General features: G+C 45.1%; 5 protein-coding genes across 15 annotated transcripts; 3 read left to right on the top strand and 2 right to left on the bottom strand.

Moving 5' to 3' along the window:
• The first annotated feature begins 22,195 nt into the window (after positions 1-22,195).
• Positions 22,196-60,027, top strand: VRTN (vertebrae development associated). 5 transcript variants are annotated; one of them, XM_033950949.1, is made up of 2 exons: positions 22,196-22,437; positions 57,123-60,027. In XM_033950949.1, the coding sequence occupies exons 1-2, from the start codon at positions 22,421-22,423 to the stop codon at positions 59,143-59,145; spliced, it is 2,040 nt and encodes a 679-aa protein (XP_033806840.1). In that variant the 5' UTR covers positions 22,196-22,420; the 3' UTR covers positions 59,146-60,027. The 5 variants fall into 5 exon arrangements, with proteins under 5 accessions (XP_033806840.1, XP_033806842.1, XP_033806844.1 ...); XM_033950951.1 differs by lacking the exon at positions 22,196-22,437 and adding an exon at positions 22,540-22,677; XM_033950953.1 differs by lacking the exon at positions 22,196-22,437 and adding an exon at positions 22,929-23,295.
• Positions 60,028-74,837: 14,810 nt separating this feature from the next.
• Positions 74,838-136,471, bottom strand: ISCA2 (iron-sulfur cluster assembly 2). Of its 2 annotated transcripts, none has more exons than XM_033952016.1 (4): positions 136,222-136,471; positions 98,470-98,617; positions 96,407-96,522; positions 74,838-75,405 (listed from the first exon to the last, which is right to left on the bottom strand). In XM_033952016.1, the coding sequence occupies exons 1-4, from the start codon at positions 136,386-136,388 to the stop codon at positions 75,231-75,233; spliced, it is 606 nt and encodes a 201-aa protein (XP_033807907.1). In that variant the 5' UTR covers positions 136,389-136,471; the 3' UTR covers positions 74,838-75,230. The 2 variants fall into 2 exon arrangements, with proteins under 2 accessions (XP_033807907.1, XP_033807909.1); XM_033952018.1 differs by lacking the exon at positions 136,222-136,471 and adding an exon at positions 135,729-135,805.
• A 58,689-nt stretch (positions 136,472-195,160) lies between these two features.
• AREL1 (apoptosis resistant E3 ubiquitin protein ligase 1) lies at positions 195,161-488,555 on the bottom strand. 5 transcript variants are annotated; one of them, XM_033951578.1, is made up of 21 exons: positions 488,401-488,555; positions 472,628-472,881; positions 460,668-460,863; positions 449,779-449,908; positions 434,474-434,700; positions 424,080-424,317; positions 389,490-389,659; positions 361,375-361,555; positions 348,360-348,574; positions 335,877-335,954; positions 331,138-331,279; positions 313,766-313,887; positions 292,973-293,048; positions 263,130-263,239; positions 258,976-259,155; positions 257,406-257,531; positions 239,016-239,145; positions 238,865-238,923; positions 229,044-229,133; positions 197,494-197,669; positions 195,161-197,403 (listed from the first exon to the last, which is right to left on the bottom strand). In XM_033951578.1, the coding sequence occupies exons 4-21, from the start codon at positions 449,792-449,794 to the stop codon at positions 197,301-197,303; spliced, it is 2,439 nt and encodes an 812-aa protein (XP_033807469.1). In that variant the 5' UTR covers positions 449,795-449,908; positions 460,668-460,863; positions 472,628-472,881; positions 488,401-488,555; the 3' UTR covers positions 195,161-197,300. The 5 variants fall into 5 exon arrangements, with proteins under 5 accessions (XP_033807469.1, XP_033807468.1, XP_033807470.1 ...); XM_033951577.1 differs by lacking the exon at positions 460,668-460,863; XM_033951579.1 differs by lacking the exon at positions 460,668-460,863 and having other exon boundaries at positions 313,793-313,887.
• FCF1 (FCF1 rRNA-processing protein) lies at positions 488,365-535,166 on the top strand. Of its 2 annotated transcripts, none has more exons than XM_033951583.1 (8): positions 488,365-488,558; positions 499,700-499,767; positions 499,966-500,037; positions 502,252-502,400; positions 515,986-516,058; positions 520,234-520,321; positions 520,527-520,621; positions 534,910-535,166. In XM_033951583.1, exons 1-8 carry the CDS (start codon positions 488,388-488,390, stop codon positions 534,956-534,958), a joined length of 765 nt encoding a protein of 254 aa, XP_033807474.1. In that variant the 5' UTR covers positions 488,365-488,387; the 3' UTR covers positions 534,959-535,166. The 2 variants fall into 2 exon arrangements, with proteins under 2 accessions (XP_033807474.1, XP_033807475.1); XM_033951584.1 differs by lacking the exon at positions 488,365-488,558 and adding an exon at positions 488,988-489,489 and having other exon boundaries at positions 534,910-534,958.
• A 6,705-nt stretch (positions 535,167-541,871) lies between these two features.
• YLPM1 (YLP motif containing 1) lies at positions 541,872-1,042,024 on the top strand. Its single transcript, XM_033952197.1, is given in 22 exon segments — positions 541,872-549,127; positions 586,999-587,208; positions 599,767-599,961; positions 679,099-679,886; positions 723,308-724,181; positions 724,183-726,482; positions 727,753-727,840; positions 743,887-743,962; positions 744,044-744,196; positions 794,684-794,861; positions 806,933-807,072; positions 826,540-826,685; positions 854,759-854,821; positions 901,724-901,843; positions 923,205-923,381; positions 923,482-923,565; positions 936,343-936,426; positions 957,068-957,154; positions 995,538-995,589; positions 997,764-997,879; positions 1,041,238-1,041,419; positions 1,041,643-1,042,024. Coding segments are annotated over 21 exon segments (13,161 nt in total). The 5' UTR covers positions 541,872-542,044; the 3' UTR covers positions 1,041,385-1,041,419; positions 1,041,643-1,042,024.
• The last annotated feature ends 100,866 nt before the right edge of the window (positions 1,042,025-1,142,890 follow it).

Genomic DNA, 1,142,890 nt, shown 5'->3' with positions numbered 1-1,142,890 from the left:
GAAAGGGACTATAGCCAAACTGCTTCAACTAATAGCCAATCTGTCGATCAAATCAGGAAAGACTCCGGAAGACTGGAAAGTGGCGAATGTTACGCTGATCTTCAAAAAAGCTTCGAGGGGAGATCCAGGAAACTACAGACCGGTAAGTCTGACCTCGGTACTGGGAAAGATGGTAGAGGCGCTGATAAAGGACCGCATCATTGATCACCTTGACGAACACTGTTTAATGAGGACCAGCCAGTACAGTTTCAGCAAAGGCAGATCGTGTTTGACAAACTTGCTGCACTTCTTTGAGGGAGTAAACAGTCGGATAGACAAGGGTGACCCGGTCGACATTGTATATCTGGATTTTCAGAAGGTGTTCGACAAGGTTCCGCATGAATGACTACTTCGGAAAATTGTGATTCATGAAATTGAGGATGAAATACTCACATGGATTAAAAACTGGCTAGAGCATAGGAAACAGAGAGTGGGGGTAAATGGACAATACTCAGACTGGAAGAGTGTCACCAGCGGGGTGCTGCAGGGCTCGGTGCTTGGACCTGTGCTCTTCAACATCTTTATAAACAATCTGGACATTGGTACGACGAGTGAGGTAATTAAGTTTGCGGATAATAAGAACATAAGAACATAAGCAATGCCTCCGCTGGGTCAGACCTGAGATCCATCATGCCCAGCAGTCCGCTCACGCGGCAGCCCAACAGGTCCAGGACCTGTGCAGTAAACCTCTATCTATACCCTTCTATCCCTCTGGAAGCGCATTCCAGGTGTCCACCACACGTTGGGTAAAGAAGAACTTCCTAGCATTAGTTTTGAATCTGTCCCCTTTCAACTTTTCCGAATGTCCTCTTGTTTTTTTATTTTCTGAAAGTTTGAAGAATCTGTCCCTCTCTACTCTCTCTATGCCCTTCATGATCTTATAAGTCTCTATCATATCCCCTCTAAGTCTCCTCTTCTCCAGGGAAAAGAGACCCAGTTTCTCCAATCTCTCAGCGTATGAGAGGTTTTCCATCCCTTTTATCAAACGTGTCGCTCTCCTCTGAACCCTCTCGAGTAACGCCATATCCTTCTTGAGGTACGGCGACCAATATTGGACGCAGTATTCCAGATGCGGGTGCACCATCGCCCGATACAATGGCAGGATAACTTATTTCGTCCTTGTTGTAATACCCTTCTTGATTATGCCTAGCATTCTATTTGCTTTCTTAGCGGCCACTGCGCACTGTGCCGTCGGCTTCATTGTCATTTCCACCATTACCCCCAAGTCCCTTTCTTGGCTACTCTCATTCAATAATATCCCTCCCATCATATAGTTGTACCTCGGGTTTCTGCTTCCCACATGCAATACTTTACATTTCTCAACATTGAACATCTGCCATCTCGCCGCCCATTCCCCCAGTTTGTTCAAGTCCCTTTGCAATTCTTCGCATTCCTCTTTAGTCCCAGCTCCACTAAATAGTTTTGTATCGTCCGCAAATTTTATTATCTCACACTTCGTTATTCAGAGTAGTGAAGACACAAGGGAATTGCGAAGATCTACAAAGTGACATAATCAAGCTCGAGAAATGGGCAGCGACATGGCAAATGAGGTTCAACATAAATAAGTGCAAAGTGATGCATATCAGTAACAAAAAATCTCATGCATGAATACAGGAAGTCCGGGGCAGTATTTGTAGAGACCTCCCAGGAAAGAGACTTGGGAATTCTGATCAACAAGTTGATGAAGCCGTCTGCACAATGTGCTGCAGCGGCAAAAAGGGCAAACAGAATGCTAGGAATGATAAAGAAGGGGATCACAAATAGATCGGAGAAGGTTATCATGCCGTTGTACCGAGCCATGGTGCGTCCTCACCTGGAGTACTGTGTCCAGCACTGGTCGTCATACATGAAGAAAGACACGGTACTACTCGAAAGGGTCCAGAGAAGAGCGACTAAAATGGTTAAGGGGCTGGAGGAATTGACGTACAGCAAGAGATTAGAGAAACTGGGTCTCTTCTCCCTTGAAAAGAGGAGACAGAGAGGAGACATGATCAAAACTTTCAAAATACTGAAGGGAATAGACTTAGTAGATAAAGACAGACTGTTCACACTCTCCAAGGTAGGGAGAACGAGAGTGCACTCTCTAAATTGAAAGGGGATAGATTCCGTACAAACATAAGGAAGTTCTTCTTCACACAGAGAGTGGTGGAAAGCTGGAACGCTCTTCTAGAGTCTGTTGTAGGGGAAAACACCCTCCAGGGTTTCAAGACAAAGCTGGATAAATTCCTACTAAACTGGGACGTACACAGGTGAGGCTGGACTCGTTTTAGAGCACTGGTCTTTGACCCGGGGGCCGCCGCGTGAGCGGACTGCTGGGCACGATGGACCACTGGTCTGACCAAGCAACGGCAATTCTTATGTTCTGATGTTCTTATAAATTCAGCGATCCTATTCAATCTACCATTAAGGTTTTGGGAATAATACTGGACTAGGGTTTGACTATGAAGAACCAGGTGGATTCTTGGTCAGAAAGGGTTTCTTTACTCTTTGGACACTTCGATCCGTTAGGTATATTTATCAAAGAAATAATGCATCCCCACTTAACTAAACATCAGATCAGAAACAAGTGCATTTTTTGTTATACTAATAATATAACCCCAGTCAATTATTATAAAAGAGAACATATATAGATAAAAACCATATGTCATATTAATCCACATTCACTTTCTCATTTGTCCATTAACCAAATCCACGCAGATCCCCTTAAATCTCAGTACACATTACATTACATTACATTAGGGATTTCTATTCCGCCATTATCTTGCAGTTCAAGGCGGATTACAAAAGAATTATCCAAGATGTATTACAACAAGAACTTACAAAAAAAAAAAAAAAAATTGATCATTTTCAAAAAGAGTAAGAAATAGGTAAGGTTATTTGTTTGGGGTAGTTGGCTTTAGTGAGAGGTGGAGTTTGAGACTTGCGGTATTATTTCTTTTTTCAGAGTTTTCTTGAAGAGTATGATCTTTATTTATTTTCTAAAAGTTTTGTAGTCGAGGGATGTCGTCAGTAGATTGGCTATTTGGTTGTCTAGTTTGGCTGCTTGAGTGGCCAGGAGGCCATCATATAGTTTTTTTCCATTTGACCTCCTTAATTGGGGGGTATGAGAATGGGGTGTGAGTTTTCCTATGTCTGGTTGCGGTATTGTGGATGAAGCGGTTATTCAGGTAGTTTGGACTGAATCCGTATAAAGTCTTAAATAGTAGGCAGTAGAATTTAAATTGTATTCTTGCTGGGATTGGAAGCCAGTGCGATTGGAGATATGCTTCTGTAATGTGATTCCTTCCTGCCATAACTTTGCATCACTTATCATTAGCATAGTAATTACCCAGAAGATCTTGCAGCTGCTTATATTTCCACATTCAAGGTTTCAAGGTTTATTAAATATTTGATAAATCGCTATATCTTTATACAAAGCGATGTACATTAAAATACAATTAATTAAGATAAAAACATAAAATAAATATTTAAACATTAGATATTAGACAAGACAGACAACAATTGGGAGGAAAGGGAGGTTAAAGTTACATATCTTATAATAAGAAACACATTTAAGGGTAAAACATTGAGGAGGTAGTAAAATTCTTGAAACAAAAAAAATTTTTATTAAAAAAAACAAAATTTTTATGTATTAAAAATCTTTTTAAAAAGAAATGTTTTTAAAGATTTCTTAAAAGAGGGAATATCTTTTTCATTTTTTATATATTGGGGCAATGAATTCCACCATTGGGGGCCCACGACCGAAAACATGTCTAATCTACGGGTGCCTATAATTTTTAAAGATGGAATAACTAATAAGTTTTGGGAAGATGACCTGAGTGCGCGTGCGGAACTATAGGGAATTAGCATTTTAGAAATGCACTGAGGTTCTTTGAAAATCAAGTTTTTAAAGATAAGTAGTAAAACTTTAAACTGTATACGCTGGCAAATAGGAAGCCAATGTGCATCTTTGAAAAGTGGAGTCACGTGATCAAATTTCCTAGCGTCATAGATTAGTTTTATTGCCGTGTTTTGAACAATTTGCAGTTGTCGTTTTTCCTTTCCTAATAGATTACAATTCATTTATTGATATCAATCCCAAATAAAAACCATTTAGGGATTTACAAAGTATTAAATCTCTGCCCAATTTTCAAATTTGTAGAGGTATGGTATTCCAAAAGTCACCTCTGTTCTTCCTGTAACCCTCAAAGTCATCCGGCAGTAATCCTTCCTCAAAATCATGGTCTTTAAGCTTCATGTTACTCTTTGTCAAATTTATCTACAAAAAGTTGAGAAAAACTAATTAAATTAACTCCATAAGAACATAAAAACATAAGCAATGCCTCTGCTGGGTCAGTCCTGAGGTCCATCATGCCCAGCAGCCCGCTCAAGCGGCGGCCCCAACAGGTCCAGGACCTGTGCAGTGATCCTTTATTTATACCCTTCTATCCCCCTTTCCAGCAGGAAATTGTCCAATCCTTTCTTAAACCCCAATACCATACTCTGCCCTATTACGTCCTCTGGAAGTGCATTCCAGGTGTCCATCACACTCTGGGTAAAGAAGAACTTCCTAGCATTTGTTTTGAATCTGTCCCCTTTCAGTTTTTCCGAATGCCCTCTTGTTCTTATATTTTTTGAAAGTTTGAAGAATCTGTCCCTCTCTAATCTCTCTATGCCCGTCATGATCTCTCAAGTCTCTATCATATCCCCTCTAAGTCTCCTCTTCTACAGGGAAAAGAGACCCAGTTTCTCCAATCTCTCAGCGTATGAAAGGTTTTCCATCCCTTTTATCAGACATGTCGCTCTCCTCCTAACCCTCTCGAGTAACGCCATATCCTTCTTAAGGTACGGCGACCAATATTGGACGCAGTATTCCAGATGCGGGCGCACCATCGCCCGATACAGCGGCAGGATAACTTCTTTCGTCCTGGTTGTAATACTCTTGTTGATTATACCTAGCATTCTATTCGCTCTCTTAGCGGCCGCTGCGCACTGTGCCATCGGCTTCATTGTCATGTCCACCATTATCCACAAGTCCCTTTCTTGGGTACTCTCGTTCACTAACATCCCTCCTATTGTATAGTTGTACCTCGGGTTTCTCAACGTTGAACTTCATCTGCCATTTCGTTGCCCATTCTCCTAGTTTGCTCAAGTCCCTTTGCAATTCTTTGCAGTCCTCTTTAGTCCGAGCTCCACTAAATAGTTTGGTGTCGTCCGCAAATTTTATTATCTCACACTTTGTCCCTGTTTCTAGATCATTTATGAATATATTAAATAGCAGCGGCCCGAGCACCGAGCCCTGCGGAACACCACTTGTGACCCTCCTCCTGTCCGAGTAGTGGCCCTTCACCCCTACCCTCTCTTTCCTACCCGCCAACCAGTTTCTGATCCATCTATGTGCGTCTCCGTCCACTCCATGGTTCTTCAGTTTCCGGAGTAGACGCTCATGTGGCACCTTGTCAAAGGCTTTTTGGAAATCCAGGAATATGATGTCTATGGGATCTCCTCTTCAAAGAAGTACAATAAGTTAGTTAGGCATGATCTCCCCTTGCAGAAACCATGTTGGCTTGTTTTCAGAAGTTTGTTTCTTTCCAAATGTTCTTCGATGTTTTCTTTTATCAGTGCTTCCGCCATTTTCCCCAGAACTGAGGTGAGACTCACTGGTCTGTAGTTTCCCGGGTCACCTCTTGATCCCTTTTTAAAGATGGGCGTGACGTCGGCTATCTTCCAATCCTCCTGAATCACTCCTGTTTTCAGGAATAGGTTGCAAATTTGCTGCAATAGTTCCGCTATCTCCAGAATGTAAAATAGCTAGAAGGAAGCCTTTGCAGCTCTTGTAAACCTGTGATTCTATTATGATCTTGAGATTAGCATATAATTTACCCAGAGGAATTTGCACCTCAAAGATAATAAAACTGGCTGTAATAATCATATTGAATTCAAATGATATACCAATAGAAATGCTAATATTAGCTTTAATCAAGCCTGTTGAATATTTAAAACCCTTCCAATTATTTATTAGGTCATTTTTTATTTTGGGGTTTTTTTTTAGCTTTTCCCCTCCAGCTAAATGGAGCACATTCTTGAATTCAATTAAACATTTGAAGTATATGTATAATATTTAAAAAACCCAACCTTTGTCTCGGTCCTACTAACATGTAATCAATATAATTGAACAAGTTAAGTTAATGAGATTAAGAAAAGCACTGAGTTAAATACAGAGACCCAACTGTCATTTCAATTGTCAACTGTCAAATCCTTCGGCAGCGAAAAGAGCGAACAGAATGCTAGGAATGATAAGGGGATTGCGAACAGATCAGAGAAGGTTATCATGCCGCTGTACCGGGCCATGGTGCGCCCTCACTTGAAGTACTGCGTCCAGCACTGGTCGCCATACATGAAGAAAGACACGGTACTACTCGAAAGGGTCAAGAGAAGAGCGACTAAAATGGTTAAGGGGCTGGAGGAATTGATGTACAGCGAGAGATTAGAGAAACTGGGCCTCTTCTCCCTTGAAAAGAGGAGACAGAGAGGAGACATGATCGAAACGTTCAAGATACTGAAGGGAATAGACTTAGTAGATAAAAACAGATTGTTCACCCTCTCCAAGGTAAGGAGATCGAGAGGGCACTCCCTAAAGCTGAAAGGGGATAGAATCCGTTCTTCTTCACCAAGAGAATGGTAGACAACTGGAATGCTCTTCCGGAGTCTGTTATAAAGGAAAACACCCTCCAGGAATTCAAGACAAAGTTAGACAAGTTCCTGCTAAACTGGAAAGTACGCAGGTGAAGCTGGACTCATTTAGAGCACTGTTTTTTGACCTAAGGGCCGCCACGTGAGTGGACTGCTGGGCAAGATGGACCACTGGTCTGACCCAGCAGCGGTAATTCTTATGTTAAGACATTTGCCTCTGCTGACTATCAATAAAATCTTGTAAACACTTAGGATCCCGGTACTGCTTAGTGCTATTTTCAAAGTAACTTTCATAATTGCTGGGTAAATTAGCCCATATTTAGCCTTCATCTCGCTGAGCTGTGGTCTTAAATCCAGGAATTGTTTTCTGAGAGAGTCAGGGAGAAGCAGCAGTTTTTTAAAATCTTGCCAGGTTACTATTTTCACCTGTTTTGCTGCCCCCAAAATATCCATGGCTTGCTGGAACCGTAGAACTTTAAAAATTAGAGGTCTCTAGATAAAAAATGGCCGCAGATGCCTGACTGCTACTGAAAGTCCCTGATTACCTCGCAGTCTTTTCTTCATTAAACGACTGGAAAACTTAGGCTGATGCTGAAGAGATGGGGCAAAAGCGTCAGTGGAGCCTCCCGACGCTCAGAAGCTCCTCTTCTAATGATTGACGAGTTTCTCAGAAGAATGCAGACGAAACCCTCACTGTCGGGAAGTAGCCCGCTGGACATGTTGCCGTAGAGTAACGCGGCAGCATTCCTGGGCTCAATGTTACTCTCAGCCCTGACGCAAGAGTGCCTCCCACGCAACCTACACCACAGAGAGCCAGCTCACCGTGAGAATAGAACACACCCAGAGAGGAAGTGCTCTCGACTCCTGAGGCTGAATTGTTGGTGAGCATGGCGTTGGAGACCTCCCGGTTTGAGCTTTCTCCCAGAGATCAAGCTGTGGCTGAAACATCACAAGCAGGGGAGATGAGAGTCGTTTCTGAGGTAAAAACACCAGCTATTCCTTCATTAACTATGCTAAGCTCTTCTTCTGAGCCTATTAAACCTCAGGAAATAACACTTGAAACTATTTGGGATTTAGTTGTGAATTTGGGGAAATCTTTTACTCCCCAAATAAAAGCTTTGGAAAAAGAAATGAATACTCATAAAGAGATTAATACCTTAAAAAATGAATTTATTGTGCATAAAACGGACATTCAAAAAAATAGAAAAAGAAGTTAAAACAAAATCAAGATTTATTGGTCAAAGATAATATTTTATTGAGAAAGAAATTTGAAAATCTTGAAAATCATAATAGAATCAATAATCTACCTTTAATAAATTTTCCTAAGATTTCCTCAATATCTCCCAGAGAAATGATAAAACAATATTTTCTTGAGATTCTGCAAATTCCCGAGGAATCCCTGCTCCTGCTTACACGGGTGTATTACTTGCCAACATTGCAGCAAAATCAAGAGACAGAAGCAAATGTACAAAGACAAGCTTCATTAGATATATCTACGTTGCTGGAAACTTCTGATTGAGAATTAGTTATTATCCCAGGACAAGCAGGCAGCATATTCTCACATGTGGGTGACGTCATCCACGGAGCCCTGACGCGGACAGCTTTTCAAGCAAACTTGATTGAAGATTTCAAGTTTGCTGGTGCTGTACCACGCATGTGTGTGCCTTCCTGATCCACTAGAGGGCGCATCCCCTCCTCATGGTCTTCAGTTCTTAGTTTTCCGCGGAGCCAGAAAGCCCTGTCTCTCTTCTCTGTGTTCTAAGTGCCTTTCTAGCACCGCGGCTTCTTTATTTTGTTAGGGAGTCGCTGTGCGTTTGTTGATTGATCGTGTATTTCTTTGTTTCAAAAAAAAAAAAAAATGATTTTTTATTGTGTTTCTGCTGGTTCCACCGGCAGGCCCTTCTTGGGCCTCAGCCATGCTGCTAGGCCTCATTTGGCTGCAGCTGTATTTTTTTTTTTTCTCTTCCCTGGCCTCTCTCTGGGCTCACCTCGTGTGAGCAGAATGGCCGGGACCCTTTTTCCTTCGTTAGAATCGGACTGAGTAGCTTCGATCCCTGGTAAGTTTTCTTTCTTTCTTTCTGTTCTTCTAGGTGCGTTACCTCGGTAACGCAGCCGGCTGAGTCTCAGGCATCGAGTGCAGTCGTGCCCGCCTCTACGAGACCTTCAAAGCGTGCCTCCTTTCATGGGAATACTCACCTCGAGGTTGCCCTTTATGGAGCGCACTGCTGCACCTTTATTACCAGTTTCATTGGTACGGTGCCGACTTCTGACGGACTTCGGTGTGCCTCGACGTCAACTGGAGCTCCGTGCCTCGACATCGACTGAGGCTTCGTGCCTCGACGTCAGCTGAGGCTTCGTGCCTCGACGTCGACTGAGGCTTCGTGCCTCGACGTCGACTGAGGCTTCGTGCCTCGACGTCGACTGAGGCTTCGTGCCTCGACGTCGACTGGGGCTTCGTGCCTCGACGTCGCCTGGGGCTTCGTGCCTCGACGTCGCCTGGGGCTTCGTGCCTCGACGTCGCCTGGGGCTTCGTGCCTCGACGTCGCCTGGGGCTTCGTGCCTCGACGTCGCCTGGGGCTTCGTGCCTCGACGTCGCCTGGGGCTTCGTGCCTCGACGTCGCCTGGGGCTTCGTGCCTCGACGTCGCCTGGGGCTTCGTGCCTCGACGTCGCCTGGGGCTTCGTGCCTCGACGTCGCCTGGGGCTTCGTGCCTCGACGTCGACTGGGGCTTCGTGCCTCGACGTCGCCTGAGGCTTCGTGCCTCGACGTCGACTGAGGCTTGGTGCCTCGACTGAGGCTTGGTGCCTCGACTGAGGCTTCGTGCCTCGACTGAGGCTGAGGCTTGGTGCCTGGACGTCGGCTGGGGCTTGGTGCCTCACCGCCGCCTGAGGCCTTGTGCCTCGACGTAGAATGCGGCTTTGTGCCTCGACTTTCTGCCTCGACGTCGACTGGGTCTTGGTGTCTTGACGTCGACGGATGCTTTGTGCCTTCGCCTTCGGCTGCGGCCGTGTGCTTCGCGTCACTTGACGCTTGTGCTTCGACATCGTCTGAGGCTTGGGCCTCGACTTCGACTGAGGCTGGGGGCCTCATTGTCGGCTCGAGCTCTGTGCCTCGTCGTTGACCGAGGCTTCGTGCCTCGCCGTCGACTGGAGCTTTGTGACTTAACGTCGCTTGGGGCTTTGTGCCCTTTGGTTGGCTGTGGCCTTGTGTCTCGAAGTCGACTGTGGCTTGGTGCTGCAACGTCGCTGGGGGCTTTATACCTCGGCATCGACGGGGGCTTAGTGCCTCGACGTCATCTGGGGCTCTATGCCTCGGCGTCTCCGGCTCCTGTTCGAGAGGGTTCCCCGCTTTCTCTTCGGTTCATTCCGGGCAGCCGTGACGGAATCTTGTAGTACGGAGTTTGGTTTCCTGGAGGAGACTCTCTCCCTGCTCCGGCTCTATTGCTCCCACCATGCGTCATCTCGCTTGGTGCAGAGTGTGGCTGGGGATCCGAACCTCCAGGATCGTCTCGCCACTTTTACTTGCGTGAGTACTGCGCTTCTTGAGGCCTCTCTTGCGGAGGCCTCTAACCGCCTCTCAGCACGCGACCGGTCCTTCGCCTTTCGCCTTCAGCTGAATACCTTCTGCCTTGGTGGTTTGGACTCCTTCTCTGGAGGGGCCCTCCGGATACCTTTCTTGTGTTATCTCGGCCTCCTTCGCAGCAGCCGCAATAGCTGCAGCTGCGCCGGGTTATGGTCCAGCCGCCGGCTTCGGCAAATCCTGGCCGTCTTTTTGACTATTCTCGCATAGCCTCCGGGCTGCTCTCCTTCTGGGGATTCCCCTCCTCCCTTTGGGAGGGGTGTCTCCGTGTCTACGCATCGGGAGTATAGCCTCGCTTCTGTCGGTTGGGCATTCCCATCCTCCCATCTGCATCTGGTCCTGGCCCTTTGTGCCCTGCACTAGTTTCTAGTCCGGGAGTGGTTCAGACTCTGTCCGCCCCAGTCTCGGGAGTCCGTCGGGGCGGACCTGGACCCAGTTTGTCTGCGCTCCTTCTTGTCTTGGCCTCAGGGGGAGGCCCTTGTTTGTTTATGCCGGAAGGTGACCCCTCTGTCCTCGGTCCGTCTCCGGTCTTTTCTGCCTCTGCCTCGGCAGGCCGCCTGTCTGCGCCTGAGTCAGCTGGTGTCTCAGCGGTCTTCGGCCTCGGCCAAGCTGATGCTGATCCTTTTGGGATCATGGGTCTCCACGGTTCATGTCCCGATGTTCGCCTGGTTTCATCTTCGTGTTCCCCGCTGGACCCGAGCATCTCAGTGATGGCAGGATCGGGATCCCGCTTCCCAGCACATTGTGGTGCCTCCCTCCTTGACACGTTTGTTTTGTTGGTGGCCCACCTCTTCGTATCCCTGCATCAGAAGGTTCTGCCGATGGACTCCTCGGCATAGGCTTAGGGGTGCACCTCGATGGCCTTCAGACTCAGGGTCTTTGGTCGGGTGCGGGCCGTCGCAGCCGCATCAATCTGCTGGAGCTCCGGGCCATTTACAATGCCGTGGTGGATTTTCGTTATTGCAAGATTGCAGGGTCCTGGTGCGTCCCGACATCCCGGTGGCGATGTATTCTGTGACCAAGCCAGGATGTACAGGTTCCCTGTTACTTTGCAGGGAAGCCCTTTGTCATTGGCAGGGGGCGTTACACCACTGCTTCTTTCTTCGGGCGGTGTATTTCCGGGGCGTGCAGCATTGTCTGGTGGACTCGTTGAGTCGCCCTTTTCGGCCGCATGAATGGTGGCTCCATTCTCAGACTCTGCGGCATGTGGTTGTTCGGTGGGGAACCCAACAGGTAGTTCTGTTTGCTTCGCCCCTCACTCACTGGTTGCCTCGATATTGCTCGAGGATATTCTCCCGGGTTCGCATCGAGGTGGATGCTTTCCTTCTCGATGGAATGGGCAGGTTCCTCTATGCGTTCCCTCCCTTTACTCTGATTCTCAGGTCTTTGATACACCTCCTGTCGGTCTGCGCCACCATGATCTTGATGGCTCCTCTGTGGCCCTGGCGGCCATGGTTCTCCCTGTTCCTCCAGCGTGTCAGGGAGACTCAGCTTCTACCTATGGTCCCGTCTCTGCTGTCTCAGTGTTGCGGTTTTTGTTGCATTCCAATCTGCAGTCTCTACACTTATCAGCTTGGTTCCTCGCAACGTGCCTCCCTCCTTCTGTTTCTCTCAGTCGGTGGGGGTGTTCTCGAGGCCTCTCGAAAGATCTCCACTCGGCAATGCTTTTCCCAGATATGGTCCTGATTTGCTGCGTGGTGTGCTGAGCACTGCATGAATTCGCTCTCTGCCTCCTTGCCTTCAGTTCTGGATGATCTGTTTCACTTGTCTCGGTCTGGTCTCAAATCTACATCTATTCGAGTCCACCTCTGTGCATTTGCTGCCTTTCATCGGCCGCTGAATGGGACGCTGCTCTCCGTCCATCCGACGGTTTCCCGCTTTATGAGGGATCTCTTCATTGTACATCCTCCGCTCAAAGCCCCTCCAGTGGTTTGGGATCTTTGTGTGTTCCTGGCTCAATTGGTGATACCTCCATTTGATTCCATTGATGAAGCTCTTTTGAATTACTTCACCTGGCAGGTGGTATTCCTAGTTGCTCTCACGTCTGCTCGCAGAGTCAGTGAGTTGCAAGCTCTGGTTGCAGACCTGTCTTTTCCTGTATTTCATCATGACACGGTGGTCCTGCGTACTCAACCCCAGTTCTTGTCCAGGGTGGTTTCGATCTTTCCATTGTTCTTCCGGTCTTTTTTCCGAAGCCCCACTCGCCTCCTGGCGAGGTGGCGCTTCACACACTTGACTGTAAGAGGGCGTTGGCTTTTTGTCTTCAACGCACTCAGTCTCCTTGGACGGTTCCTCAATTCTTTTTGTCCTTCGACCCTAATTGGTTGGGACGCCCAGTTTCCAAGCGCACCTTGTCCAACTGGTTGGCTGCTTGTATTTCCTTTTGCTACGCTCAGGCTGGTCTCGCGCTGCATGGTCGAGTCACGGGACAAAGTCCGAGCGATGGCGGCTTCTGTAGCTTTCCTCAGGTCGACGCCTATCGAGGAGATTTGCAAGGCTGCCACTTGGTCTTCGGTTCATACTTTCACCTCCCACTACTGCCTGGATACTCTGTCCAGGAGCGACGGCCGGTTTGGCCAGTCGGTTTTGCGTAATCTGTTTTCTTGAATTGCCAACTTCCCTCCGTCCCTTTTTGGTTAGCTTGGAGGTCACCCACATGTGAGAATATGCTGCCTGCTTGTCCTGGGATAAAGCACAGTTACTTACCGTAACAGGTGTTATCCAGGGACAGCAGGCAGATATTCTCACAACCCGCCCGCCTCCCCAAGGTTGGCTTCTTTGCTAGCTATCTGAACTGAAGACCATGAGGAGGGGATGCGCCCTCTAGTGGATCAGAAAGGCACACACATGCGTGGTACAGCACCAGCAAACTTGAAATCTTCAATCAAGTTTGCTTGAAAAGCTGTCCGCGTCGGGGCTCCGTGGATGACGTCACCCACATGTGAGAATATCTGCCTGCTGTCCCTGGATAACACCTGTTACGGTAAGTAACTGTGCTTTCCTGCTACTCTGTTAATCACAAAGGCACTAACTCCGGATAGAGATTGGCTATTGAATATGTTCTTCAAGAATAGGAGGAAAGAATTCCTGGGATTGAATATTAAAATATTTCCTGATGTCTCAAAGGAAACTCAAAAAAGATGTCGTCAGTTTCTTTTGTTTAAACCTGGGGTGATTCAGATTGGAGGAATTTTTTTCCTGTTATCCTTGTAAATTTATAGTTAGATATAACTAATTCAAATATGTTTTTCTTGATCCGAGCCATTTGACATCATTTATATCTCAAAAACGAGCAGAAAAGGAAGGAACTATAACAACAATCACTCATGAATAAATTTTGGGTTCCAGGTTTAGCAGCAGACATTTAAGTTTCATTATAATTTTTATTCCTGAAATGTTGGATCTGATAGTGGATTTGAGTGTGATTAATTATTTGCAACTATACTATTTTTTTCATTTAATTCAGTATGGTATCCTTACTGTTTGTTTAAGAATTATGCCTTAATTTTTTTTTAATTGGTTAACCACACTGTACAAGACTAATATGCTTGGATGTTTATGGAAAATTGAATAAATATATAATTAAAAAAAAATTAGAGGTCTGGGACCCCTCTGATTATTAGGCAACCTAGATGGCACACGATGTGCTCTCTCAATTGAATGGTTGAGTGAATTTAAGAGAGAGGATTTGTGGTTTAAGTTCAGTAAGGAACTGTATTGCATTAATTCCTTCTGCCCCTTCATTCAATCCTAAAAGACAGATATTCTTATGTCTGGATCTATTGTTCGCTTCTTCCAGATCCTGAACAAGCTGGGACACTAACATGATCTGTGACAGACTGAGTTACATGTACTGTACTTCAGTAGCCTGAATTCTCTGCTCCAATTGATCAACTCAAGCATTACTCACTGTCAGCTGTTTAGCCAAGGTTGAGACTTCTAGCTGAAGAGAGGTTAGCTTTGAAGTTGTTTGGCTGAGCATCTCCTTAATGGTAGAAAGATCTGTTATCACTTGTTCTAAAAGTTCTGTGGTGTCTTTAGGCAAAGGCACCTTTGATGGTGTCGGCGGGTCAGGTTTTAATCGTTTTGCCTTTCCTCCAGACTCTGTATTCACTTCCATCTTTGTTTGTTGTTTGCCCGAAGCCATCTAATATCGAGCTAATAAACTTTAAAGGGAAAATTGCAGCAAAAAAACCAGCTTTAATCAACCAAATACTGCAAGGCAGAGAGGAGCAACTGATTCACACGTCCATTTCCTTATATGGCCAAGCTTCGCCCCCCTATACTAAGCCAGCTTGATTACTGCAATAGTGCCTATTTGGCAATTTCCCAGAAGAATATGCAATGATTGCGAATAGTACAAAATGCGGCAGTCAGGCTGATTTTTAGATTGAAGAAATATGATCACGTAACACCCTCCTATCAAGTACTGCATTGGCTGCCAATGGAGGCATGGGTGAAGTTTAAGTTTGGTTGCTTCTGTTTTAAGGTTTTGGTTTAGCTCTCAAATATATAATTGAGCTTTTCTATTTTGCAATCAACAGACATAACAGAAACTAACATCTGAATTTTGTTTTTCTGCCTGTTAGAGGATGTAAACTAACATCATCAAAATCTTTTTCATATCAAGCAGCGTTATGGGGTAAGGATTTAGAACAATTGCTTTTGCTTACTGACACTTATGGGGAGTTTAGGAGACATCTAAAAACATATCTGTTTTCGAAGTATTTAGGCAGCTAATTTGTAAAAATTTCATTATGCGCTATTTTTATCATTTTAGTGTTTCTAATTATTGACATTTAACTTTTTTAGTTCTATTCAACTTCTTTTATTGTTTTATTTAACTATTGTAAACTTTATGGCCTTGCGGTATATAAACTAATTATTATTATTATTAGTAGTAGTAGTATCATATACACTAGGTACGCCAGTGATCAGTGCAAAATCTAAAGAAAATCCAAGTGGAACGAACTTCCAGTGGAGGTAATGGAGTTAAGGATTATGTCTGAATTCAAGAAAGGCATTCAAGGACAGGTATATGGGATGATATGGATAGGCAGACTGGATAGGCTATATGGCCTTTATCTCGTATCATTTTCATTGTTTCTATATCATACATGTAGTTTAGGGATGCTTTTGACCTTTAAAACTTTTAAAATCTTTTAATCTGTTTTAATTAATATTTATAAAGTATGCCTTGCAAATTTTTACCCTACCTTTTGTTCTTCCCTTTTTTCCTGTACCCTCATTGTAACTTTACCCCCTTACCTTTCTCTCATGTTAGTTATTATTAGATTTCATTGTTATTTTGTTAAAGTTTCTTTACTATATTATGTACATCGCCTAGTAATTTGAAATAGGCGATTCATCAAAAGTGAAAATAAACTTGAAATTTGAGCTCTAATGCTATGATTCAAACAACAAGAACCCTACCTAATACAGAACAAGGGACCCACACTAGAGATAAGAAAATAGGAATCCTAAAAAGTTAAACTCAATGTATACTGCAACATTGGAGAAACAAAACAAATGCATTTCCTTTTGTACTGAAGACAATACATAGACATTTGCAACATGCATTTCCCAAAGTACTATTTATTTTAGTTAATACATTCAAAATGAAACAATTTTTTCTACCTGTGCCTGTCTGGGTATTTTATTTTTCCATCACATTGATCGGTTTCTCTTTTCTGCTTTCCTCTCTTCTGCTAATTTTGTTTCCAGTGACTATCTATTTGTTATTTCTCCTCCTGTTTTATTCCATTCCTTCACTATACCTGTTTCTGACATTGATCTTTCTTTTAGAGCTCTCTCTTGTATTTTTTTTTTTAAATTTTTTGCTTCTATCTACTCAAATTTCACCCTCTTTCTCTACTCCTTTTTATTTTTCATCTACTTCTCAACTTTCTCCTCTCGCATTTTCACATCTAATTTCTCAGCCTCTTGTTGCCTTTTTTTTTCATCTGTTTACTATTACCACATTTCTACCCTCTGCATGCACTACCCTCCTCTTACTCATCTCTTTGACATCCCTCCCATGGCCTCTCCCATATGGATCCACCATTCCTTGCATCTTCCCTCCTTTACCCCTTGTTCCACCCTTGTAATCCAGGATCTCCCCCCTGCTGCCTCTTCCCCTGAGTCTGACATTTCTCCGTTATCCTTCTGCCCCCCAATTCCTTCTCTCTCCCCCATTTTGCTTCCTCTGCCCTCTCTTCTCTTTCCCTCTTCTGCTCCTCCTCCGCCATCCTGTGTCCATATTTCCCTCTTCCTCTTTTTTTCTGCCTTCCCTATCTCTCCCTCTTTCCATTTGCCTCCTCTGCCCACCCCGTTTCTCCCTCAATGCCTTCAGCCCCCTTTGCCCTCCTGAGAACATCTCTTTCAGTCCCTCTTCTGCCCCTGCACTCTTGAGTCCATCTCTCCTTCACCCTACTCCCAAGATCAACTCTCCCTCTCCCACCCCTCCCTCTCTTCTATTATTTTTCAGTATGGCGGTATATAAGAATAAAATTATTATTATTATCTCATCCTTGAGTCTAACATTTCTCCCTCCCTTCTGCCATTCCTTCTCATGAGTCATTTTCTCCCTTTAGACCCTCTCTCATCTGCCATTTATCCTTTTCTCCCACTTGTCTCCAAAGTCTGCCATTTCTTCTTCCCTGCTTCCTAACACCCCTTAGACAACATCTCTCCCTTCTGCCTACAGTCCAGAATAATTCACTCACACTCTCTCCCCCCACTGCCTCTAGCCTACCACACCAGGCTACAGTCTGGCATCTTCCCCCTTCCCCTAACCTCCTTCAACTTTCATAATAATAATAATAATAATAACTTTATTTTTCTATACCGCCATAGTCAGACGACTTCTAGGCGGTTTACATTATAAGAAGGCTGGACATTCAGCGAATAGCAAAAATCTTAATACAATACGATATCATAGATCCACTTACAATACAATACAGTGAGTCTAAATACAATAACATATAATACAGTCTAAATACAATAGTATATAATACAGTGAGTCTAAATACAGTAACATATAATAAGTCTAAATATGATACCGTACAAGGAGTCTTAATGCAGTACGATAGTCTAAATGGGAAACTTACGTGTTAAATTGGAGATCTATGGGCAAAGAGTATCTGAGAGATTTAGGACATCCATAAGTTGGAGTTCTAAGGGTAGAGGAGATCTGAAAAAGAGGGGCTTCTTGAGAGAGAGAAAGGCGTTTGTTGGGGAGGGGAGTCCTAGTGGGGGGGGGACTGTTTTAGTCAATGAATTTTGCAAATAGGGCGGTTTTGATCGATTTGCGGAATGCATTATAAGTCGTATTGGGTTCGTTTATGTGGTTTTTCAGCCAGATTTGCTGTCTGTTCGCTTGGAACTTAAAGGTTCTGTCCAAGAAGGATTTGTATCTGCAGCCTGTAGTCACTTCCCTCTGAGTCTCTCCCTCTTTAATTGGGAGCTTCAGCCACTGCCTCTGCACCTCCCCTGACCCGGCATCTGTCCTATCCTCCCAGCCAACATTTCTCCTTCCTCTCCCCAGCCACTGCCGTGAAATCTACCTTCTTTGCATTTCAAAAGTTACCAGCAGCAGCGTCTCCTACTACTGCACCTACCCCTGAGGAAACAGGAAGTTACATCAGAGAGGGTGGATCACAGTAGTAGAAAGAAGATGATGAGGCTGGCCACCTATGTGAATCATCTGAAATGCAAATAAAGTAGATTCTGTAGTTGGGGAAGGAAGGAGAAATGCTGGCCAGGAGGGAAGGACAAATGTTGAGGTAGGGGTGTGGCAGAGGAGGTGACTGAAGCTCCTGATTAAAGAGGGAGAGACTTGGAGGAGGGAAGTACAAATTTGTCGCTCCTTAAAATGCTGCCTGAGGCCCCCACCTTGGATTCGTTATAGGACCGCCCTTGCCTATTGGGTCCAAAGGACTGAGGGAAGGGGGGTTGTCTCTTCTTGTCATCAATGCCGGCTTTGCTTAGCAGCCTATCTGTATACACAAGTGGTTGTGTTGGTCAGGAACATGATAAATCTGTGTATAAACCCTGACAATGCTCCTCTCAATACCCTGTAACACTTAACAGTAAACTTGATGTTATATGCATACTTAAATTGAAAACACTTGCACAGTTGTGTCCTTATGTAATGGATAGTTGCAGCTGGGAAGGAGGAGTCGAGACCTATGTCCTAATTGCCCCACGAACCCACATATTTCAGGAGATCTGGGATGGAATCAGCTAGGGCTGGGAAGCCACTGGCCTTTGGCCCCAGGGATCACACATTCTGCTACTTGCTCCACTTCTAAAAACTGAGTCTATTAGTGGGCAGTTTATTGGTGTGTGTTTGGAATGTTGTTTGCTAAATGTAGGAGTGCCAGGTTTACAAAGTATGAACGGAAATTTGCAGCTTGTGTGTTTACGACTGCTAGCTTGGCTTTAGCTTCTCATTGGAGATCCCCAGGTATTCCTGAGGTTGGTGAGTTGTGTCACCGGCTGGATTATCTTCAGCTGATGTCTAAATTGTGACAGCTCTTCGACCTAATACTTTGGGTATTTATTCTAAGATATGGGATACTTATTTGACTTGGAGAGCAATATAATCTATAATGGTTTGTTGTCTTGGCGCTACCCCTTGTTGTAACTGATTGGTGGGAGGTTTGGGGTGGGGAGGGGGGGTTGGGTTGTGGGTTGTTTGTGAGTAAGTTGGGAGGGGGAGAAAATTTAAGAATGGTCTCTTGTTTTTGGCAGGTATGATGTATTGTTGGTTGGGGTTTTTTTTTTTTTTTTTTTTTTTTTTTTTTTTGTCTTTTGCTGTATTCTGTTCTTTTGCAATAAAGTTTATAAAAAAAAAAACAGCTGAGTCTAGTCCAGGTTTTGTTCTGAACTAAGTTTACTGAAAGTCCTTAAGTAGTCAAAACAGTCTTAAATTAAGATGAAAATAATAAAAGTACAGTTCACTTTGTTCTTTCCCCTGAGATGGAAAAGCTCCTCTTCTCTTTAGCGGGGGACTATAGATGCAGGCTGTAGCCAGATGTCTCACAGGTTCTGGAGACTGGACTCGGATGTAACTGCAGATGCTCCTTCCGTGAACCTGGATTATATTCTGCTTGTATGTCTCGCAGTTTGTAGATTCAGGTTTCAGTTGTGCTGGAGGCACTCTTTCCTCTTGGTCTCAGTTCCTGAGCTTGTCTTCTCTTCACTTCTAGGATCAGTGGAAATCTTTGATTTTCCTTGCTTTCAACCTGAGCAGTGTAGTGGCCTATGCCAGTGTTTCCTGTCAGTCCTTGCCAGTGAGGTTTTCAGGACATCCACAGTATACATGAGATTGACTTGCCTACATATAGAGTTACCAGAGGTCTGGGAAAACCTGGACATGTCCTCATTTTAGATGACTGTCCAGGTGCCCAGAAGGACTTTCCAAAACCCGGCAGTTTATTCAGGTTTTGGAAAGCTCCGACAAGCTCTGGCTGCATCTGGAGGGTCTCTGCAGATGATGTCACACACATCCATGCAATCTCCAGGCCCTCCAGATGCATCTGGAGCTCAGGGAAGAAGAGAGGAGACATGGCGAGGGTTACCAGATGTCTGGATTTCCCCGGACATGTCCTCCTTGTCTAGGGCCCCAGACAGCTTTTCAAAACCTGACATTTTGTCCGGGTTTTGAAAAGCTGCCATCTAGCAGCGATGTCGGTGGATGCAATGCAGTGATGTAATGCTTATATGTGCGACATCATCACTTCACACCAGTGCATGCGCAGATGCCCTCCCAACAGCGATCATGTTGAGGGGGCGGGGCCATGGGTCTGGATTTTCGTTCCCAAAAATCTGGTAACCCTACCTACATGGCTTTCAGTATATGCAAACCCCTTTCATGTGTATAGGAAACACTGGCCTCTTCAACCTCGCTCACCCCATTTATTCTGGTTCGATGGCTGGAATTCTCTCTGGCAGTGATCCACAGGGCCCAGCCAGCCAGTCAGGTTTTCAGGATATCCTTAGACAGATTCCATGCACTCTCACATGATAATCATTGTCGCGACTCACAAATGGAAGATTAGATTAGAAGATTGTGGCTATCCTGGCTGGGTGTGCCCCTAGGACTCATTTGAGCACTGCTGTATGCTTAGGGTTACCATATGGCTCCAGAAAAAGGAGGATGGATTTCAATAGAAGTAAAAGCTGGATGTCTCAATCCATCCTCCTTTCTCTGGAGATAGAGGTCTGGGAAAACCTGGACATGTCCTCTTTTTAGAGAAATCCAACAGTTTGTCCATGTTTTGAAAAGCCCCAAGCTTGTGGCCGTTTCTGGAGGGCCTCCAAATATGCATGATTATGTCATTGCGTCTCATCCGCGCATGCTCGGAGGCCCTCCAGGAAAGATGAGAGGAGGTTTGTGTGGGGGCAGGGCCATGTGTCCTCTTTTTTAATGAAGAAATCTGGCAACCCTGTGTATGCTGTAATGGTGGAGAGATTCAAAGGCTGCTTACTCCCTGCACAGTGGTTTAATAATAATAATAATAACAACAGTTTATATACCGCAGGACCGTGAAGTTCTATGCGGTTTACAATAAATTAGAAAGATTTTACAAATTGAATGGAACATTCATAGTTAGAGATTAGTGGTTAACAGTTTACAAGATCAGATTTGGGGGTGGGATTGTGATGGGGTCTATTGTTCAGATTTGTTACCTAGGTATTTCAAGAACAGGTATGTTTTTAGGTGTTTCCTAAATTCACCATAGTTGTTTGTGTGTGAAATTAGTTTTTCCAGGTCTTTGCCCCATAAGGCTGCTTGATGCGATAGAAGTTGTTGATGATGTCTCTTAAATTTGCATCCTCTAGCCGGTGGGGAAACAAACTTCAGGTGTGTTCTTCTCTTATGTCTATTGGTTGAGAAGGAGAAGAGGTCAGTTATATATTTAGGGGCTAGACCGGATAGTACCTTGAAGCAGAGACATCCCAGCTTGAACTTCGCACGTGCCTCCATTGGCAGCCAGTGCAGGAGTCGGTAGGATCGCACAGATCAACCTGACTGCTGCATTTTGTATCAGTTGTAGTCTCTGCATTTGCTTCCGGGAGATTGCCAGATGGGCAATGTTACAATAATCAAGGTGGCTTAGTATTAGGGATTGTACCAGAATTCTGAATGCTGAAGTGTCGAAGTATGCTCTAATGGACCTAAGTTTCCAGAGAGTAAAAAACCCCTTTCTGCCTTTAGGCAGCCAAAGGCAAGAAAGAGCCTTTCTGCTGGACATCTATACAATGAAGGCTTCCCAAGTGCAGGAAACTCACATACAATAATCTAGTACAGCCACTAGAGGGCTCTATTTACACCACTGGGGTGCTACATGGTTTTGTTTGTCAATATCCTTTCGAAATCCACAGAATATCTGGCAACCTTCCTTCCCTCTCTCTTCCAGGCCAGAAATACAGAGAGAGCCAAGAAAGACGCAGAAGCCATGCTCTGCATCTTTTGCCACTTGTGCAATCAATGTAGCTGCCGTAGTTTCCTCTGAGGCTCAGATCTGGGGTCTCTTCCTGCCCCCACTGTACAGGCAGCCCTTTGGGCCAAAGAACTCATGAAGTCACGTTTTCATCTTCTTTCTGTGTAGCTTGTCTCCTACCACAACGGACAGAAGCAGCCCAAATGTGTTAAGAAGGATTTGAATGGAAGTGGAGTAGTTGGTAACTCAAACTCTGGAATTGTGCTGGGAGTGGGACCAGTTTGAAATCCCTCTGCAATGGCCTTTGCTTTTCTTGTGTGTGTGTGGGGGGGGGGGGGGGCGGAGGATTTGGGGCTAGCACACTGCAGCCTCTGCCCCTTTGTCCTCTGCTGCAGAGGAGTATGCATGGAGGGGGAGGGGCTCCTAGCAGGGGCACTGGCCCTTTAAGACCCCCTACCGGGCAGAATGGCCTCACACAATAGGGCTTGTTATCACTTTAGCTTTGGAAGTGACCCCTGAATGTGGAGCTCTTTCATCTCGGAGACAAGAGCACTTGAGATGGTCCATTTCCTGGCAGCAGCAGTGGGGGAGGGGTGACTTTCAACCCCCAGGAAGCAGCTGAGTGCAGTGAACCCTGCTCTATCTCCTGGCCGGAGGAGCTGCAAGGAGAGGCTGACAAGGATGGAGTCCCAGGCACAGTGAGTAAGAGAGGGGGGAGGCGAGGCTGTCTCTGTCAAGGGGCCTCCAAGGGCCAGCACCTGGGGCTTGTAGGGTTGAGGGAGGAAAGTAGGAGAGAGTCTGCTCTGTTGCAATCCCAAGTTAGCTGGGTAGCCTGGATTTCTGAACCGACCCCCCACCCCAAAAACCCTGTTGCATCATGGGATAAGGAATGCAAGTTCAAAACCAGGACTGGCTCCAAATGGTCCTCCTGGAACTTGGTAAGTCTGCAGCTTCTAACCCCTTTAGCAATGCTAGTCCTGAGAATGGAGGGCTGGAATTTAGCTGCACCCCACTTATCTAACAGTTGTTCTTCTAGGGTTGCTTCTTTTTCACAGTTGTAGTAATGTGAATGTCACATCGCCTTGTGAAGTGACATTTATAACGCAGAGCCCCTGTGCACATGGGAGTATATTATGGGACCCATAGAAATTAATTCCAGGAGAGAAACCTGGGGTTAAAGGACCCTGTTAGCTGTTCCTCATTGCATTGGACTTTCTTAGAACTCTCTGAAATATGGGGTTGCATGTTTCATATCTTAAAAGTAAACGTGTGACAGAGAGGAAAGAGCACGCATAGCACATGGTCCCAGAAGTGGACAGAACCGGCTCTAGCAATATTCAAATCCAAGCTAAAGGCTGCTTCAACTCCTAACTCTCACTCCTATGTCCATCCTACCCTTCTCTCTCAAAGAAACTCCCCAACCTGTATATGTCCATATTAGATTGTATTCTCTTCTGAGTAGGGACCATCTATTACATGTTAAACGTACAGTGCTGAGAAATAGTAGCAGCAGTAGCCTCTCTGCTCAACCACACATTATTCTTCCTGGGCCTCAGGTAAGCTCTTTGTAGAAGGCACTTTACTACAGCCTAGTTTAAGGTGCTAGATCAGACGTTTGCAGTGTGATTAAATATTATTTCTGAAGATTTTGTGGCTCATGGAGTAGCATTCAGGTGTACTAGGGTTTTCCCTGTCCCGAGAGGGCTCACCAACTCTAGTACAAGTACCTAGTTTAAAAAAAATGATTGGGGGTTCCCCCCCCCCCCCGACTTTCCTTATGTGGCAGACTGTAGTCATCTTTGTTTGCTAGAGTAATCTGCTTAATTGTTTGGGGTGGGGGGAGAGTGTAGGATTTGGATCTGGTAACTGTTATGGGTGGCTAGAATCGGGCTAGTGTTGCATTCAGGAACAGGCACCATGGTGTCCCACTGATTGGGGTGCAAAAAGCAATTAAGGCTATTCCACCCTGGCAAAGCAAAAGATTGCTCAACGTCCGATCCGACGCAGGCCGACTGATTCACAACGGACCTGTATCGGAAGAATGCCCCCCACCGACTACACGGATCGCTTGTAGATGGTCTGTGCATGTATTTGATGTCCATGTTTTTTAAATTTTATTTTTTACTCGCGAGTTAAAACCACGGGCTCCCGCTGCAGGGAAGGGCGAAAAACCGGGGCAGAGCAAATGATTCACTTTCCCTCAAAGCAATGGTGGGGCAGGAGAGTCGGCAGGGACGGTGCTTGTTTTGGGATCGGCCAGCCTAGTCGGTGTTCCTCTTTTTTTAGGGAATCGCTGCCTGCCATTCCCCCTCATTTGCATGCATGGATTGGAATTGGATCAGGAGGCAGGTTAATGAATCGGGTCCAGGTCGGGACTTGATCGATGGCCGTAATCCAGTCGGGTTTTCAGAATTTCATCAATGAATATGCATGAGATCTATTTGCATGCGCTGCTTTCAATGCATATTCATTGGGGAAATCCTGAAAACCCGACTGGATTCCGGCCCTCAAGGACTGGAGTTGCCCACCCCTGATCTAGCCCATAAGATGAGAAAAATGATACAGGAGATGGGAGGACTTCACTAGGAGGAAAAGCTGAGTGGGGCACTGTCTCTCAAACTGTTTTAGCTCTGGCATACTAAAGGAGCAAATGTTTTTTGCGGCACATTTAAATTGAAATTATAAAATTGCAAAACCAACAAAAAATTAAATTTGAGAACTATTTATTTATTTAAAGTCCTCAGGGACCACCTGGCCAGTCGGGTTTTCAGGATATCCACAATGAATATGGATAACAGAGACTTTGAAAACCCGACTGGCCAGATGGTCCCTGAGGACTGGGTTGAATACCACTGCTTTAAGCTGTCTAGGGCTCTTCTGTTTGGCATAACTTGGACAGACAGACATGACAGAGAGGGATGCGGAACCCAAGGTGAGAGGAGTTAGGAGTTGAAAGCACTCTCAGAGAGGTGGGATTTTAAACGGGCCTTGCCGTAGGGATTTGGGCAGTTTGTTCCAAGCATATGGGTTTTGCCTCCAGGGAAAGCAATGGAAGTAAAATCTAGGTGTCTCAAACTGTCCCCTTATTTTCTGAAGCTATATGGCAACTGTAACCCATAGCAGCCACAGAGCTGGCTTCTATGGATGGAGGCAGTCAATTTACAGAAAAATACCTCTTACACTCTGCTCTCGATGCAGGAGGTTGCCTGTACCAGAAAACAGTAGCTCTGCATCTTGCTGGTCTTGGGACTCTCTCATGTGTATATTTTGACTGATTTACTGGCTGCCTGAGACCACAGCTGTTCCCTGTTGACTGGGTCTTCTGGCAGGCATGTTGCTCCCCCTTCAACTTCTAAAGTTCAACATTAACATTGTGCAACATATCATTTGTATATTGTTAGTGTTGAGTGTTGTGTGCAGAGTCAGGGGCTTGCAATGAAGCTGCTAAGTAGTACATTACAAAGAAATAGGAGATAATATTTCCTCACCCAATGTAATTAAGCTCTGGAGTGGTTGCCAGAATGTGTGGTAGAAGCAGTTCTCAGCAGGGTTTAAAAAAGATTTGGGAAAATCCATTTCTAGGATGAGCTTTACTCTTTTGGATATTGCCAGGTAAATGCTTACTTGCTGTTTTTATTTATTTTTTTTAGGATTCACTCCATTACAAACAAAGTATGGCATAGTCTGCTACATTACAATGTTGACACAATGCATGGTAAAACATTTGAACAGCACAGGGTGTAAGAAAACGGAGCATATAGATTGAAAAGACAGAGGCAGGAGTAAGAAAATATGCTTATAGTGGCTGTACGTGATACAGTTACGCCGTATGGCAGAGATCTTCACTTTTTTTCAAGCAGGAAGCAGTGTCAGGACCTGGGACCATCCCTTCTTTAAGGAGCAGACCCCCCACCCCCATTGAGTTTCAGGACCCTGGACAATTAACTCCCCATCGGAGAATTTGATAATTAAATCATACAGTCATAATCATCCTTCAAAAAACATATACCTGGCTGTCTCGCCTGTAAATATTAGACTTTGTCAGGTTAAAGCATTTGCTGTGGTTCTCTCAGTTCTGGTTGGTTTCCTTTGACTGCAGCTGCCCCAGGTGACCGTCTAGTCTTGCTTGAGAGTCAGTCCAGGCCTGGCTTTCCTCTCCCCTCCCGTTTTTAATCTCCCCCTAGACCAGGGATGTCAAAGTCCCTCTTCGAGGGCCGCAATCCAGTCGGGTTTTCAGGATTTCTCCAGTGAATATGCATGAGATATATTAGCATACAATGAAAGCAGTGCATGCAAATAGATCTCATGCATATTCATGGGGGAAATCTTGAAAACCTGACTGGATTGTGGCCCTCGAGGAGGCATTTTGACATCCCTGCCCTAGACTTTCTTTTAAGGTTTGGACAGCTAGTCCATTTTCTTCAGCAGCACGGGGGCCTGCACTAATGTTGAACTGCAAGGTGCTCTCTCGTTCTCTGATGGGCCAATGCTCAAAACCTAACACCCGTGCTAAAGGTGATTAGTGCCGGCATTCATGTGCCACCCAGGGCTCTAGCGCTTGAACTATTGGCACAGACTGTATTTAAATGTAGTCATTTAGTATCCCACAGCATACTAAAAAAAAAAAAATGTTCTCAAGTGCATGTAGTGGGGGGGGGGGGGGGGAAACAAAGCCAGGCTCAGGGCAACATTAGAACAGTTGCTTCAGAGGAGCGTCTAATGATACCCCTTCTTAAGAACATAAGAATGGCCTTACTGGATCAGACCAATGGTCCATCAAGCCCAGTAGCCCGTTCTCACAGTGGCCAATCCAGGTCACCAGTACCTGGCCAAAACCCAAGGAGTAGCAATATTCCATGCTACCGATCCAGGGTAAGCAGTGTTTCCCCCCATGTCTTCCTCAATAACAGACTATGGACTTTTCCTCCAGGAACTTGTCCAAACCCTTCTTAAAACCAGCTATGTTATCTGCTTTTACCACAACCTCTGGCAATGCATTCAACAGCTTAACTATTCTCTGAATGAAAAAAAATTTCCTCCTATTGGTTTTAAAAGTATTTCCCTGTAACTTCATCAAGTGTCCCATAGTCTCTGTAATTTTTAACGGAGTGAAAAATCGATCCACTTGCACCCGTTCTACTCAACTCAGGATTTTGTAGACTTCAATCATATCTCCCCTCAGCCGTCTCTTTTCCAAGCTGAAGAGCCCTAACCATTTTAGTCTTTCCTAAAATAAGAGGAGTTCCATCCCCTTTATCAACTTGGTCGCTCTTCTTTGAACCCTTTCTAGCACCACTATATCCTTCTTGAGATAAGGAGAGCAGAATTGAACGCAACACTCCAGATGAGTTTGCACCATGTAGCAATATAGGGGCATTATAACATTCTTATTGTGGTTAACCATCCCTTTTTAAATAATTCCTAGTATTCTGATTGCTTTGTAGGCCATCACCACATATTGGGCGGAAGGTTTCATCTGATTCAAGAAACTCTCAGAAATTTAAACTGTCCTTTCCATCTTTAAAAGGAATAAAATCTATTGGTAATATTACTCAATCTTTCTCTTATACTTTTACAATGATTTGGAATGGGATTCCCTCTTGTGTTAGAACTCTTCTCTCTTTCCAGATTTTCCGTAAATCTATGAAAACACTGTTATTTCAGCTGTTCTTAGAAAATTGTTCTAAGGAAAATTTAGTTATCTTCTTTCTAGGATGTCTGATGAGGGTCTTCATTAATAAATTATTTCTTCTCTAATCTAACTACTTTCACTTTGATTATCGACTTTTATGTGAGCCGAGTCAAACTCCTTTTGGGGAGATGACATGGTATATAAATCCAAGATTTAGATTAGATTATTTTCTTGGGCGCTAATCCCCAAGGTGGACCCTAGCATCTGGTAACTGTGATTTGAGTTATTCTTCCCAATGTGCATCACTTTGCATTTGTCCACATTAAATTTCCTCTGCCACTTGGGCACCCAGTCTTCCAATTTCCTAAGGTCTGCCTGCAAGTAGATCCATCTTGTCATTTGCAGGACACGGACCATACAAGTCTGCCTGGCACTAACCTTAGTTCTTCACGGATGGAGTTTCCATTTAAGCGTCACTTGACACATGCAACTGTTGACATTTTGCTGTTTTATACTTTTTAATTTTCTAATTTGTGTTCATCCCATCACTGATTTTGTCTCCACCCAGGAGGGCCATCAACCACCCTCCATGACATTACTCCTAAGTCTACCTCCCTGCAACCTCTAGTTTAATTGTTTTCCCTTTTCTGGAAAGATGGTATGGAAGCAGCAGAGCCATCTGTAGTGTGACCTTAACAATAGCTCCATTGAAGCACCTTGGCTGGCAGGGGGTGGAGGAAAAGGCACATATGTTTGCCCATGGTCCCATGGCACCAGACCTCATCAGTCTCTTCCTCTCCTCACCTGCTGCTCTGTGGCCGTTTCCTCCTTCCAGCTTCCACTGCTGTTTCTTCTGATCCTGCCTCTGTAGCAACCTCTCTATTCTGCTCAAGTAGGGCAGATGGACTGTTTTCTCTTTTCTGTGTCCTGCAGATTCTCTGAATTCCACGGGCCACAGGTTGAGAACCGCTACCATGTGGCATTGGACAGAATCTCAACTGACAGCTTGCATTTCCAGCTCTGTAACACGCACTTGCCATTTCTGAACAATGGAGATAAGACCTTTTCCTTAACAAGCCACCACAAAGAAATAATTAAGAACAGTGGCACACTCTGACAGCAACTTTCTCTAGAACAGCACAAATCCTGCAAAAAGACGCAAGAACCAATATGACAACATTATGATACCATCACCTATGAAAAGGCAGTGCTGTAAATATTAGACCAGGCCCTAGAAACCCAGGACACCTCTTGCAGATCCCTAAGCAAGGACGACACACAATCGGAGCTAGTGAAGAATAATAGACAGGCAGATGGAAATCCCTCCCCAAAGAAAAAAAACCAAAAAAAAGTGAGACCCTAGGAGCAGTGCAATGCCAGAAAAAGGAGAAGCAACAATGCGTTTGTCCTGAGCTGCACATTCAGACTCCCAAAGCCAGCATACTGCATATTAATCCTAAAAGCGAACATTGAATATTACGTCTTTTGAGCCTGCTTATCATATCTGTAGTGCTGCTAGACGTACAAAGCACTGTACATTAAACCATTTGAGAGAGAGTCCCTGCTCAGTAGAGCTTACAATCTAATCAAACAGGCATGGGTGCTTTACAAGCCATCTCAGCTGTTTGTTTTTAGATGCTAAGAAACAGTTTGCATGGGACACACCTGCCCTGTTCAGAGCATGCAGAGAGATAGCACAGTTACTTACTGCAACAGGTATTTTCCAGGAACAGCAGGTAGGTATTCTCACGTATGAGTAACATCACCGAAGCCCCAGTACGGACCACTTTAAAAGTGCATACCCGGAGAGGTGGGTGGGTTGTGAGAATATCTGCCTGCTGTCCTGGATAACACCTGTACAGTAAGTAACTGTTCTTTATCCCAGGACAAGCAAGCAGCATATTCTCAAGTATGGGTGACTTCCAAGCTAACAGACATAGGATGCTGGGAGTGTTGGCCTTTAGGAAAATAAAGTTTATAATACAGATTGGCCGAAGTGCCCATCCCATCTGGAGAAAGACTCATAAGAACATAAGAATTGCCACTGCTGGGTCAGACCAGTGGTCCATCGTTCCCAGCAGTCCGCTCCCGCGGTCAAAGATCAGTGCCGTGACTAAGTCTAGCCTTACCTGTGTCCTTTCTGGTTCAGCAGGAACTTGTCTAACTTTGTCTTGAATCCCTGAAGAGCGTTCCAGTTTTCCACCACTCTCTGGTTGAAGAACTTCCTTACTTACGGAATCTATCCCCTTTCAACTTTAGAGAGTGCCCTCTCGTTCTCCCTACCTTGGAGAGGGTGAACAACCTGTCTTTATCTACTAAGTCTATTCCCTTTGTTATCTTGAATGTTTCCATCATGTCTCCTCTCAGTCTCCTCTTTTCAAGGGAGAAGAGGCCCAGTTTCTCTAATCTCTCACTGTATGGCAACTCCTCCAGCCCCTTAACCATTTTAGTCGCTCTTCTCTGGACCTTTTAGAATAGTACCGTGTCCTTCTTTAAGTATGGCGACCAGTGCTCAACACAGTATTCCAGGTGGGGGCGTACCATGGCCCGGTACAGCGGCATGATAACCTTCTCCGATATGTTTGTGATCCCTTTCTTAATCATTCCTAGCATTCTGTTCGCCCTTTTTGCCGCCGCCACACATTGCGCGGACGGCTTTATCGACGTGTCAACCAGTACTCCCAAGTCTGTTTCCTGGGGGGGTCTGTCCAAGTACTGCACCAGACATCCTGAACTCGTGTATAAGATTCTTGTTACCGACATGCATCGCCTTACACTTATCCATGTTAAACCTCATTTGCCATGTCGCAGCCCATTTCTCAAACGTGTTTATATCATGTTGCAGGTCTTCGCAATCCTGTGTCTTCACTACTCTGAATAACTTTGTATCGTTTGCAAATTTAATCACCTCACTCATGGTTCCAATTTCCAGGTCGTTTATAAATAAAAATTCTCTTCCTATTTATATAAGATCCGAACAAAATATACAGAAGTTCAAAAGCAATCTAAAATGTTTTCTTTTTAAAGATGCCTATAATTGACTATTTGATTTAGTCCAGCAAATTTGTTAACTTTTCCCTTCCCTAATGTACTTTCCTTTTATGTATCTTTCTTTGATAAATATTGTAGTTCTCCCCTCCCTCCTCTCCCACTGTACCACTAAGGTCTTAATAGTTAAGTAAGAAAACTGTCTGACTTATTTGTTTGTCTATAAAAGTTTTTATTATCATTGTACAACGCTTAGTATCCTAGGATAAGCGTTTAATCAAATATATGAATAAACTTGAAACTTGATGTTGAAGAGCACGGATCCAAGCATCGAACCCTGCGGCACTCCACTCATGATGCTTTTCCAGTCTGAGTATTGTCCATTTACCCCCACTCTCTGTTTCCTATCCATCAACCAATTTTTAATCCACATGAGTATTTCACCTTCGATTCCATGACTCGCAATTTTTCGAAGCAGTTGTTCATGCGAGACCTTGTCGAACGCCTTCTGAAAATCCAGATGTACAGTGTCGACCAGGTCACCCTTGTCTATCTGCCTGTTTACTCCCTTGAAGAAGTGCAGCAAGTTCATCAAGCAAGATCTTCCTTTGCTGAAGCCGTGCTGGCTGGTCCTCATCAGATCATGTCCATCAAGGTGATCAATGATGCGATCCATTATTAGCGCCTCTATCATCTTTCCCGGTACCAAGGTCAGACTCACCGGTCTGTAGTTTCCCGGATTTCCCCTCGAACCTTTCTTGAAGATTGGCGTAACATTCGCTACCTTCCAGTCTTCTGGAATCCTTCCCGATTTGATTGACAGATTGACTAATAGTTGAAACAGTTCAGCTTTAGCCCCTTTCAGTTCCTTGATGACCCTCGGATGGATGCCATCCAGTCCCGGGAATTTATTGTTTTTAAGCCTATCAATCTGCCTGCATACCACTTCTAGACTGAACGTCAACCCAATCAATTTCCCATCTTCGTTTCCTGCGTATAGCCGGTCGGCTTCCGGTATGTTGTGGATTACCTCTTCAGCAAATTCAGACGCAAAAAACGCGTTCAGTTTGTCGGCGATGGCTTTGTCCTCCTTTAGCACTCCCTTTCTTCCATGGTCATCCAACAGCCCCACCGCTTCCTTCGCAGGTCGTTTTTCCTTAATATATCGAAAGAATGGCTTGAAGTTTTTCACCTCCTTGGCTATTTTTTTTCTCGTAGTCTCTTTTGGCCCCTCTCACCGCCTGATGGCACCTGTTTTGATGCTGCTTGTACTTTTTCCAGTTTTCATCTGTTTTTGACCAGACAGTAGTAAGAAGTGAGGGTATGAACTGAGGACCAGGTGGCAGCTTTACAGATTTCCTCAATGGGAGTAGATCTGAGGAAAGCCACAGAAGCTGCCATAGCTCTAATTTGATGGGCTGTGACACGACTCTCCAGTGCTAGTCCAGTTTGAGCATAACAGAATGAGATACAGGCAGCCAGCTAGTTGGAAATCGTTCTCTTGGGAAACAGGATGCCCAAATTGTTTGTATCAAATGGGATGAATAGTTGGGGAGGTGTTCGATGTGGCTTTGTCCGGTCAATGTAATAGGCTAAAGCCTGTTTACAGTCCAAAGTATGTAAAGCGGTTTCTCCAGCTTGAGAATGAGGCTTAGAAAAAAAACGCCGGTAGAACAATTGACTGATTAAGATGAAATTCAGTAACAACTTTTGGTAGAAACTTTGGATGCATGTGCAGAACCACCTTGTCATGATGAAAAACTGTGAAGGTGGATCTGCCACTAATGCTTGTAACTCACTGACCCTCCTGGCAGAGGTGAGAGCAATAAGAAAGACCACTAACCAGGTGAGAAACTTGAGATGAGCTGTGGCCATTGGTTCAAATGGTGGTTTCATCAAACTGGAAAAACCCACATTAAGGTCCCAGATGACAGGTGGAGGCTTGAGAGGTGGTTTGACATTGAAAAGTCCCTTCATAAACCTGGAGACCAAAGGATGAGCATTAATTGGCTTTCTCTCTATTGGTATGTGATAAGCAGTAATAGCACTGAGATGGACTCTAATGGATGCACGAATACAGGATGTCCGGGGCGGTACTTGGAGAGACCTCCCAGGAAAGAGACTTGGGAGTTCTGATCGACAAGTTGATGAAGCCATCTGCACAATGTGCTGCGGCGGCAAAAAGGGCAAACAGAATGCTAGGAATGATAAAGAAGGGGATCATAAACCGATCGGAGAAGGTTATCATGCCATTGTACCGGGCCATGGTGCATCCTCACCTGGAGTACTGCATCCAGCACTGGTTGCCGTACATGAAGAAAGACACAGTACTACTCGAAAGGGTCCAGAGAAGAGCGACTAAAATTGTTAAGGGGCTGGAGGAGTTGCCGTAGTGAGAGATTAGAGAAACTGGGCCTCTTCTCCCTTGAAAAGAGGAGACAGAGAGGAGACATGATCAAAACATTCAAAATACTGAAGAGAATAGACTTAGTAGATAAAGACAGACTGTTCACACTCTCCAAGGTATGGAGAATGAGAGAGCACTCTCTAAAGTTGAAAGGGGATAGATTCCGTACAAACGTAAGGAAGTTCTTCTTCACCTGGAGAGTAGTGGAGAGCTGGAATGCTCTTTCGAAGTCTGTTGTAGGGGAAAACACCCTCCAGAGTTTCAAGTTTAGGATTTTATATACCACCTATCAAGGTTATCTAAGTGGTTTTACAATCGCGTACTCAAGCATTTTCCCTATCTGTCCCGGTGGGTTCACAATTTATCTAAGCTGGACAAGTTCCTGCTAAACTGGGATGTACACAGGTGAGGCTGGACTCATTTTAGAGCACTGGTCTTTGACCTGGGGGCCGCCACGTGAGCAGACTGCTGGGCACGATGGACCAGTGGTCTGACCCAGCAGCGGCAATTCTTATGTTCTTATGGATGTAGATTTAAGTCCAGAGTCCAACAGAGAAAGTAGACAATCTAACACCAATTCCACTGCCAAGGAAGTTGGGTCGTGATGATGAAGAAGACACCAGGAAGAAAACCTTGTCCACTTTTGTTGGTAACATTGTTGAGAAGCTAGTTTCCTGGAGGCATCAATAATGTGATGTACAGGCTGGAAAGATGTAATTCAGAAGAACTCAGCCTGAGAGATGCAGGTTGGGATGTAGAAGTGACTCCTGATTCTGAGTAAGCAGAGTAGGAAATACTGGAAGAGGTATGAGCTCCCTGGAGCTGAGCTGAAGTTGAAGGGAGAACCAATGTTACCTGGGCCACCGTGGAGCAATGAGAATCATAGTGGCTGCTTCTAGCTTGAGCTTGAACAGAGTTCTCAACATGAGAGGGATTGGAGGGAATGCATCTGCTTCCAAACGGAGAGGAGTGGCTTAAGGAAGATGGCCGCGGGTAGCTGGAGTTAGATGCCACATATGTTCCCGGGCTGCTCTTACCTTTGAAATGGTGAAAAGAAAATCTAAACTTCGGGTTTTTCCCGATGAATCTTTGCCAGCAGCTTCGGGCCCGATGGACGCTTTTCTTCAGCGAGGGACGCCAACACAGCCGGAGGATTTCTCGGCTGGGAGAGACACGCTGGCTGAAGCGTTACAGCTGTCCCTCGAGGCAACATCACTAACCCCGGAAGAGCGGAGTCCTCCGAGTCGCCCGGGGGCGTTTGATCAGTCGATGGAAGAGCAAAGTCCTCCGAGGTGTTGAACTGATACCAATACTGATAGTTGTACTGATAGATAGGACCCTGAAGCCGTCGGCACAATGCGCGGCAGCGGCAAAGAAGGCAAATAGAATGTTGGGCATGATAAAGAAAGGAATCTCGAGTAGATCGGAGAAAGTTATAATGCCGCTTTATAGGGCAATGGTCAGACCACACTTGGAATACTGCGTCCAACATTGGTCTCTCTACCTAAAGAAGGATATAAAACTGCTGGAGAGGGTGCAGAGACGAGCAACAAAACTGGTGAAGGGTATGGAGAAACTGGAATACGAGGACAGACTTATAATACTAGGATTGTTCTCCCTTGAGAAAAGGAGACTGCATGGGGATATGATCGAGACCTTCAAAATACTGAAAGGAATTGACAAAATAGAGCAGAGAAGATTATTTACATTGTCCAATTTGACACGGACTAGAGGACATGTAATGAAGCTAAGGGGGGACAGGTTCAGGACTAATGTCAGGAAGTTCTGCTTCACTCAGAGAGTGGTTGACACCTGGAATGCCCTCCCAGATGAGATTATTGCGGAATCGACCGTCCTAGGCTTCAAGAGCAAACTAGATGCATATCTCCTTAAGAGAGGCATATAAGGATATGGTGGACTATAAATTACGACAGGTGTACACCTGGCAGGGCCTCCGCGTGTGCGGATCGCCGGACTTGATGGACCGAAGGTCTGATCCGGAGATGGCAGTTCTTATGTTCTTATGTTCAATGCAGAGACCCAAGGTTTTCAACATGGAGACAATTTGGGAAGCAATATCTAGTTTGCAAATCTCTTTGGGAACCCAAATGCAGCAACTTACCACACGCTATACCTCTGTTGTGTCTGAAAATTTGGAAATGAAAAATAGGATATCCAGCGTTGAAAATAAAGTGGATGGACATGAAACTAGAATAAAAACAGTGGAGTCCCAGGCTTTGGTCTGGGTAAGAGATAGTGGAAACCTTAATTTTAAGGTGGAAATGTTGGAAAATATGACTAGAAGAAGTAATCTTTGGATTATTAACTTTCCAAAATTACCACTTATCTCAGCGCAGGATACATTTAAAAAGTATTTGAAAGAAGTTTTGAAAGTTCCCGAAACCTCCTATCCGCCTCTCACTAAAATATATTATTTACCTACCAGAGTATCTGTTCAAAAACCAAACCAGCAGAATTTGTCTGCTGATAGTTTGGATTTGACAAATTTCCTTGAGAGGTCAGGGGAAGAGATACCTGCAACTGCTACGCTACATGTACAATTTGCTATTGATGCTGACAGGGAATGGATGCTTAAAATGTTTTTTAAGTTTAAAGATGTACCATTTATGACTAAAATAGTGAGCATGTATCCAGACGTGTCACGAATGACCCAAAAGAGAAGAAAACAATTTCTCATTTTGAGACCAAGGGTTCTGCAGTTAGGTGCGACGTTTGTACTCAGATTCCCCTGTAAATGTGTAATGACCTATGAAGGGAACAGATTTATTTTCTTTGAACCTCAGCAACTGACAAAATTTATTTCTGCTAAAGAACAAATTTAAATTCTTGAGAGAATTTCAGTCGCTACCATCTTTTATTTTCTTTGTATTATTTGATAAAGATTTCAGCCATTGTAAAGCTTACTCCCCTCTTAATTGAGGTCTAATGATACAAACCAGTAAAATTTATATTTGGGTCTAATGTTTTTGCCGTATGAGAAAGGAAAACTTTTTGCTTTGTCTTTGTATTTCTAATGTATATTTTCTTTATTGATTATGGTCTCATTTTAAAGTTTGAACTGGAGTTGTATTACTTTCTTTGTTTTGACTAATATTATGTCAATACTATAAAATGAAAATAAAGAATTAAAAAAAAAAACAAAAAACGGAGAGAAGAGTAACTGGGGCAACTGGTGATTTGAGGGAGGCCGCAAGCAAGTCTACTTGCGGAGTGCCCCATTGAGCAAAAATGGACTGGAGAGTTGCAGAGTTGAGAATCCATTTGTGAGGCTGAAGAATTCTGCTGAGATTGTCTGCTAGGGAATTATTCTTCCCTTGAATATAGATAGCCTTCAAGAACAGGTTGTGAGCCGTTGCCCAAGTCCAGATTTTTTGGGCTTCCTGGCATAACAGGAGAGAGCCCATGCCTCCTTGCTTGTTTATGTAGTACATTGCTCTTTGATTGTGTGAAGAAGGAGGACTTGAGGGCAGAGTAGATGATGAAAAGCCTTGAGGGCATAAAACATCGCTCTGAGCACCAGGAAATTGATGTGAAATTTCCATTCCCTGGCGGTCAAAAGACCCTGAGTCTGAAGATTGTCCATATAAGCCCCCCAGGCATAAGGGGATGCGTCTGTCATGATGACCTTGTGATAAGGGGGTAAATGGAAAAGGAGAGCTCTGGATAGATTGGAGGAGGTCATCCACCATTAAAGCGACTGCAGAAGAGATGATGTCACAGATATATGTTGTGAGAGATGATCAGACCACTGAGAAGCAAGGGTCCATTGAGGAGTGTGGCCTAGAAGAACCATCATGTGTCTGGCAGAGATATATTGGAGAGGAAGCAGTTGCTCACACAGACATATGAGAGAACATAAGAACATAAGCAGTGCCTCTGCTGGGTCAGACCAGAGGTCCATCATGCCCAGCAGTCCACTCACGCGGCGGCCCATACAGGTCCAGGACCTGTATAGTAATCCTCTATCTATACTCTTCTATCCCCTTTTCCTTCAGGAAATCATATAATCCCTTCTTGAACCCCAATACCGTACTCTGTTCTATCACATAGTAACATAGTAACATAGTAGATGACGGCAGATAAAGACCCGAATGGTCCATCCAGTCTGCCCAACCTGATTCAATTTAAAAAATTTTTTTTTTTTTTTTTTCTTCTTAGCTATTTCTGGGCGAGAATCCAAAGCTTTACCCGGTACTGTGCTTGGGTTCCAACTGCCGAAATCTCTGTTAAGACTTACTCCAGCCCATCTACACCCTCCCAGCCATTGAAGCCCTCCCCTGCCCATCCTCCTCCAAACAGCCATACACAGACACAGACCGTACAAGTCTGCCCAGTAACTGGCCTAGTTCAATCTTTAATATTATTTTCTGATTCTAAAACTTCTGTGTTCATCCCACGCTTCTTTGAACTCAGTCACAGTTTTACTCTCCACCACCTCTCTCGGGAGCGCATTCCAGGCATCCACCACCCTCTCCGTAAAGTAGAATTTCCTAACATTGCCCCTGAATCTACCACCCCTCAACCTCAAATTATGTCCTCTGGTTTTACCATTTTCCTTTCTCTGGAAAAGATTTTGTTCTACGTTAATACCCTTTAAGTATTTGAACGTCTGAATCATATCTCCCCTGTCTCTCCTTTCCTCTAGGGTATACATATTCAGGGCTTCCAGTCTCTCCTCATATGTCTTCTGGTGCAAGCCTCCTATCATTTTCGTCGCCCTCCTCTGGACCGCCTCAAGTCTTCTTACGTCTTTCGCCAGATACGGTCTCCAAAACTGAACACAATACTCCAAGTGGGGCCTCACCAATGACCTGTACAGGGGCATCAACACCTTCTTTCTTCTACTGACTACATCCTCTGGAAGTGCATTCCAGGTGTCCACCACCCTTTGGGTGAAGAAGAACTTCCTAGTATTGCTTCTGAATCTGTCCCCTCTTAATTTTTCCAAATGCCCTCTCGTTCTTGTAGTTTTCAAAAGTTTGAAGAATCTGTCTCTCTCCACTTTCTCTATGCTTGATGGCTATCTGGAGGAAGAAAGGCTCTCATGAGGGTGATATCTAGGATGGCACCAATAAATTGCAGACGAGTCGGAATGAGATGTGATTTGGGGAAGTTGACTTCGAATCCTAGAACCTGAAGAAAAGAAATGGTCTGAGATGTTGCTTGGACCACTTCCTGAGACGACACAGCTTTGATCATCCAGTCATCCAGATAAGGAGAGACTTGAAGGTCGTGCAAATTGAGAGATGCGGCACTACAATCGGGCACTTTGTGAAGACTCTGGGAGACGAAGAGAAGAACCTTGTACTGGTAATGACATCGATTGATTTGAAACCAGAGGTACTTCCTGGATGCTGGAAGAATTGGAATATGTGTATAGGCTTTCTTGAGATCCAGAGAACATAGCCCAGTTGTTCTGATTGAGAAGATAAAGCAGGGCGAGAGATAACATCCTGAATTTCTCTTTGACTATAAATTTGTTGAGAGCTCTGAGATTCAGGATGAGTCTCAGTCCTCCAGTCTTCTTGGGTACTAAGAAGTAACAGGAGTAAGTTTAAGTTTATTGTAGTTTTGATTTAAACGCAATATCAAGTATTTTCAATGCGTATAACAATATTAAAAATTTGGGGGAACAAATAAAATCATTTGAGACAATAAAACATGCAAACCTATCCATAGTTAATTAAAGATACATAAGGAATATAAGGATAAACTACATTTGTTTTAAAAGAAAAAAAAAAACCAAAAATAAAAAACATTTGGGAAAGGAACAACATCAGGAAGGGTATTAAAAAAATAAATTTAATGAAACTTGGTTTGGAAAAAATGTTTAAAAAAAGGCTTAATCTAGAAGAAATAGGAAAATCAAAAAAGATTATCTGATCTAAGATTCATATGTGTCTTTATAAAGATAGCTTTTTAGTTTGCTTTTAAATTTTTCTAAGGAAGTTTCAGCGCGCAGAAAAATTGGAAGTTTATTCCAAAGCTGGGGTCCCAAGATAGAGAAAGTTGTAGTTTTTCTAGTGCCAATTATTTTCAATGATGGAATGGTCAACAAGTACTGATCTGCTGATCTAAGGGATCTAGCTGGGGAATATGGTATTAAATATCGATATAAGAATATTGGACTATTAGTTTTCTGAATTTTAAGTGTTAGTAACGTGATTTTATATGTTATTCTGTGTGAGATCGGCAGCCAATGTGCTTCTTTTAAAAGTGGAGTGACATGATCATATTTTTTGGAGTTAAAATAATTTTTATTGCTGTGTTTTATATGATTTGTAACCTTCGTATTTCTTTCTGAGTTATGCCTTGATATAATGTATTGCAGTAATCCAGCCTGGAGATTATCAAAGAGTGTATTAAGACATTAAGAGCTTTAGGTTCTAAAACTTTAGCTAAAGATCTGATGAGACGTAGTTTTATAAAAACAATTTTTAACTACGGAACTGATCTGATCATGGTATGATAGCTCGTGGTCCAATAATATTCCCAATATTTTAGTTGTTGTTACTTGTTGTAATGGAAAATTGTCCCAAAAAATTTGTGATGTAAATGTAATATCTTTTTTCCATGGCAAGAACATTATTGAAGATTTAGATGGATTCAGGGCTAGCATATTGTCTTTTAACCATTGACTAATTTGTTTTAACTTATTATTTATGTTCGTTATCTCATTAGGGTCAGCAGTATTTAATGGATGTAAAAGTTGGATACGGAAAAACCTATGGATTGGCTTAATGTGAGAAGTGGAGCTAGGAAAATATTGAATAGAAGGGGAGACAGGATTGAACCTTGGGGAATTCCATATGAGTTTGTATAGTTACTTGATGATGTATCATTGAAAATTACTTTAGATGACCTATCCTGAAAATATGAATAAAACCAATTTAAAACGTGTTCTGAAATGCCAATGGCAGATAGTCTCTTAAGGAGTAAATGGTGATCAATGGTATCAAATGCTGCCGATAGATCAAGTGAAATCAAAAGAACCGATTTATGATGATCAAGGTAGTATTGAATGTTGGTTGTAAGACCTATCATTGAGTGTTCTGTTGAGTAATTGGTTCTAAAGCCAGTCTGATTGGGATGTAATGTACAGTGGTACCTTGGATTACAAGCATAATCCGTTCCAGGAGCATGCTTGTAATCCAAAATGCTCGTTTATCAAAGCGAGTTTCCCCATAGGATAGGTTCCCACCCTCCACCCCCCCCACGAGAACCGGCATTGCTCCCCCCAAAGGCCCCCCCCCCCGCGAACCGGAACCCTCCCCCCCGCGATCCGGCACCCCCCCAGCCATCGGGCATCCCCCCGCCACGACCTGAGGTCCCCCAACCCACCCGAACCCTCTTCTTACTTCAGTGTAGCCTCCGCACCGGCGACAGCATGTATTGCTGGTGCCCGAAGATCTGCCTCCTGTGCTGGGACTTGAGCATGTGCGCATGCTCAAGGCCTGAGAGTTCACGTAGAGAAATTGAGAGTGTAACCCTGATGAAGGGTGTTGAGGACCCAGAGGTCTGATGTGATGAGCTCCCTGCAAGCTATGTAAAATTGAAGACGGTCGCCGATGGGCTGAGGCAAAGTCTGTAGAATGGTGACGTTGGCTATGTTCTGAAGGAACATGTCAGAAACATAGAAACATAGAAGATGACGGCAGAAAAGGGCTACAGCCCATCAAGTCTGCCCACTCTGCTTACCCACCCCCTGTCTATGCCCTAATGACCCAATTTCCTTATCTTGACCCTCGTAGGGATCCCACATGGGTATCCCATTTATTCTTAAAGTCTGGCACACTGTCTGCCTCTATCACCTGCACTGGAAGCTTGTTCCAATGATCAACCACTCTCTCTGTGAAGAAATACTTTCTGGTGTCGCCATGAAATTTTCCGCCCCTGAGTTTGAGCGGGTGCCCTCTTGTGGCCGAGGGTCCCTTGAGAAAGAAAATATCATCTTCCACTTTGACACGTCCCTTGAGGTACTTAAATGTTTCGATCATGTCTCCCCTCTCCCTACGTTCCTCGAGAGTGTAGAGCTGCAATTTGTTCAGTCTCTCTTCGCAAGATCATCCTGGTGGCCGTCCGCTGAACCGATTCAATTCTGCGCACATCTTTACTGTAATGTGGCCTCCAGAATTGCACACAGTACTCCAGATGAGGTCTCACCATGGCCCTGTACAACGGCATCATGACTTCAGGCTTTCGGCTGACGAAACTTCTATTGATACAACCCAATATCTGCCTTGCCTTAGATGAAGCCTTCTCCACTTGATTGGCAGTTTTCATGTCTGCACTGATGATTACTCCTAAATCTCGTTCTGCTGAAGTCCTAGTTAAAGTTTCTCCGTTCAAGAAGTACGTCCTGCATGGATTTCCGCTTCCGAGGTGCATGACCTTACATTTCTTAGCATTGAAGCCTAGGTGCCCGGTTGAGGACCAACTTTCCAATGTAAGCAGGTCCTGCGCCATATAATTCTGTAAACTGCATTCACTTACTATATTACATAGTTTGGCGTCATTGGCGAATAGTGTTATTTTACCTTGAAGCCCTTGAGTCAGATCCCCTATGAATATGTTGAAAAGGAGTGGACCCAGGACCGAGCCCTGCGGCACTCCACTGGTCACCTCCGATGTTTTAGAGAGGGTACCATTAACCACCACCCTCTGAAGTCTGCCATTCAGCCAATCATTGACCCATGCAGTTAGTGTCTCTCCTAACCCCATCGATTCCATCTTGCTTAGCAGCCTGCGGTGTGGGACACTGTCAAAAGCTTTACTGAAGTCCAGGTACACGACGTCCAAAGACTCTCCCAAGTCCAACTTTCTTGTTACCCAGTCAAAGAAGCTGATGAGATTGGATTGGCAGGATCTACCCTTGGTGAATCCATGCTGACTGGGATCCCGAATATTCCCTTCATTCAAGATCGTGTCCAATTTGCTTTTAATTAGTGTTTCCATGAGTTTGCACACTATTGATGTGAGACTTACCGGTCTATAATTCGCAGCTTCTGCCCTGCAACCCTTTTTATGCAGAGGAACGACATTAGCTAATTTCCAGTCCCCTTACTTAGGGAGAGATTGAAAGGCTGAGGAGCCTTCTGAGGAGCAGCCTGTTGTTTTTGCTGCTGCTAACGTGGTTGTTGCTATCTCTGTCTCCTTGGCTGAGGCGGAACAGAAGCTGTGGATTTTGCAGTAAACCGTCTCTGATAGGAAGATTGTGGTCTGAAAGGATGAGAAAGAGGAGGTTTCTTTTTGAGCTTCACCAGAATGTCACACTGGGTTCATGCGTAGACATTTTCTGGATAGTGGTATCAGTGGAAGCACCAAAAAGTTCGTCCCCCAGACAAGGAGCATTGGCAAACCTGTCCTGATGATTGACGTCCAGCTCAGAGACTCGAAGCCAGGTGAGATGTCTCATGGCAACTGACATTGCTGCCACATGGGAAGTGAGTTCAAAAGTGTCATAAATGGAACAAACCATATACTTACGAAGCTGCAGCAGGTCAGCCATGAAAAATTGAAAAGCAGGAAGCTTACATTCTGGGAGGTATTTTTGGAACATAGCAACTTGCTTGACCAGATGTTTCATGTAGAGAGAGAAATGAAAAGTGTAGTTACCAGACCGGTTGGCTAACATAGCATTTTGGAATAGCCTCTTGCCAAACCAGTCCATGGTATTGCCCTCTCTGCCAGGAGGGACAGAGGCGAACACACTAGCTCCCGAGGATTTCTTTAAGGTAGATTCAACCAGGAGAGACTTGTGAGGAAGCTGGGCTTTATTAAAACCTGGAATAGGGACTACCCTACAGTCCAACTTACAAGGAGCCACTGGAATGGTAAGTGGTGTTTCCAAATTTTTGTAAAAGGTCTCCCCTAGATTATCATGAAAAGGGAGCCTGAGGAGTTCCTTAGGTGGCTGATCATAATCTAAAGCATTCAGAAATTCCTTAGACCATTTAGAGTCAGCTTGAAGAGGAATAGACATGGTCTCAGACATTTCTCTCAAAAATTTAGAAAACGAAGATTTCTCAGTTAAAACAGGGAGCTCTTGAGAAAGTTGGTGAAGAAAATCCTCCTCTTAAGAACCATCATGGTCAGGTAGAACAGGATCTGAAGTCGGTGTTGAGTAACCAGTACTTAGGGTTCAAGGTATTTCAACTTCTGCAATACTTTTCCAGACCTCACCGGTGTTGAGTCAGGTAATGTCTGAGTTGAAAAAGACTGGTGCTGGCGACTGGGAGGTGTCGGTTCCTGGACATGAAGTTGTGGCACCGATAAAGACTTCACGGCCGGCGCAACCGGTGTTGAAGGCTCCGGTGGAGTTGATGTTGGTAGCAGCATTTGTAGCTGGTCCCGTAATTCTTCCCTAAACAACTCCTGAATCTGTTGCTTCAAAGTATGCACTGGTACCACTAGCTTCTTTGCCGGTACCGTTGGTGCAGCTCTATGCTCCGGTGATGAGGAGGCCGATGTCGAGGCACTCACCGAAATCGGAGCAGATTGTTTTTTTGGGTTTCCTTGAGGTCGGCAGGACTTGGCTCACTGCTGCTTTGACCTGAGGCCCAGAGGGGGTAGGGGAAGGCTTCTTAGCCGGCTTACCCACTGTAAGTTGTGACACCGGAGTCAACGTTGGGGGATCCACCCTCAGTGTCGTCTTGGGCGGCGTGGACAGTGTCAGAGATGAACTGGGCTCCGTGTCCATTGGGGCGCCGAACAGTAGCCTGTGCGGAAGTAACCAGTTTTTAAGGGTGCGCTTCTGAAGGGACGAGCAGTGGGAGCAAGAGTCGGCACGGTGCTCGGGTCCCAGATACTGCAAGCACCAGTGGTGAGGGTCAGTTAAAGAAATGGCCCGAGCCCAGCGACCGCAGCATTTGAAACCTGTCGACGGGCGGAACATGGACGGGAAGACAGCCATTGACAAATTGAACTCTATGGCGAAAAGAGTCCATAAGGCCCTGGTGGGCCAAAGCCCGTGACGAAGAAATAAAATAAAATAGACTGTCTTTAAAAAGAAAAGAAAGTACTATATAAAAAGAAAAAATTATGACAAAAAAATTAACAATCCATGAGAGCGGGAAGAAAAGAAACTTCAACAGAAGCTGAAGCGCGTCTTACTAGCTCCACAAAAACTAGAAAACTGAGGGACCGCATGCCCTACGTCGGGCAGGAAGACACTCGCGCATGTGCAGTTCAGGCTATCGCAAACTTTCTGAAGTCTTAAAAGTAGTGATGCACTTTTAAAGTGGTCCGTAACGGGGCTTTGTTGGTCACCCATACATGAGAAAATGCTGCCTGCTTGTCCTGGGATAAAGATTTTTACGGTCTGTATTCCTCAAATGATGTGATGGTTTGGATAGGGTAGAGTGAACAAGCCAGGAGAGGAAACAGCAGGGGAGAGAAGGCAGGAGAGAACACCCTCCAGGGATTCAAGACAAAGTTAGACAAGTTCCTGCTGAACCGGAGATCCAATGTAATTATCCCAAGCCTTTTTTTTAAATTCAGATACTTTTTTTTGCTCCATCATCTCCACCGGGAGACCATTCACTACCCTTTCCATGAAAAAGTATTTTCAGAGGTTCTTAGTCTTTTTCCTCTTTTACCTTCATCCTATGCCCCTTCGTTCTAGAGGCTGGGAGCTTCAGCAACACACCGAGAAGTAATGCTATTTATACTTTTTCACTGTTAAAATCTTGATGGTATCGCAATGAACATGAAGGGCTCATGCAACCCTAATCCAGCATGGTAGTTTCAACTCACAAAAGAAACATGCTGCATACTGACAATGTCCTAGCCTGCTCCATGTGACCCTGGTCAAGTCACTTAATCCTCTACTGTCCTGAGTACAAAATAAGTACCTGTATATATGAAAACCACTTTGAATGTGTAACTAGTATACAAGTCCCATTCCTTCCGCCCTTCACACCCTCATGGAGAGAGAAGGGCCTGGCATAGTTTTAGTCCCCATATCACTCTGAGCTTCTCATAAGGAGATTCCCCTTACCCATGTCACTTTATGCCTCTCATAAGGAGATGTACATCTAACTTATCCTTAAATCCTAGAACGATGGATTCCCCTTACCCATGTCACTTTATGCCTCTCATAAGGAGATGTACATCTAACTTATCCTTAAATCCTAGAATGGTGGATTCCGCAATTACCTCTTCAGGGAGAGCATTCCAGGTGTCCACCACTCGTTGCGTGACGCAGAACTTCCTAATATTTGTTCTGAACTTGTCCCCCCTTAGTTTCAGTCCATGACCTCTTGTCTGTGTCACATTGGACATTGTAAATAATGTTTTTCCTGCTCTATTTTGTCGATTCCTTTCAGTATTTTGAAAGTCTCGATCATATCCCCTCGCAGTCTCCTCTTCTCAAGGGAGAACAATCCCAGTCTCTTAAGTCGTTCCTCGTATTCCAAGTTCTCCATGCACTTTATTAGCTTTGTTGCTCGTCTCTGTACCCTCTCAAGCATTTTTATATCCATCTTTAGGTATGGAGACCAATGTTGGATGCAGTATTCCAAGTGTGGTCTGACCATCGCCCTATTAATGACTTAATGTTGATACTAATGAGGTCATTTGCATGGCAGAGTCAGAGAGTTTAGGAACGCACAGAAAAGCATGCGGTGAGCCATTCTGTACATCAGGTTGCAAAATTAGGTCATCACTAAACCAGTTCAACTGGTTTAGCGATGATTTGTTAGATGATCAGAGAGTTTAGTGCATTCTGGCCAAAGTCCTTTTACCCCTTTACTCTGTCTGGGGGTCTCTCTCACTGGACAGAAGCACTCTGTAAGTCTCCTTTCATTTTCTTCAGGACCCTTTGAGACTGAACAGAAAAATCGTATTAGGTAGGAACTTCTCCAGATGAAACTCTAGTTAGGGGTAGTTTTTCAGGGATTCTCCTATGATCTCTTCCTGTTCCTCAAAGCTTGTTCTTCCAGTATATTTCCTTTTCTCCTTGGAATAGGGTTACCAGATGTCCAGGAAAACCCAGACGTCCTCTTTTTAGAGTACTATCTGGGTACTCGGAGGGATTTCCAAAACATGGCAGTTTGACCAGGTTTTGGAAGTCCCTGAGTTTGGGGGGTCACGTCTGGAGAGCCTCTGAGCATGCATGGATGTTGATGTGATGAAGTCACATATGCGTGATATCATGTTACTGTCCGTGCATACGCAGAGGCCCTCCAAATGAGGCCCCATGCTCAGGGAGGTTTGCCTGGAGGCAGGGCTGGGGGCAAAACAAGGTGGGTGGCAGAACCAGGCCAGGTGGCCTCTCTTTTTTCTTTTTTTTTTAAAGAGGTAATCTGGCAACCCTACCGTGGAAGAATATAGTGGTAGGATGGTTCCCTGCTCCAGTTATCTTCTGTATCATGTGCAGCAGTTTTATAGGCGCTGTTACTACTCTCCACTTGTTCTGGCTAGACAAAGACCCTCTTCTCCTAGTGTAATTGTGCAATGGCCATGAAAGTAAACTAAACCAGACTAAACTAAACCTTAAGTTTTATATACTGCATCCTCTCCATAGAAATGGAGCTCGGCACGGTTTACAGGTTTAAAGTAAGAGCCAAAGATAAAGGAAACACCCTTTAGCTATTATGCCGTTCCAGTTTCTCTCCAAGAGGTGTCTCATTTCACTGTAAAACATTAGCAACAGAGCTACAACAAATACAGTAAAACTCTACAACAAATACAGTAAAACATCATGTGACCTGAACAACTGCCCATCGTACCTGCTAACAACCGCATCCATCAAGTTCAAAGCCAACCTCATGAACTGGTTACAATCCACGTTCACAGACGGTCAGTTCCCATCAGAACTAGGTGAGATTATCACCCCCATACCAAAAGACCTCAAAGCCCCAAACAATAATCCAGCCAACTACAGACCCATCGCTTCAATCCCATTATATGTCAAACTACTAGAAGGTCTTGTAGCACAATACCTCTCCAACTACCTAGAAGACCACAACATACTACATTCATCACAATCAGGATTCAGAAAAAACCACAGCACAGAGACACTGCTTGTATCTCTAATGGATATAGCCCGACAACACCTCAGTAAAGGAAACAGGATACTAATCATCCAACTAGATCTCTCAGCAGCATTCGACCTAGTTGATCACTCCATACTACTCCAGATACTAGACGCCATAGGGATCTCAGGTATGGTACTCAACTGGTTTCAAGGCTTCCTTAAAACTAGAACATATAAAGTAAAAACAAAAGAACTTATATTGGACCCTTGGTCAAACCCCTGCGGAGTACCGCAAGGATCTCCATTATCTCCCATACTTTTCAACCTCTTCGTATCCTCACTCGGCACCACCCTAGACATCCTAAATATAGTATCATTCAGCTACGCAGACGACATAACAATCCTTTTCCCCTTCAATATTCAAGACCCCAATTCATCAGGATGACTGAAAACAACATTGGAAACGGTAGAAACATGGATGACGAACCACAAACTGAAATTGAACACGGATAAAACCAAATTCCTTCTGCTAGAAAAAGACAAAGAACCAACCCTAACTGAATTGGTGGCAAATACAATCAAATACCCAATACAGCCTGCGCTCAAAATTCTGGGAGTAACGATAGACAGGAGCTGCACAATGCAGATTCATATCAACAAAACTATCCAAAAAGCTTTCTACACCATGCGCAACCTGCGGAAAATAAGAAAATTCTTTGACAAAGTACATTACAGGTCATAGTCCAATCACTTGTGCTAGGACTTGTAGACTACTGCAATAGCCTTTATCTACCATGCCCCACTTACATGATCAAACAATTACAGACAGTACAGAACACAGCTCTTAGACTCATCTATTCGCTAGGAAAATATGATCACATCACTAATGCCTATCTCGACTCGCACTGGCTACCGATACGAGCAAGGACCCAATTCAAACTAAACATAGAAACAGACGGCAGATAAGGGCCCACGGCCCATCTAGTCTGCCCACCTTAATGTCCCTCCCCTACCTTTGCCCTGTGAATAGATCCCATGTGCCGATCCCATTTGGCCTTAAAATCAGGCACGCTGCTGGCCTCAATCACCTGTAGTGGAAGACTATTCCAGCGATCAACCACTCTTTCAGTGAAAAAGAATTTCCTGGTGTCACCTCGTAGTTTCCCGCCCCTGATTTTCAACAGATGCCCTCTTGTTGTCGTGGGACCCTTGAAAAAGAAGATATCTTCCTCCGCCTCGATGCGGCCCGTAAGATACTTGAACGTCTCGATCATGTCCCCCCTCTCTCTGCGCTCCTCGAGCGAGTATAGCTGTAATTTGTCAAGCCGTTTTTCGTATGGTAGATCCTTGAGTCCCGAGACCATCCGGGTGGCCATTCTTTGCACCGACTCCAGTCTCAGCACATCCTTGCGATAATGCGGCCTCCAGAATTGCACACAGTATTCCAGGTGGGGCCTCACCATGGATCTATACAATGGCATAATGACTTCCGCCTTACGACTGACGAAACCCCTTCGTATGCAGCCCATGATTTGTCTTGCCTTGGACGAAGCCTGCTCCACTTGATTGGCAGACTTCATGTCCTCTCTGACGATTACCCCCAAGTCTCGTTCTGCTACCGTTTTTGCTAGGATCTCGCCATTAAGGGTATAAGACTTGCATGGATTCTGGCTGCCTAGGTGCATAACTTTGCATTTTTTGGCATTGAAGTTGAGTTGCCATGTCCTAGACCATCGCTCCAGTAGGAGTAGGTCGTGCATCATGTTGTCGGGCACTGAATCTTCGTCTGTTGTGCATTTGCCCACTACATTACTCAGTTTGGCGTCATCGGCGAATAATGTTATTTTACCTCGAAGCCCTTCTGCCAAGTCTCTTATAAAGATGTTGAATAGGATTGGGCCCAAGACTGAGCCCTGTGGTACTCCACTAATCACCTCCGTCATTTCGGAGGGGGTGCCGTTCACCACCACCCTTTGGAGCCTACCTCCAAGCCAGCTCCCAACCCATTTCATCAATGTGTTACCTAATCCTATAGAACTCATCTTGCTCAGTAACCTGCGGTGTGGTACGCTATCGAATGCTTTGCTAAAGTCCAGGTACATGATGTCCAGGGACTCCCCAATATCCAGCTTACCCGTTACCCAGTGAAAGAAGCTGATCAGGTTGGATTGGCAGGATCTCCCTTGCCAATAGACTATACTGTCTATTATTCAAAGCATTAAACGGAACAGCACCTCTCTACTTAAACAGTCGCCTAAACCGAAACCTCTCATCCAGAGTAAGGAGAACCCAGATCCCATTCACTTACCCCCCACTCAAAGGCACAAGACGCAAAAAACTATATGACAACCTACTTGCTACCCAGGCCGCAAAAATCGACCCCACCATATCCAAGTTGCTGATCACAACCTCTGACTATAAAGCGTTTCGAAAAGATATCAAAACCATTCTATTCAAAAAACACATCCCAACAATATAATCTACCATCATCCTCTCACCCCTCGCAACCTCCTGCAATTCCTCTCCACAGGCAACATCTAATCTAGTCGCAATGGACGATAAGTCAATTCATATCTGGAAACACTGTTTCCTCCAAATATCTCAAAACGTTCAAATATAACAACTTAAAACAGATTCTTGCTTGTCTGTAATATAAGTTATGCTATGTAAAATAATATAATGTAAGTTATGCAAGTACTGGAAAGATAATGTAAAGTAATGCAAAGAAATTCCACGTAAATTTTTGTAAAGTTATGTATGATAAGTTATGTAAAGTTAATGCAAGTTATGCAAGTACTATAAAGATAATGCAAAGTAATTTCCACGTAAAGTTTGGTAAAGTTATGTACGATAAGTTATGTAAAGTTAGGTATGCAAAGTTTGTAAAGTAATGTAAAGAATTCTATTGTCATCGCCTGGAAATGACCAGCCATCTTCTAATGTAATCCGCTTAGAACCGCAAGGCACAAATGGAATAGAAATCACTAATGTAATGTAATGTAATGTAAGCTATCCTCTAGTTTCAGAACTGTTAGCATATGAAAAAGGTCAAGTAGTATTATCCTGAGAGCCACTAGAGGTCTCTGCAGTTCCTTGAGGGAGTAGATACCTTTGAGTCTCTACATTGGTAAATGACAACAGATTAAAGACCTGCTTGGCCCATCCAGTCTGCCCAGTAGTCACATTTATTATCACATAGCTATACTTTGTGTTCCTCTTTTCACATGAATTACTTTGTACTGGCTTACATTAAACTTCATCTGACATTTGGCTGCCTAGTCTCCCAAGGTCCTCTTGCAATTACAAAGAGTCATGTAACTGTTTGGTTTGTACTGGTTTATATTTGTATGTTCAAAATTTTCAATAAATAAATTGGTTAAAAAAAAACCCCAAAACACACCAATTAATAACTGTCATCAGCAAATTTAATTACCTCACTAGTTATTCCCATCTCTAGATCATTGATAAATATGTTACAAAGCAGCAGTCCCAGCACAGACTCCTGGGGAACCCCACTATCTATCCTCCTCCATTGCAAATACTAACCATTTAATCCTACACTTTGTTTCTATCTTTTAGCCAGTTCTTAATCCATAATAGGACATTACTTCTTACCCCAGGACTTTCTAATTTCCTCAATTGTTATTCATGAGGTACTTTTTCAAATGCCTTCGCTGACCAGAACGGGGAGCACATCTAAAAGATTCATAGATGAATAACTTGTTTATCCCAGGACAAGCAGGCATGATATTCTCACATGTGGGTGACGTCATCTACGGAGCCCCGATGCGGACAGCATTTCAAGCAAACTTGATTGAAGATTCAAGCTTGCTGTGCTGCACCACGCATGTGTGCCTCCTGCTCCACTAGAGGGCGCATCCCCTCCTCGTGGTCTCCAGTTTGTTTTTTTCCGCTGTGCTAAGAAGACACGTTTTTCTTAGCGCTGCCCCAGTGCCTTCTTTGCACCGCGATTTGTTGTTTTTTCCTCGTTAAAAGTCACTGTGCGTATAAAAAAATTTTTCTTCTTCCTGCTCTTCGCGGTTTTTTCTCGCGATCCGGGGGCTCCCGGGTCATCGCGGCCGCGGTCACCTGGACTTCCTATGTCCCGGCCCGTTTCGGGCTTTAAAAAGTGCACCGGGTGCGAGCGTCTTCTATCACTCACAGACCCGCATCGCTGGTGCATCCTCTGCCTGGGGGCCGATCATCCAACAGAAACTTGCTCCCGGTGCGCAACCTTCCAACACCGGGCGCTCCGCCGCCGACGGGCCCGCATGGCGGACCTATTTGCTGCCGAATCAACCCTCGACCTCAGCCTCGAGATTGGCCCCGGCTTCGGCCTCAATCTCGGCCTCGGGTACCTCGGCCCCGCCTCGGGACTCGACCTCGAAGACCCCGAGCTCTCAGAAGTCTTCGGCTCCGGGTAAGTCCCCTCTTCCTTCCTCAGGTTCCATACCTCCAAAGAAGCCAACCTCTGGGACAATGGCCGGACAAGGGGGGAGTTCCTTGCCCACGGCCCCGGCGAAACCCCTGAAGACCTCGGGACGTGCCTCCACCACTCGGGAATGCTCTGAATCGAGATCGCCCTCGGTGGAGTGCACCGCGGCCTCGGACATGCTGTCGATGCTGTCCGTGCCGGTATTCCAGGAGCTGCTCCGAGTAATGATCACAACGGAGCTCTCCGCTGCCATGGCTCACCTTCAACCGACCTCGACCTCGCATGCACCGGACCAGCCTGAGCAACGCGTTGAGACCCCTCGAGGCAAAGCACGCCGTTTTCGCCGCCTCTCTTCTTCCTCGGATTCCTCTCCGAGGCACTCGAGGCGCGCGTCCCCGGCGGAGCACCGCGGGGCGAAACGAAAATCGAAGCCCCTCTCTAAAAAGGCCCGGAGTTCGCCTCTGGTTCGAGGCCACTCCCCCTCGACCCGATCGGGGGGACCGCTACGGGTTACCGAGCTGTCTCTCACTAACCCACAGCTCCTACTGACTCCCCCTCGGACCGGGGCTCCGGTCCGAGGCTCCAGGCTTTCGCCGAGGGAGTCCGGGGAGGGGTCCCCAACCCGACATCGGTCGGTACCCCGTACCCCGGCGGCGTCCCCGAGGGGCTCCTCGAGGCGACACAGGTCCTCGACCTGGTAGCGTTTCCATAGCGCGTCCCCGGCGTCGGATCGAGGGTCCGAGTGAGAACCTCGCTATTCGAGGGAGGCTTCCCCTTCCTTCTCGGCAAAACGGAGGTCTCGGTCACCGTCCCCGCAAGGGGCCACGGGATCCCACCGACCTTCCTTCACGAGGTTCGTCCAGGACATGGGACGTGCCCTTGACTTGGACTTATAAACTGAAGAAGACGGGAGACCTGCGCCCGATCCTGGACTTGAGGCATCCGAACAAATTTCTGACGAGGGAAAAGTTTCGGATGCTTTCCCTTCCGATTCTTTACCCCCTGATCGACGAGGGCGATTGGCTCTGCTCCCTCGATCTGAAGGAGGCCTACACCCATGTTCCGGTGCACCCTGCTTGTCGCAGATTCCTCCGCTTTCAGGTGGGGGACCTCCACCTACAATACCGGGTCCTCCCCTTCGGCCTGTCCTCGTCCCCCCGAGTCTTCATGAAGTGCCTCGTAGTGGTCGCGGCTGCCTTGCGCTCCCAGGGTCTGCAAGTATTCCCATACCTGGACGATTGGCTGATCAAAGCCCCGACCAGGGAGGGGGTTATCTCAGCGACCCGACAGACTATTACTTTGCTTCAGTGTCTGGGGTTCGAGATAAACTTTCCAAAATCCCAGCTGTGCCCCTCTCAGTCCTTACAATTCATCGGGGCCGTGCTGGACACGGTCCGTCTTCGTTCCTTCCTCCCCCCTCAGCGGTGGGAGGCGTTGGTAAATCTGAGCCGACAAGTATCGAGATCGACCTCGGTCTCGGCACGACAGATGATGACGCTCCTCGGCCATATGGCCTCCACAGTCCACGTTACCCCGCTTGCTCGCCTTCACCTGCGGTTACCACAGTGGACTTTGGCATCACAATGGCGTCAGGATCAGGACCCGATCAACCGCCATGTGACAGTGACTCCTTCCTTATAAAGATCGCTCCGTTGAACCGACTCTTCGAATCTTTCCAAGGGTTTGCTCTTTCTCGCCCCTCCACACCACAAGGTCCTAACCACGGACTTGTCAGAGTACGCTTGGGGGGCTCATGTAGACGGTCTACACACTCAAGGTCTGTGGACCACAGAGGACCGTCGCTGCCACATCAACGTGCTGGAGCTTCGGGCCATTTACCTCGCCGCGGTGGCCTTTCAGCATCTGCTTCACGACCGGGTGGTTCTCGTCCGCACAGACAACCAGGTGGCGATGTACTACGTAAACAAGCAAGGAGGGACGGGGTCTTGGCCCCTCTGCCAGGAGGCCTTACGACTCTGGGAGTGGGCGGTCTTCCAAAACATCTCCCTTTGAGCGGTTTACATCCAAGGGGAACAAAACTGCCTGGCGGACAGGCTCAGTCGCCTCCTCCAGCCACACGAGTGGTCCCTGCATTCTCAGGTGCTGCGACAGGTGTTCGACACGTTGGGGACTCCCCAGATAGATCTGTTCGCCTCCCCCGACAATCAAAAACTGCCTCTCTTCTGTTCAAGGATATACTCCCTGGACCGTCTCGAGGCCGATGCCTTCCTCCTAGATTGGGAGGGAAAGTTCCTCTATGCGTTCCCGCCGTTTCCTCTGATTCTGAGGACGCTGGTCCATCTAAAATCTCTGAGGGCCACTCTGATCTTGATTGCTCCTCGATGGCCCCGCCAGCCTTGGTTTTCCCTACTACTTCAACTCAGTGTCAGGGAACCTCTGCTTCTGCCTGTCTTTCCCTCTCTGCTATCTCAGAGTCGGGGTTCACTGTTACATCCCAATCTTCAGTCTCTTCATCTGACTGCTTGGTTTCTTTCCCCTTGACTTCCTTCCCTGTATCTCAGTCGGTCAGGGAAGTGTTGGAGGCTTCTCGGAAAGTCTCGACTAGACTCTGCTATTCTCAGAAGTGGACTAGATTCTCGTCCTGGTGCTCCTCTCACCGCCAGGACCCGGTGTCGGTCCCTGTGTCTTTGGTTCTGGAGTATTTGCTCCATTTATCTCACTCTGGCCTGAAGACTCCATTCGAGTCCATCTCAGCGCCATTGCTGCCTTTCATCAACCCCTGGAAGGGAAGGCTCTTTCACTCCATCCCTTGGTTTCCCGTTTCATGAAGGGGCTTTTGAATGTTCATCCTCCCCTCAAACCGCCTCCGGTGGTTTGGGATCTTAATGTGGTTCTAGCTCAACTGATGAAACCTCCATTTGAGCCTATGGATAAATGTCATCTTAAGTTCCTCACTTGGAAAGTGATCTTCCTACTCGCTCTCACTTCTGCTCGGAGGGTTAGCGAGTTGCAGGCCTTGTGGCGGACCCGCCTTTCATGGTATTCCACCATGACAAGGTGGTCCTCCGCACTCACCCTAAGTTTTTGCCTAAGGTGATATCTGATTTTCATCTCAACCAGTCCATTGTTCTGCCTATGTTCTTTCCCAAGCCCCACTCTCATCCTGGAAAGGTGGCGCTCCACACTCTTGACTGCAAGAGGGCGTTGGCTTTTTACCTTCAACGCACTCAGTTTCATCGGACAGTTCCACAATTGTTTTTGTCCTTTGACCCTAATAGGTTGGGACGCCCAGTTTCCAAGCGCACCTTGTCCAACTGGTTGGCTGCTTGGACTGAGGGGGGACAACAGGTACGAGGGGGCATTCGGAGAAACTGAAGGGAGATAGGTTCAAAACAAATGCAAGGAATTTTTTCTTCACCCAAAGGGTCGTGGACACTTGGAATGCGCTACCGGCGGAGTACGGTACAGGGATTCAAACAGGGATTGGACGGATTCCTGAGGGATAAAGGGATTGTGGGATACTGAGAGAGGTTCTGGGATGTAACACAAGTTTAGAAAGCTAACCAGGTAATAAGTATAGAAAGCCAACCAGGTCATGCATGTGCAAGACCGGAGGGTTAGGACTTCGATGGGAAGATAGGACTTCAATGAGAAACCAAGGTGGCAAGGGGGCCCCTTCTGGTGATTCAGACAGGTCGTGACCTGTTTGGGCTGCCGCGGGAGCGGACTGCTGGGCAGGATGGACCTATGGTCTGACCTGGCGGAGGCACTGCTTATGTTCTTATGCTACGCTCAGGCTGGTCTCGCGCTGCATGGTCGAGTTACGGGGCATAAAGTCCAAGCAATGGCAGCTTCGGTAGCTTTCCTCAGGTCCACTCCTATTGAGGATATCTGCAAGGCTGCCACGTGGTCTTCAGTTCATATTTTCACCTCTCACTACTGCCTGGATACACTGTCCAGAAGCGATGGCTGGTTCGGCCAATCGGTATTACATAATCTGTTTTCTTAAATTGCCAACTTCCCTCCACCCCTTCGTTATTAGCTTGGAGGTCACCCACATGTGAGAATATCATGCCTGCTTGTACTGGGATAAAGCACAGTTACTTACCGTAACAGGTGTTATCCAGGGACAGCAGGCATATATTCTCACAACCCGCCCACCTCCCCGGGGTTGGCTTCTTTGCTGGATATGTGAACTGGAGACCACGTGGAGGGGATGCGCCCTCTAGTGGAGCAGGAGGCACACATGCGTGGTGCAGCACAGCAAGCTTGAATCTTCAATCAAGTTTGCTTGAAATGCTGTCCGCATCGGGGCTCCGTAGATAACGTCACCCACATGTGAGAATATATGCCTGCTGTCCCTGGATAACACCTGTTACGGTAAGTAACTGTGCTTTATCCTCCTTCCACCAGGTCTATGAGATGTCTATTGTATCTATCTCTTTATTCAGTGCTAAATACTCTAACTCTGCCTTCAGACTTCTGACATTTGACTTCTGATAATTTAAAGAATGCTTTTTATTCATATTTAGTTTGCAGAGCAGTTGGGAGTAATGTGGAATTGTTTATTTAAATACTCCTAGGCTATGTTCTCTAACTTCTACAGTTGGGCAGTGGGTAGGGGAATATGTGGAGGGTATCTGGAGAGGGATAGCTTTTGAGGAATATTTGTAGGGAGGGGGGAGTGTGCTTAGGAGAGAGGAAAGATTATAGGTGTTGGCTTGGAGAAGAGGCTTGGGGGAAGTATGTCACTTTATGGAAAGGGTGGTGGATGCATGAAACGATCTCCTGGTGGAGGTAATATAGATGAGGAACTGTATCTGAATTAAAGAAAGCCTAGGACAGGCATGTGGTATCTCTTAGGGAAGGAAGAGAAAATGATCTGGATGGACAGACTAGATAGGCCTTATGGCCTTTATCTGCCAACATTTTCTGGGTTTCTTTTCACAAAATCCTGAGTGGAGTGGAAAAGGTATATGCAAATCAATTGTTTAAATTACAATTTGTAGGGGATGTAGATTTAAATTCTGAAACTCACTGCTAGAAAAGCAGTTCCTTTAGCTGGATGTAAATAAGGTTTGGAGAAATTCCTGGAGGCAAATTCAGTGAACCTTTATTAAGGTAGATCTGTGAAAAGCCACTGCTTACCCCTGGGGTAAACAGCATGAATCTTTGTTACTTTTTGGGACTCTGGGCAGGATGCACAGAGCTCTGTCAATCCGGTGGAAAATACTAGGTTGGGTCGGGAGTGGCAGAGGGGACATGATCAAAACATTCAAGATACTGAAAGGAATAGACTCACCCTCTCTGAAGTGGAGAGAACAAGAGGGCACTCTCTAAAGTTAAAAGGGGATAGATTCCGTACAAACGTAAGGAAGTTCTTCTTCACCCAGAGAGTGGTAGAAATCTGGAATGCTCTTCCAGCGGCTGTTATAGGGGAAAGCAGCCTCCAGGGATTCAAGAAAAGGTTAAATAAGATCCTGATGAACCAGAACATATGAAGGTAAGACTAGACTCAAATAGGGTACTGGTCTTTGACCTGAGGGCCAACGTGTGAGCAGACTGCTGGGTATGATGGACCACTGGTCTGACCCAGCAGCGACAATTCTTATTCTTATGCTCACCACAAAGCGTATGCAAATTATATAAATGCTAAGTCCCTTGGTGAAAGGGGGAGGAATTGAGGCTACAACAGCAGACTAAATATCTTGGTAAGGTGTTTCGATGGGATATGGCGGGCAAGAGTATCTGGGGATTTGGGTGAGGTTGAATCGATGTAGCCTTTGATGCTTTTAGCCTTGAATTAGGCTGATTTTATGAAGGCTTTTCTCCCATTTTCAGGTAAGGGAATGCAACCTGGGTCTCCGGGCACTAATGAATGGACATGGGGTGTCTAGACAATAAATAGGACAGAGCTTAAGGGAATTTTCAACTGTTTCTAGTTTCCTCTTTCTTTTTCAGGATGATCCTGCGGCAGCAACTGGTTGAGTGTGTACTACAGGAGCTGCAGGAGGCCACTGAATGCTTTGGCTTGGAAAGACTCACTAGTGCAGCTGTGGAAGCTGAGAAAATGTTGTCTTCTTTTTCCCTTCCTCATGTTTGCACCCGATACTTTCAGGGAGAGATGGAAGTTGACCTTACAGCAAAAAATCTCTATCCAGAAGATGCCCCAAGGAATATGCTGCCCCTGACTTGCAAGGGTGAGGGCAATCATTTATTTGAAGCTGCTAGTATACTTCTATGGGGAAACCCAAGTTTGAGCATGGAGTTGCAAGTACGTACATCTGTGGAGATGCTCTTGCACAGACAATATTACCTAAAGGGCATGATTGACTCCAAGGTCATGCTGCAAGCTGCTCGCTTTTCTCTCTGCACAGAGGAGTCAGCTGAGATGCTGAATTTGCCTTTTTCCATTCTGGAAGCAATATATGATGCTGATATTAAGGCCACTTGCTTTCCTGGAACCTTTGCTAACATGTGGCATGTGTATGCACTGGCATCAGTCTTGCATTCCAATATCTACTCCATTTACCCCATGAGTAATCTCAAGATCAGGCCATATTTCAATCGTCTCATACGACCACGAAAGTGTGAGGTGGAGGTTACCACCCTCCACATTATGTGGTCTGGCCAGCGTCTTTCTAGGCTGGTCTTCAAACCACAATATTTTGTCCCAGTGGTAGGGCTAGAGGAACTGGAGCCTACTAGCCCACCTGTGGAGCTCCGTGTCCAGCCAGTGAAGACTTTGGAACTGCTGAACAGTGACCCACTGCTGACCTATTCAAACCTGCGGGAGAAGTACAGCATCACCAAAAGCACCTTTTATCGCTGGAAACGCCAATCTCAGGAGCACCGCAAGAAGGCAGCCACTAGGTATGAAGCCAAGCATTTTCTGCAGGCCTGCTTCCAAAATGGTGACGTTGTCCCACTACAGCATTTTCGACAACTATTCCCTGAAATTTCCCGCTCTACATATTATGCTTGGAAGCATGAAATGCTACAGAGTGCCTTCAACGGACATCCTAACCCTGCTCCAAGGATCTTGGCTTTGCAACAATTTACTACTTGTTGCCAAGAATCAGTTCCAACAGACTTAAGGCCGAAAGAGATCTTCTCATTAGACATTGACCGAAATGGAATTTGTATGCAAGGTGCCAAGAAATACCTGGAAAGATGCATTGCCATGAATACTTTACTACCATACCGCACCTTCAAACGCAGCTTTCCTGGTATCTCTAGATCTACCTACTATAACTGGCGAAGGAAGGCCATCAAGAAGAATCTCAGCTTCCAGATCCCTCAGGAAGCCTCAATCTACCAGGAGGTTTCAACTGAGCTGAAGCCTTACTTGTCTACTGTGACTGGGCACCTAAAGATAGAAGGGGATTTGCCAAGCAGGAAAGGAAAATACTTGTCCAGTATCTTCCACCTTCCATCTCCTCTCTACATTCAAACAAAAATGTTGCGCCATGCTGCCAAAAGGCATGTTCAGAAATGGCATCTTCCCTTCTGTAAATTCCGCCTCCAGTATCCAAGAATTTCTGCAACAACCTACTGGTTCTGGAACAGAACCAAAAATCTTATGAGAAAACAATCACATGCACAAATTGATAAGTCTCTTAAACAACAAGGTCCTCTCTGGCCAGACTCTTCCAAGAAACTGGAAGATGGAGTGTTGAATCCTGTTTCCCAAATGGATGAAACTAGACGCCAATTTGAAAAGAGGTCTCTCAGTCCTTATAATGCCACCATCTCAAGGTGTACTAGACCAGAGCACAGCCCGGATACTCGCATGTTTGTGATGGATGTGATTGCCACGGCACAATTTAAAGCTCAGGCAAAACTATTCCTGCAGCAACGCTTCGCCTCCAAGACTTTCCCATCCTACAAAGAGTTTAACATGCTTTTCCCACACACTGCTCGCTCCACATACTACATGTGGAAACGGGCACTCCATGAAGGGCTGACACTTGTGGATGCCTGATCGCTGTATTTGTAGAATCATCTAGGGATAGGGGGAGATGGTGTTTGGGTGCCTTCCAGAAAAGAACATTTTAACTGGCCTTCAGGATATTGATTTTTATTACTTCCTTCTTCTGATCTATATTGGACTTTTCTCAGTTTTGGGGGGGTAACTTTAATTCTTAGAAACCTGGAAAACAAGTTATACTGTGAAGCTTAATGGATTTTTGTTGGGGAAGACAAAGGATGCTGTCTTTAATTTTGACATACTCAGGGGCTATGTTAGCTATGAATATTCTGATCCTCAAAAGAAAGTGATTAAAGTTTTTTAAAAAAAATTTTCTTGACTGTGTAAAGGGCAGGGGTGGGGGCTAAGAGTGAGATGTAGGGGTTTTTGATACTTTTGTCACTTTGCATAAGAGACGCAAATAGGTTACTTTTTCTTTAATTTTTAATTGAAGAAGGAAAGTATTTGAAAGTTAGACTTGATAGAAATGTTGTGGGAATGGGACAAAATGTGAAAGGACATACAGTATCAAGTGAAGCAAGAATACTGGGTCTGTAAGTGCTGTTTTAGCTTTTAGTGGGGACAAGCTACTAGAGACATACTTGGATGCACCTTTTTGAAAGCAGTTCCTGAGGGAATGTCTGTGAATACATTGCTTTCTAATATGAATAGTGAGAATGGAGGTATTTGGGATTTTCCCTTGAAAGTGTGTCTCATTTGCAGTTTGCACATCAGTTTTTCAACTTGAGTCTTGAGGAATAATAGAAAAACTCAAGAGAGACTGTTTTCATGTTGTAGGACCTAAAACTAGGATTTATATTGGTGAATAATTGGGACAATCTTTTTTTTTTCTTGATCTAATCAGAGATGCTGACAAATAAAATTTTCTTCCATGGCTTCCTGTGTGGTTCTCTGTTTTCCATGGACAGACTGTTCCTTTGTTGGATAGAGGAATGAGGGTTACCATACGGCTCCAGAAAAAGGAGGACGGATTGAGACATCCAGGTTTTACTTCCATTGTTTTTAGTCAATCCATCCTCCTTTTTCTGGAGCTATATAGTAACCCTAGGGATGACTTCAGTTTGGCACAAAACGATCCTCTTAAAAAAGCATGTAAGCCCATTGGCTCTGTCATTATGAAATGATTGCAGGGACAGTAGGTACATAATTTGTACCTGCTCCAAGACAAGTTTGTGTATGTGTGGAAAGAGCCAGGTGCCAGTGTGTAGTTTAGAAAATGTGCTTGTCCGTGCCAGTTAAGCCCTTTTTCTGTACTCGGGAACACCTGGGCATATATTGCACCAAAGTGGCAGGATGATTTCTAGGCCTTTGTTCTTATAACCAGAAAGTGATCTATAGGCTCAAGTCCCCCAAAGACACTATAGCTTATTGAATCTACCCATCAACGTCCTACATTCTCTTCGAGATCTTCAATATTTGTGCCATGATTTCCTGAAGTCAGGTACTGCTCATGTCCACCTCGTTTCATCCACTTATATGAAAGAATGCCTGCCTCCTGAACATTTATTCCTTTTGGTGGTATTTTAAATTCTCCACATCTTTCTTGCAGAGTGTATATGTTTAGATTTTATTTGTTAATTTTAGAGGTTTAGAGCTTAATTCTGTAACCAGCGCTGATATTGGCAGATCAACCATTCATTGGTGCCGGTTTCAGAATTACGCCTACGGGAAAGATAAGTGCCAGAAATGTAGGCCATGGTTTTCCAGTCCTCCATTTCCAGCACCTTTCTTTGACGTTTATCATGCTTCTGGAGACACCTAATGCCACTTCCAGTGTTAGCCACACCTAGAGTGGTGTAGGCTCATTGGTAGAGGGGAAGGTGTGGCTCATTAGTAGAGCTGCTGCCTCTGCAGCCAGAGGTTGTGAGATCAAATTCCAGTGCTGTGCCTTGTACCCTGGGCAAGTCACAATCCTCTATTGCCCACCGCTTTGAATGTCAACTTTGAAATGCCAACACCACAAAAAGGCAGTAGACAACCTTTTGTTAGGTGCCGGTAGGTGCTTTGAAAGTGTAGTGAAATGGCATTTTTCATATAACTTAGGTGCCGATAGGGTGACTACCATTGCCTAAGTTAAGGCGCTGGTTGTAGAATTTCCCCCTATGGGCCCCATACTGAAAGCCATTTAGCTGGTCGCTGACTTTAATCACTTGGTCAGAGTTAGCCTTTAATATTCATAAAAACAGAACCGCATAAAGAGTCTGTCCTATTTTCATGCAGTGATCCCTGGCTACTTATTTTTATTTTATTTAAAATATTTATTATCCACCGCAGTAGCTTACAATAGTCAGTTGAACATAACATTAAACAAATATATCATTTACATCACCCAAAAGCTGTAGTAATGATACAGAAAGCTCATCAAGTTCATAAATCTTCTTTTCAATTAAATACCTGGCCAAAAAAAAGTTTTTTAACAATTTCCTAAACCTCAAAACATTATCACATAAAGGGACGTCAATTCTGATGTAGGAGAGGAAGTTCTGGGCCAGCCAATCGCTGCCTGGCTGGCCTGGAACTTCCTCTCCGACGTTAGAATTTTTTTTTAAAAAAAATATTTATTTATAGAATTTTATAATATTGCCAAGCATATACATCTTGTACAGCAAAGTGCGGTCAAAACATAATAAACTGAGTCCAAAATTGAAATGTGAAATGTACAGTAATACACAATTAAATTTAAAAATAAAAATACATAAAGTAAAGATAATCTAATTTGATCGCACACTATTCCTCAATAATTGGATCCAAGATTTAAAGAGTAGAACAAAATAAGTCAAATAAAGTTATCAGGAAAGCCATGTCTACTGCAGTACAGAGAGCTAATCTTCCTTAGGTGCAGTTATTCCCTTCTCAAGACATTTCATTGAGAGAAAACTTATCAGATGAGATGGCTCTGTGAAAATGTACTTCAAGGATAAGAATCTAACTACACATTTACATGGATATCTCAAAAAGAAAATACCCCCTATTTGAGTCACTCCAGGTTTCAGAAGTAGAAATTCTTTTCTTCTCTTTTGAGTCTCTAGAGACATCAGGAAAGATCTGAATATGATGTCCCAGGAAGTCATTGGATCTATTTTTAAAGAAAAGTTTTAATATCCAATCCTTGTCTGGAGCCAAGGCCACAGACAACAAGAGAGTGGCTGAAACAGCCAATTCTCTATCCGATTGTTCCAGAATTGTGGAAATGTCCAATGGTCTATCCCAGGGATCCTCAACTTTTTCTTCTTCTTTGAATGGGGACTTGGTGGGAAGATAGTACACTCTTATACGAGGAGGTAAAGAGCTTTCAGGAATTTCCAATATTTCCATAAAGTAACGTTTCACCATTTCTTTAGGGGAAGTTGACAAGATCTTAGGAAAATTTATGCTCGTAAACCAAGATTCCACTGTATATAGAGAGTTACAGTAATCTAGATGGGAAATAACCAGTGAGTGCACAAGGGTTGTGATTGCTTTAGTTTCGAGGATTGAGGTTAAAGAGCGAATGAGCCTTAGTTTGTAAAAACAAGTTTTTACTACAGAGCTTATCTGGTTGTGGAAGGTTAGATCTTTGTCTAAGGTTACTCCGAGAAGTTTTATTTTTGGTTCAATTTTTACGGGGCAGGATTTAATGAAGATTTTTCTATTATTGTTTTGTTGTTCCTTATTGGGAAGAGTATACCACAGGATTTATTGATGTTGAGGGAGTTTATTTATTTGGAGCCAGTCACTGATTTTGTCAAGTTTATAATTTATTTCTTGTATTTCGTTTGTTTTTGTAGAATTGACGGGGTGAAGTAGTTAAATGTTGTCTGCGTATGCGAAAATTGTAAAGCCAATAGATTGAGCTAGAGTGAGAAGAGGGGAAATGAAGATATTAAATAGTAGTGGGGAGAGAATAGAACCTTGGGGAACACCATAAGTTTGAAAAATAGGTGGTGAGGTTTTCTCTTTTGAGTGAACTTTAAAGTTTTGCTCATTAAAGTAAAAGATAAACCATGAAAGCGCTGAACCTGTGATACCGCAGTTCCTGAGACGATCAATAAGAAGATAGAAACATAGAAAATGATGGCAGAAAAGGGTCACGGCCCATCTAGTCTGCCCACACTAATGGCCCACCCCCTAACTACCTCTATGAATACCGTATTTTCACTCATATACCGCGCACCCTTGTAAAACGCGCACACGGGTATAGCGCGCGGGGAACTAATTTATGTAAATAAATTTTTATATACCGCGCATGCCACCCCGACTCTCCCGTCGCTGCCTGACTCTCCTTTCACCCGCCCCGACTCTCCTTTAGCCCGCCCCGACTCTCCTCTGGCCAGCCCGACTCTCCTTTAGCCCGCCCCGACTCTCCTCTGGCCAGCCCACTCTCCTTTAGCCCGCTCCGACTCTCCTCTCCCCCTTGAAGTCCTGTCCCCACCCTGAAAGCCTGATGCCCCCCCGACGTCCGATTCACCCCCCCCCCCGCAGGACCGCTCGCACCCCCACAGCCTCCCCCCCATCATGTAGAAGTTTCCTACCGTCGTCCTGCTGCTTCCTCTGCCGGCGGTCTTGCCCCTTCTCTTAGCCCTGCGTCTACCCTGCTTCCTCTTCCGGCGGTCCTGCCCTTTCTCTGACGTCAAAGAAGACGGGAGATCTGCGCCCGATTCTGGACTTGAGACACCTGAACAAGTTTCTAGTGCGGGAAAAGTTTCGGATGCTTTCCCTTCCGATTCTTTACCCCTTGATCAACGAGGGCGATTGGCTCTGCTCCCTCGATCTGAAGGAGGCCTACACCCATGTTCCGGTGCACCCTGCTTATCGCAGGTTCCTGCGCTTTCAGGTGGGGGACCTCCATCTGCAATATCGGGTCCTCCCCTTCGGCCTGTCCTGGTCCCCTCGGGTCTTCACCAAGCGCCTTGTAGTGGTCACGGCTGCCTTGCGCTCCCAGGGCCTGCAAGTATTCCCCTACCTGGACGATTGGCTGATCAAAGCCCCGATCAGGGAGGGGGTTATCTCAGCGACCCGACAGACTATTACTTCTCTTCAGAGTCTGGGGTTCGAGATAAACTTCCCGAAATCCCAGCTGTGCCCCTCTCAATCCTTACAACTCATCGGGGCCGTGCTGGACACAGTCCATCTCCGTTCCTTCTTACATCCTCAGCGTCTGGAGGCACTGGTAAACCTGAGCCGACAGATCTTGAGGACGACCTCTGTCTCGGCGTGACAAATGATGACGCTCCTCGGCCATATGGCCTCTACCGTCCATGTCACTCCGCTTGCCCGTCTTCATCTGCGGTTACCACAGTGGACTTTGGCCTCTCAATGGCGTCAGGATCGTGACCCGTTCAACCGCCCCGTGACTGTGACTCCTTCTTTGCAAAAATCGCTCCGTTGGTGGGCCGACTCTTTGAATCTTTCCAAGGGTTTGTTCTTTCTCGCCCCCCCACACCACAAGGTCCTAACCACGGACTCGTCGGAGTATGCTTGGGGGGCTCATGTAGACGGTCTCCGCACTCAAGGTCTGTGGTCAACAGAGGATCGCCGCTGCCACATCAACGTGCTGGAGCTTCGGGCCATTTACCTCGCCTCGGTGGCTTTTCAACACCTGCTCCGCGACCGGGTGGTTCTCATCCGCACAGACAACCAGGTGGCGATGTACTACGTAAACAAGCAGGGAGGGACAGGGTCGTGGTCCCTCTGCCAAGAGGCTCTGCGTCTCTGGGAATGGGCGGTCTCCCAAAACGTCCTCCTTCGAGCGGTTTACATACAGGGAGAGCAAAACTGTCTGGCGGACAGGCTCAGCCGCCTCCTCCAGCCACACGAGTGGTCCCTGCATTCCCAAGTCCTGCAACAGGTGTTCGACAGGTGGGGGACTCCTCAGATAGACCTGTTCGCCTCCCCCGTCAACCAAAAACTGCCTCTCTTCTGTTCAAGGATATACTCCCTGGAACGTCTCGAGGCCGATGCCTTCCTCCTCGACTGGGAGGGGAAGTTCCTCTACGCGTTCCCGCCTTTTCCTCTGATTCTGAGGACGCTGGTCCACTTGAAATCAATGAGGGCCACTCTGATCTTGATTGCTCCTCGGTGGCCCCACCAGCCTTGGTTTTCCCTACTACTTCAACTCAGTGCCCGGGAACCTCTGCTTCTGCCTGTGTTTCCCTCTCTGCTATCTCAGAGTCGGGGTTCACTGTTACATCCCAATCTTCGATCTCTACATCTGACTGCTTGGTTCCTGTACCCCTGACTTCTCTTCCCATGTCTCAGTCGGTCAGGGAGGTGTTGGAGGCTTCTCGGAAAGTCTCGACTAGACTCTACTATTCCCAGAAGTGGACTAGATTCTCGTCCTGGTGCTCCTCTCAACCCCAGGACCCAGTGTCGGTCCCTGTGCCTTTGGTCCTGGAGTATTTGCTTCATTTATCTCACTCTGGCCTGAAGACCAATTTCATTCGAGTACATCTTAGTGCGATTGCTGCCTTTCATCAGCCCCTGGAAGGGAAGGCCCTTTCACTCCACCCCTTGGTTTCTCGTTTCATGAAAGGTCTTTTGAATGTTCATCCTCCCCTCAAACCGCCTCCTGTGGTTTGGGATCTTAATGTGGTTCTGGCTCAATTGATGAAACCTCCATTTGAGCCTATAGATAAGTGTCATCTTTAGTTTCTCACTTGGAAAGTGATCTTCTTACTCGCCCTCATCTCTGCTCGGAGGGTTAGCGAGCTGCAGGCTTTGGTGGCAGACCCACCTTTCATGGTATTCCATCATGACAAGGTGGTCCTCCACACTCACCCTAAGTTTTTGCCTAAGGTGGTATCTGAATTTCATCTCAACCAGTCCATTGTTCTGCCTGTATTTTTCCCCAAGCCCCACTCTCATCCTGGAGAGGTGGCGCTCCACATTCTTGACTGTAAGAGGGCGTTAGCCTTTTATCTCAAACGCACTCAGTCTCATCGGACAGTTCCACAATTGTTTTTGTCCTTCGACCCTAATAGGTTGGGACGCCCAACCTGGTTGGCTGCTTGTATTTCTTTCTGCTACGCTCAGGCTGGTCTCGCGCTGCATGGTCGAGTTACGGGACATAAAGTCTGAGCGATGGCAGCTTCGGTAGCTTTCCTCAGGTCCACGCCTATTGAGGATATCTGCAAGGCTGCCACGTGGTCTTCGGTTCATACTTTCACCTCCCACTACTGCCTGGATACACTGTCCAGGAGCGATGGCCGGTTCGGCCAATCGGTGTTACGTAATCTGTTTTCTTAAATTGCCAAATTCCCTCCACCCCTTTTTATTAGCTTGGAGGTCACCCACATGTGAGAATATCATGCCTGCTTGTCCTGGGATAAAGCACAGTTACTTACCGTAACAGGTGTTATTCAGGGACAGCAGGCATATATTCTCACAACCCGCCCACCTCCCCGGGGTTGGCTTCTTTGCTGGATATGTGAACTGGAGACCACGAGGAGGGGATATGCCTCCTAGTGGAGCAGGAGGCACGCATGCGTGGTGCAGCACAGCAAGCTTGAATCTTCAATCAAGTTTGCTTGAAATGCTGTCCGCATCGGGGCTCCGTAGATGACGTCACCCACAAGTGAGAATATATGCCTGCTGTCCCTGGATAACACCTGTTACGGTAAGTAACTGTGCTTTCCCAACTCATGGAAAGCTTCTAACGTCAGGCCAATTATCAAAAATCACAAAAACAGCTCACACGACAAATCCAAACTACAGGCCCATAGCCAACATCCCATTTTTGGCAAAATTAACAGAAAAATTGTTTTTTCCCAAATTTCAGAATTCACTGAAAAGACAAACATTTTACACCCTAACCAGACAGGCTTCAGACAACATCATTCGATGGAGCACTCATTAACAGGTATGTCAACAGTCATTCACTACCATCTGGATCATCATAATTCTGTTCTTTTAATATCACTTGACCTTTCATCAGCATTTGAAACTGTAGATCATGATCTTCTCCTAGGACGACTTGAAGCTATCAGGATTACAGATCAAGTCTTGGCCTGGTTTCGCTTGTAATTTACCGTCTGTTCTTCTATAGTCTCATTTAACAATACTATCTCAGAAATTTTCACTACTAATTTCAGTATTCCCCAAGGATCAATTCTTTCACCCCTCTTATTTAATATCTTCCTTGCCCCTCTGATGACCCTCTGCTAGTCTATAGGATTCAGTGCGTTTGCCTTTGCAGATGACATACAACTTCTTCACCCTCTTGATCCCAATAACCCTGCAGAAATCCATTCCATCAATGAAAAACTCAGTCAAATTCACCACGGGCTTGACATAAATAGGTTGGCGCTCAACTTCAATAAAACTAACATAATGCTTTTTCCTTGGAAAGAAGGAATTAATCTCATTGATCCTATTACATTAGTTGATACCACCCTCCAAACAGTTACTTCCATCAAAATACTGAGGGTAATTTTCAACCAGAAACTATCTTTCATGAACACATTAACAGTGTAGTCAAATCCACATTCTTCAGATTAAGACAAATCCATTCGGTATCTAAATGGTTGGACCCCAAATCTCTTAATATATTAATCCACTTGCTGGTCATATCTAGAATTGACTACTGTAATGCCTTGTTCTTAGGAATCCCTCTGAAAGAAATCAGATGGTTACAGCTCATTCAAAACACCTCAATCAAACTTATTTGGAAAGTAAAGAAATTTGATCATGTTACCCCACTTCTTGAGAAGTCTCATTGGCTCCCGGTAGTACACTGAATAACTTATAAGATCTGCCTATGAACTTTTAAATCAATATTCATAAAACCCCAGCCTTTATTGAGCACATCTTAATACCCTATATTCCCACCCGATCACTTAGATCTAACAACCAACACTTGCTGGTCATCCCTTCTCTGAAATCTATTAATACCCGGAGGCGATACATTTTCTCTGTCGTTGCTCCGCAATTGTGGAATTCCCTCCCAATGTATATAAGGGAAGATCGACTTATTGACAGATTTAAAAGCAAGTTGAAATGCTTTCTTTTTAAAGATGCTTTTAACTGCTAACTTTTTTTAGAACCTCATTGCCATTTTAATTTTTGCCAGACTTTCAGTTGTCATTTCCTCCCCTATCGTTTTTTTCCTTATTCGTCTCCTTTACTGTCACATATTGCATTTCTTCCCCCATTCCCCTTTAGGGTTTGTTTAAGTCCATCGTTTGGTCTATATTAATGAAGTTGTCTCCCCGTATTGAGAAATGTATTACATGTTTTTAGACTTGTTCATTGCTTTGTATTAAGATTAAGCGATTCATCAAATTTTAATAAAACTTGAAACTTTGTATCTTGCTGTTCATCTGAATGTTGTAGAATTTTCAATTTGTGGCAGACAGTGATTGACCGATGGGGAGTAGGTGATTTCTGTGTAGAGTTTTATCGGGACTTTTTCCACTTTCTGGTGTCGGCTTGTACACTGGCAGGTTTGGCAACTGAGTCACTACCACATAGGGCTCTTTGCACCAGCAGTTTGATAGCTTATGTGTGCCTGGGATGCCTAGGGCTCTGATTAGTATTGTCCCCAGCTTGTAGCTCTTGGCTTTTGAACCCTACCCACAGAAACTGAAAAATGAAGTTTAAATCGATTCAAAAACCACCGTCAAAGATTACATAGTAAATAATGAAGGTACTCTCACAGTCTCTGTACTGCGTTTGCGTTTCAAGTTTATTAAAATTTTGATAAAACGCTAATCATGAATTCTAAGCGTTTTAAAATTTATATTTAAAAAAGGAGGAAACAAACAGATAAGTACCAACTAAAAAATACTTAACAAACATAAAAACAATAGGAAATGTGGATAACAACAATTTTAAAAGCAAAGGAAACAGAGGGTAAAAAAACAATAGAGAAGCTAGGGAATTATTAAACAACCCTGACAGTCACCAAATCTATTCAGCAATCATATGCATCTTGGAAGAGGTTGCATTTTAGATTTCCCTTAAATTTATCTAAGTTTTGTTCAGCCCTGATATGAAATGGCAAGTAATTCCATACTGTAGGGGCCGTAATTGCAAATGAAGAGGCCCAACATGTGCTAATGATTTTCAAAGACGGTGTATGAAGAAGATGTTGAGAGGAGAAGCTTAGGACTCTTAAAGGGTCATGTGGAATAAGAAGCTTGTGAATGAAGGCTAGTTCTTTAGTATTTTGGGACTTTTTAAAGCAGCTGAGTGGAGAAAAATGACTTTCTGCCTCAGAAACAGCTCCAACTGTCCTGGAATGGAAGATCTTTGGATTACTAGCTGGCCAGAGACCAACTACACCCTCCGCATATCCTCTGCCACACGATCAGGGGCGGGAAAGGCAGCCTGGGTGGGTTTCTGTCCAGACACACACAGCCTGCACTAGAAACCAGTGACAGGGTCACTGGCCAGCAAACTCCATGGGAAGGGACCCCAGGTACTTCCAGAAGGTGGCACATAGAAGATTGGCTTCACAGATCCACCAGAGTTTCTCTGTGAAGCTGCAGTACTGCACCGCAGGATTGCATCCTTTTCTCTGACAGTGAACAGCTGGGGAGGGTGTCTCAAGACACTGAAGCCACCGAGAAACGAAGTTTAAGTGAACTTTACGTGAAAAAATAAGAAACAGAAGTAGAGCACCAGCAAAAGTTTCTCCTCAAGACTGCTTGCAGAAATTGAAACTAAGGTTATTTACTGTCTCTCTCACACTAGAGGGGTGGAGCATGTGTTCAGAAAAGATGTAGATTTCTGCAACAACCAGACTGTGGGTTGGGATTGAACACCTAGTATATGGAATCCAGAAGGGACGTAACAAAGTAGGATTGTACAAGAATATTTAAGCACCTATGTGTTAGCTGGCTTCAAAATAAACAGATATAATATAAGCTGAGGTCCACACAGGTCTTGGCTATAACATCGGAGGCAGTCAGCAAAACACTCACTTCTCTTTTCCTGTGCCTACTCTTATTTGTTTATATGCCAAAGCAATTTTGTGGATGGCTGTTCTACATTCTCAGCTCACAGAGACCACCATTCATAACACTGGTTAACAAGCATTTGGCTATGGGAGTTCTGTCACCTGTACCTTAACAAAGGCCACATGCTGACTCTAAATCTGAAAACAATTTTCATCTTATCACTTCCTGTTTTTAAGTTATGTGTCAGTTTTGTGTTTACAGTACTCCCCCCAAATTCACAGGGGTTCCGTTCCAAAAGCACCCACAAATTTTGAAAAACTGCAAATGCGGTTTAGGAGCGGATCGGAGGTGGGCGAGGGCTGTGGCAGGTGGAATCGGTGGTGCAGAAGGCTTCTGGGGGGAGAGGAGGAGGAATCGGCTGTGCAGAAGGCTGATTGGGGGGGGGAAGAATTTTTATATTTTGGTTTTGTCTAAGCTATAACTTGCACGGTCTGTGTCTGTATATGGCCATTTGGGGGAGGATGGGCTGGGGAGGGCTTCAATGGGTGGGAGGGTGTAGATGGGTTGGAGTGAGTTTTGATGGAGATTTCGGCAGTTGGAACCTAAGCACAGTACCGGGTAGAACTTTGGATTCTTGCCCAGAAATAGCTAAGAAGAAAAAATTTAAATTGAATCAGGAAGGGCAGACTGGATGGACCATTTGGGTCTTTATCTGCCGTCATCTACTATGTTACTATAGAAACATAGAAAGATGACGGCAGAAAAGGGCTATAGCCCATCAAGTCTGCCCACTATACTGACCCACCCCATTAAGTCTGAGTACTAATGACCTAGTTCCTTAACTCGACCCTCGTAAGGATCCCACTAGGGCATCCCATTTATTCTTAAAGTCAAGCACGCTGGTGGCCTTGATCACCTGTTCTGGAAGCTTGTTCCAGTGATCTACAACCCTTTCTGTGAAGAAATACTTCCTTACGTCACTATCGAATTTCCCTCCTCTGAGTTTGAGCGGATGCCCCCTTGTGACCGAGGGTCCTTTGAGAAAGAAGATGTCTTCTTCCACCTCGACACGTCCCGTGATGTATAATCATGTCCCCCCTCTACCTGCGTTCCTCTAGAGTGTAGAGCTGCAATTTGTTTAGTCTTTCTTCGTACGAGAGACCCTTGAGCCCCGAGATCATCCTAGTGGCCATCCGCTGAACCGACTCAACTCTAAGCACGTCTTTACGGTAATGTGGCCTCCAGAAGTGCACACAGTACTCCAGATGAGGTCTCACCATGGATCTGTACAGTGGCATTATGACTTCAGATTTGCGGCTAACGAAGCTTCTATTGATACATCCCATAAGTTGCCTTGCTTTGGATGAGGCCTTCTCCACTTGTTTGGCAGCCTTCATGTCTGCACTGATGATTACTCCCAAGTCTCTTTCTTCTGAAGTCCTAGCTAGTGTTTCTCCATTTAAGGTGTAAGGTTTGCATGGATTTCTGCTACCGAGATGCATAACCTTACATTTCTTAGCGTTGAAGCCCAGCTGCCATGTCGAGGACGTTTTCCAACGTAAGCAGATCCTGCGTCATACTATCCTGCAGATTGCTTTCACTTACTATATTACATAGTTTGGCGTCATCAGCGAATAGAGTTACTTTACCCTGAAGCCCTCGTGTCAAGTCCCTTATGAATATGTTAAAAAGGAGTGGACCCAGGACCAAGCCCTGTGGCACTCCGCTGGTCACCTCCGATGTCTCAGAGAGGGTGCCGTTGACCACCACCCTCTAACGTCTTCCACTCAACCAATCATTGACCCATGCAATTAGTGTCTCACCTAACCCCATCGATTTCATCTTGTTTAATAGTCTACGGTGTGGGACGCTGTCGAAAGCCTTACTGAAATCCAAGTACACTATGTCCAGAGACTCTCCCGAGTCTAGCTTTCCTGTTACCCAATCAAAGAAGCTGATAAGATTGGATTAGCATGACCTACCCCTAGTGAATCTATGTTGACTAGGATCCCTTAGATTCCCCTCATCCAAAATCGTGTCTAATTTACATTTAAGTAGTGTTTCCATGAGTTTACACACTATTGATGTGAGACTCACTGGTCTGTAATTCGCAGCCTCCGCTCTGCAGCCCTTTTTGTGCAGAGGAACGACGTTAGCTGTTTTCCAGTCCAGGGGGACTCTCCCCGTACTTAGGGAGAGATTGAAGAGCATGGCTAACGGTTCCGCCAGGACATCACACAGCTCTCTGAGCACTCTTGGGTGCAATTTGTCTGGTCCCATGGCTTTGCTCACCTTGAGTCTTGACAGTTCGCTGTAAACATCAGCTGGTGAGAACCCAAAATTCTGAAATGGGTCTTCCTTGCTTGGCTTTGCTTCCAGCTGTGGCCCGTGTCCAGGTGCCTCGCAGGTAAAAACTGAGCAGAAGTAATCGTTCAGTAGTTTGGCTTTTTCGGAATCTGTTTCCACATAATTCCCATCTACTGCTCTAAGGCATACTATCCCGTTTGTGTTCTTCTGCCTGTCACTAATATACCTGAAGAAGGATTTGTCCCCTTTCTTAATGTTCTTTGCTAGAGTTTCTTCCACTTGAAGTTTGGCCTCCCTGAATTATGAACAGACAAGGTTGTGTTAACCATCCTGATAATTTTTGTTATGTCTGTGGACAATTTACTGCACAATCAGCACCTAAGAAGAATATTTGGTTTCGAGAAAAGTGAAGCCAAAATTAAAGAAGGTATTTTTATTGGACCCGAAATCTGTGAACTGATCCTTGATGCGTTCAAACAGAAGCTGAACCCAACTGAATCAGCAGCATGGGAAGCATTCATGATGGTTGTTCTGAATTTTCTTGATAATCACAGATCAGAGAATTATGCTGAGCTTGTGGAGAACATGTTGACAGTATATCAGCTAACAGGTGCCAGAATGTCACTTAAAATGCACTTCTTACATTATCACCTCGACTTCTTCCCACCCAATCTTGGTGATGTCAGCGATAAGAATGGGGAAAGATTTAATCAAGATATCAAGGTGATGGAAAGCAGATATCAGAGAAAGTTCAATCCCAGTACAATGGGAGACTATTGTTGGTTCTCGCAAAGAGACAAATGTACAGTACAAGCGTAAAAGCAAGTGTCTCAAACATTTCTGAACATGCTGCCATCACTTTTGTATGAGTTAAGAGAGGCGTAAATATATGCTGTAACAATCTCCTTATTGTCTTTGTGTTGTTTTCAGAGTAAACTCCTTAACACAAGTTTGGTGGGACATGGTTCATAGTCACAATATTGCGCCGATATGGCAAACTGTCTAAAAAAAATCAGTAACATGTATCTCAGAAACCTGACGTGCTAGCTGAATTTTAATTACAGATCTGAAATTAGCATCATTAAATTAATTAAGAACACTTCTTAAGTTCTAAGTAGCAAAGAAAAACTTTTTTTTTGTTGACCAGTGAATTAGGGCCTCTGCTTTTTTGTTTTAACTAGTCTTTAAGCCCGTTACATTAATGGGTGCTAGAATAGAGTGTCTGTCTGTCTGTGTTTCTTTATCTCTCTCTCCTTGGCCGCTGTCTGTGTCCTTCTGTCTCCCCCACCCCCCTGAGTAAAGCTGTCTGCCCCAGCACACACCTCCCACCCAAAGCAGCCCCTTTTCCCTCTCCCTATCTCTCCATGGCCCCTTCTGTCTCCCCCAAGCACACCCCTCCCCCAAAGCAGCCCCCTTTCCTTCTCCCTGTCTCTCCATGGCCCCTTCTGTCTTCCCCCCAGAGTAAAACTGTCTGTCCCCAGCACACCTCCCCCCCCAAAGCAGCCCCCTTTCCCTCTCCCTCTGGCCCCCTGAATTAATCCCCCTGCTTACCCTCCCTCCATCCCGGCGTCTTCTGGCCTGCTCCTCTTCAAAGCAGGCCGCGATCGTGGTGGCCGGCCCCAGCAAACTTCGCAGGCCGCTCCCCAACCTGGAAGCACGCTCCCCCCCACCGACGCGATCCTGTGCGTCAGAGGGAACGTGCCACAGAGGCCGGAAAGCGGCCCGCAAGGCCCGTCAAAGCCGGCCACGATCGCAGGCTGCCCCGAAGAGGAGGAGCAGTGGCAGCAGCGGTGAGCGAGGGCGAGAGGTATGGTCCAGCTTGCTTCGGGTTGGTGAGGGGAGGGCGGGAGGTCTGTTGAGCTTCCTTTGGGTTGGTGAGGAGGGGAGTGGACAGAATGATCATTGGCCGGGTTCTAAAATAGAACACGGCCACGGATCACATATCACGGCCGCAGTAATCACGCTTTTTTAAAAGCGCATGCGCCACTAACCTTTTATTATATAGGATGGATAAATATTGAATGATAACCCTGCTGTAAAAAGGAAAACCGGTGTTTGCTGGATAACATAAGAAAAATACCACTTTGCTTAGCACTCTCATCCTGCCATGGCTTCCTTTCTATTGTCCACTCTGCTTTCTGCCTTTTCAGTGCTGACTTCTAAGTAACTCCACCTACTTCTCTGACTTCACTGGAAAAGCTATTCAGCATAAAAAAAAACCCCTATACAGTATACCTAGGAAAACCAAGCCTACCCATACTATTTTCAGACACCTATGACCAGTGCTCTGCTTTCATAACATGTTCTAGAACCTTTCATAAGCTCTTGTTTCCACTTTCCCCATCTTATTTATTTTATTCATTCAATTTTATAGCCCGTCCTCCCATAAGACCCAGAACAGGTTACAAGTTTACATACATAATATAGGACAGTAATAAAATATCATCTGAAGTCCTTGCTCAAACTAAGACAAGAGAATGACTTAAAGCCAGAAATTAACAATGAAGATTCAAATATGTATTTTAAAACTAAATAATATTTAAAGCATAATAAAAGTAACATACAGTTTGTCCAGACACCTTAGAGCAGAACCAGCAAGTTATGCTCCTGTATATCTCTTCCATATCAGGTGCAAATGTTGCACAAAACCCATGTAGAAAAATTCTTAGAGAGAGCAACCATAAAGCCTGAAACCACACTATTATGCATGTGGTGCCTGTACTGGGTGCTGAGAAGAGCTCCCTGCTCCATAGGAGCAATGATGCCCCCTTATGCCTTCCTCCAATCACATCTCACATCTCACCAGCAAAGAAACTGCTATGAAATGCATGCTGAATCCACCAGTTGTGAATGCTGGGCCACTTCCCCAATGCTGGAAACATGAAGGAGCCTTCCTCAGAATTTCACAGAGAAGGATGTACCACATGAGCAGCCTTGCTCAGCCTGAGGATTGTTTACTACTTGGAAGGAACTTCGAATGAGTTCCTCACAGAAATCTACTGTGGCTCCTTTTACAAACTGCAGAGACTCAGAGTCCACGACCACACGGGCACCCTTCTGATCAAACAATCTGCAAGGAGAAAGAGAGGAGAAACCATTACTTTTGGAAGATTAGGTTCTTACCTTGATAATCTTCTTTCTGGTAGATGTGGCTAGGAGTCCCGACGATAGGTGTTATTCCTATACACGTGAGTTGATTGCAGAAGGATGAAATTTACATTCTTTAGCTTTGCCTCTTTCTCCAGTGATGTAGAGCCCCCTTCAGTTTGTACCAACATCAGAAATAGGAAGGAGGGCTATGGGGAACATCCCCAATAATACATTTCTATTCTGCTCTATAAGATAAAATTGAATTAAGTTAAGCAACCCATAAACTCAGGTGAAACAACCCACTTGTCCAGTGTAAATAACAGCAACACTTATGGAGCTCTGAAAGACTCGCTATATAAATATATTTTTATGTTTAGTATTTTACGCTTCATATCAAACTGGCAAGATCTTGAGCTGTGGACATACACTTTGCCCGAGGCAGTAAGTAGGTGAATTCTAACCAACAGGGCAGGGCGTCAGGACTCCCAGACACATCTACCACAAAGAAGATTATTGAGGTAAGAACCACATTGTGCAATGTATCCAGGAGTGGGAGACCCTAGAAACAGCCCCAGAAACCCTTAAACCCAGTAAAATCAGACCCTACTCCCCTCCAATTTTCCCAAAGACTATAGTAGGCAGTACTCACTGTCTGTGCTGGACTAGCCTGCTTCAGTCATCACCAAAACTGGAACTGGAGAAGACAATGCCTCAATCGGCAAACTGTCCACTTGCTGGGATCTTTGGGCTGTCAGTCAGACTTAAAATTAGACCAAGGCCTCAACCCCCAAGGATCCACACACATAAGCGGTGGGAGGAATTTATGCAGCCGGTACCCCTTAAGCCCTGCTGAACCGACACTGGGGCCAAACAGCCTGCGCTCAAGCACCTGATAAATCAGGATGTGAGCTAGCTTCAAGAGGAACAGATCCTGAGCTTGTCTGAACAATTCTTGCTTTGTTAGATCAGTTCTGGGGTAGATTTTTTGGGATAAGAAGAATATATGTTTATGCTTATTTGTTTTTTAAAACATTACCTTTCCATTAATGCAGGAATAGGTGAAGATAAAGGTATTCCTAAGATGGCTGTCAGAAAAAAAACAGGCCTCATATGATGCATTAGTATGTGAACCTAAGCTGTTGTTTTGGAGCATGGAAAGATTAGGTTCTTACCTTGTTAATCTTCTTTCTTGTAAACCCACACTCTGTTCCTGATCCCTCAGGTAGTCAATCCCTTCTCACGAGATCTCTTTTAGGAGGATTCATTGGCATACTTTTGCTCCTCCCCTCTTACCTCTGGACTGCCTTACAATTCCTCATTGTGTAACAAAGCAGACAGTCATTTCTGTAGAGCAGTGTTTCTCAACCTGCAGTACGCATACTGGACTGCCTGTTGGGAATACATGGGCTGATTCCATCCTGCAACTCCATTTAATTATCCCCCACCACTATCGTAACTCCTGGAAGGGAAGGGCCAGGCGCGAGCAGCGATTACACGCTACTGGCCCACAAGCCTTCACCCTGACGTCAATTCTGATGCCATTCGGACATCGAAGAGAAGGGTCCAGGCCAGCCAATCATGCCCTTAGATCTACAAGCCTCGGCCTACTGACAAATCCATCATTAAGAATTGGCACCAAACAGCATGACATTTCTCTGTTGTCGCCCCCCAGCACTAGAACACCTTACCAATGTTAATTTGAGAAGAAAAACCCCTTGATCGTTTTAAGGGCTACCTCAAAAATCATCTATTTAAGGAAACATTCAAGCTTTAAGCTTAGTTTTTCCTTCAAACTTTTAGAATTCCCCCCTTTTTTTTACTATTGATCTTCTGCATCCCAACTCCTTTCATTTTTTCTCTTAATCGTTCCTCTTTTCTATCTCAAATTGTATTTCTACCCAAATACCTTTTGTTGCACCGTTTGTCTGTTTGTTTATAGTATTGTCTACATTTTTCTTAATTGAAAAATTATTTTTGTATGTTTGTCCTTTCCCCTTATTTTAAATGTATCTCGCTTAGTACTTTTGATAAGCGATAGTATCAAATTTTTTTTTTAAACTTGAAACTAAAGAAAGAAACAAAGACATATTGGATGCCCAGTCAGAAGGAAGTGCAATCAGAGACTCATGAAATCACCAAACAACAAAGGAAGGAAAAATGATTTTATTTTCAATTTAGTGATCAAAATATGTCAGTTTTGAGAATTTATTTCTGCTGTCTACATAAGAATTGCCATACTGGGACAGACTGAAGGTCCATCAAGCCCAGTATCCTGTTTCCAACAGTGGCCAAACCATGCCCCTAGTCCCTAGCTAGATCTCAAGAAGTAAAACAGATTTTATGCTGCTTATCCTAGAAATAAGCAGTGGATTTCCCCATGCCCCAAGTCATCTGCCTTAACATCTTTGAAAAAACCCTGAATATAAATGATAATTAGCAGCGGTGGCGCAGGTCCTGGGGCCGCAGATAGACACCTTGGCGACCCAGATGACCCGCTTAGAACAACTCCTGGCTGATACCGCTGTCAGGACCACTGAGCTGGAACAGCGCGTGTCTACGGCGGATAACTCCAACTCACATGAGCTGGATCTAGCGGCCTTACAGGAAACGGTTCGTCTTCAGGCTGATAAACTGGATGACATCGAGAACAGATCCAGACGAGGGAACCTGCGTTTTTTGGGTATCCCCGAAATTATTCCTGATGCTCACTTGCTTGCCGAATTGAAAGGCTGGCTAGAGCTGGAGTTCCCTGACAAATCTTCCTTGGGCCCTCTTTGTCTGGAATGCGCTCATCGCCTAGGCGCTCGTTCTGCCCGGGATTCTAGACCTCGGGTTGTGATTGCCAAATTTTTGAATTATAGACATAAATTGGAGATTCTACGGCAGTATCGCGCCAAACGGGATACTTTGCAGCTACGGGGCTCAACTGTTCGGATTAGTCAAGACTATTCCGCTGCCCTTACAGAATGCAGGAAAGCTTTCTACCCTCTCTGTTCTAAATTGGTGGATCTTAAGCAACGTTTTCAATTAATCTATCCTGCAGTTTTGAAGATTCATCATGAGGGCTCCTGGCATTCGTTTACAGTGGCCCCTGAGGCTGCTGACTACATCAACAAGACTTTTGGATCGCCTTTGGAGCCTCCATGACACTTTTCAGCTTCTCTGCCTCCTACTGTTATTAGCGGGGCCGTCTGCTGATTAGCCAGTGGCCATGTTGATTTTTTTAGTGTCTTTTCTATGGTTGGGAACTGTTGTTTTTTGCTATGGTTGTTTGGAGGGGTGGGGTTCCGTGGGGTGTCATTATATGGACCTCTTGCATATTCTTTCGGGGATATGTTTCTTGGGTTGATCTGGGGTTTGGGTGAGGAGGGGTTGTTTAGTTGGGAACAGTTGGGTTTGTGAGTATGTTTCTGCTTGCTTGGTTTTCTGCTGGACACCTGGGTGGGGCTGGGCACCCGGGTGTTGGACACCTATTTTGTATTGTATCTTGCAGTTTGTGTCCTGACCCTGGGTGACCATTCCCTTCGTATTCTTTCCTCGTACGGGAGATCCTTGAGTCCCGAGACCATCCAGGTGGCCATTCGCTGGACTGACTCAAGCCTCAGTACATCCTTGCAGTAATGAGGCCTCCAGAATTGTACGCAGTATTCCAGATGGGGCCTCACCATGGATCTATACAACAGCATAATGACTTCAGGCTTGCGGCTGACGAAACTCCTACGTATACATCCTATGATCTGATTAGCCTTAGATGAAGCCCGCTCCACTTGATTGGCAGTCTTCATGTCTTCACTGATGATTACCCCCAAGTCCCGTTCCGCAACAGTCCTTGCTAGGATCTCGCCATTTAGGGTGTAAGTCTCGCATGGATTTTGACTACCAAGGTGCATGACTTTGCATTTCTTGGCATTGAAACTCAGTTGCCAGGTCCTAGACCATTGCTCCAATAGGAGTAGGTCGGTTGTCCGTTGTGCTCTTGCTTGTTATGTTACACAGTTTGGCATCATCGGCGAATAACGTTATTTTACCGCGAAGCCCCTCAGCCAAGTCCCTTAGTTTGGTTCTCTAAATTCCTCCGCTCTCGTTCTTACATTGTTAACATGAATGGCACCTCATCCTCCCCCTGGAAACTGAATTGTGGAGTCCCGCAAGGCTCTCCACTATCCCCTATCCTTTTCAACATCTATATGTCCTCCCTAAAACTCCTCCACCTATCCCCCCTTGAAACAATTTACACTTATGCAGACGACATCCTCATCCTCCTCGAGACCGATTCGAACCTCACCGACCTGTCTAAGAACATATCCTCTTGTATAATGAACCTACAATCCTGGGCCCACACTGTGCAAATGAAATTGAATGAATCCAAAACAAGACTTCTTTGGTTCGGTCCAAAACTAGATCACCTACCCACCTCCATCCCACTACCCTCTGGCTCCTCTCTGCAGCTTGAGTTCTCGAGCAAGGTCTTGGGCATCATCATTGATTCCACATTCTCCTTCAATGATCACCTCCAATCCTTGGTAAAAAAATGCTTTTTCAGCCTTCACATGCTGAGGAAGGTTAGATCCTGCTTCCATCAAAAACATTTTACCCTCCTTGTCCAATCCATCATCCTCTCCAGATTGGACTATTGCAACTCTATCTACTTAAGCCTAACTAAGAAAAACCTCCACAGACTCCAACGGATTCAGAATGCCGCGGCCAAGCTCATCTTCGCTAAAAGTAAATTTGACCATGTCTCCCCGCTCCTGGCCAAGCTCCACTGGCTTCCGATAATCACCAGGGTCCACTATAAATGCACCTGTTTAACTTTCAAAATCCTATATGGTATCCTCTCTCCCTTTATCCCTCTTACTTGGAATTCCTCAAACCCTAATACCACCAGATCCTCCCACAAATTAAAACTATCCTTCCCTTCGCTAAAAGGCATTTCCCACACAGGAAAGCTAGGGACCTCCCTCCACTTCAAAATCACTGAGCTCTGGAACAACCTTACCTCCCCTCATCGGAACTTGAGCTCTCTCCAAGTTTTCCGCAAACATCTGAAAACCTGGCTTTTCTCAAAAAATGTAAGTCTCCCTTCAACTTAGGAATCAAGGAAACTCATATCTTGGCATCCCAAATTTTTTTTACACTTCTACCTCTAACCCTCTGTTGTAGTTCCTTCCTATTTCTCCTACTGTAAACCGCGTCGAGCTCTACGAACGTGGAGATGATGCGGTAAACAAACCTAAGGATTAGATTAGATTATTGTTCTATTGTCCGTTTATTTTGGCATTTTGGAATTCAATATGGGGCCAAATTAATTGTCTGTTGGAAAATTGTCCTATGATATGGTATTATTTGGCATGGTCATGAGGGCTAAAAGCCAAATATCATCTAAAAACAACAGGCTTTTAATAATAATGACAGGAGTCGCCATACAACAAATTATAAGCAATTGGAAAAGGCTTAATTATAGTTTTTGGTGGAATTCACTGTGTCATATGTACAAAATGGAAAGGACATTGGCCATTCAGAAAGGGAATTTTAAGAGGTTTCAGGAGATTTGGGAGACATTAGCAAAATATTGTAACGTTTAATTAGTGTTTTTCCCTTTAAATATGCACATCCGGGTGGGGGGGATGGAATTTTGAATAACTGATATGGGGTGATTATAGATATTTTGTATATGGATATTGTGATTGTTTAGGGGGAGGGGGATATAATTCTGAAATGGATATTATAAGATTATTAAGTGTGAGATATAGATATAAATTGTTTGTATTTACTGTGACACTTACTGTAAGTATTGAAAATAATAAAGAATTTGAAAAAAAAAAAAAGAACAGCGGCTGTGGCTCGGCTAGCTTAGCTGGCAAGCTGTGGAGACCTTTGTTTTCTGGGATCTCTCCTCTGCATTTTCCAACAGCATTTGGGTAAGTTAGTTATTATTCACAGTAATGTTTATTTCTGTTGCAAGTTATTAGTTCTGCTTGGCTATTAGACAGACTGATAGGAATAGGGGAAGGTATCTAATATGTACTATTGCAGTTTTTTTTTTTCAGTCTCTACCTGCTGGTCATGATGAGATATATACCCTCTTGCAAGATTAACCTATACCGGTCTGGAGAAGCTAAAAGAAAGTAAATTAGCAGGTAAGAAACTAATTTCTCCTTACCGGTACTGATTGAAGCAGACAGCAGGCGAATCAGAATCTCCCAAGAAGGGCTTCAGGATTAGAGTGTGGGTTTATAAGAAAGAAGATTTAACAAGATAAGAACCTAATCTTTCCTTCTTGTACAACCCTATTCATTTTCGATATAATTACCAATGCGTCAATTAAATTTCATAGACTTCTGGTGATAAGGGACATAAATCTGCATCTTGAAGATACCAACAATAAGGAAGTTTCTGACTTCCTTTCTTTCCTTCAATCATTGGGTTTTTCTTTACCATCTATTTTCCCCTACCCATGAAAAAGGTCATACATTAGATCTTGTTGCTTTTTTAGATCATACTATTCAACAAACCTCTATTGATACTGTTCGCTGGCAACAAGTCCCCTGGACTGACCATTTTCTTGGTAAATTTTCCCTTCCCATTTATGTCTCATATTCCGATACAATCTTCGCAGAAAAACACTGTCACATTTAGGAAGAAAATCTGTACTGAACATTTGGTCTTATGTTTTAGATTCTCTCCCTAGCTCTTCCAGGGAGCATACCATTGATGATAGCTGGCATAACTGGAGCTCCATTACAGAATGTGCCTATCAATCTTTGGCACCAGTCATCACCAAAACAATCTCCTGTGCCCGGAATGCACCATGGTTTCTACCCATTCATAGAGCCCTAAAACAGAATTGTAGGAGGCTAGAAAAGAAATGGAAAAATCTCTTTCAGATATAGATAAAATAAATTGGAGATCTGCAATTAGAAAATATAATTTTGAACTTAGGAAAGCGAGGCAAAATAGATAAGTCTAATAATCAGAGCACTCTGGCGTACTCTGACTAATTCTGACTCAAAGTCCGAGCAATCTTTATCTCCTTCTTAGCTTGTTTTTTTAAAGACAAAATTTCTCTCATTAGGCAATCTTTTCCTGCAGGGAATTACATTACATTACATTAGGGACTTCTATTCCGCCTATACCTTACAGTTCAAGGCGGATTACAAAAGAGCTAAACTGGACATTTCCAGTGAAGTTACAACAGTTTTGGGGGTTTTTTTGGTTACAAGGGAGGAGAGGTACCTGGATTAATTCTGGAAGAACTTGCAAATTGGATATTAAATTGACTGTATGTTACTGTGTGATATAACAAATAGATTACAGTTAGAGTACAAATAAGATTACGTAACATTTCAGGGATCTGAATACTTGGTTGGTGTTTTGGGGAGGAAGAGATTATTTAAGTGGAGGTTTTGGGGGAGAATTTATCTAGGAGGAGGGGGAAGGGTTGGGTTAAGATATCTGGAAAATTTTTTGAAAAGTAGGGTTTTGATTTCTTTTCGAAAAGTTTTGAAGTCGCCCGTTGCCGTCAACAGGTTGGAGATGGAGTGGTTAAGTTTTGCTGCTTGCGTCACCAGAAGGTTATCAAACATCTTTTTGCGCTGAGTGCCCTTGAGTGGAGGAAAGGCAAAAGGGTTCGGAGTTCTTCTTTGTCTTGAGGTGAGGATCTGGTTTAGGCGGTTGTTTAGATAGGGGGGTGCGGAGCCATTTAATGCTTTGAATAATAGACAGTAGAATTTGAATTGAATTCGTGCTTGCATAGGTAGCCAGTGAGAGTCTATGAAGGCAGTTGTAATATGATCATATTTTCTCAGGGAGTAGATCAGTCTGAGGGCAATGTTTTGTATATTGGAATATTGGACATCTCTCCTCTCATTCAAAAAATTCTATACTAGAGATACCAGTTGATCATTACTGGTGTTCTTTTGATCCAGTTTCTGAATTCCAAGTATCCAAATTATGTGAAAAGTTGAGAAAGTGTAAATGTTCATTGAACCCTTTTCCGTCATATCTTTTTTTCAATATTCCTTCTCAGGTCACAACTTGGTTGACCATTTTATTAAATTATTCATTGGAAAATGGATACTTTACACAATCTATGAGGCAAATAACTCTCCTTCCCCTTCTGAAAAAAAATCAGATCTAGAACTCATTATCCCCTCACATTATCGACCAATTGCTAATATAGAGTGGAACCTTGGTTTGTGAGTAACCCGGTTTGCGAGTGTTTTGCAAGATGAGCAAAACACTCAGCAAACTTTTGACTCACAAACCGAGCACTGCCCCGATAAACGAGCACTTACAGACCAGGAAGCGCCGCTTCAGGGGATTCCTCTTCCATCTTTCGGCCAGCCTTCCACGTCGGGTGCCTTCTGCAGATTGGAGGACCTCTGTCTGGGCCTGGGTGGCCGGGTGCTGTCCCGCCTGCATGCTGCGTGGGTTCAGGTGGGGGCTCTCCAGCATGTGAGGGGCATCCGAAGTGGAGGGCTGGCCAGCGGATGGAGGAGGCATCCCTCTGAAGGCACAGCGGGGTTCTCCGGCGGCTAGCAGACATTATACGCATCCCCCCCGAAGTGGCACTGTGGGGTTCTTCTTCCAATGACGGACGGAGGAGGCAGACGGAGGAGACGGCGCTGCAGCACCCGGCCCCGACAGGTACAGACCCCGGGTTCTGGAACCAATCGTTGCTGTTGCCACTATTGTCTATGGGGAACTTGGCTTTGATAAATGAGCATTTTGGATTACGAGCATGCTCCTGGAACGGATTATGCTCGTAATCCAAGGTACCACTGTACCATTGTTGACAAAGTTGTTAGAATCAATTTTAACAGGTCAACTTACTAATTATCTGGAGAAATTTTCATTACTTCAACCTTTTCAATATGGGTTTTGTTCTAATTTTAGTACCGAAACTTTATTAATCTCTCTTCTTTCTAAAATCCAACAACTACGACTTCAAAATAAATGTTCAATTTTGCTTCAGTTTGATTTGTCCGCAGCGTTTGATGTAGTAAATCATGACATTTTGCTCCAATTACTTTCAGATATCGGTCTTAATCAGGTTGTTCTTGTTTGGTTTTCTAAATTTTTTATTGTCCCAATCTTATTCAGTTAATATTGATGGTAATATTTCCAATTCCTGGCAACCTCCTTGTGGAGTTCCCCAGGGCTCTCCGCTTGCCCCAATTTTGTTCAATCTTTATATGACAACTTTGTATATTTATATGCTGTCAGCGTGGGAAACGCTTTTTACTAATGAGGATGACATTTTTATACTGATTGAGATTGACCCAAATATTACCAATTTAACTTTTTTTAAATAAATCACTGTATCTCTAAACTTCAAACTTGGGCTATGTCTGTCCAGATGAAGCTAAATGCAGCTAAAACTAAACTTATGTGGTTAGGCCCAAAATTGGATCATCTTCCTTCCACTGTACTTTTGGATTCTGGAGCCTCCCTACAAATTGAGTTCTCCTCTAAGATTTAAGGAATACTTTTTGATTCTTCTCTTACTTTTAAGGATCAAATAAACTCTCTGGTTAAGAAATGTTTTTCAGCTTACGAATGTTGAGGAAAGTCAGATCTCTTTTCCATCAACATCATTTTTCTGTTTTGGTCCAATCTATTATATTATCTCGGTTAGCTTATTGTAACGCCATTTATCTTGGCATCACTAAGAACTGCCTTCAAAGACTACAATTGATTCAGAATACCACCGCAAAGCTGATCTACGGAAAGAGCAAATTTGACCATGTGACTCCTTTGCTTTTCTCTCTCCATTGGCTCCCAGTTTATTTTAGAATTCAGTTTAAGTGTTTATGTATTGTTTTAAAGATTTTACATGGTATCTTTGCTCCTCCTCTTGTTCCTCTGCTATGGAATATTTATAGATTTTCATATACAAGAGGCATTCATCGATTTAAACTTTCTCTTCCTTCTAGGAAAGGAATTCAAGGAGTTAAGAATTTTAGCAGCAATCTGGCGTTTAAATTTCCCCCAACTATGGAATGAATTTCCCCTAATTTTGAGGTGTCCCAGTTCCCTTCCAACTCTTCCATAAACTTTAAAAAAAAATTTTATTTGCTAAACATTTTGAAAACTAACTTGTATTTTTTTTTTTCCAAAATATTCATTTTTCATCTTACATCAAGTGCACAATATTACAACATTTAAATTTATACACATCACTTGAATTTCTTTCTATTATTATCTTAAATACATAAATTTATTCCCTCTTCACCCACTAAATTTATTGTTAACCGCGTCAAACTTCCTTTGGTTGAAGACCCGATATATAAGGTTAAGTTTTAGTTTAGTTTACTCTATTCCTGAATCCTTGGGACGTAACAGAGCAGTCCCTCAAATTTAGGGTGGAACCGATGAGCCTGCCACCAGGACTGAAGATCCATATGTGTCTTCTCCAGTTAGAACAATTTAACTGGACCATTAAGAGCCCTCTTGGATTCTCAAAAATTTAAGAAGGTATTAAAAACCACCTTATTCATGGAAGCATTTAAATGATTGTTTATTTCTGGTCCATGAAGAATATTTCTGCTGATATGTGGGTGGCAACGTCAGATAACTGATGTCTCTATTGTGTGTTTGTATAAAATTGTATGTACCTGCATTTTATGATTGTATTTTGTAGACCGCCTAGGAATAGGTGGGTAAGAAATGTTTTAAAATAAATATATAAATAAATATGTGAAATTGTTCTTGGCTGCCACATCTGTTCTGTAAAACTGTGAATGTATGCAGGAGGCATTACATTTTTAGTCGAATGTGCTATGATTGAAATAGGGGGCCATTTACTGCAGGCAATATAGGAAGAAGAAATTGCCATGCAAATCCATCTGGCAATTGAAGCCTTGGAAGCTGGCTTGCCTCGTCTTGATTGGCTGGTTAACACAAAAATGTGGTCAGATAGCTGAGAATCAATCGTCCTTTTCAAGGTTATGAAGTTGGACTCTACACACATCCAGATTCCACATAATTTTGTGCTGTTTCACCAAACCCGCAAAGTGAAAGACAGATAAGCAAATCTACTGATTGACATGGCAAGCAGAAACCACCTTCAGAAGAAAGGTACTGTCCACAGAGAAACACCAGACTCCGTAAATCTGAGGAAAGGTTCTCTACAAGAGAGGGCCTGTAAATCTGAAATCCGCCTTGCTGAGACTATGGCAACCAAAATTGCGGTCTTAACCATAAGATCCAAAAGGGATACGTCTGAAAGGGGCTTGTACAGAGTCCAAGATAGACCCTTCAGCACAACATTAAAATCCCAAGATGGGAACGGCCTACACAGTGGAGGACACAGTCTGCATGGCCCTCTCAAAAAACGAGTAACATCTGAGAGAGATGCCAGCAACTGCATGTCTCTCCGAGCCCTAAAACCTGAGAGGCCGGCTACTTATACCTTGAGAGAGAAAACCACTAAGCCCTTTTCAAGACCACCCTGTAGGAATGCTAGAATTACCTGAATGGGAGCCCTTTCAGGCTCACGTGCTCCTTGGCGCACTATAACTAGAAAACCTTCCAGGTCTTCGCATAAGCTGCAAACATCGCAGGCTTCTTTATTCTGAGGAGAGTCATAATGATGACCTCTGAGTAACCCTTTTTTTTTTTTTTTTTAATAAATCTTTATTCATTTTCAAATATTATAACAAGTGTATAATAATCAATCAGAAAGATTTTTAACTAATCACTTGACAGTCTTATTTATATTCTTCCAAATATATAAATATAAAAGAATCCTACCCCACCCACCCATATATTAACAATTAACAATTATTATCATTCATAATCCCACCCCCCCTATATCTTATCCAATACTAAGGTATTTAAGATGTCTGATCATTAGAATAAATAATCAATGGCCCCCAAATCTTTTTAAACTTATAATAATTTCCTTATTGCATAGCAAGCCCCTTTCCATTTTATAAATATGGCATACTGAATTCCACCAAAAAGTATAATTTAGTTTAGTGTAATCTCTCCAATTTCCTGTAATCTGCTGAATGGCAACCCCTGTCAATATCAATAGAAGTTTATTATTATTTGCAGAAATTGGGCTTTTAAACCTCATTGATGTACCAAATAATATAGTATCATATGAAAGGGCAACATGATTTTCTAACAAAGAATTAATTTGGGACCAAATTAACTTCCAAAAGGCATTTATATAGGGACAGAAAAATATTAAAATGGTCTAATGTCCCAGCTCCTAAACCACAATGCCAGCATCTATTGGACCTCGAACTATCCAACTTCTGTAACCGAACTGGGGTCCAAAAAGCTCTATGCAACAAAAAAACCCAAGTCTGTTTCATAGATGCTGCCCTTGTAGTTTTTATTCTCCAAGACCAAAAACATGGCCCTTACGAATCAGGGCCATGTGGTCAAGAGCTATGCCATAAGACCAAAATGCTCTGGATTCTCCATAAGAATTGGCCCCTGACTGAAGAGACTAGGATGAACCGGCAGCCTGAGAGATCCATCTCTTTGGAGGCATATCAGATCCATATACCAAGGGCCAGTCCAGAGCCACCAGGATCACCAGCCCCTGGTGGCTCGTTATCCTGTGGAAGATTCAGCCCACCATGGCCCAAGGAGGAAACACGCAGAGCAGGAGGCTCGGTGGGCCAGGGTGGAATGAGGGTGTCCAGTCCTGTGCTTCCTGGATCAGATCTTTGACTGTAGAACCAATCTGCCTTCGTGTTTTTGGCAGGGGCCATGAGACCCATTTCCGGACGTCCCCTGTGCTGGACAAAACCACTCCCCCGGATCCAGAGTCTATCTGCTGAGAAAATCAGCCTGGATGTTCTCCACTCTAGCCGTGTGGGCAGCTGAGAGCGCCTGTAAGTGCATCTCTGCCCACTGGAACAACATCCATCCCTCCAGGCATAGGGGAGTACTTCTTATGCCTCCTTGTTTGTTTACATAAGCTACTGCTGTAGCATTGTCTGAAAACACCCTGACTGCCTTCCCTGTCAGGAAGGATTACAACTCCTTCAGTGCCAAGTGAATGGCTCTCAATTCCAGACAATTTGTGGACCACTTGCTCTCCAAAATTAATACAAATGAAAAATCAAATTATAAACCCATTGCAAATATTCCATCGATGAAATTACGGGGAAATACTTTTAAAACTGCATCAATGAGGAAAAAATCCTTATCCCACGAAACACGTGGATGCTTGGATGGGGAGGGTGGGCTGAAAGGGCAGATGCCCCAGAAGAACTGCATGGACGAAGCAGGACCCCCAGCCACCTGCAAGTAAACTTTGTACATGGCTAAGAAAAAATCAGAAGCAAAACCCCCTGGCGGAAAAAAGGCACGCACTACTGGAGAAGAAAAATCACCTGAGACCTGTCTCTGCCTTTCTAAAACAGGAGCGAGGTCACCTGATGCAATAGACAAAATGGTGGAGCTTCCAGCCCAAATCAAAGAAAAACCTGCCAAAAAACCCTCCCCCAATGTCTGTAGCGGCAAAGAGGTCTGAACTGCACCAGCTGCTAAAGCAGAACTGCCCACAAAAGCAGTAAGGAATCCCCCACCACTATCGGCAATAAGGGAAACCTCATTACCCATACCACCGACTGGGGTCCCTGTGTGGGCAGTAGGAGTAGCACGGGCCTTCCCACTGCTAACAAGCAGTGCATACATGAAGGGGAACCCTGCTCGCCATCACCCGAAGCAGACAAAGATTCCCCTTCACAGTGCTGGATTTCCCTTCCTGCAGATGCCAGATGCCTCAACCGCTCAGTGGGAGCACTTTTTCAATTTCTATGAAGTACTCATTGTAAACCGCTATGGAGGAAAACCAAAATGCCGGTTAGCAATAAAGCACAGTTACTTACCGTAACAGGTGTTATCCAGGGACAGCAGGCATATATTCTCACATGTGGGTGACGTCATCTACGGAGCCCCGATGCGGAAGCATTTTCAAGCAAACTTGATTGAAGATTTAAGTTTGCTCTGCTGCTCCACGCATGCGTGCCTTCCTGCTCCACTAGGGGGCGCATCCCCTCGTGGTCTCCAGTTCACTTAACTAGCAAAGAAGCCAACCTCGGGGAGGTGGGCGGGTTGTGAGAATATATGCCTGCTGTCCCTGGATAACACCTGTTACGGTAAGTAACTGTGCTTTATCCCAGGACAAGCAGGCATGATATTCTCACATGTGGGTGACCTCCAAGCTAACTGAAAAGGGATGGAGGGAAGTTGGCAATTTAAGCAAATAGATTTCGCAAAACCGATTGGCTGAACCGGCCATCGCTCCTGGACAGTGAGTCCAGACAGTAATGGGAGGTGAAAGTATGAACCGAAGACCACGTGGCAGCCTTGCAGATTTCCTCAATAGGTGTGGACCTGAGGAACGCTACGGATGCTGCCATCGCTCGGACCTTGTGTCCCGTTACTCGACCATGCAGTGCGAGACCAGCCTGAGCGTAGCAGAAGGAGATGCAATCGGCCAGCCAGTTGGACAAGGTGCGCTTGGAGACTAGGTGATCTAACCGGTTTGGGTCGAAGGACAAAAACAGTTGTGGGACTTTCCGGTGTGGTTGAGTGCATTGGAGGTAGAAGGCCAACGCTCTCTTACAGTCAAGAGTGTGGAGCGCCACTTCTCCGGGATGAGAGTGGGGCTTGGGAAAAAACACAGGTAAGACAATGGACTGATTGAGATGAAAATCCGACACTACTTTAGGTAAGAACTTTGGATGAGTGCGGAGTACCACCTTGTCGTGATGGAATACCGTGAAGGGTGGGTCCGCCACTAGAGCTTGTAGCTCACTAACCCGCCGAGCGGAAGTGAGCGCAAGCAGGAAAAACACCTACCAAGTGAGGAATTTTGGATGGCATTTGTCTAGGGGCTCAAATGGAGGTTTCATTAGTTGAGCCAGAACCACGTTAAGGTCCCAAACCACCGGAGGAGGTTTGAGAGGATGGTGGACATTCAGAAGACCCTTCATGAAGCGAGAGACTAGGGGGTGGAGCGAGAGGGCTTTCCCTTCCAGGGGCTGATGGAAGGCTGCAATCGCACTGAGGTGTACTCGAATGGAGTTGGTCTTTAGGCCGGAGTGAGATAATTGAAGTAAATAGTCAAGGACCAGGGGGACGGGGACCGACACCGGGTCCTGGCTGTGAGAGGAGCACCAGGTTGAGAATCTGGTCCACTTTTGGGAGTAGCAGGTTCTCGTTGAGGTCTTTCTAGAGGCCTCCAATATCTCCTTGACTGATTGAGACACGGGGAGAGAAGTCAGGGGGAAAGAAACCAAGCATTCAGATGAAGAGATTGAAGATTGGGATGTAACAGCGAACCCTGACCCTGTGATAGTAGAGAGGGAAACCGAGGCAGAGGCAGTGGATCTCTAACACTGAGTTGAAGTAGAAGGGAAAACCAAGGCTGGCGTGGCCAGCGAGGAGTGATCAGGATCAGGGTGGCTTGTACTGTTTTCAGGTGGACGAGCGTCCGCAGGATCAGAGGAAACGGCGGGAACGCGTATAGGAACCTTCCCTCCCAGTTGAGGAGGAAGGCGTCGGCCTCGAGCCGGTCCGGGGAGTACGTCCGGGAGCAGAAGAGAGGCAGTTTGTGATTGTGGGGGGATGCGAACAGATCTATTTGAGGTGTCCCCCACTGTTTGAACACCTGTCGTAGGGTTTGAGAGTGCAGTGACCACTCGTGTGGCTGGAGGAGGCGGCTGAGTCTGTCCGCCAGACAGTTTTGTTCTCCTTGTATGTACACCGCTCGAAGGAAGATGTTGTTGGAGATTGCCCATTTCCAGAGGTGCAGGGCTTCCCGACAGAGGGACCAAGACCCTGTTCCTCCTTGTTTGTTTACATAGTACATTGCTACCTGGTTGTCGGCTCGGATGAGGACCACCCGGTCGTGGAGCAGATGCTGAAAAGCTATAGCTGTGAGATAGATAGCCCGGAGCTCTAGCACATTGATGTGGCAGCGGCAGTCTTCCGCTGACCACATCCCCTGCGTGCGTAGGCCGTCCAGATGGGCTCCCCAAGCGTACTCTGACGAGTCCATGGTGAGTACCTTGCTGTGATGAGGGGCGAGGAAGAGTAAACCTTTGGAAAGATTTGAAGAGTCGTTACACCAGCGGAGCGATCTTTGCAAGGAAGGAGTCACTGTCACGGGACGGTCGATCGGGTCCCGGTCTTGACGCCATTGAGAGGCCAGGGTCCATTGAGGTATTCTCAGATGGAGGCGGGCGAAGGGTGTGACATGGACGGTGGAGGCCATGTGGCCTAGGAGAGTCATCATCTGTCGGGCTGATACCGAGGTCAGCAGAGAGATCCTTCGACTCAGACTTACTAACGCCTCTAGGCGCGGAGGGGGGAGGAAGGAACGGAGGCGAACCGTATCCAGCGTGGCCCCGATGAACTGTAGGGACTGCGAGGGGCTTAGTTGGGATTTTGGGAAGTTTGTAGGTAGGTAATAGTCTGTTGGGTTGCTGAGATAACCCCTTCCCTGGACGGGGCTTTGATCAGCCAGTCGTCCAGGTAGGGGAATACCTGGAGGCCCTGGGAGCGTAAGGTTGCTGCGACCACCACGAGGCATTTGGTGAAGACCCGAGGTGATGATGCTAGCCCGAAGGGGAGGACTCGGTATTGTAGGTGCCAGTCCCCTACCTGAAAACGCAAGAACTTGCGGTGGGCGGGGTGTACTGGGACATGTGTGTATGCCTCCTTCAGATCGAGGGAGCAGAGCCAGTCGCCCTCGTCGATCAGGGGGTAGAGGGTCGGTAGGGAAAGCATCCAAAATTTTTCCCGTACTAGAAATCTGTTGAGGCGTCTCAAGTCTAGTATTGGGCGTAGGTCTCCCGTTTTTTTCGGTACCAGGAAGTAACGGGAGTAGAAGCCCTTCCCCCGTTGGTCGGGGGGAACCTCCTCCACTGCCCTGAGGCGAAGCAGGTCTCGAGCCTCGGAGAGGAGTAGGGGTAGCTGCGTCCGGTTGGGAGGGCAATTCCTTGGGGGGTTGTCTGGAGGAATGGCCCGAAAGTTGAGAGAGTATCCTGATGAGATCACGCCAAGGACCCATGTGTCCGACGTGACTTGTTCCCAGCGAGGGTAAAAGGCTTTGAGGCGACCTCCGATGGGAAGGAGGCCTGGGACTATGGCGGAGGGGGCCCGCCCCCTTCCGCGAATCTTGTCAAAAGGACGGGGATGGTTTGGAGGCCGCAGGCGGTTGGGACTTGGGCATGGCCCGGTGGTGGGCTTGCGGCCGCCTGGGTGGAGGCCGCGAGAAGGGAGGGGTGGATTTTTGTGGGTAGCGGCGTGGAGGGGCCCTAAACGGCCTGGGCGCGGGCGATTTAGGTTTTTGCCGGACGAGGGAGGCAAATGAGCGTTCGTGTTCGGAGAGGCGTTTTGTGGCCGCCTCGATCGTGTCATCGAACAGTTCTTTTCCCACGCAGGGTAGGTTAGCCAACCGGTCCTGTAAGTTGGGGTCCATGTCGACCAGGCGCAGCCAGGCTAGTCGGCGCATGGCGATAGCAAAGGCCGCCTCTCTGGAGAAGAGTTCGAAGCCATCGTAGGCCACGTGGAATAGATGGAGGCGCAGGTTGGAGAGGGACTCTAAGAGCAGGCCAAACGCTCCTTGGCGGGAGGCCGGTAGGTCAGTCTCAAAGGCTCTCAATAGTCCAATGAGGTGTTTGAGGTAGGATGTGAAGGTGAAAGTGTAGCCTTGCACCCTAGAGGCCATCATGGCAAGTCTCCTGCCGAACTTGTCTAGGGTTCGGCCTTCTCGGCCTGGGGGGACCGCGGCTGAGACCCGGGATGGGTGGGCCTTTTTCAAGGAGGATTCTACTAGCAGCGACTGGTGGGAGAGCTGTGGCTGTTCGAATCCCGGGTAGGGTACTGTGCGGTACTTGGCCTCCATTTTGGAGGGTACAGCCGTGACCATGTAGGGGGTCTCCAGGTTCCTGAAGAAGGCCTGTTGGAGTACTGGGTTAGGCGGTAAGCGCAGGGACTCTCTGGGCAGTGATGGCATATCCAGCTCCGCTAGGTATTCCTTAGAGTATCTGGAGTCGGACTGGAGGTCTAAGTCCAAAGCGTGGCCCATGTCCTGGACAAAGCGAGTGAAGGATGGGCAAGATGTTCCCGAGGCCCCGTGCGGGGTCGGTGAACGAGACCTCCGTCGGGTGGAGAAGGATGGGGAGGCTTCCCTCGAGTATCGAGGTTCCTGCTCCGATCCACGCTCCGAGACCAGGGAAGTACTGTGAAAGTGTTCCAGGGTCGTAGATCTCTGACGTCTCGAGGAGCCCCCTCAGAGACGATGTCGGGGTTCGAGGTACCGATCGATGTCGAATCGGTGACCTCGACCCGGACTCCCTCGGTGACAACCTGCAACCTCGGGTCGGAGTCCCGGTCCGAGGGGGAGTTCGGAGGATGCGCGGGTTGGAGAGTGATAACTCAGCCACCCTTAGCGGTCCCGTACGAGGTGTAGGTGAACGGCCTCGTAGAGTGGGGGAACCCCAGGCTTTCTTGGAGGCACGGCGGTTCGAGGTTTTAGCACTACGTTTTGCACCACGGCGGTCTGTGGAGGGAGAGCGCCTCGGGTGCCTCGGTGAGGAGTCCGAGGAGGATGGAATGCGGCGAAGCTTGCGCGCTTTTCTTCGAGGTGGCTCGACGCGAGGCTCAGGCTGGTCTGGCACATGCGGGGTCGAGGTCGAGGCCGGTTGCAAATGGGCCATTGCAGCGGACAGCTCCGACGAGATCATCGCTCGGAGTAGGTCCTGGAAAACGGGCACGGACAGCATCGAGGGCATGTCCACTGCCTCGGTGCACTCCACCGGGGGCGACCTCGTATCAGAGTATTCCCGTGTGGTGGAGGCACGGCCCGAAGGCTTGGAGGGCTTCGCCGGGGTTGTAAGCATGGGGCTTCCGCCATGCGTCGCCGGCGTCCCCGAGGCTGGTTTCTTTGCTGGTATAGAACCTGAAGAGGGAAGAGGGGACTTACCCGGAGCCGAGGTCTTCTGTTGTCCCGAGGACTTCGGGTTCAAGTCTCGAGGCGATGCCGAGGTATTCGGGGCCGAGGTCAAGGCCGGGGCCGAGGTCAAGGCCGGGGCCGACCTCGAGGCCGAGGTAGAGGGTTGGTCCGAGGCGAAAAGATCTGCCATGCGGGCTTTCCTTCGACGGAGGGCCCGGTTCTGGAAAGTAGCGCACCGGGGGCAGGAGTCGGTTGGATGAGCGGCCCCCAGGCAGAGGATGCACCGGCGATGCGGGTCTGTGATGGAAAGAAGCCAGTCGCACTGGGAGCACTTTTTAAAGCCGGTCAAAGGCCGGGACATAGAATCGAAACTGGCCGCGGCTCGAATAGCCACGCGGCCACGGGGACCCGGAAGGCTCCGGGTCGGTGGAAAACGAAGCAGGAACAGTTGAAACAAGAAAAAACTCGCGCACAGCGACTAAATCGAGAAAAAACAAGAAAAAATCGCGGTGCTAGAAGGCAGTTGGGGCAGAGCCTGAAAAAACACGACTTCTAGGCTCAGCGGAAAATTTTAAACTGGAGACCACGAGGGGAATGCGCCCCCTAGTGGAGCAGGAAGGCACGCATTGCGTGGAGCAGCAGAGCAAACTTAAATCTTCAATCAAGTTTGCTTGAAAATGCTTCCGCATCGGGGCTCCGTAGATGACGTCACCCACATGTGAGAATATCATGCCTGCTTATCCTGGGATAAAAAGCAATTAAAGGCATCCATTTAGACTGGCACTGCCTCAGGAAAACCAAAAAACAACTTTACCAGACAAAGGAGCAGACCCCATTGGTGCTCAAAGCTGTAGTGTTTGCCTTCGGGCAAGGCATACAGCTGATTGGGGTGGTGGTGGAAATGGGGGGAAGAACTCAGCTGCTGGAGTGTGGCATCCCTGAGGTCAGGACCCCCAAAAGGGTCTCCCAAGCTCTGTCTGGTCAGAAAAAGGGTCAATAAGGCCACTAATCAGATCCAACAAGCCCTAACTGCACAGGCTTATTACCTCCACGTGCTGGAGATCGAGAACAGACTGATTGCAGATGGGACCGCACCCCCACTTGTACTACTGCCAAAAGTCAGTGTGTTCTCAGTCTTCACCTGCTGGCAGGGGAGTATAAACCCATCTGTCTGTGCGGGTCTGGAGGGACAATAAAGAAAAGGATTTTTTGCCTCAGAACAGTTCCAAAATGATCAGAATTGATTTTCGGACTGCCAGTCAGCCGGACATTGACTGGATCTGGGGGTGGGAAATGCAGCCTGTGCCCTGAAACCCAGAGGAGATTTACTCAGGACACATACAGCCTGCGCTTAAACCCCCGACAAAAGTCAGAGGGCAAGCAATTTCCCAGGGGAATGGACCCCAAGTCCGTGAAGGGTGGTTCCACAGAGTCACTGAAGTTTCTCAGTGAAGCAGCAGTCTGGTTCTGCGGGACTGTGTCCTTTCCTCTGACAGAGGACCACTGTAGAGGTCTCAAGGCACTCAAGCCACCAACAAAGATGAACTTGAAGTAAAAAAATAAAAAAGATGCAGAGCAGAGCAGAAGACTTCTGCATGGATTGCTTGCAGAAATTAAAACTGTAGGGGCCTCAACTCTCTCTCTAAAGTAGGAGGAGCATATGCTCAGAAAAGTGTTAATTTTTGCAACTCCCAGATTGCGGGAAGGGATTGAACTCCTAGTACTGAATCCGGAAGGGACATAACAGAATTTTCATTTAGTGACTATGATATTATATTGTGTTTTTTTGCAAACTTTGTCACATGTTAATTGTGTTAGTTATTGCTTTGTTTTGGGTTTTATTGTAGTTATGTTCTTTTCTGTATCATTTGAGCTATGATTATTCTTGAGCTGATAATGTATCTCAGTATTTAGCAAGTGAGAAAAATTAGTAAATAAATAAAATAAGGTGAATGAGGTAAAGTGATAGAAAGTTGCAGAGCATGCAGAAAAAAGCAGAGACTGTCTTACTTCCTGATCTTTGGCTGGAGCTCTGCTTTCTTACCGGTCATCCGAATCGATTACTGTATCCAGGGAAAATTTATACTGAAAACCAGAGCAGCCTCCTCCTTCAACCTGCAGCCTCAGGAACTCTTGCCCTTGCGTGATCTCTATTAATCTCTGAAAATATAAACAAAATAAGGAACAAGGAGAAATTAGGTTCTTACCTGCTAATTTTCTTTCTGTTAGCTTGTAGACTGGTATAGACCTTATGAATGGGTTATATACCACACTGCTACCAGCAGGTGGAGACAGCATAAACTAGTATATCAGTATAGCTGCCTCTCTTACAATCCAGTCTACTGAATAGCCAAGCAGAACCTAGGAAAGACTTCAACTGAAAACAGTATAACACACTCCGAACAGGAGTGGAAAAAACAACAAATACAGTGGTGCCTCGCATAACGAACGCCTCGCACAGCGAACGCTGTGCACAACGAACTTCATGTCTTGCTTCCTACAACGAACTTCGTTTCACACAACGAAGTCGCCCGAGCTGCATCCTTCCGCGCAGGCACTGCGCTTAACTGCCCTCTCTCCGCCTGGCTCCCTGTGCAGTGGCGGACCGTCGGCTCGCAGGGGCCCGGCGCCTACTGCTGATGCGTTGGGGGGGGCGGAGCTACTCTCGCCGCTTCCCCGATGCTAGAAAAAAAAAAAAAAATGAACAGTTAAGTCCCAGTTTTTGCCGCTGAGACTCTGCCCTCTCTCACTGTAAAATTAGACTCTACTTAGTCTGTCTTTAAATTTAAAAAATGTGTGTTGTTTTAAAAAACAATTATGTTTTTAGATGTATCTAAATAAAAATAAATTTATCTTTTTTTATGTCATCTTAGCATATTTTATGCTACAGAACAAATTATTTTTTTTTACATGTATTGTTATGGGAAAACGCGTTTCACATAACGAACTTTTCGCATAACAAACTTGCTCCTGGAACCAATTAAGTTCGTTGTGTGAGGCACCACTGTATATAGATTATAACAGAAAATATCCATCCACAATAATATTGTACAATCCAAGAAGCCAAACTTTCTGTCAGCATTTGGGGCAGATTCCCTACTAGTGGAACATACGTACTGAGAACTCAGCAGGCGTTCCCTATGTATATGAAATTGTTTGTTTGTTCTCTGTGTGCTATCCTATTTTTTATAGCGTACCTTTTTTATTTGGGTTTATAATTTTATTGATGTAAACCTGCTGAGAACTATGTCAAGATTTGGTGGTATATCAAATTTTAATAAACATATTACTGTTTTTTTCGCTCCATAAGACGCACCTGACCGTAAGACTCACCCTAGATTTAGAGGAGGAAAACAAGAAAAAAACCATTCTGTACCAAATTCTCCCTGCCAGGCTCTGCACTCAACCCCGAACTCCTTGCCAGGCTCTACACCATCCCCCCTCCCTGCCAGGCTCTGTACTTTGTACCCCCTCTGGTGGTCTAGTGGTAGGTAGGGACAGGGCACAAGGCGGGCAGGGACAGGGCAGGCAGGCCTAGTGGTAGGGACAGTGCAGGCAGGTCTAGTGACAGGCAGGCAGGCCTGGTGGCCTAGTGACAGGCAGGCAGGGGCCCCCACCCCGAGGCATGCAGGGCCCTTCCCGTACCTTATTTTAGTTCCTACGGCAGTCCTGCCCTTCCCTTTGGCTGACTCCCGAACTAGCAGCAGCAGCGTCAGAGCGGCAAAAGGCAGGCATGAGCTTTTCGCGCACCTGCCTTGTCCCGTGCCGCTCCGTGAATGGCTGCCATCAGTTCTCGTGTCAGCTCGTGTCTGCCTTTTGCTCTTCTGGCGCTGCTGCAGCTAGTTTGGGAGTTAGCTGGACCGCCGGAGGAACTAAAATAAGGTACTGGGGGGGCTGTTGGGGTTGAGTATTCGCTCCATAAGACGCATCCTTATTTCCACCCACTTTTTTGGGGGTGAAAAGTGCGTCTTATGGAGCCAAAAATACAGTAACTATATAGTGCAACCAGATGTAGAAACTCTCTTCCTTTAAAACTTACAATCTAATAAAGACAGATTGACATGGACTAGAAACAAAGATAAAAATGAAGTAATAGCAGAATGTCACCTTTGCACAGCTGTCAGTTAGGAGGATTCCTTCCCCTGGTGCTAATGTTTGTGTTTCTCCTGGGTTTGATGTGGCTTTCCATCGTATTGCAGCCTGGCAAATGTGAACAACACTTTGTGACAGGATTTTAGGATCTCTCGCCACAGATCTGCAAAAGACAAGAACGTTTTTAGACTGCTGTAAATACAAAAGGGTTCAAGGAATTACGGACCACTGCTGCCATAATTCTAAGCACGGATGGTGTAGGTGCCTCAGACCAGTAAGTCATAACCCTGAACAAGGAAAAGGGAACTGCATTAAGCTTGCATCTTTTCAGTAGTAAGGTAAATTACATTTAGGTACAGTAGGAATTTTTCTGTTCCAAGAAGGCTTACAATCTAAATCTGAACCTGAGGCAACTTATCCAAGAACCTTGCCTTCCCTGGGTCTCAGTTCGGTATCTAACCATTAACCTACAAATTTTCTACTCCAAAAAGCATGTGTTTATTTTATCTTCCTCTTATTCCTTCCAGACTAGACCACAACAAGTGGGTTATATCTACTATCCAGCAGATGGAAAAAGAGAAAGCAGTTCTGTGTGATTCACCCCATAAGAGCATTGTGCACACATGCAAATGGTGCTCATTTACACTAACTTGTGAAGACTGTAAAAAAGAGATTATGTACTTACTCTGGTAAGCTCTTTCCCAGCAGATAGGTGAGACATTCTAGACAGATGGGTACCATATATACTCGAATATAAAGTAAGATTTTTTGTTCCAAAAAAATGGGGGTCTCGGTTTATATTCGAGCCTTTCATTTCTCCATGACACCCAATGACCAGCATTTTTCTTCAGCCCCACCCTATTCTCCTGCAGTAGTATTCATCACCATTGCCTCCAACCCCCTCATAATAACCAACATTTTTTGCAAACCCCCCCCCCCCCCCGACTAAGATGCCAATGTCACATCAGCCAACATTTCCTGCCTCTAATCTCCTCAGCAACCAACATTCTTTATTGTAGTTCCACCTGTCCACTTTATGTATGCCTGGTATGGTCCACGTCTAGTATGATTTGGGTGTTGGTACCCTAATTTTTTTAATTTGTACATCGCTGTGAAATAAAATATCGTGATTTAAACAAATTTTTAAATAAAACTTGAGAAACTTTCCAACCCCCCTCCCACCGACGCCACAGCAACCAAACATCCCCCCCTTCTCGATCATCTGATAATCAGCTCTTCGCATTCTGGCATTTGCTGGGGTCCTCCGACACTGACACCAGCATAGCAGCCAACATTTCCTGCCTCCAACCCCCTCGCAACTAACATTTTTTTACAAAACCCCCCTGACTCAGATGCCACCACAACCAATACCCCCCCTCCCCTATCATCCAATAATCAGCTCTTCACTTACTGGCATTTGCTTTCCTGGCACAAGCTGAAAAAGTTATACGCTGACTGGATCAGAGCGAGGCCTTGAGCATCTGCGCATTATTTTAGGTCTTCTGGCTTTTAGCCTCTATGAGACTCTCAGAGAGGGTGAGAGCTTGTAAGCCTTTGAGCATATGTAGATGTACAAGGCTCCACTCCAGTCAGCGCATAGCCTTTTCAGAGTGTGCCGGGGAAGCAAATGCCAGTAAATGAAGAGCTGATCATCGGTTGATCGGTGAGGGGGGAAATGTTGACTGCTGTGGCGGTGACATCAGAATTGGTGTTTTTTAAAGAAAGAAATGTTGGTTGCTGCAAGGGGGTTGGAGGTGGGGAATGTTGGCTGCTGTGCTGGAGTCAGCATTGGAGGACCCCAGCAAATGCTGGAAAGCGAAGAGCTGATTATCGGATGATGGGGGGGGGGGGAGAATGTTGGCTGTTGTAGCAGTGGCATTGGAGTCAGAGGGAGGGGGGGGTGTTCAGAAAGAAATGTTGGTTGCTGCAAGGAGGTTGGAGGTGGGAAATGTTGGCTGTTGTGCTTCTGTCAGTGTTGGGTGGACCCCAGGGGAATGGGGAAGGAGTGTTATTGGTCTGGGGAAAGGGGAGAGATACAGAATAGAGAGTTGCGCAGGGACAGAAATCCCACCCGCCCCGCCAAAGTCCCACCCGTCCCCGCGAGGAATCCCCTCCATCCCCACCCGTCCCCGTGAGGAATCCCCTCCGTCCCTGCCCGTCCCTATAAACTTCAGAAATAGTTATTTCATTTAATTATGCTACTGAATTAAAGGCTCTGGTAGAAACCCATTTACAAATAAGCAAAAAGACTTTATTAATTTGGAAATATTAATTGGGAAGAATACATACTTTATAAACAGGTTTCTACCGGAGCCTCTAATGTTTATAAATTTTTATCAACACAACTAATATACTACTTTATCCTGAAGCAAAAAAAAAAGAAATAGAATTCTTTTCCTACCTTTGTTGCCTGGTTTCTGCTTTCCTCATGTTCTCATTCAATTCCTTCCATCCACTGTCTCTCTTCCTTCTGCATCTTCGATTTGCTCTGTTACTGTGCCTCTCCCTTTCTCCCCCCTTCCAAATTGGTCTGGCACCCATCTTCTTCCCTCCGCTCCCCTCATAGTCTGGCATCTGTCTTCTTCCCTGCCAGCGTCTTCTCCCTACTCTCTCTTCCCCATTTCCTTTCAGCGTCCTTCTCCCCCCCAACTTCCCCATGTCCTGTCAGCGTCCTTCTCCCCCCTCTGTCTTCCACATGTGCTTTCAGTGTCATTCTCCCCCCTCTGCTTCCCCATGTCCTTTCAGCGTCCTTCTCCACCCCTCCCCCCGTCTTCCCCATGTCTTTTCAGCGTCCTTCTCCACCCCTTTGTCTTCCCCATGTGCTTTCAGCGTCTTTCTCCCTCCTCTGTCTTCCACAAGTGTTTTCAGAGTCTTTCCCCACCCCCCCGGCCCATCTTCCCCATGGCCTTTCAGCGTCCTTCTCCACCCCTTTAACTTCTCCAGTGCTTTCAGCGTCCTTCTCCCCCCTCCTTTTCTCCCGCCCCGGGTGCAGCACAGCCGGCCAGGTCCCCTTACTTTTGTGGCGCTTCCCCGACCGACCGACAACAGCCCCGGTCCGACAAACCTCCCTGCCCTTAATCACAAATCTAAATTACCTTCTTACAGCTGCTGTAAGAAGGTAATTTAGATTTGCGGCTACAGGGCAGGGAGATTTGTCGGACCGGGGCTGTTGTCGGTCGGGGAAGCGCCACAAAAGTAAGGGGACCTGGCTGGCTGTGCTGCATCCGGGGTGGACCGCCCCCTCCCTTAGTAGTCACTCGAACCGCGAGGCTCCTCTCCGTCTCCTTACCTGCCCTGCCTGCAGCACAGAGCCGAACGGAAGTCTTCCCGACGTCAGCGCTGACGTCGGAGGGAGGGAGGGCTTTGTTTAAGCTCTCCCTCCCCTCCGACGTCAGCGCTGACATCGGGAAGACTTCCGTTCGGCTCTGTGCTGCAAGCAGAGCAGGTAGGGAGAAGAAGAGCCACGCGACTGAGTACATCCAGCCCCGCAGGAACCCCTTGACCCTCGGAGGCGACCCCACGGGATCCCCGCGACCCTAGGAGGCGTCCCCACGGGATTCCCGCGACCCTAGGGGGCGTCCCCATGGGATCCCCGTGACCCGAAGGGGGAACCCGTGGGATGCCTGCGGGGCCCGCGGATTCCCGTCGTCCCCGTGCAGCTCTCTAATACAGAAGAGTAGTTGCCAGACAGTATACCGCCCTCCCCCAGTTTATACTCTAGTTAACAGTCCCCCCCTTTTGGGGGGGAGGGAAACATCTCAGTTTACAATCAGATAGATTTATATTCCAATATATACGGTAATATCCCTTTAGCCACATGCATCTACAGAAGAAATCCACTCTGGATTTTTTACTTTGCCTCTGCTGTACTTCACTGGGCTCCTTAGCTCCCCCTGCAGTTAGTTCCCAAGCACTAAGAGCCACCCAATACACCTGAAGTAGAGGCACCTGCAGCAATAGGCTTAGCAACAAACTGTTCTGCTCAAGAAGTAAATCTGACAGTAATGTCAACTGCCAAAAAAGGCTTCAAAAGAGCTCAGAACTACTCCATATAAAACGGAAACCTGTATACAGTATGTCTCCCAGCCCCCAAGGGCTGACAGGCATTCAAGAATTTGGAGAAGGGCAGGAATCTAGAATGTCTCACCTATCTACTGGAAAAGAGCTTACCAGGGTAAGTACATAATCTCTTTTTCCAGTGCAATAGGTGAGACATTCTAGACAGATGGGATGTACAAAAGCAGTCCCCAAAAAGCTAGGGCAGGTTTTCTGTGCTGACCCTTAAGATTGAGGACCCAAAGCACAGTCATGTCTTGTTGCCACAACCACTTTGTAAAACTTGGCAAACATGTGAAAAGAAGACCACATTGCTGCCCTGCAAATCACCTCAGGGGAGACAGCTCCAGCTGCGGCCCACAAAGCAACATTCCTAGTAGAATGACGGAAACAGGGATCTTTTCTAGAAAGAATGTAGGCCGACAAAACAGCCTTACAGATCCATCTGGAAATCATGACTTTGGAAGTGGGAGTGCCCCACTTAACCGAAAGAGTCAGCACAAACAAAAGGTCAGAGAGCTGAAACTTGTTAGTGGCCTCCACATAACACAAAAGTACTCTGCACACATCCAGTTTCTTCAACAGGCGATCTTGTGTCCTGGAACCAGCAGGCAAACAACACTTCCTGAGTAACATGGAAAGCCAAAACTACCTTCAGGAAGAATGAACTGTCTGAGGGGGAAACATCAGTCTCCGAAATATGAAGGAACGGTTTCACTACAAGACAAGAGGCTATAGTTCCAATACACGTTGCGCCAAAGTAATAGCAACTAGAAAAATTGTCTTGAGTGTCAAGTCCAAGAGGGAAGCATCTCAAAGGGGCTCAAAAGGAGCCTTGATAAGGCTAGACAGAACCAGGTAAAGATCCCCAGAAGGGAAAGTGTGCCTAACCGGCAGTCAGACACTAAGAGCCCCTTTAAAAATCTAGCGACATCAGGATGAGACACCAACAAGGACCGACGCTCCCAGGATCTAAAATACGAGAGCCTGGCCACATGAACCTGAAGAGATGCCACAGTTAGGCCTTTATCCAGACCATGTTTCCACAATAGCAGGGACTGTGTAACAATAGAGTCAGAAAAAGTGTTAAATGGCAAAATACAGACTGACTCAATCAATATAGCCAACATATGAGGAGGACAAGCACTGCTATCTTCAGAGCTCAGAGACTTGTAACTCTGAAGAGGGGAAATAAATCCTCTCTTAGGATAAGAGTTTTTCATCCAATCATAGCTAGACATGCAGTAAGCAGGTCCAACTCAAGAAGGCAATGGGTTTGTAATGTTTGCAATACTAATATCTGAGATAATTCTTTGTTCAATTATTCTTTTTCAAAAATTGGAAGATTGCATTCAGGTTGTACAGAAAATGAACTTATCTTGTAAGCATAAAGCTATATTCAGGGTCCCGACGCGGCCCCGTTTCGGCGTCTGCTTCAGGAGACCCCGCCACACACACAAAATGCTTGCAAAAAAGACTTCGGTTGCACAGAAGTTTTCTATTGTTTGACTGACCGCAGTTTGAACTCCATTATCAGTGTGTCTTTTTTGCAAGCATTTTGTGTGTGTGGCGGGGTCTCCTGAAGCAGACGCCGAAACGGGGCCGCGTCGGGACCCTGAATATAGCTTTATGCTTACAAGATAAGTTCATTTTCTGTACAACCTGAATGCAATCTTCCAATTTTTGAAAAAGAATAATTGAACAAAGAATTATCTCAGATATTAGTATTGCAAACATTACAAACCCATTGCCTTCTTGAGTTGGACCTGCTTACTGCATGTCTAGCTATGATTGGATGAAAAACTCTTATCCTAAGAGAGGATTTATTTCCCCTCTTCAGAGTTACAAGTCTCTGAGCTCTGAAGATAGCAGTGCTTGTCCTCCTCATATGTTGGCTATATTGATTGAGTCAGTCTGTATTTTGCCCTTTATCCAGACCAGCCTGAAAAAAAGCAAGAATCATAACATAACAAAAATCCACTTGTATACCGCTATACCTTTCAGTTCAAAGTGGTTAACGGAGTATGACAAGCATGACAAATTATAAACATTTATTAAATTTATCAAATAAGTGTTTCTTCATCATCTTTCTAAAGACCTGATATGAACCAGAATCCTGTATTAGTTTACCAAAACTTTTATCCCAAAATGATACCTGATAGGCTAGAATTCTTTGAAAAAAAATGCTTGTAGAAACAACCGTTTGCTGAAGGAAATATAATTATAGTAAGCTTAAGCAGTGATAATTTTCTATCAGTAAATTTGAAACAATCGATAAAGTAATTTCGTACAAGGCCATAAAGCATTTTAAAACAGAAACATACCATTTTAAAGAGTGTCCGCGCCTCGACTGGGAGCCAGTGCAACAGTAGGCATCCGCAGCAGACCGGCAAGCAGAAAGCAATGGAAGCAGCAGACGGAAGCAAGATGTTGAGCTACCCAGTTTTCTGCATCATCTGCCATATGTATGACTACCTCCCTTCTGGGAGGCGGTCTTATGTATGCGCCCGATGCAGAGAACTGGAGAGCCTGAAGAGACAAGTCAGACTCCTGGAGGGCAGAATATTGGAACTGGAGGCACTTCAAGCAGGGGAGGAGGGAGACAGAGATGCAGAGAACGTCCAGACAGAGGAAGTAGAGAATAAGACAGAAGACACCATCGAAGAAGAAGTCCGAGAGCTGGAGAAGTTCATAGAGGAGGCATATAGGGAGGCTGTGGAAAATCACCAGCAACAGTGGAACTGCCAAAAGACACCTAAAGAGAGTGTGGACCACCCGACAGACAACCACCAGGAAGAAATGGGTGATACAGTAGCAAGAACGAAGGATACGGACCTGCGGCAGGAGAGATGGACATACACCAGGGACATGGACCTAAGGCTGGAGAATCAGGAGAAGATAGAGAGGACAGCAATCGTCGTGGGCGACTCCATCATCAGACAAGTTGACAGCCACATAGCGGGAGGAAGACTTGATCGGCTGGTGACCTGCCTACCGGGAGCCAAGGTAGAAGACATAGTGAGCCGCATTGACAGGATCCTCAACAGTGTGGAAGAAGAAGATACGGCGGTGGTGATCCATGTGGGGATGAACAACGTGAGCATTAGGAACTACAACAGGGAAGTACTGAAGGACCAGTTCCGGATGTGTCAGTCCATCGGCTTTAATGTCTTTGCTTATGCCGATGACATTCAATTATTACATCCCGTTGATACTAATAACCCTTTAGACATTTCAACAATAACCATGAAACTAGAAAAAATATCAGATTGGTTAAATATCAATCGTCTGGCGTTGAATATAAATAAATCAAATATAATGCTCTTTCCCTGGAAAGATAATTTAAGTCTTAATTTCCCAATCACTATCAAGGGCATTCCGTTAGAAGAAGTTAAAAAAATAAAAATCTTAGGAATTATATTTGATAATAAACTCACTTTTCATGATCATATCAGCAGTGTTGTCAAATTATCTTTTTTTAGGCTCAGACAAATTCGCTCTAATTCTCAATTTCTTTGTGAAAAGTTTCTTAAAATTCTTATCCATTCTTTCGTTTTATCTAAGATAGACTATTGTAACTCTCTATATAATGGTATTGCTCAAAAGGAACTTAAACGCCTTCAGATTATTCAAAACACATCTATAAAATTGATTACTAAAGCAAGGAAATTCGACCATGTGACACCTCTTCTTAGAGAAGCCCATTGGCTACCAGTCACACATCGTGTAACTTATAAAATATGCCTACTTACATATAAAACTCTCCTTTTCAAAACCCCAGCATTTATTCATAAATATTTGATTCCATATACTACTAATCGAATATTAAGATCTACAGAACAACATCTGCTATCGGTCCCCTCTCTTAAATTCATTAATATTCGACGACAAGTTATCTTTTCTGTCTCAGCCCCCCAAATCTGGAATTCTCTCCCTATCTATTTAAGGGAAGAAACAAACATAGAAAAATTCAAAGGTAAGCTGAAGAGTTTTCTCTTTAAAGATGCCTTTTCTAATTAATCATTTCTACACTAATTAATAATAATTCTTTTACCTCTAATCTTTTACTGAAATATTCAGCCTTTTCCTTTTCCTTATGTTTTTTCCCTACTTGTTTTTCTATCTTTAAAATATATTGTAACTTTTACCCATGCTTTTCCTCATGTTTCATGTTTTTGTTTTTTTTTTTAAATTTTTGTCAATAGTATGTTCAGTCTTATTCAGTGTATTTTTCCCCTTTTATTGTAATTTTAGTAATATGTAAATCGCTTAGAATGTGGATTAAGCGATTAATCAAATTTTTAATAAACTTGAAACTGAAGACCAGAACGCAGAGGATAGCATTCTCGGAGATCCTGCCGGTACCCAGGGCAGATGAGAAGAGGCAGATGGAGCTGCAAGCAGTCAACGCGTGGATGCGGCGCTGGTGTGAGGAAGAAGGATTCCACTTCGTGCATAATTGGACAACGTTCTGGGGGAAGAGCAAGCTCTACAGGAAGGATGGACTCCACCTCAGCAGAGACAGAACGAGGCTACTTGCAAGCAACATCAAGAGAGAAGTGGACAAGTTTTTAAACTAGGAAGAAGGGGAAAGCCGACAGTCGACAGAGAGAGAGTCGATGGTTCGGGAACCGGTGTACCCAGAGGATAGCGTGCAAGAAGATAGAGGGAAAGACTCACCGGATTACAGGCAAGAGAGATCAAAAAGGACATAAGAACATAAGAAACGCCTACACCAGATCAGACCCTAGGTCCATCTATTCCGGCGACCCGCACACGCGGAGGCCAAGCCAGGTGCTCCCAGATGGAGACCCTGGTTACCCATATCCATCAATATGTTTTGCAAGGAGGTATACATCCAACTTACACTTGAAATCCAGAATGGTAGTCTCCGTCACCACCTCCTCCGGGGAGAGCATTCCAAGCATCCACCACCCGCTATGTGAAACAGAACTTCCTGACATTTGTCCTGAGCCTGCTTCCCCTCAGCTTTAGTCCATGACCTCTTGTCCGTTTCACATTTGACAATGTGAACAACGATGATTCTTGCTCTATTTTGTCGAATCCTTTCAGTATTTTAAAAGTCTCAATCATATCCCCTCGCAGACTCCTCTTCTCGAGGGTGAACAGTCCCAGTCTTCCTAGTCGTTCTTTGTAGCTCAAATTTTCCATACCTTTTACTAGTTTCGTGGCTCGCCTCTGCACCCTTTCCAGCAGGGCTATATCCTTTTTTAGGTAAGGAGACCAGTGTTGGACACAGTACTCCAAGTGTGGTCTGACCATTGCTCTGTAAAGCGGCATTATAACGTCCGCCGATCTACTCGTGATCCCCTTCTTTATCATGTCCAACATTCTGTTTGCTTTCTTAGCCGCTGCCGCGCATTGAGTCGACGGCTTCTGGTTTCTGTCTATCAGTACCCCCAGGTCTCTTTCTTGTTCAGTTTTGGCCAATGTTACACCTAACATTTTGTATTCATGTTCCTTATTTTTCTTGCCCAGGTGCATCACCTTGCATTTTTGTCTATGTTAAACTTCATCTGCCACTTGTCCGCCCATTCCTCCAGTTGGTTTAGATCCTTCTGGAGATCTTCAATGTCTTTTTGTGACCCAACTGCCCGACATAGTTTTGTGTCATCTGCAAACTTGATTATATTACTTGTTGTCTCCTCTTCAAGGTCATTTATGAAGATATTAAATAAGATAGGCCCAAGATCCGAGCCTTGGGGCACTCCGCTAGTCACCTTCTCCCAGTCCGAGAATACCCCATTTATGCTTACCCTCTGCAATCTATTTTCTAGCCATTTGCCTATCCATCTAAGTACATCCCCTTCAATTCCTGACTTAGTAGTTTCCTCATAAGCCTTGTGTGTGGGACCTTGTCGAACGCTTTCTGGAAGTCCAAGTAAATTATATCCACCGGGTCTCCGCCGTCGATTAGTTTGTTCACCTTCTCGGAAAATTGAAGTAAATTCGTCAAACATGACTTCCCCTTCCTGAAGCCATGTTGACTAGCTCTCATCAGGTCGTGATTTTCCAGGTGTTGCACTATGCTATCCTTGATCAGTGCTTCAACCATCTTCCCAGGAACCGACGTTAGACTCACAGGTCTGTAATTGCCTGGTTCTCCTCTGGATCCTTTTTTGAAAATTGGGATAACATTTGCTATTTTCCAGTCATCTGGTATTTGCCCGGTTCTAATTGACATGTTAGCTAGGATTTGTAAAATCTCTCCAATTTCCATCTTAAGCTCCTTTAATACTCTCAGGTGAATTCCATCTGGTCCAGGGGATTTGTCACTTTTTAATTTGTCGATCTGATAGTATATCATGTCCAATTCCACATTCACTGAGGTGAGGCTATCCTCTATGTCACCCTTGAATACCTTCCTTGTTTCCGGCATTGTTGTGTCTTCATTAGTAAAGACGGAGGCAAAGAATGAATTTAGCCTATCTGCAATCTGTTTGTCTTCTTTAATGCACCCTTTCATTCCTTGGTCGTCGAGAGGGCCTACTGCCTCTCTTGCTGTTTTTTTCCCTTTTATATATCTAAAAAAGGGCTTGAAGTTTTTGGCTTCTTGTGCTATCTTTTCCTCATAGGCCGTTTTTGCGTCTCTTACCAACTTGTGACATTTCTTCTGGTCGACCTTATGATTATTCCAGGCCTCCGTTGTGTGTTCCCGTTTCCATTTTTTTCCTCTTATCCCTTACCGCATCTTTCACCTCTTTAGTTAGCCAAGCTGGTTCTCCTTTGTTCTTGTTTCGCCTTCCTTTGGATATCTGCGGAATGTAGAGATTCTGCGCTTCGGTGTTGGTATTTTTTAGTAGGGACCATGCTTGATCAACTGTTTTGATTCCGGGTGTCTTTTTCATGAGCTGTTTTTTAACCATGACTCTAATGCCGTCATAGTTCCCTTTTTTGAAATTAAAGGCTGTGGTTTGGGTCTTGGTTATTTTCCTCTTCCCAATGCCAATTTTAAAATTGATCATGCTGTGATCACTCGTCCCAAGGGGGACCTTGACTTCCACTTCTGATGTTCTCCCAGTTAAGCCATTGAGGACTAAGTCCAAGGTTGTGGAACCCCTTGTTGGTTCTTCCACCATTTGTTCTAGGAAGCAGTCCCCTATTGTTTCTAGGAACATCGTTTCCCTGCCGCAGTTCGAAGTTCCTAGGTTCCAGTTTATCCCTGGAAAGTTGAAGTCTCCCATGATCGTTCTACATTCATGGTTGATTTCCTTCATCATTTCTTCATCTGCTTCTTCTGACTGTGCTGGGGGTCGATAATAGAGGCCAATTTTTGTGATTGCATCGCTTTTTCCAGGTATCTTTATCCAAAGAGACTCCAGATTTTCTTTTCCTTCTGCCTGCCCTTCGATAGACTCTAATCCTTCTTGGACATAGAGGGCAATACCCCCACCTTTTTGTCCTATTCTATCTCTTCTGTATAGTTTGTATCCCTGCAGTACTGTGTCCCATTCATTTTCCTCATTCCACCACGTTTCTGTTATGCCAATGATATCAAGTTTTTCTCGTCTCGCTAGTGCCTCCAGCTCGCCCATTTTGTTTCTCAAGCTTCTGGCATTTGTGTACATACATTTAAGCTCCTTTTGTGATGGCTTCTTGGGTTTTTTAGTCTTTGCAGCCCTCATTGTCTCTATTTGCGCACTTTCTCTTTGCTCTTCCCTTTTATCCAAGCAATTGTTTGTAAGTTCTTCTTGGGGATCACCTGATGCCCGGGCCATCGACTGGTTGTCGATAGTCGGCTCTCCCCTGTTCCTTAGTTTAAAGCCTTCTCAATGGTCTTCTTCATGTTTTCAGCCAAGACTCTTGCTCCTTGCTTGGTGAGGTGCAGGCCGTCTTTTCTATAGTGTCTGCTTTTTCCCCAGAATGCCGCCCAGTTGCATATGAATTCAAAACCTTCCTCATCGCACCATCGTCTCATCCAGGCGTTGATTTCTCGCAGCTCCTCCTGTCTCCTTCCATTCGCTCTCGGTACCGGGAGGATTTCGGAGAAGGCCACTTTCACCTCCCTGACCTTCAGTATTCTTCCGAGTGAGCGTAGTCGACCTTTCATTTCTTCTCTGTCATACTTCCGTCCGCTCACATCGTTGGTTCCCACATGGATAATCACAGCAGTATCCTCTCCTCCTTCGCTGTCTATGATCCTAGTGATCCTGCTGGCTACATCCTTTACTCTTGCACTAGGCAGGCATGTGACCAGTCTATCATCCCTTCCTCCTGCGATATGGCTATCCACATTGCGTATAATGGAATCTCCAACAATGATCCCAGTCTTCTTCAATCGGTGGTTCTTAGGGGGGCGCAAGTCTGTATCCATGGTGTAGGAAATGCAAGAAAAGAAAAAGCTGCAAACTCAAGTGTATGTACACAAACGCAAGGAGCCTTACAAATAAGATGGGTGAATTAGAAGCCATAGCACAAAAAGATAACATTGACATCATAGGCATCATGGAAACATGGTGGACTGAGGAAAACGTCTGGGACACTGTGTTACCGGGATACAAACTATACCACAGAGACAGAGTGGCTCAAAAAGGTGGGGGCGTTGCCATATACGTCAAAGAGGAAATTGAATCTGCTGGAGAGAACACGCCACAACTGACGGATAAGTTATGGGTCAAAATTCCAGGATCAAATGGCCTGGAAAGCACAGTTACTTACCGTAACAGGTGTTATCCAGGGACAGCAGGCAGATATTCTTAACGCATGGGTGACGTCACCGACGGAGCCCCGGTACGGACATTTTTCACTAGAAAGTTCTAGTTGGCCGCACCGCGCATGCGCGAGTGCCTTCCCGCCCGACGGAGGAGTGCGTGGTCCCCAGTTAAGATAAGCCAGCTAAGAAGCCAACCCGGGGAGATGGGTGGGTCGTAAGAATATCTGCCTGCTGTCTCTGGATAACACCTGTTACGGTAAGTAACTGTGCTTTATCCCAGGACAAGCAGGCAGCATATTCTTAACGCATGGGTGACCTCCAAGCTAACAGAGAGGGAGGAGGGATGGTTGGCCATTAGGAAAATAAATTGTGTAATACAGATTGGCCGAAGTGCCCATCCCGTCTGGAGAAGGTATCCAGACAGTATTGAGTAGTGAATGTGTGAACTGAGGACCAAGTGGCAGCCTTGCAGATTTCCTCGATGGGCGTGGAACGGAGGAAAGCCACAGAAGCAGCCATAGCTCTGACCCTGTGGGCCGTGACAGCACCTTCCAGTGAGAGACCGGCCCGAGCATAACAGAACGCAATGCAGGCAGCAAGCCAGTTGGAAAGCATCCGTTTGGAGACAGGACGACCTAGACGGTTAGGGTCGAAGGACAAAAGGAGCTGAGGAGATGAGCGGTGAGCCCTGGTACGGTCAAGGTAGTAAGCAAGGGCACGCTTACAGTCCAGCGTGTGCAACGCCTGTTCCCCAGGATGAGAATGGGGCTTAGGGAAAAAGACAGGCAACACAATGGACTGGTTGAGATGAAAGTCCGAAACAACCTTGGGAAGGAATTTAGGATGGGTACGCAGAACCACCTTGTCATGGTGAAAAACAGTGAAAGGTGGGTCGGCAACCAGTGCATGCAGCTCACTAACCCTCCTGGCAAAGGTGATGGCAATGAGGAAAAGCACCTTCCATGTAAGAAATTTGAGTGAAGTTGTGGCAAGAGGCTCAAACGGAGGTTTCATGAGTGCTGATAAAACCACATTCAGGTCCCAGACGACTGGAGGAGGCTTCAGAGGTGGTTTGACATTGAAGAGGCCTCTCATGAACCGGGAAACCAGGGGATGAGCCGTAAGAGGTTTTCCGAGGATAGGCTCATGAAACGCAGTGATGGCACTGAGGTGGACTCTGATTGAGGTCGACTTGAGGCCAGCGTCGGAGAGAGAGAGCAAATAGTCCAGTATGGTTTCCACCGTCAATGAGGTGGGATCGTGATGATGAAGCAGACACCAAGAGGAGAACCGGGTCCACTTCTGATGGTAACATTGGAGGGTGGCCGGTTTCCTTGAGGCATCCAGAATACGGTGGACAGGCTGAGATAGATTCTCTGGAGAGGTCAGCCCGAGAGAAACCAAGCTGTCAGGTGGAGCGAGGACAGATTGGGATGCAGTAGAGACTGATGCTGCTGTGTAAGTAGAGTAGGAAACACAGGAAGAGGAATGGGCTCCCTGGAGCTGAGCTGGAGTAGGAGGAAGAACCAGTGTTGGCGAGGCCACTGAGGGGCGATGAGAATCATGGTGGCTTTGTCCCTGCGGAGTTTGAATAACGTCCACAACATCAGAGGCAGTGGAGGAAAGGCATAGAGGAACCGATCCGTCCAGTCGAGCAGGAATGCATCCGGGGCCAGACGATGAGGAGAGAAGAGTCTGGAACAGAACTGGGGCAGCTGATAGTTGTGAGGAGCTGCAAAGAGGTCCACCTGAGGGGTGCCCCACAGAGCAAAGATGGAGCGGAGTGTGGGGGGATCCAGAGTCCACTCGTGAGGTTGAAGGATGCGGCTGAGATTGTCGGCCAGGGAGTTCTGTTCGCCCTGGATATAGACAGCCTTGAGGAAGAGACTGCGGGCCGTGGCCCAGGTCCAGATGCGGATGGCCTCCTGACAGAGGAGGGGAGATCCGGTGCCGCCTTGCTTGTTTATGTAGTACATGGCGACTTGGTTGTCTGTGCACAGGAGAAGAACCTGAGGGTAGAGAAGGTGCTGGAAGGCCTTGAGGGCATAGAATATGGCCCTGAGTTCCAGGAAATTGATGTGATGTTGACGCTCCTGAGGGGTCCAGAGTCCCTGAGTGCGAAGTTCTCCCAGGTGAGCTCCCCATGCATAGGGGGAGGCATCTGTGGTTATGATCATGGAGTGAGGGGGTAGATGAAAGAGTAGACCCCTGGAAAGATTGGATGAGTTCAACCACCATTGAAGAGATTGCTGAAGAGACGATGTCACGGAGATGGGATGAGAAAGAGGATCGGTGGTCTGTGACCATTGGTTGGCTAGAGTCCATTGAGGTGTCCTGAGGTGGAGTCGCGCCAGAGGAAGCACATGGACCGTCGAGGCCATGTGGCCCAGGAGGACCATCATCTGCCGAGCTGGGATGGAGTGATGAAGGAGCACCTGGCGGCAGAGGTGGAGCAGGGTCCGTTGGCGGTCGGAGGGGAGAAACGCCCTCATGAGAGTGGTGTCGAGAACGGCTCCAATGAACTGAAGTCGCTGTGTGGGAAGCAGATGCGACTTGGGGTAGTTGATCTCGAACCCCAGGAGATGGAGGAAGGAGATGGTGTACTGAGTGGCTTGTAGCACAAGTGGAGACGTAGGTGCTTTTACCAACCAATCGTCCAAGTAGGGGAACACCTGGAGGTTGTGAGACCTGAGAAAGGCCGCCACCACAATAAGGCACTTGGTGAACACCCTGGGCGATGATGCGAGGCCAAAGGGTAGCACCTTGTACTGATAGTGGCGGTGCTGTATCTGAAATCGGAGGTAGCGACGTGAATTCAGATGGATTGGAATGTGAGTGTAGGCCTCTTTGAGGTCCAGGGAACATAGCCAGTCGTGTTGAGAGAGAAGAGGATAAAGCATGGCCAAGGAGAGCATTCTGAACTTTTCCTTGACCAGACACTTGTTGAGGTCCCGGAGATCGAGGATGGGACGAAGGTCTCCTGTCTTCTTGGGAACCAGGAAGTAGCGGGAGTAGAATCCCTGACCCCTTTGGTCTGTGGGAACCTCTTCGATGGCATTGAGGAGAAGGAGGGATTGGACCTCCCTTAGGAGGAGAAGGGACTGGGAGGAGTGGGACGCAGACTCTATAGGAGGGTTGTCTGGTGGAAGAGTCTGGAAGTTGAGAGAGTAGCCGTGGCGGATGATGTTGAGGACCCACAGGTCTGATGTGATGACCTCCCAACGGTTGAGGAAGAGTTGGAGACGTCCTCCGATTGGCTGAGGAAGGTTTCAAGGTTTCAAGGTTTCAAGGTTTATTAAATATTTGATGGATCGCTATATCGTTATACAAAGCGATGTACATTAAAATACAATCAGATAAGATAATAAAAACATACAGTTCAATAAAATAATAATAATAACATACAATCAATTGGGAGGAAAGGGAGGTTAAAGTTACATATCGTAAAAAAAGAAATACATTTAAGGAAAGAACATCAGGGAGGTATTAAAATACTTGAAACGAAAAATTAAAAAAAAATAGGCGAATTTGTATTTTATTATTTATGTATTAAAAATTTTTTTAAAAAGATAAGTTTTAAGAGATTTCTTAAAAGAAGGAACATCTTTTTCATTTTTTATATATTCGGGCAAAGAGTTCCACCATTGGGGGCCAACGACCGAAAACGTTTCCAATCTACGGGTGCCTATAATTTTCAAAGAAGGGATTACTAATAGGTTTTGGGAAGAAGATCTGAGAGAGCGTGCAGAACAATAGGGGATTAGCAACTTAGAAATGCATTGAGGTTCTTTGAAGATCAAGTTTTTATAGATAAGTAGTAAAACTTTAAACTGTATGCGTTGGCAAATAGGAAGCCAGTGTGCATCTTTAAAGAGTGGGGTGACATGATCGAATTTCTTGGCATCATAAATTAGTTTTATGGCCGAGTTTTGAACTATTTGCATTTGTCGTTTTTGCTTTTGGGTAACATTGAGCAACAAAGAGTTGCAATAATCCAGTCTTGATATAACCAAAGAGTGGATTAAAATATTGCGAGATTTGAGTTCGAGAAATTTAGAAAGAGATCGAATTAAACGCAGTTTGTAGAAGCAGATTTTAACTAGATTATTAATATGATCTTTAAATTCCAGACTATCGTCGATTATTACACCTAATATTTTTGTTTTGGGGACGATTTCAATGGGTTTATTGTTAAGTAGGAAAGAAGATTTTAATCCTATATCTTTTTTCCAGTTAAAAATCATTGCTTTTGTTTTATTTATATTTAATGATAATTTATTATTGTTAAGCCAATTATGAACTTGTGTGAGTTTTACATTTAAAGAATTAATGTCTTCGTAATTTTCAGGATTAAATGGGTGAATTAACTGTATATCATCTGCGTATGAAAAAGCAGTGAAACCTATAGACTGACATAAATTCAGTAATGGTGCAAGGTAAATATTGAATAACAAGGGAGAAAGGATTGAGCCTTGAGGGATGCCAAAGGTTGTTGTATATTCTTCAGATTCTTCGTTGTTGAATTTGACATGAGAGGTTCGATTGGTGAGATAAGAAGAAAACCAATTAAGGACTTGATCACGAAAGCCAATTGATTCTAATCTCCTGAGAAGTAAATCATGATCTATAGTATCAAATGCTGCAGAGATGTCCAGAGAAAATAAGACTACAGATCTGTGATGATCCAGAAAATAGTGAATGTTATTTGTTAAGCCGATAAGAAGGAAGAGGTAATGATGGTGGAAGACTGGCTATGCCCTGGAGAAAGGAGTCAAAAGGGCTGAGATGGTTTTGACGGAGGAAGAGGCTTGGCAGGTTGGTGAGATTGAGAGCGAGCCTGAGTGTGTTGTTGTTGACGAGGTCTGCGAGGCTGCTGTTGGGGCGGGTTGAGAGGCCTGGCCGAGAACCTGCGCTGGTAAGAGGACTGTGGTCTATAAGGACGAGCAGGTGGAGCCTTCTTTTTAGGTTTTACCAGAGTGTCCCATCTGGTCTCATGTGCTGAGAGCTTCTGGGTGATCGAATCCAGGGACTCCCCAAAAAGTTCGTCCCCAAGACAGGGTGCGTTAGCTAGGTGGTCTTGGTGGTTGATGTCAAGATCAGATACCCTCAACCAGGCCAGACGTCGCATGGCAACAGCTATGGCAGACGCTCGGGAGGTCAGCTCAAAAGAATCATAAATAGAGCGGACCATGAATTTCCGCAGTTGAAGGAGGCTGGAAATTTGTTGTTGAAAGAGTGGAACTTTGCGTTCAGGGATGTATTTTTGTAGGGCGGATAGTTGTACGAGATACTTCATATAAAATGAGAAGTGAAATGTGTAATTATTCGCCCTGTTGGCTAGCATGGCATTTTGATAAAGGCGTTTGCCAAATTTATCCATCGTTTTGCCTTCTCTGCCAGGAGGGGTGGAGGCATAAACACTGGAGCCTGAGTTTTCTTTAATGTAGACTCAACTAGGAGAGACTCATGGGGCAATTGAGGTTTGTCAAAACCCGGAATTGGGATGACCCTGTATAGGCTGTCAAGCTTACGAGGAGCTCCGGGGACAGTGAGTGGATTTTCCCAATTTTTATAAAAAGTTTCCCGCAGTATGTCATGGACGGGTAACTTGAGGAACTCTTTGGGAGGTTGTTCAAAGTCTAAGGCATCCAGAAAGGCCTGGGACTTTTTGGAGTCGGACTCTAAAGGAATAGAAAGAGCCGCCGACATCTCCCTGAGGAATTTGGTGAAAGAGGATTGCTCAGGCTTGGAAGTGGTATCGGGCACTGAGGGTTCCTCGTCTGTGGATGATGCTTCCTCCTCGGTACCGGGTGGGGATTCTTCCCATAAGTCCGGGTCCCTGATATCAGTGTGCGCACGCTGAGATGTCGGGGTGGAAGGCTCGGTGTGGCGGGTCTTAGAAAGAGACTTGCCAGAGCGCATGGAGACGGTACCGGGAGAGGAAGACCGGTGTTGACCCCGGTCCCGGGAAGAGCGGTGCCATTCTGGGTCCCAGGGAGACCGGTGCCCTTCCTGGTCCCGAGGAGGATCGACCTCAGAGCAGGTCTGTATCACAGGACGAGAACGGAGTGGTTCAGCCGAGAGGATTGGCATGGAAGTGTTGAGTGGCACCGAGGGGGTGGACACCGGTGGGATGGTGCGAGGCTCGGGCCGGTCTGGTACCGAAAGAAGTGGTGCCAATAGGGTCGGTAGCAGGTGCTGGAGTTGTTGCTGCAGCTGTTCCTGCAATTTGTCTTGGAGTATGGCCGCGATGCGGTCATCCAGGGGTGGCACCGGTACCGCTTTTTTCTTTTTCGGTTCCATAGGTGCTGCTCAACGCCCCGGCGATGAGGAGGCCGATGACGAGGCACTCACCGAGATCGGGGCGGAGCGTTTGCGGGGTCGGCGTGAGGCCGGGAGGACCGGCGTCGCCACTGTGGCAGGTGGGCACTCAAGGGAGGTGGAAGGCTTCTTAGCCGGCTTACCTGGTGCCAGCGACCCCGAGGAAGGATCGGGCGTCGAAGTGGTCGGTGCCGTCTTTTGCGGTACCGTCGACGTCGCAGCAGTTTCCATAGCAGATCCGGTACCGAAAAGGATGTTCTGCTGAATCTGCCGATTTTTTAAGGTGCGTTTCTTAAGAGTGGCACAGCGGGTGCAGGTGTCAGCCCGATGCTCTGGACCCAAACACTGTAGGCACCAATTGTGTGGGTCAGTGAGAGAGATCGGGCGTGCACACCGCTGGCACTTCTTAAAGCCCGGTTGAGGGGGCATGAAGGGAAACACGGCCTCCGCAAAATCAAAGCCGTAGGCTTGTATGATGGCAACAGGCCCCGCCGAGGCCGGCCTGAAAAATAAAGAAAAAACAAAGTGTTTTTTGTTTTTTTTACTATTTAGAACGGAAAAAGAAACCCGAAGGGAAAAAGAGAAAAAACAAGAAAATAACGCGAGCGGGAAGGCAAAAAGGAAGTTTTCAACGGCCGTTGAAACCACATGCGTCTTCTTCGTTCCGCGGAAACGAAGAAACTGGGGACCACGCACTCCTCCGTCGGGCGGGAAGGCACTCGCGCATGCGCGGTGCGGCCAACTAGAACTTTCTAGTGAAAAATGTCCGTACTGGGGCTCCGTCGGTGACGTCACCCATGTGTTAAGAATATGCTGCCTGCTTGTCCTGGGATAAACGAAGATCGGCATCTACTACCGACCCCCAAGTCCAAAGAAATTGATGAAGAAATGACAGACGAGATTAAACGCAACTGCAAAGGAGGCAACACAGTTATAAGAACATAAGAAGTTGCCTCCACTGGGTCAGACCAGAGGTCCATCTCGCCCAGCGGTTCGCTCCCGCGGCAGCCCATCAGGTCTGTGACCTGTGAAGTGGTGTCTGAATATTTCCATAACCTACCTCTAGTTCTATTTTTAACCTACCACTAGTTCTATCTGTACCCCTCATGGGTGACTTCAACTATCCGGGAATAGACTGGAACCTAGGCATCTCCGGCTGCATTAGAGAGACCAAGTTCTTGGATGCTGTAGGCGATTGCTTCCTGGAACAACTTGTCAAGGAAAATACTAGAGGAAATGCAATTCTGGACTTAATTCTAAATGGCCTGCGAGGACCAGCACAAGATGTAGAAGTAGAAGGGACGCTGGGAAGCAGTGATCACAATATGATCCGCTTTGATCTGGACGCAGGGGAGAAACATCGGTCCAAAACGACAGCCACGGCACTGAACTTCCGAAAAGGGAATTACGAAGGGATGAGACTCATGGTAGGGAAGAAGATTAAGAAGAGGATAAGCACTGAAAAACGCTAGAGCAAGCTTGGTCCCTTTTTAAGGACACATTCACCGAGGCACAAAATATATATATACCGCGTATCAACAAGGGATCCAAGAGGAAAAAGAACAAAGAACCAGCGTGGCTCACTGTAGAGGTGAAGGAAGCGATCAGAGACAAGAAAACTTAATTTAAGGAATGGAAAAGGTCAAAAACGGATGAAAACTGGAACAAGCACAAACAACATCAACGCAGGTGCCATAAGGCGGTAAAAGGGGCCAAAAGAGACTACGAGGAAAAAATAGCCAAGGAGGCGAAGAACTTCAAGCCGTTCTTTCGATATATTAAGGGGAAACGACCTGCAAAGGAAGTGGTGGGACCGTTGGATGACCATGGAATAAAGGGAGCACTAAAGGAGGACAAAGCAATCGCTGACAAACTGAACACATTTTTTGCATCTGTATTTACCGAAGAAGATGTACACAGCATACCGGAACCCATCAGGCTATATGCTGGAAACGAAGATGGAAAGCTGACAGGATTGATGGTAAGTCTAGAGGAGGTATGTAGGCAGATTGATAGGCTTAAGAGCGGGAACGGATGGCATCCATCCGAGGGTCATCAAGGAACTGAAAAGGACCATAGCTGAACTGCTTCAACTAATAGCCAATCTGTCGATCAAATCGGGAAAGATTCCGGAAGACTGGAAGGTAGCGAATGTTACACCTATCTTCAAGAAAGGTTCGAGGGGAGATCCGGGGAACTACAGACCGGTGAGTCTGACCTCTGTACCAGAAAAGATGGTAGAGTCACTGATAAAGGACAGCATCGTTGATCACCTTGACGGAAACGGGCTGATGAGGACCAGTCAGCACGGATTTAGCAAAGGCAGATCATGTTTAATGAACTTGCTGCACTTCTTTGAGGGAGTAAACCGACAGATAGACAAGTGTGGTCCAGTCGACATTGTATATCTGGATTTTCAGAAGGCGTTCGACAAGGTTCCGCATGAACGACTACTTCGGAAAATTGCAAGCCATGGAATTGAGGGTGAAATACTCATGTGGATTAAAAACTGGCTGGAGCATAGGAAACAGAGAGTGGGGGTAAATGGACAATACTCGGACTGGAAGAGCGTCACCAGTGGGGTGCCGCAGGGCTCGGTGCTTGGACTCGTGCTCTTTAACATCTTTATAAATGATCTGGCCATAGGTACGACCAGCGAGGTGATTAAATTTGCGGATGATACGAAGTTATTCAGAGTAGTAAAGACGCAGGGGGATTGCGAAGATCTGCAATGTGACATAATCAAGCTCGAGGAATGGGCATCGACATGGCAGATGAGGTTCAACATGGATAAGTGTAAAGTGATGCATGTCGGTAACAAAAATCTCATGCACGAATATAGGATGTCCGGGGCGGTACTTGGAGAGACCTCCCAGGAAAGAGACTTGGGAGTTCTGATCGACAAGTCGATGAAGCCGTTCACACAATGTGCGGCGGCAGCAAAAAGGGCAAACAGAATGCTAGGAATGATAAAGAAGGGGATCATGAACAGATCAGAGAAGGTTATCATGCCGCTGTACCGGGCCATGGTACGTCCTCACCTGGAGTACTGCGTCCAGCACTGGTCGCCGTACCTGAAGAAGGACACGGTACTACTCAAAAGGGTCCAGAGAAGAGCGACTGAGATGGTTAAGGGGCTGGAGGAGCTGCCGTACAGCGAAAGATTAGAGAAACTGGGCCTCTTCTCTCTCGAACAGAGGAGATTGAGAGGGGACATGATCGAAACATTCAGGGTACTGAAGGGGATAGACTTAGTAGATAAGGACAGATTGTTCACCCTCTCTAAGGTAGGGAGAACAAGAGGGCACTCTCTAAAGTTGAAAGGGGATGGATTCCGTACAAACGTAAGGAAGTTCTTCTTCACCCAGAGAGTGGTAGAAAGCTGGAACGCCCTTCCAGAGGCTCTTATAGGGGAAAACACCCTCTAAGGATTCAAGACAAAGTTAGACAAGTTTCTGTTGAACAAGAACGTGCACTGGTAGGGCTAGTCTCAGTTAGGGTGCTGGTCTTAGAACAGAGGGCCGCCGCGTGAGCGGACTGCTGGGCATGATGGACCACTGGTCTGACTCAGCAGTGGCAATTCTTAAGTTCTTATCTGATAATATTTTGTCACATGCTCCAATTTTTTTTTTACTTAAAAATTAATTGAACAGATGTATTCTGGATAAGCTGCAGTCTTTTGATATTCCTTTATGGGAGGCTAAATAGATGATATTACAGTAGTCTAAAAGACTCAAGATCAGAGACTATACAAGAAGTCTAAATGCAGAAGAATCAAAATCTCTGATTGTCCTAAGCTTCCAAAGGATGAAATAGCCTTTCTTAGCCAAAGCATTTATTTGTGCATCTAGAGTCAAATTGCAATCTAAGAGAACACCCAAAATTTTAATTTCAGGAATAATAGGATAACTAATTCTGTTCAGTATTAATTTGTCCTCTTGGATTTTATTATGGGGAGAGGCCAGAAAAAATTTTGTTTTCTTTGTATTAACCCCCTCCTTTACTAAAGCATAGCGAAGGTTTTAGCACTGGCAGCGGCGGTAACTGCTCCGACACTCATAGTTTCAATTTAAAATCTCTCATCCAGATTTCCACTGTATCCATAGTAGCTGTTAAAATTTGCAAAGTATCTGATGATAAAGAAGTAATAGGAGCAACTATTGTTATGTCATCTGCATAGCTGTAGAATTTAATTCTGAAAGAAGCAAGTTTGTTTCCCAGTGATGCTAAACAGAGATTGAAGAGAGATAGAGATCCTGAGAGATTTTTCCATTTGCAGGAATAACAGTCATTAAATCAAACCAGACAGTTTGAGAATTTAGAAATCCACTGAACCATTTTAGAACCTGTCCTGAAGATCCAATAGAATCCATGCATTTTAATAAAATTTTGTGGCCGACTAAATCAAAAGCACAGCTAAGATCTAGTTGCAGAATCATGTTGCTCACTCCTTTACTAAATAGCTGGAAGAGATGATCAAGGAGAAATGTAAGAACAGTCTCTGCACTATGACAGGAGCGGAAACCCGATTGGGACATAAGTAAAATACTAAATTATTCAAGATAATTTGTTAATTCAATATTTACCAGAACTTCCATCAATTTTGTAAGAAGGGGAATGGCAGCTAAGGGCCGACAATCGCTAATAAGCGTAACTGTTTATTTGGGGGTTTTGACTACAGGTGTAATTATGATATATGTCCTAACTCTGTGGGAAATATCCCGTTATGTAGTAATAAACTAATCCAGTCAAAAACTTCTTTTTGAAATTTTAAAGGAGCAACTTTCAAGATAATGTGAAGACAGTTGTCCAAAGGACAATATGACTTAGCGTATTTAGTGAAAAATGTATAAAATTTGTCCCAATTAGGATTTTTGAATTCTGTCCAATTTAGATCAGTTAGTACCCTCTTCTATATTGTTTACTAGCTGATGCCCCGGCGTTGCACGGGTATTTAATTATAGCAATAACACTGTAAATGGATTCAAATAAAGACACTTTATAGTGGTGAATGAAATTATTTTTTTACAGCTTAATAAAAAGTACAATATTCAAATTATAATGTGAAATATTTGACAAAATGAATACAATACAACTAACGCAAAACGTGATTATAAACATTTTTAGTTTCACCTCCTGGAGCAAGAACATATAAATTCTTGGGTGAACCCACCCTTGAGCAAGCAACATAGAGTTGTGGGCCGCGAGACCCCCAGAACATATCACCCCAGGTAGTGAGGGATCTGCATACCAAGTTTCGTTCAAATCGGTCAAGCCGTTTTTGAATTACTGTGAGAATGGCAGCTTTTTACTTTTTTTCCATTGACATGAATGGGTGAAATCTGATTTTCTGTTTGTAGCTCCGCCCACATGTGCAGGTGGGCCACGAGACCCCCAGAACATATCATCCCAGGTAGTGAGGGATCTGCATACCAAGTTTCGTTCAAATCGGTCAAGCCGTTTTTGCGTGATCGCGGCACATACACACACACACACATACATACATACATACCTCCGATTTTATATATATAGATTATCATAGGATCTATGTCTGATCCTATAAATGTTTGTTTCAAGTTCCACACAGACGTCCAATAAATATTTATTTTTATTTATTTATTTAGCCCGTCCTACCAAAGGAGCACAGAATGGGTTACAAGAGTACATTCATAGTACGGTTAGGACATACTTAAGTGAGAAATACAGACTCTACAGAATTTACGGTATAGACAAATATAAACATAACATGCAGACATAAAATACTGACTTAGTGGACATGGGGTGGATTTAATTTCAGCACATTCAGTGTAGATGTCACCTGGAGGTAAGATAACTTTTTTAGTAAGTTTCAAGTTTTATTTTAGTTTGATGAATCGCTTATTTAGTTTTACTAAGCGAGATACAACATTAATAAAAAATTTAAGCATATATTTAGACATACCATTTAAAATAATGGGTTAAACCAACAGACTTACAGACTAATCAATACACAATGTAAAAAGGGACAGAACTACAATGCTTTAAAGTACAGAGGAAAGCCATAAATGGAAAGAACATTAGGAAGGGAAAAGTGAAAACCTGGAAGGAAACTAATATAAAGAGTTCCTTTTACAAAGCCGTGTTAGTGGCTTTAGTGCGTGCGACTTTTAATCACGCGCTACTCCCGTGCTAGCCGAAAAACTACCGCCTGCTCAAGAGGAGGCAGTAGCAGCTAGCGTGTCTGGCGGTTTAGCGCGCACTATTACGCGTGTTAAACCGCTACTGCGGCTTCGTAGAAGGAGCCCAAAATTTGAACATAATTTAAAGATTAAAAGCATCTTTAAAAAGGAAACTCTTTAAGTTAGTTTTAAAACGACTCAAATCATTTTCCTCTCTTACATGCTGAGGCAAAGTGTTCCAAAGTTGCGGAGCCATCACTGTAAACATATCATGTCATCGAGTTCCAATAACTTTCAGAGAGGGGACTACTATGAGCTTTTGATTAGTGGACTGGAGAGAATGCGACGTACTATAAGGGATAAGTAATTTATTAATGAATTGTGGTTCATTAGTGGAAAGCGTTTTGAATACTAAGAGTAAAATTTTAAAAGTAATACGATGGTTAATTGGGAGCCAGTGAGATTTAATCAGAAAAGGAGTGACATGATCATATTTTTTACCGTTATGAATGAGTTTAATGGCAGTATTCTGGATTATCTGATAGCGCTTCTTTTCTTTTTGCGTGATATTTATTAATAAAGAATTACAGTAATCAAGTTTAGCAATAATTAAAGAGTGAATTAAGGGAGTCACGTGATGTCGTGAGCCGGCGTGCATGTAGCTCAGCCAGCTCCGGAGCTCGTTCCCTTCATTTACAGCAAAATGGGACGAACGGCGAAAAAAATTTTAGTGAACTTCGGCGCTTCCAGTGGGGAATTATATGGACAGATTCCTTACAAAAAATCAGCTAGCCATGTCCACAAAATCGGCAAAGAAGGACAAGGAGAGAGGTAAAACTACGGAGGACAAAATGGCGGACACATCATGCGGTGTACTCAGACAATTCACGCCGGAGACGCTGGCGGAATTGAAAAGTATAGTCACCCAGGCATTATCTCCCAGTATGGAGCAATTGTCTGCCCAACTCACGAAACTTGAGGGTAGTATGGAAGACCATTCAGCGAGGGTGACGGAGTTGGAGGAACGAGTGTCTGCAGTGGAAGATGAGGCCCGCGGGGTAACGACGGACATGGCCCGCATGAAAACACAGTTAGACCAACAACAGGCTAAGTTGGAGGACCTAGAAAATAGGTCCCGTAGGGGGAACTTAAGATTTATGGGGTTCCCAGAGACAATTACAGACTCCTCTCTGATAACTGTGCTAGAAGCATGGCTAGCTAGCGAATTGCCGATGCCTGCAAACATAGGCCCAGCGCGCTTTGAACGGGTCCACCGCGTGGGACCCCGACCAGGGAATGATCAAAGGCCAAGGGTAGTGATTGGAAAATTGCACAACTACAGGCACAAAATGGAGATACTTAAAGAATTTCGCCTTAAAAGGGAGACACTGAATTATGATTCCATACCCATTCGAATTGGACAGGATTACTCTGTTGCTTTGACAGAAAAAAGGAAAGTATTTTACCCTCTGTGCAGGAAGCTGGCTGATCTCAAATACCGATTCCTCTTTCTTTATCCAGCTATACTGAAAATCCAGCTAGAGGGCAAATGGCATGTGTTTGAATCAGATGTATTGGCAGGGGAATTCATAAATAGACTGGGGAATCCAGGAACCTCAACAACTTGACTAACTGAAAGTTCACTAGAATTATGTGTGATATTTCACTGTATATTCATGCACTTGCTGTCTCTCCCATACTGTTTTTCTATTTTCAGCTTGTTCTGTGGGGGGGACGAGTTTCCATGCATCAGAGACGTGCTCCGCCTTCCTGTATCCTAGTGCTACAGGATGGGTCTCTGTATTGGGGGGGAAGTTAGGGAACTGGGGATCAAGGGGAGGGAGGGGGGGGGTATTAGCAAGGGTGGGAAAGCACACATATGTTGATTACTGTGTATCGTTAGATATATCCTCTTATGTAGTATGTCTAAGAGAATTAAGTACATATTGCGGGTTCTGTGAACAACCTAGCTCTGAAGATCCCCCAGGTGAAGGCTGGGCGCCTGGGGTTCTCCTGGAAATAATGTTGCGATATGCATGTTACCCAGGTTGTGATGAGCGGTAGGACGCTTAGAATATTGTCCTGGAATGTAGGGGGAATAACGTCACCTATGAAACGGACTAAGATCCTTACCAGATTAAAACACCACAAGGCAGATCTTGCTTGCATTCAGGAAACTCGGCTGACTATGACCGAACATGCCAAATTACAAAGAGGATGGGTAGGACAGATTTGTTCTGCTTCTTCCCCTAACAAACATGCTGGAGTGGCACTGTTGGTGCGTAGAGGATTTCAGGGGAGGGTGGAACAAATACATGCTGATCCCATGGGTAGATCCCTACTTTGTAGGGTGACCACATTAGATCAGAAATTTAACCTTCTTATGGTATATGGCCCTAATCAATATGATCATAAATTTTTCCAAGGTCTGGTTAAACTGGGCCAACGCGACCCAACAATATCATTAATGCTTCTGGGGGATTTTAATCGGGTCATGGACCCGATGCAGGACCGTACTGGACCAGGCATGAGTCACTCCTCGGCACCACACAAAGGCCTACCTTATTTGTGTGACGCCCTGGACCTGGTAGACCCCTGGAGATTATTGCACCCTCGAGAGAGAGATTTCACGCATCAATCACGGGCCCACCAATCTTTCTCCAGAATAGATTACATATTAGCATCAACATCTTTATTTTCCCATATTGAGACAGCTGAAATTGGTCCTCTTTCTATATCAGACCACTGTCCGATATGGCTGGATCTGTTTACTGGGACATCTCAGAATTTGGGGGGGTGGCGTTTCCCTTATTTAATTGATAATCCAGAATTCAAAACTTATTTAACGGAAAAGTGGGACGAATATCTTCGCTTTAATGATCAACACAGAGACACACCCCTTCTGTTCTGGGAGGCGGCTAAATCCGTCCTTAGGGGGGATATTATATCCTATGTAGTGGCTTACAGAAAAAGGGTGGCACAGGGCATCATACATCTAGAGCGGCAATGTTTACTTCTTAAAAAACAACACCTAGCACATCCGACGCCTCGCTCCAATGAACAATTGACATCAGCACAGATTGCTCTGAACGCCTTGATTCACGAACGCACAAAAAAATATCTATACTTCACACAACACAAATATTATAGATACGGGAACAAACAGGGCAGATTGCTTGCCTCTCTCACAAAATTGAGAAGGCCTGATAGGTATATTCCTTGTTTGCATATGCCGGATGGCACGAAGTTGACGAAAACAGGGGAAATATCGGAAAGGTTTTTTCGTTATTATAAAAGATTTTACTCCTCGGTGGAGGATGTTGGGGGACCCGAGTCAGTGGATTTTCTGGAGGATGCGGGGATGCCCAAATTGACCTCCCCTATGCGTGACACATTAAATAGACCAATCCAGGGGAAGGAAATACAGTTAGCAATAAAACAACTAAGGAACCGAACAGCCCCGGGCCCTGATGGGTTTACCCCGGAGTTTTACAAGCTTTTACTATCGCAAATATGTGGACCCCTAGAGGCGTATTATCACGCGGCAGATGAGGGGGGAGCATTTCCGGAGGGAGCCAATCATGCATACATTACATTAATACCAAAACCTGGGAAACGAGAAACGGATATAGAATCATACAGACCAATATCACTACTTAATGTAGACATTAAAATATTGGACAAGGTATTGGCCAATAGGTTGGCGACTCTGCTTCCTCAACTGATTGTCCCAGAGCATCTACAGTACACCCAGAGGGTGTAGATGGGCTGGAGTAAGTCTTAACAGAGATTTTGGCAGTTGGAACTCAAGCACAGTACCGGGTAAAGCTTTGGATTCTCGCCCAGAAATAGCTAAGAAGAAAAAAAAAAAAAAAAAAAAAAATTTAAATTGAATCAGGTTGGGCAGACTGGATGGACCATTCGGGTCTTTATCTGCCGTCATCTACTATGTTACTATTTTAGAGCAGGTGGGCTTTGTTAAACAGCGTCATTCGGTCCTAAATGTTCGGAGATTACTGACGGCCGTACACAGAACACAACTAGCGAGACAAGATGGAATATTGGTAAGCCTAGATGCGGCTAAAGCCTTTGATAAGGTCAACTGGAAGTACCTATTTTCAGTGCTATCCTATATGGGAATTACTGGTTGGTTTTCAGACATGATTCGGTTATTATACACATCACCCACTGCTAGTATATTGGTAAACGGGACAAGGACTCCTTCTTTCCAGATAGCACGGGGTACGAGGCAGGGTAGTCCTCTCTCCCCTTTGTTGTTCTTGCTATATTTGGACCCTTTTCTGAGAACACTACAGAAGGATGATGGTTTGGTGGGCCTCCCTGAAGGGGACTCTCAATTACGTGTACTGGCGTATGCTGATGACATGCTATTGACATTGGCTGACCCTCAGGCCTCTCTGACCAGAGCTTTAGCCATATTGGATGAATTTAGCCTATATTCAGGAATGGTTCTAAATTTTCAAAAATCCCTGGTACTCCCTTTATCTCGAGATATCCCAAATAGGTGGAGGGGACCATTTCCATTACAATGGGCAACCACGTCACTGTCATACTTAGGAATACAAATACCTATGGATATTAATAGTTTATATTCATTGAACGTCCTACCGCTCCTCGCTATTACTAGACAGAAATTGTCAATTTGGAGGGACTTTCCAATATCATTAATGGGTAAAATTGCATTATATAATATGGTGATGTTGCCCCAGTGGCTCTATATTTTTCAAATGCTCCCAATCTTGTTGTCCTCTAAACATGAGAAAGAAGTGGGGAAATGTTTAACATCATACTTGTGGAATGGTAAAAAGGCTAGGATTTCCCTGTCTATTTTGATGCTGCCTAAGGAACAGGGAGGACTGGGACTGCATAGCCTCCGAATGTTCTCTCAGGCGTGCCAAATGAGGCACTTGAATGACTGGTTCAGAGGGACAAGCCATTTTTCGGCTACTCCCTCGGAGCTGACACTATGCTACCCATATCACTTCAGCTATTTATTGCACACCTTACGTCTTCCAGGGGGACCATCACCAGTTGGAAAAATTTTATTTCAACCGCTGCGTCAGGTGTGGAGGCGTTTATGTAGACAGTTAAAGATAAACCCAATAGCCACAGCTTACCTGCCTTTCATAGATAACAACGATTTTCAACCTGGGACATCTAGATTTCCTGCATCGGTGTGGAGAACTTCTAATTTACAATATATTTCACAGGTGGTAACAGCACAGGGAACGGTGCCGCCATTCACTGTGATGCAGGCTGAATATAACTGGACTCCTAGGGACTGGTTAGCATATGCACAGATGACATCTTATATTAGATCACTACCATCGGCAGGACTTACAAGTCATAGTCAGGAAGCTATTTCGGAAGCGCTATGCCTGACGGCCCAGACTCAAATTCCGTTGAAATTCCATTTACGTTTTTTGCGAGAGAATTTGGAGCCCATTTCCTATGACAATTATGCGGCCCGTTGGTCAGGGGATATACCATGTGAGGTGACTGGACAGCATATTCAGCAGGGTCTTCAAGCAATCTTTAAAGTAACAGGTCAAGTGACCCTTATTGAATTGAATTATAAATTCTACTTACGTCTCTACAGATCACCGGCATACTTGTATCGTGCTAAAATTAGTGCTACAGACACGTGTGCTAAATGTGCTCAACCAGGAGCTTCTTTGGGTCACCAATTTTGGACATGCCCCTTGGTACAGGGCTTCTGGATACAGCTACAACAACATATCACTTCTATGTGGCAACATGGTTATGTTAATTGTCCGGAATTGTTATTTTCAATGGACTCAATCCCCCGGGTATCCCCGAAAGGTTTTAGAGGTTTTCTGGCCCGGACATTCCTTTTGGGAAAGAAAACAATATTACATTGTTGGATTGCATCGGATCCGCCGACAGTGTCACTCTGGAGAATCCTGATGCTTCGTCAAGCATCAATGGAACGACTATCCTTGGCTTCATTGGACACTCCTACAGGACGTACATTTAGTTCCGTTTGGGAACCATTTTGGCTAACACTGACTCATAAAGCTCGAAGTAACCTATTGAACCCGTAATAATTGGATTGATAGAGGATGGAATCTTGTTACTTAAGGATGTTGGGGGGGTGGGGGGATGGAGGCAGGGAGGGGGAGGAGGGGGGATGATACATGTTTGAAAAAGGTGTATACTGTTAAATTTTGTTTATTATATAACTCAATAAACATATTTAAACATAAAGAGTGAATTAATATATTTAGCGATTTTGGCTCCAGAAACTTAGAAATCGAGTGAATCATTCGCAGCCTATAAAAGCTAGATTTGATGGTATTACTTATGTGTTCTTGATAAGAAACCGATGATGACACCCAGTATTTTTAAAGATGTTACCAAATCCAGGTGAATGTTATCGAGGGTGAAAGGGGCACTCAAGCTTATTCCATTTTCCATGGAAAAAGTAAAGCTTTTGTTTTTTGTATGTTTAGAGCTAACATGTTGGAATTAAGCCATTGTTTAACCCTCTCAAGCTTTTTATTAATCTCAAGTATTTCCTCTTTATTTTCTGGATTTAGAGGATGTGAAAGTTGAATATCATTGGTGTATGTAAAGGTGGTGAAGCCTATAGACTGACATAGACTTAGAAGAGGTGACAGAAAAATATTGAACAGTAATGGAGATGGAAAAATTATGTTCTTACCTGTTAATTTTCTTTCCTTTAGGAGCAGCAGATGAATCCAGAGACTAGTGGGATAGCTCACATCGACCAGCAGGTGGAGATAGAGAAACTGATTAACAGGTGGTCTTATAGACTGGCATTCGTCCTGTACATCCAGTAACGCTCCTTGCCCAAGCATCCAGAGATAGGAAAAATGAGCAACCAAAAAACTTCTTTCCAGTAACGAATCACAAACAGGAAAATACAGAATACAACTACCAACAATAACCTAACTGAAGTGCGCCACGCCGAAAACCGACATACCGTCTGCAGAAAGGGTGGGGCTCTGGATTCATCTGCTGCTCCTAAAGGAAAGAAAATTAACAGGTAAGAACATAATTTTTCCTTCCTTAGCACAGCAGCAGATGAATCCAGAGACTAGTGGGATGTAGCAAAGCAAAACTCAAACTGGGTGGGAAGCCAACGCCGCCTCCGCAATAACCGAAGCGCCAAAACTAGCCTCCGCACGGGCAGCCACATCCAATCGGTAATGCTTCAAAAAGGTATTCCCCGAAGACCAAGTAGCCGCACGACAAATCTCCTTCAAGGAAAGACCTCCGGACTACGCCCAAGACGCAGCCAACCCTCGAGTCGAATGAGCATGAAGCTGCTCCGGCAACCGCTTCCCCGCTATCAAGTACGCAGAAGCAATCGTCTATTTGACCCAACGAGCAATGGAAGCCTTAGACGCAGCCATACCTTTGTTCCGGCCCATGAATAACACAAATAGGTGGTCCGACCAACGAAAGGCGTTAGTCACCTCCAAATAATGAAGAACAATCCTGCGCACATCCAGGAAACACAATGAAGAGAAGCGCTCCCCCCAATCTTCCCGCCAAAAGGCCGGGAGGAATAAACACCGGTTCACATGAAAGGAAGAAACCACCTTAGGCAGAAAGGACGGTACCGTCCGAACAGACACCCCAGCATCCGAAATGCGCAAAAAAGGTTCTCTGCAAGACAAAGCCCCATCTGGCTGAAGTCATAGCCACCAAAAACACCGTTTTCAACGTGACATCCTTCAGAGTAGCATTAGACAAAGGCTCAAAGGGCGCCGCCTGCAACCCCCCAAGGACCAGCTTAAGACTCCACTCCGGACAGGTTCTCTTTACAGGAGGCCGAATATTGCGAACCCCTTTCAGGAATCGCACAACATCAGGTTGAGACGCTAGCGCTGAACGAGAAACCCGGCCCCGTAACAAGCAATAGCCGCCACTTGAACCTTCAGGGAATTATAGGCCAACCCTTTGGCGACGCCTTCCTGCAGAAAGGAAAGAATAGCCGACAGGGACGCCAGGAAAGGCCAAAGACCCTGCGCCCCACACCAAGACTCGAAAATTCTCCAGACTCTAGCATAGGAGGCAGAGGTAGAAATCTTTTTGGCCCGAAGAAGAGTGGAAATAAACTGTTCAGAATAGCCCCTATGTCTCAGCCGCGACCGTTCAAGAGCCAGGCCGTAAGATTAAAGTGGGACGGATTTTCCATGGAGATCGGGCCCTGAGTCAGTAAGTCCGGAGTCACCGGGAATGTCAACCGATCGCCCGTCAACAGTTGAATCAGGTCCGCGTACCATGGCCGACGCGGCCAATCCGGAGCCACTAGGATCACCCTGCCCGGAAAGAGAGAGACGCGGTGCAATACCCGACCTATCATCGACCAAGGAGGAAATACATAAAGAAGACAACCCGGAGGCCACGGAAGAGCCAACGCGTCCACCCCCTCCGACTCCCGTTCCTTGCGTCTGCTGAAGAACCGAGGAAGCTTTGCATTGCGGTACGAGGCCATGAGATCCATATCCGGAAAACCCCACCGTTGGACCAGCAGGTCGAACGCACGAGCGGACAGCTCCCATTCGCCTGGATCTAGAAGATTTCTGCTGAGGAAGTCCGCCTGAATGTTTTCGTGACCTGCAATGTGCGCCGCCGAGAGAAGAGGAACATGAACTTCCGCCCATCGAAACAGAACCATCGCCCCGTCGGCCGAGGACTTCGGGTACCTCCCTGCCGGTTGATATACGCCACCGCCGTGACACTGTCCGAAAAGACCCTTGTCGGGCAATCCTGAACCATGGACTGAAACGCTTGAAACGCAAGCCTGATCGCCCTCAACTCCAGCATATTGATCGACCACTGCGCTTCCTCCGGAGATCAAACTCCCTGCGCCGAGGCCTGAAGGCACTGGGCTCCCCAGCCCAGAAGACTGGCATCCGTCGTAACCACGACCCAATCCGGCGTCGCAAGCGACATGCCCCTGAACAGATTGACCTCGCTGAGCCACCACTGCATGCTGAGGGACGCCTGAGAACTCCACTGGAGACGCCGATCGTAGTCCTGAAACACCTGCGGCAGTACTGAGGAAGAGGGAGCCGTCCCGAAGATAACACCGGGGGCGGCATGACACAGCCAGGTGGGAGCAGGCCAGAAGGCAAGGCACAGCATGGAAGAAGGGAGACAACAACAGTAGGGGGAATGATTTTATTTTTGAATTTAGTGATTGATTTACATCTGCTGTATGTATTTTGCACTGTTAGGAAGAAATGCATTTGTTTCTTTTCCTCTGGGGTTGTACTGCATGCAGAGTCTTGCATCTTAGGGTTTTGTTTGTATATATTGGTACTTTCAGTTTTTGGTCCCATATTAGCATGGGGTTATCTGTTTTCTGGTAGGAATGAAAATTGAGAAGCATACAGTGTGCTTTGTGTAGTTTAATTTTGTGGTTAACCATTATGTGTTGTTAATACGATTATATTGTGTGTGTGTGTATATATGAAAAATGAATGGAAAAAATGGTGTTACAATTAGTACTATTATGGGGGCATGGTCTGGGGCGGAGATTGGGTGGAGAAGGGCGGAGTCTGGCCCACGACTTAGCCCAGTGTTCTTTAACTGCCGGTGTGCAGACCGGTGCCGGTCCACAAAAAAAAGGTTGAAGAACACTGGTATAGAATGTTCAGATACCTGCTTTGAATGGGTTACATCAAATAAAGAATTAACCAACCTGAATATTTCTTTTGGATGTAATACTTTGGTTCATATTTTAGCTGATTGGAGATGAAAAAGGATCCACCAGGTCCTGGGCGCACCAACATTGGAATGCCTTGCATGCCTTGACATAAGCAGAAAAAGTGAACGACTTCTTAGACTTGAGAAGATATCTATAACTGGAGTAGAATAAACCTGGTGTTCTAAGGCTGCATGCTCACGAGCAAAGTGACCCGGATCCTCCACGGAGACTGGACCCTGCATGAGGAGGTGTGGATTGGTGTTTGGTCGAAAGCTGCAACCCCTGCACAGACACATCAGATCTGTGAACCAGGAAGCTTAGGGTTGGACGCATTAGTTCAGCCCTGGCCCATAAAGGGGCTCCTTTATGTCTTTCTTGCCTTGGTTCATGGTCATCTGCAGGATTGCGACTAAAACAGGTCTCGTGATTCTAGTTACCCTGGACTGGCCTCGCCATGGTATGCACACCTAGTACTTCTTCAATAGGGACAGCTGCCTCAAGCTCCCAGTTCACCTGAAGAATCCAGAGCACTTTGGTCTTACGGCATGGCTCTTGAATGCATGGCCCTAGTTCACAAGGGCTATTCGGATGTAGTTATTGCTACTCTACCCCGAACTAAAAAGCATTCCAAAATAGTGGCTTATGCCAAGGCTTGGAAGGCTTTTCAAAACTGGTGTAAAAGAGATTGGGTGGAGACGCTACAGACTCCCAATTCAGTTGTCCTTGTCTTCCTGCAGGCCGGTCTGGAAAAAGGGCGTGCACTGGCATCCCTCAAAGTTCAAGTGGCTGGCATCTCATACTTCCAGGTGCAAGAAAGTAAACTTTCGCTGTCAGCTCATCCAGATGTGACCAGATTCCTAAGAGACGCTTCCAGTTGCGGCCTCCACTACATCACCTTTTTCTGTCTTGGAATCTTGACGTTGTTCTAAAGTGACTCACTAAAGCTCTGTATGAGCCACTGCAGGAAGCATCCATCTTGGCTCTCACAGTGAAAACGGTATTCTTGGTGGCGATGATCTCAGTGAAACGAATATCAGAATTGCAAGCTTTCTCCTGCAGAAAGCCCTATCTCAGGATCATGGAGACTGGAGTAACTCTCCATATTGTCCTTTCTGAAGGTTGCATCCGATTTCCACATCAAGCAGGAGGTTCATCTGTCTGCTTTTCAATCCACAAGCCCAGGTAAGCAGGATACGATTTTACAGAAACTGGAAGTACAAAGAGTTTTACTTCTGTACCCGGAAAAGACCAATGATTTTTGTCTTTCAGACCATCTATATGTGTTAACCAGCCAGTGCATATTAGTGCTGCCCGATTCAGGAAAAAAATTTTTGATTCGATTCGATTCAGTCGATTGAATTGGTTTCTCGATTTGATTCGATTTTCCTTCCCAATTGGGCGTTTTTTTCAAACATCCTGGTGGGTTTATATTGTAGCTTATTCACCCCCTTTGCCTTCTCCTAACCACACTGGCTGTGGAGTAAACAAAATCAACAAACAAAAAAGACTTTTCCTCTCTCTGTTAAATCCTAGCTCAAGTTTGCGGTCTAACACCAGCTCTGGCAGGAAACACATTTCAAATCTGACAAATTGTAATCACAAAACAGAAAATAAAATTATTTCTCCTACCTTTTGTTGTCTGGTCATTATTCAAATCTTGTTGGTCCCAGGCTCTGGTTGTCTTCTGATAACTTGCTTACCAGGGTCTCCTTTCTTCTTTCTCTGTACTAACCATCCACCTGCCATCTCTGTCCTCTGGCATCTTTCATTTTTTTTGTCTCCCTCCACAGATCCACTTTTTCATCCAGCATCTCTCCCTTCTTCCCCACCACCCCGGGGTCCACCATCTCTCCCTTTCTTTTCTCAACTACTCTCCTATACAGTATCTCTATCCCCCCTCCACACCATCCCTTGTGTCCAACTTCTCTCCCTTTCTGTTCCTTCCCTCCCTAAGTCCCACTGTCCATCATCTCTCTTCTTCTCCTCTATTTTTAGACCCATTATTTCTTCCCCCCCCAAAGTCCAGCATATACATGTCTCTTTGAACCCCCCTTCCCTCCCTCCCTGTGTACTTCTACACCAGGGCCCCCTCCCTTGAAGGTCTGTTCCCCCGAAGGCCTGCACCCCACCCCTGAAGGCCTGCCTGTCCCCCCTGAAGGCCTTTCTCCCCCCTTGAAGGCTTGTCCCCCCCTTGAAGGCCTGTCTACCCCCCTTGAAGGACTGTCCCCCCCCTTAAAGGCCTGCATCCCACCCCTGAAGGCCTGTCCCACCCCCCACACCAAAGGCCTGCGAGTTCTCCCTGGCCTCCCACTTGTGTCCGTCTTCCCCCACCGTTTACCTGTGAAGAGCAGCCTGCATAGAAGATCGCATCCTCTGCTGCGGTCCTGCCCCTCCCCCTCCTCTGACATCAGCGGCAGGATCGCAGCGGAGGAAACAGCTCCAAAGCAGGCTGCTCTTCAAAAGTAGATGGTGGGGGAAGCGGACAGCAGCACTTCACAACTGACCAGCGGCCGGCCAACAAGAGGGTGAGGGTCAGCCGAATCGGGAAGCTGACTTTTTTTTTTTATTTTAAATCGATTCGAATTGTGAATTGGGCAGCACTAGTGCAGATGGATTCACATGGCTATTTCATTGGCTTATGTCGGCCGTGGCAAGCAGCTGCCAGTTTCTCTTCATGGGCGGAGTTCCTCCCCCAGAGACCACTTGGTCCACTGTTTTACAGTGTGGGCGTGGTGGCTCCAAACCTTTGGCTTCTCCAGCTCTTCTGTCCCTCCCTAGGGGTCCACAATCTATCTAATGTACCTACTGCGCTCTTTCTGCTCGCTTATTACCTGACGCTCAGACGAGGCCTCGCCAGTAGTCCCGCCAGCAGCGCCGCCGCCGCCATTTTGCAGCAGCAGCAGCAGCAGCGCATCAACGGTCCTTCCGGGCGCGTGACTGGCTGTGGGTCAGCTGACTGGCGCGTGAGGAGTCGGCGGGTGGTGACCGAAGCTGCCATGTACTGCTTGAGCGCGCTCTTGGCTCTGCTGGCTCTGCTCAGCCCTTCGCGGCAGGAGCCGGTGACATATCAGGACTGTGGTAAGTGTCTTCGTGGCTAGGGTGCTAGGACCGATCGCTTTCCGTGACTTCTGTTTATAACATAGTAAATGAGCCGAATGCCTTAATTTCAGTTGATCTGGCCCAGAAACCCTGAGCTCATTCCAGACCGTGTTGATCAACTTTAATTATCCAGTCAAGCACAAAAACGACTATTTTCTGCTTAGCCATCTTCTGTTTTCGTCTCGTGCTTTTTTCTTCCAGGCATCAACCACCCTCAAAAAATACATAAAACCTACCGTATATAACAATACCAGTGTCTTCCCAAACTCCAACACCTCACTCTCTAACCCCTTTCAAATCGAAAAAGTTTTTAACTACCCAACATGTATCACCTCAAGTTCCCGACAAGTAATTCATATGACAATTCTCATGTAAAGCTACTATTCTTGTAACCTATGACAGTTCTTATGTAAAGTTACAATTCTTGCAACCTCCTGGTAAATCTTATGTAATCCGCCTTGAACCACAAGGTAATGGCGGAATAGAAATCACTAATGTAATATAATAATGTACACAGGAATGAGAGAACCAATTTTTCACCACTAATACCCCTCTCATGTAAATTCAAATCTGTAAATTAGCTTTGGAATGTGAAAAATCTTCTTTCCACTGTTAATTGTCTCAAAATTAATTCAATCCTGATTAATGGAAGAAAAGAGCCTCAGATCTCTGTATGCTGCAAGTACTTAAACTGAGCAGACATACGAAAGGGTATCTACCTCATTGGCTCAAAAACCTCCAGTCCCGACCAATTAATTTTCCATATTGCATCGAATATAAGGATCCCAGATCTGGAGAAATTGTTTTTTTCCGCTTGGGAGTAAACTTGGCTGCTCTATGGGTGTGAAGTCTGTTCTGCCACACCCAATATGATGGAGCATGTTCACCAACCCACTTTCATAAGTTCTGCCTTTAACTTTAATAAGATTTCTGCACAACTGTACTTCAGACTTCTCACAGTATTTCCCATTCTTATTTTCCATATTGTCGTCTTGGTCTGTGCATGAAATATTCTGTTTTTCATTAACTTTTTTGTCTATTGGTCATTTTAAGGAACTATCTCAAAGGAACATCTGGACTTTGCTTCCCCTTTAGCTAATAGTTCTAACCATATTTTATGTACCCTTTCCTGTTAGCTTGCTTTAGTTCTGTAAACTTTGTCTTGAAACCAGACTTATTGTGCTTTATTAGTTTTGTTAGTACAGAAGTCACATGCTCTTTTGAGATATGGTGACCAGGTGTGGCCATAACATTAGGCGATACAAGGGCATTATAACATATTCATCTTTGTTTTCCATTCCTGATAATTCTAAAATTCTATTTGCTTTCTTAGCTGCCACACATTGAGCTGAGAGTTTCAATGTATCCTCAACAATGACACCTAGATGCTTCTCCTGTGCAGTGACTCCTAACACAGAACCCAGCATCATGTAGCTATAGGTCAGGTTCCTTTATTGCACTTGCTAACATTAAACGTCATCTGCCATTCCCTTAGCAACAGCATGACTTCAGAGACCAATGGAATAGCACACATCTACCAGCAGGCGGAGATAGAGAAACTGATTAACAGGTAGTCCTATTGGCTGGCGCTCCTCCTGTATCTTCAGTATGCTCTATCTCCCAGCAGGTGATAGTCGCTATTCAACTAGCTCCTGGATTCTGGCTGTGACTGGAAATTTATTTTCTCCTGTTGAGGTTTCTCTTCAGTGAGACTGCCATTCTATTTCTCCTATTAAGGTTTCTCTTCAGTGAGATGGCAATTTTATTTCTCCTGATGAGGTTTCTCTTCAGTGAGACAGGGGTGTCCGGCTTTAGGGGTTACACCTGGGCCCCCCCAGGTCCCTGCCTCACCCTCCCTCCATTGCTAGAGGGTCTGACTGGGTCTTTTTTTTTTTTTTCTTTCTTTTTTTTTTTTTTTTTTTTTTAAAAGGGAGACCACAATTGCTACATTCTGCCCTGTTAGTGCTACACAACTAGCACTTACTGGCTTCAACCGGCCCTAACAACAAGCTTGTGAGTATGTGTGTGTTTTTACTGTTGGTTGAACTTCAGGTTCTGTTTGGGAGTCTTAGTACTGTGGGTTTGGTCAACTTACGTTTAAGGAATGGATATTTTATTGAGGCTAAGTTTTATGACTAGAAATCCGTTGAGGGAGTTGGGACTTTCCCGCCCTTTGCATGCACGCGCTTGGTTTCCTTGTTGATTACAGCGCGGCAGTAGCGGTGCTATTTCATGCTCGCACTTGTTCTCCTCGTTGGGCTTCAGTGCAGCAGTAGTAGTCCTGTTTATTCCGAGGCTCTCTTTCGTCGGTGTTTGTCGCGGCCACGTGCAGCTGATTGTGCAGGTGCCGGTTTATAGCAGCACGCATGAGATGGGACATGTTTCGCTGTGGGAAGTACTGCACTGTTCTTCTGGTTATTCCCCGAGTCTGATTTTCTTTCTATGCAGGCCGCGGCAGGGTAAATTTTGCAGGGCTTGAATCCGACTATGTTTCTAGGAGTGTTGATGCAGCGGCCACATTTCGGGAATCAGGCGCGCACTTGGGTCTCTGACAATGCAGGAGAGCTGCAGCAATGTATTAAAAATATTTTATTTTTATTTAATTATAATGTCATTTGAAAGTTGCTTGATGTTAATACAACTTTAATTTAATTCTTTATAATGTATGTGTGGGGAGGGGGTGGGACAACACCTACATCAACAGTAAAGTTAGAATAGGGTCATTAAATCCAGTGGCGTACCTAGTATATATGACAGCCAGTGCTGATCATTTTTTAACAACTCCCTCCTCTATATAAAAAATATATTTTTAGTAGTAATCCATGAATTACACAACAAGAGTGCACCTAGGAAAAGGCAGCATCTTAAACACTGCAGTGAGCACTAGAACACCAACACACGCATTGTAAAACTAAACAAACCAGTTCTTACATAGTCAATTGATCCTGTTGTCGATGCTAACAGAAAGCCATGTCCTTTTCATACACACAGAACACAGATACACCCTCGCTCAATATAGAATAATCACAAACTAAAAATAGAAATATATAGACAAAAGTTAAACTGAACCAAGAAACCAGACTCTGGATACAATGCAACACCACAGAAACATTGACACGTCCCCTAATACTATGCAAAATATAAAGACAGTAAATGTAAATTTAAAAAAACTGCTACATATCAATCGCCACTTTACAAATTAACAAATAGAAATAAAATAAATAATGAGAAATAAGAAAATACCATTTTATCCCAGGACAAGCAGGCAGCTATTCTCACATATGGGTGATGTCATTAGCGGAGCCCGGATGCGGAAGCTTGTAAGCAGACTTGCTTGAAGAAACTCAAAGTTTCGAGTCTACCGCACCACGCATGCTTGAGTGCCTTCCTGCACAGGTCGCGGACCTGATGGGTCGCCGCGGGAGCGGACCGCTGGGCAGGATGGACCTCTGGTCTGACCCAGTGGAGGCAACTTCTTATGTTCTTATGAGCCTCATCAGACCTTCGTCGTTTGCAGCGGCTCTCTCTTTGACGACACCTGCTGTATCTTCACCTGTTTCCTCAGGTCAGATAGCTCAGCAGAAGGTTCCAGCGGTGGTGCTTAGAGTGCCCAAGACTTCCAAGTCGAAGCACATTTACACTGCCTTGGTGGAGCCTCCAGCCAAAGCAGGTGGTCCGGTTTCAGACGCGGATCCATCTTTGCAGACTTCTTTTCAGACCTTGTTGAAGAAGCAATTCATTCAGTTCCTTACTAATATGGGACCGAAGCTTCTTCCTCTCATCCAGCCTGGGAATTCAGCAGACTCCCGTGAGGTCGAGCCGCTTCCTTTGCCTCAGTCTGAACTTACACACTCTTTGCAGGGAGCAGAGTCTCTGTGAGTGTCTGGTCTGGTATACAAGCACGTGAAGCAAGGAGCAGAATCTTTGCAAGTGCCTCGGCAGGAACCCTCACACTCTATACAAGGAGCAGAGTTTTTGGGAGTGCATCGAGGTTCCTCCATCAAGCCTCTGGAGCTTCGCTCTACAGCCTTCAGTCCTATCCATTCTTTGGTGGCATCGGCTGCTTCTGTCCGAAGCGAAGTATCTTCGATCGTCCAGATCTGCTTCCAAGCATCGTTATCACCGACGATCGAGGCCTTCAACAAGGCATAGTTCTTCTAAAGAACGTCCCTCTTCAACTAAGCCTCGCGCTACTCCTACTTCGATTAGACTGCTGACTCCTCGCTCGAGGTCTCCACTTCTGAACCTTGAGGATGCAGCGGTTTCGATTGCTTCGTCCCAGTCTCCATATTCTTTTGATGCCTTTTTTCCTGCCGAAGCTTCATCTTCGACCCAGGCTGCCTCAACGTCCTCGAGTCCTTCTCGAGGCAAAGCATTGGCAGATCAGCTATCTTTCTCATCTTTTCTTCGTTAGATGGCTGTTGACTTGGATCTTCAATTAGATGCTGGTTCCAAATATTCTAAGGAGTACCTCGAAGTCATGCATCTCCCTCAACCTCCGGCAGAGTCTCTTAAGCTTCCTCTTCACAAACTTTTGTCTCAGACTTTGGTCGATGCCTGGAGACCCCTTATACCATACCGGCTGTTCCAGGCAAATTGGACTCTAGGTATAAAACTGTACATCGCATAAGGTTTGACAACCAGGGCTGTGGAGTCGAGGAGACGGAGGAAATTTTGGGTACCTGGAGTCGGAGTCAGAAGTACAAAAAACTGAGGAGTCGGAGTCGGAACATTTATCTACCGACTCCATTTTTGAACTTGGCATACCAATCATGAGCGATTCTTTCAGCTATAGCACCCACTATATACACAGCACAAATGTTGTGAGCAGCTTCTGCGGCCTTAGAACCTTGATTAAAAGCAAAAATAAGGTGGTAAATGCTCATTTCTCTCAACTTGACATTCCATTTTAACGATCTGAAAATGAACCAGTGCTGTGGAGTCGAAGAGTCGGAGGAAATTTCGGGTACCTGGAGTCAGTCTGAAGTACAAAAAACTGAGAAGTCGGAGTCGGAACATTTATCTACTGACTCCACAGCCCTATTGACAACTCACAGTTATCTCATCAGTCCCTGCTAGTCGAGTCCTCCTTGAAGAGGTCCCATCCTTCCAAGGTTTATGCCACCGTTCCTCCTGGAAGGGAAGGGAAAACTATGGAAAAATTCGGACGTCGCATCTATCAAAATGCCATGATGTCCTCAATTATAATTTTCATTTTATTACTTCTTTTGAGTTCCTCATTTCTCTATTACCAAAATTCTGGATACTCAAAAGCACTTTGAATTTCAAGAAGTCCTTGCTTCTTTATCACAACTCCGCTTACATCTCCAGTCATTTTACGATGCCTTCGAATTATCTGCCCGGGCAGCTGCTTGCTCTGTAGCCATGCGTCGCCTTGCCTGGCTTCGTACCATTGACATGGATCCTAATCTTCCGGATCGCTTAGCTAATATTCCTTGTTCGGGCAATGACCTCTTTGATGAATCTATCGAGGCACCCACCAAGAAATTGCCTGAACAGAAAAAAATCTTTTGCTTCTATTGTCAGACCTAAGCCAAAACCAGCTCCTGCCAAACTTGCACGCCCTGCTCCTATCTATCAACGGTGTTTTGCTCCGAGGACGGCTCCTTACAATCGCCCTCCTCTTAAAAAACAGCAGCCTCAGAAGCAACAAAAACCTCAACCTTCTGCTGCACCTAAGGCTACTCAGCCTTTTTGACTGTTTAAAACAGAGCATAACCTCTACCGTTCTGACTCTGACTTATCTTCCCCCTCCATCATTTTTACCACCGATGGATGACTTTTACATCCGACCTCTGGGTGCTCACCATCATCAGGGAAGGATACTCTCTTCATTTCACTCAGGTTCCACCAGAGCTTCCTCCAAGAGAGTATCCTTCCAGTCCTTCCCAGACCGCCCTTCTTCAGGAAGCTCAAGCTCTGCTTCGTCTCCATGCCATCGAACCAGTTCCTTTGGAACAGCAGAACAGGGGTTTTTACTCCCGTTACTTCCTTGTTTCGAAGGAGGCGGGCGATCTGCGGCCCATTCTGGATCTCAGGGCTCTCAACAAATTTTTGGTCAAAGAAAAATTTTGAATGTTGTTCCTGGCATCCTTTTATCCCCTTCTCGAGCAGAACGACTGGTTATGCTCTCTGGATCTCAAAGAGGCCTACACTCATATCCCCATTCATCTGGCCTCCCGTCAATATCTCAGATTTTGGGTGGGGAATCCGCATTATCAATACAAAGTGCTGCCCTTCGGCCTGGCTTCATCTCCCAGAGTGTTCACCAAGTGCCTGGTAGTGGTAGCAGTAGCTCTACGGAACCATGGTCTTCAGGTATTTCCCTAACTAGACGACTGGCTCATCAAAGATACAACATCTCAAGGGGTTATTGTAGCGTCCCAACGTACTACCTGGTTCCTACAAAGTTTGGGATTCGAAATCAACTTTCCCAAATCTCAACTTCAGCCCTCACAGAATACAATTCATTGGAGCTGTTCTGGACACTCTCTAACTCAGAGCATTCCTCCCACAACAATGTCTGGAAGCTCTTCTTCAACTCTGTCATCCAGGGTCTTCCATCTCAGCGAGATACATGATGGTACTCCTAGGTCACATGGCCTCCACAGTACATGTGATTCCTTTTGCCAGACTTCACCTCAGAATTCCACAGTGGATCCTGGCATCTCAATGGACGCAGGTTTGCGACCCATTTTCTCAACACATAACAGTCACTGCTTCATTGATCTACTAGAGAAAATGTTAATTATCATTTGTATTCGGGTTTTTTTTTTTCAGAAGTCAAGGCAGATGACTTTAAAATATGAAATGTCACCTCAGTAACACCTAGTAACACCACAGTCTCTACACAGACAGAGGAGGTCGACCAACTAGACGGAGACATCATGCAGGAACTTAGGAGTCTCAGGGAGGAGGTGAAACGCCTGAGAAGCATCCGAGAGGATGAGGCCTACATTGACGGAGTCGTCCAGGAGCTTTCCCAAATCACTGAGCTGGCCCAAGACATTTCCTCCCTCGAGACACCCAAATCACCAGCTTTGAAACCAACAATTGGGGTACAGGAGATGGCTGGAGACGCTGACTCCTGGCAGCTGGTGACCTCCTCCACGGGCAAACACCGGAGATCCACTCCCCTCTTTCAATCTCTTCACCCTCTTCTTTATCTCACCAACAGGACAGTTTTACATCCACCCCACATATGGAACAGATTCCAGATCCTACAGGTAGAAGATGCCGACAAGGAGCAGGAGGATGCCGACAAGGAGCAGGAGGAAGCTGACAAGGAGCAGGAGGTAGTCCAGCGCACGGCTCCAACTCCGGGGACAACTGATCGGCTCCCCCCAAAGAAGCGCAGAGTAATAGTCATTGGGGACTCCATGCTGAGGGGCACCGAGGGACCAATCTGCAGACCGGATATGCAGTCAAGGGAGGTTTGCTGTCTGCCTGGAGCCAGGGTCTGAGATGTCACCGCCTGTCTTGATAGGCTTCTCAAGCCCCAAGATCACTTTCCCATGGTCCTCATCCACATTGGCACAAACGACACTGCTAAGACACCCCGGAGAACATAACTAGAGACTTTGGAGCCCTGGGTGAGAGGCTGAAGCAGACGAGCGCAGGTGGTCTTCTCCTCGATCCTCCCAGTTAGAGGCAAAGGAAGCGCCAGGGATGAGAAAAAGATTGCAAAGGGAACGCGATCGACTCACATTGCCTTTGTGATCAACCATATAAAAAAAAAAAAAATTTTTAATTGAATCAGGTTGGGCAGACTGGATGGACCATTCGGGTCGTTATCTGCCGTCATCTACTATGTTACTATGTTACCCCTGCAGTACAGTATATTGCTGTTATGGTATCCTGAGGAAAGAGCTTTAGTCCCAAAAATACTGCCTTATTTCCATTTCCTATTTATAAACTTTAATCAATACAGTTACAATATTACTTGATTCTATGTAAAGCAACATCAAAAAATTTTCTACCTTTTGTCGTTTCTGCTTTAATCACCTTCTCTTCTTTTTATTCAGCGTTTGTCCTCGCTCCCTTCCATGCAACATCTGTCCTCTCTCTTAGCCCCTTTCACCCAGCCTCTGTCCTCTCTCTCTCTATCCCTTCCATCTACTGTCCAACCTCTCTCTGCTTCTTTCAATCACTGTCCACCCTCTCTGCCTTTTTCATCCAGTGTCTGCCCTCATATAGCATCTTCCCGCTTTCTATGTCCCTTCATTAAACTGTATATCCTGTGCCCTTTCTCTCCTTTGCACATGATTCATATCAGCTTCACCCCCTCCCCTATGCTCTGGCATCTCTCTCTTCTCATTTCCTTCCTTCCTTCCAACTTCACCCCATGGTCTGGCATCTCTATCTCCTTCCCTTCTTTCCCCCCCATTCCCTGGCATCTCCCTCCTATCTCTCCCTCCTTCTCTGGCACCTCCTCTCCTTTCTTTCCCTCTGGTCTGGCATTTTGTCTCCTTTAGTTTCCCTTCCTTACCCCCATGTCCTGGCATCTCTCTCCTCTCCTTCCATCTCCCCCCCACTCCATTATCTGGCATCTCTTCTCCTTCCTTTCTCTCCTTCCTTCCTTTCAACTGGTCTGGCATCTGCTCCTCCCCCTCCCCCTATATGCCCTGACATCTCTCCCCCCCTCCATGGTCTGGTAGCTCCTTTCCTTCATTCCCATGGTTTTGGCATCTCTTTCCTCTCCCTTCCCTGGTCTTCCTTCCCCCCTCCCCAATTGGGTGCAGCCGCAGCACTTCTCTTCCCTTCCCCAATTGGGTGCAGCAGCATTTCTCTTCCCATCCCTCCCATCGGCAGAGTCGCAAGCTTCCTGCAATGGAGGGAAGCGTACAACTTGCTGCTTTTACTTGCTTCGGGCCTTCCTCGTTGCCGGGTCCTGCCTTCGCGGAAACAGAAAGTAGGCAGGACCCAGCAGTGAGGAAGGCCTGAAGCAAGTAAAAGCAGCAAGTTGTAAGCTTCCCAACATAGTAACATAGTAGATGACAGCAGATAAAGACCCGAATGGTCCATCCAGTCTGCCCAACCTGATTCAATTTAAAATTTTTTCTTCTTAGCTATTTCTGGGCAAGAATCCAAAGCTTTACCCGGTACTGTGCTTGGGTTCCAACTGCCGAAATCTCTGTTAAGACTTACTCTAGCCCATCTACACCCTCCCAGCCATTGAAGCCCTCCCCTGCCCATCCTCCACCAAACGGCCATACACAGACACAGACCGTGCAAGTCTGCCCAGTAACTGGCCTAGTTCAATATCTAATATTATTTTCTGATTCTAAATCTTCTGTGTTCATCCCACGCTTCTTTGAACTCAGTCACAGTTTTACTTTCCACCACCTCTCTCGGGAGTGCATTCCAGGCATCCACTACCCTCTCCGTAAAGTAGAATTTCCTAACATTGCCCCTGAATCTAACACCCCTCAACCTCAAATTATGTCCTCTGGTTTTACCATTTTCCTTTCTCTGGAAAAGGTTTTGTTCTACGTTAATACCCTTCAAGTATTTGAACGTCTGAATCATATCTCCCCTGTCTCTCCTTTCCTCTAGGGTATACATATTCGTTGTTGACCCGTCTCCTGCCTTAGCCTGTAGCGAACTCATGCTTCGGGGCTCTAAGGTGTGTGTGCTGGCTTCCCTTCTCTTTCCCCCGGGATGTAACTTCTGGTTTCGGAGGAAAAAGAAGGGAAGCTGGCACGCACACCTTAGAGCCCCGAAGCATGAGTTCGCTATGGGCTAAGGCGGGAATCTCCAAGCCGGTGAGAGGTGGGTTTAAAAAAAAAAAAAAAAAATGTTGAGCAGCTGCGGCAGCGGCAGGATTCACAATGGATGGCAGCCGGGCGGTCATCTAAATTAGCCGGGCGGAGCACCCGACTAAAAGGCCCTACGGAGAACACTGCATACAGACATTTCAAACAATGTTTGTCATATCTATTTATTTATTTTTAAAATTTATATGCTGTTTTATTCCCAAAATGGTTTACAAATAGTTATATACATAAAATATAAAATTCATGTACAAGGTTAAAACAAGACAAGCGGATTCAATCCTTACATAAAATCAATTTCTCAGAGAAATACATCTACATATAATTGTGTTTTCAGCATTTTTGGATTTGACCAACCAGGCTATTCCAAAGCTTAACTCCTACACATATAAAAGTCATGGCATCCGTTTCCAGATACAGTGGATCCTTGGTTTACGAGAATATTTCGTTCCAGAAGCATGCTCGTAAACCAAATTACTTGTATATCATAGTGAGTTTCCCTATAGGAAGTAAGGGAAACTCACTTGATACGTTCCCCACCACCCCTGAAGCCAGCGGCGCTGCTCCACCACCCCCCCTCCCCGCTTGTGAATGCACCCCCCCGCGAACTGGCACCACCCGCCCGAACAGCATTCAGCCTTACCCCATCTGGCAGCGGCACGTAGCCCACAGGACATGCCGGTGAAAGAAGTTCCTGGCTCGGCCTTGAGCGTCTGCGCATGCTCAAGGTCTTTTGGTTCTCGCTCTCTCCAATAATTAAGAATGAATCTATTTCACTACCAGCCAACTATAGACCTCTGGCATCGATCCTCTTTTTTTATAAGGAGGGTTTGGTCCAAATTCACTTGACGAAATATCTTGGGCAACATTCCTTGCTCCATGCTTCTCAATCTGGCTTCAGAACTTATTATAATACAGAAACGGTGATAGCTACAATGTTAGATCATCTAAATGGTCTATTGAGCAAGGGTAGTAGTGCATTGGTTCTTTAGTTTGATCTGAGTAGCGCCTTTGACTTGGCTGATCACACCTAGTTACTGGCCTGCCTAGATGTCCTAGGGTTGCAAGGTAATGTTCTCTCGTGGTTCAAAGGGTTCCTTGGATCGAGACTCTTATCAGATTAAGTGTAACAATCAGCTTTCTGTAGCTTGGAAAAATCCTTGCGAGGTCCCTCAGGGTTCCCCACTCTTCCCCCACATTGTTTAATGTGTATCTATCTTTTCTGGGGCTGAAGACTGTTTTCTATAGTTTGTTTTAAATCTACTCTTTAAAAGTTTGATATGCATGCCCCATAATCCTAGTATTTTTGTAAAGAGTAAATGAATAGTTCACATCTACCCATTCCTCTCCATTGAGCATTTTACAGACCTCTATCATATCTTCCCTGCGCCATCACTCTTCCAGACTGAAGAGCCCTAGACACCTTAGCCTTCCTTCATAGGGAAGTTGCCCCATCCCTTCTTTTCATTTTGTCACTCTTCTTTGTACCTTTTCTAATTTTACTATATCATCTTGAGCTAGAGTGGCCAGAATTGCACATTAGTGTTTTGAACTACAACCACACCTTGGAGCAATACAAGGGTATTATAACTTTCTCATTTTTGTTTTCCATTCCAGTGTTCTCCCCAGAATTTTTTTCCAGCCAGGTGGAATGAAAAAATAGCCAGATGGGATGGGACAGGGAAATTTGGTGATTAGAATAGGGTCATTAAATCCAGTGGTGTACCTAGTATATATGACAGAGAGAAGGCTTCCGGTTGAGGTGTAGGATGTGGGTAGGAATCTTTTCCCACGGCTTTGTGCACTGTAGCACTCAGGGAGCCAGCCCGAAGACGCCACGTTGATCGCTGCAGAACACTGTCTTGGGCCCGATGGAGGTGCCGGCCCTGCGGACTGGCAGAAAATTTCTGCGGACCAGCACCGTTCCACACACTGTTGGTTGAAGAACACTGCACTAGAGCACCAACACACGAATTGTAAAACTAAACAAGTCAGATCCTGCACAGTCAATTGATTTTGTACAGTCAGTGCTAACAGAAAAGTGACAAATCCCCTGGACCGGATGGAATTCACCCGAGAGTCTTAAAGGAATTGAAGGTTGAAATCGGAGAGTTATTGCAAAAACTTGCAAACCTGACAATCAGAACTGGACAGATACCGGACGACTGGAGGATAGCGAACGTCACGCCAATTTTCAAAAAAGGATCGAGAGGGGAACCGGGCAACTATAGGCCTGTGAGTCTTACGTCTGTCCCTAGCAAGATGGTTGAAGCACTGATCAAGGATAGCATAGTCCGGCACTTGGACGCACACGACTTGATGAAACCCAGTCAACATGGATTCAGAAAAGGGAAATCATGTTTGACGAATTTACTCCAATTTTTTGAGACCGTGAACGAGCAAATTGATAGTGGGAAGCCGGTGGACATAATATACTTGGACTTCCAGAAAGCGTTCGACAAAGTTCCACACGAAAGACTTCTCAGGAAACTACAAAGCCATGGCATAGAGGGAGATATACAAAGATGGATAGACAAATGGCTGGAAAACCGAAAGCAGAGAGTGGGCATAAATGGGAAGTTCTACGACTGGGAGAAAGTGACTAGTGGTGTACCCCAGGGCTCGGTACTTGGGCCAATCCTTTTTAATATTTATATCAATGACCTGGAGGAAGGAACATCCAGTGAGATCATCAAGTTTGCAGACGATACAAAACTATGCCGGGCAATCAGATCGCAGGAGGATAGAGAGGAACTCCAGAGCGACTTGTGTCGGTTAGAAACATGGGAGGAGAAATGGCAGATGAAGTTCAATGTGGAGAAATGCAAGGTAATGCATTTAGGCAATAAGAATAAGGAATACGAGTATACAATGTCAGGTGCAACTCTGGGAAAGAGTGAACAAGAAAAGGACTTGGGTGTACTGATAGATAGGACCCTGAAGCCATCGGCACAATGCGCGGTAGCGGCAAAGAAGGCAAATAGAATGTTGGGCATGATAAAGAAAGGAATCTCGAGTAGATCGGAGAAAGTTATAATGCCGCTTTATAGGGCAATGGTCAGACCACACTTGGAATACTGCGTCCAACATTGGTCTCCCTACCTAAAGAAGGATATAAAACTGCTGGAGAGGGTGCAGAGACGAGCAACAAAACTGGTGAAGGGTATGGAGAAACTGGAATACGAGGATAGACTTATAACACTAGGATTGTTCTCCCTTGAGAAAAGGAGACTGCGTGGGGATATGATCGAGACCTTCAAAATACTGAAAGGAATCGACAAAATAGAGCAGAGAAGATTATTTACATTGTCCAATTTGACACAGACTAGAGGACATGTAATGAAGCTAAGGGGGGACAGGTTCAGGACTAATGTCAGGAAGTTCTGCTTCACTCAGAGAGTGGTTGACACCTGGAATGCCCTCCCAGAGGAAATTAAACTAAACTAAATCTTAGGTTTGTATACCGCGCCATCTCCGCAAGCGCAGAGCTCGGCACGGTTTACAGAAGTTAAGAGGAAAGGAACTACAATGAAGGGATAAAGGAGAGGGACTAAGAAGATAGAGAGGGACCGGATGCTAGAGAACGGGAGGTAATTAGATTTTTGAAAAGAGCCAAGTTTTCAAGTGTTTGCGGAAGGATTGGAAGGAGCTTGAATTTCTGAGCGGGGGTGTGAGGTTGTTCCAGAGTTCTGTGGTTATAAAGAGGAGGGATATTCCAAGTTTTCCTGCGCGGGATATACCTTTTATAGAGGGGAAAGACAGTTTCAGTTTTTGTGAGGGTCTAGTGGGGTGTGGGTTTGAGGAGTTCCAAAAGAGTGGGATAACGGGAGGGAGGACGCCATGTAGGATCTTGAAGGCTAAGCAGGCACATTTATAGAGGACTCTGGAGTATACTGGGAGCCAGTGAAGCTTGGAGAGGAGTGGGGAGACGTGATCGAACTTGCCTTTTGCGAAAATAAGCTTGGCCGCGGCGTTCTGAATTAGCTGAAGTCTATGGAGGTTTTTCTTAGTTAGGCTTATGTAGATGGAATTACAGTAGTCCAGTCTAGAGAGGATGATAGATTGAACGAGGACGGCGAAGTGAGAATGATGAAAGCAGGATCTCACTCTCCTCAGCATATGAAGGCTAAAGAAGCATTTTTTTACCAAGGAGTTGAGGTGATCATTGAAGGAGAGAGAGGAGTCTATGACGATGCCTAGGACTTTGCTTGAAAACTCAAGCTGAAGAGTGGGGCCGGATGGTAGTGGGATGGAGGTGGGTAAATGATCTAAAATTGGGCCGAGCCAAAGTAGTTTTGTTTTGGATTCATTCAGTTTCATTTGTACAGATTGGGCCCAGGATTGGAGATTCGTTATACATGTGGATATGTTATCAGCAAGGTTAGAGAGGTTCGAGTCGGTCTCGAGGAGGATGAGGATGTCATCAGCGTAGGAGTAGAGAGTTTCTAGGGGGGATAGATGGAGGAGTTTCAAAGAGGACATGTAGATGTTGAAAAGGATAGGGGAGAGGGGTGAGCCTTGCGGGACTCCACATTTCGGCTTCCAGGGGGGGGAAGAGGTACCGTTTGTGTTAACGGTGTAGGAGCGGAAGCGTAAGAATTTCGAGAACCAATCTAGGACTGTGGAGCTTATGCCTATTTCGGAGAGTTGGAAGATTAGGATGTTATGGTGGACGACATCGAAGGCTGCGGAGAGGTCGAATTGTAGGAGAACAGCAAATTTGTTGCGAGAATGGAGATGTTGCACCTTAGAGATTAGTGAGGCCAAGAGGGATTCGGTGCTAAAGTTGGGTCTGAAGCCGAATTGGTGGGGTAGGAGAATAGAGAATCTTTCTAGGTAGGATGAGAGTTGGGTGGATATGATGGATTCTAATAACTTGGTTAGGAGAGGGATATTTGCTATAGGGCGGTAGTTTGATGGCATGGAGGGGTCAAGTTCGGCCTTTTTCAGTAGAGGAGTCAATGAAATGTGTCCCATTATTGTGGAATCGACCGTCCTAGGCTTCAAGAGCAAACTAGATGCATATCTCCTTAAGAGAAGCATATAAAGATATGGTGGACTATAAATTACGCCAGGTGTACACCTGGCAGGGCCTCCGCGTGTGCGGATCGCCGGACTTGATGGACCGAAGGTCTGATCCGGAGATGGCAGTTCTTATGTTCTTATGAAAACCATGTCCTTTTCATACACACAGAACAGAGAAACACCCTCACCCAATATGGAATAATCACAAATTAAAAATAGAAATATATAGACAAAAGTTAAATTAATGCAACACAACAGAAACAGTGACACATGTCCCCTAATACTGTACAAAATATAAAGACAGTAGATGTAAATTTGAAAAAACTGATATATAACAATCAACACTTTAAAAACAAATAACAAGAAATAAGAAAATACAATTTTAGTATAAACTTTTTATTCACCAACATGAAAGATATACACAGAACAGAGAGAACCCAATCATTTTCTCAGTACAATGCCACAATACAGATGAACATGGTAACACCCAACTAGAAATCCCAGATATCAGCGAGAGTCCAGGCCTGTACTCTGATAGCCTGGAGCCCTCCAAATCCATACTGGACACAACCCCCCAACCGCTCCCTCCCAACACCCCCCACCCCCAAAACCCCACCCTCAACCCACTGGCAAGACAGGGGCAACTGGCTTCCGCAAGCGATTGACCACCTGGCTCTTTATCACAGGGGGCAAAGTATCCAAATAAGAAGCCCAAACAGACAGAAAAAACTTGCTCCGAGATCCAGAGAACCGAGCGGACACGGACTCCCAGTCCATTAAAAGATGCAATTTATTGCGCCAATACCAGATGGTGGGCGGGGAGTCCTGAAGCCAATGAGTAAGAATACATTTCATTCCCACAATATAGCCCTTACGAATGAGCTGGCTATCCCCTGCAGATAGGCCGCCTAAATAGCCCTCCGCCAAAAAAATAGTCCCTTCCACCGATGAGGGGAGCCGATAACCTACCAAAGATTCCAAATAACAGCGGACCTCCATCCAAAAGGCAGAAATTGAAGTACACAGCCACACCCCATGTGCCAAAGAATTATCAACCCGGTGACATTTCAGACAAATAGCCGTAGGGGCACATCCGAAATAAAAGGCCCGCTGCTGCGAAACATATCCCCGATGTAAGACCCGAAAGTGACATTCCCGGAGCTCGGCGCTCTGCACCACCCGAGGTATCCGGCGCACCAGAGGAGCCAAGGACGCCACCCGCGGGCGACATCCCAGGTCCCGGGCCCAAGATGCCAAAAGCCGCTGATAATCCCTCCGAGGCTGCAGAGCCACCAATCTGCGATGATATTGAGAGATAGAAAGCCAATCCCACTGAGCATCAAAGAAAAAGTCGCGTACAGTGATAGCAAAAGACTGGGTCAATGAGTCCCTGGGCAAGGAGGCTACATAATGTGAGAGCTGCATATAAGCAAACCGATCCGTCGCACCCAAAGACCAGGACGCCTGGAGAGTCAAAAAAGGAACAGCGCTACCATCCATCTGGAGAAACTGCTCCAAAGTTCGGAGTCCCTTCCTCGCCCACCTTTTGAAAACAACATTGTCCTGTCCCGGACTGAAGGCCGCATTGCCCACTATGGGCAGCAGAACAGAACTAAAAGGCGAGTGACCCCACATCCGCGAAACACATCTCCAAGCCCGTCGAAGCGGCTCCACCAAGCAGCTACGGGCCCCAGGCCCCAATCGCACCTTCCCGTCCCACTGTAAAAGATAAGGCAGAGCCCACGGAAAAAAATAATCAACCTCCAACTCCCGATCAGTATGCTGAGAGCCAAAAAAGAGCCAATCCCGGACATGCCGAAGCAAGCATGCCAAATTATACAAACGAATCGAGGGAAGACCCAAACCTCCCTGTGCCCAGGACCCCTGAAGGAAAGAACGATGCATTTTACCTTTCTTACCCCCCCAGCAAAATGAAATCACCAGTCTCTGAAGACCCAAAATATCTTTTTCCAAAAGAAAGAATGGAAGCGTTTGCAGGACAAATAACCATTTCGGGAAGATAATCATGCGAAAAAGATGAACACGGCCCATCAAGGAAAGCGGGAGATTCAACCAGCGCCGTAAAAGCCCCTTAGTTCCCTGCAACAAATGATCAACATTCAAACGGTAAAGCGCGGAGACATCCATAGACAACAAAATACCAAGGTATCGAAAAGAGGATCCCGCCCAGCGCAAAGGAAAATCCGGCCCCCATTCCACCCGCAAAGATTCCGGAGACGCCATAGCCTCCGACTTCTGCTTATTTAAACGGAAACCAGAAAAATCCCCATACTCACGAAAACACTCCAAAAGAGCAGGGAGGGAGGCCCGAGGATCCGTCAAATAAACCTAGAGGTCATCGGCAAAAGCCGCCAGTTTAAAATGATGAGCCAGAAAATACAATTTTATTGGCCTAATCCATTTTTTCAGTTAGCTTCAGAGGCCAAATCTTTCTTCAAGACAGTACAGTATACAGCTGTTATGATATCCTGTCCTGACCTGAGGAAAGGGGTTTAGTCCAAAAGAAATAGCCTTATTTCCATTTCCTATTTATAAAGTTTTATCAATACAGTTACAATACTACTTGATTCTATGTAAAGCAACAAAAAATATCTCTTTCTACCTTTTGTAGTTTCTGCTTTAATCATCTTAGAAACATAGAAGATGACGGCAGAAAAGGGCTACAGCCCATCAAGTCTGCCCACTCTGCTTACCCACCCCCTGTCTATGCCCTAATGACCCAATTTCCTTATCTTGACCCTCATAGGGATCCCACATGGGTATCCCATTTATTCTTAAAGTCCGGCACGCAGTCTGCCTCGATCACCTGCACTGGAAGCTTGTTCCAATGATCAACCACTCTCTCTGTGAAGAAATACTTTCTGGTGTCGCCATGAAATTTTCCGCCCCTGAGTTTGAGCGGGTGCCCTCTTGTGGCCGAGGGTCCCTTGAGAAAGAAAATTTCATCTTCCACTTCGACACGTCCCGTGAGGTACTTAAATGTTTCGATCATGTCTCCCCTCTCCCTACGTTCCTCGAGAGTGTAGAGCTGCAATTTGTTCAGTCTCTCTTCGTACGAGAGACCCTTGAGCCCCGAGATCATCCTGGTGGCCGTCCGCTGAACCGATTCAATTCTGCGCACATCTTTACTGTAATGTGGCCTCCAGAATTGCACACAGTACTCCAGATGAGGTCTCACCATGGCCCTGTACAACGGCATTATGACTTCAGGCTTTCGGCTGACGAAACTTCTATTGATACAACCCAATATCTGCCTTGCCTTAGATGAAGCCTTCTCCACTTGATTGGCAGTTTTCATGTCTGCACTGATTACTCCTAAATCTCGTTCTGCTGAAGTCCTAGTTAAAGTTTCTCCTTTCAAGAAGTACGTCCTGCATGGATTTCCGCTTCCGAGGTGCATGATCTTACATTTCTTAGCATTGAAGCCTAGCTGCCAGGTTGAGGACCAACTTTCCAATGTAAGCAGGTCCTGCGCCATATAATTCTTTAAACTGCATTCACTTACTATATTACATAGTTTGGCGTCATCAGCGAATAGTGTTATTTTACCTTGAAGCCCTTGAGTCAGATCCCCTATGAATATGTTGAAAAGGAGTGGACCCAGGACCAAGCCCTACGGCACTTCACTGGTCACCTCCGATGTTTTAGAGAGGGTACCATTAACCACCACCCTCTGAAGTCTGCCACTCAGCCAATAATTGACCCATGCAGTTAGTGTCTCTCCTAACCCCATCTATTCCATCTTGCTTAGCAGCCTGCGGTGTGGGACACTGTCAAAAGCTTTACTGAAGTCCAGGTACACGACGTCCAAAGACTCTCCCAAGTCCAACTTTCTTGTTACCCAGTCAAAGAAGCTGATGAGATTGGATTGGCAGGACCTACCCTTGGTGAATCCATGCTGACTGGGATCCCGAAGAATCCCTTCATTCAACATTGTATCCAATTTGCTTTTAATTAGTGTTTCCATGAGTTTGCACACTATTGATGTGAGACTCACCGGTCTATAATTCGCAGCCTCTGCCCTGCAACCCTTTTTATGCAGAGGAACAACATTAGCTAATTTCCAGTCCAGGGGAACTTTCCCCTTACTTAGGGAGAGATTGAATAGCTCAGCCAACGGTTTTGCCAGGACATCGCTCAATTCTCTGAGCACTCTTGGGTGCAAATTGTCTGGTCCCATGGCTTTGTTCACCTTGAGTCTTGCCAGTTCACTGTAAACTTCACCTGGTGTGAACTCAAAATTCTGAAATGGGTCTTATGTGCTTTGTGTTGCCTTCAACTGCGGACCGTGTCCCGGTGCCTCACAGGTGAAGACTGAGCAGAAGTATTCATTCAATAGTTCGGCTTCATCGGAATCTGCTTCCATGTAACTTCTGTCCGGTCTTCTAAGGCGTACTATCCCGCCTGTGTTCCTTTTTCTGTCACTAATATACCTGAAGAAGGATTTGTCCCCCTTTTTAATGTTTTTTGCCAGAATTTCTTCCACTCGAAGTTTTGCCTCCCTAACTGCCATTTTGACCGCTGTAGACCTGGTCCTATATTCTACCTTTGCCTCTCTTTTCTCCGTGCACTTGTAGGAGAGAAACGCTTTTTTCTTCTCCTTAATGAGGTGCGAGATTTCCGCGATGAACCATTGGGGTTTAATGTTTCTTTGTCGTTTATTTACTGATTTTATGAAGCGGCTAGTTGCTTCATGTATGGTTGATTTCAGTGTTAACCACTTAGCTTCCACATTATCGATCTCCGCTTGGTCCTGCAGTGTCCGATGGACGAAATCTCCCATGCGTGCGAAGTCTGTGCCCCGGAAATTGAGTACCTTTGTTTTTGTGTTTGATCTAAGGAAGCCTTTCCTAAGATTGAACTATGGTGTGGTTGCTGGAGGCTAGCGCATCTCCTACTGAGACCTCTGAGACGCTTTCCCCATTGGTGAGTACCAGGTCGAGGATCGTCTGGGCCCTAGTGGGCTCCGTTACCATTTGTTTGAGATGTGCTCCCTTTATGGAGGTTAAGAGCCTCCTGCTACCGCTGGTTGTCGCTGAAAATGAGTTCCAGTCTGCATCAGGCATATTGAAGTCCCCTAGCAGTACAGCTTCTCCTCGTAGAGTGATATTCTCTATGTCTTCAATTAATTCTGCGTCCATGTCTTCCACTTGTCTTGGGGGTCTGTATACCACACCTAGATACAGGCATTTTTCTCTGCCTCTTGCCAGGTTTACCCAGAGGGATTCCCCGGTGTACTTGACATCTGTGATCCTGGTGGTTTTGATGTCCTCTTGAATGTATAGAGCTACCCCCCCTCCTAACCTGCCCTCTCTGTCCTGACGAAGTAGATTGTAGCCTGGTATAGCCATATCCCACCCATGTGAGTCTGTGAACCAAGTTTCAGATATTGCCACCACATCTAGGTCGGCATTCCTTATTTCAGCCTCTTTTCGCTATTTTCTTTCTATACAGTGTTTGTCCTCTCTCCCTTTGATGCAACATCTGCCCTCTATCTTTGCCCCTTCCACCCAGCCTCTGGTCTCTCTACCCCTTCCATCTACTGTCCACCCTCTCTCTGCCCCTTCCATCTAGTGTCCACCCTCTCTCTCTTCCATACAGCATCTTCCCTCTTTTTATGTCCCTTCAATAAACTGTATATCCTGTGCCCTTTCTCTCCTTTATACATGATTCATTTCAGCTTCATCCCCTCTCCATTTTTCTGTCTCCACTCCCTCCCCTATGCTCTGGCATCTCTCTCTTCTACTTTCCTTCCTTCATGCCCACTCTACCCCATGGTCTGGCATCTCTATCTCCTTCCCTTCCCTCCCCCCAATGCTCTGGCATCTCTCTCCTCTCCTATCTCTCCCTCTCTGCTCTGGCACCTCCTCTCCTTCCTTTCCCTCTGATCTGGCATTTGTCTCCTTAGTTCCCCTTCCCTCCCCCTTGCCCTAGCATCTCTCCTCTCCCCCTCCCCCTCCATTATCTGGCATCTCCTCTCCTTCCTTTCTCTCCCTCCCTCCTTCCTTTCCCCTGGTCTGGCATCTCCCTCCTCCCCCCATGCCTTGACATCTCTCCCTCCTTGGTCTAGTATCGCCTTTCCTTTCCCTCCTTCCCATGGTTTTGGCATCTCTCTTTCCTCTCCTCTCCCTTCCTGGTCTTCCTTCTCCTTCCTTCCCTCTCTCTCCCCAGTTGGGTGCAGCAGCAGCATTATTTCTCTTCCCCCTTCCCCATCCCCTCTCACTCTCCTCCTCCACTGCTCTTCCCCCTTCCCCTATCCAGTCTCCTCCTCCACTGCTCTCCCCTCAATCCTGCTGCAGCTTTCCCTCTTCCATTTTAAGTCTAGCAGCACTCTCTTCTGTTCCCAATCCAGCAGCACCTCTCCCTCTCGCCTCCCTCCACCACTCATCTCCAACAGCACCTCTCCCTCCCCTCTACTTCCGTTTCCCCTACTGACTAGCTGCAGCACCTCTCCTTTCCACCCCCAGGGCCAGCAGTGCCTCTCCTCTCTGACTAGCAGGGCTCCTCTCCCTTCCCTTACCCACTCACCTCCCAGGTCTAGCAGCACCACCACTCCCTCCTCTCCTCTTTTCCTCTCCTTCTATCAGCACCCCTCCCTCTTATCTCCCAGGTTCATTGGCACCACTCCCCCCTCCCGATTAACAGGCTCTCTATTGTAACTTGCCTGACTGCTGCCGTAGCTTTAGCGAGTAAATTCCCTCCAGCAGCCTTGGGACCTCTGAGGAAGAAGGAAGTTACATCATTTCCTTTATTCTACCCCAAACAAAAATTGTAACTTTTATCTTTTCCTTCCCAACTGTATGTTTGTTCAAGTTAAATGTTCTTTTGTTAAATTGTTAATCCCTTTTTACTTGATAAATTTTTGTAATGTACATCGCTTAGTGATTATAATAGGCGATTAATCAAATTGTGTTAATAAACTTGATAAAACTTGATTGGAGGTGGAGCAGCCTAGCAAAATCCCCGAGGCTGCAGAAGGGAATCGATTCGATAACACTACTGCAGCTGTCAGGCAAATTACAATAAGGAGAGAGCGGTGCTGCTGCTAGTCCAAGGTATAGAGAATAGAAAATGACAGTGGCGGCAGGAAGCATACCGGCGCTGCGTTTCTCCCAAAGCAATTTTTTACCTCCCCAGGCCCGTCCTCCTGATCGGGAACGGGAGCCGCCCATCGCATACACACATCAAATACAAATTGCAGGCTAGTGCCACCTTAGCCCTTAGCGAACGCATGCTCCGGGGCTCTAACGTGTGCGTGCTGGCTTCCCTTCTCTTCCCCCCCCACCGGACATAACTTCTGGTTTCGGAGGTAAGAGAAGGGAAGCCGGCACGCACACTTTAGAGCCCCGGAGCATAAGTTCGCTACGGACTAAGGCGTGAAATCTCCAAGCCGTTTTTTTTTTTTTAATGTTGAGCAGCGGGCAGCAGCAGAATTCACGAGCGGATGATAGCCGGGTGGTCATCTAAATTAACTGGGCGGACCGCCCGGCTAAAAGGCCCTAGGGAGAACACTGCATTCCTTTTTCTGGTTTCTTGATGATGATGGTTTAGCAGTTAATTAAAATTTAAAAATATGAGTGATAAGCTCCTGCTGACTGATCAGATATTTTATTTGTTTTTCCTTAAATTAGAAACAGAAACATGACGGCAGATAAAGGCCAAATGGCCCATCTAGTCTGCCCATCCGAAGTAATCATTATCTCTTTCTCTCTCTGAGAGATTCCCACATGCCTATCCCAGGCTCTCGTGAATTCAGACACAGTCTGTTTCCACCACCTTTTGCGTGGAACAGTCTCCTGGATCTACCACCCTTTCTGTAAAAAAATATTTCCTCAGATTACTCCAGAGCCTGTCACCTCTTAACTTCATCCTATGCCCTCTCATTGTAGAGTTTCCTTTCAAATGAAAGAGAATCGACTCGTGCACATTTATATTAAGTAGATGTTTAAACATCTCTTATCATATCTCCCCTCTCCTGCCTTTCCTCCAAAGTACTGTATTTTTCACTCCGTAAGACACACCTGACAATAAGACACACTCTAGATTTAGAGCAGGAAAACAAGAAAAAAAAATATTGAACCAAATTCTCCCTGCCAGGCTCTGCACCCAACCCCACACTCCCTGCCAGGCTCTGTACCCTGTTCCCCCTCTGGTGTCTAGTGGTAGGCCGGGACAGGGAATAGGGCAGGCAGGGACAGGCCACAGATGTCAAGGCATATGACATTTTAAAATATGCAATGTCACCTCAGTAACAACTATAGAAAAATAGACAAATGTAATGCAAAATATAGACAGAAGATATAAGTTTTCAAAGCTGACACATTTTGATCACTAAATTGAAAATAAAATCATTTTTCTTACCTTTATTGTCTGGTTCTTTCTTTCCTTCCTCAGGCCCAATAACTGTCCCTTCCTTCCTCCCTCCCTCCCTCTTTCCTATGTCCCCCTACATGCCTTTGTCCTCTTCCTCCCCCCGTTGTCTGGTGATTTCTTTCTTTCTTTCCTTCCTCAGGCCCAACAATTGTCCCTTCCTCCCTCCCTCCTATGTTACCCTCACTACCTTCCAGCCTTTATCCTATTCCCCCATCCTCTGTCCTCTTCTGCGCCCCCCCTCCCCAAGCCTGCCCGTTTGCTCATTGGATTTAATTACTTCCCGCTGCTGCCACTGTGAGGACATATTGAAGCAGCGGCCGGGGGGACATGAGACGACTCCTGGCTCAGCAGCGCGGCACTGGAACGGAAGGAATTGCTGGCAAAGGCCAGGCATGTGCAGCGATTGCATGCCGCCTGCCCAGAAGCCTTACCCCCGATGCCAATACTGACGTCTGAGAGAAGGTCTGGGCCAGCCATTCTCGCAGAAGTCAGAATTGACGTTGGGGGTAAGGCTTTCTGGGCCAGCGGCGTGCAACTGCTGCACCTGCCTGGCTTTTCCCTTCTACTTTCGGCAGCAGTGAACGACCATCAGCAGCAGCAGCGGATGAGGGGCGGGCGGTGGTCTAAATAAGATAACGGGGGGGGGGGGTATTTTGGTATTCACTCCATAGGACACACCCTTTTTTCCACCCACTTTTTGGGGGGGGAAAAAGTGCATCTTATAGAGTGAAAAATACGGTATACAAATTTAGATCTTTAAGTCTGTCCCCATATGCCTTATCACAAAGACCACACACCATTTTAGTAGCCTTCCTCTGGACTGACTCCATCTCTTTGAAGGTGCAGCCTCCAGAATTGTACACAATATTCTAATTGAAGTCTCACCAGAGTCTTATACAGAGGCATCAATACCTCCTTTTTCCTACTGGCCATACTTCGCCCTATGCAACCTAGCATCCTTCTAGCTTTCGCCGGCACCTTTTCAACCTGTTTGACCATCTTAAGATCATCACATACAATCATACCCAAGTCCCGCTCTTCCGTCGTGCACATAAGTTCTTTATCCCCCTAAACCACAGGTATCAAAGTTAGTCCTCGAGGGCCGCAATCCAGTTGAGTTTTCAGGAGATCCCCAATGAATATGTATTGAAAGCAATGCATGCAAATAGATCTCATGCATTTTCATTGGGGAAATCCTGAAACCTCGACTGGATAGTGGCCCTCGAGGACCGACTCTGACACCCCTGCTAAACTGCACCGTTCCCTATGGACTTTTGCAGCCCAAATGCATGACCTTGCATTTCTTAGCATTAAATTTTAGCTGCCAAATTTCAGACCATTCTTCAAGCTTTGCCAGGTCTTCATGTTATTCACACTATCCAGCGTGCCTACTCTATTGCAAATTTTAGTATCATCTGCAAAGAGGCAAATCTTACCCAACAACCCTTCAGAAATATCATTTAAGAAAATGTTAAAAAGATCAGGCCCAAGAACAGAACTTGAAGCACACCACTGGTAACATCCCTTTCCTCAGAGCGATCTCCATTGATCACTACCCTCTGTCGCCTTCCACTTAACCGGTTCTTGACCTAGCCCGCCACTTTGGGACCCAACCCAAGGGCACTCAGTTTATTTATCAGACGTCTGTGTGGAACACTGTCAAAGACTTTGCTAAAATCTAAATACACCACATCTAGCGCACATCCTCTATCCAATTCTCTGGTCACCCAATCAAATAAATTGATCAGATTTGTCTGACAAGACTTACCTCTAGTGAATCCATGTTGCCTCCGGTCCTGTAATCCACAGGAATCCAGAAACTTGACCATTCTCTGTTTTTAAAAGTGTGTCCATTAATTTGCTTACCACAGAAGTCAGACTTAGGGCCTGTAATTCCCTACTTCTGCCTTACTTCCACTTTTGTGGAGAGGGACCACATTCGCCCTTCTCCAGTACCACTCCCGACTCGAGACTCATTGAAAAGGTCAGTCAGCGGAGCTTCCAGAACTTCCCTAAGTTCCTTCAGTATCCTCGGATGTACACTATCTGGCCCCATTGCTTTGTCTACCTTTACTTTAGCTAGCTCCTCACGAGCACAACCCTCTGAAAACTGATCAGGGTCTATTACTCCTCCATCCCTACTTATTTTTGTCTTCTGTGGTCCCATTTCCAGCCCTTCAGCCGTGAACACAGAACAGAAATATATGTTAAGCAATTCAGCCTTTTCTTTATTAGGTTCTACATATTCTTTAAGGTCATACCTCTTTTGTCTGGATTGAAGTGGGTGTTGCAGGAGGGCTATGAGCTATTTTGGGGGAAGTTTAATTTTTCTGCATTATTTCCTCCCTATCCAGGTTCTAAGCATGGAAAGATTGTTACAGTGGATGTGACTCCATGTTCCACTCAACCTTGCCAACTTGTAAGAGGCACAAACTATACCATCAATGTCACATTTTCCAGCAGTAAGTTGCAGAAATGCCATCCTTCTAATGACCTTTGCTGTGGGATTGGGTGGCCTGTGCGGTAGCAGGATCGAATTTACATGGTGTTCTGTTTTCCTTCCAGGTATTGAGTCTAAGTCCAGTATAGCGATTGTACATGGTATTATGAGTGGAATACCCATTCCGTTTACCATTCCAGAAGCTGATGGGTGTAAATCTGGCATTTCCTGCCCCATTCATTCTGGGAACAGCTATTCTTATATGACCACATTGCCATTGAAGAGTATATATCCTTGTGTGAGTGTATTAAACATATGAACTGTCTTTTCCATATTGCTGCTTTCGTTCTACCTTCCTTTCAGAATCCCTTTTCTTTCCAGGTATATGGGGGGGGGGGTAATCAAGCACTGCTTTCTCTTTCTAGGGGTGTCTTTTTTTCATACCTGTTCTCTCCCTGGGAGGGGAGATCTATGGATATTTGATGGAGGGGAGGTAGATGGATATTGTTCATGGATGTAAATCAAGACTGTTGCTTTACTTTTTCCTCTACAGGTTAAACTGGTTGTGAAGTGGGAACTGAAAGATGATCTGAATGTAGATCTCTTCTGCTGGAAAATCCCTATAGAAATCAAACTATAGAAAGACCTTAGCCACACAAGCACAGCTTCTGAATGTATTTCAGTGGATCTGGAAGTGTGGGGAGGGGCATGCAGCTCAAATGGATTTTTAATCATACTAATGCCGCTATTTCTGATGTGTGGGAGCAGGCCTGAGAGAGGAAAAGCAGGCAGGATGTTACATGCCCGAGTTGTAATTTTTCCTTACAGGTAATGCAGCTGCTCTCTTCCTATTGATTTTAATGGCATATTCTGGGCTTCTAGACAGTGGGCACTTTGCTCTCTTCCATTGCCATCATTAGGCAGATGTATAGACTTGGCTAATGTCAAGGCACAAAGCGATTTGTGTAGCCTGTCACTGGAAAGCTTTCTTTTCTTTTAAACAATTCAATAGAACTAACATTTATATGAAAAAAAAATCTTTTTCTAAAAGCACTGTAAAAATTTAAGCTTTCAAACTAATTTTGTATCGTTGTTTACTTTAATAAAGATTTTAAAACATGCTGAAAGTTTTGTGGTTATGCGAGTATTGTGCTGAGCAGTGTTTGTTTCTAGGTAAAACTGGATGTATCATGGCCATTTTATTTATGTATTTTCCGCATATCCTACAATTCTATGCAGATTACAAATTATTTAGGTACTCAAGCATTTTTCCTTATCTGTCCTGGCAGGCTCACACTATCTTTTTTTTTTTTTTTTTTTTTTTTAAGTTAAATTAATTTTTATTGAGTATTTTGAAAAATACAAGGACCAATTCAAATACATAAGAATAAGATAACGTTTTGTATATATATATGATCTATAAATATAAAATTAATTATAAAGGACCATAGTATTAAGAAAAGCTCAGAGTAATGGAGTTGTTTGTGAAGACTGTATGAGAAAAAGATGAAAGAAGACAGAGTAAAAATAAAAAGAGAAAGGAAAGAAAGAGGAAAGGTGGAGAAAAGGAAGGGAAGACAGGAGTGTCTACAAAGCAGAGCGCTAATAATTTATTTTGAGGCAAAAACGTGAGACTAATAGTAAATATATTGAAAATACGTTTTATCCAATTCAGTTATGAGCAGGGATTCATTCAGACCAAAAACCATACAGATAAAGCTGACATACTGAAAATCAAAAAGATGAAAAGGAGAAAAATAAACCTCAATTGAGGGTCGTTGGGACTACACAAGTACCCAACCATCCACTCATCATCACGGGTTTATAAAAAACTCCAAAACATGTATAAATAATCAATTCTCACATCTTTCATTCACACGAGGTCTTCTTTTTGTTATTTTTCACAGTCTTTTTTTGTATGTATAAAATTTCAGTTTAAATGTCAAGTAATGAAAAAGGCCCGAATCCCAAGCTTAACCACATTAAATGGCGAGGACTACAGCTGAATGTAATCAGTATAAGCAGTTTTTAGAGATATGCAGCATATGTCTGAAATCGTGAAAAAATACACTCATCTGAAATCGAGGATTTTCACCAAGAGGCTTCCAATTCAAGATCCCGACAGAAAAGACTTTCTGTTTCGCCCGACGTGGGCTACTTCAGGGGAACAATATCAACTCCAATATCTCTCTGCTTCTAATTATCTGCTGGAAATAGAGCCGACTCCTCTCAAGACGGTACAGGGACTGAAAGACGCGCCCGGCTCGAATAAAACACGAACCGGGCGTCTTGACGTCATCACCTACGTGATGTACGATAGGACAAACACATTCACTTCCAACTAGCTACCAAACAAACCCTAAGGAGGAACATATAAAATGAATTTCAAAGGAATGGCTGCCATTCATAAGCTGTATTCAAGCCAACTGGCTCTAAGGTTTGTAGCCTGCTAATCCATTGTTGTTCCTTCTGCCATAGCATTCTTCTACTGTCCCCTCTTCTCTGAGTAGGGCGTAGTTTCTCAATGACCCAACATTTTAAGTTCTCAAATCTATGGCCAAATTGGGTACAATGAGCCACTATCGGGGCTGTTAATTTACGAGTGTTCAAACAGCTTTTATGTTCTGTAATTCTAGTGGTTAAGGTCCTTGATGTTTGCCCTATATATAGACGGTCACAAGGACATTGAATCGCATATATTATGTTCATAGATTGGCATGAGGACGTCTGGTGTAAAACAATATTCTTGCCATCACTGGGATTAATAAAGCTGGAAATATTCAGCATTATGTCACAATTTGAACAATGTCCACAAGGTTTGTGACCCTGGATGTTATCTGAATTTTCTTCTATAAAATCTTCCTTAGATGTATGACATAATAAGTCACTAAGATTTTTATTTCTTGATTGTGAAAAAATAAATCTTTTGTTTTCAAAACAAGGAAGCGTTTTTAATAGAGGAAGATGTTTTTTATATTTCTTGATCACTTGTGATGACATACGAGTTTGTTTAATCACACATGGAATTATAACATCATCTGAATGAGGTCTTTTGTAATCTAGCAATGTTTCTCTAGGATTGTGCAACGCACGTTTTTTAGCTCGTTTAACTATATTCTTGGGATAATCTCTTAGCAATAATTTGTGTTCCAATATCTTTGCTTCTTGTGTAAATTTATCCTTAGTATTACAGATACGACGGTACCTGAGAAACTGCGCAAAAGGAATGCTGTTTTTAAGATGAATTGGATGCATGCTGTTAAATTTAAGCAACGTATTCCTGTCAGTTTTTTTGCGATGAACTGAAGTTTCAATGTGCTGATCTTTCATATAAATTTCCACATCTAAAAAACTGATGTTCTCAACACTATATGTCATGGTAAATTTAATGGAATGATGACACTGATTCATTTTATCATTAAATTCTATAAGTTGTTGCCTAGTCCCCAACCAGATGATAAAAATATCATCGATAAATCTCCACCACTTAAAAACATGGTGAAATTCTGGCATGGTGTAAATCAGTGTTTCTTCAAACCATGACATATACAAATTCGCAATTGTTGGAGCGAATGAAGCACCCATTGCTATTCCAGACAGCTGCTTAAAGAATTCACCATTGAAGATAAAGTAATTATTTTTCAATGCAATTTCACAAAGGTCCCTCAAAAACTTCGTATGTATATTATCTTGAACATATTGTGAATTCCATAAAGCTTCCAGTACTACCAGAGCTTCTTCTTGTGGGATGCATGTGTATAATGAACACACATCGAATGTCACCATAATGCACTCCGTGGGTAGTGTAGATTCCAACTCAGTAAGTAATTTCAAAAAATGTGTAGTGTCTTGTAAATATGATTTAATAGTTTTTAGAAAAACTTGTAATTGTTTATCTATATATTTACTTGTCCTTTCCAATAGTGAATCACGAGCTGATACTATTGGTCTGCCTGGCGGACACTGAGTGTTTTTATGGATTTTTGGTAGCAGATAAAATATAGGTACTTTGAAATGCTGAGGAGTGAGAAATTGGTATTCTTTTTTAGTGAGGAAACCACTTTTCAGTGCTTCTGCACAGATGTTAAAAATCTTTTCAAAGATTTCCATTGAAGGATCTTGATCTAATTTCAGATATACATCTTGATTACACAATTGAGAATTAGCTTCCGTAATATAGAGATCACAACCCCAAACTACCACTGCTCCCCCCTTATCAGCCCTTCTAATCACAATAGTTGGATCATTTCTCAATTTTTGAAGGGCTCCATATTCTACTGCAGATAAATTATGAACCCCTCTCTGAACTTTAGCTATTTCATTTATACTATACAGTTCTTGAATCATAAGGGTTTTGAAAGCCGTAATAACAGGGTTCGGTGGGCCAGGGGGGTTCCATTTTGATTTAGGTTGTACACAGGACCTATCTGATGCTGTGCTGGGATGTTCATGGAAAAAGGAGCATAAATTTAATCTCCGTAAAAATTTTTCCAAGTCGATTTGGGCTTGAAATGCATTATGAGCCACTGTTGGAACGAAAGTCAGTCCCTTAGATAATACTGAAATTTCATCTATAGACAATACTTTCTGAGAAATATTAATAACTAATGATTCCGTCTCTTCTGTGTCCGGGCTCGTGACCGCCCCCGATATGACCCTCTGCCTCGAGTGTTTCTTCCTCCTCGTGTATATCCTACAGTTTGTCTGGTTTGACCTTGATCCCCATCCGGCTCCTCCGAAGTAGAGGTAGTCTCACTATTTGCAATATCTGAAGATTCACCTGAAGTGGTGAACCTCACTGTTTTTGGTTTATAGTTCACACTCATCCATCTATAAACATATCCTGTCTGATAATCTTTCTGGTCTCTTTGAAACTTTTTAAGTTTGTTAGTTCTCACTTCTCTGCGAAATTTATCCATTTTAGAATTTGAATCTGTTAACTTATCTTCAAAATCATTATTTTTACGAGCTTCTGTTATTAATTCGTCATATTTTCCTTTATTCTCCTGTATCTTAGTTTGTAATGTTTTGATCAATAATAACATTAAATCCAACGAGCAGCGATTCAAAATCTGATTCCAGATTGTTATGAAATCAGTATTGTCAATAAACATTTGCGGAGCTGTCCTCATTCTCAAACCACGTGGGATTATTTCGTTCTTACAATATTCCACTAAACTAGCACTTTGTAATTCCATCTGTATTATTTGTTTCATTATTTTATCTATGTCCAACCATGCCAAATCAGTATCATGTGTTGCTTCATTAGTAGATAATGCTGGTGCTTGCAATATTTCAGTCCTCTGACCATCCGAGAAGCCAAAGCCACTATCCCATAGCTGTGCCATCGCTAATTGCCTAAATTGTTGTTATATCACTAATAATTTATTTTGAGGCAAAAACGTGAGACTAATAGTAAATATATTGAAAATACGTTTTATCCAATTCAGTTATGAGCAGGGATTCATTCAGACCAAAAACCATACAGATAAAGCTGACATACTGAAAATCAAAAAGATGAAAAGGAGAAAAATAAACCTCAATTGAGGGTCGTTGGGACTACACAAGTACCCAACCATCCACTCATCATCACGGGTTTATAAAAAACTCCAAAACATGTATAAATAATCAATTCTCACATCTTTCATTCACACGAGGTCTTCTTTTTGTTATTTTTCACAGTCTTTTTTTGTATGTATAAAATTTCAGTTTAAATGTCAAGTAATGAAAAAGGCCCGAATCCCAAGCTTAACCACATTAAATGGCGAGGACTACAGCTGAATGTAATCAGTATAAGCAGTTTTTAGAGATATGCAGCATATGTCTGAAATCGTGAAAAAATACACTCATCTGAAATCGAGGATTTTCACCAAGAGGCTTCCAATTCAAGATCCCGACAGAAAAGACTTTCTGTTTCGCCCGACGTGGGCTACTTCAGGGGAACAATATCAACTCCAATATCTCTCTGCTTCTAATTATCTGCTGGAAATAGAGCCGACTCCTCTCAAGACGGTACAGGGACTGAAAGACGCGCCCGGCTCGAATAAAACACGAACCGGGCGTCTTGACGTCATCACCTACGTGATGTACGATAGGACAAACACATTCACTTCCAACTAGCTACCAAACAAACCCTAAGGAGGAACATATAAAATGAATTTCAAAGGAATGGCTGCCATTCATAAGCTGTATTCAAGCCAACTGGCTCTAAGGTTTGTAGCCTGCTAATCCATTGTTGTTCCTTCTGCCATAGCATTCTTCTACTGTCCCCTCTTCTCTGAGTAGGGCGTAGTTTCTCAATGACCCAACATTTTAAGTTCTCAAATCTATGGCCAAATTGGGTACAATGAGCCACTATCGGGGCTGTTAATTTACGAGTGTTCAAACAGCTTTTATGTTCTGTAATTCTAGTGGTTAAGGTCCTTGATGTTTGCCCTATATATAGACGGTCACAAGGACATTGAATCGCATATATTATGTTCATAGATTGGCATGAGGACGTCTGGTGTAAAACAATATTCTTGCCATCACTGGGATTAATAAAGCTGGAAATATTCAGCATTATGTCACAATTTGAACAATGTCCACAAGGTTTGTGACCCTGGATGTTATCTGAATTTTCTTCTATAAAATCTTCCTTAGATGTATGACATAATAAGTCACTAAGATTTTTATTTCTTGATTGTGAAAAAATAAATCTTTTGTTTTCAAAACAAGGAAGCGTTTTTAATAGAGGAAGATGTTTTTTATATTTCTTGATCACTTGTGATGACATACGAGTTTGTTTAATCACACATGGAATTATAACATCATCTGAATGAGGTCTTTTGTAATCTAGCAATGTTTCTCTAGGATTGTGCAACGCACGTTTTTTAGCTCGTTTAACTATATTCTTGGGATAATCTCTTAGCAATAATTTGTGTTCCAATATCTTTGCTTCTTGTGTAAATTTATCCTTAGTATTACAGATACGACGGTACCTGAGAAACTGCGCAAAAGGAATGCTGTTTTTAAGATGAATTGGATGCATGCTGTTAAATTTAAGCAACGTATTCCTGTCAGTTTTTTTGCGATGAACTGAAGTTTCAATGTGCTGATCTTTCATATAAATTTCCACATCTAAAAAACTGATGTTCTCAACACTATATGTCATGGTAAATTTAATGGAATGATGACACTGATTCATTTTATCATTAAATTCTATAAGTTGTTGCCTAGTCCCCAACCAGATGATAAAAATATCATCGATAAATCTCCACCACTTAAAAACATGGTGAAATTCTGGCATGTTTTGGAGTTTTTTATAAACCCGTGATGATGAGTGGATGGTTGGGTACTTGTGTAGTCCCAACGACCCTCAATTGAGGTTTATTTTTCTCCTTTTCATCTTTTTGATTTTCAGTATGTCAGCTTTATCTGTATGGTTTTTGGTCTGAATGAATCCCTGCTCATAACTGAATTGGATAAAACGTATTTTCAATATATTTACTATTAGTCTCACGTTTTTGCCTCAAAATAAATTATTAGTGGTATAACAACAATTTAGGCAATTAGCGATGGCACAGCTATGGGATAGTGGCTTTGGCTTCTCGGATGGTCAGAGGACTGAAATATTGCAAGCACCAGCATTATCTACTAATGAAGCAACACATGATACTGATTTGGCATGGTTGGACATAGATAAAATAATGAAACAAATAATACAGATGGAATTACAAAGTGCTAGTTTAGTGGAATATTGTAAGAACGAAATAATCCCACGTGGTTTGAGAATGAGGACAGCTCCGCAAATGTTTATTGACAATACTGATTTCATAACAATCTGGAATCAGATTTTGAATCGCTGCTCGTTGGATTTAATGTTATTATTGATCAAAACATTACAAACTAAGATACAGGAGAATAAAGGAAAATATGACGAATTAATAACAGAAGCTCGTAAAAATAATGATTTTGAAGATAAGTTAACAGATTCAAATTCTAAAATGGATAAATTTCGCAGAGAAGTGAGAACTAACAAACTTAAAAAGTTTCAAAGAGACCAGAAAGATTATCAGACAGGATATGTTTATAGATGGATGAGTGTGAACTATAAACCAAAAACAGTGAGGTTCACCACTTCAGGTGAATCTTCAGATATTGCAAATAGTGAGACTACCTCTACTTCGGAGGAGCCGGATGGGGATCAAGGTCAAACCAGACAAACTGTAGGATATACACGAGGAGGAAGAAACACTCGAGGCAGAGGGTCATATCGGGGGCGGTCACGAGCCCGGACACAGAAGAGACGGAATCATTAGTTATTAATATTTCTCAGAAAGTATTGTCTATAGATGAAATTTCAGTATTATCTAAGGGACTGACTTTCGTTCCAACAGTGGCTCATAATGCATTTCAAGCCCAAATCGACTTGGAAAAATTTTTACGGAGATTAAATTTATGCTCCTTTTTCCATGAACATCCCAGCACAGCATCAGATAGGTCCTGTGTACAACCTAAATCAAAATGGAACCCCCCTGGCCCACCGAACCCTGTTATTACGGCTTTCAAAACCCTTATGATTCAAGAACTGTATAGTATAAATGAAATAGCTAAAGTTCAGAGAGGGGTTCATAATTTATCTGCAGTAGAATATGGAGCCCTTCAAAAATTGAGAAATGATCCAACTATTGTGATTAGAAGGGCTGATAAGGGGGGAGCAGTGGTAGTTTGGGGTTGTGATCTCTATATTACGGAAGCTAATTCTCAATTGTGTAATCAAGATGTATATCTGAAATTAGATCAAGATCCTTCAATGGAAATCTTTGAAAAGATTTTTAACATCTGTGCAGAAGCACTGAAAAGTGGTTTCCTCACTAAAAAAGAATACCAATTTCTCACTCCTCAGCATTTCAAAGTACCTATATTTTATCTGCTACCAAAAATCCATAAAAACACTCAGTGTCCGCCAGGCAGACCAATAGTATCAGCTCGTGATTCACTATTGGAAAGGACAAGTAAATATATAGATAAACAATTACAAGTTTTTCTAAAAACTATTAAATCATATTTACAAGACACTACACATTTTTTGAAATTACTTACTGAGTTGGAATCTACACTACCCACGGAGTGCATTATGGTGACATTCGATGTGTGTTCATTATACACATGCATCCCACAAGAAGAAGCTCTGGTAGTACTGGAAGCTTTATGGAATTCACAATATGTTCAAGATAATATACATACGAAGTTTTTGAGGGACCTTTGTGAAATTGCATTGAAAAATAATTACTTTATCTTCAATGGTGAATTCTTTAAGCAGCTGTCTGGAATAGCAATGGGTGCTTCATTCGCTCCAACAATTGCGAATTTGTATATGTCATGGTTTGAAGAAACACTGATTTACACCATGCCAGAATTTCACCATGTTTTTAAGTGGTGGAGATTTATCGATGATATTTTTATCATCTGGTTGGGGACTAGGCAACAACTTATAGAATTTAATGATAAAATGAATCAGTGTCATCATTCCATTAAATTTACCATGACATATAGTGTTGAGAACATCAGTTTTTTAGATGTGGAAATTTATATGAAAGATCAGCACATTGAAACTTCAGTTCATCGCAAAAAAACTGACAGGAATACGTTGCTTAAATTTAACAGCATGCATCCAATTCATCTTAAAAACAGCATTCCTTTTGCGCAGTTTCTCAGGTACCGTCGTATCTGTAATACTAAGGATAAATTTACACAAGAAGCAAAGATATTGGAACACAAATTATTGCTAAGAGATTATCCCAAGAATATAGTTAAACGAGCTAAAAAACGTGCGTTGCACAATCCTAGAGAAACATTGCTAGATTACAAAAGACCTCATTCAGATGATGTTATAATTCCATGTGTGATTAAACAAACTCGTATGTCATCACAAGTGATCAAGAAATATAAAAAACATCTTCCTCTATTAAAAACGCTTCCTTGTTTTGAAAACAAAAGATTTATTTTTTCACAATCAAGAAATAAAAATCTTAGTGACTTATTATGTCATACATCTAAGGAAGATTTTATAGAAGAAAATTCAGATAACATCCAGGGTCACAAACCTTGTGGACATTGTTCAAATTGTGACATAATGCTGAATATTTCCAGCTTTATTAATCCCAGTGATGGCAAGAATATTGTTTTACACCAGACGTCCTCATGCCAATCTATGAACATAATATATGCGATTCAATGTCCTTGTGACCGTCTATATATAGGGCAAACATCAAGGACCTTAACCACTAGAATTACAGAACATAAAAGCTGTTTGAACACTCGTAAATTAACAGCCCCGATAGTGGCTCATTGTACCCAATTTGGCCATAGATTTGAGAACTTAAAATGTTGGGTCATTGAGAAACTACGCCCTACTCAGAGAAGAGGGGACAGTAGAAGAATGCTATGGCAGAAGGAACAACAATGGATTAGCAGGCTACAAACCTTAGAGCCAGTTGGCTTGAATACAGCTTATGAATGGCAGCCATTCCTTTGAAATTCATTTTATATGTTCCTCCTTAGGGTTTGTTTGGTAGCTAGTTGGAAGTGAATGTGTTTGTCCTATCGTACATCACGTAGGTGATGACGTCAAGACGCCCGGTTCGTGTTTTATTCGAGCCGGGCGCGTCTTTCAGTCCCTGTACCGTCTTGAGAGGAGTCGGCTCTATTTCCAGCAGATAATTAGAAGCAGAGAGATATTGGAGTTGATATTGTTCCCCTGAAGTAGCCCACGTCGGGCGAAACAGAAAGTCTTTTCTGTCGGGATCTTGAATTGGAAGCCTCTTGGTGAAAATCCTCGATTTCAGATGAGTGTATTTTTTCACGATTTCAGACATATGCTGCATATCTCTAAAAACTGCTTATACTGATTACATTCAGCTGTAGTCCTCGCCATTTAATGTGGTTAAGCTTGGGATTCGGGCCTTTTTCATTACTTGACATTTAAACTGAAATTTTATACATACAAAAAAAGACTGTGAAAAATAACAAAAAGAAGACCTCGTGTGAATGAAAGATGTGAGAATTGATTATTTATACATGTTTTGGAGTTTTTTATAAACCCGTGATGATGAGTGGATGGTTGGGTACTTGTGTAGTCCCAACGACCCTCAATTGAGGTTTATTTTTCTCCTTTTCATCTTTTTGATTTTCAGTATGTCAGCTTTATCTGTATGGTTTTTGGTCTGAATGAATCCCTGCTCATAACTGAATTGGATAAAACGTATTTTCAATATATTTACAAAGCAGAGCGTACATATGAATCTAAAAATGACCAGGGTGATTTCTTGCTTTTTAAATTCATGGAGATTCGGAATGTGATTTTACTCTCATATGCATATGATTCAAGCCTATGATACATACATAGTGAGTTCCACCAAAACGTATAATCTAATAACGAAAATGATTTCCAATTTTTCAGAATGTGCATGAGAGCAGTCACAATCATGGTATCAATGAGTTTAGGAGGACATTTTGATTGCGCGAAGCAGGGATGTTGAGATCGAAGGATTATAATGTCCATAGAAATTTCTTCTGAGCAGTTAGTGATAGATTGTATGGTATTCCAAATTTGGGTCCAAAAAGAGCGGACTAAAGTACAATGAAAAAACATATGATCAAGAGTTCCCTCCTCTTTCAAGCAGTTCCAGCAAATAGAGTCAAGTTTTAAGTTGGCTTTCCACATGCGAAATGGGGTCCATATTGCATTCCACATAATAAAGAACATTGATTGTGAAACTCTAGAAGATAGAAGTGGGCGGTTTGTTGAAGACCAAAAGAGTTCCCAATCAATGTCAGATAGCGGAATGGTCAGTATATTATCCCAGTGTTTCATAGATTGATATGAAAAAGTGAATAAATGATCTCTCAGAATATTATAGAAAAAAGATATAGCTTTTCCTTTTGATAGAGACCATAAAGACCAATGGTAGATAGTGTTTTTGGAAGACATGAAGTCATACCGTATATGCACAGAAGACAGCACTTCAATAAGTGAGATCCACTGTGAATAGGCAAAGGAAGGCAACAGGTATTTGGAGCAGAGTATATCAAAAGGAATTGACGTAGTGAGAGTAGACAATTGATGAGCAAACCATATACCTGCTCGCTGCCACCGTTTCCATGAAAGGGATTTGCCATGGTTTTGGATTTTGGGATTATTCCAAAGAGACATGAGTGGGCTTACACTAATTGAGATCTCAGCTATATTATCTAAATGATGGAGAGCATGCTGCGTTGAATTCAACAGAGAATACTTTCTCAAATGTCTAGGTATTGATATCGTTAGTAAGCAGGAGATGTGTAGAGGTTTGCATAGAAAACACTCCATTTCAAACCAAGTAGGAGGGTCTTGAGAAAAGGAGTCATTAACCCAGTAGGCTCCATATTTAGCTAATGAAGCAATATAATGATAGAAATCCGGGAAGTTAAGACCACCGTTAATTTTAGAGGCCTTCAGCTTGGCTAGAGCAATTCGAGGTTTATTCTTATTCCATATTCATATTCATATCCATCAAAATGACCCTAGCACCTCAAATTAATTACATTCTCTCTATGCTTCCTCTTTTATGCCAGAAATCATTTTTCCATTGGCTAAATAGGAAGCTATCTGAATTTATAAGGCTCACACTATCTAATGTACCTGGAGCACTGGGGCATTAAGTGACTTGCCTAGGGTCACAAGGAGCAGTGCAGGATTTGAACCCACAACCCCAGGGTGCTGGGGCTGTAGCTCTAACTACTGCACCACACACTCCCACTTTCACATTTTCCCCCCCCTTCCCCCAATGATGATTCTCTCTCCATTTATACTTAGTAACATAGTAGATGATGGCAGATAAAGACCCAAATGGTCCATTCAGTCTGCCCAACCTGATTAAAGTTAAATTTTTTTTTTCTTCTTAGCTATTTCTGGGCAAAAATGCAAAGCTCTGCCTGATACTGTGCTTAGGTTCCAACTACTGAAGTCTCCGTTAAAGCTCACTCCAGCCCATCTACACCATCCCAGCTATTGAAACCCTCCCCAGCTCATCCTCAACCAAACGGCTATATACAGACACAGACCATGTAAGTTTGCCCAGTACTGGCCTTAGTTCTTCAATATTTACTATTATTTTCTGATTCTAGATCCTCTGTGTTCATCCCATGCTTTTTTGAACTCTGTCACTGTTTTCCTCTCCACCACCTCTCTTGGGAGCGCATTTCAGGCAACCATTTCAATCTGTCCCCTTTCCACCACAATATTTCTCCCTCTCATCTTTACCTTACTCCCTATGACCAAAAATTCTCCATTCTTCCATTCCCCGTGTACACGACCATCTCTCTTTCCCTCTCACTGACACACCCACACCCTATTCTCCCTTTCCATTCCCTCCCCCACCTCAATATTTCTTTCCCTCCCTTCCTCCATCCTCTCCCAAGTTCATGCCTTGTGTCCACAAATACACTCCCTCTTCCCTTTTGTGTCCCGCGTTTGCCTCCAATGTTCAACCTCCTTCTGTCCTGCATTTGCCTCCCATGTTCGACCACCTTCTGTCCTGCGTTTGCCTCCCATGTTCGTGTCCAGCCCTCATCTTCCAGCAAATTACTTTTCAGCAACTTTCTCTGAGGTAGCTCGAGCTGTGAGGCTCGTTTTCTATTTCCTGCCTGCCCTGCAGCACTTAGCCAACTGGAAGTCTTCCCCCGTGCTCAGCGCTGATGTCGGATGGTAGGCTTTGGGTCAGTCACATACAGTGTGCCCTACATGCTGGCAATAACTGACGCAAAGCCCTCCCAACGGCGTCATCGCTGACATCAGGGAAGACTTCTGGTTGGCTATGTGTGCTGCTGCAGGGCAGGTAGGAAAAGACGAGCCTCGCGGCTCGAGTTGCATCCAACCCCGCGGGATCCCTGAGACCAAGGGGCGGGTCCCCACGGGATCCCCGTGACCCAAGGGGGCGTCTCCATGGTACGAGTGAGGTGATTAAATTTGTGGACGATACAAAGTTATTCAGTGTAGTGAAGACACGGGGGGATTGCGAAGATCTGCAATGTGACATAATCAGGCTCGAGGAATGGGCATCACCATGGCAGATGAGGTTCAACGTGGATAAGTGTAAAGTGATGCATGTAGGTAACAAAAATCTCATGCAAATACAGGATGTCTGGGGCGGTACTTGGAGAGACCTCCCAGGAAAGAGACTTGGGAGTTATGATTGACAACTCAATAAAGCCGTCGCGAAAAGGGAGAACAGAATGCTAGGAATGATAAAGGGGATCACGAACAGATCGGAGAAGGTTATCATGCCGCAGTGTTCTCCCCAGAAATTTTTTCCAGCTGAGTGGCATGAAAAAGTAGCCGGGTGGGGCGGGATGGGGAAATTTGGTGGTGGGGAAAATTAATCCCCTCTTTTACTAAGGTGTGCTAACATTTTTAGCATGCGCAAACTCCCGCGCTATGCGGGAAAACTAATGCCAGCTCGATGCTGGCATTAGCGTCTAGTGCGTGTGGTAATTTTGCGCACACTAAGCACATGCTAAAACCATTTTCGCAACTTAGTAAAAGGAGCCCTAAATGTGTACTATTTTTATTAGTTAATTATTATTTTCCAATGCTCAATATGACTTCCTTTTTTAAGGTTTGACACTTGTGCCAGAATATTTACTAAATTTAAGAAGCATCCAATGCTAGAAGGGAATAATATTTGCCCTCTTTCAAATGGTATAGAGGTTTAAAAAAGGGAAAGGTGTTAATGAAGTCATTAGGTTCAGCCTAGCCATTTATTTCTGCATGAATTTAAACAACGAAAAAAAGATAAAATATAGCTCATCCAGCCATACAAGAATGGCTCTACAGCAGGAGTGCCCACACTTTTTGGGCTTGCGAGCTACTTTTAAAATTACCAAGTCAAAATGATTTACCAACAATAAAATTTAAAAAAACACAAAGCACACTGTACGTAGAGAAAATGTTAATTATCATTTATATTCCGCGGGTTTTCAAAGAGGTCAAGGCAGATGACTTTATGCAATGTCACCTCAGGAACAACTATACAAAAATAGACAAATATACCCCCTCCCTTTTTACTAAACCACAATAGCGGTTTTTAGCGCAAGGAGATGCGCTGAATGCCCTGCACTGCTCTCGATGCTCATAGGCTCCCTGCGCTAAAAACCGCTATTGCGGTTTAGTAAAAAGGGGGCCATAGTGCAAAATATAGACAGCAGATATAAATTCTCAAAATGGACACATTTTGATCACTAAATTGAAAATAAAATCTTTTCCTACCTTTTTGTCTGGTGATTTCATTAGTCTCTGGTTGCACTTCCTTCTTCTGACTGTAAATCCAATATTTCTTTCTTTCTGCCACTTCCCTTTCCTTTCTGTCTCTTTCTCTCTCCCCCTGCCCCCTTTATTTCTGCCTTTCTTTCTCTCTCTCCCCCTGCCTGTTTTTCTTTTCTCTCCACCTGCCCCCCCCAAGCCACCACGCCGATTTCTCCCTGCTGCTTCCCTGAGCAAGGCCAGGCATGTATAAGCGCCGGACTCACAAGACTTCACCTCTGACGTCAATTCTAATGTCAGAGAGGAAGTTCCAGGCCAGCCAGACAGCGATTGGCTGGCCCAGAACTACCTCTCCAACTTCAGAATTGACGTCGGAGGTGAAGTCTTGTGAATCTGGCACTTGTATGCGCCTGACCTGGCTCAGGGAGGCAGGAAGAAAAAGATTGCAAAGGCAACGCAATCGACTCACATTGCCATTGCGATCTACTGGTCGATCGTGATCGACCATTTGGGCATCCCTGCTGTTATGGTATCTTGTCCTGACCTGAGGAAAGGGATTTACCGTATTTTCACGCAAATAACGCGCACCCGTATAAAACGCGCACACGGGTATAGCGCGCAGAAATCACGATGATATGTACAAAAACTTTGGTATACCGCGCTCACGGGTATACCGCGCATGCTGCCCGACGCTCCTTTCGCCCGCCCTGACTTTCCGTGCGCTGTCCCGACTCTCCGTTCACCCCCCCTGACTTCCGTGCACTGTCCCCCCTTGAAGGTCTGTCCCCATCCTGAAAGCCTGATGCCCCCCCCGACGTCCGATACATCCCTCCCCCCCGAAGGATCGCCGACTCCCCAACAATATCGGGCCAGGAGGGAGCCCAAATCCTCCTGGCCACGGCGACCCCCTAACCCCACCCCGCACTACATTACGGGCAGGAGGGATCCCAGGCCCTCCTGCCCTCGACGCAAACCCCCCTCCCCCCAACGACTGCCCCCCCCAAGAACCTCCGACCGCCCCCCAGCCGACCCGCGACCCCACCTGGCGACCCCCACGACCCCCCCACCCCCCTTCCCCGTACCTTTGGTAGTTGGGCCAGAAGGGAGCCCAAACCCTCCTGGCCACGGCGACCCCCTAACCCCACCCCGCACTACATTACGGGCAGAAGGGATCCCAGGCCCTCCTGCCCTCGACGCAAACCCCCCTCCCCCCCAACGACCGCCCCCCCCAAGAACCTCCGACCGCCCCCCCAGCTGACCCGCGACCCCCCTGGTGACCCCCACGACCCCCCCACCCCCCTTCCCCGTACCTTTGGTAGTTGGCCGGACAGACGGGAGCCAAACCCGCCTGTCCGGCAGGCAGCCAACGAAGGAATGAGGCCGGATTGGCCCATCCATCCTAAAGCTCCGCCTACTGGTGGGGCCTAAGGCGCGTGGGCCAATCAGAATAGGCCCTGGAGCCTTAGGTCCCACCTGGGGGCGCGGCCTGAGGCACATGGTCGGGTTGGGCCCATGTGCCTCAGGCCGCGCCCCCAGGTGGGACCTAAGGCTCCAGGGCCTATTCTGATTGGCCCACGCGCCTTAGGCCCCACCAGTAGGCGGAGCTTTAGGATGGATGGGCCAATCCGGCCTCATTCCTTCGTTGGCTGCCTGCCGGACAGGCGGGTTTGGCTCCCGTCTGTCCGGCCAACTACCAAAGGTGGGGGGTGGGGGGGTCGTGGGGGTCGCCAGGGGGATCGCGGGTCGGCTGGGGGGCGGTCGGAGGTTCTTGGGGGGGGCGGTCGTTGGGGGGGAGGGGGGTTTGCGTCGAGGGCAGGAGGGCCTGGGATCCCTCCTGCCCGTAATGTAGTGCGGGGTGGGGTTAGGGGGTCGCCGTGGCCAGGAGGGTTTGGGCTCCCTTCTGGCCCGATATTGTCGGGAAGTCGGCGGTCCTTCGGGGTGGGGGTGCGAGTGGTCCTGCCGGGGGGGGGGGGATGTATCGGACGTCGGGGAGTCGGCCGGGCAAGAGGGCTTGGGCTCCCTCTTGCTCCGATCGTGGATGCGGGTCGGGTGGGAGCGCGTGCGAGCGGTCGTTCGGGGTGGGGGTGCGAGTGGTCCTGCCGGGGGGGGTGTGTATCGGACGTCGGGGAGTCGGCCGGGCAAGAGGGCTTGGGCTCCCTCTTGCTCCGATCGTGGATGCGGGTCGGGTGGGAGCGCGTGCGAGCGGTCGTTCGGGGTGGGGGTGCGAGTGCGAGTGGTCCTGCCGGGGGGGGGGGATGTATCGGACGTCGGGGAGTCGGCCGGGCAAGAGGGCTTGGGCTCCCTCTTGCTCCGATCGTGGATGCGGGTGCGGGTGGGAGCGCGTGCGAGCGGTCGTTCGGGGTGGGGGTGCGAGCGGTCCTGCTGGGGGGGTGAATCGGGCGTCGGGCGGGGTGGGAACTATGTTTTAAAACTTTGTATACCGCGCTCACGCATATAACGCGCGAGGGGTATGCGCGGTAGGTAAAAACGCGTATAACGCGCGCGTTATATGCGTGAAAATACGGTAGTCCCCAAAAAACTACCTTTTTCAATTTCCTATTTATAAACTTTAATTAATACAGTTACAATACTACTTGATTCTACGTAAAGCAACAAAAAATTTTTTTCTCTACCTTTTGTTTCTGCTTTAATCATCTTCTCTTCGCTCTCTTTCTATTCAGCGTTTGTCCTCGCTCCCTTCCATGCAACATCTGTCCTCTCCTTGCCCCTTCCACCCAGCCTCTGCCCTCTCTACCCCTTCCATCTACTGTCCATCCTCTCTGCCCCTTGCATCAACTATCCATCCTCTCTGCCATTTTCATCCACTGTCCACCCTCTCTCTGTTCTATATGGCATCTTCCCTTTCTATGTCCCTTCAATAAACTGTGTATCCTGTGCCCTTTCTCTCCTTTGTACATGATTCATTTCAGCTTCACCCTCTCCCCTATGCTCTGGCATCTCTCTCTTCTTTCCTTCCTTCCCACTCCACCCCATGGTCTGGCATCTCTATCTCCTTCCCTTCTCTCCCCCCCATGCCCTGGCATCTCCCTCCTCCCCCTCCCCCCATATGTGCTGACACCTCTCCCCCCTCATGGTCTGGTAGCATCTTTCCTTTCCCTCCCATTGTCTTGATGTCTCTTGCCTCTCCTCTCCCTTCCCTGGTCTTCCTTCTCCCCTCTCTCTCCCCAATTGGGTACTGCTGCAGCAGCACTTTTCTTCCCCTCCCCCCTCTCCAATTGTGTGCAGCAGCAGCTTTTCTCTTCTCCTCCCTAATTGGGTACAGCAGCTTTTCTCTTCCCCCTCCCCCTAAAAAAATTGGGTGCAGCAGCTTTTCTCTTCCCTTCCCCCAAAAATGGGTGCAGCAGCAGAATATTTCTCTTCCCCCTCCCCTCCCCTATTCGGTACAGCAGCAGCATTTCACTTCCCATCCCTCCCAGCTCTCAAATCCGTCGGTAGAGTCGCTAGGGAAGTTGTAAGCTTCCCTCCATCGCTGACCTATCTTTCATAGATCAGCGACAGAGGGAAGCTTACAACTTGCTGCTTTTACTTGCTTCGGGCCTTCCTCGTTGCCGGGTCCTGCCTACTTTCTGTTTCCGCAAAGGCAGGACCCAGCAGTGAGGAAGGCCCGAAGCAATTAAAAGCAGTAAGTTGTAAGCTTCCCTCCGGGGCTCTATCGTGTGCGTGTCTGCTTCCCTTCTCTTCTCTCCCAAAACCGGAAGTTGCATCCCGTGGGAGGGGAGGGAAGAGAAATGAAGCCGGCCCACGCACGTTAGAGCCCCGGAGGGAAGCTTACAACTTACTGCTTTTACTTGCTTCAGGCCTTCCTTGCTGCCGGGTCCTGCCTTCGCGGAAACAGAAAGGCAGGACCTGGCAACGAGGAAGGCCCAAAGCAAGTAAAAGCATGCTGGCAAAAAAAAAAAAGGCAGGCGTCAAACAAAATTTTCGGCGGAGAGTCAGCCCGGGAAGGAGCATCGGCGGCAGCAGAAGGATTCGCCGGGTGGTCATCTAAATTAGCTGGGTGGTGCGCCCGGCTAAAAGGCCCTGGGGAGAACAGTGATGCCGCTGTACTGGGCTATGGTGTGCCCTCACCTGGGGTACTGCGTCCAGCACTGGTCGCCGTACATGAAGGACACGGTACTACTCGAAAGGGTCCAGAGAAGAGCGATTAAGATGGTTAAGGGGCTGGAGTAGCCGTACAGTGAAAGATTAGAGAAACTGAGCCTTTTCTCCCTTGAACAGAGGAGATTGAGAGGGGACATGATCGAAACATTCAAAGTACTGAAGGGAATAGATTCAGTTGATAAGGACAGATTGATCACCCTCTCCAAGGTAGTGAGAACGAGGACACGCTCTAAAATTGAAAGGGGATAGATTCCATACGAACATAAGGAAGTTCTTCACCCAGAGAGTGGTAGAACACTGGAATGCTCTTCTGGAGTCTGTCATAGGGGAAAACACCCCCCAGGGATTCAAGACAAAGTTATACAAGTCCTACTGATCCGGAAGGTGCTCAGGTAGAGCTAGTCTCAGGGCACTGATCTTTGATCAGAGGGCCACCGCGTGAGCGGAGTGCTGGGCATGATGGATCACTGGTCTGATCCAGTGGTGGCAATTCTTATGTTCTTATGTCCCTGTTCCCGTGCAGATCTTTATGTAGAGGTGGAGACAAAGACTGAATTCAAGAAAGCATGGAACAGGCACGTGGGATCTCAGAGGGAAAGGAGATAGTGGATGCTGCAGATGAGTAGACTGGGTGGGCCATTTGGCCTTTAACTGTCATGTTTCTCATGGCCATCCCTTCTACTAGTCGGTGGACTTCAATGCCCTGGTCCATTATCGCCCATCAATTATTTTACTACAACTGTTTTTTATGCCATATAAAGGTCTCTATCATATCTCTACTCTCCTGCCTTGTTGAGCCAAATCATGGTGGAAATCATGATTACATGGAATCCATTTTGAGTTCTTGGAATCCATTTTGAGTTTCCAGGTCTTTGTTCCCAGCAGCGTGGTGTTAATACCACATGTGCTTGCTTTAGATTGGTAAAGAAAGATAACGTGTCTCAAACTGAATTAAATATAGGTTTGAATGCAAATTATGTATGGAAGGCTTGGCCAAGCAAATATGACTGGAGTGAAATGTATGACTTTATAGTGAACAAAAGGAATAAGTTTTGAAAAAACATATATATATTTTTGCAACCTAAAGAAATCCTAAAGCAACATCTGGGAGTAATTAAGTCAGAGATTCCTGCTCTTTGTGTGTGAGACTGTCAGCTTAGGAGGAGAGGGGGACCTGCTCCCCCTCCTCCTCCAGACTAAGGTTTCTGTGTAAGGCTATATAGTGTGAACCTGTCAATTTAGGAAGAGTTGAGAACTTTTCAGCACCATGTTAATAAATTGTAGATTCTCTTGAATAATGTTATAATGTTAATTCAGAAATCAAAAGTAATTTTCTAAAACTTTGTGAAATTTTGAAACGTGGAGGAATTTTCCTGTGTCCAACTTTTAAGACCACCCATATTACTTTATTGGTTGTTATACTGATGATGTCATAATGAGCCAACAGCATATAATAGAAAATCTGGAGCTATTAAGACAAGACCGTTATGAGAAGGCCAGCATTTGGCCACTATAACAATCTCCCATTATCGCAACTGTTAAGCAATTATGCTTGAGTCTTTTGATCTCATAATGGAAAAATAGAAACAATAATTCAATAAATCTTAATTATAATTTTTGAAAACCTTGCGCTGGTGTCATTTTGCATGTGTTATTATTTTCAAACCGAAGCTTTCAAAGAGGTGTCGATGTCCCTTGCTCAGCCTTTCCTCCAAAATATACATATTGAGATCTTTTAAGTCTGTCCCAATATGTCTTACATCAAAGACCACCAGCCATTTTAGTAGCATTCTGGATCGACTCCATCCTGTTTATATCTTTTTGAAGGTGCAGTCTCCAGAATTTGCACAATATTCTAAATGAAGTCTCGTCAGAGTCTTACACAAGGGCATTGATACCTCCTTTTTCCTACTGGCCATACCCTTCTGTATGCACTGTAACATCCTTCTAGCTTTTGCCCTTGCCTTTTCAACCTGGTTGGCCACCCTAAGATCATCACATACTATCATACCCAAGTCTTGCTCTTTTTTTGTACACAAAAGTTCTTCACCCCCTAACCTGTACCATTCCCTTGGGTTTTTGCAGCCCAAATGCAAGTCTGTTTATGTCCTTTCCAGATTCCATACGCTAGGTGTTCAATCCCAACCTGCAATCTGGGAGTTGCAGAAATCCAACATTTCTTTAGCATCTCTCCAAATCGGTACAGCTTCACTGATGGTTGTAGTACTAATAGCTGTAGCTCCCTCTATCTAACCAGTCTTTACTCAAGTCTCCAGCAGGTGAAGGTGAGCTGTGCTAGTCTCCCCTTGGTTAGGGCTGTTAGAATTTGTTTAGCGCTCCTTGTCCCTGTTCTTGTGCCAGACTGAGCTTGGGGAGACCGTTTGGGGGTCCGCTCGACCTCAGGGATGTCACACTCGATGAGTCATGAGTTGAGTACCTCCCCACTTCCTACACCTCCCCATATTTTTGTAGAGGTGCCTCAGCTGTAAGCCTTGCCACCGATACTGGTAAGGCATAGAGCCAGTGGAGTCTGTTCTATGAAAAGAAATGCTGAGGCAGTGCTGGTCTAAAAGTATCCTTCCTTTGTCTGTTATTGCATTTTTAATGTTAACCAGCACTTTTCTTTCAGCTAGGTCATGTATTGCGCACTTTTAAAGGGAAAAAGTGCTCATTGTGCTCCAGACACGAGGCGGCTGGCCTTTTCACACTGTGCAGGTCGCCGCGAAGGGGAATCCTTGTCAGGTGCCGGCATCCAGAGATCTAATCTAATCTTCTATTTCTGTGTTGCACATACCTAGGCAGGCTCAAGGCGACTTACAAAGGGGAGAGTGAGGAAAGGAGAAAAAAGGGGGACTATTTGGGCAGGGGAAGATCTAAGAAGTTCAAGTGTCAAAGAGGTTGGTTTTCAGGTTTTTCCAGAATGTGGTGTAGTTGGTTCTGTTCTGGTCATTTCAGTGAGGTCATTCCAAGTTTTCACTCCTAGGAAAGTAAGCATGGAGTGAAAAATTTGCTTGTATTGGAGATTCTTTGTTGAGGGAAGGTTTAGTAGTATCCTGTTAAGGGTTCTGTGGGAGGTAGACCGTGCCTTTGAGAAGAGTTGGATAAGTGGAGCTGCTGAGTTTCTGTGAATTATTTGGTATAAGATGCATGAAGTTTTAAATTTTATTTGTGATGGGATGGGTAACCAGTGTAGTTGCCATATTGGCTGATATTGAGTCGTATTTTTTCAGGTTGAAAATTAGTCTTGCAGCTGTGTTTTTTATGAGTTGCATTTTATGGATCAGTGCGCTGTTGATTCCCATGTAGGCAGAATTACAGTAGTTCAGTTGTGGTAGGATCATTGACTGTATAATCAGAGCAAAGTGATGTTGATGAAAGTATGGTCTGATGAGTCTTAGTTGCCTCATGATGAAGAGGGACTTTTTCCGAATATTAGAGATTTAAGCTTACATGGTTATTGTGGAATCAAGAATGCAGCCTAGGATTTTGGAGGTTTTATCGACAGCGAGGGTATGGCCCGAATGGAGAGTGATGCTTGTCGGTGCTGTCTGTTGGGCTGTGTGGAAGTATAGGACTTTGGTTTGGTTTAGTTTTAGTTTGTTGCCCAAATTTTGGATTCTTTCAATATTGATTGAGACTTTGTTGGTGACATCTGATTGGTTGTTGGTTGTGGGGATGAGGAGCAGAAAGTCATTTGCGTAGGACATTATGCTTTCATCATCAAATCTGATGTTTGCGAGGGAGCTCATGAAAAGGTTAAACAGGATGGGGGAAAGTGGAGAGCCTTGAGGCACCCCACAGAAGGTTTTCCAGGGGCTGGATATCTCATTTTTTTTGACAATGTATTCTCTGTTTTGTAGGAAGTCAGAGAACCATTTTAGCACTGTTCCAGTTATACAGATTTCTGACAGTTTTGTTAGAAGGATCCCCTTTGGAAGTGCTTCGCTTGCTGGTAGCTGACAATGGGGAAGCCCGAGCTTCCCTGGCCACCCACGCAGGGATTTCCCCAGCTGCCAAAGATCAGGGACATAAGGTTTCCCTTACCGCTGATGGTGCTGGGAACTCCCGTACCGCTGCTGCTGGCTTGCCTGTTTTAGGGGCTGGGGCAGTTCAGGCCTCTCAGCCGTTACAGGCCTCGGAGGTTGTTTTTGGTGGGCTCTGCTCTGTTTTTTGGAGGGAAGCATGTCCATCTTGTCTGTAGCCTCAAGTGACCTTCCTTGTATTGGAGAAACAGGACAGGTTTCTGCTGGGTCCTCTGCTTTGGCAGTGAGTCCCATTGGGCCACAAGGGGGGTTTCACTGATTTTATTGTTGCCTTGTGTAAGGCTTATCTTCAGGCAGACAGGGGTCCTGCTTCCACCCTGGCGGTCTCAGGGGGGTGTTTCCCTTTACTTCCACTCCAGTTCGACCCCCCCCCCTTAGCGCTGGTTTTGTCCCCGTCTCCTCTCTCGTCCAAGCAGCTGAGGGTCTCTTGGGATGATGATTTTGGATATGAGGAGGAACTGGACCTTTTGGGGGGACAGATGCTGTTAGTGGCGGCTTTGCAGTTCCGTCAGCTGGCGAGAATGTGAATGTGTCCATTTTTCAGCAGGAGGAGCTCCAGGAGCTTATTCTTCAGGTCTTGGTGATGCGAAGGAGCCCCTCCGTGTCGTGGACCCTCTGCTTCGGGGATCTGCTCTGCATCCCGCTCCTTTCCTATGCATCAGTATATTCAGGATATTCTTGCGCAGTGGAAAATGCCAGAGGTGCCCTTTCGTTTTGCAAGTTCTATGGCCTGCCTGTGTCCCATCCGGTGGTCTTGGTTATCGTGAGGAGGCATACTGTGCTTAGCCTTATGAGACTCTGAGTATAGGTTAGTCTCCTCTTAAACAGAATTTTGATGTCTCTGCCTTATTAGTTCAGGCGGCACTATGTGGCAGTGTGATGGCTCGGGCCTGTTTTCGGTGGGCCAAGCATGTCCTTGACCGTGAGTCTGATGACTGGTCCTTGGTGGATAAGGAAGTAGTAAAGATTGAGATGGGTGCCAAGACCGGATGCTATACATCCCATGGAATTAAAAAAACTCAAAAATGAAATTGCTGACCTACTGTTGTTAGTGATCTGTAACCTGTTGCTAAAATCGTCTGAAGTTCCTGGAGATTGGAGGGTGGCCAATGTTACGCTGATTCTTAAAAAAGGGCTCCAGGGGCGATCCAGGAAATTACAAACCGGTAAGTGTCAATTCAGTACCAGGCAAAATGGTAGAAACAATTATCTTCTATATATATAAAATCGGAGGTGTGTATGTGCCGCGATCACGCAAAAAACGGCTTGACCGATTTGAACGAAACTTGGTATGCAGATCCCTCACTACCTGGGATGATATGTTCTGGGGGTCTCGCGGCCCACCTGCACACGTGGGCGGAGCTACCAACAGAAAATCAGATTTCACCCATTCATGTCAATGGAAAAAATGTAAAAAGCTGCTTTTCTCCCTGTAATTCAAAAACGGCTTGACCGATTTGAACGAAACTTGGTATGCAGATCCCTCACTACCTGGGTGATATGTTCTGGGGGTCTCGCGGCCCACCTGCACACGTGGGCGGAGCTACCAACAGAAAATCAGATTTCACCCATTCATGTCAATGGAAAAATGTAAAAAGCTGCCTTTCTCACAGTAATTCAAAAACGGCTTGACTGATTTGAACGACACTTGGTATGCAGATCCCTCACTACCTGGGTGATATGTTCTGGGGGTCTCGCGGCCCACCTGCACACGTGGGCGGAGCTACCAACAGAAAATCAGATTTCACCCATTCATGTCAATGGAAAAAATGTAAAAAGCTGCCATTCTCACAGTAATTCAAAAACGGTGTGACCGATTTGAACGACACTTGGTATGCAGATCCCTCACTACCTGGGGTGATATGTTCTGGGGGTCTCGTGGACCACCTGCACACGTGGGCGGAGCTACAAACAGAAAATCAGATTTCACCCATTCATGTCAATGGAAAAAATGTAAAAAGCTGCCTTTCTCCCTGTAATTCAAAAACGGCTTGACCGATTTGAACGAAACTTGGTATGCAGATCCCTCACTACCTGGGGTGATATGTTCTGGGGGTCTCGCGGCCCACAACTCTATGTTGCTTGCTCAAGGGTGGGTTCACCCAAGAATTTATATGTTCTTGCTCCAGGAGGTGAAACTAAAAATGTTGTTTATAATCACGTTTTGCGTTAGTTGTATTGTATTCATTTTGTCAAATATTTCACATTATAATTTGAATATTGTACTTTTTATTAAGCTGTAAAAAAATAATTTCATTCACCACTATAAAGTATCTTTATTTGAATCCATTTACAGTGTTATTGCTATAATTAAATACCCGTGCAACGCCGGGGCATCTGCTAGTAAAAAATAAAATTGTGGAACACCTAGACAAACATGATTTAATGGGACGGAGTCAACCTGGGTTCAGCTGAGGGAGATTTTGCCTCACCAATTTGCTTGACAACTTTGAAGGTGTGAATAAACATGTGAATAAAAGTGATCTAGATTTTCAGAAAGCTTTTGACAAAGTTCCTCAAGGGTTGGTCTCAATCACGACGGATCAGTGGGTCCTGGAGGTGATTTGGGATGGATATGCTCTGGAATTTTTTTGCTCCTTGCTAGATTGCTTTCTCGCTTCTCCTTGTTAGGTGGCATGGAAGAAGTGGGCTTTTCACCAGCAGCTACAATACTTGCTAGTTCTCAAGGCAGTGGTGCTAGTGCCTCCGCAGTAGTGTGGCATAGGCAGGTATTCGTTTTACTTCGTGGTGCCCAAGAAAGAGGGGACCTTTCAACCCATCTCTAGATCTGAAGGGGGTCAACAGGGCTCTGCGGGTTCTGTCTTTCCATATGGAAACCCTGAGGTTGATCATTTTAGCAGTTCAGCTGGGGGGGATTTTTGACCTCTTTTGATTTAATGGAGGCGTACTTGCATGTTCGGTCTGGCCACGGCTCCGGACATCCACGAAGACATAGTAGGTATAACAGTGGCCTTGCACAAGGAGGGCATTTTGGTTCACCCCTATCTGGATGACTGGTTGATCAGAGCAAAGTCTTTTCAGGAGAGCTCCTGAGTTATGGCTTGGGTTGTGGAGTTCCTGGGATGGGTAGTCAACCTGTCTAAGAGCCGGTTGGCTCCGTCTCAGCGCCTGGAGTACCTTGGGGTTCTTTTCGACACCAGCTTGGGGAAAGTCTTCCTGCCAGCGGCCCGAGTGGTCAAATTTTAGTCACAGATTTGCCTTCTGATGGGATCCCTGTATCCTCGGGCTCAGGGTTTTTTCCAGGTCTTGGTGTCTATGACGGCATCTCTGGATGTGGTTCGGTGGACCCGAGCTCACATGCGCCCACTTCAGCATGCTCTGCTTTAGTAGAGATCGCCTCAGGTACACGATTTGGACTCTCCCATTCCTCTTCAGAGGTGGGTTCGTCACAGTCTCCATTGGTGGCTCCATTTTTCCAATCTGGTGCAGGGGGTGAGTCTGGATCAGCTCTCATGGCCAGTTCTTATGGACACCAATCTCCTCGGTTGGGGAGCTCAGTATTTTGGTCACTCAGCTCAGGGCTGCTGGTCTCAGGAAGACGCATCTTGGTTGATCAATGTTTTGGAAACCAGAGCCATCCAGCTGGCGTTGCTAGCGTTCCAAACATTGTTGACGGGTAAGTGTACTTGGGCTCTCTTGGACAATGCCACAGCAGTGGCTTATGTCAATCAGGAAACAAGAGTCTGCTCTGCTCAGTTGGGCAGACTCTCATCTGGACATCTCGGCTTCCCACATAGTGGGGGTAGAAAATGTCCAGCCGGACTTCCTCAGTTGTCACATGCTAGTTCCCGGAGAGTGGTATCTTGATCCTGCAGCCTTCAAATTGATTGTGCAGGCTTGGGGGCATCCTATCATGGATCTAATGGCCCCGAGTGTCAACACCAAAGTACCTCAGTTCTTCAGTCAGTGTAGGAATGTTCAGGCCGAGGGGTTGGATGCTCTGGTGCAGCCCTGGCCAATGGCAGGTCTCCTATTTGTGTTTCCTCCGTGACCGATGGTGGGCAGAGTTCTTTACATTGCTTGGCACCCCAGTTTTGTGATCCTGGTGGGTCCAGACTGGCCTAGGCACCCATGGTACACAGATCTGATTCATCTTCTGGTTGTAGATTTTCTTTTGCTGCCTCTCTTGCCTGATCTTCTGTGTCAGGGGCCCATTCCAATGTTCGATCGGGGTCCCTTTTTTGTCTTTCGGCTTGACTCTTGAACAGGAACGTTTAGGTAAGAAAGGTTATTCAGATAAGATAATCTCCACTCTCGGGGTCTCGGAGGCTTTCCACTTCTCAGGCTTATGTATGTGTTTGGTGTATTTTTTAAGAGTAGTGTGCTGCACGGGGGTGATTTCCTTTCACGCCCTTTGCCTCACATCTTGGTTTTTTTTTTGCAGGATGGCCTGGATAGGGGCCTGGCCTGGTCTTCTCTCTGGGTTCAGCAGGCAGCTTTGTCTGCATTTTGTGGTTTGCTGCATGGTAAGTGCTTGACGTCTTTCCCGGATGTAGTTTGCTTTTGAGGGTGACAAAATTGATTTGGCGTTCGGTTCTGACTTGAGATCTCAATCTGATCCTGTTCGTGCTCCCTCCCTTTGAGCCCCTGAGTTCCTGCTCGTTAAAGGGTCTTTCTCTCAGGGCAGTGTTCCTGGTAGCCATTATTTCTGTGAGACGTGTTTCTGATTTGCATGCTTTCTCGTGTAGGCCTCCCTTCCTGGAGTTTTCTAGGGAGCGGGTTGTGCTGCGGCTTCCTGCCAAAGGTGGTCTTGCCTTTTCATGTCAACCGGCCCGTAGTCCTGCCGGTCTTGGGTAGCCAGGAGGGCTCTTCAGAAGAGGCTGTTACGTAAGTTGGATGTCTGTAGGGCCCTTCACTGTTGTTGAGCAGATCCAGGAGTTCCGTAAATCAGATCATCTTTTTGTCCTCGTAAGGGGGACAGCGCTTCCAAGGCTACCATTATGCATTGGATCAAGACTATTGCTTCTAAAAAAGTCTGTTCCAGACTTTCTTCAGGCTCATGCCACTTGGGGTCAGGAGCTCAGTGGGCTGTGTCTTTTCTGGTGCCTCCAGTGGATATCTGTAAGGCTGCGGTTTGGTCTTCTCTGTATTCCTTCGTGTGTTACTACCGTGTGGACATTCAGGCACGTTGGGATGCAGTGTTTGGGTTAGCGGCCCTCTGAGGATCCCACCCATGATGGTTACTGCTTTGATATGTCCCATCAGTGACACTGTACTGGTCATGAGCGATGCTAAAGGAGAAATTTGGTTCTTACCTGCTAATTTTCTTTCTTTTAGACTCTAGACCGGTACAGCACCCCATCTTGTCTGTTTGTCCGTTCTTTATGTGAAGATTTTGCTTTTCTGCAGGTTCTAGTAGTTTTCTAGGGCCGGGGGGATCAAAGAACAGTGGATATGGCTCAGCTGGTGTAGCTGTGGGGAAATTTTACTGCAGGGACTTGTTCTTTGCACTTTCCAACAGCATTCCTATATGTTTAGTTTGTTATCCCTATTTGGAGTGTTCTGTTAAATCTTAGCACTTAGTTCTGCTTGGCTATTCGTCAGACTGGTTAGATACCGTGGGGCCCAAAAAAGGCACTAGGTCTTAGTTTCGGGGATGTCTTATTCTTTCATGTAATGATCATCTCCCCTCTCCTCCACCCCAATTCTTCCTATTTCCTTTCTCTCCCCATGTGCATCTTTCCTCCCCTCACCCATCCCCTTGGACAGTATCTCCTTCCCTCCCATCCCGTGTAGCATCTTTCTAACCCCCTGCCGCGCACTCCCCACCCCCACTGAACCAATCTCTCCCATCCGAACCGCGTTGGCAGCAAACTACACAGGCTGCTTTGCAGCCTTGCGTTCCTGATGACATCATCAGTGATGCAGTAGAGGAACGCCCAGGAGATAGGCCATGAAGCAGCCTGTGTAGATTGCTGCCGACGCTGTTATAAGGTATTCTTGTCTTGCGGTTCGGATGGGAGAGATGGGGCAGGAGGAAGTGCTACTGCTGCTGGCGACTAGGGCTTATATTAAGACCTACCCCAAAAATCGTACTAGGACTTATTTTCGGGGAAACATGGTAGTAGGGCTGCTGCCCGGGTTTCCTATTCACCAATTTAAATCGGGTGAATTGATTCGAATCGATTCACTTAAAAAAAAATCAGCCTCCTGATTTGGTGACTGACCCTCCCCCATTACCCCCTAAAGCAGGAGCGGTAATGCTGCCTCTTCCCCCGGCCTCCTGCTCTTGCCTAAATTACTGGCAGCCTGCAGAGGATTGCTGGTACTTTAGCGATCCTTGCAGCCTGCCTTTGGACTCCTCAGCTGTCCTTCCATCTGCTGCAATCCTGCTTCTGACGTCAGAGGAGGGATGGGGCCACAGCAGAGGGAAGGACAGCTGTGGAGGCCGATGGCAGCCTGCAAGGATCGCTAAAGCACTGGTGATCCTCTTTGCAGGCTGCTCTGCTAGAGGCCAGGGAGGAAGCTGCGGGAACATGCAGGCTTTCAGTGGAGGCCCTGGTGTAGATGTACACAGGGAGGGAGGGAAGGGGGGGTTCAAAGACATGCATATGCTGGACTGGGGGGGGAAATAATGGGTCTAAAAACAGGAGGGGGAGAGAGATGTTGGACAATAGGATTTAGGGAGGGAAGGAACAGAAAGGGAGAGAAGTTAGACATAAGGGATGGTATGGGGGGAGGATAGAGATGCTGGATAGGAGTGAAGGTGGGAAGAGAATGGGAGAGATGCAGGATGAAAGGGTAGTTAAGAAAAGGAGAGATGGTGGATCTGGGGATGGTGGGGTCCATCGCTGCAGCTGCGGGGATGGAGACAAAAAAAAAAGGAAAGATGCCAGACCTCCGGGACGAGAAGGACAGAGATGGAAGATGGATGGTTAGCATGGAGAAAGGAGACCGTAGCAAGCACGTTATCAGAGGACAACCAGAGCGTGGGACAAACATGATTTGAATAATGACCAGACAACAAAAGGTAGAAAAAATAATTTTATTTTTTGTGATTACATTATGTCAGATTTGAAATGTGTATCCTGCCAGAGCTGGTGTTGGACCCCCAAACATGAGTTAGGATTTAACAAAGAGAGGAAGTCTTTTTTGTTTATACCACAGCGTCAGTGTGGGTAGGAGAGGGCAAAGGAGATGAAGAGGCTATAAAATAAACCATCCAGGATGTTTGCAAAAAACACCCAATTGGGCAGGAAAATTGAATCAAAAAATTGATTCAATAGGCTGAATTGAATCAAATCAAAAATTTTTTTCCTGAATCGGGCAGTACTATTAGAGAGCTACAGCTATTAGTATTATAATCAAAATTTGGTCTGTCTCCACCTGCTGGTCACAGTGAGCTATTACCCAGCAATGAAGCTGTACTGGTCTGGAGAGTCTAAAAGAGAGAAAAGCATGCTCCACCCCCTTAGCCTGAGAGCTAGCAAATGGATCCAGTTACAATTTCTGCAAGTAATCCGTGCAGAAGTCTTTGTAGTTGCTCTGCTTATCTTTTTGCTTAGTTCATTCTGTTTAGTGGCTTCAGTACCTTGAGACCCCTTCAGGTGGTGCCCTGTTGGAGGAAAGGATGCAGTCCCGTGGTGCCGGACTGCTGCTTCAGAGAGAAACTGATGGATCTGTGGAGCCAGCCTGCTGTTTCACCCTTCTTTACCTTGGGGTTCCTTCCCCTGGGAATTCGCTTGCCTGTTGACTTTATCATGGGTTTCAAGTGCAGGTTGTGTGCAGCTGGAGTGAAACCCCTGTGCAAGGTGCTGGCTGCGTTTCCCACCCCCGACAACTTGGTGAGGATCCGTGGGGGTGGAGGTCAGTCTGTCTGGCTGACTGAAGATCTTCGAGTCTGGTCATTTAGAGCAGTTTCGGAGGCTGAAAAATCCTTCCCTCCATTTTGACACAGTGAAAAGTGCTGACATGCTGGTACTGCAGAAACTGAGTAATGCTCCATTATGTCCTTTGGAACTGCAAGGGTGGATTATTAAAGTTGTTTAAAAACTGTTTTTCACGGTCTGAAGGTAGGGTGCAGGTCCCCCAGACCACTTTGCTCTTTTTAGTGTTAATTCATGGTGGTGGCTATCTTGGATTTTAAAAATGATCTTTTTTTCTTTTATTTCTGCCTCAAAAACCTGATTTGCTACAAAATCATTTGGGATGGACTCCCCAGCCTGACAAAAAAAAATCCCACTCTTCAAAGCATAGGGTATAAACAGGGAAAGGAAAAAGATCTCAGAAACCTACTTGGTGACAGGGAATAAACCTTAGCCAAGTCTGACAAGGTTCCACGTTTCATTCATTGATCCTGAAAAACCTTCCTATTTTATTTTTTAGTTATAGTAATTTTGATCTTTTTATTAATGATTTATCTTAAAATCTCCAATAAAACCATATTTCCGTGTATGGTGTTTAATATAGCTTCAAGGTTCTTATCTTAATTGTTGCAGATAGCCACAGCCCGACGGGACCTGTTTTGCTTCAATTACTGGGCTTCTTACTGAGCAGCAACGCTGAGAAAGCTAGTAATTGTGGCCAGCTGGGCCCTGTAGGGCTGTGGCTGCCGGCAACATTTAAGAAACTATGTTGAACACCATTCACATTAATATGGTTTTAATGAAGATTTTAAGATATAGTCATTTTAATTGTATTATTAATGGCTATAAGCTGTATTCTCCAATGTCATGTACCCTCCTGGAAATGTCCAGTTCTCTTCTTATGTAATCCGCTTTAAACCGCAAGGTACAAGCGGAATAAAAATCACTAATGTAATGTAATGTAAAATATAAATAAAATAGGAAGGAGGAGGTTTTTCAGGATCAATGAATGACTTGGCTAGGCTGTTATTCCGTCACCACGCCGGTTTCTCAGATCCTTTTCCTCCCTGTTCATACCCTATGCTTTGGGAGTTTTCAGATCGGTCTCACTTACCATCCTTCAGTGTATTAATGGACTGCCCAGCCCCTAATCTGTTGAATTTGTACATTGTGCCGGATCAGGGACCCTATACTGCATGCCATAGCATGGTGGGGGCTGAGGAGCTGGCCTGGGTCTGTGGCTTTGGGCTAAAATCTTGCCTAGAGGCTATTTTGCAGTCTGGCACAAAATGCCTGTGTTCCAAATCTGGGACCTTTGCTTCAACAAGAGCCCTGCCATGAATGTGGAGTGTACCTTTTCTCTGGCTTTTCGCAAGTACTTATGCCCTGGAGTGGCTGTTCTTCTAAATAAGCTACTGTGTGTGATCCAGTATGCCAATGTTCATATACTTATGACAGATCTTAGGTGGGATCCCTGTAGTGTTTTTAAATCTTTGCTGGGCCCTGGTCACAGGTTCGAAGGAAGCATGTGGCCTGAATTACTGAAGGAGGCAGATGCACCATCCTTTTGGGCTGCAGGAACTTGCTGTAGTGATCTGCATTTTCTTGCATGGGATGAAGCAGCAGGCTCTAGGTCCTGCAATGGCCAGTCTGAACTTAGAAACAAATTAAAAACAAGAAAAAGATTTGCTCTCACTGCAGTATCAGTCCATCTAAACCCACCCCTTTTTTTTTTTTTTTTTTCCCACTAACCAGAACACCATTTCCCAGAGTAATCTGACAAACACCTCCTCCTTTTCTCTCTAATCCACCCCAGCTTTGTTGCTGCTTGGTTTTACATATTCCTTTCCCTACGAGCTGTACAAGCATGTTTGTTCTTATTTGAGTTTTTGGATGTTGTGCTGATGGACCATTGGTCTGAGGGAGTTTAGCTGCTCTTTATAAGCAGAGTTTCCAGTACTGACCCTTTAAATACCCATCTGTTATTTTACTCCAATTAGACACAAGCTCATTTCTATCAGAAGCAGTTTATTAAATAGACTTTTAATTTAAATTATTCACAAAGTCCTGGAGAAAACAAGATGCTGGCTGAGTTCGTAAGGTGTTAGCATAAAAACTGGACCTTTTTGATCACACATCCCATTGAAAAAGGCACCTCTGTGAGCTGGACGTTGTGCTACTATAACTCAATTGTCATATGTGTTAAAGAAGTACTGGATAGATGAAAGTGATGAGCTTATGTTGGCCAACTAGACCTTTAAGATCAGAGGGAGCAGATGAGTTTCTACATGTATGTTATGCAAATACAAGAGCATCCATAACTTCAGTGGCAGGTGTATCATTATGGAATAATCGGACTAGACCATTGCAGTTGCTTCTTCACAAATTCAAGAAGGTATTAAAAGGAGGCCTTTTTTTAAATAAACACATTCTGCTATTGTTGTTGGATCCAGTTGTGATTTTTTTGCAAGCAGCAGTAACATCAGCCTTCTCTAACCGCAGGCCCCATCTTACAGAGCCTGCTGTACAAATAGAAGCCAGTATTGTACTGTATCTAAAAGGTAGCTCAGACCCAGACTAATTTTCCTGTGCTGCTCAACTGGAAAAGGCAGATAGTACAGAAGAACCTTGGCTGCCACTGAACTTGGATGTCTCTCATGTATATTCTACAGCGGTCAGCCTGAAACCCCCAGGCCTGCTCCCCGATAGCCAAATGCCAAGATACTCACATGAAAGGGATCATTTTCACACTGTCCACAGTGTGAGAAATCCCAGGGGACCTTTCCATGAAGTGAGTAGAAATGGTTTGAGAACAAAGAACAGTTGCAGATGCTTTTCTCATTGAAATGCATCCATTTGAAACTGCAGCCTCTGTACACATATCCTTGTAATGCATTAAGAGATGGCTGTTTACAGATAAAGTAATAATCACTTGAAGATCATTTTTTCAGAGAAAGGCAGTTTATCTATTTCCAGCAGAAGGTTCTCCTGGTGCAGTTTTCAAAGTGTATTTGCATCTGAAAGTTGGTGAATAATCTCTACAGTAGTGGCTTTCCAGGATCACCCAAATTTCTAATCCCAGTTTATATTTGAGTCAACCTTTTTTCCTCCTTGGAGGGTCACTTCAGTTTATATTCAAGTATATATGGTAAACAGCTCCTGTCAATGTCTTGACAAATTTAAAGCAAACTTTAAAATCTTATTTAAGGATGCTTACGACCTTTCACATCCTTCCTTCTCCCGATTCCATCAAAGGAAGAGCATAGCTACCCCTTCCTAATGTACAATCCATTTCTGTTGTTCTGTCCTATTTCAATTGTAGTTCAGCCCTCCTCCCACTTCTTCCAGTATGTCGTTTTATGTCCCTTAAAATTCTTAAACTTTATATATTGTAACTTTGTACACCGCTTAGACAGCTATTATAAGCGGTATATAAAATTTTAATCAATTAATAAACTTGGACAAGGAGATGATCTTAAGATAGAGCTCGGCATTTGACCAGACTTTCCATGCAAGCGTGAACTGGGTTGAAGGATAGAACTGCAGAGAAATTTCTATCATGGTAATTTACACAGGGAGGATAGCATGTCCTTCTATTGGCCGTGAGGTATGCCTGTATTTTCCACATGGGTTGGGGAAAGGGGTATATTATGCCTGTGTGAAGCAGCTGAGCTTGATGAAGGCACTCAATTCGTATCATATCTTTACTAACAGAAAACAGCACCTGATACGTTACACTGGTTACTGCACCTCCGCTAAGTATAGGAGCTCTGCCTGTTTCTGTTTCACACAAAAGTGGTGTATCTTACACGCCCTAGTCCAGCCCTACAGCCCCAAGGCAGAGAAAAAGTGTCCCTGGGTAAGGAAGAAAGGATCGAGTCATATCAGAGCATCCCAAATCCTTCACAGCCTTCACTGATGGCTAGCTTCAACATCTTATGGACCTCTTCATATGAGTCATAGGAGGGCAGACACAACTGGTTAAAGCTGCAACATAAGAAAACAGTCATATCAAAACAGCTGAGAGAGATTCACGCCCATTCCATGCCACATACATTCTCTGCACAGGATGCATACCATGTGTGTGCTGTAGGCAAACTATTATGAGTGGGGGATGCAATGATCTGGAAAGATGGGCACAGCACTGCAAACCCCCCAGGAGGCAGCTGTGATGATCCTGTTGTGAACTGCAAAAGTCGTGCCAATTCCTCTTGTGTAAAACTGGAGACCACGGTCCAGAACCACCTCATGACCTACCAGGAAAGGAACAGCAGAAACCAATTACCTTTTTTACCTTTACTTATAGCGAAGGGAATATGATATAGAGAATGACATGGGAACTCAATTTCCCCATCCTGTCCCTGCCCCATTCCTGTAATCTCTGCCTTAAATGCATAAACTTCAAAAAAACTTATGATTTTAAAGTGTTTAAGGTTTGTGCAGGTCAGGATGGAGCTGACAGGGAAAGAACTTGCCGGGACAGAAAAATGAGTTCCCGCAGGGATGGTGAAAAATTTGTCCCCATGTCATTCTCTAATATGATAGAGGGTCATAAAACTAGGGAACTGTTATAAGAACATAAGCAATACCTCTGCTGGGTCAGACCTGAGGTCCATCTTGCCCAACAGGTCCAGGACCTGAGCAGTAATCCTCTATTTATACCCTTCTATTCCCTTTTCCAGCAGGAAAATGTCCAATCCTCTCTTAAATCTGAAGCAGGATTAGGGAACACTTAAATCTGCTGTTAGTTTAATTCAAACCAAAGAAAGTATTTTTTCCAATTAATAATTAAGCTGTGTTTCCAGATGATACTAGAATAGTAATCCATAAAGAACCATTAGCTAGGAAGACCTGAGAAAGCCAATTTAAATGGTCAGAACTGTTCAATACAGAAAAACCAACAGAAACTGCAGGCAATGTACAAGATGCAGGCAGGATTTATTGTAACAAATTAAAATGCAGTAATATAAAAACCTTTTTACCAACCATTTTTTGAGGCGCTTCACTTCTGGCACTGACCCTTAGCGAATTGAACACACAGGCATTTGTTGTTACCCTTATTCTTTGGGTTATATCTTATACCTTATTTACCATGGACCCCTGACGAAGGTGTACTGTCCTAAACACGGACCGTGTCGGGTCCCTTGGTTGGTAAAAAGGTTTTTATATTAGAAACATAGAAGATGACGGCAGAAAAGGGCTACAGCCCATCAAGTCTGCCCACTCTGCTTACCCACCCCCTGTCTATGCCCTAATGACCCAATTTCCTTATCTTGACCCTCATAGGGATCCCACATGGGTATCCCATTTATTCTTAAAGTCCGGCACGCAGTCTGCCTCGATCACCTGCACTGGAAGCTTGTTCCAATGATCAACCACTCTCTCTGTGAAGAAATACTTTCTGGTGTCACCATGAAATTTTCCGCCCCTGAGTTTGAGCGGGTGCCCTCTTGTGGCCGAGGGTCCCTTGAGAAAGAAAATATCATCTTCCACTTTGACACGTCCCGTGAGGTACTTAAATGTTTCGATCATGTCTCCCCTCTCCCTACGTTCCTTGAGAGTGTAGAGCTGCAATTTGTTCAGTCTCTCTTCGCGAGATCATCCTGGTGGCCGTCCGCTGAACCGATTCAATTCTGCGCACATCTTTACTGTAATGTGGCCTCCAGAATTGCACACAGTACTCCAGATGAGGTCTCACCATGGCCCTGTACAACGGCATTATGACTTCAGGCTTTCGGCTGACGAAACTTCTATTGATACAACCCAATATCTGCCTTGCCTTAGATGAAGCCTTGATTGGCAGTTTTCATGTCTGCACTGATGATTACTCCTAAATCTCGTTCTGCTGAAGTCCTAGTTAAAGTTTCTCCGTTCAAGAAGTATGTCCTGCATGGATTTCCGCTTCCGAGGTGCATGACCTTACATTTCTTAGCATTGAAGCCTAGCTGCCAGGTTGAGGACCAACTTTCCAATGTAAGCAGGTCCTGCGCCATATAATTCTGTAAACTGCATTCACTTACTATATTACATAGTTTGGCGTTATCGGCGAATAGTGTTATTTTACCTTGAAGCCCTTGAGTCAGATCCCCTATGAATATGTTGAAAAGGAGTGGAGCCAGGACTGAGCCCTGCGGCACTCCACTGGTCACCTCCGATGTTTTAGAGAGGGTACCTTTAACCACCACCCTCTGAAGTCTGCCACTCAGCCAATCATTGACCCATGCAGTTAGTGTCTCTCCTAACCCCATCGAGTCCATCTTGCTTAGCAGCCTGCGGTGTGGGACACTGTCATAAGCTTTACTGAAGTCCAGGTACATGACGTCCAAAGACTCTCCCAAGTCCAACTTTCTTGTTACCCAGTCAAAGAAGCTGATGAGATTGGATTGGCAGGACCTACCTTTGGTGAATTCATGCTGACTGGGATCCCGAAGATTCCCTTCATTCAAGATGGTGTCCAATTTGCTTTTAATTAGTGTTTCCATGAGTTTGCACACTATTGATGTGAGACTCACCGGTCTATAATTCGCAGCCTCTGCCCTGCAATCCTTTTTATGCAGAGGAACGACATTAGCTAATTTCCAGTCCAGGGGAACTTTCCCCTTACTTAGGGAGAGATCGAATAGCTCAGCCAACGGTTTCGCCAGGACATCGCTCAATTCTCTGAGCACTCTTGGGTGCAAATTGTCTGGTCCCATGGCTTTGTTCACCTTGAGTCTTGCCAGTTCACTGTAAACTTCACCTGGTGTGAACTCAAAATTCAGAAATGGGTCTTATGTGCTTTGTGTTGCCTTCAAATGCGGACCGTGTCCCGGTGCCTCACAGGTGAAGACTGAGCAGAAGTATTCATTCAGTAGTTCGGCTTTATCGGAATCTGCTTCCACGTAACTTCCGTCCGGTCTTCTAAGGCGTACTATCCCGCCTGTGTTCCTTTTTCTGTCACTAATATACCTGAAGAAGGATTTGTCCTCCTTTTTAATGTTTTTTGCCAGAATTTCTTCCACTCGAAGTTTTGCCTCCCTAACTGCCATTTTGACCGCAGTAGACCTGGTCCTATATTCTACCTTTGCCTCTCTTTTCTCCGTGCGCTTTTTTCTTCTCCTTAATGAGGTGCGAGATCTCTGTGGTGAACCATTGGGGTTTATTGTTTCTTTGTCGTTTATTTACTGATTTTATGAAGCGGCTAGTTGCTTCATGTATGGTTGATTTCAGTGTTAACCACTTATCTTCCACATCATCGATCTCCGCTTGGTCCTGCAGTGTCCGATGGACGAAATCTCCCATGCTTGCGAAGTCTGTGCCCCGGAAATTGAGTACCTTTGTTTTCGTGTTTGATCTAAGGAAGCCTTTCCTAAGATTGAACTATGGTGTGGTTGCTGGAGGCTAGCGTATCTCCTACTGAGACCTCTGAGACGCTTTTCCCGTTGGTGAGTACCAGGTCGAGGATCGCCTGGGCCCTAGTGGGCTCCGTTACCATTTGTTTGAGACGTGCTCCCTTTATGGAGGTTAAGAGCCTCCTGCTACCGCTGGTTGTCGCTGAAAATGAGTTCCAGTCTGCATCAGGCATATTGAAGTCCCCTAGCAGTACAGCTTCTCCTCGTAGAGTGATATTCTCTATGTCTTCAATTAATTCTGCGTCCATGTCTTCCACTTGTCTTGGGGGTCTGTATACCACACCTAGATACAGGCATTTTTCTCTGCCTCTTGCCAGGTTTACCCAGAGGGACTCCCCGGTGTACTTGACATCTGTGATCCTGGTGGTTTTGATGTCCTCTTTAATGTATAGAGCTACCCCCCCTCCTAACCTGCCCTCTCTGTCCTGACGAAGTAGATTGTAGCCCGGTATAGCCATATCCCACCCATGTGAGTCCGTGAACCAAGTTTCAGATATTGCCACCAGATATTACTGCATTTTAATTTGGTACAATAAATCCTGCCTGCATCTTGTACATTGCCTGCAGTTTCTGTTGGTTTTTCCGTTTTGGTGATTTTTTACTGCAGCTTCAGTTGGACTTTTCTGTTGTTGCAGAACTGTTCAATAGCCACTATGATCAAGTTTCAAGTTTATTAAAATTTTTGATTAATCGCTTAATCGTACTTCAAAGCGATGAACATACATAAAAAAACAATTAAAATTATAATATTAAAAAGTAATACATTATTTAAACGTAAACATTAAAATAAACTAGACTATATACACACTTAACAAACAAGAACAAAAAGGAGAAGGGGATTTGAACTACAAATTATTATAGAAAAGGAGGTCAGGTAAAAACACAAGGTTGGGAATTTAAGGTGAATGGTCAAATACAACATTATTAATAGATTTAAGATTAAGAATTATTGCTCGAAAGCATCTTTGAAAAGGAATGTTTTTAAATTAGTCTTAAATTTATCAATATTATGTTCTTCTCTTAAATAAATTGGAAGAGAATTCCAGATTTGTGGGGCAGTAACAGAAAAGATAAATTGTCTTCTAGTGTTGATGATCTTGAGAGTAGGAATTGTCAGTAAATGTTGTTCGTTTGACCGCAATATTCTGTTTGAGGAGTAAGAAATCAGTGATTTAAAAATAAATGCGGGTGTTTTAAAAAGCATTGATTTAAAAGTGAGTAGGCATAGTTTATAAGTTATTCTATGAGATACCGGAAGCCAATGAGCGTTCTTGAGAAGTGGTGTTACGTGATCAAATTTTTTTGTCTTTGTTATAAGTTTAATGGAAGTATTTTGTATGATTTGTAGCCGTCTAATTTCACTTTGTGCAATTCCTTTAAAAAGGGCGTTGCAGTAATCGATTTTAGAGATTACTAAGGAGTGGATAAGGATATAAGGATATTAAGTGATTTAGAACAAAGATATTGTGAAAGGGAACGGATCTGACGAAGTCCAGCTTGCCTGCAAGCAGCCACAGAGGGAGAGAGGCAAGAGAGAGACTTGGAAGGCAGGGGTTAGGAGAGGAGGAGAGCCAGGAGGGCACAGGGAGAGTGCAGAGCGAGGGGTAGCGGCGAGAGGTAGCTCCGCCCACCCCTCCGACGTCGGACCTCGGAGCTCCGCCTTAAAAGGGGCGGAGCCAACGCCGAACAGTCCAGCTTGCCTGCAAGCAGCCACAGAGGGAGAGAGGCAAGAGAGAGACTTGGAAGGCAGGGGTTAGGAGAGGAGGAGAGCCAGGAGGGCACAGGGAGAGTGCAGAGCGAGGGGTAGCGGCGAGAGGTAGCTCCGCCCACCCCTCCGACGTCGGACCTCGGAGCTCCGCCTTAAAAGGGGCGGAGCCAACGCCAAACAGTCCAGCTTGCCTGCAAGCAGCCACAGAGGGAGAGAGGCAAGAGAGAGACTTGGAAGGCAGGGGTTAGGAGAGGAGGAGAGCCAGGAGGGCACAGGGAGAGTGCAGAGCGAGGGGTAGCGGCGAGAGGTAGCTCCGCCCACCCCTCCGACGTCAGATCTCAGAGCTCCGCCTTAAAAGGGGCGGAGCCAACGGCGAGCGGCCGTTCGGCGCGCGGCGAAGGCGAGCGGCAAAGGCGCTCGCCTTAGCGAGAGCGCCTTTGCGAAGAGCCTTGAGAAGGGCCAGGGCAGTACACCAAGGTCAGCACACAACCAGAGGCAGAGAGTGAGTGTGGGTGAGAGGTCACAGCAGCAGCAGGGAGAGAGGACACAGAAGCAGCAGGCGGAGAGTGAGAGTGGGAGAGGGGACACAGCAGCATCAGGCAGAGGGAGAGAGGACACAGCAGCAGCAGGTGGAGAGTGAGAGTGGGAGAGGGGACACAGCAGCACCAGGCAGAGGGAGAGAAGACACAGCAGCAGCAGCAGCAGGCGGAGAGTGAGAGTGGGAGAGGGGACACAGCAGCACCAGGCAGAGGGAGAGAGGACACAGCAGCAGCAGGCGGAGGGAGAGCGAGGGAGTGAGGACACCAACAGATCAGAGGAGACCAGAGTGGTGAAAGCCAGAGGAGAGAGCAGAACAGGCAGACGAGAGAGCGGAGAGCAAATAGACTGACCAAAGGAGCAGAGCAGAGAGCTGAGGGAGACCGGAGAGCGGAGCGGATAAGATGGAAATGGAGGCAGCCGGAATACACCAGAGCTTTCCAGTATACTGCATGGGGTGCCATATGTACGACTACCTTCCCTCGGGAAGATGGGAGTACATATGCGGTCGGTGCCGGGAGCTGGAAGGCCTGAAGTATGAGGTCGCGAGATTGCAGGCCAGGGTTCAGGACCTGGAGGGGCTGCACGCTTCAGAGGAGCCATGCCAGGCGTCTGAGGATCCAGACAGAAACAGCTCCATTGAAGATCAGGTGAGGGACCTTGAGAGATTCATCGAGGAGAGCTACAGGAGGGTCGAGGAGCAGAACCAGCAGCAACTCAGACAGGTGTCATTAGACGAGAGCCAGGACCCACCGGAGGATGGACCTAGTGGAGAGGCCAGTGGAGAGGCCAGGAGGGCAGAGGAGGCCAAGGACCCCGAGGGAGGAGCGCCCAGATTCACCATGGACACGGACATGAGGCAGAGGAGGCTCTTAAGGAAGGGAAAGACTGCAATTGTTGTGGGAGACTCGATCCTGAGGGAGGTGGACAGTCACATAGCCGGAGGTCGAGAGGACCGGCTGGTGACATGTCTCCCTGGAGCCAGGACAAAAGACATTGCCGACAGAATCGAGAGGATCTTGGACGGAGCCGAAACGGAGGAGACAGCAGTAATTGTCCACGTCGGAACAAATGATGTGAGCCGGAGGAATTTCAGCATGCCTGCGCTAACAGACCAGTTCAGGGTCCTGGGAAGGAAGCTGAAACGGAGGTCACAGAGGATAGCATTTTCGGAGATCCTGCCGGTCCCGAGGGCAGATGCAAGGAGGCAGGCCGAGCTCCAGGAGGTGAATGCGTGGCTGAGGAGGTGGTGCAAGGAGGAGGGCTTCCACTTTGTGAGGAACTGGTCGTCCTTCTGGGGAAAGAGCAAGCTCTACAGGCGGGATGGCCTGCACCTGAGCACGGTGGGAACAAGAATACTAGCAGCCAACGTAAAGAAAGAGATCGAGAGGGCTTTAAACTACAGAGAGGGGGAAAGCTGACAGCTGACCTGATGACGCTTCGGACAGCAGTATCAAGAAAAGATGCTGAATGGGCTGACTGCAGGGAGGAGGACGGGGGTCCGATGGAACTCGCGATCAGACAGCGAGGGAAACACCAGGTAACAGCAACTTGCTGGGAGAAGTCTAAGGGGAAGGGGAAAACAGGGGATTCAGGAGGACAAGATGGCACCAGGGTGCAAACAGAAGGCAATAAGGTGGAGCCACAGGGCAAGGGGGAACAAATAGCACAGGGGACGATAGCACAGGAGGGGGCTGGTACTCCCCGGGGAAAAGCGGGGAGGTGGGGTGGAGGGGACATGGGGAGGAAGAGAGTTGCGAGGGTAAAGGCGGAGGGCACAGCAGAGGCACCGGGAGCGGGAAAACGGCCCGAGACCCAAGGGAAGGCGGCCCAGGTAAAGGCAGAGGTGGAGGACAAACACCGGGACCTACAGTGCTTATACGCAAATGCAAGAAGCCTCATGGCTAAGATGGGTGAACTGGAAGTCATGGCCAAGGGGGAGGACCTGGATATAATAGGAATTACAGAAACCTGGTGGACAGAGGAAAATCAATGGGATGTGGCGCTGCCAGGGTACAAGCTCTACAGGAGGGACAGGACCCACAAGAAGGGGGGAGGCATAGCGCTGTATATAAAGGACTATATCTACTCGATTGGGATCGATACGGCAACAAAGGCAGAGGAGCTAGAATCGCTATGGGTCAAATTGCCGGGAAAGAAGAGTGCAGACATAAAGTTGGGGCTGTATTATCGCCCGCCTGGTGCGTCAGAAACAATAGGACAAGACTTGGAAGCAGAACTGAGACAGGAATGCAGGACTGGAAGTGTAACAGTGATGGGGGACTTCAACTACCCGGGGATAGACTGGAGTACGGGACACTCCAACTCCACGAGGGAAGCAGGATTCGTAGAAGCTGTGAGGGACTGCTTCATGGAGCAACTAGTCAAGAAACCGACGCGAGGGGATGCCAATCTTGACCTCATCCTTAACGGATTAGGGGGGCCTGCAAGAGGGGTAGAAGTGGGAGGAACACTAGGCAACAGTGATCACAACGTGATCAGATTCACATTAGAAAGGGGGTCACCCATAGTGGGGAGGACCGCAACGACTTCGCTCAACTTCAGGAAAGGGAACTATGTTGCTATGAGGAAAATGGTGGGGAGGAAGCTCAGGAACGGATTTAGGATGGAGACTGTAGGGAGCGCCTGGACCCTTCTCAGGGACACACTGCAGGAAGCGCAAAAACTGTACATCCCCAGTTTCAGGAAAGGCCGCAAGAACAAGCGGTCAAAAGACCCGGTTTGGATGACACCTGAAGTAAAGAGGGTAATCAGTGACAAGAAAGTGTCCTTCCGGAAATGGAAAAGGGATCCAACGGAGGAAAATCACCAGGAGCACAGGAAATGCCAAAAGGAATGCCACTGAGAGATTAGAAAAGCAAAAGGGAAATACGAGGAGGGGCTGGCCAGGGAGGCGAAAAACTTCAAGGCATTCTTCAGTTACGTAAAGGGGAAGCAACCAGTGAGAGAGGAGGTGGGGCCATTGGACGATGGGGATAGGAAGGGAGTGATTAAGGAGAATAAAGAGGTAGCTGAGAGGTTGAACACGTTCTTCTCGTCGGTCTTCACGAGCAAGGACACGTCCAATATACCGGACTCAGAGGAGCTCATGAGTGGGGAGCAGGCCAAAAGATTGGGGCATATAGAGGTAAGTCGGGAGGATGTCCTCAAGCAGATTGACAGACTGAAAAGCGGCAAATCACCGGGACCGGACGGGATCCACCCAAGGATTCTAAAGGAACTAAGTCAGGAAATAGCGGGCGCAATCCAGCATGTTTGCAACCTATCCTTGAAAACTGGAGAGGTACCAGAGGACTGGAAACTGGCGAATGTCACACCTATCTTTAAGAAGGGATCGAGAGGTGACCCCGGGAACTACAGGCCGGTGAGCCTGACTTCAGTTATAGGGAAGATGGTGGAAGCAATGATCAAGGACAGCATTTGCGAGCACATCGAGAAAAATGGCCTACTGCGGACAAGCCAGCACGGATTCTGTAAGGGAAGGTCGTGCCTGACAAACCTTCTGTACTTCTTTGAGGGAATAAGCAGTCAGGTGGACAAAGGGGAACCCATAGACATCATTTACCTCGATTTTCAAAAGGCCTTTGACAAGGTGCCACATGAAAGGCTGCTTAGGAAGCTGTGGAACCACGGGGTGGGCGGGGATGTACACAGATGGATCAAGCACTGGCTGTCAGGTAGACTACAGAGGGTCGGAGTAAAGGGCCAATATTCTGACTGGCGGGGAGTCACGAGCGGTGTGCAGCAGGGATCGGTGCTGGGGCTGCTACTCTTCAACATATTTATCAATGACCTGGAAATGGAGGCAAAGTGTGAGGTTATAAAATTTGCAGACGATACCAAGCTCTGCGCCAGAGTTAGGACCAGGGAGGAGTGTGAGGAACTGCAAAGGGACCTCGATAAGCTGGAGGACTGGGCAAACAAATGGCAAATGCGCTTTAACGTAGATAAATGCAAGGTCATGCACATAGGGAAAAAGAACCCGTTGTTCGAGTATAAAATGGGGGGGAGATTGCTGGAAGACACCGGACTTGAGAGAGACTTGGGTGTGCTAGTGGATTCATCCATGAAACCATCCGCACAGTGTGCAGCAGCCTCGAAGAAAGCCAACAGGATGCTGGGCATCATCAAGAGGGGCATATCAACCAGGACGCGGGAAGTCATCATGCCGCTGTATCGAGCGATGGTGCGCCCACATCTGGAATACTGCGTTCAATATTGGTCGCCGCACCTCAAGAAGGACATGGCAGTTCTTCAGAGAGTCCAAAGGAGGGCAACGAAACTGGTAAGAGGGCTGGAAAACTTCCCATATGCTGAGAGGCTGGATAAACTGGGGCTCTTCTCTCTGGAAAAAAGGAGGCTCAGGGGGGATATGATAGAGACCTTCAAAATACTTAGGGGCATAGAGAGGGTGGACAGGGACAGGTTCTTCAGACTAAAAGGGACGACAGGTACAAGGGGGCACTCAGAGAAACTGAAGGGAGATAGGTTCAAATCAAATGCAAGGAAGTTTTTCTTCACCCAAAGGGTCGTGGACAAATGGAATGCGCTCCCGGAGGAAGTGATCCGGCAGAGTACAGTACAGGGATTCAAACAGGGATTGGACAGATTCCTGAGGGAAAAGGGGATCGTGGGGTACTGAGGGAGGTGCTGGGGTGTTGCATAAGTATAGACAGCTCACCAGGTCGTGCAGGTGCAAGGCCGGAGGGTTAAGACATTGATGGGAAGATAGGACTTCGATGAGAAACCTAGGGGGCAAGGGGGCCCCTTCTGGTGATTAAGGCAGGTCATGACCTGTTGGGCCGCCGCGGGGGCGGACTGCTGGGCGGGATGGACCTCTGGTCTGACCCGGCAGAGGCACTACTTATGTTCTTATGTTCTATAGAAAGATGATTTGACGATACTACCAATATGTTCGTGAAAAGTTAATTTATTGTCGAATATAACTCCTAGGATTTTAATGGTATTAATCAATTGCAAGGGAATATTTTTTATAGTAATAGGGGCAATAAGTTTAGGCGTTTCTTTCCATGGGAAAAGCATCATTTTTGTTTTTTCAATATTAAGGGCCAACCTATTTATATCTAACCATTGATAAATTTGTTCAAGTTTATTGTTAATTGCTATGTTATCCGAAGAGTTGTTGGGATCTAAAGGGTGTAAGAGCTGAATATCATCAGCGTATGCAAATACATGAAAACCTATAGATTGGCAGACGATCATTAAGGGGGCAAGAAAGATATTGAAAAGTAGGGGAGAAAGAATAGATCCTTGGGGAATACCATGAGAAGTTAGTGAACTTTTAGAATTTGAATTATTAAATGCAACAGTAGATGTACGATCAGAAAAGTAAGATACAAACCAAGATAAAACTTGGTCGGTGATACCAATTGAATGTAGTCTGTCTAATAGAAGTTGGTGATCTATGGTGTCAAAGGCTGCAGAAAGGTCGATAGAAATAAGTAAAACCGATTGATGATGGTCTAAAAAGTAATGTATTGAAGAAGACATACCAATCAATGAATGTTCAGTACTATGATGCTGTCTGAACCCTGTTTGGTTCGGATGAAGAACATTAGTTTTTTCAATGAATTCAGAGATTTGATTAAAAACAACCTTTTCTGTCAATTTTGCCATGAAAGGAAGATTTGCTATTGGTCTATAGTTAGAAACTTCTTCCGAACTAATCTTACGATCTTTAATAATGGGTCGAATAACAGATGTTTTCCAGAGTTTTGGCATAGTACTTTGAATTAAACTTTCATTTATTAATTTTAAAACGAAGGGACCAAAGATTTCAAAGTATTTTTTTTAGGATAAATGGAGGAATTAGGTCTGCTTTTGAACCCTTAATATTGATGGACTTTAATATGGATTCTAATTCTTTAAGACTAGGTAAGTTAAAATGGGAGCATGTTGAATATGATAAATTTGTGATAGGATGATCATGTTCAATTACGGGTTGCTGTTTTGTAAAAGATTTTCTAATGTTCTTAATTTTTTCAATAAAATGATCTGCAAGATCCTGAGCTGTCGGTAATGAATTGTGAGCTTGTATTTGCTGCTTTTTTGTAGTTGTTAATGAATTTAGTAATGCGTAAAGTACTGATGGATTTTTGGCTTTTAGTATTTTTCCTGAATAGAATTTTGCTTTTGTTTGATTAATTTTTAATTTATACGATTTTGAGTGTTCTTTAAATAGTTGAGTGTTTTCATGTGTTTTATTTTTCCTCCATTTGCGTTCTATAGATCTAAGCTGTTTTTTCATAAGAGCGAGGTCAGCTGTATACCATGGGTTTTGAATTCTTTGTGCTGAGATTATTAGGCGTTACATTAGATTGTTCATTATCTCTTAACGATCATACTGATCTTCTGATTAAAAAATGCTTTTCTGTATTATGGAAACTTCGTACTATTAAAAATATTTTGATTTAATGTCTTTCCAGTTATTCATTCAGTCATCAATTTTGTCTGTTTTAGACTACTGTAATATTGTTTATCTGGGATTTCATTAAAAAAAATTCTTAATAGACTCAGAATAATACAGAATATAACAGTCCGGTTGATTTTTGATCTAAAAAATATGACCTTATAATTTAAAGCTTCATTGGTTACCATTCGAGGCTAGAGTTTTGTTTAAATTTGGCTGTATCTGTTTTAAAGTTTTATTCGGACTGACCCCAGCCTACCTCTCTTCCCACTTCGAATCTTATAACTGAAACAAGAATACACGAAAAACCTAAGGGTTTATGTTTCCATCTGTAAAAGCATGTTGTTACATGAGATTCTTAGGAAAAACTTTTGTATTTCAGGCTAGTGCAATGAACTCATGTTGGAATACTCTTATTCCCAAGCTCAGTCTTATCATTTATTTAGAAAAATTCTTAAAACTTATCTTTTTGATAAATATGTGACTCAACTGTCATTCTTGTATTTTCTGAGAAATATTTGATATGCTTATGTATGCAATTCACTGTTTGTACAGCTTTCTCTTGTTGTAAACCACCTTGAACTAATGGTTTGGCAGTATAGAAGAATAAATTATTTTTAAAAACAGCAAGGTGAGGGTCACGTGATGAAGCAGTGCTGAGCGGTGGCTTTTTGCTCAAGCTCCGACCCTCACCCGCCTATTTTTGCTAATTTTTCTTTTCATCTCCACCTGCCACGCTTCCTTCTGGCATCAGAGTGCGGAGCTTCTTTCCCTGTACTTTGGGGGCGACTCCGGTTCCCGTGTTTGGGCTTGGGCTCCAGTTATGCCCATAAAATCGGCACGACAGGCCAAGACTCCTAAGCCCTCCAGCGCTGGCAAGATGGCGTCTGAGCCTCCCACATCTCCGATGGTGGTCCTACAGGAGGCCGCTGTTAAAGAAATAACGCGGACCATCTCGACTGTGATTGATGACCGCCTCTCTAAGCTGCAGGCAACAGTGGAAGATATCCGAGATTGCACGGAGCGACACGAGCAGTGTCTGCAAACGGTGGAGTCTCATATTGCCGACCACGAGGACCACGCAACCATCATGGAGGCACAGGTCCGTTCGCTGGAGACACAATGTACCAATGATTGTTTATAAGTGATATATTTATTGTTACTGTGAATGAATATATTTTACACTTAATGTAATTTTGAAAATGAATAAAGAATAAAAAAAAAAAAAAAAGAAACTGAAAACTCAAAAAAAAAAAAAAAAAAAGTGTAGCAGTTAGAGTGGGATATGGGCCTGAGTCCCCATCTCTATGGTTGAGTACATCACCCACTGGGCTATTCTAGGAACCTGCTTGCTGCTTTGCTAGGACTGGCCATAGCATCTGAAGCTATCAGGAAAGTATGTAATGTTTCATATCTTTGAGGAGGGTGAGAGAGGGTCAGTGACCATTGAGAGAGTGCGCGGGGCAACCTTTTGGCACTTAAAACAGTTCTAACCCAAACATCCAAACTGACGACCTCAAAGCCTATTTACAGAGCTTGCCACCTCTGGCTCCTTGACTTCTCGGGGGGGGGGGGGGTCAACCCAGAGGTCGGATGTAATTATCGTCCATCGGTTGTAAAAATGATGGAGAAGACCTCCTATAGGGGGAAAAGGAGACAGAACGGTGGAGGTTATGCTCTGTTGTAAACAGTCAAAAGGGCGGAGAAGCCTTAGGTGCAGCAGAAGGTTGTGGTTTCTGTTGCTTCTGAGGTTGCTGTTTTTTCAGAGGAGGGCGAGTATAAGGAGCCGGCTTTGGAGCAAAACGCCTTTGATAGATAAGAGCAGGGCGTGCAGGCTTGGCAGGAGCTGGCTTTGGCTTAGGTCTAGGTCTGACTATAGAAAAAAATGATTTTTCATGGTCAGATAATTTCTTGGTGGCTGCCTCGATGGATTCATCAAAGAGGTCGTTGCCCTCACAAGGAATGTTAGCCAAGTGGTCTTGAAGGTTAGAGTCCATGGCAAGACATGGTACGAAGCCAGGCAAGACGATACATAGCTACAGAGCAAGCAGCTGCTCGGGCAGATAATTCGAAGGCATCATAAGATGATTGAAGGAGATGCAGACGTAATTGAGTGAAATAAAAATTATAATTGAGGACTTAAGAGGACATCATAGCATTCTGGTAGATGCAACGTCCAAATTTGTCCATAGTTTTCCCTTCTCTTCCAGGAGGGACGGTGGCGTAAACCTTGGAAGGATGGGACCTTTTCAAGGAGGACTCGACCAGCAGGGATTGATGAGATAACTGAGAATTGTCAAACCCTTTGCGATGCACAGTCTTATATCTAGAGTCCAATTTCCCTGGAACAGCCGGTATGGAAAAAGGTGTTTCCATGCAACGACCAAAAGTCTGATTCAAAAGCTTATGAAGTGGAAGCTTAAGAGACTCTGTCGGAGGTTGAGGAATATGCATGACTTCGAGATACTCCTTAGAATATTTGGAGCCAGTATCCAATTGAATATCCAAGTCCATAGCCATCTGTCGTAGGAAAGACGAGAAAGATAGCTGATCTGCCAATGCTTTGCCTCGAGAAGGAGTCGAGGACGTCGAGGCAGCCTGTGTCGAAGAAGCAGCTTCGGCAGGGAAAAAGGCATCAAGGGAACCTGGTGACTTGGACGAGGCAATAGAGACCAGAACATCCTCGAGGTCTGGCATCGGAGACCTTGAACGAGGAATCGGTGGTCTGGTCGAGGTTGGAGTAGATCGAGGCTTCGAGGAAGATGGTCTGTCATGAGAAGAAGAACTATGCCTTGAAGGATGCCCCGATGAAGGCCTCGAATGTCGGTGAGAACTGTGTCTGGAACCAGATCTCAAGGATCGAGGAGATTTCGCCTTGGAGACGTGGGCAGCTGATGCCGATGTATGAATAGGACTAGAGGCTGTAGATCGAAGCTTCAGACGCTTGGTGGAGAAACCTTGATGCACTCCCAAAGACTCTGCTCCTTGTATAGAATGTGAGGATTCTCGTCGAGGCACTCACAAGAATCTGCTCCTTACTTTACGTGCTTGAATGCCAGACCAGACACTCACAGAGACTCTGCTCCCTGCAAAGAGTGTGTAAGTTCAGACTGGGGCAAAGGAAGCGGCTCGACCTCGCAGGAGTCTGCTGAATGCCCAGGCTGGATAAGAGGAAGCAGTTTGGGTCCCATCTTAGTAAGAAACTGAACAAACTGCTTCTCTAACATGGTCTGGAAAGAAGCTGGCAAGGATGGATCCGCGTCTGAAACCGGACCACCTGCTTTGCCTGGAGGTTCCTTCGAGGTAGTGTGAGTGTGCTTCGACTTGGGAGTCTTAGACACTTTAAATCACCACCGGCGGAACCGACTGCTGAGCTATCTGACCTGAGGAAACATGGGAAGATACAGCAGATGACGTCGAAGCAAGAGCCGCTGCAAACAACGAAGGTCTGATGAGGCTCGAGGTGGAAGCAGTAGACGCAGAAGGAGCCTCTGTGGAAGTCGAGGCCGAAGACGCCTTCGAAGTCGAGGTTTCAGTAGGAGACTCCATCTTAAAGAGCTTGTCCACCAAAATGCAACGACGCTTGAAAGCACGAGGCTGAAGTGTTTGGCAAGGCTGGCACGACATAGGATGATGTTTTGGCCCAAGGCACTTGAGGCAGTGTCCGTGAGGGTCCGTAAGAGAGATCGCGCGCTGACACTTGCTACACCTCTTGAAGCCCGTAGCAGGCCGGGACATAGATGGAAAATAGCAGCCGCAAAATCGAAGCCCTCGGGCTGCGGCTGAGCAGCCTGTCCCGGAAAACGAATGAAAGAAGAAAAAAATTAAAAAAAAAAAAAAATTTAAATAAAAGAAATAAAATAAAACAGCGATCCATGAGGAAAAAAACACAAACCGCGGTTGAGAGAAGGCACAAAGTGAATGAAGTTAAACGCAGAGAGTCAAAGACGGACTTCTCGGCTCCACAGAAAACTGAGAACTGAGGAGACGCGCCCTGCGCTGGGCGGGAAGGCACTCACACATGCGTGGTGTGGGCGAATCGAAACTTCGAGTTTCTTCAAGCAAATCTGCTTGCGAAGTGTCCGCATCCGGGCTCCATCGATGATGTCACCCATATGTGAGAATACCTGCCTGCTTGTCCTGGGATAAAGATGTGCTGAAAGTTGAGTCGGTTCAGCGAATTGCCACCAGGATGGTCTTGGGACTCAAGGATCTTCCTTATGAGGAACGACTGGGTAAGTTGCAGCTATACTCACTCGAGGAACGCAGAGAGAGGGGAGACATGATTGAGACGTTCAGATATGTCACGGGCCGTATCGAGGTGGAAGAAGACATCTTTGTTCTTATAGGACCCAAGAGGCAACAAGAGGGCATCCATTGAAAATCAGGGGTGGGAAATTTCATGGCGATACCAGGAAGTACTTCTTCACTGAAAGGGTGGTTGATTGCTGGAATCATCTTCAACTACAGGTAATTGAGGCCAGCAGCGTGCCAGATTTTAAGAAAAAATGGGATAGGTATGTAGGATCTCTTCATGGAGGAGGTTAGGGGGTGTGTCATTAGAGTGGGTAGACTAGATGGGCCGTGGCCCTTTTCTGCCGTCATTTTCTGTTTCTATGTTTCTATATAGAGATTTTGCACCTCGGTGACTGTCCTTAAAAAGGGACCAAGCTTGCTCTAGTGTTTTTACATTGCTTATCCTCTTCTTAATCTTCTTCCCTACCATGAGTCTCATCCCTTCGTAATTTCCTTTTCGGAAGTTCAGTGCCATGGCCATCGTTCTGGACCGATGTTTTTGCCCCTGCGTCCAGGTCGAAGCGGATCATGTTGTGATCGCTGTTTCCCAGCGTCCCTTCTACACCTTGTGCCGGTCCTCGCAGTCCATGTAGAATTAAGTCCAGAAGTGCATTTTCTCTTGTATTTTCCTTGACAAGTTGTTCCAGGAAGCAATCGCCTACAGCATTCAGGAACTTGGTCTCCCTAGCGCAGCCAGAGGTGCCTAGGTTCCAGTCTACCCCTGGACAGTTGAAGTCACCCATGATAACTGCGTTGCCTCACTTGCAATTGCGTTTAATCTCATCCGTCATTTCTCCGTCAATTTCTTCGGACTGCCCTGGGGGTCGGTACTAGATGTCGATCTTAGTTTCCAGTCCATTTGTTCCCGGAAGTTTGACCCATAGAGACTCTAACTTATCCGTCAGTTGAGGCGTGTTCTCTCCAGTAGATTCAATTAACATAAGAACATTAGCAGTGCCTTTGCTGGGTCAGACCAGGGATCCATCATGCCCAGCAGTCCGCTCACACGGCGGCCCATCAGATCCAGGACCTGTATAGCAATCCTCTATCTATATCCTTCTACTCCCTTTTCCTTCAGGAAAATATCTAATCCCTTCTTGAACCCCAATACCATACTCTGTCCTATCACACCCTCTGGAAGCGCATTCCAGGTGTCCACCACCCTTTGTGTGAAGAAGAACTTCCTAGCATTGGTTCTGAATCTGTCCCCTCTCAATTTTTCCAAATGCCCACTCGTTCTTGTAGTTTTTGAAAGTTTGAAGAATCTGTTCCTCTCCACTTTCTCTTTGCTCTTCATGATCTTATAAGTCTCTATCATGTCCCCTCTAAGTCTCCGCTTTTCTAGGGAAAAGAGCCCCAGTTTCTCTAATCTTTCAACGTATGAAAGGTTTTCCATATCTTTTATCAATCGTGTCGCTCTTTTCTGAACCCTCTCGAGTATCGCCATATCTTTCTTAAGGTACGGTGACCAATATTTAATGCAGTACTCCAGATGCGGGCGCACCATCGCCCGATACAACGGCAGGATAACTTCTTTCGTTCTGGTTGTAATACCTTTCTTGATAGTACCCAGCATTCTATTCGCCTTCTTAGAGGCAGCTGCGCACTGTGCAGACGGCTTCATTGTGTTGTCCACTATTTCCCCCATGTCCTTTTCTTGGTACTTTTACCCATTACCAGTCCTCCCATTGTACAGCTGTACTTCGGGTTGTTGCTTCCTATATGCAAGACTTTACATTTCTCTACATTAAACTTCATCTGCCATCTCGTCACCCACTCTTCTAGTTTGTTCAGGTCCCTTTGTAAATCTTTGCAGTCCTCTTTAGTCCTAACTCCACTAAATAGTTTGGTGTCATCTGCAAATTTTATTACTTCGCATTTTGTCCCTGTTTCTAGATCATTTATAAATACATTGAACAGCAGCGGACCGAGTACTGACCCCTGCGGAACACCACTTGTGACCTTCCTCCAATCTGAGTAGTGGCCCTTTACTCCTACCATTTGCTTTCTACCCGCCAACCAATTTTTGATCCATCTATGTACGTCTCCTTCCACCCCATGGTTCTTCAGTTTCCGCAGTAGGCGTTCAAGGAGTACCTTGACAAAGGCTTTTTGGAAATCTAAGTATACGATGGCTAATGGGTCCCCTTTGTCCATCCGTTTGTTAATTCCTTCCAAGAAGTGCAATAAGTTCGTTAGGCACGATCTTCCCTTGCAGAAGCCATGTTGGCTTGTTTGCATCAGTTTATTCCTTTCTAGATGCTCATCTATGTTGTCTTTTATCAGCGCTTCCGCCATCTTCCCCGGGACCAAAGTCAAACTTACTAGTCTGTATGTAGAAAGATTTACGGTCCACTAATCAGTTACATAAACAAATACGTGCCTGTTAGTTTCTAGGGACGACCATAATATCTCATCCAGGTTCAGCTTTCTTGCCTATTTACACGACCAGACCAAGGCTAATGAGAAATACTTTTATTATGAAAATAGAAAAATATAATTCACACGCCAGCAGCAATATCTAAATATTGTTCACAAAATATCCGATTACAGATATGAAACTCAGTACATAATTATCACAACACACTTGCTAGATAACTAAGTAAAACTAATTCTTACACACACTAAACAATTCCTTATAATAATAATTCCTGATTAGCAACAATCTATTACAGTTATCACCCAGAGTAGCTTTACAAGCCTTTTCCTATATCACAATCGGATGCACTTATCTAACCCCAGCTGAAAGATAACAGAATTCCGTATCCTCACCATCCAATTAGGCCTTGGCATAAAATCAGGTGAAATGGAAGACGTTTCTCCTCAGCTTAGCAGATATAGAAATCCTTCTGTTACAGGAACAAGTGTTCGTCTGATACTGGTGCAGCTATAATTTATTGGCAGCAAAGGTTTCCTTGATGTGATGGAATTCAGATCTGTTTAAAGTCCGATTCACCCTCTCAGACAGAGAGTCACACGAGGTAACTGTTCAGGTCTTAATTATTATAAAAGAGGTGCGTGGAGAATACCTGTGATGAGATGCGAGTTCACCCACATCCGAACACAGACTAATTATAATTAGCACCTTTTCACTTGGATCTCGTCAGATGACTTCCTCGGACCAATCCAAAAACCAGAACTTAGATGAATAGCCTTTCTGTGTAAAGTCTCATACAGGCTAGGAGACACAGGCGCCTTTCGATAGATAAGCACAGTTTAGTAGTATAACTCCCCCAAAATTCACACAGTCTGAGCATGTACCGGGCAATGGTGCGTCCGCATCTTGAGTACTGCGTCCAGTATTGGTCGCCGTACCTTAAGAAGGATATGGCGTTACTCGAGAGAGTTCAGAGGAGAGCGACACGACTGATTAAGGGGATGGAAAACCTTTCATACGCTGAGAGATTGGAGAACCTGGGTCTCTTTTCCCTGGAGAAGAGGAGACTTAGAGGGGATATGATAGAGACTTACAAGATCATGAAAGGCATAGAGAGAGTAGAGAGGGACAGATTCTTCAAACTTTCAGAAAATAAAAAAACAAGAGGGCATTCGGAAAAGTTGAAAGGGGACAGATTCAAAACGAATGCTAGGAAGTTCTTCTTTACCCAACGTGTGGTCGACACCTGGAATGCGCTTCCAGAGGACGTTATAGGGCAGAGAACAGTTTTGGGGTTTAAGAAAGGATTGGACAATTTCCTGCTGGAAAAGGGGATAGAAGGGTATAGATAGAGGTTTACTACACAGGTCCTGGACCTGTTGGGCCGCCGCGTGAGCGGACTGCTGGGCGCGATGGACCTCAGGTCTGACCCAGCAGAGGCATTGCTTATGTTCTTATGAAGGCATAGATGGATGTCCTAGACTAGAATACCATTCTGGTACATACCCAGAATGCATCAGGCAGAAACAGCAAAGATGTTTTCTTCTTTCTCTTCTTGCTAGGTTCAGGCTGGAAAGATTTCTTGCAGACAATGGTTGAGGCTTGATGATGTCAGAGAGGCTTAACCTTCAGGTGCAAATAAGGAAACACCCCTACATGTAGTTCTCCTGCTCACCTCTCGATCATTTTTTAAAGATGGGCGTAACATTAGCTATCTTCCAATCCTCCGGGATCATGCCTGTTTTCAGGGATAGATTGCAAACCTGGTGCAGTAGTTCCACTATTTCCTCCTTTAGTTCTTTCAATACCCTAGGGTGGATTCCATCCGGGCCCGGAGATTTGTCTGTTTTTAATCTATCTAACTGCTTGTGTACGTCTTCAAGGCTTACCTCTATGGATGTTAATTTTTCAGCTTGATCTCCTTTGAAGATTTTCTCAGGTTCCGGCACGTTGGATGTGTCCTCTTTTGTAAATACTGACGAAAAGAACTTGTTTAGTCTATCCGCCACTTCTTTTTCCTCCTTCACCCTCCTCTTCTATCTCCGTCTTCCAGCGGTCCCACCTCCTCCCTTGCAGGCTGCTTCCCTTTAACATATCTGAAGAACGGTTTGAAATTTCGTGCTTCCCTGCTAGCCTTTTTTCATATTCTCTTTTTGCTCTTCTTCTCCTGTGTTCTTTCCAGTTCTCCCCGGTTTTGCCTTTTTCCATTTCCGGAATGAATGTTTCTTGTCTCCTATCGCTTTCTTTACTTCTTTTGTTATCCACGCCAGGTCTTTGGTTCGGCTCTTTTTACATCCTTTTCTAAATCTGGGGATATACGGATTTTGCGCCTGGCTCACCATGTCCTTGAATAAAGACCAGGCTTGCTCTACAATCTGTGCGATTTCTTTGAGCTGTTCCTAAATTTCTTCCTTACCATTACTCTCATCGCTTCGTAGTTTCCTTTCTTGAAGTTAAAAGTTGTCGCTGTGGTTCTCTTTCCCTTCGATATTCCTACTTCCACTTTGAACTTGATCATATTGTGATCACTGCTTCCCAACAGCCCCACTACTTCCACTTCCTTTACAGGTCCTCTTAGCCCATTTAGGATTAGATCCAGAGTGGCATTCCCTCTTGTCGGTTCTCTGACAAGCTGCTCCATGAAGCAGTCCTGTATAGCCTCCAGGAATCCGGTCTCCCTAGCGCATTTTGAGTTTCCAAGACTCCAGTCTATCCCGGGATAGTTGAAGTCTCCCATAACAATGGTGTTACCATTTTTGCATTCTCGCTTCATCTCGGCTTCCATTTCTTCATCATTTGCTTCAGTTTGCCCAGGTGGTCGATAGTACAGGCCTATCTTTATCTCGGGCCCATTCCTTCCCGGTATTTTAACCCATAGTGATTCCAATTTGTTGGACGTCACTGCTGTGTCCACTTTGGTCGAGTGTATGTTATCCTTTATGTATAGGGCTATCCCTCCTCCTTTCTGACCTGACCTCGCGATAGAGTTTATACCCCGGCAGTGCTATGTCCCATTTGTTTTCTTCGTTCCACCATGTTTCAGAGGTTCTCTTTTTTGGCCATGACTTCTAATTCTCCCATTTTGTTCCCTAGACTCCTTGCATTAGTATACATGCAATTTAAGTCCTGGTAATTTTTTTTTTGCTTCATTTTCTCTTCCTGTGCTACGATCGTCTTATCATCCTCTTCTTGATCATTCAACTCTTGTTTTTTGCCCATTATGTCTTCCCAGCATTTTTCCCACTCAGTATCCTCTTGAGATACCTTCTTCCAAATCGTCGACACTTGGTTGACTGTCGGATTTCCCCTTCTTCTTAGTTTAAAGCCTGCTCTATTCCTCTCCTGACGTTGTTTGCTAGAAGTCTAGTTCCCGCCGCACTCAGATGCAGTCCATCTCTCCTGAAGAACTTGCTCTTGCCCCAAAACGTTGTCCAGTTCCTCACGAAGTGGAACCTCTCTTCCTCACAGAATAAAACTGGGGAAACAAAACCACAAACACAAAAGCACAAAACCAAAGAGGAATTGTCCCAATCAGAATGGTGCGCACTAAACAAAAGCGTCCTCCAACTCATCTGATAAATCCAAATGCCTTTATTCATCCAAAGTCTCATAAAATTCATCCAATGACTCAATGACCCAACATGCACATGTTTCGGCCTAACCGGCCTGCCTCAGGAGTCTGGGAGGAATCTGGAAGAACTTGAGACTAGCCACCACAAAGTTTTCCCTGTTAGTCAGTATGGAGAAATCTTCATCCAGTGAGCTGATACCTGTTTGCCTAGGAGTAGACCTAGTGTGTAATTGAAGAGCTCCAAGGTTATACTCAATCCCAGCCTTCTTCGGCCAGAAGCACCCCTCACACCATCTCCTCATCCATGCATTTATTGACTGTAGTTCCGTCTGCCTCTTCACATCTGCCCTTGGTACTGGTAGGATCTCTGAAAACGCTATCTTCTAAGTCCTCATCTTCCTTCCCAGAATCTTGAATTGTTCAATCAGTGCATTTCTAGTGTAGTCTCTCCTGCTGACATCATTTGTCCCGATGTGGATCATCACTGTAGTCTCTTCCGTCTCTGCTCCTTCTAGGATCTTTTCAATTTTGTCGACGATGTCTTTTGCGCTCGATCCTGGGAGGCAGGTCACTAGTTGATCCTCTCTCCCTCCTGCTATGTGGCTATCTTCTTGCCTTAGGATTCAGTCTCCCACTAGGACCGCAGACTTTCCCTTCTTCAGTTTTCACTCTGGTCGCAGGTCTATGTCCTTGGTGTGCTTCGCTGCTTCTTCTTTTAGGCATCGGCAAGACCTTGCCTCCCCTTCCTGTGGGATTCCTCTATGGGTTTCTTCCTTGGAATCATCTTCCTCTTATTCTCCATCCCATGTGGGTGTATTTTCATCTTTCCTCTGATGTTCGTGTTCTTCCACCCTCCTGTAGGCCTCCTCAAGGAACTCCTCGAGCTCTCTGACTTCTTCCTCAATGTGTCTCTCTCTCATGAAGACTTCTGCTATCTTGATTGGGTCTTCTGCGATATAAAGTCTTTCCAGTTCCTGTATCCTTTCCTTCAGTTGCCTAACTTCCTTTTTCAAGTTTTTCAGCTCCTGACACCGACCGCATACATGACTGCCTCCCCGAGGGGAGGTAATCATACATATGGCAGATTGTGCAGAACACTGGAAAGCTCATCTTTTGGATTCCCTCTGCTTCCATTGCTGCCCGCCTTTTGGAGTACTCTCTATTATTGCACTGGTACCTTTTTGGTTGTGTGTATGTGTTCTCTTCTGTGCCTGCTGCTTGCTACTTCTCTAGTTATGTTTTTCCCTGTATGCAACCCAAATGTGCCGCTTTTGACTAGTGTTGTGGTGTTCTGTGTTGGTTAGTGCTGGTGTTCCTAACTTTAAGTCAGCAGATTGCGTGCATCCTGCTGTTGTTTCGTATGTATGTGCCCTCTATGTCTTCTGTGTTTTTGCTTTTATATACTTGTTTGGTTATTTAGATGTGGTATTCGTTGGCTTCCTTACCTTGCTGTCCTTAGGTGTAATGATTTGGCCCTTGAGGCCCTTCGCAAAAGCACTCTCGCTAAGACGAGTGCCTTTGCCACTCGCCAAATGGCTGCGCGCTGTTGGCTCCTCCCCTTTTAAGGGGGAGTTCAGGTGGTGACTGCTAACGCGGTAGGGGTGGGCGGAGCTTACTCTCGCCACTGCCCCTAGCTACCTGCTCCTATTCAGCCTCCTCTCTAAGCTTATTGTTGGTTTTTAGTTTGTTACTTCTTTCTCCCCTTTCTGCCTACTCCCTGCAGCTCTCCCTGCCTAGACGTATATGGCAATGCCCCCACCTTTTTGAGCCACTCTGTCTCTGTGGTATAGCTTGTATCCTAGTATTACAGTGTCCCAGATGTTTTCCTCAGTCCTCAGGGCCACACTTGCTCCCTTCAGGGCCATCCAGCTGGGCTGCTCCTTCCTGCCTTCAGCCACACTTGTTCTTTGCAGGGATGCAGGCAGACTTCTTGCATGCTACTACTATTATTATGTCCTTCCCTCATTTATTGAATTTACTTGTAAACCGTGCTGAGCTCTATCTTTATGGAGACGATGCAGTATACAAACTTAAGGTTTAGTTTAATTTAGTTTAAACTCAAGGGAGGAAACTTCAAGGAAGGGAATCTTGCCTGTGCGTTTGCTGTTTTGTCACTATCTTATTTTACACTATCCATGTGAAAATGTTGCACATTATTTGCAACAAGATTGATGACATCAACAAGACTTCGTACAGGCTGCCACAGGTGACTTATTTTGCTGTGCAATAGAATAGCTATTACTCCTGAGGAGTAGTCCCTGCAGACTAAGGCCGCACATTCAAGAGCTAGGCCATTGCGGTCTAGATCCAGGAGCGCAATCGGGCCCTGTGTAAGGAGATGAGGATAGCCTGTGTAAGGAGATGAGGATAGCCTGAGCCCCCAATTCAGCTGTAAACGAGCCAGGCCAACATACCACGGCTGTCTTGGCCAGTTGGGTGCCACAAGAATCACCCGACCTCTGTATGCCTTGATCTGCCTTAGCAGATGGCCTATCATGGGCCATGGAGGGAAGACCTAAAGAAGATCCTCAAGTAGTTAGTGCTCTACCAGCATGTCCAAGCTTTTACTTCCTGACTTGCAACAGCAGCTGAAACACCAATCCACCATTGTTGGCCGCTGATGCTATAAGGTCAAATGTTGGATGACCCCATTGCCTCACCATGCAGCTGAAGACTCTCTGTGACAGAGACCAGAGTCTGATGGCTGAGATAATCTACCTGAATGTTGTCCATTCCGGCTACGAAAGAGAAGCTGGGCTTCCTTGCACAGAGACCCGTTCCACCAAGCCAGACTGTTTCGAGCCTCCACTGTCCAAGGGAGCTGGGCATGCAGTGGATCTCACTGCAAACTCCAACAGGAAATAAGCACATCCTGTAGCAGGCATAGATGGGCCCTCGCCCAGGGAGCCCCATCGATGGTCACAGCCATGGACCCCAGGATCTGCAGGTACTGCCAGGCTGTTGAGGCCAGAGTATCCAGGAAAGCACATATTAGCTGGCAAAGTTTCTCCCAGTGCAAGTTGGACAGAAAATCCTTGTTCTGCCCTGTGGCAAAGCAGACTCCCAGGTATTCCAAGTCCTCAGTCAGAATAAGCTGGCTCTTTCGAAAGCTGATCACCCAGCCTAGATGTTTAAGAAGCTGAATGACGTGGCGAACCACCTGACACCCCTCAGACTCCAAATGGGCTCTGACTAGCCAGTCGTCCAGGTACGGATAGACTTGAATTCCGAGTTTCTATAAGTGGGCAACCACAACGACCATCACCTTGGTGAATATCCTGAGCACCAACATCAACCGAAAGGGCAAGGCCACAAATTAGAAGTGCTGCTGTAGAGCATGGAACCCCAGATATTTTCTGTGTTCTACAAAAATGGGGGTATGAAGATAAGCCTCTGTCAAGTCCAGGGAATCTAAGAATTCCCTGGGAACTACCAAGGCGATCACCGACTGTAATGTTTCCAACCTGAAACAGGGGACCTCAAGGGCTGCACTGACCCCTTTGAGGTCCAGGATTGCTCTCCAGTCTTTGGAGCCTCTCTTTGGCACGATGAAGTATAGCAAGTATGCTGGAGCCCAGGTCGGGCTCTGGGACCGATTCTATGGCTGCAATGTTCATCAACCTCTACTTGGGCTACCTTATCTGGTCTTCCCAACGGGAAGTCCAGAAAGAGCGCTAAAAGTTTGTAGTTATCCTGAAGAACCGTTTCTTAGGGGTAGACGCAGGGCAGCTCCCTATAGACTGTGGATGCCGAGATTCACCAAACCGTTGTTTGGCTGACTGATAAGACTCTCTGAACTGAGGTGCCTCCATAGTACTGATGGGAACATCTGGAGGGATGAAAGTTAGAACATCCCAGAACTCAAGAGGACCAGGGCCTGTTGTCTGGCAAGGACTTGGATTTATGATCCTGCACACTAGCCATAAGTTCATCCAGGCCTTTACTGAACAGTAATTTCCCTCTAAAAAACAATTTACTGAGAGTCACCTTAGAGCAGGGGTGTCAAAGTCCCTCCTCGAGGGCTGCAATCCAGTTGGGTTTTCTGGATTTCCCTAATGAATATGCATGAGATCTATTAGCATACAATGAAAGCAGTGCATGCAAATAGATCTCATGCATATTCATTGGGGAAATCCTGAAAACCTGACTGAATTGCGGCCCTCGAGGAGAGACTGACACCTCTGCCTTAGAGGATGACTCACCGGACTACTGCCAGATCCACAACATCCTATAAGCCAAAATAGACTCTGAAGAGATCATACAAGGCATAATCCATGCCTGAAACCAAAAAGGGGACATCTTGGAGCACTATTGTGTCATGGTGTAACTTTGCGTGGCATGCTTTGGCTATAAAAGAAGCAGCTGTGGCTTCTTTGAGCTCAGAGGCTGCAGAGCCGTTTGAGGACAAAATCAATCCTACTGTCCTGTGCATCCTTTAGCACAACTCCTACAACACTAAAGAGAGAAGTGTGCTTGGTAACCTGTGTCACCAAGGAATTCACTTTCGGGGACATAAAATGTTGAATTAACTTGTCTGCCACAGGGTAGAGCTTGGACAAGGCTTTAGCGACTTTCAGAGGACCCTCCAGCACTTCCCACTGATCCACAAGCATTTTCGCAATGTCTGGATAATCAGGAAAGGATGAAGACTGCGGCTTCTTGCTGCTCAGAAGGGAGCATTCTGCAGCTGCTAACTGCTCAACCTCCAATTTCAACTCCTGGAGGGATTCAGAAATCAGATCGACCAAAGCTGAGGGCAAAAAAATCCCTGCACCATGGGATCCTCACTCATAGCCTCTCCTAGATCTGGATCTTGGAGATCTGCGAATGCCACTATATCCCCCGCAGGTAGTGCTTGCCTGCATAAGCAATGGTATTGTCATGTCATCTTGGTCATTCTTGTCATCAGCCAGAAAATCATCCCTGGACAACTCTGGAAACCTGGACTTACGACCATGTCCTGGGAAGGGGTAACCCCTGAAGCTAGCAAGGATGCTAAAGGAGGCACAGATGGTGCCTTTTTCTTAGCTAGATAAGTCTGGAAGAGCATGTTAATAAATTCAGGGGGGAAACCATCATCTGGGTCAGCAGCCATCTCCTGGGAATTCCTTTTGGAGCCTTTGGAGGATTTTTTCACCTTTTCTGCCGAATCATGGCTGCGTTTTGTCAGGGCTGCAAGTGTATTGTCCCCAGGGGCCAATTTTGACTTTTTGGACTGGCCCTGTCTTGTGTGAGTGGCAGGATACCCTAAAAAGGGTCAAGGGAAAATCTGCCCCCTCTCCTGAGCCGCAGAATATGTAAAACACGACTGCTCACCAGACAGTCATCCACTGCAAACAGGGCATGAATCCGAAGTATCTTGTCCTGAGGAGTCCATCTGAGTGGTTTTCTTTCAAAAATGAAGCTTATAGAGGCAAGAAATAACTTTCAATTCAAATTGGGAAAATCCAAGATGGCTGATGTAGGTGCAGTTTTCAGAGAAAAACAGCCTGGGAAAAGCACTAGAATCCCTCAAAAGTGGCATTTTAGGATTTCAGGGGTTGGGGACTAGGGCTAACTCCCAAACTGCCCAAAAACCATTTTTAAAGACCCCCCCCAAGGCTGTGACAGGCTGTCAGCCTTGTATTCACTGTGCCATGCTGTGCTGAGAGCTGCAGTAAAGAAAGCTGAAACAACTTAGAGGGAGATATAAAAAGGATGGAGTCAGTCCAGAGGAAGGCTACTAAAATGGTGCATGGTCTTCATCATAAGGTGTATAGGGATAGACTTAAAGATCTCAATCCTCCTACTTTGGAGGAAAGGCGGGAGAGGGAAACTATGATAAGAGACGTTTAAATACCTACATAATGTAAATGTGCATGAGTTGAATCTCTTTCATTTGAAAGGAAACTCTGCAATGAGAGGGCATAGGATGAAGTTAAGAGGTGATAGGCTCCGGAGTAATCTAAGGAAATACTATTTTACAGAAAGGGTGGTATATGCGTGGAAGTTTCACAAGTTTATTTATCTGGTATCTGGTCGGTTTACAATAATAATAATAATTAAAATATTTAAAACAATCTCCCAGAAGAGGTGGTGAGACTGTGTCTGAATTCAAGAGGCATGTGGATCTCTCAGCGAGAGAAAGAGAAAATGGTTACTGTGGATGGGCAGACTAGATGGGCCATTTAGCCTTTATCTGCCATCATGTTACTATGAAATCCTCTACCTCAACAAGCCTTGCAAACTGGACTGCTGGGTCTTTTGTCTGCCCCTCTGGCCCAACTCCACCAGCCAGAGACCTCTGCCACCCTCGGGAACACCTCCACACAGCCTGCACTCAAACCCACCAGTGAACGAACCAGGGGTGAGCCAGCTCCCAAGGGATCCGTCCCTGAAGATACAGTATGAGGATGCAGCATGAGGAAAGAATAACAAAGTTAGGGCTCTTCAGCTTGGAAAAAAGACGGCTGATTGAAGTCTACAAAATCCTGAGTGGAGCAGAATGGGTACAAATGGATCAATTCCTCACTCTGTCAAAAATTACAAAGACTAGGGAAATTACAGGGAAATAATTTTAAAATAATAGGAGGAAATTTTTTTCCACTCAGAGAATAGTTAAGCTCTGGAACACATTGCCAGAGGTTATGTTAAGAGCAGATAGCATAGCTGGTTTTAAGAAAGGATTGGATAATTTTCTGGAGGAAAAGTCCATAGTCTGTTATTGAGAAAGACATGGGGGAAGCCACTGCTTGCCCTGGATTGGAACATGGAATGTTGCTACTCCTTGGGTTTTGGCCAGATACTAGGGACCTGGATTGGCCACCGTGAGAATGGGCTACTGGGCTTGATGGACCACTGGTCTGACCCAGTAAGGCCATTCTTTTTTTAATATATTTTAACTTTTCATAAACACTAACAAAATTCACAAAACAGCACAACATACAAATTGTGATGTTCCAGTACCCACCCATTCACTACCCAATACAGCAAAATCCTTGCTAACAAAGGAACACCACCCCACAACTGAACCACCATAACAGAAAACAACCCCCTACCCCTATAGCACATCAAGATCACCACCCCCTTACCACTCCCCCACTAATACTCCATAAAAGGGGGCACGCTGTGTGTTCTTCAGTGTGCCCCCCCCAACATCTCCCCCTCTCATATCAACCACCATATCCCAAAACAAAAGGATCAAAGGAAAGCAAATATTTTCTTCCAAGTCCAATCCTGGTGTTCATAATAACCATAATGTTTAGCAGCAAGGCATTCCGTTTGTGCCAACTGACACAACTGAAGATTCTAAGCCTCTCCTGTCGGCGCTGAGCTGCTTTTCCAATTCCGAGCAATGAGACATTTTAGCAGCTGCCAGATTCATGCGAACCAGCTTGGTCCAACATGGGAGTAGATCTGACATTGTGCAACCCCAGAAGACAGCTCTGAGGTAAATATTGAACCGGATCCTCTATTCAAGATGACAAAGTGGTAGTAACATGTAACCAAAACAATCTGTTATCAGAACATTCCCACCAAATATGTAAATAGGAACCCTTTCCCCTCCAACATACATCACTAGTCTGGGGATACATACAATGCAAGCGTGCCGGGGTAAGATACCAGTGCATTAACACTTTGTAGGCATTTTCTTGCACCAAAACACTTTGGGATGCCTTTTGGACCTCAAGACATATTTGTGTCCACTCTTCCTTTTGAAAAGTAATACCCAAATCCTCCTCCCATTTCTGCATATATGGATATTGAATGACCTCCTGCTAGAGAATGACACGGTGACAAAATTTATCACCGTTCCCGTCCCAGCGGGAAACCATCTTCATGTCATTCTTTAAGGAGAGAGGAAAGAATCAGAGTATAATTGGGCACAACCACTGACCCTCAAGCTTTGCTTTGAAGAATGCTGGTGTAGAAGGACTGAGGTTGAGATAGACACTAGAAAATGACATGGGATTATTTCCCGTGGTTATCCGCGGGGACGGGAACGGTGATGAATTTTGTCACTGTGTCATTCTCTACCTCCTGCCCTCAAAAATAACAATATAAAATTTAAATCGGCCTGGTTACCCTCCCCAAAAGAAGCCAATAAGGCTATTCTTATGTTCTTACGTTAGTGAAGGATGGAGCAGAAGATTTAATAGAGAAGTTTTTGGAAAATTTTAGTTAGGTTAGAAAGGAGGTTTTAATGTCATAGTGGCATGGAGGTGATAAGGAAGTTGATTCGTGAGAGCCAGTTGCAAGGCCCGCACTGAAAACCGATAATTGATGAATGTGGGAGGTTTTGACAACTGTGGGAGAGTGGAGATATAGGTTGCTGTCTGGTGACTTTAGTGGAGTCTTTATTGTACATGAGACTGTGAAAGGGCACGTGAGCTTTATGGCATCCTGGTGAGCGTGCTTGTTGTATAATGTGTGGATTAGTGAATGGGCGGTAGTAAGTACACAAGTGAGTGATAAGCAGTGTAAGTGATGAAGTAGGATGGATGTAGTGTGATTAAATGATTGGGTGGGTTTGGTAGAATGATCATGTGCAAAAGTTTCCCCAGGCTTGATGAGAATTGGATCACGTGTTGTAATGGCTAAAAAATGCCAAGCTCAAAATAGTAACATTTGCAGCTGCCAGCACCGGTGGGGTTCTCTCACCATGTGAGATGCCAAATATTCATTACAAGGTATGGTTAAACAGTTATTTAAATAAATGGCAAATGATTCTAAGTATGATAAAATAAATTGAAGGAAGTGGCTTTGAAGAAGCCGAAAGGTGAAACCCAGATCTGTGTTGGGAGTCCACAAGGACTGCGAGTTGAAGGACAGTTTTTAGTCTTTCAAAGATTGTCGTTATGGAGTGAATGTAGGAACATAAGCAGTATGAACAATGTGTGGACTTCTACTGTGCTATCATCTGATTTTTTTCAGATAAGTGACTGTATATCATTTGATTTGGCATGTTGGTGAAGGGGAATGTAAGAAATGTGTTGATGGTTCCTATCGTTTTCTGCTTCCATATTGGAAAAAATATAAGGCACTGAACACTTCTTTCATTAATCATATATTTACACCTTGCACTTTTGGAGGGTTTAACATTGGTATTTAAGCTGTTTATTTTATTTTAATTTTGAAGTTCTGAAAAATGTTGATAAATAGCAGATCTCAGCCTGTTTCCAATTTAGCTGGACTTGCAAAGAGCAGAGGAATCTGCTAGATCTGACAAAGTCACAAACCTTTGTAAAGCTGCTTATAAGGAATTAAGTGGAAAGAAAGGTGGAATATAATTAGTTTTCCCCTTTGTAGTTTCGTACCTTCTCTCGGAAGTGCCAGGATCCCCCCACAACCACAGCATGAGTCCTGAAGTCAGAGATGCTGATGTTCCCAGTGCCACACATCAACAGCTGTAAGGAGAGACAGGCAATAAAGTGTCCCATGCAGATCAGACTGAGAGACCAAGAAACAATGCAAAGTGTGGCAATCTTGCTAACTATGCAGATGGCATCTCAACACTAGCAATAAGCAGTCTGCACCGGTGCTAGAGCTGAGGCTGTTAAGTATTGCAGAGAAATTATTTGTCTAATCAATTATTCTGAGACTTTCCTTTGCATCAGTTTGAGGAACTTTATAATGATACATTCTAAAAAAAAGTCATAGATAAACACATTATAAGTAAAAATACTATTTAATATAGTGATGGCATCTTTGGGGAACTTGGCAGACTGTGGTATCCATAGTAGATGGTTTCTTGGACTTCAAAAGCATCGAGATGACCACATCTGAATAACTGCTTCTCATCAGGATTGCATGCTCAAGAGCCATGCAGTAAGACCAAAGCGCTATGGATTCTCCATGGGTACTGGACCCTGACTGAGAAGATTGTGATGAAGAGAGTTTTTGAGATTCCTGTCCTGCTGAAGACGAACGAGATCCGTATACCACGGGCAACAAGACCAGTCTGGATCAACTAGAATCATGAGGCTGTGATGCGTCACTATCAGGCGGATGACCCAACTGATTGGAAACCACGGAGGGAACACATAAAGGAGCTCGTAAGCTGGCCAGGATGAACCAAGGTGTCCAGCCCTAATCTTCTGTGCTCTGTTCTTCAACTGAAGAAGCGCCTAACCTTTGAGTTCTCTGCTGAAGCCATCAAGTCCATATGGGCCTGACCACAGATCAGAAGAAATGCTTTCTGTGAAAGGGACCATTCAACCATGTCTAGGACTTGTCAACTGAGGAAGAATGCCTGTACGTTGTTTACTCCGGCTATGTGTGCTGTCGAAAGATGATGTAACTCTGCCCAGCGAAACAGCAGCTGAGCTTCCTGGCCCAAGGGAGCACTTCTTGGGCCCCCTTGACGATTGACATACGCCACCACCATGGCATTGTCTGAGAACACTCGCACTGTTTTTCTTTCCATAGTGGGCTGGAGAGCGAGTAATGCCAGCCAAATCACCTGAGCTTCAGACGATTGAATGAACGCTCCTGAATGGAGTGGTTCCCGCAGTGAGCATCCCAACCTAACAACCGTCAAAAGAGTGATCCCTTCTGAGATCCGAAGAGGCTTGGCCTGGCAGAGAGCCTCCCCATGAAGCCAGCAGTTCAGACTTCTGTGAGCTGGTTCTGGCCAGGGGAGTGGCATTTGAAGGGGATGGTGCTGCCAAGACAACTGAGAGAGGAGGGACTCTTGTAGAGGGTGCATGTACACTCTGGCCCAGGGGACTGCCTCCAAAGAAGCTGCCATGGACCCCAGCACCTGCAGATAATGCCATGGGAGCTGGAAGGTCCAGGGGTTCTTTTATCTGTTGCTGAAGTTTCTATCTGCATGGCTCAGGAAGAAACACACTAGCCGGTGTCAGAGAGAAGGCCCAGATACTCCAAGGTCTGTGAAGGCATCAACTGGCTCTTCTTGAAGTTGACAATCCAATCCAAGCACTGTAGCAGAGATACCACCGTCTCCACGGCAGTTCACACTCCTGTCGAGACGGAGCCTGGATCAACCAGTCATCCAAGTAAGGATGGACCTGGATACCCTACCTGTGGAGAAAAGCCGCTACAACTACCATCACCTTGGTAAAAGTGTGGGGAGCTGTTGCGAGACCAAAGGGAAGAGCTACAAACTAGACCAGCTCTGAAGCTCCCATAGGAAATAATGGAGGTGTACTTACAGTCTGTGAAGTGCCTGCCTGTCAACTTTGTTACAGTGCAGCTGAATGGAGGAATGGATTTTCTGCCTCAGAAAATGCTCCAAATGACCAAACTTGAAGATTTTTGGACTGCCTGTTGGAGACTCTGAATGCAAACTCTGCCCCATGAAACCATTCCATGTGACCCGGGGCGGGAAACGCAGCCTGAGCCCTGAAACCCTAAGTGACATTTACTCAGGATGCATACAGCCTATGCTTAAACCTCTGATAGGGTCAGAGGGCAAGTGAGCTCCCAGGGGAATCGACCCCAAGTCTCAGAAGGGTGGTACACAGCAGGTGGGCTCCACAGGTCCACTAAAATTTCTCTGTGAAGCAGCAGTCCAGCTTCATGGGACTGTATCTTATCCTCTCAGAGGATCACAAAAAAAGGGTCTCATGGCACTAAAGCCACCGAAAAAGACGAACTTTAAGTGAAAAAAATAAGAAAAAAATGCAGAACAGAGGAGACTTCTGCACGGATTGCTTGTAGAAATTGAACCTGCAGGGGGCTCTAACACTCTCTAAGGTAGGAGGAGCACATGCTCAGAAAAGTGTTTGGATTTCTGCAACCCCCAGATTGTGGGAAGGGATTGAACACCTAGCGTACTGAATCTGGAAAGGATGTAACAGAATTCTTAATTAGGAAAAAAAAGTGTTGCTTGTCAAGTCTCAAAAGTAAAATGAGTAACTTTTTTGTGACATGCTGCATATTTGATGCTTTCCATGTGGCTTGCTGACTGAAACAGTTGTTTTCTTCTATATTATGTGGTTTACATTGCCCAAGGACTTTTTGTTTTGGAATTGAAGAATTCCTCTATAGCAGTGGTCACAAACTCAAACCCTTTGCAGGGCGACATTTTGGATCTGTAGGTACTTGGAGGGCCTCAGAAAAGAATAGTTAATGTCTTATAAAAGAAATGGCAATTTTGCATGAGATAAAATTCTATAGTTTATAAATCTTTCCTTTTGGCTAAGTCTTAATAATAATATTGTAATTTATAGCTAAAGAGACATATGATCAAGAAACTTTTATTTTACTTTTGTGATTCTGATAAACTCTAGTTGTTTAGCCTGTTACATTAACAAGTGCTAGAATATATGTGTAGACTTAGGCATTTCTTTCTTTTTTCTCTTTTTTTATTTCTTTCTGTATGTTTGTCTTTATTTCTCTCTTCCTGCCCTGTTTCTGTCTTTCTGTCTCACTCTCTGGCCCCCTGTCTTTCTTTCTTTATGTCTCTCTCTCTGCCCTGTTTGTCTGTCTTTTTTTTTCCGTGTCTCTCCCCCTGTCTGTCTTCCCTTCTCCCTTCCTTTTACCTCCCCCCTGTCCAGCAGCACCCCTTCCCTACTTTCTCCTGTCCAGTAGTACCCCTTCTCCCTGTCCACCATTCGCTAGGCCGTGCAGCCTCGGGGATTTTGCTACGACAGTCCAACTCGCATTATCGAAGTGGGCTGGCCTAGCAAATATCCCGTGGCCGCACAGCTCTGTGAGAGTGACATAGTGGGTGTAGGCGTCAGTGACGGAGGAGGAGGCCGATACTATGCTCTCTATTCCTCGCCCATCTCAGCAGCAGGTTACTGAGATCGGGTCCCTCAGTGAGGCAGTAGATCGGTATGGCGACGTTGGGGTATTGCAATTTGTTGCTGCCTTTGTTTATAGTTGAAGCCGGAGGTGGAGAGCCTGACTGGCTGCCGAGGTTTTGTTCCTGCAGCAATCTTTCCTCCCAGGCAGGAACGCTGCTGGGGAAACATGCGCAGGCTCCTACTGCTCATGCGGGGACACAGCACACAGAGGCACGGGAAAGCACAGTTACTTACCGTAACAGGTGTTATCTAGGGACAGCAGGCAGATATTCTCTACATGTGGGTGACGTCACCGACAGAGCCCCCTAGTAGACGTTTTCGCAAGCAGACTTGCTTGAAGACCTTCAAGCTTGTGATTGGCCCACGCATGCGCGCGCGCCCCTCCCGCCAGTCTAGGGCATGCGCCTCCTCAGCGTGTCCTCAGTTCAGATAGCAAGCAAAGAAGCCAACCACGGGGAGGTGGGTGGGTTGCGAGAATATCTGCCTGCTGTACCTGGGTAACACCTGTTATGGTAAGTAACTGTGCTTTATCCCAGAATAAGCAGGCAGCATATTCTCTACATGTGGGAGACCTTCAAGGTAACCAGAATGGGATGGAGGGAGAGTTGGCAATTTAGGAGAACAGATTTTGCAAAACTGACTGGCCAAAATGGCCATCCTGCCTGGAGAAAGCATCCAGACTGTAGTGCGAGGTAAACGTATGAACCGAGGACCAAGTGGCAGCCTTACAGATTTCCTCAATTGGAGTCGAGCGGAGGAAAGCAACAGACGCCGCCATCGCTCTGACCTTGTGGCCTGTGACTCAACCCGGGAGGGAGAGACCAGCCTGAGCGTAACAGAAAGAGATACAAGCGGCCAACCAGTTAGAAATGGTCCGCTTAGAAACAGCGAACCATGCGATTAGGATCGAAAGAGAAGAACAGTTGAGGAGCAGAACGATGAGGAGTGGTGCGTTTCAGGTAGAAGGCCAGCGCACGCTTACAATCAAGAGAATGCAGAGCCGCTTCTCCAGGGTGATAATGGGGCTTCGGAAAAAACACAGGAAAAACAATGGATTGGATGATGTGAAAATCAGAAACAATCTTAGGCAAGAACTTAGGATGGGTACAGAAAACCACCTTATCATGATGGAAGCCTTATCAAGGCTTGAAGCTCACTGACCCGACGGGCAGAAGTGAAAGCAATAAGAAACACAACCTTCCAAGTAAGATACTTCAAGTGAGCCCGCGCTAGCGGCTCGAACGGGGGTTTCATCAATTGAGCAAGGACCACGTTAAGATCCCAAACCAGAGGAGGAGGTTTAAGCGGCGGATGAACGTGATAAAGGCCTTTAATGAAGCGGGAAACCACAGGATGAACAGAGATAGGCTTCCCGTCAATCGGCTGATGAAAAGCAGCAATGGCACTAAGGTGAACTCGAACCGAAGAGGACTTGAGTCCAGCACCAGACAAGTGTAACAGATAATCCAGGACAACAGATAAGGAGGCAGACAGCGGCTCCTGCTGCCGAGTAGCACACCAGGAAGAAAAGCGGGTCCACTTCTGATGGTAACATTGGCGAGTGGACTCCTTCCGAGACGCTTCCAGGACGTCCAGCACAGGCTGTGAGAACTGGAACAAGGGCATCAAGTCGCGAGGAACCAAGCCGTTAAGTGCAGAGACTGTAGGTTGGGATGAAGCAGAGAACCCCGACTCTGCGTAAACAGAGAAGGAAAACCAGGCAGAAAAAGAGGCTCCCTGGAACTGAATTGCAACAGAAGGGAGAACCACGACTGTCGGGGCCACCGAGGAACTATCAGAATCATGGTGGCCCGCGTGGACTTGAGCCTGTTGAGAGTCTTCAGAATCAGAGGGAATTGAGGGAACGCATACAGAAACAGGTTCGTCCATTCCAGCAGAAAGGCATCCGCCTCGAGCCTGAGAGGGGTGTAAACCCTGGAGCAGAAGCGGGGTAACTTGTGATTGAGGGGGGATGCGAACATATCGACGTCCAGAGTCCCCCAACGAGCAAACACCTGACGCAGGGTCAAGGAATGGATGGACCATTCATGAGGCTGCAGAAGACGACTCAACTTGTCTGCCAGACAATTGTGCTGGCCCTGAATTTAGACTGCTCGAAAGAATATGTTGTGGCGGATGGCCCAATCCCAGAGCCGCATCACCTCTTGGCACAGGGACAGAGACCCTGTGCCCCCTTATTTGTTGATATAATACATGGCGACCTGGTTGTCCATGCAGACCAGACCACTTGGTCGTGAAGCAGATGACAAAAAGTTTTCAGAGCGAGGAAAATCGCTCGAAGTTCCAGCAGATTGATGTGACAAAGGCGGTCGGCACTGGACCAAAGACCCTGAGTGCGAAGACCGTCCAGATGTGCCCCCCAAGCATAGGCCGACGAGTCCATTGTAAGGGCCTTCTGTGGAGGAGGAACATGAAACAGAAAACCTCTGGAAAGATTGGAAGAGAGCATCTACCAACGGAGAGACTTCTTCAACAAAGGAGTCACGACAATGAGTCGAGAGACAGGGTCCCGATCCTGGTTCCATTGGGACGTCACAGTCCATTGAGGGATACAAAGGTGAAGTCTGGCAAAAAGAGTCACGTGAACCGTGGAGGCCATGTGACCTAGGAGGACCATCATGAGCCGAGCTGGGGCCAAGGGCAGACGGGACACCCTCTGGCATAACCGAACAAGGGCCTCCTGCCGAGGCAAGAAGGAGCGGAGACGAACCGTGTCCAGGACTGCTCTGATGAACTCGAGAGACTGGGATGGGCAGAGGTGAGACTTGGGAAAGTTCACCTCGAAACCGAGACTCAGGAGGAGCAAGATGGTTTGATTTGTCGCTCGCAGAACCTCCTGGCGAGAGGACGCTTTGATCAACCAGTCGTTGAAGTAGGGAAACATCTGCAGGCCGCGGAGACGCAGGGCCGCAGCCACAACTAGACATTTTGTGAAAACCCTTGGAGAGGCCACCAGGCCAAAGGGAAGGACAAGATACTGGAGATGGAGTTCCCCCACCCGGAATCTCAGATACCGGCAAGAGGCCGGGTTTATCGGAACGTGCGTGTACGCCTCGAGGTCCAGTGAGCACAGCCAGTCCCCTTCGTCCAAGAGGGGTTACAATGTAGGGAGGGTGAGCATTCTGAACCGTTCCTTGACCAGAAACTTGTTCAGAGCATGGAGGTCCAGGATCGGACGCAGATCCCCCGTTTTCTATGGGCACCAGGAAGTATCGTGAGTAAAACCCCGTTTTCCACTGGTCCGGGGGAAATTCCTCGACCGCCCGAAGGCGAAGAAGGGCCCAAGCTTCCCGCAGAAGGAGAGGCAGCTAAGACTGGGCAGAAGGAAACTCTCTTAGAAGAAGGTCCGGGGGTACCTGACTGAAGTGAAGGGAGTACCCCTCCCGGATGGTGAAAAGCACCCAACTGTCGGTTGTAAGACTTTCCCACTGGACATAGAAATGATGGAGATGACCCCTGATGAGGAGGGGGGAAGGCTCCAGGAGGAAGGGAGCCTGAAGGCTCAGACCGGAATTGTCAAAAAGATGGTCCTGGCTTTGCCGGAGCCGGCGGCTGGGCCTTGGTTGGACGTTGCTACGGCCGCTTCGAAGGAGGCCGAGAGAACGCAGGAGTAGATTTCTGCGGGTACCTCCAGAGAGGAATTTTGTATTGCCGAGCAGGAGGGGTCTTCGGCTTAAGTCTCACCAGAGAGGCGAAGGATTGTTCGTGTTCCGAGAGGCGCTTAGTGGCCGCCTCAATGGAATCATCAAAGAGCTCATGACCCACACATGGGAGATTGGCGAGACGATCCTGTAGATTTGGATCCATATCCACAGTCCTGAGCCAAGCGAGGCGACGCATGGCAATCGCAAAGGCCGTGATCCTCGAGGACAACTCGAAGGCATCGTAGACCGCCTGAAACATATAGAGGCGGAGCTGGGAGAGGGTCTCCTCAAGGAGACGAAACTCCTGACGCTGAGAATCTGACACGTCCTCCCGGAATGAATGGAGGGCATCCACACAGAACTGGAGGTAAGACGTGAAGATAAAGTTATAATTGAGGACACGGTTCGCCATCATTGAGTTTTGATAAAGACAGCAAACAAATATGTCCATTGTACGGCCCTCCCGGCCCAGAGGGACGGCTGTGTAAACCTTCGAAGGGTTGGATTTTTTTCAAGGAAGACTCAACCACCAAGGATTGGTAAGAAAGCTGAGAACTTTGAAACCCCTTAACTGGGATCGTCCAGTAACGGGACTCCAACTTGGAGGGAATGGCCGTGATAGCATAGGGGGTCTCCAGGTTCCGGAGAAAAGTTTTGCCGAAGAACCTGGTGCAGTGGCAAGCGCAGCGCCTCACGGGGCGGATGATCCACACCCATTTCCACCAGGAACTCCTGGGTATAACGGGATTCAGACTGGAAGTCTAGGTTCAAGGCCTTGCTCATGTCAGACATGAAATGAGTAAAGGAGGAGTTTCGAGGAGAAGAATCATCTTCCTGAGGAGACCCCAAGCGAGATCTGGGGGCAGCCGAGAAAGAGAGAGAAATTTCCCTCGAATAGTAAGCCGGGGCCTCGGAGTCCCGCGAATGGGAGATCGAAGAGGCTTAACTTAAAGTGTCTGGGGGGCGTCGAGGAAAGACCCCGTGCAAGGTGGACCAGGGAGGACCCCGGCGTCCGAGGAATCAGCTGGCGGAGCCTTGGAGAGGACGGGGCAAAGGAAAAGTCCTCCACCAGTTTTGAAGAAGACTCTCTAGAGGCTGGCATCTGCCTCGATGGGGAATGTAAAGTAGAGTCCAACTCGAGGACAAGGGTGTGCCTGGAAGGCTTCGCTGTCGGACACCGGCCCCGAAAGGGCAGAGAAGACTGGAGCTTTTTAGGAGGGGCAAGCCTTGACATAGTAGCTGGCGAAAAGTGGGTCCCTGTCCTGGCTCCATGAAAAGTCACAGGCGACTCGGGGGATGAAGTCTTGCGGGTACGGCCCCGAGACCCTAGAGAAGGACGCTCAGGTTGGTCCGACCAAGGCTGGGCTGAGTCCGAGGTCAGAGGCGTCGAGGACGGAACCAGTTGGTTCACCACCAAGGAAAGCTGCGTGGTAAGTATAGCCTTAAGCATGTCCTCGAATATAGGCACCGAGATCAAAGAATGTTGGGTCGTAGGTGCAGCAGTGCGCTCCTTTGGGGGCGACCTCAAGGAAGAGTATTCCCTACGCGAGCAGGCACGCTTAGAATGATGTCTCAAAGATGCCGACGAGGCGGCACTGACATGAGACTCTGAGGTAGGCTTCTTTGTCGGCACATCTGAGGAGGAAAGGGGAGACTTACCCGAGACAGGAGTATCAGGAGGGACCGAAGCCGGAGCCTTGGAGGCCGAGGGTGACTTCGAGGCTGGGGCACCCAACGACGGTGCCGAGGCCGAGCTCGAGGCCTGTCCCGCAGTAACCATGGGGCCAAAGAGTTGGAGAATCTTGGCCACCCGCTGACGAAGAGCCCGCGGTTATAAAGTCGCACCATGAGGGCACGACTCAGCGCGGTGCTCCGTACCCAGGCACTCCATACACCAACGATGCGGGTTGGTGATGGAGATAACCCGGCTGCACTTAGTACAGTTTTTGAACCCAGACTGAGGCTGGGACATAAGAAAAAGGATGGCTGCGGCCCCGTGAGGCCAGGTGGCCAGAGCAAGACCGGTAACCCGGTCAAAATTACCCGTACGGAAAAAAAGAAAAATAAAGACGCGAGCACAGCGACTTAACTGAAATTAACCAAATAAGTGGCGGTGCAAGAGGGATGGTGAAATCACGCGAAGCAAGGGAGCAGTGCTTCTGGCTCTGTGGAAAACTTAGAACGGAGGACACGCTGAGGAGGCACATGCCCTAGACTGGGTGGGAGGGGCGCATGCGCGGGCCAATCGCAAGCTTGAAGGTCTTCAAGCAATTCTGCTTGCAAAAACATCTGCTAGGGGGCTCCGTCGGTGACGTCACCCACATGTAGAGAATATGCTGCCTGCTTGTCCTGGAATAACACAGGGATTGAAGTGCATATGCAAGCTAAGGGTATTATTATAGCGGATACTGAGGGCCTCAAAATAGTACCTGGCAGGCCACGAGTTTGAGACCATTGCTCTATAGTGACTTGCAATGCTTTACCAGATGTGACTAATCTCCACCCAGCTCGTCCACACTACCTGTAAGTCCATCCACCATGTCTACACCATCCTATCATTCTGTTAGATATCCCTATAGCTGCTTTGTATTCCAACAAGACCATGAAGGAAGAGAAACCCAAATGACACACCCACCAGCACAATGTCTATAATTAACAATCCAAGGGAACAAAGAGATCTTATGGGTTTATGTTACTCACCTCTAACTCATTTTCATCAAAAATAGCCAGAAGGTTTTCTGGGATTAACTCATTTAGACCTTAAAGAGAAGAAATTAAGACTGAAGATGGATTCCAAGCAAAGTTGGCAAACATTTTACATCAGTGTTTCAAGTGCAAGACATGCAGATACCTTTTAGGAAGTGTTCCACCTCCTCCCTAACCTGATTGGCAAGGCGGTACTGGGCCAGTAGATTAAGGTAGAAGATCTTATTTTCATTGGTTACTGGGACCTGGGCACCACTGGTTATGAGTTCTACAACCTTAAACAAAGGAAAAGGAACAAAGATAAGAATGTGTCTGAATTTTTTTTTTTAGGGGGGGAGGGGTGGTGGCAAGAGAACTGCTGAAGTTCACAGATACCTGTGTGGCGGGAGACCTAAATTTAGTCTGCCAGATTACTCTTGTCCATACAGCTAAGCACATTTCCCAGCTGCTTGTCATTGTAGCCTCGTCACTTGTAGGAAATGTTATTCATTTATTTAGGGCCAGTGCAAAACTATGAGGTACTCTAGATGAACTTTCACACCTGCATCTATTTCAATTAACATTTAGGCTCCTAAAGTCCCAGCTGAACTCAACAATCATGATCAGTCTAACACTATTCCTTCTAGAATAATCCTACAAAAATCAAGAACTGAACATCATACTTTTAAATATTAAGCTTTTTCTCTCATGTATTAACTGTCTTTATGATAAGAGTCACTCAAAGTAGTGTACAACAGGTATAGTCGACAAAGGCAGCTTTCATTATTATACTACTAAAGGCAGAATGGAATGAGAAGGGCCACAGGCACCATGGTCCAATCACTACCTTATTCACACACCAATAGCAACTAGAAACATCCAAGACAGAAAAAGAGATTGGTTTGCTTGCTTCCACCCTCCCCCCCCAAAACAAAAAGGTTAGTGAGATAGACTTGGAAATAAATTATATTAACAGCAGTAATATATGATACAATGAGGAGCATTTTCAAAACATACGTTTAAGTCCAATTTGGACATATGGTGCTAGACTACAAAGTCGGCAGTAAGAAAAAAGAGATTATGTACTTACCCTGGTAAGCTCTTTTCCAGTAGATAGGTGAGACATTTTAGACAATTGGGTTATTTTCTTATACTCGCATGCTCTGCAGAAGGAATCCACTCCGGATCTTTCACTCTGCCTCTGTAGTACTTCACTGATTTGTTTAACACCTCTACAGTCAGTACCCAAGCACCGAGAGGCACCTGTAATAACAGGCTAAACAAAGTGTTCTGCTGAAAGTAATGAAACAGTACCATTAACCGCCAACACAGGCTCCAAAGGAGTAAAGCACAATTCCCCAAGAAAATGAACATAGAAATAAATTCTTCCCAGCCCTCAAGGGCTGAGAGGCCTCCAAGAAGCAGCTTGGAAAAGCATAAACAGACAAACTGTAAACAGACCCAGAAAAGCCAGGGCAAGGAGTCTAGAATGTCTCACCTATCTACTGGAAAATAGCTTACCAGGGTAAGTACACAATCTATTTTTCAGTGCAATAGGTGAGACATTCTAGACAATAGAGACGTACAAAAGCAGTTCCCTCAATAGCTATGGTGGGCTTGCTGAGCTGGCCCATAAGTCCGAGGGACCTGAAGGCTGAGTCCTGCCATGCAGCAATATCCACTCTGTAAAATGTGACCAACATTACATTACATTAGTGATTTCTATTCCTCCATTACTTTGCGGTTCAAGGCGGATTACATAAGAGGTTATCTGGACATTTCCAGAGGTGTTACAGAGTAAAATGGGTTGCTTCCTGTAGTGTTAGTTTGTCTTCAGGGATTTCTTGAATACCAGGTTTTTTATTTCTTTTCTAAAAGTTTTGTAGCCTTGTGTCGTGATCAGTAAATTGGAGAGTTGGTAGTCTAGTTTTGCTGCCTGTGTGGCTAGTAGGCCATTGTACATTTTTTTTTTGTTTGACGACTGATTGGAGGGTACATGCAGGGCCAGATTTTCTTATAGGCTAACTAGGCTTCAGCCTAGGGCCTCAAGATCAAGAGGGGCCTACATTCAAATTGTTAGCAAAATTAAAATTACACTATTCTAAAAACAGTGAATGCTAAAACACTGAACAGAAAATAAGGAGAAATTCTACGCTTCGGGATTGGAACTGGCTCCAGCCGCAACGGGGCGCTGACTCGGCTTCTCCCTTTCTTTTTCTCGCCCTGGGAGGAGGATCGGGGAGGGAAAGACGTCAGTCTGGAAACAGCTGGGCAAAGCCCAGCCCCACGGAGAGAGAGGCAAAACGTGGATCCGTCAGGACAGGGTGGCCCAGACTGGCATCGGGGGTGGGGTGGGGTGTTTCAGTGGAAGGGGGATGGGATGCAGGCAGGCTGGAATCGGAGGGGGTGGGGGGGTTTAATGGAAAGCAGGCAGGCAGGATGGCACAGGGGGGTGTTCAATGGAAGGGGGATGGGAGGCAGGCGGGCATCGGAGGGGGGGTGAGGTGAGGAAGGACGCACTGGGGGCACTACGGACATAGGAAGGGGCAATGTTGTGTGTTATGTTTGATTAGTTATTGTTACAAGTACTATATATGGTGCTGAGAATAAATGTCCAATTAAGTGTTCTCGACTTTTTTTTATTTATTCTCCGTGTCACATTTTTTATAAAGGTTAGTACCAATAACAACATGTTTCATTTAACATATTGATATATATCACAGTAATGATGTATTTTATTATCTCTCATGTAATTTACAAACTTAAAAATGGGAGGTGAAAGGGCCTCATAAGTGGAATAGCCTAGGGCCTCTTTTCATCTCAATCCGGCCCTGGGTGCATGAATAGTGTGTGGGTTCTCCTATGTCTGGTTGTGGTAGTTTGGATTAGGCGGTTGTTCAAGTAGGCTGGGCTGTCTCCATTTATGGTTTTAAATAGTAGACAGTAGAATTTGAATAGTATTCTTGCTTGTATTGGGAGCCAGTGTGAGTCGAGGTATGCCACAGTGATGTGGTCGTTTTTTCTCAGTGAATAGATAAGTCTCAAAGCTGTATTTTATACTGTATATGTTGCGGGGCAGGGGAGATAGAGGATGTTGCAGTAGTCTAGAAGACCTAGGACTAGGGACTGGACCATGAGCTGGACCATGAGCTGTTTTCTGTAAAAGAATTTCTGAATTTGCCTTAGGTTTCTTATGATCATGAATGATTTCTGTATTGATTTGTTGATTTGTGGCTGCATGGTACAGCATCTGTCTATCATCATTCCCAGAAGTTTTAGAGTGGGTTGAATGGAGTATGTGAGTGAGTTTATTACTAGGTTTGTTATAGTTGGGGTTTTATTTTTTTCAAGGAGTATGAATTTTGTTTTGTCTGGGTTCAGTTTTAGTTTGTGATCTTTCATCCATGTTGCTACTGTTTCTAGTGTTCTGTGTAGTGTGTCTGTCATGGAGGGCATTGGTTGATCAAAAGGAAGGAGAATGGTGATGTCGTCAGCATAGCTATAGGAGGTTAATCTAATTTGTCTAGGCAGGTGCCGAGGGATGCAATGTAGAGATTGAAGAGTGTTGGGGATAAAGGTGATCCTTGGGGTACACCGCAGGGGTTGGACCATGGTTCTGACTTTTCTTTGTTTGTCTTTACTCTATAGGTCCTGGATTGTAGGAATCCTTACCTGCAATTTCTATTGTATCTAGTATTTGTAGTAGGATGTTATGGTCCACCAGATCAAATGCTGCGGTGAGATCTAGTTGTATTATCAGCATTTTTCTGCCTGTGCTGAGGTGTTGTCTAGCTGTGTCTAGGAGGGAACCTAGTAGTGTCTCTGTGCTGTAATTGGTTCTAAAACCAGACTGTGTAGGGTGGAGTAAGTTGTGGTTTTCTAGGTAGTTGATGAGGAGTTTAGCTAAGAGGCCTTCCGTTAGCTTGACATAAAATGGTATTGAGGCTATGGGTCTGTAGTTGGATTGTAGATCTATTGCTCCTTTAGGGACTTTTAGGATCGGGGTGACAATGATTTCGCTAAGGTCTTGCGGTTAAAGGCCGTCTGTAAGCATGGTTTGTATCCATTGTATGAGGAGAGTGTGGAATTTAGGACTGGAGGTTTTTAACAGGTATGGAGGGCAATGGTTGAGGTCGCAGGCTGCATGGCTATATTTTTTATAGAATTTGTTAAGGTCTGACCATTGTATAGTGGAGAAGTGGAACCAGGTTCTGTCTGCTGCAGTTGATTCTTTTTCTGTGGGGGGCATTGAGATCTCTTCTAGATGGATTGGGGTTCCTGCGAAGTTTGTCCTGGCAGTTGTAATTTTGTTTTTAAAGTATTCAGCTAAAAGGGTGGCTGAGGGGGGAGAAGTGTCGTTATTGGCCAGATAGGGTATGGTGTCTGTGAGTTCTTTTAGTAATTGGAATAGTTTTTTTGTGTCTTGGGTTTCTATGCCTATTTGGTTGGTGTAGTGTGTCTTTCTTTTTCTTTTAGTTTTAGCTTGTATTGTTGGTTTAGTTTTCTCCATGCTGTTTTTGTGGGTTCTTGGTTACTTTTTCTCCATTTTCTTTCTAGTAATCTGTATTGCCTTTTGAGTAGGAGTAATTCGTTGTCAAACCATTTGTCTGATCGTCTGCTGATTCTGGTTTTTGTTGTATTGGGGCTAGCTCATCTAGGGTAGCTGTATTTAGATTAATCCATTGTGAGATGAAGTCCTTGGGGTCACATTTTTGGATTGTTGCATCTGTTATATTCCAGAATTTGGAGGGGTCGATGTATTTACGTGATTTGTAAGTTAATCTTTGAGATTCTGGTTTTGCCTTTGGCCCAGTTGATATTGAAGATGTATGTGTAGTGGTCTCACCAGAGGGATCGGGACCAATTTCCATTTGAGGTTTGAATCTCTGGTAGAATGGGCTGTTGGGTCATGAAGACTGCGATGTCAAGTTGGTGACCCTTCTCGTGTGTGGTTTGTGGGTCTATAATTTTGTATGTTAAGGTTTCAAGGTATGATAGTAGGTTTTCTACTTGTTTGGATGATTGGTCTTCGAGATGGAGGTTTAAATCTCCTAGGATTAGGTTGTATGTTGCCGTTAGTGAGTTTTGGTATATAAAATCTTCAAATTCTGGTCTTGCTGTGTTCCAATTCCCTGGTGTTATGTAGCATAGCATGCAGGTTATGGATCCTTTTAGTGTGGTGCATGAAAGTTGGCAGGCTAGTAGATCCATGTATGGGCTGGACATTTTGTCTAGTATATTTAGGTTCAGGAAGTTTCTGACTAAGATGGCCAGACCTCATTCTCTTTTTTTCCCTCTGCAGGGCACGGTTATCTTGTATCCCTTAGGGCAGACTTCCGTTATCCTGGGGTCTGAGTCTGATGTTAGCCAGGTTTCTGTGAGGAAGAGGCAGTCTAGATTCTTGTTTTCTATCCAGTTTTTTATGTGTTCTGTCATGGGAAGAGAAGACCACGTTGCAATCCCACAAATCTCCTCAGGAGGGACAAATTTAGCTTTGGACCACAAAGAAGCCATACTCCTGGTAGAAAGCGTCTTGGCGGAAACAGGGGACTGCTTCCCAGAAAGAATGTAGGTCGATGAAATGGCCTTATGGATCCATCTGGAAATTGTGGCCTTAGAAGCAGGAGAACCCTGCTTAATCGAATGAGTCAGCACAAACAGATGGTCAGAGAGACAAAACTCATTAGGTGACCTCCAAACAACTAAACTAAACTAAACCTTAAGTTTATATATCGCATCCTCTGCATAATTATAGAGTTCGGCACAGTTTACAAGAGCTTAATATAAGGAAGTTACAGCAAAATGGGATTGGAGGTTGGGTACAGGAGGAAGGGAGCAATACATTTTTGTGAATAGGCTAGTTTTCAGATGCTTTCAGAATAGTTGGAAGGAGCCCAGATTTCGTAGTGGGGCAGTAAGGTTATTCCAAAGCTCAGAGATTCTGAAGAAGAGAGATTTCCTTAATTTTCCCGTAAAGAGGATACCTTTTAGTGAGGGGAAGGATAGTTAAGTTTTTGGGTGGATCTGGTGGTATCAGGGCTCAGGGAATTCCAAGATAGTGGAATTAGGGGAGGGAGGATGGCGTTTAGGATCTTAAAAGCTAGGTAGGCGCATTTAAAATGAACACTGGAAATTACTGGAAGCCAGTGAAGTTTGGACAGAAGAGGAGAAACATGATCAAATTTGCTTTTTGCAAAGATCAGCTTGGCCGCAGTGTTCTGAATCCGCTGAAGTCTTTGGAGGCTTTTTTTGGTTAGGCTTAAGTAGATGGAGTCTGGAGAGGATGATAGATTGTACAAGGATGGCAAAATGTTGGTGGAAGCAGGATCTTACTTTCCTCAGCATGTGGAGGCTGAAAAAGCATGACTTTACCAAGGAGTTAAGATGGTCACTGAAGGAAAGAGAAGAGTCAATAATGATGCCTAGAACTTTGCTTGAGAACTCCAGCTACAGTGTGGCATTAGAAGGCAATGAGATGAGGGTGGGTAGCTGTTCTAATTTTGGGCCGAGACAGAGAATTTTGTTTTGGACTCATTCAGTTTCATTTGTACTGTGAGGGACCAGGACTGGAGTTTCGTTATGCATGCTGTTATGTTCTCAGAGAGGTTGGTAAGGTTTGAGTTGTCTCGAGAAGGACAAAGATGTCGTCAGCACTGTATAGAGTGTTTCAAGGGAAGATAGATGGAAGAGTTTCAGGGAAGACATATAAATATTGAAGGGAATAGAGGTGATTCCTGCGGGTCTCTGCAAATCGGTTTCTAAGGAAAGGACATGGTGCCATTAGTGTTAACAGTGTAGGAGCGGGATTGTAAGAATTTCGAGAACCACTCTAAAACTGTGGAGTCAATGCCTATCTCAAAAAGTTGATAAATTAGAATATCATGGTGGACAACATCAAAAGCTGCAGAAAGATCGAAATGTAATAGGACAGCAAACTTATTACGAGAATGTAGTTGTTGCACCTTTGAAATTAATGAGGCCAGAAGGGATTCGGTGCTGAAGATGGGTCTGAAGCCATATTGGTAAGGTAAGAGAATTGAGAATCTCTCTAGGTAAGATGAGAGTTGAGTGGATATGATGGCTTCTAGCATTTTGGTCAGGAGAGGGATATTTGCTATGAGACGATATTAGAAGGTGAGGAAGGGTCAAGATCGGCTTTTTTTCAGTAATGGGGTCAAGGCAATATGTCCCATTTCCGCAGAAAATAGGTCCGATAGTAAAGCAGAGTTTATAAGTTTGGTGAGGGATGAGATGGCCTGCGTGAGAATTTACTCATAGAGGTAGGAAGGGAATGGGTCCAGGGCACATTTGCAGGATTTCAGTTTGAGGCAGAGTTTAGAGATCTGGGATTCGGATACATGCACAAAGACGGTCCAGGATCTGTCTGCTGGGGTAGGGTTAGAGTTGTAAGAGACTGCTGGTGGGAAGGAGCTTCTTATGGTAGTGATCTTTTCGTTGAAGAATTTTGCTAGTTTGTCTGCTGATGGGGAGGAGGGGAGGAAGGGGGAATGGTGAAGTCATTTTTAGAGGTTAAGGAGCGCCAGATGTTAAACAATGAACTACTTTGGTTGTTGGATCTGGAGATTTTATCACCATAGAAGTTCTTCCTTGCCTTTTTCAGTATTGTGTTATAGAATTTGATACTGTCCCTCCAAGATTGTCTGTCCACATGGGATTTAGATTTTTTCCATCTACGCTCCAGTGCTCGACATTTCTGCTTCAGATACCAAGGGGCCTTGCGGGAGTAGGAGATTGATTTAGTGGATAGAAGAGCAAGAGCAAGGTAGAAGATGATATTTTCTTTCTTAGAGGAATCTAGGCCACAAGAGGGCATCCGCTAAAAATCAAGGGAGGGAGTTTCATGGCGACACCAGGAAGTACTTCTTCACCGAAAGGGTGGTTGACAATTGGAATGGGCTTCCAGTGCAGGTGATCGAGGCCAGCAGCATGCCAGATTTTAAGCATAGATGGGATGCATATGTCGGATCTCTAAGAGGGTAGAGTTAAGGGCATGGGTCATCAAAGTGTGATCTCTCAAAGGGTAACTAGGAGGGAGGGTCAATTGAGTGGGCAGACTTGATGGGCTTTGGCCTTTTCTGCCGTCACTTTTCTATGTTTCTATGAGCATGATAGTTAGTCTCGGAGAGGTTTACCCAGTTGTGCCAGTTGGTTTCTGGGTCTACAGGCTTAGGACAGGAGGGAAGCTGGTTGAGAAATTGGGTCCAGAACAGTACACTCGCTATTTTATTGCAGAAGGTAATAGAATTTGAGGCACGGTAATCCAAGGTGAGACATGAAAATGGGGAGACAGAAAAAACCTAAAAAGTGATCGAACCAAGGGACATGTTCCCAACGAGCGTTTTCGGCAAAAGTTTTGTGATCGGTAAGGTCGAAGAAACTGATGATGTCTAGTGTATGCCCCTTTTTGTGGGTTGGAGAGGACGCAGGAGAGGGGAAACCTAAAAAGGTGAGAAAGTTGTTGAATTCAGCTGCATCCTTGCTGGTGTTGTCATTTAGGTGGAGATTAATATCACCAATGATCAGTAATCAATGAAATTTTAGGAAGGCCCTTGTTATGGTCTCAAGGACGACTTCGGAGGATGTCTTCCAGGGGATTGGTGGCCGTTATAGTAACAAGATACCCAATGAGTGAGGATGGAGTTCGTCGTTGACTGAAGCTAACATATATTCTAGTGAAGTGTAGCTACCCTTTTCGAGGAACTGAATGTCGCAGAATGATTTGTAGAGGAGTGCCAGACCTTTTCATTTCTGGTTATTTCTGGGAGAAAAGAGGCCATGGTAATCATGGGTGCAGAGTTCATTTTGTGTGAATAAATCGTTTTTTTCGATTCATGATTCTGTGATGCACAGGAATCCAGGATCGAAGTCCCCAAATAGGTCCTTTAGTATTTGGGTCTTGTTGCAAGCTGATCTGGCGTTGTAATAGAGTGTCGGGACAGGGGTGAGAGAGTCAGAAGCGAGGTTGGGTAGATTGGCAGGAGGAACGGGCTTTAAAGAGGAGTAATTAACTCCTCATTGGCTTTTTTGAAGGGGTAATTTCTGGTGCGCACCAGCGTGGGGATTCTGAGGCCAGGGCAAGTATTACTGAAATTTGTGGAGTCAAATAAATTGGGGGGGGGGGGGGGGGGAGAGAGGTTTCAACCAGTGAGTAGTGTTGGAAAATTAGCAGAGTAAGAGAAGAAGGAGCCAAGGAGGTGGCTGCATGGTGAGATTTAGGGGAAACCTGTAAGAGGGCTGAAGGCGGAACCTGTCTGTTTCTTGTGTGGGAATCTGGAATTAGAGGAAAGACTAGTATCTGATTGGAGGTAGAACTTAACACCAGTTAGTTCCCTGTGTAAGGATTTAAATCAGGTGTGAAAGCTTAGCACCTAATTGTTTCTTGTGGGCATAAACAGAGGTATTTCTTGGCATCTGTTAAAGGGTAGACCTTAGCACCTGTTAGGTTTTTAGTATAAAAACTTAGTCAGGGGTAACACTTAGTACCTGTTTGTTCCATATAGAAGCTTAATCAGAAGTGACACTAGTCGCCTAATTGATTTTAGTTAGATACTTAGTAGTAGATAGCTTTGCACTACATTGTTCCCTGTATAACGACGTAAATCAGATGAGAACTTAGCATCTAATTGTTTCTAATAGGACATAAATGGTGTTAAAGCATAACATCTATTAGATTCGTGTGGCAACTCGATCAGCGGTAAGACTTAGCACCTAATCAAGGGTAAAATTTTTGGCATTGGTTTGATTGCTGTATAAAGACAGTCAAGGTTAAAACTTAGCACTTATTTGATCCTTGCAAAAACTAAACCAGAAGAACCCTGCGTACGACCAGTTTCTTCAACAGGAGGTCCAGAGAATAGGAACCTATCAGCAGAAAGGCAGGCAAACACACTGTCCAATGAACATGAAAAGCCCAAACAATGGCCTTCAGCATCAAAACCAACAGAGAAGCATCTGAAACAAGGCTAAAGTGATCCTAGCTAAAGCTAGACAGTACCAGACTAAGGTCTGAGGCAGGGATAGGATGGACAAACAACCATTTGATACAACTGACCCCCTGCAAGAATGGAGCAACATCAGGATGAGCCACCGAGGACCAACTATTCCGGGTCTCTAAGTATGAGAGCCCAGCTACCAGGATCCCCAGAAAAACCACCGTAAGGCCAGTATTTTTCCAGCGGGAAGAAAGGCAAGGATTGGTGAGAATGGAGCTGAATAAGGATCCATCTGGACTTGGACGCACCAGTATTGGAAGGCCTTCCACACTGCAGCATACGCCGACCCTTTGGACAACTTCTTAGACAGTAGAAGAGCCTCGACACCGAAGGTAGAACATCTCATAAGCCCAAAGGTCGCATGCTTAAGAGCCAAAGGCCCCTGAACTGGAATGGAAACTGAACCCTGTTTGAAAGGGTCCGAAGAAGCACTCAGCCCAAAGGCTGCAACCCACATGCCCGCATGATCAAGCTGAAGCCACCAGCATAACACAGCCAGGATGAACCAGGAGTTTAATTATATGTTGAGTGAAGAAATATTTTCTCTGATATGTTTTAAACCCTTTATTTGGCATTGTTTCTCAGAAGCAACATGTTTTTCTAAGGCTCTTATGGAAAATCTGCATCTCCGTTACTTGGCACCGTTGGTCACATTCAACATCAAGTTACATAAAGCAGCTGGTTTCACCATCCGCCAATTAAAGGGTTAAATTTACTACCTAGTAGCTTCATTGCATATCCCCCAGTCCTTGCATTTTTGGAGAGAGTAAATACAAGGACTAGGGGACATGCAATGATTCAGAACTGCATTCAGGTTTTTCCCGCTTCTATCCAAATAGAGAAGGCCCTAGGGAAGAGAACGTAGATGCAAACTGTGTTACACAGAAGAAAAAGGAAACAAGGTGATCCACACAAGTGCAGTGGAATGGCCAGTCCTGCACTGGTTTATGCAGAATGATTTGCTTATCATTTATTTGTAATATGGATTTACAATTCTTTTCTATATGTTAGCTTGTAACCCATGAAGAAGGAGAAATTAGGTTCTTACCTGCTAATTTTCTTTCTGTTAGCTTGAAGACTGGTATAGTCCTTACGAATGGGTTATATGCCTCAATGCTACCAGCAGGTGGAGACTGAGCAGAAACTTGTATATCAGGCTAGAATCCTCCCAGCAACTCAGTCTGCCGAATAGCCAAGCAGAACCTAGGAAAGACTTCAACTGAAAACAGTATAACACACTCCGAACAGGAGTGGAACAAACAACAAATACTTATAAACTACTGTTGAAACATGTGTAGAACTTAATCCTGGTATAGAAAACATCCCCACAGCTCACCAGCTGAGCCATAGCCGCTGTTCTTATTTCTCCCCGGCCCTAGAAAAATTCCAGAATCCATAGAAAAAACAAAATCTACACGCAAGCAAAACAAAAACCTGCAATCACCACACAAAGACAGACAGGGTGGGGACTATACCAGTCTACAAGCTAACAGAAATAAAATTAGCAGGTAAGAACCTAGTATAGTCCTTACGAATGGGACATACCACAGCAGTGCCCATTAAGGGTGGGATCCCCGAAGGTTCAACACCAGAACACGTTCACGGAATACTGCATCCCGATGCGCTTGAACATCCACAGTGACTTACAAAGGAATGCAGAGAAAACCAAACTGCAGCCTTGCAAATATCCACTGGAGGCACCAGAGAAGATTCAGCCCAAGAAGCTGCTTGACCCCTAGTGGAATGAGCCTTAAGAAACTCTGGAACAGACTTCTTCTTCAAAAGATAAGCGGAAGTAATAGTCTCCTTGATCCAGCGTGCAATAGTAGCGTGCAATAGTAGCCATCCCCCTTACGAGGTCCCGCTAGAAGGACAAAGAGATGATCTGATTTCCTGATCTCCTGGGTCCTCTGCACATAAGAGCGAAGGACCCAACTGACATCCAACTTGCGCAGCTGTCTCTGCTCGGAAGAGCCCTCCTGGCTACCCAACACCGAGAGGACCACTGCCTGATTGACATGAAAAGGAGAAACTACCTTTGGCAGAAATGAAGATACAGGCCTCAAGACAACTCGCTCCCTAGAAAACTCCAAAAAGGAAGCCCTACAAGAGAAAGCCTGCAGCTCAGAAACACATCTAGCTGAAGTAATAGGCACCACGAAGACCGATTTTAGAGTAAGGTCCTTCAAAGAGCAGACGCCCAATGGTTCAAAAGGAGGGTGCTCTAGAACTGACAGAACCAGATTCAGATCCCAAGATGGAACAGAGGGAGGCTTGAGCAACTTGGCCGCCCGCAAGAAGCGAATCACATCAGGAATGGTAGTCAAATGCTGACCTTTCAATAACCCCCCAAAGGCTGACAAGGCCGCAAGCTGAACCCGGAGAGAAGACCAAGCCAGTCCCCTATCCAGGCCATCCTGCAAGAACTCTAAGATGTTAGGCAGGGAAGCACGAAAAGAGACCACTCCACGCGCATCACACCACTCTTCAAATAGACGCCAAACCCTCACATAAGCCCAAGAGGTGGAAAGCCTCCGGGACCCCAAGAGAGTTGAGATCACTTTATCTGAATACATCTTCTTATCTAGGCGACCCCTTTCAAGAGCCAAGCCGTAAAACAAATGGAACCCTGAGTTAGAAGGTCATCGAAGAGAGGCAGAGGAAGAGGATCCGCCACCAGATCTGCATACCATGGTCGTCGAGGCCAATCCGGAGCCACTAGAACCACAAGGCCTGGATGGCGAATTATGTGGAGAAGAACTCTGCCCACTAATGGCCACGGAGGGAACACATACAACAGCCCCTCCGTTGGCCATGGTTGAACCAGAGCATCCAGGCCCTCAGCCTGACCGTCTCTGCGACGACTGAAGAAGCGGGGTGTGTTGGCATTGACACTTGTGGCCATCAGTTCCATGAGGGGCTGATCCCAAGACTGCACTATCAACTGAACATTCTCCACTCTGGCTATGTGGGAAACTGATATGTTTTGAAGGTACGACTCCGCCCAGACCATGAGCAGAGTCGCCTCCTGTGCCCCCAAAGTGCTCCTGGTGCCCTCCTGATGATTGACATAGGCCACCGCTGTGGCACAGTCCGATAGAACCCTGACTGACTTGCCCATCAAAAAGGACTGGAAGGCAGGCAATGCCAGATGGATTGCTCTGGTCTCCAAAACACTGATTGACCATGAAGCCTCCCCCATGGACCAGGTGCCCTGAGCTGAGTGATCTAGACACTGAGCTCCCCAACCGAGAAGACTGACATCCATGAGCAGCACCGTCCACTGCGGCTGATCCAGACTCACCCCTTGTACAAGATGGGGGGTCTGGAGCCACCAACGAAGACTGTCCCAAGCTAAGCCCAGAAGTGGAACAGGATGATCCAGACTGTGCCTCTGAGGTGACCACCTCCGAAGGAGAGCATACTGAAGAGGATGCATGTGGGCCCGCGACCACCTCACTACATCGAGGGAAGCTGCCATCGACCCCAAGACTTGGAGGAAATCCTGCGACCTTCCCCAAGGAGGTGTTGAACAGCATGCCTAGATACTCCAGGCGCTGAGAGGGAGGCAGCCGGCTCTTGGCAAGGTTGACTACCCATCCCAGCGACTGCAAAAATTCCACCACCCGAACCGTGACCCGGGTGCTCTCCCGTAACGACTTCACTTGAATCAACCAGTCATCCAGATAGGGATGAATTAGAATGCCCTCTTTGTGCAACGCCGCCGTGATGACCACCATCACCTTAGTGAACGTCCGTGGAGCAGTGGCCAGACCAAAGGGAAGTGCACAGAATTATTAATGTTGCTCCAAGATCACAAAGCACAGGAAGCGATGATGGGAGGCCCAAATAGGAATGTGCAAGTAGGCCTCGGTCAAATCTAGAGAGGTCAGAAACTCCCCCGGCTGAACCGCCAGAATCACAGACCGCAGAGTTTCAATGTGGGAGAAAGGCACATGAAGAGCCCTGTTGACCCCCCTTCAAATCCAGAATGGGCTAAAAGGTCTCTTTGGCACCACAAAGTAAATAGAGTACCAACCGGTGTCCCACTCCCGCGGAGGAACTGGAACCACTGTGAGGAGATCCAACAATCTTTGAAGAGTTTGGCAAAAGGCCTTCTGTTGCACGCAACCTGCCAGGGAGAAGCGAAAAAACGATCTAGCAAAGAACGGGCATACTCAAGAGCATAACTGTACTAAATCACCTCCAGAACCCACTATCGTCTGCCCACTTTGGATAAAAATCCCACAGCCGGGAACCACCGGAACCAAGACGGGCGCCGGCAAAGAGTCATTGGGCAAGATGGACAGCAGGGGCCCCGGCAGGGGCACTACCTGCAGCTCGGCAGGCCCCACAAAAGGACTGCATGTGCTGGAAGAACCTGCCTCTAGACTGAAAAGAGGTAGCCCCCTTACCCAGGGCGGAAACGGTGGAAATCACACCAACGCCTAAGAGCAGCGCCACCTCGAGCCAGCGGCCTAGGCCTATCCTCAGGCAAACGAAGCACTTTAGAATCAGTGAAAGTCTGAACCAACCTGTCCAGGACCTCACCATAACAAGATCCCTTAAAAGAAAACATTGTCAACTTAGCTTTGGACGCCTAGTTCGCCAAACATGCTCGAAGCCACAAGGTACGATGACCTGCCATTGCAAACGCCAACGACTTGGCAGAAGCTCGCAAGAAGTCATACATGGCATCTGAAAGATAAGAAGCACCCAATTCAATCTTTGCTACCTCCCGCTTGAGCAATTCCCAATCCTTAATTTTACAGTCAAGGACATGCTTGGCCCAGTGGAAACACGCCCGAGCCACCAGCCCGCCACACATCACCGCTTGGACCACCAGAGCTGTCACATCAAAACTCTGTTTAAGGAGAGACTCCAACTTACGCTCCTCCAGATCCTTCAAGGCCACACAGCCCTCAACAGGCACAGTGTGCTGCTTAGAGATGGCCGAAACCACTGCATCAACCACAGGCGACTTCAGAGTGTCCCTATCCCCTTCGGGAATGGGTTACATAAGAATTACTGCAGCTGGGTCAGACCAATGATCCATCATGCCCAGCAGTCCGCTCAGGCAGCGGCCCTTAGTGCCCTAATTGAGTCTAGCCTTACTTACGTACGTTCTGGTTCAGCAGGAACTTGTCTAACTTTGTCATGAATCCCTGGAGGGTGTTTTCCCCTACAACAGACTCCAGAAGAGCATTCCAGTTTTCCACCACTCTCTGGGTGAAGAAGAACTTCCTTATGTTTGTACGGAATCTATCCCCTTTTAACTTTAGAGAGTGCCCTCTCGTTCTCCCTACCTTGGAGAGGGTGAACAACCTGTCCTTATCTACTAAGTCTATTCCCTTCATTATCTTGAATGTTTCGATCATGTCCCCTCTCAATCTCCTCTTTTCAAGGGAGAAGAGGCCTAGTTTCTCTAATCTCTCACTGTACAGCAACTCCTCTTCTCTGGTAGCTTTCGAGTAGTACTATCTCCTGTACGGCGACCAGTGCTGGATGCAGTATTCCAGGTGGGGGTGTACCATGGCCCGGTACAGCGGCATGATAACCTTCTCCAATCTGTTTGTGATCCCCTTAATCATTCCCAGCATTCTGTTTGCCCTTTTTGCCGCTGTCGCACATTGTGTGGACAGCTTCATTGACTTATTTACTAGTACTCCCAAGTCTCTTTCCTGGGGGTCTGTCCGAGTACTGCACGGACATCCTGTATTCTGTATAAAATTTTTGTTACCGACATGCATCACCATACACTTATCCACGTTAAACCTCATTTGCCATGTCACAGTCCATTTCTCGAGTGTGTTTATGTCACATTGTAGGTCTTCGCAATCCTTCTGTGTCTTCACTACTCTGAATAACTTTGTATTGTCTGCAAATTTAATCATCTTGCTCATCGTACCAATTTCCAGGTCGTTTATAAATATGTTGAAGAGCACAAGCCCAAGCACCAAACCCTGTGGCACTCCACATATGATGCTTTTCCAGTCTGAGTATTGTCCATTTACCCCCACTCCCTGTTTCCTATCCGCCAACCAATTTTTAATCCACGTGAGTATTTCACCCTCAATTCCATGGCTAGCAATTTTTTGAAGTAGTCGTTCATGCGGGACCTTGGCGAATGCCTTCTGAAAATCCAGATATAAAATGTCGACCGGGTCACCCCTGTCTATCTGCCTGTTTACTCCCTCGAAGAAGTGCAGTTAGTTCATCAAGAAAGATCTTCCTTTGCTGAAGCCGTGCTTGCTGGTCCTCATCAGATTGTGTCCGTTAAGGTGATCAATGATCCGGTCCTTTATCAGCGCCTCTACCATCTTTCCCGGTACCGAGGTCAGACTCACCGGTCTGTAGTTTCCCTGATCTCTCCACGAACCTTTCTTGAAGATTGGCATAACATTTGCCACTTTCCAATCTTCCGGAATCCTTCCTGATTTGATTGACAGATTGGCTATTAGTTGGAGCAGTTCAGCTATAACCCCTTTCAGTTGCTTGATTACCCTTGGATGGATGCTGTCTGGTCCCAGGGATTTATCTTTTTTAAGCCTATCAATCTGCCTGCATACCTCTTCTAAACTGACCGTCAACCCTGTCAGTTTCACGTCTTCATTTCCTGCGTATAGCCTGTCGGGTTCTGGTATATTGTATATATCCTCTTAAGTAAATACAGATGCAAAAAATGTGTTCAGTTTGTCGATGATGGCTTTGTCCTCCTTTAGTACTCACTTTATTCCATGGTCATCCAACGGCCCCACCGCTTCATTCGCGGTTTGTTTCCTCTTAATATATTGAAAGAACGGCTTGAAGTTTTTTGCCTCCTTGGCTATTTTTTCCTCAAAGCTCTTTTGGCCCCCTCTTACTGCCTTATGGCACCTGCTTTGATGTTGTTTGTGCTTTGTCCAGTTTTCGTCCGTTTTTGACCTTTTCCATTCCTTAAATGAAATCTTCTTGTCTCTGATCGCTTCCTTCACCGCTACAGTGAGCCATGCAAGTTCCTTGTTCTTTTTCCTCTTGGATCCCTTGTTGATACGCAGTATACAGTATATAGATTTTGCGCCTCAGCACCTACCACTGTGCGAGCATAATGTCCCGAATATCCTGATGCATAGGAAAAGAGCGGGAAGCAGAGCACATCCCCTTAAACAAGGGGTCCACTGTACGCGGGGGCTCCGATACGGTGTCCTCAAAGTGCAAAACTGAGGAAACCTGAAGAATTAGCTCATGAAGCTCTTCCCACTGAAAAATGTGCACCACAGATGTACCTTCGCCAGTAGGGGGGTGCTCGAACCCCTCGCTGGCGGAATCCAAACCCCCAAGAGGATTCTGGAAATCTCCCCAAGTGTCCAGGTCCTCATCAATTACATCTTGCTCCTCTGGGCAAAAATCCTCATCTCAAGAGACCCTCGGGTGTTTGGATGAGAGGGGTAGAGGGGGCAAAATCACCGCTGTGTGGGGCCGCTCCGGGGAAGACGTCAAGGGCATCCCCTCTCCCTCCCCTCTCCAAGATCCCCAGAGTGGACACGCAACCTCCAGCTGCCAGCACATAAGATTTACAAAGTGCTAACATAAATTCAGGGGGAAAACCCCCCGGCAGCTCCAAAGGACTCCCTGCCGAACAGGGGATCCTGCCATACCTTGCCCCTGTATTTCCAGAACAGGGGGAAGGTCACCTGAGGTAACAGAAATGAAGGAGGAGGTTCCCACCGAAATTGGACCTGAAACTGCCAAAATCGGAGCTCCTGCAGCCTGTTGTGTCTGAAAAGCCCGGGACTTTACTGATGCCAAGGAACCGACCGACACGAAAAGGGAATCCCCAGCCGCTCCAGCTGTAAAGGAAACCTTCGCGAGGTACATGCAGCGGAGTGCCATGGCTGACGGCAACCACTGCCAACGAGACTTCCCCACTGCCCTGGCTTGCACAACGCTTGCACATTCTGGCCGCGAGTACCTCATGTCTGGAGAACAATGAGCATTTTTTTCCCTTAGCCGTAGCTGTAACAAAAGTGCCGGTTAGATGAGAAAAAACAATACAAATAGTAGTTTTAAAGGGAATTGAGCCCTTTAGACTGGCACACCTCAGGATTTTTTTTTTCTTCACTCAGAACAGACTCCATAGCTCTCAAAGCTGGAGGGCTGACCAACCAGGGGGCCAGGCCGCCGGCTGAGGCACCTCTACAAAAATGTGGGAGGTAGAGGAAGGTGGGGGAGGGACCCAGCACTAGACCCACCGAGTTTAACACAAACAGGACCCATCCAAGCTCTATCCGGCACAAAAGGGGAACCCAGGAGTCCAAAACAAAATTCCAACAGTACTAAGAGGGGAGCTGAATTAGTCTTATCACCTGCTTTAATGGAGACTGAGTTGCTGGGCAAATTCTAGGCTAATATACAAGTTTGCGCTCAGTCTCCACCTGCTGGTAGCAGTGAGACATATAACTCTTTCGTATAACTCAGTCTACCAAGCGATATAGAATGGTTGTTACAAAACAAATAGAATATAAGCAAATAAATTCACTCTGGTAACCCTTTGCCCATCTCACCTTTTCCAGCTGTCCTAAGTTGCTGTACTTCTCCTCTGCAAAGACCAATTCCATCTCACTCACATCATTGTTCAGGATGAAGCAAACTTTATTCTTGAAGAACTCGGGATCATCAGCTTCAAAGTACTTAAGGCAGAGAAAGAGATATTGTTGAGGTTTGTGCAAACCACAGTTCCACGCTGGCTGCTCATGTGCACAATCCTCTCTCTGCAAACATGCATCCAACGTAGCAGTGCAAGCTTCCCACACACACACCAGAACAGATATTTGTGGATCAAATGAAAGTTGAGATTCTGGGCAAGCCAATTAACCCTCAAACAAAACTGGGTTGATATCAGGATGTGAATGATGACCGATAGTCCAGCAAGTTACACAACAAAATATAGAAAACAGTGGAAGCAGCAGTTACCAGCCTTCTCCTTGCTGTTTATTTACCACAAAATGCATACAACTATCCCTGCAACACATAAGAATAGCCCTACTGGGTCAGACCAATGGTTCATCTAGTCCAGTATCCAGTTCTCACAGTGGCCAATTCAGATCACAAGTACCTGGCAGAAACCCCAAAATAGCAACACCATCTTCATCAAGTATTTCATATCATACAACAGTAGCCAACCCAGGTCCCAAGTCCCTAGCTAGATCCCAAGTATTAAAACAGATTTTATGATGCTTATCCTAGGAATAAGCAGTGGATTTCTCCAAGCCTATGGACTTCTCTTTTAGGAAATTGTCCAAACCTTTTTTAAATCCTGCTAAGCTAACTGATTTCGCAACGAATTCCAGAGCCATATCCTCCCAACCTAACTGTTCTGAACTGCCTGTCTAAAACAGTTAAGTCTTCATCTATATGTTGAAATTTGTTATGTGTGTTAACCTGTGATTCGCTTTGTATAAGGCAAACAATAAATAACCTATGTTTTAATACTTGGGATATATATATGTGGGGATAGAGTTCTCTTCATATCACTTCAGTCTTTAGCACCCACATAGGTTTTTCACTTCTCAAAGCTGGTTGTTTGATCAAGTTTCAAGTTTATTAGGTTTTTTTATATACCGCTTATGCAGATTATCTAAGCGGTTTTTACAATCAGGTACTCAAGTATATACCCTATCTGTCCCGGTGGGCTCACAATCTATCTAACGTACCTGAGACCAGCAGATGGGAATGAGCTCGCGGGGACGGAGTGGGAACAGTGATAAATTTTTGCCCCGTGTCATTCTCTACATAGGATGATGGCCTATGATCAGCAGAGTGCAGTCAAGGCTTTCAGTGAATCCCCAGCTATACAGCCCTTCTTTTTTTTTTTTTGCTTGATGCAGTTTGATTTGTTGAGCAGGCAGCCTGTTCAACCAGTTTCATCAAGCAAAAACAAACAAACAAACAAAAAAAGTAGTGCGCTAGGGCTGGGGATTCACCCAATCCCCTGAAGGCAAACCAATCCTTTTGCCTGAAGTAAGCTCTCACCTTGTAGTAAAGGCGCAGGCCCACAATCAGGGAAAGCTCTCTCTTTCAAGTTGGACAAGCATATGATTGAAGCACAGGCCTGTGACAGGGGTACATACCCACCTTGTAATGCATGCGCAGTCCTATGATCTGAGCTAGGAAGGAACGTGTAAACCGAGCATGTACCAGCTGCTTGTATGCTCCACCCAGAGAGGACTCATAAAGACACTTCCCAACCAGACGTCCTGCAAACTCGTAAACCTTCAGTCGGAGCATGGGAGGACGGTTAGGATTTGGATGAACCTGCACATGACGGAGAACAGATAATTTGTAGCATAAAGCTGGACCAGCTCTTTTACAGAAAGAGAATTCAACCAAGGTCAGTCTGATCAGTCTTAAGTCAGTGGTCTCAAACTCACGGCCCGCCAGGAACTATTTTGAGGCTCTCGGTATTTTTTATCATAATCACAAAAGTAAAATAAAACAGTTTCTTTGATCATATGTCTCTTTAGCTATAAATGACAATATTATTATTAAGACTTAGCCAAAAGGAAAGATTTATAAACTATAAAGAGTTTTACCTCATTTTTAAAATAAAAGACATTAACTATTTTTTTTCTGAGGCCCTCCAAGTACCTACAAATCCAAAATGTGGCTCTGCAAAAGGTTTGAGTTTGAGACCACTGGTCTAAGTCTTCAACACTGCCTACCTCCAACCCACTGTTTCCTTCAGCCCTAGGAGATAAGAATGGCCTCCAGAAAGGCATGGACAATCTCTGGTGTCGTGTCACAAGTCCAGCAGAAATTAAGATAGAGTCCATGCATAAGTGTCATCTCTTGGGAGCTGTGGGTGCTCGAGCACCTCCAATAATTTTGGGACCTCACATGCCCGCAGATGAACTACTGCTACTACTATAGTAGCATACCAAGGGGGGGGGGGGCAGCTCATTGGGGTGCTCCAGTCCAGAGTCCAGTCTCTCCATGATGCAACCTGAAAGCTTTGGGCCACTGGTAGCGTTAATGATCTCAACATGCTGCCTTCGGTGGCCTTGGAAACTTTTGCTCTGCAGCAACATCCTGCCTCTGCGGGGACAGGAAGCTGAAGCAGAAGGAAATATTCTGCTCATTGACACTGCTGGCGGCCTGAAGCTTACAAGTGGCAGAGAGAGTGGTATGAGAATGTCGTACCTTGTGAGAGGGAGAGATAAAGAAGAAAGCTGCCTAATTGGAAGGGAGGAAGAAAGAAGGACCACCAAGAAAGGGAAGGGAGCGGAAAGAGAGATGCTAGACTACAGGGAGAGGAAAGGGATGGAGAGATGCCAGTGCATGGAGGGTGGGAGGAGATATGGAAGGGAAGGAGACAGAGATGCAAGACCTTAGGGTGGGGTAAGAAAGAGTGATGGAAGGGAAGATTGAAATACCAGACCTGGAGGGAGGAATGGAGAGGAGAGAGATGTCAAACCATTGGGAGAGGAACAAGAGAGTGAGAGAAGGAAGGAGACAGAGATGCCAGAATATGGGGTAGAGTAGGGTGGGGTGAGGAAGGAAGGAAAGGAGAGACATGCCAGAGTATGGGAGGGGAGAAAGAGAGAAAAATGGACAAAAGTGAAGCTGGACTGAATCATGTAAAAAGGAAAGAGGGGGCACAGGCTGGATGGAAGGGGGGGAGAGGATAAACGGTTTAAGGAAGGGACAAAGAAAGAGGGCGGATGTCATATGGAAGAGGGGAGAGGGCAGGCAGTGGATGGAAGGGGCAGTGAAAGAGGGCAGATGCACATCTCCTTAAGAGTGGCATACAGTGATATGGATAAGGGTAAATTAGATGCATAACTCCCTTAAAAAGCATACAGTGATATGGGGACTAAAACTATGCCAGGGTAGACCTGGCGGGGCCTCCGCATGTGCGGATCACCGGACTTGATGGACCCATGGTCTGATCCGAAGATGACAATTCTTATGTTCTTATGATGTCATGTGGAAGGAAGAGAATGAAGAGAAAATGAGGTAAGCAGAAGCCAGAGACGACAAAGGTAGAAAAAATGAATTTTTTCTTTTTTTTTTGCTTTAGGATAAAGTAGTATTGCAGCTATATTGATAAACATTTACAAAGAGAAAATAGAAATAAGGTGATCTTTATATTATACTATCCCCCCCTTTTACAAAGCCGTGGAAGTGACAGATATGCAAATCTCTCTCATGCATATTCATTAGGGATATCTTGAAAATCCGACTGGCTGGGGGTCCCCCAGGATAGGGTTGGGAACCACTGGTCTAGAATGTCTCACTTATTGCACTGGAAATGTTCTCAGCTTATCCAGTTAATATTAACTGGATGTCAAGCTTCAGACAATATGAGTAGTTCCAAAATGCTATAGATAAAACCAATGACACAAGAAAATGTAGGAGGGAGGTTCAGGAAGCCAAATATAGGCTTTAAGGTAGAAAGCTGAAATCCAGATCCTCCAGGGTAGCATTTTCAGAAATGCTCCCAGTTCCACGTACAAGACCCAAGAGGCAGGCAGAGCTCCGATGTCTCAATGGCTTCCCCCATGTCTTTCTCAATAACAGACTATGGACTTTTCCTCCAGGAAATCGTCCAAACCTTTCTCATATTTCCCCTCAGATGTGTTGTACCCGGTGTACTGCATTTTTCCCTTTCTGTTCCTCTTTCTCCCTTTTGCACGCTGTGCTCGGCCTCTTGCAGCCTTCCCTCTCTGTTCCTTTTTCTCCCTTTTGCACGCTGTGCTCAGCCTCTTGCAGTCTTCCCTCTCTGTTCCTCTTTCTCCCTTTTGTATGCTGTACTCGGTCTCTTGTAGCCTTTACTCCCTTTTCTTGCGCTTTCCACTTTTCTCTCTACCTTCCCTAGCAGGAGGTAGTGGTGGCAGCTTGTCAATGTCAAAAGACAGAAACATGCCAATGGGAAACATCACTCAGCACTAGGGGGACAGCATATTTGCTACTTACAAATGCCCTCTTACCATATTTGGTTAAAGTGCTAGTGCAGGGAACCTATGTACATGATAGGGGGAGAAGAAGCAGCAGTAGCAGACTAATGATATGTTCATTATTTGCAAATCTCTTTTTTCTGATGAACATTCATTTTATTTATTTATTTTTAAAAAATAGCTTTTACCACACTTATATCCTAATGTTATAAATTTCCTGTTTGCCATCCCTTCTGTCATGTTAACAGGCTCCTGCAACAGTAAAGCATGTTATTCTAGTGTTTTTCCGTTTATAACTGAAAATCAGCAACCTGCAATACAACCACGCTACTGAGACCTCGGTGTACATTATGACTGCAATGGATGAAAACCACAGCCTGTAGGTAAAAGAAGGACACCTCATGCGAGTATACTAGATGAGACGTTCCACAATTAAGCAAACTTCTCTTTCTTTGTAAAGCTGATGGAAAACTCTTATTGCATGCTCCTTTATCCTGCTTTGATCTCCCATTTCATTTCATTTCTTTCAGCATTTTACCCTGATCTATCAAAATGGCCAAGTCATTTAGCTACTTCAACCTTCCCAGACTTCCAAAAGGACTTAATCCCTTGCATCATACAAATCAATCTACTTGTGTATGTTTCTGACCATTTCCATACAGCGATACGACTTTCCTACTAAAACACTTCTGAGGGTTATAACCTTTGTCTAGGAACTGAGGCCAGAGCTTAGTCTCACTTCACATCTGTGACAATCTTGCTAGTTGTTATACACTTTTCTTAATAAAGGAAAGTCATGCTGTCACAACGGCAGTGGCATAGTAAGGGTAAGAGGCGCCCCCCTCCATTGCACGCTCTCTCCACACCCCCCAGGGTACCTCTTAATCTTTGCCAGTGCGAGTGGTTTCTGCAAGCATGCTCCTCATGCCAGCTTTGGATTTCCCTCTCATGTCATTTTCTGGCCCCTTGACCTAGAAGTGATTCAGAGGGGAATCAGGCTGGCGTGGACAACATGTAGAAGTTGCTTGCACTAGCAAAGATAATACGGAGGTATGGGGTGGGGGTAGGGATGGCGTGAGGGTGGTGTGGTGTAGCAGGGCAGGGAGGTGCCAGCGCCCCCATCGACTTGGCACTTGGGGCGGTCCACATCCCCTGCACTATGCCACTGCAGAATGGGGTTCATCAAGTCCAGCATCCGGTCTTCAACTGTGCCCAGACCAGGTTATAAGTACCCATTAGACCCTGTAACTCACTTCATTGTGAGTTTTGGTTTCTTGATCTTGGCTAAAGAGGATGAAAGGAGTGATAAGCAACTAGAAGATCTTTACTCACCAGTGCCTGGTTGGTATCACAAAAGTGAGTGAACAGATGATTGGTTGTATCAAATAGGGATTTACAGATCAACTCAAACCACTCCCTGCGAGGTCCTCCCCAGTCCAGAGCTAGAGAAGAAAACAAAAATTTAAGTAGTGAGCCAATTTCACTTTTTTTTACAAAAAGATTTCAATATCCTTTTCACTATAGCTTCCCTTTCAAGTACAGGCAGTCCACAGATTAAGAATGAGTTACGTTTTTAAAGCTGTTCTTAAATTGGGTTTGTATGTAACTCAGAACTTGTCGATTTGAAGCTTCTTTCTGCTTACCTCTGCTCCCAGCTGACAAAAGGGTTCACTCTAAGGTACAGCATTCACAACCACACACTGTTCTTAATGTGGCTATTCATCATTCCTGAATCTGCTACAGAAGTGTAGGAGCTGGCAAATAGTACCCACTTTCTACATTAAGAAAAACTTAATTGCCCCTAAATCATACTCCCCTGTAGCCCCCAAGGCGGCACCATTTGCTACTTGCTGCTTCAGGGCACTGTCCGGATGGTGATTTAAAGACAAAACATGAGATTTTGAATTCGATTCTGCTTTGGATGGGCAGCAATGTAACTCTTTCATCAGTGGTGTAACCTTCTCATATTTCTTAGCACCAGAGATCAATCTTGCAGTGGTGGTTTGCAGTAATAGTTTTTTCAGGAGCTTTGCAGACGTGCCTTCATATAAGGAGTTACAGTAATCCAAGAGATAGCTTGTGCAATGATTTGGAAGCTGGTGGGAATTAATGAGGATCAAATAGTCCAGAGTTGTCTCATTTAAAAAAAAAAAAATTTCTTAACTAATGATGCAACTTGGGCCCAGATGCTCTAAAATTCTGTGGGTCACTATGGGGCCAGTAAATATTCTGATTTGAAAACGGCAATTGATGTTCAAACAATTTTGCATGCAAATGAGTTTCCCAGAGGTCTGCTGTAATCCCTTCCGATCAGTCATTGGAGAAAGCAACAGACACATCGGCAGAGGAAGTCCTGAAGCAGTCTCTTGCCGCTCAGCTGTTCTGGGCAGAAAGAGTAGGGTTTTTTTTTTCCTTTTAATAGGCACAGATATGAGTATGTTACACAGACACAACATCTGTGCCCATTAAAAAAACAAAGTCGTGCCGAGGAACCCTGCTCCCCCCCACGACAATAATAATAATAATTTTATTCTTATATACCGCCAAAGCCATATAAGTTCGAGGTGGTTTACAGCAAGAGGCGCTGGACAATCCGTGAAGAGGTTACAATCAAAGTCAGCAATACAATCTTACATAATAAAGAATATGAAAGCTAAAAGGTTCATAGGGTTTCAAGTTTATTAGGATTTTATATACCGCCTATCAAGGTTATCTAAGCGGTTTTACAATCAGGTACTCAAGCATTTTCCCTCTCTGTCCCAGTGGGCTCACAATCTAGCTAATGTACCTGGGGCTATGGAGGACTGAGTGACTTGCCCAGGGTCACAAGGAGTAGCGCGGGGTTTGAACCCACAACCCCAGGGTGCTGAGGTTGTAGATCCAACCACTGCGCCAAATCGATTGAACAGACTTTTTTTTAATAGTTTTCTAAAATTGAAGTAGGATGAAGAGCGCACGAAAAGTTACTAAGCCAGTCGTTCCATTTGCCTGCCTGGAAGGCAAGAGTTCTGTCCAAGAATCTTTTGTAGTGGCAGGCTTTTATTGTCGGATAGGTGAACAGATGTATTCTTTGTGTGGGTCTAAAAGAACTTGCCAGATTAAAATGGGAAACCAGGTAAGTGGAGGCCAGACCAAATATTGATTTATAACATAGACAAGCGAACTTAAGCAGGATTCGCGCCTCTAGGGGCAGCCAATGGAGTTTTTGATAGTAGGGGCTTATGTGTTCCCATTTTTTCAGCCTAAAGATCAGTCAAACTGCCAAATTTTGAATGAATCTGAGTCTTAGAATGGTTTTTTTTTTGAAGGAACCCAAGTAAATAATGTTGCAATAATCGAGCAAGCTCAGGATGGAAGATTGAACCAGTAAGCGGAAGGATGGTGCATCAAAGTATTTTCTGATGGTTCTGAGTTTCTATAGAACCGAAAAGCATTTTTTAACTAGTAAGTCTGTGTGTGCATTTAGAGTGAGGTGGCGGTCCAAGGTGACTCCCAGGATTTTAATGAAGTGGTCAATAGGGAAGTCCTGACCATTCAAGGAGATCGAAGAGTCTTTGATTTTGTCGTTAGGGCTTGCCAGGAAAAATTTAGTTTTGTCGGTGTTGAGCTTCAATTTGAATTCAGTCATCCATCGTTCGATTTCATTTAGAATGGATGATAGATGAATCTTTGTCTCGGAGGTCAGAGAAGTAAGGGGAATAACAATGGTGATATCGTCAGCTTAGATATAAAATTTAACCTTTAAGCTTTGTAGTAGGTTCCCCAATGAGGCAAGATAGATGTTGAACAATGTGGGGGAAAGAGGAGAGCCCTGCAGGACTCCGCAAGAGTTAACCCAACTAAAGGATATTTTATTGTCACTGTAGACTTGATATGACCGTTTGCTCAGAAACCCCCGAAACCATTTTAATACGTTATCTGAAAGACCAATTGACTCCAGACAGGCAATCAGAATAGCATGGTCAACTAGATCGAAGGCACTACTTAGGTTTAGTTGCAGAATAAGAGCACTTGTACCCTGACTGAATAAGGTATGGAGGAAGTCTAGAAGTGATGCCATGACAGTTTTGGTGCTGAATCCGGAACGAAAACCAGACTAATAGTCATGCAGTATGCTAAATTTGTCCAGATATATTACTAGATCCTGGTTGACCAGTCCTTCCATTAGCTTGACGAATAGGGGAGTGCTCGCAATTGGTCTGTAATTAGATGGTCAGTTTGGTAGATTCTCTAGGGTTTTTTACGATTGGGGTGATCAAAATCTGGCCTAGATCCTCAGGGAAAGTACCGGTTAGTAAGAGAGAGGAGAGCCAGTTGTATAGCTTGGCTTTGAAAGAGATTGGAGCGACTTTTATAATGTTTGGGGGGCAGCAGTCTAATCTGCAGTAGGAAACAGCGTATTTCACGTAATGTTTAGAGAATTGCTGCCAGGATGTTGTAGTGAAGTTATTCCAGGCCATATCTACTCTAGGGTCATCTTTGTGTTGGGCAACCGGGTAGTTCAAAAGGTTGGTTGAGGAGCCCGCTAGTTTGGATCTCAAATTGATGATTTTGTTGTTGAAAAATTCAGCCAGATCATCTGCAGATGGTGGGGAATCAAGGGTAGGACAGGATAAGGCCTGTATATCATAGAGATTGTTGACTAATTCAAAGAGATTTCTACTATTGGTGTACGGCGATCCAATTTTTTGAGCGTAAAAGTTAGAGCGTTTCTTTATTATTAGTTTTTTGTATTCGTTTAATTTTAGTCTCCAATTTGACCTCCCCACACTGTCCCCTGATTTCAACCATTGTCTTTCCAGCTTCCGAACTTAAAATTAAACCTGGCAGGAAGGAAGTCCATTTCCTTCTATCTTGGCCAACCAGACTCCCCCACTCTCCTGACCCCTCATCTTTAAATTGAAGAAAGACAGGAAGGATGCCCATTCCCTCATAGAAACATAATGGCAGATAAAGGCCAAATGGTCCATCCACAGTAAACATTATCTCTTCCTAAAAGATCCCACTTGACTTCCTAAAAGATTCCAGGCTTTCTTGAAATCAGACACAGACTCTGTCTCCACCAACTCTACCACCCTTTCTGTAAAAAAGTATTTCCTTAGATTACTCAGGAGCCTATTACCTCGGAAGGCAAATAGAGGGATACCGGTGACTAAGTTTTCGCCAGGTCGCACCTGGCTGGGCCTCCGTGTGAGCGGATCACCGAACTTGATGGACCCAGGGTCTGATCCGGTGATGGCAGTTCTTATGTTCTTTTTAACTTCATCCTATGCCCTCTCATTCCAGAGCTTCCTTTCATAATGAAAGAGACTTGACTCATGCACCTTTACATCACACACATATTTAAAAGTCTCTATCATATCTCCCCTCTCCCACCTTTCCTCCAAAGTATACAGATTGAGATCTTTAAGCCTGTCCCCATACGCCTTATGACGAAGACCACGCAACATTTTAGTAGCCTTCCTCTGGACTGACTCCATCCTTTTTATATCTTTTTGAAGGTATGCCCTCCAGAATTGTACACAATACTCTAAATCAGGGGTAGGGAACTCCGGTCCTCGAGAGCCGTATTCCAGTTGGGTTTTCAGGATTTCCTCAATGAATATGCATTGAAAGCAGTGTATGCAAATAGATCTCATGCATATTCATTGGGGAAATCCTGAAAACCTGACTGGAATACGGCTCTCGAGGACTGGAGTTCCCTACCCCTGCTCTAAATGAGGTCTCACCAGAGTCTTACACAGGGACATCATCAATACCTCCTTTTTCCTACTGGCCATACCTCTCCCTATGCACCCTAGCATCCTTCTAGCTTTCGTAGTCACCTTTTCAACCTATTTGGCCACCTTAAGATCATCACATACAATTCTAAGAACATAAGAATAGCCTTACTGGGTCAGACCAATGGTCCATCAAGCCCAGCAGCCCATTCTCACGATGGCCAATCCAGGTCACTAGTAACTGCCAAAACCCAAGGAGTAGCAATATTCCATGGCTTCCCCCATGTCTTTCTCAATAACAGACTATGGACTTATCCTCCAGGAACTTGTCCAAACCTTAAACCAGATACGCTATCTGCTCTTACCACAACCTCTGGCAATGCGTTCCAGAGCTTAACTATACTCCGAGTGAAAGTGAAAAAAAAATTCCTCCTATTGGTTTTACAAATATTTCCCTGTAACTTCATTAAGTGTTCCCTAGTCTTTGTAATTTTTCACAGAGTGAAAAATGGATCCACTTGTACCCATTCTACTCCACTCAGGATTCCGTAAAGATTGAAGCAAATAATTCATTCAGTCTTTCTGCTATGGCCTTATCCTCCCTGAGTGCCCCTTTTGCTCCTTGATCATCCAACCATCCCATGGATTCCCTCACAGGTTTTCTGCTTCTGATGTACTTTAAAAAAATTGTTATGAGTTCTTGCCTCTTTTGCAAGTTTCTATTCATATTCTCTATTAGCTTTCTTTATCAATGTTGCAAAGTAGTATGGACCCTTGACTCCTTGTCTGGCCGACCTGCCGGCGATTCCAGAAACAAATCTTGAGGCAGGCAAAAGAAAGCAATCTTGTGCCACTCCCGACTGCTGTCCCGCATCCATTTATCCAAGGACAGGTGAATCCACTCCTGGTAAAACTGAACAAGGTGGCCCTCTGGAGGGCTGGATCTGGATGTCTGAGGACAGCTGGAATGGAAGAGTTGTCACGGGGACTGTATCCCTAGGAATATTTCTGGGAGGAAGAGCCCTAGGATCTCTGACGAAAACAGTGGGAGGAACAAAAATTACTACTGTCCCCTCCCAAAGTCTGGCGAGACTTGTGCACAGGGAGAGATTTAGAGTGGCGATCAGGAACACCAGCCATGAGGTCATCCAGACCTGTCCTAAAAAGAAGCTGACCCTTGAAAGGAAGTCTGTTTAAAGTGACCTTGGTGGCAGCATCCCCAGCCCAAAGACAGAACCAAAGAGGCCGGCATGCAGACACTGTAGAAGAGGTAAAAACTCGAATGAGATCAGAAAGGGCGTCCGCCACATAATCCACACTGTTCAAGTTTCCAAGTTTATTGTAAATTTGATTGAACGTTTATCAAATACTAAACGTTTTACAATAAAATAGGGGTAAGAACAAAATCAAAAACAACAATGATAAACAGACCAATTTTACTCAGACAAACACAAAATAAACGTACTAAGAACGGGCAGGAGAGGGGGGAAGAACTACAATAAATACAGGAAAGAGAACGTATAGGGAAGAAAACCAAAAGGACTAAGGGAATCAGTGAGAAAAGAATAGTGGGATCATTAGTCAAAGGCATCAGTGAATAGGAAGCATTTTAAAGCTCCTTTTAATGTATTTCAAAACTGAGAATATTGTTAATCTATGGGTATTTATTATTTTTAGAGAAGGAAACCAGAGCAGATGTTGTCCAGAGGATCTTAAGGATCTATTAGATTCATAAGGTATAAGATTTTTGTCGAGGAAAGCCAGTATTTTAGTTTTGAGGGTTTTGAATACCCTTCTCCCTCCGTATTCGCTGTGATAGGGGATTAACAGAACCGCAAATACAGAAAAACCGCGAATAACTTTTTCATATGTTAGTCACTGTTTTCTATTAAAAACCATCGTGAATATGGTGAAACCGTGAAAAACACGGTGGATGACCTGGCCTGTTCCTGGAGAGGCAAAACATGGTGAAGAAAGTGCTGGGAATCGGCAATTTTCTCTGTAAATGCTTGGAATCAGCAATTTCTCTATGCAAGTTGATGTAATTTGGGGGGAAGAGCCAGCATCTAAAAACCGTGAATAATCAAAACCGTGAACACGGAGGGAGAAGTGTATTAAGAGGGCAATTTTATAAGTTATCCTATGTTGGAAGCCAGTGGACTTTTTTTTTAAATAGAGGTAACGTGTTCATATTTTCCAGCAGTAACTGGGGACAGACCATTTCCGCAGAGGGCACCCTGTGCAATCTCATGTGACAGGCATGTGCCACAAAGGAGGCTGCTACCACCTGGAAGCTTGAAGAAGCCACTTCAAGAATTGGGGTTAAAAAAAATAAAACTGCCACTATGCAATCCTGGGAGTCCTTAAACACTATTCCTCCAACACTAGAGTGGTCCATGCGCCTGGCATCCTGCACCATGGTGGAATTCACCTTAGGTTACTCAAATCTGCTGAAAAGCAGGAGCCAGCGGAGAAAGCTTAGACGTAGTTTGAGACAGATGGAAAGAGCAGCCTGGGCATCCTATTGTCTTGTAACCAGACCAAGAAGCTGTGGATGGGATGGAAAAAAAAAAAAGAGGATTTTTTTTTTTTTTCTCTTGCAGAACCCCAGCAGTAAAATGGTGGACAAAGCCATGCTGAAAAGGCCTGCTGATGGAGGGGTCTTCATCCAAATCCAAACTCTCAGAGCAACTGTGTTGCCCAGTCCCAGCAAAGGTACCAGAGGCAAAAGTGGCATAAAATCCATATGGCACAATGCAATCAAGCTCAGCCATAGCTGGACGAGTGGACTCCTGAAAAGGGACTTCTGCCATAGGATTAACCAACGCGCCTGCTGGCTGCGTCCAACTAGCTGGGTACAAAGATTACACTTTCCAAAGAAGCCAAAAAAAGGTTTGTGACAATTCACACCATGTGAACTGCAGAGCCCTGCTGAGGCGCTCGCACTGCGCCAAAAGAGTTCTCAGACTCAGAATACAGGCATTTGGTGCCAAATTCCAGAATGGGCTCTGGGTGAAATATTTCCCCAAAAACACAGACCCAAACCGGCTCCCCAGCCCTGTAGGACCTGAAAGAGGCAAAGACCGAAGCTCCCACCCCCTCCTCCAGCACGGTGCAAAACATGGTATGAGGTTGCATAATCAAGGCACATATTCGACAGATTAGGCCACATGTGTCAAACACAAGGCCTGAGGGTTGAATCCGACCCACCTGGCCTTTTTATGTGGCCTGTGGCAATGCTTCCATACTGCCCCTTTTCACAGCCCAGCATGTTCTCCTGCCCATGCTGGTTTGACGTCACCGTCACGCCGGAAAGTCTGCCAGCTTCAGCAGTAATTCAGCAGTGTTGTCTGTGGCTCTCCCTCCTGCCTTCCGTCCGCCGCAGTCCAACCGGGCGGAAACAGGAAGTTGCGCGTCATTGGAGACCAACTTGGGAGGCGAAAAGCAGGAGGGGGAGCCACGTACACCACTGCCGAGTCACTTTTTTAGGGAGGTTTAGCAGCCTTCCCTTCAGAGTTTCATATCTCTGAGCTTTTTTATATAGTCACTTGGGTCACACTTTATAGACTAGCTTTCATTGAAGCCAGTTTGGTGTTGTATTTAAAGCTATTTTGATATTTTTAACCCTGATTTACTCATAAGGAAACGAGTCGCTGAGGCCGGCAGATTCCTCGGCTTGGCGGCGACATCGGACCGGCGCTGGAGGGAAAGACACTGGGCTGTGAGGAGAGAGGGACTGGCATTGGAGGGAGAGGCAAGCTGGGCTGTGAGGAGAGAGGGACTGGCGCTGGAGGGAAAGGTATGCTGGGTTGTGAAGAGAGTGAGATGAAGGGATAGAGCTTGGACCTGGGGTAGTGTGGAGAAAGGGAAAAGATACTTGAAGAGAGAACCGTTGGAAAGAGAAAGGAAGAAATGGTGGACCTGGGGGGAGGGAGGGAGGCAGGCAGACAGGGGGAGAGATGAGATGAGGGGCAGTTGGGAAGAGAAAGGGAGAGAAGTTGGATCTGGAGATGGAAAATTGATAGGTAGCTGAAAATTTAAAAAGGAGAAGGATGAGAAAGAGGGCAAAATTTGAGTGGACAGAGGCAAAAAAGAAAAAAGGAGAAAAGTTGAGGGGGAAAATCAATATGTTGGAGATAGGGACTGGAGCAAGAGAGAAGAGGAGAAAATAAATGGACAGCAGACACTGGAAAGAGAATTAGAAGATAGATAAAATCAGAAAGAGAAATTGGGACTAAAAGCAAAATGACCAGACAACAAAAGTTGGAAAAATAATTTTATTTTCTATTTTGTAATTACAATATGTCAGATTTGAAATGTGTATCCTGCCAGAGCTGGTGTGTCTTTTTCGTTTATTTTGTAGCTGGCATGGGGTTGGAGAGATTGTATCCCTATACTTCTGTTAAGACTATCCCCTTCCTTTGCTGGCGCGCAGCATGGGTTTTGGTGGTGGCGGCGATTGATCCGACGCTCACAGAAGTCTTGTGAGCGTTGGAGCAGCCACCGACGCTGGAGCCCATGCTGTGCATCAGCAAAGGGGGTATATTAATAAAAAATCTGGCGCGTGACTTAGCCTGTGTTTTAGATTTTGGCCCCTTATGTGACTTGAGTTTGACACCCCTGGATTAGGCACTGGGGAGTCCATTCCAAATAATTTTAAATCAAATTGAGGGTGTTTTGAGGCAGAAATAAAGCTTTGAAAAAAACAGAACGGCATAAAAGGCAAAAAAAAAAAAAAAATTAGCGATTTGGGGTTTGGGAAGGTGTGGGACCTGAACCCTACCTTCAGAAACTGTGAAAAAGAGTTTAAACATGTTTTACAAACCACCCCCGAAGCTCCCATAGGAAATAATGGTGGTTTATGCACAGTCACTAAAGTGCCTAGCCTGTCAGCTTTATCACACAGCAGCTGAATGGAGAAAAGGATTTTCTGCTTCAGAATAGTTCCACATTGCCCAGATTTGAAGATCTTCAGACTGCCAGTCGGCTGGACACAGACTGTAATCTCTGCCACAATAGATCCTTTCCACGTGACCGAGAGCGGGAAATGCAGCCTGTGCCCTGAAACCCAGGGGATTTTCGCTCGGGATGTATACAGCCCACGCTTAAACCCCTGACAAGGTCAGCGGACAAGCAAATTCCCAGGGGAATGGACCCTGAGTCAAAGAATGGTGGCACAGGGCAGGCTGGCTCCACATATCCACTAAAGTTTCTCTCTGAAGCAGTAGTCCGGACTGCACCTTTTCCTCCGACAGTGGACCACCAGAAAGAGACCTCAATGCATTAAGCCACCAAAAAAGACGAACTTTAAGTGAAAAATAAGAAAAAGAAGCAGAGTAGGATCCAAGATGGCCGCGATGATCTGACTGTGGGGAGACGCTCTAGGTAACTCTTCCTAAAGTTTTACCTTACTCTGCCAGAATGCCGATGAGGAGAGGCAAGAGTGCTGGTGGAGCCTTGCAGTGCTCGGAAACTTCTCCTCTGGTTATAATAGATGATTTACTGAGGCGCCTGCAGCAGGAGAGAGTAACGCCGGGGAATCGCTCACTGGAGGTCCCAGCAGTGAGTGAAGCCGTTGTGAATCTACCTGGGCTAGACGCGACTCTGAGCCCCGACGCAAGGACCCCGCCTCCACAGCCACAGGGAGCCAGCTCACCTAGAGAGGACAGTCTATCCGAGGACTTAGACTTGTTCTCTCAGGAGGCTTCGATGAGCCAGGCACTAGGAGTCATCGAGTCTGTGGCAGGAACAGCTTTGGAGCAGTTAGAAGGACAAGGTGGAGTAGTGAGGAATCCGGAGACTGAGAAAATTCAGCCAATACATCCAGGTACTTTTACCTTTGAAAAAGTGGTTGATCGCTGGAATAGTCTTCCACTTCAGGTTATTGAGGCCAGCAGCGTGCCTGATTTTAAGGCCAAATGGGATAGACACGTGGGATCTATTTACAGAGAAAGATAGGGGAGGGTCATTGGGGTGGGCAGACTAGATGGGCCGTGGCCCTTATCTGCCATCTATTTCTATGTTTCTAATGTTACCTTGGATTCCTTATGGGACTTAGTCGTTAGTTTGGGGCAGTCATTGTCTCTACAAATAAAGGAATTAGAAAAAAAAGAGTATTGGAACAAAAAGAAGAACTTAAAAACGTTAAACAAGAGATTGCTATAATGGGAAATAAGATGGAAAATATTGAAAAAGATTTGTTAGGAGTGAAGCAAATACAGACTACCCTTATTAGGGATAATCTAACCTAATCTAATCCTTAGGTTTGTATACCGCATCATCTCCACGTTCGTAGAGTAGGAGAAATAGGAAGGAACTACAACAGAGGGTTAGAGGTAGAAGTGTGAAGAAAATTTAGAGGACTTGGGATGCCAAGATATAAGAGTTTCCTTGATTCCTAAGTTGAAGAGAGACTTACATTTTTTGAGAAAAGCCAGGTTTTCAGATGTTTGCGGAAAACTTGGAGAGAGCTCAAGTTCCGAAGAGGGGAGGTAAGGTTGTTCCAGAGCTCAGTGATTTTGAAGTGGAGGGAGGTCCCTAGCTTTCCTGTGTGGGAAATGCCTTTTAGCGAGGGGAAGGATAGTTTTAATTTCTGGGAGGATCTGGTGGTATTAGGGTTTGAGGAATTCCAAGAAAGAGGGATAAAGGGAGGGAGGATACCATATAGGATTTTGAAAGTTAAACAGGCGCATTTATAGTGGACCCTGGCGATTATCGGAAGCCAGTGGAGCTTGGCCAGGAGCGGGGAGACATGGTCAAATTTGAGAAGGAAAATTGAAAACATGGAAAATAATTCCTGTTCTGGTAATCTTAGATTATTAAATTTTCCAAAAACCTCAATGATTTCCGCAAAAGAAATGTTGAAAAAATCTCTTATGGAAAATTTGAATATTTTGAAAGATATACTTCTTCCTTTTACACAAGTATTTTATTTACCAGTGAAAGAACAAGAAGATCTTTCTCCTCTTCTAAAACAGGATTTACAAATGGATGTTACTGCAATCCTGGAAACATCATTGAAGGATATAGTAAAACCTGCTACGCTAATACTAACAGTGGCGTGATTGCCTGATAGAGATTGGCTACTAAAGATGTTCTTCAAAAAGAGACAAAGAATTTTTGGGACTAAAGATACAGATGTTCCCAGAGGTGACTAAAGATACCAAAAAATGTAGACGACAATTCTTGCTCCTTAAACCAGGGGTAACAATGTTGGGAGGTGTTTTTCTATTATGATATCCCTGTAAATGTATTGTTAAATATAGATCCAATACATATTTATTCTTTGACCCTTCTCAATTAACAGGGTTCCTCTCTACGAAACGCCTGGAAGGGGTAAATGAAACAGCAGCAATATTGTAAAGTAGTTAGAAGACTTACTACCGCAGTCAGATGTTTTGCTTTTCTTGTTAATAATATGATTTAATTTCATTAGCACTCACTTGAATTCATGGATCCATTATTATGGAATTAATAGTATTGATTAAGAATTGTATTGCCTAATTGATATTTTGTTTTGCTTAAATTAGCTTATCTGTCTTATTTTCAATATTCTGTACAAGAGGTTTCTTGGAAAAATTTAAAAGCCCCGTCCTTAAGTGTTTTTTACCCTTTTTGTCTCTTCTTTCTTAGACTAAGAAAATTGTAACTTTGCCCTCTCTTTCCTAGTGTATCTAGTTAGTCATGAACCTCTTAAGTTTTAATAATGTTTGTTATATATATTATTGTTTTTAAAATTTGTTAAAATTTGTTTTAGGACTGTTTGTTCACTCATTAGATGTTTTAAACTGTACATCGCTTAGAAAATTCTGTTTATAGGCGATTTATCAAATAAAATTGAACTTGAACTTAATACAAAAAAAGAAGAAGCAGAGCAATTCAAAAGACTTCTGCATGGATTGCTTGCAAAAATTGAGTATATGGGGAGGAGTATATGCCTTCCCTCTGCTGCTGCATCACTAATGATGTCATCAGTGACGCGGTGGCAGAGAGTAGGCTCCGGGGAAGGCAGCAAAGCAGCCTGTTCAATGCTGCCGCTGCTGCGCTTTTCAGAACGGAGGTGGAATGGGAAGGAGGGATGGATACTCTCGCGGCCCGGCTGTCAGACGGCTGCGGACCGCTAGTGGGCCGCAGACCAGGGGTTAGGGACCCCTGCATTAGATAGACTGTGAGTCCATTGGGACAGATAGGGGAAATGCTTGAAGTACCTGTATGTAAACCACTTTGAGTGTGGTTGTGTAACTACAAAAAGGCGGAACACAAGTCCCTATCCCTTACCTTATTTAGGATCCTTCATCTGCAGGCTCTGGAATGCTCAAAATATCCGGCCTATCCGTTTTTTACTCGGAATCGCATCAGCGGGCGAAGAGTGCGGAAGTCGGAAGGGAAAAGCGGGGGCGGAAGAAAGCGACGCTGCGATTTGCGATGGGGCTCTTTGGAAAGACACAGGAGAGACCCCCGAAGGAGCTGATGGGGCAATGAAATATTCAGTGACTTGCCCAGAGTCACAAGGAGCTACAGTACAAATTGATTCCAACCTGCCAGCTAGAACCATCAAAGATTTCAGGATGGATACATAAAGCATCACCTTTAGAGCACTGATTCTTAACCGTTTTTGAGTCACGGACCCCTTTAAGAATCTGATGAAAGCTATGGACCCCCTGCCCCATAAATATTCACATAAACACAACTTTGATAGAGTACATTATAATGTACTCTATCAAAATTTGATTGTCTCATACATGACATACACAAAGTATTATTATAACTTATCCTTCTCCTAAAGTCACTTCATTAGCTTCCCATCTATTTCAGATTACATAAGAACATAAGAAGTTGCCTCTGCTGGGTCAGACCAGAGGTCCATCGCGCCCAGCAGTCCGCATTCGCGGCGGCCCATCAGGCCCATGACCTGTACGGTGATCTTTGTCTGAACCCTTAAATCCCCCTTGGTCTTTATCTATACTCTCTCTATATCCCATCTCTACCTCTATCTGTATCCCTCAATCCCCCTATCTTTCAGGAATTTATCCAATTCAGACTCCTCTTACTGACCTACAAATTAACTCACTCAGCTGCTCCTCACTCTCTCTTCACTTATCTCCCCCTTTGACCCCCCTCCCCGTGAGCTTCGCTTTAACCGTGCCCTTCTCTTTAACTGCCAACTCCAGACTCTGTCCCTTCTGCTTTGCTGCACCACAGGCTTGGAACAAGCTGCCCGAATCCCTACGACGGGCTCCATCTCTGGCAGTGTTCAAGCTCCATTTAAAAGCCCACCTCTTAATGTTAATGGGGTTACCTCACCTGTTAAGCGACAAAACTTTTTTCCAGACCCTGAATCGTCATAAGGCGGACATTGCCTTTTTGCAAGAGACACACTTGACCTCTCTGGAACATGAGAAATTTGCCCAGTGGTGGGTAGAGTGGGCGATAGGTGTGGCAGTGGTTCATTGGAAGGCCAGGGTTCTAATTCTCATTAGAAAATCTTTAGATGTGACTGTGCAGGATGTGCATGCGTTTCCCTTGGGATACTTTGTTTTAGCTCATATTGTTCTGGCCCGTAGGGCTCTGCTTCTTTGTAATATCTATGTGCCAAATATTTACGAGCCGGCTTTTTACTGTACTTTGCTTAAGGCTTTGAGTAAGTACTCAGGGGTGCCATTGGTGTTGGGCGGTGATTTCAACGCTGTGCATGATCCTAGCTTTGATAAGTTTGTTCCCTGCCCACAGGATCGTTTGGACTCCTCCCACGGTATTCCTTACCTTTGCTCTTCATTGGATCTTCTCGACGTTTGGCGCACTCTACATCCTGGAGAATGGAACTATACTCACCTGTTGTGCACTCATGGCACTCAGTTTAGGATAGATTATTGACTTCTGTCTACCTGTCTTTTTTTCTGCACGAGATGTGCGAGGATAGGGCCTTACTGCATCTCAGATCATGCTTTTGTTTGGTGTACTCTGGAGTTCAGTGGGACAGGTGTCCGTAGGTGGAAGTTTCCTCCATTTTTGTACAAGGACCTCATTTGGAATACTGTGTGCAATTCTGGAGGCCATACTACCGAAAAGATGTGCTGAGAGTAGAGTCGGTGCAATGGATAGCCACCAGGATGGTTTCGGGGCTCAAGGATCTATCGTACGAGGAAAGGCTGAAAAATTTGCGGCTGTACTCACTCGAGGAACGTAGGGAGAGAGGAGACATGATCGAGACGTTTAAGTATATTATCGGCCGTATCGAGATGGAAGAAGAGATTCTCTTTCTCAAAGGACCCTCAGCCACAAGAGGGCATCCGCTCAAACTCAGGGGCGGGAAATTTCATGGCGACACCAGGAAATATTTCTTCACCGAGAGAGTGGTTGATCCTTGGAACGAGCTCCCGGTGCAGGTGATCGAGGCAAACAGTGTGCAAGAATTTAAGAGCAAATGGGATGCCCATGTGGGATCTCTTAGAGGGTTAAGCCAAGGGAACCTGTCACCAGGAGTGGGATCCCTAGGATAGTAGACTTGGGGGTGGGTCAGTAGAGTGGGCAGACCTGATGGGCTATGGCCCTTATCTGCCGTCATCTTCTATGTTTCTATGGATGGCTAACATCATCAACCATCCCTCATCTTACCTCAATTTTAGAAAATCAATAAAAACGAATTTGTTTAACCGACTGTAACCTATGAATATAGTGTATCACTCCTCCCAACCTGTACCTTATTTTCGATGACTTTGTATTGTAACTACTTCGATCACTTTGTATTGTAACTACTTCGCTGATTGTCCAGCGCCTCTTGTTGTAAACTGCCTCAAACTATCATGGCTTTGGCGGTATATAAAAATAAAATTATTATTATCATCAAGGGAGTTACTGTGATGTCATGAGCATAGAAGCATAATAAAAGGGTTCGGAGCTAGCCTAAGGCAACACCTCCTCCCGACTTGTATCCTGTGTGTTTGCTGTGTTTCATCCCTACAAGTAGTGCCTCGAACAGGGACCCTTCGCCCTGCTTGCTCCATCTGACGATAAGACTTAGTGCACCTCATCCTACGGGATCCTATCGAATAAGTATGGGAAATTCCCTGTCAGATTTACAGCGTGCTCATGTGAAAGAATTTAAGTATATTCTGAGACATACAGATAAAGAGGTATCTTATTCACAGTTACAATGTTTAGTACAAGAAATAGGAGAGAACTGCCCCTGATATCAAGAAGAGGGATCCTTAAAATTAGAAGATTGGATTAGAGTTGGGAAAATATTGTATGCTGAGCCTAGGCGTCGGCAGCCATATTAATGGTATGGCAGAAGTGTAAATGTGCCTTGGAGAAGGTAGGAACTAAGGCATTGTCCAAGCTGTCAACGGTCTCATTGACCATTCCCCCACCTGACTATTCCAGTCAGAACATATATCCAAAAATCATACCTCCTGCACAGTTACCTCCAGCTCCTTTAAGTTCTAAAAAAGAAGAAACATTAGTGCACCCTTTAAGTGCATTTCAAGCAATGATAAAAAAGGCTAGAGAGGAAGGGCAATTAGAAGCAGAGGATATGAAAGATTTAATTCAAGCCTACCCAGTCACATATGCCCGAGATCCTAATAGTCCAGGACAGATAGCTACTTATCAACTGTTATCCTTTGCAATGTTGCGAGAAATTCATAAATCTATTTCAGAGACAGGTTTACAAAGTAATTTCACAGCCGGGTTATTTGAAACCCTGGCTGGGGCACATAATTTAATACCACAAGATTGGAAAGACATTATGCGCATGGTATTGACTACAGGCCAATATGTTATGTTATGTGGGATAGTGAATATCAAAGGGAAGCTCAACAGAGAGCTTTACAGTCTGGAGGGCTTTATATACTAAATCAATTATATGGAACAGGAAATTTCTCCACTATTCCCCAAACAAAGATGGGATAGTACGCCTGAAGCAATCAGACGGTAACTTTGCGGAATCAGATTCTGAGAAGGCAGAACTACTAAACAAATACTTCTGTTCAGTGTTCACCCGCGAAGTGCTGGGAGCTGGTCCACAGCTGCAGACGGGAGATAACCAGAAAGACCCGTTTCAAGATTTCGAATTTACGCCCAGTAGCGTCTATGACGAACTATCAAGACTCAAAGTAAACTAAGTCATGGGTCCGGATAACCTACACCCCAGAATGCTCAGGGAGTTAAGGGAAGTCCTGGCAGAACCATTATCTGTTCTTTTCAATCTTTCCCTAAGCACAGGAAGGGTCCCCTTGGACTGGAAAACCGCCAACGTAATCCCACTCCACAAAAAGGGCTGCAGGACAGAGACAGCAAACTACAGACCAGTGAGTCTCACGTCTATAGTGTGTAAACTCATGGAAACACTGATCAAACAGAATCTTGACACAATCCTAGACGAAGAAAAACTGCGTGATCCACACCAACACGGGTTCACCCAGGGTAGATCCTGCCAATCTAATCTGATTAGCTTTTTTGACTGGGTTACTAGACAACTGGACGCCGGAGAGTCACTGGACGTGGTATATTTGGACTTCAGTAAAGCATTTGATAGCGTCCCTCATTGAAGATTACTGAACAAGCTGAAATCGATAGGATTAGGAGACACTCTAACTACATGGGTTGGGGATTGGCTGAGCGGTAGACTTCAGAAGGTGGTGGTGAATGGTACCCCATCCGAAGCATCGGACGTGATCAGTGGAGTGCCGCAGGGCTCGGTCCTGGGCCCGATTCTATTTAACTTATTCATAAGAGATATGACGCAAGGACTTAGAGGACTGTTCGCCAACGACACCAAACTTTGCAACATAGTAGGCAAAAGCTTATTACCTGATAATATGACACACGACCTACTGTTGCTGGAACAATGGTCAACTACTTGGCAGCTAGGCTTCAATGCTAAAAAATGCAAGATAATGCACCTGGGTAAGAGAAACCCGCGTAGAACTTATGTACTAAATGGTGAGACCTTGGTTAGGACCACGGCGGAACGCGACCTAGGGGTGATCATTAGTGAGGACATGAAGGTTGCCAATCAAGTGGAGAAGGCTTCCTCCAGGGCAAGACAAATGATGGGGTGTATCCGCAGAGGTTTCGTCAGCAGGAGACCTGAAGTTATGATGCCGTTGTACAGAGCCATGGTGAGACCTCACTTGGAGTACTGTGTTCAGTTTTGGAGACCACACTACCAAAAGGACGTGCTGAGGATTGAGTCGGTTCAGCGAACGGCCACCAGGATGGTCTTGGGGCTCAAGGATCTCACGTATGAAGAAAGATTAAAAAAATTGCGGCTGTACTCACTTGAGGAAAGAAGAGAACGGGGAGATATGATTGAAACATATAAGTACATCAAGGGACGCATCGAGTCAGAAGATGATATCTTCTGGCTCATGGGACCCTCGACCACCAGAGGGTATCCGCTGAAAATCAGGGGAGGGAAGTTTCATGGCGACTCCAGGAAGTACTTCTTCACCGAAAGAGTAGTGGATCATTGGAACAGACTTCCACTCCAGGTGATAAAGGCCAGCAGCGTGACGGATTTTAAGAGAAAATGGGATACTCAAGTGGGATCTTTAAGGGAATAAATTCAGGGGAAGGGATACTTGGAATGGGCAGACTTGGTGGGCTATAGCCCTTTTCTGCTGCTTTTTTCTATGTTTCTATGTTTTTATGATAGGAAATCAGTGTGCATTCAGAGCATATCATAAGGTACCAGCCTTAAGAAAACCAGTTAAAAGTTATGCGAGCATCAAACAGGGAGCCAACAAGCCTTATATAGATTTCATAAACAGGTTACAGGAAGCAATACAAAGACAAGTAGATAATAATGAGGCTCAAAGTGACTTAATGATGGAATTAGCCAAAGACAATGCTAATTTGGATTGTCATAAAGCATTACAAGGTTTAGGCAACAGATAATATAATATCTGCATATTATATTATCTGCATATTATATTATCTGCATATTATATTATCAGATAATATAATATCTGCATATTATATTATCTGATATGCTGCGAGCCTGTGCGGATATTGGCTCTCAAACATATCAAATGGGCTTTTTGGCCGCTGCAGTTCAAAAAAGTTCCACTCCAAAAGGTAATTATTATGGCTATGGGAAACCAGGACATTTCAAATGAAACTTCAAGGCAAATATTAATAAACCGCCCGTATTGAACAATGGCCCATTGATCAAATAAAGCAAGTGTGGGGAATCGGAGGAAAGCAAGAGGCTAAACAAAGCAAGTATTGGCTGACAGTTACGGCAGAAGGAAATATAGAAACATAGAGTATGACAGCAGAAAAGGGCCATCGGCCCAACAAGTCTGCCCACTTGAAGAACCCTTCCCCTAAGCACTTCCTCAAAGTGAACCCACAAGCAACTGTCAGACCATATATATTACCAGTCCATCTAAATCTCTGGGGGAGGGATTTGTTATCACAAGGAGGCGGAATAGAAGCGCGAGGAGTGAAGGAGCAGAAGAAGGGAACATCAGGGCAGCGGCGAGAGTAGCTCCGCCCACCCCCACTGCGTCAGCAGCTAGCGTCCGGCTCCTCCTCCTTAAAAGAAGGAGAGCCAACAGCGCGCAGCTGTTCGGCGAGCGGCAAAGGCGCTCGCCTTAGCAAGAGCACCTTTGCGAAGGGCCTCAAGAAGGGCCTAAAGGAAGGGCTCCGGATAACCGCCAAGGTAAGAACTCAACACATAACAAGGCGGAGTATAATCACCATGCACATACACCTAGCTATTTAACTTTTAGACTATCTTTTAAATTTTCAAACCAGGCAGATCCTTCTAACTAGCCAACAAACAGACAGACCTCTCACACTAACAAACAGGCAGACCTTACCAGTCACTCTATCCTTCAAACTTTCAAGCTATTTAACAGGCACTCTTTCCTTCTAACTTTCAAACTATTTAACATCCAGCCCTTTCTAGCCAACTAACAAACAGGCAGACTTAACTAACAATTAACTAACTACTCTATCCTTCAAACTTTCAACTCTCTGACAGGCAGACTTTCATACTATCTAACAGGCAGACTTTTCTAGCTCACTAACGAACAGACAGACATAACTAACTGACAAATATCTAAACTAAACCAAAAAAAAAAATAAAATTTGAAAATGACAGGAAGAACTAGAAGCAACAGGGCTACAATCAAGACCAGCAGCCCAGTCACCGAAGGGATCCAGGGGATGGCCACGGTCCACGTACAGACGGAAGGAGAGCCAGGACGGAGGACAGAGGTCTCTGTACAGACCGAGGCCATCCTCAAGCAGATGACTACAGTCGCCACACAGACTGAAGAGATGGATCAGCTAGATGGAGACATCTTGCAGGAGCTGAGGAGCCTGAGAGAGGAGGAAAAGCGCTTGAGAATCATCCGAGAGGACGAGGCCTTCATCGACGGAGTCATCCAGGAGCTGTCCCAGATCACCGAGCAGTAGCCAGACAAGACCATCCTCAGGACGCCCAAAAAGTCAGAACCTGCAACCTTGAAACCAACGATTGGGGTACAAGAAGAGGTTGGAGACGCTGACTCCTGGCAGCTGGTAACTTCATCCACAGGCAAACGCAGAAGACCTTCCTCTTCCTCTGTCTCTTTCTCTCATACACAGGGCAGTTTTACATCGACCCCACTAATCACCTTGAGGAACAGATTCCAGCTGTTACAAGAAGGATCTGCCAATGAGGTACAGGAAGTTGTCCAACAGATGGTTCCGGGGACAATAGATCAGCTCCCCCCAAAGAAGCGCAGAGTGGTAGTCATTGGGGATTCCCTGCTGAGGGGCACCGAGGGACCAATTTGCAGACCGGATATGCAATCAAGAGAGGTTTGCTGTCTGCCAGGAACCAGGATCCTAGATGTAACTGCCTGCCTAGACAGACTAATCAAGCCCCATGACCACTTCCCCATGCTTTTCATCCACGTCGGAACGAACGACACTGCCAGGAACACCCCGGAGAGCATATCTGAAGACTTTGGAGCCCTGGGTGATAAGCTGAGGAGGATGGAAGCGCAGGTAGTCTTCTCCTCGATCCTCCCAGTGAGGGGCAAGGGAACAGCCAGGGAGGATCGTATCCAGAGGACAAATGACTGGCTGCACGGATGGTGCAGGGAGATGAACTTCGGATTCCTGAACCATGGAGAGGCGCTGCAAGGACTACAGGGACCAGACGGACTCCACCTGACCAGAAGGGGAAAGAACGTCTTTGAACACCGACTAGCCCGCCTACTTCGTAGGGCTTTAAACTAGGCAAGCTGGGGGAGGGTACCCACTCACGTACTGGCGTAAATAACCAACCTGGCGAGGTAAGTTGCCAATCCATTTCTGAGTCCGAGGTTAGTACACAATGCATTTCCAAGTCAGAGGTAAGTACACACATTGTAAATAGTACTATAGGAGTCCAATTAGCTCAAACAAGAATATCTATACAGAGACATAGCAAACATAAGGTATGGAGGGCTATGTACATTAATGCCCACAGTTTGGGCAATAAGATTCTGGAACTAGAGACGGAAATGAGGGATGCCGACCTAGATGTGGTGGCAATATCCAAGACTTGGTTCACGGACTCCCATGGGTGGGATATGCCTATATCAGGATACAACTTACTTCGTCAAGACAGAGAGGGCAAAATGGGAGGAGGGGTAGCACTATACACTAAAGAGGGCATCAAAGTTACCAAAATCGCAGATGTCAAGTACACTAGGGAATCCCTCTGGGTGAATTTGGCTAGGGGAAAGGACAAATGCCTGTATCTTGGCGTAGTATACATACCTCCAAAACAACAGGAGGACATGGAGATAGAATTAGTCAAAGACCAGAGAATATCACTTTGCGTGGAGACACAGTATTGCTAGGAGACTTCAATATGCCTGATGTGGATTGAAACAAACTTTCTGCTACGACCAGCAGCAGCAGGAAGCTATTAACCTCTATAAAGGGAGCGAGACTCAGACAAATGGTATTAAAGCCCACTAGGGACCGGGCGATTACTGGACCTGATACTCACCAACGGGGAAAGTGTCACAGAGGTCTCGGTAGGCGATACGTTGGCCTACAGTGTCCACAACATGATATGGTTCAACCTCAGGAAAGGGTTCACTAAGTCAAACACATCAACCAAGGTCCTCAACTTTAAGGGCACAAACTTCGAAAGCATGGGAGATTTCGTCCATTGGGCACTGCAAAACCAAGCCGAAACAGATAATGTAGAGGTAATGTGGTCAACTCTAAAATCAACCCTACACGAAGCAACCAACCGCTACATAAAATCAATAAGTAAATGGCGAAGAAATAATAGACCACAGTGGTTCTCTGCAGAGATCTCAGACCTCATAAAAAAGAAGAAAAGAGCGTTTATCTTCTACAAACAATCAGGGAAGAAACAATCTAAGGAAAACTATCTGGCCAAGTCTAAAGCAGTCAAAACAGCAGTCAGAGAGGCCAAACTCCAAATGGAGGAGAATCTAGCGAAGAACATCAAGAAGGGCGATAAATCCTTCTTCAGGTATATCAGTGACAGAAAAAGAAACACAGACGGGATAGTACGCCTTAGGAAACCCAACGGGAACTATGTAGAATCGGACTCCGATAAAGCCAAGATGCAGATAAGGGAAAGCTTGGAAGACCCGTTTCGAAATTTCGAGTTTATGCCTAGCAGTGTCTACTATGAGCTATCAAGACTCAAGGTGAACAAAGCTGTGGGACCAGACAAACTACATCCCAGGGTGCTCAGGGAGTTGAGTGACGTCCTGGCGGAACCGTTATCCACGCTCTTCAATCTTTCCCTAAGTACAGGAAGAGTCCCGTTGGACTGGAAAACGGAATGCAAGACGGAGGCTGCGAATTATAAACCTGTGAGTCTCACGTCAATAGTGAGTAAACTTATGGAAACACTAATCAAACGCCAATTAGATGCAATCCTGAACGAGGAGAATCTATGAGATTCCCATCAACATGGTTTTACGAAGGGAAGGTCCTGCCAATCAAATCTGACTGGGTAACAAGAAAGCTTCTTCGACTGGGTAACAAGAAAGCTGGATATAGGGGAGTCCCTGGACGACGTGTACTTGGACTTCAGCAAAGCGTTTGATAGCGTCCCACACCACAGGTTATTGAGCAAGATGAGTTTGATGGGATTAGGTGAAACATTAACTGCATGGGTTAAGGACTGGCTTAGAGGTAGACTTCAGAGGGTAGTGGTAAACGGTACCCTCTCCGATACGACGGAGGAGATCAGCGGAGTACTGCAAGGCTTGGTCTTGGGCCCGATCCTATTTAACATCATTGTAAGACACTTGGCTAAAGGGCTTCGAGGTAAAATTACATTATTCGCCGATGATGCCAAACTATGCAACATAGTAGGCAAAATCACAATAGACAAAAGCACAATGCCTGACAGTATGATGCAGGACCTACTCCTGCTGGAGCATTGGTCAAAGACTTGGCAACTAAGTTTCAATGCCAAAAAATGCAAGGTCATGCACCTTGGCGGCAAAAATCCATGCAGGACTTACACCCTAAATGGTGAGATCCTAGCAAGGACTGTAACAGAACATTTGTATGGAATCTATCCCCTTTTAACTTTAGAGTGTCACTTTCCAGTCTTCCGGAATCCTACCCGATTTGATCGACAGATTGGCTATTAGTTGAAGCAGTTGCTTGATTACCCTCGGATGGATGCCATTCGGTTCCGAGGATTTATCGCTCTTGAGCCTATCATTCTGCCTGTATACCTCTTCTAGACTGACCGTCAACCCAGTCAATTTTCCGTCTTCGTTTCATAGGTATAACCTGTCAGCCTCCGGTAATTTGCGTATATCCTCTTCTGTAAATACAGATGCAAAAAATATGTTCAGTTTGTCGGCTATGGCTTTGTCCTCCTTTAGCACTCCCTTTATTCCATGGTCATCCAACGGCCCCCACCGCTTCCTTCGCAGGTTGCTTCCCCTTAATATATCGAAAAAACGGCTTGAAGTTTTTCGCTTCCTTGGCAATTTTTTCCTCGTAGTCCCTTTTGGCCCCTCTTACCGCCTTATGGCACCTGCGTTGATGTTGCTTGTGCTTTTTCCAGTTTTCATCCGTTTTTGACCTTTTCTATACTTTAAAAGAAATCTTGTCTCCGATTGCTTCTTTCACTGGTACAGTGAGCCACGCCGGTTCCTTGTTCTTTTTCCTCTTGGATCCCTTGTTGATATGCTGTATATATAGATTTTGCGCCTCGGTGACTGACTGTGTCCTTGAAAAGGGACCATGCTTGCTCTAGCGTTTTTACAGTACCTATCCTTTTCTTAATCTTCTTCCCCAACATGAGTCTCATCCCTTCGTAATTCTCTTTTCGGAAGTTCAGCGCTGTGGCCGTTGTTCTGGATCGTTGTTTCACATCCGTGTTCAGGTTGAAGCAGATCATATTATGATCACTGCTTCCCAGCATCCCTTCTACTTCTACATCTTGCGCTAGTCCTCGTAGTCCATTTCGAAGTAAGTCCAAAATTGCATTTCCTCTCGTGTTTTCCTTGACATGTTGTTCCAGGAAGCAACTGCCCACTGCATCCAGGAACTTGGTTTCCCTACTGCAGCTGGAGATGCATAGGTTCCAGTCTATCCCCGGGTAATTGAAGTCACCCATGATAACTGCATTTCCTCCCTTGCACTTGAGTTTAATCTCAGCCGTCATTTCTTCATCAATTTCTTCGGACTGCCCTGGGGGTCGATAGTAGATGCCGATCTTCATTTCCGTTCCATTTGTTCCCGGAATTTTGACCCATAGAGATTCTAACTTATTCTTTGCTTCCGGCATGTTCTCTCCATCAGACTCTATTCCCTCTTTGACGTACAGGGCAATGCCCCCACTTTTTTGACCCACTCTGTCTCTGCGGTATAGCTTGTATCCCGGTAGCACAGTGTCCCAGACGTTTTCCTCATTCCACCATGTTTCCGTGATGCCGATGATATAAAGGTTCTCTTTTTGTGCCATAGTTTCTATTCACCCATCTTGTTCTTTAGACTCCTTGCATTCGTATATATACATTTGAGTTTTCGGCATGTTACTTTCTTGCACTTTCTTCCCTCTTGCGTCCCATTTGATCCATCCGGGTTTCTTTCCTGTCCATGATTCACTGAGTCTTCCCCACTAACTTCTTTCACAGTATCCTCTGGGTATACTGGTTCCTGAACCATTGACTTTCGATTGACTGTCGGCTTTCCCCTGCTTCTATCTTCCCCCAGAACGTCGTCCAGTTGCGCACGAAGTGAAATCCTTCTTCCTTATACCAGTGTCGCATCCACGCGTTGACTGCTTGCAGCTCCGTCTGCCTCTTCTCATCAGCCTTGGGTACCGGCAGGATCTCTGAGAATGCTACCCTCTGCGTTCTGGTCTTTAGCTTCTTTCTTAGCATTCGGAACTGGTCTTTCAGGACTTTCCTGCTGTAATTCCTGTTGCTCACATTGTCAGTTCCCACATGGATCACCACCACTGTATCTTCCTCTCCCACGCTGTTGATGATCCCATCGATGCGGCTCACTATGTCTTCTACCTTGGCTCCCGGTAGGCAGGTCACCAGCCGATCCTGCCTTCCTCCTATGTGGCTGTTGACTTGTCTGATGATGGAGTCCCCCATGACGATTGCTGTCCTCTCTATCTTTTCTTGCCTCTCTAGGTGCAGTTCTGTGTCCCTGGTGTGTGGCCATCTTTCCAGCCGTAGGTCCATGTCCTCCGTGCACTTCCATCTTCCCTCATCCTGGCGATGGCTTGCACTGGCCTCATCTTCTTGTGGGTTTGCTCTGCTGCTTCCAGAGCTCACTGCTGTGTCACCCATTTCTTCCTTGTGGTTGTTCTCCTGGCAATCCTCACTCCCAGTAAGTGTATCTGGTGCTGGCTGATAGTTCCACTGTTGCTGGTGATTTTCCACGGCCTCCCTGTATGCCTCCTCGATGAACTTCTCCAGCTTCCGGACTTCATCCTCAATGGTTTCCTCTGTTTTGACGTTCTCTGCATCTCTGTCTTCCTCTTCCACTTCTCGAAGTGCTTCTAGTTCCAGTATTCTGCCCTCTAGGAGTCTAAGTTAGATTGTAAGGTCTTCCAAGCAGGGACCATCTATAACTGTCAAAATGTACAACGCTGAGTACATCTTTCAGCGTCATATAAGTGATAAGTAGTAATAGTAAACTATATAATACAAAACCCCCCCCACTTTATTTTGACACTCATCCAAGATGACGACCGATTGGCTAGACGTACTGAGAGGATCGCTCTAGAGCTGCGTGTTATTGAATTCAAACCTTTCTTCTATGGAAAGGATAATTACTTACGATGCCGAAATGGAGAGGCTGGAGTGCAGCTGCCGCATAGCGACGCACCAGGATGCCCATTCTCGGTAATATCAAAGAGCTCTTGAAACGGATGCAGGAGGTGTCGATGGAGTCGGGAAGCAGCCTGCAAAGGACGCAGGGAACAGGCAAGACCATGGCAGTTTCTCCTGGGCTAGAAACAACTCTTAGCCCCAAAGTAAGGGGCAGCCTCAGATTACCAGCTCTCCAAGGGGTGCAGAAACCCCGGAGCTCGGGGTGTTTCACTCTCCAGAGGCGAGTATCTTTACACTAATAAGTCTGGAGGTTGGTGCTCTAATTCAAGAGAGCCCAATTGAAATGTCTGGGGCAATTCCAACGTCGGAGGACAGATTGAGCCAAGCGGGTGGACAACATGAAATTCTATAGACCGGTGAGAACCTTTTCACTAGCAAATCTTTAATACACTTGAAAAGCCCTCAGTGGAAACCCTGGAGTCTTTATGGGATCTTATGGCCGGTTTTTGAACTTAGGGATGGGGTTCTAGCCACTGATTTTTTTGCCTATCTGCAATTGGACCATTATGTTCATTCTTTGCAGGCGGAGGGTCTGCAGATGGGTTTAGATGATCAGCTTCGCACCTTCATTGCCCGTTTTGAAGATGGGGGCTTTCTGTCTCGGCGCTACATAAGGCTTTGTGTTTGGTGGTCCTGCTTAGATCTTAGGACTCTTTATGTGCACGTTGGGCTCTGGAATTGGGTCTATTGCCGACGGACTTAGATATGGGAAGTCTTATTAGGCGAATCCCGACTGTTTCTGTTTTAACTCCTGGAATGCCAATTTCGGGTGCTCCATTGGGCGTATTTCACAAGGGTTCAACTATACCATTCTGGTTTGGCAGACTCAGATCAATGTTAGAAATGTACTGCTGCCACCAAGTTCTTTTTTCATGCTTTTTGGAATTTTGTCCGGTGGTCAAGTCTTTTTGAAGGCAGGTGGTCCGATATTTGGAGAGTTTGTTGGGCTGCTCAATACCTTTTACTCCAGTGGGGTTTCTTTTAAATTTGAAGCTTTTCGATTTCTGCCTGGTGTAGGCAGTTTACTCCTGTGAAAGGTTGGCTTGCTGGCTAAGAAGATTAATCTGACAGAGTGGGTGTCGGCTGATCCCCCCTGCTTACTGGGCATGGCATAATTGGCTGCATGCTTTAATGTTGCTTGAGAGGGATTGGGTGTGTGCTTCCTTTTGTCAGTCTAAGTTTTTTAAGTGAGTTTGGGGCCCTTATATCTATTCTTTGTCTCCTAGAGTTCATGGTCTGATTCTCAATACCCTACGGTATTGAGATGTTCTGAGCAGTGGGAGGTTGGCGGCACTGGATTGCCTCTCCCCAGCTATGGATCTCCTTTGTCTTTTTCATGGGTTTATTTCCTTTATTCTGTGTTTGTTTGTTCTCTGCTTGTGTTGCTGTGTTTGTTTGACTCTGCTGATTTTACCCTATTTTTCGGGAGGGGGTACTGGGGGGAGGGAGGCCTTGCTTTCTATCTCTCAGGGCTCATAAGAGTACAGGGCTCTGTTTGTAGGGTATTTTGGACAATTCTGTTTGGGCCTCCCCGGTTGTGCAAGGTTGAGCTTTTACCTAGAGAATGACATGGTGGCTGTTACCCGCTGAAACGGTGGAGGGGGAAAAGTGCTCACTGCGGGCACGTGGACAAGGCCATCCACTGCCCCGTGGAGCGGCCTTATCCCCGTAGTTAAGGGAGGGAACGCGCACGGCCCCCTCCCTCCTTCCTACATACTGAATCTATTTCCTCCCCCTTATATTACATTACATTAGTGATTTCTATTCCGCCATTACCTTGCAGTTCAAGGCGGATTACATTCAAACTAAAACAAAATTACATTCAAAATTTGAAGGAATAGAATAAGCAATAACATAGAATTTTTAAGGTAATATATTTTGGGTAAAGAGTTACCAAAGGGAAGTGGAGGTCTTTAGGAGATAAGAATAGGGTGAAATTATGGGTTTTAGATAACATTTGGTAGATAAAAGAGTATTAGAGAGATCTAAGGGTAAATAGAGTGTTGGATATTGGTTTGGGATTGGTTGTGCTTGATAGGTTTTATGTGTTTTTTGAAGAGTATGGTTTTAATGTCTGTAGTCGAAGATAACAGAGTGGTGATTTGTCTGTCCAGTTTAACTGCTTTGGAGGCTATTAGGTTATCATAAAGTTTTTTCGTTTGACATCTTTGGATGATGGGTGAGTGAATAGTGAGTGGGATCTTCTGTCTGGTTGAGGAGGATTGATTTAGTCAGTTATTCCAGTAGGTTGGGCTTTCTCCGTTGAGAGCCTTATAAAGTAAGCAGTAGAATTTGAAGTGCACTCTCACTTCTATTGGAAGCCAGTGCGAGTCATGGTATGCCTCTGTGATATGGTCATATTTTTTAGGGCTGTATTCTGTATTGTCTGCAATTGCTTCATCATAGTCGCAGGACAAGGTAGAAACATAGAAATAGACGGCAGATAAGGGCCCAAGGCCCATCTAGTCTGCCCACCTTAATGTCCCTCCCCTACCTTTGCCCTGTGAATAGATCCCATGTGCCGATCCCATTTGGCCTTAAAATCAGGCACGCTGCTGGCCTCAATCACCTGTAGTGGAAGACTATTCCAGCGATCAACCACTCTTTCAGTGAAAAAGAATTTCCTGGTGTCACCTCGTAGTTTCCCGCCCCTGATTTTCAACGGATGCCCTCTTGTTGTCGTGGGACCCTTGAAAAAGAAGATATCTTCCTCCGCCTCGATGCGGTCCGTAAGATACTTGAACGTCTCGATCATGTCCCCCCTCTCTCTGCGCTCCTCGAGCGAGTATAGCTGTAATTTGTCAAGCCGTTTTTCGTATGGTAGATCCTTGAGTCCCGAGACCATCCGGGTGGCCATTCTTTGCACCGACTCCAGTCTCAGCACATCCTTGCGATAATGCGGCCTCCAGAATTGCACACAGTATTCCAGGTGGGGCCTCACCATGGATCTATACAATGGCATAATGACTTCCGCCTTACGACTGACGAAACCCCTTCGTATGCAGCCCATGATTTGTCTTGCCTTGGACGAAGCCTGCTCCACTTGATTGGCAGACTTCATGTCCTCACTGACGATTACCCCCAAGTCTCGTTCTGCTACCGTTTTTGCTAGGATCTCGCCATTAAGGGTATAAGACTTGCATGGATTCTGGCTGCCCAGGTGCATAACTTTGCATTTTTTGGCATTGAAGTTGAGTTGCCATGTCCTAGACCATCGCTCCAGTATAGCTTTTGGGTGGTAGTTGCCCTTTACATCGGTTTATATTGCTTTGGTCTTGTCAGGGACAGTGGAACTGTAAATTCTGGATGTTGAGAGGGATGGGTGGCTTTTGGGGGTAGGAGTTGGGGGCTTTTGTTGTATATTTTTTGAACATATCTTGTACCTTTTATTATTCTGTTTTTCTCCTACTTGTTCAATAAAAATTGATTTTACTAAAAAAGATCTACTACTACTATGTTTTCTACTACCATTAATACTACTACTACTAATAATAATTTTATTTATATGCCGCCATACCGGGGAAGTTCTAAGCGGCTCACAACAAGAGAGGCAATACAAACAGTTCTAGTAAAATACATCAAGATAAAATACAAAGCATGTGAATAAAAATGAATTAAGTTAAAAACCATGTTAAAAAGAAATCAGGGTACATTAAGAAACCAACCTATTGAATAGTTGAGTCTTTAGCAATTTTCTAAAATCTAAATAAGAAGCTTCTAACATCATTTTGCCAAGCCATGTATTCATTTACTTTTGTTATATGCGAAAAAATCAAAAGTACTGGGCTGTATAGTGAATATAAATATTAATTTTTATCTGATCCTCATGGGCCCCGTGAAACCCATTCACAGACCCCAGGTTAAGAACCCCTGCTTTAGAGAAATAAGCAAACCTCTTAGTCTAAAATGTCTGTATTTACTGGAAGTCATCATTCTTCTGTATTCTATGAGTATTAGACATACTGATTGACTTCTCAGAAAAATTCATTCTTGGCATGTACCTTTAACTCCAAAATAATAGACAGCTAATCTCGGTAAAAATATTAGCAATATCCAGGAACTGCTTAAAAAACCATGGAGGGCTTGTATCAGCCACACTTACCTTCTTCATCCTGGAAAATCACTTCAAAGTTCTTGCTCCAGTCAGAGATGGAAAAGTTTCGTGTGGCTTTCATAGACTGCAAAATATACGTAGTTAGTGTCAATATTTGTTTTTCTGGAGAGAGAAGCACAGGATTGCACTTATGGGAGCCCTCAGATTGCAAATTGGAGTTACTGGCAAATTTCCACAGCCACCTCCCATAATGCTGTCTGACCACCACACTGCCACCAATACTGTGCTACACAGGTTTTTGGCAACTGAAGCCCAGGAACCCCGCAATGGTATGATACAGATACAACCCTCACTTAGAAACATGACGGCAGATAAATGGCCCATCCACAGTAACCATTATCTCTTTCTGAGAGATCCCACGTGTAGTAAGGAAAAATGTATGGAGGGTGGGAAAATACAAATTCTGCACCAATTTGGAAAGACTAATAACTTTTTCTAATGTGGTGAATTTGATTTTTAGTCAGATTTCCTTCTCAGTTTTGCCTAATGTACTCATTATATTATGTTTCTTTCTTTTGAAACTGCTGTCTCTGTTTTGCCTCGTTTTGTGAATAAGCCATTTCTCACACAATGGTGTCTACTTTTCCAAAGAAAGCCCAAAAAAATAAGTACATCCCACGCAAAGCAAAGCGTCTGCTTTTCCAACACATCCCTCTACTTAGTGCAAAATTTGTTATGACCAAATCTGTGAGCAACAACATAACCTTAAAAACTCACTTATATACCGCAAATACCGTTAAGTTCTATGTGGTTCACAGAGATTAGCAATACAAATGAATAAACAACCAGTAATCTGCCTTCCAAAAGATCCTGTAAAAAGATGCGTCTTTAAAGCACGTTGAAATTGTTGGTATGAACTTGAAAGTGTGAATATGTGAGTCAGATCCTTAATCCATAAGGCTGCCTGGAAGGACAACAGTCGTTCCTGGAATTTCTTATATTTGCATCCCTTTGCAGAAGGAAACAAGAATAGTGAGTGAGATTTTCTAGAATGTTTAGAATTTGTAATGATGAAAGATTCCATAACATACTCTGGAATTAGACCTGTTAATGCATTAAAACAAATACAGCCTAACATAAATTTAATGACGGAAGCCAGTGCAGTTGACGATAAAAATCAATGACAAGATCATTCTTCTTTAGATCAAAAATCAATCTGCTGCATTCTGTATTATGCACAGTCTTTGAAGATTTTTTTTGAGCTCCAGCAAGATGGACAATGTTACAATAAACAAGCTGACTAAGGACCAATGATTGGACTAACAGTCAAAAGGAATTGATATCAAAGTATGCTCTAATAGTTTTTAGTTTCCATAGAGTATAGAATAGAGAGCTGCATGGGAATCCCGCGGGTTCCCCCTCCGGGTCGCGGGGATTCCACGGGGTTAGAGGGAGCTTGGTTGATACGCACCTTTAACTGCCCTCCATGTTGTAGTCTTCTTTGCAGTGTGCAGCGATCTCAGCACGCCTCCAGTAGCTGACCCGGAAGTCTTCCCCGACGTCATTGCTGACGTCAGAGGGAAGTCTTCGCCTCAGCTATGTGCAGCGTGCAGGGCCCAATGCCCTGCAAAGAAGTGCGGCTGAAAATAGTGCTGCCCTTCAGCTACAGTAATTAGAGCAGCCTGCAAAAAGATCGCTGGTACAAAGGGGTTGGACAAGCTGGATATGGTGATGAAAGAGGCACTACAGGAAAGAGAAGGAAGAGAAAAAGTTCCCTTCAGAGGAGACACCGCCCAGCTAAAGGATCTAGGCTGCCCTAATTAGCTGAAGGTGAGGCCGGGAGGGAAACCGGAGGAAGCCAAAAAGGAGAGGAGGGGGGAGGACGCTACAAAGAAAGGGGAGGGAGGGAGTCCACATGCATATGCTTGGGGGGGGGAGAAATAATGGCTCTGAAAACAGGAGAGAGATGGTGGACAATGGGATTTAGAGAGGGAAGGAACAGAAAGAGAGAGAAGCTGGACATAAGGGATGGGGGTATAGAGACACTGGATAGGAGGGTAGTTGGGAAGAGAAAGTGAGAGCTGGTGGACCCTGGTGGGGGGGACAGAAAGAGGGAGGGAGCAAGAGCATGCACATGTTGCAACAAAGAGGAAGCGCATTGGGATATGGGAGGTGGTGTATACGGGGAAATAGAAGAAAGAGGAGATTAGAAATACGAAAGATCTCAACTCATTTAAAATTAAGTTAAAAACATTCCTCTTTAAAGCTGCATTCAACCTCTAAATTCTCATCCTTCCATGCAAATTTTAATTTCAGTCTCCTATACCCAAACCCTAATGTTTTTACCCTCCCCCCTTCAACCTTCTTTTTCTCCGCACTAGGAAACAAAAATTTTGTAACTTTTTCCCTCTCGTTCTCTCCAATTCATTCCAGTTTTGTATAATTTGTCAGTATTGTCAGTTTGAAATTGCTCTGTTTTATTTATTGTAGAAACTTTATTAATATTTTTAATGTTTTTACCCCAATTGTACATTTTATGTAATTCGCTTAGAAATATTAAGCGAACCATCAAATTTAAATAAAACTTGAAACTTGGTAATAGGGAGGGAGTGAGGTACAGATGATAGGGAAGAGAAAGATGAGAGGGAGAAATGTTGTGGAGGGAACAGTGGGACAGACTGAAAGGGATGCAAGAGGGATAAATGTTGGACATAGTGTTGAAGGGAATGGAGGGAGAGAAATGGCATGGTACTGGAGAAGAGTGATAGAAGGAGAAATGTTGGGCATGGGGCTAGTGGGCAGTGCAAAAGATGCTGGTCCGGGGGATGAGAGAGGGATAAATGCTGGGCCATGGTGGGAGGAACCAATGGACAGCAACAGAAGAATTTGCAGAAGATGGAGAAGCGGAAAAAAGAAACTGGGACGAACTTGATGGAAAAATAAGTCTCCAGACAACAAAGGTAAAAGACGGAATTTGTTGACTAAAATATGTTAGCTTTGGGAAATGTGTATAGCAGATGTCTTTGTATTGTGTTCAAAAGAAAAGAAAAAGCATTTCTGGTTTTATTTCTACAGTGTTGAAGTACTTGCTAACCCTTGATGTAGCTGGTGGTATCCCCAAGCACCGTCAGCAGAGGACCTTCTCTAGACACGGCCAGAACTTCCCTCCACAAAGCGCAGGAATCGCTGGCAGCATATATGAGCCACTGAGGGCCAGCATCTGTGACTCGGATGCTACTGCTGCCTGCTGAGCTTGGCAAAAGGGACCCCTGGCCAACTGCAGAGGAAGTCCTCAGCTGACAGCTTGAGGGTCCTCATCGGCTGAGCATTTATATTTTATATTTACATTAGAGGTTCTGGTAGAAATCCATTTACAAAGTATGTATTCTTCTCAATTAATATTTCCAAATTAATTAAAGTGTCTTTGCTTATTTGTAACCTAAATACTCCTATTGCCCTATCGCTTTACTCCAATTGAATTTTACCACCATCTCTCACTCCTGCCTTGTTCTCTGCCTACATGTATTGATGACTGTACATTGCGCCTATTCTCACTGATTGTTCGCTGTCTGTTCCAGCCCTTCCTATCCCTGCACCAGCTTACATGTACTTTCTAACTTTACTTTGTACCTATCTTCGCTGATTGTCCAGCTCCTCTTAATGTAAACTGCCTCGAACTACTACGGCTTTGGCGGTATAAAAGAATAAAATTATTATTGTTATTTGTAAATAGGTCTCTACCAGAGCCTTTAATTCAGTAGCATAATTAAATGAAATAACTACTTCTGAAGTTTATAGGGACAGGCGGGGACAGATTTGATTCCAGCGGGATCAGGCGGGGACAGATTTGATTCCAGTGGGGACGGGCTTGACTCCTAGCGGGAACGGACGGAGACAGGTTTGATTTCTGTCCCTGCGCAACTCTCTAGTATAGAAACCCTTTTGAACCAACAAATCAACCTGATTTTTCATGGTAAGGGTTCGATCTAGAATTACACCAAGTATCTTTATGGTTGGCTGGATACTGTAGACTTTATCATTTAAAGCAATAGATGTAACATCTTCATTTAAATTTGGAGATGCAAATAAATAAATAAAAAAATTCAATTTGAATTCTACCATCCAAGATTAAATTTTCTGAAGAATCTCCATAACAGTTTGATTTATTTGAGAGAAAGAAGTATGTATAGGAATTAAAACAGTAATTTCGTCTGCATAACTAAATAATTTGATTTTGTAATGAGGCCAAATAGATGGTAAAAAGCAATGGAGACAAAGGAGACCCCTGGGGTACGCCACAAGGATTACTCCAACTTTTTGAAAACTCATTGTTAAGCTTTACTTGGTATGTTCTAAATTTTAGAAAGTCTTCAAACCATTTCAAATCCTGGCCATGTATGCCTATAGCATCCAGACATTCCAATAATTTATCATGATCGACTAGGATGAACATACTACTTAGGTCCAGCTGTAAGATCAAGGCACTAGTACCCTTACTAAAAAGATGACATAAATTATCCATCAGTGATGCCAAAACTGTTTCTGTCCTATATAATGATCTGAATCTTGACTGTGATCCATGCAAAATGGAGAAATGTTTTAAGTAATTCAACAATTGGTTATTTACTAAACCTTCCATCATTTTCATGAAGAATGGAATCGACGAAATGGGTCTATATATAATTAGCCACCAAGGATACAGATCCCTTAGGTTTCCTTGGGAATTGGAGTAATAATAAGGTAACCTCCTGATGGAAGGAAAATGCCATTATTGAGCAAATAAGTTAGCCAAGTAGTTGGAACTTTAAAGGCGCTAGTTTCATCACTACCAGGGAACACAAGTCCAATGAACAATATGATTTCACGTATTTACTTTAAAATTTCCTAAAGTCATCCCACTCTGGATTGGCAAAAGTACCCCATTCTAGATTAACATAACAAATGTCAATTGGCGAAAGCAAGGGACTCTGTTTCTTACTTACAACCAGTGAACAAGATGATTGTAAATTGTCAATTTTTTTTTTTTTTTTTACTAAATGGCTTGCTAACTCTACAGAATTAGGAGGAGCAACATGAGCTGATTGTGAAAGAGAATTTATTTCAAAAATATTAGTAACAATTTTAAATAGTTCTTTAGTGTTAGTACCTGTTAGAATGATTTTCAAAGAGTAAAATGTCTTACGTTTTGCTTTGATTAATTGTTTATAAGAATGAACCTCTTTCCTCCAAATATCTCAGTCTTTTTGATTCCCTGATTTTAACCAGACTCGTTCCAATCTCCTTACTTTTCATTTTAAAGCAAAGAGATCATTATCAAACCATTGTTTAGGAGCTAGTTTATCTAAAATGGTTAAACTGGTACTTTTCTCAATGCGATTCAAACTATTTAGGAGAGTCTGAACCTTGAATTTGTTCATAGGTTGTCCAGAAGGAAGACGGATCTAATAGTCTCCTTGAAATTATTTCCCTTTTTTTGAAGTGTTTTTTATAAGATTAAAATAATAGATGAAGTGATCTGACCATATATTTGGACTCCACAAACCATTGGTTATTGAAATCGATGGATCAGGGAATTCTTTAGAGGAAAAGGTCACTAGATCCAAGTGGTGGCCTTTCTCATGCGATTGTGAGAAAACAGGAGTGGTATAATCTAATGAACACAAAAAGGTAGTGTGAGATCCATTTTATCTAAGGAATCTTCTTCTAAGTGTAGATTAATAGGGAGAAGAAATGGAGTTATGTAACACAAATTCTTGAAATCATTCCTTGTCTTCGACCAATTTCCTGGAGGGACATAGAACAAAATACAAGAGAGGGAATCTAATAGATCTTTTCTGCTTATTCTGCAGGATATTATCTCTAGAAAATTAGTAGATCTAGACTCCAGAATGGTAAATTCAAACTTATCCTGTAGAATAATAGCAAGCCCTCCTCCTCTCTTGTTCTAATCTAATCTTCGATTTATATACCGGGTCATCTCCCAGTGGAGCTCGACTCGGTTCACATATGATTAAAACTGAGTACATAGCAGAAAAACATAGGAGAAAAAAGAATTATAATTAAAAAACTAGAGTACATAGTAAAAGAGCATAAGAAAAATAACTATAATATTATAATTTCGTTGAAGCTATAGTTAAACCATTTAAAAATTGTGATGGCCGCTGTCTTTGCGATTGGGTAACACGCATCCAACCGGAGCTCTCTGCTTACCCGATTTCTAGCTGGCAACAGTTGTTTCCAGCCTGATTGCGTTTTCTGCTTGGACGCGATGCCGAAGAGGAGAGGCTGGAGCGCTGCTGGTGCCTCGCAGCGCTCGGGGGGGAGGGGCAACTCTTGGCAATATTGAAGATTTGCTGCGGAGGATGCAGGGAGCTGCATCTACAACTCCGGACTCTAACCCGCTGAGGATCCAGGGTGTGAGCGAGACCGGCGGGATTTTTCTTGGGCCTGATATCCCTCTTAGCCCGGAGATTAGAGCACCGCCTCTTCCACCACAATGTGCCCGCTCTCCTAGGGGCCATGAAACCCCAAAGAAAGGGGCGGTACTATCCCCAGAGGTGGACAATTTAACAGCAGGGAGTCTGGAAATGGAGATCCCGGTTCAGGTAATCTCTGAAGAGGATTCTGTGGGAATTACAGCAGTAGGAGGAGGATTGATCCAGAAGGAACAAAGCCTAGGATATCTTAAGGAAGGTGAGAGATTATGCACTTCAATACAAGTTTCTTTTTGGGATAGGCCTGCTGAGGTGACCTTAGAAACTCTTTGGGACCTGGTAACAAATTTTGGGAAGACAATTAGCCCCGATTTCCAACAAATTGAAAATAAATTGATTCACCATTCAGAAGAATTAGAAAAATTAAAATTGGACGTGACTTCTTCCAACAATTTACTTCAAAAGACTCAGCCGGATATGGTTTCAGTAAAACAATTTCAGGAAACTATAATTAAAGATAATTTGAATCTTAGAAGAAAAGTAGAGTCATTAGAGAACCAGTCGCGTATCAATAACTTGAGACTGATAAACTTCCCAAGAGTAATGTAATGTAATGTAATGTAATGTAATTTATTTCTTATATACCGCTACATCCGTTAGGTTCTAAGCGGTTTACAGAAAATATACATTAAGATTAGAAATAAGAAAGGTACTTGAAAAATTCCCTTACTGTCCCGAAGGCTCACAATCTAACTAAAGTACCTGGAGGGTAATAGAGAAGTGAAAAGTAGAGTTAGAGGAAAAATAAAAATAAAATAAACATTTTAACAAGACAGCATTGATCTAAATACTTTGGAAGGTAGAAGAGAGGAGAGAAAGGAATAGAAGCAGAAGGGGGAGCCGTTGCACAGTAGAATTCTGGAGAAATTTAAATGATAGAAATAGAACAAAACAAAGACAAAAGGCAAAACAATAGATAAGATTAAAGATAAATCATAAGCTGGAAAGAAAAATAAAATAAAACTTTGTCTTCAACCCACGGTTTCAGCGTCAGTGATGAAGTGGAGCAAGTAAGTTTAGGAGGAGCGATTGACGTTTCCAGAAAGGGCTTCTTCAGGGAAGAGACTTGGCAGACAGTCCCAGGATGCCTATGTCTCCTCCCCTGCGATGTTCTCCCATCCATGCATTCCCTCCCAGACACACTGCCCGTGCCCCAGCCGCTCCAAGGAGGCTGCCCCAGATGAGGCCCACGGTGAATGCAGGATTCTCTCCTCTGCGGGAAAGCCGCCCGGAGCCGACAGTCGATCTTCTTAGCGGATTGCATGGGGGGAAGAGTTCACACTCTTGGTAGGATCGGGTCTGTGTGCTCTCGGTGGTTGTGGCTGGTCTCGTTGCTGCTTAGGTGTAAAAGCAGTTGATCTCCACTGCTGCTGATATTTAAAAGCAGGCAGATTGATCTCTCCAATGGACTGCAGGGGGAGGAGTTCACACTCCTGGCAGGATCGGGTCTGTGGGCTCTTGGTGGTTGCGGTAGGTCTCGCTGCTGCTTGTATGTAAAAGCAGTTGTTTTTCTACTGCTGCTGATATTTAAAGCAGGTAGATTGATCTCTTAAACGGGATATAGGGGGAGGAGCTCACATGCCTGGTTGGATCGGGGCAAGGGCTCCTATTATAGGCAGCTGGTCTTGCTGCTACTTAGGTGTTAAAGCAGTTGATCTTCCTAGCGGACTGCAGGAGGTGTGGAACTCCTGGCATGATCTGGTCTATGGGCTCTTGGTAGTTGCGGTTGGTCCCAATGCTGCTTAGGTGTAAAAGCAGTTGTTCTCCCACTGCTGCTGATATTTAAAAGCAGGTAGATTGATCTAACCAATGGAATGCTGGGGGAAGATCTTATATGTCTGGCTGGATCGTGGCAAAGGGTTCCCGGTAGTGGCGGCTGGTCCTATTGCTGCTTAGGTGTAAAAACAGTTGATCTTCTTATCGAATTGTAGGGGGGGCGGATCTCACATTCCTGGCAGGTTCGGGTCTGTGGGTTCTTGGTGGTTGTGGATGGACCCGCTGCTGCTTAGGTGTAAAAGCAGTTGTTTTCCCAATGCTGCTGATATTTAAAAGCAGGCAGATTGATCTCTCCAACAAATTGTATGGTGAAGAGGTGTAAAAAACAGTTGATCTTCCTAGTGGACTGCAGGGGGAGGTGGAGCTCACACTCTTGGCTGGATCGGGTCTGTGGGCTCTTGGTAGTTGCGGATAGTTCCACTGCTGCTGAGGTGTAAAAGCAGTTGATTTCCCACTGTTGCTGATATTTAAAAGCAGGTAGATTGATCTCTCCAATGGACTGCAGAGGGAGGAGCTCACATGCCTGGCTGGATCGGGGCAAAGGGCTCTTGGTAGTGGTGGCTGGTCCTGCTGCTGCTTAGGTGTAAAAGCAATTGATCTCCCACTGCTGCTGATATTTAAAAGCAGGCAGATTGTCCAGGGAGAGGAGCTAGAGACATGCTTAGGAGATATTTATTAGAAATTTTGGAAGTCCCGGAGGGAAATCTCCCACCATTCTCTCAAGTGTATTATCTCCCTAACAAGACTCCATATCAACAGCAATTTGAACCTACTGAAGGACAAGCACTGAATATCACTGAGATTCTGGAGAAGTCAGACACAGAGGTGGTAACACCTGCAACATTAGTTGTTACATTGGCTCTTTCTATTGATAAGTCATGGTTATTGAGACTATTTCTAAAGAATAAACAGAAGGAATTCCTTGGTTGTAAAATTCAAATGTTCCCTGATGTTTCAAGGGAAACGCAAAAACGTAGGCATGACTTCCTTCTTTTAAAACCAGGGGTCATCTCACTAGGGGCTACATTTTACTTAAAGTGCATTGTTCATTATCACTCAACTAAATATGTATTCTTTGAGCCTCAACATTTGACTAATTTTGTGGCTATGTCCTGCCTGGACAAGGAGAAATCTTAATCTTGAGCTCTAAAAGGAAAATGGTAACTCCGTTCCCGATGTATTGAAACAGCATTACTTTGTTGTATTGATTATCTTTTTCTTAGCTCGCTAGTAAATTTCTCGGATCTAAAGAAGACTTGAGCTAATTTCACCATAATAATTTGTCTTGTAACTTTACTTAACTTTTGTTAAGTATGGATTTTTTGTTTAATGATTGTATTATGCTTTGGTTAAATTTGCTTTCTGTACAAGTTATATTTGATAATATATTGAAGTCAATAAAAAATACTTAATAATAAAAAAAATTGTGAGAACAAAGTTTTCAAGGATTTACGAAATAATTGCAGCTGGCCTAAGAGCCTAATGGAGTCAGGAAGTTAATTCCAGATCTCTACAACATTGAAAACAAAAGAGCGACTGAGCTTCCCAGCAGATTTAATTCCCTTAAAGGAAGGGAAGGCTACAGAGAGGAAGAATTTTATAACCAGAAGGTAATAAGTCCCCTATGATGGGATCCTCATTTGAGAGTAGCCAAGTTTCTGTAAGGAAAAGACAAACAAGCTGCTTGCTAATTATCTAGTCATTAATTAGGACCACTTTGTTCCTAACTGATCTAGAATTAGTATAACACAAAAAGGCAGCCCTAGTCACATCAAGGTTCATTCGGAGGACGCTCAGGGACATAAGCTTTACACACGAACCACGTGCAGTAACGTAGAGGGTGCTCTCAGTGTGAACCATCAGCGATAGGAGTCCAGCTCCAACACTTCACTTCTAGGTCGAGGCGATAAGCCCCCACCCGCACACCATCATCGAGCACCCAGGGTGTGCTAGGAATCAAAGCAAACTTCACCAATTGAACCAATAAATAAACGAGTGAATAACTCAATATAAATAAAAAAAATGTGACCTGAGCGACCCCCAAACAAACCCTGCCAGCCAGACCCCCCGAAAAATACGACCACAAAATCAAAAACTCACCATGCGAAAAAATATATAAATAAATACTTTTCTCCTGGCGTGGTTTTTTGCGTTGCAGTTTGTGATTTCTTCTTTGGATAAGTATTTATTTATATATAAGTCTAGGGCAGCAAAGAGTTGGGCGACAAGATTTGATAGCAAATAACAATGAAGTGGACGGCATGAAGCATTAGACAATGAACCTCAGAAAAGGTTAGTCCACTCTTAAAGACAAAATGTAGAAAAAAACAAAACAAAAAGAATCCAAATGATACATTTTTTATTGGACTAACTACAGCACGGTTAGATTAGCTTTCGAAGGTAATCCTCCTTCTTCAGTTCAGAGATAAGCAAATGAAAACAGCAAAGTATTCCAATGACAGTCTTACAGGAAGAGGGAGATAAGGGAGGGTGATACAAAGGTGTAGACCAGTAAAAATTATATTTTATAACGTAAGAGAAAGCCAATGTCTTTGTTGCATCCTATCTGATGGGGTTAAAAATGTTTTATCATTTTGATCTCAAAGGTCTTGTGTTCTTGGATTGTCTTAAATTGTCCTTTTAATATTAAATCTTGCAGCATTTGTAATTACCAAGAAGTGCTAAGAACCTTTAAATTTAAATTCTACTGCCTACTATTTAAGACTTTATACGGAGACAGTCCAAACTACCTGAATAACCGCCTCGTCCACAATACCGCAACCAGACATAGGAAAACTCACACCTCATTTTCATACCCCCCAATTAAGGAGGTCAAACGGAAAAAACTATATGATGGCCTCCTGGCCACTCAAGCAGCCAAACTAGACAACCAAATCGCCAATCTACTGACGGCATCCCTCGACTACAAGACTTTTAGAAAAGAAATAAAGACCATACTCTTCAAGAAAACTCTGAAAAAATGAAATAATACCGCAAGTCTCAAACTCCACCTCTCACTAAAGCCAGCTACCCCAAACAAATAACCTTACCCATTTCTCATTCTTTTTGAAAATGACCAATTTTCAACAATAAAGGCCAACAGCGTGACGGATTTCAAGAAAAAATGGGATACTCACGTGGGATCTTTAAGGGAGTAAATTCAGGGGAGGGGATACTTGGAATGGGCAGACTTGGTGGGCTATAGCCCTTTTCTGCCGCTTTTTTCTATGTTTCTAATTTTTTTTTTTTTGGTAAGTTCTTGTTGTAATACATCTTGGATAATTCTTTTGTAATCCGCCTTGAACTGCAAGGTAATGGCGGAATAGAAATCCCTAATGTAATGTAACCTTCAGGTAGAGAACCCGCAAGCGGTGACAAGCTCCTAAATGTGGCCCCCTTGACTCACGGCACTACAAACGGTAATAGTTTTTCATTCTTGTGCAAATAGTGCAAACTTATGTAGAATGTAGACCTATTTTACTTGCTTATCTAGTGCTTAAAAGGCCATATCTTGCAAAGCAAAGGACTGTAAACATGTAGTTGGGTTCTGATGCGTATCGCTGGGTCGGCTGCTTCAGAGAACCCGCACTTCTTAGAAGCTCTTCACTTTCCGTTCTTTAAAGCTTTCAATAGGGTGATCGTTAGTATATTTTGGTGGCATCAGCATTTTGGATCTACCCGGTGTTATATTATACACTCCCAGAGTTTGTTTGGGTATCCTGTCACCATAAAATCATCGATGCACTGTTCTGGTTTTCTGAAATGTCCCACAGCTTTGATATCCTGGTTGGCATTGCAATTTTTAATAGATCTGTGCAAATGAATCCTAGTTTTTAGCATCTGGATTGCTTCTCCAATATAGCATCCTTCTCTCCACCTTTTGCACTGAATGATACTGTGTAAACTACATTTGAAGATGAGTTTGTGAAAGATTATTTATTTAATTAATTTTCTATCCCGTTCTCCCCAAAGATCTCAGAACAGGTTACAGGTTAATCACAAAAAATATTGATAGAACTAATGAGATGGATGAGCTTGCTGTTCATTACAAAATCTTCTCATATTTGATAAGGCCAATCTCATTTCTTGTTCCACATTAATTTTCGCTTGGTATTTGCTTTTTCTCACAGCGAGTGCCGAAAACCCAACCTCGCATATAGAAACATGATGGCAGATAAAGGTGAAATGACCCATCCGCAGTAACCATTATTTCTTTCTCTCTCCGAGAGATCCCACTTGCCTATCCCAAGCCCTTATGAATTCAGACCCAGTCTCTGTCTCCACCACCTCTTCTGGGAGACTGTTCCCTTTCTGTAAAAAAGTATTTCCTCGGATTACTCTGGAGCCTATCACCTCTTAACATCATCTTATGCCCTCTCATTGCAGATTTCCTTTCAAATGAAAGAGTATCGGAGTAATAAAATCAATGGAGAATGGGCCATAGGACCGAAATATGAAACAAGCCCTGGTAAACTATGCAGCCCCATCACTTGCTCTTCCATCATACGGTATTCAGTGCTGCAGACTCCAATGCCTAATGAACAGCACTCAAACTTTGGACATTTCGGCCATCCCCCGCCTACTTCTGTGGTTGCCACACCAAGAAAGTAAAGGCCTCCTTCCATATTCGTGGGTTCAGCATTTGTGTTCCATCCTCCCAAACTGCTTTTAGTTCTTTCTCCTCACCTGCTCAATCACAATCATGCTGCACACTTGTTTTTTACCATTAAAACTGCTGCACTATCACTGTCTGCTCTCTTCAAACTGCTGCTGACATCACTGTGGGGGCTGGCTTTGAAATCCTGTGCCCAATCAGACTGCAGGACTGGCTCTGCGAATACGGGAGAAGAAAGTTATTTCCAAAATTATGGTATTCTTGAGAGGGCTGAGCACCTAACCCCCTTGAATATGGAGGGAGACCTGTAGACATCAATAATCGTATATGTTGCATAAGCGTCTACAAACACAGCGTCTTTACCTGAGCCACAGTGCTTCAGATTAGAGAATGACAAAAGGAAATATTTTTCCCTGTGCCTGTAGCAACTCAATTTCCCCGTTCCCGCAAGTTTTGTTGCTGTTCCTGTGAGCTCTGCCTTAATTGCACAAGCCTCGAACATTTATGATTTTAATGTGTTTGAGGCTTGTGCAGATAAGGACAGAGCTTGCAGGCATGGGGCAGGGACAAGAAAAGAATGAGTTCCCATGGGGACAGGGAAAAATTTGTCTCCGTGTCATCCTCTACTTCAGATAAGATGTTTTACTCAAACTTGCTAAATCACCTGTTCTTACGACAGGTCCAAGCAGTTTACAATTATAAATACATAAAAAGAAAGGAACTCCATGTAGAATAGGACAGCCCTAAATAGAAAACATTCTTTTTTTCATTTTATTTATTTTTTACATTTCTATTCCACTCTATCCAATGTTCTAGGCGGATTACAAATGACATATACACCATTAAATGAAACAATGGACAATGAACAGTTAGTGATAACAACAACACTGAACCAATATGGTTAAGAGAGTGGGTAAACACATGAAAGATGCTTTTTGGATTATGAACCTGTTAAGAGAACAGGACTGCTAACATTATTTTCCTCAGCGTGAACTCCATTGGCAACTTGCTGACAACCCACTTTATATACCCACAAAATCTGCACACGACCCATGCAGTCCTGACATCAGAGGTAGTGGTGGTCATAATAATGTGATTCGACCATAAAATGTAAATCACTTTGTCAGGACCCAATATATTCTGACTCCTAGCAGAAAAGTGCAACAGACTTCCGATAACAGCTGCACAGAGGATCAGTCTTTGCAGGTAACCAGCTTCCGTAGTTTTTCACCTAAGGTGGCATGACAAGATGCAGAGCAGGTGAAGGATCTCTCATGCATACACAGGTGGAGCTACCGACATAGCCAAATTCCTCAGTTTCATGACAGCAGTGGCTCATTGAAAACACAACAGGCATGTCCTCATTCATACCAACAACTTACAACAATTAAGTAAAAAAGGATTCTTGTATCAATTCTGTATCTCAGAGGCCCATTTCCACTAATACATGCTATTTGATGTTTATCTCAATAAGATTTCTGCATAATAATGTGGTGGTACACTATGATTTATTGGACTCTTGCTGCATGATATATAGTACACACATAAGAACATAAGCAATGCCTTTGCTGGGTCAGACCAGCAAAGGCCCAGCAGTCCGCTCACGCGGTGGCCCATCAGGTCCAGGACCTGTATAGTAATTCTCTATCTATACCCTTCAATCCCCTTTTCCTTCAGAAAATCATCTAATCCCTTCTTGAAACCCAATAGCGTACTCTGTTCTATGACTCCCTCTGGAAGCGCATTCCAGGTGTCCACCACCCTTTGGGTGAAGAAGAACTTCCTAGCACTGGTTCTGAATCGTTCTTGAAGTTTTTGAAAGTTTGAAGAATCTGTCCCTCTCCACTTTCTCTATGCCCTTCATGATCTTGTAAGTCTCTATCATATCCCCTCTAAGTCTCTGCTTTTTTAGGGAAAAGAGCCCCAGTTTCTCTAATATTTCAGCATATGAAAGCTTTTCCATAACCTTTATCAGTCGTGTCGCTCTTTTCTGAACCCTCTCGAGTATCGCCATATCCTTCTTGAGATACGGTGACCAGTATTGGACGCAGTACCCCAGATGCGGGTGCACCATCGCCCGATACAACGTCAAGATAACATCCTTCGTTCTGGTTGTAATACCTTTCTTGATAATACCTAGCATTCTGTTCGCCTTCTTTGAGGCCACTGCGCACTGTACCGACGGCTTCATCGTTTTATCAACCAGTACCCCTAAGCAGTGGCATACCTAGGGTATGTGGCACCCGGGGCCCATCATTTTTTGACACCCCCCCATGTAAAAAAATATTTTTTTGTAATAACCATGAAACGGAATAAATGGTCAGAATAGAAACAGGCAGTGAAAATTTTCTTTTATTGAACCACATATATATAACCATTATTCCAAACATAACATAACAAACATAACATAAATTATGTCTGAATTGTCATGACATTGGAAGTACATATGGAGTAGTTGCAGGTGATGCTTGGGACAGTTCTGATTGTGTTAGTTCGGTTTTATGTGTTTTTTGAATAGAAGGGTTTTTATTTCTTTTTTGAAGGTTTTGTAGTTTGTGGTCGAGGTCAATAGGTTGTAGAGTTGGGGGTCGAGTGTTAGGAGGTTGTCGAACAGTTTTTTTTCTTTTGACGATTTTGGTTGGAGGGTGTGTGAATGGTGCGTGAGTTCCCCTATGTCTGGTTGAGGTGTATTGAATTATTTAGCTGAAGAAATTAGTTACCGCCCCCCCCCCCCATTCCACACATTAATTCTCTTCCATTTTTGTTCCCATTATAAAAAAACACTGATAAGTTCCCAGAAAAAAAATACATTATAATAAGAAGTGAAAACAAAGGCCCCTACAGATGAGAACATAACATAAGAAAGGCCTAACTGGGTCAGACCAATGGTCCATCATGCCCAGTAGCCCATTCTCATGGTAGCCAATCCAGGTCACTAGTACCTGGTCAAAACCCAAAGAGTAGCAACATTCCATGCTATCGATCCAGGGCAAGCAGACACTTCCCCCATGTCTTAATAATAGACTATGGACTTTTCCTCCAGGAATTTGTCCAAATCTTTCTTAAAACCAGCAATGCTATCTGCTTTTACCATAACTTCTGGCCACTTCATTTTTAAGCTTAAATCTTTCCTTCCAAACACAGACCTTGCTAGATGTCAAATACAGAAAGAACAAGATAACTTTACAAGGACTTAGCTGTGCAGGAAATGTGAATCTCCTCATACACCCACCATATAGTGCAAAAATATGCAAAGGTCTGGTTTTTTCTTTCAATCACTACATAGCCTAATGCCACACAAGCAGCGCTGTTGCAAACATATTCTGTAGGTCAATGCTAAGGTTAACAAAGTTTCCTTCCTTGGACCACAAGGAGATACTGACAAACCACTGGAAGAGATCCCAAAACAACTACCCAGGCACAACACCCAAAGACCCACTCAGTGTGTGAACCAGTTGAGTGGAGTGGACTAACTGGGGGGTGGAAATGGGCCCGGAGTTTGCTCAGCAGAATTTCCCAGACCACCTCTTCCTCTCAACACATTGACACGCTGCTGCCACCACCACCACCATTAGGAACACCTCACCGGGTAGGCCAGCAATGCTTATAAACTTTATAAAACACATTATTATATTTTCTTATAAAGCACATATTTTAACTGAACTCTCTGACATCCTCAGCCAGATATAATGCGTTCATCACTAGAGTAGGCCTCTTCAAATTGATAAAGAAAAGTTCCCGTTTCCTGCTGTCTCATGTCCCCGGCCTATACAATATTTTTCTTCTGCAGACCCTTCAAAAGTCTGACCAAATCCTCGTTTCACTTGCATTATAAAGTACTGAGGATGCCATCTCTCCCCAATCCCAGGTCCTAAAGTCTAAGACAATAGTGCAAACTAGTGCTGCCTAATTCAGGGAAAAAAATTCGATTCGATTCAGCCTATTGAATTGGTTTTTCGATTTGATTTTCCTGCCCAATTGGGTGTTAGTTTTTTTTTTTTTTTTTTTCAAACATCCTAACCACACTGGCGCTGTGGTGTAAATAAAATAAAGAACAAAAATAACTTTTCCTCTCTCTGTTAAATCCTAGCTCACGTTTGCGGTCTAACACCAGCTCTGGCAGGATACACATTTCAAATCTGACATATTGTAATCACAAAACAGAAAATAAAATTAGTTTTTCTACCTTTTGTTGTCTGGTTATTTTTCAAATCTTGTTGGTCCCAGGCTCTGGTTGTCTTCTGATAACTTGCTTGCCAGGGTCTCCCTTCTTCCTTCTTTCTGCATGCTAACCATCCATCTGCCATCTCTGTCCTCCCCTTCCGTTTCCCTTCCCTCTCCCGGATGTCTGACATCTTTCCTTTTTGCGTCTCCCTCCACAGATCCATCTTTTCTTAACTACCCTTTCATACAGCATCTCTCCCTCCTTCCCTACCACCCCAGGGTCCACCATCTCTCCCTTTCTTTTCCCAACTACCCTCCTATCCAGTATCTCTATCCCCCCCTCCACACCATCCCTTGTGTCCAACTTCTCTCCCTTTCTGTTCCTTCCCTCCCTAATAACCATGGTCCATCATCTCTCCCCCTCTCCTCTATTTTCAGACCCATTATTTCTTCCCACCCAAAGTCCGGCATATGCACGTCTCTTTGAACCCCCCCTTCCCTCCGTGTACTTCTACACCAGGGCCCCCCCTCCCTGAAGGCCTGCCCCCCCTTAAAGGTCTGCATCCAACCCCTGAAAGCCTGACCTCCCCCTTGAAGGCCTGCCTGCCTGGTCCCCTTGAAGGCCTGCCTGCCTGATCCCCTTGAATGCCTATCCCCCCCACTTGAAGGCCTGCCTGCCTGTCCCCCCCCTTGAAGGCCAGCCTGCCTGTCCCCTCCTTGAAGGCCAGCCTGCCTGTCCCCTCTTGAAGGCCTGCCTGCCTGATCCCCTTGAAGGCCTATCCCCCCCTTGAAGGCCTGCTTGTCTGTCCCTCTTGAAAGCCTGTCCCTCCCTTGAAGGCCTGCCTGCCTGTCCCCCCCCTTGAAGGCCTGACATCAGAGGAGGGGCGGGACCGCGGCGGAGGAAACAGCGCCGAAGCAGCGCAGGGATCGCTGACATTGCGATCCCGCTGCAGGCTGCTTCTCCACTGCAAACGGTGCGGGGGGGGGGGGGGGCCGGAGGGAAAATCCGGATGTCGGGGGGAGGGAACTAGACGTCAAGGCTAGGAGTACCCCCTCAGGGCTTGCACCCGGGGCGGACCCCCCCTGCCCCCCCCTTGGTACGCCACTGCCCCTAAGTCCTTCTCTAGGCTACTTTCACCCATTACCAGCCCTCCCATCGTATAGCTGTACATCAGGTTTCTGTTTCCTACATGCAAGACTTTACATTTCTCTACATTAAAGTTCATCTGCCATTTATTCGCTCATTCTCCCAGTTTGTTCAGGTCCCTTTGTAAATCTTCACAGTCGTCTTTAGTCCTAATCCCACTAAAAAGTTTTGTGTCATCTGTGAATTTTATAACCTCGCACTTCGTCCCTGTTTCTAGGTCATTGATAAATACATTGAACAGCAGAGGTCCGAGTACCGACCCCTGTGAAACACCACTCGTGACCCATCTCCAGTCCGAGTAGTGTCCCTTCATTCCTACCCTTTGCTTCCTACCCGCTAACCAATTTTTGATCCATCTATGTACATCCCCTTCCACCCCATGGTTCTTCAGTTTCCGTAGTAGGCGTTCATGGGGTACCTTATCAAAGGCTTTTTGGAAATCCAAGTATACGATGTCTATGGGGGCCCCTTCGTCCATTTGTTTGTTAATTCCTTCGAAGAAGTGCAGTAAGTTCGTTAGGCACGATCTTCCCTTGCAGAAGCCGTGTTGGCTCATTTTCATCAGTTTATTTCTTTCTAGATGCTCTTTGATGCTGTCTTTTATCAGCGCTTTAGGCCGGCACAGTTTGCCAGGGTTTGTTTCCTCTTTCAATCCTATGGGCCCATTCTCCATTGACTTTTTGACTCCGATGCTCTTTCATAATATGAACATAATAAAAGACGGTAGTATTTCCATATTGAGTGGCATCTTGATCATCACCAGTCAGTACTGCTTATCTCCTTAGACCTCTCCTCTGCTTTCGATACCATCGATCATAGCCTGTTACTAACACGACTTCATGAAATCGGTATATCTGACCAGGTTATGGACTGGTTCGTTTCTTATTTTTCAGACAGATCATCCAAGGTTATGTTCAATGGTGCATCGTCCAAACCTTTTACCACCAAACACGGAATACCACAAGGTTCCATTTTGTCACCATTGCTATTTAACATCTTTATGTCGCCCCTTCTGACGGTGGGCCAATCTATTGGATTTACTACGTTTGCTTATGCCGACAATGTGCAATTAATCCATCCTATTGATCTTAACAATATAGAGGAGGTTGTATCCATAAACCATAAATTAGAAAAAATTAAAACATGGTTAGACTCAAACAAATTGTCTCTTAACATCAACAAATTGAAACAAAGAAGGAATAACGCTTCAGGCTCCATTTAAGTTTGAATTGCTCCCTATCAAAGTTGTCCCTATTCTAAAACTGTTAGGAGTCACTTTTGACAGTAAATTTTCTTATCACAATCACATTAGCACGGTTGTATAGAAATGTTTTTATCGTCTTAGAATGATTTGTTCTCTTGCAAAGTTACTAGAACCAGCTTCTTTGAATACATTGATCCATTCTCTAGTAATTTCTTGCATAGACTACTGTAATGCCCTTTATAAAGGCATTACAAAAAAGGAAATTAGACAGCTTCAGATTGTGCAAAACACAGCTATCATAATTATTTGTGGTGCTAAGAAATATGATCATGTCTCACCTCTCCTATTCAGTGCACACTGGTTACCTGTTGAACATAGAATTAGTTATAAAATCTTACTTTTAACCTTTACAACAAGACTAAATAATCAACTGGAGTTTATTAACAGACTTTTAGTTCTTTATAATTCTTTAAAATCGCTTCGTTCAATGTCACAAAATCTTCTCGCCATACCTTCTTTAAAATTAATCAACACGTTGCGTTCCAATAACTTTGCTGCCTTTTGGTTTTTCCCTGATTGTCTTACTTTCCTTTAATGATTTTGTATTTCATTCTCCTTTATCCTTTTTTTTATGGTTTGTTAAGTTTGTCTATTAGTCCGCTTGGACGTAATATATTACTAAGTATTGTATTGTTCCCCAAATATTGTAATTTTAAAATGTTCATTGCTTAGAAATATGATTAAGCGATTAATCAAAAATTTTATTAAACTTGAAACTGTCACTGCCCCTACTCTCTGGAATTCACTGCCCAATCATTTGTGCAGTGAATCCGAAATAAAACAATTCAAATCAAAATTAAAAACATTTTTGTTCCAGGATGCCTTTGGACAATAACTGTCCTCTTAATGACAAAAAAAAAACAAATTTTATCGCTTTTTACCCTAATCTATTGTATTTTCTTTTTTTGTTTCGCTTTCTCTTTTACAATTGTAGTTCTTCCCTTTCTTTCCTATTGTTTGAATTAAGTCCATTTGTCTTATTATGTGTTTTATTAAGATGTTTTGGGTTTTATCTAGTACCCCTGATTTTTAGAGAGCACACATCTGTGCTTCAACCAGAATGTTTATGTACAGAACAGTATTGTGGTTCATTCTTGGAAAAGGCACACAGTGAAGGCTTGAAATTTCCACCATCATGCAGCTGGTATCATTGTGGTGCATTTTCTTAGTAATTTTCAGCTGTTAGTGTATACCCTCTACACTGAGCTCCAGGATAGAAACGCCACAAAGCCAAGCTTGTTATGCCATTGGTTTGATATCAAGAACACTGTCAGCATGCAGCCTTGTAAAACGTATGCACAATGCATTTACAAATCCTGCATTTCTGGCACATCTTCATGACTTGTACTACTACTCATTGACCGTGTGCATAGAAACTCACAGATTCCAGCAAGGCATGCCGGCTCACTTTAAGAGTGATCCTAGAGTGTGGTCTCTTCATATGCATCTGACGAAGTTCACGCTGGAAAAAGTTTACTTTGTCTTGAAAAGTTTCAGATCCCCCTGAGAACAGAAAAAAAACCATAAAAATATTGTACAAAACATGAATATCCATCCTAATACTTTAGAAATTCAATTCTACATAGAATGTTGAGCATGGAATTAAGATGTCCACATTGAAACATGCTCAATTTCAGCAATATTTTACTTCTGAATAATACCTCTGTGTACAAGTGCACAAATATGACTTCACTTCAGTACACTTCTCCCTCCGTATTCGTGGTTTCGATTATTCACGGTTTCTAGCTTGCTGGCCCCTCCCCCCAAATTACATCAGTATGCATACAGAAATCACTGATTGCAAGCATTTACAGAAAAAATTGCTGATTCCCAGCACTTTCTTCATCGTGTTTTGCCTCTCCTTCAGGAACAGGCCTGGTCTCCCACCATGTTATTTGTGGTTTCACCATATTCACGATGGTTTTTAATAGAAAACAGCAAATAACATATGAAAAAGTTATTTGCGTTTTTTGTGTACAGTGGTACCTCGGTTTACGAGTGCACCGTTTTGCGAATGTATTGCAAGACGAGCACAACATTCGCAAAATCGGCGCCTCGGAAACTGAGCGTGCCTCAATTTTTGAGCACCCCCCCCCCCCCCCCCCGCGATCTCTCGCCTCTTCCCCTCGACTCTGCTCGGTCCGCTGACTCTGCTCCTCTCCGCTCCTCTTTACTATCACCCTCTGCTTCCTCCACTCTCTCTGTTCCGCTCTCCGCTATCACCCTCTGTCTCCTCCGCTCTCCACTACCACCCTGTCTCCTCCGCTCTCCGCTACCACCCTCTGTCTCCTCCGCTCTTTCTGCTCCATTCTTTTCTTGCTCCCACACAGCTTCCTCTGCTCCATGTGCTTGGGTTTAGCTAAGCTCAGCTCTGCCTAACTTCCTGCCGCTGGCCTGAGTGCTGTCCCCAACAAGTTCCTCGCTGTTGGCTCCTCCCCTTATATGGGGGAGTTTGGCTGGTGACGTCGGGGGAAGGCGGAGTTATCTCTCACCTCTTCCCCTCGACTCTGCTCGGTCCACTGACTCTGTTCCTCTCCTCTTTACTATCACACTCTGTCTCCTCCGCTCTCTCTGCTCCGCTCTCCGCTACCACCCTCTGTCTCTCTGCTTTCTGCTCCACTCCTTTTTTGCTCCCACACAGTTACCTCTGCTCCTCCGCTCCACGTGCTCGGGTTTAGCTAGGCTCAGCTCTGCCTAACTTCCTGCCGCTGGCCTGAGTGCTGTCCCCTAAGTGCTCAAGGCCTGTGAGTTCACGTTCTCTCCGAGATCTCCGAGAATCTCGGAGAGAACGTGAACTCGCAGGCCTTGAGCATGTGCAGATGCTCAAGGCCCAGCACAGATGAGGAGGCCGATCTTCGGGCACCAGCATCAACACACAGGACATGCCGGTGCCGGTGCCGAGATGAAAGTAAGAAGCGGGTTCAGGTGGGTCTGGGGGACTTCAGATTGCAGTGGGGGGTGCTGGATCGTGGCGGGGGGGGGGGGGTCCTTCGGGGGGAGCAATGTCGGTTCTCGGGGGGGGGGGGGGGAACGTATCAAAGCGAGTTTCCATTATTTCCTATGGGGAACCTCGCTTTGATATACGAGTATTTTGGTTTACGAGCATGCTTCTGGAACGAATAATGCTCGTAAACCAAGGTACCAATGTATTTGCGGTTCTCTTAATCCCCTATCACAGCGAATACGGAGGGAGAAGTGTAGTCTTCTCAACTTCATTCCATTCTAGTACTTTCACATGGAAGGAGCAACTCTGCAACTTATTACAGCTGCTGAAACTTATTATATACAGCTGCTGAAACTTATTATATACAGCTGCTGAAACTTATTTCTGTAATGGCCATACTTTACAAGGTTTCACATCTAAAACTAATTAAGTAGTGAGGACAAAGGGAAATTTTGGGGAGGCAGAAACACAATGGGGGATCATAAGAATTGCCATACTGGGAGAGACTGAAGCTCCATCAAGCCCAGTATCCTGTTTCCAACAGTGGCCAACCCAGGTCCCAAGTACCTAGCTAGATCCCAAGTAGTAAACAGATTTTATGCTGCTTATCCTAGGAATAAGCAGTGGATTTCCCTTAGCCATCTCAATAATGGCCTATAGACTTCTCTTTTAGGAAATTATTCAATCCTTTTTTAAATCTCATTAAGCTAACTGATTTCACCAAATTCCCCAACAAAGAATTCCACAGTTTAATTATACGTATGAAAAAATATTTTCTCTGGTTTCTTTTAAATCTATTACTTAGTAGCTTCATCATATGCACCCTAGTCCTGGTATTTTTGAAAAGAGTGAACAAGCGAATCAAATCTACCTCTTCCACTCAATTCATTATTTTATAGACCTCTATCATATCACCCCTGAGCTGTTTCTTCTCCAAGCTGAAGAGACCTAGCTGCTTAGCCTTTCCTCATAGGAAACTCGTCCCATCCTTTTGATCATTTTTGCCGCCCTTCTCTGTACCTTTTCTAATCCTGCTAAATCTTTTTTATACATAGTAACATAGTAGATGACGGCAGATAAAGACCCGAATGGTCCATCCAGTCTGCCCAATCTGATTCAATTTAAATTATTATTATTATTTTTTTTTCTTCTTAGCTATTTCTGGGCGAGAATCCAAAGCTTTACCCGGTACTGTGCTTGGGTTCCAACTGCCGAAATCTCTGTTAAGACTTACTCCAGCCCATCTACACCCTCCCAGCCATTGAAGCCCTCCCCTGCCCATCCTCCTCCAAACGGCCATGCACAGACACAGACCGTGCAAGTCTGCCCAGTAACTGGCCTAGTTCAATATTTAATATTATTTTCTGATTCTAAATCTTCTGTGTTCATCCCACGCTTCTTTGAACTCAGTCACAGTTTTACTCTCCACCACCTCTCTCGGGAGCGCATTCCAGGCATCCACTACCCTCTCCGTAAAGTAGAATTTCCTTACATTGCCCCTGAATCTACCACCCCTCAACCTCAAATTATGTCCTCTGGTTTTACCATTTTCCTTTCTCTGGAAAAGATTTTGTTCTACGTTAATACCCTTCAAGTATTTGAACGTCTGAATCATATCTCCCCTGTCTCTCCTTTCCTCTAGGGCAGTGTTTTTCAACCTTTTTTGGGCAAAGGCACACTTGTTTCATGAAAAAAATCACAAGGCACACCACCATTAGAAAATGTTAAAAAATTTAACTCTGTGCCTATATTGACTATATATAAAGTAATTCTCTTGAATAGGAATCAAATAAACACAAAGAAAGTATTTTATAATGCTGCCACCGCCAACAACACCGTTGGCGGCGGTGGCACTCAAGTGGCTAAAGAGCCGCAGTTTGCCGGCCTAGGGACAACACTGGAGGGTGGCCAGCTGTGCACCCCCTTGGGACGTAAACCCGGGGTGGGGCAGACCGCCCCCCTCCCCACCCTGGTATGTCACTATCTGTACCTCACTCCCTCCCTATGACCAAAAATTCTCCTTTCTTCTATTCCCCGTGTACACAACCATCTCTTTCCCTCCCTTCCTCTCTCCAAAGTCCATGCCTTCTGTGTCCAAACACTCATTCCCTCCCCCACCTCAGCATCTCTTTCCCTCCCTTCCTCTCTCCCAAGTCCATTTCTTCTGTGTCCAAAAACGCATTCCCTCCCCCACCTCAGCATCTCTTTCCCTCCCTTCCTCTCTCCCAAGTCCATGCCTTCTGTGTCCAAAAACCCATTCCCTCCCCCACCTCAGCATCTCTTTCCCTCCCTTCCTCTCTCCCAAGTTCATGCCTTGTGTCCAAAACGCACTCCCTCCCCCCTTTTGTGTTCCGTGTTTGCCTCCCAGCCCATCTTTGCAACTTTCTCAGCAAAACGAAGCTCAAGCCGCGAGGCTTGTCTTCTGCTTCCTGCCTGCCCTGCCGCACACAAATAGCCGAACGGAAGTATTCTCCGACGTCAGCGCTGACGTCGGAGGGCAGGCTTTGCTTAAGCCCTCCCTCCGACGTCAGCGCTAACATCGGGGAACGCTTGCGATCGGCTATATGTTAGCTGCAGGGCAGGCAGGAACAGAAGACGAGCCTCGTGGCTCGAGATGTATTGAACTCCGCGGGTCCCCCGTCCAGCTCTCTCCTGTCCACGTGGGGCGGACCGCCCCTCTCCCTAGACTGGTGGTACTGCCCTGATGGCGGCCCTGACCGTACGGCACACCAGGCAACATCTCACGGCACACTGGTGTGCCGCGGAACAGCAGTTGAAAAACACTGCTCTAGGGTATACATATTCAGGGCTTCCAGTCTCTCCTCATACGTCTTCTGGCGCAAGCCTCCTATCATTTTATGATTTATGATATGGTGACCAGAATTGTACAAAGAATTTGAGATGTGGCTGTACCATAGAGCGATACCAGGGCATTATAATATTTTCATCTTTGTTTTCCATTCCTTTCCTGATAATTCCTAGTATGCAGGACACATTGAGGGATACGAGTGACTAAGGTATTTGCCGGGGTAAGCCTGGCTGAACCTCCGTGTGTTTGGCTCACCGCATTAGATGGACTCCAGGTCTGATCCGGTGCAGGCATTTCTTATGTTCTATTTGCTTTCTTAGCCGCTGTCACACATTGAGCTAAGGGTTTCAATGTATCCTCAACAATGACACCTAGATCCTTTTCCTGGGCAGTGACTCCTAACACAGAACCCAGCATCATGTAGCTATAGTTCGGGTTCCTCTTTCCCACATGCATCGCTTTGCACTTGCTCACATTAAACATCAGCTACCATTTTGACACCCAGTCTTCCAGTCTCACAAGATCCTGTTGCAATTTTTCACAATCCTCTTGCAATTTAACAACTTTGAGTCATCAGCAAACTTAATTATCTCACTAGTTATTTCCATCTCTAAATATGTTAAAAAGCAGTGGTTCTTGCACAGACCTCTGGGGAACCAAAGTATTTATCAATAGAAAATTATACAGGACTAAGAGAGATCAATCTGAAAAAATAAATGCCATTCAATTTTAGCATTGAGACCTTTGGGTTCTTCTGAACACATGTGAAATATCCATTTTTTGGCACTTCAAGTGAAGCCCAAGACCAGCCTGAAGAACTGAGTTTTAGAGTGAAATCTAATCCACCTGTGCCTATGGGCTCGTCTTTACAAATCTTTAAAACTATGGTATTGAAAAATGTAAAAGATTTAGAATTCAATCAGAAGAGGTCAAGTAACATTTCTAAAAATGAATACCGAGCCCTTGAAGCGTTGAAACGCGATCCCAATATAATTATCCATCGTGCTGATAAAGGTGGCACGATAATTGTAATGAATAGAATTCAATATCATGAAGAAATAAGACAGCTGCCTGTCCCCAATGATTATCAAGAGTTGGAGGGGGATCCTACCCCGGAATTACAGTCACAGATTGAAGAATACACCACAGAAGCTGGTGAGCGGAGGATACTGTCTAAAAAGGAGGTGCAATTTTTAAACATACCTCACCCCAAAGTACTAGTAATTTTTCTCCTCCCTAAGATTCATAAAACATTAGTACAGCTGCCAAGGAAACCTATTGTCTCAAGTTGGGGGTCTCTACTGGAACTGTTATCTGTATTTTCAGATAGTTTTCTAAGTCCGCTTGTGAAAATAAATTTTTCTTACATACAAGATTTAACTGATTTTTTGACCAGATTGAAAAGGGTAACAGATACGTCAAGTATCACATATATGGTCACACTGGATGTAAAGTCCCTTTATACGGTCATTCCACAAGACAAGGCTTTACATGTAATTAAGCAAGAACTGGAAAAAGAAGTAGAAGACCGAAGAGTGTCAACTGAAGTTATTCCAAGTTTCCAAGTTTATTAGTTTTTAATATCCCGACCATCAAGTGAATATCTGGCCGGTTAACAATGTTTTGTATAGGCTAAAAATGTTATAAGCTAAAGTGAACATAGATGACATAGACTAGACAAACTGGATAGTGAGGAAAGTGAGGGGAGGAGGGGAGAAGTTACAAAATTTAGTGAAAGAGGGGGGGAGGGGAAGGGGTAGAACGTGAGGGATAGGGTGGCATTGTTGGAGCAAGTACTTATTCGCAGTAAGAGGTAGAAAAAGGGAGAGAGAGAGACAAAAAAAAAAAGAAGATTTGAAAAGAGAAAAAGAGTGATCTAGGTTCAATTGAAAGCATCTTGAAATAAGAATGTCTTTAAGCCAGACTTAAATTTAATTAGATTTTGTTCGTCCCGTAGAAATTGTGGGAGAGAATTCCATAGTGTGGGGGCAGTTACTGCGAAGTTGGTTTTTCGGGTGTAGTATTGTGCGGTTGAGTGAGATAAGAACATAAGAATTTGCCTCCGCTGGGTCAGACCAGAGATCCATCGTGCCCAGCAGTCCGTTCTCGCGGCGGCCCATCAGGTCCATGACTGTAAAGTGATCTTTTGTCTAGTACCTGTTCTTCCCTAATCCTTTATATCCTTCAAACCCCTTTTCTTTTTATCTATACCCTTTCTTTCTCCTTTATCTGTAACCTTCAATCCCCTTATCCTTCAGGAATTTATCCAGTCCCTCTTTGAAACCCCATAATGTAGTCTGACCTATTACACCCTCCGGAAGCGCATTCAAGGTATCCACCACCCTCTGTGTGAAGAATAATTTCCTAGCATTGGTTCTAAACCTGTCCCCTTTCAATTTCTCCGGATGTCCTCTTGTTCTTGTAGTTCCCAGTACGCTAAAGAACCTGTCCCTCTCCACCCTCTCTATGCCTTTCATAATCTTGTATGTCTCTATCATGTCTCCTCTGAGTCTCCGTTTCTCCAGGGAGAAGAGCCCAAGTTTCTCTAACCTCTCAGCGTATGAAAGATTTTCCATACCCTTTATCATTCGTATGGCTCTTCTCTGGACCCTCTCAAGTATCGCCATATCCTTCTTAAGGTACAGTGACCAATATTGGACACAGTACTCCAGATGCGGGCGCACCATCGCCCAATACAGCGGCAGGATAACTTCCTTCGTTCTGGATGTAATACCCTTCTTGATAATACCCAACATTCTGTTTGCTTTCTTAGAGGCCACTGCGCATTGTGCCGTTGGTTTCATTGTTGTATCCACCAACACTCCCAAGTCCTTTTCAAGAACAATTTTTTCATGTACAATAACTTGTTTTTTTAAGCAAATCTCAGGAGTGGCCATGGGGGCCCACAATGGGACCTCCTATGGCTAACTGTACATGAAAGCTTTCGAAGAACAGTGGGTACTCAATAATGATTTTCTAGACCACATTAAATTATGGGTATGTTTATTGATGATATATTTTTGTTATGGGCAGGACCAGAGACACAATTGAATGATTCTGTCATCTGGCTCAATGAAAGACATGAAGCCATTCAATTTAGTATGGACATGAACGGCACAACAATTGCTCTTTTGGACCTAGAAATCATTAAAACAGATGTCTCTTTTGAAACAAAGGTTTATCACAAACCAATAGACAGGAATACCCTCCTGTACTACTCGAGCTGCCATCCTGGGAAGCTTAAGGACAGTCTTCCTGTCTCACAATTCCTTCAATACAGAAGGAACTGTTTCACTATTGAAACATACAAAAGACAAGCCAAAGAATTACAATGTAAATTACAGGACAGGGGCTATCCAGATAAGAGTGATACCAGAGCTAGATATATCAACAGAGACCTGTTGTTAGAGAAGAAATCAAGGACAAGGGAATAATGGTGTCCCACGTGCATACTCACCTTTTGAGGGGGGTGGGGGAGGTTGCCAAGATTATTAGAAAACATTGGGCTATAGTACAACTACTCCCCACTTTCACTGATAAGGATTTAAGGATAGCATATAGTCGTCAGCAAAATTTAAAAGAGATGTTGTGTCCATCAGACACCTCGACTATTGTTGCCAAAATACAGATACAAGGAGGACATGTGAAATGCGGGAGATGCAAGACCTGTGAAACCACCTTAGAATTTATTGGCAGTTTCCTTCACCCTCAAACAGGAATGAGATACAGATTGAAACATAAAACATCATGCGATACATCCTTTGTAGTATATGTTATAATTTGTCTTGTTCAAAAATGTACATAGGGCAAACGACTAGGCTCTTCTGCACCAGGATCGGTGAGCACCGCAGCAGTTTGATCTGCAATAGAGTGGAATAGCCATTAGTTCAGCACTATACAGTAGCTGGTCACACTGCCACTGAATTCAGCTATATTAGTCACAGGAAAAGAAACAAAGATGGGATAGAACGCCTGAAGAAATCGGACGGTAACCTTGTAGAATCAGATTCTGCCAAGGCAGAATTACTAAACGAATACTTCTGCTCGGTCTTCGCCGGGAGCTGGCCCACAGCTTCAGATGGGAGACAGCCAGAAGGACCCGTTCCAAGACTTCGAGTTCACGCCCAGTAGCGTCTACTATGAACTATCAAGACTCAAAGTAAACAAAGCCATGGGACCAGACAACCTACATCCCAGAGTGCTCAGGGAATTGAGAGAAGTCCTGGCAGAACCACTATCTGTTCTTTTCAATCTTTCCCTACGCACAGGAAGAGTCCCCTTGGACTGGAAAACCGCCAACGTTATCCCACTCCACAAAAAGGGCTGCAGGACAGAGACGGCAAACTACAGACCGGTGAGTCTCACGTCTATAGTGTGCAAGCTCATGGAAAAACTGATCAAAAGAAATATTGACACAATCCTAGACGAAGAAAACCTACGTGATCCCCACCAGCATGGATTCACCCAGGGCAGATCCTGCCAATCTAACCTAATCAGCTTTTTTGACTGGGTTACTAAACAACTAGATGCCGGAGAGTCACTGGATGTAGTATATTTAGACTTAAGTAAAGCTTTTGATTGCGTCCCACACCGAAGGTTATTGAACAAGCTGAAGTCGATAGGATTAGGGGACACTCTAACTACATGGGTTGAGGATTGGCTGAATGGTAGACTTCAGAGGGTGGTGGTAAACGGTACCCCATCCAAAATGTCAGGCGTGATCAGTGGAGTACCACAGGGGTCAGTCTTGGGCCCGATTCTATTCAACTTATTCATAAAAGATATGACCCAAGGACTTAGAGGAAGGGTATCACTGTTCGCCGACGCCGCCAAACTTTGCAACATAGTAGGTAAAAACACATTGCCTGATAATATGACGCAGGATCTACTGCTGCTGGAACGGTGGTCAACAACATGGCAACTAGACTTCAATGCTAAAAAGTGTAAGGTAATGCACCTGGGAAAGAGAAACCCGCACAGAACTTACATACTAAATGGTGAGACCTTGGCCAGGACCACGACAGAACGTGATCTAGGGGTGATCATTAGTGATGACATGAAAGTTGCAAATCAAGTGGAGAAGGCTTCCTCCAGGGCAAGGCAAGTGATGGGTTGTATCTGTAGAGGTTTTGTCAGCAGGAGACCTGAAGTCATTATGCCGCTATACAGGTCCATGGTGAGGCCTCATTTGGAATACTGTGTTCAATTCTGGAGACCACACTACCGGAAGGATGTGCTGAGAGTCGAGTCGGTTCAGCGTATGGCCACTAGGATGGTCTTGGGGCTCAAGGATCTCACGTATGAAGAAAGACTGAATAAACTACAGCTGTACTCACTTGAGGAACGAAGAGAGAGGGGAGACATGATTGAGACGTTTAAGTATATCATGGGCCGTATCGAGTCGGAAGAAGATATCTTCTACCTCAAGGGACCCTCGACCACCAGGGGGCATCCGCTGAAAATCAGGGGAGGGAAGTTCCATAGCGACTACAGAAAATACTTCTTCACTGAAAGAGTAGTGGATCATTGGAACAAACTCCCACTGCAGGTGATTGAGGCCAACAGCGACAGATTTTAAGAAAAAATGGGATATTCACATGGGATCCCTAAGGGAGTAAAATCAGGGGGGCAGGTATTTGGAATGGGCAGACTTGGTGGGCTATGGCCCTTTTCTGCTGTCTTTTTCTATGTTTCTAGTTCTAGATCATGTGCCACCAATGAAAAGAAGAGGAGACAGCAAACTTATCCTACTGCGGAAAGAACAAGAATGGATATTTCGCATGTGTTCAGAAGAACCCAAAGGTCTCAAAGCTAAAATTGATTGGCATTTATTTTTTTAAATCTAGCGAGTGATACACAGTTTCTAAGATCAAGCACAATTTTTTCATTTTTTCTTTATCATAATGGGATTTTCAGGGTTTCAGTGGCAGGATTTTTCAACATCTTACTGTTCTTCAACATTTGAGCAGTGTCTGGCAGCGGGAAATCAGCTGTCAGTGAGTCTCCAGCTGTGACGTTAATGATTGACGTCAGAAGCTAATAAAAGAGAGCAGTTCCTGTCAGCGGCCATCTTTGCCTATATGAGCGAGAGAAGTAGCTCTGAGTAAGTTGGATACAGATGAATGTGTGGTTTTTTTCATTATTCTTGCCTGACCCTGCTGCATTTTTTGTTTTTTAGGAGTCCATTGTCCTGACACAGCTATACAGTGAAACGCCTGCTAGCTTACGTTGGCAAAAGCGGACCAGCAAGGATAGCAGGAGATTTACTAGACCTGCACTAGAGAATGACACAGGGAAAAAATGTCACGGCCCCATCCCCACCCCTACTATCCCCGCAGCATCCATACAAGCCTCAGTACTGCAATATTTAGCTTATTCCTTCCTTATAAATCAAAGTTCTGGCTGCTGAAATAAAGAAAGATATGTTCAGCTGGCAGGGCTTTGTTTATAATTTTTTATCAACACAACTAATACACTACTTTATCCTAAAATACACCCAAAAAAAAAGAAATAGAAAAGAAATTTTTTTTCTACCTTTGTTGTCTGGTTTCTGCTTTCCTCATCTTCTTGTTCAATTCCTTCCATCCTCTGTCTTCTCTCTGTATCTTCCATTTGCTCTGTTACTGTGCCTCTCCCTTAACCCCCCTCCTCAATTGGTCTGGCACCCATCTTCTACCCTCTGCTCCCCCCCATAGTCTGGCACCTTTTCTGATTAAATCTCACTGGCTCCCAATTAACCATCGTATTACCTTCAAAATTTTACTTTTAGTATTCAAAACCCTTTCCACTAATGAACCTCAATTCATTGATAAATTACTTATCCCTTATAGCATTTTGCGTTCTCTCCGGTCTACTAATCAAAAGCTTATAGTAGTTCCCTCTTTGAAAGTTATTGGAACATGAAGACATGATATGTTTTCAGTGATTGCACTGCAGCTTTGGAATGCCATGCCTCAGCATTTAAGAGAGGAAAACGACTTGAGTCATTTTAAAAGTAATTTAAAAAGCTTTCTTTTTAAAGATGCTTTTAATCTTTAAATTATGCTTAAATTTTATATTAGTTTTCTTCTTTGATTGCACTTTTCCCTCCCTATTGTTTTCTCCATATATGGTTCTCCTCTGTACTTTAAAACACTGAATTGTAGTTCTGTTCCCTCTTACCTTGTGTATTAGTTGGTCTGTAAGTCTAACACATTATTTTAAACTAGTATTTAAGCCCGTTACATTAACGGGTGGTAGATTAGATGTGTGTGTCTGTCTTTCTTTCTTTCTGTCTCTTCCTTTCCTCGGCTGTTCACCACCTCCCTTGCCTGCTCCCCCTGTTCAGCAGTAGCCCTTCTCCCTTCCTTTTACCTCCCCCGTGTCCAGCAGCACCCCTTCCTTGCTCCCCCTGTCCAGCAGCAGTCCTTCTCCCTATCCTTTTACCTCCCCCCCCCATCTAGCAGCACCTCTTCCCTACTCCCCCTGTCCAGCAGTAGGCCTTCTCCCTTCCTTTTACCTTCCCCCATCTAACAGCACCTCTTCCCTGCTCCCCCTGTCCAGCAGGCCTTCTCTCTTCCTTTTACCTCCCCCCCACTGTCTAACAGCACCTCTTCCCTGCTCCCCCTGTCCAGCAGTAGGACTTCTCCCTTCCTTTTACCTCCCCACCCCACTGTCTAACAGCACCTCTTCCCTGCTCCCCCTGTCCAGCAGTAGGACTTCTCCCTTCCTTTTACCTCCCCCCATGTCCAGTAGCACCTCTTCCATGCTCCCCCTGTCCAGCAGCACCCCTTATCTGTTCCTCCTGTCAAGCATTTGGCTTCCTGGTCGTTCGTGTCTGCCCTCCTCTTCAAAAAAGCCTACTGAGGATCGCAGCCGGCTGTAGCGAACCTTGCAGGCGCTATGCAGCTCGGTAGCACGTTCCCTCTGACGCGATACGGTGCGTCAAAGGGAACGTGCTACTGAGGTGCAGAGCGGCCTGTGAGATTCGCTACTGCCGGCCGCTATCCTCAGTAGGCTTTTTTGAAGAGGAGGACAGACAGAAGAGCTGCTTCGGTGGACTGGATGGAGGACTGCCACTCGATGCCTGGAGGAGCTGGAGAGCAGGAAGGTCCGCGCTTTAGAATTGCTCTGCCAGTAGCGCGCATGCACACTCCTGCCTGCCACGGACATACGGATCATGCAGGTAGGAGTGCGCATGCGCGCTTAGCGTTTTATTATTATAGATTTTATGTCTAAATATATGTTTATACTTTTATCAATTTTGTACCTCGCTTAGTAAAACTACATAAGCAATTCATCAAACTAAAATAAATCTTGATCTCTGTCTTCTTCCCTTCCAGCATCTTCTCCCCACTCTCTGTTCCCCATTTCACTTCAGGGTCTCCTCCCCACTCTGCCTTCCACATTTCCCTTCAGCATCTCCTCCCCACTCTGTCTTCCCCATTTCCCTTCAGCGTCTTCTCCCCCATTTCCCTAAGAACTCTTAAAGCCCTATCTCTTTATACTCTAACCGATTTGTAACCAAGAACTCTCAAGCCTTCTCAGTACTCTGCTTACATGTATTCAATTACTTTACATTGTGCCTATCATTGCTGATTGTCCAGCTCTTCTTATTGTAAACCGCCTCAAACTATTACGGCTTTGGCGGTATATAAGAATAAAATTATTATTATTATCAGCGTCTTCTCCCCACTCTGTCTTTCCCATTTCCCTTCATCGTCTTCTCCCCACTCTGTCTTCCCCATCTCTCTTCAGCATCTTCTCCCCATCTGTTCCCCATTTCCTTTCAGCGTCTGTTCCTCTCCACCCCCCTTCAGCGTCTGTTCCTTTCCTTTCCTCCAGCCCCCTTCCCTCTCGCCACCTCACCGCCCTTCGGCACCTCTTGGCCAGTGTTTCTCAAACTGTGTGCTACAGCAAACTCATTGGGGTGATACGGAGAAAGACACAAACATGCTGCCAGTTTAGCATCCCATCTCTCTTCCCCCAGTAGGAAACCTCTCCTACTTCCTCACACTGCAATTAACAATCTTTGGTTGGCCAGCAGCTTAATGAATTGCCTTTGTTGACCAAGATGCTTTCCATCTGCTGCAGCTTCCAGGGCTGTTGCAGTCTCAAAGTTCATAACTGCAGTGTAGGGGAGTGAAAGATAACATAGAAATATAGAGTATGACGGCAGAAAAGGGCCGACGGCCCACCAAGTCTGCCCACTCAAGAACCCTCCCTCCCTCCCTTGAGAATCCGTCGGCCCTCAGCTACAGACAAGGATTGAATCAGTTGACCCGTTTAATAATTTCAAGTTTACACCCAGCAGCATCTACTGCGAGCTGTCAAAAATCAAGGTTAACAAGGCAATGGGGCCTGACAACCTATACCCCAGGGTGCTCAGGGAATTGTGTGATGTCTTGGCGTAGCCACTGTCCGCGATCTTCAATCTCTCCCTTAGTACAGGTAACGTCCCGTTGGACTGGAAGACGGCTAACGTCATTCCACTCCACAAGAAAGGCTCCAAGATGGAGACAGCAAACTACAGACCGGTGAGTCTCACATCAATAGTGAGCAAACTAATGGAAACTCTAATCAAACGCCAATTGGATACGATCATGAATGAGGAGAATCTACGGGATCCCCGTGTACATGGATTTACTAAGGGGAGACCCTGCCAATCCAACCTGATCAGCTTCTTTGACTGGGTGACGAGGAAGCTAGATGTTGGGGAGTCCCTGGACATCATTTATCTGGACTTCAGCAAAGCATTCGATAGCGTACCACTCCGCAGGTTGCTGAGCAAGATGAGTTCTATGGGATTGGGCGACACATTGACCAAATGGATTGGGAACTGGCTTGGAGATAGGCTTCAGAGGATAGTGGTGAACGGCACCCTCTCCGAAATGTCAGAGGTGATAAGTGGAGTGCCGCAGGGCTCCGTCCTGGGCCCGATCCTTTTCAACATCTACATAAGAGACTTGGCAGAAGGGCTCCGAGGTAAAATAACATTATTCGCCGATGACGCCAAACTAAGCAATGTAGTGGGCAAAAGCACAACAGACAAAAATTCAATGCCAGACAACATGATGCATGACCTACTTCTACTGGAGCGCTGCTCTAGGTCCGGGCAACTCAGTTTCAATGCCAAAAAATGCAAAATCATGGACCTGGGCAGCCAAAATCCATGCAAGACTTACACCCTTAATGGCGAGATCCTAACAAGAACTGAAGCGGAACGAGACTTAGGGGTGATCGTCAGTGAGGACATGAAGACTGCAAATCAAGTGGAGCAAGCTTCCTCCAAAGCAAGGCAAATCATAGGTTGCATTCGCAGGAGTTTCGTCAGCCGTAAACCTGAAGTCTTATGCCATTGTATAGATCCATGGTGAGACCACACCTGGAGTACTGTGTGCAGTTCTGGAGGCCGCATTACGCTGAGACTAGAATCAGTCCAGAGAATGGCCACCTGGATAGTCTCGGGACTCAAGGATCTCCCATACGAGGAGCGGCTAGGGAAGTTACAGCTCTATTGACTCGAGGAACGCAGAGAGAGGGGAGACATGATCGAGACATTCAAGTATCTCACGGGCCGCATCGAGGTGGAAGAAGATATCTTCTTTTTCAAGGGTCCCGCGGCAACAAGGGGGCATCCGTGGAAAATCAGGGGCGGGAAACTGCACGGTGACACTAGGAAGTTCTTCTTCACTGAAAGGGTGGTTGATCGATGGAATAGTCTTCCACTTCAGGTCATTGAGGCCAGCAGTGTGCCTGATTTTAAGGCCAAATGGGATAGACATGTGGGATCTATTCACAGAGATAGGTAGGGAGGGTCATTGGGTGCAGACTAGATGGGCCGTGGCCCTTATCTGCCGTCTATTTCTATGTTTCTATGTTTATTAAGCATTCCACTTGAGCGACCCCACCTGTCTGTCCCATCTTCCCTTGAAGTCAAGCATGTTACTGGCCTCGACTACCTGATATGGAAGACCATTCCATTGATCAATTACCCTTTCGGTGAAGAAGTATTTCCTGGTGTCCCCTGAAATCTTCCCCCTCTGAGCTTCAGTGGATGCCCTCTTGTCATCGTGGGACCAGTAAGAAAAAAGATTTCTTCCTCCACCTCAATGCAGCCTGTGATGTATTTGAATGTTTTTATCATGTCCCCCCTTTCTCTGCGCTCTTCGAGAGAATACAGGCGTAGCCTGCTCAAAAGTTCTTCATATGGGAGATCCTTAAGTCCAGAGACCATCCTAGTGGCCATTCGTTGAATCGACTCCATTCTCTTCACATCCTTCAGATAATGTGACCTCCAGAATTGAACACAGTACTTCAGGTGAGGTCTTACCATGGATCTGTATAACGGCAGTATAACTTCAGGCTTTCGGCTGATAAAGCTTCTTCTGATGCAACCCAGCATTTGTCTCGCCTTTGCTGAAGCTTTCTCCACCTGATTGGCAGCTTTCATATCTCCCCAGATGATTATTTCCAAGTCCCGTTCTGCTACAGTTCTTGTTAGGTTTTCACCATTCAGGGTGTATGTTCTACATGGATTTCCGCTACCAAGGTGCATCACCTTACTTTTCTTGGCATTAAAATTCAATTGCCAAGTACTGGACCATTGTTCCAGTAAAAGCAGGTCCTGTTTCATAGTGTCGGGCATGGTTGCAGTGTCTGGTTCTGCTGCGTTGCCCACAACGTTGCATAGTTTAGCGTCATCGGCAAATAATGTAATTTTGCCACGAAGTCCCTGAGGTAGATCCCTTACAAAGATATTAAATAGTATCGGGCCCAAGACCGAGCCCTGCGGTACTCCACTGGTCACTTCCGATGTTTTTGAGTGAATACCATTTACCATCACCCTTTGAAGTCTGCCGCTAAGCCAGTCTTTTACCCATGCAGTCAGTGTTTCTCCTAGGCCCTGTACCAGATCCTGAGAGGAAGGGGTGGGGGGGGGGGGGTTAGGGGTGGAGGGTGGAAGAGAGAAATACTGAATCCAATTGGGAGGGATAAGCTTAAAAACTGCCAAATCAGGGGATCGGGGGGGTGGGTGGAGGAGGAGGGTTGGAGAAGAAAGGAGACAGATATTGCAGACTAGGATGGGAAGGGAATATAGAGGAGAACAGAGGTGAGAGAGATGGCAGACCATGAGGAAGGGAAGGAGAGGAGAGAGAAACGAGAAACCAGATTTTTTTTTGGGGGGAAGGAAGAAGATTATGAGAGGGACAGGGGAGGGAAGGGAAAGAGAGAAGAGAGATACCAGATTGTGTGTGGTTGTGGAGGGAATAGTTAGGTATTTTTTTTAACTTAAGGGTGCCTGGTTTTAAAAATCATTTGGGAACCACTGGTCTAGGCCCTTCTAATCTTAGTCTTAAGCAGAAGATGACTTCCAGCTTTCAGTTTCAACTATCAGACCCATTGCCAAGAAATGGAAGTGAAATGGAAATGTTGAAGTCAAGGCATGATCTGAAAGAATACAAAAAATCTAATAGAACTGCCTGGAAACTGGTAAGAAGGCCAAAGCAGAACCCAGAGATCAAAGCAAATAATTTAGTGAACTGGAATAGAGTAGATGTAAACAGTTACCATTGCTTACACAATGACTTGCACAGAATAGTTGTTAGAAATAAACTTAAAAGCCATATTTTAAAGCATGCAAATTTTTTCTGTTAATTTTCCTTTCAGATCTTGAATACTCCATTTGATTAAGAAAAGAATGGTATGACTCAGAAGATAAAATTTCACTGCTTACTATTTTTATTTTATACTTATAAGGGGCTCAATATTGAAATAATCTTTCTAAGGAACTCTGGGGGTTGCACAGGCAAATTTTCCATATTTCAATGTTTAACTGGATAGCACTGAAGACGTGTAGCAGTCCTAGTTGTTTCGATGTATCCAGTTAAGCCTAAACTCAACCGGATCAGTTCACTGACTAACTTTAGGCACATACATTTTCACCCTCTCCCCTTCCGTCCCGGCACCAGGCCCTCATCTTCCTTTCCCCAACTTTCTGGATTGCTCCTCTGCCCCTTACCTATGTTTTTATGCAGGAAACTGATGAATGTTGCTGCCAGAATATTCCTCTCCTTGCAGCTCACTTCCACAGGTGGCTGGATTCCATCATCCACTACCAATGTCAGTAATTTATGTATAGGGTCTGGTCCATGGTATGAAAACTAATACAAGGGGGAAAATTGAAATAAAATGTAATAAATAAAAAGAAGTGTGATGGGAAATGGCCTGATGACTCAGAGGTAGTGCTCTTATACTGAAGACAGGGCTCAGTTTCCACCTTCAATCCCTGCTATTCAAGGTAGCCTAGAATACTGTGGCTACCGGCACACTGAAAAGCTGCTTGTCAGGATTGAGGAGGAAGGGAAAAAGGGAGAGAGAGAGAGACTACACCATCAAGAAGCTGTGGCTTGGGATACTGTGGTATTGTAGGTGTGCCAAACAAATGCACATCAAGGGAGTGAGAGGAGACAGGTATGACAGGACTGGGGAAGAGAGGAGAGTGGCAGGGCTTGGGGAAGGAAAGAGAAAACCAGTGGTCCCAGCAAATGAATGCTTTGGTGGTTGTGACAGGAAGATACAGGAGGGATAAACATGGTGGGGGGTGAGCTAGGCATGACAATGAGATACAGGTATGACAAAGATATGAGTTGGAGGAGCAGATAAGGCACACATGGGGAAATTAAGACAGACTTAAGAAAACGTGATGAAGGTGAGCCATATTACAGTCTATCAGGGCCAGCCTTAAGCAAGGGTGAACACACAGGACCCTCATGCTTTATTTATACATATTTAGAAGCATGCATAATCACACGGGCTGTGGCATTCTGTGCCAATTGTAATGCACGAATCACACATTTAGGTAAACCCAAATAAAGGGAGCTGCAGTACTCAAAATGAGGAGTCACTATGGCTGCAAGAGCAGATCGAAAGTTCATCGCTGAGAGGTAGTCCCGCAATCTATGAAGTAGACAAAGTTTAAAGGATACTTTTGATACAGTTGTTTTAATTTGGGATTTAAAGGATATAGGATATAGGCCAGTGTCAAACCTCCCATTTATCTCAAAAATACTAGAAAAGATTGTACTCGCAAACTACGAGACTTCATGGAAACAAACGCCACTCTCTCCAACTTCCAATTAGGATTCAGGAAACACCACAGCACAGAAATGGTGCTTCTAGACATCGTAGATGACTGCTGGAAAATCCTTGATGAGGGGAAAGACGCTCTGCTGGTCCTATTAGACCTGAGCGCCGCCTTCCATACCATCGATCACTCACTCCTCCTATCTAGACTACACTCTATCGGAATCCATGATGTCGTACTGGCATAGTTCTCCTCCTTCCTAAACGAAAGGTCTTGGAAAGTACTACTGAAACCCTCCTTATCGGAGCCAAAACCTCTCGACTAAGGAGTGCCTCAGGGTGTACTACGATCCCCACTCCTCCTTAACATGTATGTCAAACCAGTACTCGACATTGCAGAAAAACACCAAATCAAAATACACTCGTACGCAGACGATATACAGCTCTACCTTCCCCTAGGTCAACATCGAGATGTACCAAAAAAAAAAAAATTTCACTACTGCCTAACAGAAATAAAAAAACTGGATGCCTGCAAATAAACTATAGCTCAACGCATCAAAAACAGAACTTCTCTGGATACATAAAGACTCCTGCCCATACCCTCGCCCATCTCTTTCCTGGGGAAATGACACCATTACAGCCAAAGATAAAGTCCGCAGCCTAAGAGTGATTCTCGACTACATAACATAAGAACATAAGAAACGCCCTCACCGGATCAGACCGAGGTCCATCTAGTCCGATGATCCGAACACGCGGTGGCCCATTTAGGTACTCCTTTTTGGAGACCCGAATTTCCCGTATCCCTCAATATGATTTGCAAGAAGGTGTGCATCCAACTTGCGCTTGAAACCCAGAACAGTAGTCTCCGCCACAACCTCCTCCGGAAGAGCATTCCAAGCGCCCACCACTCGTTGTGCGAAACAGAACTTCCCGACACTTGTCTTGAACCTGCTGCCACTCAGTTTCAGGCTATGACCTCTTGTCCGTTTCACATCCGAAAATGTTAGTAATGCTGCTTCCTGGTCTATTTTATCAAATCCTTTTAATATTTTAAAAGTCTCAATCAAATCCCCTCTCAGTCTTCTCTTCTCGAGGGTGAACAGCCCCAGCTTTCGGAGGCGTTCTTTGTAGCACAAATTTTCCATACCTTTGACTAGTTTCGTGGCTCTCCTCTGCACCCTCTCCAGCAGAGTTATATCCTTCTTAAGGTATGGAGACCAGTGTTGGACACAGTATTCCAAATGCGGTCTGACCATTGCTCTGTAAAGTGGCATTATGACCTCTCCCGATCTACTCGTGATCCCCTTTTTAATCATGCCTAACATCCTGTTTGCTTTCTTCGCCGCCGCTGCGCATTGAGCCGAAGGCTTTAGGGTTCTGTCAATCAGTACCCCCAAATCCCTTTCCTGTTCGCATTTAGCTAATGTCACCCCCAACATCCTATACTCATGTTCTTTGTTTTTCTTTCCTAGATGCATCACCTTGCATTTGGCTATGTTAAAATTCATCTGCCACTTTGACGACCACATTTCCAGCAGGTTCAGATCCTTCTGAAGATCCTCGCAGTCATTTAGAGAGCCAACCGCCCGACATAGTTTTGTATCATCTGCAAACTTTATTATATCGCATATTGTTTCCTCTTCTAGGTCATTTATGAAAATGTTGAACAAGATAGGCCCGAGAACCGAGCCCTGGGGTACACCGCTAGTTACTCTCTCCCACTCTCAGACCATATATAAAATTTAGTATCTTCATCCTTCTATTACCTCCGCCAACTAAAATGCATCCGGGCTTACTTTTCAGAAAACGATTTCGCCCAGCTAGTATACACGTTTGTACTAGCCCGCTTAGATCACTGCAACGCTCTACTAATGGGCTTACCAGCAAAAACACTCTCCCATCTACAAGGTGTGCAAAACGCCGCAATCTGACTCTTAAAAAACTTGGGCTTCTGCAACCATGTCACCCCTGCACTAACATCCATGCACAGGCTTCCTATCCAAAAATGATGCGCCTTTAAAGCCTTAGTGCTAGTTTTCAAGACTTTCCACAAAATGACACCAAACTACATAGCATCAAAACTACAAAATTACGTCCCCAACAGAAAACCAGCTGGTCCTGCCACCAGGCCGCTCATATTTTCATTACATACCCAGAATGTGGCACATCATCCCCCATTCACTAGATCACTAGTCAATCTTTGGAACCTCAGAAAAGCCGTGAAAACCTTCCTCTTTACAGACCCACGTCTAAACCCCGGACGGATGGAATCCCAAAGACACCACCTAATATACCAAACGAAATATTGCTAAAACTCGCATGCCACCGCACTATAACCTGAATTACTACCACATTCTCTGACAACAATGATGCAACCATCTACAAAGACTTCAGCGGATCCAGAACACTGCGGCTAGGTTGATCTTTGCAAAAATAAATTCGATCATGTTTCCCCACTTCTGTCAAAACTTCACTGGCTTTCAGTGATTTCTAGGGTTCACTTTAAATGTTCCTGCCTAACATTCAAGATCCTACATGGCATTCTTCCTCCCCTAATTCCACTATCTTGGAATTCTTCAAGACCTGACATTACCGGATCCACCCAAAAACTTAAACTATCTTTCTCCTCGTTAAAAGGCGTCATCTATGCAGGAAAATTAGGGAAATCTCTTTTCTTCAAAATCACTGAGCTTTGGAATAACCTTCCTGCCCTGCTGTGGAATCTGGGCTCCTTCCAATTATTCTGAAAGCATCTGAAAACCTGGCTTTTCTCTAAAATGTAAAGCCCCCTACCCTCTTTATAACTGCCAATTCTTATTATGTTTTTCCCTCATTTATTAAAGTACCTATAAACCATAACAAGCTCTATCTTTATGGAGAGGATGCGGTATATAAACTTGAGGTTTAGTTTAGTTTACAAAGAAAAGCTATTTCACTTCCAAGTATATCTACACTGAAAATACTGCAATTTAAACCATCCTATGTCCACTAAGTCTGTATTTGTAAGTCTGCATGTTATGTCTATACTGTAATTGCTGTAATCTAAACCCGGTTGTCCATGCTGTAAATGCTGTAAAGTCTGTTTGTCTCACTAAAATTTGTCCTATCTATACTATGAATGTATTCCCGTGATCCGTTCTGGGCTCCTTTGGGAGGAAGGGCTAAATAAATAAGTAATGAGTCAAAGGACGCAGCAAGTAGCATGAAGGATGATTATGTGATGGGAGGATTAGGTAACCATATATGAGAAACTGCACATACAGTTGGAGGTCTGAGAAATAAGAGGAATGGGAGAAATAAACATAGGCATGGAAAACAGGCGTGGAAGTCTAGAAGGGGACATTTGATAGGTTTTCAACTGCTGCTGTTCTAACCAATGAGTAGGAGAGACTAAGACATATGTGAACTAATTGCTCTGTGTGCCTCCTTTGTTATTTTTGCATTTGGACACCCTTTCTTGCAAGAGAAATACATTATATTCTGCTTTACTACAAGACTTTTTGGAGTATCCTTGTGAGCTGCTTCTTGTTTCTGACATACCAAAGACCATGGGAGACAAAATGAACTACTCAGCTCATAAGGGCTGTTGATGAGAGAAGAAAACTTTCAAGCCTCTTCTCCTGGATTCATCCCTCTCCTCGTAATCAAACTGTGCAAGAAGATAGAACAACCTACCTTAGTACCAGGACAAACTCGGAATGTGAAGAGACGCCAGGGGAAGATTTTCAAGTAAAACTCCTTCACAGAAAGTTGCTGAAAGAGGAGAGAAATCGAGTCAGTATAAGCAGATTGAAGCTGCAGTGCCAAATGCAACCTCTGTGGGCCAATGCTCAGAAATTCTGGGCTATTGAGAACAGCACCAAAAGTCAGCTCCCCAATGCTCAATGCTAACGGAATGTGCGCAGGGAGACCAAAGTATGGGGGAGGAACACGCCTGGCACGTGCACAGAAGAGTTTTGCAGTAAGTGCCCAGACAAACCAGGAAGTGAAGCACATAGCAGCAGCGTTTTTCTGCACCTGTTTTCAGTTGAAAAGCTTATATTTAAGTGCAGAAAAGAGGTACTAATGTGTGCATGAACCCGCACATTCAGTTTTCACTCCCAGCACTTGGAGGCTTGGGTGGGCTTCCTTCTGCTTCTGAAATAAATCAAAACCAGCAGATTTTAAACTGAAACAAAAATTAGAAGTTCTCTCTTAAAACACCTCAATGCCAGCTCTGAGATAGTGTTAGGTTTGCAGGGTTTGCTTGTGCGTTGCTCTCTGAGCATTGGGAGGGAATAGCAAATGACCTCTTTTACATCTGCTTGACTACATTTAAATATAATTTGCCCTAATCTTTGGTGTGAATGTTGTTTCTTGCACTTCACCCCCTCTGAATGTTCTAATTGGCTCTAGGGTTGGCATTAGGGCCAGATGCACTAAACAGGATCGGTAAGACACCGTGGGTTCACTCCAATCCGATTTTTGTCCGATTCTAAAAGAGCTAATGATGCACTAAAAATCCAGCATGCAAATGATTCATGCAGAGGTTCACTGTAATCCCCGTTTCACCCGTCCAATTGACAGCTGTAAGAGCTGGCAGGGAAAGCCCAAACAGCTCAGAGGCAAGGGAAGCCCCAAAGCAGCCTCCTGCCATTCAGCTGTTCAGGGCAAGAAACCTTTTTTCTTTTCTATAATGGACAATGTTATGGGTGTGTTACACACACACAATATCTGTCTCATTAAAAAAAGCTCCCCCTCCTGTATCTCCCCAACATCCCCTGACGAACTGGAACCAAACCCCCTTCCCACAGCGAAAACGGCAGGAAGGATGACCACTCCCTCCTGCCACCAGATGCTCCCATGAACCTCCCCACCCGAACCCCCCCCCAGTACATTTGTCTGAAGAGAGCAGGAGGGAGGCTCGGTCCCTCCAGCTCCAAAGATCCAAAATGGCGAGCCTTCCTCTCCTCAGTACATCATATGATTAGCTCAGACACCTAAGGCTCCTCTTGGGATACAGAGTTTACATGGCATTTCAATATTAATGAGCTTATTTGCATGGTCAGATTGGAGAATGAGTGATTGTGCACCATTTTCTGCATCGGGTCGGCAAATGCGATCGTCACTAAACCAGTCAAAACTGGTTTAGCGACAATTGTTAGATGATCACTGACTTTAGTGCAGCTAGCTCTAGGTTTTGAGCATCAGCCCATGTGCATCTAGAGCCTAGGACCAGAGAATGACATAGGGACAAATTTTTCCCTGTCCCCATGGGAACTCATTTTCCCTTCTCAGCAAGTTCTTTTCTTGCCCCTGCCCCATGCCTGCAAGCTCCGTCCTCATCTGCACAAGCCTCAAACACTTTAAAATCATAAGTGTTCAAGGCTTCTGAGGTTAAGGCAGAGCTTACAGGAATGGGACAGCAACAGAACTTGTGGGGACGGGATGGGAAATGGAGTTCCTAAGGGGGACGGGGAAAAATTTGTCCCCATGTCATTCTTTACCTAGGATCTTGAACTTCTTGACAGGAGCTGCCACTGAAGGCCAGTGAAAAGAAATCATGGAACTGGGAAAAGGGAAGAAAGGGACAGAAAGAATGAAGACAAAAAGTAGTAAAAAGGAACAGGAAAATATAAAAACAAGAGCAAAAGCTATCAGGAAAAATGTATATCCTGGCTTCTAAAAAATAAAAATATTAAATTTAGACTATGCAAATTCTTCCATCATAACCTAACATAAAAACGTATTTCTATACCACAATACCGTAAAGTTCTATGTGGTTTAGAAAAGAAGTTTGGATTACAATTTTTTAAATCTTTATTTAGCATCAAAGAAAAACACCAATATCCAATAAGGAAATAATCCATGTAATATTAACATAAATGTACTAGCAATTTTCTACATGAACAACTACTTTGGAAAATTGCAAGCCATGGAATTGAGGGTGAAATACTCATGTGGATTAAAAACTGGCTGAAGCATAAGAAAGAGAGAATGGGGGTAAACAGACAATACTTGGACTGGAAGAGCGTCACCAGAGGGGTGCCGCAGGGCTTGTGCTTGAACCCGTGCTCATCAACATCTTTATAAACGATCTGGACATTGGTATGACGAGTGAGGTGATTAAATTTGCGGACGATACGAAGTTATTCAGAGTAGTGAAGACACAAGGGGATTGCGAAGATCTGCAATGTGACATAATCAAGCTCAAGAAATGGGCATCGACATGGCAAATGAGGTTCAACGTGGATAAGTGTAAAGTGATGCATGTCGGTAATAAAAATCTCATGCACGAATACAGAATGTCCGGGGCGGTACTTGGAGACACCTCCCAGGAAAGAGACTTGGGAGTTATGATCAACAAGTCGATGAAGCCGTCCGCGCAATGTGCAGCAGCGGCGAAAATGGCAAACAGAATGCTAGGAATGATAAAGAAGGGGATCACGAACAGATCGGAGAAGGTTATCATGCCGCTATACCGGGCCATGGTGTGCCCCCACCTGGAGTACTGCGTCCAACACTGGTCGCCGTACCTGAAGGACACGGTACTACTCGAAAGGGTCCAGAGAAGAGCGACTAAAATGGTTAAGGGGCTGGAGGAGTTGCTGTACAGTGTGAGATTGGAGAAACTGGGCCTCTTCTCCCTTGAAAAGAGGAGACTGAGAGGGGACATGATCAAAACGTTCAAGATACTGAAGGGAATAGACTTAGTAAATAAAAACAGATTGTTCACCCTCTCCAAGGTAGGAAGAACAAGAAGGCACTCTCTAAAACTGAAAGGGGATAGATTCTGTACGAACGTAAGGAAGTTCTTCTTCACCCAGAGAGTGGTAGACACCTGGAACGCTCTTCCAGAGTCTGTTTTAGGGGAAAACACCCTCCAGGGATTCAAGACAAAGTTGGACAAGTTCCTGCTAAACTGGAACATACGCAGGTGAGGCTGGACTCATTTAAGAGCACTAATCTTAGACCTGAGGGCCGCCGCATGAGCGGACTGCTAAGCAGGATGGACCACCGGTCTGACCCAGTAGCGGCAATTCTTACTGTTCTTATGTTCTTAGTGAGGACACAGAAGGATTGTGAAGACCTACAACGAGACATCAATACGCTCGAGGAATGGGCTGCAAAATGGCAAATGAGATTCAACATGGATAAGTGCAAGGTGATGCATGTCGGTAACAAAAATCATATGCACGAATACAGGATGTCCGGAGCTATACTCGAAGAGAGCCCCCAGGAAAGAGATTTGGGAGTACTTGTAGACAAGTAAATGAAACTGTACGTGCAATGCATGGCGGCGGCAAAAAGAGCTAACAGAATGCTAGGAATGATTAAGAAGAGGATCATGAACAGATCTGAAAAGATTATCATGTCTTTATACCGGGCCATGGTACACCCCCATTTGGAATACTGCGTCCAACACTGGTCGCCGTACATCAAAAAGGACATAGTACTACTAGAAAGGGTCCAGAGAAAAGCAACAAAAATGGTTGTGACTGGGGGAGTTGCCGTACAACGAGAGGCTAGAGAAACTAGGCCTATTCTCCCTTGAGAGGAGAAGACAGAGGGGACATGATCAAAATATTTAACATATTGAAGGGAATTAACTTAGTAGAGAAAGAGAGACTGTTCACCCTCTCCAAGGTGAAGAGAACAAGAGTGCACTCACTGAAATTAGAAGGGAAAAGATTCCGTACAAACGTAAGGAAGTTTTTCTTCACCCAGAGAGTGGTAGAATCCTGGAATGCTCTTCCGGAGGCTGTTTTAGGGGAAAATACCCTTCAGGGATTCAAGACAAGGTTGGATAAGTTCCTACTGGAACAGAACATGCGCAAGTAATAATAGGGCATTGGTCTTTGAACTAAGTGCTGCCACGTGAGCAGACTGCTGGGCACAATGGACCACTGGTCTGACCCAGCAGCGGCAATTATGTTCCTATGAGATGATGGAAAATTTCCCATTTTCAGCGAGTGGGTCAACCATTCAAATAGGTCTAAACGAAAATCCAAAGGGGCTGCCTTCAAAATTGCTGAAGGGCAGGAAAGAAAGCAAAGTTGCTTATCTATAACAGGTGTTCTCTGTAGACAGCAGGGGAATGCAGTCACACTTGTTGGTGAAGTCCGCTGACTTAGCCTGAATGCCGGAACTCCCCCTAGCTAAGTAAGCTTTTGAGCTTACTGGGCATGTGCAAGAGTCCCTACACCTACAGCCCCTCCCCTCTGCTTGTCAGTTTTGTCTCTAGCAATGAAAGGAAGAAGACGAGGGGATGGAGGGCGGGTAAGTGTGGCTGCATTCCCCTGTTGTCTACAGAGAACACCTGTTATAGGTAAGCAACTTTGCTTTCTCTGGAGACAAGCAGGGGGATATGCAGGCACACTTATTGGTGAGTACCAAGCTTAAAGAAAGATTTGGGTGGTGGTAAAATAGTTATAGTATATAAAAATGACTCAATACTGATCGTCCCAATTGCAGATGGTGTGCCAAGGTCTGCTCCAGACAATAAAACTGTGTAAAAATATGCACTGAGGATCAAGTGCAGCTGTGCAAACATCCTGAATGGAAATTAATACTTACTGTAGTAGTACAGAAGCTGTAGCTTGCACTAGAGAATGACATGGTGGTTGTTACCCGCGGGTAACCTGCCAAAACGGTGACAAAAAAATGGTCACCGCAAGAATGGGGACAAGGCCATTCACTGCCCCGAGGCTCTGCACCGGTCCTTGATAGGCTGCCGCAGGAGGGAGAGAGGATCGGCTAGTGACCTGTCTCCCAGGAGCAAGAATGAAGGACATTGTCAGCAGAATTGAAAGAATCCTGGAGGGAGCAGAGACAGAAGAGACAGCAGTGATAGTCCACGTCAGGACGAATGATGTCACCAGGAGAGGCTACAGCAAGAATGCACTGACTGAACAGTTCAAGATCCTAGGAAGGAAACTGAAGATGAGGACCCAGAGGATAGCCTTCTCAGAGATCCTGCCAGTACCGAGGGCAGAAACGAAGAGGCAGACGGAACTACAATCAATAAATGCGTGGATGAGGAGATGGTGTGAGGAAGAGGGATTTCTCTTCGTGAGGAACTGGACAGCGTTCTGGGGCAAGAACAAGCTCTACAAGAAGGATGGTCTACACCTGAGCACAGCGGGAACTAGACAACTAGCAAATAACATCAGAAGAGTGATAGAGCAAGCTTTAAACTAAGCAGAAAGGGAAAGCCGACAGTCGACCTGGTATCGACGGTTCGGGAGACAGTACCCAGTGAAGGTACTGAGAGGGAAAAATGCTGGGCAGACACATGTGGACAGCAACAGGCTATGAAAAAACAAGGGAGACAGAAGAAGCGAGAGGAGGACATGATAAACATACTACAAGAAGAAGTCAAAATGGAACTGGAAGATGGGAAGGCACAGGAGGAGGAAAATATGAACACACTACATGGGGAAGGCAATAGAAAAATACCACAAAGGGAGGACAAAGGAAAAAATATTCAGGAGTTGGCAGGTCAGGAAGGGGACAGAAAGAAGACTGAAGCGCAAGGGAAAATAGCGAGGAAGAGAAAATGCCAGGACTTGAACTCCATGTACACTAATGCAAGGAGCCTAAGGAACAAGATGGGGGAATTAGAAGTCATGGCCAATAATGAGAGCCTAGACATCATAGGGATCACGGAAACATGGTGGAACGAGGAAAACAAATGGGAAATAGTACTGCCAGGGTACCGAAAAGACAGGACTTATCAGAAAGGAGGAGGAATAGCACTATACATAAGGGACACCATTCACTCAACCAGTGTGGATACAGCAGCGGCAAATAGACAACTGGAGTCATTGTGGGTTAAAATACCAGGAAGAAATGGATCTGAGATAAAGATGGGACTGTTCTACCGTCCACCTGGGCAAACTGAAGCAGACAATACAGAAATGGTAGACGAGCTGAGGAGGGAATGCAAGAACGCTAACACCATAGTTATGGGAGATTTCAACTATCCCAGGATAGACTGGTGTCTTGGAAATTCAAAGTGTACCAAGGAAACGGAGTTCCTGGAAGCCGTCCAAGACTGTTTCATGGAACAACTTGTCAAGACACCAACGAGAGGGGCAGCGATCCTGGATCTGATCCTCAACGGGCTGAAAGGACCTGCATAGGGAGTGGAAGTAATGGGACCGTTAGGAAACAGTGACCACAACATGATTCTATTCCAAGTGGAAGTAGGATTACCAAAGGGGAAGAGAACCAAGGCAACATCGTTTAACTTCAAGAAAAGGAACTATGATGCCATGAGACAAATGGTGAGGAAGAAGCTCAGAAACAGCTCCAAGGAAGCTCGGACTGTGGAGCAAGCCTGGTCCCTACTCAAGGACACGGTAAGCGAGGTGTAAAACCTATATGTACCCAGATTTAGGAAAGGATGCAAAAAGAATCAGGCTAAAGACCCAGCATGGATAACCAATGAAGTAAAGACAGTGATAGGAGACAAGAAAAAATCATTTCGGAAGTGGAAAAAGGACAAAACTGAAGGAAATTGGAAAGAGCACAGGAAGCATCAGAAAGAATGTCACTGAGTGGTCAGAAAAGCCAAGAAAGAATATGAGGAGAGACTAGCCAAGGAAGCAAGATATTTTAAATCGTTTTTCAGATATGTAAAGGGAAACAGCGAGGGAGGAGGTGGGACCTCTGGATGAGGGAGACAGAAAGGGAGTGGTGAAGGAGGAAAAAGAGGTGGCTGATAGACTAAACAAGTTCTTCTCATCGGTCTTTACAAAAGAAGAAACATTCAACATGCCAGAACCGGAAAAAATCTTCAAGGGGGATCAAAAGGGAACATTATCATGCATGGAGGTAAGCCTCAAAGACGTTCTCAGGCAGATAGATAGATTAAAAACTGACAAATCTCCTGGCCCAGATGGGATCCACCCGAGAATACTGAAAGAGATCAAAGAAGAAACAGCGGAGTTACTGCGACATATTTGCAACCTATCCTTGAGAACAGGGGTAATCCCGGAGGACTGGAGGATAGCAAATGTTACACCGATCTTAAAAAAAGGATCGAGAGGCGACCCGGGGAACTATAGACCGGTGAGCTTGACCTCAGTTCCGGGGAAATTGGCCGAATCACTGATCAGGGAAGGTATCAATGAGCATACAGAAAAAAATAATCTGATGAGAACAAGCCAGCATGGTTTCTGTAAAGGATGATCATGCCAAACGAATCTACTGCATTTCTTTGATGGGATAAGCAAACATTTGGACCAAGGTGACCCCATAGACATCGTATATCTGGATTTCCAAAAAGCCTTCGACAAGGTATCCCATAAGCGCCTGCTGAATAAACTGTGGAGCCACGGGATGGAAGGGGACGTCCACAGATGGATCCAAAATTGGCTGGCGGATAGGAAGCAGAGGGTAGGAGTAAAAGGACACTACTCTGACTGGAAAGGGGTCACGAGTGGTGTCCCGCAGGGGTCAGTGCTGGGACCGCTGCTGTTCAATATATTCATTAATGATCTGGAAATGGGGACGAAGTGCGAAGTTATCAAGTTCGCGGATGACACAAAACTCTCCAGCAGGGTCAGAACTGTTGAGGAATGCAAAGAACTGCAGAGCGACCTGAACAAACTGAGTGAGTGGGCAAAAAGATGGCAGATGAGCTTCAATGTGGAGAAATGTAAGGTCTTGCATAGGGAAAGGGAACCCCATGTACAGCTATACAATGGGAGGGAGGGTGCTGGGGAAAGGCAACCTAGAAAAAGACCTGGGGTATTGGTGAATACAACAATGAAGCCAGTGGCGAAATGTGCAGCGGCCTCAAAGAAAGCAAACAGAATGTTGGGCATTATCAAAAAAGGTATCACTACCAGAACGAAGGAAGTTATCCTGCCATTGTATCGAGCGATGGTGCGCCCACATCTGGAATACTGCATCCAATACTGGTCACCGTACCTTAAGGAAGACATGGCGATACTTGAGAGGGTCCAGAGGAGAGCAACAAGGATGATGGAGACAGGAAGGGAGTGGTAAAGGAAGAAAAAGAGATAGCTGACAAGTTAAACAAGTTCTTTTCATCAGTCTTCACGAGAAAAGACACATCCAATATTCCAGAACCCGAGGAGATCATAAATGGAAACCGGGATGGGAAGCTGGTCCAACTAGAGGTGAGCCGGGAGGATGTCCTCCAACAGATAGACAGACTGAAGAGCGACAAATCACCAGGTCCGGACGGCATCCACCCAAGGGTACTAAAAGAACTGAGAAACGAAATAGCGGAAACACTTCGCCAAATATGTAACCTATCCTTAAAAACCGGGGAGATCCCAGAGGACTGGAAAATAGCAAATGTCACGCCTATCTTCAAGAAGGGATCAAGGGGTGACCTGGGAAACTACAGGCCGGTGAGCTTGACCTTGGTTCCGGGAAAGATGATGGAAGCACTGATTAAGGACACCATCTGCGATCACATAGAAAACAATGGGCGGCTGAAGGCAAGCCAGCATGGCTTCTGCAAGGGAAGGTCGTGCCTCATGAACTTGCTGTACTTCTTTGAGGGAATAAACAGCCATATGGATAAAGGGGAATCCATAGACATCATTTACCTTGACTTCCAAAAAGCCTTCATCAAGGTACCCCACGAACTGCTGCTAAAGAAGCTGTGGAACCACGGGGTGCAAGGGGATATCCACCGATGGATCAAACACTGGCTGGCAGGCAGAAAACAGAGGGTTGGAGTAAAGGGCCATTACTCAGAATGGCAATGGGTAACGAGCGGAGTTCCACAGGGGTCGGTGCTGGGACCGCTCCTGTTCAATATATTTATTAATGACTTGGAGACGGGGATGAACTGTGAGGTTATTAAATTTGTGGACGACACCAAACTCTGTAGCAGGGTTAGAACCACGGAAGACTGTGAAGACCTGCAAAGGGACCTAATGAGATTGAAAGAGTGGGCAAGAAAGTGGCAAATGAGTTTTAACATTGAGAAATGCAAGGTCATGCATGTAGGGAAAAAGAACCCGATGTTCAACTATAAAATGGGAGGATCATTGCTAGGGGTGAGCAACCTTGAAAGAGACCTGGGGGTCTTGGTGGACACAACATTGAAAGCATCAGCACAGTGTGCGACAGCCGCCAAGAAAGCGATCAGAATGTTGGGCATCAATAAAAAGGGTATCACGACCAGGACGAAGGAAGTCATCTTGCCGCTGTATCGGGCAATGGTGCACCCACATATAGAGTACTGTGTCCAGTACTGGTCGCCATACCTCAAGAAGGACATGGCAGTACTTGAGGGAGTCCAGAGAAGAGTGACAAAACTGAAAAAGGTATGGAAAACTTCTCATATGCTGACAGGTTGAAAATGCTGGGGCTATTCTCCCTGGAAAAGCGGAGACTTAGAGGAGACATGATAGAAACCTTCAAAATCCTGAAGGGCATAGAGAAGGTAGACAGGGACAGATTCTTCAGACTGTGGGGAACCACAAGTACAAGGGGGCACTCGGAGAAATTGAAAAAGGACAGGTTTAGAACAAATGCCAGGAAGTTCTTTTTTACTCAGAGGGTAGTGGACACATGGAACGCGCTCCCGGAGGTTGTGATAGGCCAGAGCACGTTACAGGGGTTCAAGGAGGGTCTAGATAGGTTCCTAAAGGATAAGGGGATTGAGGGGTACAGATAGAAGTAGAAGTAGGTTATAGAAATAGTCAGAAACCACTTCACAGGTCATGGGCCTGATGGGCCGTCGCGGGAGCGGACCGCTGGACACAATGGACCTCTGGTCTGACCCAGTGGAGGCGACTTCTTATGTTCTTATAAAAGGAATGGAGAACCTTTCATATGCTGAAAGGTTAGACAAACTGGGGCTCTTTACCCTGGAAAAGCGGAGACTGAGAGGAGACATGATACAGACTTATAAAATCATGAAAGGCATAGAGAAGGTGGAGAGGGGCAGATTCTTTAGACTAGCGGGGACAACAAAAACAAGAGGTCATTCAGAAAAACTGAGAGGGGACAGATTCAAAACGAATGCAAGGAAGTTCTTCTTCACTCAGAGGGTGGTGGACACCTGGAACGCGCTTCCAAGTGAGGTGACAGGACAGAGTACAGTACTGGGGTTCAAAAAGGGACTGGATGACTTCCTGGAAGCGAAGGGGATTGCAGGATACAGATAGAAGGTTACTTTACAGGACATTAAGCGAAAAGGGTATGAGAGTTTTAGGTTATGAGCACTATCAGGTCATGGACCTGAGGGGCTGCCGCGTGAGCGGACTGCCGGGCACGATGGACCTCTGGTCTGACCCGACAGGGGCAATACTTATGTTCTTATCCGCGAAACCCCACGAGAACTTGCAGCAGCCTATCAAGGAGCGGTGCACGGCCGTCCAGGAGCACAAAAAGCTCGCTCCTGCGTGTCGGCCCAGGTGCGCCACTGGCTATTTACCTTTATAATCTTCTGGAGGATTTCAGCGGGGGATACACGCTGGACCACCAGGGAACAAACAGGTACGCAAGGGAAGGTAGGTGGTAATTGTTAGTGTCGGCCGGGGCAGGAGACGGAAGGGATCCCTCCTGTCCCGACCTAAGGCAGGCCTGTAGGAAGTTCGGGAGGGTTTTGGGTGGTCACTGGGGGATGACCCGAATATAAACCGGGACCCCCATTTTTGAGCCAATTTTTTGGCCCAAAAATCCCGATTTAAATTCGAGTATATACGGTACTAGTCTTCAGCCATTGTGTCTGATTAGGTGTTAGAAGGGAGGGGCCGGGATTTACTAAGGTGACTGCATTTTTTGGCCAACACTGCACATTGGGCAGAAGGTTTCACCATATTGTCTATGATGACACCCAGATCCTTTTATTAGGTGCTAACCCCCAAGGAGGACCTAGCATCCAGGAACTGTGATTCGGGTTATTCTTCCCAATGTGCATCACTTTGCATTTGTCCACATTAAATTTCATCTTCCAATTTCCTAAGGTCCGCCTGCAATTTTTCACAATCCATATGAGTTTTAACAACTTTGAACAGTTTAGTGTCATCTGCAAATTTAATCACCTCAGTCATTGTTCCAATTTCCCAATCATTTATAAATAAGTTAAATAGCACTGGACCCAGTACAGATCCCTGCAGCACTCCACTATTCACCATCCTCCATTGAGAAAAATGGTCATTTAACTACCCTGTTTCCTATCCGATGTACAATAGAAATCTTATTAAAAATACAATACAATCACTTTACAAATTGTATAAAAAAGAATAAAACAATAATTCAAACTAGCAAAATCAAGTCAATCATTACTAAATCCTATAGTAACAGTTTGCTGAAATAATTCTGGTTTCAACAGCTTACGAAATGACAAATATGACAAACCATCAAAGAATTCCATAACACAGGCCCACATAAGTAAAAGCTCTGCTTCTCATGAAAAGAAAAGTCTGAAATGACAAGGTACGGTATGAAGTTAAAGGTTTCAGGTTCAGGAGTAATCCAAAATGAAAAGGGTGGTGGATATATAGAGTGGGAGAGAGAAGATGAGATCGTGACGTGAGTGCTGGGCAGACAAAGTGGCCTTTATCTGCCATCATGTGTCTGTGTTCCTTAATAGTTTCAAATGCACAAGAAGCACTTAATTATGAAAGTACATAAGAACATAAGAAATGCCCGCACCAGATCAGACTGTGGGTCCATCTAGTCCGGTGATCCGCACCCACAGAGGCTCAGCTAGGTGTTCCCCGACGAGGACCTTGGTCACTCGTATCCCTCAATGTGCACTGAGAATCCAGCACCACCAAACTTGATGTTCAGAATGAATGAGAATCCACCTTACCACATAAAAGGAAGCTAAAGAGATTAAAAAAAAACCTCTTAAAAGAATCAGATCCTAAGGAAAAACTTGTGGCAATTGGACAAATGCAGTGGGAAATCCAAAGTGTTAATCCAGAAAGCACATTTAATGAAAGACTTGGTTCCTCCTTTATAATGCAAACAGGAAGAGAAACTAGTAAGGCTGCTATGCAAGAGATCTGGCAAGCCTGGGCTATTATTACAGCTATTTTGGCCTTTCTGAAAGCCCCTCCTTCTCCTTCATTTCTTCTGCTATCTGCCCACTTGCCCTTACTTCTCTCAGAGTTTGTGCACTTCCTTCTCCCCAGATCTTGCATATATGAATCCTTCCTAATCCACGCAATGTACCTTGGGGGATATGTAGCAGTAAACCTTCTTGGGCTTCTTGACTTTCTCAGGAGTTTGGCTATCAGAAGAAGAATCTTCATCCTCATCCTCAATAGCAGTGGAGAGTCGTTGATGCCATGGAGTGCTGGTGCTGGCAGTGTTGTAAAGGTAAGCGTCAAAGTAGATACTCATACCAGAGGTGGAAATGTTACGCTCCACAGCACTCCTCTCTACGTCTTGTAAAGAGAAAATCAAAGAGATTCCATTAGAGAACTGATGCTAAGCAAACCAAGGAATTCCTACACAAAACCACCACTCTTTCATGTATCAGGACACAAAGTGCATTCACTTGTACATACACAAGCACACTCATTTCCCAAGGGTAAAGGAGCCATCCCCTTTCTCATACATGAAGTGTTGGGTCCGATTGGCTTCTCAACCAGGGCATTACCAGGCTGGTCAGAGCTAGAGGCCTTCAGGTATGTTTCCTATTAATATCTGAAGCTGCACTGGCTCTGTGAGCTTCATTTTTTTTCTTTGCATGTGCAGAACTAACCCACTTGAATAAATTGCCCTCCAGAAAAGATATTCAAGTATTAAGAATTACAGTCTGAAACAAGAAAAGGGTATAGGGTCATGGATTTGGATATATTGCCTTTCTGTTGCACAACAAATCTGTTTTTGTGGGCTTACAATCTAAATTCTTCTACCTGGGGCAATGGTGAGTTAAGTGACTTGTCCAGAGTTACAAAGGGCTTCACTGGGAATCAAACCTAGTTCCTCTGGTTCTCAGTCCACCACGCTAATCATTAGGCTTCTCCTCCACTCATAACACAGAAATATTCTCCATAGCTGCTGGTGCCAAAAGCCTCATTGAAAAGAATTTCCAAGCACACCTAGATAAACTGCCTACACATGTCCAGTAACATCTTATGAACTCAAAATGGAAGCTCAAGTTCAAGTTTCAAGTTTAATATTCATTTGATGAATCGCTTATAACAATATCTAAGCGATGTACAATTTAAAAACCATCAGAATGTGGTAATACATTTAATTTACGAAAGTTAAATAAGAGACAGACAACATTGGACAAACGGGAAGGAGTGGGGAGGAGGGGGAAAGTTACAATTTTGTTATATATTAGAGTTTAACATCAAAAGGAAAGCACATTGGGTAATAATGGGTTAAGATAGGATAAGAAGAATGCAAGAACCTGAAATGTTACGTTTCATGAATCAAATGCATCTTGAAATAAATATGTTTTTAAAATTTTCTTAAAAGAGACGAGGTCTGTTTCGTTTTTAATAAAATTTGGAACAGAGTTCCACAGTGTAGGGGCTTTCACGGAGAACATATCATTACGTCTTGTGCCTATGATTCTCAGCGAAGGGATTGAGAGCAGTTGTGATGAGGAAGATCTTAAAGAACGAGAAGAGTTATATGGGACAATCATTTTTGCTATAAATTGGGGTTCGTTGAAGCTCAATGTTTTGTATACCAAAAATAAAATTTTGAAAGTAATTCGATGAGATATGGGGAGCCAATGTGATTTAATAAGTAAAGGGGTAACATGGTCGAATTTTTTTGCATTGTGAATTAATTTAACTGATGTGTTTTGGATGATTTGGAGTCGTCTCTTTTCTTTCTGGGTTATGTTGATTAGAAGAGAATTACAATAATCCAATTTAGAGATAATAAGAGAATGAACTAAGATATTGAGTGATTTAGAATCTAAAAAGGTAGAAATTGAACGTAGGAGCCGTAATCTGTAAAAGCATGATTTAACTATTTCGCTAATATGATTATGAAATGAAAGATCTACATCGATTATTACACCTCTTGGCTCTCTTGGCACAATGTAAATACAATGAGTATTTACCGTAAATGTAATAATAATAATAATTTTATTCTTATATACCACCAAAGCCATGGAAGTTCAAGGCGGTTTACAGCAAGAAGCGCTGGACAATCAGTGAAGAGGTTACAATCAAAGTCAACAGTACAATCTTACATAATGAAAGAATTGGAAAGCTATATAGTTCTTAGCAGAGCTGTGTAGATTCTTAGTTTACAAATCGACTGAACAAACTCGTTTTTACCAATTTTCTGAAATTGAAGTAGGATGATGAGAGCGTGATAAAGTTGCTAAGCCAATCATTCCATTTGCAAGAGTTCTGTCCAAGAATCTTTTGTATTGGCAGGCTTTTATTGTCGGATAGGTGAACAGATGTATTCTTTGTGTGGGTCTAAAAGAACTTGCCAGATTAAAATGGGAAACCAGGTAAGTGGAGGCCAGACCAAATATTGATTTATAACACAGACAAGAAAACTTAAACAGGATTCGCACCTCTAGGGGCAGCCAATGGAGTTTTTGATAGTAGGGGCTTATGTGTTCCCATTTCTTCAGCCCAAAAATTAGTCGAACTGCCAAATTTTTAATGACTCTGAGTCTTAGAATGTTTTTTTTTGAAGGATCCCAAGTAAATGATGTTGCAATAATTGAGCAAGCTTAGGATGGAATATTGAACCAATAAGCGGAAGGATTTGCATCAAAGTATTTTCTTTTTCTTTTAATTTATTTATAATTATACAGTCTTATTTTACAAGAATTAATTCTTGTTACATTGAATACAGGGAAGAAAATTTTAACACAATAATACTTTTACAACAATCATCATAATGATAAACCCTTTCTTAGACCACAATAAACAGGCGGTGACCAAAACTAAAACTAGAGAGAAATTTAGAGGAATAATACAAAGAAGAAAGGCATAATGTATCTAGCGCCCATTACTATTATTATCCCTTAATCTTTAATCCTTAATGATCTGCTTAACATCTAGAAATTCCTTCAGATGGTTAGGAGAGAAAAAAACATATTTAACACCTAAGTACCTAACCATACATTTGCAGGGATACACCAATAAAAATGTTGCTCCAATATTTATAGTCTGTTGTCGCATTGCAAGAAATTATTTCCTCCGTTCTTGTGTAGTCTTAGCTACGTCAGGATATATCCATATTTTCCGTCCCCCAAATAATTTTTGGGAATTTTTGAAAAACAATTTCATAATCATATTCACATCCTGTTCAAAAACAAATGATACTAGTAATGTTGCTCTGTCCATTTCAGATGTTATCGTTTGTTCCAGTAAAGCCGTCACATTTGCAAAATCTATCACATTTGTCTCTCCTTCTCTTACTTTCCCAATCTCATTTCCATTTACCTTTCCATTTCCGTCAGGCATCTTTTTATTTGGTAGGTAATAAATTTTGTTAATTGGAGGAATACAGTTTGAAGAAATTTCCAAATTCTCAATGAAGTATCTTTTCAACAAATCAATCGGTAACATTCCTGAAGTTTGAGGAAAATTTAGAAAGCGGAGGTTCAAACGCCTATTAAAATTTTCAAATTGTTCTAGTTTCTTATGAATAATGGAGCTATCTTTAATTGAAGCCAATTTGAATTGTTGCAATTGTTGTATATCCACCTGCATTTGCTTGGCTTGGCCTGTATACTCTAACTTCATAGATTCAACTGACCCAGTCAATAATTCCAATTTCTCATTTAATTTTGTTACCTCTTCAGTTGATTTTTCAATTTTCCCTTCCATCCTCTGCAGCAATTGCCAGATGCTATTCATGGAGACCTCCGTCTGGGAGAGAGAAAGATCCCCTCTTTCTGCTGTTGTTTCCATCTGCCGTTCCGCCGACAATGCTGAGCCCTCGCCGGGAGACCCCACGTTTTCACTTCCGGAAGCGTGTGTCTCTCGCCACAGCGTTTCGGCTGTTGCCGGACACGGAGGCGTCATGGGAGCCGAAGGAGACAGCAATGTCTCAGTGCCCGAAAGGGCCAGTGACTCCCTCCCGTCACCGCCCAACGCCGAGCTCTCCACTCCAGCTTGTGTGGGCGCCGGAGAAGGCGCGAAGAAACGATCCATCGTCTGTTGAATCGGGGTGGACGTCAGGGCCGACGAGGCAGAGGCCCTAAGCACCCCTTTCCTCTTAGAAGGCATCAATATCAGGTATAATGAAAATACAGGCTAGGAGCTTGTTATCAGCGTCTCTCGCAGCTTCTCTACATCGCCGCCATCTTGGTCCATCAAAGTATTTTCTGATGGTTCTGAGTTTCCATAGTACCGAAAAGCATTTTTTAACCACTAAATCTGTGTGAGCATTTAGAGTGAGGTGGCGGTCCAGGGTGACTCCCAGGATTTTAATGGAGTGGTCAATAGGGAAGTCCTGACCATTCAAGGAGATCGCTGTGTCTTTGATTTTGTTGTTAGGGCTTGCAAGGAAAAATTTGGTTTTGTCAGTGTTGAGCTTCAATTTGAATTTGGTCATCCATAGTTCAATTTGCTTTAGAATGGATGATAGATGAATCTTAGTCTCGGGGGTCAAAGTAGTAAGGGGAATAACAATGGTGATATCATCAGCATAGATATAAAATTTAACTTTTAAGCTTTGTAGTAATGAGGCAAGGTAGACGTTGAACAATGTAGGGGAAAGAGGAGAGCCTTGTGGGACTCCGCAAGAGTTTACCCAACTAAAGGATTTTTTATTGTCACTATAGACTTGATATAAACGTTTTCTCAAAAACCCCCGAAACTATTTTAACACGTTACCTGAAAGACCAATTGACTCTAGACCAGGGGTAGGGAACTCCGGTCCTCAAGAGCCGTATTCCAGCCGGGTTTTCAGGATTTTCACAATGAATATGCATGAGATCTATTTGCATGCACTGCTTTCAATGCATATTCATTGAGGAAATCCTGAAAACCTGACTGGAATACGGCTCTCAAGGACCGGAGTTCCCTATCCCTGCTCTAGATAGTCAATCAGAATTGCATGGTCAACCAGATCGAAGGCACTGCTTAGGTCTAGTTGCAGAATTAGAGCACTAGTACCCTGACTAAATAAGGTATGGAGGAAGTCCAGTAATGATGCCATGACAGTTTCAGTGCTGAATCCAGAACGAAAACCAGACTGATTGTCTTGCAGTATGCTAAATTTGTCCAGATACATTACTAGTTCCTGGTTGACCAGTCCTTCCATTAGCTTAACGAACAAGGGAGTGCTCGCAATTGGTTTGTAGTTAGATGTCAGTTTGGTAGATTCTCTAGGGTTTTTGACAAGACTGAGATAATATTCCACATGTCCTAATTTAGGAGTAAGGTTCATGACTATCCTGATTTGCTCAAAAATAACTCCAATATAAATCTCACATCTTTCAGACATGGCTCCCTTTCCAGCTGTTTTCCTGCTGGTAGATATTCTCTAGCCTGTACCTTACTCCTGGTTCTCGTCTAAGCTTGCTCTTGATTTTGAGTGTGTCTGCTGGGCCTGTTCTTCTCTTTCTCTCAATTATACTTGTATTGGCGCCATCAGTTTTATCCATTACTAGTTTGTACCAGTGACAATGCTGTGCCAAAAATATCACCTTCTGGTCACTCTGACATGATGGATGTTATTAAAAAAATATTTCTTGCCATTCTCTGCCTATGGGAAAAACCTTTATTAACTTTAGTTTCTCAGCTGCCGGGAGTTTCTATACCATCAATCTATGGAGAGTGCATTGTTGGACACATCTGAGGACAGAGCAAGGTTGCGGGAAACTATCAGCATTATCAGCTTTAGTAGTTACAAGGATTCAGATAATACTCCATGCACTGTACTCCTGGCTGGGGAGTTGGAAAAAGGCACCCAAGAGGGAAGGAAAGCACTACCTATCTTGCCCCTGCTGAGACCAGTGGAGGTAACCCTTGATGTGAAAAGGACAGCACTGGAGACTCTACACAGAATGTACTGAATTTTCTCCTTTAATAGATCAATATTCTAAATAGAATTAATAATCTAATCTAATCTAATCTAAACCTTAAGTTTATATACCGCATCATCTCCATGAGAATGTGAAAATATACTGAAAGCTCAGTCTACAAAGATTCAAATTTAGTGATGAATGGAAAAAGACCAGACTTTAAGAATAAATGGGATACCCATGTGGGATCCCTACGAAGGTCAAGATAAGGAAATTGGGTCATTAGGGCATAGACAGGGGGTGGGTAAGCAGGGTGGGCAGACTTGATGGGCTGTAGCCCTTTTCTGCCGTCATCTTCTATGTTTCTATGTTTAAATTAAAATATTGACGGTCTCAAGGGGCTGTGACAAATATGGATAAAAATGAATCCATCCAAAGAGAAGTGTGTGAAGATTGCCCATCATAGTGCATTTAATTATCAAATGCAAAATGCTGAAATGCCAAAAATAGGAATTGCTAAAGTGACAAACTTGGGAGGAAGAACAATACCATAAACCGGACTGACCTAAATTGAATGACGCAAATTGTATAGTACCTAATACCTCAGATAAACCTATAAATGAAAAAATGAAATTGCCATTTAGAAAACATATATGCCAAGGCAGATGAACTTCAATGTAGGGAAATGCAAGGTCATGCATATAGGGAGAAAGAACCCGATGTTCAGCTACCAAATGGGGGGATTAGTATTAGAGGGAAATAACCTTGAAAGAGATTTGGGTGCACTGGTGGACACAACAATGAAGTCAACGGCACAATGCGCAGTAGCCGCGAAGAAGGCAAACAGAATGTTGGGCATTATTAAGAAGGGTATTACGACCAGAACGAAAGAAGTCATCCTGCCGTTGTATCGGGCAATGGTGCGCCCGCACCTGGAGTACTGTGTTCAGTATTGGTCACCGTACCTTAAGAACGATATGGCAATACTTGAGAGGGTCCAGAGGAGAGCGACACGAATGATTAAGGGCATGGAAAACCTTTCATACACTGAAAGATTGGAGAGACTGGGGCTCTTCTCCCTGGAAAAGCGGAGACTCAGAGGAGACATGATAGAGACCTACAAGATCATGAAGGGCATAGAGAGAGTAGAGAGGGACAGATTCTTCAAACTTTCAAAACATAAAAGAACAAGAGGGCATTCAAAAAAGTTGGAAGGGGACAGATTCAAAACGAATGCTAGGAAGTTCTTCTTTACCCAGCGTGTGGTGGACACCTAGAATGCGCTTCCAGAGGGCGTAATAGGACAGAGTACGGTACTGGAGTTCAAGAAAGGATTGGACAATTTCCTGCTGGAAAAAGGGATAGAGGGGTATAGATAGAGGGCTACTGCACAGGTCCTGGACCTGTTGGGCCGCCACATGAGCGGACTGCTGGGCATGATGGACCTCGGGTCTGACCCAGTGGAGGCATTGCTTATGTTCTTATTAACATACAATTGTATGTCATAAAACTTACAATATCCTTAGTAAATCATCCTTAATAAAAGCTTAAAAAATATATCTGTATTAAAAGCTTAAAAATTATATATATCAAACGGCTTGACTTTCAACTTAGGAAGTAAAAATAACGAGGTTTGAATCAAAAGCAATGGTGTTGAAACCACCTTTATTGACAATCTGTATTTTAAATGAAAGCTCTAAGATAACTGAGGCAACAAACATGTATGGGTCTTGGCATGAAACCACACCTGAAGTGCAGGGAACCGGAATATGAGCGACAAAAAACTACAGCTGGAAATTAAAAGCCCCAAAAGTGGGACTAAAACTACCCTGCATGTACTGCATGTAATTGTTAAATTACTGAAGTCAGCTGCCAAAAATAAACTGAGGGAGCCAGCCAGAAGAATGAGGACGATTATTAGCTTTAACTAGTGCAATATGGAACTATTTAAGTGCAGACAAAAGTTGACCAGAGGGATGGCAGGGTGAAAAATGGGCTATGAGCCGCTAGAAAAAACAACATAGTCGAAATGTCAATTAAAGACCCACATTAATGGGAAGACAAAACATGAATGCTAATAGATCTTGAGAATGACTGTCAAACTAGAATGGATAACACAATTGAAAAACCTGCTTAAAATTAAAATTTAGAAAACGCCAGTGCACTTACTTTCAGAATGAGTAGTGTGGGAGCTAACCTTCCGAGTGAAAGTGAAACTAAGTTCTCGTGTGGCTCCTTATGAAAGCTGTGTTATGTAGCCAACGTGAAGAGTATTTTGCATACGTGAACGTGATGTGACATGGACACTGTGTTCTGTGGCTGTGAGAAGGATGAAAAGATATGTACATATAATGGATTTAAAGAACTATGCTTTAAAGAAACAGGAAAATTTGCCTGAAAATGATGATATTTGGAACAGCATAAGTGTGAATGAAAGGGGCAATTAAACAAAGAATAAGCTTGCTTTTCATTATATCATATAGTGTGGGAGTGTGTGTAGAATGTGTGCATGAATGAGTAAATGGAAATGTGTGAAGTGCAATGAATATGAACTGTGTGAAGCTAGGGTGAATACTTTTGCATATGCTATTAATGTGGACACGTGTATAAAGTGTGTTTGAAAGTGTATGAATGGATAAATGCATTAGAAAAGGCTTAAAATTATTTTTCAAAATGTCAAAGTAAAAAGAATAGTAGTGTGGAATGAATGCGATAACATCTAAGAACATAAGAATAGCCTTACTGAGTCAGACCAATGGTCCATGAAGCCCAGTAGCCCAATCTCACGGTGGCCAATCCAGGTCACTAGTACCTGGCCACCACCCAAGGAGTAGCGATATTCCATGCTATCGATCCAGGGCAAGCAGTGGCTTCCCCCATGTCTTTCTCAATAACAGACTATGGACTTTTCCTCCAGGAAATTGTCCAGACCTTGCTTAAAACCAGCTATGCTATCTGTTCTTACCACAACCTCTGGCAATGCATTCCAGAGCTTAACTATTCTCTGAGTGAAAAAAAATTTCCTCCTATTGGTTTTAAAACTATTTCCCTGTAACTTCATCGAGTGTCCCATAGTCTCTGTAATTTTTGACAAAGTGAAAAATCAATCCTCTTGTACCCATTCTACTCGATTGGTTCCAATCCTATTTCACTGACCGCTCATCAAAAGTTGTTGTTAACAACATATCATCTGATACCTTCCCTTGTGAATACAAAATCCCACTGGGCTCAATATTATCCCCACTTTTATTTAATATCTTTATGGCGCCACTTATGACCTTAGGGCAATCGATCGGGTTTACCATGTATGCCTATGCTGACAACATACAACTCATCCATCCAACTGACCCAGATAACCCCATGGAAACTCAAAACATCAACCAAAAACTAGAACAGATAAGTGAATGGTTAGAGAACAACATGTTAGCCCTAAACATAAACAAAACAAAAACAATGCTTTTCCCATGTAAAGAGGAGCACACTTTGACTATTCCAATCACTCTCAAATCTACACCTCTTCAAATAGTCTCCTCCATAAAACTATTAGGCATAATTTTGGATAACAAGCTTACATACCATCAACAAATCAGCGCTACAGTTTAATAGTGTTTTCATAGTCTATGCATGATCTGTTTCAACAATTTTGGAACCATCATCTATCAACATACAAAGTACACCAATAAAACTCATAATGAAAGCAAGAAAATTCGACCATGTAACACCGCTACTGATCAAAGCACACTGGCTCCCCTTCTCATAAAGAATTAAATATAAAATATTACTCCTCACATTCAAGGCCTTAACAATGAAATCTCCCGATTTCATCAACAGACTACTGATCCCTTATACACCTTCCAGATCACTTCGTTCGCAATCCCAGCATCTACTTACAATACTTTCCTTACGCCACATAAATCACATTACAATCCGATCCTCCATATTTTCAGCAACTGCCCCCTCAATCTAGAATTCTATCCAAGAGAAGAACCCCAACTAGATCACTTCAAATCAAAGTTGAAAACTTTTTTATTCACTGATGCATTAGAAATCTAAAACTATGCTTTCTAGGCTCACTTCGGACAGGATTCCCTTTCCTTTTGTGTTATCCTTGGGTATCTTGCATCCCTATACATTTAATGGAGTTCCCCCTCTTATCTCCTGTTTCTTATACCTATGTTACGTCTCATAAACATTAATTTGTATCAATAGTTTGTTTTATCCTCAATTTATAAATTGTACACCGCTCAGAATATAAGATAGGTGGTATAACAAAACCTAAATAAACTTAAAACTTCAATCATATCTCCCCTCAGTTGTCTCTTTTCCAAGCTGAAGAGCCCTAACCTTTTTAGTCTTTCCTCATATGAGAGGAGTTCCATCTACTTTATCATCTTGGTCACTCTTCTTTGAACCATTTATAGTGCCGCTATATCTTTCTTGAGATAAGACCAGAACTGAATGCAAAACTCCAGATGAGGTCACACCATGGAGCGATACAGGGGCATTATAACATTCTTAGTTTTGTTAATTATCCCTTTTAAAATAATTCCTAGCATCCTGTTTGCTTTATTGGCCGCCACACATTGTGCGGAAGGTTTCATCGTATTGTCTACAATGACACCCAGATCCTTTTCTTGGGCGCTAATTTCCAATGTGATTCAGGTTATTCTTCCCAATGTCCATCACTTTGCATTTGTCCACATTAAATTTCATCTGCCATTTGGACGCCCAGTCTTCCAATTTCCTAAAGTCTGTCTGCAATTTTTCACAATCCGCATGCGTTTTAACAACTTTGAACAGTTTAGTGTCATTTGCAAATTTAATCACCTCACTCGTTGTTCCAATGTCCAGATCATTTATAAATAAGTTAAGTAGCACCGGTCCCAATACAGATCTCTGCGGCACTCCACTGTTTACTCCATTTGAGGCATATTAATGTACCTTCTCCCTCCGTATTCACGGTTTCAGCATTTGAGGTTTCGATTATTCACAGTTTTTAGCTTGCTGGCTCCTCCCCCCAGATTACATCAGCTTGCATAGAGAAATTGCTGATTCCAAGCGTTTACAGAGAAAATCGCTGATTCCCAGCACTTTCTTCACCGTGTTTTGCCTCTCCTTCAGGAACAGGCCAGGTCTCCCACCATGTTATTCGGAATTTCACTATATTCACGATGGTTTTTAATAGAAAAAGTTATTTGCGTTTTTTCTGTATTTGTGGTTCTGTTAATCCCCTATCACAGCGAATATGGAGGGAGAAGTGTAGAAGGATTCAATGTCCAAAGTGACGATAATAATGTTGTCAAATTCACCATCAAATTCTTCTAAAATATTGATCATGTGAGATGAGTCTCTTATATATGATTAAATTTTCAGGAAGAACGGTCTTAAGAAAAAATCTACAAAATCCGATACGGGTTCTAATACGGAGCCATTGCCTGAAATAATAGGTATATCTGGGGGGTTGGTTATAGATTTATGTATTTTTTGCCAATATGTAAACAGTTGGAATTACTAGATGTTCAACTGTGAGAAAAGATTTTTCTTTAGGAGTAATGAAAACCCGACATTTGATGCATGTTCAACAAGGTCTTTAATGTCGGTTCATAGTCTTAAGCATTTAAGACTGATGTGCGCCGACAATTCAGCACAGGACTTCATCGAGCTGAAGAAAAACCTTCTTTTAAAGGGCTCTAACGGGGGGTCTTGGTGGGGAACCCCCCCCCACTCTACTTAATAGTGATCGCGCTGGCGTTGGGGGCGTTGTAACCCCACATTATACTGTAAACTTAACTTTTTCTCTATTTTTTACGGAAAAAGTTACGTTTTCAGTATAAAATGGGGGGTTACACCCCCCCAATGCCAGCACGATCCCTATTAAGTAGAGTGGGGGGGTTCTCCCCACACCCTCCGTCGAAGCCCTTTAAAAGAAGGATTCTATTTGGTGCGATGAAGTCCTGCGCTGAATTGTCGGCGCGCGTCTGTCTCGTGCGCTTAAGACCAGTCACCTTAATGTCATTTTTTAATGATTCTGTAGGGTCAGATTTTAGGATGACATAGGTTTGGTCGTCAGAAAGTTGTCTTTGAATTCTGCTACATATTTGTCTCAATCCAAAATCACAATCCCAGCACCTTCGCCAGCTGGTTTAATTACAATTTCTTGATTAGAAGACAATCCTTTGATAGCATTTGTTTCTTCATAAGTCAGATTGTGTATATTTATATATCTTATGTCTCTCTAACTTCTCAGCAGCTCGTAAGACACATTCATTGAATGTGGAAATGAGGGGTTCTACAAGACCTGGAGGTATCCATCTTGAGGATACTTTTAAAATGGATTGGTCGTCTGTATAAACACAGTCTTGGATCGAAAAGTAATGTTGGATCTGTAGTTTTCAATTGAATTTATATAAAGTGACCCATGTCTGGAAAGCATCATAGGATGCAGAGGAAACAAAAGTCCTTTCTGTAGTAGAGCAATCTGATGAGTTGTCAGACAGAAACTTGACAGATTGTATATTGGAATGTTATCTATTGTGGAGATGGTTGATTTGTCTGTGGGGGATAGTATGTGCTGTTTTTTCCTCTTCCCCTTCCTCTGTTGTAGTTCAATTGAGTAAACTAGACACAGATGAACCCCTATTTATAGGAGCATATTCAGTCATGTACGAGAACTGTGACTGCCAACAGTACTCAGGCTTAGGAAAGGGGTCACCAATGCACAGTCATATATGTGTGACACAGGACAACACAATCATATCCAAGAATGTTCACTTTTGCAGAACAGAAGTTACTGTCATGTAATAAAAGGGGAAAAGTAGTGGTTAGAGCTACAGCCTCATCACTCAGAGGTAGTGGGTTCAAACCCAGCGCTGCTCCCTGTGACCCTGGGCAAGTCACTTAATCCTCCTCTGCCCCATTAGATAAATTATGAGCCCACCAGGATAGATAGGGAAAATGCCTGAAGTACCTGTATGTAAACCACTTTGAGTGTGGCTGTGTAACTACAAAAAGGTGGTATACAAGTCCCAATCCCTTTCCCAACTACAGGAGGAACATGCCATGAAGGGTTATGGAACCTGCAAAAGGCATGAGGGGGAGCAGGGGAGGATTGCCACAATGGGCTACATAACCTACCATAGGCATGAAGAGGGGTCAGAGGAGGACTGGGCTCCAGAACCTGCCACAGGTATGAGGATGGGGCTGTGCCATTATGGGGTTGCAGAGCCTGAGACAAACTGATATGATGTGAGGAAGGGGTAGGACTGTCTCAACCCTCACCATTCAAGACAATGATGTCAAACTCTCCATTGCTGATTAGCTGGCTTTGGTAGGTGATACAAGTACGGAAGCAGCCTCTCTGGTACAGAGTAAGACGCAGGAATACTTGACATGTCTGTCTGTCTGAGACCACGGACTTCTCAAAGCAAGCTTCAGAACTAGTTTCCTCTGAAGGACCCAGCTTAAGAAAAGAAAAAGTTATTTTTAGCTCCTCTTTGGCAGGATGTCTTAATATCAACTAACAATTTATTTGTATAATAATAATAGTTTATATACCGCAGTACCGTTAAGTTCTATGCGGTTTACAAAAGATTAGTGAATTACAAGTTGAGAGAACTTAAGGGAAGGGGGAACAAGAGGGGGAAAGGGCAAGAGAACCGTTATAGAGGGAAAAGAGAGGAACGGGTCAGAATTACAAACAGAATTGTGGCAAATTAAATATTTCTTTAAGTTCATCATTCTTATTTACCATCTAACTCCTGAAATCATATCTGTCTATATTTTCCATATGCAGAAAAGAAGGTACCAAGCCTCAGGTTAGAACAGAACAATGAAAGAAGAGGCATAGATGTCAAAACCAACCTTCAATTACATATACTTTATTGGTCATTTTTCAAAGTCCAAAATCAAGTCCTTAACATACAAAATGAATGTAGAAACATAGAATATGACGGCAGAAAAGGGCCTTCGGCCCAACAAGTCTGCCCACTCAAATAACCCTCCCCTCTAAGTTCTTCTTTGAAGTGAACCCACGTGTTGATCCCATTTATTCTTAAAGTCAGTCATGTTACTGGCCTCAACTACCTGAAGTGGAAGATCATTCCAACGGTCATCCACCCTTTCGGTGAAGAAGTACTTCCTAGTGTCACTATGAAACTTCCCGCCACTGAGTTTTAGCAGATGCTGTCTTGTCGCCGTAGGGCCTGTAAGGAAAAAGATGTCTTCTTCCACCTCAATATAGCCAGTAACGTATTTGAACGTCTCTATCATGTCATCCCTTTCTCTGCATTCCTCGAGAGAGTAAAGCTGCAACTTACCTAGACGTTCTTCATATGGGGTATCCTTGAGCCCTGAGACCATCTTGGTGACCAATCGTTGAACCGATTCCATTCTTAGCACATCCTTCCGATAGTGTGGCCTCCAAAATTGTACACAGTATTCCAGATGTGGTCTCACCATAGACCTATACAGCAGCATTACCACTTCGGGCTTTCGGCTGACAAAGCTTCTCCGGATGCAACCCAGCATTTATCTAGCCTTGGATGAGGCTTCTCTATTTTGATTGGCTGCCTTCCATTGAATTCCATTGAATGGAATTCCTTTTTTCACACACTTTTGAGCTATATATGCTCTCTCTATGAGATTATTTACACCATTATCGTCATTCTTTGGATTATTTTTTGGACTATCTTTATTATATATATTTTTGAGTGGAATTTTTTTGGTTTTTGTTTCCCATGATCATGAAGTTATTTTTAAAGACGCTTTCAGTGATTAATTGATTTTTTTCTACACTTTATATTAAATTTCTTCTACATTTTATATTAAATTTCCTCCCCTTTTCCTAATGTTTTTAACCTTAATTGTTTCTTTTATATTGAATTGTATTTCTCCCCATAACTTTACCTTTTTGTGATCATATATGTTAATTAGTCCTGTTGTCTATGTTTAGTCATGTTATGAATTTTTATGATATTTTAATATGTTTAATATTAAGTTGTTCTAGTTATGTATCTTTACCCTAACTTTGTAATTTTAGCTGTACATCGCTTAGAACCTGGAATAGGCGATTAATCAAATTCTATAATAAACTTGGAAACTTATCTTTGTTGTTTGTCTTGTCCTATATGTTTATATGTTGATGGTCATTGACTATTGGTTGATAGCTATTGATTTTACACAGTTCTAATTTATTATATTATATTATAAGATTGTGATATGAATAAAAATTTTGATAACTGTTATTAAATTTACTCTGCTGCTTCTTGCTTATTACTAATGTTTGCTATATTTATATATTATTGTAATTGAGTGTGAGGGGTCTTCAGCTTGTTTTGACTTTTTGTACCTCTATTCTTTAGCATATTGTTCTCTCTTTTTATTGTCTTGATTAAAATTCAGCTGCCAAATAGTAGACCAGTGCTCCAGAAAAAGTAGGTCCTGTGTCATAGTGTGGGCATGGTACCTCCGCCCACTATGTTGCATAATTTAGCATCATCGGCAAATAATGCAATTTTACCTCGAAGTCCCTTAGGCAGATCTTGTATGAAGATATTAAATAGGATTGGACCCAGGACCGAGCCCTGCGGTACTCCACTGTGCACTTCTGACTTTTTAGAGGGAGTACCGTTTACCACTACCCTCTGATGTCTGCCACTGAGCCAGTCCTTAACCCATGCAGTTAATATTTCTCCTAGCCCCAACGAACTCATCTTGTTCAAAAGTCTACGGTGTGGGACGATATCAAAAGCCTAGCTGAAGTCCAGATACACTACATCTAGGGACTCTCCCATATCTAGTTCTTTTGTTACCCAGTCAAAGAAGCTGATCAGGTTAGATTGGCAGGATATCCCCTTTGTAAATCCATGCTGGTGGGGATCCCTCAGTCTCTCGTCATCCAGAACCATATCTAATTTGTGTTTAATCAATGTTTCCATAAGCTTACACACTATTGATGTGAAACTTACCGGTCTGTAATTTGCATCCTTTTTGTGGAGCGGAATGACAATAGCTGTTTTCCAGTCTAATGAAACTTTTCCCGTGCTCAGAGAAAAATTAAAGAGTGCGGCTAACGACTCTGCCAGGACATCTCTCAATTCCCTAAGCACTCTGGGGTGCAATTTATCCGGTCCCATGGCTTTATTCACTTTGAGTCTTGACAATTCTTGGTAGATGCTGCTGGTGGAAAATTCAAAGTTCCTGAACGGGTCTTCTGAGCTCTCCCTTGTTTGCAGCTGAGGACCGGATGGATCCTGGTGCCTCACAGGTAAATACTGAGCAGTAGTATTTGTTCAGCAGTTCGGCTTTATCGGAGTCCGATTCTGCAAAGTTGCCGTCGGGTTTCCTCAGGCGCACTATCCCGTCTGTATTCCTCTTTCTATCACTAACATACCTGAAGAAGGATTTATCTCCTTTTTTAATAGCTAAATCTTCTTCCATCCTTGGCGTTTCTGACTGCTGTTCTAGATTTTCTAGATAATCTTCTTTGTCTTCTGGTCGTTGTGATCGTTTGTAGGATACAAATGCTCTTTTCTTCTGTTTTATGAGTTCCGAGATCTCCGCAGAGAACCATTGGGGTTTGTTATTTCTCCATCGTTTACTCATAGTTCTTATAAAGAGGTTGGTTGCTTCCTGTAGGGTAGATTTCAGAGCTGATCACATTACCTCCACATCATCTGTTGTGTCTTGGTTTTGCAGCGCCTTATAGACAAAATCTCCCATGTTCTCAAAGTAAGTGCCCTTAAAGTTAAGGACCTTCGTGGTCCCAACTCAGATCCAAGTTTCAGCGACTATGTCACCTTCCTCAGGGGACAACAAAGGACTAAAAATAGAATAAAATGACAACAATTTAAAATCTCCATACACAGTTCATTTTTATAATACCATATTAAACATGTTCTTTTTGTGTTAGTAATACCTATCTTTGAATATCTTAATGACATTTAATTGGCCAATTTCTTTATCTTTCGCATATGTCATGTGACTGTTTATGTATTTGGAGTAATACATCACTCTTTTTAATGGTACAGTACAAATTCAATTATCAGTTTATATGGAATGTTTTCTCATTTTTATTGTTTTTGGATAGCTCTCAACATTATCAAAATACAATTGATTATTAGTTATTTGAGAAATTCATAACGCAATAAACAAAAGAACATAAGAACATAAGCAATACCTCCACTGGGTCAGACCTGAGGTCCATCGTGCCCAGCAGTCCGCTCATGCGGCAGCCCAACAGATCCAGGACCTGTGCAGTAACCCTCTATCTATACCCCTCTATCCCTTTTTCCAGCAGGAAATTGTCCAATCCTTTCTTGAACTCCAGTACCGTACTCTGTCCTATTACGCCCTCGGGAAGCGCATTCCAGGTGTCCACCACACGCTGGGTAAAGAAAAACTTCCTAGCATTCGTTTTGAATCTGTCCCCTTCCAACTTTTCCGAATGCCCTCTTGTTCTTTTATGTTTTGATAGTTTGAAGAATCTGTCCCTCTCTACTCTCTCTATGCCCTTTATGATCTTGTAGGTCTCTATCATGTCTTCTCTGAGTCTCCGCTTTTCCAGGGAGAAGAGCCCCAGTCTCTCCAATCTTTCAGTGTATGAAAGGTTTTCCATGCCCTTAATCATTCGTGTCGCTCTCCTCTGGACCCTCTCAAGTATTGCCATATCCTTCTTAAGGTACGGTGACCAATACTGAACACAGTACTCCAGGTGCGGGCGCACCATTGCCCGATACAACGGCAGGATGACTTCTTTCGTTCTGATCGTAATACCCTTCTTAATAATACCCAACATTCTGTTTGCCTTCTTCGCGGCTACTGTGCATTGTGCCGTTGACTTCATTGTTGTGTCCACCAGTGCACCCAAATCTCTTTCAAGGTTACTTCCCTCTAATACTAATCCCCCCATTTGGTAGCTGAACATCGGGTTCTTTCTCCCTATATGCATGACCTTGCATTTCCCTACATTGAAGTTCATCTGCCATTTATTCACCCACTCCTCCAGTTTGTTCAGGTCCCTTTGTAGGTCCTCACACTCTTCCGCAGTTCTAACCCTTCTACAGAGTTTAGTGTCATCCGCAAATTTTATAACTTCACACTTCGTCCCCGTTTCCAGGCCATTAATAAATACATTGAACAGCAGCGGGTCCGAGTACCGACCCCTGCGGAACTCCACTCGTGACCCTCCTCCAGCCCGAGTAGTGACCCTTCACTCCAACCCTCTGCCTTCTGCCTGCCAACCACTGTTTGACCCATCAGTGTATGTCCCCTTCCACCCCGTGGTTCCACAGCTTCCTAAGTAGCCGCTCATGGGGTACCTTGTCAAAGGCCTTTTGGAAGTCGAGGTAAATGATGTCCACGGGTTCCCCTTTGTCCAACTGGCTGTTTATCCCCTCAAAGAAGTGCAGTAAGTTTGTTTGGCACAATCTTCCCTTGCAGAAGTCATGTTGGCTCGCTTTCATCAGCCCATTTTTTTCGATGTGTTCACAGATGCTGTGCTTTATCGGTGCTTCTACCATCTTGCCCGGAACCGATGTCAAACTTACTGGCCTGTAGTTTCCTGGGTCTCCTCTTGACCCCTTTTTAAAGATAGATGTAACATTTGCTATCTTCCAGTCCTCCAGGATCTCGCCAGTTTTCAAGGATAGGTTGCAAACTCGTTGGAGTATTCCCACTATCTCATTTCTTAGTTATTTTAGTACCACAGGGTGGATTCTGAACGGGCCTGGTGATTTGTCGCTTTTCAATCTATCTATCTGTTTGAGGACATCCTCATGGCTCACCTCTATTGTTGACAGTTTTTCTTCTTGGTCTCCATGGAAGATCATTTTAGGTATTCAGTATTAAAAATTAATATATTTTTAATGTTAATGACATTGAATCAGCCATCATTTTTTTTAATTAATAATGACATTTATCATTTAATTGAAGGGTAACTGGCATTTTTTCAAAAAGTCAGTATTTAGTTTTTATAACCATTTGATAATTCAATTGTATTTCACATCTCCTGTGATATTTTTATGTATTAATGTTTTAGTTTATATATGCAATTTTTACATATTGATTTTATTTGTTCCTTCTCATGTATGTTACATTGTCACACCCGCGCCCCTGAGATGCACAGCAAGCCCATGGGACCGTGACAAAACTTTTGGTCCAGCATGTCCCTTGCAACCAAGGGACCGTTCAGCACTTATCTAAACTAAACTAAACCTTAAGTTTGTATACCACATCATCTCCATAAAGATAGAGCTTGACATAGTTTACAGGTAATTCAATAAATGAGGGAAGGACATAATAAGAAATTAGAGGTTATGAAGAGGATAGCTAGCTTTACATTTTAAATGGATAGCTTTACGTTTTGGAGAAAAGCCAGGTTTTCAGATGCTTTCGGAATAATTGGAATGAGCCCAGGTTCCGCAGCGGGGCAGGGAGGTTATTCCAACTGGCTGGCTAACAGCCTAACAGGGTCATGCAAGTAATGAGTCTTAGTCAGAAATGGCAAAAAAACCCAATAGCTTTATTTCAGCCACTGGCCAAATAAACCATAACATAGGCTTCAGCCTTGCAGTTTCAAGAAAACATTCATTCCATGAAATCATATATTTCTCATACAGAAACAAAACACCAAAAATCAAAGTTTCCAAAGTTTGTCAGTAATGGCTTGAAATACAGTCCCCTGCTTCTGGACTTTAATAGTAGATTATAATACAGTCCTCTTCACCAGAGCAGATAGTTCATATACTTTAGGCTTGCAATATTCACTCAGATATTTATTCCAAAAGGAGCACTGTCAGTCCTTGGCCAGATAATGAAAAGAGAAAAAAAACCTCCCAGCAAACTGGGTAGCAAAGCATGCAGGAATATCACCTGGCTTCCCTTCAGCATAACCTTTCCTTAAATAAGCTGTTTCTTTATAAGCAGAACTTATGCTCAGAAACCCAGGCACTGTCAGGGAAAAACTTATAACAGTCCAGCATATAGAAACATAGAAACACAGAAGATGACGGCAGAAAAGGGCTACAGCCCATCAAGTCTGCCCACTCTGCTTACCCACCCCCTGTCTATGCCCTAATGACCCAATTTCCTTATCTTGACCCTAGTAGGGATCCCACATGGGTATCCCATTTATTCTTAAAGTCTGGCATGCTGTCTGCCTCGATCACCTGCACTGGAAGCTTGTTCCAATGATCAACCACTCTCTCTGTGAAGAAATGCTTTCTGGTGTCGCCATGAAATTTTCTGCCCCTGAGTTTGAGCGGGTGCCCTCTTGTGGCCGAGGGTCCCTTGAGAAAGAAACTATCATCTTCCACTTCGACACGTCCCGTGAGGTACTTAAATGTTTCGATCATGTCTCCCCTCTCCCTACGTTCCTCAAGAGTGTAGAGCTGCAATTTGTTCAGTCTCTCTTCGTACGAGAGACCCTTGAGCCCCGAGATCATCCTGGTGGCCGTCCGTTGAACCGATTCAATTCTGCGCACATCTTTACTGTAATGTGGCCTCCAGAATTGCACACAGTACTCCAGATGAGGTCTCACCATGGCCCTGTACAACGGCATTATGACTTCAGGCTTTCGGCTGACGAAACTTCTATTGATACAACCCAATATCTGCCTTGCCTTAGATGAAGCCTTCTCCACTTAATTGGCAGTTTTCATGTCTGCACTGATGATTACTCCTAAATCTCGTTCTGCTGAAGTCCTAGTTAAAATTTCTCCGTTCAAGAAGTACGTCCTGCATGGATTTCCGCTTCCGAGGTGCATGACCTTACATTTTTTAGCATTGAAGCCTAGCTGCCAAGTTGAGGACCAACTTTCCAATGTAAGCAGGTCCTGCGCCATATAATTCTGTAAACTGCATTCACTTACTATATTACATAGTTTGGCGTCATCGGCGAATAGTGTTATTTTACCTTGAAGCCCTTGAGTCAGATCCCCTATGAATATGTTGAAAAGGAGTGGACCCAGGACCGAGCCCTGCGGCACTCCACTGGTCACCTCCGATGTTTTAGAGAGGGTACCATTAACCACCACCCTCTGAAGTCTGCCACTCAGCCAATCATTGACCCATGCAGTTAGTGTCTCTCCATCGATTCCATCTTGCTTAGCAGCCTGCGGTGTGGGACACTGTCAAAAGCTTTACTGAAGTCCAGGTACACGACATCCAAAGACTCTCCCAAGTCCAACTTTCTTGTTACCCAGTCAAAGAAGCTGATGAGATTGGATTGGCAGGACCTATCCTTGGTGAATCCATGCTGACTGGGATCCCGAAGATTCCCTTCATTCAAGATCGTGTCCAATTTGCTTTTAATTGTGTTTCCATGAGTTTGCACACTATTGATGTGAGACTCACCGGTCTATAATTCGCAGCCTCTGCCCTGCAACCCTTTTTATGCAGAGGAACGACATTAGCTAATTTCCAGTCCAGGGGAACTTTCCCCTTACTTAGGGAGAGATTGAATAGCTCAGCCAACGGTTTCGCCAGGACATCGCTCAATTCTCTGAGCACTCTTGGGTGCAAATTGTCTGGTCCCATGGCTTTGTTCACCTTGAGTCTTGCCAGTTCACTGTAAACTTCACTTGGTGTGAACTCAAAATTCTGAAACGGGTCTTCTGTGCTTTGTGTTGCCTTCAACTGCGGACCGTGTCCCGGTGCCTCACAGGTGAAGACTGAGCAGAAGTATTCATTCAGTAGTTCGGCTTTATCGGAATCTGCTTCCACGTAACTTCCGTCCGGTCTTCTAAGGCGTACTATCCCGCCTGTGTTCCTTTTTCTGTCACTAATATACCTGAAAAAGGATTTGCGCCCCTTTTTAATGTTTTTTGCCAGAATTTCTTCCACTCGAAGTTTTGCCTCCCTAACTGCCATTTTTACCGCTGTAGACCTGGTCCTATATTCTACTTTTGCCTCTCTTTTCTCCGTGCGCATGTAGGAGAGAAACGCTTTTTTCTTCTCCTTAATGAGGTGCGAGATCTCCGCGGTGAACCATTGGGGTTTATTGTTTCTTTGTCGTTTATTTACTGATTTTATGAAGCGGCTAGTTGCTTCATGTATGGTTGATTTCAGTGTTAACCACTTAGCTTCTACATCATCGGTATCTGATGGACGAAATCTCCCATGCGTGCGAAGTCTGTGCCCCGGAAATTGAGTACCTTTGTTTTCGTGTTTGATCTAGGGAAGCCTTTCCTAAGGTTGAACCATACTATGTTGTGGTTGCTGGAGGCTAGCGTATCTCCTACTGAGACCTCTGAGACGCTTTCCCCGTTGGTGAGTACCAGGTCGAGGATCGCCTGGGCCCTAGTGGGCTCCGTTACCATTTGTTTGAGACGTGCTCCCTTTATGGAGGTTAAGAGCCTCCTGCTACCGCTGGTTGTCGCTGAAAATGAGTTCCAGTCTGCATCAGGCATATTGAAGTCCCCTAGCAGTACAGCTTCTCCTCGTAGAGTGATATTCTCTATGTCTCAATTAATTCTGTGTCCATGTCTTCCAGTTTTCTTGGGGGTCTGTATACCACACCTAGATACAGGCATTTTTCTCTGCCTCTTGCCAGGTTTACCCAGAGGGACTCCCCGGTGTACTTGACATCTGTGATCCTGGTGGTTTTGATGTCCTCTTTAATGTATAGAGCTAACCCCCCCTCCTAATCTGCCCTCTCTATCCTGACGAAGTAGATTGTAGCCCGGTATAGCCATATCCCACCCATGTGAGTCCGTGAACCAAGTTTTAGATATTGCCACCACATCTAGGTCGGCATTCCTTATTTCAGCCTCCAATTCTAGAATTTTGTTACCTAAACTGTGTGCATTGACATAGATGGCCCTCCATATCTTGTGTTTGCTAAGTCCCTGTGAGGCGTATCCTACCCGAGTCGGTGTGACTCCCAAAGAACTGTTTGCAATGTGGGTACTTACCTTGGACATGGAAGCGGAGTTTCGACTCACCTCATCAGGATAATTCCTTTCTGCACTAATATGTTAATTCAGAGCCAACGTTCTGGCCAAGTGCAGAGATTCTAAGTACGTTTCCTTCTGAAATACTGCTGGAGCAACTACACACAACTGTGAGATGGGAACGTGATTGTCTAGCCTGGCTGCTAGCAGGGAAAACATACAAACATTTGTTTGAATCAAAATAAATGCTTTAAGGCAAAATTCAAAGTTCTGAATTCTAGGAGAGGAAACTAAACTCTCCTCAAAGAAAAAGAACACAGTTTATCTTGCAGCTCAGTGTTTGCAGGCAGAAAACAAAACCACATACGTTTCACTGCACTTCCATGTCCACAGGAAAAGTTTCAGCTCCTACCAGACTCTCCTGGATGTCCATTGCTTCTTCTTGGTCCTGCTCACATATTCCAGAGGAACAGAACACTTCCTCTGCCTCAATCTGTTTCTCCAGCCTCCTCTGGCTGGTGAGAGAGAATCTCACTCTCTTCCTGGCTCTCGTCAGTCCCTGCTTGCCTCTCTCTTCTTGAAACTCTGGACTGCCTCGCTTCAAACTGTGGAGGATGGGGAAGGGCTCTCCACACACTAGCTTGGTCCGTTTGTCTACCTACAGGTTTCTTTCCAGACCTGGCTCTTAAAGGAACAGGCTGCTGGAAAGGAAGTAATCTCCTGGCAGTGTCAGGGGTAGGTTTAAACTGAGTAAAGTTTTCCTGCCTGTCCTTTTCCTGCCATTACTCATCTGATGCAATCTCTCTGTCTAAGTAGTAGTCAGCTAATTCTGCAGTCTGAGTTTCAACTTGATCAGCTCTCCTGCATCAGGATTTAATGAATTTCCTCCCCATCTTTGGGACAAAACCAGAAATGGACTTAGGTTTGTGACTACATACATTACATATTGTTCCTTTTATATCTTGGTATTTGCATTTCTATGTTATAAGTTTTGGATCATACCGCGATAAAACAACTTCAAACAATACAAAACAACTTCAAACAATACAAAACACAGCCCTAAGACTTATCTACTCACTGAAAAAATACGACCACATCACAGAGGCATACCACGACTCACACTGGCTCCCAATACAATCCAGAGTGCACTTCAAATTCCACTGCCTACTATTCAAAGCTATAAAAGGAGACAGCCCTACCTACTGGAACAATAGACTAACTCAATTCAACTCAACCAGACACAGGAGAACCCACACAATATTCACACACACACCAACCAAAAATGTCAAACGAAGAAAAATGTATGACAACCTACTGGCCACCAGAGCAGCGAAACTAGACTGACAACTCACCAATTTGCTGACTTCGACCACAGACTACAAAACCTTCAAAAAGGAAAAAAAAATCCTACTCTTCAAAAAATATATAAAACCCATATAACACAACCAAACATACTCCAAACTCCTCCTGCAATACCAACTACTCATTAGCAAACCAGAAAATGTTCAAACTATTCCCTAAGTACTTCTTAATATCTTAACAATATGTATTTCTTAATATCTTAACAATTCATATGTAATCCGCCTTGAACTGCAAGGTAAAGGCGGAATAGAAAACACTAATGTAATGTAATGTAATCATATTTGCACATTATTTTTAATGGTATGTCATTTATTATATTTTAGTCCTTTGTTGTCCCTGAGGAAGGCGACAGTCGCCAAAACTTGGATCCGAGTTGGGACCACATTCATTTTGTATGTTAAGGACTTGATTTTGGACTTTGAAAAATGACCAATAAAGTATATGTAACTGAAGGTTGGTTTTGATATCTCCTGTGCCTCTTCTTTTGTTATATTTTCAATATAGCATAGTTACTTACCTGAAACAGGTATCATCTAGGAATAGCAGGCATATTCTCACATGTGGGTGACATCATCCACAGAGCTCAGTATGGACAGTGCAAAAGTGTACTGTCACTAACTTCTTAGAAGTCTCGAGACTGCCATTACTGCACATGCACAAGTGCTTTCCTATCTGACATCAGCTGCGGGACCATCAGGTCAGTAAAAAAAACTAAGAAGCCAACTAGGGGAGGAAGGGTTGTGAGAATATCTGCTTGCGGTTCCTGGATAACACCTGTTACAAGTAAGTAACTGTGCTGTATTCCAGGACAAGTAGGCACATGTGGGACTTCCTAACTGATATATAAGGTCCAAAAGGTGATGGCGAAAGCTAGAAGATTGCATAGGGAAAGGTATGGCTAGTAAGGAAAAGGAGGTATTGATACCCTTGTATAAGACTTTGGTTAGACCTCATTTAGAATATTGTGTACAATTCTGAAGACCGCACCTTCAAAAAGATATAAAAAAGATGGAGTTGGTCCAGAGGAAGGCTACTAAAATGATACGTGGTCTTCATCATAAGGCATATAAGAACATAAAAAGTTGCCTCTGCTGGGTCAGACCAGGGGTCCATTGCGCCCAGCAGTCTGCTCCCACAGCGGCCCATCAGGTCCATGACCTGTAAGTGATCCTTTGTCTAAAACCCTTTAATCCCCATTTTTCTTCTATCTATACCCTTTCATCGTCCTATCTCTACCTCTATCTATATCCCTCAATCCCCGTAACCTTCAGGAACTTGTCCAATCCCTCTTTGAATTCCCTTAATGTACTCTGTCCTATCACATCCTCTGGAAGAGCATTCCAGGTGTCCACCACCCTCCGAGTGAAGAAAAATTTCCTAGCATTGGTTCTAAACCTGTCCCCTTTCAGTTTCTCTGAGTGCCCCCTTGTTTTGTAGTTCCCAATAGGCTGAAGAAACTGTCCCTTTCCACCTTCTCTATGCCCTTCATGATCTTGTAAGTGTCTATCATGTCTCCTCTGAGTCTTCGCTTCTCCAGGGTGAAGAGCCCCAGCCTTTCTAGCCTCTCTGCGTATGAAAGGTTTTCCATACCTTTTATCATTCTTGTCGCTCTTCTCTGAACCCTCTCAAGTATCTCCTTGTCCTTCTTCAGGTACGGCAACCAATATTGGACACAGTACATGGGGAAGCACTACAAGGATTTCAGGGACCAGACGGACTCCATCTGACCAGTAGGGGTAAGAACGTCTTCGGACACCGACTAGCCCGCCTGCTTCACAGGGCTTTAAACTAGGTAAGTCGGGGGAGGGTACCCATTCACATATTAGTGCAGAAAGGAATTATCCTGATGAGGTGAGTCGAAACTCCGCTTCCATGTCCAAGGTAAGTACCCACATTGCAAACAGTTCTTTAGGAGTCACACCGACTCGGGTAGGATACGCCTCACAGGGACTTAGCAAACACAAGATATGGAGGGCCATGTATGTCAATGCACACAGTTTAGGTAACAAAATTCTAGAATTGGAGGCTGAAATAAGGAATGCCGACCTAGATGTGGTGGCAATATCTGAAACTTGGTTCACGGACTCACATGGGTGGGATATGGCTATACCGGGCTACAATCTACTTCGTCAGGACAGAGAGGGCAGGTTAGGAGGCGGGGTAGCTCTATACATTAAAGAGGACATCAAAACCACCAGGATCACAGATGTCAAGTACACCGGGGAGTCCCTCTGGGTAAACCTGGCAAGAGGCAGAGAAAAATGCAGGGTTGCAGGGCAGAGGCTGCGAATTATAGACCGGTGAGTCTCGCATCAAGTGTGCAAACTCATGGAAACACTAATTAAAAGCAAATTGGACACGATCTTGAATGAAGGGAATCTTCGGGATCCCAGTCAGCATGGATTCACCAAGGGTAGGTCCTGCCAATCCAATCTCATCAGCTTCTTTGACTGGGTAACAAGAAAGTTGGACTTGGGAGAGTCTTTGGACGTCGTGTACCTGGACTTCAGTAAAGCTTTTGACAGTGTCCCAAACCGCAGGCTGCTAAGCAAGATGGAATCGATGAGGTTAGGAGAGACACTAACTGCATGGGTCAATGATTGGCTGAGTGGCAGACTTCAGAGGGTGGTGGTTAATAGTACCCTCTCTAAAATATCGGAGGTGACCAGTGGAGTGCCGCAGGGCTCAGTCCTGGGTCCACTCCTTTTCAACATATTCATAGGGGATCTGACTCAAGGGCTTCAAGGTAAAATAACACTATTCGCCGTTGACGCCAAACTGTGTAATATAGTAAGTGAATACAGTTTACAGAATTATATGGCGCAGGACCTGCTTACATTGGAAAGTTGGTCCTCAACCTGGCAGCTAGGCTTCAATGCTAACAAATGTAAGGTCATGCACCTCGGAAGCGGAAATCCATGCAGGACGTACTTCTTGAACGGAGAAACTTTAACTAGGACTTCAGCAAAACGAGATTTAGGAGTAATCATCAGTCCAGACATGAAAACTGCCAATCAAGTGGAGAAGGCTTCATCTAAGGCAAGGCAGATATTGGGTTGTATCAATAGAAGTTTCGTCAGCCGAAAGCCTGAAGTCATAATGCCGTTGTATAGGGCTATGGTGAGACCTCATCTGAAGTACTGTGTGCAATTCTGGAGGCCACATTACAGTAAAGATGTGCACAGAATTGAATCAGTTCAGCGGACGGCCACCAGGATGATCTCGGGGCTCAAGGGTCTCTCTTATGAAGAGAGACTGAACAAATTGCAGCTCTACACTCTCGAGGAACGTAGGGAGACATGATCGAAACATTTAAGTACCTCACGGGATGTGTCGAAGTGGAAGATGATATTTTCTTTCTCAAGGGACCCTTGGCCACAAGAGGGCACCCGCTCAAACTCAGGGGCGGAAAATTTCATGGCGACACTAGAAAGTATTTTTTCACAGAGAGAGTGGTTGATCATTGGAACAAGCTTCCAGTGCAGGTGATCGAGGCAGACAGCGTGCCAGACTTTAAGAATAAATAGGATACCCATGTGGGATCCCTACAAGGGTCAAGATAAAAAAATTGGGTCATTAGGGCATAGACAGGGGGTGGGTAAGCAGAGTGGGCAGACTTGATGGGCTGTAGCCCTTTTTTGCCGTCATCTTCTATGTTTCTATGTACTCCAGATGTGGTCGTACCATTGCGCGGTACAGCGGCATGATGACTTCCTTCGTTCTGGTTGTAATACCCTTCTTAATAATACCCAACATTCTGTTTGCCTTCTTCGAGGCTGCTGCGCATTGTGCCATTGACTTCATTGTTGTATCCTCCAGCACACCCAAGTCTCTTTCAAGGTTACTTCCCTCTAGTACTAATCCCCCCATTTGGTAGCTGAACATCGGATCTCAATGGAAGAGATCTCAATGGAAGAGAGTAAACAGTGGAGTGCTGCAGGGGTCTGTACTGGGACCGGTGCTATTTAACTTATTTATAAATGATCTGGAAATTGGAACAACGAGTGAGGTGATTAAATTTGCAGATGACACTAAACTGTTCAAAGTTGTTAAAACGCAGGCAGACTGTGAGAAATTGCAGGCGGACCTTAGGAAAATGGAAGACTGGGCGTCCAAATGGCAGATGTGGACAAATGCAAAGTGATGCACATTGGGAAGAATAACCTGAATTACAGTTACTGGATGCTAGGGGATTAGCGCCCAAGAAAAGTATCTGGGTGTCATCGTAGACAATATGATGAAATCTTTAGCCCAATGTGCAGCAGTGGCCAAAAAAACCAAATAGGATGCTACATATTATTAAAAAAAGGATAATTATGCACAATATTGTAATTATTCTTTAGTTTTTTTTCTGACATTAAGAATTACTGAATTTATGTTGTGTAACAAATGACAATTTTTCTTTTATATATTTCTCTGATTTTCTGTAACAAGAGAATTCTTGTGTTAAATTTTGAAATTAATAAATAAAATAATATAATAAAAAAGGAATGGTTAACAAGACTAAGAATGTTATAATGCCCCTGTATTGCTCCATGGTGTGACCTCATCTGGAGTATTGCGTTCAGTTCTGATCTCCTTATCTCAAGAAAGATATAGCGGCACTAGAAAAGGTTCACAGAAGAGCAACCAAGATGATAAAGGGGAAGTAACTCCTTTTGAATGAGGAAAGTCTAAAGAGGTTAGGGCTCTTCAACTTGGAACAGAGAAGGCTGATGTGAGATATGATTAGTCTACAAAATCCTGAGTGGAGTAAAACGGGTACAAGTGGATCGATTTTTCACTCCGTCAAAAATTACAAAAACAAGGGGACACTTGATGAGATTACAGGGAAATACTTTTAAAACCAATTGGAGGAAAAAAATTTTCACTCAGAGAATAGTTAAGCTCTGGAACGTGTTGCCAGAAGATGTGGTAACAGCGGATAGCGTAGCTGGTTTTAAGAAAGGTTTGGACAAGTTCCTGGAGGAAAAGTTCATAGTCTGTTATTGAGAAAGACACGGGGGAAGCCACTGCTTGCCCTGTATCGGTAGTATGGAATATTGCTACATCTTGGGTTTTGGCCAGGTACTAGTGACCTGGATTGGCTACCATGAGAACAGGCTACTGGGCTTGATGGACCATTGGTCTGACCCAGAAAGGCTATTCTTATGTTCTTATCTCAATCTGTATACTTTCGAGGAAAGGCGGGAGAATGATAGAGACATTTAAATACCTATGGGTCATTCCATGTCAAGTGGACCAGGAGCCCATGCGCGACCCGCCTTGAAATTCAACCAAATTTTACAGGGGTGTTGTCTAGGGTCTCAAATGAAACTCTGCAAAATTTTTGGGATCTATCTCAATTTGGTCAAGAGCTAGAGGTGGTTCAACAAAAGCAATCAATTCACTCCCATGCCTCGTGTGACCTAAAACGCCAACTTTGCTTAAGCACTGCGGCAGAAAGAAACTACCTAGGAGTCTGAAATTTAGCAGTTTGGTACAACACCTTGGGGCAAGTTTCTGTGCCAAGTTTGAAATCTTTTGCAAATGTGTTTCCATTTCTACAGGTCAGCTAAGTAGGCAAAAAAATTAATAAAACGAAAATTTTTGCCAAAATTTGGCTCCATACTGCTGCTGGTAGGTAAGTCAGCTGAGAGTACAACAGGCTTGGGCAGGCAAGCAAGAGGCAGGAAAAGAGAAGGAGATAAAAACAGAGCAGAGAACAGGCGAGGGGAAGAAGGAACAACAGAAGGCATGAGAGAGCAAGGGGCATCGGTGAGAGGTAGCTCCGCCCACCCTGACATCATTCACCAGAGCTCCTCCTTAAAAGGGGAAGGGCCAATGGCGCTCAGCTGTTCGGCACACTTAGGGCTCACCTTAGCAAAAGGGCCTTGAGAAGGGCCGAGCCACCGCTAAAGGAGAGCAGAAGGAGACCACAGCAGGCGCAGAGGACACACAACCAGGCAGACACAGCAGGCGCAGAGGACACACAGCCAGGCAGACACAGATGACAGAGCAGGTGCAGAGGACACATAACCAGGCAGACACAGAGGAGACAGCAGGCACAGAGGACAGCCATAGCAGACCGGCAAGCGGGCAGCAATGGAAGCAGCAGACAGAAGCAGGATGTTGAACTACCCAGTTTTCTGCACCGTCTGCCATATGTATGACTACCTCCCATCTGGGAGGCATTCTTACATATGTGCTCGATGCGGAGAACTGGAGAGCCTTTAGAAACAAGTCAGACTCCTGGATGGCAGACTACTGGAACTTGAGGCACTTCAAGCAGTGGAGAAGGAAGACAGAGAATGCAGAGAACATCAAGACAGAGGACACCATTGAGGAAGAAGTCTAAGAGCTGGAGAAGTTCATAGAGGAGGCATACAGGGAGGCATTTTGGTTGGATTTCAAGGGAGTCAAGTGTGGGCGGTTTTCAGTATTGGTCCAATTGACATGGAATGACCCCTATGTAATGTAAATGTGCATGAGTCGAGTCTCTTTCATTTGAAAGGAAACTCTGCAATGAGAGGGCAAAGGATGAAGTTAGGTGATAGGCTCTGGAGTAATCTAAGGAAATACTTTGTTACAGAGAGGGTGGTAGATGTGTGGAACAGTCTCCCAGAAAAGATGGTGGAGACAGAGATGTTGTCTGAATTCAAAAGGGTCTGGGATAGGCATGTAGGATCTCTCAGAGAGAGAAAAAGATAAAAGTTACTGTGGCTAGGCAGACTAGATGGTCCATTTGGTCTTTATCTGCCATCATGTTTCTATAAGGGATGGAGGGAAGTTGGCATCTAAACAGAGAATATATTTTGTAGAACTGCTTGGGTGAACGGATTATCCTGTCTGAAAGAGACTCCAGACAGTAATGGGATGTAAAAGTATAAATTGAGGACCAGGTGACTGTTTTACAAATGTCCTCAACAGGCATGGAACGTAGGTAAGCTACTGAATTGCCATTGCTCTTACTTTATGTGCTATAACACGACCTTCCAGCGGCAGCCCAGCCTGAGCATAGCAGAATGAGATGCAGTCTGCTACCATACAAAGATTGTTTGACCCAGCAGCGGCCATTCTTATGTTCTTATTTAGTAACAGGAGCTCCTATTCTATTGAGATCGAATGACAGGAACAGTTTAGTGGTAGCTCTGTGAGATTTGGTTTGATGTAATAGAAAGCTAAGACACGCTTACAGTTCAGTGTGTGGAGCACCGCTTCACCAGGGTAGAAATGTAGTCTGGAGAAGAAGACAGGTAAAACTATAGATTGGTTGAGATGAGATTCCGAGACTATTTTTGGTAGGAATTTGGGACGAGTACGAAGAATAACTTATCATGATAAAAAGTTGTGTAAGGTGGATCAGAGGCTAGTGCACTATTTTAGAAGCCTTCCTCTGGACCAATTCCATCCTTTTTTATAACTTTTTGAAGGTGCGACCTCCAGAATTATACACAATATTCTAAATGAGGTCTCACCAAAGTCTTATACAGGGGCATCAATACCTCCTTTTTTCTACATGCCATACCTCTCTCTATGCAATCTAGCATCCTTCTAGCTTTCGCTGTCACCTTTTCAACCTGTTTGACCACCTTAAGATCATCACATACAATCACAGCAAGTCTCGCTCTTCTGTCGTGCACATAAGATCTTCACCCAATATACTGTACAACTGTACAAATTAAGATGACTACTTTCCAAGTGAGGTATTTAAGGAGTGTAATTGCAAATGGTTCAAATGGAGGTTTCATCAAAATGGTGAGAACAACATTTAGGTCCCAAGCAACTGGAGGAGGTTTGATTTGAGGTTTTGAATTCATGAGCCCTTTCATGAACCTAGAAACCAATGGGTGTGTAGCCAGAAGCTTGTTGGTCAAAGGTATATGAAAGGCACTGATGACCTGAGTTGAAGATTCAAGTTTCCAAGTTTATTTAAAATTTTCTATCCTGCTCTAGGGGGAACCTTGAGGGCACCTGTAAAACAAATTATAACAATACAATGTAAAAATAAGAACCAACATAGTATATAAAGTTGATGTTCATGACACAGAAATACAAAAAATTATAACAAAAAAAAATTATCTTCATACTGCCAATTGGCTGGACACCGACTACGACCTCCATGGATCCTTGCCATGTGGTCAGGGGTGGGAAAGGCAACCTGCGCCTTGAAAACCGGGTGGGTTTCACTTCAGACACATACAGTCTGCACTTAAAGCCGGTGACAAGTGAATTCCCCCCCTGGAAACCGAAATGTGGAGTCCCGCAAGGCTCCCCCCTCTCTCCAATCCTTTTCAACATCTACATGTCCTCTCTGAAACTCCTTCATCTATCCCCCCCTAGAAACTCTCTACACCTACGCCGATGACATCCTCATCCTCCTTGAGACCGACTCGAACCTCTCTAACCTCGCTGAGAACATATCCACTTGTATTACGAATCTCCAATCCTGGGCCCAATCTGTACAAATGAAACTGAATGAGTCCAAAACAAAACTACTTTGGCTCGGCCCAACATTAGATCATTTACCCACCTCCATCCCATTACCTTCTGGACCCACTCTTCAGCTTGAGTTTTCAAGCAAAGTCCTAGGCATCGTCATAGACTCCTCTCTCTCCTTCAATGATCACCTCAACTCTTTGATAAAAAAATGCTTCTTTTGCCTTCATATGTTCAGGAAGGTGAGATCCTGCTTTCATCATTCTCACTTTACCGTCCTCGTTCAATCTACTATCCTCTCTAGACTGGATTACTGCAATTCCATCTATATAAGCCTAACTAAGAAAAACCTCCATAGACTTCAGCTAATTCAGAACGCCGCGGCTAAGCTTATTTTCGCAAAAGGCAAGTTCGATCATGTCTCCCCACTCCTCTCCAAGCTTCACTGGCTCCCAGTATACTCCAGAGTCCTCTTTAAATGTGCCTGCTTAGCCTTCAAGATCCTACATGGCGTCCTTCCTCCCGTCATCCCACTCTTTTGGAATTCCTCAAAACCACACTCCACCAGACCCTCCCAAAAACTGAAACTATCAATCCCCTCTATAAAAGGTATATCCTGCACAGGAAAACTTGGAACATCTCTCCCCTTTAGAACCACAGAACTCTGGAACAACCTCTCATCCCCACTCAGAAACTCAAGCTCCTTCCAATCCTTCCGCAAACACTTGAAAACTTGGCACTTTGCAAAAATCTAATCACCTCCCATTCTCCAGTATTCTGTCCATCTCTTTCCCTCTTAGTCCCTCTCCTTTATCCCTTATTGTAGTTCCTTTCCTCTTAACTCTGTAAACCGTGCCGAGCTCTGCGCTTGCGGAGATGGCGCGGTATACAAACCTAAGGTTTAGTTTAGTTTAGTTTAGAAATGGACCCAGAGTCTAGGAAGGGTGCCACAAAGCAGGCTGGCTCCATAGATCCACCAGTTTCTCTGTGAAACTGCAGTCCAGCACCATGGGACTGCATAGTTTCCTCCAAAAAGGGGACCACTGGAAAGGGGTTTTAAGGCACTGAAGCCACCAAAAACAGGAACTTTAAGTGAAAAATTAAGAAAAAGAAGCAGAGTAACTGCAAAAGACTTCTGCATGGATTGTTTGCAGAAATTTCTTGCAGGAATCAGAACTGTGTTAGTGCCTAGGTTTTCAAAATATATTTTCATCCGTGCTGAAATAACAAAATGTTCTGGTCACAGGTCACCACATGCATAAAACACATGAAGGGGCATAATCAAAACATACGTCTAAGTCCGGTTCAGACATATGGCGCTAAATGCCCAAAGTTGGCAGAGAGATAATGTCTGTTCTCTAAAGGCAAATCACTATACATCCAAAATATTTTATTTTATTTTTTGAAAATTGTCTATCTGGATGTCCAGGCAGTTGATCTTCCAGGCCACCAGTACGTCTATCTTTATACCACATTTTCAACCAAACATTCGTTCAAGTCTCAAACGTCCAGAACAAGACCATTTGGACATGGGAGGGGCCAGCATTATGATGGACTGGCCATCCAGACATAGCAACAGAGCAATGGGGCATCTTACAGGGCACTGATGTGAACTTCACAAAAGGGATGCCAGATAAACATCTCACCAGAACTCCCTTATACGTTATGGTGAGCCCCCTCAAAACCCACTATACCCACATGTCTACAACCCCAATAGCCTTTATGGTTGCAGGTAGCACCTATATGGCAGTAAAACATAGTTACTTACCGTAACAGGTGTTATCCAGGGACAGTAGGCAGATATTCTCTACATGTGGGTGACATCACCGACGGAGCCCCCTAGCAGACGTTTTCGCAAGCAGACTTGCTCGAAGACCTTCAGGCTTGCGATTGACCCGCGCATGCATGCATACTCCTCCCGCCCCCTGCCTAGGGCATGCGTCTCTTCAGTGTGTCCTCAGTTCAGATAGCTAGCACAGAAGCCAACCATGGGAAGGTGGGTGGGTTGCGAGAATATCTGCCTGCTGTCCCTGGATAACATCTGTTATGGTAAGTAACTGTGCTTTATCCCAGGACATGCAGGCAGCATATTCCCTACATATGGGAGACCTCCAAGCTAACTAAAAAGGGATGGAGGGAGAGTTGGGAATTCAGGAGAACAGATTACGCAAAACAGATTGTCTGAAATGGCCATTACGCCTGGAGAAAGCATCCAGACAGTAATGCGAGATGAACGTATGAACAAAGGATCAAGTGGCAGCCTTACAGATTTCCTCGATGGGAGTCGAGCAGAGGAAAGCAACAGACGCCGCCATCACCTGTGACTTGATCCGGCAGGGAGAGACCAGCCTGAGCGTAACAGAAAGAGATACAAGCGGCCAACCAGTTAGAAATGGTCCGCTTAGAAACAGAGCGATCCATGTGATTAGGATCGAAAGAGAGGAACAGCTGGGGAGCAGAACGATGAGGAGCGGTGTGCTTCAAGTAGAAGGCCAGCGCACGCTTACAATCAAGAGAATGCAGAGCCACTTCTCCAGGGTGAGAATGGGGCTCCGGAAAAAACATAGGAAGAACAATGTGAAACTCAGAAACAACCTTAGGCAGGAACCTAGGATAGGTACGGAGGACCACCTTATCGTGATGGAAGACAGTGAAAGGTGGGTCAGCAACCAAGGCCTGAAGCTCACTGACCCGATGAGCAGAAGTGAGAGCAATAAGAAACACCACTTTCCAAGTAAGAAACTTCAAGTGAGCCCGTGCCAGCGGCTCGAAGGGGGGTTTCATCAATTGGGCAAGGACCACGTTAAGATCACAAACCATCGGAGGAGGTTTAAGGGGCAGATGAACGTGGAAAAGGCCTTTCATGAAGAGGGAAACCACAGGATGAACCGAGATAGGCTTCATGTCAATCGGCTGATGAAAAGCTGCAATAGCACTGAGGTGGACTCGAACCGAAGAGGACTTGAGGCCAGCGCCAGACAAGTGCAACAAATAATCCAGGACAGCAGATAAGGAGGCAGACAGAGGCTCCTGCTGTCGAGTAGAACACCAGGAAGAAAAGCGGGTCCACTTCTGAAGGTAACAATGGCAAGTGGACTCCTTCTGAGACGCCTCCAGGACATCCAACACAGGCTGGGAGAACTGGAACGAGGGTATTAAGTCTAAGTCTCGAGGAACCAAGCTGTTAAGTGCAGAGACTGGAGGTTGGGATGAAGCAGAGAACCCTGGCTTTGGGTTAGCAGAGAAAGAAAAACAGGCAGAGGAAGAGGCTCCCTGGAACTGAGTTGCAACAGAGGGAGAACTAAGGTTGTCGGGGCCATTGAGGAGCTATCAGAATCATGGTGGCATGTGAAGACTTGAGCCTGACGAGAGTCTTCAGAATCAGAGGGAATGGAGGGAACGCATACAGGAACTCGTTCGTCCAATCCAGAAGGAAGGCATCCGCTTCGATCCTGAGAGGGGTGTAAACCCTGGAGCAGAAGCGGGGTAACTTGTGATTGAGGGGGGATGCGAACAGATCGACATCCGGAGTCCCCCAACGAGCAAATACCTGATGCAGTGTTACGGAGTGGAGAGACCACTCGTGAGGCTGCAGATGACTCAACTTGTCCGCCAGACAATTCTGTTGACCTTGAATGTAGACCGCACGAAGGAATATGTTGAAGCGGATGGCCCAATCCCAGAGCCGCAACTCCTCCTGGCACAGGGACAGGGATTCCGTTCCCCCCTGTTTGTTGATATAAGACATGACGACCTGGTTGTCAGTGCAGACCAGCACCACTCGGTCGCAAAGCAGGTGACAAAAAACTTTCTGGGCAAGGAAGATCGCTCGAAGCTCCAGCAGATTGATGTGACAAAGTCTGTTGGCACTGGACCAGAGACCCTGAGTGCGAAGGCCGTCCAGATGAGCCCCCCAAGCGTAGGCCGACAAATCCGTCATCAGGACCCGCTGCAGAGGAGGAGCATGGAGTAGAAAACCTCTGGAAAGATTGGAAGAGAGTATCCAACGGAGAGACTTTTTCAACAAAGGGGTCACAATGAGTCGAGAGACAGGATCCCAATCCTGATTCCACTGGGACGCCAGAGTTCATTGAAGAATACAGAGGTGAAGTCTGGCAAAACGAGTCACGTGAACTGTGAAGGCCATGTGACCTAGGAGGACTATCATGAGCCGAGCTGGAACCGAGGACAGCTGGATCACCCGCCGGCATAAACGGACAAGGGCCTCCTGACGAAGCCGAGGCAAGAAGGAGCGGAGATGAACCATGTCCAGGACCGCTCCGATGAACTCGAGAGACTGGGACGGGCAGAGGTGAGACTTGGGAAAGTTCACCTCGAAGCTGAGGCTCTGAAGGAGCAAGATTGTTTGATTCGTCATAGAAACATAGAAATAGACGGCAGATAAGGGCCCACGGCCCATCTAGTCTGCCCACCTTAATGTCCCTCCCCTACCTTTGCCCTGTGAAGAGATCCCATGTGCCGATCTCATTTGGCCTTAAAATCAGGCACGCTGCTGGCCTCAATCACCTGTAGTGGAAGACTATTCCAGCGATCAACCACTCTTTCAGTGAAAAAGAATTTCCTGGTGTCACCTCGTAGTTTCCTGCCCCTGATTTTCAACGGATGCCCTCTTGTTGTCGTGGGACCCTTGAAAAAGAAGATATCTTCCTCCGCCTCGATGCGGCCCGTAAGATACTTGAACGTCTCGATCATGTCCCCCCTCTCTCTGCGCTCCTCGAGCAAGTATAGCTGTAATTTGTCAAGCCGTTTTTCGTATGGTAGATCCTTGAGTCCCGAGACCATCCGGGTGGCCATTCTTTGCACCGACTCCAGTCTCAGCACATCCTTGCGATAATGCGGCCTCCAGAATTGCACACAGTATTCCAGGTGGGGCCTCACCATGGATCTATACAATGGCATAATGACTTCGTCGCCCGCAGGACTTTGCGGCGAGACGCTGCCTTGATCAGACAGTCGTCGAGGTAGGGAAACACCTGCAGCCTGCGGAGACGCAGGGCAGCAGCTACCACCACGAGACACTTCATGAAGACCCTTGGAGAGGCCGCCAGGCCGAAGGGAAGAACACGATACTGGAGATGGAGATCCCCCACCCGGAATCTCAAATACCGGCGAAAGGCCGGGTGTATAAGAATGTGCATGTACGCCTCTTTGAGGTCTAGCGAGCACAGCCAGTCCCCCTCGTCCAGGAGGAAGGGTGAGCATTCTGAACCGTTCCCTGACCAGAAACTTGTTCAGAGCACGGAGGTCCAGGATCGGACATAGATCCCCCGTCTTCTTGGGTACCAGAAAGTACCGGGAATAAAAACTGGTGTTCCACTGGTCCGGGGAAACCTCCTCGACCACCCGGAGGCAAAGAAGGGCCCGAGATTCCTGCAGAAGGAGAGGCAGCTGAGACTGAGCAGAAGGAAACTCTCTCGGAGGCATGTCCGGGGGTACGTGGCTGAAGTGAAGGGAGTACCCTTCCCGGATGACAGTCAGCACCCAACTGTCGGTGGTAAGACTTTGCCACTGGGAATAGAAATGAAGGAGTCGACCCCAGATGGGGGAAGGGGAAGACTCCAGTAGGAAGGAAGCACGAAGGCTCGTACTGGGATTGTCAAAAAGATGGCCCGGTGTTCGCCGGGGCCGGCGGCTGGGCCTTAGCTTGACGTTGCTGCTGCGGCCGTTTTGAAGGAGGTCAAAAGAAGGCAGGAATGGATTTTTGTGGATACCTCCAGAGAGGAATTTTGTATTGTCGAGCTGGAGGAGCCTTCGGTTTAAGTTTCACCAGAGATGCGAAGGACCGCTCGTGGTCCAAGAGGCGTTTTGTGGCTGCCTCGATGGAATCATCGAAGAGCTCATGACCCACACACGGGAGATTGGCAAGACGATCCTGTAGATTTGGATCCATATCCACAATCTGGAGCCAAGCAAGGCGACACATAGCGATCGCAAAGGCTGTAACTCTCGAGGACAATTCAAAGGCGTCGTAAGAGGCCTGAAACATATACAGGCGGAGTTGGGAGAGGGTCTCCTCAAGTAGACGAAATTCCTGATGCTGAGGCTCTGGCACGACCTCCCGGAACGAGCGGAGGGCATCCACACAGAACCGGAGGTAGGACACGGTTTGCCATCATCAAATTTTGATAAAGGCAGTGACCAAATTAGTCCATCGTACAGCCCTCCCTGCCCGGGGGGATGGCGGTGTAAACCTTCGAGGGGTTAGACTTCTTCAAGGAAGACTCAACCATCAAGGATTGGTAGGAAAGCTGAGCACTTTCAAACGCTTTTACCAGGATCGTTCGGTAACAGGACTCCAACTTGGAGGGAATAGCCGTGACTGCATATGGTGTCTCCAGGTTCTGGAGAAATGTCTGCCAGAGAACCTGATGTAAAGGAAGGTGAAGTGCCTCACTGGGCGGATGGTCAACTCCCATTTCTGCCAGGTATTCCTGGGTAAAGCGGGAGTCAGACTGAAGATCCAAGTTCAAAGCTCTGCCCATGTCAGAGATGAAACGAGAAAAGGAGGAGTTCTGAGAAGAAGATTCATCATCCAGGGGAGACTCTGACCGAGACCTGGGTGCGGCCAAGAAAGTGGGAGAAACTTCCCTTGAATAGTAAGCTGGGGCTCAGAGTCCTGTGAACAGAAGACCGAAGAGGCTCGACTAAGGCGTCTAGGGGGCGTCGAGGAACAGTCCCGTGCAAGATGGACCGGGGAAGAACCCGGAGTCCGAGGGATCCGCTGGTGAAGCCTTGGAGAAGATGGGGCAACGGAAAATTCCCCTACTGGCTTTGAAGAAGGCCCCTTAGAGGCCGGCAACCGTCTCAATGGGGAACACACAATAGAGTCCAACTCGAGGACAAGCGTGTGTCTGGATGGCCTCGAGGTCAAAGACCGGGGCCTTTTAGAAGAGGCGAGCCTCGCCGCACTAGCGGGGGAAAAATGGGCCCCTGGCCTGGACCCCCAAAAGGTCATCGGCGACTCAGGGGATGAAGAATCGCTCGAGGGAATCCGACGAGTCTTACGGGTGAGGCCTCGAGAGACGAGGGGATGGCTCAGGCTGGTCGGACCGCGACTGGGTCGAGACCGAGGTCAAAGTCGTCGAAGTCGGGACTAGTTGGCTCATCACCAAGGAAAGCTGTGTGGTAATAATAGCCTTAAGCATATCTTCGAACATAGGCACCAAGACCAAAGGTAGGTGGGTCGGAGGTGCAGCAGTGCGCTCCTTCGGGGGCGACCTCGAGGAAGATTATTCCCTATGTGAGGAGGCACGCTTAGATAGATGTCTCGAAGACGCCGACGAGGCAGCGCTGACATGAGACTCCAAGGTAAGCTTCTTTGCCGGCACACCTGAGGAGGTAAGAGAAGACTTACCCGAGGCCGGAGTAGCAGGAGGGGCCGAGGCTGGAGCTTTCGAAGCCGATGGGGACTTTGAGGCCAAGGACTTCGAGGTCGAGGCGCCCAATGAGGGTGCTGAGACCGAGCTCGAGGCCTGTCCCGCAAGATCCATGGGGCCAAAGAGTTGGAGAATCTTGGCCACCCTTCGACAGAGCCCGCGGTTGCAAAGTCGCACAACGGGGACACGTTCAGCGCAGTGCTCAGTACTCAGGCACTCCACACACTAACAATGAGGATTGGTGATGGAGATAACCCAGTTGCACTTAGTACAGTTTTTAAATCTGGAACGAGGCCTGGACATAAGGAAAAAAAAAAAAAAAAATACGGCTGCGGCCCCGAGAGGCCAGGTGGCAAGAGAAAGACCGGGGACCCGGTCAAAATTATACGAACTGGAAAAAATGAAAATAAATGAAATGAAAGATGCGAGCACAGCGACTAAGAGGAATTATCCAAACAAGCCGTGGTGCTAGAGGGACAACGATATCGAGCGAAGCAAGGGAGAAGTGCTTCTGGCTCCGCGGAAAACATAGAACTGAGGACACGCTTAGGAGACGCATGTCCTAGGCAGAGAGGGAGGGGCACGCGCGGGCCAATCGCAAGCCTGAAGGTCTTCGAGCAAGTCTGCTTGCGAAAACATCCGCTAGGGGGCTCCGTCGGTGACGTCACCCACATGTAGAGAATATGCTGCCTGCTTGACCTGGGATAAAGCAGGGTTTGGGGGAGGCTTTGTGGTCTCACATTTTCCACCATGAATGTAGTGGTTAGAGTGGCTTAAGGGCCTGGGTCCTCCTCTCTATAGTTCACTTGCCCACTCCCCAGGCTTCTTAAGACACCTTTATGCAGCTCTACTAGGCTTTCCAATACCAGGTGCTGATGTTCTGAAGACAGGTATGTATTTTTTAATTCTGATCTTTGCAGGGGTGTGAGGGGATCAGTGAACACTAGGGGAATGTGTGTGGGTCTTTACTTTGTCTCTGCAGTGGTTATCTTTGGATACCTTTTTGGCACTTAGACCTGTTTTTACATCATCTGACAACATATAAGTTTCATCTAGGAAGTCTAGTAAAACATTTGATTATCCCTGCAGGATGACTAAGTCTAGGTCGCCCAAATACCACCCTAACCACTCCTCCAGATATGCCCCTTTCAGCTCTGGGCACATTGTGGCATGCAGAGGCATAAAAGGTCCCTTGATACATCCAGAAATTTGGCTTGATTATTGGCACTTGGACAACCTGTCTTTTAGGTCGCCGAAGTGCCAACTTGGGCGGATTTTTAGACGTGTTAGTTTTGATTATGAGCCCCTTAGTGCATAATGGTCTCACCTCATGGATGTCCACACTATAATTTTCTTCATCAACTGGGGACAAAGAATTACTGGTAGGATTGTCATATTCGTCTCTTGGGATGATCTGAAAGGTATGCTGCTGTCCACATATCAGCACAAGTGTGGAAAAATGATACATAATCTTGGTCTTGGAAGGAACAACCATTCCTGAAAAATAAGAGAGTCACTACACAGACTCAAGGACAACACCTAAGGAAAATGTCTTGATACATAGATATCTGAGAACTTTATATTTGTAAAATAAACCTAACTGGACAAGAGAATTGCAACTGTGCAGTGATTTATTAAATTAGTTTTATATCCTGTTCTTCCCAATGAGCTCAGAATGTGTTAACGTACATAATATATATTCAAAATGGGTTACCATTTGCTATACTTATAAAACAGTGTGTTTACCCTAACTTGACACCCATATAGTAACTGTAATTACAGTATCAGAACTGTCACTCTGGGGGGTCACGTGAGGCACTCAAGCTGAACAGACGTGCCTTCATGCTTCTCCTGATCCAGCCTCATTTAACTCTTATTTTCAACTGATTCTGCATTGCTAAGTCATGCCAGACTACTTTGAATTGCGGGGGAAGTAACAGCGATCAGACTCAGCTACTAGCAGTGTTTGGCTGTAGTGGTATGCCGGCTCGCACCCTGAAAATAAATAAACTAGCCAGCAGTCACGCTACATTTTTCAAGATGGCTAACACACCTGCCTCTCCAAAGAGCGGCCCCTGTAATTACCTTACAAGAGGAAGCAACTCTTAAACTAAAAAAACATCTCACAATATTTCTGGACGACCGCCTAAGCTCCAGTAATCGGCAGATGACATTAACGATACACTGGAGTGACCAGGCCTCCCAAATACAGCATGTAAAGGAATGAATCTTGACCCATGAAGACCGGACGAGAGACTTAGAAGCCACACTGAGGGTGATGGAAGAGCGGTGCAGGAGACTCAAGGACAGAGCGGAAGACCAAGAGAACAGGAGCCACAGACACAATATCTGTCTGACAGGGCTTCCTGAAACCCTGCATGAGAAAGAGCTTTGGGATTTAGTCTCCATGTAGCCTCTGGTGGAACTGGGAGTAGGCAATGCCGACCTACCCCTGCAAGTGTTCGCAAAGTGGAGGAGCGTTGCACGTGACCAGTGATAGCTCGAATCCTGAACTATGCAGACAAGCACAAACTGTTGAGTCTCTATAAAACCAGATTGACATCAGATTCTCAAGTTCCAGGATTATTCTGCTAAGATTTCAGAACAACAGAGAGCATAAGACCCATATTGTACATAGCTGTTCCAGAGGAAATTCAAGTTTGCACTACAATACCCGGAAAAAGTAAGGGTCTCTCATTAGAATTGCATGTTGTTCTTGATGATGCCTGATGAGCTCAAAGACTTTTTGGCTAGACTGCAATGAACCCTAGTGGTAGAATGGTTGGAAGCTGTGGGGCCTATATTTCTTTGCTGATTCTTTGTGATTTTTACTAATGACCCTGGGAACTTTGGACCTGAATTTTGCCACCCTTCCCCCATCCTGCAATCAGTGGAGTGAATGCTGAGGGAATGCTCCATGAGGCCTTTTCATCCACTCCCTTATCCCGGATTGGTCTGGAACCCTAGAACACCTTGTTTCCTGCTTTTGAGTCTGAAATTGGGGGGCTGAGGCATGCAGACAGCCTGTTTGACCCATGGTTGTCATTGAGTGAACATGGGGGTGTCCTAGGGGTGCCAGCCTTATTTGATGCACTCATGACATTTTCCTGATCGGGATCCAGGAGTCTGTAGACTGGAGGAAAGATCATTTCCGACAGAATGGGGTCAGACTTTTTTTTTTTTTTTTTTTTAGTTCAAAACATTTTTATTGGGTTTTATATAAACAACAAAACATAAATAAAGCAATATAAAATGAAACAATGAACTTCTGTTCATATACATATATAAGGTGAGCATTCATATACGTCAATATAAATGATCCATTGAACCAAACTAAATGCTCATCATAACAAGGAAAGGTCAGGAAGGATGTATATGAACAAGTATTTGCAAAGAAGAGAAGGCAGGAGGAACGAAAAGGAGAAAGGAAAGAAGAGTGGAAGGTCTGAAGGAGAAGAATAGAAGTGGTCAGCTAAGTAGAATGAATGAATTGGTAAAGAAATTTCCAAGATGAAGAGGGACTTGAGTGGTATGAAGATAATTTGGATATACAACGTTTTTCAAAAGCATACTGTTCATATTTTTGATATAAGCAGAGAGAATTCCACCAGAAGTTATAATCCAGCAGATCGGCCGATTTCCAATTCTTGAGGATGCGCATAATGGCAGTGGTGATCATCGCATCTATCAATCGTGGAGGGCAGATCAATGAGGCAAAACAAGGATGTTGGTATCGAAGGATGACAATGTCAAATGAAATGTCTTCAGTACAAGATTTTATATCTTTGATAGTAGTCCAAATGCGGGACCAGAAGGGTCGAATGGTCCGACAAGAGAATAACATATGATCCAAGGAGCCTTCATCTTCAGAGCAATGCCAGCACTTTGAATCAGATTTTAACTTGGCTTTCCACATATGAAGGGGAGTCCATATTGCATGCCACATGAGAAAGTATAGTGATTGTGAAACTCTGGCAGAGAGGAGAGGATGATTAGTCATGGACCAAAAAGTGGTCCAATTAACTTCCGAGGGAGGAATGGTCAGCAAAGCTTCCCAGTGATGCATAGATTGAGGTGAGAAGGAATGGCGACCATCTCTCAGGATGTGGTAGAAGGTGGAAATCGCTTTCCCCGAAGAGACAACTAAGGTAATCCAGTGAGCTAAAGAGGACTCATAAATTTGATTGTGAGGGAGTAAGGTCACAGTACACGAGTCATAGTGAGAGTGATCCGTTGTGGTTGACAAGCTTGAAGAGAAGGGTACTGAGCACATAGTTGCAGGAAAGGAGTCACTTGATCATTGCAAAAGAGCTGAGATACAGACCAAAGACCAGCCCTCTGCCATTTCTTCCAAGACAGGGTTTTTCCATTATGCTTAAATTTATGATTGTCCCAAAGTGACATATCTGGGCTATTATAAATAGAAACATCAGACATTGCATCTAAAATACGAAGATCTTGCTGTGTTGCACTCAGTAGAATACGCCTCTTTTAGGCATGTTCATAGTGTTCAAAATGCGTAGAGGTTAAGGAGCACTCAGGAATGTCTCAAATTCCAGCCAGGTAGGGAGATTTTGAGGAGGTGGGGTATGAATCCAAAAAGCATTGTATTTAGCCAGAGATGCTATTTGATATAAAGAAAAGTCAGGAAGATTCATACCACCGTGTAATTTGGAGGCCATCAGTTTAGATAAAGCGATACGAGGTTTTTTATTATTCCAAATAAAGGTAGACAATTTCCCATTAATCCATTGAAATAGAGATTTCTTACATCGGAAAGGTAACATGGACATTATATAGAGAATTTGTGGAGCAAGAGTTATTTTGACCGAAGCTATTCTGCCCCACCAAGATAAGAACAAAGGGGATCATTTGGTTGTAGAGTTGATAATAATGTGTCTAATCCTATCCACATTGAGCTCCATGACGTAATAAGAATCTTTAAGAATCAGTATACCTAGATATTTGATTGCTTTAGATGACCATTTAAATGGGAAAGAAGACAAGTCCGTCATGGTGATGAGGTCATTTAACAGGAAAATTTCCGATTTATCCCAGTTGACAAGGTATCCCGAGAAAGAGGAATATTGAGAGACTAGATTGACGAGGGGAGGAAGGGAGGCGAGAGGATTCCTGATGAAGAGAAGGACGTCATCTGCATAAGCAGCAAGTTTGATATGTCTGGGGTAAAAAGGTATTCTTGAGATTGAAGTACAGTTTCAAATGGACGCTAGAAGGGGTTCAAGTGCAAGATTAAATAAGAGTGGTGAAAGGGGGCCTCCCTGTCTAGTACCCCTGAAGAGTGAAAAGCTGTTAGAAAGAGAATTATTAACGAGGATATGTGAGGAAGGTTGCCAGTTAAGAGTTTTGATCCATTTGATAAAATAATCACTGAAATTAAATCTACGTAAGACCCATAGTAGGAATGGCCATTCAACACGGTCAAAGGCTTTTTCAGCATCAATGGCCAGACCCACTACGGGTTCTGAGAGATGTTTAGCATGAGCATTAATGTGATGAAAGAGTCGTAAGTTATCCCCGATATAATGATTTTTAATGAATCCTATTTGATCCTTATGGATTAAAGAGAAGATAATCCTGTTAAGTCGGAGTGAGATTATTTTAGTCAAAATTTTATAGTCCAAATTGAGGAGGGATATGGGTCTAAAGTTTTTAACAAAAGTGGGGTCTCTATCCAGTTTTGGAAAGACACTATAGTAGCTTCAGCAAATTTAAGTTGCTTTTCAGGGGAGCTATGGATGAAGTTGTAATAGTCAAGAAGATGAGGGGTCAAGAGGTCATTAAATTTTTTGAAGAATTCATTGATATATCCCCATCAGGACCAGGAGCTTTATTGTTGGCTAGAGAAGATATGGCGAGGAGAATTTCGGGAGATTCCATGTCCGATTTGGAAGAATCACTCAGAAGAGGCAGGTCGATGTTAGCTAGAAATGAGTCAATGTCAGAATTAGAGAATGACATGGGGAAAAAATCTGTCCCTGACACCGCCCCGTCCCCGGCCCACCATCCTCTGCACCACCCCGTTCCCTTCGTTCCCTTCACCGCCCGCTCCTTTTGCGCGCTCCTTCGTGCGCGAGCTGAGGGCACCAACAGCTACAAACATCCAGAGGTGCCTTTTACTCACAATCAGATCTATTCTAACCAACAATTCAGGTATTCAACTCTAATTTCACTCTGCTCACTTTTCATTATACTGGTTTTTGTATCTTTGAATATTGACTTCACTAACACCATGTCCTCTATTAATAATATTCCAGTGGTTTGGGGCAATCGTCCCCCTAAATATAAGACTTTAATACACCGAAAACCGTGCTTGCTAGAAATTCCAATCTCATCCTCTCCTTCTAACTTTGATACAGTAAACACCGTTTCAAATAATTTTTCAAATCTGACCTTAAAAAACAAAAATTTAAAGCTTGGCCTCATTAATGTTAGATCCCTTAAGAATAAGTACCATCTTTTAAAAGATTCAATTTTTCAACAGGGTTTATACATTCTTTTCATTACCGAAACTTGGCTTTCTGAGGGCGAAGAAGCTTATCTCTCTTACTGCTGTCCTGATAACTACGCTTATCTTTGTAACCACCGGGAAAATCGTAAAGGCGGTGGTCTAGCCGTCATATTTAATACCAATCTCATTAATCTCATTGATCATTCCAAAGGAAATAACATTATTGAATACCTTCACCTTAAACTAAACTCAAAAATTGACCTAAACTTTCTATTATTATATGTCCCTCCACCAGTAGGGCAAAACAAAATGACTTCACTTCAAGATTTAATTTTTGACTTTTGCTCAACTTCATCACTTCCTCTGATCTTAGGTGATTTCAACATTCATTTTGATAATCCTTCCGACATTAATACCCAGGATCTACTAAGCATTCTTCAACCTTTAAACTTGCATTCTATCGTATTTGGTCCGACTCATTCGGCTAACCACACTCTAGACATGGTATTTTCACCTTTATCTCACTACTTCGAGTGTTCTGTTCCATTAGTCACTCCGGTACCTTGGTCCGATCATTATTTTATATCTGTTACCCTTCAGTTTTCTAAATCAATAACGCACAAAACTCAACTAGATTCCAAGCTTTTCTCATACCGTGATTTTTCTAAATTAGATACCAACAAAGATATCATCCCATTTTTTGATTTACCCTCTATCAACACCATATCTAACTCAATTAAGGACCAATTGCACATTTGGAATTCTTCTCTTCAACTTCTTTTAGACAATAAAGCTCCCATAATCTCTAAATCCATATCTTTACGTAGAACTACTAATCCATGGTATACAGCAGAGTTTCACCTTATTAAAAAGCAGCTTCGCTCCTTTGAAAGAAAATGGCGACACAATAAATCTTCAATTAACCTTCGAAACTTTAAAGAAAAGGCAGTTATTTATAAAACAAAAATTAATCAGGCAAAACCTCAATTTTATTCAGATAAAATTAATAAAGCAAGAAACCCTGCTATTTTGTATAATTTTCTAAAATCCATCTCACCACAGAATAAAAATAAAAATATGACATCTCCTCAGACAATTTCATTGAACGCACAAGATATAGCTGACGCATTCAATCAAAAAATCAAAAATATTCGAAACACATTTCTTCCCAGTAAACAAACATCGCCACTAGTATACACCATACTGAGCTTGTCCCCACAGCTAAATGTTCAAATTTTAAACTTCCTTCTCTTAATGATATTGAAACGCTTTTCTCACAAATTAACTTAAAAAGCACTGGATCTGACATTTTTCCTCCTTTTTATCTAAAAAAATTTTTCCATCAGCTAGGACCCATCATCCATTCAATTGTATTAAAAAGCTTACTTACCTCTTCAGTTCCTACATCGTGGAAAACTGCTTTTATTACTCCTTTACTTAAAGATCATAAAATCAGTAATAACGATCCCACAAATTACCGACCAATAGCAAATATCCCCTTTTTAGCCAAATTAACTGAGAAACTAATATTTAACCAGGTATCTGATTTTAGCCAAATTAACTGAGAAACTAATATTTAACCAGGTATCTGATTTTATCGAATCAACAAATGTCTTGCATCCTAACCAAACAGGCTTCCATAAATGTCATAACACCGAATATTCCATGATTGGTCTAACTAACAATATCCATTACTTTTTAGACCATCACAAATCAGTTGCTCTTTTCTCGCTAGTTATCTCTGCTGCATTTGATACAGTTGATCATGATCTCCTACTTAGACGACTTGAATCAATAGGCATTTGTGATCAAGTTCTTAGCTGGTTCACCTCTTATCTTACCAATCATACTTCTTTAGTTAGATTCAATAATGAATACTCAAATTCTTACTCTACATCCTTCGGAATACCTCAAGGATCAATTTTATCGCCTCTTTTATTTAACATTTTTCTTTCACCGTTATTGAGTCTCTGTCAATCAGTTGGGTTTACCTCTTTTTCATATGCCGATGATATCCAACTAATACATCCTTTTGACCCGGAAAACCAGGAAGACATTTTATCTATAAATAAAAAACTTGATCTAGTGCACAATTGGCTTAACACAAATAAATTAGCGCTAAATATTAAGAAAACAAAAATCATGATTTTTAACTGGAAAAACGACATAATTCTTAAAAAACCATTCACCCTTAATAACAATACTTTAGAAATAGTCCACAATCTAAAAATTCTAGGAGTTATAATTGATGATAAATTGATTTTCCACGAGCATATTAATATAGTCAAATCTTGTTTCTATAAACTGCGGCTAATAAGATCAATCGCCAAATTTTTGGAGCCTAAATCATGCAATATTCTGATTCATTCACTAGTCATAACCAAATTAGATTATTGTAACTCCCTATTACTTAACATCTCCCAAAAAGAAAAGCGACATCTTCAAATCATTCAAAACACTGCCATTAAATTGATTTATAATGCAAAGAAATTTGATCACGTTACGCCTCTATTTATCGACGCTCATTGGCTTCCTATTAACCACCGTATTTTATATAAGGTTATGTTGCTCATTTTTAAAACCCTAGTTCATAACGAGCCTCTGTTATAAGGATGTTAATTCCTTATAATCCTTTTCACTCACTTAGATCATCTTCTCAAAACTTATTAGTTATACCTTCCCTTAAAACAATAGGAACAAGAAGAGCAGATATGTTTTCTGTTATGGGTCCACAATGGTGGAACTCTCTACCACAACATATCACAAACGAAAGAGATCTTCATTCTTTTAAAAAAATTTTGAAAGCTCACCTTTTTAAAGATGTTTTTAATACTCATTATTAAAATTTTTTAATTTTTAATCTTTTACTTATCCCTGTCCCTTATGTTTTTTCCCGTATTTGTTTTTCTATATATAACAGATGTAATCTTTCCCCCATTTTTCCTCCCAATTCAAGTTTGTCTTGTCTTAAAACTGTTGTTACTGAGTTTTAATTTGTATCTTTATATTTTATTCTTTTATTTATGTACATCGCTTAGTAAACAGATTCAGCGATAAATCAAATATTAATAAACCTTGAACCTTGAACCGCCATCCCATTCACCGCCCCGTCACCGTCCCCGTTGCATCCATATAAGCCTTAGTACTGTAATATTTAGCTTATTCCTTTCTTATAAATCAAAGTTCCTGCTGCTGAACTAGAGAAAGAGATGTTCAGCTGGCAGGGCTTTGTTTATAAATTTTTATCAACACAACTAATATACTACTTTATCCTAAAGCAAAAAAAAAAAAAATAAATAGAATTTTTTTTTCTACCTTTGTTGTCTGGTTTCTGCTTTCCACATCTTCTCATTCAATTCCTTCCATCCACTGTGTGTCTTCTCTCTGCGTCTTCCATTTGCTGTTACTGTGCCTCTCCCTTCACCCCCCCCCAATTGGTCTAGCACCCAACTTCTTCCCTCCGCTCCCCCATAGTTTGGCATCTGTCTTCTTCCCATTCTGTCTTCAACATTTTCCTTCAGGGTCTGTTCCTCTCCACCCTCCTTCAATGTCTGTCCTATTCCTTTCCACCACCACCCTTCCCTCCCTCCTTTACCATCTGTTCCTTTCTACCACCCTTCAGCTCCTCTCGTGTGGCCTATCTATCTACCTTCCTCCCTCTTATTTTCATGGCACGTTACAATGTAATTTGTGCAAGCCACTGGAGCCTGCGAGCTCGGTCCCTGTCTCATCCCCACAAACCATCTCGCTTCTGTGCTCCATTTTCCCCATTTCTAATATCTCCCCATGGCATGTCCCCTTTATGTCTCTGTCCCTATGCCCCATGCACATAATTTTCCCTCTTTCTGTTACCTTCCTGTGTCCAGATTTCCCCTATCTTCCTCTTCCATACCAGTGTGTCTCTTTCTTTTCAACCCCATCTAGCTTTTTTCCCTCTTTCTTCCTCCCCCCCTGCTTCTAGCATCTGGCTCACCTGCCTGTCCTTCCCTTTCTTTCCTGCTGTGGGTTTTTCTTTCCGTCTTCATCCCCTTGGCCCAGACTCCTTTTCCCTTTCACTCCCTCCTTCCAGTTTGAGCCGGGAACACGAGCGATCGCACGGTCCCCGCAGCCACCACCCGCCTGCCCAATCGATCCTAGTGTTTAGCCAGCTCTCTCCCTTCTCCTCACCTTAATTTGCAGGCTTTCTTTTTCGGCGACCTGCAAGCGCGGCTGCTCAGTATTCAATCTTCTGCTCTGCTGCAACTTCCTGTTTCCGGTTGCGTCAGAGCAGAAGATCGAAACTGAGCAGCAGCGGGTGCGCGGCTCTTTGATAGTGTGCAGGTCGCCGAAAAAGAAAACCTACAAACTAAGGTGAGGAGAAGGGAGAGAGCTGGCTAATCACTAGGATCGATTGGACAGGCAGGTGTGGGCTGCGGGGACCGCGCGATCCTTCATGCCTCACTGTGGGGACAAGACCATTCACCGCTCCATGGGGGGATGAATGGCCTTGTCCCCATCCCCGCAGCGACTGCTAGTTTTCGTTCCCCGTTTTGGCGGTTACAGCAGCTGTAAGAAGGAAATTTAGATTCGCGGTTAAGGGCAGGGAGGTTTGTCAGACCGGGGCTGTTGTCGGTCGCGGAAGCGCCACAAAAGTAAGGGGACCTGGCCGGCTGTGCTGCACCCGGGGCGGGAGAGAAGGAGGGGGGAGAAGGATGCTGAAAGCACTGGGGAAGACAAAGGGGTGAAGAAGGACGCTGAAAGGCCATGGGGAAGACGGGGTGGGGGGGGAAGGACACTGAAAGCATTTGTGGAAGACAGAAGGGGGAGAAGGACGCTGACAGGACATGGGGAAGACGGGGGGAGGAGAAGGACGCTGAAAGCACATGGGGAAGACAAAGGGGTGGAGAAGGACGCTGAAAGGACATGGGGAAGATGGGGGGTGGGGTGGAGAAGGACGCTGAAAGGCCATGGGGAAGACGGGGGGGGTGGAGAAGGATGCTGAAAGGCCATGGGGAAGACAGAGGGGGGAGAAGGACGCTGACAGGACATGGGGAAGATGGGGGGGGGGGGAGAAAGACGCTGAAAGGAAATGGGGAAGAGAGAGTGGGGAGAAAACGCTGGCAGGGAAGAAGACAGAGATGCCAGACTATGGGGGGAGCGGAGGGAAGAAGATGGGTGCCAGACCAATTTGGAAGGGGGGAGAAAGGGAGAGGCACAGTAACAGAGCAAATGGAAGACGCAAAAGGAAGAGAGACAGTGGATGGAAGGAACTGAATGAGAACATGAGGAAAGCAGAAACCAGGCAACAAAGGTAGGAAAAGAATTCTATTTCTTTTTTTCTTTGCTTCAGGATAAAGTAGTATATTAGTTGTGTTGATAAAAATTTATAAACAAAAGAGGCTCTGGTAGAAACTAGAGAGTTGCGCGGGGACAGAAATCCCACCCGTCCCCACCCGTCCCCGCCAAAATCCCACCCATCCCCACCCGTCCCCGTGAGGAATCCCTCCGTCCCCACCCGTCCCCGTGAGGAATCCCTCCGTCCCCACCCGTCCCCGCGAGGAATCCCCTCCGTCCCCACCCGTCCCCGCGAGGAATCCCCTCCGTCCCCACCCGTCCCCGCGAGGAATCCCCTCCGTCACCATCCTTCCCTATAAACTTCAGAAATAGTTATTTTATTTAATTATGCTACTGAATTAAAGGCTCTGGTAGAGACCCATTTACAAATAAGCAAAGAGACTATTAATTTGGAAATATTAATTGGGAAGAATACATACTTTGTAAATGGGTTTCTACCAGAACCTCTAATGTAAATATAAAATATAAATACTCAGCTGATGAGAACCCACAAACTGTCAGCTGAGGACTTCCTTTGCAGTTGGCCTGGGGTCCCTTTTGCCAAGCTTGGCAGGCAGCAGTAGCGTCCCTGAGTCACAGATGCTGGCACCTCAGTGGCTCATGGATGCTGCCAGCGACTGCTGCGCTTGGTGGAGGGGAGTTCTGACCATCTCTAGAGGAGGTCCTCTGCTGGCGGTGCTTGGGGATCCCCACCAGTCACAGCAAGGGCCAACAAGTACTTCAACACTGTAGAAATAAAACCAGAAATGCATTTCCTTTTCTTTTGAACACAAAACAAAGATATCTGCCATATACATTTCCCAAGGCAGATGACTCTATGCAATGTCACCTCGGTAACAAAATACAAAAATAGACAAATACACCCCCTCCCTTTTTACTAAACCACAATAGTAGGTTTTAGCACAGGGAGTTACGCTGAATGCCTCGCGCTGCTCTCAATGCTCATAGGCTCCCTGCGCTAAAAAACAATATTGCGGTTTAGTAAAAGGGAGCCATAGTGCAAAATATAGACAGCAGATATAAATTCTCAAAACAGACACATTTTGATCACTAAATTGAAAATAAAATCATTTTTCCTACCTTTGCTGTTTGGTGATTTCATGAGTCTCTGGTTGCACTTTCTTCTTCTGACTGTGCATCCAATCTTTCTTCCTTTCTTTCAGCCTCCTGTATGTTTCCTCTCCTCCAGACCTCATTCTCTCCCCCAACTTTTTCTTTCTGTCTCCCTGTTCCCCCTTCTTTCTGTCTCTCTGTCTGCCCCCTTTCTTTCTTTCTCCGTGCCCTCCCCCAAGCCACTCGGTTTGCTGCCACCGCCATCGGGGAATAGTCCCCAAGCCACCGCTGTCCCAAGCTTTCCCTGCAGAAGCGTCGCGCTGACCAGCATTCCGCTCCCTGACGTCAATTCTGACGTAGGAGAGGAAGTTCCGGGCCAACAAGGCATTTCTCCTCATTCCATCCAGCCTGAGCCCCATCTCTCCTTGATCCAGCATTTCCCTTCTGTGTCTGTCAGAATTACCATTCCACCTATTTTCCAGCATCACCCTTCTTTGTGTCCATCTCACCTATATCCCTATCTCACCACTTTTTCAGAATCTTCATTTGTCTCTGTCCTTGTCTTTACCCCATATTCACCATTTGCCCTTTCAATGTCTTTATCTCCCCCCCCCACACACACACTTTTTCAGCATTACTTCTATGTCTCTATTTCACCTCCTCTTCATGTCCCCTCTGTATCTCTATCCTTATTCAGAAGGTCCTGCTTACCCTTTCTCTTCTTTGTGTCACTATCTCCATTTTCAGCTTTCCCCCTTTTTCCTTTGTTAATGCACCCTGTAGCCAGAATCTTTCCACCCTCTCTCCACTCCGGCCCAGCCCAGTATGAAATATTTCCTTTTGTTTCTCTCCCCTCTCTCTTCTCCTCCCTCACCCACGAGTCCTGCATCTGGCCCTCTCCCTTCTACCTGCACCTGGCAACACCCCCCTGCTCCGCGGCTCTCTTAAGCAACTCGTCAGCAGCGGTGATCAAGACAAGCTGCCGACATCGAGGCCTTCCCTCTACGAGTCCCACCTTTGTGGAAAAAGGAAGTTGAAACAAGCGGGACTCGCAGAGGGTAGGCCCCGACGCCAGAAGCTTGTGTCGATCGTTGCTGCTAAGTTGCCGAAGAGAGCCGCAGGTAGAAGGGAGAGGGAGATAGGAAGGCTGTAGAAGCTCCGGAGCATGACACCGAACCCGGCCAGGATGATTTCTTTTTCAGGCTGCTGCTGCCGCTGCCATCCCCCACCCGAAATGACAAAAAACAGCCTAATGCCCGCGTCGGGAAATAGCCATGCTGAGCAGTGAGCTCAGCACGTACACAGATGAAAGCCTTGCTTGCTGATTGGTCCGGCGGCACGGTGGGGCGGGGCCGCCGGACCAATCAGCAAGCAAGGCTTTCATCTGTGTACGTGCTGAGCTCACTGCTCAACATGGCTATTTCCCGACGCGACGCCAGACTTGCATCGCCAGAATTTAGGTAGGTTGTTTTCATCCCCGTGGGAGTCCCGTGGGCAAGGGGGCGTCCCCGTGGGAGTCCCGTGGGTCAGGGGGGCATCCCCGTGGGAGTCCCGTGGGCCAGGGGGCGTCCCCGTGGGAGTCCCGTGGGCCAGGGGGGGAACCCGCGGGATCCCCGCGGGACCCGCGGGATCCCCGCGATCCCCGTTCCCGTGCAGACCTCTAGTAGAAACCCGTTTACAAAGTGTGTATTCTTCCCAATTAATAAAGTCTTTTTGCTTATTTGTAAATGGGTTTCTACCAGAGCCTTTAATTCAGTAGCATAATTAAATGAAATAACTATTTCTGAAGTTTATAGGGATGGGCGGGGACGGAGGGGATTCCTCACGGGGACAGAGGACATTCCTCGCGGGGACGGGTGGGGACGGAGGGATTCCTCACAGGGACGGGTGGGATTCCTCACGGGGACGGGTGGGGACGGGTGAGACTTTGGCGGGGACGGGTGGGATTTCTGTCCCCGCGCAACTCTCTAGTCCGCAATTAAGATATGCAGCGCGGCGGGAGGCGAGTGTGCCGGTGTTTGCTTTGCAGCTCACCTGGCAACAGGGCCAGACTGGCCATTGGGAGGACCGGGCATTGTCCCGGTGGGCCGCGGCCCATCCTCCTGTGCTGGCTGCAGTCCTGTGAGTGGATGTTTAGCCTGCCTGTCTTCCCCTTAGTATCCTATGAGCCAGACAGTGTGTGAGGGGGAAGTGGGGGGAGGAAGAGAAGCTTCACACTGAGTCTGTCACAGGAACTCAGTGAGGCTGTAGTGTGACTCCACATGTGACATCTGTAATCAGGAACAGTTCCTAGTGCTCCCATGCTAGAGAGGTGAGGATATGGGGGGAAGTTAATGTGTCTAATAATGTGCTCCTCTGTAAAAACCTCTGTATCTTCCATGGGGGACATGCTAAATTCGAGGAAATAAAAAAGCTGCTTATGATGATTGCATAGAGAAGTTCAGTAAGCTGAGAGGAGGGCTGGGCTCTCTGTGAACAACCAACACACTAATCCTCTGCGCTGTACCTTATGGAAAACTCAATATAGCAAAAAACAGTAAAGTGTATATGTGGCCCTTCACAGTGCTTTTGTAAACATCATAATAAAATAACAAAGGCTCCAATAATGAAAAATAGAAGTCCTTTTCCCATACACTCAGGTTGCACAAGTCCGGTTTTCACCGGATAGTATATTTTTTGACCAAAACGGATGTCTAAAATTAGTAAAATTCCCCAATCACATATTTTTTTATGGGGACAGATTTGTATACAGCACTTCATTAGATTTTTTTTATTATACAAATTTTATCTTTTTGTAGACTTGAAGACTTGAACAAAGAAAATGAGTACAGCAAAAAAAGCAAAAACAGATAGTGGAAGACCATTCCAAGAGGCCTGGACAGAGTACATATGGAGTGATTGAACGCAGTGGGAAAGCATTGTGTATTATGTGTAATGAAAGTGTTGTGTCTCGCACATCAAGTGTCAAACGTCACTTTGAGACCAACCATAACAGTGTTGCTGAACTTGGTTTAGCTCAAAGAAAAGAGTTCCTTGTAGGAAAATTAAAGAAATATCACTCCCAGTCTCTTAGTTTTAGCAACTATCTTTCAAAAACTAATCATCTTACAGTTGCCAGCTTTCAAATTTCACTGTGCATGGCAAAACATGGTAAGCCCCTCTCTGATGGAGATTTTATCAAAAAGGCAATTTTGGCTGGGAGTAATTCACTCTTCCATGATTTCCAAAACAAGGATAAAATTGTGCAGCGCATCTCTGAGATGCCGCTAAGCAGAAATACTGCAAAAGATAGGGTTCTGCGAATGGCTGCTGATGTTAGTCAACAGCTTACTTGCGACTTACAAAAAGCACCCTTCTACTCCATGTGCTTGGATGAAAGTACAGATATTACTAACCATGCAAGACTAGCACTCATTTTGCGTTATGCTACTGGTGACATCATGAGAGAAGAGCTGGTAAAACTGCTGTCTTTGCCTGGAAGAACACAAGGGATAGATATCCACAATGCTGTGATGGAGGCTTTTTCATCACTAGACATAAGTCCAGAAAAAGTAGTTTCAGTTACTAGCGATGGAGCACCTAGCATGGTGGGGACAACATCAGGATTCATTCATTTCTTTGCTAAGGAAGCAAAACATCCACTGATTCAATTTCACTGCATAATACATCAAGAGGCTCTCTGCGCCAAAGAAAGCAGCAAAAAACTTGACGATGTCCTCAAAGATGTAACAAAAATGGTGAACTTCATCATGGCGCGTGCTCTTAATTTTCGACAATTTCAAGCCCTTCTTGATGAGGTTCAGGCACAATATAACACTTTACTGATGTACAATAATGTCCGGTGGCTGAGCAGAGGACGAGTGTTAGAGAGATATGTGGCCTGCTTGGAAGAAGTTAGGCTATTTATGAACGAAAAGGGGGAAGACTATCCTCAATTCACCAACATGGCCTGGCTTACCAACCTCATATTCTTTACAGATTTTACTAACCACTTTAATGTACTAAACAAAAAATTACAAGGCATGGGAAAAACAGCAGAAAACATGTTTAGTGACATCAAAGCTTTTGAGAGAAAATTGCATGTTTTTGAAAAAGACCTTGAGAGTGGACAGCTAAAATATTTTCCCAACCTAAAAATACATTTGGATAATTCTACAACATTTGTGGACAGTCATAAAAAACACCAGGAAATCCATAAAGCATATTCCACCATTGTAGCCGAAGCAAAGGAGAATTTTAGTAAAAGATTTTCTCAGTTCCGTAAGATGGAGACAACCCTTTCATTTATAACTTCCCCAGAAAAGTCCACATTTGAAGATCTTGATCTTTCCTGCTTACAGTGGTTGGATATTCAAAATTTGGAAATGGAGCTACTGGAATTTCAAGAAAGCTCTATCTGGAAAAGTAAATTCAATGACCTGCGTGCGGCTCTTGAACGTATTGAGTGTGAAAGGGTGACAAATGAAATCACTGCTAGCAGTTCTGAAAATGATATCCTAAAAGCGTGGAATTCTCTGCCAGACAATTTTAAGTCCATGAAAGCACTTGGGATTGCTCTTCTTACTTTGTTTGGGTCATCCTATGCTTGTGAGCAGCTGTTTTCGGCTTTGAATCATATAAAATCTGATGCTAGAAACAGATTAACGGATGACATGAGTGCTGCATGTGTTGCTCTGAAATTAACGCACTATGAGCCAAGGATTGACAAGTTATCAGCATGCATGCAACAACAAAAATCACATTAATTTTTTTCAGAGCATGCCCAATGCATATGTTTACATGAAGCAGTGTTTTCAGTTTGCAGTTAAGACACTTTCTAAGTTATTTAAAGATGTTATTTAAAAAAGGGACTTTACATGGCCCTTTTGTATTCCAATCTGGAATTTCCAATAAAAACGGTTGGTTTAATTGAAAGCTCTTTTGTTTTCTTTACATCATATTATTAGAATGTAATGATTTAACTATTTTCTAATTTGATTGTAAATTTTACAAAAAAAACATGTATAGACTCTTTGGGAATGCACACCGAGTCTTGACACAGTTAACAGTTTTAAGAAGTTTATCTTTTTTTTTTATTCAGGATACATTTGACATGTTATGTGAATAATGCATTTAAAATATATTGTGTAACTGAATCAAATTCTTCCTAAATTCATTAAATTGAATGAAATCATTAAAACGTTATAAATTGCCAATAAATTGAAATGAAAACCAAAGGATTGTGAATCAAATTGATTCTCTGACAATACAAAGATTCCAACCTTTAAAAATGATGTTACATAGTTCAGGCAACTTTATAAAGAGTTTTTAGATACTAAAATCTTGTTATTAAGGTTTAATTGACGTGCTGGCACTTTGAGGAAATTCTTTGGTTTTGTGCGGCAGTTTGGGCACTCAGGCTCAATCAGCAGCATAGTAGAAATTTTTGGAAAGTTCAATACTCTCAAATTCAGGTGACAATTATGATTTTCAATCATCTCAATCTTTCTTGAGGTTAAAGATTGTTCTCTAATAATTGTAGCAATAGAGTTTTTCAAAGATAGTCTCAGATTCAATTTTATCAAAACATTCCTGTTTCACCTTTTTAACGTTTAAAGAGAGTCCATTTTATTAACCTGTACCTGCATATCTGAAGTTTTATCTACCTTTTCATCTATTCTCCTTAAGGCCTCCAATAGAGTTTCCAGAGTTACCAAAGGGTGTTTAGCTGGGTGACGGGTCAAAAGCGCGCGAGGCTGAGGAGAAAAACAGCTTTTTGTTTTTCAGGGAGAGGAGAGGTGCGGCGGTGAGGAGCGGGTAGCGGCGAGAGTTAGCTCCGCCCACCCGCGTCACCAGCCGCGACACCAGCGCCGGACTCCCCCTTAAGAGAAGGGAGCCGGCGAGAAGAAGGACGCCACAGCAGCCGCGTGGCTGAGGAGAAAAACAGCTTTTTGTTTTTCAGGGAGAGGAGAGGTGCGGCGGTGAGGAGCGGGTAGCGGCGAGAGTTAGCTCCGCCCACCCGCGTCACCAGCCGTGACACCAGCGCCGGACTCCCCCTTAAGAGAAGGGAGCCGGCGAGAAGAAGGACGCCACAGTTAAGTTTCCAGTATAATGAGGGGGGTTACAACCCCCCAAACCCCCCACAACGCCAGCGCGATCTCTATTAAGTGTATGTGTGGGGGGGGGGTTTCCCCACCAACACCTCCTGTCGGAGCCCTTTAAAATACGTTTTTTCTTCGGCACGATGAAGTCCTGCGCTCGGTTGTCGGCGCGCCTTTGTCCTCGCGCGCTTTAGACTATGAACCGTTTAGCTGAGGTTCCCAAACCCTCGCCCTCAGCACTCTTCCGTCCCTGCGCTCTAGCCTGGAGTGTAGTTTCACCCATTACCTTCTCTGGCATCACTCCACCCTCCTCTCCGGAGAAGTAATCACTACTCTGCCCGCACACTACAGATCAACTCGGGTGCTCCCTCACTCCGAGTCTTAGCGGAAGTCTGCTGTCATTGGGATGACTGAGGGTCGGCTGTTGTCCGCGATTCAAAAAAGTGCTGCAGCGTCAGCTGTACCGGTAAGGAGGTGAGAGGCAAAGATTGCAATTCTCTCACTACTCCTTTTCTTTTAGTGTGAGACATGCTTCAAGAAAAAACGCAAACAGGGTCTCAGAGCAGCATCACAAGGTAAAAATTTTAGAAGAAAAAATTCAACAATCAGACCACAGCCGCTAGACGTCCATCTTAGTTCCTCCTCTACCTACAGGTTTCAAGGCCTTATTGCTCCAAGAGAAAAAAAAAGAAACAAAAAGAAAAACAGTCGTCAAGCAATAAATTTTCTCACCACAGTCCCCCAAAGTAACGCCCCATTGGCTTGGCCTTTTTCACCTCCCTTCCCTGAGTGACATCACTCAGGGGACGTGGCTAAGATCATCCAGGCCAGCAGTGCAAGAGCTTCCCTCCAAAGTTCTCCCTGAGGCAAGTACAGAGGAGTAATTAGAAGCAAGTAACAGTTTTCAGGTAGCAATTCTCCCAAAGAAACCTCTCAAGGGGTGAACGTTTTGTGTCAACATCTCGAAGTAGTGGACGTTTGGAGAACCCTCCACCCGTTCGATAAAGAATACACCTTTTACTCTAACCCACATAACTCGTATACATGCTCAGATTATCTCCTGGTGTCTAGGACCCTGATTCCCTGGGTGGAGAGAACGACAATTGAGGAAACCCCATGATCAGATCATTCAGTAGTGACATTACTGGGGATCACTGCGGATGCTACTGAGAAGGCTTGGAGGTTTCCCCCTGCATTTTATTATAATACAGAATTCCATAAATACCTTTGCACTCACTGGCTGGAGTATGTTCAACATAATGATACTCCGTATGTTGAGCCTGATGTGTTTTGGGAAGTCTGCTGGAGACGCCCCGGGGAAGCGGAACGGAGGCGGTCTCCTTGGGACTAGACACCACGCTGAGTCCCAATGTCAGGGCTCCGCCCCCACACCCTCAGATAGCCAGCTCCCCACGGATGAAGCAGCGTCAAGGATTACAGATGTTGCAAGTCCAGGAGGCCGGAGAAATTTTGAGGGTAGTGATGAATCAGACCGCTCTTGTTTGGAGGGAAGTCTGAGCTTGGAAGGAAGCTGAAGTAAAGATCCAGTGTGGAGATGGAAGTTTCCAGGAGAGTGAACAGAGTGGGACAGAAGCGATTAACCAGGATTCTTCTGGGACATTTTCTTTTCCTCAAGTCCAGAAATCCCAAGAGGTAACTTTAGACTCTATTTGGGACCTTGTGGCGAATCTGCCCGCTTTATTAAATCCTCAGTTTCAACTTATGGATAATCAATTGAAGGCTCAAGCAATTAATATTAAGAACCTACAATCTGAAATGCATGAATCTAATAATTTGAATGTGAAACAAGAATTGTCCTTGGTAAAGAAGAGTCAAGAAACTTTAATAAAAGACAATGTTAACCTGAGGAGGAAATAAGAATCCTTAGAAAATTCATCATGCTCCAATAATATTAGATTGATTAATTTCCCTAGAAGTGATGTGTATTCTCCTAGGGAAATGTTAAAAATATTCATTATGGAGACTTTGGAGATTGCAGAGGAACAATTACCTCCTTTTTCCCAGGTTTACTACCTACCGGCAAAAATACAAAATCAGCAGCAAGGAATTGCTCCCGGTTTGAACGTAACAGAATTACTTGAGCTATCTGATCGTGAAACAGTAACATTGGCTACATTGTTATTAACGGTAGCAATGGCATCGGATAAAAATTGACTTATGAAAAATTTCTTTAAGCACAAGCAGAAGGACTTTTTAGGTTTAAAAGTGCAAATGTATCCGGATTTGGCCAGGGATACCCAAAAACACAGAAAATAATTTTTGTTGTTGAAACCTGGGGTTCTGGCTAAAGGTTCGGCATTTTACTTACGTCATCCTTGTAAATGTGTAACACGTTATTCTTCTCAAAAGTACCGTATTTGCCGGCGTATAGGACGACTGGGCGTATAAGACGACCCCCCAACTTTTAGTTAAAAAATAGAGTTTTGTGTTATACTCGCCGTATAAGACGACCCCTTCTTCCTTCTCCACCCCTTTGTATTCCCCCATGTGCTTTCAGCGTTCTTCTCCCTCCTCTGTCTTCAAGTGCTTTCAGAGTCCTTCCCCCCCCTCCTTCTCTACCGCCCCGGGTGCAGCACAGCCAGCCAGGTCCCCTTACTTTTGTGGCACTTCCCCGACCGACCGACAACAGCCCGGGTCCGACAAACTTCCCTGCCCTTAACCGCGAATCTAAATTACCTTCTTACAGCTGCTGTAAGAAGGTAATTTAGATTCGCGGCTACAGGGCAGGGAGGATTGTCGGACCCGGGCTGTTATCGGTCGGTCGGGGAAGTGCCACAAAAGTAAGGGGACCTGGCCGGCTGTGCTGCAACCGGGGCGGGGCGGCCGCCCCTCTCTCTTGGTACCGCGAGGCTACTCTCCTCCTTACCTGCCATGCCTGCAGCAGAGCCGAACGGAAGTCTTCCCGACGTCAGCGCTGACGTCGGAGGGAGGGAGGGCTTTGTTTAAGCTTTGTTTAAGCCCTCCCTCCCCTCCGACGTCAGCGCTGACGTCGGGAAGACTTCCGTTCGGCTCTGTGCTGCAAGCAGAGAAGGTAGGGAGAAGAAGAGCCGCGCGACTGAGTACATCCAGCCCCGCAAGTAAGGGCATGTAAACTGTACCCGGCGTATAAGACGACCCCCGACTTTGGGGAGGATTTTAAGGTACTAAAAAGTCGTCTTATACGCCGGCAAATACGGTATGTATTTTTTTTATCCTGCTCAATTGACAACTTTCCTATCACTGTCACGACTGGAGAAGGAAAAAGATAAGATCTAAAAGCCCAATATTAGAAATTGTAATGAGGTGATTAAGTCAACTTGATCTCAGTCAAGTCAGCCAATGTATTCTTCATTAATTTTTCTTTATTCCGTTAAGTTTAATCTTGGAATCCATTAATTGGGGACTAGAGCTAAGTTTAATCATTTTCATATTTAAACAATCAAGCTTAAACTTGTACAGAAAGCTTTAAGCATAAAATAATAACATTATGAGATTATTAAAAAAAAAAAAAGAAACAATACATGCAAACAAAAAGCAAACAATTCCTACTTATAGTACAATCCCTAATACTAGGAATACTGGACTACTGTAACATTCTCTTCCTCCCATGTCCGGCAACTACGATAAGACAACTCCAAACAATCCAAAATACAGCCTTAAGACTCGTATATTCATTGAAAAAACACGACCACATCACTGAAGCCTTCATCAACTCACATTGGCTCCCAATCCAAGAAAGAATCCAATTCAAATTCTACTGCATATTATTTAAAACACTACACGGAGACAGTCCATCATACCTGAACAATCGCCTCATCCAAGCAACCAGCACCAGACACAGAAAAACGCACTCCCCATTCATACCCCCCCCATCCAAAGAAGTAAAAAGAACAAAACTACATGACGGCCTCCTAGCCACACAAGCTGCAAGACTGGACAACCAAATCTCCAACCTTCTGATGACCACCCAAGACTATAAGACGTTCAGAAAAGAAATAAAAACCACACTTTTCAAGAAATTCCTAAAATAGATATAACAACACGACCACTAGAAGCCCTCAAGATCTTCATTACCTCTCCAGCTATTCTCTACAATTCATATAATTCTGTAATTCTATAACTCTGTAATTCTTTTATTCATTGTAATTTTGTCCTTAATCTAATCTTTTGTAATCCGCCTTGAACCGCAAGGTAATGGCGGAATAGAAATCCCTAATGTAATGTAATGTAATAATGTTATTATTTTATGCTTAAAGCTTTCTGTACAAGTTTAAGCTTGATTGTTTAAATATGAAAATAATAAAAAAAGATCCCTGCGAGGTACACACAGAACTCATTTGACTGATACTATGATACAACAAATCAAAACTACTTGATCCCAAATTGACACTATTTTAGACCAGAAGGCATGGCAGGACATCTACTTTCAGAAATTTAATTTATATCAATGGGGTGGCAAAGCGGGTAAATTGTTGGCTAATCTAGTATGGCTGTATAGGGAGAGACAGTTTATTAGGCTCATTAAAAACAGCCATGGTACTAGTTTTACCGAGAAGCCCAAGATCCAGGAGCAGTTTGAAAATATTATAAACATCTATATGCCTAATCTTTTGTTTCTTGTCTCGTATTCAGAAGATTTGGGAGCTAATTTTCAACTTGCGTACCCATGTAAATGCCTCATTAAATATGCGGACCTGAAGTACACGTTTTTTGATCCGGACCATTTGCGGGCTTTCCTGGACTTAAAGAAAATCACCAAGGGTTAAAGTGGTCTGTAATAGATATAAGAGGAGTTAATCCCGTTAATGGCTATAATTCATAATGATTTTCTTTGTTTATCTTATAAGTCCCTAGGTTTTGGACTACTTCCCCCTAGATTTCATGTGGAGGTCTAAGAAGAAATTGTAGATTGCTAATTTGTTAAATGTGATTATTAATTTATTTATTTTCAATTTACTTGAACAAGTTTTGCTTGTCTTTTATTTCAATTGTAAATGTATAAATAAATAAAAAATAAAGATCTATATGCCTGTAGGGAATTCTCTTCAGAAAGGGACAAATTTTTTCAGGGATTATCTTTACCAAAATTTACCCCGGCTCAAATTGATGCATTAAATGCTCCAATTCTATCAGTGGAAATTTGGCAGGGGATAAAGAAACTAAAATTGGCTGACCTCATTGCTGGCCCATTGAGTGCTTTTTTTCAGACCCTGTCATCGGACACCACACATCTTCGACATAACATGGCACACATAATGCTGATCCCAAAGCCAGGGAAAGATCCTTCTCAGGTAGGATCATACAGGCCAATATCCCTTCTGAACCAAGATGTTAAACTACTGGCAATCATTATGGGGGGGGGGAGGAGTGTGTGGCACAGTGGTTAGAGCTTGATGTAGCCCTTCGGCTTAAATGAGCCTGGGGGGAGGGCAGCCTATTAAAAATAGACAGCTATTTTGGTGGAATGGGCAAATATGAAATTAAAAAAAATAGCCACCGAACTTTCTTACCATTGCTCAGGATTTTACTGAAACATAACATATATATAAGAGAGTAAAACATAGGTAGTTAGTCCACAGGGTGATTGTTGAAACTGGTGATAGCTCGCAGTAGGCAGTTATGTTTCTTACCTGAGCAATGGTAAGAAAGTTCAGTGGCTATTTTTTTTAATTTCATATTTGCCCATTCCACCAAAATAGCTGTCTATTTTTAATAGGCTGCCCTCCCCCCAGGCTCATTTAAGCCGAAGGGCTACATCAAGCTCTAACCACTGTGCCACACACTCCTCCCCCCCCCACATAATGATTGCCAGTAGTTTAACATCTTGGTTCAGAAGGGATATTGGCCTGTATGATCCTACCTGAGAAGGATCTTATATATATATATATAAATATATATATATATATATAATAGTTTCCAAGTTTCCAAGTTTAATTCGATTTTGATTAATCGCTTTTTCTTAATTCAAAGCGATGTACATTAAAAATTACATTAAAACATAGTATTACATTGAGAAAAGTTGACTAAACTTAAGACAAAAAATGACAATACTAGAAACATAAGGGAAAGAGAAGGCAAGAAGTTACAATATAAAATAAAGATGGGAATCACATTTAGGGAAGGAACATGAGGAAGGGGTGAAGCTTGGTCCTGAAATTGATTTATGATGAAATTAATAATTAATTTAAGAAGGCATCATTGAATAGAAAGGTTTTCAGGTTACTTTTGAATTTCTCTAGATTGACTTCTTGTCTCAAGTGGTAAGGTAAAGAATTCCAGGTTTGGGGAGCAGTGACGGAAAAGATATATTGGCGTCTTGTATTTATGATTTTAAGAGATGGAATTGACAGTAGATGTTGATCGGTAGATCTTAATGTTCTATTCGCAGTGTAAGGAATTAATGATTTATATATAAAAGCCGGAGTTTTGAGAGAAAGAGATTTGAAAGTAAGCAAGCTGAGTTTGTAAATGATTCTGTGAGTAACAGGAAGCCAGTGGGCTTCCTTAAGAAGTGGAGTGACATAGTCTTTAAGGCCATTACATTAACGGGTGCTAGAACAGATGTGTCTGTCTGTCTGTGTTTCTTTATCTCTCTCTCCTTGGCCGCTGTCTGTATCCTTCTGTCTCCCCCCCCACCGAGCAAAGCTGTCTGCTCCCAGCACACACCTCCCCCCCAAAGCAGCCCCTTTCCCTCTCACTGTCTCTCCATGGCCCTCTTCTGTCTTCCCCCCCAGAGCAAAGCTGTCTGTCCCCAGCACACCTCCCCCCAAAGCAGCCCCCTTTCCGTCTCCCTATCTCTCCATGGCCCCTTCTGTCTCCCCCCAGCACACCCCTCCCCCCAAAACAGCCCCCTTTCCCTCTCCCTGTCTCTCCATGGCCCTTTCTGTCTTCCCCCCCCCAGAGCAAAGCTGTTTGCCCCAAGCACACCCCTCCCCCCAAAGCAGCCCCCTTTCTCTCTCCCTGTCTCTCCATGGCCCCTTCTGTCTCTTCCCAGAGCAAAGCTGTCTGTCCCCAGCACATCTCCCCTCCAAAGCAGCTCCCTTTCCCTCTCCCTGTCTCTCCATGGCCCCTTCTGTCTTCCTCCCCCCAGAGCAAAGCTGTCTGTCCACAGCACACCTCCCTCCCAAAGCAGCCCCCTTTCCCTCTCCCTATCCATGGCCCCTTCTGTCTCCCCCAGCACACCCTCCCCTCAAAGCAGCCCCCTTTCCCTTTCCCTCTCCCCCTGGCTCCCGGTATTGATCCCCTTCTTACCCTCCCTCCATCCCGGCTTCTTCTGGCCTGCTCCTCTTCAAAGCAGCCTGTGATCGTGGTGGCCGGCTTTAGCGAACCTAGCAGGCCGCTCTCCAACTCGATAGCACATTCCCTCTAATGCGATCCCGTGCGTCAGAGGGAGCGTGCTACTGAGGTTGGAGAGCGGCCTGCGAGGTTCTTTAAAGCCAGCCACGATCTGCAGGCTGCTCTGAAGAGGAGGATCAGCAGCGGCAAGTGAGGGCGGGAGGTGTGTTCCCTATCGAGGAAGCAGGCAGGGAGAGAGCACAGTCGCGCGCCTCCAGCCCCTGCAAGCGCCGTGAGGTGTCAAATAGAATACTGCCACAGAAGCACACCTCACGGCACCAGGAATCACGAATTTTCAAGAGCGCATGCGCACTTTAAGGTTTTATTATTATAGATATAAAAATATATTGAAGGTACTTAGCTTATATAAGCGTTAGTCATTCATTATTCTTATTGAGGTGGCTGGACTAAAATGGTGAAGGGGCTGGAGGAGTTGCCGTACAGCGAGAAATTAGAGAAACTGGGCCTCTACACCTTCGAACAGAGGAGATTGAGAGGGGACATGATCGAAACATTCAAGGAACTGAAGGGAATAGACAGTAGATAAGGACAGGTTGTTCACCCTCTACAAGGTAGGGAGAACGAGAGGGCACTCTCTAAAATTGAAAGGGGATAGATTCCGTACGAATGTAAGGAAGTTCTTCTTCACCCAGAGAGTGGTAGAAAACTGGAACTCTTCCGGAATCTGTCATAGGGGAAAACACCCTCCAGGGATTAAAAAAAAAGTTAGACAAGTTCCTGCTGAATCGGAACATACGCAGGTAGGGCTAGTCTCAGTTAGGGCGCTGGTCTTTGACCAGAGGGCCGTGTGAGCGGACTGCTGGGCACGATGGACCACTGGTCTGACCCAGCAGCAGTAATTCTTATATTCTTATCATAAGTGAAATGATGGTCACATGCTCTACGGAGTGTCTCCATTTCACTCAAAACTGAGCTTCATCAGGAGATATTCACTCAGTAAATGTATTAATCACTCTAAATAGAGAACAGAACATTTCTCATTACAAAAGAAGCCTGAGACAGGACAATGGTACTATGGCTATTAGCCCCTTACTCTGTTCATAAACAAATAGCCTTTGCCTATTTGTTAATTGCATATTACGCTACATTTTGAATCAAACTAACCACCTTTTAGTTTTACTTCTACTTAACTTTTAAATTTTGCATAGCGTTAAGGTGCCACTTCTTTACTTATAAAAAAACATTAGAAATTCCTTAATTCCCTAAAGCAGTGTTCTTCAACCTTTTTACACCTGTGGACCGGCAGAAAAAAAAGAATTATTTTGTGGACCGGCAAACTACTAGGACTAAAATTTAAAAACCCCGTTTCCGCCCCATCTCCGCGAGTCGGTCCCCACAAATCATCTGATCCCATCCACACAAGCCTCAGTTATGATTTTATATTGAATGTATTTTATTAAAGTATAAAAAGAAACAATATTCTGTACAATTGTCATTTTATAAATACAAATAACACAGAGCAAGGATCAACAAAACCCCTGTCTCCCCTCCCCTTCACATATATCCCCTCTACTATCAAGAAAACTGAACAAGCCAAATTATTACAGAATGCTACACAGAAATATCATGCTAACAGAATACTGCAGTCACACATGACAGGAATAGTTTTAGGGGAGTGCAACTAGGGCAACTGCCCCCTGGTCAGAGAGCACCCTAAGCCAGCTGGAAGCTAAAGAAGCACTGCCTGGGCTTTGCAGTCCCCAGTTATGTCTAACACCAGCTCTAGCAGGATATATATTTCAAATCTGATATATTCTAATCACAAAATAGAAATAAAATTATTTTTTTCTACCTTTTGTCGTCTCTAGTTTCTGCTTTCAATCTTCTTTTCACTCTCTTCCTTCCAGTGTCTGCCCTCTCTGTCTCTTCAATCCAGCATCTGCCCCTTCCATCCACTGTCTGTCCTCTCCCCCTTCCATATGGTATCTGTCTTCTTTCTATGCCCCTCTCCCCTTTCCATCCAGCTTGTGCCCCCTCTCTCCTTTTTACATGATTCATTCCAGTTAACACTGCTCTCTTCATTTTTATCTCTCCTACACCAGATCTATCATCGTTGTCCCTCTCTGCTTATTTTTCTGCTGACCCCTTCCTATTATCAATCTCTCTACTTTCTCATGCCTGTGTCTCCCCTTCCCCTCCTCTAATCTATCTGCCAGCTGTTTCCTTCCTTTTTTCATTCTCCCTTCCCTCCTCCTCCTGTCCAGCAGTAATTCTCTTCCCTCCCCTCCCTGCAGCATCTCTTCTTCTCCCTCTCCAGTAGCAGCTGTCCCTTTTTTTCCTTGCCCAGCAGCTTCCCAGATTCCTTTCCCTCCTCCCCTCCCAGAAGCATCTCTCCTTCTCCCTCTCCAGTAGCATTTGTCCCTTTTTTTCCTTGCCCAGCAGCTTCCCAGATTCCTTTCCCTCCTCCCCTCCCAGAAGCATTTCTCCTTCTCCCTCTCCAGTAGCAGCTGTCCCTTTTTTCCCTTGCCCAGCAGCTTCCCAGATTCATTTCCCTCCTCTCCTCCCAGCAGCATCTCTCCTTCTCCCTCTCCAGTAGCAGCTGTTCCTTTTTCCCCCTGCCCAGCAGCTTCCTAGACCAATGTTCCCTCTAAGGATTGATGAGGTGTGTGCAAAAAAAAATATGCATGAGCGACAAGTTACATATTCCACAAATTTATGAGCAGGCACGGAGGACGCATTTTTAAACAAATGTAGTTTATCCTTGTACTCCTTATGTATTTTTAATCATCTATGGATATGTTTGTATGTTTATTGTTCAAATGGTTTTATTTATTTCCCAAAATTTATTTTTGTTATACACATTGAAAATATTTGATATTGCATTTAAATCAAAATCTCAATAAACTTGAAACTTGAAACGAGTGCCCATGAGATTGTGGGAGGGTTAAATACTCAAAACTTAGAAGAATAACAATTTACTTAAAGTTTTTGCTTCGCCAGCTTTCTGGTATCTTTACATAATGCAGTGGCGTACCTAGCATATGTAACACCCGGGGCCCATCATTTTTTGACACCCCCCCATCTGTCCGAAAAACATGATTTTTAGTAACAAGCCACACGTCACACATGAGTATCTAAGAAAAGGCAGCATCTTACATATTGCAGTGAACAGTACATCAATACACCCATTGTAAAACTAAACAAGCCAGACCAGCACAGATCAATCCTACACCGTCAATCCTAACAGAAAACTATGTCTTTCGAACACACAGAACACACCTTTGCCTATTATGGAATATGTAATCACAAACTAACCCCTCCCTCTTTTACAAAACTGTAGTGTGGATTTTAGCTACGGAGGTAACAGCTCTGATGCTCATAGAATTCTGAGCATCAGAGTTGCTACCACCACGGCTGGTGCTAAAAAACGCTTCACAGTTTTGTAAAAGGGGGGATAAAATAAAAATACATAGACAAAGGTTAAATTGAACCAGCAAGAAGCTGGACTCTGCATACAATGCTTCACAGAAACAGTGACACATGTCTCCTAAAGCAATAAATAAATAGAAATTTTTTTTCTACCTTTGTCTTCTGTGGTTTCTGCTTTCCTCATCTTCTTGTAACTCTCTTCCTTCCATCCACTGTCTGCCATCTCTCTTCCCCTATATGGCATCTTCTCTCCTTCTATGCCCCTTCCAGAAACTGTATGCCTCCCCCTTTCATCTCTCCTTTCACCCCCATTGGTCTGGCATCTCTCTCCTCTCCTTCCCTCTCCCACACCTCTCCTCTGCAATCCCTTTCCCTTTTTTCCCTCATTTCCCTTTTCAATTTATTTTCTGCATCTGTCTAGATTATATTCTTACTACCCTCTCATCAATGTCCTTTTTTACTGTCTACCTAAAGCTTGCCACCTCTTTCCCTCACCCCAGTGTTTCTCTAACTCAATCCTTTTCTCCCCATCATGTGCCCTCCTTTTATTTATCCCCTCCTTCCATCATGTACCCTCTTTCTCCAACCCTTCCATCTAGTACCTTCTCCTCTCTCTGTCCACTTCCATCCAGCATCTGCTCCCCTCTTTCTCTCCTCCCATTTCCTTCTGGCATTTGCTCCCTTATCTCTCCCATCTGCACTTCCATCCAGCATAGGCTCCCCACTACCATCCAATGTCTGCCCTTTCTCCCTCCATCCACCCCTCTTCAATCAGCATCTTCCCCCTTTCTTTCCCTCCAATATCCTTCCCCCTTATGTCTCTCCCCTTTCTCTGTACATCAATTCCATCAGCACCACCCTTCCATACCACCCTGCCCCTTTTCTTTCCCTCCACCACTCTTCCATTCCAGCAGTCCTGCTCCTTTCTCTCCCTTCATACAGCAAGGTCCCGCGATGATTGTAGCTGCCTGCTGCCAATCCACCCCACTCCGACGTACTTGCTCTAGAGCGGACTCAGCAGCCGCATGCTGGAAGGGCCCGCGATGACTTGTCTGCTGGCTCTGCTCTGGAAGAAGTAAGTTACATTGGAGGGGGTGGACCCGGCAGACGCAGGGAGTTGCGGCAATGTCCCGCAATGACTGCGTCTGCCGGGTCCACCCCCTCCGACGTAACTTACTTCTTCCAGAGCAGAGCCAGCAGACGAGTCATCGCGGGACCTTCCTGCACCTCAGTGCGGATGCTGACTCTGCTGAAGAGAAAGTAAGTCAGTGGTAACGTGACCATTTATTTTTTTCATCAAAAGGGGACATCTATTAATTGACTGTGTATCCTTTCTTTCATTTCTTTCTTTCTGCACTCAGGCCCAACAATTGTCCCATTCTATTCCCTCCCTCCTTCCTTCCCATGTCCTTAGTGCCCCCAGTGCCTCCTTCCCGTGTCCATAGTGCCCGCAGTGCCTCCTTCCTGTGTCCTTTGTGCCCCCAGTGCCTCCTTCTTATGTCCCCCCACTGTCTTCCAGATTTTGCCCACCCCCAAAGCCAGCCAGCTCTGCCACCTCTCCATTTTTTTCTCTGTCACCACCCTATCCCCTATGCTCTGGCATCTCTCTCTTCTCCTTTCTTTTCTTTGCACCCCATAGTCTGGTATCTTCCCTTCCCTGATTCTCTGGCATCTATCTCCTTTCCTTTTCTTCCATCTTTCGCTCCCCCTCCATGCTCTCACATCTCCCCCTTCCTTTTCCCTTAATCTGGCATACCTTCCTCCTTTCCTCCAAGCCCTGGCATCTCCTTTCATTCCCTCCCTCATCTTCCTTCTCCCTCCAGCTGGGTACCGCAACACTCTCCCCTGCAGCTCTGGACTTCCCCACACCTGCTCTCCCAAAATTGCCATGCTTCGGTTCCTCTTTTTCCTTCCTCCCTCCCCCCGCGGCACCATCAGCTCTTACTCCCTCTAACGCCGGCCCTGCAGCTCCGGACTCCCCCCCCCCCCCCGGATCGCTATTATTTTAAATGTTATAGCGGCGGCGCTGTATCCATCAGTGGAGACGTCTAACCTCGGCCTGCCCCGGAACTCTTACTGCAGCAGCCGCCCGTCTAGGCAGGAACAGGAAGTCACTGGTGCAGTAAGAGTTCCGGGGCAGGCCGAGGTTAGACGTCTCCACTGATGGATACAGCGCCGCCGCTATAACATTTAAAATAATAGCGATCCGAAGGGGGGGCAGGTGTGGGGAAGTCCGGAGCTGCAGGGCCGGCGTTACACCAATGAGAACAAGGGGCGGACCGCCCCCCACTTAATACGCCACTGATTACGGGGATCATGAAAGGAGCCGCCGCTGCTGCATCTTAGGTGATCAGGGCAGACCGCCACCGCCGCCGCTTCCTCTCACCTCCGCTCGAGTGAGCGACACCAGAAGAAGCATGAGCGACGCCAATGAAAATAGTGAGCGATCGCTCATGCGCTCACCTTAGAGGGAACACTGTGACTCTGATAGTGGTTTTCTCCCCTCCCAGCAGCTCTTCTTACTTCCCAGTGCAGCGATTCACGAAGGCAGCCTCGGATCCTTTGTTGGGTCGCGCCGCCTCTGAGGAAAGAGGAAGTTGCATCATCAGAGGCAGCCGCGACTCAGCAAAAGCCCCGAGACTGCCTTCGTGAATCGCTGCGCTGGGAAGTAAAGGAGAGCTGCAGAGAGGGGAGAAAGCCACTGTCGGAGGCTCCCCAAGATCTCTCCGGCCCAGCGCACGCTTCACATGTTGATCTTGCCGGCCCTGCGCGGACCGGCAGGAAGTTGAAGTGAGTCAATCTTGCCGGCCCTGCGCGGACCGGCAAAAATTTCCTGCGGACCGACACCGGTCCGCGGACCGGCGGTTGAAGAACTGTGCCCTAAAGAATTCAATTATTTAATGTGATGATTTAGTAAATCCAACTATTACCACAAACATCTATGGGGTTATCTCTGCCGGGAAGGTACTGAGGATTTCCACGGATAGACAACTGATCCGAAACCCGAGGGTCACCCCACCCCCAACAACATGATCAAGGCCCTCCAGCAAAAATGCCAGGAACGAAGAACAACACTCGAACACACTGCAGGTGGCAACAGGCAGCCAGGTAACTGGGACAAAGAAAACAGGTGCCATGGATAATAAAAGAGCAGATTCAAAGTCCCGAGAAAGATAACCATCGCTCAGTAAGCACCAATCCCCCAAAAAGCGGAGCAGACAACCCAGGTTATACTTGCCGACATCGGGAAATCCCATGTCTCCGGACTGCCACGGGCTAAACAAGTAAGTAATCGAGAGCTTACACTTCTTTCCCTGCCAAAGAAAACGGGTCAGCATCCTATGCAGCTGCTGATGATCCGATCTACGAATACAGAGAGGAAGAAGCTGGATCATAAACAGCCAGCAGGGAAAAACAACCATTTTACACAAATGGACTATACCATAAAATGAAAGAGGCAGGTGCATCCATTGAGCAAAACTGCACTTTGTAGAGGCCAACAACACGTCAACATTAGCCCGATAAAGCGAGACCACATGGCGAGTGAGCTGGACGCCCAAATACCTAAACTAGCCTTCCACCCAAAGTAAAGGAAACATGCCCGGCCATGCCAGGCGAACAGAGTCCTCTGTAGCCAATGCTAAGGATTTACCATAGTTAAGCTGTCTTTCTCTCACTTTAAAAAACCCTGGGTGGTTTCCAACAAACACTTTTTGGCATACATTCAAGCCAGGCACTACTGCTCCACCTTACAACAAAAATAAGGAGAATCATGGCAATGTGGGCCATCCTACCAACCTCTTTTAATTCTCTATCCCTGTGGTATGGTATCCTAGGGACCTCAATGTCCCAGACAGATATGAACTCCCTTAGAGATGCGAATTACACCACCGACACATTTTTAGGCTTTCTTCAGACTCTGTACGATTTTGTCAATTCTGTGGCATTGCAGGAGACCTCTACAGGGCCTACATCACGAGAGTGGAAGGGGGTTGAAGATGCACTTGTGGGAGGGAGCTGGCACTTTCCTTCATATCTTTCTAGAATGCCCCAAAGTAAAAGTGTGGAATTGTTCCTTTCACTGCATTGAACTTTCATTACAAAGATAAATAGAATGGGATTATAAAACTTTATTGCCAGGGGACCAGACCCTTTTGGAGGATCAGGGTCTTTCCCTACCTCAAAGACGGTTTATATATATGGCACTACTGCTGGTCCGAAAAACTATACTGCAATTCTGGATCCATGAGGAAGAGATAACGATCTCCAGTTGGGTCCTCAAGATGCAAGAGGTGCAGCTATTATAATGTTTGAATCTTCTTGTTTCTCCATTTCTTACTATCAATTTCGAAAAGATCTTAAAACCCACTTATTTAAACAATATACATAATTGATTTTTATATTATCATGTAGATATAATGTACTTTTAATCTTTTTATCTATACTTATTTTCGTTTATATTGTGTTTTCCTTATTCATTAGTTTTAATGCTTGTATTAGTTACTTAGAATTTTATTATGTATGATCTATAATAATAATTCTCTAAGTGCACATGCGCACTTAGGAGGCTGTGGGTACTTGACATGTGCTGTATTCGGCGACTTAAGCGCATGCGCCAGCTTGGCGCACTGGGCGGCGAGATGATGGCAGTGCGGAGCAGGCGCATGAGCTGGCTTGGCGCACTGGGCGGCAGGATGAAGGCAGTGAGGAGTGGTGCTGGCAGTGGCTGCCGGGAGGAGGGCTCCGAGCCACAGAAGACTGTCCCCAAAGCCCCTGCGGAGAGTCGGGCCAACCTCTCCTTCCTCACCGACACCAAAGAAGCTGAAGCTGGGGCAGTCGGGGCCTCCCTACCGCGTCCAGGCCCCGTTCCCTCTCGCGCTCTGAGCACTCACGATTGGCTGAAGGGTGTCGTGCTGGTGCTCCATCTACTTTTATTATTTGCTCTGGGGGTGGGGAAGACAGAAGGGGGCCATGGAGAGACAGTCAGAGAGAGGGAAAGGGGGCTGCTTTGGAGGGAGGGGTCTGCTGGGGGGCCGACAGCTCTGATCTGGGGGGAAGACAGAAGGGGCCATGGAGAGACAGTCAGGGAAAGGGGGCTGCTTTGGGGGAAGGGGTATGCTAGGGGCAGACAGCTTTGCTCTGGGGATGACACAAGGACAGACAGAAAGAATGACATGGGGCCAGAGAGACAGGCAGCCAGCTTCCAAGGAGAGACAGACAGTGTCCAAGGAGAGAGAAACAAATAAACATAGACAGTCAGTGGCCAAGGGGAGAGAGAGAAAGAAAGACAGACACACACATCTATTCTAGCACCTGTTAATGTAACGGGCTTAAAGACTAGTATTATTATGCTGAGTACCTATTGTGTAAACCGCTATGAACTGCTGGGTTAGGCAGTATATAAAAATAAAACTATTATTATTATTAAACATACAAAAAGCCTAGCCATCTTGAGATATATTGCTCTTTGGAACACATAATTACAACTTCCTTCGGTCTCCCATTAATTGAGGTTGGGGGGGAGGGGAGATGATCTGGGATTTGGTGCATGAAGTTCACCTTCCCTATGGGAGGTGATAGAAGGGAATAAGATGGTTAGGGATATATGGAAAATAAGGTTTCGGAGAGAATGGGATGGAACTTCTACCTTTATGAAGGGGAAATTTCCTGGACTACTGCACTAGCATTGATTAGCACATTCCATCTTGGGTGGGATACTGGAAGCAATGATCTCACGATTATTGCCACGCTGCTCAGTGCTTGATGATGTGTACAGACCGTGTTGTACACTTTGATATTTTCCTTCATTTGTTGGTCATCTTTGATTCGATGATAGGTCAGCAATTTTGCTTGTACTAACCTTTATTATTACTACTACTATGTTCTTGTACTTCCAGATCTTATGTTAAATAATGTTGTTATCCTGTCCTCATGTGATACCTTAATAAAAACTATTGCAAAAAAATAAAAAAGAAGAACTGTCACTCTACTGTTAATTATCCTCACACCTATGTCAGAGAATCATTCCTTTCACTTCAAGAATACTGTGCTCACTCTATCATCACTATTAGATGTCTTTATGCTAACTTTAACTGCCTAATGCTACCAGAAAATACTACCCAACTTTCTCCATCTACTTTTATTATGCATGTAAACTTGTAACCTGTTCTGGGCCTAATAAATACATACACAGAGAATCTCGTTCAACATACATTTTGTATGCCTATCTTTATTTAACCATACGAGCACTGACCTGGCTGAAAGGTTTTATAGTATGGGCTGTAGGCCACATTAAGGCCACCGAACTTGATGGTGATTTCATAGCACCCGGCTCTGCGCACAGTGAATGCTACTTTGATCACATTGGAACTGAAGTCTTGAACTACTTCCTGAGTTACTGGAACATCCATCGTTAGCTCAATATGGGAGACATGAACTTGTAGACCCATAGGTCGCTGTGCCGGGAACGGTTGCCCATTCTTATAGAATAACTATACAATGGAAAGACATACAGTTAGCTCTATTCAATATTTCTACTAGGGTGAATAAAAATCAATGATTTTTAAAAAATATTTTAATAAATCAGATTTTTTTCAATTTAAATCATTTTTTTAAATTTAAATTTGATTCTTTTTAATAAAATGCATTTTGAGAAAAAAACCTATCTAAAAATAGTTTTCAAGACACATTATAGAACAAAAGTTATTCATCATGAAATAAGGATTAATATATTTTTCGCTCCATAAGACGCACTTTTTCCCCCCAAAAAAGTAGGTGGAAATGTAGGTGTGTCTTTTGGAGCGAATACCGCCCCTCCCCCTCAGTACTTTTTTAAAATTCTGGCGGTCTAGTGCTGTATCGGCAGGAGCCTTCTGTGCTCCTGCCCCTCCCTCGCTGGATGGCTGTCTCAGTCTTCATCTCTTGAGGCAGAGCAGCGCACAAAGCAGGCACAAGCTTTAAGCGCTCCTGCCTGGCCCCTCGCCGCTCCCTGAATGGCTTCCATCAGTTCTCGTGGGAATCAATGGAAGTGACGTAAGATGCCAATTGGCCAAATCCCTATGGCCCCTTCCATGGGAGCGGCTTTAGGTATCTGGCCTTGTCTTGAACTTGCAACAGCCAATCAGCTAGCAGCTCTGCGCGGGCAGGAGCAAAAGAAGGTCACTCCTGCAGAGGTTCACCGCTGGACCACCAGGGATATTAAAGGTATGCAGGAGAGGCGGGAGGGAGGTAAAAATTATTAGAATTGGCTGGGACAGGAGGGATCCCTCCTATCCAAGCCACCGCTGGACCACCAGGTCTCGCAGCAGGTTCGGGAGGGGGGCAGGACCTGAATATAAATCGAGACCCCCATTTTTGGTCATTTTTTTGGGGCCCAAAAATCTAATTATATTCGACTATATACAGTAAATCAAGCTTTTCTGACTAGTTATTTAAATCAAATCTACCTTGATTTCTACAAACTTAACCATACCAAAGGATTCTGTGTATGCAATCCAGTAAGTTATAGCCATTGTCCTATGTTAGTTTAGGAAAACCAAAATACTAAAACTTACTAAATTTACTGTTTTCCTGCCTCATAATTCTTTGATTCTCACTTAAGCAGTTTAAACACTGAGATCAAATCTCAAAACTGTAACAAGAAGAAACAAAGTCTGTACTCTACAAGAACTCTTTCTAAATAAGGGAAGATTAGGTTCTTATCTCGATAATCTTCTTTCTAGTAGAAAGACACATAGAAACATGATGGCAGATAAAGGCCAAATACACCATCCAGTCTGCCTATCCACAGTAACCATCATCTCTTCTTCTCTTCTAAGAAATCCCACTGGCCTATCCCACACTTTCTTGAATTCAGAGTCTGTCTCCATCACCTCTTCCGGGAGACTGTTCCATGCGTCTACCACTCTTTTTGTAAAAAATAATTTCCTTAGATTACTCCTGAATAGAGAGCTGCACGGGAACGGGGACGACGGGAATCCCGCGGGTTCCCCCTTTGGGTCACGGGGATCCCGTGGGGACGCCCCCTAGGGTCACGGGGATCCCATGGGGACGCCTCCGAGGGTCGCGGGGTTCCTGTGGGGCTGGATGTACTCAGTCGCGCAGCTCTTCTTCTCCCTACCTGCTCTGCTTGCAGCACAGAGCCGAACAGAAGTCTTCCCGACGTCAGCGCTGACGTCGGAGGGGAGGGAGGGCTTAAACAAAGCATAAAAAAGGAAGTATTTTACTGAGCGTCTGGAGCTCAGTCAGCGCTATCCGCCATCTCAGCTTCCCTCCTCCCCCCATCCAATTCTCTGGTTATCCAGTCAAAGAAACTGATCAGATTTGTTTGACAACACCTACCTCTAGTGAATCCATGTTGCATCCAGTCCTGTAATCCACCGGATTCCAGAAACTTTATCATTCTCTGTTTTAAAAGCATTTCTATTAAATTGCTTACCACAGAAGTCAAGACTTATCAGCCAGTAATTCCCTACTTCTTCCTTTACTTCCACTTTTGTGGAGGACCACATCCACCCTTCTCCACTCCTCCATACCACTCTTGACTCTAGAGAAGCATTGAAAAGTTCAGTCAGGGGAGCTATCAGGCCCTCGGATGTACACCATCCGGCCCCGTAGCTTTGCCTATCTCTAATTTAGCTAGCTCCTCACAAACACAATCCTCTGAAAATCGATCAGAGTTTATCACTCCTCCATCCTTATTCGTGTTTGTCGTCTGTGGTCCAGCTCCCGGTGCTTCAGTCAAACACAGAACAGAAATAATAATTAAGCAATTCAGCCTTTTCTTTATCAGCTTCTACATATTTCTCCCCTTCACCTTTGAGTCTCACAATGCCACTTTTGCACTTCTTCCTATCACTGATATATAAAAAAAATGTTTTATCTCCCCATTTTTTTCTTCCATTTGTATCTTTGCTTTCCTGATTACTTGACCAGCCTCTCTTAACTTTTCCAGATATTTTTGCCTGTCTTCCTCTTTCTGCAATCTTTTGTAGTTTATGAAAGCTAGCCTCTTATTCCTTACCTTCTTAGCTACTACTTTAGAGAACCAACGTGGCCTCTTTTCCTCTTACTTTTACTTACTTGCCTGATAGAGGCAATATCTATATGGAGTAATTGCACATGAGTCAAATCTCTTTCATTTGAAAGGAAGCTCTGGAATGAGAGGGCATAGGATGAAGTGAAGAATTGATAGGCTCAGGAGAAATCTAAGAAAATACTTTTTTACAGAAAGGGTGGTAGATGTGTGGGACATTTTCCCGAAAGAGGTGGTGGAGACAGATTTTGTCTGAATTCAAGAAAGCGTGGGATAGGCATGTGGGAACTCTTAGAGACAGGAAGAGATAATGGTTATTGTGGATGGACAAACTGGAAGGGCCATTTGGCCTTTATCTGCTATCATTTTTCTATGTTTCAGTACCAGGCACTCTCATGCCAAGCAATGTCCCTCCAGAAATACCCAGCGCTTAGATCTATGTTTAGTACCAGGCACTTTCTCTGAAGATACTAGAAAATGAACTAAGCTGCCCAGTCCTGGTACTACTAGAAGTTTCGAAGTTTGTGTGACTACCCTATTTGTTATGTTAGTTTTTGAATATGACATTGTATAACCTGAATGGAGTGGCAACTGAAGCTTTGGCCACCTTCTTTGACAGACTAGATGGACTAAGCAGATCTTTATCTGCCTTCATATACTGTGTTGCTGTGATATACTGCCAGTGGTAATGCATTCAGGACAGTTTAAAATAATATTATTAATTTTTTAAAATGATATTCAGCTATGCCATTGTGGTGTACAATAAAATATACATAATCCAAAAGATTGCAATACACAATGTCAAAGAGATAAAAGTTACATAATTTAAAATGCCTGTGCAAATTAATGTGTTTTAAATCATTTTTTAAAGCCATTTCTTTAAGTAAGCAATTGTACCTCTACTGGAAGTTTGTTCCACAACAATGGTGCTACAAAAGAAAAAGTAGTCAATTTTGAATTCTGATAGTGAACATAAGAAATGCCTTCACCGGATCAGACCGAGGTCCATCCTGTCCGGTGATCCGCGCACGCGGCGGCCCATTTAGGTACTCCTTTTTGGAGACCGGGATACCCCGTATTCCCAATACAATTTACCAGAAGGTGTGCATCCAACTTGCGCTTAAAAAGTGAGTTGCATGATATTCTTGTAGGGAATGTGACATTCCTGATTCTGATCTCAAGCTATGGTTTGGAAGATATATAGATAACACTTTTTCAATACCATTGGTACATCATGATACAATAACTGTTGCAACAAACACAGTATTTTAAATGCAATCGTATTAACATGCAATCGTATTTCACAGTTTGTTCAGCTGTCTACCGCCGATTCCAGTTGTTATCCATCAGGTTTCTTGTATATGATACAATTTAGGACCCCTGCAGAAAGAGTGTTTCTTCCAAACACAGACCGTGTTGGGTCTGGGTTCATCAGTCCTTTTGGATACAAACTGTTTTATGACTATACTGATATTTATTTCCTATGATTGTCCATTAAAGACTTGGCATCTTGTACATCACCACTGCAGTTTTTGCTTTTGGTTTTTTTAACATGCTTCCTTTCATCAAGTCCGCTTACATAAGAACATAAGAACTGCTGCTGCTGGGTCAGACCAGTGGTCCATCGTGCCCAGCAGTCCACTCATGCAGCGGTCCTTATGTCAAAGACCAGTGCTCTAAATGAGTCCAGCCTCATCTGCATACGTTCCAGTTTAGCAGGAACTTGTCCAACTTTGTCTTGAATCCCAGGAGGGTTTTTTTTTCCCTATAACAGCCTCCGGAAGAGCGTTCCAGTTTTCTACCACTCTCTGGGTGAAGAAGAACTTCCTTACGTTTGTACGGAATCTATCCCCTTTCAACTTTAGAGTGTGCCCTCTCGTTCTCCCTACCTTGGAGAGGATAAACAATCTGTCTTTATCTACTAAGTCTATTCCCTTCAGTATCTTGAATGTTTCTATCATGTCTCTTCTCAGTCTCCTCTTTTCAAGGGAGAAGAGGCCCAGTTTCTCTAATCTCTTGCTGTATGGCGACTCCTCCAGCCCCTTAACCACTTTAGTCGCTCTTCACTGGACCCTTTCGAGTAGTACAATGTCCTTCTTCATGTACGGCGACCAGTGCTGGACGCAGTATTCCAGATGGGGCGTACCATAGCCCGGTACAGCGGCATGATAACCTTCTCCGATCTGTTCGTGATCCCCTTCTTTATCATTCGTAGCATTCTGTTCGCCCTTTTCGCCGCCACCGCACATTGCGTTGACGGCTTCATCGACTTGTCGATCAGAACTCCCAAATCTCTCACTGGAGGATCTGGATTTCAGTTTTCTACCAAGTCCAGTCTGACAGCGGCTCAACCGTTTCACAAATTTACTGCTTCATCAGGGACACATTGCGAAAATCATGAAATACATACTGTATTTTTCGCTCCATAAGATGTACTTTTTTTCCACTCAAAAGTGGGTGGAAATCTTGATGCGTCTTATGGAGCAAAGATACAAAATTGCCCCCCCCCCCCATAGAGTTGTAAAACACCCTCCCACCACCACTGAACCTTTTCAAAACCTCCCGCTTCTCAGCACCGCCACCGCATCTTTTCTAAACCCCCCACCCGCCTCTCAGCACCGCCGCCGCACTTTTTCTAATACCCCCCACCTCTCAGTACCACCGCCACACCTGTTTAAAATGAACACCCGCCCACCTGTCGCCGTCGGTACCTTTATTCAACAGCCTGGTAGTCCACCGGTATCCCTCCCTCGCTAGAAGGCTCTCGTATTCAGGTCAGGAGCGCGGTTGTAAGGAGCAAGCTTTGCATGCTCCCGCTTGGGCCCGCCTCCGCTTTTTGAATGGCTGGCGTCAGTTCTCGCAGTCAGGAACACAGAAAGCTCACGCCTGACCTCCGTGCTGCTGACCTGTGTGCCGCTGAGTACAAGAGCTGTCTAGCGAGGGAGGGAGAGATTTAAAAGGTACACTGTAACATACAATAAATGGGTCATGCTAAGATTTCGCGGAGAGAAAGTCTATCCAAACTCTTTTCCTGACCCATAAAATGATCTGCCAACAGAAGAGGAAGATGAGGGTCCACCCATTGAACTTTACCCGCCAACTGAGTACATCACCTACTGCCCAGGCTGTAGAGAAATACCCTCATCATAATACTGACTGAAAAGACCTTCAGCATCATTCCGGAAGAATGGTCTGAAGCTCCAGAAAAGGTAGCCTGACCATGCTCCAGAGTAGAGGAATGAACAAGTCGCCTCTTAAGACCAGACTCCTGGAGCTGAGGATGGAAGGCACCGAGCCCCCAACCCGACAGCCTGGGATGTTCGGTGGCCATGAGCTAGTCCAGCAAAGACCAAGGCATGCCTTTGAAAAGAGAAATCTCGCTGAGCCACTAAATCATACAGAGCGATGCATGAGGAGCCTACCAAATAATTGGAGCCCTGAGATACCGGGAACCACCGGAACAAAAGCGACTGCTGTAGCATTATAATGGGAAAGCAAGCCGAAGTTCCCAGTGGAGTCAGCAACATGGATCCTATAACCTGTACAGAATCCCATACTCTGGGTCATGGTGACCAAAGAAGAATGCAAACCTGAGACTGTGACCCATCTCCCTAGTCTCTGGGAAGAAACACATTTCTCTCCTATATGAATAAAAACATCTACCCGATATACCTACAAATAGTACAGGAGAAAAGAGTGCTGTGCAAATTCGAAGATTCATGTCCAAAGAACTGAGGAAAAGAAACCACCCTTTTCGTGTCAGTCAAATGGCCCAACTGGAAGACGTCCGAATCAAGCAGTCAGTCAAGAAGAAATTAGTGAATCGCCTGGTAGCACCAAAACGGTACCACTGCCCACATTTTCTAAAATGTTCGTGAAGCCTTGGGTAGGCGAAATGGCATGTGCCAAAACCGAACGCGCTGCTCCAACAGAGGCAAGCAAATCTAGTGCCGATTCGGAGTCCATAGTGAAAATGTAAATATTCTCCCAGTTTTCTGCAGAAATGTATAACCCTGAGAAACTAATTCAGCAGAATGGGATCCAGCCTGCCCAATGCCCCCATCTTGGGCACCATGAAGTAAGCAGAACAACGTCCCATAGTTCCTGAAGAACTACAAGAACTGCCCTGAGGACCAGTAACACTTAAAAGGGAAACATAAAACATAGAGACTCCAAGAACGAACTGGAAACCTGAGGAGGATGCAAAGTTGCAAGCATCCTGAAAAATGTTCACAGCCCCCTAACCTGACATTATAGCGTCTTCTCCCTCATGAAAAAAGTCATTGGAAGAAGTCAAGATCCCCTCAGAATGAAGCGCAGAAGGTCTGGGAACGGCAGGATGAGAACTGTAGGATTTGTAAGAAGAAAGAAATTCTCCTAGGAAAAATCAAGTTTTGCAATGTAAAGAGGAGTATACTGGAACCATGAAAACGTGAGCGAAATACGTGTCCCTTAAAGTGAATACGTACTAGATGCAATCAAGATGCTGCATCTACCACCCCGTGGAAAACAACAGCATCCTAATAGGTATCAGACAAAGCTCACATCGCTAATGAGAGCTTCAGGGATGAGGCTAACAGCCACATAGCGCGTGCTCCTCCGCAGGTTTGATAGAATAGGTAACTGGCTCATGGCTAGAAGGAGCTGCACAGCCCTTCCTGTCTGGTTGGGGGGGTCCGTCTAGCATATGCCATGAGAAGATGGCGACAGGAGAAACCAGCGTGATAAGCATGGAAATCTGAAGTCCAGGCCCTCTCAGAAATAGAGAGAGTCCTGGCCGCAGGAAGATGCAAAGTGTAATTATGCCCATAGAGACAGCCCAAACTTGGAAACCGTTTGTACTACCTTTAGGCATATATATCCTATGCCACTATTAGACACATGCAGCGCAGCACAGAGACCCAAATAAGAAGGACAGTTACCAACTGCAGGAACCCCAAGAGAGACAATGTGATACCCGTGTGAAATACAGGGCACTATCTTACTGTTGATCTCACTGTGCTGTATGTCAACTGAGTCCGGAGACAAACCGAGACTGGGTGACCTAGCACAGGTCAGAGTCTCTCTGGTAATCCCCTTGAGGGCTAACCCCAGAGTCCGATTAAACTAGCAGCTTCCTTCAAGGGAATACAGCAGGAACACAGACATAGACATATAAATCTGCCCAAGCTTATCCCAAATCTGGTGAAACACGTACAACTTATCTGAACCGGAAAGGAGAGAAGCCGCGGCATACCCTGACCAAAGTCAGCTGTAAATAAACTAGCGGAACGCTGCAGCTCTCCTGCCATCGCTGGAGACCCAAGCGCAAGCCTGATTCTCGCTGACACGTAGCCGCTGCATCAACGCTCCTAGAAATATAGTCGGATTCAAGCCCCGCAAAATTTACCCTGCATAGAAAGAAAATCAGGCTCGGGGAATAACCAGAAGAACGGTGCGGTGCTTCCCACAGCGCCAGAAAAAACATGTCCCATCTCATGCGCGCTGCTATAAACCGGCACCTGCACATGGCCGTGACAAACATCGACGAAAGAGAGCCTCGGAATAAACAGGACTACTACTGCTGTACTGAAACCAAACAAGAAGAACAAGTGCGAGCTTGAAATTGCACTGCTACTGCCGCGCTGTAACCAACAAAGAAACCAAGCGCGTGCATGCAAAGGGCGGGAAAGTCCCAGCTCCCTCAACGGATTTCTAGTCATAAAACTTAGCCTCAATAAAATATCCATTCCTTAAACATACGTTGACCGAACCCACAGTACTAAGACTCCCAAGCAGAACCTGAAGTTCAAACAACAGTAAAAAACACATACATACTCACAAGCTTGTTGTTAGGGCCGGCTGAAGCCAGTAAGTGCTGGTTGTGCAGTACTAACAGGGCAGAATGTATCAACTGTGTTCTCCCTTTTTTTTTTTTTTTTTAAACAGAGAAGGGAAAGAAGAAAAAATTGAGACTCAGTCAGACCCTCTAGCAATGGAGGGAGGGTGAGGCAGGGACCTGGGGGGGCCCAGGTGTAACCCCTAAAGTTGGCACTGTTCAGCCGGACACCCCTGTCTCACTGAAGAGAAACCTCAACAGGAGAAACAGAATGGCAGTCTCACTGAAGAGAAACCTCAACAGGAGAAAAAGTTCCAGTCACAGCCAGAATCCAGGAGCTATTCGAATCGTGACTATTACCTGCTGGGAGATAGAACATACTGGAGATACAGGAGTGCCAGCCAATAGGACCACCTGTTAATCAGTTTCTCTATCTCCGCCTGCTGGTAGATGTGTGCTATCCCACTGGTCTCTGGATTCATCTGCTGCTGTTGCTAAGGAAGGGTAGTTACTGTAATGCATAGTGCTGAGGCAAGAGAAAGGAGTTGAATTGGAGCCTTACAGACAAGACAAATAGGATGTCATAGATACAGTTAAAGGGAACAGTTAATATGTTGCCTGGGTTGCAGGGCAGTGTGGAATAGGGTTATAGATTGAAGGCTATATCAAAAAGGTGGGTTTTCAGTCTGCTTTTAAACAAGGGAAGGGAAAGGGCTCGGCAGACAAACTCGGGTAATTTATTCCAGGCATAGGGGGGCAGCTAGATGAAAGGAATGAAGTCTGGAATTGGCAGTGGAGGAGAAGGGTACAGCTAAGAGCAGCTTATCTGAGGATAGTTACCTAAAATGTAACTAATTACAGTAACTAGCATTGCCCCAACATACACAGTCTTACAGTTTATGTCATCATATCAAGAACATTACTAAGAAGAGTGGCTTCATTTTGCAGTGCACGCTACACTAATTTGGATACAACAGATCATTTATTTATTGATTAAGAAATTTTAAATAAACCATCATCATAGTGTGTGGCACATGATTTAAGAACTGGTGAGGTATAACACCACTGCAGACTGCTCATGTTGTAAGATAGAGAATGACTCCAAGAAATGCAGAATCATAACTACACACGAGGGGAGGGAATTCCAGTGGACAGAATACATTTTCACGGTTCATAGACAACGGCGTGAAAAAATAAAGGCGCGCGCCGACAACTGAGCGCAAGACAGAGGTGCGCACCGAAGAAAATTACAGTTTTTAGGGGCTCCGACGGGGGGTTTTGTTGGGGAACCCCCCCACTTTACTTAATAGACATCGCGCTGGCGTTATGGGGGGTTTGGGGGGTTGTAACCCTCCACATTTTACTGTAAACTTAACTTTTTCAATAAAAACAGGGAAAAAGTGAAGTTTTCATTAAAATGTGGGGGGTTACAACCCCCCAAACCGCCCCCACAACGCAGCGCGATGTCTATTAAGTAAAGTGGGGGGGTTCCCCCCACGCCCCCCCGTCGGAGCCCTAAAAACTGTAATTTTGAGCGGCGCGCACCTCCGTGCGGTGCTCAATTGTCTGGGTGCGCCCTTGTCCCGGCGCGCTTTTGACCCGACACCCATTTTCACTGCATACAGAAAAGGTAAGATTTCCTGTCTGAAGTGGTGCAAGTTATGCCTCCAAGATGTGCAATAAAAAATGAGAATGGGTCACATGCAAAGCAACAATCCATTCATTACAGTCTGATAAGGGAGGCAAGATTTCCCTATGCTGGGGAAAGACTGATGTACTGCAAAGCAGAGCTTACATGCACACGGAAGGCCATGGTATGACCCACTTCACAAGGCTCCTTCCAGTCCCAGGAGATTTTGCAGGACCGGGGATCCAAGTAATTTCCCCGCACGTAGTCATAAATTGTACGCTCTCCTCGGTGATCCCGGTCCTCATTTTGAAGAAAGCTAACAACTCGTGCGGCAAACTCAAACAGGAACTTAATTGTGATAAAGAAAGCAACTACAGACACTGAGATGCCACCTGGAGAGAAAGAGAGAGACATAATTCAATAACACTTATCTACAATACTACAGCTGAAATCATTTTCCTGCACCTTTTCTGACTTCATTTGCAATTTTTCCTTAAATTGATCACCCTTATTTCTGCCTAATTCCTGATACTCTATCTTATCTGTCTATATGTTCCATCTCCACTTATACCCTATGCTGTCAATTATGATGTTCTAATGTAGATTGAGTTGATATTTTAAGTGCCACACTATGCCATAATTTATACTGTTATTTGACTATATTTACTCTTGTTAATTGTCTGTTGCACATGTGTCAAACACAAGGCCCATTGGCCAAATCCAGCCCTCGGTGACTGTGCGCCTTACACTACTACATCAGAGGTGTCCAACTCGCAGCCACAGGCAGCCAGCTTGAGGGCAATGCGGCGTTTTGCTCATTGCCACCCCCAGGTGTTTACCTTCTGGCCGGCTCCCTCCTCCTCACTGCTGCACTCGTTTCTGTGCACAAAGATGCGGGCGGAGGCTCCTCACACATCTGAACCAGAAGCTTTCCCTCTGACATTGCGACATCAAAGAGAAGGCTTCCGGCTCAGCCGTGGTACGTGTGTATGAGCCGCCAACCGTGGCTTTGTACACAGAAACAAGTGCGACAGTGAGGAGGAGGGAGGCACATACTTGAGGCACAGAATGGAGGGAGGAAGCACAAACTTCGGACAACTGATGGAAGGAAGGAGTGAAGAGGCATGAACTTGGGACACTGAATGAAGGGAAGGAGGGAGGGGAGCATGAGCCGTGGTGGGCCGGAAAAATGGGAATGCACAATTAGAATGTAAGATCCAGTGAGGCAAGAAACTGCCCTGGAGCCTCAGCTGCAATGACTGAACGCATGGAAAGATTTATAAACTATAACAAGTTTTACCTCATGCAAAATTGTCATTTCTTTAATAAGTACCACAAAAAGGCAGAAATAGTCAAGGGTCACAAGAAACACTCAAAGGAGATCACTATAGTCAATAAAACTAACAATAAATAATATATTGAGTGAAACGGGGCATTCTCAGTGTGGGGAATCCGGGACAGGAGGAACAAACCTCCACCACAGAAGCTGACCAAGCAGGAGCAAAGGGCCCCTACCCGCACACCATCATTAAAAACCTCACGTGTGCATAAATAAAGTGACAGTGAGCAGTGAAAAATAAAAACTGCTTATAACAAACTTTTAAGTAATTGCTAATGACAACGATACCTTAGGGCAACAAGCGGACCTCTCAAACACACTATCCCTTCACCCTAATCGTACAGGCTCTCATACTAACTCACAGACAGCAACCCTCTCAGACATCTCAAACTCTCAGTCTCTCAGACACCCTTATCTTTCAAGCACTAGATACCCCAATCTTCCAACTCTCAGACACCCTAATCTTTCAAAATCTCACACCTGCTCACAGACAGATTTTTCTAATTTTCCTAATTCTCTACCTTACTGACAGGCAGACCTCAATTACAACTCAGCAATGGCAGGGAGGACAAGAAGCGCAAAGTCTACAATCAAGACCAGTATTCCAGTCGCTATGGGGATCCAGGAAGCGACCACGGACTGCGTGCAGAAGGAGGAAGACCCAGGACAGTGGACAGAGGTCTCTGTGCAGACCGAGACCATCCCCCAGCGCTACACTACAGTCTCTACACAGACAGAGGAGGCCGCGCAGCTGGATGGAGATCTCATGCAGGAACTAAGGAGCCTTAGGGAGGAGGTGATACGCCTGAGAAGCATCCGAGAGGACGAGGCCTACATCGACGGAGTCGTCCAGGAGCTGTCCCAAATCACTGAGCAGGCCCATGACAAGTCCATCCTCGAGACGCCCAAATCATCAGCTTTGAAACCAACAATTGGGATACAGGAAATGGCTAGCGGCACAGACTCCTGGCAGCTGGTGACCTCCTCCACGGGCAAACATAGGAGACCCCTCCCCCCCTTTTTCAATCTCTTCATCTTCTCCTTCTTCTTACAAACAGGGCAGCTATACATCAACCCCTCAACTCACCCTGCGGAAAGATTCCAGATTCTTCAGGAAGTAACTGCCGATGAGGAACAGGAGCAGGCCCAACACACAGCTCCATCTCCAGGGACAACTGACCGGCTTCCCCCAAAGAAGCGCAGAGTAATAGTCATCGGGGATTCCATGCTGGGGCACCGAGGGACCAATTTGCAGACCGGATATGCAATCTAGGGAGGTCTGCTGTCTGCCTGGAGCCAGGATACGAGATGTCACCGCCAGTCTGGATAGACTACTCACGCCCCAAGACCACTTTCCTATGCTTCTTGTCCACATAGGAACCAATGACACTGCCAGGAACACACCGGAGACCATCACCAGAGACTTTGGAGCACTGGGTGAGAGGCTGAAGTGGACAGGAGCGCAGGTGGTTTTCACATCGATCCTCCCAGTTAGAGGCAAAGGAAGAGCCAGAGATGAACGTATCCTGAGGACAAACAAGTGGCTACAGGGATGGTGCCGGGATATGAACTTCGGATTCCTAAACCATGGGGAAGCGCTACAAGGATTTCAGGGACCAGACGGACTCCATCTGACCAGTAGGGGTAAGAACGTCTTCGGACACCGACTAGCCCGCCTGCTTCACAGGGCTTTAAACTAGGTAAGTCGGGGGAGGGTACCCATTCACATATTAGTGCAGAAAGGAATTATCCTGATGAGGTGAGTCGAAACTCCGCTTCCATGTCCAAGGTAAGTAGCCACATTGCAAACAGTTCTTTAGGAGTCACACCGACTCGGGTAGGATACGCCTCACAGGGACTTAGCAAACACAAGATATGGAGGGCCATGTATGTCAATGCACACAGTTTAGGTAACAAAATTCTAGAATTAGAGGCTGAAATAAGGAATGCCGACCTAGATGTGGTGGCAATATCTGAAACTTGGTTCACGGACTCACATGGGTGGGATATGGCTATACCGGGCTACAATCTACTTTGTCAGGACAGAGAGGGCAGCTTAGGAGGGAGGGGGTAGCTCTATATATTCAAGAGGACATCAAAACCACCAGGATCACAGATGTCAAGTACACCGGGGAGTCCCTCTGGGTAAACCTGGCAAGAGGCAGAGAAAAATGCCTGTATCTAGGTGTGGTATACAGACCCCCAAGACAACTGGAAGACATGGACGCAGAATTAATTGAAGACATAGAGAATATCACTCTACGAGGAGAAGCTGTACTGCTAGGGGACTTCAATATGCCTGATGCAGACTGGAACTCATTTTCAGCGACAACCAGCGGTAACAGGAGGCTCTTAACCTCCATAAAGGGAGCACGTCTCAAACAAATGGTAACGGAGCCCACTAGGGCCCAGGTGATCCTCGACCTGGTACTCACCAACGGGGAAAGCTTCTCAGAGGTCTCAGTAGGAGATACGCTAGTCTCCAGCGACCACAACATAGTCTGGTTCAACCTTAGGAAAGGCTTCCCTAGATCAAACACGAAAACTAAGGTACTCAATTTCCGGGGCACAGACTTCGCACGCATGGGAGATTTGGTCCATTGGACGCTACAGGACCAAGCGGAGACCGATGATGTAGAAGCTAAGTGGTTAACACTGAAATCAACCATACATGAAGCAACTAGCCGCTTCATAAAATCAGTAAATAAACGACAAAGAAACAATAAACCCCAATGGTTCACCGCAGAGATCTCGCACCTCATTAAGGAGAAGAAAAAAGCTTTTCTCTCCTACAAGCGCACGGAGAAAAGAGAGGCAAAGATAGAATATAGGATCAGGTCTACAGCGGTCAAAATGGCAGTTAGGGAGGCAAATCTTCGAGCGGAAGAAATTCTGGCAAAAAACATTAAAAAGGGGGACAAATCCTTCTTCAGGTATATTAGTGACAGAAAAAGGAACACAGGCGGGATAGTACGCCTTAGAAGACCGGACGGAAGTTACATGGAAGCAGATTCCGATAAAGCCGAACTACTGAATGAATACTTCTGCTCAGTCTTCACTTGTGAGGCACCGGGACACGGTCCGCAGTTGAAGGCAACACAAAGCACAGAAGACCCGTTTCAGAATTTTGAGTTCACACCAGGTGAAGTTTACAGTGAACTGGCAAGACTCAAGGTGAACAAAGCCACGGGACCAGACAATTTGCACCCAAGAGTGCTCAGAGAATTGAGCGATGTCCTGGCGAAACCGTTGGCTGAGCTATTCAATCTCTCCCTAAGTAAGGGGAAAGTTCCCCTGGACTGGAAATTAGCTAATGTCGTTCCTCTGCATAAAAAGGGTTGCAGGGCAGAGGCTGCGAATTATAGACCGGTGAGTCTCACATCAATAGTGTGCAAACTCATGGAAACACTAATTAAAAGCAAATTGGACACCATCTTGAATGAAGGGAATCTTCGGGATCCCAGTCAGCATGGATTCACAAAGGGTAGGTCCTGCCAATCCAATCTCATCAGCTTCTTTGACTGGGTAACAAGAAAGTTGGACTTAGGAGAGTCTTTGGACTTCGTGTACCTGGACTTCAGTAAAGCTTTTGACAGTGTCCCATGGAATCGATGGGGTTAGGAGAGACACTAACTGCATGGGTCAATGATTGGCTGAGTGGCAGACGTCAGAGGTGGTGGTTAATGGTACCCTCTCTAAAACATCGCAGATAACCAGTGGAGTGCCGCAGGGCTCGGTCCTGGGTCCACTCCTTTTCAACATATTCATAGGGGATCTGACTCAAGGGCTTCAAGGTAAAATAACACTATTCGCCGATGACGCCAAACTATGTAATATAGTAAGTGAATGCATATGGCGCAGGACCTGCTTACATTGGAAAGTTGGTCCTCAACCTGGCAGCTAGGCTTCAATGCTAAGAAATGTAAGGTCATGCACCTCGGAAACGGAAATCCATGCAGGGAAACTTTAACTAGGACTTCAGCAGAACGAGATTTAGGAGTAATCATCAGTGCAGACATGAAAACTGCCAATCAAGTGGAGAAGGCTTCATCTAAGGCAAGGCAGATATTGGGTTGTATCAATAGAATTTTCGTCAGCCGAAAGCCTGAAGTCATAATGCCGTTGTACAGGGCCATGGTGATACCTCATCTGGAGTACTGTGTGCAATTCTGGAGGCCACATTACAGTAAAGATGTGCGCAGAATTGAATCGGTTCAGCGGACGGCCACCAGGATGATCTCGGGGCTCAAGGGTCTCTCTTATGAAGAGAGACTGAACAAATTGCAGCTCTACACTCTCGAGGAACGTAGGGAGAGGGGAGACATGATCGAAACATTTAAGTACCTCACGGGACGTGTCGAAGTGGAAGATGATATTTTCTTTCTCAAGGAACCCTCGGCCACAAGAGGGCACTCACTCAAACTCAGGGGCGGAAAATTTCATGGTGACACCAGAAAGTATTTCTTCACAGAGAGAGTAGTTGATCATTGGAACAAGCTTCCAGTGCAGGTGATCGAGGCAGACAGCGTGCCAGACTTTAAGAATAAATGGGATACCCATGTGGGATCCCTACGAGGGTCAAGATAAAAAAATTGGGTCATTAGGGCATAGACAGGGAGTGAGTAAGCAGAGTGGGCAGACTTGATGGGCTGTAGCCCTTTTCTGCCGTCATCTTCTATGTTTCTATGTTGCTATAGTGAAATCACTAAGAGTGCTCCTTGCAAACCCCCCCAGTCAACTCCCAAAAACCAAATGTTGAAAACTTAGCTTGAAGGCTGTAATTGTGGCTGCTTTCACCAGAAGCGCATTAACTATTTTTTCTGTGGCCCTCCAAGTACCTACAAAGCCTCAATTTGGCCCTCCAAAGGGTTTGAGTTTGAGACCACTTCTCTAGAGGGAGCTAAATAGCACAGTGAAGTACGGCAGAATGAAAAATTCAGATTGGATTCCTTCCGCAGCATGCGGGTATGGGGAAATAACCCAGCTGTTTATAATGTCTCACCTATTGCACTGAAATTTAAATTTCCCAGCACCTATGAATATGCCACTTCTGGTTTGATTGATTTAAAACTGCAGCAATTTGACAACAGTGTTGTTTAGAAAGTAAAAAGAACAGAAGATTGAGGTACCCTCAGTAGTCACCTTATCGTAGGATCAGTTTATTTGAAGAACTATTAATATCAATATATTAAATGTTATTCGGTTTTTTACAGTCTGTTTTTTGAAAAAATTATCACAGAACATAAGAACATAAGAACATAAGCAGTGCCTCTGCCGGTCAGACCATAGGTCCATCCTGCCCAGCAGTCCGCTCCCGCGGCGGCCCAAACAGGTCACGACCTGTCTGAATCACCAGAAGGGGCTCCCTTGCCACCTTGTTATCTCGTTTAAGTCCTGCCTTCCTATCGAAGTCCTAGCCCTCCAGTCTTGCACATGCACGACCTGGTTGGTTTATACTCATTACCTGGTTAACATTCTATACTTGTGTTACATCCCAGCTCCTCCCTCAGTATCCCACGATCCCTTTATCCGTCAGGAATCTGTCCAATCCCTGTTTGAATCCTTGGACCGTACTCTGCTTGATCACTTCCTCCGGTAGTGCATTCCAAGTGTCCACGACTCTCTGGGTGAAAAAAAACTTCCTTGCATTTGTTTTGAACCTATCTCCCTTCAGTTTCTCAGAATGCCCCCTTGTATTTGCTGTCCCCTTTAGTCTGAAGAATCTGTCCCTATCCACCCTCTCTATGCCCCTCATGATCTTGAAGGTCTCTATCATATCTCCCCTGAGCCTCCTTTTCTCCAGAGAGAAGAGCCCCAGCCTTTCCAGCCTCTCGGCGTGTTCCAGCCCCACAGGAGTTTGACACTGGGTTTTCTGAGGCAGCTTTTCAGCAAAATGCGTCAAGGCCCAGGAGAGTTCAAAATCCAGTAGTGTTGAAGCAAATAAGAGCATTATTTTTGAGAGTTCATAGTTTAAATGTAATGAAAAGCTGTTTGATTTAGGCGTTTACAAAAGTGCCATGATTGAGAGAAGCAGAGGCAAATGAAGTGGGGTATAACTAACGTGACCATTTATTTTTTTCATCAAAAATCTATTAATATTCAGTCCCGCCCCCAATCCCGCCCTAGCCCCACCCCAATCCCGCCCTAGCCCCGCCCCCAATTTCTTCCATTCATTTTTCATGTACACACAATATCTTATTATTTCATAATGGTAACCATAAAATGTAAAAAAACACAAAGCACCCTATACACAGAGAAAATGTTAATCATCATTTATATTTGGGGGGTTTTCAACGATGTCACCTCAGTAACTATAGAAAAATAGACAAATATAGTGAAAAATATACACAGCAGATATAAATTCTCAAAACTGACATTTTTATCACTAATTTGAAAATAAAATCATTTTTCCTACCTTTGCTGTCTGGTGATTTCATGAGTCTCTGGTTGCGTTTCCTTCTGACTGTGCATCCATAGTAACATATATCCTATCTTTCATTTCTTTTTGCACTCAGGCCCAACAATTGTCCCTTTCTATTCCCTCTCTCCCTCCTTCCTTCCTATGTCCTTAGTGCTCCCAGTGCCTCCTTACTATGTCCTTAATGTCCCCAACGCCTCCTTCCTATGTCCTTAGTGCCCCCAGTGCCTCCTTACTATGTCCTTAGTGTCCCCAGTGCCTCCTTCGTATGCCCTTAGTGTCCCCAGTGCCTCCTTCCTATGCCCTTAGTGCTCCCAGACCAGTGTCAGTTCTCCTTTGTACCTTTGTTCCAGGTCTCCTTCTCTCCCACCTGTTATGATCTTGCCTCTCTCTGCTCTTCCTCAGGGGCTCTCCCCCTCTGTCTGCACCTCCCAAAGTCCTGCTTCTGCCTCCTGTCTTTCCCCTTTGGTCCAGGCCTTTATCTCTCTAGTCTTTCCTCTACTTACAACCCCCCCTTCTCTGCCGTTTTCTCTCCTTCCTTCAGCCTATATTTCTGACTCACTAGTTTTTAGCCATTGTGTCTGATTAGGTGGAGAAGGGAGGGGCTCTGTTTTACTTCTAAGGTTAATTGCATTATCTTTGGGACATTGCTGTGAACAAGGCTGCCCTGTAAACATCTAAAAGCTAAGTTACTCAGCATTTCATATTCTGCTCTTTTGACTGGTTTTCAGCATTATATCTGCTTAATTTCTCTTCTCCTCCCTGTTTCTTACTAAAAAAATATAAAAAAGCACAAAAAAATCCTTCTCTTTCCTCTGTTAAATCTTATTTCCTCTTCCTGCATTTTTGTTTAAAATACTGTGTTTTAGGTGGTATAAAGCCTATATTTCTGGTGACTGTGGCTCAGGGTGACTAAAGTAGGGAAAATCTGTTATAGGGTAGCACTGATAGAACCTGCAGTTTTGTTTAAAATACTGTGTTTTAGGTGGTATAGAGCAGATATTTCTGGTGCCTGTGGCTCAAGGTGACTAAAGTAGGGAAAATCCTATTATAAATGCTGTGTTTTAGGGTAGCCACTGATAGAACCTGCAGTTTTGTTTAAAATACTGTGTTTTAGGTGGTATAGAGCCTATATTTCTGGTGCCTGTGGCTCAGGGTGACTAAAGTAGGGAAAATCTGTTATAAATCCTGTGTTTTAGGGTAGCACTGATAGAACCTGCAGTTTTGTTTAGGTGGTATAGAGCCTATATTTCTGCCTTACTAGTAGTCTTACTTATAGTCCCACCAACCCCAGGGACCACTATTCATATATAGAGACCCATATAATCAGGACTACACAAATCAAGTCACTTCACAACCAATCAAGATGACCTTTATTCTATGCAATCACTGTGGTGCTTTAATTCCAAGACATACTATTTGGAGGCTTAAGGCTTGCCCCATCTGTCTTCAACTTGCCAGTATTAAGGAGGAGCTCTGCAAACTTAAACAGGAATTGAATACAATTAAAGCAGCTTCCATCACTCCACAAAATCATACCAACTTACCACCTCTACCTCAAAGAATAAAACAGCCCAGGAATAAATGGGTCACAGTAGGCTCAGGAAGACTGCGACATGTAACACAGAAACATCCACCTTCACTAATATTACCTCTACAGAATTCCTTCGCTCCACTAGTGCACTGCGATACTCAGGAAAACAGAAGGGAGGTGGGACTGGAACTAATGAAGGTAGCTCAAGAGAACAAGAGCACCCTAAGTACAAATAAAAAAGCCAAAAACAGAAAACTATTACTGTTGGGGGATTCCATCATCAGAGGCATTAACCTTGGAACACAAGGTGAGGAGACCAAAATAGTGAAATGTCTTCCAGGATCCTCAGCTACCAGGAGTTCCAGGCAAATACTGACTATAATTAAGGAAGAAACTAAGGATTTTAACACTGATGTTGTTATCCATCTGGGAACAAATGACCTGGCCAACAACTCCACACTTGCAGCACAGAAAGCTTTTCGGGAGCTTGGTGAGGGCGTGAAACCTTTTGTAAAGACTTTAGCTTTTTCTGAAATACTGCCTGCATATGGAAAAGGAGAGCAAAGAGTGAAAAACACAGAGGACTTTAATAGATGGCTCAGAGCCTGGTGTCATCAAGAAGGCTTCAGGTAGATAGGAGGATGGGGAAATACATGGAAGGACAAGAAACTATATTGCACTGATGGGCTACATATTACTACAGCAGGAAAAAGAAACCTTGCAGAGAAATTTAGACAATATTTTTCTAGGCATTTAAACAAGAAAAGATGTGATAGTAGTAAAGGCTGCAACATAAGCAATATCATCAACTCATTCTTAGTATTGCAACGGAAAGTGAAACGACACAAAAATCCATACAAAAAAGGAGATTATCGCTGAAAAATAGCTGGAAAGCGATGACCACAAATGCTCGCAGTCTAAGCAACAAAGTTCATGATCTGCAAGCCCTGATATTAGAGGCAGATCTAGATATTGTTGCTATCACAGAGACATGGTTCAGTGAATCACATGGATGGGATGCAAACATACCGGGATATAATCTTTTTAGGAAGGACAGAGATGGTCATAAAGGTGGAGGAGTAGCTCTCTATGTAAAGATCAAAATCCAAGCGACCGAAATGCAAGGGACCTGGGGAGAGGAAGAAGGGATATGGATCGCTCTGAAAAGAGAAGATGGAACTTCTATCTACGTGGGTGTAGTCTACAGACCTCCGACTCAATCGCAGCAAATTGATAAGGATCTGATTGTGGATATCCAAAAGTTTGGAAGGAAAGAGGAGGTTCTGCTGTTGGGAGATTTCAACCTGCCGGATGCGGACTGGAATGTTCCGTCTGCAGAATCGGAAGGAAGTAGGGAGATTGTGGATGCCTTTCAAGAGGCTCTGCTCAGAAAAATGGTGACGGAACCCACAAGGGAAAAAGCGATATTGGATCTGGTCCTCACAAATGGAGAGAGTATCTCTAATGTTCGAGTGGGTGCTCACCTGGGTAGTAGCGATCATCAAACGGTTTGGTTTGATATAACGGCTAAAGTGGAGAGCGGCCGCACGATACTTAAAGTCCTAGATTTCAAACGTACAGACTTTAATGCAATGGGAAAGTACCTGAAGAAAGAGCTGTTAGGATGGGAGGACATAAGAGAAGTGGAAAGACAGTGGTCTAAGCTGAAAGGAGCGATAAAAATGGCTACGGACCTTTATGTGAAGAAAATCAATAAAAACAAGAGAAAAAGGAAGCCGATATGGTTCTCCAACCTAGTGGCTGAGAAAATAAAGGCGAAAGAGTTGGCGTTCATGAAATATAAAAAAACCCAAGAAGAGGAGAGCAGAAAGGACTACAGGGTGAAACTGAAAGAAGCCAAGAGAGAGATACGTTTGGCGAAGGCACAGGCGGAAGAACAAATGGCTAAAAATGTAAAAAAGGGAGATAAAAATTTTTTCAGATATATTAGTGAAAGGAGGAAGATAAAAAATGGAATTGCTAGGCTAAAAGATGCTGGGAACAAATATGTGGAGAGTGATGAGGAGACAGCAAATGTGCTAAACAAATACTTCTGTTCTGTGTTCACAGAAGAAAATCCTGGAGAAGGACCGAGATTGTCTGGCAAAGTTACACGAGAAAATGGAGTAGATTCTGCGCCGTTCACGGAGGAGGGTGTTTATGAGCAACTTGAAAAACTGAAGGTGGACAAAGCGATGGGACCAGACGGGATCCATCCCAGGATACTAAGGGAGCTCAGAGAGGTTCTGGCGAGTCCTATTAAAGACTTGTTCAACAAATCTCTGGAGACGGGAGTGATTCCTGGGGATTGGAGGAGAGCGGATGTGGTCCCTATTCATAAAAGTGGTCACAGGGATGAAGCAGGAAACTACAGGCCGGTGAGCCTCACTTCAGTTGTTGGAAAAATAATGGAAGTGTTGCTGAAAGAAAGGATAGTGTATTTCCTTGAATCTAATGGGTTACAGGATCCGAGGCAACATGGTTTTACAAAAGGTAAATCGTGCCAAACGAACCTGATTGAATTTTTTGATTGGGTAACCAGAGAGCTGGATCGAGGACATATGCTAGATGTAATTTACTTGGATTTCAGCAAAGCCTTTGATACAGTTCCTCATAGGAGGCTGTTGAACAAACTTGAAGGGCTGAAGTTAGGACCCAAAGTGGTGAACTGGGTCAGAAACTGGCTGTCGGACAGACGCCAGAGGGTGGTGGTTAATGGAAGTTGCTCGAAGGAAGGAAAGGTGACTAGTGGAGTCCCTCAGGATTTGGTGCTGGGGCCAATCCTGTTCAATATGTATATAAGTGACATTGCTGAAGGGTTAGAAGGAAAAGTGTGCCTTTTTGCAGATGATACCAAGATTTGTAACAGAGTAGACACCGAAGAGGGAGTGGAGAATATGAAAAGGATCTGCAAAAGTTAGAGGAATGGTCTAATGCCTGGCAACTAAAATTCAATGCAAAGAAATGCAGAGTAATGCATTTGGGGATTAATAATAGGAAGGAACCGTATATGCTGGGAGGAGAGAAGCTGATATGCACGGACGGGGAGAGGGACCTTGGGGTGATAGTGTCCGAAGATCTAAAGGCGAAAAAACAGTGTGACAAGGCAGTGGCTGCTGCCAGAAGGATTCTGGGCTGTATAAAGAGAGGCGTAGTCAGCAGAAGGAAGAAGGTGTTGATGCCCCTGTACAGGTCATTGGTGAGGCCCCACTTGGAGTATTGTGTTCAGTTTTGGAGACCATATCTGGCGAAAGACGTAAGAAGACTTGAGGCGGTCCAGAGGAGGGCGACGAAAATGATAGGAGGCTTGCGCCAGAAGACGTATGAGGAGAGACTGGAAGCCCTGAATATGTATACCCTAGCGGAAAGGAGAGACAGGGGAGATATGATTCAGACGTTCAAATACTTAAAGGGTATTAACGTAGAACAAAATCTTTTCCTGAGAAAGGAAAATGGTAAAACCAGAGGACATAATTTGAGGTTGAGGGGTGGTAGATTCAGGGGCAATGTTAGGAAATTCTACTTTACGGAGAGGGTGGTGGATGCCTGGAATGCGCTCCCGAGAGAGGTGGTGGAGAGTAAAACTGTGACTGAGTTCAAAGAAGCGTGGGATGAACACAGAAGATTTAGAATCAGAAAATAATATTAAATATTGAATTAAGGCCAGTTACTGGGCAGACTTGCACGGTCTGTGTCTGTGTATGGCCGTTTGGTGGAGGATGGGCAGGGGAGGGCTTCAATGGCTGGGGAGGGTGTAGATGGGCTGGAGTAAGTCTTAACAGAGATTTCGGCAGTTGGAACCCAAGCATAGTACCGGGTAAAGCTTTGGATTCTTGCCCAGAAATAGCTAAGAAGAAAAAAAAAAAAAAAATTTTTAAATTGAATCAGGTTGGGCAGACTGGATGGACCATTCGGGTCTTTATCTGCCGTCATCTACTATGTTACTATCCCTCCTTCCTATGTCCCCTCACTGCTTTCTAGCCTTTGTCCCACCCCCTTCCAAAAAGCCTGCCAGCCTACCTCCCCCAAAGCCAGCCTCCCCCAAAGCCAGTCTGCCTGCCTACCTCCCCCAAAGCCAGCCAGCCAGCCAGCCTGCATGCCTTCCTCCCCCAGAGCCTGCCTGCCTCCCCCAAAGCCAGCCTGCCTGTCTCCCTCCCTCAGAGCCAGCCAGCCAGCCTGCCTACCTCCCCCAGAGCCTGCCTGCCTCCCCCAAAGCCAGCCTGCCTGTCTCCCCCAAAGCCTGCCTACCTACCTCCCTCCCCCAGAGCCAGCCAGCCAGCCTGCCTGCCTACCTCCCCCAGAGCCTGCCTGCCTGCCTTCCCCAAAGCCTGCCTACCTACCTCCCTCCACCAGAGCCAGCCAGCCAGCCTACCTCCCCCAGAGCCTGCCTCCCCCAAAGTCTGCCTACCTCCCTCTCTCCCCCAGAGCCAGCCAGCCAGCCTGCCTATCTCCTTCCCCGCCCTCCCCCCGGAAAACAAAAGCCTCCCTCCAGGCCCGATTTAAACTTTCTCCCCAGTTCACCGCCGCTGCTCATCTGCTGCCACTACTCGCACCCGGAAGCCTTCTTCCCGACATCAATTCTGACGTCGGAGAGAACATTCTGGGCCAGCCAGGCAGCGATTGGCTGGCCCGGAACGTCCTCTCCAACATCAGAATTGACGTCGGGAAGAAGGCTTCCGGGTGCGAGTAGTGGCAGCAGAGGAGCAGCAGCGGTGGACCAGGGGAGAAGTTTAAATCAGGCCTGGAGGGAGGCTTTTTTTTTTTTTTTGGTGCGGCAGGGGAGGAACAGGAAGCGATCGCCTGTCCCGTTGTTCCCGCGCACAGCTTCGGGACGCTGTCCCTGAAAATGGGACATTTTGGCATCCAGAAGCTGTGTGGGGACAACGGGACAGGGGATCCGAAAATGGGACGTATGGTCACCTTAGGTATAACTCAATTTATGGTCTCAAGTTTACACCTCTGAGCACTTTCTGAAGATTATACATGCAGTAATTATTTAAGCCAGTGTTCTTCAACCACTGGTCCGTGGACTGGTGCCGGTCCGCAGAAATTTGCTGCCAGTCCACATGGCTGGCACATACATCTGCTGTCTGTATTTTGCACTGTTCAGGAAGAAATGCATTTGTTTCTTTTTCTTAAACTAAACTAAACCTTAAGTTTGTATACCGCATCCTCCCCACAAATGTAGAGCTCGGCAAGGTTTACAGGAATTGATATAGGAAGGAACTCCAATGAAAAGTTGAAGGACTTAGTAAAGAGAAAGTTTAGAGGGACTTAGTATATTGAAGAGGGAGGGGTAATTATATTTTAGAGGGGGTTGTACTGCATGCAGAGTCTTCCATCTTAGGGTTTTGTTTGTATATATATATTAGTACTTTTAGTTTTTGGTCCCGTATTTGCAAAGAGGTTATCTGTTTTCTGGTAGGAATGAATGTTGAGAAGCATACAGTGTGTTTTGTGTAGTTTATGATCAAACAATTTTTTTTTTATTGATGCAAAAAACAAATATAATCACCAATGGCAAGTTTAGGAATATAGCTTTGAGTAGTTTAATTTTGTGGTTAACCATTATGTGTTAATAAGATTATATTGTGGGTGTATATATGAAAAATGAATGGAAAAAATTATGTTATAATTAGTACTATTATGGGGGCGGGGTCTCGGGTGGAGATGGGTGGGGTCTGTCCCACGACTTGGCCCAGTGTTCCACGGACCACAAAATAATTCTTTCATTTCCACCAGTCCACAGGTGTAAAAAGGTTGAAGAACACTGATTTAAGCATGGCTGGGTTTTCTATAATTACTTTATCCTATCACTGACACCTACTGGTGATTACTGGTACTCTCACAATGGCCGGTGCAGGTGGCTTACACATTATAATCCAGGCTGTGGCAGGGGAAGGGAAACATATGCACACCATTCATCTATAAAATGAAGGAATAAACTGAGTAACAGTGGACTAGACTAACAGCTTTAGGGTTTCTTTGGAAAGAAAAGTGTGTGCGTGCGGTTATAATTCTGAGGAAGTCTTTAGCTCCGTTTGGCCTTCACACAGTACTCATTTATTTATGTAGCTGAAATCTTCTCCTTCCAGTTTGTCAAGGCCATCAAATTCTACAGTACTACATTTTTTGTAAACCTACTACAGGAGGCTGCATTACGCAGCTTTTTCACTTACCAATAATGTAAAACATCAGTCCCTTCAAAGCACACAAGGCTACATGAGACCCCCCAGGATCACAGCTCAGAGCTGTCTCTCTCCTGTCATGTCTTCTTCCGCAAAAAGAGCAGAACCAGGTAAGATATCCCTGAAATGCCAAAACAAGAAACTCTAGTCCCAGTAAAGTCTTTTTCAAAGAAATAGTCCCTCCCATTCATCCCCTTCTCCCAAGAAGTAGGCGAGCAACTATACTGCTCAGTAGCATGGAATCTTGATACTCTTTGGGATTCTGCCAGAGACTGACTCAGTATGGCAATTCTTATGGTCTTAAGGTCAAGTTCTGAGCACATGCAACCCTTCACTACCTCAGCGGCAAACAGGTCCATTTGAAGGGTCCCTGAGGCTAGAAGATGTCAGCTCAGCTCTCTCCTTCTGAATGCTGGGAAAGGCAAATGGATTAGATTTGGATGGGACTGGTTCTAGCAATGTGTGAAATTCTTATTGCTTCCCTGTCCAGCTGAAGGAATGCTACACCTTCTTGCCTTTTTTTTAATTACTATTTACAGCTCTACAGCACATAAGAACATAAGAATTGCCTCTGCCGGGTCAGACCAGGGGTCCATCGTGGACGGCAGTCCGCTCCCGCGGCGGCCCCCCCTAACCTAAACCTACCATGTGCGCTTAATGTCCTGTAAGGTAAACTTCTATCTGTACCCTGTTATCCCCTTCGCTTCCAGCACAAATGTCAAGCTCACAATTCATTAAACATTGTATATTTTTACATTTAACCAATCTATGGTACAGGAAGTAGGGAGAAATTAGGTTCTTACCTGCTAATTTACTTTCTTTTAGCTTCTCCAGACCAGTAGAGGTTAACTTTACGAATGGGTATATATCTAATCATGACCAGCAGGTGGAGACTGAAAACAAAACTTTGGGACAGTATATACTATCCTCCCTTCTCTATTTCCCTCAGTCTGCCGAATAGCCAAGCAGAACCAAGAACTGGAAAACAGGAAGAAAACAATACTCCGAACAGGAGTAACAAATAACATACCCAAATGCTGTTGGAAAATGCAGAGGAGAAATACCCGAAGGAAAATGTCCCCACAGCTCGCCAGCTAAGCCAGCCGAGCCACAGCCGCTGTTCTTTAATTCTCCCCGGCCCTAGAAAAATACTAGAACCCGCAGCAAAAAACAAAAACTGCCCGCGAAAACAGCCCCAACAACAACAACAACAACAGACAGGGTGGGGACCTCTACTGGTCTGGAGAAGCTAAAAGAAAGTAAATTAGCAGGTAAGAACCTAATTTCTCCTTCTTTAGCACTCTCCAGACCAGTAGAGGTTAACTTTACGAATGGGACGTACCAAAGCAGTCCCTCTCACGGGCGGGACCCCCGAAGGGCCGATACCAGAACACGCTCACCGAACACCGCGTCCCGACGCGCCTGAACATCTACCCGATAATGTCTAACAAAAGAATACAAGGAGGACCAAACCGCAGCCTTACAAATATCCACCGGAGGCACGAGCGACGACTCAGCCCAAGAAGCCGCCTGACCCCGAGTGGAATGAGCCTTGAGAAACTCCGGAACAGGCTGCTGTTTCAGAAGATAAGCGGAAGCAATCGTCTCCTTGATCCAGCGCGCAATAGTAGCCTTAGAAGCGCCAGCTCCCCGACGAGGACCAGCCAGGAGGACAAAGAGATGATCGGACTTCCGGAATTCCTGGGTCCGCTGCACATCAGAGCGAAGGACCCGACCGACATCCAACTTGCGCAGCTGCCGTTGCTCAGAAGAGCCCTCCCGACCACCCAAGACCGGGAGAACCACCGATTGATTGACATGAAAAGGAGAAACAACCTTCGGCAGAAAGGAAGGAACAGGCCGCAAGACGACCCGCTCCCTAGACAACTCCAAGAAGGGAGCCCTACAAGAGAAAGCCTGCAGCTCAGAAATACTCCTAGCAGAAGTAATGGCCACCAAAAAGACCGCCTTCAAAGTAAGGTCCTTCAAAGAACAGTCGTCCAAGGGCTCGAAAGGCGGGCGCACCAAAACAGAGAGAACCAGATTAAGATCCCAAGAGGGAACCGAGGGCCGTAGGGGAGGCCTAAGCAACTTGGCCGCCCGCAGAAACCGAATCACATCAGGAAGAGCCGATAAACGCTGACCTGACACCAACCCTCGAAAGGTCGACAGGGCCGCAAGATGAACCCGGAGAGAAGACCAAGCCAGGCCTCTATCCAGGCCATCCTGCAAGAACTCTAGAATGTTAGGCAGAGAAGCGCGAAAAGAGGTCACTCCCCGCGCCCGACACCATTCCTCAAAGAGACGCCAAACCCGCACATAAGCCCGAGAGGTAGAAAGCCTCCGGGACCCCAACAGTGTAGCGATCACCTTGTCTGAATATCCCTTCTTGCTAAGGCGACCCCTTTCAAGAGCCACGCCGTAAGACAGAAGAGAGACGGGTCGAACAAGGGAATGGGACCCTGCATCAGAAGGTCGTCCGAGAGAGGCAGAGGAAGAGGAACCGCCACCAGGTGTCTCACCAGATCCGCATACCACGGACGTCGAGGCCAATCCGGAGCCACCAGCACCACCAAACCCAGATGGTGAACAATGCGAAGAAGCACTCTGCCCACCAGCGGCTAAGGAGGGAACACATACAACAGCCCCTCCGTTGGCCACGGCTGGACCAGAGCATCCAGACCCTCGGCCAGCCCTTCCCTGCGACGACTGAAGAAGCGGGGCACATTGGCGTTGCCACTCGTGGCCATCAGGTCCATCAGGGGCTGCCCCCAATCTTGCACTATCAACCGAAACGCTCCGGCGCCGAGAAACCACTCTCCTGGATCCAGGAAGTGACGACTGAGGAAGTCTGCCTGAACATTTTCTACCCCGGCTATATGAGAAGCCGAGAGGTCCAGAAGATGGGACTCCGCCCAAACCATGAGCCGAGCCGCCTCCTGCGCCACAGGAGTGCTCTTGGTGCCCCCCTGACGATTGACATAAGCCACCGCCGTGGCATTGTCCGACAGGACTCTGACCGACTTGCCCAGCAAAAGGGAGTGGAAAGCTAACAGCGCCAGCCTGACCGCTCTGGTCTCCAACTCGTTGATCGACCAGGAGGCCTCCTCCGCGGACCAGGTGCCCCGAGCTGAGTGGCCCATAAACTGAGCCCCCCAACCGAGGAGACTCGCATCCGTAAGGAGCACCGTCCACTGCGGGAGATCCAGACCCACCCCCTGAACCAGGTGAGGGGTCCGGAGCCACCAGCGCAGACTGCAGCGCGCCAAGCCTCGCAGGGGAACCGGAACATCCAAATCTTGCCTCCGGGGAGACCACCTCCGGAGCAGAGCATACTGAAGAGGACGCATGTGGGCCCGCGCCCACCTCACCACGTCCAGGGACGCCGCCATTGACCCCAGGACTTGGAGGAAATCTCGCGCCCGAGGACCCCGGGACGCCAAAAGCAGGCGAATCTGAGATTGCAATTTGCTCACCCGGGCCTCTGGAAGGAAGACCTTCCCCAAGGAGATGTCGAACATAACCCCAAGGCACTCCAGACGCTGAGCCGGGACCAACCGACTCTTGGAAAGGTTGACCACCCAGCCCAGCGACCGGAGAAACTCCACCACCCGAGCCGTAACCCGGGAGCTCTCCTGCAACGACTTTGCCCGAATCAACCAGTCGTCCAGGTAGGGGAGAACCAGGATGCCCACCGACCGCAAGGCTGCCGCGACGACCACCATTACCGTGGTGAACGTCCGAGGAGCCGTGGCCAGACCAAAGGGAAGCGCACAGAACTGAAAGTGCCGCCCCAAGATCGCAAAGCGAAGGAAGTGCTGATGAGAGGCCCGAATTGGAACCTGCAAGTAGGCCTCCGTCAGATCGAGAGACATCCAGGATGGGCCGAAAGGTCCCCTCCTTTATGGCCACCACAAAGTAAATGGAGTACCTGCCGGTGCCCCACTCCGTAGGGGACACCGGCACCACTGCCTCGAGATCTAGCAAACGCTGAAGGGTCTGACGAAAAGCCTGCGTCTTCCATGGAGTCTGACATGGAGAAGCGAGGAAAAGGTCCGGCAGAGAGCGGGTAAACTCCAGAGCGTAACCGTCCCGCACCACCTCAAGGACCCATTGATCGGACGCGATCTCGGCCCATTTGGGGAAAAATTTGCGCAGCCGGGCCCCCACCGGAACCAAAGGGGGCGCCGGCAAGGAGTCATTGCGCAGGACGGGAAGCGGGGGAACCGGCGGAGGGATTCCCTGCCCCCCGACGGGCCCCCCGAAAGGGCTGCATGCGCTGGAAGAACCGACCCCGGGAAAAAACCCTGAGCCGGGAAAGAAGCAGCCCCACGCCCCGGGCGATACTTGCGAAATTCCCGCAAACGCCCCCGGGCAGCCCCACACCTAGACGCAGGGCGGGCACGGTCCTCAGGCAGACGGGGCACCTTCGAGTCCGTCAGAGTCTGAATCAACTCATCTAATTCCTCTCCAAACAAAAAGACCCCCTAAAGGGAACTTTAGTAAACTTAGCTTTGGACGCAGAATCCGCCGCCCAAGCGCGCAGCCACAAAATACGCCGCGCGGCCATGCCATAGACTTAGCCGAAATCCGCACCAAGTCATAAAGAGCATCTGAGAGGAACGAGGCAGCCATCGCAATCTTCGCTACCTCCTGATCCACTAGAGACCAGTCATCAGACTCCCGATCCAGGACACGCTCAGCCCACCGAAACACGGCGCGAGCGACTAGCTCCCCACAAACAGCCGCCTGGACCCCAAAGGCAGAGACATCAAAATCATACTTAAGAAGAGTCTCTAACGCACGCGCCTCCGAGACCCTAAGAGCAGAACCGTCCATAACAGGCACGGTATGCCGCTTAGGAAGTGCCGAGACCACCGCGTTCCCCATTGGCGAAATTAAGGTAGCCCTACCTCCCTCCGGGACGGGATACCCAAGAGCCAAGGCGCACACCAAACGAAACTGCGCCCATAGGCCACTGCGCCAACACAAAATCCCGCAAATCCTGACGCACAGGAAAAGAACGGGAACCAGGACAGACCCCCTGAAGCAGAGGGGCCCCCATACGCGGGGTCTCCGGCGGCGCCACTGCAAAGATGCAGCACCAAGGAGACCTGCTACACAGGTCTAAAAGCTCATCCCTCTGAATAAAAAAGCGCACCACGGACGCATCTGCTCTGGAAGACGGGAAACCCGCCGCCCCGCTGCCAACAGGCGTCCCCTCTAGAGGATCCTGGAAGCCCGCCAAAGCAGCCAGGTCCTCAACCAGGCCAACACGCTCCTCCGCCCACCAATTCGCAATCCAAGCCCCCCCGCGGGCGCTTGGATGAGGGAGGAGGAAGAGGGGACGCCAAACGAAAAGAGGGAGGCAAAGCCATAGGGGGCGCGGAGGGAAACCCCCCCCGAAACCCCCCAGGCGCACGTGGGACCCCCAAAAGTCCGCACAAAGAAAGAAAATAAATTGGGGGCAAAAAAACCCTGGGGGTCCCCAGGGACTCCCTGCCCCAGCAGGGGTCCATGCTGAAACCTGCCCCTGTGTTCGCCATACAGGGGGAAGGTCACCTGAGGTTGCAGACAAAATGGAGGGGCCAGACAAAGAAAATGGCGAAGTTCCCGCCAAAAATGCTCCCTCCATGGCCTGTAGCGGCTGAGAAGACTGAACAGTCCCAGCCGCTAAAACAGGCAAGTCGGCATCAGCTGTCAAAAAATCAGCTGAGAGGGAATCCTTCGGGGAATCCCTCCGTGGGCGGTTGTGGAAGACCGGGCTTCCCCACTGCTCCAAGCCGACTCGCGAGGCACCATCGGCGGGGAGCTCTGGGCGCCTGCAGCCGCTGCCGACGGAGCTCCACCACCTCACCGACCCAAACCGCCGAGTTCAGGCCGGCCGCGAGTGCCTCGCGGCTGGACTAAAATTGTGTCCTACTCCCCCGGAGAAGGGCACAATTGCTCCAGACGCGACCTAGCTATAAAAAAGTGCTGGTTACATGAAAAAATACAGTAAAATACAGTTTTCTTAAAGGGAAACAACCCTTCAGACCAGCACTACCTCAGGATTTTTTTTTTTTTTTTTACAGAACAGACTCCACAGGCTCTCGAAGCAATATGCCTTGCTTGACTTAGGGGGCAAGGCTTACTGCTGAGGCTCCTCTAAAAAAATGTGGGGAGGTGGAGGAAGTGGGGGGAGGGACCCCGCTCGTGACCCGCCGGGTTTGACACCCCCGAGGTCGGACGGACCCCCAAACAGGGCCCGACCAAGCTCCGTCCGGCCAAAAACAGGGACAATAAACCCCTAAACAAATTCCAACAGCCCTACCAAGAGAGATGGGTACAGATCACTCAACACCTGCTGGAGACTGAAAGAAGACTGAGGGAAATAGAGAAGGGAGGATAGTATATACTGTCCCAAAGTTTTGTTTTCAGTCTCCACCTGCTGGTCATGATTAGATATATACCCATTCGTAAAGTTAACCTCTACTGGTCTGGAGAGTGCTAAAGAATGTAGGTTTCCCATTCCCTCTTATGATAAAAAGGACTCTTCCCCAGTTGCTCAACCCCCACTACCAGATTCATCTTCCTTATATTGTCAAGAGTTGAATCCACATTACCGTGCCACCAAACCACATACTTTTCCCATACCCCCCTCTCTTCAGAACATAACATAATAGCAAATTTCTAGACCGAATAACCCTTAGTTCAGTGCGGTTAACAAAAGATTATGCTATGGGAAAATACAAGAATAATGTGATATACAGAAATTTAGTTAACCAAGAATTTGGAAAAAAGAAAAGTCTTCAAAAGTTTTCTGTAATGCTCATAAGATGTGGATCTAATCAATAATGGATGGAAATCTTTGCCATAATAAGCTGCTTGATAGGAAAGACAATGCCCATGATGTTTCCTACTTTTACATCCCTTAACTGAAATAGGGCATGAGATTTTCTACTCTTCTCATGTGCCATGATAATGAATTTATCAACAAACCATCAGTTTAATCCAAAGAGCGTTATTACTTATCCTGGATAAAAAATTTTGCCATTTCCCCCTCACCACTGCTTTATCAGCCCCCCAGTCTCCTTCATTGATTCATTATGGCTTACTTAATAAGATAAGTGCCTTAAGACCTCACTAATGATCCCATAACCTTTGTGTATTCTTTCCAGTAGGCCTGAACATCCTGACACTTAAGGCAACATCTATCAGAAGCAGGTGTAGCTCCTAAGCAGCTTCTCTAGAGTCAAGTGCCATCTATATTAGAGTTTAAATCTGCTCTCCACTAAATTAGGAAAATAAATCTCTGTTTTGGCAATATTTAACAATTTTTTTTTTAAACAGATAAAGAGTACAAAATGAAATCACAACCAGAGTTCTTCAAAGTTTTACAAAATATCCTGTTATGCTCATAAGTTTACATACCCCTGGCAGAATTTTCCTCTTTTCCACTCTAAAGATCTACACTTTTCTCCCTCTCATTCAGTCACCCTCTCTCTCCATGCGTGCATCTCACCCATGTCACAGCAGCAGGTGCCTCCTCACCTCCCCTAACTTCACCCGTACCTTCCTCCTCCTTCTCTTGCTTGCCACTGGGGACATCAACCCCAATCCTGGTCCTCTCAAAAATCTCCCACCCTACCCTACAGTCCACCTTACTCCTATAGGCCAACCTCAATAACACCAACCTTATTTCTATTCCTCTCCTGCCCCCTCCTCCCTGCCCTTCTCTTGTACCTTATGAAATGCTCGCTCCGTTCCCAACAAGCTTGCCTACATACATGACCTATTCATCTCTCGATCTCTTCACATTCTTGCACTAACAGAGACCTGGATCTGCCCTGATGACATTACCTCAGCTGCAGCCCTGTGTCATGGAGGGTACCTTTTCTCCTACATGCCTTGCCTGGTTGGTCAAGGAGGAGGAATGGGGCAACTACTCTCACCCTCTTGCAGATTTCAACCCCTTTTCCCACTACCATCTCAATGCTCTTCCTCCTGTGAAGTCCATTTGGCTCCCTTACCTCTCCAAGCAGCAGTTATCTACTGACACCCTCGATACATCCTACTCTCCCTTCCTAACCGACGTTGACTCCAGGCTCTCCTCCTTCCTCAAGCCCTCATCCCATTCTCTCATCCTCTGTGACATCAATATCCATGTCGATGACCCCTCCAACTCCTTCGCCTCTAAGTTCCTTGCCCTAACATCCTCATACAATCTCTTGCTGTGCTCCTCCATCTCTACACACTGCCTAGACCTAATTCTATCCTCCAACTGCTCTACCACCAAATTCTGCAATACTACCCTTCTCCTCTCTGACCATCACTTGTTAATGTTCACTATTCATCACCCTACCCCCTAGAACTGGTCAATCACCACCAACATATTCAGGAATTTTCAGGCTATTGACCCCAGAGCCCTCTCCAGTGCTGTCTCATCCCTCTCCTCAACTACTACAGTATATCACACAAGACTGTCAATGAAGCCGTCCTCTCTTATAATACCATTCACTCCTCTGATCTAGATATCTTAGCTCCTCCAATCTCACGTCCTGTTAGGCATGCCAAACCATGACCCTGGCTCACCCATCCCCCCCCCCCCCCGAATCCACTACCTGCACTCATGTGCCCTTACACTGAAAGTCTCGGGCCCTTACACTGAAAGTCTCGGGCTTAAATCCCGTGTACACACCGACTTCATACACTTCAAATTCATGCTATCATTCCAGTCTGCTCTCTCACTGGCCAAACAAGAATACTATATCCACTCTGCTTCTCTTAGATCCAATCCTCGTTGTCTCTTTACCACACTGAATTCCCTATTCAAAGCACACTTGCTGCCTATTCCTCCTTCAGTTTCTACCCAGACAATGGAGGAGTTCTTCTACAATAAGATTCAGAAGATTCACATTGAGCTATCAACCAGGCTGCTTCCCCCTGCCCTCCCTCTGCTCCTTCTACTAACCTCACTTCAACACCTGCCATCCTCTCCTCTTTCTCTAAGATCACTAAAGAGGAAACCACACATCTTCTCTCATCCTCTAAACCAGTGGTCTCAAACTTGCAGCCCGGGGGCCACATGCAGCCCGCCAGGTACTATTTTGAGGCCCTCAGTATATTACCATTGTTCTGGAATGTTGTCCGCCTCACTGCTGTAACCTCACACAAGCTCTTTCCTGCATCTTTCTGCATGTTGCACTGCTTGCAGCTGTGTATAACTGAAATTATCAGAAGCATTAAGGAAAGATTTATAAACTATAACAAGTTTTATCTCATGCAAAGTTGTTATTTCTTTAATGGCATTTTAACTATTTTTTTCTGCGGCCCTCAAAGTACCTACAAATCCAAAATATGGCCCTGCAAAGGGTTTGAGACCGCTGCTCTAAACCCACTACCTGCTCCTCCGATCCGATTCCTACTCACCTACTCGGTGCTATCTCATCCTCTGTTAATTCCTCCTATCTGTCACATCCTCAACCTACCTGATGCCTTCACACATGCCGTTGTCACACCCCTCCTCAAGAAACCCTCACTGGACCCGACATGTCCGTCCAACTATCACCCCATCTCCATACTCCCTTTCTTATCCAAGTTACTTGAATGTGCTGTTTACCGCAGTTGCCTGGACTTCCTCTCATCCCATGCTATTCTGGATCCGCTTCAGTCAGGCTTGCGCCCACTGCATTCCACGGAAACTGCCTTTACTAAAGTTTCCAATGGCCTGTTCTTGGCCAGATCCAAAGGCTTCTACTCTATCCTTATCCTTCTCAATTGGGGGGTGGGGCAGGGAAGAAGGAAGAAATTGGACGTGGTTGTGGTTTCAGTGGGTGGGAAAGGCAGGGAGAGATCCTGGGTGGCAGCCAGGGGATATGTGTACCGCAAGTTGATAAACACTGCTCTAGACCGACTCCATCCATTTTATATCTTTTGAAGATGCGGTCTCCAGAATTGTACACAATATTCAAATTAGGTCTCACCAAAGTCTTAAACAGGGGCATCAATACCTCCTTTTTCCTACTGGCCATACCTCTCCCTATGCAACCCACAGATGGTAAAGAGTTTTTCCCTTTTCTATGCAACATACTCTTAAGTCTGTAATGGTTATAATGAAGTAACATTTTTGTTTAGAGTACGTTTCATATTTCTTTAGTAAACACTGGACAGAATGTTGGGGGGCTAATTAGCTTGCATTACAATCCAGCACTAAGGACACTAAAACTGTCAGCTTCACCAAGACAGAGGAATCCAATATTAGGGTCAAAGCACATATCATATGATTTTATATATTTTCCAAAACACATTTTTCTACTTCCCTTAGTATATTTTAGTCCATTATAATCAAGTTTCAAGTCTTATTAAAATTTGATGAATCGCTTAATCTTAATACAAAGCAATGAACAAGTCTAAGTAATACATCACCAAATACAGGGAGACTGTCAGTAACACAGATCATTTACTAAATATAAATGGACCCGAAAGGGAAGTGGGGGAAGAACTACAATATATGATAGTAAATGAGACGATTATGGATAACACAATAGGGAAGGAACAACAGCAGCAAAAAATCTAGGTGGAATTAAGAGTGATGTGACTTTAAAAAAAAAACAATCCCCAAAAAATTAGCAATCAAAAGCATCTTTAAAAACAAAGCATTTTAACTTGCTTTTAACCTTATCAATAAGACGTTCCTCCCTTATGTATATTGGGAGGGAATTCCACAGTTGCAGAGCGACAACTGAAAAAATATATTGCCTCCGAGTCTTAATGGATTTAAGTGAGGGAACAACCAGCAGATGTTGGTCATTAGATCTTTACAGAAATGTACCTAACTTGTTCTATAATTTGTTAATTTTCTTTATAATGCGTTTTAGAAGGAGAAATTAGGTTCTTACCTGCTAATTTTCTTTCTTTTAGACTCTCCAGACTGGCCCAGTTCACTGATGGGACGTACCAAAGCAGTAACCATCATAGGTGGGACCCCCGGAGAGCCACCACCAGAACACGCTCACAGAACACCATGCCCTGAAGCGCCTGAACGTCCAAATGGTAGTATCGTTTTCCAGTTGGTAGAGATTTGGAATGGACTTCCTGGTGTTATTAGAATGATAGACCAATTGCAATTATTTCGGAAAACCTTAAAAACCCTGCTATTCTTACAATATCTAATTAACTTATTTACAGAACCTACTAATTGTTAACATTGCAAGATTTCCTTCTAAGAGAGATAACTAATAATAATAACTTTATTTTTTGTATACCGCCATACCCAGGGAGTTCTAGGCGGTTCACATCAATTAAACAAAACTTAATAAGAAATTACAATAAACTATATTTACAAGTAATGAAGATATTGGAACAAAAATTAACAAGAAATTACAATTGATCATAGTTACAATTGATCATAATGATTAGGTCCCTGGAGTTAGTGAGAAGGGGGAGATCAAAAAGAGGGGGGGAGGGGACCAGGAGAGTTGGGTCATTTGAGGGGGGGAGAGGGAAATGGAAGAGAGGGGATTAGGGATATTGAGCGTGGAATAAATGAGTTTTGAGTATTTTTCGGAAATCTAGGTAGGTGTGGGCCTTGAGCAGAATTTGGGCTAGCCAAGGGTTCTGTTTGGCTGCCTGGAAGGCGAAGGTTTTGTTGAAGAACCTTTTGAGGTGGCATAGTTTTAGGGAGGGGAAGGCGAAAAGATTGATTCTGCGGGAGTTCTTTTTGTTGCAGTTCAGGTTGAAATGAGGGGTGAGGTAGCTCGGAGATAGCCCAAAGACAGTTTTGTAGCAGAAGCACGCGAACTTGAATAGGATTCTAGATTCAAGGGGTAGCCAATGTAGTTTGAGGTAAAAAGGGGTGATGTGTTCCCATTTGTTTAAGCCAAATATAAGGCGAACGGCGGTGTTCTGGATAAGTTTCAGTCTCCTGATGATTTTCTTCGTAGAGGCCAGATAAATGATGTTGCAGTAGTCTAGGATGCTGAGAATGGAGGATTGTGTCAACAGACGGAATAAGGTGTCGAAGTATTTTTTTATGGTGCGTAGTTTCCAAAGAACTGAAATGCATTTCCTGACCGTAATATCAGTATGTTTTTCCAGGGATAGATGTTTGTCTAGGGTGACTCCCAATACTTTTAAGGTTTGTTCGAGAGGGAAGGCCATACCTTTCACTTGGATTGTGGTGTCTTTGATTTTGTCGTTGGGGGTCGCTAGGAAGAATTTGGTTTTGTCAGGATTTAATTTTAGTCTGTGGGATAGCATCCAGAGTTCTATCTGAGTAAGTGAGCTTGAAAGAGAGGTGAGCAACTCTGGAGTGAAGCTGGTTAGTGGGATGACTATTGTAATGTCATCTGCGTAGATGAAGAATTTGAGCTTGAGGTTTTGCAGGAGGTTTCCCAGGGAGGCGAGGTAGATGTTAAACAGGGTGGGGGAGAGGGGGGAGCCCTGTGGGACCCCACAGGCATTATCCCAGCTGTATGAGAGGGAGTCATTCTTGAATACCCTGTATGATCTATTTTTTAGAAATCCGCGGAACCAATTGAGGACTTGGCCAGAGATGCCGATGTAGGCAAGGCAATCTAGGAGGATGGAGTGGTCGACGAGGTCGAATGCACTGCTAAGATCAAGTTGTACTATCAAGGCGCTAGTGCCCTGGCTGAAAAGTGAATGAAGGTGGTCGAGTAGAGTGGCAATGATGGTCTCGGTGATGTGGTCCTGGCGGAAGCCTGATTGGTTGTCGTTTAAGATACTGAATTTTTCTAGGTATGTGGTGATTTCGGCATTTACTAGCCCTTCTGCTATTTTGGTGAACAGCGGGATGCTCGCGATCGGTCTGTAGTTGGACGGGGTGTTGAGTGGCTCTTTTGTGTTTTTTATAATAGGGGTTATTATTATATGGCCTTGTTCTGCCGGGAAATTTCCTGTGGATAGTGAACTGTTTATCCATGCCAACATATTGGCTTTGAAATGAGTTGGGGCGGTTTTCATGATGTTTGGGGGGCAGGTGTCCAGTCTGCAGAAGGCTTCTATATTTATTGTAATATTTATTGAAGGTTTGCCAGTCGATGGTAGTAAAGTGGTTCCAGCTCAGGTTCGTTCTGGATCCAGAATCAGGTTTAGATGTGTCGAAGTCTACGAGTATAGGAAAGTTTCCGTGGGGATTGGTTGAGGATGTTATCGAAGATCTTAGATTTTGTACTTTGGAATTAAAGAAATCTGCTAGGGTGTCTGAGGATAAAGTGGGTTCTTCATGGTTGTCAATGAGCGTCTCGAGGTTGTAGAGGTCGTTGACCAGTTTAAAAAGGTTTTTACTGTTGGTGGAGATGTTACCAATTTTGTGGGCATAGAAGTCTTTTCGTTTCTCCTTGGTGAGGTTTTTATAGTTTTTGAGTTTTAGTCTCCAGGCAACTCTGTGCTCCTGAGTACTGGACTTAATCCATAGTCTTTCTGATTTTCTTAGGTCCTTTTTTATTAGTAGCAACTCTGCGTCGAACCAGCCTTCTAGGTTTGAAGATCTGATTCTGCGGGATTTTAAGGGGGCTATTTCATCTAGGATGTTAGTGCTGTCTTTGATCCAGGAGGTCATGAATAGTTCTGTTGAATAGATGACCTGGTATATAAACTGAAGACTAGATTAGATTAGAAGACCAAACTGCGGCTTTACAGATATCCACTGGAGGCACAAGAGAAGACAGCCCAAGAAGCTGCCTGACCCCGAGTGGAATGAGCCTTGAGAAATTCTGAAACACGCTTCTTCTGAAGAAGGTATGCAGAAGTGATAGTCTCATTGATCCATAGCGCAATGGTAGCGAAGAGGACAAAAAGATGATCCTATTTCCGGAACTCCTGAGTTCTTGAACATAAGATCGAAGAACCCAACAGACATCCAACTTGTGCAACTGCCTCTGCTCTGAAGAGCCCTCCTGACTACCTAAGACCAGGAGGACCACAGACTGATTGACATGAAAAAGTGAGCCCACCTTCGGCAGAAAGGAAGGACCAGGCCGCAGCACAATATGCTCCTTAGAAAACTCCAGGAAGGGAGGCCTACAAGAGAAAGCCTGCAACTCAGAAACATGTCTCACAGAAGTAATGGCCATCAGGAAAACTGCCTTGAGAGTAAGGTCCTTCAATGAGCAGGAACCCAGGGGCTCAATGGGAGGGTGCACAAGCACGGACAGAACTAGATTGAGATCCAGAACCGAAGGTCGCACTGGAGGCCGAAGCAATTTGGCTGTCCGCAAAAGGCAAACCACATCTGGATAAGAAGTTAAACGCTTATCCTGCAACAAACCGCAAAACGCAGACAAAGCTGCAAGTTGAACCTGGAGAGAAGACCAGGCCAGGCCATCCTGCAAAAACTCCAAGATATGAGGCAAAGAGGCGCGAAAGGAAATCACTCCACACGTAGCACACCACTCCTCAAAAATACCCCAAACATGAACATAAGCCTGAGAAGCGGAAAGCCTCCGGGATCACAAGAGAGTAGAGATCACTTTATCCGAATAATCTTTTTTTACCTAGGCACTCTCTCTCAAGAGTCAAGCCGTAAGACAAAACGGACCTGGATTGAAATGGGGCTCTGAGTTAGAAGATCGGTCAAGAGGGGCAGTGGGATAGGATGTCACAAGATGACGAACCAGATCCGCGTACCACAGGCGCCTGGGCCAGTCCAGAGCTACTAGGATCACGTGGCTAGGGTGCCGAGCAAAGCCAAGAAAACTCTGCCCACCATTGGCCATGGAGGAAACACGTATAGGAGGCCCTCTGCCAGCCTAGGCTGTACCAGAGAATCCAGCCCCTCGGCCTGAAATCCCTGCGCCGACTGAAGAACCAGAGCACTTTAGAATTGACACTCATGGCCATCAGGTCCAGGACCAGGTGACCCCAATCAACTTGAAGTCTGCAGGACCAAGACACCACTCTCCGGGATCTAGCATGTGACGACTGAGGAAATCCGCCTGGACATTCTCCACTCCTGCTATGTGGGAAGTCGAGATGTCCAGAATATGAGTCTTTGCCCAGACCATGAGCAGAGCAGCCTCTGCGCCAGACGACTCCTGGTTCTCCCTGACGTAGCCCACTGCCGTGGCATTCTCCGAGAGAACCCAAACAGTCTTGCCAGTCAACAGCGGCTGGAACGCTAGCAACGCCAGTTGGATGGCGCTGATCTCCAAAACATTGATCGACCAAGACGCCTCCTCCAACTACCAGCTGCCCTGAACCGAGTGACCGAGACACTGAGCTCCCCAGCCAAGGAGACTGGCGTCCGTGAGAAGCAGGGTCCACTGAGGCTGAACCAGACTCACTCCCTACACCAGATTGGAAGAAAGGAGCCACCAACGGAGACTGAGATGAACCAACTCCTGCAGAGGAACGGAAGAGTCCATATCATGCAACTGGGGTGATCACCGCTGCAGCAGAGCATATTGAAGCAGGTGCATGTGAGCTCAGGCCCACTGAACCATGTCCAGGGAAGCTGCCATCAACCCCAAGACCTGGAGACAATCCTGTGCCCGAAGCCATCAGAAGACGAATGTGCGACTGCAACTTGACCACTTGGGCCTCTGGCAGTACAACCTTCCCCAAGCTAGTGTTGAAGAGAACCCCAAGGTACTCAGGCGCTAAAATGGAGCCAACCATCTCTTGGACAGGTTGACTACCCATCCCAATGACTGCAGGAACTCCACAACCCGAGCTGTAACTCAGGAGCTCTCCTGGAAGGACTTTGCTCGGATCAACCAGTCGTCCAGATAAGGATGAACCAGAATGCCCTCTTTGCAAAAGGCCGCCACTAAGACCACAATAATCTTGGTGAACGTCCATTGAGCCATAGCCAGACCAAAAGGAAGTGCACAAAACTGATAGTGCTATCTCAAGAAGGAACCGCTGATGGGAGGCTCCTTGCAAAGAAATCTCCGTCAGATCGAGAGTGGTCAGGAATTCCCCCGGCTGAACCACCAGAATGACAGATCTCAGGGTCTCCTTGTGAAACGATGGAACTCGGAGAGCCCTGTTGACCACCTTCAGATCCAAGATGGCCCCAAAACTCCCTTCTTTCTTGGGCATCATGAAGTAAATGGAATACCGGCCGATGCAACACTCCTGAGGAGGTACTGGAACTACAGCTTTGAGATCGATCAGCCTTTGAAGCGTCTGGTAAAAGGCCCGCTTCTTCCATACCACCTGACAACGAGAAGCGAGAAAGTGATCTGGCAAGGCATGGGAAAACTCCACAGCATAACTGTCCTGAATCACTTCCAGGATCCACTAATCCATTGTGATCTTGGCCCACCCCTGGTAAAAATCCTGTAACTGGTGAAGAGACGCCATTCTGAATCAGGGCGAGGTCAGCACACTGACTTCCTGGTCCCTGTGACAGAATGCTGAATCATTCCCTCTCTCCCCCTTACTTGTCACAAATTAACCCTAATCTTATTTAAGGAGTCCTTATTTGGAATAGGACATCAGCTGACAGGCATTGAATACGTGCAAAGACACAGGTATTGTCTACTCGAGGAATGCAAAGAGAGGGGAGACATGATCTAGATGTTCAAATATGTCACGGGCCGTATCGAGGTGGAAGAGGATCTCTTTTTCCTTAAAGGACCCATGGCAACAAGAGGGCATCCGTTGAAAATCAGGGGTGGGAAATTTCATGGCGACACCAGAAAATATTTCTTCACCGAAAGAGTGGTTGACCGCTGGAATAATCTTCCACAACAGGTAATTGAGGCCAGCAGCGTGCCAGATTTTAAGAAAAGATGAGATTGGAATGTGGGATCTCTTCATGGAGGTAGTTAGGGGGTAGGCCATTAGTGTGGGCAGACTTGATGGGCCGTGGCCCTTTTCTGCCGTCATTTTCTATGTTTCTATGTTACGTGTTAATCAGGCATTGCCTACATGCAGAGTTGAGGGTGACACGATGTAAAAGCATGTACCTTTGTATCCACCAATCATTAGAGATGTACACGAGAGAGTTACTATGATGTCATTAGCATAGAAGCATAATAAAAGGGGCTCGGAGCTTGCCACGGGAACGCCCGACTCAATTCCTGTGTGTGTGTGCTGTGTTTATTAGAGATATACACTAGAGAATGACACGGTGAAAAAATTGGTCCCCGTCACCGCCCCGTCCCCGTCTCACCATCCTCTGCACCGCCCCGTCACCGCCATTCCCTTCACCGCCCCGTCACCGCCACTGCCACCCCATTCACCGCCCCGTCACCGCCACTGCAACCCCATTCACCGCCCCGTCACCGCTGCATACATAAAAGCCTCAAACGGGTACGATTTTATATACTTTTCTTTATTTACGTATAAAGGAAACATTCTTTAAAACTTTAAAACTTAGTTAAATATTAGTTAATAACTATACAAAAACAAACACGACATGTACTTTTAATGCTTACAATGTTAGCCTCCATGGTAAGTAGACGCGGCCGCTGTACCTAATCGCGGCAAAGATCTCCCTGCCGTGATTAGCATAGTGACCGCGGCTACGGCTGCAAGTCTCCCCTCCCCCCAGCGATCACGGCAGGAGGGCACCCAACCCCTCCTGTAGACCCCCCCCAACGGCCCTCCCGACAATCGCAGCAGAAGGGTACCCAACCCCTCCTGCCGGTCCTCCCAATGGCCTCCCCTAAGATCGCCGGCAGGAGGGTACCCAACCCCTCCTGCTGGACCCCCCCCCAACGAACCCTCCCACCCCGGAACCCCCTTAGTCTTACTTTCCAAGTTGGACCGGACGGCTCCTCACACGTATGGCCAGCAGGCTTGCCTCCGTCCAAATGAGGCGGGCCCGCCCCTACCCTGCCCAACCCACAGGATCCTAGGGCCTGATTGGTCTAGGCACCTAAAGCCACTCCTGCTATAGGAGGGGCCTTAGGTGCTTGGGCCAATCAGGCCCTAGGATCCTGTGGGTTAGGCAGGGGAGGGGAGGGGCGGGCCCGCCTCATTTGGACGGAGGCAGGCCTGCTGGCCAGACGAGCGAGGAGCTGTCCGGTCCAACTTGGAAAGTAAGACTAAGGGTGGTGTTTCGGGATGGCGGGGTTTGTTGGGGGAGGGTCTGGCAGGAGGGGTTGGGCACCCTCCTATTGGCGATATAGGGGGCCGTTGGGGGGGCCGGCAGGAGGGGTTGGGCACCCTCCTACCAGTGATCATAGGGGGGCTGTTGGGGAGCTGGCAGGAGGGGTTGGATATCCTCCTGCTGCGATCGTCGGGGGGGGCTGTTGGGGTAGGCAGGAGGGGATGGGTACCCTCCTGCCGCGATCGTTGGGGAGGGCTGGTTCTGTCGGCATGAAGGGCTGAGCACCTTCCTGCCGGCGATCGTCGGGGGGGCGGGGGGGGGGGCGGGTTCTATTGGCAGGAAGGGTTGATCTGACAAATGAGGAGCACGGTGAAACACAGGTAAATAGCGGTTCCTAGAAGGGGGTACATTGGCCTGCGGGGACAAATCTTTTCACCGTTTTTGCGGGCGGTGAAAACTTTTGTCCCCGTGTCTGCGGCGATTTGGCTTTGGAGTCTCCATAACCCGCAGCCAAACCGCAGCCACGCCGCAGCTCCCTGCGGGGATCGCTCCCCGTGTCATTCTCTAATATACACGAGGGAGTTACTATGTCATTAGCATAGAAGCATAATAAAAGGGGCTCGGAGCTTTCCACTCATATCCTGTGTGTGTGTGCTGTGTTCCATCCCTACAAGCCAGCCAGGGAAGGCGTCAGCAAGGAGTCATTGGGCAGGGCAGGTGGCGGGGTACCGGTGAAGGGATCATGCCCCTCTCAAAGGCCCCCCCCCCCCGAAAGGTCTGCATGCGCTGACAGAAACAGAGATCCAGCAGCACGAAAGGAAACTGCCCCTCAACCATGGCAGTATCTAGGAAATCACACAAATGCCCCCGAGCAACTCCTGTGCAGGTGGGTGGGCACGGTCTTCTGGAAGATGGGGCACCTTAAGAGTCCGTTAAGGTCTGAACCAACTTATCCAAATCCTTGCCAAACAAGAAAGACCCTCAAAAGGGAAATTTCATCACCTTAGCCTTAGATGCTGCATCCGCCGACCAAACCTGGAGCCACAGAGTATGACAAACGGCCACCCCGAGAGCCATGGACTTGGCCAACGCCTGCAACAGATCAAACATTGCATCTGAGAGATATGAAGCACCCATTTCAATTTTGGCTACTTCCTGTTCCACCAAGGACCAGTCATCAGACTCCCGGTCAAGGTCATGTTTGGCCCACCGAAAACAAGCCCAAGCCACCAGACCGCCATACATTGCTGCCTGGAACGCTAGGGCAGTGACATCAAAATTCTGATTAAGGAGAGACTCCAATCTATGCTCCTCTGAATCCCGTTAAGCTGAGCTGCCCTCAACCGGTACCGTATGCCATTTCGCGATAGCCAAAACCACTGCCTCGTCCATCACTGGTGACTTCAAGGTATCCCTATCCCCCTCCGGGATGGAATACGGGCGAGCCATAGAGTGTGAAAATGAAAGGGCAACTCCAGCGCCTTCCACTGCACAAGCACAATATCCCAAATATCACGATGCATAGGAAAAGAGCGGGAGGCTGAGCTGATCCTCTGAAGCAGGGGGGTCCACCATACGCGGGGGCTCCTTTGCGTCTTCCTCGAAGCAAAACACTGAGGAAATCTGAAGAATAAACTCCTGGAGCTCTTCCCACTAAAAGATGCGCATCACTGACGCATCATCGCCAGCTGGCGAAACCAAAATACCGCTGCCAGCGGCATCCATCCCCTTGAGAGGATCCAAAAGGTCCTTCAAAGGGTTCAGGTCCTCATCAAGCGAGAATTGTTCCCTGTAGAAAAAATCATTGTCCCAAGAGACCCTTGGCCGCTTGGATGAAAGAGGAGACGGGGATGAAACCGGCACTGAGGTGGGCCAAACTGGAGTGGACGCAGAGGGAAAAACACCCCTCCCCCACGAGACCCCCCAGGATGGAAGCAGGACCAACGGCCGCCTGAAGTTAAGCCTTGCACAAGGCTAAAACAAAATCAGGGGAAAAAAACCCCTGGCAGCCCAATGGGACTCACTGCCAAAGCAGTGGACCCAGCAGAAACCTACCCTTGTCTCTCCAAATCAAGGGGAAGGTCACCTGAGCCTGCAGACAAAATGGAGGTGCTTCCTGCTACATTCAGAACAAAGCCTACCAAGAAAAACGCCCCCGAGGCCTGTAGTGGCTGAGAAGCCTGAACCACCCCAGCTGCTAAAGCAGGCAAGCCGGCAGCAGCGATAAGGGAGTCCCCAGTAGCTTTGGTGGTAAGGGAATCCTTATTTCCCTGACCGTCGGATGTTGAGGAAATCCCTGCGTGGGTGGTGAGGGAAGCCCGGGCTTCCCCGCTGTCAGCTGCCGGTGTGAGAGAAACTCACGAAGGGGATCCCTGGATGCCAGCACCTGAAGCAGATGAGGATTCCCCTTCACAGTGGCCGGCACACTGCAAGCAAAGGCCGGCTGCAATGCCCTCACATCTGGAGCACAATGAGCACTTTTTCCCTTTAAAAGTGCTATTTGCACAATACATGACCTAGCTAATGAAAGAGTGCCGGTTAACAATAAAAATCAATTACAGTCAATTGAAGGCTTCCCTTCAGACCGGCACTGCCTCAGGATTTTTTTTTTTTTGTCAGAACAGACTCCACTGCTCTCTAAGTCAGGAGTGCCCACACTTTTTTGGCTTGTGAGCTACTTTTAAAATGACCAAGTCAAAATGATCTACCAACAATAAAAATTTTAAAAACACAAAGCACACTGTACACAAAGAAAATGTTAATTATCATTTATATTTGGGGGGTTTTCAAAGAAATCAAGGCAGATGACTTTAAAATATGCAATGTCACCTCTGTAACAATTATACAAAAATAGACACATATAGTGCAAAATAGACAGCAGATATACTGGTAAATTCTCAAAACTGACACATTTTGATCACTAAATTGAAAATAAAATCATTTTTCCTGCCTTTATTGTCTGGTGATTTCATGAGTCTCTAGTTGCACTTCCTTCTGACTGTGCATCCAATATTTCTTTATTTCTTTCTGTCTCCTGTACACTTTCTCTCCTCCAGACCTCATTCCATTCTCCAACCAACATCTCTTTCTGTCCCTCCAGGAGTCCAACTTTTCTTCCTCTCTCATCGTCCAGATCACTTGCAGCATTTTTCACCACTGCCCACCAGCCTCATGCCCATTTCTCCTTCTACCACCCCTCTCCAACACCATGCCACATCTCTCCCTTCATCACTATGTCCAATATTCCTCCCCCTTGCATTCCCTTCATTCTGTCCCTCTGTTCCCTCTCCACCACCATATCTAGCATTTCTCTCTCTAATCCTTCTATTCCCCATACATCTCTACCTCACTCCGCTCTCTCTATGCCCAATTTTCCTCTTCCTTTCCCCATGTACACCATCTCTTTCCCTCTCACTCACACTCAGGCCCAACAATTGTCCCTTTGTATTTCCTCCCTCTTATGTCCCAAGTTAGTGCCCCTTCCTCCCTCTTATGTCCCACATTCATGCCCCCCCTTCCTTCTGTGTCCCGAATTCATGCCACCTTCCCCCTCACTGCCAGCCTTTGTCCCAACCCCTTCCTCACACCCTCCCACGTGAAGCCGACCTGCGCCGAAGCCTGCCTACCTCCCCACTGCCACTTGACAGCTCCATTCAATCAACCCCAGCCACCGCAACTCCAGGCAAAGAAGGGCCAGGCGCGTGCAGCGATTGCACGCTGCCAGCCCACAAGCCTTCCCCCTGACGTCAGAGAGAAGGTCCGGGCCAGCCAAAAAGCGATTAGTTGGCCCGGAACCTTCTCTCCAATATCAAAATTGAGGTCGGGGGAACACTTGTGGACCGGCAGCATGTAATCGATGCACGCGCCTGGCCCTTCTTTGCCCGGAGTTGCAGCGGCGGCTGGGGATGATTGAATGGAACTGTCATGTGGCAGCGGGGAGGCAGGCAGGCTTCTCCGCGAACTATTTGCATTGCCTTTGCAATCAACCGGTAGATCACGATTGACTTGTTGGGCACTCCTGTTCAAAGCCATATGTCTTGCCGGTATCGGTGGCAAGGCTTACAGCTGAGGCACCTCTACAAAATTTTGGGGAGATGGAAAAAATGAGGGGAGGGTCTCAACTCATGACCAGTTGAGTGTAACACCCCCGAGGTCGGACAGACCCCTGAAAGGGTTCCCCAAGCTCAGACCAGCACCAGACAAGGACAATAAGGCCACTAAACAACTTCCAACAAGCCTACTCTAACCCAGGGAAGACTGCAATAGCTTACCACATCTGCTTGGAGACTGAGAACAGACTGAATATACTGTATTAGGGGGAATCACAGCTACTTGTATTACAGCCAAAAGGTTTTGTCTCAGTCTCCACCTACTGGTCATGGTGAGCTATTACTCATCAGTGAACTGGGCCTTAATAGAGAGTTGCTAACAAAAAAGCATGGTTTCAAAGCTCAGGAATGTCTTTCTCTAGATCACGTGTAGGAATAGTACTGCCTTCTATGGAAATGCTCTAACCAAGTATTGGAGACTGGAGAGTTGACATACCCCAGTTATTTCAACAGTATATAAGAGGGTGCCCAGTCTTGGCTCTTTGAGATTTTTCTCCACAAAGACATGATGTAAAGTCTTGTGAAAACTTTCTCCCTCCACAAATATAAAATATTATTTGTGGAGTTTTGATTATGGAAATAGCCGCAGTTATTGCTAATTGGAATTTTTAATTGAAAATGTATAAATTTGTGCGAGTTATTGGGTGGGGACACCGTATCTTGCACTCAGTTTCCAAGATCATACAAGCACTCATTTTTTTGTCAATCAAATGTGCATACTTACTTTTAGGATGTACACCAAATATCTTTCAAGGATCGCACCGGAGGCATTCTTCAACTTGAATTGATCTTCCCTTTTGCCCCTTGATATATTCCCACTTATTTCAGCACATAAAAAATTAACAAGAAATCATTCCAAATAGCAGATCAGTCTCAGCATCATAGGACTTTTCCTAGTATCTAGGGCTTCTCTGTTTCAGCATATGAGAATATACATCCAATAGCATGCAGTGGCATCGAGGTAACTTGATTCACTTCCTGTAGTATGAACAGAGTAGAGAAAAGAACAGGCTCATTAAGGCAGTAACCCCCAGAAATCCCACTTCAATGCACTCACCAAAGGTGTCCTCTCCCCCAAACGGCTCCTTTGCTACTTACTCTCTTTCACACACTATTTCTCATAGCCTTTCTGGACTCCATAGCATTGTGGCTCAATTTATAACATAAATAAATAAGTGCAAGCTGATTATCCAATTAATTGAATTGCAACACCCAAATGATTTAAAAAAAACAACACTGTGGGTAAAAATAGATAAAGGTCCCTGTCAATTACGGAGAAAAGACCTCAGTTTCTTCAAAGGACCTTAGGCTACTGCTGAGATTTGTACCAACACCAGTGGAAAGAAAACTTTCAAAGATAAGTGCTGGTCTCCTATGCTTTAAACATATATATTGATGATTTGATGATGAACTAACTTGAATTAGTAAAAACGGAGTTTTTATAGACCAAGGATGTTTTTTCCTATGATAGCCTATATGCAATCATAGAGTTCCTCCGTAATTGACAGGAAAATGACAATGAAATTTAAAACAAAACCGAGTTGTACACCTTCAAGAAAAGGAGAAATTATGCAGCCAACTTACAGAAATAATTATATAACATAAAGAACACCAATTCTCAAGGCTACTGCAAGCCAGCATCTATAGCTCTGGTTTCCAAGGCTGTTCTGGGGGCTCCTCAGCCATATCCACAATGAATATTCCCGAGAGAGATTTGCATGAATATTCTTTGTGGATATCAAGAAAACCTGGCTAGTCTTGGGAATCACTGATCTGCAGTGTTTGCAAATTCTGGGGTTCTCTCTTAGCAGTAATAAATTCTAGCAGTGGTTTAGGTTCAAAAATACCCTCAAAATTATAACAACGAAAATAAAGCATATGGAAAGCACCCAGTATCAATACTCCAGGCCGTAAACACAAAAATTCTTGTGTTGCCTTCCACATATCAGGAGATAACTTTACTTTAGAACCAATAAACAACTAATTGATTTTGCGGAAATAAAGGAAAAAAAAGAAAAAGTAGGCACTCATGTTCCTTTTTTAAAATGAATGAAAACTACATGTATTCACACTTGCTCTGAAGTACGCCCAAATTCAACCTTTTATTTAACACATTTCAAATGTAAACCCCCTCCTGGGACACTTCCAATCAGGTTGCGCAAACTCAAGCATATACAGGTCATATGTACTCAGGTTTTATGTCTATACTCTGATCAGTTTTAGTTAAGGTATTTTTTCGTTTCTACAACAATTGCCAACATGTAGAAATAAGAACATAAGAATAGCTTTACTGGGTCCATCAAGCCCAATAGCCCGTTCTCACGGTGGCCAATCCAGGTCACTAGTACCTGACCAACACCCAAGGAGTAGCAATATTTCATGCTACCGATCCAGGGCAAGCAGTGGCTTCCCCCATAACAGACTATGGACTTTTCTTCCAGGAAATTGTCCAAACCTTCTTAAAGCCAGCTACACTATCCATTTTTACCACAACCTCTGGCAATGCGTTCCAGAGCTTAACTATTCTCTGAGTGAAAAGATATTTCCTCCAATTGGTTTTAAAAGTATTTTCCAGCAACTTCATCAAGTGTCCCCTTGACGGAGTGAAAAATCTATCTATTTGTACCCGTTCTACTCCACTCAGCCATCTCTTTTCCAAGCTGAAGAGCCCTAACCTTTTTAGTCTTTCCTCATACGAAAAGAGTTCCAGCCCTTTTATCATCTTGGTCACTCTTCTTTGAACTTTTCTAGTGCTGCTATATCTTTCTTGAGATAAGGAGACCAGAAAGGACCGCAATACTTCAGTGAGGTCACACCATGGAGCAATATAGAGACATGATAACATTTTTAGTCTTGTTAACCATCCCTTTTTTAATAATTCCTAGCATCTTGTTTGCTTTTTTGGCTGCTGCTGCCACACATTGGTTTCAATGTATTACCTACAATGACACAATGGTTTCAATGTATTATCTATAATGACACCCAGATCTTTTTCTTGGGCATTAACTCCCACACACGCACACACACAAGCTGGACCCTAGCATCCGGTAACTGTGATTTGGGTTATTCTTCCCAATGTGCATCACTTTGCATTTGTCCACATTAAATTTCATCTGCCACTTGGACGCCCAATCTTCCAATTTCCTAAGGTCTGCCTGCAATTTTTCACAATTCAAATGCGTTTTAACAACTTTGAACAGTTTAGTGTCATCTGCAAATTTAATCACCTCAGTCATTCCAATTTCCAGATCATTTATAAATAAGCTAAATAGCACCGGCCCCAATACAGACCCCTGTGGCACTCCACTGTTTACTGTCCTCCATTGAGAAAAATGACCATTTAACCGTACCCTCTGTTTTCTATCCGATAACCAATTCCTAATCCACAACTGAACTTTGCCTCCTATCCCATGATACTTTAATTTTCTCAGGAGCCTCTCATGAGGAACTTTGTCAAAAGCTTTCTGAAAATCTAGATACACTACATCAACCGGCTCACCTTTATCCACGTTTATTCACACCTTCAAAGAAGTCAAAAAAATTGGTGAGGCAAGATCTCCCTTGGCTGAACCCATGCCGACTCTGGTCTCATTAAATCATGTTTGTCTATGGGCTCCTTTTACTAAGGTGCGCTAGCGGTTACTGCACGCACTAAATGCTAACGCCTCCATAGAGCTTGCGTTAGTATTTTTCATTTAGCGCGTGGTTAGCGTGCACTAAAAAAGCTAGCACACCTTAGTAAAAGGAGCCCTATGTGTTCCAGAGTTTTATTTTGTATAATTGTTTCCATCATTTTGCCTGGCACTGAAGTGAGGATTACCGGTCTGTAATTTCCCGGGTCTCCCCTGGAGCCCTTTTAAAAAATCGGCTTAACATTGGCTACCCTCCAATCTTCAGGTACTACAGACGGTTTTAGCAACAAGTTACAGATTACTAACAGCTGTTCAGCAATTTCATGTTTCGGTTCTTTTAGTACCCTGGAATGTATACCATCCAGTTCAGGTCATTTGTCACTTCTTATCTTGTCAATTTGGTTTAGTACATCTTCCAGATTCACCGAGATTTCTTTCAGTTCCTCCACATCATCACCCTTGAAAATCATTTCCGTTTCAGGTAGATCTCTTACATCTTCTTCCGTAAAGACCAAAGCAAAGAATTCATTCAGTCTCTCCGCTATGGCCTTATCCTCCCTGAGCGTCCCTTTTGCTCCTTGATCATCCAATGGTCCCACAGATTCCCTCACTGGTTTTCTGCTTCTGATGTATCTAAAAAAAGTTGAGTTTTTGCCTGTTTTGCAAGTTTCTCTTCATATTTTTTTCTTAGCTGTCTTTATCAATGCTTTGCATCTAACTTGCCAGTACTTGTGTCTCTTCTTATTTTCTTCATTCAGATCCTTTTCCATTCTTTAAAGGATTTTTTTTTTGGCTCCAATTGCCTCTTTCACTTCACCTTTTAACCATGCCGGCTCTCGTTTGCTCTTCTTTGCACCTTTACTGATACGTGGAATACATCTGGTCTAGGCTTCCACAATGGTATCTCAGTAGCCTGTCCTCACAGTGGCCAATCCAGATCTCTAGTACCTGCCAAAACCCAAATAGTAGCAACATTCCATGCTACCAACCAGGGCAAGCAGTGGGTTCCCCCATGTCTGTCTCAATAGCAGACTATGGACTTTTGCTATGGGAAATTGTCTAAACCTTTCTTAAAACCAGCTATGTTAACTGCTCTTACCACAACCTTTGGCAACATGTTCCAGAGCTTAACTATTATCTGAGTGAATATATATTTTCTCCTATTGGTTTTGAAATAATTTCCCTGTAACTTCGAGTCTTTGTAATTTTTGATGGGGTAAGAAAATCGATCCACTTATACCCATTCTATATCACTCAGGATTTTGTAGACTTCAATCATATTATCTTTATCATTCCCTTTTTTTTTTTTTTTTTACCTCTTAGAAACATGCAGGCAGATATAGACCTACATAAGAGCATAAGAAACGCCTTCACCAGTACAGACCCTAGGTCCATCTATTCCGGCGACCCGCACACGCGGAAGCCAAGCCAGGTGTTCCCAGATGGAGACCCTGATTACCCATATCCCTCAATGTGATTTGCAAGGAGGTGTGCATCCAACTTACGCTTGAAACCCAGAATGGTAGTCTCCGTCACCACCTCCTCTGGGAGAGCATTCCAAGCGTCCACCACTCGCTGTGTGAAACAGAACTTCCTGATGTTTGTCCTGAGCCTGCTGCCCCTCAGCTTCAGTCCATGACCTCTTGTCCGTGTCACTTTTGACAATGTGAACAATGTTTCTTGCTCTATTTTGTTGAATCCTTTCAGTATTTTAAAAGTCTCAATCATATCCCCTCGCAGTCTCCTCCTCTCGAGGGTGAACAGTCCCAGTCTTCCGAGGAGTTCTTTGTAACTCAAATTTTCTATACCTTTTACTAGCTTTGTGGCTCGCCTCTGCACTTTTCCAGCAGGGTTATATCCTTTTTTAGGTATGGAGACCAGTGTTGGACACAGTACTCCAAGTGTGGTCTGACCATTGCTCTGTAAAGCGGCATTATAACGGCCGCCGATCTACTCGTGATCCCCTTCTTTATCATGCCCAACATTCTGTTTGCTTTCTTTGCCGCTGCTGCGCATTGAGCCGACAGACCACCCTCTCTTACTATGATATTCCCCTCTGTAAATGCTATTACAATCTTTCAGGAAGCTCCATTTTTTTGTATTCTTTACCCATGGAACTCCAATTAGTATGTAACTTTTCTATTTTAGGCTTCTTGTTATTTGCTGACTGTCCAGCCTTCTTTCAATGTGAACCGCCTAGAAGTCACTTGACTATGGCAGTATAGAAAAATAAAGTTATTATTATTATTATTAGTCTGCCTAGCCATGCCATCTACTATCCCCTCCCTTCTCTTATAGATCCAACGTATTCATCCTAAATTTTCTTCAATTCAGATAAACTTTTTATCTCCACCACCTTCACCAGTAAGTCATTTTAAGCATTCAAGTTTATTTAAAATATTTGATATGATCGCAATATCCAAATCCAATGCGATTTACAAAGATTAAAAATAAAAACTCCAACAAACAGGACACTAAAAACAATTATGACATAAAGATGCAGTTGAGAGGGGGGGGGTTAAAAAAAATTGGAGTAAATACAATTCCAAAATAAATGTAAAAGGATGGGTAAAGAGACAAAAGGTTAGGGAACGTTACCCACTTAATTTCTACTTAGCAGTGTTCCTTATCCAGATATATTCCAGAGTAAGGTCATGTGATTTTAATTGGGTCAGTTAAAGGCGTCCTTAAACAGCCAACTTTTTAGTAGGCCAATGAACTTGTTAAATAATTTTTCTTCTCTTATGTTGAAAGGAAGCAAGTTCCAAATTTGAGGAGCTGTAACAGAAAAGATCATATTCACCATCCTTTCTGTGAAAAAGTGCTTTCTGGAGGTTACTTCTGAATCTACTCCATTTAATCTTCATCCTATATCCCCCTCATTCCATAGTTTTCTTTTCAATTGGAAGAGACTAACCTAATGCACATTTATGACATGTAGGTACTTAAACAGCTCTATCATACATCCCCCTCCCGACTTTCCTCTAAACTATACATAATGAGATCTTTATGTTTGTCCCCATAGGCCTCATGACAAAGACCACGCACCATTTTAGTAGCCTTCCTCTGGACCAACTCCATCCTTTTTATATCTTTTGGAAGGTGCGGCCTCCAGAATTGTGCACAATACTCTAAATAAGGTCTCACCAAAGTCTTATACAGGGGCTTCAATACCTCCTTTTTCCTACTGGCCATACCTTTCCCTATGCAACCTAGTATCCTTCTAGCTTTTGTTGTCATCTTTTCAATCTCTTTGGACACCTTAAGATCATAAAATACTATCACACCCAAGTCCCGCTCAGCTTTTGTGCACAAAAGCTCTTCACCCACTAAGCTGTGATGTTTCTCGGATTTTTTGCAGCTCAAATGGAAAGGTTTAAATAGTCAATATTCTCAATAGAGAAGGGTAAACAGTGGTGCTGGGACCACTGTTTTTTAACATATTTGTCAATGATATAGAGATGGGAATAATTACTCCTGGTGGAACTTTGCACAAAAAGTTTGAAAATTAGGTACAAACCTTTTGAAAATTCTGCACACAATATTTCAAAATTCTGCAAAGTTTATTTGTAATGTTTTGCATAGACTTCTCCGATCCTGAGACCTGAAATTCCTTCCTACCTTTTCCTTTCTCAGGTTTCAGACTTCTCAGTTCCCTATCTCACTCCAACTGCAATTCTGTCTCTTTCTAAATCCCACCCCTCTCTTGCTTGCATCCTGAATCCCTACCCTACTCCCCATTGTCTGGCATTTCTCTCTCCCTCTCTCTAAAGTCAAGCAACTCTTCCTTCTCATCTCTCTTTCTGATCTGGGGTTCCTTCTCACACCCCTTCCCCTCTACTTACAGGTCCAGCATCCTTGTCACCTCCCTCTCCTACACCCACTGCAGGTCTAGCATCCATGTCCCCTCCTCTCACCAGTAATTGCAGTCCAAGATCCATATCCTCTCATCTCCCCACCCCCCCACACACTTGCAATCCAGCATCCATGATCCCCACCCCACAAAAATTGTAGTCTAGCATCCGTGTCCCTGTCCACTCCTCCTTCCCCGCATGGGTCTGGCCTCTCCCCCCGAAAAGCACAGTTACTTACCGTAACAGTTGTTACCCAGGGACAGCAGGCAGATATTCCCACACATGGGTGACGTCACCGACGGAGCCCTGCAGCGGACAGCCTCGAAAGCAAACTTGCTTGAAGATCTCGATCTTTCAAGGACTGCACCGCGCATGCGCGCGTGTCTTCCCGCCCGAACTAGGGGGCGCATCTCCTGAGAGGATCCTCAGTTCAGATACCTAGCCAAGAAGCCAACCAGGGGAGGTGGGAGGGTTGTGGGAATATCTGCCTGCTGTCCCTGGATAACAGCTGTTATGGTAAGTAACTGTGCTTTATCCCAGGACAAGCAGGCAGCATATTCCCACACATGGGTGACCTCCAAGCTAAGTAAAAAGGGATGGAGGGAAGTTGGCAATTTACGAAAAAAGATTTTGCAAAACAGATTGGCCAAAATGGCCATCTCTCCTGGATAAGGTATCCAGACAATAATGAGAGGTGAAAGTATGAACCGAGGACCAAGTGGCAGCCTTGCAGATTTCCTCAATAGGAGTTGATCGGAGGAAAGCTACAGATGCCGCCATAGCTCTAACTTTGTGGCCCGTCACTCGACCTTGCAGAGGAAGACCAGCCTGAGCATAGCAGAAAGAAATGCAAGCAGCCATCCAGTTGGAGATTGTGCGTTTTGATATAGGACGTCCCAACCTGTTCGGATCAAATGAGATGAAAAGTTGAGGAGATGTTCTGTGCAGTTGAGTGCGTTGGAGGTAGAAAGCCAAGGCACGTTTACAATCCAAGGTATGAAGGGCCACTTCTCCAGGATGAGAATGAGGCTTTGGAAAAAATACAGGTAGAACAATAGACTGATTGATGTGAAATTCTGAAACAACTTTAGGTAAGAATTTAGGATGAGTACGGAGTACCACCTTGTCATGATGAAAAACTGTGAAAGGTGGATCTGCAACCAAAGCTTGTAACTCACTGACTCGTCGAGCAGATGTGAGGGCAATCAAGAACACAGCTTTCCAAGTGAGATACTTGAGGTGAGCTTTGTCAAGCGGTTCAAAAGGAGGTTTCATAAGTTGAGCTAAAACAACATTGAGATCCCAAACCACTGGAGGTGGTTTAAGCGGTGGATGGAGATTTAGAAGTCCTTTCATAAAGCGAGAAACCATAGGATGTGCAGAAAGAGGTTTTCCATCCAGAGGCTGATGAAAAGCAGCTATAGCACTAAGATGGACTCAAATAGATGTAGTTTGAAGTCCAGATTGTGACAAATGAAGCAAGTAGTTCAGAACTGATGCTAAGGAGGACGATATAGGTTGCAAGTGACGTGTAGAACACCAACTAGAAAATCTAGTCCACTTCTGGCCACAACATTGTCTAGTTGATGGCTTTCTGGAAGCAAGTAATATATCTTGAACAGACTGAGAAAATTGAGGAAAGTCTGTTATGCAGAAAGGTACCAAGCTGTTAAGTGTAGAGACTGCAGATTGGGATGAAGCAAGGATCCTTGACTCTGCGTGAGTAGAGAAGGAAATATTGGCAGAAGTAGAGACTCCCTGGTGCTGAGTTGAAGTAGAAGGGAGAACCAAGGTTGCCTGGGCCACCGAGAAGCTATCAGAATCATGGTGGCATGTTCTGACTTCAGTTTGACAAGAGTCCTGAGAATCAGAGGAAACGGAGGAAAGGCATAAAGGAACTGATTCCTCCAATCCAGTAGAAATGCATCCGCTTCGAGACGTTGAGGAGCGTAAATGCGGGAGCAAAATTGAGGCAGCTTGAAGTTGAGAGGTGATGCAAACAGATCTATCTGCGGAGTTCCCCAACGAGCAAAGATTTGGTGAAGAGTAGGAGAATTGAGCATCCATTCGTGAGGTTGTAGAAGACGACTCAATTTGTCCGCCAAATAATTGTGTTGACCGTGAATGTAAACAGCTCTTAGGTAGAGGTTGTGAAGAATTGCCCAATGCCACAATTTCAGAGCTTCTTGACAGAGGGAATGAGATCCCGTCCCTCCTTGTTTGTTGACATAGTACATGGCTACCTGGTTGTCTGTACGTACAAGAATCACCATGTCGTGAAGGAGATGTTGAAAAGCTTTGAGAGCATAGAATATCGCTCTGAGTTCCAACAGATTGATATGACACCGACGGTCTGCCTGAGTCCATAGACCCTGAGTGCGGAGACCGTCCACATGAGCTCCCCATGCGTATGTTGACGAGTTGGTTGTGAGGACTTTCTGATGAGGAAGAGGGTGGAACAGCAAGCCTCTTGAAAGATTCAAAGAGAGCATCCACCAACGGAGAGACTTCCGCAATGAAGGAGTTATGGAAATCAGTCGAGAATGTGGATCCACGGTTTGCTGCCATTGGGATGCCAGTGTCCATTGAGGAATACGAAGGTGAAGTCTGGCAAAAGGAATCACATGAACTGTAGAAGCCATGTGACCGAGCAGAACCATCATCTTTCGTGCTGGAACGGATGGAAGGTGGAAGACTTGTTGAGAAATCTGAAGAAGTGCGGCCTGACGTGGTTGTGGAAGGTAGGCTCTCAGATTGATAGTGTCCAGAGTTGCTCCTATGAACTGGAGAGACTGAGAGGGAGTCAACTGAGATTTGGGAAAGTTTATGTGAAATCCCAAACTTTGAAGAAAAAGAATAGTCTGTTGGGTCGCTGCAATAACTCCTGAAAAAGAGGGAGCTTTGATGAGCCAGTCGTCGAGGTATGGAAATACTTGGAGACCCTGGTTGCGAAGAGCTGCAGCCACCACCACCAGACATTTTGTGAAAACTCTGGGAGAAGAAGCCAACCCGAAGGGGAGAACTCGATACTGCAGATGAAGGCTTCCTACTTGAAATCTGAGGTACTTGCGAAAAGCTGGATGAATAGGGATATGAGTATACGCCTCTTTGAGATCGAGGGAACACATCCAATCCCCGTGATCCATTAAGGAATATAAAGTCGGCAGAGTGAGCATTCGAAATTTCTCTTTGACTAGAAATTTGTTGAGAGCTCTGAGATCCAGGATCAGTCGCAAATCCCCCGTCTTTTTGGGAACTAGAAAATAACGGGAGTAGAAACCCAAGTTCCTTTGGGGAAGAGGAAATTCCTCCACAGCTCGCAGGCGAAGCAGAGCCCGAGCTTCTTGAAGAAGAAGGGGAAGGTGCGACTGATTGGAAAGACACTCTCTTGGATGGCGATCTGGAGGCACCTGAAGCAACCGAAGAGAGTATCCCTCTCGTAGGATGGTAAGCACCCAGAGATCTGATGTAATGAGCTCCCACTGGTGATAAAATGTGGAAAGACGACCCCCTATGGGGAGGGGAGAATTTGGAAACAGAGAAATTGGAATGCTCAGGCTGAGACTGTCAAAAAGACTGAGCAGGTTTGGTGGCAGCAGGAGTCTGAGACTTTTGCTGGCGCTGTTGTTGAGGAGGACGACGAGGAGGAGGCCTGGAAAAAGCAGGAGTCGTTTTCTGATGAAAACGACGTGGAGTCTGTTTGAAACCTCTAGTCGGTGTAGGTTTAGGTTTTGGTCGAATGAGGGAAGCAAAAGAGCGTTCATGTTCTGAGAGACGCTTGGTAGCTGCTTCAATAGAGTCATCGAACAATTCATTTCCCTGACAAGGTAGATTTGCCAATCGATCTTGAAGATTCGGATCCATGTCAACAATGCATAACCATGCCAAACGACGCATGGCTACAGCAAAGGCAGACACTCGAGACGAGAGTTCAAATGCATCATATGAGGCTTGTAACATGAAGAGTCGTAATTGAGAAAGTCTTGAGGATGAGTTTGAATTCCGAAAGACGAGTTGTGGAGATATCCGGGTAAAAAGATGGTAATATCTTCAGAAAGTGGTTGAAGTAGGATGTAAAAATGTAGCTATAATTAAGAACTCTATTTGCCATCATAGAGTTCTGGTATAAACGGTGACCAAACTTATCCATGGTACGACCTTCTCTGCCTGGAGGAACTGAAGCGTAGATTTTAGAAGGATGTGCTTTCTTCAAAGATGATTCCACTACCAGGGATTGATGAGACAGTTGAGACTTTTCATAACCTTTACATGGAACTGTTCGATAACGGGATTCCAATTTAGATGGAATGGCAGTGATGGAATAAGGAGTCTCCATGTTACGAACAAAGGTTTGTTTAAGAACAGGAGTCATTGGTAAACTTAGTGACTCTTTAGGTGGATGAGGAAGCTCCATATCTGCTAAATATTCAGGAGTATATTTAGAATCAGAATGAAGATCTAGTTTTAGAGCTTGTCCCATATCAAAGATAAATTTGGCAAATGAAATGGATTTGGAATCAGACGCTTCCTCAGGAGACACACTGCGAGATTTAGGAAGTGCTGAGTATGAAAAAGAAGCCTCTCTGGAATATGGTGACAGTGGTTCTGAGTCCAGACGTAGAGTCACAGAAGAAGCTGCACTGTGAGGTGGAGTAAGAGAATGTTTTCTCTTAAGGCTCCTGGATGGAGAAGTACCAGGTGTATGTGGTACCGAATGAGTCGAGGTCTGAGGTGAAGTGTCTTGACGAGCTGGTTTCGACGGTGGAGTCTTCGGTCGAGAAGGACTTCGAGTCGATGCTCGATGGTGTCGGGATCCGTGCTTCGACTTCGAAGAATGAGGCACAGAAGTCTCGGTATCCAAAGCCGAAGACTCCCTCCGAAGCTTGGAAGCAATATATCTCGAATGCTTCGACCGGTGCTTCGGAGGAGGTGATTCCGGAGAAGAATCAGATGAAGGTATTCTCTTCGGTGTCCGGGATCGGCCTCGAGATACTGGAAGCTCCGGTTGGGTGACAGGCTGATCCATCCGAGGCAAGGTCGAGGACGGGACCAATTGAGCCACTAAGGAGGAAATCTGAGTGGTCAGTATAGATTTTAGCATGTCCTCCAGCATCGGCACCGAGACAGAAGGTTCTGATCTCGTAGGTGCAGCAGTACGCTCCAAAGAGGGCAACCTCGAAGGTGAGTATTCCCTTATCTTGGAGGTACGCTTGGAAGATGGGCGTGCAGAGGACTCTGGTGGCTTCTTGGGTACGGTACCTGAAAGAGAACCCGGAGACTTACCCCCCATGGAAGACTTCACCGAAGGCACCGTCTTTGAGGGAACCGAAGCAGGCAAGGTCGAGGCCTTCGAGACCGAAGCTCCAGCCGGAACTTGGGTCGAAGTCTTCGAGACCGTGGTCGTCGATGTTGTCGGAGTCGAAGCCTTCGAGACCGGGGCAGCCGCCGAGGTCGAAGTTGAATCCGAAGGTTGCACCATGTCTCCGAAAAGTTGAAAAAATTGGGTGCACCTGCGTCGAAAAGCCCATGGAGTGAGTGTGAAACAACGATGACAATTTTCTGGGGAATGGGTTGGACCCAGGCACTGTAGACAGCGGCAGTGGGGATCAGTGACCAAAATCACACGATTGCACTGACGACAACGTTTAAACCCGGTGAGAGGCCGGGACATAGAAAAAATAAAGTCCGTGTCGAACGGAAGGAGCAATTGGGCCTAGGCCCAAGGCTCACCGGCCGGACAAGAAATAAAAGAAACAATTATTTAATTTTTTTTTTGTTGGAAAAAGGAGAAATAAAATAGGAGAGCACAGCGACTGAACTTTACTGAAAAAAAGAAACAGCCGCGGTGAAGAGAAGGCTAAATTGCTGCAGAGATGTAGAAAAACGTGTCTTCTTGTCTCCGCGGAATTAAACAAACTGAGGATCCTCTCAGGAGATGCGCCCCCTAGTTCGGGCGGGAAGGCACGTGCGCATGCGCAGTGCAGTCCTTGAAAGATCGAGATCTTCAAGCAAGTTTGCTTTCGAGGCTGTCCGCTGCGGGGCTCCGTCGGTGATGTCACCCATGTGTGGGAATATGCTGCCTGCTTGTTCTGGGATAAGATCAGACATATCTGTGGGCCTTCCAGAGCAGAAGCAGCGCTGGTGGAGGCAGTATTGTGAATAGGCTGCTTGCAGCCAGCCCCGCCAGGGCATCCCTCTGCTGTCATCTACAGGAAGTGATGCAGCAGAGGGAAGGCTCTGGAGGGGCTGGCTGCAAGCAGCCAATTCACAATGCTGCCTCCACCAGCTGCTGCTTCCTCACAGGGGTTGGGTCAGAGGGAGAGAAGCCAGACCTACACGGGGGAGAAGGAGGGAACAGGGACAGGGGCAGAACAGCAGGTCTGTGCAGAATTCTGCATGGACGGGGAATTCTGCGTAAAATCTGTGCTGCGTTGTGCAGAATTCCACCAGGAGTAAATAACTAGTGAGAAAATTAAATTTGCTGATGACACAGTTATTCAAAGTTGTTAAATCGCAAGAGGATTGTGAAAAATTGCAAGAGGACGTTGTAAGACTGGGCGTCAAAATGACAGATAATGTTTATAATGTGAGCAAGTGCAATGCAACAATGCATGTGGAAAAGAGGAACCCTATAGTTATGTGATGTAGGATTCCATGTTAGGAGTCACTGTCCAGGAAAAGGATCTAGGTGTCATCGTTGAGGATACATTGAAACCCTTGGCTCAATGTGTAGCGGCTGCTAAGAAAGCAAATAGGATGTTAGGTATTATCAGGAAAGGAATGCAAAACAAAGATGAAAATGTTATAGTGCCCTTGTATCGTTCTATGGTATAGTTGCACCTCGAATAACATGTGCAATTCTGGTCACTGTATCTCAAAAAAGATATAGCGGAATTAGAAAAGGTAAGAAGAAGGGTGACAGAAATGATAAAAGGAAAGGGACTCCCCCCTAGATGAGAAAAGGCTAAAGTGGCTAAGGCACATCCTTTCCTTGTGTTTTTAGGTTTGTAAAGTTTGTCAATAGTCCTGTAAGACTTAGTTCTTTTTATGCGTTGTATTGTTTCCCAAAACCTTGTAATTTTATCACTATGTACACATTCATCAGACTTTACAAACCATAGTTTAAAATCCCATCCTTACTATCCAGAAGTCAAATTGCTATTCTCTCTTGCCTTCTAAATCTCATTCCACTATCTTACTTTTTAAAAATAAATATCAATATTAATTAAAAGCCTGGACAAAGAAGTATGCTGTCAGCAATTTCCTAAACTGTAAGACATTTTCACAAAATCATATTTCATCTCATTCCATAACACTGGACCTGCAACTGAAAAACAATTTCATAGTAATTGCATATTTCACAACATCCCTCTTCCGTATATCCAAAAACAAATCACTTCCTAATCTTAGTGATCTACCTGGTCTGTACATTATTAAGCAATGCTCTCAAATAATCAGGTATAATTTTATATATTCCTTTCAAAATTTTAAATTTTATTCAAAATATAATTGGGATCCAATGCAATTTCTTTAAAAACACCCCGATGGAGAAAATAGCCTCAAACTTAAGTAACAGTTCATAGATGAAAATTTCAAGATTTTGGGCTCCTTTTATGAAGGCGCATTAGCGGTTTAACGTGCGCTAAACCACCGGACACACTAGCCGCTACCGCCTCCTCTTGAACAGGTGGTAGCTTTTCAGCCAGCGCGGAGGTTAGCGCGTGATGAAAAGTCACGCTCAGCTTTGTAAAAAGAGCCCTTTATATTAATGTCATAATTAATATCATAGGCATAAAAAAACCCTCCATCACTGATTATATTACATGCATATTAAACCTCATTAAGTAGCCCCTCAAGTGCCTGTAAAATATATAGTCCATCAAAATTAGGCTCCACTTATCTGTACAGAGAAACAGGAGAAGTTACCTTCTCAAGGTAGAAAGACAGTGAAGGCGACCTTAGGTGCTCAATTTCTTTATTATATCTATTTAGACTCGACACGTACATGTTTCGGCCTTATGGCCTGCTTCAGGAGTCTGAATATTTTTGCACATTCAGCAGCAGACATATGTGGTGTACAAGAGCATGTGCTCTTTTTCTCTTTAGTGTTTCAACATTAAGGACATTGCTAAAAAGGCAATAATCAGTTGCTACTTTTCAATTTCTTTCACAAAAAATCATTCAGACTCCTAAAGCAGACCATAGGGCCGAAACACGTATGTGTCGAGTTCAAATAGATATACCTGTAATAAAAAAACTGAGCACCTAAGGTCGCCTCCCCTTATCTGTATTCATAAATCCCATTACAGAATTCTATCCAGACTGGAGTGTTCAATCCATTCCAGAGAAGAACCCAACAAAAATCTTTGATTCACCAACTGGCTGCTTCAAGAGATCCAAATCAAACTGCATACCAAACACTTTCCATTAGCATGGCGCCTTGAAAATAAAAATGCCAACAAAGCTGGAAGGTTCTATATAACTGCTACTGGAAATAATGATGTTTACAAATTACTAATTGGCCCTTAGGCCAAACAGTATCCAAGAGATAAATCCAGCATTGTTCCCAAATCTGAATGGCATTTCAATGTAGGGACAGCATCCATTTGAAGAATTTTGATGCACTATATGTATTATGGGTACTTGTATGTAATCTAATTTATTTATTTATTCAATATACTGTTCTCCCAGGGGAGCTCAGAACGGTGTCCATGAATTTGTTCAGGTCCTCAAGCCTGGTCAACCACTGTGCACACTCTCCCCCTAAAATATTAATTATGACAGTAATATAGTCTTAAGGTTTTCAAACTATTCAAGTCACTTAAGTTTTTTCTCTCTACAGGAATGAGCTTCCCTTTTAGGTCAGGGTAGGCGAAGTGCGATCTGGGACGGGGGGGGGGGAGGAGGCCTTTTAGCCGAGTCTGACTCCAGGGCCCCTTCTCTGAAGTTTGTCCCTCAATAAGCCAACAGTTTTCTAAAGCGCCTAAACTGGAAAGAAATGTCTCCACCACCTTGGAAGTCAGGTCTGCAGGAGAGAAAGGCCGCTCCGCCAACGCCGCCACTGCGCCTCCGCTTCCGCTTCCGGGTCGCCTTCCAAGTGAGCCGGCTTCCGCCTCCGGGTTACCTCAGTCGACGGCCACGCGCGCTCCGGACAAACTTAGGAAACATGGTAAGTGAAGAAAGGAGCGAGCGAGCGACGAGCACGAGCGCTTCTCTCATCTTGGTTCTAGAAAACAGAGAAAAGCTCAATTATTCTTAATGTCGTTTATTATTCCATTTTAAAACTGCTTCTATCTTTTTTATATTGTATGCACATAACATGCTTTGTATTATGCTTAATTGAACTTTCTGGTATGAGGGTATATAACAATAAATTAGTATTATTTCACCACAAATGAAACTTGACAATCTTATACAATTGGGGGGGATGTATTCATGGATCTAATGCACATTTTCAGTTTTTTTGAAACTGGCATACAGTAAAAAGCCTCAAAATTGGCCAAAAAAACAAATAATTCACTAAAACATTTCAAAGTTGAGCTTTCGGTGGCTCCTGTAATAATGAAACTATCCCTGTAAATTGTCTATTATTTACCCCCTCTTCTACAAAGCTGTGTGTCAACAGCCCTGAAGCCCTTTATATCTCTATAGGCTTCCATTACCGTGCAGCTATGTAGAAGAGGGGGGTTAGTGACATGACTTCTCAATTTTTCACTTATATAAGCTAATCTCATTACTTTAAATTTTGTCATTTTTCAAAAAAAGTTTAAAAAATGGGGTATTTTAAACCAGCTTTGGCAAAAAGTCATCTAGAAACATTTTTGAACCAGTTCTAGTAGAAACAGCATATTTTAAACCCCTTGAAAAACTTGCTTTTGATTTTCAACATAAACAAGCAGTGCCTGAAAATAAGGGTAAAAGGTCGTCATACATTAACATCTGTGACCTACTGTTTCTCCCGGATGCTGGCAATGGGCACACAAAGTTAATTTTATTTGTTAGAACCAGAGCTGAGACCTACTCATGGAATGGGATCCCACTGCAAGCGGACACCAGACTTTTCACTCTCTCAGAATAATGCAGACCACAATGTGCAGTAGGTAAATTTAAAACCTCAACTTTGTTTCTTAGAACAAGAAAGAGGCACACTCGTGAACAGTTGCTTTCAGAACACAGTCCAACTAGATACAGATGTTTTCACTCCAAGATATGATTTATAATTTCCAAACTCCTCTGACGTCCTCTGAGGAAACAGCTCCGAAGCGGTACTAAGATCGCTTGCACCGCGATCTTGTTTGCAGGCTGTTCCTGGAAGGTAAACAGTGCAGGGAGGCCAGGGGGAAGCGGAAGGCCAGGGGGGTGGAAGCCGATGCCGGGGGGGGGGGGGTAGTGAGCAGTCCTTCGGGGTGGGATAGGCAGGCAGGCCTTCAAGGGTGGGATAGGCCTTCAAAGGGGGGGACAGGCCTTTAGAGGTGGGATGCAGACCTTTAAGGGGGGAGACAAGCCTTCAAGGGGTGAAATATGCCTTCAGGGATGGTGGCACAGGCCTTTAGGGGGGACAGACCTTCAGGGGAGGGGGGCCCTGGTATAGAAGTACACGGAAGGAGGGAAGGGGGGTTCAAAGAGATGTGCATATGCCGGACTTTGGGGAGGAAGAAATGGGTCTGAAAATAGAGGAAAGGGAGAGAGATGATGGACAATGGGATTTAGGGAGGGAAGGAACAGAAAGGGAGAGAAGTTGGACGCAAGGGATGGTGTGGAGGGGGGGATAGAGATACTGGATAGGAGGGTAGTTGGGAAAAGAAAGGGAGAGATTGTGGACCCTTGGGTGGTGGGGAAGGAAGGAGAGATGCTGGATGAAAGGGTAGTTATGAAAAGGTGGATCTGTGGAGGGAGACGAAAAAAGGAAAGATGCCAGACCTCCTGGGGAGGGAAGAGAAAGCGAAGTTACTTACCTGTAACGGGAGTTCTCCGTGGACAGCAGGATAAGTCAGCCACACTTTTGGTGACGTCATCTACGTTCCCAATTCGGAATTGCTCTCCCAGAGCTCAGGTGAGGCTTTAGGAGCCTCATCTGAGCATGTGCAGGTAGCCCTATATATACCTGTGCTGTCCCTCACTAATCCAGTGATTCCCCTAGCTTGAGTCTTATTGCAGTGTCACCCATAGGGGAGGAGGAAGGGTCAGTGTGGTTGACTTATCCTGCTGTCCACGGAGAACTCCCGTTACAGGTAAGTAACTTTGCTTTCTCCATGGACAAGCAGTATAAGTCAGCCCCACTTTTGGTGACTCTCCAGCTGCAGGGTGCGGAGGGTGTAAGAGGACGTTTTCCCCGTCAGGGATGATCCCCTCTGCGTCCCCGCTACCTTGCTGCGGTAGGGCGAGACTGCAGAAATGTCAGATGAGGGACAGAGACAAAGCCCCAGTTACTGAGACCAGTCAGAGGTTATGCGTTGTAAACAATAGGAACTTTATGTTGGTCCTTAGAACTGGACCAACACTCCCTTTCTTTTTTTTTTTTTATCTACCAACATGGTAGAGTATGTATCTCAATAACAGATAGCGATTATAACAAATATATATCACCAACGTGGTGTTTGAGTAACACTTTTTTTTTTTTTTTTTTTGATTGTGCAAATGTAATGTAATGTAATGTAAATTGTGCCAACATAGCAGAATATAAGCTGTCTAACAATCTCTTCTGTCTGATTCAGACAGATCAGATAGTCCTGTTCATCTAGTCCAGGTATTGGAGTCTTTTGCTGTGTCTGTTTTGGTCACCATTCGCAGTATGTTGAGACCAAAGTCATTGGAGGTCTGTTTTCAGGCGATCCAGGCAATAGTGTCTGGTGAGGGTGTGTGGGGTAGACCATGTGGCTGCTCTGCAAATGTCCTGAAGTGGCGTGTTACTGAGGTTTGCCAATGTTGCGGCCATGGCTCTTAGTTGGTGTGCTGTGGTCTTTCTCTCAAGGGACACTCCCTCTTGCTCGTAGCAGGAGGCAATGCAGTTTGAGATCCAGTTGGATATAGTGCGTTTCCCCACTGGTGTTCCTGGCTTGTTGGGGTCAAAGGAGACAAATAGTTGTACTGCCTTTCGCCAGGGTTGCGTTCGTTGAATGTATAGGCGAAGTGCACGGGTGCAGTCCAAGGTGTGTAGGAGTTGTTCCGTGCTGTTGGTATGTGGTCCCGGGCAGAAGGAGGGGAGCACTATCAATTGGTTTACATGGGAAGATGAGACTACCTTAGATAGGAACTTTGGATGAGTTCTCAGCACTGCGTGATCATGAAGGATCTGTGTGTCTGGTGGGTATGTCACCAGGGCCTGTAGCTCGCTGATACGCCTTGCTGATGTGATGGCAATGAGCAAGACTATTTTCCAGGTGATGAATTTGATTGGCGCATCCTCCAATGGCTCGAAGGGGTGCGCTGTTACCCTGCGAAAGATGATGCCCAGGTCCCACGCTGGCGGTGGGCGAGGGGTGCAGGTTTATAAGCCCTTTCATGAATTTGGGCACTAGTGGGTGTGTGGCTAGGGTCCTGTCCTCAATGCGGTTGCGGAACGCTGATATAGCGCTCAAGTGGACTCTTATGAAGGATGTTTTCAGGCCTGCTGTGGATAAGTCAAGTAAGTATTGGAATATTACTGGGACCTGGCAGGTGAGTGGATCTTCTCCTTTCGAGACACACCATATGTGGAAACTTTTCCACTTGAGCCTGTATGATTTCCTAGTTGCCGAGCGTCTGGCTGCTCGCAGTACCTCGGTCACCTCAGTTGACATGTGGATAGGGTCCAGGATTAGCTTTTCAACATCCATGCTGTCAGTGTTAGTGCTTTCAATCTGGGATGCAGAGTTTGTCCCTGGTCCTGGGTGATGAGGTCCGGTCGCAGTGGTAGACTGATTGGCGGCTGTGCCGACATCTGGTATAGGCAGGGGAACCACACCTGTCTCGGCCAGTAGGGCGCAATGAAGATCACTGTGGCTGCCTCCTGCCTGATCTTCTGTAGCACTCTGTGGATGAGTGATATGGGGGGAAAAGCATAGAACAGGCGTTCCCCCAATGTATGGAGAAAGCGTCCCTGGTTTGACTGTATTGTGCCGGTCTTTTGGAGCAGAATTGAGGGCACTTCTTGTTATCCTCTGCGCGTCGAGGAGGTCTCTTGTTGGGAGGCCCCATTTGTGGAAGAGATCTTGGGCTACCTCCGGATGGAGGGACCATTCATGGGGGTCCAGCTTTCTGCTGAGGCTGTCCACCAGGGCGTTGTTCAGGCTCGGGATGTAGGTGGCATGGATGAGAGTATTGGTTGATAAAGCAAATGTCCAGATTTTTTGGGCTTCCCTGCAGAGGGTGAGTGAGCCCGTGCCTCCCTGCTTGTTGATATAGAACATTGCCACCTGATTGTCTGTCTGGATCAGTAAGGTCTTGTTGGAGATCCAGGGAGCAAAGGCTTGTAGGGCATTCCCAATTGCCCTGAGCTCTAGTGGGTTGATGTGTTGTTTGGCCTCGGAAGGTGACCAGGGGTTCTCAGATGAAGGAGGTGGGCTCCCCACCCCTGTTTTGAGGCATCTGTGGTGAGTGTCAGTTGGTGTTGTGGCTGCTGGAAAAGCTTGCCCAAGTACAAATTCTGTTGTTGTGTCCACCACTTGAGGTTGTTGCGAATTTTCTGATCCATTGGGACTCTGAGACAGAGGCTGTGTGTGTTGGTTCCAATTCTTTCTGAGGAACCACTGAAGGGGTCGCATGTGGAGTTTGGCGCATGGGACAACATGCATGGAGGCTGCTTGATGGCCCAGGAGGCGTAGTATTGTTCTTGCTGTGAATGTGTGTGTCTCTGATATTTGCTGAACCAGTTTTTGTATTGCTTGTCCCCTTGAGTGGGACAGAAAAGCTGCATTCAGGGGCGTGCAGATCCTTGCCCCAATGAATTCTATTGATTATGCTGGTTGTAGCACGGATTTTTTGGTGTTTACCCCTGGGATTGCAGGAGTGACATCGTTGTATTGACTGCTGTTGTCGTTTTCCAGGCTGATGGACCCACCAGCAGCCAGTCGTCCAGGTAAGGGAACACGCATATGGCGCTCTTGCGGAGGTGTGCCGCTGCTACCATGACACATTTTGTGAAGACTCTCGGTGCAGAGGAGAGTCCAAAGGGGCAGGACCCTGTATTGGAAGTACCGGGTTTGGGTCCTGAACCGCAGAAACATTCTTTGGGAGGAGTGCATAGGGATGTGTGAATACGCATCTTGGAGGTCCAGTGAAGCCAGCCAGTCGTCCTTTTGAATTAGTGGTAGGATTGTTCCTAAGGAGTGCATACGAAATTTCTCCTTGGTTACATACTTGTTTAGGCCTCGTAGGTCTAGGATGGGTCTGAACCCTCCTGTCTTTTTGGGGATGAGAAAATAGTGGGAGTAGAACCCTTGGTTGTGCTGTGACTTGGATACTGGTTCTATTGCTCTTGCTTGAAGGAGAGCTTTGATTTCTCTGAGGATGAGTTCTTTGGTGGGTTGCTAGCGGGTATGTGTGGAATCTGATGCAGTATTCCTTTTTTATGATTTGTAGCACCCATTTTTCTGTTGTTATCTTCTCCCAGGCTTTGTTGAAAGCGGAGAGGCGGCCCCCAACAGGGGTGGAGGGCCTTGTTGATGAGTCAAAAGCAGTGGTGGAAGTAGCTGGCTTCTGCTGTTTTCCCTCCCTCTGGCGCTGCCTTTGCTGGTAAGGGGCGCTGCAGGGTTGTGCTTTCTGTCTGTGGGACAGCCCTCTTGTCTGGTTGTCGAAGCGCCTTACGGTGTTATTTTGTCGGCGATAGTGGTTGGTGCTAAGCCGCCTTGATGCCGGGGTTTTTTACGAAGCCGTCTGAGGAGAGGGTTTGGAGAGTTGTGCAATTGGCTTTCATTGTGTCCACTTTTTCCGTGACTTTGTCTCCGAATAAATTCTCCCTTGAGCAGGGTGCATCTGCGAAACGCTCATGGGTGTCCTCGCATAGGCCCGATGCCTGCAGTCATGCCAGACACTTGGAAAAGTTGAAAGGGGACAGATTTAAAACGAATGCTAGGAAGTTCTTCTTTACCCAACGAGTGGTGGACACCTGGAATGCGCTTCCAGAGGGCGTAATAGGGCAGAGTACAGTACAGGGGTTTAAGAAAGGATTGGACAATTTCCTGCTGGAAAAGGGGATAGAGGGGTATAAATAGAGGATTACTGCACAGGTCCTGGACCTGTTGGGCCGCCGCGTGAGCGGACTGCTGGGCATGATGGACCTCAGGTCTTACCCAGCAGAGGCATTGCTTATGTTCTTATGAGTGAAGAAGAACTTCCTTATGTTCGTACGGAATCTATCCCCTTTCAATTTAGAGAGTGCCCTCTCATTCTTCCTACCTTGGAGAGGGTGAACAACCTGTCCTTATCTACTAAGTCTATTTCCTTCAGTACCTTGAATGTTTCGATCATGTCCCCTCTCAATCTTCTCTGTTTGAGGGAGAAAAGGCCCAGTTTCTCTAATCTTTCACTGTACAGCAACTCCTCCAGCCCCTTAACCATCTTAGTTGCTCTTCTCCGGACCCTTTCGAGTAGTACTATGTCCTTCTTCATGTATGGCGACCAGTGCTGGACGCAGTACTCCAGGTGAGGGCACACCATGGCCCGGTACAGCGGCATGATAACCTTCTCTGATCTGTTCGTGATCCCCTTCTTTATCATTCCTAGTATTCTGTTCGCCCTATTGCACGGACAGCTTCATCGACTTGTCAATCATAACTCCCAAGTCTCTTTCCTGGGAGGTGTCTCAAAATACCGCCCCGGACATCCTGCATTCGTGCATGAGATTTTTGTTACCGACATGCATCACTTTACACTTAAACACGTTGAACCTCATCTGCCATGTGGATGCCCATTCCTAGAGCCTGATTATGTCACGTTGCAGATCTTCACAATCTCCCTGTGTCTTCATTACTCTGAATAACTTCGTATCGTCCGCAAATTTAATCTCCTCACTCGTCGTACCAATGTCCAGATTGTTTATAAAGATGTTGAAGAGTACGGGTCCAAGCATCGAGCCCTGCGGCATCCCACTGGTGATGCTCTTCCAGTCCGAGTATTGTCCATTTACCCCCACTCTCTGTTTCCTATGCTCCAGCCAGTTTTTAATCCACGTGAGTATTTCACCCTCGATTCCATGGCTCGCAATTTTCCGAAGTAGTCATTCATGCAGAACCTTGTTAAACGCCTTCTGAAAATTCAGATATACAATGTCGACCAGGTTACCCTTCTCTGTCTGTCTGTTTACTCCCTCAAAGAAGTGCAGCAAGTTTGTCAAACATGATCTGCCTTTGCTAAAATCGTGCTGACTGGTCCTCAGCCCATGTCCGTCAAGGTGATCAATAATGCGGTCCTTTATCAGTGACTCTACCATCTTTCCCGGTACCGAGGTCAGGCTCACCGAACTGTAGTTTCCCGGATCTCCTCTCGAACCTTTTTTGAAGATCGGCGTAACATTTGCCACCTTCCAGACTTCCGGAATCTTTCCCGATTTGATCGACAGATTGGCTATTGTCACACCCGTGCTCTGGCGCTGCGTTGCGAGCCCCGGAATCGTGACACAATACTCTGGCCTGGCATGTCCACTACTACCAGGGGACCCTTCAGGACTTTACTCGGCTTCTTAACAGCCTAAGAAGGGCATGCAAGGCAAGAGTCCCAGACAGGATGTAGCAAATCAAAGGTTTTATTGTGAGCACAGGTTTCATTCAACAAAAGAAAATAGGCTTTAGCTCAGAGTGTTCAAAACAAGCCCTCATTACCATGAAGCAAACCCAGGCTGTTCATACACAGAGCAAAACATCAACATCCAGTTTCCAGGTTTTAGGTGAGTCCCACCTTAACCTACCGTCCCCTGCCTCTGGACTTTCTTAGCAATTCTTTACACAGTCCTTTTCACCAGTGCAGGTTGGTTTAGCAACATTCACTGAGCTGCCTCAGCTCTAGCAGCTGTGTCCGTTCAAACGGTAGGTAAATCCAGAACAGAAAATAAACTTGAACAACAAAACCTGAACAACAGGAAACTCGGCCAGCCTGTCACATGGTTTCACTGGCTTAACATTTCATCTCACTCCCTGTTGCTCTGTAAAACATATTCCTTGTTAGCCCAGCATTTCAAAGGCACACACATAGCCCCTCTCACCCTTTGAAGGCATTTTCCTTCCTGCTTAGTTAGCTCTGAGAACGTGCAGGGTCCCAACACAGCTCCCTGCTGTGCTGTTCAGATAATTAATTATGCACAGCTGTGTGAAGGAACACTCCCGGCTCAGCTTAGCTGCTAACAGGAAAATAATGCAAAACGTTTGCTAGCCTCACAACTAAAGTTCTTCAGCACCAACTTCACTAAGAAGAAAAAAAAAAAATTTAAATTGAATCAGGTTGGGCAGACTGGATGGACCATTCGGGTCTTTATCTGCCGTCATCTACTATGTTATGTTACTATGTTCACGTGCCCTATCAGAAGGGAGAAGCACATCAACCCTCTTCAAACACACTGACCTCACTGGTGGCTTCCCGACTGTGGCTGCAGGGAAACATATATTCCCTACTGCATATCAATGTCCATGGGCACACCTTCCGGTCCTACCAGACTAGCTTGTGCAGGTCCTAAGAACATAAGCAGTGCCTCCGCCGGGTCAGACCATAGGTCCATCCTGCCCGGCAGTCCGCTCCCGCGGCGGCCCAAACAGGTCACGACCTGTCTGAATCACCAGAAGGGGCTCCCTTGCCACCTTGGTTTCTCATTGAAGTCCTATCTTCCCATCGAAGTCCTAACCCTCCGGTCTTGCACATGCACGACCTGGTTGGGTTTCTATACTTATTACCTGGTTAGCTTTCTATACTTGTGTTACATCCCAGCTCCTCCCTCAGTATCCCACGATCCCTTTATCCCTCAGGAATCCATCCAATCCCTGTTTGAATCCCTGTACCGTACTCTGCCTGATCACTTCCTCCGGTAGCGCATTCCAAGTGTCCACGACCCTTTGGGTGAAAAAAAACTTCCTTGCATTTGTTTTGAACCTATCTCCCTTCAGTTTCTCCGAATGCCCCCTCGTACTTGTTGTCCCCTTCAGTCTGAAGAATCTGTCTCTATCCACCCTCTCTATGCCCCTCATGATCTTGAAGGTCTCTATCATATCTCCCCTGAGCCTCCTTTTTTCCAGAGAGAAGAGCCCCAGCCTATCCTTTTTTCAAGAGAGAAGAGCCCCAGCCTATCCTTTCCTAGCCTTAACCCTTGCCTGGACAGGCTGCTGGAAAGGAAGTAATCCCCTAGCAGGCTCGGGACCAGGTTTAAACCCTGTGCCGTTCTGTTGCTTAAACTTTTCCTGCTCTGTCTCTCTCGACTCTATTTCTAGTTCTGTGCTGTAGTCAGCTAAGTCTAAAGTCGGGGATACTACCTGGTCCGCTCTTTTACTTAGGGGTATATTGTATTTCTTCCTAATCCCTGTGGCAAAACCCGGACCGGACTTGGGTTGGACATAGGAAAACCCCAAAACGTGCTCGGGTTTGTCACACTATTAGTTGAAGCAGTTCAGCTATGGTCCCTTTCAGTTCCTTGATGACCCTCGGATGGATGCCATCCGGTCCTGGGGATTTATCACTCTTATGCCTATCAATCTGCCTACACACCTCCTCTAGACTGACCATCAATTCTGTCAGCTTTCCGTCTTCGTTTCCAGCATATAGCCTGATGGGTTCCGGTATCCTGTGTAAATCTTCGGTAAATACAGACTTAAAAAATGTGTTCAGTTTGTCGGCGATTGCTTTGTCCTCCCTTAGCGCTCATTTTATTCCATGGTCATCCAACAGTCCCACCGCTTCCTTTGCGGGTCGTTTCCTCTTAATATATCGAAAGAACGGCTTGAACTTCTTCGCCTCCTTGGCTATTTTTTCCTCGTAGTCTCTTTTGGCCCCTTTTACCGCCTTATGGCACCTGCTTTGATGTTGTTTGTGCTTGTTCCAGTTTTTGTCCGTTTTTGACCTTTTCCATTGCTTAAACAAAGTTTTCTTGTCTCTTATCGCTTCCTTCACCTCTACAGTGAGCCACACCGGTTCTTTGTTCTTTTTCCTCTTTGATCCCTTGTTGATACACAGTATATGTAGATTTTACACCTCAGTGACTGTGTCCTTAAAAAGGGACCAAGCTTGCTCTAGCATTTTTACAGTGCTTATCCTCTTCTTAATCTTCTTCCCCACCATGCGTCTCATCCCTTCGTAATTTCTTTTTCAGAAGTTTAGGGCTGTGGCTGTTGTTCTGGACTGACATTTTGCCCCTATTTCCAGGATGAAGCATATCATATTGTGATCGCTGTTTCCCAGCGTCCCTTCTACTTCTACATCCTGTGCCAGTCCTCGCAGCCCATTTAGAATTAAGTCCAGAATTGCATTTCCTCTAGTATTTTCCTTGACAAGTTGTTCCAGGAAGCAATTGCCTACAGCATCCAATTCCTTGAGCAGAGGGGTTACAAGATCAAATTTACTCTTACCAAAAATAAGCTTAGCCGCAGTATTATTCTGTATTAGTTGAAGTCTCTGCAGACCAGGAGCCCACGCTCAACCCCCTTGAAATCCAACCAAATTTTACAGAGGTGTTGTCTAGGGTCTCAAATTAAACTCTGCAAAATTTTTTTGATCTATCTCAATTTGGTCAGGAGATAGTGGTGGTTGAATAAAAGCAATCGATCCACTCCCATGCCTCGTGTGACCAAAAACACCAACTTTGCTTAAGCACTGCAGCAGAAAGAAACTACCTAGGTGTCTGAAAATGTGCAGTTTGGTACAACACCTTGGGGCAAGTTTCTGTGCCAAGTTTGAAATCTTTTGCAAACGTGCTTCCATTTCTACAAGTCAGCAAAGTAGGCAAAAAAAAATGCCGAACGAAAATTTTTGGCAAAGTTTGGCTCCATACTGCTGCTGGTAGGTAAGTCGGCTGAGGGTACAACTTTATCAGACATGTACCATGAGGTACTTCCAAGATTTGCAATATGAGCCTTCACAGTGAAGTGAAGTTGAAGGTATGACCATTCAAAAAAATATGGCTTTATGCATTTATGCAAATTTTCACTGTTTTTCAGATTCAAATATCTCTAATGTGTAGGGGTTTTTTGTTTGGTTTTTTTTATATAATTTGAAAGAGCATGTTTAATATTGAAAAGAGGCATATTTAACACAAATCATGTTGTATGCAAATGAACAAGGTACATGAAGTTTCACAGTTAAGTTCAGATTGTTACTGTTTTATGATCCCCTTCCCTTTATCCATGCATTTTTTTGTAGGGAAAACAGAAGAAGACCAAGAAGTATGCAACCATGAAACGCATGATTAGTCTTCGAGACCAACGCATGTGAGTTGATCTGTTTGTGCATTACTAGGATTTGTTTACACAGAGCTGCAGTTGCTTGTCTTTAAGAACATAAGAATAGCCTTACTGGGTCAGACCAATGGTCCATCAAGCCCGGTAGCCCATTCTCATGGTAGCCAATCCAGGCTACATTGCTTGACTGATGTGCTCTTCTTATTCCAAGATTTTTTTCCTTTTTAGTAAAGAGAAGGAACGAATGAAAACCAAGCACAAAAAAGAGGAGGATCCAAGTACCATGAAAGAGAGAGAGATGTAAGAGACTAAAAGGGAATATAGTATTCAATTAGAATGGAGTGATGTATGTACTGCATGCATTTATGCTTTTTAAAAATACATGTACTTAAGTCTGCTCAATCAAAACATTTCAAAGTGGATTAGACAGTTCTTGTACAATCCTCCTTTATTCCGAGATCAGTGGGCTTTATGCATCCTTAGCTGCCAGGCACTGTAGAAAACTTCAGATGATTGAAGTCTTAACTCCTTCCTCTGCTAGCATATCCTGGAGCATGCCCCTTAGATTTCAGTCTTGCCTTTTTACATGCCAAGCCTGTGGGAGCTTAACTCTTCTGCTTGTGTTTTCTTTTACTGGTATTCAGTAATTTTTTACGGGTTTGCCCTCATACTGGGGCGGTTCCCTGCGAGAACATCCTTGTGGCGAGAGATCGCAGACAGTTGGAGAACGTCTGCACCTTGGGAGTTCCCTACAAAGCAGTAAGCCCCCTGGACAGCCTGCAGGACAGATTGGGGCTCCGGAATTGGGAGCCAGCTCATCCTAGGTTTTCCATTAGTGGATGTAGAGCGGTTCTGTGGAGGCACAACTGGGATTGGAGCCAGACTGCTTGCCTCCGCCAGGTGGTTTCACGATGTATCTAAGGGTGGCAGAGGTTACCAGCCGTGGTGGTTGGGCCGGTGTGGCAATCAGAAGACTTGAAATCCAGCTTTACAGCTTCCTGAGGCTTTAGATCTCCCTACATGCTGTTCCAGCATTGCCTGCATTCTCTCCCATTCAGCACAATGAAACAGTGAGTAACAGTGTGACAGCCTGTTTTGGCGATTTGGGGGGTCTTAAAAAGGGGGGTTGAGGTGAGTTTTCTGCATGCCCTACCCCTCCCCACCTCCAAAATCCCCAAATCACAGTTTTCTGGCGATTTCTAGACTATTATATATTCCTAAAGTAGAATTTCTAGCTTTCTCACAATAATGAATATAAAAAAAAGATCTATAAACAATAACCAATCCACCTCCTCTTTTCCCAGTTCCTTTTGAGTAAATAAATCCCCTTGAGTTAGCCAAGTTTCAGAAATAAAAACGAAACCTGGATTGTTATCAGAATTTAAATCATGAAAAATTTGTAACTTATTTGTAACTACCACTCCCTCTCCTTTATTCTAAATCCCCTCTTTCCTTCCTGTTTACCAAGCCCTTCTTCCTTCCATTGGAGTTCCTTTCTTTGTTTTTAATTCCTGTAAACCGTGTCAAGCTCCACTTCCGTGGAGATGACGCGGTATATAAACTTAAGGTTTAGTTTAGTTTATTACAAACTGAGCAGGCGTTACAATACAAAGAGAGAACAGGAGTAAGAGAATCTTCAAAGAGATTTAGAAAAACATTATCAGGTAAAATAGGTTTCAGATTTCAAGACTGAGCATTCTTTCTTTGATGAAATCGCCTATTATTAATTAGAATAGGTATCTTATAATTATCATTATTGTAAACTTGAAGTCCTAACGATACGGACGGAATAAAGGTAGCATAAGTTGATTTAAGACATGTAAAAATTAAAATACAGTATAAATAATATAAAAGATTCATATTTGAGCAATAAGAATTTCTATTCCCTTAAATTCTAACAGCTTAGGATTACCAAGTAATAATCTTGGAGAAAACTAATAAGATTTTAAGAGCCATTTAGAGCTAAAACAAGCTAAATACCTCGTTTAAATAAGCTTGAGCATAGCAAAGGCAGTTCCCATCAAAGGCGCCAAGCAAAGGTGTGCACTAGACGGTTTGCGTTAGGCGCAAGTTTTAAACATCTTGGCATCTGACGTCAGTAGATAATTTCCAGAGCTTTGCCATTTCATGTTATTGTCCCTCTGCTCTCATCCTTCATCTACAATGGTTCTTTTAGGCAATAGATGCCTGGCCTGTTCCTTATTATATAAGTACTGCTGCTTGGAGTTTTTTTGTTTTTAATTACTGAATTCCTAATCCAGTTGTTCATCGAGGAACACTCAAGGCAAGGGACACCATAATACAATGAAATACTATTTCTTTGCCACTGAGATTTGTCATTACTACTACTCTTTAACATTTTTATAGCGCTGATAAGCATATACAGCGCTGTACATTTAAGAGACGATGCCTGCTCAGTAGAACTTAGAATCTAAATTAAAATTATTACTTGTGTTTATCTGGGTGGACTCACTGTGGATTAATGATTCTCTTCCATTTTCTCTTTCTCCTCAGTCCACAGTATCCCTCCTGTTTGTTCTTTCAGTATAACACAAACCTGGGACCTCCATATTACATCTTGGTTGATACCAACTTTATCAACTTCTCAATTAAAGCAAAGCTAGATTTGGTGCAATCAATGATGGACTGTCTTTATGCAAAGTGTAAGTGTCTGTACACATATGATATTTTAGTCACAAGACAAAGAAAAAACTGTACTCAGATTTATGGATATGACATTTTATGACATTAGATGAACACAGTCTTTTGAGATTTGCTCTAATTCATTTTGATAAATTACTAGAATGAAAGTCATTGTTCCTGACACAGATTGTGCTAACATAATGCAAAGTACATCAAATGGCCAAACAGTTGGGCCTCATGTTGCACCTTAAAGGCCATTGGAGCAGTAGTAAAAGAGCCTCAGACTCTGCATGACATTGGAAATTAGTTAATATTGTTACCAGGTTACCTGCTCCCTCATTTTTTCTTTGAGTCACTTTAATAAGAATACACAGAGAGTACATCTGTTTACATATCCTTCCATAAAATCCTGTCATTACAAGAGGTTCCTTGAGACAACTTTCTCACTTCAGGCCGTCAAATTGAATACATGGCTTGGCAAAATGATGTTAGAAGTTTCCTCCTATTTAGATTTTAGAAAATTGCTAAAGACACAACTATTCGATAGGTTGGTATCATAATGTTTCTCTGCTTTTTTAACATGTCTTTTAACTTTATTAATTTTACTTATACGTTTGTATTTTACCTTGATGTATTTATTAGAATTGCATGTACTATTTTCCTGCTGTGACCCGCTCATAACTTTCTCGGTATGGCAGTATATAAATAATAATTATTAGTATTATTAATATTGTAGAATTGTAGGCAGAGAATTTGGGCTGGCAATTCTCAGAATGATATAGATTTGTGATAAAAGTCCTCTGAAAATTGCAACCAGATTTTGACCAGATAAAAATAGTAACATTGTAAATGACAGCTATACAGGAGCATTGTGAGTCATCCAGTCTGCTCAACAGCAGTTTATCTTTGGGTAGACTTAAATACACGTTCCTGTATGAAACCCCTTCCTCTATGTCTGTTAGGAAGTCTTTCCAAGTAGCACAGCTTCCTCTTAATGTTGTGGCTACAGGGTGTGGTAGCTAACCCAAATGCTTTCTTCTGCATTTCATGGAATCATACTACCACTGACTTGTTTTGATTTTGTACCCCACCTAGAATATTTGGATAGTGTTGGTAATAAATATTATCCCAGGACAAGCAGGCATGATATTCTCACATGTGGGTGACGTCATCTACGGAGCCCCGATGCGGAAGCATTTTCAAGCAAACTTGATTGAAGATTTATGTTTGCTCTGCTACTCCACGCATGCGTGCCTTCCTGCTCCACCAGGGGGCGCATCCCCTCGTGGTCTCCAGTTCAAAATTTTCCGCTGAGCCTAGAAGTCGTGTTTTTTCAGGCTCTGCCCCAACTGCCTTCTAGCACCGCGATTTTTTCTTATTTTTCTCGATTAAGTCGCTGTACGCAAATTTTTTCTTGTTTCAACTTGTTCCTTCTTCGTTTTTGACCGACCCGGAGGCTTCCGGGTCCCCGTGGCTACTCGAGCCGCGGCCAGTTTCGATTCTATGTCCCAGCCTTTGACCGGCTTTAAAAAGTGCACCCGGTGCGAGCGGCTTCTTTCCATCACAGACCCGCATCGCCGGTGCATCCTCTGCCTGGGGGCCGCTCATCCAACCGACTCTTGCCCCCAGTGTGCTACTTTCCAGAACCGGGCCCTCTGCCGAAGAAAAGCCCGCATGGCGGATCTCTTCGCCGCCGACCAACCCTCTACCTTGGCCTCGAGGTCGGCCCCGGCCTTGACCTCGGCCCCGAATACCTCGGCATCGCCTCGAGACTCGAATCCGAAGTCCTCGGGACAACAGAAAGCCTCGGCTCCGGGTAAGTCCCCTCTTCCCTCTTCAGGTCCCGTAACAGCGAAGAAGCCAGCCTCGGGGACACTGGCGACGCATGGCGGAAGTCCCATGCTTACAGCCCCGGTGAAGCCCTCCAAGCCTTCGGGCCGTGCCTCCACCACACGGGAATACTCTGATACGAGGTCGCCCCTGGTGGAGCGCACCGAGGCAGTGGACATGCCCTCGATGCTGTCCGTACCCGTTTTCCAGGACCTACTCCGAGCGATGATCTCATCGGAGCTGTCCGCTGCAATGGCCCATCTACAACCGGCCTCGACCTCAACCCCGCATGTGCCAGACCAGCCTGAGCCTCGCGTCGAGCCACCTCGGGGAAAAGCGCGCAAGCTTCGCCGCATCCCATCCTCCTCGGACTCCTCACCGAGGCACCCAAGGCGCTCTCCCTCCACAGACCGCCGCGGGGCAAAACATCGTGCTAAAACGACAGAAATCTCGAACCGCCGTACCTCCAAGAAGGCCCGGGGTTCCCCCACTCTACGAGGCCGTTCACCTACACCTCGTACGGGACCGCTGAGGGTGGCGGAGCTATCACTCTCCAACCCGCGCATCCTCCGAACTCCCCCTTGGACCGGGGCTCCGATCCGAGGTTTCAGGCTTTCACTGAGGGAGTCCGGGTCGAGGTCATCGATTCGACATCGATCGGTACCCCGAACCCCGGCATCGTCTCGGAGGGGCTCCTCGAGACGTCGGAGATCCACGACCCCGGAACACTTTCACAGTGCTTCCCCGGTCTCGGAGCGTGGATCGGAGCAGGAGCCTCGATACTCGAGGGAAGCCTCCCTATCCTTCTCCACCCGACGGAGGTCTCGTTCACCGACCCCGCACGGGGCCTCGGGAACATCCCGCCCATCCTTCTCTTGCTTTGTCCAGGACATGGGCCACGCTTTGGACTTGGACCTCCAGTCCGACTCCAGATACTCTAAGGAGTACCTAGCGGAGCTGGATATGCCATCACTGCCCAGAGAGTCCCTTCGCTTACCGCCTAACCCGGTACTCCAACAGGCTTTCTTCAGGAACCTGGAGACCCCCTATATGGTCACAGCAGTACCCTCCAAAATGGAGGCCAAGTACCGTACAGTACCCTTCCCGGGATTTGAACAACCGCAGGTCTCCCACCAGTCGCTGTTAGTAGAATCCTCCTTGAAAAAAGCTCACCCCTCCAGGGTCTCAGCGGCGGTCCCCCCAGGCCGAGAAGGCCGAACCCTAGACAAGTTCGGCAGGAGACTATATCAAAATGCGATGATGGCCTCTAGGGTGCAAAGCTACACTTTCACCTTCACATCCTACCTCAAACACCTCATTGGACTACTGAGAGCCTTTGAGACTGACTTACTGGCTTCCCGCCAAGGAGCGTTTAACCTGCTTTCAGAGTCCCTCTCCAACCTACGCCTCCATCTATTCCACGTGGCCTACGATGGCTTCGAACTCTCCTCCAGAGAGGCAGCCTTTGCTATCGCCATGCGCCGCCTAGCTTGGCTGCGCCTGGTCGACATGGACCCCAGCTTACAGGACCGGTTGGCTAACCTCCCCTGCGTGGGTAAAGAACTGTTCGATGACACTATCGAGGCGGCTACAAAACGCCTCTCCGAACACGAACGCTCGTTTGCCTCCCTCATGCGGCAAAAGCCTAAACCGCCCGCGTCCAGGCCGTTCAGGGCCCTTCCGCGCCGCTACCCACAAAAATCCACTCCTGCCTTCTCGCGGCCTCCGCCCAGGCGTCCGCAAGCCCACCATCGGGCCCTGCCCAAGTCCCAACCGCCTGCGACTACCAAACCATCCCCGTCCTTTTGACGGGATACGCGGAAGGGGGCGGGCCCCCTCCGCCATAGTCCCAGGCCTCCTTCCCATCGGGGGTCGCCTCAAAGTCTTTTACCCTCGCTGGGAACAAGTCACGTCGGACGCATGGGTCCTTGGCGTGATCTCATCAGGATACTCTCTCAACTTTTGGGCCATTCCTCCAGACAACCCCCCAAGGAATTGCCCTCCCAACCGGACGCAACTATCCCTACTCCTCTCCGAAGCTCGAGATCTGCTTCACCTGAGAGCAGTGGAGGAGGTTCCCCCCGGCCAACGGGGGAAGGGCTTCTACTCCCGTTACTTCCTGGTACCGAAAAAAACGGGAGACCTTCGCCCAATACTAGACTTGAGACGCCTCAACAAATTTCTGGTACGGGAAAAATTTCGGATGCTTTCCCTACCGACCCTCTACCCCCTGATCGACGAGGGCGACTGGCTCTACTCCCTCGATCTGAAGGAGGCATACACACACGTTCCAGTGCACCCCGCCCACCGCAAGTTCTTGCGTTTTCAGGTGGGAGACCTGCACCTGCAATACCGAGTCCTCCCCTTCGGCCTAGCATCGTCACCTCGGGTCTTCACCAAGTGCCTCGTGGTGGTCGCAGCTACCTTACGCTCCCAAGGTCTTCAGGTATTCCCCTACCTGGACGACTGGCTGATCAAAGCCCCGTCCAGGGAGGGGGTTATCTCAGCGACCCAACAGACTATTATCTACCTACAGAGTCTGGGGTTCGAGATAAACTTCCCCAAATCCCAACTACGCCCCTCGCAGTCCCTACAATTCATCGGGGCAACGCTGGACACGGTTCGCCTCCGTTCCTTCCTCCCCCCTCCGCGTCTAGAGGCGTTAGTAAGTCTGAGCCGAAGGATCTTACTGCTGACCTCTGTATCAGCTCGACAGATGATGACTCTCCTGGGCCACATGGCCTCCACCGTCCATGCCACACCCTTCGCCTGTCTACATCTGAGAATCCCTCAATGGACCCTGGCCTCTCAATGGCGTCAAGACCGGGACCCGATCGATCGTCCCGTGACAGTGACTCCTTCCTTGCAACGATCGCTCCGCTGGTGGGCCAACTCTTCAAATCTTTCCAAAGGTTTGCTCTTCCTTGCCCCTCCTCACCACGGTACTCACCACGGACTCGTCGGAGTACGCTTGGGGAGCCCACCTGGACGGCCTCCGCACTCAGGAGATGTGGTCAGCAGAAGACCGCCACTGTCACATCAACGTGCTAGAGCTCCGGGCCATCTATCTCGCAGCTGTAGCTTTTCAACATCTGCTTCACGACCGGGTGGTCCTCATCCGAACCGACAACCAGGTAGCAATGTACTACGTAAACAAACAAGGGGGGACAGGGTCTTGGTCCCTCTGTCGGGAAGCCATATGCCTCTGGAAATGGGCAATCTCCAACAACACCTTCCTTCGAGCGGTGTACATACAAGGAGAACAAAACTGTCTGGCGGACAGACTCAGCCGCCTCCTCCAGCCACACGAGTGGTCGCTGCACTCTCAGACCCTACGACAGGTGTTCGAAAAGTGGGGGATGCCTCAAATAGATCTGTTCGCATCCCCCCACAATCACAAACTGCCCCTCTTCTGCTCCCGGATACACTCCCCGGACCGACTCGAGGCCGACGCCTTCCTCCTCGACTGGGAGGGAAGGTTTCTGTACGCGTTTCCGCCGTTTCCTCTGATCCTGCGGACGCTGGTCCACCTGAAAACGGTGAAAGCCACCCTGATCCTGATTGCTCTTGCTGGCCACGCCAGCCTTGGTTTTCCCTTCTACTTCAACTCAGTGTCAGAGATCCACTGCCTCTGCCTCGGTTTCCCTCTCTACTATCACAGAGTCAGGGTTCGCTGTTACATCCCAATCTTCAATCTCTTCATCTGAATGCTTGGTTTCTTTCCCCCTGACTTCTCTCCCCGTGTCTCAATCAGTCAAGGAGATATTGGAGGCCTCTAGAAAGACCTCGATGAGAACCTGCAATTCTCAAAAGTGGACCAGATTCTCAGCCTGGTGCTCCTCTCACAGCCAGGACCCGGTGTCGGTCCCCGTCCCTCTGGTCCTTGACTATTTACTTCAATTATCTCACTCCGGCCTAAAGAACAACTCCATTCGAGTACATCTCAGTGCGATTGCTGCCTTTCATCAGCCCCTGGAAGGAAAAGCCCTCTCGCTCCACCCCTTAGTCTCTCGCTTCATGAAGGGTCTTCTGAATGTCCACCCTCCTCTCAAACCCCCTCCGGAGGTTTGGGACCTTAACTAATGAAACCTCCATTTGAGTCCCTAGACAAATGCCATCCTAAATTCCTCACGTGGAAGGTGATTTTCCTGCTTGCACTCACTTCCGCCCGGCGAGTTAGTGAGCTATAGGCTCTGGTAGCGGACCCACCCTTCACTGTTTTCCACCATGACAAGGTGGTACTCCGCACACATCCAAAGTTCTTGCCTAAAGTAGTGTCTGATTTTCACCTCAATCAGTCCATCGTCTTGCCCGTGTTTTTTCCTAAGCCCAACTCTCACCCCGGAGAGGTGGCACTTCACACTCTTGACTGCAAGAGAGCGTTGGCCTTTTAACTCCAACGCACTCAACCACACCGGAAAGTCCCACAATTGTTTTTGTCCTTCGACCCAAACCGGTTAGGCCACCCAGTTTCCAAGCACACCTTGTCCAACTGGTTGGCCGATTGCATCATCTTTTGCTACGCTCAGGCTGGTCTCGCGCTGCATGGTCGAGTAACGGGACACAAGGTCCAAGCGATGGCAGCATCCATAGCATTCCTCAGGTCCACACCTATTGAGGAAATCTGCAAGGCTGCCACGTGGTCTTCGGTTCACACTTTCACCTCCCACTACTGTCTGGACTCACTGTCCAGGAGCAATGGCCGGTTCGGCCAATCGGTTTTGCGAAATCTATTTGCTTAAATTGCCAACTTCCCTCCATCCCTTTTCAGTTAGCTTGGAGGTCACCCACATGTGAGAATATCATGCCTGCTTGTCCTGGGATAAAGCACAGTTACTTACCGTAACAGGTGTTATCCAGGGACAGCAGGCATATATTCTCACAACCCGCCCTCCTCCCCGGGGATGGCTTCTTTGCTAGTTAAGTGAACTGGAGACCACGAGGGGATGCGCCCCCTAGTGGAGCAGGAAGGCACGCATGCGTGGAGCAGCAGAGCAAACTTAAATCTTCAATCAAGTTTGCTTGAAAATGCTTCCGCATCGGGGCTCCGTAGATGACGTCACCCACATATGATAATATCATGCCTGCTTGTCCTGGGATAACACCTGTTACGGTAAGTAACTGTGCTTTATCCCAGGACAAGCAGGCAGGTATTCTCACTAGTGGGTGATGTCATCCGACAGAGCCCCGATACGGACATCTTGCAAGCATGTCAGAAGTTTCGAGATGCCCGCACCGCGCATGCGCCAGTGTCTTCCCGCCCGATGCTCCGGGCGTGTCTCCTCAGTTCTTTTTCTTCCGCGGAGCTGAGAAGTCTATCTTCAATTTGCGCCCATTGAATCTCTTTTTTTGCCTTCTTTTTTGCCGCGGGTTGAGTTCTTTTGGCTCTCCTGTGCATTTATTTCTTTCTTTGATTTCTTTAAAAAAAAAAAAAAAAAAATTTTTCCTTCCGATACCGGGTCGGCCGCGTGGCTGGGGCCCCGCGCCTTCGACCTTGCGGCGGAGCTTTTCCGGCCTATGTCCCGGCCGATCACCGGTTTTAAAAAGTGTAGCAAGTGCCAGCGTGCGATTTCGCTCACGGACCCTCATCGACGCTGCTTACAGTGTCTGGGACCGGATCACTTTCCGAAATCGTGCCGGCCTTGCTCCACTCTGACGGCGAGAGCGTTTAAGCGTCGCTGTCTGCTGTGGGAGTCCATGTTCAAGATGGAAGCTTCATCGGATCCTGCAGCTTCGACATCGACATCGACAGGTGCTTCGACTCCTTCTGCGAAGCCCTCTGCCTCCCCGGCTGCTTCGGGCCTCCTGAAACCGGCGTCGTTCACACCGGTTTCGGCCCCGGCTTCAGCGCCGGATCCTTCATCCGTCTCCTCGGAGCAGGTATCGACCCCGACAGTTCCTCCGGTGGTGCTCAAGGTGCCGAAGACTGGCAAGCAGAAGCACGTAGTACCCAAGGAGCGCGGAGACCGTGCAGAAGGGCCCCCTTTTGGTGCGGATCCCTCCATATCGGCTTCGTTGCGGTCCATCCTGGAGGCTCAGTTCGTGGAGCTCATGCAGACCATGGGGCCTCGGCTGATTGCCACCATCCAGGGTGACCTTCCAGCTTCAGCTTCGAGGGGCGGACCGACTCCTCCTCGCCGCACTATCTCGTTACTCGGCGAGGAGGAGCAGCGAGCGGTGTCCGCTCGAGGAGGTCCTCCGTTAGCGCTGTACCTCCTTTGGAACCGATTTCCTCGAGGAGGGCCTCCCTTAGTCATATGCCTCTCTTGGAGCCCATCCCCTCGAGGAAAGCCTCGTTTAGTGATCTGCCTCCCTTGGAACCGATTACTCCGCCCCATGACTCAGTGTGGCGTCCACCTTCGGAGCCACCCAGTCCTGGGCATAGCAGGAAGCAGGACGAGTTCTTCCGAACCCCCTATCAAACCTGGGCGGCGGCGGGGGAGCCTCCGACTCTGCCGCCTCTGCGATCGACTGCCTCGAGTCCAATCTGCTCCTTGGAGGCGTCTGAGCCAGTTTCTCAAAGACGGGCTCGATCCCCTTCCAGGCATCGGGAGGGGCATCGATCCAGACATTCTTCGAAGCATTCCTCTCGACACTCGACCGTCTCGCCTCAGAAGAAATTGCCTCGGTTGGGGTATGCTGCTTCGACTGGGTCTCCTCCTCCGGGCCTGGAATTCGAGGACCCCGAGGTTTTCTACTCGTCCTGTTGCTCGCAGGCCTCTCTGGAGCCTGAAGCCTCTTCTTCTTCTAGTCCGTCTCGCAGACCGGCGACGGCAGACCAACTGTCCTTTTCATCGTTCCTCAGGCAGATGGCGGATGACATGGACATTACTCTCGATGCTGGGTCTCGATATTCCAAAGAGTATCTCGATACCATGCACTTGCCTCGTCCTCCAGCAGAGTCCTTACGGCTTCCCCTGCACAAGCTCCTCGACCAGACCTTCATGCGATGCTTCGAATCTCCTTACTCTATCCCTGCGGTCCCTGGCAAATTGGATGCGCGGTACCGCACGGTGCATCATAAAGGCTTCGAGGGTCCTCAGCTTTCTCACCAGTCCCTCCTGGTCGAATCCTCGCTCAAGCGGTCTCATCCTGGCCAGGTCTATGCTTCAGTGCCTCCGGGCCGCGAGGGCAGAACCATGGATAAGTTTGGTCGACGTATCTATCAGAATTCGATGATGGCGTCTCGAGTCCTGAATTACAATTTCCACTTTGCAGCCTACTTGGAATTTTTTCTACCTGTGCTTCGGAAGTTCACACCATACATCGAATCCCAGGCTAGGTTTGAGTTTGAGGAAGTGGTTGCTTCGCTGTCCCAACTTCGGCTTCAGTTAATGCAATCTGCCTATGATGCGTTCAAGCTCTCCGCCCGAGCGGCGGCCTGCTCGGTGGCGATGCGCCGGTTGGCCTGGTTGCGGACCATTGATATGGACCCGAATCTTCAGGACCGCCTGGCAAACGTCCCGCGTGCTGGGGCGGATCTTTTTGACGAATCCATCGAGACTGTCACGAAGAAGTTGTCTGACCACGAAAAGTCCTTCCAATCTATCCTTCGGCCGAAGCCTAAGCCTCAGCAGTCTCGACCTTCTCGTCCGCCATTGATTTATCAGAGGCGTTCTCAGCCGAGGCAAACTCCTCCTGCGAGGCAACCGGCGAAGCGTCAGCCTCCCCAAAAGGGTCAGCCTAAGTCTCAATCGCCTGCTGTCCCTAAGACCACTCAGCCTTTTTGACTGTCTCGTCGAGGGCATAACCAACCTCGTTCTGCCTCCCCCTGTTTTTCCCATCGGAGGGCGCCTCCATCATTTTTATCATCGCTGGGAGGCCATAACAACCGACCTCTGGGTCCTTACTATCATCAAGGAAGGATACTCTCTTCATTTCCATCGGGTCCCTCCGGACCACCCTCCGAGAGAGTATCCTTCCAACTTGACTCAGACCGCCCTTCTTCTCCAGGAAGCTCAGGCTTTGCTCCGGCTTCGTGCAGCGGAGCCAGTCCCGACGGACCAACTGAACCAGGGGTTTTACTCCCGGTACTTCCTTGTTCCGAAGAAGACGGGCGACCTGCGACCCATTTTGGACCTCAGGGCCCTCAACAAATTCCTAGTCAAGGAGAGGTTTCGCATGCTGACACTTGCTTCTCTCTACCCTCTCCTCGAGCAGAACGACTGGTTATGCTCTCTGGATCTCAAGGAGGCCTACACTCACATTCCCATTCATCCGGCCTCCCGCAAGTTCCTCAGATTTCGGGTGGGACATCTACATCTGCAGTATCGAGTGCTTCCATTCGGCCTGTCCTCGTCTCCCAGAGTCTTCACAAAGTGTCTGGTGGTGGTGGCCGCTGCACTCCGGAACAGGGGTCTTCAGGTATTTCCATACCTCGACGACTGGCTCATCAAGGCCCCGTCAGCTCCAAGGGTCATTTCGGCGACCTTGACCACGATCTGCTTCCTGCAGAGCCTAGGCTTCGAGATCAATTTTCCCAAATCTCATTTGCAGCCTACCCAGTCCCTTCCCTTCATCGGGGCGGTACTGGACACCATCCAGCTTCGAGCATTCCTTCCTCCTCAGCGCATGGATGCTCTTCTTCGTCTCTGCCAGTCTGTATCTTCTCGCCAGTCCATCTCAGCGAGACACATAGAAACATAGAAGATGACGGCAGAAAAGGGCTACAGCCCATCAAGTCTGCCCACTCTGCTTACCCACCCCTGTCTATGCCCTAATGACCCAATTTCCTTATCCAGTACTTTATATTTAGTACCCATTCCATGTAGGCCAGCTAGAACCAGACCTAAATACCTGAGCCTAAGTTGTGCGTGGATCAGGCATATTCTATCTATAACAATGTGCATAACTTTTAGGAGCACCCACGACCCCTTTTCAAATTCGTGCACGGCAACTGGCACATACATTTTACAGAATCCTGCTTTTCAAGTTGTGCATGTAATTTTGAAATAGTGCCAACTAGCATCAATTAAGTTGTTAATTGCCAAATAGGCACTGATTATCTACAGTTCATGTGACGCCCTTTGCCAGGCTCCATCTCAGAATTCCTCAGTGGACCCTAGCTTCTCAATGGACTCAAGTGTCAGACCCGTTGACTCGACATGTCATAGTCACTCCTGCTCTTCGGCAGTCTCTACTTTGGTGGATGACCTCTTCGAATCTATCCAGAGGTTTGCTGTTTCACATTCCTCCTCATCAGAAGGTTCTCACAACCGATTCCTCGGCCTATGCCTGGGGGGCTCATCTGGATGGGCTTCGCACTCAGGGGTTCTGGACCTGTGCAGACCGACTCCATCAAATCAATCTTCTGGAGCTCAGAGCCATCTTCAATGCTCTTCAAGCTTTTCAATATCTGCTTCACGACATGGTGGTCCTCATTCGCACCGACAATCAGGTCGCCATGTATTATGTCAACAAGCAAGGGGGCACGGGCTCGGCCTCCCTCTGCCAGGAAGCTCTCAGAGTCTGGGATTGGGCGGTTCGCCACAACACCTTCCTCAAAGCTGTCTACATTCAGGGGAGGGACAATGTCTTGTCGGACAAACTGAGTCGTCTTCTCCAGCCTCACGAATGGACACTCCACTCCAAGCCCCTTCATCAGATCTTTGCTCAGTGGGGAACGCCTCAGATAGACCTTTTTGCGGCTCCCCACAATTTCAAGCTGCCTCAGTTTTGCTCCAGGATCTACGCTCCTCATCGCCTCGAGGCAGATGCTTTTCTGCTGGATTGGAGGAATCGCTTTCTGTATGCGTTTCCGCCATTCCCTCTCATTCAAAAGACTCTAGTCAAACTGAAGTCCGAACATGCCACCATGATTCTGATAGCTCCTCGGTGGCCCAGGCAACCTTGGTTCTCCCTTCTACTTCAACTCAGCAGCAGGGAACCGTACCTACTTCCAGTGTTTCCTTCACTGCTTACTCAGCATCAGGGGTCTCTGCTTCATCCCAACCTGCAGTCTCTCCACCTGACAGCTTGGTTCCTCTCAACGTAACCCCGCACCAGTTTTCCCAGGCGGTGAGGGATGTCTTGGAGGCTTCCAGGAAGCCTGCTACTCGTCAATGCTACTCCCAAAAATGGACTAGATTTTCTTCATGGTGTATTTCCAATTCTAAGGAGCCTCAGCGAGCCTCCCTATCCTCTGCTTTGGACTATGTTTTACATCTGTCTCAGTCTGGTCTCAAGTCGACATCTATACGAGTCCACCTGAGTGCTATTGCGGCTTTCCATCAGCCTCTCCAAGGGAAACCTCTCTCTTCTCATTCTGTGGTTTCCAGATTTATGAAAGGACTTTTTCATGTCAATCCTCCTCTCAAACCGCCTCCAGTGGTTTGGGATCTAAATGTTGTCCTTTCTCAGCTTATGAAACCTCCCTTTGAGCCTCTGAGCAAGGCTCCACTAAAGTTTCTCACTTGGAAAGTGGTTTTTCTGGTGGCCCTCACATCTGCTCGCAGGGTCAGTGAGCTTCAGGCCTTGGTGGCGGACCCACCTTTCACAGTATTCCATCATGACAAGGTGGTCCTCCGCACTCACCCGAAATTCCTGCCTAAAGTGGTCTCTGAATTTCACCTCAACCAATCCATTGTGCTTCCAGTGTTCTTTCAGAAGCCTCATTCTCATCCTGGAGAATCAGCTCTTCACACTCTGGACTGTAAACGTGCTTTGGCTTTCTACTTGGATCGCACCAAACCACACAGAACTGCTCCTCAACTTTTCGTCTCCTTTGATCCAAACAAGTTGGGACGACCTGTATCGAAGCGCACCATCTCCAACTGGATGGCGGCTTGTATCTCTTTCTGCTATGCCCAGGCTGGATTACCCCTTCCCTGTAAGGTCACAGCACATAGGGTCAAAGCAATGGCAGCCTCTGTAGCCTTCCTCAGATCGACACCGATTGAGGAGATTTGTAGGGCTGCCACTTGGTCCTCGGTTCATACGTTCACCTCTCATTATTGTCTGGATACTTTCTCCAGACGGGATGGGCAGTTTGGCCAAACTGTGTTACAAAATTTGTTCTCCTAAGTTGCCAACTCTCCCTCCATCCCATTGAGGTTAGCTTGGAGGTCACCCACTAGTGAGAATACCTGCCTGCTTGTTCTGGGATAAAGCAATGTTACTTACCGTAACAGTTGTTATCCAGGGACAGCAGGCAGCTATTCTCACGTCCCACCCACCTCCCCTGGGTTGGCTTCTCTGCTAGCTACCTGAACTGAGGAGACACGCCCGGAGCATTGGGCGGGAAGGCACTGGCGCATGCGCGGTGCGGGCATCTCGAAACTTCTGAGTTTCTTCAAGCAAGACATGCTTGCAAGATGTCCATATCGGGGCTCTGTCGGATGACGTCACCCACTAGTGAGAATAGCTGCCTGCTGTCCCTGGATAACAACTGTTACGGTAAGTAACATTGCTTTTCCTGCACCATTCAGGATATCCCATGCCTTCCAGGAAGCACGATATGGTAAGGTTTTACACTTTGTGCAGGTTACCTTGGTCTTTCTCATCTTCTTGCACTAAGGGTCCTCTGCTCACAGAAGGTTCACTAATAGGTATCAGCTGTGTGAAATATGCTTCTATATTCCCTTCTCACCCAATTTCCTTCTTTTGCAGCACTGCTGTCTAAACATACTTCTGGGTAATAAATGATAAATCTCTTCCCAGAAGAAGCCTAGGATTTTAGTTGGAAGCAGAATTTGAACTGTAGTTTTCCTGGTTGTTAGCCCATTTTTCTAATAAAGTGATCAGTATTTCTTATTGAGGACTTTCCCATCTATACAGGTGTTCCCTGTATTACAGACTGTGTAATGGCAGAAATTGAGAAACTGGGACAAAAATACCGAGTGGCATTGAGGTAGGTACAGCAAGCATTTAACAGAGGGGAACATTCACCCTTTATTGGTTAATCTTATTTGTTCTTACGGCAACTCCTCCAGCCTCTTAACCATTTTAGTCTCCTTCTTCATGTATGGCGACCAATGCTGGACGCAGTACTCCAGGTGAGGGCGCACCACAGCCCGGTACAATGGTCTGCGTGCCGGACTCTTTGGATTCATCTTTGGCTGGGAACACTGCCTCAAGGGTCATCTTAAGTGAACATCATTTCAAAGGCCAGCTTCTTGTTGATACAGGTCTGGATGACCTCTATATAAATGCTGCCTAGGTTATTCCTCCGAGAGACATACCCAGGGCTACACCCGCGTTACAACAGTTCTAGTTCCAGGCGTCCTCAGGCCTTGGGTTCCTTTGCAGTGGCTGTGTTTAAAAAGCCATGATGATGCCAGGGGTCGGGCTTGGCTTCTTCATCTCGGAGGAAGCCAAGCCAGAGGCTGCCTTCAAAGTTTTATCAGGAGTGAACTCGACCTTCGGACACTAGTTAGTCCTCCTTCCTTTGCCCGCCTCTGGCTTTGTTTCTGGACCGAAAAGACGGAGGTGATCAGTGGAGTGCCGCAGGGCTCGGTCTTGGGCCCGATCCTATTCAACATCTTCATAAGGGACTTGGCTGAGGGACTTCAAGGTAAAATAGCGCTATTCGCCGATGACGCCAAACTATGCAATGTAGTAGGCAGGAACACGTCAGACCAAAGCACAGGGCCAGACGGAAACTCAATGCCTGACAGTATGGTGCACGACCTACTCCTACTGGAGCACTGGTCCAGGACCTGGCAACTCAGTTTCAATACCGAAAAATGTAAAGTCATGCACCTGGGCAGCCAAAATCCATGCAAGACGTACACCTTTAATGGTAAAATCCTACAAAGGACTGTAGCAGTACGTGACTTAGGGGTGATCATCAGTGAGGACATGAAGACTGCCAAGCAAGTGGAGAAAGCTTCATCTAAGGCTAGACAAATCATAGGTTGTATACGTAGGGGTTTCGTCAGCCGGAAGCCCGAAGTCATTATGCCATTGTACAGATCCATGGTGAGACCCCATCTGGAGTACTGTGTACAATTTTGGAGGCCGCATTACCGCAAAGATGTGCTGAGACTTGAGTCGGTCCAACGTATGGCCACCCGGATGGTCTCGGGGCTCAAGGATCTCCCGTATGAGGAAAGGCTGAAAAAATTGCAGCTATACTCACTCGAGGAACGCAGAGAGAGGGGGGACATGATCGAGACGTTCAAATATCTCACGGGCCGTATAGAGGTGGAAGAGGATATCTTCTTTTTCAAGGGCCCTACGGCAACAAGAGGGCATCCGTGGAAAATCAGGGGCGTGAAACTACACGGTGACACCAGGAAATACTTCTTCACCGAGAGGGTGGTTGATCACTGGAATAATCTTCCACTGCAGGTAGTCGAGGCCAGGAGCGTGCCTGATTTTAAGTCAAAATGGGATCGCCACGTGGGATCTCTTCACAGAGAAAGGTAGGGGAGGTTTATTGGGGTGGGCAGACTTGGTGGGCCGTGGCCCTTATCTGCCGTCTATTTCTATGTTTCTATGTTTCTACCTCTTAGATATTGAGATGCTGGAACCTGTTCCAGAACACAAATTGGGCTTAGGCAGATGATACTAATACTTCATCATACCCCAGAAAGACTTGGAGGATTGGAGACCCATTCTGAATCTAAAGTTGGTCACCCACTTCTTGCAGATTCCTCACACACTTTTTAGATGCCTTTAGATCCTGAGATACAAACACCCCAAGGTCCCTCTCTCCAACTGTGCTTATAAGCCTCTCACATCCCAGAACTTACAGTTCCCTCGGCTTTCTACCCCCCAAATGCATCACTCTGCACTTTTTACGCATTGAATTTTAGTTGCCAGATGCTAGACCATTCTTCTAACTTTTGCAGATCCTTTTTCATGTTTTCCACTCCCTCTGGGGCAGTGGTCTCAAGGTCGCAGCCCAGGGGCCGCATTTGGCCTGCCAGGTACTATTTTGAGGCCCTTTATAGTATAAAGAATTATTCTTTATGGAAAACTTGTGCCTTAAGTATCCGGCGGTCACGTTCTAGAACATTGCCCGCCTCACTGCTGTAATCTCACACAAGCACTTTCCTGCATCTGTATGTGATTGTCCTCTCCACTCCACCTCACAATCACGTACAGATGCAGGAAAGCGCTTGTGTGAGGTTACAGTAGTGAGGCGGGCAACGTTCCAGAACTTAAGGCAGTGTAGCTTGTGCGTGTGACCGTTGCTGGAGGAGGTGAGAGCTGAAGGCGGTTGCGGACATGACCATCGGACACAAGGCACAAGTTTTCCATAAAGAATAATTCTTTATAATACCGAGGGCCTCAAAATAGTTGGTCCAAAATTTTGTCTCTTGCAGTTGATACTTTGATAGTTTTTCACTTTCTACATGTTGCACTGCTTTCAGCTGTGTATAGCTGAAATTATCAGATGCAATTAAGGAAAGATTTATAAACTATAGTTTATAAATATCTCCTTAATTGCTTCTGATAATTTCAGATAATCCACATTTTGGATTTGTAGGTACTTACCTCATGCAAAGTTGTCATTTCTTTAATAAGACATTAACTATTTTTTCTACGGCCCTCCAAGTACCTACAAATCCAAAATGTGGCCCTGTAAAGGATTTGAGTTGAAGACCACTGCTCTGGGGTGTCCACTCTTTCAAATCTTGGTATCATCCACAAAAAGGCTAACCTTACCTTCTAACCCTTCAGCAATGTCGCTCACAAACATATTGAACAGAATCGTTCCCAGCACCAATCCTTGAGGCACTCCACTACTCGCCTGACCATCCCCTGAGTGAATTCCATTTACCACTACCCTGTGGCGTCTGTTCGTCAACCAGTTTTTAATCTAGTTCACCACTTTGGGCCTAACTTCAGCCCATGCATTTCTTTGCATTGAATTTTTCACTCCCTCCTCGGTGTCTATTCTGTTGCAAATCTTGGTATCATCCATAAAAAGGCAAACCTTTCCTTCTAACCCTTCAGCAATGTCACTCACAAACATATTAAAACATGATCGGTCTTAGCACCGAACCCTAAGGGATTCCACTACTTACCTTTCCTTCCTCCGAGCGACTTCCATTAACCACCACCCTCTGGCATCTGTCCGTCAACCAGTTTCTAATCCAGTTCTCCACCTTGAGTCCTAACTTCAGCCCTTCAAGTTTGTTCAAGAGTCTCCTATGAGGAACCGTGTCAAAGGTTTTGCTGAAATCTAAATAAATCGCATCTAGTGCACATCCTTGATCCAGTTCTCTGGTCACCCAGTCAAAGAATTCAATCAGATTCGTTTGGCATGATTTACCTTTAGTAAACCCATGTTGCCTCAGATATTGTAATCCATTAGATTATAAGAATTTCACTATCCTTTCCTTCAGCAATGTTTCCATTATTTTTCCAATAACTGAAGTGAGGCTTACTGGCCTGTAGTTTCCTGCTTCATCTCTGCAACCACTTTTGTGCAGAGGGATCACATCCGCTCTTCTCCAGTCCCGTGGAACCTCTCCCGTTTCTAATGATTTATTGAACAAATCTTTTAGAGGACCTGCCAAAACCTCTTGGAGCTTCCTCAATATCCTGGGATGGATCTCGTCTGGTCCCATAGCTTTGTCCACCATCATATTTCTTCTGGGTACCAAAGTTCATTAGGACCATATGAAAAAAGGACAGTAATGATGATGGATCAAGGCCTTTTGAAGAGTAAAAAAACAGAACAAAACTTGTATACATATAAAAAAACTTAAAAGAAAGTGGAGTACGTTTCTAAAGAATGAATGTTATGCTGCAGTTGATGATATTAAAATTTGTAACCCAGTCTCTGTCTCAGCATCAATAATGGATGTAAACCTCCCCCAGCCGACAAGTAGTGTCCCAACAAAGATACCCTCTAGCATGCCAGTTCCCAAAAACTGTATAAGTCTTATATGGATTTAAATAAAGCTCTAATCTATAAAGTTATGCCCAGTCTAATGGTAGGTGTTTTGTGTTAAATAAATATTGCATTTTGCATTGCTCCCTGAATCCTCTCCCTTGAGAATCACCAGTACACTTTCTACTTATTTGTTTACTAATGGATTATTCTCATGAACCTCCTATTGTTTCTAGGATAGCCAAAGATCCAAGGTTTGAGCGCCTGCCATGTTCACACAAAGGAACTTATGCAGATGATTGCTTAGTGCAGAGAGTCACTCAGGTACAGAGTTTAATTACATTCAGCTGCCCATTTGCCCTGTTTCCATGTTCAGTAGTGTTTTTATTATCCATAAAGTAGAATTAAATTATCAAATCAAAACTAATTGGGGGAAAGTATATAGGGGTGGTGGATTTGCTGGTAGGCTCCATATGGCTTGGAGCTTCTCAGATTAAAAATTTAGACCTCATCTTTCTTTCTTTTGTAGCATAAGTGTTACATTGTGGCTACAGTGGATAGAGACCTAAAAAGAAGAATCAGGAAGATCCCTGGAGTTCCCATCATGTACATTTCAAACCACAGGTCAGATGATAACTAGTAATGCTTGAAGTCAGTGTGTAAGCATTCCGTGTGGCAAGAATAGTACTTGGGAAATAGTTTTGCTCAGGAGCTTACATGCCCCTAGCAGAATTTGTCTAAGATATTTCCAGTGCAATAGGTGTGTCATTCCATGTCCACAAGCCATCTGCAGAAGGAATCCACTCTGATTTTTTTCTGTATCCCTCCTTCACTGTGAGCTCTACTGCCACCTGCAGTTTTTCCTCTTCTGCATGCGAACCGGAAGGAGTGTTTCTGTTTTGCTCGCTCTCTCTTATTTTATTTGGAGTTTTCAACCTTTATTCGGTGTTCAGTGCTTTCACCTTGGCTTCATCTCTGCCTGCGTGAAGAAGCAGACGCTGGTATTTTTGGAGCTTGGAGCCACCCCGCTTTTCTTTCTCACCTACTGCTTAGCAGGGGTTCGAGCACAGGCTATTAGGCATCTGTCAGTGTTAAAGGCCTGTTTAAAATCCCACCTTTTTGAAAGTGCTTTAGTTTCTTAACTCCTCTCACCTTGGGTTCTGCATCCCCTATCTACCCTCTATGTCAGTGGTCTCAAACTCAAACCCTTTGCAGGGCCACATTTTGGATTTGTAGGTACTTGGAGGGCCGCAGAAAAAATAGTTAAATGTCTTATTAAAGAAATGACAATTTTGCATGAGGTAAAACTCTTTATAGTTTATAAAACTTTCCTTTAACAGTTAAAAGGAAAGATATATAAACTATAAAGAGTTTTACCTCATGCAAAATTGCCATTTCTTTAATAAGACATTAACTATTTTTTCTGCGGCCCTCCAAGTACTCTATTTTTTCTGCAGCACTCACATTTAAAGTTCAATATATTTTCTTTCTCAAAACTGGCACATTTCAATCACTAAATTGAAAATAAAATAATTTTCCTACCTTTGTTTGGTAATTTCATCAGTCTCTGGTTGCATTTTATTCTTCTGACTGTGCATCCAATACTTCTTCCCTTCTTTCAGCCTCCTGTATGCTTCCTCTCCTCCAGACCTCATTCCCTCCCCCAACTTTTTCTTTCTTTCTCTGTCTTTCTCTGATTCCGTGCCCCATTTTTTGCTTTGTTTCTGGTTCCCTGTCCCCCCTCCTTCTTTCTTTCTTTCTTCCTTCCTCCGTGCCCCATTTTTTGCTTTTTTTCTGGCTCCCTGTCCCCACCCCACCTTCTTTCTTTCTTTCTTTCTTTCTTTCTTCCTTCCTTCCTGCCCTCCCCCATGCCACCGCCGCCGCAGAATAGGCTGCTGCCGCTGCTGCTATCGGGAACAGGCCGAGATCTCCCTGCTTCTCTTTTGCACGGGGCCGACCAACTCTCACTGCCCGACATCAATTCTAACGTCGGAAAGGACGTTCCGGGCAGCCAGGCAGTGATTGGCTAGCCAGAAGGTCCTCTCGACATCAGAATTGACGTCAGGCCGCGAGAGTTGGTCGGCCCCGCAGGGAAGAGAAGCAGGGAGATCAAAGAACACGGTGCTGGCCTGATCCCCGATGGCAGCAGTGAGAAAGGAAGGGAAGCAGGTTGGGCACCACTGCTCTAGACGAGCCGTGAGCCGCACTCTAGGGAGAACAGTGGACCGCCCCCCCCCCCCTTGGTACGCCACTGGAGCAGCAGCATGTCTGGCCGGCTCGTTCGTTCAAAGCCGCGGGTGGCGACTCCTTGCGAGATCCGTGCCTGCGTCTGAAGCCTCTCTGATGTTGTGACATCAGAGAGGCTTCCGATGCAGGAGTGGATAGCGCAAGGAGCCGCCAATCCGCGGCTTTGAACGAACGAGCCGGCTGCTGCTCCAAAAGGAAGAGAATGATCGCCTCCAGACCGCGGGCCGCAAATAAAACCTGGAGAGCTACATGTGGCCCATGTGCCGCGTGTTTGAGACCGCTGCTCTATGTCATGCCTGTCTGTCCAAGTTAGATTGTAAGCTTTTCTGAGGAGGGACTGTTTATAAATGTCAAAATGCACAGCAATGAGTATGTCTTTCAGTGCTATATACGTGATAAGTAGTAGTAAGTAGTGGCAATCCCAGGACTTGAAGACAGTCCCATGCCGAAGGAGCTGGCTGCTCCAGAAGGGAAGAAATCTATGTGCACAGTTTCTGCCTGTGAGCTTCTGGCCCACATCCAGGTCGAAGAAGATTCCAAGATATTCCAGCTACTGCGTGGGCATCAGATTGCTCTTTCTGTAGTTCACAATCTAGCAGAGATCCTCCAGCGTATTCTTCTTCTACTCTTCTTTTTCAATCTCTTGTTACCCACCTTACTGGTCTGCTCCTTTCCTTTTATGTTATGATGTATCCTCTAACCGTTTTTCCCTTTTGTGTCAAGTATGTTTGTCCATTATTTTTAACAAACCTTGTGCATCTTCACTATTTTATACAGTATATATATATATATTTTTTAATTTGTATGGAAACCATTTAGGTGTCAATAAGCTGATTTGTACAATCTTATTCCACCATATCTGATCTCTAGAGTGTTAGTCACTAGCTTTTAACTTTGTTAGTTCTCAATTTGTAGCATTTTTAATCATTGTAAACCACATAGAACTTCACGGTCCTGCGGTATATAAACTGTTGTTATTATTATTAAGTGGTATATCAAATATAATAAAACTTAAAAAGGCAGAGCTGAGAATTGGTAATGCTGTTCCAGAACATGAAACCACAAGAATTTGTGGTGGGCTAGAAAAATAGGAATGTGCAAGTATTCCTCTGTGAGATCCAGAGAGGCAAGAAACTCTCCTGGGGGCCACTGCTGCAATGACCGAGTGCACTGTCTCCATGTGAAAGCATGGAACCTTGAGAGCTGCATTCATGTGCTGCAGATCCAGAATAGGTCTCAAATCTTCGGAGCCTTTCTTTGGCAAGAAAAAGTATATAGAGTATCTGAGCACAAGTGTTCAGGCGGCACCAGCTCTATAGCTTGAATATTCAGCAAGTGCTGAATGGTGGCTTGAACCTTGAGCTCTTTGTCCGGGCAACTGTCCACAAACCAAATCCGCCAGAAATTGGGCAAATTCCAGCTTGTAGCCCAATTGAATAATGTTCAAGGGCCACTGGTCGGACAAAATGCGAATCCAGGCGGGAAGAAATGCCTGATAGTCTGCCCTATAGAGGGGCATCCCTCAGCCTGGCGTCTTTGTGCCTTTTTGGCAGAGGGCGAAGAATGGGAAGTGATAGGCTGGGATCGCCTGTAGCTAGCATACCGTCATCGGGAGCCCTGGGAAAATCTCTGTGACATGGCAGTTGCATACGGGTGGGATCGCCACGAAAATTAGAGCAACCAGAACCTCTAGAGGGCCTGGGTCTGCTATCACGTAGAGTCTTATGGCGATGATCCACCACATAATCCATGAGGTCATCCAGGCCTTTGCCAAACAATAACTGCCCCCTAAATGAAAGTTTAGCCAAAGTAGCCTTAGAAGTAGAATCACCAACCCATTGTCTGATCCAAAGCATCCTGCAAGCAGAGATGGAGTATGCTGACACCTCTGCCAAAACTTGCATAAGGTCATACAATATACCAGCAATATAATCTGTCCCAGCAAAATGTTGAGGAAGATCCACCACCTCACTCACCGAAGCAATTTTTATGCCTAAAATAGCTGTGTCAAAGTGTCTCCAGAGGACCACATACATACTGCGGTCCTGCATATCTTTTAGCACTACATCACTTTCACTGAGAAGAGATGTGCATTTAATCATCTGTGCAACCAAAGAATCCACCCTGGCCTGACACAAAAGCTGCTGACATTCCTGTGCCAGAGGATATCAACCTGACATGACTCTGGCTAGTTTAAGAGCACCTTCCAGAGAGTCATACTTCTCTGAGACCAGAACACTCATATCAGGGTGCCAGGGAAAGGTAGCAGACTGCGAGCGCACACCACAAAGCCAGGAGGAAGAAGTGGAAGGAGCCATCTGAGTGACTAAATTCAACTCCTGCAAAGATTCAGAAATAAGATCCGGCAAAGCCACAGACTTAAATAAACACAGAACTGTGGGATCATCCCCTGATTCCAAAATCCCAGAGGGATTCACAGATCCAGCACACAGTCCCTGATCTCCCGTACCTGAAAGCACTGCGCCTGTAAATAAGGAGTCAGCAAGCTGGTCATCTGCATTGGGATCCTCCAGATCAGGATCAGGCAGCACAAGAACAGCAGCACATTGAGCTGAGGATGTGTCCAAAGGGGCATCGCTACTGAGAGACACCTCGGAGGCGGATTGGGACTCAGCAGGGGGAGAATGCTGGCTTTCGAAACTCATTCCACAAATATTTCATAAAGTCTAAGAAAGTGTTTGGCTCCTGGAGAGTAGAATCACCTTTAGATGACTTGTGTTTCTTTGGCTGTGGAGGGTCCGCAGCCAGGTGCATGGAACTAGCAGCCAAGCCCCAAAAGTAAAGAAGGTCGCTTCGCCATGCTAGCCGAGTGTTCAGTCACCTGCTTCAGCAGAGGAGAGGCTAAGCCTGATGCTGCCGCCTCTCACGGTTGCGGCATGTGACGAAAGGGCACTCTGAAAGCGCTAAATTTGCACAGTCCTGGCATGAATCCACATGAGGAGAGCCCAAAGACTCTATCCCAACAAGTTATGAGGCAAAAATTGCAGTTTTGGAGAAGCAAGGAACTTTAGAAAAAGAGATTGCTAAAAATCCAAGATGGCTACCGTCAAGAAATTTGCACCAAAATCTGTTTTTTTCATTTACCAAAGAGATAAAATGATTTTAGGATTTTTCAGGTGGGGGCACATGCAGAAACTCTGAAAACCCCACTTTTCAAACCTCCTCCTTTTCACCTCACAGGCTGTAACAGCCTGTACTCACTGTGCCCTATTTGTGGATCTGTGCTGCAGCCTGCCTCAGCTCTCTTAACAGTAGCCAGGTGAGAGAATCACTTTCTCATGCTGGGAATGCCTCTGCAAAGCTGATCTTCAGGCTGCCAGTCAGACTCTAAGCCTGACTGCACCTCCACCCCGTAGACCGACAGATGCATACCAGAACGGGCAGAGACAAGAAGACAGAGCCAGCATCATGCGAGACACTGCTAAGTCTCCTATGGGCACCCAACAGCCTGCGCTTGACCCCTGCTTAACAGTAGGTGAGACTACTTTAGGGATGGCCCTGAGCTCCAAAGAAGACCATCAGAATCCGTGACAACGCACTTCGATGGTTCTCTTCATTCCTGAATGACAGATTGCAGAGAGTTCTACTAGGAAAATCCTTATCTGAAACCAAACCACTCCACTATGGAGTGCCTCGGGGAGCCTTACTATCACCACTCCTCTTCAACCTCTATGTCAAACCAGTACTGGACATAGCAGAAAAACACCGAATCAGAATCCACTCTTTCGCAGACGACTTACAACTCTATCTCCCCCTAGGCTGACACCGAGACACACAAATCAATAATCTCCAGTCCTGCCTAACTAAAATAAAGACCTGGATGACCAGGAACAAGATACAGTTAAATGAGTCCAAGACAGAACTTCTCTGGATCCACAAAGATCTTTGCATATATCCCCGTCCATCCTTTTCATGGGGCACAAACACCCTTACACCCAAGGATAACGTCCGCAGCCTAGGAGTAACTCATCTCAAACTTATCAATGACAGATCACGTATCCAAACTAGTATCATCCTCCTCCTTCTACCTCCGCCAGCTAAAATCCATACGTGCATACTTCTCAGAACCCAAATTCACCCAACTACTGTAAGTTTTCGTACTATCCCGCTTAGACTATTGCAACACACTACTAGTGGGCCTACCTACCAAAACTCTCTCCCATCTCCAAAGGGTGCAAAATGCCTGCTGAAAAGCCTAGGCATCCACGACCACATTACCCCTGCATTAGCTTCCATGGACTGGATGCCCATTCATAAGCGCTGCGCCTTCAAGGCGCTGGTCCTTGCTTTCAAAACCTTCCATGAAACGATTCCACACTACATAAAAACTAAACTACAAATCTACTTCCCAAAGTGACCACTGAAGTCCCAAGGAGAAAAACAACTGACCATACCTCCTGGCCACTCCCTCAAAACTGAAACAGCCCGCAAATGCTCCTACCCGCATTTCATACACAGGCTATGGCACACCATCCCCCCATCTGTTAGAACACTAGATGGACTTTGGAACTTCAGGAAGACCGTGAAAACCTTCTTCTTCACAAACTCAGTGCCTTAAGGACATGCTCCCAGAAATGCCATCAAAGTCAACGCTCCTACGCTACCTAACTCTCACCAGATGCTGCTTAATGTTTATGTTTTATTGTCATATCTATATTGAAAATTGTCATCTCTGTCCTGTCTCAATTATATTGTGGATGTACTTTGTAACCCGTTCTGGGCTTCTTTGGGAGAATGGGCTAAATCAGTGTTCTTCAACCTTTTTACACCCGTGGACCGGCAGAAAAAAAAGAATTATTTTGTGGACCGGCAAACTACTAGGACTAAAATTTAAAAACCCCGTTTCCGCCCCATCTCCGCGAGCTCAGTCCCCACAAATCATCTGATCCCATCCACACAAGCCTCAGTTATGATTTTATATTGAATGTATTTTATTAAAGTATAAAAAGAAACAATATTCTGTACAATTGTCATTTTATAAATACAAATAATTCAGAGCAAGGATCAACAAAACCCCTGTCTCCCCTCCCCTTCATATATATCCCCTCTACTATCAAGAAAACTGAACAAGCCAAATTATTACAGAATGCTACACAGAAATATCATGCTAACAGAATACTGCAGTCACACATGACATGAATAGTTTTAGGGGAGTGCAACTAGGGCAATCTTCCCCCTGGTCAGAGAGCGCCCTAAGCCAGCTGGAAGCTAAAGAAGCACTGCCTGGGTTTTGCAGTCCCCAGTTATGTCTAACACCAGCTCTAGCAGGATATATATTTCAAATCTGATATATTCTAATCACAAAATAGAAATAAAATTATTTTTTTCTACCTTTTGTTGTCTCTGGTTTCTGCTTTCAATCTTCTTTTCACTCTCTTCCTTCCAGCATCTGCCCTCTCTGTCTCTTCAATCCAGCATCTGCCCCTTCCATCCACTGTCTGTCCTCTCCCCCTTCCATATGGTATCTGTCTTCTTTCTATGCCCCTCTCCCCTTTCCATCCAGCTTGTACCCCCTCTCTCCTTTTTACATGATTAATTCCAGCTTCACTTCTCTCTTCATTTTTATCTCTCCTACACCAGATCTATCATCGTTGTCCCTCTCTGCTTATTTTTCTGCTGACCCCTTCCTATCATCAATCTCTCTACTTTTTCATGCCTGTGTCTCCCCTTCCCCTCCTCTAATCTCTCTGCCAGCTGTTTCCTTCCTTTTTTCATTCTCCCTTCCCTCCTCCTCCTGTCCAGCAGTAACTCTCTTCCCTTCCTCCCCTCCCAGCAGCATCTCTCCTTCTCCCTCTCCAGTAGCAGCTATCCCTTTTTTTTCCTTGCCCAGCAGCTTCCCTGATTCCTTTCCCTCCTCCCCTCCCAGAAGCATCTCTCCTTCTCCTTCTCCAGTAGCAGCTGTTCCTTTTTTTCCTTTGCCCTCAAGCTTCCCTCCAGGTCCAGTAGCAGCTGTCCCTTTTTTTCCTTTGCCCAGCAGCTTCTCAGACTCCTTTCCCTCCTCCCCTCCCAGCAGCATCTCTCCTTCTCCATCTCCAGTAGAAGCTGTCCCTTTTTTCCCTTGCCCAGCAGCTTCCCAGACTCCTTTCCCTCCTCCCCTCCCAGCAGCATCTCTCCTTCTCCCTCTCCAGGTCCAGTAGCAGCTGTCCCTTTTTCCCCTTGCCCAGCAGATTCCCAGACTCCTTTCCCTCCTCCTCTCCCAGCAGCATCTCTCCTCCCTCTCCAGGTCCAGTAGCAGCTGTCCCTTTTTCCCCCTTACCCAGCAGCTTCCCAGACTCCTTTCCCTCCCAATTCCCAGCAGCATCTCTCCTTCTCCCTATCCAGGTCCAGTAGCAGCTGTCCCTTTTTTATTTTCACCATGCCCAGCAGCTTACTCCCCTCTCAGCAACTCTCCTTACTTGCCAGCGCTGCGATTCAGTAAGGCAGCCCCGGGTCCTTTGTTGGGTCGCACCGCCTCTGAGGAAAGCGGAAGTTGCATCATCAGAGGCGGCCCAACTCAGCAAAAGCTCCAAGGGTTCCTTTTTGAATCACTGCGTTTGTAAGGATAGCCGCTGGGAGGGGAGAAAGCACAGTGTGAGGCTCCCTATTATCTTTCCGGCCCTGCGCGAGTGACAGCTCCTCAATCTTGCCGGTTCTGTGCGGACCGGCAGGAAATTGAAGAAGTTGATCTCGCCGGTCCTGCGTGGACCGGCAGGAATTTTCTGCGGACCGGCGGTTGAAGAACTGTGGGCTAAATAATTGAATGAATAAATAAATAAAACTATGCAGTGTGACTAACAGGTACACACTGGAATTGGCCTGTCAGCTACAGACCGAAGCCTGTATATTTTTACAGCAGGTAGAGCTGAAAAATGCTCCGAGAACCAGAAACCCTAAAAAAGGACAAAAAATATACCTAATAAAATGTGGAGAACAGAACTGCACTGTTCCTTCTGCGGCTTGTTCGAGGGATGCACAGCAGGCAGCAATTCACACGCTGCAAGTAACTGTCCCAGAAACCTTCTCTTGGATGTCAGAGCTGACATCAGAGGTAAGGCTTGTGGGTCAGCCATGTGCAGCGTGTGAACCACTGATTGCTGTGCATCCCTTGAACAAGCTGCAGAAGGAACAGTGCAGTTCAAACAAGTAAGAAGACAAAGGAGTGGGGGGGATGGAGAAGGAGCACGTCAGGACATTGGAGGGATATGATTCTTGGACAACCGCTGGAAGGCAGTACTGGTCGCCGTACCTCAAGAAGGACATGGCGGTACTTAAGAGAGTCCAGAGAAGAGCAACTAAGCTAATTAAGGGAATGGAAAACCTCTCGTATACTGACAGACTGAAGGAGCTGGGGCTGTTCTCCCTGGAGAAGCAGAGACTTAGAGGTGACATGATAGAAACCTTCAAGATCCTGAAGGGTATAGAAAAAGTAGACAGGGACAGATTTTTCAAATTACGGGGAACCACAAGTACAAGGGGGCACTCGGAGAAATTGAAAGGAGACAGGTTTAGGACAAACGCCAGGAAGTTCTTTTTCACCCAGAGAGTGGTGGATACATGGAACACACTTCCGGAGGCTGTGATAGGCAGAAACACGTTACAGGGCTTCAAAGAAGGTTTGGATAGGTTCCTAGAGGACAAAGGGATTGAGGGGTACAGATAGGAGTAGAGGCAGGTTATAGGGATAGGAGTAAGAGGTAAGTACAGATAGGAGTAGAGGCAGGTTATAGGGATAGGAGTAAGAGGTAAGTTATAGAAATAGTCAGGGATCACTGCTCAGGCAATAGGCCTGAAGGGCCGCCGCGGGAGAGGACCGCTGGGTGAGATTGACCTCTGGTATGCCTCAGCGGAGGCAACTTCTTATGTTCTTATGTCTCCCTCCCTCCTGCTGTCTGTCATTCATTCCCTGCATTTCCCTGTGCAGCTGCAACAGCATTTCCCTCCCACTCCATTTCCCTGTGCAGCAGCAGCAGGTATTTCCCTTCCCCTCCAAGTCCCTGTGCAGCAGTATCAGCATTTTCCCCCATCCCCCTTCCCCAGGGCCGCCATCAGAAATTTCTGGGCCCCTTACTGAGCAATCCTATTGGGCCCCCCACGCACCCCTTCCCCCACCGACCCCCCCCCTTCTTCCATGGGCCGAATACACACATACTTTTCTCTGTTATCGCACTCTTTGACCAAAAGATTTGTAAGCCTGCAACCACATCAAGGTAGACTCTTTCAGCAGGGCCCTAACCTAACCTAAACTAAACTAATCTATACCTATCTATTCTAAACTAACATATGTCTAATACTGAACTAATAACAAACTAACAAACATCAGCATAATAAATAACTAATAAATAATAGTGCTAGTAGCTATAATTCACTTTTGAATGTAAAATCTCAGTTAAGGATTTCTTTTGACCTTTGTAGGCCAGAAGTAGATCACAATTGCACAATATTTTTTGTAACAAGTATTAAATGTGTTTTTATAAATACTGTAAGCTTAATAAATATATCAGAAAAAACTACACATCTGAGCGCATATCTGAACATTCACATCTGTATGATCCCATCTTCCTCAGCTTGCCTATAGCTGCATCATGCATGTTAAAAATGTACGATATGTTGATATGTGCACCTTCCTTCCTTCCCATCCATCCTCCTCAGCCTGTCCTTACACATCCACAGCTGCATGTTAATGATGATGTATATGTTATGATGATAAATAAGTGCATATGAGCACATCATTAACATGCAGCTATGGATGAATATAAAAAAGAAACAATATTCTGTACAATTGTCAATTTATAAATCAGCGTCTTCTCCCCATTCTCTCGTCCCCATTTCCCTTCAGCGTCCTCAGCCCACTCTCTCTCCACTTTCCTTTAGCACACGCACATAAAAACAAGCAAGTAATTTATATCATTTTCATTCTATTCATTCATAGAAAATAAAGTCTAAATAATGCCAGTCACATAACAAAACATGATTTTACAAAAATAATTCCCTGCACAGTCAAGCCTTCAAGGATTACTAGATGTCTTTCAGTAGTTCCCCTCCCTCCCTCCCCCTTACCTTTGTGGCCAAGTCAAAATGATCTACCAACAATAAAATTTTAAAAACACAAAGCATGCTCTACGCAGAGAAAATGTTAATTATCATTTATATTCCACGGGTTTTCAAAGAGGTCAAGGCAGATGACTTTATGCAATGTCACCTCAATAACAACTATACAAAAATAGACAAATATTCCCCCTCCCTTTTTACTAAAACACGATAGCGGTTTTTAGCACAGGGAGCTGCGCTGAATGCCCCATGCTGCTCTCAATGCTCATAGGCTCCCTGCGCTAAAAAACGCTATTACGGTTTAGTAAAAGGGGGCCATAGTGCAAAATATAGACAGCATATATAAATTCTCAAAGCAGACACATTTTGATCACTAAATTGAAAATAAAATCATTTTTCCTACCTTTGGTAATTTCATCAGTCTCTGGTTGCACTTTATTCTTCTGACTGTGCATCCAATATTTCTTCCCTTCTTTCAGCCTCCTGTATGCTTCCTCTCCTCCAGACCTCATTCCCTCCCCAAACTTTTTCTTTGTTTCACCCTGCCCCTTCTTCTCTCTCTCCATACCCCCTTTCTTTCTGTATGTCTGTTTCTCTCTCTCTCTCTCACCCTGCCCCCTTCTTTCTTTCTCTCTCCACACCCTCTTTCGTTCTGTATGTCTGTCTTTCTCTCTCTCTCCGTGCCCCATTTTTCTTTGTTTCACCCTGCCCCCTTTCTTTCTTTCTGGCTTCCTGTCCCCTCCTATCTTTCTTTCTCCCTGCCCTCCCCTATGCCACAACCATTGGGAAAATGCTGCCACCACCACTGGGAAATAAGCTGCCACTGCCGCCATCGGGAACAGGCCGGCGCCGAGTTCGCCCTGCTTCTCTTCCCCGCGGGGCCGACCAACTGTCGCCACCCAATGTCAATTCTAACGTCGGAGAGGACGTTCTAGGCCAGCCAGGCAGCGATTGGCTGACCCAGAACGTACTCTCCGACGTCAGAATTGACGCGAGTGGCGAGAGTTGGTCGGCCCCACAGGGAAAAGCAGGGAGAACTTGGCGCCGGCCTGTTCCCGATGGCGGCGGTGGCACTCAGGTGGCTAAAGAGCCGCAGCTTGCCGGCCTAGTGAGAACACTGGAGGGTGGCCAGCTGTGCACCCTCTTGGGATGTAAACCCGGGGCGGGGCGGACCGCCCCTCCCCCACCTTGGTATGCCACTATCTGTACCTCACTCCCTCCCTATGACCAAAAATTCTCCTTTCTTCTATTCCCCGTGTACACAACCATCTCTTTCCCTCCCTTCCTCTCTCCCAAGTCCATGCCTTCTGTGTCCAAAAACCTATTCCCTTCCCCACCTCAGCATCTCTTTCCCTCCCTTCCTCTCTCCCGTGCCCAAAAACCCATTCCATCCCCCACCTCAGCATCTCTTTCCCTCCCTTCCTCTCTCCCAAGTTCATGCCTTGTGTCCAAAACGCACTCCCTCCCCCCCTTTTGTGTTCCATGTTTGCCTCCCAGCCCATCTTTGCAACTTTCTCAGCAAAACAGAGCTCGAGCCGAGAGGCTTGTTTCCTGTTTCCTGCCTGCCCTGCCGCGCACAAATAGCCGACCGGAAGTATTCTCCTACGTCAGCGCTGATGTCGGAGGGCAGGCTTTGCTTAAGCCCTCCCTCCGACGTCAGCGCTGACATCGGGGAACACTTCCGATCAGCTATATGTGAGCGGCAGGGCAGGTAGGAACAGGAGACGAGCCTCGCGGCTCGAGATGTATTTAATTCCGCGGATCCCCCGTCCAGCTCTCTCCTGTGCACCTGGGGCGGACCGCCCCCCCCTAAGTACGCCACTGGGACCGGCACCGGTCCGCGGACCGGCTGTTGAAGAACTGTGGCCTAGTACCCTGGGGGAGCCCGGGCCCCCTGTCAGCTCCGGGCCCCTGAATGCAGGACTGGTAGTACTGTTCTGATGGCGGCCCTGCCCTTCCCTACTGTTAGCACGATGTGGCCACACTGCTCCCCGTATCCAGCAGCAGCCCTTCTCCCTTTGTTTTACCTCCCCCTGTCCATCAGCACCTCTTCCTGCTCCCCCTGTCCAGCAGTAGGCCTCCCTAGTCTTTAAGCCCGTTAAATTAACGGGCGCTAGAATAGATGTCTGTCTGTCTTTCTTTCTGTCTCTCTGGCCCCCTGTCTGTCATTCTTTCTCTCTCTCTCTCCTTGGCTAGTGTTTGTCTGGGTTGGCCTCTGGCTGTCTGTCTTTTTTTTTTTTTCTTTGTGTCTCTCTCTTTGCATGCTGTCTATCTGTGTTTATTCTATCTGTCTCTCTGGCCCCCCCTGTCTGTTTGTCTTTCTTTGTCTGTCTCTCTCCCTGGCCCCCTGTCTTTCTTTCTGTATGTCTCTCTGCCTTTCTCCCTGGCCCCCTGCCTACCTGTATTTATCTGCCTGACTGTCTCTCCGTGGCCCCCTTCTGTCTCCCTACCCCCTCCCCAAAGCAAAGCTGTTACATTAACGGTGCTAGAATATGTCTATCTGTCTTTCTTTCTATCTGTCTCTCTCCCTGCCCCCTATGCAGCAGCATTCTCTCCCCCCACTTCATTTTAAGTTGTCTAAATGAACTGAATCTAATTAATTCACATCCCTATTCTTTTTTTCTCTGTTTGTAGATGCCCCTATAGCTAATTTTTTTGGTCTTTTTCCATCTCTTCCCTTCTTTCTTTTCCTTATACCAGTCAGACAATTGCCTTTGGATGTTCCTCAGTTCCTGCCTTGGTCTCCCCCTCAGCATATACCACTTACCTCTCCCCTTTCTGCTGTCTCCCTCCAAATTATTCCTTAAGAAACAGATGGCCTGATGGGATAAGACAGCAAGAGAAGCTTGTTGCTCAGGCACCACCTGCATGGCTGTTTTGCTGCCAAGTATTAAAAAGCGCACTGGAAAGGATAAATACAAAGGTACAGACCTGTAGGGCACTGGGGGCTAGGGAGAAAGCAAGGGCATAGCCGGAAATGGAAAAATGGCACTACCATTTGAAGTTTATTTTTAAAGTTTAAAGTTGCCGCGGCGGCTCCTCTCACGATCGCTGCCTGTGTCGGAAGCCTTCTCCGACGCAGGTGCGGCTCATGAGAGTAGCCGCAGCGACTTTAAACTTTAAAAATAAACTTCAAATGGTAGTGCCGTTTTTCGTTGATGGAGGTCTGCGCGAGCAGGGAGGCGGTGTGGGGAAGGGAAGGGGAGTGAGCGGTAAAGGACCCAGCTCCGTCCCCGTCCGCAGCCCGGGCCAGGCCTCCCGCGCTTTCTGAGCGGCCCAGCTCGCTTGGTTGTTGTTTTTTTTTGTTTACCTGGCCGCTCCACTTCCTGCATTCGGCTGCTCTCAGCCGACAGCCGCCTGCCTCAGGCTGGGGACTCGCGCATGCGCACTCCTGCAAGGCCATGGACCTACATCTCACAGAACAGAGATCACAGAAGCACGCAGTTGAGTGCGCATGCGCGGCTAGCGTTTTATTATTTTAGATTGTCTCTAAATCAGCTATAAATATGTGTTCAATAAATGTGAAGTGGGGGGGAGAGAGACCTTCAAATATCAAATCCTGGATAGTTCTCTGAATTTCACTGGTTCTGTTCATTTTGTCTCTTTTTGATTTTCAGATATAACATTGAGAGGATGCCAGATGATTATGGAGCTCCCCGATTCTAACCTCCTATTGTCTCAGAATTTGGGTCACAGTGCAAACCTGAAGAGAATATAGTGTGTTTATTCAGCTCCCTATCTGTAACCTTCCATCAGAAGAGTTCCTAGGCTCTTCTAAAAAAAAAAGAAAAGTTCTTTTTTGTAAAACAAATTCTCTCTCTACTGCTGTATATACAGCTATAAATAAAAACATCCAAATTGGACATTTCATTTACACCTGCTTTTGTGTGATCCAGCTGGGATGTGTAATTTTATACATTTAGGGGGAATTCCTCAAAGGGCGCTAAGCGCATTATCACACACAATCATTTATGCATGCACTAACTGTTATAGATGCCCATAGGAATAATGGATGTCTTTATCAGTTAGCATTCATTAACACACTTCATAACACATTCATTAACACACTTAATAATGGGAGTAATACTAGACCAGGGCCTAACCACGAAAGACCAGGTGGACTCTCTGGTCAGAAAGGGTTTTTTTACTCTCTGGAGGCTTCGGTCCATTAGAGCATTAGTCCATTTTGATGCTTCATCATTCAGAATTATGGTATAATCCCTTATACTAAGCCAACTTGACTATTGCAATATTGCCTATCTGGCAATTACCCAGAACTTGCAGCGATTACAACTGGTGCAAAATGTGGCAGTCAGGCTGATTTTTGGGCTGAAGAAGTTCGATCATGTAACTCCTTCCTACCGACTCCTGTACTGACTGCCGATGGAAGCACGTGTGAAGTTTAAGTTTGGATGTTTCTGCTTTAAGGTACTTTTTGGTCTAGCCCCCAGATATATACTTGACCTTTTCTCTTTTTCAACCAATCAACATATGAGAAGCTCAGACTTGAATTTTGTCTCCCCACCGGTCTCAGGATGTAAATTTAAAAGACATCATCAACATCTCTTCTCGTATTAGGCAGCATTATAGGGTAAAGATCTGAAACAATTGCTCATGCTTGCGAATACTTATAAGGAATTTAGGAAACAGCTAAAAATATATCTGTTCCTAAAGTACGTAGGCAGCTAAACTGCACAATCTTTCCCCACAACTGACCGCTAAACTTTAACTCTGGTAGTCCCAGTACGGTCATTCTTATGTTCTTAAGTGGATAGGAGTTAGGAGTTAAAAGCAGCCTGGAAAAAAAATGAGCTTTTAGCCTAGATTTGAATACTGCCAGATGCGGAGCTTAACATACAGATTCAAGGCCAGATTCTCAAAACTTTGCAGTAAAAACTGAAGGTCCACTGTCGTAGCTCTTATTCAGAAAGATGAGTCATTGTAAAAAAAAATGTGCATGCACATGAGGTTGGTGGAGAGTAGAGAGGTTTGCTAAATTTACATAAGTCACTGGTGATTGGCACATGTGCAGAATATACCATGAAGGAGGCATAAATGTGTGCAGGTGCTGGAAAAAGCAATGCTGTAAGTGGTGTGTCAATCATAGGTGTGTCAGAGCTACAGGATGAAGGGAAGGGAGGGAAGATCCAATGTTGGCTTTCAACATGTACGTATGACATGTCTTTTCTCCTCCCAAATCTTGTAATTTGTTTTTAATGTGATTTTATAATGAACCAGAGTGAGAAATACATAAGACACAGCCTCAAGAAGCATGCTTTTGTCTACCTACTCCCCCCCAAAAAAAACAAACTATAATTTGTGTATCATGTAGTTGTTTTTTTTTCATGAGCCACACTCAAAACACAGACCAAAGATGCATTTTTCACAGTATTGGCACCCCCTGCCAGTCATTGAGGGGAAGATTCTCAAAACTTTAATGCTATTGCTAAACTGTAGCCCTGGAGTGTCCAACCTTTTGGCTTCCCTGGCCGCATTGACCAAAAAAAATGTTTCTGGGGCCGCGCAAACGCTGCAGCAAGACAGAGGAGGGAGCCGGCAAGACGGTAAACACCCAGGGGAAGCAGAGGAAAACACTGCATCGCCCTTGACCAGGGCCGCACAAAATACTTCACTTGGCCGCATGCGGCCCTTGGGCAGCAGGTTGGACACCCCTGCTGTAGCCTATACACATTTTAGCGGTGGATTATCAAAAGAGATTATCTCTGTCAATAGCAAGCTTTCCAGCAGTTTCCAACAATGACATGCAAATAGGTTCTTCTACATTGAAATGAGCCTTCCAGTGGATTATTAAAAAAGACCGAGCCATTTTCTAAAAGCAGTGTCAGCTTTTAGTGACAAAACCAAGCGACTGGTCAAGGTGTGCTGGTCAGTGTCAGAGGCTGCTAGAAATGCCCATTCTCTCTCGCTGCATCACAACACCCCTCACCTGCAGCGGCAGCAAACACCACCCCTCCCCTTCCCCGAGAACTGCGGTGACACCCCTCCCTGCAACAGAAGAGATGCCCACACTCCCCTGCTGCCAATAAATCCTGGCCACGCATCCCCCCCCTCCGCTGCGGGAGAAATGCCTCTTCTCCCCCACTGGCAATTGACCCTTTACCCACCATAGAACACCTTCCCCCTCCCCAATGCCTCCGCCTTACCTCAGTTGATGCACGGAGGGACGCAGACTTCCTCCTCAAAGAAGTCCTGCATCTTTGAAAATGGACCTTCCCATCCCCGGTGCATCTTGGGATTCACTGGAGAGGGGCATGAGGCTCTGATTGGCCCAGGTTGTTTAAGGTCCCACCTATGATGAGTCTGGGCCAATCAGAGCCTTAAGCCCATTCCCGGTGCATATGGGGAGGGGCCTGAGGCTCTGATTGGCCTAAGTTGCTTAAGACAGATGTCTGATAGCTTCTGCTGCAAGATTACTAAAACTTGTTCCCTCCCCTTTGGGCTACCTGCCCGGGAGCTTCCTGTCATGCTCAGTTAGTAGGAAAGTCAGGTAGATCTATGACAACAGGAAACAGAAGAAAAGAGAGGGCATGGGAACTCCCGCCACCAGTCAATTCTGCTGAAGAAAATATCACACTAAAAACTACGGCCAAAAAAGGCCAACTGTAATCAAACACATAATGTAAACATTATAAAACTGCAAAATATTTCAATTTTTCCCTGATAAAGTCTTAATACCGCAAGTTCCTTCCTTCTTCCCACTAACTTCCTGATTCCCCCGAAACTACCTGATCTCCTCTTTATTCTTCCCTGGAAATGACCAGATATCTTCTTTTGTAATCCACCTTCTATAACTCTTTTGTAATCTGCCTTGAACCGCAAGGTAATGGCGGAACAGAAATCTCTAATATAATGTAATGTAACGTAACATAGGAAATTTATGGAATGTAGACACAACCTGAAGAGCAGAAGGGGCACCCCCCTCCCCTACGGGGACCCCACCAACCCCTAAACCTTATCAAATGGAATACACATGTAATTCTTAGTGAGGCTGGTCAAAGACAGAAATGCAGCTTACAAGTTACTGAAGAGGTGACCTGCGAATTGGACAAAACAGATGGGCCTCCAGAGGAGATTTACAAGAAAGAAGATTAGCAGAGGTAAGAAATCTAATCTTTTATTCTTGTACAATCCCTCTGGAAGCTGAACTTGTGGGATGTATCAAAGCAGTTCCAAATCTCAGGGGGGGCCTGATGAGCCCGCCACGAGAACAGAAGCGCCAAAGGCTGTATCACCTTTAGCCGCCACATCAAGCCGGTAAAACCTGGATAAAGTACGAAGGGAAGCCCAGTGGCCGCCTAACAAATCTCCTCAGATGAGACCGCATGAGATTCAGCTCATGAGGAAGCCATTCCTCTGGTAGAGTGAGCCTTCACCCCAGAGGGAAGCTTCTTCCCCACCGCCACATAGGCTGTGGAAATGGCCGCAAGTATCCAATGCAAAATGGTAGCCTTGGAAGCAGGCCGACCCGACACATACGGCCCACTAGGACAAACCGATGGTCTGACAGACGGAAGTCATTAGTGGCCTCTAGGTATCCTAAAATGAGACGCTGTACATCCAGAAACCACAAAACATGGTCCTGAGACTTGGAACCTGAAGGAACAAAGGCTGGCAAACAAACTTCCTGGTTGACTTGGAAAGTAGAAACCACTTTCAGAAGAGAAGTAGGCACAGTCTTCCAAATCACTGCAGACTCTGTGATGCAAAGAAAGGGACCTCTGCATGACAAAGCCTGAAGCTCTGACACTCGCTGTGACGATGTGACCGGCCACCAGGAAGACAATCTTAATGGTAAGATCTTACAGAGAGATCCCATCCAGGGAGCATAGGACCAAACTCAGGTTCCACAACGAGCAAGGCAGTCAAAAGGGAGGCCTCAGCCTTCCGGCCCCCCTCAAGAACCGGACAACATCCGGGTGAGAAGCCAGAGAACCCCTGAATGAAGAGGGACCTAAACAGGAGAGTCCCGCAATCTGAACACGTAGAGAAGAGACCGCTAAACCCTTCCTGAGTCCAGCCTGCAGGAAGTCCAGAACATGAGCCACCGACAGTACCAAAGGGTCCACCTGAATCCCTACACACCAAGCCAGAAAACACCTCAGGTTTTCGTGTAGGCCGATATAGTTGATTTCTGCTTGCTCTGCAGGAACTTGGCAATAACCAGAGGAATAACCACTGGCCGCCCAGGCTGCCCGCTCAAGAGCCAGGCTGTAAGACCAAAATGGTCCGGATCTTGAGGTGTAATTGGTCCCTGAGTGAGCAAACTCCAATGGCAAGGAAGATGCAGACCCCTCTCCAAGGACAAGGTCCGTGTACCAAGGTCTCCTGGACCAGTCTGGAGCCACAAGGATCACTGGACCCCTGTGAGAGGATACCCAGCACAGCACTTGCCCTATCATAGGCCATGGGGGAAAGATGTTCAGAAGTTCCCTTTTGGGCCAAGGTTGAACCAGAGCGTCGAGTCCTTCGCTGCCAGCCTCCCATCGTCAGCTGAAAAATCTGCCTGCTTTCCTGTCTTCTCTCAAGATGTAGTGGGGAGGGGATGTCCCATTTTTGACAATGCAGGACTTCTGGGAGGAGGGAGTCCGCATCCCTCCATGCATCAATTTGGAGGTAAGGGGGAGGTGTTCTATGGCAGTGGGTGGTCACTTACCAGTCGGGGAGAGTGGGCATCTCTCCTGCTGTATGTGTGTGTGGGTATGCGTGGAAGGGATTTCTTGGCAGTTGTAGAATGTGAACATCTCTCCCGGGGGGGGGGGGGGGGGTGCTTGGCCGTGATTTCTTGGCACTGGGAGAGTGTAAGCATCTCTCCCACTGTTGTTGTTTTTTTCTTGATGTGTTCTTTCTACGCATGTGCGGGCATATGCAAATTTAACGAATCTTTGCTGCTGTCCTTATTTGCATGCGTGATTTTTTTAAGAATCTCACTTTTTTTGATTCGCTATCAAAAGGGCTGTGTTAGCAGACTGTCGCTTTTTAACGTGGGTTTTTGAGAATCCTGGCCTGATTTGGGCACTGAAAGCCAATGCACTCGTGGAGAATTACTGGGCGATGTTGAAGAATCCTCCAAAATGGTAATTTAAATATTGATGATCTCATTTTGCATGGCAGAATCGGAAAAGACAACAGTAAGCTGTTTTGATAATCCACCACTAAAATACTTGAATGCTAAACCAGCTGGAACCGGTTTAGCATCCATGTTAAAGGCAGCTTTAAGTTTTGGGAAACTGGCCCTCAAGCACAGCAAGATAGAAGATCTGGAGTTAGCAGTGCAGAAGGGGACAATTAGGAGAGACTTACTCAATGCCTGCAATTTACCAAGGTCTCTCTCTCAGAAGTGCCCCCCCCCCCCAGCTGATGCAACATGCAAAAGTGCGCTAAACTTCCAGTCCAGCGGTCTGAAACTCACAGCCCGCCAGGTAATATTTTAAGGCCCTTGGTATGTTACTATTGTTCTGGACCGTTGCCCGCCTCCCTGCTGTAACCTCACACAAGTACTTTCCTGCGTCTGTACGCGATTGTGAGGTGGTGTGGAGAGGACAATTGCGTACAGACGCAGGAAAGTGCTTGCGTGAGGTTACAGCAGTGAGGCGGCAGTGCAGCTTGTGCGCGTGTACGTAATCTCGTGAACTCTCACGAAATTTGGCACCTCTCCAGGCAGTGACTGCTTGATGTAAAATGGCAGTTGTGCCCAGTGCTGGAGGTGAGAGCTAAAGGCGGTTGCGGACGTGACCACACACAAGTTGGATATTGATTCTCCCCTCTACAAAAAACCCAAGAGACCTACAGCAAAATCTTGTCTCTTGCAGTTGATACTTTAGATTAGAATGTAAATCACTAAACTAAACTAAGCCTTAGGTTTATATACCGCATCTTCTCCACTGAAGTGGAGCTCGACACGGTTTACAAAGTTTAAAAAAAATATGGGAAGAGAGAAGAGAAAGAGTTTGCAAAGCATAAAAAGAGGAGATGTAATCAGAAGAGATTATTATATGCTAGAGAGAAAAGCCAGGTTTTCAGTTGTTTTCGGAATAGTTGGAGGGAGTCACAATTTTGCATGAGGTAAAGTTTCTAAATCTTTCCTTAATTGCTTCTGATAACTTCAGCTATACTTAGTGTGACCCTATGGCTCGGATTGAGACATCCGGGTTTTACTTCCATTGAAAGCAATGGAAGTAAGGAGAACATCTTGGTTGCTTTCAATGGAAGTAAAACCCGGATGTCTCAATCCGAGCCATAGGGTCACACTAGCTATACTGTACACAGCAGAAAGTTAAGTTTAGGCCGTTTTTCTCTTTCAGCGGTGTTGAGACATCCGGGTTTCAATGGAAGGAAAGCCCGGGGGCCTAATCCGTCCTCCTTTTTCTGACCCCCTTGGCGGAGGGTATCGAGAAAGCCAAACGTTACACCGCCATTACTGAGGAGAATTACTGGCGCGCTTCATCAGCTGGAGAACACGCTCCATCGCCCTAGCAACACCGACTTCCTGCGTCACGTCGCGACGGCGCAGCCGCACTCGAATTCCTTTCCCGCAGTCTGCGCGTTACGTGCTCGTGACGCAGTGACGCTGCCAGGCACGTTACGGTGCGGAGGACCGGAGAAGGCGCTTGAAAGAACCGAAGAGAGGCCGCGCGCGAAGCTCGGGAGCTCCCGCTCAGTTGGCCTCGTTCTAACGGTCCTCGCGAGATCGCCCATCGGAGCGGCTGAGGCATCCTCTCCTCACCCTCCGCCATGTACCCGAACTGGGGCAGATATGGCGGCGGGGCCGGCGGCCAGTACCAGGCCCCATCGCAACCTCCTGCTGCCGGCACGTTTTCCGGTTCCTCCACCTTCCAGAGCTTCCGCGATCAACACTTGGCGCAGTTACAGCAGCTGCAGCAAATGCACCAGAAGCAGATGCAGTCCGTCCTGCTGCCGGGCAACGCGCCCCCTCCCCCGCCGCCCAACATTCCTCCGCCCCCTCCGCCTCCCCCAACCGGCGGCTACGGAGACTGGCCCCCGGGGCGCAGCTACCAGCCCGGCAACCAGCCTCCGGCTTACTCTTACCAACAGCCTCCCTATGGCTACAATCCCGCCTTTCAGGACCAGAATCTCTATGGCCATAAGCCACCTTTGATGGATCAGCCTCCTTATGGCCACAAGCCCCCCATGCCAGAGCAGCCTGCTTATGGCTACAACCCCCCAATGCTTGAGCAGGCCGCCTATGGCCAGAACCCCCCCATGCCGGACCAGTCCCCCTATGGCCAGAACCCCCCCATGCCGGACCAGTCCACCTATGGCCAGAACCCCCCCATGCCGGACCAGACCACCTATGGCCAGAACCCCCCCATGCTGGACCAGGCCACTTATGGCCAGAACCCCCCCATGCTGGACCAGTCCACCTATGGCCAGAACCCTCCCTTGCCGGAGCACCCTGCCTATGGCCAGAACCTCTCCATGCCGGAGCAGTCCGCCTATGGCCAGAACCTCTCCATGCCGGAGCAGTCCGTCTATGGCCAGAACCCCCCCATGCCTGAGCAGCCCACCTATGGCCAGAACCCTCCCATGCCAGAGCAGCCCACCTATGGTCAGAACCCACCTTTGCCGGAGCAGCCCGCCTATGGTCACAATCCACCTTTGCCGGATCAGGCCACCTATGGCCACAACCCTCCCTTGCCAGAGCCACCCTCATATGCCCCCAAACCCCCCTTGCCTGAGCAGCCCTCATATGCCCCCAAACCCCCTTTGCCGGAGCCACCCTCGTATGGTCCTCCGCCTCCTTTGCCGGAGCCACCCTCGTATGGTCCCCCACCTCCCTTGCCGGAGCCACCCTCGTATGGTCCCCCGCCTCCCTTGCCGGAGCCACCCTCGTATGGTCCCCCACCTCCATTGCCAGAGCCACTCTCCTATGGTCCCCCGCCTCCCTTGCCGGAGCCACCCTCCTATGGTCCCCCGCCTCCCTTGCCGGAGCCACCCTCATATGGTCCCCCGCCTCCCTTGCTGGACCCACCCTCCTATGGTCTTCCACCACCCCTTCCAGAGCCACCTTCCTATGGTCCCCCGCCTCCCCTGCCAGAGCCACCCTCCTATGGTCCCCCGCCTCCCCTGCCAGAGCCTCCTCCCTATGGTCCCCCACCTCCTCTGCCCGAGCTTCCCTCCTATGGTCCCCCACCTCCCCTGCCAGAGCCACGCTCATATGGCTTCCAGCCTCCCCTGCCAGAGCCACCTTCTTATGGTACCCAGCCACCATTGCCGGAGCCACCCACCTACGGTTCCCAGCCCCTCTTGCCAGAGCCACCCACCTACGGTTCCCAGCCCCTCTTGCCAGAGCCATCCACCTACGGTTCCCAGCCCCTCTTGTCCGAGCCACCCACCTACAGTTCCCAGCCCCCCTTACCGGAGCCACCCGCTTATGGTCCCAAACCGCCCTTGCCGGAGCTGTCCGCCTATGGTCCCAAACCGCCCTTGCCAGAGCTGTCCGCCTATGGTCCCAAACCGCCCTTGCCGGAGCCGTCTGCTTATGGTCCCAAACCGCCCTTGCCAGAGCCGCTCGCCTATGGTCCCAAACCGCCCTTGCCGGAGCCGCCCACCTATGGTCCCAAACCGCCCTTGCCGGAGCCGCCCCCCTTTGGCCCAAAACCGCCCTTGCCAGAGTACTCTTCCTCTAGTCAGAAGCCCCCTTTGCCAGAGCAGCCTGCCCAAGAACAGAAGCCCCCCTTGCCAGAGCAACCTGCCCACGACCAGAAGCCCCCCTTGCCAGAGCAGGCTACCCATGACCAGGATCCCCCTTTGCCGGAACAGTCTGTTTATGGTCCTGCTCCCCCTCTGCCGGAGCAGCCTGCTCATGGCTACAAGCCCCCTCTGCTGGAACAGCCTGCTCATGGCTATAAGCCCCCTCTGCTAGAACAGCCTGCTCATAGCTACAAGCCCCCTCTGCCAGAGCAACCTGCTCATGGCTACAAGCCCCCTCTGCCTGAGCAGCCTGCTCAAGGCCATAAAGCACCCTTACTGGAACGGTCTACCCGTGGCCACAATCCCCCTTTGTTTGAGCGGCCTACCTATCAAAACAATTCCACTGTACCGGAACGATCTGTTTATAGTCAGAAATCACTCCTTCCAGAGCAGGCTGAGTACTTCCAATCTCAAGCATACTCACTATCTCAGCCTCAAGCAGATTATTCTCAGGCTCCAGATGGAAATCAGTCAGATTATTCTCTATCCCCAATGGCCCAATCTGAGCCAGAGGAATCAACATCACCACCTCAGGGGATATCCCAGTCCTCACTGCTTAGTTCTCAAAAGGGCTCTGTTCCCACTGGAGAATCCATTTTGAGTTATTCCGATTCACAGACAGCCCCATCATGTTTCCAGAATAAATTTCAAGGCCTTTCTCAACCACCATCAACCTACTCACAAGGCTCATCACAGCCGCTGTTGTCCTACTCCCAAGGCATGTCCCAGCCATCATCCTACACCTATAGTCAATCTCAGCCAGCTTCTTCCTACTTACAAAGCCGGTCTCAACCAACCCAATCTCAGCCAACCCAATCCCAGCCAGTATCTTCTTATTCGCAAGCAAGTTTTCAGTCGACCCAGTCACAACAAGCATCCTCCTATTCTCAAAACAAGTTTGAGCCATCCCAGTCCTTGTCAGTATCTTCCTATTCCCAAACAAAATCTCAGCCAGCCCAATCCCAGTCAACATCCTCATATTTTCAAAGCAAGTTTCAGCCATCCCAGGCTCAACCAATACCCTTATATTCTCAGAGCAAGTTTCAGCCAACCCAGGCTCAATCATTGTCCTCATATTCCCAATCTAAGTTTCAGCCAACCCAGACTCAACCTGCAGCTTCCTCTTCCCAAGCCAAGTCTCAGCCAGCATCATCCTATTCTCAAGGCAAATCTCAACCTTCTGAGTCTCAGTTGACCCCTTCTGTTTCACAAGAGAAATCTCAACCTGCTCAGTCCCAAACAGCCTCTTCCTTTTCTGAAGATAAATATTCTCAGTCCCATCTATCATTATCGTATTCTCAGACCAAGTCTCAGCCGTCCCAGTCAGCATCTTCATATTCCCAAAGTAAGATTCAGGCAACAACAGTCCAAACGGCATCTTTGTATTCTCAAAGCAAAGCTCAGTCAACCTCATCCCAGCCAGTATCCTCTTGTTCCCAAGGCAAATCTCAATCTACCCAATCACCGTCTTTATATTCCCAAGGAAAGACTCAATCTACCCAGTCCCAACCAGCATCTTCATTTTCCCAGGCCAAGACTCAGCCTACCCAATCCCAGCCAGCATCTTTATATTCCCAGTCTAAAACTCAATCTACCCAGTCTCAACCAACATCTTTGCAGCCTACCCAGTCCCAGCCTATATTCTCATTTTCCCTGACCAAGTCACAACCAATCTCATTATATTCCCAAGCCAAGTTTCAACCTACTCAGATCCAGACAACATCCTTGTATTCCCAAGTCAAGACTCAACCCGCCCAGACCCAGCCAGCATCCTCATTTTCCCAAACTAAGAGTCAGCCCACCCAAGCTAAGACTCAAGCTACACAGGCCCAGGCAGCATCTTCATATTCCCAAGCCAAAACTCAACCTGCCCAGACTCAATCATCATCTTCGTATTCCCAAGCCAAAACTCAACCTGCCCAGACTCAATCATCATTCTCATATTCCCAGGCCAAGTCTCAACCTGCTCAGACCCAGCCAGCATCTTCATATTCCCAAGCCAAGACTCCACCTGCCCAGATTCAACAAGCATCCTCATATTCCCAAGCCAAGCTTCAACCTACCCAGCCAGCATCCTCATATTCCCAAGCCAAGACTCAACCTGGCCAGACCCAGCCAGCATTTTCATATTCCCAAGCCAAGACTCAACCTGACCAAACCCAGCCAGCATCCTCATATTCTCAAGCCAAGGCTCATCTTGCCCAGACCCAGCCAGCATCCTCATATTCCCAAGTCAAGACTCAACCTATGCAGATTCAGCTAACATCCTCATATTCCCAAGTCAAGACTCAACCTACGCAGACCCAGCCAGCATCCTCGTTTTCTCAAGCCAGTACTCAACCCAACCAGACCCAGCCTACATCCTTATATTCCCAAGCCGAGAATCAACCTGCCCAGACTCAGCCAGAATCCTTGTATTCCCAAGACAAGACTCATCCTGCCCAGACCCAGCCGGCATCCTTGTATTCCCAAGACAAGACTCAACCTTCCCCGAACCAACCAGCATCCTTGTATTCCCAAGCAAAAACTCAACCTACCCAGACCCAGCCAGCATCTTCGTATTCTCAAGACAAGACTCAACCTGCCCAAAACCAGTCAGCATCCTCATATTCCCAAGCAAAAACTCAATCTACCCAGATCCAGCCAGCATCCTCGTATTCCCAAGCCAGAATTCAACCTACCGAGACCCAGGGAGCATCTTCATATTCCCAAGCCAAGACCCAACCTACCCAGACCCAACCAGCATCCTCGTATTCCCAAGCGAAGACTCAACCTACCCAGACCCAGCCAGCATCCTCGTATTCCCAAGATAAGACTCAACCTGCCCAGAATCAGCCAGCATCCTCATATTCCCAAGCCAGAATTCAACCTACCGAGACCCAGGGAGCATCTTCATATTCCCAAGCCAAGACCCAACCTACCCAGACCCAACCAGCATCCTCGTATTCCCAAACGAAGACTCAACCTACCCAGACCCAGCCAGTATCCACATATTCCCAAGCCAAGATTCAACCTAATCAAACTCAGCCAGCATCTTCATATTCCCAAGCTAAGACTCAGCCAGTATCCTCGTTTTCCCAAGCCAAGACTCAGCCAGTATCTTCGTTTTCCCTAGCCAAGACACAACCTGCCCCGACTCAGCCAGCATCCTCGTTTTCCCAAGCCAAAACTCAACCTTCCCCGACCCAGCCAGCATCCTTGTTTTCCCAAGCCAAAACTCAACATGCTCCGACCCAGCCAGCATCCTCGTTTTCCCAAGCCAAAACTCAACCTTCCCCGACCCAGCCAGCATCCTTGTTTTCCCAAGCCAAAACTCAACTTGCTCCGACCCAGGCAGCATCCACGTTTTCCCAAGTCAAAACTCAACCTGCTCCGACTCAGGCAGCATCCTCGTTTTCCCAAGCCAAAACTCAACTTGCTCCGACCCAGGCAGCATCCACGTTTTCCCAAGTCAAAACTCAACCAGCTCCGACCCAGGCAGCATCCTCATTTTCCCAAGTCAAAACTCAACCTGCTCCGACCCAGGCAGCATCCTCATTTTCCCAAGTCAAAACTCAACCTGCTCCGACCCAGGCAGCATCCTCATTTTCCCAAGTCAAAACTCAACCAGCTCCGACCCAGGCAGCATCCTCGTTTTCCCAAGTAAAAACCCAACCTGCTCTGACCCAGCCAGCATCCTCATTTTCCCAAGTCAAAACTCAACCTGCTCCGACCCAGCCAGCGTCCTCATTTTCCCAAGTCAAAACTCAACCTGCTCCGACCCAGCCAGCGTCCTCATTTTCCCAAGTCAAAACTCAACCTGCTCCGACCCAGCCAGCGTCTTCCTTTTCCCAAGCCAAACCTCAACCTGCTCCGACCAAGCCAGCGTCCTTGTTTCCCCAAACCAAGACTCAGCCTATCCCGACCCAGCCATCATCCTTGTTTTCCCAAGCTAAAACTCAACCTACCCCAACCCAGCCTGCGTCCTTGTTTTCCCAACCTAAGACTCAACCTACCTCGACCCAGCCAGCGTCCTTGTTTTCCCAAGCTAAGACTCAACCTACCCCGACCCAGCCAGCGTCCTTGTTTTCTCAAGCTAAGACTCAACCAACCCCGACCCAGCCAGCGTCCTTGTTTTCCCAAGCTAAGACTCAACCTACCCCGACCCAGCCAGCGTCCTTGTTTTCCCAAGCTAAGACTCAACCAACCCCGACCCAGCCAGCGTCCTTGTTTTCCCAAGCTAAGACTCAACCTACCCCGACCCAGCCAGCGTCCTTGTTTTCCCAAGCTAAGACTCAACCAATCCCGACCCAGCCAGCGTCCTTGTTTTCCCAAGCTAAGACTCAGCCTACCCCGACCCAGCCAGCGTCCTTGTTTTCCCAAGCTAAGACTCAACCTACCCCGACCCAGCCAGCGTCCTTGTTTTCCCAAGCTAAGACTCAACCTACCCCGACCCAGCCAGCGTCCTTGTTTTCCCAAGCTAAGACTCATCCTACCCCGACCCAGTCAGCGTCCTCATTTTCCCAAACCAAGACTCAACCTACACAGACCCAGCCAGCGTCCTCGTTTTCCCAAACCAAGACTCAACCTACACAGACCCAGCCAGCGTCCTCGTTTTCCCAAACCAAGACTCAACCTACACAGACCCAGCCAACATCCTCTATTTCCCAAGCCAAGACTCAACCTATGCAGACCCAGCCAACATCCTCATTTTCCCAAGCCAAGACTCAACCAATGCAGACCCAGCCAGATTCCTCATATTCTCAAGAAACGACACAACCTACCCCAACCCAGCCAGCATCTTCGTATTCTCAAGCCAAGACTCAACCTACCTCAACCCAATCAGTTTCCTTGTTTGCCCAGGGGGAGACTCAGCCTATCGAATCACAGCAAGTGTCATATTCCCAAGGCAAGCCTCAGTTAACCCAGTCCCAGCCAGCGCCTTCCTACTCTCATGACGAGTCTCTGCCTAGTCAGTCATGGCCATCAGTTTCTCAATCCATCCCACAGCAGCCTTTGCAGTCCCCATCTTCTGGTTCTGCTGTTGTCCAGGATGCAGTGCAAAGTGATTCCAGTATTGACCAGCAGGATTCACCAAAGATGGATCCCTCTTTGCCCCTTCAGGTAAGATTACAAGTTATGTAAATTCATATCATCTACTAACCGTGCTTCTGTAACACATTGATGAGTAAACAGTTTATTTCCAGTACAATAGGAATGGTACTCTGTCCATTCTTACGAGCATACTTTAGAAAGATGTCAGTCACAGCTTTTACTTCCTTCTCCCAAGAGTCTGCTGCCTCCTTCAGTTCATTCCAAAGCATGCAAGAGCTCTAGAGTAAAAGACAGGAGGGACACAGGGATCTCCTCAAAACCAAAGTTCTGATCTGTTAATATAACATTATAATAGTTGATAATGAAACTAATTTATAAATGAACGAACATTACCATTGAACAGTAAAACACATCAGATCAACAGCTTGAATATTAGTGGAGCTCATTATCTGTTGAGATTCTATTTACAAATGTACAACGCTGCGTACACCTTTCAGCACTATAGACATGATAGTAGTAGCAATACCATTCCCACCAACTGGAAAAGATATTACAGTGTTAGAAACATAGAAAAAAGCGGCAGAAAAGGGCTATAGCCCACCAAGTCTGCCCATTCCAAGTATCCCCCCCCCTGAGTTTACTCCCTTAAAGATCCCACGTGAGTATCCCATTTTCTCTTAAAATCCGTCACGCTGCTGGCCTTTATCACCTGGAGTGGGAGTCTGTTCCAATGATCCACAACTCTCTCGGTGAAGAAATACTTCCTGAAGTCGTCATGAAACTTCCCTCCCCTGATTTTCAGCGGATGCCCTCTGGTGGTCAAGGGTCCCACGAGCCGGAAGATATCATCTTCTGACTCGATGCGTCCCGTGATATACTTATACGTTTCAATCATATCTCCCCGTTCTCTTCTTTCCTCAAGTGAGTACAGCCGCAATTTCTTTAGTCTTTCTTCATACGTGAGATCCTTGAGCCCCAAGACCATCCTGGTGGCCATTCGCTGTACCGACTCGATCCTCAGCACGTCCTTTCGGTATTGTGGTCTCCAAAACTGAACGCAGTACTCTAAGTGAGGCCTCACCATGGCTCTGTACAACGGCATCATAACTTCAGGTCTCTTGCTGACGAAACCTCTGCGGATACACCCCATCATTTTGTCTTGCCCTGGAGGAAGCCTTCTCCACTTGATTGGCAACCTTCATGTCCTTGCTAATGATCACTCCTAGATCGCGTTCCGCTGTGGTCCTAACCAAGGTCTCACCATTTAGTACATAAGTTCTACGCGGGTTTCTCTTTCCCAGGTGCATTATCTTGCATTTTTTAGCATTGAAGCCTAGCTGCCAAGTAGTTGACCATTGTTCCAGCAGCAGTAGGTCGTGTGTCATATTATCAGGTAATAAGCTTCTGCCTACTATGTTGCAAAGTTTGGCGTCGTCTGCGAACAGTGATACCCTTCCTCTAAGTCCTTGCGTGGCATGAAAAAGTAGCTGGGTGGGGCAGGATGGGGAAATTTGGTGGTGGGGAAAATTAAATGTGTACTATTTTAATTAGTTAACTATTATTATTTTCCAATGCTTAATATGACTTCCTTTTTTAAGGTTTGAAACTTGTGCCAGAATATTTTTACTAAATTTAAGAAGTATCCAATTCTAAAAGTGAATAATTAGATATTTGCCCTCTTTCAAATGGTAGAGGTTTAAAAAGAGAAATATGTTAATGAAATCATTAGGTTCAATCTAGCCATTTATTTCTGCATGAATTTAAACAACTAAAAAAAAGATAAATATAGCTCATCCAGTCATACAAGAAACAGCTCTACAGCATCTGTAATAATGTTTTGATCACTAGGTTCCTTCCTGAAGTCTCACTGAGGATATGAAATAGATGCGATCCCTACTTCCAGACCTCTTCCACATAATTTTTGGAGAGGTGTTACTGAGCCTTGAAGGAGACCTGTGTGATTGCACTACAGCAAAATAATAAAGTAGTAGATAAAGATCAAAGTGAGAGCTAGGGTAAAACAGTTTAGGTAAAGATGCAGGTAATAATTAGCAATGTATTAACAATATTTTATTTTTATTTGCTTATAATGTCATTTGAAAGCTGCTTGATGTTAATACAACTTTAATATAATTCTTTATAGTGTGTGTGTGGGGAGGGGGTGGGTGGGAGGTGGGACAACACCTACGTCAACAGTAAAGTTAGAATAGGGTCATTAAATCCAGGGGCGTACCTAGTATATATGACAGCCAGTGCTGATCATTTTTTAACAACCCCCTTCCTCTATATAAAAAAGTTTGACACGCAGCTCCTGATTGGTAAGGCCTGACTTAGTGCAGGAACAGGCGATCGGAGCATACAGCGAGTGATTTCTTGCACTCGCCGGCGCTCTGGCTGCTCTCTCCTGCTGCCCTCTCCAGTTTTCCTCACGAAAAAACGTATTCACGGTTTTTCAAGATTCGCGGGGGTTCCTGGAATGGAACCCTCGCCAATATCGGGGGAGTACTGTAGACACAAACTAAAAATAGAACTATGTAGACAAAAGTTAAACTGAACCAAGAAACCAGACTGCATACAATGCAACACCACAGAAATAGTGACACGTCCCCTAATATTGTGCAAAATATAAAGACAGTAGATGTAAATTTGAAAAAAACTGATACATAACAATCACCACTTTACAAATTAACAAATAGAAGTAAAAGAAATAATGAGAAATAAGAAAATACCATTTTATTGGACTAATCCATTTTTCAATTAGCTTTCAGAGGCCAAATCTTTTTTCAAGACAGTACAGTATACTGCTGTTATGGTATCCTGTCCTGACCTGAGGAAAGGGGTTTAGTCCCCCCCCCAAATTGCCTTATTTCCATTTCCTATTTATAAACTTTAATCAATACAGTTACAATACTATTTGATTCTACGTAAAGCAACAACAGCAAAAAGCTTTTCTACCTTTTGTCGTTTCTGCTTTAATCATCTTCTCTTCACTCTCTTCTTTCTATTAAACGTTTGTCCTCGCTCCCTTCCATGCAACATCTGTTCTCTCTCTTTGCCCCTTCCAACCAGCCACTGCCCTCTCTCTATCCCTTCCATCTACTGTCCGCCCTCTCTCTCTTCCATATGGCATCTTCCCTCTTTCTATGTCCCTTCAATAAACTGTATTTCCTTAGCAACAGCAGCAGATGAATCCAGAGACCAATGGGGATAGCCCACATCTACCAGCAGGTGGCGATAGAGAAACTGATTAACAGGTGGTCCTATTGGCTGGCACTCCTCCTGTATCTCCAGTATTCTCTATCTCCCAGCAGGAAATGGTCGCTATTCAACTAGCTCCTGAATTCTGGCTGTGACTAGAAACTTATTTTCTCCTGTTGAGGTTTCTCTTCAGTGAGACTGCAGTGCTATTTCTCCTGTTGAGATTTTCTCTTCAGTGAGACAGGGGTGTCCGGCTGAACAGTGCCGGTTTTAGGGGTTACACCTGGGCCCCCCCAGGTCCTTGCCTCACCCTCCCTCCAGTGATAGAGGGTCTTACTGGGTCTCTAGTTTTTCTTCTTTCCCTTAACAAAAAAAAAAATTAAAAAAGAGACCTCTGGCTATTTCTGCTTGTGCCCTATCAGGGGTGCTCCACCGGTGACTACCGGCGTCTGTCAGCCAGGTTGTGAGTATTCCTTTTTTACATTGCATCTGCGGTTATGTTTTCTAGTGGTGATGGAGCTGTGGGTTTTGGTTTGAAGTTGTCTTAGGACTGCAGGGTTTGTTATTGGTATTATGTTTTGTCAGTCTGGGGAACCTGCAGTTATGCGGTCGCGTGCTAGATCAGTGTTCTTCAACCACCGGTCCATGGACCAGTGCCGGTCCACAGAAATTTCCTGCCGGTCCACAGGGCCAGCACGTGCATCAGGCCCAAAACAGTGTTCTTCAACCGCCGGTCCACGGTGCGATCGATGCGGCGTTATCTTCGAGCCAGCTCCCTCTTCCTAACTGATTCAGTGTACAAAGCCACGGGCAGTGGCTCCTACGGGCATCCTGCGCCTGAACCGGAAGCCTTCTCTCTGACGTTGCAATGTCAAAGGGAAAATTTCCAGGTGAGGCAAGGGACTTGCATGGTGCAATTAGTACTATTATGGGGGCGGGTTCTGGGGTGGTCATCGAGTAGAGATGGGGGGGGGGGTCTGGCCCACGACTTAGCCCAGTGTTCTTCAGCCGCTGGTCCACGGACCGATGCCGGTCCACAGAATAATTTTTTTATTTCTGCCGGTCCATAGGTGTAAAAAGGTTGAAAAACACTGTGATAGATGATTATTTCTTAACTGCTAAACGGTGTTAGGCTATGGAATTATTGTAGTATATGGAAAAAAAAAATTGTGGAATGTATTAATGTTTCACTGGAGGGCTCCTGCTTGGTATTTTGGGCATGGTTGAATGAATCAGTGCTTTCCCGCGCACGGGAGGCGCGAGCGTCTTCTGATGCGTGGGCGGGAGAGTCCTACCGTTTGCTGCCTGTTTGCTGAGGCTGCCCTTGGTACAGCGTGTGCTGTGGTGGTGTTCACGTTACCAAGAGGGACGCTGTGTGTGGTGCCAGTGCCTTTCCGTGAGCTGGTAGGCTCGCGCTTGTACTCCGACGCTGGCGGGAGCACTGCAGCGTTATTGGAGTCTGTTTCGGCACCTGCCTTATTCCTGTGCCTGCTGCGGTCTCCCTGTTATAGTCATAGCTGCGTCTGTGGGTTGCAGCTGCAGTTACCTCTCTCGTGGCGGTGAGACTCGCTCCCGAGACTGTTGTTTGGACATGTCTGCTTTTTCCCACACGGGGGCCGTCCTGACTTGCCTGAGTTGCGCTGGAGAGGGAGACCATTATGGGCTTGGTTCCTCCTTTGCGGTTTTTTCAGGCACAGGGTCAGCAGAGGGCACATTGCCTCTGCGGGAGGTCAGCGGCGGGGAGGAGGGGGTTACCCAGGTCTTGGTTCAGATCTCTCCTGCTACCTCCTGGGATCCCCGTATGATGAGGTTTTTGCCTTTTGTCTGTTTTTCCCCTTCTTTGCGCCCTGGGGCTGCGCTGCTGGTGTCGGGTACTGCTATAGCATTTTTTTTCATTGTCCTAGAATACTAGATTTCCTGTTGAGGCTGCACTCTAATGGTAGACTGGGGTTACCTGGTGGCATCTTGCCTTTTTCAGCGGGCTGGACTAGGTTCTGTTTTCTGGGGCACTACAGGGTCCTGTGTTTTACAGGATACTCCATAGATTTATGAGGCTGCCGTCTTCTCCAGATGTATGATAATCAGCCCCCATATTTTTCCTTGTTTGCATTGTTATGCGTGGGTTCGGTTCCCTTGTAGCCATGCACTAGACGGTTATGTGGCTATATGTAGGTTTGCATCTTCCCTGCAGTTTCTCTTTTGGACTGGATGTCTGATCTTTCTGTCAGCCAAGTACATATACTTTGCCAAGGGGCACTTTATTCAGTTCCTACTTTTCCCTTAGGGTATTGGGGTGAAGCTTATGTGGAGTTGTTTACACTCCTGGCCGTCTCTACCCTGTTTTCAGAATTCGACTCTGTGGGGTACAAGTTGGCCGTTTGCTTCTTTTTTCTCTTCTTTCTTGCCCTGCCATACTGGAGTTTTCTCGGGACAGTTCTTTTAGTTAGTACTCTTTTCATGGTTCCAGTATACTCCTCTTTACATTGCGAAACTGGATTTTTCCTAGGAGACTTTCTTTCTTCTTACAGTTCCTACAGTCCTCATCCTGCCGTTCCCTGACCTTTTGCTCTTCATTCTGAGGGGATCTTGACTTCTTCCAATGACTCTTCAGGCTTTCTCATGAGGGAGAAGACACTATAATGTCAGGTCAGGGGACTTTGACCATTTTTCAGGATGCTTGCGACTTTGCATCCTCCTCTGGTTTCCGGTTCGTTCTTGGGGTCTCTTATGTTTGGTGTTTCCCTTTTAAGTGTTACTGGTCCTTAGGGCAGTTCTTGTAGTTCATCAGGACCTAAGGGACGTTCCGCTTACTTCATGGTGCCCAAGACGGGGGCATTGGGCAGGCTGGATCCCATTCTGCTGAATTAGTTTCTCATGGTTACACATTTCTGCTGAAAAACTGGGAGAATATTTACATTTTCACCATGGACTCCGAATCTGCATTAGGTTTGCTTGCCTATCTTGGAGCAGCGCTTTTGGTTTTGGCACATGCCCTTTTGCCTGCCCAAGGCTTCACGAACATTTTAGAAACTGTGGGCAGTGGTACAGTTTTGGCGCTACCAGGCGATTCACCTAATTTCTTCTTGACTGACTGCTTGATTTGAATATCTTCCAGTCGGGCCATTTGACTGACCCGAAAAGGGTGGTTTCTATTCCTCAGTTTTTTGGACGCGAATCTTCGAATTTGCACAGCGCTCTTTTCTCCTGTACTATTTATAGGTATTTTGGGGAGATGTTTTTATTCCTATACGAAATGTGTTTCTTCCCAGAGACTAGGGCGGTGGTCACAGTCTCAGGTTTGCGAACTTCTTCGGTCACCTTGACCAAGACTATGGGATTCTGTACAGGTTCTAGGATCCATGTTGCTTACTCCACTGGGAACTTCGGCTTGCTTTCCCGTTATAACGCAATGGCAGTCGCTTTTGTTCTGGTGGTTGCCGGTATCTCAGGGCTCCAATTATTTTGTAGGCTCCTCAAGCATCGCTCTGGGTGATTTGGTGGCTCAGCGAGATTTCTCTTTTCAAAGGCATGTCTCGGTCTTTGCTGGACTAGCTCATGGCCACCAATAATCCCGGGCTGTCGGGTTGGGGGGCTCAGTACCTTCCATCCTCAGCTCCAGGAGTCTGGTCTTAAGAGGCGACTCGGTACTTGTTCATTCTTCTACTCTGGAGCATGGTCAGGTTACCGTTTCTGGAGCTTCCGACCATTATTCAGGAATGATGCTGAAGGTCTTTTCAGTCAGGATTATGACGGGGGTATTTCTCTATAGCCTGGGCAGTAGGTGATGTACTCAGTTGGCAGGTAAAGTTGTGGTTCTACTTCAATGGGTGGACCCTCGTCTTCCTCTTCGGTTGGCAGATCATTTTATGGGTCAGGACAAGAGTTTGGATAGACTTTCCGCGAATTTTGTGCATGGCCCATTTATTGTATGTTACAGTGTACAGCGCTGTGTACGCTCTAGAAAGTGTAAAGGTTAGTGCTAGTGAAAAGTTCTACATCCTGGATATTGAGAATTTTGGCTCAGGCGTTCCAGCTCATTTTATGGACGTGAGATCTCCTGGAACTAGACCTCATGACCTCGTCTCAATATTCTAAGCTTCCTAGCTTCTTCGGCGGACACAGGGAGTGGGAGTCTGAGGGGATAGCAGCGTGGCTTCTTTCTCGTCTCTGGTTTCTCCTTTTTCAGTGTTTTCCCCTGGCTGATGATGGCTTGGATTTGCCATCTCAAGCTCACTTTCAGGGCACAGTATTTGTAGAATCTCTGGATTGGCTGTGCCATCCTTGCTATGCGAATCTGATGAGTCTTTCGACAGCCGGACTGTTGAGTTTCCTGGTATCTCAGGATTTGCTCGCCTGGGGTCCGATCAACATGGATATTCGTACTACTTTGGTCTTGCGAAGCAAGTTGTTTCTTCTCTTATCCAAGCGATACAGATGTCTTCCCCTGTGACTTCTGCTTCCTTTTGGAGGTTTTTTCCTTTCTTGGGTACTTCTCAACATTTGCACCCTTCCAGAGTTCTTTATTGGCACAAGAAATCAAAACGCTACTTTTCAAAAAGCATATTCAAAACACCTAATCTCACTCTCCTCTTCCACGTACACCGACCAGGTTTACCCACTCCCTGGCACCATACCCTCAACCGACCAAAAAAAAAAACAAAAAAAAAACCCCCCCCCAAAAAAACAATAAAATTAAAAATCAAACACGATTCATCCTACCGAATCATATTACCTACCAACGCCTGGAAAAGATTTGATATGTAATGTAATATAACTGCTCTCTTCTAATGTTACTAAGAATATACTCATTCTGTTACTATGTCTTACCCTAAATGTCATGTACCCTCCTGGAAATGTCCAGCTTCTTCTTATGTAATCCGCTTTGAACCGCAAGGTACAAGCGGAATAGAAATCATTAATGTAATGTAATGTAATGTAAGTGTATTGCCAAGGGCTTAGCGTTCAATCCCCTTCAGCTTCAAATGCCATTCTTAGCTTGTTACAAGGATTGGGTATCTTGCTGTTTGATTACTTCTCGGCTTCATGTAGTTCAGCTCCTAAACGGAGTACGGTATATTCGTTTGCCTCTTAGAAAGCCCAGTCCGGAGTACCGTCTTAAGTACTTCTTCACAGTTTACCGATGGCTTCATTTCATCCTTGTCTAGTGTGACTCTAAAGGGCTGTGCCGTTGAACACGGGGTTTCTTGTGGCCATGGCTTCAGCTTGGCGGTTTTCTGAGTTGCAGGCCTTGTTTGGCGGGGATTCCTATTTCTGATTTACTAGCTCTGGAGTGTCAGTTCGGACGGTACCACAATTTCTTTCTAAGGAGGTGTCATCCTTTCTTTTATGTCTCTCTCTCTTTTCCTTCCTTCTTTCTGGGAGGAGGAATGGAGAGATGTGCTTTTATTCACTGCATTTTTTGAAAGTGTATAGCGTTCTCCATGAGCTTGGTTTCTAACGACTTTTAGTTGTTTAGATCACCTTTTTGTATTCTTCACGGGACACCTCAAACGTATGGTGGCGTCCAAATCCTCCATCACTCGATGGGTCCAGGAGGACATTCTTTACGCTTGCTTGCTGGCAGGGAAGCGGTTGCTGATAGAACTTCATGTCCATTCCGCCAGCCCAATGGCTACTTCTTGGACTCGGTCCTGAGGTTTTTTCCTTGGAGGGGTTTTGTCTCGTGGCTACTTGGTCTTCCGAGAGTTCTTTCTCTCAGCATTACTGGATGGATGTGAGGGCGCTTGCGGTAGATATGTTTAGTGCTTCGGTTGTTGCAGAGGCGGCGTTTGCTTCCCACCCAGATTGAGGAATACTTTGCTACATCCCATTGGTCTCTGGATTCATCTGCTGCTGTTGCTAAGGAAGGAAAAATTATGTTCTTATCTGTTCATTTTCTTTCTTTTAGACGCAGCAGATGAATCCAGAGCCCCACCCTTTCTGGATATTGTCTTGTTGGTTTTTTCTTTTGCAACTTTCGAAGTTTGTTATTCTTGATGATTGTATTCTGTATTATAGCCTTTTGAGATTTGTTATGAGAGAGAAGTTTTTTACATGCTATGCCTATTGATGGTTACGGATGCTTGGGCAAGGAGCTATACTGGAGATACAGGAGAAGTGCCAGCCAATAGGACCACCTGTTAATCAGTTTCTCTATCTACGCCAGCTGGTAGATGTGGGCTATCCCCATTGGTCTCTGGATTCATCTGCTGCGTCTAAAGGAAAGAAAATTAACAGGTAAGAACATAATTTTTCCATCATGTGTCCTTTCTCTCCTTTGTACTTGATTCATTTCAGCTTCACCCCCTATCCATTTTTTTTGACCCCACCCCCTCCCCTATGCTCTGGCATCCCTCTCTTTTCCTTCCTTTCTTCACACCCATGGTCTGGCATCTCTATCTTCTTCCCTTCTCTCCCCCCCATGCCGTGGCATATCTCTCCTCTCCCTTCTCTGTCACCTCCTCTCCTTTCCTTCCCTCTGGTCTGGCATTTTATGTCTCCTTAGTTTATCTTCCCTCCCCCCATGCCCTGGCATCTCTCTCCTCCTTCCATCTCCACCTCCCACTCCATTATCTGGCATCTCTTCTTCCTTTCTCTCCTTCCTCCTGGTCTGGCATCTGTCTCCTCCCCCTCCCCCCACATACCCTGACATCTATCCCACCCTCCATGGTCTTGGCATCTCTTTCCTCTCCTGTCCTCTCCCCAATTGGGTGCAGCAGCAGCACTTCTCTTCCCCTCCCCAATTGGGTGCAGCAGCAGCACTTCCCTTCCCCAATTGGGTGCAGCAGCAGCATTTCTCGTTCCTTCCAAAAAAAAAAAATAGGGTGCTCCAGCAGCAGCAGCATTTCTCTTCCCTCCCATTGGATGCAGCAGTAGCAGCATTTCTCTTCCCCTCCCCCCCTTGGGTGCAGCAGAAGCATTTCTTTACCCATCCCTCCCATCGGCAGAGTCACAAGCTTCCCTCCATCGCTGATCTATCTTCTGTAGGTCAGCAACAGTGGGAAGCTTACAACTTGCTGCTCTTGCTTGCTTCGGGCCTTCCTCGTTGTCGGGTCCTGCCTTCACGGAAACAGAAAGTAGAGAGTACCCGGCAGCGAGGAAGGCCTGAAGCAAGTAAAAGCAGCAGGTTGTAAGCTTCCCTCAGGGACTGTAATGTGTGCGTGCCGACTTCCCTTCTGTTCTCTCCCCCCACGGGACGTAATTTCCGGTTTCGGAGGGAAGAGAAGGGAAGCTGGCACGCACACGTTAGAGCCCCGGAGCATGGGTTCAATTTGCATGCTAGCAAAAAAAAAAAAAAAAGGCAGGAGTCGAACACAATTTTTGGTGACGAGTAAGACCAGGAAGGAGCATCGGCGGCAGCAGCAGGATTTGCCGGGTGGTCATCTAAATTAGCTGGGTAGAGCGCCCGGCTGAAAGACCCTAGGGAGAACACTGTATTATCAAGGTAAGAACTTAATCTCTTTTTTTTTCTTCTCATAGTAACATAGTAGATGACAGCAGATTAAGACCCAAATGGTCCATCCAGTCTGCCCATCCTGATTCAATTAAAAAAAAATTTTCTTAGCTATTTCTGGGCAAGAATCCAAAGCTCTCTACCTGGTATTGTGCTTGGGTTCCAACTGCTGAAGTCTCTGTCAAGCTCATGGTTTCTTTGCTATAGAAAAGTAAAGGTGCACATAGTTATGATTTTTTTGTTTTTGCCTTTGTGTCAGAATACATTAGTAACAGATTTTTCCGTCTTTAGGAACTAGGGAAAGAACAGTGTTGATGCTTTCAAGTTCCAAGGCCTAGATTCACTAAACCTTCCGATCCTGTACCGACGATTGCAAAACCAGTTTTACTGGTTTAGCAATCGTTCCCCGACCCGATTCACTAAACGCCCCACCGCCCACTTAAAGATCTGATCCAGCCCATGCAAATTAGTAAAATCCCATGCAAAATAGCTAAGCGATTGATTCACTAACAATTGTTTGACTATTTTGAATCAGGTTTTATTATCCTAAAATCCAACTGCTGCAAACTTGTCGGTAACTGTTACCGACATGTCTGCCTATTTTTTTTCACATGGCACAGATATTTTGCGTGTGTTACACATGCAAAATATCGACCCCATAAAAATAAAATGAAAAGACAGTCAGACCTGTCATAAAACTGCCGACCCTCCCCTCCTGACAAACGCGACCTCCCACTGCAACCCACAAATGGCAGGAGGGATGCCCACTGCCATCAGCCACTTCACTCAACGCTGCTCTCCCTGCCCGCGCAAATATGGAGGAGGGATGCCAACTCCCTCCTGCCATCAAGACCTCCCCAAATTTACCCAACACTGCCCCCCTCCCGTGTGAATATGACAGGAGGGATGCCAACTCCCTCCTGCCATCGGAAACCCCCCACCGCCATCCACCGGTGCCCTAATCCCCCTCACTGGTACCTTTAAAAGTGATCTCCAGCAATGGAAGCATGAGGAACCGCAAAGTCCTCCTGCTCCTCTGCGTGGCTGCAATGTGAATGTGGGCCTTAGGCCCTGCCCCAATTCATCATGTGATGCACGGGGAGGGGCCTAAGGCCTTGATTGGCTCAGGCGCCTTGGGCTTCTCCCTTGGGAGGGGCTCGAGGCACCTGAGCAAATCAGGGACTTCTTTAAGGCTGAGCCTAAAGAAGTCCCTGTTTGGCCAAACAAATGGCACAGCTCCCTTGGAAATAACAAAAATTTGCGAATAACTTTAGAGCCTACTCAGAACCATCCTCACCTCCCAGACCTCTCCATATCTTACTTTTAAAGACTGGTGCTCTAGCGGTGAAGCAGGGCAGGAGCGATCATCCTATGCTCCTGCCCAGTGCAGAGCCATGATCAAAAATGGCTTCCATGAATTCCCGCTGCTGCCTTGCTTCACTGCTTGACCACCAGACTGTAAAAGTAAGAGAGGTCGGGGTGGTTTAGAGACTCGTGAGTAACCAAATTTACAAATCCTAAACCCACAAATATGGAGGGGGGTATATATTTACAGTCCAGAAACTTTGAAACAATGTATTCAATAAAAGTGCATATACAGTAAAATAGAAATTCTTTCTGATTAGAGAATTCATATTGAACCACCATTCTTAGCTTAAAGAAGCATTTTCTTATTAATCTTGAGTTAATTCATTATCAAGGATTACTGTAGGACTTTGATGGAATTCCAATATCAAGGCAACTTGAAAAATGCAGGCTAGGCCCAGTAGTGGAGTCAATGTTGCATGCTGCTGTATAGAAGACATGGGTTCATATAACTTGTTTTCAACAAAAAAAAATGGGGTCTTAGCTTATATTCGCGTCATCGCCTACACATCCCCCTCCTGGATCTGTTGCAGACCTCCACAGGGCCTGCCACAAGACCTGATGGTCCAGCAGTGGGCTGGGACATAAGGGATCCCCCCCCCCCCCGTCTCCCATCCTTGCCAAATCCCAAATCCCTCACCTCCCCGTGCACTTCTTGGCAGCTTCTTAGTGGACAAGACAGGAGGAATCCCTTTTGCCTCCTGTGCCTGCCGAAATTGACAACCACACTTCCCCCATGTACCTTTTAGGTCCCTGGTAGCCAGCTGGTGCACGGAGCGGGAGCTATCTTTCTGCCTTCCTACTCCGTTCGAGGCCGCTGGCTGATTGGCTGCTGCGAGTTCTCGCGAGTCGAGGTGTTCAGTCTCTTCCCGCAATCTGTGGATGGGCTATTTGGCCTTTATCTGCTATCATGTTTCTGTGTTTCTCTCGGAGAGAGAAAGAGATAATTTATTTAGGCGTTCCAACAGTACAGTGCAAAGCACTACAAATGATCCAAAATGTGGCTGCAAGGTTAATTTGTGAGATTAGAAAATTTGACCACATAACAAACACCTTGGTTGAAAAAATTGCACTGGTTACCTGTGCGATTACATATTATTTTCAAAACTTTAACTTTAGTGTTCAAAGTCATTAACCAGATTCCTTGGTATCTATCACAAACTATGGCAATCTACCAACTGCTCAGAACCTTGCAATCTGAAGGTGCGATACAATTGTCATTGACTGACTTCTCAAAAATGCATTATGAGAATACGAGAACTTCTGCTATTTCCATCATGGAAGTAACTCTGGAATAAATTAACTGGATTGCTAAGGGTTATCTGATATTCAGAAGTTTAAAAAAATACCTAAAACTGCATTATTTCTAGAAGCATTTCAATAAAAGATGTGTTGCCTAATGCTGTTTTTAGGATGAACTGTACTGTGAGGGTTTATGAAACTATGGCTTTTTAAGATGTAATTACTCATCTGTAATTTAAGATGTTTGTATAAGTCTTGTCTGTTTCATTCTGTGTATGTTACTTTTGTAGCGCCACCTAAGAATAGGCGGTTGACAAATTTTTTAAATAAATAATGGCTACTGCGGATAGGCAGACTAGATGGGCCATTTTGCCTTTATCTGCCATCATGTTTCTGTTTTTATTGAAGAGAGAAAGAGATAATGGTTACTGCGGATGTGCAGACTAGATGGGCCATTTTGCCTTTATCTGTCATCATGTTTCTATGTTTAATTTGGGAGTTGCAGAAATCCAAACATTTTTCTGAGCACATGTTCTTCTCACCTTAGAGAGTTAGAGCCTCCTACAGTTTCAATTTCTGCAAGCTTTCCATGCAGAAGTCTTTTGGATTTGCTCTGCATCTTTTTCTTATTTTTTCACTTAAAGTTCAAAGGATGCAGTCCCGCAGAGCCGGACTGCTGTTTCACTGAGAAACTTTGGTGAATCTGTGGAGACAGCCTGCTGTGTGCCACTCTTCCTGGACTCAGGTTCCATTCTTCTGGAAACTCACTTGCCCTTTGACCTTGTCAGGTGTTCAAACGCAGTCTTTAAGTGTCTTGAGTAAAAAATCCTGCGGGTTTCAGGGCACAGGCTGCGTTTCCCGCTGCCAGTCACATGGAGAGGATCCATGAGGGCAGAGGTTACAGTCAGTGTCTATCCAACTGACAATATGAATTGGAGCTGTTCTGAGGCAGAAAATCCTTTTCCTCCATTCAGCTGTAGTGTACAGTGCTGACAAGCAGGCGCTTCAGAAACTGTGAGTACACCTCCATTATTTCCTATGGGATCTTTGAGGGTGGTCTGTGGAACTCTCTAAAACTAATTTTTGAAAGTTTCTAAGGGTAAGGTTCAGGTCTCCCACCTCTCCAAATGGCAAATTGCTATTTTTTATTTTCGGAATTTCTTTATTTTTGCTGTTTTTGATGCAAATTTGCTGGTGATGGCCATCTTGAATTTTTATTGAACTTTTTTCAAAGTTTTATTTCTGCCTCACAACCCCTCGATTTGTTTAAAAATCATTTAGGATGGCCTTCTTAACCCCTATGTCGAATGCGTGCATTGATTGCGCCGGATTGATGTTGGATCAGCGACCGTGTACAGCTTGCTGCAGTGCACTGAGGGGGGAGGGGGTGTTAGCTTCTGACTTCTTTTCCTCCAGGGCTAGGGAGACAACCTGGATCCATGATTTCAGGAAAACGTGTCGCCCAGAGGCCATTCTAGAGTCTGGCACCAAATGCCTGCGTTCCAATTCTGAGAACTCATGGCACAGTGTGGGCGCCTTGGACACAGGGTGTACATTTTCACCGGACTTTATTTGGCTCCTCTGGAAAGTGTAATCTTCAGACCCAGATCGTTTGACGCAGCCAGCGGGTGCGTCGGTTTCTTCTAAACTAGTTGCGCCAGTGCCAGAGATCCCTGTTCGGGAGCCCTTTTATCCAGTTAGGGTAGAGCTCGATTGCATTAGTTGCCTCTTCTGTCTCCCGACACTGCTTCTATTTTGGATCCAGCTGGTACCCTTACTGGAGCTAGTCAACCCGGTCACCCTGAGAGTCCAGATTTGGTTGCATATCCCTCCACCCGCAGACTCTTTCAGCATAGCTCTGTCCACCATTTTATTGCTGATGTTCTGAAAGAGCTCAACATGGAATCTCCACCTTTCACGTCTCAATATTTGGTCATGGACAGTTCTAATGTGCTGTCTTCCCTTTTTCCATCCCATACACAGCTTCTCACTTTGGTTATGGAACAATGGGATATCCCAAAAAGTTCTTTCCTGCTGTAATGATATGTCAAAGCTTTATCCACTGGTCTCTTGAGTTTCAACAGTGTGAGTGAGTCGTGGTATGCCTCTGTGATGTGGTTGTATTTTTTTCAGTGAATAGATGAAGTTTAGGGCTGTGTTTTGCATTGTTTGTAGTTGTTTTATAGTGGTTGCAAGGAAGATATAGTATGTTGCAGTAGTCTATTAGGCCTTGTATTAGTGATTAGACCACAAGTTTGAATTGTTTTCTGTCAAAGAATTTTCGGACTTGTCTTAGGTTTCTCATATTTGCAAATGATGATTTTATTATTTTGTTGATTTGTGGTTGCATGGTACAGCCTCTGTCTATCAGCACTCCAAGGAGTTTTAGCGTTGAATGGGGTATGAGATCGAGTTAATTACTAGATTAGACAAGGTTAGGGTTTTGCTGTTTTCTAGGAGGATAAAGTTTATTTTGTCAGGGTTGAGCTTTAGTTTGTGTTCTTTCATCCATGTTGCTACTGTTTCAAGTGTTCTGTGTATTGTGCCTACCATGGAGGGCGCTGGTTGGTCGAAGGGGAGGAGTAAGGTGATGTCATCTGCGTAACTATAGGAGTTAATGCCTAGTTCATCTAGGTAGGAGCTTAGGGAGGCTATGTAAAGGTTGAAAAGTGTGGGAGACAGAGGTGATCCTTGGGGTACACATGGGTTGAACCATGGTTCTGATTTTTCTTTGTTTTGACTCTATAAGTTGGATTGTAGGAATCCTTTAAACCATGTTAGTACCTTGCCTGTAATTCCTATTGAGTCTAGTGTTTGTAAAAGGATGTCATGGTCTACTAGATCAAAGGATGCGGAGAGGTCTAGTTGTATGATCAGCATTTTCTTGCCTGTGCTGAGGTGTTGTCTCGCGATGTCCATGAGTGTTCCTAGTAGAGTCTCAGTGCTGTAGTTGGTTCTGAAGCCAGACTGTGTGAGGTGGAGTAAGTTGTGGTTTTCTAGGTATAAGTTTAGTGCTTTAACTACGAGGCCTTCTATTAGTTTGACGTAAAGTGGGATTGAGGCTATGGGTCTGTAGTTGGATGGTTGGTCCGCTGCTCCTTTGGGGTCTTTCATTTGAAAAGATAAGTGCGATACTTTTTAGTGCTATTTATTTACCGTATTTTCGCGGATATAACGCGCACCTGTGTAAAACGCGCACAGGGGTATAGCGCGCAGAAATCACGATGATATGTACCAAAACTTTTCTATACCGCGCTCAGGCATATAACGCGCATGATGCCCGACGCTCCTTTCGCCCGCCCTGACTTTCCGTGCGCTGTCCCGACTCTCCGTTCACCCCCCTGACTTCCGTGCACTGCCCTGACTTTCCGTGCGCTGTCCCGACTCTCCGTTCACCCCCCCTGACTTTCCGTGCACTGTCCCCCCTTGAAGTCCTGTCCCCCTTGAAGGTCTGTCCCCATTCTGAAAGCCTGATGCCCCCCCCCCGACGTCCGATACATCCCCCCCCCCCGGCAGGACCACTCGCACCCTCACCCCGAAGGACCGCCGACTCCCCAACAATATCGGGCCAGGAGGGAGCCCAAACCCTCCTGGCCACGGCGACCCCCTAACCCCACCCCGCACTACATTACGGGCAGGAGGGATCCCAGGCCCTCCTGCCCTCGACGCAAACCCCCTCCCCCCAACGACCGCCCCCCCCCAAGAACCTCCGCCCGTCCCCCAGCCGACCCGCGACCCCCCTGGCCGACCCCCACGACCCCCCCCACCCCCCTTCCGCGTACCTTTGGAAGTTGGCCGGACAGACGGGAGCCAAACCCGCCTGTCCGGCAGGCAGCCAACGAAGAAATGAGGCCGGATTGGCCCATCCGTCCTAAAGCTCCGCCTACTGGTGGGGCCTAAGGCGCGTGGGCCAATCAGAATAGGCCCTGGAGCCTTAGGTCCCACCTGGGGGCGCGGCCTGAGGCACATGGGCCAAACCCGACCATGTGTCTCAGGCCGCGCCCCCAGGTGGGACCTAAGGCTCCAGGGCCTATTCTGATTGGCCCACGCGCCTTAGGCCCCACCAGTAGGCGGAGCTTTAGGACGGATGGGCCAATCCGGCCTCATTTCTTCGTTGGCTGCCTGCCGGACAGGCGGGTTTGGCTCCCGTCTGTCCGGCCAACTTCCAAAGGTACGGGGAAGGGGGGTGGGGGGGTCGTGGGGGTCGGCCAGGGGGGTCGCGGGTCGGCTGGGGGGGCGGTCGGAGGTTCTTGGGGGCGGGCGGTCGTTGGAGGGAGGGGGGTTTGCGTCGAGGGCAGGAGGGCCTGGGATCCCTCCTGCCCGTAATGTAGTGCGGGGTGGGGTTAGGGGGTCGTCGTGGCCAGGAGGGTTTGGGCTCCCTTCTGGCCCAACTACACAAAGGTACGGGGAAGGCGGGTGGGGGTGTCGTGGGGGTCGGCCAGGGGGGTCGCGGGTCGGCTGGGGGACGGGCGGAGGTTCTTGGGGGGGGGCGGTCGTTGGGGGGGAGGGGGTTTGCGTCGAGGGCAGGAGGGCCTGGGATCCCTCCTGCCCGTAATGTAGTGCGGGGGGGGGGTAGGGGGTCGCCGTGGCCAGGAGGGTTTGGGCTCCCTCCTGGCCCGATATTGTCGGGAAGTCGGCGGTCCTTCGGGGTGGGGGTGCGAGTGGTCCTGCCGGGGGGGGGGGGATGTATCGGACGTCGGGGAGTCGGCCGGGCAAGAGGGCTTGGGCTCCCTCTTGCTCCGATCGTGGATGCGGGTGCGGGTGGGAGCGCGTGCGAGCGGTCGTTCGGGGTGGGGGTGCGAGCGGTCCTGCTGGGGGGGTGAATCGGGCGTCGGGCGGGGTGGGAACTATGTTTAAAAACTTTTCTATACCGCGCTCAGGCATATAACGCGCGAGGGGTATGCGCGGTACGTAAAATCACGTATAACGCGCGCGTTATATCCGCGAAAATACGGTACTTTAAGTTTGGTTTAACACACCTTTTTGCACTGTGATTATTTATAACGAACTCAATGAATGATACCTTCTCCTGCATATCAGGATAGAAATCTTTGATGATTCACCAGAGCAGGCATCTGAGAGTTCAGTGTTATATGTGAAACATTCATTTTACAAGTTTTCATACCTGTGGTCTGTGTAGGCAATAACTTGTTTCCATTGATTTTGATCAGTATTTCTCTTTAATGTTAAGAACATAAGAACATAAGAACTGCCTTCTCCGGATCAGACCTTCGGTCCATCAAGTCCGGCGATCCGCACACGCGGAGGCCCTGCCAGGTGTACACCTGGCGTAATTTATAGTCCATCAAATCCTTATATGCCTCTCTTAAGGAGATATGCATCTAGTTTGCTCTTAAAGCCTAGGATGGTCGATTCTGTCATAATCTCCTCTGGGAGAGCATTCCAGGTGTCAACCACTCTCTGAGTAAAGCAGAACTTCCTGACATTAGTCCTGAACCTGTCCCCCCTCAGCTTCATTACATGTCCTCTAGTCCGTGTCAAATTGGACAATGTAAATAATCTTCTCTGCTCTATTTTGTCGATTCCTTTCAGTATTTTGAAGGTCTCGATCATATCCCCACGCAGTCTCCTTTTCTCAAGGGAGAACAATCCTAGTGTTATAAGTCTGTCCTCGTATTCCAGTTTCTCCATACCCTTCACCAGTTTTGTTGCTCGTCTCTGCACCCTCTCCAGCAGCTTTATATCCTTCTTTAGGTAGGGGGACCAATGTTGGACACAGTATTCCAAGTGTGGTCTGACCATTGCCCTATAAAGCGGCATTATAACTTTCTCTGATCTACTCGAGATTCCTTTCTTTATCATGCCCAACATTCTATTTGCCTTCTTTGCCGCTGCCGCGCATTGTGCCGACGGCTTCAGGGTCCTATCTATCAGTACACCCAGGTCCTTTTCTTGTTCACTCTTCCCCAGAGTTGCACCTGACATTGTATACTCGTATTCCTTATTTTTATTGCCTAAATGTATTACCTTGCATTTCTCCACATTGAACTTCATCTGCCATTTCTCCGCCCATGTTTCTAACCGACACAAGTCGCTCTGGAGTTTCTCTCGATCCTCCTGCGATCTGATTGCCCGGCATAGTTTTGTATCGTCTGCAAACTTGATGATCTCACTGGATGTTCCTTCCTCCAGGTCATTGATATAAATATTAAAAAGGATCGGCCCAAGTACCGAGCCCTGGGGTACACCACTAGTCACTTTCTCCCAGTCGGAGAACTTCCCATTTATGCCCACTCTCTGCTTTCGGTTTTCCAGCCATTTGCCTATCCATCTTTGTATATCCCCCTCTATGCCATGACTTTGTAGTTTCCTGAGAAGTCTTTCGTGTGGAACTTTGTCGAACGCTTTCTGGAAGTCCAAGTATATTATGTCCACCGGCTTCCCACTATCAATTTGCTCGTTCACGGTCTCGAAAAATTGGAGTAAATTAGTCAAACATGATTTCCCTTTCCTGAATCCATGTTGACTGGGTTTCATCAAGTCGTATGCGTCCAAGTGCCGGACTATGCTATCCTTGATCAGTGCTTCAACCATCTTGCCAGGGACAGACGTAAGACTAACAGGTCTATAGTTGCCCGGTTCCCCTCTCGATCCTTTTTTGAAAATTGGGGTGACGTTCGCTATCCTCCAGTCGTCCGGTATCTGTCCAGTTCTGATTGTCAGGTTTGCAAGTTTTTGCAATAACTCTCCGATTTCAAACTTCAATTCCTTTAAGACTCTCGGATGAATCCCATCCGGTCCAGGGGATTTGTCACTTTTAAGTTTGTCGATCTGATAGTATATCTGGTCTAACTCCACTTCAACTGTGGTGAGGCTGTCTTCTATTTCTCCTGCAAACACTTTCTCCGCTTCAGGTATTGTTGAGGTGTCCTCCTTCGTAAAGACGGACGCAAAGAAGGAATTTAGTTTGTCTGCGATTTGTTTATCTTCCTTGATGTACCCTTTTCTTCCCTGGTCGTCCAGGGGTCCCACTGCCTCTTTTGCAGGTTTTTTCCCTTTCACGTATCTAAAGAAGGGCTTGAAGTTTTTGGCCTCCTGGGCTATTTTTTCCTCATATTCCTGTTTTGCATCCCTCACCGCCTTGTGACATTTCTTCTGATCATCTTTATGTTTGTTCCAGGCTTCGGTTGTCTTTATGCATTTCCATTTTTTGAAAGAGTCCTTCTTTTCTTTTATGGCTTCCTTCACCTGTATGGTAAGCCATGCCGGTTCTCTTTTGCTCTTTGTTCTCCGATCTTTGGAAATCCTCGGAATGTAGAGATCTTGTGCTTCTGTGATAGTATTTTTCAGTAGGGTCCATGCCTGATCAACCGTTTCAAGTTTGTCCACCATCTTCTCGAGTCGTTTTTCTACCATGGCTCTCATGCTATCGTATTTACCCTTTTTAAAGTTCAAGGTGGTGGTTAAGGTTTTGGCATGTTTCCCTTTCCCGATGTCAAGTTTAAAGTTGATTACATTGTGATCACTCGTTCCCAGTGGAACTATGACTTCCACTTCTGTTATCGGTCCCGTGAGGCCATTTAGGACCTCCTCTCAAACTGCCTCCTGTGGTTTGGGACCTCAATGTTGCCCTTTCTCAACTCATGAAGCCTCCATTTAAACCAATCGATAAGGCTCATCTGAAGTATCTCACTTGGAGAGTGGTGTTTCTCATAGCCCTCACTTCCGCTCGAAGAGTCAGTGAACTGCAAGCTTTAGTAACTGATCCACCATTCACTATGTTCCATCATGACAAGGTGGTTCTTCATACTCATCCTAAATTCCTACCTAAAGTGGTTTCGGAATTTCATCTCAACCAATCCGTCGTCCTTTCCAGTATTTTTTCCAAAGCCTCATTCTCATCCTGGAGAATCAGCTCTTCATACTCTGGACTATAAACATGCTTTGGCCTTCTACTTCGAACGCACCAAACCACACAGAACTGCTCCTCAACTTTTTGTTTCCTTCGATCCAAATAAGTTGGGCCATCCTATTTCTAAGCGTACCATCTCCAACTGGATGGCGGCTTGAATCTCTTTCTGCTATGCCCAGGCTGGATTACCCCTTCATAGTAAAGTCATAGCCCATAAAGTCAGAGCAATGGCAGCTTCAGTAGCTTTCCGCAGATCTACACCTATTGAGGAAATTTGTAGAGCTGCTAGTTGGTCCTCGGTTCATACCTTCACTTCTCACTATTGTCTGGATACTTTCTCCAGATGGGATGAACAGTTTGGCCAAACAGTATTACAAAATGTATTCTCCTAAATTGCTAACACTCCCACCATCCCATTCTGGTTAGCTTGGAGGTCACCCATATGTGAGAATACCTGCCTGCTTGACCTGGGATAAAGCACAGTTACTTACCGTAACAGATGTTATCCAGGGACAGCAGGCAGCTATTCTCACAACCCACCCACCTCCCCTGGTTAGCTTCTCTACTAGCTATCTGAACTGAGGAGACGCGCCCTGCGCTGGGCGGGAAGGCACTCGCGCATGCGCGGTGCGGGCGACTCGAAACTTCGAGTTTCTTCAATCAAGTCTGCTTGCGAGGCGTCCGCATCCGGGCTCCGTCGATGACGTCACCCATATGTGAGAATAGCTGCCTGCTGTCCCTGGATAACAACTGTTACGGTAAGTAACTGTGCTTTTTGTGACTGCTTTTGTACATCCCACATGTGTAGAAAAACTCACCTATTGCACTGGAAAAAGATAAATGGCTTTACATTGATAATATCTTTTCCAGTAGATTCATGAGTCATTTATATTTGGCTGATATGCATGGATGAGGAGAGGGACCTTGGGGTGATAGTGTCCAAAGATCTAAAGTCAAAGAAACAGTGTGACAAGGCGGTGGCTGATGCCAGAAGGATGCTGTCCATCCTACTATTTTCACATTAACTGCAAGTCCTACTTTTTTTGAACATTCTTGCTCACTAGTCATCACATATTCAACCTTACACTTTTAGGAGCCTTGTCACTTTTTAGTCCAGTGAGGCATAACCAGTAGAAGAAAGAAGGTGTTGATGCCCCTGGAGTATTACGTTCAAATTTGGAGACTGTATCTGGCAAAGATTTGAACTGGTTCAGGGAAAGGCGACAAAACTGGGAGGAGGTATGCACCAAAAGATGTTTGAGGGAGTCTGGAAGCCCCTGAATATGTATACCCTAGAGCAGGGGTAGGCAATTCCAGTCCTCAAGAGCCACAGGCAGGACAGGTTTTCAGGATATCCACAATAAATAAGCATGAGATAGAGTTGCATCTCAAGGAGGTAGTGCATGCAAATCCATCTCAAATATATTCATTGTGGATATCCTGAAAACCAGACCTGCCTGTGGCTCTCGAGGACCGGAATAAGCCTACCCCTGCCCTAGAGGAAAGGTGGGACAGGGGAGATATGATTCAGATGTTCAAATACTTGAAAGGTATTAACATAGAATAACATTTTTTCCAGAGAAAGGAAAATGGTAAAACCAGAGGGCATAATTTGAGATTGAAGGTAGGTAGACTCAAGAGTAATGTTAGGAAATTCTTCATTACGGAGAGGGTGGTTGATTCCTGGAATGCGCTTCCGAGGGAGGTGATAAAGAGGAAAATGGTGACAGAGTTCAAAAAAGCGTGAGATGAACACAGAGGATCTCTAATCAGAAAATAATGCTAGATATATTGAAGAACTAAGACTAATAGTTGGCAGGCTTGCATGGTCTGTGTCCCATATATAGCCATTCAGTTCAGAATGGGCTGGGGAGGGCTTCGATGACTGGGATGGTTTAAAACGGGGGTGTACAACCTTTTGGCTTCCCTGGGCCGCATTGGCCAAAAAAAAATGTTTCTGGGGCTGTGCAAACGCTGCAGCAAGACAGAGGAGGGAGCTGGCAAGACAGTAAACACCCGGGGGCAGCAGAGGAAAGCACTGCATCGCCCTCGACCGGGGCTGCACAAAATACTTCACGGGGCCGTATGCGGCCCTTGGGCTGCAGGTTGGACACCCCTGGTTTAGATAGACTTGAGTGAGCTTTGACAGAGACTCCGGTAGATGGAACATAAGCACAATGCCGGGCAGAGCTGTGGCTTTCTGGTCCATAAATATCTAAGACAGGGGTGGGCAACTCTGGTCCTCGAGGGCTGGAATCCAATTGGGTTTTCAGGATTTCCCCAATGAATATGCATGAGATCTATTTGCATGCATGGCTTTCAATGCATATTCATTGGAGAAATCCTGAAAACCCGATTGGATTCCGACCCTCAAGGACCGGAGTTGCCCACCCTTGATCTAAGAAAAAGGACAATTTAAATTAAATCATTAATTTATATAGAGTGTACGGTTGGTCAGACTGGATGGACCATTCGGGTCTTTATGTTACTATAGGTTAGTCATTCTAGACTTCCGTCTTGATCTTCGTGCACCTGCTATTGTCTCATTCTGTTTATGCTTCGATGCCAGTCAGCCCTTTTTGGTCTTGGAAGAATTTTGTATATATATTCAAGGTGCATGCAGAGGTACTTCTTGAGCTCCTTTCATGCTTTTGTTGGCTGTTCATGTTTGTTGTTCTAATGTTTTTTTATTTGAGCAGAACAGTTGGTTCTTTAGAAACTTCCCATTGGTGACCCTACTTCACATGCTATCGATGGAGCTCTTTGTGCATGGGTACTAACTACAGGTGGCAGTAGAGCTCCCAATGAAGTAGAGGAGAGTTGAGAAAAAAATCTGGAGTGGATTCCTTTTGTAGATGGCTCACGGCCATTGGTAAATAACCCACATGTCTAGAATGACTTGCCTATCTACTGAAAAAGATATTATCAAAATAAGGACATAATCTCTTTTGGGTCATTCCATGTCAAGTGATCTAGGGCTCCCCATCCCCACCTCACCATCCCAGATTTTGATAAAACTTTGACCCAAATGAACTCTGGTAAAGTTTAAGGTCCATCAGTGGAATACTTGTGGAAATTTAGCTCTTTGTTTGATGCCAATTGAGTCAAAATATTTCCTTGACCATTGAAGCTAACCAAATGAAACTTGGCAATCTTATACAACTTTTGACGATCTATTGAATGGAACTAATGCAGATTTTCATTTTTTTGAAACTGACGTATGTAAAAAACCTCAAAGTAGGCTGAAAAAATGGACCATGCTAAAATAAATTTCAAAGTTTAGTCTTCTGTGGTTCCTGTAATAAGCTATCCGTATATAATTTGGTCTGTTATTTTTCACATCAGCTGCAAGTCCTACTTTTTAAACATTCTTGCTCACTAATCATCACATATTCAACCATTCACTTTTTAGTCCCATGGATCTTACCAGGGTAGCACAATTTTTCCTATCTTTTTTTGATTAGCCTCTCACATATATATATTTTTACATTCCCAGGACTCCTGAGGAAGGCTTGTGTAAGCCAAAACATGGACTGTGTCGGGTCCTTTGCTTCTGATTGGGTCAGCTATTCCTTACAGTGGATATATTTGCCTTGATTTTTTACTTTATAATAAACAACATTTCAAGAACACATTCTCCACCTTTTTCTGGTAACGCTTCTCTTACTGTGGAACTTTTGGGCGAGCAATGGGCATCTCTCCTGCTGCACCATAACACAGGAGTTTCTAGTAGTCTGTGACACTAACTGGTACCCCTGGACCAGTCCTTTTTTTAGTTGCCAAAAGCCGAAGCCGCTTTTTAAAAATGGCTTGACATTTTTAAAGAGTCCACCAGAGGGCTCATTTCAATGTTGAATTTGCATGTCACTGTTGGAGACTGGTAGAATCCTCACTAAAGCCAGAGATAATCCCTTTTAATAATCTGTCGCTAAACTGCATAGAGGCTAAACCACCGGAAAACAGTTTAGCGACAGTGTTAAAGTTTGAGAATCTGGGCCTAAGAATGATATAATTCCCCTGTATTGCTCCATGGTGCGACCTCACCTTGAGTATTGTGTTCAGTTCTGGTCTCCTTATCTCAAAAAAGATGTAGTGGCCCTAGAAGAGGTTCAGCGACCAAGATGATAAAGGGGCTGGAACCTCTCTCGTGTTAAAAAAGACTAAAGAGGTTGGGGCTCTTCAGCTTGGAAAACAGACGGCTGAGGGGAGATATGATTGAAGTCTACAAAATCCAGAGTGGAGTAGAATGCTTACAAGTGGATCAATTTTTTACTGCATCAAGACTTACAAAGACTAGGGGACACACGATGAAGTTACAGAGTAATACTTTTGAAACCAATAGGAGGAAATGAGTAGATAGCATTTTACATTATAAATACAATTTAAGGTAGAAGGGATGGGAGGGGGGAATTTGAATTTATTAAATGATTAGATCACTAGGAAAGATTATTGATATGATATACAGTGGTGCCTCACACAACGGACGCCTCGCACAGCGCACGCTGCGCACAACGAACTTTATGTCTTGATTCGTACAACGAACTTCGTTTCACACAACGAAGTCGCCCGAGCTGCATCCTTCCGCGCAGGCACTGCGCTTAACTGCCCTCTCTCCGCCTGGCTCCCTCTTGCCCCCCCGACTCCCCGACACGATCGGGGCAAAAAGGAGCCCAAGCCCTCTTGCCCCGCCGATTCCCCAACTCCCCGACAATATCGGGCCAGGAGGGAGCCCAAGTCCTCCTGGCCACGGCGACCCCCTAACCCCACCCTGCACTACATTACGGGCAGGAGGGATCCCAGCCCTCCTGCCCTTGACGCAAACCCCCCCTCCCCCCAACGACCGCCCCCCCCCAAGAACCTCCGACCGCCCCCCCAGCCGACCCGCGACCCCCCTGGCCGACCCCCACGACACCCCCAACCCCCTTCCCCGTACCTTTCTGTAGTTGGCCGGACAGACGGGAGCCAAACCCGCCTGTCCGGCAGGCAGCCAACGACGGAATGAGGCCGGATTGGCCCATCCGTCCCAAAGCTCCGCCTACTGGTGGGGCCTAAGGCGCCTGGGCCAATCAGAATAGGCCCGGGAGCCTTAGGTCCCTCCTGGGGGCGGGGCCTGAGGCACATGGGCCCAACCCGACCATGTGCCTCAGGCCCTGCCCCCAGGAGGGACCTAAGGCTCCCGGGCCTATTCTGATTGGCCCAGGCGCCTTAGGCCCCACCAGTAGGCGGAGCTTTGGGACGGATGGGCCAATCCAGCCTCATTCCGTCGATGGCTGCCTGCCGGACAGGCGGGTTTGGCTCCCGTCTGTCCGGCCAACTACAGAAAGGTACGGGGAAGGGGGTTGGGGGTGTCGTGGGGGTCGGCCAGGGGGGTCGCGGGTCGGCTGGGGGGGGCGGGCGGAGGTTCTTGGGGGGGGCGGTCGTTGGAGGGAGGGGGGGTTTGCGTCGAGGGCAGGAGGGCCTGGGATCCCTCCTGCCCGTAATGTAGTGCAGGGTGGGGTTAGGGGTTCGCCGTGGCCAGGAGGACTTGGGCTCCCTCCTGGCCCGATATTGTCGGGGAGTTGGGGAATCGGCGGGGCAAGAGGGCTTGGGCTCCCTTTTGCCCCGATCGTGTCGGGGGGTCGGGGGGGCAAGAGGGCTTGAGCTCCCTCTTGCCCCGATCGTGTCGGGGGTGCCAGGGACCACACGGAGTCACCCACCGTACCACCCGATTCGGGTAAGCGCAGGTATCGGTGGGTGGCTTATTTGCGGGGGGGTGCCTTATTTTACATTTTTTTCTAAAAAGGGGGGCTGTCTTATTTGATGGCCCTGCCTTATCATCGGGGAAACACGGTAGAAAAAAAAAAAAAATGAACAGTTAAGTCCCAGTTTTTGCCGCTGAGACTCTGCCCTCTCTCACTGTAAAATTAGACTCTACTTAGTCTGTCTTTAAATTTAAAAAATGTGTGTTGTTTTAAAAAACAATTCTTTAGCACTCTCCAGACCAGTAGAGGTTAACTTTACGATTGGGTATATATCTAATCATGACCAGCAGGTGGAGACTGAAAACAAAACTTTGGGACAGTATATCCTAGCCCCTCCTCTCTATTTCCCTCAGTCTTCTTTCAGTCTCCAGCAGGTGTTGAGTGATCTGTACCCATCTCCCTTGGTAGGGCTGTTGGAATTTGTTTAGAGGTTTATTGTCCCTGTTTTTAGCCGGACGGAGCTTGGACGGACTCTGTTTGGGGGTTCGTCCGACCTCGGGGGTGTCAAACCCGGCGGGTCACGAGCGGGGTCCCTCCCCCCACTTCCTCCACCTCCCCATATTTTTTTAGAGGAGCCTCAGCAGTAAGCCTTGCCCCCTAAATCAAGCAAGGCATATTGCTTCGAGAGCCTGTGGAGTCTGTTCTGTAAAAAAAAAAAAAAAAAAAAAAAAAAATCCTGAGGTAGTGCTGGTCTGGAGGGTTGTATCCCTTTAAGAAAACTGTATTTTACTGTATTTTTTCAACTAACCGGCACTTTTTTACAGCTAGGTCGCGTATGGAGCAATGAGCACTTCTAAAGGGAAAAAGTGCTCATTGTGCTCCAGACGCGAGGCACTCGCGGCCGGCCTGTGCAAGCGGTGTTCAGGCCGGTGCGGTGGAGGAGCTCCGTCGGCAGCGGCTGCAGGCGCCCAGAGCTCCCCGCCGATGGTGCCTCGCGAGTCGGCAGGGAACGGTGGAGAAGCCCGGTCTTCTCCGTCCGCCCACGGAGGGATTCCCCGAGCCGCCGACGGTCGGGTTTTAGAGGATTCCCTCTCAGCTGATATTTTGACAGCTGATGCCGGCTTGCCTGTTTTAGCGGCTGAGACTATTCAGGTCTCTCAGCCGCTTCAGGCTGTGGAGGGAGCTGTTTTGGCGGGAAAGACGCCATCTTCTCTGTCTGGCCCCTCCATTTTGTCTTCCACCTCAGGTGACCTTCCCCCTGTTTTGTCTAAGCAGGGGCAGGTTTCTGCTGGGTCCCCTGCTGTGGCAGGGAGTCCCTTGGGACCCTCGGGGGGTTTTTCCCCTGATTTTTTCTTTTCATTATGCAAAGCCTATTTTCAGGCGGCTGGGGGTCCCGGTTGCGCCCAGGGGGTCTCGGGGGGTGGGGTTTCCTCCGCGCTCCCTGCGGCTTTGCCTCTCTCGTCTGACGTGACGTCCCCTCCGCCGCCTCTCTTGTCCAAGCGTCCGCGGGTGTCGTGGGACGAGGATTTGTGGTCGGAGGAACGTGTCGGTATGGAGGAGGACCTGGACCCTTCTGAGGAATTCCAGGACCCTCTGGAGGGGACGGAAGCTGGCGGCGGGTTGTCGGGTTTCCCGTTCTCCAGTGACGAGGCGTCCGTGGTGCGCCTTTTTCAGAGAGATGAGCTGCCTGACCTTATTCAACAGGTTTCTTCGGCTTTGCGTTTTGAGGACGCGCCGCCGGAGACTCCGCGTGTGGGGGACCCTCTGTTACGAGGGATCCGTTCCGTTTCCCGCTCTTTTCCTATGCATCAGGATATTCGGGATATTATTCTTGAGCAGTGGAAAACGCCGGAGACGCCGTTTCGGCTGGCGCGCAGCATGGCTCGCCTGTATCCCATTCCTGAAGGGGATCGGGCTACGTTAGCTTCGCCAGTCGTGGATGCGGTGGTCTCGGCTATTTCCAAGCGGCATACCGTGCCTGTTGAGGGCGGTTCTGCCTTGCGGGACTCTGAGGAGCGCAAATTGGAGAACATCCTTAAGCAAAATTTTCAAGTCTCTGCTTTTGGGGTCCAGGCGGCTATTTGTGGGGGACTGGTCGCTCGCGCCGTGTTTCGGTGGGCGGAGCGGGTCTTGGATCGAGAGTCTGACGACTGGTCTCTGGTGGATCAGGAGGTAGCAAAGATTGAGATGGCTGCCTCATTCCTCTCGGATGCTCTGTATGACTTGGTGCGGATCTCGGCTAAGTCCATGGCTTTTGGCGTGGCCGCAAGGCGTGTGTTGTGGCTGCGCGCTTGGGCGGCGGATGCTGCGTCCAAAGCTAAGCTTACTAAATTTCCCTTTCGGGGGTCGTTTTTATTTGGAGAGGACTTGGATAAGTTAATTCAGACTCTGTCGGACTCGAAAGTTCCCCGTTTGCCGGAGGACCGTGCCCGCCCGGCGTCTCGGGGGGGTGCGGCCCGGGGGCGTTTGCGGGAATTTCGCAAGTATCGCCCTGGGCGTGGGGCTGCTTCTTTCCAGTCTCCGGGGTTTTCCCGGGGTCGGTTCTTCCAGCGCATGCAGCCCTTTCGGGGGGCCCGTCGGGGGGCAGGGAACCCCTCCGCCGGTTCCCCCGCTTCCCGTCCTGCACAATGACGCCTTGCCGGCGCCCCCCTTGGTTCCGGTGGGGGCCCGGCTGCGCGACTTTTTTCCCAAATGGGCCGAGATCACGTCCGATCAGTGGGTCCTGGAGGTGGTGCGGGACGGTTATGCCCTGGAGTTCGCCCGCTCTCTGCCGGATTTTTTCCTCGTTTCTCCGTGTCAGACTCCGGGGAAGAAGCAGGCTTTTCGCCAGACCCTTCAGCGCTTGCTAGATCTCAGGGCAGTAGTTCCGGTGCCCCCCCCGGAGTGGGGCACGGGCAGGTACTCCATTTACTTTGTGGTGCCCAAGAAGGAGGGGACTTTTCGGCCCATCCTCGATTTGAAAGGGGTCAACAGGGCTCTCAAGGTTCCCTCTTTCCGTATGGAAACGCTGCGGTCGGTCATTCTGGCGGTTCAGCCGGGGGAGTTTCTCACTTCTCTCGATCTGACGGAGGCCTACTTGCATGTTCCTATTCGGACCTCTCATCAGCGTTTCCTGCGCTTTGCGATCTTGGGTCGGCACTATCAGTTCTGTGCGCTTCCCTTTGGGCTGGCCACGGCTCCCCGGACGTTCACCAAGGTGATGGTGGTCGTCGCGGCAGCCTTGCGGTCGGAGGGCATTCTGGTACACCCCTACCTGGACGACTGGTTAATTCGGGCCAAGTCGTTGCAGGAAAGCTACCGGGTTACGGCTCGGGTGGTGGAGTTTCTCCGGTCGCTGGGCTGGGTGGTCAACCTTTCCAAGAGTCGGTTGGTTCCGGCTCAGCGTCTGGAGTACCTCGGGGTGCTGTTCGACACCTCCTTGGGGAAGGTCTTCCTCCCAGAGGCCCGGGTGAGCAAATTGCAGTCTCAGATTCGCCTGCTTTTGGCGTCCCGGTGTCCTCGGGCGCGAGATTTCCTCCAGGTCCTGGGGTCGATGGCGGCGTCCCTGGACGTGGTGAGGTGGGCGCGGGCCCACATGCGTCCTCTTCAGTATGCTCTGCTCCGGAGGTGGTCTCCCCAGAGGCACGGGATGGATGTTCCGGTTCCCCTGCGAGGCTTGGCGCGCTGCAGTCTGCGTTGGTGGCTCCGGACCCCTCACCTAGTTCAGGGGGTGGGTCTGGATCTTCCGCAGTGGACGGTGCTCCTTACGGATGCGAGTCTCCTGGGTTGGGGGGCCCAGTGTCTGGGTCACTCTGCTCAGGGAACCTGGTCCACGGAGGAGGCCTCCTGGTCGATCAACGTGTTGGAGACCAGGGCGGTCCGGCTGGCGCTGTTGGCTTTCCACTCCCTTTTGTTGGGCAAGTCGGTCAGAGTCCTGTCGGACAATGCCACGGCAGTGGCTTATGTCAATCGTCAGGGGGGCACCAAGAGCACTCTGGTGGCGCAGGAGGCGGCTCGGCTCATGGTTTGGGTGGAGTCGCATCTTCTGGACCTCTCGGCCTCTCACATTGCCGGGGTAGAAAACGTTCAGGCGGACTTCCTCAGTCGTCACTTCTTGGATCCGGGAGAGTGGTGTCTCGGCGCCGAGGCGTTTCAGTTGCTAGTGCGTGCTTGGGGGCAGCCCCTGATGGATCTGATGGCTACAAGTGGCAACGCCAAAGTACCCCGCTTCTTCAGTCGTCGCAGGGACGGTCTGGCCGAGGGTCTGGATGCTCTGGTCCAACCGTGGCCAACGGAGGGGCTGTTGTATGTGTTCCCTCCTTGGCCATTAGTAGGCAGAGTACTGCTTCGCATTGTTCGCCATCCGGGGCTGGTGGTCTTGGTGGCTCCGGATTGGCCTCGTCGTCCGTGGTATGCGGATCTGGTGAGGCATCTGGTGGCGGATCCTCTTCCTCTGCCTCTCGAGTGCGATCTTCTGACGCAGGGTCCCATTCCCATGTTCGACCCGTCTCCCTTTTGTCTTACGGCTTGGCTCTTGAAAGGGGCCGCCTGAGTAAGAAGGGATATTCCGACAAGGTGATCTCTACACTTTTGGGGTCCCGGAGGCTTTCTACCTCTCGGGCTTATGTACGGGTTTGGCGTCTGTTTGAGGAATGGTGCCGAGCGCGGGGAGTGGTCTCCTTTCGCGCTTCTCTGCCTAACATTCTAGAGTTTTTGCAGGATGGCCTGGATAGGGGCCTGGCCTGGTCTTCTCTTCGGGTTCATCTGGCGGCCCTGTCGGCTTTTCGGGGGCTGGTGACAGGTCAGCGTTTGTCAGCCATTCCTGATGTGATTCGCTTTCTTAGGGCGGCCAAGTTGCTCAGGCCTCCCATAAGGCCCTCGATTCCCTCTTGGGATCTCAATCTGGTTCTCTCTGTTCTAGTGCGCCCTCCTTTCGAGCCGTTGGATGGCTGTTCGTTGAAGGACCTTACGCTGAAGTCGGTCTTTTTGGTGGCCATTACTTCCGCTAGACGGGTGTCGGAGCTACAGGCTTTCTCTTGTAGGGCTCCCTTCCTGGAGTTTTCAAAGGAGCGGGTTGTTTTGCGGCCTGTTCCTTCCTTTCTGCCGAAGGTAGTTTCTCCTTTTCATGTCAATCAATCGGTGGTCCTCCCGGTCTTGGGTAGTCGGGAGGGTTCTTCTGAGCAACGACAGCTGCGCAAGTTGGATGTCGGTCGGGTCCTCCATGCTTATGTGCAGCGGACCCGGGATTTTCGGAGCTCCGATCATCTCTTTGTGCTTCTGGCGGGTCCTCGTCGGGGGGCTGGCGCTTCTAAGGCTACTATTGCGCGCTGGATCAAGGAGACGATCGCTTCCGCTTATCTTCTGAGTCAGAAGCCGGTTCCGGAGTTTCTCAGGGCTCATTCCACTAGGGGTCAGGCGGCTTCTTGGGCTGAGTCGTCGCTCGTGCCTCCGGTGGATATTTGTAAGGCTGCGGTTTGGTCCTCCTTGCATTCATTTGTTCGGCATTATCGGGTAGATGTTCAGGCGCGTCGGGACGCGGTGTTCGGTGAGCGTGTTCTGGTATCGGCCCTTCGGGGGTCCCGCCCGTGAGAGGGACTGCTTTGGTACGTCCCAATCGTAAAGTTAACCTCTACTGGTCTGGAGAGTGCTAAAGAAGGAGAAATTAGGTTCTTACCTGCTAATTTACTTTCTTTTAGCTTCTCCAGACCAGTAGAGGTCCCCACCCTGTCTGTTGTTGTTGTTGTTGGGGCTGTTGCGCGGGCAGTTTTTGGTTTTTGCTGCGGGTTCTAGTATTTTTCTAGGGCCGGGGAGAATTGAAGAACAGCGGCTGTGGCTCGGCTGGCTTAGCTGGCGAGCTGTGGGGACCTTCTTCCTTCGGGAATTTCTCCTCTGCATTTTCCAACAGCATTTTTTGGGTATGTTATTGGTTACTCCTTTCGGAGTATTGTTTTTTCTCTCTGTTGTTTCCAGTTCTTGGTTCTGCTTGGCTATTCGGCAGACTGAGGGAAATAGAGAGGAGGGGCTAGGATATACTGTCCCAAAGTTTTGTTTTCAGTCTCCACCTGCTGGTCATGATTAGATATATACCCAATCGTAAAGTTAACCTCTACTGGTCTGGAGAAGCTAAAAGAAAGTAAATTAGCAGGTAAGAACCTAATTTCTCCTTATGTTTTTAGATGTATCTAAATAAAAATAATAACCAAAAATTTATCTTTTTTTATGTCATCTTAGCATATTTTATGCTATAGAACGAATTATTTTTTTTAACATGTATTGTTATGGGAAAACGCGTTTCACATAACGAACTTTTCGCATAACAAACTTGCTCCTGGAACGAATTAAGTTCGTTGTGTGAGGCACCACTGTACAGTGTTCTCCCCAGCGCTTTTCAGCTGGGTGCTCCGCCCAGCAAATTTAGATTACCGCCTGGGTGTCATCTGCCAAATCCTGCTGCCACCACTGCTTAATGCGCAGCCTGAAGAGCTGCTGAAAGACTCCCGCCGGACTTTAAACAAAACAAAACCCAGCAAGCAACTCGAACTCGGCTTCCCTCCGAAACCGGAAGTTACGTCGGGGGTGGGTGGGTAGGGAAGAGAAGCCGGCACGGACCATTAGAACCCCGAAGTATGCGGGAGATAGCCACAGAGGGAAGCTTACTTGCTCTTGCTTACTTCAGGCCTTTCTCGCTGCCGGGCCTGCCTACTTTCTGTTTCTGCGAAGGCAAGACCCAGCAACGAGAAAGGCCCAAAATAAGCAAGAGCAGCAAGTTGTAAGCTTCCCTCTATCGCTGACCTTTGGGAGATAGGTCAGCGACGAAGGGAAACTTGCAACTTGCCTTTGTCTAGCGAATCTGCCGGGTGTATGAGACGGGGGTGGGTGGGTGAATGGGAGGAGAAATGCTGCTGTACCCAATTAGAGGGGGATGGGGAAGAGAAATGCTGATGCTGCTGCTGCTGTACCCAATTGGGGGGGGGGGGGTTAAGAGAAATGCTGATGATGCTGCTGCTGTACCCAATAGGGTGAGGGGGAAGAGTCATGCTGCTGCACCCAATTAGGGGGGAGGGGGAAAAGAAATGCTGCTTCTGCTGTACCAAATTGGGGAGAGGAAAGAGAAATGCTGATGATACTGCTGTACCCAATGGGGGAGGGGAAGAGAAATGCTGCTGCACCCAATTGGGGAGAGATAGGGAAGGAGGGAGAAGGAAGATCAGGAAAAGGAGGAAATAGATGCAAAGATCATGAGAGGGAGGGAAAGGAGATACCATACCATGGAGTGGAAGAGAGAGATGTCAGGGCATATGGGGAGGGGAAGCAGGGCCGGATTAAAGGATAGGCCCAGTAGGCACAGGCCTAGGGCCTGAAATGGTCAGGGGGGCCCGCCAGTGCTGTGCTTTGGGGCCTCACCCTTGCTGGATTCGCTGGCAGCAGCAGCAGCCTCATCATCATCCCGGGTGCCCCCCCAACCCGATCCGAACCTCCAATCTCTCCCTCCTTTCTTCATCAGTGACGTGCCAGAGGGAATCACTGCAGGAGAAAGCCCTGAAGCAGCCTGCTTAGAGTAGAGCAGTGCTGTTTAGAGTCTCGTGATGGGAGGGAGGGAGAGATAGGAGGGTCGTTGGGGGGGGGGGGGGAGAGTAGCAGTCTGCCCCGGGTGCTCGGCCTGGCGTCATGAACTTCTTTGGCTAGCAACAGCATTTACAATTCACTGCTGTTGCCAGCTTCAGGCCTTCCTCTCTGCCGGGTCCTGCCTACTTCTGTTTCTATGAAGGCAGGACCCGACAGAGAAAAAGACCCGAAGCTGGTAACAGCAGCGAATTGTGAATGCTGCTGCCTGAAGAAGTTCATGACGCCAGGCCTTGGGTGACAGAAGGAGGAAAGGGAGCAGAGGGGGAGAGACTTGATGCACCCAACTGGAGGGAGAAAGAAGATGAGGGAGGGAATGAAATGAGATGCCAGGGATTGGAGGGAAGGAGGAAAGTATGCCAGACCATGGGAAAGGAAGGAGAAGATGTCAGAGCATGGAGGGGGAGGGAGAGATGGAAGAAAAGGTAAGAAGTGAGATGCCAGAGAATCAGGGAAGGGAAGATGTCAGACTGTGGGGTGCGAAGGAAAGAAAGGAGAAGAGAGAGTTGCCAGAGCATAGGGGACGGGGGTGTTGACAGAGAGAGAAAAATGGAGAGGTGGCAGAGCTGAAATCAATCATGTACAAAGGAGAAGAGAAGGGGCACAGGATAGACAGTTTATTGAAGGAGCATAAAAAGAGGGAAGATGCCGTATGGAATGGGGAGAGAGCGGACAGTGGATGGAAGGGGCTGATGCTGCATGGAAGACAGAGCGGACAGATGCTGGCTAGAAAGAAGAGTGAAGACAAGATGATTAAAGCAGAAACGATAAAAGGTAGAAAACATTTTTTTTTGTTGCTTTACGTAGAATCAAGTAGTATTGTATCTATTGATTAAAGTTTATAAATAGGAAATGGAAATAAGGCAGTTTTTTGGGAACTAAAGCCCTTTCCTCAGGTCAGGACAGGATACCATAACAGCAGGGGTGCCTAAATGGGCAAGGGAGATCGACCAGTAGATCGTAAAGGCAATGTGAGTCGATCGCGTTGCCTTGGCAATCTTTTTCTTCCTGCCTCCCTGTACAAGCCCTGCCTGGCTGGCCTGGAACTTCCTCTCTGACGTAAGAATTGACATCAGAGGTGAGTCTTGTGAGTCCGGCGCTTGTACATTCCTGGTCTGGCTCGTGGAAGCAGAGAGAAATCGGCATGGTGGCTTAGGGGGTAGGGAAAGAATCGGGGAGGTGGAGAAATTGGCGCGATGGCTTGGGGGGGCAGGGGGAGAGAGAAAGAAAGAGAGACAGAAAGAAAAGGGGAGGGGCAGAAAAAAAAATATTGGATTTATAGTCAGAAGAAGGAAGTGCAAACAGAGACTCATGAAATCACTAGACAAAAAGGTAGGAAAAATGATTTTATTTTCAGTTTAGTGATCAAAATGTGTCTGTTTTAAGAATTTATATCTGCTGTTTATATTTTGCACTATGGCCCCCTTTTACTAAACCGCAATAGCAGTTTTTAGTGCAGAGAGCCTATGAGCATCGAGAGCAGCGCAGGGCATTCAGTGCATCTCCCTGCTCTAAAAACCAGTATTGCGATTTAGTAAAAAGGGAGGGGATATATTTGTCTATTTTTGTATAGTTGTTCCTGAGGTGACATTGCATAGAATTGTCTGCGTTGACCTCTTTGAAAACCCGCAGAATATAAATGATAATTAACATTTTTTCTGCGTACAGTGTGCTTTGTATTTTTAAAAAATTTTTATTGTTGGTAGATCATTTTGACTTGGTCATTTTAAAAGTAGCTCGCAAGCCCAAAAAGTGTGGGCACCCCTGCTGTAGAGCCATTTCTTGTATGACTGAATGAACTATATTTATCTTTTTTTTAGTTGTTTAAATTCATGCAGAAATAAATGGCTAGATTGAACCTAATGACTTCATTAATGCCTTTCCCTTTTTTAAACCTCTATACCATTTGAAAGAGGGCAAATACTTCTTAAATTTAGTAAAAATATTCTGGTACAAGTGTCAAACCTTAAAAAAGGAAGTCATATTGAGCATTGGAAAATAATAATAATTAAATAATAAAAATAGTATACATTTAGGGCTCCTTTTACTAAGTTACGATAGTGGTTTTAGTGTGCGCTTAGCGCGCGGAGGAATTGCCATGCGCGCTAGATGCTAATGCCAGCATTGAGTTGGCGCTAGTTTTCCCACGTAGCACAGGGGTTTGCGTGCGCTAAAAATGCTAGTGCACCTTAGTAAAAGAGGGGGTTAATTTTCCCCACCACCAAATTTCCCCATCCCGCCCCACCCGGCTACTTTTTCATGCCACCCGGCTGGAAAAAAATTTCTGGGGGGAACACTGATATATTTGATTGAATATAAGACTGAAAGGGAGGGAGGGATGGGATAAAATTTTTATCTATTAGTATCATAAGTGATAGAATGATAAATCTTTACTGGTAGTTCCTTCATTAAAAATTATATATTCTAGGAGAGATATGATCTTTTCTGTTACAGCCCCTCAAATTTGGAACTCACTTTCACTTAATATAAGAGAAGAAAAACTACTGAGCAAGTTTAAAAGTCTCCTAAAGAGTTGGCTATTTAAGGACGCTTTTTAATGGATTTATTCTAAGTTACAATAGTCTAGGAAGAAGATCTAGTAAAATCAACCTTTTGTGTATGAGACTTTCCTGTTTTTCTTTTTTAGAATTGTATTTAAGCCAACTGTTTTCGGTCCCGATTTCCCTAAATGTGTTATTATAATTAGTACTAATTGTTATGTTTGTGTGTGTTTATTTTAACCTAATGCTTAACTTATGTAAATCGCATTGGATTTGGAGTATGCGAGTAAATCAAAGAATTTAAATAAACTTGAAAATGATGTATTTATTGACAAATGTTTAATATATATGCATTTGTTATAAGATGAAAAATGAATAAAAGAATTAAAAAAAAAAAAGAAAAAACCAATAGGAGGAAATAAATTTCACTGAGCGAATAATTAAGCTCTGGAATGTGTTAGCAGAGGTGCGGTAAGAGTGGTTAATGTAGCTGATTGTAGAAAAGGTTTGGACAAGTTCCTGGAGGAAACGTTCATAGTCTGCTGTTGAGACAGACATGGGGAAAGCCACTGCTTGTCCTGGATTGGTGGCATGGAATGCTGTTTCTATTTGGGTTTTTGCCAGGTACTTATGACTTGGATTGGCCTCTGTCTCACACACACACATCACACAGATACAATCGTGCTCACATCCAGATAAACACAAGGAGAAGGTGTGTAAAGCATTTCATGAGCCACTCTCTGGGTGTGTTCCCCACTTTTTAGTGGTGTGGTCACTTAAATTAGTAGGGGAAGGGGGAAAAGGGGAGAGTATCGAGGGTTAGATTAGCTTGGGGAAAGGTGCTAAAAACAAATAAATATGGACAGAATGATACTCATGGTTTTCCTATATAAATTTCTCATACTTGGAAGTGGTAAAATGTTTTCCAGAAAAAAAGATATAAAAAAATTGTTCTTTGTAAGCAGCTAGAAATGCCATCTCAGTGCTTTTATAGTAACACTTTTCTTCTTCTTTCTTCCTGACAGGAGCAGCAGCAGCTCTGGTATAAACAGCATCTGTTTAGTCTACAGCAAAAACTGAAGACACAAGTACCACCGAAGAGTCCAGGAGAATCTAACAGTAGACCTCAAGAGCAGCAGAAAGAGGAGAACTCAGCAGCTCCTCCGACTCATGGAGCACCTCCATTACCTCCGAAAGATGATGTTCCTCCTCCTCTGCCTCCAGTTGAAACAAAGGTAAGGCTAGTTACCAAGATAGTTGACCATCCTTTTCCTATGGGCTTTCAGTCTAACAGGAACCAATCTCTGTTCAGAGACAGGAACATTCTAATCTAATCTTCCTATACAGGCTCAAGGTGACTTAAAGAGAGGGGAGAGGGGGAGAGGGGAAGGGGGAATAGGAGATGGGTTTTCAGTTGTTTTCTGTATTTTTTTTAATATTCCCCATCCTGATCATGGATGACAGTCCTTGACCAAGAAGCCTACTCTGAACAATGCTGGGTAAATGAGCCCAAGATAAGAAGTATCTATCTTGGCATATCTCAGGTATATGCTGGAGCAACTGTGCCAAAGCTGACCTCTTTCTTGAAATGAGACCAGAATTGAATGCAATATTCCAGATGAGGTCGCACCACAGAGCGATACAGGGGTATTATGACATTCTTAGTCTGGTTAACCATCCATTTTTAAATAATTCCTGTTTGTCTTTTTGGCTGCCGCCGCACATTGGGTAGAAGGTTTCCTAGAAACATGTCAGCAGATAAAGGCCAAATGGCCCATCTAGTCTACCCATCCACAGTAACCATTATCTCTTTCGCTCTCTGAGAGATCCCACGTGCCAATCCCAGCCCTCTTGAATTCAGACACAGTCTCTGTTTCCACCACCTCTTCCAGGAGACTGTTCCACGCATCTACCACCCTTTCTGTAAAAAAGTATTTCCACAGATTACTTCATCCTATACCCACATTGCAGAATTTCCTTTCAAATGAAAGAGACTTGGCTCATGCACATTTATATTACGTAGGTATTTAAACGACTCTATCATATCTCCCGCCTTTCCGCCAAAGTATACAGATTGAGATCTTTAAGTCTGTCCCCATATGCCTTATCACAAAGACCAAACACCATTTTAGTAGCCTTGTCTACGACAACATGCAGATCCTTTTCTTGGGCGCTTACCCCTAAGGTGGACCTTAGCATCCAGTAACTGTGATTTGAATTATTCTTTCCAATGTGCATCACTTTGCATTTGTCCATATTAAATTTCATCTGCCACTTGGATGCCCAGTGTTCCAATTTCCTAAGGTCTGCCTGCAATTTTTCAAAATCTGCATGTGTTTTAACAATTTTAATAACTTCACTTGTCATTCCAATTTCCAGATCATTTATAAATAAGTTAAAAAGCACCGGTCCCAGTACAGACTCCTGCGGCTCCACTTACTCTCCTCCATTGAGAAAAATAACCATTTAACCCTACCCTCTGTTTTCTATCCGATAATTAATTCCTAATCCACAACTGAACTTTGCCATCTATCCCATGACTCTTTAATTTTCTCAGGAGCCTATCATGAGGAGCTTTATCAAAAGCTTTCTGAAAATCTAGATAAACTATAACAACCAGCTCACCTTTATCCACATGTTTGTGTACGTGTTCCACAGTTTTATTTTTTATAATTGTTTCCACCATTTTGCCCGGCACTGAAGTAAGGATTATCGGTCTGTAATTTCCCGGATCTCCCTTGGAGCCCTTTTTAAAAATCAGCGTAACATTGGCCACCCTCCATTCCTTAGCAACAGCAGCAGATGAATCCAGAGACCAATGAGATAGCACACATCTACCAGCAGGCAGAGATAGAGAAACAGGTGGTCCTATTGGCTGGCACTCCTCCTGTATCTTCAGTATGCTCTATCTCCCAGCAGGTGATGGTCCCTATTCAACTAGCTCCTGAATTCTGTATGTGACAGGAAAATTATTTTCCTTGTCATCAACAGCAGATGAATCCAGAGACTAGTGGGATTACGTCCATCAACCAGCAGGTGGAGATACAGAGAACTGAGTTGTCCTCAGCCTTATTGGATGCACAGCCTCCTGGCCAACCAGTATTCTCTATCTCCCGCAGGCTGATGGATGTGTTCCTCACAGCTCCTGGCTTCTGCTTGTGGATTTCGGTCCAGGGCAGGCCTGGATATTTCGAGAGGAGGGGTGTCTGGCTGAGCGGTGCCATCTTTAGGGGTTACACCTGGGCCCCATTGCCTTGTTAACCTTGAGCTTTGACAGCTCACCGTAGACACTGCTGAGCGTAAACTTGAAGTTACTAAACGGGTCAACTGAGTCAACCCTTGTCTGTAGCTGAGGGCCAAGCCCTGGCGCTTCTCAGGTGAAGACTGAGCAGAAGTATTCATTTAACAGTTGGGCTTTTTCAGAATCCTTTTCCACATAGTCTCCGTCTGGTTTCCTAAGACGTACAATCCCGCATGAGTTTTTACTTCTGTCACTGATATATCTGAAGAAGGATTTATCTCCCTTCTGGATGTTCTTTGCCAGAGATTCCTCCATGTGGAATTTAGCCTCCCTGACTGCTGTTTTGAAGGCTTTTGACTTGGTCAGGTAGTCTGCTCTAGAATCCTGTTTCCCCGATTGTTTGTAAGAGATGAATGCATTTTTCTTCTCCTTGATGAGGTCTGAGATCTCTGCAGTGAACCACCGCTGCTTATTGTTCCTTCGTCGTTTACTTATTAATTTAACATAGCGGTTTGTCGCTTCCTGTATGGTGGCTTTCAAAGTCGACCACATTTCTTCCACGCTATCGGTTTCTGCTTGGCTTTGTAGTGCCTGGTGAACAAAGGAACCCATGTCTTGGAAGTTTGTGTCCCTGAATTTGAAGACCTTGGTCAGTGTGGTAGATTTAGTGAAACCTTTCCTAAGATTGAACCATACCATGTTGTGGTCACTGGAGGCCAATGTGTCGCCCACCAAGACCTCTGTGACACTTTCTCCATTGGTAAGTAATAGGTCTAGAATTGCCTGATCCCTTGTTGGGTCCAACACCAGTTGCCTGAGACCAGCTCCCTTCATAGAGTTTAATAGCCTCCTGCTGCTGCCGGAAGCAGAGGTAAGTGTATCCCAATCCACATCAGGCATGTTGAAGTCACCTAACAATACTGTGTCCCCACGCAAAGTGATATTTTCTATACGACAGAGGTGATCAGCGGAGTGCCGCAGGGCTCGGTCTTGGGCCCGATCCTATTTAACATCTTCGTAAGAGACTTGGCTGAGGGGCTTCGAGGTAAAATTACATTATTCGCCGATGACGCCAAACTATGCAACATGGTAGGCAACCGCACAACAGATGAAAGCACAGTGCCCGACAAAAGCTCAATGCCCGACAGTATGACGCAGGACCTACTCCTGCTGGAACATTGGTCAAAGACTTGGCAACTAAGTTTCAATGCCAAAAAATGCAAGGTCATGCACCTTGGTGGCAAAAATCCATGCAGGACTTATACCCTAAATGGTGAGATCCTAGCAAGGACTGTAGCAGAACATGACTTGGGGGTGATCATTAGTGAAGACATGAAGACTACCAATCAAGTGGAGAAAGCTTCATCCAGGGCTAGACAAATCATGGGCTGTATTCGTAGAAGTTTCATCAGTCGTAAGCCCGAGATCATAATTCCGTTGTACAGATCCATGGTGAGACCCCCATCTGGAATACTGTGTACAATTCTGGAGTTATGATGCCGTTGTACAGAGCCATGGTGAGGCCTCACTTGGAGTACTGTGTTCAGTTTTGGAGACCACACTACCGAAAGGACGTGCTGAGGATCGAGTCGGTTCAGCGAACGGCCACCAGGATGGCCTTGGGGCTCAAGGATCTCACGTATGAAGAAAGATTTAAAAAATTGCGGCTGTACTCACTTGAGGAAAGAAGAGAACGGGGAGATATGATTGAAACATATAAGTACATCACGGGACGCATCGAGTCAGAAGATGATATCTTCTGGCTCATGGGACCCTCGACCACCAGAGGGCATCCTCTGAAAATCAGGGGAGGGAAGTTTCATGGCGACTCCAGGAAGTACTTCTTCACCGAAAGAGTAGTGGATCATTGGAACAGACTCCCACTCCAGGTGATAAAGGCCAGCAGCGTGACAGATTTTAAGAGAAAATGGGATACTCACGTGGGATCTTTAAGGGAGTAAATTCAGGGGGGGTGGATACTTGGAATGGGCAGACTTGGTGGGCTATAGCCCTTTTCTGCTGCTTTTTTCTATGTTTCTATGACACCATGCATTTGCCTAATCCTCTTGCGGAGTCTCTTTGCCTGCCTCTGCACAAACTTCTCGACCAAACGTTCATGAGATGTTTTGAAACGCCATACTCCATTCCTGCGGTCCCTGGCAAGTTGGATGCCCGGTACCGCACGGTTCATCACAAGGGGTTCGAGGGCTCTCAACTCTCTCACCAGTCCCTGCTGGTTGAATCCTCCCTCAAGCGGTCTCATCCGTCCCAGGTGTACGCCTCGGTGCCTCCGGGTTGCGAAGGCAGAAAAATGGATAAGTTTGGGAGGCGAATATACCAGAACTCGATGATGGCTTCCCGAGTTCTGAATTATACTTTTCATTTTGCAACTTATTTGGAGTTCTTCCTGCCTGTGCTTCGGAATTCACACCTTACATTGAATCTCAGGCTCGCTTTGAATTTGAGGAAGTAGTTGCTTCACTGTCCCAGCTACGTCTCCAGTTGATGCAATCCTCTTACGATGCCTTTGAGCTTTCGGCACGGGCTGCTGCCTGTTCTGTGGCTATGCGTCGATTGGCATGGCTTCGGACCATTGACATGGACCCGAACCTCCAAGACAGACTTGCCAATGTTCCTTGTGCGGGAGCGGATTTATTTGACGAGTCCATCGAGACTGTGACGAAGAAGCTGTCTGACCATGAAAAATCCTTTCAGTCCATTCTTCGGCCCAAGCCTAAGCCTCAGCCTCAACAGTCTCGAGCTGCTAGACCGCCTTTGATCTATCAGCGGCGTTATACTCCGAGGCAAGTTCCGGCTGCGAGACAACCGGCGAAGAGACAGCCTCCATAGAAGGCTCAACAGAAGCCTCAACCGTCTACTGTCCCCAAGGCTCCTCAGCCTTTTTGACTCTCTCTTAGGGAGCATAACCAACCTCGTTCTGCCATCCCCTGTTTTCCCCATTGGGGGTCGCCTCCATCATTTTTTCCATCGATGGACGGCTATCACCACCGACCTCTGGGTCCTTACCATCATCAGGGAGGAGTACTCTCTTAAGTTCCATCGGGTTCCCCCGGACCACCCTCCAAGAGAGTATCCTTCCAACTTGACACAGACCGCGCTTCTTCTTCAGGAAGCTCAGGCTTTGCGCCATCGAGCCGGTCCCTGTGGACCAACACAACCGGGGGTTTTACTCCCGGTACTTCCTCGTCCCGAAGAAGACGGGTGACCTGCGACCCATTCTGGACCTCAGGGTCCTCAACAAGTTCTTGGTCAAGGAGAGGTTTCGCATGCTGACCCTTGCTTCTCTCTATCCTCTCCTCGAGCAGAACGACTGGTTATGCTCTCTAGATCTCAAGGAGGCCTACACTCACATTCCCATTCATCCGGCCTCTCGCAAGTTCCTCAGATTTCGGGTGGAACATCTGCACCTGCAATATCGAGTGCTTCCATTCGGCCTGTCCTCGTCTCCCAGAGTCTTCACAAAGTGTCTGGTAGTAGTGGCTGCTGCACTCCGGAACAGGGGTCTTCAGGTATTTCCCTACCTCGACGACTGGCTCATCAAGGCCCCCTCAGCTCCAGAGGTCATTTCGGCGACCCTGGCAACAATTTGCTTCCTGCAGAGTTTGGGCTTCGAGATCAACTTTCCCAAATCTCATCTTCAGCCTACTCAGTCTCTCCCCTTCATCGGGGCGGTCCTGGATACCATTCAACTCAGAGCGTTCCTTCCTCCTCAACGCATGGAAGCTCTTCTTCATCTCTGCCAGTCGGTATCTTCTCGCCAGTCCATCTCAGCGAGACACATGATGGTGCTCCTGGGCCACATAGCCTCGACAGTTCATGTGACGCCTTTTGCCAGACTTCATCTCAGGATTCCTCAGTGGACCCTGGCTTCTCAATGGTCTCAGGTGTCAGACCCGTTGACTCGACACATCACAGTCACTCCTGCTCTTCGGCAGTCTATGCTTTGGTGGATGACCTCTTCGAATCTATCCAGACGTTTGCTGTTTCACACTCCTCCCCACCAGAAGGTCCTCACCACCGATTCTTCGACCTATGCATGGGGAGCTCATCTGGATGGTTTTCGCACTCAGGGATTCTGGACCAGTGCGGACCGACTCCATCAAATCAGTCTTCTGGAGCTCAGAGCCATCTTCAATGCTCTTCAAGCTTTTCAACATCTGCTTCACGACATGGTGGTCCTCATTCGCACAGACAATCAGGTCGCCATGTATTATGTCAACAAGCAGGGGGGCACGGGCTCGGCCTCCCTCTGCCAGGAAGCTCTCAGAGTCTGGGATTGGGCGGTTCGCCACAACGCCTTCCTCAAAGCTGTCTACATTCAGGGGAAGGACAATGTCTTGGCGGACAACTTAAGTCGTCTCCTCCAGCCTCACGAATGGACACTCCATTCCAGCCCCCTTCATCAGATCTTTGCACAGTGGGGAACGCCTCAGATAGACCTCTTTGCTGCTCCCCACAACTTCAAACTACCTCAATTTTGCTCCAGGATCTACACTCCTCATCGTCTCGAGACAGATGCCTTTCTACTGGATTGGGGAACTCGCTTTCTGTATGCGTTTCCTCTATTTCCTCTCATTCAAAAGACTCTGGTCAAATTGAAATCCGACCATGCCACCATGATTCTAATAGCTCTTCGATGGCCCAGACAACCTTGGTACTCTCTTCTACTTCAACTCAGCAGCAGGGAGCCATTCCTTCTCCCAGTGTTTCCTTCACTGCTTACTCAGCATCAGGGATCTCTACTTCATCCCAACCTGCAGTCTCTCCACCTGACAGCTTGGTTCCTTTCAACGTAACTTCTCACCAGTTTTCCCAGGCGGTGAGGGAGGTGCTGGAGGCTTCCAGGAAGCCTGCTACTCGACAATGCTACTCCCAAAAGTGGACTAGATTCTCTTCCTGGTGTGTTTCTAATCGTAAGGAGCCTCTGCGAGCCTCCCTGTCTTCTGTATTGGACTATCTTCTACACCTGTCTTAGTCTGGCCTCAAGTCTACATCTATACGAGTCCACCTGAGTGCTATTGCGGCTTTCCATCAGCCTCTCCAAGGGAAACCTCTCTCGGCTCATCCTGTGGTTTCAAGATTTATGAAAGGACTTTTCCATGTCAATCCTCCTCTCAAACTTCCTCCAGTGGTTTGGGATCTTAATGTGGTTCTTTCTCATCTTATGAAACCTCCTTTTGAGCCTCTCAACAAGGCTCAACTGAAGTTGCTCACTTGGAAAGTGGTTTTTCTGGTGGCCCTCACGTCTGCTTGCAGAGTCAGTGAGTTTCAGGCCTTGGTGGCGGATCCACCTTTCACAGTATTCCATCATGACAAGGTGGTCCTCCGCACTCATCCGAAATTCCTGCCTAAAATGGTCTCTGAATTTTATCTCAACCAATCCATTGTTCTTCCAGTGTTTTTTCCAAAGCCTCATTCTCATCCTGGAGAATCAGCTCTTCACACTCTGGACTGTAAACGTGCTTTGGCTTTCTACTTGGATCGCACCAAACCACACAGAACTGCTCCTCAACTTTTCGTCTCCTTTGATCCAAACAAGTTGGGACAACCTGTATCGAAGCGCACCATCTCCAACTGGATGGCGGCTTGTATCTCTTTCTGCTATGCCCAGGCTGGATTACCCCTTCCCTGTAAGGTCACAGCCCATAAGGTCAGAGCAATGGCGGCCTCTGTAGCCTTCCTCAGATTGACACCGATTGAGGAGATTTGTAAGGCTGCCACTTGGTCCTCGGTTCATACATTCACCTCTCATTATTGTCTGGATACTTTCTCCAGAAGGGATGGACAGTTTGGCCAAACGGTGTTACAAAATTTATTCTCCTAAGTTGCCAACTCTCCCACCATCCCATTGAGGTTAGCTTGGAGGTCACCCACTAGTGAGAATACCTGCCTGCTTGTCCTGGGATAAAGCAATGTTACTTACCGTAACAGTTGTTATCCAGGGACAGCAGGCAGCTATTCTCACGTCCCACCCACCTCCCCTGGGTTGGCTTCTCGGCTAGCTACCTGAACTGAGGAGACACGCCCGGAGCATCGGGCGGGAAGGCACTGGCGCATGCGCGGTGCGGGCATCTCGAAACTTCTGAGTTTCTTCAAGCAAGACATGCTTGCAAGATGTCCGTATCGGGGCTCTGTCGGATGACATCACCCACTAGTGAGAATAGCTGCCTGCTGTCCCTGGATAACAACTGTTACGGTAAGTAACATTGCTAAATGGCCCACACTTTCCTTCTGTTTGCCTGCCCAGGGTTCCCGCAAAGGTGTGGGGGGGGGGGGTGTCCGGTTGAGCTGCTCTTGCAGCACTGAGCTGGTTTTGTGGGTTTTTTGTTTTTTTTTAAATCTGCTCGTTTAAATCTGCTAGTACAGGTTGTGTTTTGTTTTTGTATAGTTAAGTAAGTTGTAAAGTTGTAAAGAATGTTTCCTTTATACGTTAATAAAGATAAGTATATAAAATCATACCTGTTTGAGGCTTTTATGGATGCTGCGGTGACGGTGACGGGGCGGTGAATGAGATGGTAGTGGCAGTGACAGGGCGGTGAAAGGGGTGACTATGATGGGGCGGTGCAGAGGATGGTGGGCCGGGGATGGTGCAGTGACGGGGAAAAATTTTTTCCCCGTGTCATTCTCTAATCTATATATCTATGTCCCTGGATAACACCTGTTATGGTAAGTAACTGTGCTTTCTGGTTGTTTGAGAGTTATATTAAAAATAGGCCTAACTAATATTCTCTGGAGATAAGCAGGGGATATTCAGGCACACTTGTAGGTGAAGCCTGCTGACGAAGCGTATATGCCGGTGCTCTCCCCTAGCTAAGTAAGCTTTACACTTACTGGGCACGTGCAGAAGTCAGTACGCCCACCGCTCCTCCACTTGGAATGCCATTTTTTTTTCTAACCATCCTGACAGGTTGCTGCTCTCTCCTCAATTTCTTCACAATTAAAAAAAAAAAAAAAAAGGAAGAGAATGAGGAAATAATAACAGAAAATATATAGTGGGTGAAAAAAACTCAACAAACAAATTTTGACTGAGGAGCCTGCTTGACAGCTCAATTTTAGCTGTCAAAACTTTCCCAGTTTCAGTGCCATTTATTTGAAACGGCAGGCGCTAGGACCACAAAGACTTTTTTTTCTGTTTCTTTCTTCAAGTCGCGATGTTTTGCGGCTCACAGCTTATGGACACCAGAAATTCACCTCAGGCAAGTCAGCCGCCTCTCCCTAAGGCCCTGTTTCGGCACTGCAGGGGGTGGGAAGCCAACGTTTGCCGATGCCGTTAGAATTTAAACCGGCAATATCGGCAGGGGAACTGAAAAAGAAGCCCCCGACACGGGACAGAAATCTGATGCCTTCCCCCCCCACCGGAATCTTCTTTGTTCCAGACTTCATCTTCACAAGCAGCAGGGGCTCCTCCCCCTGTCCAGCAGTACCCCTTATACCTTTCCTCATCCCCCCTTTCCAGCAGTACCCTTTCTCCCTTCCCTCCTCCCCCCAAGACCAGCAGTACCACTTCTCCCTTCCCTCCCCCCCCCCGACAGCAGTACCACTTCTCCCTTCCCTCCTCCCCCGCTGTCCAGCAGTACCACTCCTCTCTCTAGCCTAGCGGCAGTTCACTGTGTGCTTCGAGGATGCAGTGCGGGCCGGCCTATCAAAGGCCCTGAGGCTGCCTGATGAAAGCGCGGATATACTACTGCTAGCGGCAGCTGTGTCGCAAAGTAAAAAGCACACAGAGCTGCTGGTCTGGGGTGCAGAGAGAAGACAAGGAAGGCAGGAGTCTCGGCAGATATGCAACCATAAAAGTTAGTGCTGGCATACGTGACGGTAGGAGCAAGTCAGCTGACACAGGCGCCAGAGCCTCTCTTCCTGCCCCAGTGTGCCAAGGTACACTTAAAATATCAGAAAACACACTAGTGTGCCATGGCACACAGTTTGTGATACACTGCTGTAATGGAGCGAAGGAATTCTGTAGGGGCAACAGTTATGAGGGTATTGCAGTCTATCTGATCCTACTGTGACCTATCTCTTTCTAGATAGTTTTATTTTTTTGAGGCAGTAGTGGTAAATTTTTTATGATTCTGTGGAGTAATGGAAGCTACTTTAATTTCATCCAACTCCTGCTTTAAGTTTACAGAGCTCCTCTATCATACTAGCAAGCTAAAGACAGATGGGGCAAGCCTTAAGCCTCCAGATGGTGTGCCTTGGAATTAAAGCACCACAGTGATTGTATTGAATACAAGCCATCTTGACTGGTTGGAATGGGGATTGACTGAAGAGTATTCTTGATTATTGGGTTGTTTATAGATGAATTGCAAACCCAGGGTGTGGGGTGGAACTAAGTCTTGGTGAGTCAGCTAAGTTCCCTATGAAACAGTTCCTCTAGGAGAGGTTCGCAGTGAGACACTGGGATACAATCAAGTTCTGCTGGAATCTAATGTCCTCCTTTACATCCAAATATCCCCAATAAATCTAGCAGCTTCTCCAATATAATTTCTATCTGCACATTAAATGAGCTGTAAGACCAAAGCTACTTTCTTACCTAGGACTGGCAATGAACCTTGCAGCGCTTGTCCACAGTTAAGAAATCAAGTTAGCAAGTTTTAGAAAAGTTTTGTTTGTAAAGTCTATCCCCTCTAATATAAGCTAGGGGTGAGGGTCTCAGTATTAGAACTGTGTATGGCAGTCATCTTCATGATGAATTTGGCTCTTAGAGATGAAATTGTGTTTCTAGGCGGGTTAGGTTCAGGTAAAGTTGATAGGTCGTTACAACATTGCTTAAGAAATGCAAGGTTATGCATTTGGGCTGCAACTGAGGGAATGGTACAGTTTAGGGGATGAAGAACTTATGTATACAACAGAAGAGCGGGACTTGGGTGTGATTGTATGTGATGATCTTAAAGTGGCCAAACAGATTGAAAAGGTGACGGCGAAAGCTAGAGGGATGCTAGGGTGCATAAGGAAGTGGTATGGCCAGTAGGAAAAAGGAGGTATTGATGTCCCTGTATAAGACTCTGGTGAGACCTAATTTAGAATATTGTGTACAATTCTGGAGGCCGCACCTTCCAAAAGATATAAAGGAAGGCTTCTAAAATGGTATGTTGTCTTCATCATAAGGCATATGGGGACAGACTTAAAGATCTCAATCTGTATACTTTGGAGGAAAGGCGGGAGAGGGGAGATATGATAAGACACACTTAAACACCTCCGTAATGTAAATGCGCATGAGTTGAGTCTCTTTCATTTGAAAGGAAGCTCTGGAATGAGAGGGCATAGGATGAAGTTAAGAGGTGATACGTTCCGGAGGGTGGTAGATGCCTGGAACAGTCTCCCAGAAGAGGTGGTGGAAACAGAGACTGTGTCTGAATTCAAAGGGCCTGGGATAGGCAAGTGGGATCTCTTAGAGCAGGGGTGCCCACACATTTTTGGCTTGCGAGCTACTTTTAAAATGAGCAAGTCAAAATTATCAACCAACAATAAAAATTTAAAAAACACAAAGCACACTGTACGCAGAGAAAATATTAATTATCATTTGTATTTGGGGTTTTTTCAGAGGTCAAGGCAGCTGACTTTATGCAATGTCACCTCAGTAACAACTATACAAAAATAGACAAATATACCCCCTCCCTTTTTACTAAACCACGTTGCCTTTGCAATCTACTGGTCGATCACGATTGGGCACCCCTGTCTTAGAGAGAGGAAGAAATAATGATTACTGCGGATGAGCAGACTAGATGGGCCATTTGACCTTTATCTGCCATCATGTTTCTATGATACCTAACTTAAACCCTATTATGCTCAATGTGACCCATCAAAGAGCATTGAGGGGAGAAGCAGGATTTGAGCCCCGGCTTTCCTTGTTCTCAGCTTTCTGGATAACTGCTAGTCAGCTTCTTACATAAGAACATAAGAATTGCTGCTGCTGGGTCAGACCAGTGGTCCATCATGCCCAGCAGTCTGCTCACGCGGTGGCCCTCTGGTCAAAGACCAGCACCCTAACTGAGAGTAGCCGTACCTGCATACGTTCTGGTTCAGCAGGAACTTGTCTAACTTTGTCTTGAATCCCTGGAGGGTGTTTTCCCCTATGACAGACTCCGGAAGAGCGTTCCAGTTTTCTACCACTCTCTGGGTGAAGAAGAACTTCCAGACGTTCGTACGGAATCTATTCCCTTTCAACTTTGTCCTTATCTACTAAGTCTATTCCCTTCAGCACCTTGAATGTTTCGATCATGTCCTCTCTCAATCTTCTCTGTTCGAGGGAGAAAAGGCCCAGTTTCTCTAATCTTTCACTGTATGGCAACTCCTCCAGCCCCTTAACCATCTTAGTTGCTCTTCTCTGGACTCTCTCGAGTAGTACCGTGCCCTTCTTCATGTACATCTTCATGATACATCCAAGTGTAAGTTTTCTGTAAGGCAATATTTTTGTGTTTCTGGAGTTTTATTGTACACCTGTTAAAATTGTTTCTGTGCTACAAATGTTTAATACTTAGTCAGTATATCTGTTTTGTGATTGTAGCTAATTTTTTTTTTAATTTCTTGTTAGCCATCACTAAAACTGGCTGAAGATCCAGATGAGGAACAGCGATTGAAGCAGCTGCAGATGGCAGCAGCCCATTGGCAGCAGCATCAGCAGCACAGAGTGGGATACCAGTACCATACGATAATGCAGAAACAAACACGTTTACAGCAGCTCTTGCAGCAGTACCAGCAAATCATACAGCAGCCTCTCAACGTACAGGTCAGTTACCAAAGAGTAATACAGCAGGCAAAAAAAATAAAACCAGTTGTGAATCCCAGTATGCATTTTAATAGTACAGTGGAACCTTGGTTTGCGAGCATAATTCATTCCAGAAGCATGCTCGTATATCAAAGCGAGTTTCCCCATACAAAGTAAGGGAAACTCGGATGATTTGTTCCACATCCCCCCCGAGGCCACTGGCACGCTTCCACCCCACCACATCCCAAAAAGACCGGTGCTGAAAGAGCCTGCCACGCCCTCCACTGATCTCTGCTGGGTTGCTGCGGGGCTTTGAGCATCTGTGCATGCTCAAGGCCTTCTGGCTCCCACTCTTTCCAAGATTCTCATGAGATTCTCGGCATATAACTCAGAACTTTGATTCATCATACACAGCATGAAAATTGGGGTGGCACAATCCCAGCAGTATTCCATAGCATCTTAAAGAAAAAGGGAAAGTGAACAAAGTAAAAAAAATCACAAGTACAGCTTCAATACAACACATTGGTCATTGCTAATTAAAGAGCAGCATTGAGATTCATTAAGCATATGAGAACCAGACCATAGGAAGCTATGAAAGCAATAAATACATGCAGGACATATGTTTTTTCTTTTCAGGTTGTAGGTATAAGAGGCAAGCTATCAAAATAAAAATAAAGCATTAAAAGAAACTAATGACTTGACAGTAAATAATAAAAACAAAAGCACTGGCAAACTTGACAGGTTGATAACCTATAATTGGCATCACAGTATCTGCTATAATAAAACCCATAGCGCACAGTCGCACTTCAATCTTCATGATCCCTGCGTCTGTGATCTGTGCTTCTGTGCCACACATGCACAGTAGAAGGAGGCAGCGGTGGTTTCCCCATCACCCTCGGCGATGCTGGCTCCTTCTACTTCGCATGCGGAGGCACCTTAAGCACAGAGGCAGCAACCACTACAGCAACTCCCCCCCCCCCATCCTCACTCTGTCTAACACAGTGGTCTGAAACTCGCGGCCCCCCAGGTACTTTCCTGTGGCCCACAGCCTGGCCGGCTCCCTTACTGAAGTTATTTTTGAGTTCAAAGCTGCCGTGGTTGCTCCTCTCATGAGCTGCACCTGCGTTGGAAGTCTCTTTGACATCACGTCAGAGAGAATGCTTCCGACGTAGGCGTGGATCGTAAGAGGGCTTTGAACTCAAAAATAACTTTGGCAAGGGAGCCAGCCAGAAATGACAAAGTGAAATGCTGCTACCCTGCTGGGAAGGGGGGAGGGTGAAATGCTGCTGATACTGTACAGGGAAGGGGGGGAAATGCTGCTGCACAGGGAAGGGGGGGAATGCTACTGCTGCAACACTGGGAAATGGGGGGGGAGAAATGCTGCTGTACAGGGAAGTGGGGGGGAAATGCTGCTGCTGCACAGGGAAGTAGGGGGTGGAAATGCTGTTGCATAGGGAAGTGATGGGGGAAATGCTACTGCTGCTGCATAGGGAACTGGGGGTGAGAGGGAAAGGGGGCCAGGGAGCAATCTTGGTTTGCTTTGGTGGGGAGACAGAAGGGAGCCATGGAGAGAGACAGAAAGACAGGCAGGCAGGCAGCGCATGAGAACGAAAGACAGACAGACAGAGGGAAGGGAGAGAGACAGAAAGAAAGACAGACAAACAGAGGGGGCTAGGGAGAGAGACAGACATAAGAACATAAGAATTTGCCTCCGCTGGGTCAGACCAAAGGTCCATCGCGCCCAGCAGTCCGCACCCGCGGCGGCCCATCAGGTCCATGACCTGTCAGGTTATCATGATTTAGCCCTATAGCCCTCTTGCTTTTATCTATACTCTTTCCATGCTGATATCTACCCCTTTCTGTATCCCTCAATCCTCCTTTCAGGAATCCATCCAATCTTTCTTTGAATCCCCGTAGCGTACTCTGCCCGACCACTTCCTCCGGGAGCGTGTTCCATGTGTCCATAACCCTCTGCGTGAAGAAGAACCTCCTGGCATTGGCATTGTCCCCTTCCAGTTTCTCCGAGTGCCCTCTTGTGTTTGTGGTCCCCCGTAGTTTGAAGAATCTATCCTTGTCTATCTTCTCCATGCCCTTCATGATCTTGAAAGTTTCTATCATGTCACCCCTAAGCCTCCTCTTTTCCAGGGAGAAGAGCCCCAACTTGTCCAGCCTGTCAGTGTATGAACAGTCCTCCATATCAATTATCATTTTCGTAGCTCTTCTCTGGACCTTCTCAAGTATCGCCATATCTTTCTTGAGGTACGGCGACCAATATTGGACGCAGTACTCCAGATGCGGGCATACCATTGCACGATACAGTGGCATGATGACTTCCTTCATCCTGGTTGTAATTCCCTTCTTAATGATGCCCAGCATTCTGTTAGCTTTCTTCGAGGCCGCTGCACATTGTGCTGATGATTTCATTGTTGTGTCCACCAGTACACCCAAGTCCTTTTCAAGATTGCTCTCCCCCAGCAATGTTCCCCCCATTTTATAGCTGAACCTCGGGTTTCTTTTCCCTATATGCATGACCTTGCATTTTTATATGTTAAAGCACATTTGCCATTTGTTTGCCCATTCTTCCAGTTTGCTTAGGTCCATTTGCAGGTCTTTGCACTCCTCTGTGTTCCTAACTCTGCTGCAGAGTTTGGTGTCGTCAGCAAATTTTATAACTTCACACCTCGTCCCCGTTTCCAAGTCGTCGATAAATATATTGAACAGCAGTGGTCCCAGCACCGACCCCTGCGGAACACTGCTCGTGACTCTCTGTCAGTTGGAGTATTTGCCCTTCACTCCAACCCTTTGCTTTCTGCCGGCCAACCAGTGCCTGATCCATCTGTGTACATCCCCTCTCACCCCGTGGTTCCACAGCTTCTTAAGTAGCCGCTCATGGGGCACCTTGTCAAAGGCCTTTTGGAAGTCGAGATAAATGATATCTATGGATTCCCCTTTGTCCACCTGGCTGTTTATCCCTTCAAAGAAGTGCAGTAGGTTTGTTTGGTACAATCTTCCCTTGCAGAAGTCATGTTGGCTCGGTTTCAGCTGTCCATTTCTTTCTTTGTGTTCACAGATGCTATCCTTTATTAATGCTTCCATCATCTTGCCCGGAACCGAAGTCAAGCTCACCGGCCTGTAGTTCCCCGGGTCACCCCTCGATCCCTTTTTAAAGATAGGTGTGACATTCGCTAGCTTCCAGTCCTCCGGTACCTTCCCAGTGCTTAAGGATAGATTACAGATTTGTCGAAGTGTGTCCGCTATTTCCGTCCTCAGTTCTTTTAGTACCCTTGGGTGGATTCCGTCCGGGCCCGGTGATTTGTCACTTTTCAGTTTGTCTATCTGTCGGAGGACATCCTCATAGCTTACCTCTAAGGTCTCCAGTTTTTCATCCTGATCCCCACTTATGGTCTCCTCAGGTTCCGGTACATTGGAGGTGTCCTCACTTGTGAAGACTGACGAGAAGAACCAGTTTAGCCTATCGGCTACCTCTTTTTCCTGTTTGACCACTCCCTTTCTGTCTCCATCATCTAATGGACCCACCTCCTCCCTCGCTGGTTGTTTCCCTTTCACGTATCTGAAGAACGCTTTGAAGTTTCTTGCTTCCCCAGCAAGCCTCTCCTCGTATTGTTTCTTAGCATTTCTAACCACTCGGGAGGGAGACAGACAGCGGGAGGGAGAGAGATAGAAAGAAAGAAAGATAGCGGGAGGGAGAGAGAAAGAAAGGAAGAAAGAGACAGGGGCAGCGAGAGACACTGAAAGAAAGAAAGAAAGAAAGACAGACATATATTCTAGCACCCGTTAATGTAATGGGCTTAAACACTAGTAAAAACTTTAACAGGGTAACTTAAAAAGAATATACAGGATAAAACAATGAGTCCTTCACAGAAATAATGTCAGGATCCAAAAAGAAAATATAAAGTCCGGCAAAATGTCGGAATGGGCATAAACAAAACGTGGGAGAGAAAGTGTCCAAGAAATTAAAAGTTTATGATGCAGCATTTCAAGTCTATCAGTCTCTTTAAACTGGTAAGGTGCATTATCCCAGGACAAGCAGGCAGCATATTCTTGACTGATGGGTGACGTCACCGACAATTTTAGAGTGATTGCACTCTAAGAACTTGGAAAGTTCTAGCAGGCCGCACCACGCACGCGCGAGTGCCCTCCCGCCCGACGGAGGCGCGCGGTCCCCAGTTTCTTAGTTTCCGCGGAGCTAAGAAGACGCACTTTCAACGGCTGTTGAAAACTTTTTTCTCATTTGCCTTCCCGCTCGCGTAAACCTTTTCGGAATTTGTATTTCCCTTTTTTCTTTTCTTTTTTTATAATATAAAAAAAAAAAATTCTCTTTTTTTTTCCTCTCTTTTTCGGGTTCACCCCGGCGGGGCCTGCTGCCACCATCGAGGCCTCGGCCTTCGATTTGGCAGAAGCCGTTTTCACGTTCATGCCCCCCCCAACCCGGTTTTAAGAAATGCCAGCGGTGCGCAAGGCCCATTTCCCTCACTGACCTGCACAACTGGTGCTTACAGTGCCTGGGTCCTGACCATCGGGCGTCCACCTGCACCCGCTGTGCCACTCTAAAAAAGAGAACGTTAAAAAAACGCCAGATACAACAGCAACTTTTATTTGGTACCGAGATGTCTGATTCGGCGGCACCGGTCCCGACTTCGGCCCCGACGCAGTCGGCACCTACCTCATCGACGCCGTGCGACACCGTGCCGGCGTCGCATCCCTCAGGTAAGCCGGCTAAGAAGCCTTCCCCGCTGGAGCGTCCTCCGGTCTCAGTGGCAGCAAGCCCAATCCTGCCGACCTCGAGGCGCCCGCGGAAGCGCTCCGCTCCGATTGAAGTTAGCCCTTCGACCTCGGGTTCCTCTTCGGAGTGTAGAGCGTCACCAAAGGTACCGCAGAAGAAAAAAGCGATACCGGTGCCTTCGCTGGACGAGCGAATTGCCGCCATCCTGCAAGTACAGCTCAAAGAGCAATTGCAACAGCTCCTGCCTGCTCTTCTGACACCGAGCCTTCCAGTCCCGGTCCGGTCTGAGCTACCGGTACCGGCAGTGGAACAGCCTCTTTTATCGGCATCCACTTTGTCGGTACTGGTAAAAATAGCTTCCTCGGTATCCATGCCAGTTTTAGCTCCAGAACCGAGGTCTTTACACCAGGCGGTGCAAACTTCGGCACCGGCACGCCCGATGACATCTCCCGGTACCGTTTCTCAGAGGTCTGGTAAGTCGACTCACAAAACTCGACACCTAGAACCCTCCACACCGGAGTCACGGGAACGTAGCTTTCAAGTGAGGGACCCTGATCTGTGGGGTGATTCAGAGGAGCCTTTCCTCTCTGAGGGAGAGTGTTCGTCAGTGGACGAGGATCCTTCTGGTTTAGATCCATCATCCAAACCTGATGCAACTTCTTTCACCTCTTTTCTCAAAGAGATGTGCGACTCTCTCTCTATTCCCTTGGAGGCTGAATCCAAAAAGTCCAAGGCATTTCTCGATGCACTGGACTTTGACCAGCCTCCAAGGGAATTTCTCAAACTGCCTCTCCATGATATTTTGCGAGAGACTTTTTACAAAAATCTGGAGACACTCTTGACCATCCCAGGAGCTCCCCGCAAACTGGACTCCTTATATAAGGTCATACCTATTCCGGGCTTTGACAAACCACAACTCCCTCATGAATCATTGTTGGTGGAATCCACTCTAAAGAAATCCACGGGGGCTAGTGTGTACGCTTCTGTCCCTCCTGGCAGAGAAGGTAAGGCCATGGATATGTTTGGCAAGAGGTTGTATCAAAATGCGATGCTGGCAAACAGATCAGGGAACTATGCTTTCCATTTTTCATTCTACCTCAAGCATCTCATTCAGACTTTGTCATCTTTTGAGAAATACCTCCCTGATCGTAAGAGATCCGCCTTTCGCCAGACTTCTGCATTGCTCTTACAACTCCGCAAGTTCATGGTCAGATCAATCTATGACACATTTGAGCTGACCTCTAGGGCCACAGCTATGTCGGTGGCCATGCGGAGGCTGGCATGGCTTAGAGTTTCAGAACTCGACGTCAATCACCAAGATCGACTGGCCAATGCACCTTGCTTAGGGGATGAGCTGTTTGGAGAATCCATGGACTCCACTACTCAAAAACTCTCAGCTCATGAGACTCGATGGGACACTCTCCTTAAGACAAAGAAAAAGACCCCACCTACCAGGCCTTTTCGCCAGCAGTCGGCCTATCAATGTAGATTTGTGGCTCGTCCTTTACCACAGGCCCAGCAACAACCCAGGCGTCAGAGGCAACAGCAAAGGCAGGCTGCTAGACCTGCACAGCAGCAACAACAAGTGAAACCTCCTCCTTCACAAAAATCCACTCAACCCTTTTGACTTGGTTCTCCAGGACGTAGCCAGTCTTCCTCCTTCTGTCCACCTCCCACAGCCCATAGGAGGACGCCTTACTCATTTCATAAGCCGTTGGGAAATCATCACCTCGGATCAGTGGGTCCTCAACATCATCCGCCACGGCTACTCTCTCAATTTCCAGACTCTTCCTGCCCAAAGTCTGCCAAGAGTGTCTGCTTTGAACACTCCTCAGTCTTCCCTCCTTCTTCAAGAGGTTCAATCCCTCCTTCTTCTGAACGCCATAGAGGAAGTTCCTCTAGATCAAAAGGGGCAAGGATTCTACTCCTGTTATTTTCTGGTCCCCAAAAAAACAGGAGATCTCAGACCCATCCTAGATCTTCGCGATCTCAACAAATGTTTGGTCACAGAGAAATTCAGGATGCTTTCTCTAGCCACTCTTTATCCTCTTCTCAATCACGGCGACTGGCTATGCTCCCTAGATCTCAAAGAAGCATATACTCACATTCCGGTCAATCTGGCCTCCAGACAGTATCTCCGCTTCATGATCAACCATCGTCATTACCAATACAAGGTGCTACCCTTCGGTCTTGCCTCCTCTCCAAGAGTGTTCACCAAATGTCTGATTGTGGTAGCTGCTTTTCTACGCTCTCACCACCTTCAGGTGTTTCCTTACCTGGACGATTGGTTGATAAAGGCCAATTCTTCTCAGACAGTACTCCAGGCCACCAACCAAACCATCCTGTTTCTTCGACTTCTGGGGTTCTAGATCAATCTACCCAAATCTCATCTCATCCCCACTCAGAGACTTCAATTCATTGGAGCGGTGCTGGACACAGTCCTGATGAGAGCGTTCCTGCCGTCCAACCGTCTTCAAACTCTTCAATCTCTATGTCAGCAGGTACTTCCACAACGTTCCATCTCTGCCAAGCAAATGATGATACTCTTGGGTCACATGGCCTCTACAGTCCATGTCACACCCTTCGCACGTCTTCACCTGCGCACTCCTCAATGTACCCTAGCTACCCAGTGGTCCCAAGCGATGGATCCTTGCTCACGACACATATCTGTGACATCATCTCTGCGTCAGTCTCTACAATGGTGGTTGATATCCTCAAATCTCTCCAGAGGTCTTCTGTTCCATCTACCTCCTCATCAACTTGTCATCACCACCGATGCCTCCCCTTATGCCTGGGGAGCTCATTTGAACGAGTTCCAAACTCAAGGCCTTTGGACAGCCCAGGAAATGAAGCATCACATCAATTTCCTGGAACTCAGAGCGATGTTTTATGCCCTCAAGGCCTTCCAACATCTTCTCTTTCCTCAGGTCCTTCTGCTATGCACAGACAATCAAGTTGCAATGTACTACATCAACAAACAGGGTGGGACAGGCTCTCGCCTCTTGTGCCAGGAAGCCCAGAAGATTTGGGCTTGGGCCACAGATCACCAATTGTTCCTGAAGGCTGTCTACATTCAGGGAGAGCAGAATTCTTTAGCGGACAAACTCAGCAGAATTCTCCAACCTCACGAGTGGACACTCGATCCTTTGACTCTACAGTCCATCTTCACTCAGTGGGGCACTCCTCAGATAGACCTTTTTGCAGCTCCTCACAATCACCAGCTGCCCCTCTTCTGCTCCAGACTCTACACTCCCCAACGTCTGGCAGCAGATGTATTTCTTCTGGATTGGTCCAATCTGTTCCTCTATGCTTTCCCTCCTCTGCCTCTCATGTTACGAACCTTGTTCAAGATCAAGAGGGAACGAGCCACCATGATTCTGATTGCTCCACGGTGGCCCAGGCAACATTGGTTCTCCCTTCTACTTCAGCTCAGTTCCAGGGAACCTATTCTTCTTCCACTGTTTCCTTCTCTGCTTACGCAGCATCAGGAGACCCTTCTGCATCCCAACCTCCAGTCTCTGCACCTGACAGCTTGGTATCTCTCGGGCTGACTTCACATGATTCTCTTCTGTCTCAGCCAGTTCGTTCCATTCTGGATGCTTCTAGAAAACCGGCCACTTTGCAGTGCTACCATCAGAAGTGGACTCGATTTTCTTCCTGGTGTCTTATCCATCATCATAATCCCACTTCCCTGGCAGTGGAGACTTTGTTGGATTATCTTCTTTCTTTGTCTGACTCTGGTCTCAAGTCTACCTCCATCAGAGTCCACCTCAGTGCTATTGCTGCTTTTCATGAACCAGTCCATGGAAAACTCCTTTCAGCTCATCCCTTGGTCTCCAGATTCATGCGAGGTCTTTTTAATGTGAAACCACCTCTTAAACCTCCCCCTGTAATCTGGGATCTTAATGTGGTTCTCTCCGCCTTAATGAAGCCTCCATTTGAACCTTTGGCCACGGCTTCTTTCAAGTTTCTCACTTGGAAGGTTCTCTTCCTTATTGCTCTCACCTCTGCCAGGAGGGTCAGTGAGCTCCACGCACTAGTTTCTGATCCACCTTTTACAGTCTTTCATCATGACAAGGTGGTTCTGCGTACACATCTAAAGTTTCTCCCTAAGGTTGTCTCTGAATTCCATCTCAACCAATCCATTGTTCTGCCTGTCTTCTTTCCAAAACCTCACTCTCATTCTGGAGAACAGGCTCTGCATACTTTGGACTGTAAGCGGGCTCTAGCTTACTATTTAGAGCGTACTAAGCCCCACAGATCATCTCCCCAACTCTTTCTATCCTTTGATCCGAATAAATTGGGGCGTCCTGTTTCTAAACGTACGTTGTCTAATTGGCTGGCAGCGTGCATTTCATTCTGTTATGCTCAGACCGGACTGACACTGGAAGGTTCTGTCACGGCCCATAAAGTTTGAGCTATGGCAGCATCTGTAGCTTTCCTCCGTTCCACTCCTATTGAGGAAATCTGCAAGGCTGCTACTTGGTCCTCAGTTCATACTTTTACATCTCATTATTGTCTGGATGCATTTTCCAGACGGGATGGACACTTCGGCCAATCTGTTTTGCAAAATTTGTTTTCCTAATGGCCAACCTTCCCTCCATCCCTCTTTTTGTTAGCTTGGAGGTCACCCATCAGTTAAGAATATGCTGCCTGCTTGTCCTGGGATAAAGCACAGTTACTTACCGTAACAGGTGTTATCCAGGGACAGCAGGCAGATATTCTTACGTCCCACCTACCTCCCCAGGTTGGCTTCTTAGCTGGCTTATCCTAACTGGGGACCGCGCGCGCCTCCGTCGGGCGGGAAGGCACTCGCGGTGCGGCCTGCTAGAACTTTCCAAGTTCTTAGAGTGCAATCACTCTAAAATTGTCCGTACCGGGGCTCCGTCGGTGCCGTCACCCATCAGTCAAGAATATCTGCCTGCTGTCCCTGGATAACATCTGTTACGGTAAGTAACTGTGCTTACTTGGAATGAAAGGTGTCTGCACATACAGGGAGGGATACGTCGGCTTGAAAGGAGTCCAGGCAGCATCCAGCAGTTGAATCCCAGTGAGGTGATCCAAAGAAACCCATGTGTGTGGCAATAAGTGACAATAATACTTGGTATAGGTATGGCAAGAGAGAGAGATAATATTCTGGTACATAAGAGGACATCCTAAAAGATATGGTGATATGTTTTTGTGTGCTGTGCTCAACTAGTAAGGCATTCAAGACACCATAATTATATACTTAGGGTCCTTTAACTAAGGTGCGCTGGGGCTTTAACACGTTGTTCTAGAAATGTAGTGCGCAGTAATTTCCTGCGTGGGCTAAAAACGCTAGCGCACCTTAGTAAAAGGAGCCCTTAGTGTATTCAAATTTTATTTTAGTTTGATGAATCGCTTATTTAGTTTTACTAAGCGAGGTACAAAATTGAGAAAAATATAAACTTATATTTAGACTTAAAATGTAAAATAATGGGTTACAGACCAACTAATACACAAGGTAAGAGGGAACAGAACTACAGTTCAGTGTTTTATTGCACCATGGAATAAACACTGTAGAAAACCTGGTTCTTAATAATATAACCCCTAACTAAGCAGTGCTCAGGCTATGAAAACAAGAACTAAAAAGATATTGAGCAATTTGGATAGGAAAAATAAAATGGGGATAAAAACCTCCAAAAATGGCCAATGGTATGATTTCTGGGGTACCCCACAAACCAAACAGAGATTACATGGCACAAACAAACAAAGACAGAGCTCCAGTAGGCCTTAAACTTTCTTTCATCCATCAAGGATTCAGGGCTGAACTTAAATCTGCAAATAAACACACAGTTATACAAAAGGAAGAAGAAAAGCATCATAGCACTAAACATCATAGCACTAGACATATTTGTGTGCACACATTAGCAAAGTAAATTTCCATATAACACATGGCACAATAAACACATAATCAGAAAAGGCATAATCGGTTGCCAGGGGAACCGGGATACTTGGTGGATGGCAACTTTCGAGGCAGCGGTATGGGGGGGGGGGTTGGCAACTGCTGTTTTCCTCCTTTTCATCTGCCGGAGGAGCTATGCCAAGTGCCTCCCTACCATCTCTTTGATTCTTGTGTTGTGGTTTGGTTTGGATGGGAGATTTTGGGCATCCTTTCTTCTTTTCTCTTTCTTTATTTTATATGGTTGCCTGGATGCTCATGTCTCCTGTGCTGCTGGTGCTTGTTTTGAATAATTCATAGCTGCTTTTGTTGTGTTCCTGTTTTGCATCTGTTATGCATCTGTTTATGATGTATCCTATGTGTTCTGGGTGACTTTAATAAAAATGATTTGCAAAAAAAAGAAAAGGCATAATCAAATGATCTAGAGCAGGGGTGTCCAATGTCGGTCCTCGAGGGCCGCAGTCCAGTTGGGTTTTCAGGATTTCCTAATGAATATGCATTGAAAGCAGTGCATGCAAATAGATCTCATGCATATTCATTGAGGAAATCCTGAAAACCCGACTGGACTGCGGCCCTCGAGGACCGACATTGGACACCCTTGGTCTAGAGGCTAAATGTCTGCTTGAACTTCTGAAAGAGAAAACAAAGAATTTAGTCAATTGGCCCCATTGCCCTGCCTATTTCATTCATAGGGCATGCCTTCAGTCATAAGAGAGAATGCAATCAGGGGCACAACTTGCTAGGCTGTGCTTCAATCAGATCTCACTAGTTAAAGCAAGATACAGTGGACAGGGTTAGGTACAGAGGTAGTATGAAGTATTGCAGTGTCAATGTTAAGAGGAAAAAGAAACATGTTAAATCTTAAAGTGCAAGGTCAATTCAAGGTTGCTTGAAGCACAACTTTTTCTTCCTTTTTTTTTTCCCGGTTCAGCAAAAGTTCTTTGTGTCAGAACTGGTCCAGGATAGTTATGTAAAATCAACATCATAAGGAAACACATACTCATTGTAAAGAAAAAAGAAAAGCGATAAGGGAAACGCCCCTTGCCAAACACTGGCTGACAATCTGCATCTTCCAGACCTGTAAGAGAGGCTTGTACAGTGTTCTGTCAAACCAAAAAACGTGAAACACTCCAACAATGGTCTTAACAGATTAAATTACACTTTCCACTGGAACATATGAATTAGTGTCAATTCATATTTGCTTTATACCAGGGGTGTCCAACCTTTTGACTTCCCTGGGCCGCATTGGCTGAAAAAATGTTTCTGGGGCTGCGCAAACGCTGCAGCAAGACAGAGGAGGGAGCCAGCAAGACGGTAAACATCTGGGGGCAGCAGAGGAAAACACTGCATCGCCCTCGACCTGGGCCGCAGGTTGGACACCCCTGCTTTATACGATTCCTACCCCAAAGAGCTTACCTAAACAAAAATAACTTAGAACTCTGCTCACACCTGCCTATTCCAACCAAAATATCCCTTGGAATAAGGACATAATGCATTCACATACTTTCAAACACGTGACACATACCCTGTTTATCCCAGGACAAGCAGGCATGATATTCTCACATGTGGGTGACGTCATCTACGGAGCCCCAGCGCGGACAGCTTTTCAAGCAAACTTGATTGAAGTTTCAAGTTTGCTATGCTGCACCACGCATGTGCATGCCTTCTTGCCCACTAGAGGGCGCATCCCCACCTCGTGGTCCTCAGTTCAGTTTTTTCCGCGGAGCCAGAAGCCCTGTGGAAATTGTGCTCTATCTTTTTTTGCCTTCTGACACCGCGTCTGAGTCGTTTTTCTCGGTCGCTGTGCTTGCTTTATTTTTTTATTCGTTCGTGTGTTGGTTAATCGTCGAAAAAAAAAAAAATTTCGTTCGGCTCCGGGGGCTCGTTCCGTTCCCGGCCGTTTTCGATTTCATGTCCCGTCTTTTGACGGGCTTTAAAAAGTGCACCCGGTGCGATCGGCTACTTTCTCTCACCGATCCCCACCGGTGGTGCTTACTTTGCTTGGGTCCCGAGCACCCCACCGATTCCTGTCCCAGGTGCTCGACTTTTCAGCCAAGAGCTCTCCGCCGCCGTCGTGCCAGAATGGCGGAGCTCTTTGCTGTCGACCCCGCGGAGCAGGCCTCGACGTCGGCCTCGGTTTCGGCCCCGGCCTTGACCTCGACTCCCTCGGCCTCGCCGAGACATCCTGCTTCCTCGAAGCCGATGGCCTCGACTTCGAAGTCGACGGGGGGTAAGTCCTCTCTTCCTTCCTCAGCTCCAACTTCGAAGAAGCCATCCTCGGGATCCTCGACGGGGGCGGGTGGGTCGTCCTCGGCCCTGCCCCGAGCGTCGAAGTCGGGTGCCCCGCGGGAATACTCGAGACCGAGGTCGCCCTCGAGGGAGCACCCGCCGGCCCCGGATCTACCAGCCATGATGGCGGTGTCGGCTTTTCAGGACTTGCTCCGTGCCCTCATTACCTCGGAGCTGTCCGGCGCCTTAGCGCACCTGCAGCCGGCTTCGGCCCCGAGTGCCCCGGCTTCGGCGGCCTCGGTCTCGGTGCCCTCGACTTCGGCCCCCGGGGTGGTTCCGGCCTCGACCCCGACCTTGCCCTCGACCTCGGTCGACCAGCCGGAACGGAGTGTGCGGCCTCGGGACAAGGTGCGGAGAGTTCGGAGGATCTCTTCCACTTCTTCCTCGTCGAGGTCCTCCCGGGGCTCCTCGCCCTCGGGTCGGCCTCGGGCGAAGCGCCGGCCGAGGAAGCCCAAGCGTTCTTGCGGGTCTCCTCGGAGGCGCAGTCGCTCCTCGCCGACCGGGGCTGAGACGCTACGTGTCTCGGAGCTCCGCCTTGATAATCTGAGGTTGTTCCGTTCCTCCGAGGGAGGGTTGTCGAGAGACTCCTCGCCAAAACGGAAGGGGCAGACCTCGGTGCCTCGTACCCCGGGGACTTCACACAGGGGTTCCTCGGGGCATAGGCGGTCCCCGACCCCGTCGAGATCGCTCGGGGAGGCCTCTTGGGGCTCGGGGTCTGGTAGGGAACCTCGTTATTCCCGTGAGGCTTCCCCTTCCTTTTTGGAGACGCGGGCCTCTCGATCGCCCTCCCCTCCGTCCAAACCCTCCTCTTTTTCCAGATTTGTGCTTGATATGGGGAGGGCCTTGGACCTGGATCTGGTGTCTGGTTCACAATACACCAAGGAGTTTTTGGAGGAGCAGGATTTACCTTCTCCCCCGAGGGAGACCCCTCGTCTGCCTCTTAATAAAGTCCTCCATCAGACCTTCCTGAGGAACTTGGACTCCCCTCTTACAGTCACAGCGGTTCCATCTAAAATGGAGTCGAAGTACCGTACCATCCCATGTAAGGGCTTCGAGAAGGCGCAACTGTATCACCAGTCGTTGCTGGTGGAGTCGGTGTTAAAGAAGTCCCAGCCTTCTAGGGTCTCCGCTGCGGTCCCTCCCGGGCGGGAAGGGCGGACTTTGGACAAGTTTGGTCGCCGCCTCTATTCCAATTCCATGATGGCGGCCAGGGTCCTTAATTATGCTTTCACTTTTTCATCTTATCTGAGGCAGATGATGAAGGCATTACCCCGTTATCATGGGGTCATGCCGGATTCCCATAAGGGGGACTTTGGTAAATTTATGGCCAACTTGTCACAGCTGCGCCTATACCTTTTTCATGCGGTTTACGACGCATTTGAGTTGGCCTCCAGAGTCTCCGCCTTTGCAGTAGCGATGCGCCGTCTCGCATGGCTCCGAACGGTTGATATGGACCCGAACTTGCAGGAGCGCCTTGCCAATCTGCCATGTGTCGGATCGGAATTGTTCGATGAGTCCTTTAACCAAATGGGTTGGGAACTGGCTTGGAGGTAGGCTTCAGAGGGTGATGGTGAATGGCACTCCCTCCGAGATGTCGGAGGTGATAAGTGGAGTGCCACAGGGCTCCGTCCTGGGCCCGATCTTGTTCAACATCTATATAAGAGACCTGACAGAAGGGCTTCGAGGTAAAATAACATTGTTTGCCGATGATGCCAAACTGTGCAATGTAGTGAGCAAAAGCACAACAGACAAAAAAGCAATGACAGACGATATGGTGCATGACTTACTTCTGCTGGAGCACTGGTCTAGGTCCTGGCAACTCAGTTTCAATGCCAAAAAATGCAAAGTCATGCACCTGGGAAGCCAGAATCCATGCAAGATCTACACCCTAAATGGCGAGATCCTGACAAGAACTGTAGCAGAAAGAGACTTGGGAGTGATTGTCAGGGAAGACATGAAGTCGGCAAACCAAGTGGAGCAAGCTTCATCCAAAGCAAGGCAAATCATAGGTTGCATACGCAGGAGTTTCATCAGCCGTAAACCTGAAGTCATTATGCCACTGTATAGATCCATGATGAGACCGCACCTGGAGTACTGTGTGCAATTCTGGAGGCCGCATTACCGCAAGGATATGCTGAGACTGGAGTCGGTCCAGAGGATGGCCACCAGGATGGTCTCGGGACTCAGGGAGCTCCCGTACGAGGAGCGGTTGGGGAATTTGCAGCTCTACTCACTCGAGGAGCGTCGAGAGAGGGGAGATATGATCGAGACATTCAAATATCTCACGGGCCGCATCAAGGTGGAAGAAGACATCTTCTTCTTCAAGTGTCCCGCGGCAACAAGGGGGCATTCGTGGAAAATCAGGGGCGGGAAACTGCACAGTGACACTAGGAAGTTCTTCTTCACTGAAAGGGTGGTTGATCGCTGGAATAGTCTTCCACTTCGGGTTATTGAGGCCACCAGTGTGGCGGATTTTAAGGCCAGATGGGATAGACATGTGGGATCTATCCGCAAAGATAGATAGCGAGGATCACTGGAGTGGGCAGACTTGATGGGCCGTGGCCCTTATCTGCCGTCTATTTCTATGTTTCTATGTTTGGAGGCGGCGACCAAACGCCTGTCCGAACACGAGCGCTCCATCGCCTCCTTGGTCCGTCCTAAACCACGGGTGACGCCGCAGAAGCCATTTAGACCTCCGCCGCGGCGATACCCTCAAAAGTCTACACCAGCATTCTCGAGGCCTCCGCCCAAGCGCCCACCGCAGCAGGGCAGAGGGGCCCAGCCGAAACCTCAGACACAAGGGGCGTCTAAGCCGGCGCCGTCTTTTTGACGTGATGAGCGGATGGGGGCGGGCCCCCTCCGCACTCTCTCCGGACCCCCTGCCCATCGGGGGCCGGCTGCAGGCCTTTCATTCGGCCTGGACTATGATCACGTCAGACGCTTGGGTGCTCCGTCTCGTCTCCGAGGGTTACTCGCTAAACTTCTCGGCCACACCGCCGGAACAACCGCCGGGGGCATCTCTTTGCAATCGAACCCAGCTTCCTCTTCTACTCTCGGAAGCCAGGGCCTTGTTGAGCCTTCGGGCGGTGGAGCCGGTCCCCCCAAACCAACGGGGGCGGGGATTCTACTCCCGTTATTTTTTGGTCCCAAAGAAGACCAGGGACTTACGCCCCATTTTGGACCTCCGGAAGCTCAACAAGTTCCTGGTCCGGGAGAAGTTCCGTATGTTATCGCTTCCGGTTCTCTTCCCTCTGTTGGAGGAGGGGGACTGGATGTGCTCCCTAGACTTGAAGGAAGCGTATACTCATGTTCCGGTGCATCCCGCCTTCCGCAAGTTCTTACGGTTCCAGGTGGGGGAGTTGCACCTTCAGTATCGTGTCCTCCCCTTCGGGCTGGCCTCGTCTCCTCGAGTCTTCACGAAGTGTATGGTGGTAGTCGCGGCTGCCCTGAGATCTCAGGGGCTGCAGGTCTTCCCCTACCTGGACGATTGGCTGATCAAGGCATCATCCCGGGAGGGGGTTATCTTAGCGACCCGACAGACTATCATCTTCCTTCAACGTCTGGTGTTCGAGGTGAATTTTCCCAAATCGCAGCTGTGCCCTGCTCAATCCCTTCAGTTTATCGGGGCCGTGCTGGACACGGTTCGCCTTCGTGCGTTCCTTCCCTCTTCGAGGCTGGAGGCTCTGCTTCGACTGTGCCGTCAGATTTCGCTGCAGCGCTCCGTCTCAGCACACCGGTTGATGATTCTACTCGGCCACATGGCATCGACGGTTCATGTCACACCGATTGCATCTGAGACTCCCTCAGTGGACCTTGGCCTCCCAGTGGCGTCAGGATCGAGACCCGCTCTCCCTTCCTGTAACGGTGACTCCTTCCTTGAGATGCTCGCTCCGTTGGTGGACCAACTCTTCCAATCTTTCCGGGGGTTTGCTCTTTCTCGTCCCTCCACATCGCAATGTCCTGACCACGGACTCTTCGGAGTACGCGTGGGGGGCTTACCTCGACGGTCTGCGGACTCAAGGTCTATGGTCTGCGGAGGACCGTCTTTGTCACATCAATGTGTTGGAGCTTCGCGCCTATTTTCTGGCAGCTCGAGCGTTCTGCCATCTGCTGCGCAATCAGGTAGTCCTGGTACGGACGGACAACCAAGTGGCAATGTATTATGTAAACAAGCAAGGGGGGACAGGCTCTTGGTCCCTGTGCCGGGAAGCCTTGCGCCTTTGAGAATGGGCGGTCTCCCAGAACATCTTCCTGCGGGCGGTTTACATTCAGGGAGAGAAGAATTGTCTGGCCGACAAACTCAGTCGTCTTCTCCAGCCGCACGAGTGGTCGCTCAACTCCCGAGTTCTGCGAGAGGTCTTCGACCGCTGGGGGACTCCTCAGGTGGATCTGTTTGCCTCCCCGGAGACTCACAAACTGCCCCTCTATTGTTCTCGGATTTACTCCCAGGACCGTCTCGAGGCCGATGCCTTCCTTCTCGACTGGGGAGGGAGGTTCCTTTATGCGTTTCCTCCTTTTCCTCTGATTTTGAGGACATTGGTTCATCTCAAGTCATCCAGAGCCACGATGATTCTCATTGCGCCTCGTTGGCCTCGTCAGCACTGGTTCTCCCTGCTCCTTCAACTCAGTGCCAGGGAGCCTCTACTTCTGCCTGTTTTTCCCTCTCTGCTGTCTCAGAGTCGGGGTTCGCTGTTGCATCCCAATCTTCAGTCATTACATCTGATGGCTTGGTTCCTTTCCCCCTGACTTCGGTTTCTGTTTCTCAGTCGGTCAGGGAGGTGTTGGAAGCCTCGCGCAAGGTCTCGACTCGGCTTTGTTATTCCCAGATGTGGACCAGATTTTCATCCTGGTGTTCCTCGCACCATCTCGATCCGAGTTCGGTTCCGGTGTCCTCGGTTCTGGAATATTTGTTGCATTTGTCCAAGTCTGGGCTAAAGACGATTTCCATTCGGGTGCATCTCAATGCTATTGCTGCTTTCCATCGGCATCTCGAGGGACGTTCTCTCTCTCTTCATCCTCTGGTGGTTCGTTTCATGAACCGTGAATGTTAATCCTCCTCTGAAACCTCCTCCTGTGGTTTGGGATCTTAATGTGGTCTTGGCTCAGCTGATGAAACCTCCTTTTGAGCCGATTGACAAGTCTCTTCTTAAGTTTCTCACTTGGAAGGTGATCTTTTTACTTGCGCTCACGTCTGCTCGTCGGATTAGTGAGCTGCAGGCTTTGGTTGCGGACCCGCCCTTTACTGTGTTCCATCATGACAAGGTGGTTCTTCGCACCCATCCTAAATTTTTACCTAAGGTTGTGTCTGATTTCCACCTCAATCAGTCAATTGTTCTTCCGGTGTTTTTTCCGAAGCCCCACGCTCATCCTGGGGAGGTGGCGCTTCACACTCTTGACTGTAAGAGGGCGTTGGCTTTTTATCTGCAACGCACCAAGTCTCATCGGAAGGTTCCTCAATTATTTTTGTCCTTTGATCCTAATCGGTTGGGACGTCCTGTTTCCAAGCGCACCTTGTCCAACTGGTTGGCTGCTTGTATTTCTTTTTGCTACGCTCAGGCTGGTCTCGAGCTGCATGGCGGGTTACGGGACATAAGGTCCGAGCGATGGCAGCTTCTGTTGCTTTCCTCCGATCTACTCTGATGGAGGACATCTGCAAGGCTGCCACTTGGTCTTCGGTTCATACTTTCACCTCCCACTACAGTCTGGATACGTTATTCAGGAGTGACGGCCGGTTTGACCAGTCAGTTTTGCGAAATCTGTTTTCTTAAATTGCCATCCTCCCACCTGCCCTTTTTTGGTTGGCTTGGAGGTCACCCACATGTGAGAATATCATGCCTGCTTGTCCTGGGATAAAGCACAGTTACTTACCGTAACAGGTGTTATCCAGGGACAGCAGGCATATATTCTCACAACCCACCCTCCTCCCCTGGGATGGCTTCTTTGCTTGATATGGAACTGAGGACCATGAGGTGGGGATGCGCCCTCTAGTGGGCAGGAAGGCTAGCACATGCGTGGTGCAGTGTGCAAACTTGAAACTTCAATCAAGTTTGCTTGAAAAGCTGTCCGCGCTGGGGCTCCGTAGATGACGTCACCCACATGTGAGAATATCTGCCTGCTGTCCCTGGATAACACCTGTTACGGTAAGTAACTGTGCTTTATCAACATACGCTATCCTGTCTGCAACCTTCGGCAACTATCATGCATCCGTGCTTCACCAAATTCACATCAGCCACAAAGCAACCATGAATCTGCAACCTTTCCCATGTTTCCAACCCAAATTATTTTCCTTCTCCCCTGGTAATTTAACATCACCAATTTCTTCTGTTTCTCTGTAACGTGTCTTGTTTCCCAAGTTCTTTCTTTTACCAAGTTTATAAAAATTCTGATTAAAAGCCAAATACTAAGCCTTTTACAACAATAAAAATAAGGGTGAAGACAGATTAAAACAACAAAGATTAAAAATTACAAAAACGTAGACAAACAGAATTAAACATATAAAAAACGAGAAGGAGAGAAGGAAGAACTACAATGAGTAAAGGAAAGAGAACATAGATGGAAGAAAAACAAGAGAACTTTAATAGCCGAATGCATCTGTAAATAGGAACCTTTTTTTAAAGCTCTTTTGAATTTATCTAAGGGCTCCTTTTACGAAGCTGCGTTAGTGGTTTAATGTGCGTAATAGTGCGCGCTAAACCGCTGGCTGCGCTAGCCGCTACCGCCTCCTCTTGAGCAGTTTTTGGTGGGGGTTAGCACGTGATAGAAAGTTGCGGTGCGAAAAAGCCCTTAATGTTGCTAAATCACAAGATTAGGAGAGAGAATCCAGTCCAAGCATGGCTGTCTAAAGCTTGTAACCAATTCACAACTAATTAGCATGCCTTATTTTTAAGCAAAATACATTGCAATCCCTAAAACTATAAACTAAGAACAATGTGCTTGGCTCCTATTCCTCTCCAAACTTAAAAAATGTGCACACTGCTGTAACTTTTGGCAATAATCCTATTCATTTTTTTATATTCAGGCGATAGTGTTTGTCTTTGCTATCACAGTGCACAGTATTTCTTATAACCAATGCAGAAAGGTCTGCCATCTTAAACTGTTGCTAGCAAAAAGTCACACACACACAGCTATATAAAAGAATGCTAATGTCTCCTAAAGCCAAAAGATATCCTAAAACTATTTATTCATAAATTGTTTATGTAAATCAGAAAACTAGTTATTGGCTCCTACAACAACAGGTCTATCTAGCTAAGTTATCACACAGATTGTTGTTGGTTTTTCTATTCAAACTCATTTAACATTGATTCTCCATAATTACCCAAATAAAGATTGCATTGTATTGTATTGTCTTCTGCAAGCCATAACTGGCAGGGTTGAGATGTTACATCTCATGATTAAAAGCAGTATTATACATGCTATATATTCCCCCCTCCTGTAAGAAGAAAAAGAAGGACGTCCAGAAATGCTTGCCATAGGGGTGGAGAGAAAACAGAAAATCACCTACATCAGACAGTATGCATACCACAGTTAGAATAAAAGAACATAAGAACAGTTCCTCTAAATATAAAATTGTTAAGAGAAGGACTTGTAAATTCCTGATACGGGATGAGCATTGTGCCACTGCATCAAAGCAGTGTTTTCTGCTAAGCACAACACTAACAAAAAATTGTCAATCTCCTTTCAAATATGCAAAATGGGTCCTAAGCACTGGTAAAAATTATTGAATTAAATCATAAGATCCTCCAGTTAGGATTTCATTCTAGACAGAGAGCTCTTCCCCGTCTATTGTTAATATATGCCGTTCCCCTGCTACTATCTTGAATTGTGAGGATTAGTGGTATTTTCAGGGTTAAGTCCAGGGCTGTGGAGTTGGTAGATAAATGTTCCAACTCCGACTCCTCAGTTTTTTGTACTTCAGACTCCGACTCCAGGTACCCAAAATTTCCTTCGACTCCGACTCCACAGCACTGGTTAATTTTCAGACCGTTAAAATGGAATGTCAAGTTGAGAGAAATGAGCATTTTCGACACCACCTTCTTTTTGCTTTTAATCAAGGTTCTAAGGCCGCAGAAGCTGCTCGCAACATTTGTGCTGTGTATATAGTGGGTGCTATAGCTGAAAGAATCGCTCGTGATTGGTATGCCAAGTTCAAAAATGGAGTCGGTAGATAAATGTTCCGACTCCGACTTCTCAGTTTTTTGTACTTCTGACTCCGACTCCAGGTACCCGAAATTTCCTCCGACTCCGACTCCATAGCCCTGGTTAAGTCACACATTCTTATCTATTCAGATTCCAAAGCAAACACTATCTTCCTTGCTTCTAGCGGATATGCTTGCTAACGGATTAACTTGCAAAATTGCATTTTACGTAATATCTGCTTTTCTAATTATTCCTTACTTTCTGTACTCAATATTTTTTATTATTTACACTGTAAAGGACTACGTAAACTTTGTGTCCTTGCTTTTGGAAATTCTGTTCATATTAGCTCAACTACTAAAGATTTTCTTCTGTCTTTTATCTATTCAGCTTACTGCTCTCCTTCCTATTCTGCAACTGAAAAAGTTCTGAAGTGTAATAAGTTTCAACTTAAGTCACAAGTGCTCTATGCTTAAGGTGACCATTTATTTTTTTCATCAAAAGGGGACATCTATTAATTCTCAGTCCCGCCCCCAATCCTGCCCTAGCCCCGCCCCTAATTTCTTCCATTCATTTTTCATGTACACATAATATCTTCATATTAATTCATAATGCTAACCTTAAAATTAAAAAAAAACTACAAAGCACACTATACGCAGAGAAGATGTTAATTATCATTTATATTTGGGGGGTTTCAAAGATGTCAAGGCAAATGATTTTAAAATATGCAATTGTAATTCTGGGTCTAGGGGGGTACACATTGTAATTCTGGGTCCAGTGAGAGAACACACATTGCAAATTGTACTAAAGGAGTTCAAGTAGCCCAAGCGGGAATACCCCCACAGGGTACACACATTTCCGAGTCTGGGATAGGAACACACTTTAGTTCTGGGTCTGGGGTGTCCGGGATAGGTTCACGTTGTAACTCTGGGTGTAGGGAAAGTACAAAACATGTGAATAATGCTAAAGGTGTCCAAGTAGCTCAAGCAGGAACATCCCCACTGAGACATAACAAACATACAACATGGAGGGCTATGTACGTAAACGCCCACAGTCTGGGAAACAAGATCCTGGAATTAGAAACAGAAATGAGGAATGCCGACCTGGATGTGGTGGCGATATCTGAGACCTGGCTCACGGATTCCCACGGGTGGGACATGGTCATACCGGGTTACAACTTGCTTCGCCGGGACAGGGAAGGCAAAATGGGAGGAGGTGTAGCATTATATACTAAAGATGACATTAAGGTCACCAGAATCACAGATGTCCACTACACTGGGGAATCCCTTTGGGTAAATTTGGCCAGAGGGAAGGACAAATGCCTGTATCTTAGCGTAATATACAGACCCCCAAGACAACAGGATGACCTAGATATGGAATTAATCGGAGATATAGAGAATATCACCTTGCGTGGGGACACAGTATTGTTAGGTGACTTCAACTTGCCTGATGTGGATTGGGACACGCTTTCCTCTGCTTCCGGCAGCAGCAGGAGGCTATTAAACTCTATGAAGGGAGCAAGACTCAGGCAACTGGTGTTGGAACCAACAAGGGATCAGGCAATACTGGACCTGATACTTACCAATGGAGAAAGTGTCACAGAGGTCTCGGTGGGCGACACATTGGCCTCCAGTGACCACAACATGGTATGGTTCAATCTCAGGAAAGGTTTCACTAAATCTACCACACTGACCAAGGTCCTCAAATTCAAGGACACAAACTTCAAAGAAATGGGAGACTTCGTTCACCAGGCCCTACAAAGCCAAGCAGAAACCGATAACGTGGAAGAAATGTGGTCGACTTTGAAAGCCACCATACAAGAAGCAACAAACCGCTATGTTAAATCAGTAAGTAAACGGCGAAGGAACAATAAGCCACAGTGGTTCTCTGCGGAGATTTCGGACCTCATCAAGGAGAAGAAAAAAGCATTTATCTCTTACAAACAATCAGGGAAACAGGACTCTAGGGAAGTCTATCTGGCCAAGTCAAAAGCCGTCAAAACAGCAGTTAGGGAGGCCAAATTCCGCATGGAGGAGTCTCTAGCGAAGAACTTCCAGAAAGGAGATAAATCCTTCTTCAGGTATATCAGTGACAGAAATAAGAACTCAGGCGGGATAGTACGTCTTAGGAAACCAGACGGAGACTATGTAGAAGCGGACTTGGAAAAAGCCCAACTGTTAAATGAATACTTCTGCTCAGTCTTCACCCGCAAGGCGCCAGGACTCGGCCCTCAGCTACAGACAAGGGTTGATGCAGATGACCCATTTAGTAATTTCGAGTTTACACCCAGCGGTGTCTACTGCGAGCTGTCAATAAGGTTAACAAGGCAATGGGGCCTGACAACCTACACCCCAGAATGCTCAGGGAGTTGTGTGATGTCTTGGCGGAACCGCTATTCGCGCTCTTCAATCTCTCCCTTAGTACGGATAACGTCCCGTTGAACTGGAAGACGGCTAACGTCATTCCACTCCACAAAAAAGGCTCCAAGATGGAGACAGCAAACTACAGACCGGTGAGTCTCACATCAATAGTGTGCAAACTAATGGAAACTCTAATCAAACGCCAATTGGATACGATCCTGAACGAGGAGAATCTACGGGATCCCCGTCAACATGGATTTACTAAGGGGAGATCCTGCCAATCCAACCTGATCAGCTTCTTTGACTGGGTGACGAGGAAGCTGGATGTTGGGGAGTCCCTGGACATCGTATACCTGGACTTCAGTAAAGCATTCGATAGCGTACCACACCGCAGGTTGCTGAGCAAGATGAGTTCTATAGGATTGGGCGACACATTGATGAAATGGGTTGGGAACTGGCTTGGAGGTAGGCTTCAGAGGGTAGTGGTGAACGGCACCCCCTCCTAAATGACGGAGCTATTCAGTGAAGTGGCGCAGGGCTCGGTCCTGGGCCCGATCCTATTCAACATCTTTATAAGAGACTTGGCAGAAGAGCTTCAAGGTAAAATAACATTATTCGCCGATGACGCCAAACTAAGCAATGTAGTGGGCAAAAACACAACAGACATAAATTCAATGTCCGACAACATGATGCACGACCTACTCCTACTGGAGCGCTGGTCTAGGTCCTGGCAACTCAGCTTCAATGCCAAAAAATGCAAAGTCATGCACCTGGGCAGCCAAAATCCATGCAAGACTTACACCCTTAATGGCGAGATCCTAACAAGAATTGAAGCAGAACGAGACCTAGGGGTGATCGTCAGTGAGAACATGAAGACTGCCAATCAAGTGGAGCAAGCTTCATCCAAGGCAAGGCAAATCATAGGTTGCATACGCAGGAGTTTCGTCAGTCGTAAGCCTGAAGTCATTATGCCATTGTATAGATCCATGGTGAGGCCCCACCTGGAATATTGTGTGCAATTCTGGAGGCCGCATTACCGTAAGGATGCGCTGAGACTGGAGTCGGTCCAGAGAATGGCCACCCGGATAGTCTCAGGACTCAAGGATCTCCCGTACGAGGAATGGCTGGATAAGTTGCAGCTGTATTCACTCGAGGAACGCAGAGAGAGGGGTGACATGATCGAGACATCTCACGGGCCGCATCGAGGTTGAAGAAGATATCTTCTTTTTCAAGGGTCCCGTGGCAACAAGGGGGCATCCGTGGAAAATCAGGGGCGGGAAACTGCACGGGGACACCAGGAAATTCTTTTTCACTGAACTAACGTTATGCTCTAACGTTATGCTTTTTCCATGGAAGGACTGTAGTACACTTCTTTTTCCCATGTCTATTAAAGGCATTTCACTGCAGACGACTCAAAATATTAGAATTCTTGGAATAAAATTTGACAACAAATTATCTTATCACGATCATATAAGCCAAGTGGTTAAATCTACTTTTTACAGACTTCGCCAAATTCGATCCGTGGCCAAATTTTTATGTGCAAAATCCTTGAATATCCTAATGCATTCTCTAGTAATCTCCAAAATCGATTATTGCAACGCCTTATTTAAAGGCTTGCCACAAAAGGAAATTAGACGTCTTCAAATTATTCAGAACGCCTCTTAAAATTATTCACAAAGCTAAAAAATTTGATCATGTCTCACCATTACTTAAGGAATCACACTGGCTCCCTGTTGCACATCGCATTTTATATAAACTATGCTTACTTACTTTTAAATCTTTAGTATTTAAAACTCCTGCTTTTATCTTTAGAGTTTTAATTCCTTATTCTACTTCTAGATCACTGAGATCACAAGATCAACATTTATTGGCCATTCCCTCATTAAAAGTTATTAATACGAGGCGTCATACTATTTTTTCAATAACTGCTCCTCAGTCCTGGAATGATCTTCCACTGTATATAAGAGAGGAAAAAAATTTAGATAAATTCAAAACCAAACTTAAAAGTTTTCTCTTTAAAGATGCTTTTAGTGAATAATTAATTCTCTTAACTCTTTTTTTCTAATATTTCTTCTTTAATCATTTTTGTCTCCCCTCCCAATGTTTTTACCTTAATATATTGAATTTAATATTGATTGTAACCACTAAATAATTTTCCTTTTGTCTCGATATTGTATGTATAAATTATTTAACTCAAATGATTTAATCTCTGTATAAGAATGTCCATATTTTGTAATTTAATATGATATACTGTATGTTTGTGTAATATGTTACCCATATTTTAGATATTTTTAACAATTTGTACATCGCCTAGAACTTTGAATAGGCGATTAATCAAACTATATAATAAACTTGGAAAGGGTGAATGATCGCTGGAATAGTCTTCCACTTCAGGTTATTGAGGCCAGCAGCGGGCCTGATTTTAAGGCCAAATGGGATAGACACGTGGGATCTATTCACAGAGAAAGGTAGGGGAGGGTCATTGGGGTGGGCAGACTAGATGGGCTGTGGCCCTTATCTGCCATCTATTTCTATGTTTCTATGTGCATCCTTTCTTTCATTTCTTTCTTTCTGCACTCAGACACAACAATTGTCCCTTTTTATTCCTTCCCATGTCCTCAGTGCCTCCTTCCTATGTCTTTAGTGCCCCTTCCTGTGTCCTTAGTGCCCCTTCCTATATCCTTAGTGTCCTCGGTTCCTCCTTCCTATGTCCCCATCACTGCCTTCCAGTCTTTGTCTCTATCCCCTCCCCTATGCTCTGGCATCTCTCTCTCGTCTCCTTTTCTTCCTTCCTTCCCACTCCACCCCATGGTCTGGCATCTCTATCTCCTTCCGATCTCTTTCCTCTCCTTCCATCTCCCCCTCCCACTCCATTATCTGGCATCTCTTCTTCCTTTCTCTCCTTCCTTCCTCCTAGTCTGGCATCTGTCTCCTCCTCCTCCCCCCATATACCCTGACATCTTTCCCCCCTCTATGGTCTTGGCATCTCTTTCCTCTCCTCTCCCTTCCCTGGTCTTCCTTTTCCCCTCTCTCTTCCCAGTTGGGTGCAGCAGCAGCTTTTCTCTTCCCCCTTCGGATGCAGCAGCTTTTCTATTCCCCCCTCCCTGACTTGGGCGCAGCAGCAGCATGTTTTCTATTCCTCCTCCCCCCCTTGGGTGCAGCAGCATCATTTCTCTTCCCATCCCTCCCATCGGCAGAGTCACAAGTTTCCCTCCATCGCTGACCTATCTTCCATAAGTTAGCGATGGAGGGAAGCTTACAACTTGCTTCGGTCCTTCCTCGTTGCCGGGTCCTGCCTTCGTGGAAACAGAAAGTAGACAGGAGTCAGACCCGGCAGCGAGGAAGGCCCGAAGCAAGTTGTAAGCTTCCCTCTGTGCCTCGCTTAGCTTATACTTGAGGAGAAAGACTAACTCATTCATTAACTCCGATTTAAAAATCTGACCTAAAATCCTCTGAGACTCCTGCTCAGAAGCTCTACGTGTGCGTGCCGGCTTCTGTTCTCTTCTCCTCCCCCCCGGGACGTAACTTCCGGTTTCGGAGGGAAGAGAAGGGAAGCCGGCACGCACACGTTAGAGCCCAGAGAGTGGGTTCAGTTTGTTTGCGGAAGTCAGCATCGGCGGCAGCAGCAGGATTAGCCGGCGCGGAGAACATTGCAGGGGTTTGGCGCTGGACCAACCGTCCCTTTGTCCCCGCGCACAGCTTCAGAATGCTGTCCCTGAAAACGGGACATTTCTGCATCCCAAAGCGGTGGCTCGGGACAACGGGATGATTGGTCCAATAACGGGACTGTCCTGTTGAAAACGGGACGTATGGTCACCTTATCTATGCTTCATTCTTTTTCGGTATGTTTTCTGTAAATTAGCTAGGAAACCCTTGGATTGTAGAGGAATAGATTCTTTTCTAGTGCTGCCCGATTCAGGAAAAAAAATTTCAATTCGATTTTCCTGCCCAGTTGGGTGTTTTTATAAAACATTCTGGTGGGTTTATTTTAAAGCATCTTCACCCCCTTTGGCTTCTTTTTTTTTTTTTTTTTTAACGTTCTTTATTCATTTTCAAATTGAACAGCAAGTTCACAAAAGAATATTCTATACAAGTTATTTCACAATAGCACATTAATCTCTACCACATAATATTCTAGTGATATAATAACCCCCTCCAACCACCCACCCTTTATCACATATTGTGGTGAATAGTCATCGATTCTTCTCTTTTCCCTTTCTTTTTCTTATTAGCACACTAAAGAGGGGGCGATGGAGTTGGAAATAATTTATACATAATATGTTAAAATATGCTATATAATATGTGTGTTTATTCCCTTTGGCTTCTCCTAACCACACTGGTCCTGTGGTGTAAACAAAATAAACAAAAAAATACTTTTCCTAGCTCACGTTTGTGGTCTAGCACTAGCTCTGGCAGGATACACATTTCAAATCTGACATATTGTAAAACAGAAAATATAATTAGTTTTTCTACCTTTTGTTGTCTGGTCAATATTCAAATCTTGGTCCCAGGCTCTGGTTGTTGTCTGATAACTTGCTTGCCAGGGTCTCCTTCTTTCTTCTTTCTCCTTGCTAACCATCCATCTGCCATCTCTGTCCTCCCCTTCTGTTTCCCTTCCCTCCCTCGGAGGTCTGGCATCTTTCCTTTTTTTCATCTCCATCCACAGATTCACCTTTTCTCAACTACCCTTTCATCCAGCATCTCTTCCTCCTTCCCCACCACCCCAGGGTCCACCATCTCTCCCTTTCTGTTCCCAACTACCCTCCTATCTAGTACCTCTAACCCCCTCCACATCATTCCTTGTGTCCAACTTCTCTCCCTTTCTGTTCCTTCCCTCCCTAAATCCCATTATCCACCATCTCTCTCCCACTCCTCTGTTTTTAGACACATTATTTCTTCCCCCCCGAAGTACGGCATATGCACGTATCTTTGAATCTCCCTCCCTCTGTGTACACCAGGACCCCCTCCCCTAAAGGTCTGTCCCCCCCCGAAGGCCTTCCCCCCCCCCCCAAGGACTGCACCTCCCCCTGAAGGTTTGTCCCCTAGTGCTGCCCATTTCAGGAAAAAAAATTTTGATTCGATTCAGCCTATTGAATTGGTTTTTTGATTCGATTCAATTCTCCTGCCCAATTGGGTGTTTTTTGTTTTTGTTTGTTTTTTTCAAACATCCTGGTGGGTTTATTTTATAGCCTCTTCACCCCCTTTACCTTCTCCTAACCACACTGGTGCTGTGATGTAAACAAAATAAACAAACAAAAAAGACTTTTCCTCTCTCTGTTAAATCCTAGCTCACGTTTGCAGTCTAACACCAGCTCTGGCAGGATACACATTTCAAATCTGACATATTGTAATCACAAAACAGAAAATAAAATTAGTTTTTCTACCTTTTGTTGTCTGGTGATTATTAAAATTTTGTTGGTCCCAGGCTCTGCTTGTCTTCTGATAACTTGCTTGCCAGGGTTTCCTTTCTTTTTTCTCCATGCTAACCATCCATCTGCCATCTCTGTCCTCCCCTTTCCGTTTCTTTGAAACCCCCCCTTCCCTCCCTCCCTCCGTGTACTTCTACACCAGGGCCCCCCTCCCCTGAAGGCCTGCACCCCACCCCTAAAGGCCTGTGTCACCATCCCTGAAGCCTTCCCCACCCCTGAAAGGCCTGTCCCCCCCTTAAAAGCCTGCATCCCACCCCTGAAGGCCTGCCTGTCCCCCTTGAAGGCCTGCCTGCTTGTCCCCCCTGAAGGCCTGTCCCACCCTCCACCCCGAAGGACTGCTCACTCCCCCCCCCCCTCAGAAGGCCTGCATGTTCCCCCTGGCCTCCCACTGGTGTCCAGCTTTCTTCCTGGCCTCCTTGCACTGTTTACCTTCGAGGAACAGCCTGCAAACAAGATCGCGGTGCTAACGATCTTTGTACTGCTTTGGAGCTGTTTCCTCTGCTGCGGTCCCGCCCCTCCTCTGATGTCAGAGGCAGGATCACGGCGGAAGAAACAGCTCAGAAGCAAAGATCGCTAGCACCGCGATCTTGTTTGCAGGCTGTTCCTCGAAGGTAAACAGTGTGGGGAGGCCAGGGGGATGGAAGCCGGATGCCGCGGGTGGGGAGGGGGGTAACTGGACACCAGGGGGGGTATTCAAAAGAAATTTCCCATAATGAGGTTAAGGGTTTTATGGTGTTATACATCAAGACAGCTGGTAATGGGTGGAAAGCAGGATGTGCTTGGAAGCAAGGAGAGAGGAACTGCCATTTATGCCAGAGGGCAGTGTGGAATTGTCATGGTTTGCTTTTGGGGGACACAGGATGTGGAGAAAGTGACCCCTGGAGTTCCTGCAGATTACAAAATCAATGTCCATCATTACATAGCTGCAGAGCTGATTAAGCTGAGAGATGATAGAAGGTCAATTGAATCCAATCTAATTCACGTTTCCAGATATCTCTCTTTCATTGCCATAATCCAGAGGAAAAAAAACAAACATCTCTGTGGGTGTTAATTCTGAAGCATAGTAGAAGTAAAGTTTCCTCCCCAAGCCTGGATGCCATGATTAGCTTCAGGTGCTGGGCTACACAAGTATCTGAATGTCCACTAGGATTTTTTTTCCCCCAGTTAAGTCATCAATTATGGTGCCTCTCTTACACCATTTATTTTATTCTGGTTTTTCTCCACCTCATTTACTTTTCTTTTAATATTTTATCCTTTTTTTTATTATTTTGACTTAATTTTAAACTGGTTCCTTAGGTCTGGGGCATTCAAGCTTATTTTTCATTTTGACCATTGGTTCTTAACCAACGGTCGAAGGGCCTCCCACCTGTTGCCGCTGTCTGGGTCCACGGTGGCAGTTCGAGGATGCCGGCCCTGGCGGATCAAGGCTGGGCCCCCTCAGCTCCTCCTCTGCTGGGCATGGTGGACACTAAGCTTTGGCGTAGTTCCTTTGTGAGGTTGTCTTGGACATGCAGCTTCTGGCGGCTGCGTTAGAGTCCTCTGGTGCTGTCACCGCTGATGCAGGCAGTTTGCTGCTCTTCTGCAGTTGGCAGTCATGGTGTCGCTGGATGTGTCCTACATCCCCTATGGCTCTTCGGTGGCGCAGTTTGATCTATCAGACCTGCCTGAATGGTGTGCGGCCGGGGCTGGAGCTGACAGCAGCACTTCCCGACTGACCCTCTCCCTCTAAAGCAGGTGTGGCAGCGCTGCTGCTCCTGCTTTAGGGGGCGAGGGGGGAGGGTCAGCCGAATCGGGAAGCCAATTTTTTTTTTTGTATGTTTGTTTTTGTTTTGAATCGATTTGAATCGATTCACCCGAAGTGAATCAGTGAACCGATTCGAATCGGACAGCACTACTGTCCCCCCATGAAGGCTTACACCCCCCATGAAGGCCTGTCTTCCCCCCCAAAAGACTGTACCTTCCCCCCTGAAGGCCTGCACCCCCTATGAAAGCCTGTCTCCCCTCTGAAAGCCTGTCTCCGCCCCCCCCGAAGGTCTGTCCCTCCCCCTGAAGGCCTACACCTCACCCCTGACTCCCAAAATTTAAAAGTGAACAAAATTATCAGCATGTGTTGGGCTAATATATTTCATGATTCATGGAACACTCTGTAAATTGCTGATAGAAAATAATGGCATGAAAACTTGATAAGCTAATTGAAAAAATGAATGTGTCAAAATTGCAACAGATATAAATGGTTTGAATTTTAGGAACAAATGATGAATAAATGAATTTAATAGAAAAAATTGATGATAATTAAAACAGCTATAGAACATCCATCTGTAGATAAAACATGATCATGTTAAATGAATAAAAATAATCAAACAAAAAATGGTAAGAGCATTCTCCAAAAAGTAAATTAAACAAAGGCAAATTAAATAATTATACTTAAAAGGATACCATGGTAAAACTGAAAACCAAAGATAAAAAGCTAATGTTGCTCAAACTTAAACTTACTAGAGCCATGTTTACATACTTGTTCATTATAACAAGTTTGAGACATCTGTAGTATATAATTTCTGAAAAACTAGATATTAAAATGATGATAGTGCACTCGTTATAAACTTGACAGTAAAATAATAGCTCATCAGCTCATGTTAAAGCATTTAATAGAAAAAAACTCTTTTCAAATGACCACCAAAAGTCTATCTTAAAGAAAATGCTAAGCGTGTTATATGTACCTATGTTTTGCATGAATGGTTTCTTTCTGGCAAGAGTCAAAGAAGAATTTAAAATGACTGACAAGGGGTATAAGAACATAAGAATTGCCGCTGCTGGGTCAGACCAGTGCTCCATCGTGCCCCGCAGTCCGCTTGTGCGGCGGCCCTTAGGTCAAAGACCAGTGCCCTATTTGAGTCTATCCTTATCTACGTATGTTCTGGTTCAGCAGGAACTCATCCAACCTTTTCTTGAATCCCCTATAACAGCCTCTGGAAGAGCGTTCCAGATTTCTACCACTCTCTGGGTGAAGAAGAACTTCCTTACATTTGTACAGAATCTATCCCCTTTTAACTTTAGAGAGTGCCATCTCGTTCTCTTCACCTTGAAGAGGGTGAACAATCTCTCTTTCTCTACTAAGTCTATTCCCTTCATTATCTTGAATGTTTTGATCATGTCCCCTCTGTCTCCTCTTTTCAAGGGAGAAGAGGCCCAGTTCTCTAATCTCTCACTGTATGGCAACTTCTCCAGCCACTTAACCATTTTAATCGCTCTTCTCTGGACCCTTTCGAGTAGTACCGTGTCTTTCTTCATGTACGGCAACCAGTGCTGGACGCAGTACTCCAGGTGAGGGCGCACCATGGCCCAGTACAGCGGCATGATAACCTTCTCCGATCTGTTCATGATCCCCTTAATCATTCCTAGATTTCTGTTCACCTTTTCGCTGCTGCCACGCATTGCGCAGACAGCTTCATTGACTTATCTACAGGTACTCCCATGTCCCTTTCCTTGGCTCTCTCCGAGTACAGCAACAGACATCCTGTATTTGTGCATTTGATTTTTGTTATCGACATGCATCACCTTGTACTTATCCACGTTGAACCTCATTTGCCATTTCGTGGCCCATTCCTCGAGTGTGTTCATGTCTGGTTGTATGTCTTCGCAATCCTTCTGTGTCCTCACTACTCTGAATAATTTTGTATTGTCCGCAAATTTAATCACCTCACTCGTTATACCAACTTCCGATAGACCACAGACAGATAAAGAAAAATTTTAAATGAGGAACAGGTTATGTAAGCCATCAATTTTACACTAAAAGAGGGTTGGGGAAAAAAGTATATACACCCAATATAGATTTCTGTGGTGTCTAAACTTGCATTGCATTAAAGGGTACAAACAAGAAGGAAAGGGAGACGGTCAGACAGATAATAAAGTGTTCAGACAGCTACTATCTCTCATGCGCAGCAGGGAAATTGAGTTGAAAGCTACCCTTCTTGTTCCTGCATACCAACCTTGCAAAGTGCTTTAGATAGTGCGAGTGAACTGCAGATAGGATGGTTTTATGACTGCATGTTAATCACTGTTTACTTAACTACGCTGTTAGAAAATCAAGTGTGTGACAGCTCTTCTTTGCTTACGTACTAACCTTACAAAGGAGTTCCATTTTGAAGGCGTTTAGTTGTAATTTGTTAAGGAACATCTAGTTTTTGATTTCCAAGAGGCAGCTTAGGAGTTACATAGAAACAAAGAATATGACAGCAGAAAAGGGCCATCGGCCCAACAAGTCTGCCCACTCGAAGAACCCTCCCCTATAAGCACTTCCTCGAAGTGAACCCACATATTTATCCCATTTTTTCTTAAAATGGAGCACGTTGCTGGCCTCAATTTACCTGAAGTGGAAGATCATTCCAACGATCAACCACCCTTTCAGTGAAGAAATACTTCTTAATGTCTCCATGGAATCCCCCACCCTTGATTTTTAACGGATGACCTCTTGTCATAGGTCCTGTAAGGAAAAAGATGTCTTCTTCCACCTCAATACGGCCAGTAACATATTTGAACGTCTCTATCATGTCTCCCCTCTCTCTGCGTTCTTCAAGAGAGTATAGCTGCAACTTACTTAGATAATAATAATAATAACAGCTTATATACTGCAATACCGTGAAGTTCTATGCAGTTTACAAAGATTAAGCAAAGGTACAAATTGATTGACTTTAAGAGGGGAGGAAGAAAGAGGGTTAATAGGACAGGAAATCCATTTTTGAAGAGAGAGTGATCAATAGAACAAGTTAATCGCTATAGAGGGGAGAGAGAAGAGAGGATCAGTTGTCTAGATACTTTAGGAACAGGTGTGTTTTCAGACGTTTCCTAAATTCCTCATAAGTAGTGGGCGAAAGCAATTGTTCTAGGTCTTTACCCCATGATGCTGCTTGGTGCGAGAGAAGATGTTCATGGTGTTTTTTCAGTTTACAACCTCTCACTGGGGGGGAAACGAAGTTGGAATGTGAGCTTCTCTTGCGTCTGTTGGCTGAGAAGACGAAAAGGTCAGTTATATATTTAGGGGAAAGTCCGTGTAGTGCTTTGAAGCAGAAGCAGGCAATTTTAAACTTTACGCGTGCTTCCATTGGCAGCCAATGCAGCTGCCGGTAGTAGGGTGTCACGTGGTCAAACTTCCTCAGCCCAAAGATCAGTTTGACCGCTGCATTATGCATCAATTGTAAACGCTGCATGTTCTTTTGGGAAATTGCTAAATAGGCGATGTTACAGTAGTCAAGTAAACTCAGTACGAGGGATTGGACTAGGGTTCTGAATGCCACTGTATTGAAATAAGCTTTAATGTATCAGAGTTTCCAGAGAGTGAAAAATCCCTTTCTGATCAAGGAGTCCACCATGGTTAGGCACTGATCCAAAGTTACACCTAGTATCTTTATGGTAGGTTGGATAGGGTAATTAAGATTATCCCAGGACAAGCAGGCAGCATATTCTTAACACATGGGTGACGTCACCGACGGAGCCCTCGGTACGGACCTTTTTAACTAGAAGTTTCTAGTTGGCCGCACCGCGCGTGCGCGAGTGCCTTCCCGCCCGACGGAGGAGTGCGTGGTCCCCAGTTTCTTCGTTTCCGCGGAGCGAAGAAGACGCGTGTATTTTTTCAACGGCCGTTGAAATCACTTTTTGCCTTCCCGCTCGCGCTTTTGTTCTAAATTTTTCTCCCTCTACCTTCGGGTTTCCTTTTTATTTGAATTGCAAAAAAAAAAAATAAAAAAAACTTTGATTTTTTCCTGTTCTTTCGTTTTTGCCCCGGCGGGGCCTGTTGCCATTATACAGGCCTCGGACTTCGATTTTGCGGAGGCTATCTTCCCCTTCATGCCCCCGCAGGTCGGTTTTAAGAAGTGCCAGCGGTGTGCACGCCCGATCTCCGTATCTGACCCACACAATTGGTGTTTGCAGTGCCTGGGTCCGGAGCATCGGGCGGACTCCTGCACCCGCTGTGCCACTTTGCAAAAACGAACTCTTAAAAACCGAAGAATCCAGCAAACCCTTCTCTTCGGCACCGAGTCGGCGATGGATTCCTCACCTTCAACGGCGGTACCGCAAAAATCGGCACCGTCAAGCTCGACACCGACCGACCCCGCATCGGCGCCACTGGCGCCAGGTAAGCCGGCTAAGAAGCCTTCCTCTTCCCTCGAGCGCCCTCCTGCTACGGTGGCGACACCGTCCCTACCGGCATCGCACCGGTCCCGTAAACGCTCCGCCCCGATATCGGTGAGTGCCTCGTCATCGGCCTCCTCATCGCCGGGGCGTGGAGCGGCATCCAAGGAACCGAAGAAAAAGAAAGCGGTTCCGATGCCACCCCTAGATGACCGTATCTCGGCCATTCTACAAACTCAGCTTCAGGAGCAGTTGAAGAAACAACTTGAACAACTGCTACCCTCTATCCTGGCACCGCTCCTTCCGGTACCAGACCGGCCCGAGCCCCGCACCGAGCCCCCGGTGTCCACTCCTTCGGTACCGGTAAACACCTCGATGCCGATCCTTTCGGCCCAACAACTTCATGATGATCCAGTGGTTCATTCTCAACCCACAGTGGATCCTCCTCGGCACCAGGCGGTACGGCACTCTTCTCGGGACCGAGAACGACGCCGATCGTCCTCCCCTGGTACCGTTTCGGTGCGCTCTGGTAAATCTTTGTCCAAGACTCGCCACACCGCACCCTCCACCCCGGTGTCCCGACATGCACCAGAGGTCAGGGATCCTGATTTATGGGAGGAGACTCCTCTCGGTACCGAGGAGGATCCCTCCTCATCTGATGAGGAACCATCGGCACCTGATGCCACCTCTAAACCTGAACAGTCCTCTTTTTCTAAATTTCTGAGGGAAATGTCTGCTGCTCTGTCCCTTCCCCTGGAATCTGACTCCAAAAAGTCCCAAGCCTTTTTAGAAGCCTTAGACTTCGAGCAACCTCCTAAGGAGTTCCTCAAGCTTCCCGTGCATGACATCCTACGGGAGACATTCTACAAAAACTTGGAAAATCCCCTCACGGTACCGGGAGCTCCTCGTAAACTGGACAACCTTTACCGAGTCATCCCTATTCCTGGATTCGACAAATCTCAATTGCCCCATGAGTCCCTTCTGGTGGAATCCACCTTAAAAAAGACTCAGGGCTCCAGTGTCTATGCCTCTACCCCTCCTGGCAGAGAAGGTAAGACCATGGACAAGTTTGGCAAGAGGCTTTACCAAAATGCCATGCTTGCCAACAGGGCAAACAACTATTCCTTCCATTTTTCCTTCTATCTCAAACACTTGGTCCAACAGCTGTCTGCCCTCCAGAAGTACCTACCTGAGCGCAAGGTCCCGCTATTCCAACAGCACATCTCTGGCCTTCTCCAAATGCGCAAGTATATGGTCCGCTCGATATACGACTCCTTCGAGCTCACCTCTCGGGCCTCTGCCATGGCTGTAGCCATGCGTCGCTTGGCCTGGCTCAGAGTCTCCGACCTGGACATCAACCACCAGGACCGTCTGGCCAACGCCCCCTGTCTCGGGGATGAGCTTTTTGGAGAGTCACTGGATTCCACCACCCAGAAACTCTCTGCCCATGAGACCAGGTGGGACACCCTGATCAAGCCGAAAAAGAAGGCACCGCCTACCCGACCTTATCGGCCACAAACATCTTATCAACGGAGGTTCTCAGCCAGACCACTCAATCCGCCTCCCCAGCAATCTAGGCGGCCCCGTCAACAGCAACATCACGCTCAGGCTCGATCTCAGGCCTCTCAACCCTCTAAGCCTCCTCAGCCTACTAAACAAACTCAGCCCTTTTGACTCTTCTCTCCAGGGCATAGCCAGTCATCCACCCTTGCTACCTCTTCCACAACCCATCGGAGGTCGTCTCACCATTTTCTCCAGCCGTTGGGAAATCATTACATCGGACCAGTGGGTCCTCAACATCATCCGCCACGGCTACTCTCTCAACTTCCAGACTCTACCTCCGGACAACCTCCCCGTAGAGTCTGCTTCAAACTCATCTCAAACCCCCCTCCTCCTGAGGGAGGTTCAATCCCTCCTCCTTCTCAATGCCATCGAAGAAGTACCTCCAGATCAAAGGGGGCAGGGATTCTACTCCCGCTACTTCCTGGTACCCAAAAAGACGGGAGACCTCCGTCCCATTCTCGATCTCAGGGACCTCAACAAATGTCTGGTCAAGGAGAAGTTCAGAATGCTCTCCCTTGCCACACTCTACCCTCTTCTTTCTCAACACGACTGGCTATGTTCCCTGGACCTCAAAGAGGCCTACACTCACATCTCCATCAATCAGAATTCTCGCCGCTACCTGCGGTTCCAGGTACTGCACCATCACTATCAGTACAAGGTGCTACCGTTCGGCCTCGCTTCCTCACCCAGGGTCTTCACCAAGTGCCTTATAGTGGTAGCGGCCTTCCTCAGGTCTCACAACCTCCAGGTGTTCCCCTATTTGGACGATTGGTTGGTGAAAGCACCTACGTCTCAACTTGTGCTACAGGCTACTCATCACACCATCTCTCTCCTCCACCTCCTGGGGTTCGAGATCAACTACCCCAAGTCGCATCTGCTTCCCACCCAGCGACTTCAATTCATTGGAGCAGTTCTGGACACCACACTAATGAGGGCTTTTCTCCCCTCCGATCGTCAGCGGACCCTACTCCACCTCTGTCGTCAGGTGCTCATGCATCCCTCCATTCCTGCCCGACAGATGATGGTCCTCCTGGGTCACATGGCCTCGACGATGCATGTCCTTCCTCTGGCACGTCTCCACCTTCGCACACCTCAGTGGACTCTCGCCAACCAGTGGTCACAGACTACGGATCTTCTTTCTCATCCCATCTCTGTGACATCATCTCTTCAGCAATCTCTCCAATGGTGGTTGAACTCCTCAAATCTTTCCAGGGGTCTGCTCTTTCATCTGCCCCCCCACTCTATGATCATCACCACAGATGCGTCCCCCTACGCGTGGGGAGCTCACCTAGGAGATCTACGCACCCAGGGACTTTGGACCCCACAAGAGCGTCGTCATCACATCAATTTCCTGGAACTCAGAGCCATGTTCTATGCCCTCAAGGCTTTCCAACATCTTCTCTGCCCTCAAGTCCTCCTCCTGTGCACGGACAATCAAGTCGCCATGTACTACATAAACAAGCAAGGCGGCACCGGATCTCGCCCCCTTTGTTTGGAGGCTCTGCGCATCTGGACCTGGGCCACGGACCGCAATCTTTTTCTCAGGGCGGTCTATATCCAGGGCGAACAGAACTCTCTGGCCGACAATCTCAGTCGCATCCTTCAACCCCACGAGTGGACGTTGGACCCTCCGACTCTGCTCTCCATCTTTGCTCGATGGGGCACTCCTCAGGTGGACCTCTTTGCAGCACCTCACAATCATCAGCTGCCCCAATTCTGCTCCAGACTCTTCTCTCCTCACCGTCTGGCCCCGGATGCATTCCTGCTCGATTGGAGGGATCGGTTCCTGTATGCCTTCCCTCCACTTCCTCTGATGTTGCGGACCTTGTCCAAACTCCGCAAAGACCACGCCACCATGATTCTTATCGCACCTCGGTGGCCTCGCCAACACTGGTTCTCACTCCTGCTCCAGCTCAGCTCCAGGGAACCCTTTCTACTTCCTGTGTTTCCTACTCTACTTACGCAACAGCATCAGTCTCTGCTACATCCCAATCTGTCTTCGCTCCACCTGACAGCTTGGTTTCTCTCGGGCTGACCTCTCCAGAGAATCTATCTCAACCGGTCCGCCTCATTTTGGACGCTTCCAGGAAACCGGCCACTCTCCAATGTTACCATCAGAAGTGGACCAGATTTTCCTCCTGGTGTCTCCGGCATCATCAAGAACCCACCTCCTTAGCGGTGGAAACTGTCTTGGAATATTTGCTCTCACTGTCCAACGCTGGCCTCAAAACTACCTCCATCAGAGTCCACCTCAGTGCCATCACTGCGTTTCATGAGCCTATTCTCGGAAAACCCCTCACGGCTCATCCTCTGGTTTCCAGATTCATGAGAGGACTCTTCAACATCAAACCGCCTCTCAAGCCTCCTCCTGTCGTCTGGGACCTGAATGTGGTTCTCTCAGCTCTCATGAAACCTCCGTTTGAGCCTCTTGCCACAACTTCTCTCAGGCTTCTTACCTGGAAGGTGCTTTTCCTAATTGCCATCACCTCTGCCAGGAGGGTTAGCGAACTGCATGCACTGGTTGCCGACCCACCTTTCACTGTTTTTCACCATGACAAGGTTGTTCTGCGTACCCACCCTAAATTCCTCCCCAAGGTGGTCTCAGCTTTTCACCTCAACCAGTCCATTGTGCTGCCCGTCTTCTTCCCTAAGCCTCACTCGCATCCTGGGGAACAGGCGTTGCACACGCTGGATTGTAAGCGTGCCCTTGCTTACTATCTTGATCGTACCAGAGCTCACCGAACAGCCCCTCAGCTCTTTTTGTCTTTCGACCCCAACCGTTTGGGTCGTCCTGTCTCCAAACGGACACTTTCAAATTGGCTTGCTGCCTGTATTGCTTTCTGCTACGCTCGGGCCGGTCTCTCTCTGGAAGGAACTGTCACGGCCCACAGAGTCCGAGCTATGGCTGCTTCTGTGGCTTTCCTCCGCTCCACGCCCATCGAGGAAATCTGCAAGGCGGCCACTTGGTCCTCAGTTCACACCTTCACTACTCACTACTGTCTGGATGCGTTCTCCAGACGGGATGGACACTTCGGCCAATCTGTGTTACAAAATTTATTTTCCTAATGGCCAACCATCCCACCTCCCTCTTTGTTAGCTTGGAGGTCACCCATGTGTTAAGAATATGCTGCCTGCTTGTCCTGGGATAAAGCACAGTTACTTACCGTAACAGGTGTTATCCAGGGACAGCAGGCAGATATTCTTACGTCCCACCCACCTCCCCGGGTTGGCTTCTTAGCTGGCTTATCCTAACTGGGGACCACGCACTCCTCCGTCGGGCGGGAAGGCACTCGCGCACGCGCGGTGCGGCCAACTAGAAACTTCTAGTTAAAAAGGTCCGTACCGAGGGCTCCGTCGGTGACGTCACCCATGTGTTAAGAATATCTGCCTGCTGTCCCTGGATAACACCTGTTACGGTAAGTAACTGTGCTTTATTGATACATAGTGGTGATTTGGTGTCAAGCGGATGTGGCGAAGCAACGAAGAAAGTTGTCTTTTCTGAATTAAGTTTGAGCCTAAAGGGTGTCATCCAGTGCTCCATCACGTTTATGGCTTCTGAAGCTTTAGGAATAGTTTCAGAGATAGAATTAACGAATGGGATGATGATCGTAAAATCATCTGCATAACTAAATAGTTTTATCCCTAACTGGGTTAGCTGCGTGCCTAGTGAGGACATGTAGACGTTGAAGAGCAATGGAGATAGCGGAGACCCTTGTGGCACACCGGATGGATTGCTCCAGGTATCTGAAAGTTCAAAATTAAAACGTACTTGATAAGTGCGAGACATATAAACTTAAGGTTTAGATTAGATTAGATAAGGAAGCCACGGAACCAATTCAGCACCTCGTCCCTGATACCAATGGCATCTAGGCATTGCAGCAGTTTCCCGTGGTGTTCTAGATCAAAGGCAGAACTCATATCGAATTGCATAACCAGGGAATTAAGGCCCTTACTAAACAGTAGGCGCAGATTGTCTAAAATAGCCGCAATTATCCCAGGACAAGCAGGCATGATATTCTCACATGTGGGTGACGTCATCTACGGAGCCCCGATGCGGAAGCATTTTCAAGCAAACTTGATTGAAGATTTAAGTTTGCTCTGCTGCTCCACGCATGCGTGCCTTCCTGCTCCACTAGGGGGTGCATCCTCTCGTGGTCTCCAGTTCAAAATTTTCCGCTGAGCCTAGAAGTCGTGTTTTTTCAGGCTCTGCCCCAACTGCCTTCTAGCACTGCGATTTTCTTGTTTTTTCTCGATTAAGTCGCTGTGCGCGAATTTTTCTTTCTCAACTTGATTCCTGCTTCGTTTTCAACGACCCGGAGGCTTCCGGGTCCCCGTGGCCACGGGGCTACTCGAGCCGCGGCCACTTTCGATTCTATGTCCCGGCCTTTGACCGGCTTTAAAAAGTGCACCCGGTGCGAGCGGCTTCTTTCCATCACAGACCCGCATCGCCGGTGCATCCTTTGCCTGGGGGCCGCTCATCCAACCGACTCCTGCCCCCAGTGCGCTACTTTCCAGAACCGGGCCCTCCGTCGAAGGAAAGCCCGCATGGCGGATCTTTTCGCCCCAGACCAACCCTCTACCTCGGCCCCGGCCTTGACCTCGGCCCCAAATACCTCGGCATCGCCTCGAGACTCGACTCCGAAGTCCTCGGGACAACAGAAAACCTCGGCTCCGGGTAAGTCCCCTCTTCCCTCTTCAGGTTCTTTACCAGCAAAGAAACCAACCTCGGGGACACCGGCGACGCATGGCGGAAGCCCTCCAAGCCTTCGGGCCGTGCCTCCACCACACGGGAATACTCTGATACGAGGTCGCCCCCGGTAGAGTGCACCGAGGCAGTGGACATGCTTTCGATGCTGTCCGTGCCTGTCTTCCAGGACCTACTCCGAGCAATGATCTCGTCGGAGCTGTCCGCTGCAATGGCCCATCTACAACCGACCTCGACCCCGCATGTGCCAGACCAGCCTGAGCCTCGCGTCGAGCCACCTCGGGGAAAAGTGCGCAAGCTTCGCCGCATCTCATCCTCCTCTGACTCCTCGCCGAGGCACCCGAGGCGCTCTCCTTCCACAGACCGCCACAGGGCAAAACGTCGTACTAAACCGACAGAAACCTCGAACCGCCGTACCTCCAAGAAGGCCCGGAGTTCCCCCACTCTACGAGACCGCTCCCCTACACCTCGTACGGGACCGCTCAGGGTGGCGGAGTTATCACTCTCCAACCCGCGCATCCTCCAAACTCCCCCTCAGACCGGGGCTCCGATCCGAGGTGTCAGGCTTTCACCGAGGGAGTCCGGGTCGAGGTCACCGATTCGACATCGATCGGAACCCCGGCATCGTCTCCGAGGGGCTCCTCGAGACGTCGGAGATCCACGACCCCGGAACACTTTCATAGTGCTTCCCCGGTCTCGGAACGTGGATCGGAGCGGGAACCTCGATACTCGAGGGAAGCCTCCCCGTCCTTCTCCACCCAACGGATGTCTCGTTCACCGACCCCACACGGGGCCTCGGGAACATCCCGCCCATCCTTCACTCGTTTTGTCCAGGACATGGGCCACGCTTTGGACTTAGACCTCCAGTCCGACTCCAGATACTCAAAGGAGTACCTAGTGGAGCTGGACATGCCATCACTGCCCAGCAAGTCCCTTCGCTTACCGCCTAATCCGGTACTCCAACAGGCTTTCTTCAGGAACCTGGAGACCCCCTATATGGTCACAGCCGTCCCCTCCAAAATGGAGGCCAAGTACCGTACGGTACCCTACCCGGGGTTTGAACAACCACAGCTCTCCCACCAGTCGCTGTTGGTAGAATCGTCCCTGAAAAAGGCGCACCCCTCCCAGGTCTCAGCCACGGTCCCCCCAGGTCGGGAAGGCCGAACCCTGGACAAGTTCGGCAGGAGACTTTATCAAAATGCGATGATGGCCTCTAGGGTGCAAAGCTACACTTTCACCTTCACATCCTACCTCAAACACCTCATCGGACTACTGAGAGCCTTTGAGACTGACCTACCAGCCTCTCGCCAAGGAGCGTTTAGCCTGCTTGTAGAGTCCCTCTCCAACCTACGCCTCCATCTATTCCACGCGGCCTACGAAGGCTTCGAACTCTCCTCCAGAGAGGCAGCCTTTGCTATCGCCATGCGCCAACTAGCTTTGCTGCGCCTGGTCAACATGGACCCCAACTTACAGGACCGGTTGGCTAACCTCCCCTGCGTGGGAAAAGAGCTGTTTGACGACACTATCGAGGCGGCCACAAAACGCCTCTCTGAACATGAACGCTCATTTGCCTCACTTGTCCGGCAAAAGCCAAAACCGCCCGCGTCCAGGCCATTCAGGGCCCCTCCGCGCCGCTACCCGCAAAAATCCACTCCTGCTTTCTCCCGGCCTCCGCCCAGGCGTCTGCAAACCCACCACCGGGCCCCACCCAAATCCCAACCGCCTGCAACTACCAAACCATCCCCGTCCTTTTGACAGGATACGCGGAAGGGGGCTGACTCCCTCCGCCAGAGTTCCAGGCTCCCTGCCTATCGGGGGCCGCCTCAGAGCTTTTTACCCTCACTGGGAACAACTTACGTCGGACGCATGGGTCCTTGGCGTGATCTCATCAGGATACTCTCTCAACTTTCGAGCCATTCCCCCAGACAGCCCTCAGGGAAGTGCCCTCCCAACCGAACGTTGCTACCGCTACTCCTCTCAGAAGCTTGAGATCTGCTTCGCCTGCGAGCAGTGTAGGAGGTTCCCCCCCACCAACGGGGGAAGGGCTTCTACTCCCGTTACTTTCTGGTACCGAAGAAGACGAGAGACCTACGCCCAATACTAGACTTGAGACGACTCAACAAATTTCTGGTACGGGAAAAATTTCGGATGCTTTCCCTACCGACTCTCTACCCCATGATCGAAAAAGGCGATTGGCTCTGCTCCCTCGATCTGAAGGAGGCGTACACACATGTCCCAGTGCACCCCGCTCACCGCAAGTTCTTGCGTTTCCAAGTAGGGGACCTGCACCTACAATACCGAGTCCTCCCCTTTGGCCTAGCATCGTCACCCCGGGTCTTCACCAAGTGCCTCGTGGTGGTCGCAGCTGCCTTACGCTCCCAGGGCCTTCAGGTATTCCCCTACCTGGACGACTGGCTAATCAAAGCCCCGTCCAGGGAGGGGGTTATCTCAGCGACCCAACAGACTATTATCTACCTACAGAGTTTGGGGTTCGAGGTAAACTTCCCAAAATCCCAACTGAGCCCCTCGCAGTCCCTGCAGTTCATCGGGGCCACGCTGGACACGGTTCGCCTCCGTTCCTTCCTCCCCCCTCCACGTCTAGAGGCCTTAGTAAATCTGAGTCGAAGGATCTCAATGCTACCCTCGGTATCAGCTCGACAGATGATGACTCTACTAGGCCACATGGCCTCCACCGTCCATGTCACACCATTCGCCCGTCTCCACCTGAGAATCCCTCAATGGAACCTAGCCTCTCAATGGCGTCAAGACCGGGACTCGATCGATCGCCCCGTGACAGTGATGCCTTCCTTGCAACGATCGCTCCGCTGGTGGGCTGACTCTTCAAATCTTTCCAAAGGTTTGCTCTTCCTCGCCCCCCCACACAACAAGGTGCTCACCAAGGACTCATCGGAGTACGCTTGGGGAGCCCATCTGGATGGCCTACACACTCAAGGGATGTGGTCAGCAGAGGACCATCGCTGCCACATCAACGTGCTAGAACTTCGGGCCATCTATCTCGCAGCTGTAGCTTTTCAACATCTGCTCCACGACCGGGTGGTTCTCATCCGAACCTACAACCAGGTAGCAATGTACTACGTAAACAAACAAGGGGGAACAGGGTCTTGGCCCCTCTGTCGGGAAGCTCTGCGCCTCTGGAAATGGGCAATCTCCAACAACACCTTCCTTCGAGCGGTGTACATACAAGGAGAACAAAACTGTCTGGCGGACAGACTCAGCCGCCTCCTCCAGCCACACGAGTGGTCACTGCACTCTAAAACCTTACGACAGGTGTTCGAACAGTGGGGGATGCCTCAAATAGATCTGTTCGCATCCCCCCACAATCACAAACTGCCTCTCTTCTGCTCCCGGATGTACTCCCCGGATCGGCTCGAGGCCGACGCCTTCCTCTTCGACTGGGAGGGAAGGTTCCTGTACGCGTTCCCACCGTTTCCTCTGATCCTGCGGACGCTTGTCCACCTGAAAACAGTACAAGCCACCCTGATCCTGATTGCTCCTCGCTGGCCACGCCAGCCTTGGTTTTCCCTCCTACTTCAACTCAGTGTCAGAGATCCACTGCCTCTGCCTCGGTTTCCCTCTCTACTATCACAGGGTCAGGGTTCGCTGTTACATCCCAATCTTCAATCTCTTCATCTGAATGCTTGGTTTCTTTCCCCCTGACTTCTCTCCCCGTGTCTCAATCAGTCAAGGAGATATTGGAGGCCTCTAGAAAGACCTCGACGAGAGCCTGCTACTCCCAAAAGTGGACCAGATTCTCAACCTGGTGCTCCTCCCACAGCCAGGACCCGGTGTCGGTCCCCGTCCCTCTGGTCCTTGTTTATTTACTTCAATTATCTCACTCCGGCCTAAAGACCAACTCCATTCGAGTACACCTCAGTGCGATTGCGGCCTTTCACCAACCCCTGGAAGGGAAAGCCCTCTCGCTCCATCCCTTAGTCTCTCGCTTCATGAAGGGTCTCCTGAATGTCCACCCTCCTCTCAAACCTCCTCCGGTGGTTTGGGACCTCAACGTGGTTCTGGCTCAACTAATGAAACCTCCATTTGAGCCCCTAGACAAATGCCATCCAAAATTCCTCACTTGGAAGGTAATTTTCCTGCTTGCGCTCACTTCCGCTCGGCGGGTTAGTGAGTTACAGGCCTTTGGTAGCGGACCCACCCTTCACGGTATTCCATCACGACAAGGTGGTACTCCGCACTCATCCAAAGTTCTTGCCTAAAGTAGTGTCTGATTTTCACCTCAATCAGTCCATTGTCTTGCCTGTGTTTTTTCCCAAGCCCCACTCTCATCCCGGAGAGGTGGCGCTCCACACTCTTGACTGTAAGAGAGCGTTGGCCTTCTACCTCCAACGCACTCAGCCACACCGGAAAGTCCCACAATTGTTTTTGTCCTTCGACCCAAATCGGTTAGGTCACCCAGTTTCCAAGCGCTCCTTGTCCAACTGGTTGGCCGATTGCATCTCCTTCTGCTACGCTCAGGCTGGTCTCGCGCTGCATGGTCGAGTAACGGGACACAAGGTCCGAGCGATGGCAGCCTCCGTAGCGTTCCTCAGGTCCACACCTATCGAGGAAATCTGCAAGGCTGCCACGTGGTCTTCGGTTCACACTTTCACCTCCCACTACTGTCTGGACTCACTGTCCAGGAGCAATGGCTGGTTCGGCCAATCGGTTTTGCGAAATCTATTTGCTTAAATTGCCAACTTCCCTCCATCCCTTTTCAGTTAGCTTGGAGGTCACCCACATGTGAGAATATCATAACTGCTTGTCCTGGGATAAAGCACAGTTACTTACCGTAACAGGTGTTATCCAGGGACAGCAGGCATATATTCTCACAACCCGCCCACCTCCCCGAGGTTGGCTTCTTTGCTAGTTAAGTGAACTGGAGACCACGAGGGGATGCACCCCCTAGTGGAGCAGGAAGGCACGCATGCGTGGAGCAGCAGAGCAAACTTAAATCTTCAATCAAGTTTGCTTGAAAATGCTTCCGCATCGGGGCTCCGTAGATGACGTCACCCACATGTGAGAATATATGCCTGCTGTCCCTGGATAACACCTGTTACGGTAAGTAACTGTGCTTTACTGTCTCAGTACTGAATAACGGTCTAAAACCGGATTGAGTTTCATGTAGGAGAGAGAACTGATCCAGATAATCCATCAGTTGGGTGTGTACCAATCCCTCCATAATTTTTACAATAAACGGAATGGATGCTACTGGTCTGTAGTTGGATATTATAGCTGAAGATTTTTTTTTATTTTTTAGAATTGGGGTTATTATGTGACCATTATTAGAGAGGAACTTCCCAGTTTTTAGGTTATGAGCCAAATATTGCATCAACGATAGTTTAAATACTAAAGGTGCCGCTTTCATGATTTCTGGGGGGCATGAGTCCAGAACGCAATAGGATTTAGAGTATTTGTTATATAGTCTGTTGTAATTGTTCCACTCTAAATCTTGATGTTCTTCATATGGGAGATCCTTGAATCCTGAGACCATCCTGGTGGCCATTCGCTGAACCGACTCCATTCTCAGCACATCCTTTTGATAATGTGGCCTCCAAAATTGAACACAATATTCCAGATGAGGTCTCACCATGGACCTGTACAACGGCATTACAACATCAGGCTTTCAGCTGACAAAACTTTTTTGGATGCAACCCAGCATTTGTCTAGCCTTGGATGAAGCTTTCTCCGCTTGATTGGCAGTCTTCATATCTTCACTAATGGTTGCTCCTAGGTCCCGTTCTGCCATAGTTCTTGTTAAGGTCTCACCATTCAGGGTGTAAGTTCTGCATGGGTTTCTACTGCCAAGGTGCATAACCTTACACTTTTTGGCATTAAAACTCAGTTGCCAAATTGTGGACCATTGTTCCAGTAAAAGTAGGTCCTGCGTCATAGTGTCGGGCCCGGTGCCTTTGCCCACTACGTTGCACAGTTTAGCGTCATAGGCAAATAATGCAATTTTACCTCGAAGTCCCTGAGGCAGGTCCCGTACAAAGATATTAAATAGGATTAGACCCAAGACAGCCCTGCGGTACTCCACTGATCACTTCTGACGTTTCGGAGGGAGTACCATTTACCATTACCCTCTGAAGCCTGCCACTGAGCCAGTCTCCAACCCATGCAGTCAATGTCTCACCTAGTCCCAACTAACTCATCTTGTTCAGTAACCTACAGTGTGGGACACTATCAAAAGCCTTACTGAAGTCCAAATACACGATATCCAGGGATTCTCCCATATCTAGCTTTTTTGTTACCCGGTCAAAGAAGCATATTAGATTGGATTGGCAGGACCTTCCTTTTGTGAATCCATGCTGGTGGGGATCCCTCAGCCTCTCTTCATTCAGAATCATATCTAGTTTGTGTTTAATCAACGTTTCCATGAGTTTACACACTATTGATGTGAGACTTACTGGTCTGTAATTTGCAGTCTCCGACATGCATCCCTTTTTGTGAAGCGGAATGACATTAGCTGTTTTCCAGTCCAATGGGACTTTTCCCATGCTTAGGGAAAGATTGAAGAGTGTCAGGACATCTCTCAGTTCCCTAAGTATTCTGGGGTGCAGTTTATCCGGTCCCATGGCTTTGTTCACTTTGAGCCTTGATAGTTCTTGGTAGACGCTGCTGGTGATAAATTCAAAATTCTGGAACGGGTTTTCTGAGCTCTCCCTTGTCTGCAGCTGTGGACCAGATCCCAGCGCCTCATGGGTAAAGACTGAGCAGAAGTTTTCATTGAGTAATTCGGCTTTATCGGAGTCCGATTCCACATAGTTACCGTCGGGTTTCCTTAGGCGCACTATTCCGTCTGTGTTCCTTTTTCTGTCACTAATATACCCGAAAAAGGATTTATCCCCCTTTTTTATATTCTTAGCTAAATTTTCTTCCATCCGAAGTTTGGCATCTCTGACCGCTGTTTTAACAGAGATTTCACCAGATAGGCTTGTTTAGCTTCCAGTTGTTGCAATTGTTTGTAGGATACAAATGCTCTTTTCTTCTGTTTTACGAGTTCCGAGATCTCTGCAGAGAACCACTGGGGTTTTTTGTTTCTCCGTCGTTTACTCACTGTTTTTATATAGAGGTTGGTTGCTTCCTGTAGGGTAGATTTCAGAGCTGACCACAGTATCTCCACACTATCTGTTGTGTTCTGGTTTTGCAGTGCCTCATAGACAAAATCTACCATGCTCTTGAAGTTAGTACCCTTGAAGTTAAGGACCTTTGTGGATGTGTTTGACCTAGTGAAACCCTTCCTGAGGTGAAACCACACCATGTTGTGGTAACTGGAGGCCAACGCATCATCTACCGAGACCTCTGTGACGCTAACTCCATTGTTGAGTATTAGGTCCAGAATCGTCTGATCCCTAGTGGGCTCCAATACCATCTGTTTGAGTCGTGTTCCCCTTATGGCGGTTAGTAGCCTTCTGCTGCCGCTGGTCGTAGCGGAAAGTTTGTTCCAGTCTTCATCAGGCATATTGAAGTCCCCCAACAGTACAGTTCTCCACGCAGAATGATGGTCTCGATGTCTTCGATTAATTCTTTGTCAATGTCATCCTGTTGTCTTGGAGGTCTGTATACAACACCAAGGTACAGGCATTTGTCATTTCCCCTGGCCAGGTTCATCCAGAGGGATTCTCTGGTATACTTAACATCTGTGATTCTGGTAACTTTGATGTCCTATTTGATGTATATTGCTACTCCTCCTCCGGTTTTACCTTCTCTGTCTTGTTCAAGTGGCTGGAGACTCGAACATCGAGGCCAAAATAATTTCCAGAATGGATTCTCTTTCCCACATGATTGGGCTAGAGACTCTGTTCTGTGAATTCAAATAACAGATGAGGAAAAGCCATGTAAAAAACAAATGGTTTATTGACAGAGCTTCCATAGTCTGGGAAGAGCAAGCCCTCAAAATTTCAGTGCTCTTCAAAGAGAGAAAATAAGGCAAACAGATTTATACCCTAAGTGACTTCATTTGTAATAATTATCATGCTTTAGAATATAATGGCAGTTAATCACATGACTTCCTTTCCAAAAATGCCTTACGTCAATGTTAACATTAAAAGTCCATTCTGTTAAGTTTTTAAACCCAGCAGGTAGCAGTGTTTCACTTTTCTTGCTAAATCAGTTTTAATCTTTGACCTTTCCAAGTATCAATCATGTCAATTACAAAGCCCTACTTCCTGCAAACACATCTTAAACTCTGTATGAACTTCAAAGTAGTATTGTATTTTATCCCAGGACAAGCAGGCAGCATATTCTTGACTGATGGGTGACGGCACCGACGGAGCCCCGGTACGGACAATTTTAGAGTGATTGCACTCTAAGAACTTTAGAAAGTTCTAGCTAGGCCGCACCGCGCATGCGCGAGTGCCTTCCCGCCCGACAGAGGCGCGCGGTCCCCAGTTTGCTTAATTCCGCGGAGCTAAGAAGACGCGTGTTTCCAACGGCTGTTGGAAGATATTTTCTTATCACTTGCCTTCCCGCTCGCGCGTATTTTTCTCTTCATATTTTATTTTCCTTCTTTTTTTTATTATCGTTTGTGTAAAAAAAAAAAAAAAATAAATCGTTTTATTTTTCATTTTTTTCGATCTGCCCCGGCGGGGCCTGTTGGCACCATCGAAGCCTCGGGCTTCGATTTTGCTACAGCAGTTTTTCCCTTCATGCCCCCGTCACTGGGTTTCAAAAAGTGTCAGCGGTGTGCGCGCCCTATCTCCCTCTCCGACCCGCACAAGTGGTGCCTCCAGTGTCTGGGTCCGGACCATAGGGCTGAAACCTGCACCCGCTGTAGTTCTTTACAAAAAAGAACGTTAAAAAATCGTCAAATTCAACAGCGGATCCTTTTCGGTACCGCTATGGAAGTTACATCGGTATCGACGTCGACGACTTCCTCCAAATCGACTCCGACTGTCTCGGCACCGCAAGATACATCGCCGGTGTCGACTCCTGTAGGTAAGCCGGCTAAGAAGCCTTCCCCTACTGTTCTAGGCCCACCAGTCGAGCATGCAGTGAGCCAAGTCCTGCAGACTGAGCGCCGGCCCCGTAAGCGCTCCGCTCCCATTGAAGTCACTGCCTCGTCATCGGCATCGACTTCACCTGAGCGTCGAGCGGCACCGAAGGTACCGAGCAAGAAAAAACCGGTACCGGTGCCATCAGGACCAATGTTGGATGAGCGCATTGCCTCTATCCTCCAGGTCCAGCTTAAGGAGCAACTCCAACACTTGCTCCCGGCTCTGTTGACTCCGAACCTTCCAGTATCGGTACCGACTGAGCCTTCGGTGCCGACTGTCGATCAGCCTCTTTTATTGACATCGACTTTATCGGCACCGCACAAATCTCTATCCATGCCTGTTCTGTCAGCGGAACCAAAGCGGCGTACTACTCCTACGATTTCTGACCCGGTACCGTTCTCTGAACCCCGTACCGTACTACACTCCCCAGGTACCGTCTCCACCCGTTCAGGGAAATCGGTACGCAAGACTAAGCATACTGAAACATCTACTCCACTTTCCCAGGGCCATTTCCAATCGGTACGGGACCCTGACTTGTGGGACAACTCGGATGATCCCCTTGGTACCGAGGAAGATTATTCATCTGATGAGGATGATCCATCGGTGCAGGATCCTGCTGCTAAGCCAGAGCACTCCTCCTTCACCAAATTTTTAAAGGAGATGTCAGACACCCTTTCTATTCCTTTAGAGTCTGACTCTAAAAAATCCAAGGCATTTCTGGATGCTTTGGATTTTGACCAACCTCCTAAAGAGTTTTTGAAGTTGCCCCTCCATGACATCTTGAGGGAAACTTTTTATAAGAATCTGGAAACTCCTTTGACGATTCCAGGAGCCCCAAGAAAACTGGAATCTCTTTATAAAGTGATTCCAATTCCAGGATTTGACAAACACCAACTTCCCCATGAATCTCTGTTGGTAGAGTCAACCCTGAAGAAATCTGCAGGAGCTAGTGTTTACGCCTCTGTCCCTCCTGGCAGAGAAGGAAAGGCCATGGATAAATTTGGGAAACGCCTTTACCAAAATGCGATGTTGGCCAAACGTTCAGGTAATTACGCATTCCACTTCTCTTTTTACCTGAAACATCTCATTCAACAGGTGACCTCTTTTCAAAAGTATATTACGGACCGTAAACTTCCTGCTTTTCAGCAATGTACCTCTAGTCTTTTGCAACGCAGAAAGTTTATGGTCCGTTCAATTTATGATACTTTTGAACTGACATCACGGGCTACTGCTATGTCTGTGGCAATGAGAAGGTTGGCATGGCTACGGGTCTCAGACCTGGATGTAAACCACCAGGACCGGCTTGCCAATGCGCCCTGCCTAGGGGATGAGCTGTTTGGGGAGTCCATGGATACCACCACGCAAAAGCTCTCTGCACATGAAACTAGGTGGGACACCTTGTTGAAAAACAAGAAGAAACCTCCTCCTCCTCGCCCATTCAGGCAACAATCTTCATATCAACGGAGGTTTTCTGCTCGACCGGCTCAGCCTCATCCTCCTCAACCTCGCAGACAGCGTCAACAACAGCAACAGGCCCGTCAACAACAACAGCCTACTGTAAAACACAACCACATCAAAGATGAATGGAAAATCCTAATCAAACAATACAATACCAAACTGAAGGAAAAACGAAAAAACTACTACTCCAAACTCATCAGCACCGAAAAACCAGACACAAGAATACTTTTTGACATCTTAAGAAATCTCACCGATACCAAACCATTTCTCGCCACCCAAGGAAACCAAACTCCCACAGCCACCCAATTAGCGGATCACTTCAAACACAAAATCATTACAACCAGATCCACATTCAACAATTCAAGAACCAACATAGAAGAAATACGAATCAATCCCAAAACAGATGAAGCAATACCAGCAGACAGGATATGGACAAAATTCCCAAAGATACAATGGTCAGACTTGAACAGGCTTTACAAAAAATACAGCAAATCCTCATGTGACTTGAACAACTGTCCCTCATACTTACTAGCAACAGCTTCCACCAAATTTAAAGCTAGCCTCACACTATGGCTTCAAACAACACTAAGTGAAGGTCATTTCCCACCGGAATTAGGAGAAATCATAATTACACCTATCCTAAAAGATCCCAAAGGTCCTATAGATAATCCTGCAAACTATAGACCAATCGCTTCAATCCCTCTATACATTAAAATAACAGAAGGCCTTGTCGCACAACACCTCTCCAACTACCTTGAAGACCATCACATACTACATCCATCACAATCTGGATTCAGATCCAACCATAGCACAGAAACTCTACTGGTATCACTATTAGACATTGCACAACAACACCTCAGCAAAGGAAACAAGCTGCTTCTCATTCAACTCGATCTTTCTGCGGCATTCGACCTAGTTGACCATCACACACTACTCCAGATATTAGACGCAATAGGAATCTCAGGTAATGTTCACAAATGGTTCCAAAGCTTCCTCAAAACACGAACATACAAAGTCAAATCAAAAGAGCACATATCCGAACCATGGTCAAACCCATGTGGAGTACCACAAGGATCACCATTATCACCCATATTATTTAACCTCTTCATAGCATCCCTAGGCATAACCCTAGATGCCCTAAACACAGTATCATTCAGCTACGCAGATGATATAACTATCCTCCTACCCTTTAATATTCAAGACCCCTTATCCACAAACCACCTGAAAATGATAATGGAAACGGTAGAAAAATGGATGTCAAGTCATAAACTAAAACTGAACTCGGAAAAAACTAAATTCCTACTACTGGAAAGGGAAAAAAAACCTTCTCTCACAGAACTAGAAGTAAATACAATCAAGTACCCAATGCAAAGCACACTCAAGATCCTGGGAATTCAACTAGACAGAAACTGCACAATGCAGTCTCAAATCCACAAAATCATCCAAAGAGCATTCTTCACAATACGTAACCTAAGAAAAATAAGAAAATTCTTCAACAAAGATCAATACAAGATATTAGTACAATCCCTAGTACTGAGTATTGTAGATTACTGTAACAGCCTATACCTATCATGCCCAAAATACATGATAAAACAATTACAGACAGTTCAGAACACAGCCCTCAGAATCATCTACACACTAGGCAAATATGACCACATCACCAAAGCATACCTAGATTCACACTGGCTACCAATAAAAGCAAGATCCCAGTTCAAATTCTACTGTCTACTATACAAAGTAATACATGGAACAGCACCCAGCTACCTAAACAACAGACTACACCGTAACCTCTCACACAGATTAAGGAGAACTCAGAGCCTATTCACTCACCCCCCTCTCAAAGGAACACGACGAAAGAAACTATATGACAGCCTTTTAGCGACACAGGCAGCAAAGATCGATACTACCATCACCAATCTACTGACCAAATCAATAGACATTAAAGCATTCCGAAAAGAAATCAAAACTCATCTCTTCAAAAAACACTTCCCATCATCATAACCTCACAAAAGTATTAGAAAATGCTCTCATGACTACCCTAACACCACCACTAGCAACACCCGAAGCCGGACAGTATTATCTCTATTCGTCTAAACAGCAGAATCCGGACAATATTATCTCTATTCGTCTAAACAACCTATCACTATCTAATATCTACTACCAATTTATCCTGGAAAAGTCCAGAACAACAATTGTAACTTAACGCATTCTTGATTATATGTACTGCAATGCTACTGGAAATGTCCAGTCTTCTAACTTGTAATCCGCTTAGAACCGCAAGGCACAAGCGGAATAGAAATCACTAATGTAATGTAATGTAATGTAAAGCCTGCTCCTCAACCTAAACCGACATAGCCCTTTTGACTCTCTTCTCCAGGGCATTGCCAGTCTTCCTCCCTCCTGTTTTCTTCCTCAGCCTATAGGAGGTCGACTCCATGTTTTTCTTTCTCGCTGGGAAGCAATCACTCCGACCAGTGGGTACTTGCTATCATCGCCCACGGCTACTCCCTAAACTTTCAGACTCCTCCACCATTAGGTCTGCCAAAAGAGTCTGCTTCCAACAAGGCTCAGTCCCTCCTCCTCGCTCAGGAGGTTCAATCCCTCCTTCTTCTCAATGCTATCGAACCAGTTCCTCAAGACCAGCAAGGCCTGGGATTTTATTCCCGGTACTTTCTGGTACCCAAAAAGACCGGAGATCTCAGACCAATATTAGATCTCAGGGATCTCAACAAATGTCTGGTCAAGGAGAAGTTCAAGATGTTATCTCTTGCCATCCTTTACCCTCTTCTCTCTCAGGGAGACTGGCTATGTTCCCTCGATCTCAAGGAGGCGTACACTCACATTCCGATTCATCTGACGTCCAGACAATATCTCCGCTTCCTTGTCAACCAACATCATTACCAATACAAGGTGTTACCCTTCGGCCTAGCCTCCTCCCCCAGGGTATTCACCAAATGTCTGATTGTGGTCGCAGCTTATCTTCGTTCCCACAACTTTCAAGTCTTCCCTTATCTGGACGACTGGCTCATCAAGGCTCATTCTCCTCTGGCTGTTCAGTTTGCCACCAATCAGACCATTTTTCTCCTTCAACTGTTAGGGTTCGAAATCAATCGACCCAAGTCGCATCTAATTCCAACTCAACGACTTCAATTCATTGGAGCCATTCTGGACACACTTCAGATGAGGGCATTTCTTCCAACAAATCGCCTTCACAACATACTGTATCTCTGTCAACGGGTGTTGCAGCAAACGTCCATCTCTGCAAACCACATGATGATATTCTTGGGCCACATGGCCTCCACAGTGCATGTCACTCCCTTCGCACGTCTCCACCTACGTACTCCTCAATGGACCTTAGCGAACCAGTGGTCTCAAGCGACGGATCCTTGCTCACAACTCATATCTGTGACCCCGTCTCTTCGGCAGTCGCTTCTTTGGTGGTTGACATCTTCAAATCTATCCAGAGGTCTGCTGTTCCATCTACCTCCTCATCAATTGGTCATTACATTACATTAGTGATTTTTACATTACATTACATTAGTGATTTTTATTCCGCTTGTGCCTTGCGGTTCAAAGCGGATTACATAAGAAGAGAGCTGGACATTTCCAGGAGGGTACATGACATTGGAGAATACAGATTGAGGGTATAGACTAATGACAGAGAGAGTGTGTAGACATAATAACAATGGAAGATAAATCAGGTTACATTACTATACATATCAAATATTCTGTTTCCATACGTTGGTAGGCAATCGGTTTCGGTAGGGTGAATTGGTTCCAGGGAATTTTTTTTTTTTTTTTTTTTTTTTTTTTAATTTTTTTATTTTTTTTTATATGTGTATTTTTTGTCGATTGATGGTATGGTGCCAGGGAGTGATCAAACCTGGTTGGTGGAAGAGGAGAGGGAGATTAGGTAGATTGTAAATACTTTTTGAAGAGCAGCGTTTTGATTTCTTTACGGAATGCTTTGAAGTCAGATGTTGAGGTTAACAATCTAGTGATGGAGGGTTCGAGTTTTGCTGCATGCGTTGCTATGAGGTTATCATAATTACCACGGATTCCTCCCCCTATGCATGGGGAGCTCACTTGAACGAGTTCCAAACTCAGGGGTTTTGGACTGCCCAGGAAAAGAGACACCACATCAATTTCCTGGAACTCAGAGCGATGTTTTACGCCCTCAAGGCTTTTCAACATCTTCTTTTTCCTCAGGTACTACTCATTTGCACAGACAACCAAGTTGCAATGTACTACATCAACAAACAGGGAGGGACGGGATCCCGCCTCTTGTGTCAGGAAGCTCAAAGGATTTGGACCTGGGCGACTGCTCGTCACCTATTCCTGAAGGCAGTCTACATCCAAGGGGAACAGAATTGCTTAGCAGACAATCTCAGCAGAATTCTTCAACCTCACGAATGGACTCTCGACCCTTCGACTCTCCAGTCCATTTTCTCTCAATGGGGCACACCTCAAGTGGATCTTTTTGCAGCTCCCCACAACCATCAACTGCCCCTGTTTTGCTCCAGACTTTACTCCCCTCACCGTCTGGAACCCGATGCATTTCTCCTGGATTGGACCAATCTCTTCCTCTATGCATTTCCTCCTCTTCCGCTCATGCTGCGCACATTATTCAAGCTCAAGAGGGAACAAGCCACCATGATTCTCATCGCTCCACGGTGGCCCAGACAGCATTGGTTCTCCCTTCTGCTTCAACTCAGTTCCAGGGAACCCATACCTCTTCCACTGTTTCCTTCACTACTTACACAGCATCAGCAAACTCTACTTCATCCCAGCTTACAGTCTCTGCACCTGACAGCTAGGTATCTCTCGGGCTGACTTCGGCTCACTCTCTCCTTTCTCAGCCTGTCCGTTCTATTATTGATGCCTCCAGAAAACCATCTACTCTTCAATGTTACCAACAAAAGTGGTCTCGGTTTTCTTCCTGGTGCCTTTTACATCACCATAATCCCATGTCTACATCAGTGGGACTGGTGTTGGACTATCTTTTATCCTTATCTGACTCTGGTCTTAAATCCTCTTCGATAAGAGTTCACCTTAGTGCTATTACAGCTTTTCATGAGCCGATTCATGGAAAACCCCTCTCAGCTCATCCCTTGGTTTCTAGGTTCATGAAGGGCCTTTTCAATGTGAAGCCACCTCTTAGGGCCCCTCCTGTTGTATGGGATCTTAATGTGGTTCTTTCTGCGTTAATGAAACCTCCTTTCGAGCCTTTGGCCACAACGCATTTTAAATTTCTAACTTGGAAAGTGGTCTTTCTTATAGCTCTCACTTCTGCCAGGAGGGTCAGTGAGCTACATGCACTGGTGGCTGATCCACCTTTCACTGTTTTTCACCATGATAAGGTCGTCCTCCGTACACATCCAAAATTCCTTCCTAAGGTTGTGTCTGAGTTTCATCTTAACCAGTCCATCGTTCTACCTGTTTTTTCCCCAAAGCCTCATTCTACTCCAGGTGAACAGGCTTTACACACCTTGGATTGTAAACGTGCTCTGGCTTACTATCTTGATCGCACCAAACCTCACAGATCATCCCCTCAACTGTTTTTGTCCTTTGATCCTAACAAGTTGGGTCATCCTGTATCTAAACGCACCCTGTCCAATTGGCTGGCTGCTTGCGTTTCATTCTGTTATGCTCAGTCGGGCCTGACACTGGAAGGTTCTGTCACGGGCCACAAGATTAGAGCTATGGCAGCATCTGTAGCTTTCCTCCGTTCAACTTCCATTGAGGAAATCTGCAAAGCTGCTACTTGGTCCTCAGTTCATACTTTTACATCTCACTATTGTCTGGATGCATTCTCCAGACGGGTTGGACACTTCGGCCAATCTGTTTTACAAAATTTGTTTTCCTAATGGCCAACCTTCCCTCCATCCCTCTTTTTGTTAGCTTGGAGGTCACCCATCAGTCAAGAATATGCTGCCTGCTTGTCCTGGGATAAAGCACAGTTACTTACCGTAACAGGTGTTATCCAGGGACAGCAGGCAGATATTCTTGCGTCCCTCCCACCTCCCCGGGTTGGCTTCTTAGCTGGTTTATCCTAACTGGGGACCGCGTGCCTCTGTTGGGGGGGGAAGGCACTAGCGCACGCGCGGTGCGGCCTAGCTAGAACTTTCTAAAGTTCTTAGAGTGCAATCACTCTAAAATTGTCCGTACCGTGGCTCCGTCGGTGCCGTCACCCATCAGTCAAGAATATCTGCCTGCTGTCCCTGGATAACACCTGTTACGGTAAGTAACTGTGCTTTCTAATCTCTAAGAAACAGATTCTTTGTAAAACACCCAAATTTCCTGTTCCTCTGAGAACCTTATCCCATAGATGTATGTGAACAATGGTACATAAATCTATTTCTGTTAAGAGTCACAAAATCAACCAAATCAACCTTCTGAACTTCCTAGCATTAGCTGAAATGTAGAATCAGCAATTTAGACAGGGAATGCCAATCTGTGAGCTAGCTAAATCTATTTATTGCAATCTATTTATTACAAGGCCTCATGGCTGAGTTTCCAATTCAATGTGCAGATAAGTGTATTTTTTAATGTATTCACTTAAGTTTGATTCATTCACAATCTCAGTTTTCATATCGGTAACAACTGTCACACCTGTAAATTCCAGAAATCTTCAACAGTCTCAACGGAGCAAGTTATATCCTGGTATAGCCATATCCCACCCATGGGAATCTGTTAACCAAGTTTCAGATATTGCCACCACATCTAAGTCGGCATTACTCATTTCCATCTCCAATTTCAGAATTTTATTGCCTAAACTGCGGGCATTAACGTACATAGCCCTCCATACACTGTTTGCCCGATCTCCATGGAGATTTTCCCGTTTGAGTTAGTTTGTCCCCTACAGTACTGTCTGCAACGTGAGTACTTACCTCAGATTAAAAAATGGAGTGGCTACTTACCCCACCAAAATAGTTACTTGCCACACCAGGATGAGAGTGGGTACCCTCCCCCAACTCACCTAGTTTAAAGCCCTTCAAAGCAGGCGAGTCAGTCGTCGTCCGAAGACGTTCTTTCCTCTTCGGGTTAGGTGGAGCTCGTCTGATCCCTGTAGCCCTTGAAGTGCCTCTCCATGGTCCAGGAATCCGAAGTTCATCTCTCTGCACCATCCATGTAGCCACTTGTTAGTCCTCTGGATACGATCTTCCCTGGCTATTTCCGTGCCTCTCACTGGAAGGATTGAGGAGAAGACCACCTGCGCTTCCATCCGCTTCAGCTTCTCACCCAGGGCTCCAAAGTCTTCAGGTATCTTCTCCGGGGTGTTCCTGGCGGTGTCGTTTGTCCCGATGTGGATGAGAAGCATTGGGTAGTGGTCTTGGGACTTGATCAGTATTTCCAAGCAGGTGGTCACATCCCGGATACTGGTTCTTGGCAGACAACAAACCTCTCTTGATTGTAGATCTGGTCTGCATATTGGACCCTTGGTGCCTCGTAGCAGGGAGTCTCCAATGACTACCACTCTGCGCTTCTTTGGGGGGAGCTGATCCGTTGCCTCCGGAACCGGAGTCCTCCACTGAATATCCTCCTGAAAGTAGTTGGCAGATCCTTCCTGTAGAAGCTGGAACCTGTTCCTCAAGGTGATCTATGGGTTTGATGTAAAGCTGCTCTGTATGCTTGAAGAAGAGGAAGGCCTTCTGTGTTTGCTTGAAGAGGTAACCAGCTGCCAGGTGTTGGCCTCTCCAGCTTCTTCTTGCACCCCAACCGTTATTTCCAGAGCAGCAGGTTTGGTTGGTCTGGGCATCTTGAAGATGGTCTTGTCTCCTTGCGCCTTCTCGGAGACTTGGGACAGCTCCTGGAGGACTCCATCGATGAAGGCCTCATCTTCCTGGATGCTTCTCAGGCACTTCACCTCTTCTCTCAGGCTCATCAGCTCTTGCAGGATGTCTCTGTCAGGCTGTTGCTGGTCGACCTCTTCTGTCTGCACTGAGATTGAAGTCATTAGCTGGGATATAAATTCGGTCTGTACTGAGACCTCCTTTGTCTGTCCTGGGTCCTCCTCTGTCTACACGGAAACTGTAGCCTTCCTCTGGATCTCTTTGGTGACTGGAACGCCGGTCTTGATTGCAGTCTTGTTGCTTTTAGTTCTCCCTGCCATTTTTGAGTTTCGTGATCTGGGTTTCTCCTAGCAGTAGGTATAGTTGGATATCATCTGCGAAGGAGTGAATTTGTATTGGGCTATGTCTATGACAGTTCTAATGTAGAGATTGAATAATAGGGGGGATAGTAGAGCCCCCTGTGGAACACTATTTGATCGGTATTGGTTTTGATAGCGCATTGTTGAGCAGTACGCTTTGGGATCTGTTATTCAGGAAGAAGGTGAACCATTGTAACGCAGTGTCTCGGATTCCAATTTCAGAGAGCCATGCAATAAGGAGAGGATGGTCAATAGTGTTGAACGCTGCGCTGAGATCTAGTAACACCAGAATGATATGATTACCCTTATCCATAACTTTCCAGCAGTCGTTAATGATGTTGAGAAGGATGGTTTCAGTACTGTGGAATTTCCTGAATCCCAATTGGAAGGCGGATAGGGCTCCTTGTTTGTTGATGGAGGGTAATTGGTTTAGTACTGTTTTTTCCAGGATCTTGGAAACAGGTCTAAAGTTGCTGGGCATGTTGGAATTGAGTGTGGGATTTTTCAAGATCCATCTGATGATTGCTGCATTCCAGTTTGTGGACACTAAGCCTATTATTAGAGAGGTGTTGATGAGAGGAAGAATGGAGTTTCCAAAGGTGTCTTTCACAGACACTAGGAGTGTGACAGACAGGGGTCTAGGAAGGATCCAGAAGGGTGAATTTTGGTGATGTTGTTGTGGGAGACATTTCAAAGTGAGTTAGGTTCCCAGTTGTAATTTTAATGATCTTGTCTGAGTTGTGGGGAGATGAAGTCTGTAGCATGGTAGAGTTGAGGTGAGACCATATTTTGTCTACTTTGTCAGTGAAGCAGTCGGAGCATTTTGCTGTTGAGTTAGGTGTTAAGGCATTGGTTGTCTTCTTACAATGTAGCTTTTTTGTTAGTTTAAAAAGGTTTTTTTGATCTATTGGGAGTCTATAATGGTTAGTGGGAGTAGTATATCTTTTTAGCCTCTAGAGTGACTTTTTTATATTCTTCATGCAATTCCTTCCAATTGGACTTGTCACTGTTAAGCCTGGATTTGTACCATTTCCTTTGTTCTCTTTTCTTGGTTCTTAAGTCATCAGTAAACCAGTATTTGCGGGGACAGTATTTGATCTCTTTGACTGGTACTAGCCTTTTATATAAGGACAGTGTTTCTCAACATGTGGTACGGGTACTCGAGGCACTTGTTGGAGGTACGTGACACTGGCCGCAGCCGAGGATATTGCCTGTTCAAGTTTATTTAAAATTTGTTAATCGCTCTATCATATATTCAGGGCGATGTACAATTCTAAAAATATAACAAATTCATGACTTTCAAAACAGACTGGACTAGTAGGGTAAATAGGATAGAAATACAGTAATTGGAGGCAGATGAGACAATCAAGGAAAATTATTGGAAGGACGCATCAGCGTCTCTTTCACGCTGCACATTGATGACCCAGAAACCTTCTCTCTGATGTCAGAGGGAAGGCTTGTGGGTCATCCACATGCATAATGTGAACCACTGCCCACTTGTCCCTGCAACAGCTTCCACTGAAGGCAGAAGGAGCAGCCCAGCTAGACAGCCCTGAAAGAAGTGAGTACAGTTCAAGCAAAGTAAGAGAGAGAGGAGACATGATCTGGGACAAAGGAAGAAAGGAGGGGTGGGGGGTGAAAGTGCGTTGGAACATGGAAGGGGCACAATTTTGGGACAAAGCCTGGAAGGGAGGGAGGTTGGACATGAACTCGGGACACAGAAGGAAGGGAGGGGGCATGAACATGGGACACAGAAGGGAGGGAGGAAGGGGCGCTAATTTGGGAGGGAGGGAATAGAAAGGGAGAATTGTTGATCATGAGTGTGTGAGTGAGAGGGAAAGAGATGGTGCATATGGGGAAAGGAAGAAAGAGGAAAATTGGGCATAGAGAGAAAGGAGTGAGGTAGAGATGCATAGGGAATAGAAGGATGAGATGGAGAAATGTTGGACATGGTGATGGAGAGGGAACAAAGGGACAGATTGAAGGGGATGCAAGGGGGAGGAATGCTGGACATAGTGATGGAGGGAGAGATGTGGCATTGTGCTGGAGAGGTGTGATAGAAGGAGAAATGTTGGGCATGGGGCTTGTGGGCAGTGGTAAAAAATGCTGCACGTGATCTGGGGAATGACAGAGGGAGAAATGTTGGATATGGCAGTAGAAGGAGCAGGAGAGGTGCACCTGGATCTCTCTCTCTATTTCCCCACTCCCTTTGCCTCAAGGGAGGGAATGAGAGAAGGGACAGTGAGAAAGAGAGGGAGACATATTGCCAATGGGGGTGGAGGAGAGAGGAAGAAAAGTTGGACTCACAGAGAGAGAGAGATGTTGGTTGGGGAAGGGAATGTGGTCTGGAGGAGAGGAAGTATACAGGAGGCAGAAAGAAAGAAATATTGGATGCACAGTCAGAAGGAAGTGTAATTAGAGACTCATGAAATCACCAGACAACAAAGGTAGGAAAAATGCTTTTATTTTCAATTTAGTGATCAAAATGTGTCAGTTTTGAGAATTTATATCTGCTGTCTATATTTTGCTCTATATTTGTCTATTTTTCTATAGTTGTTACTGATTTGCATATTTAAAGTCATCTGCCTTGACCTCTTTGAAAAAAATTGAATATTAATGATAATTAACATTTTCTCTGTGTACAGTGTGCTTTGTGTTTTTTTTTAATTTTGTGGTTACCATTACGTATTAATAATATACTGTGTGTATATGAAAAATGGATAGAAGAAATTATATTACAATGAGTACTATTATGGGGTGAGGTCAAGGGGTAGTTTGGGTGGATCTGGGGCTGAGCCTGGGCGGTGGTATTTGGTTGATATTTGTTAGACTTTTAGGGGGTACTTGGCCTTAAGAAGTTCAGAAACTCTGGTATAGGATTTTTACTTCAGTGTGCTAGTCCACGGTAGCCTTGTCAACAGATTCAGAATTGGTTTTTAATGTTCCCACTAGGTTGGAAAGGCCTGGAGAGATTCTCTTAAGTTGATAGTGTCATTGTTGCATATCGTCTTATGTTGCATTTGCTTCCTGGTTGACAGTTGATTCATTGTGTAGGTGTGGTTGAATGTGATTAAATGGTGATTGGACCAAGAGGAGTTGCTACAATCATAGGTCAAACAAACTCCACAGTTTACTAAAGTTGCAAAGTGAGTCACTGGCAAAATTCTTAAGAGCACAAAGTCTTAAATACAATGGAAATATCCAAAAATAAATAATACTTAGCTTAATGCCAAGAGTTCAGCTGCTTCAATTTTACCAATGTCCCCATGTCTTTATAATTTTTGACAATGTAAAAAAAAAAAAAAAAAAATAGATCCACTTATACCCATTCTACTAGGATAATCAGCATAGGTACTTGGGACCTGGGTTGGTCACTGTTGGAAACATGATACTGGGCTTGATGGACCTTCAGTTTGTCCCAGTATGACAATTCTTATGTTCTTAGTTGCAATTACTGTCCTTGAAACAGCAATTTGTGAAACAGGGCCACTGTTGGGCTGACTTCAAAATCAGCCCAACAGTGGCCCTGTTTCACAAATTGCTGTTTCAAGGACAGTAATTGCAACTAAGAACATAAGAATTGTCATACTGGGACAAACTGAAGGTCCATCAAGCCCAGTATCATGTTTCCAACAGTGACCAACCCAGGTCCCAAGTACCTATGCTGATTATCCTAGTAGAATGGGTATAAGTGGATCTATTTTTTTTTTTTTTTTTTTACATTGTCAAAAATTATAAAGACATGGGGACATTCAATGAAGTTACAGAAAAATACTTTTAAAACCAATAGAAGGATTATATTTTTTCACTCAGAGAATAGTTAAGCTCTGGAACACATTGCTAGAAGTTGCAGTAAGAGCAGATAGCAAAGCTGGTTTTTAGAAGGGTTTGAACAATTTTCTGGAGGAAAAGTCCATAGTCTGTTTTTGAGAAAGACATGGGTCAAGCCACTGCTTGCCCTGGATCGGTAGCATAGAACTCTTTGGGTTTTGGCCAGGTACTAGTGACCTGGAGTGGCCACCGTGAGAATGGACTACTGGGCTTGATGGACCTTTGGTCTGACCCAGTAAGGCTATTCTTTTTTTTTTTTTTTTTAATTTATTAAAGAGTGTATAAAACAATACAAAATTGAACAAAACAACAATATACAGCAACTAGGACTCCCTATCCAAGGCCTCACTGAACTAATACAAAAAGTAACTCCTCACTGGGCTTAGACGGCAATCCATATCACAGTCGCCCCCAATCCCCAAAACATACCCAACCCTCCCCCCCATCATTAATCCAAAAGGAGAAACATACAGGGTGTCCTTCAACATGCCCCCCAGAACTCCACCCCTTACCCAAACCCGTCTCCATTACACAACCCTAAATAATAAAGGCTCAAAGAAGAGCGAAGTAAGGCTATTCTTATTGTTCTTATGTTAATAACTTCATCGCATGTCCCCTAGTCCTAGTATTTTTGGAAAGAGTGAGCAAGCGATTCACATCTACCCTTTCCGTTCCACTTATGATTTTATAGACCTCTATCATATCACCCCCTCAGCCATCTCTTCTCCAATCTGAAGAGCCCTAGCCGCTTTAGCCTCTCCTCTTAGGGAAGTCGTCCCAAATTGCTATTTCAAGGACAGGAATTGCAAGTACATATCATCTAGATCAGTGTTCTTCAACCTTTTGACACCTATGGACCAGTGAAAATAAAATAATTATTTTGTGGAACAGCACCGATCCGCAGACTGGCAGTTGAGGAACACTGGGCTAAGTCGTGCCCATCTCCACTCAATCTCCACCCCAGACCCCACCTTCATAATAGTACTAATTGTAACACCATTTTTTCCATCCATCCATTAGTAGATAAGGACAAATTGTTCACCCTCTCCAAGGCTGAGAGAACGAGAGGGCACTCTCTAAAATTGAAAGGGGATAGATTCCGTACGAACGTAAGGAAGTTCTTCTTCACTCAGAGAGTGGTAGAAAACTGGAACGCTCTTCCGGAGTCTGTCATAGGGGAAAACACCCTCCAGGGATTCAAGACAAAGTTAGACAAGTTCCTGCTGAACCAGAACATACGCAGGTAGGGCTAGTCTCAGGGCGCTGGTCTTTGACCAAGGGCCGCCGCGTGAGCGGACTGCTGGGCACGACAAACCACTGGTCTGACCCAACAGCGGCAATTCTTATGTTCATTTTTCATATATACACACACACAATATAATCATATTAACAACACATAATTGTTAACCACAAAATCAAAATATACAAAGCACACTGCATGTTTTTTAACATTTATTCCTACCAGGAAACAGATAACCCCATGCAAATGCAGGACCAAAAACTAAAAGTACTAATATTTACAAACAAACCCTAAGACCCTTTTAATTGAATTATTTAAATTCTATTATATTAGGATACTTTACAGTCAACTAGTAGTGCTGGTAAGCAAAAATTAAGTAAAATAAAAAAAGTAAAGTTATTACCTACCCCTTTTTATTTGTTTACAAGTTGTGTTTAATCCTTTAATTTTTTTACTCCCTTTTTCACATTTTGTTAAAATAGTTCCAATTGTCTTGTTATATTTGTTTTTTTAACCTAATTTTTAACTAAATGTAAACGCATTGGATTTGGATTTTGCGTTAAAATTAAATATTTTAATAAACTTAAAACTTCAAAAGAAACAAATGCATTTCTTCCTGAACAGACAAATCAATCACTAAATAAAAAAAATAAAAGCATTCCCCCTACCGTTGTTGTCACTCTCCCTCCATGCTGTGCCTTGCCTTCTGGCCTGCCTCCCTGATGTTATCTTCTGGCTGGTCCACGGTGCAATCAACGCAGCATCTTCGGGCCGGCTCCCTGAGTGCTGCAGTGCACAAAGCTGTGGGCAGCGGCTCCTTGCGCGCATCCCGTGCCTCATTTGGAAGCCTTGCTCTGACATTATGATATCAGAGAGAAGGCTTCCGGATCAGGCGCAGGAGACTCGCGTAGGAGCCTTTTCCCACGGCTTTGTGCACTGCAGCACTCAGGGAGCCTGCCCGAAGATGCCGCGTTGATCTCACCATGGACCAGCAGCTGAAGAACACTGTCTTCTGCCTGATGGATGTACTGGCCCTGCAGACCGGCAGAAAATTTCTGCGGACCGGCACCAGTCCATGGACCGGCGGTTGAAGAACACTGCTCTAGATCATTCATATCGGATAGGGAGTCACTCAAAATTTTGGACATCCATATTAAGTAGAGAGTTGCTCCTAAGGCTCAAAACCTGCATCCAACTGAGCTTCGATTTCACCATAGCCATATTTAAATCCACACTCGATTACTCTTCTGCTGACCTCACACGAGCATACATGGTGCATAAAGATGTCAAAAACAGAAAACACTTTAAAGCCTGCAGTCATACAATTCTGGAGGTCGCATCTTCAAAAAAATATAAAAAGGATGGAGTCGGTCCAAAGCAGTAGTCTCCAACTGAAACCCTTTGCAGGGCCACATTTTGGATTTGTAGGTACTTGTTGGGCCTCAGAAAAAAATAGTTAATGTCTTATTAAAGAAATGACAATTTTGTATGAGATAAAACTCTTTATAGTTTATAAATCGTTCCTTTTGGCTAAGTCGTAATAATAATATTGCAATTTATAGCTAAAGAGACATATGATCAAGAAACTTTTATTTTACTTTTGTGATTATGATAAACATACCGAGGGCCTCAAAATAGTACCTGGAGGGCCACATGTGGCTCCTGGGCCGTATGTTTGAGACCTCTGGTCCAGAGGAAGGCTACTAAAATGGTATGTGGTCTTCATCATAAGGCGTATGGGGACAGACTTAAAGATATCAATCTGTATAGTTTGAAGGAAAGGCGGGAGAGGGGGGATATATGCATATGAGTCAAGTCTTTTTGATTTGAAAGGAAACTCTTCAATGAGATGTGTAAGTACCAACAACTTCATGTACATTAGAGGAACCAACATAATAGTCTTCAACATGAAGATTATCATTATCAGCTTTCAGTTCAATAGTATGGGAAGGTTTAGCCAACAGGAACTGTTCCATTTGAAGGGTAAAGTTGATGGGATGTCTACGGAAAACATCCAGGATTTCCAATTCAGTCTCAGTAGTGGCAGTGTCCAAATAGAACAGAGAAACACCTCCAACAGAAACAAAAGCATAAGGTGGGACAGCAATCATACAGACATTGCAAGGCAAGGTAAAACGATTGGTCACATCATGTTTGGTATAGGTGACAGTAAGTTCAGTACAAGGAGTAGAGAGTTGCGCGGGGACAGAAATCAAACCCGTCCCTGGTAGAATCAAACCTGTCCCCGCTAGGAGTCAAACCCATCCCCATCCCCACCCATCCCCGCAGAAATCAAGCCCGTCCCCGCTAGGAGTCAAACCCATCCCCACCCGTCCCCGCTGGAATCAAACCCGTCCCCACTCTTCCCCGCTAGGAGTCAAACCCATCCCCAACAGTCCCCGCTGGAACCAAATCCGTCCCCGCCCATCCCCATAAACTTTAGAAGTAGTTATTTCATTTAATTATGCTACTGAATTAAAGGTTCTGGTAGAGACCCATTTACAAATAAGCAAAGACACTATTAATTTAGAAATATTAATTGGGAAGAATACATACTTTGTAAACGGGTTTCTACCAAAGCCTCTAATGTAAATATAAATACTCAGCTGATGAGGACCCCTAAGATGTCAGCTGAGGACTTCCTTTGCAGTTGGCCGGGGGTCCCTTTTGCCAAGCTTGGCAGGCGGCAGTAGCGTCCTTGAGTCACAGATGCTGGCACCTCAGTGGCTTATGGATGTTACCAGTGACTACTGCGCTTGGTGGAGGGGAGTTCTGGCTGTCTATAGAGGAGGTCCTCTGCTGGCGGTGCTTGGGGATCCCCACCAGCCACAGGGTAAGCAAGTACTTCAGCACTGGAGAAATAAAACCAGAAATGCATTTCCTTTTCTTTTGAACACAATACAAAGACATCTGCTAACATATTTTAGTCAATAAATTCCGTCTTTTACCTTTGTTGTTTAGAGACTTATTTTTTCCATCAGGTTGGTCCCAGTTGTTTTTTTTTTTCTGCTTTCCCGTCTTCTGTAAATTCTTCTGTTGTTGTCCATTGGTTCCTCCTACCATGGTCCAGCATTTATCCCTCTCTCATGTCTCATCCCCCGGGTGCAGTATCTTTTGCCTCTGCCCACCAGCCCCATGCCCAACATTTCTCTTTCTATCACCCCTCTCCAGCACCAAGCTGCATCTCTCCTTCCATTCCCTTCACCACTATGTTCAACATTCCTCCCTCTTGCATCCTTTTCAATCTGTCCCACTGTTCCCTTTCCACCACAACATTTCTCCCTCTCATCTTTCTCTTCCCTATCATCTGTACCTCACTCCCTCCCTATGACCAAAAATTCTCCTTTCTTCCATTCCCCATGTACATGATCATCTCTTTCCCTCTCACTGACACACCTACACCCAATTCTCCCTTTCTATTACCTCCCCCACCTCAGCATCTCCCTCCATTCATCCATCCTCTCTCCCAAGTTCATGCCTTCTGTGTCCAAAAACACACAACCTTCCACGTTTGCGTCTCTCCAGATAACAGCAGGGGTTGGAGGCAGCAGTAATAAATTAGAAGCTTCTGTACCAAAGAAAATGTGCACATTTATTGGAAGTCACTCTCTCTCCTGTGAGCCAAAATGTTTTGTTAGCTAAACATAAGATAAAAGCTGCACACATAGAACCTTAAAACTACCAAATACACTGGCAGTGCAATTAAAGTTTAAAATTTCAAGCTTTTCAGCTAGACATGGGCAAGAAAAAAGAGCACTGAAAAAACAAAGTTTACTAGGTAGGTCAAGACTCTGACCGTGAAAGTTCAGTGAAACAGCGTCTCTTTTGACCCAGTCTTGAAATAACACCATAGCACTGTAAGGACTGTGAATAATCCAGGGAAAAGGTAGGCACTTACCCTAAGAAGGTAATGTATTTGGGATCTGAAGCTAGGCCAGCATCGATTGTTAGAGAGAGGAACTGCGGGTTCAGCTGGGCTCTTGCCTCCTGGAGTTTGACTTAGTTTCAATTCCACAGCAGCCCATTGAGAAGCAATGCGAGCCTGCCTGCACTGCAGCACGCACATCGTAGCTGACCGGAAGTGTTCCTTCGACATCAAAGCAGACATGTTTCCAACTACACAGAAGGATCCGGAGAACTGAGTAGGGCCGCCATGAGTGGTTTATTTGTTTCCTTCTGTGTTGTCTTGGAGATTATTGCAGTCTCAACCACCAGTACTTGCTGAGTTCTTGCCATATACTGTACTTGTGACCTGGATTGGCCACTGTGGAAACAGGATACTGGGCTGGATGGACCATTAGACTGACCCAGTTTGGCAAATCTCCCAGAATGCAAAATAGGAAGGCAAGAGGTAAGTGCTGTGGAAGAACTCAGCTTTATCCCAGGACAAGCAGGCATGATATTCTCACATGTGGGGTGACGTCATCTACGGAGCCCCGATGCGGAAGCATTTTCAAGCAAACTTGATTGAAGATTTAAGTTTGCTCTGCTGCTCCACGCATGCGTGCCTTCCTGCTCCACTAGGGGGTGCATCCCCTCGTGGTCTCCAGTTCAAATTTTTCCGCGAGCCTAGAAGCCGTGTTTTTCAGGCTCTGCCCCAACTGCCTTCTAGCACCGCGATTTTTTCTTGTTTTTTCACGATTAAGTCGCTGTGCGCGAATTCTTTACTTCTTACTTGATTCCTGCTTCGTTTTCAACGACCCGGAGGCTTCCGGGTCCCCGTGGCCGCGGGGCTAATCGAGCCGCGGCTACTTTCGATTTAATGTCCCGGCCTCTGATCGGCTTTAAAAAGTGCACCCGGTGCGAGCGGCTTCTCTCTCTCACAGATCCGCATCGCCGGTGCATCCTCTGTCTGGGGGCGGCTCATCCAACCGACTCCTGCCCCCAGTGCGCCATTTTCCAAAACAGGGCCCTCCGCCGAAGAAAAGCCCGCATGGCGGACCTCTTCACCCCGGACCAACCCTCCACCTCGGCCTCGAGGTCGGCCCCGGCCTCGGCCCCGGCCTTGACCTCGGCCCCGGATACCTCGGCATCGCCTCGAGACTCGACCCCGAAGTCCTCGGGACAACAGAAAGCCTCGGCCCCGGGTAAGTCCCCTCTTCCCTCTTCAGGTTCTGTAACAGCGAAGAAGCCAGCCTCGGGGACAATGGCGACGCATGGCGGAAGCCCCATGCTTACAGCCCCGTCTAAGCCCTCCAAGCCTTCGGGCCGTGCCTCCACCACACGGGAATACTCTGATACGAGGTCGCCCCCGGTGGAGCGCACCGAGGCAGTGGACATGCCTTCGATGCTGTCCGTGCCCGTCTTCCAGGACCTACTCCGAGCGATGATCACGTCGGAGCTGTCCGCTGCAATGGCCCAGTTTCAATCGGCCTCGACCTTGAATGTGCCAGACCAGCCTGAGCCTCGCACCGAACAACCTCGAGGAAGGGTGCGCAATCCTCGCCGCATCCCATCCTCCTCGGACTCCTCGCCGAGGCACCCGAGACGTTCCCCCTCCGCAGACCGCCGAGGGGCAAAACGTCGGGCTAGAACGACAGAAACCTCGAACCGCCGTACCTCCAAGAAGGCCCGAGGTTCACCAACTCTACGAGGCCGTTCTCCCACACCTCATACGGGACCACTAAGGGTGGCTGAGTTATCACTCTCCAACCCGCGCATCCTCCGAACTCCCCCTCGGACGTATTCTCCGAGGGAGTCTGGATCGAGGTCACCGATCCGACACCGATCGGTACCCCTAACCCCGGCATCGTCTCCGAGGGGCTCCTCGAGACGCCGAAGATCGACAACCCCGGAACACTCTCACAGTGCTTCCCCAGTCTCGGAGCATGGATCAGAGCATGAACCTCGATACTCGAGGGAAGCCTCCCTATCCTTCTCCACCCGACAGAGGTCTCGTTCCCCGACCCCGCATGGGGCCCCGGGGACATCTCGCCCATCCTTCACTCGCTTTGTCCAAGACATGGGCCACGCATTGGACTTAGACCTCCAGTCCGACTCCAGATACTCGAAGGAGTACCTGGCGGAGCTGGATATGCCATCACTGCCCAGAGAGTCCCTTCGCTTACCACCCAACCCAGTACTCCAACAGGCCTTCTTCAGGAACCTGGAGACCCCCTACATGGTCACGGCCGTACCCTCCAAAATGGAGGCCAAGTACCGCACAGTACCTTACCCGGGATTCGAGCAACCACAGCTCTCCCACCAATCGCTGCTAGTAGAATCCTCCTTGAAAAAGGCTCACCCGTCCCGGGTCTCAGCAGCGGTCCCCCCAGGCCGAGAAGGCCGAACCCTGGATAAGTTCGGCAGGAGACTATACCAAAACGCAATGATGGCCTCTAGGGTGCAAAGCTACACTTTCACCTTCACATCATACCTCAAACACCTCATTGGACTATTGAGAGCCTTTGAGACTGACCTACCGGCCTCCCGGCAAGGAACGTTCGGCCTGCTTTTAGAGTCCCTCTCCAACCTGCGCCTTCATCTATTCCACGCGGCCTACGATGGCTTCGAACTCTCCTCCAGAGAAGCAGCCTTCGCTGTCGCCATGCGCCGACTAGCCTGGCTGCGCCTGGTCGACATGGACCCCAACTTACAGGACCGGTTGGCTAACCTCCCCTGCGTGGGAAAGGAATTGTTCGATGACACTATCGAGGCGGCGACAAAACGCCTCTCCGAACATGAACGCTCGTTTGCCTCCCTTGTCCGGCAAAAGCCCAAACCGCCAGCGTCCAGGCCATACAGGGCCCCTCCACGCCGCTACCCACAAAAGTCCACCCCTGCTTTTTCGCGGCCCCCACCCAGACGTCCGCAAGCCCACCACAGGGCCATGCCCAAGTCCCAACCGCCCGCGACCACCAAACCATCCCCGTCCTTTTGACGGGACACGCGGAAGGGGGTGGGCCCCCTCCGCTATAGTCCCAGGCCGCCTTCCCATCGGGGGCCGACTCAAAGCTTTTTACCCTCACTGGGAACAAATCACGTCAGACGCATGGGTCCTTGGCGTGATCTCATCAGGGTACTCTCTCAACTTTCGGGCCATTCCTCCGGACAACCCCCCAAGGAATTGCCCTCCCAACCGGACTCAGCTACCCCTACTCCTCTCCGAAGCTCGAGACCTGCTTCGCCTGAGAGCAGTGGAGAAGGTTCCCCCCGACCAACGGGGGAAGGGCTTCTACTCCCGCTACTTCCTGGTACCGAAAAAAACGGGAGACCTACGCCCAATACTAGACTTGAGACGCCTCAACAAATTCCTGGTACGGGAAAAGTTTCGGATGCTCTCACTACCAACACTTTACCCCCTGATCGACGAGGGCGACTGGCTCTGCTCCCTCGATCTCAAGGAGGCGTACACACATGTCCCAGTGCACCCCGCTCACCGCAAGTTCTTGCGCTTCCAAGTAGGGGACTGGCACCTACAATACCGAGTCCTCCCCTTCGGACTAGCATCATCACCTCGGGTCTTCACCAAGTGCCTCGAGGTGGTAGCAGCAACCTTACGTTCCCAGGGCCTCCAGGTATTCCCCTACCTGGACGACTGGCTAATCAAAGCCCCGTCCAGGGAAGGGGTTATCTCAGCGACCCAACAGACTATTACCTACCTACAAAGTCTGGGGTTCGAAATAAACTTCCCAAAATCTCAACTACGCCCCTCGCAGTCCCTACAGTTCATCGGGGCCACGCTGGACACGGTTCGCCTCCATTCCTTCCTCCCCCCTCCGCGCCTGGAGGCGTTAGTAAGTCTGAGCCAAAGGATCTCCCTGCTGACCTCAGTATCAGCTCGACAGATGATGACTCTTCTGGGCCACATGGCCTCCACCGTCCATGTCACACCCTTCGCCCGCCTCCATCTGAGAATCCCTCAATGGACCCTGGCGTCTCAATGGCAGCAAGACCGGGACCCGATCGACCACTCAGTGACAGTGACTCCTTCATTGCAACGATCGCTCCGCTGGTGGGCCGACTCTTCAAATCTTTCCAAAGGTTTGCTCTTCCTCACCCCACCCCACAGCAAGGTACTCACCACGGACTCGTCGGAGTACGCTTGGGGAGCCCATCTGGACGGCCTACGCACCCAAGGAATGTGGTCAGCACAAGACCGTCGCTGCCACATCAACGTGCTAGAACTTCGGGCCATCTATCTCGCAGCTGTAGCCTTCCAACATCTGCTCCACGACCGAGTGGTTCTCATCCGAACCGACAACCAGGTAGCGATGTACTACGTAAACAAACAGGGGGGGACAGGGTCTTGGCCCCTTTGTCGGGAAGTCCTGCGCCTCTGGAAATGGGCAATCTCCAACAACACCTTCCTCCGAGCGGTGTACATACAAGGAGAACAAAACTGCCTGGCGGACAGACTCAGCCGTCTCCTCCAGCCACACGAGTGGTCACTACACTCTCAGATCCTGCGAGGAGTGTTCGAACGGTGGGGGACACCTCAAATAGACCTGTTCGCGTCCCCTCACAATCACAAGCTGCCTCTCTTCTGCTCCCGGATATACTCCCCGGACCGACTCGAGGCCGACGCCTTCCTCCTCGACTGGGAGGGAAGGTTCCTATACGCGTTCCCGCCGTTTCCTCTGATACTGCGGACGCTTGTCCACCTGAAAACAGTACAAGCCACCCTGATCCTGATTGCCCCTCGCTGGCCACGCCAGCCATGGTTTTCCCTGCTACTTCAACTCAGTGTCAGAGATCCACTGCCTCTGCCTCTGTTTCCCTCTCTACTGTCACAGGGTCAGGGTTCACTGTTACATCCCAATCTTCAGTCTCTTCATCTGAATGCTTGGTTTCTCTCCCCCTGACTGCTCTCCCCGTGTCTCAATCAGTCAAGGAGATATTGGAGGCCTCCAGAAAAACCTCGACGAGAACCTGCTACTCCCAAAAGTGGACCAGATTCTCAACCTGGTGCTCCTCCCACAGCCAGGACCCGGTGTCGGTCCCCGTCCCCCTGGTCCTTGACTATCTACTTCAACTATCTCATTCCGGCCTAAAGACCAACTCCATTCGAGTACACCTCAGTGCGATTGCGGCCTTTCATCAGCCCCTGGAAGGGAAAGCCCTCTCGCTCCATCCCTTAGTCACTCGCTTCATGAAGGGCCTGCTGAACGTCCACCCCCCTCTCAAACCTCCCCCGGTGGTTTGGGACCTTAACGTGGTTCTGGCTCAATTAATGAAACCCCCATTCGAGCCACTAGACAAATGCCATCCAAAATTCCTCACTTGGAAGGTAATTTTCTTACTCGCGCTCACCTCCGCACGGCGGTTTAGTGAGCTACAAGCGCTGGTAGCGGACCCACCCTTCACGGTATTCCATCACGACAAGGTGGTACTCCGCACCCATCCAAAGTTCCTACCTAAAGTAGTGTCTGATTTCCATCTCAATCAGTCCATCGTCTTACCCGTGTTTTTCCCCAAGCCCCACTCTCACCCCGGAGAAGTGGCGCTCCACACTCTTGACTGCAAAAGAGCGTTGGCCTTTTACCTCCAACGCACCCAGCCACACCGGAAAGTCCCACAACTGTTTCTGTCCTTCGACCCAAACCGGTTAGGCCACCCAGTTTCCAAACGCACCATGTCCAACTGGTTGGCCGATTGCATCTCCTTTTGCTACGCTCAGACTGGTCTCGCACTGCATGGTCGAGTAACGGGACACAAAGTCCGAGCGATGGCAGCCTCCGTAGCGTTCCTCAGGTCCACACCTATTGAGGAAATCTGCAAGGCTGCCACATGGTCTTCGGTTCACACCTTCACCTCCCACTACTGTCTGGACTCCCTGTCCAGAAGCGATGGCCGGTTCGGCCAATCGGTATTGCGAAATCTATTTGCTTAAATTGCCAACTTCCCTCCATCCCTCTTCAGTAAGCTTGGAGGTCACCCACATGTGAGAATATCATGCGTGCTTGTCCTGGGATAAAGCACAGTTACTTACCGTAACAGGTGTTATCCAGGGACAGCAGGCATATATTCTCACAACCCGCCCACCTCCCCGAGGTTGGCTTCTTGGCTAGTTAAGTGAACTGGAGACCACGAGGGGATGCACCCCCTAGTGGAGCAGGAAGGCACGCATGCGTGGAGCAGCAGAGCAAACTTAAATCTTCAATCAAGTTTGCTTGAAAATGCTTCCGCATCGGGGCTCCGTAGATGACGTCACCCCACATGTGAGAATATATGCCTGCTGTCCCTGGATAACACCTGTTACGGTAAGTAACTGTGCTTTTTAGCTACTTCCCCTTCCCTTAGCATCATGGGATGAATGGATGAAGAATTGTGTGATCTATCCTATACATTATTAGTGTTCTTTTCATCTATATTTTATTGATTTTAGTATCGTAAGCTGCTCAGGTTCGGATATCAATATAATAAATAATAACAACATAACTTAGCTTGGTCCCCAAGCATTAATAAAAGAGTTCAGGTTGTGTACATTCAGTGCTGCTTTTTCATGGATTTTGTGGTTGGTTGCATAGGGCTACTTTAGATGTAGTCTCTCAGTTACCACCTCATTCTTGAAGGATGACTTGGTATTTGAGTACTGGCACTTTGCTTAAAAAAAAGGTACATTGGGTTTTAGAATATAGGCAGAATATGTCGGACTTCTACTTACAAACTGGGTCCTGCTTCTCCCTTCATGTGCCAGTGTGACCCTCTTCCTCCTTTCCGTGTCCCAACGCACCCCTCGTCTTCCTGCTCTCTTCCTCCATCCTGCTGTGACCAGTTCCCTCTTCCCCGCCATACTTCTCTTCTTAAGGCCACAGTTCCTATATGTGGACCACAGCTGACTCAGAAGCCTTCCCTTCCTGTCCCAATGCGCCCCTCTTCCTTCCTTCCATGTCCCAACGTGCCCTTTGCTCTCCTTTTCACTTGCCTCCCTCCAATGGGTGTTACCTCCTTTGGCCAGCTCCCTCCTCCATGCCATACTTCTCTTCTCAAAGCTGCGGCCGCAGGTCTTGCATGCGACCTGCAGCTGACCCAGAAGCCTTCCAGGTCTGTTGCAGGCCATGTGCAGGACCCACGGTTGCGGTTTTGAGAAGAGAAGAACAGCAGGGAGGAGGTAAGTGAGAAGGAGGACGAAGGGTGTATTGGGACAAAGGAGGGAGGGGGCATGAACTTGGGACACAGAATGGAGGGAGGAGTGCAGAATGGAAGAATGGAAAGAGTGAGGGAAAGAGATGCTAAGGTGGGAGAGGGAATAAAAAAGGAGAATTGTTGAACATGGGAGTCTGAGTAAGAGGGAAAGAGAGATGGTGCACATGGGAAAATGAAGAAAGAGGAGAATTGTTGGGCATAGGGAAGGAGAGAGAAATATTGGACATGGTTGTGTGAGAGGCATAAGGTACAGATACCGTTATCCGTATTCTTCAATCTCTCCCTCAGTATGAGGAGAGTCCCTCTGGACTGGAAAACGGCTAATGTCGTTCCACTGCACAAAAAAGGTTGCAGAGCAGAGGCTGCAAATTAAAGACCGGTGAGTCTAACATCAATAGTGTGTAAACTCATGGAAACACTAATCAAACGTAAATTAGACACGATCCTGAATGAGGAGAATCTACGGGATCCCAGTCAACATGGATTCACCAAGGGTAGGTCCTGTCAATCCAATCTCATCAGCTTCTTTGACTGGGTAACAAGGAAGCTGGACTTGGGAGAATCCCTAGTCGTAGTGTACCTAGACTTCAGTAAAGCTTTTGATAGCGTCCCTTACCGTAGGCTGTTGAGCAAGATGAAATCGATGGGGTTGGGAGAAACACTAACTGCATGGGTCAGTGATTGGCTAAGTGGTAGACTTCAGAGGGTGGCGGTTAACGGTACCCTCTCTAAAACGTCACAAGTGACAAGTGGAGTACCGCAGTGCTCGGTCTTGGGCCCGCTCCTTTTCAACATATTCATAGGGGACCTGACTCAGGGGCTTCAAGGTAAAATAACACTATTCGCCGATGACGCCAAACTATGTAACATAGTGAGCGGCTTCAATTTACACGATAGTATGATGCAGGACCTGCTTTTGTTGGAACTTTGGTCATCGACCTGGCAGCTGGGCTTCAACGCCAAGAAATGCAAGGTCATGTACCTCGGCAGCAGAAATCCGTGCAGAACTTACACCTTAAATGGTGAGACCTTAAGAACATAAGAACATAAGAAGCGCCATCTCCGGATCAGACCTTCGGTCCATCAAGTCCGGCGATCCGCACACGCGGAGGCCCTGCTAGGTATTCACCTGGCTTATTTTATAGCCAACCATATCTTTATATGCCTATCTCAAGGAGATATGCATCTAGTTTGCTTTTGAAACCTAGGACTGTCGATTCCGCAATAATCTCCCCTGGGAGAGTATTCCAGATGTCAACCACTCTCTGTGTGAAGCAGAACTTCCTGACATTAGTCCTGAACTTGCCCCCCCTTAGCTTCATTTCATGTCCTCTTGTCCGTGTCAAATTGGACATTGTAAATAATCTTCTCTGCTCTATTTTGTCAATTCCTTTCAGTATTTTGAAGGTCTCGATCATATCCCCACGCAGTCTCCTTTTCTCAAGGGAGAACAATCCCAGTGTTTTAAGTCGATCCTCATATTCCAGTTTCTCCATACCCTTCACTAGTTTAGTTGCTCGTCTCTGCACCCTCTCCAGCAGTTTTATATCCTTCTTTAGGTAGGGAGACCAATGTTGGACGCAGTATTCCAAGTGGGGTCTGACCATTGCCCTATAAAGCGGCATTATAACTTTCTCCGATCTACTCGAGATTCCTTTCTTTATCATGCCCAACATTCTATTTGCCTTATTTGCCGCTGCCACGCATTGTGCCGACGGACTACAACAGAACGAGATTTAGGAGTGACCATCAGTGCAGATATGAAAGCTGCCAATCAAGTGGAGAAGGCTTCATCTAAGGCAAGACAGATGTTAGGTTGTATCCGCAGAATTTTCGTCAGCCGGAAGCCTGAAGTCATCATGCCATTATACAGCCATGGTGAGACCACATCTGGAATACTGTGTGCAATTTTGGAGGCCACATTACCGTAAAGATGTGCTGAAAGCAGAGTCAGTTCAACTGTATGGCCACCAGGATAGTTTCGGGGCTAAAGGATCTCTCATATGAAGAGAGGCTGAACAATTTGCGTCTCTACTCTCTCGAAGAACGCAGGGAGAGGGGAGACATGATCGAGACATTTAAATATATCACCGGACGTATCGAGGTGGAAGAAGATATTTTCCTTCTCAAGGGACCATCAGCCACAAGAGGGTCCACTCAAACTCAGGGGCGGGAAATTTCATGGTGACACCAGGAAATATTTATTCACCGAAAGAGTGGTTGATCATTGGAACGAGCTTCCGGTACAGGTAATCGAAGCCAACAGCGTGCCATATTTTAAGAGTAAATGGGATGCCCATGTGGGGTCCCTAAAAGGGTGGAGTTATGGATGGGTCATTAGGAGCGGGATCTAGGAGAACAGACTATGGGGGGTAGGTCAGTACAGTGGGCAGACTTGATGGGCTATGGCCCTTATCTGCCGGCATTTTTCTATGTTTCTATAATACATGGGGAAGAGAGAGATGAGAGGTAACAGTGGGACGGATGAAAAACAAAAGTGTAAACTACAGTATTTATTTTGAGGACTGTTTCTTTAATGTTTTATGGTTTTATAAACTGTGTACTGTACAGGATCTGAGTTACATACAAATTCTACTTAAGAATGGTTTAAAAAATGGAATCCTTTCTTAACCCGGGAACTGTCTATAATATCCAAGTTTCTTTCTTGCCTTTTTAATAGCAAAATTCCACCATTCAGTATGAAAGTTAAATTTGGATCTGATGTTAATCTCCTTATTTGTTCAATGTCATCAATTGGTTAGTTGCCTCAAACCATGGATGTATAAATGAAGAAAAAAAACACAAGCCAAGTATATTAAAATGCAGTAAAATGGATGCATGACGATGAGATGTCTTTACATATATATAAAACTCAATAAAATTGTTGAACTAAAAAAACCAAACATGGATGTAAATGTTAACTTGCAGTTTACTAAACAGAACAAATTGTTTTTTGTTTTTGGTGGCTGCTGCTGTTAGTGAATTTCCCAGGCCCCCTATGCCAGAATTGGTTACGTTTCCTTCCATGATATTTGTTATACTGCATTTTGAAAGAAAAACTCCGCTCTGCTTAATGTCTGATAATGATTTCTTTCTTTCTCAGCAGACAGCACCAACGGACATGCAATTACAACAGTATCAAATGCAGCAACAGCAGTTCCTGCCACTTCATCAGCAGTGGGAAAGTGAGTTTAAACAATGGCAAGAGTTGGTTGACACCTATCCACATAAAGAACAATTCCACGAGTATGAGAAGCAATGGAAGACGTGGCAGGAGCAGATGAAATCTACTCAGTCCCACTTGCAAGAAAAAGTGAGCTCATTGTGCAGCATGCAGCACCAGTACATGGGGAGCCCCTATATTGGGAGTATGCCAGTTATGCCTCCATTTATGCCATACTCAGCACCGTCTTTACTGCCCCCACTGATTCCTCCAGCATTAGCAACAGCTACTCTTCCATCTGTAACCCCAGATGCTGCTTTGTCTCCTGTTACCACGGTTGCACGTCCAGCTGTTCCTCCGGTTACTTCATCAGGTTTACTTTCTGTTGCACCTTCTGCCCCTCTGACTACCAGTGAGTGTGTACCATCAGCTTTCAGTACAAGAGAATTACAATCAACTGAGACAGCCACAGTACCATCAGTTCCCGTCTCTGGTGCTTCTGTACAAAAAACTTTGAACTCCTCTGAACCTAATCTTAAACGGGGCGCAGTCCCTCAGACTATTGAACATGGACCGGTGGAATCAAAACTTTTCAAGAGCAATAAATTCTCATCCATGCCTTCAGCTGTTGCTCAGACTCCTACCACTGAGACTCCAGCAGGAAAAACAGCTGACCCATCCTTGCAGAATGGTGGGGGTCCTCGTATGGAAGAGTCAAGAAGTTCCAGGTATGACAGAAATGAGAGCAGCAGTATTCCTCATTGTACCAAAATAATGGTTGGTTTTACTGGGGCTTTTACTAGTACTGATTATTTATATCATTACTAGACACATGCTGTTTATAATTGTATAGTAAAAGACATTCCCTACTCCCTAAAGCATAGAATCTAGTCAAGAACAACTCAAGAATATCAAAACATTTGGAATTTCAGGGCCATCCTAACCAGTAGACAAGACTAGATGGTTGCCTAAGGCAACTACTTTAGGGGACAGCAAAGAGCAGCTGCAATAGATCCCAATAGCCACACAAACTAAGTCCAACATTGCTCACTTTTACCTGCAAGAATTGTGGAGCGTTGTCAATTAGTCCATTTACTTGGATAAATGACCTGGAAACTATCCTCATTATGTCTTGGAGAGGGGACGAAGCAGATTAGATGCCTGAAACGTAATTGAAGTGGGGGAAGATTGGGCTTAAGGCTGAAGGTTTGCCTAGTGTTGCCAGTCGGCACTGATTTCAATAAGGTCCAGCTCTCTGGCTTCTCTCTTGCAGTTGAGGCAACGATGTACAAAGCAAGAGTGCATAGATTTTCCAAACTGACACCTAGTAAAGATCCATAGTAACATGACGGCAGATATAGACCTGAACTTTCCATCCAGTCTGGCCATAAGTTATACTCATTAAAAAATATATGATTAGATTAACTTGTCTCTTCTTTGATATTTCTGGGCCATAGACTAAAGTCTGGTATTGTTCTAGGTTCTAAATGCTGAAGTAGTTGTCCAAGCTCACTCCAGCCTATCCAACCATCCCATTATTTGCAAGACATCTACCGTAAAGTCTGGCCAGTAACATCTTCCTGTTCCATATTAGTGGAGTTCACATTGATGCCCACCCCAGCCCATGCAGGTCTGTCCAATACTGGCCTTAGTTCTTTACTTTACATCCTTCATTTTCTAATTAGAGATCCTCTATTATCCCAGGACAAGCAGGCTGCTTATTCTCAACATGTGGGTGACATCATCTACGGAGCCCCGATCGGACACTCTCGCAAGCAAACTTGCTTGAAGATCTTCAAGCTTGCGACTGTACCACGCTTGCGCGTGTGCCTTCCCGCCCGAGTCAGGGCGCGTCTCCTCAGTGTGGCCTCAGTTCTTTGTTTTTTGCGGAGCCAGAAGCCCTGTTCCTCTGCTCTGCGAGATCGGAGTGCCTCTAGCACTGCGGTTTGTTTTGATTTTTTTGTTTTCGGGTGAGTCACTGTGCAGCGCGTTTCAAATTGATATTTTTTTTTTTTAACTTTTTCTTTCTTCGTCGTTGACCAGGGGCTCTGAGTCCGACTAGGCCGACGAGCCTCATGCGGCTGCGGCGACGCTCCGATCTTATGTCCCGGCCTATCACTGGATTTAAGAAGTGCACCCAGTGTGGTCGGGTGATTTCTATTACTGACCCCACCGTTGGTGCATCGAGTGCCTCGGAGCCGATCATCGGACTGAATCCTGCCCGCGCTGTGCTACCCTCCAACCACAGGCGGTTTGTCGGAAACAGGCTCTGATCTTCGAGTTTTTTGGAGCCATGGATCCAGCGGCCGGGGCCTCGGCCTCGACTTCGTCGAAGTCACCCTCTTCCACCAAGGCTTCAGTGGCTGCCCTGACGGAGCCTGCGGCCTCGGGTAAGTCTCCTCTTCCTCCCTCAGGTTTGCTAGTGAAGAAGCCTTCCCTGGGGTCTCAGGGGAATGTGGTGGGCCATGCCCCGTCCAGACCTCCTTCCAAGCGTGCCTCCACACAACGGGAATACTCTTCATTGAGGTTGCCCTCGTTGGAGCGCACTGCTGCACCTGTCAGGCCTGATCCAATGGTCTCAGTGCCGATGTTCGAGGACATGCTAAAGGCCATCCTGGAAACGCAGCTCTTGGTTCTGAGCCAGCTTGCCCCTGCCTCGACCTCGGCAGACCAGCCTGAGCACCCGCTCGACGCCCCCCAGGGACGGTCTCGCAGGTTCTCTTCCAGTTGGTCTTCCCCTCCTGCTTCGAGGCTTGGGTCTCCGGCCCGTGCGCCTCGGTCGAAGCACCTCTCCGATGCTGCTTCTTCAGGCTCAGAGGTTTCTTCGAGGCTCGGAGCATGAGAGATCCTTTGCCTCCCTGGTATGTCCTAGGGCGAAAGCTCCACCTGCTAAGCAGTATAAGCTCCCTCTATGGCACTATCCGCAGAAGTCCACCCTACCTCTTTCTCGTCTGCCTCCTTAGCGACCTCAATAGCGTCCTTGAAAGCCTCAGATGCCTGCGGCGGTGAAACCGGCACCGTCCTTTTGACAATTCTGGTCCGAGCACGCCAATGTCCTTTGTCCATCAGCCTTCCCCTCTGCCCATCGGGGGTCTGCTCTATCATTTTTACCATCAGTGGGAGTTGCTGACAACCGACTCATGGGTTCTCACCATCATTTGAGAGGGGTACTCTTAACTTTCGGCACGTGCCTCCGGTTCAGCCCCTACGGGAGTTTCCTTCCGACAGGCCGCAACTTCCCCTCCTGCTGCAAGAGGCCCAGGCTCTCCTCTGTCTCCGGGCGGATGAGGAGGTCCAGGTGTACCAGCGGAACTCGGGGTTTTACTCCCGGTTTTTCCTGGTCCCCAAGAAAATCGGGGACTTGCATCCTATTCTCGATCTAAGGGCTCTCAACAAATGCCTGGTCAAGGAAAAGTTCCGCATGTTCTCTCTTCTGACATTGTACCCCCTAATGGACGAGGGGGACTGGCTCTGCTCTCTGGATCTGAAAGAGGCCTACACGCACATCCCGATTCATATGGCCTCTCGCCAATTCTTGAGATTTCGTGTGGGAAATCTCCATCTGTAATACCATGTTCTCCCCGAGGGTGTTCACGAAGGGTCTGGTGGTGGTTGCCACAGCCCTGCGGATGCAGGGTCTTCAGGTTTTCCCGTACCTCGACGACTGGCTCATCAAAGCGTTGTCATAGAAACATAGAAAAAAGCAGCAGAAAAGGGCTATAGCCCACCAAGTCTGCCCATTCCAAGTATCCCCTCCCCTGAATTTACTCCCTTAAAGATCCCACGTGAGTATCCCATTTTCTCTTAAAATCCGTCACGCTGCTGGCCTTTATCACCTGGAGTGGGAGTCTGTTCCAATGATCCACTACTCTTTCGGTGAAGAAGTACTTCCTGGAGTCGCCATGAAACTTCCCTCCCCTGATCTTCAGCGGATGCCCTCTGGTGGTCGAGGGTCCCATGAGCCAGAAGATATCATCTTCTGACTCGATGCGTCCCGTGATGTACTTATATGTTTCAATCATATCTCCCCATTCTCTTCTTTCCTCAAGTGAGTACAGCCGCAATTTTTTTAATCTTTCTTCATACGTGAGATCCTTGAGCCCCAAGACCATCCTGGTGGCCGTTCGCTGAACCGACTCGATCCTCAGCACGTCCTTTCGGTAGTGTGACTGAACACAGTACTCCAAGTGAGGCCTCACCATGGCTCTGTACAACGGCATCATAACTTCAGGTCTCCTGCTGACGAAACCTCTGTGGATACACCCCATCATTTGTCTTGCCCTGGAGGAAGCCTTCTCCACTTGATTGGCAACCTTCATGTCCTCACTAATGATCACCCCTAGGTTGCGTTCCGCTGTGGTCCTAACCAAGGTCTCACCATTTAGTACATAAGTTCTACGCGGGTTTCTCTTACCCAGGTGCATTATCTTGCATTTTTTAGCATTGAAGCCTAGCTGCCAAGTAGTTGACCATTGTTCCAGCAACAGTAGGTCGTGTGTCATATTATCAGGTAATAAGCTTTTGCCTACTATATTGCAAAGTTTGGCGTCGTCAGCGAACAGTGATACCCTTCCTCTAAGTCCTTGCGTCATATCTCTTATGAATAAGTTAAATAGAATTGGGCCCAGGACCGAGCCCTGCGGCACTCCACTCGGATGTTATCTCAGTGATCCAACAGACAATTCCGTTTCTTCAACTTCTGGGTTTCGAGATCAACTTTCCAAAATCCCAATTATGTCTATCCCAATCTCTCCAGTTGGATACGCTTCGTCTCCATTTATTCCTGCCTTGACCTCGTCAGGAGACTCTCGCCTGCCTATCTTCTTCCGACCATCTCGGCCAAGAGCATGATGATCCTGCTGGGGTACAAGGCCTCCACCGTTCATGTGACGCCTTTTGCCAGACTTCACCTTCGTGTTCTGCAGTGGATCCTGGCCTCGCAGTGGTGTCAGGATCGCGATCCGGTCTCTTGCTGGATTGTGGTGACTCCTTCCTTGAAACAATCCGCTGGTGGATGCGCTGGAGGTTTTCTGTTTCACGCACCCCCAGCGCAGAAGGTCCTGACAACAGACTCGTCTGCCTACGCGTGGGGTGCTCACCTCGATGGCCTCCGGACGCAAGGACTTTGGTCCGATGACGAGCGGCGCTGTCATATCAATCTGTTGGAGCTTCGAGCCATTTTCAACGCTCTCAAGGCCTTCCTCCATCTGCTCTGCAGCCAGGTGGTCCTCGTGAGGATGGACAACCAGGTGGCCATGTATTATGTCAACAAGCAGGGGGGTACGGGTTCCCTGTCTCTTTGCCAAAAAGCTCTATGAATGTGGGATTGGGTGATCGTCACAACATCTTTCTCAGAGCGGTCTACATTCAGGGCCAGCGGAACTGCCTGGCGGACAATCTCAGTTGCCTTCTGCTACCTCACGAATGGTCCCTTAGTTCGTTGATTTTATGTCAGATTTTCGCTCGGTGGGGAACCCCACAGGTGGATCTGTTTGCTTCCCTCCTAAACCACAGGCTGCCCTGGTTCTGCTCCAGGATCTATTCTCTACACCGACTCGTGGCAGATGTGTTCCTCCTGGACCTGTTTCTCTATGTGTTCCCTCCTTTTCCTCTGATTATGAGGGCTCTAGTCACGCTCAAGTCCGTTCACGCCACCATGATTCTAATAGCTCCTCGGTGGCCCAGACAACCCTGGTTCTCCCTGCTTCTTCAACTCAGTTTCTGGTTTTTCCTTCTCTGCTCTCTCAGAGTCAAGGATCTCTGCTTCATCCCAACCTGCAGTCCCTGCATTTGACAGCTTGGTATCTCAGCACCTAACTGCCTCGTTCCAGTTCTTTCAATCTGTTTGGGATGTTCTCGAGGCTTCCAAAAGGCGGTCCACTCGACGGTCTAATTCTCGGAAGTGGACCAGATTTTCCTCTTGGTGCTCGGCACTGCGCCTGGAGCCGCGTTCTGCCTCCTTGTCTTCCGTGCTGGACTATCTGTTGCACTTGTCTTGTTCTGGTCTCAAATCGACTTATATTCGAGTCCACCTCAGTGCCATTGCTGCTTTTCACCAGCTGCTTGTGGGGAAACCGCTCTCTGTTCATCCGTTGGTTTCCCGGTTTATGAAGGGCCTTTTCAATGTTCATCCTCCTCTCAAACCTCCTCTGGTGGTTTGGGATCTGAATGTTGTCCTTGCTCAGTTGATGAAGCCTCCCTTTGAACCTATTGATCGGGCTCATCTGAAGTATGTCACTTGGAAAGTGGTGTTTCTTATTGCTCTCACGTCTGCCCGCAGGGTCAGTGAGCTGCAGGCTTTGGTGGCGGATCCTCCTTTCACCATTTTTCATCATGATAAGGTGGTTCTCTGCACCCATCCTAAATTCTTTCCTAAGGTGGTCTTGGATTTTTACCTCAACCAATCCATTGTTCTTCCTGTGTTTTTTCCTAAGCCCCATTCTCATCCTGGAGAAGTGGCGCTCCACACTCTTGACTGTAAGAGGGCGTTGGCTTTCTACCTGCAACGCACTCAGACTCATCGGACTGCTCCCTAACTCTTCATATCTTTTGATCCGAATCGGTTGGGGCGTCCTGTTTCTAAGTGCACCTTATTCAACTGGTTGGCTGCTTGTATTTCTTTCTCCTACGCTCAGAATGGTCTCCCTCTGCAGGGTCAGGTCACGGGGCATAAAGTCAGAGCGATGGCGGCATCTGTTGCTTTCCTCAGGTCCACGCCTATTGAGGAGATCTGCAAGGCCGCCACTTTGTCCTTGGTTCAAACCTTCACCTCTCACTACTGTCTGGATACCTTTTCCAGATGGGACAGCCAGTATGGCCAGTCTGTTTTGTGTAATCTGTTCTCCTAAATTGCCAACTCTCCCTCCATCCCTTTTTGGTTAGCTTGGAGGTCACCCACATGTTGAGAATATGCTGCCTGCTTGTCCTGGGATAAAGCACAGGTACTTAGCGTAACAGGTGTTATCCAGGGACAGCAGGCAGATATTCTCGCAACTCACCCACCTCCCTGGGTTGGCTTCTTTGCTAGCTATATGAACTGAGACCACGCGAGCCCTGACTCAGGCGGGAAGGCACACGCGCATGTGCGGTACACTCTCAAGCTTGAAGATCTTCAAGCAAGTTTGCTTGCGAGAGTGTCCGATCGGGGCTCTGTAGATGACGTCACCCACATGTTGAGAATATCTGCCTGCTCTCCCTGGATAATACCTGTTACCATTTTCCTCTCCAGCTCGGGAGGGCATTCCAGGCATCTACCTCCCTCTCCGTGAAGAATTTCTTAACATTGCTCCTAAGTCTTCCTCCCCAAAACCTCAAATTATGCCCTCTAGTTTTACCATTTTTTCTTCTCTGGAAAAGATTTGGTTCTATATTAATGCCTTTCAAGAATTTAAACATCTGTATCGTATCTCCTTTGTCCTTCCTCTCCTCTAGATTATACATATTTAGGACTTCCAGTCTCTTCTCATACTTCTTTTGGTTCAAACCTCTTTCCATTTTTGTCACCTTCCTCTGGACCACTTCAAGACTTTTTATATCCTTCGCCAGATACGGCCTCCAAAACTGAACACAATATTCCATGTGCGGCCTCACCAACGACCTATACAGGAGCATCAACACCTCCCTTCTGCTGGTTACTCCTCTTTCTATACAGCCTAGCATCCTTCTGGCTGCAGCCATCGCCTTATCACACTTTTTAGTTGCCTTTAGATCCTCAGAAACAGTCACCCCAAGGACCCTCTCACCATTTGTGCTTATCAGCCTTTCACCTCCCAACACATGCGGTTCCCTCGGCTTTCTACCTCCCAAATGCATCACTCTGCACTTCTTCGCATTGAATTTTAGTTTCCAGACTCTAGACCATTCTTCTAACTTTTGCAGATCCTTTTTCATGTTTTCCACTCCCCCCCCCCCCCCGGGGTGTCCACTCTGTAACAATTCTTGGTATCATTGCAAAAAGGTTAACCTTACGTTCTAACCCTTCAGCAATGTTACTCTCAAACATATTGAACAGAATCGGTCCTAGCATCGAGCCTTGAGGCACTCCACTACTTACCTTACCATCCTCCGAACGAATTCCATTTACCACTTCCCTCTGGCGTCTATCTGTCAACCAGTTTTTAATCCAGTTCACCACTTTGTGCCCTAACTTCAGCCCATGGAGTTTGTTTAAGAGCCTCCTATGAGGAACCGTGTCAAAGGCTTTGCTGAAATCTAAGTAAATTACATCCAATTCTTTGCTCACCCACTCAAAGAATTCAATCAGATTCGTTTGGCACCATTTACCTTTAGTAAACCCATGTTGCCTCCATTAGATTCTAAGAATTTCACTATCCTTTGCTTCAGCAACATTTCCATTATTTTTCCAATAACTGAAGTGAGACTTACCGGTCTATAGTTTCTCGCTTCATCTCTATAACCACTTTTGTGAAGAGGGACCACATCCGCTCTTCTCCAGTCCCGTGGAACCTCTCCTGTCTCTAAAGATTTATTGATCAAATCTTTAAGAGGATCCCCCAGAACCTCCTAGAGCTCCCTCAATATCCTGGGATGGATCCAGTCTAGTCCCATAGCTTTCTCCACTTTCAATTTTTCAAGAAGTTCATAAACACTTTCTTCTGTGAATGTGCAGTATCCATTCCATTCTCAGGTGTAACTTTGCTGACCAATTGCGGTCCTTCTCCATGTTTTCCTTCTGTGAACACCGAACAGAAGTATTTGTTTAGCACATTTGCTTTTTCCTCATCTCTCTCCACATAGCGGTTCGTACCATCTTTCAGTCTCGTAATTCCATTTTTTGTCTTCCTCCTTTCATTAATATACCTGAAAAAATTTTAGTCTCCCTTTCTTATATTTATAGCCATTTTGCTCTTCCGCTTTCGCCAGACATCTCTCTCTTGACTTCTTTCAGTTTCATCCGATATTTCTTTCTATACTCCTCTTCTTCAGTTTTTTTATATTTCATGAACACCAATTAAGAACATAATAACTGCTGCTGCTTGGTCAGACCAGTGGTCCATCGTGCCCAGCTGTCCACTCACACGGCGGCCCTTAGGTCAAAGACCAGTGCTCTAACTGAGATTAGCTTTACCTGCGTACATGCTGGTTCGGCAGGAACTTGTCTAACTTTATCTTGAGTCCCTGGAGGGTGTTTTCCCCTATAACAGCCTCCGGAAGAGCGTTCCAGTTTCCACCACTCTCTGGGTGAAGAAGAACTTCCTTACGTTTGTATGAAATCTATCCCCTTTTAACTTTAGAGAGTGCCCTCTCGCTCTCTCTACTTTGGAGAGCATGAACAACCTGTCTCTATCTACTAAGTCTATTCCCTTCATTATCTTGAATGTTTTCAAGTTTATCAAGTTTATTCATGTTTTTTGATTAAACGCTTATCCAAAGGTACAAAGCATTGTACAAAGAGTAAAAAATAAAAGGACATTAAACATTTTAAGAAATTAAATGTACATGATTCATTAAAGGACATACTTGGGTAACTGCTTTGTAAAGCCACTAGAAACAATAGGAAAGTAGGGGAGAACTACAATTTTTAAAGAAAAAGTACATAAAAGGAAGGTATATAAGGGGGGTGGGAAGAAAAGGATTGCAGGCAAAGATATATGTCAAATTTGGAAACTGCTAAAATTATTAATTTCAGAAACTGCTAAAATTGATAAGTAATATATTTTAATTAAAGGCGTTGTATTTTCAGTTAAAGGCATCTTTAAAAAGAAAGCTCTTTAAACTGCTTTTAAATTTCTGCAAATCTCGTTCCATTCTTAGATATAGGGGAAGAGAATTCCAAGTCATTGGAGCAGTTACAGAAAAAATAAGAGCACGGCGAGTTCCGATTATTTTCAGGGAAGGGACGTTAAGGGTAAACTGTGAAGTAGATCTAAGAACTCTCAAGGGGTCATACGGAATCAAAAGTCTATCTATAAATGCTGGAGCGTTGGTTTGTATAGTCTTGAAAACTAAAAGAGCAATTTTATATGTTATCGTATATGTAACAGGCAACCAATGAGCTTTTTGTAGTAATGGGGTGACATGGTCAAATTTTTTAGAGCCTGAAATTATCTTAATTGCTGTGTTTTGAATAAGTTGGAGACGTTTTATATCTTTTAAGTATGCCCCTTTTAATAATGTCCCCTCTCAGCCTCTTCTTTTCAAGGCAGAAGAGGCCCAGTTTCTTCAGTGTCTCACTGTACGGCAACTCCTCTAGCCCCTTAACCATTTTAGTTGCTCTTCTCTGAACCCTTTCGAGTAGTACTGTGTCTTTCTTCATGTATGGCGACCAGTGCTGGACGCAGTACTCCAGGTGAGACGCACCATGGCCCCAGTACAGCGGCATGATAACCTTCTCTGATCTGTTCATGATCCCTTCTTTATCATTCCTAGCATTATCCCAGGACAAGCAGGCAGGTATTCTCACTAGTGGGTGATGTCATCTGACAGAGCCCCGATGCAGACGTCTCATAAGCATACTTGCTTGAAGAAACTTCAGAAGTTTCGAGATGCCCGCACCGCGCATGCGCGAGTGCCTTCCCGCCCCATGCACCGGGCGTGTCTCCTCAGTTCTTTTCTTTCCGCGGAGCTGAGAAGTTTTGCTTCAACTCTGCGCTGAGTGAACCCGTGTTCTTGCCTTCTAGTGCTCGCGGTTTTGAGTTTAATTTCTCTTAATCGTGTGTTTTATTCTGTCGTTTTCTTATTTAAAAAAAAAAAAATTTTCGTAGACAGGGTTCTCAACAAGTTCCTGGTCAAGGAGAGTTTTTGCATGCTGACCCTAGCTTCTCTCTACCCCCTCCTCGAGCAGAACGACTGGTTATGCTCTCTGGATCTAAAAGAGGCCTACACTTACATTCCCATTCATCCGGCCTCTCGCAAATTTCTCAGATTTCGGGTGGGACATCTGCATCTGCAGTATTGAGTGCTTCCTTTCGGCCTGTCCTCGTCTCCCAGAGTTTTCACAAAGTGTCTGGTGGTGGTGGCCACTGCACTCCGGAACCATGGTCTTCAAGTGTTTCCCTATCTCGACGACTGGCTCATCAAAGCTGCCTCGGCTCCAGGGGTCATCTCGGCGACCCAAAAGACTATTTGGTTCCTGCAAAGTCTGGGGTTCGAGATCAACTTCCCAAAATCTCATCTGCAACCGACCCAGTCTCTTCCCTTCATTGGGGCGGTTCTGGATACTATACAACTCAGAGCATTCCTTCCTCCTCAGCACCTAGATGCTCTGCTTCATCTCTGTCAGTCAGTGTCTTCTCGCCAGTCCATCTCAGCGAGACACATGATGGTTCTCCTGGGACACATGGCCTCTACGGTTCATGTGACTCCTTTTGCCAGACTTCACCTCAGAATTCCTCAGTGGACCCTGGCTTCTCAATGGACACAGGTGTCAGATCCTTTGACTCGTCACATCCTGGTCACTCCTGCTCTTCAGCAGTCTCTACGTTGGTGGATGATCTCTTCAAATCTATCCAGAGGTTTGCTGTTTCACACTCCTCCCCACCAGAAGGTTCTCACGACCGATTCCTCGACCTATGCATGGGGGGCTCATCTGGACGGTCTTTGAACTCAAGGCTTCTGGACCAGTGCGGACCGGCTGTGCCATATCAATCTTCTGGAATTCAGGGCGATTTTCAATGCTCTTCAAGCTTTTCAACATCTGCTTCACGACCTGGTGGTCCTCATTCGCACGGACAACCAGGTCGCCATGTATTATGTCAACAAGCAGGGGGGCACGGGATCGGCCTCCCTCTGCCAGAAAACTCTCCGAGTCTGGGATTGGGCGATTCGCCACAACACCTTCCACAAAGCTGTCTACATTCAGTGGGCGGACAATGCCTTGGCAGACAACTTAAGTCGTCTCCTCCAGCTTCACGAATGGACTCTCCATTCCAAGCCCCTTCATCAGCTCTTCTCTCAGTGGGGGACGCCTCAGATAGATCTCTTTGCGGCTCCCTACAACTTCAAACTGCCTCAATTCTGCTCCAGGATCTACACTCCTCATCGCCTCGAGGCAGATGCTTTTCTTCTGGACTGGAGGAATCTCTTTCTATATGCGTTTCCTCCGTTTCCTCTCATTCAAAAGACTCTGGTCAAGCTGAAGTCCGACCATGCCACCATGATTCTGATAGCTCCTCGGTGGCCCAGACAACCTTGGTACTCCCTTCTACTTCAACTCAGCAGCAGGGACCCATTCCTTCTTCCAGTGTTTCCTTCACTGCTTACTCAGCATCAAGGATCTCTGCTCCATCCCAACCTGCAGTCTCTCCACCTGACAGCTTGGTTCCTCTCAACGTAACTCTTCTCCAGTTTTCCAAAGCGGTGAGGGATGTGTTGGAGGCTTCCCTGAAGCCTGCTACTAGACAATGTTACTCCCAAAAATGGGCTAGATTTTCTGCCTGGTGTGTTTCTAATCGTAAGGAGACTCAACGAGCCTCCCTATCTTCTGTGTTGGACTATCTTCTGCACCTATCTCATTCTGGCCTCAAGTCTACATCGATACGAGTCCATCTGAGTGCAATTGCGACTTTCCATCAGCCTCTGCAAGGGAAACCTCTCTCTGCTCATCCTGTGGTTTCCAGATTTATGAAAGGACTTTTCCATGTCAATCCTCCTCTCAAACCTCCTCCAGTGGTTTGGGACCTCAATGTTGTCCTTTCTCAACTTATGAAGCCTCCTTTTGAGCCTCTCAACAAGGCTCCGCTGAAGTTTCTCACTTGGAAAGTGGTTTTTCTTGTTGCCCTCACTTCTGCTCGCCAAGTCAGTGAGCTTCGGGCCTTAGTGGCGGATCCGCCTTTCACAGTATTCCACCATGACAAGGTGGTCCTTCGCACTCATCCGAAATTCCTGCCTAAAGTGGTCTCTGAATTTCATCTCAACCAATCCATAGTTCTTCTTGTGTTTTTTCCAAAGTCTAATCTAATCTAATCCTTAGGTTTTTATACCGCATCATCTCCACGTTCGTAGAGCTCGACGCGGTTTACAGTAGGAGAAATAGGAAAGAACTACAACAGAGGGTTAGAGGTAGAAGTGTGAAGAAAATTTAGAGGACTTGGGATGCCAAGATATAAGAGTTTCCTTGATTCCTAAGTTGGAGGGAGACTTACATTTTTTGAGAAAAGCCAGGTTTTCAGATGTTTGCGGAAAACTTGGAGAGAGCTCAAGTTCCGAAGAGGGGAGGTAAGGTTGTTCCAGAGCTCAGTGATTTTGAAGTGGAGGGAGGTCCCTAGCTTTCCTGTGTGGGAAATGCCTTTTAGCGAGGGGAGAATCAGCTCTTCACACTCTGGACTGTAAACGTGCTTTGGCTTTCTACCTGGATCGCACCAAACCACACAGAACTGCTCCTCAACTTTTCGTTTCCTTTGATCCGAACAAGTTGGGACGCCCTATCTCGAAGCGTACCATCTCCAACTGGATGACGGCTTGCATCTCTTTCTGCTATGCCCAGTCTGGATTACCCCTTCCCTGTAAAGTTACAGCCCATAAGGTCAGAGCAATGGCGGCTTCTGTAGCCTTCCTCAGATCGACACCGATTGAGGAGATATGTAAGGCTGTTACTTGGTCCTCGGTTCATTCCTTCACTTCTCATTATTGTCTGGATACTTTCTCCAGACGGGATGGACAGTTTGGCCAAACAGTATTGCAAAATTTATTCTCTTAAGTTGCCAACTCTCCCACCATCCCATTGGGGTTAGCTTGGAAGTCACCCACTAGTGAGAATACCTGCCTGCTTGTCCTGGGATAAAGCAATGTTACTTACCGTAACAGTTGTTATCCAGGGACAGCAGGCAGCTATTCTTATGTCCCACCCACCTTCCCTGGGTTGGCTTCTCTGCTAGCTATCTGAACTGAGGAGACACGCCCGGTGCATCGGGCGGGAAGGCAGTCGCGCATGCGCGGTGCGGGCATCTCGAAACTTCTGAAGTTTCTTCGAGCAAGTATGCTTGTGAGACATCCGCATTGGGGCTCTGTCGGATGACATCACCCACTAGTGATAATAGCTGCCTGCTGTCCCTGGATAACAACTGTTACGGTAAGTAACATTGCTTTCTGTTCGCCATTTTTGCCGCCGCAAAACATTGTGCAGACTGCTTCATTGACTTGTCAATCAGAACTCCCAAGTCTCTTTCCTAAGAGGTCTCTCCAAGTACCTGCCCGGACATCCTGTATTCGTGCATGAGATTTTTGTTACCGACATTCAGCACTTTGCACTTATCCACGTTGAACCTTATTTGCCATGTTGCTGCCCATTTCTCAAGCTTGATTATGTCACTTAGTAGATCTTCACAATCCCCTTGTGTCTTCACTACTCTGAATAACATCGTATCGTCAGCAAACTTAATCACCTCACTTGTACCAATGTCCAGATCATTTATAAAGATGTTGAAGAGCACAGGTCCAAGCATCGAGCCCTGCGGCACCCCACTGGTGACACTCTTCCAGTTTGAATATTGTCCAATACCCCCTCTCTCTGTTTCCTATGCTCCAGCCAGTTTTTAATCTACGTGAATATTTCACCCTTTTTTTCATGGCTCGCAATTTTCCGAAGTAGTCTTTCATGTGGAACCTTGTCAAACGCCTTCTGAACGTCCAGATATACAATGTCGACCAGGTCAGTTTTCTATCTGTCTGTTTACTCCCTCAAAGAAGTGCAGCAAATTCATCAGGTAAGATCTGCTTTTGCTGAAACTGTGTTGGTTGGTACTCATTAAACCATGTCCTTCAAGGTGATCGATGATGCGGTCTTTTATCAGCTCCTCTACCATTTTTTCCGGTAATGAGGTCAGACTCACCGGTCTGTAGTTTTCCGGATTTGCCCTCGAACCTTTTTGAAGATCGGCGTAACATTTGCCACCTTCCAGTCTTCCGGAATCTTTCCCGATTTGATCGACAGATTGGCTATTAGTTGAAGCAGTTCAGCTATAGTCTCTTTCAGTTCCTTGATGACCCTTGGATGGATGCCATCTGGTCCCGGGGATTTTATTGCTCTTAAGCCTATCGATATGCCTACATACCTCTACTACACTGACCGTCATCCCTGTCAGTTTCATGTCTTCATTTCTAGCATATAGCCTGATGGGTTCTGGTATGCTGTGTATATCCTCTTCGATAAATACAGACACAAAAAATGTGTTCAATTTATCTGCAAATTCTTCGTCCTCCTTTAGCACTCCCTTTATTCCATGGTCATCCAACGGTCCCACTGCTTCCTTTGCGGGTTGTTTTACATTAATATATTGAAAGAACAGCTTGAAATTTTTTGCCTCCTTGGCTATTTTTTCATCTTACTCTCTTTTGGCCCCTATTACTGCCTTATAGCTCCTGCGTTGATGTTGTTTGTGCTTATTCCAGTTTTCGGTCGTTTTTAACCTTTTCCATTCCTTAAACAAAGTTTTATTGTCTCTGATCGCTTCCTTCACCTCTACAGTGAGCCACACCGGTTCTTTGTTATTTTCCTCTTGGATCCTTTGTTGATACACGGTATATATAGATTTTGGGCCTCGGTGACTGTGTCCTTAAAAAGAGACCAAGGTTGCTCTAGCATTTCTACAGTGTTTATCCTCTTCTCAATCTTCTTCCCTACCATGAGTCTCATCCCTTCGTAATTCCATTTTCGGAAGTTCAGCGCCGTGTCCATCGTTCTGGACTGATGTTTCTCTCCTGCATCCAGGTCGAAGTGGATCATATTGTGATCGCTGCCTCCCAACGTTCCTTCTACTTCTACATTTGGTGCCGGTCCTCGCAGTCCATTTAAATTAAGTCCAGCTCAGTCAATCTTTTGTTTTCAAGTTTGTAGAAATCTGGAATGAACTTCCTGACTCCATTAGGCTTTTAGGCCACCTGCAATTATTTCTTAAATTCCTGAAAACTTTGTTGTTCTCACAATTTTTAAATGGTTTAACTACAGTCTCAACGAAATTATAATATTATAGTTATTTTTCTTATGCTTTTCTTATGTACTTAGTTTTTAATTAGTTCTTCCTTCTCCTATGTTTTCTGCTATGTACTCTAGAACATGTGAATCAAGTCGAGCTCAACTGGGAGATGACCAGGTATATAAACCAAAAATTAGCTTAGTAAAAGGGGGCCATAGTGCAAATATAGACAGCAGATATAAATTCTCAAAGCAGACACATTTTGATCACTAAATTGAAAATAAAATCATTTTTCCTACCTTTGTTGTCTGATGATTTCATGAGTCTCTGGTTGCACTTTCTTCTTCTGACTGTGCATCCAGTATTTCTTCCCTTCTTTCTGCCTCCTGCATGCTTCCTCTCCTCCAGAACTCATTCCATACCCCAAACAACATCTCTCTCTGTCTCTGCATTAGTCCAACTTTTTCTTCCTCTTTCCCTGCCTGCCCCCTGCTACCCGACACACTCCATTCCCTCCCCCACCTTTTTCTTCATCTCTCCCTGCCCCCCCTCCCCTTTCTTTCTCTCTCCCTGTCCCATTCCTTTCTTTTTGTCTCCCCCTTTCTTTCTCTTTGTCGGTCGTTTCTTTCTCCCCAAGCCACTGCCGGGGTTGCCATCACTGTCTCGGTGCAGGCCCCCAAGCAGCCGTTGCCGCCGAGTTCTCCCTGTTCGCTGACGCCGCAACAGGCCAGCAGTGACTGCAGAAGCACCGGGCCCACAAGCCTTCCCCCCTCCCCCCGACGTCATTTCTGACATCAGAAAGGAAGTTCCGGGCCAGCCAGGCAGTGATTGGCTTGCCCGGAACTTTCTTTCGGGGTGTGCGAAGGCTGGTGTGCCCGGCGCTTCTGCAGTCACTGCTGGCCTGTTACGCCCAGGATGGGTTTTGCGATTGACTCGCGTTGCCTTTAGAAACATAGAACATAGAAACATAGAAAGATGACGGCAGAAAAGGGCTACAGCCCATCAAGTCTGCCCACTCTACTGACCCACCCCATTAAGTCTGAGTGCTGATGACTTAGTTCCTTTGCTCGACCCTCGTAGGGATCCCACGTGGATGTCCCATCTATTCTTAAAGTCGAGCACGCTGGTGGCCTTGATCACCTGCACCGGAAGTTTGTTCCAATGATCCACCACCCTTTCCGTGAAGAAGTACTTCCTGGTGTCACCACTAAATTTCCCTCCTCTGAGTTTAAGCGGGTGCCCCTTGTGACCGAGGGTCCCTTGGGAACGAATATGTCGTTTTCCACCTCAACTCAACCTGTGACGTATTTAAATGTCTCAATCATGTCACCCCTTTCCCTGCGCTCCTCTAGAGTATAGAGCTGCAATTTGCCCAGTCTTTCTTCGTATGAGAGACCCTTGAGTCCGGAGACCATTCTAGTGGCCATCCGCTGGACCGACTCGGCTCGAAGCACATCTTTACGGTAATGCGGCCTCCAGAATTGCACACAGTATTCCAGATGAGGTCTCACCATGGATCTGTAAAGTAGCATTATGACTTCAGGTTTGCGGCTGACGAAGCTTCTCTTGATACATCCCATCATTTGCCGTGCCTTGGATGAGGCCTTCTCTACTTGTTTGGCAGCCTTCATGTCTGCACTGATGATAACTCCCAAGTCCCGTTCTTCTGAAGTCCTAGCTAGTGCTACTCCATTCAAGGTGTATGTTCTGCATGGATTTCTACTGCCGAGATGCATGACCTTACACTTCTTAGCGTTGAAGCTCAGCTGCCATGTCGAGGACCAGTTTTCCAACGTGATCAGATCTTGCGTCATACTATCCTTGAGATTGCTTTCACTTACTATATTACACAGTTTGGTGTCGTCAGCGAACAGCGCTACTTTACCCTGAAGCCCCCGGGTCAAGTCTCCTATGAATATGTTGAAAAGGGATGGTCCCAGGACTGATCCCTGCGGCACTCCGCTAGTCACCTCCGATGTCTCAGAGAGGGTGCCGTTGACTACCACCCACTGAAGTCTTCCACTCAGCCAATCATTGACCCATGCAGTTAGTTTCTCACCCAACCCCATCGATTTCATCTTGTTTAATAGTCTACGGTGCGGGACACTGTCAAAAGCTTTACTGAAATCCAAGTACACTATGTCTAGAGACTCTCCCGAGTCTAGCTTTCCTGGGCCCTAGTGGGCTCTAATACCATTTGTTTGAGCCGTACTCCCTTCATGGACGTTAATATCCTCCTGCTATCACAAGTAGTCGCTGAGAGTGTGTTCCAGTCTACATCAGGCATGTTGAAGTCTCCTATCAGAACGACGTCCCCCCGTAAGGTGATATTCTCAATGTCTTCGATTAATTCTGCGTCCTTGTCGTCCGATTGTCTTGGAGGTCTGTATACCACACCAAGGTACAGGCATTTTTCTCTGCCTCTGGCCAGGTTCACCCAGATGGATTCCCCAGTATACTTGACATCCGTGATCCTGGTTGTCTTGATGTTCTCTTTGATGTAAAGTGCTACCCCTCCTCCTAACTTACCCTCTCTATTGGTTGATCGCAATCAACCTTTTGGGCACCCCTGCTCTAGAGGTTCGGGACACTCTAATCTTTGTGATTCCAGGCATTCCCGCCCATAGTCAAGCTCCACACCTCAGAGATTTTCCCAATGCTACAGACATAGGTTCTTTGGCTCCAGGTGTGACCAGCCTTCTGTCTCCCATTTAGCTCCCTCTGCCAAAAAGGTGCAGTGACTCCAGGCCGAAGGAGGTTTCTCTACATATCGGGGGGGGGGGGGGGGACTCTCAGCGTTCCTGCAGGCCTGGGTGGGTATCTCGTCCGATCAGTGGGTGCTGGACATTATTTGGTCCGGCCACAAGCTGGAGTTTGCCCAGCCCCTGACAGATTGGTTTGTAGATTCTCACGTGAGACACCCAGATAAGGCAGTCAAAGTGCAAGCCACTGTACAAAGATGTTGTATATTCAGCCATTCGACCAGTGCAGCCTGAAGACTTTGTGGACTCTCCCGTGGGATGCCCAGACAAGGCAGTCAAAGTGCAAGCCACTTTACAAAGATTGTTGTATATTCATCCATAGAACCAGTGCAGCCTGAAGACTCGGGCTCAGGCAGATACTCCATATGCTTTATCGTACCTTAGAAAGACTCAGACGATTGGAGACCAATCCTGGATTTTACGCAGATCAGTGTAGTGCTCTGGCAGCCCGGACCAAGGCATTCCGCTGCGGATTGCGTCGGGTGGTTGTGATGGTAGATGCCAGTCTCCGCCACTGTGGAGCCCATTGCGACCATTGTCCCATTCAGGGGCATTGGACGCCCTCTCAAAAGAAATAGTCAATCAACCCATTGAAATTGTGGGCCATTTGCTTGGCTCTGGTGAAATTGCAAATGACACTATGGAGCCAAGCAGTCAGATTCTTCTCTGACAATGTGACAGTGGTGGAAGCCTGCCTGCTCTTTCTCTGGGTGGAGCGTCATCTCCAGGCCTTTTCAGCAATACATGTGGTGGGAATCGACAATGTTGGATCCAGGCGAGTGTGTGCTGTCCTCAGCAGTGTTTCAGGCCATTGTGTGATACTGGCATCAGCTTCACTTTGACCTAATGGCAACAACAAAAAACTCTAAAGCCATCTAATTCTTCAGTCAAAGATCGAGCCCAGAAGCGAGGACATAGACGTTCTGGTACAGCCATGGCCACAGGGAGTTTTTCTGTATGTTTTTCCTCCCTAGCCCAAGATAGGTCGAGTCCTTTGACGGATTGCGACTCATCATGGAAGTGTCATTTTGGTGGCTCCAGACTGCCCTGCAGACTGTGGTACGCAGATCTGATGCATCTTTGCATAGGTCGCTGCTTTTGGCTGCAGGCTCTTCCAGACCTTCTCTCTCAGGGTCCTGTTTGCATGGAGGATCTCGATCACTTTGCTCTTACAGCTTAGCGATTGAGTGTGAAACATTAGGGCACAAGGATATTCTGATGTCATTTCTATTCTTCTGAAATTTAAGAAGCCGACTACTGTGTCTGCCTATGCTAAGGTGTGGAAGACTTTCCAACATTGGTGTGACCAGACCTGTGTGGAACCGTATTCTGCTCCAGTTTCAGTGGTGCTAGCCTTTCTCCAGGCAGGCCTCAGTAAGGGCCTCACTGTAGCTTCCCTTCGGGTCCAAGTCGCTAGGCTTTCTCTGTTTCAGAGTCCAGGACCTTAAGTCCTTCACTTGCGTCTCACCCTGATGTGATAAAATTTCTGATAGGTGCTTTTCGCTTTAGACCTCCATTCAAACCTCCGTTCCCTTCATGGAACCTTAACTTGGTTTTGTCTGGCCTCACCAAAGCTCCGTTTGAGCCTCTGCAAGAGGCTTCTCTCTTGGATTTGATGCTAAAGGCAGTTTTTCTGTTTGCCATTACCTCAACGAGACATGTAAGAACATAAGAATTGCCCCTGCCGGGTCAGACAAGGGGTCCATCGCGCCCAGAAGTACACTCCCGCGGTGGCCCCCCAGGTCCATGACCTGTAAGTGCTCCTTACTTAAGATGTTTATACTCTATTTATTTAATATCCTGTAAGTGACCATCTATCTGTACCCTGCTATCCCCTTCTCTTTCAGGAAGTCATCCAGTCCCTTTTTGAACCCCAATAATGTACTCTGTCCTAACACCTCTCCTGGAAGTGTATTCCAGGTGTCCACCACCCTCTGAGTGAAGAACTTCCTAGCATTCATTTTGAATCTGTCTCCTCTCAATTTTTCTGGATGACCTCTTGTTTTTGTTGTTCCCGCTAGTCTGAAGAATCTGTCCCTCTCCACCTTCTCTATGCCTTTCATGATTTTATAAGTCTCTATCATGTCCCCTCTATGTTTCCGCTTTTTCAGGGTAAAGAGCCCCAGCTTGTCCAACCTTTCGGCATATAAAAGGTTCTCCATGCCCTTTATCATCCTTGTTGCTCTCCTCTGGACCCTCTTGAGTATCGCCATATCCTTCTTAAGGTACGGCGACCAGTATTGGATGCAGTACTCCAGGTGCGGGCGTACCATCGCTCGATACAGCTGCAGGATAACTTCCTTCGTTCTGGTAATGATACCTTTTTTGATAATGCCCAACATTCTGTTCACTTTCTTTGAGGCCGCTGCACATTGTGCCGCTGGCTTCATTGTTTTATCCACCAATACTCCAGGTCTTTTTCTAGGTTGCCTTCCCCCAGTACCCTTCCTCCCATCGTATAGCTATACATGGGGTTCCCTTTCCCTATGTGCAAGACCTTACATTTCTCTACATTGAAGCTCATCTGCCATCTATTTGTCCACTCACTCAGTTTGTTCAGGTCTCTCTGCAGTTCTTTGCATTCCTCAACAGTTCTGACCATGCTGGAGAGTTTTGTGTCGTCCGCGAATTTGATAACTTCGCACTTGTCCCCGTTTCCAGGTCATTGATGAATATATTGAACAGCAGCGGTCCCAGCACTGACCCCTGTGGGACACCACTCATGACCCCATTCCATTCAGAGTAGTGTCCCTTTACTCCTACCCTCTGCTTCCTGTCCGCCAGCCAATTTTTGATTCATCTGTGCACGTCCCCTTCCACCCCGTGGCTCTACAATTTCTTCGGTATGTGCTCATGGGGTACCTTGTCAAAGGCTTTCTGGAAATCCAGATATACGATGTCTATGGTGTCACCTTTGTCCAATTGTTCGTTTATCCCCTCAAAGAAGTGCAGTAGGTTCGTTTGGCATGATCTTCCTTTACAGAAATCATGCTGGCTTGTTCTCATCAGGTTATTTTTTTCTATATGCTCATTGATACTTTCCTTGATCAGTGATTTGACCATCTTCCCCGGAACTGAGATCAAGCTCACCACTCTGTAGTTCCCTGGGTCACCTCTCGCTCTTTTTTTGAAGATAGGTGTAACATTCGCTATCCTCCAGTCCTCTGGGATTACCCCTGTTCTCAAGGATAGGTTGCAAATATGCCGCAGTAGCTCCGCTGTTTCGTATCTGAGCTCTTTCAGTATTCTCGGGTGGATTCCGTCTGGGCCCGGAGATTGTCAGTTTTTAATCTATCTGCCTGAGTATGTCTTCGAGGCTTACCTCCATGCATAATAATTTTCCCTCTTGACCCCCCCTTGAAGATTCTTTCCGGTTCTGGCACGTTGGAAAGACCGATGAGAAGAACATGTTTAGTCTATCAGCCACCTCTTTTTCCTCCTTCACCACTCCCTTCCTGTCCCCCTCATCCAGAGGTCCCACCTCCTCCCTCGCCGGCTGCTTTCCTTTCACATATCGGAAGAATGGTTTAAAATTTTGTGCTTCCTTGGCTAGTCTCTCTTCATATTCTTTCTTGGCTTTTCTGACCACTCGGTGACCTTCTTTTTGATGCTTCCTGTGCTCTTTCCAATTTTCTTCGGTTTTGTCCTTTTTCCACTTTCAAAACGATTTTTTCTTGTCTCCTGTCACTTTCTTAACTTCCTTGGTTATCCATGCCGGGTCTTTTTTGTTTGATTCTTTTTGCATCCTTTCTAAATCTGGGTATATACAGGTTTTGCGCCTCATTTACCATGTCTTTGAATAAGGACCAGGTTTGCTCCACAGTCTGAGCTTTCTTGAAGCTGTTTCTGAGCTTCTTTCTCACCATTTGTCTCATGGCGTCATAGTTCCCTTTCATGAAGTTAAACGTTTTTGCCTTGGTTCTCTTTCCCTTTGGTAATCCTACTTCCATTTTGAACTGAATCATGTTGTGGTTCCATAACGGTCCCACTATTTCCACTCCCTTTGCTCGTTGAGGATCAGATCCAGAATCGCTGACCCTCTCGTTGGTTCCTTGACAAGTTGTTCCATGAAGTAGTCCTGAATGGCTTCCAGGAACTCCGTTTCCTTTGTACAATTTGAATTTTCAAGACACCAGTCTATCCCGGGATAGTTTAAATCTCCCATAACTATGGTGTTAGCGTTCTTGCATTTCCGCCTCAGCTCGGCTACCATTTCTGTATCATCTGCTTCAGTTTGCCCAAGTGGACGGTAGTACAGTCCCATCTTTATCTCGGATCCGTTTCTTCCTGGTATTTTAACCCACAATGATTCCAGTTGGTCATTCATCACTGCTGCGTCCATACTGGTCGAGTGAATGGTGTCCTTTATGTATAGTGCTATTCCTCGTCCTTTCTGATATTTCCTGTCTTTTTGGTAGAGTTTGTACCCTGGGAGTACTATATCCCATTTGTTTCCTCGTTCCACCATGTTTCCGTGATCCCTATGATGTCTAGGCTCCGTCTTGTAGAGAACCTTCCCTTCAGATTTCAGAAACAGGGATTTTTCTCCGCACAGTTCCTTCGTTTCTGCCAAAGGTGGTATTGGCATTCCATTTAATCAGGAAGTGTGCTTGCCTGTTTTTCAGCCTACTGGTTCTAAGAAGCAAGATCACATTTTGAAGAAGTTGGATGTGCGCACAGTTCTGCGTTATCTAGAGGTCACAAATGAGTTTTGTTTCTCTGACCATCTGTTCTCTGACCACCATTCTTGTAAGGCCACTATTTCCAGATGGATCTGTAAGACCATTTCATCAGCCTACATTCTTTGCGGTAAACAGTCTTTACGGTTAAGTCATATTCTACCAGGAGTATGGCCTCCTTGTGGGCTGAGGGTAGGGTGACCTCTCTCTGAAGAGATTTATAGAGCAGCTACTTGATCCACTCTGCACACATTTTCCAAATTTTATAGTGGATGTGGCAGCAAGACAGGGCTCTGCTCTGGGGGGGGGGGGGAGGGAGCAGGGTTTTCCTCGGTTTTGTGGGCCAGATCAGTGAGCCCAACCTAGCTTTTTGGGGACTGCTTTTGTACATCCCAAATGTCTAGAATGACTCGCTATTGGACTGGAAAAAGAAATTGTCCTTAGCTTGATAATATCTTTTCCAATAGATTGGCAAGTCATTCTAGACTCCCGCATTGTCCTTTCTGTACCTGCCTACTATCTCATTCTATTTATGCTTCTTAAGTTTGATTCTTGGATGCCAATAGCCCTTTGAGCCTTGAATGTTGTATATATGTTCAAATGGCATACAGGAATGTTTGATGCTTTTGTTAGCTGTTTTAAATTTTACAGTTAAGGCTAGTTTATTGGAGCAGAACAGTTGATGCTTGAGAATGTTTCCATTAGTGTTCCTACTTCACGTACTGTCAATGGAGCTCTTTGTGCTTGGGTACTAACTACAGGTGGCAGTAGAGCTCTCAGTGAAGTAGAGGAGGGACACAGAAAAAAATCCAGAGTGGATTCCTTCTGCAGATGGCTTGTGGGCATGGTAGATAACCTACATGTCTAGAATGACTCACCTATCTACTGGAAAAGATATTATCAAGGTAAGGACATAATCTCTTTTTAGAGATCTTCACAGTGTTTCCAGGGTCGGTATGCGGACTACAGGCGTGCCCAATCTTCTACCACCCGTCCTGCCCGGCCTGCCAGAAAGACAATGATGCCGGGGCCACATGCCCCTCTGCGGATAGGGGGGTCGGCTCTCATAGTTTCTGCCTGGATGCGTGTTACAGTAGACCAATGGGTCTTGGAAATTATTCACTCAGGCTACAAGCTGGAATTTGCCCAACCTCTGTCAAATTGGTTCGTGGATTCTCCGGGCGCCTGTACAAGGCGTGCAAATTCCAGACTACTGTTCAGTGTTTGTTGGATATTCGAGCTATAGAGTCGGTGCTATTCGACCTCGGGCTCAGGCAGATACTCTATATACTTTATCATACCAAAGAAAGGATCAGAAGATCGGAGACTGATTCTGGATATTTAGCATGTGACTACGGTGCTCAAGATTCCTCGATTCCGAATGGAGACGGGTGATCGGTCATTGCAGCAATGGCTCTGGGGAAATTTCTGGCCTCCCTGGGTCTCATGGAGGCGTACTTGCACATTCACATTTTTCCAGCCCACCTCAAGTTTCTGTGGTTCCATGTTCTGGGTCAGCATTACCAGCTTTCGACCCTGCCCTTTAGACTAGCAACAGTGGATGGACCTTCACCAAATAAATTGAGCTTGATGGTGGTAGTGGCGGCTCATCTGAGGAAGGAAAGGGTTGCAGGTAAACATTTATCTAGATGACAAGCTGATCAGAGCCCCTTCTTGTCAGAGGGGTGACGCACAATGGAGCAGGTGCTCCAGCTGCTGGAAGACTTGGTCTGGATTGTCAACTACAGGAAGAGTCACCTGACACCCATGAAGTTGCTGGAATACATGGGAGTTCTTTTTGATACGGCGGCATGCCGTGTTTACCTTCCCGAGGCTTGCAGGCAGAAGCTCAGATTACGGCTCTTTTGAAGAAGTCGGCTCCTGTGGCGTGGGACCTTCAGGTTCTGGAATCCATGATGGCCATGCTGGATGTCGTCCCTTGGGCAAGAGCGCATATAAGTCCTCTTCAGCATGCCTTGCTTTCCTGCTGGGCACCCCACTGGGATGCCTTGCAGATGTGTCTACCGTGGACTTTTGAAGCCTGAGCGAGCATGGACTGGTGGCTGCATCCTCAATCGCTCTGCAAGGGCGTTCTGTTGCTCATTGTCTCCTGGACTGTGATGATGACAGATGCCAGCCTTTATGGCTGGGGTGCATGTTACAATCATCACAGGGCTAAACTAAACTAAATCTTGGGTTTATATACCGCATCATCTCCACAGGTGGAGCTCGACACGGTTTACATGGTTAGGGAAGGAACGGAACTCCAGTGGATTTATAGAAGTAAGTAAGAGAGAGGTTAGGTGTGATAATACTAGGGAGGGGACGGGTTACGTTTTGGAGAAGAGCCAAGTCTTCAGAAGCTTACGGAATGGTAGAAGGGGGCTCAAGTTGCGGAGAGGGGAAGGGAGACTATTCCAGAGCTGAGTGATTCTGAAGTGGAGGGAGGACCCGAGTTTACCGACGAGGGAGATACCTTTTGAGGAGGGGAAGGATAATTTTAATTTTTGCGTGGATCTAGTGGAGAATGGATTTGAGGAATTCCAGGATAGAGGAATAAGAGGTGGAAGGATGCCGTGGAGTATCTTGAAGGTTAAGCAGGCACATTTAAAGTGGACCCTGGAGATGACAGGAAGCCAGTGCAGCTTGGACAGGAGCGGAGAGACATGGTCAAATTTGCTTTTTGAGAAGATAAGTTTGGCCGCGGTGTTCTGGATTAGTTGGAGTTTGTGGAGGCTTTTCTTTGTTAAGCTAAGGTAAATGGAATTGCAATAGTCCAATCTGGAGAGGATGATGGACTGTACGAGCACGGCAAAGTGTTTTTGGTGGAAGCAGGACCTCACTTTCCTCAGCATGTGAAGGCTGTGAAAGCATGTTTTTATCAGGGAGTTGAGGTGGTCGTTGAAGGATAGCGAGGAATCTATGGTGATGCCCAGAACTTTGCTAGAGAACTCTAGTTGTAGAGAGGAGCCTGTGGGCAGTGGGATGGAAGTGGGTAAATGATCAAGTTTAGGGCCAAGCCAAAGTAGTTTGGTTTTGGACTCATTCAGTTTCATTTGTACAGCGAGAGCCCAGGATTGAAGTTTGGTTATGCATGAAGAGATGTTTGCTGCGAGATTGGTGAGGTTTGCGTCGGTCTCGAGGAGGACCAGGATATCGTCAGCGTAAGTGTAGAGTATTTCTAGGGGGGAAAGGTGGAGGAGGTTCAGGGAGGACATATAGATGTTGAAGAGGATAGGAGATAGGGGGGAGCCTTGAGGAACTCCACATGTCGGTTTCCACGGGGAGGATGAGGTACCATTCTTGGTAACGTTGTAAGAGCGAGAACGTAAGAAATTCGAAAACCAGTCGAGGACCGTGGAGCTGATGCCTATCTCGGAGAGTAGGAAGATTAGAATGTCATGATGGACAACGTCGAAGGCTGCAGAGAGGTCGAATTGGAGTAGAACGGCAAATTTTTTGTGAGAATGGAGTTGTTGGATCTTCGAGATTAGGGAGGCCAGGAGGGTTTCAGTACTGAAGTTAGGTCTGAAGCCGTATTGATAGGGTAGGAGGATAGAGAATCTTTCCAGGTAGGCTGAGAGTTGGGAGGAGACAATGGACTCAAGCAGTTTGGTTAGGAGCGGGATGTTCGCTATAGGGCGATAATTGGATGGGATGGAGGGATCTAGGTCAGCTTTCTTCAGTAGGGGGGTCAATGCAATGTGTCCCATTTCAGGTGAGAAGAGGCCCGATAGTAGAGCAGAATTTATGAGTTTGGTGAGTGATGAGATGGCCTGTGTGGGTATTTTCTCGAATAGATAGGATGGGAATGGATCCAAGGTGCAGTTACAGGATTTCAATTTCTGGCAGAGCTTGAGGACCTGCAATTCGGATACTTGCTCAAAGGCAGTCCAGGATCTATTGACTGGGACAGGGGTGATGACATTTGGAGTAGGATTGGGGGTGGCGAACACTAGAGAATTGTAGGAGACTGCGGGAGGGAAGGAGCTTCTTAAGGTGGTGACCTTTCCATTGAAGAAGTTTGCTAGTAGGTCGGCTGATGGGGAGGAGGGGAGTAAGGAAGGGTTGGTGTTGGGGATTAGGGAGCGCCAGATATTGAACAGCATGCTGTTCTGATTGTTTGATCTGGAGATCTTGTCCCCATAAAAGTTTTTCCTAGCGCTTTTGAGTGCGTTGTTGTAAAATTTAATGTTGACTCTCCAGATTTGTTTGTCTGTGGGGGATTTAGATTTTTTCCAGATGCGTTCCAGGGATCGACATTTTTGTTTTAGTACCCTGTGGTGTGGGAGGTACCAGGGGGCCTTACGGGAGTAGGTGACGGTTTTGGTAGAGAGCGGGGCAAGAGAATGGTAGGTGGATTCTGAGAGAGTAATCCAGTTGTGCCAGTTGGTTACAGAATCTGGAGGCTTAGGTTTGGATGAGAGATTGTCGAGAAATTTGGACCAGAACTGATTACTTGAAATTTTCTTGCGGAAAGTAATGGACTTAGAGGTATGGGATGAGGTTCCAAGGTGTGACATGAAGATGGGGAGGGAGAAGGTTCCTAAGAAGTGGTCGGACCAGGGGACGTGGTCCCAACGGATGTCATTGGTCGAAGTTTTGTAATCCGTGAGATCGAGGAAGCTGATAATGTCTAGTGTGTGGCCTCTATCGTGGGTTGGAGAGGAGGCGGGGGGAGAGAAGCCAAGGGAAGTGAGGAAATTATTGAAATCAGATGCGTCCTTGCTGGTGGTGTCATCGAGGTGGAGGTTGATATCTCCGATGATCAGGAGTCTTTGGAACTTAAGGAACGTGTTAGATATGGTCTCGTAAACAAGCTCGGAGGAGTTGCTCCAGGGGGTGGGCGGGCGATATAATGATAAGATACCCAGTGGGTGAAGATGGAGCTCATCGTTGACTGAGGCTAACATGTATTCAAGTGAGCGATGGCTGCCTTTTTCGAGAAGCTGAACATCAAAGAAAGATTTGTAGAGGAGTGCCAGGCCACCTCCTTTTTGGTTTAATCTAGGAGAAAAGAGGCTGTTTGACTCCATCTCGGAAAAGGTGGTCAATCAACCATCTGGAGCTCAGGGTCTTTCAATTTGTCCTGAGAGCATTGTAAGTGACCCTGGAGGGACAGGCACTCCGGGTCTTCTCCGACAATGCGACAGCGGTGACCTATTTCAATCGCCAGGGAGAGACCAAGAGCTTTCCCTTGGCTCAGGAAGCCCACCTGCTTTTCCTTTGGGTGGAATGTCATCTGGCACTGGCAGCAGCGCATGTGGCTGGAGTGGACAATATTCAAGTGGATTTTCTCAGCCAACAGACTCTGGATCCGGGCGAGTGGGCCCTTTCACCGGAGACGTTCCAGGCAATTGTGCAGTTCTGGTGGCAGCCCAGCTTCGACCTCATGGCTATGGCAAGGAACAGGAAGACACAGCGCTTCTTCAGTTGCAGATTCGAGCCTGAAAGCAAGGGGTTCTAGTGCAAACATGGCCTCCAGGAGTCCTTCTCTATGTTTTTCCTCCTTGGCCAATGATCGGCTGAGTTCTTCGGAGGATTGCGGGTCATCCCGATGGCATTGTCTTGGTGGCACCTAATTGGCCTTGAAGACTGTGATACACGGATCTGCTGCGTCTGAGCGTCTATTCGGACCTTCTTTCTCAAGGTCCAGTGGCCATGGAAGATCTGGGTCACGTTGCACTTATGGCATGGCTCTTGAGCGCGTTGCTCTAGAACATAAAGGATATTTGGATCCGGTGGTTGATACACTTTTCAGAGCTAAGACATCCATGGTGTCGGCCTGTGCTAAGGAGTGGAAGGCCTTCCAGCATTGGTGTGCCCAAGACCCAGGTGGATCCTTATTTGATTCTGGTCATAGAAACATATAAATAGACGGCAGATAAGGGCCACGGCCCATCTAGTCTGCCCACCCCAATGACCCTCCCCTACCTTTCTCTGTGAATAGATCCCACGTGTCTATCCCATTTGGCCTTAAAATCAGGCACACTGCTGGCCTCAATAACCTGAAGTGGAAGACTATTCCAGCGATCAACCACCCTTTCAGTGAAAAAGAATTTCCTGGTGTCCCCGTGCAGTTTCCCGCCCCTGATTTTCCATGGATGCCCCCTTATTGCCGCGGGACCCTTGAAAAAGAAGATATCTTCTTCTACCTCGATGCGGCCCGTGAGATACTTGAATGTCTCGATCATGTCACCCCTCTCTCTGCGTTCCTCTAGTGAGTACAGCTGCAACTTATCCAGCTGTTCCTCGTACGGGAGATCCTTGAGTCCCGAGACCATCCGGGTGGCCATTCTCTGGACCGACTCCAGTCTCAGCACATCCATACGGTAATGCGGCCTCCAGAATTGTACACAGTATTCCAGGTGGGGCCTCACCATGGATCTATACAATGGCATAATGACTTCAGGCTTACGGCTGACGAAACTCCTGCGGATGCAACCTATGGTCGCGTGGATTCTCGCTTTTCTTCAGGCTGGTTTGGATAAAGGCCTCACTGTGGCATCTCTGCGGGTTCAGGTGGCCGGCCTGTCCTGTTTTAGATCCCGGTACAGTCAGTTCTCTTTGGTGTTGCATCTGGATGTTCCTAGATTCTTGAAGGGGGCTCTTGAAGGGGGAGTCAAGTATACTTTTTTTTTCTCCAGTTCACTTGAAGGAGTTTATAGATGTTAAAAAGATCATTAAGGAATGATTAAAAAAGAGATGGTAGAAAAATAAGATTTAACTGTCTGCATACTAGGCCTTTTTTATGGGAATGTTTCTTTAATTATCTTTAATTAACTTGTATGACCTCCTCCTTTTATTGTGGTCTAAGAAGGGGGTGAAAATGTACCTAAATGGAAGGTTCTGATTTCCTTTTGTCTTTATCTGTTCAAACTTATTGCTTTCTCTGTATTTCATATAACAAGAGGTATTCTTGTGAACATATGTGAAAAATTATATATACAAAAAAAAGAACAGAACAAAACTTGGAATAAATTCAAGAGTAGTTTAAAATGCTTTCTTTTTAAAGATGCCTACAACTGATTTATCCTTTTTTAAATAATTTTTTTTTTAAATTATTATTACACCTGTCATATCCTATTGTTTCTATCTGTTTATGTTCTCTTTTCTCACAAATTGTAGTTCTCCCCTTTTTTCCTTTTGTTTTCTTATCCTCTCCCCATTCAAGTTTGTCTGTCTCATAAGGATTGTTTATTATTTGTAGTTAGTCCCCTAATTAATATTTAAACAACTTTTATTGTACAACGCTTTGAATTTTATGTTAAGCATTTAATCAAATTTTAATAAACTTTGAACTATGTTTTTACAGAGTAGATGTTGCTGCCAGGTAGGACTTGGCCTTCGGATCCTTGGTTTTAAGGGACGGCACAGCAAGCCCACCCTAGTTATTTTAAGGGGTACTGCTTTTGTACATCCCTGTTGTCTAGAATGTCTCACCTATTACACTGGAAAAAGAGATTATGTACTTACCCTGGTAAGCTCTTTTCCAGTAGATGGGTGAGACATTCTAGACTCCCCGCCTTGTCCTTTCTGAGTCTGCTTTCGGTTTTCAGTTTACTTATGCTTCTCCAAGCTGATTCTTGGTGACAGTGCCAGACCTTCGGGGTTGCGAAGAATCTGTAGATATGTTCAACTTGTTCGGGAGTAGTTTCTCAGCTCCTTTGAAGCCTGTGTTGGTGGTTAACAATACTGTTTAGCTGTTTATGAGCAGAACAGTAGTTTAGCCTTTGGTTATTGGTGCCTCTACTTCACATGTATGAGTGCCTTTCTATGCTTGGATACTGACTGCTAGAGGGCGCTAAGCTGATCTTTGAAGTACACTGGAGGCAGAGTGAAAAATCTGGAGTGGATGCCTTCTGCAGTCTATGTGAATATGAGGAAATAATCCAATTGTCTAGAATGTCTCACCTATCTACTGGAAAGGAGCTTACCAGGGTAAGTACGTAATATCTTTTTATCACCCCAAATAAAACTGAATGTCTGTTCCTGAAGGGCTAAAATATATTGCTTTGGTACTGAAATAGGAAGTACCTAAATAAAGGCAGTAGGTTCATAGTAACACTGATAGTAACTATTTGCGTATCTGTATCTGTATTCACTGTTTGTAACTATTCGCTGATTGTCCAGCCCTTCTTTATTGTAAACCGCCTCGAACTACTACGGCTTTGGCGGTATATAAGAAATAAAATAATAATAATAATAGTAGATGACAGTAGATAAAGACCTGAATGGTCCATCCAGTCTTCCCAACCTGATTCAATTTAAATTTTTTAATTTTTTTTTCTTAGCTATTTCTGGACAAGAATCCAAAGCTCTACCCGGTACTGTGCTTGGGTTCCAACTGCCAAAATCTCCATTAAAACCTACTCCAGTCCATCTGCACCCTCCCAGCCACTGAAGCCCTTCCCAGCCCATCCCCCACCAAACGGCCATACACAGACACAGACCGTGCAAGTCTGCCCAGTACTGGCCTTAGTTCAATATTTAATCTTATTTTCTGATTCTAGATCCTCTGTGTTCATCCCATGCTTCTTTGAACTCAATCACACTTTTACTCTCCACCACCTCTCTCGGGAGCGCATTCCAGGCATCCACCACCCTCTCTGTAAAGTAGAATTTCCTAACATTGCCTTTGAATCTACCACCCCTCAACCTCAAATTATGTCCTCTGGTTTTATCATTTTCCTTTCTCTGGAAAAGATTTTGTTCTACGTTAATACTCTTCAAGTATTTGAACATCTGAATCATATCTCCTCTGTCCCTCCTTTCCTCTAGGGTATACATATTCAGGGCTTTCAGTTTCTCCTCATACGTCTTCTGGCGCAAGCCTCCTATCATTTTTGTCACCCTCCTCTGGACCGCTTCAAGTCTTTTTATGTCCTTCGCCAGATATGGTCTCCAAAACTGAACATAATACTCCAAGTGGGGCCTTACCAATGACCTGTACAGGGGCATCAACACCTTCTACTGGCTACGCCTCTCTTTATACAGCCCAGCATCCTTCTGGCAGCAGCCACTGCCTTGTCACACTGTTTTTTCGCCTTTAGATCTTCGGACACTATCACCCCAAGGTCCCTCTCCCCGTCTGTGCATATCAGCTTCTCACCTTCCGATTATTAATCCCCAAATGCATTACTCTGCATTTCTTTGCATTGAATTTTAGTTGCCAGGCATTAGACCATTCCTCTAACTTTTGCAGATCCATTTTCATATTTTCCACTCCCTCTTCGGTGTCTACTCTGTTACAAATCTTGGTATCATTTGCAAAAAGGCACACTTTCCTTCTAACCCTTCAGCAATGTCACTCACAAACATATTGAACAGGATCGGCCACAGCACCAAACCCTGAGGGACTCCACTACTCACCTTTCCTTCCTCTGAGCGACTTCCATTAACCACCACCCTGTGGCGTCTGTCCGACAGCCAGTTTCTAACCCAGTTCACCACTTTGGGTCCTAACTTCAGCCCTTCAAGTTTGTTCAATAGTCTCCTATGAGGAACTGTATCAAAGGCTTTGCTGAAATCTAAGTAAATTACATCTAGCATATGTCCTTGATCAAGTTTCAAATTTAATAGTGTTTGATTTTTACGCAATGTCATATATTTCAATGCATATAACATGTATCCGTTATATAAAAGAAAACAGGGTGGACAAAATAAAATAAGACAGTACATACATATCATTTTTGATTTATTACAAACTGGTACAAATGGATAATGGGAGGGACTACAATTTATAAAAAAGGGGAACATTTGAGGTAAGAACACAAAGGATGGGATGCAGCTCTCTGGTTACCCAATCAAAAAATTCAATCAGGTTCGTTTGGCATGATTTACCTTTTGTAAAGCCATGTTGCCTCGGATCCTGTAAACCATTAGATTCAAGGAAGTACATTATCCTTTCTTTCAGCAACACTTCCATTATTTTTCCAACAACTGATGTGAGGCTCACTGGCCTGTAGTTTCCTGCTTCATCCCTGTGACCACTTTTGTGAATAGGGACCACATCCGCTCTCCTCCAATCCCCAGGAATCACTCCCGTCTCCAGAGATTTGTTGAAGAAGTCTTTAATAGGACTCGCCAGAACCTCTCTGAGCTCCCATAGTATCCTGGGTTAGATCCCATCTGGTCCCATTGCTTTGTCCACCTTAGTTTTTCAAGTTGCTCATAAACACTCTCCTCCATTTTCTTGTGTAACTTTGCCAGACAATCTCGGTCCTTCTCCAGGATTTTCTTCTGTGAACACAGAACAGAAGTATTTGTTTAGCACATTTGCTTTTTCCTCATCACTCTCCACATATCGGTTCCCAGCATCTTTTAGTTTAGCAATTCCATTTTTTATCTTCCTCCTTTCACTAATATATCTGAAAAAATTTTTGGCTCCCTTTTTTTACATTTTTAGCCATTTGTTCTTCCACCTGTGCTTTCGCCAGATGTATCTCTCTCTTGGCTTCTTTCAGTTTCACCCTGTAGTTGGCAAAAGCAGTGTGCCTGACTTTATGACGCAGGACCTAAGACAGCTTGAACAGTGGTCATCAACTTGGCAGCTGGGCTTCAATGCTAAAAAATGTAAAGTAATGCACCTAGGCAAAAAAAATCCACACAGAACTTACACACTAAATGGTGAAACCTTGTCCAGGACCACGGTGGAACGTGATTTAGGAGTGATCATTAGCGACGATATGAAGGCTGCCAATCAAGTAGAGAAGGCATCGTCCAAGGCAAGACAAATGATGGGCTGTATCCGTAGGGGTTTTGTCAGCAGAAAACCTGAAGTCATAATGCCGCTGTACAGATCCATGGTGAGACCTCATCTCGAGTATTGTGTTCAATTCTGGAGACCACACTACCGAAAAGATGTGTTGAGAATTGAGTCGGTTCAGCGAATGGCTACCAGGATGGTTTTGGGGCTCAGGGAACTCACGTATGAAGAAAGGTTAAAAAAACTGCGGATGTACTCACTGGAGGAGCGAAGAGAGAGAGGGGACATGATTGAGACCTTTAAGTATATTACTGGGCGTATAGAGGTGAAAGATGATATCTTCAGTCTTACAGGGCCCTCAGTAACCAGAGGACACTCGCTGAAAATCAGGGGAGGGAAATTTCAGGGTGATGCGAGGAAGTACTTCTTCACTGAAAGGGTGGTAGATCATTGGAACGAGCTGCCTCAGAGGGTGATTGAGGCCAGCAGCGTGTTAAATTTCAAGAGAAAATGGGATATTCATTTCAAGAGAAAATGGGATATTCATGTGGGATCTCTAGGAGAGTAAGAATCAGGGAGTGGGTCATTGGTATGGGCAGACTCGATGGGCTATAGCCCTTTTCTGCCATCAATTTCTATGTTTCTATGTCCTTTTTGCACTCCTCTTCTTGGTTTTTTTTTTTTATATTTCATGTACGCCAACTCTTTCACCTTTATTTTCTCTGCCACTAGTTTGGAGAACCATATCGGCTTCCTTATTCTCTTGTTTTTATTGATTTTCTTCACATAAATGTCCATAGCCATTTTTATCACTCTTTTCAGCTTAGACCACTGTCTTTCCACTTCTCTTATGTCTTCCCATCCTAACAACTCTTTTTTCAGGTACTCTCCTATTGCATTAAAGTCTGTACGTTTGAAATCTAGGACTTTAAGTATCGTGCGGCCGCGCTCCACTTTAGCCGTTATATCAAACCAATCCATTTGATGATCGCTACTTCCCAGGTGAGCACCCACTCGAACATTAAAGATACTCTCTCCATTTGTGAGGACCAGATCCAATATCGCTTTTTCCCTCGTGAATTCTGTCACCATTTGTCTGAGCAGAGCCTCTTGAAAGGCATCCACAATCTCCCTACTTCTTTCCGATTCCGCAGACGGAACATTCCAGTCCACATCCGGCAGGTTGAAATCTCCCAACAGCAGAATCTCCTCTTTCCTTCCAAACTTTTGGATATCCATAATCAGATCCTTATCAATTTGCTGTGATTGAGTCGGAGGTCTGTAGACTACACCCACGTAGATAGAAGTTCCATCTTCTCTTTTCAGAGCAATCCATATCTCTTCTTCCTCTCCCCAGGTCCCTTGCATTTCGGTCGCTTAGATATTGATCTTTACATAGAGGGCTACTCCTCCACCTTTTTGACCATCTGTGTCCTTCCTAAAAAGATTATATCCCGGTATATTTGCATCCCATCCATGTGATTCACTGAACCATGACTCTGTGATAGCGACAATATCTAGATCTGCCTCTAACATCAGGGCTTGCAGATCATGAACTTTGTTGCTTAGACTGTGAACATTTGTGGTCATCGCTTTCCAGCTATTTTTCAGTGGTAATCTCCTTTTTCTTATAGATTTTTGTTTCATTTCACTTTCTGTTGCAATACTAAAAAATGAGTTGCTGATATTGTTTATGTTGCAATCCTTACTACTATCACATCTTTTCTTTTGCCTGGGGTGGTCTCTATAATTGTCCTTCATACATACACCACCCCCACCTTCTAGTTGAAATGCCTTGAAACATGTTGTCTAAATTTCTCTGCAAGGTTTCTTTTTCCTGCTGTAGTAATATGTAGCCCATCAATGCAATATAGCTTCTTGTCCTTCCATGTATTTCCCTATCCTCCTATGTACCTGAAGCCTTCTTGATGACACCAGGCATTGAACCATCTATTAAAGTCCTCTGTGTTTTTCACTCTTTGCTCTCCCTTTCCATGTGCAGGCAGTATTCAGAAAAAGGTAAAGTCTTTACAAAAGGTTTCAAGCCCTCACCAAGCTCCCGAAAAGTTTTCTGTGCTGCAAGTGTGGAGTTGTTGGGCAGGTCATTTGTTCCCAGATGGATTACAACATCAGTGTTAAAATCCTTAGTTTCTTCCTTAATTATAGTCAGTATTTGCCTGGAACTCCTGGTAGCTGAGGATCCTGGAAGACATTTCACTATTTTGGTCTCCTCGCCTTGTGTTCCAAGGTTAATGCCTCTGATGATGGTATCCCCCCAACAGTAATAGTTTTCTGTTTTTGGCTTTTTTATTTGTGCTTAGGGTGCACTTGTTCTCTTGTGTTACCTTCATTGGTTCCAGTCGCACCTCCCTTCTGTTTTCTTAAGTATCGCAGTGGAGCGAAGGAATTCTGTAGAGGTAATATCTGTGAAAGTGGATGTTTCTGTGTTACATGTCGCAGTCTTCCTGAGCCTACTGTGACCCATTTATTCCTGGGCTGTTTTATTCTTTGAGGTAGAGGTGGTAAGTTGGTATGATTTTGTGGAGTGATGGAAGCTGCATTAATTGTATTCAATTCCTGTTTAAGTTTGCAGAGCTCCTCCTTAATACTAGCAAGTTGGAGACAGATGGGGCAAGCCTTAAGCCTCCAAATAGTATGTCTTGGAATTAAAGCACCACAGTGATTGCATAGAATAAAGGTCATCTTGATTGGTTGTGAAGTGACTTGAATTGAGTAGTCCTGATTATATGGGTCTCTATATATGAATAGTGGTCCCTGGGGTTGGTGGGACTATAAGTCTTACCTTATTCCTATGAAGGGAAAGGGAAAGAGGAAATAAGATTTAACAGAGGAAAGAGAAGGGTTTATTTTTTTGTTGTTTTTTAAGTAAGAAACAGGGAGGAGGAGAAGAGAAATTAAGCAGGTATAATGCTGAAAGCAGTGAAAAGAGCAGAATATGAAATGCTGAGTAACTTAGCTTTTAGAAGTTTACAGGGCAGACTTGTTCACAGCACTGTCCCAAAGATAATGCAGTTAACCTTAGTAGTAAATCAGAGCCCCTCCCTTCTACACCTAATCAGCAGAAAACAATGGCTGAAAACTAGTAAGTCAGAAATCCATTCTCTATACCAGATCAGTGGCTACCCTAAAGCACAAGATTTTAAACAAAAATGCAGGCTCTTTACCAAATTAGTGGCTACCCTAAAACACAGGATTTTAAACAGAAATGCAGACTCTATACCAAATCAGTGGCTACCGTAAAACACAGGCTTTATATCAGGATTTTCCCTACTTTAGTCACCCTGTGCCATAGGCACCAGGATTTAATTAGAGTTAATATAAGTCTTACCGTTATTCATATGAAAAGGAAGAGGAAATGAGATTTAACAGAGGAAAGAGAAGGGTTTATTTTTTTGTTTTTTTTAAGTAAGAAACGGGGAGAAGGAGAAGAGAAATTAAGCAGATGTAATGCTGAAAAACAGTGAAAAGAGCAGAATATGAAATGCTGAGCAACTTAGCTTTTAGTTCACAGGGCAGCCTTGTTCACAGCACTTCAAACCATGCGAGTGTTAACCCTGTCTATCTCTGCAAATCCTCTTTAACTTGGGATAATTAGCCGTACAATGCTCATGAAATGTTGCTGTAATCAAGATTCCTAAATATTTCAAGCTAGATTGTACCCATTGAAAGGGAGAGGCGACATTTTCAAGCGCAGAAGAGACTCTTCCGAATTAAGAATAAGATTTCCATTGTACTTGTATTAACCTCCATTTCCTGTTCAAATTTTGGTAGGGTAATAACATAACATCGGATTTCTAGACTGCATAACCATAAGTTCAGTGCGGTGTACAAAAGATTATAAAATGAAATGGATAAAATACAATGAAGTCCAATCAGTCAGATATTTTGAGAAGAGAGAGATTTTCAACTGATTTCTGAAATGTTCGTACGAACAAGATGTAATCAGCAAGAATCAAAAGTCTTTGTCATGAAAGGCTGCTCGGTACGAAAGCATATGATCAAGATATTTCTTGTTTTTACATCCCTTAACAGGTGGAAAGATGACGAGGGCATGTGATCTTATGCTGTTCTTATTTGATGCTACAAGAAATCTGTCGGCTAGATAAAGCGGGGCTAAACCAAAGACAACTTTATAACAGAGACAGCACAGTTTGAAAATAATGCGAGCCTCGACGGGAAGCCAATGCAGCTCACGATAAAACGGGGTCACACGATCATATTTCTTCAAGCCAATATATGAATCTAACAGCCATATTTTGAATTAATCTCAGTCTGACCATATTTTTTGTGGTACTTGTTAATTAAACGATATTGCAGTAGTCAAGAAGACTCAGCAATAGCGTCTGAACCAAAAGTTTGAAAGCAGGAACCTCAAAATATGATCTAATAGTACGCAACTTCCATAGGGTATAATATCTCTTTTGGACCACCACCCCCTCCTACATAAAATCTAAGCTTCCCATCTACACCCCCACTCGCACCCTCCGCTCAAAATCGGAAATACGCCTATGCATTCCCCCTGGAAGGTCCCTCCTCTCAGAAACTGCCCGCAAACGATCCTACAGCCACTTCATCCCACATCTCTGGAATAAACTCCCCCCCCAACTCAGGCAACAGAACTCTTTATTGACATTCCGTAAAATGGTAAAGACCCTCCTCTTCAACTAAAGGTCTCCCTCAGTCTACACCCCCCCTTAAACCCCACCTCTCTCTTCTCTCCCCTATTTAACTTCTCCTAAATTTCAGTATAGTCCTCTCTTAGTCTGTACTCTGATAAATTGTCTGTACTCTGAAAAATTGTCTGTAGCCTGATAAATACTGCACAATCTTGTATGTCCAAGCATCTAAACCTATTGCACATTTATTTGCCTAACTACTTCTACTGTGTATGTTTACTTGTAGACCGTTCTGAGCTACTGGGAGAACGGGATATAAATCTAAATAAATAAATAAAAGACCACGGCATCAATCTGATTTTCATAGTTAAATACTGATCAAAGACAACTCCCAGTATTTTAATCGTTGAGCATACCGTATATAGTGTTTAGTTTATCATAATTGATGGTTCATGGTGAATTTTTTGAGATGAAGTCAAAAAGAATTGACTAATTGTGATTCAATTTGAATTCCGACATTCATAAATCCATCAATTTCAACACAGACTCAATAATATGAGTACTATGGGATAGAGTTAGAAACATAGAAACATAGAAGATGACGGCAGAAAAGGGCTATAGCCCATCAAGTCTGCCCACCGTACTGTCCCTTCCTCTTAAGTCTATACCCAGTGACTATTTAGTCAGATTGACTCTCTTAGGGATCCCCTCTTTCCTCCTCTGACCCTCGTAGGGATCCCCTCTTTCCTCCTCTGACCCTCGTAGGGATCCCACATATGTATCCCATTTATTCTTGAAGTCCAACACGCTATTGGCCTCGATCACCTGCGCTGGAAGCTCATTCCATCGGTCAACCACTCTTTCTGTGAAGAAGTACTTCCTTATGTCGCCACGAAATTTCCCGCCCCTGAGTTTGAGCGGATGCCCTCTGGTGGCAGAGGGTCCCCTGAGAATGAAGATATCATCTTCCACCTCGATACGTCCTGTGATGTATTTAAATGTCTCAATCATGTCTCCCCTCTCCCTACGTTCCTCTAGAGTGTAAAGCTGTAGTTTGTTTAGTCTCTCCTCATATGAGAGACCTTTGAGACCCAAGATCCTCCTGGTGGCCATCCGTTGAACCGACTCGATTCTGAGCACATCCTTACGGTAATGAGGTCTCCAGAATTGTACACAGTATTCCAGATGAGGTCTCACCATGGCTCTGTACAATGGCATCATGACTTCAGGCTTCCTGCTGACAAAGCTTCTACTGATACATCCCAACATTTGCCTTGCTTTAGATGAAGCCTTCTCCACTTGATTGGCAGTTTTCATGTCTGCACTGATGATCACTCCTAGGTCTCGTTCCGCCGAAGTACTAGTTAAAGTTTCCCCATTCAAGATGTAGTTTCTGCATGGATTACCGTTACCGAGGTGCATAACCTTACATTTCCCAGCGTTGAAGCTCAGTTGCCAGGTCGAGGACCATCTTTCCAATGTAAGCAGGTCCTGTGTCATACTATCCTGTAAATTACATTCACTTACTGTATTGCATAGTTTAGCATCATCGGCGAATAATGTTATTTTACCCTGAAGCCCCTGAGTCAGATCCCCTATGAATATGTTGAAAAGGAGTGGGCCCAGGACTGAACCCTGCGGTACTCCGCTGGTCACCTCTGATGTTTTAGAGAGGGTACTGTTAACCATTACCCTTTGAAGTCTTCCGCTTAGCCAATCCTTGACCCAAGTAGTGAGTGTTTCTCCTAACCCCATCGATTTCATTTTGTTCAATAGCCTGCGGTGTGGGACGCTATCAAATGCTTTACTGAAATCCAGGTACACGATGTCCATAGACTCTCCCAAGTCTAGCTTCCTTGTCACCCAGTCAAAGAAGCTGATGAGATTGGATTGGCAGGACCTACCCTTGGTGAATCCATGTTGATTGGGATCCTGTAGATTTCCCTCATACAGGATCGTGTCTAATTTGCGTTTAATTAAAGTTTCCATGAGTTTACACACTATTGATGTGAGACTCACCGGTCTGTAATTCACAGCCTCTGCCCTGCAACCCTTTTTGTGCAGAGGAATGACGTTGGCTGTTTTCCAATCCAAGGGTACTCTCCCTGTGTTTAGGGAGAGATTGAAGAGTGCGGCTAGTGGGATCGCCAGGACATCGCACAACTCTTTGAGCACTCTTGGGTGCAGATTGTCTGGACCCATGGCTTTATTTACCTTTAGTCTTGCCAGTTCGCTGTAAACTTCACCAGGTGTGAATTCAAAATTCTGAAACGGGTCGTCCGCATTTGACTTAGCCTCTAACCGAGGACCATGTCCTGGTGCCTCGCAAGTGAAGACCGAGCAGAAGTATTCGTTCAGTAGTTCAGCTTTATCTGAATCTGCTTCCACGTAATTCCCATCCGGTTTGTTAAGGCGTATTATCCCGTCTGTGTTCTTTTTCCTATCACTAATATACCTGAAGAAGGATTTGTCCCTCTTCTTAATGTTCTTTGCTAGAGTTTTTTCCACACAAAGTTTGGCCTCCCTAATTGCTGTTTTGGCCGCTGTAGATCTGGTCCTATATTCCATGATAGCTTCTCTTGTTTCCGTATGCTTGTATGAAAGAAATGCTTTTTTCTTCTCCTTAACAAGGTGCGAGATCTCTGCGGTGAACCATTGGGGTTTATTGTTTCTTTGTCGTTTATTTACCGATTTTATGTAGCGGCTAGTTGCTTCATGTATGGTTGATTTCAGTGTTAACCACTTAGCTTCTACATCATCAGTCTCCACTTGGTCCTGCAGCGTCCGATGGACGAAATCTCCCATGCGTGCGAAGTCTGTGCCGCGGAAATTGAGTACTTTTATTTTCGTGTGTGATCTAGGGAAGCCCTTCCTAAGATTAAACCATACTGTGTTGTGGTCGCTGGAGGCTAACGTATCTCCTACTGAGACCTCTGAGACGCTTTCCCCATTGGTGAGTACCAGGTCAAGGATTACCTGGGCCCTAGTGGGCTCCATCACCATTTGTTTGAGACGGGCTCCCTTTATGGAGTTTAACAGCCTCCTACTAGCGCTGGTTGTCGCTGAAAGTGTGCTCCAGTCTGCATCAGGCATATTGAAGTCTCCAAGTATTACAGTGTCTCCCCTTAGAGTGATATTCTCAATGTCTTCAATTAAGTCTGTGTCCATGTCATCCAGTTGTCTAGGGGGTCTGTACACCACACCAAGATACAGGCACTTCTCTCTGCCTCTTGCCAGGTTTACCCAGAGGGATTCCCCTGTGTATTTGACATCTGTAATCTTGGTGGTTTTGATGTCCTCTTTAATATATAGTGCTACCCCACCACCTAACCTGCTCTCTCTGTCCCGACGAAGTAAGTTATAACCCGGTATTACCATATCCCACCCATGAGAGTCTGTTAGCCAAGTTTCGGATATCGCCGCCACGTCTAGGTCTGCATTCCTTATTTCAGTCTCTAATTCTAGAATTTTATTGCCTAAACTGTGTGCATTAACGTACATAGCCCTCCACTCTTTCTGTTTGCTAAATCCCTTTGAGATTTTTTTCTACCTGAGTTGGTGTGACCCCTAGAGAACTGTTTGTAGTGTGGGTACTTACCTCTGAGCTTTGACTCATCTCATCAGAATAGTTACTTGCTGCTCTGGTATGTGAGTGGGTACCCTCCCCCGACTTACCTAGTTTAAAGCCCTGCGAAGCAGGCGGGCTAGTCGGTGTCTGAAAACGTACTTACCTCTACTGGTCAGATGGAGTCCGTCTGGTCCCTGAAGTCCCTGTAGTGCCTCTCCATGGTTCAGGAATCCAAAGTTCATATCCCGACACCATCCCTGTAGCCACTCGTTAGTCCTCAGGAATGATAATCGTGATATCATCAGCATAGCTGAACAGTTTTGTGCTTAGGTCACTCAGTTTGAAGCCCAACGATGAAAGATACACATTAGATCCTGAGGGACACCACAGGGATTTCTCCAAATAGTAGAGGACATGATATTAAATCTAACCTGGTTTAATCTGGATTTAAGAAAGCCTTTAAACCACGAAAGAACATTACCTTGGATTCCTAGAACATCTAGACATTCTAATAATTTGGTGTAATCTACCAAGTCAAAGGCGCTGCTTAAATCAAATTGAAGAATCACAGTGCTTCTACCCTTACTCAGCAAATTATTTAGATAATCCAATAGTGTAGCTAGCACCATCTCCATGCTGAAATGGGTTCTGAAACTTGTCTGAGAATTGTGTAGTAAGGAATGTTGCTCCAGATATTTTTTTTATTGAATTTGAACCAAACTCTCCATGATTTTTATAAAAATAAAAAGGAATGGATGCGACTGGTCTATAATTTGATGGTAAGGAGAATGGTTCTTTGATATTTTTAATAATTGGGGTAATGATTATGTTACCTTCCTCTTGTAGGTGAGGTAAGTGTCAAGATATTTGCAAAAAAACTAATCTTAAAATCCCCAGTCCCACTCTAAGGCCTCCAATGGGCTGCTACTGCTGCTGCAAACGGAGAAAGCATTAATTCTTCACACACTCAATATGCAACTGCCAAAGATGAAAGAGGTCCAACGTGCCCCATAAGGGAAGGCATTACCGCTGTGTATAAAATCTTGTGATGAGTTCAAAGGACTACCTTGTTATGATGAAAACTCATAGTTAGCTAAGGCTTGACTAATTTACTAAGACTGTTTTTCCATTCTGTGTTTACAGAAGGAACGCTTACTAAGTCCCTTCATGTGGTAGCAGAAGGCAGTGACTCCCATATCCCCACCCATAACCCGCATTGGTGACTTTTTCAATGATATATCTGAGGATAATGTCATTTTAGCTTAACCCACAATCCAGTGTCTGGGTCCCTACAAGTCTCCTCCATACTGCAAGCTTAACTTACTCTCTCAGAACTCTAGTGCTAGTTCTGAAGGTCCTCAACTCTACAAGTTGCTTCACTCTATGCACAGGGGTACAGCAATACCTCTTTCTTTCAAAACAATTCAAAAGCACAAAATCCTGGTCACTAAGATTCAATTTTAGGTACTTTGGTGACCTGGCACCTGGGATTTGTCAAGTCCAGGCTTAGGCTAGTGTCATTTAATACTCTGAAAGTAAAAAAAATAAAATAAAATTGAAATATACTCCACGAATAATAGAGAGGGAGAAGGGTTCTAATATTGTGTATATTAATAATAATAATGGGGAGGGGGTGGGTTATGGGTTTATATATATACAATTGTTGTTTTTCTTGATAGATTTACAAGTGATGTTTTCAAGACTATGTATGGTTTTAATTTGTACACTTGTTGAAAGATTAAAAATGAATAAAGATTTAATTAAAAAAAAATAATACTCTGAAAGTAAGGTATAACTGTATAATATATTATGTGATAACAAAGCTAAGAAATGAAGGCACCAAATTAACAAAATTGTTGAATTTTCTTCTTGCTCTTTTTCTACTTTATATTCTAAAATGAATTTGATTTTTCTCCCATGCAGATCTGATGAATCTCCAAAAACAGCACTATCAGGATATGAAAATACATCAAAAAAATTTGAAGGATCAGGACTCGGGAAACAGTATCCTGAAAGTTTGACAGTGGAGAAGCCACAGCTTGATGGGACACATGTGAAGCAGCTGCGGCCTGAAATATCTGTGGAGCAGCTGCGGTCTGATATGTCATCTGTGAAGCAGCCGCGGTCTGATGTATCATCTGTAGAGCAGCCACGACCTGATAAGTCACCTGTGGAGCAGCCACGACCTGATGGATCATCCGTGGAGCAGCCAAAGCCTGATGAATTACCTGTGGAGCAGCCACGTCCCGGGGGGCCCCGCATGGAGCTTCCGCGTCCTGGGGGGCCCCGCATGGAGCTTCCGCGTCCTGGGGGGCCCCGCATGGAGCATCCATGTCCTGGGGGGCCCCGCATGGAGCAGCCGCGTCCTGGAGGGCCCCGCATGGAGCAGCCACGTCCCGGAGGGCCCCGCATGGAGCAGCCACGTCCCGGAGGGCCTCGCATGGAGCAGCAGCAACTTGGAGGCACCCCGCATGGAGCAGCTACGGCCTGGAGGACCCCGCATGGAGCAGCCACGGCCCGGAGGGCCCCTCATGGAGCGCCCTGGATTTGGCATGTTCCCTATGGAGCAGGGGCGGTTTGGCGGGTCCCCTATGGAGCAGGGGCGGTTTGGCGGGTCCCCTATGGAGCAGGGGCGGTTTGGCGGGTCCCCTATGGAGCAGGGGCGGTTTGGCGGGTCCCCCATGGAGCAGGGACGGTTTGGCGGGTCCCCCATGGAGCAGGGGCGGTTTGGCGGCCCCCTTTTGGAGCGCCCGCGGTTTGGTGGCCCCCTTTTGGAGCGCCCGCGGTTTGGCGGCCCCCTTTTGGAGCGCCCGCGGTTTAGCAGCCCTCTCTTGGAGCGCCCACGGTTTAGCGGACCCCTTTTGGAGCGCCCACGGTTTGATGGCCCCCGCATGGAGCGCCCACGGTTTGATGGCCCCCGCATGGAGCGCCCACGGTTTGATGGCCCAAGATCACAGTTTGAAAGTCAGCGATTTGATGGTCCTGCTTCAAGAATGTGGGTAACTGGACCCCGAGCCTTAATGTCAGGAACACGTTTTAACAGTCCACTTGGTAACTTAGATGATGATGGTCCTCCAGGTGGATTACAGTGGAAAGGGCCTCCACGTCCTGTTCAACAAGAGCAGCCACTTAAAGAATCTGTGGCAATGAAAAAAGAACCTGTTATGGATAAGCCTGTCAGTCAGCATATGTCGCACAATATTCCACAGTCATCTATCCTTGAGACAGGTACAGCTTCAAAGCTTACTGACTCTGCACATCTAGACAAGGATTTGAAAAAGTCTCAGTTGGATATATCCAAACCTGAAAAGGGAGATGCTTCAGGTTTTCCTGAGCAGAGCCAGAGTTACCATGATGCTGAAAAGAAAGAAGCTAAACCTACTGAAAAACAGCTAAGTACTTCAGGCAAGAAGGTAGTTTCAGCTACCTCTGTAGCCCCAACAGCACAATCTACAGTAGTTTCTAAAGGACCGACAAAAGTACTATCTTCACCAGCAGAAAATAAAAATATAAAATCAAAAGATACTAATGTGACCCAAACAGATAAACAAGACACAGGGCCCTTAAGATCAACGACTGGGCAGGAGAAGGGTCCCATGAGACCAGGCAGCAATCAGGAAAAATGCCCTATAAAACCAGACCAGACAGAAAACAACCGGGGTAGAGGCCGTGGGAGACAACAAACCAGTCGTGGTAGGGGGCGTGGAAGATCGGAAAACAGTCGTGAAAGGAGCCCTCCAAGACCTGGTGTTCGTGACAGGAGCCCTCTGAGATCTGATGTCCTTGACAGGAGCCCCCCCAGGCTGGGTTTTCTTGACAGGAGCCCCCCCAGGCTGGGTTTTCTTGACAGGAGCCCCCCCAGGCTGGGTTTTCTTGACAGGAGCCCCCCCAGGCTGGGTTTTCTTGACAGGAGCCCCCCCAGGCTGGGATTTCTTGACAGGAGCCCCCCCAGGCTGGGTTTTCTTGACAGGAGCCCTCCCAGGCTGGGTTTTCGTGACAGGAGCCCCCCCAGGCTGGGTTTTCGTGACAGGAGCCCCCCCAGGCTGGGGTTCCGTGAAAGGAGCCCCCCCAGGCTGGGGTTCCGTGACAGGAGCCCCCTGAGACTTCAGAATGATAGAGGCAATGACTTGGAAGAAAGACCTCTGATTGGAGATGGTCCTGAAATGATTCCCCCCTTGCCTCCATGGCGCCATGGGGAAGCAAGAGTCCCAGTTGAGCTTTCTTTGGATATTCGAGGAAGAAGTGACCTTCCTTTGGAAAGAGAGAGGTTGAATGATTGGGAAAGAGATCGATATTGGCGACACCGTGATTTAGATTTTCGGGGTGACTCCTTGGAACTTTACAGTAGAGATGAGAGACACCCACTTCATTCATTAGCTTCAACTACACCATCTGAAATTGACCGAAAAGATCCGTGGTGGGATGAGTTGGAGAGGGCTCGGGAGAGAAACAGAGATAGGGAACATGAAAGGAACTTGGACAGATTTGGAAGACCTTATGACTTTTATGATTTAGATCTTGGAAGAGACTGTATTCGATCACAAGACGATCGCGATTTCCTTCGGGACCAGGATTATCCTCCACTCCCACCTTTGCCACCCCTTCGACCTTTGTCACCTCTCAGACCTCTTTCACCTCTTCGACCTCTCTCCCCACTTTCATCCTTACCACCACTCCCACCCCTTCCACCTTTGGATGTATATCATGAAGATCACTTGAGAGATGAAAGAGACCTATTTGATAGAGACTTTAGAGAAAGGGGAGAGCTTAGAATTCGTGAGTATCCAGAAAGGCTTGATGAGCATCGAGAAGACCAAGATCGAGATTACTTGTCAGAGAAAGTGTGTTGGGATAGGAAGTCATTAGAAGATCGATGGTATCAATCTCCAAATGAAATAAGAGAAAGATTGCCACCCCTTGATGGCCAGCAAGACCCATTGTCAATGCAAACACAAGGTGCCCTTGTGCATCCATCAACTTTATCTGAGAGAGAGACTAATATCAACTCTGAGCCATCGTCAATGACTGGAATGATGATTCTTAGCCAGAGGCAGCATGAAATAATCCTAAAGGCTGCTCAAGAGTTGAAAATACTACGGTAAATTAATTAATAATTTACTCTATAAATGGGTGTACCTTTTAAGTTAATTTAATTTTCCTTAGCATTTATGTTCAATATTAGACAGCCAAAAGGAAGTGGGAAAAGACAATGAACACTGAAGATCACTGATGTAAAACCAACTTGTCTGTTTCATAAAAGGACACAAGCAGAAGCTGTAGACCCAACACAGCACTGTATTTTCGGCGTCTGAGGAACGCCTGCATCAGGAGTCACTGTGGCGTATATGTTCACAGATGACAGGTCTGGGATAAAACAAAGCTCGGTCCAACTAACATGCCAGAGTAACCAAAATCGCTATGGAAGCATTTTTGAAACACAGTGCTGTGTCGGGTCCACAACTTCTGCTTGTGTCCTTTTATGAAATAGACGAGTTGATTTTACATCAGTGATCTTCAGTGGAGTGTTTATTGTCCGTTCCCACTTACTTTTGTACTGTTTTATACCCATGGGTTTTCTGTCCTGTTGGACTTTTTGATGTTTACAACATTAGACAGCCCCATTTCCAAATGGATTATAGTCTTACATTCTCTTTTCCTGAGCCAGACATTGATACTCCCTATACATTATCATTTAAATAAAATCTAGGGAACACTTTTAAAGGTTGAGATCATCCATTTCTACCTCGCAAATTTAATTTTTTTTTTTTTTTTTTTTTAGCACAGTTTGGAAAACTAAGATGTTTTACAAAGCTGCGCTAGTGGCTACAGCGCAGTAATGGCCCCAAGCCCATAGAGATTTAAAGGGCTTCGGGGCTGTTGCCGCATGGTAGCCGCTAGCGCAGCTTTGTAAAACAGGCCATAAATTTCTTTAAGATTATTTAGGGCAGATCGTCACATTTGTTCTTTTCATTGATCTATTTAGATAATATGCTTTAGTTAATTTCCTTTAACTTTTATTGTTTTACTGTTTAGTTTCTGGGTTTTTGTAAAGTATCTTACATTCATTGTTTTTTCATAAGGGTAGTAAATTTTAATTATGAATTTAAAGAAATCACACATTTTGGGGACTCCACAGTGAATGGCTTAAGAGCAGTAACTTTTGTTCTGGGCAAAACTTTTGCATGGAGGTTAACTTCTGAACTTTAGGTCCCAACTTATCCTTATGGACCTCCAACCAGTTGGATTTTTAGCAAATTATCAATGAGTATGCCTGAGAGAGACTTGCATGGAGATGGGGAGGTTGTCCCTGAGTTGTATATCATTAGCCATCACATTCTTTCTCTTGATTTTGTATGACGTCTAATCAGGGAGCAGAAGGAGCAGATAGAAAAACTGAAGCAACTGGTACCTGAATCCCAAATTGAAGATGAAATCTCAAAATCAGCGGGTTTCCAGGTAATGGATGTTTGTACCAAGTAACAATGAAAGCTTCTTAATTGATTGATATTAACCAAAGAGAGCATGACATTACCTTTTAATATCACCCCCTTCCCCGGACACAGACACACACACTCAACCATTATTTCTAAGCCATGTATGTGTAACTATGTCAACGAAAAGCCAACAGTACAAAAGATTGAAGTAACAAAACATCTTTGTGTCGTGTATGTTAACATGGGAAGAGAATGAATTGACCACTGTGGTTAAGACACATAAGAAATGCCATACTAAATCACACAAAAAGTCCTCCAAGATAGGTGTTCTGTTTCCAATAATGTCTAATTCAGGTCACAAGTACCTTGCAGGTTCCATGCAGCTTGTCCTCGGGAATAAGCAATGGATTGCCCAAGCCTACGTTAATCATTTATAAGAACATAAGAACAACATTACTGGGTCAGACCAATGGTCCATCAAGCCTGGTGGCCAATCCAGGTCACTAGTACCTGGACAAAACCCAAGGTAAGAACATAAGAAATGCCGCTGCTGGGTCAGACCAGTGGTCCATTATGCCCAGCAGTCCGCTCACATGGCGGCCCTTTTGGTCAAAGACTAGCGCCCTAACTGATACTAGCCCAACCAGCGTATGTCCTTGTTCAGTAGGAACTTGTCTAACTTTGTCTTGAATCCCTGGAGGGTGTTTTCCCCTATGACAGCCTCCAGGAGAGCATTCCAGTTTTCCACTACTCTCTGGGTGAAGAAGAACTTCCTTACGTTTGTACGGAATCTATCCCCTTTCAACTTTAAAGAGTGCCCTCTCGTTCTCCCTACCTTGGAGAGGGTGAACAACTTGTCCTAATCTACTAAGTCTATCCCCTTCAGTACCTTGAATGTTTTGATCATTTCCCCTCTCAATCTCCTCTGTTCGAGGGAGAAGAGGCCCAGTTTCTCTAATCTTTCGCTGTACGGCAACTCCTCCAACCCCTTAACCATCTTAGTTGCTCTTCTCTGGACCTTCTCGAGTAGTACCGTGTCCTTCATGTACGGCAACCAGTGCTGTACGCAGTACTCCAGGTGAGGGCGCACCATGGCCCGGTACAGCGGCTTGATAACGTTCTCTGATCTGTTCGTGATCCCCTTCTTTATCATTCCTAGCATTCTGTTCGCCCTTTTTGCAGCCGCCACACATTGCATAGACAGCTTCATCGACTTGTCGATCAGAACTCCCAAGTCCCTTTCCTGGGAGGTATCTCCAAGTACCACCCCAAACATCCTGTATTCGTGCTTGAGATTTTTGTTACCGACATGCATCACTTTACACTTATCCACGTTGAACCTCATCTGCCATGTCGATGCCCATTCCTTGAGCCTGACTATGTCACATTGTAGATCTTCGCAATCCCCCTGTGTCTTCACTACTCTGAATAACTCCACAAATTTAATCACCTCGCTCGTCGTACCTATGTCTAGATCATTTATAAAGATGTTGAAGAGCACGGGTCCAAGCACCGAGCCCTGCGGCACCCCACTGGTGACGCTCTTCCAGTCTGAGTACTGCCCATTTAGCCCCACTCTCTGTTTCCTATGCTCCAGCCAGTTTTTAATCCACGTGAGTATTTCTCCCTCGTTTCCATGGCTTGCAATTTTCCAAAGTAGTCGTTCATGTGGAACATTGTCAAACGCCTTCTGAAAGTCCAGATATACAATGTCGACTGGGTCCCTTGTCTATCTGTCTGTTTACTCCCTCGAAGAAGTGCAGCAAGTTTGTCAAAGAAGATATGCCTTTGCTGAAACTGTGCTGGCTGGTCCTCTTCAGACCGTGTCCGTCAAGGTGATCAATGAAGCGATCCTTTATCAGCGCCTCTACCATCTTTCCCAGTACCGAGGTCAGGCTCACCGGTCTGTAGTCCGGGTCTCTCCTCGAACCTTTTTTGAAGATCGGCGTAACATTCACCACCTTCCAGTCCTCTGGAATCTTTCCTGTTTTGATTGACAGATTGGCTATTAGTTGAAGCAGTTCAGCTATGGTCCCTTTCAGTTCCTTGATGACCCTCGGATGGATGCCATCCGGTCCCGGGGATTTATTGCTCTTAAGCCTATCGATCTGCCTGTATACCTCTTCTAGACTGTAAACCCTGTCAGTTTTCTGTTTTCGTTTCCAGCATATAGCCTGATGGGTTCCGGTATGCTGTGTATATCCTCTTTGGTAAATACAGATGCAAAAAATGTGTTCAGTCTGTCGGCGATTGCTTTGAATTCCTTTGCACTCCCTTTATTCCTTAGTCATCCAACAGTCCCACTGCTTCCTTCGTGGGTCGTTTCCCTTTAATATATCGAAAGAATGGCTTGAAGTTTTTCACCTCCTTGGCTATTTTTTCCTCGTAGTCTCTTTTTGCCACTTTTACTGCCTTATGGCACCTGCGTTGATGTTGTTTGTGCTTATTCCAGTTTTCATCCGTTTTTGATCTTTTCCATTCCTTAACCAAGGTTTTTTGTCTTTGATCGCTTTTTTAACCTCTAGTGAGCCACGCCGGTTCCTTGTTCTTTTTCTCTTGGATCCCTTGTTGATACGCGGTATATATAGATTTTTCGCTTTGGTGACTGTCCTTAAAAGGGGACCATGCTTGCTCTAGCGTTTTTACAGTGCTTATCCTCTTCTTAATCTTCTTTCCCACCATGAATCTTATCCCTTCATAATTTAATTTTCAAAGTTCAGTTCCATAGCCGTCGTTATGGATCATTGTTTTGCCTCTGTGTCCAAGTTGAAGTGGATCATATTGTGATTACTGCTTCCTAGCCCCCCTTCTACTTCTACACCTTGCACCGGTCCTCGTAGTCCATTTAGAATTAAGTCCAGAATTGCATTTCCTCTCGTATTTTCCTTGTCAAGTTGTTCCAGGAAACGATCACCTATAGCATCCAGAAACTTGGTCTCCCTACTGGAGCTAAAGGTGCCTAGGTTCCAGTCTATTCCCGCATAATTGAAGTCGCCCATGATAACTGCGTTGCCTCCCTTGCAGTTGCGTTTAATTTCGTCCGTCATTTCTCTATCAGTTTCGTCGGATTGCCCTGGGGGTCGTTAGTAGATGCCGGTCTTCGTTTCCATTCCTGGAATTTTGGCCCATAGAGACTCTACCTTATTTTTCATTTCCGGCGTGTTCGCTCCGGTAGACTCTATTCCCTCTTTGATGTATAGGGCAATACCTCCACCTTTTTGTCCTACTCTGTCTCTGCGGTATAGCTTGTATCCCGGTAGCACTGTGTCCCAGCCATTTTCCTCGTTCCACCATGTTTCCATGATGCCAATGATGTCAAGGTTATCTTTTTGTGCCATAGCTTCCATTTCTCCTATATTATTCCTTAACCTTCTTGCGTTCATGTACATACACTTGAGTTTGCGTCCTGTTACTTTCTTTCATTTTATTCCCTCCTGTGTCCCTTTAGATCCGTCAGGATTTCTATCTTGCCTATGATCCGGTGAGTCTTCCCCTTAATCTTCCTGCATGGTATCCTCTGGGTATACCATTTCCCGAACCATCGATTCTTGGTCAACTGTTGGCTTTCCCCTTCTTCCTAGTTTATAAACTTCTCAATTTCTCGCTTGGTGTTGCTTACAAGTAGCCCCGTTCTGTCTCTGCTGAGTTGGAGTCCATCCTTCTTGTATAGCTTGCTCTTTCCCCAGAACATCGTCCAGTTGCGCATAAAGTGGAATTCTTCTTCCTCACTCCAGCGCCTAATCCATGCGTTGACTGCTTGCAGCTCCGTCTGCCTCTTCTCATCGGCCCTGGGTATCGGCAGGATCTCCGAGAATGCTACCCTCGGCGTTCTGGTCTTCAGCTTCCTTCCTAGTATCCGCAACTGGTCCTTCAGAGCTTCCCTGCTGTGGTTCCTGTTGCTCGCATTGTTTGTCCCCACGTGGATCAACACCACCGTATCTCCCTCTTCTGCGCTGTAGATTATCCTGTTGATGATACTCACTATATCTTCTACCTTGACTCCTGATAGGTAGGTCACCAGCAGATCCTTTCTTCCTCCTGCTATGTGGCTGTCAACTTGTCGGATGATGGAGTCCCCCACGATGATTGTTGTCCTCTCTATCTTCTCTTGTCTCTCTAGCCGCAGGTCAATGTCCGCAGTGTATATCCATCTCTCCAGCCGTAGGTCCATGTCCTCTCTACACTTCCATCTTCCCTCATCCTGGCGTTGGCTTGCACCAGACTCATCTTCCTGTGAGTTCCCACCGCTGTTTCCAGGTCTCGTTGCTGTGTCACCTATTCCATCCTTGTGATTGTCTTCCAGGTGCTCCTCTCTCACTGTAGGTGTATCTTGGCAGTTCCACTGTTGTTGGTGATTTTCCACGGCCTCCCAATTCCATTCCATTAGTGATTTCTATTCCGCCAATACCTTGCGGTTCAAGGCGGATTACATAAAAGTTTGTCAGAGATTACATAAAAGTTTACAGGAATAGCATAAGAGATGTCCTAAGAGTTACATAAGAATTACCTAAGAGTTGTCGAGATATTAAGGTGATAAATGTTGGGTAATAAGAATTACCAAAGAGTTGTCGAGATCTTAAGGTGGTAAGTCTTGAGTAAATAGAGGCGTTTTAGCATTAGTTGAGTAGTTAGAAGCATATTAGAGTATATTAAGGGTGTAGTGTGGGTAGGTGGGGTTTAGGTAGGTGTAGTGTGTGTAGGTGGGGTTTAGGTAGGAACTGGTCGTATTAGATAGGTTTTATGTATTTTTTGAAGAGTAGGGTTTTAGTATCTTGAAAGTTTTGTAATCTGTGGTCGATGACAACAAAATGGTGATTTGTCTGTCCAGTTTAGCTGCTTTGGTGACTATTAGGTTGTCATATAGTTTTCTTCGTTTGACATTTTTGGATGGTGGGTGTGTGAAAAGTGAGTGGGTTCTCCTGTGCCTGGATGAGGAGGATTGAGTTAGTCGGCTTTTCCAGTAGGTTAGGCTTTCTCCGTTAATAGCTTTGAATAGTAGGCAGTAGAATTTGAAGTGTACCGTATTTTCACGTAGATAACGCGCACCCATGTAAAACGCGCACACGGGTATAGCGCGCGGAAAACACAAATTTATGTAAAGAAATTTTTATATACCGCGCACACCCGTATACCGCGCATGCTGCCCGACTCTCCTTTCTCCCACCCCGACTCTCCTCTGGCCACCCCGACTCTCCTCTTCCCCTTGAAGTCCTGTCTCCACCCTGAAAGCCTGATGCCCCCCCCCCCTCGACGTCTGATTCACCCCCCCCCCCCCGCAGGACCGCTCGCACCCCCACAGCCTCCCGACCCCCCCCCCCCATCATGTAGAAGCTCCTACCGGTGTCCTGCTGCTTTCTCTTGGCGGTCCCGGCCCTTCCGTGAGCCCTGCGCCTGCGCTGCTTCCTCTTCCAGCGGTTCGCCCTTTCTCTAACGTCAATCCCTCTTGCCCCACCGACTCCCCGACACGATCGGGGCAAGAGGGAGCTCAAGCCCTCTTGCCCCAGCCAACCGCGGCACCCCCGACACGATCGGGGCAAGAGGGAGCTCAAGCCCTCTTGCCCCAGCCAACTGCGGCACCCCCGACATGATCGGGGCAAGAGGGAGCTCAAGCCCTCTTGCCCCCCCGACACGATCGGGGCAAAAGGGAGCCCAAGCCCTCTTGCCCCGCTGACTCCCCAACTCCCCGACAATATCGGGCCAGGAGGGAGCCCAAACCCTCCTAGCCACGGCGACCCCCTACCCCCACCCCGCACTACATTACGGCAGGAGGGATCCCAGGCCCTCCTGCCCTCGACGCAAACCCCCCTCCCCCCAACGACCGCCCTCCCCCCAAGAACCTCTGACTGCCCCCCCCAGCCAACCCACGACCCCCCTGGCCGACCCCCACGACACCCCCACCCCCCTTCCCCGTACCTTTGTGTAGTTGGCCGGACAGACGGGCGCCAAACCCGCCTGTCCGGCAGGCAGCCAACGACAGAATGAGGCCGGATTGGCCCATCCGTCCCAAAGCTCCGCCTACTGGTGGGGCCTAAGGCGCCTGGGCCAATCAGAATAGGTCCGGGAGCCTTAGGTCCCCCCTGGGGGCGGGGCCTGAGACACATGGGCCCAACCCGACCATGTGCCCAAGGCCCCGCCCCCAGGAGGGACCTAAGGCTCCCGGGCCTATTCTGATTGGGGTGCGAGCGGTCCTTCAGGGTGGGGGTGCGGGTGGGAGTGCGTGCGGAGGGGGGGAACTCGGGAGGGGGAACTATGTAAAAAAAAATTTATATAGCGCGCTCACGCGTATACCGCGCAAGGTTATGCACAGTTTGTAAAAACACGTATAACGCGTGCGTTATATGCGTGAAAATACGGTACTCTTGCTTGTATTGGGAGCCAGTAAGAGTCATGGTAAGCTTCTGTGATGTGGTCATATTTTTTCAATGAGTAGATGAGCCTTAGTACTGTATTTTGTATAGTTTGTAATTGTTTTATCATGGTCGCTGTACATGGGAGGTATAGTATGTTGCAGTAGTCTATTAGTCCAAAGATAAGGGATTGTACCAAAAGTAGGAATTGTTTCCTGTCGAAGAATTTTCGGATTTGTCTTAGATTTCTCATGGTCATAGAAACATAGAAAAATGACGGCAGAAAAGGGCCAAAGCCCATCAAGTCTGCCCACTCTATTGACCCTTCTCCTTGATTTTGCTCACCACCCCCTGCCCTTACCTCATTAGAGATCCGACATGAATATCCCATTTATTTTTGAAATCTGACACGCTGTTGGCCTCAATCACCTGCCGTGGGAGTTCATTCCAATGATCGACCACCCTCTCAGTGAAGAAATACTTTCTGGAGTCACCATGAAATTTCCCTCCCCTGATTTTCAGCGGATGCCCTCTGGTGGAAGAAGGTCCTATAAGACGGAAGATATCCTCTTCCACCTCGATACGACCCTTGATATATTTAAATGTCTCGATCATGTCCCCTCTCTCTCTCTTCGTTCTTCAAGTGAGTACAGCTGCAATTTATTCAGCCTTACTTCATACGGAAGATCTTTGAGCCCCGAGACCAACCTGGTGGCCATCCGCTGAACTGACTCCATTCTCAGCACATCTTTCCGTTAATGTGGTCTCCAGAATTGAACACAATATTCCAAATGAGGTCTCACCATGGATCTGTACAGTGGCATTATGACCTCTGGCATCCTGCTGATAAAACCTCTACGGATACAACCCATCATTTGCCTTGCCTTAGAGGAAGCCTTTTCCACCTGATTGGCAGTTTTCATGTCATCACTAATGATTACTCCTAAATCCCGTTCTTCCGTGGTCCTAACTAAGGTCTCACCATTTAACGTGTAAGTCCTGCACAGATTTCTTTTACCCAGGTGCATCACTTTGCATTTTTTAGCATTGAAGTTAAGCTGCCAAGTCGATGACCAATGATGCTTTTATTACTTTGTTGATTTGTGGTTGCATGGTACATTCTCTGTCAAATAGTACTCCCAGAAGTTTTGGTGTGGGTTGAATAGGGTATGAGATTGAGTTTATTACTAGATTTGTTAAGGTAGGAGTGTTATTGTTTTCTAGGAGGATGAAGTTTGTTTTGTCAGGGTTAAGTTTTAATTTGTGCTCTGTCATCCAAGTTGCTACTGTTTCGAGTGTTCTGTGTATTGTGCTTGTCATGGTGGGTTCTGGGTGGTTGAAGGGGAGGAGAATAGTGATGCCATCTGCATAGCTGTATGAGGTTATGCCATGTTTGTCTAGGTAGAAGCTGAGGGAGGCTATGTATATATTGAATAGTGTAGGTGATAGCTGTGATCCCTGGGGAACTTCGCAGGGGTTGATCCAGAGTTCTGATTTTTCTTGCATTGTTTTAACCCTGTAGGTTCTGAATTGTAGGAAGCCTTTGAACCATGAAAGTACCTTGTCTGAGATTCCAATGGAGTCTAGAGTTTGTATGAGAATGCCGTGATCAACCAGGTCGAAGGCTGCAGAAAGGTCTACAGTGTTCTCACCAGAAATTTTTTCCAGCCGGGTGGCATGAAAAAGTAGCCGGGCGGGGAAATTTGGTAGTGGGGAAAATTAAATGTACACTATTTTTATTAGTTAATTATTATTTTCCAATGCTCGATATGACTTCCTTTTTTAAGTTTTGACACTTGTGCCAGAATATTTTTACTAAATTTAAGAAGTATCCAATTCTAAAAGTGAATATTCTGGAGCCAGAAGAGATCGTAAATGGAGATCAGGAAAATAAGCTGGCCCAACTAGAGGTAAGCCAAGAGGATGTCCTCAGGCAGATAGGCTAAAGAGCAACAAATCACCAGGTCCAGATGGCTTTCACCCAAGAGTACTCAAGGAACTGAGGAACGAAATAGCAGAGCCACTTCGACAAATATGCAACCTATCCTTAAAAACTGGAGAGATCCCAGAGGACTGGAAAATAGCAAATGTCACACCAATCTTCAAGAAGGGTTCGAGGGGCGACCCGGGAAACTACAGGCCGGTGAGCTTGACCTCGGTCCGGGAAAGATGATGGAAGCGCTGATCAAGGACAGCATTCTGTGAACACATCGAAACCAATGGACAGCTTAAATCAAGTCAGCATGGCTTCTGCAAGGGTAGGTCATGCCTCACTAACTTATTACACTTCTTTGAAGGGGTGAACAGACAGGTGGATAAAGGGGAACCCATAGACATCATTTACCTTGACTTCCAAAAGGCCTTCGACAAGGTACCACACGAAAGACTGCTTAAGAAACTATTGAACCACGGGGTACAAGGGGAGGTCCACCGATGGATCAAAAACTGGCTGGCAGGCAGAAAACAGAGGGTTGGAGTGAAGAGTCACTATTCAGATTGGAAATGGGTCACGAGCGGGGTGCCGCAGGGGTCGGTGTTGAGACCGCTCCTTTTCAATATATTTATAAATGACCTGGAGGCGGGAACAAAATGCGAGGTCATTAAATTTGCAGACGACACCAAACTATACAGCAGGGTTGAAACACCGGAAGACTGCGAAAATCTCCAAAAGGAACTGACGACACTGGAAGAGTGGGCCAAAAAGTGGCAAATGAGCTTTAACATAGGGAAGTGTAAGGTCATACATGTAGGAAAAAAGAACCCGATGTTCAGCTACAAAATGGGGGGATCACTGCTGGGGGTAAGTAACCTTGAAAGAGACCTGGGAGTAATGGTGGACACAACACTGAAGGCATCGGCACAATGCGCCACAGCCTCAAGGAAAGCAAACAAAATACTTGGAATCATTAAGAAGGGCATCACGGCCAGGACGAACGAAGTCATCCTGCCACTTTATCGTGCAATGGTGCGCCCACATCTGGAGTACTGTGTCCAGTATTGGTCACCGCACCTCAAGAAAGACATGGCAGTACTCGAGGGAGTCCAGAGAAGAGCAACTAAACTGATAAAGGGTATGGAAAACCTCTCATATACTGACAGGCTAAAAAAGCTGGGGCTATTCTCCCTTGAGAAGCGGAGACTGTCAGGTGCAACTCTGGGAAAAAGTGAACAAGAAAGGGATCTGGGTGTACTGATAGATAGGACCCTGAAGCCGTCGGCACAATGCGTGGCAGCGGCAAATAAGGCAAATAGAATGTTGGGCATGATAAAGAAAGGAATCTCGAGTAGATCGGAGAAAGTTATAATGCCGCTTTATAGGGCAATGGTCAGACCCCACTTGGAATACTGCGTCCAACATTGGTCTCCCTACTTGAAGAAGGATATAAAACTGCTGGAGAGGGTGCAGAGATGAGCAACTAAACTAGTGAAGGGTATGGAGAAACTGGAATATGAGGATCGACTTAAAACACTGGGATTGTTCTCCCTTGAGAAAAGGAGACTGCGTGGGGATATGATCGAAACCTTCAAAATACTGAAAGGAATCGACAAAATAGAGCAGAAAAAACTATTTACATTGTCCAATTTGACACGGACAAGAGGACATGAAATGAAGCTAAGGGGGGTTAAGTTCAGGACTAATATCAGGAAGTTCTGCTTCACACAGAGAGTGGTTGACATCTGGAATACTCTCCCAGGGGAGATTATTGCGGAATCGACAGTTCTAGGCTTCAAAAGCAAACTAGATGCATATCTCCTTGAGAGAGGCATATAAAGATATGGTTGGCTATAAAATAAGCCAGGTGTATACCTAGCAGGGCCTCCGCGTGTGCGGATCGCCGGACTTGATGGACCGAAGGTCTGATCCGGAGATGGCGCTTCTTATGTTCTTATGACTTAGAGGAGACATGATAGAAACCTTCAAGATCCTGAAGGGCATAGAAAAAGTGGACAGGGACAGATTTTTCAGATTATGGGGAAGCACAAGTACAAGGGGGCACTCGGAGAAATTGAAAGAGGACAGGTTTAGAACAAACGCTAGGAAGTACTTTTTCACCCAGAGGGTGGTGGATATGTGGAACGCACTTCCAGAAGCTGTGATAGGCCAGAACAAGTTACATGGCTTCAAAGAAGGTTTGGATAGGTTCCTAGAGAACAAGGGAATTGGGGGTACAGATAAGGATTAAGGATAGGGATAGGAGTAGAGATAGGTTATAAAAATAGTCAAGGACCACTGCTCAGGCAATGGGCCTGATGGGCCACCGCGGGAGCGGGCCGCTGGGCGCGATGGACCTCTGGTCTGACTCAGCGGAGGCAGTTTCTTATGTTCTTAATAATTAGATATTCACCCTCTTTCAAATGGAATAGAGGTTTAAAAAAAGGGAAATGCGTTAATGAAGTCTTTAGGTTCAATCTAACCATTTATTTCTGCATGAATTTAAACAACAACAAAAAAAAGATAAATATAGCTCATCCAGTCATACAAGAAATGGCTGTACAACACCTCTAATAATGTTTTGATCACTAGGTTCCTTCCTGAGGTCTCACTGAGGATATGAAATAGATGCTATCCCCACTTCCAGACCCCTTCCACATAATTTATGGAGAGGTTACTGAGCCTTGATGGGCACCTATGTAATTGATCTTTATCTGCTTCTTTTTTATTTTGCTATAGTGCAAAGTAAGAACTAGGGCAAAACAGTATAGGTAAAGATGCAGGTAATAATTAGCAATGTATTAAAAATATTTTATTTTTATTTGCTTATAATGTCATTTGAAAGCTGCTTGATGATAATACAACTTTAATTTAATTCTTTATAATGTGTGTGTCTGTGTGTTGAGGGGGGACAACACCTACGTCAACAGTAAAGTTAGAATAGGGTCATTAAATCCAGTGGTGTACCTAGTATATATGACAGCCAGTGCTAATCATTTTTTAACAACCCCCTCCTCTATATAAAAAAAGATATTTTTAGTAATAATCCATGAGTCACACAATAAGGGTGCATCTAGGAAAAGGCAGTATCTTAAACACTGCAGTGAGCACTAGAACACCAACACACGCATTGTAAAACTAAACAAACCAGTTCTTACATAGTCAATTGATCCTGTTGTCGATGCTAACAGAAAGCCATGTCCTTTTCATACACACAGAACACAGATACACCCTCGCTCAATATAGAATAATCACAAACTAAAAATAGAAATATATAGACAAAAGTTAAACTGAACCAAGAAACCAGACTCTGCATACAATGCAACACCACAGAAACAGTGACACATGTCCCCTAATACTGTGCAAAATATAGACAGTAGATGCAAATTTGAAAAAAACTTCTACATAAGTCACCACTTTACAAATTAACAAATAAAAATAAAATAATGAGAAATATGAAAATACCATTTTATTGGACTAATCCATTTTTCAATTAGCTTTCAGAGGCCAAATCTTATTTCAAGACAGTACAGTATACAGCTGTTATGGTATCCTGTCCTGACCTGAGGAAAGGGGTTTAGTCCCCCTCAAAATTGCCTTATTTCCATTTCCTATTGATAAATTTAAATCAATACAGTTACAAATCTGCTGAGATGCCTTCAAATGCCCTTTAATGTTCATCTGATCTCGGGCTAAATCTTGCCTCCTGAGTTGATCTTCAAAGGAGAGCGGAGTGAGAGCCATATCGGGCGCGGGCCGCAGTGAGATCCGTTTTGGGCCGCATGTTGTGCAGGGCTGGACTAAGGAAAGTTGTAAGTTTCCTTCCATCTTTGACCTATCTTCCATAAGTCAGCAACAGAGGGAAGCTTATAACTCGCAGCTCTTGCTTGCTTCGGACCTTCTTCGTTGCCGGGTCCTGCCTTCACAGAAACAGAAAGTAGGCAGGACCCGGCAGCGAGGAAAGACCGAAGCAAGCAAGAGCAAGTTGTAAGCTGACCTGTCTCCTATAGCGAACCCATGCTCCAGGGCGTGTACATGCCGACTTCCCTTATCTTCCCCCCTCGGGACGTGACTTCCGGTTTCGGAGGGAAGAGAAGGGAAGCAGCATGTACATGTTAGAGCCCCGGAGCATGGGTTCAAGTCGCTTGCTGGCGTTAAAAACTAAAAAAAAAAAAAAGTCAGGCTCCTGTGATTCAGGCTGTGCCGAGTCAGCCCAGTAAATCTCCAAGCCGGCGAGAAGGTTTTTTAAAAAAATGTTGAGCAGAAGGCGGCAGCAGCAGCAAGATTGCGATCGAGATTACAGCTGGGCGGTCTTCTAAATTATCTGGGTGGAGCGCCCGGCTGAAAGGCCCTGGGGAGAACACTGGTCTAGTTGTATGAGCAGGATTTTCTTGCCTGTACAGAGGTTTTGTCTGGCAGTGTCCATTAGTGTTCCTAGTAGGGTCTCTGTGCTGTGGTTGGTTTTGAAGCCAGATTGTGTGGGGTGGAGTAAGTTGTGTTTGTCTAGGTATGAGGTTAAGGTTTTGGCTACGAGGCCTTCCATCAGCTTGATGTACAGTGGGATTGATGCTATGGGTCTGTAGTTGGATGTTTGGTCCGTTGTTCCCTTGGAGTCTTTCAATATCGGAGTTATGATGATTTCGCTGAATTCTTGTGGGAAATGACCCTCTAATAGTAAAGATTGTATCCATTGTAGAAGCAGGGAATGGAATAATGTACTTCAGGTTTTCAGTAGGTATGGAGGGCAATGGTTGAGGTCACAGGCTGCGTGGCTGTATTTATTGTATAGATTGTTGAAGTCTGACCATTGTATAGGTGCGAAATGGGACCAAGTTCTATCTGCTGCGACTGGTTCTTTTTCTGTAGGGGGAAATGAGGTCTCTATGTGTGAGGGGGTTCCGTTGAACGTGGCTCTGATGTTGCGATCTTGTTTTTGAAGTATGTGGCTAAGAGGGTGGCTGAAGGAGGGGTGGAGTTGCTGTTGGCTATGTAGGGTATGGTGTCTATGAGAACTTTTAGTAGCTGGAATAGCTTTTTTGTGTCTTGGGGTCCTGGCAGGCCAGATTTTCAGGATATCCACCATGAATATGCATTAGAGAGATTTGCCTGCACTGCCTTCTTGATATGCAAATCTCTCCCATGCATGTTCATTGTAGATATCCTGAAGACTTGGCCTGCTAGTAGATCTCGAGGACCGGAATTGGGCAGCCCTGGTCAAGAATGTCTCAACTATCTACTGGAAAAGAGCTTACCAGGGTAAGTGCATAATCTCCTTATAGCAACATAGTGAGGTGGGAATAAAAGTGCTCTTCATAAACATTTGTGGCATATAGGCAGCAGAACCTCAGCTGTTGACGAGCTATAGTCCCTTGACAAATTACATATTGGCCAGCCTGGTCTGCTTCCAGTACCTGAAGATTATCAACCACCTCTTTCCGGAACAGAATTGCCACCCCATTTTTCTTCCCCACTGCATCCACAGCAACACCCTCTCCTACCCACAACCGTTTTAGCTTTGTTTGCTCCTGGCTATCCAAATGTGTTTCCTATAGCAGCGCTGTTATAGGGGAAAGCACCCTTCAGGGATTCAAGACAAGGTTGGATAAGTTCCTACTGGAACGGAACTTACGCAAGTCAGGCTAGACTCAAATAGGGCCGCTGCGTGAGTGGACTGCTGGGCACGATGGACCAGCAGCGGCAATTCTTATGTTCTCAAGATTTTTGATCTCTTAATGGGTGTTAATACCTCCCACATTCCATGTGACTATCTTTACCATGAGTGCCCAAACCCCAGAGTCTGTGCACAAATTGATCCTGTGAAGTAGAAAGATGCGCATGCCCCAGCCACCATCCGCACTACTCATCCTCGAAGGCTCACCTGCAAAGTATCCATCTCAACTTGAGTGTGGTACACCATTCACCTATCAGTAACCCCACCAACCCCCCTCTCAGAAACTAATCCTCCCAGAAACCAAACTCCCTCCCCTTCGACCCCCCATCCCCACCCCCACCCCCAAATACTGCTCCCCAGCCCATATTATGGCTAGAGGCCCCTGCAGGAAAAAGGGTCACCCCTCTGGCAAGGTTGCTCAGGTTCCTAATCCCCTCTTCCTCCCAACGTGCATATCACTCATCTTCATATCCAAACCCCCACAACACTTCACAAATACTAATCCCTCCCTTCTGTCCCTATCCCCAAAGCATACAAATACAACACTGCCACACAACGCAAATATGCTCAAAAATGCTAAATGCACAGCAGCAACAATTGTTCATGTTTTCCCAGTCCATTCAAGAGTTACGCTTTGCAAATAATCAACCCGAGGCCTGACCTGCAGCTGATTTATGTCGTCGTCGATTTCATTACACTCTGCCAGGTGTGACACCGCTCCCTCACTGCCATATCGCCAGTCAAACTCTTAGCCTCTTCTGGAAGATGGTCCACAGAGAGTTCAAGAAATAAATCTGGGTGTCATTGTGGACAATACCCTGAAACCTTCTGCCAATGTGTGGCAGCAGCCAAGAAAGCAAAGATGATGTTAGGAATTATTAGAAAAGGGATGGTAAACAAGACTAAGAATGTTATAATGCCTCTAGATCGCTCAATGGTTCAACTTCACTTTGAGTATTGCATTCAGTTCTGGTCTCCTTATCTCAAAAAAGATATAGTGGCACTTGAAAAGGTTCAAAGAAGAGCGACCAAGATAATAAAGGGGATGGAATGCTTTTTGTATGAGGAAAGACTAAAAAGATTAGGGCTTTTCAGCTTGGAAAAGAGATGGCTGAGGGGGAGCTATGATTGAAGTCTACAAAATTCTGAGTGGTGTATAATGGGTACAATTTATTTTACTGCCTCAAGATTTGCAAAGACTAGGGAACACTCAAAGTTACAGAGTAGTATGTGCCTCTATGATCTCTCTTCGCCATGTGCAATAAATTGCACAAATTTCTATTGCTACTTTTTTCACATTTTTAAATTCCTTATTCTCTGGCACTCCACGCAGACACAAAATACATCTCCGGGTTCTGTTCTCTAGGTCTTCTAATTTGTCCCAGAGCTCGGTGTCTTTGGAAATCAGAGTTTGCACATCTTTTAAATCCTCAACCATTTTGTCCATCCGATGCTCCAAATCCTCCTGACGCCGTGTGAACTCTTGCAAATTTGATTTAATATCTTGTTTAAGTTCCATCATCAAGGCAGCCGCACTTCTCCGACAGCAACCTAGCGCTAGCATCCACTCCTCCACATTCTGCGGGCTGTACCACATGGTCCTCCGTTAAGGCCACCACCACCACTTAGCTGTTTCACTGGGACTGTGGGGTTTATCTAGTCCTGCTCCAGATTTCCCACTGGTATATTGATAAGAATCCAATTTATACCATGTGATCATAGCTTTACAGGAGGTGTGGGGAAGGACATTTATGCACAGATTTATCACCAAACAAGGGAGTTGTGCTCAAATTTCACTGCAGCCCTGACGGAGCTTCATTCCCTCGCATCCAGCCACATCGGTAATGTCACTTCCTCTCCAAAGCTGCGCCTTTATTATAACATGTTATTTTCAAATGTTTCTTTTCTTTCTGGTTTTCCTGCTGTCATGTACATAAGGCTCAGTATTCAGTGAATATTTTATGAACTACTCAAAAAATTATGCTTGTCCAGATATGGTTATCTCCTTTCCTACCTAATCACTCTATGCAAAATCGAACTTTAAATATTTGATGCTTTGAACAGGGTATAAAAACTGTTAAGTAATAATCTTAAATACTTTACTGTGTTTGCTACAGGCGTCTCGACTAGTGGGTCCTGCAGGATCAATGACACATCAAGCTCAGGAGCCTCAGAAGCCTGTTTCAGTTCCTGGTACAACTCCTAAGTCAATTCCTATTATTTCTGTTTCTGATGCTTCAAAGCCAGTTACAACTTCTGCATTTCCTTCTGTAGCTACGACTGCTGCCCAAGCACCAGTAAAACCAGAGGATCATTGGGATGAGGACACTTTCATTGGCTTGTGGGATGATGAGAAACGATCTATGATGGGCTGTGATGAATCTAAATTGACACCAAAATCGACATCACCAACCTCTACTAAATCAAGTAAACAAATTATTCCTGGTCTAGGTCCAATGCCAGAAACAATTTCACCAGTTTCCAAGCTGCCGGTAGACCAGCAGACTGTTGACTATGGCTATTGCCAGGGTTAGCAGTAAACAAAATATATGAATGTCATACTTTAGGTATTGAGGTATACAGCACTGGTGAGATGAAGTGAATTTATAATAGACATACATCATGTTTGGATATAAGGCCTCCCAACAATTAATGCAGATCAATCCAGACTGCCAAAAATATAGTTAAGTAGAGGAAAAATATAGTTAAGTAGAGGAAAAAACCCCTGGAATAAACAATCTAAAGGGGTCACAACCATCACAAGTCAAAGAAAAAAACTCAACCATCATTTATAAATCTGCCAGTTTCAAAAAGATCCGCATAACAACAACAGGAACAACTTGTAAAGTCAATTCTTCCAAAAAAGCAAATCGCTTATCTTAATAGGCATAGTCCATCAATCCCACTCCGTAATCAAAGACGTCCAAATGGGACAGATGGGGAGTCCCTGTTTCGCTTAGCTGCATCAAGGGAAGCACTCCTGTTGAATGGTCACAGCAAGGGGAAAAATGGTGAAAAGTATAGCATACACCAACCTTTTAAGAAAACTCCCAGCAATTAGCAGAAGAACGTAAGAAATGCCATAGTGGAACAAACCAAAGGTCCATCAAGCCCAGTATCCTGTTTCCAACAGTGGCCAACCCAGGTCCCAAATACTGAACAAGCTCCTAAGTAATAAAACAGATTATCCCAGGACAAGCAGGCAGGTATACTCACATATAGGTGATGTCATCCGACAGAGCCCCGATGCGGACGCCTCACAAGCAGACTTGCTTGAAGAAACTAGAAGTTTCGAGTCACCCGCACCGCGCATGCGCGAGTGCCTTCCCACCCAGTGCACAGGGCGCGTCTCCTCAGTTCTTAGTTTTCCGCGGAGCCAAGAAGTCCGTCTTTTTGGCTCTCTCCCGTAACTTCGTCGTTCGTGCCTTCTCTCACTGTGGTTTGTGTTTTGTTTTTCTCACGATTTGCTGTGTTTGTCTTTTTCTTTATTTTAAAAAAAAAAAAATTTTAATTCCGTCCGTTCGTCCGGTACAGGCCGCTCAGCCGCGGCCTGCGGGCTTCAACTTTGCGTCTGCTGTATTTTTGTCTATGCCCCAGTCTGTTACCAGTTTCAAACGGTGTAGCAAGTGCAAGCGCATGATATCTCTTACAGACCCTCACGGATGCTGTCTCAAGTGCTTTGAGCCGAAACATCATCCTACCTCATGCCTGCCTTGCCAAATACTTAAGCCTCGTGCTTTTAAGCGTCGTTGCTTCCTGGTGGATAGCCTCTTCGAGATGGAGTCTACTAATCTTTCTGCATCGAAGGTGTCTTCGGCATCACCCCCGTCGAAGCCTCCCCTTCTGCTGCTTCCACCTCGAGCCTCATCAGACCTTCGTCTTTTGGAGCGGCTCTTGCTTCGACGTCTTCAGCTGCCATATCTTCTCCTATCTCCTCAGGTCAGATAGCTCAGCACTCGGTTCCGCCAATGGTGATTAAGGTGTCGAAGCCTCCCAAGTCGAAACACCACTGCGGGACCCTTCAGCCAAGGAAGGTGGGTCGGTTTCAGACGTGGCACCCTCCTTGCCGGCTACGTCCCAGACCTCTTTGGAGGAGCAGATTATTAAGGTCCTTACTACCACGGGACCCACACTGCTCACTCTACTTCAGCCTGGGCATGCAGAAGTCTCCCTCCAGGTCGAGCCGCCTGTGCCCCGGTCTGATCCTCCACACTCGATGCAGGGAGTGGAGTCTCTGTGAGTGTCTGGTCGGGCTTCCAAGCATGAAACGCATAGAGTAGAGTCTCTGCGAGTGCATCGACAGGATACCTCCCATTCTACCAAAGGGGTCCAGTCTTCGAAGTTCCTTCAGGGCTCCTCCACACCTATAGATCTTCAATCTACTGCTTCCGAGGCAACCTCTGCTCGATCTTCGAGATCCAGCTCGAGAGACAGTTCTCAACATCACTCGAGGCCTACTTCGAGGCATTCGTCAAGTCCTCTCGGTCCTCTCCGGCCTTGACAGGACCTCCAACTCCTCGTTCCAAGTCTCCTATGCCGGCTCTCGAGGATATCCTGATGTCCAGTGCTTCGTTCAAGTCTCCAGGTTCCTTCGTACCATGGTTTCCTGCCGAGGCTTCTACTTCGACTCCAGCTGCCTCGACGTCCTCGAGTCCTTCTCAAGGCCGTGCAACTGCAGACCAGTTATCTTTTTCCTCTTTTTTGAGACAGATGGCTATGGACTTGAGCGTTCCACTGGACACTGGCTCCAAGTACTCTAAAGAATACCTCGAGGTCATGCACCTTCCTCAACCTCCGGCTGAGTCTCTCAAGCTGCCACTACACAAGCTTCTCGATCAGACTTTTACTCGATGCATGGAGACTCCTTTTTCCATTCCAGCAGTTCCAGGAAAGTTGGATGCCAGATATAAAACGGTGCATCATAAAGGTTTTGACAATTCCCAATTGTCACATCAATCCTTGCTCGTGGAATCCTCTTTAAAGAGATTCCATCCTTCCGGAGTGTATGCCACAGTTCCTCCTGGCTGGGAGGGAAAGACCATGGATAAATTTACCAAAATGCTATTATGTCCTTGAGGGTCCTCAATTATAATTTTTATTTTATCACTTATTTTGAATTTCTTTTGTCTCTTCTGACAAAATTTTTGAGTTACTTGGATGATAGCATGCATTTTGAATTTCAAGAAGTCATTGCTTCTTTCTCTCAGTTACATCATCAATCATCTTATGATGCCTTTGAGCTCTCTGCCCAAGCAGCGGTTTGCTCTGTGGCCATGCGTCGTCTAGCCTGGCTTCGCACTATAGACATGGACTCTAATCTCCAGGACCGCCTGGCGAACATCCCTTGTGAAGGCAATGACCTTTTTGATGAGTTCATCGAGGCAGCCACCAAAAAGTTGTCTGACCATGCTAAATCTTTTGCCTCCATAATCAGACCAAAGCCTAAGCCAGCTCCTTCTAGGCCTACACGTCCTCCTGTTATCTACCAGAGGCGTTTTCCTCCAAAGCCTGCGCCTTACACTCGCCCTCCTTTGAAGAAACAGCCACCTCAGAAGCAACAGAAGCTTCAACCTTCTGCTCCACCTAAGGCTTCTCAGCCTTTTTGACTGTTTACACCAGAGCATAACATCCATCGTTCTGTCTCTGACTCCTTTTCCACATATAGGAGGTCGTCTCCATCTTTTTTACGACAGATGGACGGTCATAACATCCGACCTCTGGGTCCTTTCCATCATCAGAGAAGGATACTCTCTTCATTTCAATCAGGTTCCACCAGAGCTTCCTCCAAGAGAGTATCCTTCCAGTCCATCCCAGACCACCCTTCTTCTTCAGGAAGCTCAAGCTCTGCTTCATCTCCATGCCATTGAACCAGTTCCCTTGGAACAGCAGACAGGGGGTTTTACTCCCATTACTTCCTTGTTCCGAAGAAGACTAAGCAATGTAGTGGGCAAAAGCACAACAGACAAAAATTCAATGCCTTACAACATGATGCACGACCTACTTATATTGGAGCGCTGGTCTAGGTCCTGGCAACTCAGTTTCAATGCCAAAAAATGCAAAGTCATGCACTTGGGCAGCCAAAATCCATGCAAGACTTACACCCTTAATGGTGAGATCCTAACAAGAACTGAAGCGGAATGAGACTTAGGGGTGATTGTCAGTGAGGGCATGAAGACTTCAAATCAAGTGGAGCAAGCTTCCTCCAAAGCAAGGCAAATCATAGGTTGCATTCACAGAAGTTTCGTCAGCCGTAAGCCTGAAGTCATTATGCCATTGTATAGATCCATGGTGAGACCACACCTGGAGTACTGTGTGCAGTTCTGGAGGCCCGCATTACCGTAAGGATGTTCTGAGACTAGAATCGGTCCAGAGAATGGCCACCCGGATGGTCTCGGGACTCAAGGATCTCCCATACGAGGAGCGGCTAGGGAAGTTACAGCTCTACTCACTCGAGGAACGCAGAGAGAGGGGTGACATGATCGAGACATTCAAGTATCTCACAGGCCGCATTGAGGTGGAAGAGGATATCTTCTTTTTCAAGAGTCCCGCGGCAACAAGGGGGCATCCGTGGAAAATCAGGGGCGGGAAACTGCACGGGGACACTAGGAAGTTCTTCACTGAAAGGGTGGTTGATCGCTGGAATAGTCTTCCACTTCATGTCATTGAGGCCAGCAGCATGCCTGATTTTAAGGCCAAATGGGATAGACATGTGGGATCTATTCACAGAAATAGGTAGGGAGGGTCATTGGGGTGGGCAGACTAGATGGGCCATGGCCCTTATCTGCCGTCTATTTCTATGTTACTATGATCTGCGACCCATTTTGGATCTCAGGGCTCTCAACAAATTTTTGGTCAAAGAAAAGTTTTGAATGTTGTCCCTGGCATCTCTCTATCCCCTTCTCGAGCAGAACGATTGGTTATGCTCTCTGGATCTCAAGGAGGCCTATACTCATATCCCCATTCATCCGGCTTCCCGTCAATACCTCAGATTTCGAGTGGGGAATCTGCATTTTCAATACAGAGTACTACCCTTCGGCTGGCCTCGTCTCCCAGAGTGTTCACTATGTGCCTGGTTGTGGTAGAGGCAGCTCTACGGAATCATGGTCTTCAGGTATTTCCTTACCTCGACGACAGGCTCATCAAAGATTCCACCTCTCAAGGGGTTATTGTAGCGAACCAACAGACTACCTGGTTTCTACAAAGTTTTGGATTCGAAATCAACTTTCCCAAATCTCAACTTCAACCCTCTCAGAATCTACAATTCATTGTTGCTGTTCTGGACACTGTTCAACTCAGAGCATTCCTTCCACAACAACATCTGGAAGCTCTTCTTCAACTCTGTCATACAGTATCTTCCCACTCTTCCATCTCAGCAAGACACATGATGGTACTTCTAGGTTACATGGCCTCCACAGTACACGTGACTCCTTTTGCCAGACTTCACCTCAGAATTCCTCAGTGGACCCTGGCATCTCAATGGATGCAGGTTTGCGACCCTCTTTCTCGACACATCACAGTCACTCCTTCTTTGAAGAAGTCTCTCCGTTGGTGGATGCTCTCTTCCAATCTTTCCAGAGGCTTGCTTTTTCACATGCCCCCTCATCAGAAGGTCCTCACGACAGACTCGTCGACCTACGCTTGGGGGGCTCATCTCGATGGTCTCCGTACTCAAGGCCTCTGGACCAGTACGGATCGTCAGTGTCATATCAATCAGTTGGAACTCAGAGCAATCCTCAAAGCTCTCCATGCTTTTCAACATCTCCTTCACGGCACAGTAGTCCTCGTCCGCACGGACAACTAAGTCGCCATGTATTATGTCAACAAACAGGGAGGGTTGGGGTCTGCCTCCCTTCGCCCACTACATACGGGGAATTCAGGAACGCCTAAAAACATACCTGTTCCAGAAATAACTAAACAATTGACCCGCTCTCCCTCCCCCCTCCCTATTCCACCTGAACTTACAGCACTGTTATAAATATAATCTGTTATCTTCATCTTATCGTAACTTTACGTTGCTATTTATCCCCAACAGGTCCTGTCGGACATTACCCACTAAAATGTACATATTACATTTTCGCTCAGCAAATTGTATTTCTATACTATTGCCTCCTGAGGTCTCTGATCTCTGTATTTCCTCTGAATATCTACTTATTGTATTTCACTGAATGTCCAGCACTCTTGATTGTAAACCGCCTAGAAGTCGCAAGATTGTGGCGGTATAGAAGAATAAAGTTATTATTATTATTTGATAACTCTGTCTTCAGAATCTTGGTACAATCCCTCGTATTAAGTCAACTCGACTACTGTAACATCGTCTACTTATCAATCCCTCAAAAGAATATGCGACAATTGCAACTAGTGCAAAACACTGCGGTCAGACTAATCTTCGGTCTAAAGAAGTTTGATCACGTGACGCCATACTTCAAACAGCTACACTGGTTGCCGATGGAAGCTCGTGTAAAGTTTAAGTTCGCCTGCCTCTGTTTTAAAGTTTTCTATGGTCTAACCCCTAAATACATCACTGACCTATTCTCCTTCTCAGCCAACAAACACAAGAGAAGCTCCCACTCGCACTTCGTTTCTCCCCCGGTTAGAGGACGCAAACTAAAAAAACACCATGAGCATCTTCTCTCACATCAGGCTGCTCTATGGGGTAAAGACCTAGAACAACTCCTATTGCCCACCACTTATGAGATATTCAGGAAACACCTCAAAACCCATCTATTCCCGAAAGACCTAGACAGCTGACCCACTTCCCTCTTTCCCCTCTCTTGCCCTTTCTCCCAATTGTTCCCCACATCCCTTAAGTTAATTCAACTTGTACGTCAACTCAACTTGTACCCCAATAATCTTTTGTAAACCGCATAGAACTTAACGGTATTGCGGTATATAAACTGTTATTATTATTATTTGTCAAGAAGCTCTGGAAGTTTGGGACTGGGCTATCCGTCACAATACCTTCCTCAAAGCTGTCTATATTCAAGGGGCTCAGAATTCCTTGGCGGACAACTTGAGTTGTCATCTGCAACCTCAGGAATGGACTCTCCATTCCTTGTCTCTTCATCACATTTTCTCACAGTGGGGAACACCTCAGATAGACCTCTTTGCAGCTCCCCACAACTTCAAACTGCCTCAGTTCTGCTCCAGGATATACTCTCCTCACTGCCTCGAGGCAGATGCTTTTCTTCTACAATGGATGAATCTATTCCTCTACGCATTTCCTCCATTCCCCCCTCATTCTCAAGACTCTAGTCAAATTGAAGAACGATCATGCCACCATGATTCTAATTGATCCTCGGTGGCCGAAACAACCGTGGTACTCCCTTCTACTTCAACTCAGCAGCAGGGAACCATACCTGCTACCAGTTTTTCCTTCTCTGCTTACACAGAGTCAAGGATCTCTGCTTCATCCCAATCTGCAGTCTCTACACCTGACAGCCTGGTACCTTTCAACATAACTCCTCTTCAGTTTTCTCAATCTGTCAGAGATGTTTTAGAAGCTTCTAGAAAGCTTACAACTAGACAATGCTATCACCAAAAATGGACTAGATTTTCTACATGGTGTTTCTCTCATCATAAGGAGCCTCAACATTCCTCCTTATCATCTGTTTTGGATTATCTTTTGAACCTGGACTCAAGTCTACATCCATTCGAGTCCATCTCAGTGCAATTGCAGCTTTTCATCAGCCTATTGACAGGAAACCCCTCTCTGCTCATCCGGTGGTTTCCAGATTCATGAAAGGACTTTTCAATGTTAAACCTCCTCTCAAACTGCCTCCTGTGGTTTGGGACCTCAATGTTGTCCTTTCTCACCTCACGAAGTCTCCATTTGAACCAATTGATAAGGCTCATTTGAAGTATCTCACTTGGAAAGTGGTGTTTCTCATTGCCCTCACTTCTGCTCGACGAGTCAGTGAGCTGCAAGCTTTGGTTACTGATCCACCATTCACTGTGTTTCATCATGACAAGGTGGTTCTTCGTACTCATCCGAAACTCCTACCTAAAGTGGTCTCAGAATTTCATCTCAACCAATCTATCGTCCTTCCAGTGTTTTTTCCAAAGCCTCATTCTCACCCTGGAGAATCAGCTCTTCATACTCTGGACTGTAAACGTGCTTTTGTCTTCTACTTGGAACACACCAAACCACACAGAACTGCTCCTCAACTTTTTGTCTCTTTCGATCCAAATAAGTTGGGACATCCAATTTCTAAACGCACCATCTCTAATTGGATGGCGGCTTGTATCTCTTTCTGCTATGCCCAGGCTGGATTACCACTTCACAGTAAAGTCACAGCCCATAAAGTCAGAGCAATGGTAGCTTCTGTAGCTTTCCTCAGATCGACGCCGATTGAGGAGATTTGCAAGGCTGCTACTTGGTCCTCGGTTCATACCTTCACTTCTCACTATCTGGATACTTTCTCCAGACGGGATGGACATTATTACAAAATTTATTCTCCTAAGTTGCCAACACTCCCACCATCCCATTCTGATTAGCTTGGAGGTCACTCATATGTGAGAATACCTGCCTGCTTGTCCTGGGATAAAGCACAGTTACTTACCGTAACAGGTGTTATCCAGGGACAGCAGGCAGCTATTCTCACAAACCACTCACCTCCCCTGGTTGGCTTCTCTGCTAGCTATCTGAACTGAGGAGATGCACCCTGTGCACTGGGCAGGAAGGCACTCGTGCATGCGTGGTGCGGGCGACTTGAAACTTCTAGTTTCTTCAAGCAAGTCTGCTTGTGAGGCGTCCGCATCAGGGCTCCTTCGGATGATGTCACCCATATGTGAGAATAGCTGCCTGCTGTCCCTGGATAACACCTGTTACGGTAAGTAACTGTGCTTTTTATGCTGCTTATCCTAGGAATAAGCAGTTGACTTCCCCAAACCATCTCAATAATGGTTCATCTTTTAAGAAATTATCTAAACCTTTTTTAAACCCTGCTAAGCTAACTGATTTAACCACATTCTCCAGATTTACTTGTAGATCATACTTCCTGCCTGTAGTGTTAGGAAAAAAGATGCATCTTCCTGTATCACCAGACACATCATGCAATTTCTGTCTGTCCAAACATCTGACTAACTTACCTGATCTTCCAAACTTTGATTTTCACTGATAAGAATAAAGTACTTTAGCTTGCAATGTAGGTAATTGTCTTCTGATCGGTTTACATATTCTATCTGTTCTCAAGATATACTTCAGAATAAAAGGAAGAATATGTTCCAGCTGATCACTAGAGGTAGGTCTTGTCAGACAAATCAGATCAATCTCTTTGACAACTGAGTGACCAGAGAATTAGATAAGAGAGAGTGCACTAGATGTGGTATATTTAGATTTTAGCAAAGCCTTTGACAGTTTTCCTCACAGATGTCTAATAAACTGAGTGCCCTCGGGATGGGTCCCAAAGTGACGGGCTGGGTCAGAAACTGGTTGAGTGGAAGACGACAGAGGATAGTGGTCAATGGAAATTGCTCTGAGGAAAGGAATGGGACCAGTGGTGTGCCTCAAGGTTCTGTTCTTGGGCCTGGTTTTTTAAAACATTTTTATAAGCAATATTGCTGAAGGGCTGTCATAGAAACATAATGGCAGATAAAGGCTAAATGGCCTATCTAGTATGCCCATCCCCAGTAACCATTATCTTTTTCTCTCTCGGAGAGAACCCACGTGCCTATCCCAGGTCCTTTTGAGTCTCTTGTCTCCTTCACCTCTTCTGGGAAACTGTTCAATGCATCTAGCACCCTTTCTGTAAAAAAGGTAAGATTTGCCTCTTTGCGGATGATACCAAAATCTGCAATAGAGTAGACATCCCGGATGGTGTGAATAACATGAAGAAAGACCTAGTGAAGCTTGAAGAATGGTCTGGAATTTGACAGCTAAGATTTAATGCTAAGAAATGCAAGGTCATGCATTTAGGCTGCAAAAACCCAAAGGAACAGTACAGTTTAGGGGGTGTAGTACTTATGTGCACGACAGAAGAGCAGGACTTGGGTGTGACTGTATGTGATGATCTTAAGGTGGCCAAACAGTTTGAAAAGGTGACAGCAAAATCTAGAAAGGTTCAAGGGTGCATAGGAAGACATATGGCCAGTAGGAAAAAGGAGGTATTGATGCCCCTGTATAAGACTCTGGTGAAACCTTCAAAATGATATAAAAAGGATGAGTTGGTCCAGAGGAAGGCTACTAAAATGGTGCATGGTCTTCATCTGAAGGCATATGGGGACAGACTTAAAGATCTCAATATGTATACTTTGGAGGAAAGGCAGGAAAGGGAGATATGATAGAGACATTTAAATACCTACATGGTATAAATGCGCATGAGTTGAGTCTCTTCCATTTGAAAGGAAACTCTGGAATAAGAGAGCATAGGATGAAGTTAAGTGGTGATAGGCTCAGGAGTAATCGTAAGGAAATGCTTTTTACAGAAGGAGTGGTAGATGCATGGAACAGTGTCCTGGAAGAGGTAGTGGAGACAGACTGTCTGAATGCAAGAAAGCATGGAATAAGTACGTGGTATCTCTTGGAGAGAGGAAGAGATGATGGGCAGACTGGATGGGTCATTTGGCCTTTATCTGCCATCATGTTTGTATGATTATCCACCTTGTATTGCAGTAGAGATTCTTGTACAATTCCTCTGGAGGCCAAACTCAAGGATTCTTGTATGTCTGGTAGCTTCTGCTGCAGGGCTACTAAAACTTGATCCCTCCCCTTTGGGCTACCTGTCTGGGAGCTTCTTGTCATGATCAGTTTTGTACCTGCAGCTTCTCTGCATGGTTGAAATCAGTCTTCTGCTCTTGATTTGTTTTCAGTTCCTATTCTTTTTTAAATTTATTTTGTGGGTGTGCCCATGTGCTGCGGATCACCTCTGTGCGAGTGATCCTTCGGCGGAAGATTGCAGACATTTTAAATTTTGCCTGTTTCTGGAGGGTGCTCTGTAAGCTTAACCTGCAGTAAGCCCTCTGGACAGACTGCAGATTGGATTGGGTGTCCGGGATCGGGAGCCATCTCTCCCCTGGTTTGTCCGCAAAGGGATAGAGCGCAGGCTGCTTCGGTTCCGTGAAGGTATGCCGGGATTGGAACTGCACCGCGTGTCTTCCCTGAGGGGGGTTCTTGTGGTCCTGATCTGAGATGAGAGGGAAGGTGAGGTAGTCAGAAGACCTGAAAAATCCAGTTTAATCAGCTCCTGAGGTACTGATCTCCTTGCTTGTACTGTGTATTGCAGGCTGCCATAGATTTTCAATGCAGCACTTGTCTCTGTGGTGTGTGTGAGTCACAGAGTTTGCAGGTTTTGGGGGGTGCTCAAATTGGGGTTTTGGGTGGTTTCCCTGCAATGGGTGTTTTTCAGGCAAAATTGGCACCCGTGGTGGCCATCTTGGATTTTCTTTAAAGTTTTTAAAACTATATTTTTTTGACTTAGAAGCTTTGTTTTTGCTCCAAACATTGCAGATGGCCACCTCAGGACAGTATGGCATGGATTCATGCTGTAAATGCGGTGGATGGCTTGCGGTATTGCAGCTGTGTATTCCGTGTGCCGCAGCCCACGAGGGGCGTGAACCATGTGTGGATTCCACACTATCCGCCCTGCTTTCATCCGATTCCGCTGGAGATGTGATTCCGGTGTCTGGGGTGCCAATATTGGGCGAGAAGGGCGCTTTCACGAAATGAAATGCAGTTCCAGAGAAAAGTCTCATAAGTCTTCAAAACATTCCATATCTGAGTCCCGCAGATTGGCTCTGGACGCAGGGAACTATTTTCTGCCGGAATTTGTGGATATGATGTTTCAGGCTTTCATGAGAAAGCAGGCTATGCCTGTGTCTCCCTCACAGACTCCGGTGTGGCAGTCTGTTCAGCCTTTGGATTCCAGTATGTCAATCTGGTCCCTTGCTGGTACACCTGAAAGCCAGCAGCAACTTCCCGCTATTGCCTCGGTGCCTGCATCAATTTATATGCTGTTGCTGTCGCACAGCTCTTCAGCAGGTTCCGCTGATGTGGCTAGCCTAGGAGATCTTGGGGATTCCCAGAACACTGATTTCCGCAATTTGGGAGAGGATCAGATGGTGCGCAGGCTCTTTAAGTCCAGTCGCCTTCCTGATCTTATCTCTGAATCCCTGCGGACATTGAAACTTGATTCAGACGCCACGGTTCAGGCAAGATGTTCCGTCATGAATTCTAAGCCTCCGCTTTCTGCTGCATTACCGGATCACGGATCTGGTGGAAATGCTCTTGGAGGTTTGGAAGGCCCCGGAGGGTCCTCTGAAGTGCGCTAGAGCCATGGCTAAATTGTATACTATGGTATCAGAATTTTCCAAGTGCCTAGTCCCACCGAGGGTGGATTCGGCGATGGCTGAGGTCACTAAATGTACCTCTTTGCCCTTGAATGGAGGAGTTGTCCTGAAGGATGTCCAGGACCGAAGAGTAGATTTTGTCATGAAGCGTCTTTTTGATTCTGCTGTGACGGGAGTGCGAGCTACAACCGCCACTTCCTTTGTGGCCCGGGCATGTTTGTCCTTCAGGATCTCGACTTCCTGGTTTCTGGAGTGAATTATTTGGCAGACGCACTCTATGATATTTTGAAAGTTTTTGCTAAGCTTATTCAGTTTCTTTTTTATTATTATTATTATTATTTATACTTTTCTATATATACATAAAACAATATATATATGAACTAGAGCTATGCCACATTAATAATTAAAGAAAAGTTTGCAAGTTAGGTCAAATCAGACCAAAAAACAAAGCATTAATTGTGCCCAAAACTCTAAATAAGTCCACATAAGAGAGGGGACAATTCACATTACAGAGAGAATGTATACTTCAAGAAATAAAAAGAAAATCAAATACGCAGTGTTATATTACTTCTTCAAATAATCATTAGGACCTTACTATCTGGGATCAATTGGTATTACTTCACATTGAAGCGCTAGGCATTACTACTCCTTTTCCCTCAAGAAAAATTGCAACTGGGAGGGTTCAAAAAGCTATAAGAATTTTGATCCAATTGAATCAAACACAAGGAAATCTTAACTGAAATTTTGCTCCCAAAGTTGCTAAATATTGTTTTAATTCAAGAAACCTTTTCCTCCTTGTCTGAGTAATTTTCAAAACATCTGGGAACATAGAGATCTTACTTTCTAAGAAGGACACCTCTTTAAGTCTAAAAAATAGCCTCTAGAGTGCCTCCTTGTCTTGATTAAAGACAAACATCACCAGAAGAGTCGAACAGCAAATGACTTCCTCTTCTGAGGTTTCCAACATTTTTGTAATATTCAAAAGGCTAGCCGCCTCACGTTAAACCAATGAAGAAGAAGACTTCTTTATACCAGGACAAGCAGGCAGCCTATTCTCACATATGGGTGACGTCACCGACGGAGCCCGGATGCGGAAGCCTCGCAAGCAGACTTGCTTGTAGAAACTAGAAGTTTCGAGTCAGCCGCATCACGCATGCGTGAGTGCCTTCATGCCCAGCGCAGGGCGCGTCTCCTCAGTTCTCAGTTTTCCGCGGAGCTAAGAAGTCCGTCTTTGACTCTCTGCGTTTAATTTTGTTACTTCGTGCTTTCTCTTTCCGCAGTTTGTGTTTATTTTCTTCACGAATCGCTGTTTTCTTTTATTTCTAGTTTTTAAAAAAAAATGTATTTCTTCCGTTTGACTGCCGGGGCAGGCCACTCGGTGGCAGCCATGGGCTTCGACTTTGCGGCGGCTATTTTTCCTTCTATGTTCCGGCCAGCAACGGGCTTCAAGAAGTGCCAACATGCGATTTCCCTCATGGACCCTCACCATTGGTGCCTCAAGTGCCTTGGGCTGGACCATCAACCGAAGTCGTGCGAGCGCTGTGCTACTCTTCAACCTCGAGCCCTTAAACGTCATCTGATTTTAGTGGAGAAGCTTTTTGGAATGGATTCTTCGACCACTCCCTCGACTTCGAAAGCGGCCTATGTCCTACCTTCGACCAAGGGCCTTCTGCCTCCACTACTCTGACCTCGAGCCTCATCAGACCACCTTCTTTGCAGTGGCTCTTATCTCGACTACACCTGCTGTATCTTCCCCTGCATCCTCAGGTCAGATTGCTCAGCAGAAAGTTCCAGCGGTGGTAATCAAGGTGGCAAAGACTTCCAAGGTGAAGCACATTTCCACTGCCTCTGTGGAACCTCCAGCCAAAGCAGGTGGTCCGGTTTCAGACACGAATCCATCCTTGCCGGCTTCTTTCCAGACCATGTTAGAGAAGCAATTCATTCAGTTCCTCACTAATATGGGACCGAAGCTTGCTACTCTAATTCAGCCTGGGCATTCTGCAGACTCCCGTGAGGTCGAGCCTCTTCCTATCCCTCCGGCTGAAATTACATACTCTATGCAGGGAGCAGAGTCTCTGCGAGTGTCTGGTCTGGCATCTATGCAAGCGAAGCAAGGAGCAGATTCTTTGCAAGTGCCTCGACAGGAATCCTCACACTCCATACTAAACTAAACCTTAAGTTTGTATACCGCATCATCTCCACAGAAGTGGAGCTCGGCAGGGTTTACAGGAATTGATATAGAAAGGAACTCCAAAGAAAAGTAGAAGAACTTGGTACAGAGAAGTTTAGAGAGACTTAGTATATCGAAGAGGGAGAGGTCGTTACATTTTAGAGAAAAGCCATGTTTTTAAATGTTTTCGGAAGAATTGGAAGGAGGTCAGACTCCGAAGCGGGATAGTAAAGCTGTTCCAGAGTTCGGTGATCCTGAAGAAGAGGGATGTCCCTAATTTTCCTGCATGGGATATGCCCTTTAAAGAGGGGAAGGATAGTTTGAATTTTTGAGTAGATCTGGTGGTGTTGGGATTCGAGGAGTTCCAAGATAGTGGAAAAAGGGGAGGAAGGATGCCGTGTAGAGATTTGAAGGTTACGCAGGTGCATTTGTAGTGAACTCTAAGGATTACTGGGAGCCAGTGAAGCTTAGACAGAAGCAGGGAGACGTGGTCAAATTTGCTTTTTGCGAAGATTAGTTTAGCCGCGGTGTTCTGAATCCACTGGAATGAAGAGAACGAATGGGACACGGCGTTGAAAGGATATAAACTCTACAGAAGAGATAGGATTGGGCAACAAGGGGGAGGTATTGCCCTATATGTCCAAGAAGAAATAGAGTCTGTTAGAGAAGGGGAGACAGAAGCAAATGGTAAACTAGAGTCACTCTGGATAAAGATTCCTGGACAAAAGGAAGCAGACATACAAATTGGACTTTATTATCGACCCCCGGGACAGACAGACCAAGAAATGATGGAGGAAATTAATCGTAGATGTAAATCGGGAAATACGACGATCATGGGAGACTTCAACTTTCCGGGGATCAACTGGAAATTGGTAACGTCAAATTGCGGCAGGGAGTTAAAATTCCTTGAAATGTTAGGAGATTGCTTCCTTGAACAAATGGTAGGAGAACCGACAAGAGGAAATGAAATCCTGGACTTGGTCATAAATGGCATTGCTGGCAGGGCAGCAGATGTAGAAGTTACAGCCCCGCTAGGGACAAGTGATCACAATATGATCAATTTTACCATTGGCATCGGAAAGGGGAAGCCAATTAAGACTGGAACCACGACCTTTAACTTCAAAAGAGGAAATTACGACAGCATGAGAACTATGGTTAGAAAATGGCTCAAGAAGGGCAAAGCGGACATCCAAACAGTTGATCAAGCATGGTCTCTACTGAAAAACACATACCGAAGATATCCAAAGGAAGGCGAAAAAAGAACAAAGGAGAACCAGCTTGGTTATCCAAAGAGGTGAAAGATGCAGTGAGGGAGAAGAGGAACTCGTTTAAAAAATGGAAACGAGAAAAAACGACGGAAGCCTGGAACTGTCACAAAATCAACCAAAAAAAGTGTCATAAAGTGGTAAGAGACGCCAAAAAAGTCTATGAGGAAAAGATAGTGCATAAAGCCAAAAACTTCAAGCCTTTTTTTAGATATATAAAAGGAGAGAAACCAGCAAGAGAGGCAGTGGGCCCTCTCGACGACCAGGGAAGGAAAGGGTCAATTAAAGAGGACAAACAGGTTGCCAATAGGTTAAATTCATTTTTTGCCTCAGTCTTCACAAATGAGGACATTTCATCATTGCCAACCACAGGGAAGATATTCACGGGGGGCATAGAAGAAAGCCTCACAACAGTAAATGTGATGTTGGACATGATATACTTTCAGATTGACAAACTAAAAAGCGACAAATCCCCTGGACCGGATGGAATTCACCCAAGAGTATTAAAGGAACTTAAGGTGGAAATTGTCGAATTATTACAATCCGTAGCTAACGTCTATTAGAACTGGGCAAATACCAGAAGACTGGAGGATAGCAAATGTCATCCCAATTTTCAAAAAAGGATCAAGAGGTGATCCAGGAAACTACCGACCTGTGAGCCTCACATCGGTTCCAGGGAAGATAATTGAAACACTGATAAAAGATAACATTGTACAACACTTGGAGGATCACAATCTAATAAGGGCTAGTCAACACGGCTTCAGAAAAGGGAAGTCATGTTTGACAAATTTACTACAATTCTTTGAGAAAGTGAACAAACAAATGGACAGTGGAGATCCAGTGGATATAATTTACTTGGAATTCCAGAAAGCGTTTGACAAGGTCCCACATGCAAGGCTTATGAAGAGGGGCATAACAACCAGGACGCGGGAAGTCATCATGCCTTTGTATCGAGCGATGGTGCGTCCACATCTGGAATACTCTGTTCAATATTGGTCGCCGTACCTCAAGAAGGACATGGCGGTACTTGAGAGAGTCTAAAGGAGAGCAACGAAGCTGGTAAGAGGGCTGGAACACTGCCCATACGCCGAGAGGTTGGATAGGCTGGGGCTCTTCTCTCTGGAAAAAAGGAGGCTCAGGGGAGATATGATAGAGACCTTCAAGATCATGAGGGGCATAGAGAGGGTGGATAGGGACAGATTCTTCAGGCTGAAGGGGTCAACAGGCACGAGGGGGCATTCGGAGAAACTGAAGGGAGATAGGTTCAGAACAAATGCAAGGAAGTTTTTTTTCACCCAAAGGGTCGTGGACACTTGGAATGCGCTACCGGAGGAAGTGATCAGGCAGAGTACGGTACAAGGATTCAAACAGGGATTGGACGGATTCCTGAGGGATAGGGGGATCGTGGGATACTGAGAGAGGTGCTGAGATGTAACACAGGTATAGAAAGCTAACCAGGGGTCGCGGCCTGCTCTGGTCGTGCATGTGCAAGACCGGAGGGTTAGGACTTCGATGGGAAGATAGAACTCAATGGGAAGCCAAGGTGGCAAGGGGGCCCCTTCTGGTAACTCAGACAGGCCGTGACCTGTTCGGGCTGCCGCGGGAGCGGACTGCCGGGCAGGATGGACCTATGGTCTGACCCGGCGGAGGCACTGCTTATGTTCTTATGTACTAAGCCATGGAATAGGAGGAGAAGTGCACAGATGGATCGGCAAATGGCTAGAAAACAGAAGGCAGAGGGTTAGCATAAATGGGAAATTCTCGGACTGGGAGAAAGTGACTAGCGGCGTGCCCCAGGGCTCGGTTCTTGGGCCTATCTTGTTCAATATTTTTATAAACGACCTAGAAGAGGAAACAACATGCAATATAATAAAGTTTGCAGATGATACAAAACTATGTCGGGCGGTTGGCTCTCAAAGGGATTGCGAGGACCTCCAGAAAGATCTGAACCAGCTGGAAACGTGGGCGACAAAGTGGCAGATGAACTTTAACATAAACAAATGCAAAGTGATGCATCTAGGAAAGAAAAACAAAGAATACGAGTATAAGATGTTGGGGGTGACATTAGCAAAATGCGAACAAGAAAGGGATTTGAGGGTACTGATTGAAAGTACCCTAAAGCCATCGGTACAATGTGCAGCAGCGGCGAAGAAAGCAAACAGGATGTTAGGCATAATTAAGAAGGGGATCACGAGTAGATCGGAAGATGTCATAATGCCACTTTATAGAACAATGGTCAGACCGCACTTAGAATATTGTGTCCAACACTGGTCTCCATACCTCAAGAAGGACATAACTCTGTTGGAGAAAGTGCAGAGGCGAGTCACAAAACTTTTCAAAGGAATGGAGCATTTGAGCTACAAAGAACGACTGAGGAAACTGGGACTGTTTACCCTCGAGAAGAGAAGACTGAGAGGGGATTTGATAGAGACTTTTAAAATATTAAAAGGATTTGATAAAATAGACCAAGAAGCAGCATTGCTAACATTTTCAGATATGACATGGACAAGAGGTCATAGCCTGAAACTGAGTGGCAGCAGGTTCAGGACAAATGTCAGGAAGTTCTGTTTCACACAGCAAGTGATAGGTGCTTTGAATGCACTCCCGGAGGAGGTTGTGGCAGAGACTACTGTACTGGGATTCAAGCGCAAGTTGGATGCACACCTTCTTGCATATCATATTGAGGGATACGGTCTCCAAAAAGGAGTACCTAAATGGGCTGCCGCATGTGCGGAGCACCGGACTGGATGGACCTCGGTCTGATCCGGTGAAGGCGTTTCTTATGTTATGTTCTTATGTTCATACAAGGAGCAGAGTCTTTGGGAGTGCCTCGAGGTTCCTCCATCAAGCCTCCTGTGCTTCAATCCACAGCTTCTAGCCCTATCCATTCATTGGTAGCAACGTCTGCTTCCATCTCTGGGGCGAAGTCTCCTCGATCTTCGAGATCTGCTTCCAAGCACCACTCTCATCAACGATCGAGGCATACTTCCAGGCATACCTCTTCTTCCAAAGAGCGTCCTTTTTCCACTAAGCTTCGATCTACGCCTTCCAGCTTTACTAGACCACCGACTCCTCGATCGAGGTCCCCGCTTTCAGACCTCGAGGACTCAGCGGTTTCTATTGCTTCGTTCAAGTCTCCTTTTTCTTTTGATACCTATTTTCCTGCCGAAGCTTCATCTTCGACCCAGGCTGCCTCGACGTCCTCGAGTCCTTCTCGAGGCAAGGCATTAGCGGATCAGCTATCTTTCTCTTCTTTTCTTCGTCAGATGGCTGCTGACCTTGGCCTTCAATTGATTGCTGGTTCTAAATACTCTAAGGAGTATCTCGAAGTCATGCATCTTCCTCAGCCTCCAGCAAAGTCACTTAAGCTTCCTCTTCACAAGCTTTTGTCTCAGACTTTTACACGATGCCTGGAGACTTCTTATGCAATTCCTGCTGTTCCAGGCAAGTTGGACTCCAGGTATAAAACTCTACATTGAAAGGGATTTGAGAATTCACAGTTGTCTCACCAATCCTTACTTGTGGAGTCCTCCTTGAAAAGGTCCCATTCTTCCAAGGTTTATGCTACCGTTCCTCCTGAAAGGGAAGGGAAAACTATGGACAAGTTTGGACGTCACCTCTACCAAAATGCCATGATGTCCTCTAAAGTCCTCAATTACAATTTCCATTTTGTCACTTATTTCAGGTTCCTTATTGATCTTCTTCCTAAATTTCTCAGTTATCTAGATACTCAAAAGCACTTCGAATTTCAAGAAGTCATAGCTACTTTGTCACAACTCAGATTACATCTACTTCAGTTTTCTTATAATGCCTTTAAGTTGTCTGCCAGAGCAATTGTTTGTTCTGTAGCAATGCGCCGCCTAGCCTGGCTTTGCACCATTGACATGGACCCTAATCTTCAGGACCACTTGGCTAATATTCCTTGTGCAGGCAATGACCTCTTCAATGAATCTATCGAGGCAGCCACCAAGAAATTGTCTGAACATGAAAAATCCAAGCCAGCTCCTGCCAAACCTGCATGCCCTCCTCCAATTTTCCAGAGGCGTTTTGCTCTGAGAGCAGCTCCTTACACTTGCCCTCCTCTCAAGAAACAGCAGAATCAGAAGCAACAGAAATCTCAACCTTCTACTGCACCTAAGGCTACACAGCCTTTTTGACTGTTTAACACAGAGCATAACCTCCACCATTCTGTCTCTGACCTATCTTCCCCCTATTGGAGATCGTCTCCATCATTTTTACCACCGATGGGAGACAGTCTCTTCCGACCTCTGGGTGCTTCAATCATCAGGGAAGGATACTCTCTTCATTTCACTCAGGTTCCACCAGAGCTTTGTCCAAGAAAGTATCCTTCCAGTCCATCCCAGACAACCGTTCTTCAGGAAGCTCAAGCTCTGCTTTGTCTCCATGCCATTGAACCAGTTCCTTTGGAACAGCAGAACAGGGGTTTTTACTCCCGTTACTTCCTTGTTCCAAAGAAGATGGGCGATCTGCGACCCATTCTGGTATCTCAGGGCTCTCAACAAATTTTTAGTCAAGGAAAAATTTTGAATGTTGTCCCTGGCATCTCTTAATCCCTTTCTCGATCAGAACGACTGGTTATGCTCTCTGGATCTCAAGGAGGCCTATACTCATATTCCCATTCATCAGGCCTCCTGTCAATATCTCAGATTTTGGGTGGGGAATCTGCATTATCAATACAGAGTGCTGCCCTTTGGCCTGGCTTCCTCTCCCAAAGTATTCACCAAATGCCTGGCAGTGGTAGCAGCAGCTCTAAGGAACCATGGTCTTCAGGTATTTCCCTACCTAGACAACTGGCTCATCAAAGATTCAACATCTCAGGGGGTTATTGTAGCGACCCAACGGACTATGTGGTGCCTACAATGTTTGGGATTCAAAATCAACTAAATCACAACTTCAACCCTTTCAGATCTACAATTCATAGGAGCTGTTCTGGACACTATCCAACTCAGAACATTCCTTCCGCAACAACATCTGGAAGCTCTTCTTCAACTCTGTCATACAGTGTCTTCCCGCTCTTCCATCTCAACGAGACACATGATGGTGCTACTGGGTCACATGGCCTCCACAGTACGCGTGACTCCTTTTGCCAGACTTCACCTCAGAATTCCTCAATGGACCCTGGCATCTCAGTGGACGCAGGTTTGTGACCCACTTTCTCAACACATTGCAGTCACTCCTTCATTGAGACATTCTCTCCGCTGGTGGATGCTCTCCTCCAATCTCTCCAGAGGCTTATTGTTTCAAATCCCTCCCCCCATCAGAAGTTCCTCAGAACAGATTCCTCGACCTACGCTTGTGGCGCTCATCTCAATGGACTCTGTACTCAAGGCCACTGGACCAGTATGGATCGTCAGTGTCGCATCAATCTGTTGGAACTCTGAGCGATCTTCAATGCTCTCAAAGCTTTTCAACATCTTCTTCATGACCAGGTAGTCCTTAGTCGGACAACCAAGTCGCCATGTACTATGTCAAAAAACAGGGAGGGACGGGATCTTCCTCCCTTTGCCAAGAAGCTCTGAAGGTTTGGGTCTGGGCAATTCGCCACAATACCTTCCTCAAAGCTGCCTACATCCAAGGGGCAAAAAATTGCTTGGCGGACAACTTGAGTCGTCTTCTGCAACCTCACGAATGGACTCTCCATTCCTCTCCATCACATTTTTTCACAGTGGGGAACTCCTCAGATAGATCTCTTCGCAGCTCCCCACAACCACAAACTGCCTCAGTTCTGCTCCAGGATATATTCTTCTCATCGCCTCGAGGCAGATGCTTTTCTTCTGGAATGGACGAATCTCTTCCTGTACGCATTCCCTCCATTCCCTTTCATTCTCAAGACTCTTGTCAAGTTGAAGAAAGATCATGCCACCATGATTCTGATTGCTCCTCGGTGGTCGAGAAAACCTTGGTACTCCCTTCTACTTCAACTCAGCAGCAGGGAGCCATTTCTTCTACCAGTATTTCCATCTCTGCTTACACAGAGTCAGGGATCTCTGCTTCATCCCAACCTGCAGTCTCTACACCTGACAGCTTGGTACCTCTCAACATAACTCCTCTTCAGTTTTCTCAATCTGTAAGAGACATTTTAGAGGCTTCTAGGAAACCTACCACTAGACAATTCTGTCACCAAAAATGGACTAGATTTTCTATGTGTGTTTTTCCTCACGATAAGGAGCTTCAACATTCCTCCTTATCTTCTGTTTTAGATTACCTTTTGCACTTATCCATCTCTGGCCTCAAGTCTACATCGATCCGATTCCATCTCAGTGCAATTGCTGCTTTCCATCAGCCTATTGAAGGGAAACCCCTCTCTGCTCATCCGGTGTTTTCCAGATTCATGAAAGGACTTTTCAGTGTCAAACCTCAATGTTTGGGACCTCAATGTTGTTCTTTCTCAATTGATGAAGCCTTCATTTGAACCAATGCCTACGGCTCATCTGAAGTATCTCACTTGGAAAGTGGTGTTTCTCATGGCTCTCACTTCTGCTCAGAGTCCATGAGCTGCAAGCTTTAGTTGCTGATCCACCTTTCACTGTATTCCATCATGACAAGGTGGTCCTCCGTACTCATCCTAAATTCCTCCCTAAAGTGGTTTCAGAATTTCATTTCAACCAATCCATTGTTCTTCCAGTGTTCTTTCTAAAGCCTCATTCTTATTCTGGAGAATCAGCTCTTCATACTGTGGACTGTAAACGTGCTTTGGCCTTCTATTTGGAACGCACCAAACCACACAGAACTGCTCCTCAACTTTTTGTCTCCTTCGATCCAAACAAGTTGGGACATTCAATCTCTTAAGCGTACCATCTCCAACTGGATGACTGCTTGTATCTCATTCTGCTATGACCAGGCTGGATTATACCTACAGAGCAGGGTCACAGCCCACAAAGTCAGAGCGATGGCAGCTTCTGTAGCTTTCTTCAGATCTACACCTATTGAGGAAATTTGCAAAGCTGCTACTTGGTCCTCGGTTCATACTTTCACTTCTCACTATTGTCTGGATGTTTTCTCCAGACGGGATGGCCAATTTGGCCAGAGAGTATTATAAAATTTATTCTCCTAATTTGCCAACGCTCCCACCATTCCATTTTGGTTAGCTTGGAGGTCACCCATATGTGAAAATAGGCTGCCTGCTTGTCCTGGGATAAAGCACAATTACTTACCGTAACAGGTGTTATCCAGAGACAGCAGGCAGGTATTCTCACAACCCACCCAGCTCCCCTGGTTGGCTTCTCTGCTAGCTATCTGAACAGAGGAGACACGCAAGCGCGGTGCGGCTGACTCGAAATGTCTAGTTTCTCCAAGCAAGTCTGCTTGCGAAGCTTCCGCATCCGGGCTCCGTCAATGACTTCACCCATATGTGAGAATAGCTGCCTGCTGTCTCTGGATAATACCTGTTATGATAAGTAACTGTGCTTTTTAGATATAGGCAGAAAATGTATATTTTGAAGGGGAGGCAAACAATTCTTAGGGTTTTTTAATACTTCCTTCAAGAATTTATAAAAAGTTAAAAAAAAAAAAAAAAAAAGAATCTTTCAAAGACATTGTCAGCAATTTAGGAAAGTTCAAAATCCTAAGGTTCAATGATTTAGTATAGTCAAAGTTTTCCACCTTCCTTGTAAACAATAGTCTATCCTGAGTTAAGGAAGTCTGAGAGGATTGTAATAGAGAATGACACGGGGAAAAAATTGGTCCCTGTCCCTGCCCCGTCCCAGGCCCACCATCCCCTTCACCGCCTTGTCACTGTCACATCCCATTCACCGCCCCGTCCCCGCAGCATCCATTCAAGCTTCAGTACTGCAATATTTAGCTTATTCCTTCCTTATAAATCAGAGTCCTGGCTGCTGAACTAGAGAAAGAGATGTTCAGCTGGCAGGGCTTTGTTTATAAATTTTTATCAACATAACTAATATACTACTTTATCCTAAAGCAAAAAAAAGAAAAGAAATAAAAGACACGTGGGATCTATTCACAGAGAAAGGTAGGGGAGGGTCATTGGGGTGGGCAAACTAGATGGGCCATGGCCCTTATCTGCCGTCTATTTCTATGTTTCTATGTCTGGTTTCTGCTTTCCTCATCTCATTCAATTCCTTCCATCCACTGTGTATCTTCTCTCTGCGTCTTCTACTTGCTCTGTTACTGTGCCTCTCCCTTCACCCCCTCCCCCAATTGGTCTGGCACCCATGTTCTTCCCTCCTCTCCCCCATAGTCTGGCAAGTGTCTTCTCCCCACTCTGTCTTTCACATTTCCCTTCAGCGTCTGTTCTTCTCCACCCTCCTTCAACGTCTTTTCTATTCCTTTCCACCACCACCCTTCCCTCCCTCCTTCACCCTCTGTTCCTTTCTACCACCCTTCAGCTCCCCTTGCGCGGACTGACTAACTAACTAACTAACTAACTATCTCCTTCCCTCCCTTTTACCTTTGTGGTGCATTACAATGTAATTTGTGCAAGCCGCTGGAGCCTGCGAGCTCGGTCCCCGTCCCATCCCCACAAACCATCTTGCTTCTGTGTTCCTATTTTCCCCATTTCTAATATATGCCCTATGTATCTGGCATTGCCCCCCCTTATGTCCATATACCATCCCCATGGCATGTATGTCCTTTATGTCGCTATCCCTATGCCCCCATGCACATAATTTTTCCCCCATGTATGTCCCCTTTATGTCTCTGTCCCTATGCCCCAATGCACATAATTTCTCCTCTTTTTCTGTTACCTTCCTGTGTCCAGATTTCCCCTCTCTTCCTCTTCCACACCAATGTGCCTCTTCTCTTCAACCCCATCTAGCTTGTTTCCCCTCCCTTCCAGCATCTGGCTCACCTGCCTGCCCTCCCCTTTCTTTCCTGCTGTTGATTTCTTTTTCTCCCTCTTCATCCCCTTGGCCCAGAATCTCTTTCCTTTTCACTCCCTCCTTCCTAGTGTGAGCTGGGCGGTCTAGCAGCCCCCTTCCGCCCGATCGCAGCATTCCGCCATTTCGGTCAGCTGCATGCTTTCAAAAAGCAGTGCCCTCGCCGCTGCTCCAGTTGTTCAATCTTCTCCTCTGACGCAACTGGAAACAGGAAGTTGCAGGAGAGGAGAAGATTGATGATCTTGAGCAGCTGCACGTGTGTGACTTTTTGAAAGCGTGTGGCTGGGCGAAAAAGAAAGTTGGCAATCTCGTCATCTAAGGTAAGGTGGTGGGATGGAGATGGCGGAACGCTGCAATCGGGCGGGTAGGGGCTGCTGGACCGCGCGATCCGTGATTGCCTCACTGCGAAGACAAGACCATTCTCCGCTCCACGGGGCGGTGAATGGCCTTGTCCCCGCAGCGACCACTATTTTTTCTCTCCCCGTTTGGCGGGTTACCAGCGGCTACTCGCAGCTAGCTGTGGGTAATAACCACCATGTCATTCTCTAGATTGTAACCCCTGGACCCGCTGGTCTAGGTGAACAACTTTTTCCCCATGTCTTGATTTGCTCCTCCATTTTATCCATTCTATGAGTCTGAATAGTGATCTGGGGAAGGGTTCCAACACAAAATTTGTGCAAGGAGTCTTAACGCCATCCAAATTGATTCCAGTGTGAATTCAGCTGGTCTTACCAGTGGAGGGACAGAAAAAGTCTGTCCAGCAGTCGCTGAGGAGTCCAACACCTTCTCTACATTAGATGATCCAGCCGCGGTTTGAAGTGGAGTCAGCAAGCCCTCAGGTTCCACCAGTGACGTTGACTCCTGTCCCTGTGGAGTTCCTGATACTCCTTGCCAATTTGAGCTTAAGAATTTAGCCGAGTAAAAGTCCACCGCCCTGACGCAGCCTTTGGCGGGCTCGGACCCGTGAGGACAGCAAACTTGTTTTTGAGACATTTCAACTTTTCAATCTGAAGTAGTCCCTGCCTAAGCTAAGTTACAGGTTTTTGACTATTTACTTGCGGAAGTCAGCACAATTCAGGCAGTAGGGGGAGAAAGGCCAATGAGGTTGTTTCCCTTTCTAGTGCGGCTGATAAGCTGACTGCTGGCAGCGCAAGGGTATCTGAGGCCCCTCCTCATATCAAAGAAATTAAGTAGTTTATACTTGATTAGGTTTAGAGATCGGGTTGGTATACTGAGCACTGACCACTGATCCATATTCTAACAGATAGAGTGTATTTCACAGAGAGGTATTATATTTTGTTGCAATTTTTCTCTCTGATTCCTACATAATACATATTGAGCTCCTGAAACTCCCCAGTCTTGTGGCTATAGAGGAGAGGCAGGTCCCGCGGGACTGAGCAAGGCTTTGCTCCTGAAAGCTTAAATCTTTATGATTCGGCACTGCCGGATCGTCCCTGGGAGAAGAAGTTAGGAAGCCCGTTATCACATCCTGCCTTAATAGGGAGGGTTCCATCTGCCGGGCTGAAGCAGCAACTCTTCCTCTTCTTCCTCATCTTAATTCCCGATTTTACCCTGAAGAACAACGGGTAAAACAGGTAGGAAATGTAATATCCGCAGGAGGTAACTTCTCACTGTCCTCAGTGTGCTGCCATCTTGTCCCACTTATTCAGTTTCTGCTAGGAGAATGTTATGGATTCGACAGTGATTGGGTGATTCTTCATCCAAGGCTACGCTGAGTAAATTGCCTTTTATAGGTTTGCTCTTGTTTTGCCAGGGTTTGGATAGCCTGATGGCAAGTGTGCAAGACCATAAGCCTAAGGCACTTCCTGGCTCTAGACCTCTGAGCAGGGGGACGGGACGGCCGAATTTTCATCCCTTCTGGGGAACTTCACAGTATGCCGGACCCCCTGCGGCGGGATGGCATTTTGGAGTGTTCTACAGAGCTCGCTTTGGAGGTGTAATGCGCCAACAGTCATAGTAATATAGTAGATGACGGCAGATAAAGACCCGAATGGTCCATCCAGTATGCCCAACCTGATTCAATTTAAATTTTTCTTCTTAGCTACTTCTGGACAAGAATCCAAAGCTCTACCTGGTACTGTGCTTGGGTTCCAACTGCCGAAATCTCTGTCAAAACCGACTCCAGCCCTTCTACATCCTCCCAGCCATTGAAGCCCTCTCCAGCCCATCCTCCCAAATGGCCATATACTGACACAGACCATGCAAGTCTGCCCAGTACTGGCCTTAGTTCAATATTTAATATTATTTTCTGATTCTAGATCCTCTGTGTTCATCCCACATTTCTATGAACTTAGTCATCGTTTTCCTCTCAGCACATTCCAGGCATCCACCACCCTCTCTGTAAAGTAGAATTTCCTAACATTTCTCTTGAATCTACCACTCCTCAACCTCAAATTATGTCCTCTGGTTTTACCATTTTCCTTTCTCTGGAAAATATTTTGTTCTACGTTAATACCCTTCAAGTATTTGAACATCTGAATCATATCTCCTCTGTTCCTCCTTTCCTCTCTAGGGTATACATATTCAGGGCTTCCAGTCTCTCCTCATACGTCTTCTGGCGCAAGCCTCCTATCATTTTTGTTGCCCTCCTCTGGACCGTCTCAAAAACTGAACACAATACTCCAAGTGGGGCCTCACCAATGACCTGTACAGGGGCATCAACACCTTCTTCCTTATACTGGCTATGCCTCTCTTTATACAGCCCAGCATCCTTCTTTCAGCAGCCACCGCCTTGTCAGACTGTTTTTTTGCATTTAGATCTTCGTACACCATCACCCCAAGGTCCCTCTCCCCATCCGTTTATATCAGCTTCTCACTTCCCAGCATATACAGTTCCTTCCGATTATTAATCCCCAAATGCATTACTCTGCAACTCTCGACCTTCTGTCCCTTCCATGTGGCAGTTATGTCGCCAGGTCTCTGTTGAGGCCCCCCCCCCTGAATCGGGGGGTGGCTTTCGGCCTTGTTTCCAGAATGGCTACAGATAACCTCAGACCAGTGGGTCCTAGAGATACTCAGTAACGATCTTTGACTGCAGTTCTGGCTGGTGGCAAACTTCTACCTGTCCTCTCCCGAGGGAAATCCGGACAGGACCAGCAAGGTGCGCACTACGATGTGCCAGTTACTGGATCTGGTGGCCATAGGGACGACTTGGGCTCCGGGAGATACTCAATTTACTTTATCGTGTCAAAGAAGGACTCCGATTGCGGACCAATTCTGGACCTGAATGCAGTGAATGCATTCTTGCGAGTTCTGCATTTCCGGATGGAAACGGTGCGTTATGTCATAGCAGCGGTGGCACCCAGGGAAGTTTGGCTTCCTTCGATCTCACGGAAGTGTATCTCAACATCCCGATATTCCCAGATCATCGGTTCCTGAGGTTTCATGAGGTTTCATTTTCCTGAGGTTTCATGTTCTCAGGAGGCATTTCTAATTCGCAGCGCTCCCTTTCAGTTTGGCATCGGTGCTCGTATTTTTTACCAAGATCATGGTGGTGGTGGCTGCCCATCTGTGTTCTCTGGGTGTGCTCGTGTATCCGTATCTTGACGACTGGCTGATCAGTGCTCCCTTGTGGGAGCAGGGCCACTTGGCAGTTTGCCAAGTGGTGTCTGCTGGTTGGGTGATCAATCTGAGGAAGAGTCTCCTAGAGCTGACCCAGGACTTCGAGTACCTGGGAATTCGGTTCCACACAGGTCTGAACAGGGTATTTCTTCCAAAATCCTGAAAACTCAAACTCAGGAGTGCGATTCGTGATATTTTAGTGGTCTCGGCCCCGACAGCCTGGCAGTGCCTACAGGTGTTTGGTCTCATGGTGCAACCATAGATGTGATTCCGTGGACGAGAGCTCGCCTGCATCCTCTTCAGTTTTCACTTCTGACGTGGTGGAATCCTCAGAGAGATGCGCTGGGGGTGAAGCTGCCTTGGTTGACAGCGGTGCGCAGCAGTATGTTGTGGTGGTTGAACCCAGTCACTCTGAACGAAGGGCTTCCTCTGCAGGTATTGGACTGGGTGATCCTGACCATGGACGCGAGTCTCTTCAGCTGGGGTGCAATTTAAGTGTCGGTCCTGGGCCGCTCCAGTTAGCTCTACTGAGATTTCAAGGGTGTCTCTGCTGGAAGGCTGTCTTTGTGTTCTCGGACAATGCGACGGCTGTTGCCTATGTCAACCGTCCAGGGGGTACAAGGAGTCCCCAGCTAAGCTTGGAGGCTCGGTTGCTGCTTGCTTGGGCAGAACGACATCTGTTGGTCTTGTCCGTGGCTCATGTGGCCGTCGTAGACAACGTTCAGGCAGACTTTCTCAGTCATTAGACTGGACCATGGAGAATGGTCCCTGTCCGGGCTGGCGTTCGAGACCATATTGCACCGCTGGGGTCATCCTACTTTCAATCTGATGGCGTCTTCTCAGAACAGGAAGGCTGACAGATTTTTAAGCTGACGATGGGAGTTTGGCAGCAAAGGACTTGATGCTGTGGTTCATCCGTAGCCCGAAAGTGAACTTCTGTACGTGTTTCCCCCATGGTCTTTGATAGGGTGAGTGCTGCGCTGGATGTGCTCACACAGGGGTCCGGTGATCCTTGTGGCTTTGGACTGGTCCAGGAGACCTTGGTACGCAGACCTTGTGAAGTTGACCTCGGTGAGGGGTCTCCGTCTTCGCCTTCGAAGGTTGCTCACACAGGGGCCGATTGTATTTCAAGATCTGGACCGCTTTGTTCTTATGGCCTGGCACCTGAGTGGGCAGCCTTGATGGCCAAAGGTTATTCCTCTGCGATTATCGCAACGCTTCTGCAGAGCAAGCAGAACTGACTGTTATCAGCCTAAGTGAAAGCCTGGAGGTATTTTCAGGCTTGGTGTGCGGGGGTTCAGGTGGACCCTTTGGTACCGTCGGTGGCTCATGTTCTGGACTTCCTGTGGGCTGGCCTCAGGAAGGGTCTGGCAGTCTCTCCAGTTTAGGTCCCTCTTCGTTCAGGGGTTCTCTGGCTTCTCACCCAGATGTTGTCTGGTTCTTGAGGTAGCCGAGAGGCTGAGGCCTCCCTTGCGACTGTCTTGCCCGTTGTGGAACCTGAATTTGGTCCTATGCTCCCTGTCTCGTCCATCCTATAAATCCCTGGATGGGATCTCTGGAAGATCATTTCATTAAGACCGTCTTCCTGGTGGCAGTCACATCGGCATGACGAGTGTCAGAGCTTTAGGCTTTGTCGTGCAGAGATCCTTTTCTTCGCATCACAGATTCTACGGTGACTTGTTCAACAAATCTCTGGAGACGGGAGTGATTCCTGGGGATTGGAGGAGAACGGATGTGGTCCCTATTCATAAAAGTGGTCACAGGGATGAAGCAGGAAACTACAGGCCGGTGAGCCTCACTTCAGTTGTTGGAAAAATAATGGAAGTGTTGCTGATAGAAAGGATAGTGTACTTCCTTGAATCTAATGGGTTACAGCAGGGGTGCCCACACTTTTTCGACTTGCGAGCTACTTTTAAAATGACCAAGTCAAAATGATTTACCAACAATAAAATAAAAAAAAAACACAACGCATACTGTACGCATAGAACTGATAATTATCATTCCTATTCCGGGGTTTTTTCAAAGAGATCAAAGCAGATGACTCTATGCACTGTCATCTCAGTAACAACCATACAAAAATAGACAAATACCCACCTCCTCCCTTTTTACTAAACCACAATAGCATTTTTTAGCACAGGGAGCTGCGCTGAATGCCCAGCGCTGCTCTCGACGCTCATAGGCTCCCTGCGCTAAAAACCACTATTGCGGTTTAGTAAACGGGGACCATATTGTAAAATATAGACAGCAGATATAAATTCAGACACATTTTGATCACTAAATTTAAAATAAAATCATTTTTTCTACCTTGTCTGGTGATTTCATGAGTCTCTGGTTGCACTTTCTTCTTCTGACTGTGCATCCAATCTTTCTTTCAGCCTGTATGCTTCCTCTCCTCCACACCTCATTCCCTCCCCCAACTTTTTCTTCCTCTCTCCCTGACCTTTCTTTCTTTCTCTCTTCATGCCCCCTTTCTTTTTTTCTGTTTCTCTTCTTCTGTTTCCCTGCCTGCCCCCTTTCTTTCTCCCTGCCCTTCCCCAAGCCACTGCCGCTGCCATCGGGGAACAGGACCCAAATGCCACCAATGGATAACAGGCCCCAAAGCTGCCGCCGCCGCCCCATGCTCTCTCTTCTTCGGGCCGATCAATCTTCCTCTCCCCGACGTCAATTCTGCAGTCGGAGAGGAAGTTCCACCCAGCCAGGCAGTGCCGACGGCTATTCTATGTCAAACCTCCCATCAAACCACCTCCAGTGGTTTTGGACTTCAATGTTGTTCTTTCACAACTTATGAAGCCTCCATTTGAACCTCTCCACAAGGCTCACCTGAAGTATGTCACTTGGAAAGTGGTGTTTCTCATTGGCCTCACTTCTGCCCGAAGAGTCAGTGAGCTACAAGCCTTGGTTGCGGACCCGCCTTTTACAGTATTCCATCATGACAAGGTGGTTCTCCGCACACACCCGAAATTCCTTCCTAAGGTTGTCTCAGAATTTCATCTCAACCAATCCATCGTCCTGCCAGTGTTCTTTCCGAAGCTACACTCCCACTCTGGAGAATCTGCTCTTCATACTTTGGACTGTAAGCGTGCTTTGGCTTTCTACCTAGAACGCACCAAACCTCACAGATCTGCTCCCCAACTTTTCATCTCCTTCGATCCGAACAAGTTGGGACGCCCCGTTTCCAAGCGCATCTTCTCCACCTGGATGGTGGCTTGCATCTCATTCTGCTATGCCCAGGCTGGATTGCCCCTTGACAGAAAAATCACAGCCCACAAGGTCAGAGCGATGGCAGTTTCTGTAGCCTTCCTCAGATCAACACCGATTGAGGAGATTTGTAAAGCTGCCACTTGGTTCTCGGTTCATACCTTCACCTCGCACTATTGTCTGGATACCTTCTCCAGACGGGATGGACAGTTTGGCCAAACAGTACTACAAAATTTATTCTCCTAAGTTGCTAACTCTCACACCATCCCATTCCGGTTAGCTTGGAGGTCACCCATTAGTGAGAATACCTGCCTGCCTGCGGTGCGGGTGACTCGAAACTTCGAGTTTTCTTCAAAGAAGCGTCCGCATCGGGGCTCCGTTGGATCATGTCACTCATTAGTGAGAATAGCTGCCTGCTGTCCCTGGATAACAACTGTTACGGTAAGTAGCATTGCTATATTGAACTAAGGCCAGTACTGGGCAGACTTGCACGGTCTGTGTCTGTATATTGCCATTTGGTGGAGGATGGGCTGGGGAGGGCTTCAATGGCTGGGAGGGTGTAGATGGGCTGGAGTAGGTTTTAACGGAGATTTCGGCAGTAGGAACCCAAGCACAGTACCGGGTAAAGCTTTGGATTCTTGCCCAGAAATAGCTAAGAAGAAAAAAATTAAAACATTTAAATTGAATCAGGTTGGGCAGACTGGATGGACCATTCGGGTCTTTATCTGCCATCATCTACTAAGTTACTATGTTACTATGACTGGGTTTTTCGGTCTCTGGATGTACGGCATCTCTTTTTGAGATACCTAGAGGCCACTAATGACTTCGTCCATCAGACCTTCTGTTTGTCTTGGCAGGCCCCACGTGTCAGGGTCGGCCTGCTTCTAAGGCTGCCATTTTGCGTTGGATACGTGCAGTCATTTCCGCAGTATGTATGGCGGCGTGGAAGAAGCATCCCGTTTGGGTGAAGGCTTACTCCACCAGAGGAATGGCTTTCTCGTGGGCTGAATCTCATGCGGTCTCACCTGAGGAGATTTTATTTATTCATTTATTTTTTCAATTTTCTATACCGTTCTCCCAGGGGAGCTCAGAACGGTTTACATTAATTTATTCAGGTACTCAAGCATTTTTCCCTGTCTGTCCCAGCGGGCTCACAATCTACCTAATGTACCTGGGGCAATGGGGGGATTAAGTGACTTGCCCAGGGTAACAAGGAGCAGCGTTGGTTTGATCCCCAGGGTGCTGAGGCTGTAGCTTTAACCACTGCGCCATGTGGGCTTCCCTTCATACTAGAGAATGACATAGGGAAAATATTTATCACCGTTCCCACCCTGTCCCTATGAGCATAGTCCCCATCCCTGCTCTGTCCCCACGAGCTCAGTCCCCATCGCTGCTCCGTCCCCGCGAGCTCAGTCCCTCATCCCTGCACCGTCCCCACGGGCTCAGTCCCTTCCCCGCGAGTTCGTTCCTCATCCTGCAAACTATCAGATCCCATCCGCACAAGCCTCGAATAGATATGATTTTATATTGAACTTATTTTGTTAAAGTATAAAAAGAGACAATGTTCTGTACAGTTGTCATTTTATAAACACAAATAATACAGAGCGAGAAGGATCAACAAAACCTCTGTCTCCCCTCTCATAAATATCCCTTCCACTACTGTGAAAACTGAACAAACCAAATTACTACATAGAAAAATCAAGCTAACAGAATACTTCAGTCACACATGGCAGGAATAGTGTTAGGGGAGTGCAGCTAGGGCAACAGCCCCCTGATCAGAGAAAACCCTAAGCCAGCTGGAAGCTAAAGAAGCACAGCCTGGGCTTTGCGGCCCCCAGTTATGTCAGTACCAGCTCTAGGATACATATTTCAAATCTGAAATATTCTAATCACAAAATATAAAATAAATTTATTTGTTTCTACCTTTTGTTGTCTGGTAATTTTATTCTTCAAATCACATTGGTCTCAGGTTTTGGTTTTTGGTTCCTTCTGTCTTCATCGTGGCATGGCTGGCTCCTGAAGGTAAACTAGGCGCAAAAGGAACTGGGGAGGAGATGCCGAGTCTGACATGGGCGCAATTTTTTTTACCATAGGAGCAAGACTTTTTACTGTTCACGCGGGGCAGTAAAAAGTCTTGTCCCCATTCCCGCGGGATGGTGAAAGGGCTTGTCCCCATTCCGCAAGTAAACCAGAAGCAAATGTCTCCATTCCTGCGGATTTACTGTGGTGACCACGGTTTACCATGGTGAACGGTCCCCGTATCATTCTCTACTTCATACCTACTTCAGATTTTACCGGCTTGATGTGGTGGCTAATGGTGATACGGCCTTTGACGCTTCTGTTCTCACGGCGGGCTCATCGGACCCCCCGCCCCCCCCCCCGAGCTTTGGGACTGCTTTGATATGTCCGTCAAGTTCAGCCTCCAGAGGGATTGTACAAGAATGAAAGATTAGGTTTTTTACCTCTGCTACTCTTCCTTCTTGTAAATCTCCTTTGGAGGCTGAACTCCCGCCCATCTGTTTTGTCCGATTCGCAGGACGCCTCTTCAGTTAACTGATAAGCTGCATTTCTGTCTTTGACTAGCCTTCCTAAGAATTACATGTGTATTCCCTTTTGTAAGGTTTAAGGGTTGGTGGGGTTCTCCGGGGGATGTCCCTTCTGATCTTCAGGCTGTGTCTACGTTCCATAAATTTTCTATGTTTTGCAGTTTTATAATGGTTACATTATGTGTTTGATTACAGTTGTCCTTTTTTGGCCACAGTTTTTAGTGTACTAATTTCTTAAGCAGAATTGACTGGTAGCGGGAGTTCCCACGCCCTCTCTTTATTTTCTTCTGTTTCCTGTTGTCATAGATCTACCTGGGTTTTCTACTAACTGAGCATGACAGGAAGCTCCCAGACAGGTAGCCCAAAGGGAAGGGATCAAGTTTTAGTAGCTCTGCAGCAGAAGCTACCAGACATACAAGAACCCTCGAGTTCAGCCTCCAGAGGAGATTTACAAGAAGGAAGATTAGCAGAGGTAAGAAACCTAATTTTTCATTCCCGAGGATTAAAAATGCCATTTAGTCACTTTTTTCCCACTGTTAGCAAGGATATCCTCTTGTCAATGAATTTCTGATATAACTCTTAAGCTTTGCATTTGTACTCCAAATTTAGAGAATGACACGGGGAAAAAAAATTTGTCCTCATCCCCGCGACCACCGTCCCTGACACCGCCCCATCCCTGGAACCATTATACCTGCCCCATCCCCGTGACCACTGTCCCCGCAGCATCCATACAAGCCCTCAATACTGCAATATTTAGCTTATTCCTTCCTTATAAATCAAAGTTTTGGCTGCTGAACTAGAGAAAGAGATATTCAGCTGGCAGGGCTTTGCTTATAAATTTTTATCAACACAACTAATATAATAATTTTATTTCTTATATACCACCAAAGCCGTGGTAGTTCGAGGTGGTTTACAACAAAGAAGGGCTGGACAATCAGCGAATAAAGGTACAATCAGCGAAAATAGATACAATTTAAATGGGTAAGCAGGATACAGGTACAAAGTATAGGTACAGTCAGCGAAGAAAGGTACAATTTGTAAAGGTAAGCAGGATACAGGTACAGTATATAGGGGCCATGTGTAAGGGGAGCAGGAAATAGGGCTAGGGCTTAAGAGACCAAGGGAAACAAGAGGTTGGGTATGGAGTTCTTAGGTTACAAATTGGTTAAATAGGTTAGTTTTTAATAGTTTTCTGAAGTTTAAGTAGGATGAGGAGCGCAAGATAATATTGCCCAGTCTATCATTTAGTTGACCTGCTTGTAAGGCCAATGTTCTATTCAGGTATCTTTTGTAATGGCAGGCCTTTAGAGTTGGATGACTAAACAGATGAGTTCTGCATGTGGGTCTGGATGGACAACCAAAGATAAATTGGGGAACCAAGTATAAGGGGGCAGAACCAAGGATGGTTTTGAAACAGAGACAGGCAAACTTGAACTGCACTCTTGCTTCCAAGGGTAGCCAGTGGAGTTTTTGGTAGTAGGGAGTTATGTGTTCCCATTTTTTTAGGCCAAAGATCAGTCGGATTGCCAAGTTTTGGATGATTTGGAGTCTTTGAAAGGTTTTTTTGAAAGAGCCCAGATAGATGATGTTACAGTAGTCTAGTAAGAATGGAGGATTGTACCAGTAGGTGGAATGAGGTTGCATCGAAATACTTTCTGATGGTTCTTAGTTTCCATAAGGCGGAGAAGTCTTTTCTGACCAGTAGGTCAGTGTGTGCTTCAAGGGTAAGGTTGCGATCTAGTGTCACTCCCAGAATTTTTATGGAATCTGTGATAGGAAAGACTTGACCATTCAAGGAGATAGATGAATCTTTGATTTTGTCGTTCGGACTCGCCAGGAAGAATTTATTTTTTTCTGAATTGAGTTTCAGTTTGAAATTGGCCATCCATAGTTCGATTTGCTTTAAGATAGATGCTAGGTGATTTTTTGTCTCGGGAGTTAGGTTAGTTAGGGAAAGACTATGGTGATGTCGTCAGCATAAATGTAGAATTTGATTTTCAAACTTAGCAGTAGGTTCCCTAGTGCGGGCAGGTAGATGTTGAACAGTGTAGGGGACAGGGGGGGAGCCCTGCGGGACTCCACATGCATTTACCCAGCTGAAGGAATGAGTATTGTCACTGTAAACTTGGTATGATCGTTTACTTAGAAAACCCTGGAACCAATTTAACACATTGCCCGAGAGACTGATTGATTCCAAACAGTCCAATAGAATGGCATGATCTACTAAGTCGAAGGCACTACTTAAATCAAACTGCAGGACCAGTGCACTTGTGCCTTGGCTAAACAGGCTGTGGAGGGAATCTAGAAGGAAAGCAATAACAGTTTCAGTCTGTGGCCGGAACGAAAACCTGACTGGTTATAATTTAGAATATTGAATTTGTCCAGATAGGTTACTAAATTTTGGTTGACTAGACCTTCCATCAACTTTGCAAAGAAGGGGATGTTTGCAATGGGTCTGTAATTTGATGTCCGGTTGATGGGATCTTTGGGGGTTTTTTATAATTGGAGTGATTAGGATCTGGCCTAGGTCCTCAGGAAAGGTGCCTGACTGTAGAAGGGAAGAGAGCCAGATGTGTAATCTGGCTTTTAAGGTGACCGGGGCAACTTTCAGTACATTAGGTGGGCAGCAGTCTAGTTTGCAGTGGGAATTAGCGTATTTTGAGTAAAACTTGCAGAATTGTTGCCAGGTAGGGATGGTAAAATTGTTCCAAAACAGATCAGCCCTAGGTTCATCATAGAGCTGAGCAACTGGATAGTTTAGATGGTTGGTTGAGAAGGCCGAGAGGGTGGATCTCAGATTGGAGATTTTGCTGTTGAAAAACTTGGCCAAGGCATTGGCTGGTGGAGGAGAGTCTAAGGTGGGACAGGTTAGGGTCTGAATGTCGTAAAGGTTGTTGACTATTTTGAAAAGGTTTTTGATGTCGGGGTTTAGGGAGCCGAGTTTTAGAGCGTAAAAGTTAGTGCGTTTGGTAGTTATGAGTTTTTTGTATTCTTTTAGTTTTGTTCTCCAATTGGCTCTCTCTTTACTATCACCAGATTTCAGCCATAGTCTTTCGAGTTTTCGTAATTCCCGTTTTACTGATCCTAGTTCGGCATCAAACCAGCCATCCAAGTCATACTACGTTATCCTAAAGCAAAAATAAAGTATAAATTTTTTTCTATCTTTGTGGCCAGTGGGCAGAGTTCTTTTCCGTATAATTCGCCATGTGGGCCTCGTGGTTCTGGTGGCTCCTTATTGACCTCGACGATTGTGGTATGCGGATCTAGTGAGGCATCTGCTGGTGGATCTTCTTCCTCTGCCTCTCTTGGACAACTTTCTGACTCAGGGTCCCATTTCAGTGTTCAATCTGGGTCCCTTTTGTCTTACTGCTTGGCTCTTGAAAGGGGTCGCCTAGGTAAGAAGGGGTATTTAGATAAAGTGATCTCAACTCTCTTGTGGTCCTGGAAGCTTTCCACCTCTTGGGTTTATGTTAGGGTTTGGCGTCTATTTGAGGAGTGTTGTGCTGCGCGTGGAGTGGTCTCTATTTGCGCTCCCTGCCTAACATCCTAGAGTTTTTGCAAGATGGATTGGACAGGGGCCTGGCTAGGTCTTCTCTCCGGGTTCAGCTTGCAGCCGTGTCAGCCTTTTGTGGGTTGTTGAAAGGTTAGCGTTTGACTACCATTCCAGATCTGATTCGCTTCTTGCGGGCGGCCAAATTTCTCAAGCCTTCTGTACGACCCTCTGTTCCATCTTGGGATCTGAATCTGGTTCTATCAGTTCTAGTGCATCCTCCTTTTGAACCGTTGGGCGACTGCTCTTTGAAGGACCTTACTCTTGGTGGCCATTACTTCAGCTAGACGTGTTTCTGAGTTGCAAGCTTTCTCTTGTAGGGCTCCTTTCTTGGAGTTTTCTAGGGAATGGGTTGTCTTGAGGCCTGTTCCTTCCCTTCTGCCAAAGGTAGTTTCTCCTTTTCATGTCAATCAGGCAGTGGTCCTCCCGGTGTTGGGTAGCTGGGAGGGCTCTTCTGAGCAGAGACAGCTGCGCACGTTGGATGTCATTTGAGTCCTTCGCTGTTATGTGCAGAGGACCTAGGTGATCAGGAAATTAGATCTTATCTCTGTCCTTCTCGCGGGTCCTCGTAAGGGGGATAGCGCTTCTAAGGCTTCTATTTCACGCTGGATCAAGGAGACTATTGCTTCTGCTTATCTTCTGAAGAAGCCTGTTCCAGAATTTCTTAAGACTCATTCTACTAGGGGTCAGGCAGATTCTTGGTCTGAATCTTCTCTGGTGCCTCCAGTGGATATTTGCAAGGCTGCAGTTTAGTCTTCTCTGCATTTCTTTGTAAGACACTACTGTGTGGATGTTCAAGCGCATTGGGATGTGGTATTCGGAGAACGTGTTCTGGTGTCGGCCCTTTGGGGGTCCTACCCTTAATAGGTACTGTTTTGATACGTCCCATTCGTAAGGACTTATACCAGTCTACCAAGTGATACAGAAGGAGAAATTAGGTTCTTACCTGCTCATTTTATTTCTGTTAGCTTGTAGACTGGCATAGTCCCCCACACTGTCTGTCTTTGTACAGTGATTGCGAGTTTTTGTTTTGCTTGTATACAGATTTTGGGTTTTTCTGCGGGTTCTGGTAATTTTCTAAGGCTGGGGAGAAGTAAGAACAGTGGCTATGGTTCAGCTGGCATAGCTTATGAGTTGTGGGGATATTTTCTATACCAGGATTCAGTTCTACACATGTTCTACAATGTAGTTTACCAGTGTTTGTTGTTTTTACTCTTCTGTTCGGTGTGTGTTATACTGTTTTCAGTTGAAATCTTTCCTAGGTTCTGCTATATACCGCCTGCTGGTGGCAGTGAGGTATATAACCATTCGTAAGGACTATATCAGTCTACAAGCTAACAAAGAAAATTAGCAGGTAAGAACCTAATTTCTCCTTTTCGGGGTAGGTCTTATTTTCGGGGAAACACGGTAGATAGATTTTAAGCAGTGCTGGGGAGGAGATTAATATCTTATTATATGTGGGCACCAATGATAGGAAAATGTGGAAGGGAGATTTTGGAAGACAAATGTAGGCTTTTAGGTAGAAAGCTGAAATCTAACACCTCTACGGGTAGCATTTTCAGAAGTGCTTCCCATTCCACTTGCAGGGCCCTGTCTCTGGAGTCACTGCTGTGATTCAAGGTAAGACCATAATTTTTCCTTATTACACTACAAGTTAAATTAATTTATATATGTATGAGGATGACTAAAAAATTAAAGGCAATTGTTAAATTACGCGACAGTCAGAACAGAGCTAGCAAAATGTAGCAGATAAATGGTATAAATTAAAGAACTAAGGCCAGTACTGGCAGACTTGCATGGTCTGTGTCCCATATGTGGTGGTTTAGTGTGAGATGAACTGGGGAGGGCATCAACAGGAACTCAAATGAGCAGACTTCACGGTATCCTCAAAAGCAGGATGGTTGTAATGAGCATGGACAGCAACTCCAGCAGTTGGAACCTAAGATAGTACGAGGTGGACTTTATGGTCACTAGCTCAGAAATATCAAAGAAAAAAAGACAAGTTAGTTTGATCATGAATTTATAATGTGTATAACTAATGAGCAGACTGGATGGACTGTCAGGTCTTTACCTGCTCTCATTTACTGAGCTACTGTGTAATCTTTTCAGTTTTTGTATTTTCTGACTCAGTTGCTCCTCAGTACTTAAAGGTACCAGAAGGCATAGCACAAGCCTTGGTCGGTGCACAGTTTTCTGTGGTGTTATTGCAGCACTAAGGAGAAAAGAGTGTAGAAAAGTATGCAAGGGACTGACCTGGATATTAGTACACTGCTTGTTGAAACTCTCAACTCAGTGTGCGGTAACGGCTAAGATAGCAAATAGAATGTTAGAAATTATCAGTAAAGGAATGAAAAACAAAGATGAAAATATTATAATGCCGCACCTGGAATACTGTTTGATATTTTGGTTACCATATGTCAAAAAAGATATAGCGGAATTAGAAAAAGTACAGGGAAAGGGGATGCAAGTGATAAAAGGAATAGGACAACTTCTTTATGAGGAAAGGCTAAAGCGGCTAGGGCTCTTCAGCTTGGAGAAGAGACGGCTCAGAGGTGATATGATAAAATACTGAGTGGAGTGGAATTGCTTGTTCACTCAATCCAAAAATACTAGGACTAGGAGGCGTGCGATGAAGCTACTAAGTAGCAGATTTAAAACAAACCAAAGAAAATATTTCTTCACACAATGTTTAATTAAACTCTGGAATTTGTTGCCAGAGAATGTGATGAAATCAGTTAGCTTAGAAGGGTTTTAATAACATTTGGATAATTGGTAAATGTTTGTAAACCACTTAGATAGCTTTAATAGGCGGTATATAAATAAATTTTCCATAGGCCATTATTGAGATGGTTTGGGGAAATTCACTGCTTGTTCCTAGGATAAGCAGCATAAAATCTTTTGGGATCTTGCCAGGATTGTTTTTGTGATGCTTGGATTTTAATGTATTGGCTGAGGAAGAGTAAAAGTTAGCATTAGTAAGGATTTCTTGCTATCTTTTCTCTTTTGCATGAGCATGAAGAATCTGTAACTTTTTTTTTTTTTCTTTACTTTCTTTGTGGGATGAATCCATGAAAAAATTATGTAGCTCTAACACATGGCTTGCTACCTCAGCCCCTGATAAAAGCTATCTGAGATCTGGTGCAACTTAGAACTTGCTATTCACCCACTTATGTATCTAGAAACATGATGGCAGATAAAGGCCAAATGGCCCATCCAGTCTGCCCATTCAAAGTAGCTTATTTCTTCCTCTAAGAGATCCCATGTGCCTATCCTAGGCTTTCTTGAATTCAGACAAAGTCTCTGTCTCATCCACCTCTTCCAGGAGACTGTTCCCTGCATCTTCTACCCTTTGTGTAAAAAAGTATTTCCTTAGATTACTCCTGAGCATATTACCTCTTAACTTCATGCTATTCCTTCTCATTCCAGAGCTTCCTTTTAGTTGAAAGAGACTCTACTCATGCCACGTAGGTATTTAAACGTCTCTATCATATCTCACTTCTCCTGCCTTTCCTACAGATAGAGATCTTTAAGTCTGTCCCCATACACCTTATAGAAACATAGAAAGATGATGGCAGAAAAGGGCCATAGCCCATCAAGTCTGCCCACTCTACTAACCCACCCCCCCCCCTAAGTCTACTCTCCTAGAGATCCCGCGCCGAATGACCCAATACCTTGACTCGACCCTCGTAGGGATTCCACATAGGCATCCCATTTATTCTTAAAATCTGGCACGCTGTTGGCCTCGATCACCTGTACTGGAAGCTCGTTCCAATGATCAACCACTCTTTCGGTGAAGAAGTACTTCCTGGTGTCTCCATGAAATTTCCCGCCCCTGAGTTAGCGGATGCCTTCTTGTGGCCGAGGGTCCTTTGAGAAAGAAAATATCATCTTCCACCTCGACACGTCCAGTGACGTATTTAAATGTCTCAATCATGTCTCCCCTCTCCCTACGTTCTTTGAGCGTGTAGAGCTGCAATTTGTTCAGTCTCGTTTCGTACGAGAGACCCTTGAGCCCCGAGACCATCCTGGTGGCCATCCGTTGAACCGACTCGACTCTTAGCACATCTTTAGGGTAATGTGGCCTCCAGAATTGCACACAATATTCCAGGTGAGGTCTCACCATGGTTCTGTACAATGGCATTATGACTTCAGGCTTCCGGCTGACGAAACTTCTACGGATACAACCCATCATCTGCCTTGCCTTAGATGAAGCTTTCTCCACTTGATTGGCAGTTTTCATATCTGCACTGATGATTACTCCTAAATCTCGTTCCGCTGAAGTCCTAGCTAACGTCTCACGATTCAAGGTGTAAGTTCTGCATGGATTTCTGCTACCAAGGTGCTTGACCTTACATTTCTTAGCGTTGAAGCCCAGTTGCCAGGTCGAGGACCAATGTTCCAATATAAGCAGGTCCTGTGCCATACTATCCTGCAAATTGCATTCGCTTACTATATTACATAGATTGGCGTCATCGGCAAACAATGTTATTTTACCTTGAAGTCCTTGAGTCAGATCCCCTATGAATATGTTAAAAAGGAGCGGACCCATGACAGCCCTGTGGTACTCCGCTGGTTACCTCCGACATCTTAGAGAGGGTACTGTTAACCACCACCCTCTGAAGTCTGCCACTTAGCCAATCATTGACCCATGCAGTTAGTGTCTCTCCTAACCCCATCAATTTCATCTTGCTCAACAGCCTGTGGTGTGGGACGCTATCAAAAGCTTTGCTGAAGTCCAGTACACGACGTCCAGGGACTCTCCCAGGTCCAGCTTTCTTGTTACCCAGTCAAAGAAGCTGATGAGATTGGATTGATAGGACCTACCCCTGGTAAATCCATGTTGATTGGGATCCCTTAGATTCCCCTCGTTCAGGATCGTGTCTAATTTACATTTGATTAGTGTTTCCATGAGTTTACACACTATTGATGTGAGATTCACCGGTCTATATTTTGCAGCCTCTGCCCTTTTTGTGCAGAGTAATGACGTTAGCTGTTTTCCAGTCCAAGGGGACTCTCCCCGTACTTAGGGAGAGATTAAAGAGCACAGCTAACGGTTCCGCCAGGACATCACACAGCTCCCTAAGCACTCTGGGGTGCAGATTGTCCGGCCCCATGGCTTTGTTCACCTTGAGTCTTGTCAGTTCGCTGTAAATTTCGCCGGGTGTGAACTCGAAATTTCGAAACGGGTCTTCTGCGCTTGGTTTTGCCTTCAACTGTGGACCATGCCCCGGTGCCTCGCAGGTGAAGACTGAGCAGAAGTATTCATTCAGTAGTTCGGCTTTATTGGAAACTGATTCCACGTAATTCCCGTCTGGTGTTCTAAGGCGTACTATCCCGTCTGCATTTCTTTTCCTATCACTAATATACCTGAAGAAGGATTTGTCCCCCTTCTTGATGTTCTTTGCTAAAGTTTCTTCCATGTGAAGTTTGGCCGCCCTAACTGCCGTTTTGACCGCTGTGGACATGGTCCTATATTTTATCTTAGCTTCCCTTTTCTCCGTATGTTTGAAGGAAATAAATGCTTTTTTCTTCTCTTTAACGAGGTATGAGATCTCCATTGGGGTTTATTGTTTCTTTGCCGTTTATTTACTGTTTTTATGTAGCGGCTAGTTGCTTCGTGTATGGCAGATTTCAGGGTTGACCACATAGCCTCCACATCACCGGTCTCAGCTTGGTCCTGCAGTGCCTGATGGATGAAATTTCCCATGCTTGCGAAGTCAGTGCCTCGGAAGTTGAGTACCTTTGTTTTCGTGTTTGTTCTAAGGAAACCTTTCCTAATGTTGAACCATACCATGTTGTGGTCACTGGAGGCTAACGTATCTCCTACTGAGACCTCCGAGACGCTTTCCCCATTGGTGAGTACCAGGTCGAGGATTGCCTGGGCCCTAGTGGGCTCCATTACCATTTGTTTGAGACGTGCTCCCTTTATGGAGTTCAATAGCCTCCTGCTGCCGCTGGTTGTCGCTGAAAGTGTGTTCCAGTCTGCATCAGGCATGTTGAAGTCCCCTAGCAGTACAGCGTCCCCCCCCCCCAATCCCCCCCGTAGGGTGATATTCTCTATGTCTTCAATTAATTCTGCATCCTTGTCTTCAAGTTATCTTGGAGGTCTGTAGACTACACCAAGATACAGGCATTTTTCTCTGCCTCTGGCCAGGTTTACCCAGAGGGATTCCCCGGTGTACTTAACATCTGTGATTCTGGTGGTTTTGATGTCTTCTTTAATGTATAGTGCTACCCCTCCACCTAATCTGCCTTCTCTGTCTTGACGAAGTAAGTTGTAACCCAGTATAGCCATATCCCACCCATGAGAATCCGTGAACCAAGTTTCGGATATCGCCATCACGTCTAGGTCAGCATTCATTATTTCGGTCTTCAATTCCAGAATTTTATTGCCTAAACTGTGTGCATTAACATACATAGCCCTCCATACCTTGTGTTTGCTATGTTCCTGCGAGGCATTTCCTTCCTTAGTTAGTGTGACTCCTAGAGAACTGTTTGTAATGTGGGTGCTTACCTCGGACTTGGAAGCGGAGTTTCGACTCACCTCATCAGGATAGTTTCTTATTGCACTGGTATGTGAGTGGGTACTCTCCCCCAACTTACCTAGTTTAAAGCCCTACAAAGCAGGCGGGCTAGCCGGTGTCCGAAGACGTTCTTACCTCTACTGGTCAGATGGAGACCAACCAGTAGAGGTAAGAACCACCCACCATTTTAGTAGCCTTCCTCTTGACCGACTCATCCTTTTTATATCTTTTGGAAGGTGCGGCCTCCAGAATTGTACACAATATTCTAAATGAGGTCTCACCAGAGTCTTATACAGAGACATCAATACCTCCTTTTATCCCTGGATAAGCAGGCAGGTATTCTCACGGATGGGTGACGTGATCCAACGGAGCCCCGATGCGGATGCCTCACAAGCAGTCTTGCTTGAAGAAACTCAAAGTTTTGAGTCGCCCGCACCGCGCATGCGTGAGTGCCTTCCCGCCCAGCGTAGGGCGCATCTCCTCAGTTCTTACTTTTCCGTGGAGCCGAGAAGTCCGTCTTTGATGCTCTGCGTGAAGCTAGTTCACGTGTGCCTTCTTGACCCATGGTTTTGGGTTCTTTTGCTCAGAATCATTGCTTTTCGTCGTGCTTTCTAAAAAAATAAAAATTTTTCTTCCATCCGTTCTGGCCACAGCTTCGATCTTGCGGTGGAGCTTTTTCGGCCTATGTCCCAGCCTATTACCAGTTTTAAAAAGTGTGCCAAGTGCCAACGCGCGATTTCGCTAACGGACCTTCATCGACGCTGTCTTCGGTGTCTCGGGCCTCAACACCTTCCGAAATCGTGCCGGCCTTGCTCCACACTTACAGCACGTGCTTTCAAGCGTTGTTGCTTATTGTGGGAGTCGCTGTTCAGCATGGAGTCTTCGACGGAGCTGTCTTCATCGAAGGATGCATCGCCTTCGACATCAGCCACTGCTCTCCAACCTTCCACCTCTGCGGCCCCAAGCATCCTAAAGCCTGCTTCGTTTGTGCCGGCTTAGCCTTCAGTGCCAGCTGCGATGCCTTCCGCCGTCTCCTCAGGTTAGGTAGCACAGCAGCCCATACCCCCGGTAGTGTTAAAAGTGCCCAAGGCTTCTAAGCCCAATCACTCTCACACTGCCGCTAAGGAGCGCGAGGCCTATGCAGGTGTTCCCATTGCTGGATCCTTGCCAGCTTCGTTCCAGACCTTGCTTGAGAAGCAATTCATTGAGCTCTTTACCACCATGGGGCCCAAGCTTCTCTCTCAAATCCAGCCTGTGCAAGCGGAGGTCTCCCGCGGGGTCGAGCCGCCTCCGCCTCAGCAGTACGCACACTCTCAACAGGGAGCAGAGTCTCTGCGAGTGTCTGGCCTGGCATCGATGCATGCATCGCAAGGAGCAGAGTCTTTGCCCATGCCTCCGTTGGAACCGATTCACTCGATGCAAGGAGTAGAGTCTTTGCGAGTGCCTCCATTGGAGCCGATTCACTTGATGCAAGGACTCGAGTCTTTGCGAGTGCTTCGAGGTGATTCCAGCCATCCACCTCTGCTTCGATCCACCGCTTCCAGCCCCATCCACTCGCTGGGGGCTTCAGTGAAGACCCACTCGCCTCGTGTGTTGAGGCTTGCTTCCAGACACAGCTCGCATCATCGCTTGAGACATTCGTCGTGGCATTCGTCCAGGCATGCCTCGTCTCATCGGAAACAGCCTTTTCTTGAATATTCTCCACCGGCTACTTCACCTCCTCCGATGCCGGAGCTCGAGGACACGCTGGGATCCTTTTCTCCATCTCGATCCCCGTCTTCAATGGATCCAGAGGCCTTGATGTCATCGAGTCCTTCTCGAGGCCCTGCTTTGGCTGACCAGCTGTCTTTCTCCTCGTTTCTTCGGCAGATGGCAGCTGATTTGGACATTCAACTGGACACCGGTTCCAAGTTTTCAAAGGAGTATCTGGAGATTATGCATCTTCCTCAACCACCTGCTGAATCCCTCAAGCTTCCTCTTCATAAGCTGCTGGATCAGACCTTTGTTCGGTGTCTTGAAACACCCTACTCCATCCCCGCTGTGCCGGGCAAGTTGGATGCCAGGTACCGCACGGTCCACCATAAGGGGTTTGACGGTGCCCAACTTTCCCATCAATCCCTTTTGGTGGAGTCTTCATTGAAGCAGTCTCACCCCTCCCAGGTGTATGCCACTGTTCCACCTTGCAGGGAGGGCAAGACCATGGACAGGTTTGGCAGGAGAATTTATCAGATCTCCATGATGACATCCAGAGTTCTTAATTATAACTTCCACTTCATCACCTATTTTGAATTTTTCCTGTCTGTCCTGCAAAAGTTCATGCCCTATTTGGACTCTAGAGCATAGTTTGAGTATCAGGAGGTTTTCGCTTCATTATCCCAGCTCAGGTTGCAGATGATGCAGTCCTCCTATGATGCCTTTGTGCTCTCTGCTCGGGCTACTGCTTCCTCGGTGGCCATCTGCCAGCTGGCGTGGCTCAGGACCATCGACATGGACCCCAATCTTCAGGACAGGTTGGCCAACGTCCCCTGTATTGGTACCGACCTCTTCGATGAGTCCATTGAGGCGGCGACCAAAAAGCTCTCGGACTACGAGAAGTCCTTTCAATCCATTCTTCGTCCAAAGCCCAAGCCTGCTCCTCCTTGTCCATCACGCCCACCGTTGATCTACCAGCAGCGTTTCCCGCCTAAACAGGCTCCTGCCATCCGTCAACCTGTTAAAAGGCAGCACCCTCAAAAGCAGCAGCAGAAATCTCAGCCATCTACTTTACCCAAGGCTCCTCAGCCTTTTTGACTGTCTCATGGAGAGCATAACATCCGTTGTTCTGCCCTTCCCTGTTTTTCCCCTGATAGGAGGTCATCTCCATCATTTTTACCACCGATGGACGACTATTACCACCGACCTCTGGATCCTATCCATCGTCCGGGAGGGATACTCTCTTCAGTTCCATCAAGTTCCTCCGGACCATCCTCCAAGAGAGTATCCTTCCTACTTGACCCAGACCGCCCTTCTTCTTCAGGAAGTCCAGGCTTTGTTGCAGCTCTGGGCTGTCGAGGTGGTTCCTTGGCTCAACAGAACAAGGGTTTTTACTCCCGGTACTTCCTTGTTCCGAAGAAGATGGGCGATCTGCGTCCTATTTTGGATCACAGGGGGCTCAACAAATATCTGGTCAAGGAAAAATTTTGCATGTTGACCCTGGCGTCCCTGTATCCCCTCCTCGAGCAGAACGACTGGTTATGCTCTCTAGATCTGAAGGAGGTCTACACTCACATTCCCATTCATCCGGCCTCCCGTCAATACCTCAGATTTCGATTGGGACATCTTTATCTCCAATATCGAGTGCTCCCTTTCGGCCTGGCATCGTCCCCCAGAGTCTTCACCAAGTGCTTGGTTGTGGTGGCCGCAGCACTCAAGACCCATGGTCTTCAGGTGTTTCCCTACCTGGACGACTGGCTCATCAAGGATTCCACGTCTCAGGGAGTCGTCTTGGCGACCCAGAGGACTATCTGGTTCCTGCAGAGTCTGGGATTCGAGATCAACTTTCCAAAATCCCATCTGCAACTTTCCCAGACTCTTCCCTTCATCGGAGCTGTTCTGGATACTACCCAACTCAGAGCGTTCCTTCCTCCTCAACATCTGGAGGCTCTCCTCCATCTTTGTCACTCGGTGTCCTCTCGCCCGTCCATCTCGGCGAAACATATGATGGTTCTTCTGGGCCACATGGCCTCTACATTTCACGTGACTCCTTTTGCCAGACTTCACTTCAGGATTCCTCAGTGGACCCTGGCATCTCAGTGGACGCAGGTCTCCGACCCTCTGTCACGTCATATCCAGGTCACTCCTGCTCTGCAGCAGTCTCTACGCTGGTGGATGCTCTCTTCCAATCTATCCAGAGGTTTGCTGTTTCATCCCCCCCCCCCCATCAGAAAGTTCTCACGACCAACTCTTCGACTTATGCTTGGGGGGCTCATCTGGACGGTCTTCCCACTCAGGGTTATTGGACCAGCACGGACCGCCTATGCCACATCAATCTCCTGGAACTCAGGGCGATTTTCCATGCTCTCAATGCTTTTCAACATCTGCTTTGCGACCGTGTGGTCCTCATTTGCACAGACAACCAAGTCGCCATGTACTATATCAACAAACAGGGAAGGACGGGATCGGCCCCCTCTGCCAGGAAGCTCTGAAAGTGTGAGATTGGGTGATTCGCCACAACACCTTCCTCAAAGCTGTGTACATTCAAGGGGCGGTCAATGCCTTAGCGGACAACTTGAGTCGTCTTTTGCAGCCTCACGAGTGGACTCTCCATTCCATGCCCCTCATCACATTTTCTTTCTGTGGGGAACGCCTCAGATAGACCTCTTTGCTGCCCCCCACAACTTCAAGCTGCCTCAGTTCTGCTGCAGGATCTACACTCCTCTTCGCCTCGAGGCAAATGCCTTTCTCCTGGACTGGACGAATCTCTTTCTATATCTCCATTTCCTCTCATTCAAAAGACTCTAGTCAGGCTGAAGTCCGACCATTCCACCATGATTCTGATTGCTCCTCGGTGGCCCAGACAACCTTGGTACTCTCTTCTACTTCAATTCAGCAGCAGGGAGCCCTTCCTTCTACCAGTGTTTCCATCGCTGCTTACACAGCATCAGGGATCTCTGCTTCATCCCAACCTGCATTCTCTACACCTGACAGCTTGGTTCCTCTCAACATAGCTCCTCTCCAGTTTTCTCAACCTGTGATCCTGCTACTAGACAATGCTATCACCAAAAGTGGACTAGATTTTCTACTTGGTGTGTTTCTCATCATCAGGAACCTCAGCATTCCTCCTTATCTTCAGTTTTAGACTATCTTTTGCACCTTTCTCAGTCTAGCCTCAAGTCTACTTCGATACGAGTCCACCTTAATGCAATTGCTGCTTTCCATCAGCCTCTTCAAGGGAAACCTCTCTCTGCTCATCCTGTGGTTTCCAGATTCATGAAAGGACTTTACCATGTCAATCCTCCTCTCAAACCGCCTCCAGTGGTTTGGGACCTCAATGTTGTTCTTTCTCAACTTATGAAGCCTCCGTTTGAACCAATGGACAAGGCTCATCTGAAGTATCTCACTTGGAAAGTGGTGTTTCTCATTGGCCTCACCTCTGTTCGTCGAGTCAGTGAGCTCCAAGCATTGGTTGCGGATCCACCTTTTACAGTGTTCCATCATGACAAGGTGGTTCTTCGCACTCATCCGAAATTCCTTCTTAAAGTTGTCTCAGAATTTCATCTCAATCAATCCATTGTTCTTCAATTGTTCTTTCCAAGGCCTCATTCTCATCCTGGAGAATCAGCTCTTCATACTCTGGACTGTAAGCGTGCTTTGGCTTTCTATCTGCAACGCACCAAACCTCACAGATCTGCTCCTGAACTTTTCATCTCCTTTGACCCGAACAAGTTGGGACGTCCTATCTCTAAGCGTACCATCTCCAACTGGATGGCGGCTTGTATCTCTTTTTGCTATGCCCAGGCTAGATTACCCCTTCACAGTAGAGTCACAGCCCATAAGGTCAGAGCAATGGCAGTTCTGTAGTTTTCCTCAGATCTAAGCCGATTGAGGAGATTTGTAAAGCTGCTACCTGGTCCTCGGTTCATACCTTCACTTCTCACTATTGTCTGGATACTTTCTCCAGACGGGATGGACAGTTTAGCCAAATAGTATTGCAAAATTTATTCTCCTAAGTTGCCAACTCACCCACCATCCCACTTTGGTTAGCTTGGAGGTCACCCATTAGTGAGAATACCTGCCTGCTTGTCCTGGGATAAAGCAATGTTACCTACCGTAACAGTTGTTATCCAGGGACAGCAGGCAGCTATTCTCACGTCCCACCCACCTCCCCTGGGTTGGCTTCTCTGCTAGCTATCTGAACTGAGGAGATGCGCCCTACGCTGGGCGGGAAGCCACTCACGCATGCGCGGTGCGGGCGACTCGAAAGTTCGAGTTTCTTCAAGCAAGACTGCTTGTGAGGCGTCCGCATCGGGGCTCCGTTGGATCACGTCACCCATTAGTGAGAATAGCTGCCTGCTGTCCCTGGATAACAACTGTTACGGTAAGTAACATTGCTTTTCCTACTAGCCATACCTCTCCCCAAGCACCCTAGTATCCTTCTATCTTTTGCCATCTCCTTTTCAACCTGTTTGGCCACCTTAAGATCATCACATACAATCACACCCAAGTCCCACTCTTCTGTTGTGCACATAAGTTCTTCACTCCATAAACTGTACCGTTCCCTCTGGTTTTTGCAGCCCAAATGCATGACCTTGCATTTCTTAGCATTAAATTTTAGCTGCCAAATTTCAGACCATTCTTCAAGCTTCGCCAGGTCTTTCTTCATGTTATTCACACCATCCGGAGTATCTACTCTATTGCAGATTTTGGTATCAACCGCAAAGAGGCAAATCTTACCTTACAGCCCTTCAGCAGTATCGCTGATTTAGTCATTGTTGTCCACTGAGAAATCAGTGTTGGTTCCATGTAACAGATGTTCTCTGTAGTCTGCAGGGTTCTATCTTTCGGAGAGCTCTGGTGGTTCTTGAGCTGTGGAATGATCTGAAGGGGTTTAAGAAGCTGCTATACAGATGCCTGGAGTGTTCCAATAGTTCTGAGCTCTGGGAAAGCTGTTCTGTCCTGGTGGTGTCACAGCTTGTGTGCTTGATAAATGTATCTATGGAGAACCCCTTGCATTCACTTCTGTCATCTCTGCTGTACTACTTTGGTGTATGAATAGGGTTTGGTTTCTAGTGTACTAAAAAGTATACAAGTACTAAAATACAATTGAAAATTATTCAGCTTTAGTGTTATTTTGATTTGTTGCTTTAAAAGATGTAACAGGTGTAAAATTAAGATGAGTCCTTTTTTGGGGGGCTTTTTGGATTATCTCTGTGTTTCTCTTTCTGCTTGGAAACAAATAGGCCTCAGAGACCGTTATGAAAGAGAGCGAGATGCATATTTTCATCGACAAAGCAACAAGAATATGGATCAGCGGGACTATGAAAAGGAGAGGGAACGAGAACGGGACAGAGACCGTGAACGGGAAATGTATAGAGAGCGGGAAAGGTCTGAGAGGGACCGACCAAACCGTGAAAACAGGTATAGTGTGAGCTCTGCTAGAAATAACAGCTGAGCTATCCATCTGTGTATGCATTGATTTCAAACATTTTATAGTATTTGATGTACAATTGTATTTCCAGTGCAATGGGTGAGACATTCTATACCAGTGGGTTGTGTCACCATGGCCATGTCCCATCTGCTGAAGGAATCCAGTTTGGAATTTCACTGTGCCTCTCCTTAGTTCCACCTACAATTTTTTCCTTCTGAACGCATGCCTGCAGGACTGTTTTTGTTCTGCTCACCACATTTTATTATTTTATATGGTGTTTTTAGTCCCTTTTTTTCAGGATTTTTGAGTTCAACGTTTCTTCAGCTTTGTCTGCATTGAGAACATACATGCCAATCCCAGTTGGTACCTGTTAGCCAGCCTGCTTAATTTTCTTTGGAGCTCAGGGCCTGTCCCTGAAGTTGTCTCAACCTGCTATTAAGCAGGGGTCGATTGCAGGCTATTAGGCACCCTTAGGAGGCTTGGCGATGTCTTGCAGGGTGTCAGCTATGTCTTCTTGCCTCCGCCCATCCCTGAGCAAATCCATCAGTCCCTAGGGGTGGAGGTGCATAGGGCATAGGGTCTCACTATCAGCATTGCAGAGGCATTCCTAGCATGAGGCAGTGATTCTCTCATCCAGCTGCTGTTAGAGAGCTGAGGCAGGCTGCAGCACAGATCCACAAACAGGTCACAGTGAGTACAGGCTGTTACAATCTGTGAGGTGAATCGGGGCAGGTCTGAAAAGTGGAGTTTTAAAGGTTTCTGCATGTCCCCCTGTGTTCCCCTACAGTGAAAATCCTAAAATCGCCACGTTATAACTTTACTAAGTGTGAAAAATATTGCAATTTTGGTGTGAATTTTATATTGGCAGCCTTCTTGTATCTTTAGCAGTCTTTTTTTCAAAAGCTCCCTGCTTCTCCAAAGCTGCAATTTTTACTTCATATCTTGTTGGAATGGAGTGCTTAGGCTCTCCTAATGTGAATTTCACGTGGCGCAGCTGGGAGGGATGGCAGCACAAAGCTTTGACTTGTCCCTGGTCAAACAGGTGACATAACGCTTGGCTAGCCTAGTGGAGCGACCTTCTGTATTTTTAGGGCTCGGCACGGTTGATAGTTCTCGTGCGCATGACTATTGTCCCTCCGTAGCCTACAAAACGCACAGTTAAGTCACCAGAGGGTGATGATGCGCCCCAGGAGCCAGAGACTTTCTTAGAGTTTCTGAAACCATTTGGCAAAAATAAAATAAATTTCAAAGCAGTTGTTCTTCCTCTACGTAGTCCCGCTCTGCATCTGCTGCTTCTCACAGTTTTCTGGCTTGTATGAGAACATAAGAACATAAGCAATGCCTCTACTGGGTCAGACCTGACGTCCATCATGCCCAGCAGTCTGCTCAAGTGGCGGCCCAAAAGGTCCAGGACCTGTGCAGTAATCCTCTATTTATACCCTTCTATCCCCTTTTCCAGCAGGAAATTGTCCAATCCTTTCTTAAACCCCAGTACTGTACTCTGCCCTATTACGCCCTCTGGAAGCGCATTCCAGGTGTCCACCACTCGTTGGGTAAAGAAGAACTTCCTAGCATATCCTTCTCTCAGTCAGCCGCTGTTCCTAGTCTTCCTGATCCTTATGCTGCTGCCTAGCTTGCTGACCCCTTATTTCAAGGTGCAGCGCTTCTAAGGATGGACTGGATCTTTGGATCCTTTAAGGGGCTCTAGGACCTGGGGACAATCCCACAGTTTTGCACTTATTTCAGTCTGCGGCTTTGCCGGGTCTTAGTTCTGAGACTGTGCAGGAATTGCATTAGGTCACTCAACCAGCTCCATCCCTCCTCTTCCTCCTGGTTTTGCGGTGCGTGCTTGCAGTCTTCCACCTTTCCCTGGCACCCTTATATGAGCATTTTAATATCAGAGCAATGTGACTATCTGGAATGTGCTCTTATATTAATGAGGTTAAACAATCTTATAAGGCACTATTTAAAGTCTTATTCTTGGAATTATCACCATGTAGCATAAATCCAATATCCAATTCCAGGCTTCCAACCTTTAAAGTATTCTTTCTATATTACACCTTTAGATCCTTATCTGGTGTTGCTGCTTCTGTTTTAGCCATAGACCTCAGAAACACCCTCCTCCGTCCCATACAGGCTATGTTCTCATAACAGGGAGATTCATGTGTAACCTCCTCATCGGTCAAGGCTTAAATTTTAATAGCTAATGCTCAATATTTTTATGTTTTTTTAAACACTTTTTATAACTTTTAAAACGACTAATGAAGTATGTGTACTTATCTTCAAAAGTGTTGCTGTACTAGGCTGGTGGACCCGACATGTTTCGCTGCCGCTTCGTCAGGGATCCACACTAAAGCAAAAAATACAGAATGCCGCTCACCCATCTCCCTTAGTCCCATACTGTAAACTATCACTACCAAAACTTTTGCTGTCTCTTACCATGCCGTTAACCACCATCCTGCATAGACTCTTCAAATACAAGATGGCGGCGGCCTGCTTCAAGTCTCTTTTTATAGTGCAAGCTGTGAAAGACCCCCCCCCCCCTCTATCCATCCTACAACCTATCAAAGGGCTGCTCGGTGCTGACATCAGCACTCGAAAAACACTAACTAAATAGATGACGCTTCATTCACAAAAAACTAATGACCATTCATTCACAAAATAGCCCCCCAAAATACCGGCAAGAGTTAGAATAATGTGGCCCATTCAATCTCTACATTTAAACCAGCCGGCTCTACAGAATTGAGCCGGTGGATCCAACGCTGTTCCTTCACATTTAGAACTTCTTCAATGTTCCCTCCCACCCTCCCTTCTTGTATGCTATCAATAATACGCTAACTTAAATCTGATACTGTATATTTAAACACTCTCATATGTTGTATTATTGGAGCTTGCAAAATCTCATTGATTATACGAGATTTGTGTTCAGTTAACCGGATATTTACCGGGCGACTGGTTCTCCCTATATAAATCAACTTGCAAGGACATACATTACTGATTTCTATTCCGCCTCAACCTTGCAGTTCTGTGCGGATTACAAAAGAGACAACTGGACATTTCCAGGATAATTACAGAGAGAATTCTGGTCATTTCCAGGAGAAGTTACAAGAATAATGGAGCTGTATATTTCAAGAGCTACAAGACGCTGTACAAATAGGAAATAGTGCAGATCCAGTATATATACCGTTAGGGAAGCAGTTGACATGCTTGAGGCTAAAGAGAAGGGAACTAGTGAAGGGGGGAAGAGGGGGGAGTTGCGTTGCGGGGGGTCCGGTTGGGGTTAAGCCATCTGTATAAATTTTTTGAATAGGTGAGTTTTGATTTCTTTGCGAAAATATTTGTAGTCGTTTGTTGTTATCAGCAGGTTGGAGATAGTGTGGTCCAGTTTCGCTGCATGCGTCGCCAGCAGACTGTCAAATATCTTCTTGCGCTGGGTGCCTTTGAGTGGGGGGTAGGTAAAAGGGGTCTTAGTTCTTCTTTGCCTAGTGGTGGCGTTTTGGTACAGGCGGTTGTTTAGGTAATTGGGGGCTGTGCCATTTATTGCTTTGAATAATAGACAGTATAGTTTGAATTGAATTCGTGCTTGCATTGGCAACCAGTGTGAGTCCAGGTAGGCCGCGGTGACGTGGTCAAATTTTCTCAGTGAGTAGATTAATCTGAGTGCAGTGTTTTGGATTGTCTGTAGTTGTTTTATCATTGTTGCAGGGCAAGGCAGATAGAGTATGTTTGCAGTAGTCCAATAGACCTAGTACTAGGGATTGGACTACTAGCCTATATTGCTCTTTGTCGAAGAATTTTCTGATTTTTCTTAGATTGCGCATGGTTAGAAATGCTTTCTGGGTGGTCTTGTTGATTTGGGCCTGCATTGTGCAGCATCTGTCTATTGTTACTCCTAGGAGTTTTAGGGTAGGTTGTCTAGGGTATTTGGAGGCGTTTATTTCTAGTTCTGTGATGTAGGGATTCTTATCCTTTTCAAGCAGTAGAAATTTTGTTTTGTCAGTGTTCAGCTTCAATTTGTGATCTGCCATCCATTTTTCCACTGCTTGAAGGGTTTTTTCCAATTTTTCTGTAGAAGTTGGGTCAGGAGTATCAAAAGGTAGGAGTATGGTGATGTCGTCAGCATAGCTGAATGAAGTTACATTCAGATTGTCTAGGGTAGACCCAAGGGAGGATAAGAAGAGATTGAAGAGAGTAGGTGAGAGAGGTGATCCTTGAGGAACTCCACAGGGGTTGCACCATGGTTCTGATTTAAGATTGTTTGACTTTACTCTATAAGATCTGTATTTAAGGAATCCTTCGAACCAATTGTATACCCTGCCTGATATCCCTATGACTTCTAGAGCCTGCAGTAGGATGGTGTGGTCGACCAGATCGAATGCTGCAGATAGATCGAGTTGAATTATCAGCATCCTTCTGTCTTTGCTGAGGTGCTGTTGGGCTGTGTCTAGTAGGGTTACTAGTAAAGTCTCTACTATTACTATTGCTATTACGTATATTACAGTCAGTGTTATGCCTTGAAACTATTGTCATGTTTTTACTCGGTGCCTCCCAATTGCCACCCTCTATGGTGGTGCTGCACCACTGCCATCTCCCACATCTACCATGGTGACCCTGCTCATTACTAGTGAAGGAATGAAATTTTTTAAAATTTAATTTCTGGCCAATGGTCCTGCCTTTTTGAAACGCTATCAGAGGAAATTCAGTAAAGATGTTATGCAATTCTAATTTGTGCCAATATGTTTTCATCGATTGAATCACAGCTTTAGAAGCTTCTGAAAACGGAAGAACACACATCAGTTTATCTTCATCTTCCTTCTGCTCCTTCTCCTTCAATAATAATTCCCTTTGGGCATATCGAGCTCTCAAATAAGCTTGTTTGAGAGCTCGCTTAGGGGTACCCCTGTTGAGAAAATCTGTATTCCATAAGACTGGCTTGATGTTTAAATTCTTCCAACTCAGAATAATTCCTCCTCAGTCTTAAATATTGGCTGATCGGTAAGCCAAATTTCAATTTAAATGGATGGTAACTGGAAAAATGTAGGAGGGTGTTGCGAGACATAGGCTTTCTGTATATAGTGGCGTTTTGATCACTATAAGATCCAGAAACTCGATGTGGTGTTGATGGTATACACTAGTGAACTTAATCTGGGCATCTACTGAGTTTAAGTAAGATATAAAAGTTGATAATTCCTCCTTGGATCCTCTCCAAAGAAAAAAGATATCATCCAAAATCCGGGTCCACAACTGTATTTTTCCTCCGAAATCTGCAGTGGGATACACAAATTGCTCTTCAAATTTAGCCATATATAAAGTCGCCACCGAAGGTGCTAAGGTGGCCCCCATGGCTAACCTTGAATTTGGTTAAAAAATTCCCCTCCAAATTCAAAATAATTATAATTAATCACCCATCGTGCAAGCTGTAACAAAAATTCAGTTGAAATTCTATGTGGGGTTCCCCGTGTCCGCAATACTTCCTCAATAATGTCCAGAGCCTGGGCCTGAGGGATCTGTGTAATCAAAGATGTTACATCTAGAGTGACCATCCATGTTTCATCAGCAGTACTTTGTACCTCCATCAGCTTTCTCAAAAAATGGGAAGTGTCCTTTAAAAAGGATTTAACTTTAGAAGCCTCCTTACACAAGAAAAAGTCTACAAACTGAGATAGGGGATCCAGTACCGACCCTCGTGTATTTACTATGGAGCGTCCAGATGGGGGGTTCACCCCCTTGTGAATTTTAGGTACAAAATAAATCCCCGGACATTGTGGAAACTTTTGTATCAAAAAATGATATTCCTTTTTAGTAATCATTTTATCTTTATGGTGTTTTGATACCCACTCATAAATGCTTTTGATCAGCTCTTCAGTCGGATCCTGATGTATCTTCCTGTATGCTACGGTGTCCTGCAATTGGCGACTCGCCTCTTGTTCATAGTCCTTTTTGTTCAACACCACCGTAGCCCCTCCCTTGTCAGCCTTCAAAATGATTATGTGGTTATTTGATATCAATTCCTGGAGCCCCTGGTGTTGTTGACTTGTCAAATTTTCAGGGATGCGGTGGTATCGCCAATCACGTTGTATTTGCTCAATCTCCTTCATTAACAAATTTTTAAAGGTGGAAATCGCGGGGTCCATTACTCCTGGTGGTACCCAATTTGGACATTTCATACAAATGGACAATGTAGTGGCCTCCTTGTCATCATCATCATCATCATCAATGGTTTCCTCCTCCCTTCCTTGGATTTCATCCCTCCCTTGGTGGAAAAACAATCGCAATTGCAGCTTATGTATGAATTTGAAAACTGCTACTTTAAGTTGAAAAAAGTCAGGAGGGTACTCCAGGATAAAACCTAATCCCAGCTGTAATACCGAGGCTTGTCCCGGAGTTAAATGCAAGGAGGATAAATTTGGAGGGGAATTTTTTAACCGTAGTCAATTTATCCTCCTTGCATTTAACTCCAGGACAAGCCTCTATTACAGCTGGGATTAGGTTTTGTTGTATACAGATCTGATGCGGCTTAGCTAGGATTGCGACCTTCAATTGATCATCCATCTTGACTCACTTATGCAGGCTCCAGTCGGTGTGGAGGATCCAGGTTGCTTTGCTCTTATGGCAAGGCTCTTGAGAGTGCAGCTTTAGACCACAAGGGTTCTTCTGATGTGGTCCTTAGCACTCTTTTCACATGTAAGAAATTGACTGCTGTATCTGCTTATGCTACAGCATGGAACACTTTCCTGCATTGGTGTGCTCGGGACCACTTTCTGTGGTGTTGGCGTTTCTCCAGGCTGGTCTTGATCAGAGCCTCACTGCGGCATCGGCTGGGTTCTCTTGTTTTCAAGCCTGGGGTTGTCCTTCATCTTTGGCATCTCACCCTGATATGGCCAGATTTCTGGAAGGGGCTCTTTGCATTAGACCACCAATTACTCTGCTGTTCCCTTCATGGGACCTCGACCTGGTGCTGTCTAGTCTTTTCCAAGACTCCCTTTGAGCCCCTTTGGGCTACTTCCCTCTTGAACTTGACACTCAAGACGGTCTTTCTGGTCGCTGTTCTGTCAGCAAGGCGTGTCTCCAGACTCATAGTAACATAGTAAATGACGGCAGAGTGGTCCATCCAGTCTGCCCAACCATACATGCTCCATAAATTGATTATTTAGTTTAAATGGTCCTTTTACTTAGATATTTCTGGGCCAGAAACCCAGAGCCCTGACCAGTAGTGTGCTTAGGTTCCATCTACTGGAGTCTCCATCAAAGCTCACTCCAGCCCATCTTAACCATCCCAGTCTTTGAAACCCTCCCCAGCCCATCCTGAACTGACTGTTCATATATAGGACACAGGCTGTGCAAGCCTACGCAATATTGGCCTTAGTTCCTTCAATGTATACCCATTATTTCTGATTAGAAATCCTCTGTGTTCATCCCACGCTTGTTTGAACTCTGTCATCGTTTTCTTCTCCTCCACCACTCTACAGGCTCGCTCTTGCAGTGAACTGTTCCACCAGATTTCGGAGTTGGGGATTTCCTTGCACATGGTTCCTTCCTTTTTGCTGAAGATGGTTTCGGCTTTCCATGTTAATCAGGGAGTCCGTTTGCCTGTTTTTCAGCCTACTGGTTCAAAGGCACACAGTATCGTGTTTTGAAGAACCTAGATATGCACGGAGTGCTTTCTCGCTATCTGGAGGTCACAAATGAGTTTCTTCTTTCTGACCATTTGTTTGTGCTGTCCCATTCTGTCAAGCGGGATGCTCATGATTCCAAGGCCACAATTTCCAGATGGATCCGTGAGGCTCTTTCTTTAGCCTACATTCTTTCAGGGAAACAGTCTCCTGTTTCTGTCAAGGCACATTCTTCTAGATGTGTCACTTCTTCGTGGGCTGAAACTAAAGCTGTCTCCCCTGAGGAGATTTACATGGCACTAACACGGTCCTTTCTACCCACGTTTGCCCATTTTTACAGAGTAGATATGGCAGCGAGACAGGACTCTGCATTTGGGTCCTCAGTCTTTGAGGGTCAGCTCAGTAAGTCCACTCTAGCTTTTTGGGAACTGCTTTTGTATGTCCCACTTGTCTAGAATGTCTCACCTATTGCACTGGAAAAAGAGATTATGTACTACCCTGGTAAGCTCTTTTCCAGTATATAGGTGAGACATTGTAGACTCCTACCCTGTCCTTTTTGCACTTGACTGCTTCTCAGTTTGTTTCATGCATCTCCAAGTTATAACTTTCTGAGGGCTTGGGAGTATACTGTTCCTGTTTTCAGCTGGGAGTAGTTTATGAGCTCCCTTGAGGTTTTTGCCTCATGTTACTCCTTTGAGCAAAACAGTTGTTTACAATCTTGATTATTATGGGTGTCTCTACTTCATGAAGCATATCCCAGAAACAATCACCCAGGTCACCCTACTGATAATCATTTTTATTACCAACTGGAAGGCAGTAGCGAATAACATACCCACCTCTCTTACTAGTTCAATTACAAACAAAACCCACCACCATAACAGGAGAATTCCGACAGTCAGAAGCTCGAATCGCCAAACCAGTGTTCAACATCCCATCACCCCAGCATGGGAAAGAAGATCTACACACCCCAAGACCAAACCTCAACATCTGCCTAAATCACTCATCTACCTGAAAATGACTCACAACTATCAAACAGAAATCACCACACGAACATGTGCCTACCTCAGAGCTATAGGCCCAAAAACAGAATCTAGATTGCCTCTTCCTTACAGAAACCTCGCTAACATCAGACACAGATCCCAGAATAACTGCTCTCAGGGATGCAAAATAACAGTGACTTGCAGAGAGAAAAAAAGAGGAGGACTAGCAATCTTAATCAAAGACTCCCTAACCCTAAACATTCTTGAAAAAACATCCACCCCTTACATGGACCTTCTAGCATGTCAACTCTCAAGTACCACACTAAATTGCATGCTCTGCTACATAACACTGGGAAACTGGACAACAGTAAGACCTGAATTTGAAAACTTAATATACCAAAACTCACTAACAGTAGCATACAACCTTATCCTAGGAAGTCTTCATCTTGAAGACCAATCATCCAAACCAGTAGATAACCTTCTATCATTTCTCGATGCCTTATCTTTCCGAATCTTAAACCCACAAACTACTCATGAGAAAGGACACCAACTTGACATCGCAGCCTTCATGTCCCATCAACCATCCACTTCAGAAATTCAAACATCTAACGTAACCTGGTCCCCATCTCTCTGGTCAGACCACTATACATATATATACCTTCAACATCAACTGGACCAAAAACAAAACCACACCAAAACCCAAAAAAGTAACTTACACTCTATGCAAACACATCGAGCCCACCAAATTCTGGACAAAAATAGATGAAACAATCCTGGAATGCAACCCCAATGACTTCATTTCACATTGGAGCAATTTGAGCACTAACATCCTTGATGAGCTTGCCCCACTACAAACCAAAACTAGAACCAGCAAACGATCAGACCAATGGTATGACAACGATCTACTCCTACTCAAAAGACAATGCAGACGACTAGAAAGAAAATGGAAAAAAACTAACCTAGACCACACAAAATCCGCCTGGAAAAAATTAACAAACAATACAACCTACAACTAAAGGATAAGAGAAAAACATACTACACCAACCTAATAGGCACAGAAACCCAAGACACCAAAAAACTATTCCAAATATTAAAAGAACTAACAGACACCAACCCCTCATGAACACTAACAATACCCCCCCTCCGCTACCCTCTTAGCAGAACACTTCAAGAATAAAATCACAAATGCCAGAGCTACTCTCAACTGAACCCCATTCCACCTAATTGAAATCACAATACTTCCCACAGAAAAAGAATCAACAGCCGCAGACAGAACTTGGTCCCAATTCACCAATATACAATGGCCCGAATTCAACAAACTCTACAAAAAGTACAACCATGAATCCTGTGACCTCAACCACTGCCCACCATATCTCCTTACAACATCCAGCACAAAATTCCGTACTCTACTCCTTCAATGGATACAAAACATGCTCACAGATGAACTTTTCCCAACTAACCTCAGCGAAATCATCATCACCACGATCCAAAAAGACCCAAAAGGTCAGACAGACCAACCTTCCAACTACAGACCCATCGCCTCAATACCTCTATATGTCAAACTAACAGAAGGACTAGTAGCCGAACTCCTCACCACATATCTAGAAAACCATAACATATTCCACCCCACGCAATCTGGCTTCAGAACCAACTTCAGCACAGAGACATTACTAGGCTCCCTTATTGACAGACAACACCTCAGCACAGAAAAAAAAAATGCTTCTCATACAACTGGACCTGACCGCAGCATTCGACCTGGTAGACCATAACATACTTCTGCAAATTTTGGACACAATAGGTATAGCAACATAGAAACATAGAAAATGACGGCAGAAAAGGGCCATAACCCATCAAGTCTTCCCACTCTAACAACCCCACCCCCTTGAATTTACCCCCCTAGAGATACCACATGTGTATCCCATCTACATTTTTACCCCCTAGAGATCCCACATGTGTATCCCATTTCCTTTTAAAATCATGGTTTGAAGGTTTCCTAAAATCCAGAACATACAGAGTAAAATCTGATAAAGAAAAATCTGAACCCTGGTCCAACCCCTGCGGAGTACCACAAGGATCCCCACTATCCCCTACTCTATTCAACCTATATACTGCCTCTCTCGGGACATACCTGGACAAACTATGCATAACTTTCTATAGTTATGCAGACAACATCACTATTCTCATACCTTTTGATCAACCAAAGATCACCGTAACAGACACACTACACCGAACACTGGAAACAGTAGCGACCTGGATGGAAGACCACAAACAACCCAGACAAAACAAAATTCATCCTCCTTGAAAATAACAAAGCCCCAACTATAGCCAACATAGAAATCAACTCAATCAATTTCCCCATTCAAGCCACTCTAAAACTACTAGGAATGGCAATAGACAGATGCTGCACCATGCAACCACAAATAAATAAAACAATACAAAAATCTTTTGCCATTATGAGAAACCTAAGACAAGTCCGTAAATTTTTCGAAAGAATACAATTCCAGCTCATAGTACAATCCCTAATCCTAGGTATACTACATTATTGCAACATCCTCTACCTCCCTTTCCCTGCAACGATGACCAAACAATTCAAAACACAGCCCTAAGACTCGGAAACACGACCACATTACTGAAGCATTCATCAACTCACACTGGCTCCCAATCCAGGAAAGAATACTATTCAAATTCTACTGCATACTATTTAAAACTATAAACAGAGACAGCCCAACCTACCTGAACAACCGACTCATCCATACTACCTCAACCAGACATAGAAAAATGCACACTCCATTCACATACCCTCCAATCAAAGAAATTAAACAGAAAAAGCTTTACGACGGCCTTCTAGCCACTCAAGCAGCAAAACTAGATAACCAAATCTCTAATCTTCTGCTAACAACCACCGACTACAAGTTGTTTAGAAAAGAAATAAAAACCATACTCTTCAAGAAATCCCTGAAGTCTTAACATCACGAATACCTTCCTTCTTCCTATCTTTTTCCTGACTCTCCAAGACTACCTGATCTATTCTTTACCTTCACTAGTCATGACCACTGATCTCCTTTTTTAACACTCCTACTATAAATCTTTTGTAATCCTCCTTGAACCGCAAGGTAATGGCGGAATAGAAATCTCTAATGTAATGTAATGTTGGTTTGGTGGGTCTTGGTGCTTGGATACTAACTGTAGGTGGAGCTAAGCAGCTCAGTGAAGTACAGAAGAGGCACAGAGAAAAATTTGAACTGGATTCCTTTTGCAGATGGCACATGGCTATGGGGACGCTACCCACTTGTCTAGAATGTCTCGCCTATCTACTGGAAAATAGCTTACAGAGTAAGTACATAATCTCATTTTGTATAGCTGTGCTAGTATCTATAGATGTGCTATATAATTATCTATGTATAGCTAATGTTTCCTCCTTTTTGTGAGAGATCTATGTATACATTTAGTTCTGTGATCATCTTCCAGGGCAGGTACAGGTTCCAGGCCTCCTCCATTCCGTGATGGCAAAGACCATTCCTCTTCCAGGCGAGGAAGCTTTGATAGACCCACACGTGACAGGAAGTTAGACAGGCCTGTTTTTGAGCATGGACAGTCTCTTTTTGGAGGTAAAACTTCATCTAAATATATTAACTGACTCAAGGTTTCTCTGTAGAATTAGATCATAGGTCCTCTGTGCGATGATGTGTGGTGGCGTGCTGCAATGAAACTTTACTTTGATTATGCTTTATAGAACTGCATTGAATAGTGAAAAATATTATTCAGCCAAATACAAATAATGGGCATTGAACTTTAACGTATCAAATACTACTACTTCTACTACTTATCATTTCTACAGTGCTGCTAGACGTACACATCACTATACATTAAACAATGTAAAAGACAATCCCTGCTCAATAGAGCTTACAATCTATTTAATACAGGACAAATATGGGTTAAGGAATTTCTCACAGAGGGAATGATAAAACAGACACAAGTACTTTACAAGTAATGAATAAGACAAATAATAAAAGAAGCGATGTGAAATCAGAGATCCAAGTGTTTATTTCAGTAGGATTTAACACATTACAGTTTATTTCTATTTGAATATCAATCACTATTAGGCTGAATACAAATAATGTATTCACGGCCACATCAAATTGAATACAAATATTCGATACAGCCCTACTTTAAATATTTCTCAGTATAAATAAATTGAACTTGAAGCGCTTAGAGATACCTTGAGTTACTCATTTCTTATGTAGCACAGTTTTATGTTTAAAGTAAAGAAATACTTTATTGACCAGCAACAAGAATTAGCTTTCTTCAGTAATACAACACATTTCTTTGCCAACCTCTCTAGACCGGTACAGGCTTCACTGATGGGTAGAAGCTCATCATGGCCAGCAGATGGAGACTGAGACCAAACTTTTGGTTATATTACTTAATAGCTGTCCCTTCCTCCATCTAACAGTCTTCAAGCAGGTAGTTTGGTGATCTGTGCCCATCTCCCCTTGTTAGAGCTGTTTGAATTTGTTTAGGGCTCCTTGTCCCCATTCTGGTGCCGGACTGAGCTTGGAGGTGCCCTGTTTGGGGTTCAATCCGACCTCGGGGGTGTCGCACCTGGTGGGTCTTCTGCTGGGTCCCTTCTCCCCTTCCTCCACCTTTAAAATTTTGTAAAGGTGCCTCAGCTGTAAGCCTTGCCACCAATACAGGCAAGGCATATAGCTTTGAGAATCAGTGGAGTCTGTTCTGTAAAAAAATCCAAATGCTCTTGAACAGGTCCAGGGATCTTTTGAGTCTTTGGGATCGTTTTCCATTGTCCTTACAGGGTCAAATTGCTCTTTACAAAATGGTTTTGTTCCCTAAGTGGGTCTATGTCATGCAGACTTTTCACACCGGAACAAGCGTCCTCTGTGAGTTACTTGCATTATTTTTATCGACTTTGTTAGTCTTTGGAGGAGGGGAAACTATAACTAACAGCAGGCAGCGGGGGATAGGTGAGAGGTAGCTCCACCCACCCCCAGCGCGTCACCAACAGCGCGACTCGGCTCCCCCTTAAAAGGGAGAGCTGCGGAGAAAGTCCCACACCGGAACAAGCGTCCTCTGTGAGTTACTTGCATTATTTTTATCGACTTTGTTAGTCTTTGGAGGAGGGGAAGGCTATAACTAACAGCAGGCAGCGGGGGGTAGGCGAGAGGTAGCTCCACCCACCCCCAGCGCGTCACCAACAGCGCAACTCGGCTCCCCCTTAAAAGGGGGAGGGCCAACGGCGTGCAGCCATTCGGCGAGCGGCAAAGGCGCTTGCCTTAGCGAGAGCGCCTTTGCGAAGACGCCTTAAGAAAGAGCCAGGAAGCAAGGCCAATAATTAATAATCAAAAAATCGCAAGTTAAGGACAACAAATTGGCAAGAGGACTCACACAACTTACTGGTGCAGAGGGTTCACACATAAAGCTCAGGCAGCTCGGAGGAGGAACAGGTATGAGGAGCACCCATGGAAAACAGAAAATGAGCTTTCCAGTATTCTGCACCGGATGTAGGATGTATGACTACCTCCCCTCAGAGACTACGTCATACATTTGCAGTCGGTGCAGGGAGCTCGAAAGCCGGAAGCAGCAAGTCTGGTTGCTGGAGGGAACTGTGAAGGAGCTAGAAGAACTTCTTATCAATAAAGAAGAAAGGCGAAAGCAGGAGAGGTTGCTTGTGGAATCCAGCACCAGTGAAGTGATAAAGGAATTGGAGAGATACATCGAGGACGCCCACCAGCAGATTGTGGAGATCCCAGGGCTTGAGAACAGCAACCGAACATCCCAGGAGGGTGGAATAATTGATACAGACAGAGGCACCAATCCAATCAGCAGAGATGATAGACCATCTGGGGATGAGCCACAGAAGATGGAAGACAGGACTTATACCATGGATACGGACTTAAGACCCCCGAGGAACCTCAAACTAAAGAAGATTGGGATCATAGTCGGAGATTCCATCATAAGAAATGTGGACAGCCACATTGCGGGGGGAAGAGATGATAGACTGGTCACCTGCCTGCCTGGTGCAAGAGTGAAGGATGTGGCCAGCAGGATCACCAGAATCATAGATGGCGAAGCAGGAAAGGATACTGCCGTACTTATCCACATGGGAACTAACGATGTTAGCAGACGGAAATACAACAGGGAAGATTTGAAGGACCAGCTCCGCTTACTCGGTAGGAGACTGAAGGTCAGGGAGGTGAAGGTGGCTTTCTCAGAAATCCTTCCGGTACCAAGAGCAGACGCAAGGAGACAGGATGAACTGAGAGCAGTTAACATAGAAACATAGAAAGATGACGGCAGAAAAGGGCTACAGCCCATCAAGTCTGCCCACTCTACTGACCCACCCCATTAAGTCTGAGTGCTGATGACTCAGTTCCTTAGCTCAACCCTCGTAGGGATCCCACGTGGATGTTCCATTTATTCTTAAAGTCGAGCACGCTGGTGGCCTTGATCACCTGCACCGGAAGTTTGTTCCAGTGATCCACCACCCTTTCTGTGAAGAAGTACTTCCTGGTATCACCACTAAATTTCCCTCCTCTGAGTTTGAGCGGGTGCCCCCTTGTGACCGAGAGTCCCTTAGGAACGAATATATCGTTTTCCACCTCGACACGACCTGTGACGTATTTAAATGTCTCAATCATGTCACCCCTTTCCCTGCGCTCCTCTAGAGTATAGAGCTGCAATCTGCCCAGTCTTTCTTCGTATGAGAGACCCTTGAGTCCGGCTGGATGAAGCGATGGTGCGACGATGAGGGTTTCGACTTCGTACAAAATTGGACAACATTTTGGGGAACAGGCAGGTACTATAGAAAGGACGGCCTACACCTCACCAAACAGGGAGCGAGAGTCCTGGCTGAGAACATGAAGAAGTACTTTGAGAAGGCTCTAAACTAAAGATCAGGGGAGAGCCGACAGTCGACAACAAGTCGATGGCCCGGGCACCAAGATATCCTGAGGAGGAAAGTTCAAGCAACCGCACAGAGATAGTGGAAGAACAGAATGAATCTACAAGAGGCAATGAAAAAGATCAAATGGATATAAAAAGGGATGTGAGGACCACTAAATCCAGGAAATTAGCACGAACAGAACTTAAGTGTATGTACACGAATGCCAGAAGCTTAGGAAACAAAATGGGCGAACTGGAAGAACTAGCAAAAAGAAAGCAACTGGATATCATAGGAATAACAGAAACATGGTGGAATGAAGAAAATGAATGGGACACGGCATTGCAAGGATATAAACTATACTGAAGAGAAAGGATTGGGCAAAAAGGAGGAGGTATTGCCCTGTATGTCCAAGAGGAAATAGAGTCTATTAGGGAAAGTGAGACAGAAGTAGATGGTAAACTAGAGTCCCTCTGGATAAAGATTCCTGGACATAAAGAAGCAGACATACATATTGGCCTCTATTATTGACCCCCGGGACAGTCTGAGCAAACCGACAAAGAAATGATGGAGGAAATTAACCATGGATGTAAATCAGGAAATGTAACGATCATGGGAGACTTCAACTTTCCAGGGATAAACTGGAAACTGGGAACGTCAATCTGCGGTAGAGAGATAAAATTCCTGGAAATGTTAGGAGATTGCTTCCATGAACAAATGGTGGGAGAACCGACTAGAGGAAATGCAATCCTGGACTTGGTCATAAATGGCATTACTGGAAGGACAGCAGATGTAGAGGTTACGGCCCCGTTGGGGACAAGTGATCACAACACGATCAATTTTACCATTAGCATCGGTAAGGGGAAACCAATCAGGACTAAAGCCACATCCTTTAATTTCAAAAAAGGGAATTACGACAGTATGAGAACCATGGTTAGAAAATGGCTTAAGAAGGGTAAAGCAGAAATCCAAACAGTTGATCAAGCATGGTCTCTACTGAAAAATACCATCACAGAAGCACAGAATCTTTACATACCGAGGATATCCAAAGGAAGGCGAAATAAGAACAAAGGTGAATCAGCTTGGTTATCCAAAGAGGTAAAGGATGCAGTGAGGGAAAAAAGGAACTCGTTTAAAAAATGGAAACGGGAAAAAACGACGGAGGCCTGGAACTGTCACAAAACCGACCAGAAAAAATGTCATAAAGTGGTAAGAGACGCCAAAAAAGTCTATGAAGAAAAGATAGCCCAAGAAGCCAAAAACTTTAAGCCCTTTTTTAGATATATAAAAGGAAAGAAACCAGCAAGAGAGGCAGTGGGTCCTCTCAACGACCAAGGAAGGAAAGGGGCAATTAAAGAAGACAAACAAGTAGCAGATAGGTTAAATTCATTCTTTGCCTCTGTCTTCACGAATGAGGACACTACTACAATGCCAGACACAAGGAAGATATTCACCGGCGACTTAGACGAAAGTCTTGCAACAGTAAATGTGGAGTTGGACATGGTATACTTTCAGATTGACAAACTAAAAAGTGATAAATCCCCTGGACCGGATGGAATTCACCTGAGAGTATTAAAGGAACTTAAGGTAGAAATTGGGGAACTATTACAATCCTTGGCTAATATGTCAATTAAAACCGGGCAAATACCGGATGACTGGAGGATAGCAAATGTCATCCCAATTTTCAAAAAAGGATCAAGAGGGGAACCAGGAAACTACAGACCTGTGAGTCTCACATCTGTTCCTGGGAAGATAATTGAAGCACTAATTAAAGATACCATTGTACAACACTTGAAGGATCACAAACTGATAAGAGCTAGTCAACACGGCTTCAGGAAAGGGAAGTCATGTCTGACAAATTTACTACAATTCTTTAACAAGGTGAACAAACAAATGGATAGTGGAGATCCGGTGGACATAATTTACTTGGACTTCCAGAAAGCGTTTGACAAGGTCCCGCACGCAAGGCTTATGAGTAAATTACTAAGTCATGGAATAGGAGGAGAAGTACACAGATGGATAGGCAAATGGCTAGAGAACAGAATGCAGAGGGTGAGCATAAATGGAAAATTTTCGGACTGGGAGAAAGTGACTAGCGGCATGCCTCAGGGCTCGGTTTTTGGGCCCATCTTGTTCAATATTTTTATAAATGACCTGGAAGAGGACACAACATGCAATATAATCAAGTTTGCAGATGATACAAAACTCTGTCGGGCGGTCAGCTCTCAAAGAGACTGCAAGGATCTTCAGAAGGATCTGAACCAGCTGGAAACGTGGGCGATAAAGTGGCAGATGAATTTTAACGTAGACAAATGCAAGGTGATGCATTTGGGAAAGAAAACCAAAGAATATGAATATAGGATGTTGGGGGTGATATTAGCCAAATGCGAACAAGAAAAGGATTTGGGGGTACTGATAGACAGAACCCTAAAGCCATCGGCTCAATGTGCGGCGGCGGCGAGGAGAGCGAATAGGATGTTGGGCATGATTAAGAAGGGGATCACGAGTAGATCAGAAGACGTTATAATGCCACTTTACAGAGCAATGGTCAGACCACACTTAGAACACTATGTCCAACATTGGTCTCCATACCTTAAGAAGGATATAACTCTGCTGGAGAGGGTGCAGAGGCGAGCCACGAAACTAGTCAAAGGTATGGAGAATTTGAGCTACAAGGAACGCCTCGGAAAACTGGGACTATTCACCCTTGAAAAGAGAAAACTGCGAGGGGATATGATAGAGACTTTTAAAATATTAAAAGGATTTGACAAAATAGACCAGGAAACATCATTACTAACATTTTTGGATGTGACACGGACAAGAGGTCATAGCCTGAAACTGAGTGGTAGCAGGTTCAGGACTAATGTCGGGAAGTTCTGTTTCGCACAAAGAGTGGTGGGAGCATGGAATGCTCTCCCGGAGGAGGTTGTGATGGAAACTTCTGTTCTGGGTTTCAAATGCAAGTTGGATGCATACCTTCTTGCTAATCACATTGAGGGATACAGGAAATCCGGGTCTCCATAAAGGAGTACCTAAATGGGCCTCCGTGTGTGCGGATCGCTGGACTAGATGGACCTAGGTCTGATCTGGCAAAGGCGTTACTTATGTTCTTATGTTCCATTGTTCATGACTAATAAGGATATTAATACGTATCACACTGTCTTATGTAAATTTCTTTGGAATAATAGAAAACCCAGAATGACTCTTGCTCAATTGTCTCTACCTGTGGGGTGGGATGGAGTGGACTGGCGCTTCCGGACCTGAGGAGATACAACATAGCCTACCTTCTTAGGCACTTGGTGGACTGGATTAAGAACACTCAGTTTTATACACCTGTCGCTCTTGAGCAACAGTTGATGGCTCCTTCTCATTTGATGTACTATCTTCATGCTAAGCGTCCACACCGGATTTTTCCCATCAGGACTCGTCTCATGGATCACAGCAAAGGATAATGTTAGCAATGGTTGTGTAAATGCATGCATTTGCCTTTTACCTCCACGGTTTTGTTTCCCTTGTGGGGTAATCGAGACCTGGATCCTGATGATTCCAAACTATACTTACAGCGCTGGAGTGCTCGTGGTCTATGCTTCGTGCGAGATGTGGTGTCGGAGTTGGGTATGTTCCAGGATCTACAGGCGGCAGGTTTCTTGAATGTAAAATTCAAATGTTTCCTGATCTTTCATGAGAAACTCAAAAGCTTCGTAGAGAATTTCTTCTCTTGAGACCAGGGGTCACTTAACTGGGAGCAACATTCAATTTGAGACATCCTTGCAAGTGTATTATTTGCCACTGTTCAGTTAAATATTTTTCTTTGAACCTCAATAATTAAGTGCTTTTTTGGCAATGTCCCGACTAGATGAAGGAAAATAAAGTGCTCAATAGTTAATGAAGTTGCTCCTGCCTCAGCACTATCTGTAGTTCATCTTGCTTTATTGTTGTATTTTCCCCTTTATTTTTAGCCTATGTGTAATCTTAGAATCTCAGGTTGAGGACTTGAGCGAGTTAGTCAATTTTTCCTGTTTTTATTTTTTCTTTTTGTAAACTGTGTTAGTGTAATATGATTTACACTTTATGAAGCTGTATTCAAACTTTCTCTACAAGTGTTTTTACTTGGTATGTAATAATGAAAAGTTATAAATAAACAAAATTTTAAACAACACCTAAAAGCACATTTTTTTCAATTAGCTTTTTCAAATTGAATAATTGAGTTTGGGACTGTAATCTGTAATGATTAATTTTTTTATATGGTAAAATTTTTAACTGTATGTATTATGGTTTACTGAGATTTGATTATTTTTATTAAGAACATAAGAATTGCCGCTGCTGGGTCAGACCAGTGGTCCATCATGTCCAGCAGTCCGCTCACGTGACGGCCCTCTGGTTAAAGACCAGCGCCCTAACTGAGACTAGCCCTACCAGCGTACGTTGTTGTTCAGCAGAAACTTGTGTAACTTTGTCTTGAATCCCTGAAGGGTGTTTTCTCCTATATCAGAGTCTAGAAGAGCGTTCCAGTTTTCTACCACTCTCTGGGTGAAGAACTACTTCCTTACGTTTATACAGAATCTATCCCCTTTCAACTTTAGAGAGTGCCCTCTCATTCTCCCTACCTTGGAGAGGGTGAACAACTTGTCCTTATCTAGTAAGTCTATCCCCTTCAGTACCTTGAATGTTTCGATCAACTCCCCTCTCAATCTCCTCTATTCAAGGGAGAAGAGGCCCAGTTTCTCTAATCTTTCTCTGTACGGCAGCTCCTCCAACCCCTTAACCATCTTAGTCGCTCTTCTCTGGATCCCTTCGAGTAGTACCGTGTCATTGTTCATGTACGGTGACCATTGCTGTACACAGTACTCCAGGTGAGGGCGTACCATGGCCAGGTACAGAGACATGATAACCTTCTCCAATCTGTTTGTGATCCCCTTCTTTATTATTCTTAGCATTCTGTTTGCCCTATTCACTACCGCCGCACATTGTGCAGATGGCTTCATTGACTTGTCGATCAGAACTCCCAAGTCCCTTTCCTGGGAGGTCTCTCCAAGTACCACCCCAGACATCCTGTATTTGTGCATGAGATTTTTGTTACCAACATGCATCACTTATCCATGTTGAGCTTCATCTGCCATGTTGATGCCCATTCCTCGAACCTGATTATGTCACGTTGCAGATCTTCGCAATCCCCATGCATCTTTACTAGCTTGAATAACTTCGTATCATCCGCAAATTTAATCACCTTGCTCGTCGTACCTATGTCCAGATCGTTTATAAAGATGTTGAAGGGCACAGGTCCAAACACTGAGCCCTGAGGCACCCCACTGGTGACGCTCTTCCAGTCCGAGTATTGTCCATTTATCCCCACTCTCTGTTTCCTATGCTCCAGCCAGTTTTTAATCCATGTGAGTATTTCACCCTCAATTCCATGGCTCACAATTTTCCGAAGTAGTCGTTCATGTGGAACCTTGTCAAACGCCTTCTGAAAGTCCAGATAAACAATGTCGACCGGGTCGCCCTTGTCTATCTGCCTGTTTACTCCCTCGAAGAAGTGCAACAAGTTTGTCAAACAAGATCTGCCTTTGCAGAAACCGTGCTGGCTGGTCCTCTTCAGACCATGTCCGTGAAGGTGATCAATGATGCAGTCCTTTATCAGCGCCTGTACCATCTTTCCTGGTACCGAGGTCAGACTCACCGGTCTGTAGTTTTCCGAGTCTCCCCTTGAACCTTTTTTGAAGATCGGCGTAACATTCGCCAACTTCCAGTCCTCTGGAATCTTGGATGCTATCCGGTCCCGGGGATTTATCGCTCTTAAGCCTATCGATATGCCTGCATACCTCTTCTAGACTGACCGTTAACCCTGTCATTTTACCATTTTCACTTCCGATATGCTATGTATATTCTCTTCGGTAAATACAGACTCAAAAAACATGTTCAGTCTGTTGGTGATTGCTTGGTTCTCCTTTAGCTATCTGTTTATTCCTTAGTCATGCAACGGTTCCACCGCTTCCTTCGCGGGTCGTTTCCCTTTAATATATCAAAAGAACGGCTTGAAGTTTTTCGCCTCCTTGGCTATTTTTTCCTCGTAGTCTCTTTTGACCCCTTTTACTGCCTTATGGCACCTGTGTTGATGTTGTTTGTGCTTATTTCAGTTTTCGTCCATTTTTTTATGTTTTCCATTCCTTAAACGAGGGTTTTTGTCTTTGTTCGCTTCCTTTACCTCTACAGTGAGCAACACCGGTTCTATATTCTATTTCCTCTTTGATCCCTTGTTGATACGTGGTATATATAGATTTTGCACCTCAGTGACCATATCCTTAAAAAAAGACCAAGGTTGCTCTAGCGTCTTTACAGTGTTTATCCTCTTCTTAATTTTCTTCCCCATCATGCGTCTCAACCCTTTGTAATTCCCTTTTCGGAAGTTTAGCACCGTGGCCATTATTCTGGATCGATGTTTCACCCCTATTTCCAGGTTGAAGAGGATCATATTGTAATCGTTTCCCAGCGTCCCTTCTACTTCTGCATCTTGTGCCGGTCCTCGCAGTCCATTTAGAATTATGTCCAGAATTGTGTTTCCTCTTGTATTTTCCTTGATAAGTTGTTCCAGGAAGCAATCGCCTACAGTTTCCAAGATCTTAGTCTCTCTAGCACAGCCGGAGGTGCCTAGGTTCCATTCTATCCCCAGAAAGTTGAAGTTGCCCATGATAACCGGGTTGCCTCCCTTGCAGTTGCATTTAATCTCATCTGTCATTTCTCCATCAATTTATTCGGACTGCCCTGGAGGTCGGTAGTAGATGCCTATCCTCGTTTCCGGTCCATTTGATCCCAGATTTTTGATCCATAGAGACTCTAACTTATCTGTCTGTTGTGGCATGTTCTCTCCAGTAGATTCAATTCCCTCTTTGACGTATATGGCAATGCCTCCTCCTTGTTTGAATCACTCTGTCTCTGCGGTATAGTTTATATTCCAGACATTTTCATCAGTCCACCATATTTCTGTGATGGCGATGATGTCAGTGTTATCCTTTTGTGCCATAGCTTTTAATTCACCCATCTTATTTCTAAGGCTCCTTTCATTCATGTACATACACTTGAGTTTGCAGCCTGTTCCCTCCTTACGTGTCCTTCCCTCTTGTGCCCCTTTCGGTCTGTCTTGTCTGCGAGCCGGTAAGTCTTCCCCTCCATCTTCCTGCACAGTATCCCCCGGGTATACGGGTTTCCGAACCATTGACTCTCTCGGTCAACTGTCGGATTTCCCCTTCTTCCTAGTTTAAAAACTTCTCAAATAGATGTAAGCCATGAGGATGTCCTCAAACAGATAGATAGATTGAAGAGCGACAAATCACCAGGCCCAGATGGAATCCACCCAAGGGTACTAAAAGAACTGAGGAACGAAATAGCGGGAATACTCTGACACATTTGTAACCTATCCTTGAAAACTCGGGAGATCCCAGAGGACTGGAAAATAGTGAATGTCACACCTATCTTCAAAAAGGTAGCGAGGGGCGACCCATGGAACTACAGGCCTGTAAGCTTGACTTCAGTCCCGGGCAAGATGGTAGAAGCACTGATAAAAGACAGCATCAGTGAGCACGTAGAAAAAAATGGACAACTGAAAGCGAGCCAACATGGCTTCTGCAAGGGAAGATCGTATCAAACAAACTTACTGCACTTCTTTGAAAGGATAAACAGCCAGATGGACAAAGTGGAGCCCATAGATATCATTTATCTCGACTTTGACAAGTACCTCATGAGCAGCTACTTCATTGCGGAACCACGGGGTGGAAGGAGACGTATACAGATGGATTAAACACTGGTTGGCAGGCAGGAAGCAAAGGGTTGGAGTGAAGGGCCACTACTCGGATTGGAGAAGGGTCACGAGTGGTGTTCCGCAGGGATCGGTGCTTGACCGCTACTGTTCAATATATCATGACGAAGTGTGAAGTTATAAAGTTTGCGGATGACACCAAACTCTGTAGCAGGGTTAGAACGGCGGAAGAATGTGAAGACCTACAAAGGGACCTAAACAAACTGGAGGAGTGAGCAAATAAATGGCAAATGAACTTCAATATAGAGAAATGCAAAGTCATGCATAAGAAGAGTAGAGAGTTGCGCGGGGACAGAAATCCCACCCGTCCCCGCCAAAGTCTCACCCGTCCCCACCCGTCCCCGTGAGGAATCCCACCTGTCCCCACCCGTCCCCGTGAGGAATCCCTCCGTCCCCGCCCGTCCCCGTGAGGAATCCCCTCCGTCCCCCCCCCGTCCCTATAAACTTCAGAAATAGTTATTTCATTTAATTATGCTACTGAATTAAAGGCTCTGGTAGAAACCCATTTACAAATAAGCAAAAAGACTTTATTAATTTGGAAATATTAATTGGGAAGAATACATACTTTGTAAACGGGTTTCTACCAGAGCCTCTTTTGTTTATAAATTTTTATCAACACAACTAATATACTACTTTATCCTGAAGCGAAAAAAAGAAATAGAATTCTTTTCCTACCTTTGTTGCCTGGTTTCTGCTTTCCTCATGTTCTCATTCAGTTCCTTCCATCCACTGTCTCTCTTCCTTCTGCGTCTTCCATTTGCTCTGTTAATGTGCCTCTCCCTTTCTCCCCCATTCCAAATTGGTCTGGCACCCATCTTCTTCCCTCCGCTCCCCCCATAGTCTGGCATCTCTGTCTTCTTCCCTGCCAGCGTCTTCTCCCCACTCTCTCTTCCCCATTTCCTTTCAGCGTCCTTCTCCCCCCCATCTTCCCCATGTCCTGTCAGCGTTCTTCTCCCCCCTCTGTCTTCCCCATGGCCTTTCAGCGTCCTTCTCCACCCCCCGTCTTCCCCATGGCCTTTCAGCGTCCTTCTCCACCCCCCCATCTTCCCCATGTCCTTTCAGCGTCCTTCTCCACCCCTTTGTCTTCCCCATGTGCTTTCAGCATCCTTCTCCCCCCCGTCTTCCCCATGTCCTGTCAGCTTCCTTCTCCCCCTTCTGTCTTCCACATATGCTTTCAGTGTCCTTCCCCCCCTCCTGTCTTCCCCATGGCCTTTCAGCGTCCTTCTCCACCCCTTTGTCTTCCCCAGTGCTTTCAGCGTCCTCCCCCTCCTTCTCTCCCGCCCCGGGTGCAGCACAGCCGGCCAGGTCCCCTTACTATTGTGGTGCTTCCCCGACCGACAGACCGACAACAGCCCCGGTCTGACAAACCTCCCTGCCCTTAACCGCGAATCTAAATTTCCTTCTTACAGCTGCTGTAAGAAGGTAATTTAGATTTGCGGTTAAGGGCAGGGAGGTTTGTCGGACCATGGCTGTTGTCGGTCGGTTGGGTTAGCGCCACAAAAGTAAGGGAACCTGGCCGGCTGTGCTGCACCCGGGGCGGGGTGGACCGCCCCCCTCCCTTGGTAGCCACTCGAGCCGCGAGGCTACTACTCCTTACCTACCCTGCCTGCAGTACAGAGCTGAACGGAAGTCTTCCCGAAGTCAGCACTGATGTCGGGAAGACTTCCGTTCGGCTCTGTGCTGCAAGCAGAGCAGGTAGGGAGAAAATCCGCGCGACTTAGTACATCCAGCCCCGCTGGAACCCCGCTACCCTCGGAGGCGTCCCCACGGGATCCCCGCGACCCTAGGGGGCGTCCCCATGGGATCCCCGTAACCCGAAGGGGGAACCTGTGGGATGTCCGCGGGTCCCGCGGGATTCCCGTCGTCCCCGTTCCCGTGCAGCTCTCTAAAGAAGAGCTCCGAGGTAAAATAACATTATTCGCCAACGCTGCCAAACTAAGCAATGTAGTGGGGAAAAGCACAACAGAGAAAAATCCAATGCCCGACAACATGGCGCGCGACCTACTTCTACTGGAACGCTGGTCTAGGTCCTGGCAACTCAGCTTCAATGCCAAAAAATGCAAAGTCATGCACCTGGGCAATCAAAATCCATGCAAGACTTACACCCTTAATGGCGAGATCCTAACAAGAACTGAAGCAGAACGAGACTTAGGAGTGATCGTAAGTGAGGACATGAAGACTGCCAATCAAATGGAGCAAGCTTCCTCCAAAGCAAGGCAAATCATAGGTTGCATACGTAGGAGTTTCGTCAGCCGTAAACCTGAAGTCATTATGCCATTGTATAGATCCATGGTGAGACCACACCTGGAGTACTGTGTTCAATTCTGGAGGCCGCATTACCGTAAGGATGTCCTGAGACTGGAGTCGGTACAGAGAATGGCCACCCGGATGGTCTCGAGACTCAAAAATCTCCCATACGAGGAGCAGCCTAAGAAGTTACAGCTCTACTCGCTCGAGGAACGCAGAGAGAGGGGAGACATGATCGATACGTTCAAGTATCTCACGGGCTGCATCGAGGTGGAAGAAGATATCTTCTTTTTCAAGGGTCCCACGGCAACAAGGGGACATCCGTGGAAACTCAGGGGCGGGAAACTGCACTGTGACACGAGGAAAGGGTGGTTGATCGCTGGAATAGTCTTCCACTTCAGGTCATTGAGGCCAGCAGCGTACCTGATTTTAAGGCCAAATGGGATAGACATGTGGGATCTATTCAAAGAGATAGGTAGGGGAGGGTCATTGGGGTGGGCAGACTAGATGGTCCGTGGCCCTTATCTGCCGTCTATTTCTATGTTTCTATAGGGAAGAAGAACCCGATGTTCAGTTACAAAATGGGGGGGGGGGGTCAGTGCTAGGGGAAAGTAACCTTGAAAAAGACTTGGGTGTGCTGGTAGATACAACAATGAAATCAACGTCACAATGTGCAGCAGCCTCAAAGAAAGCAAACAGAATGTTGGGTATTATTAAGAGGGGAATTACGACCAGAACAAAGGAAGTCATCATGCCACTGTATCGCGCGATGGTGCGCCCGCATCTGGAGTACTGTGTCCAATTTTGGAGGCCACACTGCAAATTACAGACCGGTAAGTCTCACGTCAATAGTGTGCAAGCTTATGGAAAAATTGATTAAACACAAATTAGACACGGTTCTGGATGACGAGAGACTGAGGGATCCACACCAGCATGGATTTACTAAGGGGAGATTCTGCCAATCCAACTTGATCAGCTTCTTCAATGGGGTAACAAAAGAACTGGATAAAGGAGAGTCCCTAGATGTGTTGTGTCTGGACTTCAGCAAGGCTTTTGACAGCGTCCCACACCGTAGACTTCTGAACAAGATGAGTTCATTGGGGCTAGGAGAAATATTAACTGCATGGATTAAAGACTGGCTCAGTGGTAGACATCAGAGGGTGGTGGTAAACGGTACCCCCTCTGAAAAGTCGGAAGTGCACAGTGGAGTACCGCAGGGCTCGGTCCTGGGCCCAATCCTATTTAATATCTTCATACAAGATCTGCCTCAGGGACTTCGGGGTAAAATTGCATTATTTGCCAATGATGCTAAACTGTGCAACATAGTGAGCGGAGATACCATGCCCGACGCAATGACACAGGACATACTTGTTCTGGAACACTGGTCTATTCTTTGGCAGCTGAATTTCAATGCCAAAAAGTGTAAGATTATGCACCTTGATGGCAGAAACCAATGCAGAACCTACACTCTGAATGGTGAGACCTTAACCAGAACTGTGGCAGAACGAAACCTGGGAGTAATCATTAGTGAAGATATGAAGGCAGCCAATCAGGTGGAGAAAGCCTCATCTAAAGCTAGACAAATGCTGGGTTGCATCCGGAGAAGCTTTGTCAGCCGAAAGCCTGAGGTGGTGATGCCGCTGTACAGGTCCATGGTGAGACCACATCTGGAGTACTGTGTACAGTTTTGGAGGCCACACTATCGGAAGGATGTGCTAAGAATGGAATCGGTTCAACGATTGGCCACCAAGATGGTCTCAGGGCTCAAGGATGTCCCTTATGAAGAACGACTAGGTAAGTTGCACCTTTACTCTCTCGAAGAACGCAGAGAGAGGGGTGACATGATAGTCGTTCAAATATGTTACTGGCCGCATTGAGGTGGAAGAAGATATCTTCTTTCTTACAGGCCCTATGGCAACAAGGGGACATCCGCTGAAAATCATGGGCGGGAGATTCCATGGTGACACTAGGAAGTACTTCTTCACCGAAAGTGTGGTCGACCGTTGGAATGATCTTCCACTTCAGGTAGTTGAGGCCAGTAACGTGACTGACTTTAAGATCAAATGGGATCAACACGTGGGTTCACTTCAAAGAGGAACTTAGAGGGGAGGGTTATTTGAGTGGGCAGACTTGATGGGCCGTAGGCCCTTTTCTGCCGTCATATTCTATGTTTCTATACCTCAATAAGGACATGGCAATGCTTGAGAGGGTTCAGAGGAGAGCGACGAAAATGGTAAAAGGGATGGAGAACCTTTCTTACGCAGACAGGTTGGAAAGACTGGGGCTCTTCTCCCTGGAAAAGCAGAGACTCAGAGGAGACATGATAGAGAACATAAGAACATAAGAAGTTGCCTCCACTGGGTCAGACCAGAGGTCCATCTCGCCCAGCGGTCCGCACCCGCGGCGGCCCATCAGGTCCATGACCTGTGAAGTGGTTTCTGAATACCTCTACAACCTACCTCAAGTTCTATCTGTACCCCTCTATCCCCTTATCCTCCAGGAACCTATCCAAACCCTCCTTGAACCCTTGTACAGAGTTCTGGCCTATCACATCCTCTGGAAGTGCGTTCCATGTGTCCACCACCCTCTGGGTAAAAAAGAACTTCCTAGCATTTGTTCTAAACCTGTCCCCTTTCAATTTCTTCGAGTGACCCCTAGTGTTTGTGGCTCCCCACAGTTTGAAGAATCTGTCCTTATTTACTTTCTCTATGCCCTTTAGGATTTTGAAGGTTTCTATCATGTCCCCTCTAAGTCTCCTCTTCTCCAGGGAGAACAGACCCAGCATTTTTAACCTGTCAGCGTATGAAAAATTTTCCATACCTTTTATCAGTTTAGTCGCCCTCCTCTGCACTCCCTCGAGTACCGCCATGTCCTTCTTGTGGTACGGCGCCCAGTACTGCACACAGTACTCCAGGTGCGGGCGCACCATTGCGCGATATAGCGGCATGATGACTTCTTTCGTCCTGGTTGTGATACCCTTTTTGATGATGCCCAGCATTCTGTTTGCTTTCTTTGAGGCTGTCGCACACTGCGCCGATGGTTTCAGTGATGTGTCCACCATCACCCCCAGGTCCCTTTCAAGGTTACTCACCCCTAGTAGTGTTCCCCCCATTTTGTAGCCGAACATCGGGTTCTTTTTCCCTACATGCATGACCTTGCATTTCTGTACGTTAAAACTCATTTGCCACTTGTTTGCCCAGTCTTCCAGTCTCGTTAGGTCCCTTTGCAGGTCTTCACAGTCTTCCGTGTTTCTAACCCTGCTGCAGAGTTTGGTGTCATCAGCAAATTTGATAACCTCACATTTTGTCCCCGTCTCCAGATCGTTTATAAATATATTGAACAGTAGAGGTCCCAGCACCGACCCCTGCGGAACTCCGCTCGTGACCCATTGCCAGTCTGAGTATTGGCCTTTTATTCCAACCCTCTGTTTCCTGCCTGCCAACCAGTGTTTGATCCATCGGTAGATATCCCCTTGCACCCCGTGATTCCACAGCTTTTTATGTAGCCGTTCGTGAGGTACCTTGTCGAAGGCTTTTTGGAAGTTAAGGTAAATGATGTCTATGGATTCACCCTTATCCATCTGGCTGTTTATTCCCTCAAAGAAGTGCAGCAAGTTCGTGAGGCACGACCTTCCCTTGCAGAAGCCATGCTGGCTCGCCTTCAGTTGTCCATTGTTTTCTATGTGTTCGCAGATTGCATCCTTTACCATTGCTTCCATCATCTTTCCCGGAACCGAGGTCAAGCTCACAGGCCTGTAGTTTCCCGGGTCACCCCTTGATCCCTTCTTGAAGATGGGCGTGACATTTGCTATTTTCCAGTCTTCTGGGATCTCCCCAGTTTTTAGGGAGAGGTTACATATTTGTTGAAGTGTCTCTGCTATTTCGTTTCTCAGTTCTTTTAGTACCCTTGGGTGGATGCCGTCCGGGCCTGGTGATTTGTCGCTCTTTAGTCTGTCTATCTGTCTGAGGACATCCTCTTTACTTACCTCTAGTTGAATCAGTCTTTCGTCGTGTTCTCCGTTTATAAACACCTCGGGTTCTGGGATATTGGACTTTCAAGATCATGAAAGGTATAGAGAAGGTAGAAAGGGACAGATTCTTCAGCCTATTTGGAACCACAAGAACAAGGGGGCATTTGGAGAAATTGAAAGGGGACAGGTTTAAAACCAATGCCAGGAAATTCTTTTTCACTCAAAGGGTGGTGGACACCTGGAATGCGCTTCCAGGGGTTGTAATAGGACAAAGTACCCTACGGGCTTCAAGGAAGGATTGGATAAATTCCTGAAGGACACGGGAGTTGAGGGATACAGATAGAGGTAGAGATATGTTATGAAAGGGCTTACAGAGAAGGATAAGGGGATTAAAAGGGCTTAGACGCTAGTCACCGTACAGGTCATGGACCTGATGGGCCGCCGCGGGAGCAGACTGCTGGGCGCGATGGACCTCTGGTCTGACCCAGCGGAGGCAACTTCTTATGTTCTTATGTTCTCTCTTGATGTTGCTTGCAAGTAGCCTAGTTCCATCTCTGCTGAGTGGAGTCCGTCCTTCCTGAATAGCTTACCCATCCCCCAGAACGTTGTCCAGTTGCGCACGAAGTGGAAGCCTTCCTCACACCAGCGCCGCATCCATGCGTTGACAGCATGCAGCTCCATCTGTCTCTTCTCATCTGCCCTGGGTACTAGCAGGATCTCCGAGAATATTATCCTCTGTGTTATGGTCTTCATATTCCTTCCTAGCATCCGGAACTGGCCCATCAGTATTTCTCTGTTGTAATTCCTGTTGCTCACGTTGTTCATCCCCACATGGATCACCACCGCCGTATCTTCTTCCACACTGTCGATGCAGCTCACTATGTCTTCTTGGCTCCCGGTAGGCAGGTCACCAGTCGATCCAGTCTTCCTCCTGCTATGTGGCTGTCAACTTGTCCATTTAAATCAGGAGATCTGACGGCTAGATCTCAGAAGGGTTGTCCTTCGTTATCTGGAGGCAACCAATGATTTTAAGATGTCAGATCATTTATTTGTCCTAACAGGCTGTGGACACAGAGGAAGGCTGGCCATAATTGCTAGATAAGATGCGGGTGGCTATTTCCTCTGTTTACATAGGATGTTGTAAAAGTCCACCAATTTCCTTGAAAGTGCAATCCACCAGAGCTGTGGCTGTTTAATGGGTAGAGTCCAGGACGGTTTCACCTGAGGAGAATGTAGGGAAACTATGTGGTCCACGCTACACACATTTACTAAGTTTTACAGAGTAGATGTAGCAGCAGAAAAGGACCTCATTTTTGTGTCCACTGTGCTAGCAGCAGGCTCTTCTATCCCACCCTAGGCTTGAGGGACTGCTTTGATACATCCCACAGGTTCAGGACTTGTATACTTTTTGCACTGGAATGGAAGATTAGGTTATTACCGCAATAATTTTCATTCTAGTAGAAAAGTACATGTCGTGAAGCCCCACACCATCAGGTTTCAATGTAGCCTGCTTTTAGCATCAGGCAGATAAGTGCCTATGTGTCTAAGCAAGACAAAACAATATGAAGCTAAAGTGTCAGAGACAGGAGTGTCTTATCAGATTTGCTCTTGACAGTTAGAGCTGAACAAGTGTTAGAGCTGGTTGCACTCAGGTAGATGGTGGTTTTCATTCTGCCTTGTTGGTGCTATATTGCATTTGTTAATGAGTTTTCTTGCAGATCAGACTAAAGGCATGCTATCGGGGAATTTTCCTGTGTCCCACCATGTTTATTTTCTCCTCTTTCAGGGGTTTTCTCTGCTTTGGTACAAACTGAGGAGAGAGGGCAGTGCCTGGTGATACAGGGAGGTGAAGTTTAAAATGTAATATGATACCTTCCTCATCCCTCACGGGTGAAAATGCACTACCCATAAGTTCAGGACTCGTATGCTTTTCTACTGGAAAGAAAATTATCAAGGTAAGAATATAATCTTCCATTATATTTTGAGTTTTTAATTTGTTGTGTATCATGGATTCATAAGTATTTTGAGCTTCTCTTAGGATGTTGTAACCAACAGATTAAAATGTTTTAAGAAATCCCATTTTAAGTTTTTGCTTCTAAAGTGGATGTTCTATGTGTCATGAACACCTGGAATTATTAATATTGTTGTAGGAGACCGGAGGGGATACCCAGAAGAAAGGATGCCCATACCAGTCAGTCACCAGCCACCTATTGCTCCACGAGTAGAGAAGAAACCTGAGACTAAAAATGTGGATGACCTTCTGAAACCCCCTGGTCGTGAGAGCAGACCAGAGCGTGTAAGTGTTAATTGAAGATGACCAGTGGTGCTCTTGATTTTAGGAGTTTTTATTTTTCAGGGTCGTCATTCTGTTGCTATTACGGTAGTTATGGCAGCTAGAGAAAATCGGTGCTTATGGTAATTTGCATCTTTATCAGGCTCCAAGCCTAGAAAAGCAATATTATCCAAAATTCTAATTCCCACTGGACAGCCTCTTAAACATGTATAGAAAAGTATCATGTTAATCCACAATCTGTTACAAGAAACTCACCTTTTCTTATGGGCCATGCCGAAGCCCTGGTCTTGATTCTAAAGTCAGAACTTTTGCTTCTAAGAACAGCCAAATTGGGGGATACTGTAGAGCAGGGTGGATTTGATTTAAATCACTAGTCAGGAAGACTCATTCTTGCTGGTATAATCTTAATATTTACAACCATATGATTTCATTTTTATTTAAATAACTTTGCCGATTAGTTCTACAGTTATATCAGTAAATATAGAGACAATTCTCCTCACAATAATTTCATATTGCCAGTTTAATAGGTTAATCATTCATATTTGGACAGCTTTTCTTCTGTACTTTGTTGAAAGGAGAAAAATAATCATTACCATATTTTTCGCTCCATAAGATGCACTTTTTTCTTTTTTTTCCAATTCTTTATTCATTTTTCCATCTTACAAGAAGTGTACAATATTACATCAACTGAATCATATATATCACTATCATTTCTTTTCTAATATCATCTTCAATATATAAATTTAAACCCCTTCCCCACCCTCCCTTTCCACAAATATTATAAATCAAACATATCTTACATATAATATATTCAAAAATATTGATTAAACCAATAATAAAGCAATATATACCCCCTTTCCTATAATTATAATTATGCTTTTAATGTATAAAGGTGTTATCAATGGTCCCCAAATGTTTTTTAAATTATTATAATTCCCTTTTTGTATGGAAATTATTCTTTCCATTTTGTATATATGGCATAACGAATTCCACCAGAAAGTATAATTGAGTCTGGTGTAATCTTTCCAATTTCTGGTGATATGTTGAATGGCAACTCCTGTCATTATTAATAAAAGTTTTAATAATTATTAATAATTAATAATTATTATTATTATTAGGAGGTCCTGAGAGGAGATCCCTCCTCTCAGAAACTGCCCGCAAACGATCCTACAGCCACTTCATTCCACATCTCAGGAACCAACTCCCCTCCTCAACTCAGAACTCATTATTGACATTCCGTAAAATGGTAAAGACCCTCCTCTTCAACTAAAGGTCTCCCTCAGTCTACACTCCCCCTTAAACCCCACCTCTCTCTTGTCTCCCCTGTCTAACTTCTCCCTAAATTTCTGTATAGTCCTCTCTTAGTCTACTCTGATAAATTGTATCTAAACTCAAATAACTTGTACTAAACTAATCTACCTATACTAAACTAAACGACTTATCTAAACTAAACTGCTTATACTTAAACTCTACTCTTAATTTGCCGTATACCCCCTGTATTTAACTACTGCACAGTCTTGTATGTCCAAACATTTAAACCTATTGTACATCTTATTTGTCTAATTACTTCCATTGTGTATGTTTACTTGTAGACCGTTCTGAGCTACTGGGAGGACGGGATAAAAATCTAAATAAATAAGTAAATAATAACTTTATTTTTGTATACCGCAATATCACAAACAGTTCAGAGCGGTTTACAATGCAAGAGACTGTACATACACAGCGAAGATACAATGCAAGGGAATGTACTATGTAGTTGAGAGCAGTTTACAATGCAGAGGACTGTACATTTATTATTACTAGATGAAATTTGACTTTTTATTCTCATGGATGTCCCAAATAGAATTGCATCATACGATAGAGCTACATGAAAAGTACTGGAAAAGTGGGTGCGTCTTATGGAGCGAATACTTTTTTTTTTTTTTTTTTTTTTAAACACCTCCCCTGGGTACCTTTTTTTAAATGCTGCTTCCTCACGCTCAGCCCCACTCCTTCCTCAGCCAAGATACACAGAGCTCCGCCTCTCCAATCGTTCTGTTGGGTCAGAGCAGCAGCGGCCAAGGCAGGTCCCTAGTACCTGGCAGTATCCGGTAGCCCTGCCGTAGCCAATTACAATGCGCTTCGGGATGGTGCAGCTGACCCTGCCCACTCTAGACATTTATGTTCTTCGAGCCACTCTCTTCTCTAAGCTCTGTGGTGTGCGCCTCCCCCTGCCTTGGTGCTGGAGCAGAGCTCCGCCCCCTGCCAAAGGTTAAGGTTGCTTCTAGAGCCTGGCCCCCAACCCCTCTCCCTGCACGCTCCCACTCTCTGCAGTCAACTTGTCACTCCTCCAAGGTGTACAGTCAAGGCAGAGGGAATAAGGTCTATGATGGTGAGTGATGGGGACGCTGCGGCCTCCAGACTCTGCAGCAGCAAGGGAGATGGGCTGCTCCACTGGGCCCAGTGGGAGTGGGGGGAGTATCATGGCGCTCGTAGCGCTTGTGAGGAAAGGAAGAGGGTGGAGAAGAAGTCCGAGGCCCTGAAGCACAGGGATCGTCTTCTTTATGGAGGGAAGCCAGCAGCAAGTAACAAAGGCTGCAGAAAGCCTTTCACTCTCTGTAGATACTCAGCTCCAGAGCCACAAATTCCTATACTTCCTGTGCTGAAACGCTGCCCTGATGCATGCTCCTGCATCACCCACATGTCCCTAAAGCATCCTCAGACCACCAGATGCACCTATGTGTAGAGGAGAAAAAACCAAGAAAAAAATATTCTGAACTAAATTTTTTTTTCGTGGATTTTCCTCCTCTACACATGGGTGCGTTTTATGGTCAGGTGCGTCTTATGGAGCGAAAAATACGGTACCTTAATAACAATTTAAATAGTTTTATTTAACCAAAACAATAACATATTATTGTGTCTCCAAGAGCTTCTGCCCAAGAGGGAAGGGTTAGGACAGCTATTGTAGTTGGTGATTAGATCATTGGACATGAGGATTGCCTGGCCACTTGCTTGCCTGATGCGAAGGTGATAGACCTCATACATTGCCTAGATAGGATTTTAAATAGTGCTGGGGAGAAGTCGGCTGTCTTGATACATGTCGGTACTAGTGACATAGAAAAACGTTGGAGGGAGGTTCTGGAAGCCAAATTTAGGCTCTTAGGTAGAAAGCTGAAATCCAGATTCTCCAGGGTAGCATTTTCAGAAATGTTTTGTGTTCCATGTGCAGGACCCAAGAGGCAGACAACGGTGCAGGGTTGAGGGATTTAGATTTGTTAGGAACTGGGCTACCTTCTGGGAAAGGGAGAGCCTATACCGAAAGGATGGACTCTACCTTAACTGGGATGGAACTAAACTGCTGGCACTAACATTTAAAAAGGAGAAAGAGCAGCTTTTAAACTGAGATTGGGAGAGAAAGCTGACAGATGCCCAGAAGTGGATAAGAACATAAGCAATGCCTCTGCTGGGTCAGGCCTGAGGTCCATCTTGCCCAGCAGTCCGCTCACGCGGTGGCCTAACAGGTCCAGGACCTGAGCAGTAATCCTCTATTTATACCCTTCTATTCCCTTTTCCAACAGGAAATTGTCCAATCCTTTCTTAAATCCCAGTACCGTCCTCTGCCTTATAACGTCCTCTGGAAGCGCATTCCAGGTGTCCACCACACGTTGGGTAAAGAACTTCCTGGCATTTGTATTGAATCTGTCCCCTTTCAACTTTTCCGAATGCCCTCTTGTTCTTTTATTTTTTGAAAGTTTGAAGAATCTGTCCCTCTCTACTCTCTCTGTGCCCCTCATGATCTTATAAGTCTCTATCATATCCCCTCTAAGTCTCCTCTTCTCCAGGGAAAAGAGACCCAGTTTCTCCAATCTCTCAGCGTATGAAAGGTTTTCCAAGCCTTTTATCAGACGTGTCGTTCTTCTCTGAACCCTCTCGAGTAACGCCATAACCTTCTTAAGGTGTGACGACCAAAACTGGACGCAGTATTCCAGGTGTGGGTGCACCATCGCCCGATACAGCGACAGGATAACTTCTTTCGTCCTGGTTGTAATACCTTTCTTGATTATACCTAGCATTCTATTCGCTCTCTTAGCGGCCGCTGCGCACTGTGCCGTCAGCTTCATTGACGTGTCCACCATTACCCCCAAGTCCCTCTCTTGGGTACTCTTATTCAATAACATCCCTCCCATCGTATAGTTGTACTTCGGGTTTCTGCTTCCCACATGCAGTACTTTACATTTCTCAACGTTGCCCTAATTTGTTCAAGTCTCTTTGCAGTTCTTCACAGTCCTCTTTAGTCTTAGCTCCCCTAAATAGTTTGGTGTCGTTTGCAAATTTTATTATCTCACACTTCGTCCCTGTTTCTAGATCATTTATGAATATATTAAATAGCAGCGGCCCGAGCACCAAGCCCTGCGGAACACCACTCGTGACCCTCCTCCAGTCCGAGTAGTGGCCCTTCACCCCTACCCTCTGTTTCCTACCTGCCAACCAGTTTCTGATCCATCTATGTATGTCTCCGTCCACCCCATGGTTCTTCAGTTTCAGGAGTAGTCGTTCATGAGGCACCTTGTCAAAGGCTTTTTGGAAATCAAGGTATATGATGTCTATGGGGTCACCTCTGTCCATCCGTTTGTTAATTCCTTTGAAGAAGTGTAATAAGTTAGTTAGGCATGATCTCCCCCTGCAGAAACCATGTTGGCTGGTTATCAGAAGTTCGTTTCTTTCCAAGTGTTCATCGATGTTTTCTTTTATCAGTGCTTCCGCCATTTTCCCCGGAACCAAGGTCAGATTCACCGGTCTGTAGTTTCCCGGGTCACTTCTTGATCCCTTTTTAAAGATGGGCGTGTCATTGGCTGTCTTCCAATCCTCCAGGATCACGCCTGTTTTCAGGGATAGGTTGCATATTTGCTGCAGTAGTTCTGCTATCTCCTCCTTTAGTTCCTTCAGAACCCTTGAATGGATTACGTCCGGACCCGGGGATTTGTCAATTTTTAGTTTATCTATCTGCCTGCGCACATCTTCAAGGCTCACTTCCATGAATGTTAATTTCCATTGAAGAATTGCTCAGGTTCCGGTATGTTGGTTGTGTCTTCGTTCGTAAATACAGACGAAAAGAACATGTGAAGTTTTTCTGCGACTTCTTTCTCCTCCACAACTCCCTTCCTGTCTCCGTCTTCCAGCGGTCCCACCTCCTCCCTAGATGGCTGTTTCCCTTTAACATATCTGAAGAATGGTTTGAAATTTCGAGCCTCCCTGGCTAACCTCTCCTCATACTCTCTTTTGACTTTTCGAACCACACGGTGACATTCTTTTTGATGCTTCCTGTGCTCTTTCCAGTTCCCCTCAGTTTTGTCTTTTTTCCATTTCCTGAATGAATTTTTCTTATTGCTTATTGCTTCCTTCACTATTTTAGTCATCCATACCGGGTCCTTTATTCGACTCTTTTTGCTCCCCTTTCTGAATCTGGGGATGTACAGATTTTGCGCCTCGCTCACCGTGTCTTTGAAAAAAGACCAGGCATGTTCTACCATCTGCCATTTCTTGGAAGTGTTCCTAAGTTTCTTCCTTACCATTTTCCTCATTGTTTCATAGTTTCCTTTTCTTTCCCTTTTTTTTTTTTTTTTTTTTTAAATCTTTATTCCTTTTTATTTCTTTCAACAAGTGTACAGTATTATTACAATTAATTTACATAACACACTTGGCATTCTTAAATAATATTATTATACATGTTTTTATTCCTCCCCCCACCTCCCACCCTTTTCCATATCTATAAAATATTCCTTCCAAATTTATATATAATTATACATCTCTTTTTGATAATACAATTAATCTGACATGAAATCTGTCCCTCCCCCCATCCTTCTTCCTCAAACACTTTAAACATTTTATTATACCCAGTAATGCACAACAATAAATATCCCATCCTATTACATATATCTCCTTATTTTTCATAACAACATATTTGCAATATTTTTCCCTCCCTATCCCTCTCATCCCATCCCATTTCTATATATTATCCCCTAAGGAAAAAGAATAAACTTTACTCGTTATAATATTCAATTAATGGCCTCCACACCTCTTGAAATCCTTTTCTGAAGTTTCCTTTTCTGAAGTTGAAAGTTGTCGCCATGGTTCTCTTTCCTTTTGGTATTCCTGCTTGAACCTTGAACTTGATCATATTATGGTTTGGTATAGAGTATGCTTGAAGGATACTATTGAAACAGGATATTTAGTAAGTTCTAATAGAGAGGTTTCAATAATGGTGAAAGAAAGCCAGGAGTGTTTAAGAGGAAGGCAGAGTAAAGGACTCAAATTATCCCTGTCATCTTCTCAGCAGCCTGTAGATACAAGGAAAAAACACAATTTTGAAGTGTCTGTATGCAAATGCCAGAAGCCTAAAAAATAAAAAAGGAGAGTTAGAGTATATAGCACTGAATGATGGGGTAGATATAATAAACAAGCATCTCAGAGACCTGGAGGAAGGAGGATGATCAATAGGACATTTTACTATCTGGGTACAGATTACATAGCAAGTGGTCAAGGGAACCGACAAGAGGGGGAGTTATTTTAGATTTGGTCCTTAGTAGAATGCAAGGCATAGTACAGGAGTTAACTGTGTTGGGTCCGCTGTGAAACAGTGATCATAACGTGATCAAATTTGCGCTGATAATGGAAGAGATGTTGCAAAAGAAATCTACTGTAGAGGCATTTAATTTTCAAAAGGGCAGCTTTGATAAAATGAGGGAAATGGTTAAAAAGAAGCTAAAAGGATTAGTTGCAAAGGGTAGGACTGTAAATGTAGATGGTTACAACTGAAGCAGGCTATTCAGGAGGGGTTCCCTGAATGGATAAATCTTAATAATCAGTATAATCTGGAGTTCTTATGCTTTCAGGTGGACTTCTTGGGGCACCAGGCCACACAGTGGTATAAATTGATAAACGGATTTGTAAATAAAAAACCTAAAAATGGACTTAGGGACATTTGGAGCATTGAGATCAATTATCAAATTACTGCGTCTCAATGGCCACGAATTTGGTCTTGGAGAATGAGATGTACGGTGTCCGCATCTATGAGACAAGCTTGGTTTTTCCTTTTACATAGAGCATTTTGAACCCCAGTTAGATTACAAAAGTTAGATAGCTCTAAGTCTAATAAATGCTGGCATTGTAATCTGGAAGCAGGGACTTTGGATCATTTAATATTTTATTGTCCCTGTATCATGGCCTTTTGGAAATCAATTTGGTCTCAAATAGAGAGCTGCACGGGAATGGGGACGACGGGAATCCCGTGGGTTCCCCCTTCAGGTCATGGGGATCCCGTGGGGACGCCCCTTAGGGTCACGGGGATCCCGTGGGGACGCCCCTCATGGTCTCGGGGATCCCGTGGGGTTGGGAGGCAGCTCGAGCCAAATGGCTCGTCTTCTTTTCCCCTTAAGAGGAGGGGAGCCGCGGCGCGAAAGCAGCACAAGCCGCGTGGAGGCTTGTTAGAGAGAGGAGCCGGGAGACAGGGAAAGTAGAGGCGGCGGCGAGGGCGGGCAGCGGCGAGAGTAAGCTCCGCCCACCCGCACCGCGTCACCAGCGGAGCCAGAGGCCGGACTCCCCCTTAAGAGGAGGGGAGCCGCGGCGCGAAAGCAGCACAAGCCGCGTGGAGGCTTGTTAGAGAGAGGAGCCGGGAGACAGGGAAAGTAGAGGCGGCGGCGAGGGCGGGCAGCGGCGAGAGTAAGCTCCGCACCGCGTCACCAGCGGAGCCAGAGGCCGGACTCCCCCTTAAGAGGAGGGGAGCCGCGGCGCGAAAGCAGCACAAGCCGCGTGGAGGCTTGTTAGAGAGAGGAGCCGGGAGACAGGGAAAGTAGAGGCGGCGGCGAGGGCGGGCAGCGGCGAGAGTAAGCTCCGCCCACCCGCACCGCGTCACCAGCGGAGCCAGAGGCCGGACTCCCCCTTAAGAGGAGGGGAGCCGCGGCGCGAAAGCAGCACAAGCCGCGTGGAGGCTTGTTAGAGAGAGGAGCCGGGAGACAGGGAAAGTAGAGGCGGCGGCGAGGGCGGGCAGCGGCGAGAGTAAGCTCCGCCCACCCGCACCGCGTCACCAGCGGAGCCAGAGGCCGGACTCCCCCTTAAGAGGAGGGGAGCCGCGGCGCGAAAGCAGCACACGCCGCGTGGAGGCTTGTTAGAGAGAGGAGCCGGGAGACAGGGAAAGTAGAGGCGGCGGCGAGGGCGGGCAGCGGCGAGAGTAAGCTCCGCCCACCCGCACCGCGTCACCAGCGGAGCCAGAGGCCGGACTCCCCCTTAAGAGGAGGGGAGCCGCGGCGCGAAAGCAGCACAAGCCGCGTGGAGGCTTGTTAGAGAGAGGAGCCGGGAGACAGGGAAAGTAGAGGCGGCGGCGAGGGCGGGCAGCGGCGAGAGTAAGCTCCGCCCACCCGCACCGCGTCACCAGCGGAGCCAGAGGCCGGACTCCCCCTTAAGAGGAGGGGAGCCAACGGCGCCCAGCCGTTCGGCGCGCGGCGAAGGCGAGCGGAAAAGGCGCTCGCCTTAGCGAGAGCGCCTTTGCGAAGGGCCTCAAGAAGGGCAGGCCAGGTCACTACAACCAAGGACTCCAAGAAAGGAAGAAAGCAAGGTAAGGAAGTAAACACATACACGCATACACACAAGTAAAAGGGAAGCAAAAACAGAAAAGAAGGAAGGAGTAGGCCCAGGAAGGACCACACATCAAAGGAACGACAGGCAAGGAAGGCACTGAAGAACGGTAGCAAGGGCAAAAGACAGGTTAGAAGCAGGCTAAGAAGGTAGCACACACACATACACAGAGACAGCAGTAACAAGCTCAACAGGACAAGAAAAGGAGGACCCAGGAGAGAACACGAGCTAAAGGAAAAGGCAGCCACAGAGGGTAAGCGAGGGGCAAATAGCACAAGCGCATAAGTAAAAGGAAGCGAAGGACGAAGAAGGTAAGGAAGAGCCAGGCACAGGAGTGAAAACACTAGCAAAGAGCAACAGGACTCCTAGGGAGCGGACAAATATGGAAGCGGAAGGAACCCGAAGGATGAGCTTCCCAGTGTACTGCACGGACTGCCACATGTATGACTACCTCCCCTCCGGGCAGCAGTCATATGTGTGTGGACGATGCCAGGAACTGGTAAGCTTGAAGAGCGAAGTCAGTCGACTGAAGCTCAGGATCCAGGAGCTGGAGGGACTCTACATCTCCGAAGCCCCCTTCCAGACAGCCGAAGACCCCATGCAAGATGAGTGCAACGAGGAACAAGTCAGGGAGCTCGAGAGGTACATTGATGATGCCTACAGGAGAGTGGAAGAACAGGAGCACGGAAATGAGGAAGACACACAGAGCAGAGGACAAGGAACATCTGACACCAAGGTAGAGGATGCCCGCGGAGGAACCTTGCTGGAAGAAACAAAGAACACCAAGGACACAGACCTGCGGCCGACACGGAGGCTGAAAGAAGGGAAATCTGCAATCCTGGTGGGAGACTCAATCCTGAGGCACGTTGACAGTCACATAGCAGGAGGGAGAGAGGATCGGCTAGTGACCTGTCTCCCAGGAGCGAGAACAAAGGACATCGTTGACAAGATTGAGAGAATCTTGGAAGGAGCAGAGACGGAAGAGACAGCAGTGATAGTCCACGTCGGGACGAACGATGTCACCAGGAGGGACTACAGCAAGAATGCACTGACTGAACAATTCAAAATCTTAGGAAGGAAACTGAAGATGAGGACCCAGAGGATAGCCTTCTCAGAGATCCTGCCAGTACCGAGGGCAGAAACGAAGAGGCAGACGGAGCTACAATCAATTAACGCATGGATGAGAAAATGGTGTGAGGAAGAGGGATTTCTCTTCGTGAGAAACTGGACAACGTTCTGGGGAAAGAACAAGCTTTTCAAGAAGGATGGTCTACACCTGAGCAAGGCGGGAACCAGACAACTAGCAAATAACGTCAGAAGTGCGATAGAGCAAGCTTTAAACTAAGAAGAGGGGGAAAGCCGACAGTCGACCTGGTATCGACGGTTCGGGAAACAGTACCCAATGAGGGTACTGAGGGGAAAGATTTTGGGGATGACACAAGTGGCAAGCAACAGACTATGAACAAACAAGGGAGTCAGATGAAGCGAGAGGGGGCCAGGATGAACATACTGGAAGGGGAAGTCAAAACGGGATTGGATGTTGAGAGAGAACAAGAGGAGGACAATAGGAACATGCCACAAGGGGAAGGCAATAGGAATCTACCACAAAGAAAGGCCAAAAGAGACAATACTCAGGAGTTGGCAGGCCAGGAAGGGGACAAAATGAAGAATGAAATGCAAGATGAAATAGAAAGGAAGAGAAAATGCCAGGACTTGAACTGCATGTATACAAATGCAAGGAGCCTAAAGAACAAAATGGGGGAACTAGAGGTCATGGCCAATAATGAGAAACTAGACATCATAGGGATCACGGAAACATGGTGGAACGAGGAAAACAAATGGGACATAGTACTGCCAGGATACAAACTCTACCGAAAAGACAGGACTTACCAGAAGGGGGGAGGAATAGCACTATACATAAGGGATACAATTCACTCAACCACTGTGGACACAGCAGAGACAAATGCCCAACTGGAGGCATTGTGGATCAAAGTACCAGGAAGCAACGGAGCTGAGATAAAGATGGGACTGTTCTACCGTCCACCTGGGCAAACTGAAGCTGAAGATACAGAAATGGTAGCCGAGCTGAGAAGGGAATGCAAGAACCCAAACACCATAGTTATGGGAGATTTCAACTATCCGGGGATAGACTGGTGTCTCGGAAACTCAAAATGTGCAAGGGAAACGGAGTTCCTGGAAGCAGTACAGGACTGCTTCATGGAACAACTAGTCGAGGCACCAACGAGAGGATCAGCGACGCTGGATCTGATCCTCAATGGGCTGAAAGGCCCCGCGAAGGATGTGGAGATCATAGGACCACTAGGAACCAGTGACCACAACATGATTCAGTTCAAAGTGCAAGTAGGACTACCTATGGGAAAGAGAACCAAGGCAACAACATTTAACTTCAAGAAAGGGAACTATGATGCCATGAGACAAATGGTGAGAAAAAAGCTCAGAAACAGCTCCAAGGAAACGCGGACTGTGGAGCAAGCCTGGTCCCTATTCAAGGACACAGTAAACAAGGCACAAAACCTATATATACCAAGATTTAGGAAAGGTTCCAAGAAAAATCAGACAAAGGACCCTGCATGGATAACCAGTGAAGTAAAGAAAGTGATAGGAGACAAGAAAAAATCATTTCGGAAGTGGAAAAAGGACAAAACTGAAGGAAACTGGAGAGAGCACAGGAAGCAACAAAAAGAATGTCACCGAGTAGTCAGGAAAGCCAAGAAAGAGTATGAGGAGAGACTAGCCAAGGAAGCAAAAAATTTCAAACCATTTTTCCGGTATGTGAAAGGGAAACAGCCAGCGAGGGAGGAGGTGGGGCCCCTGGACGAGGGTGACCGGAAGGGAGTGGTGAAAGAGGAAAAAGAGGTGGCTGGTAGGCTAAACAAGTTCTTCTCGTCGGTCTTTACAATAGAGGACACATCCAATGTGCCAGAACCGGAAAAAATCTTCAGGGGAGATCAGGAGGGGAAACTATCATGCATGGAGGTAAGCCTCGAAGACGTTCTCAGGCAGATAGATAGATTAAGAACGGACAAAGCTCCGGGCCCAGACGGGATCCACCCGAGAATACTAAAAGAGCTTAGAGACGAAACAGCAGAATTACTGCAGCATATTTGCAACCTGTCCTTGAGAACAGGGGTAATCCCGGAGGACTGGAGGATAGCGAATGTTACACCGATCTTCAAAAAAGGATCGAGAGGCGACCCGGGAAACTACAGACCGGTGAGTTTAACCTCTGTTCCGGGGAAGATGGTCGAATCAATGATCAGGGAAGGTATCAACGAGCATATAGAAAAAAATAATCTGATGAGACCGAGTCAGCATGGTTTCTGTAAAGGCCGATCATGCCAGACAAATCTACTGCATTTCTTTGAGGGGATAAGTAAGCAATTGGACCAAGGTGACCCAGTAGACATTATATATCTGGATTTCCAAAAAGCCTTTGACAAGGTGCCCCATGAACGCTTACTGAAGAAGCTGTGGAGTCACGGGGTGGAAGGAAACGTGTACAGATGGATCAAAAATTGGCTGGCGGACAGGAAACAGAGGGTAGGAGTAAAGGGGCACTACTCTGACTGGATAGGGGTCACAAGTGGTGTTCCACAGGGGTCAGTGCTGGGACCGTTGCTGTTCAATATATTTATTAATGATCTAGAAACGGGGACAAAGTGCGAAGTTATCAAATTCGCGGATGACACAAAACTCTCCAGCAGGGCCGGAACTGTTGAAGAATGCAAAGAACTGCAGAGCGACCTGAACAAAATGAGTGAGTGGGCAAAAAAATGGCAGATGAGCTTCAATGTGGAGAAATGTAAGGTCTTGCACATAGGGAAGGGGAACTACATGTACAGCTATACGATGGGAGGGAGGGTACTCGGGGAAGGAAGTCAAGAAAAAGATCTGGGGGTATTGGTGGATAACACAATGAAGCAGGCGGCACTATGTGCAGCGGCCTCAAAAAAAAGCGAACAGAATGCTGGGCATTATCAAAAAAGGTATCACTACCAGAACAAAAGAAGTTATCCTGCCACTGTATCGAGCAATGGTGCGCCCACATCTGGAATACTGCGTCCAATACTGGTCACCATACCTCAAGAAGGACATGGCAATACTCGAGAGGGTTCAGAGGAGGGCAACGAGGATGATAAAGGGTATGGAGAACCTTTCATATGCCGAACGGTTAGACAGGCTGGGGCTCTTTACCCTGGAGAAGCGGAGACTGAGAGGGGACATGATAGAAACTTATAAAATCATGAAAGGCATAGAGAAGGTGGAGAGGGACAGATTCTTTAGACTAGCAGGGACAACTAAAACAAGAGGTCATTCAGAAAAACTGAGAGGAGACAGATTCATAACGAATGCAAGGAAGTTCTTCTTCACTCAGAGGGTGGTGGACACCTGGAACGCGCTTCCCGGAGAGGTGATAGGACAGAGTACAATTCTGGGGTTCAAAAAGGGACTGGATGACTTCCTGGAAGCGAAAGGGATAACAGGGTACAAATAGAGATTTACCTGACAGGACATTGAGTGAACAGGGTATGGGTATTTTAAGTTAGGTAGGGAACACTTTCAGGTCATGGACCTGGGGGGCCGCCGCGGGAGCGGACTGCCGGGCACGATGGACCCCTGGTCTGACCCGGCAGAGGCAACGCTTATGTTCTTATGTTCTTACCCTTTTGCGTCTTCTTTTCCTGCCCTTCTGCTCCTCCCAGCACACCACACGTAGCCGACCCGGAAGTCTTCCCCCGACGTCAGAGCTGACGTTAGAGGTAAGGCCAGCCATGTGGAGGTAAGGTAAGGTAAGGTCAGCCATGTGGAGCGAACAGGGCCCGCTGCCCTGCAAAGACATGCAGCACTCACGAGACAGGAGGGGGACAGAAAAGGCAGGGCCCGCTGCCCTGCGAAGACGTGCAGGATTCAGGAGGGGGGCAGAAAAGGCAGGGCCCGCTACCCTGCAAAGAAGTGCAGCTCAATCAATCGGGAGAAACAGGGCTGTTTTGCGTTGTGTATTCAGTACCCATATCTGGTAAGTGATCATTTAAATGCATTTTGGGAGGGGGGCTTTCCTTTAGGCTTTCTCCTTTCAAAATTTATTGCACTTTCTCTGGATTTTTGCTTTTCAGCATTAGGGGGGAGGGGTTAGCTTTCTTTAGATGGCCCGTTCTGTATTTTCTGTGTGTGTTTAATTGACTTCTGACTATATGCATATAATAGTGTATTGTTATCTAGTTTTTTAAGGGGAAATCAGCATTTAAGAATTCTTTTTGTTAGTGTGTGTATCAAAGTGCAGAATGGAAATGAGTCAACTGATGGGTCTGAAGTAATAGATAGAAGGTAAACAAAATACAATGTAAAAGGAAGAATTGGGCGTGAGTGTGTCAATGAGAGGGAAAGAGATGGTGTACATGGGGAATGAAAGAAAAAGGAGAATTTTTGGTCATAGGGAGGGAGTGAGGTACAGATGATAGAGAAAAAAAGATGAGAGGGAGAAATGTAGTGGAAAGGGGACAGTATGACAGATTGAAATGGATGCAAGAGGGAGGAATGTTGGACATAGTGGTGAAGGGAATGGAGGGAGAGATGTGGCATGGTGCTGGAGAAATGTCGGGCATTGGGTTGGTGGGCAGGGGCAAAAGATGTAGCACATGGTCCGGGGGATGAGAGAGGGATAAATGCTGGACCCATGGTAGGAGGAACCAATGGATAGCAACAGAATAATTTACAGAAGATGGGAAAGTGGAAAAAAAAACCGGGACCAACTTGATGGAAAAAAAAGTTTCCAGACAACAAAGGTAAAAAATGGAATTTATTGACTAAAATATGTTAGCTTTGGGAAATATATATAGCAGATGTCTTTGTATTGTGTTCAAAAGAAAAGGAAATGCATTTCTGGTTGAAGTACTTGCTGACCCTTGCTGTGACTGGTGGGGATCCCTAAGCACCGCCAGCAGAGGACCTCCTCTAGAGACGGCCATAACTCCCCTCCACCAAGCACAGTAGTCGCTGGCAACATCCATGAGCCACTGAGGTGCCAACATCTGTGACTCAGGGACGCTACTGCTGCCTGCCAAGCTTGGCAAAAGGGACCCCCGGCCAACTGCAAAGGAAGTCCTCAGCTGACATCTTAGGGGTCCTCATCAGCTGAGTATTTATATTTACATTAGAGGCTCTGGTAGAAACCCATTTACAAAGTATGTATTCTTTCCAATTAATATTTCCAAATTAATAAAGTATCTTTGCTTATTTGTAAATGGGTCTCCTCCAGAGCCTTTAATTAACTATTTCTGAAGTTTATAGGGACAGGCGGGGACGGAGGGGATTCTTCGCGGGGACGGAGGGATTCCTCACGGGGACGGGTGGGATTTTGACGGGGACGGGTGAGTATCAGTCTGATTAAATAGGCTGGCAGAAGTTTATTTTATTTTGTTTTTAAGTTTTGTCTGATGGTTTATTCATTTAAGCATTTATATACCACTTATAGTCTAAGTGATTTATATTCAGATACTCAAGCATTTTTCCCTATCTGTCCCAGCAGGCTTACACTCTATCTAATGTACCTGGGGCAATGGGGGCTTAAGTGACTTGCAGTGTGGGATTTGAACCCTTATCCTCAGGTTGCTGAGGCTGTAGTTCTAACCACATAAGTTTTAATTTGTAATCTACCTAGGACATTACGTGGTGCAGAATATGCACACGGTATAAAAATAAATATATAAGGTTGGTGCTGGGCAGATTTCTATGGTTGGGAATTGATTTCAATGGCAACTTCAGTTATTGGCAGTGCTAGGCAGAATTCTGTGGTCTGTGTCCTTAAAGATGGTCCATGATCAACTATGGTAAGTTATATCATGTACAAATTAATATGCTACACGCTTTGCTGCTGTGCAACTCGGTGCCTTGTGGAGAAGACAAGAATGAACTTAATGAGTAAAATGTTGCTAGTTAGCAATATGGTTGGATTGGAGGTATATTGGTATAATCATTTATCCCAGGACAAGCAGGCAGCATATTCTCACACATGGGTGACGTCACCAACGGAGCCCCGGTACAGACACTTGAAAAGTGAATTGCAACTTTAAGGTTTAGAAAGTTGTGATCAGCCCGCACTGCGCATGTGCGAATGCCTTCCCGCCCAATGTTCTTAGTTTCTGCGGAGATAAGAAGACGCATTTCAACAGCCTTTGAAAATTCTTTTGCCTTTCCTCTCTCATGTCAGTGACTTGTTCTTTTATATTCGAGTTACTTCAGTTTTTTTAAAAAAATTCTAGTTTTTTAATCCCTTTTGGATTTTGGCCCGGCAGCGCCTGTTGTACCACCTTGGCCTCCGATTTCGCCAAGGTGGTCTTCTCATCGATATCACGCCCGCAGACGGGATTCAAGCAGTGTGGTCGCTGTGCTCGACCCATCTCTATGACTGACCCACATCGCTGGTGTCTCCTGTGTCTAGGGCCCGAGCACCGTCCAGAAACCTGTACTCATTCATCACTTTGAAAAACCACATTCTTCAACAATAACGCTTGTTTGGTGTCGCTATGGAGGGGGTGCCAACATTACTACCGACACCACCGACCAAGGCGATGCTGCACTCATCGAAACCGGCAAAAACACCTCTGGTGTTGCAACATCCAGTGGGTAAGCCAGCAAAAAGCCTTCCCCTACCTCATCTGGGACTCAGGTTAAAGTGGCATTGAGTCGAGTCATGCCGACCTCGAAAAAGTCCCGTAAGCGCCTAGTCTCGGTTTCGGTGAGTGCCTCGACATCAGCGTCTTCATCACTGGACTGGAGCACTGTACTTGTGGTACCGGCGTAAAAGTCTGCGGTTCCGGTGCTCTCCCTCAAGCAAAAGATTGACAGTTTGCTTTAGGAGGAATTGGGTAAGCATTTTCAAATGTTAGTGCCGACTCATATGGCCACGTCAACACCGGCTATCCAGACCATGTCAAGACCGACTTTCCAGGCGGTTCAGACTGCACCTCAATCTGATGCTCCACTGGTGCGACATGGGAGTCGATTGATCTATCTACACAGCATCAGTCGTCCTCGACTCAAACATCGAGAGAGGTTACTCCGGTGCGGTACCAGAAACACTCTCGTAAGACCAAGCTTTTCAACACCGTCTTCATTCCATACAGGATTCAGATTTATTTGGAGACTTGGAACAGGAACCACTCTCTACTGCAGATGAGGACTCTTCTGGTTCAGATTCACCTCAGCAATCGCCTCAAAGATCTGCTTTTTCTGAGCGGTCTTCTTTTTCTAAATTTCTCCGTCAGAGGATCTTTCCATCCTGCTAGAAGCGGATTCCAAGAATAGCAAGGAGTTCTTGGAGGCTATGGATTATGACCAGCCTCCTAAAGACCTGCTAAAGCTCCCGCTTCATGACATTTTGCGGGAGACTTTCTATAATAACCTCGAGACTACTTTCTCCATTCTGGTTGCTCCTAAAAACTGGACTCTTTGTATAGGGTGGTTCCTATTCCAGGTTTTGTTAAATCACAGCTCCTTCATGAATCTTTTGTAGTTGAATCCACTTTAAACAAATCATCGGGTGCTAGTGTCTATGCCTCTGTACCTTCTGGAGAAGGTAGAGCAATGGACAAGCTTGGTAAGTGTCTTTACCAGAATATAATGTTTGCCAACAAAGCTGGTAACTAATTTCCATTTCTCATTTTTCCTGAAATATTTGGTCAAACAACTTGCATCTTTTCAAAAGTATATTCCATCCTATAAGCAATCGAGATTCCAACAACTCATTGCTTCGACTTTTCAATTGTTGAAATATATGGTTTGCACTATCTATGGTACTTTTGAACTTACATCATAAGCCGCAGCCATGTCGATGGCCATGAGGTGAGTTGCCTGGCTTCGTGTTTCTGAACTTAATATAAATCACCAAGGACCGCTTGGTCAATGTTCCCTGTCCAGAAGATGAGCTTTTTGGTCCATCAGTGGATACAACTACTCAAACGCTATCCACTCATGAGACCAGATGGGACACTTTGGTTAAACCAAAGAAGAAGCTTCAACCGCCCCGTACTTTCAAGCCAGTTTCTTCATACCAGCGCAGGTTTTCGGCTAAGTCTGCTCCTCCTGCTCCTTCTCAGCTTAGGAAGCAAAAGCAGCAACCACGTCAGCAATCTAAACAACAGGCTGCTCAACAAAGCCCACACAGCCTTTTTGACGTGTTCCTCACGAGCATAGCCACAGTTCCCATTCTCCAACCGCTACCTCGGCCGATGGGAGCGCGACTTCAATATTACATAAATTGTTGGGAGCTCATCACCACAGATCTCTGGGTTTTAGACATCATTCGTCAGGGGTATGCGCTCCATTTTCATACCCTACCTCTGGATCATCCTCCAAGAGAGTGTTTTGGACCTAGTACGGTCTTCTCCTCTCATTCAGGAGATCAATCCCTCTTCCTTCTCAATGCCATTGAAGAGGTTCCTTTGTCTCAGCAGAGTCGGGGTTTTTCTACTCCCGATATTTTTTAATTCCGAAAAAGACAGAAGGTATACGACATATTCTGGATCTCAACAAATTTCTAGTCAAAGAGAAATTCCGGATGCTCTCCCTTGCCTTTCTTAATCCTCTTCTGGATCAGAACGACTGGCTATGCTCTCTGGATCTCAAATAAGCCTACACGCATATATCAATTCATCAGGCTTTTTGCAGGCTTTGGTTTCAGGTGAATGGACATCATTACCAGTACAAGGTTCTTCCTTTTGATCCTGGCATCTTCTCCCTGAGGCTTCACGAAGTGCCTGATTGTTGTGGCCACATACTCCGTTCTCATGGTCTTCAAGTCATTCCTTACATTGACAACTGGTTGATTAAAGCTGTGTCATTTCAGGAGGTGGCTCTGACAATATCTCAGACCATTGCCTTCCTACTAGTTTTGGGATTCGAAGTCAAAAACCCCAAATCTCACCTAATTCCGACTCAGCACCTTCAGTTCATTGGGGTTATCCTCAGTACTATTCTAATGAGGGCGTTCTCCCTCCAGAGAGCCTGAGCACTCTTCTCATTCTCTGTCAACAGATGTTGAAGGTGCACACCATCTTTGCGAGACGCATGATGGTTCTCCTGGGTCACATGGCTTCCACAGTTCATGTAACTCCACTAGCAAGACTACGTCATCGCATTCCTCAGTGGGCCCTTGCTTCTTAGTGGTCTCAAGCGACAGATTGTTTCTCTCAACATATTTGTAGCATCATATCTTCAGCAGTCACTTCAATGGTGGATGACCTCCTCCAATCTATCCAGAGGTCTCCTTTTTCACTTACACCCCCCCCCCCCTCACCAAAAGGTGATAACAATGAATGTATCTCCTTATGCCTTGGAGGGCGCACCTAGAGGACCTTCAAACACAAGGTCATTGGTCTGCAGGGAGCGGAAGTTTCATGTCAATTTCCTCGATATATTATGCTCTCAAAGCTTTCCAGCACCTCTTGAGTCCTCAAGTCCTCCTCCTTCGCATAGACATTCAAGTAGGTATGTACTACATAAACAAGCAAGGAGGCACGGGCTCTCTTCTGTTATGTCAGGAGGCTCAGAAAATCTGGGTTTGTGTGACAGCTCCCAGCATTTTCTTAAAGGCTGTCTACATTAAAGGGGAGAAGAACCTCATCAGAATTCTTCAGCCTCACGAATGGACATCAACTCTGCGACTCTCCATCTCATCTTTGCTCAATGGGGCACTCAGGTGACTTATTTGCAGCTCCCCACAATCACAACTTGCCCCAGTTTTTCTCCAGACTTTACTCTCCTCACCATCTGGAAGCCGATGCATTTCTCCTGGATTGGACGTGCCTGTTTCTCTATGCATTCCCTCCAACTGCTCTTCTGTTGAAGACTTTGTTCAAACTCAAATGAGAGTCAGCCACTATGATTCTCATTGCTCCTCGGTGGCCCAGACAACATTGGTTCTCCCTTCTATTTTATCTCGGCACCAGAGAACCAATTCCTCTACCAATCTTCCCTACTCGGCTTCCCCAGAAACAAGGATCGTTTTTACATCCCAACCTGCATTCATTACACCTTTTGGGCTAAATCCATATGAATTCCATCTCTCTCAACCTGTACGCAGTATTATTGACGCCTCCAGGAAACCAGCCACTCAACAATGTTATCAATAAAAGTGGACTCATTTTTCTTCCTAGTGTCTCCATCATCACGATCCAACTTCTTTGTCAGTGGAATTGCTATTGGAATATCTATTCCATCTGTCTTACTCTGGTCTCAAATCTACACCTATTAGAGTCCATCTCAGTGCTATTAATGCTTTTCACCTGCCAGTAGAGGGAAAGCCTCTTACTGCTCATCCTTTGGTCTCCAGATTCATGAAAGGACTTTCAATGTGAAACCCCTTCTCAAACCTCCTCCAGTTGTCTGCGATCTTAATGTGGTTCTTTCCAGGTTAATGAAGCCTCCATTTGCACCAATGGCCATGGCTCATCTCAAGTTTCTCACCTGGAAAGTTATTGTTCTTATCTTACTCACTTCTGCAAGTGAGTTACAAGCGTTGATGGCAGATCCACCCTCACAGTTTTTCACCATGATAAAGTGGTTCTTCGCACGCATCCAAAGTTACTACCGAAAGTGGTCACGGAATTTCATCTCAGTCAGTCGATTGTGCTTCCAGGTTTTTTTCCCTAAGCCTCATTCTCATACTGGAGAAACAGCACTGCACACTCTGGACTGTAATCGTGCTTTGTCCTATTACATTGACAGAACACAGCCAAATAGAACATCTCCCCAACTTTTCGTCCCATTTGATCCTAACAGATTGGGGCATTCTGTTTCCAAGAGAATGATTTCCAACTGGGTAGCTGCCTGTATATTGTTTTGCTATGCTCAAACAGGACTTCACCTGGAGAGTTGTGTCACAGCTCACAAAGTCCGAGCTATGGCAGCTTCTATAGTTTTCCTTTGATCTTCTATTGAGGAAATCTGTAAAACTGCCAGCTGGTCCTCAGTTCATACATTCGTCTCGCATTATTGCCTGGAGTCTTTCTCCAGACGGGATAGGCCCTTTGGCCAGTCAGCATAACAAAATTTATTTTCTTGAAGGCCAACTCTCCCACCATCCCATTCTTGTTAGCTTGGAGGCCACCCATGAGTGATAATATGCTGCCTGCTTATCCTGGGATAAAGCACAGTTATTTGCCATAACAGGTATTATCCAGGGACAGCAGGCAGTTATTCTCACAACCCACCCACCTCCCCTGGTTGGCTTCTTAACTGGCTTATCTTAATTGAGGGACCGCACGCCTACATTAGACGGGAAGGCACTCGCGCATATGTGGTGCAGACTGATCGCAAATTTTCTAAACTTTAAAGTTGCAATTCACTTTTCAGGTGTCCATACCGGGGCTCTGTCGGTGACGTCACCCATGTGTGAGAATATCTGCCTGCTGTCCCTGGATAACACCAGGACAAGCAGGCAGCCTATTCTCACATGTTGGAGACGTCATCCACAGAGCCCGGATGCGGACTGCTGCACCGTGCATGCGCAAGTGCCTTTCCGCCCAGCACAGGGCAAGTCTCCTCAGTTCTCAGTTTTCCGTGGAGCTGAGAAGTCTGTCTTTGATGCTCTTCATGAAACTTCGTTGCTTTGTGCCTTCTCTTCACCGCAGTTTGTGTTAGTTCTTTAGCAAATCACTGTGTTCATTTATTTATTTTCTGTTTTTCAAAAAAGAGACTTATTTTTTTCGTCAACTGATTGGCGGAGCAGGCCGCTCGCCCGCAGCCTGCGGGCTTTGACTTTGCAGTAGCTATCTTCCCTTCTATGTCCTGGCCAGTAATGGGCTTCAAGAAGTGTAGCCAGTGCCAGCGTGCGATTTCTCTCACGGATCCACTCCGCTGGTGTCTCAAGTGTCTCGGTCCTGACCATAGTCTGAAGTCGTGCTCGCGCTGTGCTACTCTTCAACCTCGAGCCCTTAAACGTCGTTAAGTTCAAGTGGAAAAGCTGTTCAGTATGGACCCTCGACCTTGGGCCCTGACTCGGTCCAGACTTTGGCCAGGGATCCTCCTGCTTCCAAGACTCTGACCTCGAGTCTCATCAGACCTTCCTCGTTTGAATCGTCTTTGGCTTTGAGTACACCTGCTTTATCTTCCCCTGAGCTTCCCTGAGGTCAAATACCTAAGCAGAAGGTCCCTGCTGTGGTCGTCAAGTTATCCTCTAAGCATCAGTCCAAGCCAAAGCATGCTTCTACTGCCGCCTCGAAGCCTGTAGCCTCAGCAAGTGGTCCAGTTTCAGTCTCGGATTCTCAGTTGCAGGCTTCTCTCCAGACCATGTTAGAGCAGAAATTTGTTCAGTTACTGACCAAATATATTCCTGCCTCGACTCTGTTTCCTGCAGTCCTGCTGGGCAATCAGCAGTCTCCCGCGAGGTCGAGTCCACACACACTATGCAAGGAACGAGTCTTTGCGAGTGTCTCGATTAGAATCTTTGCACTCTATGCAAGGCGTCAAGTCTTTGCAAGTGCCTCTACAGGAATCCTCACACTCCATACAAGGAGCCGAGTCTTTGAGAGTGCTTTGAGATTCCTCGATCCAAACCACTGAGTCTATGGGGTTTTGATCTACAGCTTTTAGCCCTATTCATTCACCAGTGGCACTGCCCGTCTCCAAGCATAGGGCAGCCTCTCTTCGATCTCAGCCGAGACCTACTTCCAGCCTAAGTCAAAACAAAATGTGCAGGGGTAACTCTTGCACAATGAAGGTTACTATTGAGTGACTAAAGAAATCGGTAGCACAAAAAGTAAAGTCACCACATACATCAATATGCTTAGTAAGCTTATTTCTTACTTAGAACTCTGCTCAGAGACATGAAGGCTGATTACTCGGCCTCACCTACCAATCATTGCAGTGTTCAAAAAGAAAGCTTTTATCTTCAATAATCTTTTAATGCGCTAGCTTGACCGCTATGCTAAAGATGGTAATATTTTCCATAAGTTCTTGTGAGCTATACAAAATTACTTATCTTTAAACAGTGACTGGTTCCGACGTGCACGTTTCGTTTGCTGCGTCAGGGAACCGACAATAACAGCTGAGTTTTAGAGCTGGTAGTGAAGTCACTGAAACAGAAATTGAATACTGTAAATATTTGTATAATAGAATGTGAATGCAAATTATAAAAGAATACAGCACTATCTTATGGCTATTAACTGAAAGGGCACACTCACCATTAGATTACAGAACTGGATATCTCAAAAAGTGTTTCTTCTTGGTCGTTTCAAACAGGGCTTAGCAGAATACAGACGCTATTTATAGGTAATGCAGAGCCGGTGGGGCTGTCACGTCAGAACGTTGAGACGTAACTGTCCCGGCCTGCAGGTTCTATTGCATCATCAAGCTGTCTACTTGGAACAAAAACCTTATTCTCAAAAGAAACCTATTGTTCATTAATGAAAAAGTGTATGAGTGAATAAAAGAATCACAGAAAGGCTCTCCACTCTACCTCACTATTTAACCCTCGGGGGAGCAAAGTGCCTAAGGTATAAATCCATTTCTGTTCTAGGGCATACAGTTTGGCTTTCATATCGCCTCCCCTACTTCCAGGCAGCACTCTCGTCATAGATTGAGGCATCCATCAAGGTGCAGGTCTTCCGCAGAAAAGCCTTCCTTGTCCAGGCCTCAATCCAGACCTTACAGCTCTTCGAGACCTCGAACCCCTCGACCGAGGTCTCCACTTCCAGACCCCGAGGTCTCAGCTGATTCCAATGCCTCCTCCGAGTCTGTGTATTCTTAGGGTTACCAGTACTCAAGAGCGGCTTCACCTTCCTTCTCCACTCGGGGCTTCTTGAGGTCATCCAGTCCTTCTCGAGGCCTGGCTTTGGCAGATCAATTATCTTTTTCCTCCTTTCTTCGTCAAATGGCTGACGACCTGGAAATTAAATTGGATGCTGGTTCTAAATATTCTAAGGAGTATTTAGAAGAAATGCATCTGCCTCAGCCTCCTGCGGAGTCCCTCAAGCTTCCTCTTAATCGGCTTTTGTCTCAAGCTTTCAGAAGAAATCTAGAGACTCCTTATGCTATACCTGCTGTTCCAGGTAAATTGGAATCTAGGTATAGAATTCTTCATTGCAAGGGATTTGAGAATTTACAGTTATCTCACCAATCCCTTCTTGTGGAATCTTCATTAAAGAGGACCCATGCTTCCAGAGTACCTCCTGAAAGAGAGGGAAAGACCATGGACAAGTTTGGCCGTCGCCTTTATCAGAATTCCATGATGACCTCTAGAGTCCTAAATTACAATTTCATCTTTACGTCATATTTGAAGTTTTTTATTGACCATCTTCCAAATTTTATGAAGAACTTGGGTGAGCATAGACGTCAAGTTTCTGGAACTCGGTGCTACCTTGGCGCAACTCCGATTACATTTTCTCCAGTCATCTTACGATGCTTTTGAACTTTCTTTCAGGGTCAGTGCTTTCTCAGTGGTGATGCACCGCCTAACCTGGCTTCGCACCATTGATATGGACCCTAATCTTCAGGATCACCTGGCTAATATTCCTTGTGAGGGCAATGACCTCTTTGATAAATCCATAGAGGCCGCCACCAAGAAGTTGTCTGAGCATGAAAAATCTTTTGCTTCAATTGTCAGACCAAAGCCTACGCCCAGTCCCTGGAAAGCCTTCTCGACCTCTTCCTACTTTTTCCTCCAAGGGCAGCTCCTTATACTCGAGCACCCATCAAGAAACAACAGCAACAGAAGCCTCAACCTTCTGCTACACCTAAGGCTGCTCAGCCTTTTTGACTGTCTCACATGGCGTATAACCTCCATCGTTATGCCTCTGTCCTCTTCCCCCCCATAGGTCATCTCAATCAATTTTACCATCGATGGGAGATCATTACATCCAACCTCTGGGTGTTGTCAATAATCAAGGAAGGATACGCTCTTCATTTCTCTCAGATTCCACCAGAGCTTCCTCCAAGAGAGTATCCTTCCAATCCATCCCAGACTGCCCTTCTTCTTCAGGAAGCTCAAGCTCTGCTTTATCACCATGCCATCGAGGGGGTGAGCAGGGGTTTTTACTCCTGTTACTTCCTAGTTCTGAAGAAGATGGGCGATCTACGACCCATTCTGGATCTCGGCTCTCAACAAATTTTTAGTCAGAGAAAAATTTTGTATCCTGTCCCTGACGTCCCTTTGTCCCCTTCTGGATCAGAACGATTGGTTATGTTCTCTAGATCTCAAGGAGGCTTTCACTCATATCTCCATTCATCCAGCCTCCCGTCAGTACCTCAGATTTCGGGTGGGGAATCTACATTTTCAATACAGAGTGCTACCCTTGGCCTGGCATCATCTCCCAGAGTGTTAACCAAGTGCCTCATAGTGGTAGCAGCAGCTCTAAGGAACCATGGTCTTCAGGTGTTTCCCTACCTAGACGACTGGCTCATCAAAAATTCAACATCTCAGGGTGTTATTGTAGTGACCCAACGGACTACATGGCTCCTACAAAGCTTGGGATTCGAAATCAACTTTCCTAAATCCCAAGTTCAACCCTCTCAGAATCTACAGTTCATCGGAGCTGTTCTGGACACTATACAACTCAGAGCATTCCTTCCCAACAACATCTGGATGCTTTTATTCAGCTCTGTCACAAAGTGTCTTCCCGCTCTTCACTCTCAACAAGACACATGATGGTACTACTAGGTCACATGGCCTCCACAGTACACGTGACTCCTTTTGCCAGACTTCACCTCCGAATTCCTCAGAGGACCCTGGCATCTCAGTGGACGCAGGCTTGCAATCCACTGTCTCGGACAAATTACAGTCATTCCATCGTTGAGACAGTCTCTCCTTTGATGGATACTCTCTTCCAAACTCTCCAGAGGATTACTGTTTCAGACGCCATCTCATCAGAAGGTCCTCATGACAGATTCTTTGACCTACATTTGGGGGGCTCTCCTCGACGGTCTCTGTACTCAAGGCCATTGGTCCAGCACGGATCGTCAGTGTCATATCAATCTGTTGGAACTCAGAGCGATCTTCAATGCTCTCAAAGCTTTTCAACATCTTCTTCACAACCAGGTATCCTCATCCGAACGGACAACCAAGTCGCCATGTACTATGTCAACAAGCAGGGAGGAACGGGATCTTTCTCCCTGTGTCAAGAAGCTCTGAAGGTTTGGAACTGAACAATCCTCCACAACACCTTCCTGAAAGCTGTTTACATCCAAGGGGTGAAAAATTGTTTGGCGAACAAGTTGAGTCGTCTTCTGCAAACTCACAAATGGACACTCAATACACATCACATTTTTTCTGAGTGGGGATCTCCTCAGATAGATCTCTTTGCATCTCCCCACAACCACAAACTGCCTCAGTTCTTCTCCAGGATATACTCACCTCATCGCATCGTGGCAGATGCTTTTCTATTGGAATGGATGAATCTCTTCCTGTATGCATTCCCTCTCATTCGCAAAACTCTTATCAAGTTGAAGAACCATGATTCTTATAGCTCCTAAGTGGCCGAGACAACCTTGGTACTCCCTTCTACTTCAACTCAGCAGCAGGGAGCCATACCCTCTAACAATTTTTCTGTCTCTGCTTACACAGAGTCAAGGATCTCTATTTCATCCCAATCTGCAGTCTCTGTACCTGACAGCTCGGTACCTCTCAACATAACTCCTTTTCAGTTTTCTCAACCTCAGTTCAGTAAATGAAAGCAGATAAAGACCTGACAGTCCATCCAGTCTGCTCATTAGTTATACGCATTATAAATTCATGATCAAACTAACTTGTCTTTTTTTCTTTGATATTTCTGAGCTAGTGACCATAAAGTCCACCTCGTACTATCTTAGGTTCCAACTGCTGAAGTTGCTGTCCATGCTCATTGCAACCATCCTGCTTTTGAGGATACCGTGAAGTCTGCTCATTTGAGTTCCTGTTGATGCCCTCCCCAGTTCATCTCGAGGCTTCTAGAAAGCCTGCCACTAGACAATGCTACCAGCAATAATGGGCTAGATTTTCTACATCTCATGATATGGAGCCTCAAGATACCTCCTTGGCTTCTGTCTTGGATTATCTTTTGCACTTGTCTACTTCTGGCCTCGAGTCTACATCCATTTGAGTCCATGTCAGTGCAATTACTGCTTTTCATCAGCCTATTGAAGGGAAACCTCTCTCTACTCATCCGGTGGTTTCCAAATTTATGAAAGGACTTTTCAATGTCAAACCTCCTCTCAAACCACCTCCAGTGGTTTGGGATCTTAATGTTGTTCTTGCTCAGTTGATGAAGCCTTCATTTGAACCAATGTCTACGGCTCATCTGAAGTATCTCACTTGGAAAGTGGTGTTTCTCATTGCCCTCACATCTGCTCGAAGAGTTAGTGAGCTCCAAGCTTTATTTTCTGATCCACCTTTCACTGTTTTCCATCATGACAAAGTGGTCCTCCGTACTCATCTAAATTCCTCTCTAAAGTGGTTTCTGAATTTCATCTCAACCAATCCATTGTTCTTCCAGTGTTCTTTCCAAAGCCTCATTCTCATCCTGGAGAATCAGCTCTTCATACTCTGGACTGTAAACGTGCTTTTGCCTTCTATTTGGAACGCACCAAATCACACAGAACTGTTCCTCAACTTTTTGTCTCCTTTGATCCAAACAAGTTGGGACATTCAATCTCTAAGTGTACCATCTCCAACTGGATGGCTGCTTGTATCTCATTCTGCTATGCCCAGGCTGGATTACATCTACAGAGTAGAGTCACAGCCCATAAAGTCAGAGCAATGGCGGCTTCAGTAGCTTTCCTCAGATCCACTCCTATTGAGGAAATTTGCAAGGCTGCCACCTGGTCCTTGGTTCATACCTTCACCTCTCATTATTGTCTGGATGTTTTCTCCAGACGGGAAGGCCATTTTGGCCAGAGAGTATTACAAAATTTATTCTCCTAAGTTGCCAACACTCCCACCATCCCATTCTGGTTAGCTTGAAGGTCACCCATATGTGAGAATAGGCTGCCCAGGTGTTATCCAGGGACCGCAGGCAGCTATTCTCACAACCCACCCACCTCCCCTGGTTGACTTCTCTGCTAGCTATCTGAACTGAGGAGACTTGCCCTGTGCTGGGTGGGAAGGCACTCGCGCATGGATGGTTCGGCAGACTCAAAACTTCTACGTTTCGCCAAGCAAGTCTGCTTGCAAGGCTGTCCGCATCCAGGCTCCGTGGATCATGTCACCACAAGTGAGAATATCTGCCTGCTGTCCCTGGATAGCACCTGTTATGGTAAGTAACTGTGCTTTATTGAAGATGCATATGACTGTGCTGCTGCTCTATTGCCTTTTTGATTAGACTGGATGGAGTGTGCAGGTCTTTATTTACTGTCCTTTACTGTGATACTCTCTGTAAACTCATTTCATGGTTAGAATATGAATTTTTCCCTTCAGTTTTTAAATTGGGCTGTAATACTTTGCATGGAGTTGTTGACTTTGGTGATCTCTCTTTCAGATTGTCGTCATAATGCGAGGACTACCTGGCAGTGGGAAAACTCATGTTGCTAAACTTATTCGGGTAAGTGCTATTGTACTGTATAGCCCACTTAAAATCTAGCTTTTCTGTCTTAACAGGTTCTGTTCCTGCACAAGCGCTCACTCTTTCATTCTGCCAGTGTTAGTTGTTCTGTCTCTCCAAATCTCTGCTTTTTGTTTTCCTCTACCCTTTGGAATGATTCAGGCCTGTAAGAAAAGGCTTCAAGTCATTCTTGCAGGAGAGCCTTGGGGGGAGGGGGTCCTCGTCCTCTCTTTCTGATTAGGCTGAAAGCCAAATTCAGAGATATACGCACAGATAGAGATATACACTAACATAAATACATACACAGACCTATTGTACTCACACATATGCACGCGGGTGTACACATGTACATAAATGCACACATAGGCACCAGCTCTGTGGGTGCTAGAGCACCCCAATTCTTTCTAACACTGCCCAGACATCAGAGCTGCAGGAAAAAGTAGGAAATAAGACTGTGTGTCTGCAGTTATTGCTCCCTGCCCCCCCCCTTCCCTCACCCTGCAGCCTATTGGTCAGATATTCCTTAACCAGCCAATAAGCTGCAAAGGATGCAAGTTCAGTAGCTTAGGAGATATCATTGATCAGATGTGCCTTAGACAACCAATAGGATGCAGAGGAAAGCAGGACAGAAGGTTGGTGTCTCCTAAGCTACTGGCTGGCTAAAAAATTTATATACTATGCAGTTTACATATCACATAAAATCTTACATTCCCTGTGATTTCTACATATCACATAGACATAATCAATAACACGCCCTCGATATAAAATGTCAGTATACCAAGTCAAATCAAATCTCAACAATTAAGGAAGCAAAAAGCATTAGATCAAGCAATCCATTCCATGGTAGATGACAAAACCAATCAACATATACAGGCAAAACAAATCAAATTCAAACAATTCAGAAATGCAAACAAGCTTTAAATCATACATTTTATTTATTTATTCATTCAATTTTCTATACTGTTCTCCCAGGAGAGCTCAGAACGGTTTACAGGAATTTATTCAGGTACTCAAGCATTTTTCCCTGTCTGTCCAGGTGGGCTCACAATCTAGCTAATGTACCTGGGGCAATGGGGGAATTAAGTGACTTGCCCAGGACCACAAGGAGCAGCGTGGGTTTGAACCCACAACCCCAGGCTGCTGAGGCTGTAGCTTTAATCACTGCGCCACACTCTCCCCTTATTATTGTCAGAGTATTCTGAAGAAGATATTTTCAGATGGACAAAGCATTAACATAAGAACATAAGTATCACCTCTGCCGAGTCAGACCACAGGTTGAACGTGCCCAGCAGTCTGCTCCCGTGGCGGACCCCCAGGTCAGCGACCTGTAATTGATCCTTTATTTAAGATATAGTACCTGTATAGTACCTGCTCTAACAATACCCTTCAATCCCCTTTTCCTTCAGGAACTTGTCCAACCCCTTTTTGAAACCCAAAATCGTACTCTGCTCTACCACCTCCTCTGGAAGTACATTCCAGGTATCCACCACTCTTGAGTGAAGAAGAACTTCCTAGCTTTTGTTCTGAATCTGTCTCCCTTCAGTTTTCTTGAGTGCCCTCTCATTCTTGTTACCCCGGCCAGTCTGAAGAATCTGTCCCTCTCTACCCCCTTTAAGATTTTGTAAGTTTCTATCATGTCCCCTCTAAGTCTCCGTTTTTCCAGGAAAAGAAGCCCCAGTTTCTCCAGCCTCTCAGCATATGGAAGGTTTTCCATGCCCCTTATCATTTTTGTTGCTCTTCTTTGGACTCTCTTGAGTGTCGCCATATCCTTCTTAAGGTATGGCGACCAGTATTGAACGCAGTACTCCAGATGCGGGCACACCATCACCCAATATAACGGCAGAATAACTTCTTTGGTTCTGGTAGTGATTCCTTTTTTGATAATGCCCAACATTCTCTTCGCCTTCTTTGAGGCCGCTGCGCATTGTGACCCTGGCTTCATTGTTTGGTCCACCAGAACCCCCAAGTCCCTTTCTAGGTTGCTTTTCCCCAATATCTTCCCCCCCATGCTATATTTGTGCATCGGGTTTCCTTTCCCTATGTGCATAGAAAGACATTAGCAAATAATTGCGTTTTCAGCATTTTCTTAAAATTTATCCTCCCAATATAGAATTGGATACCAGGCAGGGCATTCCATAGTTCTACACCAGCCACAGATACCATTGATGTTCCAATCCTAATATGCATAATCAATATTCTTCCCTCAAAACTTAGTTTCATCCCATTTACAGATCACATCGGTCCCTGGGAAAATGGTTGAAGCTTTGATTAAAGACAGCATAGTACAGCATCTAGATAACCATGACCTGATGAAAGGTAGTCAGCATGGCTTCAGGAAAGGAAAGTCGTACTTGACCAACTTACTTCAATTTTTTGAGGGAGTGAACAAACAAGTCGATAGCAGAGAACCGGTAGACGTAATATACTTGGACTTCCAGAAAGCGTTCGACAAAGTACCTCATGCGAGACTTCTCAAAAAACTACAAAGTCATGGAATAGAAGGGGATATACTAAGATGGATAGGAAAATGGCTGGAAAACAGAAGACAGAGAGTGGGCATAAATGGGAAGTACTCAGACTGAAAAAAAGTAACTAGCGGTGTGCCTCAGGGCTCGGTTCTTGGGCCTATCTTATTCAATATCTTCGTAAATGACCTGGAAGAAGAAACGACCAGTGTTATTGTCAAGTTTGCAGATGACACAAAGCTATGCCGGACAATCAGGTAACAAAAAGACATCGAGGAACTTCAGAGAGATTTGAAGCAACTTGAGAGATGGGCAGAAAATTGGCAGATGAGTTTTAATGTGGAAAAATGCAAAGTGATGCACCTGGGCAGAAAAAACAAGGAGCATGAGTATAAACTGTTAGGTATAACATTGGGGAAGAGCGAACAAGAAAAAGACTTAGGGGTACTGATAGACAGGACCCTAAAGCCGTCGGCTCAATGCGCAGCGGCGGCAAAGAAAGCTAACAGGATGTTAGGCATGATAAAGAAGGGAATCACGAGTAGATCAAGGGAGGTCATAATGCCGCTTTATAGAGCAATGGTCAGACCACACTTGGAATACTGTGTCCAACACTGGTCTCCATACCTGAAGAAGAATATAACACTGCTGGAGAAGGTGCAGAGGAGAGCGACGAAGCTAGTAGAAGGTATGGAGAACTTGAGCTACAAGGATCGCCTCAGAAAACTGGGATTATTCACCCTTGAGAAGAGAAGACTGAGAGGGGATCTGATAGAGACTTTTAAATTGCTAAAAGGAATTGACAAAATGGAGCAAGCTCACTCACCAGCAGGGGGAAAGGATGGAGAGCAAGAAATAGCTTTATTCACATTGGCGAATGTGACCCAGACTCGGACCAGAGGTCATGGCCTGAAGTTGAGAGGGGACACGGCCAGGAGAAATGTCAGAAAGTTCTGCTTCACACAGCGAGTGGTGAACGCCTGGAACTCTCTCCCGAAAGAGATGGTGGAAGAAACTACCATTCTAGGATTTAAGGGAAAATTGGACGCACATCTTCTTGCAGGACACATTGAGGGATACGAGTGACTAATGTATGCATCAGGGTACGCCTGGCTGAGCCTCCGCGTGTGCGGATCACCAGACTGGATGGACCTCAGGTCTGATCCGGTGCAGGCATTTCTTATGTTCTAAGCTCTCTTCTCGGTTTATAAATTTCAAAGAATTCTTGTATAATCTTTGGAGGCGCATGATAAAATATCTGATGGATAATCGCAAGAATCTTGAACTTTACTCTTTGTTGTATGGGTAGCCAGTGCAATTTCTTCAACACAGGAGTTATATGAGTACTCCTTGAAACTCCTGTGATTAATCTTGCAGCAGAGTTGTTCAGCATCTGCAAAGCCCTCTACTTTCCTTTCGTATCTCCCAGGTAGATTGAATTACAATAATCCACTCTACTCGGGATCAATGCTTGAACCACCATCTGAAAATCAAATGCAGGTAGTACTTGCTTCAATCTATAGAGCAAGGGTGTCCAACCCATGGCCCCCGGGCCGCATGTGGCCCCGCTCAAGGGCGATGCGGCATTATCCTCTGCCGCCCCCGGGTGTTTACTTTCAGTCTGGTTCCCTCCTCCATATTGCTGCAGTGTTTTTCAGTTCAAAGCCATGGGCAGCGGCTCCTACACACCTCCTGCAGCTGTCCCGGAAGCATTCCCTGTGATGTCGCGACGTCAGAGAGAAGGCATCCAGATCAGCCGCTGGAGGTGCATAGGAGCCGCTACCCGTGGCTTTGAGCAGAAAAATGACTGTAGCAGTGAGGAGGGAGCCGGCCTAAAGGTAAACATTGGAGAGAGGCACAGAAGGGAGGGAGGGAGAAGGGCATGTTGGGACTTGAGAGGGAGGGAACACAAACTTAGGACAAGTGATGGAAGGAAGGAGGGAGAGGCATGAACTTAGGACACAGAATGAAGGGAAAGAGGGAGGGGAGCATGAGCCAGAGGGAGTGAGGGAAAGATATGCTGAGGTGAGGGAGGGAATAGAAAAGGGGGAATTGGGTGTCTGAGAGAAGGAAAGAGATGGTGCACATGGGTTGATGAACATAAGCAGTGCCTCCGCCGGGTCAGACCATAGGACCATCCTGCCCAGCAGTCCGCTCTCGCGGCGGCCCAAACAGGTCACGACCTGTCTGAATCACCAGAAGAACTGTTGGGCAGAAAGAGGAGGAAGAGAGAGAATTATTGGACATAGTGGTGGGAGAGGAGTGAGGTAGATATGCTTGGACGCCGAGAGAAGCGGGAGAATATGCTGGGCTGACGAAACCTCCTGGACTGGTTTTTTTTTTGGTTTATTTAAGTACAGAGAGGGATGATATTAAAAGAAGTGCCAAACTGGGCATGGGGGGAGAGCTTATGGGGCTTGAAACAGAGGACAGAGGGAGAGATGGTGGGCAATGGTCTGTAGGGAGAGAAATTGGACCTGGGGTGGGGTGGGGTGGAGGAAGAGGGAAATAGATACGTGAAGGGAGAACTGTTGGGAAGAGAAAGGGAGAAATAGTGGACCTGGGGGAGGGAGGCAGGCAGGCAGGAGAGAAAGGGAGAGAAGTTGGATCGGGAGGGAGGGAGAAATGTTAGGCCTGTGGATGGAAGGCAGAGAGATGCAGCATCTCTCTTTTTTCCCCTCCATTTCAATGTTCAGCATGAAGGGGGGATGGAAGAAGAAAAACAGAAAAGAGAGGGAGCAAAATGTTGGACCATGGGGATAGAGGAGGAGAGATGGACCCATGGGAGGGCAGGAGGGAAGAGAGCTGAGATATGAAGATGCTAGGCATGGGATGGAAAGGAAGGGACATGGAGTTATAGCCTGACCAATGGAGAGAGGGAGGGGGGATACTGAAAGGGATGAGCCATGTGGATGGGGTTAAAAGATGACAAGATGAGTGAGAGAGCAGTGAGTACAGTGGTAGAAATTTGGTATCGGGGAAGGAAATAGGCTGGGAAAGGAGTGAGATGGGAAATGGAAGAGCTAGGGACTGAGAAGATGGAGAATTGAGAGATAACTGAACATTTAAAAAGAAGAAGGGTGAGAAAAGGCAAAAAAGAAAAAAGTTAAGAAAGCTGAAAGGGAAAAATCAATAAGTTGGAGACAGGCATAAGGAGGAAATGGAACAAGAGAGAAGAGAAAAAAATGGACAGCAGACACTGGAAAGAGAATTAGTTGAAGATATACAAAAAGTAAAAAGAGAAACTGGAACCAAGATGATGGAAAAACAAAATATCCAGACAACAAGGTAGAAAAAATTGTTTTATTTTGAATTTATTAACTGGAATATGTTAGCTTTGGGATATGTGCATCACAATTATTTTTGTATTCAGTGGCATAGTCGTATACAGCTGATTTGGGGGAGGGACTGGAGCCCATAATTAGTGGATGGGCACCAAAGTTTCTCCCCACCTGAGTGCAATTTACAAATACTTGAGCTATTGAGGCTTCCCAAGCCCTGTCACCTGAAGACATCTTCCTCCAGTCTGGCAACCCAAAATCTCCAAGTTTTGCAGCCAATGGCAATATCCTCAAGCTGCCACTGCTTTCATGCATGCATGAAAACCAAGGGGGGTCAGGCAGCAGCTCTGCAATATTGCTTCCAGCTACAGAGCTTGGGAAGTTAGAGGGGGAGGAGGTAGCTGCCAGTTGGTGAGACTTGGGGATCCCTACTTTTCTTTGAACCATTCTAAAAAGCCTACACGTGGAGTTCATTTGTTTACATACCCTTCTATTAAATTATGTCATTATAAGAGGTTTCTTGAGAGAACCCTCTCTTTTCAGGCTGCTAAATTGAATGTTTGGTTTGGAAAATTCATGCTAGGAGCTTCCCACTTATATCCTATCCCTGAGGTAAGAGACTCCTTTTAGCTGCTGGGTCTGGATGCAGTGGTTATCCCAGGACAAGCAGGCAGCATATTCTCACTGATGGGTGACGTCACTGACAGATACCCGGTACAGACACTTTAAAAGTGCATCACCACTTTAAGACTTTTTGCGATTGCCCGCACCGCGCATGCGCTAGTGCCTTCCCGTCTGATGCAGGGTGCGCGTCTCCTCGGTTTTTTGTTCCCGCTAAGATGACACATTTTAATGGTCATTAAACTTTTCTTGCCTTCCCACTCTTGCAGTTTTCTGACTTCGTAGTCAGTTCCATTTTTTTTTCTTTAGTGTTGCTTTTTCGTTTAAGAAGATGGGACTTTACCTGAATATCAAGAAGACCAAAATCACGACTACCACCACAAAAAAGTCCACATAAAGAACAACAATGGAAAAATAGAAGTGGTTGACATCTTTGTTTTTCTTGGGTCCCTCATTGACCACAGTGGCAGTTCGACAGCAGAGATTGTGTTGATTATCACTGGGGCATGCAGCCGTGGTGAACATGGACCAAATATGGAAGTGCAAGGAAGTCTCCGTCACCATCAAACAAAGACTGATCACTGCCTTTGTGTTCCCAATCGTGACATATGGCTGCGAGATATGGACACTCACTAAAGCAAATAGAAGAAAATTTGACGCCTATGAGCTACGAATCCCATGGACAGCTAGGATCATAAGAACATAAGCAGTGCCTCTGCCGGGTCAGACCAGAGGTCCATCCCGCCCAGCAGTCCGCCCCCGCGGCGGCCCAACAGGTCATGACCTGCCTTAATCACCAGAAGGGGCCCCCTTGCCCCCTAGGTTTCTCATCGAAGTCCTATCTTCCCATCAATGTCCTAACCCTCCGGCCTTGCACCTGCACGACCTGGTGAGCTGTCTATACTTATGCAACACCCCAGCACCTCCCTCAGTACCCCACGATCCCCTTTTCCCTCAGGAATCTGTCCAATCCCTGTTTGAATCCCTGTACTGTACTCTGCCGGATCACTTCCTCCGGGAGCGCATTCCATTTGTCCACGACCCTTTGGGTGAAGAAAAACTTCCTTGCATTTGATTTGAACCTATCTCCCTTCAGTTTCTCTGAGTGCCCCCTCGTACCTGTCGTCCCTTTTAGTCTGAAGAACCTGTCCCTGTCCACCCTCTCTATGCCCCTAAGTATTTTGAAGGTCTCTATCATATCCCCCCTGAGCCTCCTCTTTTCCAGAGAGAAGAGCCCCAGTTTATCCAGCCTCTCAGCATATGGGCATTTTTCCAGCCCTCTTACCAGTTTCGTTGCCCTCCTTTGGACTCTCTCAAGAACTGCCATGTCCTTCTTGAGGTGTGGCGACCAATATTGAACGCAGTATTCCAGATGTGGGCGCACCATCGCTCGATACAGCGGCATGATGACTTCCCGCGTCCTGGTTGATATGCCCCTCTTGATGATGCCCAGCATCCTGTTGGCTTTCTTGGAGGCTGCTGCACACTGTGCGGATGGTTTCATGGATGGATCAACTAGCACACCCAAGTCTCTCTCAAGTCCGGTGTCTTCCAGCAATCTCCCCCCCATTTTATACTCGAACAATGGGTTCTTTTTCCCTATGTGCATGACCTTGCATTTATCTACGTTAAAGCGCATTTGCCATTTGTTTGCCCAGTCCTCCAGCTTATCGAGGTCCCTTTGCAGTTCCTCACACTCCTCCCTGGTCCTAACTCTGGCGCAGAGCTTGGTATCGTCTGCAAATTTTATAACCTCACACTTTGCCTCCGTTTCCAGGTCATTGATAAATATGTTGAAGAGTAGCGGCCCCAGCACCAATCCCTGCGGCACACCGCTCGTGACTCCCCGCCAGTCAGAATATTGGCCCTTTACTCCGACCCTCTGTAGTCTACTTGACAGCCAGTGCTTGATCCATCTGTGTACATCCCCGCCCACCCCGCCCAGCTTCCTAAGCTGCCTTTCATGTGGCACCTTGTCAAAGGCCTTTTGAAAATCGAGGTAAATGATGTCTATGGGTTCCCCTTTGTCCACCTGACTGCTTATTCCCTCAAAGAAGTACAGAAGGTTTGTCAGGCACGACCTTCCCTTACAGAATCCGTGCTGGCTTGTCCGCAGTAGGCCATTTTTCTCGATGTGCTTGCAAATGCTGTCCTTGATCATTGCTTCCACCATCTTCCCTATAACTGAAGTCAGGCTCACCGGCCTGTAGTTCCCGGGGTCACCTCTCGATCCCTTCTTAAAGATAGGTGTGACATTCGCCAGTTTCCAGTCCTCTGGTACCTCTTCAGTTTTCAAGGATAGGTTGCAAACATGCTGGATTGCGCCCGCTATTTCCTGACTTAGTTCCTTTAGAACCCTTTAGAACTTCTTAAATTTAGTAAAAATATTTTGGCACAAGTGTCAAACCTTTAAAAAGGAAGTCATATTGAGCATTGGAAAATAATAATAATACTTTATTTTCCAATGCTTAATATGACTTTCTTTTTTAAGGTTTGACACTTGTGCCAGAATATTTTTTACTAAATTTAAGAAGTATTTGCCCTCTTTCAAATGGTATAGAGGTTAAATAAAGGGAAAGGTGTTAATGAGGTCATTAGGTTCAATCTAGCCATTTATTTCTGTATGAATTTAAACAACTAAAAAAAAAAGATAAATATAGCTCATCCAGTCATACAAGAAATGGCTCTACAGCAGGGGTGTCCACACTTTTTGGGCTTGCGAGCTACTTTTAAAATGACCAAATCAAAATGATCTATCAACAATAAAATTTTAAAATAACATAAAGCACACTGTACGCAGAGAAAATGTTAATTATCATGTATATTCCGTGAGTTTTCAAAGAGGTCAAGGCGGACGATGCTATGCAATATCACCTCAGGAACAACTATACAAAAATAGACAAATATACCCCCTCCCTGTTTACTAAATCGCAATAGCGGTTTTTAGCGCAGGGAGATGCGCTGAATGCCCTGTTCTGCTCTCGATGCTCAAAGGCTCCCTGCGCTAAAAATCGCTATTGCGGTTTAGTAAAAGGGGGCCATAGTGCAAAATATAGACAGCAGATATAAATTCTTAAAACAGATACATTTTGATCACTAAACTGAAAATAAAATCATTTTTCCTACCTTTTTGTCTGGTGATTTCATGAGTCTCTGTTTGCACTTCCTTCTTCTGACTATAAATCCAATATTTTTTTTTCTGCCCCTCCCCTTTTCTTTCTGTCTCTCTTTCTTTCTCTCTCCCCCTGCCCCCCCAAGCCATCGCGCCAATTTCTCCACCTCCCCGATTCTTTCCCTACCCCCTAAGCCACCATGTCGATTTCTCCGTGCTGCTTCCATGAGCTAACATCGGAGAGGAAGTTCCAGACCAGCCAAGCAGCGATTGGTTGGCCCAGAACTTCCTCTCTGATGTCAGAATTGACGTCGGAGGTGAAATCTTGTGAGTCCGGCGCTTGTACGTGCCTGGCCTGGCTCAGGGAGGCAGGAAGAAAAAGATTGCAAAGGCAACGCGATCGACTCACATTGCCTTTACGATCTACTGGTCGATCTCCCTTGCCCATTTAGGCACCCCTGCTGTTATGGTATCCTGTCCTGACCTGAGGAAAGGGCTTTAGTTCCCAAAAAACTGCCTTATTTCCATTTCCTATTTATAAACTTTAATCAATAGATACAATACTACTTGATTCTACGTAAAGCAACAAAAAAATTTTTTCTACCTTTTGCCGTTTCTGCTTTTATCATCTTCTCTTCGCTCTCCTCTTTCTATTCAGCATTTGTCCTCGCTCCCTTCCATGCAACATCTGTCCTCTCTCTCTCACTACCCCTTCCATCTACTGTCCACCCTCTCTATGCCCCTCACATCCACTGTCCACCCTCTCTGCCCTTTCCATCCAGTGTCCGCCTGCTCTCTGTTCCATATGGCATCTTCCCTCTTTCTATGTCCCTTCAATAAACTGTATATCCTGTGCCCTTTCTCTCCTTTGTACATGATTCATTTCTGCTTCACTCCCTCTCCTATGCTCTGGCATCTCTCTCTTAAGAACATAAGAAGTTGCCTCTGCTGGGTCAGACCAGGGGTCCATTGCGCCCAGCAGTCCACTCCCGCGGCAGCCCATCAGGTCCATGACCTGTAAGTGATCCTTTGTCTAAAACCCTTTAATCCCCATTTTTCTTCTATCTATACTCTTTCATGGTCATATCTCTACCTCTATCTATATCCCTCAATCCCCATATCCTTCAGGAACTTGTCCAATCCCTCTTTGAATCCCCTTAATGTACTCTGTCCTATCACATCCTCCGGAAGCGCATTCCAGGTGTCCACCACCCTCTGAGTGAAGAAAAATTTCCTAGCATTGGTTCTAAACCTGTCCCCTTTCAGTTTCTCCGAGTGCCCCCTTGTTCTTGTAGTTCCCAATAGGCTGAAGAATCTGTCCCTTTCCACCTTTTCTATGCCCTTCATGATCTTGTAAGTCTCTATCATGTCTCCTCTGAGTGTTCATTTCTCCAGGGTGAAGAGCCCCAGCCTTTCTAGCCTCTCTGCATATGAAAGGTTTTCCATACTTTTTATCATTCTTGTCGCTCTTCTTTGAACCCTCTCAAGTATCGTTATGTCCTTCTTTAGGTACGGCGACAAATATTGGACACAGTACTCCAGATGTGGTCGTACCATTGCGCGGTACAGCGGCATGAAGACTTCCTTCGTTCTGGTTGTAATACCCTTCTCAATAACCAACATTCTGTTTGCCTTCTTCGAGGCTGCTGCGCATTGTGCCATTGACTTCATTGGTGTGTCCATCAGTACACCCAAGTCTCTTTCAAGGTTACTTCCCTCTAGTACTAATCCCCCCATTTGGTAGCTGAACATCGGGTTCTTTTTCCCTATTGCATGGCCTTGCATTTCCCTACATTGAATTTCATCTGCCATTTATTCGCCCACTCCTCCAGTTTGTTCAGGTCCCTTTGTAGGTCCTCACATTCTTCCACAGTCCTAACCCTGCTACAGAGTTTAGTGTCATCCGCAAATTTTATAACTTCACACTTCGTCCCTGTTTCCAGGTCATTAATAAATACATTGAACAGCAGCGGTCTAAGTACTGACCCCTGCGAAACTCCACTCGTGACCCTCCTCCAGTCCTAGTAGTGACCCTTCACTCCAACCCTCTGCCTTCTGCCTGCCAACTAGTATTTAACCCATCTGTGTACGTCCCCTTCCACCCCGTGGTTCCACAACTTCCTAAGTAGCCGCTCATGGGTACCTTGTCAAAGGCCTTTTGGAAGTCGAGGTAAATAATGTCTACGGGTTCCCCTTTGTCCAACTGGCTGTTTACCCCCTCAAAGAAGTGCAGTAAGTTTGTTTGGCATGATCTTCCTTTGCAAAAGCCATGTTGGCTCGCTTTCATTAGCTCATTTTTTTCGATGTGCTCACAGATGCTGTCCTTTATCAGTGCTTCTATCATCTTGCCAGGAACTGATGTCAAACTTACTGGCCTGTAGTTTCCCGGGTCATCTCTCGAACCCTTTGTAAAGATAGGTGTAACATTTGCTATCTTCCAGTCCTCCGGGATCTCGCCAGTTTTCAAGGATAGGCTGCAAACTCGTTGGAGTATTTCCGCTATTTCATTTCTTAGTTCTTTTAGTACCCTAGGGTGGATTCCGTCCAGGCCTGGTGATTTGTCACTTTTAAATCTATCTATCTGTTGGAGGACATCCTCATGGCTCACCTCTATTGTCAACAGTTTTTCTTCTTGGTCTCTTCGGGTTCTGGTACACTAGATGTGTCCTCGCTTGTGAAGACTGACGAGAAGAACTTGTTTAACCTATCGGCTACCTCTTTTTCCTCCTTTATCACTCCCTTTCTGTCTCCATCATCCAACAGTCCTACTTCCTCCCTCGCCGGTTGCTTCCCTTTAACATATCTGAAGAATGATTTGAAATTTTTTGCCTCCCTGGCTAGCCTCTCTTTGTATTCCCTTTTCGCTCTCCTAACCACTCGATGACATTCTTTTTGGCATTTCCTGTGTTCCAGTTTTCCCCGGTTTGGTCCTTTTTCCATTTCCAGGACGATATTTTCTTGTCTCCTATCGCTTTCTTCACTTCATTTGTTATCCATGCTGGGTCTTTTGTTTGGCTTTTTTTGCACCATTTTCTAAATCTGGGGATGTACGTATGTTGTGCTTCTTGCACTGTGCCCTTGAATAGAGACCAGGCTTGCTCTACGGTTTCTGTTTTCCTTGAGCTGTTTCTGAGTTTTTTCCTCACCATTGCTCTCATAGCATCATAGTTCCCTTTCTTGAAGTTGAACGTTGTCACTGTGATTCTCTTCCCTTTTGCTGTTCCTACTTCTAATTTGTACTGGATCATGTTGTGGTCGCTGTTTCCTAGTGGTCCTACTACTTCCACTTCCTTTGCAGATCCTCCTAGTCCGTTGAGGATTAGGTCGAGAGTGACATTCCCTCTCGTTAGTTCCTTGACGAGCTGTTCCATAAAGCAGTCCCTCACAGCCTCTAAGAATTCTGTTTACTTCGCACAGTTCGAGTTTCCAATACTCCAGTCTATCCCGGGGTAGTTAAAATCCCCCATTACCATCACATTCCTGTTTTTGCCTTCCCGCCTCAATTCTGTTGCCAGTTCTTTGTCAGTTGCTTCTGTTTGTCCAGGCGGACGATAGTACAGTCCCAATTTTATGTCAAAGCCATTTCTACCTGGTAATTTAACCCATAATGACTCCAATTCTTCCGCCTTTGTTTCCATATCCACTCCGGACGAAGGAATGGTGTCTTTTATGTATAATGCTATTCCTCCACCCTTTTTGTGAGTCCTGTCTCTTCTATAGAGTTTGTACCCTGGCAGTACTACGTCCCATTAGTTATCCTCATTCCACCATGTTTCCGTGATTCCAATGATGTCTAGGTCCTCTTTTTTGGCTGTGACTTCTAATTCTCCCATTTTGGTCTTTAGGCTCCTTGCATTTGCATAGAAGCAATTTAAGTCCTGGCCTTTTCTTTTCCCTGCTGGTTTTCCTTGTGGTTTGCTCCTCTTGCCATCCCTTTTTTGAGCTACCAGTCCCTGATTTCTGTTCCTTTCTTCCTCATTCTTTGGTGCATCTTTTTCGTCCGCAACCTGATTTTTTTTATTTCTCCTGTTCCTCTAATTCTATCTGTTTGCCCCTCTGATTGTTCATCAGCTTCTCTTGTTCCTTGGACTCCTATTGTTCGTCTTGCTTGTTCCTTGCATTTTTCCCCCTCAGTATCTTCTTTGGATACTCTTGTCCGAACTGTCGACATCAGGTCCCCTTCTTCTTAGTTTAAAGCCTGCTCTATTCCTCTCTTGACGTTGTTTGCTAGCAACCTCGTTCCTGCCGTGCTCAGGTGTAGTCCGTCCCTCCTGAAGAGCTTGTTCTTCCCCAAAAAAGTTGTCCAGTTTCTCACAAAGTGGAATCCCTCTTCTTCACACCATCTCCTCAACCATGCGTTTTTTGCTTGTCTGCCTCTTCACGTCTGCCCTCGGTACTGGCAGAATCTCTGAGAAAGCTATCTTCTGTGTCCTCAGCTTCAGTTTCCTTCTTAGGATCTTGAACTGTTCAGTTAGTGTAGTCCTGCTGTAATTTCTCCTGTTGACATCATTTGTTCCAACGTGGATTATCACTGCTGTCTCTTCTGTTTCTTCGCCGTCCAAAATCCTCTCGATTCTGTCGGTGATGTCCTTCGTTCTTGCTCCTGGGAGAGAGGTCACTAGCCGATCTTCTCTCCCTCCTGCTACATGACTGTCCACTTCTCTCAGGATTGAGTCTCCCACTACGACTGCAGATTTCCCCTTCTTCAGCTTCCTCACTGGTCTCAAGTCTGTATCCTCGGTGTGGTTCAGTACTTCTCTTTCAGGGTACCGGCCAGTCTTCGATTCTTCCATGTGGTCCTTCATCCTTGGGTCTGTTGGTTCCTGTCTTCCATCTGTTGGTCCCTGTCCTCCATCTCGTGTGGACGTAGCTTCCTCGCTCCAGCGCTGCTGATGATCCTGCTCTTCCACCTGCCTGTAGGCCTCCTCGATGAATCTCTCGAGCTCCCTTACTTGCTCCTCGATGTGGCTCTCTCTTGTCGGGTCTTCAGCTGTCTTGAACGGTGCTTCCGAGATGTGGAGCCCCTCCAGCTCCTGAACCCTGCACTGCAGTCAGGCTTTCTAGTTCCTGACACCGACTGCATACGTATGCCTGCCTTCCCGAGGGGAGGAAGTCATACATATGACACTCCTTTCCTTCCTTCCTTCCTTCCCACTCCACCCCATAGTCTGGCATCTCTGTCTCCTTCCCTTCTCTCCCCCATGCCCTGGGATCTCCATCCTCCCCCTCCCCCCATATGCGCTGACATATCTCTCCCCCCCCCCACTCCATGGTCTGGTAGCTCCTTTTCTTTCCCTCCCATGGTCTTGGCAGCTCTTGCCTCTCCTCTCCCTTCCCTGGTCTTCCTTCTCCCCTCTCTCTCCCCAATTGGGTGCAGCAGCAGCAGCATCAGCATTTCTCTCCCCCCCCCCCCACAATTTAGTACAGCAGAAGCAGCATTTCTCTTCACCCTCCCCCCATTGGGTACAGCAGCATCATAATCAGCATTTCTCTTACCCCCCCCAATTGGGTACAGCAGAAGCAGCAGCATTTCTCTTCACCCTCCTTCCATTGGGTATAGCAGCAGCATCATTTCTCTTCCCCCTCCCCCTCTAATTGGGTACAGCACCATTTCTCCTCCCATTCACCCCCCCCCCCTGGTTTCACACACCTGGCAGATTCGCTACAGGCAAGTTGCTTACTTCGGGCCTTTCTCGTTGCCGGGTCCTGCCTTCATGGAAACAGAAAGTAGGCAGGACCTGGCAGTGAGAAAGGCCTGCAGTAAGCAAGAGCAAGTAAGCTTCCCTCCGTGGCTGGCCTATTTCCCGCATGCTCCGGGGCTCTAATGGTACCACTGTCTATGCCGGCTTCTCTTACCTCCCCCCCAGGACGTAACTTCAAGTTTCAAGTTTCAAGTTTATTAGGTTGCTTGTTGAATCGCTTAATCAAACTTCTAAGCGATGTACAATAAAATATAAATGAAGGGAAACAAAAACATTACATACAATTTCTCAATTATAACGTAAAAAAAGGGTAAAAAGGGAAAGAACTCCATTTTTTATAGTAAAGAAAGAACATAAAGGGAAAACACATAAGGAAGTTAAAATTGGCTGAAAAATAATTTACTAAAATAACACTGTATAAAAAATTTTACTTAATTTGCAAATGCATCCTTGAACAAAAAGGTTTTTAATTCGCATTTAAATTTCCCGAACACTTTCTCCTCCCGTAAAAACATAGGAAGCGCATTCCAGATCTGGGGGGCTGTACATGAAAAGATATATTGTCTTCTTGTGCCTATTACTTTCAAAGTAGGAATTGATAAAAGATTCCGTTCACTAGATCTTAAAGTTCTTTTAACAGAATATGGGATAAGTAGTCTGAATAAAAATGCTGGAGTTTTATTTTCTAATGTTTTAAAGATAATAGTACATAATTTGTGTGTAATTCTGTGTATGACAGGAAGCCAATGAGCCTTTTTAAGGAGTGGTGTCACATGGTCGAATTTTTTAGATTTTGTTATTAATTTAATGGAAGCATTTTGAATAATTTGTAAACGTTTAATTTCTTGTAACGTAATTCCTGTAAATAATGAGTTGCAATAATCGATTTTAGACATCACCAGAGAGTGAATAAGAATATTAAGTGCTCTAGGACAGAGGAATTTAGAAATGGATCGAATTTTCCGCAATCTATAGAAGGTGGTTTTAACAATACTACTAATATGATCATGATAATTTAGTTTGTTATCAAAAATTACTCCTAGAATTTTAGTATTTTTAACTAATTGAAGAGGAATATTTTGAATCATAATAGGAGTAACTAAGGAAAAGTTTTCCTTCCAAGGAAACAGCATGATGTTAGTTTTTTTAATATTGAGAGCCAACCTGTTTTTGTCCAGCCAATGATGAATTTGTTCCAGTTTCTCATTAATTGTCAGAATTTCATTTATATTGTTATTATTGAGGGGGTACAATAATTGGATATCATCAGCATAGGCAAAAACATGAAATCCTATAGATTGACATAATGTCAACAGAGGTGCCAAAACTTCCGGTTTCGGAGGGAAGAGAAGGGAAGCCGTTTCAAGTCGCTTGCTGGGTTTTGTTTAATCAGGCGGGAGTCTTTCGGCGGCTCTTCAGGCTGTCCGTTAAGCAGTGGCGGTGGCAGGATTCATGACAGATGACAGCTGAGCGGGCATCTAAATTTTCTGGGTGGTGCGCCCAGCTAAAAAGCGCTGAGGAGAACACTGTGTATATATATATATATATATATATATATGTGTGTGTATTCAATGGCTAAGGTGTTACACAGGGTCTCACCGGTGTATGTATGTATGTATATATATATATATATATATCCATCCTATATAATAAAATGCTAGCCGCGCATGCGCACTCAACTGCGTGCTTCCGTTTTCCCTGATATGTGAGATGTAGTTCCGTGGCCTTGCAGGAGTGCGCATGCGCAAGTCCCCAGCCTTACTTTCCAGCACCTACCAATCGCCGCCAGCGCTGGACTTCCTGCTCTCTGTGTCGGCTCCTCTCACCAGCCGCACCAGCGTCTGAGAAGGCTTCTGACGCTGTCGGGATCGAGAGGAGCCGTGGTGACACCTCGCGGGGCGGGGCGGGAAGCCCAAAACACTCCAGCTGCGAAGGGATGCCGCGGTTCCGAATCAAAACCAGCTGATTCCAGCAGCATGTGCAGCACTCTACACATGCTGCTTCGGGGTCTTTTACTGCCCTGATTTGCTCTGCCGCGTCTCTGATGATGTCATCAGGGACGTGCCAGAGTAAATCAAGGCAGTAAAAGGCCCCGAAGCAGCGTGTGTAGAGTGCTATACACGCTGATGGAATCGGCAGATGGTCGGACCGCGGGAAGGGAAGGGTGGGGGCAGCAAGGGACTAAGGGAGCAGTCAAGACTGAGGGATGGGAAAGGGGGGGTAAGGGAACTGCTGCTGCTTTATAGGGAAGTTGTGTGGGGTGGGAGGGAATGCTGGTGCTGCTGTGGCTGCTGAACAGGGAAGGTGGGGATCTAAATGCTGCTGTACAGGGAAGTAGTGGCGGGGAGGGAATGCTACTGCACAGAGACATGGAGGGGGAGGGGATGCTGCTGTGGCTGCTGCACAGGGAAGTGTGAGGGGGAGAGAGACAGATGGATAGAAAGAAAGTCAGACAGCGAAAGGAAGGCAGACAGAAAGAAAAGAAGAAAGGCACAGGGGCAGAGAGAGAGATACAGAAAGACAGACAGACAAAGGGGGCCAGGGAGAGAGACAGACAAAAAGAAAAACAGCGGAAGGGAGAGAGACACAGATAGAAAGACAGACAGACATATATTCTAGCACCCGTTAATGTAACGGGCTAAAATATATATATATATATATATATATACATACACCGGTGAGACCCTGTGTAACACCTTAGCCATTGAATTCAATTTAGCTGAGGCTGTCTTCCCATTCATGTCATGCCCGCTGATGGGTTTTAAAAAGTGTGGCTGGTGTTCTCGCACTATATCCCTTACGGACCCTCACAGCTGGTGCCTTCAGTGCCTGGGTCCGGAGCACCGGATACAAAACTGTGCGTGGTGTTCCACTCTGCAAAAGCGCAGCATAAAAAGCCATTTCCTGCAACAGGAAAAAGTTGTTCAGTGTCAGCATGGAGCGAGAGAGAGAGACATCATCATCGAAGGTACCGATGACTAAATCACTGACACCGCCCGATGTATCATCATAGACTCTGGTGTCTCAAGTCATTGTTCCATCTGGTAAGCCAGCTAAAAAGCCAACAGCTTCCCAGATGTGGTCGCAGGCCACTAAGGCATCGAGTCCATTCAAGCCGGCCAAGCAAAACCCTCTAAAGCGACTAGTTCCACCATCAAGGGGTGATACAACTTCTGAGTCATCCTCTCCAAAACATGTTGCAGCACCAGTGGTACCGGCAAGCATGCCACAGGTACTGGTGCTAACGTTCCAACAGAAGCTCGATTCTCTGTTCCAGGAGCAGTATAGGGATAAGTTTAATCTTTTTACCCCGACTCATCTGGTACTGGCTCAGCCTGAGTCTAAAACAGTAAGGTCTTCTGGTACCGTCGATGCTGCATCGACGCACCAATAGGATTCTCGAAATCTCGGTCATCACGTCTATGTAGTCCTGCGTCAAAGCATCACTCATCTAGACATCGCTCTACCTCCACGAAGCATCGGTCTTCATCTTCTAGACAGTTTAGTAGGAGCTCATCCAAATTCTGAATCAAAAGTTTCTTGAAAATGTAAACATTCTAAAGAACCTTCGACACCGGACCTGCACCAGTCAAAGAATTACTCTCCTTCAGTTTTAGTGGAGTCTGACCTGCAGGATGATTCTAATACTGAACCTTCTCTTTCTGCTACTGAGGAGGATTCTCCTGCTTCCAAGTCTCCAAGACGTTCACCTGGAAGGGCTTTTTCTCCTATTGAAAAGTTTTCCTTCACTTGCTTCATTCGTCAGCTGGGGAAAGATCTTTCAGTGAAATTAGAGGCAGATTCTAAATATAGTGCAGAATTTTTAGAAACTTTGGACTATGACCAGCTTCCTTTGAATGGCATCTTAAGAGAAACCATGTACAAAAATTGGGAATCTCCTCTTTCTGTGCTTGTGGCTCCAAATAAATTGGTCTCTCTCTCTCTACAAAATAATTTCCATTCCTGGGTTTGACAAACCCCAATTACCTCATCAGTCTTTGGTGGTAGAGTCCACTCCATCCAAAGTGTATGCTTCAGTTCCACCTGGCAGAGAGGGGAGGACTATGGTCAGGTTTGGCCGGCGCCTCTATCAAAACTCTAGGTTGGCAAACAGGGCCATCAATTATAATTTTTAATTTTCCTGTTACCTGAAACATCTCATTAAACAATTTCCTGTGTTTCAGAAATATATTCCTTCACACAAACAGAAAGACTTTCAACAACTTGTGTCTACTGTTACTCAATTAAGGAAGTATTTGGTTCGCTCAGCCTATGATGTCTTTGAGCTCACTTCCAAGGCCTCTTCCATGTCTGTGGCCATGAGAAGGTTGGCGTAGCTCAGGGTTTTTGATATGGACGTTAACCTTCAGGATCGCTTAGCTCACACTGCTCATGAAACTCGCTGGGATACCTTAGTAAAACCTATCCAAGCCATCCACTTCCAAGCCATTCAAACAGTCATCTTATCAGAGAGAATTTTCAGCAAAGCCCTCTGCTCCCCCTAGACCACAGCAGAAGAGGCAGAAGCAACAGCGCCCTCAAAAGTCTCAACCAGCTGCTCTTGCTAAAGCTTCTCAGTCTTTTTGACTGCCTACTAGAGAGCATAGTTGCAATCCCAGTGACTCAATCTCTTCCTCAGCCAATCGAGGGTCATCTCCAACTTTACATTCATCGTTGGCAATTGATCACTTCAGACCTCTGGATTCTACAGATCATTCAAGAGGGTTACTCTCTTCATTTTCTCACCATCCCACCAGATCATCCTCCTAAAGAGCCTGCTTTCAATCAGCAACACTCCTCCCTTCTTCAGGAGATCGATTCACTTCTCACTCGCAATGCAATTGAGAGAGTCCCTGTGGAACAACAGAACCGGAGGTTTTACTCTCGCTACTTTCTAATCCAGAAGAAAACCAGAGGTCTCTGACCTATTTTGGATCTCAGGACCCTCAACAAATTACTTGTCAAGGAGAAGTTTCACATGATGTCATTGGCCACTCTGTATCTTTTTTTGGCTCACAGTGATTGGCTATGCTCTCTAAATCTCAAGGAAGTCTACACGTACATTCCAGTTCACCCAGCTTCCAGACAATACCTCAGATTTCAAGTGGGTCCTCACCACTATCAATACAAGGTCCTACCTTTCAGCTTGGCGTCCTTCCCCAGAGTCTTTACCAAGTTCCTAGTAGTAGTGGCAGTCTCAGAGCTTCAAGAATTTCCTTAATTGGACAATTGGTCCATCAAAGGACCCTTCTTGCCATTGTGTCCTTCTGGCAACCAATCGGACCATACTTTTTCTTCAGAACTTGGGCTTTCCCAAGTCACAACTTCAGCCGTCTCAGAGGCTTCAGTTCATTGGAGCTCTTTTCGACACTACTCAACAGAGGGCGTTTCTACCACAGGAACTTTAAGAGGCTTTGCTTTATCTTTTCCATCAAATGACCCGGCTCCAGTCAACATCGGCCAGGCAAATGATGGTCCTTTTAGGCCACATGACATCCACTGTCCACGTGACTCCTTTGGCAAGGCTGCCTCTCAGGATGCCTCAATGGGCTCTAGCTTCACAGTGGTCGCAAGCGATCGATTCAATCTCTCAGCATATTTCTGTCACTTCATCTCTTCGATGGTCACTTCAGTGGTGGATGTTATCTTCCAATCTATCCAGGGGTCGTCTTTTCCACACGCCACCTCCTCAAAAAACTCTGACTTCGGATGCATCAAGTTATGTTTTGGAGGCTCATCTAGATGGCTTTCAAACTCACTGGACATCCAGAGAGTGACAGTTCCATATCAATCTCCTGTAACTCAGAGCAAAAAAAAAAAATCCTTTAAAGTATGGAAAAAGGATCCAAATGAAGAAAATAAGAAGAAACACAAGCACTGGCAAGTTAGATGCAAAGCATTGATAAAGACAGCTAAGAAAGAATATTAAGAGAAACTTGCCACAGAGACAAAAACTCATAACAATTGTTTTAGGTACATCAGAAGCTGAAAACCTGTGAAGGGAATCTGTGGGACCATTGGATGATCAAGGAGCAAAAGGGGCGCTCAGGGAGGATAAGGCATTACTGGAGAGGCTGAATGAATTCTTTGCTTCGGTCTATACTGAAGAAGATATAAGAGATCTACTTGAACCGGCTCTTCACACTCTGGATTGCAAATGAGCTTTGGCCTATTTTCTCGACAGAACAAACCCGCCTAGGGTATCTCCTCAACTTTTCGTCTCCTTTGATCCTAACAGGTTGGGGCATCCTGTTTCCAAGAGAACGATTTCCAACTGGTTGGCTGCTTGAATATCATTCTGTTATGATCAGGCTGGGTGCAACTGGAGAGTCGGGTCACAGCCCATAAAGTTAGAGCTATGGCAGCTTCAGTAGTTTTCCTTCGTTCTACTCCTATTGATGAAATCTATAAAGCTGCTGCTTGGTCCTTGGTTCATACATTCACCTCACATTATTGTCTGGAATCTTTTTCCAAATGGAATGGGCACTTCGGCCAGTCAGTATTGCAAAATTTATTTTCCTAAAGGCCAGCACTCCCACCATCCCATTCTGGTTAGCTTGGAGGTCACACACATGCGAGAATATTCTGTCTGCTTGTCCTGGGATAAAGCACAGTTATTTAGCGTAACAGGTGTTATCCCAGGACAAGCAGGCAGCATATTCTTTACGCATGGGTGACGTCACCGACGGAGCCCACGGTACGGACCTTTTTACTAGAAAGTTCTAGTTGGCCGCACCGCGCGTGCGCGAGTGCCTTCCCGCCCGACGGAGGAGAGCGTGGTCCCCAGTTTCTTCGTTTCCGCGGAGCGAAGAAGACGTGCGTTTTTCAACTCCGATTGAAAACCTCTTTTTGCCTTCCCGCTCGCGTTCTTTTTTCGTTTATTTACCTTCGGGTTGTTTTTTTTATTTCATTTCCAAAAAAAAAAAAAAAAAATATTTTCTTTTTGTTTCGTTTTTTGTCTTTGCCCCGGCGGGGCCTGTTGTCACGATCCAGGCCTCGGGGTTTGATTTTGCGGAGGCCGTGTTTCCATTCATGCCCCCGCAGCCCGGTTTTAAGAAGTGCCAGCGGTGTGCACGCCCGATCTCCCTCACTGACCCACACAATTGGTGTTTACAGTGTTTGGGACCGGAGCATCGGGCGGACTCGTGCACCCGCTGTGCCACTCTTAAAAAACGCACTTTGAAGAATCGCCAAATCCAGCAAAGTCTGCTGTTCGGCACCGGCCCGACTATGGACTCGACTTCTTCAACTGCGGCACCATCGAAGTCGGCACCGACCACCTCGACACCGCCTGACATCACATCGGCGCCACCGGCGCCAGGTAAGCCGGCTAAGAAGCCTTCCACCCTTGAGCGCCCTCCCACCTCGGTGGCGACACCGGCTCTTTCGGCTCCACGCCGAACTAAAAAGCGCTCCGCTCCGATATCGGTGAGTGCCTCGTCATCGGCCTCCTCATCGCCGGAGCGTAGAGCGGCACCCATGGAACCAAAGCAGAAAAAAGTGGTTCCGGTGCCACCCCTGGATGACCGCATTGCGGCCATCCTCCAGGATAAGTTGCAGGAACAACTCCAAACGCAACTTAAACAGCTCTTGCCCTCTATCCTGGCACCGCTGCTTTCGGTACCAGACCGGCCCGAGCCCCACACCGTCCAACCGGTATCCACGCCATCGGTACCTATGGACCCATCCATGCCCATTCTCTCGGCACCGCATATCCATGCCCATGCCGAGGCCGTCGCTCTGACGACATCCGATCCTCCTCGGGACCGAGCGGAACACCGGTCTTCCCGCGAACCTGACCGGCACCGTTCTTCCCGGGACCGAGACAGACACAGGTCTTCATCCCCCGGTACCGTCTCGGTACGCTCAGGCAAGTCTCGGTCTAAAACTCATCATACCGAGCCTTCCACTCCAGTCTCTCGGCACGCACACACCGATATCAGAGACCCGGACCTCTGGGAGGAATCTCCCCTCGGTACCGAGGAGGATGCATCGTCGTCGGACGAAGAGCCCTCGGCCCCCGATACCACATCTAAACCTGAGCAATCTTCTTTTTCGAAATTCCTCAGGGAGTTATCGGGGGCCTTATCTTTGCCTCTGGAATCTGATTCCAAGAAATCACAAGCTTTCCTAGAGGCATTAGATTTCGATCAACCCCCTAAGGAGTTCCTGAAGTTACCCGTGCATGACATCCTACGGGAAACTTTTTATAAAAATTGGGAAAATCCATTAACTGTCCCTGGGGCACCCCGTAAACTGGATAGCCTTTACAGGGTTATTCCAATCCCGGGATTTGATAAACCCCAGCTGCCCCATGAATCTCTCCTGGTTGAGTCCACTTTAAAAAAGACTCAAGGCTCCAGTGTCTATGCCTCTACCCCTCCTGGCAGGGAGGGCAAAACTATGGACAAGTTTGGCAAGCGGCTCTACCAGAATGCCATGCTTGCCAACAGGGCAAACAATTACTCTTTCCACTTTTCATTCTACCTGAAACATCTGGTAATGCAACTCTCCACCATGCAAAAGTACATGCCGGAGCACAAGGTTCCACTATTCCAGCAGCACATCTCCAGCCTGCTTCAACTAAGAAAATTTATGGTGCGCTCCATCTATGACTCCTTTGAGCTCACCTCTCGTGCATCTGCCATCGCTGTGGCCATGCGCCGCCTGGCCTGGCTCAGGGTCTCTGATCTGGATGTCAACCATCAGGACCGACTAGCCAACGCCCCATGTATGGGAGACGAATTGTTCGGAGAGTCTCTGGATACCACCACACAAAAACTCTCCGCCCATGAGACCAGATGGGATACTCTCATTAAACCAAAGAAGAAGGCCCCTCCTGCTCGGCCTTACAAACCACAGTCTTCTTACCAGCGCAGGTTCTCCGCTAGGCCACTTAACCCGCCTTCACAGCAACCTAGGCGGGCTCGCCAACAACACCACAACCAGGCTCGTGCACAGTCTAATCAACCTGCCAAGCCTATTCCTCCTGCCAAACCTTCTCAGCCCTTTTGACTCCTCTCTCCAGGGCTTAGCCAGTCTTCCACCCTCATTGCCTCTCCCTCAACCAATCGGGGGCAGGCTCCACATTTTTCTCAGCCGTTGGGAGGTCATCACATCGGACCAGTGGGTCCTCAACATCATCCGCCACGGCTACTCTCTCAACTTCCAGACTCTTCCACCAGACAATCCTCCCGTAGAGTCTGCTTCTCTTTCAACTCACACCCCCCTCCTCCTGAGGGAGGTCCAATCCCTCCTTCTCCTCAATGCCATCGAAGAAGTACCTCTGGAACAAAGGGGCCGGGGATTCTACTCCCGTTACTTTCTGGTTCCAAAAAAGACAGGAGACCTACGTCCCATTCTCGATCTCAGGGACCTCAACAAATGTCTTGTCAAGGAGAAGTTCAGAATGCTCTCCCTTGCCACGCTTTACCCTCATCTCTCTCAGAACGACTGGCTATGTTCCCTGGACCTCAAAGAGGCCTACACTCACATACCAATCAATCCAGCTTCACGTCGCTACCTAAGATTCCAGGTGCACCATCGCCATTATCAGTACAAAGTGCTACCTTTTGGCCTCGCTTCATCACCCAGGGTGTTCACCAAATGCCTCATTGTGGCGGCGGCCTTCCTCAGGTCTCACAACCTCCAGGTGTTTCCCTACTTGGACGATTGGTTGGTGAAGGCACCTACGTCTCCGCTTGTGCTACAAGCCACTCATCAGACCATCTCTCTCCTCCACCTCCTGGGGTTCGAGATCAACTACCCCAAGTCGCATCTGCTTCCCACGCAGCGCCTTCAGTTCATTGGAGCAGTTCTCGACACCACACTCATGAGGGCGTTTCTCCCCTCCGACCGTCAGCGGAACCTGCTCCGCCTGTGTCGTCAGGTGCTCCTTCATCACTCCATTTCTGCCAGACAGATGATGGTCCTCCTGGGCCACATGGCCTCGACGGTGCATGTGCTTCCCCTGGCACGACTCCACCTCAGGACACCTCAATGGACTCTGGCCAACCAATGGTCGCAGACCTCGGATCTTCTTTCTCATCCCATCTCTGTGACATCGTCTCTTCAGCAATCTCTACAATGGTGGTTGAACTCCTCAAATCTTTCCAGGGGCCTTCTTTTTCATCTGCCCCCGCATTCCATGACCATCACCACGGATGCCTCCCCTTATGCATGGGGAGCTCACCTGGGAGACCTACGCACCCAAGGTCTTTGGACCCCGCAGGAGCGTCTTCATCACATCAATTTCCTGGAACTACGAGCCATGTTCTATGCTCTCAAGGCCTTCCAGCACCTTCTTTGCCCTCAGGTTCTGCTCCTGTGCACGGACAACCAAGTTGCCATGTACTACATCAACAAACAGGGCGGCACCGGATCTCGCCTCCTTTGTCAGGAGGCTCTTCGCATTTGGACCTGGGCCACGGCCCGCAGTCTCTTCCTCAAGGCTGTCTACATCCAGGGCGAACAGAACTCCCTGGCCGACAATCTCAGCCGCATCCTTCAACCTCACGAGTGGACTTTGGATCCTCCCACGCTCCACTCCATCTTTGCTCGCTGGGGCACTCCGCAGGTGGACCTATTCGCAGCTCCTCACAACCATCAGCTGCCCCAGTTCTGCTCCAGACTCTTCTCTCCTCATCGTCTGGCCCCGGATGCATTCCTTCTCGACTGGACGGATCGGTTCCTCTATGCCTTTCCTCCTCTACCTCTGATGTTGCGGACTTTATCCAAACTCCGCAGGGATGGAGCCACCATGATCCTCATAGCTCCCCGGTGGCCTCGTCAACACTGGTTCTCCCTCCTGCTTCAGCTCAGCTCCAGGGATCCCATTCCTCTACCTGTGTTTCCTACTCTTCTTACACAGCAACATCAGTCTCTACTACATCCCAATCTGTCTTCGCTCCACCTGACAGCTTGGTTTCTCTCGGGCTGACCTCTTCAGGAAATCTGTCTCAGCCTGTCCGTCTCATTTTGGACGCCTCCAGGAAACCGGCCACCCTCCAATGTTACCATCAGAAGTGGACCAGGTTCTCCTCTTGGTGCCTCCGTCATCATCACAATCCCACCTCTTTAGCGGTGGAAACTGTTCTGGACTACTTGCTCTCCCTGTCCAACGCAGGCCTCAAGTCTACCTCTATCAGAGTCCATCTCAGTGCCATCACGGCATTTCATGAACCTGTCTTAGGAAAGCCTCTCACGGCTCACCCTCTGGTTTCCCGATTCATGAGGGGCCTCTTCAACATCAAACCACCTCTGAAGCCTCCTCCGGTCGTCTGGGACCTGAATGTGGTTTTATCTGCCCTCATGAAACCTCCCTTTGAGCCGCTTGCCACAACTTCGCTCAAATTTCTGACATGGAAGGTTCTTTTCCTCATTGCCATCACCTCTGCCAGGAGGGTTAGTGAGCTTCATGCACTGGTTGCCGATCCACCGTTCACTATTTTTCACCATGACAAGGTGGTTCTGCGCACCCATCCAAAGTTCCTTCCAAAGGTGGTCTCAGCTTTTCACCTCAACCAGTCCATTGTGTTGCCTGTTTTCTTCCCGAAACCTCATTCACATCCCGGAGAACAGGCATTGCACAGCCTTGACTGCAAGCGTGCCCTGGCTTACTATCTTGATCGTACAAGGGCTCACCGCTTGTCCCCTCAGCTCTTCCTGACCTTCGACCCAAATCGTTTGGGTCGACCGGTCTCTAAACGGACGCTATCCAACTGGCTTGCAGCTTGCATCGCGTTCTGTTACGCTCGGGCCGGTCTGTCACTAGACGGCGCTGTCACGGCCCACAGGGTAAGAGCTATGGCCGCTTCTGTTGCTTTCCTCCGTTCCACACCCATTGAGGAAATCTGCAAGGCGGCCACCTGGTCCTCAGTTCACACATTCACTACTCACTACTGTCTGGATGCTTTCTCCAGACGGGATGGGCACTTCGGCCAATCTGTACTTCAGAATTTATTTTCCTAATGGCCAACCATCCCTCCTCCCTCTTTGTTAGCTTGGAGGTCACCCATGCGTAAAGAATATGCTGCCTGCTTGTCCTGGGATAAAGCACAGTTACTTACCGTAACAGGTGTTATCCAGGGACAGCAGGCAGATATTCTTACGTCCCACCCTCCTCCCCGGGTTGGCTTCTTAGCTGGCTTATACTAACTGGGGACCACGCTCTCCTCCGTCGGGCGGGAAGGCACTCGCGCACGCGCGGTGCGGCCAACTAGAACTTTCTAGTAAAAAGGTCCGTACCGTGGGCTCCGTCGGTGACGTCACCCATGCGTAAAGAATATCTGCCTGCTGTCCCTGGATAACACCTGTTACGGTAAGTAACTGTGCTTTATCCAGGGACAGCAAGCAGATATTCTCACAACCCTCCCATCTCCCCTGGTTGGCTTCTTAACTGGCTTACTGAACTGAGGAGCCATATGACTACGTTGGGCAGAAAGGCATTTGCGCATGCACGGTGCGGGCTATTGCAAACTTTCTAAGTTTCTTTAAGTGGGATGCACTTTTAAAGTGTCCGTACTGGGGCTCAATGGATGATGTCACCCACATGTGAGACTATGTGCCTGCTGTCCCTGGATAAACACCTGTTACGCTAAATAACTGTGCTTTATGGATCAGTGGCATCTGGTTTGTCTAGGGTAGCTGGTGAACTGTGAGGACAGTTTTGGTTGCTTGTTCCAATTCTTCTCCAATAGTTGTGTTTTTCAAAAAAAATAAATAAATTTTTTTTGCTTGGAGTTCCTGTTCTTCCAGCTGGAAGTTTGTATTGTTCCTGTCTAAGAGGGACTGCACAGCCCACTGTACTGTGAGAATTCAGTGTGTCCTCAGTTTCCACCTGCTGGCAGAGGATCATAAACCCATCTGTCTGTGCCGGTCTGAAGGGACTAAGAAAAAGAAAATTAACAGAGAAGACCTAATTTCTCTATACCTGCCCTACTGTTGACATTTAAATACAGGCTGGTCACTCAGTATCCCCTTTGATTGATTAGGGGAAATTTATTGTGAGTTATAAGTTGAGCATCACATTCATTTTCAAAAGTTGTCTCCTACACACACACACTGACATGCACACATGCGTACATACGCATATACTCTCACACACACATACGCTCTAATACACATTCACATACATGCATGCAGATACACACATAAACACACTTAAGAACATAAGAATAGCCTTACTGGGTCAGACCAATAGCCCAGTAGCCCGTTCTCACAGTGACCAATCCAGGTCACCAGTACCTGACCAAAACCCAAGGAGTAGGAATATTCCATTCTACCAATCTAGGGCAAGCAGTGACTTCCCCATGTCTTTCTCAATAACAGACTATGGATTTTTCCTCCAGGGACTTGTCCAAACTTTTCTTAAAACCAGCTACGCTATCCGCTCTTATCACATCCTCTGGCAACGCGTTCCAGAGCTTAACTATTCTTTGAGTGAAAAAAAATTTCCTCCTATTGGTTTTAAAAGTATTTCCCTGTAACTTCATCGAGTTTTTGTCATTTTTGATGGAGTGAAAAATCAATCCACTTGTACCCGTTCTACTCCACTCAGAATTTTGTAGCCTTCAATCATATCTCTTCTCAGCCGTCATTTTTCCAAGCTGAAAAGCCCTAACCATTTTAGTCTTTCCTCATACGAGAGGAATTCCATCCCCTTTACCATCGCTGCTCTTTGAACCTTTTCTAGTGCCGCTATATCTTTCTTGAATGCAGTACTCCAGATGAGGTTGCACACCTCTATACACACACACACAGATGTGTGCATGTGTGTGCACACACATACACTCACAAGTGCACATGTGTATACAAGCGCATGAACACAGATAACACCAGTATTCTCCCCAGAAATTTTTTCCAGCTGGGTGGCATGAAAAAGTAGCCGGGCGGGGTGGGGAAATTTGGTAGTGGGGAAAATTAAGGGCTCCTTTTACAAAGGTGTGTTAGGGCCTTAACGCGTGGAATAGCGTTAGCTAAAATGCCCCGTGTGCTAGCCGCTACTGCCTCCTCTTGAGCAGGTAGCGCACGCTAATCCAGTGCGTGCGCTAAAAACGCTGGCGTATCTTTGTAAAATGAGCCCTAAATGTGTACTATTTTTATTAGTTAATTATTATTGTTTTCCAATGCTCAATATGTTTGACACTTGTGCCAGAATATTTTTACTAAATTTAAGAAGTATCCAATTCTAAAAGTGAATAATTAGATATGCGCCCTCTTTCAAATGGTATAAAGGTTTAAAAAAAAAGGAAATGCGTTAATGAAGTCATTGGGTTCAATCTAGCCATTTATTTCTGCATGAATTTAAACTAAGAAAAAAAAGATAAATATAGCTCATCCAGTCATACAAGAAACAACTCTACAGCACCTCTAATAATGTTTTGATCACTAGGTTCCTTCCAGAGGTCTCACTGAGGATATGAAATAGATGCAAGCCCCACTTCCAGACCTCTTCCACATAATTTATGGAGAGGTGTTACTGAGCCTTGAAGGAAACCTGTGTGATTGCACTACAGCAAAATAATAAAGTAGCAGATTAAGATCAAAGTGAGAGCTAGGGCAAAACAGTTTAGGTAAAGATGCAGGTAATAATTAGCAATGTATTAAAAATATTTTATTTTTATTTGCTTATAATGTCATTTGAAAGCTGCTTGTTAATACAACTTTAATTTAATTCTTTATAATGGGTGTGTGTGTGGTGGTAGTGGGGGGACAATGCCTACGTCAACAGTAAAGTAAGCTTAGGGTCATTAAATCCTATGGCGTACCTAGTATATATGACAGCCAGTGCTGATCATTTTATTTAAACCCTTCTCTATATAAAAAAGATATTTTTAGTAATAATACATGAGTCACACAACAAGGGTGCACCTAGGAAAAGGCAGCATCTTAAACACTGCAGTGAGCACTAGAACACCAACACACACATTGTAAAACTAAAGCCAGATCCTGCACAGTCAATTGATCCTGTACAGTCATTGCTAACAGAAAGCCATGTCCTTTTTATACACACAGAACACAGATACACCCTCATCCAATATGGAATAATCACAAACTAAAAATAGAAATATGTACACAAAAGTTAAACTGAACCGCCAAGAACCCAGACTCTGCATACAATGCAACACCATAGAAACAGTGACACATGTCCCCTATTACAATAGATGTAAATTTGAAAAAACTGATATATAACAATCACCACTTTACAAATTAACAAATAGAAATAAAACAAATAATGAGAAATAAGAAAATACCATTTTATTGGACTAATCTATTTTTCAATTAGTTTTCAGAGACCAAATCTTTCTTCAAGACAGTACAGTATAAAGCTGTTATGGTATCCTGTCCTGACCTGAGGAAAGGGGTTTAGTCTCAAAAAACTGCCTTATTTCCATTTCCTATGTATAAACTTTAATCAATAGTTATAATACTACTTGATTCTATGTAGAGCAACAAATTTTTTTTTCTACCTTTTGTTGTTTCTGCTTTAATCATCTTCTCTTCTTTCTATTCAACATTTGTCTTCACTCCCTTCCATGCAACATCTATCATCTCTCTTTGCCCCTTCTACCCAGCCTCTGCCCTCTCGCTCTTTACCCCTTCCAAAGGGGGGAGTCCAAAGGAGAGCAACGAAAATGGTAAAAGGGCTGGAACACTGCCCATACGCCGAGAGGTTGGATAGGCTGGGGCTCTTCTCTCTGGAAAAGAGGAGGCTCAGGGGAGATATGATAGAGACCTTCAAGATCATGAGGGGCATAGAGAGGGTGGATAGGGACAGATTCTTCAGACTGAAGGGGACAACAGGTACGAGGGGGCATTCGGAGAAACTGAAGGGAGATAGGTTCAGAACAAACGCAAGGAAGTTTTTTTTCACCCAAAGGGTCGTGGACACTTGGAATGCGCTACCGGAGGAAGTGATCAGGCAGAATACGGTACAGGGATTCAAACAGGGATTGGACGGATTCCTGAAGGATAAAGGGATCGTGGGATACTGAGGGAGGAGCTGGGATGTAACACAAGTATAGAAAGCTAACCAGGTAATGAGTATAGAAACCAAACCAGGTCGTGCATGTGCAAGACCGGAGGGTTAGGACCTCGATAGGAAGACAGGACTTAAATGAGAAACCAAGGTGGCAAGGGAGCCCCTTCTGGTGATACAGACAGGTCGTGACCTGTTTGGGCCGCCGCGGGAGCGGACTGCTGGGCGGGATGGACCTGTGGTTTGACCCGGCAGAGGCACTGCTTATGTTCTTATCTATTCTCCACCCTCTCTCTGATCCTTGCATCCACTGTCCACCCTCTCTGCCCTTCCTTTCCTATGACAGTCCATCCCTAGTGTTTCCATCTAGGGCAAGAATATGTACAGGAAAAAGATCCTTAAGGAACAACTTTGTTTGATACCAAAAAGAGACCCAAGAAAAGTATAATTAGTCACTCGTGTCCCCCAAAACACCACAAAAAAATATGTATTTTGTGCATGACATGCATAGTGACAACACACAAACCTAGCGGACTGGGTAAAACGAGGATCTTGCAGCCCCATGAACCTCGCGGATCTCTACCTCACATCCTTAAAAATTTGCTTACCTCAAGGGTGAGCGGGAACTGTGAGGTCTGCGGGTGTTAAAATGCCTTGCAGACCCCATGCCACAGAGCTGTGCGAAGTCTGTGGGATCCAGGCAATTCTTATTTTATCCCAGGACAAGCAGGCAGCATATTCTTGACTGATGGGTGACGGCACCGACGGAGCCCCGGTACGGACAATTTTAGAGTGATTGCACTCTAAGAACTTGGAAAGTTCTGGTAGGCCGCACCGCGCGAGTGCCTTCCCGCCCGACAGAGGCGCGCGGTCCCCAGTTTCTTAGTTTCCGCGGAGCTAAGAAGACGTGTTTTTCAACGGCCGTTGAAATTTTTTTCTCTTCGCCTTCCCGCTCGCGTAAACCCTTTTGGCTCTATTGCCTTTTTTCTTTTCTTTTATTTAAAAAAAACAAACAACAAAACCTTATATTTTTTCTTCAATTTGGTTTTTCCCCGGCGGGGCCTACTGCCACCATCGAGGCCTCGGCCTTCGATTTGGCGGAAGCCGTTTTAATTTCATGCCCCCTCAACCAGGTTTTAAAAAGTGCCAGCGGTGTGCTCGGCCTATATCTCTCACGGACCCGCACAACTGGTGCCTACAGTGTTTGGGTCCTGAGCATCAGGCCTCCACCTGCACCCGCTGTGCCACGTTAAAAAAACGTACTTTGAAAAATCGCCAGATACAACAGCGATTACTTTTCGGTGCCGATATGTCCGATCCCGTACCATCGGCATCGGCACCTTCACAATCGGCACCTACTTCTTCGACGCCGCGCAATACCACACCGGCGTCGCACCCAGGTAAGCCGGCTAAGAAGCCTTCCCCGCTGGAGCGTCCTCCGGTCTCTATTGCAGCGAGCCCAGTCCTGCCGACCGTGAAACACCAGCGGAAGCGCTCCGCCCCGATTGAAGTGAGTCCCTCGACCTCGGGCTCTTCATCTTCGGGGCGTCGAGCGGCACCGCAGGTACCGCAAAAGAAAAACGCGGTACCGGTGCCTTCTTTGGACGAGCGCATTGCCGCCGTCCTCCAAGTGCAGCTAAAGGAGCAGTTACAACAACTCCTTCCTGCTCTATTGGCACCGAACTTTCCGGTGCCGGTCCGGTCTGAACCACCGGTACCGGTAGTAGACCAACCTCTATTATCTGCAGCATCCGCTTCGGTACCGGTCCATTCGGCCTCATTGATATCGATGCCTGTTCTTGCTCCGGAACCGAGAGCCCAGCATCAGTCGGTACAGACTTCGGCACCGGTGCAACCGACAACGTCTCCTGGTACCGTATCGATGAGGTCGGGTAAGTCGGTGCGCAAATCCCGGCACTTGGAACCATCCACCCCAGAGTCCCGAGACCGTAGTTCCCATATCAGGGACCCTGATCTGGGGGGTGACTCTGAAGAGCCCTTTCTGTCTGAAGGTGAATGTTCCTCAGATGAGGATGAGCCTGCTGTACCTGACCCATCCTCTCAACATGAATCCACATCTTTCACTTCTTTTTTGAAAGACATGTGTGACTCTCTATCCATTCCTTTGGAGGCTGAATCTAAAAAGTCTAAAGCCTTTTTAGATGCCCTTGACTTTGATCAGCCTCCAAAAGAATTTTTGAAACTCCCTCTTCACGACATCTTAAGGGAAACTTTCTACAAAAACCTAGAAACTCCCTTAACGATTCCAGGAGCTCCCCGTAAATTAGATTCATTGTATAAGGTAATTCCTATTCCTGGTTTCGATAAGCCCCAGCTTCCGCATGAATCTCTGCTTGTGGAATCTACTCTTAAAAAGTCCACAGGGGCTAGTGTCTATGCTTCTGTACCTCCTGGCAGAGAGGGCAAAGCCATGGATAAATTTGGTAAGAGGCTCTACCAAAATGCAATGTTGGCTAACAGATCTGGTAACTATGCTTTTCATTTTTCGTTTTATCTTAAGCATCTTCTTACCACCATGGCTTCATTTGAAAAATACCTTCCTCAGCGCAAACAGCAAGCTTTTCATCACTGCTCGTCTTCTCTGTTTCAACTGCGTAAGTTCATGGTTCGGTCAATTTATGACACTTTCGAACTTACCTCCAGAGCAACTGCGATGTCTGTAGCCATGCGTCGCCTTGCCTGGCTTCGAGTATCCGAGCTTGATGTTAACCATCAAGATCGGTTAGCCAATGCCCCATGCCTGGGGGATGAGCTCTTTGGGGAATCCATGGACTCAACCACTCAAAAGCTCTCTGCACACGAAACACGCTGGGATACCCTGCTCAAGACTAAGAAAAAGCCTCCTCAGACTCGGCCTTTCAGACAGCAATCGGCTTATCAACGACGCTATGCAGCTCGCCCATTGCCAGCAGCTCCCCAGCAACCCAGGCATCAACGTCAACAACAACGTCAGCCTCCCAGGCCACAGCAGCAGCAACCTGTGAAGCCACCTCCACAACAAAAATCAACACAGCCCTTTTGACTGCATTCTCCAAAGCATAGCCAGTGTTCCAATTTCTACCCACCTACCTCAACCTATAGGTGGTCGTCTCTCTCTTTTCCTAAGCCAGTGGGAGTTTATCACTTCGGACCAATGGGTCCTCAACATCATCCACCACGGCTACTCTCTCAACTTTCAGACCCTTCCAGCTCAAAGCCTGCCAAAAGAGTCTGCTTTGAACACTCCTCAGTCTGCCCTCCTTCTTCAGGAGGTTCAATCCCTCCTCCTTCTAAATGCTATAGAGGAAGTTCCTCTAGATCAGCAGGGACAAGGATTCTACTCCCGTTACTTTCTAGTCCCCAAAAAACAGGAGATCTCAGACCAATCCTAGATCTTCGCGATCTCAACAAATGTTTAGTCAAGGAAAAATTCAAGATGCTTTCTCTGGCCACTCTTTACCCTCTTCTCAATCTAGACGACTGGCTATGCTCCCTCGATCTCAAAGAAGCATACACTCACATACCGATCAATCTGACCTCCAGACAGTATCTCCGCTTCATGATCAATCGTTGTCATTATCAATGCAAGGTGCTACCATTCGGTCTTGCCTCCTCTCCAAGGGTGTTCACCAAATGTCTCATTGTGGTGGCTGCCTTTCTACGCTCTCACCACCTTCAAGTCTTTCCTTATCTGGACGATTGGTTAATCAAGGCCAATTCATCTCAAACAGTGCTCCTGGCCACCAACCAAACCATCCTGTTTCTACAGCTTCTGGGGTTCGAGATCAATCTACCCAAATCTCATCTCATCCCCACTCAGAGACTTCAATTCATTGGAGCGGTACTGGACACAGTCCTCATGAGAGCATTCCTGCCATCCAACCGTCTTCAAATTCTTCAATCTCTATGTCAGCAAGTGCTTCCACAACGTTCCATCTCTGCCAAGCAAATGATGATACTCTTGGGTCACATGGCATCCACAGTTCATGTCACACCCCTCGCACGTCTTCACCTGCGCACTCCTCAATGGACCCTTGCTACCCAGTGGTCCCAAGCGACGGATCCTTGCTCACGACACATATCTGTGACATCATCTCTTCGTCAGTCTCTACAATGGTGGTTGATATCCTCAAATCTCTCCAGAGGTCTTCTGCTCCATCTACCTCCTCATCAACTAGTCATCACCACCGACGCCTCCCCTTATGCCTGGGGAGCTCATTTGAATGAGTTCCAAACTCAAGGCCTTTGGACAGCCCAGGAAAAGAAGCATCACATCAATTTCCTGTTAACTCAGAGCGATGTTTTATGCCCTCAAGGCTTTCCAACATCTTCTCTTTCCTCAGGTTCTCCTGCTGTGCACAGACAATCAAGTTGCGATGTATTACATCAACAAGCAGGGTGGAACGGGCTCTCGCCTCTTGTGCCAGGAAGCCCAGAAGTTCTGGTCTTGGGCCATAAATCACCATTTATTCCTGAAAGCTATCTACATTCAGGGAGAAAAGAATTCCTTAGCGGACAAGCTCAGCAGAATTCTCCAGCCTCACGAGTGGACGCTCGATCCTTTCACTCTACAGTCCATCTTCGCTCAATGGGGCACTCCTCAGATAGACCTCTTTGCAGCTCCTCACAATCACCAGCTGCCCCTATTCTGCTCCAGACTCTACTCTCCTCACCGTCTGGCAGCGGATGCATTTCTCCTCGACTGGTCCAATCTGTTCCTGTACGCTTTCCCTCCTCTGCCTCTCATGTTGAGAACCTTATTCAAGCTCAAGAGGGAACGAGCCACCATGATTCTAATTGCTCCGAGGTGGCCCAGGCAACATTGGTTCTCCCTTCTACTTCAACTCTGTTCCAGGGAACCTTTTCTTCTTCCACTGTTTCCTTCTCTGCTTACACAGCATCAGGAGACCCTTCTACATCCCAACCTCCAGTCTCTACACCTGACAGGGACCACTATTCATATATAGAGACCCATATAATCAGGACTACTCAAATCAAGTCACTTCACAACCAAACAAGATGACCTTTATTCTATGCAATCACTGTGGTGCTTTAATTCCAAGACATACTATTTGGAGGCTTAAGGCTTGCCCCATCTGTCTTCAACTTGCCAGTATTAAGGAGGAGCTCTGCAAACTTAAACAGGAATTGAATACAATTAAAGCAGCTTCCATCACTCCACAAAATCATACCAACTTACCACCTCTACCTCAAAGAATAAAACAGCCCAGGAATAAATGGGTCACAGTAGGCTCAGGAAGACTGCGACATGTAACACAGAAACATCCACCTTCACTAATATTACATCTACAGAATTCCTTCGCTCCACTAGTGCACTGCGATACTCAGGAAAACAGAAGGGAGGTGGGACTGGAACCAATGAAGGAAACTCAAGAGAACAAGAGCACCCTAAGTACAAATAAAAAAGCCAAAAACAGAAAACTATTACTGTTGGGGGATTCCATCATCAGAGGCATTAACCTTGGAACACAGGGCGAGGAGTCCAAAATAGTGAAATGTCTTCCAGGATCCTCAGCTACCAGGAGTTCCAGGCAAATACTGACTATAATTAAGGAAGAAACTAAGGATTTTAACACTGATGTTGTTATCCATCTGGGAACAAATGACCTGGCCAACAACTCCACACTTGCAGCACAGAAAGCTTTTTGGGAGCTTGGTGAGGGCGTGAAACCTTTTGTAAAGACTTTAGCTTTTTCTGAAATACTGCCTGCATATGGAAAAGGAGAGCAAAGAGTGAAAAACACAGAGGACTTTAATAGATGGCTCAGAGCCTGGTGTCATCAAGAAGGCTTCAGGTACATAGGAGGATGGGGAAATACATGGAAGGACAAGAAGCTATATTGCACTGATGGGCTACATATTACTACAGCAGGAAAAAGAAACCTTGCAGAGAAATTTAGACAATATGTTTCAAGGCATTTAAACTAGAAGGTGGGGGTGGTGTATGTACGAAGGACAATTATAGAGACCACCCCCTGCAAAAGAAAAGATGTGATAGTAGTAAAGGCTGCAACATAAGCAATATCAGCAACTCATTTCTTAGTATTGCAACGGAAAGTGAAACGACACAAAAATCTATACGAAAAAGGAGATTATCGCTGAAAAATAGCTGGAAAGCGATGACCACAAATGCTCGCAGTCTAAGCAACAAAGTTCATGATCTGCAAGCCCTGATATTAGAGGCAGATCTAGATATTGTTGCTATCACAGAGACATGGTTCAGTGAATCACATGGATGGGATGCAAACATACCGGGATATAATCTTTTTAGGAAGGACAGAGATGGTCATAAAGGTGGAGGAGTAGCTCTCTATGTAAAGATCAATATCCAAGCGACCGAAATGCAAGGGACCTGTGGAGAGGAAGAAGCGATATGGATTGCTCTGAAAAGAGAAGATGGAACTTCTATCTACGTGGGTGTAGTCTACAGACCTCCGACTCAATCGCAGCAAATTGATAAGGATCTGATTGTGGATATCCAAAAGTTTGGAAGGAAAGAGGAGGTTCTGCTGTTGGGAGATTTCAACCTGCCGGATGCGGACTGGAATGTTCCGTCTGCGGAATCAGAAAGAAGTAGGGAGATTGTGGATGCTTTTCAAGAGGCTCTGCTCAGACAAATGGTGACGGAACCCACAAGGGAAAAAGCGATATTGGATCTGGTCCTCACAAATGGAGAGAGTATCTCTAATGTTCGAGTGGGTGCTCACCTGGGTAGTAGCGATCATCAAACGGTTTGGTTTGATATAACGGCTAAAGTGGAGAGCGGCCGCACGATACTTAAAGTCCTAGATTTCAAACGTACGGACTTTAATGCAATGGGAAAGTACCTGAAGAAAGAGCTGTTAGGATGGGAGGACATAAGAGAAGTGGAAAGACAGTGGTCTAAGCTGAAAGGAGCGATAAAAATGGCTACGGACCTTTATGTGAAGAAAATCAATAAAAACAAGAGAAAAAGGAAGCCGATATGGTTCTCCAACCTAGTGGCTGAGAAAATAAAGGCGAAAGAGTTGGCGTTCATGAAATATAAAAAAAACCCAAGAAGAGGAGAGCAGAAAGGACTACAGGGTGAAATTGAAAGAAGCCAAGAGAGAAATACGTTTGGCGAAGGCACAGGCGGAAGAACAAATGGCTAAAAATGTAAAAAAGGGAGATAAAAATTTTTTCAGATATATTAGTGAAAGGAGGAAGATAAAAAATGGAATTGCTAGGCTAAAAGATGCTGGGAACAAATATGTGGAGAGTGATGAGGAGAAAGCAAATGTGCTAAACAAATACTTCTGTTCTGTGTTCACAGAAGAAAATCCTGGAGAAGGACCGAGATTGTCCGGCAAAGTTACACGAGAAAATGGAGTAGATTCTGCGCCGTTCACGGAGGAGGGTGTTTATGAGCAACTTGAAAAACTGAAGGTGGACAAAGCGATGGGACCAGACGGGATCCATCCCAGGATACTAAGGGAACTCAGAGAGGTTCTGGCGAGTCCTATTAAAGACTTGTTCAACAAATCTCTGGAGACGGGAGTGATTCCTGGAGATTGGAGGAGAGCGGATGTGGTCCCTATTCATAAAAGTGGTCACAAGGATGAAGCAGGAAACTACAGGCCGGTGAGCCTCACTTCAGTTGTTGGAAAAATAATGGAAGTGTTGCTGAAAGAAAGGATAGTATATTTTCTTGAATCTAATGGGTTACAGGATCCGAGGCAACATGGCTTTACAAAAGGTAAATCGTGCCAAACGAACCTGATTGAATTTTTTGATTGGGTGACCAGAGAGCTGGATCGAGGACATATGCTAGATGTAATTTACTTGGATTTCAGCAAAGCCTTTGATACAGTTCCTCATAGGAGGCTGTTGAACAAACTTGAAGGGCTGAAGTTAGGACCCGAAGTGGTGAACTGGGTCAGAAACTGGCTGTCGGACAGACGCCAGAGGGTGGTGGTTAATGGAAGTCGCTCGAAGGAAGGAAAGGTGACTAGTGGAGTCCCTCAGGGTTCGGTGCTGGGGCCAATCCTGTTCAATATGTATGTAAGTGACATTGCTGAAGGGTTAGAAGGAAAAGTGTGCCTTTTTGCAGATGATACCAAGATTTGTAACAGAGTAGACACCGTAGAGGGAGTGGAAAATATGAAAAAGGATCTGCAAAAGTTAGAGGAATGGTCTAATGCCTGGCAACTAAAATTCAATGCAAAGAAATGCAGAGTAATGCATTTGGGGATTAATAATAGGAAGGAACCGTATATGCTGGGAGGAGAGAAGCTGATATGCACGGACGGGGAGAGGGACCTTGGGGTGATAGTGTCCGAAGATCTAAAGGCGAAAAAACAGTGTGACAAGGCAGTGGCTGCTGCCAGAAGGATTCTGGGCTGTATAAAGAGAGGCGTAGTCAGTAGAAGGAAGAAGGTGTTGATGCCCCTGTACAGGTCATTGGTGAGGCCCCACTTGGAGTATTGTGTTCAGTTTTGGAGACCGTATCTGGCGAAAGACGTAAGAAGACTTGAGGCGGTCCAGAGGAGGGCGACGAAAATGATAGGAGGCTTGCGCCAGAAGACGTATGAGGAGAGACTGGAAGCCCTGAATATGTATACCCTAGAGGAAAGGAGAGACAGGGGAGATATGATTCAGACGTTCAAATACTTAAAGGGTATTAACGTAGAACAAAATCTTTTCCAGAGAAAGGAAAATGGTAAAACCAGAGGACATAATTTGAGGTTGAGGGGTGGTAGATTCAGGGGCAATGTTAGGAAATTCTACTTTACGGAGAGGGTGGTGGATGCCTGGAATGCGCTCCCGAGAGAGGTGGTGGAGAGTAAAACTGTGACTGAGTTCAAAGAAGCGTGGGATGAACACAGAAGATTTAGAGTCAGAAAATAATATTAAAGATTGAACTAGGCCAGTTACTGGACAGACTTGTACGGTCTGTGTCTGTGCATGGCCGTTTGGAGGAGGATGGGCAGGGGAGGGCTTCAATGGCTGGGAGGGTGTAGATGGGCTGGAGTAAGTCTTAACAGAGATTTCGGCAGTTGGAACCCAAGCACAGTACCGGGAAAAGCTTTGGATTCTCGCCCAGAAATAGCTAAGAAGAGAAAAAAAAAAAAAAAATTTAAATTGAATCAGGTTGGGCAGACTGGATGGACCATTCGGGTCTTTATCTGCCGTCATCTACTATGTTACTATGTTACAGCTTGGTATCTCTCGGGCTGACTTCTCATGATAATCTTTTGTCTCAGCCCGTTCGTTCCATTCTAGATGCCTCCAGGAAACCAGCCACTCTGCAATGTTATCATCAGAAGTGGACAAGATTTTCTTCCTGGTGTCTTCTTCACCATCTTGATCCCACTTCCCTGGCAGTGGAGACATTGTTGGATTATTTGCTTTCTTTGTCTGACTCTGGCCTTAAGTCTTCTTCCATCAGAGTCCATCTCAGTGCCATTGCTGCCTTTCATGAGCCAGTTCATGGAAAACTTCTCTCAGCTCATCCCCTGGTGTCCAGGTTCATGCGGGGTCTTTTCAATGTGAAACCACCTCTTAAAGCCCCTCCTGTTATCTGGGATCTCAATGTGGTTCTTTCCGCCTTAATGAAACCTCCTTTTGAACCTTTGGCTACCACTCCTTTCAAGTTTCTCACTTGGAAGGTACTTTTCCTTATTGCCCTTACCTCTGCCAGGAGGGTCAGTGAGCTACATGCACTAGTTGCAGATCCACCTTTTGCGGTCTTTCATCATGACAAGGTGGTTCTGCGTACACATCCAAAGTTTCTCCCTAAGGTTGTCTCTGAATTCCATCTCAACCAATCCATTGTTCTGCCTGTCTTCTTTCCGAAACCTCATTCTCATTCTGGGGAACAGGCTCTGCATACTTTGGATTGTAAGAGGGCTCTAGCTTACTATCTAGAGCGTACGAAACCCCACAGATCAGTTCCCCAACTCTTTCTGTCCTTTGATCCGAATAAATTGGGACGTCCTGTTTCTAAACGTACGTTGTCTAATTGGCTGGCAGCGTGCATTTCATTCTGTTATGCTCAGACCGGACTGACACTGGAAGGTTCTGTCACAGCCCATAGAGTCCGAGCGATGGCAGCATCTGTAGCTTTCCTCCGTTCCACTCCTATTGAGGAAATCTGCAAGGCTGCTACTTGGTCCTCAGTTCATACTTTTACATCTCACTATTGTCTGGATGCATTCTCCAGACGGGATGGACACTTCGGCCAATCTGTTTTGCAAAATTTGTTTTCCTAATGGCCAACCTTCCCTCCATCCCTCTTTTTGTTAGCTTGGAGGTCACCCATCAGTTAAGAATATGCTGCCTGCTTGTCCTGGGATAAAGCACAGTTACTTACCGTAACAGGTGTTATCCAGGGACAGCAGGCAGATATTCTTGCGTCCCTCCCACCTCCCTGGGTTGGCTTCTTAGCTGGCTTATCCTAACTGGGGACCGCGCGCCTCTGTCGGGTGGGAAGGCACTCGCGCGTGAGCGGTGCGGCCTACTGGAACTTTCCAAGTTCTTAGAGTGCAATCACTCTAAAATTGTCCGTACCGGGGCTCCGTCGGTGCCGTCACCCATCAGTCAAGAATATCTGCCTGCTGTCCCTGGATAACATCTGTTATGGTAAGTAACTGTGCTTTACCTACTCCCAGAGCAATTTTTTAAGCTGTTTACCCAGATGCTGTTTCCAGAAAAGGAAGGTTTAAATCTATGGAAATACTTATTTTCTTGGATGACTTTTTCAAAGAGAAAGTGTTCAGTGCTCTTAGTTTCATGATGGATGTGGTGACCAGTTATTAAAGAGAAAGACCCACAAACTTTTCATTGGCCTGAAGTTTTGAAAAGAGCCCAGAAAAAACTTGATTTCTGTCATGGAACTACAACTCTATCTTCTTGCAGGACTTGCAAACAACAGCTGTGCACATAGCCCACTTTGCACAATCATTAACTCATACCAACATCTGTGCACAATACACAGCATGAAAATCCCTGCACTTCAAAATCATATCATTGTAGGAGCTTCAAGTAGCAGCTCTCATCTGATGATTTGCCAAGATTTTTTCCCTGTATTGTAAGGGATATTAATATATTTTTTTTTTCTAAACCCACAAAAAAACACCTCTCTTCTGAGCTGCACACCTTAAGCACTGCAGTTCAAATAGCAAACAGCACTGGAACCCAGTGAGAAAACTCTCTTTGCTACCCATAGATGCATACAACTGATTAATAATGACATGCTGTCCTGCCTCTTTTGGGGGTCAATGGGCATTTGCTGTGACTTAGGAAAGATCAGAGCAATCGACTCCCTTCCTTCGCCAGGAAATTCAAGTGGCAGAGGCACAACTCGGATTCTGCTCCCTCTCGGGATAGTACGCCTTAGAACGCCAGACGGGAATTATGTGGAAACTGACTCCGATAAAGCCAAACTACTGAATGATTACTTCTGTTCAGTCTTTACCTGCGAGGCACCAGGGCACGGGCCTCGGCTGGATGCAAAGCAAAGCATGGATGACCCATTTCAGAAGTTTGAGTTCACACCAGCTGATGTTTACAAAGAACTGTCAAGACTCAAGGTGAACAAAGCCATGGGACCGGACAATCTGCACCCAAGAGTGCTCGGAGAGCTTTGCGATGTTTTGGCGGAACCGTTAGCCATGCTCTTCAATCTCTCCCTAAGTACGGGGAGAGTCCCCCTGGACTGGAAAACTGCCAATGTTGTTCCTCTGCACAAAAAGGGTTGCAGAGCGGAGGCTGAGAATTACAGACCAGTAAATCTCACATCAATAGTGTGTAAACTCATGGAAACTCTACTTAAAGGGAAATTAGACACGATATTGGATGAGGGGAATCTGAGGGATCCCTGTCAACATGGATTCATTAGAGGCAGGTCATGCCAATCCAATCTTATCAGCTTCTTTGACTGGGTGACAGGAAAGCTAGACTCGGGAGAGTCTCTGGACATAGTGTACTTGGATTTCAGTAAAGCGTTTGACAGTGTCCCACACCGTAGACTATTAAACAAGATGAAATCGATGGGGTTAGGTGAGAAATTAACGGCATGGGTCAATGATTGGCTGAGTGGAAGAGGAGTGTGTGGTGCAGTGGTTGGATCTACAGCCTCAGCACCCTGGGGTTGTGGGTTCAAACCCCGTGCTGCTCCTTGTGACCCTGGGCAAGTCACTCAGTCCTCCATAGCCCCAGGTACGTTAGATAGATTGTGAGCCCACCAGGACAGAGAGGGAAAATGCTTGAGTACCTGATTGTAAAAAACACTTAGATAACCTTGATAAGCGGTATATAAAATCCTAATAAAACTTGAAACTTCAGAGGGTGGTGGCCAATGGCACCCTCTTTGAGACATCGGAGGTTACTAGCGGAGTGCCACAGGGCTCAGTCCTGGGACCATCCCTTTTTAACATATTCATAAGGGACTTGACCCGAGGGCTTCAGGGAAAAGTAGCGCTGTTTGCCGACGACGCCAAACTGTGTAATATAGTAGGTGAAAGCGATCTCACGGATGGTATGGCGCAGGATCTGATCAAGTTGGAAAACTGGTCCTCGACATGGCAGCTGGGCTTCAACGCAAAGAAGTGTAAGGTGATGCATTTCGGCAGCAGAAATCCATGGAGAACATACACCTTAAATGGAGAAACACTAGCTACGACCTCAGAAGAACGGGACTTGGGAGTAATCATCAGTGCAGACATGAAGGCTGCCAAACAAGTAGAGAAGGCTTCATCCAAGGCAAGGCGGATGATAGGATGTATCAAAAGAAGCTTCGTCAGCCGTAAACCTGAAGTCATAATGCCACTGTACAGAACCATGGTGAGACCTCATCTGGAGTACTGTGTGCAATTCTGGAGGCCACATTACCGTAAAGATGTACTTCGAGCTGAGTCGGTCCAGCGAATGGCCACTAGGATGGTCTCCGGACTCAAGGGTCTCTCATACGAGGAAAGACTAGGCAAGTTGCAGCTCTACTCTCTAGAGGAGCGCAGGGAGAGGGGTGACATGATTGAGACATTTAAGTACGTCACAGGTCGTGTCGAGGTGGAAAACGACATATTCTTTCCTAAGGGACCTTCAGTCACAAGTGGGCACCCGCTCAAACTCAGAGGAGGGAGATTTGGTGGTGACACCAGGAAGTATTTCTTTACAGAAAGGGTGGTGGATCACTGGAACAAACTACCGGTGCAGGTGATTAAGGCCACTAGTGTGCTCGACTTTAAGAATAAATGGGACATCCAGTGGGATCTCTACGTGGGTCGAGCAGCACTCTGACTTAATGGGGTGGGACAGTGGAGTGGGCAGACTTGATGGGCTATAGCCCTTTTCTGCCGTCATCTTTCTATGTTTCTCAAGAAAAAAAATGACGTTACAAACCGAGTAACAATCCAAGAGACCAAAAACTAAACTTTCCCGAGGCAGAAACCCCCCACGTGGTCTTGATCCTGCTTGCTGGAACTGAAGGGAACTTGACACCTTTTTTCCCTCTCAGAGTTGTCCCAGACTCACTGCAGCCACACGATCTGAGCAGAGGCATTATCAGCAGCTTCACTTAACGCAGCAGGATTATTCTGCTTTCTGGAGACAGGGAAACATACTCAATCAGAGGACAGAGCCTGGTTAAAAAAAACCAGCAAAATAGCTCAGTAACCCTCCTGAGCAAAACTGGAGGCAACCTGAGGACTGCCCTTCAGAACGGCTTCTGATGTGCCGTCCCGTGCTTATTGGCAGTGATTTGTATTTATTTCACAGGCAGCTGCCTTAGCCCTTAGCGAACTCATGCTTCGGGGCTCTAAGGTGTGCGTGCCGGCTTCCCTTCTCTTCCCCCCGCCGGACTTAACTTCCGGTTTCAGAGGGAAGAGAAGGGAAGCCGGCACACACACCTTAGAGCCCCGAAAGCATGAGTTCGCTACGGGCTAAGGCAGCTGCCTGTGAAATAAATACAAATCACTGAGTTTGCGTCTTCAAGCCGGTGAGAGGTGTTTTTTGTTTGTTTTTTAATGTTGAGCGGCAGTGGCAGCAGCAGGATTTGCGATAGATGACAGCCGTGCGGTCATCTAAATTAGCCAGGCGTAGCGCCCGGCTGAAAGGCCCTGGGGAGAACACTGTAACACGTTCATAGACATGCATACACATGAATGCAAAGGCACATCACATACACTCACCTCACACACACAAACTCTCACATCCATACATTTACCTCACACTCATATACTCACCTCACACACATGTACGCGCACATACCCCTAATCTCATTCACATACACAATCACCTCATGCACACACATACACCCACCACATACTTGTCTCACGCACAGACACATGAACACGCATATAAATACACGTCAAGCGCACACATGCACATTTGCCTCACACACACTCATACTCTCACCTCGTACACATTCACCTCAAGCACTCACGCCTCGCACACTCCCCTCACGAACACATACCCTATGTATACACACATTCACCTCACATGCACATATTCAACTCATGTACACTCCCAGACTCTCACTCACATTCACATGCATGTACACATGCAAATAGACACAAATTAATACACTTGCACACTCACCCATGTGCACAAGCGTACACGTATATACCTAATCTTGCATACATCCAAATAATAATAATTTTATTCTTATATACCACCAAAGCCATGGAAGTTCGAGGCGGTTTACAACAAGAAAAGTCATCAATACAATCTTACATAATGAAAGAAGTGGAAAGCCATAAAGTTCTTAATGTTACTGGTTGAATTAGCAGAGGCGTATAAATTCTTAGTTTACAAATTGATTGAACAAACTCGTTTTTACCAATTTTCTAACATTGAAATAGGATGAGGAGAGCATGATAATGTTACTAAGCCAATCGTTCCATTTGCCTGCCTGGAAGGCAAGAGTTCTGTCCAAGAATCTTTTGTAGTGGCAGGCCTTTATTGTCGGGTAGGTGAACAGATGTATTCTTCGTGTGGGCCTAATAGAACTTGCCAGATTAAATTGGGAAACTAGGTAAGTGGGGGCTAGACCAAATATTGATTTGTAACACAGACAAGAGAATTTAAACAGGATTCACGCCTCCAGGGGCAGCCAATGAAGTTTTTGATAATAGGGGCTTATGTGTTCCCATTTCTTCAGCCGAAAACCCGACTGATTGTCTTGCAGTATGCTAAATTTGTCCAGGTACATTACTAGTTCCTGGTTGACCAATCCTTCCATCAGTACACATGTTCATGCAAATGCACCCACTTATGCGTTCACACATGCTCACTAGCTACACACAAGACACCTAGACAATACTGTCATGTGCAGCCTCACTACTGATATAAAGGCACATCTGTGTGTACCCCTTAAATGTACTTACACACACACTACCACAATGGAGTAAGTTTCTCATGCTGTTTAAGTATATTAAATTCATATGGGTATTTTCTGTTGATAACATTCCTTCCTCCTCCTCCTTTTTTGGTTTGCTCTCTCAGCCTTTAACTATGTTTGCAGGTTCCCTGTGATACAGTGGTAGGGTAAAAAGTCCCACATAGGTGAAGTAAAGTTTTCAAGGTTTTTTTGTAGGTATAGTAAGATTTTCTGTTGAATGACTTCATTTTCTGATAATTGGTTGTTTTTTTTTTTGGGGGGGGGGTTTGTAATCTTGGTATCTGTGGAGAACAAATTCCAGGTAACCTTTTTACTATGTTGTATCTATTACAGTTTTCTCTTTGATCTTGTTAATTTCAGGATAAAGAAGTTGAGTGTGGTGGTGCAGCTCCACGAGTACTGAGCCTTGATGACTATTTTATCACTGAAGTAGAAAAGGTGGAGAAGGATCCAGATTCTGGCAAGAAAGTCCAAAAGAAGGTATGTATCGCCAGTCAGTAGCCAAGTAGTCAGTGCGAGTCACTATGGAATTTCCCTCTTTAAGGATGCAGTTGAACTACTGGGCAGCAGAGGGTGATTGGTAACTGGTGAAAGACTACAAGTCCCAGAGTGCCTCATGCTTGAGAGCTCACTGCTGAGTCAAAATGACAGGACTCAGACAGGGAGAAGTACTATGCCCAGAATGTAATCAAAGAGAAAAGGTCCCAAGGGAAGAGTTCCCTGAGAGAGAGGAAGGGCTAAGGCAGAAGCCCTGGGAAACTGTACGCTGACTTTGGAAGCTGATGGAAAACTGAATGAAACAGAATAACTATTAAATAATAAGTTTAATTAATTCTATGAATATAACACATGTATGATATTTTTTGATTACAATATTGGTGAAAAGGGTGGGGGGGAGGGAGATAATTTATATATTTAAGATGACAATTGAAAGAATTTCAAGTGATGTGTATGATTCAATTGATGTAATATTGTGTACTTGAAGTAAGATGAAAAATGAATAAAGAATTGGAAAAAAAAAGAAACAAACAGAATAACTAAATACTTCTTGGCTAAAGTAAGACAGTTATATTCATGGAAAAGTGTATGGTGTGTGCTACCTGCTCCTGGTAATCCAGGCCAGCCTGCCACACTGCTACAGCTTTGAGTTGTGCTATTACCCTAAAATTGAAAACTTCTATTAATTTAGGTTGGATTAGTGCAGCTGTTTGTTGTTTCTTTGGGCAGGCTCTCATGGACCAAGGCTATGGCTGACGTCTTGCTGGTTTGAGTTTGTGCATTCAGTGTTTACTTCTCTCAGGCTTGCTGTGCAGGCAGCCACATGGTTGAGTTGAGGGTCAGTTTACCTCTGGGCTTCAGAACTTGACATATGAATTAGATCTTCTGAGTATCTTGCTCTGGTCTTGCAGACACCCTGCCTAGACCTAGCTGGGTCATTGCCTCCCCTCCCTCCCCCCCTTGAGCCTAAGAACTTAAGAATAGCCTTATTGGGTCAGACCAATAAGAACATAAGAATTGCCGCTGCTGGGTCAGACCAGTGGTCCATTGTGCCCAGCAGTCCACTCCTGCAGCAGCCCCTAGGTCAAAGACCAGTGCCCTAACTGAAACCAGCCCTACCTATGTACGTTCCGTTCTGGTTATCAGGAACTTGTCTAACTTTGTCTTGAATCCTGGAGGGTGTTTTCCCCTATAACAGTCTGCGGAAGAGCATTCCAGTTTTCCACCACACTCTGGGTGAAGAAGAACTTCCTTATGTTTGTACGTAATCTATCCCCTTTTAACTTCAGAGAGTGCCCTCTCGTTCTCTCTATCTTGGAGAGGGTGAACAACCTGCCTTTATCTACTAAGTCTATTCCCTTCATTATCTTGAATGTTTCAAGCATGTCCCCTCTCAGTCTTCTCTTTTCAAGGGAGAAGAGGCCCAGTTTCTCTAATCTCTCACTGTACAGCAACTCCTCCAGCCCCTTAACCATTTTAGTTGCTCTTCTCTGGACCCTTTCAAGCCATCTAGCCCAGTATCCTGTCTTCACAAAGGCCAATCGAAGTCACAAGTATCTGGCAAAAAACTCAAATAGTAGCAGCATCCAATGCAACCAATCCAGGGCAAGCAGTGACTTCCCCCATGTCTGTCTCAATAGCAGACTATGGACCTTTTCTCCAGGAAATTGTCCAAACCTTTTTTAAAACCAGCTATATTAACCATTCTTACCACATCCAATGCACGATATCTTTTTTGAGATAGAGAGACCAGAACTGAATGCAAACCTCAAGCTGAATTTGCACCATTGAGGGATAAAGAGGCATTCTTTGTCAACTTCTTCAGAACGGTACAGCCTTCACTGATGGGTAATAGCTCACCATGATCAGCAGGTGGATACTGAGACCAAACTTTTGGTTATAGTACTTAATAGCTGTCCCTCCCACTATCTAACAGTCTTCTCTCCAAGCAGGTGGTAGGTGAGCTGTTCCAGTCTCCTCTTGGTAAAGTTGTTGGAATATGTTTAGGGCTCCTTGTCCCCATTTTGGTGCTCTCCTGAGCTTGGAGGGGCCCTGTTGAGTCCCTTCCCCCTCTTCCTCCACCTCCCCAAAATTTTGTAGAGGTGCCTCAACTGTAACCCTTACCACCAATACAGGCAAAGCATATAGTTTTGAGAGCCAGTGGAGTCTGTTCTGGGGGGAAAAAATATCCTGAGGCAGTGCCGGTCTGAAAGGGTCCTTCAGGGCTGTATAATTGATTATTTTTTTTTTTTTTGTTAACCGGCACTCTTTCTTTACAGCTAGGTCACATATTGCGCAATGAGCACTTTTCACCAGGAGCGAATGTTCATTGTGCTACAGACGCGAGGCACCTGCGGTCGGCCTGTGCAAGCACTGTGTAGACCGCCATGAAGGGGAATCCTCGTCGGCATCAGGTGCCGGTATCCAGGCTTCCCCTTCGCAAGTGCCTCGCTTACTGGTAGCTGACAGCGGCGAAGCCTGGGCTTCCCTCGCTGTCCACACAGGGATTTCCCCATCCACCGACGGTCAGGGTAAAAAGGATTCCCTTACCGCCGATGTTGCAGGGGATTCCCTTACCACTGCTGCCGGTTTGCCTGCTTTAGCGGCTGAGACGGTTCATGCTTCCCAGCTGCTACCGGTCTTGGAGGGGTCGTTTTTGGCACGATCCACTTCAAGACTAAGAATGTTTTAATGCCCCTGTATCACTCCATGTGGCAATCTTATATGGAGTATTGCATACAATTCTGGTCTCCTTATCTCAAAAAAGATGTAGTGGCATTAGAAAAGGTTCAAAGAAGAGCGACCAAGATGGTAAAGGGAATGGAATTCCTCTCGTATGAGGAAAGACTAAAAAGGTTAGGGCTCTTCAGCTTGGAAAAGAGACACCTGAGGGGAGATATGATTGAAGTCTACAAAATCTTGAGTGGAGTAGAACGGGTACAAGTGAATCGATTTTTCACTCTGTCAAAAATGACAAAGACTAGGGGACACTGGATGAAGTTACAGGGAAATACTTTTATAACCAATAAGAGGAAATTTTTTTCACTCGGAGAATAGTTAAGCTCTGGAATGCGTTGCCAGAGGTTGGGGTAAGAGCGGAGACCGTAGCTGGTTATATGAAAGGTTTGGACAATTTCCTGGAGGTAAAGTCCATAGTCTGTTTTTGATAAAGACACAGGGGAAGCTACTTCTTGCCTTGGATTGGTAACATGGAGTATTGCTACTCCTTGAGTTTTGGCCAGATACTAGTGACCTGGATTGGCCACCGTGAGAATGGGCTACTGGGCTTGATGGACCATTGTTATGACCCAGTAAAGCTATTCTTATGTTCTTATGATGTGCTATTCAAAAGCATAGCCACTCTTCCTCTATCCCAGCCTCTCCCTCAACCCATCAGAGGACGGTTTCAACTCTATTACCCTCGCTGGGAACTGATTACCACAAACCTCTGGGTACTAACAGTAATTTGAGAGGGATACTCTCTTCACTTTATCGCTATTTCTTCAGATCATCCTCCAAGAGAGTCTTTTTTCAACCCTCACCAGATGTTCCTTCTTCGGAAGATAGAATCCATTCTCAATGCCATCAAAAGGGTCAAATTTTTTCTTCCTACAGAGAAACATTTAAGTCCAATCTAGCTGAAAATGTACTCACTTCATCAGAACATTGCATTACCGAAGACTTCAAAGTCCGAGAGCTGTCCAAATTGAATCCTGTGTCATCAATGGAGGTTTAATATTCTGATGGCCTGATGTCCCAGGTTTAGAAACTGACTCAGCTAAGTCAGTCACCATTCCTGCCGATTTAGATACATTAAAAAAAGTTACAATAGTTAACTACTTCCCAGATGTTCCTACTCCAGAGAAAGCTGATACTGCTACCGGCAACATAGCCTGGGAGCTAACTACTTCCCTCATTTCCCCTCCGAGCTACACCTCTTCAATCTGCTCTTTAGATTTCGACTCAGTTCCCTGAGCTGATAACACTCTGGAGTTGGGTGGTTGTGGAGTGCTTTAAGCTTTTGGGTTCAAAAAGAAGCCTAAAGCAGCTGCTGGGCTAAATCCTCCAACAACACACTCCTGATTTGCCAAACAAATCCTAAACTAGAAAAAACAAGGAAGGCAACCAAGTCACATCAAGGTCTGCGTGGGGAGCTTCCCCCACGCAGACCTTAATGTGACTTGGTTGCCTTCCTTGTTTTTTCTAGTTCGGGCTAAATCCTCCTGCAGCAGCCTAGAAGTCACTGCTAGCTCTGAAACTGGGGTGTTCAGCATGAACGCTGATATCAGCTGCTGCTTCGACTCAGGCTTGGGTGGAGGCTCTGAGGGATAGCTCTGTACCTTGCCTTTCCTTTTTGGAGGCGTATTGAATTGAAAAGCACAGAGGAAAAAGGAAACTTCTCAGAGGAATCTGGAGCTCAACTGAATGCGTCCACACAGGTAAACGCCATCTTGGATCTCCAGGAGAAGGTGGCACCTTCTAATTACAATTTCATCGTAAATATCTAGTTACATGGAGAATTGACTGTTCCGTATTATTGGATCCAGCTCAGTTGAAAACTTTTCTTTTGAATAAATCTGAGCATGTCGTGAGATAAACTATTTTTCTTTACAGATTTATTGAGTTTAATATAATTTAGCCTGTTATATAAAGAGGTATATTGTACTCACCTTAGCTCCTCATGATGTGGGCTTGATAGGATGATTGTGTTATTTCCAATTTTGATTTTTACTTTGTATTTCCATATTGCTTGAATACTTTATAATAAACTAGTCTTATAGCCCAATACATTAACGGGTGCTAGAATATATGTCTGTGTGTCTGTCTTTATTTCTTTTTCTCTCTCTTTTTCCTAGCCGCTTTCTGTATTTCTGTCTTTCTTTCTTTTTGTCTTTGGGGAAGCAAATACTGTGACTGTACTAAACAATTACATAATAATCATGCTTTCTACCACACTGAATTTTCCAACAAACCAAAATGTAGTATTCATTCCTACAAAGTTAACTTACCTAATCTAACACTTGTGCTTATTCGGTTGTGCTGTAACACTGCTGTGTTTGCTAAAAATGGCTGCAGCATCCTCGCTGCACTGAATTTAAAGAGCGGGAACCCCCATCGCGTCAACTTGGGAACCGAAGTTCCAATTGGTTAGAAAACTTCCTACCAGGTACAAATTCCCCTGCCTTACTTAGCGACAACAGGCCAGCCCTGCTGAACAATCGGCAGATATAGTGCAAAAACCTTTTAAAAAAACAAAAGTATTATCTATCCTCGCTCGCTCCTTCAATAGCACCGACAGCCTCTGCGGCCTGCTACCACTCCCTCCTTGCCATCGCGTGCCGTTCCCCCCCACCCCCTCGGGGAAGCTTTGAGCGTTTCCACCGCGGCTTCAGCAGCCTCCTGTCTGCAGGCCACCTGCCCGTCTGTGAGCACACATGAGGAGGAGGCCGGGGTGCGCGGAGCAGCAACGGCAGCATCTCGGCCGTGCAGCCAGTGCTAGGTAGAGCCTGGGTTGGGCATGGACCTTGTGTCGCCCGGGCCGGCTCCTCACTTCCCTCTTGGAGGTGATCGGCGGCTGGCTGTGGTCCCCGGCCCGCCGCAGCTCCTTTCTCGATCCCCGCCTGGTGCGGGTGATGTAGTAAGCGTGCATGCGCACTCTTATGGCCACTTCTCGACAAATCAGGGAACACAGCTTTAGAGTGCGCATACGCACTTACCATTTTAGTATTATAGATTAAGAAAATTTCAATAAAATAAAAACCCCACTAAATAGCATCAAAATTGTTAAAAAGAAGAAGAAGGCCATGTGTTCCCATGACATCATAGAAACAAAGCCAATGCAAAAATAGCACTAAAAAAACTTCAATTTGAAAAATTGTATGAACATGTAGTATACACCATGCTTCAGTGAATCGTGTGAAGAAATCACTTTAGGAACAAATTAAAATTGCTAAAGCCAAGATGGCCACAATCATTAAAAATGTAAATTACTTTGTTAAACTTCTTCAGTTTTAAAAAATAATTACAAATTCAAATGAATTTTTTTAAAAAAAATCTGGGTTTCAAATCTGTTAAAAAAATAACAAAACAGGGAGCGTGGCTTGGTCGCGCATGAAGACGGTTGGGTAGTGAGTGAGCTCCGCATCGGTAGACCTTGAAAGTATTATAAATCACATGAAAAATTTTAAACTTCGTGCTTTAAACAAAAAATAAAGGTGTGCAATGGCTTCGGGGAAGCAAAATAAGAACGAGTTAATGTTTGCAACGTCTGGAAGTAATAAGAGAGCGAAGACAGAGTCAGAATAAAAAAATGGTGATAACGAGGTAATGAAGGAACTGAAAGAGATTAAGGAAATTGTGTCGGGTATTGCAAAAAAAGTTAACGACTTAACAGGGGAAATTTCCACCCTGAATAAGAAAATGGAAGTGTTAGAAATGAAGTCGAACAATATGGAGGAAAGAATAGTTATTGTGGAAACAGAAATTCTTCATAGTAAAACGGATCGAAAGAAAATTGAAGTACTTATTCGTGAGCTGGAGGACTGCTCTAACCGAGAGAGGAGGAGTAATTTAAGGCTTTTAGGGCTACCGGAAGGGGCGGAGAAAGGAAATGCGTCTCCTTCCTTGAAAATGTACTACCTAAAATATTAAGTCAAAGTTCCCCTTAGAAGTCGAGAGAGCACACAGGATCCTTGCGTGGAGATCGGATAAGCAAAAGGGTCCTCGGCCATTAATTTTTAAGTTATTAAAGCATCAACAGGTCATGGAGATCTTTCAACTAGCAAAACAGAATAAAAATTTAAAATATCAAGACACCCGTATACATTTTGTATCCGACTTTGCCAGAAGCACGGCAAACAAGAGGAAAAGCTTTTTGGATCTTAGACCCCAGTTGAGAGAAATGGGGGCTAAATATGGTTTAATATATCCTGCTATCATGAAGGTTACTTTTGATAATAAAACAATCACTTTTGACGATCCTGAGAAGTTACAAATTTTTATTCAGCAACAGGAACAGCCAATGTCTACATAACTCCTCCCAACGAGGAAAGAAGGAAAGGAAGAAAAGGGGGGAAAGCGATTTTTAATTATATTATTTTATGTATCTTTATTCTTTTCTTTTCGAGGATGGTATATAAATGAAAACTTTATGCATGAGTTAGCATGTCTTCATTGATTTCTAAGGAAAACGGATTAGAATGTTTGCAGCTTCATTTTAAAAGTGTGATTCAACAGTCCCGGCAAGGAATTCATCAAACTAGGAATAAACATTCTAAATTTGAACAAGCAACTAGAGTGCTGTGGTTATACTTTTTCTATCTGGTATGAACGCAGATGATCTAACAGTTCCCACGCGTTGTATTTCATAGGAGGTAATTAATGAACTTTGTTAAGCACGAGATGCCTTTCGCACTATGCTCAGTTCTGTTAACGCAGTTTTCATCCAGCTGACAGAGATGAATTGATAGATCAAAAATCTACAATGTAATATTAAATCCATACATTTGCTTAACAATTGTGGCACTTGATGAATCCTGGTGGAACTTACAAAGAATCATTAAGGAGCGTGAGTTGGAATTACAGAAGGGCATCGAAGACAAGAGAGAGAGGACAAATTACGCTAATAGTTTGCATGAAATCCCAATAATAAGATATCATATTATATTGGTTTATATTTATACTTCAGAGTTTTTACAAATGATTCTCAATTTAGAATTTTAGAAAGGGGAAGATGCTAAGAGTTTCATAAAGGTGAAGTTTTAATGGAAGAGATTATATGGGTTAAATTGTTCTAGGTTTATTTCTATTTATGTTTCATACATAAATGGCAATATAAGAAGCTGATCCTAAATGGTTCTGTATTTGCTTAGTGATATTTATGAGATTCTAATTATTCTCATTATCAAAAGAAATTGATTTAATTAAAAATTTGTTTCAGTTAAATGATTCATTTTAAGATAATATAATTTATTCCCCGAAAGATAGATGCTAAGTTATCCTGATTTCATAAATTAAATATGTTCTAAGTTTTAATTTATGTATAATGGAGTAAAAGATGATTGATGAATAAATTTTAAGAAAGATTTATTTACACATTAGTAAGAAATGATTAATTTTAGATTTGTCTTGTTTTTTTATGAATTTTATATCACTAATTATAATATAATTTGATAATTGAATCAAAAGGAATTTGATTCCATTATTGATTTCTTTATTTTAAATATAAATGTCTTTGTTATAAAAATTAAAAGGTGATTAAGAAGATAAACTTAATTTAATGTAGTCTATTGATTATAGGGTGTTTTAAATGGTTTACAATTGAGTCTTTAGGTATATTATTATAAAAGACCATTTTAGAAATTTCTAAACTGCATACAAAGTTATTAAACTTATATTATTATATGATTTATGAAATAGATTACTTTATCAAGAATGATTATATTTTACAAGTATTTTAGATGTGACTTATTTCAATATATTGTTTAAGGAAGGTCTTTGTGGAGTTTATCATCGCTTAATCTAATATGTGTGTCACCAAGTTAACACTATTATTAATAATTTGGGGAGGGGGGAGGGTAGAGAAGGAATTTTTTGTGATAGGGGTATTTTGTGTACATTTTAAAATATTGCTAATGGAGTCTAATTATTATAAATTAATTATATTTGATTACTTGGAAAACAAAATATATAATGGAGATTAAACTTTTTTCATTAAATGTTAATGGCCTTAACCATCATATAAAGAAGAAAAAAAATGCTTGCTTTTCTGAAGCAACAAAACGCGGATTTATATTTCATACAAGAGACTCATTTATCAATGGTGGAGTCACAAAAATTGGAAGGGGGATGGGTAAAACAAAGTTTTTTTTTGCCCCTGCTACTGGGAAAAAAAGCTGGGGTTGCCATATTGATAAATAAAAAGAATACAGCTAATTTTCATTTAATTGATTCTGATCCCTTAGGAAGGTGGGTACATATAAGAATGAGCATGGGAAATAATACCCTGGATTTGGTTAATGTGTATGCCCCAAATACGAATCAAATTGAATTTTTCAAGAATTTACAACAATTATTACTCCCACTGGCTGCCTCTAATTTAGTGGTGGCTGGAGATTTCAATGCTGTTATAGATCCATTAATGGATAAAAAAACCAAGTAAAATTATGAAGTCTTTAGGGTTAGATAATTTGGTACAATCTTGTGATTTGAAGGATATATGGCGGATACTTCATTTTGATGAACGGGAATTTTCTTTTTGTTCACAAGTTCATAAATCTTTTTCAAGAATAGATTATATTTTTGTTTCAAATCAATTAGTACAGCAAGTTACAAAAGCATCCATAGACCCGATCATATTATCAGATCATGGAGGTGTGTGGATTGATTTTAAGTCTGGAGAGCAAGAATATAGTAGGTCTGTTTGGAGATTCGATAATTCATTGATTGCAGATTCAAAATTCCTTGAAGAATTTAAATTAAAAATGATTGAATTTTTTTAAATTAACACCTTGGTAGATACTAATATAGAAACATTATGGGATGCATTCAAAGCTACCATGAGAGGCAATATTATTTCATATTCGGCATATATTAGAAAACAACTTAAACAATTTTCTGATTTGGAAAAAGAAATTAATCTTTTGGAAGCTAAATTAGTGGAGAAATGGGAGCAGAATACTTTATAGGCTTTATTAAAAGCAAAAGGTAAATATAATGAGATTTCATCAAAATTCGCAAGGAATGATTTGTTTTCCCAACAAACTTTGTATTATGGAAGCTCAAATAAGGCGGGAAGATTATTGGCAAATTATCTTAAAGCAAAGAAAAGAAGGACAAAAATTATTGCAATAAAGGATGAGAAAGGAGTTATACATACTCAAATTCGTGATATTTTGAGTAAATTTCTAAATTTTTATAAGGATCTGTATTCTTCCGAGCCTTATGAGGATAGGAAAAAAGATGGTTTAGAATTTTTGAATCTTAATTATTGGACCGAAGGTTCCTGAACATATAAAAAGAAGTTTGGATGAGCCTATATCTCTAAAAGAATTAGAAACAGCGTTGAAGTCTCTTAGAGTTGGATCCGCTCCAGGTGGTGATGGTTATACAGTAGAATTTTATAAATCATTTCAAACTACCCTATTATCTCATTTATTAAATTTATATCAATACCAACTAACTAAAGGTTGCATTACTGGTACTATGGCAGAATCATTAACAATCATTTTGCCAAAACCAAACAGAGATCTCACTCTGGTTTCAAACTACAGGCCTATCTCACTAATTAATGTTGATGGAAAACTTTTGGCTAAGACATTGACTTTGCGATTAGCTTAAAGCTTTCCCTTTTATTATTGATATGCACCAAACAGGATTTGTTGCTAAGAGACATTCTTCTAATAATACCAGATTGGCTTTTCATATGTTAAACTTAACAAAAGACATAAATGATCCGGCTTTCTCGGCTCTTTAGACGCGGAAAAAACCTTTGATCGAGTTGAATGGACTTTCATGTATCAAGCATTAGAGTGGTTTGGTATAGGTTTGGGATTTATACAAATGATTCAGACGTTGTATAGCTCTCCTGCTGCAAGATTGTATATTAATAATAATTTATCTGAACGTTTTAATTTGCGGAGGGGGTTAGACAAGGTTGTCCTTTATCTCCTTTGCTTTTTGATATTGTGTTAGAACCCTTGCTATTAGCTATTCAGCAAGCAAAGGGGATACAGGGTATTCCTCGTGCAGATTGGGAATATAAAGTCTCTGCATATGCAGATGATATACTGCTTTATTTGAGAAATCCGGTAAGTACCATTCCATGCTTGCTGGAGTTGATAGAGAAATTTGGAAAATTTTCAGGCTATAAGATAAATTGGAGCAAGTCAGAAATTCGTCCACTTAAAGTATTTAGGTATTAAGATTAAAAATACACTAGAAGACACAGTAAAAGAAAATTAAAAACTTTTATTAAAGAAAGTAACAGAAATGTGTGAGCAATGGAATCCTTTACATCTTTTTTGATGGGGGAGAGTCCAAACTATTAAAATGATGATATTGCCTGTGGTTTGTTATCAGATGAGTATGATACCAGTTTTTTTTCAGGGGTCCTTTTATAAAAAGTTAAAAGGTATTCTTAAAAGATTTGTTTGGCTGGGTAAAATGCCTAGAATTGCCTTAGTATCTTTACAAAAAACAATTACGGAGGGTGGGGTAAATTTTCCAAACTTAGGTATCATCAGGCCTATATTTTATGCCAGGGTATGTATTGGGTCCTCCCAGAGCTCATGGAAAATACCCCAGACTGGTTGTATTTGGAATGGCGACTCATGTTTCCTTTACATTTATCTCATGTTCTCAGTATTAAGATGCCTAGGAAATATAAAGAGAACAGAATATTAATGGATATATGGAAAGCATTACGTTATGTCAGTAATTTAACACCTAACCCAATACACAAATCAACAAATCAATCTTTATGGGTAAACTCCAAGATTCAAATTGGCGGATTTAAAGTCGTATGGAAGCATTGGATTATTGCAGGTATATGTACTTTAAATGATGTTATTTCTAATGGTAAACTGCTTGATTTTTCACAGTTACAACCAGTGTTCCCTCTAAGCGGGCGGGTGTTGTGAGCAAACTTTTTTCACTGTGAGCTAAAAATATCGGGCGCCAGCAAGTTATGAGCCAAATAAATATGTTGCTTTCTACCACAGAACTTCCTTACGTTTGTATGGAATCTATCCCCTTTCAACTTTAGAGAGTGCCCTCTCGTTCTCCCTGCCTTAGCTACTAAGTCTATTCCCTTCAGTACCTTGAATGTTTCTATCATGTCCCCTCTCAATCTCCTCTGCTCAAGGGAGAAGAGGCCCAGTTTCTCTAATCTTTTGCTGTACGGCAACTCCTCCAGCCCCTTAACCATTTTAGTTGCTCTTCTCTGGATCCTTTCGAGTAGTACCGTGTCCTTCTTAAAGTACCAGTGCTGGACGCAGTACTCCAGGTGAGGGCGTACCATGGCCCGGTACAGCAGCATGATAACCTTCTCTGTCTCTTCAGTCCAGCATCTGCCCCTTCCATTCACTGTCTGTCTTTCCCTGCCATCTCTCCTCCTGCCCCCCCCACCCCCCAATTTGGTCTAGCATCCATCATCTTCCTTCTGTTCCCCTCATGGTCTGGCATCTCTATCCTTCCCTCCCCCCTGTGGTTTTTAGCATATCTCTCTTCTCATTTCCTCCACTCAGATCTGATCATTCTCTGCTCTCTCTTCCCTTTTCTTCTCTGGTCTTCCTTCTCTATTTTCTGCCTCCATCTAAATTAAATTCTTTCTTACTATTTAGTCCCGTTTCCCTCTTTTCACTGTGTCTACACACAGCTTGTCACCCCTTTCCCTCACCCCTCCATTATCTTACTATTTTCTTCCCCCTTTATTTATCTCCTCCTTCCATCCAGTATGTGTTCTTTCCCCACTTCCATTCAGCATCTGCTCTCCCTTCTCAACTGACATCCATCTGCCTTCTGCTCTCTCCCTTCTTCTCACTTCCATCATCTGTCCCCTTCTCTCTCTCTCTCATCTCCTCCATTCCATCATCTGCCCCTTCTCTCTCTCTCTCTCTCTCCCCCCCCCAACTTCCATCATCTGCCCCCCTTCCCCTCACCTTTGTGGGTCACTTTCTTTCCCCTGAGGGTGGCTCATGTCACAGGGGAAGCTTTGGCCGAGCAGAACCGCTTGATTGACAGTGGAACTTACTTGATTGATGTCGATGCTGGGGCCCGTTGCCGTTTGAAGGAAAAAAAAAAAAGGTGGAAAAAAGGAACCTGTAAAGGCGAGAGGAAGGGAAACCTCCAGGACAGCTGCTTTTTGCCCTCCTTCAGCGGCCCAAGAGTTCAGACCAGCAGCGGTAGCTCTGTATGCTTTTAACTTCGGCACAGAGCTGCCCCTAATCAATAGTTTAGCGCGGTTTCATGAGGCAGCCTCGGGGCCTTTGATAGCCGGCCCGCTTCGATGATGCGATGTGGGCCGGCCTAGCAAAGGCCCCGAGGCTGCCTTATGAAACCGCGCTAAACTATTGATTAGGGGCAGCTCTGTGCCGAAGTTAAAAGCATACACAGCTGCCGCTGCTGGTCTGGAGGTGCGGAGACAAGGCAGGAGGCAAACGCGGTGGAAGGCAGGAGTCCCGGCGAAGGCAGGAGTCCCGGCACAGCGACTGCAACAGGAAGTTGCAAGTCAGCTGACGCCGGCCTTTCGTTGCGGCGGGGGCCGAATCTTTCGCGGACCGGCAAGATTTTGTTTGCGGACCGGCGGTTGAAGAACTGTGCTCTACACTGTGTGCGCTGTGACAGAAACTTGTGCGCTGCGAGGTAATATTTTGTGCGTCAGCGCACCCCAGCGCAGCTTAGCGGGAACACTGGTTACAACATAAATTTGGTCTTAATAAGTCACAAAGTTTTAAATGGTTGCAACTGAAGCAGGCTATTCAGGAGGGGTTCCCTGAATGGAAAAATCTTAATAATCAGTATAGTCTGGAATTCTTATGCTTTCAGGCGGATTTCTTGGGGCACCAAAGCGCACAGTGGTATAAATTGATATCTGGATATATAAACAAAATGATCTTAGAAACATTTGGAGCATTGAGATCAAGCATCAAATTTCTGCGTCTCAATGGCCACGAATTTAGTCTTGGAGAATGAGATGTACAATGTCAGCATCTAGACTTGGTTGTTTTTGTTACATAGAGCTTTTTGGACCCCTGTTCGATTACAAAAGTTAGATAGCTCTAAGTCTAATAGATGCTGGCATTGTAATCTAGAAGCAGGGATTTTGGACCATTTAATATTCTTTTGTCCCTGTATCATGGTCTTTTGGAAATCAATCTGGTCCCAAATTAATTGCTTACTAGAAAACCATGTAGCATTATCATATGATACAATTCTGTTTGGAATGTCAATGAGAACAAAAAGTCAAATTTCATCAAGTAATAATAACCTTTTATTAATTTTGACAGGAGTTGCCATACAACATATTACCAGTAATTGGAAAAATTACAAAAGGCTTAATTATTCATTTTGGTGGAATTCGCTATGTCATATTTATAAAATGGAAAGAACAATTGCCATACAAAAAGGGAACTATAATAATTTAAAAAAAGATTTGGGGGCCATTGACAAATTATTGTAATGATTAGACGCCATTATCCAATGAAAGTATATAGGGGGAGGGTATAAAGTTATATTAAAGGATTGATCAATAGATAAAATATTATTTTTATATGATATGTTTGATTAAAATATTTGTGGAGAGAGTATAAATTTATGTTTTTAAGATGATGTTAGAAGAAATACAAGTAATGTTTACATGGTTTAAATGATGTAATATTCTGTTCTTGATGTAAGATTGAAAATGAATAAAGAATTTGAAAAAAAAACAAAAAACAAAACTGCTTTTGCAGTAGACTAATAATATGAGATTGAGCATAGCTTTAAAAAAAAACCAGATGTAAAAAAGTGAATTAAAAACACAAGTGTAATAGAGATAACTTTAGAGAGTGATTTTAAAAAAATTACTAAAATGAATAACTAGCAATACTTAAAAAAAAAAAAAAAAATTAGGTAAGAAATTATAAATAAGGCTGTATGAGTTTTAAATAAAATGCTGAATCGATTGTGTGGACATGTTGTTATACAAAAACTTATAAGTCCAGTTCCTGGTTGAGACCCCGTGGGTGGAAAGAGTGAAATCTAAAAATCAACCTCTGTTGATCTTTGATAACACATCATCTTTCCGGTATAGTCGGGGGTTTAATAAGAACTAAAAATTTGTAATCCTCAAAAGAGTACTGAATACTGTATAAGAGGTTTCTCCATTGCTCTGGGTTTCATTATGTGCCTTAGGCAGGATGCACGGTTGAAGATGTTCCAGTGTGTCAGATACCCTGTCAAGGAGGCAGCACCCCAGGCTGTATTAGAGCCCTTGTTTGGGATCGTAAAACCTCTCCTACTTTTCTGAACTTCTTTGAAGGAAAGATACCTAGGCCCCAATTCACTAAAGTCAGCGATAGTTGCTAAACCTGTTTTCACCCAATTCACTATACGGCCCACCACATAGTTTCCAACCCAACCCAACCCATGCAAATGAGTAAAATCCCATGCAAAATAGCCAAGCGATTGAATCACTAATATTTGCTTGGCTATTTTGCATCGGGTTTTACTATCCTAAAACCCAAATGCAATGATTTAACTCAGCTATAAAAATATCCCCCAATGAAGGTCTGGTGACTGAAACGCTTGAGAAAAAGCAGAGTGTCAGGCAGTTTTTGATAACAGAACCAACGTTGGATTGGCGGCTTTCCACATGAGATAAGTATTGCTGTTTTTAGAAAATTACAAGAGAGAAAAAAAGAGTAACGGTTTGCTTCATCACTATTTTTGGAATGTGATATTAAATTAAATACTAATACACATAATATAAATACACATTTTTATAGGATGCTATACAGATATAAGGGATGGGATGGAGGTAATGATATAGATGATTATTTGTTGTAAACTGGACAGAATGTGAACTTGGAACAAGGTATGTTATGTGAGGTCCTATGCACTGAAAACTGTTCATATTATATGATTTATCATTCTCCTAGTTTATTAATCGCTTGGGCGCCAATTAACACATGTTTGTTTTTAGAAAAAAGAAAAAAGAAAAATAATTGAACAAAGGGAGTTAGAATGTAAAATTTGATGGCATTTATCAAGCCGAATATTCTAAGATAGAATGGCTGTTAAATATCCTTTAACCCTTCATTGTTACAATTAACTGATATATGGGTTGGATTTTGCTTAGAAAGATTTGGATTTTTTTGTATGGGTAACTATGTTACCAACAGGTCTGCTGGTTTTTTTGTTCATTTTTTTTCATGGCACAGATATTTTGTGTGTATTACACACGCAAAATATCTGCCCCATAAAAAAATGAATAAAAAATAGGCAGGCCTGTCAAAAAACCGAACTCCCCTGCCAAACACCCCCCCTGCAATCCACAAATGGCAAGAGGGATGCCCACTGCCACCCGACGCTCCCCCCACTGCACTGCACTGAAAAATATGGCAGGAGGGATGCCCGGTCCCTCCTCACCCCTGCCAACATCCACACTTAAAAATATGGCAGGAGGGATTCCCACTTCCTCCTACCATTGGCCCCTCTCCTTCCCCTCCAAACAAATGGCAGGAGGGATGCTTATTCCCTTCAGACAGCGGACGCCCCCCCTTCCTGTACCTTTAAAAGTTGGAAGCAGGAAGGGTGCTCAGTCCCTTCTCTTCCGGCCTCCTGTGACGCAATACGGGCCCCGGTGCATCATGTGATGCATGGGGAGGGGCCGTTTTGGCCAATAAGGGATATCCTTAACCTGCTCCATAAGGAAGTCCCTGATTGGCTCAGGCGTCTTAGGCCCCACCTAAGGGAGAAGCCCGAGGTGCCTGAGCCAGTCAGTGCCTTAGGCCCCTCTCCGTGCATCACATGATGCACCGGGGTAGGGCCTAAGGCCCGCATTGCATTGCAGGAGGCCGGAGGAGCAGGATTGACTGAGCACCCCTCCTGCTCCCAACTTTTAAAGGTACGGAGAGGGGGTATCCGCTGTCAGGTGGCAGGAGGGAGTGGGCATCCCTCTTGCTGTTTGTTTGGGGGGGAAGGAGAGGGGCCAATGGCAGGAGGGAGTAGGCATCCCTCCTGCCATATTTTTAAGCACGGGTGTTCGGCAGGCGGAGGAGGTTGTTTATCCAGCTGCAGGCGGGGGAGAAGGGGGCCAATGGCAGGAGGGACCGGGCATTCCTCCTGCCGTAAGTTCGGTGGGCGGGCGATAAAAGCCCTGAGAGCAGTGACAGGAGGCTGCTTCTCCTGTCATTATTGTCAAGGCTCTGCACTGACTCAATCACTCACTGAGCGATTGAGTCAGGGAGTTTGCATGCAAATGATTTGTGCCTCCGTGCAAATCATTTGCGTGCAAAAAAGATAGTGAATCAATCGCTGTTTCAAAATCGGCCAACAGCAAAGAAAACCCACTACTCTTGCCTCCTACAACTAGCCCCTGCTAGATCCAAACAACTGTCCACCCTCACAAACCAACTTTTCACCACCGCCCAAGGAAAAAGCTACAACAACCAAACAGAACTTGATAGCGAGACCCTCTCGAACTTCTTCCAGTCCAAAGTACAAACCATCCGCGATAATCTTGACACCAACCCCACTCCTACACACCCCCAGCATATCCCAAATACCCCATCCTCCACCACTCTCTCTCAATTTGATATGGCCACCCATGCCAAGGTTCTCGAAAACCTGAGAGAACTCAAACCCTCCAACACCATCCTTGATCTCTGCCCATCCAGCCTCCTGCTGTCCACAGAAGACGCCATGGCAGAATCCATCCTCCCCATCATTAACATCTCCATCTCCATAGGGACAGTTCCCCTCAGCTGGAAATCAGCTATTATCAAACCCATTCTAAAAACGCCCATCCTTGACCCTAACAAACCCGACAACTATCGCCCGGTCTCCAACCTCCCATTTGTCTCCAAACTCCTCGAACGAATTGTGCTCCGCCGATTACACCCTTTCATTGAAGAACAAGCTGCTCTATCCCCTGCTCAATCCGGCTTCCGAACAGGCCACAGCAAGGAGTCAGTTCTCCTAGATGTCATTGATGACAGCTGGGCAATACTCGACAAAGGCAGCGATGCCCTACTAGTCCTACTTGACCTCAGTGCTGCCTTCGACACGGTCGACCACCACCTCCTCAAATCCAGACTCTATGATCTTGGAATCAAGGACTCTGCCCTCCAGTGGTTCACCTCCTTCCTCCATCAAAAGACCCAAACTGTCCTACTAGGGACGCACAAATCTAACCCCAAGCCTAACCCCAAGGCGCCCTTCTATCCCCCCTCCTATTCAACCTCTACATCAGACCTGTCATTGATATAGCGCAGAAATACAACATTAAAATCCACTCCTATGCTGATGACATCCAGCTGCTCCTCCCACTAGGCGAGAAACAAACGTCCCAAATTGCTAACCTCTAACACTGCCTCTCTGACATGAAAATTTAGATTACAAACAACAAACTACAACTGAACGCTTCTAAGACCGAACTCTTATGGATCAGGAAAAAAAGCACCAAATACACATGCCCAACACTAGCATGGGACTCCACTCTACTAACGGCTACAGATCAAGTACGCAGCCTAGGAGTAACCTTAGACTGACACCTATCCCTCTCCGCCCACATATCCCAAGTAGTCTCTACCTCCTTCTACTACCTCCGCCAACTGAGAAGGATCAAACCCTACATCTCCACACCTGACCTGGCCCAACTCCTCTACGCATATGTCCCCTCCAGAATGGATTACTGCAACTCCCTATTTAACGGACTAATCAAAAAAAATCTCAAGCGTCTCCAACGGGTCCAAAATGCAGGTATCTGCCTCCTACACAGCCTCAACTACCATGATCCCATCTCCCCAGCAATCCGCGCTGAACACTGGCTCCCAATTAACCAGCGCTGTGCATTCAAGGCCCTGGCAATAGCACATAAAATAATTTATGCTACCACCCTCTCCTATATAAAATCCAAGCTACCCATCTACATCCCCACCCGCACCCTCCGCTCAGAATCAGAGACACTCCTATGCACCCCCCCCCCCCCCCCCCCCCCGGAAGGTCCCTCCTCTCAGAAACTGCCCGCAAACGCTCCTACAGCCACTACATTCCCCATCTTTGGAACCAACTCCCCCCTCAACTCAGACTACAGAACTCTTAATGACATTCCGGAGAATGGTAAAGACCCTCCTCTTCAACTAAAGGTCACCCTCACTCTACACCCCTCCCCTTAAGCCCCACCTCTACTCTTCCTTCTCCTTTCTAATCTTCCCCTAATTCCTATATAGTCCTCTCTCAGCCTATACACCAACAACTTGTACTTAAACTTGTATTTAAACTACTTATATTTAAACTACTGCTCTTAATTTGCTGTATAGTCCCTATATTTAAACCACTGCACAGTCATGTATGTCCAAACATTTAAATCTACTGTATAATCTTGTATGTCCAATTACACTCCATTGTGAATGTTTACTTGTAGACCGTTCTGAACTACTTGGAGGACGGGATAAAAATCCAAATAAATAAATAAATTTAGTGAATCTGGGCCTTACTCTCTGGTTGCTGGACTTCTTCATGATTTTACAGAAAAGTCAGATTAAGGACAGAGACTCCAAAATATTCTTCAATGTGAACTTTGAGAGCAGATTGTGGTAATCCTACTATAATTAAATAAAGAAAAGTAAACATTTAGATAAAAAAATACCAATAGGAAACCACACTAATGAATCGGTCTATGGTGAGAAAGCCAGGTCAAAGTATGAAGCTATGCATTGTTTTACTTAACCTCTCCCCCTTTTATAAAACCGTGAAAGTGGTTTTTAGCATAGGTCAGTGCGCTGAATGCTCTGCGCTGCTCCCGACGCTCATAGGAACTCTATGAGCGTCGGGAGCAGTGCAGCGCATTCAGCGTGCTGGCCTACACTAAAAATCACTTTTGTGGTTTTGTAAAAGGGGGGAGAGCATTAGCTCTTCTGTTTTTTTCTCATTTAATATTTTATTTTATTTTTTCTTTATTTATACTTTTTATATACATAAAACAATATATATATGAAATAGAGCTATGCCACATTAATAATTAAAGAAAAGTTTACAAATTAGGTCAAATCAGACCAAAAATCAAAGCATTAATTGTGCCCAGAACTCTAAATAAGTCCACATAAGAGAGGGGACAATTCACATTACAGAGAGAATGTATACTTCAAGAAATAAAAAGAAAATCAAATATGCAGAGTTATATTACTTCTTCAAATAATCATTAGGACCTTACTATCTGGGATCAATTGGTATTACTTCACATTGAAGCGCTAGGCATTACTACTCCTTTTCCTTCAAGAAAAAATTGCAACTGGGAGGGTTCAAAAAGATATAAGAATTTTGATCCAATTGAATCAAACACTTCCAAGGAAATCTTAACTGAAATTTTGCTCCCAAAGTTGCCATATATTGTTTTAATTCAAGAAACCTTTTCCTCCTTGTCTGAGTAATTTTCGAAACATCTGGGAACATAGAGATCTTACTTTCTAAGAAGGACACCTCTTTAAGTCTAAAAAATAGCTTCAAGAGTGCCTCCTTGTCTTGATTAAAGACAAACGTCACCAGAAGAGTCGAACAGCAATGACTTCCTCTTCTGAGGTTTCCAACATTTTAGTAATATTCAAAGGGCTAGCTGCCTCATGTAAAGCCAATGAAGAAGAAGACTTATTTTTAGATATAGGCAGAAAATATATATTTTGAAGGGGAGGCAAACAATTGTTAGGGTATTTTAATACTTCCTTCAAGAATTTATAAAAATAATCTTTCGGAGACATTGTCAGCAATTTAGGAAAGTTCAAAATCCTAAGGTTCAATGATTTAGTATAGTTTTCCACCTTCCTTGCAAACAATAGTCTATTCTGAGTTAAGGAAGTCTGAGAGGATTGTAACCCCTGGACTCGCTGGTCTAGGTGATCAACTTTTTTCCCCATGAGTCTTGATGTGCTCCTCCATTTTATCCATTCTATGAGCCTGAATAGTGATCTGGGGAAGGGTTCCAACATAAAATTTGTGCAAGGAGTCTAACACCATCCAAATTGATTCTAGTGTGAATTCAGCTTACCAGTGGAGGGATAGAAAAAGTCTGTCCAGCACTCGCTGAGGTTTCCAACGCCTTCTCTACATTAGATGATCCAGCCGCGGTTTGAAGTGGAGCCAGCAAGCCCTCAGGCTCCACCAGTGACGTTGACTCCTGTCCCTGTGGAGCTCCTGATACTCCCCAGTCTCGCGGCTGTAGAGGAGAGGCAGGTCCCGCGGGACTGAGCAAGGCTTCGCTCCCGAGAGCTGAAATCTCTCTGATTTGGCACTGCCAGTTCGCACTTGGGAGAAGAAGTTAGGAAGTCCGTTATCACATCCTGCCATAGTAGGGAGGGTTCCGTTTGCCAGGCTGAAGAAGGGACTTTTCCTCTTCTTTTTGGCATCTTAATAACCGATTTTACCCTGAAGAACAATGGATAAAACAGGTAGGAAATGTAATATCCACAGGAGGTAACTTCTCAGCGTCCTCACTGCACCACCTCTTGTCCTCCCTCTCATTTAATATTTTACAATGTCAATATATTTGAAAAGCAAATATGGTATTAAATCTAATTCTCCTTGATTGTGTAAATAGTAAATGTGACTTTTTAAGGTACCCATGGTTTATCTTATTTTCATCAATCAGGTGATGGAATACGAGTATGAGCCAGAAATGGAGGAGACCTACCGAAGCAGTATGTTTAAAACCTTCCGTAAAACGCTTGATGATGGTTTTTTCCCTTTCATCATCCTGGACGCAATCAACGACAGAGTGCGTCACTTTGAGCAGTTTTGGAGTGCAGCAAAGACGAAGGGCTTTGAAGTAAGAAATGTGACCAGATATTGGGCAGTCCCTGAGGAGGTTTGTTAGGGTACATATACATTGTGCAAAGCTATCTTCGTTTTTTGTTTTCTCTTGTCAGGTGTACTTGGCTGAGATGAGTGCAGATAACCAAACCTGTGTTAAAAGGAATATTCACAACCGTAAGCTGAAAGAAATAAACAAGGTAAAATACAACAAGATGAGACAGGTTTTCAGAGGTATACTTAGAAAAGGGAGAGTTCTGGACCTGCTTTGTAAGTGCTAAGTGGTTTGGGAATTCTGTTATGTCCTGTCCAGATTCCATATGCTAGGTGTTCAATCCCAACCCGTAATCTGGGAGTTGTAGAGATCCACAAATTTTTCTGAGCACAGAGGTATCTTTAGCCTGAGAGCTAGCAAATATATCCAATTACAATTTCTGCAAGCAATCCATGCAGTGGCTTCAGTGCCTTGATACCCCTTATCCCAGGACAAGCAGGCAGGTATTCTCACTAGTGGGTGACGTCATCCAACGGAGCCCCGATGCGGACATCTCACAAGCATACTTGCTTGTAGAAACTTTAGAAGTTTCGAGTTGTCCACACCGCGCATGCGCGAGTGCCTTCCCGCCCGATGCACCGGGCGTGTCTCCTCAGTTCTTTCTCTTCCGCGGAGCTGAGAAGTTTGTACTTTGAAACTCTCTGCGCGAATGCCCGCGGATTTGGGTCTTTTTTGTGCTCATTCCTGTTGGCTCACGTTGCGTTTTGTTGTTTTAAAAAAAAAAATTTCGTTCAACCATTCAACCGGGCAGGTCACGTGGCCGTGGCCCCGCAGCTTCGACCTTGCAGCGGAGCTTTTTTGGCCTATGTCCCGGCCTGTGTGGCTACCAAGGGAGGGGGGCGGTCCGCCCCGCCCCGTGTGCAGCACAGCCGGCCAGGTCCCCTTACTTTTGTGGCGCTAACCCGACCGACCGACAACAGCCCTGGTCCGACAAACCTCCCTGCCCTTAACCGCGAATCTAAATTACCTTCTTACAGCAGCTGTAAGAAGGAAATTTAGATTCGCGGTTAAGGGCAGGGAGGTTTGTCAGACCGGGGCTGTTGTCGGTCTGTCGGTCGCGGAAGCGCCACAAAAGTAAGGGGAACCTGGCCGGCTGTGCTGCACCCGGGGCGGGAGAGAAGGAGGGGGGAGAAGGACACTGAAAGCACTGGGGAAGACAAAGGGGTGAAGAAGGACGCTGAAAGGCCATGGGGAAGACGGGGTGGGGGGGAAGGACACTGAAAGCATTTGTGGAAGACAGAAGGAGGAGAAGGACGCTGACAGGATATGGGGAAGACGGGGGGGGAGAAGGACGCTGAAAGCACATGGGGAAGACAGAGGGGGGAGAAGGACGCTGACAGGACATGGGGAAGATGGGGGGGGGTGGAGTAGGACGCTGAAAGGCCATGGGGAAGACGGGGGGGTGGAGAAGGATGCTGAAAGGCCATGGGGAAGACAGAGGGGGGAGAAAGACGCTGACAGGACATGGGGAAGATGGGGGGGGAGAAGGACGCTGAAAGGAAATGGGGAAGAGAGAGTGGGGAGAAGACGCTGGCAGGGAAGAAGACAGAGATGCCAGACTATGGGGGGAGCGGAGGGAAGAAGATGGGTGCCAGACCAATTTGGAAGGGGGGAGAAAGGGAGAGGCACAGTAACAGAGCAAATGGAAGACGCAGAAGGAAGAGAGACAGTGGATGGAAGGAACTGAATGAGAACATGAGGAAAGCAGAAACCAGGCAACAAAGGTAGGAAAAGAATTCTATTTCTTTTTTTCTTTTTTTTTTGCTTCAGGATAAAGTAGTATATTAGTTGTGTTGATAAAAATTTATAAACAAAAGAGGCTCTGGTAGAAACCCGTTTACAAAGTATGTATTCTTCCCAATTAATATTTCCAAATTAATAAAGTCTTTTTGCTTATTTGTAAATGGGTTTCTACCAGAGCCTTTAATTCAGTAGCATAATTAAATGAAATAACTATTTCTGAAGTTTATAGGGATGTGTGGGGACGGAGGGGATTCCTCACGGGGACGGGCGGGGACGGAGGACATTCCTCGCGGGGACTGGTGGGGACGGAGGGATTCCTCACGGGGACGGGTGGGATTCCTCGTGGGGACGGGTGAGACTTTGGCGGGGACGGGTGGGATTTCTGTCCCCGCGCAACTCTCTAGTCCGCAATTAAGATATGCGGCGCGGCGGGAGGCGAGTGTGCCGGTGTCTGCTTTGCAGCTCACCTGGCAACAGGGCCGGACTGGCCATTGGGAGGACCGGGCATTGTCCCGGTGGGCCGCGGCCCATCCTCCTGTGCTGGCTGCAGTCCTGTGAGTGGATGTTTAGCCTGCCTGTCTTCCCCTTAGTATCCTATGAGCCAGGCAGTGTGTGAGGGGGAAGTGGGGGGAGGAAGAGAAGCTTCACACTGAGTCTGTCACAGGAACTCAGTGAGGCTGTAGTGTGACTCCACATGTGACATCTTTAATCAGGAACAGTTCCTAGTGCTCCCATGCTAGAGAGGTGAGGATATGGGGGGAAGTTAATGTGTCTAATAATGTGCTCCTCTGTAAAAACCTCTGTATCTTCCATGGGGGACATGCTAAATTCGAGGAAATAAAAAGCTGCTTATGATGATTGCATAGAGAAGTTCAGTAAGCTGAGAGGAGGGCTGGGCTCTCTGTGAACAACCAACACACTAATCCTCTGCGCTGTACTTTATGGAAAACTCAATATAGCAAAAAACAGTAAAGTGTATATGTGGCCCTTCACAGTGCTTTTGTAAACATCATAATAAAATAACAAAGGCTCCAATAATGAAAAATAAAAGTCCTTTTCCCATACACTCAGGTTGCACAAGTCCGGTTTTCACCCGGACAGTATATTTTTTGACCAAAACGGATGTCTACAATTAGTAAAATTCCCCAATCACATATTTTTTTATGGGGACGGATTTGTATACAGCACTTCATTAGATTTTTTTTATTATACAAATTTTATCTTTTTGTAGACTTGAAGTCTTGAACAAAGAAAATGAGTACAGCAAAAAAAGCAAAAACAGATAGTGGAAGACCATTCCAAGAGGCCTGGACAGAGTACATATGGAGTGATTGAACGCAGTGGGAAAGCATTGTGTATTATGTGTAATGAAAGTGTTGTGTCTCGCACATCAAGTGTCAAACGTCACTTTGAGACCAACCATAACAGTGTTGCTGAACTTGGTTTAGCTCAAAGAAAAGAGTTCCTTGTAGGAAAATTAAATAAATATCACTCCCAGTCTCTTAGTTTTAGCAACTATCTTTCAAAAACTAATCATCTTACAGTTGCCAGCTTTCAAATTTCACTGTGCATGGCAAAACATGGTAAGCCCCTCTCTGATGGAGATTTTATCAAAAAGGCAATTTTGGCTGGGAGTAATTCACTCTTCCATGATTTCCAAAACAAGGATAAAATTGTGCAGCGCATCTCTGAGATGCCGCTAAGCAGAAATACTGCAAAAGATAGGGTTCTGCGAATGGCTGCTGATGTTAGTCAACAGCTTACTTGCGACTTACAAAAAGCACCCTTCTGCTCCATGTGCTTGGATGAAAGTACAGATATTACTAACCATGCAAGACTAGCGCTCATTTTGCGTTATGCTACTGGTGACATCATGAGAGAAGAGCTGGTAAAACTGCTGTCTTTGCCTGGAAGAACACAAGGGATAGATATCCACAATGCTGTGATGGAGGCTTTTTCATCACTAGACATAAGTCCAGAAAAAGTAGTTTCAGTTACTAGCGATGGAGCACCTAGCATGGTGGGGACAACATCAGGGTTCATTCATTTCTTTGCTAAGGAAGCAAAACATCCACTGATTCAATTTCATTGCATAATACATCAAGAGGCTCTCTGCGCCAAAGAAAGCAGCAAAAAACTTGACGATGTCCTCAAAGATGTAACAAAAATGGTGAACTTCATCATGGCTCTTAATTTTCGACAATTTCAAGCCCTTCTTGATGAGGTTCAGGCACAATATAACACTTTACTGATGTACAATAATGTCCGGTGGCTGAGCAGAGGACGAGTGTTAGAGAGATTTGTGGCCTGCTTGGAAGAAGTTAGGCTATTTATGAACGAAAAGGGAGAAGACTATCCTCAACTCACCAACATGGCCTGGCTTACCAACCTCATGTTCTTTACAGATTTTACTAACCACCTCTCAACGGTACTCGTCTTAAGAAACTTTACGACAACCTTCTGGTGACACAGGCAGCTAAAATCGACTCTGACATCTCAAAACTTCTGACCAAAACAACAGACATAAAAGAGTTCCGTAAAGAAATAAAAACACTACTGTTCAAAAAATATCTCCCATCACTCTAACTTCCACCCAATGAGTCCCCAATCAACGCCTTTGGAAACACCCACCTATAGTATCTCTTTGTCTGTGATCCAGAATGTACTGTAACTCTTTTACACTACACCCGATTTAACTTGATTCAGTTGACATGTATTATCTTCTGTGATATGTATTATCTTCTGTTATATGTATTATCTTCTGTGATATGTATTATCTTCTGTGAAATTGAAGTATCATAATCCTTTACTGTTCCTGTAACTTACCCTATCCTGAAATGTAATTCTACTGGAACTGCCCAGATAATTTCTATATTGTAATCCGCCTAGAACCGCAAGGCACAGGCGGAATAGAAATCCGTAATGTAATGTAATGTACTAAACAAAAAATTACAAGGCATGGGAAAAACAGCAGAAATGTTTAGTGACATCAAAGCTTTTGAGAGAAAATTGCATGTTTTTGAAAAAGACCTTGAGAGTGGACAGCTAAAATATTTTCCCAACCTAAAAATACATTTGGATAATTCTACAACATTTGTGGACAGTCATAAAAAACACCAGGAAATCCACAAAGCATATTCCACCATTGTAGCCGAAGCAAAGGAGAATTTTAGTAAAAGATTTTCTCAGTTCCGTAAGATGGAGACAACCCTTTCATTTATAACTTCCCCAGAAAAGTCCACATTTGAAGATCTTGATCTTTCCTGCTTACAGTGGTTGGATATTCAAAATTTGGAAATGGAGCTACTGGAATTTCAAGAAAGCTCTATCTGGAAAAGTAAATTCAATGACCTGCGTGCGGCTCTTGAACGTATTGAGTGTGAAAGGGTGACAAATGAAATCACTGCTAGCAGTTCTGAAAATGATATCCTAAAAGCGTGGAATTCTCTGCCAGACAATTTTAAGTCCATGAAAGCACTTGGGATTGCTCTTCTTACTTTGTTTGGGTTATCCTATGCTTGTGAGCAGCTGTTTTCGGCTTTGAATCATATAAAATCTGATGCTAGAAACAGATTAACGGATGACATGAGTGCTGCATGTGTTGCTCTGAAATTAACGCACTATGAGCCAAGGATTGACAAGTTATCAGCATGCATGCAACAACAAAAATCACATTAATTTTTTTCAGAGCATGCCCAATGCATATGTTTACATGAAGCAGTGTTTTCAGTTTGCAGTTAAGACACTTTCTAAGTTATTTAAATATTATTTAAAGATGTTATTTAAAAAAGGGACTTTACATGGCCCTTTTGTATTCCAATCTGGAATTTCCAATAAAAACGGTTGGTTTAATTGAAAGCTCTTTTGTTTTCTTTACATCATATTATTAGAATGTAATGATTTAACTATTTTCTAATTTGATTGTAAATTTTACAAAAAAAACATGTATAGACTCTTTGGGAATACACACCGTGTCTTGACACAGTTAACAGTTTTAAGAAGTTTATCTTTTTTTTTACTCAGGATACATTTGACATGTTATGTGAATAATGCATTTAAAATATATTGTGTAACTGAATCAAATTCTTCCTAAATTCATTAAATTGAATGAAATCATTAAAACGTTATAAATTGCCAATAAATTGAAATGAAAACCAAAGGATTGTGAATCAAATTGATTCTCTGACAATACAAAGATTCCAACCTTTAAAAATGATGTTACATAGTTCAGGCAACTTTATAAAGAGTTTTTAGATACTAAAATCTTGTTATTAAGGTTTAATTGACGTGCTGGCACTTTGAGGAAATTCTTTGGTTTTGTGCGGCAGTTTGGGCACTCGGGCTCAAAAAGGTTAGCCATCACTGCCCTATATGCATGACCTTGCATTTCCCTACATTGAATTTCATCTGCCATTTATTCGCCCACTCCTCCAGCTTGTTTAGGTCCCTTTGTAGGTCCTCACACTCTTCCGTAGTTCTAACCCTTCTACAGAGTTTAGTGTCATCCGCAAATTTTATAACTTCACATTTCGTCCCTGTTTCCAGGTAATTAATAAATACATTGAACAGCAGCGGTCCAAGTACAGACCCCTGCGGAACTCCGCTCGTGACTTTCCTCCAGCCCGAGTAGTGACCCTTCACTCCAACCCTCTGTCTCCTGCCTGCCAACCAGTGTTTGACCCATCTGTGTACGTCCCCTTCCACCCCATGGTTCCACAGCTTCCTAAGTAGTCACTCATGGGGTACCTTGTCAAAGGCCTTTTGGAAGTCAAGGTAAATGATGTCTACAGGTTCCCCTTTGTCCAACTGGCTGTTTACCCCCTCAAAGAAGTGCAGTAAGTTTGTTTGGCACGATCTTCTCTTGCAGAAGCCATGTTGGCTCGCTTTCATCAGCCCATTTTTTTCGATGTGCTCACAGATTCTGTCCTTTATCAGTGCTTCTACCATCTTGCCTGGAACCGATGTCAAACTTACCGGCCTATAGTTTCCCGGGTCTCCTCTTGACCCCTTTTTAAAGATAGGTGTAACATTTGTTATCCCAGGACAAGCAGGCATGATATTCTCACATGTGGGTGACGTCATCTACGAAGCCCCGATGCGGACAGCTTTTTCAAGCAAACTTGATTGAAGATTTAAAGTTTGCTCTGCTGCTCCACGCATGCGTGCCTTCCTGCTCCACTAGAGGGCGCATCTCCCCCTCGTGGTCTCCAGTTCAAATTTTTCCACCGAGCCTAGAAGACGTGTTTTTTAGGCTCTGCCCCAACTGCCTTCTAGCACCACAATTTTTTCTTGTTTTAGTGATTTAGTCGCTGTGCGCGTTTTTTATTTAATTTTTTTATCTGTTCCTGCTCCTTTTTGACCGACCCAGAGGCTTCCAGGTCACCGCGGCCGCGTGGCTACTTGGGCCTCGGCCAGTTTCGTTTTTCTATGTCCCGGCCTTTGACCGGCTTTAAAAAGTGCACCCGGTGCGAGCGGCTTCTTTCCATCACAGACCCGCATCGAATGAAACTGGTCTGTGGTGGAGTACTGGGTAGTGTCTTTGAATGTAAGCCAAGAATAAACATTACCCTTAGCATAATCGTCTGCGTCTCATTGGAATTTCTTAATTTTAGATGCTCTTGTCTTAGTTCTGAGCTGGTCTAAAGACACAGACCAGTTTCATTCGAATTTGGACTTAGGCTCTAGCAGTGGTTCTGAGGACTCTAGCCTGAGATCCAAGTCACCGGTTTTTCAGCCCAGGGGGGACGGAGCAGACAACGGAGACAGAGGGGAGGCAGAAGGAACAACAGGGGTACCAACAGAGGCCAGTATTTCAATACAGATCCGACGTCCCGTCCTCAAACCAGATCGTCAGGACCAATCAATGCATAGTCAATAACTTATCAGGGACCATATTGTCGGATGAACAGCTAAGGGTACTAAACAAAGGCCTATCTTTTGTCCCCTCATGCCACCATGATCCCTTCATTACACGCAGCAACATCGAGCGTTTCATCAGGACTCTTCAAATTAAATTATTTTTTCACAAACAACCTCAGAACTTGGATTTTTCTATTCTCAGGGCGCCTTCCAAATGGGTCCCTCCAGGTCCACTGGATCCAGCTATCCACACGTTTCGTGAACTTGTTCTTAAAGACCTGGAGGGACTAGAGGGTTTTGAGAATACCCACGTTCGTAGGTATTCTAATTTGACCATCAAAGAAAAAGCTGCTGTTGCCATGCTGAGCAAGGACACTTCACGTGTTGTAAAACCGGCTGACAAGGGCGGCTCTATTGTCATTCTCAGTACTCAGCAATACCTCACCGAGGTTGAACGTCATTTATCTGATACCCGCGTGTATTCTCCCCTCACAGGGGACCCCACAGAGACCCTGGTTTCCACCATAGCGACCATAGTTGACAGGGCTTACGATGAGGGCCAGTTAACCAAAGCTGAAGTTAAATTTCTCAAATCTACTTCACCGAGACGCCCTACTTTTCACATTTTGCCCAAGATCCATAAAATGATAAAACCTCCCCCTGGTAGGCCTATTGTGTCCCTGAGGGGCACCGTGTTAGAGCCTTTGTCCAAGTTCCTTGACTGGTTCCTCAAACCTCAAGTAAGCAGTGCTAGGTCTTATCTTAAAGATACCACTCATTTTTTGACCAGCATAGCTCAACTGACAGACATTCAGGACTCTTACATCTTAGTCACTATGGACTTGGAATCACTCTATTCAAACATACCCCAATCAGCAGCATTGGAATTGATCTCCAGAATTTTCATGCAGGATGTCCAACACGATTGGGTGAGGGCTGATTTTCTGATACAACTAGCCCAACTGGTACTTAATCATAATTATTTCCAGTTTGATCACCAGTTCTACTTGCAGAAACATTGTGTAGCAATGGGTACAGCCGTTGCCCCCAGCATTGCAAATCTATACGTTTCCAGTTTTGAGGAACGCTATCTGTATGACTCTATCTGGTTCACTTATGTTAAGATGTGGCGTCGCTTTATTGACGACGTCTTTTGTGTCTGGACGGGTCCAACGGAATTATTACCTCATTTTCTCAACTGGCTTAACTCTCTAGATTGTAACCTGAGATTTACCATGGAGTCCAATGCTAGCCAAATATCATTCTTAGATGTGACAGTCATCAAGTCCCAACACACCTTAATGACCACCTTATACAGAAAGTCTGTTGAGGTCAACAACTACTTGGACTACACAAGCTGCCACCCGACCAGATTGAAACAATCTCTTCTTATTAGCCAGTTTCTACGGGTTAGACGGCTCTGTACTGACACAACAGAATTTCGCAGACAAGCACGTGAATTGTTCATCAGATTCCAAGAAAGGGGTTATCCTTATCCGGTTCTACAGAGGGCCTATCATCGGGCTCTGTATGCCAATAGGGAATTATTATTATCCCCCACTGTTTCCACACAAGAGGAGTCTGGGATCACCTGTGTCTTGAGATTCTCCAATCATGCCAACAGGGTCGCAATGAGCATCCGCAGACACTGGCATGTTCTCCAATTGCATTCCACTTTTCAAGATCCTCCCAGGATTGCATTCTCTCGAGCCAGAAACCTGGCAGACCATTTGGTCCATTCCAGTTATTCCAGCAACATCACAAGAAACGTTGACATGGTTACAGCCCAACACATCAAATGCAATGCAACTTGTGACATCTGCACTTCTACTTTAGAAGGAAAGAGTTGGCAACATCCGAGAACTAAAAAATGCTACAACTTTAAATCACTGACCTCATGCAGATCTAAATGGGTGATATATGTTATTCTGTGTCCTTGTGACATGTTATATGTTGGACGTACTCAAAGATCGATCAGGACCCGTCTCATAGAACACAGGTCACATATACACACGGGTTCTATGACTGCTCCCATGGTTCCCCATTGTATACTAGCCAACCACTCCTTTCAAGATCTCAGGTGGTTTGTTATGGAACAAGTTTTTGAGGATTACCAGGGAGACAGATTGACTCGACTTCAGTACAGAGAACAATTTTGGATATTTGAGCTCCAATCTTTAACCCCCAAGGGTCTGAATGACTATATTGAGTGGCAACACACTTACTGAATGTGAATGTTTCTTTAAAGGATTTGTCTCGAGTCTCTTTGCAAGTTTTCTTGGTCAGGTGCTTGGTCACCTGACTATTTCATTCCACCTGTTTCTGTTTTTGCGAGTTAAAAAGAGGGCGTCCTCTCCAGTCCAGTGCCATTTCTTTCCTGCTTTACTTACGAACTTGAGAGTCATTGAGCAGTGCGGTTCCTGAGGAAGGGGGCGTTCACCCCCGAAACGGAGTCCGTTGGACGCTTACTTTGCTTACTGCTTGTGGATCATCACCTCCACTACACACGGAGAAGCTAAGTTCTTTCAGGCTGTGTATTTTCGAGTTTGGTTGGATTTGGACACTAACTTTCCAGTTTGGCCCCCAGCTTAGGGGTAAGAGATGAATTCCTTCTTCATTTTGATAATGTGTGTTTTTTTCATTTGAGTTTTTCACACATTGCACTTTTGCACTATTCAGGCACTAGAAATATTATCCGGAGCAAGCCCGGGGATGTTTCGCAGTTAACACCTTTCTAGGTGTAAACCCGCGACAGCTTTTCCCTGGAGATTCCAGAGGTTGCTGTGTGACTGAGGGCTTGTCCGTTTAATACTCTTAAATCATAGATTTCTCCTTATTTTTACTCAGTTTGGAGTCTGACTTCATCTCTTTCCCCTAATCTTTGTAGACTTCTTGGGGTGTGGGAGGTTCTTTATTTGTTATTGTAGTAATATGTAGCCCATCAGTGCAATATAGCTTCTTGTCCTTCCATGTATTTCCCCATCCTCCTATGTACCTGAAGCCTTCTTGATGACACCAGGCTCTGAGCCATCTATTAAAGTCCTCTGTGTTTTTCACTCTTTGCTCTCCTTTTCCATATGCAGGCAGTATTTCAGAAAAAGCTAAAGTCTTTACAAAAGGTTTCACGCCCTCACCAAGCTCCCGAAAAGCTTTCTGTGCTGCAAGTGTGGAGTTGTTGGCCAGGTCATTTGTTCCCAGATGGATAACAACATCAGTGTTAAAATCCTTAGTTTCTTCCTTAATTATAGTCAGTATTTGCCTGGAACTCCTGGTAGCTGAGGATCCTGGAAGACATTTCACTATTTTGGACTCCTCGCCCTGTGTTCCAAGGTTAATGCCTCTGATGATGGAATCCCCCAACAGTAATAGTTTTCTGTTTTTGGCTTTTTTATTTGTACTTAGGGTGCTCTTGTTCTCTTGAGTTTCCTTCATTGGTTCAAGTCCCACCTCCCTTCTGTTTTCCTGAGTATCGCAGTGCACTAGTGGAGCGAAGGAATTCTGTAGAGGTAATATTAGTGAAGGTGGATGTTTCTGTGTTATATGTCGCAGTCTTCCTGAGCCTACTGTGACCCATTTATTCCTGGGCTGTTTTATTCTTTGAGGTAGAGGTGATAAGTTGATATGATTTTGTGGAGTGATGGAAGCTGCTTTAATTGTGTTCAATTCCTATTTAAGGTTGCAGAGCTCCTCTTTAATACTGGCAAGTTGAAGACAGATGGGGCAAGCCTTAAGCCTCCAAATAGTATGTCTTGGAATTAAAGCACCACAGTGATTGCATAGAATAAAGGTCATCTTGATTGGTTGTGAAGTGACTTGAATTGAGTAGTCCTGATTATATGGGTCTCTATATATGAATAGTGGTCCCTGGGGTTGGTGGGACTATAAGTAAGACTACTAGTAAGGTAGAAATATAGGCTCTATACCACCTAAAACACAGTATTTTAAACAAAACTGCAGGTTCTATCAGTGCTACCCTAAAACACAGGATTTATAACAGGATTTTCCCTACTTTAGTCACCCTGAGCCACAGGCACCAGAAATATAGGCTCTATACCACCTAAAACACAGTATTTTAAACAAAAATGCAGGAAGAGGAAATAAGATTTAACAGAGGAAAGAGAAGGATTTTTTTGTGCTTTTTTATATTTTTTTTAGTAAGAAACAGGGAGGAGAAGAGAAATTAAGCAGATATAATGCTGAAAACCAGTCAAAAAAGCAGAATATGAAATGCTGAGTAACTTAGCTTTTAGATGTTTATAGGGCAGCCTTGTTCAAGCCACTGAAAGATGCTTCTCTTCTGGATCTGACATTCAAGACTGTCTTTTTGGTCGCCATTGTTTCAGCACAGCGTTTTTTGGGGCTTCAGGCTCTTTTTCATATAGGGCATTCTATATCTATTGTCCGGACACGGGAGTTGTCTCTGTACCTTCCTTCCTTTCTACCGAAAGTGGTTTCTGCCTTCCATTTCGAACAGGAAGTTCATTTGTCTGCTTTTCCTTCCTCAGGCTCAGAGAGAAAGGATCAGATCTTGTGCAAGTTGGCTGTCAGGGGAGTCTTGCTCCACTGTTTGGAGAGAACTAATGTTTTCCGGCTGTCTGATTGTCTATTTATCCTGACTGCTGCGCCTCGGAAAGGACATAACAGAATGGAAGATTAGGTTTATACCTTCGATAATCTTCTTTCTGTTAGTCCCTGTAGAATTCCATACGACCCACCCTATCTGTGTACATTCAGTTATTTGGACTAGCCTGCTTCTTTCTGCCTTGATGATTCTCCTTACAGGCTTGAACACTTCCCAGCCAGTTGACAGATCATGTGGGGAGTTTTCTGTGAGTATGTATTACCGAAGGCCTTTCTTGGGGTGCTCGTTGCACATATCAGGTTAGTTCTACATTGTTCCTCAATGTTTCTGAGTTACCTTTGTGCCTGTTTATAGCTTGTTAATATTTTGCAGAGCAAACCAGTTCAAGAATTTCTTATGTTGCTGGAGATCCTCCCCCGTACCCCCTTCTCATGAATTTGTCCAGGTATGTTGCTTGGCTTTGGGACTTAACTGGATATGTTTGCTAGCTCTCAGGCTAAGGGGGTGGAGCATGTGCTCAGAAATGTTTGTGGATTTCTGCAACTCCTGGATTGCGGGTTGGAATTGAACAACTAGCATATGGAATCCTTCAGGGACTAACAGAAAGAAAATTATCAAAGTTATAAACCTAATCTTTCATTGGGGCCAAAGTGTGTTGGCAGGGTTAAGCATAAGGAAAGAGGAGTATGTTGATAAGTTTGAAAGTTCAGCTTTTCATTTTGTTGTGGTTATCTTCAGATGGCTGATACCTGGGAGAGTGCTCCTCGACATATGATGCGCTTAGATGTTCGCTCCTTATTGCAAGATGCTGCCATTGAGGAGGTGAGTGCCACAGTACATATTATCTGTTTTAGTACTCTAAAGATTTCTTCACAGAGGAGTATAGATAGAGGATTACTGCACAGGTCCTGAACTTGTTGGGCCGCCGCATGAGCGGACTGCTGGGCACAATGGACCTCAGGTCTAACCCAGCGGAGACATTGCTTATGTTCTTATAAAGTCTCTGTCAAAGCACACTCCAGTCCATCTACACCAGGGGTCTGCAACCTTTAAGACATAAAGAGCCACTTGGACCCGTTTTCGAAAAGAAAAAAAAACTTGGAGCCGCAAAACCATTATAAAACAAATCTAACACTGCATATATTGTTTCTTATCTTAATGCTATATACAGGATCACTAAATTGAAAATAAAATCATTTTTCCTACCTTTGCTATTTGGTGATTTCATGAGTCTCTGGTTGCACTTTCTTCTTCTGACTGTGCATCCAATCTTTCTTCCTTTCTTTCAGCCTCCTGTATGTTTCCTCTCCTCCAGACCTCATTCTCTCCCCCAACTTTTTCTTTCTGTCTCCCTGTTCCCCCTTCTTTCTGTCTCCGTGCCGTCCCCCAAGCCACTCGGTTTGCTGCCACCGCAATCGGGGAACAGCCCCCAAGCCACCGCCGTCCCAAGCTTTCCCTGCAGAAGTGTTGCGCTGACCAGCATTCCGCTCCCTGACGTCAATTCTGATGTAGGAGAGGAAGTTCCAGGCCAACAAGGCATTTCTCCTCATTCCATCCAGCCTGAGCCCCATCTCTCCTTGATCCAGCATTTCCCTTCTGTGTCTGTCAGAATTACCATTCCACCTATTTTCCAGCATCCCCCTTCTTTGTGTCCATCTCACCTATATCCCTATCTCACCACTTTTTCAGAATCTTCATTTGTCTCTGTCCTTGTCTTTACCCCATGTTCACCATTTGCCCTTTCAATGTCTTTATCTCCCCCCCACACACACACTTTTTCAGTATTACTTCTATGTCTCTATTTCACCTCCTCTTCATGTTCCCTCTGTATCTCTATCCTTATTCAGTAGGTCCTGCTTACCCTTTCTCTTCTTTGTGTCACTATCTCCATTTTCAGCTTTCCCCCCCTTTTCCTTTGTTACTGCACCCTGTAGCTAGAATCTTTCCACCCTCCCTCCACTCAGGCCCAGCCCAGTATGAAATATTTCCTTTTGTTTCCCTCCCCTCTCTCTTTCTCTCTCTCTTCTGCTCCCTCACCCACGAGTCCTGCATCTGGCCCTCTCCCTTCTACCTGCACCTGGCAACACCCCCCTGCTCCGCGGCTCTCTTCAGCAACTTGTCAGCAGCGGTGATCAAGACAAGCTGCCGACATCGAGGCCTTCCCTCTACGAGTCCCGCCTTTGTGGAAAAAGGAAGTTGAAACAAGCGGGACTCGCAGAGGGTAGGCCCCGACGTCAGAAGCTTGTGTCGATCGCTGCTGCTGAGTTGCCGAAGAGAGCCGCGGAGCAGGGGATGTGGCCGGAAGCAGGTAGAAGGGAGAGGGAGATAGGAAGGCTGTAGATCTCCGGAGCATGACACCGACCCCGGCCAGGATGATTTCTTTTTCAGACGTGCACCTTACAAGTCCGGCGTCACGGCAGGAAATAGCCATGCTGAGCAGTGAGCTCAGCACTACACAGATGAAAGCCTTGCTTGCTGATTGGTCCGGCGGGGCGGGGCCGCCGGACCAATCAGCAAGCAAGGCTTTCATCTGTGTGTGCTGAGCTCACTGCTCAGCATGGCTATTTCCCGCCGCGACGCCGGACTTGTAAGCTGCATTCCTGCGTGACACACTACCGGAGCCGCAGCAAAGGTGGAAAAGAGCCGCATGCGGCTCTGGAGCCACGGGTTGCCGACCCCCGATCTACACCCTCCTAGCCATTGAAGCCTTACCCAACCCATCCTCCACCAAATGGCCATATACAGACACAGACCGTGCAAGTCTGCCCAGTTACTGGCCTTAGTTCTTCAATATTTACTATTATAATCTGATTCTAGATCCTCTGTGTTCATCCCATGCTTTTTTGAACTCCGTCGCCATTTTCATCTCCACCACCTTTCTCGGGAGTGCATTCCAGGCATCCACCACCCTCTCCGTAAAGAAGAATTTCCTTACATTGCTCTTGAGTTTCCCACCCCTCAACCTGAAATTATGCCCTCTGGTTTTACCATTTTCCTTTCTGTGGAAAAGATTTTGTTCTACGTTAATACCTTTCAAGTATTTGAACGTCTGAATCATATCTCCCCTGTCCCTCCTTTCCTCTAAGACAGACAAGGGCAAACTATGGCTCACGGGCCAAATCCGTCCCATTTAGCTTTTTAACCCAGCCTGTGGCGTTGGAGGCGGCTGTAGTTTGCCCTTGTCTGCAGTGTAAGGTAGGGTTTCTAAATGCGTGGTATATGGGCCGCCCGTCCTTTCGCTGCTGCCACTCATCCACTATATTTACTTACAGCCCAGCTGGTGCCACAGGGAAGGGAAGGGCCAGGCGTGTACCCACAAGCCTTCTCCTGATGTCAATTCTGACGTTGGAGAGAAGGTCCGGGATTGGCTGGAGAAGACTTGTGGGTATGCGCCTGGCCCTTCCCTTCGTTGCGGCACCAGCGGGGCTGTAAGTAAATATAGTGTGCGAGCGGCGGTGGTGAGCAGATTGTCGGGCTGGTGCCGGACTGGGAGGGGGAGGAGGAATTGGCAGCAGGTCAGCTTGGGGTGAGAGGGGGAGGGAGTAAGGGGACACTAAGGACATAGGAAGGAGGCAGTGGGGCACTAGGGGCATAGGAAGGAGACATTGGGGCACTAAGGACATAGGAAGGAGGCACTGGGGCACTAAGGACATAGAAAGCAGGCACCGGGGGCTTAGGAAGGAGACAATGGGGCACCAAGGACATAGGAGGGAGGCACAATGCACAAAATGAAAATTTGCGAGGATTCAGCAGCAAGAGTGCTGTTTCCTCCTGCCGCATCAGACACCCCTCCCCCCCCCCCCCCCCCCCCCCCCCAGGTCGCTCGGCTCCTCTGTCAAATTTAAGAACCCATTGTGGCCTATGGGTCAAAAAGTTTGCCCACCCCTGCTCTAAGGTATACATAGTCAGGTCTTCCAGTCTCTCCTTGTACGTCTTTTGGCGCAAACCTCCTGTCATTTTCGTCGCACTCCTCTGGACCGCTTCAAGCCTTTTTGTGTCCTTCGCCAGATACGGTCTCCAAAACTGAACACAATACTTCAAATGGGGCCTCACCAATGACCTGTACAGGGGCATCATCCCCTTTGTTCTTCTACTAGTTATGCCTCTCTTTATACAGCCCAGCATCCTTCTGGCAGCAACCACCGCCTTAACGCATTGTTTTTTCGCATATCAGCCTCTCACCTCCCAGCATATACGGCTCCTTCTGATTATTAATCTCCAGATGCATTACTCTGCATTTCTTTGCATTGAATTTTCCATTCCCTCCTCGGTGTCTACTTTGTTGCAAATCTTGGTATCATCCGCAAAAAGGCAAACCTTTCTTTCTAACCCTTCAGCAATGTCACTCACAAACATATTAAACAGAATCGGTCCCAGCACCGAACTCTGAGGGACTCCACTACTTACCTTTCCTTCCTCCGAGCAACTTCCATTAACACCACCCTCTGGCATCTGTCCGTCAACCAGTTTCTAATCCAGTTCTCCATCTTGAGTCCTACCTTCAGCCCTTCAAGTTTGTTCAAGAGCCTCCTCTGAGGAACCGTGTCAAGGGCTTTGCTCAAATCTAGGTAAATTACATCTAGCATATGTCCTCGATCCAGCTCTCTGGTCACTCAATCAGAAAATTCATTTAGGTTCGTTTGACACGATTTATCTTTAGTAAAGCCATGTTGCCTCAGATCCTGTAACTCATTATATTCTAGGAAGTTCACTATTCTTTCTTTCAGCAACACTTCCATTATTTTTCCATCAACCGAAGTGAGGCTCACCGGCCTGTAGTTTCCCGCTTCAACCCTGTGACCACTTTTGTGAATAGGGACCACATCCGCTCTTCAATCCCCAGGAACCACTCCCGTCTCCAGAGATATGTTGAACAAATCTTTAATAGGACCCGCCAGAACCTCTTCTAAGCTCCCTCAGTATCCTGGGATGGATCCCATCCTATCCCATCGCTTTGTCCACCTTCAGTTTTTCAAGTTGCTCATAAACACTTTCCTCCTTGAACGGCGTAGAATCTACTCCATTTTCCCATGTAACTTTGCCAGACAATCTCGATCCTTCTCCAGGATTTTCGTGAACACAGAGCAGAAGTATTTGTTGAGCATATTTGCTTTTTCCTCATCACTCTCCACATATCGGTTCCTAGCATCTTTCAGTTTAGCAATTTCATTTTTCATCTTCCTCCTTTCACTGATATATCTGAAAAAAATTTGTCTCCCTTTTTTACATTTTTAGCCATTTGCTCTTCCACCTGCGCTTTCACCAGACGTATCTCCCTCTTGGATTCTTTCAGTTTCACCCGGTGGTCCTTCTTGTATTCAAGATAAAAGATACAGCTCCTGATTGGTGAGGCCCGACTTCAGTACAGAAAGAGGCAGTCGGAACATACCGCGAGTGATTTCCTTCTCTCACTAGCACTCCAGCTGCCTTCTCCTGCTTCCCCTTCGCAGTAGGAAAATGCTGCGATTGACCGGGACTGCGAAGTTGCGGGGGAACACTGTACTCCTATCACTATCCTTTTCCCCTTAACACACAGTATTTCTGCCCATAGGGACTCCAAGGTGTGTTTCTCTTCCTGTAGAATTTTCAGTCCATTTGATTCAAGGCCCTCCTTAACATATAGTTTATATCCCAGTAAGATGGTGTCCCATTGTTTATCTTCTCAGAGATGCCTATTATATCTATCTTTCATTTAGTGCAATATATTCTAACTCTCCCATCTTATTTCTTAGGCTTCTGGCATTTGCATACAGAGATTTCAAACAGTGTTTGTCATATCTATTTACAATTTTCTCAGCAGTTGGCATGGATAATTTGCAATCTTTAAAATCAGCCTTCTCTGTCTGGTCTGTTGTGGCCTGTATTGCAACCTTGCTATCGGGAAGCTCTGTCTTCCCTTTTATGATGATATCTTTTTAAGATACCTTGTTCTGAACCACGCTCTTTTGAGCAAATGTCAGCCTTCTAGTTTCTAGTTTAAAAGTTGCTCTATTTCCTTTTTAAATATTGATTCCAGCAGCCTGGTTCAGCCCTAGTTAAAGTAGAGCCCATCTTTATGGAATAGGTTCCCCCTTCCCCAGTATGTTGCCCAGATTCTAACAAATCTAAAACCCTCCTCCCTGCACCATTGCCTCATCCGGTATAAAAATTTGCTGGCTTCATCTATTACAAAACACTGCAGTTAAACTAATCTACAAAGCAAAAAAATTCGACCATGTCACCCCCCTCTTGTTTAAAGCACACTGGCTACCCATTCCTCACTGTATCACCTACAAAATACTTCTACTAACATTCAAAACCAAATAGTCCAATTCAGCTTTCATTGATAAACTTCTTCTTTTTTTTTTTTGTATTTATTTTTCATATAACAACAAGTGTATCATAAAATTCATACAATTGCATTAAGTATACACTTGATATTTCCATAACTTACTGTAAATACAACATATCCTTATATAGTCCTTACTATAATTTTAGACATCATATAATATTTAATAATTATATCAACTATTATTCAATTATAATCCCTTTCCCTCCCCTTATTTTGATAGTTGCATACAATATAACACATATTATGATTATTTATATTTTGTGATAAAGAGAATAAACCTACCCACCCCACCCCCTTTATCAAGTATCTTATGGGAAAAATTATATCAATCATTGCAAAAATCTGTCAATGGTCCCCAAATCTTCTTATCAATATATCCTTTTTGTGTTGCAAATGTACGCTCCATCTTATATATATGGCAAACTGAATTCCACCAAAAGTTGTAATTTAATCTGTCATAATTCTTCCAATTGTATGTTATTTGTTGAACTGCTATTCCAGTTAATATAAATAAAAGTTTGTTATTATTTGATGAGATTTGACTCCGAGTTCTCATTGCAGTACCAAATAAAATCGTATCATATGTCAAGGCTACCGGATATTCCAACATCCTATTTATTTGAGGCCAAATTGATTTCCAAAATAATAATATGAATGGACAATAAAATAAAAGATGATCTAATGTCCCCGCTTCTAGATGACAGTGCCAGCATCTATTAGACTTAGAGCTATCAATTCTATGTAAACGAACAGGGGTCCAAAAGACTCTATATAAAAGAAAAAACCATGTTTGTCTCATAGATGCTGATACTGTGCACCTTAACCTCCAAGACCAAAGTCGTGGCCATTGAGATGCACTAATCTGATGCTTAATCTCAATGCTCCAAATGTCTCTGAGACCATTTTTTTTTATTTTTTTATTTACAAATCCAGATATCAATTTATACCACATTGCGGCCTGGTGACCCATGGAATCTATCTGAAAACATAAAAATTCCATACTATGATAATTATTAAGATTTTTCCATTCAGGGAACCCCACCTGAATGGCCTGCTTCAATTGCAACCATCTGAAATATTGTGATTTATTTAAACCAAATTTATTTTGCAATTGTGAAAACTCAAGCAGTTTACCTTTGTTCATTACATCTTCTAAAGTACGAATTCCAGCCATCATCCAATGTTTCCAGATAATTTTAAAACCGCCAACCTTGATCTTGGGGTTTAGCCAAATTGTTTGAGTTGTTGATTTATTTATTGGAATAGGAGTTAGATTACTTATATACCTTAAAGTTTTCCAGGTATCAACAAATATTTTGTGTTCCTTATATAACCTTGGCATTTGAATATTGATAACATGACTCAGACATAAAGGAAACATGAGTCTCCATTCTAACCAGAACCAATCTGGTATATTTTCAATGTACTCTGGGAGGATCCAATACATACCTTGACGCAGAATATAGGCCTGATGGTACCTATAAAAATTTGGAAAATTTACTCCTCCCTCCGCAATTGTTCTTTGCAAAGATACTATAGCAATTCTAGGAATTTTACCGAGCCAAATAAATTTTGTTAAAATTCTATTCAATTTTTTATAAAAAGACCCCTGAAAAAAAATTGATATCATGCCCATTTTGTAACAAACTACAGGTAAAATCATCATTTTAACAGTTTGTACTCTCCCCCACCAAGATATATGTAAAGGATTCCATTGCTCACACATTTCTGTCATCTTCTGCAATACATTTTTTTCATTAACTTTCATAGTATCTTCCACTGCTTTTGCGATCCAAATTCCTAAGTATTTTAAACCATCTTCCTTCCAGATAAAAGAAAATGAATCAAATAAGCTTTTCGTACAATGTATATTAAGTGGAAGAACTTCTGATTTATTCCAATTTATTTTATAACCTGAAAATTTTCCAAATTTCTCAATCAGTTCAAGCAAGTGTGGAATGGTTATTTCCGGATTTCTCAAATAAAGTAAAATATCATCCGCATATGCAGATAATTTATATTCTCTATCTGAACGCGGAATACCCTGTATCTCCTTCACTTGTTGTATAGCTAACAACAAGGGTTCCAAAACGATATCAAAAAGCAAAGGAGATAATGGATATCCTTGTCTAAACCCCCTCTGTAGAATAAACCGTTCTGAAAAAGTATTATTAATATACAATCTAGCAGCAGGGGAGCTATACAACGCTTTTATTATTTGTATAAATCCGGATCCTATACCAAACCAATCCATTGCCTGATACATGAAGGTCCATTCCACTCTGTCAAAAGCTTTCTCAGCATCCAGTGAAACAGAAAAGGCTGGATCATTAATGGATTTTGTCAAATATAACATATGATAGCCAATCTAGTATTATGTGATGAATGTCTTTGAGCAACGAATCCTGTTTGATGCATACCTATAATGAAAGGGAGAGCTTTAGCCAATCTTAATGCTAATGTCTTAGCAAAAATTTTCCCATCTACATTTATTAAAGAAATAGGTCTATAATTTGAAACCAAAGTGGGATCTTTATTTGGCTTAGGTAAAACTATAGTTAATGATTCTGCCATAGTACCTGTAATACAACCTTTATTTAGTTGAGTCTGATATAAATTTAATAAATAGGGCATTATGATGTTTCGGAATGATTTATAAAACTCCACTGTGTAACCATCTCCACCTGGAGCGGATCCAACTCTAAGGGATTTCAAAGCTGTATCTAATTCTTTTAAGGATATTGGCTCCTCTAAACTTTGTTTTTTATGTTCAGGAATCTTTGGTCTCTCTAATAACTTTAAAAATTCTAATCCTTCCTTTTCCTTTTCCAAATAAGACTCAGAAGAATACAAATCTTTATAAAATTTTAAAAATTGTTTCATAATAGGTTCAATTTGGGACAAAATTTCACCATTCTCATTTTTAATGGCAATTATTTTTGTTTTTCGTTTTTTCACTTTAAGGTAATTTGCCAGCATTCTTCCCGCCTTATTTGAACTTCCATAATACAAAGCTTGCTGGGAAAACAAATCCTTCCTTATTAGTTTAGAAGAAATTTCATTATATTTACCTTTAACTTTTAAAAGTTCCTGTTGTATCGAATATTCCCATTTTTCAATTAATTTTGATTCTAAAGACTTAACCTCTTTTCCAAATCTAAAAATTGTTTTTGTTCCTGTTTCCTTTGCAAAGCTGAATAAGAAATAATGTGTCCTCTAATATATGCTTTAAAAGCATCCCATAAAATCTCTGCTGAAATTTCTTCTGTATCATTAATTTGAAAATAATCTTTCATTTTTACTAGAAGACTTTCACAAAACTCAGTATCTGCAAGCAATAAATTATTTAACCTCCATATAGGTCTATTTCCATTCTGATCTATTATTTTAATTTCAATCCACACTCCACCATGATCAGATAGTATAATTGGATCAATGACAGCCTGTGTGACTTGATGTACTAATTGATTAGAAACAAAAATGTAATCTATTCTAGAAAAATAATTATGAACATGGGAGCAAAACGATAATTCCCGACCATCAAAATGAAGTATACGCCAAATATCTTTTAAATCGCAAGATTGTACCAAATTATCCAGGCCTAATGATTTTATAAATCTCCTCGGATTTTTATCCATCAATGGATCCATAACAGCATTGAAATCCCCTGCTACCACTAAATTAGAAGCAGCCAGTGGAAGAATCAATTGTTGCAGAGTTTTAAAAAATTCATTTTGATTCGAATTAGGGGCATATATATTAAAAAGCGTCATGGTGGTATTTCCCATGCCCATTTCCACATATACCCACCTTCCAAGAGGATCAGCTGCCTTAAATTCAAATGAAGCAGAACATTTTTTATTTATTAATATAGCAACACCCGCTTTTTTCCCTATTGCTGAAGAAAAATAGCATTGTTTGACCCAATCATCTTTTAGCTTTATAGATTCAGTATTCGACAGATGGGTCTCTTGTATACAACAAATATCTGCATTCTGTCTTTTAAAAAATAATAGTGTCTTTTTCCTTTTAATCGGGTGATTGAGACCATTAACATTTAAAGATATTATCTTAAGATCCATTAGACATTAATATATGTAATGTCACAATCAAATCTTGAATATTCTTTAAAAAATCAATTTTCCCATAAATAAGATAAACCAAAGAATTACCTCCTTTACCCCAACCCTTAAAATTTAAAACTCTCCCAATCCCTCCCTCCCCACCCCATACATATACGAACACTTGGAAACGCAAAATAAGATCAGGTATGACATCACTCCTCACAAGCTAAAAAATATATTTTGTATCAATCGCTCCACAATATTAATACAACATATAACCACTTCAAACTAAAATATTCATAGGGATAACTATCTGTTATCCAATATTTGTTATGATCAAATGAATTAAAATCATATTAAATATCCTAAAATCTTATACCTAAAGTGTAATCCAGGATAAGATTTCAAAGAACCTATAAACAAACATACTATCATCCATAACTCCAATCATTCAACATATGCTTTACTAATTCTATTCCATTCAAACCATTCATCCAATAATGAGAAAATAATAAAGCATACATATAGCTTTTTCATAACCCATTCTCAATCCCACAACTACTCATTCTCTTTAACAATTCAATGAAACATTAGTGAAACAGATCATTAGACCATTACTTATTTGTATCATAAATTAACTATATCCATAACTGAATAGATTAAAAGTACATATTAAACCATAAAATAAATATAAATCTTCAAGAATATTATTACTCCCTAATATTACCTCTACAGAATTCCTTCGCTCCACTAGTGCACTGCGATACTCAGGAAAACTGAAGGGAGGTGGGACTTGAACCAATGAAGGAAACTCAAGAGAACAAGAGCACCCTAAGTACAAATAAAAAAGCCAAAAACAGAAAACTATTACTGTTGGGGGATTCCATCATCAGAGGCATTAACCTTGGAACACAGGGCAAGGAGACCAAAATAGTGAAATGTCTTCCAGGATCCTCAGCTACCAGGAGTTCCAGGCAAATACTGACTATAATTAAGGAAGAAACTAAGGATTTTAACACTGATGTTGTTATCCATCTGGGAACAAATGACCTGGCCAACAACTCCACACTTGTAGCACAGAAAGCTTTTCGGGAGCTTGGTGAGGGCGTGAAACCTTTTGTAAAGACTTTAGCTTTTTCTGAAATACTGCCTGCATATGGAAAAGGAGAGCAAAGAGTGAAAAACACAGAGGACTTTAATAGATGGCTCAGAGCCTGGTGTCATCAAGAAGGCTTCAGGTACATAGGAGGATGGGGAAATACATGGAAGGACAAGAAGCTATATTGCACTGATGGGCTACATATTACTACAGCAGGAAAAAGAAACCTTGCAGAGAAATTTAGACAATATTTTTCTAGGCATTTAAACTAGAAGGTGGGGGTGGTGTATGTACGAAGGACAATTATAGAGACCACCCCCGGCAAAAGAAAAGATGTGATAGTAGTAAAGGCTGCAATATCAGCAACTCATTTCTTAGTATTGCAACGGAAAGTGAAACGACACAAAAATCCATACGAAAAAGGAGATTATTGCTGAAAAATAGCTGGAAAGCGATGACCACAAATGCTCGCAGTCTAAGCAACAAAGTTCATGATCTGCAAGCCCTGATATTAGAGGCAGATCTAGATATTGTTGCTATCACAGAGACATGGTTCAGTGAATCACATGGATGGGATGCAAACATACCGGGATATAATCTTTTTAGGAAGGACAGAGATGGTCATAAAGGTGGAGGAGTAGCTCTCTATGTAAAGATCAATATCCAAGCGACCGAAATGCAAGGGACCTGGGGAGAGGAAGAAGCGATATGGATTGCTCTGAAAAGAGAAGATGGAACTTCTATCTACGTGGGTGTAGTCTACAGACCTCCGACTCAATCGCAGCAAATTGATAAGGATCTGATTGTGGATATCCTAAAGTTTGGAAGGAAAGAGGAGGTTCTGCTGTTGGGAGATTTCAACCTGCCGGATGCGGACTGGAATGTTCCGTCTGCGGAATCAGAAAGAAGTAGGGAGATTGTGGATGCCTTTCAAGAGGCTCTGCTCAGACAAATGGTGACGGAACCTACAAGGGAAAAAGCGATATTGGATCTGGTCCTCACAAATGGAGAGAGTATCTCTAATGTTCGAGTGGGTGCTCACCTGGGTAGTAGCGATCATCAAACGGTTTGGTTTGATATAACGGCTAAAGTGGAGAGCGGCCGCACGATACTTAAAGTCCTAGATTTCAAACGTACGGACTTTAATGCAATGGGAAAGTACCTGAAGAAAGAGCTGTTAGGATGGGAGGACATAAGAGAAGTGGAAAGACAGTGGTCTAAGCTGAAAGGAGCGATAAAAATGGCTACGGACCTTTATGTGAAGAAAATCAATAAAAACAAGAGAAAAAGGAAGCCGATATGGTTCTCCAACCTAGTGGCTGAGAAAATAAAGGCGAAAGAGTTGGCGTTCATGAAATATAAAAAAACCCAAGAAGAGGAGAGCAGAAAGGACTACAGGGTGAAATTGAAAGAAGCCAAGAGAGAAATACGTTTGGCGAAGGCACAGGCGGAAGAACAAATGGCTAAAAATGTAAAAAAGGGAGATAAAAATTTTTTCAGATATATTAGTGAAAGGAGGAAGATAAAAAATGGAATTGCTAGGCTAAAAGATGCTGGGAACAAATATGTGGAGAGTGATGAGGAGAAAGCAAATGTGCTAAACAAATACTTCTGTTCTGTGTTCACAGAAGAAAATCCTGGAGAAGGACCGAGATTGTCTGGCAAAGTTACACGAGAAAATGGAGTAGATTCTGCGCCGTTCACGGAGGAGGGTGTTTATGAGCAACTTGAAAAACTGAAGGTGGACAAAGCGATGGGACCAGACGGGATCCATCCCAGGATACTAAGGGAGCTCAGAGAGGTTCTGGCGAGTCCTATTAAAGACTTGTTCAACAAATCTCTGGAGACGGGAGTGATTCCTGGGGATTGGAGGAGAGCGGATGTGGTCCCTATTCATAAAAGTGGTCACAGGGATGAAGCAGGAAACTACAGGCCGGTTAGCCTCACTTCAGTTGTTGGAAAAATAATGGAAGTGTTGCTGAAAGAAAGGATAGTGTATTTCCTTGAATCTAATGGGTTACAGGATCCGAGGCAACATGGCTTTACAAAAGGTAAATCGTGCCAAACGAACCTGATTGAATTTTTTGATTGGGTGACCAGAGAGCTGGATCGAGGACATATGCTAGATGTAATTTACTTGGATTTCAGCAAAGCCTTTGATACAGTTCCTCATAGGAGGCTGTTGAACAAACTTGAAGGGCTGAAGTTAGGACCCAAAGTGGTGAACTGGGTCAGAAACTGGCTGTCGGACAGACACCAGAGGGTGGTGGTTAATGGAAGTCGCTCGAAGGAAGGAAAGGTGACTAGTGGGTTCGGTGCTGGGGCCAATCCTGTTCAATATGTATGTAAGTGACATTGCTGAAGGGTTAGAAGGAAAAGTGTGCCTTTTTGCAGATGATACCAAGATTTGTAACAGAGTAGACACCGAAGAGGGAGTGGAAAATATGAAAAAGGATCTGCAAAAGTTAGAGGAATGGTCTAATGCCTGGCAACTAAAATTCAATGCAAAGAAATGCAGAGTAATGCATTTGGGGATTAATAATAGGAAGGAACCGTATATGCTGGGAGGAGAGAAGCTGATATGCGCGGACGGGGAGAGGGACCTTGGGGTGATAGTGTCCGAAGATCTAAAGGCGAAAAAACAGTGTGACAAGGCAGTGGCTGCTGCCAGAAGGTATTCTGGGCTGTATAAAGAGAGGCATAGTCAGTAGAAGGAAGAAGGTGTTGATGCCCCTGTACAGGTCATTGGTGAGGCCCCACTTGGAGTATTGTGTTCAGTTTTGGAGACCGTATCTGGCGAAAGACGTAAGAAGACTTGAGGCGGTCCAGAGGAGGGTGACGAAAATGATAGGAGGCTTGCGCCAGAAGACGTATGAGGAGAGATTGGAAGCCCTGAATATGTATACCCTAGAGGAAAGGAGAGACAGGGGAGATTTGATTCAGATGTTCAAATACTTAAAGGGTATTAACGTAGAACAAAATCTTTTCCAGAGAAAGGAAAATCTTTTCCAGAGAGAGGACATAATTTGAGGTTGAGGGGTGGTAGATTCAGGAGCAATGTTAGGAAATTCTACTTTACGGAGAGGTTGGTGGATGCCTGGAATGCGCTTCCGAGAGAGGTGGTGGAGAGTAAAACTGTGACTGAGTTCAAAGAAGCGTGGGATGAACACAGCAGATTTAGAATCAGAAAATAATATTAAAGATTGAACTAGGCCAGTTACTGGGCAGACTTGTACGGTCTGCGTCTATGTATGGCCATTTGGAGGAGGATGGGCAGGGGAAGGCTTCAATGGCTGGGAGGGTGTAGATGGGCTGGAGTAAGTCTTAACAGAGATTTTGGCAGTTGGAACCCAAGCACAGTACCTGGTAAAGCTTTGGATTCTCGCCCAGAAATAGCTAAGAAGAAAAAAAAAAAAAAATTTAAATTGAATCATGTTGGGCAGACTGGATGGACCATTCGGGTCTTTATCTGCCATCATCTACTATGTTACTATGTTCCCTTATAAACCATTTTATTTACTCTCAATACAATGGCAGACTAGATTCATCTTCTTTTTAAGTTTTTACCATATTGAAATACCTTCATATTTTATTATAAAGATATACTTAAAAAACAACAGGCTTATTTAAACTATTTTTCTTTATATGACCCTCTTATCTAAACCGTTTTAAAGGATTTCTATTCGCAGATTCATCACCAAACATTCTGTATGCGTTTCATTGTATTTAAGAGTATTCCAAACCAAATTCCTCCGATGAAATAAAATGAATTCCGCATTTCCGTAACCGCTCTTTTCCCCTCCTCCTCAAGATCCCTTCTCTTCCTTTACGGACGTGACGTGAAATCATCCAATCCTCTTCATTTCCGGCGTAATTCATTGGTTGAATAGAAGATTTCCTTCCATTACACACGCCTCAGCATAGTTATTCAGCGAAGTACAAGCACATAATACTTTCTCATAATTCTGGACAACCATCACAAATCTATCTTCTATCAGCTAAATTGCCAATAATTCAACCAGGATCAGTGAGTTGGAAGACCGCAGAAACTCACTACCGCATTCCATCTGTGTCCTTCATCATCGATGTCTTCAACGACATGCCGGATCAATTCCATTCTCGTGGCAGTAACCTTCGTTATTATTTAAAGTAAGTTGAACATTCCAGCAATCCAAACGGCCATCTCAATTTGTATTTTCTATTGTAAATTTAAAAATTATTTTGCAATAATAAAATAAAAGCGATAATATCCTCATATCAGTTTTTATCAAACTTAAATTTCATCTATATTCATTCAAGAAGTCATTGGTTGTTCAAATTGTTCTAAAAACTCTAATAATTTTTTATGATCGGTGAAATTCTGAGTTTTATTCCCCAAAGTTACTTTCATAACCGCTGGGTAGAAGAGCCCATATCTTGCCCCTAGTTCCCTTAATTGTGGTCTTAAATCCAATAGTTGTTTCCTTTTAAGGGCTATTTCCCTGGCAAAATCCGGTACAATGTGTATGCGTGCGTCTTGGCATCTTAAATTTCTGTTCTCTTTAGCAAGTTGACAAATTTCTACCACGTGTTGATATCTTAGTAGTTTAAATATCAAAGTCCTTGGCCCCTTTTGCACTGTTGTTTTTTGTCCCTGTATTCTGTGCGCTCTTTCGATTTCAAGAGGCACTTTAGATTTCAAAGGTAAGACTTTTGGAAGGAATTGTTCTAGGAAAGTAATGGGATCGTTTTTTTCCACTCCTTCTGGCATCCCAATAATTCTCAAATTATTTCTCTTTTCCCTATTCAAACAATCTTCCAAATCTCTCTTCACTATTTCCAACTCTTTACAGGCTTTTTTATTTTGCATGACTTCAGTATGTACCTCATCAGATTTTTCTTCTAAATGAGTTATTTTATTGTCAATTAGATTAACTCTTTTTGTAAGAATGGCTACATCATCAATTGCCTTTTGAAGTTGTTTTTTAATATCCAATACGATATCTTTAATCTGTCTTATTTCTACCATCATATCCGGATCTCCTTCTGAAGGCAATGGAACTTTTGAAGGTGTCCCTGGTTCCGGCTTTGACCGTTTATTACTATTTGTACACAATCCACCGGCTCCTGCTTCGTTTTTATTTTGTTTACCCGATGCCATTTCCTGATGATCCGCAGCTTTTTCCAACAAAAATATCGATATTGGAGCTTTTTTATAAATATAAGAGCTTGTCTGACACGGAGCACGTCTATCACCCGACCATTTGCTTGCGTGTCCAAGCCATGCCCCCCCCCCCCTCCCATTGATAAACTTCTTATTCCTTATGCTCCTATCCGGAATCTCTGATCCATCACTCAGAATCTGCTTACAGTCCCATCTATACGTGAACTATTTCTCGACACAACCCGTAAAACTATCTTCCCTGTCATTGCCCCTACTTTGTGGAACGCCCTTCCGTCTGTTGTCCTCAGTCTACAAACATCTCTTGAAAAGTTCAAGTCTAAACTAAAAACATTCCTTTTCGAAGATGCCTACATCTTCTGACTTTTTCCAATAAAATAAGAGTCCAAACAGTTTCCATGCAGTCGATAATACTAAAGTAAAACGCTTTTTTTGACGCAACCCTACCCTCTTGTTTCAATCCTCTTCCCTCCCTCTTATGATTTATTTTTTTTTTCCGATGTACTTAATCTTTTACCATTTCAGGCTTCTTCCCTTTGGTTCCAGTAAGTGAGCATGGGTACGGGGACGCCAGCGCACTCATTAAGCAGCAGTTGCCAATTAAACTGCTAGCCTTCGCTCAAGATGTGTAAAATAAAAAAATATATGGAAATGACACATGACACAAGTTCTATATCAAAATTATTATTATTGCTTTTATTTTTCCATCATGAGACTTAAAAGATTAATTGTGTCATCGGAAGCTCCTTACAGTGCCAAAAATGCTGGCTTTCTGACAAAGAGCTCCACCCGATACTTCGAAGCTCCCCAATATATACCTTCAGTCCAGTTTGACATCATTGGCTGTCAGCCAATCCACTAACAGAGGTTGTCCTTAAATTTAGACAGACATTTTCTTTAACATGGAATAAAAGTTCCAGAAATCATATTTTTTTCATTTCTGAATATACATTAACATATTATTATTATTCCGGAACTTGGAGGCGAGGAGGATGGCAGTTTGAGTGCAGAGCTCCTCTCCCTGGACAATCTGCCTGCTTTTAAATATCAGCAGCAGTGGGAGATCAATTGCTTTTACACCTAAGCAGCAACGGGACCAACCCACCAAAAACCCACAGTCCCGATCCTGCAAAAATATGAGCTCCACCCTCCCTGCAGTCCGCTAGGAAAATCAACTGCTTTTACACCTAAGCAGCAGCAGGACCAGCCACCACTACCAAGAGCCCTTTGCCCCGATCCAGCCAGGCATGTGAGCTCCTCCCTCTGCAGTCCATTGGAGAGATCAATCTACCTGCTTTTAAATATCAGCAACAGTGGGAAATCAACTGCTTTTACACCTCAGTAGCAGCGGAACTATCCGCAACTACCAAGAGCCCACAGACCCGATCCAGCCAAGAGTGTGAGCTCCACCTCCCCCTGCAGTCAACTAGGAAGATCAACTGTTTTTTACACCTAAGCAGCAACAGGACCAGCCACCACTACCGAGAGCCCTTTGCCCTGATCCAGCCAGACAAGTAAGCTCTTCCCCCAGCATTCCGTTGGAAAAATCAATATGCTTGCTTTTAAATATCATCAGAAGTAGGAGATCAACTGCTTTTACACCTAAGCAGCACCAAGACCAGCCGCCACTATCGAGAGCTTTTGTCCCAATCCAGCCAGATGTGTATGCTCTTCACCATACAATTTGTTGGAGAGATCAATCTGCCTGCTTTTAAATATCAGCAGCATTGGGAAAACAACTGCTTTTACACCTAAGCAGCAGCGGGTCCATCCGCAACCACCAAGAACCCACAGACCCGAACCTGCCAGGAATGTGAGATCCGCCCCCCCTACAATCCGATAAGAAGATCAACTGTTTTTACACCTAAGCAGCAATAGGACCAGCCGCCACTACCGGGAACCCTTTGCCACGATCCAGCCAGACATATAAGATCTTCCCCCAGCATTCCATTGGATAGATCAATCTACCTGCTTTTAAATATCAGCAGCAGTGGGAGAACAACTGCTTTTACACCTAAGCAGCATTGGGACCAACCGCAACTACCAAGAGCCCATAGACCAGATCATGACAGGAGTGTGAGCTCCACACCTCCTGCAGTCCGCTAGGAAGATCAACTGCTTTAACACCTAAGTAGCAGCAAGACCAGCTGCCTATAATAGGAGCCCTTGCCCCGATCCAGACAGGCATGTGAGCTCCTCCCCCTATATCCCGTTTAAGAGATCAATCTACCTGCTTTAAATATCAGCAGCAGTAGAAAAACAACTGCTTTTACATACAAGCAGCAGCGAGACCTACCGCAACCACCAAGAGCCCACAGACCCGATCCTGCCAGGAGTGTGAACTCCTCCCCCTGCAGTCCATTGGAGAGATCAATCTGCCTGCTTTTAAATATCAGCAGCAGTGGAGATCAACTGCTTTTACACCTAAGCAGCAACGAGACCAGCCACAACCACCGAGAGCACACAGACCCGATACTACCAAGAGTGTTAACTCTTCCCCCCCTGCAATCCGCTAAGAAGATCGACTGTCGGCTCCGGGCGGCTTTCCCGTAGAGGAGAGAATCCTGCATTCACCGTGGGCCTCATCTGGGGCAGCCTCCTTGGAGCGGATGGGGCATGAGCAGTGTGTCTGGGAGGGAATGCATGGATGGGAGAACATCTCAGGGGAGGAGACATAGGCATCCTGGGACTGTCGGCCAAGTCTCTTCCCTGAAGAAGCCCTTTCTGGAAACATCAAACGCTCCTCCTAAACTTACTTGCTCCACTTCATCACTTCATCATGCTTCTATTCCTTTCTCTCCTCTCTTCTACCTTCCAAAGTATTTAGATCAATGCTGTCTTGTTAAAATGTTTATTTTATTTTTATTTTTCCTCTAACTCTACTTTTCACTTTTCTATTACCCTCCAGGTACTTTAGTTAGATTGTGAGCCTTCGGGACAGTAAGGGAATTTTTCAAGTACCTTTCTTATTTCTAATCTTAATGTATATTTTCTGTAAACCGCTTAGAACCTAACGGATGTAGCGGTATATAAGAAATAAATTACATTACATTACATATTATTACATATCCAATATTCTTCTTGTCCTTTTCAAAAAGGTATATTAAGAGAACCTGCATTTGTTAAAAAGTGCTGAGAAATTCTCGGCTCTCCCTGTCAGCACAGTAAAGGAGAAAGAGGGGTATTTCCCCCTTGCTCAAACTGTTAGTGTTAAATTTCACTGATATACTTTCCTCAGTGTGGGCTTCATGTGCCCCCCTTCCCTTCCTATGCTGGAGACTGCTACAGGTCTCTGATTCTAATTATTTCCAGATGTTTAGGATTTTTCCTTAGTGTTCCTTATATAAAACATTTCACTTTAAGTACAAATTCTTTAATATATATCTTTCATATATCTATTCATTCGTCCGTTCGGTCGGGGCCCCTTTCATCCATCTATCCATACCATGTATTTCATTCATATTTAATGCAAGAAAATTTTCTCTATTATGTCCAGTATACCCAGCTCAAGCCCATCTGGTATCAATTAGACCACGAGGGAAGCTCAAGGCGGGCAAAAACCTGAACAAAGACTAGGGACATAGGCTGAACACAAAATGGAGTAAAGCCAAGCAGAAGACACAGAAAAACAGAGAACAAAATGGAGTCACTACCACAAGATGGAGTTCATGTATATCCTGATTTCCTCTATGATCTACCTTAATAGCAAAGTACATAAAAAAATATTATTATGCTTTTCCTTAATATTAATCTGTAGTGTGTTTTTCTGGCCTTGGCTACATCCATATTCAGATTTTTATTCACCAACTTTTCGTATGCTTCTATTGAGTGTGGCCTTAACTAACACATATGCTTGTATCTAACTAGAGTTATCCAGAATCATACGAAAAGCAGACATTTTTGTAGAAAAACTCCACAAGATACTGCACCACTCATGTCCTGCGTCCATTCCATTACCGTCCCATAGACATCGCCTCCACTGGCCACGAGCCACTAGTCCTCATAAGTCAGCATGTTTTGTCCCCCCCTTTTAATTTTCTTTTTAATTTTTTCTTTCTTTTTTTTTTTTTTTTTATAATATTTGAAAATTGTAAACCGTTTAGGTAAAGAAGGATATAAAACTGCTGGAGAGGGTGCAGAGACGAGCAACAAAACTGGTGAAGGGTATGGAGAAACTGGAATACGAGGACAGACTTATAACACTAGGATTGTTCTCCCTTGAGAAAAGGAGACTGCGTGGGGATATGATCGAGACCTTCAAAATACTGAAAGGAATCGACAAAATAGAGCAGAGAAGATTATTTACATTGTCCAATTTGACACGGACTAGAGGACATGTAATGAAGCTAAGGGGGGACAGGTTCAGGACTAATGTCAGGAAGTTCTGCTTCACTCAGAGAGTGGTTGACACCTGGAATGCTCTCCCAGAGGAGATTATTGCGGAATCTACCGTCCTAGGCTTCAAGAGCAAACTAGATGCATATCTCCTTAAGAGAGGCATATAAGGATATGGTGGAATATAAATTACGCCAGGTGTACACCTGGCAGGGCCTCCGCGTGTGCGGATCGCCGGACTTGATGGACCGAAGGTCTGATCCGGAGAAGGCAGTTCTTATGTTCTTATGTTCTTATGTTCTTATATTTGATAAACAGTATATCAAAGATTAAATAAACTTGGAGTTTCCAAACATAACTCTGGGGAGTGTCTGGAGGTTCAATAAAATGATAGATATATTCAAACACCAGAAACTTTTAAGTCAGGGACCAAGAACAAACCACATAATTATTACATTGTTTTTCTTCTGTAGGTTGAGATGGAGGATTTGGAGCCAGACATTGAAGAGGAGAGAGAAGAAATCAGGAAAGAAACAACAGAAGAAGAAGAAAGTGACCTGGTAGGAGACAAAGCAACTGCTCACAGGTTTTCATCTTAATACCAGACGTGTGACTAGGAAGTAGAAGCCATTTTCCAACTCTTTCTGGCGCAGGGCTCCTTGGAACAGTAGTAGTTCAGACTTCTGGGCATCTGATAGTTCTAAACAGATTAATTTTCTGGTTTTCTAGTGAAGCCAATGCTATGAATACAGAATTGAAGAAATGGATGATAAACTTGTATTATATGTCAGTTTACAGCATCCTAATTAAGAAGGTTCAAATCCCACTGGCCAAATTACCTCAGGTACAAACTCAGATTGTGAGCCCTTCGGGGACAGAAAAATACTTCACTAGTTTTCAGGCTTAGAGGTAGGGTGTCAGATGTTTCTTTGTAAAGTGTTGTTTTTACTGTTTTCCTTTACTCCTTCATTTTTGTCTATCATTTAACCTCCACATACCCTAACCCCAGATGATGTGCATTTCCTTCCCAGCCAAGAGAGAGAGGGGGACTTCTTTGAGGTAAATCAGCACCACCTTTTCAGTTGGCAAAGTTTCTTGCATTTGTAGTCATCTTCTATCCCTCGTTCCCAAGAACCAAGCAGGTTTCTTCTCCAGATCTAATAAGGCAGAAGAAGCTCCTTTTATGCTATGAGCCATAGAGCTAAACAATTAATCTTATAGCCCTTTCCCAGAAAGTGTACTATTTTTGGTTTTATGCATTCTTTGTGGAGCAGAATGTATCAAGGGATGTTCACCTTCATGACTCTGTAAAAAGATACATTTGAAACCTCTTTGTAATTCAGGATGAGTGAGAACTCACATTCGGTATTATGTTCAGTTCTAAAGTCATCAAGAGGAGAGGTGTAGTTCAGAAAATGGTTGGCCAAATGATTCAGGGCCTGCTAACCTAGGCCTTGAGAAACTCAGAAGGTGCTCACTAGACCAGTGGTTCCCAACCCTGTCCTGGAGGACCACCAGGCCAATCGGATTTTCAGGCTAGCCCTAATGAATATGCATGGAGCAAATTTGCATGCCTATCACTTCCATTATATGCAAATCTCTCTCATGCATATTCATTAGGGCTAGCCTGAAAACCTGATTGGCCTGGTGGTCCTCCAGGACAGGGTTGGGAACCACTGCACTAGACAATAGAAAGGATGAGGAGAGGATGACAAGAAACATTTGAGAGGCTTGAAGGTTGTGAAATTGATAATGTGTTGTGTCTAAATTTTCAGAAGACACTTGATAAGTTTCAAGAAATTAATTATAATAGGAGGTAGATTGGTAACTGGTTAAAAGACAGGAAGATGAAATAGCTCAACAATCTATACTTGATCCTAGTGCTGATTTTTTAATGAGCTGATGAATTTTACAGATGACGCAAAAGGAACTGGCTATATGAGAAAAGTGGATATCTAAATAGCAGATTTAAGTTAAAAATGGAGAAGAGCAAAGTGATACCCAATCCTAAGCATCATTCTCATTAGGCGTCATCAGCTAGCAAAATGATCTGGACAATGGAACTGCAGGAAAACAGGAGATCAAATGTTAGGGATGATTTGGAATGCATGGAGAATAAAGCCAGGATTTCATAATACCTTTTTTAATAGATCCAGTAAAAGATAAAAAGGTTCTGAGAAAAATAAGAAAAACGTTGATGTAGCCCTATCAAGAAAGGCTAAACAGGGTAGAGATCTTCAGCTTGGATAAGAGGTGAGATGAGAGAGGTTTATGGAACAATTAACAGGAACAGTTTATTTATTATAGAACCAAGGGACAAATAAAGACCATGGCAAGCTTTGGAATTTATTTTCAGAGGATATTGTTGCAGACAGTAGTGTAGCAAGCATGGAAGTGGCACGGGGGGATGTTATCTAGGTTTATGGACCATTAGACTGACTTAGCCCTGACGTGTCCTATGTTTTTAGGCTTCAGTCAAGAATAGGAAGGGACATTTTTCCATAGAAAAGTAATTTTAAGGATAATTCATGATATGAAGTTAGAGAGAAGAACTTTAATTAATATAAAGCATGTGAAAAATATTTCTTAGCCAAGAGGTGGTTAGATGCCTGGAGTAAATGGAAAGAAACAGCATTGTGTCAATGATAGGACTGGAGTTGGGAACTTTCTGGATTGTAAAGAACTCACATTCGTTTCTTTGTAAGCAGAGGCTTAGGGAAAGGTCGGCAATAAGGCAAGTAAGATTTAGGACCCTATAATGCATACAATGTTTAGGTCAGAAAAGTAGACTTGGAGCCTTTGTAAATGCTGTATAAATAAGGAAGTGCAACATTACAGCAGAAACACAGCCATTTTATAAAAGAAAAGGTTGGTTCTAAGTATCAGCAGATGCGTATAAGATAAGAGAGAAAAGCGCAGTAGCCCCTCATTTACTCCTCAAAATCTGAAATGCAAAGAAGCAGTTAGCTCATTCTTGTGCATGAATCAGAAAAACTGTAAATGATAGGAAGTATATGCATATATTTAAAATAATACCCACCCTGTGCCCTTTTGAAATTTATGCATAAGAATTGCCATATTGGGACAGACCAAAGGTCCAGCAAGCTCAGTATCCTGTTTTCAGAAGTGGCCAACCCAGATCCCAAGTACGTAAGAATTGCCGCTGCTGGATCAGACCAGTGGTCCATCGTGCCCAGCAGTCCGCAAACGCAGCAGCCCTTAGGTCAAAGACCAGTGCCCTAACTGAGACTAGCCTTACCTGCGTACGTTCTGGTTCAGCAGGAACTTGTCTAACTTTGTCTTGAATCCCTGGAGGGTGTTTTCCCCTATAACAGCCTCTGGAAGAGCATTCCAGTTTTCTATCACTCTCTGGGTGAAGAAGAACTTCCTTACGTTTGTACGGAATCTATCCCATTTTAACTTTAGAGATTGCCCTCTTGTTCTCTCTACCTTGGAGAGGGTGAACAACCTGTATTTATTTACTAAGTCTATTCCCTTCATTATCTTAAATGTTTCGATCATGGCTCCTCTGTCTTCTCTTTTCAAGGGAGAACAGGCCCAGATTCCCTAATCTCTCACTGTACGACAACTCCTCCAACCCCTTAACCATTTTAGTTTCTCTTCTCTGGACCCTTTCGAGTAATACCATGTCCTCCTTCATGTATGGTGACTAGTGCTGGACGCAGTATTCCAGGTGAAGGCATACCATGGCCTAGTACAGCGGCATGATAACCTCCGATCTATTCATGATCCCCTTCTTAATCATTCCTAGCATTCTGTTCGCCCTTTTCGCCGCTGCCACACATTGCACAGACAGCTTCATCAACTTGTTGACCAGTACTCCTAAGTCTCTTTCCTGGGGGGTCTCTCCAAGTACCCCACCAGACATCCTGTAGGCTTGTACAAGATTTTTGTTACCGACATGCATCACCTTACACTTATCCACGTTAAACCTCATTTGCCATGTCGCAGCCCATTTCTCGAGCATGTTTATGCGTCTTCACTACTCTGAATAACTTTGTATAGTCTACAAATTTAATCACCTCACTCGTCGTACCAATTTCCAGGTCGTTTATAAATATGTTGAAGAGCACGGGTCCAAGCACTGAACCCTGTGGCACTCCACTCGTGACGTTTTTCCAGTCCGAGTATTGTCCATTCACCCCCACTCTCTGTTTCCTACCCTGAATAAGTTTTGAGGGTTTTTTTTTTTTTTGGGGGGGGGGGGGTTTGTTGTTGTTTTTTTAAGGAACTTGGACTAAATCCATTGTAGAGAAAGCTACAAGGGTCTATAATCTGTATAAAACAAGAGTGTGTGCCAGCATTTGAAGTTCACTGCCCTCTAAAAACTTGTAGACAGTTTGATTCTGTTGTAATGCAAAAAAAAAGAAAAAGAAAAGATGATTACATAAGCAAAAAAAAAAAAAGCTGTTTATGCAGACCAGTCTCTAAATATGTTCCAAGAGCTCTTGTTGAGAAGTACAAAACCGAAATGACATAGTGAGGAAAAAGAATTGATAAACTTCCTAGTAAACTAGGTTGATTCTGATTTCCAAGCTTGAACCTTTAACTTGAAGTTTGTCAGCCACCCAGGTACGGCCGCCAATACTAGGACTGGGCTAAAAGCTGGATGTTGTCAGCAACTACTGACCCTAAAATTCTGAAGGAAATGGGCAAGTGGGATGAAAATTCAACTGCAAGGAATTCAGATATTTTTAAAATTTATATACTGTCTGTCTAGACCGGCGGTTCCCATGTAAGTAATCAGTGAATTGTTGGAGCAAACTCAGCTGTTATACTCGTATTTATCAAATTTACTGGTAAAATAATAGTACTAATATAAGTATTTTACTCCTATATTATCATTGATTAAGCATCTTTTTGTGTAAGTGTCAAGTTTTGAACAATATAATTTTTAAAATTTGTTGTTTCAGAACCCTAAAAATGGACACTTTTATTGAATTTTAATAAGCATATGACATCACAAAATGAAGAGCATACACCACAAATGAGTAGCGGGTGTGCAAAAAAGAGAATGCATTGTAAATATGATGATAGTTATTTGGACTTTGGCTTTACATCAACAAATGTTAACGAAGAAGAAAGACCCGCAATGTGTAGTATGTTTGAAATTTTTGGCACCAGACTGAATGCTTCCAAGTCAACTGAAGTGTTATTTAGAAACTAATCATTCACACTCGATTAATAACTCGTGACTTCTTTACCAGAAAATTAAAAGGACAGCAAGGTACATATTCTCGGCATTTGTCAATTCCAAACAATGAATGCTCTGCTGGCCTCATACAAGGTTGCATATAGAGTTGCGAAGTGCGGAACAACGGATTCTACCTGCTGCTATAGATATGGTGAACATTATGATCGGCGAATCTGCGGGGAAAGTACTTTCAGATGTACCTTTATCTAATAATTTTTCCAGTCGGAGAATTCAACATGTCAGAAGACCTCAATGAATAATTGATTGAAAAACTAAAAGAAAGGGAATTTGGTTTACAGTTGGATGAGACCACAGATAAGGATGCGCATTTGATTAGTTATGTACATTTTGTAGATGGAAATGCCATTGTGGAAGAACTTCTTTTTTGTAAAAAAAAATAACTGCAAGTGCAAAAGCTCAGGACTTGTTTGAGATCCTAGATATATTCATGATTGAAAATAATTTAGAGTGGACAGTGTATTGGGCACTGTACGGATGGTGGTCATTCGATGTCAGGCCGTTATGGAGGATTACAAGCACTTATTCGAAAGAAAGCTCTGGTTGCAATGTGGACCCTTTGCATAACATAGAGAAGTACTCGCATCAAAGCATTTGAGTCCTACATTGAATTTGGTTCTATGAATTTTGTTGGTGGATGTGATACACTTTATAAAAACTCACCCAGTAAAAGCAAGATATGGGAGCTAAATACGCATCTTTGTTATACTACTGCCACTCACACTGGCTTTCTTGTGGCAATATGTTGGCCCATATATTTCAATTACGACAAGAACGCTACATTTTTCTTGAAGAAAAACACGAGTATGCCAAAAATTTTGTAGAGACAGTTTTTTAAATAAAATGCATACTTGTGATATATTTTTGAAAAGTTAAATACACTGAATCTCTCCTTGCAAAGAGGCAACATGCACATTTTGAAACTGATTGAGAAGATTTCAGCTTTCAAAAAAATATTACAGTTGGAGAAAAATGCATGAAGACAGTGGCAAAGATTGTTTTCCCCTTTTGCAGCAGTTCATGATCTCCAGTGAAGCTGTTTTTTCTGACAACATAAAATCAGTTTTTGAAGATCACCTATCACAAAGTATCAAATGGTTTGAAAAATATTTTTAAGAAGTTGATACCCCAATTCAGGATCCCTTCAGAGCCAAACTTCCAGCTGACTTTACTTCTGAAGAAGAAAATCTCATTGAGCTGTCTTGTGACAATACGCTCAAGACACAATTTAGCAGCATGGATATTGGATATTCCTGAATTTTGGTGTTCAGTAAGAGATGAATATTCGCTAAGCAGAAGAGCACAGAGAATCTTAATGCCGTTTGCAACATCCTATTTATGTCATCCTCTTGACTTTCAAAACAAAATCTTCTCATCAGCCTTCATACCTTCATAAACTCCTCATTCCTCAATGTTCACCACGAACTTTGAGATCAACAAATCAAAATCTCCTATTAATTCCCTCCATTAAAGAGTTCTATTATACACGGAAAATAAATTTTGCTGTATCTGCCCCAACATTGTGGAATTCTCTACCACAACCACTTCGAGACGAACAACATCTAGATAAATTTAAGATAGGCCTGAAGACTTTTTTATTTCGCGATGCATTCTCTTCTGTTTAGATTCTACTCTTCTCGCTAATTTCATTCACATTACTTTTACCTTTTTTTTTATTTTTTTATTTAATTTTAATTTTGTATCTTCCCCACCCAACATGTTTTATTCCTACTTCCCCTTACTCCCTTTTCTCTCTACAATGTAACTCTACCCTCCCATTCCCTTTTTTCCTCACTGTCAAGTTTGTCATGTTAATGTCTTTAATGTTCACTATATGCACTTCTAAATATTTACTATTTCAATTTCTTTTTCTTTACTTTTTTTAAAATTTAATGTAAACCGGCCAGATATTTGTTTGATGGTCGGTATATTAAAACCTAATAAACTTGAAACTTGTTAGGTTTTCGGCACACACTGTGATAAAAAGCAAATACCGAGTGAAAATCAATGTGGAACAAGAAATGAGATTGGCTCTATCAAATATGGTTCCGAGGTTTGAGAAGATTTGTAATGAACAGCAAGCTCATCCGTCTCACTAGTTCTGTCAATATTTTTTGTGATTATTTTTTTATATTCGTTGTTGAATTTTTTTCAAATAAATAATTCAAGATTATTGTGATAACCTTTATGATAAGTTGTTTTAACTTTTTTAATTAATAATTGTCTTAAGCTATCAACTATCAGGTATGTATTAGATTACAGAACTATCATTTGACCTGGGGAGCCGTGAAAAAAATTTTAAACATTAAGTGAGCCGTGAACAGAAGAAGTTTGGGAACCACTGGTCTAGACTGTTTACATATAAAACATACTTTGCATAAAATTAACTTTACAAAAAGCTTCATGACATTTCTTACCCACTTTCATCTATTGCCTGTAGAAACAGAAATCTTTCTTTACACGAAAGCAGATTCAAATAGCTGTGCTGTCAGCACATAGCCTTAATTGTCCCATCAATGCGTTCCACATTTTAACACCTCCCACACAAAAAGCAGCTGCTCTACTTTCAGCATATCCCACTTTCGTAGATTTAAAACAAACTGGAGAAAATATCTCTTCACACAACCTGTGGAATTCATTGCTGGAGAATATGGTGAAATCAGCTTAGCAGGCTTTAAAAAAGGCTTGGATAATTTCCTAAAAGAGAAGTACATAGCCATTATTGAGATGGCATGGGGAAATCCACTGCTTATTCCTAGGATAAGCAGCATAAAATCTGTTTTACTACTTGGGATCTAGCTAGGTACTTGGGACCTGGGTTGGCGACTGTTGGAAACAGGATCCTGGGTCTTTGGTTTGTCCCAGTATGGTAATTCTTATGTATCTTGCTTACTGAGGATAAAATGCAGAAATTTTTAAGAAGGCCAGAATTTTTAAAATACAAAAGGGGGTGGGGCTGACGATTCGTCTGCATTTCCTAGGCTCACGCAAAAGTGATAACAGGCATTTCTTCTGAACTCCTACACCTTATTAAAAAGTAGCAAAATGCTCTGAGGACAATGTTGGTGCTTCCTTTTTGACCACAGAGCAAAATGTGAAATAGTTGCTTTGGGCAATATTATGCTTTATATATATCTGTTAAAGGAAAAGGGAGGGGTTTGGGGTTTGATATGTTGCATTCAGAGTGGTTAACATATTATATGCAGGTAATTATTTTTCTACCTGGAGCAATGGAGGGTTAAGTGATTTTCCCAGAGTCAGAAGGAGCTGCAGCAGGAATCGAACCTTGTTCCCCAAGTTCTCAGGCTGCTGCACTCACCATTAGGCTACTCCATTGTTAAGCAAGAAAAGTGTTTTCAGGAGTATGTACGCTAGCCCCATAATTGTAGAAATTTGACACCCAAATGTGCAACTAGCATGTAAATTTGCACATGCCGTTATAGATCAAATACAGTTACATGTATAACTTAATTTAATAATGAGCCAATTTGTGCTAATTAGCTCATAACGTCCCTTCATATGCTATAAGTTGTGCATTCAGATCCCAGCACAAGCATTTATGCCGGCCACTCATTTTTGATAAGTGCAAGTTTGATCATGTTTCCCCCCTGCTTAGAGAACTACAAAATTCAATTTAAATGCATTTGTATTGAATTTAAGATCTTATTTGTCCTCTTTATTACTCTCGTCCCTTTGGACTGGAATGTGTGTAGATATCATTTGGCTAGAAGCTCTCAGAAATTAAAACTCTCTTTTCCTTCCCTTAAGGGTAAAAATAAATCTATCAGAAAATTTAGCCAGTAAAGGAGCTTTGGAATAACTTGCCACTCTCGTTAAGAAACTTAGGACCCTTCTTATTATTTAGGAAGGCTTTAAAGACAGTTCTTTTGGCCAAATATTTTGGAAATTAATTCTGTCTTTTCCAAATTAGAATTCCTTCACTTAATTCTCCTGTATTTTTTTATTCTTAATGTTAACCAAGTCGAGCCTGGCACTGAAGTCTGTAATTTCCCAGATCTTCCCTGAAGCCCTTTTTAGAAATTGGCGTAACATTGGCCACCCTCCAATCTTCAGGTACTAAAGATGATTTTAGCGACAGGTTACAGATTGCTAACAGTAGGTCAGCAATTTCATGTTTGAGTTCCTTTAGTACCCTGGGATGTATACCATCCGGTCCAGGTGATTTATCACTTTTTAACTTGTCGGTTTGGCTTAGTACTTCTTCCAGATTCACAGAGAGTTCTTTCAGTTCCTCTGCATCAGCCCTGAATACCATTTCCAGTTCAGGTAGATCTCTCATATCTTTTTCCGTAAAGACTGAAGCAAAGAATTCATTCAGTCTCTCCGCTATGACCTTGTCCTCCCTGAATGCCCCTTTTGCTCCTTGGTCATCCAACGGTCCCATGGATTCCCTCACTAGTTTTCTACTTCTGATGTACCTAAAGATATTGTTATGAGTTTTTGCCTCTTTGGCAAGTTTCTCTTCATATTCTTTCGTAGCTTTCTGTATCTGATCAGCAAATATTTAATTGTTTGCTTCAAACCTTGGGAGTCACTGAGGATTTTTGTAACTTAGGTTTAAAATTAAGTGGGTTTTCTTCCCATTGGAAGATCTTGTTCCTGTACACAGGAATAGGAGGCCACTTTTTTCTCCTATAGATATCATTTAAACTTGCTAACCCACATCGGTGTGAATTCATTCAAAATGCTTTTTTGAGAGAGGATACTTGATACTAATTTTTCCATACAAACCTCTGGCTGTTGGAATTTCACCCTGAGTTTGGAGCTCTGTACAGGATCATAAAGAAACTGACAAATGTAGCAGTTGACTTTGGCTTCAAGGTTACATTTCACAGTGCTCTGATTGGTACAAGAAAATACATCTATTAAAATACCTTTGGAGGGCAACTATTCCAGGTACGTATCCTTTTTCAGATGACTCTTAATTTTTTAAGAGTAGTACAATTGCTAAATAAAGTAACTAAACAAGAGTATTCGGGAATGTCTTTCTGGGGGAGGTGGTGAGGGAGTTCCTCTATAGAAAAAGGATGGAATCCAATTAAAGCAAAACTTTAAATGACCTCATAGCTAGAACGAGCTTTGACATCAGCTCCAGTTTGGCAAGTGGGACCATGAAGGCTAGAGTGAACTTCAGCAGCAACTCCAGTGGTTGGAAATTGGAACTCATATGTAAGCTTTCACATTCAAAGCACCTCTTTTGGGAGAGGGGGGAGAATCTTAAAAGTTTATAGTAGTGAATAAATTATGCTAATCAGGTGTGGGGGAGGGGAGGACATTCCTATGGTTGAAAGCAACAGTATCGTGATATTTTGTTCCAAGATTGCATCATAAGTTGAATTTACTTTTACATACAAATAACACAAAGAGTCAAGAAAAAGAGAAATCCCTATCATATAATAAAACCAAAAGAAACACTTTCATAAATTTAGAGTCTTCTACTAGGGGAGAGAGTCAAGAAATAATGAAAAAACAAGCTAATCTAGAAGAAATATAGTTGAATTACAATTAAAATCAAAACTGCTGTATTTGACCTAAACAACCCTACATTACTTTGGAACCTAACTGTAAATCTAAAGTCTTCAACAATAACTGAAACCCCCCCCACAATTGCAATGGATCTAAAAATATATCTCTAGGTTTCTGATGATGGAGAAAACGTTTGCTTGAATAGGAATCATTTGGGACTTAAGTTGTAAAAGAACTTTCTCTGACTACAATATATCATGGACTTGAATACCCACATTATGTAGTTTGTTTTAAACTTGGCCACAAAAGGACACCTCCTTACACTATCCATTTCAGACTCCAGCACCACGATCATGGAACCTGCACAGAATGCCAGCTACAACTCTGTCCATCTTGTTGGATAGACGGGATGGACCATGCTGGTCTTTATCTGCCAACATTTACTTTCTTACTATGTCAGGTGTGGCCTCCTCCAGTTTTTTTGTTTGTATGTATATGGCTTATGATTGTTCTTAGTGAGCACATTTGACTTTCTTCTCTGCTTCTGCACAGTAACAATTTTTTTTTTTTTTGCATTCTCCATAAGTGTTTCATTCAAGTACACTTTTCAGCCATAATAAACAAACAGAGTCTTGGGTTGCTGAATTAGTTAAGGAAATGCTGTCTCTGACGGGGCCTTCTGAGTGGCATAACTCTGCACTGCCACGTGCAAAACTTGCTCTCTCTATCAAAAACAGCGAAACCTAGCTTAATGCCACTTAATTTGGAGACCAAAATTCCTTTGAATAAAGAATGGCATCTTGTAAAGAATGTGGTAAAGGTAGGGGAAAAAGTGCACCTTTTCTAGCAGTTAGCACAAATATGTAGGGAGGCTCATACTTTTCAAAGTTACACTATAGTATTGAATCTGCCAGAATACCTATTCTTTCCTTGTACAAGTTTCTAAAACTTGGTTAATTCTTTTAAGCTTTGAGATTGTCCAAATGACTTAAAGTGCATTCAGAAAATAATCTCATCTAGGAAACAGCTTTTCTTTGAGGTTGAAAATGAGGCATACATAGAAAGAAATGCAAATGTTTCAAATCTTTCACCAGCAGACCTCAGCTTTCTGAAACCACCTTATTTAAACATATGCCTGGTAAAAGAGGTCAAGAGAGAGCTCTCTGGAAAAGGTAGCTATCAGTATGAGATCTTTCATAGCACCTCAGTCACAGGTTAATAAATTAACTCATAAAGATATTGCATGGAAAGCAACAGTGCTTTCCATTCTGGAGGAAGGGCTGTGGTTCACTGGTTGAGCTGCTGCCTCTGCACCCAGAGGTGGTGAGATCAAATCCCATTGCTGCTCCTTGTGACCCTGGGCAAGTCACTTAATCCTCCAGTGCCCGCCGCTTTGAATGTCAGCTTTGAAATGCTCTTATTCTATTCCCTGATGAATGAGATTGACTAATGCAGAGGGATTGAGGCTGTTATCTCTCTGAGTACCCTATTAGGGAACGAAAAGATCTTATCAAATCGACTCAATAGATTTTCAGAGATGATTGCAATTAGTCTACAAATGGCTTGTCTATATTTTGCTCAACCATGTGGTAATGTAGGTGGATTGGAAAGTGTTTGGGTAGAAGGATGTTATTAAAACCTAGTATAGTGGAGCATCGAGATTTGTACTGTGATCCCTGCTTTTTTGTTTTTGTACTATTAATTTCAATACGATAAACACATGTTGTTCAATATCAGTCAAATTACTGGAAATATAAAAGCTGTAGGGACATGTATAACCTTAAAGAATAAAATTTAAAATGGCAATGTGATGTGATGTAATATAGGCAAGTAAAATGTTGGTCAGGGAAAATGTATAAAGACTTGAGATCTACAGATACTGATGAACTAAAAGGTGACATTGTAGAGTTCATTGGTAGCTGATGTACCAGCTATGACAAACTGGTGAAGCAAAACCGATAGTACAGTACTGGAGTTCACTTACTAATTAATACATTATGTAAACTTAAGAACGTGAAAAACACATGTCAAGATATCTCATATATACTATGAAATGAATTAGGATTTACAATACTCAAATATTTAAAAATCTACATATTACAGTATGCATGATTTCTTATTTGATTCCCATTGTGGTAGAGTGGAGTTGTTACCCAATGTTTAGAACCCAGTTTAAATCCCACTGTGGCTCCTTCTGACCTTGGGCATATCACTTAACTGCCAATGATTCAGGTACAAACAGATTATGAGCTCTCTAGGGACAAAGAAATACCAACTGTACCTAAATGTAATGCACTAAATCCATATAAATGCATGTGTACATATATAATAAATTCGATGCGGTAGGAGCAGATATCGTAACTGGTTTTAAGAAAGCTACTGGGCTTGATGGACCATTGGTCTGACCCAGTAATGCTATGACATCATACACAGTGGAGATAAATTTATAAAGGATTATTTTGTGTGTAAAAGACCCCTTAAAAAATTAGTTTGGTATAAAAGTACACATGGTTCAACAGATTCATCCTTGATGCGACTTTAGCTATGTTCTGGGGAAAGGTTTAGGTGCAGTGTGGATAGATTTCTGATTTACTTGTATGTTTTATGCATTAATATTAATACCTGCTTCTGAGTAGGTATAAATATGTGGCTTTAATCTAGTCGCTATTTCTCTAAATTTGTGCTAGTATTTTGCAAAGACAGGCACCTGTGTATCTTCATGAAATTGACTAAAAACAGATGTTTATGTGGCCTCCACACATAGGCAATCTCTTATAAAAATTACTTTCCATATGTATAATATGCCAGATTCTAGGACATTTGAGGCTTCCAGTAAGTATATTCAGTAGCTAAAAACATGAATCGCAAACCATTGCCAAACAAAAAGTCTTCTAATTGATTCATCAGAGTATTTAATCAAAAATCTTGCTATGTTTGGGAACATTTTTAAAAAACGTTTAAAATGATTTCTTTTAATGAAAGTTAAGATGTCAAAAAAACCAGTAATTTTTGATGCCAAAATAATTGTGACAGCAACATAGATTTGGAAAGAAAAGTAATCAGAACTAGTAGAAAAAGGTTAGAAAAGATGAAGGAATCCTCCATAAAGACCAACTGAGAAAATCCTCTTAATGTCTTTATTAACCATCTTGTCAAACACATAAAATGTTTTTATAATAGGAAGTAAACAGGTTTCAGGCAGGAGTGTTTTAAGCTATAGGCCACTGGAACCCTGGCTCAAGGCCCCATATCTGTAGGAATCTTGTTGACATCAGAAGGGGTGTTCTCCTTACTGTTGTATTTTCATAAAAGGGCAAGCTGAGAAGCAAAAGCCTGAACCAGTGGTTAACGAGATAAGTAAAAGAAGCTTTTAGAGCTAAAAGAAAGTGGAAGAGGGATCCGACTGAAAAGAATTGTAAACAGCACAAGGAATAGCAAATTAAATGCAAGGTGCTGATAAGGAAGGCAAAGAGACCTTGAAAAGAAGATTGCGCTGGAAGCAAAAACACATAGGTATATTAAAGCAAGAAGTTGGGAAAAGAATTGGTTAGACTGCTAGACGACCAAAGGTTAAAGGGGGCACTCAGAGAAGACAAGGCCATAGAAGAGAGATTACCTTATTTTTCGCTCCATAAGATGCACCTGACCATAAGACGCACCCTAGATTTAGAGGAGGAAAACAGGGGGAAAATGCACTAAATCCTCTGCACCCAACCCCACACTCCTTGCCAGGCTCTTCACCTTGTCCCCCTTCTGGTGGTCTAGTGGTAGGCCAGGGCAGGGAATAGGGCAGGCAGGAAAAGGGCGCAGGGCAGGCAGGCCTAGTGGCAGGTGCAGTGCTGTATTGACATCTTTTTAAAACCTGGACAAAGTGCCAGGTTTTGAAAAGCTGTCCGGATGCCAGGACACCCCATCCTCACAGTTTGCAGCCTTAACTCTTCTCAATGGTATAGCCAGCTTCTGGAGCGCAATATAGGGGGATGCACATTCAGTCAGATATTGTGGGCCATGTGATTACTATGTAAAAACTGATTTAGGGTAAATGACCATAAATAAACAGACACTCCATGAAAGCAGCTGCCAAAGCATTATTTTTTCTTGTCTTTTTAGTAACTTCTGTCCATCTCACATTTCTTCTCTCTCCATGTCCACCATCTTCCTCCTGCAGCCTTATCTGTCCTGTGTAACAAACATCTCCCTTCTATATCCTGTTCCTTTCCTCCCTCCTGTTTCAACATCTACCCTCATATTCAGCATTTTCCTTTTGTGTGTGTATCTTGTCCTGTCCTCTTTCTCCCTGTCCCTCCCTCTTCTCCACTGATCAGCATTGCCCCTCTGTGTCTCTGTCCCTTCTTCTTCCATGCCCACCATCTCTTATGTCTCCCTGTCCCCCCTCCCCCCGGGATTAATATATCGCACTGTTGCTTCCCACCCCTCAACTCCCTCAGTATGACTCTCTCACGGGTCTTCAGCGTCTTTCTCCTATCCAGCATGGAAGGAAGGAGCAGGCTCAGGGGATCCGCAGTCCAGCCTGTGGGCTGTTCCACAGCATGCCTGCCACCCTCGTAGTCCAGCCGTCCCCTTCTCTAAGCAGCGCGCGCTAAACAAAATCCCGGGGCGGCCGCACGCAAATTCTGCCCAGGTCTCACTAGGTCATGACCGTCGCTTCCCAATGCCTTAGACTAGAGCATCAGCGTCAGTCATGCGTGTGCAGTGAAGGCAGCGAATGAAGACTGGATGGCGGGGGCCACCGGGAAGAGAAAGGTCTGGTGCAAAGAGCCGAGACTTATGACAGGTGGACGAGGAGCTTGAGATGGAAACAGCTCCGTTGGGCGGGCAGGCTGGTGGAGCTGGCTGCCAAGACAGGGGCTGTTCTGAATCTGGCGCAATTGCAGTTCTGCTGATCTCTGAGAAATGCTCAGCACTGTGGGAGTGTGAAGGCTACCGGTGGAAGCACTGGACTGCCGGGATTACAAAAGGTACAAGGGGGGGGCAGTATTCGCTCCATAACATGCACCCTTATTTCCACCCACTTTTTTGGGGGAAAAAGTGCTTCTTATGGAGTGAAAAATACAGTAAATGAATTCTTTTCTTCAGTCTTCACTGAGGAAGATATGGGGGAGATAGTGGTGCCAGAAATGGTATTCAATGCTGATAAACCAGAGAAACTGAAACAAATCTAAACTAAACTAGCAAATTGCCTGGGCCGCGAAATGGCAAATTAGGTTCAACGTGGATAAGTGCAAGGTGATGCATGTCGGTAACAAAAATCATATGCACGAATACAGGATGTCCGGTGCAATACTCAGAGCCTCCAGGAAAGACTTGGCAGTACTTGTTGATAAGTCAATGAAACCGTCCACGCAATGCGCGGCTGCAGCAAAAAGGGCAAACAGAATGCTAGGAATGATTAAGAAGGGGATCACAAACAGATCTGAGAAGGTTATCATGCCGCTGTACCGAGCCATGGTACGCCCCCACCTGGAATACTGTGTCCAACACTATTCTCAAAAATGTAAATCTTGCTACCCTCTTTATAATCACTAACTCTTATTATGTTTTCCTTTCTTTATATTAAAGTTCCTGTAAACCTACTACTCGAAAGGGTCCAGAGAAGAGCAACAAAAATGGTTAAGGGACTGGAGGAGTTGCTGTACAATGAGAGGCTAGAAAAACTGGGCCTCTTCTTCCTTGAAAAGAGGAGACTGAGAGGGGACATGGTCGAAACATTCAAGATATTAGAGAAAGAGAGATTGTTCACCCTCTCCAAGGTGAAGAGAACGAGAGGGAACTCGCCAAAGTTGGAAAGGAAAAGATTCCGTACAAACGTAAGGAAGTTCTTCTTCAACCAGAATGTGTAGAAATCTGGAACGCTCTTCCGGAGGCTGTTATAGGGGAAAGCACCCTTCAGGGATTCAAGACAAGGTTGGATAAGTTCCTACTGGGACAGAACATACGCAAGTAAGGCTAGATTCAAATAGAACACTGGTCTTTGACCTAAGGGCCACCACGTGAGTGGACTGCTTGGCACAGTGGACCACTGGTCTGACTCAGCAGCAGCAAATCTTATGTTCTTATGTATACATCCCAGATTGTTGATAGAATTGAAGAGCTATAGTTAATAATTTATCTTTAAAATTCAGCATGACACAGGAAGACTGGAGAGCGACCAACCCAAAACCAATTTTTAAAAAGGGTTCCAGAAAAGATCCGGGAAATTATAGACCGATGAGTCTGATGTCGCTGCCGGGCAAAATAGTAAAGACTATTATAAAGAATAAAAATAGAATGCTCATACATAAGCATGGATTCGTGTTTTATTGTACTGTATGTAGTATCATATCCCGCCAAATTCTCTGAAGCCTAGTTCAAGGTAGGTTGCAACCAGTATTATCAAAGATCCCTTCGATCCGAAGGTGCCGCATTGTTGAAAACAAAGGCTAACCCTAGACATGTAGATATGAATGCCATGCTTTGTGGCAGAACCATCCTTGTGGTCTAATTGGATTGGACCCCAGAAGAAGGTTATCATTGATCGAAACACGCACCGTGTCGGGTCCACACCACACTCATAGCTGTGTGCCATATAGATTTACAATAGAGGATCTCTAATTAGAAAACAAATAATTTAAATTAAAGAACTAAGGCTGGTACTGGACAGACTTGATTGGTCTGTGTCCCATATGTGATGATTTGGTGTAGGATAGGCTGGGGAGTCATCAATGGGAACTCCACTAATTTGGAACATGAGGATGTTACTGGCCAGACCTTATGGTGGTCCCAATCCCTCTGGTCAGACCACTACACATACTCCTTCAACATCAACTGGACCAAAAACAAAACCATACCAAAATCCAAAAGACTAACCTACACCTCACGCAAACACATCGAGCCTGCCAAATTCTGGACTAAAATAGGCAAAACAATCCAGGAATGCAACCCCAAGGACTTCATTTCACAATGGTGCAAACTGAGTACTAATACCCTTGACGAACTAGCCCCATTACAAACCAGAACCAGTAGACAATCAGACAAATGGTTTGGCAACGAACTACTCCTACTCAAAAGACAATGTAGACAACTAGAAAGAAAACGGAGAAAAACTAACCTAGAACATACAAAAACCACCTGGAAAAAACTAAACAAACAATACAAACTATAATTAAAGGATAAGAGAAAAGCTCACTACACCAACCTAATAGGCACAGATACCCAAGACTCCAAAAAACTATTTCAAATACTAAAAGATCTTACTGATACCAAACCCTACCTGACTGCTAACAATACCCCCTCCCCTCAGCCACCCTCCTAGCAGAACACTTCAAGGACAAAATTACAAATGCCTGAGCTACCCTCAATGGTACCCCAACCCACCTAAAAGCAATTACAATACCCCCCACAGTAAAAGACTCTACTGTAGCAGACAGAACTTGGTCACACTTCCCCACTATACAATGGTCCGACCTTAACAAACTCTATAGAAAGTACAGCCACGCAACTTGCGACCTCAACCACTGCCTACCATATCTCTTAAAAACCTCCAGCACAAAATTCCGTGCCCTTCTTTTACAATGGATACAAACCATGCTCACAGACGGCCTTTTCCCAACTGCCCTCAGTGAAATCATCATCACCCCGATCCTAAAAGACCCTAAAGGAGCAACGGATGAACCATCCAACTACAGACCCATTGCCTCAATACCTCTCTATGTCAAACTAACAGAAGGGCTTGTAGCCAAACTCCTCACCAACTATCTGGAACATACTCCACCACCAACATACTCCACCCTATGCAGTCAGGCTTCAGAACCAACTTCAGCACAGAGACAATAATAGGCTCCCTTATTGACACAGCTAGACAACACCTCAGCACAGGCAAAAAAATGTTGCTCATACAACTGGATCTGACTGCAGCATTTTACCTGGTGGACCATAACATTCTACTGCAAATTTTGGATACAATAGGAATCACTGATAAGGTATACTCATGGTTTGAAGGATTCCTAAAATCCAGAACCTACAGAGTAAAGTTGGATAAAGAAAAATCTGAACCTTGGTCCAACCCATGCAGCGTACCCCAGGGATCCCCACTATCCCCTACTCTCTTCAATCTCTACACTGCCTCCCTTGGCACCTGCCTGGACAAACTAGGCCTAACTTCCTATAGCTATGCAGACGACATCACCATTCTCATACCTTTCGATCAATCAAAACCCTCCATGACAGACACACTACACCAATCACTTGAAACAGTAGCAACATGGATGAAAGATCACAAACTGAAACTAAACCCAGACAAAACAAAATTCATCCTCCTCAAAAATAACAAAGTCCCAACCATAACCAATATAGAAATTAACTCAATCAATTACCCCATTTAACCCACCCTAAAAATACTAGGAATGACGATAGACAGATGCTGCACCATGCAGCCACAAATCAATATAGCAATACAAAAATCATTCGCAGTTATGAGAAACTTTAAAGACAAGTTTGAAAATTCTTCAACAGAACACAATTCCAGCTCTTAGTACAAATCCTAATCCTAAGTCTTCTAGACTATTGCAATATTCTCTATCTCCCCTGCCCAGCAACAATGACAAAACAACTACAAACAATCCAAAACACAGCACTGAGACTTATCTATTCATTGAGGAAACACGACCACATCACAGAGGCATACCCTCAACTCACACTGGCTTCCAATTCCGGCAAGAATTCTATTCAAATTCTACTGTCTACTATTTAAAACAATAAACGGTGACAGCCCAACCTACATGAACAACCGCTTCATCCAAACTACATCAACTAAACATAGGAAAATCCACACTCCATTCACGCACCCTCCAATCAAAGAAGTTAAACGGAAAAAACTGTATGATGGCCTCCTAGCCACAAAAGCAGCAAAACTAGACAACCAAATCTCCAATCTACTGACAACGACCCCAGACTACAAAACGTTCAGAAAAGAAATAAAGACACTACTGTTCAAGAAATTCCTGAAATTGACTTAATACTGCAAGCACCTTCCCATTTCCCCGAAGCATCCTGATCTACTCTTTATCTCCCCTGGAAATTGCCAGATATCATCTTTTGTAATCCGCCTTGAACTGCAAGGTAATGGCGGAATAGAAATCACTAATGTAATGTAATATCCTGCAAACAGGATGGTTGAATGGGCTGGAGAGAGCTTGGATGGCAACTTCAACATTTGGAACCTAGGACAATACCAGGTGGACTTTACAGTCTATGACCCAGAAATACCAAAGAGAGAAGTTAATTTGATCAAGTATTTTTAATGGGTATAGCTAATGGGCAGATTGGATGGACTATTCAGGTCTTAACTGCTGTCATTTACTATGTTACAGTGACTTTCACATGTGCAGGAGTCAAGCTGTGGAATGGCTTTGTAGGCCAGATTCGAAAATGTGGAGAGATGAATTCATTTAGGAAAATGTTGAAGACTCAACTATTAGTTGATGCATTTTTCTGAGCAATTGATTTGTTTTATTTTTTATTTTGTATAGATTTTTAACATTTTATGTATGTAACTCCTTGTAAACCGTTTCGGAAAAAAATGGTATAGAAATTTAAAAAATAAATATATAAGTATACTCATATAGTGCATTGTCAGTTTAATTGGGTTTCTAACATAGACTTTTAAATCTGCGGGTTACAAGCAGCATTTTCATTACACCTACATACTCATATATACAATGCAAAATCAGACAAATCTAACATGGATTTAGTCAAGGGAAATCTTGCCTCACAATTTACTACATTCCTTTGAGGAAGGTTAATGAACATGTGGATAAAGGTATTTGGATTTTCAAAAGGCATTTGACAAAGTACCTCATGAGAGACTTCTGAGGAAATTAGAAAGTCATGGAATAGGAGGTAATGTCCTATTATGGATTAAGAACTAGTTGAAAGATGGAAAACAGAGAGTGGGTTTAAATGGTCAATGTTCTCAATGGAGAAGGGTAAATACTAGGGTTCCTCAGGGGTCTTTGCAGGTACCGCTGCTTTTTAACATATTTATCAGTGATCTAGAGATGGGAATAACTAGTGAGAATTAAATTTGATGATGAGACAAAATTGTTAAATCACAAGAGGATTCTGAAAAATTGCAAGAGGACCTTGTGAGACTGGAAGACTGGGAGTTAAAAAGGCAGATGACATTTAATGTGAGCAAGTGCAAACTGATGCATGTGGGAAAGAGGAATCCGAACTATAGCTATGTGATGCTGGGTTCTGTGTTAGGAGTCACTGCCCTCCAAAAAGGATCTAAGTGTCATTATCGAAGATACTGGAAAGTAGTATATACTAATGCTCAAAATATGGAAAACAAGATTCTGGATCGCAAAGCTATGATGGAAGAAGATGAGTTAAATATAGTAGCGATCACGGAGACATGGTTCACAGAGAACCATGACTGAGATGTAGTTATACCGAGCTATAATCAGGGAAGATAGGATAGGAAGACAAGGAGGGGCGTAGCATTATATGTTAAAGATCATTTTAAAACCACACAATTGCAGGATCTGCAGGGCAAGGAAGAGGCAGAGTGGATCAATTTGGAAAGGGAATGGTGAATATATTTACATTTGTGTGATATATAGGCCTCCTTCACAGACGGAAGAAGTGAGCGTACTGCTGAGTATGATGGACCCCTGGTCTGACCCAGCAGAGGCACTGCTTATGTTCTTATGACAGAGATTTAATAGTAGATTTAATAGATTTAGTAGTTAGATTGTTAGTCTTCGGGATAGATAGGGTAGTTTTTCTCAAGTACCTAATTTCATTTTAGTTTGATACATTGTAAACCGCTTAGGTAAGTAAAATATAGGAGCGGTATATCAAATCTTAAACATAAACATCCTGAATATATCTTGCTCGGGCCGAGTCGGGGAGGCAGCAGCTCAAGCAGGCACCAGCAGGAGAGGGAGAGGAGAAGCGCTGGTAAGAGCGTGGCCGCGAGGGAAAGAGCAGGCGAAGGCAGGCAGAGCGGGGTAGCGGCGAGAGGAAGCTCCGCCCACCCCCAGCAAGTCAGAGCGCCTGGACTCCCCCTTAAAAGGAGGGGAACCAATGGCGCGCAGCCATTCGGCGAGCGGCAAAGGCGCTCGCCTTAGCGAGGGCGCCTTTGCGAAGGAGCCTTAAGAAGGAGCCAGGGAGCTAAGCTGCCCCACAGAGGGTTCCAAATCGCAATACACCAGTCAGTTACCTAGACAAGCTTCAGGGAGCACCACACTCCCCAGACAAACACTCAACCGCACGCACAGCAGCACCAGCAGAATCACAACTCTCAGGGGACAACAAACAGTAAGCAAGACCACAGACAACCAATAGAAACAGTCTTTCTCAAACACATCTAAAACTTTCCATCTATCTTTAATCCTAACAGGCAGACCTTTCTAACTCACTAACAAGCAGGCAATCCTCTCTAACTACATATCTCTAATTATACATCCTCTCAAATTACATAGCAGGCAGACCTTCCCAGACACCCCAATCCCTCAAACTCTCAAACCAACGAACTAGCAAGCAGACTTCTCTTTCAAACTCTCAGGCAGACTTTTTTCCTTTCTTTCAAGCTCTTAAACAGGCAGACTTTTCTCTCAAATTCACAAACTAACTAACAGGCAGGCTTTCTCAACTAACTAACAGGCAGGCATACCTAAATAACAATTTGAAATGTCAGGGAGAACAAGAAGCACCAGGACTGCAATCAAGACCAGCATTCCAGTCACCGGAGGGATCCAGGGGATGGCTATGGCCTATGTACAGACGGAGGATGACCCTGGATGGTGGACAGAGGCGTGTGTGCAGACCGAGGCCATCCCCCCTCCCCCCCCCCAGCAATACACCACAGTCTCTACACAGACAGAGGAGGTGGGACAGCTGGAAGGAGACATATTACAGGAACTGTTGAGCCTAAGGGAGGAGGTGAGGCGATTGAGAAGCATCAGAGAGGATGAGGCCTTCATCGACGGCATAGTCCAGGAGCTGTCCCAAATCTCCGAGCAGGCACTGGACAATTCCATCCTCGTGACACCCAAACCCTCAGCTTCGAGACCAACGACTGGGGTACAGGAAATGGCTGGGGATGCCGACTCCTGGCAGCTGGTAACTTCCTCCACAGGCAAGCAGAGGAGACCCCCCCCCCCCCCCCCCTTCTCAGTTTCTTCTTCATCTTCTTCCTTTTCTCTCAAACAGGGCAGTTTTACATCGACCCCACAAATTGCCCTGAGGAACAGATTCCAGATCTTACAGGAAGGGACTGCAGTTGAGGTACAGGAAGACGTCCGACACATGACCCCAGTCCCAGGGACGACTGAACAGCTCCCCTCAAAGAAACACAGGGTGATGGTCATTGGGGACTCCATGTTAAGGGGCACCGAGGGACCAATTTGCAGACCGGATATACAATCAAGGGAGGTTTGCTGTCTGCCTGGGGCCAGAATCCGAGATGTCTGTCTAGATAGACTTCTCAAACCACAGGACCACTTCCCCATGCTTCTCATCCACGTCGGAACGAATGACACTGCCAGGAACACCCCGGAGACCATACCCGAAGATTTTGGAGCCCTGGGTGAGAAGCTGAGGCAGTTGGGAGCGCAGGTGGTCTTCTTATCAATCCTCCCAGTAAGAGGCAAGGGTAGAGCCCGGGAGGAGCGTATCCAGAGGACTAACGAGTGGCTACATGGATGGTGCAGGGAGATGAACTTTGGATTTCTGGACCATGGAGAGGCACTGCAGGGACTTCAGGGACCAGACGGACTCCACCTGACCAGAAGAGTTAAAACGTCTTCGGACGTCGACTACCCCACCTACTTCGAAGGGCTTTAAACTAGGTAAGTTGGGGGAGGGTATCCATTCATTCTCTGGAGCAGTAAGTAACTATCCTGAGGAGGTGCGTCACCACTCTTGAATCTGAGGTAAGTGCACACACTGTAAACAATATATCAGGGGTCACACTAACTCAGGCGGGAAACTCTGTACAGGGACTTAGCAAACATAAGGTATGGAGAGCTATGAATGTCAATGCACACAGTTTGGGCAATAAAATTCTAGATTTAGAGACGGAAATAATGAACGCCGACCTAGACATAGTGGCGATATCCGAAACTTGGTTCACGGACTCACACGGGTGGGATATGGTTATACCGGGTTACAACTTATTCTGTCGAGACAGGGAGGGCAAGTTAGGAGGAGGGGTAGCTCTATATACTAGAGAAGACATCAAAACTACCATAATCACAGATGTCAAGTATACCGGGGAATCCCTCTGGGTGAACCTGGCTAGAGGAAACAAAAAATGCCTGTATCTTGGTGTGATTTATAGACCTCCAAGACAACAGGTAGACAAGGATATGGAATTAATTGAAGACATCACCTTGCATGGGGACACAGTACTGTTAGGGGACTTTAATATGCCCGATGCAGATTGGAATGCACTTACTGCACAAACTAGCGGCAGCAGAAGGTTGTTAACCTCCATAAAGGGTGCACGGCTCAAACAATTGGTATTGGAGCCCACTAGGGACCAGGCGTTACTAGACCTGGTACTCACCAACGGAGACAGCGTATCGGAAGTTTCGGTAGGTGATACACTGGCCTCCAGCGACCATAACATGATTTGGTTCAACCTTCGGAAGGGTTTCTCCAGATCGACCACAACAACAAAGGTCCTTAATTTTCGGGGCACTGACTTCAAACGCATGGGAGACTTCGTCCGTCGGGCACTGCAAGACCATGCCGAAACCAATAATGTAGAGGCTATGTGGGCAAACCTGAAATCTACCCTACATGAAGCAACAAATCGCTATATAAAAACAACAAGCAAACGACAGAGGAATAACAGACCCCAGTGGTTCACTACAGAAATCTCGGACCTCGTTAAGAAAAAGAAAAAAGCATTTGTTTCCTACAAACACTCAGGAAGAGGAGCAGTAAAAGAAGACTATCTGGCGTCCAAAGCTGTCAAAACGGCAGTCAGAGAGGCCAAGCTTCGAATAGAAGAGAATCTAGCAAAGGACATTAAGAAAGGGGATAAATCCTTCTTCAGGTACATCAGTGATAGGAAAAGAAACACAAATGGGATAGTACGCCTTAGGAAAGCAGACAGGACTTATGCAGAATCAGATTCCGATAAAGCCGAACTACTAAACGAATACTTCTGCTCAGTCTTTACCTGCGAGGCGCCAGGGTCCGGTCCACAGTTGCAAGCAAGGCAAAGCTCAGATGACCCGTTCTGGAATTTCGAGTTTACACCCAGCAGCATCTACTGCGAATTATCAAGACTCAAAGTGAACAAAGCCATGGGACCAGACAGTCTACACCCCAGAGTGCTTAGAGAGCTGTGTGATGTCCTGGCGGAGCCATTGTCTATGCTCTTCAATCTTTCCTTGAAGGCGGGAAGAGTCCCCTTGGACTGGAAAACAGCCAATGTAATCCCACTCCACAAAAAGGGCTGCAGGACAAAGGCGGAAAATTACAGACCGGTGAGTCTCACATCCATAGTGAGTAAACTCATGGAAACACTAATTAAGCATAAATTAGATACGATCCTGGACGAGAAGAATCTACGGGATCCCCGCCAACATGGATTTACCAAGGGCAGGTCCTGCCAATCCAATCTAATTAGTTTCTTTGACTGGATAACAAGGAAACGGTGTCAGGTCAAAAGCGCGCCGGGACAAAGGCGCGCCCAGACAATTGAGCGCAGCGCACGCCGCCGCGCCGCTCTAAATTACTGTTTTTAGCGCTCCGAAGGGGGGGCGTGTGGGGGGAACCCCCCACTTTACTTAATAGACATCGCGCCGCAGTGTGGGGGGTTGTAACCCCCCACATTTTACTGAAAACTTTTTCCCTGTTTTTAGGGAAGAAGTTCAGTTTACAGTAAAATGTGGAGGGTTACAACCCCCCATAACGCCGGCGCGATATCTATTAAGTAAACTGGGGGGGTTCCCCAACAAAAACCCCCGTCGGAGCCCCTAAAAACTGTAATTTAGAGTGGCGCGGCGGCGCGCGCTGCGCTCAATTGTCGGCGCGCGCTTTTGTCTTTCGCGCCGTTGTCTATGAACCCAAGGAAACTGGATGTGGGTGATTCCCTAGACGTCATTTACTTGGACTTTAGTAAAGCTTTTGATAGCGTCCCGCACCGCAGACTATTGAACAAGATGAAATCAATGGGACTGGGAGAGACATTAACTACATGGGTCAGTGATTGGCTAAATGGTAGACTTCAGAGAGTGGTGGTGAATGGTGCCCCTTCAAAAACGTCAGAGGTGATCAGTGAAGTGCCGCAAGGCTCGGTCTTGGGCCCGATCCTCTTCAACATATTTGTGGGAGATCTGACTCAGGGGCTTCAGGGTAAAATCACATTATTCGCCGATGATGCCAAACTATGCAACATAGTAAGTGAGAATACTTTACCAGACAGTATGACGCAGGACCTACTTCTATTGGAACACTGGTCCTCGACTTGGCAGCTAAACTTCAATGCTAGAAAATGTAAGGTCATGCACCTCGGCAGCAGGAATCCATGCAAAACCTACACACTTAATGGTGAAACCTTAGTTAGGACCAAGGCGGAACGTGATTTGGGGGTGATCATTAGCGAAGACATGAAGACTGCCAATCAAGTGGAGAAGGCTTCATCAAAGGCAAGACAAATGATGGGTTGTATCCGAAGAAGCTTTATTAGCCGGAAGCCCGAAGTTATAATGCCGTTGTACAGATCCATGGTGAGGTCTCATCTGGAATATTGTGTACAATTCTGGAGGCCACATTACCAAAAAGATGTGCTGAGAGTTGAGTCGGTTCAAAGAATGGCCACCAGGATGGTCTCGGGACTCAAAGACCTCCCGTATGAGGAAAGGCTGAATAAATTGCAGCTATACTCACTCGAAGAACGTAGAGAGAGAGAGGAGACATGATAGAGACGTTTAAATATATCACCGGCCGTATTGAGGTGGAGGATGATATCTTCTTTTTTAAAGGTCCCTCGGCCACAAGAGGATATCCGCTGAAAATCAGGGGTGGGAAATTTCATGGCGACACCAGGAAGTTCTTCTTCACTGAAAGGGTGGTCGATCGTTGGAATGAACTTCCACTTCAGGTGATTCAGGCCAGCAGCGTGCCGGATTTTAAAAGGAAATGGGATACACATGTGGGATCTCTAGGGGGGTAAAAAAAATGTAAATGGGATACACATGTGGTATCTCTAGGGGGATAAATTCAAGGGGGTAGGGTTGTTGGAGTGGGCAGACTTGATGGGCTGTGGCCCTTTTCTGCCGTCATCTTCTATGTTTCTAAAGAAGGGGAAGTTTTACTAATAGGTGATTTTAAAGTGCCGGATGTTTATTAGGGGGTCCCTATTTCAGTGTCTTCTAAAACTAAGGAGATCCTGGATTCTCTACAAGTAGAACTGTTCCAACAGTTGTCAATGGAACCCATGTGGGATGGGGGTCATACTGGACTTAGTGCTTACAAACGGGGAAAGTGTTTCTGATGTTACAGTGTGTAATCATCTGGCATCCTGTGATCACTGCATGGTACAGTTTAATATTAAGGTGAGTATAGAGAGGGCACATTCAAAAGCAAAGAATTTTTTTTTAAACTTACTTTGTTCAGATGGGAGATTACATCAAGCAATTGTCTGGCTTGGTACGTCTGGAAAGAGTGGAAATGCAGTGGGCAAAAGTGAAAGCATTTACAAGAGCAACAAACCGTTTTGTAAAGCAAGTAAGTAAAAGTAAGAGGAAAAGAAGGCAGCTTTGGTTCTCAAAAGTAGTAGTTGAGCATAAACTACAAAAGATCACAGAAAGAGGAAGACAGGCAAAAATATCTGGAAAAATTAGAGAGGCTGGTCGTGTAGTCAGGAAAGCAAAGATGCAAATAGAAGAAAAAATAGCTGAGATGATAAAACGAGGAGACAAAACATTTTTTTGATATATTAGTGATAGGAAGAAGTGCAAAAGTGGCATTGTGAGACTCAAAGGTGAAGGGGAGAAATATGTAGAAGCTGATAAAGAAAAGACATTGCTTAACAAATATTTCTGTTCTATGTTCACGGCTGAAGCGCCAGGAGCGAGACCACAGAAGACAAACATGAATAGGAATGGAGGAGTGGTAGACCCTGATCGATTTTCAGATGGTTGTATTCGTGAGGAGCTAGCTAAAATAAAGGTAGATAAAGCGAGGGGGCCGGATGGTGTACATCCGAGGGTGCTGAAGGAACTGAGGAAAGTTCTGGTAGCTCCACTGACTGACCTTTTTAATGAATCTCTAGAGTCGAGAGTGGTACCAAAGGACTGGAGAAGAATGGATGTTGTCCCTCTCCACAAAAGTGGAAGAAAGGAAGAAGTAGGGAATTACAGGCTGGTATGTCTGACTTCTGTGGTAAGCAAATTAATGGAAATGCTTTTAAAACAGAATGGTGAAGTTTCAGGAATCCTGTGGATTACTGGACTGGAGGCAACATGGATTCAGTAGAGTTAGGTCTTGTCAGACAAATCTAATCAATTGGAGAATTGGATAGCAAAACCTTTGATAGTGTTCCACACAGATGTCTAATAAATAAACTGAGTGCCCTCGGAATGGGTCCCAAAGTGATGGGCTGTGTCAAGAACTGGTTGAGTGGAAGACGATAGAGGGTGGTGATCAATGGAGATCGCTCTGAGGAATAGGATGTTACCAGTGGTGTGCCTCAAGATTCTGTTCTTGGACCTGTTCTTTTTTACACTTTTATAAAAGATATTGTTTCAGGGCTTTCAGGTAAGATTTGCCTATTTGTGGATAATACCAAAATCTGCAACAGAGTAGACACCCAGGATGGTATGAATAACTTTAAGAATGGTCTGAAATTTGGCAGCTAAAATTTAATGCTAAGAACTGCAAGGTAATGCATTTGGGTTGCAAAAACCTGAGGGATGGTACAATTTAGGGGGTGATAAACTTATGTGCACAACAGAAGAGCGGGACTTGGGTGTAATTGTATGTGTTGATCTTAAAGTGGCCAAACAGGTTGAAAAGGTGATGGCGAAAGCTAGAAGGATGCTAGGGTGCATAGGGAGATGTATGGCCAGTAGGAAAAGGAGGTATTGATGTCCCTGTATAAGACTTTGGTGAGACTTCATTTAGAATATTGTGTACAATTTATATAAAAAGGATGGAGTCAGTCCAGAGGAAGGCTTCTAAAATGGTGCATGGTCTTCATCATAAGGTGTATGGTGACAGACCTAAAGATCTCAATCTGTATACTGTGGAGGAAAGGTGGGAGAGGGGAGATATGATAGAGATGTTTAAATACTTACATAATATAAATGTGCATGAGTCGAGTTTCTTTAATTTGAAAGGATACTCTACAATGAGAGGGCATAGGATGAAGTTAAGAGGTGATAGACTCCGGACTAATCTAAGGAAATACTTTTTTACAGAAAGGGTGGTAGATGCATGGAATAATCTCCCATAAGAGGTGGTGGAGACAGTATCTGAATTAAAAAAGACCTGGGATAGGCATATAGGGTCTCTCTGAAAGAGATAATGGTTACTGCGGATGGGCAGACTGGATGGGCCACTTTTCCTTTATCTGCCATAATGTTTCTATGCTACATTGTGCATAGAACATTCTCAGCTCAGTGTGTGGCAGCTGCTAAGAAAGCAAATAGAATGTTAGGATTTATCAGGAAAGGAATGGAAAACAAAGTTGAAAATGTTATGATGCTCTTGTATCGCTCTGTGGTATGGCCGCACCTCGAATACTGTGTTCAGTTCTGGTTGCCATATCTGAAAAAAGATATAGCAAAATTAGAAAAGGTACAGAGAAGGGTGATGAAAATGGTACAAGGGATGAGATGATTTCCCTATGAGCAAAAACTAAAGTGGCTAGGGCTGTTCAGCTTGGAGAAGAGACAGCTCACGGGTGATATGATAGAGGTCTATAAAATAATGAGTAGAGTAGAAAGGGTGGATGTGAATTGCTTGTTAACTCTTTCCAAAAATACTAGGACTAGGAGACATGTGATGAAGCTACTAAGTAGTAGATTTAGAACAAACCAGAGGAAATATTTCTTCCCCCAATGTGTAATTAAACTCTGGAATTTGTTGCTGGAGAATGTGATAAAATCAGTTCGCTTAGCAAGATTTAAAAAAAGGTTTGGATAATTTCCTAGGCCATTTTTGAGATGGCTTGGGGAAACCCACTGTTTATTCCTAGGATAAGTATCATAAAATCTGTTTTGCTTCTTGGGATCTAGCTAGGTTCTTGGGCCCTCAAATGGCCACTGTTGGAAACAGGATACTGGGCTTGATGGACCTTGGTTCTATCCCAGTATGGCAATTCTTATGTTCTTATAAATGGTGAAGTTATTTATGATCAATAAGAAAATACGAAGATATAGTCCTAAAAAAATCAAAATGTTTTGCAATTTCTGAAGACTTGGGCACCTCGTAATATTTCATAATAATGTATATTTTTATCTATAATGTTTCTACTGTAATACGCGCGCACACACACATATCCCTTTTTCAAAACTGTAGCATGGTTTTTAGTGCCAGCCATGGTGGTTACTTCTCCAACGCTGATAAGAATTCAGTGAGCATTAGAGCTGTTAGAGCCGTGTCCAGCATTAAAAATCTCGCTATGGTTTTGTAAAAGAGGTGTATACTTTTTCTGTTTATTTACAATGATATGCATCTTTGTTCTCTCATGTTATATCTAAACAATTTCAATAAAATATATGGGGAGAAAAAGGGGACTTTCGATAGGGAAAAACCTCCAATTTTCATCAGCCTTGCCTTTGATAACTGTGATCCTGCACAAACTTCTTGTGTTCTACCTTTCAAAATAATTCAAACCACTTCAGTATCATCCCTGAAAGGCCACACACAGAAATATAGAATTTAGGTGACAAGTAAAATCTGATGAGCTAATGTATCACATGCATCAGAAATATCAAAATGTACTATAACCATCATATGGTTCTAGCCCGTAATGCAACTTGTCTGGAGTTGCAGCCATCACTGACTCAGTGCTATGGGCCTTGTAGAAACCGTACTGAAAAAGGTCCAAAATCTCCATAGAGATAATCACCTAAATGAAGATATACTGATTTCTCAGTGATCTTAGGTAGGACTGGTAGGGCAAATATATGTCAATAGTTCCAAAGCACACTGGAACTCAAACTTTCAAAATTGGGTGAACAGTCACTGCCTTCAAATTAAGTCACCACTGGCTACTGAAGCATTTACAATATGTGTTAAGACAGATGTAACCAGCTTACCCATCTCTCCTAATATTCATGGAGAGCATTGGTCACAAGAAGAAACAGAAGACCTACACAATTTAATCTCGCTAACACTTGCAAATTCATCCCATGTATCAGGCTTGGCAGCAGATAATTCATCTTCGGGAAAACCAACAGGAACTGTACTTGTAATTTGCAAGAATTTAGATTTTTTTTTAAAAAGAACAAAAGTCATCAGAAGCAAACCAAACAGTCAAATTCAAAGAACTTTTGCTATCAATATAAAGCTTCCTAGATCTTTCATTGACTCAGGAACTCTCTGTCAATAGTATGAACTCCTGGCAGATGCAGTCATTACCTGCAGTTTCAGAGGATATCCATATCTCTAGTCTTTCTTCATTCCTTCTATTCCCACTGGAGCTCACAGTATACCTACTTCAGTCCAGCTGTTAGCCATGGCAAGGAGCTTTCTCCCTTAATACAGGTACAAAATTCTTTTTCCAAAATTCTAAAAACTGAAATTTGATGCAAATTGGAAGTAGTCAATTTCCGTAATGTGATACATGCTGAAACCAACACAGGTTTAAGCATTTCTCTTGATCTCTGCGCAATTCAGGTCAGAGGGCTAGAAAGTGGCAAAGAAAAGCTGCAAATTCCACTCAGGGTGGCAGAAACGGTCAGAAGGCTGGAAAATGACAGAGTTGCGGATGCCACTCAGAAAGATAAATTGTTGAAACTTTACAGTGAGCGTGATGACCAGAAATGAATGAATACCAGAAAAAAACATTGTATCGGGCAAAAAATGAAGATTTAGATCATGTGAAGATTTAGATCATATGGGTTTGGCAAAGAAGGCATGAACACATGCCATTGACTGGTTTGATGGTAATGAAGCAGGCCAAGAAATACCATCTAGAACTGAACATTGATGGTGAATGTGATTATTCACAAGGTTGGCTGCAGAAATTTAAGAAGTGCCATGGTGTTAAATATCTCAAAAGCTGTGGTGAAAAAGTTTCTGCTGATTGAGGCAGCTGAAAGTTACATTGATGAATTTGCTAAGAGGATATCTGATGGAAACCTTGGTCCTAAACAAATTTACAATACTGATGAAATGTCTCTACTGGCGCTATGTTCCTAGAAAAACACTGACAACAGCTGATGAATGAGCATCAACTAGTTTTAAGGACGCAAAGGACAGGGTAACTGTTCTTGCATTTATCAATGCTGTAGGCACATACAAATTAAAGTTGGCAATGATTGGATAAAGCCAACATCCATGTTGTTTCAAGGGTGTACGTTATATACCTTTCCATTGCAAATGCAAGCAGTGTCTCACTTCCGGCTCACCACACAATTGTTTCCCACGTACTCACCTTTATAGTACCCCCAGGGACTCCTGAAGAAGACTTTTTGTCGAAACGCGGAACATGTTGGGTCCTGTATCCCTAGCGGACTAGGTCCTTTAAGGCTCTTATGTGGATGATTTATTTTTATGTGGATGGAATTATTTTATGTGGATGATTTCAGTGTACCTTTGGAACTTTGACACTTTCAAATAAAGTCCATTTAGGAACATCGTCACTCCACAGAGTTTTTTGGGTTTTCACTGTTTGGGTTTCTGCCAGGTATTTGTGACCTGGATTGGCCATTGTTGGAAACAGGATACTGGGCTAAATGGACCATTAGTCTGACCCAGTATGGCTGTTCTAATGTACTTTTTGATAGGGAAATAAATAAAGCAACGTCCTACATCAATACTCCCAGTTCAGTTCAAACATCAGCTGTGTACTCCTTCAAGGCATTGATCTCGGACACATCAAAGTTGAGCCTCCACATTGAAAAAATGTTTGACGCATGTGTCATCATCCAGGAAGCAGAACACATAAACCTCTCCTCAACATTCTTCATCACATTCTCAATGCTTTCTTTGACGATCTACGTTCAGAAAAGCTGACATCAGGGGCTCTGACTCAGATTTGCCACCACGCTCTTCTGATGATTAACAAGAGTTTTCTACAGATGAGTCCTATGGGGATACACTTGGATCCTTCACCACCTCCTCGACGCAGGTCCCCACCTGAAAGACTGTCCTTTACCAACTTCATGCACTATCTGTTAGTATAGAGTCTAAGAAGGAACCTCATGCTGAGTCCCTGGAGGTTTTGAACTATGTAAAGTGGCCTAAAGATTGCATTAAAGTGCCATTACACAAACTCATTAAGGAAGCCCTCTTCAAAAACTTTGAAATCCGTGACTCCACGTAAGTTGGATACAGAATCCAAACTTGACTTGGCTTTGGCAAACCCAGCTACAACACCAATCTTTAGTAGTTGAGGCAGCCCTAAAGAACTTAAGAATTGCCGCTGCTGGGTCAGACCAGTGGTCCATCATGCCCAGCAGTCTGCTCACGTGGCGTCCCTCTCGTTCTCCCTACCTTGGAGAGGGTGAATGTTTCAATCTTACATATGCCAGTATGCCACCAGACAGAGAAGGCAGGACTTTGGTTAAGTTTGGCAGGAGAGCATGCCAAACAACTATTATAGTAAATAGAATACTCAACTATAATTTTCACATGACTTTATATTTATAGTCTTTAATAAAACAATTGCCAACTTTTGTGTAACATCTTCCAGCAGACCAGCTCAGACCTTTTCAACATCTGTTGAAGACCAGAAAGTATATGGTTAGATCCACGTTCAATACTTTTGATGTTACCTCAAGGACATTGCTATGTGCAGACAGGCTTGGCTCTGCATTTCTAATTTAGACGCCAATGTCCTCTGTATAGGTGATGACCTTTTTGGTGAATTGCATTGAAGAGAGTACAAAAAAAATCAAAAAACACAATGACTACATGACAACCTTGTCTAAAGTTTAAGCTTCACAGTCTCAGTCATCAAGACAATATTCCAATACTTCTAAATGCTCATCTTATTTTTCTTCCAATTGTCGTTATAATCGACCGCATTCAACATCAGGATCATCCACTCAGATGTCCTAGACAAAAAAGACAACAAAAGCCTCAGTCTCAACCACAATCTCGAAGAAACAAGATTTCTTTTGAAAGCTTGCCTCAATGTTTGGAGACCATTTTGTCAAGAAGTGCAGCTTAGTATTTTGCCATGGTGGTTGCGCCCTTTTCCAAGTAATCCACAAGCAAAATTCCATCTTTGTCCCAGAAGATAAACACATACACCTTGCTTGATGACCTCTTTGTCTTGAAATTCTTGGGACGTCTCCATTCTTTGTATTGTTCTTTTGTCTCAAAAAGTAAAGGAAATTGTTAAATTACGTGATAACCGAAACAGAGCTAACGAAATGCAAAATATGTACTTGTACACTGCCTATAGGATAATTCTTCCATGCATAGTGCAGCGCTCAGCCTTCAGTCATGTGGCAGCCATGAGGTCAGAAACATAGACACTCCATTGTAAGATGGCACCATCGAAGAACAACGTGCAGTAGCGAGCTTTCTTTGAGCAGAGGGAGTGAAACCTGTGGAAATTTACCATAAGATATTGACTCAGTATGGACATAGCACCATGAATCAACAAAAGGTTTATAAGTGGGTAAAAAGGTTTAAAGCAGAAAGATCATGTGTAACCAATGAAGCTCATTCTGGTTGCCCATCAACCAGAGCTGTGGAGTCGGAGTCGAGGAGTCGGAGGAAATTTCGGGTACCTGGAGTCGGAGTTGCCAAATAATGCACCGACTCCGACTAAATTTAGATTGGAATTTTTAAAAAAGCAAGTTTAAATGTCCCAATTCACAAAAAGTTATAATTAATGATTTCTCTACTGTAAGAATAAAGACCAATGCATGCAGTGCCTCATGTAACCGCAAAACGAACACGTGCTTTACTATATGGCATGCAACGCACAATTCGGAGCACCAACACTTATAAATGTATTCTCCCTTGTTGTTGTTTACAACTTATTTCCAACGTTCAACAAGGTTTTCAATACCTCGTTGGTAGAAATCACCTGGTGTAGACTCGAAAAATTCATCCAAACAAGCTCTCCCACCATACGCACAACATCTTTTTACGCGGATGAAGATCTTGTTTCACGCGGAGTCGGAGTCAGAAGTACAAAAAACTGAGGAGTCGGAGTCGGGGAGTCTGAGTCAGAAGTACAAAAAACTGAGGAGTACCGACTCCACAGCCCTGCCATCAACAATGCGCACACAAGCACATTGACAGGGTAGATGCCTTTATAAGAGAAGACTGATGGATAGCGATGTCTCAGTTGGCTGCAAATTTGGATATCAACTAAGTATTTGCCATAATGCATGATGACTTGGGATACAGGAAAGTCTACACATAATGGCTTCCCAAACAGCTTATTGATCTGCACAAACAGCGTGTGGCGGTTGAGACCCAGATCCTGAGACAGTATGAAGATCTGAGTATCCTGGAGAGAATTTTCACCAGTGATGAGACATGGGTGCATCACTGCAACCCAGAGAGCAAAAGACAAAGAATGATGAAGTAAAGGATGCGGTGCTCTCCAGGCTTCAGGAGCAACCAAAAAGCTTCCCTGTAGGAATGCAGAAGCCAGTATGGTTAACGAGTGAGGTGAAGGAAGCTATTAGAGTTAAAAGAGAATCCTTCAGAAAATGGAAGAAGGATCCAACTGAAAATAATTGTAAACAGCACAAGGATGTCAAGTCAAATGCAAGGCACCAATAAGGAAGGCGAAGAGAGACCTTGATAAGAAGATTGTGCTGGAAGAAAAAACACAGTAAAAAATTTTTTTTACTTATATTAAAAGCAAGAAGTTGGGAAGAGAATTGGTTGGACCGCTAGACGACTGAGGGATAAAAGGGGCTCTCAGGGAAGACAAGACCATAGCAAAGAGATTAAATGCATTCTTTGTCCTTGGTCTTCACCGAGGAAGTTTATTTATTCAATTTTCTATACTGTTCTCCCAAGGTAGCTCAGAACGGTTTACATAATTTATTCAGGTTTTCAAGCATTTTTCCTTGTCTGGTCTCACAATCTAGCTAATGTACCTGGGGCAATGGGATTAAGTGACTTTCCCAGGGTCACAAGGTACAGCATGGGTTTGAACCCACAACCTCAGGGTGCTGAGGCTGTACCTTTAACCACTGTGCCACACTCTTCCCTGTTGTGGGGGGAGTTGCCAGTGCCAGAGATGATATTCATTTCTGATGAATCAGAGAAAATCAAACAAATCTCTAACACTGGATGATGTATGAGTCAATTTGACAAACTGAACAGTAGCAAATCACCTGGACCTGAAGGTATACATCCCAGTGTGCAACAGCATAGAATCTGTTTCACTACTTGGGATCTAGCTAGGTACTTAGGACCTGGGTTATCCACTGTTGGAAACAAGATACTGGGCTTGATGGATCTTTTGTCTTTCCCAGTATGGCAATTTTTATGTTCTTAGTTGAACGATACAACAAATGTGTCATCTTGCATGGGGACTATGTGAAAAAGTGATATCTTCAGTTGCTCAGTTACTTCTCTTGAAGCCATTAAATGTATTTTGCCTTTACTTTTTGATTTACTCTTCTGTGTGTATGTATGTATGTATGTATGTGTGTATATATATATATTTTTTTTTTTTTTTTAATTATTATTTTTTTTCAAGTTTCATGCAAAACTCCCACAGGATCCCACTGAAATCAGTCCAGAATGATTTGTGAGGTATCCACTTGATAACATTGGGAAGCCATTTGTGTGAGAGCTTTCTCATTTCTAAAATCTCATAAATAATATAATCTACTCAGGCTATCATTCTCAGGATATCTTTTTAGTGGATATTCTTTGATTATCCAGGATCATATCATGAACAGCATCCACGCTTTCTGGAATTGTCACTTGAGTCTTTGTCTTCTGTGTTCTAATGGCGTGTTCTAAACGCAGCAACCCAGTTCTTGACTATGGAATAGGAAGGGCACTTATCCCCTAATGTAACTGACATATTATTGTTAATTTGTTTGTCTGAGTTCTCTTTTCGGAAAAGATGTTTCATAACCGCTCGGCACTCTTTTGCAGTGAAATCTCCATTTTGCGCCATTTTCAGATCTGCCAATAAAATAAAATTAAATAATCAAGCTACAATTATAAAATTTAGGTTGGACATATGTGAAATAATAAACTTTGTTGTGATGAAAGTATTGTTAGTCTAAAAGCAGGTGAAATAGGAAAAGCTAAAGACTTATCAGCACCCCTTTGTATTTTCCAGTCAACTAGGACATGATGATTTTGCTAATGTCTAGTGCTAGAACTGTTACATTACATTACATCAATTCTTATATACCGCAGCTACCTTGCGGTTCACAGCTAAGAGATACTAACCTTATGAAGTATGATCGTAACAAATTAAAATATTTACCAAACAAATGGGTTTTCTAAAGACTAGGTAAGAGGTTGAGATTGATATATAAGTACTAACTTGTGTGTCCCACAGAGTTTTACTAAGAAATCGTTTATAAATACATCTCTTTACATGTGGAAAATCAAAAAGTGTTTTCTAGTAGCAAAATTGAAGCAATCTAAAAGATAGTCCATTCAAGGCCTTAAAACATACACAATCAAATTTGAAAACTGTTCTATCCTCTATTGTCAACCAATGCAGTCTATAATAATACTGTGACACGTGATCTGATCTTTTCAATCTGAAAATCAGTCGTACCGCAGTATTTTGAATGATCTGCAGCCTTTTTACATTTTTCTTAGAAATCCAGTGTACTGAGAATGAGGGACTGTACCAGCAGTCTAAATGAAAGAAAATCAAAGTATTCTTAATTTCCATAATAGGAAGTGAGATTTTTAAACCAGAGAAGTAATATGGAAATAGAAAGACAATTTACGATCAAGGTAGACTCCCAAGATTTTTATGGTCGGCCATTTAAATTTCTTGAGTCCTCCTTGATCGTATCAGAAGGGGACGCAAGAAAAATTTTGTCTTATCTGGGTTAAGTTTCAACCAAAAAGTCATTCATCCATTCTTTTGATTGAATGAGAATGAAAGTGTCATTTGTAAAGGCTGTCAAAGGTACTACTATAGTGATGTCATCTTTCCACCGCAAAAGCAGCTTTAAATTTAGGAAATTGATGGAAGTGTGTTCAATAATGTTGGTGCTGCACAATAAAAGCCGGATTCTAGCCATGCTGCTAATACTGAAGGAATGTGTAAACGTCTATCCTTTAATGATCGGAGGAGTCTGGGAGGCACAAAAGAATCCCATAAGATTTTGACTAACAGTGCAGTGGACTTCGATGCTGGCCTACTGGGTTTGATTCCCAGTTCAGCTTTGCCCTCCATTGCTCCCAGTACAAAGCTCACCAGGAACAGAGAAGGTGCCTGTAATTCTGGAAGTGATAATATAGTGGGTTAAATATTTGAATTGTAGAACTATGCAAATTGTGACTTTATAATGTATAGAAATCAAATCTCATTCCAGTGTTTACATGAATCCGAACCAGTTGCCTGTTACCATTTTGAGAGTGTTGATCGTTATTTGTGTTGGGTAAATGACTTGGTGGCCCAAGCAGAAGCCTACAAGAGAAGGATCATTAACATTGGGAGAGAAAGAGAGTGGGTGGTGGGAGGCACTGGTCTTAATGAGAACACCATAGTGGTGGCTTACTTGGACAAACTTTCCTCCTATCCCTCTTGAAAAGCATATGCACTACTTTCTGGGTCTTGGACTGCAAATGCAATCGTGGAATCCTTTACGAGCTCAGCTGAAATGGCCAGCTTGTATTCTTCAAAACCTGTGTTTACTACAGAATTAGGGGTGGGACTTCTTATTTGGGGGGATCTGTTGCAGCTGTGTCTGCCACTGGTGGTAAAAGTATGTCCAGTGACTAGCAAAGCGATGGGAGGTGTATGTTGGCAGTTTAATGCTTTGTGACAGTACAGATCAGGATTGCTAAGCAGATTTTTGCCCTTTTCTAACCCTTCGAGCTTCTCTCTGTGTGATATTTAGGGCTACATTCCGAAAAGCAAATGGGAGATGGATACTTCCGAGGCAAAACTAGGTGGGTGTTGTTTAATCTTGGTTTTTGTTTTCATGCCTTTTAACAGCAAGTTTCCAAGATACTGGTTCAAACCTACAAACGCCCATCTCCATCCTCTGCCAACTTGACTCAATAGCAGCACTAGGAGTCTGATTTTTGCTAGAAATGAACTCAGGAGATGCTGTCCTCGGTCTCTGCATGCCCAGGCAGAGATGTGGACCGATTCATCTCATCTTGGGAGCATGCTGTTTGTGTTAGTCTGACAGCCTCAGAGAATGAGCACATTTCAAAGCATTTTTCTGATTACTTAGGAATGTGTAACTATTTTCTGGCTTTCTAGGACTCTCCAATTTTGATATGTTGGTTAAGCAGCAAAAGGATATTTAAATGAAAATCTCCAGGAAGAGCTCTGTCTCTCTTAGACTGATGACGATACTTCATAGTCTACCAAAAGTTTCTCTCTTTTGACCTATTTTATTCTTTGTTTCTCTTCATGATGTTTTGTTTCTGCATCGCCCTAAAATGCGGTATTATTCCCCTAAAATGATCATTGAACATAGTTAGATAGGCAGCATTGTGTAATGCAACTAAAGCATAACTTTTTCCAAAACATGCACTGCTTTTCTTAAGAGTGAGCTACGGTTTGGAACAGTAGGGTAGCCAGAAGTGAAGGGATCTTCACACCCCGCCAGCTGAAGGCGCCCTTGAACACTGAGAAAGCCCCTCTCCCTTGTTCGGTTCATATCAGCATCTGGAAGAATGGAGACAGTTTCCCCAGTGTTCAGATGTCGTCAGCTTGTGGGGCTTGGGGATCTCCGCCACGTACCTCAGTGAAGTGCACCTGAACCCAATCTTTGGTTTGGAGATCATCCTGCAACACTTAACAGATTTCTAGTTCAAGATTGTGTTCAGTCTCTGCTTTGCAAGCTGAGGTTTGATTACAGCTTATCACTATCCAAATAGAAACCATTTTAAAGAAAACAATGTGGCACATTGCAGCACACATCTCCAATTCTACGGGTAGCAGAAGACCACTTTGGTTGGGGACCGCTGCCCTTGCCCTCCAAGCTCTCGTAGCTGCTGCTGCCAAGTGGGACAAACAGAAGAGCTCTAGATTGACTCTAACGTGTGATTTCTTTAGAGCTGCAGGAATATTGTTTACCCCCTCAGCTTTTTGCCAGCTGAGTATTGCTACTTGCCTTATGCAAGGGTGCCCAAAGCTGTCAAGAGGAGGGTAATTTTTAGACAGCCTGCACTATGTACAAATGGCCCTTGAAAGAGAAATTCCCTGCTCAGTTTCCAGTCTTTACCCTGAATGCTTTGCTTAGCTGTGCCCCATGCACTTGAGGGCCTGGGACATGTTTCCACAGTCACATTAGGTTTCTTTCTGTGGTAGCTTTATGCTCGGTCACTCCCACGCATTTACCAGCCACACTATACAAATAGTCCAGTGAAAATCACTGTAACGATGGTGGGAGGTAATGAGTTAAGCACATAGTTATATATATAGCTGCATTATATCATGCTAGACTTAACCAGCAGTCATCATACTCTTCACATATAACCTGATATTAGGAAAGGGAGAGATGGGAACTAGCTGGAGGAGAAGAGGGAGACTGACTGACTTATAGGAACTGGCTACTGTGGTTCTGATGGTAGGAGGTCCAATAATAGGAAATCTCAGCTGACTTGGGGTTTGGGGTTTTTTATTTTTTGAGGAGTGTTTTCATTTCTGTTTTAGGATAGTTCAATGATTTTTTTTTTCTCTCAGTTGTTCTGTGCTTATATGGCACATTTTTTTCCAGTCAGTCTAAAACCATCATCTAATCTGGATTCTCCACACCAGCTGATACGTACACTGTTAGTGATTTGATACACTGAAGTTTTCAACTGACCAAGGAATTTATAAGTGACACACTGCACAAGTGGCATGCTGGGAAGGAGACCGTTCCTGGCTCTTTCTTGCTGTGCCTCTAACACAAGAGATTTCACCTTTCAACACTGTTCAGGTGAACAGAGAACAAAAGCTGGGCCTCTCCTGTTAAAAACAGGGACCGCTGTGAGCTCCGACCATATGGATGTGGAAATGGAAGGGACTTCTCAAGTGTGTTTACTTCTTGTTTTTGTGAGAAATGTTTTTGAGTGAAAGTACTTAATTGTCTGTTAATTCCATACCATACATTTTGTATTTTCAGACAAATTGGACGGCTTAAAAATAGGCAAGAGGAAGCATATTGCAAGCCGAATAGAAGACTATCTGCAGCTTCCTGATGATTATGAATCGCGTGCCTCGGAGCCTGGAAAGAAAAGGGTAATGTGCTCTCTTTCTTTTATCAAATCATCTGTTCAGCAACAAAATCTTCTGCATCACAGTATAAAATCCAAACACAGTACATTTAAAAAACTTATAAAAATGTAAATCCCAAACACATTGACTAAATTAATTCAGAGGGCAGAGCCAAGGTTTGTTTAATGAATATCAATTGATTAATTGTTGCTCTTACATTGTTGGTGTTGAAAACATCGTTTACAGTAGGGAATTTCAACCATCGTTTCTCAACAAGCAAGAAGAATCAGCACTCTAAAAAGAAAAGGTTTCTCAGCCTATGTCTTATATACCTACAGAGGTTCCTGGGTTTCCGTTTATTTTTTTGTACCAAGCAAATGTGCTTTTATTTGGCCTCTTATGCCATGCATTATGCATTTGGTGTCTGATTTACCCTGTTGTCTACGGAGAATCCAAAACAATCTGTGCAAAAGAATTTGAATCACTTATTTTCATAATAATCTAAATGGTAACTCAACTGTTTTCCTGTCACTATTATTTTACGTGCTTTACCATCTAAACAAGGTTGAAGCCTCGGTATCAAGTAAAGCTTAAATGAGCTTTTCTTGCTGCAGTCATAATTTGTACTTTAAAATAGCAAGAAAGTCACGTCTCTGTATCTTAAAGAAGCAGAAAAAAAGACAGCAGATAAAAACCTTATGGCCCATCTAGTCTGGCCATCTTTACCATCTACTGTCCCTACCTCCCCCTTAGAGAATCGGTGTACTTGTCCCATGCTATATTGAATTCAGAAACTTAGAAACATGATGGCAGATAAAGGCCAAATGGCCCATCCAGTCTGCCCATCCGCAGCATCCACTATCTCTGGGATGTAATAATAATAATAATAACTTTATTTTATATACCGCAGTACCACAAACAGTTCAGAGCGGTTTACAGTGTAAGAGACTGTACATTTACAGCGAAGATACAATGAGAACTGTACATAATCAGTAAAGGTGTATACCATCCGGTCCAGGCAATTTGCTACTATTCAGTTTGTCAAATTGACCAATTACATCATCCAGTGTTAAAGATTCATCAGAATTGAATACCATTTCTGGCATTAAAGCAAAGAATTAATTTAATCTCTCCACTATGGCCTTGTCTTCCCTGAGAGCCCCTTTTATCCCTCAGTCATCTAGCGGTCCAACTGATTCGCTTCACAGCTTTTTGTTTTTAATATACCTAAAAAAAGATTTAACTGTGTGTTTTTGCTTCCAGCGCAATCTTCTTTTCAAGGTCTCTCTTCGCCTTCCTTATTAGCGCTTTGCGTTTGACTTGTCATTCCTTGTGCTGTTTACAATTATTTTCAGTCGGATCCTTCTTCCACTTTCTGAAGGATTCTCTTTTAGTTCTAATAGCTTCTTTCACCTCACTCATTAATCTCACTGCCTGCCATTTGGTCTTCCTTCCTCCTTTTTTAATACATGGAATATAACTGGTCTGGGCTTCCTAAGTTTTTTTCTAAGGTGTTGTTGGAGTTCCAACTTAACCAGTCTTTTCTCCTGTGAACAGTTTTCCTGAAATCACATGCCCATGCTGGTGAAAGTGCATTGCACACCTTGGACTGCAGTGCACCAAAGCCCATAGACTGTCCACCCAGCTTTTTGTTTCCTTTGACCCAAACAGTATGGGGGCAGCCATTGGTAAACACACCTTGTCCAGTTGGCTGGCAGACTGCATCTCTTTCACTTATACCCAGGTTGGGCTGAATCTTGAGGGTCATGTCACAGCTCACAATCACTAGCCCACTTGAAGTCAGCCTCCATTTTGTAGATGCGTAGAGCTGCAATGTGGTCTTCAGTTCACTTATTCACATCTCAATACTTCCTTGAACAGAATACCCAAAGTGGTAGCCAGTTTGAACAAGTAGTGCTGCAGAATTTATTTGGAATCTAGAATCCAACTCTACCCTCCTAGGCCCATTCGTTTTACACAGTGGTTTTTGTTGTCTTGAGTGGGACTGTTGGATAATCAAGGAGCGAAAGGGGCGCTCAGGGAAGATAAGGCCATAGCGGAAAAACTGAATGAATTCTTTGCTTCGGTCTTTACGGAAGAAGATGTAAGAGATCTACCTGAACTGGAAATGGTTTTCAAGGGTGATGATGCGGAGGAACTGAAAGAAATCTCGGTATATCTGGAAGATGTACTAAGCCAAATTGACAAGTTAAAAAGTGATAAATTGCCAGGCCGGATGGTATACATCCCAGGGTATTAAAAGAACTCAAAAATGAAATTGTTGACCTGCTGTTAGTAATCTGTAACCTGCCGCTAAAATCATGTGTAGTACCTGAAGATTGGAGGGTGGCCAATGTTAACACCGATTTTTAAAAAGGGCTCCAGGGGAGATCCGGGAAATTACAGACCGGTAATCCTCACTTCAGCGTAGGGCAAAATAATAGAAGCAATTATTAAAAAAATAAAATTGTGGAACAAGTAGACAAACATGATTTAATGAGACAGAGTCAGCATGGGTTCAGCTGAGGGAGATCTTGCCTCGCAAATTTGCTTGACTTCTTTGAAGGTGAGCTGGTTGATATAGTATATCTAGATTTTCAGAAAGCTTTTGATAAAGTTCCTCATGAGAGACTCCTGAGAAAATTAAAGTGTCATGGGATAGCGGACTGCTGGGCACGATGGACCACTGATCTGACCCAGCAGCGGCAATTCTTATGTTCAGTTGTGGATTAGTACTTAGTTATCGGATTGAAAACAGAGGGTAGGGTTAAATGGTAATTTTTCTCAATAAAAGAGAGTAAACAGTGGAGTGCCACAGGGGTCTGTACTGGGACCGGTGCTATTTAACTTATTTATAAATAGTCTGGAAATTGGAACGACGAGTGAGGTGATTAAATTTGCAGAAGACACTAAACTTCAAAATTGTTAAAACGCATGCGGATTGTGAAAAAGTGCAGGCGGATCTTAGGAAATTGGAAGACTGGGCCTCCAAATGGCAGATTAAATTTAATGTGGACAAATACAAAGTGATGCACTTTGGGAAGAATAACCTGAGTCACAGTTACCAGATGCTAGGGTCCACCTTGGGGATTAGCGCCCAAGAAAAGGATCTGGGTTTCATCATAGGCAATGCGATGAAATCTTCTGCCCAGTGTGCGGCGGAGGCCAAAAAAGAAAATAGGATGCTTTGTATTATTAAAAAAGGGATGGTTAACAAGTCTAAGAATGTTGTTATGCTCCTGTATCGCTCTATCTGATGTATTGCGTTCAATTCTGGTCTCCTTATCTCAAGAAAGATTTAGTAATGCTAGAAAAGGTTCAAAGAACAATGACCAAGATGGTAAAGGGGATGAAACTCCTCTCTTTTGAGGAAAGATTAAAACAGTTTGGGCTCTTCAGCTTGGAAAAGAGAAGGCTGAGGGGAGATACGATTGAAGGTTACAAAATCCTCATTGGAGTAGAATGGGTACAATTGGATCGATTTTTCACTCCGTCAAAAATTACAGAGTAGGGGACACGCGATGAAGTTACAGGGAAATACTTTAAAACCAATTGGAGGAAATGATTTTTTCACCCAGAGAATTGTTAAGCTCTGGAACGCATTGCCAAAGGTTGTGGTAAGAGTGGATATCGTAGCTGGTTTTAAGAAAGGTTTGGACAAGTTCCTGGAAGAAAAGGCCATAGTCTGTTATTGAGAAAGACACGGGGGAAGCCACTGCTTGTCCTATATCGGTAGCATGGAATATTGGTACACCTTGGGTTTTGGCCAGGTGCTATTGACCTGGATTGGCCACCGTGAGAATGGGCTACTGGGCTTGATGGACCATTGGCCTGACCAAGTAAGGCTATTCTTTTGAGTTATTGTTTGTGGTTGGTCTTGCCAGTGCAAGCCTCTAACCATTGTTTGTTGTTTTCAGCAAGCCTGGTAGCTGGGGATTCCGTGGGTCTATGGCATTCACATCCACAGCCTCTTCACTCAGTCCAGGGCAGTCTTATGCCAAGTGTTCATTGTCTCCTCTCTTCAAGCAAATAAAAGAGCCCCAGTTCTATCCTGTCTTGTCAGATGGGCTGCTGCATTCTGGCAAGAATGTCCTTCATTGTTCTGACCGTCCTTTCAGAGCTCCTGGGCTTGATGGTGGCTTTCTCTCCTTGGGGTGCCTTCCAGGGCTCCTGCCTAGTCTTATCTCCTTCCCCGATTCTGGGACTGGTGGTGCCCGGTGGCAGTCTTCTTGGGATGCTGCCTTATCCACTGTCTAGGTATCCCAGCCTTTAGGGTTGGCACTTGGAATGCAATTTGGCTTCTGCCAGTTAACAAGTTTCCCAAATATGTAGTCCATGTTGCGTCTGCCATTCCAGCAATACGGGTGGCCCTCTCAAAATTTACCAGGAAATAATCCAGTTAATCTGCTGAAGTCATTTTAGGCTTGCCTGGTATGTTGGTCTCTGCAGAGAGCCCTGTTGCAGCTTCTGTAAAACTTGTTCCTGCAGCTGCTGCCTACACAAACTGTTGCCCTCCACTGGGGCACTATGAGTAAAGGGGAAGAAATTCTGTCTGTCTGGCACTTGCTGTATTTTAATTTAATAAATAGGTTTATATTCCACATAACCCTAAGGTAATGAAGTGTTAAGTGACTTGCCCAGAGCTGCTCTGACCACTAAGCCACTCCTCCCTTAATAATACATCGCATAATGTCCAAGTATCTAGACGGTTTACCATAATTAAATACAGTAAAAGTTTAAAAAACCCCAAGCAGACTATAATCTAAAATATGTGAGGGGAACAGACAGATATGACAAAGAAATGCTTTACTGCTTACATTAAGAAGTTTAGGTTCTTTTGCTTTATTCCGGAAAGTTCTGAAAACTTTTTTGTTTGCTAAACATTTTGGAAATTAACTATTTGTCTACTTTTTCTTGTCAGATTTATGTATTATGTTTTACATTATTGTAAACTGAGTCAAACTCCTCTTGGTTGATGACTTGGTCTATAAAACTAAGGTTTAGTTTAGAAGGGAAAAAAGTTACAATAAAATAATGAAGGAAAAAAAGGGAGAGGGATGGGACTCTTCAAATTTTTCATCAAAGAGTCCTCACAGAAATAAGAAGGTTTTGAGTTTGGACTTGAATGAAGTTAAGGATGATTCCGCAGTGGTTGAGCCATAGTGGAGAATATAGATTTACATTTGGTGTGGTAAAAGATTTCATGAATGGAGGGGGTAGCTACATTCATTCCTAAATACAAAGTAGCAAATCTTAAACTAAATCGAAATACATTTTCTTCTCCAAAATAAGATGAGAAAATACTTTTGAAACAACCTTATCGTCAAAGAATAACAGAAATACATATAGTATGATCTGATATTACTCTTAATATTAAGGGGTAAAAAAATTCCATAATTCTGAACCCTTCCCTATAGTTGTCATTTCAGAAGTTTCTTGAATTGACATACAGTCCATGAGAGAAGTACCACTCTTAGAAGACCTTATGGGCCTTTTTGCTTGATATAATTGCACATAGTTTTGCAGATAAGGAGGAGGAATTCCATATAAAATTTTGAAAGCTATCGTGAGCAGTTTAAATTGAGGCCTAGGTTTACATGGCAGCCAATATAAATTCTTAAGCACTGGAGAGACATGATTGAAACATTGTCTGTCATTAATTAATTTAGCTGCTGCATTTTGTATAGATTGTAAATTTCTTATTTGTTTATTAGTAAGAACGAAATGTACAGTGTTAGAATAATCTATATCAAAATCACCATGGCCTGGATAGTCCCTTTCTAGAGCAAGGCTAATTCCTGTTAGGTACTGGTCCCAGAGCCCTGATGACCGAGGAGTCTGCCTTTTACCTAGAACATAAGAATTGCCGCTGCTAGGTCAGACCAGTAGTACATCGCGCCCAGCAGTCCGCTCATACGGCGCCCCCCAGGTCAAAGACCAATGCCCTAACCGAGACCAGCCCTACCTGCGTTCGTTCTAGTTCAGCAGGAACTTGTCCAACCTTGTCTTGAATCCCTAGAGGATGTTTTCCCCTATAACAGACTCCAGAAGAGCGTTCCAGTTTTTCACCACTCTCTGGGTGAAGAAGAACTTCCTTACGTTTGTATGGAATCTATCCCCTTTTAACTTTAGAGAATGCCCTCTCGTTCTCTCTGCCACAATATGGAGCAGCATGAGCAAGGCTATGGCCTGGTACCTTGAAAACACAAAAGGAGAAACTACCTTCATATCAGTGAGAGACATGAAAACAACAACGAAGGAGACCAGATGGTGCTCAATCCTTTTATTTGTAAAACAGACTCGACGCTCGTGTTTCGGATTCACACACCTATGATTTTATCATTCAATATCAAGACTCCTGAGGCAGGCTTTTTGAGGCTGAGTCTTTTTTACAAATAAAAGGATTGAGCACCATCTGGTCTCCTTCGTTGTTTTCGTGTCTCATCTTGAAAACCCAACCATATAGAGGTTTTAACAGTGAAACACAAATCAATCTGGAACTCATTGCCAGAGGATGTGGTAAGAGCAGTTAGCGTAGCTAGTTTAAAAAAAAAAAAGTTTGGACAAGTTCCTAGAGGAAAAGTCCACAGTCTGGAGGAAGCCACTGCTTGCCCTGGGATTGGTAGCATGGAATGTTGCAACTATTTGGGCTTCTGTAGGGTACTTGTGACCTGGATTGGCCACTGTGGAAGCAGGATACTGGGCTAAATGGATCATTGGTCTGACCCAGTAGGGCTATTATGTTTTTATGATGTGCTTGTCCTCAGAGAAAGCAAAGTTAGTCTCCTGTAGCAGGTTTTTCTCATATCCTTCCCCCTCAAGCCTATCAAAAGCTGCTTAAAGAGAGAGGAATGCTGGATAGTGTCTGCCCTGGGGCTCCTTCAGAAGAATTTAACCCACTTGCTGTCTTTGCTTTATGTTTCCTCAGGTTCCCTTTGTCTAATATTACATTTTGTTAAAAATGAGAAGCCTTTAATGTGGCATATAATGCAATAATAGAGGAAGTCAGGAAGGGTTGAGGGGGAACTTTTTTTCACATCGCTGTATGTCCAAGCCAATGAAATAGTTTTCTTGTGCCCAGGTGTAATATCTAGTTCTGACAGATGGGTGAAGTCATCACAAGGAGCCTAAATCTGTAAGCCACCAGAACTTTGCATAGCTGTGTGTCCTAGACATGTGGCTTGTCACACAGGTCACCCAGTTGGTTTTTTTTCTCTGCAGCCCAATGGTTACAAATGTTCTGTAGTCCATGATGAGGTTCTTCTTTCTGCTATATGTACCTCCAAATAATACCTATTGCCATGGGACAGAGGCACCTTGTAGTTAAAATGCAAAATGTAACCTTTGAAATCTGATTAATTTTGATATATTATCTCACTGTGATTTCATTTTATGATTTTTTGCCAAACTAAAGGCATGTTTGGATTCCACCTCATTCAATTTGTCCAGCATCTGTGCTCTCTAGGTCAGAAACATACATAGATAAGAGGGATTGGAAATCATTACATGAACAATCTGCTTGCTTCTCCAATTTCTTAATGTTTTCAACGGTTTTTCACTTGTTGGTCTCCCTTTTTTCCCATTCAAAGATTCTAGTTAAGGTTTGTGTTGAGTTTGTTTTCTTAATTATTAGCATAGCCAAGGCCTACATTGAGCAACATCATTTATATAGAACAGAGAAAAATGAAGGCAGATCTAATCTAATCTTTAGTCTTATATACAGGGTCATTCCCCTGAGAGACTCGAACCGGTTAATAAAACTTAACTTAAGGAGACATTAATGAACAATAATAGGACAGGAAAAAAGTCAGTAAATATCAACATTCAGTCAACAACTAGAAAATTTTGAACAGATACGTCATCTTTCAGTTATCAGTTAAGAAATTTCTTAAACAGATACGTTTTCAGAGTTTTTCTAAAGCAAGTCAGCAAAGAAAGAGTTCTACTATCTGAAAGGAGATCATTCCAAATTTTCACTATAGTAAATGCCAGAGTGTGAGAGCCTACTTAAAGTTTGAATCCCTCTAATAGAAAGGAATATTAATTTGAATTTATGTATATTCCTAGTAGACCGGAGACGATAAGAGTTAAAAGAAAGAGGAAACAGTGGGGAAAAATCCCATATAAACTCTTAAAAACAACATTAGCACATTTAAACTGAACCCTCCAATATTTCGGAAGCCAATGCAGTAACATGATCATATTTGTTCTTACCAAAAATCAATTTGCCAGTCGTGTTCTGAATAAGCTCTTCAAATTACTAATATTATAGCCTGGACCAATATAGCAAAGTGATGTTCATTAAAAAAAACAACGAGCCCTCCTTAACGTCCATAAACTAAAAAAACGCTTTGTTATTAATTTGGTTAGTCAAAAAAAGAGTGGAATCCAAAACAAATCCAAGGATTCTAGATGAAAATTCAATCGTCAGGGAATCACCCAAACTTAATCTTATAGAAGGTAAGTTGTGAGACATTTAACTTCATACGCACAAAAGAAGCCCAATCTTGAAGTCTTGAAATACAAGAATTAATATAAACTGTTAAATTCGACAATGATGGATCAACTTCAAGTAAGATGAAAATATCGTCAGCGTACGTAAAAATCGATTCTGAGATAGATAAATTCAAATATTTCAGTGTCATCATATATATTTTAAATCATATGGGAGACAATGGAGAACCCTGAGACTATATGGCCTATCCAGTCTGCCCATCCATGCCATTAGATTTCACTATGACTATTTTTCACTCAGTGTCCCAGAAGCAGAAAAGTCATTGTGAATACAGAAGTACAAGTGGTGCGACAGGATGATGTCAATGACGTTCATACTTGGCATTCGTAGCTGTGTTACCTATCAGATGATATTAAGGAACATAAGAATTGCCGCTGCTGGTCCTCGTAGTCCATTTAGAAAACTAGTGAAATTTAATTAGGTGTGTCTGACATGACCTGCCTCAGGTCCTGCAGTCCAATGATTCCAGAAACCTCACTATTCTTTAGTGACCCTCCAGACCGGCACAGAACGGATGGGTTTATGCTTCTCTGCCAGCAGGTGGAGACTGAGATATTGGCAGTAGTACAAGGGCTGTGCAGTCCCATCTACAAATCAGTCTGTTCTCAATCTCCAGCAGGTGAAGGTGGTAAGCCTGTGCAGTCTTTTCTTAGTTTAGTGTAGGGCCTGTTGGATTTTCTTAGTGGCCATATTATCCCTGTTTGTGGGTGCTGGATTAAGCTTAGGGATCCGCTGACCTTAGGGGGTGGCACACTTGACTGGTCGAGTCCCCCCCCCCTATTTCCTCCCATCCCCCAAATTTTTTTGCTTAGAGGTGCCTCAGCTGTAAGCCTTGCCACAGTTCAGGCAAGTCATTTTGCTTTGAGAGCCACTGGGGTCTGCTCATTTGTTAGCTAAAGTTGTATTGAAAAAAAAGAAAAACCATCCTGAGGCAGTGCTGGTCTGAAAGGAAGCTTTAATTGATCTTAATTAACTGATGGTGTTGTTTTTCCTTTGTAGCGGTTCGCAATGAGCACTTTTAAGAAGCAGAAAAAGTGCTCATTGTGTACCCGCCGAGCAGTGGATGCGGCCAGCATGTGCACAAAGTGCTCTGGCCGCCGCAAGGGGGAATCCTCATCTGCTTCAGGTGCCATTGACCAGGGTTCCCCTTCGTGCATGCACTGCTCGTTGGCTGCAGCAATGGGGAAGACCAGGCTTCCCCTACTGCCCACACAGGGATTTCCTTAGCTGCCAATGGTGCTGTGGATTCTCTAACCGCTACAGCACCTGCTGCCTGCAGTTCTGCTTTAGCGGCTGGATCTGTTCAGGCCTCTTTGCTGCTGCAGGCCTCAGGGGAGATTTTTTTTTCAGCGGGCTTTTCCTCTGTTTTGGCAGGAAGCTCCGCCATTTTGCCTGTCACCTCAGGTGACCTCCCTTCCATCTTAGAGAGATAGGAACAGGTTTTAAATGTTTCTCCTGCTTCTACAGTGAATGCTTCTTTGCCGCTGGAAGGGAGGGGACTGGGGGAGCCTGCTTCTTCCCCGGGGGCCTCTGGTTTTTTTTTTTGGGGGGGGGGTGGCCTTTGCCTTCCATGTCTGCCTCCGTTCAGCCCCCCTTGGCGTCTGCTCCTGCCCAGTCCTCTCCGTCTTCATCCAAGTGGCCACGGGTTTCTTGGGACGAGGATTTTTTGTTTGTAGAAACGATTTTGCCTAATGAGGACTTGGACCTTTTGGTTGATTCCCAAGATCCTCTTGGGGTACTGATGATGCGGTTGGCTGTTTTTCAGAGACGCCGGTTGGCGAGGATGCATTGGTTGTGCACATTTTGCACCGGGAATAGTTGCAGGAGTTTATTTTTCAGGTTTCCTCAGTTTTGCACTTTGAGGAGGAAGCTAAGGACTCCCCTCGTGTTGTGGACCCCCTGCTTTGGGGGATCCAGTAGGCCTCTCGTTCTTTTCCTATGCATCACGATATTTGGGATGTGGCGCACGCACAGTGGAAGACTCCAGATGTGCCTTTTCACTTGGTATGGTCTATGACCAGGCTGCCTCATTCCTGATGGGGATAGGGATATCTTTGTCTTCTGTGGTTGATGCAGTGATCTCGGCTATCATACGTAGACATACGGTGGCAGTTGAAGGCGGTTCAACCTTGAGAGACTCCCAAGATCATAAGATGGAGTCTCTTCTTAAGCATAGTTTTGACATTGCTGCCTTGGATGTCTAAGTGGCGGTTTGGTAGCCTGGGCTTGTTTCCGGTGGTCTAAGTGGGTCCTTGATCAGGAATCTGCTGACTGGTCCTTGTTGAATCAGGAGGTGGTTAAGATTGAGCTCGGTGCTTCTTATCTCTCGGATGCAATGTATGATCTTTTGCAGGCATCTGCTAAGTCCATGACCCTCAGAGTGGCCACTCGCCGTACCATGTGGCTTTGGGGTTAGTCAGTGGATGTGGCCTTGAAGGCTAAGCTCAGTAAATTTCCTTTTAGAGGCTCCTTCCTATTTGAAGAGGAGTTGGATAAGCTTGTTCAGGCCTTGAGTGACTCTTAAGGTGCTCTGGCTTCCGGAGGACCATCCATGCCAGGCATCGCGAGGTGGTGGCACCTGTGAGCGTTTGCATGTTTTTCATCGGTACCGCCCTGGCTGGGGCGTGGTCTCTTCCTTCCAGAGGATATTTCTTTCAGCGCATGCAGTCCTTTCGGGGAGTCTGCCGGAGGGGTCAGGACTCCACCAGTTGACTCTACTGCCCGTCTGGCCCAATGACTCATTGCAGGTCCTTCCCTCGGTTCCAGTGGAAGCCCAGCTACGAAAGTTTCTCTGGGGGATGGTCTGAGATCACAGCGGATCAGTGGGTCCTAGAGGTGATTTGGAACAGCTATGCTCTCGTGTTTTTCTGGCCCTTGCAGATTGTTTCCGCTCTTCTACTTGTCAAGCAGCTTGGAAGAAGTGGATTTTTCATCAGACACTGCAAAAGTTACTGGACCTCAAAGTGGTAGTTCCAGTGCCTCCTCAGGTACTCCATTTACTTTGTGGTGCCCAAGAAAGAGGGGCTATTTCAGCCCAACTTGGATCTGAAAGGTGTCAACAGGATGCTTCAGGTTCCTTTTTTTAGCATGGAGACCCTGAAATCTGTTGTTCTGTCCGTTCAGCCTGGGGAATTTCTGACTTCTCTTGATCTGATGGAGGCCTACCTGCATGTTCCGATTTGAGCCTCCCATCAATGATTCCTTCGCTTTGCAATTTTAGGAAAGCACTATCAGTTTTGTGCGCTTCCCTTTGGTCTGGCCACGGCTCTGCGGACTTTCACTAAGATTATGGTAGTGGTGTCGACGGCGTTGCGCAAGGAGGGCATTCTGGTTCATCCCTATCTGGATGACTGGTTGGTTCGAGCAAAGTCCTTTCAGGAGAGCTCCCAGGTCACAACTTGTGTTGTGGAGTTCCTGCAGTCACTGGGATGTGTGGTCAACTTGTCCAAAAGCTGGCTAGCTCTGTCTCAGCGCTTGGCATCTTAGAGGTCTCTTCAACACCAGCTTCGGAAGAGTCTTCCTTCCCGAAGCCCGAGTGTAGAAATTTCAGTCACATATTGGCTTTAAGAGGGTGAAGAGTCTTTTGAATCAATGTGTACCACGGGATTACATTATATATTCATTGCCTATAACTTATGGTTCTAGGGGTGGTGGTTTGGCATTATTAGCTCCTTCAGAAGTTTCCATTTTCTATTTATCTTTATTCCCTCCACCTGAATTGAGGCAATGCTTTTTTTGCTTTCCTACTTTTTTATCTTTACGTTTACATGCTTTATTAGTTTTCTTACCACCTGCTCCTTCACAGCAGATTCAGGAATCTTTTTGTCTTTTTTCTCAGATCTAGCTTTAAAATACTCAAATGTAATTGTCCTAGGTGATTTTAATATTCACCTTGACATTCTCCTGTGTTCATTTGATTTTTGGCTTTTTTCATTGGCTCACGAATTAGGACTAACCCAGCATGTATCTCAAGCAACTCATTCAGCTGCACATATCCTCAATTTCTTCTCCTTCTATTACTGCCATTCCTTGGTCTGATCATGCCATGATACAATATAACTTACTGATATTTCATCAAATTTGAATTCCAATTTATCATCCAGTCTAATCACTAGGCGTAATTTTCATGCTTGTGATACTTTTATACTATCACCTTTATATTCTCATTCTCCTTCTGATTTTATTACTTTTCCTGTCGGAGCAATCTCAGCTATGGAATTTATCCCTTGAAGATGCTAGCAGTACTAAGATCCCTATAAACAAAAAGTTCCTCTCAGAATTCAGAAAAGTCCATGGTTTTCTAAAGATTGCTGTTCCTTTAAGAGAAGCTTAAGGGTTCTGGAGTGCAGATTGTTGTAAATCTCGTGATGCTGCAGATTTTTTAGATTACTGTGCATTTTATAAAGAATATTGTGCATATGTAAAATCTGTATATCGTTCCTATTACCTTATATACTCGAATATAGGACAAGATTTTTGGGCCAAAAAAAAGCCCAAAAATGGGGGTCTTATCCGATATTCGGGTCATCACCCGACCCCCCTCCCTGATTTAATAATAATAACAGTTTATATACCGCAGGACCGTTAAGTTCTATGTGATTTACAAAGATTAAAAGATGCTACAAATTGAATAGAATTAACAAAGTTAAAAGCTAGTGATTAACATCTCAAGAGATCAGTTATTGTGGAGTAAGATTGTCCAGGTCAGTTACCTAAATACTTCAGGAACAGATATGTCTTTAGGTGCTTCCTAAATTCCCCGTAAGTAGTAGACATAAGCAATTGTTCCAGATCTTCACCCCATAGTGCTGCCTGATGTGAGAAAAGATGTTGATGATGTCTTTTAAATTTATATCCTTTAACCGGTGGAGAAACAAAATTCAAGTGTGAGCTTCTCTTATGTCTGTTGGTTGAGAGAGAGAAAAGTTCCGTTATATATTTAGGGCCTGATTCTCTAAAAGTGCGTCCCGATTTTAGGCAGCTGTAGGCGTCCTACAGCTGTCTAATCAGCCAATCGGGATGCACGTTTAAAAAAAAAAAAATGCTCCCCAGGCAGGCCTGAAGGCACTTCCGGGATCCTAGGGAGACCCGCAAGATGCCTAAGCTCGTCTAAGGGCCTTAGGCGGGCCTTAGGCTGAACCTAGGCAGCCCTACGCGTCTCCCTAGTAGATGAGAAGCTTAAAAATGTAGGCCAGCAAAATGCTGGTCTACATTGTAAGTAGACGCGGGCGCTATACTTATCGCGGCAAGGGATCTCTCTGCCGCTATAAGTATAGCGGGCCGTGGCCCCCTGACCGATCGCTGGCAGTCAGGCCAATCAGGCCTTAGATTAAGTGGGGATGGGCGGACCCGCTATGCCTAAGGCCTGATTGGTCCAGGCTTCTAGAGCCTGGGCCAATCAGGCCTTAGGCTTTGGCGGGAAGGGGCGGGCCCGCCTCATTTCGACGAGGTGTGCCTGCTTGCTCGACGTGCAAGACCCATCTGTAAGAACAGGTTTGGTGGAGTGGGAGTTGTTAGCGTCGGGGGGGGGGGGGTGCGTCTTCGGGCAGGAGGGATTGGGCACCCTTCTGCCAGCGACCGATATTGTCGGGGGGGGGGGGATCGGTAATGTCGGGGGGGGGGCAGCCGGTAGTGTCTGGAGGGTGCGTCTTCGGGCAGGAGGGATTGGGCACCCTCCTGCTAGCGATCGGTAATGTCGGGGGTGGGGGGGGCGGTCGGTAGTGTCGGGGAGGGGGGTGCGTCTTCGGGCAGGATGTTTGGGCACCCTCCTGCCAGCGATCGGTCAGGGGGCCACGGCCCGCTATACTTATAGCTGCAGAGAGATCCCTTGCCGCGATAAGTGTAGCGGGCCGTGTCTAGTTTAGGCCGATTCTGAATAGGACGCCTCTCCCGGGCGTTCTATACAGAATCAGGGCCTAGGTGTCTTGCGGGCCTCGCCTTCAATATAGGCGGCCTGCCTGGGGAGCATTTTTTTTTTTTTTAAATGTGCATCCCGATTGGCTGATTAGACAGCTGTAGGACGTCTACAGCTGCCTAAAATCGGGACGCACTTTTAGAGAATCAGGCCCTTAGGGGCTAAACCGAATAGTACCTTAAAGCAAAAACATCCGAACTTAAACTTTACCTGTGCCTCCATCGGCAGCCAGTTCAGAAGTCGGTAGGAAGGTGTTACATGATCAAACTTTTTCAACCCAAAAATTAGCTTGACTACCGCATTTTGCACCATTTGTAATCGCCGCATATTCTTCTGGGAAATTGCCAAATAGGTGATATTACAGTAATCAAGTTGACTCAGTATCAGGAATTGTACCAGAATTCTAAATGATGAAACATCAAAATATGCTCTAATGGACCAAAGCTTCCAGAGAGTAAAACAGCCCTTTCTAACCAAGGAGTTCACCTGGTCTTTCATGGTTAGACTCTGGTCCAATGTAACACCCAATACCTTCATAGTAGGTTAAATAGGATAGCTAAGTTTATTGATGCACAATGATGTTTTTGTGTCGAGCAGGTGTGGCGAAACTACAAAGAATTTTGTTTTTTCCGAATTAAGCTTTAGTCTGGGTTCAGTCATCCATTGCTCCATCAAATTTAATACTTCTGTTGCCTTAGGAGTAACTTCCGATAGAGAGGTAGCGAATGGGATAATGATCGTAAAGTCATCTGCGTAGCTAAATAATTTTATCCCTAGCTGGGTCAAGTTGCGCTCCTAAAGAAGACATGTAAACATTGAAAAGCAATGGGGATGGATAATGGTGACCCCTGTGGCACACCAGATGGATTGCTCCAGGTATTAGAGAGATCGTAATTAAAACATCCTTGATAGGTGCGTGACATCAGGAAACCTCGAAACCAGACTAACACCTCTTCTCTGATACCAATTGCATCTAAGCATTGTAACAGTTTCCCATGGTCCACCAGGTCAGAAGCAGAGCTCATATCAAATTGCATGACCAGGGCATTAAGGCCCTTACTAAACAAGGAACGCAAATTATCCAAGATAGCCGCAATTACTGTCTCAGTGCTAAACAAAGGTCTAAAGCCAGATTGAGTTTCATGTAAAAGAGAGAACTGATCAAGATATTCCATCAATTGGGTATGTACCAATCCTTCCATGATTTTTACAATAAATGGAATGGATGCTACTGGTCTATAGTTGATTACTAATGCTGATGATTCTTTACAATTTTTTTGAATTGGAGTTCTTATAATATGTCCATTATTAGTGACAAATTTTTCATTTTTTAAGTTATCGGTTAAATAATTCAGCAAAGATAGTTTAAAGTCTAATGGAGCTGCTTTCATAATTTCTGGGGGACATGAGTCCAAAACACAGTATGATTTAGAGTACTTGTTATATAATTTGATATAATTATTCCATTTTAAATCTTGAAAGGAACTGCAAATCATGTCCGCAGGTATTTCATTTCCTTGTATATTAGCTATTTGATGTTCATGTATGTCATTTGTCGGACAGTTATTTATTAGGTTTTTAATTTTTGAGTTGAAATGCTGTGCTAATTCATTTGCTGAAGGTAGCTTAATACTATGCTTGTGTTGAGTGTAGTGTGTGGTGCCAAATAAATTCTTAACCAAGTTGAACAGCTCTTTTGTATTGATTCCTTCTGAGCTAGTATTAGAGGAGTCAATTTTGGATGAATAAAATACTTTACATTTTTCTTTTATCAGTTGTTTGTAGATTTTTATGTTGGATCTCCAGTTGTTCCGATCTGACAGTTTTCCTGTTTATTTCCAAATTCTTTCCAATCGTCTTACTAATTGTTTCATTTTTAGAAGTTTGGTGTCAAACCATTTGTTGTATTTATTTGAACAGCTTTTACTATTTTGTTTAGGGGTAATTTTATCTAAAATGGATGTGCTAGTTTTCATCCAGTGGTCCCAGAAAACAACCCCTTCTCCTATCTCCGCTTGTAGTTCATATTGTGACCAATATTCCTCTGGATTAATATGATCCCTTGTGAGATGTTCTCTTTTTATCCTTGGATGTGCTTTAGATTTTAAATGATTCCAGATTAAATTGAAATGATAAGTAAAGTGATCAGACCAGATATCGTGACACCAAGTACCATCAGATAGAGAGATAGAAGGGTCTAAGATCTCCTTTGTGGACATAACTACCACATCTTGATGATGGCTTTTTTCATGTGTTTGTGTGAATGAAGGGAGATTATAATTAAGCAAAGATAGAAAGTTTTTAAAGTCTTTCATATCTGGATTGTCCTCTTCATTTAAATGTAAGTTTATGTCTCCTGTAATAATATTATATGAAGGAGTAATTGAATTATGTAGAACAAATTTGCAAAAGTCCTCCCTAGCATTTGGCCAGCTTTTCGGCCGGACTTAAAATAATATGCAAGAAAGGGATTCTTCTAGTTCCTTATTGCTAATCTTACAGGCTAATATTTCTAACTGATTGGTCATTTTGGAATCCAATAGTTCAAGTTCAAATCCTTCCTTCAAAACAATTGCTAACCCTCCCCCTCTTCTTCCATCACGATTTAACATATGAATTTTAAAGTTATCTGGTAGAAGATCATTTATTATTGGATCTTCTTTAGACAATAGCTATGTTTCCTTTAGAAAAAGACAGGCTATTTGCTTGCTGATGATCCAGTCTTTAATTAAGAAAGCTTTATTCCTAACAGATCTAGTATTAATATAAGCACAGGGAATAGAAGTGGATGTGGTTGGTTTGGTAGATGTAGTGGTTCTGATAGGTTTTACTTCCCTTATCCTTTTTTTAAGGGTACGCTGATGTCTTCCATTACTTGAGATTACATTAATATGATTTACTCTATCTTTCTGATAGTTAATTATGAGCCTAATAGATAAATCGGGATAATAGACTGAGTGTAATTGTGGATAGAGTGAATTGACATCCTTAATGCTACCACTTATTAAATAGATCAATAAAATCAATAGAAAATTCATGTTTGCAGATTAATATGTCTCCTTCCTGTCATAATAGCTATATTGGTTTCCTTATCACTCGCAATTTCTGGGTTAGTTAATTAACACTAATCAGATTACACACTAATCAGATCAAAATGTAGCCAATTCCAGATAGTAATGATTATGTTGAGTGAGTTAACTTTCAGGACCCTAATCTCACATGCATTTAACAGGCCAGCAGAAGGGGGTGGGGCTTCCCACCGAAGAGAAAAGTTTGCAGGGGTGGAGACGTGGTGCAGTGAGGGGAACGACTGGCCTCCTTTCCCCTCACTGTGCTGAAGATCTGAGCCGACTGTTGGAAGCCAGAGCCCTTTAAATGGCTGAAGAGAAGCAGGCTGGCTCCAGGGAAGAAGGGGGCAGGGTTTCCCACCGAAGAGAAAAGTTTGCAGGGATGGAGTCTCGGTTCAGTGAGGGGGACGATTGGCCTCCCTTCCCCTCACTGTGCTGAAGATTTGATGCAGGCCTCTGATAGGCCAGGACAGGAGTGATCCCTCCTGTCTCCCGGCCCAGCCGATGCAAATTATTTTTTTTACCCCCCCTCTCCCCATGTATCTTTTCTGCTACCCCCACGAACCTTTTCAGTTATCCCTGCCCTGTGCACCTCCTTCGACTCGCCGATCGGGGCGCACAGGCACGAAGAAGCAAGCTTCTCGAGCTCCTGCGCAGCCCAGTGCTGTTAGCAGAATGGCTGCCTGCAGTTTTCGCAAGACTTATGGGACCTGGCGGCAGCCATTGTGCTAACAGCGCAGGGTCGCACGGGAGCTTGAAAAGCTCACTCCTGCGTGCCTGTGCATGCCGAGCCCCGATCGGCGAGTCGAAGGAGGTGCGCAGGGCAGGAGCGTGATCCTACCCATACACCGCTTGACCACCAGGGCTAACTGAAAAGGTACCAGGGGGGGGGCTAGCAGAAATGGTACATGGATGGGGGGGGTTTAAAAAATTGATTTGTATAAGCCGGGATGGGAGAGATCTCTCCTGTCCCAGCCCGGCCTTCCACTAGACCACCAGAGGTGGGAGAGGAGGTGGAACAGGGTGCAAAGCCTAGCAGGGAGGGGGACAGAGTGCAGTGCAGAGCCTGGCAGGAAGGGGGGGACAGGGTGCAGTGCAGAGCCTGGCAAGTAGTGAAAGGGGCTGGCTGCATAGTCTGGCAGGGAGGGGGCTCGCTGCAGAGCTGATAGGGAAGGGGGCTGGATGCAGAGCTTGGCAGGGAGGGAAGAGAGTTGGGTGCAGATCCTGGCAGGGCATGGCACTTGATTATTAATAATAATAGCTTTATTTATATCCCATCATACCTTTTCAGTTCAAGACGGTGTACAACAAGAGGAGCTGTAGGACAGCGAGATGGCATTACATTAATTAGATTTGGGAAGGAGTGGAAGATAGTTGAGTGATGGGGCGGTAAGGGAAAGACGGTTGGAATGTGTAGTACAAGGTAGGTGTTGATCAGAATTGAATGATCAGATATACTTGTCGAATAAGTAGGTTTTTTAGTATTTTTCTGAATGAGTGATATGTTAGTGCGTTCAGGATTAGGTCGGTTAAGATGCTGTTCCATATCTCTGCTTGAAAGGAGTGTGCCCCCTACTTATATTCAAGTCAACCATTTTTCCTCCTTTTTTGGGGGGGGAAATGGGGATCTCGACATATTCGGGTCTACTTATATTCGAATATATACGGTATGTCAGTCAAATTAAACAAGCTCCAAATAAGTCTAAGCAGTTGCTACATTGCATAAACTTTCTTCTAACAAACCATTGCCATTTCAAACTTCACATTTGAATGCTGATAATTTAGCTGACTTCTTTGTGTTAAAAATTTCTTTATTGAGAGATTGATTTCCAACATCACCTACTTGGGTTTCTCCTTGTAAAAAGTAGGCAAAAGTTCATTTAAGGTTGCTGCTACATGATCAACTTTCAATTTACCCTCCTTAGTTACTTTGAAGAAAACAATAAATTCCATGATAAAGACTACTTGTCCGTTAGACCCAATTTCTTCAACTTAGATCCTTGATAATAACCATGGTCTATCACCCTTAATTCTTAACATGATCAACAATAGCTTATCTTTAGATGAGGTCCCATTGGATTGGAAGACTGCTATTGTCTACCCAATTCTCAAAAATCATCTCTGGATTTGTCACAAGTATCTAATTTTTTACCCATTTCCAATATTCCATTTATATCGAAAATCCTGGAACATATAGTTTATTAACAACTCTCTCAACATTCTGAATTTTCTCACATGCTCCATCCTTCTCAATCATGTTTCAGAAAGTTTCATCCAATTGAGACAATTCTAGTTTCACTTTTTAATGACTGTTATACTGCAATAGATCAAGGAAATGCTTTAATGTTAATCTCATTGGATCTCTCTGCTGCTTTTGACTTAGTCACTCTCTTTTGCTTTCTTGTCTTGAGTCAATAGATATCATAGGAACTATACTCAGTTGGTTTGAATCTTTGTTAAAGGATAGAACATTTAAAGTTTCATTTGGTGCCTTTTGTTCATCACTTGTCGTCTTTCCTGTGGTATTCCCCAAGAGTCTATATTATCATCTGTTATTCAATATATTCTTAAGCCCCTTGCTTTGAGAATTTAAGAGCATCATATTAAATTCTATATTTATGCTGATATTAGTAAAAAATCCAAACCAATCATATTCTCATAAACAGTCTTTGTAGAGCGAATAGTAGTGCTGAACAATCAACCTCTAGGCAAATAAATGCTTATTGAGCCTTCAGAAGCGGCACTCCATGGTACATAAGAACATAAGAAGTTGCCTCCGCTGGGGCAGACCAGAGGTCCATCCTGCCCAGCGGTCCGCTCCCGCGGTGGCCCATCAGGTCCACTGCCTGAACAGTGGTCTCTAACTAATTTTTATAATTTACCTCTAATCCTGTCCCTATAACCTTATCTCTACTCCTATCTGTACCCCTCAATCCCTTTGTCCTCTAGATACCTCTAATCCTGTCTCTATAACCTTATCTCTACTCCTATCTGTACCCCTCAATCCCTTTGTCCTCTAGGTACCTGTCCAGACCTTCTTTGAAGCCCTGTAGCGTACTTCTGCCTGTCACATCCTCCGACAGCGCGTTCCATGTATCCACCACCCTCTGGGTGAAAAAGAACTTCCTGGCGTTTGTTCTAAACCTTTCCCCTTTCAATTTCTCCGAGTGCCCCCTTGTACTTGTGGTTCCCCTTAGTTTGAAAAATCTGCCCTTGTTTCTTTTTCTATGCCCTTCATGATCTTGAAGGTTTCTATCATGTCTCCTCTGAGTCATCGCTTTTCCAGGGAGAAAAGCCCCAGCTTTTTCAGTCTGTCAATATATGAGAGGTCCCCCATACCCTTTATTAGCTTAGATGCTCTTCTCTGGACTCTCTCAAGTACCGCCATGTCTTTCTTGAGGTACGGCGACCAGTACTGGACACAGTACTCCAGGTGCGGGCGCACCATTGCACGATACAGTGGCAGGATGACTTCCTTTGTCCTGGTTGTGATACCTTTCTTAATGATACCCAACATTTTGTTCGCTTTCCTTGAGGCTGTGGCGCACTGCGCCGACGCCTTCAATGTTGTGTCCACCATCACTCCCAGGTCTCTTTCAAGGTTGCTCACCCCTAGCGGTGATCCCCCCATCTTGTAAGTGAACATCGGGTTCTTTTTCCCAATATGCATGACCTTGCATTTCCCTATGTTGAAGCTCATTTGCCACTTTTTGCCTCACTCTTCCAGCGTTGTCAGATCTTTTTGGAGGTCTTCGCAGTCCTCCATGGTTATGACCCTGCTGTATAGTTTAGTGTCATCCGCAAATTTAATTATCTCACATTTTGTTCCCGCCTCCAGGACGTTAATAAATATATTGAACAGGAGCGGTCCCAGCACCGACCCCTGTGGAACTCCACTTGTGACCCTTTGCCAATCTGAGTAATGGCCCTTTACTCCAACCCTCTGTTTCCTGTCCGCCAGCCAGTTTTTGATCCATCGGTGGACCTCCCTTTGCACCCCGTGGTTCCATAGCTTCCTTAGCAGTCTTTCGTGTGGTACCTTGTCGAAGGCTTTTTGGAAGTCAAGGTAAATGATGTCTATGGATTCCCCTTCTATCCACCTGGCTGTTCACCCCCTCAAAGAAGTATAATAAGTTTGTGAGGCATGACCTGCCCTTGCAGAAGCCATGTTGGCTCGACTTTAGCTGCCCATTTTTTTCGATGTGTTCCCAAATGCTGTCTTTAATCAGCGCTTCCATCATCTTTCCCGGGACCGAGGTCAAGCTCACCGGCCTGTAGTTTCCTGGGTCTCCCCTTGAGTCTTTCTTGAAGATGGGTGTGACATTTGCTATTTTCCAGTCCTCTGGGATCTCTCCAGTTTTTAGGGATAGGTTGCATATTTGTCGAAGTGGCTCAGCTATCTCGTTCCTTAGTTCCTTGAGTACCCTTGGGTGAATGCCGTCCGGACCTGGCGATTTGTCGCACTTTAGCCTGTCTATCTGCCTGAGGACATCCATCTTGCTCACCTCTAGTTGGACCAGATTTTCATCCTGATCTCCTTTTCCGATCTCCTCGGGTTCCGGAATGTTGGTTGTGTCCTCCATTGTGAAAACTGACGTGAAGAACTCATTTAACCTGTCCGCTATCTCCTTTTCCTCTTTTACCACTCCCTTTCTGTCTCCATCATCCAAGGGTCCTACTTCCTCCCTAGCTGGTTGCTTCCCCTTGACATACCTGAAGAATGATTTGAAGTTTGTTGCTTCCCCTGCCAGTCTTTCTTCATATTCTCTTTTTGCTTTCCTAACCACTCGGTGACACTCCTTTTGGTGTCTTTTATGCTCCTTTTGGTTGTCTTCTGTCTGGTCCTTTTTCCATTGTTTGAATGATGCCTTCTTATCGCTTATTGCCTTTTTCACTGCATTTGTTATCCACACTGGGTTTTTTGTTCTATTTTTCTTGCACCCTTTCCTGAACTTGGGGACTCACAGGTTCTGTGCTTCATGCACCGTGCCCTTGAGTAGGGTCCAGGCCTTTTCTACGGACTCTATCTTCCTTGCGGTATCGATGAGTTTCTTTCCCACCATTTTCCTCATGGCATCATAATTCCCTTTTTTGAAGTTGAGTGCTGTCGTTGTGGTTCTTTTCACCTTTGATGGTCCAATTTCTAGCCTGTACTGGATCGTGTTGTGATCGCTGTTTCCTAGTGGGGCTAGTACCGCCACCTCCTTTGCGGGTCCAGGCCTTTTCTACGGACTCTATCTTCCTTGCGGTATCGATGAGTTTCTTTCCCACCATTTTCCTCATGGCATCATAATTCCCTTTTTTGAAGTTGAGTGCTGTCGTTGTGGTTCTTTTCACCTTTGATGGTCCAATTTCTAGCCTGTACTGGATCGTGTTGTGATCGCTGTTTCCTAGTGGGGCTAGTACCGCCACCTCCTTTGCGGGTCCCCCTAGTCCATTGAAGATTAGGTCAAGAGTGGCATCTCCCCGTGTTGGTTCCGTGACCAGCTGTTCCATGAAACAGTCCCTCGTGACTTCCATGAATTTGGTCTCCCTCGTACAGTTTGAGTGCCCGATGCTCCAGTCTATTCCCGGGTAGTTGAAGTCCCCCATCACCACCACGCTTCCGCTTTTGCATAACTGCCTCAGTTCGGCCTCCAGGTCCTGGTCGATTTCTTCTGATTGTCCAGGTGGGCGATAGTACAGACCCAATTTTATGTCTGTTCCTGCTCCTCCTGGTAGTTTAACCCATAGTGATTCCAAGTCGTCCGCCCTTACTGTTGTTTCCATCCTGGTTGAAGGTATGGAATCTTTTATATATAGCGCTATTCCTCCACCCTTTTTGTGTGACCTATCTCTCCTGTAGAGTTTGAACCCTGGTAAGGCCACATCCCATTTATTGTCATCAGTCCACCATGTTTCTGTGACTCCGATTATGTCTAGGCCCTTTTTGCAGGCTAATACTTCCAGCTCTCCCATTTTAGCCCCTAGGCTCCTAGCGTTGGTGTACAAGCAATGTAAGTCCCGGTTTTTCGCCTTTCTTGCTGGTTTTCCTCGTGGTTTGACACTTCTGGCGTCCCTCTCGTAAGTTGCTAGTCCCCAAGCCTCGTCTCAGTCATCCTCCTCCTGTGGTGTATCTGTTTCCTCCTCAGCCTGTTTCCCCATTTTTGATTGTTCCTCTGGGATCCGTTGTTCTCTTTTAGTCCTGCTTACCAAAGACATTTGTGCCTTAGACTCCTGCGATCTATCCTTAGGTCCTTTTTCAAAAAATTCCAACTCAGTCCTGAGCCCACTTTTACAGTGCCCTTGTTCAATGTCCTTGGTCCTGGTCCTCTGCATTGCGTCCTTAGGTCCTTTTCCCAAAAATTCCCACTCAGCCCCAATCCCTTTTTTTACAATGTCCTTGCTCAATGTCCCTGGCCCTAGGGCCGTGTATTGCTTCCTTAGGTCCTTTTTCCAAAAATTCCCACTCAGTCCCATGCCCTCTTTTACAATGTCCATGCTCTCTTGTACAGTGTCCTTGCTCAGTATCCTTTTTTGATACATTTGTCCAATGTGTCAGATTGACTGTCGACTTTCCCCCCTTCCTTAGTTTAAAGCCAAGTCTATGATGCTCTGGACGTTGCGTGCCAGCATCCTCGACCCAGTCGTGCTTAGGTGCAGTCCGTCTCTCCTGTAGAGTTTATTCTTTCCCAAGAAAGTTGTCCAGTTCCGAACAAAAAGGAAACCCTCCTCCTCCTCGTTACAAAAAGCCATCAAAGTTTTATGGAGTTACAAGCCGCTATGCTTCCTCTTCGAGTCAGGCAAATATTATTTAATGCATTTTCTTAATAAATATTAAATATATTATCTTTAACTGACTGGATTTTTTAATATTTATAACTTATCTTAGTGTTTCCGGCGGTGTATTCTGTTATGTTCGGTCTTAGTTTAGCTTTATGTATAAGTTTGATTGCTGTATTTTGTATGAGCTGTAAAATAATGCCATTAGAGTTATTACAAATACTAAGAGGTATGATCATGTCATTTGGTTATTTTTGGGAATATCGCTCTCCGGTCCCTTTTCAGGGATTAGTTCATCACAGTCTGCACTGGTGGTTACAGTCTTCCAGTCTGGTTCAGGGGGTGAATCTCAATCAGTCCCAGTTGTATGTCTTTCCTCCGTGGCCACCAGTGGGCAGAGTTCTTCTTCAGATTGCCCGGCACGCAGGCCACATGATTCTCATGGCTCTGGAATGGCCCAGGCACCCGTGCTACGCAGATCTGGTTTGTCTTCTCATAGCAAATCTTTTTCCACTGCCCCTCTCGCCAGACCTTCTGACTCAAGGTCCCATTCCCATGTTCAATCTGGGTCCTTTTTGTCTTACAGGTTGGCTCTTGAACGGGAACGCCTAAGTAAGATTATTCGGAGAAGGTGATCTCCATCCTCTTAGATTCTCCTCTTGGGCTTATGTGCAAGTTTGACGTCTATTTGCGGAGTGGTGTACTGCGCATCTTTGCCTCACATCTTGGAATTCTTGCAGAATGGCCTGGACCGGGGTCTTGCCTGATCCTCCCTTAGGTTACAACTTTGTATTCTTTTTGTGGCCTGTTGCATGGCAGGTGGTTGGCCTTTTTTCTGGATGTGATTTGCTTCTTGAGAGCAGAGAAATTGCTCCGGCCACCAGTTCATCCTTCGGTTCCAGCCTGGGATCTCAATCTGGTTCTTTCCGTGCTCGTTCATCCTCCTTATGAGCCTCTCGGCTCCTGCACATTGAAGGACCTTATTCTCAAGGCGGTGTTCTTGGTGGCCATTATGTCAGCAAGGCACATTTCCGAACTGCAGGCCTTTTCGTGAAGGCCTCCCTTCCTGGAGTTTTCTAGGGAGTGGGTCGTGCTGTGGCCGGTTCCCTCTTTTCTGCCGAAGGTGGTGTCACCTTTTCATGTCAACCAGTCCATTGTCTTTCCAGTTTTAGGTAGACAGGAGGGCTCTTTGGAGCAGAGAAAGTTGCGCAGATTGGATGTCCACAGAGTCCTTCGTGCATTTTCTTCAACAGACCCAAGAGTTCCGTCAGTTGGATCGACTTTTGTCCTTTTAGTGGGCCTTCGTAAAGGGGATGGTGCTTCTAAGGCTACAATTGCACGCTGAATCAAGGAGGCTATCGCTTTAGCATAGCTTCTTCAAAAGAAGCCTGTTCTGGATTTTCTCAAAGTTCATTCCACTCGGGAGCAGGCATAACATAACTATAAGAATTTATTTCTAGACCGCCATTACCATAAAGTTCAATGTGGTTTACAAAAGATTAGCTACGACACATAAATCAACATGAAGAATATGTTAGTATTAAGAGTTAAGAAATTTGATAAACAAGAAAGTCTTAAGTTGTTTCCTGTAATGAAAGTAAGAAATGGATGATGATGAAAGCCGCTTGAAATCCCGGTCCCATTAAGAAATTTGAAAAGAGAGGGTATCATGATATCTTTTGTACCTACAGCCCTTAGATGGAGGAAAAACAAAAAAGGCTTTGGCAATACACATAGAAGAATAACAAAACAACACAGGTAGGACGGAGTCAAACCCATTAATACCTTATAATATAGAGTCTTCTCTTGTGCCTCTGGTGGATATCTGTACAGCTGCAGTTTGGTCTTTTCTCCATTCCCTTGTACAATACTATCATGTGGACGCTCAGGCACGTCAGGGCGCGGTGTTCAGTTAGCATGTTCTTGTGGTGGCCCTTCGGGGGTCACATCCATGATGGGTGTTGCTTTGGTACGTCCCATCCGTTTCTGTGTCAGTCTGGAGAGATGCTAAAAAAGGAAAAATTAGGTTCTTACCTGCTAATTTTCTTTCTTTTAGTCCCTCCAGACTGGCACAGACCGCGCCCTGTTGTTTTTATTCGGTGTCTTTCGCGAAGAGTACAATTTTTTCAGCGGTATGTTTTTGTCTGGGTTGTTGGGGAGTTCAATAAGAGCAGCAGCATTTGGTTCATCTGGCGAGCTATGGGGATGTTTTTGGAAGGTTCTTATTCCAATCAGTATCCAACAGTGTTTTTTCCTATCCAAGACGGACAATCGCTTGATATTCTCCTTCTGGGAGTGAAGTTGGTGTATTTATAGGTCACAGTTCTTAGTTAGCCCCTGCTTGGCTATTCATCAGACTGATTGTGGATGGGATTTCACAGCCCACTTGTACTACAGCCAAAAGTCAATGTTTCAGTCTCCACCTGCTGGCAGAGGAGCTTAAACCCATCCATTTCTGTGGCGGTCTGGAGAGACTAAAAGAAATAAAATTAGCAGGTAAGAACCAAATTTCTCCTTCTCTGTTTTAAAAGCATTTCCATTAGTTGTCATAGAGATCACATGGACTGACCTGTAGTTTTCAACATTCTTCCAGTTTTGTGGAGAGGGACTGTAGCAAAAAAAAGGGTGGTCACAATCGCTGAACCTAGAAATACTTTACCTAAGGCAGAAATTCCCCTGATAATAGCACTCTTCTGGATTCGTATGTGTCTAGGGGAGTGGTCCAACAGTAATCATAAAACCAAAGGCTTATCACAGTAGTACCCAATGAAACAATACAAATGTGGAATATGTATTCCATTGCAATAGGTGAGACATTCTAGACAGATGGGTAATATCCCCATAGTTGCATGCATCTGCAGAAGGAATCCACTCTGGATTTTTTCTCTTGCCTCTGCTGTACTTCTCTGGTCTCCTTATCTCCACCTATAGTTCTTTCCTTCTGCACTCATAGCTGCTGGAATGTTTGTTCTGATCTCCCCATTTTATTATTTTATTCGGTGTATTTTATCATCCCCTTTTCGGGGATTCTGGTGCTTGAAGCATTTTTTCATCTCTGCCTGCTTTGAGAACACACAAACTTTGGTCTGTAACTGACAGCCCAATCCCACTGGGTACCTGTTAGCCAGCCTACATAGTTTTCTCTGGAGCTCAGGGCCATCCCTGAACTGGTCTCACCTACTGTTAAGCAGGGGTCAAATGCAGGCTGTTGAGCACCCTTAGGAGACAAGGCGGTGTCTCATAGGTTGCCAGCTGCATCTTCTCACCTCCACCCATCCTGGTGCGCATCAGTTGGTCCGCAGGGGCGGAGGTACAGTCAGGCATAGGGTCTGACTGGCAGCACGAAGATCAGCTTTGCAGAAGAATGCTCAGCATTGAGGCAGTTAAATTTTCAACCAGCTATGTTTCTATGTTTCTATTGTGAGAGAATTGAGGCAGACTAGATCACAGATTTTCAGACAGGTCACAGTGAGTACAGGCTGTCAGCCTCTGAGGTGAATTGGGGTAGGTTGAAAAAGTGGGATTTGAAGTGTTTTCTGCATGTTTCAAGTTTTAGGTTTTTAGATACAGCCTGGCAAGAACATAAGAGTAACCTTATTAGGTCAGACCAATGGTCCATCAAGCCCAGTAGTCCGTTCTCACGGTGGCCAATCCAGGTCACTAGCACCTGGCCAAAATCCAAGGTGTAGTAATATTCTATGCTACTGATACAGGGGAAGCAGTGGCTTTCCCCGTGTCTTTATAACACACTATGGACTTTTCCTCCAGGAACTTGTCCAAACCTTTCTTAAAACCAGCTACTCTATCTGCTCTTACCACATCCTCTGGCAATGCATTCCAGAGCTTAACTATTCTCTGAGTGAAAAAAAATTTCCTCCAATTGGTTTTAAAAGTATTTCCCTGTAACTTCGAGTGTCCCATGTCCCCTAGTCTTTATAATTTTTGACGGAATGAAAAATCGATCCACTTGTACCCGTTCTACTCCACTCAGGATTTTGAAGACTTCAATTTTATCTCCCCTCAGCCATCTCTTTTTCAAGCTGAAGAGCCCAAACTGTTTTAGTCTTTCCTCATACAAGAGGAGTTCCATCCCCTTTACCATCTTGGTCGCTCTTCTTTTAACCTTTTCTAGCGTCACTATATCTTTCTTAAGATAAGGAGACAAGAATTGAATGCAATACTCCTAATGAGGTCGCACCATGGAGCGATACAGGGACATAATAACATTCTTAGTCTTGTTAACCATCCCTTTTTTAATAATTCCTAGCATCCTATTTGCTTTTTAGGCTGCCGCCACACATTGGGCGGAAGATTTCATCGTTTTTTCTACAGTGACACTGAGATCCTTTTCTTTGGCGCTAATCCTCAAGGTGGACCCTAGCATCCGGTAACTTTGATTCAGATTATTTTTCCCATGTGCATCACTTTGTTTCTGAAAATCTAGATATACTATATCAACCAGCAAGATCTCCCTCTGCTGAACCCATACTGACTCCATCTCATTAAATCATGTTTTTCTAAGTGTTCCACAATTTTATTTTTTAGAATCATTTCTACCATTTTGCCCAGCACTGAAGTGAGGCTTAACAGTCTGTAGTTTCCCAGATCTCCCTTGGACCCCTTTTTAAAAATCTGCGTAACATTAGCCACCCTCCAATCTTCAGGTACTACAGATGATTTTAGCAACAGGTTACAGATCACTAACAGCAGGTCAGCAATTTCATTTTTGAGTTCTTTTAATTTCCTGGGATGTATACCATCCGGTCCTGGCGATTTATCACTTTTTAACATGTTGATTTGCCTTAGTACATCTTCCAGATTCACCGAGATTTTTTTCAGTTCCTTCGCATCATCACCCTTGAAAACCATTTCCGGTTCAGGTAGATCTCTTACATCTTCTTCCTTAAAGACCGAAGCAAAGAATTAATTCAGTCTTTCCACTGTGGCCTTAGTCTCCCTGAGCGCCCCTTGATCATCCAATGGTCCCACAGATTCCCTCACAAGTTTTCTGCTTCTGATGTACCTTTAAAAAATTACTATGAGTTTTTGCCTCTTTTGCAAGTTTCTCTTCATATTCTTTCTTAACTGTCTTTATCAATGCTTTGCATCTAACTTGCCAGTGCTTGTATTTCTTCTTATTTTCTTCATTCGGATCCTTTTTCCATTCTTTAAAGGATTTTTTTTGGCTCTAATAGCCTTTGTCACTTCACCTTTTAACCACACTGGCTCTCGTTTCATCTTTTTTCCACTTTTGCTGATACATGGAATACATCTGGTCTGTGCTTCCACAACGGTATTTTTAAATAGCATCCATGCCTGGTTTACAGTCCTAACCTTTGCAACTGATCCTTTTTACTTCTTTTTAACCATTTTCCTCATTTTATTATAGTCTCCCTTTTAAAAATTAAACACCCCTACAGTAGATTAAGTGGTTTTACAATCAGGTACTCAAGCATTTTCCCTATCTGTCCTGGTAGGCTCACAATCTATCTAATGTACCTGGGGGCTATGGAGGACTGAGTGACTTGCCCAGGGTCACAAGGAGCAGCACGGGGTTTGAACCCACAACCCCTGGGTGCTGACACTGTAGCTCAATCCACTGCACCACACACTCCCCTGTGTTCCCCCTCATGAAAAATCATAAAATAGCCGGTGGTTTTTTAGTTTGGAAAGTGTGAAAAATATCAATTTTGGAGCAAATTTCTTAAAGGTGGCCATCTTGGATTTTTAGTGATCTTTTTTTTCTAAAGCTCCCTGCTTCTCCAAAACTAAAAATTTTGCCTAGAAACATGTTGGGCTGGAGCTCTTAGGTTCTTCTCATGTGGATTCTTGCTAGGATTGCACAAATTTAACAATTGTAAAGCATAGTTGCACCACATGTCATGTGGCACAGCCGGGGGAGGTGGCAGCATCCAGCTTAGCCTCTTCCCTGCTGAAACAGGTGACCAAACACTTAGCTAGCCTGGGAGGGGCCTTCTTTGCTTTTGGGACTCGGTATGGCTGTTCTGTCCACCTGGTTGCAGACCATCCATAGGCTAAGAAAAGCAAATTTAAGTCCTTTAAGGGTGGCTCTATCCCCCAGGAGCCGTACACTTTTTCAGACATTATGATGTTTTTTTGGTCTCGGAACAGGCGTTCTCCCCTTGAGTAGTCCCAGTCTGCTTCTGCGGCATCTCTTAGTTCCTTTGGACATGTCTTTGCCTTAGCCTGCTGCTGCTTGACCCTGATGTGGGGTACCTTGATGGTGGATGTTTTGCTTGCTGACCCCTTGTTTGCAGGGCTTTCTGGGGCAGTAGATCAGGAACTATGTACTGGATCTGTGGATCCCTCTGGGGTCTTGGATCCTGGAGATGATCCTACGGTCCTGCACTTATTTACATCTGCAGCTTTGCCGGACCTTATTTCTGAATCTTTGCAGTTGAATTTGGTCACTCAGCCAGTTCTATTCACTCTTCCTCGTTACTTTTGATGTGCACTCGCAGTCTGCTTCCTTTCCTTGGTATCTTGATATGAACGTTCTGGTCTCTGAGCAATTTGATTCTCCTGAGGGTGCTCTTAAAATTTCTGGAGCTATGTCATGCTTGTATCCTCTGACACAGGAGTGTCAACAGCTTTTGGGTCAGCCCAGGGTGCATTCTTTGGTTACACAAGTGACTAAATGCACATCTCTACCCAGTGAAGGTGGTGTGGTGCTAAAAGATATGCAGGACCGCCATGTGGATGTGGTCCTCCAGAAACTCTTTGATGCAACTGCTTTAGGCATCAAAGCTGCTTCGGTAACATCCTTTATCACACACGCCTGTCTCTCTCGACTGCACACACTGGAGAGTGAGGCAGTGGATTCTCTTCCTCAACTTCTTTTGGCAAAGACAGATTATATTGCTGATGCATTGTATGACTTTATGCAAGTTTTGGCAAAGGTGTCGGTGTACTCCAGCTCTGTCTGCAGAATGCTCTGGGTTGGTGATTCCACTTCCAAGGCTACTTTGGCTAGACTACCCTTTAAGAGGCAATTATTTTTTGGCAAAGGTCTGAATGATCGCATGGATTTTGTGATGGATCGTCGCCCTAAAACTCTGTCTGATAGCAGACCCAGGATCTCTCGAGGTTCTGGTCGCTCCAATTTTCATGGTTCCCAGCAATCCCGACTGTTTGCAAGTGCCATGTCACAGAGATATTCACAGGGCTCCTGTCGCTAGTATGCTGGCTACAGGCATCCACAGCCCTCTACCTCCTGTTCTGCACCCTCTTGCCTAAAAGGCACAATGATGCCAGGCTGAGAGATGCCCCTCTTCAGATAGGGGGCAGGCTCTGCATTTATTCCCATCTGGACTCACATTACATCCGACCAGTGGGTCTTGGACATTATTCTATCAGGCTGCAAGCTGGAATTTGCCTGGCCTCTGACAGATTGGTTTGTGGATTCTCCTACAGGTTGCCAGGACAAAGCGCTCAAGGTTCAAGCCACCGTTCAGCGCTTGCTAGATATTCAAGCTATAGAGGCGGTGTCACTTGAACACTAGGCTCCAGCAGATACTTTATATACTTTATTGTGCCTAAGAAAGGCTCTGAAGTTTGAAGGCCTATTCTGGATCTTTAGCATGTGACTGCGACTCTCAAAGTTCAACACTTTTGCATGGAGACCATGCATTCAATCATTGCTGTAGTGGCCCCTGGAGAGTTTCTTGCCTCTCTGGATCTCACGGAGGCGTACTTACACATTTCTGTATTTCTGGCCAACTGCAAATTTTTGCAGTTTCATGTTCTGGAACAGCATTACCAATTCTCAGCTCTGCCTTTTGGGCTGGCTACAGCGCCCCGGACCTTCACCAAGGTGATAGTGGTCGGAAAATGGGTCTCCAGGTTCACCCTTTCTTAGACAACTGACTGATCAGAGCTTCCTGATTGTCTGAGGGATGGTGCACGGTTTAGCAGGTGCTCTAGGTGCTGAAGGACCTGGGATGGATTGTCAACTTCAGAAAGAGCAATTTGATGCTCAAACAGTCACTGGAATATCTGAACGTTCTCTTTGACACGGCTTCAGGCTGAGTCTATCTCCCAGAAGCCCACAGGCAGAATCTGTGTGCCCAGATTTCTTCCCTTCTAGGGCAGCCGGCTCCTTCGGCATGGGACTGTCTTCAAGTTCTTATAGGCTTGTCTTCCTTGGATTTTGGACACTCGAGCGAGCATGGATTGGTTTCGTTTTCCTCAGCCGCTCTACAGAGGTGTATCACTGCAAATTGCTTCCTGGGTCGTATTGATGACAGATGCCATTCTTCAGGGCTGGGGAGCCCTCTGCAATCGTTGTCCTGTTTCAGGGATGTTGGATGCCCTCTCAGCAGAAATAATTAATCAATCAGTTGGAGCTCAAAGCCATTCGACTAGCTCTGATGCAATTGCAGAAAACTCTGGAGGGCTAAGCGGTCAAAGTCTTCTCCAACAATACAATGGCAGCAGCCTACATCAATTGCCAGGGAAGGCCCAAAACCACTCCTCTGGCTCAGGAAGCCAACCTTCTTTTTCTTTGGGCAGAACGTCACCTCCAAACACCGAGAGCAGCGCATGTAGTAGGAGTCAACAACATTCAAGACAGACTCTGGATCCGGGCAAGTGGACTTTGTCCGCAGCAGCGTTCCAAGCCATAGTGCAGCAATGGGGTCAGTCACTCTTCGACCTCATGCCACAGCAAGAAAAAAGAAAGTTGATCACTTTTTCGTCAAAGATCTGAGCCCAGAAGCGAGGGGCTCGATGCTCTTGCAGCTGTGGTCTCGTGAGGTTCTCCTGTGTGTCTTTCCTCCTTGACTGATGATAGGCTGGGTCAATTCAGCGGATTGCAATCCATCCGGGCCATGTCATTCTGGTGGCTCCAGATTGGCCTCGCAGACCGTGGTAAACAGATCTGATGCATCTACGCAGGGTTGGCAGCCTTCGGCTGAGTGCCAATCCGGACCTACTCATGCAGGGTCCAGTATCCATGGAGGATCCAGATCACTTTGCTCTTACGTCAAAGCTCTTAAGCTCGCAACCTTAGAGCATAAGGCTTATTCTGCTCTGATTACTGATACTCTTCTCAAGTCTAAAAAGTAATCCACAGTTTCTGCTAACACTAAGGCATGGATAGCCTTCCAACATTGGTGCGCCCAATTCTGATCTTGCTGATTCTCACTTATCTTCAGGCTGGCCTAGATAAAGGCTTAATTGCGGCATCTCTTCGAGTTCAGATGGCTGGGCTCTCTTGCGTTGGTCCTCTTTGGCTTCTCTTCCTGATGTCACTAGTTTTCTGAAGGGGGCTCTTTATGTCAGACCGCCAGTTAAGCAACCTTTCTCTTCCTTGGACCTTAACCTGGTGCTGTCTAGCCTTACTGAGACTCCTTTTGAGCCCCTTCAAGATGCTTCCCTCTTGGACTTTGATGCTCAAGACCGTTTTTCTGGTTGCCATTACTTCGGCGTGAGATGTATCGATACTCCAGACTCTTTCTTGTAGAAAACCATTCCTCCTCATCTCAGAAATTGGTATTTCCCTGCATACGGTTCCTTCCTTCCTGCCGAAAGTGGTTTCGGCTTTCCATGTTAATCAGGATGTGTGTTTGCCTATTTTTCAGCCTACTGGTTCCAGGACACAAGATTGCCTGTTGAAGAAGCTAGATGTGCCCAGAGTACTTCTGCATTATCTGGAAGTCACTAATGAATTTCGTCTCTCTGACCACGATTTCCAGATGGATCTGTAGAACCATTTCATCAGCTTACATTGTTTCTGGGAAGCAGTTCCCTTTGTCCGTCAAGGTGCATTCTACTAGGAGTATAGCTTTTTTCGTGGGCCGAAGCTCAAGATTTGCATGGCGGCAAAGTGGTCTTCTCTTCACACGTTTGCCAAGTTTTACAGAGTAGATCTGGCTTCAAGACAGGACGGCCTTTGGGTCCTCAGACTTAAAGGCCAGTGCAGCAAGCCCGCCCTAGCTTTTTGGGACTGCTTTTGTACATCCCATCTGTCTAGAATGTCTCACCCTATTGCACTGGAAAAAGAGATTGTATACTTACCCTGGTAAACTCGTTTCCAGTAGATAAGTGAGACATTCTAGATTCCCACCCAGTCCTTCCTGTGCCTGCCTTCCAACTGATTCTTGAAAGTCTGTCAGCCCTTGGGGGCTGGGAACCATTTTGTATATAGATTTCCATTTTATATGGGAATAGTTGTGTGCTTCTTTGAAGCCTTTATTGGCAGTTGCCCTTACTTTTTGATTTACATCTTGAGCGGAACAGTTTGTTTCTAAGCCTGTTGCTACAGTGTAAAATGTGTATTGGGTGGCTTTCAGTGCTTGGGTACTAACTGTAGGTGGAGCTAAGGAGCCCAGTGAAGTACAGCAGAGGCAAGAGGGAAAATCCAGAGTAGATTCTTTCTGCAGATGCACACGGCTATAAGAATATTACCCATCTATCTAGAATGTCTCACCTATCTACTGGAAAAGAGCTTACTAGGGTAAGTATATAATCTCTTTTTATTTATTATTTAAGAATTATAAATAATTAGTGAAATGGCACACAAGCACTCAAAATAAATACTACTCAGATTACACAAAAGATATAGTAATGCATTACATAAAAATAGATATCAAGTTTATTAGGTTTTTATATACCACCTATCAATGTTATCTAAGCGGTTTTACAATCAGGTACTCAAGCATTTTCCCTGTCTGTCCCGGTGGGCTCACAATCTATCTAACGTACCTGGAGCTAGGGAGGTCTGACTGACTTGCCCAGGGTCACAAGGAGCAGCACGGGGTTTGAACCCACAACCCCAGGGTGCTGAGGCTGCAGCTCCAACCACTGCGCCACACACTACTAAAACAATTCCTGAGAAAAGAATACTGACAGACAAATATTTTCATCTAGTAAACCATGCCTATGAGAAAAAAACACCATCAGAAGTATGGTAGCTAGGATCTCACCATGTCCATGTCCACGCAGAACCCACCTGTTTAGCTATCCTACTCTAAAGGCCTGCCATTACAAAAGATATCTAAATAGAACTCTTGCCTTCCAAGCAGGTCAGCTCAATAACTGGCTGGCCCACATCATCCCACGCGCCTCATCCTACCTAACCTTCAGGAAACTACTAAAAACTAATCTATTTACCAGATTTACAACCTAAGACCTCTATGCCCTACCCATGGCCCCTTTTATCTCACCATGTCCTGCACCCCATTAAACTGCATCTACATCTGCTGATTGTACCCTCTCTGTTTTTACCTAAATGCCCATATCTACTGTCTGTACCCCTTTGTTATACCTACATTCTTAGATTTAGCCTTATGCAGATTGTCTTGATCTTCTTTACTGTACTTTTTTACTCTGATTGTACCTTCTCTGATTGCTCCATCGTTCGCCGATTGTACCATTTTCGCTGATTGTACCATTTTCCTGATTGCTCCAATTTTCTCTGATTGTACCATTTTCTCCGGTACCTAGTTTCTCTGATTGTACCAATGTAACATTTCGCTGATTGTCCAGTCCTTCTTCGTTGTAAACCGCCTCGAACTACTATGGCTTTGGCGGTATATAAGAAATAAATTATTATTATTATTATTGTAGCAATCTTCTGGAAGAATGATGGGATTCTGTCATTTTGGCTCACGCTGAATGCCTAGCAAGATAACCAAATAACATCTAGTTAGTGTAGAGATAAGTCCCAGACCCCAGCCAACACCAACGTTATAAGCTCTAATTATCAGCTTGCCCTTCTCTGTACTGCAGTATACAGAAATGCTCGGATCTTGAATGGCATGAAGAGATAGTCTATTTACAAATATGTGTCTGCTCTCATTTCATGCCAAAACCCTTTTCTATCTTTGTTCACACAGAATCTGATCCCAGACTTTGGTCCATTGTTCTCAGGTGACTGTCTTGGCCCAATCAGATCACACATTCCTCCTGTCTAGGACACTGAAAGCAGACCTGGAGAACAATCTGGTACATGTTTCAGACACCCTCCTTGGGAGTGCCAGCATAGACTAAGGAGGCCCAGAAGTTTTATCTCCATATTTTTTTCAGAGTAAATCTTTCTTGTTAGCAACTTCACACTCAGAGACGGAAGTGCAAATGCTACTTGGTATATCAGTGTCCTTGTTATTGGCAGTCCATATGTAGATGCAGGAAACAGGCAGGCAGCCATGACAGTTTGGTTCATAGGCCTCCGTTGCACAAAAGGTAATACACCGAGTACACCCCTACAATCTTTTGTCCCTATCTAGAGCAAGACTAGCTCAAATTCTATTTAGATACTGGTTACATTCATCCTTCTCCAGTCCTCCAGGACATGTCCCAACTCTATAAAAGCATTGCAAAAGTCATCTTCATCAGTAGTATGCTATCCAGCCTCGTTGTTCTGTTCACCTTTAGTTTAGTGAGCTCCTCATGAACATAACAGGACAGACATGTTTATTAATCAGTTCAGCTTTATCTTTACCAGCTTCTACTTAATGTTCCCTCTAAGTCTTAGAATCCTATTAATTTCCCTATCACTTGCATATTTATTAAAAAAAAAAAAAAGTGTTGTTCCCCCCATTCTGCTGTATTTGCTACTTTTTCTCCATTTGCATCTTTGCTTCTCTCTGCTTTACTGAGTGTTGTTGCCTGTCTTCATCTTTCTGTGATCTCTTGAAGTTTATGAAGGCTAATCTCTTTTCTGTTATATCCATTCCAGATTTCATATGCTAGGTGTTCATTCCTAACCTGCAATCCAAGGGTTGCAGAAATCCAGCACTTTTCTGAAGGCTAATCTCTTTTCTGTTACATCCATTCCAGATTTCATATGCTAGGTGTTCATTCCTAACCTGCAATCCAAGGGTTGCAGAAATCCAGCACTTTTCTGAAGGCTAATCTCTTTTCTGTTACATCCATTCCAGATTTCATATGCTAGGTGTTCATTCCTAACCTGCAATCCAAGGGTTGCAGAAATCCAGCACTTTTCTGAGCACAATCTCTTCCCCCTTAGACTGAGAGCTAGAAACATACTCAGTTACAATTTCTGCAAACAATCCGTGCAGAAGTCTTTTGCAGTTGCTCTGCTTCTTTTCTTGGTTTTTTTCGCTTAAAGTTCGCTTTTCGGTGGCTTCAGTGCCTTGAGACCACCAAAAGGTGGTCCCCTGTCGGAGGAAAGGACACAGTCCTGGCGGTGCCAGACTGCTGCTTCACAGAAAAAATCTGGTGGATCTATGGAGTCAGCCTGCGGGATGTGACTTTTCACTGGATTTTATTTGTTTTCTCTGAAGAGCATATTGTTCAGATCCTGCTTGTTTGATGCAGCTGGCGGGTGCGTCGGGTCTTTCTCAGCCTGTGGTGCTGGTAGCAGAGCTTCCTATTCGGGAGCCCTCTCAACCAACAGTGGCAGACCTCGAATGCAATAGTAGCTTGTCAGATATTATGTCTCTTTTGTCTTCTGACACTACTTCTATATTGGATCCAGCTGGTACCCTTACCAGGATTAGTCACCTCGCCCACCCTTAGTGTCCGGATTTGGGTGCTAATACTTCTATCCATAGACCTTTTAAGTGTGGTTCTGTCCATCTTTTTATTGCTGATGTTCTAAAAGAGCTTAAATTGGATTCTCCATCTTCCACCTTTTTTCCATCCCATCCATAGCTCCTTGGTCTGGCTACAGAACAGTGGAATACCCCCAGAAAGCTCTATCCCCTGATTCCTGATTTTCAGCAGGTTTTTGAAAAGCCTAAGGTGGATTCCACCGTGGCTAGGTTATCCAGTGCACAGTCCTCCTTAGGGATGAGGGAATGCAGCTTCAGGACTCTCAAGATCGCAGGATTGACATTATGTTGAAAAACCTTTAGAAGTGGTGTCTAGGTATCAAAGCGGTAGCGACCGCTTCCTTTACGGCATGAGCCTGTCATGCCAGATTGCGCAGTGCGTCCTCTGGGGAGATATATGCCTATCCTCCGCTGGATTGGATGCTGTGGATTATGTGACAGACACCTTTTCTGCTCTTTTTTAGTTCTTAGTAAAGTTTCTGCTTGTCCAGTGTCCAGTGGTTCTGTCTTTGGACTTTCTTTCAAGAGCCAGCTTCTTTTTGGTCAAGGTCTAGATGACCTTATCACCAGTGTGGCCAAGCGCCACTCTAAGTCTCTCCCTGTGAACAAGTTTCGCTGGATGTCGGGAAGGGATCGTAGTAATTTTCATTCCACAGGTGTAGTCTGGGTTCTTCCTCCCAGAGACGGTGGTGTCTGTGTTGCAGGCGTTGACAACTTCAGGAAGAGCCGACTGACGCCCTCCCAGTCCCTGGAGTATTTGGGCCTTCTCTTTGACAGACAGAGTCGTGTGTTTCTCCCGAGGCACACTGACAAAAACTTCAGCAATAGATCAGATATCTCCTGGACCGTCCAGCTACCACAGCCTGGCATCATCTGCAGATTCTGGGGTAAATGGCAGCCTCCTTGGAGGCAGTCCCCAGGGCCAGAGCACACATGAGCCCTTTACAAGAGTCCTCTCCATCTCTCTGTGGTCTCCGCAGCGTCATCCCTTTTAGAGGCCGCTCCCCTGACAGAGCCAGATCAAAGCAGCTTCAGCTGTTGGCTTCAGGGCAGGCTTCTTGGGATTTCAGAGTAGATGACTCTTATGATGGATGCCAAAATGTCGGATTGGGGTGCTCATTGTGGGGACCACTCCATTCAAGGGCAGTAGACTCCTCATCAGAAACATTGGTCAATCAATCGTTGGGAGCTTCAGGCTCTTTAGCTGGTGCTACTCGCTCTCCAGCTCCTTCTGGAAGGAAAAGCAGTGCGCGTATTCTCCAACACCACCACAGCATTGGCATATTGGTAAATCATCAAAGGGGCTCCCTTGGGCCAGTAGGCTTGCATGCTGCTTCTCTAGGCAGAAGCACATCTTCTGTCTCTCTCAGCGGCCCATGTAGCCGGAGTCAACAATGTTCAGGCAGAATTTTTCAGCTGACAGCTCCTGTGCCCGGGAGAATGATCCTCTCACAAAAGGCATTTTGTCTGATCGTACAGCGCTGGAGTTAGCCCCAGATGGACTTGATGTCTTCAGCAGAGAACTCGAAGGCCAGGCGCTTTTTCAGTCAACAAACACTGCGGAATCCTAGGGCTGGACGCCTTGATTCGGCCCTGGCCGGCTCACGAGCTCCTGTATGTGTTCCCTCCGTGGCCTCTGGTAAGTCGGGTCAACTGCCAGATAGCAACGCATCCCGGCCTGGTAATTCTAGTAGCTCTGGGCTGGCCTCCTCACCCATGCTATGCGGATCTCGTCTGACTTCAACAGGATGGGATACTCTGGCTCCCTCTTCATTGATCTCTTTTCAGTCGGGCCAGTGCCCATGGAGAACCCATGGCGCTTTGGTCTTAGGCATGGCTTTTGATTGCTCAACCTTGATGAAGCACGGTTATTCGGATATAGTTATTTTAACTCTCTTGCGCTCATAAAAGTTCTCTACTATGCCAAAGCCTGGAAAGCTTTCCAACCGTGGTGTGCTAAAGATCAGGTAGAGCTTGAGAGGTCTTCCCTTTCGATGGTCCTAGCTTTTCTTCAAAAGGGCCTAGAAAAAGGTTTAGCAGTGGCATACCTTAAAGTTCAGGTTGCAGGCCTTTCATGTTTTAGAGCAGTGTTCTTCAACCTTTTTACACCCGTGGACCGGCAGAAATAAAATAATTATTTTGTGGACCGGCAAACTACTAGGACTAAAATTTAAAAACCCCATTTACGCCCCATCTCCGCGTGCAAACCATCTGATCCCATCTGCACAAGCCGCAATTATGATTTTATATTGAACGTATTTTATTAAAGTATAAAAAGAAACAATATTCTGAACAATTGTGATTTTATAAATACAAATATACAGAGCACGGACCAACAAAACCCCTGTCTCCCCTCCCCTTCACATATATCCCCTCTACTATCAAGAAAACTGAACAAGCCAAGTTATTATAGAATGCTACATAGAAATATCATGCTAACAGAATACTGCAGTCCCCAGTTATGTCTCTAGCAGGATATATAATTCAAATCTGATATATTCTAATGACAAAATAGAAATAAAATTATTTTTTTCTACCTTTTGTTGTCTCTGGTTTCTGCTTTCATCTTCTTTTCACTCTTTTCCTTCCAGCATCTGCCTGTTCCATCCAATGTCTGCCCTCTCCCCCTTCCATATGTATCTGACTTCCTTCTATGCCCCTCTTCCTTGTCCATCCTCCTCTCTCCTTTTTACATCATTCATTCCAGCTTCACTGCCTTCTTCATTTTTATCTCTCCTACACCAGATCTAGCATCTTTATCCCTCTCTCATTTCTCTGCTGACCCCCTTTCCAGCATCAATGTCTCTCTACTTTCTCATTCCTCTCTCTCCCCTTTCTCTCATCTGATCTCTCCATTCCACCCTGACCCCCTTCCCCTCCTGTAATCTCCCTGCCAGCTGTTTCCTTCCTTTTTCTTTCTCCCTACCCTCTTTCCTTTTTTTCCTTCTCCCTTCCCTCCTCCCTCTATCCAACATTAACTCTCTTCCCATACCTTTCCCTCCTCCCCTTCCAGCAGCATCTCTCCTTCTTCTCCCTTCCCTCCTCCCTCTATCCAACATTAACTCTCTTCCCATCTCTTTCCCTCCTCCCCTCCCAGCAGCATCTCTGCTTCTAATTCCCTTCAAGTCCAGTAACAGCTCTCCCTTTTCCAGCACCTTCCCAGCCTCCTACAGTGGCTTCCTCCCCTTCCAGCAGCTCTCGGTACTTGCCTGCAGGAAGTTGCCGGTAAATCACTGCCCTGGCAAGTAGGAGAGCTGGTGGGAAGGGAGGAAGTCACTATGAAGGCTCCCCAGGATCTTGTTCGCACACGCTGACCATCTCCCTCCACCTGCACCTGAATCTGAAGCTCTCTCCGGTCTAATCGCAACTTCTCCGCGGCCCTCTTCAGCAACTCTGCAGGGGTGGCGATCAAGACACGCTGCCGACGTCGGGACCTTCACTCTCTGAGTCCCGCCTATTTTGTTTCAACTTCCTGTTTCCGAACAGGCAAGACTCACAGAGGGAAGGCCCCGACGTTGGCAGCCTATCTTGATTGCCTGAGGCTGGGAGGAACATTAATCGGCAGGAACCGCAATCGGCAGGAAATTTAACTGCCGACTTGATCTCGCCGGCCCTGCGCAGACCGGCAGAAATTTTCTGCGGACCGGCGGTTGAACTGTGTTTTAGAGCACACAGAGGCGCTAATTCGCTTCCTGCTCATCCAAATGTGCCAGGTTTACAAGAGGGACACTTCGTTTGTATCCTCCCTTGCATCCTTCGTGGAATCTTACCATCGTTCTGCAGGGCCTTGGAGAGACTCCATTCAAACCACTGAAGGATGCTTTTCTTCTGGATCTGATGATCAAGACTGTATTTTTGGTTGCCATAGTCTCGGCACAGTGTATGTCAGAGCTTCAGGCTCTTCATGCAGGAAACCCTTTCTCCGTATTAAGAACGCAGGAGTTATCCTCTGTAATGTACCTTCTTTTCTGCCGAAGGTGGAATCAACCTTCCATGTCAACCAGGAGGTTTGTTTGCCTGCATTTCCTTCCACCGGTTTGGAGTGCAAGGATCAGATCTTACGCAAGTTGGATGTCCAGAGAGTCTTGTTCCACTATTTGGAGAGGACTAATGCTTTTAGACTGTCTGATCACTTTTTTTAACCTGACTGCTGTGCCTCGCTGTGGTTGGTCAGCATCCAAGTCCTCGATCGCTCGATGGATTCAAATGGCCATTTCCACGACTTCCATTGCCTGCAGCTAGCAGCTGCAGATTTCACTTAAAACTCACTTGACTGGAAATGTGGCTGCGTTGTGGGTAAAGTCTCGTGTGATTCAATCTTGATGAAATTTGCAGAGCGGCTCCTTGGTCTTTTCATACTTTTACCTGGTTTTACTGAGAGGGTGTGGCAGCTCATTTTAATGCCGCTTTTGAGACTTCAGTGTTGAGGGAAGGCTCTTCTATCCCTCCCTAGCTAATGTGGCTTTGGTATGTCACCTAGCGTATGGAATCCGGAAGGGATGTAACAGAATGGAAGATTAGTTTTCTACCTTCGATGATCTTTCTGGTAGTCCCTGGATGATTCCATACGACTTGCTCTCTCTGTTTGCACTCAGTTGTTGAATAGCCTGCTTTTTTCTGCCTCGATTATTCTCCTTGCAGGCTTGAAGTCTTTCCAGCCAGTTGATGGATCTTGTGAGTATGTTTTGCTGAAAACTGTCTCATGTGCGTGCTCGTTGCACATAGCAAGTTAGTTGTGCATTGGTCCTCAATGTTTGGCTGGATTGTCTTCGTGCATGTTTATTACTTGTTTCTTGTTTTGCAGAGCAGACCAGTTCAGAATTTTTGTGTTGCTGGGAATCTTCCCCCGTACCCCTTTGTCATGGATTTGTTCAGATATGTTACTTGGCTTTGGAACTCAACTGGATATGTGTTTAGCTCTCAGTCTATGGGGGTAGAGCATGTGCTCAGAAAAGTGTTGGATTTCTGCAACTCCCGGATTGAAGGTTGGGATTGAACAATTAGCGTATGGAATGCTACAAGGACTAAGAGAGAGAAGAATATCGAAGGTCGAAACCTAATCTTCCATTACCTTACCTTTTTCAACTACTACTTCTGAGAACCAAAGTGGTTTTCTTTTTCTGTTACTTCCTTTGAAATAGCGCCTTTCAGCCTTGCCCACTGCTTTTCCTTCCACTCCCAGATGTCTTGCCATCCAGCTAACAACTCCTTGAGGAAATGCCCCCATCTCAACATAGCTTTTATGAAGTCTAGAACCTTCACTTTTGAATGATCCCTCTGTACACCTGCTTTAATATTGAACCAGACCAAGGTGACCCTATGTGACAACACAAATGCAGGAAATCATGCAAATGTGGAATACTGCTACTGTCGAAAGTTCTGGCAGCTTATCAAACTTTGCTTACTTTTTTCTCCATCTGAGACTGTGATGATGATGTGACCCATCTGTTTGGACTAATATCTGCTTTCCTCCTGCATCTAATAGGCACAGCCAAGGTACTTGAACTGTAATGACTTTAGTTTTTTTTGGCTGTTAGTAGTTCCAATCGTGTTATTTTTCCTGATGGGCATTCCTCTTTTCATAGGTGCGATGGGCAGATCTAGAGGAAAAAAAAGATGCTGATCGAAAGAGAGCCATTGGTTTTGTTGTTGGACAAACGGACTGGGAAAAGATCACTGATGAAAGTGGTCACTTGGCTGAAAGAGCCCTCAACCGCACCAAATATATTTAATTTGTAGATATTTGTGGTATCTTGGTGTTTCTGAGGTGAGTGCATTTCTTTTATTACAGAGGTGGAATCATCAAAAGAGTTTTCTTGGAGGATGTTTTTAGAAAGCGTTTAGTTCCCATTTCTCAGCAGCTTGGCTGTGTAGTGAGGGTGTTTGTACTTCCTCATCCAGGATTCAGTCTTCAGCTCTAGTGCTGCTACTATGTGCCGTAGCGCTTTTTGTGTTCTTTTCCTCTCTAATCTCTTTTCTCCCCTTTACAGGCAATCTGCTTTAACGAAGTCTGAAGCAGGAGTGATGTCCTTCCTGAGCTCATCGTGCTGGCTTGTTTATAGTTCTTGCATTTGTTTCGGTGATTTTCTTAGAATGTTAAGAGTTGATTTTTCTTCCTAAGAGGCACAACTCATCAAAGTGAAATGTTTCTTTTTATGGGGAGGGTTTTTTTTGGGTGGGGTGGGGTGGGGTGTACTGTTTTTTGCTGATTGTAGAGGAATATGGGGTGAAATGGCAGACAGTTTCATAAATTCGATTGGGTTATGAAACACCTGTTACTCCATTGTTTATGTGAAGTTCCCCATTTTATATTGTATGTATCTTGTAGGTTATTGTACTGAAATCAGAACAATAAACTTTCATTATTAACCAGGATAAGTTCCTGCTGTGTCCAGCTTGGCTCTGGTTTTTTTTACATGCTTTGTTGGCATTTAAAAGCACTGACACCTTCATTCTATAACATAGCACCTAAATTTTCACACTAATTGCACACGTAAATTTATAGAATATTAGAACTGATCACTATTCTATAAATGATGCACACAAGAAGTTTAGTGTGTATATGTACAGGTGACATCACACAAAGTGCTCACATAATTTGCCGAATACCTCATTTGCCATATATACACCCCCCCATCCCCAGCCCGATTTTGCCTGCTATTGCCATGGTGTAATTGGGCTTTCTGGTTTTATCTAGGCCTGTCCTGGGACATGAGTTCTATATGACACACATTCCTGAGCTCAATAAGAATATTCATTGTGCAATAAAATGTAATGCATGTGTCAGTGGGAGAGCAAGAAATGAGATAAACACTAGGTTATCTTAGCTCTGTTTGTGTCTATGTGGAATTCCTACTTTGGCTTGGTATCCTCAGCATGGAGTGCAATGCAATGCTACATGTAGCTTTTTTCAGCCTTTTTATTATGAGCATTAAAGCCTGACAGCAAAACACGTTTTGAAAATAAGGATCTGGCTGCTTGGCTGGATTTTTTAAGTTTTGGCAATAGGCATTTCTCTATCATTCTTGCCTAAAATATAATTACGTTTCTGCTGAGAACTGCAGCAGAGCCATAAGTGATGGCTTTACTTCTCAGCAACTCTCATATCCTCTTATTCAAGGTAAAAAGTTATTCTTCTGTCAGTGAGATACTTGCACCTGGACCTGGGTAGACAGTACATATGTAGATCTCTCATGTAGAACTGAATGCCATTTTTTGACAGGTCTCAGAACACAGATTCTTCAGCTAGCAACAAAGATCTATTTAGTTAACATTTGTTTTTTGTTGAAAGCTAAAAATCAGTGTAACAGATTTTTCTATTGTCATTTACTCTATCGATATCTCTGTTAGGGCAGCTTATGTGCAGATTAATAAGAACAATATATCATAACTGTGGGATGTAGTTCTGAAGCAATCAGCAGTAGTAGTGCATTGTTTAATGGAGTTGTGTTTATGTTTCAAATGAAATGTATTAAAGGCTAGTGTAAAAAAAAAGCATGAAATCAAAATGGCATTCTAATGTAATGAAGTGTAATAGTGTTTTGTACCTTTGTTGGTTAAATGTAGGGGGCGGTATACTTTAACTGGGAGTAAGCATGAGTGTTCCAGTTCTTGTGGGCGCTCTGCTCAAAATGTGTAAGATTGTGTATGTCACCAAACCACTTCATCTCTTTCTACTTTCTGTATATAGACCCTTTTGTTGTTTTTGAGCTTGTGTCTGTGAGAAGGGGGGTCACATCTCCAGCACACTTTCAAAATCACTTCTTTTTTTAATAAGTGGAAAAGGACATGGACATGAACAACCTTTTTCCAGCATCAGTGGACTGCTAAACAGATTGTTTCTCTGCTGGCATGCATTGGCCCTATGTAAAATTTTCTTTTTGAAGTCTACAACTTTCACTTCTGAATGAACCTCTCCATGTTTGACCTAAGGGCCTGATTCTAGAATCCCACCTAGTGGCGCCTAAATGAACCTAGACATCCTGGACCTAAAGCTTTTCATTCGCCTAGGAACCATCAGGTGTCCTAAGATTTCAGAACCGAACTCTTAAGTTGTGTCATGGTCAATTAGCATGTGGATGAAGCCAATTAAAAAGAAGGCATGGATCCCAGACTTCGGCATTGCAGTCTTTATAGAATCTGACAGTAATCATGTGGATAGCTTTTTAGAAACAAAAGTCCATCTGCTTCCAGTGAATGAAGCTTTCTGAAAGGATTATTTATAGTTGATTTATATTCTTGATAACTGAAGCCCTTTGGACACAGAGCAGTGGTAAAATCATATGTACAACATTACATGAAAATGACATATAAAATCATCTTTGAACTGAAAGTGGATTTTTATGTTATGTTATCAACAAAAAGCTATTAGAAATACAGTGTTGTAAAATAACAGACTGATAAGGAATTCTACATTGGAATTGCCCTTGCAAGACTAGGATATAGGCATCTAAATACCAAATGAATGAAAAAGGATTCGCATAGGAAAAAGTAATCGGTGCCATACGATGAGTCAAAACACAGGAAAAGGATCATGTTAACATTTTCTTCAGTGTGCAGCAGCATTCAGAAAGGCAAATTGATTTTTGGAAAGGAATGGAGAATATGATCATACCTCTGAATTGATTATTGAATATTGTGTGCAGTTCTGAGTTGTCCGTTTCTTAGTGGAACAAGAAAAGATAAAAAAATCAACCAAAATGATAAAAGGGAAGAAATACTGCTTTGATCAAGGAAGCAGTAAGTAAGCAGCAAACATAAAAACCCCTTGAAGAAAGGACTTATAGCTTGGAGAAAAGATAAAAGAAGGTATATGATAAAGGGGACAATCTGTTTAAAATTGGAGAAAGTATGTTTTCAATCAATGTAGGGAAAGAGGATGGGACTTGATATACCACTTTTCTGTGTTTATATAGAAGTACAGAAAATTATGACAGATAAAGGCCACATGGCACCTCCAGTCTGCCCATCTACATCATCTGCCATCTCTTCCTCCCCTAAGATATCCCACTTGCCTGTCCCATGTTTTCTTGAATTCATATGCAATCCTTGTCTTGACTACCTCCACCGGGTGGTCACCCTTTCCATGAAGAAGTATTTCCTTAGATTGTCTGCTCCCTTTCAACTTATTCTAGAGCTTCCTTTCAATTGAACGAGACCCACTTCCTGTGCATTTATACCCTAGAGATATTGAAATGTCTCAATCATATCTCCTGTCTTTCTTCTAAAGTATACATATTGAGGTCTATGAGTCTGTTATAATCAAAGCAGTTTAGATATTACTAATTTCTGTTTTACATATATTGTAGTTGTATGTTTATAGTTTATTCATTTTTATCCCGCCTGTCACAGTAAATACATCCATATTCATCATCACGACAAACTTCACAATACATATACAAATTACAAACAATAAAATTAATTAGGTGACCAGCACCCCACAAACACCTTGCATATTACACTAGGCTCCATACTTCATCTGACAAAAGAGGTGCCTCTTTAATTATCGTTTAAAATTCTGTAGGCTTTGCTGTTGATGAATGTACATGGGAAGCTTGTTCCATTCCCTGGGACCTATACATAAACATGTACTGTCCCTAGACAATTTCAACCTTAGATCCTAACAGTTGGAATCTGCAGATCTGCATGCTCTATAGACCGTGATTGACTGGGGCGGAACATGTGGCAGAGTTCTATCAATCTAACATTTCAGCACAAAATTATGCACACACATGTAAATAATTAACAACAGTTTATAACGAATCCTATAGTTCAACTTGAGTCAGTAGAGCATAACAACATTTGGACACATGTTTTCACCTCCCCAACCAAAACTGTACAACTCTTTGAATTTTATGATTTGCATTTAATCAAATTTTAATAAACTATGAAAACAACGTCCTGACTATTGAATTTTGTGCAACCTGTAGAGCACATAGGGCAGAAACTGGTAAACCCAAGAGCACCAGATTGCAGTAGTCGAGGTTGGATAGAATAATAATCTGCAAAAGTTTTAAACATACTATTAGACAAATATGGCCTAAGACAATTCATCATCCGCAGTTTAAAAAATACATTCCGGGTAGAGGATTCCAAGATGGCGGCAGCTTACCCTCTGCGTCTCTGACTTCGATCTGCAGGAGCATTTATGTATTTTGCTTCAGCTGTCCCGAGTATGCCACATTCAAAGAGGAAGGGAGTAGTTCGAGCCGATCCCCCTGCGGCACGAACTTCCACTCCCTCACAGCGCTCCATGCTGGAGTTCGTTGGGGCAGGTTTCCCTCTCATCGGGGTAGAGTCTGGCGGTTCCTAGGCTGGAAGAGAGGCTGGGGCTTCAGACTGGGAGGTTTCCCTCTCCCCTCCGATGTCAGTTCCACCGCCGTTTCCAGCGCCTAACGCGGCTGACCCGGATGTGACTCCCGACTTGGTATTCTCGAGAGAGACCCCCGGGAGCAGGGACTGTAGCCGCATGGAAACAGCTGGAGGCAGAAGAAACTATGGAGATTTCTCCCCAACTAAAGAAATCTGAGGCTTTCATGAAGATAACACAACAGTTTCCAGCTCTTCTAAAGAAATTACAGCGCTCGTGAGTACTGTTAATTCCTTGGGAGAGAAACTGCAAGGTACTATAGACCAATTTAATATGGAAGTATCCCAAGTTAAGACTAAGGTTACTGATGTACAAACTCTATCTTCAGAATTGGTCAAAGATAAAATTAATTTGAATAAGAAAATAGAACAATTGGAAAATTATAATAAAAGATTAAATGTGCGAATTCTCAACTTTCCTCATTCAATTGGAGTGTCACCTATAGAAATGCTAAGAAAATATCTTGTTGAAGTATTGAAATACTCAGTTGACTTAATTCCTTCGGTCAATCGTATTTATTATATTCCTACAAAAAAGTTAGGTGTCACTCCTGAAGGTCCAGCTGTGGAGCAACTAAATCTTACAGACTTACTTGAATCATCACCTACAGACTTCACAGAACGAGATACTTTACTGGTTTCTTTTGTGTTTGAGCAAGACGCTGATTCACTTCTGAGATTATACTTTCGAAATTCTCAATCACCTTTTCTGGGGAAAAGGGTTTGGATATACCCAGACGTCGCAAGACAAACACAAGAGAGACGTAAACTTTTCTTGGCAATGAGAACTGAGACAGTGACACTGGGGGTAACTTTTCTCTTAGCCTACCCATGCAAATGTTTAGTCAAGTATCTTGCCGTTAAATATGTCTTTTTTTTTTTTACCTGAACACTTGTGCGCATTTCTTGATATGAAGAAGTTGTCTACTGCTAGTGTTAATTAAGTCGTACAGGGAACCTTACTGCTAAGCCTATTCTTTTTATATCAAGTTATTGTAAGAATTATTGTTTCTCTTCACATTTTCCAGGAATTCTCCAAGGATTGATTGTGGTCTAAGAAAGTTTAATTTGTTTCTTTTGAGAATTGATTTAATTTGTACTTGTACTTTTTACAACTGATTTTCTTGAACAAGGTTATCTTGTGATTATTTTGAAAATTCAATAAAGATTTTAAAAAAAATACATTCCGAACCATTGCCTGAACCTGACTTTTAAAAGTAAGCCCCGAGTCCACAAGGACCCCCAAGTATTTTGCTTCCTTTACTGCCAATATATTTATACCCAGAAGCTCAAGAGCAACTGGAGAATCAGTGCCCAGCATCCTTCCAATACACATCACTTTTGGTTTTTGGATGCTCAATTTCAGTTTATTACAATCCATCCAACCACTGCTACATCAAAATCACCATCAACGGGAAAGAAGAATTGGATATCATCTGCATATAGTCTGTAGGAAACCCCTAGGCTCATCAACAGCTTTTAGAGAGGCATAAGATAAAGGTTAAACAGAGCTGCCAATAGAGCAGAACCCTGTGGTACACCCATTGGAACCTCTCTACAACAAGACGGCTCCCCATCTACCAATACCTCCTGCTGTCAACCATGCAAGAATGATCCAACCCACACCATCACTGCACCTCCTACCCCACACCACTTCAATCTATCCAATATATTGCATGGTCTAATGCGTCGAACGCTGCGGAAACATCCAAAAAGCCACCAAGTATACCTTCCCTCTTCCCTCTCCACAGCTCATCCAGCATTGAAACCAACAAGGTCTTGGTGTTGTGATGTTTTTGAAAAGCATACTGGTGGTCATCAAAGATACTGTGCTCCTGTAAATACCGATCAAGCTGCAAGTATACCTGTTTTTCCATTATTTTAGCCATTACAGTCATTGGGTGGTGGTTAACGGAATTGTCTTGGAGGAAGGAAAGGTGAGTAGTGGAGTGCCTCAGGGATCGGTGCTGGGGCCAAATCTGTTCAATATGTTTGTGAGTGATATTGCCAAAGGGTTAGAAGAAAAGGTTTGCCTTTTTGCATATGATACCAAGATTGGTAACAGAGTAGACACTCTGAAGGGAGTAGAAAACACGAAAAAGGATCTGCAAAAGTTGAAAGAATGGTCTGATGTCTGGCAACTAATCTAATTCTTAGTCTTATATACCAAATCATCTCCTAAAAATAGTTCAATTCAATTTACATACTTAGATCACAAAGAAAAATCCATTAACATTCATTGGAGCTATAGCCTAAAAAGCAATGAAACATTGAGGTTTTTAATGCAAAGAAGTACAGTTTTTGCATTTGGGACCAGAAATCCGAGGGGGATGTATGTGCTGGGAGGCAAGAGGCTGATATGCATGAACGGGGAGAGGGGCCTTGAGGTGATAATGTCTGAGGATCTGTAGGTGACAAAGCAGTGGTGACAAGGCAGTTTCTGTAATCAGAAGGATGCTAAGAGCGACCAAGATGATAAAGGGGGATAGAACTCCTCTCGTATGAGAAAAGACTAAAAAGGTTAGGGCTCTTCAGTTTGGAAAAGAGACGGATGAGGGGCGATATGATTGAAGTCTATAAAATCATGTTTCAGGTTTTTATTAAAATTTGATATAATCGCTTATTTTGTTTTACTAAGCAAAATACAATAATAATAGTCATTAAAACACACACAAAAAGGAACATACTATTACAATTTAAGAGCTAAATATAAAATAGGGTAAAAAATCGACATTCAGACCAATTAATACAAAAGGGTAGAGGGGGTTGAAATACAATTTGGTATTTTAAAGTTCAAAAGAGTAACATGTACGGAAAGTATGATAGGGTAAGGGTTTGAAAGAAGGTAAAGAAAAGAAAAAAAGGAAAAGGAGTGGAGTAGAACGGGTACAAGTGGATTGATTTTTCACTCTGTCAAAAATTACAGAGACTAGGGGACACTCGATGAAGTTACAGAGAAATACTTTTAAAACCAATAGAAGGAAATTTTTTTCACTCAGAGAATAGTTAAGCTCAGGAATGCATTGCATGTAATAGCAGATAGCGTAGCTGGTCTTAAGAAAGGTTTGGACAGTTTCCTGGAGGATAAGTCCATAGTCTGTTATTGAGAAAGGCATGGGGGAAACCACTGCTTGCCCTGGATTGGTAGCATGGAATGTTGCTACTATTTGGGGTTCCGGAATCTTGCTATTCTTTGAAATTCTGCATGGAATCTTGATACTCTTTGGGGTTCTGGAATGTTGTACTGCTCTTTGGGTTTTGGCCAGGTACTAGTTACCTGGATTGGCTACCATGAGAACGGGCTACTGGGCTTGATGGACCATTGGGCTGACCCAGTAAGTTTAGCCTTATGTTCTGTATAAAGAGAGGCATATCCAGAAGAAGAAAGGAGGTGTTGATGCTCCTGTGCAGGTCATTCATTAGGCTCCACTGGAGTATTGTGTTGATTTTTGGAGGCCACATCTGGCCAATGATATAAGAAGACTTGAAGCAGTCCAGAGGAAAGCGATGAAAATGGTAGGGGGGTCTGCACCAAAAGAAGTACGAGAAGAGACTGGAGGATCTCAACATGTATACTCTGGAGGAGGGACAGGGGTGATATGATACTTTTAAATATTTGAAAGGTGTTAATATAGGACCAAATCTTTTCCAAAGAAAGGAAATTGGTAAAACTAGAAAGCATAATTTGAGGTTGAGGGTTAGTAGACTTAGGAGTAATATTAGGAAATTCTTTTTCATGAAGTAGGTAGTGGATGTCTGGAATACCCTCCCGAGGGAGGTGGTGGAGAGGAAAATAGTGACAGAATTCAAAAAAGCATGGGATGAACACAGAGGATCTCTAACTAGAATATGAATGGGCAAATTTTCACAGTCTGAATCCCGCAAAGGAGATGGTTTGGATAGGCTGGAGTAAGCTTCAACGTCAACTCCAGTAGTTGGAACTTAAGGACAGTAGCAGTGAACTTCTAAGCCTAAAAGAATTACACTGAATGTGAAAAACAGTATTAAAGCAGCTGGAATGTAGGCAACCTAGAGAAAGAAGGAAGCAATACAGATCATTTTGGAATGAAGATGGAACATTTATTCACACAATTGTCTACAGACCTCCAATACAAATGGAGAAGATAGACAAAGATCCAAACTTAGTTTTCCAAATTTGGAAATGAAAGGCAAAGGGGTTGTTGCTGAGAGATCCGGAAGACAGAGAGAGAGAGATTATGGATGCCTTCCAAAATGCTCTGCTCAAAAAAATGGTGGCAAAACTCACAAGGGAAGAGGTGTCACTAGATCTGCTACTTAGAAATGGAAAAAGTATATCTAATCATCCAGGTGGATGCCCCCTGGTAGAGTGGAGTGCTGTTGCACAACTCCTAGATTTCAAACATGCTGACTTTAGTAAAATGGGAAAGTACTTGAAGAGTTAATGGGATAAGAGGACATAAAAGGTGTGAAAAGATAGTAGTCCAAGCAGAAAGGAGCTATAAATGGGCAATAGATCTTTATGAAAGGAATAAAAATAAAAGAAACTTAATATAGTTTTCCAAGCAAATGGCCAAAACAAATAAAGGCAAAAGAGGTGGTATTCATAAAATACATAAGAATACTGGATTAAACTCAAAAAAGTAAAAGAAATATGGTTGGCAAAAGCACTGGGAGAAGAAAAATGGTTATCTAAAGAGATATGGCAAGATTTTTTCAGGTAAGTTAAGGAAAGGAGGATGGCTAGAAATGGAATTGTAAGACTGAAAGATGCTGAGAATTGCTTTGTTGAGTGACAAAGAAAAAATGGATGTGCTAAACAAATTTCAAAGGAAAAAACCTGGAGAAAGAGTACTGGAAGGGAGTAGATTTTGCACTGTTAATGGAAGAATATGTTCTTGAAAACTAAAATAAAAAAAAAATAATAATAGGCCCTGGATGAAATGCATCCCAGGCTATTGAGGTTGCTCAGAGAAGCTCCAGTAGGGTCATCTTAAAGATTTGTTTAATAAATCCTTGGAGCTAGGGAGAGGTTTAAGGGGATTAGAGATCAGATGTGGTCCTTTTTCACAAAAATGATAACAGAAGTGGGAAATTACAGGTCATAAACCTTACTTTAATAGCTAGAATAATGGAGGCATTCCTGAAGGAGAGGGTAGCGATTGTTATAGAATCTAATAGATCTGAAGCAACATAGTTTTTACCAAAGAAAAACTGATTTCTTTCATTATGAATATCCTGAAAACTTGACTAGCTGGGTGTGTCTTGAAGACTACATTGAGAACCCTTCAAGAGGAAATGAGGAATGGGGGGGGGAGATATGATACTTGAAAGCTATTAATATACAAACAAATATTTTTCAAAGATGAGAAAGCAATAGAACTAGAGAACATGAATTGAGGTTGCAGGGAGGTAGACTTAAGAGTAGCATCAGGAAATATATTTTCACAGAGAGAGTGGTAGATGCTTACAATGCCCTCCCAGAGTAGTTGGTAGGGACAAGAAAACAGTGAAGGCGTTTAAAAATGCATTGGGTAAACACAGAAGATTCCTATATACTATAGGAAGAGGATGGACTTCAAGCATAACTTAAATGGCATTCACACTTGAACAGAACATAGAGGGTTGTTGCCTGCAAGGTAGGTACAACTCTGGCTGCCTTGTTGGATAGCTGTTTACTATGTAAAAGATTTAATGCATGTGCCCTCAAACCCAGCCTGTTTTCAGGATTTCCACAAAGAATATGTATGAAATCTATTTGCATTCACTGCTTCCACCCACCTGTTCCTGCTAAGATCCATTCTGTCCCCATCCATGTCCACAATTAATGTCCATCCTTCCCCACCCGTGCTTGCAAGAGTCAGTGCTATTATTCAGGGCTGTAGCAAGCTATGTGTGGGTTATGTGACTGCTTGGGCACAAGGTACATGGAGGCTTCAAAATTGTGCACTGTCCATTGCCTTCCCTGCTTGGCTGCGTTGCAGAGGATGGGATAGGAGCTATAGGGGCGTTTTGCACAGGGCGCATTTCTGGCTCGGGACAGTCCTGCTCGTAGTCCTCTGTTTCCTCCCAACCCATGGTTTTTGGATGGTATTCACTATTCAACCAGTGACTTCCACACTTCGTGCTAGTACTCCAACTGCCTCTCTCTATATTTTCCAAACCTCATTTTTTAATCCTTTCAGCGCATTCCAAGCCTTATTCTGGAGTAACCAAAGATTTTTACTGAACTCTGAGGACTTTAAGAGATCAGACTCCACAGGTGACCCTTGAGGGGAGGAATGCTGGCCTAGTGCCTAACCCTCAGCCTGGTTCTAAGAGAGGTTGTAGAGGCTCAGCATTAAAGTTTTTCACAGCAACCTATAAACTACTGTCTGGGAAAGGTAAACTTGGGTTTCAGTAGGCTATATCATTGTAGTTCTCCTTTTTAGCTCAGCAAAATCAGTTAGGCAATAGTGTAGCCTTTAGAGTCTCTTTTAGGGTTTAATATAAAACAGTGTTTTAGCCTGGATTAGTGTTGTAGGTTGCATTTCAGGGCATATCATCAGATTAGGGCACAAATAGCTTTTGAGAAAAGGCTCTGGTGTTAATTTAATTCCCTCATGCCCATCCCAAGGCAAAGCTTTTTGATTTATAGGCTCTTCAGCCAACCAGGAACAGGATATTACTTTGGTAGAATTTTTCTGCCATAAGAACATAAGAATTGCCTCTGCCGGGTCAGACCAGGGGTCCATCGTGCCCGGCAGTCCGCTCTCGCGGCGGCCCCCCAGGTCCATGACCTGTAAGTGTTCCCTACCTAACCTAAAACGTCCATACCCTGTTCGCTTAATGTCCTGTAAGGTAAACCTTTCTTTATTCTTCCAGGTGTAATTACTTCTACACCACAGTATGGCTGAGAAACATCCATCACCAAAGCTGCTTCTCAGGTTACAACTTCTGTTTCTGTGCAGACAGAAAATGTTACCCTGGCAGAGGGAATGGTTCAATGTGCAAGCTGTCTTCAGCTTGAATCTCTCATGAAGGGAAGTAAAGGAACTGAGAGAGGAGGTGGCAAGACTGAGAAGCATCCATGAGAATTAGAGGTACATCAATGAAATGGTTCATGAGGCATCAAAGATTTCCAGCAGTGGGGAAGAAGAGGCTGTGCTGAGGAAAGACAGCTGGACTCAGCTTACAGAACACTGCAAGATTGGTACTGTGACTTCCCCTGCCCTTAAACTTAAGAGCCGGTATGCTGTCCTGGAGATGAGAGCATCCCAAGGAGAGGAAGAACCAAAGCTTGAAATCCCCCAAATTACTGGATCTGTAACCACTAGGAAGCATAAGGTAGTGGTAGTTGGCGATTCTCTTCTGAGGGATACAGAAGCATCCATCTGCAGACCAGACATGATGTCACGAGAGGTATGCTGTCTGCCTGGTGCCAAAATCCAAGATGTTACAGAGAGCTTGCCGATACTCATGAAGCCTGATGACTATTACTCGATGGTGCTTATCCAAGTTAGTACTAACGATACTGCCAGGTATCAAAAATGATACTGCGAACGTATCAAAAGCAACTTTATAACTCTGGGAGAGAAGGTGAAGTAGACAGGTGCACAGGTGGTATTCTCGTCCATGCTTCCTATCGAGGGTAAAGGCCAGGGCAGAGAAGCTCGCATTCTGGAGATGAATGTGTGGCTATGTGGATGGTGTCATCGAGAGCGTTCTTGGATGATTTTCCAAGGGTTGCTGAGCAGGGATGGTGTGTATCTATCAAAGAAGGGAAGAAGTGTCTTTGCCGGCAGGCTGGCTAATCTACTGAAGAGGGCTTTAAACTACAAGTTATGGAGCAGGGTGATCAAAGCCCCCAGGTGAGTATAAGCCCTCAGATAAGTAAATCACTGAATACTTCTACACGGATGGGAAAAGGGGGCAATGTCTGGAAAGCAGTATATACTAATGCTCGAAATATGGGAAACAAGATTCTGGATCTAGAAGCTGTGATGGAAGAAGATGAGTTGGATATAGTAGTGATCACAGAGAACCATGACAGGTATTGTTATACTGGGCTATAATCTGTTCAGGAAAGACAGGGTTAGAATATGTTAAAGATCATATTAAAGCCACACAATTGCAGGATCTGCAGGGCAAGGAAGAGGCACTGTGGATCAATTTGGAAAGAGGGAATAGTGAATATATTTAAGTTGGTGTGATATACAGGCCTCCTTCACAGACGGAAGAAGTGGACAGAAATTTAATAGTAGACATTCAAACTAAAAAGAGGAAGTTTTACTAATAGGTGATTTTAACATGCTGGATCTTGATTGGGTTATCCCTATTGCGATGTCTTCTAGAAGTAGCTCACTGTAGAGGTATAGGAAGCGATAAGAGACAAAAACTTTGTTTAAGGAATGGAAAAGGTCAAAAACTGACGAAAACTAGAATAAGCACAAACAACAACGCAGGTGCCATAAGGCGGTAAAAGGGGCCACGGAGGTGAAAAACATCAAGTCGTTCGTTCGATATATTAAGGGGAAACAACCCGCGAAGGAAGCGGTGGGACTGTTGGATGACCAAGGAATAAAGGGAGTGCAAAGGAATTCAAAGCAATCGCCAACAGACTGAACACATTTTTTGCATCTGTATTTACTGAAGAGAATATACACAGCATACCGGAACCCATCAGGCTATATGCCGGAAGCGAAAGCGGGAAACTGACAGGGTTAACAGTCAGTCTAGAAGAGGTATGCAGGCAGATTGATAGGCTTAAGAGCGATAAATCCCCGGGACCAGATGGTATCCATCTGAGGATCCACAAGGAACTGAAAGGGACTATAGCTGAACTGCTTCAGCTAATAGCCACTCTGTCAATCAAATCGGGAAAGATTCCAGAGGACTAGAAGGTGGTGAATGTTACTCCATTTGACAAGGTTCCGCATGAACAACTACTTTGGAAAATTGCGAGCCATGGAATTGAGGGTGAAATACTCGTGGATTAAAAACTGGCTGGAGCATGGGAAACAAAGAGTCGGGGACAATACTCGGACTGGAAGAGTGTCACCAGTGGGGTGCCGCAGGGCTCGTTGCTTGGACCCATGCTCTTCAACATATTTATAAACAATCTGGACTTGGTACGACGAGTGAGGTGATTAAATTTGCGGATGATGCGAAGTTATTCAGAGTAGTGAAGACACGGGAATTGCGATGATCTGCAACATGACATAATCAGGCTCGAGGAATGGGCATCAACATGGCAGATGAAGTTCAACGTGGATAAGTGTAAAGTGTTGCATGTCGGTAACAAAAATCTCATGCACGAATACAGGATGTCCGGGAGGGTGCTTGGAAAGACTTCTAGGAAAGAGACTTGGGAGTTGTGATTGACAATTCGATGAAGCCGTCCACACAATGTGTGGCGGCGGCAAAAAGGGCGAACAGAATGCTCGGAATGATGATGAAGGGGATCACGAACAGATTGGAGAAGATTATCATGCCGCTGTACCGAGCCATGGTGCGCCTTCACCTGGAGTACTGCATCCAGCACTGGTCACTGTACATGAAGAAGGACAAGGTACTACTCGAAAGAGTCCAGAGAAGAGTGACTAAGATGGTTAAGGGGCTGGAGGAGTTTCCATACAGAGAAAGATTAGAGAAACTGGGCCTATTCTCCCTTGTGCAGAGGAGATTGAGAGGGGACATGATCAAAACATTCAAGGTACTGAAGGGAATAGACTTAGTAATAAGGACAGGTTGTTCACCCTCTCCTAGGTAGTGAGAACGAGAGGGCAATCTCTAAAATTGAAAGGGGGTAGATTCTGTATGAACATAAGGAAGTTCTTCACCCAGAGAGTGGTAGAAAACTGGAACGCTCTTCCGTTGTCTGTCAAAGGGGAAAACACCCTCCAGGGATTCAAGACAAAGTTAGATAAGGTCCTGCTGAACCGGAAGGTATGCAGGTAGGGCTAGTCTCAGGGCGCTGGTCTTTGACCAGAGAGCCGCCATGTGAGCGGACTGCTGGGCAAGATGGACACTGGTCTGACCCAGCAGCGGCAATTCTTATGTTATGTTTAGTTGTAAATGGAATCCAGGTGAGAAGGGGTCTTACTGAACATAGTGCTTACAAACGGGGAAAGTGTTTCTGATGTTACAATGGGTAATCATCTGGCATCCATTGATCACTACATGGTACTGTTTAATATTAAGAAGGGTATAGAGAGAGCTCATTCAAAAGCAAAGGTTCTAGACTTTAAAAACTAACTTTTTTCAGATGGATGATTACGTCAAAGAATTGTCTGGATGGGAACATCTGGAAGAAGTGGAAATACAGTGGGCAAAACTGAAAGGAGTAATTGTAAGAGCGACAAACCTTATTGTGATCACAAAAGATCACAGAAAGAAAAAGAGGGTAAAAATATCTGGAAAAGTTAAGAGTCTGGTCGTGTAGTCAGGAAAGCAAACATGCAAATGGAAGAAAAAAATAGCTGACATGGAAAATGGGGAGACGAGGCATTTTTTAGATATATTAGTGATAGGAAGAAGTGCAAAAGGGGCATTGTGAGACTCAAAGGTGAAGGGGAGGAATATGTTGAAGCTGATAAAGAAAAGGCCGAATTGCTTAACAAATGTTTCTGTTCTGTGTTCACGGCTGAAGCGTCAGGAGTGGGACCGCTGAAGACAAACGTGAATAGGGATGGAGGAGTAATAGACCCTGATCGATTTTCAGAGGGTTATGTTCGTGAGGAGCTATCTAAAATAAAGGTAGATAAAGCGAGGGGGCCGGATGGTGTACATCCAAGGGTGCTGAAGGAACTTAGGGAAGTTCTCGTGGCTCTATTGACTGACCATTTCAATGAGTCTCTAGAGTCGGGAGTGATACCAAAGGACTAGAGAAGGGCGGATATAGTCCCTCTCCACAAAAATGGAAGTAAGGAAGAAGTAGGGAATTACAGGCTAGTAAGTCTGACTTCTGTGGTAAGCAAATTAATAGAAACGCTTTTAAAAAGAGAATGGTCAAGTTTCTGGAATCCTGTGGATTACAGGACTGGAGGCAACATGGATTCAGTAGAGGTAGGTCTTGTCAGACAAACCTGTTCAATTTGTTTAACTGGGTGACCAGAGAATTGGATAGATTGAGTGCGTTAGATGTGGTGTATTTAGATTTTAGCAAAGCCTTTGACAGTGTCCCACACAGACATCTAATAAGTAAACTGAGTGCCCTCGGGTATGGGTCCCAAAGTGGCAGCTGGGTCAAGAACTGGATGAATGGAAGGCGACAGAGGGTAGTGATCAATGGAGATCGCTCTGAGGAAGGTGATTTTACTAGTGTGCCTCAAGGTTCTGTTCTTTGGCCTATTCTTTTTAACTTTTTTATAAAGGATATTGCTGCAGGGCTTTCGGGTAAGATTTGCCTCTTTGCGGATGATACCAAAATCTGCAGTAGAGTAGAAACCCAGGATAGTGTGAATAACCTGAAGAATAACCTGGTGAAGCTTGAAGAATGGTCTGAAATTTGGCAGCTAAAATTTAATGCTAAGAAATGCAAGGTCATGCATTTGGGCTGCAAAACCTGAGGGAACGGTACAGTTTAGGGTTGAAGAACTTATATGCACTACAGAAGAGCAGGACTTGGGTGTGATTGCATGCAATAATCTTAAAGTGGCCAAACAGGTTGAAAAGGTGACTGCGAAAACTAGAAGGATGCTAGGGTCACATAGGGAGAAGTATGGCCAGTCGGAAAAAGGAGGTATTGATGCCTATGTATAAGACTTTGGTGAAACCTTATTTAGAATATTGTGTACAATTCTGGAGGCTGCACCTTCAAAAAGATATAAAAAGGATGGCATTAGTCCAGAGGAAGGCTACTAAAATGGTGCATGGTCTTCGTCATAAGGTGTATGGGGACAGACTTAAAGATCTGTCTGTATATTTCTGAGAAAATGCGGGAGAGGGGAATATGTGAAACAGACATTTAAATACCTACGTGATGTAAATGCGCATTAGTCGAGTCTTTTTCATTTGAAAGGAAGCTCTGGAATGAGAGGGCATAGGATGAAGTTAAGAGGTGATTGGCTCAGGAGTAATCTCCCGGTAGAGATGATGGAGAAAGAGACTGTGTCTGAATTCAAGAAAGGCTGGGAAAGGCATGTGGGATCTTTTAGAGGAAGAGATAATGGTTACTTTGGATGGGCCATTTGGCCTTTATCTGCCTTCATGTTTCTATGTAATCTTTTCTTTGTGAATGTTCTGCTCTTATTACATTTTTATTGTTATATAAGCCATGTACTTCCCTCAGTGATGGTGGGGACTACAAGGTTTGTTAAAATTATTGAGATTTTTATGTATTTTTACTATGTTTTTAGTTCCATTTTACTACATTGTAAACTGCTTTGGGTCCTCTAGTCAATAAAGATGGATTTTTAAAATGGAAGTAGAAAGTCTTTTATTTACCTTGTAAGAGCATAAGACTTTTATTGCATTATTTACTTACAAGGAGTGGAACAAAAATGTATTAATTTTGTACTATGAGGATCAGCACTTTCACTATAGCATCCTTCCTTTGTCTTGCTCAGCTATCAGAATCTTTTCCAACATTCTGGTAACACTCAAAGCAACTGGAAAGATATAAGGAATATGGCTGGCAAAAGCAAAAGTAGAAGAAAAGATGGCTAGAGATATAAAGAAAGGTGCCAATAATTTTTTTTTTATTCTTTTTAGATATTAATGAAGAAGACTAGAAATGGGCTTGGCACAGTGGTTAAAACTACAGCCTCAGCACCCTGAGATTGTGGGTTCAAACCCATGCTGCTCTTTGTGACCCTGGGCAAGTCACTTAATCCCCCCCTTTGCCCCAGGTGCATTAGATAGTGAGCCCATCCGGACAGACAAGGGAAAATGATTGAGTACTTGAATAAATTCATGTAAACCATTCTGAGCTCCTCTGGGATAATGGTATAAAAATTGAATAGAATCTTGAGCTATAACACTGGTCAACAATCATTTTGCTACTGGAGTTCTGTCAGCAGTATCTTAACAAGGGCCACATAATGACTAAATCTGAAAACAGTTTTCATCTATCATATCCTGTTTTGAAATTATCTGTCAGTTTGTATTTATATCATTTTCATCATAATGTTACCATTGAAGTGTCGGTATTTTACTATTTCTGTAACACAGTATTGCATTTTAGGACAGCTCATCGATCACATATACCAGTAATTTGAAAGTTTATACTAAAAAGTGATTGTGCTGCTTTTTCTACCTGTGAATTTTTATATTTTGTTTAAAGATGATATAATTATGAACAGATGAGGTTGTGTTAACCATCCTGATAATTTCTGTTATGTCTGTGGACAATTTACTGCACAAGATCAGTGAAAGAATTTTTCCAGCAGACCTCAAAGCCACTATGAGAATGGGTAACTAGGCTTGATGGACCATTGGTTTGACCCAGTAATGGTATTCTTATTTTCATACAAGCATTTTCGCTGTAAAGTTAATGACCAAGATAAAGCATAGGCACCTCATGTGTGCTGCACTGTCTGCTATTCCAGATTAACACAGTGACTGTATGGGAAACAGAGGAAGATGCCTTTCGCTGTATCCATGGTATAGCGTGAACCAACAAATCATCACTCACTGTTGTTTTTGCATGACAAAAATTGCTGAATTTGTACCTGGCAGATACAATGTGAAGCACCGGTGAGTCTCACATCGATAGTGAGTAAACTTATGGAAACACTAATCAAACGCCAATTAGATACAATCCTGAACGAGGAGAATCTACGAGATCCCCATCAACATGGATTTACAAAGGGAAGGTCCTGCCAATCAAATCTGATCAGCTTCTTTGACTGGGTAACAAGAAAGCTTGATATAGGGGAGTCCCTGGATGTCGTGTACTTGGACTTCAGCAAGGCGTTCAATAGCGTCCCACACCGCAGGTTATTAGTAAGATGAGTTCAGTGGGATTAGGTGAAATATTAACTGCATGGGTTAAGGACTGGCTTAGAGGTAGACTTCAGAGGGTAGTGGTAAACGGTACCCTCTCCGAAATGACGGAGGTGATCAGCGGAGTGCCGCAGGGCTCGGTCTTGGGCCCAATCCTATTTAACATCTTCGTAAGAGACTTGGCAGAGGGGCTTCAAGGTAAAATTACATTATTCGCCAATGACGCCAAACTATGCAACATAGGCAAAAGCACAGTGCCCGACAGTATGACGCAGGACCTACTACTGGAGAATTGGTCAAAGACTTGGCAACTAAGTTTCAATGCCAAGAAATGTAAGGTCATGCACCTTGGCAGCAAAAATCCATGCAGGATTTACACCCTAAATGGTGAGATCCTAACAAGGACTGCAGCAGAACGAGACTTGGGAATGATCATTAGTGAAGACATGAAGACTGCCAACCAAGTGGAGAAAGCTTCATCCAAGGCTAGACAAATCATGGGTTGTATCCGTAGAAGCTTCGTCAGCCGTAAGCCCAAGGTCATAATGCCGTTGTACAGATCCATGGTAAGACCCCATCTGGAATACTATGTACAATTCTGGAGGCCACATTACCAAAAAGATGTGCTGAGAGTTGAGTCTATACTATATAGTTGCAGCTATACTCACTCAAACGCAGAGAGGGGAGACATGATCGAGACGTTCAAATATGTCACAGGCCATATCGAAGTGGAAGAAGATATCTTTTTTTCTTAAAGGGCCCATGGCAACAAGAGGGCATCCATTGAAAATCAGGGGGGGGGGGGGGAAATTTCATGGTGACATCAAAAATATTTCTTCACCGAAAGGGTGGTTGATCGCTGGAATAATTTTCCACTATAGGTAAATGAGGCCAGCAGCGTGCCAGATTTTAAGAAAAAATGGGATAGGAATGTGGGATCTCTTCATGGAGGAAGTTAGGGGGTGGGTCATCAAAGTGGGCAGACTAAGTGGGCCGTGGCCCTTTTCTGCTGTCATTTTCTATGTTTCTATTAGTACATCATGAGAAAATCTATCTTCCAGCACTTCACATAAAACTGAGTCTACTGAAAAATTTTGTCAAGGCGATGGACAGAAATGGTGATGCATTTCAGCACCTAAGAAGTATGTTTAGTTTTGAGAAAAGTGAAACCAAAAGCAAAGAAGGTGTTTTTGTTTGACCCGAAATATATGAACTGATCCTTGATGATGCATTCAAACAGAAGCTAAACCCAGCTGAATTAGCAGCATGGGAAGCATTTGTGCTGGTTGTTCAGAATTTTCTTAGTAATCACAGATCAGAAAATTATGCTGAGCTTGTGGAGAACATACTGACAGCATATCAGCTAATGTATGCCAGAATATCACTTAAAATGTACTTCTTTCATTCTCACCTCGACTTCTTCCCACCCAATCTTGGTGATGTCAGCTATGAGCATGGGGAAAATTTCATCAAGATATCAAGATGATGCATTACATCAGCTTGAAGAGTCAGTGAACTGCTAGCACTGGTTTTAGATCCACGTTACATAATATTTTACCATGACAGGGTGGTTCTCCATTCTCATTCTGCCTTGGCCATGAACACCAGCATCAGGGAGCAGAGAGAGTTTGGTCTGGCGTGAGAGAGTCGCTCTGATCTCCCTTGGATCGAATGGACTGAAAATTCTACAGGAGCAGAAACATACCTTGGAAACCCTATGTGTAGAAATTCCATGCATAAATGGGAAAAGGATAGTAATTGGAATGTACTACCATCTGCCGGGTTAAATGTAACAGGACATGCTAGGAAGATAAAATTCCTTGATGAAATCAAGGACTACTCTATGGAGCAGCTGGTTCAGGAGCTGACAACAGGTGAAGCAATTCTAAACCTATTCTTAGTGAAGTGTATGAATTGGTGCAGAAGGTAATGGTGCTGGGACCACTTGATAATAGTGACCATTGCATGATCAGATTTGATATAATCCCTGGAATAAGTTCACACAGGAAATCCAATACAATAGCATTTCACTTTAAAAAAAGGAGACTATGATAACATAAGAAGAGTAAAAAAGAAACTTATAGGAGCAGCTGTAAAGGTCAAAAATTCACATCAGGCATGGAAGTTATTCAAAAATACCATCCTGGAAGCCCAGACTAGATATATTCTGTTTATTAAAATAGGAGGAAGGAAGATCAAGTGGCAACCAGTGTAGTTAACGAGTGAGGTGAAGGAAGATATTATAGCTAAAAGAGAATCCTTCAGAAAGTGGAAAAAGGATCCAACTGAAAATAATTATAAACAGCACAAGGAATGGCAAGTCAAATGCAAGGCGCTAATAAGAAAGGCAAAGAAAGACCTGTAAAAAAGATTGTGCTGGAAGCAAAAACACAAAGTTAAAACTTTTTTAGGTATATTAAAAGCAAGAAGTCGGGAAGAGATTTGGTTTGACCACTAGACAACCAAGGGATAAAAGGGTCTCTCAAGGAAGACAAGGGCTTAGCAGAGAGATTAAATGAATTCTTTGCTTCAGTCTTCACCAAGGAAGATGTGGGGAAGATGCCAGTGCTAGAAATGGTATTCATGCTGATGAATTGGAGAAACTCAAATCTCTGTAACACTGGAAGATGTAATGGGTCAGTTTAACAAATTGAACAGTAGCAAATTGTCTGGACCGGATAGTATACATCCCAGAGAATTGAAAAATGAACTTGATAGAATTGAAAATGAACTTGATAGAATTGAAAAATGAACTTGCGGAGCTATTGTTAGTAATTTGTAATTTTTCTTTAATATCTAGCAAAGGACTGGAGGGTGGCCAACATGACGCCGATTTTTAAAAGGGTTCCAGGGGTGATTCAGGAAATTATAGTCCGGTGAGTCTGACATCGGTGCTAGGCAAAATGGTAGAGACTATTATAAAGAACAAAATGACAAAACATATACATAAGAATGGATTAATGAGAGAAAGCCAACATGAATTTAGTCAAGGTAAATCTTGCCTCAACATTCTACTACATTTCTTTGAAGGGGTGAATAAACATGTGGATAAAGGTGCGCTGGTTGATATCATGTATTTGGATTTTCAAAAGGCATTTAACAAAGTACTTCATGAAAGACTTCTGAGGAAGTTAAGAGTTATGGGATATGAGGTAATGTCTTATGGATTAAAAACTGGTTGAAAGGAAACAAGGTAGGTTAAATGGTCAATATTCTCAGTGGAGAAGAATAAATAGTGGGGTTCCGCAGGAGTCTGTGTAGGACTACTGCTTTTTAACATATTTATCAGTGATCTAGAGATGGGAATAACTAGTGAGATAATTAAGTTTGCTGATGACACAAAGTTGTTAAATCACAAGAGGATTGAAAAATACAAGAAGACCTTGGGAGACTGGAAGACTAGGCATCTAAATGCATAGAAAAATAGAAACATGACAGCAGATAAAGGCCAAAGGACCCATCTAGTCTGCCCATCCACAGTAACCATTATCTCTTGCTCTCTCTGAGAGATCCCACGTGCCTATCCCAGGCCCTCTTGAATTCACCTCTTGAAGTCTCTGCTTCCACCACCTCTTCCAGGAGACTGATCCATGCATCTACCACCCTTTCCGTAAAAAAGTATTTCCTCAGATTACTCCGGTGCCTATCACCTCTTATTTCATCCTATGCCCTCTCATTGCAGAGTTTCCTTTCAAATGGCGTTTAATTTGAGCAAGTGCAAAGTGATGCATGTGGTAAAGAGGAACCTGAACTATTGCTATTTGATGCAGGGTTCCATGTTAGGAGTCACTTCCCAGGAAAGGGATCTAAATGTTATCATTGAGGATACGTTCAAACCCTCAGCTCAATGTGCGGCAGCAGCTAAGAAAACAAATGGGAATGTTAGGAACTATCAGGAAAGGAATGGAAAACAAAGATGAAAATGTTATAATGCCCTTGTTTTGTTCTATGATATGACCGCACCTTTAATACTGTGTGCCATTCTGGTTGCAGTATTTCCAAAAGATGCATCGGAGTTGGAGAAGATACAGAGAAGGGCAACAAAAATGATAAAAGGGATGGGACGATGTCCCTATGAGGAAAGACTAAAGCAGCTATGGCTCTTCAGTTTGGAGAAGAGACACTTCAGGGGTGATATGATGGAGGTCTTTAAAATACTGAGTGGACATTCCAGGGTCTTAAAAGAACTCAAACATGAAATTACTGACCTGCTGTTAGTGATCTGTAACCTGTCGCTAAAATTGTCTATAGAACCTGAAGATTGAAGGGTGGCCAATGTTGCACAAATTTTTTAAAAGGGCTCCAGGGGAGATCCGGGAAATTACAGACCAGTAAGCCTCACTTCAGTGCTGGGCAAAAATGGTAGAAACAATTATAAAAAATAAAATTGTGAAACACGTAAACAAACATGTTTTAATGAGACGGAGTCAGCATGGGTTCAGCCGAGAGAGATCTTGCCTCACAAATTTGCTTGACTTCTTTGAAGGTATGAATAAACGTGGATTAAAGTGAGCCAGTTGATTATATCTAGATTTTCAGAAAGCTTTTGATAAAGTTCCTTATGAGAGGCTCCTGAGAAAATTAATGTGTCATGGGATAGGTGGCAAAGTTCAGTTGTGGATTAGGAATTGGTTATCAGATAGAAAACAGAGGGTTAAATGGTCATTTTTCTCAATGGAGGAGAGTAAACAGTGGAATGCCGCAGGGGTCTGTACTAGGACCGGTGCTATTCAACTTATTTATAAATGATCTGGAAATTGGAATGAGTGAGGTGATTAAATTTGCAGATGACACTAATCTGTTCAAAGTTGTTAAAACACATGCAGATTGAGAAAAATTGTAAGCGGACCTTAGGAAATTGGAAGACTGGGTTTCCAAATGGATGAAATTTAATATGGACAAATGCAAAATGATGCACATTGGGAAGAATAACCTGAATCATTGTTACCGGATGCTAGGGTCCACCTTGGAGGTTAGTGCCCAAGAAAAGGATCTGGGTATCATAGTTGACAATATGATGAAACCTTCTGCCCAATGTGCGGCAGCGGCCAAAAAAGCAATCATGATGCTAGGAATTATTTTAAAGGGGATGGTTAACAAGACTAAGAATGTTATAATGCCCCTGTATCGCTCCATGGTGTGACCTCATCTGGAGTATTGCGTTCAGTTCTGGTCTCCTTGTCTCAAGAAAGAGGACACAGCAGTGATAATCCATGTCGGAACAAATGACGTCAGCAGAAGGAATTTCAACATGACTACACTGACCGAACAGTTTAAGATCCTGGGGAGGAAGCTGAAGCTGAGGACAGGGAAGATAGCCTTTTCAGAGATCCTGCCAGTACCAAGGGAAGATGCGAGGAGGCAGACCGAGATGCAAGCAACAAATGGATGGCTGAGGCGATGGTGTGACGAGGAGGGTTTCCTCTTTGTACGGAACTGGTCAACCTTCCTGGGGAAAAACAAGCTCTACAGGAGAGATGGTCTGCATTTGAGCACGGCTGGGACGAGGATGCTGGCACGTAACATCCAGACCTGCATAGACATGACTTTAAACTGATAACAAGGGGAAAGCCGATAGTCGATCTGACCTCGACACATCGGACCACAGTATCGAGCAAAGATACTGAGACAGGAACTGGCAATAGTGGACTAGAGACAAAATGGACACTTTATGGACATAAACCCAAAGATGCAGCACAGGGAACCGAAGGGCATTTAGAGCTAAAGAGCAAAACAAGGAGGAAACAGCCGGAACCAGAGGGCTATCAAAGAACAAAGAAACGGGCAGAGGACGGAATAGACACACCGCAGGAGGCAACACGCGAGGAGACCAACAGGAGCAACAAATCAAGAGTAGATCCAAAAGAAAAGGTAACAAACTGGGACTTAAATTGCCTATATACAAACGCTAGAAGCCTAAGAACTAAAATGGGGGAGCTAGAAGTTATAGCCAGAAATAAGGACATAGACATAATAGGAATCACAGAAACATGGTGGTCAGAGGACAACATATGGGATGTGGCCCTGCCAGGGTACAAACTCTACAGGAAGGACAGGGCACACAAGAAGGGGGGAGGAATAGCACTGTATATAAAGGACTCCATTCCTTCATCCAGAATTGAAACAACAATAAGGGCAGACAGTCTGGAGTCACTATGGGTTAAGCTGACAGGAGGGGAAGGAGCTGACATCAAATTGGGACTGTACTATCGCCCACCAGGACAGCCAGAAACAAATGACCTGGACCTGGAGGCCGAACTGAGACAGGTGTGCAAAAGTGAAAAAGTGGTGGTTATGGGGGACTTCAACTATCCGGGAATAGACTGGGACATTGGGCACTCAAATTGCACGCGAGAAACTAAATTCCTAGAGGCAATAAGGGACTGTTTCATGGAGCAGCTGGTCACGGAACCAACGCGAGGGGACACCACTCTAGACCTAATCCTCAACGGGCTAGAGGGACCCGCAAAGGAAGTGGTGGTACTAGCACCATTAGGGAACAGCGATCACAACATGATCCAGTACAAATTAAACATGGGAACATCCAAGGTGAAAAGAACCACAACGACAGCACTCAACTTCAAAAAAGGAAACTACAAGGACATGAGGAAAATGGTAGGAAAAAAGATCAGCAACAGCTCAGGGAAGGTGAACACCGTAAAGGAAGCCTGGACACTGCTTAAAGGCACAGTGCTCGAGGCACAAGACCTGTACGTCCCAAGGTTTAGGAAAGGGTGCAAAAAAAATCGAACTAAAAACCCAGCATGGATAACAACTGCAGTTAAAAAGGCTATAAGCGACAAGAAATCATCCTTCAAGAAATGGAAAAAGGAACCAACAAAGGAAAACCAAGAAGAGCACAAAAGACACCAGAAAGAATGTCATCGAGAGGTCAGGAAAGCAAAGAGAGAATATGAGGAAAGACTGGCAGGAGAAGCAAGAAACTTCAAACCCTTCTTCAGGTATGTGAAAGGGAAACAACCAGCCAGAGAGGAAGTGGGACCACTGGACGATTGAGACAGGAAAGGAGCGATAAAGGAGGAAAAAGAGATAGCTGACAGGTTAAACAAATTCTTCTCGTCAGTCTTCACCAGAGAGGACACAACCAATATTCCGGAACCCGAGGAGAGTATAAACAGAGAACAAGATGAAAGGCTGGTAAAACTAGAGGTGAGCAAAGAGGATGTCCTCAGACAGATAGACAGACTAAAGAGCGACAAATCACCAGGCCCGGACGGCATCCACCCAAGGGTACTAAAAGAACTGAGAAACGAAATAGCAGAGACACTTCGCCAAATATGTAACCTCTCCCTAAAAACAGGGGAGATCCCAGAGGACTGGAAAATAGCGAATGTCACGCCCATCTTTAAGAAGGGATCAAGGGGTAACCCGGGAAACTACAGGCCTGTGAGCTTGACCTCGGTTCCAGGGAAGATGATGGAAGCAATGGTAAAGGACACAATATGCGAATACATAGAAAACAATGGACAACTGAAGGCGAGCCAACATGGCTTCTGCAAAGGAAGGTCATGCCTCACGAACTTGCTGTACTTCTTTGAGGGAATAAACAGCCAGATGGATAAGGGGGAATCCATAGACATCATTTACCTTGACTTCCAAAAAGCCTTCGACAAGGTACCTCACGAACGGCTACTTAAAAAGCTGTGGTACCACGGGGTGCAAGGGGATATCTACCGATGGATCAAACACTGGTTGGCAGGCAGGAAGCAGAGGGTTGGAGTAAAAGGCCAATACTCAGACTGGCAATGGGTCACGAGCGGAGTTCCACAGAGGTCAGTGCTGGGACCGCTACTGTTCAATATATTTATTAACGATCTGGAGGCAGGGACAAAATGTGAGGTTATCAAATTTGCTGATGACACCAAACTCTGCAGCAGGGTTAGAAACACGGAAGACTGCGAAGACCTGCAAAGGGACCTAATGAAACTGGAAGACTGGGAAAAAAGTGGCAAATGAGTTTTAACGTAGAGAAATGCAAGGTCATGCATGTAGGGAAAAAGAACCCGATGTTCAGCTACAAAATGGGGGGAACACTGCTAGGGGTGAGTAACCTTGAAAGGGACCTGGGGGTGATGGTCGACACATCACTGAAACCATCGGCGCAATGTGCGACAGCCTCAAAGAAAGCAAACAGAATGCTGGGCATCATCAAAAAAGGTATTACAACCAGGACGAAGGAAGTCATCATGCCGCTGTATCGCGCAATGGTGCGCCCGCACCTGGAGTACTGTGTTCAATACTGGTCACCGTACCTCAAGAAGGACATGGCGATACTCGAGGGAGTGCAGAGGAGGGCAACTAAACTAATAAATGGTATGGAAAATTTTTCATACGCTGACAGGTTAAAAATGCTGGGGCTGTTCTCCCTGGAGAAGAGGAGACTTAGAGGGGACATGATAGAAACCTTCAAAATCCTTAAGGGCATAGAGAAAGTGAATAAGGACAGATTTTTCAAACTGTGGGGAGCCACAAGCACTAGGGGTCACTCGGAGAAATTGAAAGGGGACAGGTTTAGAACAAATGCTAGGAAGTTCTTTTTTACCCAGAAGGTGGTGGACACATGGAACGCGCTTCCGGAGAATGTGATAGGCCAGAACTCTGTACAGGGGTTCAAGGAGGGTTTGGATAGGTTCCTGGAGGATAAGAGGATAGAGGGGTACAGATATAACTTGAGGTAGGTTATAGAAGTAGGCAGAAACCACTTCACAGGTCGCGGACCTGATGGGCCGCCGCGGGAGCGGACCGCTGGGCGAGATGGACCTCGGTCTGACCCAGTGGAGGCAACTTCTTATGTTCTTATATAGCGGGACTAGAAAAGGTACAAAGAAGAACGGGCAAGATGATAAAGGGGTTGGAACTCCTTTCGTATGAGGAAAGCCTAAAACGGTTAGGGCTCTTCAGCATGGAAAAGAGACGGCTGAGGGGGGAGATATGATTGAAGTCTACAAAATCCTTAGTGACGTAGAATGGGTACAAGTGGATCGATTTTTCACTCCGTCAAAAATTACGAAGACAAGGGACACTGAATGAAGTTACAGGGAAATACTTTAAAAACTAACAGGTGGATTTCATTGCCAGATAATGTAGTGAAATCAGTTATCTCAGCAAGGTTAAAAAAAAGTTTTGATAATTTCTTAAAAGAGAAGCTCATAGATCATTATTGTGATGCTTATTCCTAGGAAAAGCAGCATAAAATCTGTTTTACTACTTTGGATCTAGATAGGTACTTGGGACCTTGGTTGGTCACTGTTAGAAACAGGATAATGGATTTCATGAACCTTTGGTCTGTCCCAGTATGGCAATTCTTATGTTCTTCTGGTGCAGCGCCTCTTTGAAAAAAAAAATGGCTGTTCCACTGTCATCAGGAGCTGCCTTGTCCACGATCTGCAACATTGGGGAGCGGAGAGAGTTTGGTCTAACGTGGAAGAATCGCTCTGTCCCCGATGCTCCTTCTGGTATGGCATCATTTTTTGAAAAAATAAAGGCAGCTCTACTGCCCTCGGGAACTGCCTTGGCCATGAACACCAGCTTTGGAGATTGGAAAGAATTTGGGCTGGTGTGAAAAAATTGCTCCGCCCTTTTTGATTCTCCTTCCAGCATGGCACCTTAAAAAAAAAAAAAGTTAGCTACAGCCATCAGGAGCTGCCTTGGCAATGAACACCAGTACCAAGGAGCAGAGAGAGTTTGGGAGAATCAATTTGCCCCACCCCCCCATCAACACTCCTTCCAGTGCAGCGCCATTTAAGACAATGTGTCTAATGTCACAATGCCTAAGGCACAAGCTAAGGGCGCACTTAGTGTGCTTCTTTGCACAATTCTTTGTGCAGTTCCCTATTGACCAGGAAACAACAAGATTTCTAACCCAATCTGAAGGTCCAGAGAGCCATCTCCTCCACTACCCACCTCAATCCCCTACATTAAAAGGCCTCAACTACCGACAAGGCAAGGAAGTGGAAGTCTACTATTCTTCTCAGTCCTCCACTGGCTTCTTGCCAAATCGCCAAAGTAAGCCCTGTCATAGAGCCCAACTTAAGGTCTCCCAGCTCTTGGCTACCAGCAAGGTAAGGGGTATCGGTTCACCTACTTGTCTCTCCCTACACCACTGGATCCTTGCCACATCATTGTCAAAAGCACCACCCACAAAGCACACCAGGCCCTATTCAGCCCTGCAAAAGAGCTAGACGATAAACCTCCCAGTCACTGCCATTAGAACTAACTACGCTGTTCCTTGGAAGCAGACTTACACGATAAACCAGAAGAATGAACTGGCTACAGATCCACTGCCTGACCTTAATTGGGTTACTCTTATATAAGGCAGGCCTAACAGAAGGGGCTTACAGCAATAATTATGCACAGAAATTTGGCCTCTTATATTTAACCCTCAACTTTTCAACACAGTGCACAGGCTGAGATCACGAGATGACTACAGGCCTAGCAATGAACACTACTTAGGACTAGATACCAACACACCAGGTATTCCAAAAGTGATTATGAGTAATAGAAATAAGAAACCCTCCCTGCATTACCACCGACAAAGAAGGAACTATGAGAATTTAAAATGGGTCACATGTAACATACATACATTATACCCTTAGAGGAGGAATACACACCAATACATATGTGAATATATGATCAGTCTGTAATAAGACCTTGATTTTGCATGACCAGCTAACTAGATACTAAGCTGATATAGAATGCATAACTGAAACATGGATCCTGACGATGACTCTCCAGTTCCAACAAATCTCTACCAACCAGGATGCAAAGTGATTCATTGTCCAAGAAAGACATGGGAAGGTGGGGACCAACTCATATACAAATCATTTCTGTCTTTATCATTAATAGATAGCAATAATGAATGGAGTTTAGAATATATGACCTGCAGTATGAAGAGTCAGGAAGGGAAAAAAAATTGGGAATATTATTAATGTAAGACCTGGTAATAGGAGCAAGTTAAAGGATAAATTCCAAACTGATCTCTCACTATGTCACAACCTTTAGTCACCTGATAATCTTAGGAAACTTAAATCTACATCTAGAAAGGCATAACCCAGGACTTTAAAAATCTATTAGAACAGCTCAACTTTACTATTTTTCCATGCAGTCCTACTCATAACGGTGGCCACTGTCTAGATTTCTTAGTATACTATCTGGAAACTTAAAGTTTCCCCCTGATAAACCAAATCACATGGGAACCAGTTATCTGGTCAGACCACTACCTCTTAAACTTCTTCCTGAAACTACCAATAACACATATATCAGCAGGTGACCCTTCAATTGAGCGCAGGACAAAAGCGCGCTGACAGTCACGCGCAGGACATATGTGTGCCGCTGGTCCTGCCACTTTAAACCCGTTACGTTAGTGCTGTGGGGGGAACCCCACTACAAGTACAGTCTTTGCACTCCCGTGGGGGGGGAGGAATCCCCCATATTACACTGAAAAACTCCAAAATCTTAACGGAACATGGAAATTTTAAGTGTACTGGGGGGAGATTCACCCCTCCAAACCAACCCCCAACGGGAGCATGAGGACTTCTACATGTACTGGGGGCTTCCCCCCATGCCTCCCTCACAGCGGTAACGTTACCAGTTTAAAGTGGCAGGGCCGGTGGCACACATACTCCCTGTGCGCAATTGTCGGTGCGCCAATGTCTGACACGCTTTAGTTACAGAACCATATCAGCATCTTTAGTGAGTCAAGATCCCAGCAGACGAATTCTGGAGCACAATTATTGATCACTTTGTACACATAGGATACAGCATTAACCACCTGGCACGACCTTACAACATTAGTCTTAGTTGAGATTGCTCCAGCAAGATGTATGAAATCAAAACAGAAAAATTAAGATCATGGACTATATTGGAAAACTTGAAAGATACAAATAAGAAAAGTTTTATGGTTTAATAATTATCTTTGGTCCCTGTATTGATCACATTGGAATCTGGAGCTTCTCTTAATGTTGAATAACAAAGTATTTAGGGGTTATTTTGGACCCCTCCTTAACATACAAGGATCAAATTGCAAATATATAGAAGAAAACTATGGGCTCCTTATACGAAGGCGCGTTAGCGGGTTTAACGCACACGACTTTTCATCATGCGCTAACCCCCACGCTAGCCGAAAAACTACCACCTGCTTAAAAGGAGGCGGTAGCGGCGTGTGTGGCCGGTGGTTTAGCACACGCTATTACGCGTGTTAAACCGCTAACGCGCCTTTGTAAAAGGGGCCCTATGTATGTAATAAGACAGTTGAGATTGGTGAAATCTTATCTTTTGCATTGATGGTTCAGATGTTGATATTATCACAACTCGAATATTGTAATTCTTTGTATTTGAATTTAATCTCAAATGGTTTTTAAAAAATTGCAGCTGATTCAAAATACTGCAGTGAGGCTGATATATGGTCTAAAGAGATATGATAGTGTTTATATTTCTATAAGAAACTTCATTGGTTGCCTATAGAGAAACATATAGGGCTCCTTTTACGAAGCCATGTTAGTGATTTAACACACATAATAGCGCAGGCTAATTTGCCGGCCGTGCTAGCCGCTACCACCTCCTCTTGAGCATGCGGTAGTTTTTCGGTTAGCGCACACTAAAAAGTTGCGTATGATAAAGCTGCTAACGCGACGTCGTAAAAGGAGCCCATAAAGTTTAAAACTGTCTGATTCATCATATTATTCAGGCAGAGGCTTCTTTTCACGTTTGATTTATTCATCTAATACATTTTTATTGCAGTTTCCACCTTTTAGAGGTATACATATTAAACATCAATTTAACACTTCTTTTACATATGCTGCTATTGATTTTTGGAAAGGTTTACCTATGCAAATAAGATCAGAAGTCATTGGAAATTTCATAGAATGTTGCAAAAAATATTTATGATAGACTGTAAAGTTAGTACTTTTAATTAAGGATATTTTTTTTAACCAAGGAAATGTATTTTCCCATAGAATTATTTTGGCTTGTTTTTGATGTAAATCACCTTGAATTGAATGATATTGGAGCGATTTAGAAATCTTGGATTAGATTAGAAAAATAATCCTTGGTTTTCAGAATTGCTACTGGCCATAAGAACGAAAACAAGAAGGCTAGAAAGATTCTGGGGGAAGCAACCAACCCAGGAGCACTATATTACCTGGAGAAGGGAAATAAAACAATACCTGCTAGCCACAACTGTAGCAAAAAAAAAAAAAGCATACTACAATAATTTTATACTCTATTCAAGGAACTCCTCCAAGATCCTGTTTAAGATTTTCACATCTTTAATCTCTACCAAAGATATAACATCCAATACCTTCTTACATGAACTAGACAAAACCAATATGGCAAACTTCTTTAAGGAAAAGATCAGGAAAGTTAGAGACATTTACACAAACCTTGACAAATGGCAGCAAAGAAGAAGGGATATCAGCCGACAGAAATTGGAACCTCTTGGGATATCTCAGATCTGCTGAGGAGACTCTCAAAAAAGTTCTGTTTAGACATTTGCCCAGTCAATATGCAAGGGCATACACTTCCGGAATTCCTACAATGGCTGACAAATTTTAACATATGCTTGGCTAAAGGTATATGTCCCAAAGCAATATCTGCCATTGCCCTGACCCCCCTATACCTAAGGCATTGGGATTAGACCCATCCAGAGTCGAAAACTTCAGGCTGGTGGCAGAGATACCATAGCCTGCAAAATTGCTTGAATTCTGTTTCAATGTCAGACTTCTTAAACCAGACAGATGGAATTTCACAGTTCACAACATGGTTTCAGAGAGTCACATAGTACAGAATCGCTATTGCTTGAATTGACATCAAAGGCAAAATCATATCTATGCAGGGGTAGACAGTTCATGTTGCTACAGTTTGACATTTCTGCCATTTTTGACGCAGTAGACCATTCTCTGTTGAATGAATTAGGCATATCCATGGATTAGTCCTAAAATGGTTTGCAGAATTTTTAGGAAATAGGACCTACAAGGTAAGAATAGGAAATAAGAGGTCCCAAAACTAGACTGTTGTTTGCAGAGCACCTCAAGGATCCCCACTGTCTCCCTCCTTGTTCAAAATCTTTTTAAGAGCCTTGGCAAAAAGATTCTCGCTCAAATCCACACAATTTCTTATATAGATGATATCTTCCTACTCTGTGTAGCAAGTGACACTTTTGAGGCCACCCAGCAACACTTAGCAAAGACGATAGAGGACCTAAGCACGTGGAAAAAAGAACTTCCTTAAACTTGAAAAACAGATGTCTAAAGTGCTATGGTTTGGATACTAAGAATTGCTACCACACACAGATTTGGTACTGTCCATCGGTGAGTTCCTCAGAAAAGAAATTCCTTGTACTATGGCATCACCAAAGGAATACAAGAGATTGCAACTACTCTAAAATATTGCAGCCAGATTAATTTTCGGGAAAACGATATTGGCTTCCAATGAAAAATAAAATTATTTTCAAGATTGCCTGCATGGTCCATAAAGTGATTTACGGAGACAGTTCTGGTGGATTAGTATCGGACATCAAGATTCCTCATTCATTCCATGTTGCAAGAAAATCGCAATGCCTTAAACTGTCCCCCTCTCCTCAACATGTTAAATGGAAAAAAAACTATTTGAGTCCAACTTTGAATTCCTGGGCCCGAGAGTCTGGAATTGCCTACCCCCATACTTACATCAAGCTCTCTCCTATTACAACTTCAGAAGAACGTCAAAGACTTATCTTTTTTTCTCATAATGACTAATCTTTATTCAACCCCCTATCTAGAATCTGCTTCCTAATGTAATAACTGATCCCAATCTTAATGTAAAACACGATGATTCCTTGTAGAGAATTGTGGTATATAAGCATCTGTAAGGTATGATCCAAAGTTCCTCCCAAAGGTAGTCTTAGAATTTCATCTAATCCTGTCTATAGTTCTCCCTGTTTTCTTTCAAAAACCACATTCTCACCCTGGTGAAGCAGTGCTTCACACATTAAAGTGCAAATGTCCTCTTGCTTATTATTTGGATCGAACCAAGCCTCACAGAACTTCTACTTAGTTGTTCCTCTAATTTGATCCAAACAGACTTGGTTACCAAGAGAACCATTTCCTTATGGCTGGTAGACTATCTCTTTTTTGCTATGTTCAGCTGGGCTGGCGCTGAACGGTCATAAAGTCTGAGTTATGGCCATTTCAGTAACTCATCTACATTTCGTGGTCCATGCATACATTCACATTCCAGATGGGTAGTCAGCAGTTCTACAAAATTTATTCTCTATTTAAATGCCAACTTCCCTCCAACCCTTATCCTGGAAGCTAGGGAGTCTCACATGTGAGAATATGCAGCCTGCTTGTCCTAGGATAAAGCACAATTACCTGTAATGGGTGTTATCCAATAACAGCAGGCAGATACTCTTACAACCCTCCCACCTCCCCTAGTTGGGTTCTTAGCTTTTTTATTGAACTGATGGTCTCGCGAGCTGACATCAGGCGGGAAGGCACTGTCTCATGCACGGTACAGGCAATCTCAAGACTTGGTACTGTCTGTATTGGGCTGTGTGGATGACGTCGCCCATGTGAGATTATGTTCCATCTGTTACACATAAGTAACTGCTTTATTAGGAAAGGGATGGAAAATAAGACCAAAAATATAATGCATCTGTATTGCCCCATGGTGTAACCTCACCTTGAGTATTGCATTCAGTTCTGGTTGCTGTATCTCAAAAAAGATATAGCAGAATTAGAAAAGGTTCGAAGAAGATCAATCAAAATTATAAAGGGGATGGAACTCCTCATATGAGGAAAGTCTAAAGAGGTTAGGGCTTTTAAGATTGGAAAAGAGGCGGCTGAGGGAGGGATATGATTGAGATCTTCAAAATCCTGAATAGATCTTTTATTCTTTCAAAAAGTAGTAAGACTAGGTGACACTTAATGAAGTTGCATGGAAATACCTTTCAAACAAATAGGAGGAACTATTTTTTCACTTAAATAAACTCTGGAACTCATTGCCAGAGGTTACTGCCAGGTTTTGTGACCTGACTTGGCCACTGTTGGAAGCAGGATACTGGGCTAGATGGTCTGATCTAGTATTCTTATGTTCTTATTGGCATTCTGTTTCATATTATGCCAAGAATGGAGTAATTACATCAGTGTAATGTGATATGTAAGAACATTTACATATCAGGTGGAGGAAGAATTGTCTGCATTTAGAGATTTGTTATAAGTAAATAAATTTGTAATTGAAGTTGAACTTCCCGATTTACCACCTAACAACAGAAATTAAGCAGTTTACAAAATGGTATGGAGGGAGGATATGGACAAAATAATGTGCCCCAGATATATTAGATAGATTGTGAGCCCACTGGGACAGACAGGGGAAAATGCTTGAGTGCCTCTCTTATTTTGTTCACACCATCAGAAGAGAGAGATCACTGGAGAAGGACATGTTTGTGTCGATTGAAGGAACCAGGCGAAAAGGGCGACCTACAATCAGATGGCTGGACATGTTGAAAACAACCACGGGGATGACGCTGGAGGACCTTTCTAGACTAGCACAAAAACCAATTTCTTTTTAGATCTGCAATTCATCAAGTCACTAGGACATGACCACGAGTCGATGGCACCTAACACCAACAACCTGAATAAATTCATGTAAACCACTTGAGTTCCCCTGGGAGAACGATATAGAAAATTGAATGAATAAGATAAAGGCAGGTACTAATGAGAGACAGGAAGAAGAGAAGGGGAGGAAAGGTTACAATAGAACATAAAGATGAGATTGGCTGGAAGGAACATCATGTGGGGATGCCAGGGCACTCATTCCAGTGCAGCAGTGCCCTGCAGGCTGGCCCAAGGTAAATTAATCAGTTGAGAATGGGTGTGCTGATGAGAAGTGGAAAGTCTTAAAAGTTAGTTTTAAAAGTGGAGAAAGAGGGCACCAAACTGATAGAGGTAAATTGTTCCAAAGTACAGGGGCGAAAACACTAAAGTAGGACTGGCATGTAATTCCCAATAAATCTGGCAATAGGAGGAGATGAGAAGTGATTGGAAGATCAAATAATTATCTGTGGCTTGCAGGGTATAAGAAGACTAGCAAGGAAGAGGGGAGTTCTGGAGGAACCTTAAATGATATTTAATAGGATATGGAAAGGCTTCTGTTTGAAAGAGGATAGGTGACATGGTCAAAAAAATTATTTTTTTTTTTTTTACTGTAAAGGAGCCTGGTAGCTGTGTTTTGCATCAGCTAAAATCTGGATATGGGATGTGAGGCGGCCAAGGGCTAGATTCATAGTAACATAGTAGATGACGGCAGATAAAGACCCGAATGGTCCATCCAGTCTGCCCAACTCCTGATCGGGAACGATTCAGGCAGGTCCGATTGATTCTTCAACCTCTAATATGCAGATGGAGCGATCGGAGGAATGCCCCCATCCACCGGCAGGGATCGCTGGTGTGCGATCCCAATGCATGCGCAGACCATCTGTAGATGGTCTGCACATCCGTCTAAGACCCGTCCGAGCCGTGACTTTTTTTTTTTTAACTTTAAACTGTTTTTACATTTTAGCCCAGCAAGCCCATGGTTTTAACTCGCTTTAAACCAGCGGGTTAAAACCACAGGCTCGTAGTGCGGGGAAGGGCAGGAGAGATCCACGTCAAGCAGAGCGGTGATTTGGGAGAGAGTAGGGCAGCAATTCGGGGCAGAGCAGGCAGGAGAGATCCGGGGCAGAGCATTGGGGCAGCGGGCAGCAGAGATCGGGCGTGCAGAGAGAAGGGCAGCGAGCAGAGCTTCAATGGAGCTGGAGAATCAGAAAGCCGTTTGCGACTGGTCCCCAGCAGTCGCTTCTTGGGTTGATCAGCCAGCCCAGTCAGTTTTTAAAATTTTGTTGGTGAATTGCGTCCCTGTCTACTTTGCATGCATTTACCCTCATTTGCATGCATGGATTGGAAGTGGATCACAGGAGAGGTTAGTGAATTGGGTTGGAGGGAAATCTGGTCGCAAAGGGGTCACAAACTGATCGGTACACAATCGGTTTGCTTTGTGAATCTAGCCCCAAGTAAGAGGCAATAAGCATAGTTAGAGATTACCAGAGACAGCAACAAGACAGAGGGATGATAGTATAAGAAAGGAGTGTACTGATCTAATCTGGTGCAATTTGACAAAGTGACTAACAAATAGTGATGAAAGCAAACCCCATGTTAACAGATAGGGACCAATCAAAGGCCTTTCCAGCACTAATGAAGGAAACTCCAAAGATTCAAAATGTATTGAAGCCCCAAAACCGATGTTTAAGCCATGTGATATTAAATTGAAAGATCAGTCTCTGTTCTTCTCTGAGGAATATGGAATTAACATCTCATCCATCTTAGTTTAATAATTTTGAACACTAAGAGGTGACATCTTGGTTGGCATTGTAATTTTTAATATGATATCTGTGTAAGTTGATGCTAAAGACTAGGATCAACTTTATTGTGCCAACCAGTGTGTTATCTTTAGGACAGCACTTTAGAAACATTGACCATTGCTCCTATGATTTTATGGTGAGAATACTGAAAGGAAGTTTTAAAACAATCCAAGAATGTAAGACTTCTGAAATCAAAATGATAAAATATTTTGATACCCATCGGAAAGAACTCGACAAGGACCATGGCTTTCTTTCCCATTATAAAGGTGTTTAAACTACTTTGTCATCTCTTTGTCTTCAACTACCACTGAAATACTTTCATGTTTCCCTTATATATACTGATTTTGCCAACATTTGCTTATTTCTCATCTAAGGAAGAAGGGGTTACCTTTGAAAGCTAATCATAAACTACATTAAGGGCTCCTTTTACTAAGCTGCGAAAATGTTTTTAGCGCATGCAGAATTGCCGTGTGTGTTAAAAACACTATCGCAGCTTAGTAAAAGGAGCCCTAAATTCAATTAAAAAAAGGTATTGAGTAGAATCTCAGTTATCCAGCAACACTTTCTCTTCTCTTCTACTTTCACCTCCCTCCCTCCCTTACCTGAAGCATCAGAACTGGTCCTGACAACTCCTATCTTCCCAAAACAGCAGAGCCAGTCCTGACAACCCTTCTCACTCACCCAGTGCTGTAGCAGCAGTCGGTGAGCAGAGGAAGCACCAATAAACAGGTGGTTTGTAGCCAGTCCCAGCAGGACCTTTCCTCTGCCGCTTTCTGTTCTTCTGCTCACTGGCTGCTGCTACATCGTTGGGTTGTTAGGACCGGCTCCAGGAACAGAGGGAGGGAGATTGGTGGCTGCTGCTGATGCCTTGGGCTAGAAGGAGGGGAGGAGCACCACTTTGGACGTTGTCTTAAGAGCTTGGGAGTCTCTCTTTTTTTTTTTTTTTTTTGCCAACAATTTTCTTACTGGTAGGTTGAGAGTGCTGGTTAATTGAATTCCGATTAGCTGAGATTTTACTGTATTTTTTTTCCTTTATGTGAACTAACACAGCCACCACAAATTTCACTCATAAAACATACATAAACAGCAATAATCATAAGAATAGCATTAGTGGATCAGACCAATGGTCCATCTAGCTCAGTGATCTCAAACTTGAGGCCCAGGCCACATACAGCCTGCCAGGTACTATTTTGAGCCCTCGGTATTATAAAGAATGATTATGGAAAACTTGTGCCTTAAGTGTCCAGCGATCACGTTTTGGAACGTTGCTCGCCTGACTGCTGTAACCTCACACAAGCGCTTTCCTACGTCTGTATGCGATTGTCCTCTCCACTCCACCTCACAATCGCGTGCAGATGCAGGAAAGCGCTTGTATGAGGTTACAGCAGTCAGGCGGGCATCGTTCCAGAATATAAGGTAACCATTAGAGGCAGTTCAGCTTGTGCGTGTGTCTGGTGCTGGAGGAGGTGAGAGCTGAAGGCGGTTGCGGATGCAACCGCCGGACACTTAAGGCACAAGTTTTCCATAAAGAATCATTCTTTATAATACCAAGGGCCTCAAAATAGTTTGTCTTTGCAGTTGATACTTTGAGTTTTTCACTTTCTGCACGTTGCACTGCTTTCAGCTGAAATTATCAGAAGCAATTAAGGAAAGATTTATAAACTATTACAAGTTTTACCTCTTGCAAAGTTGTCATTTCTTTAATAAGACAACTATTTTTTTCTGCGGCCCTCCAAGTACCTACAAATCTGATAAGGATTTGAGTTTGAGATCACTGATCTAGCTCAATATCCTGTATTTACGGTGGTCAGACCTGGTCACAAGTACATGGCAAAAACCCAAATAGCAACATTCTATGCTACCAATCCAAGGCAAGCAATGGCTTTCCCCATGTCTGTCTCAATAACAGACTATGGACTTTTCCTCTAGGAACTTGTCCAAACCTTTTAAGCTACGTTAATCGAAAAATATTTTCCTGTAACTTTATCGAGTGTCCCCTAGTCTTTGTAAATCTTGATGCAGTAAAAAAAAAAAAAATCAATTCCCTTGTACCCGTTCTACACCACACAGGATTTTGTAGACTTCAATCATATCTCCCCTCAGCCATCTTTTTTATAAGCTGAAGAGCCCTAACCTTTTTAGTCTTTCCTCATACGACGGAGAGCCATTTCTTTTATTTTCTTGGTTGCTTCTTTTTGAACCTTTTCTACTACTATTGCTGCTTCTAATCATTTCTATAGAGCTACTAGATATATAGCAGTGCTGTACATCGAAACATAGAAGAGATGGTCCCTTGTCAAAAGAGTTTACAGTCTAGTCAAGACACAACCTGGACAAAAAGGTGCATCCATACACAATGCTCTGGTGGGAGAATTACAGAAGGAATGATCAGATATTGGCGCTTAGTGAAAGGTGTATGCAATGTTGTACATTTAACATGTAATAGTCCCTGCTCAGAAGAGCTTACAATCTAATGTGAACAGAGAGACAGAATATGAGGATTAGGGAGTTTTTAGCAAAAAAAAAAAAAATGATAGGATGGACATACAGTCATGTAAAAAAATTAGAACACCCCTTGAAATATTCAGTTCTTTCTTAAGAAATGTTCACATATCAGTGTCAAATCTATTTTTTATTTATCTCTGGAAAAGAAAGTGATGTAATTGCAAGTAAACATCAAACTTTTCCTTGATTTCATGAAACAAAAGATATCCACAAAAATGTGTATTCTAACTTGTTTCTCAACTTGGTCCTGGAGTGCCCCCTTGCCAATCAGGTTTTCAGGATATCCACAATGAATATGCTTGAACTTGATTTGCATACATTGCCTCCATTGTATGTGAATTTCTTTCATTTAAAGTGGTTCAAATCACACAGGTGTATCACATCAGGTGCACATGATTAGAACATCGTTACTCAGCATTTTGAAGAAGGTTTGCCCTACTTAAACCTCAGACATTTAGTTTGGTGTGCTCACTCTCACTGCAGCAGTCGTGAACACCATGGTGAGATCAAAAGAACTGTCTGAGGCCTTCAAAAATAAGATTGTAGCAGCTTATAAGTCTGGTTAAGGGATTTAAAAATATCTCAAAAGAATTGACATTAGCCATTCCATGGTCCAGAAAATAGTGTACAAGTGGAGGACTTTCCAAACAACTGCTAACATGCCCACGTCTGGCCGTCCAAGCAATTTGACCCCCAGATCAGACCACAAGATGCTAAAAGAAGTCCCAAAACCCTAAAATGTCATCATGGGACCTATAGCAGACTCTTGCTACTGTTGACATGAAAGTGCATGCCTCTACAATTAGAAAGAGACTGCACATGGGAGATGTGCAAGGAGGAAACCTTTGCTCTCTAAGAGAAAAATCAAGACTAGACCGAAGTTTGCCAGAGAAAATGTAGACAAACACCAGGACTTCTGGAATAGTGTTCTATGGACAGATGAGTCTAAAATTGAATTATTTGGAGACCAAAAAAGAGGACATATTTAGCACCAAATACAGCATTCCAGGAAAAGAACCCTCATACCAGCTGTGAAGCGTGGAAGTGTCATGCTTTGTGGATGCTTTGCTGCAGCAGGACCTGGCCAGATAACCATCATAGAATCCACCATGAATTCTACCGTGTATCAGAGGGTGCTTGAGGAACATGTGAAACCATCTGTAAAAAAAAGCTGAAGCTGAACTGAACCCTGCAACATGACAGTGACCCAAAACATACCAGTAAATCCACCAAGGACTGGCTGAAAACTATGAAATGGAGAGTCCTGGAGTGGCTGAGCCAGAGCCCTGATCTTAATCCCATTGAGATGCTGTGGGGTGATTTGAAATGGGTTGTATATGCAAGAAACCCCTCAAACATCTCACAGCTGAAAGAATTCTGCATTGAGGAGTGGGCCAAACTTTCCTCAGACCGATGTCAGAGACTATTAGATGGCTACAAGAAGCGTCTCACTGCAGTTATTTCAGCCAAAGGAGGTAACACTAGCTATTAGGGTGTAGGGTGTCCTAATTTATTCCTCAGTTAAAATACACATTTGTGTGGTTATCTTTTGTTTCATGAGTAAATCAAGGAAAAGTTACATCACTTTCTTTTCCAGAGATTAAAATATTTGATATCGATATGTGAACATTTCATAAGAAAGAACTGAATATTTCATGGGGTGTCCTTTTTTTTTCACATGATTAGGTATCTTATGGTGAGTGGTAATTAGGAGTTGAAGGTAGCCTTGAAAAATGGGCTTTTAGCTTGGATTTGAATACTGCTTATATTTCTAATTCTTCTATATCTTTTTTTTTTTTTTTTGAGATACAGCAATCAGAATTGAATTGAACACAATACTCAAGGTGAAGTTGCACCATGGAGCGATACAGAGGCATTATAACGTTCTTAGTCTTAATTACCATCCCTTTTCTAGTATCATGATTCAAATGCTCTATATAGCAGCAAGGACGATGCCTTTTGTACTAAAGGTGATGAGTATAAACCTAATTATGTTAATGAATCAGGCAATGAAGATGTTGAGCATCATATCACAAGTCAAATGAAAATCACACCTAATTCAATGGCTTTATTGATGTATAAGCTGTTGTAATTTATTCTAACTCCATTCTTGAATTCAAACATAGTCTTTGTCACCACCACCTCTACCGAGAAACTATTCCACACATCTACCCCCTTTCTGTATTTCCTTAGATTACTCCTGAACTTGTCACCTCTTAACTTCATCTATACCCTCTCATTCTGGAGCTACCTTTCAAATGAAAGAGACTCGCCTCATGCAGACTTTTGCCACTTAGGGGTTTAGACATTTCCATCATATCTCGCACCTTTCCTCCAAAGTATACATATTGAGATCTTTAAATCTGTCCCCACATACCTTTTGATGAAGACCATGATCATTTTAGTAGCATTCCTTTAGACTGACTCCATCCTGTTTATATCTTTTTGAAGGTGCAGTCTCCAGAATTGTATACAATATTCTAAATGAGGTATCACCAGAGTCTTATACAGGGGCATCAATATCTCCTTTTTCATTGGCTGCCTTTGGAGGCAAGAGTATTATTCAAATTTTCCTGTATCTGCTTTAAACTGATATCAGGATTGTCTCCAGCTTACCTTTTTCCTCATTTTGTATTGTATAGACCATCAAGAGAAACTAGTAACTTCTACTTATTTGCTTATCCAAAAATTAATGGGTGTAGATATAAGACCTTCTTAGATGGGACCCTAGCATTTCAAGCGGGTAGGCAACAATCTTGGTTAGGTCAATGTATTCAGCAAGATATGTTATCCTATTGCAGTTTTTGGAAATTAATTAAGACCACTTTGTTCAATAAGTTTATTACTTAGTGAGTTTTATTATTGAAATTCTATTTTACAAATATTTGTATTTTTTACTGTATTATTGTATTTCGCTGATTGTCCAGCTCTTTTTAGTGTAAACCGCCTAGAACTTTTGGTTATGACGGTATAAAAGAGTAAAGTTATTATTATTTCTCTCCCTATGCCCCCTAGCTTCTTTCTAGCTTTTGTCATCGCTTTTTCAACCAGGTTGATCGCCTTAAGATCATCATATACTATCACACTCAAGTCCCACTCTTCTTTTGTACAGTACCGTTTCGTTAGGTTTTTGTAGCGCAAATATAACCTTGCCTTTCTTAGCATTAAATTTTAGCTGCCAAATTTTCAGACCATTCTTGTGCATTAATTTCCAGCAGGCAGGAGGCCCATGATCTAGACCAGTGTTCTTCAATGGCAGCCCTTGGAGACCTCTAGGGTGACCCTCATCATTCTGGCTTTTTTTCTGCTACTCTTTGCCTCTCTAACCAAGCTCATCCTGCATGATTGAAGGACAAGGAATTTCTCAATAGACTAAAAGGATGCATTTGGAAATGCTAATCTCCTTGAGAATACCCTTGATAAATATTTTTGAAGGCGGGTTAGTGGGGTAGATGTTGACAAATACTGGTAAGCAGTGTTGCAGCCTTGCATGGGAAGATACTTGGCAGCTCTTCTGCAGTTCCCATAGATTCAAAGTGGCCCCAATTCAAAAATTAGTGAAGAACACTGATATAAACCTTCAGCTGCAGCTCTACAACACCCCCCTACCCCCAAGTCTATCCTGACTGCTGTCAGTATTAACTAACAACAGAGATTATAGGCAGGCTGCAACTACCACACTGAAGGGTTTGACCCAGGTTACTGCTGAATTTAGGCACATTTCTATCAAGAGGTCTAATATCACCCACTTACTAAACTAAACCTTAATCTTATATACTGCATCTTCTCTATAAATATAGAGCTCAACAAATTTTACAAAGATTAAAAGGGAAGTACAATGGGAGTTGGTGGTAGAGGGAAGCAGAAATTTACATTTTTGAAAATAGCCAAGTTCTAGGTTTCTTCGGAATAGTTGGAAAGGGCCCAGGTTGTGCAGCTGGGCAGGGAAATTATTCCAAAGCTCTGTGGTTTTGAAGTGAAGAGATTTCCCTAATTTTCCAATGTAGGTAATGCCTTTTAGTGAGGGGAAAAATAATTTGAGCTTTTGGATAGATCTGGTGATGTCAAATCTTGCAGCATTCCAAGATAGAGAAATTAAAGTGGGGAGAATGCCATGCAGGATTTTGAAAGTTAGGCAGGCACATTTAAAGTAGACCCTGGAGATTACTGGGAGCCAGTGGAGTTGTAGCAAGAGCGGCGAAACATGGTCAAATTTGCTCTTTGCAAAGATCAACCTAGCTGCAGTATTTTGGATCTGCTGAAGTCTTTGAAGACTTTTCTTGGTCAGACTTAAATAGGCCGAGTTGCAGTAGTCCAGCCTCAAAAGAATGATTGATTGAACAAGGACAGCAAAATGTTGATGGTGGAAACAGGATCTAACTTTCCTCAACATATGGAGGCTAAAAAAGCATTTTTTTACTAGAGAGTTAAGATGATCAATAAATGAAAGTGTTGAGTCTATAATGAAGCCCAAAACTTTGCTTGAGAATTCAATCTTCAGTGAAGGTCCAGAAGGCAGTGGAATGAACAAGGGTAGCTGATCTAACTTTGGGCTAAGCCAAAGTAGTTTTGTTTTGGACTCATTTAGCTTCATTTGTACAATAAGGGCCCAAGATTGAAGTTTTGTTATGCATTCTATAATTTTCTTGGTGAGGTTAGTAAGATTCAAAGCTATCTTGAGAAGGACGAAGATGTCATCTGCATATGTATACAGTGGGAGTTTCAAAGTGGGAGAGATGGAAAAGCTTCAAGGTGGACATATAGATATTGAAAAGAATAGGGGACAGAGGTGATCCCTACGGGACTCTTCATAACAGCTTCCAGGGTGATGACCTGGTTGCCATTCATATTAACAGTGTACGAGTGAGGAAGGGTCTAGGTCAACTTTTTTCAGTAGTGGGGTCAGAGCAATATAGTCCATCTCTTCAGAAAATAGACCTAACAGTAAGGCAGACCGCTCCAGTACTCAGCATTTCTGCTTCAGTTCTCTGTGGTAAAGAAGGTACCAGGGGGCCTTGTGGGAATAGGAAACAGTCTTAGTAGATAGGGGGGGCAAGAAAGCAGTAAGTAGATTTGGAGAGGGTTACCCATTTATGCCAGTTGACTTCTGAGTCGTCGGGCTTAGGGCAGAGAGTGAACTGCTCAAGAAATTGGGTAACAGATTTTGAGGCACAGCATAGAACCCCAAGTCGAGACATAAAAACAGGAAGACAGAAAGCGCCTAAAAAGTAGTCGGACCAAGAGACTTGTTCCCAATGAACATCTTCAACTAAAGTTTTATAATCAGTAAGGTTGAGAAAGCTGATGATAGCAAGAGAGTGCCCCTTTTCATGGGTTGGAGAGCTCTTAAGAGAGAAAAAGCTCAGAGAATTAAGAAAACTGCTGAATTCAATTACATCCTTACTGGTGTTATCCTCTAGATCAGGGGTATCCAACCCGCGGCCCACAGGCCGCATGCGGCTCCAAGAAGTATTTTGTGCGGCCCTGCTCACGCTTGAGGGTGATGCGGTGTTTTCTGTCTTGCAGGCGCCCTCCTCCATCTTCCTGCAGCGTTCACTGAAAGCCGCAGACAGTGGATCCTATGTGCCTCTTGCAGCTGACCCAGAAGTGTTCCCTCTGATGTCACGACATCAGAGGGAACGCTTCCAGATCAGCCGCAGGAGGTGCATGGAAGCTGCTGCCCGTGGCTTTCAGCGAACGCTGCAGGAAAATGGAGGAGGGCGCTGGCAAGACAGAAAACACCAAGGCACCCGGAAAGATGGTAAATACCCTTGAGCATTGTTGGGGGTGCTGCCTGGGGGGGTGGATGACACGCAGGACAGGTTGGCCCGTTTGGCCTTCACGGCTGCCCAGATGGTGATAGCTCTTCATTGGAAGAGCTCAACAGTGCCTACCCTGCCAATGATGAGAGAGAAATTGGGCTGGGTCTGTGAGCGTTATACACTATCTGCTTTACTAACTTGGCGCTGGCAGCAATTTGAGGAGGTGTGGGGTCAATTTCTCGCAGTGGGGGGGAATGGATTGTGATAGAACTGAGGGGTGATGGGGGAGGGGGATGGTGATTGGATTCCTGGGTGGTTGTGCTGTTTCTTGGATATAGGGAGTTGGGGGCTCCACTTGGTTTTCTAGGTGGTTGGGGAAGGTACCGGGGGGGGGGTCCTGTTTTGTTCTCTTAAAAATATTGAACAGTTCTTGTGCTTGGTGGGACATTGTTGTTTGGTTGTTACTTTTCAGGAGATTGGGATCCTTGTGTTTTTCTTGTTTCCTATCTGTATTTAAATAAAGAATTACAAAAAATAAATAAATCAACAGGCTTAGGAACTGGGAGTTACAGACACCAGCAGCAGTAGCCCTTCAGGAGAAGGCAGAGAGGGCTGGGGGCAGCAGAGAAGGAGACAGAATGAAGGGAAAGATAGAGGGGAGCATAAGCCATAAGATGGAAGAATGGAGGGAGTGAAGGAAAGAGATGCAGAGGTGAGGGAGATAATAGAAAAGGAGAATTGGGAGTCTGAGAGAGGGAAAGAGATGGTGCAATTGGGGAGAGAGAAGGGGAAGAACATACTGGGCCGAGGAAGCCTCCTGGACTTTTTTTTTAAGTACAGAGGGGGAGGGTATTAAAAGAAGTGCTAGATTGGATGTGGGGAGAGAGCTTATAGGGCCAGAAACAGGGCAGAGAGATGGTGGGCAATAGTCTGAAGGGAGAAATGTTGGACCTGGGGTGGTGTGGAGGAAGAGGGAAAGAGATACTTGAAGGGAGAACTGTTGGGAAGAGAAAGGGGGAGGAGGGGAGGAAGTGACGTCACCGATGCGAACGGGAGCTTGATCTGAGAGCTCCGTTCGGGCCCGGCAATAAACTATCAAATTCGCTGAGTAAACCGCAAAAATTTCATTTCGGGCAGCGGCGTGGAGGGAGCGGGACACACAGACCCCATGGCAACGCGCAAAAAGTTACCGCTGGAGAAAACCGGCCAGCGCACGCTAGAACAGGCGCTGAGCCGGACGGCACGTGGGGGAGCGGGCCTAGACACCAGCAGCGGCGAGGCGGCGCACTTGAGTGGGGCTCTAGCGGCGGTGGCTGATATGCTGACTGAGCCGGTCCCGGAATGCTCCTCTGTGGAACCGCTCACAAAAGGTGACATGCAACGCTGGATCTCAGAAGTTAAAGCTGAGATTTCAGCAGTGGCGGTGCAGGTTCGAGAGGCGGTGCAGGAGTTACGCACGGACCTGGTAGAAGTGGGTACACGTGTGGAAGTTATGGAAATGCGTATGGATACTTGTGAGGAGACTGTGACCGGAGTGCAGCGCTTCTTGGAGAGTGCTGCTGCGGACCATCAGCTTCTTTTGGACAAGGTGGAAGACCTGGAGAACCGCACCCGGCGTAATAACCTGCGGGTGCGGGGTCTCCCTGACCTACCGGAATATAAAGATGTGCGGGCTACCACTACTGCCTTGCTTCGTTGGTTGTTACAGAATGACACCCTGGAGCCGGGTCTTGAGCGTGCACATCGGGCGTTGGGGCCACGCACCTCTGATCAACCTAAAGATATCGTGTTGTGCCTTCAGAGCTTTGTGCTTAAAGAACAGATCTTCCGTCGAGCCCGAGAGTTGGGTACCGTGACCTGGGAAGGTCACCGGCTGGAGTTTTATCAGGACCTGGCGGCAGGCACACTCCAGAAGCGCCGGGCATTTCGTGAAGTGACTAAGGCTCTGCAGCGTAGCAACCTGCGCTATCGTTGGACTTATCCATTTGGAGTGGTCATCACTATTAATGGAATACATACTAGAGTCGCCACGGTCCGTGAAGCTAGGACCCTGCTGCAGCAAGCAGGAATTGAAGTTCCTGAAGAACCTGCTTCCTCCATGGGCACGAAGTCCAATCGAGGGGGACTTTCTACCGCCTCCAGATGGCAGCGAGTGGGTCGTGGCTCCCGGAGCGGGAGGGGAGGCCGTGGAGGGGGACCTTCACTTCAAGCTGCTGCTTCATCTTCAAGTGGCCTCCCTTGATGGCGGCCTGCCACCTTTTGTCTTGCTGTACATTTTTTTTTTTTCCCTCTACTATCGTGGGGGATACACTTCTTGGTGAGGTGCTTTCCACCCCTGGTGACTGTGCTCCTGAGTGTTTGTTATGGTTTGGAGCTTGAGAGGGACTCTTGTGGACTGGGCAAGATGGGGGGGGGGTGGTATGGAGCTGTGAGGGGACCTGATGGAGCAGTGGGAGGGTGGGGGGGAGAGGATTTTGAGGTGCTGTTTTGCTTTGGGGTGCGGGTGGGCTGGTGTGCTTGAGTCTGAGATAGTAGTGATTGTTATTTTGATAGTTCATGTTTGGTTGTGGGATTTTGTGACACGGGCTTCGGGGATTGTTATCTTCCTTGCATGTTGGTGAGAGATCCGTGGACTCTCACATGGGAACGAGGGGGGAGGAGGGGAGGGGGGGACGGGGATACAGGGAAGCCAATGTTTGGGTAGGATCTGCATCTAGTTGGTGGCTTTTCAAATATGGGTGGGTTTAGGTTGGTCTCTTACAATGTCCGAGGTCTTAATTCTCCCAATAGGGAATTGATCCATTTGAAAGCGGATGTCTGTTTTGTACAGGAAACTCATTTGCTCTCAACCCATGAATATCTGTGTCGGGATTCCCGCTTTCCCCAGTCCTTTTGGGCCTCTAAGGTAGGCACGTCTAAGAGAGGTGGGGTGGGGATCCTACTACGTAAGGGGCTTCGGAGCGAAGTACAACGGGTGGTCAGGGATCCTCAGGGAAGGTATATTATGCTGGAAATTCTTATTGAGGGGTGTTTATATACCATGGTTAATGTCTATGCCCCCAATGAGGGCCAAGGGGCCTTCTTTCGGGATATGGTGCCTCGAATTCTTAAGTTCAAGGGGGGTGCCTTGGTGTTGGGTGGGGATTTTAATCTTACTGTTACTCCACGTTTGGATAATTCGGGGAGGGCGGATCATTATGGGAGGAGGGAGTGTAAGATGCTGAGGGAGGCGCTGACCGCTTTGAATGTGGTGGATGGGTGGCGCTGGCTACATCCTTTTGATAGGGACTACACGTATTTTTCGGGGCTGCACTCCACTTACTCAAGAATTGATGTTATATTTGTGGAAAGGGGATTGCTCAGGCGGGTGGAGTCGGCGGGGATAGAATCGATTACGTGGTCGGATCATGCCCCTGTCTGGACCAGGTTCTGCGGGGAGGGGGTAGCTCGGGCCGAAAATTCTGGCGTTTTAATGACAGCCTCCTTGATGACCCGGAGGTTGTAGTACAGATTGAGGGGTGGTTACGGGAATATTTGGAGATGAACTTGGATTGCGGGGCCTCGCAGGAAGCGATTTGGGAGGGTCTGAAGGCTACCCTACGGGGTAGGTTGATTGCTTTGGCCTCTGCTCGGCAGCGTACACGTAGGGCGGCTGCGGCGGCCTTGATTAATACTATTGGGAGTTTGGAGAGTCTCCATAAGCGCCGACCTTGGGATATGGCACTGCGTGGCCGATTGTTCCAGGCACGGCGAGATCTTCAGGCGTTGGATTTGGAGTGCTTGCGCTTCAATCTGCAGCTATTGCAACAGAGATACTTCGAGTTCTCTAACAAGGCTAGCCGACTGGTAGCACATCGCTTGAAAGTGAGGCAGACACGCAATCAAATTTTGTCTGATCGGGCGGCTTCCGGAGAGTTATTGCGTAAAGATGATGATATTCGAGCTCGTTTTGTAGAGTTTTATTCCCACCTATATTCTCCGGAAGGGGCTGAGTCCGCGCATGACATCGATAGCTATTTAACTTCAGCGGAGCTACCTAGGATCACGCTAGCGGATGTGGCCCGGTTGGATCGTCCCCTTACGTTGATAGAGGCTCGGGGAGCTTTGCGCTCAATGAAACTAGGCAAATCGCCAGGGCTGGATGGCTTTACAGTTCGCTATTATAAGCAATTTCAGGATTTGTTGTTACCTCCCCTGATTAGCTTTCTAAATTCTATGGAGGGTGACTGTGCGCTTCCGTTTTTCATGCGCTTGGCTGGGGTAACAGTTCTAGCTAAGGAGGGGAAGGATCCCCTTCACTGTGCATCCTATCGACCGATTTCATTGTTGGGGGTGGATACGAAGATCTTTACGCGGATTTTAGCGGATAGACTGATGAGCTGGATTCCTCGATTGATTCATCCGGATCAATCGGGCTTTGTGGTGGGGAGGCAGGTGGGGGATAATACTCGTCGGATTTGTAACACACACAAACAATTATGGTGAATTTAGGAAACACCTAAAAACATACCTGTCCGAATCAGGACAATAACTCCCATCGCAATCCCTCCCCAAATTAGATCTTGTAAACTGTTAACCTCTAATCTCTAACTATGAATGTTCCTTTCAATTTATGGAATTCTTCTAATTCATTGTAAACCGCATGGAACTTCACGGTCCTGCAGTATACAAACTGTTGTTATTATTTTTATTGTTGCTACTATCAGATATTCACTGCCACACTCTGTAATTCGATGTCTGTGCAGTTTCTCTTCATTGTAAACCGCCTAGAAGTCGCAAGATTGTTGGCGGTATATAAGAATAAAGTTATTATTATTATTATTATTAACCTATTCGAGAGGGCTAGGGGTGGGGGGCGGGAAGCAGTATTCTTGCCGAAAAGGCTTTTGACAGGGTTTCCTGGCCTTTTTTGTTTCAGGTTTTAGATTTTGTTGGTTTGGGACCTCGTATGCAGGAATGGATTCGCATCCTATACACTAGTCCTGTTGGATGTATTAAAGTGAATGGGGGTTATTCCGATATTTTCTCGTTGGGCAGGGGGACGAGGCAGGGATGCCCTCTTTCCCCGCTACTCTTTGCATTGACAGTGGAACCTTTAGCACAGAGGGTGCGGTTGAATCGGGAAATCAGGGGGATAACGGTTCCGGGTAGCAACTATAAGTTGTCCCTGTTCGCGGATGATCTTCTCTTCACGGTGGAGGATCCGGAGACCTCCCTGTCTACTCTCTTGCGGGAGTTAGAGGAGTTTGGTAGGGTGTCGGGGTTCCGGGTTAATGTCGGGAAATCTGAGCTGCTTAATGTTAATTTACCCCCGGACAGAGTGAATTCACTTCAGGCACAGTTTCCGTTTCGTTGGGTACAACAGTCTATGCGTTATCTTGGGGTCTATTTTGGCCCACCGGGAACGGAGATCTATGATCTTAATTTTCCCCCACTTTTTCATCGTATCCAGCGAGATTTGGCAAGTTGGAAGGATCAATTTTTTTCCTGGTTAGGGAGGGTGGAAATAGTGAAGATGATGATTTTGCCTTGTCTTTTGTTCGTATTCCAGGTGTTGCCTCTCTGGGTGAACAGGCGTACGTTAGAGGGGGTGCAGCGGCACATTTTTAATTTTATTTGGGCTGGTCGGAGGCCTCGAGTGAGTAGGTCGGTAATGTGCTTGGGTCGGAGTGATGGGGGTTTGGCTGTCCCCAATGTGGTGAAGTATTATCAGGCTGCTCAGTTGCGAGCCCTGTTGGAGTGGCAAGCACAAGACCCGAAGCCGTGGGTGGAGCTTGAACAATGCGTATTTGCTGGGGTGCCCTTGTTACATCGGCCCTGGGTGCCTGAAAGGATTCGGCCCGGGCGCGTCTTATCCTCAGTAGACACAGCCCTGAGGGTCTGGAATATAACCCGGAGTAGTTTGTTGCTGGGTAGGCGCCATTCTTGGTATACGCCACTACGCCATAATGTGGCCTTTGAGCCTGGTCGGGGAGAGGGTGCGTTTGCTAGATGGGAGTCTCGTGGATTGGTATGTGTGGGTCAACTGTGGGATCCAATATTGGGCAGTATTAGGTCCTTTGCTGAGCTTCAGGACCGTTATGGTCTTCTGGCTCGGGATTTTTTTTCCTACTTGCAGGCTGTTCACTATTTGCGGGCCTCAGGGGCCCTACGAGACTTGCGGGCGGGTAAGACCCCCTTTGAGTTGTTGCTGGGCCCGACTCTCAGGAAGGGTGCTTTATCTGCTATATATCGGTGCCTTAATGGTCGGGGGGCTCGGCCCTTGCCTTACATGTTAGCTTGGGAAGGGGATTGGGAGTCTGCTATTTCTTTGGATATTTGGGGGGATATTTGGAGGGAAGTGGCGTCGGCGGGCATTGCAGCTTTGTTGGTTGAAAATGGGTATAAAGTTCTATTCCGGTGGTATTATACTCCTCAGGTTCTGGCGCGTTGGCGCGGGGGGACGAGTGCTCTTTGTTGGAGGGGATGTGGGGAGGTGGGCACTTACCTGCATATGTGATGGTATTGTGGGAGGGTGAGAGGTTTTTGGACTGAGGTGTTCTCTCGAGTTTCCCGGATTCTCGCCTTACAGGTTCCGGAAGACTGGAGACATGCCCTGTTATTTTGGCATCAATTGGATCTCGATTGGGGAGACTCTTTATTTTGTAAGTTGGCTTTTACTGCTGCCAGGCTGGCCCTAGCATCTTTGTGGAATCAGGGGCGATCCCCCACTTGGCTGATGGTGGAACAGCGCTTAACTAACTGACAGCTTCTTTATCAGTTGACGGCTTTACGACATGGCAAATACCATGGCTATGCTCATATTTGGCGTCTGTTCAGGACTTCTATAGGGCTTAGTAGGAGAGGGGAGTGGGGGGTTGGATCGGGTGTTTAATTGGGAGCCTGGGACTGGAGAGACCGTATTATGGTTATTTTTCTAGGTGTGGTGTGGTGATCCTGTACCCATTAGGGTGGTGTGGGCATTGTGATATCCCTGTGGGGAGGTAGGGGGGGGATTTTGCTGTGGTATTGCTGGATTTGTGGTGGGTTTCTGCTATGTTGGGGTTATGATTACTGTGTATTTGCTGACAGCAATGTTGATCTTTGCCTTTGCGCTTGGCTGTGGCTATGTGTACTTGCTGTATCCTTCAATTTATTTTTCAATAAAAGCTTTCATTTAAAAAAAAAAGGAAGAGAAAGGGAGAAATGGTGGACCTGGGGAAGGCAGAGGGAGAGATGGGATGTGGCAGTTGGAAAGAAAAAGGGAGAGAAGTTGGATTTGGGGATGGAAGGGAGGGAGGGAGAAATATTAGGCCTGTGGATGGAAGGCAGAGAGAGGCAGCATCTCTTTTTTCCCCTCCATTTCATTGTTCAGCATCAAGGGGGGAGGGAAGAAGAAAAACAGAAAAAAGAGGGAGCAAAATGTTGGACCATGGGGATAAAGGAGCAGAGATGGACCCACAGGGCAGGAGGGAAGAGAGCTGGGATAAGAAGATGCTAGGAGATCGAAAGAAAAGGACAGGGAATTATAGCCTGACCAGAGGAGAGATGGAGGGGGATTCTTAAAGTGGTGAGCCAGGTGAATGAGGTCAAAAGGGAGATGACAAGATGAGTGACAGAGCAGTAAGTACGGTGGTAGAAATGTGGTAATGGGGAGTAGACAGCAGGAAATAGGAGGCTGGGAAAGGAGTGAGATGGGAAATGAGAGTTAGGAACTGAGAGAAGATGGAGAATTAAGAGGTAGTTGAACATTTAAAATGAAGAAGGGTGAGAAGTCAAGATTTGAGTGGACAGAGGCAAAAAAGTGAGAAAAAAAATCAATACATTGGAGACAGGCATAAGAAGAAAATGGAACGAGAGAAGAGAAAAAAAATGGACAGCAGACACTGGAAAGAGAATTAGTTGAAGACAGACAAAAAGCAGAAAGAGGAACGGACCAAGATGATGGAAAAACAAGGTAGAAAAAAAATTGTTTTATTTTGAATTTATTAATTGGAATATGTTAGTTTTGGAATATGTGCATCACAATTATTTTTGTGTTCAGTGGCGTATACAGCTGATTTGGGGAAGGGACTGGAGCCCATAATTAGTGGATGGGCACCAAAGTTTCTACCCTGCCTGAGTTCTGTTTATAAATACTTGAGCTAGTGGGGATTCCCAAACCCTGCCAACTAGAGACATCTTCCTCCAGTCTTGCAACCCCAAATCTCCAAGCTTTGCAGCCAATGGCAATATCCTCAAGCTGCCACTGCTTTCATGCATGCATGAATGCCAAGGGGGGGCAGGGAGGAGGGAAGGCAGCCACTCTGAAATATTGCTGCCAGCTGCAAAACTTGGGAAATTGGAGGGGGAGGAGGTGGCCGTCAGTTGGTGAGGCTTGGGGATCCCTACTAGCTACAGCAGGGGAGATATTCATTTTGAGGGAGCCTAAGCTCAAAGTGGGAGGCCCAAAAAAGCAGTAATATTTACCCTGATTAAACGATCCTCCATGTGCGCTGCTGACAGCTGACTCAGCATCCCTGCTCTGATGAGGCTCACCATAGCTGTAATAGAAATAAATGGAAGAACCAGGAGCACGCATCCCTGCTCATCAGAATGGGGATGTGGAAGCCTGTGGCTGCTCCCACTGTCAGCAGTACACGTGGAGGGATCACTCAGGGTAAGTATTACTGCTTTTTTGGGTTCCTCTCCACAGTGTCCCTTTAATGAAGGTTTATTGTTAGATACGTACATCTTCTATATTAATGATTGCAAATTTGGAACCTGCTCAACCTTTTTTTTTTTTTTTTGCTCATCGACTAGTGTTAGTATTTGTGCGATCCTAGAAAAAAAATTTTCGTCCAATGCGGCCCAGGGAAACCAAAAGGTTGGACACCCCTGCTCTAGATGGAAGTTAATATCACCAATATTTGGAGGATTTATTCCAAGGAATTAGGGGATGATATAGTGCCAGAATACCCAATGGGTGACGGTGGAGGTCATCATTGACAGGAGCTAGCATATATTCTAATGATGTGTCACTACCCTTTTCGAGAAGCTGTACGTCGAATGATTTATAGAGAAGGGCCAGGCCTCCTCCTTTCTGGCAATTTCTGAGAAAGAAAAGGCCTTGATAACCATGGAAACAAAGCTCATTTTGTGTAAATAAATCATCTTTTACAATCTAGGATTCGGTAATGCACAAGAAGCCCAGATCGAAGTTTCCCAGATCTCCCCTCGAACTTTTCTTGAAGATTGGAATATCATTCGCCACTTTCCAGTCTTCCTGATTTGATTGACAGATTGGCTATTAGTTGAAGCAGTTCAGCTATAACCCCTTTCAGTTCCTTGATTACCCTCGGGTGGATGCCATCCAGTCCCGGGGATTTATCATTTTTAAGCCTATCAATCTGCCTGCATACCTCTTCTAGACTGACCATCGACCTTGTCAGTTTCCTGTCTTCGTTTCCTGTGTATAGCTTGTCGGCTTCTGGTATATTGGATATATCCTCTTCGGTAAATACAGACACAAAAAATGTGTTCAGTTTTTCAGCAATGGCTTTGTCCTCCTTTAGTACTCCCTTTATTTCATGGTCATCTAACGGCCCCACTGCTTCCTTCGCGGGTCGTTTCCCCTTAATATATCGAAAGAACGGCTTAAAATTTTTTGCCTCCTTCACTATTTTTATCTCATAGTCTCTTTTGGCCCCTCTTACCAGCATATGGCACTTGCTTTGATGTTTGTGCTTTTTCCAGTTTTCGTCGTTTTTTGTCTTGGAACTGGAGGTGGCCTGGTCCACTGAGCCCTTAAGAGGGCTGGAAGTGGACCAAGGTGGAAGATGGCTCTGATGGGGCTTCCCGCCGAAGACGATTCTGCTCTCCGGTGCAGTGAAGGGGAACCACTTGATTTCCTTTCCCCTTCACCCACTTACCACCAGTAATCCCTTATGATAGCGAATCGACTGCATAAAAAGCTAATCACATGTTCCAAAAATATATATTTTCTATCTTTATACTTTATAAATTTACTTGGGAATTTAAAATGGAATAATATGTCTAGTAAATATAGCTGGGTGATATAACATAAACAGTCTACAACGTTTCAGAGGTTTTTTTTGGAGACATCCAGGAGCATTCTAATTAAGGAATTTTTAAAAAGGCATGTATTGGTGCATAAAAACATACAAAGTAGCTTGTCCCGGTCTGTCACCAGCTCAGATTGAACTAATAAAATCCCAATGACTAGATCCTGTAGACCATCAGCTACTATTGAATAAACTCAGCAAGTGAGGTCTAACTGGAACTAGTGAATTTCTGAGAAACAGTGAATACTGTGTACGAAAAGATGACACTCCCAAAGCTGGAAAGCAAACTGTGGAATTCCCACTCTCACCTGTGCTCTTCAACATCTTTATGAGCTCCCTGAGCAATTTCACCTTCTCTGACAGAGAATGCCTACTATCCTATGCAGATGACATATTTCTCTTAACAAAGAATTGCCACTGCTGGGTCAGACCAGTGGTCCATCGTGCCCAGCAGTCTGCTCATGCGGTGGCCCTCTGGTCAAAGACCAGCGCCCTACGAATGGCTACATGGATGGTGCAGGGAGATGAACTTCGGCTTCCTGGACCACGGAGAGGCACTACAGGGATCGGATGGGCTCCACCTAACCAGAAGAAGGAAGAATGTCTTCGGTAGACGACTGGCTCACCTACTCCAAAGGGCTTTAAACTAGGTGAGTTGGGGGAGGGGACCCTTTCTCATCCTGGTAAGGTAAGTAACCATCTTGGTATGGTAAGTAAATACTCCATTATTGAGTCTGAGGTAAGTACTTACTCCGCAGTCACTACCGCAGGGGACACACCTACTCAGAAGGGACGAACTAACTCAAACAGGGAATTCTAAGTCAAGCAGGAAAATCTTCGCACAGACCGGGCATACACGAAGTATGGAAGGCTATGTACATCAATGCCCGCAGTTTAGGCAATAAAATATTGGAATTGGAGACGGAAATGAGGAGTGCTGACCTAGATGTGGTGGCAATATCTGAAACTTGGTTCACAGATTCCCATGGATGGGATATGGCTATACCAGGTTATAGCTTACTCTGCAGAGACAGAGAAGGTAAGAACAGAGGAGGAGTGGCACTATATATCAAGGAAGAAATCAAAGTTACCAGAATCACAGGTGTCAGGTATACAGGGGAGTCCCTCTGGGTGAACCTTGCCAGGGGAAGTGGCAAATGCCTATATCTGGGCATTGTACACAGGCCTCCTAGACAACAGGACGACATAGACAAAGAATTAATTGAAGACATTGAAACCTTCACTCTGCGTGGAGACACTGTACTGTTAGGAGATTTCAACATGCCAGATGTAAACTGGAACAAGGTTTCAGCCACAACCAGCAGCAGCAGAAAGCTGCTAACATCTATACGGGGGGCAAGACTCAAACAGATGGTTCTGGAGCCCACCAGGGATCAGGCGATTCTCGACCTGATACTCACCAATGGAGATAGTGTCACAGAGGTTTCGGTAGGCGAGGCGTTAGCCTCCAGCGACCACAAAATGGTGTGGTTTCACCTCAGGAATGGATCCACGAGGTCGAACACGTCAACGAAGGTCCTTAACTTTAAGGGCACTGACTTCGAGAGCATGGGAAATTTTGTCTATGAGGCACTGCAAACCCAAGACACAACAGATGATGTGGAGGTCATGTGGTCAGCTTTGAAATCTACCCTACAGGAAGCAACCAACCTTTTTATAAGGTCTGTGAGTAAACGGCAGAGAAATAACAAACCCCAATGGTTCTCTGCAGAGATCTCAGAACTCATAAAACAGAAGAAAAGAGCATTTGTATCCCACAAACTATCACATCGACCAGAAGACAAAGAAGCTTATCTAGAACTGTCAAAACGGCGGTCAGATACGCCAAACTCAGGATGGAAGAAGATTTAGCTAGGAATATTAAAAAAGGGGATAAATCCTTCTTCAGGTATGTTAGTGATAGAAAGAGGAATACAGACGGGATAGTGCGCCTAAGGAAACCTGACGGCAACTTTGCAGAATCGGACCCCGATAAAGCCGACCTACTGAACAAATACTTCTGCTCAGTATTTACCTGTGAGGCACCAGGATCCGGCCCACAGCTGCAAACAAGAGAGAGCTCAGAAGACCCGTTCAGGAATTTTGAATTTTCCACCAGCAGCATCTACCAAGAATTGTCAAGGCTCAAAGTGTATAAAGCCATGGGACCAGATAATTTGCACCCCAGAGTGCTTAGGGAATTGAGAGATGTCCTGGCAGAACCATTAGCCGCGCTCTTCAGTCTTTCCCTGGGCACGGGAAAAGTTCCACTAGACTGGAAAACAGCTAACGTCATTCCGCTCCACAAAAAGGGATGCAGGTTAGACACTGCAAATTACAGACCGGTAAGTCTCACATCAATAGTGTGCAAGCTTATGGAAACATTGATTAAACACAAATTAGACACGGTTATGGATGACGAGAGACTGAGGGATCCACACCAGCATGGATTTACTAAGGGGAGATCCTGCCAATCCAACTTGATCAACTTCTTCGACGGGGTAACAAAAGAACTGGATAAAGGAGAGTCCCTGGATGTGTTGTATCTGGACTTCAGCAAGGCTTTTGACAGCGTCCCACACCGTAGACTTTTGAACAAGATGAGTTCATTGGGGCTAGGAGGAATATTAACTGCATGGGTTAAAGACTGGCTCAGTGGTAGGCATCAGAAGGTGGTGGTAAACGGTACCCCCTCTGAAAAGTCGGAAGTGCACAGTGGAGTACCGCAGGGCTCGGTCCTGGGCCCAATCCTATTTAATATCTTCATACAAGATCTGCCTCAGGGACTTCGGGGGAAAATTGCATTATTTGCCGATGATGCTAAATTGTGCAACATAGTGAGCGGAGATACAATGCCCGACGCTATGACACAGGACATACTTGTTCTGAAACACTGGTCTACTCTTTGGCAGCTGAATTTCAATGCCAAAAAGTGTAAGATAATGCACCTTGGTGGCAGAAACCCATGCAGAACCTACACTCTGAATGGTGAGACCTTGACCAGAACTGTGGCAGAACGAGACCTGGGAGTAATCATTAGTGAAGATATGAAGGCAGCCAATCAGGTGGAGAAAGCCTCATCTAAAGCTAGACAAATGCTGGGTTGCATCCGGAGAAGCTTTGTCAGCCGAAGGCCCGAGATGGTGATGCCGCTGTACAGGTCCATGGTGAGACCACATCTGGAGTACTGTACAGTTTTGGAGGTCACACTATCGGAAGGATGTGCTAAGAATGGAATCGGTTCAACGATTGGCCACCAAGATGGTCTCGGGGCTCAAGGATGTCCCTTATGAAGAACGACTAGGTAAGTTGCACCTTTACTCTCTCGAGGAACGCAGAGAGAGGGGTGACATGATAGAGACATTCAAATACTGGCCGCATTGAGGTGGAAGAAGATATCTTCCTTACAGGCCCTACGGCGACAAGGGGACATCCGCTGAAAATCATGGGCGGGAGATTCCATGGTGACACTAGGAAGTACTTCTTCACCAAAAGAGTGGTCGACCGTTGGAATAATCTTCCACTTCAGGTAGTTGAGGCCAATAACGTGACTGATTTTAAGATCAAATGGGATCAACACGTGGGCTCACTTCAAAGAGGAACTTAGAGGGGAGGTTATTTGAGTGGGCAGACTTGTTGGGCCATAGGCCCTTTTCTGCCGTCATATTCTATGTTTCTATGTTACCTGTGTACGTCCAGACTCAGCAGGAGCTTGTCTAACTTTATCTTGAATCCCTGGAGGGTGTTTTCCCCTATGACAGACTCCGGAAGAGCGTTTCAGTTTTCTGCCACTCTCTGGGTGAAGAAGAACATCCTTACGTTCATACGAAATTTATCCCCTATCAAATTTTAGAGAGTGCCCTCTCATTCTCCCTAACTTGGAGAGGCTGAACAACCTGTCCTTATCTACTAAGTCTTTTCCCTTCAGTACCTTGAATGTTTCAATCATGCCCCCTCTCAATCTCTTCAATCCCACTTTAAGCTAATGCTAGTGAATCCACCAAAAAAGTGTCCAACGGCATTGAAAAAATATACTCCTGGGCATCCCCCAACAAACTGAAACTAAACACTGCCAAGACCAAGCTTCTCTGGTTCAGCACCACCTCACAAGCAGTGCCCACAACCCTAACTCTACCCTCTGGTACAATGCTAAATAAACCTCCAAAGTGCTTGGAATCCTACTTAACTCCACATTGTCCTATGCACCCCAAATATCAAACCTCTGGTAGAAAACTTTCTGTAGCTTAAAGCAGCTGAGATTGATCAGCCCAGAGACCAGCAGAGGAGAGGCAGCGTGGGAGCCCTGCTCCGCCCCTCTCCCCGACCTGCGAGAGACCCGACTCCACTTCCCAGCAGCGCAGACATTTGTTTTAGAGCCCCCTCACCACCACCGGCGGCCCGCAGAGCCCAGAGACCAGCAGAGGAGAGGCAGCGTGGGAGCCCTGCTCCGCCCCTCTCCCCGACCTGCGAGGGACCCAACTCCACTCCCAGCAGCGCGGACATTTGTTTTAGAGCCCCCTCACCACCACCGGCGGCCCGCAGAGCCCAGAGACCAGCAGAGGAGAGGCAGCATGGGAGCCCTGCTTCGCCCCTCTCCCCGACCTGCGAGGGACCAGACTCCTCTTACGCCACCACAAGCCAGAGTCTAAACACATAGGCGATTACCTTCACCAGAGAGGAGAGCGAACAGAAACTCTCTCCGTCCTCTTCCATGTCAGATTACTATAAAAAAAAAAAAAAAATCCTCTCGAAACCACCAACACCATTGCCACAACTCTAACCAAAGAGATACCAGATCCAAAGAATCTTCCACTCCACAAACAAAATGGAAAATCACGCATACAAAATCATACTTGCCCTCCTAATACTCTCACTACTCATTTCAAACTGGCAAACCACAGGATATCACCTATCACCCATCCCAATTCTGACAACAACCTACAGACAACCACATCCACCCAGAAAAATCCACACCACCAGAACCCTAACATCCTGCCCACTGACCAGCCAAGACCACATTCCCACCGTCTGGGGAAAACGACCTCCACCAAAGCACAAAACCACCACACAAAAACAACAAACACCACCAAAAAATATCCTCTACCTTAATTGCAACCTTAACTCCAACACAAAACACACCTCGTTAGCCTGTGCCTACATGAATATAAGATCAATTAGCCCAAAAGCAAATGTAGGTTTGAAACGGACAAAAACCCATCCATAACAGACCTGGAAATTAAAGCAATCAAATACCCAATCCAAACCTCCCTCAAAATCCTGGGAGTGCTGATAGACGGATGCTGCACTATGCAGACTCAAATCAACAAAACTACCCAAAAAGCATTCTTCACAATGCGCAACTTAAGAAAAATAAGGAAATTCTTTGACAAAGAACACTACAGGATCATTGTACAATCCCTGGTACTAGGTCTTGTGGACTACTGCAATATCCTATATCTACCATGCCCTACAAACATGATCAAAAAACTACAGAACGTTCAGACTAATCTACTCCCTCGGAAAATTTGACCACATCACCAATGCCTACTTAGACTCACATTGGCTACCGATTCGAGCCAGAATTCAATTCAAACTATACTGTCTAATCTTCAAAGTAATCAACGGTACTGCACCTGCCTATCTAAACGATCGCCTAAACCGTAACCTTCCACCCAGAACAAGAAGAACACTGACTCCATTCTCATACCCACCACTCAATGGCACTCATCGTAAAAAGCTTTATGATAACCTCATAGCAACGCATGCAGCAAAACTCGAACCCTCCATCACCAGATTGTTAACCTCAACATCTGACTTCAAAGCATTCCGTAAAGAAATCAAAACGCTGCTATTCAAAAAGTATATACAATCTACCTAATCTCCCTCTCCTCTTCCCCTAGAAATCAAAACACTGCTGTTCAATACCATTACAATCTTCCTAATCTCCCTCTCCTCTTCCACTTACACTGACCAGGTTCTGCGCACTCCCTGGCACCATACCCTCAATCGACCAATAAAAAAATGAAAAAAAAAAAAAAAGCCAACAAAGCTACCTGGAACCTAAATCATCCTACCAAAACTGATTACCTACCAACGTATGGAAACAGACAATTTGCTATGTAATGTAATGCAACCTGATTTATCTTCCAATGTTATTATGTCTATACACTCATTCTGTTATTAAGTCTATACCCTCAATCTGTATTCTCCAATGTCATGTACCCTCCTGGAAATGTCCAGTTCTCTTCTTATGTAATCTGCTTTGAACCGCAAGGTACAAGCAGAATAAAAATCACTAATGTAATGTAATCAAACCATATTTCTATAACAATCACTTTGCGATCTTGCTTCAAATGCTAGTCCTAACTCGACTATTGCAACTCCCTTTATGTAAACTTAACCTCCACCCTAATGTACATGCTTCAACTGATACAGAATATTGCAATCAGACAATACTGTCACTTCTTACTATTGCCTATAAAGACCTGAATCATATTTAAACTTTTGTGCATGGTATCCCATGAGTGAGATGCCACTGCACCAAAGCACATAACTCACCTATTCTCCTCCTCCTTCGTCTCAACCAGGGTAAATACCCACCAGGGAGTGAAGTACAAGAGCATCATCAGCACCCTCTTCACATACGTTACTTTAAGAACCTGGAATTCCCTCCCACCTTCAATAAGAAAACTACCAAATTACCTCATCTTTAGGAAAAGACTGAAAACCTACCTATTTAACAAACCTCTCGCAACTTAAGAGTCTGCACTCCCACCTAGGCAGTGCAAGCAAGCCCACCACATTATACCTTAGCTGCTTCCTTCCTGCAGCACTGTAACCTTTCTTTCAACAGTATCATATCTTTGTACTGTATTATCTTCCCTTCCAAAACAATATTCACTTGCTACTTACAATGCAATACTAACTTATAAAAACATTTTAAAAAAAGCCAATAGCATGTTGAATTTGAAAGGGAATCTAGTCATTCATGGAGATCTAATCTTGACCTGAGCTTCTTTGGTACATGATAATGATAAGATTACATTACATTACATTACATTACGGATTTCTATTCCGCCTATACCTTGCAGTTCAAGGCGGATTACAAAAGATTTGACTGGACATTTCCAGTGATGATCACATTACAGAGGATTTTACTGGACATTTTCCAGTGAGGATACAAATTTTTTTTTTTTTTTTTTTTTTTCTTGGGGAACTTATGGGTTGGATAGAGAACTAACAGTGCTTAGCAGTGTGATATTAGCAAATGGAACACAGTTAGAGTAGGCAAGATTACAATCTTTTTATGGTCTGTTTACTTGAAGGGTGATTAGGTGTGATACTTGGGGGAGGAATGACTGATGGTAGATGAGTTCTGTCGAGGTAGGTGAATTATCTGGAGGTAGGTGAACTTAGCTGGAGGTAGGTGAAGTGGTTTAAGGTTTTTGGATGAATTTTTTAAAAAGCAGGGTTTTGATTTCTTTACGGAATGTTTTGAAGTCGTCCGATGTTGTCAGCAGGTTGGAGATGGAGTGGTTGAGTTTTGCTGCTTGTGTTGCCAGAAGGTTGTCAAACATTTTCTTGCGTTGTGTGCCTTTGAGTGGAGGGAAGGCAAAAGGATTTGGGGTTCTTCTTTGTCTTGTGGTGGAGATCTGGTTTAAGCGGTTGTTTAGGTAGGATGGGGAAGAGCCTTGTATTGCTTTGAATAATAGGCAGAGGAATTTGAATTGAATTCGTGCTTGTATGGGTAGCCAGTGGGAGTCTAAGAAGGCGGTTGTTATGTGATCATATTTTCTAAGTGAGTAGATCAGTCTGAGGGCGGTGTTTTGTATGGTCTGGAGTTGCTTTATCATAATGGCTGGACAAGGAAGATAAAGGGAGTTGCAATAGTCCAGCAGACCTAAGACTAGGGATTGTACGACTAGTCTGAATTGTGTTTGGTTGAAGAATTTTCTGATTTTGCGTAGGTTTCTCATGGTTAGGAAAGCTTTCTGGGTCGTCTTGTTGATTTGGGACTGCATTGTGCAACATCTGTCTATGGTGACTCCTAGTAGTTTTAGTTCGGGTTGTATTGGGTATTTGGTATTTTTGATTATCAGTTCTGTGATGGTAGGAGATTTGGCTTTTTCGAGCAGGAGGAATTTTGTTTTTTCTGAGTTTAGTTTTAGTTTATGATCCATCATCCATTTTTCTACTGTATCTAGGGTTGTTTCCAGCTTTGCGGTGGTGGTGGGCTCTGAAGGGTCGAAGGGGAGGAGTATGGTGATGTCGTCTGCGTAGCTAAAGGATGTGACATTTAGGTTATCTAAGGTGGCTCCTAGGGAGGAGATAAAGAGGTTGAAGAGTGTAGGTGAGAGAGGTGATCCTTGTGGAACTCCGCAGGGATTTGCCCATGGCTCTGATTTGATATCATTGTATTTTACCCTATAGGTTCTTGATTTGAGGAACCCTTGAAACCAATTGTAAACTTTGCCAGAGATCCCTATGGCGTCGAGTATCTGTAGTAATATGGTGTGGTCAACTAGGTCAAATGCAGCAGAGAGGTCAAGTTGTATTAGTATCATCTTTTTTCCTTTACTGATGTGTTGCCGGGCTGTATCTAGAAGAGAGACAAGTAGTGTTTCTGTACTATGGTTGGTTCGAAATCCTGATTGTGAGGGGTGGAGTAGGTTATGTTTTTCCAGGTAGGTTGTGAGGTATTGTGTGACTAGGCCTTCTATTATTTTGACGTATATTGGAATTGAAGCGATAGGTCTGTAGTTGGAGGGGCTATCTATTGGGCCTTTGTGATCTTTCATGATTGGGGTGATTAAGATCTCTCCTAAGTCCTGTGGGAATTGGCCTTCTGTTAGTGTGGTTTGAATCCATAACATAAAGTTGGTTTTGAATGTGGTGGAGGCGTTTGATAACAGGTAGGTGGGGCAATTATTTAGTTCGCTGGAGGCATGGCTGTATTTGTTGTAGAGTCGGTTCATATCCGACCAAAGTAGGATTGGGAAGTTGGACCAGCTTCTGTCTGCTACGATGGCTTCGTCTGTTATTGGGTTTGTTGTTATCTTTTCGAGATGGGTGGGTGTATCGATGAATGCAGTTCTGATGTTAGTGATTTTGTTTTTGAAGTAGTCTGCTAGGTGGATGGCTGTCGGTGGGTGGGTACCTTGAGTGGCAAGATAAGGTTTAGTATCAGTGAGGTTCTTTACTAGGTTGAATAGCTTTTTTGTGTCTGGGATTTTTGTGCCTATCATTTTGGAGTAGTAGGCTTTCCGTTTTTCCTTGAGTTTGGTTTTATATTGGTTAATTTGATTTCTCCATGCAGTTTTAGTGTGTTTTAAGCTCTTATTTTTTTTCCAGTCTCTCTCTAGTTGTCTGCAGAGCTTTTTTGATTGGAGGAGTTCGGAGTCGAACCATTTATCAGAAGGTCTACATATTTTAAATTTTAATTTTTCTGGGGCTAGTTCATTCAGGATGGTTTCGCTTATGGTTCGCCATTGGGATATGAATTCGTTGGGGGCTGTGTTGGTGATGGAGTGGTCTGCTTTGTCCCAGAATGTGGGGGGTTCAATTTTTTGGCGTGTTTTGAAGGAGGTTTTTTTTGGCGGTTGTTTGTTGATGCTTTGAGGCCAGTTGATGTTAAAGGTGTATTCATAGTGGTCTGACCAGAGTGAAGGGTGCCAGGCCCCATTTGAGATATGGATTTCGGGTTTGTGGGGGTGTTGGGTCATGTAAGCAGCGACATCTAGTTGGTGGCCTTTTTCGTGTGTGGGTTGGGGGTCAAGGATCTGGTAGTTCAGTGCTTTGAGGTATGAGAGTAAATTTATTACTTGTTTAGAGGTGTGATCTTCAAGATGGAGGTTTATATCTCCTAGGATTAGATTATGAGGTGAGGTTAGGGAGTTCTGGTAAATAAATTCTTCGATATCTTGTTTGTTGTCATTCCATTTTCCTGGTGTTGAGTAACAGAGGATGCATGTTAGTGTTCCTGTGAGAGAATCATCGGATAGTTGACAGGCTAGGAGATCTAGGTGAGGGGTGGTGTGTTTGTCTAGGGTCTTTATATTGATGTTGTTTTTGAGTATGATGGCTAGACCTCCACCACGTTTTTTTTTCCTGCAGATCAGTTCTATTTTGTAACCTATAGGGCATAGTTCTGTGATGGTGGGATCGGATTCCGAGGTTAGCCAGGTTTCGGATAGGAATAAGCAGCTTAGTTGCTTTTTAACTATCCAGTCCTTAATGAGGTCTGCTTTTGTGCTTATTGATCTGATGTTCATGTATGCGCAGGATAATGAGATGTTGAGAGTTTGGGGAGTGGGTGAGCGGTTTGGGTGGAGGAGATTTTCTTTGGTTTGTGGATGATGGTTGCGGTTTTCTGGCTTTGGTTTTGGAGGTGGTCTTTTTCCCCAGCTGGTTGGTATGCTGATGTGGTTGAGTGAGGAGCAATCTATCAGGTTTCTGGGTGAATGGAGTTTTCTGGTAGGTAGTGGGAACCTTTGGGATTCTGTTAAGGTTGGGATAGAGGATGTGTGATAACCTTCTGTTTTTCTGTTGGTTAGGAGTAGGAAGAGTAGTAGATGTAGGAGTGCGTTTGTTGAGAATTTGGGAGGCATGGTGATGTTTGTGTAGGGTGCAGGAGGTTCTGCTGTTTGGTAACTGGTGTGATGTGCAGGTTGGGAGGTGTGGGGAGGTTAGGGGAGGAGGAGGCGTTTTTATTTTATTTTTTTCCCTTTTGTTCTGTAGCGTCTGTGACCTTCAGTGGTGAGTTCAGAGATGGGTGAGTTTTCTTCCCACTGTTGTGAGAAGTGGAGCTCTTCTTTGAATTGTGAGGGTCCCTACTGGTTCGGGGGAATACTATCAAAGTTAAGTAGGAATGGGAAGAACAAACGAAGAGTGTCAGCTATAGCAGTTTGTCTGTGCTTGTCAGGATTTAGGGGATAGACAGTACTAGTAACTTATCAGACTATAAGGAGGACGTATGGATTGTTTTGGGGCTAAACAGTAACTATCAACTTATCCGTCTGTATAGGTTCTTATGGAGATAAACATTACTAACAACTTATCAGTCTGTATAGGTTCTTATGGAGATAAACAGTACTAACAACTTATCAGTCTGTATAGGTTCTTATGGAGATAAACAGTACTAACAACTTATCAGTCTGTATAGGTTCTTATGGAGATAAACAGTACTAACAACTTATCAGTTTGTATAGGTTCTTATGGGGATAAACAGTATTAACAACTTATCAGTCTGTATAGGTTCTTATGGAGATAAACAGTACTAACAACTTATCAGTTTGTATAGGTTCTTATGGAGATAAACAGTACTAACAACTTATCAGTCTGTATAGGTTCTTATGGAGATAAACAGTACTAACAACTTATCAGTTTGTATAGGTTCTTATGGAGATAAACAGTACTAACAACTTATCAGTTTGTATAGGTTCTTATGGAGATAAGATCATTACTGGAAGACTTTACTCCTGGCACTGCACAATTCCATACACTCTACTCTAGATCACCACAACTCAATCATTGTAGTAGTATTAGATCTATCCTTGGCTGTCAACTTAGTGACCCATTCACTTCTTCTCACCCGCTTGGATGATAATGATATTTCTGACACAGCACTTGAATGTTTCAATGGCTCTTTGTCAAACCACACTTTTTAGCTTTCCAATTCAGACACCTTTCAGCAACCTATCCTGCACTGTCAGGCATCCCTCAAGGCTCTTTTAGCACTAGTTCTTTTCAACATTTTCTTGGCACCACTACTCATAATTATTCAAGATCACAGATGCATGTGGACAGTATCCAAATCAATGATTCCTCTGCATCAGTGACAGCTCTCAATACATGCTTATCAAAAGGAACAGCCTGCCTCAAAACCAATCATTTGGTTCTCAACAGATCAAAATGCTCTGCTATTGCTTTCTGTCATCTGCAGGCCAACTCCCCACCCCCATCCCATGCCCAATTCTATTGGATACACCTTTACCATTTTCTGAATCAGTCAAAATTCTGGGAATGATCTTTGATAAAAAGCTCACTTTCCAATAACAAATTGACAAAGTGGTTGGTTCTTCTTGTTTTACATTGTATTCATGTTATCTGGTCTCTTCTCCCTCCACATCTTATTAGGGTTCTTGTTCTTGTCATTATGCACCTGAACTATTGTAATTTTTTATATGCAGGACTTTTGCTTCTATCCCTTAAACATCTTCGTCGTCTACAATCTACAGAAGTGAAACTTTTTCACTCTAAATGGTTTGATCGTATAACCCCACTTCTGTATAAGGAACACTGACTTCCCCTTTCAGTAAGAATTAAATTTAAAATCCTCCTCTTTGTCTTTAAAGGGCGTTCACCATTTGCACCTGATTACGGTATATCAATAATCTTATCCCATATACTCCCAGCCATGCTATTCATTCCTCAGATAGTAACAGTTCCCTCATTTGCTTCCTTTCACCTCCTTTGGAACTTGATTTTCCCAGAGATAAGATCAAATCATCCCTACCAAAATTCAAGAAGCAGCTTAAAATTCACCTTTTCACCACAGTTTTGTCTTCTCTTTCCTGCTTTCTTGTTCTTTTATGCTATTTCTTCCTTCTGGGTTTTTTTCTACCGTTTCTGTCTTTTCTGACATTCTCAACATGACAATTACTTTTTTAGTTTGTTTGGAGGGGTTTGTAAACCGTATAAGTGCTACTTTGAGGATATATTGTGGTATATCAAGTGTTGAAAATAAAAAATAAATCCTACAGACAAAGTGGGATCTAAGCTTGCAGATTAGCTAGCAAAGAAGGTGCTATCTCTGGGTACCTTTGGCAGTGTGAGAGTCCTGGATGTTTGACAATTAAAGTTGTCACCAGGCTACAACCAAACAGCTTGCTGACACCCAAATGCTACCAGGATGAGTCTTTTGACCTGGTGACCACACAGAAAGAGGATCCAGCCATTGGAAAGTTCCACAACTATACTGCAGATGCCAAAGAACATCCATTGACCCTGGTCAATTGGTAGGATGAGGAATTGAGAGTATATATATATTTATGAAGGTATGTTCCAGCTTCATAAAGACCTGGTTATTTGGACAAATAATGATGGAATTCACCAATAGGTAGTATCTCAGTCATAGCAAGAACATGGCCTTGATGAGTCATGTTCGGACTATCCACTAAGGTGGATAGGCAAATGGCTGGAAAACAGAATGCAGAGGGTAGGCATAAATGGGAAGCTCTCAGGCTGGGAGAAAGTACGGTAACTAGCGGTGTGCCCCAGGGCTCAGTTCTTGGGCCCATCTTATTTAATATTTTCATCAATGATCTAGAAGAAGGAACGTCCAGTGAAATCATCAAGTTTGCAGACGATACCAAGCTACGTCGGACAATCAGATCACAAAAGGACAGCGAGGAACTACAGAGAGACTTGAGCCAGTTAGAGAGATGGGCAGAGAAATGGCAGATGAAGTTTAATATGGAAAAGTACAAGTTAATGCATTTGGGCAGAAAGAACAAGGAGTACGGGTACAGAATGCCAGGTGCAACTCTGAGTAAGAGTGAACAAGAAAAAGAACTGGGGGTACTGATAGATAGGACCCTGAAACCATCAGCACAATGTGCGGCGGCGGCAAAGAAAGCAAATAGAATGTTGGGCATGATAAAGAAGGGAGTCACGAGCAGTGATTGGAGTAGATTGGAGAGGGTCATAATGCCGCTTTATAGAGCAATGGTCAGACCACACTTGGAATACTGTGTCCAACACTGGTCTCCCTATGTAAAGAAGGATATGAAACTGCTCGAGAGGGTACAGAGGCGAGCAACGAAGCTGGTAAAAGGTATGGAGAACTTGAGCTACGAAGAACGACTTAGAAAACTGGGACTGTTCTCCCTCGAGAAGAGGAGACTGAGAGGGGATCTGATTGAGACTTTTATAATAATAAAAGGAATCGACAAGATAGAGCAGGACAAAAAGTTATTTATGATGTCAAATGTGACTAGGACAAGAGATCATGGACTGAAGCTGAGGGGGGACAAGCCCAGGACAATGCCAGAAAGTTCTGCTTCACACAGCGAGTGGTGGACACCTGGAATGCTCTCCCGGTGGAGCTTGCTGCGGAAACCACCATTCTAGAATTTAAGGGCAAGTTAGATGAACATCTCCTCGAAAGGCGCATAGAGGGATACGGGTGACTAAATTTTCACCAGGTTACACCTGGCTGGGCCTCCACGTGAGCAGATCACCGGACTTGAACCCAGGGTCTGTTCCGGAGATGGCAGTTCTTATGTTCTTATGATATTACATATAAAATCTTGAGATGTGGTTTGGTGGCTCCACATGCAGGTGAATGAAGACATACACCAGAGGATATGGAACCTGTTGTAGGTTACAACCTTTGTTTCCATCTCATAAGGCAAATAGAATATTAGGAATTATCAGGAAAGGAATGGAAAACAAAGATGAAAATGTTCTAATGTCCTTGTATCGCACTGGTATGGCCGCACCTTGAATACTGTGCAATTCTGGTCACCGTATCTCAAAAAAGATATAACGGAATTAGAAAAGGTACAGATAAGGGTAACAGAAAGGAGATTATAGCTGAAAAATAGCTGGAAAGCGATGACCACAAATGCTCGCAGTCTAAGCAACAAAGTTCATGATCTGCAAGCCCTGATGTTAGAGGCAGATCTAGATATTGTTGCTTTCACAGAGACATGGTTCAGTGAATCACATGGATGGGATGCAAACATACCGGGATATAATCTTTTTAGGAAGGACAGAGATGGTCATAAAGGTGGAGGAGTAGCTCTCTATGTAAAGATCAATATCCAAGCGACCGAAATGCAAGGGACCTGGGGAGAGGAAGAAGCGATATGGATTGCTCTGAAAAGAGAAGATGGAACTTCTATCTACGTGGGTGTAGTCTACAGACCTCCGACTCAATCGCAGCAAATTGATAAGGATCTGATTGTGGATATCCTAAAGTTTGGAAGGAAAGAGGAGGTTCTGCTGTTGGGAGATTTCAACCTGCCGGATGCGGACTGGAATGTTCCGTCTGCGGAATCAGAAAGAAGTAGGGAGATTGTGGATGCCTTTCAAGAGGCTCTGCTCAGACAAATGGTGACGGAACCCACAAGGGAAAAAGCGATATTGGATCTGGTCCTCACAAATGGAGAGAGTATCTCTAATGTTCGAGTGGGTGCTCACCTGGGAAGTAGCGATCATCAAACGATTTGGTTTGATATAACGGCTAAAGTGGAGAGCGGCCGCACGTTACTTAAAGTCCTAGATTTCAAACGTACAGACTTTAATGCAATGGGAAAGTACCTGAAGAAAGAGCTGTTAGGATGGGAGGACATAAGAGAAGTGGAAAGACAGTGGTCTAAGCTGAAAGGAGCGATAAAAAATGGCTACGGACCTTTATGTGAAGAAAATCAATAAAAACAAGAGAAAAAGGAAGCCGATATGGTTCTCCAACCTAGTGGCTGAGAAAATAAAGGCGAAAGAGTTGGCGTTCATGAAATATAAAAAAACCCAAGAAGAGGAGAGCAGAAAGGACTACAGGGTGAAACTGAAAGAAGCCAAGAGAGAGATACGTTTGGCGAAGGCACAGGTGGAAGAACAAATGGCTAAAAATGTAAAAAAGAGAGATAAAAATTTTTTCAGATATATTAGTGAAAGGAGGAAGATAAAAAATGGAATTGCTAAGCTAAAAGATGCTGGGAACAAATATGTGGAGAGTGATGAGGAGAAAGCAAATGTGCTAAACAAATACTTCTGTTCTGTGTTCACAGAAGAAAATCCTGGAGAAGGACCGAGATTGTCTGGCAAAGTTACATGAGAAAATGGAGTAGATTCTGCGCCGTTCACGGAGGAGGGTGTTTAATGAGCAACTTGAAAAACTGAAGGTGGACAAAGCGATGGGACCAGACGGGATCCATCCCAGGATACTAAGGGAGCTCAGAGAGGTTCTGGCGAGTCCTATTAAAGACTTGTTCAACAAATCTCTGCAGACGGGAGTGATTCCTGGGGATTGGAGGAGAGCAGATGTGGTCCCTATTCATAAAAGTAGTCACAGGGTTGAAGCAGGAAACTACAGGCCGGTTAGCCTCACTTCAGTTGTTGGAAAAATAATGGAAGTGTTGCTGAAAGAAAGGATAGTGTACTTCCTTGAATCTAATGGGTTACAGGATCCGAGGCAACATGGCTTTACAAAAGGTAAATCGTGCCAAACAAACCTGATTGAATTTTTTGATTGGGTGACCAGAGAGCTGGATCGAGGACATATGCTAGATGTAATTTACTTGGATTTCAGCAAAGCCTTTGATACAGTTCCTCATAGGAGGCTGTTGAACAAACTTGAAGGGCTGAAGTTAGGACCCAAAGTGGTGAACTGGGTCAGAAACTGGCTGTTGGACAAACGCCAGAGGGTGGTGGTTAATGGAAGTCGCTCGAAGGAAGGAAAGGTGACTAGTGGAGTCCCTCAGGGTTCGGTGCTGGGGCCAATCCTGTTCAATATGTTTGTGAGTGACATTGCTGAAGGGTTAGAAGGAAAAATGTGCCTTTTTGCAGAAGATACCAAGATTTGTAACAGAGTAGACACCGAAGAGGGAGTGGAAAATATGAAAAAGGATCTGCAAAAGTTAGAGGAATGGTCTAATGCCTGGCAACTAAAATTCAATGCAAAGAAATGCAGAGTAATGCATTTGGGGATTAATAATAGGAAGGAACCATATATGCTGGGAGGAGAGAAGCTGATATGCACGGACGGGGAGAGGGACCTTGGGGTTATAGTGTCCGAAGATCTAAAGGCGAAAAAACAGTGTGACAAGGCAGTGGCTGCTGCCAGAAGGATGCTGGGCTGTATAAAGAGAGGCGTAGTCAGTAGAAGGAAGAAGGTGTTAATGCCCCTGTACAGGTCATTGGTGAGGCCCCACTTGGAGTATTATGTTCAGTTTTGGAGACCGTATCTGGCGAAAGACGTAAGAAGACTTGAGGCGGTCCAGAGGAGGGCGACGAAAATGATAGGAGGCTTGCGCCAGAAGACGTATGAGGAGAGACTGGAAGCCCTGAATATGTATACCCTAGAGGAAAGGAGAGACAGGGGAGATATGATTCAGACGTTCAAATACTTGAAGGGTATTAACGTACAACAAAATCTTTTCCAGAGAAAGGAAAATGGTAAAACCAGAGGACATAATTTGAGGTTGAGGGGTGGTAGATTCAGAGGCAATGTTAGGAAATTCTACTTTATGGAGAGGGTAGTGGATGCCTGGAATGCCCTCCCGAGAGAGGTGGTGGAGATTAAAACTGTGACTGAGTTCAAAGAAGCGTGGGATGAACACAGAAGATTTAGAATTAGAAAATAATATTAAATATTGAACTAGGCCAGTTACTGGGCAGACTTGCACGGTCTGTGTCTGTGTATGGCCGTTTGGTGGAGGATGGGCAGGGGAGGGCTTCAATGGCTGGGAGGGTGTAGATGGGCTGGAGTAAGTCTTAACAGAGATTTTGGCAGTTGGAACCCAAGCACAGTACCGGGTAAAGCTTTGGATTCTTGCCCAGAAATAGCTAAGAAGAAAAAATTAAAAAATTTTAATTGAATCAGGTTGGGCAGACTGGATGGACCATTCGGGTCTTTATCTGCCGTCATCTACTATGTTACTATGTTAGAAATTATTAAAGGAATGGGATGACTTCCCTATGAGGAAAGGCTAAAGCGGCTAGGACTCTTCCGCTTGGAGAAGAGATGGCTCAGGGGTGATATTATAGAGGTCTATACAATAGAGTAGAGTGGAAAGGGTAGATGTGAATTGCTTGTTCACTCTTTCCAAAAATACTAGGATTAGGGGGCAGGCAAAGAAGCTACTAAGTAGTAGATTTAAAACAATTTAGTAGATTTAAAATATTTCTTCACACAGTGTGTAGTTAAACTCTGGAATTTGTTGCCTGAGAATGAGGTGAAATCAGCTTAGCAGAGTTTAGAAAAGGTTTAGATAAATTTCCTAAAAGAGAAGTCCATAGGCCATTATTGAGATGGCTTGTGGGAATCCACTGCTTATTCCTAGGATAAGCAGCATAAAATCTAATTTACTACTTGGGATCCAGCTAGGTACTTGGGACCTGGGTTGACCACTGTTGGAAACTGGATACTGGACTTGATGGACCTTCGCTCTGTCCCAGTGTAGCAATTCTTATGTGCAGTTAATCCATCCCATCGATCTTAATAACAAAGAGGATGTTGCATCCATCAACCACAAACTAGAAAAAATTAAATTGTGGTTAGATTCAAATAGGTTGTCCCTTAACATCAATAAATCAAAACTAATGATCTTCCCCTTTAAAGATGGAATAACTCTTCAGGCCCCTTGTAATTTGAATCTCTCCCCATCAAAGTCGTACCCACTTTGAAGCTGTTAGGTGTCACTTTTGATCGTAAATTCTTCTATCACAATCATAGTACGATTGTCCAGAAATGTTTTTGTCGTCTTAGAATGATACGTTCTCTCTCTAAACTACTAGACCTAGCTTCCTTGAATACACTGATCCTTTCTCTGGTAATTTCTTGTATAGGGCATTACAAAAAAGGAAATAAGACGCCTTCAGATTGTGCAGAATATGATCATGTTTCACCTCTCCTGTTCAAAGCCCACTGGCTACCCGTTGAACATAGAATTAGTTACAAAATCTTACTCTTAACTTTTACAACCAGAGTTCATTGATAGCCAAATCGCTTTGTTCAATGTCACAGAATCTCCTTGTCATACCATCACTAAAATCAACACGCTGAGATCCAACAACTTCGCTGTCACTTCACCTTCTCTTTGGAATTCGCTGCCTAATCAGTTACGCATCGAATCTGTATTAAATCAATTTAAAGCAAAATTTCAAACTTTCTTGTTCCAAGATGCTTTTGGACAATAACTGTCCTTTTAAGGACTAAAGCAAGTGTTATAGCTTTTTACCCTCACCTATTGTTTTTTTCCCTTTTACTGTGCTCTTTTCCTCAAAGATTATAGTTCTTGCCTAACTGTGTGAAGTCAGTACATATGTTTTGTTATGTGTTTTATGAACCAATCCTGGTTTTGTTTAGTATTTTCAATTTTAATTTGTTTTTATGAAACTTTTTACTCTGTACACCACCTAGAAATTTGATTAAGCGGTATAAAAATTTTTTTTAATAAACTTCATTATGTCCTGGTTTTTGACATTCACATTGATTGGAAGATTCAGTGGTCCAGTCCTCTTGTAAAAATCAGTGTATGCTCACAGTTATTTGTACATTTATCAAATGGGTTGAATGTCTTCCTGTCCCCATTAGTACAGTGGTATATGTTACCATGTTTTAAGCAGCTTGGACCAGGGACCTCAGTTTACTGGTCAAGTCATCAAGCATGTAAAGGAAGGTAATGAGTATAGAAAAGAGATATCTTATCATATACCTCCCCCATCTTCTGATCAAGTTGAAAGGGTTAATATAACTACAGTGAAACCTCACTATGAAGTGATGATTGGGTCCATAAAATATTATCTAAGAAGCAGGGTTGCATAAAAATGGAAGTAGAAAGTCTGTTATTTACCTTGTAAGATGCTTTATTTGTTTACAAGGAATATATTTGCATACTTTTACAGGAAAGTGCAACAAAAATTTATTAATTTTCTACTGTGAAGGATTTCATTATAGCATCCTTCCCTTGTCTTGCTGAGCTACCAGAATCTTTTCTAAAATTCTGGTAACACTCAAAGCAACTCTAAAGATATAAGGAATATGGCTGGCAAAAGTACAAGAAAAGATGGCTAGAGATATAAAGAAAGGTGCCAAGACTTTTTTAAAAAAATTATTTTTAGATATTATTAGCGAAAGGAAGAAGACTAGAAATGGAATTGCTGCAGTGGTTAAAGTTACAGCCTCAGCCCCCTGAGGTTGTGGGTTCGTGACCCTGGGCAAGTCACTTAATCCTCCACTGCCCCAGGTACATTAGATAGATTTTGAGCCCACCGGGACAGACAAGGGGAAATGCTTTGAGTACCAGAATAAATTAATGTAAACCATTCTGCGCTTTCATGGGAGAATGTTATAGAAAATTACGGTTATTAGATCAGGGAGCCATGCTGAATGCTCCACGCTGCTTAAACAATACCCGAGCCTCCATAGGCAACCAATGCAACTCACAGGAAAAGGCCGTAAATCAGCCTGACCGCTGTATTCTGTAATATTTTAATTGTTGGATGGATTGTTTATAAAGTTGATAAAAAATCTGCAGAAATCAAGACCTTGAACAGATGGGGAAAGATCCAAATCCAACAATGTGCAGAATAATGATGCCCTAAACATCTTTCCCAGCAAGCTATAGAAAAAGTTTAAGGAGTTTGCTGAGCCAATAAAGCTTGATATAATTTGCTAATACCACCTTTGTTAGTGCCCAAGTCTCCGAAAGCTCCAACTCGTTTCTCCCCCAATGTCTAAGAAAAAAGATCCTGACTAGATAACCCATATTCAGCTCGCAGCTCCTCAAATGAAATAATTTTTCTTGATCTAACGTTTACAAAGATCGTTTAGCCCTATTAAGGAAAGTCCATTCCTGTTGATTAGGAGGAGGAGAGTCTGGAAGATGGGAGATAGCGGAGCATAGAAAATAACGCCGTTCAGGAAACAGCTTTGAACAATAGCGAATCCAAGTGGCTAGGGGGTAACGCATAAAACAATTAACCTTTGGAAGGGGCAGCCAGGGCAAGGTCCATTGTGGAATGGTCTCTACTAAACTGTTCCATGGAAAGCCATATTTTTGAAAGTCCCTGTAACCATTCTGCCACAATTTGTAATTGTGCTGTTTGATGATAAAGAGCAAAATGTGGAAGACCCATACCCCCGCTAATTTTAGGTTGATATAGCCTGTCTCACCTGTGGGGGCTTCTTCCTCCAAATATAAGAAAACAACTTTCTATTTAAGACAAAGAAAAATATTTTTGGAATGTTAATGGGAAGTGCCATAAACAAATAGAGAAATTTATGCAAAACTACCATTTTAATGGCATTAGCCCGGCCTAGCCATGAAGTACTCATACCCTCCCAGTGATCCAAGTCAGCTATAAGTTCCTTAAGCTTATCGGGGCAATTATACCTATAAAGATCATGAACTGAAGTCGTCAAATTAACCCCCAAACAGTGAATATACCCAGAAGCCCAGGTGAAAGAAAATTCAGCTTGCAATTGTTACACCTCCAAATCAGATAACGTAATATTCAAGATTTCCAATTTATTCATATTAACTTTAAACCCAGACACCGATCCATTCCGGGTCAACAAATCCTGCAAGGCAGGTCTTGGGTCAATCACCATCATTAAAATATCTGCAAAAAGCAACAATCGGTGGTCAAACCACCCAAAGAGATTCCCGATATATCAGGGGAGGTACACACAAGGTGAGCCAATGGCTCCAAAGGAGTGGTGAGAGGACACAACCCTGTCAAGTGCCCCAAAAAAGCTCAAAGGGCTCTATACTGATTATTAATTTTTAAAGATGCCTGTGTATGTCTATAAAGCACACACACCCAATGCAGAAAAGGCTCCGAAATTCCAATCTTCTGTAATGTCGCCATCATAAAAGGCCAATAAACCCTATCAAAGGCCTTCTCCGCATCAAAAGATAAGAACATCGCAGGCACCCTATGTTTATGTGCAAAGTCAATAAGGTGCAGATCCCTACAAATATTATCCAAAGTCTTCCTCACCATAATAAACCCCGTCTGGTCAGGATGAACCACCTGAGGAAGACTCTCAATATCTTAGTGTAAATTTTATAGGCAGAGCCCAACAAAGAGATGGTACGATAAGAACCACAAAACCACGGGTCCCTCCCCGGTTTAGGCAAAAGAGAAACCGCCACCAGCTGTGAAGACCACAGCAGTACAGTCTGCTCCTCAATACTATTGTATATACCCTGACCAGAAGGGGAGCCAACAAATTTCCAAAACATTTATAAAAATGATTACTATATCTATCCAAACCAGGTGCTTTAGACAGAGAAAGACCAGCTATAGCCTCATGTACTTCCTGTAATGTTATAGGCTGAGAGAGCGCCTCATTGTCAGATCCCAAAATTACGGGTAATGCAATTTTGGAAAAGAACAATTCAGTCTCATCTCCACTTGAAGGTGATTAAGCATTGATAGAAATTAGAGAACTCCTGCTGTATCTCTCCCTCACATGTAAGGAGAGAACCAGCAGCGCTCAAAAGAGCAGGGGCATATTATCGATCCTGATGTTTCCTCAGTTTACAAGCCAACAATCGGCTAGTTCTATTATCAAACTCAAAATGCTCGTTTCACTCTGTTAAGTCTTTCTGCAATATCCGCCAATTCCAATTCTTTTAATTGTAAAGTAGCCCTATGCAGCTGAGCTCGTAATTCGGGAGTACCCTCTGAACCTTTACAGGCTAGATCCAAAGAAGTCACCTGTGCCCTCAAATCCAATTCTTTAGCTCGTTTAGTGCACACCACATGTGCTTGTAATGCAATGAAGTGCCCTCTCATAACCACTTTTAGAGCCTCCCAGAGTGTAAACGCTGATATCTCTGGGGTATTATTGAACTCAAAACTCCTTAAGCTGGGCCTCTAGTTGTGATACATGAACCGGATCCCTGAGCAAAGTATCCGGCAACTGCCAACAACAAAATCTAGGCTTTGGACTGTCAGAAGCAAACGTAAAAATAATAGGGCCGTGTTTTGGTGAAACACCTTCCTCAGGGGTCCAATAAGAGAAGATGTAATGGAATAGCCTTGCCAACCTTACTTGGGCTGCAATAAGTACAGAAAGGAAGGCTCCAATTCACCGAAACACGGCCCATGTTGGGTCCATGGAACACAAACTGTGGATAGTGTTTTAAAGCCCTTTCTGAAGAAATAAAAATTTATAAATGACATAGAAACAGGGATGAAGTGTGAAATAATAAAATTTGCAGATGACACCAAACTATTTAGTGGTGCTTGGACTAAAGAGGTCTACGAAGAATTATAAAGGGACCTGAACAAGCTAGGGGAGTGTGCAACGAGATGGCAGATGAAGTTCAATATAGAGAACTGTAAAGTATTGCATATAGGAAGCAAAAACCCGAGGTACAGCTATACGATGGGAGGGATGTTATTGAGTGAGAGTACCCAGGAAAGGGACTTGGGAGTAATAGTGGACATGACAATGAAGCCATCGGCACAATGCACAAAGGCCACTAAGAGAGCAAATAGAATGCTAGGTATAATCAAGAAGGGTATTACAACCAGAACAAAAGAAGTTATCCAGCCGTTGTATCGGACGATGGTGCGTCCGCATCTGGAGTACTGCGTCCAATATTGGTCGCCGTACCTTAAGAAGGATATGGCGATACTCGAGAGGGTTCAGAGGAGAGCGACACGTTTGATAAAGAGTATGGAAAACCTTTCATACACTGAGAGACTGGAGAAACTGGGGCTCTTTTCCCTGGAGAAGAGGAGAATTAGAGGGGATATGATAGAGACTTACAAGATCATGAAGGGCATAGAGAAAGTAGAGAGGGATAGGTTCTTCAAACTTTCAAAAAATACAAGAACGAGAGGGCATTCGGAAAAGTTGAAAGGGGACAGATTCAAAACCAATGCTAGGAAGTTTTTCTTCACCCAACGGGTGGTGGATACCTGGAATGCGCTTCCAGAGGGCGTGATAGGACAGAGTACGGTATTAGGGTTTAAGAAGGGACTGGACAATTTTCTGAAGGAAAAGGGGATAGAGGGTTATAGATAGAGGACTACTACACAGGTCCTGGACCTGTTGGGCCACCGCGCAAGCAGACTGCTGGGCACGATGGACCTCTGGTCTGACCCAGCAGAGATACTTCTTATGTTCTTAAGGCTTTTAATATTGTTGGTTTCCATACTTTGTTTTGTTTGATTCTAACATTTTTGGTGAAGGAGGAACATCATCATCATTATCTTCCTCATCAGGATTGGTTTCTGATGACATAGTTATGACCTTTCGCTGAACATTTGCCACAATTTCTTCATCTTTATTGACATCAAAGCAGTTTACATAAACGTACAAATAAACATGCAGCTTATAATTTTGCAATACAAACTGACATATAATAAACAATCATCAGTGTACAATTTCTCCATCTGTCATATGCTCGTAATGAAGTGCTCACTCTTGTGTACATGTTCAAAATTTTTTTAATGCCCCTTCAGCTAACCATACGTCCTCTGGAGAAAAGACTAAAAAAGCCATTGTCGTGGGCATCCTTTTTTATCAATTGCCAATGAAGGGAATGAATTGTACTATTAATATCTTGGAAAAGTATGGCTCAACATCCTGTAGAGACAGGAATATGAAGCATTCATTGGTACTGATGATCATCAGAGCTACCCCACATTGCTCTACAGGAGTGTCACCTTTCAAAGTAATGATAGGAAAGGATATGATGCTTCCTAACCATTTGCTATACCGTACTTCATGATCTAAATCTTACCAGTGCTACTAAGGCATTTGAATATATTTCCCCACTTTAGACAACATTTGCAGAGTTTGGTGGGGGGGGGGGGGTTGCCCAAAGGAATATTGGAAGTGCCACCTCCATCTAAAACTGAATATAACCAAGATTGAGCTCTTTTCATATCTTCCCATGTAAACCCACTTCCCTCCTCCCCCCGTTCTCTATCTCTGGACAACATTCTCCTCCTCCCTGTCTCATCCACTCGCAACCTCAGGATTTTCTTTGAATCCTCTCCTCTGAACTAGAACGTATGCAGTAAGGCTAGACTCAAATAGGGCACTGGTCTTTGACTGAAGGGCCGCCGCGTAAGCGGGCTTCGGGGTACAATGGACCATTGGTCTGACCCAGCAGCGGCAATTCTTATGCTCTGCTGAAATCTAATAAACTTCTAAAGCCTGTCGCTTCTTCCTCTATTATATTGCCAGAATCCAACCTCTCCTTTCTGAGCACTCTACCAAAGCTCTTATCCACACTCTCATCACCTCTTAGACTACTGCAACTTGCTTCTCTTAGGTCTTTCGCTCAACCATTTTTCTCCCCTTCAATCTGTGCAAAATTTTGCTGCACATATTTTCATTGAGAGTTGCCACGGTCACATTACCACTCTCTTCAAATCACTTCACTGGCTCCCCATCTGTTTCCAAATACAAATTCCTCTTACTGACCTACAAGTGCACTCACTTTGCAGCCTCTGAATCCTGAATCTCTCTCCACACTTCTCTAACCCCCCCCCCCCCCACACACACACACACACACACACACACCGATCTCTGTTCATCAGGCAAGTCCCTCTACTGCCAAGTCCAGATTCCATTCCTTTTATTTTGCTGCACCATATACATGGAACAGATTGCCTGAGTTGTTACTTTAGGCCAGTGATTCCCAACCCTGTCCTGGAGGAACACCAGGCCAATCGGGTTTTCAGGCTAGCCCTAATGAATATGCATGAGAGAGATTTGCATATGATGGAAGTGATAGGCATGCAAATTTGCTTCATGCATATTCATTAGGGCTAGCCTGAAAACCCGATTGGCCTGGTGTTCCTCCAGGACAGGGTTGGGAACCACTGCTTTAGACTAAAGATAACCACAGGAAACCATCTCCATGCGTTCCAGAGCTTAACTATTCTCTGAGTGAAAAAAATGTTCTCCTATTGGTTTTAAAAGTATTTCCCTGTAACTTCATCGAGTATTCCCTAGTAGAAGGACTGAGGGTGATTCTTCAAACTTTCAGAGAATAAAAAAACAAGAGGGCATTCGGAAAAGTTGAAAGGAGGCAAATTCAAAACTAATGCTAGGAAATTCTTCTTTACACAACGGGTGGTGGACACCTGGAATACAATTCCAGAGGAAGTTATAGGGCAGAGTACAGTACTGGGGTTTAAGAAAGGTTTGGACAAATTCCTGCTGGAAAAGGGGATAGAGGGGTATAGATAGAAATTTACTGCACAGGTCCTGAACCTGTTGGGCCGCCGCGTGAGCGGACTGCTGGGCGCGATGGACCTCGGGTCTGACCCAGCGGAGGCATTTCTTATGTTCTTATGTTCTAGACACTAAGGAATGACATGGGATTGTTTCCTGTAGTTATCCACGGGGACGGGAATGGTGATGAATTTTGTCTCCTTGTCATTCTCTACTTCAGATTCTGTCTCTAGTTATATTGAAATCCAAGCTAAAAGCCCACTTTTTTGATGCTGCACTCAATCCTAACTTCCACTCATCATAAAATTACCTTTGTCCATTCTATCTTTCTCTCTGTAAGAAACTCCCCAATTAGATTCCCCAATTGTTCAATTAGATTATAAGTTTTTCAGAGCAGGGACTGTCTATTATGAATTGATATATAGTAGTAATCGGTAAGAAGCCAACTATAATTTGAAAACAATCGCTAAATAATACCAAATCGATGATAAGAGTATTCTATTATATATTTGGCAAATTCTTAACCAGTTGGCATTGATAAAGCATCACCTGTCGGCTTTCGATGATGGGGATGTCCTTAAATGGGTTTCCCTTAATCAGCTGGTCACCCTGGTACGTTTATTGCTGGAAGCTGATGATGAGAATGATAGGGATGCTACTAAATCAGACTTGGTGTAGGTTGTGCTTTTGTTTTATTTGGTTTTATATTCCATCTTCCCCAGAGAGCTCAGAATGGGTTACAGTTTAACATTCACAGTGTTACAATATAACATTACATAGGGTTACAGTTAACATTCATGGGTTACAATATACATTATATAGTGTTACCATTTAGCTGTGTATGGGGTTATGACTTTTCAATCAAGGGTGCAGTTTGAGAAATCTAATAGTACAATCTAAACACATGTGTTCCATAGGAAATGAATTAGCTTAGCATGAACATGACAAATAATTTGGCTACCATTATGTCCCATGTAGGGGCATTGTTTAAACATGAATGACCTATATCCAGTGGTGTAAGGGGGATGGAGGGGAGGCGGTCCACTCTGGGCGCCGGCTCCCCTCCTCCTCTCCTCTGTAGGTGGAACAAAGGCAGAAAATGCTGTTTCAGATGAAAGGGTTGGAAAGTCTGAATTTCCTTTGCGAACGGAGGGGCTACTGAGAGTGGTATATTGGGAGTTTCTTTTCTACATAGGTGTCATGTCATGGAAGTGTTTAATCGCTAATACTAGTTGTTTGAAGATATTTCGTTGTTGTATTGGGAACCAGTGGACCTGGATCAGTGCTGAGGAGATATGGTTGAAAGGGCCAAGGTTTTGTAGGAATCACACTGCAGCATTTTGGACTCTTTGTAGATGGTTCTGCTCTGTTGCCGGTAGACCAGTGTAAAGACCATTGCAATAGTCCAGGTGGGATAGAACAAAGGCAAATAACAATTGGGTGAAATCAGAATCAGTGAAGTAATAGCGGATGGGCTTTAGTTGCTATATGTAGTAAAAGGAGGAGTTTACTACCTTGGAGATTTGTGTTGAAAGAGTCAGACCAGCATCCAGTGTAATGCCAAAGTTGGACACTTAGTCTTGGGGTACCAGAGTGGTGGTGTCCCAAGAGATGCAAGAACGAGAGGCAAAGCATGAATCACAGCAAATCCATAAAAGTTCAGGGTTCAGTTGAAGTTTGTTGGTTGTCGTCCATGCTTTAATCTCTACGAGGCAGTTTTGTATGGTCTCTAGTTGTAAGGACCGCACCTTGCTCAGAGAGGTGTAGAGTTGTATATCGTCAGCGAAGGAGTGTATGTTGATTCTATGTTTCTTTGCAAAATCAAGGACTGGTCTGATGTAGATGTTGAATAGAAGTGGGAATAAAAGCACACCTTGGGGTACTCCATATTTTGCGGTTCTCAGTTTAGAGAATACCGAGTTCACTAGGATGGGAAGTTGTCTAAGAAGGATAAGAACCAGGGAAGTGCTGTATTCTTGATCCCAATCTCAATCTGAATAATAGGATCTCATGGTTAAGCATATCAAAGGCAGTACTCAAGTCCAGTTGGATGAGAAGTACATCCTGACCTTTGTCCATGTAGCTCCAGCAATCACCTATTAAATCTAGGAGTACTGTTTTAGTGCTGTGATAGCTGTTGAATCCAGATTGGTGAGTGGAGAGGGCATTATTGTTCTTGATGAATGTAGTTATTTGGTGGAACACTGTTTTTTTCAAGGAGCTTTGATATGAAGGGAAGATTGGAAACTGGCCTATAGTTGCTTGGTGTGTCTGGATCTAGGGAGGGTTTCTTCAGCAATGGTTTGATCATTGCAGCTTTCCAGGGTGTTGGAACTTCCCCTTTATGCAATGAGGTATTGATTAAGGGAAGGATTGATTTGAGGAAAGGATCTTTCACTGAGTATAGAAGGCAGTGTGGGCATGGGTCATGAGCTGAGGTGGTAGGGTGAATTGATTCCAAATTTGATTTGAGTTCTGCCAATGAGATTTCATTAAAGTGGTTGAAGAATGTTGATGGGTTTTGTTAGATTGGCACAGAATTCAGTGAGGAACTGTAATAAGATATGGATAGGTCAAGGATGTTTCAAATCTTTTCTATCTTCTCTTGAAAGAAGGAGGCAAAGGATTCGGCATTCACTCCTATGGACTGATTGTTAGTGGAACATTGGGCTGATGAAAAGAAGTTCCTGGTCAAAGAGAAGATGCCCCTGGATCAGATGGGAAATTTCGTAATTAGTTGGGTGTAGTATTTTTCTTTAGCTCTTGCTATTGCTTGTTTGTAGATGTTTGATTGTGTTTTCCAGGTCTCTTTGTCAGAAGTTAGTTTGGTTTTGCACCAGGTTCTTTCTGCTTTTTGTGTGTTTCTCTTCAGTAGCCTTAATTTTTGATCGAACCAAATAATTGTTAGTGTGTAATCTGTGTCGCTTAGTTGGTGCTAAATTATCAAAGAGTTCATGGATTCCTGACTGCCAGATGTCTTGTCAAGGCTGATAAGGGTTGTTGGGATTTTCCTAGTTGTTTTGTAAGATTAATTAGGTCTACTTCAAAAGTAGGGAGATTTACTGTAGAAGGGTCTAAGGTAGGTTTGGAGATGCTAGAAGGTTGGAAAATGACTTTCTCCAGGACTATAGTGCTGGTGAAGGAGATGAGATGGTGGTCAGACCAAGGTACTGGTATGATAGATTCATTTTGGTGGACATTAGCAGGAAAGTTATTCATCACAAAGGGCTCCTTTTACAAAGGTGCATTAGGGCCTTAACGCACGGAATAGTGCGTGCTAAATTGCCCCGCGCGCTAGCAGGCAGTAGTTTTTCGGGTAGTGCATACTAATCTGGTGCGTGCGCTAAAAACGCTAGCACACCTTTGTAAAAGGAGCCCAAAGATGAAATCCTGGATGTTACCAGAGTCATGGGTTGGCAAATTGACAATCTGGGTGAAGCCAAGGTCGTCAGGGTGTTAATGTAATCTAGAGCTTGGCCCGAAAGGGCTGGAAAATCAGAAAAATAGAAGTCTCCTGATATCCCTATGTGCTGCTGAGAAATGATCAGTTTCCATTTGAGAGCCAATATGCTTTCTAGAGTACTCATCGGGGAATGTGGGGCTCTGTAGATAAGGATAAAAGTGCTCTTTTTGTCTTAGCCGACGGAGAAGGTCAGGCATTCTAGGCCTTCAAAGGTGGATTGGTCTATGATTCAAGGATGTAACTTTGCTTTTATGATGGCTGCAACTTCTCTTCCTTTTTTGCCTATATGTGATGATGCAAAGGCTTGGCAGTTGTTGAGGCAGAGTTGACCCAGTTATACACCGTTATCTGTCAGCCAGGTTTCGGTGATGAGGAGTATATCATAGTTGTTTTCAGATATGAGGAATAGAATGCGAGGGATTTGATTGTTTACTGATCGAACATTGATTAGACCTGTGTTTAGTGAAGATTCTTGGTATTTCTCTCAATGTCGAGGGATCGGGATGAGGAATTGATGTCTAGAGATTGGCTTTCATCTGCAGAGGTCTAAGGTCACCGTATCTCCCTTGGCCGGTGATTACTGGAATTGTTGACGTTTGGCTTATAAGGCATATTTTAAGTTGACATCTAGGTGATAAGGTTAGTTATATCATTTGGTTCTAACATGTACAATATAATTCACCTAGAATTCAAGAAACATAAGAACAGCCTTACTGGGTCAAACCAACGGTCCATCAAGCCTAGTAGCCCGTTCTCACAGTGGCTAATCCAGGTCACTAGTACCTGGCCAAAACAAAGAGTAGAAACATTCCATGCTACTGATCATGTCTTTCTCAATAACAGACTGTGGACTTTTCCTCCAGGAACTTGTCCAAACCTTTCTTAAAATCAGCTACGCTATCCGCTCTTACCACAACCTCTGGCAATGCATTCCAGAGCTTAACTATTCTCTGAGTGAAAAAAATATTTTCTCCTATTGGTATCGTGTTTCCCCAAAAATAAGACCTGTCCTGAAAATAAGCCCTAGCAGGATTTTCTTAATATAAGCCCTACTCCAAAAATAAGCCCTAGTCCCGGGATTCGCCAGCAGTTTCCCCTCCCTCCTTCCTATCCCTTGTGCAGCAGAACCCTTGAGCGAGCACCGCCCCCACCCCCCCAAGCACCCACCCTGCTGCGCAACCAAACCCCCATCCTTCCCTCCCATCCGAACCCTGCCGATCGTGAGTGAGCCCTACATATACAGTACCTCCCTAAGCACGTCGGACCGGCAGCACTCTAAACAGGCATCTTCTGCCTTGTCCACCTGTAAATTCACTCTGCTGTGATGCTGATGACATCATCAGTAACACAGCAGAGTGAATTCACAGGCGAACAAAGCTGAAGCAGCCTGTTTAGAGTGCTGCCAGCCTGACGCTGCTTAGGTAGGTATATAGAGCTCGCACCCTGTCAGCGGGTTTGGATGGGAGGGAAGGAAGGTTGGAGATTCGGCTGCGCAGTGGGGGCAGGTGCTCAGGGGGGCTCTCACTCAAGGGTTCTGCTGCACAAGGAATGGGAGGGAGGGAAGGATAAAAGCTGGGTAAGGGTCCTGCTGAACAAGGGATGGGAGGGAGTGGAAGGGAAACTGGGCAAGGGTCCTGCTGAAAGGGGGAGGGAAGGATAGAAGCTGGACAAGGGTCCTGCACGAGAGAGAGGAGGAAAGATGCAGCACATGTGGGGGAGTGAAAGGAAAGAGGAAGGGAGAGGAGATCATGTACATACCCCAAAATAAGACAGTGCCTTTTTTGGGCCCCAAATGAATATAAGACACTTATTTTGGGGGAAACACGGTATTAAAAGTATTTCCCTGTAACTTCATCAGGTGTCTCCTAGTCTGTAATTTTTGATGGAGTGAAAAATCAATCCACTTGTACCCATTCTACTCCACTAAGGATTTTGTAGTCTTCAATCATATCTCCCCTCAGCTGTTTCTTTTCCAAGTTGAAGAGCCTTAACCTTTTTAGTCTTTCCTCATATGAGAGGAGTTCCATCCCCTTTATCATCTTGGTCGCTCTTCTTTGAACCTTTTCTAGCTCCGCTATATCTTTCTTGAGATAAGGAGACCAGAATTGAATGCAATACTCCAGGTAAGGTCGCAAGATACCTTTTTCATCTCTCACCTTAAAAATAGATCATTGGGAGTAAAGCCCCATGTCATATATACTCAGGTATTACATGAGATAACAGAACCCTGAAACCCAAACAAGGACAGCTTTTTGATGAGTAGGCGGTGATATACAGTGTCAAATGCTGCAGATAGGTCAAGGAGGATGAGGACGAAGTAGAGGTCTGGATTTGGCTAGGAGCAGGTCATTGGAGACTTTATCAAGGACACTTTCCATCGAATGGCGAGAGGAAAAGCCTGATTGAAAGAGGTTGAGGATAGCTCAAGATGAAAGAAAGTCAAGAGAACAGCAATGAACACGTTCAAGTAGCTTGGATAATACATGATATGGAGTGATAATTAGAGGGGGTTGGTTCCAAGAAAATCAGTCAAGCGGGTGTAGTAGTCTTGTTTCACAAGTGAAAGGATGGATTGGAAAGAGGCCAGCGGGAATTTGAAGTGCACGAAGTCAGCATGAGTGCGAGATTTCAGCTAGTGATGTTCTGCAGATCGGGCACAGGAACATAAGTAGCTTATCTTAAAGGTCATCCAGGGCTGGAGTTTGGCATGCTGTAATAGAGTAAGTGGGGTTTGGGTCTGGACCAGTACACAAATAGCCAGAGTCAGCACAACAAGTAAAAGAAAGCTTTATTAACTCAAAAGAAAGGAAATCCTGCCCCTGTTCCTTCACAGGACAGATATACATCAAACAGTCTCTTGTCCCAAAAGTTTTGAAAGGAGCCTGTAGCTGATAGGACCCAAGCATGGACTGTGGCTTGTGACTGCCACACCTCAAACACAGTCTTTCAACAGTTTTTCTCAGGCAACAGAATTTGTTCCCAGCCAGACCTTAGAGCAAATTCACAGGTGTTCAGCAACACATGAGAAATTGTGTGCCTCCATAGTTAAGCCGAAGCCTTCCACTGCTAAGAGTTATAGCCTCCTCCATCTTATCAGAGGAGTTATCCTCAGAAGTCAACACCTTATTCAAGGCCACCTCCTAAGAAACAACAGCAATAACAACAGCGGCAGCGTAAGCCTCAGACTCCTGCTGCCCCTAAGTCCACTCAGCCTTTTTGACCATCTAACACAGAGCATAACCTCAGTCGTTCTGCCTCTGTCATCTTCTCTTTCCATCGGAGATCATCTCCATCATTTTTATCAATGATGGGAACTCATTACATCCGACCTCTGGGTCCTCACAATCATCAGGGAAGGTTACTCTCTTCACTTCCTTCAAGTTCCACCAGATCTTCCCCCAAGAGAGTATCTTTCCAATCCGTCGCAGACCACCCTTCAGGAAGCTCAAGCTCTGCTTTATCTCCATGCCATCGAGGAAGTTCCTCTGGAACAGCAGAACACGGGGTTTTACTCTCGTTACTTCCTTGTCCTGAAGAAGATGGGGGATCTCCGACCTATCTTGGATCTCAGAGCTCTCAACAAATTTCTTGTCAAAGAAAAATTTTGAATGCTGTCTAACATCCTTTTATCCCCTTCTGGATCACAACGATTGGTTATGCTCTCTGAATCTCAAAGAGGCTTACACTCATATTCCCATTCATCCAGCCTCTGGCAAGTTTCTCAGATTTCGGGTGGGAAACCATCATTTTCAGTATAGAGTGCTTCCTTTCGGCCTGGCATCATCTCCCAGAGTTTTCACCAAGTGCCTAGTAGTGGTGGCAGCAGCTCTGCGCAGCCATGGTTTCCAGGTTTTCCTGTACCTGGACGACTGGCTCATCAAAGAGTCAACATGTCAAGGAGTTATTGTAGCGACCCAACGGACTATTTGGTTCCTCCAACATTTGAGGCTCAAAATAAACTTTCCAAAATCCCAGCTAAAGCCCTCTCAAAACCTACAGTTCATTGGAGCTGTACTGGATACTACAACTCTGAGCATTCCTTCCTTAACAACATTAGGATTCTCTCATACAGCTTTGTCTCAAGGTGTCATCCCTCACTTCACTTTCAGCGAGACACATGATGGTTCTCCTAGGTCACATGGCCTCTACAGTTCATGTGACTCCTTTTGCCAGACTTCACCTCAGAATTCCTCAGTGGACCCTAGCATCTTGATGGATACAGGCTTCCGATCCACTCTCTCAGCACATTACAGTCACTCCTTCATTGAAACAGTCTCTCCACTGATGAATGCTCTCTTCCAATCTCTCCAGAGGTTTACTGTTTCAAATGCCCCCTCATCAGAAGGTCCTCACGACAGATTCCTTGATTCCTTGGGGGGGCTCATCTCAATTTAATTTAAATGATCCACTTGAGACCCCCTTCCCTGCCAGCTGGAGACCCTGTAGGATCTTGGAGTCAATGTTGACCACACTGTTATTGCATTAAAAATCCTTGGTATATCAAAACCCTCAGAAAGATCTCTATACCCAATTTAATAAGTCCAAAAATGCACCACATTCTGTTTAAAGGAAGGAAAAGGTTCTCAGAAATCTGTACAGACACTGAATATTTTTTTAGACTGAGACTTAAAGGTTCCAAATTTCTTTCAATGATCCTAAAACATAGTAACATAGTAGATGATGGCAGATAAAAACCCAAATGGTCCATCCAGTCTGCCCAACCTTACCCGCTCTTTAAATTACTGATTTAATTTAATTTTTCCTTTTTAGCTCAGCGAAGAGCAGGAGAGATTTGGGGCGAGCAGGCAGGAGAGATCCAGGGAAGAGCATCGGGGCGGCAGGCAGGAGAGATTTGGAGCAGCAGAGAGCAGGGCTTCTATGGAGCTGGAGAGTCGGAAATAAATTTTTGACTGGTCCCCAGCAGTCGCTTCTTGGATTGATCGACCAGCCCAGTCTGTTTTAAAAATTTAGTTGGTGAATCGCATCCCTGTCTACTTTGCATGCGTTTTTCTTCATTTGCATGCACGGATTCGATGCGGATCGCAGGCGAGGTTAGTGAATAGTGCAGGAGGGAAATCTGGTCACAATTGGTACACGATCGGTTTGCTTTGTGAATCTAGCCCTAAGTCTTTTGTCATATGCTTTATAATGAAGACTGACCATTTTGCTAGCTGTTCTTTGGACTGTGATGGGGTGTATGCCCCATCACGTGAGAGGGATTCTCCCTCACTGATGCTGCTATTTCACCAGCAGGTGGCGCTAACCTAGAATAAGTCCTTCCTGAGACAGAGGGGTAGAACTCAGGAGGGAGGAGTATATTTGTTTCAGAGTGGAGTCTGAAAGAGCAGAGGCCGTGAGGCAAGAGGTCTCTAGGAGAGAGCCTGAGGCAGAGGTCCTGAAGTTTGGGTTTCCCTTGTTTATGTGAATGTAAGTCAGAAGTCAGCTAAGGTAGGACAAAGCTGTACTTTCGATATAAGAATCCTTTTTAAGAGGTATGGAAGGAGCCAGACTTGCGGTTATGAAACCTGCAAAAGGCTATATGTATTGAGAGTCCCATCCCCATAAGTTTTGTCCCTGTCTCTGCCCCATTTCTGTAAGCTCTGCCTTAACTATACAACTTCAAACTCTTATGATTTTAAAGTGTTTGAGGCTTATGCAGATGTGGATGGAGCTTGCAGGAATGGACAACCAAACAGAAATTGACCCTGGTACTCCACAGAATCAAAGAGCAAACAAAAACACTGTGGAGAAGATATCCAAGATGCAGGCTTTATTGAAGATACAGTCATAAAATCCACATAATAAAATGTCTAGGACCCATAAGGTGGGAACTGACACGGTCCGTGTCTTCCTCAGGGGTCCCTAAGAGTCCTAAGTCAAAGAACGTGGATCAAAGGCTGAGAACAGTCCTGCTCGAGAGCTCTGTGTGATAAAATAATGCTCTAATGCTGTAGAAATGGGGCAGTGATGGGAAAATTGAAAATTTGTCCCCGTATCTTTCTCTAATTAGTACCTCCTTTTTCCTACTGGCCATTCCTTTCCCTAAGCAAACAAACTTCCTAACTTTCACCATCACCTTTTTGTCCTGTTTATCTACCTCAAGATCATCACATACAATCCACATCCAAGTTCTCCTCTTTCAAAAGGTCTTCATCCCATAAACTGTACCATTTCCTTAGTTTTTTGCAGCCCAAGTGCATTGCCCTGCATTTCTTAGCATTAAATTTTATTTACCAAATTCAGACTATTCTTCAATCTTCATTAGGCCCTTCCTAATGTTATCCATACCACCAGGGGTGTCTACTGTTTGTAGATCTGCAAATAGGCAAATCTTACCAGACAACCTTTCAGCAATATCACTTAGGACACTGTTAAAAAGAGCAGGCCCAAGAAACAAACCTTGCAGCACTGATAACATCTGTTTACTCAGCGCAAGCTCTATTTACCACTACCCTCTGTTGCTTTCCAGCCAATTCCTAACCTAGTCTGTCACTTCAGTGCATATTCTGAGGGCACTCAGTTTATTTACAGAAGAAGATGTAAGTGAAACCAGAAATTATTTTCAAGAGTGATGATGCAGAGGAACTGAAAAACCTTGATGAACTTGGAAGACATACTGAGCCAAATCAACAAGTTTAAAGAGTGATAAATCATCTGCATTGGATGATATACATGAAATTAGATCACTATGAAATTAGATCACTATGAAATTAGTGATCTATAACCTATTGCTAAAATCATTTGCAGTCCCTGAAGATTGGAGGGTAGCTAATGTTATGCTGGTTTTTAAAAAGGGTTCCAGCAGTGTTCCAGGAAATTACAGACTGGTGAGCCTGACCGCGGGAAAATATTTAAATCCATTATAAAAAAATAAAATTACAGACCACATGGTTTAATGTGACAGAGTCAGCATGGGTTCAGCCAAGGGAAGTCTTGCCTCACCAATTTGCTGATTTTCTTTGAAGGTGTGAATAAACGTGGAGAAAGATGAGACGGTCGACGTATCTAGATTTTAAGAAAGCTTTTGACAAAGTTTCTCATAAGAGACTCCTGAGAAAAATTAAAGAGTCATGTAATAGGAGGCAATGTTTTGTTGTGGATTAAAAATTGGTTATTGGATGGGAAATAGAGGATAGGTTAAATGATCATTGTTCTCAATGAAGAGGAGTGGAGTGGAGTGCTGCAGGAATCTATTTTGGGATCGGTGCTATATAACATATTTATAAATGATCTGTAAATTGGAATGACAAGTGAGGTGATTAAATTTGCAGATCACACTAAACTTCAAAGTTGTTAAAATGCATGCAGACTGAAAAATTAGAGGAAGACCTTAGGAAATTGGAAGACTGGGCGTCCAAATGGCAGATGAAATTTAATGTGAACAAATGCAAAATTATGCACATTGGGAAGAATAATCCAAATCATAGTTACCAGATGCTAGGTTCTACCTTAGGAGTCAGCACCCAAGAAACATGATGGCAGATAAAGGCCAAATATCCCATCCAGTCTGCCCATTCGCAGTAACCATTATCTCTTCCTCTCTCTAAGAGATCCCACATGCCTATCCCAAGTTTTCTTGAATTCAGACACAGTCTCTGTCTCTACCACCTCTTCCAGGAGACTGTTCCACGCATCTACCAACCTTTCTGTAAAAAAGTTTTCCTTGCCCTCTTTTTATTTTACCCCACCCAAATCACAAATAATATTAGATCTTTTTAATTTTTAATATTGTAAACCGCCCAGATACTTGTGATGGTCGGTATATCAAGCCATGAATAAACTTGAAATTGAAACTTGATTATTCCAGAGTAATCTAAGGAAATACTTTTTTAGAGAAAGGGTGGTAGATGCATGGAACAGTCTTCCAGAAAAGGTGGTGGAAACAGAGACTGTCTGAATTCAAAAGGGCCTGGAATAGGCACATGGGATCTCTCGGAGAGTGAAAAAGATAATGGTTACTACAGATTGCAGACTGGATGGACCATTTGGCCTATATCTGCAGTCATGTTTCTATGTTTCAATGTAACCTCATCCTATGCCTTCTCATTCCAGAGCTTCCTTTCAAATGAAAGAGACTTGACTCATGTGCATTTATGCCACATAGGTATTTAAACATCTCTCAAAAGTAATATCCACCTGTTTGCCTTCCCCTCCCTGAATCTACAAAAGATTCCTTGATAGAACACTTTCATTCCAAGAAGGCAAATGGAACAAATATCTATCCACCCTCATTCCCAACGCACCCTCCTACCAAGCCTTCAGGAAGTCAATCAAAACCTACCTCTTTGACAAATTCCTCTGACTCCTCCCTGCCTTGTTCTCCGACATACTTATTGCATATCCGACTACTCTACCAATGTAATTGGTATTCTCTGTCTGTGTACAACGTTCGCTGTCTGTGTACAGTCTCTTCCTCTGTAAAAACCGCTCTGAACTGCTTCTGGTATTGTGGTATACAAAATAAAGTTATTATTATATTAAATAGTAACAACTCAAACTCAAAAAATATTAGAAGTGTTACCAGCCAGTGGTGGAATCACCAGGGAGAGACACATTAATCAAAAAAAGTGTGGTGAAAAAGCCTTAAATATAACAATTTGGCAGCAGTCAATAATGATTTTAAGCTGCACTCAGACCTGTCATTGGCATAAAAATCTCCACATACTCTTTAATGGTAATCTCTCACCAAGCATAAACCCACCACTGTGCACAGGATATAGAATAAAAAAAGCTTCAATTTAGTTGAAAAACATGGAGTCCATCATCACCACCTGATGTTCTAAACCAAAAGCAGCAGCAAACACCTCCTACTGCCATTACATGTCATAGTCCATGTCCAGCTGACTTCCTCCTACAAGAGCCTTGTATCACTGTTGACTGGCTGCTTCAGGGATTCACACAACTGAAGCTTTCCATATAACACCGTGCACTAATGGCACATGAGGCACACCAAAGTTATAAAAGGAACAAACTGTCAGTTTCTGGTCTAATTCCGGTCCATCAAGTCATCCACTCTAGAGAGCAGCAGCAGCTGGCCAATCAAACAAAGATACGAGAACAAAAAACGTTGACAGCTGAAAATTTCCATTGCATTATTATGCAGATTTAAATAGTTGTGTCAAAGAAAAAAAGTTTAGCATACAGAAGGAAGTTTAACAGAAAAATGCACACCACTTCACTCACTGATTCAGACCGTTGGGCCACAGAGCATCCAGGAAATAAATCCAACGTTGTTCATGCTGGTAAAGAACCCGTTTAATATCACCTCTCCTTTCAGACATAGGGATATGTTCCAATACACTGCATCTGAACCCCTCAAAACCATGCTTCGTTGCCACACAATGACGTGTGAACACATCAACTTCTTTTTTTATGAGTGATGTTGAAACGATGTTCAAACAACCTGGTTTTAAATTTTCTGACATCGGAGGGAGGGCTTTAGCGCTGACATTGGGGAAGGCTTCCGGTCAGCTATGTGTGCTGCTGCAGGATAGGCAGGAAATAGAAGATGAGCCTCATGGCTCCAGCTACCTCTCAGAGCTCCATTTGGATAAGAAAGTTGCTAAGGTTGCTGGCAGATGAGGGCTGGACACGAACATGGGAGGCAAACGCGGAACACAAAAGGGGAGGAAGTGTGGTTTTGGACACAAGGCATGAACTTGGAAGGGATGGAAAGAGATGGTTGTGTACACGGGGAATGGAAGAAAGGAGAATTTTTGGTCATAGTGAAGGAGTGAGGTACAGATGAGAGGGAGAAATATTGTGGTGGAAAGAGAACAGTGGGACAGATTGAAATGGATGCAAGAGGGAGGAATGTTGGATATAGTGGTGAAGGGAATGGAGGGAGAGATGTGGCATGGTGCTGGAGAGGGATGATAGAAGGAGAAATGTTGGGCATTGGGCTGGTGGGCAGGGGCTAAAGATAAGAAAGGGATAAATGCTGGACCATGGTAGGAGGAATCAATGAACAGCAACAGAAGAATTTACAGAAGATGGGAAAGCGGAAAAAAAAACCTGGGACCAACTTTATGGAAAAATAAGTCTCCAGGCAATAAAGGTAAAAAACAGAATTTATTGACTAAAATATATTAGCTTTGGGAAATGTATATAGCAGATGTCTTTGTATTGTGTTCAAAAGAAAAGGAAATGCATTTCTGGTTTTATTTCTACAGTGTTGAAGTACTTGCTGACCCTTGCTGTGACTGGTGGGGCTCCCCAAGCACCGCCAGCAGAGGACCTCCTCTAGAGACGGCCAGAACTCCCCTCCACCAAGCACAGCAGTCGCTGGCAACATCCATGAGCCACTGAGGTGCCAGCATCTGTGACTCAGGGATGCTACTGCTGCCTGCCAGGCTTGGCAAAAAGGACCCCCGGCCAACTGCAAAGGAAGTTCTCAGCTGACAGCTTGGGGGTTCTCATCAGCTGAGTATTTATATTTTATATTTACATTAGAGGCTCTGGTAGAAACCCATTTACAAAGTATGTATTCTTCCCAATTAATATTTCCAAATTAATAAAGTGTCTTTGCTTATTTGTAAATGGGTCTCTACCAGAGCCTTTAATTCAGTAGCATAATTAAATGAAATAACTATTTCTGAAGTTTCTAGGGACGGGCGGGGACAGAGGGGATTCCTCGCGGGGACGGGTGGGATTTTGGCAGGGACAAGTGGGATTTCTGTCCCCATGCAACTCTCTAGTTGGAACCCAAGCACAGAACCAGGTAGAGCTTTTGATTCTTGCCCAGAAATAGCTAAGAAGAAAAAATTTAAATTGAATCAGGTTGAGCAGACTGGATGGACCATTCGGGTTTTAACCTTCATTTCAAATTTAATAGAAGAATGGCAACTATTAAGATAAGAAATGTGGAACCAGATCCTGGACTTCCAAGAGTTTAAAATGGTGAAGTTTATTGGTGTATAAGACTAATAAAATGTATCACAGTCAAACTTGTTACAACAATATAATAATAGCACTGCATAAATGATGACCAGACCTTTTCGTGTTTCGGGTATGTATAGCCTTCCTCAGGGGTCCTAAAAATATATAATAGTACAAAAAAATAAAACAGGAAAAAACAAGTAAGAATCTGAACAAAAACCATCAGTATACATGTACATAAACATACACAAATGTGTGAAAAAATATATATATCTCTATACACTGACCTTAAAATACAGTAACAAAGATTCAAAAGATAGTCCTACAAACATGAACATAATAAAACTTAAAACAGGCAAAAATGCTAATGTATCAACAAAGAGTTAAACACATACAATTATAGTTTAAAATTATATCAGTGTGATCCTTCAAATATATAGGGCTCCTTTTACAAAGGTGCGCTAGGGCCTTAGCGTTAAATTCCCAAGCGTGCTAGCCACTACTGTGCGCTATAGCGCGCAGTAATTTTGTGCGTGCACTAAAAACTCTAGTGCAGGGGAGCCTGATACCAGACTAGTGAGGAATACTGGAGGTGACTTTTTGTAGCTGCCAAGCTTCCTGCAACAGCAGTTGCTGTATTCCTTCGCTACTCAACGGGCAGGCATTGCAAGAGATGGACCCCTGACGTCACTGGGTCCGTCTCCAACATCTTAAATTGAAGCCGCTGCCGCGGTAAACCTGGGAGCCTGATACCAGACTAGTAAGGGATACTGGAGCTGACTTTTTGTAGCTCCCGAGCTTCCTGCAACGGTGGTTGCTGTATTCCTTCGCTGCTCAACGGGCAGGCATTGCAAGAGACGGACCCCTGACGTCACTGGGTCCGTCTCCAAAATCTTAAATTGAAGCCGCTGCCGCGGTAAACCTGGGAGCCTGATTCCAGACTAGTAAGGGATACTGGAGGTGACTTTTTGTAGCTCCCGAGCTTCCTGCAACAGTGGTTGCTGTATTCCTTTGCTGCTCAATGAGCAGGCATTGCAAGAGATGGACCCCTGACGTCACTGGGTCCATCTCCAACATCTTAAATTGAAGCCGCGGCCGCATGGCGAGCCCAAAGGGGCACGTTTTGCCCCTTGGGAGCCCCTTGAAGCCACGAGGAGCAGAGGAGTTGGAATTTAAGGTTGTATCACTTATTCTATAACGTTTGATAGATTGAATATGGGGAAAAGAAAAATTAAATCTAAAAGTTCAACACCGGCTGTATCTGGCCCCATGGATAGGCATTTGACATTATTAACTGAAAATCCCTCAGTAGCACCACTTAATATGAATTCTTCTATGTCAGGTGCTTCAATGAGCCCCCTCGAACGGACTCCTCCCCTTCATCCAGTATGAAGTGACAGTAGGAATATAAATCCTACTTTTTCCACTGAACATGTGGTATGCTCCACTCAAATAAATAAGTTAGTTTTTACTGAAATACCTAAATCACTTGATTTTCAGGTGTAGTGGAGGATCAACCACTAACGGAGGAAACACAAGATATTACCCTTAAAGATTTGTGGTTAGGTATTTCTAGAGTAGAAGGGTTTCTCAGGTCAACTGTGAAACAAACAGTGGATTTTTCACAGTCTGTTTCTCATAAACTAGAAAATGTGGATTCCAATTTGAGTTGTTTGGATAAACGATTAAATGTGGTGGAAGCTCAATGTAATACACTTCAAGCTATCTCAGTATCTGCTGTTAAAGATTCTACAGTGATACATTCTAAAATAGAATTAATGGAAAATATGTACAGAGCGAGAAATCTCTGCTTGGTCAATTTCCCAGTAACTCATTTACTATCACCTGAAATCCTATTAAGGAAATTTTTTAAAGAAATGCTGGGGTTGCCCAATGCGGAGAATTTTCCAATTAATAATTACTATTATATTCCTAAAAAAAAAAAAAAATCTACCCAGGAGGTGGACCATTTGGTCACAACTGAAATTAATTTGACTGAGTTTTTGGAAGATAGTCAGGATGTGATCCAGAGTCGGTCCACTCTGGTGGTAACATGCATGAGTGAGATAGACAAGATGTTAATAATGAAACTTTATTTTAAAAATAGGTTAACTAAATTTTGTGGGGATTTGGTTAGAATTTTTCCAGATGTCTCTAGAGCTACTCAATTAAGGAGGAAAGAGTTTCTGAAGTTAAAAACTAAAAGTTTTAGATCTAGAGGCATCTTTTTACCTAAAATTCCCATGTAAATGTCCTTTCAAGTTACAAGACATTGAATATGTTTTTTGGGATCCCATACAATTGTAACAATTTCTAACTGCTTGAGAACAGAAATGAGTTAATTTTAAGAAGTTTAAGTTTCACTGCTGAGAAATAAAAGGAGAAAAAAATTAAGAATCCCTATAAGAGTAAGGAATGGTTTAAGATTCATGGGGTGAATCGAGAATTATTTCCTTTATCTTTTCTTATAAATTTGTTTTTGAAATAGTATCATGTCTCCCCATTTATATGGGCTTAAAAAGGAATTTTGTATGAATGATTATGTAATATTTAAAGAAGATCCCTTTTTTTCTTTTGTATCATCTGATATTGTAGTTATCCTGCCACTGTATCGAGCGATGGTGCGCCCGCATCTGGAGTACTGCATCCAATACTGGTCGCCGCACCTTAAGAAGGATATGGTGATGCTCGAGAGGGTCCCGAGAAGAGCAACAAAAATGATTAAGGGCATGGAAAACCTTGCTTATGCTGAGAGGCTGGGGCTCTTCACCCTGGAAAAACGGAGACTTAGAGGGGACATGATAGAGACCTATAAAATCATGAAAGGTATAGATAAGGTAGAGCGGGACAGATTCTTTAGGCTAGCAGGGACATCAAAAACAAGAGGGCACTCAGAAAAACTGAAAGGAGACAGATTCAAAACGAATGCTCGGAAGTACTTCTTCACTCAGAGGGTGGTGGACACCTGGAATGCGCTTCCAGGAGAGGTGATAGGACAAAGTACAATAATGGGTTTCAAAAAGGGCTTGGATGACTTCTTGAAGGAGAAAGGGATTACAGGGTATAGATAGAGGAGTACTTTACATGGTACTTCAGGATTAGGGCATAAACATTTCAGATGGAGGGAACTTACAGGTCAAGGACCTGGAGGGCCGCCGCGGGAGTGGACTGCTGGGCGCGATGGACTCCTGGTCTGACCCGGCAGAGGCAATTCTTATGTTCTTAAATTTATAAATTAAAAAAAACAACTCTAGTGCACCTTTGTAAAAGGAGCCCATAGTGTCTACAATTTAAAATTTCCAAAAGGAATAGACTATTATCTGATCTGAAAACTGGTCATGTGATCACACTAGCATGGTAATTGATAGTTTTAATTACCTACAGCAGAACAAAAAGCCATATGAATGTTGAGACCAAAAATTTTTTTTTTTTAAAAATGGGCAGAGCCCCTATCAATAAACTTTCTTAGTCCCAATGGCAACACAAGAGATCAAAATGTCAGGTGAAGCATATGGGATATCAGGCAAGTTGTAAGGGTACCAAAAGTGCAGAGTGGCTAAAATATGAGCGGCAAAGCACAAACCTCAACCCCGCAGTATACATACATGAAGTATAAAACCTTTAAGATTAGCTCTGCGAAAAAAGGTGCCAACATTAAAACCGTCCAGACTACTCTAAAAACGACCAATACAAAAATAAGAACATAAGAATCGCCACTGCTGAGTCAGACCAGTGGTCCATCATGCCCAGCAGTATGCTCATGCGGCAGCCCTCTGGTCCAAGACCAGCACCCTAACTGAGACTAGCCCACCAGCGCATGTTCCTGTTAAGCAGAAACTTGTCTAACTTTGTCTTGAATCCTTGGAGGGTGTTTTCCCCTATAACAGCCTCTGGAAGAGCGTTCCAGCTTTCTACAACTCTCTGGGTGATGAAGAACTTCCTTACGTTTGTACGGAATCTATTTCCTTTCAACTTTAGAGAGTGCCCTCTTGTTCTCCCTACCTTGGAGAGGATGAACAACCTGTCCTTATCTACTAAGTCTATCCCCTTCATTACCTTGAATGTTTCGATCATGTCCCCTCTCAATCTCCTCTGTTTGAGGGAGAAGAGGCCCAGTTTATCTAATCTTTTGCTGAACGGCAACTCCTCCAGCCCCTTAACCATCTTAGTCGCTCTTCTCTGGACCCTTTCGAGTAGTACCGTGTCCTTCTTCATGTACGGAGACCAGTGTTGGACGCAGTACTCCAGGTGAGGGCGTACCATGGCCCGGTACAGCGACATGATAACCTTCTCTGATCGGTTCGTGATCCCCTTCTTTATCATTCCTAGCATTCTGTTTGCCCTTTTTGCTGCCACGCACATTGTGTGGACGGCTTCATCGACTTGTCGATCAGAACTCCCAAGTCCCTTTCCTGGGAGGTCTCTCCAAGTACTGCCCCGGACATCCTGTATTTGTGCATGAGATTTTTGTTACCGACATGCATCACTTTACACTTATCCATGTTGAACCTCATCTGCCATGTCGATGCCCATTCCTCGAGCTTGATTATGTCACGTTGCAGATCTTCGCAATCCCCCTGCGTCTTTACTACTCTGAATAACTTCGTATCATCCACAAATTTAATCACCTTGCTCGTCGTACCTATGTCCAGATCATTTATAAAGATGTTAAAGAGCACGGGTCCAAGCACCGAGCCCTGCGGCACCCCACTGGTGACGCTGTTCCAGTCCGAGTATTGTCCATTTACCCCCACTCTCTGTTTTCTGTGCTCCAGCCAGTTTTTAATCCACGTGAGTATTTTACCCTCAATTCCATGGCTTGCAATTTTCCGAAGTAGTCGTTCATGTGGAACCTTGTCGAACGCCTTCTGAAAATCCAGATATACAATGTCGACCGGATCGCCCTTGTCTATCTGTCTGTTTACTCCCTCAAAGAAGTGTAGCAAGTTCGTCAAACACGATCTGCCTTTGCTAAAACCGTGCTGACTGATCCGCATCAGCCCGTGTCTGTCAAGGTGATCAATGATGCTGTCCTTTATCAGTGACTCTACCATCTTTCCCGGTACCGAGGTCAGACTCACCGGTCTGTAGTTCCCCGGATCTCCCCTCGAACCTTTCTTGAAGATCGGTGTAACATTCGCCACCTTCCAGTCTTCCGGAATCTTTCCCGATTTGATCGACAGATTGGCTATTAGTTGAAGCAGTTCAGCTATGGTCCCTTTCAGTTCCTTGATGACCCTCGGATGAATGCCATCCGGTCCCGGGGATTTATCGCTCTTACGCCTATCAATCTGCCTGCATACCTCCTCTAGACTAACTGTCAATCATGTCAGCTTTCCGTCTTCGTTTCCAGCATATAGCCTGATGGGTTCCGGTATGCTGTGTACATCTTCTTCAGTAAATACAGATGCAAAAAATGTGTTCAGTTTGTCAGCGATTGCTTTGTCCTCCTTTAGCATGCCCTTCATTCCATGGTCATCCAGCGGTCCCACCACTTCCTTTGCGGTTCATTTCCCCTTAATATATCGAAAGAACAGCTTGAAGTTCTTCGCCTCCTTGGCTATTTTTTCCTCATAGTCTCTTTTGGCCCCTTTTACCGCCTTATGGCACCTGCGTTGATGTTGTTTGTGCTTGTTCCAGTTTTCATCCGTTTTTGACCTTTTCCATTCTTTAAATGAAGTTTTCTTGTCTCTGATCGCTTCCTTCACCTCTACAGTGAGCCACGCCGGTTCTTTGTTCTTTTTCCTCTTGGATCCCTTGTTGATACACGGTATATATAGATTTTGCACCTCGGTGACTGTGTCCTTAAAAAGGGACCAAGCTTGCTCTAGCGTTTTTACAGTGCTTATCCTCTTCTTAATCTTCTTCCCTACCATGAGTCTCATCCCTTCGTAATTCCCTTTTCGGAAGTTCAGTGCCGTGGCTGTTGTTTTGGACCGATGCCAAAATATAAGTAGTAGGAACAGAACCAAAAGCTTGCGTCT

Source organism: Geotrypetes seraphini, chromosome 7 (genome assembly GCF_902459505.1).
Source record: "Geotrypetes seraphini chromosome 7, aGeoSer1.1, whole genome shotgun sequence".
NCBI lineage: Eukaryota > Metazoa > Chordata > Amphibia > Gymnophiona > Dermophiidae > Geotrypetes > Geotrypetes seraphini.
This window is presented reverse-complemented; position numbering and strand designations above follow the sequence as displayed.

Coding starts and splice junctions, on each gene's coding strand:
- FCF1 (XM_033951583.1), top strand. CDS start 488,388: ATGTCTCCACCACCTTGGAAGTCAGGTCTGCAGGAGAGAAAGGCCGCT. Junction 502,401..515,985: donor GGACTGTCTTTATGCAAAGT/GTAAGTGTCTGT, acceptor CCATCTATACAG/GTGTTCCCTGTATTACAGAC. Junction 516,059..520,233: donor AAATACCGAGTGGCATTGAG/GTAGGTACAGCA, acceptor TATTGTTTCTAG/GATAGCCAAAGATCCAAGGT.
- AREL1 (XM_033951578.1), bottom strand. Junction 263,240..292,972: donor GATTTTCCAGGATGAAGAAG/GTAAGTGTGGCT, acceptor TTTCTTCTCTAG/CTCTGGACTGGGGAGGACCT. Junction 197,404..197,493: donor TTGCCTACAGCACACACATG/GTATGCATCCTG, acceptor CTTATGTTGCAG/CTTTAACCAGTTGTGTCTGC.
- ISCA2 (XM_033952016.1), bottom strand. CDS start 136,388: ATGGCAGCTTCGGTCACCACCCGCCGACTCCTCACGCGCCAGTCAGCT. Junction 98,618..136,221: donor AGGCCTCGTCTGAGCGTCAG/GTAATAAGCGAG, acceptor TGTCTTTTGCAG/ATCTGTGGCGAGAGATCCTA. Junction 75,406..96,406: donor GTAATCGATTCGGATGACCG/GTAAGAAAGCAG, acceptor TTCTCCTTGCAG/ATTGTTTGATCAGAAGGGTG.